The 1,010,941-nt window shown below is 48.6% G+C and overlaps 22 protein-coding genes and 1 long non-coding RNA gene across 51 annotated transcripts; 8 read left to right on the top strand and 15 right to left on the bottom strand.

The window, feature by feature from the left end:
• The first annotated feature begins 13,472 nt into the window (after nucleotides 1–13,472).
• Nucleotides 13,473–43,313, top strand: WLS (Wnt ligand secretion mediator). The gene is made up of 12 exons (XM_071436967.1): nucleotides 13,473–13,736; nucleotides 24,738–25,010; nucleotides 30,328–30,452; nucleotides 30,879–31,040; nucleotides 31,773–31,909; nucleotides 32,254–32,422; nucleotides 32,581–32,678; nucleotides 33,182–33,245; nucleotides 33,619–33,762; nucleotides 35,034–35,117; nucleotides 36,586–36,739; nucleotides 41,180–43,313. Exons 1-12 carry the CDS (start codon nucleotides 13,631–13,633, stop codon nucleotides 41,287–41,289), a joined length of 1,626 nt encoding a protein of 541 aa, XP_071293068.1. The 5' UTR covers nucleotides 13,473–13,630; the 3' UTR covers nucleotides 41,290–43,313.
• Nucleotides 43,314–47,192: 3,879 nt separating this feature from the next.
• DIRAS3 (DIRAS family GTPase 3) lies at nucleotides 47,193–48,422 on the top strand. The gene is made up of 2 exons (XM_071436966.1): nucleotides 47,193–47,374; nucleotides 47,528–48,422. Exon 2 carries the CDS (start codon nucleotides 47,613–47,615, stop codon nucleotides 48,207–48,209), a length of 597 nt encoding a protein of 198 aa, XP_071293067.1. The 5' UTR covers nucleotides 47,193–47,374; nucleotides 47,528–47,612; the 3' UTR covers nucleotides 48,210–48,422.
• A 9,111-nt stretch (nucleotides 48,423–57,533) lies between these two features.
• GNG12 (G protein subunit gamma 12) lies at nucleotides 57,534–77,182 on the top strand. Of its 5 annotated transcripts, none has more exons than XM_071436961.1 (4): nucleotides 57,534–57,650; nucleotides 65,164–65,221; nucleotides 73,893–74,009; nucleotides 76,133–77,182. In XM_071436961.1, the coding sequence occupies exons 3-4, from the start codon at nucleotides 73,914–73,916 to the stop codon at nucleotides 76,256–76,258; spliced, it is 222 nt and encodes a 73-aa protein (XP_071293062.1). In that variant the 5' UTR covers nucleotides 57,534–57,650; nucleotides 65,164–65,221; nucleotides 73,893–73,913; the 3' UTR covers nucleotides 76,259–77,182. The 5 variants fall into 5 exon arrangements, with proteins under 5 accessions (XP_071293062.1, XP_071293065.1, XP_071293066.1 ...); XM_071436964.1 differs by having other exon boundaries at nucleotides 73,890–74,009; XM_071436965.1 differs by lacking the exon at nucleotides 57,534–57,650 and adding an exon at nucleotides 64,523–64,634 and having other exon boundaries at nucleotides 73,890–74,009.
• A 2,290-nt stretch (nucleotides 77,183–79,472) lies between these two features.
• GADD45A (growth arrest and DNA damage inducible alpha) lies at nucleotides 79,473–80,944 on the bottom strand. Its single transcript, XM_071436960.1, has 4 exons — nucleotides 80,790–80,944; nucleotides 80,601–80,702; nucleotides 80,312–80,525; nucleotides 79,473–79,725 (listed from the first exon to the last, which is right to left on the bottom strand). Exons 1-4 carry the CDS (start codon nucleotides 80,831–80,833, stop codon nucleotides 79,612–79,614), a joined length of 474 nt encoding a protein of 157 aa, XP_071293061.1. The 5' UTR covers nucleotides 80,834–80,944; the 3' UTR covers nucleotides 79,473–79,611.
• Nucleotides 80,945–96,142: 15,198 nt separating this feature from the next.
• SERBP1 (SERPINE1 mRNA binding protein 1) lies at nucleotides 96,143–112,594 on the top strand. Of its 4 annotated transcripts, none has more exons than XM_071436957.1 (10): nucleotides 96,143–96,622; nucleotides 99,696–99,858; nucleotides 100,923–101,060; nucleotides 101,204–101,275; nucleotides 101,872–101,946; nucleotides 103,656–103,833; nucleotides 107,380–107,427; nucleotides 109,853–110,026; nucleotides 111,265–111,303; nucleotides 112,162–112,594. In XM_071436957.1, exons 1-10 carry the CDS (start codon nucleotides 96,262–96,264, stop codon nucleotides 112,216–112,218), a joined length of 1,305 nt encoding a protein of 434 aa, XP_071293058.1. In that variant the 5' UTR covers nucleotides 96,143–96,261; the 3' UTR covers nucleotides 112,219–112,594. The 4 variants fall into 4 exon arrangements, with proteins under 4 accessions (XP_071293058.1, XP_071293056.1, XP_071293060.1 ...); XM_071436955.1 differs by having other exon boundaries at nucleotides 101,180–101,275; XM_071436959.1 differs by lacking the exon at nucleotides 107,380–107,427 and having other exon boundaries at nucleotides 96,147–96,622.
• A 3,559-nt stretch (nucleotides 112,595–116,153) lies between these two features.
• IL12RB2 (interleukin 12 receptor subunit beta 2) lies at nucleotides 116,154–133,723 on the bottom strand. Its single transcript, XM_071436954.1, has 16 exons — nucleotides 133,591–133,723; nucleotides 130,521–130,586; nucleotides 129,282–129,596; nucleotides 128,781–128,895; nucleotides 128,385–128,560; nucleotides 128,030–128,169; nucleotides 127,271–127,415; nucleotides 125,518–125,597; nucleotides 122,856–123,072; nucleotides 121,446–121,646; nucleotides 120,174–120,275; nucleotides 119,942–120,097; nucleotides 118,766–118,900; nucleotides 118,381–118,468; nucleotides 117,664–117,763; nucleotides 116,154–117,425 (listed from the first exon to the last, which is right to left on the bottom strand). Exons 2-16 carry the CDS (start codon nucleotides 130,576–130,578, stop codon nucleotides 117,033–117,035), a joined length of 2,421 nt encoding a protein of 806 aa, XP_071293055.1. The 5' UTR covers nucleotides 130,579–130,586; nucleotides 133,591–133,723; the 3' UTR covers nucleotides 116,154–117,032.
• A 98-nt stretch (nucleotides 133,724–133,821) lies between these two features.
• On the bottom strand, nucleotides 133,822–155,235 carry IL23R (interleukin 23 receptor). 6 transcript variants are annotated; one of them, XR_011680677.1, is made up of 18 exons: nucleotides 154,725–155,235; nucleotides 154,420–154,537; nucleotides 154,062–154,284; nucleotides 152,990–153,067; nucleotides 151,813–152,103; nucleotides 151,205–151,328; nucleotides 150,304–150,476; nucleotides 149,433–149,578; nucleotides 148,723–148,882; nucleotides 147,937–148,019; nucleotides 147,485–147,701; nucleotides 145,669–145,866; nucleotides 144,756–144,827; nucleotides 143,145–143,195; nucleotides 141,861–141,957; nucleotides 141,289–141,379; nucleotides 138,761–140,340; nucleotides 133,822–133,906 (listed from the first exon to the last, which is right to left on the bottom strand). XR_011680677.1 is itself a non-coding variant. In XM_071436953.1 (17 exons), the coding sequence occupies exons 3-17, from the start codon at nucleotides 154,237–154,239 to the stop codon at nucleotides 139,756–139,758; spliced, it is 2,544 nt and encodes an 847-aa protein (XP_071293054.1). In that variant the 5' UTR covers nucleotides 154,240–154,284; nucleotides 154,420–154,537; nucleotides 154,725–155,235; the 3' UTR covers nucleotides 136,878–139,755. The 6 variants fall into 6 exon arrangements, 1 of the variants encoding a protein (XP_071293054.1); XR_011680676.1 differs by lacking the exon at nucleotides 133,822–133,906 and adding an exon at nucleotides 136,608–136,705; XR_011680675.1 differs by lacking the exon at nucleotides 133,822–133,906 and adding an exon at nucleotides 136,878–138,461.
• A 4,519-nt stretch (nucleotides 155,236–159,754) lies between these two features.
• Nucleotides 159,755–169,263, top strand: SLC35D1 (solute carrier family 35 member D1). The gene is made up of 12 exons (XM_071436949.1): nucleotides 159,755–159,996; nucleotides 160,496–160,529; nucleotides 160,607–160,693; nucleotides 161,038–161,105; nucleotides 161,905–161,976; nucleotides 162,532–162,600; nucleotides 162,859–162,961; nucleotides 163,449–163,541; nucleotides 165,664–165,731; nucleotides 166,077–166,155; nucleotides 166,319–166,401; nucleotides 167,094–169,263. Exons 1-12 carry the CDS (start codon nucleotides 159,782–159,784, stop codon nucleotides 167,200–167,202), a joined length of 1,080 nt encoding a protein of 359 aa, XP_071293050.1. The 5' UTR covers nucleotides 159,755–159,781; the 3' UTR covers nucleotides 167,203–169,263.
• A 321-nt stretch (nucleotides 169,264–169,584) lies between these two features.
• MIER1 (MIER1 transcriptional regulator) lies at nucleotides 169,585–211,339 on the bottom strand. Of its 3 annotated transcripts, XM_071436947.1 has the most exons (14): nucleotides 210,967–211,339; nucleotides 210,749–210,841; nucleotides 197,207–197,231; nucleotides 195,986–196,131; nucleotides 189,700–189,867; nucleotides 185,688–185,820; nucleotides 184,115–184,179; nucleotides 183,724–183,796; nucleotides 181,976–182,127; nucleotides 181,272–181,353; nucleotides 177,774–177,868; nucleotides 176,253–176,380; nucleotides 173,961–174,097; nucleotides 169,585–172,526 (listed from the first exon to the last, which is right to left on the bottom strand). In XM_071436947.1, the coding sequence occupies exons 4-14, from the start codon at nucleotides 196,082–196,084 to the stop codon at nucleotides 172,201–172,203; spliced, it is 1,458 nt and encodes a 485-aa protein (XP_071293048.1). In that variant the 5' UTR covers nucleotides 196,085–196,131; nucleotides 197,207–197,231; nucleotides 210,749–210,841; nucleotides 210,967–211,339; the 3' UTR covers nucleotides 169,585–172,200. The 3 variants fall into 3 exon arrangements, with proteins under 3 accessions (XP_071293048.1, XP_071293049.1, XP_071293047.1); XM_071436948.1 differs by lacking the exons at nucleotides 210,749–210,841; nucleotides 210,967–211,339 and adding an exon at nucleotides 210,365–210,480; XM_071436946.1 differs by lacking the exons at nucleotides 210,749–210,841; nucleotides 210,967–211,339 and adding an exon at nucleotides 209,923–210,313.
• Nucleotides 211,340–211,421: 82 nt separating this feature from the next.
• On the top strand, nucleotides 211,422–227,700 carry DNAI4 (dynein axonemal intermediate chain 4). Of its 5 annotated transcripts, XM_071436945.1 has the most exons (18): nucleotides 211,422–211,484; nucleotides 213,228–213,327; nucleotides 214,837–214,904; nucleotides 215,507–215,536; nucleotides 215,814–215,896; nucleotides 216,027–216,174; nucleotides 218,220–218,359; nucleotides 219,061–219,216; nucleotides 219,776–219,940; nucleotides 220,733–220,926; nucleotides 221,907–221,993; nucleotides 223,297–223,448; nucleotides 224,307–224,464; nucleotides 224,609–224,730; nucleotides 225,735–225,833; nucleotides 226,242–226,468; nucleotides 227,111–227,264; nucleotides 227,559–227,700. In XM_071436945.1, the coding sequence occupies exons 1-18, from the start codon at nucleotides 211,462–211,464 to the stop codon at nucleotides 227,601–227,603; spliced, it is 2,151 nt and encodes a 716-aa protein (XP_071293046.1). In that variant the 5' UTR covers nucleotides 211,422–211,461; the 3' UTR covers nucleotides 227,604–227,700. The 5 variants fall into 5 exon arrangements, with proteins under 5 accessions (XP_071293046.1, XP_071293043.1, XP_071293041.1 ...); XM_071436942.1 differs by having other exon boundaries at nucleotides 216,030–216,174; nucleotides 227,111–227,700; XM_071436940.1 differs by having other exon boundaries at nucleotides 227,111–227,700.
• LOC139594595 (uncharacterized) lies at nucleotides 216,056–225,741 on the bottom strand. The gene is made up of 3 exons (XR_011680674.1): nucleotides 225,365–225,741; nucleotides 219,428–219,475; nucleotides 216,056–216,191 (listed from the first exon to the last, which is right to left on the bottom strand). It is a non-coding gene; the product is annotated as an uncharacterized lncRNA (long non-coding RNA).
• Nucleotides 227,701–229,282: 1,582 nt separating the features above from the next.
• Nucleotides 229,283–231,469, top strand: INSL5 (insulin like 5). Its single transcript, XM_071436952.1, has 3 exons — nucleotides 229,283–229,448; nucleotides 230,398–230,400; nucleotides 231,213–231,469. The coding sequence occupies exons 1-3, from the start codon at nucleotides 229,298–229,300 to the stop codon at nucleotides 231,467–231,469; spliced, it is 411 nt and encodes a 136-aa protein (XP_071293053.1). The 5' UTR covers nucleotides 229,283–229,297.
• Nucleotides 231,470–231,529: 60 nt separating this feature from the next.
• DYNLT5 (dynein light chain Tctex-type family member 5) lies at nucleotides 231,530–233,268 on the bottom strand. Its single transcript, XM_071436951.1, has 3 exons — nucleotides 233,082–233,268; nucleotides 232,883–233,007; nucleotides 231,530–232,438 (listed from the first exon to the last, which is right to left on the bottom strand). Exons 1-3 carry the CDS (start codon nucleotides 233,251–233,253, stop codon nucleotides 232,235–232,237), a joined length of 501 nt encoding a protein of 166 aa, XP_071293052.1. The 5' UTR covers nucleotides 233,254–233,268; the 3' UTR covers nucleotides 231,530–232,234.
• A 1,250-nt stretch (nucleotides 233,269–234,518) lies between these two features.
• On the bottom strand, nucleotides 234,519–289,060 carry SGIP1 (SH3GL interacting endocytic adaptor 1). The gene is made up of 24 exons (XM_071436938.1): nucleotides 288,744–289,060; nucleotides 275,257–275,320; nucleotides 271,793–271,817; nucleotides 269,291–269,347; nucleotides 268,831–268,885; nucleotides 267,830–268,005; nucleotides 265,358–265,369; nucleotides 264,847–264,858; nucleotides 263,948–263,972; nucleotides 263,541–263,592; nucleotides 262,063–262,148; nucleotides 260,476–260,568; nucleotides 259,542–259,616; nucleotides 257,372–257,809; nucleotides 254,445–254,566; nucleotides 253,610–253,736; nucleotides 250,457–250,516; nucleotides 244,906–245,017; nucleotides 243,661–243,816; nucleotides 242,630–242,762; nucleotides 242,104–242,306; nucleotides 241,286–241,350; nucleotides 240,634–240,798; nucleotides 234,519–239,712 (listed from the first exon to the last, which is right to left on the bottom strand). The coding sequence occupies exons 1-24, from the start codon at nucleotides 288,751–288,753 to the stop codon at nucleotides 239,690–239,692; spliced, it is 2,346 nt and encodes a 781-aa protein (XP_071293039.1). The 5' UTR covers nucleotides 288,754–289,060; the 3' UTR covers nucleotides 234,519–239,689.
• Nucleotides 289,061–297,106: 8,046 nt separating this feature from the next.
• PDE4B (phosphodiesterase 4B) lies at nucleotides 297,107–476,607 on the bottom strand. 5 transcript variants are annotated; one of them, XM_071436931.1, is made up of 17 exons: nucleotides 476,226–476,607; nucleotides 454,573–454,681; nucleotides 452,610–452,860; nucleotides 357,031–357,225; nucleotides 355,166–355,202; nucleotides 355,008–355,078; nucleotides 350,554–350,603; nucleotides 324,291–324,403; nucleotides 309,410–309,503; nucleotides 305,865–306,043; nucleotides 305,394–305,492; nucleotides 305,097–305,261; nucleotides 304,762–304,861; nucleotides 303,885–304,039; nucleotides 303,667–303,789; nucleotides 302,062–302,244; nucleotides 297,107–299,132 (listed from the first exon to the last, which is right to left on the bottom strand). In XM_071436931.1, exons 2-17 carry the CDS (start codon nucleotides 454,612–454,614, stop codon nucleotides 298,767–298,769), a joined length of 2,223 nt encoding a protein of 740 aa, XP_071293032.1. In that variant the 5' UTR covers nucleotides 454,615–454,681; nucleotides 476,226–476,607; the 3' UTR covers nucleotides 297,107–298,766. The 5 variants fall into 5 exon arrangements, with proteins under 5 accessions (XP_071293032.1, XP_071293033.1, XP_071293034.1 ...); XM_071436932.1 differs by lacking the exons at nucleotides 452,610–452,860; nucleotides 454,573–454,681; nucleotides 476,226–476,607 and adding an exon at nucleotides 435,412–435,995; XM_071436933.1 differs by lacking the exons at nucleotides 452,610–452,860; nucleotides 454,573–454,681; nucleotides 476,226–476,607 and adding an exon at nucleotides 383,950–384,918.
• Nucleotides 476,608–487,070: 10,463 nt separating this feature from the next.
• LEPR (leptin receptor) lies at nucleotides 487,071–517,908 on the bottom strand. 2 transcript variants are annotated; one of them, XM_071436922.1, is made up of 19 exons: nucleotides 517,690–517,908; nucleotides 514,193–514,251; nucleotides 511,854–512,147; nucleotides 510,754–510,871; nucleotides 506,255–506,460; nucleotides 503,455–503,603; nucleotides 502,392–502,536; nucleotides 500,240–500,536; nucleotides 498,301–498,415; nucleotides 495,975–496,174; nucleotides 494,281–494,432; nucleotides 493,501–493,660; nucleotides 493,337–493,419; nucleotides 492,568–492,784; nucleotides 491,662–491,844; nucleotides 491,048–491,143; nucleotides 490,570–490,672; nucleotides 489,772–489,847; nucleotides 487,071–488,727 (listed from the first exon to the last, which is right to left on the bottom strand). In XM_071436922.1, the coding sequence occupies exons 2-19, from the start codon at nucleotides 514,230–514,232 to the stop codon at nucleotides 487,990–487,992; spliced, it is 3,372 nt and encodes a 1,123-aa protein (XP_071293023.1). In that variant the 5' UTR covers nucleotides 514,233–514,251; nucleotides 517,690–517,908; the 3' UTR covers nucleotides 487,071–487,989. The 2 variants fall into 2 exon arrangements, with proteins under 2 accessions (XP_071293023.1, XP_071293024.1); XM_071436923.1 differs by lacking the exon at nucleotides 517,690–517,908 and adding an exon at nucleotides 514,519–514,611.
• A 12,427-nt stretch (nucleotides 517,909–530,335) lies between these two features.
• Nucleotides 530,336–535,290, bottom strand: LEPROT (leptin receptor overlapping transcript). Its single transcript, XM_071436921.1, has 4 exons — nucleotides 535,190–535,290; nucleotides 534,909–534,984; nucleotides 533,942–534,128; nucleotides 530,336–532,719 (listed from the first exon to the last, which is right to left on the bottom strand). The coding sequence occupies exons 1-4, from the start codon at nucleotides 535,203–535,205 to the stop codon at nucleotides 532,603–532,605; spliced, it is 396 nt and encodes a 131-aa protein (XP_071293022.1). The 5' UTR covers nucleotides 535,206–535,290; the 3' UTR covers nucleotides 530,336–532,602.
• Nucleotides 535,291–536,323: 1,033 nt separating this feature from the next.
• DNAJC6 (DnaJ heat shock protein family (Hsp40) member C6) lies at nucleotides 536,324–579,676 on the bottom strand. Of its 3 annotated transcripts, none has more exons than XM_071436930.1 (20): nucleotides 579,497–579,662; nucleotides 570,330–570,453; nucleotides 558,427–558,577; nucleotides 557,632–557,681; nucleotides 557,390–557,538; nucleotides 553,866–553,988; nucleotides 551,751–551,884; nucleotides 550,610–550,804; nucleotides 549,465–549,582; nucleotides 548,845–548,924; nucleotides 548,480–548,673; nucleotides 548,302–548,382; nucleotides 547,192–547,674; nucleotides 545,219–545,371; nucleotides 544,381–544,449; nucleotides 543,630–543,764; nucleotides 541,668–541,925; nucleotides 540,647–540,792; nucleotides 539,438–539,614; nucleotides 536,324–538,556 (listed from the first exon to the last, which is right to left on the bottom strand). In XM_071436930.1, the coding sequence occupies exons 2-20, from the start codon at nucleotides 570,340–570,342 to the stop codon at nucleotides 538,455–538,457; spliced, it is 2,811 nt and encodes a 936-aa protein (XP_071293031.1). In that variant the 5' UTR covers nucleotides 570,343–570,453; nucleotides 579,497–579,662; the 3' UTR covers nucleotides 536,324–538,454. The 3 variants fall into 3 exon arrangements, with proteins under 3 accessions (XP_071293031.1, XP_071293029.1, XP_071293030.1); XM_071436928.1 differs by lacking the exon at nucleotides 579,497–579,662 and having other exon boundaries at nucleotides 536,324–537,445; nucleotides 538,455–538,556; nucleotides 570,330–570,528; XM_071436929.1 differs by lacking the exon at nucleotides 570,330–570,453 and having other exon boundaries at nucleotides 579,497–579,676.
• A 1,709-nt stretch (nucleotides 579,677–581,385) lies between these two features.
• On the bottom strand, nucleotides 581,386–596,053 carry AK4 (adenylate kinase 4). Of its 2 annotated transcripts, XM_071436937.1 has the most exons (6): nucleotides 595,290–596,053; nucleotides 594,581–595,242; nucleotides 587,059–587,178; nucleotides 585,704–585,876; nucleotides 584,568–584,686; nucleotides 581,386–583,860 (listed from the first exon to the last, which is right to left on the bottom strand). In XM_071436937.1, the coding sequence occupies exons 2-6, from the start codon at nucleotides 594,723–594,725 to the stop codon at nucleotides 583,746–583,748; spliced, it is 672 nt and encodes a 223-aa protein (XP_071293038.1). In that variant the 5' UTR covers nucleotides 594,726–595,242; nucleotides 595,290–596,053; the 3' UTR covers nucleotides 581,386–583,745. The 2 variants fall into 2 exon arrangements, with proteins under 2 accessions (XP_071293038.1, XP_071293037.1); XM_071436936.1 differs by having other exon boundaries at nucleotides 594,581–596,053.
• A 38-nt stretch (nucleotides 596,054–596,091) lies between these two features.
• On the top strand, nucleotides 596,092–667,614 carry JAK1 (Janus kinase 1). Of its 3 annotated transcripts, none has more exons than XM_071436926.1 (27): nucleotides 596,092–596,202; nucleotides 596,657–596,965; nucleotides 597,888–597,993; nucleotides 637,497–637,573; nucleotides 638,349–638,547; nucleotides 639,815–639,938; nucleotides 643,536–643,686; nucleotides 644,705–644,868; nucleotides 645,009–645,342; nucleotides 646,213–646,386; nucleotides 649,122–649,279; nucleotides 651,081–651,204; nucleotides 652,326–652,512; nucleotides 653,981–654,087; nucleotides 656,179–656,325; nucleotides 657,545–657,632; nucleotides 658,695–658,822; nucleotides 659,044–659,179; nucleotides 659,544–659,695; nucleotides 660,315–660,465; nucleotides 660,760–660,854; nucleotides 661,036–661,228; nucleotides 661,432–661,556; nucleotides 661,944–662,116; nucleotides 662,464–662,581; nucleotides 662,886–662,996; nucleotides 665,978–667,614. In XM_071436926.1, the coding sequence occupies exons 4-27, from the start codon at nucleotides 637,568–637,570 to the stop codon at nucleotides 666,077–666,079; spliced, it is 3,447 nt and encodes a 1,148-aa protein (XP_071293027.1). In that variant the 5' UTR covers nucleotides 596,092–596,202; nucleotides 596,657–596,965; nucleotides 597,888–597,993; nucleotides 637,497–637,567; the 3' UTR covers nucleotides 666,080–667,614. The 3 variants fall into 3 exon arrangements, with proteins under 3 accessions (XP_071293027.1, XP_071293026.1, XP_071293025.1); XM_071436925.1 differs by lacking the exon at nucleotides 596,092–596,202 and adding an exon at nucleotides 596,311–596,496; XM_071436924.1 differs by lacking the exons at nucleotides 596,092–596,202; nucleotides 596,657–596,965; nucleotides 597,888–597,993 and adding an exon at nucleotides 610,096–610,283.
• Nucleotides 667,615–667,767: 153 nt separating this feature from the next.
• On the bottom strand, nucleotides 667,768–697,707 carry RAVER2 (ribonucleoprotein, PTB binding 2). Its single transcript, XM_071436939.1, has 14 exons — nucleotides 697,496–697,707; nucleotides 687,970–688,036; nucleotides 686,303–686,772; nucleotides 681,735–681,926; nucleotides 680,508–680,634; nucleotides 679,570–679,652; nucleotides 676,779–676,883; nucleotides 676,430–676,541; nucleotides 675,023–675,225; nucleotides 672,815–672,926; nucleotides 672,335–672,483; nucleotides 671,139–671,228; nucleotides 670,482–670,604; nucleotides 667,768–669,135 (listed from the first exon to the last, which is right to left on the bottom strand). The coding sequence occupies exons 1-14, from the start codon at nucleotides 697,649–697,651 to the stop codon at nucleotides 669,019–669,021; spliced, it is 2,106 nt and encodes a 701-aa protein (XP_071293040.1). The 5' UTR covers nucleotides 697,652–697,707; the 3' UTR covers nucleotides 667,768–669,018.
• Nucleotides 697,708–706,189: 8,482 nt separating this feature from the next.
• On the bottom strand, nucleotides 706,190–798,170 carry CACHD1 (cache domain containing 1). The gene is made up of 27 exons (XM_071436920.1): nucleotides 797,856–798,170; nucleotides 767,586–767,648; nucleotides 759,376–759,524; nucleotides 747,965–748,071; nucleotides 741,502–741,628; nucleotides 739,262–739,406; nucleotides 736,792–737,008; nucleotides 732,495–732,644; nucleotides 731,254–731,487; nucleotides 729,444–729,593; nucleotides 728,824–728,947; nucleotides 728,221–728,338; nucleotides 727,258–727,426; nucleotides 724,423–724,565; nucleotides 723,009–723,190; nucleotides 721,656–721,766; nucleotides 718,915–719,037; nucleotides 716,976–717,075; nucleotides 716,769–716,885; nucleotides 715,412–715,572; nucleotides 714,759–714,845; nucleotides 714,487–714,603; nucleotides 713,739–713,890; nucleotides 712,967–713,128; nucleotides 711,984–712,061; nucleotides 711,104–711,205; nucleotides 706,190–708,363 (listed from the first exon to the last, which is right to left on the bottom strand). Exons 1-27 carry the CDS (start codon nucleotides 798,063–798,065, stop codon nucleotides 708,125–708,127), a joined length of 3,837 nt encoding a protein of 1,278 aa, XP_071293021.1. The 5' UTR covers nucleotides 798,066–798,170; the 3' UTR covers nucleotides 706,190–708,124.
• Nucleotides 798,171–846,368: 48,198 nt separating this feature from the next.
• ROR1 (receptor tyrosine kinase like orphan receptor 1) lies at nucleotides 846,369–1,006,009 on the bottom strand. The gene is made up of 9 exons (XM_071436918.1): nucleotides 1,005,845–1,006,009; nucleotides 898,066–898,137; nucleotides 884,328–884,615; nucleotides 882,885–882,915; nucleotides 859,496–859,623; nucleotides 858,172–858,489; nucleotides 857,046–857,291; nucleotides 852,421–852,632; nucleotides 846,369–849,337 (listed from the first exon to the last, which is right to left on the bottom strand). Exons 1-9 carry the CDS (start codon nucleotides 1,005,945–1,005,947, stop codon nucleotides 847,913–847,915), a joined length of 2,823 nt encoding a protein of 940 aa, XP_071293019.1. The 5' UTR covers nucleotides 1,005,948–1,006,009; the 3' UTR covers nucleotides 846,369–847,912.
• Nucleotides 1,006,010–1,010,941: the final 4,932 nt, after the last annotated feature.

The following is a 1,010,941-nucleotide window of genomic DNA, read 5'->3' as shown; positions in this document are numbered from 1 at the left end:
ATCCAGTCCTGATCACCCAGGCAACAGACAGGGAACTTTGGAATGTTCACAGAGAGGATGCTACAGAAATTCCAGACACCATGGTGGGATTAGCAGTTAGCAGAGGGAACTTTTCCACAAAAACCCCCAAGAGATTTCCAGCTGTAACATTTTAAACTTTGAAAATATAACCAAAATTTTCATTTTTAGGTCTCTGAGCGTTATCTTCTGGTCTCAGCAGAAGAGCAGTGGTGTAATTAACAGCTTCATTAATGCCAGAGTAGTTATGAACTACAGGAATGGCTGCAGTTGCATCAGGAATTCTTCTTGTAGAGCTGCAGCAGCTTTTTGATTCTTCAGAACTCAGGAGAAACAGAAAGGTAAAAGAAATAGTGAAAAATATTATTTAATATAAATCTATTTAATCTAAATCTATTTAATCTAAACTTATTCAATCTCTTATTAAATCTACTTCATCTGAATCTACAAATACCAATATGTTAAAAAAGAGGAAAGGTTGCAGGTGGGTTACACAGTGTCTGTACATAAATTTCAATTATAACAGTGTTTAAAATGATTAATTTTAATTGATTTCCTTGCTACAATATGATCAAAATGTGTCTTCTTCAAAATGTGAATTTTTTTCAATGCAAAATTCAGAATTGTGCTTCATATTTATCATTGGTCAAATAATCCAGATGCCAGTTGCTGTTTGCTCTGTTTATTGCATTTATACTTATGGATGTATTATGTAAATATTCTCAGAGTCACCACACTAGATTTCAGAATGAAAGCCTTCACAGGATCGTGGAATAGAATCCTGGGATGGTTTGGGTTGGAAGGGACCTTAAAGCTCATCCAGTTCCAAAGGCAGGGACCCCTTCCATGGACCAGGAATTCCAACCTGGCCTTGAATGATTAGAGTGAGAATTTCCATGCACATTTACACACAGTACTGAGGTACCTGGTGAATCAGATTCCTGAGTGACTCTCCACGTCTGGCATGAGCTTCTGGGAAGTTTAACACCTCCAGAGCTTTCCCACCACTCCAACATTTGCTCTCATTTCAAAAAGAGGGCTGTAATTTGATATTTAATTATTGTCCAGCCTGGAAAGGAGGGAGCTGGCGAGGAGGGTTTGGGGCAGCAGCTGCGGGGTTGGAGCCTGGAATTTCCCTGTTCCTCTGGAGCCCACCTGGGAGAAGGAGCCTTGTGCAGGCTGCCCTGGAGCAGAGGCTGGGCAGAGCTCCAGAATAAAGCAGGGATTTATTCCAAGCATCTCCTCCATGGATCCACCTTGGGCAGTACCAGAGCCCAGCCAGGCCTGCACCCAAGATGAACCAAAATGGCCCCAAAATGCACGGCCGGGCACGGGCTCTGTCCCTGGGATCAGTTCTGCTCCATTTGCACCTTGCAGTTCACTGTCCCATTCCAGCTTTAGCCCCTGCAGTCCCACCCTGCTTGTTTTTCTCTCTCCAGCCCACGGGGTTTGTGCTCTGGGGCTGAGATTTGGATCATTTGTCCTTGGTGCCCAGCTGGAGCAGGAATTGTTTTGTCTCCCTGCTCTGTGCACAGAGCTCAGCACTCCCTGATGTGAGCCCAGCCCCACACACTAAAGCAGCACAGAATGTGAAAATGGAAAAGCCAAACCTGAGGCATCAGGGGCTCTGTACCCCCACGCTTCTTTGCTCTCTGTGTCACTTCTCCCCGCAGCTCAGAGGAATCAGCGGCTCTCCCTCCCCAGCAGAGCTCCGAATCCCAGCCCGGCCCATTGAGGCGCAGCGGGACCGCCGGCATTAATCCGAGCGGGAATGCTGCGAATTCCTGCCCGCTCTTTCTTTGCCGGGCGCGCCTGGTGCTGGGACACAGCCAGAGGAGAGCGGGGCTGGCAGCTCCCGGCATTCCAGGACATGGGCTGGCCCCAGAGGGTCGCTCAGGTGCTGCTCCCTCTGCCAGGCTGGGCACAGGAGAAATCTAAGTTCAGTGCACCTCCCATTTGAAGCTTTTGGGTGATTTTTTGGAGTTAACAAATTCTCCTAGGCAAAATGAGAATGGAGATGTTTTGGAATGCTGGGCCTCAGCATCACAGAAACCAGGGCTGGGAGAATTCACTGACAGCCCATTGTCCTGACACTTGGGAGTTGCTCTTTTCCTGATCTTAAGGAGGTTTTCATGGGGAATTCTGTTTTCTTTAGATTGTTTTCTTACTGAGAGCCTGGCACAGGTGCCCAGAGCAGCTGGGGCTGCCCCTGGATCTCTGGAAGTTCCAAGGCCAGGCTGGACATTGGGGCTGGGAGCACCCTGGGACAGTGGGAGGTGTCCCTGCCATGGCAGGGGTGGCACTGGGTGAGCTTTAAGGTCAATTCCAAACCAAAGCATTCCATGATTCCATGAGAACTGCTACTCATGTAGCAAGAAGCAAGAATTGCTGATGACCCAGGACTCTGCCTGATAGAAAAGTCACAGAAATAAATGCTCCTTCTTGTGCAAGGACATTTCCAATGAATTTGGCTCTTTTTCTTCAGGTATATTCACCACTGGTGACACTGAATGGTTCAGCACAGTGTCCACCACAGTTAGGTCACTAAATCCTAAACTCAGCACTAATCTTTAACCCAAATCTCTCATTTTTTTACCATACTTGGTGTGTGCAAAAGAAATAGGAATAGGGAAATTTATTTATTTATTTACAAAGATTTTGAAAGCTTATGATAATTAGTTCTGAAGGCTTCATCTTCTGGGTCTTATCAATACCTCTGTCAGTCAAGAGGAAGAAGGAAAATGAATTTTTACAGTGGACACTTATCATCTTTAAAATAGAACTGTCACTAAGACAGACCCCTGCCAAGATAGTCCATTAAATGCACTCAAGATTCATAAAACTTTCACAAGGAAAGAGATCTAATAAGCCCAAGGAGAAATCAGAGCTCTTGGTCCATTTGCACCCCCGGCTGAGGTTCTGGGGTTGTTTTAACTTGCTGGTCCCTCTCTGAGTTTGAAAGCCTGTTCAGTTTTAATTAACCTGTTGCCTGTTCAAATTTGGAACAAGGTGGGAGGTTCAGGGTGAAGTTACAGAGATGGAGCAACCTGATCTGATAGATCCTTACTGGGGGAGGAGTTGTTCCTCCTCCTCCCTGCATTCCTGGAGTTTATCATGTGCTGGCTCTGCTTGGGCCCCTCCAGCTGCAAACCAAGCAGAAAACACAATTTTTATCTGGCACAGCTGAGAGCTCCTTGCCAGACAGGGAATTTTATCAGCTCACCAGAAACTCTAATGAGTGCCATCCTTGGAATATCAGAGTGGAGGCAGAGCCACAGTGGAGCACAGGAGACTGCAGGGCTTCCCACATACCTCTGCTCCCAGAACAAGGAATTCAGGATGGGCACAGATCCCTTCTGTGACATCTGGGAAAGCTCCTGGTACAATTGGTATTCCCCAGTGGTGGCTCCCACCCAGTACAGACCAGCTGGTTTTGATTGCAGGAGGCTTTGTTTGTGCCAGAGGGGTCTCCTCCATCCCTCTGGCCTCAGGAAGGGGAGCTGGGCACACCAGGGCTGGGACATCAAACAGTGCTGAGCAGGGAAACAGCTCCCAGCTGGCACAACCTTTACAGAAAAGAGGAGGGGGGGAAAAGCACAGTAAGTGCTGCCTGTTGAACAAAGCAGGGATTTCTGATTGATCCCCAAACCCCTCCCCAAAGAGCCCCACAGCTCCTGCCGAGGGCTGCGAGGGCTGATGGGACAGCCCCTGACTGCAGCCTGCCTGAGCAGCCAAACCAACCTGCTCTGCATCTTTTCCACCATTTCTTATCAAAACACTGCCCTGATACAGGGAGCCTCTTACAAAACAGAATAAAGCCTGCTGCTGCCAAGGAATGATTGCTGCTAGCATTTATTTTTCCACAATTATTTTCAGGGCTGTCCTTTCGAGGCAGACCAGATCAAGGAGTGGTGCGTGCAGTACCTCATCCCAGGATAAATCCAGGGAGGCTCTATGACTCAGGAATGACTCACTGCTCCTCCTCTGTTCCTTCCAGACTCTTGGGGGTGTGCTAATTTATTGTCAGTCTGTATCTGCAGTCAATTATTCCCCCCAGCTCAGCTCTCCTGTGCAGAAGGAATTCAGGCACGTTCTGCTCATTGCTTACCTCTCCAGAGAGGCAAACAGGTGAGCAGACAGTGTCACCTTCACTCTGGCATCCGGAGAAAATGGGGAGGGATTTTCCCTTCCTTGAATAACATGTCCAGGTTAATGATTTGGAACTAGAGTGTTCCTACCAAACCCCCCAAATCCCAATTACTAAACTAAGATTGACCTTTCAGAGAGTTATTTCGAAAAACTTGGATAAAATAAGGTGGGTATGACTCAAACAACAGGAGGAAAGTGTCTGCCTCACAGCTGAGGCCCACAAATTGCTTTCACTGTCAGAATCAAGCATTCAGAATAAAAAACACAAAACAAGAATGATTAATCTCTTTTTTCTCTTTAGCAAGACAGATTGAAGCATCCCAGTGGAGCTGCAGGGGAAGTGTTTAAACAATGCCTACTTAGTGTCCAGCAAGTCCTCAGTGGCAGGAATATAAGAAAAGAAAAAATAACTGAAAAATGACATTTTTACATATGCATGTACAAGATACATAAGCCCAGAGAATCACAGAAGCATGAAAAATACTGAGTACAAATAGGCCTTTTCAGCTCTTCCCAGCCAAATGTTGTGAGCCTGAGGACACAACAGATACAGCAGAAATGCATAAGAAAAATATTTTTCCAGTGGGAATGCTGGTTTAAAAATCCTTTCCTCCATGTCATTCAGCTCACCCCCATCTGATTTTTCTACCTCCCCCCTCCCAGGTTGTTTTGTGAGATATTTTTCAGTGGCAGCACCAGCTCAAGATACAGCACCTTTATCACTTCCAACTGCTTATTCCCAACCTTGTGTGATCCTGGCACGAGGGGCTCTGTGGTAAATGCTTGTTCTGCACAAACTGGGGCTGAAGTGGTCCTGAACTGGCCTTGCAAATCAAAGAGAGATTGAAAACAAAGGTGCAGAATGGCAAAATAGCAATGAAATATAATTTTGGAATTAAATACTTTAAAATGTAAACAAATCCCCACATCCTAAATTCATGGAATTACAGAATCCTGGAATGGTTTGGGCTGGAAGGGACTTTAATGATCCCGTCCCAGCCCTCTGCCAAACACTTCTCATTAAATGTTCTAATCAGCCAAACCTTCTGAGGCAGTGACAAGCTCTCAGAAATGATCCCACACGATGCTGCAACTTGACATTATTATATATTCAAATAATTTTATTAAGCACAGTGTGGGAAGCTTGGCTGTTTTTCAAAATATCTGCATCCAAAAGAAGTCCCTACACCTACAAAAATAGCAGTTGCAGACAGACTCCAGATCAGAGTGTTATTCACAACATCAGACTTGTGATCAATAGCTGGGAGAGCGTTGCCAGAAATAGTCCTGCTCTGGAAACGCTTCCTGCTGCCTCAGAACAGGTTGTGCTCCTGTCCTTCTGCAGTTTCTCCTGGATTTTATCTCCAAGTACACAGAGAAGAAGCAAAGCTGCCTGACTGGTGTAGCCATGCTGTGAATCAGGCCAGAAGCACCAAAATCACCAAGAGCCAGCACCCCCTGTGTATTTCTGACAGGGATGAATCCCTCACCCCATTCCCCCACTTGCACAAGAATTCACACAGCCTCTTGATGAACCGGATGGGAAATCGATCCAGCTGGAAAAGCAAAGATCCACATCCCCTTTCCAACACAAAAAAGGCTCTCCCAGCCAGATTGCTGCTCAGTCTGTGCTGTGTGCAGACAGGACAAAGTGCTGAGTTCTGCCTGAAGCAACCCAGCCTGGGAATGCGACACAGTCTGAGCTCCACCTGGAAACAATTTTCCCCCCATCCCTTTTCCCTCTCTCTCTCCCTGCAGCGTGCCTCGGTTCCCTGTGCAGCACCACAAACAGCCTCACAAGCACGGAGCAGGGACCACTCCTGTGCCCAGGGCTGGGGAGAGCTGGGGCTGCTGCCAAGGAAAAGTCTTTGCAACTGCTTCCAGCTAATCAGGTAACTGCTTCCAGCCTGCCCAGGCCGAGCCATGTCCTTTGCTATTCTCCAAATATTTATGTCTTTGTGAAACACATAAACATTTCATCAGAGGTCTCTTATTCCCAGCATTTCATGTGAAGTTGTTGTTTCCATGTTCCTAAACCCCCTTCAATGTGACTAATTCACAGTGGGGGAGTTCTTGACTTGCCTCACCAGAGTCACAGAACCCCAGAACCCAATCCAGAGATCCAAATCCCCAGAATCCAATTCCCAGATCCACATTCAGGCAGGGAAAGGATGGGAAGTGGTGACAGAAGCTTCTGCACTGTAGTGTGTTCCCTACCTGCAACTGAAGATTCTTATTCCTCTTTTTCCTTTTTCCCCCCCTCCCTCCATCAAAAATTGTTTGCCTCTGAACTTTCCAAAAGGAACAAAAACACAGGAGCAGTTTGGGAAGTTCATGTAAATCAGCTGGTGAATGTAAATTTAGCCATTCACTTAATGTAAATGCAGCTGGTAAAAGGCAGTTTGGTGTTTCCTCTACTATTTACGAAGAATTTACACACTTAGTAAATCTCATCTTAAAATTCTGAGCTCCCCACTGATCTACCAGCAAACACATCAGAATCTTCCCAGTTAGGATGAGTAATTGAGGAGCTGAATTATTCAGCATTGTGTGGTCTGTGGCAGCCAGAAGATAAAATTCCCAAGTCTCTGTTACTTCATTTACTTTCTGCAAAAAGCCTTCCCTTGGTAATTTTAGAGCTCAGAGCATGGCAGCACATAGCAAGTTCCAGCTAAATAGCACACTTCCCAAAAGTTTGCTGTTTCCTTAATGTTCATGAATATTTCAGGACCTCTGCTGAGAGGTTTCAGTGCATTCCAGGACAGTGATTCTGGGTTTCTCTTCTGCCTGCACAGGAAACGTGGCTGGACTGTGCCACACTCTGCATTGTTCTTCTAGCCAGCATTTCTTGCTATAAAGAATCAGATCCCCTGAAAATATATGAAAATATAATCCTTGATGTGAGATGGGCACAATTTGTGGCTGTTGTGAGAGCAGAGTTCTCTCTAGAAATTTACTTTCTGCAAAAAAAAATTCATTTCCTTAAACCATGAGCAGTGCTGGAGTTAAGAAATAGAGTTTGCTTTTCTTACCCTTTCAGCTCATTTTTTTCCATTGCTTGAACTGGTAAAAACACTTGGACAAAAATTTGAAATAACAGCAATACACAAGATGAGCAAATCAGTCTTTTCCAGCTGAAATTTTATTTCTTATAAAAAATTACAGTGATTTGCATCAGCATGTGGCATAATTTGGGAAATACTCAATTATGGTACAAGTGAATTTAAGTATTTAAATGCATTGTTTCATTTATCTTCTTTTGCTTATATTGGTGCATTTTTAATATACCATAAGAATAATTAAAAATAATGTCCTGTTTAGCAAAAAGATTTGCAGGTCTGTGTTCTGAGAAAGCTGAATGAGCACTAAAATAACATTAAAAAATTCGTGTCAGGGTTTACAACACAGGCTTATCCTGAGTGCTTTGCCTTTAAAGAAATGCTGACAGCAAACCAAGGAAATTATTCAAATTTTAAAAACCCAGAATGTGAGAGAAGCCAATAATAAAAATTCTCTGGGTCGTTTCCCTCTGCAGTTAGAGCAGAGAGCTCACAGAACCTGAGCTCTGGTGAATCCCCACGTGGGACTGTGACCTTACAGCAGCTGTGGGTGGGTCTGCACAAAACCCATGGAATTTTCAGGCTGAAAAGACCCTAAAGAGGGAGCTGGGATTTGAGTGCAGAGGAAGCAGCGAGGCTGAAGGCTCAGCAACCACCCAGACTGCTGGGTAAGAGCAGGAATCCCTGTCTGGGACTGGAGATTACAGAAGATTCCCCCTCAACTGTCCCTCTGCCTCACTGACTGCCTCAGCCTGGGTAAAACAAGGATGGCAGGACCCTCAAATGCTCAGCACTCAGCGTTTGTGTCCCAGCCCAACACTGCTGGAACAGGCACAGGGACAGCGATTCACTGCTCCAGTTCCAAGGCACTTCCCTGCCCAGGGACAGGGAGCTGGCAGCTCCTGATTGCAGGTGGATTCTTCTGTGCCAGCTGCACTCTGCTGCTGCCAGGAACCCCCCTCGAGGTTTGGGATGTGCCTGTGCCTCCTGGCCAGTCTGAAATCTATGAATTCAGGGACTGGGCTGCCTGGGGGAACGGGAGGCTCCCTGCCTGGGATGTGTCTCCAGGGATGGAAAGCTCCAAGGATCACAGCTCAGTAACTGCTTCAGCCACCCCACCTCCAAGCAGCTGCTCTTGCAGTACAAGCCCACACTTGGGCTCAGATGGAAAATGTCTAATAAGAAAACAATTTTTCTTTCTAAATTCTTTCCTGTTTAATGCACACACTTTTATTTAAGAGGAAAAAAGCCCTGACTTGCTAATTTTAATTGAGTCCCCAGTCTGTGGGGCAGCTTGCCTTGATTACATTGTACTAAATTACTCATCCTGGACAGATCCTTCTCTTTATTTTCTCCTTCAAGAGCCAAAATATGATATTGCTTGGCAAGAGGAGTGTGCATCTAAAATGTCAAATTACAGCTCGTAACTATTACCGGATAGTTTTGGCCATAGCCCTTGGTGACTGTTCCAAAAGAGATTCTCCTTCTAGGAGATCCTAAAACCTAATCCATGCCTCATGTTTGGGTTTAGGTGGCACTTTGGGCATGTGTGGCTCTGGTTGAACTTGAAATTTCTAATTTCTGCAGACTTCCAAAGTTTGAGATTGCACAAACTGATAACTCTGTACACACAGTGCAGACATTGAGAACTGCAGATCATTTCTTCTCAAATCCTAAACAGCCACCTACTAAATGCACATTATTTAACATAACATGAGAATAAAATGAGGTTCATATTGGTCAGCTTTTCATCTGAAGATGGCACAGGAACTCGATTAAATCTCTGCCATTAATTAAAATGGAATTCAGTCTTTGTACTCTGAACATGGATAGGAGTGATGGAGCTATGGAGATTTTGCTATAAATGTTTGTGCAATTCAGATTTTACTTTTGCTGTCTTGCTAAGACAAGATGCTGGACATCCTTTTAAATATTAACATGCCCATATCTGTTAGCAGTTCACGTTTCATTGCTTGCTTTTGAGGAGGTCACACTGCAGGGAAAGGCAGATTCCAGCCTGGAGGAGTGCCTGAAGCCATCCTGATATGCCATGTTCCTGCCTCTGGGGCCTGCTGGAGACCTGGCTTTTTGTAAATGGATTTTGTGGAGGTGAGAGGCACTGATGGGTGGAGGGGGGAGCGGTTTTGATGAGACAAAACTTATGGGCCTCTAGATGATTGCTCAATCAAACTAAAGGATTCAAGCAGAGCTGCTTCTACTGCCAGATGATCATTATGGACGAGGTTTGGATGGAAGAACTTGGGAATTCAGTGATAGAGTAATGATGAATCCTCCTCAGACTTGTCAGATATCCCATGGCAGGAACTCTGCCTGTTTGCTGATTGAAAAAGACATCTTGGCAGACCCAAATCAAAGACTTCCACAGCTTTGGAGGGCTTGAGCCTTTTAACCACATGGTAATTATGAAGACTATAAATAACACCGAAAAATCCAGTTCAAACAGTCCTCAATAAATTATTTTAATGTGCTGTTATTGGCCCCCTCCTTCAGGATCTCACAAGTCTGCGCTGTCAGTCTGACAGGCTGAAATGTGCTCTGTCAAATCAACAGCTCATCTCTGTCTTACAGACTGAGGGAAGCCTTGATTCCCTGTTTGTGGATGTGGCATTTGGGGACATGGGGCAGTTCTGTGGGAGCAGCTAGACTCAATGCTCTCAGAGATTTTCCAACCTAAACCATTCTGGGATTCCATGGAAGCTTCACCCAGTGTGAGGAAAGTTTTGTCACCTGAAAGGATAATGGGGCAGAGCCCTCAGAGGAGTTGTCTGGACTGTTCTCTCCGTGTTTGTCAGATGAAAATGACTCCAGGAACCCAAGAATTGTGGTTTTCTTGCCCAGTTCCTTGCTGAGGGAGTCCAGGACAGCTGAGTGCAGACAGTGGCTCTGTCCCTGAGCTGGGCAGTGTCACCCACCCAGGGCTGCTCTGGTGGTCACAGCTTGGACTCAATGCTCTTGGGGGTGTTTTCCAGCCTCAATTATTCTGGGATTCTGTGAAACATTATGTCTAACTCTGAGTTCCCAGATGTAGGAACAGTGGCAAAATTCAGCTTTCCTGCCTCCTAATCAGTGATGAATGTTTGCCTTGGAAACCTCTGCAAGTATTTACACTCTGGAGCAGGGCTGCTTCAGCTGGAACTCTGCAGACCTGGGGATTTTCTTCTTACTCCCAGCTGCTGAGGTCATTACCAGGTGTAAATCTCTGTCTGCTCACCAATCTCAGCCCTCCATGCTTGTTTTGACGTGTGCCACATTTGAGTATCTTTCCAAACCACGGAAAAGGTTTGTCCATTTTCCAAACAGAACATGTCCCCCACTATCTGTGTGCTGGAAATGACAAAAACACTCTTTTCCTGTTCAGTGAGAAAATGTTCCATGTAATCAGAATTTGCAGGAGAACAGAACTAAGAATTTACCTTTCAAAGCAGTCCATACTGAGAAGCAAGCACAGCTTTTGAACCCTTTTAATTATCTTTAAACTGCACACTGGAGTATCTTTGTAATGTTTTAGGTGTACAAAACAAACAAGAACTTGCATCAAGCAACACTAATACCCACCCTGAAAACAGAGCTCACAGCTCCAAAATTCAGGAGTGTGTGGAAACCCTGCTGAGCCCTTACTGCACCTTTAGGCAGCAAAATCCCTTTGAAAGTCTGGGCTTTAGGCCCAACCCTGCCAAGAGTTCTCTGTGGAAAGCTCCTCCTCCTGCCCAGGGCTGAGCCTGGCACAGCTCTTGTAAAGGCTCAGCTTTCCAAACAGCCTAGAGCAGGCAGGAGAAAATCGTGTCAGAAGTGGCAAATAGATGAGTTCCCAGGTGATTGATCCAGATCCTTTCAGAGACAGGAATTCTGATTTGTGAACAGCTGGAAAGCACAGCTGGCCCCTCTCTGGTGCCAGTCTGTGTGTGGTCACTGTGGAATGTGCTCCATATGCCCTTTGGACACGTGTCAAAAGTCACATGTCATTAATTTCTCCAAACTTTGCCGTATTAAAGGTGTAGGAAAATCATGGAAATGGAAAGTGCCTTATTAATGTGAAGAATTGTTTCCTGTGGTTTAGTTCTTTTACTTATTCAGTCCAGATTTTTTTCCTGATGGAATGATTTGAGCTCTACCTCTGAGATTCCTGTCCCAGAAGTAAATGGCTTGGAGCAAAAGGGCCATTTAACAAAAGATTGCACCGTGTAACTTTTGTAGAGTCATTAAAGGCAGATTGGATTCAGTGGCACTCATGGCTCCAAAGATGCTGCCCAGAGCAGCTGTGGCTGTCCTGGATCCCTGGAATGTCCAGGGCTGGACAGGGCTTGGAGCAGCCTGGGACAGTGGCAGGTGTCCCTGCCATGGCAGGGGTGGAATTAAAATCCATTCCACCCCAAACCATTCCAGGATTCTGCTTGGTCACACAGGTCCCTGCATTTGGGTAAGCAGGACCTCAAAGAGTGGCAGGGACTTGTCTGACTCTGCTCTTCAGCAGTGCTTACAGACTGTGAGGGAACAAACACAGTTCCAAGGCTTGGTGCATTCCCAACAGAGAAAAGGGCAAAAATCATCACTCAGAATCAACACTGTGTCAGACAGACATCCAAAAAATTATTATTAGATATTTCAAAAGAAGCATTTTTAATAGCAATTGTTCTATGTGGGATTTTTTTTCTTTTTTTAATTTCAGTATGAAGTATTTGGTATTTGAAGTCTTTAATTGTGCTGGCGAAAAGCCACTTAGAGGCTTTGATTTTTGGAAGCAAATCCATGTGACTGATCCGAGTGGGATCATAATGGCTGCAAGGACCCATCCATTAGGAACTATTTTTAACAATGAAGTCAGAACTGGAATGTGAAAGTAAAGCTAAGACTAAACTACAGAAAGGTAAAACTCACAATATTCTTAAAGATTAAACTGTCCTGCAGTGACAAAATAGCTAAAGTTGTTCCTGGTGCCCATATCCCAACCTATATTATCCCAGGTTACATTATTCCTAAATAGCTACCAACAAAACTCCAAGTATGGACAACCATTTATCTCCTCTACTGAATGGTCAAGGAGTGTTGGAGTCCTTCCCAACTTTTTTCCTGACACTTTTTGCTTTAGTTCATTGTTGGTTTGTGCTTCTACATATTTGACCTGTCTTTCATTTTGCTCCTGTCTGTATTTTTGTTATGAGTTGTCTCCTTTCATGGTTTATTTGTTCTCAAGTGTTTTTGGCAACTCCCTGCCTAGTTTCAGTCATACAGGATGATGTTCTTCATCCATCACTCCACATGCAACAGGGAGCAGAACAGAGATCCTCATGGTAGCCAGTAAACAAAAACCAGAGATACAATCCCAGACTGGTTTGGGCTGGGAGGGATCTTAAATCCCATCCAGTGCCATGCCCTGCCATGGGGGGACACCTTCCACCATCCCAGGCTGCTCCAATCCCCCTCCAGCCTGGCCTTGGGCACTGCCAGGGATCCAGGGGCAGCCACAGCTACTCTGGGCACCCTGTGTAAAAGTCTCGATGTAAAAGTCTGCCTAATATCTGATCTAAATCTCTCCCCCTTCAGTTTAAACCCATTTCTCCTTGTCCTGCTGCTAAAGGTGATGGCAGGGGATGATGAGCCAGCAGCTTCCAGAGGGTGGGATGGGTACACAGCATCCTCCTGTGGGAAATGGGGAGAGATGGAGGGGAGCAGAACTGGGAAAACTGCTCAGTGTGAGCAACTGGGGTGAATCAAAGTAGGGCTGGGGGAAGGACAAAGCATTGCTCAGAGCCATGGGGATGGGAGAGCAGTGGGGAGAGCATGATGGTGAGTTCAGGCTGGAGAGGAGAAGGTTCCAGGGAGAGCTCAGAGCCCCTGGCAGGGCCTGAAGGGGCTCCAGGAGATCTGGACAGGGACTGGGGACAAGGCACGGAGGGACAGGACACAGGCAATGGCTGGAAGCTGAAAGTGAGTAGATTTAGGTGGACATTGGGAAGGGATTCTGGCTGTGAGGGTGGGCAGGCCCTGGCACAGGGTGCCCAGAGCAGCTGCGGCTGCCCCTGGATCCCTGGCAGTGCCCAAGGCTGGGTTGGAGCAGCCTGGGACGGAGGGAGGTGTCCCTGCCATGGCCGGGCCGGGCCGGGCTGCGGCGAGCGCACGGCGGTGCCGGTTCCCGGTGCCGGTTCCCGGTGCCGATCCCAGGGCGCTCCCATCCCCGCTGCCGGCGCTGTGGCGGCCCGGGCGGGGCGCGGGGAGGGAGGGGCGGCGGTCACGTGTGGCCGCCCGGTTAAAGCGGCCGCGGGCGGCGGGAGCGGCACAATCACGGCTGGGGCGGCGAGCGGGGCCCGCCCGCTGCCCGCCCGCGGCCCCCGCTCCGTCCGCAGCGCCCCGGCCCGCACAGCCCCGGCCCGCAGCGCCCCGCCAGCATGGCCGGGGCCATCATCGAGAACATGAGCACCCGCAAGCTCTGCATCGTCGGGGGCATCCTGCTCGTGCTCCAAGTCATCGCCTTCCTGGTGGGAGGGCTCATCGGTGAGTGCCGGGGGCCGCTGCCTTCCTCCTCCTCCTCCTCCTCCTCCTCCCGCCGCTGCCCGCTTGTTTAGTGCTGGTTACAGTATCGCTGACTCGCTCCCATGATCTCATTATCCGCTTTTGTAGCCGAGCGATCCCGGCTCCGGGCCCTTTGTGCCCGTCCCGCGGCTGCTGCGGGGGGAGCCGGCCAAGGAAAAGTTTCTGTGTTGGTTTGTTGGTTTCTCTCCTTTTTTTTTTTTTTTTTTTTTTGGCCTGGTTTCAGCCTGGACTTAAAGAAAGAGGGAAGTGGGAAAGCTTCAGTATGGCGACGGAACGCGCAGGGAGCCTCGCGTTTCAAAGTTGGCTTAGAAAATAATAATAATTTATTTTTTTAAAAGGATTTTTCCTCCCTTCTTGGCGCTGCACCTCCCCGTGCCTCGGCCTCCGAATCGGCCGCGAGAGGAAACCTTTCCCCTGGCCAGAATGAGAACAAAAAAATATTAATAAAAAACCTAGGGAGGAAAAAAAAAAGGAAGGAAAGAAAAAGGGGGAACGACTGGTGGGAGTGGGGGGTCCCGGCTCTGGGGTTTTTTTGGGACTCGCGCTTTGTCCGGGCTCGTTTCTGCGGGGGATCCCCCCAGTCCCTCCCGATCCCGTTCCAGGAGGGGTCCCCTCCCCTCCCTCCCATCTCCCGACCTCTGTCAGGACGGGTCCCCTCCCTCCCTCCCACCTCCCGATCCTCCTCCAAGAGGAGCCCCCCCCGTTCCGCCTCCCGCTCCTGCTGCAGGAGCTTCCCCCGTTCCCGATCCCTGCCCAGGAGAAGCTCAAACCCGCGTGGGCTCGGCCTGGGTTTGCTCCTGCCCGTGGAAAACCCTCGTGGCCGCCCAGGGAGGGGTTTCATCCCCGGCTCCCCTCGGCTCTGGGGTCCCCAGCTCCGCACCGGGCACTCTGAAGCCCAGATTGTGTTTGTTTATCCCTGAGCATTCCCAAAGGCAGGGAGATGGGAACTGGGACACAGCCCTGCGGCAAGGAGAGTTTTCCCTGGGGGATGGAAGCAGGAAGATGGAGGAGAGCGAGTTTGGGGCAGTCCTGGGAGTTTTTTAAATTTTTTTTTTTTTTTTTTTTTTTTACTAGAAAGCAGCTGAGTTCTGCGCCGGCTCCTTGGAATGATGGGCGCATGGATATGGCTGCTTTGGCCATTTTCAGGGTGGGAATGTTGCCTTTGTGTCCGGGAAGGGCTGTCCGGCCCTGCGGGGCATCCCCCGGGCCCAGCCCTTCCTCCCGGGCAGGATCCCTGCGGAGCTCTGAGGGTTTTTGGAAGAATCGGGGTCAAATTCACTCCGAAACTTTGTTGCACTTCGCTGGGAGAAGGGAGTCGGGCTGTTCTCTGTTTGAGAGGGATCGAGGGTACAGCTCCGGCCATTCCTCAGGAAGCAGACCCTGTGCTCCTGGTGCCCATCAGTGCTTTGCCTTCCTGGCCTTGAATTATCAGCCTCTAATAACCACAAAACTCCACTAAACGTAATTTTGGAAAACTTCAGTTTCCCTCATTCTCTTCCTCACCTCCGACACAAGGGAGTCACTGGCACTTACTGACTAAAACTCATTTTTCCTGCTCTGACTAAAACTCATTTTTCCTGCTCTTGCAGGCCTGAAACCACATGGAGTTTATCAGGATTAGCTTTTTTGCTTCCTTTTTTTTTTTACTCTTTAAGAGCTGGTTCAAGAGCAGGCTACTGAACCCACTGCTGATTCCTGAGATAAAATGTCTTGGCCTGTGCTGTGCAGAGAAGCCAGACTTCATCTTAAAAGGGTTTTTCTAGCAGTTTCTTGCTGCTAAATTGAAATAGTTGGTTTTTCCAAAGGCTGGTGTGGCTCAGAAAGATTTGTTTGTGCTGGCATCCGGGGACAGATGTGACAAACAGATGTTTATGGCTGGCTTTACAGGGAAAAGACAAGTGTTTCTGCTCAGTTTTGAAGGGATTCGGAGATTAAAGAATTTAAATTATGTTAGTTCAGTTTTCCAGCTGGTTTATTCCCTGCTTTATTGGCTGATGCTGCTGCTGGGCATCCACCTTGCACCCTCCCATCCTGGATGGGTCTCCCAGGTGGGGTGGGAAGCTGCATGGACAGGTCAGATGGGCTGGGGCCAGCAGGGACAGGGACTGGGGGCTGAGTTCAATGCCCTGCATGAGCTCAGTCACTGCATCCTGCTGGAATTCCTGCACAGGCTCAGTCACTGCATCCTGCTGGAATAAATGCATCTTCTCTCTGTGGGCAGGTCCTAGGGGGTGCTGCCCCCCAAAGTTCTTTAATTCCTGGATTCCCTCGAATCAAACTGCTTTGATCAATCATCCAAACTGTTCTTTCCTCTGCAGCACTTACCCCTTCTGGTGCATTGAAGGAGTTCAGAGGCTCATCCCTGAGCCAGCAGCTCCCAGCCAGCCCTCCTGAGAGCTGCAAATCCAGGGATATCTGGTGCTTGTGAAACACCAAGTTCCATGTGTAACCTAGGTGTGGTCCCCAGTGTTTGGCAGGGTGACCCACGGCCTGGGAGGCTGAGCAGCTCTTCCCAGGAACCTGCCCTGTTCTGGGCTCCCTGTATCCCGGGAAACTGTGATCCAGGGGTCAGGCCTGACCCCTTTAGTGCTTCCCAGCGTGTGGGGTTCCCCACAAGGAGACTCCTCGTGCTGAGCAGCGGGTCGGTGGCAGCGTTCCGAAGGGATCGGAGCCGGGCCAGGAGAGCTGCCAGTGCCACCCCACGGGGGTGCCACCAGGTGGGCTGGGAGCAGAGGTGGCGCTGCCACGGTGGCCCCGCTCTGGTTTGATGCAGCGCACCCAACAGACACCAAAATCCGGTTATTTTGGTGTGCCCAGGTCTAGACAACCCAAAATACGTACACGAGTGGGACAGGGCTGCTCAGCCCAGCCAGCCTTTCCCCTCGCAGGCACTTAGGTCATGTTTCAAAACAATGACTAAGTGCTCTATTTTAACAGATCCCTCGTGCCAGTCCAAAATACCCAAATGCAGCACGTTGGTACCTGATACAGCCACCACAAAGCTGGTTTTCCTCACATCAGGGGGTTTCTGCCACTGCTGGATCCCAGCTCGGTTTTGGGCAGTCAGTGTGTGATGCCAGGGTTTTAATGCAGCTTCCACATTTCCAACAGCTCTTTTATTTAGCAGCAGGAACCTTATCAGCTCTCAGGTGGGATTTGCTCAGAGCTGCCCGTTGGCAAAGCACGAGATGCACACGGAGGGAGAAATTCCTGTGGCAGGAGGAAGCTCCTGTGCCAACAGCTCCCTGACAGGAGCATGCAGCCAGGTGGGGTCAGGTTCTGCTCCCAGGGAACAAGGGGCAGGATGAGGGGAAATGGCCTCAGGCTGTGCCATGGGAGCTTTAGGTTGGATATTTGGCAAAATTTCTTCATGGAAAAGGTTGTCCAACCCTGCTGCAGGCTCTGCAGGGCAATGGTGGAGTCCCCATGCGTGGAGGGAGCTTTGCAAAGCTCAAAAGGGAGCAAACACCCCAAAAGAGAGTTTTATTGGGCTGTTTCTTTGCTGTGCTTTTAATGAACTGTTGGCTCCAGAAAGTGGGGCTGTCACTACTTGAAACCCCACAGGATTCCTGGTGTCTGCTCCTTTCGTGGAAAACATCTTGTTTAAAGGTCACACTTCTGGGCTGTGTGTGATGTGTTCAGTCGGGATGCAGCAGTGGGAGATAGAACATGCTCCACAAAATTAATCCTAATGCAGCCTTGTCTCCACTATCTCTCCTGCTGTAAATGATGGCACGTGTGGATTACAGGAGGATGGGATCACCAGGGATGGTTTCTGTTATCGTTTGTGAGGAATGGGGCTGATGATAATTTACAGGCACGCCAGCATTCCCAGGAGCCCCTGCCTGCTCTGCCTTCCCTGGATCCAGTGGGGCTGTCCTGGGATGCCACCAGGCTTGTGACAGCCCTGGACAGGGCATGAGGACAAACCTTGCACCTCCAGTGCAGAGTTGGGTCCCTCTGCACAAGAGAGACTCTGAGGGTCTCAGGAAAGGCTGGGGGAGCTGGGCAGGGGCTGAGCCTGGAGCAAAGGAGGCTCAGGGGCCCTTGTGGCTCTGCACAGCTCCTGCCAGGAGGGCACAGCCCTAGGTCGGGCTCTGCTCCAGGGAACAGGGACAGGAGCAGAGGGAACGGCCCCAGGCTGGGCCAGGGGAGCTCAGGGTGGATTTTGGGAGAATTCCTCCTGGAAAGGGTTCTCCAGCCCTGCCACAGCTGCCCAGGACAGGGCTGAGTCCCCATCCCTGGAGGGATTTAACTTCCCTGTGGATGTGGCACTTGGGGACACGGGCAGTGGTGGCCTTGGCACTGCTGGGAACAGTTCAATTCCTGGCCTAAAAGGGCTTTTCCAACCGAAACATTTCCATGATTCCACAGTTGGACCAGCTGCAGCTTCCACCTGGCTGTGCTGTGCTGGGAATTTTGGCTGGGATGTTCCAGTGAAGGTCACCACAGCTGCTCCAGGCCACAGCTGAGCTGGGACACACCAGTGTCCCCCTGGCAGCTGCCGGGGTGGAAGTTGTGTGTGCAGAATCTGACTGGATTTATGTGGGTTTGATGCCTCTTGGTTGTTTGGAAAGCAAAACATTTGATTACAAATTATCTTTTTCTTTCCCAACAGTGGGAAGCTGTTGGTGTCCCTTTCTAGTTGCCTTTTCATCTCAGAATTTATATATATAAAGTTATTTTCTATATACATAAAGGAAAAAAACCCAAACAACCCAGATCTCTGTGCAGCTTTGAAAACTTTTTGAAAGGGAATTTTCAATGGCTTATTTTATATGAGTTGCTTTAAAGGTCCCTTCCAACTCGAACTTCCATGATTCCAAGGATGCCATATCCCAAATCACGGATCCTTGGTTCAGACAAGCACAGGGGATGCAGAACTCTCTGTGGTCCAGGCAAAGCCAGAGCAGGCTCACACCCAGGGAACTGCTGCAAGCCCAGTGCCCACCCGTACACTGTACAAATTTAACTGATTGGAAAAGTGGAGGGATTTATTTAGCACATGAGTCCTCTGGGCTGAGGGGATGATGGATTAAGGAGGTGCAGGTTCACTGCTCCCTTCCCTGGCTTAGGCTGGAAAAAACAGAATTGTTGTGACTGGAGGAACTCAAACTTCCTTGTGTGTCTGGCCCGGAGAGATAATGAGTCATGTGTGGCCATGGCTGAGCAGCTCTCCACAATCCCAGCTCATTATCTAAATGTCTGATTTGGCTCCTGAGCCCCCTGTTTCCAGGATTTCATTTTCTTTCCTGGGATTTCATTACCTTCCTCGGGCTGAGCTGATCCTTTGACAAGGAAAGCACTCGGATTTCCAAGGTATGGATAGGAAAGAGTGTTTCAGGCTGGGGATAAAGAACATTTTTGTGTGCCTGACTTCCTTTCATGCAGGGCCTCTCCAGGAGCTGGTCGGTGCTCCGTGGCCATGAATGCCAATGGATCCTGTGTATAGACACATTCCTGCAGTGCTGCAGCCTTGGCAGAGGCGCTGGGAGCCCAGGAGAAAGCAGACACGAAAGGTCATGGCTGTTTAGTTAGGCCTGCTCAATTCTTCTTTTGAGGAGCTGTAACTGTAGCTGAATGGGCAAAAGTGCCAGAAATGGAGAGTTCCCAGGCAGGAATGGCAGTGCTGGGGCCTGAGGAGCTGGGAATCCTCGGAGGTGCTGGGGTTTTCTCTTTTCACAGCTGCATCACTTCCAAACCCAAACCTGGGAGAGCTCCTGCTGCTCCCCCTCTGTTGATTTAAATGTGACCCGAGCACTTCCCAAGCAGAGCTCCTGCTGCCTCCCTGCCCTTTGAGAGGGAAAACCTCCACACAGGAAGCCTTTTCCTTGGTAAATAACACTTGTGGCCTTTGAAGTCCCTGATAGCCTGGGAAAGCCTTTGAAGGCTCAAGGTGTCCAGTGGGGAAGGGCCTGGCCCGGCCCATTCACATGGAGATGAAATTCCTCACATATCTGAGCACGGGCAGTTTCCAAGGTATCTTATCTTGGGGAGTGTCAGGCTCAGGAGAAAAGCTGCTGGATAACAACAGCTCTTCCTGCTCCCTGGGATCTGTGTGCAGGATTTCGTACCTTGGCTGGGGGTTGCAGGAAATGCATCTCATCCCACTGGAAAACTGACTTGGATGAAGATCAGGCTCTCTGTGGCAATTAGAAAATCAGTCTTACCTCTTTTTTTCCCCTCTTTCTTCTTTTAAATATGTTTGAATATCCATTTCTGCATTTAGGGAGCTCTACTCATGCTCACCTCATTTGTATTCTTTGCTGCTGTTGAATATGGATGTGAATCATGGAGATCATTCATTCAGTTCTCCAGATTTCCCTGCTTTGTGACTTGCCTGGGGCTGAGGGAATAATTCCTTATCTCTGTTCCCCAGGAGCCCTTTGGCTGCTTATCAGGGAGCTGGGAATCCCCTGCTCCCTCAGTTCTAAGGGCTGTGGGCATGGATGCTCCTGCAGCTCCTTGGGAACTGATTTATTGGGAAAAACCTTCAGTTTGTGCTGCTCTGAAGAGGCTTTGCTGGTAGCAAAGCTGCAAAAGTAGCACTGAAGAACAAACCTTGAGGGAAAACACAACACCTGGGACATGAGAGTACCCAGCAATATGTGACTGGATTATAGAGTCACAGAATCCCAGGATGGTTTGGGTTGGATGGACCTTAAATCCCATTTTTATCCCACCCCTGCCATAGCAGGGACACTTCCACCGTCTCAAGCTGTTCCAAGCCTGTCCCTGTTCCAGGGGCAGCCACAAAGTTTCTGTTCTGATTCAGCAAACTTAGACAGGTTCATTTTTCTATCTGGAAAAAAAAAAAAAAAGAAAGACAGGGAAACCTGTAGTACTGATAAAATGCCTCTGAAATAACAGAAATATGGGTGTTCAGCTGCAACAGGATATCTGGAAACTCCCACTGTAAATCAGGACGGAATTGGTGCCCCAGGGCTTTAAAGGATTTTGGTCTGGATAAAGCCTGAACTCAAATATAAGAAAGAAAAACCTTTCCCAAGGGGAGTGGGCTTCCAGTAGGCAGTAGGGTTATTTAAATATACAATTATTCTGCATATAAAAGCTGCTGCAATGTTCCAAAAAGCTTTGTGAAATAAGAACTATCAAAGAAGTAGTAATTACAAGTGTCTGTGTCACTCAAATTTATTAAACTGGTGCTATCGAGGTCAGGGAAGAGGGAGGCAGAAAAAATCCGGCTGCAATGAATACATATTCATAATCCTGAGTGCATGCATGGTGTTATCCAGGTTGTGGCTGTTCCAGTTGGAAAAGCTGGGTCTGTCCATGATAAATTAGCTTGTTTATTCCTACCCTGCAGTCGCTTAGGGTAATGAAGCAGAAGCCCTTTGTGTGTGCTCGCTGGGAAGTGCTGGCTGGCTCCAGAGGGGGTAATTGAGTAGAAAAGCAGAATGCTCCCGGTGCCGGGAGAAGTTAAATCCCCCCGAGGTCAGGGGGATTCAGCCTTTAATCAGTGTGGACACAATGCAATTGAGAGTTTCCAAAGGGCTTGTTTATGGTGCTGGAGCAAGGGTCGGTGCTTAATGGGAGTGCTGGAGGTGCTGGGATGAGAAGGTGCAGGATGTGATTCCCAAGGTGAGGGCTGCTGGGGAGCTGAGAGGGAGTGGGATCCTGGAACTTGAGCGCAGGAGGAAGGAGGTGTTTGAGGCTCCATCACAGGAGCTTTTTGAAGATCTGCTGAATTTATTGAAATTGAAATACTGAGTGATGATGGTTCTTACCCAAACCTCGGTGTATGTAACATATCCCCCCAAAATGCTAAAAAATTGAGCTCACTTGTCTCACTGAATTTTTTCCCTAAAGCTTTAAGTCTAAAACCAGAGAAGCAGTGTGGTTTTCTTTCTTTGAGGACTAGCTCTGGAGGGAAGCCCCTTGGACCTTGTTTTTGCTGTCCTGGTGGGATCAGGCCCTGAGCACCCTGCCCTGACCTGGCTGGAAGCAAAGGATGAAATTCTGTGCAGGATTGTTTCACTCAGTGAGACACAGCTGAGGTGGCCCTGGCAGTCCATGGGAAGCCCTCCCTGGGCAGTGGTGGCCACACTGGTGAAGGTGTCCAGGTTTCCAAGTATTTGCTGGCTAAAACCATCACAGGGAGCAGCAGGATCTGCTCTGCCCCTGTAATTTGGGATGTCTGCAGTGAGCTGGGCACCTTTGCAGGCCCAGCTGGAGGAGATGCAGAGGCAGAAATCTAGGGGAAATATAGATAAATAGATATTGGGAAGGAATTGCTCCCTGGGAGGGTGGGCAGGCCCTGGCACAGGTGCCCAGAGCAGCTGTGGCTGCCCCTGGATCCCTGGCAGTGCCCAAGGCCAGGCTGGACCCTGGGGCTGGGAGCACCCTGGGACAGTGGGAGGTGTCCCTGCCATGGCAGGGCTTTGGAATGAGACAAACTTTAAGGTCTTTTTCACTCTGTGATCCTGTGGCAGTGCTGGCAGCTCCAGCACCTCCTGCCCATGGCGTTTGGCACTTGGCACTGCTGGTGCCCAGCCCCCTGGCACAAGGGCTCTCTGCCCCATGGCTGCTGCCAGCCCCTGGGGCCAGGACTCCCTCCTGGGGGCTCCTGGCTGAGTTGGCTCCCAGAGAGCTGCACTCCCCTGGCTCCTGCCCAAGCCTCCTCTGGAAGCTCTGCTCCCCTCTTACTCCAAGTGGTACCTGCATTCCTGCGGCTCTCATGGCAGCGAGCAGTACGAGGCTGATGCACTGTGCTGTGCACACAGAGCTGTTCAATTACTCAATTATTTACAGGCTGACAGAGATCCTGGGATCTGTGGGGCTGCTGCACCCCCGGGCTGGGGGCAGAGGGGCTGGGGCAGCCCTTGGCACCACAGCACAACCCAAATCCCTGGGTGAGAGCTTTGTTTTGCATAGCACTTTGTAATGCTCTTGGCTGAGTTGGCTGCAGCTCCACAAAGCATTTTTTTTTCCACTTGGTTCAAGGCTCACTCGGATTGAATGGGCCAGGAGCCAGATCAGTAATGGAAGCCAAGTGCCGGCGTTTGTTTGGTGTGCGATTCCCGACGAGGAATATGTATAGTAATTGTCTCATGCTCCTCAAAGCTGTAACTTTGGCAGAGGGGAGGCTGCAGGGAGCATGCCAAGTGTTTAAAATCATAATCAGGCAGTGATGAAAACATGTATTTATGGCTATAATGAGTTGCATCAAAGCAAGAAACGTTCGGCTTCTCTGTAGAGGGAACGCTGTCTCTTAATTCAGAAATGCCTTCGAAATCACCCAGAATGTGTCAGAGTTAAAGAGCTCAGAGAGCTCGGCTGAAATGCCTGGCTTACTTCACAGCAGTATTCCTGATATTCCCTTCCAGCTGCAGCTCTAGCTGTGGTTACTGGGCTCTGCATCGAGGCACAGCAGAGGAATCAACATTTATTGCAGTGTTTTATGCACTATGGGCACGTCATGAGAGTTCTGTAACCCTGGACTTGCAGCTTCATTTGTGTTTGTTTGTTGAGGGCTTTGTTTTATTCTACTTTGCTGTTTCTTGATGCAGTATTTAGGGTGGGTATTGTGAGAGGTTTTTCCCCCAGAGGGTGCTGGGCACTGCCCAGACCCCCAGGGAATGGGCACGGCCCTGAGGCTGCCAGAGCAACTCCAGGAGGGCTTGGACAGCGCTGCCGGGGATGCCCAGGGTGGGGTTGTTGGGGTGTCTGTGCAGGGCCAGGGGCTGGATCCATGATCCTTGTGAATCCCTTCCAATTCAGGATATGTCCTGATTCTGATATCAATAACTTGTTCTGTTTTGGGGTTGTTTTAATATCTGGATGTTGTGTGATTCCTGCATGCAGCAAGGGTTTGGGATGCAGCAGTGCAACAATGCATCCCAGGAGCTGGGATCCATCTGGGAGTTTCCTGAATCCTTTCATTGGGAAAAGCCCTCTAAGGTCAACGAGTCCAACCATTAACCCACCTGCTCACAGCAGTCCCCTGGAGCCCACCCTTATCCCGGCATCCCTGTGCCTTTGGAGCTGGAAGAAACTCAGTGCTGTGAAAAAATGGAAAAAATGCAGTTGATAAACATTTGGCTTTGGAGTAACTTCCTCCTGCCTGGCGTTGAGTCACCGCTCCCTGCCCGTGGGAAGCCGTGTGGATGTCGCCCTGTGCCGAGGTGGCACACTGGGCAAGGTGCTCCACAGGGCTCCTGGCTGCCATCCCAAATGGCTCCAGAGCTGCTGGGATGATCCTGCTGTGCCCAAATTACAAGGGAGCCGGGGCTGAATCATCTGGGTGTAGCAGTGCAGGGCTGGGGGCAGCCAGGAGCCCTGGCTGGGAGGTGAAGCTCACTCTGGGGTTGTTTTCCTCCTTGGAATATTGGAGTTTGTATGGTGGTGTTATTGCTGCTGGAGTTTTGGGGGGCTGTGATCTGTAAGGGAAGTCCTGGATGATCAGAATGAGGATGGTGACAACATGAAAATCACCTTCTGCAGAGTCTCACTTCCCATGCCACTCGCTGCCTGGGGGGAAAATCTTCCTGCCCAAGGAGATGTGTGGCCTTGCATGGTGCAAATCCCCGTGGTAAATCTTCCTGCCCTGCAGGACCACAAAGTTTGGAATTAGTTTATCCATCCAGGTTTCTCTGGGCACACGCTTTCTGGGTGGATTTGCTTGGGTGAGCACAGGGAAAGGAGAAGAGTTCAGTAAATCAGGCTGATTTTGTGTGACTGAGGTATCTGAGACTGAACCAGCAGATCCCAGCTCTTCAATTAATCCTAATTTGATCCCACTACAAAGTCAGTAATACATCTGTGGATGTAATAAACTTAATTACTTGACTGTGAGATCAAAGAGCTGTGAAGGAGCAGCACTGGGTGCATTTGTTTTAAATTGCCTTCAAAGAGGCGAGCGGGGAGCTGTGAGTTTTGGTGGGGAAGCCGCTGTATCAGATGTCTGCAGATGCTACAAGTGTGGTTCTCTTGCATTGCCAGCCCCCAGCCCCACGACAGCTGTTCCCTACATGTCAGTGAAGTGCATTGACGTGAGGAAGAACCACCACAAAGCCAAGTGGCTGATGCCCTGGGGACCCAACCACTGCAAGAAGCTGAAGGACTTCGACGAGGCCGTGAGCCGGCAGATCGAGGCCAACGACATCGTGTTCGCCGTGCACATCCCGCTGCCCAGCAAGGAGATGAGCCCCTGGTTCCAGTTCATGCTCTTCATCATGCAGCTGGACATCGCCTTCAAGATGGACAACGACCTCAGTAAGTGCCTGGCACAGGAGCTGCTGCCTGGCTCTCATTGCCCAGAGGGCCTCCCCTAGAGGGGTTTTTACCTGGTGCCGTGACTTGTGTTGGTGCCACACAGTGAGGTGGTGCTGGAGCACTTCCTGAATCTGGGAATTGGTGATCCTGGAATGGTTTGGGTTGGGAGGGACCTCAAAGTCCATCCTGTGCCACCCCTGCCATGGCAGGGACACCTTCCACTGTCCCAGGCTGCTCCAACCCAGCCTTGGGCACTGCCAGCGATCCAGGGGCAGCCACAGCCGCTCTGGGCACCCTGAGCCAGGGCTTCACCACCCTCACAGACAGGAATTTCTTCCCAATATCTAACTTTAATTCCCCTCCTCTCCATTTGAAGTTATTATATAAATACTAAATAAATATATAACACCCTCCCTGACACACACAAAACACACAACTCCCCCCGCCAAAGTCAGAAATAATCCTGCAGTAAAACCTGCAAAATTATGTTGAGAGCAGCAAGGGCAGGGCTGCTCTGGCCCTCCCTGGAAGGGAAGTTGTCCAAGTGTTTGCATGGTTTAAAGTGTTTGGGGAAATCCCTCTCTAACTATAAGGCACAGTGAATAAACAATTTGCTTTCCAGACTGGTTGGGCTGGGCTGTGTGGAGCCCCTGCCCTGGCTCCAGCTTGGCTGTAGGGCTGGCTTCGTACTCAGGCATCCGTGGAGTGGAATCAGTTCAGGGAGTTAGTGGGGGTTAGGAGCTTTTTTAGCCATCTTTGTGTCCTTGACCCCTTGCTGCTCAGTGTGGAACTGTTCCTCCAGCTATTTATCCCAAAATCCCGGATTGGTTTGGGTTGGGAAGGACCTCAGAGCTCCAGTCCCACCCCCTGCCATTGGCAGGGACACCTTCCACTATCCCAGGCTGCTCCAAGCCCTGTCTCACCTTCAGCACTTGCAGAGATGGAGCAGGGATGATTTAACACATTATCATTAAGATAAGTTAGAAATGAAATTGTAGGAAGCTTTCACCTGTGTTCTTATCCCTGTAATTATCTTTGAAATACAGAGAGAGCAGCTTTGTGCCTTTATTAAGGCCTCACCTGCTTCCACTTGGACAGATGATTGCATTAGGGAAACAGCTCTTTATTCCAAGGACTTTCAAGCTGAACCACCGTGCTGGAGTCAGGAGCTGGCCCTTGGAGCAGGCTGCTGGAATGCTAACCCAGCCTCTGGCAGCATTTCTGCTGCAAGAGCAGAGCCTTTGCTTGGGCTTTGAGCCCTTCAGTGACTGAGTCCTGCACAGGTGGGAAGCTGCTTTTGAGATCTCAAAGCAGAACAGCTCATCCAGGGCCACCCCCTGGGTAATAAAAAGGAGGTTTGGGGATTGTCCAACACTTTGTACCAAGCTGCAGGCAGATGTAAATTCGGTGTAGAATCTCAGGAACAAGTAACACATTTCTTGCTCGCTAGATTGTGTAGTAACAGCTCTTGAAGAAATAAACAGCAGACTTGTTAAGCTGAATTAATTGCACCTGTGTGTCTGCCCCTGCTGTTAAATGAAAGGGCCTCATTGATCAGGTGATTGGGATCAGCTCCTCGAGAGGGACAGCAATAAGGATGAGAAATAACCTCAGTTCTTCCTTTAAAGCAGCAATTCAAGTTTCTTCTCTCGGGGGCTCTGAGCCCTCCAGGCCTCCTTCTGCTGTGGCTGATGCCAGCAGGGGCTGGTGCCAAACCAGGGCCGCTCCTGGAAGGCACCACAGCTGCTGAGGCCTCTGCTCACTGTCCTGAAAACTGTCTTGGAGCTGCCTCAGATCATCCAGGAAAGCAGCACTGCTGGGAGCTGCACAGGATTTATCCTCCTGAGGAAGCTGCTGCCATCCTGCTCTCCTGCTCCTCTGCAGGGTCTGAAGGTGCTGAGCACAGTCCTGGGCTCTGCCAGCTCCCCTTGGCCTTCCCAGGGAGGTTTCTGAGCCACATCAAACTGTCTCCTGCTTTTTTCCTCCAAGGCCCTCTGTTGTCCTCTTCCCCTGCAATTCCTAAGCAAGGCCAAGGCACAGAGTAAACCTGCATTTGGTTTTTTCAGGGTGCTGGGTGCCAAAACCCTCCTGGGGCAGGGGCAGCTGGGCCTGTTGGGAAATGTTGGTGACTCATGGCTGACTCCTCATCCACAGAGAGCTGGAGTCAGACCTGTGTCAGCTTTCCCCATCCAGAACCTGTGTCAGCTGTCCTCATCCAGCCAGAAAGGGTTTTTCAGGGACAGAGGGGAAGGGCAGCCCTGGTAAGGTGCCCTGAGAGAGCTGGCAGGGCTGAGCCTCCTGGAATACCCTATGGGATTTCACCTTTCAGAGGAGCAACCAGCCCTGAGCACCTGCACCTTGGGAACTCCCTCTGGACTTGCAGTGGTTTTGAAACAGAGATTTTTTGGAATGCAGATGTTTAGAAGCTGAGTTTATCCTTCCCAGAAAGCTGGGAGAGAATCAGGCTGTTCCTCTGAGGAAGAGGCTATTTCTGTGCTGTCCCTTTCCTTTCTTGATGCATTGTGCACTCAATTATTAAAACCCCTTCCCAGAACTGGGAAAGGAGGGGGCCAGAGGAAGGAGATGGAGTTTCTTTGCAGCTGGAAAGCAACTGTGTACAGCGAGAGGGCAGAGTGCTGCACTCTCCTTTTCTAATTCGTCCAGCCTTGGGCTTTTTGGTAGGTTTTGTAATTTGAGGGAGCTGCTGAAGCATGGAAGTGTAATGGAAATAATTCCAGCATTTCTGCTTGCCTGCCATAGGCTTCTCCCCAGCCAGCTGTGTTAGTGTGCAGCTGGCACAGAGCCCCCTCCTGAAACTGCTCCACTATTTTTAGGCCATTGTAATGTGAGTGAAGATATCCTGGGCAAGTATTGTCCTATAAAGTGATTCATGGAAAAGCTCCTGGGCAGTAAAATGCCAGTGGGAAAAATGACACTGGTGGTGTTTGGAGCATGAGCAGGGAGTCCCTCACTGGGAGGAGCACAGAGCTCAGGGCTGGGAAACCTCCAGGAGTGTGTCTTGTCCTCATTTGGGTTGGAAGGACCTCAAACACCACCCTGTGCCACCCCTGCCATGGCAGGGACACCTCCCACTGTCCCAGGCTGCTCCAGCCTGGCCTTGGGCACTGCCAGGGACCCAGAGGCAGCCACAGCCACCCTGTGCCAGGGCCTGCCCACCCTCACAGGGAAGGAATTATCGCCGATAAATCTGATCCTGCTCCCTCTCAGTTTAATGCTGTGCAGGAAAAGGACACCCTCCCCTCCCCAGAAAATTGTCTATTCACCATCTGATTAATGGGAGTAAGGCACGAATCTCCTTAAGATTTGGTTCTCTGTCACTGTCCTCGTTTGTTCCTCAGGCATAATGGGAGTTGCTGATGGAAGACTGGTGTAGGATTCTCATGGAATCATTTAGGTTGGAAAAGACCTCTAAGATGGAGTCCAACCACTAACACAGCTCTGCCATCAGTCTGCTGTGCTGAAATACATGGATATATGGATATATCTGTATTTTATGTTGACAGCCCTGAAGGGTCTTTGCACAAAACTCATTTCCAAGGGGAGGTGCCACCCCAGCAGAGAGACTGATGGAATTCCAGAGGGAGCCTCTAATCCATTGGCCTGGAAAGGCACGCAGCAGTTCATCTTCTGCCTTCTGGTTTTCATACTCCATGGCAGCAGCAACATTTGGACTGCAAAGATGAAATACTGAAAGCTGTTTTTCTTGGATTAAATCCCAAGCATTCCAGTTGGTTTTATGGCTTCTGAAATGGAGTTCATGGTTCTTTTTAGCCTGGCCAAGTTCAACCTTATGTTCCCATTTATCTGTTTTGCTGGTCTCCTAAACAGCGGATCTGAGATGGCAAATTCGTGTTTCATGGAAACCCAACTCCTGGCAGCTCTGGAAAGGGACTGCATGTGGATCTGGATGGTGCAGATCACATGCACCAGAAAATGCTCAGAAAAATCCTGAGGTGTCCACATCAGATGCACAACCCAGCCACCTCCAAAGGGCGTAAAAATAGAACTGCTGACCACAGATCCCATCCACACCCCTTCCCATCCGGTGGGATGAGTGAGCCACCACATATTCCCAACAAAAATATAGCTGAAAAGATGGGTTCTGGAGCCATGTCCCAGTGCTTTTCCATGGCAGATGGTTCTGGGCCATGTCCCAGTGCTTCTCCAAGGTGGATGGTTCTGGGCCATGTCCCAGTGCTTCTCCAAGGTGGATGGTTCTGGAGCCATCTCCCAGTGCTTTTCCATGGCAGATGGTTCTGGAGCCATCTCCCAGTGCTTCTCCAAGGTGGATGGTTCTGGAGCCATCTCCCAGTGCTTCTCCATGGCAGATGGTTCTGGGCCATGTCCCAGTGCTTCTCCAAGGTGGATGGTTCTGGAGCCATCTCCCAGTGCTTTTCCATGGCAGATGGTTCTGGAGCCATCTCCCAGTGCTTCTCCAAGGTGGATGGTTCTGGAGCCATGTCCCAGTGCTTCTCCAAGGTGGATGGTTCTGGAGCCATCTCCCAGTGCTTCTCCAAGGTGGATGGTTCTGGGGCTTTCCCAGCAGCTGTGGCTGTTAAGGGTTTGGTGCCCTTCAAAAGGAGGCTGGGCTGTAACATGCACGTGCTCATTTTGGAGCGTGTTCCTCGTTCAGAGCCTTCCCTGGGATCTGTGCCTGGTAAACAGGAGGATTTTCCAGCTGGTGGAGCTGGTACAGACTTGCCTCAAGTTTTTAAACGTGTGGATGCTCCTTGGCAGCCTCAGCTGCTGCTCCAGTGCACGAACTAGCTCAGTTATGGCTCCTCAGTGAGCCTGTTCCAGCCTGAACGAGCCTGACCCAGCCTCGCTCCCTCCTGGCAGTGTCCTGGGCTCTGGCAGTGTCCTGCCAGGAGCACCTCTCCAGCAGCTGTATCCCAGCCTGTCACTGTGCACACGTCCAGGAGGGGATGAGCTGCTGGTCCCACAGGGATGTGTGACATTACCAGGCCATGAGCTCCGTGTGTGTTGCTGGCGTGCGAGCTGGGCCATCTGCAGAGGCAGGAACAAGTCAGGGCAGGTGTGGAGGAGCAGGGGAGGGCTCCAAAATGTTCTGTAGGTGAGGAAGGGAGAGCTCCAAACCCTTCTGTAGAACAACTGAAGCTAAACAAGACACATAGAAAACATCGATGCTGCTGTGTGTGGTTAGTTCTGAGTTCTTCCCAGCTAGGCCAGCATAGCTCAGCTTCAATTCATTAATTATCTTCCTAAAGGAACTTTGTGTTGTGTTTTTTAATTACTCTGTGAACATTCTGAGCCTCCTGTCTCCTTGCTGTTGCAGAGGAAAACGCAGAGATCACCCTGGATGTGTCGCTGGCCTATCGTGACGACATGTTCGATGACTGGGAGGAAATAGCACATGCCATTGAGATCAGGAAGCTGAAGTGCACCTTTGGCTCTCCAAAAGTAAGGAATTTGAATGACACTGGGGGTGGGGGTGAGTGGGAGTTGTCCTCTTCCAATCACATTTTTCCATGAAAAAATTTTCCCCAATATCCAACCTAAAGCTCCCCTGGCATGACCTAAGACCGTTTTCTTTGTCCTGTCACTTTTTTTTTGGGAGACAAGGCCAATCCCCACCTGGCTCCCACCTCCTCTTAGGGAGCTGTACAGGGTTCATCTTGGAAGGCTCCCATTAAAGCCTGAAATGTGAACCTGTCTGAGGTCAACCCTTGCCTGCTCAGTAATCCCCAACAATCCAGAACACGAGGAGAGGCGTCCCTCACACACACACACACGGGCTCTGGGCGCTCCCAGTGCTCCCAGCTGGAGGGCTGTGTGCTGTGCTGGTCCTGGGGCTGAGGGCCGTGGCTGTGCTCCTGCCCTTTGCAGACGGTGGAGTCCGAGGGCCGTCACTACGACTGCGACTTCCTGCCCTTCATGGAGATCGGCAGCGTGGCACACAAGTACTACCTCATCAACATCCGCCTGCCCGTCAACGACAGGAAGGGCATCAACGTGGGCATCGGCGAGATCAAGGACATCCGCCTCGTGGTGAGCGTCCTGCCCTCCCCTGCCACCTGAGATCAGTGCAGCTCCTGCCCCAGCTCCCCTGCCTCCAGCGGGACTCTCCTCCTCCCTGGGAATGCCCTGCTCTTCGCAGGAGCCCTCCCTAGGCCTCCTCCTCTTCCCAAGGCTCTGAGCTCCCTGTGTCCTCTGCTTCCCACCGCAGTCTGCCTGCGATGCAGAGTCCTTCCTACAGGCAGGAGCTAAGGAGGGTTCAGAGGGGGCCTGGTCTGCCTGGAGGTGGCTGTGGCCATGTGTGGGAAGGCTGTCAGTGATCCTTGCCCTGCCTGCCCTCGAGGCTGGGTGAGCAGGGGTGCTTTTCCCAGCTGCAGCCCTCCCACCACGGCTGCGGTGGCTGCAGACAGCGGTGGGAGGATGCGTGGCTGGAGAAACACGTTAATGAGCCAATGCCCTTCCCACCAGGGGTGACTTGGCTCCATGAGGCTCTGGTTACTTGTCTGGGAGTGATTCTGCCAGCTTTTTCCATGCTGTGTCAGAATTCCCTGTCTCCCTCACCATGGAGGCCGTGTCTGCTGGTATTTGTTCTCAGACCTTCTGCAACCTGCCCAGGTGCCCTGGGGGTGCAGTGGGCCCCTGTTCTCTGTCCATCATTGGCTAAACCATCATTGGGATGCACTTCCATGCGTGTGCCTCCCCTGACACTCCATGAGGAGAAGCACAGGGTGATGATGTCAAACCCTGTACCCTGCTTTTCCTCAGGGCATCCATCAAAACGGTGGCTTCACCAAGGTGTGGTTTGCCATGAAGACCTTCCTGACACCCAGCATTCTGATCATCATGGTGTGGTACTGGAGGAGGATCACGCTGATGACACGCGCCCCCGTCCTGCTGGAGAAGTGAGTAGGGGCCTGTGGTGGCCCAGGGGACCCGCTGAGGTGGTCATTGCTCCCAGGCAGAGCCCATGATTGGGAGATAGGATTTATCTCTTCTCCATCCCCTCCCTCCACCCAGGTACCCTGAGAGCTGGAGACCTCCACAGCTTCTCTTTTCTTTCCTGTTAAACCCCTGGAGAAAAGGGAGCTGCTCTGAGGAGCTCAGTCCTAGGGGGTTTGGTGGCAGGAGGTGACACTTCCCAAGAAGTGCTGGCTTTCCTTCTGTTGCTTTCCACACACAGCTTTGGCTGTTGGGGCTCTGTCCTTCCCTTGCACACTGGACAGAGGTGGTGTTTGTGCCTCTCCAGGGTCATCTTTGCTCTGGGAATTTCTATGACATTCATTAACATCCCCGTGGAGTGGTTTTCCATCGGATTTGACTGGACTTGGATGCTGCTCTTCGGGGACATTCGACAGGGCATCTTCTATGCCATGCTGCTCTCGTTTTGGATCATCTTCTGCGGGGAGCACATGATGGTGGGTACCACACCTGTGGGAAGGTGGTTTCCAGCCCCACTTCCAGGAAAACCTGGCAGCTGATGGTTGGAAATGATGCTGGGGGGACTTGCACCAGCTGAGGGGATTTCAGGCTAACTTGCTTTTCCTTTTTCTCCTCCTCCCCGCCTGGTGCCCAGGACCAAAACGAGCGGAATCGGCTCTCGGGCTACTGGAAGCAGGTTGGACCCATTGCTGTGGGCTCCTTCTGCCTCTTCATCTTTGACATGTGTGAGAGGTGGGTGCAGCTGCACTGCCCAGGCCTGGCCTTCCCAGAGCAGGGGCTCCTGGCCACCTCCTGCAGCAGGGACCAGCTGGGTCCCCATGGCTGGGTGCACAGCCACATCTCCCAGAGCCAGGGGAGTCTCTAGCGCGTGCTCCCAAGTGCGCTGGCCATGGAAACGCTTCCCACCTCACCTTCTCCTCACCCACATGGGAAGGCAGCACAGCTGGCTGTTCCCCTGCAGAACCTTGGGAAAAGGTTCTTCCCCCAGAGGGTGCTGGCACTGCACAGATCCCCAGGGAATGGGCACGGCCCCAAGGCTGCCAGAGCTCCAGGAGCACTGGGACAATGCTCTCAGCCACAGGGTGGGATTGTTGGGGTGTCTGTGCAGGGCAGGAGCTGGATCAGTGATTCCTGTGGGTCCTTCCAGCTCAGGATGTTCCCTGATTCTGTGATTCCCAGGCTGCAGAGTGGACAAGGGGCCCTCTGACAGTTGGTGTTTTCTCTCCTCTCTGCAGGGGAGTGCAGCTCAAGAACCCCTTCTACAGCATCTGGACCACCGAGGTGGGCACAGAGCTGGCTGTATCCTTCCCCTGCTTCCTGGGAGAGGGAGGTGCTCCCTCCTGCCACGTCCCTGCGAGCTGTGGGCAAACTCCCTGCTTATGGGCTGGCTCAGGCACTGCAGGAGATCACTGGGGAGCTGGATATGGGTAGTGTTTTCTAGGATTACTTGTTAGTTTGTACCATTTTCCCTGGGTAATATTTTCTAGGATTTCCTGTTAGTTTGTGCCATTTTCCCTGGGTAATATTTTCTAGGATTTCCTGTTAGTTTGTGCCATTTTCCCTGGGTAATGTTTTCTAGGATTTCCTGTTAGTTTGTGCCATTTTCCCTGGGTAATGTTTTCTAGGATTTCCTGTTAGTTTGTGCCATTTTCCCTTAACTTCCTCTGCACAGATGGCCTTTATTATAGTCGCAGGGATCTGCCTGTGCCTCTATTTTCTCTTCCTGTGTTTTATGGTCTTCCAAGTGTTCAGAAACATCAGTGGGAAGCAGTCGAGCCTCCCTGCCATGAGCAAGGCTCGCCGCCTTCACTACGAGGTAAGGGTCTGCTTTGGGGCACAGATTCCTTGTTTTTAAAAGACATTTTGGACTCACAGTCTGTTCTGAGACCCCCTTTATCCATAATATCCTCATACTTCCATTTCTCCTCCTTTAAGATTAACTTTTGTGTTTAATGGGAGGTCTTGCTAAGACCATCTGGTTTTTCCCTGTATAAATTTGGATTTTTGGGGTCATCATTTCCTTATGAAGTTGCTGGAGGATCAAACCACAACATAGTCCCCCCCTTATCCCCATTTTTAGCCTATGATTTTGTATGTTTTTCTGTCCTACCTGATTTGCCTGCTGCCAAACCCGAGTGCTTAACCTGCTTCTGCAGGGGTGCAAATATTTATCCCCAAAGTCGCTCTGTTAAATTATGGTCACATCTTCTTTAAACAAGTCGTTATCATCCATCAGGAATGCACATCAAAAATTAGAAAATTGGGCTTGAAAGAATTTGAAGCAGATACTGAGTGTTTTTCCCTCTAGCAGGAGGCACAGGGGTTCAGCTTGTGGAGCAGAGCTGCTGCTGCCACACTCCACGTCCCAACATCTGGGGAGCAGGGATCTGGTGTGGAAGAGTTAAATTAATAGTCCTTTGTTGTCGTGGTGTGGCAGGGTAATTACGCAGACACTGACATTTCCACCTAAATTCCAGAACCAGGTTAAAAAAACCCACGCACTCACCCAAAACCAAAAGAATTTGTAAGTAAAAATGTAGAACCAGTGAAAGCCGGGGCGGTGGGCAGTGGGATTGCCAGCCAAGGAGTTTGTCTCAGAATCTCCATTCTGTGCTAGCCAGCCAGGTTTTCCAGACGTTGGAATCGCTGCAGCTCCCTCCCAGCCGGGCTGGGGGTGAGCATGAGTGTGGCGAGAGCCCGAGCCCACGCTGGGGCACCGACCCCACCTCGTGTTTGTTTTACAAGGGCCGTGAGTTGTCGGGCCGTGCCCCCTGCAGCCCGGGGTGCCACCTCTCCCACTGGATTAACTGCTGCTCAATCAGTCAGCGGGCAAATGTCATGGAAAGGCAGCGCTGTCCAGACGTGCCCACCCCGCGCGGAGCTTCCGGCAGACGTGTGGGGAGCGGAGGATATGGGCTGTGCTGAGCACGGCACAGGAGTGGGTGGAGGTTGTTTTGCTTTGGGGTTTCGTGGGTTGGACCCTTGTTTTATTTTTTATTTTTTATCCTCGTGTCTTGTCTATCCTAAAACCAAAAATGGGTTTTGTGGATTCTGTTAATGTGACCAGTGACATTTCTCTCTAAACAGGGGCTGATTTTTAGGTTCAAGTTCATGATGCTCATCACCCTGGCCTGTGCAGCCATGACCGTCATCTTCTTCATCGTGAGCCAGGTGAGGGGTGGCTCTGGGCTCCTGGGAGAGCCTCAGCCGCCGCTTCCCAGCCGCTCCCGACGCCGCGCGTCGCTGGTCAGACAGGACTGGCCTGTTCTGAGCATATTTGATAACAAGTTGCTTTTGAAGAAGTTGTTTTGGTTTATTTGAAGCTCTGCCATACAATTGCTGAGGCTGGAGCCGGCACAAAGGTCCTTGGCTCCCGGGGAGCGTTGGGGCCGCGCTGTGCAGAAATCGGCCAACAGGCTTTAGTCATTTCTGAGAACTCAGCCAGAGGAAAATGTTCTGTTCACACTGAAACACTCGGGTAGCTTTGTGTGCCCAGGGAGACATGACAGCATCCAACCTTCCCTGGGCTGACTGCAGCCCTGCTGTGCCCAGCAGTAGCTGTACCTGTTTGTCCTGAGCTCCCATATCACCTCTGTATGAATGAGCTTTTATCACCGCTGGAATCAAGGAATCACAGACTGGCTTGGGCTGGAAGGGACCTTGAAGCCCATCTCATGGGCAGGGACACCTTCCACTGTCCCAGGCTGCTCCTCATCCCATCCAGCCTGGCCTTGGGCACTGCCAGGGATGCAGGGGCAGCCACAGCTGCTCTGGGCACCTTGTGCCAGGGCCTGCCCACCCTCCCAGGGAACAATTCCTTTCCAATATCACATCCATCCCTGCTCTCTGGCAGTGGAAGCCATTCCCTGTGTCCTGTCCCTCCAGTCCCTCTCCAGCTCTCCTTGAGCCCTTTTAGGCCCTGGAAGGGCTCTGAGCTCTCCCTGGATCTTTTGCTTCTCCAGGTGAGCACCTCCAGCTCTCCCAGTCTGGCTCCATGGCAGAGGGGTTCCAGCCTTTAGAGCATCTCCATGGATCTCTTTTTAAGCTACTGTAGTTTTCTTCTTGGCCTTTATGCTCTTCTTTAACAGAAAGCAACATTGCAGCCTGAGCAGTCTGTGTATCTTCATGGAATATTAATATTGATGATATTTTCATGGATGTTGACAGGCCTCAGCGTGTGGCAGGTTGGTGCTGTCAGCCTGGCCCCTCCTCAGCCAGCCGTGCTCAGCACAATTCCCCCATTATTCACGCTGGTTTTCCTGCTATAAAAGGTCTATTTTTAGCAGGTGGATGTTCAGGGATGTCAGTGGTGTCCCTAGGTAGTGCCCTTTGTGTGTCAGTCTGTGCTGAGCACATGCTTGTGGCAGGGGTATCGCAGAGCGCAGCGGTTCGGTCACAGTAAATGAGACATCAGAGCTGAAGAAGTCCTGAGGGATTCACTTTGTCAGGAGCATTTTGTCCCTGCAGACCGAGTCTGAAGAGGAGAATCCCAGCCTGACTTCTGCCTCACTGAACCTTTTACACTCCATTTCCTCTATCCTGTTGAATTGATGCTGTTCTCACTGATGTACTCCAAAGCTGTGTCTTTATGGCATTTGCTCTTCCTGATGGCCTGTTCGTGTCTGTTTTCCCTGGACAGGTGACAGAAGGCCACTGGAAGTGGGGGGACATCACGATCCAGGTGAACAGTGCCTTCTTCACCGGCATCTACGGGATGTGGAATCTCTACGTGTTCGCCCTCATGTTCCTGTACGCGCCATCCCACAAGAACTACGGCGAAGACCAGTCCAATGGTAAATGTCCCCAAATGACCTGAGGGCTCTCGAGGGGACAAAGGGGTACAAATCAGGGGTGCCTTCTGTGCCGTTTTTTTTGGTCTGTGGAAGAATGGCTGGAGGAAAAGGGCCATGGATCCGTGGAAATGTTGTACAACCAAAGCCCATGTTAACTTAGCATACATGTTAACTTAGCAGCTTAGCATAAGTGAGCCACACTTAGCATAACCAGGCCCCACGCCATGATAGGAGGATGCTGTATCCTGCCTGCTGAAAAGGTCGAAAGGGCAAGGACAGCGATGAGAATAGAAACCATAAAGTATGCACAACCACAAAGTAGGAGGAATATGTAAATGTAATCTCTTGCTTTAAACCAATAAACTCACGACGTGTTTGAGCAATTAAACCAACCACAAGTATGCATAATTACTGGAAAACAATATAAAAGCACCGGTGTACTCAAAATAAACCGAAGCTTGCTTTACCAATCATATTGATTGATTGCTTGGCTTCCCTCACCGCCCTCAATGGTGACCCCGACGTGATCAATAAGCAGGAGGCCCTACCTTCTGATCCTGACATCAACGGCAGCGAGGCATCGGAAAAGCACCGGTAGGCAGCAACCGGGGGGCAGAAGATCGGCAGACGCTGGCGTTGGATGCCCGATCCATGCCTGGACTGACCTGAGCAGAGGGGTCCGCAATCCGACGGGGCAACCCAAGAGAAAAGGCTGCACTAAGGACATTGACAGGGACAGTTGCTGGCCGGCCAAAATGGAGAGTGAGGTAGCCCTTGATTTTTTTATACGCTTTTTAGAAAAGCAGGGAGTAAAGGATATTGACCTTAAGAAGGAGTTAGCAGGGTTAATTGCTTTTGGCAAGGCGCGAGGTTGTTTTACCGATCCGGGGACATTATTCGAGTTACTCAGTGGCAGAAATATGAGGACGTATTATGGGATTTGGTTATAGATAAGAACAAAACTGCTAAGAAACTGATGAAGCCATGGCGGGCAGTAATTAACTGTTTACAAAAGTATCACACTGAGAAAAAGATAGCAGCTGTAGCGTCAGCTCATTTGGAAGGCAAACCCGCAGAAGCAGGGAAGTTCCAGTTGGGAATCAATTATGTGTCTACTCCTCCAGTAGAGTGCTCGGTGCCGGTGAAAACCCGGCAGGAAATTGAGTCAGTGGAGCCAACCGCCCGACCGCTTCAGGAATAAACGGCTGAATTAAAGGCAGGGGTAGGGTCAGAGACAGTGGCTCTATCGCTCAAGGAGGGAACATAAGGAGGAGAATGGGAGTAATGAGTTAACGGAGAGTGAGGAGGAGGAACTAGGCAGAGCAGCTGTAAGTGATCATGATTGGAATGCCAAAGTCTCTTGTAAAAGGAGAGGGAGGAAAAAGGAAAAGATAGAGAATGTAGATAGAGAGTCTGAGAATAGAGTTTCAGGGATAGATTGACAAGCGATTTCAAAGGAAGCAATAGATCATCAGGATAGTTACATTGCCAGGGGATGCTACAGTGGAAGAAATGCTAGTCAGGATGAGTCGGGTGCCAGTAGGCCCACAAGCTATGTTAGTGGAGGCAGTGAAAGAGATAGGGAAAGATTTGGTGCAAGCTCAACAGCAAGCCTTTGCTGCCCTTGCCCCACTGTGAGTGGAAGGACTTCAGAACAATACCACTACCTGCGGGGAACTCTTTACAGACACTGGAATTATCCGCAGTGGTTTGGACCTTTGGGAAGTGGCCCCATGATAAGTTGAATGTGGTAACAGACTCACTATATGTGGCTGGGATTGTTCAGAGAATTGAAAATGCACGCGTTAAGGAAATACAACATTTCCAGCTTTTTGAACTGTTACGGTGATTGCAGGCAGCAATAGCCCAAAGAGGGGAAGCATATGCAGTATTGCACATCAGAAGCCACAAATGGACTGAGGGACTGGGCGAAGGCAACGCTCGTGCAGATCGGTTGGTCTCATTCACAGTACCAGTGAGTGAGTTTGCAAAAGCTCAAGAAGCCCATGCCACGTTTCATCAGAATGCCCGAGGACTGCACAAACAGTTTAGCATCACCATAGAAGAAGCCAGAGGGGATAATAAGAGCATGTCCTACCTGCAGCCATCATGGACCAGGCCTTGGCATCGGGGTTAATCCTCGGGATTTAGACCTGGATGAGATTTGGCAAATGGACGTCACACATGTCCCTGAGTTTGGAAGGCCAAAGCATGTGCATGTCACAGTGGACACCTACAGTCAGTTCATATGAGCGACTGCGCAAGCAGGAGAGAAGGCCTCTCATGGAACTCGTCATTTGACCAGCTGTTTTGCTATAATAGGCGTTCCAAAGCAGATTAAGACAGACAACGGCCCAGCCTACAGCAGTGAACGAATGAGAAATTTTTGCCAGCAATGAGGAATCCAACACTCCACAGGAGTTCCCCACTCTCCCACAGGCCAATGGTGGAGGATTGGGAGCGGATCAACCTCTGCTAATTGGTGCAAGGTTTTTGGAATTCCAATGAACCCCTTGGGAGCACGAGCCTTTACAATTGCCCAAGGATTGAATGTCACCAGCCTAGAGCCACAAGAGCTAGACATCCTGGGCTTTATACTAGGCAATTATTGTCTATTTTTTGGGCATTATTCTGCAAGCCCAGATTTGCTTATAATACCACGGCTTATTGCAACAACTAGACAGAGCCTTTACCAGCAAAACAAGGTGTAGCAAAAATGCTACCTCCTGGGGTTTTCCTTATCTGCGAAGACAGAGCCTGGCCTGCGGTGCCTCAGAAGGCTCTGGGAGAACCATGTTATTTCAGCAAACTAACACTATTTGCCCCTAGCATTCACCAGATGCTTAACACCAGTCACAAGTCCCAACACTCAAGACGTAGTGTACATCAGTTAAACCCTGAATGTAGAGATGATGTGCAATTATGAGAACCACCATCAATTATATTGGCATCACTTTTTGCGCCAGGAGTAGCTTCTGCACGGGCCCTCACGCTATTGAGGTGACTAGCGTGTTGGACAGGAAAACAAGTCAACATCATGTCCGCAGTGTTAGATGAACCCACTACTGATGTTGATAGCCTACACCAGGCAGTATTATAAAATAGGGCTGCCATAGATTTTTTTGTTGCTAGTGCAAGGAGATGGTTGTGAAGACTTCGAAGGGATGTGTTGTTTCAATCTATCAGACCATAGCGTTTCAATCCATAAACAGCTCCAATGGCTAAAAGAGCATACGCAGAAGCTCATGGTAAATGATAATCCATTTGATAGTTGGCTGTCTTCTGTTTTTGGAAGTTTATCTCCCTGGCTCATATCCCTTATAACAGAAGGACTATGCTGGTTAAGAATAGTGCTTGCAATCATAATAGTTATTAGAATTGCCTATTCTTGTATTATGAAAAATGTAACACAATTAACCGATAGGGCTTTGCTTGTACAAAAAGGAAAAAGGGGGAATTGTGGAAGAATGGCTGGAGGAAAAGGGCCATGGATCCGTGGAAATGTTGTACAAGCAAAGCCCAGGTTAAGTTAGCATACATGTTAACTTAGCATACATGTTAACTTAGCAGCTTAGCATAACTGAGCACACTTAGCATAACCAGGCCCCCGCCATGATAGGAGGATGCTGTGTCCTGCCTGCTGACAAGGTCAAAGGGGCAAGGACAGCGATGAGAATAGAAACCATAAAGTATGCACAACCACAAAGTAGGAGGAATATGTAAATGTAATCTCTTGCTTTAAACCAATAAACTCATGACATGTATGAGCAATTAAACCAATAAACTAATGACAAGTATGCACAATTACTGGAAAACAATATAAAAGTACTGGTATACTCAAAATAAACCGAAGCTTGCTTTACCAATCATATTGATTGATTGCTTGGCTTCCCTCACCACCCTCATTGGTCCAAGTGCACACTCAGCACCTTGAAAATTTTGCAAATGATGGTTTGGGTTTCCAAGTAGGCATTTGAATTAATGGCTGGGTTAGACAGGTTTGACTTTTAGCCAAGGCTGGCTGGAACCTTCAGGGTGGTTTCTGTGCCTTTTAGCATTGCCCAGATGGAACCGTGCAGCTCAGATGGAGGGATGAGGAGTGGAGAAAATAGACCCTCCTGTCAGGGAGTTGAGGAGAGCCAGATGGTTCTGCCTGAGCCTCCTTTTCTCCAGGCTGAGCCCCCTTCCCATCTCCCTCAGCCACTCCTGGTGCTCCAGCCCCTACCCCAGCTCCATTCCCTTCTCTGGACATGCTACGGCCCCTCAACGTGTTTCTTGTGCTTCCATTTAAATAGCTGTAAATAAAACAATTTATAGGAAAGTTGCTGGTCTGTGGCTTAGGCAGCTGAGCAGCTGGAGGGAATAAAGTGGATCTTTTCCTTTGGAATAGTCCCATATTTTATTGTGAGACCGCACTGACGGAACATCTTTGTTTCTCAGGTGACCTGGGGGTGAACAGCGGGGAGGAGCTGCAGCTCACCACCACCATCACCCACGTGGACGGGCCCACGGAGGTGTACAAGCTGGCTCGGAAGGAGGCTCAGGAGTGACACGGAGGTGCCTCAGCAGGGACCGGCCTGGCGTGAGGAGCAGAGGACACACGAGTCCCTCTGGCTGGAGACCCCTCCGGCCGCGGCCGCTCCTCGAGCACCCCGTCCCTGGTGCATCCACAGGGCAGCGACAGCGAGCAGAACATTTGTAACTCTTTACTATGGCGTAGTTATTCCTGGGGGGAGGGCTGTGTATATTGTGTTACACTCGGGCACGTAAAACCCTGCTGGAAGGGCACTGAGGTTGCAAAGTCGCAGGTGCGGGTGTGGGGCCGGGGCAGAGCCGCCGTGGGGCTGGTTTGATTTTGCTGGGTGTGCTGGTGCATAAAGCTGCTGCAGGGAGCTCAGCCAGGAGCACGTGCTCACTACTCTGGGTTTGCTCCTGCGTGCAGCTTACGCAAGGTGTTGGTTGCGGGGGGGAGCCTTGCTGTAAAAGCCTTTAATTCCACCGCTGTGGCTGTACTGACCCTTGTCTGAGTCTTTGGGGCAGCCACCCTCTGTGGCTGGATGAAGCACAGCTGGGAGAGGAGTAGGCTGTTTGTAAGGCTTTAGTAGAAGCAGCGACTGCTTTCTCAGCAGGTTTTGCAGCTGTTTGCTGGATACAGGGAATGGCCAGCCTGGACGCTGAGCTGAGTTGCAGGAGAACAGAGCACTCCTGACCCAAGCTGCCAGCTGGCTGATCCCACAGCCAGCTCCTCCCTGTTCTCAGTCCCTTTGGCTTCCCCGTGCTTTTGTAGCTTCCTCCACCTTCCCTTTTGTTACAGTGCATCCCTGGGAGCTGGGCAGTCTCGCTCTCTGCGCTGCCAGGCTGGAGCAGAGCTGGATTCTTCCAGGGATTAAGGACTTGAAAGGATCCGCTGGTCACGCACTAATGTGGATCTTTGCTTTCCCAGAGCAGACACAGGCACCGGGCTCGCTCAGCCCCGTGCTGGGAGGCCTTTGGCAAAGAGAGGGGAGTGGGAACTGGTCCAGGGTGGAGGCTGGAGCTGAACCCTGCTGGGCCCAGTTCAGAGAAATGAACGGTGGGGAAGGGTCTGTGCTGCTCAGGGCACACCTTCCATGGCCTGGAGCATCCAGAGAGCAGGCAGGAGCAAACGTCTGTGTTAACTGCTGGTAACATGGAACTCACCCTACAAGATAAGAATCTGCTGCTGCTGTGTGTTGCTGAAGCATTATAGGGGAGGCAGAGAGGAGAAACTCATTCCTGTCAGCCCAGGTACCATCACGATTCCCAGTACCATAACAATTTCCACCCTAGAATTTATCCATTTACCCTCATCCATGTATTAAAGCTCAATACTATGAAAAAAGAGAGGGTGGCACCACAAGATCACCTTGCATGAGTTTGATTGCTGGGCCCCATCACGTGGGGCTCCTCCAGTCAGGAGGTGTTACACCAGGCAGACCCCTCTGCCAAAGGCCTGCTCCCTGACTATACATTGCAGCTCCTACTGGATTTTCTTAAAGCAATTCTGTTTGTTGTGTTTGCTCTCCCCAGGATGCCCAGCTCCCCCTGCCCCTGGAGGCCAAGCAGGTCCAAGCAATGTTCCTACTGTAGTAGCTACTCCGTTAGAAGTGAATTAAATCAACGCACATCCCTGCAACCCTGGAACGTTCCCAGCTGAACACTCGACTTTGCAACTTTACCATCCCTTTTCCCTTGGGTTCTTACGTGATATTTATGTTCTTCCCATAGCTGTGTCCGTGGGTTCTTTTCCAGCTTAGACTATAGCATTGCGTTTTGGAAAGGCTGCCCACGAACGGGGAGCTGCAGCTTTCAAACCAAATTCTGTGTCAAACACTAACAGTTTGTTTACGGGGCGCGTGTGCGTGCGTGTGTGGGTTTTTTATTTCTTCATTCCTCAGCCCAACTCCTATGTCTTGGAAATAGTCCCTGGGTCTTATTAAAATATATCCTTTTTTTTTGTTGTTGTTTAGGTTGAGTTCAGTTTTTACAGAATGCTTTAAGCAACCTGGAAAACATGTAGTTTTGTTAATTTAAATAAAACATACAATATTGTGGATTTGTTGTTGGAATTTCTCCTCATCTCCAATCTCCTCTGGCAGTGGGAAGCCATTTCCCCTTGTCCTGTCCCTCAGACCCTCATCCAAAGTCCCTCTCCAGCTCTCCTGGAGCCCCTTTAATTATGGGAAGGGGCTCTTAAGGTCTCCTTGGAGCCTTCTCTTCTCCAGGCTGAATAACCCTGCAGGGTTTTTGCTCCTGCCCCTGCTTGCCAGCCCTGGAGCTGTCACAGCTGTGCTGTGACCTTTGTGTGTTGGCCATCACCCCACTGCAGTGTTGATTTGGGCAGCACCCTCCATCTGCTGCCATATTTCAAGGTGCTGCTGCCCACTGCTTGGAGCCTGCTCTCTCCGTGTTGCCTTGCTGTCTATAATCCAGGGAAAATAAATTTTTAAAAAGCTTTGGTGTCTTCTCCCAGGGAACAAGTGACAGGACAACAGGAAACAGCCTCAGGTCGTGCCAGGGGAAGTTTAGACTGGATATTTGGGAAAATTTTTTCATGGAAAGAGTTGTCCAGCCCTGGCACAGCTGCCCAGGGCAGGGGTGGAGTCCCCATCCCTGGAGAGATTTTAAGGGCGTGTGGATGTGGCACCTGGGGACACGGGGCAGTGCTGGCCTTGGCAGTGCTGGGGGAACGACTCGACTCAGTGGTCTGAGAGGGCTTTTCCAACCTAAATAATGCCATAATTCTTTGACTTGCACTCAGGGAGTAGTGGAAAATTTGATGAAAACAAAGTTCAGCATCGAGAGCCTGAAGTCCCCTTGCAGGAGGGGCTGCCCTGATGAAACAGCACCTGAGGGAGGGTCCGGGTGCGAGCTTTGGGTAGAGCCCGTGGCTCCGTTCCCGCTGCAGCCTGTGCTGGCTCCAGCCACAGGCAGTGCAGCTCTGGGACCTAAGAGTGTCACAAGAGCGAATAAATGAGATTTCAGCGCCTGTAGCGCCGCCACCCCCTCGCACACGCTCCTTTCCCGGGCGCATCCTGCCCTGGCAGGGCTCTGCTGCCACCTGCTGCCACCAGAACCCGGCTCCAGCTGGACCGAGCGACCCCTCGGCAGTGAAATGTGGGAATTTGGTGATGGGTAGGAACCACAATTGCCTGCACGGCGCTGCTCGGGGTCCGGGCTGTCCTGGAGCTTGGTGTCTCCGGTGGCTGCGCAGGGACACAATGAGAACAGGCAGGGATGGGAAAAGTCACCTGAGCCTGTCAGCCCTGAGCAGAGGCAGCTGCTGGGGTTTAAACCCACTTCCAGCAGCCCCAAACAATTCCTATGTTGTGGGACACTGAAAGGCGTCCCCTGTCCCACCCCAAACCCTGCTGCCCAAAGCCGTTTCTGGGATTTTGATAGGATGGCAGTGAAGGATGGGATGCACTGCTGGGGACAGAACAGCAGGAGATGGAGCTCCAGTTCTGGTTATAATGACAGTCACCTGCTCTTGACAACAGGACAGCGTCAGAGCGCTTTTTGGGGTAAAATAAGCAATGAGCAGCAACAGATTTATTTCTGGAAGGTTTTGATCTGTGGTGGGCACATGGACGTGTCACGGGTCTGCTTCCCACTTAGCACCTGACACCACACTGTGCAAGAGCTCTTAGAGTTCTTCCCTTGTCACAGCCTATTATAGGAAATCAATCCCAGCTTCAGGCTTTAGATCTGGAGGTTTAAATAAAACACCTCTTAGAAAGAACCATTGGAAAGCTTGGAAAATGGGATAACTGAGCAAAAGTGGCTAGCACAGAGAGCGAATTAGCTACTCATTTCTAGCCAGCGTTTCATTGTGGCTAATAAATACCTCATAAACACCAGAAATGAAGGTTTAGAAATACCCCATAAACACCAGAAATGACGGTTTGTAAATCTGCTCTGAAAATCCCCAATAAGGATGGGATTCAGGCAAAGTGAATGACCTGCAGGTTGAGCCTTGCCACAGGCAAATCATCCTGCCTGGAGAGACAGGAACCATAAAAGCAGATGGCAGATGAACAGGAATTTTTTACAGCAAAAGGAAGGTGAAGGGTGATCCCTGACCCACACTAATGTTGATAGTGGACTTTCACAGTCCTGCTTTATTCTCCTATTTTCATTATTATCATAATTAATTCAGACGGGACCTTTCAAAGCATCTCAGTACAAATGGGCACCTGGTTTTAGAGAGGCCATTTCTTTTTTAAGGTCTCAGGTTTAGTTCCCCTTGCATGGGGATGGATTTGGTCCAAGTTCTATCCCAGGTGTTTTGGCCTCATGTCAAGATTGAAACTCCTCTGGGTTTTTTTTTTTTTGTGTTAGACAAAAAAACTCCACAGCATTATGAAATAGATCTACTTTTTGTTGTTCTGGGATAAAAGCATGTCAAGGCTGATAGAAGTGGATTTATAATAAGAGAATACCACAGTGTTAGGAATGCAACAAGGATCAGGGAAATAAGAAACGATAACCCGGAAAACCACAAATGGTTTGAGAAGAATGAGCTTGGGGAAGGACTGGGAAGTTTTCCTCCACAAGTGCTGATTTCAGCACAGTTACTGAGTTGTTTTTATGAATTTCTTCCTCATCTTGGGAGTTCTGCCAGATGTCCTTGTGGTCCATAAATCCTGCATTCCCTGTGCCCACTATCAATGGTTCATCCTTCTTCCCAAGCTTTGTTCAACTCCCCCAGGTCTGAGAGCAGAGAAACCAGCCCTAACCTTAACAACTCTACCAACAACTCAGTTATTTTTTTAATACACGGGCATCACTTAGAGCTTGTTGGCTGTTGTTTCACAGATTCAATCTCACTTTTTGTCGATTAGGCTTGCAAGTATGCAAAGATCAAACACCAAAAAAACATCCTTTCTTAAGGAAATTTTACATATCCCACATTTTGTAACGTAGGTGACCCACAAACAGAAACACTTCATAAAATGCATTAATTTCGGACCGATCCCCTCAGAGGCCGACGGCCATTTTGGGGCGTGAGGGCGGGCGGTGCCTCGGCGGGAACGCGCGGGCGGGAAGGGGCGGGAAGGGGCCGTGAGGGCAGAGCCGGGACCGGGGCGGGAACCCATGGGCAGGAAGGGGCCGTGAGGGCAGAGCCGGGACCGGGGCGGGAAGGGACCGTGAGGGCAGAGCCGAGCCGGGGGGCCCACAGGCGGGAAGGGGCCGTGAGGGGAGAGCTGAGCCCGGGGAGGCGGCCGAGAAGAGCCGGGGGTAGCTCTCCTCCCCGGCCGTGCCGGAGGTGGAACAGTGCGGATACACGGCCGCCTGCCCCTGTCAGGCACCGGGTGGTGCGAGCTCCGGTGTCCCCGCATGAGGGCGTTTGGAGAGACTGCGTTGGGGGAAATTCCTAATAAACGAGGAGAAACACGGCTTGTGATTGTGACACACAACTACTCTTATTTCATCCGGCGGTGTGAGGGAGACAAACCCAACAGCGGAATCACAGAATATCCCGAGCTGGAAGGGATTACACGGAGAAGGTCCTGAGTGGACCTTGCTGGCCATAGCCCTGGGGCTCGGTGGTTTACCCGGGGAGGGCTGAGAAGCTGCTCAGGACATCCCTGCCCCGCTTAATGCCAGTGGGGGCGAAAACCTGACCCACTTTGAAGTTTTTAAATTAAATCAGCCCTAAATTTAAGCTGGGAGATGCGCAGGGTGGATGAAAGACGGCAGAGCCCGGCAGTTCCTGGGGGTCTGCGGTGCGGGGGGCTGAGGGAGGGAGGGCGAGACTCGCCTTTGTGCGCGGAGTGAGGGATGGAGCAGCGGAGTGAGGGATGGAGCAGCAGAGCTCGGCTGCAGCGGCTTTAATTCAGGCGGTCGCGCTGATCATTTATTTATTTTCCCGGGGCGGTTGAGTGGAAGGCTGGATTTACGAAGGCACGGAGCCTCCCCTCCCCTGCCGCGGCGGCGGCGGCGCTCCGGGCGAGGGTGGTGCCGCTTGCCGGGGGCGGGAACACGCCTTGCCGGGGGCTGAGCGCGGCTTTCCCGGGGCTGAGCACGGCTTCCCTGGAGCCGGAATACCTCTTCCCCGCGGCTGCCAGGCGCTTTCAGCCCCGTTTCGCTGCTCGGTGGAGCTGATGGCTGCAGGTGAATTCTTATTCTCGTCTCGTAGCGTTAAACGTGCATGGGCTGCATGGCTGGGGTAGGGAGGAGCAGTGGTTTATTTCACGGCAAAAGGATGGGAGTGATTTATTAATCGCTGATTTCAATAACGCACCCTTTCCCCCTCCCTCTCCGCAGCCCACCTCTGCATAGGGGTGTGTAAACTTGGTGGAACTCGGGCTTTTTGTGTGAAAACCTCCCCTCACGTCTCGGCGCAGCGAACATGCCTGAGCAGAGCAATGATTACAGGGTGGTGGTGTTCGGAGCAGCGGGGGTCGGCAAAAGCTCCCTGGTCCTGCGCTTTGTGAGGGGCACTTTCAGGGAAACCTACATCCCCACCATCGAGGACACGTACCGGCAGGTGATCAGCTGTGACAAGAGCATCTGCACCCTGCAGATCACGGACACCACGGGCAGCCATCAGTTCCCTGCCATGCAGCGGCTCTCCATATCCAAAGGGCATGCCTTCATCTTGGTGTACTCCGTCACCAGCAGGCAATCCATGGAGGATCTTCACCCCATCTTCGATGAGATCTGTCAGATCAAAGGCGACATCCAGAAAATCCCGATAATGTTGGTGGGCAACAAAAGTGATGACACGCAGAGGGAGCTGGATGCCAGCGAGGGGCAGGCGCTGGCCAGCAAGTGGAAGTGTGCCTTCATGGAGACGTCAGCCAAAATGAACTACAACGTGCAGGAGCTCTTCCAGGAGCTCTTGAATCTGGAGCAGAGAAGAACTATCAGTCTCCAGGTGGATGGAAAGAAATCCAAACAGCAGAAAAAGAAAGATAAACTGCAAGGCAAATGCTCTGTAATGTGATTGCCTTTGGCTGGACTTGCTGCACGGCACAGCTGGAGTGTGGACTCCCACAGAAAATACATTTCTGCTGGGGATTTTGGAGGAATCCACGCCTTGCAGGGTTGTTGCTTTCCTCTAAAATCCCCGCTGGGTAATTGTATGTGTTGTTTTTAAGGAGGATGGCTTCTGCATGTTTATTTTTTTAAACCAATAAATGTTCCATGTTAGCAATTACCTATGACTAGAAGTTTTTAATGTAAGAAGTTTTCCAGAGGGAAAAAACGTCTCTCAGAACAAACCTCTCTATTCATGCCAGTTTTTAAATATCTCCAGCCTGTTAACTCAGAGGAAATAATCTATAATGTGTAGAGTTAAATTGTTTTCAGGAATCTATTGACCAGAGCAAATCTCTAACAAAGCGAGGCATTTGCTCTAAAAACGAACATGTGTGTGGCTCTGCATGCCTAAATTTTTGATTGACAGACTGGCTTGCCCACCCAAGCTACAGTGGCAGCATGGCAGAAGTGAAGTTTTCCTGTGTGCTGTGCAATTCTCAAGACGTGTGTAGTTCTGGGAGTGATTACAGCTGTATAAAATCAGGCTTCCATTCCTGCTTTGCTTTCTCATTCCCAACTTCCTCTGTTCACCGAGGCAGGAGATTCCGCGTGCTCTCACCCCCAGTCCAAGGAGTGATCCTTGGTGTCCTCGAGCAGGAGCTGCCTCCTGGTGAAGGTAACTGGGAGGTTCTGAGTGCCCATTGCTGCAGCAGTTGGTTATCTTCTCCTTGCCCAGCCATCACCTTGGTTTTGCTGTCTGAAGCTCCTTTTCCCAGCCTTCCTGGAATTCTGTCAGATATTTTCCCCCCTCCATCCAAGTTACGCAGGGTTTAGTTGAGACCTGGGATGAGTCAGTTCAGACAACGCTGCCTGGGGAAGGAGCAGCTACGCCTGGGAGCAAATCCCTCTCTGATGAGAACTTTGGGCAGACACTTCATGTGAATGAAGGGGCTGGAGGGATTTAAAAGCTGTGTGGATGCGGCACTGGGGGATGTGGGTCAGTGCTGGGGAACAGTCGAACTCCATGGTCTCAGAGGGCTTTTCAAAGCTAAATAATTCCATGATTCTGTCTCCTATTTTGGGTGTGTTTCAGCCCAAGCAGACGACTGCGAGACCTCAGTGTTACACCGTAGGTTTGATTTTTACACAGCAACGCGGTCTTGACACATGAGACACGGGAGGAGAGGAATTGCTACTTTTTATAGCACTTTCCTAGTCAAGTGATTTCAGTGCTGAAGGTGAACACGATATGGAACAGGAGGTGCTGGAGGCTGTCAGGCTCTTACTGTGAAAGTATTCGTGTGGAGAATGACCTGAGGGGAGCCTGTGAGAAACATGGGGGCCTGGAGAGCCAGGATAAGGGGGAATGGCTTCCCCTGCCTGGGAGGGCAGGAATGAATGGGATATTGGGAATGAATTCCTCCCTGTGAGGGTGGGGAGGTCCTGGCACAGGAATTCCCACTGAAGCTGGGGCTGCCTCTGGATCCCTGGCAGTGTCCAAGGCCAGGTTGGACAGGGCTTGGAGCACCCTGGGGTAGTAGAAGTTGTCCCTGCCATGGCAGGGGTGGAATGGGATGGGCTTTGAGGTCTCTCCCAACCCAAATGAGTCTGGGTTTCAATGGAAGGTGCTATAGAATGGCCTTTTCTCCCAGACATCTTTGTTCATGTTGCAGGCTAATACACAAACCCATGACATTTGTATCCATGTGAATATATGAGATTTTAACAACTCTTGGCAGCTGATGCTTCCTTGTCCCCCGTGCTGTCCCTGAGCAGCTTTTCCAGTCTCCTTAGGCTGTCCCTACACACTCATGGGGTCAGATGGCTCCATGTATGCCAGGGAAGATGGCCCCACTTTCATCTGGAGCCCTCACACCTTTTGATTCGGCAGAAAAACATATGACTTATGATTTCAGAAACCCATCTTCTGCAGGAGGGTTTGGAGCTGTCCAAAAGGTGATGCTCACTTGCCAAAGTCAGCCCAAAAGCTCTGCTCCTGATTTTCCTTATTGGAGAAGGGACCCCCAGGCCCCCAGTGATGGACCTGTGGTGCTGGTTGGTGTCGTCCCCTGTGTGTGACCTCTCCTGGGGTGGCCAGGGGTCTGTGGGAGCAGCCCTGATGGCTTTGCTTGGACATAACTCTTCCTTTCTCCTCTCTGGCTTTGTGCACGGATTTTCTCTTTCTGTTCTCTCATGTCCAAGCAGTTACACAAAGCTCCTCGTGGGTTGTTTGGTTGTTATTACAAAAACTATTTCAGTTCCATTGCAGCCTTTGAAACCCCTCGAAGAAGTTTTCTGTCTAAGCCTTTTTAAAATGTCAGGAGACCTAATAATGTCTCTACAACTCCCACTGCCTTCATGGAGATGCCTGTGCAAAGGATCTGCAATTACTCACACAGCCAGGATGTTCTGGAATGTGTCATTAGCACTGCTGTGTGTTCCCTGTGCGGGGTGTGGAGGTCTCCAAGGGCTGGGATCTGTCAGAGCAAAACAATCCATTGGAACAAAATGGGCTCAGGCATTCCTACACCCGGGAGAATCCCTGAGGGAGCTGGGCAGGGGCTGCAGAATCCCTGAGGGAGCTGGGCAGGGGCTGAGCCTGGAGCAAAGGAGGCTCAGGGGGCCCTTGTGGCTCTGCACAGCTCCTGCCAGGAGGGCACAGCTGGGGGGTCGGGCTCTGCTCCAGGGAACAGGGACAGGAGCAGAGGGAACGGCCCCAGGCTGGGCCAGGGGAGCTCAGGGTGGATATTGGGAATATTCCTTCCTGGAAGGGCTGCCCAGCCCTGGCACAGCTGCCCAGGAGTCTCCATCCCTGGAGGGGTTTAAAATCCCTGTGGATGTGGCACCTGGGGACATGGGGCAGGGGTGGCCTTGGCACTGCTGGGGGAATGATTCAACTGGATCATCTTAGGGGACTTTTCCAACCCAAACAACTCCATGATTTGAAGCTTCCCTTGGTTGCCATGAGACCAAGACTGTGTGGCAATGGAGATGCTGGGGTGCTCCTGGGGGTGTCCCAGTTTAGAAACCCAAACCAGCTGGGGAACAAGGGACACCTTGCCCTGTGTCTACCTTTCATGCTCTGTAAATAATCTATGTCTTGGGTGTGCAGCTCAATTGTACTGCAAATTAAAACTGTATTAATAAATAAATTACGTAATTGGATGTTTCCATATGAACTGAACTAACCTGGCTTGCGTGTGTGCAATCTATCGTTCTTATAGGAAGGGAAATTCATTTCATTGGAGTGGATGCTGTGTTTTGGAGTGAGGGTATAAATTGGATTGGAAGGATTGAGTAAGTGCAGGTTAGAAAAGCAACAGACCTGTAGTTTTCCAGTTGATTTTTTGATGAAGGACATTTAGGTGAAGCCATGTGTCAGCAATGAAGAAGCAGCTCTGCTGTCTGATGGAGCTGCTCTGGCCTCACCTGCTGTTTCCAGCAGTGCTTTTCCAGGAGCTGGTGACAACATTTGTTTTATGGAGCTGTTTATGTATCCTGTAAACCTTTCAGCTTGGAGACATGCCCTGACACATGTCTGTGCCTGGAGAGCTGGATGGGAACTCACTAATAACTCTCAAGTTGGTTGTTTTATTCCCTTCTTCATTTTGTTCTACCCTAGAACTCTCTGGTTTTCTGGAAGGCTCCTCATGAGGTCAGACGTGGTGAGACAAGGCACAACTTGTTGAGTTGCTTTTAATGCCTCCATACTGTCTTCTTGGGATCATGAGTTGAACACTGAAAATTCCCTCTGGGATATCCTGAAGGAATCCCCAGACCTGCTGTTGCCTGGTGCTGCTCCTGGTGAAGGCTGGGACTGTGAGGGCAGTGAGTGACTTTGACCTGAACCACAGAATCATGGAATCATTGAGATTGGAAAAGCCCTCCAAGACCATGATGTCCAATCTGTGCCCAATCCCTCTCTTGTCACCCAGCCCAGGGCACTGAGTGTCCCCTTCCTTGGATGGGGACTCCACCACCTCCCTGGGAAGCCCATTCCAATGTCCACCCTTTCCATGAAGAAATCCTTTTCCTCTCTGGGATGCTGAATTTCAAGCATTTCTCAGTCAGTACTCCTTATTTCCATACAACACTCGTTGACAGGCCTGAGGCAGTTCCCTTCCCGAGTTCGACGAACAAAATCAGTGTCAGGAGAAAACACTGGGGAGGAGAATCACGAACAGCTCTTCTTGAGAGGGAAAAATGTGAGCAGTAGCTGGAGTGTCCACCCACACATGTATTTTAAAAACAAGCAGACAGAATATTGCTGTATTCCAATTCCTCTTCCCAGAGCAAAGCAGGCTCATGATTAATGGAACAAACAGCTCGGAATAATAAGCAATATTGCTTTATATGCAGGGTCCGTAGCCACGAGGTACCCGGCGCACTCCAGAAGAGTAAAAGCTTGTCTTAATCATCGCCTGCCTCCTCTGCAGTGTCTGTGCCGTAAATAAGGGACATCAAAAGCTTTGGAGAGCTAATGAAAATGCTCAAGAGGCTCCAGACCAACGACAGCCTCCCACTTAATGGTGTTGCTGCATGCCAGGCTAAACCTGCCACCTCTAATTGTTTCCTTTTTCCCACTTTGGGGAAAAACGATGACATAAAATCCTGTTGGATGGGAGTAGATTTAACAATGCAAAAAGGATGGAGGAGCAGAGGAAGGAGGGGAGCCCAGCATTGCCGTGGCTCAGCTGGGTTTGTTCACAGTCCCGTGGTGGTGGAGCTGAACCTCCCTGGCACAGCTGGGCACCGGAACAGGGTCTGGCTTGGGTGGCTGCCTCTGTCCCATCTGCTGCTCTTTGTCCTCGTCACACTTCCAGCAGGTCTGAACATTAGAGGGAAAGGAATGATGGTGTTTTCCTGGATTAGCACAGATCCAGAGTCTTTCAACCCAACCATCCCAACTACTCCTCCCATTGCCCTCAGCTCCTGTCTGGGTGGGAAGGGGGGCCTGGGGTCCCAGCAGAGCCCATCTCTTCTTGGCAGCCTGCGTTGAGAACTTGCTCCAAGCCTTGAGCAGAGGGCAAATGCAGCTGCTCTGCTGTGAGAGGGGCTGTTCACAAGGGGGATTGGACTTAAACTGAAGAAGAGCAGGTTGAGATTGGATATTGGGAAGGAAATTCTTCCTTCTGAGGGTGGTAAGACCCTGGCACAGGGTGCCCAGAGAAGCTGTGGCTGTCTCTGGATCCCTGGCAGTGTCCAAGGCCAGGCTGGACAGGGCTTGGAGCAGCCTGGGACAGTGGGAGGTGTCCCTGCCAGTGATGTCTCCTCCAGCTAAAAAAGGGATGTGGTTTTCCTCCACCTGGATATAGGTGCCCACAGGCAGCTCCTCCAAAGCAGGCAGAGCACTGCTCCGAAGCCTCTGACATGGAGAGCAGCAGGGAGCTTTCCTTTCATAGCTCAGTGATGCATTTGTGCCTTTCAGACTAAAAATACCTAAGGATGGAGATATGAGAACTCTTCTCTCCTACGTTATGGTTCTCCTTTGTTCCTACATGTTTTCCTCCAACCCCTGCATCCCATTATCTGCCTCAGGCTGCCCGTGGGTGAAGGATGAGCAGCTCACACCCAGGCAGTGAAAATCCCTCCTTGGAGGGAAAAACCCATCCATCACATGGAGTCCTTGGATCAAGATCAAGGTCTCATCTGGATTGGGAGTGAGGAAAAGGCTTCTTCTGCCAGAGCTGGCTGCCCACATCCTGCTGCCCACATCCTCCTGACTGCCTGGAGCATCCCTCGAGCAGGGATGGAGCAGATCCCAGCCTGCACCCACGTCCAGCCCTGTATGGGTCCATATGGACCTGCTGGGATTGATGTGGAGGTGAGGGAACAATGGGATGTACTCCTTGTGCCCCCGAGGAAGAGCACACCTGAGCTGCAGCACACAGCTCTGTCCCTGGGCAGTCCTGATTTCAACAACACGAAGCCCAAAAATAGGGAAGAAAATTAATAAATAAGAGAATGTTCATGCTCAGATTGTTTTAGCTATTTCTGCTGTCAGATGCTTTACCAGCTGGCCAAGCTGCAACTAGGGGAGAGTGGCTGGTTTTGTGATTATCTGGAAAGATGAGCCAGAATAGGGCTGAAAAATGGGAAATATTTGTATGAAATGTAAGAAATTACTCATTCCCACAGGCGTAATTCCAGACATTGATTCATTTCATTAATTTTTAGTGGAAAAATAAGTCTTTACATCCAAGAAAGAGGATGCTGGAGGGTGGCTGGTGTTTGCTATGTGGAACACAAGGACATTTGTTGTTTAGTAATTTCTGTTGCATTAATGATTGCTCCAAACAGCCTTAGCAAGGCTCTTCCTGGGGGTGTCCAGCGTGACACCCAAAAAGGGACAGTTTATCCCACGTGCTCCTTTTGGACAGCCTTTTCCAGGGAAGGCTGGGTCCAGCAGCACAGGGATGGGGACTTAAGGGATTCCTTTGTGGAAGGAATACATGACAAATAGTAAGGGAAAATAAGCATTGGGAGGGTTCAGACCATATTCCTGGGGGCTGCTTCTTTGGGACGAGGGTGGGAAAAGCCAGGGGAGCCCGGGCTCCTGCTCCTTCTCAATGACTCTGGAGGGAGGGAGGGACTGGCAGCTGTTGATGTGGCAGGGATGGAGATGGGAGAGCAGGAGCTGCTCCTGGCCAGGCTCACGGGCACAGGCTGTGGCCCTGCAGAGAGCAGCCATGAGGGATGGCTGCCCTGGCGATCACACCGCGCCGTCTCCTGCGCCTCCGCTGCTCCCACGCGGAATTCGATTGCTCCAGGAAAGCCTTCCTTGGCTGCTGGCTGTGCACAGCTGCCTGCTTTGTTAGCGAGGTCCCTCTCTGTCCCTGCCACTCCGGGCTGCGTGCCTGAGGATAATCCCAGAGTCGTGGGAGCACCCCCTTCCTGAAAGGCAGCACAGCGACCCCCGCCCCGCACCAGCCTCTAACCAGGAGCGAGCCCCTGCCTGCTCCCAGCTAATTTCAGGATCATTTTCCTCTGCATTTCTGGTTACATACAAGCTCAGTGAAGCCACCAAGTCAAAATTCCCGTTCTGCAAAGATCTTGGGAAAACGGAGTCAAAATTCCTGTTCTGTACAGATCCTGGGGAAAAAATCACTGATTTTAAGGGGGTTTTGAGGGGGAACATGGTATAATCTTGATGATTTCGTCCAAGAATTAAGATTTTTCTGCTCTGCCTGCTCCTGCCAGGATCTTTGGGGCCAGGAACAGTGTGGCTCATTTTCTCCAGCATCAGATTTTCATGATCCATCTGGGAAAGCCCCCTGAGTTCATTCATTGAATCCCCCACCTCCCTGGAAGGGGATACAAGGTGGGAAGGAGCAGCTCTGTCAAACAGGCAGAAGAAATCTGGCTTTGCTTTCTCTGGCCAAAGTGCATCCTGAGAGCAGAGCTGCTGCAAACCCTCCCAGGCTGAGCACTGCAGGCAGCCCTTGGCTGAACTCTGAACCTCTTTGTGCAGGAAATAACGAGAGTTCACAGAGATAAATGCTGGTGGGGACAGCATTCCACCCTGGATACTGCTCCAGGTCCCTCCCAGTATCTCACCTCCCAACTGCCTTGGGTTGGGAAGGATCTCAAAGCCCATCCAGTGCCGCCCCTGCCATGGCAGGGACACCTCCCACTGTCCCAGGCGCTCCCAGCCCTGTCCAGCCCAGCCTTGGATATTCCAGGGATCCAGAAGTAGCAACAGCTGCTCTGGGAATCCTGTGCCAGGGCCTCATAGGGAACAATTCCTTCCCAATATCTAAGAGTGAGTGCTCTGATCTAGGCTACTACCACACACTAATGACAATAATAAACCTTTACATAAATATTTGTGCTTGTAGGAGAAAGGGAAAGCTGTGCTTGAATCACCAGGATCCCAAGAGCTCAGTCCTGCCTTCAGACAAAGGTGAGACATCCACTGGGTGAGTGTCTGGGAGGGAGCAAAAGGATGGAAAAACAAGAGCTCCCCTCTAGCTGAGCCTTTATCCCGCCCCTGGTGGAAAGGAAAATAAATGTTTAATAGAGGAAATACAAAGTTCAAACCAGTGTGCCCTCCCAGCGTGTCCACTGCATGTCCCAGTGCTCCCAGTATGCACAATCCAAACCCCAGTGCAAGCAGCCTGTGCCCAGTTCATGGCCAGGGTGCCCTCCCAGCGTGTGCCCCGGGGCAAACTGTCCCGAGTGGGACAGGAGCCCCAGCAGAGCTCCTGGGAATCCCTGACAAGCTCCAGGGAAGCCCGAGGAGCTCCTGCTCGGGTCAGGGGCTGCTCGCCGGGCAGTGCTGCACTGTGAGCCCACAGATAGCTCATTAACGCTGGCTAATTAAGCTCTCGGTTAGGGCGGAATGGTGGGAAGCTGCTGCTTTAGCCCACGAGAGGGCAACGCTTCCCTGGCTAGTGGCCACACTCGGGAAAACCGGATTCCTGTGTTTTTAACTAGGAATCGAACGAGGAATTCCTTCCCTTCTTACAGTCTTCCTGAGGGTTTTGTTTGTTTGTTTGTTTTTTCCATTGGGGATTAATGCAGGACAAGGTCCTCCAGTGCATCCCTGCGCTCCCAGCTGGAATGGCAATCGAGAGGAGCCGGGCAGGCTGCTGATCCCATCTCCTCTCCCATAAAAGCTGCTCTGGAGACAGGCTGGAGCCGGGGCGGCCTGGCAGTGCCAGGGACAGCAACAGCGGGCAAAACCATGGAAAAGGGCGAGGAGAGAGAGGTTTCCTGGTGCTCTCTAAGGGCAGGGATGCTCCGTGGGGACACACTCTGGGCAGAGATGGGGATGAGCACAGCATGTTCCCCAGTTTTCCTGGAATTTTGTAGAATCCTAGACTGTGAGGGACCTTAAAGCTCAGCCCATTCCATGGCAGGGATACCTTCCACTATCCCAGGCTGCTCCAAGCCCTGTCCAACCTGTCCTTGGACACTTCCAGGGATGGGGCAGCCACATTTTCCATGGACAATCCGGCCTTCCCCACCCTCATTTTTCCAGCCTTTCTCCCTCCTGCAGCTCCCAGGCAGGAGCCCGTATTCAAATTTCAACCCACACCCTCCCCTGCCTCTGGAGACAAATGAATTCCCAGGTGATCCCAGGATCAAAGCCCCACAAGCACGGGCACGCCGGGCCCGTTCGGGCAGCAGACAAGCCTTTGCAAATACCACATCTGCCCCTCCCTGGCTCCCAAAATTCCCAAACCCTCCGTCTCGCCAGAATCACTGGGAGAACAGCGTGGCCACGCCCACCACTCTCCTGACCCCGCCCATCCCCTAGTGGCCCCGCCCCGCCCCGTTCGGGGCGGGGCGGGGCCACGCGGGGATGGGCGGGGCCGATGGGGATGGAGGCGGGGCTTGGCTCGGTGGGCGCGGCCTCCGCTCCCGCTCCGGTCGCCCGTGGAGACACCGGGAGCGGCGCTCGGTGAGTACCGGGATCGCGGCACCGCGGGACAGGGGGGTTCCCACGGGAACAGCGAGCTCCGCCACCCGGGACAGCCCGCCCGGCGCCGCGGGGGCAGCGGGGAGCGCCAGCCCGGCCCCTGCGGCCGCCGGGCCTGGCGGGGCGGGCCGGGCCCGAGCGGTGCCTGGCGGCTTTTGGGGTGGATCTGGAGTTTTTTGTGGGGGTTTTTTTAACCGAGTTTTTGGTCGTGCTGACGCGGGGTTCCCGGCGGGAGGCGGCGCGCGGGTGTAGTGTGGTTCAACAAGTGGCACGGGAATGAGGGAAAATCTGCTTAATTGTGTAAAAAATAGTGTGCTTAATTAGGCGAAAATAATCCTAAAATGGGCAAATTTTTCCTTCCTTTCCTTCTCCTTCCCGCCTCCTTCCCTCCAGACCTTCCCCATGGCACCGATGGACACCCAGAGCTGGCGGCTCCAACTCCACGGGGGCCACCCCAGCTTTCAGCTAAACCCTTTACGTTTCCCCAATTTTAGCATTCCCAGCCGTCAGCCCATGGGTTTTCCTTGGAATCACGGAGCTGTGCCTGCCGGAGGAAGTTTCCCACGTGCGGGGAGTTGTGGGCTGAGTGTGGGAAGGAGGTTAATTAGTGGGAAGCGTCATTATTCCAGGAGGTTTTGTGTTGATACTGAGATTACACACCCTGTTGCAGTAATAGGTTTGCTCGGAATCATGGAATTGCAGAACATCCTGAGCTGGAAGGGACCCACACGGATCATCGAGCCCAACTCCTGGAAGCTTTTAGTTCCTTTAGTAACTTTATAATTGAGATTCTCTATTGCCAGCTTGAATTCTTTACTTTTTTGGGAGTGAGGGAAAAAGAGGGTTTTGAGTGTATACTGTGGTGTTAGCCTGGTGTTTGAAGGATGGAGCTGGAGCTGTGTCAGGAGGGGTTTAGGTTGGATTTTGGGAAAGGTTCTTCCTGCAGGGGCTGGGGGGCACTGCCCAGATCTCCTGGCAATGCCAGGGCTCAGTGTGACATTCTGGGGTCGTCCTGTGCAGGCCCTGGAGCTGGACCTGCTGATCCTTGTGGGTCCCTTTCAGCTCAGGATATTCTGTGATTCTGTGACTTAATTAGCGTGGCAGTTGGAAAGTGGCAAAATGGAATTCCCAGCAGCTTGCCAGGCAGTTATCCGGGGTTTTAACTGGCTTGGAACCCCCAGGATCAGGGCCACTTTTACTTGTGTGTGTTTGTCTGGGTGTGAATTGGTTCAGAAATTCTGAATTGGCACAGTTCTGGGAGTACAGGGTGGCTGGTGGACAGTGGCAGGATTTTGTGCTGCTCGGTGCCACTAAATGAGCTTGAGGGATTAGTGTGGAGTTAATGACTCCTCAATCCCCTGTTCCATCCTGGCTGGGATGCACCACAGCATTTGGGATCTCTCTAATCAAGGAGCAATCAATGCCAGAGAGGAGCAGTGATGCTCTGATGCTGAGGGCCAGCTCACTCCATAATCACCCAGCTGCTGGGGGATTTTTCCTTGAAAGATTAAATTCTCCTCTTGCCCTGAAAGAGTTTCTTGGGCTCCCAGGCAGCAGAACAACTGATCTCTCATGTCTTGCTGGTGTTAAATCAAATTATTGAGTTGTGCTGTAGGTTTTAGATGTTTTTTTATTTCAAATATAATGTGATCACTTTTTTAACTACTGAAAGTTCTTAAGGTTTTAGGTTCTGTTGCTAAAAAGACTCAGAATATTTGAACCAGATTCATGTGGAGTTCTCTGTAGCAGGGCCTGGGGTGACACGGTAGAATTATGGAATCCCAAATGGTTGGGGTTGGAAGGGACCCCGAATCCCACCCAGTGCCCCCTTGCCATGGCAGGGACACCTCCCACTGTCCCAGGTGCTCCAGCCCCAGTGTCCAGCCTGGCCTTGGGCACTGCCAGGGATCCAGGGGCAGCCACAGCTGCTGTGGCAATTCTATTCCCACCCTGCCAGGGAACAATTCCCAATATCCCATCCATCCCTGCCCTCTGGCAGTGGGAAGCCATTCCCTGTGTTAAAAATGCCCGTTTAAAGAAATCCCTCTCCCTCCCTCCTTTTTCTGTGGCTCCACCGTCCCTGCAAGAGCTGCTGGGAGATGCTGAACACCCCATTCTGTGGGCTGGGAAGGTGCTGCTTGCCTGGCCCCAGCTCCCCAGAGCCCAGCGTGTCCCCCTGTGGCCGTGCTCAGATCCACATTGCTGCCGCAGCCCCAGCAAGGCTCAGCCTTTGCCTTTGTGCCCTTTGCCGGAGCAGAGATCACTGCAGGGGCGGAGGGAAGCGTTTCCAAAGGTTTGCACTTATCAAGGGAAGCACAGCACAGGCCTGGCCGAGGCACAGAGCTGGATTCCTGGGAGGATTGAGTTGCTGCAACTCCATCTGTGCTTACACAAACGCTGGGAAAGGGGGAAGGCTGCTGGGTCCTGGCACAGAAATGCCCCTGAGCAGGGCAGGAGTGGGAGCGAAACTCCGTGAATTGGGCTGGAACACCCCCAGTTCCTGAAAGTCATCATGGACTCCGTTTTTCTTGGGAAATGGGAGCTGCAGATGTGTGGTGGCTCTTGGGATTGCTGCTCTGCTGGAGCTGTGCAGCTGTTTGGTGAATTTTACACAGTTGCACAGTTGGGGCTTGTTTATCTGAACCTCAGAGCTCCCCCTGCACTCAGTGTAGGGAGCTCTTGGTCCCACATAATTTCTGCCCTCAGGAATCACCTGGGGAGAGTTTGGAAGGGTGAGACTGCACTGGTGACATGAAAAAAAAAGAAAGTAAGTTGAAAAAAAAGCAGAAAGTTTCCATTCTGTGTTTTGCAAGGATTGATGAGAAAGAGCAGAGGCCGTGACAGAAGTGCTCAGGGTGACTGGGGGATTCTCCAAGGGATTTTAGGGAGGGAGGTAGAAGCAGGAGGGTGGGGGGATCAGGGGGGTACCCATGGGAGGTGGGATGTGCTGGGGGTCCATCCAGCCCCTGGAGAGACACATGGCCCTGGGGGATCCAGCATTCCTGACTGGGGAGCTGCTGAGCCCCTTCCAGCCAGGTGTCCCTGGGGAGGAGAGGATCCACTCCTGGGTCTTGTGACGGCCCTGCAGAGCTCCCTCCAGCTCTGGGGCCCCCAGGAGAGGAAGGACCTGGAGCTGTGGGAGGGAGTCCAGAGGAGGCACCAGGATGGAGCAGCTCTGCTGGGAGGAAAGGCCGGGAGAGCTGGGAATGTTCTCCTGGAGAGGAGAAGCTTTGGGGTGAGCTCAGTGTGACCTGGAGGAGCTGCAGGAGAGCTAGAGAGGGACTTTGTACAGGGATGGAGGGAGAGGACACAGGGAATGGCTGCCACTGCCAGAGGGCAGGGATGGATGGGAGATTGGGAATTGGGAATTGTTCCCTGGCACAGGGTGGGCAGGCCCTGGCACAGGTGCCCAGAGCAGCTGGGGCTGCCCCTGGATCCCTGGCAGTGCCCAAGGCCAGGCTGGACACTGGGGCTGGGAGCACCTGGGACAGTGGGAGGTGTCCCTGTCCTGGCAGGGGAACAGAACAAGATCTTTAAGGTCCCTTCCAACTCCAGCCATTTGGGATTCTGTGAAAGCTGGGGCCTGGGGTTCAGTGTGCCCCAAATCCCAGCTCCCTGGGAGCCCCAGGCAGCGTGGCTGGGGCTGGGTCTCAGATTTGGGATGTTCCTGCACACCAGCAGCTGAGTATTTTTAGTTGTGTTCCTTTGAATATTTGGTAAAACAGGCAATGTGTTTATATTCAGCTTCCTGTGTCTGTATCAGCATCTTGGCATGTGCTGGAGTTCCAGGGGGAGGAGGGAAAGGGAAGAAAGTGTGTTGTGAGGGTTATTTGTGCTGCAGCAGCTGAGGCTGCTGGGATCAGCTCCTTGTTTAAACACTGGGCTCAGCTCAGGCTGAGCCAGCCCTGCTCCCCCTTTGTTTCCCCCCTTTGTCTTCCCATCCCTTCTCCCATGGATTTGCAGTCCTGCTGTGCAGGGACAGGGGAGTTTCTGGCACCCTTTGCTGTGGATGTGTGATCCAGTCCTTGCTGCCCTGCTCTGAGGAGCCCTGCCTGTGCAGGGGCTGCTCTCCAGCCTGGCTCTCAGGGTGTTTGGAGGTGGAAAAGCCCCTCTCAGTCCTGCTGGGAAGGGAGCAGCCTGCATTCCCAGCCTGCATTCCCAGGCTGCTGCCCTGATCCAGCTGCTCTGTGCCATCACCCCTCTGCTCTCCAGAGCCATTCCCTGTGCAGAGCCACTGGGAACTCATGGGGGGGGGTTTGTCTGGTGTTCCCATCTAAAGGAGGGTTTTTCTTGTGCCCAGCCACCCCCAGAGCCCATAACCAGGAAGTTTCCTGGTGCTGTAAGCTGAGGAGGGAAAATTCTCCCTCCCATGCCTAAGGGAACCAGGGAAACATCAGGGATTGGTGGTTACCATAGAAAGGGAAAAATAGGGCAGGTTTGGGTGAGATATTAGGGATAAATTCCTCCCTGTGAGGGTGCCCAGAGCAGCTGGGGCTGCCCCTGGATCCCTGACAGTGCCCCAGGCAGGGCTGGACACTGGGGCTGGGAGCACCTGGGACAGTGGGAGGTGTCCCTGCCATGGCAGGGGGGTGGGATGAGGTGAGCTTTGAGCTCCCTCCCAACCCAAACCAGTTTGTGATTCTGTGACTGCTGTGAATAATTTTGAGCAGATCCCAAATTACATTCTCAGCTCTGTTTGTAGCTTCAATCCCCCTCCCAAGGTCAGGGTTTTTGTTCTGAGCTTGGAGCTGGGATAAGCAGAAACTGTCCCTGACTTGTGTGGGACAGGGCCCATCCTTTTCCCAGCTGAATCTGGTTCACGTTGCTGTAGCACTTGCCAGGGACTCCTCCTGCAGAGCAGGGATGCTCCAGCTGGAGCTGGAAGTCCTGCAGAGCAGGAGGAGCTGGCTGGTGCTGCCAGCCTTGGCCAGAGGGACTGGGACCCATCCAGCTGTGGAATTTCCTCAGCCCACGTGCCCTTCCCTGATTTATTCCTTCCCCAGCAGGGCCTGGCCTCTCAGTGGAGGCTTTTGCAGGGGGTGCATTACTCCAGCCTCAAACTATGCCAGCAATGCTGCCTTTGTGGGTTTTTGGAGTGGCTTGATAGGAGCTTTGATTAGGCAGGAGCAGCAGTGTGGCTCTGGGCTGGAGGGCAGCCCCAGGAGCTGGAATCACTGCTCAGGTGAGAGTTAGAGATGGGCTTGGGCTGGCTCATCCCTGAAGGTCTCTCCCAGCCCAAACCATTCCTGGTTGTTGTGGCTGTGTTTGCATCCCCCTCAGGATGCACAAGCCAATTTTAAAGTTCTTAAAATCGATGAGAAAGGGCAGAGGCTGTGACAGAATTCCTCAGGGGCGTGCTGGGATTCCCCAAGGGATTTCAGAGGGAGAGGTAGAAGCAGGAAGGTGGGGGGAGCAGGGGGGTACCCAGGGGAGGTGGGATGTGGTGGGGGTCCATCCAGCCCCTGCAGACACGTGGCCCAGGGGATCCAGCCTTCCCAGGGGATCCAGCCTTCCCTGGGGATCCAGCCTTCCCTGGGGATCCAGCATTCCCTGTAGCAGCCCTTAGATGTGCCTGGGCTGGCTGATCCCTGAAGGTCTCTCCCAACCCAAACCATTCTGGTGCTCCCTGGTTGTTGTGGCTGTGTTTGCATCCCCCTCAGGATGCACGAGCCAATTTTAAAGTTCTTCTTGTTTTTCCCTGGCAGTGTCCAGGGGGTGTGAGCAGGTTGGGATGTTGCACAGATAAGCAGAGGAGCTGCTTTTCCATTCCAGCTTTGATTTTGTGCAGCAGTCACACGTCCCTGGAGGAGGTTACGTGTCACATTTATTTATTTTGGTTTCCTTGCTGGATGTGGACAGGACAAGCCTGGCACAGGGACAAGGACTGTGGCAAGGCAGACTGTCCTCAACACAATTTATTTTCCTCCTCCACACAGTGATTTGACCAGCACTTGTTAAAAGTGTGATCCCGTTTCCAGCACGGGAAGTGGAGTGTGATTATAATGGGAATACTGCCCATGCTGCCTGCTGGAATCTGAAATGTAGGGAACTCTCAGAACTTTGGGCCTGTCAGCTAAAGCTTAGAATTAAACCCAGGATTTGGTCTGAGACCTTGGGAAAGGCTCCCAAACTTAGGTGCTAGAAGTGAGAATGTGGATTTATAGTTTAAAGCAGGGACATGTTAAGCTAAATAAAAGAAAGTTTAGAGTTTAAGATATAGAAAAAGTAAAAGTAATTACAGAAGTAAACAAAGAGTTTAGAATGCAGCACTGTAGGTTTGTGTCATAACATGATTAAGAAAGCTTACACTGTAGCAGGAGTCCATAAAATAAAATATTTAAAGATTGAATCAAAAACATAAATATCCTTGTTGACAATGTTTTATTAGTCAATAACTCCTTAGAAGGTCTTATAACTAAGGGTCTTGAGACCTTCTAAACCATGTTGTATTGATATGAGCCAAATTCACCCTTCCTGCCTATGTAGAAGACAAGAAAAACAAACCACATCATCAAAAACAATTCAAAAGTCCCATCTCTAATCCCTCCCAAAATTCCCCAAGTAAATCACCACAGCTGCCTGCCTTGCTCGGGGCTGTCCCTGGGGAATTTCAGGTGGGGTTTTGCCTCCTCCTTCCCTGGGAATGAGGGCAGGGGATGGCTGTGGTGGCAGCCCCAGGGCTGGGTGCCAGGGCTGCAGCAGCCCCTGGCAGTGCAGGCTGGATCCATCCCAAGGGCTGAAATCCCGGATCCGGCCGTGCCCTGGCCGTGCCCTGGCTGTGCCAGCTCAGGAAGTGACTCTGGTGCCAGCTCCACGCTGGGAACCTGCACTGGGCATCCCAGGGGAGGGTCCCACGGGCACTGCCAGCCCCGGTTGGATTGGGAGCTGCTGGAGCCTGGCACAGAGCTGGGTGTGACTGCAGGCATTGAGCAGCAGCACGGCACGGCCAGCAGAGTGGAGGGAAAGGTGATTTTACCTGTAAATCCCCCCCTGCTCCAGCTCTCACACAATTCCCATCAGGTGATCGCCCTCAGGGGGCTGGGGGTGCTCCCCTGGAGAGGAGAAGGATCCAGGGAGAGCTCAGGGCCCCTGGCAGGGCCTGAAGGGGCTCCAGGATGTGAGGGCTGATAGAATTCCAGGTTTCTCTCTGGCTGTGCAAGGCCTCCACAGGGAATGTGAGCTCTCAGATTTGTTTGGGCAGTGATTTACACCCAGCTGTGAGGACACATCACTGCAGGCTGACAGCTCTGAGTCTCCAGGGTCAAAGGAATCCTGGAATGGTTGGAAGGGACCTTAAATCCCATCCAGTCCCACCCCCTGCCTTGGGAAGGGACACCTTCCACTTTCCCAGGCTGCTCCAAGTTTGAGGTGCATTTTCCAATCTCAAAATACTGTTTTTGTGATTAGCATTAAGCCACAAGTGCCAACCCCCCCCCCAGCTTTGGCTTCCTTGAACAGCAAAATCCTTATAACTTTTATTTTATTCTTGTTTCAGGATCATTACACCGATAAAATCAAGGCAAGCTGGACAGGAAGCAAGTCTGCCTATGTAGGTGAGTTTCCAGTCCACTCTGGTTCTTTTATTTCATGCAAAATACAAAGCAGCATGACAGGTCCCAAACCCTGGTGATTTAATTTTATTCTGGAGCAGAACAAATATAAAGTCCTTGGCAGGACTGCTGACACTTTTCACCTCATTATTGTAACTGCCTGACTGCTTTTGGGTTGGATTCAGGGGGCAGAAAAACCTGCTTTTCCCACAGAAATTAAGCTTTTCCTTGTTTATTTCCCTGACTGGGGAAGATTTTTTACCAGCCTGCAAATCTTCATCATTTCTGCCTTTGCTGTGCTACACGCGTTTTGTTTGACCATAAATGCAAATTATTCTATATTCCCCCCATCCTATATTCGTGCAGCCAAGGAGGTGGTGAAATCCTTCCCACCTTCCCAGTTCCTGGAGCTGAGCCCTGTGGGGCTCTCCCCAGAGCATCCCAGGCTTTATCTGTGCCAGACAAAGAATCTGCTGAAGGTCACAGAACCTGGGGCCAGGCTGGAGCTGCCAGCACAGCCCTCTCCTGCTTTGCAGCCTGATTTTCATGCAGCTGAAAGTCTCTTTGCAAATGTCTCTTTGGAGCTTTTCCTTCTTTCCCTGTGGGGAGGAACAGGGACCTTCTGTGGAGAGGCTGCCCTGCAGTTCATTGCCTTTTCCAGTGTCTCTAAAATAACGCTGCTCAGATGTTTTTCAAAGTAACCTTGATCAAAAAGTCGCTTTTCGTGTGTGCTAAAGGTACAAAAAGTGAAGTCAGGAGAAATGCAGAGGAAAGCAAAAGCAGGTGTTTTTCCACTGCTCCTCTCCCAGAATGTGCCTTGGGTTTGACAGAATCCCACAGTGGGGCCTGCCTTTGGAAATCAAAGGGAGCTGCAGCCCAGTTTGATCAGCAGGATGGTGCTGGGATAACTTAGGAAGGGGAGGCTGTGGAGGAGCACAGCCTTAATTAAACACCCAGAACACCAAGTCCAATTGAAGATCTTGGGAGCTGTCTGTTTCCTTTCATTTCACATCATTAAGGGTTTTAATCCCCAATTAAGACACTGGCAGTGTTATTTATAATTTAAAAAAAAGGATCTCTAGTGTAGAATCTCTTAGTACTCTCAAGTGTAAATTCTCTGAAGGAGGAAACATCACAAATGGATGTTCTGTGCTTCAAGGGGCTTTTATTCTGTGTTTGCACTGCCAGGCACCCTGTGCAAACCAGGTGGATCTGCCACAATTCCCAATTCCCATCCAGCCCTGGCTGCTGCACCTCCTCCAGGAGGGGGATGGCAGCAGAGCTGGGCCTTGCTGGGCCTTTTCTGATGCAAAATTGGCTTTGAAATCTGAGCTGCCCGAGCTCCCCCAAGCCCTTCAGCTGTGATGCACCCCAGAGCAGCCCCATTCTCCCCAAAACCACTGCAAGTCCTGCAGCTGCCAGATGCTCCAGCTTTCCTTTTCCAGAGGGTGAGCCCTGGGGCAGGTTCTAGTCTGGGGGAGGATCTTGCTTTCTTTCATCAAACCTAAACTTTTTCTTATGTAAAGCTCATATAAAATATTTGTGCCATGACTGTAAATCTTGCCTGAGAGCTGTTTAAAAATCCAGTCCTGTTTAAAATCCAGTCTTGCTTAAAAATCCAGCCCTTCTCCCCTGCTCAGCCAGGGAGCTGCTACTCACAGCTTGGTTTGGGGTAGGTGTGGAAAAATCCTTCTCCTTTCCCCTGATGGGAGCAGGGAGGTCATGGCTGACCCCTGTTGCCATTTTTCCTGGGAAGTTTGCACTGTGGGTGTTGTGTTCAGTCTGCAAAGGGCAGGAGTGGCTCGGGGTGCTCCCAGAAATCTGTGGAATATTGCACCACTTGTCTCTCTGCTCCTTGTGTGGGGAATAAGGATCGTGAAATTCCAGAATTTGGGCCGGGAGGGCCCTCAAAGCCCATCCAGTGCTCCCAGAAATCTGTGGAATATTGCACCACTTGTGTCTCTGCTCCTTGTGTGGGGAATAAGGATCGTGAAATTCCAGAATTTGGGTTGGGAGAGCCCTCAAAGCCCATCCAGTGCCAGCCCTGCCGTGGGCAGGGACACCTCCCCCTGTCCCCGGCTGCTCCGTGCTGGCCTCGGACCCTTCTGGGGATGGGACAAAAGCACCATCAAGAGAGAACTGACCCAAAAGCATCGAATCCCTGCTTTGCTCCACCCTCAGATTCCTGTTCTCCTGCTGCCCAGGTCCATTTCCATTCTCTCCGGCAGAAGGAGGAGGTTCCAGCTCCGGAGCTTCCACTGGGTGTCAGCACGGCCCCGCTCTGGGCCGGCAGAGCCCTGGGCTTTCCCCTGGGCCGCTGCAAGGAAGAGCCAGGCTGGCAGCATGGCCGGGGCTGGGCTGGGCTGTGGGGCTGGAATTCCTCCTCCCTTCCTTCCCTCCTGGCCCAGCAGGAGCACTGGGACGTGCCCGCCCGCTCCCGGTGCTCCCAGTGAAGGTGCCAGCAGGGTTTGCTTTGGGGTGGGATGGCAGCCCAGCCCTCCCAGAGGTGCTGCAGGCACACAGCTCAGGGTGCTCCCCTCCACACAGCCCTTCCACTCTTTTTCCACCCTGAATAATGATCCATTCTTCCCAAGTCCTTTCCCAGATCCTTGGGCCTGCCAGGGCAAGGCTCCTCCTGCAGCCCCGTCTGTCAATGCTGGGGAGAAGCAGCAGCCCCGAGGGCCATTTGGGTTTCAGGTGGGCAGGGGCAGCCCTTGGGTGCTCCTTTGTCCCTCCTGCTGGGCTGTCAGGGGCTCTGTGCCTCTCCCAGCTTTCCTGGGTCTCCTTGTTCCAGGTGCTGCTGTGCTCCAGGGTGTGCAGGGCCAGGGGGACACCTCAGCTCTCCAAATCCTCTGCAGCACTTGGGCTGGAAACAGAGCCAGGCACACTGAGATTCCTCCAACACATTCTTCCACCAGAGGCCTGAAAAATCAGAGATCAAAACTGGGGAATGTCACAATTCCAGAGCGTTTGTGCTGCCCCTGTGGAGTTGTTTCAGCTGTTGCTGTGGCCGGTTGTGCTCCAATGCCTGCTCAGAACTGAGCTGTTTATTCCTGCCCCCACCTTCAATGCCAGCAGTGGCCTCCTGGCTTGGACTGGGAGCATTTTCAGGTTCTGCAAGTCCTGACAAACCCTGAGCTCCCAAGGGTGCCCTGTAGGAAAGCCAACCCCCAGCGTTCAAGTCCTGACCGGCCCCCGCAGAGCTGCTGGGATCGCAGCAGTGCAGAGCACCCTGAGAGCAGGGCAGCCTCACCCCACTCCTGCCCTGCTCCTGCAGTGGCCACAGGGGCCAGCCCAGCCTCTGCCATCACCCCTGCTCCTGCCACCCCTCCAGGGGCTGCTGGGGCTCCTTCCCCCTGTTTCCATAAGGATTTCCCCTGGCTTGGTGCCACTCCCTGCATCCCCTCTTCCTCTTCCTCCTCCCAACACCTTCCTGCCCAACAAATCCCCGCATTTTCAGAAGCAAAGTTTTATTCCTTTTATTCCTGTGAGTTGCTACAAGGAAGGCAGCTGGATTTGGGGTTTGCTGGTGTTGTTCCCAAATTGTTTGCAGGGTGCCAGCTGAAGGATGAAAGCATGCCAGGGAGGAAGGAGGGAGCAGAATGGCAGCAGCCAGAGCCTGTGTCAGTGGTGGTGACAAACCAGACCCAGCTTCAAAGTCTCCCAGCAAACAGCAGGGAGTTTGCAGGACTGGGAATGGTGTCACTTGGAAACCTGCAGCACTCGTGGGGGAATTACTGTGACTAACTCGAGCTCAGGGCTGGGAATGAGCTGGGAGCAGCAGCTCTGAGCTTGTCCAGCTGCTTGTTTCCCTCTTTTCCCCCTATTCCTGTGTATTTTAGAGAAGTGGGATCATTCCCAGGGTGCAGATTGTTTCTGGTTTATCAGGCAGCAGCATCCAAACATTTCCGGGCTGGAGCTGCTCCAGCATGGATTCCCTGCAGCAGCAGCAGCAGCAGCAGAGGCTCCTGGGGCTCCCTCCACCCCTGCAGGGTGTGCAGGGCACCCACACCAGGGCACTGGGGGCATTGGGAGCACCCCATGTCCTTTTCCTGCCCTTTCCTTGGCGTGTTTGGCACATCCATCTCCTTCCCACCCTCCCCAGCAGGGCTCCAGTGGCTCTGGAAAGGGAGAGCCCTTTGGAACCTGCATTTGCAGGTCAGCTGTAACTTTAGATCCCTGCTGGCAGCCCTGGAAAACAAACCAGGGGCTGGAAAACCAGGGCAGGAAAAGCAGGGGCTGGGAAACAAACCAGGGCTGGCGGGGTGTTATACTTGGAGGTGCTGATGTTGTCACTGGTGTTGGTTTGTGTTTTGCCCAACCAAATCCAAGTTTTGAGTTATTCACCTCAAAATCTGCTTTATTTCAAAGAGACAGTTACAGGACACCTCTGAGGCTTTATCCTGCTGCCAGCCAGGCTCTGCTGCTCCAGTAGGAGCTGCCTTGGTGTAACTGGAGCAAACTGGGAGCTGTGTTCCAGGCAGAGCTGCTGGGATTTCCAGCAGATCCCCAGCCCTGCTTTAGCAGGGCTGATTTAATTACCTTTCACTCAGCAGGTGCCTCACAAGTCCTGGATCTAAGAGAGTAAATAAGACAGTCCAGAGTTTAATTATCCCACTGGAGCTGGGCTTTGGCAGCCAGCCCAGGCGGATCTGGGCATCTGCTGCACGGCAACCTCATTGCCTAAAGCCTGGGGAGAGAAATGGGGCAAGGCCTGGAAAAACAGGGCTTTTCTCTGGAAGAGGGGCAGCTCCACCTGTCTGCAGGTGTTTCAGGAAAGGAAAAAGTGCAGGTGTGTGGCTGCAGGAAGTGCACTGGAAGTTTCCTGTGGTTTTGTCTCTCCGTGGCAGAGCGCGGCGGGTGGGAATCCTCCTGTGCAGTTCTCAATGGGTGAAATGAGAAATAAATCCTTCCCTGGCAGGGTGGGCAGGCCTGGCACAGGTGCCCAGAGCAGCTGTGGCTGTCCCTGGGTCCCTGCAGTGTCCCAGGCCAGGCTGGGTGGGTTTGGAGCCCCTGGGACAGCGGGAGGTGGCCCTGCCATGGCAGGGTGGTGCCAGCGAGGCTGCTCTGGGTCTGTCTTTTGTCTCCTTTTAGGCTCTGAGTCAGAGCCATGGCAGAGTTGCAGCCGTGCCTGCAGCTGCTCTGGGAATCTCTGTCACCACCAGCCCGGGTCCTGCTCAGCCGTGTCACACCCAGGGGACCGAGGTTGTCACCAGTGTCCCCACAGGGAACCCCCTCCTGCCTGGAGCAGCTGAGGTCACAGCAGGAAATCCTGCAATGCTTTGGGCTGGAAAGGACCCGAATTCCCACCCAGTGCCACCCCTGCCAGGACAGGGACACCTCCCACTGTCCCAGGCTGCTCCAAGCCCCAGTGTCCAGCCTGGCCTGGATCACCAGCCACGTTTTGGTTTAGGTGGTGAACAGAAAAATTTGTTGAAAATTCATTTTTGGTGCATTTAGCACAGAAGGAGGAGCTGGGCCTGGGAGTGCTGGGCCACCCCAGAGATCCCAAGGGAAGGTGTTGGGATGGGGGAGGCTCCCAGGGCTGCCTGCTGAGCACCAGGCATCATTTCCTAGAAACCAGAGCTGTGCCCTCTCACACTGAGGGCTCCTTTCTTCAGGGAGCAGCTTCTTCTCCTGGCAGATCCTCCTGCCCAGCAAACCCTGCCCAGGGCTCTGAACCCCCCACGTTCTGCAGAATTCTGGCACCTCCAGTTGAAATCTGGGGAGTTCTGGGAAGTCCAGGGTGCCTTGGGAGAAATCCCATGGCTGCAGCAGCTCGGATGCATTGCCAGGAGCTGGGAAGGAAAACAGATTTATGGGGAGCTGACCTAGTTGCTGTAAATCTCCCTGCAGAAGAGATTTAGTAATCTTAGGAGGGCTATTAAAGCTCGTGTTTGTTTGGAGATGGGCAAACGCAGCAATTTAATTTTCAAATCTTATGGTTTGGCTTGTTTTGGTTTGGTTTGTTTTTTTCCAAACATCTCATTTATTAACAAAGCTAAGCAGCTGGGAAAACAAGCACTGGAACTTTCCTAAGGAGGTCAATCCATGCAGGGTGGGAAGGGATCCAGAGAATCCAACAGCTCCAGTGGCAAAAGAGGGTTTGGGGCTGGGGGAGGGAAGGCTGAGTGTGGCCTTTCCCCAGTTAAATGAGAGGATAATAATTATCTTTTAATTTTGCAACTGTTTTAACCTTTTCAAAAAAAAAAAAAGTACTAAAATTAGAGGAATCAGCAGCTCCTGAACTGTCCTCTCAGAGCTGCATTTGTTACTGGATAAAAATAAATTGCTGTGTGTTGGGTTTTTCACTCTGCAGGTTTTGAATATTGTGAGGGAGAACTGCAGGGGCTTTGGGACTTTGGGCTCCATTTGTGGTGGATTTGTGCTTTGTGTCCACGTGAAATAGCTCCTTGTTATCCCAGAGAGGGGTTTGGAGCTCCATGGGCAGAGCCCCTGTTGAATCAGCAGCTCCAGCAGTGCCTGTTGGAGTTTCCTGCTGGGAAAATTCATTTTTCATCTAAAGGGGCTCCAGGAGAGCTGCAGAGGGACTGGGGACAAGGCCTGGAGGGACAGGACACAGGGAATGGCTCCCAGAGGGCAGGGCTGGATGGGAGATTGGGAACTGGGAATTGTTCCTGGGGAGGGGCTGGGATGGAATTCCCAGACCCTGGATCCCTGGCAGTGCCCAAGGCCAGGTGGGGCAGGGCTTGGAGCATCCATGGACCTGCAGGGGGATCTCTTTTCCTGCAGGAAATGAGTTTTTAGTGGCACCCGATCTGAGGAGTGCCTGTCCCTCCCCCAGCATTTCCTGCCCAAAGCTTTTCCAAGGAAAATCCCCTGCAAACAGGGCCTGGGAGCAGGAAAGTGCTGGGCTGGCACTGGAGAGCAGCCCTGCTGCCAGGCTGGGTGAGGGAAACCTGAGCCTGCAGGGGCTGCTGGAAAGGGCACGGAGCTGCCAGGGGCCACGCTGGGCTGGGCTGGGGGTGAGACACAGAACTGGGGTGTGAGACACAGAACTGGGGTGTGAGACACAGAACTGGGGTGTGAGACACAGAACTGGGGTGACACACACAGAACTGGGGTCACACACACAGAACTGGGCTGTGATACACAGAACTGGGCTGTGAGACACAGAACTGGGGTGTGAGACACAGAACTGGGGTGTGAGACACAGAACTGGGGTGTGAGACACAGAACTGGGGTCACACACACAGAACTGGGGTGTGAGACACAGAACTGGGGTGTGAGACACAGAACTGGGGTCACACACACAGAACTGGGGTGACACACAGAACTGGGGTGTGAGACACAGAACTGGGGTCACACACAGGAGGGGTGACACACAGAACTGGGGTGACACACACAGAACTGGGGTGACACACACAGAACTGGGCTGTGATACACAGAACTGGGGTCACACACACAGAACTGGGGTCACACACACAGAACTGGGGTGTGAGACACAGAACTGGGGTCACACACACACAGAACTGGGGTCACACACAGAACTAGGGTCACACACAGGAGGAGCTCAGGCACTGGAGGGTTTCAAACACAGCTCCCCTCATCTCCTGGAGCTGGGCAAAGCCAGCAGGGCCCTGCTGGAGCCTACTGGGATACAGGGGCAGGGCCATGGGCAGGGCTGGGCTGAAGATTCCCGCAGACCTGAATAATTTGGAATCCCAGACTGGTTTGGCTGGGAGAGAACTCAAAGCCCCCAGTGCCACCCCTGCCATGGCAGGGACACCTCCCACTGTCCCAGGGTGCTCCAAGTGTCCAGCCTGGCCTGGGACACTCAGGACTAAGGTGGAGAACCAGCCAGGGGTGCTGGGCTCAGCCTGTGCCAGGGGTGGTGTTTCCATCAGCCAGGGGTGGTGTTTCTGTCAGCCATGGATGGCATTTCTATCATACAGGGGTGGTGTTTCCATCAGCCAGGGGTGGTGTTTCTGTCAGCTAGGGGTAGCATTTCTCCCCAGAAAGGTTCTCCAGCCCTGGCACAGCTGAGTCCCCATCCCTGGAGGGATTTCAGTCCCTGTGGATGTGGCACTTGGGCACACGGGGCAGGGGTGGCCTTGGCAGTGCAGGGCATGGTTGGACTGGATGGGCTCAGAGGGATTTTCCAGCCCCACTATGCTGTGGTTCCATCCTGGCTCACTCCTCCTTTCACTCTGCAGGAGCTTCTCCCCTCTCCTGGGGCAGCTCCCAGGGACCCTGTGGCTTTCCAGAACCCTCTGGGATGCACAGGGGGGACCCAGTGGCCCAGGCTGTGCCAGAGCCTCAGAAACCTGCACAGTGTGGGAAATGAATTTGTAGAGAATTCTCAAACCTGTAAAACAGCTTCTGGTTGTGATGGCGTGAATTGTAACATCTGTGTTTTCCCAGCCTTCTCATGAGACTGGAAATGGAATAAAAGTTTTTAAACCACCTCTCAGTTGCCCCATCTCTGGGTCAGAAAAGGGCACAGTCTGGCAGCACAGCAGCTCCATGCCTTTCTCTGGAGCATGTTTTACCTCCAGAGCTGTTTTTTGGCTGATTGGTCCTGTTGGATGCCACAACAATAACGTTTAAAAATCCCTTTTTGCAGTGTGTGTGTAGTGGATGCCTGTGTGTAGCAGCAGTTGAGGGTGCTGTGCTGCCTTCTGCAATAACAACCCCCTGTGTTTCCAAGCAGAGCTTCCCTGCTCCTCTGAAAATGTCAGGCAAAACAGCCACCACAAGCAACAACATCGCCCAGGCCCGCAGGACCGTGCAGCAGCTCCGGATAGAGGCCTCCATAGAGAGGATAAAGGTGAGCACAGGGGGATTCCCCCTCCTCCTCCTCCTCCTCCTCCTCCTCCTCCTCGGTTTCCCCTCCTGGCTGTAGGACAGGGACATTGCCCAGTGCCTGTGTGGGTTCGGTGTCTTTGTGCACCCACAGCTCAGCGTTTGCCTCCTCAAAGTTCAAGAGTTCCAAATAAATAATAATAATAATAAATAAAAATAATAAATAATAATAGTAAATCATGATAAAATCATAAATAATTATTAATAATAAATAATAATGAATAAATCCACTTCTTGTGGACAATATCCCACCCAATATCCCATCTGGCAGTGGGAAGCTGTTCCCCCTTGTCCTGTCCCTCCAGGAGAGATGAAAATCCCCCTGGAATGATTTTGAAGCCCTGTGGGAAACGGATTTGTAGAGAATTCTTGAAGTCTGACAGAAGGTTCACATAGTGTGGATTTGTATTGTAAATGTTGAGATAAGAAATGTTGATTAAGAAAGGGAATAGGACAGATATTGTTGAGAGAGAAATGGAGCTAGGAACAAGTTCTAAAGGGTGGCTTTGGAAATAAGACTAGGTACTTTGGAGAAATAGAATTATGAAAGATGGACTCATGAGGGATGATTTTAGATTATTTCCTGTAAGGTATTTATGGTATGGTTAAAGCTGATAGGTGAAGAAGCACTTAGAATGCATGGTAGTTAGGAAATGGCTGGTTTCTGCTGGTGGTGGTGGGGTGATGCCCCTCCTGTTCCCAGTGTCCTGGGGGAGCCAGGGGGAGCCATTCCCTGCCTGGGGTCACAGGGAGCCCCAGGGAGCCCCAGGCTCCATCCTTTACCTCATTCCCTGGGGATCAAACCAGCAGGTCCTGGAGAGCGAGTCCATGGGCAGCACCTCTCCCACCCCACCAGGCTCCCTCCCAGCCCTGAGCCCCATTTTGCTGCCATTTCCATGGCAAACCCCATTTTGTGCTGATTTCCTGAGCCCCATTTTGGTGCCATTTCCATGACAAACCCCATTTTGTGCTGATTTCCTGAGCCCCATTTTGGTGCCATTTCCATGGCAAACCCCATTTTTGCTGATTTCTGAGCCCCATTTTGGTGCCATTTCCATGGCAAACCCCATTTTTGCTGATTTCCTTTGCCCTGAGCCCCATTTTGGTGCCATTTCCTTGGCAAACCCCATTTTGTGCTGATTTCCTGTGCCCTGAGCCCCATTTTGGTGCCATTTCCATGACAAACCCCATTTTGTGCTGATTTCCTGAGCCCCATTTTGGTGCCATTTCCATGGCAAACCCCATTTTGTGCTGATTTCCTGAGCCCCATTTTGGTGCCATTTCCATGGCAAACCCCATTTTGTGCTGATTTCCTGAGCCCCATTTTGGTGCCATTTCCATGGCAAACCCCATTTTGTGCTGATTTCCTGAGCCCCATTTTGGTGCCATTTCCATGGCAAACCCCATTTTTGCTGATTTCCTGAGCCCCATTTTGGTGCCATTTCCATGGCAAACCCCATTTTTGCTGATTCCCTGTGCCCCATTTTGGTGCCATTTCCATGGCCAACCCCATTTTTGCTGATTTCTGTGCCCCATTTTGGTGCCATTTCCATGGCAAACCCCATTTTGTGCTGATTTCCTGTGCCCTGAGCCCCATTTTGGTGCCATTTCCATGGAAAACCCCATTTTGTGCTGATTTCCTGAGCCCCATTTTGGTGCCATTTCCATGGCAAACCCCATTTTGTGCTGATTTCCTGAGCCCCATTTTGGTGCCATTTCCATGGCAAACCCCAGTTTTGCTGATTTCTGTGCCCTGAGCCCCATTTTGGTGCCATTTCCTTGACAAACCCCATTTTTGCTGATTCCTGAGCCCCATTTTGCTGCCATTTCCATGGCAAACCCCATTTTTGCTGATTCCTGAGCCCCATTTCGGTGCCATTTCCATGGCAAACCCCATTTTTGCTGATCTCCTCTGCCCTGAGCCCCATTTTGGTGCCATTTCCTTGGCAAACCCCATTTTTGCTGATTCCCTGTGCCCCATTTTGGTGCCATTTCCATGGCAAACCCCATTTTTGCTGATTTCCTGAGCCCCATTTTGGTGCCATTTCCATGGCAAACCCCATTTTTGCTGATTTCTGTGCCCTGCAGGTGTCCAAGGCCTCGGCTGACCTGATGCTGTACTGTGAGGAGCACGCCAAGAAGGATCCCCTGCTGATGGGCATTCCAGCCTCTGAGAACCCCTTCAAGGACAAGAAAACCTGCATTTTGTTATAGGGCAGGGCAGCTCCTCCTGCCCAGCCCCTGCAGCCCAGCTGGGCCGGGCCAAGCAGCACCACTCCCCCAGGTACCTGCACCCCGTGGGCACCCCTGAGCCTGCCCAGAGCATTCCCTGAGCTCCCCAAGGCGTTCCTGCTGACCCCTGTCCCCCTTTGGAGCTTTCTGGCTCAGCCCCTGCCTGTCCTGGCCAAGGGAATGGGCTCCAGGGTCTCTGCACGGGGGGTCCTGGTGGCATTTGCCAACTCCAGCACGACCAAAGTTGCCTGAGCTTTGCAGATAAAGCAAAGCTGTAGAGACCTGATGGAATCACTGGGTTTACATTTTATAAAATTATGGATTTTTTTTTGTTTTGGTTTGGTTTTTTGGGGGGTGGGGGGGTTGTGCCTGTGCTGGCAGCAGCACCTGTTTGTGCACAGGCACACTTAAAAGTGCATTTTCTAGCAAAATCTACCTTGCAAAATGATTGTAGCAGCTGCTGGGGAGCTCCAGGGAGCTCTGCCTCAGCCTTCCTCCTGCTGGCCTCTCATCCCAGGGCTTTCAAAGGATAGAGATGGGAATCAGAGATGCTTCCCCTGCTTTCTGTGAGTTGGAAAAGCAGAATTTCCACCCTGGATTCTGCTGCGTTTTTTCTCTCAAATGAAACACCTGTGTTAGTGTAAAACACACCCTCAAAGAAATGAGAAAAGAAAGAGAGGCTGGAAGTGCCCTGGCAGAGCTGGAGGAACGCTGCCCTCGCTCCCAATCCCAGCTGGGTTCTGAGCAGGGAGTCAGAACTTGACTCATTTTTATAAAAAAAAATCCATTTTTAAACAGGAAAAATGCCAAATTAGCTCCAGCTTGTGGTTATGCATCTATAATTGAGGGCCTTTCCATCTAGTATATATTTTATATATACACATAATAAAAAAGTCTTTCTCTGTGTGTGTGTGTAGATATATAAACTTTATATATAAACAGCAAAATTTGAAGGGTTCAAAAAATAATCCTGGTTTCAGCTGGCTGCAAATGTCCTCCTGTGCAGGCAGCTGAAGGCATCTGCCAGAAGCCTGCATTTCTGGGAGGGTATTTGCAGAATTCATGAACCACTTGTCATTTATGTTGCACATTTGTCATTTCTATATGAAATTATAGACCCACTTTTGATACAGAATAAAAAATTCAACTTTGTTTGACAAATCTCTTTGGCAGAGCCCCAAAAACCAGCCTGACAGAGAAACCTGCTGCTTACCCTCTGCTTGCCTGCCAATTATTTTTGTAATCAGAGTATTTTTCTAGTGGCGGTTGGAAAAAAAAACCAACAATGTGGCTCTGCACTAATTCCTCTCCACCGTGTCTGTGTGTGTTTGTCACAGCCCTGGTCACAATTAATGAGCTCTGTTAATTGCTCAGCGTGGGGCTGAGAGAATTCCAGCTGTGCACAGCTGCAGGGGGCTCTGGGGAGGGAAGGAGCCTCGTGCTCTTGGTGGTTGTTTTCCCAGCAATCTGGGAAGAAAATTGGAATTTTTTTGTTTGGTTTGAGATCCCCGGTGGGGCTGCAGGGATGTTTTGGTGCCTGGTGATCCAGCACAAATCTGACAGCGTTTAATCCAGGGATTCTTGGTAAACTTGCCATTTTTAAAATGCAATATATACACTGAAATCTGGAGTGGTTACATTTGCACTTTGCTTTTTGCCATCAATACCCCCAGAAAGAACAGGAATTGTAAAATCTGGGGAAATGCAGACTCTGCCCTAGCAGATTTTTTTTATAAAAGAAGTGAAGCCATTGCATCCACAGGTGTTGGGAGAAGCCCATGGTGAGACCCCACCACGGGGCATCACTGGGCTGCCCCTCTTGTCCTTGGCCAAGCTGGCTGATCTGGGGAGGAAAATGAGGATTTGTGTGCTGATCTGGGGAGGAAAATGAAAATTTTTGTGCTGATTTGGGGAGAAAAAGGAGAATTTTTGTGCTGATTGGGGGAGAAAAAGGAGAATTTGTGTGCTGGGCCAGGTGCCCCCAGGATCCCCCAGTTTGTGCTGTGGGGACAGGGCTGGGGTGACACTGGGAGAAACCAGTGGGGTTTGGATTCAATCTGAGCTTGGAGAAATAAATCTGGTGCTGCTGCTGCTGCTGCGGTGTCCCCGGGCACAGGGTGGCAGCTGGGCTGGGCACAGGGACAGGGTGGCCTCGTGCTGGAGCATCCCAGGAGCGGGAGAACAGGTCCAGGCTCCCCCGTGCCCGGGCTGGGGGGACAGCGTGTGTCACTGCTGGCCCCAGGCAGGGGTGGCCTTGTCCTGCCACACGCAGAGATGCCACCTGTGCCAGCCTGGCTGTGTCGGTGAAGAGGAGCCTGGGAGGTGCAAACAAATCCCGGGGCTTTGCAAGGAAACCCCAGGCCAGGTTCTCCTCCCCCAGGGAATGAGGATTCCGAGGAGGAGCTGCAGGAGCAAAGAAACCTCGGCAGCAAAGCCTCTTTTTGTTAGATTTTATTTATTTTTTTTAGCTCCCGTTGTGGCAGCGTTCAAACTAACGAACTAAATAAATAAATAAATAGCATTCCCAACATTTCCTGCAGCACATGGGCTGCTTCAGCCTTTAATTGCTTGGGAGGGGCCGGGAATGAACCCACACTGGAGCTGCACAACAGGACCTTGCCCATGGCCAGGAGGAGGAAGCAGCTGCTGCTCAGCCCTTGTGTCTGCACTCGTGGAGCGAGGAAATAAAAGCCCGGGCCAAAGGTTTGATTTTACACTTTATTTCAAAAAAAAAAAGAAGAAAACACAAAACAAGAACACCATAACCCCAGAAAACACTCGAATTTCAAACAATTATATGAATGGTGCTGCTTTTGCAGCCAGCTGGGAGAAGATTCGTGGTTGCAGACCAACTGCTCGAGGGCGTTTCGGTTCTCAAACCTCCAAGTATAAATAATTTTTCCGTTGATATCAGAAAATAACTTATTATTATTATTATTATTATTATATATCTTAGCATAAAAACGTGAGAATTACATCCCAAAAATACAACAACATTGCTGGCAAAAGGCCTCGATTAACCTCGTTTGCTCGTTAAGGTGTTTAAAGCAGGAACTTTAAGTGGCACTTAAGGACAGAAGGAGTGAGGGGACTTTTGGGGAGGGCATCGGGCTGGGCTCATCCCTGCTCTCCTCAGCTCCCACGCTGCTCAGCTCCAGCCAAACCCCCCCAAATGACATCAGTTTTAGCTTTATCATTTTATATCTTTTTTTTTTTTTTTTTCTTTTTTGTTGCTGCTGTCGGGTTTTATTTTCCCTCCCTCCCCTCCCGGAGCCGGGGCAGGGAGTTCCTTCCTGAGCGAGAGAGTCTGCGGCGGCGGCAGAGCCGGGCCGGGGTCACCGCTCCGGGAGGTTGATCACCGGCTCCCACTGGTCCAGGTACCGGCTCTCCCGGCAGAAACACATCAGCTGACTCAGCGCTGGGTCCTTCCACTGCGACGCCTGCGGGTTCTGGAAAGGGGACGGCAAAAAGCTCCGGCACGGCAGCAAAAACAACCCGAGAGCGGCGCGGGGAGGAGGGGTGGGGGGGAGCACGGCAGAAAGAGCAGGAGCGTGAATCATCTTAAATTGCTGGCGAGGCAAACAAACAAGTCAGGCCTGGGAGCATGTGAGGAGTTTAGCTTTGGACTCTGGGGCAGAGTAGGGACGGGCGAAAAAAACAGGAGGGAGAGATAAAAGGTGGGGGGGAAGGGAGAGAACAACAAGGGGAAAGAGGGAAAGAAAAGGGGGAAAATAAAGAGGGAGTGGGGGAAAATAAAGAGGGAATGGGGGGGAAAATAAAGAGGGAATGGGGGAAAGAGGAAAACTAAGGAAAGAAAAGACAGAACAGGAGAAAGAGGGGAGAAACAAAGGAGGAAGACGGGGACAGCACAGCAAACGAGGGGCGAAGGCAGCCGCTGTCCCCGGGAGGCACCGCGGGCCCCCGGCGCCGGCAGCTGAGGCCGCGGGTTCGAGCCCCGGGCGCGGCGGTTCGGGGGGGTCCGGAGCGGCGCCGGGGACCCGTGGCTGTCCCCCCGCGGCGGCAGCCGGGGCTCACCGTGACGAGCACGCAGTGCAGGTCGGCGGGCGGGTCGGGGCCCGCGGCGGGCAGCAGCAGCTCGGCCAGGCGCGCCGGGTTGCTGACGCGCAGGATGTTGATGTCGTTCTCGCAGCAGAAGGCCCGCAGCAGCGTGAAGTGGATCTGCAGCGCCGCGTCCCCCGCCTCCTCCTCCTCGGCCGCCAGCAGGCACAGCACCACGTTATCGGGGTCCCTGCGGGGCACCGCCGTCACCGCGGGCGCGCCGGGCAGCGGGCACCGCCGGGCACGGGCACGGGGGGACACTCACACGTTCAGCAGCTTGGCCGCCTCGTAGACGCCGAGGGTGAGGCTCCGCTGGCTCAGCGCCTTGCTCAGCACCTCCTCGAGCGCGTCCCCCGCCTGCTCCATCCTGCGCCGGGACACGCCGGGACACACCGGCCGTCACCGGCCACCCCGCGCCGCTCCCCGCCCGGCCCCCGCCGCCCCCCGGCCTCACCTCCCGGCGGCGCGGCGCTCCCCGGGCAGCTCCTCCAGAGTCATCACGGGGCCAGGGCCGCTCGGGGCTCGGACAGGGACAGGGGCGGACACCGCGCTCCGGCCGCTCCGGCCCCGCCGCCCGAGCCGCACAAAGGCGCCCCGCGCGCGCTGCCCCGCCCGCCCCGCCCGCCCTCATTTGCATACCCCGCTCCCATTGGCTCATGCAAATGAGACCACGCCCGTAAAGTTGCCAAGTCCGGCCCGGGCCTGGCCCTGTTTGGGACCGGGACCCGGATTGGGAATGGAACCGTGACAGTGACCCTGCCCTGGAGCCCATCCAGCCTGGCCTTGGGCACTGCCGGGGATCCAGGGGCAGCCACAGCTGCTCTTGGAATTCCATCCCAGCCTCTCCCAGGGAACAATTCCCAATTCCCAATATCCATCCCTGCCCTCTAGCACTGGGAGCCATTCCCTGGCTCCTGTCCCTCCATCCCCTGTCCCCAGTCCCTCTGCAGCTCTCCTGGAGCCCCTTCAGGCCCTGCCAGGGGCTCTGAGCTCTCCCTGGATCCTTCTCCTCTCCAGGTGAGCACCCCCAGGTGTCCCAGCCTGGCTCCAGAGGGGCTCCAGCCCTGCAGCAGCCCCATGGATTCCTCTGGGCTCTCTCCAGGGCTGGGGCAGCTCTGCAGGTGGGGCCTCACCTGTGAGGGGCAGTGGGACAGGATTCCCCCTTGGATGGATGCTGTTCTTTGCCCCACAGGGATTGCACTCTTGCAGTGCTCCTTGCAGGGAGCTCCCCTGTGCTCAGACTCAGCCTCACCAACTTCAAACACAGGGCCAGTGTTTGGCACAGGATACAACGTGGCTGCCCCATCCCTGCAGTGTCCCAGGCCAGGCTGGGCAGGGCTGGGAGCGGCCTGGGACAGTGGAAGGCCACAGGGTGGACAGTCCACCCATGGCAGGGGTGGCAATGGGTGGGATTTAAGGTCCCTTCTACCCCAAACTGGTCTGTGGTTCTGTGATCTCTCCCTTTGCAGCCTTCCAGGAACTCGGTGCTCCTCCAGGAAGCTGCTCCTGCTCCAGATGTCCCGTGTCAGCCCTGAGACCTCCGGGCAGGACTTCTCCTGATGGCTGCTGTGTCAAAGCTTTCTCAGCTGTTGCACCCAAACCCCTCCATCCTCCCACAGCCTGAGCTCTTTCCCAACCTGGCTGTGGGCTGGCACATTCCCACCGGCTCCACAGGCTGCACTCAGGACCCTTGGTGGTCCCTCACGGAGGTTTTGGACATGTGTCCTTTGAAGTTTGGTTGTGTCAGTGTTTTCCTGCAGCCCCTGAGCACCAGGAGTTGTTTTCCACAGCACAGTGTGCACAGTGATGCTGGCTCCGTGCACCTCCTGCAGAGCCCCTGAGCTGGCCGTGGGCAAATGGGACATCACAGAATCCTGGCATGGTTTGGGCTGGAAGGGACCCCAGGGATGGTTTTGTGCCTCCCCGTGCCATGGGCAGGGACAGCTCCCAGCACCCCAGGTTGCTCCATGTCCTGTCCAACCTGGAACGTTCAGGGGCACATCAAAGCGTTTCTGCAGCAGAATGCAGAGGGTGATTTCTGTGCCCCCCGGCTGTGCCGGCTCCGGGAGGGAACTCCCAGGGTTTGTTCTGTCCCCCCGCCCGGCCCTGCCCCGTCCTGCTGCTGGTGAGACCCGACACGGCTCAAGGGAGCCCACGGCGTCGGGGGAAAGCGAGAAAAGCCCTTTTTGCATCAGGTGCAGGGGCGGCAGATGGCCGGAGCGCAGCGAAACAGGTGGGGGCATTGTGCGGTGACCCTCCGAATTAAGTTCGCTTAATTTGCTCTATCTCTATTAGCAACTGAGGGCTCGAGGGCTCTGCCTGTGGCTCCGGCCCCGCAGCCCCATCTGTGCCGGCCCTGAGCTAAATCTGTCTCGGATGGGGGCAGCTGGGAAGCAGCTGAAGCCTCTTCTGTCCCTCCCGGGCGGCGGCAGCTCCCGGGGCGAGCAGCAAAGCCCTGAAAACTCTGACACTGCGCTGGCCCTGCGCTTTCCCGGCCGGGCGCGACTTTCCTGGCTGTCCCTTTTCCCCAGTAGCAGCAGGGATGGGGAGTTTTCCCGCTGTCCCGTTTCCCGAGCAGCAGCAGCAGGGACGGGGAGTTTTCCCTTGTCCCGTTTCCCCAGCAGCAGCAGCAGGGATAGGGAGTTTTCCCTTGTCCCGTTTCCCCAGCAGCAGGGACGGGGAGTTTTCCCTTGTCCCGTTTCCCCAGCAGCAGGGATGGGGAGTTTTCCCTTGTCCCGTTTCCCCAGCAGCAGCAGCAGGGACGCGGAGTTTTCCCGCTGTCCCTTTTCCCGAGGATCCGCAGGATTCCCGTTTGCCTCGCTCCTGCTGCGGGGACAGGGGGTGGCCGTGCGGGGATGTGCGGTGCCTCGGCCCGGGATGTAGCCGGACCCGCAGCTGTCCCTCCGTCAGCTCCCAGCTGGCAGCTGCTGCTAAACCTTCCTTTCATCGCCTGCCAAAAGCGGCCGGGGTGTTTTGCTCCCCCCCCCCCGCCCTTTAATCCTGACTTTCATCATTCTCTAGGCTGGGCCTGCCCTCCCCTCCGTGTCTGGCATCGCGGGGTCGGGGCTCAGGGGGGCTCGGGCTCTGCCGAGGGGCTCAGCTCTTCCTTCCCTGGCAGATCCTCACCCCAGATGCTCGCTGGGCTGCCCGAGGCCGGAGGCAGCTTGGGGAGCAATGGGTTAACCCCAGGGATGTGGGAGATGCCCACTGGAGCCCTCGACGGGGGAGGACGTCTGGGCCAGCTGCGGAGGTGCTTCCCGCACGAAAGAGCATCGAGTTGTTTAATTTCAGTTTTTGGGAATGAGACCAACCATCAAACAGCGTCAGCGAGAGGTGACAAAGCCCCATCCCCGCCGGAGGCACCGGGGCCCTTCCCGGGGCTGCCTCGGGGTGGTCCCGGCCCTGAGCCCGGAGCAGTGCCAGGAGCTGCTGCTCCCTGTCCCTTGGCTCCTGCTGGCCTTGTCGGGCTGTCCCTGATCCCCTCCCTTGTTTCCCTGCCCGGCCCGGCCCACCCGGGACCTTTGTCCCGCCCCGCTGGCCCCTCGGCCATCCCGTGCTGTGGAAAATCCCGCTGTGTCCCTTGGCCGGGCCACCCCAGGCTGCCGTGCCAGGGCCACCCCAGGCTGCAGTGCCAGGGCCACCCCAGGCTGCCGTACCAGGGCCACCGAGCGTTCCCAGCCCCTCCGGAGCCGCTGCATCCTGCGAGCAGCGAGCAGAGCGAACGCCAGCCTGCGCCTTCCAGGGGCGGCCTCTGCTCCGGCAGCCGCCTGTCCCCGGTGCTACCAGCCCCGTGTCACCGCGCTGTCCCCGCTGCCACCAGCCCCGTGTCACAGCACTGCCCCCGGTGCCACCAGCCCCGTGTCACCGCGCTGCCCCCGTGCCCAGCTCCTGCAGAGTCCGGGCACGTCCCCCTTCCCAGAGCGGCCATCCCGCCCGGAGCCGGGCAGGAGCAGCTCCCCCGGGCTCTGGCACCCCGGGAACTTTGGCTCTGCCTCCCCGTGGAGCAGGGCAGGAGCCTGGGATCGCCCCAGGACCCGGCTGCCCTGGCGCCACCGGTGCCACGTCCCCTCCAGCACCGGCAGCGCAAGAGCAAGGAGACAATTCCCCCGTTTTCCTTGGAGTCCCTCTGTCCCTGGCGGAGCCAGAAGCGGGGCTCAGCTGCAGCCACCCCCGCTGCTGGCACGGTTTGGCTCTGGCCAGCCCCAGGGAAGTCTGGGCCCGCCTGGCTTTGGCTCCGGAGCCGGGCACGGTGCCAGCAACTTTCCCAACGCCCCAAAGGGCACGGGAATGCAGCCCAGAGCCCGGCTCGGCGGCACGGAGCAGGGCTGGCCCTTCCCTGGCACGGAGCAGGGCGGGCACGGAGCAGGGCTGGCCCTTCCCTGGCACGGAGCAGGGCTGGCCCTTCCCTGGCAGGGCATTCCCTCCTGCCTGGCACAAGCTCCCTTGCAGGCTCCTGCCGGGGGTTGTCTCCCCCGAAGGTGGCAGGGCAGGGGGCTGGGGGATGTGGGATGTGTTTATCCCCGCCGGTTTGCCCGCACTCAGCACATTCCTGCTGCCCTCCGTGGAGCTGGGACAGCGCTGGGAGGGAGCCGGGTCATCCTGGCTGCAGGAGGTCTGCAAACAGGAGCAGAGTGGGAGCTGGGAGTGCTTTGGTGGCTTTAAAGTGAAGGAGGGGAGGTGGAGATTAGAGATTAGGAGGAAATTGTTGGCTGTGAGGGTGGTGAGACCCCAGCAGCTGTGGCTGCTCCGTTCCTGGAAGTGCTCAAAGCTGCTTTGGAGCAGCCTGGGATAGGGGAAGCTGTCCCTGCCTGCTCCCCAAGGCAGAGGGACTGGGTGAGCTCCAAGGTCCCTTCCAGCCCAAACCACGCCAGGATTCTGTGATTTTATGCATCACCCATGCCCCCCCACCGTGGCTAAACACCTGAAATATCTTTTCCTTTTGCTGAAGGATATTTCCCGGTGGAATATCTTTTGTGAGGTGCTCCGCAGCCGGTCCCTGCTCGGCTCCTGTGACAAAGCTGTGCTGCTGCTGGCAGGGACATTCCCCTGCCCTGCACGCTGCCCTCCATCCCCTCTCCCTGCAGGCACGGGCGTTTTCCCCCCCGGGCATGCCGGGCACACGTGGCAGCCCCGGTGGGAATCACCCGGCCGGGCAAAGTCCGGCATGGGGACACGGAGAGCGGCACTGAAATAAAAACAAACTTTGTCCATCCACCGGCAGCGTGGGGCCATAAAGCAGCACACGAGTGGCGCTTCCATGGGGGAGCCCTGTCCTACAGCACAAGGAATCATCTCCCAGCCAGCAGCCCCCTGCTGCCTCCCGCAGGGAAGTTCCCTATTTCCCAGGTTTTCCCTTGCCTTTCCCCGGCGTGCAGGAGAGCTCCGGGGTGGGCAGAGGGAGGGCTGGACCCTCCCCAAACCAGTCCCAGCCATGCACATGGAGCCAGGGAGCTGGGGTGGTTCCCAGTGACCTTCACTGGTGCTCCTGTGGGCAGCAGGGAGCTCAGGGGGGACGTTAAATCATTAATCTGGGTTCATTTTGTCTCCTAGAAATGCGTGGAGTGGGAAGAGTGTTTGGAAAGCAAAGAGGAAGGAGCATGGAGTGAAGCCCAGGGGTTGATGGTTGTTGCAGTGGAGATAATGGAACGGAGGTGTTTATTTGAGAGCAGGTTTAAAAATATAAACTAAAAGAAATAATATTTTAAAAATGCTTGTGAGACCCTATTTCAGAGCTGCCTCCAGCCCTGGGGTCCAACATGAGCAGGTCAGGGACAGGGACTGGGCCAGGGACATGGATAGGGACAGGAACAGGAACCAGGCCAGGGACATGAAAAAACTGACAGGGACAGGGACAGGAACCAGGCCAGGGATGGGACAGGGACAGGACACGGACAGGGACAGGACACGGACAGGGACATGAACATGAACATGGACAGACACAGGAACACGGACAGGACAGGGGCAGACGCACGGACAGGGACAGGACAGGGACAGGACATGAACATGGACAGGACAGGGACATGAACATGGACAGACTTACGGACACGGACAGGACAGGGACAGACACACGGACACGGCGGGGACGCCGCCGCCGTCTCTCCGGCGCCCTCTGGCGGCCGCAGCGGGGGCAGCACCCGGGGGCTCCGCGGACACCGCGGCTCCAGCGCGGCGGGAAAAACGCGTTTGGTTTTTAATTGAAATGTAATCTTGCAGTAAGGAAAAACAGAAATGTGAGTCGAGCCTTAGCCACGGGATCCTGAAGTGGAGAGCCTGGTGGGAGCAGTGGGGTTGGGGTCTGTTTGTGCTGACCCCCCTGCTGCACTATGGGGCTGCAGGCTGGGGCCACCAACATCCCAGGGAGCAACTTGGGCTGCAAAACCAGAGGAAAAAGGGTGAGAAACCATCCCATGGAGAGGATGGAGGCAGGAGCAGGGTGGGGTCAGGACATCCCATCCTGATGGCACCTCCACACCAAACCTGTCCAGCGGTGCAGAGAGTGGGGGAGCCCTGGGGAATGTGGGGTTTGTGCCCCAAGCCCAGAAGCTCTTTAGCAGGAATTAGAGGTGATGAAACAAGCAGAAAAATGCAGCAGCACGTGCCCCAGGGCACCTGCAGGGAGGGAGCTGCTTCCTGCCCGGCCTCATGGAGCAGCCGTGTCCCGAGGGGCAGCAGCAGGGCTGGGGGCTCCCACCCCCCTGCATGTCACCGTGTCACCGGGACATGGTGACACTGCTTCCCACCTGCCGCGGGGGGATGAGGACCTGCCAGCACTTTCTGAAGCTGCACCTGTCAGGCCAATCCTTCAACATGAACCTGTAACAAGGGTGACTTCTTTTTCTTGAGAAAATACACTTTTCCCCCCCCCCAATATGCATAATTTTATAATTTGAACTAGGATTAGTTGGAGCAAGATGGTCTTTAAGGTCCCTCCAGCCCAAACCATTCTGTGATCCAATGACCTTGACCACGAACTTGTGCCCTGGACAGGATGGGAGGCCTGCAATGCCACCAGCCTGGGGACGGTGCCATCATGCCACCCGCCTGGGGACTGCCCTCCCTGCGGTGCCTTATCAGAGCTGTCAGCCCTGCAGCTCCCTCTCGTTCGTTCGTGTCCTTATCCAAGGCAGCAGCCGCGGGGACACAGCCCTGGGACGGCCCCTGAGCCACACAAGGCAGAGGCTGAAGCCCCCAGGGTTGAATCCTCAGCACGGGGAGGGGTTGGGGGGTCCTGCTGCAGCTCCTGGGCTGCAGGCTGAGCATCTCCCGTGTGCCTCCTGTGCCTGCTGCAGCTCCTGGGCTGCAGGCTGAGCATCTCCCGTGTGCCTCCTGTGCCTGCTGCCGCTCCTGGGCTGAAGGCTGAGCATCTCCCGTGTGCCTGCAGCCCAGGGGCCAGGCGGGATGGGTGGGATCCGGGTAAAGCTTCGCTTCCTGGGCAGGAGCTCTCCCAAACACATCCCAAGCCTCTACAGCTCCTCCTCAGGCGTTTTGGGGCCGGTGCCTTGTGTGCGCTGCAGAGCCAGCCCCCGGATGCTCAGCCTGTGAGCAGCCTCCTGACCTCTGCCCCGATGTCCAGCCCCTTCATCCCCCCGTGAATTCCATGGAACAGGCTGCTCTGGGCGCTCCCTGCTCCTCAGTATTCATCCCCCCGTGAATTCCATGGAACAGGCTGCTCTGGGTGCTCTCCCTGCTCCTCAGTATTCATCCCCCCGTGAATTCCATGGAACAGGGTGCTCTGGGTGCTCTCTCTGCTCCTCAATATTCATCCCCCCGTGAATTCCATGGAACAGGGTGCTCTGGGTGCTCTCTCTGCTCCTCAGTATTCATCCCCCCGTGAATTCCATGGAACAGGGTGCTCTGGGTGCTCTCTCTGCTCCTCAGTATTCATCCCCCCGTGAATTCCATGGAACAGGGTGCTCTGGGTGCTCCCTGCTCCTCAGTATTCCCGTTCCTCAGCTCCGGGCTGAGGGAGCACCCCAAGGATGCACGGGGAGCCTGCCGGGGTGCACGGTACCTACAGGATTTGGGATGCCCTGCGCAGGGCAGGGCACTGGGACGGGCTGGAGCACTGGGGACACCTCCCCGGCTGCCACCCGAGCCGAGCCGAGCCGAGCGTGCCACAACAGCCCCGGGGCTTGTTCGGGACGTGCGGGCCGGGCGGCCCACGCCGCTCGTTAGCAGAGCTGGTGCCTGTAATCACCCTAATGAGGGGGTGCCTCGGCCAGCAGCAGCAGCAGCGGCAGCTCCGTGACCTCCTTTCGGCGCCTTTCATCCGCCCGCTCCCGCGTTTCCTTACCCGGGCCGGCTCCGCCCGGGCACGCGTGGTCCGAGCGCTCCGGGAGCCGCGCGTGGGCTCCGCCGGTGCCCGGCTCAACTCCTGGGAATGCCAGCCTGGGAATGTCAGACTGGGGATGTCAGACTGGGAATATCGGCCTGGAAATGCCAGCCTGGGAATGCCAGCTGCAGGAACGGCTCCAGCTCACAGCCCAAACCTGGCGCTGGTGGCAAACCCGGTGTCAACCCCGTGCTGTGGCAGAGGCAGTGCCACCCCCACGGTGTCACCCCCACTGTGTCACCCTCACGCTGGTGACAGAGGCGGTGTCACTCTCACTGTGTCACTCTCACTGTGACAGAGGCGGTGTCACCCCCGCCCCGGAGCTGCTGCTCCTGCTGTGCCCAGAATCCCCCCGAGGTCCCGGATCCCAGCAAGCCGGCCCCAGGGAAGCCCAGCAGGGATGAAGGGATCTGGGATCCCTTTACCCCCGCTGGGAGCTGCTGGCGGGGTCAGTCCGTGCACTGCACCCCCTCAAGGGGATCTGCCCTGTTCCCCTGGGGTCCTGCAGGGCTGGCTCCTCCCAGAGCCCAGACAGGCAGGAGGATGGGGCTGGGTGAGGAGGGCTGGGGGAGCTGCCCCATGGGCAAACAGCAGTGGCTGGGTGCTCCCAGCTGGCACAGAGGGCTTGGCTCAGTCACTTTTGTGCCAAATGCAGCTGCAGGGACAAGAAAAACCAAGCACCGGGGCTGGATCGTGTTTGGGACAGGTCCCTGGTGTGAGAAGGGCTTTGGGTGCCAGGGGCCTGGCATGGGTGGCACTGATCCCTGCTCCAGGAGGGTTATCCCAGCACCACCAGGCTCAGGGTGCAGCCAAGAGCTCGGCCAAGCTCCTGCTCCTCACTCTCCTGCAGCTGCCAGGTGGGAAACTGTGTCTTCCTTAACTCAGCCCTGCCTTGGCCGTGCCCCAAAACAAACCTACACTCGTTCCTGCCCTGCCTTGTGCTCCATAGAACAAAAGGACCTTTTTTATTTGTGTGGCAGATGAACTCTGTGCTCCATGCTGGAGGGGCAGGCTGAGCATGGTGAGGGTGAGCGGGAAGGATGAGGATGGGGAGGGTGAGTAGGAAGGACGAGGATGAGGACGGCTGTTGGAATCCTACAGGCTGAAAATTTTAAACTTTCTGTGCTGAAGGGCACAGACCCACAAAAAAATACCGTATTTGACCTGAGGCCGTGAAAAAAACTTCCAAAATTAATTGATAACACTGGGATAATGAGTCTGTAGTTTGATTAGAAGTATCTAATATCACTCAGCAGAAGACTTAGAGTTTAAAGCTTTAAAACAGAGCAATATATATGGAGCAAGATAGAAGTTTTAGAACAATAGCTAGCTGATCTCCTTCAGCTTATTCTTCATACGTCCAAATGTTATTTTGGAATTGGACAGAAAAGTCCACATTGCAGATTTGAGAGATTTGTTCTTGGGTTAAAAGGGTGAGCAGGCAGGGTGATGATGATGATGATGATGAAGGTGAGCAGGCTGAGGATGATGATGATGAAGGGGGGGGCACTGTCCCTCGCAGCCCCATGCCGGGCAGAGCATGTGGGTGATCAGGCAGGCTGAGGATGATGATGATGATGAAGAAGGGGGGCAGGCAGGCTGAGGATGATGATGAAGGGGGCAGTGTCTCTCGCAGCCCCACGCCGGGTAGGGTGATGATGTGGGTGATCAGGCAGGCTGAGGATGATGATGATGATGATGAAGAAGGGGGGCAGGCAGGCTGAGGATGATGATGATGATGAAGAAGGGGGCAGGGTGATGATGTGGATGATCAGGCAGGCTGAGGATGATGATGATGATGATGATGATGATGAAGGGGGCAGGGTGATGATGTGGGTGACTCAGGCGGCCCAGCTGGGCAGCTCTTGCCGCAGATCCTGCGGAGCTGCCGGCTCAGCAGCGCGGCCCAGCCCGGCTCCCTGGCCGTGGCCCAGGCCCCGCGGCCGTGCCGCTGCACCAACAGGACGGGCAGGTTTGCAGCAGGCAGAGAACCAGCCGGGCTCAGCACAGCTCCATCCCCACCATGGCTTCCCCAGGGCACTGGGACGGGGTGAGGGTCTCCTGGACAGTCTCGGTGGCAGTGCCCCAGGGACAGTGGCAGCCCAGATCTGGGCTGGCTGGCTGTTCAGGACACAGGGCAGGGAGTCGGCCTGCTGCGAGAGGGCTCTTGCAGGTCCTGGAGCTCCTGTGCACATTCCATGAGCCAGAGCGTCCCCATCACTGCTGGCACCCCCGTGCCCCTCTCAGGGACCCGGTTCCCCCTGCACCAGGGCCTGTGGCTGTGCGAGGGGGTCAGCAGCAGGCTGAGCTGCCCAGGAGGGGCGGTGGGGCAGGAGTGGGGGAAGCACAGCTCCCCACACTCACAGAACACAGCCTGAGCTCCCCACACTCACAGAACACAGCCTGAGCTCCCCACGCTCCGTGGTTTAAGGTGTTCCCTTCCTGCTGCCCACAGGCTGCCACACCAGCACAGCCAGCCTGAAATAAGGCAGCACAGGGGGAAAACCACGGCAGCTTGGCTCCTGCCAGGCAGGGCAGGCCCTGCTCCAGCCGTTCCTGTGGCTGTGTGGCAGTGCCAGCATGGGAGGTGGCACCGAGCTGGGCAGTGGCAGCACAGTTGGTGCTATCCCGAGTGTTTTTTCTTAAACACTTTTGCTGTTGTTGTTTTTTACACTATGATGTCATTAATGTATGGTAGATGATTTGGAGCCTTACCTTTTTTCAGTGCATTTTGGATCAGTCTATGGCAGATAGTAGGATTGTGTTTTACCTCTGGGGCAGTCAGTTTGAGGTGTACTGCATGCTTCCTTAAGTGAAGGCAAACTGAGGCTTGCATTTTGCTGCTAGAGGAATGGAGAAAAATGTATTGGCAATATTGATAGTGGCATACTATTTTGTTGCTTTGGACTCTAGCTTGTACTGGAGTTTTAGTGTGTTCAGCACAGCAGCGCTCAGCAGTGGAGTCACTTTATTTAATGCACGGTGGTTTACAGTCAATATTTTTTTTTTTTTTTTAGATTTACACACAGGCTAAATGGGGTTGTTGAAGGGTGAGCTCCAGAGGCAGCTGGAACTGGCAGGGAGGAGCAGATTCTGCTCAGACAGCCACCAGCCTGCCCAGCAGGTTCCACTGGGCACGTCCCAGTGCTCTCAGCACTGCTGCTCTCGGCCCTTGGCTGTTTCATGGAGACATCTCATAATTTTCCCCCCTGATTTCCCCCAGGAATGACCCTGGGAAGAGCTGCTGGGGGTGGCAGCCAGAGGGGCTCAGGCAGGAGGGCTTGGTGCCCAGCAGGAGCTGAGCCCAGCAGTGATGGGTGCTGGGTGTGCAGGCTCCCCTCGGTCCCACAGCGCTGGGATCCCCGTGTGCCTGAGCTCTCCTCAGCTTCCTAGGAGCAGAAACATAATTTTCTCCTCTTCTCTGTATTTTCAGGTTAGGAAGGCAAGGCCTTTCTCCTCCAGGGCAGTTTCCAAAGGAGGTGTTTGGCCACTGCAGCCAAGGAGGCTCCTGTGTGCCCATCCCTGGAAGCGTTCAAGGCCAGGTTGGAGCATTGTGGTCTCCTGGAAGGTGTCCTTGCCCACGGCAGGGGGTGGAATGGAATGAGCTTTTGGGTCTTTCCAGCCCAACCCTTGCTGTGATTCCATGATTCCATCCCCCAGCCCCTCCTGGCACCGCCATTCCGCAGCTTTGGGAGCCAGGGAAGGGGTGGCTGGAGCACAGCTCAGAGGAATCAGCCCAGCTCACAGAAATAGCAGCGACAGAAGGAGTGTTTGGTGTACCCGACCTTCTGCTTTGTACAGCTCCAGTGCTGCTTTTCCAAACTAAAAATACCTCTTACCTTGACTGCTCCAAGGAAGAACACTTGCTCGGCAGGTTGTTTAGGATTCAGGGGAAGAAAGTTCAGGCAGAGCTCAATTAGTCTGCCTTAATTTACAAGCCAAGTTCTGTGTCTGCACGATTTGCTTCGCTTGTCTGTGCACATTTTAAAGCACAGAGCAATGCTGTGGGAGGGCGTTTTTCACTGCACGTACTTAGGGCAGAAATTCTGCTGTTATTCACATGTTTACAGCCCTCCTCGTAATGAAACTGCTGCGTTTTCTGCCATATTAAAAAAATAAAAGGGCTGGTGATGTGCTGAAATGAGCAGAATATGTGGGAGGATAAAGATGTGTGTTACAGATCGTGGGTCTCCTCGTGAGCTCTGCCTTCTCCTGCTCGTTCCTGCTGTCCAGCTGGGCAGTGCTGGTTAATTCTGGGAGCTCTTCTCAGAAGGGATCCGTGTGTGGATGCAAGCTGAGAAGTTGCTACATTTCTCTGTGATGTATGTGAATTTTTTCACACTCAGAAGTCATGGCCATACTTGACTTTATTTGGAAGCAATCCCTGTATTTCCTGTGGCCTGGAATCGCAGAACCATTAAAGTCAGAAAAGACATCCAGGATCATCGAGTCCAAACTAAGGGAAGATTCCTGCCAAAAAACCTCCAAGCAACATCCTCCTTGTGCAGAAGTGATTATGGCAGCCTATGCTGACAGCGAAATAACTGAAAACCCCCCAAACCGGATTCATAAAGTCCAAAATTAGGAAAATCACAGTTTTGGAATGGAGCAAGGACCTGGCTGAACACTTTTCCCCCTGCTGTGAACTCGCTGCATTTCCTATTCCTGCTTATTAAGCAGGCAGCTGACAGCTGCTGGCAAAGCTTGGGAATAGCAGAGGAGCGTGGCGTGTCCGGAGGCTCTCCAGGCCTCTTTTGGGCAGCAGCTTGGGAGCAGCTCCTTAGGTGGGATAGCCCTGCGTGTCCCAGCCAGAAATAGCCCTGGGAATCTGCTCCTGTGGCCACTGGGGACGCCGGGCTGCTCGCTGGGAGAGGGGAACACACGTGCCTGTTGTGCAGGAGGAAGCCAGCCCAGCCTCTGGTGGCAGCTCCTGGAGGATCTCTGGGTGTTTCTTGGTTTTCAATCACTCCCTCACTGTGTGAGTGCAGACCTTGCCACCCATCCTGCCCTCGGCTGGCTGCAGTGGGATCTGTGTCCTGATCCACTGTGGGCTGGGATTCCTGCGAGGCTCTGCCTGTCCACTGGGGAAAACTCATCCATTTCAACGTGCCAATTAATGAGGTGATTTTCAAGTTAGGCCTAAATACAGATGACTTCTGTCCTGTCCTTGTCCCTCACACGAGCAATGACTCTTGTGTGGGTGCAGCACTAGGATCTTCCCTCGGTGTAAAGAATTCCTTTTAGTTTAAATACTTTAAACACCTTTTTTTAATGTCAGGAATGGTAATATTGTCTTGAGGCCGGAAGTGCCTGAAAACTGTGAATTATACTCATGGATAACATTGTCTTTTGGACTTTTGACCCATGTGGCTGATTGTGGGGCCGTTGTAATGCAATCAGCAGCGTGCAAGCACGGCGTGTGACACTCCAGAGCAGAGCTGGAGCTTCCTGCAGGCTGCAATTCCTGCTTCCTGCTGCACGGCATGCACACCTCTGCTGATTGTGCTCACGTGCTTATCCATCTCCCTCTGTCTATTGAACACTTCCAGCCCGTTTTCATCAGAGAATGGAATGGTTTGGGTTGGAAAAGACCTTACAGACTGTCTGGCTCTACCATGGGCAGGGACACCTTCCATTGTCCCAGGCTGCTCCAACCTTGGACACTCCAGGGATCCGGGGGCAGCCACGGCTGCTCTGTGCACCCTATGCCAGGGCCTGCCCACACTCAAAGCCAGGAATTCCTCCCTAATATCCCACCTGGCAGAGGGAAGCCGTTCCCCTTGTCCTGTTTGGCGTGTGTGTTTAATCCAAAGTGTCACCCCAGACCTTTTACCATTGGAAAACGATGGGGTACTGAGCGAACATCAGCAGCACAGGGGAGCCCCTTGGAAAGCAACAAAAGGCAGATGCTCTGCCTCCCCTTGGAGCTGCAAATCCCTGCCCTTGGAGCCCATTTCCTGAGCAAATCCCCTCCCATAAAGCTGCCGGTGCCATCTGGCAGGAGCACGTCAGGGATCCGAGCAGGAATTGTTGGTGTTTTGTCCCTAAAACGTGCGGGTGGTGCCACGCGCCTTAGAGCGTGTGATGGGGAGCCCAGGCTTTTCCTGGGAATGTCCTTTCCATTAGGTGCTGCTTGGTGCCCTCTGATTCATCCCTAAAAGGCTTCAAGAGAACGTGTTCCATCCTTAGGGTGGAATTTATGGGGATTGTTCATATCCCAGGAAGGGGGGGAGCTGCTGCAATCCCCCTCAGAGTCACCGCAGGAGGGGATTCCTCAAAAACCTCCCCGAAAGTGAGCACAGGGAGCTGTGGCACTGCAGGGAAATATATAATATATAATGAAGAACAATCCATGAAACCCAAACTTTATTCATTTATTTGAAGAAACTAAACTAAAAACCGCAAGTTTTGGCATTTTCCAAAAGCCAATTTGAAGAAACTAAACTTTGGAGTTTTCCAAACCAGTTGGTGTTGAGTCTTGAATTTATGAGCAATACGCATTAAAGAACTGAACAAATGCAATTAAATTAATTTTTAAAGCAATTATTTCAAGCGTCTTGGAGCAGGCAAAGCAAATATTGGAAATAACATCCTTGCTGAGGCACCAAGTTTATTTTATGAAAGGTGCCAAAATGTTCTGATGACTTAGAGATATAAACTGTGAGCAATAAAATTGTGTTTTGAAGGACATGTCAAATCTGTGCCTGTTTATTATGTTTTTTATATATATTATGTTTTCTATCTATCTCTTGATATAATGCCTTTTGGTTATAATCAGATACTGCTATATCAATATTATAATAGTGGTATGCTGACGTATAATTACACCAATATATTCCTATTAATATACAATATTTATTATGTTAATATTAACATTAAGTGTGCATTGCATGTTATGTATTACGCATGATGCATTGTTATTACATATTATACATTACCATAGATATTATAATATACTATACATATTATTGTATATAGAAATATACAGTATTTATTTATACTGTATATTGCTATATTAATAACATGTTAATATGTATTAATACTGCAAACATCTACCACCTCCACTTCACATTACCTGCTACCCCCGTCTGCTAATTAGACGAGCAGAAATGCCCACGAAAGCGGCAAATCTTGTCATAACTTTCAGATCAAGGCCTGGAAATCAACTTTTATTAGTTAATAACGCCAAATCTCTTAATTCCGCTGTATTTAGGTTTTATTTCTGAGGGAGCCCTCACGCGGGAGGTACCATCGGCGGGCGAGGCGCGGGGGTCGACGGAGGAGGTGGGGGGCGCGGTGCGGGGCTCCGCCCCGCCCCGCGTCCCCCCCCGCCTCCCCCGTCGACCCATTCCCCCCCGCTGTCGGCGATGGTAGAGCCCACGGCGGGAAACCCCGCGCCCGCTTCACACAATGCGCGCGCAGTTCGCGGCGCGGCCGCTGGCGGCGCTGCAGCGCCCGCCCCGTGGGGGTGCCCGGATGTGGCCGCGCCGGAAGAGAAGCGCGTCTCCTCAGGGCCCGCCATCTTGTGCGGCAGCGAGCAGGGCGCGGGGGGCCCGGTAGCATCCGCGCAGGATCCCGCCGACGGGGGCCCATCATGCCCGGACACCTGCAGGAGGGCTTCGGGTGCGTCGTCACCAACCGCTTCGATCAGCTCTTCGATGACGAGTCCGACCCCTTCGAGGTGTTGCGTGCGGCGGAGAGCCGGAGGAAGGAGAGCGGCGGCGGCGGCGGCGGGAGCCAAGCGGGCGGCGGGGCCCGCGGCCCGGCGGGCGCCCAGAGCGGCTCCTCGGGCGGGGCCGGCGGAGCAGGCCAGGCGGGCGGCGGCGCGGGCAGCGCGGCCAAGCAGCTGCGCAGGGAGTCGCAGAAGGAGCGCAAGAACCCGCTGCCGCCCTTCGCCGGCGGGGACCGCCGGGAGGATGGCGGGGGCCAGCCTGGAGCGCCGCTGCGGAAGGAGGGTGAGCGGGCCGGGGGGTCGGCGGGGAGGGTCAGCCGGGCGGCACGGAGGGGGCCCGGGCAGGGCCGAGCCGCACGTGGGGCCGCGCATGGCGGAACCCGCCCGGGGAGCCCGCCCGGGGCGCCCGCGGGGCCGGCGGCGGCGGCGCCCGGCTCGGCCGGCCCCACGTGTCCCGCGGCTCGGCCCGCGCAAAATGGAGTCGGGCGTGCGGGGCGGCCGGAGCGGCTTTGGTGCCCGCGGGAGGGAGAGGGGCAACGCGGAATGGGAAAGGCCAGCAGTGAGGGGAACCGTGGAGTGTCTCGGGTTGGAAGGGATGTGAGAGGCCATCCCGTTCTATCCCTGCCACCGGGCACCTTCCACTGGCCCAGGCTGCTCCAAGCCGCGTCCAGCCTGGCCTTGGGCACTGCCAGGGATCCAGGGGCAGCCACAGCTGCTCTGGGCACTCTGTACCAGGGCCTCCCCACCCTCCCAGGGAAAAATTTCTTACGATATCCCATTTAAACCAGCATATGGAATCCTGGAGGGGTTCGGGTTGGAAAGCCCTTCTCGTTCACCCCATGCCATGGGCAGGGACACCTTCCATTAGGCCAGGTTGCTCCAAGCCCCGTCCAGCCTTGTATCCTGAACTTGACTCGTGTTTCAGGGGCTCCGATGGATTTTACAGGATATTTGGAAGTTCCTGGGCTTTCCAAGATCTCTTTGGGTCATTTTCTAGGGAAACAGTGTTGATAGCCATATCTATATTTTAATAATCACTTGCATGAATTCTTAGTTTCTCTAAATTTTCACGACATCTTACATGAAAAACTTGGGAAATTAAAGAAATTAAAGCACAAAGAGACCGAAGAACATGCTTTGGGCATTAGGAGGCCGGGCCCCACATGGATAGGGAGGGATGTGGGCACATGGCGTCCCGTGCGGGCAGCAGCTCCACCGCGCCCAAACTTCAGCGCTCGGCAGGTGGGTCACAGCTCGGGCAAAAAGGAATCCTTGGAAAAAAACCCATCAGAGTGTGGTGACAGCAGATGACGTGCGAGCAAGGGAATAAATAACAGGTTCACTGCAATTTCAGCAAGCTTTTCGCAGAGCATGGTGCTACGGGAGAGCATCTTAATGCTTCCGCATTTATGTTACAAAGTGGTTCTGATTCTCCACTGGTTTATGCTGTTAAAGAAAGAAATAATTTTAGTATGTTACTTGTTTTGTTTTGGAAAGTGGGTGTTGTAAATATTATTCGAAAGCACCTTGTGAGAAGACAAATTTAGGAACAATTTTAGAAATACTCTTTGCTTGTGGATCTCGTGCTCATTAACGTTAGGAGTGTTTTCTCTCTGAGGGATTCAGTGGTTTGTCCGGAGTCTCAGTTCACCAAGCCAGTGTCCTCTGGAGGCCTTAGCGAGGTGCAGGATTGCCCCACGAGGTACACCTGGGACACGGCGGAGTCTTCGGCACCACAGGAGGGCTTTGGGCAGCCCCTCTTCCGATTTTCACGGCTTGTTTTCAAGAGCAGTGTGAAAAATAACCATTTTCGTGGTTTGTTGTGGTAGTGAAACAGAGAAAGTCGGGGCCGCTGTTGTAGCAGTGTGGTAAACAAAGTCAAGTTCCAGTTTGAAAATGTCTATTTTTGTGCGTGGCTGTTTTTGCAGTTCTGGCATCATAAAGGTGCTCGATGCCAGGGTTTGTTTCCTGTGTGAATGTATTTTAAGCTATTCCACTACTCCATAAGGCTGCAAGTGATTTGCCTGCTGAATTAGCAGTTCAAAGCTTGGTGATGCTGAGAAATAACTCGTTTTTTGGGTTAGGCTTCAGCAGGAACCGGGTTTTTTTCTGAGTGCAGGGCGTTGAATTCGAAATTCAAAAGCCGTGGCTGTTCCATTCCAGTTCTGCAGCATGCCTGCTCCTCTCCCTGCTTCTCCTGCTCTCAGGGAATGCCTGTCCCCACTGGAGAGCCCTTGTCCCAGTGCAGGCTGCTGAGTTTAACCCCTTGTTTCCCCAGGGAGTCGGGAATGCTTAGGGAGCTCTGTGTGCCATGCAAACTTCATGTTAAACACAGCTTGGAAGGTGAGGGAGACATTGTTCATCTGGGTGTGTTGGCTTGGATATCATTACAACTGCAACTTCTGTAGCCCCACCCAAATTTGACATTGCTTGCTAGGCAGAAACTCGGTTCTTTAAAAAATAATTAAAAATCAGCTTTGAATTTAAAAGCTGTTTTGTTAATTTCGGAGGCAGTGTTTTGGCAAGAAAATGGTGTAAGAGATGCGTTTGTCCTCATCTTTTAAAGAAGAGTAAACAAGGCCTTTCACATGAGTGGAAAAGAAAACCGTGTTAGATCTTTGAGAGGGCTTGGTAGAGAAGAGAATGCCCACGGGAGGTTTTTATTTGCAATAAAAACCCTTTTAGGAGGCCTAGGCAGGGAGGAAGAAGGCTGGGCAGCTCAGTGGCACTGTGGATTCTTCAGCTCTTTTGAGGAGTGCACCAGAAGGCGAATCCTTGTCAGGGAGTGTGGGACTGGGAGGATCCATGTGGGCGAGGACCCGGGTTAGTCACTGACCAGTACCTGCAGGTGCCACCTCTTCAGTACAGCTGGTGGCACTGCTGCCCAGAAGAGTTTCCAAGAACAGGATCACAGGATCCTTCAGGTTGGAAAACACCTCCAAGATCATGGTTTGCAGCTGTTAGAACAGAACAGGACTGACTGTCCTAGGGAGCACAGGATTCACTGTCTTAGGGCCAGTGAGGCGATGCTCACTTTGTTTGGCTGTTCCTCAAATGAAACCTGCTTGTTTTACCTGAAAAGCACCTTTCAGTGAAAAAAAATAGTAATAAAATCCTGCTTACCTTGATCTTTGTTTGAAAGTTGACCCTGTTGTTTCATGAGGGATTCCCCAAATTCTCAGTCAAACCCAATTTGAAATCCTGGGTAAAAAAGGGACTGAGCAGAGTCAGGTGGAAGCGGGGCTGCTCAGTTTATGCAGCAATAAAACCTTTTCCCTCTTGTTTGCCGGGGGGAGGGTCGGTATCTGCCCCGGAGCACTGCACATTCCGTTGATGTGCCTGGCCCGATGTTGCAGGGATAAGGAGGATTGGCAGGAGGCCTGACCAGCAGCAGCAGCAGCAGCAGCAGGGCGAAGGCAAACCCATCGACAGGAGACCCGAGCGACGACCTCCCCGCGAGCGCCGCTTCGAGAAACCCGCCGAGGAGAAGGGCGAGGGAGGAGAGTTCTCCGTGGATAAGTAAGAGTTTGGGCTTGCTCAGAAACAGCTTTCCTAGCTTTGACAGGCAGGGCTGGCCTGCCTTCTGCTGCTCAGCTAAAAATGCTGATTGAATCAAGATTGAATTCCTGTCAGGAAAGCGAGAACGCTTCACTTTTCCCTGCTTTTGTCCCTGCTTTTGTTTGCAAACTTCAGTTATAGTCTGGGAGTGATGTGCATGAACAGGGTCATAGCTGTAACTGAATTATGGTTTAAATCAAGGTATTCACCATATTTCTCTACATCCATGGCAGATAGCTCAGGAAGGGAACCCAAACATAGCTGTTTCCTGCAGGATGAGATTTGTTTGCTGTTACAGCTGTGGCTTTAATTTGCACAGCTGACTTAAAGCCAGCAAAAGTTTGTCCATGTAGGTGTTTGCAGCCTGGCTGCAATGGCTTCAGACCTGGAAGTGGTGAAGCTGTCTTAGATCTACATGAAATTTAAACTGTCCTGAGTATTGTGAGGCAGCCAGAATTTGGGTAATGTTCAGATATTAATGTTTCAGTTGCCAAAGTTAAAATCCTTTTAAAAGTAAGTTGGATAAAAGTGAGTTTAGTTGAAGTTTTAACATCAGTTAATTATGTAACAGAAGACAAAGATTAAATTTTGGAATTAATGCCAGAAGACACTAACAAACAACAGTCCTGAGTATTTGTTTCCAGATTCTAAAATCATGGAACCACAGAATGGTTTGGGTTGGAAGGGACCTTAAGGGTGATCTGGTTCCAGCCCATACCATGGGCAGGGATGCCTTCCACTATCCCAGGTTTCTCCAAGCCCTTCCAGCCTGGCCTGGAACACTTCCAGGGATGGGGGAGTGACTTTTCTGGAATTAGAGCCTGAACCCAGCTACAAACTAATTATCAAAGAAGAAACAAGTAAATAAATTCTCAGGGATGAAAAGAACCATGAAGCATGCTGTACATTTTTGGAGGCCGATCACTTGACGCAGCTTCCAAACAGTAAGAATCAAAGCAAAACCAAGTCAATAAAATCCTCCAAGAGGGATAAGAGTGTGAGATGCTTTGTGTGTTCCATGGCAGACCCATCCTGGACCGACCCATGCGTGGACGTGGAGGCCTGGGCCGGGGCCGCGGCCGCGGGCGCGGGATGGGCCGAGGCGATGGCTTTGACTCGCGTGGCAAGCGGGAATTCGACAGACACAGTGGCAGCGATAGATCGTGAGTCTTTGCCCTCTCCTGTCCCTCGTGGCTCTCCTTTACCTCTCTGCCCCCCCGTTTAAAATTGATCTTTTGAATTTCTGTGTCTGGACACTATAATGTTAACTCAGTTTTGTTAGTTCTGTTTCACATTCACATTTCAGCGGCCTAAAGCACGAGGACAAGCGCGGTGGCAGCGGATCACACAACTGGGGAACCGTCAAAGACGAGCTAACGTTAGTATCCTGTCACTGCTCAGAAAACCATTAGCACTATGTTAATCAGCCCTAATTATGGCTTGCAGAACACCCAGATTTAGCTGCATTTCTGCCTTTGATCTCCATGGTTTTTGCCACTCTTCTGCAGAGTTTAAAACCCCAGCGATTTCTTGTACCACAAGAATAGCTTCACTGTTCAACCAGAGTTTTGGGGAAGTTTGGGAGCTCTTGTGCTGGTTTGATAACAATTCTTGGTTAAAATGAAACTGTTCTACTTCTAGTAAATTTTGATCAGAATAAGCATGCATTTTGTATTACAAATACAAAATTTTTTTGTATTACAAAATTTCAGCTGTCCCATTGAGATCTATTTTTAATGCCCAAATCCATTTTGTGTTGGAAGGGACAGTGGGAGCCTTTCAGGAGGGGTAGTAGGAAGCACTGGGGAAAACCATTAGTTAAGTGAAAAGCATAGAGTTTAAAAGGCACAGGGAGCACCAATCCTTACTGAAAATACAGTAAATCCACAGTAGATCTTGATTGTTAATGTTACATAGCTTTAAAGAGGGATGAAGTTGTAAAAAGGCCCAACTCCCCCCGTTATGTAATTGCAGTGAATTGGATCAGTCAGCTGTAACTGAGGAAACGCCGGAGGGAGAGGAGCATCCGCCTGCTGATTCTGAAAACAAGTGAGTACCACTCCTCTCCGTGCTCCTGCCTTACCTCAGAGGTGCTGTTCCATCCCCTTTAACCTCTGCTGTTTATTCCCACATCTCTTTGGCCAAACTCAGATTATCAGCAGATCATCCACAGTGCTGCTGAATGAGTCTCCTTAAAAACCTGGTGTCTGGAAGTTGTTGTCTTTAAACCATTCCTTGGTGTCCTGCAGGCTCTTTCAGGTTTATTATTAATAATAATTTCTAATACACTTTGGGTCTTGAGATTGCAGCTCCACATTCCAGGCCCAAAAGTGTCTGTGCTCAGACTAGGGAGCAGCACCAAGCAAATGGGACAGAAATGCCAGTGGAAGGCAACTTTATAAACTTAATTTTGTAGAACAGCTTTGGAGACTGTGTGACTGAGCTGTAGGAGAAAGGTTGTATCTTTCATTCTCTGGGCAGTTTTCAAAGTTACCTGGGTCTCTTGTCATCTCACTTGGACACTGTTACAGAAGGAACCAGGGACTGGTGAATGAAAGAGTAACCAGAGAAGCAGAAGGAGCCTCACTGCTACTGAGTTGATGTAAAAATACAATGCAAATTGTTATGGTAGCCTCGTGTTGTATTTTAATGAGGAGTGGACTTTGTAGAGGACTCCAAAAATGGCAAACAGAACTTTGAAGTACTTGTTCCTAATGATTCCTAAGGTGTTTGCCATGGCTTGCTTGCCTTACTGAAAAGTTCCTCTATATAAAAAAGCATCTCCACATGGGTAATTTATTAATTGTCTGATTTTATGTGGATCTTTGCTCTCAGTGTTTCAGCAGAACTGTAGGATGTTTTACTGCAGTAAAACAAACTTTGGTTTGAACAAAACAAGTTCTGATTACATCCCGTATCAAAAATCATCCTCTCCTACACAGTGAGAAAAAGTTGAAATGCAGTTATTTTGACATAAAACCTCTGCATTGTTGTTCAGAATTAATGGTTGCCAAATGAAAACCTTTGAAATTGAGGCTTTCATGATCTTTTTGCTGCACATACACAGCATTGGTTTCCTATAAATCAGAAATTCAGTTGCATAAACACATGAACAATGACCAGAGGCTTCCAGTAGCTGGAATATGATCTGTTATTGAGCACAGTGGTTGTGTGTTTTACTTAAAAATAGCCTTTGGCACAAGGGAGATGTTCTGTATTTCACAAATAACGTGTGTGCAGTTACTTTTTCAAATTAGCTGGAAGTAAAACTTGTTTGAATATTTGTCTTTATTCAACAAAGGAAGCAAATTATCCAAAGCTGCTTAAATTCTGGTTTTTAAAATACTAAAAGCTTGAAAACTGTGGGAAGAACGAGTTCTCACTGCCTTGACTTGAATGTTTATGAGAGATGTATTTAAAAAAGAGGGGAAGGAGCTCCAAACAAGTCATGCCAGAAGTTGGGCTTTCAGAGTTGGAAATAAAATTGGCAGTAATGTGGAGATTTGATGTCATGGGTCAGTTTTAATTTTAACATTTTGCTGTGCTCAGAGGTGCCTGGGTGTAATTTTTTTGGGCACTCCCTGTAAAGGAGATGAATTTTCCTGTGGTGGAAGTGGTGTTCTTATTTTCACCCCTTAACTGCTAAATCCTTGGCAAAGTCCAATTTAGAACCTGGGACCGGCCAGCAAATGATTTTGGAGTTGTATGCAGAGTGTAAATCCTCAGTTGTGACCATGATCTGCGTGAATTTACCACAGGGAGAACGAGGTTGAAGAAGTTAAGGAAGAAGGCCCCAAGGAGATGACCCTGGATGAGTGGAAAGCCATTCAAAGCAAGGATCGTGCAAAAGTCGAGTTCAACATCCGCAAACCAAACGAGGGAGCTGATGGGCAGTGGAAAAAGGGATTTGTACTCCACAAGTCAAAGAGTGAGGAGGTAAAGTGCCCTTTCCATGCTTGGAGTGTCCACCCTGTAAGGCTTTGTTGTTGATGAGCATTTTTTAGAGTGGAAGCTCCCTTCTGGGAGATGCTTACCTGTTGTTGGAAGTTTAGAAAGCGGGAACAGCATTTTTTAAAATTTGAACTTCTTTCTTGTTCATTTGAGCAACATTCTTTTAGCAGCATTGAGCTGCTGCAGTAGCACAAGTGGCCAATCTGACTGTGGTTGGGCTCAGGAGCTGAGCTGTGCCCTTAGCTTTGTAAAAATTGCCTCTTGGTGGTGAGAGTTTTAGGGGAATGTTGTCAAGTCTGCTTTCTAAAAAAGGCAGCTTGTGTTATTTAGCATCTGCTCTGCAGTACACAGGTTCATGGAGCCTGCTAAGTGATGTCAGCTTGAAGGAAGCCTGGTCCTGCCTCAGAGACCTTGAACCCAACAGTGCATCTGAAATCTGTGGTGTGGGTGTCTCCTCACTTGGTGCTGTGACACAGACAAGCTCTTGGGAATGATTTTTGTGCTCCAGTGACACTCAGCCTGGCTGCTGTAGAATTGTTTTAAATTTGTAGTTTCTCATTTCAGGCATTGCATAATGTTCATTATTGTGTTCCAAGAGTGGCAAGGGGAGATGCACCAGGGAGGGAAGCGCTGAGAGCTCTTGTTTTGTAATGCAGGGCTGTGCTAATCTTCGGTTCTAATCTTTGCTTTTAGCGCTCTGTAATATGTTAAGTAGCTCACTTAAGAGATTGGTGGCAGCAACTTTGTATACTGATGGTGCTGAGTCCTTTGAAGTGACTGGATAGTGTGTAATACTCTGTTTGCTCTCCTAAAATGTATTCCTGCTTTTTCACACCTTGCCAGACTTGATCCTGGGAGCTGGGATGTAATAAAGGGTGGGGGGCACTGCTCAGAATTGCCGTGAAAGTTCCATTTCTGCTCTGGTCGAGCTCCCAGTGAGAGTGGCCTGGTGACAGACCAGGCTGTTTCCTTGCTGTGTGGGGCAGTTCAGTTCTTGGAGTGCTTGCATGGCTGTGTCTCCTCTGAGCTGTTCACTGAAGTGTTCTTTAAATGCTGCTTTCTCTGGCTTGGGTAGAAAAGGGAATTTGAGTTACATTTAATGTTGCTGTGTGCTGAAGGAATGTATTAAGCAGAGGTATTTATGTACTTTACCAAGCTTTACTAAACCTGTAGTTCTTCAAATTCCCTCAGTCTCTCTGAATCAGATTTATTTGACATTTACTCATCTGAGAGCACTTCTTTTAATATATGAGCCTATATGGTAGTAAAGGTGATGCTACTTGTGAGAAATTTAGAGGCTAGAAAAATCCAGACTGTATTTTCCGTTTGAAAACTGAGCCAGATAACTCAAAAAACCAAAAAACCCAAAAACAACAACCAAGCAAAAACAATAACAAAAAATCTGACCAAAAACTGTGAATAATCAAATTACTGCCATGAAGACCTGACATAATTAGTAGATTGTTCTATTTAAGAGGTGAACTTCTCAAATAAACAAGTTGGGTATTTTTAGCACCATCACATAAGAAGGTAACAGCCTCTTGCTGCGTAAGCACCAAAGTGAGGTTTTAACAAATCTGCCTTCAAATTGAGCTGCCTTTAGCCTGCTTTATTGTCCACCCAGCAGATGTGCCTCCCCATCTCCCTTCTTCATTGTTCCCTGCTCCCATGGGAAGCAGTGTGGGGATTTGCTCTCAGGATTAGAGGAGAATAGCTCTATAATGCAGGCCTTAGGAAAGCTTCCACTGCAGCTCCTTTGTGAGCAGCTTTAGAAGGCAACATATTTAAAAAAACACCAATCACCTGCTGTTTCCTCTCTTTGTCCTCTTGGGTGTACTTAGGAGTCAAGAAATTAAGGTTTCTCTGATTCTTATTCGTAAGAAGGAGATGATGCATGGAAGCAATTTGACTTATAGGTAAATTTTGGTTTTAGCCCCAAGTCTATACTCCTATGGCTGAAAAACCCTGTGTGCCCCACTAGATCTCTCAGAAATCTGAGGTGTTGTGATGAGCACCTGCATTCCTGTAGCTTGGGAACTCCTTGGAGATGACCCAGGAGCCTGGAAAAGGGACAGTGAGGATCTGCTGCTGCTCAGTCTCGGGAGGGAGCTGTCCTCCTTTGCTCCTGCTTGTCCTCCTGCCTGAGGGGCTGAAATGCTCAGCCCTGCCTGAGCTCTGTGCTGTGTTCCCCTTCCCTCTGCAGGTACTGGTAGAATGGACTCTCAGTTCTGTCCTGGGTTCCTGCTGCTTTAATCTGACATCCAGGGCCCTCAGCAGCCCTGCTCCAAGGAGCCTCTTCCCAGAACACAGGGTTATGCCATAGAGCAGAGTTCCTGATTTTCTCTGCAGCTGCTTCAGTGCCTTGAGTCCTCAGTTCCTACCAAAACCAGGAATGAGTTAGAGTGTGGACACATCCTAAAATTCATCCCAAAAATGGAATCCAGGACTCCTGGAAAAACTGATACCCAGTAGAACACTGTCCCTGCTGTGCCTCTTCAAATCTCCTCACTAATCAATCCTTCCTTAAAGGAGGTTGCACTGGGAGATTAGGAAATGGCTTTTGGAAAGGAATGATTCATCTCCTCAAAGTTGGGAGGAATGACTCTTGAGTGAAGGCTCTGCAGGAGGATCTCCATGAGCAGTGATTCAAACATCCCAGCTCTTCCAGCTCTGTGCCTGATGTGTGGCCATGCTGGAGACCAGCCTGCATGTGTGCTCCCTGCCAGGGCTGCCAGCAGCTCCTGGGCAACTTCTGCTGTCCATGCACCTGAGCTTTTTGTTGGGTGTCCATGCACCTGAGCTTTTTGTTGGGTGTCCATGCACCTGAGCTTTTTGTTAGGTGTCCATGCACCTGAGCTTTTTGTTTGGTGTCCATCCACCTGAGCCTTTTGTTTGGTGTCCATCCACCTGAGCCTTTTGTTTGGTGTCCATGCACCTGAGCCTTTTGTTTGGTGTCCATGCACCTGAGCCTTTTGTTTGGTGTCCATCCACCTGAGCCTTTTGTTGGGTGTCCATCTACCTGAGCTTTTTGTTAGGTGTCCATCCACCTGAGCCTTTTTATTGGTGTCCATCCACCTGAGCTTTTTATTGGTGTCCATCCACCTGAGCTTTTTATTGGTGTCCATCCACCTGAGCTTTTTATTGGTGTCCATCCACCTGAGCTTTTTGTTAGGTGTCCACCTGAGCTGGTTTTTGGTGTCCATCTGAGCTGTTTTCTGCTGTCCATCCATCTGAGCTGTTTTCTGCTGTCCATCTGAGCTGGTTTTTGGTGTCCATCTGAGCTGTTTTTGGTGTCCACCTGAGCTTTCTCTTGTCTCCACCCCTGGCACATCCATCCTGTGCTGTCTCTGGCTGCGTGCACAGCTGCTCCCTCCTCCCTGTGCTGCTGCGTGTGCTCAGTGCCATCTGTACCAGCAGCTCCTGTGACCTGATTACCTGTTGTTCCTGTATGTAGTTGAGTCTCATTTCTCCCTTTTGTTTTCTCCCTTTGTTCCTTTTGTCACTTTGGCGTGGACACACAACTGTCACCAGACAAAGGCGATGACAGAAATGCAGGGGAGTCTGCTGGATTCAAATGAGGTACTGATCCTTTCTCTGTCACTGGTGATACCTGCTGTGAGCATTCAGCAGGGAACGTTTGGACATTAAAAACTCACCAAAAGAAAGAATTTTTCTGAACATGGAGCTTTTCTGTCCCTGCCTCTTGTCTCACTGGGCACCATCCAGTGCCCAGCATGGTTTTAGTCCCCTTGCTCCTCATCCTGCTGGTTTCAAACCTTATCATAAGAGTTTCTATCATGAGTTTTTATTTTTTTGTTGCGGCTGTTTTTCCATCTCTCACTGTCTGCTTTGGCTCTCTTGGTAGTTTGTTCTTAATTTTTGACAGCCTTCTGCAAGACCCTTAAGGGTAGCACTGCCTTCAAGAAGTGATCAGTTATTAAATCAGAGCACTGCTGAATCACCAATAAATGGAAATTTAATGTTTCCCAGGATTTTTCAGGATAAGCCACTTGTTCAGTGTGTCTGACTTATCACCCCAGTGATGGAGGAGGCTGAGGACAATGTGCCAAGTCTTTTGTTGGAGTTTTAAATGACCTTTAATTACTTTGGATAGAGGAATCATCAGGTTACATAGGGAATTTGCAATTTGTTGGTTCAGTGGTTATACCAGAATCAAGATGGTTTTTGGTAAACTGTAGTGATTTGTTCTTAAATAAAAACAGCATGGGGATGGAAATACACAGAAATATTGCACAAATCCACTGATCCCACCACTCCTTGTAATCCCAGGAAAGGGAGTTACCACATGGCTACCAGTAGTTGGAAATAGAATCTCAGTACCCTGCAGTGATAAAAAATTAAATAGTAAGAAAGGAATTTGGAGCATCTCTAAGGTGCTGTAGTGTTCTGCAGAGTGCTGGTGTTAGGTTTGAGTGGTGCCATGTCAGGCTGAGGTGTGGAATACTTTCCTTTGTTGAGACAAACTTCCTACGTTAGGCAAAGCAATTTCCAGGGGAAGGAAAAATGAAATCAGGAGTGAAGTAGGGACCAGCTGTTCTGTGGAATACATCCCAGTGGAATGTGTTGGAAATAAAGCAGCAAGGAAGGGATGTTTTGAATCAGATTGGGGATTCAGGGAGAGGACAAGGGGGAATGGCAGGGATAGATGGGATATTGGGAAGGACTCATGGAATCCCTGGCAGCAGCTTTGGCTCCAGACCTCTCCATCCCTTGGCAGCCTTGTGAAGGCCTCACAAATGGTAATTAAAGATCACAGGGCTTAATTGCACAATGTGTTGCCTTTGAAAGTCCGAATGTTGTGTAACTGCAGCAGAAAAGTCAATTGGAGTTGGGAGGCTTGAGCCTGCACGTGGCATTTGTGTAGGAAAAGCAGGAAATTGATGGGTGCTGAGCCAGCAGTTGGGGGCTTGGAGGGAAGGAACGTGTTGGATGTTGTCATGTTTCCAAAACACCATGGCTGAGCTGTGACAGGCAGGTTTTTACATTCTTTGTATCATCCTGGCTGCCAAAAACTGCCTTGCACGTGGAAATTTTATTTGTGTAAAAAAGGAGAAGTAACTGCTTTAGAAGCACCTGCTGGGGTTCAGTGTGTAACTGGAATTTTCCAAGGTTGCTGCTGTTGGTAACTCCTGGGAGCATCTCTTGCTCCTCCAGGCTCAGCTTTCCACCAAATGCACTGGGACCAAGCGAGTGAGGGAATATCCTGGCCAAGGTGCTGAGATCCACATTTTCCAGTGTCACTGGTGAGACTGGTTGTGTTTTAGCTCCTTCAGCTCCTCGTGTTGGAGCTTTCTGTGCCTCATTTGCTGTTACAGGGAATGCAGAGCAGCGAGGGAGTCTCAGCAGATCCCTGGCCTTGAATATTTATCAAGGGCTAAAATAAAAAAAGTGTAAATCCTTGGGGAGAAAAATCAGGATGGGTGACCAAGAGTGGAAAAAGAATGGAAGGAATTGGTGGAACCAGGACACAAAATGGGAGTTGCTACAACATGAGATTCTCTGCTGCCTTGGTAATAGTCAGTCTGGTCTGGGATTAAGGACATGTTGCTCTGGTGGAATTTTGGAAAGGGTTTCTCCATGGAAAAGGAAAGGTCAGGAAAGGGAGGTCAGGCATTGGAAGGAGCTGTGCAGGGAGATTTGGAGTGCCCATCCCTGGGAGCATCCAGGGGAGGACTGGATGTGGGCTGGAGACAGGGTGGGGATTGGCCACAGGTTGAACCCAATCCTGGAGGACTTTTCCAACCTCAGTGGAAAAGTGTGATGGTGATGGTGTGATGGTGTGAACTCATGAATTATCTCGGAAAGCCTAAATACTTTGGTCGCTGAGAAATTCCAAGTTTCCCAGAGGAAACCCAGGAGTGTGTGACGGGGCTGTGTGGGCAGGGGCTGTGCTGGGCAGGGGCTGTGCTGGGCAGAGCCCAGCTGCAGTGCCCAGGAGGGGATTTGCTGCTGTTCCCTGGCTGATGGCGATGTGCCGTTGCAGGCTCACGCTGAGGACTCGGTCATGGATCACCACTTCCGCAAGCCGGCCAACGACATCACATCCCAGCTGGAGATCAACTTCGGAGACCTGGGCCGCCCGGGGCGCGGCGGCAGAGGGGGCAGGGGCGGCCGGGGCCGCGGGGGCAGGGCCAGCCGTGGGGGCAGGACCGACAAGGTGAGCACCACCCACCCCGGCTCAGGGACACCGCCCTCACTGCCCGTCCCGCCGGCTCCTTCCCCTTCCCGTCCCCCCGGCTCCTTCCCCTTCCCGTCCTCTCCCTGGCTCCTTCCCCTTCCCGTCCTCTCCCTGGCTCCTTCCCCTTCCCGTCCCCCCCGGCTCCTTCCCCTTCCCGTCCTCTCCCTGGCTCCTTCCCCTTCCCGTCCTCTCCCTGGCTCCTTCCCCTTCCCGTCCTCCCGCTGGCTCCTTCCCCTTCCCGTCCTCCCGCTGGCTCCTTCCCCTTCCCGTCCTCCCGCTGGCTCCTTCCCCTTCCTCTTCCCATCCCTCTGGCTCCTTCCCCTTCCCGTCCCTCTGCCATCCTCCTTTTCCCATCCCACTGCCATCCTCCTTTTCTCTGCCAGCAAACAGAGTGTTTTAAACTCAAGTGAAAACCCTTCTGTGCAAAGCTGCCTTTAAACCAGGCTGTTAGGACAAAAGGTTTGAGCAGTGCTGTCACCAAACACAAAAAAGGGAGGGTGGATTTTTAAAGAGTGCCCATCTTTGTGTCTAAACCTGAAGAATGAGTTTCCAGTGTGGACAGGTCTGAATGTACCCTGAGCTGCCTGAGGTGCTGCCAGAGCAGAAGCACAAGTGCAGGTTATTTTCAGCCACAGCCAGGACACCCCGTGTGCACTGTGACCTGCTGGGGTGAAGGACTGGTTGTACAGCTGCATGTCACAGCCTGGACCTGAGGAATTCAGATTTTCCAGCTGGAAACAGGGCTCTTACTGGTTTTTCTCTAACCTCCAGTGATGTTTTTCCCTTCTTTGGTGCTAAGGCACCAGGGGAATAAATACCCTGAAAAAATACTGATTGGGGTTTGGGAGACAATGTGTGAAGTTGAAGCACTGCAGTGTAGCTACAGTGAAGATTTGATTTGTTATGAATGACTTACTTGCCTTAAAGGCATCAGTCAAATTGTCACTGGTTGGAAAATGGGCTCAGTTTCTGTGCTGTGGTTTTCTTCACGCAGATTCCTTGGTTTTGTCCCTTCTGGCAGACACAAGACTTCACAAATTTTAGTTTATTCGTTGGGAAGCTCTCTCCTGACAACAGTATCAGAATATTTTAAGCAATTGAAATTAAACAGTGGTGGTTTGGTTTGAGTTGTTCACCAATACTCTTCAAGAATGCTGCCACAAAGTAATTCCAAGCTTTCCTGCACCTGACTTTGTGTTGCTTTTGTTTCCTTACAGTTGGTCAAGGAGTTTGATGTGATCCACACGCCCAACCAGGTGGGTGAGCTCTGCATGAGCATTCCCTGGGATCAGGGACCAAAACTCCCCTCCTTTTTCTGGCTCTTCCTGCTCTTGTGTGCTGAGCAACTGGAGATGCTGAGCCTGTGGCTTAAGCCCTGCTGTTACTTTTTAATTCTGGTTTGTAGCCTGTGGAGTCTTAGGCAAGACAGAGACTCTGCAGTTACAGGTGTTGATGCAACCCTCATTTTAAATATATTTCCTGATAAATTAATACCATGACAGGAAGTTCCACTATCTTCCCATTCTTCTCCAAAGACCAAGAGTATGAAATTCCTCATTTCTGCTCTGGTTTTGAGATGTGGTGCAGAGCCTTTCAGAAAACTACTGAGGAGATCCTTGGCTAATGCATGAATTTTTAGGGCTAAAAATTTGGCACAAAAATTACTTTAAACAACACCTGGTTTCTGAGGGGGGGAAAAAGTAAACATGAAAAACTTAATTTGTGCTCCAGAAACAGCCTTATCATTTCAGTTGTGTAAACTTAATTTGTGCTCCAGAAACAGCCTTATCATTTCAGTTGTGTCCCTCAGTGAGGATTGGTCCACAGGGAAGGATCAGCCCATGGCAGGAGGTTGGAATTCCATGGTCTTTAAGGTCCCTTCCAACCCAGACCATTCTGAGATCTGTTAAAAAGAGAAAACTCTGCAATAATGATGTGCAAACAGCAATTTGCCTACAATTCCTCTCCGGATAGCTTGGATTAAAAAACAGTATAGAAGCCTTTGGAATGCTTGGAATAAATGAAAAAAGGGTTGTTTTTGTAGTGATTTCTCCAGCCCCGAGGTGCTGCCCCCTGTGCCTCCAGGCAATAACTCTGTGATGTTTCTCTTTCAGTCAAGTGCTTCTGCTCCTGACGTAGATGACCCAGAGGCTTTCCCAGCTCTGTCCTAAACTGGATGTCATAAAGCCAACCCTGCCCTGGTCGGGCCTTCCTCTCCGAGGCTTGCATGCTTAAGGATCCTAAAACAACTAAGAAATTGAAAAAAACAAAACAAAACAAAAAAAAAAAAAAAAAAAGAGACTGTCATTCATACCATTCACACCTAAAGACTGAATTTTATCTGTTTTGAAAATGAACTTCTCTCGCTACACAGAAGCAACAATATGGTAGTCAAGTTTTGTATTTAGAAATGTAATGGTAGCAGGGATGTTTTCATAATTTTTTCAGAGATTATGCATTCTTCATGGATACTTTTTTGTATTGCTGCTTGAAAATATGCGTTTCCAAACTTGAAATATAGGTGTGAACAGTGTGTACCAGTTAAAAGCTTTCCCTTCATTTGTGTTCATTTTTTTTTTTAATTTAAAGTCAGCATTTTAGACTTTCCCCCTTCCCCCCACCCCAAACTCCAATCTAGGTTTTAATTCTTGCACACTACTTCAGTTTCCTTAATTCCTCTTTGGCAGATTTTTCTCAGCCCATGGAATTTGTGGAACATTAATTTGGCAGACTGTTAGTGCTGTATGGAATGAACTCCTGGAGTACTTAACTTTTAATGCTTCACTTCCAACATGGAAAACCAGTCATTTTTTCATCTCTGTTGGGTAGTTTTGTTTACACAAAATCTTTCTAGAAAATTGAAAGCAGATACTTGAAATCAAGATTCAAAGCACATTGGTTTATGATTCAATACCTGTGTATGGATCCAGCAATGGGTAACTGGTCTGAAAACCAGGTTTTTAAAATTCCTGTATCCCACCTTGCACTCCCCCTCTGGACCTTTATTTCCTCTTCCTTCCCTTTAACAGAACAAGATGCTTTTTTGGCAAAAAAAAAAAAAAGAGTTTTTTAATTACCTTTGCTTTTTGTTTGAGAGGATACCCTGAGATTGGGGGAATTCCTTTTGTTGGAGCTGGGATACCCTGAAATAGAGGGGATTTCCTGTCCTTGGAGCTGGGATACCCTGAAATACAGGGAATTGCTGTCCTTGGAGCTGGGATACCCTGAAATAGAGGGGATTCCTGTCCTTGGAGCTGGGATACCCTGAAACAGAGGGAATTGCTGTCCTTGGAGCTGGGATACCCTGAAAATGGGGGAATTCCTGTTGCTGGAGCTGGGATTCCAGGAGTTCAGGGGCATTTTCTGTCCTTGGAGCTGGGATTCCATGAGTGTGGGGGAATTGTTGGAGCTGGAGCTGGGATTCCAGGAGTTCAGGGGCATTTTCTGTCCTTGGAGCTGGGGTTCCGTGAGTGTGGGGGAACTGTTGGAGCTGGGAGTGGGGGAAGGTGGCAGCCCAGGTGGCTCTGGAAGCCCAGGTGGGTCCCAGCTGGGCTGTGGGGTTGGCACCCAGGTGCAGCAGTACCTGAGGCATTCCCAGCTCTGCTCCAGCTGTTCCCAGGAAGGAGCTGGGCTGGCTCAGCAGGGACTTGTGGCTCATGGCTTTGGACTGGGACAGTGGCAATCTGTGCATGGGACACCAGAAATCCACCCCAAAACCTCAACACTTCCCCTCTTCATCCAAGTGCAGCTCTGGCTCAGTGCAGTGCTCAGACATCACCAAGGAAGGTTTTTCCAGAGAATGATTGTAAGAAATTCCTTCTCCTCCCTCAAAATCCACCACAGGTTCGATTTCTTCCCTATGTATCCCTTCAATACACAAAAAGAGTTGAGTGAATGGCTAATAGAGGATTTTGTAGGGGTTTTATCAGCATTTGTTAGGAGAATAGAAACAAATCTCTCATTTTGTTTCATGTTTTCCTCTTTGGCCAGCTTAGAGCATATTGGTAGTTTCGTAGGTAGGCAGAAAACTGAAGGTAACCCCCTATTTTTGTAAGAACTGTGCAGGACAGGCAGGAAGTGTTGGAGCCCTTGGAATATGGAATAGCAGCCTGCTCAGCTGGGGTGTGAGCAGCTGCCTTTGCTTTTCCTGAGCTGTTTTCCACGAGAGCTCCTGTTGGGACCCACTGTGAGTACCAGGGATCAGTTCCCTCACCTGCATCTCCAGCCCCAGGCAGGAGGAGGAGGAGGAGGCAGATTTTCCATTTTTCCAAGGAAAATCCCTTGGTTCTCCTCTCCTGACTCTGCTCTGGGTGTGGGGCTCCTGTAGGAGCTGAGCTGTTCCTTTTCCCTCTCCCATTGCCTGGTGGGATGTGCTGCACTTCCAGCCTTGGGGACAGCCTGGGTAACCCCCAAACTGGTGGAGCAGAGCTTTCCCTGGAGCTCAGCTCTTCCTTGATCCAAACTGCTGTTCCAGTTGCCACCCAGGTGATTTTGCTGGCTGGATTTTCCCTTTTCCTCCTCTAGAGCATTCCCAAATGGCACCTAGAGTGATTTTCAACACAGCTTGTAACTTAAAATTGGTCCTTCTGCTGTTCTGCCAGATGTAAATTCACCTCTTTCAGTCCATTTGTGTCAAGAACTAAAACTGTGAACATTTATCTTTAATATTGGTGGGTGTTAACTGAAATAAACGTTTATTTTCATGCTCTTTTAAAAACAATGTCCTGAAAACCAGAATGAAACCAGTGAGGTTCATGGTGGCTCATCCATGGTCTGTGCCAGGAAGTCCAGCTTCCATTCCCATTCCCAGGATGGATTTTGCATGGGAAAAGCATCTCCCAAGTAGGTTATTAATGATTAATGAACTTGCTTTTAGTAACACTTTCTGTCCTCTTGCTTGCTCCTGCTGTCACACCAAAGCTAGGGGACTGCAACTTTTGAATTCTAATCCTTTGGAAAAGAGAGCAGAGAAAGTTGGAGGTGTGGAGCAGATTGGCTTTGGAATGAGCAGGGGCAAGGTTTGAGCAGGGGAGTTACCTCAGAGCTGGAATGGTGGGAGGGAGCAGGGGGGGTTGATTGGTCAGTTCCAAGAGTTAGCTGTGTGGGAAAGGCCATGGATTCTCCTGGAAAATGTCAGGAATCAGTGGGAACGTGTGGTGGCAGCACTTGGAGGAGCTGAGCCCGCCTGTAACTGTACTCACAGGGGTGGCTTTGCAAAGCCAGAGCTCTGGTTTAATGAAGCCAGCACTGACAGCCAGCTGTGCCTCTTCCAGCTGTGCCTCTCCAGCTGTGCCTCTCCAGCTGTGCCAGGCTGCTGCTTTGCTTCCCCAGGCTCATCCCAAGGACCAACCTCCCTGCCTTGGGCACTCTGGGCTGCTCTGCCTCAGCCAGGTTGCACTGGGGTGTCCCCAGGACAGCCAGGCCTGGTGTTCCTGTTGGAAAGGGTCCTGAGGGGGAATCACCTCCTGGGATGCTCAGGGACAGCACTGGGAGGCTTCTTCCAAGACAGAACTCTGGTCCTTGGAGTGAGGCTGGACATGAATCCCCACATTCTGATGGATTTGGAGATTTGTGGGTCAAGGAGAAAATGAATTCCAATGTTCTCTTATCCTTAGGTTGAGGTAGAAAATCAGCATGCAGAAAAAGATGATTGGCAAAATAGTGCTTTATGAAAAAAAACCCCTTTTTTGGCATCTCATCTGCCTTTCTAGCTCAGTTTGGTTTGCAGAGCTGACTGGAGGGGCTGAGCTGTGGTGCTCAGGCAGAGCCCTCTCACCAGGCTGGTTCCCAGGCAGGGTGTGGAGAGCAGGCAGCAGGTTCTGGTTTTTTGGATGTCTGACCCAGTTCTGAGGGAGATGTTTTCCTTTGGTGTCACCCAGCCAGGTGACACAGGTGGGAGCAGAGCTCAGAAGCCCAAAGTGCAGTGGCTGAGCTGGTATTTGGCAATACCCAAACCTGCACCTGAATGGTGGCAGCAGCAGCTCCTGTCCCTGCTTGGGGATGCAGAGGATGCTCCAGGTGAGTTCATACCTGGGCTGCTCCATCTCTAACTGCAACGTTTCAGCTTTATTTTTAATTTTTAATTGTTCTCTGTAAAGCTGGAGCTTGACCAGAGAAAACAACAGGAAGCCAAGTTCAGATTTCCAACATTTTATTTATATACACACATCTGGTAAACAAAGTCATTAAATGTGTAACACCCTTGCAGCCTGTAATTAGAACACTCCAATAAATCACTTAAATTCCTCTTGACAATCCATTTGACTGAGTACAGATGCTGCCTGCTGCTTTTAGTTCTGGTGAGGAATTTTCCTGCCCTGAGCTGAGGCAAGGAAGGGGCCCTGGCTCTGGCGCTGTGTCCCCCGTGGGTTTGGTGACATTGGGGACTCTGTGACTCGGTGCCAGGGGAGGTGCTGAGCTGTTCCATCCTTCCCTTTTGCAGTTCCTTGCTCTTTCTGGTGGAAATGATGATTTTTAACTCTGATTCTGGAACAGGGCTTGAGGCAGCCCAGGCTGCGGGAAGGGCTCTCCAAATCCCCCAAAATCCAGCTCTGGCATCCCCTGTGTGCCTCTGCAGAGGAGCAGCCGTGTCCTAAGGTGAGATGTGACTGGGGAAGGGTTTTGTCACTTGGAGGTGTCATATGTGAGGGACTGGATTGGGTGTGCTGAAACACTGAAATATTTCATAAATGCTAAAATCCAGGCCGGGCTCACATCAAAACACACTGAAATACTCTGTAAAGTGCCAAAATCCAGGCTGAGCTCACAAAGAAACACCAAAATACTCTGTAAAGTGCCAAGATCCCGGCTGAGCTCATATTGCAAACACCGAAATACTTTTAAAATGCCAAAATCCAGGCTGAGCTCACATCAAAACTCACCGAAATGCTTTGTAAAGTGCCAAAATCCCTGCCGGCTCTCATCGAAATACTCAGTAAAGTGCCAGAATTCTTGCCGGGCTCACACCGCCCCCTGCCTCCCTCGCTCAGGAGCTGCCGCTGAGTTTCACTCGATCCAAAGTCAGGTTCCCTGGGCGGCAGAGGGCGGGAGGCAGGAACGCGCTCGGGAAGGCGGGGATGGGGCTGGGCTCGGGCTCGGGGGCCGGCTCCGGGCCCGGGGTGCCGGGGTTGGAGATGTACTCGGCCACGGGCTCCGGGGGCTCCATCGCCTCCAGCAGCAGCCGCTGGTAGAGCTCCGGCAGCTGCTGCTGCTCCGCCGAGCTCTGGCCGTGCCCGCTGCTGCCAGCGCTGCCCAGCTCCCCCGTGTCCCCGGCCTTGGGGGGCTCGGGCCGGGCCGGGCTCTCCTCCACCGGGCTCGGTTCGGGCTCCTCGAAGGCGCCGCCGGGCAGGAAGGGGCTGGAGGGAGCGCTCAGCTCCGCCTGCGGGGGGACACGCAATGAATCCCGGCCCGGATCGCTCCCCGAGCCGCTCATCCCCTGCAAACGGGGGATCTACGCCTTCTGCTGGGCTTTAATTCGCCCAGCACGTCCTCCAGCGGAGATTATCTGCTGCCAGAGATTGCTGGGTTTGCTGCTTCAGGAGATTATTGACTCGCATGGCTCCAATTGCTTTTTTGATGAAGGTTGTGGGATTAGAAGGAAAACCCCTCTAATTTACCTTGGCAGCCGCTAAACTCTTGGCCCAGGTGGCGTTGGCAGGGTCGGGAATGGCTTTGCTCTGCCACTGCGGCAGGAGGAGGGACAGGAGCCACTGGAACCTGCAGGGGGGGTAAATGCAATTAGAAAAGTGAATGGTGAGACCTGCAGCACCCTTGGGCTCCTTGGGTGTGGAATTAACCCAGGTGTGATCGTGGATCCGCCCTCAGAGCTCTTGGCTGGGTGGGGATATTTCCCAGGGATTGCTCCCCTTCGGTTTGGTTTCAAGATCTGGTTAAAAATTCACAGTTTCTATGGACTACAGGTGTATTTTAAGCTCAGAGCCTGTTTTCATTATCATTCATGTACTCTGAAACCTTAATTTTGAGCAATCCTCACTGTTCCATGCTTATGAAGGGGCATGACCATCCTGTAGGACAAGGGAAAATGGTTTTAAACTAAAAGAGGGTCGATTTAGATGAGATGGGAGTGAAGATTTTTAAAAAGCACTGGCACAGGGTGCCCAGAGCAGCTGGGGCTGCCCCTGGATCCCTGGCAGTGCCCAAGGCCAGGCTGGACACTGGGGCTGGAGCACCTGGGACAGTGGGAGGTGTCCCTGCCATGGCAGGGGTGGCACTGGGTGGGCTTTAAGGCCTCTTTCAACCCAAACCTTTGTGGGATTTAATCCCTCCTGATAAAACCCCAGTGTTATTGGGACACAGCTGATGGATGCACTCACGCTCTCCTTGCTGGAGGCACAGAACAAAGGCAGGCTGAGAGGATGAAGAAGCTGCAGATGAGCACCAGAGTCAGCCAGTCCCCAGCACCTGGAATGCAGAGCAGCCACCATTCAGCTCCAGCAAAAAGAGGGGAAAACCCCAAACCTTTCTGTGCTCCATGGATAAACCACCCTTCACCACAGAGGAAACAGCACAGCACCGGGAGCGTGAGGGCAAAGAAAGAGATTCCACATCCCAAACCCAGCTGAAACTGCGAATCTTCAGCACCAAGAGACCTTCAGAAGGCTTGGAGAGCTCCAGTGACTGCAAGGGAGCAGGAAAAGCATTCCCAGAGAGCGGGAAGGGGATCCCAGGGCAAGGAGCACCCTGGCACCGTGTCCTTACTGTCCAGGCAGACGCTGTCGCTGTTGCCCCGGGGCCCCTCCCCGGCCGCGGTCGCCGCTGTCACCCAGAGCTCGTGGTGCTCGCCCGGCTCCAGGCGAGGGAGGTGCAGGGAGCGAGGAGCCCCGGCGGGAACGGCTGGGGGGAAACAGGGATGGAAATGGAGAGCCTGGCACGGGATTTACTGCCTGCACCTGGAACCGGGCTCTGGGTGAAGGTAGGGAGGGCAGGAGGAGGAAAAAGAGGAGGAGGAATAAGGAGAAAGAAAAGGAAGACGAGGAAAAAGGATAAGGAAGAAGAGGAGGCGGAAGAAGATTAAGGAAAAAGAAAAGGAAGATGAGTAAGAGGGAAAAAAAGAGGAAGAGGAAGACAAATAAGAGAGGAATAGGAAGAAGAAGAGGAGGAATGAGGAAAAAGAAAAGGAAGAAGAAGAGGAGGAAGAGGATTAAGCAAAAAGAAAAGGAAGACAAGTAAAAGAATAAAAAAAGGAAGAGGAAGATGAGTAAGAGGAGAAAGAGGAAGAAGAAGAGGAGGAGGAATAAAGAAAAAGATAAGGAAGAAGAACAGGAGGAAGAGGAATAAGGAAAAAGAAAAGGAAGATGAGTAAGAGAAAAAAAAAGAGGAAGAGGAAGACAAATAAGAGGAGGAATAGGAAGAAGAGGAGGAGGAATGAGGAAAAAGAAAAGAAAGAAGAATAAGAGGGGGAAAAAAGAAGGAAGAAGAGGAGGAGGAAGAGGATTAAGCAAAAAGAAAAGGAAGACAAGTAAAAGAATAAAAAAAGGAAGAGGAAGATGAGTAAGAGGAGAAAGAGGAAGAAGAAGAGGAGGAGGAATAAATAAAAAGATAAGGAAGAAGAACAGGAGGAAGAGGAATAAGGAAAAAGAAAAGGAAGATGGGTAAGAGAAAAAAAGAAGAGGGAGAGGAATAAGAGGAGGAATAGGAAGAAGAAGAAAGAAGAATAAGAAGAGGAATAAGAAGGGGAGGAAGAAAAATAAGAGAAGAAGATGAGGAAGATAAGGAAGAAAAAGATAAAGAGCAATAAGAAGAGGAGGAAGAAGAATAGGAGGAGCAGGGAGAAGCAGGGATAAATCTGATATTTTCAGACTGAAAGTGATCCCACAGGAGACCTTGAGCAATGACAGGGGAGCAGGGGCAGCATTTCCAGCCCCAGGCACCCACCATGGACCTCGGGCTGGCCCTGCCCGTCCTTCCTGCGCAGGTAGATGTGGTACCCAGTGATGCAGCCCCTCTGCTGGGGAGCTGGGATCTCCTCCCAGGAAACCAGGACGCCGCTGGCCCAGGGGCTTGTGAACATCTGGGGCCCAGCTGATGGCGCTGCAAGGCACAGGACTGCGTTAGAGCTGAGCTTAAAACGCCCTACAAACACCTGGAAAACATTTCTGGGCTTTACCTTGAGCTGTGGAGTTTCCCCTGACTGATGCTGCCTGCCCAGCTCTGTCCTGATAAAGTGCAGACACGTGGATCTGATAGCAGACGTTATCTCTGATGTGCTCTGGGGGGAGAAATCACAGCTGCAGAGCTGCTTCTTCAGGGATTTGGGGAAGATATCACAGCTGCAGAGCTGCTTCTTCAGGGATTTGGGGAAGATATCACAGCTGCAGGGCTGCTTCTTGAGGGATTTGGGGAAGATATCACAGCTGCAGGGCTGCTTCTTGAGGGATTTGGGGAAGAAATCACAGCTGCTTCTTCAGGGATTTGGGGAAGAAATCACAGCTGCTTCTTGAGGGATTTGGGGAAGAAATCACAGCTGCTTCTTCAGGGATTTGGGGAAGAAATCACAGCTGCTTCTTCAGGGATTTGGGGAAGAAATCACAGTTGCTTCTTGAGGGATTTGCAGTCAGGGCAGAAATATTGCAGCAGCTGCTTAAATCTGAGATAAATCTTGTGATTATTGATAGATCTTTCATAAAGAAGGGAAAGAAATTTTCTCTGATCTACTGAGCCCGGCAGAGCCTTACTGGGTTTTAAACTGAAAATTAATGGTTTCCCACTGCCAGAGAGCAGGGATGGGTGGGATATTGGGAATTAGGAATTGCTCCCTGGGAGGGTGGGCAGGCCTTGGCACAGGGTGCCCAGAGAAGCTGTGGCTGTGCCTGGACCCCTGGAAGTGATTTTAGTAAAAATTATAGAAATATATAGGAAATATATAGGAAATATACAGACTATAGAATATAGAAATATATAGAAATATATAGAAATATATAGAAATATATAGAAATATATAGAGATATAGACTCCCAGACTGGTTTGGCTTGGGAGGGACCTCAATGCCCACCCAGTGCCACCCCTGCCATGGCAACACCTCCCACCATCCCAGGCTGCTCCAGGCCCCATCCATCCTGGCCTTGGAGCCCAAATTCCCACCTGACTTGTTGCTAAGAATATTTTCCAACCAAGCTGGTGCCATGCCAGCCCAGGGTGGCATTACCTGCTGTCACAGTGGGCATTACCTGCTGTCACAGGTGACATTACCTGCTATCACAGTGGACAGGTGGCATTACCTGCTGTCACAGGTGACATTAACTGCTGTCACAGTGGACAGGTGACATTACCTGCTGTCACAGGTGGCATTACCTGCTGTCACAGTGGACATTACCTGCTATCACAGTGGACATTACCTGCTGTCACAGGTGACATTACCTGCTATCACAGGTGGCATTACCTGCTATCACAGTGGACAGGTGGGACGGGGGCAGCCTGACCCAGCTGTGCTGGGGCTGCAGGCGTGGCTCCCTCCAGGGCTCTGCCCACTCCACCAGGTACCCCCCGAGGGGCAGGGCGGCTCCAGCAGGGGGGCTCCAGCTCACCAGGATGCTGCTGTTCCCCAGGCCCACGGCACAGACCCGCTGGGGAGGGGGCAGATCTTGCAGGGGAGAACAAAACCTGCTGTCAGCACAGGGTTCTGGCAGCCTCAGTCAAAGCAGGGATGTGGAGTTTGCTGGGTCCCGTCCACTTTGGCACCGCGGGGAGGATAAAGTGAATTATAGTGAAAGAGGAGGTGCTGGTGGCAGGGTGAGGGTTTGCTGGCAGGAACAGCGACATTCCTGGCTTTTCTCATGGATGGGACACCCACAGCTCGGCCTGGCAGGGCACACCCCACACCCTGCCCCAATGGAAGCGCTGGGATGTGGAGCTGCTGCAGTGATTCCAGAGGAGGAACGGGGACATCCCGAGGGCTGGAGCCCCTCTGGCTGGGAGAGCTGGGGCTGGGGCAGGGTTCCAGTGCAGGAACCACAGGGACAAGCGGATCTGCACATCCCTGAAGGTCACTGAGGTGAGCACAAGGCAGAGGCACCACAATCCCGGCAGGGGTGTGGCACAGAGGGGGTGTGGCAGAGCAGGGGTGTGGCACAGAGGGGTGTGGCACAGAGGGGTATGGCCCGGCGGGGCTGTGGCAGAGCAGGGGTGTGACTCAGTCAGGGTGTGGCATGGCAGGAGGTGTGGCCCAGCGGGGTGTGGCCCAGCGGGGTGTGGCCCAGCGGGGCTGTGGCCCGGCAGGGGTGTGGCCCGGCAGGGGTGTGGCCCGGCAGGGGTGTGGCCCAGCAGGGGTGTGGCCCAGCAGGGGTGTGGCACAATGGGGTGTGGCACAGTGGGGTGTGGCACAGTGGGGTGTGGCCCGGCAGGGGTGTGGCACAATGGGGTGTGGCACAGTGGGGTGTGGCACAATGGGGTGTGGCACAATGGAGTGTGGCACAATGGGGTGTGGCCCGGCAGGGGTGTGGCACAGTGGGGTGAGGCCCGGCAGGGGTGTGGCCCAGCAGGGGTGTGGCCCAGCGGGGGTGTGGCCCAGCGGGGGTGTGGCCCAGGGGGGGGTGTGGCCCAGCAGGGGTGTGGCCCAGCGGGGGTGTGGCCCAGCGGGGGTGTGGCCCAGCAGGGGTGTGGCCCAGTGGGGGTGTGGCCCAGCGGGGGTGTGGCCCAGCGGGGGTGTGGCCCGACAGGGGTGTGGCCCGGAAGGGGTGTGGCCCAGCGGGGGTGTGGCCCAGCAGGGGTGTGGCCCAGTGGGGGTGTGGCCCAGCAGGGTGTGGCCCAGCAGAGCAGTACTCCCGGCCGTCCCCAGCCGCAGGAGCCTTACCTGGGCTGTCCAGGTGTGTCAGGATGGTGGCAGGGGCGGAGCTGCCCCGCGGGCCGTGCGCGGTCACCGTCACCCTGTGCCCCGCCCGGGCGGTGACCCTGGAGAAGCTGGTCTGGGTGGTGCAGTGGGACTGCGCCGGCAGCTGCCCCTGCCCCAGGGCTTCCAAGGTCACGCTGTAGCTCAGGATTCTCCCTCCTGCCTCCCACCTGCTCAGAGCCTGCGGGCAGAGCGCGTCTGTCACCGCCTGTGAACAAGGTGCTGCCCCCGGGAGTGCTGGGGATGAGGCATGGAGGGACAGGACACAGGGAATGGCTTTACAGGGACACAGGGCAGGGATGGAGGGGATGTTGGGAATTGTTCCCTGGCAGGGTGGGCAGGCCCTGGCACAGGTGCCCAGAGCAGCTGTGGCTGCCCCTGGATCCCTGGCAGTGCCCAAGGCCAGGCTGGACACTGGGGCTGGGAGCACCTGGGACAGTGGGAGGTGTCCCTGCCCTGGCAGGGGTGGCACTGGGTGGGGTTTAAGGTCCATCCCAACCCAAACCATTCCAGGATTTCTTTGTCCCACCCAATTCCAGTTTTGCTGTGGGAGCACAGCTGGGGACACTGAAACCCTTGCTGCCCTCAGGCTGAATTCACACTTTTTCTTTTTTTTTTTTCACTAAAAGCCAGACTCGTCACAAGGAAGGCAAAAAAAGACGATCAGCTGCTCAGCTGGATTTGTCAAAATGAGCAGGTTTTGCCTGGCAGGAAAACCTTGCATTTTACTTAAAGCCACCATAAAGAATAATTTGAATTGAACCACTCAGAACAGACACCTCTGACAGTCTGTGGAGCACCACACCCTGGTTTTAGCTCCCCTCTGGGTGCCTGCAGTTGTACTCTCGGTTTCAGTTTCCTGATGTTTCTGTGACATTAATTCATTTGTTTGGCTGATGTTTGTCATAACGGAACAAAGCACAAACCAAAATGTTTGCAGTGCTTTGGCAGCAGCTCAGGACTGAGGCCGCGCTGGAAACCTGCTGAAATTAAATTTTCAACCCTTTTCCTGGGTGTTTGTGTGAGAACAAGTGCACACCCTCGGTAGGAAGTGGTCCTGAGTGTCAGCCTGGCTTGAGAGCTGCAGTGAAACCTCTAAAGGCAGTTTATTACCCCATTTTATGAATGATGCTGCAGGAAGCCACTCCTGATAAAGAAAGTGCTGCAAGATAAAGGTCTGCAAGCTGAAGCCACAAAGTCTGGGGTCACAGAATTACATGAGAATTTCTGCTTTCACTTGCAGCGTGCTGTGAACACGGTGAATTTTTTTTTACCCAATTCTGGTGGGTTTTAAACCAAATTCCGTGTGGAATGCTCCCTGTGTGGTCCCAGCTCCCAGCTCTACCCAGCAGACCCCAAAAATGCTGTCAGCTGGGGAATGTGGAGAGGGGCTTGGGATAAAGGGATGGGGGGCAGGACACAGGGAATGGCTCCCAGTGCCAGAGGGCAGGGATGGATGGGACATTGGGAATTGGGAATTGTTCCCTGGGAGGGTGGGGAGGGGCTGGATGGATTTCCCAGATTTGCTGTGGCTGCCCCTGGATCCCTGGAATGTCCAAGGCCAGGCTGGGTGGGTTTGGAGCAGCCTGGGACAGTGGGAGGTGTCCCTGCCATGGAACAGAATGACAGTCAGGATCCCTCCCAACCCAAATAATTTTGGCATTCCATGAAATTGCAGGCAGAAAAATGCTGATGAGCAAGAGGAGGAATAGGGAGGGGACCCTTGGGCTGTGTCCCTGTCCCTGGGAACTGGTGAAACCTTTGTGCTCCTTCCCTGCCATCCTAAAAATCATCATTTCTTCTTTCACCTGGCTCTGGTTTCATTTCCCCTCTCACCTGGCTGGGTTTTGCTGCCTCTGCTGGGCTATCCTGGGTTACAGGGTGTGGCTGGGGCTGTGTGTGTCCTATCTGTCAGAGCTGGGGCAGTTATCTCTGTTCATGGGGCAGCTTTCTTTATCTCTCCCACAGCCAATCCTCCCTCCAGGAGATCTCTGCTGTTCATGGGCCATTCATTATTCATTATCTTCTGTCCATGGCCACTGAGTGTCCCTACATGGCTGATCCAATCCCATCATCCCATGGGGAGATGCTCCGCCCAGGGGAGGAGCCAAGCATTCCTACCTGGGTACAATCTGAGCTTTGGGACACCAAAAACAGCCTTTGCCCAGTGCATTCCCAGAGGAGCAGCTTTCCTCTCCCCTGCATTGCCAGAGGAGCAGCTTTCCTCTCCCCTGCATTCCCAGAGGAGCAGCTTCTGCTGCCCTGCATTGCCAGAGGGAGCCCAGGCCCATCCACACCACCCCTGGAGCTGCAGAGGAAAACTCCCCCCTTGTGCAGGATCCCTGCTCCAGCAGAGCCACAGCTGGCACTGCAGGAGGGTCAGGTTGTGTTCTGACTCTGGCAGGTTTGTTTCGTACTGCTTCATTTTCATTTTATTTTTATTTTTTTTTTCCCTAATAAGGACCTGTTGTTCCTGCTCCCATATCTTTGCCTGAGAGCCCCTTGATTTCAAAATAATAACAATTCAGAGGGAGGGGTTTACATTCTCCATTTCAGGGGAGGCTCCTGCCCCCCTGAGCAGCCACCTGTGTGTCCCAGCCAGGCCATGGGGTTTCACTGCACTCACCTTCCAGAAAAGGGAGAGGTTCTGGAGCCCTGAGTCCAGCTCCTGCTGCCGGTACCAGACATCCAGAGTCCCTGTTGGCACTGGAGACAAGGAAAAGCAGAGCAGTGGCAGTGGCTGGGGTTTGGAGCCCACAAACAAGGAGGTAAAAGCCCTGAGAAAATTTGAATTTAATCTTTTAAATGCCCCTGAAATGCTGCAGGGTGGGATAACCCAGGTTTGCTGTTGTTTGGCTGCTTTGAGGGTGGGATCAGGAGGAGAACGAGGCATAAGCCCGAGGAGAGGAGTCTGGATGTGCTGGTGGCTTTGTCCCGACCTCAGTAACCTGGATGGCTCCCAGGGGAAGCCACACATCAAAGCACAGCATTAGCTCCTGTCTTTGTATAAATTTGAGGCTCCTGAAGGGCCTTGGGCTTGGCTCCATCCATCCCAGAACGACAGGCAGCCTCGGATGAGGGCGTGTGGGGGACGTGGGGGATTTCCCTGTCTAATAAATGCCTTTAAACCAGCTTAAACCCTTGGTCCTTCCACAGTTCTGACCGGAAACTTGGTATTTTGAAGAAACCTCCCAAAATGACATCAAAGGGAAGACCTGGCTCCCAAAACCCAGCAGCGGAGATGAGTGGGTAAGGACAGCTGAGGTGACAGGGGCTGACAGAGCTTTGCTCCTCGGGAACCTGAGCAGCACCAGCTCATCAGTGCAAACACGAATCATGGACAGCTGGGGCAGCTGATGAGCACCCAGGGCACAGGCACAAACCCCTCCAGGCCAGCATGATGGGAGCAGCTTGTCCTGGAGTGACTGCACAGAGAGACTGGAACAGGAACAAGAAGCAGCAGCAGAAATAAAACCAGGGCATTGACTGCGAGCTCAGAGCCGAAAAATCCCAATATGGGATTGCATCTGCTGCCCTCCAGCCTGGCTTTGAAAGCCTGTGAGCCACATGAGCGAGGTTTTTGGCACTTCACACAAAAAGGAGCAGGAATTTCTCCTTGGTAGGGTCTGATTTTGGGTTTGGAAGGAGGCAGCTTGGGGAGAAGTTCAGCTCCTGCAGCACAGGGAGGTGAGGATGCACCCAGAGCTGCTTGTCTGCAGCCTCCCCTTGCTCTGAGGGCACAAAGATCAGCCAAAAACCCCAGGGGCAGGGTGGGGGTGACAGCCACAAACTCAGGGTGCAGCCAAAAGGGGAGAAGACTGTTGAGAGGAAGGTGGGGGAGGCAGGGAAAAGTTCACACCTCCCAAATCAATCAATGTCTCTTACAGAAATTGCTGCTGTCACGGGGGAAAGGGGAAATGGGTGACTCAGAACAGCACCAGCCCCACGGATGGGCAGCAATTCACAAAAAGGAGCAGCCAAAGGCAAGCAGGAGAGCAGAGAATCACAGAACTATTGGGGTAATCATCTCATTCCAACCCCCAAACCCTTCAGCTGCTCTCAGGGAGCTCTGGAAATTCCTAGTTTGGAACAGCTTTACTGTTTGCTCATTAAAAATGCAATTTTCTTACAGAAACTTCTCCCTGTTGGCTCGGGGTCTGGATCTGGAGTTTGCCCAGAGGAGCCCAGCAGGGGTTTGGGCTCCTGAGCTGGAGTTGGCTGTGGGTGCAGAGCCCAGAGCTGGGTGAGGGCAGGGCAGGGCAGCTCTTTACCAATTCACCAGTTTAATTAACAATTAACCCTTACCTGCTGCTGGGGTGCTGCCCTGGGCAGGGCAGTTCTATACAAATTCACCAGTTTAATTAACAATTAACCCTTACCTGCTGCTGGGGTGCTGCCCTGGCTGCTGCTCCAGTCACTCCACAGCCCCCGGCCTGGGAGCAGCCTGCAGCTCACCTGGAACTCGTGGGCTGTGTCGGGCTCCAGCCCCTGCAGATGAAATTTCTCCCTGCCGAAGCTCTCGACCTTCAGAGGGGATGAAGGAATTGGTATTAAACTCCTGAGGAAACGAGGGCTGCAGGCAGCGAGAGGCTGAGCTACAAATTCAGACACAGATTTAAAAACCAGCAGAGGAACCCCGAGCTGAGGCAGCCTCAGAAACTCAAAGGAACCATCAGGGCCTGCAGGGCTTCATCAGAAAAATCCCTCCGTGCAAAATCCCTGTTTGGGTGATGTGCTCAGCTCCCAGCAAAGAGTCCTTTCTGCCACTTACAGCAAGAACTTCACGGAGCCATGGAATGCTGGGGTTGGGAGGGAGCTTCAATCCCACCCAGTGCCACCCCTGCCATGGCAGGGACACCTCCCACTGCCCCAGCCTGGCCTTGGGCACTGCCAGGGATCCAGGGGCAGCCACAGCAAATCTGGGAATTCCATCCCAGCCCCTCCCCAGGGAACAATTATCCCAATATCTCAATCTACCTTCTTTCAACTTCCAGCCATTCCCTGTGTGCTGTCCCTCCATGCCCTGTCCCCAGTCCCTCTCCAGCTCTCCCGGAGCCCCTTGAGGCCCTGGCAGGGCTCTGCCCCGAGCTCTCTCCTGCCCAGCAGCTGCAGAATTCCCCGAATGCCAGCAGGATTACCGTGCTCCAGCCGTGCCTGCCGAGGGGACGGTACCTCAGCCTGCAGTGCTGCGCCTGTGCCTCGCGGTGCCACACGATGGTGCAGCTGGTGGCCGAGGAATCATCAAATTCCACCCAAAAGTCGGGAGGGTGTGGCTTCACTGGCACCAAAACAGAGAAACAGAGAAATAAACAGAGCTCAGAAGGGCAGCACAGCCCTGGACGGGGTTAGGTGGAGAAGAGGATTGCTGCTTTAGGCTGGAGGGGTGATTTTAACAAGAGGGTCAATGATTAATGCTTTTTCTAAGAGGTCCTGACTCTCTCCAGGTCTCCCCCAAGGTCTGGGGCTGACTGAGAGGGGGCACTGGTGCCTCACCTATGTCTACCAGCGAGAAGGTGAGCGGCTGGGAGGAGGCGTTTCCCAATGGATTGGAGGCAGAAACCACCACGGTGTAATTGGAGTCAAAATCCAGCTTGCTCAGAGCCCCAGAGCCAAACTCCTGACCGGGAGCTTCTTCTGGAAAGGAAAAGGCACCGGTGCCGTTGGAGAGCCTGGAGCAGGAGCAGAGCATTGGTTGGATTTTCTGAGCAAGGAAGGGGAGCCCTGGGGTTTGGGGTGTCCTGGCTTAGGGAGTCCCCCAGACATGGGGACAGGGTCAGCCCTGGGGTGTGGGGACAGGGCTCCCTCTCCAAAGGGATGGATTGGCACAGCCTGAGGGAGCTGCTGCAGGGGACAATGAGGCATTAATTGTGTTTGCACCCCAGCACTCACTCTATGCCATAGGCAGTGGGGAGGTAGGTGAGCCTGCCCTTGTGCCAGGTGCAGGTGGGACGTCCCTGTGTCCCCTTCTGGATACAGGACACGTTCCTGGGCTCGTCTGGAGGGTCTGAAACAGAAACTCCTGTCAGTCCTAACATCCATGACCGTTCAGGGTCCTTCAGGCCAACACCCCCAGCCAGAGCAGGCTGCCCAGAGCTCCCTCCAGCCTGGCTCCAGTGGCTCTTCCCCAAAGATGTGGGTAGGAGACATTTGAGGGGATGCAGGGCAGGGAAGGTGTAGTTTTCTCTGGGCAGGCAGATTTGTTGAGCCTCTCTCCCTTCAGGAATATTGGAGCTGCCCAGTTCCAGCCAGGAATATTCCCAGAGGGACTCCCAGCAGCAGCCCTGCACAAAGCCAGCCCCTGGCAGCGCCTCGCAGGCTTCCCTCTCCCTCAGGGCAGCCGTGAGAAGCAATGAAGAACTTCGGCAGTGATCAAGAAGGGATTTTCCTTACTCCCACAGTGGATGTCGATGCCACAGATGAGCGTTGTCCTGCCCCCACAGAAGCACTTGCAGGTGAAGTAGTGCCTGCCCTGGGCAGTGACCAGGAAGGTTTTGCTCACTGAGCCCCCCCAGGCTCGGGTTTGCTCGGAGCTGTTGAGGAAAATGGCAGCCCAGCCCCGTGGGGCTGCCAGCTGGCAGGACAGGGTGACGTTGGTGCCCCCGGGGATGGCACAGCAGGGGCTGGCAGTCATGGTGCCCCTGGCACAGACCTCTGTGGTGCCACGGGCGGCTCTGCTGGCGCTCACTGCCCCCCTCCTGCAGGCTCCTGCAAGGGAACAGCGAAACAGCCTCAGACAGAGCCCCCCAGCTGCCTGCAGGACAGGCTGGGCTCCAGCAGGAGCCTCCCCAGGTGTTTGGTGGAGAAATTCCAGGCTCTGCACAGGAACTGCTGGGACCTGTCTGGGATCAGCAGCCCCGGGATTGCTCCCAGTCCCTAAAAACCCAGGCAAGCCCAGGTAAAAATTGCCAGAACCCTCCTTTGGTTGGGATTGGAAAAGTGCCTGGGTCAGCAGAGCTGGGGCAGGAGGTGCAGGAAGGACCTGGAGCTGCTGCAGGGCTGGAGCCAGGCTGGGACACCTGGGGGTGCTCCCCTGGAGAGGAGAAGGATCCAGGCAGAGCTCAGAGCCCCTGGCAGGGCCTGGAGGGGCTCCAGGAGAGCTGCAGAGGGACTGGGGACAGGGGATGGAGGGACAGGACACAGGGAATGGCTGCCAGTGCCAGAGGGCAGGGATGGATGGGACATTGGGAATTGGGAATTGTTCCCTGGCAGGGTGGGCAGGGGCTGGGATGGAATTCCCAGATTTGCTGTGGCTGCCCCTGGATCCCTGGCAGTGCCCAAGGCCAGGCTGGACACTGGGGCTGGGAGCACCTGGGACAGTGGGAGGTGTCCCTGCCATGGCAGGGCTGGCACTGGGTGGGCTTTGAGGTCCTTCCAACCCAAACCCAAATTCTGGGATTCTGTGAATCCGTTTTTTCCTGTTCATGAGCTCTGCCTGTCCCGGTGCCTTTTCTCACAAACCCAACAGCTCTGCCTGGAACTGAAAACCAACCAAACTCCCTGCATCACTTATGAACCCCAGAAAGGAAGATGTTCACTGGCACTTGGGGTAGAAACTGGAAAAACCCCACCCTAATTAGGCTGAGTGCTTCATCTGAGAGTTAATTGTGTGTGGGAAGAAGCCTCTCTTACCTGCTGTGAGGTGCAGCACCAACCACAGTGCTGAGGGCATGATCCGTGCAAATGGCATTTTGGTGCCTGGAGAGAGAGGAATTCCTGTTACCAGCTCCAGAAAAGTGGGGATATCATGTACACATCTTTGTGGTTTTCTACTTTTTTTCCTGCTTTACTACTTTCTACTTTACTTTGCTGTAAAGCAGAAGAAAGTTGTTTCAGAAAATCCCAAATGCTCATTTTGTGGGACCTTTCTAAGGAGCATTCCCTGGTTTTGTTTGGACCCAGAGGCTGTGTTGCTCAGCCTGGAGCAGCGCCTCAGCTCAGCCAGGAGCTCCTCGTGCGGTGCCTTCTGGAGGTGATTCGTAAGTGCCAGGATGAGCAATCTCAGCAGCTTCTTCAGGGAAATGCTCTGCCTTCCACTAAGCCTGGGGGCTGTGCCAACAGCCTGCAAACAGCTGCTGCTGACAGCAAAGTGCCCAAATATCTGAGAAAATGGGCAAAATCCAGCCTCAAAATCCAGCCTCAAAATCCAGCCTGCCCCAAAGCCTTTGGTCGGAGGACGTGAGCTGTGATGGGAGTAAAGGATGAGAAACTGCTGAGGAGCAACTCCAGCTCAGAGCTGAGAAAAAGGGAAATTCAGGGGAATGAATAGGGGGAAATTAATGGGAAATTCAGGAATTGAGGAATTAATAGGGGGGAATTAATAAGTGGACATTAATGGGAAATTAAAGGGAATTAATAGGGGGGAATTAATGGGAAATTCAGGGGAATCAATAGGGGGAAATTCAGGGGAATTAATTGAGGAATTAATAGGGGGGAATTCAGGGGAATCAATAGGGGGAAGTCAAGGGAACCCCCCCCTCGCAGGTGGTACAGCAGGGAGGGAAATCAGCCTTGCTGGTTGGAGGGTACTGAAATACCCTCAGGGGGTGTTTGTGGGTACCAGCCTGGGCCTGCTCGTGCTCTTACCCCCAAAATCTCATCTGAGAGCCCCAGGCCAGCCTCTCTGGCACCGGTGGATGTGCCCCAGGGACCCTGGCTGTCCCTGCAGCTCTGAAGTGAAAGCAGCTGTGAAGCACCACAGCTCAGAGCTGGCTTTCAACCCCACTTGTCCCTAAAAAACCTCTGCTGTGCTTTCCAAGAACTGGCAGGAACAACAGACAGGGCAGCAGAGGAAAGAGGAACATCTCAGTCATTTCAGGCACAATAACCCCAAACTTGTGCCCGAATCTCACACATCCCCAGTTCCTGGCACTGGCTGAGGTTTTGGGGAAGCTCTGTGAGGACAGTGGCACCCCAGGTCACCCCAAACCTCGGGGCTGTCCCACCCGGGGCTGTTCCCAAAGCTGCCAGGAGTGAGGGATGGAATCAGAGCCCAGGGCATGCTAGGAGGGGACAGCGCTGCTCAGGATGGGCCTTGGGCACTGCTCTCCTGGGGCTGCTCCATCCCAGCCCGCAGGGAACATCTGGGATGGTGAGAATTCCTGGGCAGCAGCATCGCTGGGAAAACACCACGGATCCCGGGGCTGGAGCAGCCTGGGGCAGGAAAATCCCACGACAGAAGCGTCCCGGGGCAAAGAAAATCCCAGGTAAGGAACATCCCAGGGCAAAGAAAATCCCAGGTAAGGAACATCCCAGGGCAAAGAAAATCCCAGGTAAGGAACATCCCAGGGCAAAGAAAATCCCAGGTAAGGAACATCCCAAGACAAAGAAAATCCCAGGTAAGGAACATCCCAGAGCAAAGAAAATCCCAGGTAAGGAACATCCCGGGGCAAAGAAAATCCCAGGTAAGGAACATCCCAGGGCAAAGAAAATCCCAGGTAAGGAACATCCCAGGGCAAGGAAAATTCCAGGACGAGAGCATCTCACAGCAGAGAAAATCCCGGGTTAGAAGCATCTCAGGACAGGAGCATCCCAAAACATTAAACATCCCAGGACAGCAGCATCCTAAAGCAATGAACAACCCGGGACAGCAGCATCCCGGAGCAATGAAAATCCCAGAGCAGGAGAATCCTGGAGCAGGAATATCCCAGGGCAGGAGAATCCCAGGCAATGGAAATCCCAGGGCAGGAGAATCCCAGGGCAATGAAAATCCCAGGGCAATGAAAATCCCAGGGCAGGAGAATCCCGGAGCAAGAATATCCCAGGGCAGGAGAATCCCAGGCAATGAAAATTCCAGGGCAGGAGAATCCCGGAGCAGGAATACCCCAGGGCAGGAGAATCCCAGGGCAATGAAAAACCCGGGGCAATGAAAATCCCGGGGCAGGAGAATCCCAGGCAATGGAAATCCCAGGGCAATGGAAATCCCAGGGCAGGAGAATCCCAGGCAATGGAAATCCCGGGGCAGCAGCTGCAGCATCCCGCCGGGTGCCGCCTTTCCCCGCTGCTCGCGGCCGGGACTCGCCCCTCGGCGCCGGGGGATGCGCAGCCCCGGAGGCTCGGGGGGGCTCCCCCGGCTCCCCCCGTGCCCCGGCCGGGGTCGCTCACCCCGAGCCCCGCGGCCGCTCCGAGCTCCGCCTGTGCCCCGGGGGATGCTCGGGACGGGACAGGAAGGGAAAAGAAAAGAAAAGGGAAAAGGGAAGGGGAGGGAGAGGAGAGGAAATAAAAAATAGAATTTTTGCTCAGAGCGAGGGGCTCGTCCAGAGGTTACATCCACTCTCATTTTACCTTCTCTATAAGATGATTTTTGCTTTTTCTCAGTTTTTCAGCACTCCCACAACCCACTGCCACGTTTAACAGAGTTTTAAATGAATTGATATCTTGCTATTGTTGTTCCTTCTCTTTTCAGGCCATCGATGACATAAACTCAGTTTTTCTGCCTGATCGTGATCAGCTTTTCTTACCTCGGGCACCTCAGCACGGGTATGCCAGGGGCAGCTCTAGAAATGACGGGACACAACACGTGCAGCCTCCAGGGATCCCAAATTCTCCCTTTGAGCCTCCAGCTCCTTTTCCTCCCCCCCAAAAACCCCGGAGCAACATCTGGGCTCCTTTCCCGACCTGTCAATAATCACCATCCATTTGCTGGGGGGGCTCGGGGAGTTAACACCCCACTAAATTCCGGATCCCCAAAGCCCCTTTTTACCTCTCGCTTCCCCTGTGTCTTCATCCGCTCCCGCGAGCGTTCCCGTCCTGCGGAGCCCTCCCAGCCCCGCGGGGGCTTCGCTGGGACGCAGCCCCGGCCCCGCCGCCGCTCCATGCGCGCCCGGGGCGCTCGGGGCCCGGAGCTCCGCCCGCAGCGGGGCCGGGCGGGTTCCGCTGCCCCGGGCGCCTGGCAGGGAAGGTGCCGATGGATGGCTCAGGTGAACGGGGCTGTCTTCGGGTGACAGGCAGGAGGAAATCACCAGTCCACCAGTTGTTTCCTTTTTACTTCTATTTTTTTCTTATTTCCTTTTTCTTCTCTTAAAAAAAAAAAAAAAAAAAAGTTTTGTTTTTTCTTTGTAAATTTTCTTTTCTTTCCTTTATACTTTTTTTTCCCACTTTTCTTTTTTCTTTTCCCCCTTTCTCTTTTCTTATTTCATATATTTTCTTTGCCTTTGTCTTGTTTTCATTTTTCTCCTTTCTTTTTCTATTACGTTTTCTTTCTTCTTCCTCTTTTTCTCCTTTTTCTTTTCCTTTTTTACCCGTTTCCCTTTTTTCCCCTTTCCTTTTTCCTTTTTCCTTTTCCCTTTTTAATCTTTTAAAACATTTTTTATCGTTTTTACCTTTTTTATATTTTTTATCTTTATCTTTTTATCTTTATCTTTTTTATCTTTATCTTTTTTATTTTATCTTTTCACCATCTTTTATCTTTATCACCTTTTTGTTTCATCTTTTTCCCTTTCTTTTTTATCTTTTTTATCTTTTTTATCTTTTTTATCGTTTTTATCTTTTTTATCTTTTTTATCTTTTTTATCTTTTTAATCTTTTTTATCTTTTTTAGCTTTTTTATCTTTTTTAGCTTTTTTATATTTTTATCTTTTTATCTTTTTTTATCTTTTTATCTTTTTAATCTTTTTTATCTTTTTAAATCTTTTTTAGCTTTTTTAGCTTTTTTAGCTTATCTTATCTTTTTTATCTTTTATCTTTTTAATAATTTTTATTTTTATTTTTAAACCTTTTTTTCTTTTTCATCTATCTTTTTCATCAATCTTTTCCTCAATCTTTTTATCAATCTTTTTCATCAATTTTTTCATCTATCTTTTTCATCAATCTTTTTCATCTTTTTTTTTCATCTTTTCCCTTTTCTTTTTCCTCCTTTTTCCTTTCCTGCTTTCCCCTCTCCCACAGTTTCAAGCCCCGAACTCCGCTTTTCCCTCCTCCACTGACTCCCACTGACCGCAGAACCCAGGAAAAAACCGGGGAGGGACAAAGGACAAAACCGGTGGCGAGGACAAAGCCACAGCAAAGCTGGGAATTCCATCCCAGCCCCTGCCCACCCTGCCAGGAACAATTCCCAATTCCCAATGTCCCATCCATCCCTGCCCTCTGGCACTGGGAGCCATTCCCTGTGTCCTGTCCCTCCATCCCCTGTCCCCAGTCCCTCTGCAGCTCTCCTGGAGCCCCTCCAGGCCCTGCCAGGGGCTCTGAGCTCTGCCTGGATCCTTCTCCTCTCCAGGGGAGCACCCCCAGGTGTCCCAGCCTGGCTCCAGCCCTGCAGCAGCTCCATCACTCCCTCCCGGTGTCCGTCTGTCCTTCCTTGGGGCCTGGCCATGGATCTGAGGCCGGGCAGAGCCGCCCCAGCTGCAGCAGCAGGAGGAGCCGTCCCTCCCTGCAGGTGCCTGCTCTGGGGTCCCCTCTGCCATGGCTCGGTGTTTGCCACCCCTTTGTGACTCTGCTGTCCCCAGCAGGATGGAATGAGTCACCCAGCCTGGAAAATCCCTTTGTTCAGCTTCCCCTGAGCTGCCAGCCCAGCCAGGGACGGCCCACGGGAGGGTTTGGGTGCAGCACAAATGGGATGGGGCACCACACACAGCCCCAGCTGCATCCTCCAGGGGCTCAGCCTGAGGCCTCTGCTCTGTGCTTGGGGCAGGATTCACCCCCCCCTGCTGAGGGAAGGCTTGGCTGGTTTGGGGAGCAGCAAGCACAGAGTCTGCCCTGTTAATTCATTCCCCTCTGTAATGCAGTTTGTATTCACTGTGTGCAGCCCTGCTCCTCCATCCTAACCCTGCTCTTCCATCCCAGCCCTGCTCTCTCATCTCATCCCTGCTCTCTCATCCCATCCCTGCTCCTCCATCCCAGCCCTGCTCTTCCATCCCATCCCTGCTCCTCCATCCTAACCCTGCTCCTCCATCCCATCCCTGCTCCTTCATCCCATCCCTGCTCCTCCATCCCATCCCTGCTCCTCTATCCCATCCTTGCTCTTCCATCCCATCCCATCCCTGCTCCTCCATCCCATCCCTGCTCCTTCATCCCATCCCTGCTCCTCCATCCCATCCCATCCCTGCTCCTCCATCCCATCCCATCCCTGCTCCTGCATCCCATCCCTGCTCCTCCATCCCATCCCATCCCTGCTCCTCCATCCCATCCCTGTTCCTCCATCCCATCCCTGCTCCCAGGGCTCTCCCAGTGCCATTCTCGTGGGATTTGCCCTGGGAAGGTGGCACTGGGGGCTGGCACTGATGGGGAGCCTGGTGAGGCCCAGCCACAGCCTCGCCTCTCACATCCTCTGCTCTGAATCACCAGCCTGGTTTCAGCCTGAGCTCAGCCCTGGGCAGGGCTGCTCACCCTCCTCCCCAAACCCCACAAAGGCTCAGGGATGGCAGAGGCTCCCCCAGATCCCATCATTTTTAAGGATTATGCCCAGTTTTGCTGCGAGGCCACCCCAGCTGCTGCTGGCTGTACCCTGGCAGGTTTTCAGAAGGGTTCTGCTGAGCCAGGCACTTCTCTGCAGCTTTGCAGAGCCTTGGTCACAATCTGGGCTTTGATCTGCACTCTGTGTGCTCAGAAATCCCCCAAGGCCTGGGTGTTACTGAGCTCTGTGAAACCTCCCTGCCTGAAATCCAATTTTAGCCCCTGCAGTGCCTTTATCTGCCACCCAATCTCTCCACAATTTACTGACAGCCAAGCCCCGGCAGGGTGGGCAGCTGCGAACACAGAGCAAACCCAGCAGCACCAGCTTACTCAGAGCAGGTTTCTGTCCCCTCCTGCTCCTGCTGCTCTTCCCAAGGGGTTCAGGAGCCTTTGGTGCTGAGGCTTTGCCAGCTGCACTAACCCAGACTCTGTAGATAAGGAGCAAATGAAGGTCACACCATCAGTTGGTGACTAAGCTGAGCCTAAGCCCAGCTCTCTGTGCTGCCAGCCTCAAACCAGAATGAATTCCACGTCCTCCTGAATGGCAGTGGCACAAAGGGTTTAAAACTGCAGCTCAGATGCACATTAATACACTATGTATCATGTGTTAAATTTATTTATTGTCTCTTCAGTCTCGTTTCAGGTCAAATCATTTCCAGGCTGACTTTTTGGGGAGGTGAACAAGGGAAGCCTCTGGCGGATCTCTGGGGGTGCTGGGATCTCCTTGCCCCTTGAGCTCCCCCTGGTAGACAGAGACACCACAGATAAAAAGAGAATTTTTGCTCAGAGCAAGGGACTTGTCCAGAGGCACATTCACTCTCATTTTAGCTTCTCTGGAAGATGATTTTATCTTTTTTATATTTTTTAATATTTTAATCTAAAAAACTCATTTGGAGTTCAGAGCAGGAGTGGGTGCCTCTCTCTGCTCTCCAAGCCCCCTGAGCTGCCTGCACCCAATTCCTTATTTCCTTTAACTTGTTCCCTCCTTCCCTTTACATAAAAAAGACTTTTTTTTTTTATTTTTTAGAACTTTGGTGGTGATGAGACAGCACTGTGGTGCATCTCTGTGGGTCCTGAAAATCGTGGAATTCATTCCTGAGCTGATAAACAGGTGGGAATCTCTGCCACTGGATCCGACTGCCAACGGTAAAACCGAGCTTAAAACAGGAGAGAGAAAATTCTGATTCCAAGAATGAGGGGAATATTTGTAATATTTGAGGGAAGGAGGGAGCCCTGGGAAGTTAAAATAGATCAGCTGGGAGTGACTGTGATGGGATTCATGGGATGCCCCATCCCTGGAAGTGCTCCAGGCCAGCTTGGATGGGGCTTGGAGCAGCCTGGGATGGTGTTTGGGATCACAGAATCCCAGAATGGTTTGGGGACCCTCAAATCCCACCCAGTGCCACCCCTGCCATGGCAGGGACACCTCCCACTGTCCCAGGCTGCTCCAATGTCCAGCCTGGCCTTGGGCACCGCCAGGGATCCAGGGGAGCCCCAGCTGCTCTGGGCACCTGTGAAATATTCCCTTTAGTAGCAGAAATATTCCCTTTATTAGCAGAAATATTCCCTTTATTAGCAGAAATATTCCCTGCATCTCCCAGGGATGAGGGGAGGGTGGCACTGGTGGCTCTTTGGTGTTTGTCCATGCTGGGAGCTGGGAATTCTCCATCCCTGCCCCGCTGCAGGGAGAGCAGGAGCTGTGCTGCTCTGCCCACGGGGATTTTCAGGATTGCTGGGGCTGGAAATGCACCCAGCAGCTCCTGGAGGGCAGGACCAGCCCCCTGTGCTGCCTGGGGAACATTTCCCCCCCGATTTTTGGCAGCTCAGGTGAGAGAACAGCACAAGTCTCAGGATGTGGACTCTGCAAAAACCCTTCCCCACCTCCTGCCTGGGCTGCTCAGAGTCCTGTGGTGTTCTTGTACAATTTCCTTCCTGCCCAGGCAGCACTCTCTAATTTCATTTTGGGCTCCCTGCCCTGCCACACTCCCACTTCTGGGCTGGTTTGCTGCTTCTGAGGGGGAATCCTCCCCTCCTTGCCAGGTCACTGCTCCTCTGGGCACAGTGACAGAATCCTGGGGCAGGAAGGAACCACCACAGCACACACGAGGGGGTTGGGGAGTGCTCAGGACAAGCAACAAAATGAATCCATTTGTGCAGCAGCTGACGGGGAAATGCTCACAGTGCCTAGGAAAAAACAACAGGAAAAAAAATTGGGAATATTTTGTAAGTCCCAGAACACCTGGAGATGGTTTCAGGGCTGCTGAAGGAAGGAGGCTGCTGGGTTTTACCAAAGACCCAAATCCATGCTCATGTGCTGGATAAATCCCATTTTCCTGTGCCACACTGCCCTTCCCACAGCCAGGCTGAGGGGGGCCAAGGTGCTGTGGGATGATGAATCCCTCACCCAAAGGGAAGGGTTTGGCCAGGGACCAATTCAGAGGGGTTTTACATCGGCCTGGCAGGAGGTGGAGGTGTGTTCTTACCTGAGTGGGTTTTTATTGGGAATGGGAGGAAAATGAAATGCAGAAAATATTCCATATTCTTGGTTCCAGACACATAAATCCTCCTTGGTGCGGTGCCTGTTCATCAGGAGCAATCCCAAAATATTTTCCACATCTCTGCCAGGATGTCCGAGGGATTTTTTTTATCCACTTTAGCTGCAATTAGCTAAATGAAATGCTCCAAACATTTAGGAAGGAAATGCTCCAAACCTTTGGGAATGAAGTGTTCCAAACCTTTGGGAATGAAGTGCTCCAAACGTTTGGGAATGAAGTGTTCCAAACCTTTGGGAATGAAATGTCCCAAACCTTTGGGAATGAAGTGCTCCAAACCTTTGAAATGAAATGCTCCAAACCTTTGAAATGAAATGTCCCAAACATTTGGGAATGAAGTACTCCAAACATTTGGGAATGAAATGCTCCAAACCTTTGGGAATGAAATGCTCCAAACCTTTGGGAACGAAGTGCTCCAAACCTTTGAGAATGAAATGCCCCAAACCTTTGGGAATGAAATGTCCGAACATTTAGGAAGGAAATGCTCCAAACCTTTGAGAATGAAATGTCCCAAACATTTGGGAATGAAGTGCTCCAAACCTTTGGGAATGAAGTGCTCCAAACCTTTGAGATGAAATATCCCAAACATTTGGGAATGAAGTACTCCAAACATTTGGGAATGAAATGTTCCAAACATTTGGGAATGAAGTGCTCCAGACCCTTAACAGGAGGACGATGCTGAGCAGTAATTGAAGTTATGGCATCCTGCAGGAATCTCCTGCTCGGCATCCCAGAAATCCAAGCTTTATGGTTTTTTTTTTCTTCTGCCAGTGTGAGGTAAGGTTAAAATTGGGATTTGCTGGCCCAAGATTCCCAGGCAGCCCCAAGAACCTGCAGTGGAGTAAGAAGGCAAAATTCCAGCGGGGAGCTTTGCTGCGGCTCTGCCAATCCCGGCGCTGACACCGCCTGGGTCCCTGCTCCAGGCTTTATCCCCAGTCCCAGCTCCCCTCAGAGCAGCCCTGCCATGCCCTGGGGGAGGCCGGGTCCCTGTTGGTGGCTCTCAGGCAGGACAGCAGCTCCTCGGGCACCAGCATCTGCTCGGGGCCGGGCTCCCAGCGCTGCTCCGGGACCGATCCGTGTCCGTGCGCGGCCTGCCCCGGGAACTCCAGGCTGCTGTTGAGCACCAGGTTGATCTTGTCCAGCAGGCACAGCTGGGGGGTGCCTCCCTGCGTGTCCCACAGCTGGGGGACAGGGCTGGTGTAGTCCTGGCAGGAGATTCCCAGCTCTGGCTGCGGGACGGCCGCGGGCGGCTGTGCCGGGCAGATTCCAGCAGCCACGTACCCTAAAGTGTTCCCATCGGAGAGCTGGGGTTTGTAGGCACCCAGCTGCCCTGGCCCCGGGCTCCTGGGGGCCACCATGCCCCTGGGCACCTCCCTGGGCTCGGCCACCCCTGCCCTGGCCTCGGGGTCCAGGCGCTGGGGCCGCTCCTGCGCTGGCACCTCCTGAACGTCGGAGACTGCAGGGTCCAGAAAGGGCTCCTGGAGGCTGGCGCTGGGGAAATCAGCCTTGTCCTGGGGAAATGAGGATAGATGTGCCACCTCCATCCCAGCCCTGCTCCTGCATCCCAGCCCTGCTCCTCCATCCCAGGTCTGCTCCTCCATCTCATCCCTGCTCCTCCATCTCATCCCTGCTCCTGCATCCCAGCCCTGCTCCTCCATCTCAGCTCTGCTCCTCCATCCCAGCCCTGCTCCTCCATCCCAGGTCTGCTCCTCCATCTCATCCTTGCTCCTCCATCCATCCCTGCTCCTCCATCCCATCCCTGCTCCTCCATCCCAGCCCTGCTCCTGCATCCCATCCCTGCTCCTCCATCCCATCTCTGCTCCTCCATCTCATCCTTGCTCCTCCATCCATCCCTGCTCCTCCATCCCATCCCAGCTCCTGGCAGGATTTGTTAACAGCACAGCTCTCCTCAGGGCTTGGGGCAGCCTGGCCCAGGGAGGGAATGGGATGAGCTCTCAGGTCCCTCCCAGCCCGGGGCAGCCTGGCCCAGGGAGGGAATGGGATGAGCTCTCAGGTCCCTCCCAGCCCAGGGCAGCTGTGCCCATGGAATACAGAAAATGTGGGATTCAGGTTTAAAGCAGATCTCAGCTGCTCCAGGCTCCCACCCCCTGGGGAATGATTCCTGAGCAGCTCCCAGTGCCTCAGAACTGGAACCTCTCCCCATCCCTGCTGCCCACACAGGCTGCCCTCTCCCAGCTAACAGGGAATGCTGCCAGAGATGGCCTCAAGTCGGGCCAGGGCAGCTTTGGGTTGGATTTTTGGGAAAATGTCTTTGTGGAAAGGGCTGTCCAGCCCTGGAGGGACTTAAAATCCCTGTGGATGTGGCACTTGGGGACACAGGGCAGTGCTAGGGGTGGTTGGACCCGATGGTCTCAGAGGGATTTTCCAACCTGGATAATTCTGTAAAGCCGAGCTTTAACCTGAGAGGAAGCAAGGCCAGGAGATCACTCTGCCCTCACCTGGAGTGACTTCACCACGGTGCTGTTCTCCACGTGGGGAAAGTCCTCAAGCATCCACCTTGGCAGGAGGGACACGAGGGTGGCCTTAACCCTTCACAAAAGGCAAAACCAAACCCCAAATGTTAGTCCAGTGTGTTATTCAGATATTCCTTATGCAGGATGGAACTCTCTGGGTGGGGAGGACACATGAAGAACACCTAGCCCTGGAAACTCCGGGCTCCCCATTCTTAAATGTCACCAATTTCATGTTTATTTGACTTTTTTTTTGTTGGTCTCTGCCTGACTGTAGAGCACCAAAAGTCCTTTCATACCACAGCCTGATAAATGTGTGATATTGCCCTCAGGCTGAGGTGAAAAGGACTCTATAGAGGATTTTAAAACATCCCAGAAGAAATTATTTTATATTTCTTCTATATACAAAAAAAAAAAAAAAACCAAAAAAACAAAAACAAAAAAAAAACACAACCCCCCCCCCAAAAAAGCCCCAAAACCCCAAACACCCTCCCCAAAAAAAGGGGTAAAAAGTTCTGAATTGGGAACAAGGAAAGAAGACATGGAGGAGAAAGGAATACCTTTTCCTGACTGATTTTTTAAACATCACAACTGCAAAAAGAATGGATAATCCGACCACGCTGAGGCTCAGGCCCAGGAAAACTCGGATGCCCTCATCTGCAGGGGGATGGAGAGGGAGGAGGTCATGGCCTCGGTGCTGCAGGGCCCCACCATTCACCATTTCCTGCCCCAGCTGCCAGAAATGCTGACGTGAATCCCTCAGCCCGGGCTGGTTTTGCTTTTGGTTTGAGAGCTGAAACAGACCGTGACCTTTACCAGAGCATGTGCCAGCAGAGCATCCCCAAACGGGAGGGAAATGCGGGGACACGTCCCTGGTGCCAGCTGCAGGATGGGATCAGCCCCTTGCAGGATGGAATCAGCCCCTTGCAGGATGGAATCAGCCTCTTGCATGGGTTAATTTGATGTTTCCCTGGGTTTGGCACCTCCCCCTTGGGCTGGGCATTGCGTTTTGGCCTCCTTAGAGAGCAGAACTCAAAGATTGCATTCTGTGGGTGCTGCTCATCCTTCCCTGCTCGTGGGGAACATCTCCTTTATTGGCTCTTGTCAGAACCCAGGGAATTCCTCTGGCTGCCCTGGAGGGCTCCAGACCCTGCCCAGGGGGCTCAGAGACCTCAGCACAGAGCCCAGGGACCCTGTGCCTTTGATTGAGCCCTTGGAAAAAACAATTACCAACCTTTATATGAAGGATTACAAATTAAAGGGGTTTAAGTAGAATAATAATTAGTTTGTCAGGGAGTGAAAAATAGATTTTTGGGGTCTTTAGAATGGGGGTAGAGGGCAAGATGGAGGAATCTGGGCGTGTCCAGCCTTTCTCCTTCTTCTTCCTCCTAGCCTCCATCTCCTGCTGTGATGGTGGCACTTTTGGATTGGTTTAGAGCAGAAGCTCAGTGTCTAGCATGGGTGATAGGTGTTGGGAAGTTATGGTAAATATTGTACAGGTAGTTTTTAGTATAAAAAGATAACACTGCCCAGGGGCAGGCAGAGTGCCTCTGTCTGTCCTGCTGAGCAGACCTGGGCAGGACAGGAGAAAGAATTTTATACATAAGGAACAATAAACAACCCTGAGAACGAGAAATGGAGAGCTCTGACTCCTTCTTCGAGCGCTGGGCTGGGAAAAGGGACTTTGTGACACATCTGGGGGTCACTGTGAGCAGCAGAGATTCCAAAAGGCTCTGACCCCCCCAAGGCATCTGGGAGCTCTCAATTCCCGCTGCCAGGAGCTGCTTGGGTTAAACCCGCCCAGGATAAAGCCTGGCCTAGCAAGGCAGAGCTGCCCTCCTTACCCTGGGACATCTCGCCGTAGGTGCTGCCCAGGAGCGGCTCCTCTGCAGGGGCTGCAACAGAGAGAGGGGAAAATGGCTGTGGTTCCTTCAGAGGGCTCTGGGGGACACAAAACCTGCCTTGCTTCTATATTTTGAGAAAAATAAGCAGTGGTGTAACGAGGACAAGTAACCTCCCTGGAGCAATGAGTAACTCCAGCCCTGCTGGGCTCTCCACAGTGTCCCCACAGTTAAATGAGGTGTTGATCAACCCTGTCCCCATCTACAGAACCTCTTCCCTGCACAGCCCTCCCTTCCCTCAGCACCCAAAACAAGGATTTATTCCCCCTGGGGAGCTCCATCATTTTTCACAAGCACTCCCAGGTTGTTTAAAGGCTTTTCCAGAGAAGTTGTGGATCCCTGGAGTGTCCCAGGCCAGGCTTGGAGCACTCTGGAATGGTGAGAGGTGGCCCTGCCATGGCAGGGGTGGCACTGGGTGGGCTTTGACTCCCTCCCAGCCCAGCCCATTGTGGGATTCTGTGATTCCCAAAGCGCCTGCACCCCTTGGGAATGAATTTCCAGATTATTTCTGTGCAGTGAGGGAAGGGCTGCAGCTGGAGACCCTGCTGTGGCAAGAAGCCTCTTTCTGCTGAAATAAGCAGCCAGCTTTGATCCTGGCCAATTCAGCCATTCCCTTTGATCCTGGCCAGTTCAGCCACTCCCTCGGGGTCCCTTGTCCCTGGTTTGCAGCCACAGGGGAGGGCCCTGCCCTGGGGACAGCACCCAGCAGCCAGGGCTGACCCGGGACACCCAGCCAGGAGTGTCTGCTCGCATTTCCTGGGAACAGCTCCCTTCTCCAGGGGCTCCTGCAGAGCCACGGGGCTGCTCTGGCCCAGGAGAAACCCCTGAGCAGCTGCAGAGGGCCCATCTCAGGTGGCATCGGAGCCAGGAGCTGAGGGCACCCTCGGGTGTCCCCTCAGGTGTCACCTGCGGTACTTTGGGCTCTGACAGCCCTTGATGGCCCTGCCCAGCCCCACCTGGCCCCTCCACTCCCCCCTGCCCAGGGCGGGCTCTATTTAAGCCCAGCCCTGGCCCTGAGCCCCAGCAGGGCTGGGCTGGGGCAGTTCTGGGGCTCAGACCCTGCTCTGGTGTCACAGCCTGGCCTCACCCATGCCCAGCTCTGGAGGGCACCCAAAGCCACCCCAGTGGTGGAAATGAGGTTTTCCTTCCCCAAACCCTTCCCCAGCGCTGACCCAGCTGCAGATGTCCCTCCCAAAGCTCTGTGCCTCCCACTCCAGGTGGGAAGGGCTGGCTCTGCCCAGCTGCTCCCTGGAAAAGCTCTTTGCTGGATTTTGCTTGATCTGTGACATCTTATTTTGAGTTCTGCATGTGCAACCTCGCTTTTCTGCCCTGGAAAGGGACAAGGACCCCACGGGTGCCTCTGCTGAAGGACAATGAGGTTCTGGCTCTGTGCAGGGAGCAAACGCCAGCTGCAGATGGGTTTGACCCCAATAATTGATTGAATGCATTTTACCCTTTCCCGCCCGGCTCGGTGCGAGGGTTTGCCCCGTTCCCAAGCCGAGGGATCCCCAAGGGGAGCAGCAGCAGTTCCCCACCCCGGGCAGTCCGGCTCACCTGGGCTGGAGCAGGGGGCGCTGATCCCGCCGGGATAGACCGCGTAGAGCCACAGGCGCGGGGGAGCCGCCCCTGCCGGCAGAGCACAGAGCTGCCTCAGAACGGGATTCTGTCCGCTGGGCTTGGCCAGGGGCTGCTGACAGCAGCTGGGCTGGCCCTTGGGGGGCTGCCGTCCTTCCTGGACCACCAGCTCATTTTTTAATTAATTAATTAAATTCATTTTCTTTCCCTCCCCATCCCCTCCTTCCCCTGGGATCTTCGCCCAGGGACCCAAATCCCACTGTCTGCCCTCAGGTCTCCAACTGCTTCCCTCCTCCTTCCCTAAGGGCTCTTCATGGCCCCACTCCCCAAAAACAAGAGGGCAGGGGCTCAAACTCAAATGAAGCTGCCTTGATAGTCTGATTCGGATTTATAATCTAATTCGGATTTATAATCTAATCCAGATTCATAGTCTGATTTGGATTTATAATCTATTTCAGATTTATAATGTAATTCAGATTTACAGTCTGATTTGGATTTATAATCTAATTTGGATTTATAATCTAATCTGGATTGATAGTTTGATTTTGATTTATAATCTAATTTGGATTTACAGTCTGATTTGGATTTATAATCTATTTCAGATTTATAGTCTGATTTGGATTGATAGTCTGATTTGGATTTATAATCTAATTTGGGTTTACAGTCTGATTTGGATTTATAATGTAATTCAGATTTATAGTCTGATTTGGATTTATAATCTAATCTTGATTGATAGTTTGATTTTGATTTATAATCTAATTTGGATTTATAGTCTGATTTGGAGTTATAATCTAATTCAGAGTTATAATCTGATTTGGATTTGCAGTGTGATTGGGATTGATAAGGTCCTGAGGAGCTGTGCCCAGCAGAAGGGGGTTCCTGGCTGTCCTACCTGGGATGTAGGTGTGTGTGTGCTGGGGTGGGATTCTCTCCCAGCTGTACGGCTCCTGCAGGCCGTGCTGGGGGCTGGAGAGCCACTCCAGGATGAACCAGAGCAGGGGGCTCTGGCTGGGCTGGGGGCGCTGCCACCGCACCAGGACCCTGCTCTGCTGCTCAGGCTGCACCTCCAGGGCCTCCGGGGCTGGGAACTCTGTGGGGAAACAGGCAAGGGGTGTCAGGCACCCCAAACTCATCCTCGGACACGGGGAAGGGTCAGCCCAGCCCAGGGCAAATGTGGCTTTCCTGGAAGGGTTTGAAAGCTGAAGGGTGAACAGGAAACTGAAGAATATGGTGGGTTTGTATATAAACCCTCTCTCTCTCTATCTATATATATATATAAATCTGTCTTTATGTATTGATCTGTATTTCATAGGAATATTCAGATTGGAAAATACCTTAAAGATCAAAGCCACCTCTGCCCCGTGTCCCCAAGTGCCACATCCATGTGGCTTTTGAATCCCTGCAGGGATGGGGACTCCACCCCTGCCCTGGGCAGCTGCGCCAGGGCTGGAGAACATTTCCAGGAAGGAATTTTCCCAAATATCCACCCTGGGGCCGTTCCCTCTGCTCCTGTCCCTGTTCCCTGGAGCAGAGCCCGACCCCCCCGGCTGTGCCCTCCTGGCAGGAGCTGTGCAGAGCCACAAGGGCCCCCTGAGCCTCCTTTGCTCCAGGCTCAGCCCCTGCCCAGCTCCCTCAGGGATTCTGCAGCCCCTGCCCAGCTCCATCCCCTGCCCTGGACACTCTCCAGCCCCTCACTGTCCTTCCACTGCCTGGCACAGCCCAGGTGGCTGTGGCCCTCCTGGCCAGCTGTGCTCCTCCCCAGCCAGATGTGGAGCTCTGCAAACCCCACACCCTCAGCTCTGAAATGCTTCAGCTGTCCCTGCTTACCAGAAACGTGCAGGGTTCTGATAAGCATCAGAGCTGAGGGAGGTTTTTCCACCTTATTTCTCTTCAGTTTCCTTTTAGTCATGTGTTTGTCCTCAGCCTGAATGGGACTTTCCCCTCCCATTGCTCATTCAGAGACTTTTTTCAGAACTAGCAAAGCGTGGCTGTGGGGGAAACCACAGCCCAGGGCACAGGGACCATAAGGTGGCCCTAAAAGGATTTAAAAGGGGTTTTTTTTTCCCCCTTCTTTTTCAGTTTGCAAGGACCCAGCTCCCAGTGGGGGCCGGCAGAGGCTGCAGGAGCTGGTCTGGAGCAGAGGAGCAGCCTGGCACCGTTTGCTTTGCCAGCCAACACGGGCAGGGCAAACTTAAAAATGAGTTTGTTCCTGCAGCCTTAGGAGGTGAAGGGCTGAGATTCCAGAGCCTGAAGGGGCTCCAGGAGAGCTGGAGAGGGACTGGGGACAAGGCACGGAGGGACAGGACACAGGGAATGGCTGCCACTGCCAGAGGGCAGGGATGGATGGGACATTGGGAATTGGGAATTGTTCCTGGGAGAGGCTGGGATGGAATTCCCAGAGCAGCTGTGGCTGCCCCTGGATCCCTGGCAGTGCCCAAGGCCAGGCAGGACATTGGAGCAGCCTGGGACAGTGGGAGGTGTCCCTGCCATGGGACAATGAAATGAGCTGGGCTTTAAGGTTTCTGTCAACCCAAACCACTCCAGAATTCCATGATTCCACATCCAGCAGGGGACCACCTCCAGGGGAGCTGTCTGGAGGGCTCCGTGTCCCCGGTGGAGCAGGCAGAGCTGTGCCGGGGCTCTCCCCGTGCCCGATCCAGCCTTTCCCCGCAGTCCGGGCAGGATCGGTCCCGGCGGTGCCCCCGTACCTTGCGGAGCTGCCGCCCAGTTCAGGGGGATGCTGGCGGGGCTGGAGGCGCCCTTGGCGTTGCGGGCGGTGACGAGGAGGCTGCGGGCTCCGGGCGGCACCAGCACGGCGCACTCGGTGCCCGCGGTGAGGCACAGCGGCCAAAGCGCTCCCGCGGAGCTCTCGGCGCTCACGGCGTAGCCCAGGATCCTCCCGCGGGCATCCCGGGCTGCCAGCGGCTGCGGGAAACGGCGGCCGGGAGCGGGGGGCTCTGACCCCCACACCCGGCCGGGACAGCCCTGCCCGGCTGGTGCCACCTTTTACCTTGTACCGGGATGGGGATTTGGCTCCCAGCCGGGCCGGCCTCTCCTGCCCTCCCCGCGGCCACAGGGCTCCGCAGCGAGGGCGGCACCGGCGCTGCTCGGGGAGGAGCGGCGGAGCCAAAGCCGCGCGGAGGCTGCCCCGAGCCCTTACCTGGATCAACACCGTCACCTCGTGGCTGCCGTTGGGCAGGGCCCGGCCCAGGCGCCGCCACACGGCGGGAGCGGCGGCGGGGGCTGCGGAGGAGCGGGGACACCGTGACACACCGGGAATGACACCGTGAACACACCGGGAGTGACACCGGGAATGACACCGTGACACACCGGGAGTGACACCGGGAATGACACCGGGAGTGACACCGGGAATGACACCGTGACACACCGGGAGTGACACCGTGAACACACCGGGAGTGACACCGGGAATGACACCGTGACCCATCGGGAGTGACACCGTGACACACCGGAGGGCACCCGGGGCCCGCACCCACCCTCAGCCCCTCCCGGCCGGCTGGCAGAGGAGCGGAGCGGACCGAGAGCGGCGGCGGGCGCGGCTGTTCGGGGTGAGCCCCCCCCGTTCCCCGCTGGCACCGGCACGGGAGGGCAGCGCTGCCCGGGCCGGCCGTGCCAGGCTCGTGACAAAACCAGGAGCTGGCACGGATGGGCGGAGCTGGCTCAGGGTGACCACGATTTGTCGCGACACCTTGGCCGATGTGGTTTTTCCACCAGGGCAGCAAGCAAGGCCCTAAGGACGGTGGGATCTGTTCTGTCGGGAAAGCCCCCCGAGAGCATCCAGCCCAGCCATCCCCAGCGCTGCCACAGCCGCCACTGCCCCGTGTCCCCAAGTGCCACATCCACAGGCACTTTGAACCCCCCCAGGGTGGGGACAGCTGTGCCAGGGGTGGCAAATGCCACAGGGGGGTGTCGCCGGCGCTGAGCCCACCTGCCTCGGGGGTGCGGTACAGGAACGGGGGGCTCCAGGCGCTCCAGGGGCTGAGGGCGCTGCCGAGCCGGCACCTGGCCTGGAACACGAACTCGGTGTCGCTCTGCAGCTCGTGCTGCCAGCGGGGACCCTCCGGTGGCACCTTGTCACACAGCTCCACCTGCCAGGGAAGCGGGACACGGCGAGATGGGCAGGACCCGCCCTGTCCCCTCCGGCGCCACCTGCGGGGCACAGCCAGAGCCCCCAGCCACGCTGGTAGCGCCAGCACGGAGATTTTGGGGCTCCTGTGAGCGGGGATCCAGGCCCAGCCTTGGCAGCATGCAGGGGCATTCCATCCCTGCCCCTGTGTGGGTTTGGGGTGTGGGTTTGGGGTTTTTTGTCTGCGGTGTGCTGTGAGCATCCCCCGGGATTTTGTGCCTTGTCCTTGCAGAGTGGAACGTTTGGGAATATTTGGAATTCCGTCTTTTTGCTCAGAAAGCTGAGATAACCCTGCCCACGAGGCCATCTGCGGTCCCTCCCAGGTGGCATCAGCTCTGCTGTCCCCAGAGTGGGGGGACGCTCCCTGTGGCCGGGGGTGCCCGTTTGAGCAGCACCAGAGCACAGGGGTGAGTCTGGAACATCCCCAAATATTCCCATTGCCCGCGGGGTCTCCAGCAGGACCAGGACTGGCATCTCCTCCCCGGGGCTGTGAGGGGGGTTTGGGGTCTCACGTGCCACGCCGGGGTGCCCGTGGCCCTGTGCCTCTCCTGGCACTGCACGTCCCTCAGCCGGGTGCGGCTCCTCCAGCGCGTGGTGGTGCTGGCCGGGGATGTGTCCGTGGTCTCGGCGCCCATGGGCACGGGCAGAGTGGGCACCACTGCGGGCACAGAGGGAACAGCAGGGTGGGGACTGTCCCTGGGCTCAGGGGTGTCCCCAGAGTGACACTGCAGGGCAGGGTGGGCAGGCACAGCCACAGCACACCGTGCTGCTCGTGGGGAGACAGAGGGATGGATGGATGGATGGATGGATGGATGGATGGATGGATGGATGGATGGATGGATGGATGAGGGACAGATGGAGGGAGGAATGGATGGATGTGGAGGGATGGATGAGGGACAGATGGAGGGAGTGAGGGATGGATGGGTGTGGAGGGATAATGGAGGGATGGAAGGATCAATGGATAGAAGATGGATGGATGGATGGATGGATGGATGGATGGATGGATGGATGGATAATAGATGGAGACATGGATGGACGGATGATGGAGACATGGATGGACAGACGGACGGATGGACGGATAATGGAGACATGGATGGACAGAGGGACGGATGATGGAGACATCGATGGACGGATGGACGGATGATGGAGACATGGATGGACAGAGGGACGGATGATGGAGACATCGATGGACGGATGGACGGATGATGGAGACATGGATGGACGGACAGGCGGATGATGGAGACATGGATGGACAGACGGACAGATGGACGGATGATGGAGACATGGATGGACAGACGGACGGATGGACGGATGATGGAGACATGGATGGACAGAGGGACGGATGATGGAGACATGGATGGACAGACGGACAGATGGCCGTACCGAGCTCCTGCAGGCTGAGGCGCTGAGGGGCCGAGCGGGCAGTGCCCAGCTCGTTGCTGGCCTGCACCCACACCCAGTAGTGGCTGCCATTGTGCAGCTCCCCCAGCAGCACAGGCGAGCCTGCAGGGAAGGTCATTTCTTCCTCATCCTCCTCCTCATCCTGTGCCACCACCCTGGAAGCAGAAGGCAGCTCTGTCAGTGCCCATTCCAGCACCACCCCCCTGCTGGCACGGCCACCCTGGCTCCTGGGGTGTCACAGCTCGTGACCAGGGCACGGCCACCCCCAAACCTGGCATTTGTCACCCCTAAAGCAAGCTGGGAATTCATTCCCTTCCCTGACACTGCTGCTGAGGATTTCACAGTGGGAAGGGAACTCCTTCCTTCCTTTCTGGCTGCATGCTCCAGTTTGACCCCAAATTTAGGCAGGAGCTTTGTCCCTTCTCCTCACAAATCTTCCATATGGTGGGATTTAATGCCTTTAAAATTGAGTCAGGAGAACTGACAGCCTGCAGGGCTGGTGCCATGGGGACCAGCCATGGCATCCTGGGTTGGGTGTGACATGCCAGGTGGGGACCTTGGTGGCATTCCAGGGTGGCACTGTGGCACACCATGCAGCAGCCAGCACCTCTGCTTCACCTTCAGCCTGGGCTTTGGGCTTTGGGCAGCGTTGGGGTCACCCTCTCTTTACCGCAGAGGGAGCTCCAGCAGCTGGAAGCTGCAGCTTCCCCGTGGTGGGGCTCGATGGGATGTGAGCGGGGCACTGCGGTGGAGCGTGCGGCTCTGGGGCAGGAGGTGACAAAACGTGAGCTGAAGGAAGTGGAACTGGGGCACGGCAGCGCCGCTGTCACCGGGAGCTGCCACCCGGAGCTGTCACCGGGGGCTGTCAGCCCCCAGGTCTCACCTGCGCAGGTGGAGGCTGTGCTGGGTGGGCAGGTGCGTGGTCCGTCCCCGCTCCCAGCTGCAGAGCAGGGACTCCGAGCCCTCGGCGATGGCGCAGCTCAGGTTCCCCGGAGGGTCCGGGGGGTCTGCGGGGAGAGCCCGGGTGAGGGCGCGGCCCCCCCGGCAGAGCCAGCCCGGCTCGGGGGGACACGGGGGGGACACGGGGCACTCACAGCCCGGCTCGGGGGGGACACGGGGCACTCACAGCCCGCCCGGAGCTCGGGGGGACACGGGGCACTCACAGCCCGGGGCTTGGAGAGGACACGGGGCACTCACAGCCCGGCTCGGGGGGGACACGGGGCACTCACAGCCCGGCTCGGGGGGGACACGGGGCACTCACAGCCCGGAGCTCGGGGGGGACACGGGGCACTCACAGCCCGGCTCGGGGGGGACACGGGGCACTCACAGCCCGGAGCTCGGGGGGGACACGGGGCTCTCACAGCCCGGAGCTCGGGGGGACACGGGGCACTCACAGCCCGGCTCGGGGGGGACACGGGGCACTCACAGCCCGGAGCTCGGGGGGACACGGGGCACTCACAGCCCGGCTCGGGGGGGACACGGGGCACTCACAGCCCGCCCGGAGCTGGGTGCCGCACACCACCCTGTCCTTCTGGTCGCAGCGGGAGAAGCAGATGACGGTGGTGAAGGGCAGCTGGAAGCGGCGCAGGTGGAGCCGCACGGCGCCGCCGGGCAGGGCCTGCAGGGAGCCCTCGGCGTGGCTGTAGTTGAGGAGGATGAGGAGCTGCCCTGGCGAGGGGCAGCCCAGCGAGGACTCGCAGCCGATGGAGATGTCGGAGCCCAGCAGCACCACGGGCCCGGGCTCGATCCACACGCGCCCCTTGCACTCCGAGCTCGCAGCACCTGCGCCAAAGCGGCTGGGCTGTCCCGGGGCTGTCCCGGGGCTGTCCCGGGGCTGCAGACCCCGGCAGGGAGCGGATCCCCTCCCTGGGATGCAGCCGCAGCACGGCTGGAGCCCGCAGCCAGGGGATTACAGCCCGCCCTGCTCACCTTCAGCCCCATGGGATGCAGGTAAACCGAGGCACGAGAGATGCCGGGGAGAAATTGTCCCCCCTGAGGGTGGGCAGGCCCTGGCACAGGGTGCACAGGGTGCCCAGAGCAGCTGTGGCTGCCCCTGGATCCCTGCAGTGCCCAAGGCCAGGCTGGACAGGACTGGGAGCGCTCTGTCCCTGCCTGCCCCGGGGTCCCTCCCGGCCGGGGCTGGGCTGAGCCCCCCGCCCCCGCAGCAGCGCCCCGGCCCCGCTGACTCATCCCGGGCAGCTCAGAAACGGCCCCGTTCCGCCAGTTTCACCCATTTCAGGGCTGCTCTAATGTTTAAATGAGTGCAGGGAAATAACCTGCGCTCGGAGAGCTCTGATCCCCCAGATTAGCGCGGCGGGGGCGCTGCCCTTCCCTATCAGATGAAGCTCTGCAGCAGCGCCGGCTCTCAGCGCTATCGGCTCCATCTGCCCTTCCTGGAAAGGGCAGGGCTGAGCCCCGGGGCTGCAGGGACAGGGGCAGAGCTCGGCACGGGGGCTGCAGGGCCCTGGGAATGGCCCCGGGAGCCTGGGAATGGCCCCGCTCCAAGGAGGGGAGAGCGGAGGAGAAGGAGCTCAGGGCAAGGGACCCCCCCAGCAACGCTCCCCTCAAAGCCCACAACTCTGGAATTGTCCTGTTCCCACCCCAAATCCCCCGCGGGTCCGGGGCGTTGCTCGGATGCCATCCCGGTGGCCCTGTCGCCGTCACTCACCCGGGCACAGGCAGCAGAGCAGGACGGACAGCACCAAAGCCTGGCGGGCCCCCGCCATGGGCTGGGCTGCGGCATCGCCTGAGGGGCAAAAAACCCCAAAAAATGGAGCGAATCCTGCTGGGAGGAGCGGGACGGGGAAAGGCGGTGCGGGACCGGGGCAGGGCGAGCTGAGCAGCCCCGCCTCGGAGAGGGTGGGACCGGGGCAGGGGGCGCTGCCCGGAGCCCCCCGGTGCTGCCGGCGGGGCTGCCACGGGCACAGCGGGGATGGGGACGCTCCGGATGAGCCCCCCGAGGGTCAGGAGCAGCTGGGAAGCGTGGGAGGGCTGGGGGAGCTGCTCAGCCTGGAGAGGAGGGGCTCGAGGGGGGCAGAGCCTTGGGGATGGGTGTTTGGGGGGAGTAAAGGGCAGCGAGGCAATGGCCCAGGGACAGGACAGGAGGCAACGGGGTCAGGAAATCAGGACATCCCAACTTAACCTTAAAAAAAGCTCTTTAAATGTCAGAGTGGGGCTGCTGCCCTGAGGGCTGGTCCTGCAGTCTCCATCCCTGGGGCTGCTCAGGCACGTTCTTATGGCACAGAAACTCCCTGTTTCCACAACGCCTTTCCCACAGCTCCTGCCCAGGCTGAGCCAGGCTCTTCCCAGCACTGAACCCCTTGAGACAGCCCCAAAATCCCAGGTCAGGCCTTCCCACCCTTTGCCTGCATCCCACAGTTGCTCAAATTTTCCCCTGCTCCCTTTGCCTCCCTGCACAGCCTCTCTGGGAGAATTCCCACCAGCCAGGAGAAGCAATCCCAGCCTCAGCAGCCTCGTGGGGCTGGGTTTGGGGCTGGAACCAGCACCTACGGCCCAGACTGGTGAGGAGCAGGGAGATGCAGCTCCCGGGGGAAATTGCTCCTTTCCAACAGAAGCATCCCCCTGGAAGCATCCCCTGGAGCTGGGGTGGCTCCAGCACCCCCAGGCCCCTCTGGGGTCGCAGGGCAGATCCCAAACCAGCCCTGCCACCCCCATTCTCCTGCCTGGGCTGAACACCCAGCCAAGCCCACGCTCCCTTGTTTCCCTTCCCCATGCAATACCTGCTGTCAGGAATGGCAAGTTTCCCTGGAGGGAGGCCAGAGTCCTCAGTAAAAGCTCCAAAATGTTGTTTTTCAGCCCAAACCAGGCCAGCAGCAGCAGCAGCAGCAGCAGTGAGTGCTCTGGTGCTTCTCGTGCGGGGTGAGGTGACCTGGTTTGGTTTTGGGGCTGATCAAGCATTCATCGTGGCTGAGTCAAACCTCAAGTGCCTCCCTATTACCTGACCTACAAAGAGAGGCTGTCAGCTCCCGAGTGCCCACGGGCCTTCTGCAAACCAGGGCAAATGAAAAAATGCATTGGGGTGCTGTGAGAAGGACTGGGAACTCTAAATCTGCCCAGCTCTGCCTCCTCTGGAATCACCTTTGTGTTTTTATTCCAATTCAGAGGCGTTTGCAGAGTCCAGAGCCAAAGGAACGAGGCCATTTGGAGATGCTGGGCTTTGAGCTGCTCTCTGGTGAAGCCTCCTGGTGCACTAGGGCTGAGGAAATGGGAATTCAGCAGGAAGGGAGAAGCTGCTCCACGGTGCCAGCCCAAATCCCCCGGAACCTTCCCCGGGGGCTGTGCCAGGAGGGACAAACGCAGGAGCAGCGGGTGAGGAGCAGCAGCTGGGACATTTCGGGGTTAAATGCAGGGGCTGGGAGCCGGGCAAAGCAGGGAATGCTTACCTTGGCAGTGCTCAGGACGTGTGGCACCACCGGGAGCTGCAGCAGCCGCGCAGGGCACACAGAGCAGCCGAGTTTCCCTCCCGCTCTGAGTCAGTCCTTGGGAAAACCCAGCGTCCCCTCGAGGGGAAGGGGCACCTGGGCGTCCTGGCAGCATTTTGGGCTCAGCCTGGTGGAGCTGAGTCGTTCTGGTCTCCTCGGGAGCGCGGCAGAGTCCTGGGTGCCCTCAGGGAAGGAACTTCTGCCGATCCCAGAGGCGTGCAATGAAAAGCCCGTAAGGAACGGGGGTGTTCTCAGCAGCGCCGAGAGCCACCCCTCGGTGCCACCCTCTGCCACCCCCTCGGTGCTCGTGCTGTCCCCAGCCCCGGGGACGCTCCGGGGATGCTCCGGGGCTCTGCCACCCCCGGCTCCCTCCGCCGCTCCCGCAGCCCGGCTGGGCAGAGCCCGGCGCTTCCTTCCCTCGCCTCTTCAAGAGTTAAACCTCAAAAACAGCGTTAACCTCATTAGACACTGCAACCACAGGAAACCCCGCACTGCTCCCGCCTCTGCCTCGGGGAGGAAATGTCGGAGAACAGAATTCACCCCCCGGGCAAGGCAGAGCCTCCCGCTGCCAGCGAGCCCCGGCTGCTCCGGGCTTTGCCTGATCCAGGGGGATTTTTTGTGGAAGGGAGAGCCGGCACCTCGCTGGGTGGTGCGGTTATGTAATGCATATAATGTAGATAATGTGTATAATGTACATAATGTATATAATGTATGTAATGTGTGCCGTGTGGCGGCAGGAGCGGCTGGGTTTGGGTGGTTGCACACACCCCGAGCAGGACCGGGGGGTTCAGTTGTTTCGTTTTAGTGGGAATTTCACCTTTGGGATGTCCTGGAGTGTTCAATGCCCGGGGCACACAGCTGGGGCTGCCCGGCCAGCGCGCACATCTGGAGCCAGCTCGTCTCGTGTGGGGGGGGACAAGCACATCTGGAGCCAGGGCAGCACATCTGGAGCCGCACAGTGCGAGGGGATGTGGAGCTCTCCCGGGACAGGTGAGAGCTGCGGGTTCCTGCATTTCCCAGCCCCATCTCCCGCTGCCCTCGGACCGACTGCGTCCTTATCTCCTCCTGAGCACCGGGGCTGCAGCTCAGAGCTCCCCGGGCAGCGGGGCCGGGCTCACGCCCGGCTCTTCCCGCAGATTCCTCCTTCCCCTGCTCAGGAATCTCAGCTGCTGCCGCCTTCCCCTGAGGCAGCTCCACCGCCCCCTTTCCAACCCCCTCGTGCGGGGGCTCTCTGTGCTTTGCTCGGGTGTTCCTCAGGGCCTGATGGAAACTGAGGCAGGGTCAGGCTGGGTTTAGGGAGAAACTCCTCCCTGTGAGGCTGGGGAGGCCCAGAGCAGCTGTGGCTGCCCCTGGATCCTGCAGCGTCCAGGGCCAGGCTGGAGCAACCTGGGACAAAGGGGAACAAGGTGAGGTTTGTGCTCCCCAAACCATTCCAGGAGTGTGTGATCCTCTGTCCAGAGGTGGAAATGAAATGCACCTTTCAGCATTCAGGTGCCCTGCAGAGGGTCCCTCCCGAGGCTGGCATGGCCCCACAGCCCCTCCAGCACAACCAGGACGGTGCTTTGGGACGGTGCTTTGGTGCTTTGGGACGGTGCCTTGGGATGGTGCTTTGGGACAGTGCCTTGGGACGGTGCCTTGGGACGGTGCCTTGGGATGGTGTTTTGGTGCTTTGGGACGGTGCTTTGGTGCTTTGGGACGGTGCTTTGGTGCTTTGGTTCTTTGGGACGGTGCTTTGGTGCCTTGGGACGCTGCTTTGGGATCCCAGCCTGGCCCGGGGCCGGGCTCAGCCCCCCAGCAGCCCCCAGGTTTTGGGGCGCCACTCCCTGAGCCCCGGCCCCGCTCCCCGGGGCTGTGCTGGGCTTTCCCCGCGCCGCCGATGGCATCAGCCCGGCACAGCCCCTGTCACTGCCACTGTCACTGTCACCGCTGCTGCCACCACCCCCTGCCCTGCCCGGGCCGTGCCCGCAGCCCCCGCGGGGTCGGCAGGGAGATGCAAACATCATTAATGGATCGATGGAACATTTGTCATCCTTGGTGCGCTCGGGCAGAGCAAGGAAAGGTCGGGAAGGACGCGGCTCTGCTGCCCAGAGCGGAGCCCTTGTGTCACCCCCGGGCCGGGGGACACAGGTGGGGCACAGGCTCGGACCCTTCTCGCCCTGCTGGCAGCTGAGAGGCGACACTCGGATATTTGATCTTAAAGCTGCCGCGGTGGCAGCTCAGCCGGGGCTGAGGACACTGTCCCCTCCGGGGCCTCCCCTGTCCCCCCGGGGGCTCCCCTGTCCCTCCGGGGGCTCCCCTGTCCCCCCGGGGGCTCCCCTGTCCCTCCGGTGGGGGTTCCGGGGACAGGGACACGCCAGAGGGACAGGAATGGGCGCTGCTGGCACGGCGCTCCGGGCAGGATCGGGTTCCTCTCCGTGCTGGAGCAGTCGCTGTTCCCTTCCCAGGTCCAAGCCCCGGGCTCGCTGCAGGAACAAGGAAGGTGATGCCAATGTCAAAGCTGTGATTTTTGGCTGGGGTAAAAGGGCACCCGAGATATGAGGAGGTTGGTCCCGGACTTTAAAGTCCGTTTGTCCTTCCTGTGAGCCGTGCCAGGGAACAGCCCCTGCTCCTTGCCGGGGAAAGCAAAGCTGGGGCAGGGTTGGCTTTTCCCCGCCGGGGGAGAGCGCCAGGCCAGCCCAGCGTGCCGGGGCGAGCAGAGCCGTGCCCCGGGGCCACCGTGCCCCGCTTCCCTGCCGAGCCTGCAGGCCCTGGCTGTGCCCAGGCAGGTCCTGGCAGCGGGAAAATGGGGAATAACCCTTCCCAAAAGGGGCTGTAAACACCGCCCTGGCCACGGGAGTGAATGTCCCGCTGCTGCCTTCCCTCCTCATCCCAAACCAGCCCTGGAGGGGTTTAAAAGCCACATGGGATAGGGGCGGCCTTAGCAGTGCTGGAACGGTTGGGCTGGATGGGCTTTGAGGGCTTTTCCAACCTGAACGATCCAAGGATTGATGGAATTGCTGCCATTTCCAGGCTGAGCTGACCCCTCATCCCCGTGCCCGCCCCATTCCCCCCACGCCAGCGGAGCAGCTCTCCCGAGGCTGCAGCTTTGTCCCTCCGCCCGTGTCCTGTCCCCCCGGGGGCTCCGGGACGCTGTGGGGACGGAGCTGTGCCCAGGAGGGGTCGGGCTGGGGTTCCCGCGGTGTCACCGAGGCGTGCCTGTCACCCCTGTCCCCCAGCCCTCAATCTGCTCACTGCGTCCCCAGGGCGGGGGCGTTTTCGTGCTCCAAGCCGCCTTGTTTTGGGATTTTTCCACTTGGCAGAGCATAGCCCGGAGGGGAAGATTTAATCTCTGAAAGGGAAGGGCCGCTGCCAAAATCCTGCGTGCGGGGTCAGCCGAGGGCAGCAGCCGGCAGGGAGCAGGGCCCCGGGGCCGCCGTGCCAGGGACAGCGGTGCCAGCCCAGCTCTGACCCGCGGCTCTGCCCTGTCCCCTGCCCGCGTTTGGTGTCCCCTTGTCCCTGCAGTGTCCCCGGCAGTGCCACCCCGTGTGTGACCTCACCCACCCCCCCCTCCTCCTGCTCATGTCCCCCACGCCAGGCCCGGGGGGTTCCCCTCACCGATGCTGCCCGCCCCAAAGCCCCGGGCGATGCCCCCCTTGCTGCGCCCCCGCACCAGCCCCGTCCCACCCCATCAATGCCCCCGCACCAGCCCCGTCCCTCCCCATCAATGCTCCCAAACCATCCCCGTCCCACCCCATCAATGCCCCCAAACCAAACCCCGTCCCACCCCATCAATGCCCCCGCACCAGCCCTGTCCCTCCCCATCAATGCCCCCAAACCAGCCCCGTCCCACCCCATCAATGCCCCTGCACCAGCCCCGTCCCACCCCATCAATGCCCCCGCACCAGCCCCGTCCCACCCCCCATCAATGCTCCCAAACCAGCCCCATCCCACCCCATCAATGCCCCCAAACCAGCCCCGTCCCTCCCCATCAATGCTCCCAAACCAGCCCAGTCCCACCCCATCAATGCCCCCAAACCAGCCCCATCCCACCCCATCAATGCCCCCAAACCAGCCCCATCCCACCCCATCAATGCCCCCAAACCAGCCCAGTCCCACCCCATCAATGCTCCCAAACCAGCCCCCGAGCCCTGCCCACCCCTCCCTGCAGTGTCCCCAGGCATTTCCCGTGCCGTGCCTTCCCCTGGCAGAATCCCCCTGCCCCAACCCCTCCGTTCTATCCCAGTCCCCATCACATCCCCCCCCCCCATCGATGCCCCCATCCCTGCCCCTGTGCCACCATCCCACCCCATCGCTGTTCCCCATCCCAGCCCCCTGTCCCCCCATAAATACACCCTGTGCAATGTCCCCCATCCCCCTGTGTGATGTTCCCCACCCCTGTCCCCCAATCCCTGTGCGATGTCCCCATCGCTGTCCCCCCCCGTACCACGTTCCTATCCCTGTCGCCTGTGCCATGGCCCCATCCCTGTCCCCATCCCTGTCTTCCCACCAGGCCGTGTCCCCATCCCTGTCCCATTCCCTATACCGTGTCCCTATCCCTGTCCCCATCTCCCCATCCCTATCGCCATCCCTGTCCCCATCCCTGTGCCATGTCTCCACCCCTATCCCTATCTCCCCATCCCTATCCCCATCCCTGTCCCCATCCCTGTCCCTCTTCCCATCCCTGTCCCCATCCCTGTCCCCATCCCTGTGCCATCTCCCCATCCCTATCCCCATCCCTATCCCTATCTCCCCATCCCTATCCCTATCTCCCCATCCCTGTCCCTATCCCTATCCCCATCCCTATGCCATGTCCCCATCCCCATCCCTGTCCCCACCTCCCCATCCCCGTCCCCATCCCTGTCCCCGTGCCATCTCCCCATCCCTATCTCCCCGTCCCTGTCCCCATCCCTGTCCCCATCCCTGTCCCATCTCCCCCCCCCGCCTCCCCCGTGTCCCAGGCCCCTCCCCGCTCCCTCCCCGCTCCGTCCCGGTCCCTCCCCGCGGCTGCGCGCTCCCGCCGCTCCCGCCCCGCCCCAGCCATGTCGGTGCCGCGCAGACGCCCCGGGGCCGCGGCCGGGGGGGGGCCCGAGGGGGCGGCCGAGGGGGGAGCCCCCGCCGGAGCCCCCGCGCCCGGCGATGCGGAGCGGGGCATGGCGGCCCCGCCGCTCTGCCTGCGCCTGCTGGCCGCCGCCTTCTACGGCCTCAGCTCCTTCCTCATCGTCGTCGTCAACAAGAGCGTCCTCACCTCCTACGGGTACGGCCGCGCCGCCGGGACCCCCCCTCCCCTTCCCGGGATCGGGAATTCCCTCCCCGATCGGGACCCCCCCACCCTGGGATCGGGATAGCGCCCCGGGATCGGGACCCCCCCCACCCCCACCCCGGGATCGGGACCCCCCCCCCCCCCCCCCCTTCACCCTGGGATCGGGAATCCCCCCGGGATCGGGACCCCCCACCCTGGGATTGAGGTACCTCCCTGGGATCGGGATAACCCCGCCGGGATCAGCGTGGGCACCCCCGTGGGATGGGGACCGGGACCCCGCCATTCACTCCGGTCCCTGAGCTCGGGTCCCCCCCTGTGTCACCCCCCCCTGCCCCGGGTCCTTCCCAGCCCTTACCCCCCCCCTTCCCCGCTTTGGGGCTGCCGCCCCCCACCCCGTCCTGTCCGCGCCCCGACCCCGGCTGTCCCCATGCGGTGTCCCCATGGCTGTGGGGCCATGTGCGGGACCCCCCTGATCCGTGCTCTCCTCCCGCAGGTTCCCGTCCTCGCTGTGCGTGGGGCTGGGCCAGGTGAGTGGGACCCCGCGGTGTCCCCGCACGCCGTGTTGGGGCTTTGGGGGCCGCGGGTGACCCCTGCTCTCTTGCAGATGGTGGCCACGGTGGCCGTGCTCTGGGCGGGGAAGGCGCTGCGGGTGGTCAAGTTCCCTGACCTGGACAGACACATCCCCCGGCGGGTGAGACCCCTCCCCAGCACCCCAATGCCCTTCCCAAGCACCCAAATCCCCTCCCCGGGCTCCTTTCCCCAGCCCCGGGGTCCCTGTCCCACCAGGGGCTCTTTGGGATGCCCGTGCCCGTTCCGGGGATCCTGGAGCTCCGGGACACGTGTGTGTGTGTGTGAGTGTTTGTGTGAGTGTGTGTTTGTGTGAGTGTTTGTGTGTGTGAGTGTTTGTGTGAGTATGAGTGTGAGTGTGAAGGTTTCCATGGCGGGTGGGAATAATTCCATTCTATTTTTATCTCCCGAGGCTGCTCGGGGAGCTCCCGGCTCGCTCCCACAGCCTTTTTCCCCTCTCCTTTCCAGACATTTCCTCTACCTCTCCTGTACTTCGGGAACCAGATCACAGGACTGTTCAGCACAAAGAAACTGAAGTATGGATGGGTTTCCTGCCCGGGGAGGGTTTGGCCGTTCCTCGGGGCTTTCCAGGGTTGCCAGGGAGCCCTGCGGGCCCCGGGGCTGTGGGCGCTGGGGCAGGAGGAGCCGCTCGGGGCCCTGCTCTTCCCTTCCTCCCTTCCTTCCCTGCCCACGCCGGGATGTGCCACGTGCGTGTTCCCAAATGCTCCCCGCGGGCAGGGAGGGACATGGGGCTGGCCCTTAACCACGGGGTGAGGTCTGGGGGTGTCCCTGGGGTCCCCCATCCCCGCAGGCTCAGTTCTAGGGGGTGTGGGAGCAGTGCCATTCCCATAAGGGAATTCCCCCCTAAGGACAGGGGCAGGCCAATCCCATTTCCCTGCTCCCATCCCATATCCCTATTCTGCTCCCATTTCCCTGCTCCCATCCCATATCCCTATTCTGCTCCCATATCCCTGCTCCCATCCCATGTCCCTATTCTGATCCCATGGCCCTGCTCCAATCCCATATCCCTGCTCCCATCCTGTATCCCTGCTCCAATCCCATATCCTTTCTCCAATCCCATACCCCTATTCTGATCCCATACCCCTGCTCTGATCCCATATCTTTTCTCCAATCTCATACCCCTGTTCTGATCCCATATCCCTGCTCCGATCCCATACCCCTGCTCCGATCCCATATCCCTGCTCTGATCCCATACCCCTATTCTGATCCCATATCCCTGCTCTGATCCCATACCCCTGCTCTGATCCCATACCCCTGCTCCGTTTGGGGCTCGGGGAAGGGGTCACAGCCTCTCAGCGCTGCCCTTCCCCGCAGCCTGCCCATGTTCACGGTGCTGCGGAGGTTTTCCATCCTGTTCACGATGTTTGCCGAGGGATTCCTGCTCAAGTGAGTGCTGCCAGCCCCGGGGCTGGGTTTGGGGCCGGGCTCGGGAGGTTTGGGGCTGCCGGGCCGGGTTTGGGGCCAGGAGGAAGGGGCGGGTTTGGAGCTGCCGGATCCATCCCATCCCATCCCATCCCATCCCATCCCATCCCATCCCATCCCATCCCATCCCATCCCATCCCATCCCATCCCGGGGGAGCTGGCAGAGAGGGATGTGCTGCTCCCCTTTGGGAGGTGTGGGGTGCTGTGCCAGCCCCAGCTCCTGCAGGGATCCCAAAGCCCTCTGGATCCCAAAGCTCTGGCTGGAGCTGCTCCGTGCCTGGCTGAGCCCCTCCTGCCCTGCCCCAGGCAGAGCTGCAGCTCCTCCAGGCTCAGTTCTTTATCTTCTAAAAAATCACAGAGATAATTGTCTAAAGTGTGTTTGCTCCTGCAGGGGTTGGTTGGGTTGGGCTTGGTTTGGGGTTTTCCCCCTTTCCTCAGGAAGAAAAGCTGCTCCCTGCTCCGATGCTGCCAAGGGCTGAGCAGCGGCTGATGCCGTGTCCTGCTGCCTCTGTTTTCCAGGAAGAAGTTTTCCTGGAGCATTCAGATGACAGTATTTGCCATGATCTTTGGTGCATTTGTGGCTGCCAGGTGAGCTGTCCCCATTCCCATATCCATTGCAGTGGAGTTCCCTGGAGTGTCCCAAGAACACAGGGATTCCACACTGACTTTCCCCCTGCCAGACGTGCTCTCCAGTAGGAAGGAATGTTCTCCTGACCCAAATCCCACCCCCTCCTCCCGTGATGAACTTTTCCTGCCAACTTGCTGGCTCCACAGAAGGTGGAAGGGACCTTCCAGGCGCTGTCCCTGCACAGCCAGAGCTTTAACTCCTGATTTTCCCCCTCCCAGTGCTGACTTGGCATTCGACCTGGAGGGATACATTTTTATCCTCATCAACGATGCCTTAACAGCTGCAAACGGTGCCTACGTGAAACAGAAGCTGGATTCCAAGGTGGGATGAGCTCTGGCTTCCTCTGGGATGTTGGGATTTTGGTTTCTGTGAGGGCAGAGGGGGAGGCACAGCCACCCCATTCCCAAAATCTGTCCAGAGCTGGAGAGGGGCTGGGGACGAGGGATGGAGGGACAGGACACAGGGAGTGGCTGGAAGCTGAAATAGATTGAGATATTGGGATATTGGGAAGGAATTCCTGGCTGGGCTGGAATTCCCAGAGCAGCTGTGGCTGCCCCTGCATCCCTGGCAGTGCCCAAGGCCAGGCCGGAGCAGCCTGGGATGGTGGAAGGTCCCTGCCCATGGGACTGGATGAGCTTTAAGCTCCCTCCCAATCCAAACCAGCCTGGAATTCCATGAGATATGAGCATTCCCACCCTCCAGCTCCTCTGTCTGGAGGAATCCCACCTGGACTGAGCTCCAGGCCCAGTGGCAGTGTGAGCAGGAGTTTCTGTTCCCACTCCAGCCCCTGGGTGTTTCCCATTTCCAGGAGCTGGGGAAGTATGGTCTGCTCTACTACAATGCACTGTTCATGATCCTGCCCACCCTGGCCATTGCCTACATCACTGGAGATGCACAGAAGGTAGGACAGCCACCCCAAAATCCACCCCAAAATCCACCCCAAAATCCATCCCAAAGTCCTTGGGCTCTGTGGCAACACTGTCACATGGGGGAGCTGGGGAAGGGGGTGCCCCAAAACCACCCCAGCAGAAAGGAGCCACAACTTCTACATTGGACTTAAACCCACAGAGTTGCTCCATTCAGGCATTTTTGTAATGCCTGAGGAATGGGGAAGTGGAGAGCAAGGAGAAAACACAAATATTATTTAAAGAAGCTGAGTAATTTTAGAATCAATGAGTTTCTTCAAACTTTTTTTTTCCTGTCCTTCTCCTCTCGCTGGGGCAGTTTTGTGGAGTTACTGTGTGGGTTTGCTTTGCTTGTGGTGCCTGGAGATGATAATAATATTAATAATACTAATAAATAAAATAATAATAGTAATAATAATAGCAATAATGATAGCAATAATAGTAATGATAGTAATAATAATTTACCTATGGTTCTATATACATGAAATTATTCTTTATTATTACTATTATTATAATTATTTACCTGTGGTCCTGTATACATTAATTTATTAATTATTACTAATATTACATATTATTATTATTATTATTATTATTATTATTATTATTATTATTATTATTATTATTATTATTATTTGCTTGTGTTGTTGTTGTACTCATTGATGTGCAGCTGGCTCTCCTGAGCAACAAATTCCTTTTTCCTGCCTGTTTTTTGGAGATCTCCTCCATGTGCAGAGAATTCAGATAAATTCTTTCCCCCAAAGGCTGGGGGTGTTGCCCACCCTGGGGGTGGCTCTGCCACCCTCTCTGTCCCCCAGCCTGGTGGCTTTGTCCTCGTTAGGAGCTTAAAGCCCAGGGATAATGAGCTGGGCTTAGCAGGGATGGCAGGAGGGGTGAAGGTGGCTCAGCCCCGCCCTCCAGAGCAGCTCCCAGGGCTGGATTTGGGATAAAAGTGCTCATTTAGGAGCAGGAGCTGGGCCTGGGCAGGAAAACGTGGCTGTGAGCAGCCTCTGTTCAGCCCAGAGAGAGAAATGGCTTTTTTTAAATTTGCTTTTCCCCTGAATAAACTCCTTTCTGGGCTGCACAAAGATGTGCTGTGTGCCGGGGCTGCTGCCAGGAAACTCCAGCTCCAGGAACCCCCTGGGAAGGGCTGGGAAGGGCTGGGAGGGGGGGCTGGGGGCCTCTCCTGTGCCTCTGGCTCTGGGAATTCCTGTGGTTGCTCTGGAGGCAGCCCAGGTAACACATCCTGCTCTGTGCAGGGTTCCTGGGAAAAGGGGATGCAGGAGCTGCAGGAGGGGCCCCCGGGGCTGGAATTGGGTGTCCCTGGGGAAGGACATTCCCAGGTGCCTGGCAGGAGCCCTGGCTGCTCTGGCATTCCCTGCCCACCTTGGGGGGGTGAGGGAGCAGCTCTTGCCCTGTGGCTGAGGCTGCCTGGTCCCTCTGGGGCAGGTGAGATTCCACCTGGATTTTGGCTCTTTCCAAGGGTGGAGGCTCCCCCACTTCCCTGGGCAAGCTTTGCCCCTCTCCCAGTGCTGCAGACATCCAGAGGGACCCCCCTGTGTGTCCCTGTGTGCCTGGGTTCCTGTCCCTGGGCTCCTTGGGCAGAACCTGGCCCCTGGGTGAGAGCCCTGAGTGTCCTCAGGGATGCTCCAGACCCTGCAGGACCTTGCTGGCCCCTCTGGACTCTCTGTGGCACTGGACCCAGCCCTCCAGGTGCTCCCCAAACCCCAGGAGCCCAGGGAAAAGCCCTTCCCTGAAATCCAGGCTGCCTCACACCACCCTCAGCAGCATCTCCAGGTCACAGCTCCCTTGGGATGAGAGTTGTGGTTTGCAGGGAGTGAAAGCCAAAATGATCCAATTCTGGAGAGCAGCCAGCTGGGAGATGCCTCTCCTGAGCCCTCTGGCTTGTCACACTCATCCCCTGCCTTTGCCAGGAGGAATGAGCTGAGTGCTGAGGCTGGAGGTGCTGCCAAGGGGGATCCCCAGCTTTGGGATGTCATTCCAGGCTTGGGATGGGGTTGGTTTTTCCTGCTGTGAGGTGACAGCTGATGCTGGGGGGCTGTTCCTTGTCCTGCTGGGAATGGTGTGATTGCCAGGGCTCTGAAGGTGCTGTTCCTGCAGGCAGTGGAGTACCAGGGCTGGGCAGACACCTTCTTCCTCGTGCAGTTCACGCTCTCCTGTGTCATGGGGTAAGCACTGGGCTGGGAGCAGGGGAGGCACCTCCATCCCAGAAAAGGGGGATTCTGGTGCCCTGGTGGTGTTAAAAACCATCACAAGTCCTCGGTCCTGCTAGGGAGACCATGCCTGAGAGCTCTGGTGGGTGGGGGTTATCTCCCACCCTCCTCCAGTGCACGTTTAGCTGAAAAAGGGGGGAAAAAGGATGGGAATGGGCCCTGGAATCCTGGAATGCTTTGGGTTGGGAGCCACCTTAGGCTCCCCTCATTCCCTGAAGGGCAGGGACCCCTTCCCAGGCCAGGGTGGGGGGATGAGGTGGTTCCCAAGGGGCTGTCCCTGATGGTGGCTCTTTTCCACAGGTTTATTTTGATGTATTCCACGGTTCTTTGCACTCAGTACAACTCTGCTCTTACAACTACAATAGTTGGCTGCATCAAGGTGAGTGGCATTCCCTGCTCCCCAAAAAACCCCTCACTTATCCCTTGGGAATTGCATTAACTCCTCATGTTCCACCCCCTGCATTCCCTTTTCCATAAATTCCCTTTTCCATACAATTCCCGTGTCTCAGGCTGTTTGTTCCTCCCATCTTGTTCCTTTGCAGAATATTTTAATAACCTATATTGGGATGTTTTTTGGAGGAGATTATATTTTTACATGGATGAACTTCATTGGTCTAAATATCAGGTAAGAGCAGAGGTTCATTTATGACTTGCAACTGAAAACTGGGGTGAAACTGAAACGATTTGACAGATTTAATGGATTTCCCCCCCCAAAAAAAACCCCATGGATTTGGGTTTTTGTACTTGGTCTTCTTGTGCTTGTGCTTGGGTTTTGTGCCTTGTGCTTAGGTTTTGTGGGATGTTCCCAAACTTGGTTTGTTTTAAAGCCAGGAGAACCCACAGGGGTATTTTAGCAGGAAAATGAAGCATTCCCTGAGTTACCAAGCAGAGTCATGGAATTAAGGCAGCAAAAGAAGAATTTTGGGGATTATTTCGTTTTCATTATTATTTGGGGGGGATTATTTCAATTTCAAGAATTTGGGGATTATTTCTTATTATTCTTATTATTATTTGGGGATTCATCTTATTTATTCTTATCATTGGAAAAGTCTCCTTTCTGGGCTGTGTTGTGGGAGTCTCTCCTGTCCTTTGGGGGCGGAACAGCTCTGGAATGAAGCAAAGCCGCTGGGTTTGGGAGGAGAGCTGGGAATTCTGCTGGAGCAGGTCCTGGTGCCGCGCCTTTCCCTGGGGGGGTGTTTGAGAGCTGGGAGCTTCCAGGAGCTGGGAGTGAGCTTCCAGGAGCTGGGAGTGAGCTTCCAGGAGCTGGGAGTGAGCTTCCAGGAGCTGCTCCCCACGTGCTGCCCGAATCTCTTGCAGTATTGCTGGGAGCCTGGTGTACTCCTACATCACCTTCACGGAGGAGCAGCTGAGCAAGGAGCCGGATGCCGGCAGCAAGCTGGACCTGCGGGGCAAGAGCTCGGTGTGAGCGGGCCGGGGCTGCACCGGAGCCGAGCTCAGCGCTCCTGCCCGCCCGATGCGGGCAGCGAGCCCGGGGGTGCTCTTGATTAGCACGGCTGAGATTGCTGCCTTCCTTCACAAACCCTTGGGAACACCCACCCGGCCTGCGCGGGGAAGGAGGGGCCTAATTAAGCCTGATTAACGGGAGGAATTAACGGGTTTCTAATCAAGGCAGGGCTGGCAGTGGAGATGGGCACGGGCAGGGCAGGGCAGGGCAGGGCTGGCAGCTCTGCCCCGGGGTGTGCCAGGGTGTTCCTGGCTGGATCTGCTCCCTGGGGTCCCTGGATCTGCTGATCCCAGCGGGGTGGGAGGCTGGGGCTGGCTCTGGGCCCAGCCTGTTCCCTCTGGAACACGGCAATGCCCTGGGAGCTGCTCCTGGGCTGGGCCAAGAGCTCCTGGATGATGTTCACTGCTCTCTGGACTGAAGTTTGAAGCTGTTTTCTGTTGATTTTCTGTTGGTTTGGTCCATTAACCCACTTTCCAAGCTGGGTTTGCCCTCCTGGCTCTCTCGGAGCCCTGCATCCACCTCAGTCTTTCGGAGGCTGGGTGACATTCCCAGCAGGAAGGGCTTTCCTGCCCTGCTGAGCTCTGCAGCCTCCCTTGGAGCAGCCTGGGGTTGGGAAAGCTGCTGCCTTACTGGGAAGGTGCCAGGGAGGAGCTGCTGGGAGCACGGGAGAGCCAAGGTTGTCCCACCTGGCACAGCACATCAGGGAATCTGCAGCTCCCACCCCTGGAAGAGGCACAAGGACTTAAATCTTCTTTTTTTGGCAAGTACAGGGGGCCCCGTAATTCTTGTTTTCCATGGAATGAATCACCCTGGGTTTGTGAGCCACTAGAAGAATGGGAATTGTAGAACACTGGGCAGTGTTCAGTGATTTTTAAAGGTTGTCTTACCCAGCACCTCTTTCCAGGTCTCCTTGGATTGTCTTTTGGTTTTAAAAGAATTGTTTTTAAGCTTGGTTAAAAAGCTTTTAGTAAAATAATGTATTGAGAGATTTTTGTACCCTAACAGCTTCTCTAGACACTGACAGTGGGGTTTTTTAGGAGCTATTTGCTTAAACTGGAACCGCTGTTGGGCAAAGCTGCATTTGTGGAGTTTACTGGAAGGTTTTGGGTGGGAAGGAGATTTTCTGTGAGGGTGCAGCTCCAGCCTGGTGTGCTGGGGAAGGTGTGGAGCGAGTCAGCTGCTGCCTGCTCCAGCATCCCGCTCCTGGAGCAATTCCAGAGCCACAATTCCCCTTTTTTTGTGGGATTTTGTGGTCACTGCAGGGCAGTTGGGATGTCCTGGAGCAGCCCCTCAGCACATTCCCCCTCTGAGCACAGTAAAAAAGAAATCCCTGATTATTTTATCTTCCAAAATTCCATTAAAGCTTGGCTTTGTCAGGGGGAGGGAGGGTCACAAACCCTTCCTGGTGTGCACAAACCCCTCAGTCCCAGCCCAGATGGGGTTGCTGGTCCCAGTACTGGTTCTGTACTGGTTGTTCTGGTTTTGTACTGGTTCTGTACTGGTTGTTCTGGTTCTGTACTGGTCCTGTCCTGGTTCCCAGTGCCCAAGTGCTGCTGGGGCTCCTGCCCCCAGCTCCTGTCCCTTGCTGCAGCATTCCCAATTCCCAAACCCAATTCCCAAATCCCTTTTTTCTCCCCCGCGTGCTCCGACTGTGCCGTGCTGAGCTCAGAGCCAGCAGGGTGATTCTGCCAGAGGGGTTTTTATGATTTTCTGTTTGTTTTTGAATCTACTGGCTAGATTTGCAGTCCTAACAGAGAAGGATTTTTAAAGCTTTTTTTGTCCATGCTGGGATCCTGCTGGATCCTAAACACTGGGAAAGCCAAGAATTCCTCTAACAGTATTTTCTATGCTATTAATTGACTAAAAAACAAATGTTTTCTATAGAGAATCTATTTACAAAATGAGCATTTTAGTGATGAAAACCTGAATGTATGGCAGGCTGTGGATGTGAGGAATGAGAGCAGAAAGGATTTATGTGCCTCTGTATTTTTGTATTTGCTTCCAATAAACCAATGAACCAAAGGTGCTGCTGCCTCACCCCTCTCTTCCCTGGCTGAAGGCGATGGGAATGCTGGGGTGGATAAATCAGGGATTTAGGGGGCTCCTCACAGCCCCCAGTCCCTGCAGGGTGAGGGAGGCATTCCAGCTTTGAATATTCCTTGAGAAGGGATTTGGGAAACATTATGGGGAATGAAGGGAACAGCTGGGAGCTGATGCAGAAAAATGGGTTTTGTTTCCATGGGTTTCAGTGCAGAGTAACAGAGTCACTGATCTCCCATCCTCTGAGAGGGAATATTCCACCCCTCTGGAGCAAGGAAAGTCAGGAATTTTGGATACAGACAGTAAGTTTAAAAATATTTTAATAAGCTTTTCCAGAATTGCAGACAGGGAAGGGGAATTACCGACAGTGCAAAATACTGTGTGGAAAAAATGTATCCAACTCATCTGTGGGGTTTGTGTGTGTGTGTGTGTGGGGGGAATTTATAGCACATTGAACCCTTTGGGAAGCCCAAGGATTTCCTGTTGGACTGGATTCCCAGCTGTACAGAAGGCTTGGAAAATGAAAGCAAAGTTAGCAGATTTCCAGGATTTTCAATAGCTTTAGTAGTGCAATGACTTATCGAGTTACAGTGGCTGCAGTTTGAAACATGAACAAAGTATTGTATAAAACACCAGCATAAACAAAAGGTAAATTAGAATTAAATATTCTTAAAGTCTAGCTGAGCATTACATAGTGGATTATGGAATGTCAGGTCTCTTCTAAGTATCACAAAAAAAAAAATAAGGAAAGATAAAAAACAAAGCAACATTCCTGAAAATATACACAGTGCTGGATTTCACACACGAGCCTGAGACAATTCATTTGGAAACTTTCCTATGGATTTTTGGGAAGTATTTCCAACTTGCAACCGAAAACAAAGAGCATCAAAATAAAACTGAAAATAGGATTCTGCTTGTGTGGAACCGTCCTTGAGGGGAGAGTTAACAGCAACCTCTGCCTCAGGCATTAATCACTGCATTCCTTAATTAACACAGGCCTTAATTAATGAACCTCACCCAGAGGCTCTCCAGGAGCAGGGCTGGCAGGCAGAGCTGATCATTCCCCAAGGTTCTGCATCCACAGCCCATCCTCATCCCGAGGCTTGGCTCATTCCTCATCACAAAGTCCAAGGGAAGTTCAGTGGAGAAGAAACCAAATCAGCCCAAGCCCTCAGCACTGGGCTTTGGGTTGAAACATCCATTTCAAACCATTCAGTTCAACTGGAACCATAAAGAGCATAACCCTGCAGAGAAAATAACCAGTGAAGGATGAACAGCACACCTGTGGGGAGGAGGAGGAGGAGGACACAGGGTCAGCACGGGTACAATTGAACAATTTTATCCCGGATTTGAACAGAGCAGAAGTGGAGCTGGGCTGAAGAAAACAACCAAACAAAACCAAAGTGGATTGGGATTTCCAACGTTCCTGATTGCTGGATGTAAATCCTACACCCACAACTCTTCAGTGGTGCTGCTGGCAGGGTGAGCACCACCCTATTGCCATTTATTCATGAGGAATTTTTGGTTCTCACACTGGAATGAGTTCTCCCCAGCTCAATGTGAAATTCCTGCTCTCCCTTGTCCAGGTGAGCGTGTCCCTGCGCACCAACACAGAATGCCAGGGTTTCCTAGGCTGGAAAAGACCTTTGGGATCATCAGGTGCTCCTGCTCAGGAATTCCAGCTGCATTCCCAGGCAGCCCAGCCTCACTGCAGCCCTGCTGTGCTCCCTGCAGCCTGGGAGCAAACCAGGGGATGATGGAGCAGCTGAACCTGCAGAAGGTTCAGTAAACTCCAGAATTTGGCTGCTGGGAGATTTCTCTGAGTTCCAAACAAAGGGAGAAAGAAAGCAAGGAAATGTGTGCAATGCAAGCAGCATGCTTAACAAAAACTGAAACACCATTATCTGCCATAAAACAAGAAAAAAAACACGTTTCCAAAATCAAATGCCTCCTAACCATTCTTATGTTAATTATTTACCAGTTTCTGGGAAGAAAATTAACACGTTGGTGATTAATTTTTAACTCCATTGGTTTGGTTTGGTTTGGTTTGATTTGGTTTGATTTGGTTTGGGGTTTTTTTTTTTGTTGGTTTTTTTTTTAGAAAAGACTTCAGCAAAATAAAAGGAAGCTGACATTAGACTCAGGGTATCAACTCTCTCATAAAAGTTTACCAACTGTACAAGGTAAGAAAATTATACAAGCTTTTGTTTTAAGAAAGGACAGTTCAGTCAAGACATAAGTACTGTAAAAATCTTTCAAAGGCTACAAAGAAATCTGGAAAAATACAGAATGTATTTCTTTAGCCCAGATAAAGAATATGGAAAGACATCATTGATGTCAACAATTTTACATAGACAAACCTGACCTGGTTTATTTATTTACCTTTTAAAACTTCTATATATAAAAATAGTTGTGCTCATAACTTTCAGGATTCATGAGGGTTCCTTAATGATGGGATGACATTTTCCTCTCTCCAGCAGGAGTGGAAGTCTCTGTGTCTGCTCTGTCTTGGCTTTTCCTGTTTTAGTTTAACTTCCTGCAAAGCCCCAAATGCTTTGTTCACTTGTACACTGATTAAATGTTGTTTAATACATTAAATGCTGTATTAACACATTCTTTAATGTATTAGACTGGGAATATTTTTGCAGCAACTCACTGCTTTGTTCCTTAAATATTTAAGAGCCTTTTATCCCAGAACTGCAGCTGCCAGCTCTGAGAAATTCAATATTCTCCTGCTGCTTTTCAGCACTGAAGAAAACCAAATCATCGGATCTTTAGAGCCGACTAGAAGGTCTCAGGAAACAAAACAAAAAAAATCTCAGATTGTTTATGGAACTGGACTTTGGAAGGTAACCCATCAACCCTGAAAATTTTAGACACCCAGAATTTACTCCAAGGAATAAAATCAGCTCCCAGCACTCAGTCATCCAAAGTTTCCAGCTCCTCCAGCTTCCCGTGGGAGTTGGTTTCCTGGAAGAACTCTGAAGCACCCGGGCTCTCCTTCCCATTGCTGTTAATTCTTCTTCTTTTCAGAGGTCTCTCGCTCTTTTCCTCCAGCTCAGGCTCGTTCCTCGAGGCTGGGTGAGCCAGTTTGGGGTCACTGGGGAGGTTTTCGGGTTCAAAGCCGTTTGTGTCCAGCTCTGGGTGCGGGGTTTTCTTCCCACTGCAGGGTCCATTGACGTGCAGCCCCTCCAGCTTCGCCTCCTCCTTCCCTGGCACCTCCCCTGGGCCGTTGGCAGAGACACCTGGGTGGGAGAGAAACCCCTTCAGCAAGGCTCAGCAGCACACAGCTGCCTGGGCTGCCTCAGGAAAGCAGAGTTTGAACTCAAAATTCATTAAAAATCCAGTGGTTTTCTCCTTCTCCTCACTGTGTGACTGATGTGCATACAAAAGGCACAGGGAAGTGATTCAAAGGAACAGAGAATGTCCTGGAATCCCAGGGCCCCAGGTGGGCTCTCCTCACCTAGGCTGGCTCAGGAAAGCAGAGTTTGAACTCAAATTCATTAAAAATCCAGTGGTTTTCTCCTTCTCCTCACTGTGTGACTGATGTGCATACAAAAGGCACAAGGAGTTTATGGAAGTGATTCACAGGAACAGAGATGTCCTGGAATCCCAGGATGCAGGGGCTGCAGGTGGGCTCTGCTCACCTGGGCACTCTTCCAGGAGATTTCCAGGCTCTGAGTGAGTCCCCAGCTCCTCCCTCAGCCCAGCTCTCCTCCCTGGCTCCTGTCCCATTCCCAGCCCCCTTCCCAGCCCTCAGAGCAGCTCCTGGAGCTCCCCAGGGCCCAGCTCAGGACTCCCCACAGCACTGGAGCTCCACCTCTGCACAGGGCACACAGGAACTCACAAACCCCAGTTCACAGGAAATCCCAGGGGGGATTTATCTTCTAGACAAGGCCCCTGCCCAAATGCAAACATGGAGGGGTCTTTAAAAACCAGTTTGAACTTGAAATGGGCTGCTTGTCTCTGGGGGTGCTCACCTGGAGAAGAGGAGGCTTTGGGAGAGCTCAGAGCCATTTCCTGGGCCTAAAGGGCCTCCAGGAGAGTGACTTGGGACAAGGCATGGAGGGACAGGACACAGGGAATGGCCAGGGACAGATGGGACATGGGGGGAGAGGAACAGGAGCAGCCTGGGAGGGTGGGGAGGGGCTGGGATGGAACTGCCAGAGAAGCTGGGGCTGCTCCATGCCTGCAGTGCCCGAGGCTGGCTCGGGGCACCCCGGGATGGAGGCAGGAGTGCCTGGCAGGGCAGGGATGGGCTCTGCAGGCCCAGAGCAGCCCTGGATGGTGGGAAGTGTCCCTGGCAGGGCAGGGATGGGCTCTGCAGGGCCACAGCAGCCCTGGATGGTGGCAGGAGTGCCTGGCAGGGCAGGGATGGGCTCTGCAGGGCCAGAGCAGCCCAGGATGGCAGGGCAGGAGTCCCTGGCAGGGCAGGGATGGGCTCTGCAGGGCCAGAGCAGCCCAGGATGGCAGGGCAGGAGTGCCTGGCAGGGCAGGATGGGCTCTGCAGGGCCACAGCAGCCCGGGATGGTGGCAGGAGTCCCTGGCAGGGCAGGATGGGCTCTGCAGGGCCACAGCAGCCTGGGATGGTGGGAAGTGTCCCTGGCAGGGCAGGGATGGGCTCTGCAGGGCCACAGCAGCCCGGGATGGCCGTGCCGGGGGCAGCCGGGCCCTCTCACCGTTGGGGGCGCTGCCGGAGGCGCTCTCGTCCCTCTCGGACTGGCTGGTGCTGCTGTTGGAGGCCGTGGGCGGCGGCGACGGGGCCCGGCTGGAGGCGGCGCTCTCGCTCTCGTCCAGGAGGCGGTCCATGTAATCCCTGCGGGACAGACAGACAGACAGACACACAGCTGGGACAGGATCCATGGAATCCCTGCGGGACAGACAGACAGACAGACACACAGCTGGGACAGGATCCATGTAATCCCTGCGGGACAGACAGACACACAGCTGGGACAGGATCCATGTAATCCCTGCAGGACAGACAGACAGACAGACACACAGCTGGGACAGGATCCATGGAATCCCTGCGCGACAGACAGACAGACAGACACACAGCTGGGACAGGATCCATGGAATCCCTGCAGGACAGACAGACACACAGCTGGGACAGGATCCATGTAATCCCTGCGGGACAGACAGACAGACAGACACACAGCTGGGACAGGATCCATGGAATCCCTGCAGGACAGACAGACAGACAGACACACAGCTGGGACAGGATCCATGGAATCCCTGCGGGACAGACAGACAGACAGACACACAGCTGGGACAGGATCCATGGAATCCCTGCAGGACAGACAGACACACAGCTGGGACAGGATCCATGTAATCCCTGCGGGACAGACAGACAGACAGACACACAGCTGGGACAGGATCCATGGAATCCCTGCGGGACAGACAGACAGACAGACACACAGCTGGGACAGGATCCATGGAATCCCTGCGGGACAGACAGACAGACAGACACATAGCTGGGACAGGATCCATGTAATCCCTGCGGGACAGACAGACAGACACCCACCCAGCTGGGACAGGCTGGAGATGCTCCTGCACACCCTGCAGCTGTGGCAAGGTTTTCCACTGGCAGAGGACAGGGATGGAGGGGATTTTGGGAAGGAATTGCTCCCTGGGATGGGATTCCCAGAGCAGCTGGGGCTGCCCCTGCTCCCTGGCAGTGCCCCCTGTCCCCCATCCCTGCCCACTGCATGGGCTTTGAGCTCCCTCCCACCCCAAACCATTCCATGATTCCAAATCCTTTCAGTGCTTCCAAGGTGATCCCTGCAGGCACTAAACCATTCCAGTAAAAATAAATCCCATTTGTGCACAAAACCCCCAAAGGGGTCAAGCTAAAAGCAAGTGAAAAACTCCAGAGTTCAAGACATTCCCATCTGTGCCATTTATTCCAGAGCTCCAGTGCAGGGCAGGATGAAGATGGAAACAAAGGGAGCTGGTGGATGAAACCCTTGGATGTGGTGGGAGGGCTGGAATAACTCCAGAAACTTCTCCTGACACGTAATTATCCTGGAATTCTACCCTGAATTCCCTGAATTTATCTGCAAAATCATTCAAGAACAGACAAGTCCAGTCCTTAATGACCCTGCTGCTGCACCCAACAGCAGGAAGAGACTCAAAAATGTCTCATTTGGGGAAAAATGGAAAATAGGGGAAAATGTGGGGAAATGGAAAAGAGAGGAAAAATGGAAAATAGGGGGAAAAATGGAAAACAGGGGGAAATGGAAAATAGGGGGGAAAAAACCCACCAAGAGATGGAAGGAGAGGGGGAGCCAGGCAGTCCCTGCCAGGTAAGAAACTCTCTGTAACACCCACAAAGTCCCTGATGGCAACTCTGGGTGTCCCAGAGCCCTGAAATGTTTGGAGGAACAATAATATTCCAAAGAAGGATCAAGAGAGGAGCCAGGAAGAAATGAGGAATGAAAATAATAGTAAAAAAGCTTGGCAGGAGGCAGTGGAAAGAGTGGGACAGGCAGATCAGAGCTTTGGAATGAAGGGCAGCAGAACAAGCTGGGAGCTCTGCTCATACATTCCCTCTTTCCTCAGCAAGGATGGGAATGGGAAAGGAGCTTCCCAAAATCCCCTGGGATTTGGTGTTGTGCTGGCCAGAATGATGGACAAACAATGCAGCACAAATTCCACCTGGAACTTGGGATTCATGCTTTTGTAGGAAATCTATTTAATTAAAACAAGCATTAAAAAAAAAAACCTATTAACATTTCAAAAGTAAACCAACCAAATCCTATCAGAACTCAAACTCAAATTGCTCCTCAGTGCAAAGTGCTGGCCTTACCCCAAATAAATGCACTTTACACATTATTTATACACACTTGGGACATTTGGTTTACACTTTGGCTGTTTTGCTGCTGCAAATTGGCTCCGAACCCCTGAATTTTCAGCTGAGAGGAAGACAAAACAAAGACTGAACCCCAAAAATGGTGAAATCAGGCACATCTTACGTGACCCCAGGGTGCAGGTTGTATTTCTTCTTCCCAAAGCGGGTCTGCTGAGCGAAGAAATCGTAACGTTCCGACTTCTTCCACATGTAATAAAAGGCCACACACTCCCCCACCGAGCGGGTCCGCACCTGCCGGCACACACAGGCAGCCTGGGTCACGTTTGGGTCAGAAATACCCAGCAGTGCTAGCAAAAATGTCAAATTCCAACTCCAGGGGAAGGGAGGAGGGAAGGAAAAGGAGGGAGGGAGGGAGGGAGGGAGGGAGGGAGGGAGGAAGGAAGGAAGGAAGGAAGGAAGGAAGGAAGGAAGGAAGGAAGGAAGGAAGGAAGGAAGGAAGGAAAAGAAAAGGAAGAAAGAAAAAGAAAGAAAGAAAGAAAGAAAGAAAGAAAGAAAGAAAGAAAGAAAGAAAGAAAGAGAAAGAAAGAAAAAGAAAAAGAAAGAAAAAAGAGAGAAAGAGAGAGAGAGAAAGAAAGAAAGAAGAAAGAAAGAAAGAGAAAGAAAGAGAAAGAAAGAAAAAAGATAGAAAGAGAGAATGAGAGAAAGAAAGAGAGAAAGAAAGAAAGAAAGAAAGAAGAAAGAAAGAAAAAGAAAGAAGAAAGAAAGAGAGAAAGAGAGAAAGAGAGAAAGAGAGAAAGAGAGAAAGAAAGAAAGAAAGAAAGAAAGAAAGAAAGAAAGAAAGAAAGAAAGAAAGAAAGGGAGAAAGAGAGAAAGAAGGAAGAAAGAAAAAGAAAGAAAGAAGAAAGAAAGAAAGAAAAGAAAAAAGAAAGAGAAAGAAAAAAGAGAGAAAGAGAGAGAGAAAGAGAAAGAGAGAAAGAAAAAAAGAAAGAAAGAGAAAGAAAAACAAAAGAAAGAAACAAAGAAAGAATGAAAGAAAGAAAGACAAAAAGAAAGAAAGAAAAGAAAAAAGAAAGAAAGAAAAAAGAAAGAAAGAGAAATAAAGAGAGAAAGAGAGAGAAAGAAAGAGAGAAAGAGAGAAAGAAAGAGAGAACGAAAGAACGAAAGAAAGAACCAAGGAAAGAAAGAAAGAAAGAAAGAAAGAAAGAAAGAAAGAAAAGAAAAAAGAAAGAAAGAGAAAGAAAGAGAGAAAGAGAGAGAAAGAAAGAGAGAACGAAAGAAAGAAAGAAAGAAAGAAAGAAAATGAATTCCAAGGGTGGGCAGGGCCAGGCTCCAGGGAAGCAGTTCTTCCCACAGGATTTTTGCAGGATTTCTGCACTTCCACTACAAATTCTGGGCTTTGAGAAACCAATTTGGATGTAAATATTGGGAAAATATTGAGGAGGAAAAGATTCCTGCCTGGATCCATCCCTGGAAGGGTCCAAAGCCAGGTTGGAGCAAGCTGGGATAGTGGAAGTGTCTCTGCCCATGGGATCTTTAAGGTCCCTTCCAACCCAAACCATTCCAGGATTCTGTGATTCAACAGCAAAAATGAAATAATTTTGTCCATTTCTTTATGAAGGACAAAATTTATTCATAATTACTTTGTTTGAAAATGTAAAAATTGAGAATTGCACTTCAAATTTACCTTATTTGCCTGAATCACATGGAAATCCTTGCCATAGACTTTCAGCCCTTGCTCAAAGTTCCTGCATTCTTCTTCTGTCCAAACAGATAATTCTTCTACAGGAAAATAAATCAAAAATAACAAGCAATAAAGAAAAGAATTAATTGAAAAAGCCACTAAAAGGCAACTGAAGTGACAGAAAAGATCTGGGTCCTTTCTCCAGCTGCTGATTCCACAGGAACCAGCCCAGGAATTTCACTTTTGAGCTGGTTTGTAGGGAGTCTATAAATAAAAATCTTTTCTGGCCTCATTGATCCTTCAGGTCAGAGTAAATCAAATGGATTTATTTGATTTATTGGACCCTTGCTGCCCTGTGATGTGCCCAGGAGAGGTCTGGAGGCTGAGCTCCACAGTCTGAGTGTGCACAGGCAGGGCTCAGGGCTCCCTGCACCCTCAGGACCTTGCATGGCTGCTCTGTAAAATCAAGGTTGAATTCACCCTTTTGGGAGAATTATTTCACTGGATGCATAAAGTAAAGCTATTTTGCTCCTTTATTTAGGATTCTTTCATTTTATATATCAGGATTTGTAATGTTATTTTCGTAAAATCAAAGGTGAATTTGCTCCTTTATTTAGGATTATTTCATTTTATGTATTAGGGTTTTAAGTGCTACACTCTGTAAAATAAAAAAATAATTTTCTCCTTTATTTAGAATTAACTCATTTTATGTATGGTTTGTAATGTTATACTCTGTAAAATCAAAGGTTTATTTTCTCCTTTATTTAGGATTATTTCATTTTATGTAGCAGGATTTGTAATGTTATTTTCGTAAAATCAAAGGTTAATTTGCTCCTTTATTTAGGATTATTTCATTTTATGTATTAGGGTTTTAAGTGCTACACTCTGTCAAATAAAAAATTAGTTTTCTCCTGTATTTAAAATTAGTTTAGTTTATGTATCAGGGTTTTAATGCTACACTCTGTAAAATAAAAAAATAATTTTCTCCTTTATTTAGAATTAACACATTTTATGTATGGTTTGTAATGTTATACTTTGTAAAATCAAAGGTTTATTTTCTCCTTTATTTAGGATTATTTCATTTTACGTATCAGGATTTTTAATGTTATATTTTGTAAAATCAAAGGTTAATTTGCTCCTTTATTTAGGATTATTTCATTTTATGTATTAGGGTTTTAAGTGCTACACTCTGTAAAATAAAAAAATAATTTTCTCCTTTATTTAGAATTAACACATTTTATGTATGGTTTGTAATGTTATACTATGTAAAATCAAAGGTTTATTTTCCTCTTTTATTTAGAATGAATTCATTTTATGTAGCAGGATTTGTAATGTTATTTTTGTAAAATCAAAATCAAAATCCTTTATTTAGGATTATTTCATTTTATGTATTAGGGTTTTAAGTGCTACACTCTGTAAAATAAAATATTAATTTTCTCCTTTATTTAGAATGAACTCATTTTATGTAGCAGGGTTTGTAATGTTATACTTTGTAAAATCAAAGGTTTATTTTCTCCTTTATTTAGAATGAACTCATTTTATGTAGCAGGATTTGTAATGTTATTTTTGTAAAATCAAAATCCTTTATTTAGGATTATTTCATTTTATGCATTAGGGTTTTAAGTGCTACACTCTGTCAAATAAAAAAAAATTTCTCCTTTATTTAAAATGAATTCACTTTATGTATCAGGGTTTTAATGCTACACTCTGTAAAATAAAAAAATAATTTTCTCCTTTATTTAGAATTAACTCATTTTATGTAGCAGTGTTTGTAATGTTATACTCTGTAAAATAAAAGGTTTATTTGCTCCTTTATTTAGAATTAACTCATTTTATGTAGCAGGGTTTGTAATGTTATTTTTGTAAAATCAAAGGTTTATTTTCTCCTTTATTTAGGATTATTTCATTTTATGTATTAGGGTTTTAAGTGCTACAGTCTGTAAAATAACAAAATTAATTTTCTCCTTTATTTAGAATTAACTGATTTTATGTAGCAGGGTTTGTAATGTTATACTTTGCAAAATAAAAGGTTTATTTGCTCCTTTGTTTAGAATTATTTCATTTTATGTATCAGGGTTTTTAACCTTATACTTTGTAAAATCAAAGGTTTATTTTCTCCTTTATTTAGAACAAATTCATTTTATGTAGCAGGATTTGTAATGTTATTTTTGTAAAATCAAAGGTTAATTTGCTCCTTTATTTAGGATTATTTAATTTTATGTATTAGGGTTTTAAGTGCTACACTTCATAAAATAAAAAATTAGTTTTCTCCTTTATTTAAAATTAGTTTAGTTTATGTATCAGGGTTTTAATGCTACACTCTGTAAAATAAAAAATTAATTTTCTCCTTTATTTAGAATTAACTCATTTTATGTATGGTTTGTAATGTTATACTGTGCAAAATAAAAGGTTTATTTTCTCCCTTATTTAGAATTATTTAATTTTACGTATCAGGGTTTTTAACCTTATACTTTGTAAAATCAAAGGTTTATTTTCCTCTTTTATTTAGAATTAATTCATTTTATGTAGCAGGATTTGTAATGTTATTTTTGTAAAATCAAAGGTTTATTTGCTCCTTTATTTAGGATGAATTCAATTATGTATCAGGGTTTTAAGTGCTACACTCTGTAAAATAAAAAGATTAATTTTCTCCTTTAATAAGAATTAACTCATTTTATGTATGGTTTGTAATGTTATACGTTGTAAAATAAAAGGTTTATTTGCTCCTTTATTGAGAATTATTTCATTTTACACATCAGGGTTTTAGATGCTACACTCTGTAGAACAAAAAATTAATTTACACCTTTATTTAGAATGATTTCATTTTATCTAGCAGGATTTGTAATGTTATATTTTGCAAAATAAAAGTTAATTTGCTCCTTCATTAAGACTTATTTCATTTTATCTAGCAGGGTTTGTAATGTTATACTTTGTAAAAGAAGAGGTTTATTTGCTCCTTTATTTAGGATTATTTCATTTTATGTATCAGGGTTTCTAATGCTACACTCTGTAAAATAAAAAATTAATTTGCTCCTTTATTTAAAATTAATTCATTTTATGTACCAGGGTTTTTAATGCTACACTCTGTAAAACAAAAAAATAATTTACTTCTTTATTTAGAATGAATTCATTTTACATGGCAGGATTTTTATTGCTATTTTTGTAAAATAAAAGGCTTATTTGCTCCTTTATTTAGAATGAATTCATATCTCATGTTTGTTGCATTCACTTTGATGACTGCAAGGTCTAGAAGAGCACCATAAAATACCTAAAAAACGCCCAGCTGAGCTGTCAAGGAGTAATTTCCAATTTGAAGTGGGAGCTGAAATCCCAGCTCTTTGCATTAAATATGGCCAGGAAGGGCATTTCCACATCTGCTAATTCCATTTTCCCAGAGAACAACGAGAGATGCACTGAAATGAAGATTAACCCATCCTTGGGAGCCTGCTGGCAGCAGTCTGGGTGGGAAATGCATCCCTGGGAACTGAGGAACAAACTCACCTCTGGCTGCTTTGACATTGAACCTCAGCCTCCGTAAGGATTCCTCCGTGTCAAAACTGCACTTCACCAGCTCATAGAGGGCCTGCAGGGAGGAAAGGGCACACAGCACTGCAGAGCCAGCCCCACCCTGCTGGGGCTGACACCCTGACAGCTCCTCCGATTAAAAATGAACCCTTGGAATCAGCACGGTGGAACTGAGATGTATTTGCTGTGTCTACAATTCCAAATCCCTACTTACAGAACCAAGAAAATGCCCAAGCACAGCACTGCAACTTTTTCATCCACTACACACATTTGGAAAATTGATGGAGGGGTTTTTTTTGAAGCTTTTTCATCCACTTACACACATTTGGAAAATTGATGGAGGGTTTTTTTTTGGGTATGAAGAAAAATAATTAAGTGTTCATTCATAGAGAATTTCATCATTGAAAAATTCTGTACCTGAGAGAATTAATTCATACAGATTTAAATATATATATATATATGTAAAATATTCTATTTATTTTCTATGATATATTTATTTTACATAAAGCAACATTAAGCCCAAGTTACAGTTTAATATTCTCTGAGAGGTAAAATCTTCATCGATTTCTATTTCCAGAAGGAACAATAAAACTTCAAACCCAATTTTACCTCTAGGGAGTAAAGTGAAATAAAAAGATGATTAATTCTAGAAGATAAACTGCATATTTATTTTTTTATACCTGCTCATTGTCTTTAATGTGGGAGCCCTCAGGAATTGCATCCAGGCCCTTCTCCTCTCCCGTGCGCCTCGAGGCTTCGTTGAGGAACTCTATGACTTTATCCTCTGGTAAAAAGTCAGGATTCCAGAGCAGCTGGTCATCATTTTCATACACTGGACAAAGCCCAGGGAGAGCACAAGAAAATGACATCATTTGAATACAATGAAATAATTATAAAGGTAATTATTGCCTCTGATTGACCTTGGGAGATCACGGGGGCACCATTAATGTGGGAATCAGTAAAACCTCACGGATGCAGAGATCCAAATGACCTGGGTTTTGGACTTTGCCTTCAAATCCTGGCATGATCTGGGTTCTGGATTATAGAACTCATCCTGCAACTCCAGAATTTTAATCTGCACCTTTTCCAGAGCTTTCACAGGAGTTTGGCAGCAGGGAAGCCACAGTAAACTGAATTTAATGGAGAAATGTGGGCCAAGTGAGATATCCCCTGATTATTTTGGAAGAGTTTTATTGTGGAAGAGCCAAGCTTTGGACTGCAGCAAAATAAAGTGAAATTCTGGCTATTAAAGTAGGAAAATATCCAGACCTTGTCTGTGGGCTCCAACAACCTGAGGAAGAGCAGCAAGGAAGGAATTTGAGCCCTGATTCCAAGAGGAAAGCTCGGGAAAGCACAGGGAGGGAGGGAGGTGTGGGGAAGCTCAGAGATCAATCTCTACTTGGAAAAAGTCATTTATGATGGAAATAAATATAAATAAACCCCCAAAGGTGGTAAAGAAATCATGAAATGGCTTGCAAAGAAAGCAGCTTCACTTCACCCAGGACACACTTTGGGAACAGCTCCCAGGAGTTTCCTGGTTTTTGTTCCAGAGGTTCCCACTCTGCTGAAGTTTGGCTGCTCATTCAAGAAAAATGAAGAGTTCTAGGAACCCTCAGAGAATCCTGGAATGGTTTGGGTTGAAAGGGACCTTAAAACCATCCAATTCCATGGATTCCCCTGGGAGGAGGGAGCTCCACTGTCCCAGGGAGCTCCAAGCCCTGTCCAGCCTGGCCTGGGATCCCAGGGACTCAGGGGAATCCAAACCTCCCTGGGCAATGAGAGAACTGAGCCCAAACTTGGGTTCCGGGAGGGCTCCAGGCTTTGTGGTGGTTATTTAGGAGTTAAATTCTGCAAAGAAATCCATTCTCATTGACCTGCAGTGTGAGCAAATCCTTAGCAATGGGCTGAATGAGCAGGAAAATTTCCTTTTTCTGCTCCCAGCTGGGTTTAAACTGGATCTGCCTTTCCTGACAGCATCCAGCAAAAGCCTCTGCTTGGGATGAGGGGAAAAATTGATGGGAAAAAAAAATCCACAAGAGCAGAACTTCTTCTTCCTGATTGAAGAGGTACAAAATGTGAAAAGCAAAGCTGCTGGTACCATTTTGCCCTCTTGACAGTGATAATCCAGGTCCAGCAGTGCAATTTCTCCATTAGCTGTTTCATCTCACATAAAAGAAATCCATAAGTGAAGAGCTTGCAGCTTGTGTGGATCACTAAACCAGAATCCAAGGGTCCAAGAGGCACCAGGCCAAGAATGAAATCCTCCTTTTCCTCTTCCTCCAGCTCTGCTGAAGCACAGGATGAGCTCGAATTTGATGATGGTGGCTCTAATTGTCACTCATTTATTAAGACACATGACATCAATCCAGTCTTTTCATTCTCCTAATCAGACATGGATCCCAAGCAGCAATAAATGGTCAAATCTCACCTTTTTCATTCTCTTTGTATTTGCAGGTGCCAGCTGGAATTTCAGCTTGGAACATAGAGCCCACCATGATTTCCTGATTGGAAGAAAAAGAAGAAGTGAAGCCCCCCTGAGATTTTTTTGTTAGCAAACAGGAGCATAACCACATCTTTTTTCTTTCCCTCTTGAAACTTTCTTTGTTTAAAATCTAAACCCACAATTAACAGGTTCAAAATGGAAGGCAGCTATGTGGAAATGGATTTTTGACTGCTTGGGGAGGATTTAAAGACTTCTCATTACCAAAACTCTTCTATTTATGGGGAAAATCTGCAGAGGATTTAGGTGCTCCACAGAGCTCAGAGTTACCCAGTAACAGATGAATTAATTATTCATGAAATGTGGGCTGAATATTTACCTTTTTCCAGTCTTCTGAGGGAATATAATCTTCATCTTCTTCAGATTCCTCCTCTATTTCACTATCTGCAAGGAATTTCACAGACATCTGAGGCCAGAGGAGCAGGGCAGGCAGAGCCCAGCAGCCCCAGCCCTGCTCCCTCCTTATCTCAGGGACACTTTTGGGGACAACACTCGTGGCTCAGCAGTGACAAGATTAAAAAATGACCCACCCAGATCTGGATTAAGATACAAGCCAGGCTCTGAGAAATTAAGACATAAATAAAAACACCCCTAAATTTTGTTACTAAATTCACATTTCTTTTCCCTTGGCTTTGAAGGATCCCATCCAAGTTTATTCTAAATTTGTGGGAATATTTTTGTGGGTTTCAAGCCCTTTTCCATCAGCTCCTGGCTTAGTTGCTGCTGTTCTTTTCCAGGGAATTTCAGGTAGATCTCAGCAGAAGAAATCTGGGAGTGTTTCCTCCTGGGATTTAGGAGCCTGGGATGCCCAGCAGCACTTCCAGGAGATTATTTGGGCTAAGGACTGGCAGGGATGTTAAGCTCTTTATGGTATAGGCCAGCTGCCTTTCCCAAGGTGCTGGTTTCTGTACAGGATGGGATACAGCAGCATTGAAATCATCTATACATTAAATGACATTTTATAGACAGCTGAAAGCCGTAGAAACCTCCAAACCTAATGCAATACACTTGAATTAAGTTAATTCTGTGCTTAAAAATAGGAATTTATTGAAGATATTTGCAATCTTCTGCCCAGCTACACACTTGGCAATTGTTCATTTAAATGGAAAGGTTCCTTGGCAATTTTGGATTTAAATAAACCACAAATTAATAATTGCATTTCTAACTAATAATTATCCAGTGTAAGGTATGGTGAGGAACCTTTTATTTGTTCAAACACAGAGCAGGAGGAATTCAAAGAGCAGCAGCCATTTTTATTGAAGAAAGATAAAATATCTGCTGTCCCAAGCAGCCCAAAAGGGTCAGATCCCATCAGGGGAGATTCCAAGGAAATCAGAGTTCAGGGGATGCAAAATCCATTTGTAAACAAAATAAGAATGGAAATGATCAGCTCAGTGCTGGCAATAGAATCAAAACTGGAATTCTTGAAGCAAATTTTCTTCTTTGTGACCTCCCCCTTCCACTGTTTCAGGGTTAACAATTCTTGCCTTTCCCAGATTTTACTGCTTTTCTGTTTCTGAGGAAATCTGTGTTTTATTTGAAGGAAGTTTCAGTTGATTCTTCCCTTCAGGTGGACTCCGAGCTCCTTTGGATGAGGACAGAGCCCAGGCTTTGGCAAATAACCACAGCACATCAATTAATTTTAACCTGTAAAATGTCAAATTTCAATTTCAATTATCCAATTTCCCCAAACCTCCTCCTTTCTTGTAAAATCAGAGATTATTTCCTGTCCTTCCACAGAGCCAGCAGAGCAGCTCCAGCCCTCAGCTGAAACCAGAACTTTCCTCCTTTGTTTTGAGCATGATTCTCATGAAATCTCAATATTTTCAGGGCTCAAAATGCATTTCTGGCACAGGATACTGGGATTTTGGGGCTGATTCAACTGGACTTACTGGTATCAAAATATTTACAGCGCCGAGGGCGAATGATTTCCTGGGGGTCTTGGGAAGCCACAGATGGGGCTGGGTCATCATTGGAGGACTGGGTCTCATCTTCCTGCCCTGAGGAGTCCTTGATGGTCTCCTCCTGCCACAAAAGCAAAGAAAAATCAATGAGGGGAAAAATCAGCAGCACCTCACTTATCTCTGGCAGTGAAAAATCCGATTTTGAAGCAGATTTTTAAATATTCTTGCCAGGATTGTCAATAGATTAATCCCAAATCTGCTTTATTTGTGGCATGTCCAGGCTGAGCCACCACAAATGTAACTTCTTATGGTGTGAACACATTTTGAGGTTGTTTTTTAAGTAGATAAAACTTAAATCTTTGCTTTTTTTAATTCATGAGGTTTTTATTGAATTTAGTTTCAATGAAATTTTAATTTGATCTCCAAAACCCTTTCTTGTGAATTTGCAATAAAAAGGGGAGGGATTTAGATGGAAATGGTACCTGCCATGAAAATCCATGTGAATTGAGTGGTTCAACCCCACAGGAACAGCAGGGTTGGCTCAGTACATTGAGCCAAGACCAAAAATAGAAATAAATTCCTTTATTAATAACATTTTAATGTGTGAACATACTCTGAGGTTGTTTTTAAGGAGATCAATGCCAGACTGTAACAAATCAGAAATATGGACCCAAAGGAAACCTGAATCTTTGCTTCTTTGCTTTTTTTAATCCTCATGGTTTTTATTGAATTTCATTTCAATGAAATTTTACTTTTGGTCTTTGAAATCCTTTCTCATGAATTTTCAATAAAAAGGGGAGGGATTTAGATGGAAATGGTACCTGCCATAAAAATCCATGTGAATTGAGTGGTTCAACCCCACAGGAACAGCAGGGTTGGCTCAGTACATTGAGCCAAGACCAAAAATAGAAATAAATTCCTTAATTAATAACATTTTAATGTGTGAACATACTCTGAGGTTGTTTTTAAGGAGATCAATGCCAGACTGTAACAAATCAGAAATATGGACCCAAAGGAAACCTGAATCTTTGCTTCTTTGCTTTTTTTAATCCTCATGGTTTTTATTGAATTTCATTTCAATGAAATTTTACTTTGGTCTTTGAAATCCTTTCTCATGAATTTGCAATAAAAAGGGGAGGGACTTAGATGGAAATGGTACCTGCCATAAAAATCCATGTGAATTGAGTGGTTCAACCCCACAGGAACAGCAGGGTTGGCTCAGTACATTGAGCCAAAAATCAGAATAAATTCCTTTATTTGCAGACAAACCACCACAACTACAGGAATTATTACAAGCAGAGAAAATGAAAATGATAAATATCTTTTTCCTGGATTTCTGTGCTCCCAAGCCTGCTGTTGTACATTTGGTGCTCTGTGCTGGGCACACGGGGCTGTGCACTCCAGCAGAGCCCTGTCACATGTGCAGCTCAGAGCAGATTAAAAATAGCAACCAGGGAGTGCAGGGAGGGAAATGGGCTGGGAGAGCTGGAGCAGGAGAGCAGGAGAGCTCCCTGATCCCACAGCGCTCCACCCCCACAGCCTGCAGCACCCTGAGCTCACAGCCTGCACAGCCCAGGGAGCCAAAGCCAGCTGGGATCACTGCTCCCAGGGCTGGGATGGGCTGGGATGGACTGGGATGGGCTGGGGGGGCTGATCCCAGGGCTGGGATGGACTGGGGGGGCTGTTCCCAGGCCTGGGATGGGATGGGATGGACTGGGATGGACTGGGAGGGGCTGCTCCCAGGGCTGGGATGGGCTGGGATGGGCTGGGATGGACTGGGGGGGCTGATCCCAGGGCTGGGATGGGCTGGGATGGACTGGGATGGGCTGGGGGGACTGATCCCAGGGCTGGGATGGGCTGGGATGGACTGGGGGGGCTGTTCCCAGGCCTGGGATGGGATGGGATGGACTGGGATGGACTGGGGGGGCTGATCCCAGGGCTGGGATGGGCTGGGATGGACTGGGGGGGCTGTTCCCAGGCCTGGGATGGGATGGGATGGGATGGGATGGGATGGGATGGACTGGGGGGGCTGATCCCAGGCCTGGGATGGGATGGGATGGACTGGGATGGACTGGGGGGGCTGTTCCCAGGGCTGGGCTAGGCTGAACTGGGATGGAATGGGCGCTGCTCCAGGGCTGGGATGGACTGGGCTGGGCTGGGATGAGATGTGAGAGGCCTGATCCCAGGGCTGGGCTGGGCTGAACTGGTATGAACTGGGATGGGATTGGGGATGCCTGCTCCCAGTGCAGGGCTGGGATGTGCTGGGCTGAACTGACATGAACTGGCATGGACTGGGAGGGCCTGATCCCAGTGCTGGGCTGAACAGGGATAGGATGGGATGGGCTGAACTGGTGTGAACTGGGCTGGGAGTTGGGGGTCCTTGCTCCCAGTTCAGGGCTGAACTGGTGTGAACTGGGCTGGGAGTGGGGGGTCCTTGCTCCCAGTTCAGGGCTGAACTGGTGTGAACTGGGCTGGGAGTGGGGGGTCCTTGCTCCCAGTTCAGGGCTGAACTGGTGTGAACTGGGCTGGGAGTGGGGAATCCTTGCTCCCAGTGCAGGGCTGGGATGTGCTGGGCTGAACTGGGCCAGTGCTGCTGAGGGCAGAGGTGCCAGCCCTGCACTGTCCCTGTGGAGTGGCCCGGCAGGGGACAGGACAGGGGTGGCTCCTGTGGGGGACACAGGGACAGCAGAGGCAGGCCCTTCCTTTCATCAGCTGCTGAGAGCCCTGAGGACAGCCAGGATGGCATTTGTGCCAGCAGGGGACTGAGCAGTGAGGTCCCAGCAGCAAGTGACACTGCAGGAGCAGCACCAAGCTCAAGCAAATGAACATTTGGGCCTTAGTTGGATTCTGCACAGGATTACTGAGGTTGGAAAAGCCCTCCAGGACCACCCAGCCCAAGCTGGGATCCACCCACACCCTGTCACCAGCCCAGAGCACCGAGTGCCACATCCAGGGGTTCCCTGGACACTCCAGGACACTCCAGCCCCTTGCAAAGCCTGACCACCCAATTTCCAAGAGGAAATTCTCCTGAGAGAATTTTCCCTGAAAGAATTCTCCCTGCAGCCTCCATGTTACATAAGTTTCTCCCCCTCCCCTGAACCTTTCCTGATCCAATCCCACTCTGGATCTTCCTTTTGAACTGTTCAACTCCCACAAAGAACAATCCTCTCCAGCACCTGTCAAGGCAGCTTGACAATCCCAGGAACTTCAGCTCCTGACTCAGATGTACCATTCCTCATCCCTGGGTGCCATTCCAGGGAATCTCAAATAGGTGAAGGTACCAAAAGCAAAGCATGGATCTCTTTTAAAGCCACACTAGGAAATGAAACCTCCTCCTAGGCCTCAGCTTTTGTGTTACTGACAATCCAAAGGGTTTAGATCTTAATGGAATTCAGGATGCAGCAGCTGTGCCCATGACAGGACTCTACATTCTAAGTAGAAAAATCTCTTTTTTAAAATCAGAAAAATATTTGAAGAGAACACAGAAAAGGAGTTTGAAAATGCTAAGCTCAAAACTAAACATTTGGCAAAGATACTAGAAGCATTAGGTTGAGTTAATTCAAGTACAACCAGGCTGGAAAAACACAATTTAAAAGGCTCAAGCTGGAAAACTTGCAGGATTTCCAAGACCCAGAGCCACATTTAATCCAGCACTTTGTGCAGTTTCAATAATCAGCTTTTCTACTCCAAGTAAGTTCAGCTGTATTCCTAAAGGTGTCTGCAGGCATTTAAAATGTCAGTGCTGAGGTTCTGAAGGACAATTCCCATCCCTCACATGATGCTGCATCCAGGGATTTCAATTGCCTCTGTTTGGGATGAGAGAGATGGAATTAAGAGCAATTAAGAGAAATACAGATGAGTAATTAAGAGTAAACCTTATTAGTAAAGCAAGGTTTATGAAATCAACTCTATTACAAATTAGCTCTGCCACAACCCAGGACACTGAGTAGTGTGCGTATGCAAATCACAAATTTACATATGCAAATGAGCACTAGTTTACCTTGTTTTCCCCACTGCAGCCGCTGTTGTCATCGTTATCGACATCATCATCATCTTCTCCCTCCTCCTCCTCCTCTTCTTCCTCCTCCTCCTCCTCCTCCTCCTGCAGGGGCACGGTGCCATCGTAGCCATAGCGGCTCAGCAGCTCCTGGATGGGCATGTCACTCTCCTGGGAAACCCCAACAAAAACCGGGAATTATCTGGGATATCCCACAGGAATTGCTCCTGGGAAACCCCAACAGAAACTGGGATTCACTGGGATATCCCACAGGAATTGCTCCTGGGAAACCCCAGCAAAATCTGGGAATTATCTGGGATATCCCACAGGAATTGCTCCTGGGAAACCCCAGCAAAATCTGGGAATTATCTGGGATATCCCACAGCAATTGCTCCTGGGAAACCCCAACAGAAACTGGGATTAACTGGGATATCCCACAGGAATTGCTCCTGGGAAACCCCAACAAAAACTGGGATTAACTGGAATATCCCACAGGAATTGCTCCTGGGAAACCCCAACAAAAACTGGGATTAACTGGGATATCCCACAGGAATTCCTCCTGGGCAACCCCAACAAAAACTGGGAATTATCTGGGATATCCCACAGGAATTGCTCCTGGGAAACCCCAACAAAAACTGGGATTAACTGGGATATCCCACAGGAATTGCTCCTGGGAAACCCCAACAAAAACTGGGATTAACTGGAATATCCCACAGCAATTGCTCCTGGGAAACCCCAGCAAAATCTGGGAATTATCTGGGATATCCCACAGCAATTGCTCCTGGGAAACCCCAGCAAAATCTGGGAATTATCTGGGATATCCCACAGCAATTGCTCCTGGGAAACCCCAACAGAAACTGGGAATTATCTGGGATATCCCACAGGAATTGCTCCTGGGAAACCCCAACAAAAACTGGGAATTATCTGGGATATCCCACAGGAATTGCTCCTGGGAAATCCCAACAGAAACTGGGAATTATCTGGGATATCCCACAGGAATTGCTCCTGGGAAACCCCAACAAAAACTGGGAATTATCTGGGATATCCCACAGGAATTGCTCCTGGGAAACCCCAACAGAAACTGGGAATTATCTGGGATATCCCACAGGAATTGCTCCTGGGAAACCCCAACAAAAACTGGGATTCACTGGAATATCCCACAGGAATTGCTCCTGGGCAAACCCCAACAAAAACTGGGATTATCTGGAATATCCCACAGCAATTGCTCCTGGGCAACCCCAACAGAAACTGAGAATTATCTGGGATATCCCACAGGAATTGCTCCATGGCACCATGGTTCTCACCACAGCACAGGGACCAGGGCACCCACACCAAGAATGGCCTCTATGGACTGGCAAAACTGGAAGCTTGGGCTCTTAAGGAAAATGTGTTTTGTTTTTTTTTTCTGCAGGACAATTTCTTTCCCAATCCTTGACTTATTTCCAGCAGAACTCCCACCAGAACAGGATCTCCTGGATGGGCAAGTTGCTTTCCTGGGCAAAAAACCTGGGAATTACCAGGGATATTTCCACAGGAATTGCTCTGCAGCATCAAGGTTCTTACTAAACCACAGGGATCAGGGCACCCACACCAGGAATGGCCATCCCAAAAGGGATGGACTGGCAAAATTGGAAATTTGGGCTCCTGAGAAGAATGTGTGGGGTTTTTGTGCAGGATAATTTATGTCCCAGTCCTTGATTTATTTCTAGCATGGACCAAAGAGGATCTCCTGGATGAGCATGTCACTTTCCTGGGCAAATAAAAAAAACCCAGGGATTTAATAGGAATAATTCCACAGGAATTCTTCCACAGCATCAAGGTGAGCACTTCCCCACAATCCACAGGGATCAGGGCACCCACACCAAGAATGGCCATCCCAAAAGGGGATGAACTGGCAAAATTGGAAGTTTGGGCTCCTAAGGAAAATGTGGAGTTTTTATTTTTTTGCTGGATAATTTATTTCCCAGTCCTTGATTTATTTGCAGAAGATCTTCCACCCCAACAGGAACTCCAAGGGGCCATCAAGCTCATTAACAGGGTTTGGTTTTATCAAACACCTTGAGCACCCAGAGCAATATTGGAATATTTATTGGAATATTGTAGATATTGGAATATTTACTGGTGTTCCCTGCACTGCCCAAAAGCAGCTGGAAATTGTGGTTTTTAGTACAACTTGGTGGGAAACTGGGTGAGATGTGTGTCAGCAGCAATTCCTGAGTGACTCCCAGAGCTCAGCTCAATCCCAACACCTGGCTGGAACATGGAATTCCACCTTTTAGGGGAAGTTGTGCTCCAGGGACAATTCCACAGAGTCCCACAGTTCTGGAATATTAAACTCCACCCAAAATGCTCCTTTCAGTGTCCCTGGACTCTCATTTCTCAGAGAGTTTGGATGGGGTGTGGATCCCTGATACCCAGGGAAGGACAGCAGGAATTTTTATTTCTCATTTATTTGAAGTTGCTTGGTTCCAAACCCATTTCCAGCTGGAAACAAATCTGCTAAAACCTTAAAAAATTGTATTTAAAAATCATGAAAAAGCTGGTCCACTCTGAGGAGACATTTCAATTTGTACTGTCAGTTCTCAGATTAATTCAAGTAGAACAAAGGCTCCTAAACTCTGACCTTTATTAATAAAAATTACTAATACATACTATTAATAAATACTTTTAATTAAATTTTGTTCATAAATAGTATTAGTAAAAATTGCTGGCTCTGCTAATTAATTCCTTTATTCCTTTTAATCCTCAGTGTCCAGCCTCTCTCCCTAAGTGAGATTTTTCAGAGCAGAAATTCTCAGGGATCATTTAAAAATTCTATCTCAAAGCATCAAATCCTTTGTTTATTATTTGCAGTTGTGTGCTTGCTCTAAATAGTTTTTTCCTAGTATCTAATGCACATGTTGGCTGATAATCAGATATTTTTAGTTATTGGCTGACCTTAGACTTCCTATCCTAAGGGCCTGCACTGATCTAATTTCTGGAAACATCCCAATAATCCCAATGACAAAAGTTGTGCTCTATAAAAACAAGAGTGATAGGGCTTATCAGCACTTCTTATCTGTGATTATTTTATTATTATATTTTATTTTATTTTATTTATTTCAAAGAACTAAGCCATTCTGCCTCTTGTTCCCCTATTCTCTGGTTAAGCTTTACACCCAGCCATACAATTAAATGGTTTTTGGTCCCCACGGTGTCATTGATGGGGAATAAATATTTTACTGACACAGACAACATGAAAGGCCTGTGCTCTTAATTAAACCTGGCAGCAGAGCCAGCAGAAAAATCATCCTGAAATCATCCAAATGTTCTGCAGGAAATTTTGGAAAGGAAGATCCTGTCTTTAAGCACTCCCATCCCACAGAGCTGAGAATTAAAAATGAAAAATTGGAATTTGGAGGTATTTGGGAATTATGGAACAGGAATATCACTGACCCTGTGTTACCCAGCTAAGGGAGTTTGTATTTATAATATTTTTCTCAGCTTAAGCCTCTTAACTTCAAATAGTCCTTTGCAATTCCAAGAGCTCCAGGGGCCAGCAACTCTCCAAGAGAAAACAAAAATTGGGATTTCTTCATCGATTCAGGGTATTGCAAAATGGAAAAGGTGAAAAAAATGAATATATTTATTTATTATTTACCCACAGCTAGAGGTAACACTGGATATGAGGGGATAAACTGAAGGGCTGTAATGTGGTGAGAGAGTTACATGAAATATGAAGGGAAAAAAGCCAATTTTCAATCTAAACCCCACATGAGAGACATGTGGAGCTCCACTCCTCATTTAATCTACATGAAACACATTTAGATTCACCAGCTATTTATTTATCTTTATGTTTTCCATTTAGTATCAACCTGGAAATTAGCAGATTAAAAAAAAAGATAATTTCCACTGGAAATATAGATTAAATGGAGCAAATTAATTTCAAGTCCTATTGGCAGAGTCACTTAAGCTAAATAGGATTTGAACATCAAATATTCATCTGTGAATCATTAATGATCTGTTCTGGAGGTCAACGAGGCCACAGACAGGATCTAAATTACTTTGCATTTATAATGAACCCACTTGGTAATTTAAGAATATTATTCCTGCCTGAGAAATAATTGAAGACAATACAGAAGTGACAGCAGAACCAGGAAGAAATTAGCATTTACACTGGAAATATTGATTAAATGCACTAAATTAATTTAAAGTGCTAAATTAAAGTGCTCCACTAGTTGATATCTGTATCAAAATGTACAAGAAATGTGAATTATGAGGATTTTTGTTTTAAAATAAGAACCTACAAGCACCACTCAGGTGCAGTTGGAATACACAAGCTTAGTCAGATGATATAATAATTTATATTAGTTCCAAAATTCACATCCTATAGATGCAAAAAGCCACTAACCAAGCACATTATAAATATTTATGTACCATTTTCCCCCCCAGTTTCTTGGTAGATTTATTCAGCCTTTTCCCCCCTCTTTATTTTTTTTTTTTTTAATTCCTGCACATTTTGTGGGTGTGGTTTGGATCTGTTCCAGATTGCAAGGCAGAATGTGCTCTATTACCACCTGTATGGCAGCTGTCCTTTGTCAAGTGGGCAGATTGCCTTATCTCTCTTTGAGTGATCACAGCCACTCCTCCCTCTGGGGAGACACCTGCTGATAACAGCTATGGAATGTCCCTGCATGGCTGATAAGAACTGCAGCATCCCACTGGGAGATGTGAGCCCAGAGGGAGGAGCCAAGCATTCCTGCCTGGATATAATCTGAGATTCTGGAACAGCAGCCAAGCATTCCTACCTGGATATAATCTGGAGATTCTGGAACACCAGCCAAGCATTCCTACCTGGATATAATCTGGAGATTCTGGAACACCAGCCAAGCATTCCTGCCTGGATATAATCTGGAGATTCTGGAACACCAGCCAAGCATTCCTGCCTGGATATAATCTGAGATTCTGGAACAGCAGCCAAGCATTCCTGCCTGGATAGAATCTGGAGATTCTGGAACACCAGCCAAGCATTCCTCCCCAGATATAATCAGGAGATTCTGGAACACCAGCCAAGCATTCCTGCCTGGATAGAATCTGAGATTCTGGAACACCAGCCAAGCATTCCTGCCTGGATAGAATCTGAGATTCTGGAACACCAGCCAAGCATTCCTACCTGGGTAGAATCTGAGATTCTGGATCACCAGCCAAGCATTCCTGCCTGGATAGAATCTGAGATTCTGGAACACCAGCCAAGCATTCCTCCCCAGATATAATCTGAGATTCTGGATCACCAGCCAAGCATTCCTGCCTGGATAGAATCTGAGATTCTGGATCACCAGCCAAGCATTCCTGCCTGGATATAATCTGGAGATTCTGGAACACCAGCCAAGCATTCCTGCCTGGATATAATCTGGAGATTCTGGAACACCAGCCAAGCATTCCTACCTGGATATAATCTGGAGATTCTGGAACACCAGCCAAGCATTCCTACCTGGATATAATCTGGATCCTGGAACACCAGCCAAGCATTCCTACCTGGATATAATCTGGAGATTCTGGAACACCAGCCAAGCATTCCTACTCGGATATAATCTGGAGATTCTGGAACACCAGCCAAGCATTCCTGGTTGGATAGAATCTGGAGATTCTGGAACACCAGCCAAGCATTCCTACCTGGATATAATCTGGAGATTCTGGAACACCAGCCAAGCATTCCTACCTGGATATAATCTGGAGATTCCGGAACACCAGCCAAGCATTCCTACCTGGATAGAATCTGGAGATTCTGGAACACCAGCCAAGCATTCCTACCCAGATATAATCTGAGATTCTGGATCACCAGCCAAGCATTCCTACCCAGATATAATCTGGAGATTCTGGAACACCAGCACAGCTTCTGCACTGGATTTCCCAGAGGAACAGCAGCTGCCTTTTCCCCTGGATCTTCAGAGGAAGAGACTGCACCTTCCTCCAGGATCCCTGCTCCCTCCTGACACTGCAGGAGGGCTGAGCCACAATTCCAATGGTTCTGCTGCCAGCACCCTGACCCACAGGGTGTCAGGTTGTGTTCTGACTCTGGCTGTGTTGTTTTGGTTTACTGCATTGTTTATTTTATCCTTTTATTTCCTTCCCTATTAAAGGACTGTTATTTCCTGCTCCCATGCTTTTGCCTGCGAGTCCCTAAATTTAAAATTTACAGCAGTTCTGAGGGGAGGGGAGGGTTCACATTCTCCACTTCAGGGGAGGCTCCTGCCTGCCCTAGCAGACTCCTGGCTTTCCAAACCCAGGCAGGCTCCTGGAGGTCACCTACCCTGTTAAGATCCTCGATTTCAGACCTGAAGTTTGTCTCCCCTTCCATCATCTCCTCCTCCTCTAGTGTGCGCTCGTCGTCGAAGTCGTGCACCAGCATGTCAGCCGAGGGGTCGAACTCATGGTCATCGGAGGCTGCCGATCCCCCTGGGGGAACATCCCAGCCACAGCTCAATCCCAGCAGCCTGGAACTCTGCTGGCCTTCAGCTGTGGCTGGAGGGGAGGCTTGAAGCAGAGTTGGGAGCAAAAATTCCAGTGATGGTCCCTGGCTCCTCTGTCCCTGCCTGGCTGCCCAGGGAAATTGCCCTTGTGGGGAAATCCTGGCAGGAAGCACCAGGAATCTCCTGTACAGCAGGTCTGGAGAATTCTGTTTGGGAGCATTTCACCCTTAAATAATCACAAACCTGCCTCCATCGAGCTCTACAGAGAGTCAAAAACTCACAACTACAAACTAACTCACAACTAAAAACTTACAACTAAAAACTAACTCACAACTAAAAACTAACAACTAAAAACTACCTCACAACTACAAACTAACTCACAACTAAAAACTCACAACTAAAAACTACCTCACAACTACAAACTAACTCACAACTAAAAACTCACAACTAAAAACTACCTCACAACTAAAAACTACCTCAAAACTAAAAACTAACTCACAACTAAAAACTCACAACTACAAACTACCAACTAAAAACTACCTCACAACTAAAAACTACCTCACAACTAAAAACTACCTCACAACTAAAAACTCACAGATAAAACAAAAAAACTCACAAGTAAAAACAAATAAAAACTCAACAAATAAAAACTCAAAAACTAACTCGCAATCAAAAACTAACTCACAAATAAAAACTTACAGATAAAAAAACCTCACAAACAAAACCTCAGCAAGTAAAACAAAAAAACCCTCACAAAACTGCCCCTTAATCCCAGCCCTGCTGATATTTTCCCCCTTTTCTCCTGATTTTTAATCCCAACTCTGCTCATATTTTCCCCCATTTTTCCCCTGGACAATTCCAATTCCATTTTCCAAACCTTGCCCCACACTGAGGGTGTGGCAGGGAGGAGTGACTCTAAGATTTAATTATGAAGCATTCAATTATTTCTCTGAAAGAAATAAAACCTCAGGAGGCAACAACAATCCAGCTGAAGGAACTCCTGGAAAGTTTTTTCTACTCATAGGACGCCCAAACCCTTGGAAATTATTAAAAATATTTACCTGGGCTTGAAGACTCAACAGAAGGCTAAAAAAAAAAAAAAAAAAGGAAAGAAAGGAAATTATTTAATTATTTCTGGTATGTTCAACCTGTATAAATCAAATTATTTAGCTGATAGAGAACAACTCACTTCAGAAAAATAGATTTATAAATAATAATTCATTTTAAGAAAAAATTTATAAATACTATAAGAAATTATCTATAAATAATAATTACATTTATAAATACATTTATAAGTTTCTTTATAAAATTATTTCCCAAGGTAAATAATACTTTCACTTTAGGTGTGATTGAACTCCAGGTATAAATCCCCTTTTGCACAACCCAGGGATAGCCCAGATTCCACTGCCAGTGAGTCACAGTTTAAGAGGAATTATTAAGAATTATTTAAGAGGAAGCTGAGCACAAATTCCCTGTTCTCCTTCAATTCAGGGACACACTTTTTAAAGGAATCCCAAATCATAACAAGAATTCCTTACAGAATAAAGGAAAAATCAATTTAATCTGAATCTCCAACCCAGCTGTGAGGAAAAAACAAAAACACCACCAGAAAATACTATTTCTGAGCTAGAGAAAGAAAATTATTCCCTAATATTCGAGGTAGTAGAGCCCCTCTTTGGCCCAAAATTTGGTAACCTGGTTTTTATAACCTCCACAACCAAATTCTCCCATAAAATCCTGCATTCCCTGTGCCAGTCTTGAACCCCCTGGGGGGAAATTTGCATGTCAGCCATTCAAAGCTCATTTGTTTGGATAATTCAAGCAAATGCTCCCACTCTTTTCAGGCACACAGTCATGAAATGTTTATTTCCAAGGCAGGAAAACGGAATTTTCCCCATGGTGCTCCTGCCACCTCCTGCAAACTCAGATATTGTTTGGCACCATGGATTTTGTTACATTAATTCATGTATAATGCTGTCCTCAAGAAAAAACTTGGATTTTCTGAAGGGTTTTCCTTCTGCTTGCCTCCTTCTCAACTCAGCCTAGTGACACAGCAAAGCAAAAGCTAAAACTGAAAAAAATTCTGTCTGATTTGAAGCTTTTTATATCAAAAGCTAAAATTGAAAAAAAAAACTGTCTGATTTGAAGTTTTTTATATCAAAAGCTAAAACTGAAAAAAAATCTGTCTGATTTGAAGCTTTTTACATCAAAAGCTAAAACTGAAAAATTCTGTCTGATTTGAAGTTTTTATATCAAAAGCTAAAACTGAAAAAAAATCTGTCTGATTTGAAGCTTTTTATATCAAAAGCTAAAACTGAAAAATTCTGTCTGATTTGAAGTTTTTATATCAAAAGCTAAAACTGAAAAATTCCATCTGATTTGAAGTTTTTATATCAAAAGCTCCTCAAAGTGAGAAGAGACCTTCTTAGGGAATAATTTCTCTTACACACCTGCCTCCCTTTTGTGGGAGTCCCTAGTGTATAAATGAACTCCAAAAGTACCAGAATAAGGCAAATGCAGAATATAAACACTGAATTCCTTGTCAGCATCCCATCATCCCTGCCCCTAGCACTGGGGAGCCATTCCCTGGGTCCCCTTGTCCCCAGTCCCTCTCCAGCTCTCCTGCAGCCCCTCAGGACTCCCACAGAAATTCACATTAATGGGGAAACACCACAAATGTTTTTGCAGATCGTTGCACAACACCAGGGGAAGTTTTGCTCATCACTACACCCAAAAAAGCCTTTATTTGCAAAGATTATCTTAACAAATTCCAGAGTCCAGTACTCCTGATCTGGAGCTGAATATCAGGATCAGCAGCCTGGACTGGTCTTTATTTGGTGTTTTGTTTGTCTGATGAACCTGCATAATTAATAAAATGCAATACATGATCATTAATACAAATTAAGAAAGTCTTCATGTGTTTATTGCAGCAATCTTTGTTTGGGAACTGTGAGAAATGAATTTGTAGAGAAATCTTAAAGTGTGACCCAACTATTTCTTAATTCCAATACACTATAAACATTTCTTAACCTATCAACTTTCATCATACTATATCAAAAACACCTCAAAATCAATAATCTGAGATGACCCCCTGTAAATACTACTATAATCCATCTTTCATAACTCTATTTCTCAAAAACATCTCATCTTTTGTACAAAACCACCCTTTAAAACTTGTTTTTAATTCCATTTCTCTCTCAACAATATCTATCCTGTTCCATTTCTAAATCAACATTTCTTATCTCAACATTTACATAAAAATACACACTATGTGAACCTTCTGTCAGACTTTACCATTGCTCTACAAATCCATTTCCCAGAGGAAATCAAATTAATTCAATCTTCCAGACCAGGAGAAAAGCCACAGAGAGCCTCCCCTCTTCCTCCTGGAATGGGCTGGAACCAGCACCCTGCAGGTGTCCCAAAGCAGGTGCAGGTGGCACTTGGGGACATGGACTCCATGATCTTAAAAAGTCTTTTCCAACCTTAATTCCAGGATGAAAAATTATTCCAGCAATGACTCTGCCCCCCAAGGAACAGAGCTGGATTTAAAGGCCTGAGGAGAATTTATTCTGAGGGATAAAATATTTTCCTTAGTAAACAATCAATTCTGCAAATCCCATCTTAGAACTCCTCCTAAATGAAAATTACTGAGGCTTTAGCTCTGATGTAACTCCAGGTATAAATGCCCCTTTCCAGAGCCCAGGGATATCCCAGATTCCACTGCCAGTGAGTCTCAGTTTAAGAGAAATCATTCCCATTTGAAGCTGAGCACAAATTCCCTGTTCTCCTTCAATCCAGGGACACTTTTTAAAGGAATTCCAAACCACCATGAGAATTCTTCATGGAAAGAAGGAAAAGCCTTTAAAATGTGTTGTTATTGGGAGCCTCTTACACAAATTGACACTCGCTTTGCCAAAAAAAACCCTCTTTTGCAAACATTCCCTGCTTCCCTGGATAATTTTGGCTGTAACAGAGGAGTTTTGAGGAGGTCTCAGCTGCAAAGCAGATTTTGGGTTTGTCAGTCAGTAGTGCCAGCCCTGATTTGGTGGTGATCCATGCCCAAGGGGCTGACCCACCTGGGAAGGGCAGTTCTGGGGAAAGGCCTCGATGCAGAAGGAAAAGCAGGACACAAAGCAGGGATCAGGGGAGCTCAGGGAGCCATGGCTCACACAGCCAGCCCCAAAAGCAGCCTCTGCCTCCCTGCCCCTTTCCCCAGGCTTTGCCAGTGACATCTGCCCTGCCTGTGGACTCTCCTGTCTGCACTTCCTGCCTTTCCAGCCTGGGACGAGCTGCCAACCATGTCCTGCTTCTATTTCCAGCCCTGAGCAGTGTCACACTCCAGCTCATCTTTATTAATGCCCAGCTGCAGCCAAAAGCAGCCCTGACCTCTGGCACCACTCCAGTGCCAGCTGTGCCAGCCCATCCCCAAGGTGACTGGCACCACCTTTCCAGCCTGTCCCTGACTTTCTCCCAGGCCTCTGTGAGTGCCAGCTGTGCTGCAAACACCAGTTTGGGGCTGGACACATGGAAAGGAGAGCTGGAAAACCCTCCAGGGGCAGGCTGGCAGCACAGAGGGCGAGGGAGCAGCCTCTGCTTGAAGAGTTGTTCCAAGACAAGGCCTGCAAGGCTTGGTCAGCCCCATTCCCTGCCTCCAAGGGATGGTGGCTCTGGCCAGGGGACACCAGATGGCTTTGGGGGCATTTAAAGATGACAACTTCCTGGCACTGGCTAAGGGTCACATCACAGATCCACATTCCTAAGGATGGCATGGCCATGGGACAGGAATTCCTGGGAAAAGGCCACCCCTGTTCTTCAGTGGATCTTCATTTTCTCTCCAGCCATTCCCAGGGAAGCACAGAGCACTTTCTGCCTCAAGGGCACTCACGGGAACAAGGAGCTGCCACCTACCAAAGGACAATGGGATCCAGGCCCGGGAGAGAACAAGACAAGAGAAGGAGGGGATAGAGACAATGCACAGGCAATGCACACTGCAATTGCTCTGGAACTGCACCATCAGCAAAGGTAACCTGGACAGATCCCATCCAATCCATCCCCAGGCATGGATATGGGATAGATGGACAGATCCCATCCAATCCATTCCCCAGGCATGGATATGGGACAGATGGACAGATCCCATCCAATCCATTCCCCAGGCATGGATATGGGACAGATGGACAGATCCCATCCAATCCATTCCCTGGATATGGGACAGATGGACAGATCCCATCCAATCCATTCCCCAGGCATGGATATGGGACAGATGGACAGATCCCATCCAATCCATTCCCCAGGCATGGATATGGGACAGATGGACAGATCCCATCCAATCCATTCCCCAGGCATGGATATGGGACAGATGGACAGATCCCATCCAATCCATTCCCTGGATATGGGACAGATGGACAGATCCCATCCAATCCATTCCCCAGGCATGGATATGGGACAGATGGACAGATCCCATCCAATCCATTCCCCAGGCATGGATATGGGACAGATGGACAGATCCCATCCAATCCATTCCCCAGGCATGGATATGGAACAGATGGACAGATCCCATCCAATCCATTCCCTGGATATGGGACAGATGGACAGATCCCATCCAATCCATTCCCTGGATATGGGACAGATCCCATCCAATCCATTCCCTGGATATGGGACAGATGGACAGATCCCATCCAATCCATTCCCCAGGCATGGATATGGGACAGATGGACAGATCCCATCCAATCCATCCCCTGGATATGGGACAGATCCCATCCAATCCATCCCCAGGCATGGATATGGGACAGATGGACAGATCCCATCCAATCCATCCCCTGGATATGGGACAGATCCCATCCAATCCATCCCCAGGCATGGATATGGGACAGATGGACATGGAACAGGGGCACTGAAGCTGGCCAGTGTCCCTCAGACAGCTGTGACTGCCCAGAGGTGAAGGCAGCAGAGCTGTGTCACCCATGGGAACACCCCCAGTGTTCTCCTAAACATCTGCCTGGACTTTGGGATCTGGCCTGTCCCAGCCCTTGGGATGGCAGTGGCACAGCCCCTGAGTGGCACTGTGACAGTTCACTCAGTTCAGGAGGCAGCAGCCTTGCCCACTTTATTCCAGGCAATGCCCAGGGCTGCAGGGATGGCCAGCTCTGATTCCAGCATGTGGAATGGACTGGGATACTCCAAGTGGAATGCCCTGAGCTTTCTCTCTTTCCCCTACAGCAAAACCACCTGCACAGAAGGGACAGGCACTGCACAGTTTCAGTCCTACCCACAAAACTCTTGTCTCTGCCAACACCTTTCACACTGTTTAACAGAACTGATTAATAATGAAACATCTGAAAATTTGCAGAATAATCTGCAGTGTCTACAAGACAAACACACATCCTGTCCAAATTGACTCAGTTATCTTTAATAGCTCCTGAAGTGTTACATAAAACAGCTAAAAACTAGAATTAAATTCCCTCTGTATATTGATAGCAATATGCCTGACAAGGCCATCAATTTGTTCAGGTCTTGAACTCTGCAACAGCAAAATATCCCAAAGTGAATGAACTCTCCTGTGAGTTGGGCCTGCAGAAAAGAACTGGGTAAAATAGGGAATAACACCTTTTATTCCAGAGGGAATGTGTCCCTTTCCATAAGAGGAAGGCTGCAGTCCCAGCCTGCCCCTCTCTGTGCGTTGTGGTACAAATTAACTTGTGTTAAAATATTTTTAAAAGGCCACATTTTTATCTTGGGGAGAAAATAGCACCATTGAAGCAAGGAAAAAAGTAAAACCACTTCTGGTCCTCTTTTCCAGTCCTGCATGTGAACACTTGCACAGCCCAAACCGCAGTGACATCCCTCAAATGGGATCCCCTTAATTTACATCCAGGGATTTTCACTTTTTTACTTTGGTGGCTACATGAGAAAATTCCTGTCCTTCCAGAAGACAAGGATCAAGAGCAGTGTTAGAGCTCACAGATCCCAAATGTGAACCTCAAAGCCTTGCAGCTTCTACCTCAGCAGAGCTGCCTTGGCCATTCCCTTCTGAGACTGACCCCTGTATCCAGAGGACTTTTCCCCAATGTTTTTCTTTGGAAGTTTTCAAGACCAGGCTGGAGGCAGCCCTGAGAGCAGAGAAGGTCACACCAGAGACCTCCTGAGCTGCCTCCCAGCCCAAACCATCCCACAACGCTGAGTTCTGAGATTCCTGAGAGAGCTGTGCATGTTCAGCCTGGAGAGGAGACCTTAAATCCACCCGGCCATGGCAGGGACACCTCCCACTGTCCCAGGCTGCTCCAGCCTGGCCTTGGGCACTGCCAGGGATCCAGGGGCAGCCACAGCAAATCTGGGCACCTGTGCAGGGCCTGCCCACCCTGCCAGCCAGGAGTTCCTTCCCAATATCCACCTCGATCTGCCCTCTGTCAGCTTCCAGCCATTCCCTGTGTGCTGTCCCTCCAGGCCTTGTCCCCAGTCCCTGTCCAGCTCTCCTGGAGCCCCTTCAGGCCCTGGCAGGGCTCTGAGGTGGGTGTCCAGCAGGGACAGGGCAGGACAGACAGGTGACAGTGACATCAGAGTGCCAGGACAGCAGCTGATGCCCCTGGATCCCTGCACTGAAGGACTCGGGTCCATCCCAGCCTGAAGCCCCTCCCAGGGGAGCCCAGGGCTCTGCAGTTCCTGGGGTGCAGAGGGACAGCGAGGGACAGGAGCTGCTGACAATGGCTTCTGTCCAAGGTGCCACTCCAGAACCCAGAATCCAGGCAGGGATTCCCAAGGGATTGGCCTCAGGGAAGTGCTGCTGCTCCAGGCTGAGGAAGCTGCTGGAGGGACAGGAGACAAAGCTCCCTGAAACCTCCCCAGGAGAACTCCCCATTCCAGGAGAATTCTGGAGCACCAGACCACAATGAGAACTCCACCTGCCCTACCTGAAGGACACAATTCCACATTTCCTATTTCTTTGCACTCCAGCATCTTCCTTAACTTCTCGTAATGATCTAAAATATTGTGCCAAGAAAACGGAGATTTTATGGAGTGATTGGATCCTGCTCTAGAATTCCAGAAGCAACCAGCCCCAGTCATATGCCAGGCAGCACAAGGAAACATTCCTATGGACAATTTGTGACGTGAATGGATTAGGAGGGAAATATTAATGCAGCCTGGGGCTTCTGGCCAGGAAAAGGCTCAAAAAGAAACAACTTTACAACAATTCCAGTCTCTGCCTAAATCCCTCTGCTGCGTCAGGAAGGACTTGAAGTCCTGACTGCAAGCCCACAAACATCAGTGTTTTATCACATGTAAAAAATATCCCCAAAACTCTTCTACTATGACAAAAGAACTTGAGGGGTGCACTCTTTTTAAGATTAGAAAGGCACAGTGCCACTGTATCCCTGCAATTCCCTGGAGGGAATCCAAGCAGTGCCTATAACCAACCACTCTGGGGTTTATTCCCTCACCAAGGAGGGGAAAATCCAGAATTCCCAGCTCTCCTTTAGGTTCACTGGTACCTCAGTGCAGTATTCCACAAACCCTGCCCAAAATTACACAAAAACCCTAAACTATTTACAGCTAAGATCAAACAAGGAAAAACATGGTTGACTGCTGTCAATCCCTGATTTTAATGGTGATTTAGACCTGTAGGAAACCCGGATTTAATCTATTTTGACCTTGTTCTGTATCCAGGAGCTGCTCAAAACCCCTGACTGTTCAAACAGCTCAATTAGCAAACACATCAGTGATTGTGTGAACTTTCCTGCTGTTTCCTACTACACCTTAGTTCAATAAAAACACCAAGAAAGTGAAAAGGTTACTAAGAACAGTTATCAGGTCACGTATTCCTTCAGCACTCTGTCCTGAAGCTGTTCCAAAACAGAAATCAGAAAGTAATGCTCAAAATATGAAAACACAATCCAGTGACATTCTCAACGTTTAAAATTCTTCAGCTGAAAGAAGCAGAACATTGAGGAAAAGGGAAATTTTTCCAGACAATAGGGATTTATAGATGACTTCTTAAAGCACACCATGCTCATAAACTGATTTTTTGGTTGAAAACAACTAAACTTTCAGAAATTTAAAAACAATAAAGTGCACTCAAAGAAATTAGGTTGAGACATTTAACTGTCCACTGACACCAGAGGAGAGCTCCTGCTCCTTCCCATACCTTCCCAACACCATAAAATGCCAATCCAGCTTTTTAACCCCTCAGAAATTCACTCTGAGGAAGCAAAACTTTAGTTCTTATTTCAGCAAGTCAGAAAATTGAGGAACCTCAGAGGTTCTGGGTGAGAACCACAAGGAGCTGCTCAGCTGCCTGCTGGGGGTTTGGGAGGAGCAGGAATTTTGTTCCAGCCTCAGTCACGGGAAGGGAATCACGGAACCCTTCGGGCTGGAAAACATCTCCAGGACCGTCCATTCCATCTCCAGGACCGTCCATTCCATGTCCAGGACCGTCCATTCCATGTCCAGGACCGTCCATTCCATCTCCAGGACCGTCCATTCCATCCCCAGGACCGTCCATTCCATCCCCAGGACCGTCCATTCCATCCCCAGGGCCGTCCATTCCATCCCCAGGGCCATCCATTCCATCCCCAGGGCCATCCATTCCATCCCCAGGACCGTCCATTCCATCTCCAGGACCGTCCATTCCATCCCCAGGACCGTCCATTCCATCTCCAGGACCGTCCATTCCATCTCCAGGACCGTCCATTCCATCCCCAGGACCGTCCATTCCATCCCCAGGACCGTCCATTCCATCTCCAGGGCCGTCCATTCCATCTCCAGGACCGTCCATTCCATCTCCAAGGCCGTCCATTCCATCTCCAGGGCCGTCCATTCCATCTCCAGGACCGTCCATTCCATCTCCAGGACCGTCCATTCCATCTCCAGGACCGTCCATTCCATCTCCAGGACCGTCCATTCCATCTCCAGGACCGTCCATTCCATCCCCAGGACCGTCCATTCCATCACCAGGACCGTCCATTCCATCCCCAGGACCGTCCATTCCATTCCCAGGACCGTCCATTCCATCCCCAGGACCGTCCATTCCATCCCCAGGACCGTCCATTCCATCTCCAGGACCGTCCATTCCATCCCCAGGACCGTCCATTCCATCCCCAGGACCGTCCATTCCATCCCCAGGACCGTCCATTCCATCTCCAGGACCGTCCATTCCATCCCCAGGACCGTCCATTCCATGTCCAGGACCGTCCATTCCATCCCCAGGACCGTCCATTCCATCTCCAGGACCGTCCATTGCATCTCCAGGACCGTCCATTCCATCCCCAGGGCCGTCCATTCCATCTCCAGGACCGTCCATTGCAAGCCCTCCCAGCCCTGCCCAGGCCACCACTGCCCACGTCCCCAAGTGCCACATGCACAGGGGTTTTGACTCCACCCTGCCCTGGGCAGCTGTGCCAGGGCTGCCCAGCCCCTTCCATTGCCCCAAATCCACCCTGAGCTGCCCTGGCCCGGCCTGGGGCCGTTCCCTCTGCTCCTGTCCCTGTTCCCTGGAGCACAGCCTGACCCCCCTGGCTGTCCCCTCCTGTCAGGAGTTGTCCCCTGAGCCTCCTGGGGACCTGCTGGGGCCAGGGCTGCTCCTGAGTTCCAGCTCCTGTGGGATCTCTCCCTGCTTGCCCTGCAGGAAGCCCTGAGGTTCTCAGCAAGAGGGATCAGCCCATGGAAGCTCAGGGCCATGACACAAAAGCAGCAGGAGGAGCAGGATCTCCCCTTTCAGGACCTGTCAGACCCCCTGAACCCAGAACTAAAGCAGCCTGCAGGTAATTCCAAGCTATGCCAAGCAAAAATCAGGGATATTTAGTCCCCAGTGCTCCCATCTCACCTCTGGCACACATGGCCACCCTCTCACCCACTCCTAATTCACTGAAGAACAACAAAAAAACCCCCAAATCCTCATCTGGTTCCCTTTATTTTTGCATGCTCAGTATCTTGGCAAGTGATATCCTGTAGCAGCCTGGCTGGTGCATCCCTTCATGGAACAGAAGGAACAGCAGGAATTGGCACTTCTGGAAATTACAGCAGGTACTGAGCTGCCTCTGTTCAACATAAAAGTCTGACCCCAGCCCCTCCAGTCTGGGATCAGAAGATCTCATTCTCTCACTTACATTTCACTCCAGCACTATAAAGGCTGAATTAACAAAACCCATTCTCTTTCAGCTGCTAATCAAGCTTTTCAGCTCCAACCTTTTCTTCTCAGGAGGCTTTAAAATACTTATTTTGGAGAAAATCTCTGGGTATCAGCATTCCCTCCACCAAAACCACCCTGTAAGCAGCTTAATGCAGGATACTGTAACAGTCACAAAGCTTCAGCTGATCTTAAGTTAGAGATATTTTCTTTCCAGTTTATGCCTGGAACAAACTTCTGACATGCTGGAGTATGAGGAATCACATAAAAATAAAAAGATCCCTAACACAGGTTATTAATCCCAATTTTAATATATATATTCAAAATCTTTTTTTTTTCCCTTTGTCTGTCCTGTATTCAAATTGCTTCTGCAAAAGTGAAGCAGCACTTTTGGTGAATTTAGTTTCACTTTCTGGCCTCCAGCCCTGCCTTCTGAAGAGCCTTCCTCTTCAACCCAACAAGTTCCAGAGCCACACTGGGCTTGGAGGGCTGTGTCTGTCACTGATCCTCTGCAACACAGGATCTAGGATGGTTCCTGAGGGCAGGATGAGCTCCTGTGCACCCCCAAACAGCAGCACAAGGATCTAGGATGGCTGCTGAGGGCAGGATGAGCTCCTGTGCACCCCCAAACAGCAGCACAAGGCTCTAGGATGGTTCCTGAGGGCAGGATGGGCTCCTGTGCACCCCCAAACAGCAGCACAAGGATCTAGGATGGTTCCTGAGGGCAGGATGGGCTCCTGTGCACCCCCAAACAGCAGCACAAGGATCTAGGATGGTTCCTAAGGGCAGGATGGGCTCCTGTGCACCCTCAAACAGCAGCACAAGGATCTAGGATGGCTCCTGAGGGCAGGATGAGCTCCTGTGCACCCCCAAACAGCAGCACAAGGATCTAGGATGGTTCCTGAGGCCAGGATGAGCTCCTGTGCACCCTCAAACAGCAGCACAAGGATCTAGGATGGCTCCTGAGGGCAGGATGAGCTCCTGTGCACCCCCAAACAGCAGCACAAGGATCTAGGATGGCTGCTGAGGGCAGGAATCACCAGCCTGCCACCTTCCCATCCACACTTTGGTGATCTGTAGTCCCTCCAGACCGGTGGCTGCCACCAGAGCTATGAGGAAATGCCATGCTAAGGAGAATTCCCACTCTGCTCCCTGAGGATTTCCTAAATTCATGAAATCCTGGCATCTTTGGGCTGGGAGGAACCCTAAAGACCATCCAGTTCCAGCTCTGCCCGGGGCAGGGACACAAACTGAGCTGGAAACTGTATCCAAGACCTTAAATCACTCTGAGTATCAATTTTTTGAAATCATTACTGTTTCCCCACAGAGATGCAACAGTTGCCTGGGGATGAACTCGAGGTTCTGCAGCTCCTGAACTCATCCACGGGCGGATCAAACGCTGCCCCTGCCCCTTCACCCCAAACAGCACAAGGAATTCACTTCCAAAAAAGCCAAGATGAAAGCCCTGAGTGCAGTATTGAGCCCTCAGCCACAGGAACCGCATCCAAAAGGGCAAAGTCAAAGGCGGCCAGCCCCACACGCCGGCAGGATCTCCCTGCCCCGGGGCTGGCACTGCTGGGACAGCGAGTAGGGAGTGACCCCAGCTCAGCCCCACAGCACACAGAGGGACTGCCACGGGATATTGGGGTTAATTCAGGGAAAAACGGGCAAAAACTCCAGCCGAACAACCCCAATACTCTGATGCCCACAGCAAAGCTGTCTCTCCAGCTTTGTAGAAGCGGGTTTAAAACCCACAGTTTTTGGGATCAGACCTGTGATTCCCTCTGGAGATACAAAACCACCCAGGCAGGTTCTTAGAACTTCTAAGATTAGCTCAGGACATGTTGTCCCAACAACAGGAAGACTGCTCCATTAAAGGTTTGGTTTGGAAGGAAAAGAGAAAGCAATTTAAGGGGAAAACCCCATACATGCAGGAATTTCAAGGGGAGAAGCTCCATCTGTAAAATCTAAAATCTGGACACTTCCAGCTCGCCCTGGGAGCAACACCTGTCCCACAAATTTTACTTTTCCAAAGCATACTTTTCAAATTTCCATTTCTAATACATTTGTCAACACTGCTGGAGCAGCAAAACAGCCCCGAGATTGGGATCTGGGCATAATTCGAGGAAAACTTCATGGAACATCCATTCATCAGTCCCCACTCCCCTCCCAAAAGGGAAAGAGCTGATCCAACTGGGACGGGCCAATCCAGCCCCCAGCAACCCAACCCTGCGATAAAGAGGCTTTTTTCCCATTTCCCCATTATTTCCCTATCATTATCATATTACATCCCGCAACACAACTCCCATTATCCCCAAATAACCCCCCCACTCCCCGCAAATCCTGGGAATTCCACCAGAAGGATTTCCCGGGCTACCTTTTAAGCAATTCCCCTTTGTTTTAACGATTACAAAAAAGATATTTAAAGGAAATAAAGCGACGGTTTAGCATATGCGGTCCTATAAAAACCGGGAGGCGCCGCGCTCGGTCCCGCCCGCTCCCCTCAGGCGCCTTCAGCCCCCGGGACGGCCCCGAACGGGAGCGGGCGGCTCCCTGAGGGGAGCGGGCGGGACCGCCGGTGCCCACGGGCCTCCGCTCCCCGCAACAAACTTGCGGCGCCGCGCAACAAGTTCCCGGGCAGGCCCTCGCCGCTCTCACCTCAGCCATGGTCGCTGGTATTCCCGGGAAGGGGTCACATCGCCGGGAAGCGCCGCCGGGTCCCGGGGGAAGCGGCGGGAGCAGCGGGGACGGGACCGGGAGCGGCGGCGGGGCGGGAGGGGCGTGGCCGCGTTACGCACGACGTCACCGCGCACCGCGGGAAGCGGGCAGGGCGCGTGCGGCGGCTGTCAGTCAGGGGAGGCCACGCCTATCCGCGCCTGTCAGTCAAAGGGGGAACGCGCCCACTCGCATGTAATTTAGCGCTGGTTCAACCTGTCAGTCAGGGCGAAGGATACGCCCCCTTCCTGTCACTTGGGGGATTGGCCACGCCCTCGCCTGTCACGCAACGCACAGGCAAGGCCCCATCTGTCACTCAAAGTCTAAGGCTACCTCCTTACACGTCAATCAAAGCGCACACCGCTCCCCACCGCCCGGCACTCACCGCACACGCCACGCCCCCTCGTGTGTCACGATGCCACAAGCCCCGCCTGTCACTCAAAACGCGAGGCCACGCCCCTACCCCGCCGAGGCGCGGCCGCCGCGGCCCCTCATGCCCATATATGTCATTCGGCACACGCCACGCCCCCTCACGTGTCATTCTACGAGCAGGCCGCGCCCTCTCACCTGGCAATCACGCGGAGGCCACGCCCCCTCTGAGCTCATTCAATGCCCGGGCCCCGCCCCGGCCGGTGCTCCGTGCTGAGGTTCCCGCTCTCCGCGGCCCCTCACGGCCCCCGAGTGCCCCCGGCCCCGCCCGCCGTCGCCACCGCCTCCGCATCATCGCTCTGCTCCCCCTCCCCAGCCTGGTCGCGGCCGCCGTACTCACGCGGGGAGCCGCAGAGGCGCGGGGGGTGTCTCATCGGCCGTGAGGCGAACGGGGGGTCCTCGGGGAACGGGGGCTCTTGCTGGGCGTGAGGCTCTTGGATGACACAATAACAGCTCGAGGTTACACACAACACCCGAAACACCACCCCGAATAAACAGAACAAAGATCCGGGCCCGGCGGTCGTTCACCGTGTCCTCCGTGCAGCCCCGGTGCCTCACCTGCCCGGCTCAGCGCTGTCCCCGGGCCGGCGCTGGGCAGCGCCCGGCGCGCCCGTCGGGCATCGCGGCCGTCTCACAGCGAGGACACCGCGGCCTCGGCCGTGCCCCTGCAGAGGCGCGCGGCTCACGCGCGCCAGGCGCCTCCGCCCAGGAGCCGCATCCCCGACCCTCACACGGTCCCCGCGGGCGGTGCCGAAAGACCCGGCGGGCGCGACTTTGCTGACTCAGGGGTGAATCCCCCGCGAGCGAGACGCCGCAGCCCCGCGGGAAGGCCGAGCGGCTGGTGGGGCGGTGTCGCGGCGGGCGCGGGCAGCGCCGGTTCGGTGACACGGGGCGGGGGCGGGACCCGAACCGGGGCCGGGGACGGCCCGGGGCTGCGGCCGCGAGCACAGCGCGGCCCGCGCGCCGCGCCGCCACCAATCGGCGGCGCCCTTGCTGGCGGCCAATCGGCGCGCCGCGTCTTGGGCGGCGTTGTCACGGTAACGGCGCGACGCCATGCAGGGGCCGCGGCCTCCGCGGTGAGTGGGAGCGGGTCCGGCCTAAAGCTGCAATGTTACGGGAATTAAAAAGCTTTAAAGCCCTAAGAATGCCGAGGAAGAGATGATAAATTATAGTACAGAACCAGTTATAACAGATCATTTATTATAATTAATGAATGGGAAAAGTTCCTTTGGTATAAAGGGATTACATCCCTTAAAATACTTAGTAATACGTAAGTTATATAATTTATTATATTCTGCAATATTAAATTATATTTAATAAATTACATGTGTCCAAGATTCTTAATTATAAATGGTTTACATCCCTTAAAACAAAGGGTAGCATTTAATGAATTGTAATATGTAATAAATTATTTTCTATAATAAGTCATAATAAATCAATGGTAAAAAGCCTTTATTATAAATGGTTTACATATTTGAATTAATGGGTAATGGATCATGAATAGTAGTATATAATAAATTGTATGCTATAATAAATTATATTCTATAAAAAATTACATTCTATAACAAATTATAAGGCATAAGAAGTTATAACAAATAAATAGTCAAAAGCCCTATTTATAAATGGTCGAAATCCTTTACAATAATTGGTAATATGTAATTAATTATCATACACAATAAATTATAATAAATGGCACTCCTTTCTTATAAATGCTTAAAATCCTTTGAAATCATTATTAATATATAATAAATTATAATCAGTAAGTGGCTGCAATCCCACAATCTTGTATTTTAAATTATTTACATCCCTTGAAATAATTGGTAATACATAATAAATCATAATCCATAACAAATTACATTCTATAATATGTCATAATATATAATAGTTTATGAGAAATAAATTGTTACAAATATTTTATTTATTAAATTATTATATTGATTATGAAGTGGCTTACATCCCTTAAAATAATTGGCAATATATAATCAATTATAAGAATCCTTTATTCTAAATGGTTAAAATCCTTTAAAATAATTGGTATTTTATAATAAATTATAATACATTACGAATTGGAAGAATCCTTTCTTATAAATGGCAATAAATGGTTAAAATTCTTTAAAATAATTGGTAATATATAATAAGTTATACTCTGTAAGAAATAGTAAAAATCTTTTCTGATAAGAGGATGCAATCCCTTAACATAATTGATAATATATAATCAATATAAGAGTCCTTTATTATAAAATGTTAAAATCCTTTAAAATAATTGATAATAAATAAGTTATATAAGAAATGGTAAAAATCCTTTCTTATAAATAGTTTACATTCTTTAAAATATATCATATTAAATATATATATATTTGGTAATATATCATCAATTATAATATATATTAAATTATAAGAATCCTTTAAATTGTTGAAATCCTTTATAACTGGCAATGTGTAATAATTGATAAAAGAAATAGTAGAATCCTTTATTGTAATGGGTTGAAATCCCTTAAAATAATTGGTAATATATAATCAATTATAAGCATCCTTTATTATAAATGGTTAAAAATAGTTAAAATCCTTTAAAATAACTGGTAATTGTAAAAAATTATTAAAAATAAGTTGTATTATTATAATAAATTTTTGTAATTATTGTAATAAATTATAAAAATCCTTTCTTATAAATGGTTTGCATCCTTTAAAATATTAGGTAATATATAATCTATTATAATAGTTAAGAAATTGTAAAAATCCTTTATTATAAATTGTTTAAATCCTTTATAATAACAGGTAACAATTTGATATTTACAAATATTCCCGTGTGGTGATTGCAGGGCATGGCCGGGAGCCGGCAGAGCCCCGAGCTCCCGCAGAACTTCCACGGCTTCCTCGGCTTCCCTGGGAAAAGCCCCCCAGAGCCAGGGACCCCTGCAGGTGAGAGGGACCAGGGAGGGCTGGGGACAACCCAAAATCCACCTGGGGCATGGCCTGGAACGGTTGGCTTGGACATCCTTGGGGAAAGTGGGAAAAGCCCAAAATGCATCTATGGGAAGGATCTCAGAGACCCCGGAATGGTTGGGTTGGAAAAGGGTGGGAAGAACTGGAATGGTTGGGTTGGACACCCTTGGGAAAGGTGGGAAAAGCCCAAAATCTGCCTGCAGGAAGGATCATGGAAATCCTGGAATGGTTGGGTTGGGAAAGGTGGGAAAAGCGGGAAAAGCCCAAAATCCATCTGTAGGAAGAACTAAAAAGCCCTGGAATGGTTGGGTTGGGAAAGGTGGGAAGAACCCAAACCCACCTGAGGGAAGACCTGGAATGGTTGGGTCGGGTGCTTCTGGGAAAGGTGGGAAGAGCCCCAAATCCACCTGCAGGAAGGATCTCAGAAACCCTGGAATGGATGGGTTGGACACCCTTGGGAAAAGTGGGAAAAGCCAAAAAGCACCTGTGGGAAGAACCAAAAAGCTCTGGAATGGTTGGGTTGGGAAAAGTGGGAAGAACTGGAATGGTTGGGTTGGACACCCTTGGGAAAGGTGGGAAGAGCCCAAAATGCACCTGTGGGAAGAATCGTGGAGCCCTGGAACGGTTGGGTTGGAAAAGGTGGGAAGAACTGGAATGGTTGGGTTGGACACCCTTGGGAAAGGTGGGAAGAGCTTCAAATCTACCTGCAGGAAGGATCATGGAAATCTTGGAATGATTGGATTGGGAAAGGTGGGAAAAGCGGGAAAAGCCCAAAATCCATCTGTAGGAAGAACTAAAAAGCCCTGGAATGGTTGGGTTGGGAAAGGTGGGAAGAACCCAAACCCACCTGAGGGAAGGATCTCAGAAACCCTGGAATGGATGGGTTGGACACCCTTGGGAAAAGTGGGAAAAGCCAAAAAGCACCTGAGGGAAGAACCAAAAAAGCTCTGGAATGGTTGGGTTGGGGAAAGTGGGAAGAGCCCAAAATGCACCTGTGGGAAGAATCGTGGAGCCCTGGAACGGTTGGGTTGGGAAAGGTGGGAAGAACCCAAACCTACCTGAGGGAAGGCCTGGAATGGTTGGGTTGGGAAAGGTGGGAAGAACCCAAACCCACCTGAGGGAAGGCCTGGAATGGTTGGGTTGGGTTCTTCTGGGAAAGCTGGGAAGAGCCCCAAATCCATGTGCAGAAAGGATCTCAGAAACCCTGGAACGGATGGGTTGGACACCCTTGGGAAAAGTGGGAAAAGCCCCAAATCCACGTGCAGGAAGGATCTCAGAAACCCTGGAATTATTGGGTTGGGAAAGGTGGGAAGAACTGGAATGGTTGGGTTGCCCCTCCAAGCACAGTGACAGGAGTGGCTTTTCCCAAAGAATCCCAAAAATCTGGGGCTGGTCCTGCAGGAAGGCAGAAATTCAAACCCCTTCCAGGTGCCCTCCCTATAACACAGGGAAATTATCCTGAAAATGATTTCTATTTTTCTCCAGGTTTTTGATGAGGAAGGGAAGAATGTGACACCCCAACCCCTCTTCCAGCCAGACCCAAATGCTGCCAGGCAAGAAAAGTTTTATTTTAAAATAAATAAAGCATTATAAGTACTTTTTTAAAAGTAAAGGATGTCTTTTAAAGTATTTTATCTGTAAGTGCAGACAGGCTTTTATGCAAAATTATAAAATATAGAAATTAAAATACCAAATTAAAATATTAAAAATACCTGTTCAACTATCAAAATATGTTTACCATAACAAGAATTCTTTACTTTAATAATATTTAAGCAAGTTACCTCTGTGTTGTTATGTGCATCCATCTCCAAAAATGCTCTTGAACAAAAAATTTGGAGTTAAAACTCCTAAATTATGTTTCACTACATTTTAATTTACAAACCTCCAGCACAGAGGGGAAAAACAAAGTCAAAGACTTTGGGGCTGAAAAACTCAATTCAGTCATGCAAAGAAGGGAAATAATTATTGGTGTATTAAATGAAAAATCCTGAGCCACAGCATGATCAAAATGCAAGGAATAATTGCAATTATTCACAATTTATAATTACAATAGTAAATTGTAATTTAGTAAATTAGTAAATAGTAAATAGTAAATTCACATTAGTAAATTACTGATATCTGAGATGAAGATTGCTTTTTCTGCCATGTTTCCCAGGCTGGATGTTCCAAAGGACAATCCCAGGGGGTAGGATACCGACCAGGAGCAAATATATATAAAAAACAAATTTAAAATTATAGTTAAAATACTTATAATTAAAATACTAATAATTAAATATAGATACTAATAATATTTAGATATAAATACTAATAATTAAAATACTAATAATTAAAAATATTTATAATTACTTAAAGTACCGCCAGAAAATGAACACTATTTTAGTTTTTGAGACAATTTCTGCTTGTTTCTCTTTTCAATTTCTGCTTGTTTCTTCTGCATGTTTCTAATTTCTTCATGCCTGAAGGACACATGGAAGCAGCACATCAACAACCAAGCCTGGCTTGGATGAGACAGAACCTCAAGAAGACCCAGATTTGAGCTTGTCTGGTAAAGAACACACCCAATAATGGGACATTTCACATGTAAAATTGTATATTCTGGGATTTGTCTGATTCCCAGCATTAATTTTCCATTGATTTGGAGCAGCCAAGGTGCTGTTTGTGTTGTGCTTGCCCAGCAGAGCAGGAGGAGGGGGAGGCAGCCCTGACAGAGGCAGAGCTGGAGCAGAGGGTGGAGGTTTTGCTGTCGGAGACAGACACGCTCTGGATGCTGGACCTGCCCACGGCCCTCGTGTCCACCGAGGCAGAGGAGGCTCCCAGGGTGCTGTGAGTCACAAATGTCACTGCAAACATTCAACCAGATTTCACATGTGTAGGGTTAAAATAAGTTTGCTATAAATATATCGGTTTTATTTTTATTTATATATATATATACACACATTGCTATATATATTATATATACAATATTTATATCTAAATACTAAAATATATTTTATACATGTAGTCTTAAAATAAGTTTGCTATAAATATATAGTTTTATTTATATATATAATATAGATAATATAGATAATATTTTATATATATTGCTAATATTAAAAAAGATTTTATACATGTAGGGTTAAAATAATTTTGCTATAAACATATTGGTTTTATTTATATATATAAAACATGTATATATTATATTTGTATATATATTGCTAATATCAAAATAATTTCATACATGTAGTGTTAAAAGAACTTTGCTATAAACATATCGGTTTTATTTATATATATAAAATATGTATATATATTATATTTGTATATATATTGCTAATATCAAAATAGATTTCATACATGTAGTGTTAAAAGAACTTTGCTATAAACATATCGGTTTTATTTATTTATACATGTTGCTATATATATTATATATGTATTTTTTATATATTGCTAATATTAAAATCAATTTTATCCATGTAGAGTTAAAATAACTTTGCTTAAATATATAATTTTTATTTATATTTTACTGCTATATATATATCATATTTTATGTATTGCTATATATAATAAATAATATGTATTTTAGATATTATATTTATTATATTTATTTATTATATTTATATATTTTATAGAATATATATTTTATTATAAATTGTGGTTTTTTATATTGCTATATATATTATATATATTGCTATAAAGATACAGTAATTTTAGATTTTATTTTATTTTTATCATTTTTATTTTCTTTTTATTTTATGTTAATTAAGCTTAGACATAGTAGTGAAATAGCTGATATAAGCATACTTGTGTTAAAATACCTGCTTAGATGAAATAATATCCAATAAACATAATAAAGAAGACACCTACTACAAATATACCAACTAACAGCACTCATTGTCTAAAGACAGTGTGGGCCAGGGCCTAAACGAAACAAAATAAATAAATAAAAGTATTTAAAATAAATAAATGAACAAACAAATAAATAAATAAACAAATAGATAGAAATTTTAATAAAAATACCTAAAACCACAACCAAAAATAGAGATACTATATAAAAGTAGAACTGAAGAGGAGCCATGTAAACAATTCTAAGAATATGTCAACTAGTTTAAAGAAAAAGTTTACTCTACATGATTATTTATGAAGATACAAGAAGCTAATGTAAGAGAAAAAATATTTAAAAGGTATCTCCAAAAAGAAGTGCCAAGATGCACCCAGCCCTCATCTGTCCTTTATGAACCTTTTACAATTTGCAGAAGAAAATAAACATGTTTTTCACAGCTGGCACCCATTTCTCTGAGTGCAAAACCTCCATTTCTTACAGCTCCTTGTTGTGGGTGAAATTCTTCCTCCCTTCCACTGAAAAACCATGGCAGCTTAGGAAAACCCAGGGCTGGAGGAGGGTGATAATTTGATTTTCATGAAAGCAGTAAGACATTCCAAACTGCTGCATTGATTCTTATGGGTAGCTTCTAATTATTCATTAATTAAGAAGAGTTAAAGGTAGCAGGCAGCTCCCCTTGGTCCTCCCTGAGCTACCAGAGCTTTGGTGGCAATGCTGAACCAGAAAAGGAGAAGTTTCCTTTTTGTCTCCTGCCTTTCACTCCCAGGAATGAGAGCTCTGAATCCCCCAAAGCTCAGGGGCAGCTGGGAGAGGGAATTTTGCTTTTTCTGGGCTCTGCTCTCCACAGGCCATTCCTGTTTTAGAGCAGCATCACAAAGATCAGAACGAGCTGCTGAATAATACAAAGGCTGAAATTCCATCCAGCAATCCAGAAAGCAGGACATGGCAGACATGGAAAAGCCTCTCCTGATCAGCTCCTTGTTACAGACCCTGAGAATTCCAGGCAGGATTTCCCAGGGACTCACCAGCCAGTGTTTCCTTTATTTCCCAGGGAGAGGAATAAGATTTACACAGAGATTTGTGAGGCTAAAATTGACAGTGAGTACTTTGAAGAAAAAATCGTGCAAACCTTCTCTGGAGCTGCCAAAACCAAGGAGGTGCAATGTGAGACCATCACCGTGGCAGAGAAAGGTAAACCTGGCACTGATAAAAAGCATTTTTTACCTCTACCTCTGAGCAGATGTTCCCTCAATTTCCACTTCCAGAGCTTCAAGTGCAGGCAGGACACTGTGGGTTGTGGTGGCCTTTTCTGCCCCTCCTAAATCTTGAATTTAGTGCTGGAACACTGAATCCATTGCAATAAAATTGTTCTTAACACTCCCAGAGAATGTTATTGTTGTGTGTAAGAGGCTAAAGAAATTAGCCTCTAACATTTTTCCTTTGTGTTAGTGTGTGTAAAACCCCCAAAGTAGATCATAATCTGTTTTGAAAAGCTATTTGCCACTTTTTTGGGGGCATCAGCAGGGCTCATTCCAGCCCCTGAGCACATCCAGGCAAGTTTTGGGTGGGAGCTGGCCCTGCTCAAGGGGAGCCAAAAAACCCTGATGGAGCTGCACCAGTCACACAACAGGAGGTGCTTCATTTTATCTGCTTTAATGATTCTTATTAAGCACAGGCAACCTTTTCTGTAAATTTGTAAAAGATGGCAATTAAAAGATGAAATTAAAATATTAAATGAAAAATATCAGTTCAAATATCAACAGCTTTGGAAGCAGAGGTGGTTCCAAAGCCCAGCCCAGCAGCTGGGGTGTAGGAAGCTCCCTGCAATAATGTAAAAGAAGAAGATAATAATGCAAAAGAAGAGCCCTGTGTGACAGGGAATTCATTCCCAGGGATGATGGTGACTCCCTGGGATTTGGACAATCCACTGGATGTCTCAGAAACAGAACCTGCAGAGACAGAAAAACCTGAAACCCCAGCAGGGAAAAGCAGCACATCTGCCACAGCTGAAGAGCAGGGTCAGGCTGGGGCTGTCCCTCCTGCCACAGGTAACATTTCCCATTTCTGCCCTGTCCTCATCCTTCTAAACCAGGCACATCCCTGGGATCTGTGGGGAAAACTTCCTGAAAAACACTGCCTGGAACCTGCAAGAGAGTTTGCTGAAGAATCGTGGGCAGGGCTGCACTTCTCTGCACACTGCCATCAGAAATCATCTTAAATAAAGAGAAATACTCAGGGACAAGGTTTGCTGATACTCACTTTAAAAAGTAGAGGCAAAACACCATTTGTGAAAAATTCCAGAAGTAGCTGAAAAAGATAAGGAAATTATAATGAGAAAAAGTGATAAGATGATAAAATGATAAGAAAATTATAGGAAAAAAAATCACAGTGAAAGTATTTTTTAAAATTCTCTCCTTTTTGCAGGTGGAGGAAAATTCTTATCCCTTGATCCTTCTGTGTGAAGTTTTATCATGTTCAAAGCATTTCTATGCCATTTATCTCTTATCAGGCAGTGTGGGCCTGTTGGGCTCCATGATCCCTGTGGATCTATTCCAGTTTGGAATATCCCAGGATTCTGTAATTCAGCTTCTTCCATCACCCTTGCAGAGAGTGCTGCTCCTGCCAGGAGCCCCGAGGAGCAGGAATGCCACTCAGGAGCGATCCTAACCTCAGCAAAGCTGCAGCAGGATTTAGTTGTCATGGAGAGGATTCTCATGGAGAACATTTTCCAGCCCAAGCTCGCAGTCTATCGGCAGATTCCTGTCCTCATAGGTTTGTTCCTTGCTCAGTACCCTCTTTTCAGCCAGAAATCCCTCATTTTCCACAGAAATTCCTCACTTTTGCCTGGGTACCTCATCCACCTGCAGCAGACCTGGCTCACTCCAGCCCAATCCAGCTGTCTGCTCTGTCCCCAGCCAATTTTAGCCACAGTTTTAGAAGTTAAGATGTCTTAATTTCTTTCCTTTCCTTTCCTTTCCTTTCCTTTCCTTTCCTTTCCTTTCCTTTCCTTTCCTTTCCTTTCCTTTCCTTTCCTTTCCTTTCCTTTCCTTTCCTTTCCTTTCCTTTCCTTTCCTTTCCTTTCCTTTCCTTTCCTTTCCTTTCCTTCTGCAAAATATTTGCTGAAAGGGCAAATTTTTCTTCTGGTGGAAATAATTGGAGTTATAGTATTATAACCTATAATAATATAGGTTGTATTTAATAATATAGGTTATATAATGTGGGTTATATATAAGAATATAGGTTACATTACATGGGTTTAGTATATATAAATATAAAAATTATATATATAATAAATAATATATAAAATAATAAAAATAAATATCAAATATAAATATATGTATACCATTATACCTATAATTAGGTATAATGGTATACATATATTTATATATTATAAATAATTATAATGATATAATTATATATAATTCTAATTATATAATATATAATATATATTATATATTATATAATATATATTATATTATATAAAAATAATTATAATTATATAATTATAATTATAATTATATATTATAAATGCTTCCACTCAGATTCTGCATCTGCACATTTTAGAACCTGTTGTTACCTCAGACGCCGAGGTGGAAGAAGATGAAGAGGATGAGGAGGAGAAGCAGGAGGAGGCAGCAGAGCCAGCTGAAGGCCCAGCAGAAGGGGCAGGCCCCAGGCTGGAGCTGCTGTGGTCATACAGGTGTGATTTAACCAGGGGGCACAGCGTGAGCAGCATGGCTTGGAACAAAGTGAACCCTGTGAGTGCACAAACCCTTCCTGAGCTGGCCACAAACTGGGACAGGCAGCTGGGGCTGGCAGGAACCCCTGATCCTGGGCTGCATCTCAAAGGTGGATCCAGTCCTCACTCTCACTGCTTTAATCTGTAGGATTTCCCTACACATCACAGCTTTAGTTGGCCCAGAATTTCATTAATTGCTCCCTGAGCACCAATCTTCATCGACTTGGTCTGTTCTAAAATTGAAATTTAACCCCTGCTGCTAAACTTTGTCATCATTGATGGAGGTTTTTTGTGGTAGTTTAGACAACACATCTTTGTCTCTAACAGGAACCTCCCAAAACAGCAGAATTCCTCCAAATTTAAGGATAAGATGTATAATAACAGCACAGAAGGCAAAGCTTCCTAAGTCTGGTCATGTAAAGCTCTGTTTGCCCACCAGAACTCACTTATTAAACAAAAATAATGAATGGAAGAGGGGTAAAAAGCAGCTGAGGATGAGAAACAGAAAACCAGTGAGGGAAAAAAAAGAGAGAAAATAAAGACCATGTCATACTCTTAGTGCACCAAATCTCCAGATATTAAAAAGTTAGACACATTTAGAGACTTCAGTCTTAGAATACAGGGCAAACAGTCAGCTACTTTTAAAATGTAAGTTTCACAAACTACTTGTTGAGTGCAAGAAAAGAAAAATTACTGGAGCTGAAGGCTAAAGCTGCTGGTTTTTACTTCTGCCTATGGAAAGGAATGAAGGGAATTCACTGGACTGGGGAAAGCTAAAAGCCAGGAGTCTGAGGTGCTCTCTGAAGCTCCTTTTACAGCTAACCCTGAGAGGGAAAATTAGATGTACTCCATTAAATAATGCACATTAAAAATGATTATAGAGCAATGTATCTCCTGCATGGGAGAGAAGCTTTGTTATTCCAGGCACAAAGGGCCTTTGGAAATGTCCTGCTGAGCTCCAGGTGGAACTGAGGCACTGCTGTTGCTCTGTGCTTGCAGGATCTCTTGGCAGTTGGTTACAGGGAGTTTGTTTCTCGGGATAAGAAGAAAGGCCTGGCTTGCTGCTGGTCACTGAAGAACCCCATGGTAACGAGCCCTTTTGTTTGCTTTTCCTGCAATCTGCTTTGCTCTGGACAATTTCTGCTGAATTTCCCTTTTAGCTACAATTATTTACTCTAACTTTCTCACAACAGCGTCAGTAAGAGAGGAAATTTCATAGACGTAACATTTACACCTCTGCAGATCCATCTGAAAAAGAACAGCCATTTAAAAAAAAAAATTTGGAAATCTCACTTACAAAGTGTCCCAAAGTAAAAAAATTCTGATTGCCATAAATTACAACATTCCAGTTTGATTTCTACTACAAACTTCTCTTGGCCAGACCTGTATTAGACTAATTTAAATCAGGCAGAGTCAAATCTTTGATGCATCATTACCACACCAAGTACTTTCATGATTCCCTGCTGTCACCATAGATATTTTTATGTAATTGGTTTGGAGTAGCCTTGCCACACCAAATACTCTCCTGATTCCCTGCTGCCACCATAGATATTTTTATATATTTGGTTTGGAGTAGCCTCACCTAACTTAGTTTCCAGTGTCATATTTCTGCCCAATCTTTATCTTTTTCCTAATTTTATCAGTTGTAGCGAGAAATACGTGGCCAATCAGAATAAAGAATCTTTTCTGGTCCCTGTGGGCACCATCACTGGTGTATGGAATATTAATCCCAATATTTCCAGGTGGGATGTGCCTGGCCGTGTCTGGCCCTCGCTGCTGGGCCAAAGGCAGCAGCTGTGGTGTTTCACCTCAGAGACACCTTTGGCAGGCTGGGTGCTGCAGCTGGGCACTGGGAACAAATCCAGGCACAGCAGGAACTCAGTTTCCCTCTGGTGGAAAAGGTTCAGGGGACGGTGAAGAGAAAGGAGAGGATTCTATGGTAGAGTTTTAATCCAGAGTTTATTCCAGGATGACAGACTCTGAATGTGGTAACAGCTCCCAACAGAATCCAGACCCCATGGTCCCGTCTCCTTTTTAGCCCTGGGGACAGGGGAAGGGACAAAGGGACAGGTGGGGACCAACCAGGTGTGAGGAGGGGAAGGCTCAAGGGATAAAGACACTGGGACAGGCCAATGAGCCCGGACCTGAGGGGCATCTTTGGAACTTCTGCCAACCACACCACGACCCTGCTGGAATGTTAAGATTGATGGGCAGTTCTTGGCAGGAGGGCAAAGGGGAAAGGAGAGGTTGGCACACCTGGGGGGTTGGGATAGGTGAGACAGGAAATGCCATCACACTGCAACACTGGCGTTTCCAGCAGACACTGAGTGCTCAGACAAGCCAGGGGCTGCTAGCCCAGCTCAGAGGTTGCTGTGCTCTCTCCTGGCAGTGGCCAGAGCGCATTTTCCGCTGTGAGGACGGCGTCACCGCCGTGGATTTCTCCCTGGCCAGGCCCCACCTGCTGGCAGTGGGGACAGCCAGTGGCCGTGTGGCCGTCTACGACGTGCGCAGCCGCCAGGACACCGCGCTGCTGGACAGCAGGTCAGGGACCCTCCTCCTCCTCCTCCTCCTGAGCCAGCAGGCCTTGGACAGGGCCACAGGGACTGCCAGTGCCTCAGCCGCTAAGGAACTGCAGCTATGTACCCCATCAATTATAAATTAATGAAAAAATAATTCATATTCTGGGACAATCCAGCCCTGGGTAATAAATAATAAAAGGGGTAGCTTTTGGTGATTTCTCTCTGATCCCTCTTGCCAAAACTGGAGAGAACATCAGCAAAAGTGAGGAGCAGGTCAGCCTGGCCTCCACCTCCTCCTCCTGAGCCAGCAGGCCTTGGACAGGGCCACAGGGACTGCCAGTCCCTCAGCCTCTAAGGAACTGCAGCTCTTTACCCCATCGATTATAAATTCATGGATTTATGATTCTTATTCTGTGTCCTACCTGGGACAGTCCAGCCCTGGGTAATAAATCCATGTGGCAGATCAGGGGCAGCTTTTGGTGATTTCTCTCTGATCCCTCTTGCCAAAACTGGAGAAACATCAACAAAAGTGAGGGGTGAGCAGGAATGAAGGAGATGATGAGAGAGGGGATGGGTGGGTGATAAGGGAAGCACCTGCCCTAAGGGCAGCTCCCTAAGTCTTTCCTACAAGGTGCAGACTGATTTCATGGCACAAGCACATAAACAGTGCCCTGAAACTAATTATCAAACATGTTTAATAAGGAAACATTCTCCTGGAGAAAACAACCAATGTTCAGACCATTTTTTTTAAAAAGAAAAGCGAAACATTTCTGTTATAAGACTTAACACTCATTACAAAGTGGAAGCCTAATTATTTTTCAAACATGTTGTCTTGTCTTTGCTCATCTGTGATTTACCACGTGCATTTTTTTTGTCCCAGTGCATCCCTAAATAAACACAAAGGTCCTGTGTGGCAGCTGAAGTGGGTGGAACAGGAAGGAGGTGCAACAGCAGGTGACAAAGAGGAGAGACTGATGTGCATCTCGGGAGACGGGCGGATGACCCGGTGGTTCATTCAGCAAAGGCTGGATTGCTCTGGTGAGCCCCTGAAACTGCTCTCTCTGACTCCAGCTGGCATTCTTTACACCAGTAACCCCACAAAACATCTCAGAGCTGCTGGGCATCCCAGAGCAGCACAGGTTCCTTGCTCCTGTTTGACAAAACCTCCTGCTCTCTGCGCAGATGTGATGCAAATCAAGCGAACAGAAACCGAGAAGAAAAAATTACCAGGTGAGAGAGAAAGGAAAAGTGAAGGTCCCATATCACAACAGGCAGCTGGAATGTGCTTTGACTTCCATCCAAAGGTAGGCTCAGGAAGCCCATCCTGGCTGAAGCATTAGCCAGGAAAACTCTGCAGCAGTGGTGGGAGGCTCAGCTGGAGCTGCTTTAATGGGAGCTAGGCAGGGACTTGGCACTGCTCTTTAAAGCATATTCATTCTGAAATAAATTGCTTTCTAGCTACTAAGGTTTACCCCAAATGGGTGAAATGGCAAAACAAGCCCTGTCCTCCTGATGCCCAGAGAGGCTGCCTGGAACAGAGGCTAGGCAGTGTTAAAGGAACTAAGGAACAAACCACACTTTTTGGGTCCATTTCCATATTGTGGTTAATTGTCCAATTCCAGCTCCAGGTTCTGCAGTCCCACCCTTCCAGGTTGCTCTCCTCCATTCCCTGCTGTTTGCACTTTTTGGGGCTGAAGCTGCAGTGGTGTCCTTGGTTCTGGGGCTGGAAAATTATTGTTCTGTGTGACTGAGCTGTGAGGAGAACTTGCAAACGTTTATATGAAGTTCAGAATTATACACTAATGCAGTACAGAATTGTGGGAAATGGATTTATAGGGTAAACTGTGAGAAATGGATTTATAGGGTAAATTGTGGGAAATGGATTTATAGGGTAAATAAGCTCAAACTTCAGGCATCACTCCCAGCCACATTACTCACATTTCCTTGGGCAGGCTCAGGGCAGTTCCCCTCTGAGTGATGGCCAAGGCTGGGAGAATTTGTCCAATACCTCCCACATCCAGGACTCAGCTGAGCTTCTCTTCATCCATTTGAGTCCTTCCTCCACAGAGCACTTGAAGAATTCATGCATTTTCCACATGGATTGCTGAAAATCCAAGATTTTCAGGAGTCAAACCCCAGCACGTTGTGCATTGGTGGAGAACACACCCAGCAAATGTGCAACGCTGTGGTTCCACTTTCCCCACCACTCACAGGAGCTCTTCCTTGGCTCTGAACTCCTCCAGCCCTGGATGATTTCTTCAGGAGTGATAAATTCATCCAACCCAAGCCACTTTTCCCTTTCTTTCAGGATACTGATATTTTTCTTGCTGGAACAGAAGAGGGACACATCTACTGCTGCTCTTGCTCAGGCAAGGAGCAGATTCTGGGCACATACAGAGGCCATGAGGTGAGTGACATTGTAAACAAGGACAGCAGGGACTGCTTAACTCAAAAATGCAATCTTTGCTTATATTTAGTGAACATCTGCAACAAAAGAAACCTAAACTTCTTCTCTTATATTAGGAATGAATTCCCATAGCATAAAGCATCACAGTATAATGGCATTACTTCCTACACTGTCAGGGTTTCTTCAAGCAATTTATTGAAGCTGTTTCTTTACTATTTATTAAAACAGTTTATTTACTATAAACTGTTTTAAAGCTTTAGCTCTGGCTTTATTTTAAGACAGCAATCAGAAACCTGATTGTCCTGTAGAGTTAAATAGTCTTACCTGTGGGAGGAAGGCTGGTAGCTCTAGAACAGATTCTGTAGCTCTGCAGCAACACCCGGATCTGTTTTGTTTCTCTCCAAACAGGGCCCTGTGTACAAAGTTGCCTGGAATCCCACCAGCACAGACATGTTCCTCAGCTGCTCTGCAGACTGGAGCATCCTCTTGTGGCACAGGGATTCCCACACCCCCCTTTTAACCTTCACTTCTGTCACAGCTTTTGTTCATGACATCAAGTGGGCTCCACAATCAGCCCTCATCTTTGCAGCAGTGAATGAGAAGAGGGTGGAGATCTGGGATCTGAGTGTCAGCATGTGAGTAATGACTCTTCTCAAGGAAAAGTCTGAAATTTAATCGTCACACATTGTTACCTCATCGGTGTTTTTATCAGATCATTACAGCTCCATGCCTTGCTTGCTCAAACCATTGCGTTCATAAATACTCATTGTGTAAGATAAGATGGTGGCTACCAGAGATTTGGGGTGAGAAGAGAAGGAGCTGGATGCCTCCTGGAGCTGATAAAGTGTAAAACTGCCCTCTCTCTGCAGAAATTGTGGCAGAGTTAGGAGGAAAAATAACAAAACTGAGCTACTTTGGTAAAGATTGGATGGTCTGAAGTTGAGGTGACTCCGTTACCTGTCACCTTGTCCAGCTGCTCTGGGTTTTGTGTTACTGACAGTATGAAGCCCTGGTGGATCCAGAGCCCTGCCACATCCTGCAAATTATTCATCTAACAAAAATATTAACCACCACTCTCCAGGTTAGGACAGATTTTAGGCAAGTAGGATATCTCAGTTAACAGTCTCAGTTAACAGCAGCCGGGATTTTTGTGCTGGCAGAGCCCAAACCAAGCCCTACCTCACTTCCCAATTTCTGAGATAACCTAGAACACAGGAAGTGAGATGTGCAGCCCTTCAGCTGATGCATGCATGGTGCCATTAACTCTTGGCTTGCAGCTTCGACCCGGTGCTGTCCTGTGCTGCCAGCCCTGAAGGGAACCTGAGCTCCCTGCTGTTTGCCAGGAACGCCGAGTGCCTGCTCCTGGGGGACAGCTGTGGCCAGGTGGGGGTGTGGCTGCTGCCCAGCCTGGCTGTCCCCAGCTCCGACCAGGTATGGCTGTGCTCACAGTGCCTGGGCTCCTTCCCCAGCCAGGCAGTCCTGGGAAACACCCAGCCAGGCAATATTGCAATAGTGGGATCACAATTCCGGGTTAAAGGTAGTGGTTCCTGCTCTTCTGCTGCCACACCCCTGGGAATTTATTTCCTTTATAAATGAGATAAATGTTTGCGTGCTGCCAAATAGGACAGCACAAATGCAACCCAACCTGGCCTGCCAAAAAGTGCTATTTTCCAGCATTAACAGAATTCCACAGAAGAATCAGCTGCTTTTGCTCTTGTTTTCCAGGTTGGCTCCTTGTATGACATTGTTGCTCCTGCTGGAGCTGTTTAACAGTAGCTGATATCCCTTCTCCTTCAGGAAACACCTGCTGGAGTGAACATAAACTGGTTATCTTTTTTAATCAATAAAGTTTCTCTTTGAAGCCACACTGCTTAGAAACTTCTTTCAAATGGCCTCAATTTCCTCCTGAAGTCCCCTCGTTGCACCATCAGTGCTCATGCATGGGTGGCCTTCTCTGGAATCCTGATCATGGAAAGGTCTCTGCAGTCTTTTCTCCTCTGGTCTTTATCCCTTTCTGCTTTTCCCCCAAATCTTTTCTCTTTGGGTTGAAAGCAGACAGTGTTTGGCTGCCTGGGCTGGTTTTTTTGGGGGGCAGAGCAGAAGAAACAGAAAAAAATACCCAGCTGGAGGATTTCCAGGCACTTCCTGGCCACAGGAAACAGGGAGCATCTCCAGAGGAGTGATAAAGCACAAGCTGTGGCCCTGCTGCCGAGCACATTACGTATGGAAACCTGTATTTTATAGATGCACAACATGCAGCCTCTCTCATTATCCTGACAATAAACAGCCAGCACTCAAACACAGCACTGAATTAAGGATCATTTGTGCTGCATTAACATCCACTTCCCTCTGTGTGCTGCACACCTGACAGGGCACATGCAAACTTCCCCCTGACATAAAATTCATCTTGGTGTGTTTCAAGGAAAGACACTCGTTAAGGTGAATCATTTGTTAATCATTATTATAAATCTGACCAAAATACACCCTGTATTTTCCATTGATGCCCGTGACTGTTTGCTCACTGCTAAAAAACAAGCTTTCTGTAACACATCATAACCCACCCTGCACACAGTGAAAATCAATTACCTGTAACTTTATGGTGCTGGAAAATCCTTGTGGTGCTAGGAAGGGCTCAAGATCTCCAAAGTTCCTCATGTATTTTTTTCTTAAACATGGAATTTCTGACTCTATAAGTCAGAAATTTCCTCTTAGAGGCATTTTATTGCAAGGATTTTTTAATAGAAACGTAAATACACCAAAGCCAACAATAGGAACCAGTAACTCAGAACCAAGCTCTGCTCCCAGAGCAGAGACTCAGCTCCATGTGCTGCAGGATCATGTCCTGTCCCTTGGCACACTGGGAATCCTGGCTGGGATATCAATATATGGCACAAGCCCCTCTGGAGTGGATTTTCTCAGCAGTGCTTGGCACTGGCAGGGCTTCCCCACAAGCATCCACAGTTAGCAGTAGCCAAGGTGGGGAATGAAGAGGTGCACGATGCTGACATCATGGGGAGGAGTTCATTAGTTCATTCCATTCTTCTTTGGGAGCACCCACACAAAAAGACCCCAGCCAGGACTGGGTATCAGGCTGTGTGGGGAACACAGACACCAAACCCACTGAGGACAAATCCCATCACAAACACCCTTTTGTTCTGGCAGAACACACATTAACTGCATCCATCCGAGCCATACCCCATAAACTGTTCCACCTCAGGTGTTCCCAGTAAAGCAGCTACGTAGACTTCAGAAATCTTTCATACCTGACTGAGATCCCAAAGCACTTCAAACATGACCAGAAACAAGCAGTTTATTTGTTTGCAGCAAACACAGCCACCCTCAGAGTGAGCTGTTACCCAGTGGAGTGGACAGACCGTTGGTATAAATGGGACGGCTCCAGCAGAATTCCCCACTTCATCCCTCCTGCCAGCTCCCAGCCAGCTGGGAATCACCACGCTGGCAGCATGAGGGGCACCCTGCTGGCACTGGGCTGCCTGGCTCTCCTGCTCCTGGCACGGGAAGGGAGAGGGGAAGGGAGCAAGGTGAGGCTCTGCGGGAGAGACTTCATCAGAGCCGTGGTGTTCACCTGCGGCGGCTCGCGCTGGAGACGGGACCGCGCCCTGCGGGGTGAGTACAGCCACGGCCTGGGCCTGCCCTGCCTGCTGCACCCATCCCATGGGATCCCAGTGATCCCAGGGGCCTGCCCTGCCTGCTGCACCATCCATGGGATCCCAGTGATCCCAGGGGCCTGCCCTGCCTGCTGCACCCATCCCATGGGATCCCAGTGATCCCAGGGGCCTGCCCTGCCTGCTGCACCCTCCATGGGATCACAGTGATCCCAGGGGCCTGCCCTGCCTGCTGCACCCATCCCATGGGATCACAGTGATCCTGGGGCATCCCAGTGATCCCAGGGGCCTGCCCTGCCTGCTGCACCATCCCATGGGATCACAGTGATCCCAGGGCATCCCAGGGGCCTGCCCTGCCTGCTGCACCCTCCATGGGATCCCAGTGATCCCAGGGGCCTGCCCTGCCTGCTGCACCCTCCATGGGATCCCAGTGATCCCAGGGGCCTGCCCTGCCTGCTGCACCCATCCCATGGGATCACAGTGATCCCAGGGGCCTGCCCTGCCTGCTGCACCCTCCATGGGATCCCAGTGATCCCAGGGGCCTGCCCTGCCTGCTACACCATCCATGGGATCACAGTGATCCCAGGGGCCTGCCCTGCCTGCTGCACCATCCCATGGGATCCCAGTGATCCCAGGGGCCTGCCCTGCCTGCTGCACCCATCCCATGGGATCCCAGGGCATCCCTGGGGCTGGGGAGCAGCACATCCCCTGCTCCCCTCAATCCCTGCAGCTCCAACCCCCCAGCACAGGCTGCACTCTGTTCCTTCTCCTTGCAGCTTGTCTGGCTCAGCTTCCTGCACTGCTTTGCTAAGGAAAAATAATTCAGACTTCTAAGACTTTCTAAGAATTTCTAAGCTCACCTGAGGAACAGGATCCAAGGCAAGGCTACCACTGAAAATCTCTCTGCCATCTCATTTCAGTGACAAGTTTTGCTGAAGTCAGTGCAAGTGTCTTGCTATGGTCTCTATTTTCCCCACTAGAAACTAGAAACTTTATAGAACTTCATAATTAAAGCATGTTGAATATCTGCTCTGCAATTTAAGCACCTTCACATGCTTTTGTATATATTTATACTTAATAGCACATTTCTTGATACTCAGAAAATTTTGGTTTGATGGTCAGAAAATTCAACCATTACATGCACAGCTAGACGTGTACTCTAATCAAAATAAATAGGGAACAAGAAAATAGCAGAGGCAGATGACAGCAACAGATGCTTTCTGCACTTCCTACATCTCCATTTTTGGAAAATTCTCTTGTAGCAGCAGCTTTAAACAAAAGTGGTAACATGGGCAACCCCCTCCCCAAAATCTGAGAGCTACTACACCTTTACAGACTGCACAAGGCCCAGAGGTACTGAGGTTCTTCAGCTGCAGCTGGACTGTAATTTCTGTGGGAACACCCAGAAATCTGGGGTAGCTGATGCCTTAATGCAACACCTGCAATTCAGGAACCCCCCAGGTCCAGCTTAATGTGCTGGTCAAGAGCCTCTGACACCTCAAATCAGAGTTTTTCCTGGAGAAGCAATGTATTAGTGTAAGACTCAAGGCACCACAGGACACTTTTCAATATAAATCCCTGAACTCCTCAGTTTTACCACGTTGATCACAGATTATTCCTCACAGTGAGGAGTCCGTGATGTGGTGCTCTTATCAGAGGGCAACACTCAGCTCCCTGGCTGGAGCTTGGTCTCTCTTTCTAGTAAAGATAAAAAGCATGAATTACTCATCTTCCCACAAATTTTTACTTTTAGCTTCTCATTTTCCTGCAACAGAGAGTGAAAACCCCCAGCATTTCCCACACGAGGACGAAGGTGACGCTGACTTCTCACCACACCCAGAGCCGAGGCTGGGGATCCACAGAGAAGAAGCCCAGGACGTCAAACCTGAGCAAGACTTGCAAAACACCAGCAAAGTTCCTGTGCTCAGCAAGCGTGAGGCAGCCACGCTGCTCGCCACATCCTGCTGCAACGTGGGCTGCAGCAGGACAGAGATCAGCTCCCTGTGCTGAAACACAGCAGCTCGGAGTCACAGCTCCCAGGGATTAAAATAACCATGACATAAACCACACTCCTTTCAGTTGTGTTCTTTAATTGTAGCTTTTGGGTGTTCAATGTCACAGTGCACACCAGCAAGTGGCTTCAGGTTGTCTGCATTTCACAGTGTTTACAGTGAGTTAAACTTTTAGTCATGAGTAGATGAAGTATTACTTCCCAACTAACTACTGTTCTGGTTTCAGCTTTGCCCCTAAAATGTAATCAAATAAGCAGCTTGTGATAGGTTTGTTCTCTGACTCAGGAAAACCTAACAGCAGGTTTCAGCTGGGAAATAGGGGTAGCAAAAAGTCTGGTTTCAGATTCAGAGCAAGGTGAGCCAGACCCCACTCGGTGGGGAATGGCTGCACCAGGATAGAGTTTGGACCATCAGTACCAGCCATAAAAGTGGGCAGGCAAAACCCATGGTTTATTCCCCTAATCCAAATACTTCCAGTAATGTTTCCTGGAGGAGAACAGGGAAAGCATTACTTACAGGCAATATTCTGAAAATATTTCCCCTACAGAGCAAGCTCTGAAGCAGCAATTAGCTGCAAAACTGTGCCATAGAAAGCCACTTCCCAGAGAAAACCCTGGGAAGGACCCTTATTCCACTCACCCAAAGGCTCACATTTCAAAGCAGGTGAGAGTACCTTGGTTCTTCACAGATATTTTCATCAACAGAGCCAGGGAAGAGTTAGGCTGAATATTAATTTCTCCTGCTGCTAAACTCCACTACCTCCCTATTCAAAATACACACCATAGACATTTGCCACAGCAAACAGCGAGGTGTTCTTGAACACGTAGGAGGAAAAGGTGTCACTCTCGGGATCCCAGAGGCACCTGCTGCTGATCTGCAGGCTCTGCCCACCCAGCTGCCCAATGTGTGCCACCACCACGATCTTGTACCTGGGCACCACCAGCGCCTTGACCCGCGCCTTAACGACCTGCGGGGAAAAACAGAATCAGTCCGTACGGGCTCAAAAATGGAGATGGATTTACAGCAGGGCAAGGGGGAATGGTATTGAACTGACAAGAGGGCAGGGATGGACGGGATATTGGGAATCGGGAATTGTTCCCTGGCACAGGTGCCCAGAGCAGCTGTGGCTGCCCCTGCACCCCTGGCAGTGCCCAAGGCCAGGCTGGACATTGCGGCTGGGAGCACCTGGGACAGTGGCAGATGTCCCTGAGGCTGAATGAGCTTTAAGGTCCCTCCCCACCCAAACCAGCCCGTAAATCCATTAACTAACTCGTATATGTCTGCACCCTCCTCTGAGCAGCCCCTGCCGGCACCTTGACACCGCCTCCAGCCTTCATCTTACACTTTATCGGCATTTTTGGGGGACATCTGGGGCACTCATGGAGGCACAAGTGTCCCGTCCCGGTCCCACCTCGGCGATGTCCTTGGCCGCCTCCCGGCACGGCCCCGGCTCGTAGCGCCGCTCCCTCAGGGCGCTCCCCAGCACATCCCTCAGGATCTCCTCCACCGCCGCCACCGGGAAGCGCCTGGCAGGCCCTGCGGGGCAAAGCCCGAGTTTAGGAAGGAACAATCGCAGCGCTGAAGGGTTTAGAGGGGCAATCGACACCCACCCGAGCCAGGCTCAGCGGGGGATTCAGCGCCCTCCATTGCCCTCAGCTGCGTGAGGAGAGGCGGCGCCGGGCGCGGGACCCGCCCGCCGCGTTCCCGTTCTCCGACTCCACCCTCCGTGTTCCTGGTCTTTATCCCTCCGTATTCCCGTTCCCCGCCTCTATTTCCCCGCATGCTCGGCCTCCGTCCCTCTGTATTCCCGTTCCCCGCCTCTATTTCCCCGCATGCCCGGCCTCCGTTCCTTCCCATTCCCGTTCCCCGCCTCGTCCCCCCACGTTCCCGGCCCCGCCATTCCCACCCTCATGGCTGTGAGTTCCTGCGGCTCCCCCGGTTCCCCAGAGTTTCCAGCGGTACCTGTGTGTCCCCATAGCCCTCACAGGTGCCCATGGCTCCCACGGGTCCCCACAGCTCCCTGTGTGTCCCCATGGCTTCCACATATTCCTGCAGTCCCTGGCGTTCCCAGGGCTCCCTGTGGGGAGGTTCCCATGACTCCCGCATGTCCCCATGTTTTCCACAAGTCTCTGGGTTCCTTTACAGCCCCAAAGGTTCCCATGGCTCCCACGTATCCCTACAGCTTCTCCAGCTTCTTCTGTGTCCCCACAGCTTCCACAGGTCCCTGCATGGTCCCACAACTTCCACATGTCCCCACAGCTCCCACATGTCCCCACATAAACCTAAAGGTTCCGTGTGGCCCCATGGCCTCCAAATGTCCCCACATGTTCCCACAGCTCCTTTATGTTCTCAAGGCTCCTGAGGGTCCCTGTGACCTCCTCAGGTCCCCATGGCCCCCATGGGTTCCCACAGCCCCCCAAAATGTGGGTCCCTATGGCACCCGTGGGTCCCTATAGCCCACACAGTGTCCCGTGATCCCTGTGGATCCTCACAAACCCTCGTGTCCCCACAGCCCTGAAGTGTCCCCATGGCCTCCACAGTTCCCCCAACCCCACATCCCTCATGTCCCCACAGCCCTGAAGTGTCCCCATGGCCTCCACAATTCCCCCAACCCCACATCCCTCATGTCCCCACAGCCCTGAAGTGTCCCCATGGCCTCCACAAGTCCCCCAACCCCACATCCCTCATGTCCCCACAGCCCTGAAGTGTCCCCATGGCCTCCACAAGTCCCCCAACCCCACATCCCTCATGTCCCCACAGCCCTGAAGTGTCCCCATGGCCTCCACAAGTCCCCCAATCCCCATATCCCTCATGTCCCCACAGCCCCATTTCCTCAAGCTCCATCCAGCCCCACAATCCCTATGGATCCTCATGTGTCCCCACATGCCACCCTGGACCTGTCCCCATGCTGGGACACTGCACATAACTGCAGCAGCAATGATGGGTTTTGGGACAGGGACCCTTTTTTGGGCCAGCCTTCAATCCCTCTGCCTGCTCCTCTGTGGGTGATCCTGCACTTGGAAGCAAAACTGGCTCAGAAAAAGGAATGTTTTAAGGTTTTTTGTTTATTTTCAAGGAAAAAAATAATAATAATCACATTTAAATTGCAACTCAGTTGGGTATTTCATGTGGTTCTTATGTATAGAATGAATAAACTTTGTTCTGACGTGGGGATTTCTTTGTCACAACGCTCTGCATGGTAAATAATTGCATATTTGAGAGTCGGTGAAATTGGTGACGGGGAGGATGGAGGAGAGACATTTATAAAAAACAGTATTTACAAAAATGATATCCACATAGTCGTACTCTAATCTATAAGGCAAGTAACATTTAAAATATGTTGTTTCATGATTATCTTCAACAAGTCAATACAACACATTCATATTACCAGTGGTCAAATACAAAGCTTCGCTGCAGTAGTCCCTGTGCAACAAACCTGTACGTCTTTTATAGGTTGTTTGTTTTTTTTTTCTCTGAGAACAGTAGGAAAGCAGCAAAGTTTTCATCACAGACTAAGCAGTACCTAGGCCATCGTAGACTAAAGGTATATTATATCTCATTGCACGTTCAGGCAGAAAAGGCCAGCCATTCATTAACTTATTTAACTTAAATCTTAAAAATAGACCTGTGTATCTTCATCCACAAATATTTATAAACATTTTATACACGAGGGAGTTCATTAAGTGGTCCAGGGTGATACCTGGGGATATCTGATTCACTGCTGGGGTGTCACAGTGGGGTTGTCCCACATCCTGGGCTCTCCTCCCACCAGCCCTGGGAGCTTCCTGGCACATCCCAACCCAAATCCTGGCTCAGACCATGCCACATCTCCGTTTGTTTCATGTCATCCAAGCAACCAGGGGATTTCATCAACCTTACAACATTTGGGAGTGAAAAACCCCTTCCTGCATGGATGAGGAACCCAACTTGGGGGCAGCACATCCACAGCGATTCCCACTGTCCCAGAAAACCTGGATTTCTAATGGATGGACCAGGCATCCCCAAAGCCTCGCTGGGATCTGGTGTGTCCCACCACATCCTGCTTGTCCCCAGGCCTTTGAAGAGCATCACACCATCCATTTGTGGTTCCAAGAACCACTGCCAGCACCATCATCCCTCCTAAAGGGACAAGGGAAGCCAGGCAGGAGCAGGGTGTATTCCTGCAAATCTTTTTCTTGCCTTGCAGTGAAAGAATTAAAATCCTGACTGGAATAATCCTGATTATCATAAAACCTCCCCGGCTCTACATGGATTCATTTCCTTGGGAAGCCGTGAGGAAAAGAGGAACAGAAGAATTCTGGCTATGAAATGAAATCTTTGAGACAGTAATTTCTAACCTGGAAAGTAAAACAGGATGGCATTACGTGTTTTGGTCATGACTAGCTTCAAAATTAGGGTTTTAACCAATGTGTTTTCACATAAAAACCACAAAAGGGTAGGGGAAAAAATGTTTGACTTTCTCTTAGGTAAATTAAAAATCTGTCACCTTTTCAGTGCACTCCAGCCATTGAAAAATGCTTCTGCTGGGAGAAAGAGGTGGTGACTCTTTTTTTAGGATGCTCCTGCTGGGGGGATCTCAGGGAGCAGCCCAGGAAGGGTGGCAGGGGGCTGCACCTTCCCTTCCCATCCCTGCTCTGCCTGGCTAAAAAGGGAGGGCATTCCAACAGAAACTTGCAGGTTTTCCCACTTACGTTTTAAAAGATGATAGATAAAACCTGAAAGGGCAAAGTGAAGGCAAATTAATTTCACTGGAACACCAAATGACAACAAAACCAAGAAGATGTAAACAGGGTAGTGTTATTTAAGAAAAAATGCAGACACCAAACAAAAAGCTCATTATTTGGTGACTCTTCCCACTATTGAGAGATTTCAGAGTTATTAAGAAATACTGTTAAAGTAGGAAACTGCTCTGAAAGGTCTCCTGTGAGGAGCACCATGAGCTGGCTGAGAATTGTGTAAGACTCCAAGTCTGAAGGAGTCCATGGGGAAAAGCTCTCCTGCTCTGCCAGTGGGACCTTGACTCTACAGGTGTGGGCTGCCAAATGCCCAGGGGAAAATTCCTCTGGGAGAAGCTGCTGAGGACAGTCTAAAGGGAAATGTCCATGGAAGGAATGGAGCTGAAGCCTCTCTGTGCATGCATTCACACATTTATGATTGAATGCCTCCTTTATTTATCCTCCTGCTCACCCAGACGGATCCTGGTGCTGCTGAGCTCGGGGCTGCCAGGGCTGGGCAGTGCCAGGGGGCTGAGCCCCTTCTCCAGCCTCAGCCTGACTTGGGAAAAGCCCTGCTGGGAAACAGAGCTGTGCTTCCCTCTGGGAATGCTCCAGAGCTGGAGCCAGGCTGGGACACCTGGGGGTGCTCACCTGGACAGGAGAAGGATCCAGGGAGAGCTCAGAGCCCCTGGCAGGGCCTGGAGGGGCTCCAGGAGAGCTGAGAGGGACTGGGGACAGGGGATGGAGGGACAGGACACAGGGAATGGCTCCCAGTGCCAGAGGGCAGGGATGGATGGGACATTGGGAATGAACTCCTGGCTGGGAGGGTGCTGAGACCCTGGAATAGAATTCCCAGATTTGCTGTGGCTGCCCCTGGATCCCTGGCAGTGCCCAAGGCCAGGCTGGAGCAGCCTGGGACAGTGGGAGGTGTCCCTGCCATGGCAGGGGTGGAACAGGATGATTTTTAAGAACCCTTCCCACCCAAACCAGTCTGGGCTCTGTGTTGAACCAAACCAGTGCCATTTCACCTCTCTGTGAGGGGGCAGGCAACCCCAAACAGATGAATTCCCTGAAAATACACAGATTTTCCTTCCTAAAAGCTGAGGTGAAGCCGGCAGAGCTCTGAGAATGCCCTGAGCACTACAGGTCCCTCTCTGGAGCCAGGTGCTCTCACCAAACTCCCAACAAACCCCAGGGCACTCTGAGAAAACCCTGTGCCAAAAACTGGCAAGAGCAGTGTGGAAAAACCAGTCCCAAATCGCTGCTTTTGGTCCCAGTGCCACAGGGTTGGTGTCACCTGCCAGTGCCTGGAGCTGGGACTGTGTCCCTGTGGGGCTGGGAGTGCTGGCACATCCCACATGTCCCAGAAATAGGACAAAATGTCCCAGGCTGTTCCCATCTCTCTCTCCAGGCCGTGAGGGCTGCGTCCCCAGAAAGTGACTGACCTCTCTTTTGTTCATCAGCTCAAACAGGATGAGCTTGGGAGCTTTGGGTTATGGGTTTTTCTGTTTAAAAAGCACTCAAAAACCCAATGCTAATGTAAACACCTTGTCTTTCAAATGAAATATAAAGTAAAATCTCTATGTTCTGGTAATATTTACATTATAAATCCTTTTTTTTTTTCAGGTCTATGCCATAGATCCCTTTTGGAAGGATAGGTTTGGAGCAATAGTACACACCATAAACCTGATTCTTAGGGTTTGCCCCTATATTTCTGCGTCAGAAAGGGGTGAGCTGCACACTTTATACAAATTTCCAGTTCAGGGGGAAAATCATTCATGGAGTGGAACACTTGGGAGTGCACTCCCAAAATCTGTGAGGATGTGGGAAGCTGCAGGAGCAAATTGTACTTTTCCTTTCCTGCTGCTGCCTTCTGTCAACTCACACACAGCTCACCCCCCAAATCTCAGCCTAGGAGCCACCTCACACCTGAAATATCCCCACATTTCCTTCTTTTCCCTTAAGATGGGCACAGATCTCTGTTTTCCTTCATCAAACCGCTCCGTGAGCAAGCACTTCCCAACATGCCCAGGCTGTGTTCCAATGTAAATTCACCACTCTAATCCTGGCAACACTTGGAAAATCACCACTTTCTGTCACCTTACACATTCCCAAAGTCCCAGCACCCCATTCGTGGATGCTCCTCTGTGCATCTATGTTGAATTTCACAAAGGTTCCTTCATTTTTCTTCCCAAAATTGCCAAATTCTCCTGTTTCACGAGCTCAGCTCAGCAGCTGCAGCACATGAATGCCACCAACGCTCTCACCGTGCTGCCAGGAGTGGGATGAGGCTGAGATCCACAGGAATGAGCAGCACTCAGTGGGACAGGGAAGACACAGAGAGATAATATTTTGTCCCCCATTCTCCAGTTTAGCACTTCCATGTGTTTTCCCATCTCTACAAGACAGCTGCTCCCAGTGCTGGCGAGCTGGGCTCCTGCCCTGGCTGCTACCAACAGCCCCCGTGCTGCTCCTGCTCCCTGGGGAATCCTTTCCCAGTGTTTTCCATACACATTTCCCTGCCTGAGTGCTAAAATAGAGAAGCAGGTGCGGCTGCAATCCTTTAAAGCATTTTCTAAACCCGTAGAGCTTTCAAAAATGGGGGGCAAAGGCAGAAAAAAGCCAGCAAAGCAACGTAAAAACCGAACGTCTGGAGGCAGCTGGGAAAACACATCCTTGAGGCCAACAGTGACACTTTGTGCCAGTGCTGGGAGCTCAGAGGGACCACCCAGCCTCTTTGCTGCTTCTTTCCTCATCTGTATCCCTGCAAAATACACGGGCACGGGGCAGGGAGGAGCTGCTGGGATTCCAACAGGGAATCTGCAGCTGTAAGAGAACACGGAGCTGGAAATTGGGAGTCAATACTCCTTGCAGAAGTGAGATTTCTTTCCTGGGAGACTGTCCTAGGAACCTCCACCTTTCCAAGAGTATTTTTCTGGAGTTAAACCAGCTAAACCTGAAGGTTTTTATTGATTGCTGTGAGACGTACTAAGGACTGAAGGAAAATTAAATCAGCCTGTGGGCCCTACTGAACTCTCTTTTGATGAGGCACCCCCTTCATAACAGCTACCAGTATCGTATTTAAATTGTATATATTGACAAAATGCAATCTACCTCTGTAAGCATTGTGCCATTCAACAGTACTACTATTAGATTTATATACCACAGTTTAAATTACATCCATTTCATGAATGGTAAAATGCTAAAACTCAAGTGTCTAACTGCCAAAATACAGCCTTACTGGAATGAGTACAATTTACAAATACAATAATTACATTTTAAAACCATTAACAATGTTACATCTAGAAGTAAATACTGGAGGACTGGTCAAGATGGTGTTTTCCAAGGAAAAAAAATGCTGAAAGTTGTCGACACTTCCAACAGAAATGTCCCGAGTGCAGGATTTAGTTCATTTTCCTTAAACTGTAATTAAAACCCGTTCCACGCACATCAGTCCTTGGGTATTTTCCATAGTATTTTCCATGGACTTGCATAAGCTTCCATCAGTTATCCGCCAAATATTTACCTAGAAACGGGATCAGAAATCAGCTGGGGGGAGGGAGCAGCCCTGATTCCCAGGAGTTTTTGCCCACCTCCACCAGCCCTTCCTGCCCACGGGAAAATCCTTGTTATTCTCTGTAACCATGAGGAGAATCCTCATTATTCTCTATAGCCATGAGGAAAAATCTTTGTTATTTTCTCCAGCAATGAGGAAAAATCCTCGTTATTCTCTACAGCCATGAGGAAAAATCCTCGTTATTCTCTGTAACCATGAGGAAGAATCCTCGTTATTCTCTACAGCCATGAGGAAAAATCCTTGCTATTCTCTGCAGCCATGAGCATGAGGAAAAATCCTCATTATTCTCTGCAGCCATGAGGAAAAATCCTCATTATTTACTGCAGCCATGAGGAAAAATCCTCATTATTCTCTGCAGCCATGAGGAAAAATCCTCGTTATTCTCTACAGCCATGAGGAAAAATCCTCATTATTCTCTGCAGCCATGAGGAAAAATCCTCGTTATTCTCTACAGCCATGAGGAAAAATCCTCATTATTTTCTGCAGCCATGAGAAAAAATCCTCGTTATTCTCTACAGCCATGAGGAAAAATCCTCGTTATTCTCTACAGCCATGAGGAAAAATCCTCGTTATTCTCTAGAGCCATGAGGAAAAATCTTTGTTATTTTCTCCAGCAACGAGGAAAAATCCTCGTTGTTCTCTGCAGCAACAGGGCAAAAGCTCTTCCTGGAGGTGCCCTGGAGATGCCACCCTTGCCTTTCCTGCAGGAGCAGACGTGAGCCATGAAGGCCAAGGCTGGCAGGTGGCAGCAGGGTTTATTTCACGCAGGCTGTCCGTCTGTCCCCCCCGCCCGAGCTGCAGTGCGCAGACACACAGCAGCAGCGCTCCCGGCATCCCGGCACGGCCGGAGGGGACCTGCGGGACACTCACCTGCCGCAAACCTCTTCTTGATGAGGGAGAAGCGGTAGCCGGCGCCCACCAGCTCGATGTCGCAGCTGGACAGGGTGCTGCCCTCGCTGGTGAACTGCACGGCCAGCGGGGCCGGCGAGCTCGGCCCCTCCGACAGCTGGAACCGCGCCAGCAGCGACCCCACACCTGCGATGGAGACCCCAGAGACCCCGGTGAGCGCCGAGAGAGGGGCACTCGGAGCACCCCGGCACGGACGGGGCACGGCCAAAGCGCCACCCCAGCCACAGCATCCCCGGGCGGGCACAGCCAAACCCGCCCAGCAGCGTTCGCCTTTCACACATCCCAGCGCTAGGAACAGCTCTCCACTGGAAAACCTCCTGTGGGAGACAGCCACCACCCAGCGGGGCCTCAGCCTCCCTCAGAGGGGAGCGAGGACTTGGCACCCCACCACATCCCGGCCCGGTGTGTGAATGCCCCTCGGGATGCCAAGGTGGCTGGCAAAGCAGCGCTGGTGGCACTTAGCCCTGCTTTTTAAGCTCCAAAATTAAATTGCTTTGTCCCCAGCAAGCCCCAGCAGGAACCCAAGTGTCTGGGCTCCTGTGCTGGCACCCTCAGCGGGTCCATGCCTGCCTGAAGGATTCCTAGATAATGACGTGCATATTTGCAGGATTACCTCCGTTTTCTGACTTCTGGGAGATATCAGGGATCTTCCACAATATCCTTTGCTGTTCAGCATTCCTGCAAACACATGGAGAAGAGCATTTCTGTAGGAATCAAGAAATTGCCAAGGAGTAATTTGAATTTTGCTCAAGGCAAGTGGTGGGGTGAGGAACTACTCTGGTGCTGCTCTCTGGAGCAGCAATTCTGGGAGCTTGGATTTGGGCTTCACAGCAAGTGAAAGTTCAAGTCATGGTTGGACTTTGTAGTCTTAGAAGGCTTTTCCAAACAAAATATTTGTATGATTGTTATGAGGATTGCAGGTGAGCAAGAGACATGGAAATGTGCCAGTGCCTATGGCAGCGACAGCCACACATCCTTCCATGAATCCCAGAATCCCAGACTGCTTGGGTTGGAAGGGACCTTAAAACTCATCCCAGTGCCACCCCTGCCATGGCAGGGACACCTCCCACTGTCCCAGGATGCTCCCAGCCCCAGTGTCCAGCCTGGCCTTGGACATTCCAGGGATCCAGGGGCAGCCACAGCTGCTCTGGGCACCCTGTGCCAGGGCCTGCCTGTGCATCCCTCTAGACCCTGGGTAAAACAGCCAAAACACAAAATAAGGGCTGGTGCTCTGCTACCTGCACGTGTCCCTTCATCTCTGACCATTTTCTTGTGGGAATGGCAAGAGAAAGGGAATCAGAGTGGAGTTAAACCTTTCCTCCTACAAGAGGAGGGCAGGTTTGGGTCCCCATCGTGTCCCCAGCTCCCACTCACAGACCCTCCTGCAGCAGGATGGGGATTCTGGGCAGGGGCAGGATGAGCAATCCCTACCAGACAGCAGGAGGAAGCACAGCTTGAAGTTTGGTTACTCCTCCGTCGACGGGGACGAGGAACTGGACGTTGTTTAGAGCTACAGGCGTGGTCATTGCCTCTGTATTGTATTTGTAGTCGATGCGCAGGTCAGTGCTTGCAGGGTCACACCGCCAGCTCACTGCAAGGTTTAATGGAGTAGACTGAATACCCTGGGCAGACACCTTCCAAAATGACAGAAAAAACATTTAGTTTCCGTAGGGCTGAAGGGAGAAATCCCATTTTACAGACGCGGACATCGCACTTGGAGGCAAGACCTTGAATTCCCCCTGAATTTAGTACTGGGCTTAAAGCCAGACAACCCAGTGCCACACAGAAGGGACAGTGGGACAACAAGCCCCCACCTCACATTAGCTCCACTCTGCACTAGGGAAACACCATTTTTCACATTTACCATTTTGTATTTTACATTTACCATTTTTTACAGCCATAATCAGCACACTTTTTTTTTTTCCCCCACAGTTTTATCTCACAAAAAAACCCCTACCTGGTATTTGAGCATATCCACATTGTAATAGGTGGCTTGAGGTTTCTGTTCCGATACCTTCTTTAGGTGAGTCATCAGATTTGGCATGTTGACCCAGAACTCCTTGGAGTTGGAGTCACTCTGCACGTTGTCACTGCACAGAGGAGAAGGAACCCTTTGGATAACCTGCCTGGGCAGGAGAGGGCTGTTCTACACAGCACAGGGTCTGCCCTCAATGCCACCTCCAGAGGAACACTGGCTCCCTCCCACCCAGCTCTGGCTTCTCCTGATCCATCTGTGCTGGGATTCAGAGCCCCCTGTCCAGGGCTGATCCCCCAGTGTGGGCAGCAGCAAAGGGGGGATTCTGCCCCTCTGCTCCTCCCAGGTGAGGCCCCACCTGCAGAGCTGCCCCAGCCCTGGGGCCAACATCAGCAGCACCTGGAGCTGCTGGAGAGAGCCCAGAGGAACCCATGGAGCTGCTGCAGGGCTGGAGCCCCTCTGGAGCCAGGCTGGGACACCTGGGGGTGCTCACCTGGAGAGGAGAAGGATCCAGGGAGAGCTCAGAGCCCCTGGCAGGGCCTGGAGGGGCTCCAGGAGAGCTGCAGAGGGACTGGGGACAAGGGATGGAGGGACAGGACCCAGGGAATGGCTCCCAGTGCCAGAGGGCAGGGATGGATGGGACATTGGGAATTGGGAATTGTTCCCTGTGAGGGTGGGCAGGCCCTGGCACAGGGTGCCCAGAGCAGCTGTGGCTGCCCCTGGATCCATGGCAGTACCCAAGGCCAGGCTGGACAGGGAGCTGGACAGGCCTTGGAGCAGCCTGGGACAGTGGAAGGTGTCCCTGCCCATGGGATAATCCTGATACCAGGATAATCCTGATGATCTATCAACCCAAACCATTCTGGGATTTCATCAGGTATTTGAGTGTTTGAGAGTTTCACTCCCGCAATCAGAGCATCTCCCAAGGAAGGCCCTTCAGGCCACGTATTTCTGCAAACACCCTGTTTTCCCGGAATGCCTGCCCCCCCTGGGATGCTGCTGGGAATGCTCACCAGCAGAGGAGCTGGGGGTTTGGCAGCACGTGCTCCAGCCTGTTGAAGTTGAGCACGCGGAAGGTGAGCACGGCCGGGGCGGGGTTGTTGGCAAAGTGTCGGGTGATGCCCGCCGGGAAGGACAGCACCATCTCCCCCGTGATCTTCACGATGCACCTGCAGCACAGAGAGCCAGGGGGAGCAAAGGGGGCTCAAAATGCAGCAGCGAGGGGGGGCTGGCACCAGGGATGGTGTGGGGACAGTCCCCCCTCCCCACCCGACACATCTGAGCCCCTGGTGGCCTCAGAGAGAGCAGAAACAGCACAAGGGCTGAAAGGGATCTTCCTAAGTAAACCCTGTTTGAAGCTTCTTATTTTTGCTGTCATTCAGAATTTCAGCGAAATTAATTTGTCTTTGGTCTTCCCTTTTGGGTTTTATCTATTAGAGGGTCTTAAAAACATAGGTGGGAAACCCCTCCAAGTTTCTGTTGGAATGCCATCCTGTTTTGGCCAGGCACGGGAGGGAAAGGCTGCAGCCCCCCTGCCACCCTTCCTGTGCTGCTCTCTGAGATTCCTCACACAAAGTCCTCACCTCCCTTTCTCACAGCAGGGACATTTTTAAGTGGGGCACCACAGCAGTGTCCTGCCCCTGGACACCCCAGACCACATCACCTCCTGTCCTGATGCCTCAGGTTTAGCTTTTCTATTTTCCCATTCTGTGCTGCTTTAGTGTGTGGGGCTGGGCTCACATCAGGGGATGCTGAGCTCTGTGCACAGAGCAGGGAGACAAAACAATTCCTGCTCCAGCTGGGCACCAAGGACAAATGATCCAAATCTCAGCCCCAAGAGCACAAACCCCGTGGGCTGGAGAGAGAAAAACAAGCAGGGTGGGAGTGCAGGGGCTAAAGCTGGAATGGGACAATGAACTGCAAGGTGCAAATGGAGCAGAACTGATCCCAGGGACAGAGCCCGTGCCTGCTTGTGCATTTTGGGGCCATTTTGGTTCATCTTGGGTGCTGCCCAAGGTGGATCCACGGAGGAGATGCTTTGAATAAATCCCTGCTTTATTCTGGAACTCTGCCCAGCCTCTGCTCCAGGGCAGCCTGCACAAGGCATCAGTTTCTGGCTGCCCAGCTGGGACAGAAAGCATCTGGAAAACCCCCTGGACCAGAGCCAGAGGAAGGCCTCAGTGCCCTCCTCATCCCTGACAAACCCCTCATGCCCCCCATGTCCCCACGGCAGGGACACCCCCGGGGTCAGCACCTACTTGTTGGGGTCAGCCCCTTTGAAGTACGCGTTGACCGTTTCGGTGAAGGCGGCGGCCACGGGCAGGGTGTCCTGTGCCCCCATGGTCAGGGGGCTGGGGCCCCGTGATGAGCCTGAAACAGAGCAAAGAACCCCCCTTGGCACCTGCCGGGCACCTCGCCGTGCCCCCAGCCTGACTGCATGGGCAAAGAATCACCAGAACCCCCCAGGCTTCGGATGAGGCTTTAAAACGTTTGGGAAATGATCTCTGCCCCCGCCGCGCTGCCGAAAGCAAGCAAAGAAAAGGATGGAGGAGGCCAGGTGGGAGCAGCATGCGGGGCTGCCTCACGGCAGGCTTTGCATGACAGTTTTTGCAGTCGCTTTTTGGGGCCCGCAACAAGGGGCTGGGGGGTTCATTGTGTCACCCTGGGGATCGGGGTGTTGGCAGGGTCCCCCTGATGTCCCCCTGAGCTGAGGGGGTTGCTACAATCCCCAGCACACTCTGCTCTGCTCTCCTCTCCTGCCCTGCGGATGCCTGGAGCATCCTCCACACCCCACTCGCTCCACGAAACCCTCAGCGCCTGACGAGAAATCTGCAAATCATCAGAAACCTGGAAAAACAGAGGCTCTGGCACAGCTTGTCCAGAGAAACTGTGGCTGCCCCTGGATCCCTGGAAGTGTCCAAGGCCAGCTTGGACAGGAGCCACTTGGGATAGTGGAAGTTGGAACAAGCTGGAATGAGCTGAGAGTTAAGGTTCTTTCCAAACCAAACCATTCTAGGATTCCGTGATTTGGGAAAGGGGAAAAGCTTGCCTTGGTGTTGCTGTGCATCCTTGTACACTTGCCAGGCTCTAAAATAACTCAGCCCTGCAGGATCACACACAGGTTTCCCTTTGCTGGCCAGGAATTGTTGTTTCCAAAAGACATTTGAGGATGAAATCATCACTGCAAGTGCTCCTCAGGAGCTCCAGGTGTGCTGGAAATCCTCTGAGGGACCTTAAATCCTGTGCCCACCACCAAGGGGTTGGCACAGCCAAACCCACACCTCTTCCCCATGGAAAGTATCCAAAGATCAGCCCAGATGTCCAAGGTGTTGATCCCACAGACACCCAAAAAAGTCCTGGAGAGGTCACTCCCTGCCCTGGCACCGCCCTTTGGCCTCATCCATTTCCTGCAAGGCACCATTTTGGAACCTTTTTTAAATGCCACATCCTGTACACCGGGTGAAGCATGAGGATTATTTTGCCTCAAATCTGCTAAAAAGGAACAGCAAAGGACTCCAGAGGGGCATCTTATCCAGGGATCCCCTCAATCCATCACCATCCTGCCAGGCGGGTGGTAAGGGGGACAGATCCAGCCTGGGCTTTGCTTGGAGGACACGAGCACCTGCCAGCTCCAGCCAAAGCTGTAGGAATTCCAAAGCCACAGGAATTCCAACAGCAGCCCCAGGAAGGGCAGCACTTCCACAGGCAGAGGATAAGGGGGAAGCAAAGCTGAGCAAAACATGTCACGTTCCTGGTGAGCTCTTCTGCTTGGGCCATCCTCAGAAATGGTCCCTTCCCTTCTTCCTCTGCTACTGCCCCAGGGAATAAACAGGGGTTTGGGAGCAGGAAATTGGGATTTGCAACATCCCCTGGGGGAAGCCCTTCTGTCACTTCAATCACACTTTGAGTTTGGGTACATTAACGGGAGAAATGATGGTTTCCATCAGTGGGGAGGAACCCTCATACCTCCCTGAGGCACCCACGTTAATGGATCAATCCTAAGTGCTCTTTCCTGGAGGCACAGATGAGGGATTTTCCCTTCCAGTGCCTAATGCAGCCTAAAAGTGTCAAACACTGATGCAGCCACACGTGTCCCTCTCGGTGCCACCCCCGGGGGATCAGGGATTGCAGCTGCAGCCGGGATGGGGGTGCTCAGGGAGTGGGTCCTGCTGTTCCTGGAACACCTCACCCACACACACCAGAGCCACGGCCACACACACATTCATTATCCTAACGAGCCCAGAGCCTCCTGCTCTGAGGCCACAGCCCAGGATATCCATCAGGGATTCCTTGGTGGAATTCCCACTGAAGAACAGACACAGTTCCAGATGAGGGCATGGTCCCCAAAGCCACAGGACACCGCACCCCAGAACTCCATGACTGAGGGGCCATGCAAGTCAACGCATTTTCTAAAAATCCTTCCCAAAGACACCACTGGGAGCAAATCCTTGCTCCCTACCCACAGCAATGACTCCTCAGAGCATCAAACACAGCCAGTATCCTGGCAGTGGGACATTCCCACTGCATCTCCCTGGAAATTCACAGAATTCCCAGAATCACAGAATTCACAGAATCACAGAATCACCAGGTTGGAAGAGACCTCCAAGACCATCAAGTCCAACCCAGCCCCAGCACCCCAACTCAACCCTGGCACCCAGTGCCACATCCAGGCTTTGTTAAACACACCCAGGCATGGGGACCCCACCACCTCCCTGGGCAGCCATTCCAGAACTTTATCACCTTGCTGGAAAAAGCTTTTTCCTGATATCCAACCTGTATTTCCCTTGGTGCAGCTCGAGGCTGTGTGCTCTGGTTGTGTCAGTGCTGCTGGAGAAGTAGCCCAGCCCCAGCTGAGCACAGGCACCTTTCAGGAGCTGTGCAGTGATGGGGGCAGCCCTGAGTCTCCTTTTCTCCAGGCTGAGCACCCCCAGCTCCCTCAGGGATTCCTCACAGGGTTTGTGTTCCCAGCCCCTCTCCAGCCTCATTGTCCCCTCTGGATGAGCTCCAGTGTCTCACTGTCCTTCCCAAACTGAGGGGGCAAAACTGGACACAGCACTCAAGGTGTGCCCTCAGCAGATGGGATCCAAAAACACTCACAAAGTCTGGCTATGGAGGAGGTGCCAACCAGCAGAGGAGCCTCAGGCTCGGCTCCTAGGGAAGGCACAAGAAAGGGCTCGGCAATGGAATCATCATTGCTTGGAGAATGCACTCCCCAAATGCACAAATTCCAGCTCAGCTTAGCCTGGACCCTGCACCAGGCCATGGAACGTGGGCCAGGGGTCTGCCACAGCACCACACTCTTCTCATCTTTCATCTCTCCTTTTCCCTCTGTCCCTCTGCATCTGCATCCTTGATTCTCCAGGATGAAAAATCAGGAATAACCAGGGAGATCTCCTGGATCCCCAGGCTCAGCTGGGATGTGGGAATGTGAGTCCATCTGAGCAGCAACAACAGCAAAACATCCTCATTTCTAATAGTCTGAAGGTCATGTGGGTGGAATTGGGGTTCTTGGTTCCCTCCACTCTTCCCTCATGAATCCATAAATCCTTCTCTTCATGGGTCTGGCAATAAATTAATTTTTACGCTCATGTTTTCACTAAAAAATAAAAGTATAAACTATTATAAGAATTGCAATTATTGTCCAGAAACCTGAGAGAAATCGAGTTGCTGTGGCACAGCTCCACCCCAAACCTGCCTTTTCAGCTCCTGCTTCAAAAGTCATTTTTATAAACATTTCATTTACACAAATGACCTGATAGTAACAGAGAAAAAAAATAAATCCACTTTATGGAGCTTTGGATCCAGCCATAAGCAGCAGACCAGCTTAATTTGCCTTATTTTTCCCCACAAAAAAGGTGGAAAATGCAGCTGTGGAGTAGTCAGGGATCCCAGAACATGAGAGCATCACTGCATCTCCTTCCACACAGGGACAAACTGCCCCACGTTCATCAAGCACGTGGATCTTGCCACAAGAAACCCAACCAAATCCAGAAAGAAACCATAATTTCCCTTCTGGCATTCCATGCCCTGGGTTCCAGACACCAAACTCAGCAGATCTCCTCTCACTTCCCTGCACGTGAAGTTTATATTTTTTTCTTTTCAAGCTGGGCTTAAATATTTAGAGCTCAATGAGGAAATCCAGCGTGTGGAAGCGAGACAGCTCCTTGCTGGGCTGTGGGATGATCCTGGGGCATTCCTGGGATAATCCCAAGCCAGCTCCAAACCATTCACACCACCAGAACCAAGCCCAAGAGTTCCAGTACCCTTAATTCAAGGTTAAGATGCCAAGGCACAGGAAAAGCACCAAACGTGCAGTGCTGGTGTTGGACTGAGCGAGGGGCGGGGAGGAAGCAGGGGGAATGTGGAGCTGGAATATTCCTGCTGAGGGATAACACTGTCCCTGCTACCCTCAGCTCTTCTCAGAGCTCCCAACAAGCCCCTGAGAAAGGAAATCCAAACAGGGATTTCGGGTGGAAACTGCAAAACTGCCCTGAGCACCAGGAGGAAGCAGCTCCTCCATGACCTCTCCTGGCTCTAAACTGGGAGATGTCCTTGGAGCAGGGACATCAAAGTGGGAATTGTCAGAGTGGGGACCTCAGAAAAAGGAGGAAGGGAAGGACTTAAACCCCCTGGTCACCCCCTTGATCCCTGCCTTCTGCTGCTGCTCAGCCATCACTGTCACCAGGATGGGTTTGCTCCATGTTCCCAAGGAGCCTATGCCAGGCAGTGCCATCCTGGGCCACTCCTGAGCTCCTGAGCCAGGCAGTGCCATCCTGGGCTGCTCCTGAGCCATTCCCCAGCCAGGCACTGCCATCCTGGGCCATTCCCCAGGCAGGCAGTGCCATCCTGGGCCACTCCTTTCATCCCCAGCCAGGCAGTGCCATCCTGGGCCACTCCTGAGCCATTCCCCAGGCAGGCAGTGCCATCCTGAGCCATTCCCCAGCCAGGCAGTGCCACCCCAGGCCCCTCCTTTGCAAGAGGGGACACTTTGGGAATCCCACACGGAACCATCCCCCGGCTCTGCCTGCAGGCACCTCAGCAGCTCGCAGGTGCTTCCCTGGGATTCGCGGGAATCCCTCCCCGCTGCAGGCAAACCCCTGCCTCTCCTTCTGCTGTTAAAAGGAAATGTCGGCTCCGTGCCTGCGGGATGAGGCTGCCCCCAAAGCCTCGGGGAGCTCTGGGATGTGACACTGCTCGGAGAAGGTGCCATCGGCCCCAAACCGAGGCTTTCCCCTCCCCAGCACCCCTCATCCACGAGGGACACCCAACACCTGCAGCCGAGCACCCCAGCAGCACAGCCTGGCCCGGCTCGGGCCAGCCCATCCTGGAGCCCTTCCTGCCGAGCAGCGGGGCGGGAGGAGCGGACGGGGCAGCGGACGCGGCTCCTCGGGGTTTGGGGTTTGGATTGCCCAGAGCCAGCTCCGGGAGCTGGCAGGGTCAGGTTCCTCGGCAGTGCAAGCGGCTCCGCTCCCTGGTTTTCACCTCCGTCTGGGAATATTCGCAATGTTCCTTTGGGCTTTTGGTTTGCTTGGGTCGGATTTTTTTTTTTTTTTTTTAATGAAATGAACGAGGAAAAAAAAAAAAAAAAGAGAGATCAGCAGATCAGCGGGACAAATGGCACAAACCAAATCAAATCAAAAGGATTCCGGTCGGATTGGCGATGTCATCTAAGTAGCCATAGCATTCCGCACGGGAAGCTGGGTTGGATGGAGCCCGGAAAGCTGGATTGGATGGAGCCTTGGAAGGGAACCCCGGGAGCGAGAGAGCGAGGGGAGCGAGTGGTTACCGGCTGTGCTTTGCACTACTTACCTTCGAAAGTCAAATAAAACTTTCCTCTGTCAAACCAAACGAGGGAAGGCTGTTCATTCTCTGTATGGCCAGGAGTTGAAGCGGGATGGGAAAGGTTAAGGAGAGGGAGAGAGAAGGACACAGTGTGAGTCACAGAGCAGGTCATTAATGTCGCTACGGGGAGGGGGCGAGGCGCTGCAGGGCGGTCACACGTGCAGGGACAGGGGCGTGACAGCGGCCGCCGGCTGGGGGACAGAAAGCGGGAAGCAAAGCTATGGAAGCCCAGTTGGAGGAGTCGTTCTGCCCGCTGGGTGAGCGGTTTGCAGGGGTGCTCTCGCTTTTTTTTGGCCGCGGTAGAAGAGGTTTGTCGGCTCATGCGCTCCGGGTTGTGCCTGCGCGGAGCGGTGCCGGCGCTCCTCAGCATTCCCGGCGGGATGCTGCTCCGCAGGCCACCCCGCAGTGACACTCAGGGACAGTGACACGTGGCTGTTTGCTCTCGCATCTCAGGACACGACACTTGCAGAGAACCGGACACACGCACACAGAGCAGCGGATCCTAGCTGGAGCCTTCCCTTCCCATCACAGCCAGCTCCCTGCGCTCCCGCCGCCTCCAGAGGCACCACGCTGGAATAACTCGGGATGTGAGGGCGGGAGGGGGGGCGTGGGGCAAACAGCTTCTGGAGCTGCTAAATGAACCTTTTGGAATTCGGGAGGTGCCAACCTTCCACCTCCAAGTCCTTTGAGTCGCTGAGAAACTGTCATGCAAGGTGCTGCGAGCGGTGGGTGCCGCTCCGAAGGCGGAATTCTCGGCAATTCCCTGCTAGTACAGTACCTGCCGGCGTTTCACTGCGCCCTTCAAACGCGGGCAGTTTGTCAATAAAAGCATCATCCTCTGATAACACAAGCAGAAGAAACGCAAAGGAAACAAAGAAAGAAAGAAAAAAATAAAAAGAAAAGAAAGGAAAAAAAAGAGCACAAAAAGAATGAAAACACGGATCCCAAGTGAAACCAAGCAGCGCACTTGTATCAACGCAGAGACAGAGATGACGGAGGGGCACCGACACGGGAACCAAAGAGCTCCTTGCTGCGCCAGGAATTGTCCAGACGGACATGCAGCCAACAAGGAAAGCACACCAGAACAGCACGGAGGACACGGGGATGGAGCAGCCCTGCCCCTGCTCCCAGACAAACTCCATGGGACTTTGCCACAGGGCACGGGAGATGGGGAATGTGCTGGAGCCAGACTCCAGCCCCAGCTGGACTGGGGTGTGCCAGCCCCCTGGGACCTGCAGCGGTCCCTGATCCCAGACCTGCCCTTCCCTGCACATCTCCCAGCCCAGCTTTTCCTCTTTGGGAATTGGAATTTGTCCCTCCTCTGCTGTGGGTTTCCCTGGATGCTCCCCCAGCACCAGTGCCCGCCCTGGCCTCGGTGGGGACAAGGAGATGCTGTCCCAAAGCAGACCCCAAACCCTGTCTGTCTCTGCCTGTGCCCCATCCAGCCTTTCCCAGGGCTTAGGCTGGATGCCAGCAGAAAAGGTTCCTCATCCAGAGGGTGCTGGCACTGCCCAGATCCCCAGGGAATGGTCCCAGCCCCGAGGCTGCCAGAGCTCCAGGAGCGTTTGGACAGCACTGCCAGGGATGGACAGGGTGGGATTGTTGTGTGTCTGTGCAGGGCAGGAGTTGGCTCAATGATCCCTGTGGGTCCCTTCCCACTCAGCATAATCTCTGCATGGAGCTGGAAGTGCAACACCTACAAAATCTGGGATGCTCCTCCTGGCTGCCCTGTTTGGAGTTCCCCGGTCAGGGGTGACCCCAGGGCCCCGATTTTGGCTCTGCTCCAAGGAAATCTCCATAGAGGATGTGGGACCCCAGCTTCCCCACCCCGCCCAGCAACCTCAATCCCTCTGCTCAGCACGGGGAGCTCACTAAGTCATCAAACAGCAGCTTTTGATCCCAAAAATATGAGAGAAAAAAGAAATCCAAACAGAGAGCCTGAGGGAGCTGGGGTGGCAGAGCTCAGCCTCCCGCTGCCCCTGGGACTGTCCCTGCGCTCAGCCTGGCTGTCCCCTCCCCTAACACCGTGTCCTTGTGGCCACCGTGCCCTCAGGCACTGCTAAGGCCACTGCCAGAGGCACAGGGGACGCTCAGGGCTCGCTGTCCTGGTGACATTTGTTCCAGCCAGGTGCTGTGACAGTGACCAGCAGCCGGAACAGGCACGGGCACCTACGACACCTGAGAGTGAGGTGACAACAGGACGGAGACGCAGTCGAGACTCCAGCAAAGCCACGGGGAGGGCTCGGTGCCACCGGCACCGCGGGGACAGCGCCGTCACCGGCACCTGCCGGCCGCCGCAGGGGGGTGGTGGCAGCAGTGCCACCGCTCCCCGCGGGGACAGCGGTGACAAACGGCCGAGAGCGCGGGAACTCCCGCCAGGCCGGGTTTTCCAGAGGGCTGGGGAGAAAAGACAAGGGAGGGAGGTGATCCTGGAGGAGATGGAGCCGCAGGAAGCGAGGGGCTGGCAGCCAGGGATGGAGGAGGAGGACGATGGGGAGCGCCGGCAGCAGGGACAGAGGGGACAGGAGGGGACAGAAGGGATGGAGGGGGAGGCGTGGGGGGACCCAGCGCCTGGAGCTGGGAGCTGCCAGCCAGACTCGATTCCCATTCCTCATCTCAGCCCCGGGGTTTTGGCAAACCCCGCTTTTCCCAGGAAAACTGCAGCGTTTGGTTCTGCCCCAGGACGTGCTGGGAAGAGCCACTTTCTTTTCCAAGACCCCTTTTCTGTTACCGCTTTTAAGGGCAAGTGTGAATTTAAGACATTCCAAGAGATTTAATGTCCCTGGATCCCAAGGTCTGGCTTCCAGCCCCGCTCCCCTCCAGGCACAAGCATCCCCTGCAAAAAAAGCTTATTTTGCCCCAATTTACAGCCCAGCATCACATTTTCTGTTACAATTCCCTTGACTTTCACCAAACATCCATTTCCCACAACATTTGGAAAAACTTCCCTGACAGCATCACCCTCCTGATCCATCACCCCCCTCAAATCCCTTTCAGCATTTCAAACCCTGATGGAAACTAAGGAATCCACCCCAAGGAATGACCTAGGGAATGAAAAGGCCTCAGGAATTACTGGAGGATTAGGAAAGGTGAAAGAACAGCAGTGCTGTGCATGTTTACCAACGGTGGGAGTGGTGGCTGCACTCAGGGAATTGGTGGAAGAAATGGAAGAAGTACTTTCAGCACGGGCTAAAGGTGCTATCGGAGGAGGGCTGGAGGAGTGGATGGGAGGGCTAAAAGGCCTGGACTGGAGAGAAACATAAAACAACACAAAGTTAAAGAAAATCCAAACAGAAACATTTGCATCAAACAAATAAAATTCTGCCTGGACCCTCCTGACTGCCCTGCCGGTGCCCCAGAGGAAAAACTGGAATGAGTTGGGTTGTTTTAGTACCAAAGGCATTTTAGCTTGGAGCTGGGAAAGTAGATTATCCCCACCACTGTGGGGGTGAGTGTGGAGATTCCCACCCATCCACACCGAGGGTGGGAGCTCCAGGGGCTGTGGCATGGATGGAATGGGCTGGGCATTGGAAGGGAGCAGTGCCCACCAGGTGCCAGCTCCCCAGGCCCTCAGGGATCCTTTGGGGTCATTTTGTACCCAAATCAGCATCAACCCCAAAGCCCTCATGCCTTACCTGGAGCAGCGTGGGGTGGCACACAGGACAGTCCTGCGCTGGCATGGCTCCTGGGGAGGCTGGAACTGCTCTGCCCCCAGACCCTTCCCGGGGCACATTCCCACCCCAGCCCTTGCCCTGACCCAGCACCGTGGTTGGCATCACCAGGCTGGCAGATCAGAGGTGGCACAGCCCTTCCCACGGGGAATCCACAGATCCCAGAGGAGCCCAGCCCCCCCGGTGACCACGGCCGGCCCCGCTCCGCTGTCCCATTCCAGATGGGAACGCCACCCGCCGCCCCCGGCACCGCCCTGCCGTGCCCCCAGCCCCTGCCCACGTACCACATCGCCGACGGGGGGCTTGCCCGGGGGCAGCTTGGGCCGGGACGGGGGCCGGGGCGGCGGCGGCGGGGGAGTGCCACACGGGGCCAGCGGCGTGCCGGGCCGCGCCGGGGACGAGGAACCTGCGAGGAAGGAACAAACGGGAGCCGTGAGTGCCCGCGGGCTCTGCCCAACCCAGAGCTGCCCAGCTGCTGCGCGTGGAACGTTCCAGGAGGGATGATGCCCGTGGGTTCCTGGCAGGGGCTGCTCTGTGCCTGGTTCTCTCTGCAAAATTGACGTCGTACGGCTTTCCCAAAAACACGGGCAGGAGGGATGGGATGATGGATGGAACGCTGCTCCAGGGCTGGCACAACTGGGAGTTAAGGATCCTTGTCACAGTCATATTTTCTGAAAAATTCCCTTTGCCCAGGATTTCTCCTGGGAAGTTGAGAAGCCTCAGAGAAAAAGGAAAACAATATGATCTCATTCGCTTCTCCTGTGTTGTGCTCGCATGTGGAATGTGTTTAGACATTGTTTATCCAACTGGGGTGGTTTCATTGGTTTCATGTGAATTGTTTTGACTCATTGGCCAATCAGGGTCAAGCTGTGTTGAGACTCTGGAGAGAGTCACAAGTTTCATTATCTCTTTAACCTTCTGTCAGTATCCTCTCTGTATTCCTTAGTATAGTTTAGTGTAGTATTCTTTATGTAATATAGTATCATAAAATAATAAATTAACCTTCTGAGAACATGGAGTCAGATTCATCACTCCTCCCTGCCACGGGGCACCCCACAAATACAACAGATCCTCGTCACAGGGCAAAGCTTTGGCCCAGCAAAGGAGGGGAAGGGGGGAAGAGGAAGGTTCTGGGATTTGCTGGGAGCACAGCACAGCTCCCAACCTGCTGGAAGGGAGAAAAAGGGAGCTGAGCTCAGGGCTCACACAGACCCTGCTGCAGAGGGGGATTTCTGTGACCAAATGGGAATTCCAACACGTTCCTCACGGGCGAGCCAGGAACCTTCTTCACCCCACACACAGGAATTCCTTCCAGGAGAAGCCCAGCAAGACCTGGAGCTGGGCAGGGGGGCACCCGGCCATGAAGGGCAGCAGGAATGGGAGGGAACGTGGAGCTCATTGCCGGGATAGCTGAGCCAGAGTTTGTCACCAGCTTCCATAGGGCTCAGCAGCTCATGGCTCAGACTGATGAGATGAGAGCTTAATGATTTCCCACTTACAAGAGAATAATTTCCTGAGTTCTTTGGGTGATAACTCAGATTTAGCAAAGATCAAAGCTGGATTTATAGAAACAAGAAGAGGTGAAGGAGAGCAGGCTCAGACAAGAGAGGGCCTGGCTTAAAGGGAGTAAATTCCAGTCATTCCTCTGCACAACTCCAAAATTCAAGCCACTTTTATTTCAAAGCCTAATTTGGGAACCAAAGTTTGAATTTTTCCTTCCTTATCCCAAGAAAAGCCAGAGAAAATAGGAAATATTGAGGGAAAATAACCTTGCAGGACTGAGTGTCAGGGAGGGTTCTGTGGCTACCAGGCAGCCAAATCCCAGCCAGATGGTGGCTTCCATCCAGGGAATGGACATTTCTTAAACCAGAAACTGAGAGCATGTGGAAACCAGCATGGAATCAGAAATCTGCTGGAATGGTGGCCTTGGAGCAGCGTGAGGTGGTGGAAGGGGGTTGGAACAAGAGGAGCTTTGAGATCCCTTCCAACCCAGCCCTTCCACCATGACCCCACACAGGTCCCAGCCCTGCCTTGGTGACACCCACAGGCTCTGAGGGCAGCAGGAGATCCTGGGGTGGCTCTGCTCCACAGCACCCAAAACCCAGCCTTGGAAAGGTGGGAGGGGTGGGACAGGCACTGGATCTGTGCTGCAGACCCTGCTGCAGCTTTTGGAGGATTTGCATCATTTTTGTGCGGCTTTTTTCATTCATTTCCCATTGCTGCCCAGACTGAGACAGGAGGCAGTTCCTGGAGCAGGGCTGTGGATCTCCTGGGCCAGGCTTCTCCATCCATCCACCCCCACAGGGGGGGCCCTGGCATATCTCCATCCTGTGCTCAGCTGGGAGAAGCAGTGCAGGATGGATCCTGGTGTTTCCTGCTCCTGGAAGCTCCTGGAGAAGTTCCAGCCCCCACAGAGACCCTACCCACCCCCCGGACCAGCACAGAAAAGCCACCAGCACTGAAGCAAAGCCACATCTGCAGCACCAGCCACACTCAGGGCACCCTCCTGGAGGTGACAAATCCCCCGGGCAGTGACACAAAGCCCCAGCTCCCACCAGGAGGTGGCAGGGGTCAGACACGGAGCTGGGGGGCTGCGCTCCCACCCCACCACCAGTGCAGGTTCCTTCAAGGCCCTGATTGCCCCCAAAAATCACCTTTGGTGGATGCAGGGTGGGAGCACAGGGCTGAGCTGGGCTCAGGCCCTAAAAGAGCAGGCTCAGGCTGCAGCTCCTCAGGCAAGGAGTGCGAGTAAGCCGAGCCTCCCTGGCTCATTTGCCTTAATGAACATTCATAATTAAGCAGGTGAAGGCAGGCAGAGCCAGCAGCTTCTCCCGGGGGAGAGGTTCAGCCCAGAACACATCTCCCATCCATGCCCAGAGCCAGGAAGAGCCGAGCACCATTCCCAGCTGGGAATTACCGGGATGAGAGGATGCGATAAAAACAAACACCCCGACCCTGATGTGAGGCTCGCTCAGACCACGTACCCGAACCATTCCATCCCCACGGAGGACACAACCGCAGCAACAACAACAACAACAAACAAACACCACCAACAAGGAGCCCGCGCCCGGTTTGGTGCGGGAAGGGCTCCGGGAAAGAAGGACACGGGAGGTGCAGGACACGGGCGGGCAGCAGGGCACGGCCGGAGGGACACAGCCAGGCGGGAGGGTCACCAGGGCCACACGGCAGCACACCCGAGCTCAGCACGTACCGCTGGCGCTTCCCGTGCCGGCGCCGGGTCCGGGGGACGACACCACCGCGCGGTAGGTGGGCGGCGGAGGGGGCGGCGGGGTCCCTCTCTGGCCCGGCCCAAAATCTTTGGGAGAGGCGACCGGCTCGGCGGAATCATCCTTAAGGTGGGGCTGCTCGGGGAGCTTCTTGGGAGCGTCTTCCAGCTGCAGCGGCGAGGGCAGCGGGCGGGGAGGCTCGGCCGGAGCGCTGGCCGGGCTGCCCGCCGGGGACGGCGCTTTGGCCCGGGGCGACAGCTCCGGAGGCGCGGTCTCCGGGGATTGATCGGAAAAATTGACCCACTTGTCTTCCGCGGTGGCAGCAGCAGATTTGGGGGACGGCACGGGGCCAAAAATGCTGTCCAAGTCATTGATGGACGGGAGTTTGTCCCGTTTGGGCTCTGCTGCTGCCTGGTCCCCTCCTGCGGTCAGAGGAGGTTTATTTTACACCGGGCGCTAAGGAGGGCTGCGCTACTCGCTACGGGCTCTACTTCTACGGGAGAAGCTCTACAATCACCTTTTCTCATCTATATTTATATAATTCATGGGCAAGAACGTTTCCACCACAGCCAGGTGTGACATGGAATGAATCCCGCGGGATCCAAAGGCTGGAGGAGGGAGCATGCACCACGAGCCAGCACTCACAGCAAGAATCCCAAATTCACAGCCTTTTTTGTCCTCTAAACCGCATCACGTCCTTATCAGCAACTCTGATTTATCAGCAGGTACCAAAGGTGTGCACTCAGCGCTCCGGCACGCCCCACTCTCTCCATATATATATTTATAAACACTCAGGTATAAATACATATATTCAGACATGCTGGTTGGACACTGCTGGAGTCTGGGCATGCAGCACAGGATGCACACGGGGAGTGTATTCCAGCCACAGGGAATGCATCCAGCCACAAGCAGGAACTGATCAGGATTTTAGGCACAGAAGGGGATTTCGAGGCACAGAAGGGGATTTGAGGGCTCTGCTCACTGAGCCACCACACAGCAACATTCCCAGCTGACTCCAGAACCACCACAGATCCACCAGCCAAGCACTTCACATCCAGGGAAGGGAGAGCCTGACACTAAATGCCCTCTGGGCTCCTCGTGGCAGCATCACCCCATCCCTGCTCCTCTGTTTTGGGGGTCTACAGTTAGGGTGGGGGGGATAAAATAGGAATTTGCTGAACCAGACAAAACCAGACCTCAGCCACTTGCTCCACAAATACACAAGGCACAGCCCAGCAAATGATCAGGCATTTGCTGCTGGGAATGAATGGATGGATGGACATGGACACCCTGCCAGCCTGGAAAATCGGGATTTGGGAGCACGGATGAGATGGGGATGGACAGAGCAGGGGGCTCCTCGTGGCACAGGGGTTTCACCCCGAGGGGCTCTGGCTGGCCCCGTGCAGCCTTCCCTGCTCAGCCCCTGCTTTTGCACCAGCCAGCACCATGAATTATATGCTTGGAAGCAGCACCTGCTGTCCTCTGGCTGCATCCAACACCTTTCCATCCCTGCCCTCAGGCTGTCCCTCATTCCCAGCACCACTTCCCTTCCCTGCCCCGGGCTGCAGGATCAGGGGGCCTTTTCCCACCTCTCAGCAGGGATTTGGGGGCAGGGAATGCAGGAGCAGCTCCTGCCACCGGCAGACCCTGCACAACTCTGGTTTCCTCAGCACAGGCTGTGCAGGGCTCTGGAACTGGGAATATATCCCAGCTTTCAGCAGGATATTGAGGCTAATCCTGCACTGCATTCCCAGAGCGACTGATCCAAAGGCAGGGATGGTGTAAAGAACATTAATTTGACCAGGGTGAGACCGACTTGGGAGACAAAAACATCTTTGTGCTGCTTCTACTGCAGCATCCACTGAGACACCAGGGCTGGACCCAGGGCCAGGCTGGACACTGGGGCTGGGAGCACCCTGGGACAGGACAGAAATTCCTCCCAACCCAGCCCCGTCTGGAATTCTCTGAATTCCAAGGGCAGAGGATGCACAGGGACCAAATCTGTGCCCACAATGCAGCCACAGGGATGGGGACGTGTCCCCCCCAGAGCTGGGGATGGGATATGTCCCCTGCCCAGTGCCAGCCCCGAGCCGGGGCTGGTTCCCCTGTCCCACCCCCGAGCCGGGGCGGTCCCCGCGTCCCCGGTGCCGTTACCGATGGCCGGGGGCAGGGGGGAGCCGGTGCGCGGCGGCGTGGCCGGGATGTTCTTCGGGGGGAGCGGCGGAGGGGCTGCAAGAGAGCACAGAGAGGGAGGGGAGAGTTCAGCCGGAGAGCAGCAGGGACAGCCCCTGGGATGGCAGACGGGATCCCTGGGAAAGGGGACAAGGCAGGGATGGGCCCCCAGCCCCGGTGTCCAGCCCGGCCTTGGGCACTGCCAGGGATGCAGGGGCAGCCTCAGCTGCTCTGGGGATTCCATCCCATCCCTCCCCACCCTCACAAGGAGGAATTCTTCCCAACATCCCATTAATTCCTTCCCAATACCCACCCCTCCCTGCCCTCTGGCAGTGGGAAGCCATTTCTCTCGGGTTTGATGGAATTTCCCCCCTTTTTTTACATCTCCTGTTTCAACCCCCTAAATTAGCATTTTAATTAAACCTGGATCCTCCGAGGCACGGAGCTGCCTCCGCCTTTCTCCCGTGCCCATCCCAAGTGGATTCAGGATGTGGATCCGGGATCGGGAACGCTGGGGCTAATTAACAGCGGCTAATTAACCAGCTGTGCTTTACAGGGGCATTTCTGCAGAGGAAATGGCTCCGCAGCTGCCCCGGGCGGTGGGAAAGCTGCAATAAAAATCCGGGGCTGGGGCTGTGCTGCTCTGCCTGACGTTATCCTGGAAAAACCGGTGCTTCCCACTTTTCCAGCCAAGTCACCTCGGCATGAACGTGCAGGATCAGGATCCACCCCATCCCTGCACCCCTTATCAGTCCCTCTCCCTCCTCCACCTCACAGTGCTGTCACCCAAGCCAAACAAAGGGGAAAAAAAACCCCTTTAATTTAAAATATCATGGAACTGCACAGCCTGGATGAGGACAGCTCAAATCTTTGGCCTGATTTCTGGATATATTAATTTATTTGCATGGCCACTTACTTCCAGTTGGAAAAGGTCTTGGAAGTTTTGGGGACTCTACGTTTGTGTTGATGGGCTGGACTGACCCCCATATCTCAGGCTGGTCCAGAGCAGCTGAAAAATCAAAAATAAACATTTGAAAACAATGAAAAACCCAAATATTTTCTTCCCATCACCCAAACACACGGATGAGACACTGAGGCTCTGGGAAAAGAGGGCCCAGACAGTGACAGAAACCTCATTAATTAAGGACAGGGGGTTCTGTAACGGTGGATAATTAAAATCCTGTCTGATTTTGAAGCAGGACATGCAATTAGTTTGACACTTATGCTGCTTGACAAACAAAACAATGCCAGGGATGGATTTGGAGGCTTATTATGGGAAGGAAAACATTGTATTGATGGCCAGAGTGGTCTGGAATTTTAGGATATGCAAACAAAAAAACCCATCAGGTAGCAAAATGAAAAGATAATTGTAATCCCAGAGAATAAAGGGGGTGGGGGGGGGAAGATATTTTCATGTATAATTTAGATTTCTTGGAGGTTTTGTGCAGAGAACTGCTTCCAAACGTTGTTTTGATTAAAAGAATTAACTGGAGGTGTTAATGACAGGACATAACGAGGCTACGAGGGCAGTGGCCCTCCAGGAGGAGGAGGAGATCTCTGGGAAGAACCCGCTCCAGGGCATGGATGGGGTTGGTTTTGGGGAAAACAAGTCTTGCAAGGCTCCTGTGCTTTGGGAAAGCTGGGAAAATCAGCTTTGGAAAGAAGCAAAGTGTCTCTGTGTTAAAGGAGGGAAAAATGACATTTTGAGATGGCATTTCCTAGGCATGGAGGGGTGCAAGGCTTGTCCAACAGCTGCCTCCAGAATCCTGGGTGGAGTTAAACCCCCCTGCTCCAGGGTGAAGGTTTGGCTGGAAAATGCTGAGTTTTGATATTCTTGAGCTGTTTGTTCCCTGTCAGGATCTCTCCCAGACCTCATAATTAACTAATTGACTTAAGCACTTGCTGTGTTTCCACCCAGCCTGAATTAACCCTGAACGTGGTCACCTGTCCTTCAACCCCTGCCTGGGCTCCTTCCTCTTGCAGCAGGAGGGCTGAGAACCTGGGAATCCGGGAATTGTCCAGCTTGGAAAAGCCCTCAGAGCCCGTGGAACTGCCAGCTCCACCCCTGCTCTTGTCCCCAAGTGCCACCTCCACACAGCTCTGAAATCCCTCCAGGAACGGGGACTCCACCCCTGCCAGGGCTGGAAAACCTTCCCATGTCCCTGACAGGAGATGCCACCGTGGCCCAAAGTCACCATGGACCCAAAGTCACCCACCATGGCCCCAAAGTCACCCACCATGGCCCCAAAGTCCCTCATCCCAGCCCCAAACTCCCTCGCCCTGTCACCAAACTCACATGCCCTGGGCCAAAGCTCACCAGGTCCCCAAAGTCCTTCACCCTGGCCCCAAACTCACCCACCCGGGCCCCAAACTCACTTGCCATGCCCCAAATGCCCTCACACCAGCCCCAAACTCCCTTGCCCTGTCCCCAAACTCATCCACCATGGCTCCAAACTCCCCTGTCCCAAAGTCCCCCTCCATGTCCCAAATGCCCCAAACTCACCATCCAGCTTGTGCTCCTCGAAGGCCGACTCCAGCGGGGGCCCGAAGAGCGGGGCCAGCGCCGCCGGGTCCTCCCCGGCCTTCTTGCTGTGGGGAGAGAGCACAGGGCAGCCATGAGGGACAGGTTTGTGGGGTTTGTGCAGTGAGAGAGCACAGGGCAGCCATGAGGGACAGGTTTGTGGGGTTTGTGGGGTTTGTGCGGTGAGAGAGCACAGGGCAGCCATGAGGGACAGGTTTGTGGGGTTTGTGGGGTTTGTGCGGTGAGAGAGCACAGGGCAGCCATGAGGGACAGGTTTGTGGGGTTTGTGTGGTGAGAGAGCACAAAGCGGCCATGAGGGACGGGTTTGTGGGGTTTGTGGAGTGAGAGAGCACAGGGCAGCCATGAGGGACAGGTTTGTGGGGTTTGTGGGGTGAGAGAGCACAGGGCAGCCATGAGGGGCAGGTTTGTGGGGTTTGTGAGGTTTGTGCGGTGAGAGAGCACAGGGCGGCCATGAGGGACAGGTTTGTGGGGTTTGTGGGGTGAGAGAGCACAGGGCGGCCATGAGGGACAGGTTTGTGGGGTTTGTGCGGTGAGAGAGCACAGGGCAGCCATGAGGGGCAGGTTTGGGTTTGTGGGGTGAAAGAGCACAAAGCGGCCATGAGGGACAGGTTTGTAGGGTGGGGTGAGAGGAGCACAGGGCAACCATGAGGGACAAGTTTGGGGTTCTCACCCCGTCTCTGAGACAAACACAAATATTTTTGAGGGCTTTTTTTACCCCAGACCAAGGAGGAGCTGGCCAAACACAGGGTTCCAGGTGGGGGAAAGGAGCAGCACCCCTGTGCCAACCCTGTGGTGCCACAGCAGCTGCTGGGACACCGAGTTGCTTTGGGATTAGTCAAAACCTCATGGAAAAGGATTAAAAAAATAAAAACTTGAGGTCTGGGCCATGCTCTGCTCCAACACACCTTGAGTCGACCCCTGGAGCTGCACAGGGCACATTCCCAGGGAGATTTGGCTTTATTCCATAAAAACTTGCATGTTTGCTGTCCTGAATCAATACACCCCCTCCAAAGCTTGGCCAGCTGCTCCCTATGGATCAGGCTGAAGGTGGCTTCCAGCAGGGAATGCCCTTGGAGAGCAGGGATGGGCACTGAGCATCCCAACCACCACCAGCCCCTCAGTACTGCCAAAATCCTGCAATGGTTTTGGGTGGAAAGACCTCAGAGCCCACCCAGTGCCACCCCTGCCATGGCAGGGACACCTCCCACTGTCCCAGGCTGCTCCAGCCTGGCCTTGGGCACTGCCAGGGATCCAGGGGGCAGCCAGAGCAAATCTGTGAATTCCATTCCTCCTCCTCCCAGGGAACAATTCCTTCCCAAAATCCCATCTGCCCCTCCAGCTTCCCATCCAGCACAGTGCAAGTGGGAATGTCCCAGTCCCAGTGGGGATGAGGAGCCTGAGCCTGGGATGGTCCCAGCCAGGACCATCCCTGCACTGACCTGGCGGGGTCTGGCGTGGGCGTGGAGCGCCGGGGCCGCGTGATCTCCTCACCTGGGACAGGACAGGACACACATGGATGAGAGTCAGAGCCATTCCCACCCCAGAGCAGCCCCCTGGTCCCCACACCCTCTGCTGGCAGGGGGGGTCACACCTGGTGTCCCAGGGATTCTGGCAGGAAAAATCTGCTTTTAATAAATACAGATTTATTTCTGTGCAGAGCTGAATCAGGGAACTGCTCTGCTGCAGATGTTCCCCACACCTTCTCCAGGGAAAGCTTTTGGGAGCCACCAGCTCTGCCAGGATCATTTTAACCAAATTTAACTCACTCCTTTTCCCACCCCCACTCCCCAAACCCCCCCAGGAGGTGCAAGGAGTGCTGGTTTTATGGACTGCAGGAGATACTTACTGGATAAATTCCTTTTAATCGTCCCCTGGAAGGAGAAACACAGGGATCAGTGGGATGCATGGGGACAGGGGTGCGTGGCAGTTGTCACCCCAGGAGCAAAGCAGCCCAGCAGAGGTGGCAAGAGCTGTCTGAGGGGACATGTCCTGCAGGAGCCTGAGCTCCAGGGAGCAGAAAACCCTGCAGGAAATTGCTGAGCCACACAAAGGCACCGCTGGCAGCTCTGCTGTGCCCAGGGCCACCTCCACAGGGGCTGGGAATGGGCACATGCACTGCCATGGGCAGCTGTGCCAGGGGCTCGTGGGGCAGAAGCCAAACCCTCCCAGCCATGGCAGTGGGGACACCCCAGAACCAGAGCGGGGTCTCCAGGGATCCCCATCACTGAGGGCCCTCAGGGCTATCACTGGGTGTCTCAGACATCTCTTATGGAAAATCCTTGCCTTAGGATTTTTCCTCCTGAGAAGCTGAGAGGCCTCAGGAACAAAATGCAAACAATGGTTATCTGCTGCTGTGGAATGCAACAGGTGGGTCTGGGATTGGCTCATGTGGTTGTTTCTGATTAATGGCCAATCACAGCCCAGCTGGCTCAGACTCTGTCCAAGCCACAAGCCTTTGTTATCATTCTTTCTTATTCTATTCTTAGCCAGCCTTCTGATGAAATACTTTCTTCTATTCTTTTAGTATAGTTTTAATATAATATATATCATAAAATAATAACCCAGCCTTCTGAAACATGGAGTCAGATCCTCGTCTCTTCCCTCATCCTGGGACCCCTGTGAGCACGGTCACAACTGGGGTGACACAAGGGGCTGTGTGACACCCCTGGCAGCTGTCCCCATGCCCTGTGCCCCCCCAGAGCCCAGTATGAGCAGGGACCCCCGTGCCCCCCTCCCAGTTCTTACCGGGCTGCGCCGCTGCGGTCAGCGAGAGGGGAGAGAAGAGACACCTGGTCAGAGAGTGACACGTCAGCACCCCAGGGCCCCAGCTGCCACCACCACGCCTTGGGGGCCACCCTGGGACAGCCCCCCAGGGGAACCCGAGGCCTGGGAAATGGGGGGATCTCCCCCCTGGAAGCTGAGTTCTCTTGGAGAAACCCCAGTGGCACCACGGATGGGTTTCCTGCCTTCTTCTCCCTTTGAATGTGCCCCAGTCCAGGTAAAACCGAGCCCTTACACACCTGGTCCAAATTCTTGGACCTCAAACTACATCCCCAAAGCAATCTCAGAGCCAAGCCCAGCTCTATTTTTACACATTCTATTTTAAAACACTCTAAGTCAGCAATAAAGGAAATTAAACTTCATTCTAGAAGGGCAGGATTTGTTATTTGCTTTTGGCATTTCAGCTCGAGACAGGACAAGAGCACACACAAAGCTGGGTTAAAATATTCCAGGAGATAAAAATTGCATTTCTTACCGGACTTTTCCTCTAAAAGGAGGCAGAGAGAGAGAAAAAAGAAGGAATGAGAAGGTGAGGGATTTTTTTATAAAGAAGAATCAAAGATTTGTGTCAGGTTAAAGACAAAGCAGAGGGACAGGAGTGCTCCAGCTTCACCCCTCACGTGGGAGACTGGAGGGAGAGGGAGCATTTGGAAATGGAAAAGTTGTGTCTGAGCCATTTTAGGGGAAGAATTCCATTGTTTTATCATGACAGGCCCTGCTGGCCATTCCCAGTTAAGGCACCAGAACTCCCAGTCCAGAGGGCTGGGAATGATGGTGACTATGGAGAAGGCATCTGGATGCCCAGAGCAGCTGTGGCTGCCCCTGGATCCCTGGCAGTGCCCAAGGCCAGGCTGGAGCAGCCTGGGACAGTGGGAGGTGTCCCTGCCATGGAATAGGATGGGATTTTAGGTCCCTCCCAGCCCAATCCATGGGATTTATGATCTCCTTCCCAGCAGTTCCAGAGCAGGGCTTTGTGGCTGGTTTGGGAGAGAAGACAAGTCCAGGATGAGGGCAGGGACCTGGCAGTGAATCCTGGAATTCCTGTGGATGCCTGGCAGTGAATCCTGGGATTCCTGCAGGTTTCTGCAGGCAGCTCCTGCCCGGGGCTCTGGTGCTTTCCTGGCCCATCTGCTCCCTTGGCTGCATGTCCTGGCTTTGGGATCCTCCTGCTCAGCCTCGGGGGCTTTCCCTGAGCACATTCCAGGGAGGCTCCAACCCAGCCCAGGGATCCCCTCCAGCCCAGCACCCAAATCCCTCAGCCCACCCCACACTGGGATCCTCCTCACCCCTCCCCAAACCCCCCAACCTCAGCAGGAAAAACACCACGGGAAAAGGGAGACAAAAGTCCTATTTGGTAAAATGCACATTCCACCAGAATTTGGTTTTCCTAATATTATTATCATCAATATTAAATTGTTCCTTTTGAGATTGGGTTTTCCCCCCTCTTTTTGTGCTTCCCAAAGCATCCAGCTGCCATTTCTAATCCTGGAATGCCAACAAACAGGGACTCCCTGGTTGGGAAGCAGAAACAAAGCTCATGGATTTTGTTTGACTTTGGCTTGGAGAGCCATTCACACTCCAGACCCAGGTTATTTATAAATCATGGAAAGCTTTGTCTGGGAAGTCACTTCAGCCCACACCAAAACCTCCTGAAAGCCCAGAATCCCATCTTTTCATGGCTGAACAGATTGGGATGAGCCAACAGGAATCTTAACAAGCTCAGGAAAAGCAGAGGGGGATAGACTTTATGCCAGGATGGGCTAAAGAAAAATGAGCTTTCCTTCCAGGAACCTGGATTCCCCTCCAGGGTGGGAAATATCCCTCTAAAACCCCATGGAAAACCCCACAGATGCTTCCCTTGGCTAGGGAATCAGGGCAAGACCCTGAATGATGACAACTGAAAATTCCTCTTTTTCCTCACTGAAAAATGAGGATAAGAGAGGGAAAATAAAAAAATCAGGGAATGATACATCCTGATCTCTTTTATGAGCAGGAAAGGGAATTTTCGAGATGTTTTGTACTGGAAACATCATTTCAATACATTTGAGCAACACCTGCAGACCAGACCCCAAAATAAGGACACCAAAGCCAAGTAGGACATCAGCTCCCACAGAGTTTGGGATGATCCCAGTGCAGCACCACTACCACAGTGCAGCTGGTTTGCAGCTGCCAGATAAATTTGGTCATATCAGACCCCCAAACTCCACCAGCTTAGGAGCAAAGCAAATCCCCAGACAAGGCAAGGATCGGTTGAGTTCAAATGTACACAGAGGACCCTCAGCCAGCCCCATCTGATCCTAAATGCAAATATCACGGGCTGAGGACCTGGGTGGTGCAGAGATCCTGACCCATCAGATATCCATAGGAATTTTGAATCCCCTATAAAAGGGGCTGCCATAATAAACTCTTGGCTGGATAATTAACTGCAAGATGCAAATGGAGCAGAACTGATCCCAGGGACAGAGCCCGTGCCCGGCCGTGCATTTTGGGGCCATTTTGGTTCATCTTGGGTGCAGCCCTGGCTGGGCTCTTGTGCTGCCCAAGGTGGATCCATGGAGGAGATGCTTGGAATAAATCCCTGCTTTATTCTGGAGCTCTGCCCAGCCTCTGCTCTGGGGCAGCCTGCACAAGGCACCAACATCACCAAATTTATCTGGCAGCTTCAAACCAGGTGCACTGGGACACACCAGGGGCCGGGGAAGGCCGGGGAAGGCCGGGGAAGGCCGGGGAAGGCCGGGGAAGGCCGGGGAAGGCCGGGGAAGGCCGGGGAAGGCCGGGGAAGGCCGGGGAAGGCCGGGGAAGGCCGGGGAAGAGTGGGGAAGAGTGGGGAAGAGTGGGGAAGAGTGGGGAAGAGTGGGGAAGAGTGGGGAAGAGTGGGGAAGAGTGGGGAAGAGTGGGGAAGAGTGGGGAAGAGTGGGGAAGAGTGGGGAAGAGTGGGGGGACTCACCACGGGGGATGGAGAAAGTGCAATGTTGCCGATGGAGGCTTTGAGCTCGTCCACGGTGGCGGCGCTGCGCAGGACGTCCTTGGCCTGCAGGGGCTTGATTTTGATGTTGAATTTCTTGTGCGCCTCCTCCTCCTCCTCTGACTCGCTGGAGGAGTAGAAGTGCTTTCCTTTGGTAGGTACAGCTCAGTTAAGGAATTTTCTTCCCTCGGTGTTCCCGGCTTGCTGGAGAGCAGGAATTTAGTGATCCCAAAATGCTGATCCCAAAAGGGAGGGATAATCCTGTGCTGGGACTGCCACTACTGCGTCCCTGTGCAGCCAGAGCATGAGGAGCTGCTGCTCTCAGGGATAAATCCAGCCCAGGGGTTTGGTTTATGAATCCATGTCTGGATTTCATGGAATTGTTCAGGTTATGAGACGATCCAGTCCAACCATCCCCCAGCACTGCCACGTCCCCAAGTGCCACATGCACATGGATTTTAAATCACTCCAGGCATGGGGACTCCACCCCTGCCCTGGGCAGCTGTGCCAATGCCTGACTAGCCTTTTCCATGGAGAAAATTCTCCCATGGAGAAATTTTCCCAATATCCAACTTAAACCTCCCCTGGAACTTGAGGCTGTTTGCCCTTCTCCTGTCCCTGTTCCCTGGGAGCAGATCCTGACTCCACCTGGCTCCACCCTCCTTGACAAGAGCCAGAAGCTCCTCCCTGATCCTCCTTTTCTTCAGGATAATCACGGACATTTTGGTCTCCATGGAGCATCCCGTGGGATGTTCCCCCACTCCTCATTTCACAGCAGTGAATCAAAGACAACTCAAAAGCCTCAGGTAATTGAGCTTAATCTGTGGAGAGCCAGCTCCAAATGAAAATCAAAAGGTGGAAATAAATAATTGTAATTAATAATAAATACTAACAGTGACATAAAAAGAGCCAGAGGCCTGCCTGTGAGCCCAGCTCCTGTTACAGGCTGTAACCCAAGAGGCAAAGCCAAAACCAAAGGATATATCCTGGTTCCTCGGGTCGGATGCTGTATCCCTCCTCATCCAGCTCAGGGGAGTTCTGGATAGGCAACAAAACAAAACCAACAGAAAAATGAGGAATGTTCATTCCTGGAAAGCTGGAGCAGCTCTTCCCTCCTGTGGGAAAGGATGTCCTGCACAGCCCAAGCCCCTGGGGTCCCACAGAGCAAAGGGCACCTCACATTCCACGATTCATTTTGCAGAAGGAAATGTTTTAATCCTTGTTGAGAAATCAAAGTTTTCTATGGATAAACTGCAACGTCCCATGGGCCAGGACAGGGCTCCCCAGAGCCACCTCATCCCTGGGAATTCTGGCTGACCTGCAGGTATGGAATTGGGGTCTGGACAGAGCTGGTTTCACCCAAAGAGCCCAAAATGAGTGTGGGAAGAGCCTGGGGGTCCATTGGGATGCAGCTGGGGCAGGGAAGCTCCAGGGGACACTTACATATCTGTCCCAGTCGATCTCTGCATAAAATCCATTTGGGGCTCCATTGGTTTTCTTCTGGAAAGGAAAATTCCCAAGATTCAAATGGAGGAAGCAGGAGCCCAGCACATCCCATAGCAGATGCTGTTATCCCACACCAGAAACCCAACAGCATTCCCCATCTCTGGGGTTCTCCCATCCCAGAGAAATGAAAGGAGGTGGGGGTTTGAATACTCCTCAGGTGGCCACCCAACATTCCTTAGGGAAAAGTGAGGAAAGGGCTGATTCTCCCTGTGCTGGGATCTTCCAGCCCTTGGGAAGCTCCCAAAGCCAGTAAGGCAGGGAAACTTATGGGGAAACATTTCCTGGGAGACAAAACCCCTTCCCCAAGAAAGAGCAATCCCAGGAAGGAGTCAGATCCTGTTATCCCACATGCCAGGCGTTGTGAATTTGGGATGGAGCAGTGGGATGAGTCCATGCCATGAAATACCAACACACACAGGAACTGCTGCTTGGCATTGAGGGAATTCCATTTGGAAGAGGCTCCAGGCATCCCTCACCTCTAGAACCCTTTCCTGGTTGGCTCTGGGCACCCAAACCCACCCAAATTCCCACAGCCACCACGGTTTTGGGCACCTAAATGGGACAATCCAGCTCCCTTGAGCTTCCAGGGGGACCATTCCCACCCCAGCTCCCTCCGAGGGGCTGGCAGGATGCACTCCCTGATCCAGGGCTGTGTGCAGCCCCTCACCTCCGCAGCTCTGGGTGGAGCAGCTCCCTTGGGAGCTCAGTTGAGGAGGGAAAACCTCCCCTGGGTTCTGTTCCGTGGGAATTCTGGGTGCTGCTCCAGGGGATTCCTGCTTTTCCCCCATCCATTTGTATTTAACCCCATTTCCATGGGCCTGGCTGACCCTAAATGGATTTTCCTGCGCTCTGGGTTCCAAACCAAGGGTGGCTCCCTATTTTCCACAGCCCTGTGGGAGCTGGGGGCCGAGCTCAGTTGTCCTTACCCCGTTTTTATTTCCTCCTTCCCGCGTGCCCTCGGCTTTGCTATTGGAGGTTGGATCATTGGGATGAGGGCTGGGCTGCTGCAAGGTGGGGGTGGCACAAAAAGGGTTAAAACAGCTGCTCCTTGGCTGTTTCTTTGGGTTTTCTTTTCAAATGTGCAAAACTAAGTTTTAGGAACCAGAGAACACGGATTTGTCAGGAAAAGAAGGCTCAGCTGTGGCTCCACCAGGATTGAAGGTGGATTTTCCTGTGGGCTCTATTCAGCAGTCAGGATTTGCCTCCTGGCCACTCCAGTGGCTGCAAAAATGATGTGGAAAAGGGTCTAGAGGATGAAAAATGATATTAAATGTCTCCATGGCCAATCCCTCTGCCTCAAACACCTCCAGGAGCTTCGTTTTGTCCCCTAAAAATTGCATTTCTGCATCCTTGGAGAGGACACCTGAGGTCCCTCTGCCCACACCTGGCGAGGAAAAGCTGCCCATGGGATTTCTGCTGGAAGAGGGAACAGCCTGGGGGTGCTCCCTGGATACTCCCAGAACTAAAATTGGAAAAACCCTCCAGGATCATCCAGCCCAAGCTGTGTCCATCCCCACCTTGACACCAAGTGCCACATCCAGGTGTGGACACCTCCAGGGATGGGGACTCCAAACCTCCCTGAACACCCTTTCTGTGGAGAAATTCCTCCTGATATCCAGCCTAAACCTGCTATTTGTTAATTTATCCCACCTCAACCTGCTATTTATTAATTGATCCAGCCTAAGCCTGCTCTTTATTAATTTATCTCTGCTGAATAGAGCCCTGCTGAAGGAACTACCTTTACTTTCATCTCTATTTCCTAACAAGCAGCTTAAAAACACAGGGAGTGCCCAAAGCCAAGGATTTTGGGTCAGACTGGGGGTAAAATAAGATGATTTCTTGCAAGGAGCAGCTTGCCCCCCAAATTTTTATCTTTTTAAAAGATACCCCAGCACTGCTTTCCCTGCTGTGCCTCACAAGGGGCTCATCTTTATTTTGAGGTGAAATTCTAAAATCTGGTTTTGCTGAAGAAATAAAGCCCAGTCTGAACCCAGAATATTTTTTATATCAAACACTAAAGGAGACAGGGCCCATCTCCTACCCAGCTCTAGCAGGGACATTTCAGTCTAACACCAGGAATAAAAGCAGCAATAATTAAAAAACAAAAACAAACCAACAAACCACAAACATCTCCTGGTTTTCAGGTTAATATAGAAAATAAAAATAGAGGTTGGAAACAGCTGCTCTGGCAATGAACTCCTCAGGCAGCAAATCTGGCCCAAGCCAATTAGCAGGGGTGGAAACGAGGATGAGGAGCTGGGCTTTAGCAGGACACCTGCTCCCTCTGCCCCTGGCACTCCTCAGGCCTCCCTCTGTTGGTATTTTTATAGGAAAACTGGAATTTGCCTTTTTTTAAAGGTTTATTTTCTATATTAAACAGAAAGCTGCTCACAAATGCTGATGGTGGTGGAAGGGGAGGTGACACTGGGCAATACTCACGATGCCATCCCTGTCCGGTGACCCTCTGGAAAGAACAGAAAAAAAGAGCAGTGTTAGTGCCCAGTAACTTGTGGAAATGAAATTTTAAATTTTAAAATTAATTAATGGCAGCAAAACCTGGAGTTATGAGCACCTCCGAGTTACCTGCACCTCGTGGAACCCACACAAGGTCACAGAATTTTTTCCCTCGTGTTATCAGCTGATAAATTTTAGGTTTATCAGGAAATAAAGGGCTGGGGCTGGCACTGTCCCAGCTGGCTCCTGCACCATCCCACAGCCTCATCCCTGCCCGTGTCCATCGCTAGCAGGGGACAGGAGTCCCACTGGAGGAATTCCAGGCTTTCTCTCTGCCAGAAGGACAGACACTGCTCTGCCGAGTGCATCGGGGGCTGCCGAGGCTCCCCAGGGACCCTGATCCCGGCTGCCCATGGGATTTGGGATCGGGGCTGGCTCAGGCAGCTCTGCAGGGGATGCCGGGATTTAGGGAATGCCGGGATTTAGGGAATGCCAATGTCCATGGGATGCAGACGGGCGCCTCCCGCACATCCCGGGTTCCCCGCACCGCCAGGGAAGCGCCCCCGGCCCACACCTGGCTGGGGCACCAGGGAATCCTGCTGGGAGCCTCTGCTTCCACAGGGAATAACGCCAGCCCGGAAAGCTCTCCAGCTAATCCATGCTGTGTCCCCTCTCTCCTATTCAGGCTCCATCTCCTTGCACAAAAGTCCCCGAAATCCTTTGGAAGTGGCAAAAATCCTTTCTGCTGTTATGTTCCCCCTCACTGCGTGAGCCCCAGCACAGGGGGTGTCACCTCCTGCTCCGACCCTGGCTGGAATTGCTGGGGAGACCTTTCCTACAGCGGCTCCAGCAGGACCATTCCAGACCCATCAGCAGCTCCAGGGACCCCGGCGAGGTGTCCTGGGAGGGCGGTGACCGGGGGTGGCCGCAGGGTGTGGCAGATGCCACCATCCCCGCCTTCTCCCGCTCTATTCCAGCCTCTTCTCTCCCGGTCCCATCCCTGCCCTTCTCTCCCGGTTCCATCCCTGTCCTTCCTCTCCCTCCTCTCCCGGTTCCATCCCTCCTTCCTCTCCCTTCTCTCCCGGTTCCGTCCCTGCCCTTGTCTCCCTTCTCGCCCGGTTCCATCCCTGTCCTTCCTCTCCCTTGTCTCCCGGTTCCATCCCTGTCCTTCCTCTCCCTTGTCTCCCGGTTCCATCCCTGTCCTTCCTCTCCCTTCTCTCCCGGTTCCATCCCTGCCCTTCTCTCCCTTCTCGCCCGGTTCCATCCCTGTCCTTCCTCTCCCTTGTCTCCCGGTTCCATCCCTGTCCTTCCTCTCCCTTCTCTCCCGGTTCCGTCCCTGCCCTTGTCTCCCTTCTCGCCCGGTTCCATCCCCGCTGCTGCCGGCGGGGATTTGGAGAGCGCCCAAAGCCCCCGGGGCCGTGCCCGCGCCGTGACCCCGCCGTGCTAATCACTGCTGCTGCTGCTAATTGCAGCGTGCTCCGGGCTGGCCTCGCCGCGACCTCCGCCGCAGCCGGGGATCCCTCCCGGGCCCGCCGCAGCTCCCCAGCCCGCCGGGAACACCGGGATCGGGATGGAATGGGAGGGAGGGAACAGCGGGTTCGGGATGGGGTGGAAGGGAGGGAGCAGCGGGATCGGGATGGGATGGAGGGAACCACGGGATCGGGATGGAATGGGATGGGATGGATTGGAGGGAGCAACAGGATCCGGATGGGATGGAGGGAGCAGTGGAATCGGGACAGGATGGATTGGAGGGAGCCGCGGGATCGGGATGGGATGGGATGGAGGGAGCCGCGGGATCGGGATGGGATGGGATGGAGGGAGCCGCGGGATCGGGATGGGATGGGATGGAGGGAGCCGCGGGATCGGGATGGGATGGATTGGAGGGAGCCGCGGGATCGGGATGGAGCCAAGCGAATCCCAGCGCTGGATAAGGCAGCGCCCAGCCCCGGTTCCAGCGGTTTCCCAAGGGAAGGAGAAGCAAAAGGAGCCTCACTCCGGCCCATCGGGATAAAGGATGGATGAACTCACACCCAGCTGGAGCTCCTGGCTGTCCCACAGCTCGGTGGGTGGGTGCCACCACCCCTGGGGACAGCAGGATGGCACCTCGGGGCTGCACCTCCCTCTTTGGGGATGTGCTCCATGTGTCCCTGGTCTCTGCAGCAGGAAAAGCCCAGCAAAGACACCAGGGCCACCTGGCCAGGCCTGTCCCTTGGCATGGGAAACCTCCAAGCAGCTCCCAGCAGGACACAAAACTGCTCAGGGGAACAAATCCAAGTGGAGTTAAAGGAAAAACCTTGGAGTTTCTGCTGACCATGAAACACCTGAGCAGAGCTGCAGGAGGGGACTCCCTGCTGCCCGTCCCCTGCTGTCCCCAGGACATGGTGGCACAGGCTCCTTGGCCACAACACTTGGGGACATCCACCCCAAAGCACAGCAGTGGCTGCTGAGAATCATGGAATCGTTTGGGTTGGAAAACCCCGCAGAGATCATCAAACCCAACCATTCCCAGCACTGCCACGGCCACCTCATGTCCCCAAGTGCCACATCCACAGGGATTTTGAACCTCTCCAGGGATGGGGACTCCTGGGCAGCTGTGCCAGGGCTGGAGAACCCTTTCTGTGAAGAAATATTCCCAAAATCCACCCTGAGCTCCGTTCCCTCTGCTCCTGTCCCTGTGCCCTGGAGCAGAGCCCGACCCCCCGGCTGTGCCCTCCTGGCAGGAGCTGTGCAGAGCCACAAGGGCCCCTGAGCCTCCTTTGCTCCAGGCTCAGCCCCTGCCCAGCTCCCTCAGGGATTCTGCAGCCCCTGCCCGGCTCCCTCAGGGATTCTGCAGCCCCTGCCCAGCTCCCTCAGGGATTCTGCAGCCCCTGCCCAGCTCCCTCAGGGATTCTGCAGCCCCTGCCCAGCTCCCTCAGGGATTCTGCAGCCCCTGCCCGGCTCCCTCAGGGATTCTGCAGCCCCTGCCCAGCTCCCTCAGGGATTCTGCAGCCCCTGCCCAGCTCCCTCAGGGATTCTGCAGCCCCTGCCCAGCTCCCTCAGCCCCTCCTGGGGCTCCAGCCCAGGCTCAGCCCTCACACGCAGCACCCCCCACCAGATGTGGAAAGAATCCAGATGTTTTCTGGGAAGTGAAATCCCTATGCTGCACCAGCCCCAGCCACCAAACCCCGCACAAACATCTGTGTAAATCAAATTTTCACCCCTAACCAGCTCTAAAGAGCAGAGAGGAATCTGCTCCAACTCCAAGTCCTCCTTTTCCACCCGCCCCCAAAAATCCCCCACAGACCAAGAGCTCCCAGCAGCTCCCAGGAAATCCCACACTTGGTGCATGTGCAGGGAACAGCTGAGATGTGTCTGCTGATAAAATCCCATACAAGGATGACAACAACGGCCCGGGATGCCCCGAATTCCTGCTGAAGGCCCACGAGAGCCTCCTGAGCCCCGTAACTCACGTGGAGTCAGTGTCCTTCTCTTTCCTGCGTATGCCAAAGGCCTTCCTGGTGCGCTTCTTCAGTCCTGGGGGAGAGCAGGGAAAAAGGAATTGTTAATGTACCCCCAATAAATCCCCTCAGGGCCCCTCGCCGCCTCCCTGCCTGCAGCCCAAAGCTGGGGTGAGAAACAGGCCAGAGCCAGGGGATCAGGGATCGCAGAGCTGAGGGGCTGCCAGGAGGCTGTGGGGACATTTCTGTCTGCCATTTATTTGTTCTTTTAATGCTAATTAACTCCCTCCCAGTGTGTGGGACTCAGTTATTGCCCACTTAATATTCCACACTCAATAGTTATTTCACAATTAATATTCCACACTCAATAGTTATTCCACAATTAATATTCCACGCTCAATATTTTATTTCACAGTTAATATTCCACACTCAATATTTATTTTGCAGTTATTATTTCCCAGTTAATATTTATTACAGTTATTATTTCCCACTCAATATCTGTTTCACAGTTATTTCCCACTCCATATTAGTTTCACAGTTATTATTTCCCAGTTAATATTAATTCCACTCAATATTTGTTTCCATTATTATTTCACAGTTAATATTTCAGGTTTTTTTCCCAGTTAATATTAATTTCACGGTTATTTTTTCCCAGTTAATATTTGTTTCAGTTATTATTTCCCAGTTAATATTTCAGGGTTTTTTCCCCCAGTTATTATTTCCCAGTTAATATTTCAGGGGTTTTTCCCCCAGTTAATATAAATTTCATGATTATTTTTCCCAGTTAATATTTGTTTCACAGTTATAACTACCCACTTAATATTTATTTCCCAGTTAATATTCTTTTCCACATTTAATATTTTTTCCCAGTTATTACTTCCCAGTTAATATCTTTCCCAGTTAATATTATTTTTCACATTTAATTTTTTTCCACAGTTAATTGTTTCACAGTCAAGATCTCCCAGCTAATATTTCTCACTCAATATTTGTTTTGCACTTATTATTTCCCAGCTAATATATATTTCACAGTTAATATTTCCCAGTTATTATTTCCCACTCAATTTTCTTTTCACAGTTAATATTTCCCAGCTGATATTCCCAATATTTCTGTCCTGATGGCTCCCTCCTTTCCTGTGCTGTTTGTGGGCACTGCTGAAAGGAGGAAAAACCCTCCTGGGTGTTAAAACCCAGATTAAGCCCAAGTTTGGTTGTGGCCAGCCCCGGTTTTTGTCTGCTCAATGCCTGGCACCAAGGATTCCGGAGCCAGCTGGGAAATCCTGGAATTCCAGAGCCCCAGGAGCAGCAGCCTCACCACAGCCCTTGGAGAGCAGAAGGAGCACAGTGGCTTCCTCCAAGCTTTTCCCTCTTTTTGCAGAATTCTGGGATGCTTTGGGCTGGAGGGGATTTTAGAGCTCACCCTGCTTCCCCCATCCCAGGTTGTCCAGCCTGTGGAATCCACGAATTCCATAAAACCAGCTGAGCCCCACAGGCTCATCCTGCCCCATTCCTGGCTCTGCTTTCCCAAATCCATCCTTTCCCATGCCCACCAAGGGTCAGTGAGTCCCTAATAACAGAGAATATTCCCATTTTTCTCCCCTGGAGAATCCTGCTCCCCCAAACCCTGCGCAGAGCCAGCGGGGCCGAGAGCCCCAGGGCTGAGCTGCTCCTTGGTGTCCCTGGAGCAGAGCCCCAAAAGTGGCAGAAATGTGCTCAGAAGCTGGCTTGTCTACGAGTTCCATCTGCTTGGAGGGCTGCTGGCTCCAGGAGAGGGAAAACAGGGATTCTTGGGAAAGGGGAAGCAAAAGGAGCTCCGCCTTTGGAGAGGGGAGCAAACCCCACAAACACCCTGCTCACCCCAGAGAGTGACCCCACAAAGGGACACAGCTCCGGGGCAAAATCCCAGGATGGCATTTCCAGCAGCTCCTGAGCCCCTGGAGCAGGAGAATTCCCCATCTGGAGGAGCAGAGACTGAGCTGAGGTTGGGATCTGCTCCTGAGCCCCTGGCACAGGAGAATTCCCCATCTGGAGGAGCAGGGGCTGAGCTGGGGCTGGGATCTGCTCCTGAGCCCCTGGCACAGGAAAATTCCCCATCCAGGGAGCAGGGGCTGAGCTGGGGCTGGGATCTGCTCCTCAATCCCTGGCACAGGAAAATTCCCCATCCAGGGAGCAGACGCTGAGCTGGGGCTGGGATCTGCTCCTCCAATCCCTGGCACAGGAAAATTCCCCATCCAGGGAGCAGACACTGAGCTGGGGCTGGGATCTGCTCCTCCAGCCCCTGCCCGGTGCTTTCAGGGCTGAAGCTCCCCAAGGCCTGTCCTGGCAAGACTCAGCCTTACAGAAACTCATCCAACCTCATCCATGAGGCTGCTCCCAGCCCTGAGCCAGGGGAATCCCACGGGAAATTCTCCGGGCTGCCAGGGCAGAGCCAGCCCTGATCTCACCTCAGCCACAAAAGCCTCTCCAAACCCAGCACCATCCACCTCTAAACCCCTTTTTTCCCCCCACTGTCCATAAGAATTCCACCTGGGAAACACAATTTGCTATTTTAAAACTCCGAAATTTCCTCTGCTTTATTCTTAGCAGGGACCAACATCATTTTCTGCACCAGAAACTGAATTCTAGGAGCAAACCAACCCCATTCCCCCAAATCCAGCCCTTCACCCTCCAGTCCCAGGTTGCCTCTCAAACCCCAAATATTGATTTTTTTTTAATTTTAAATTTCAGTTTCAAATATTGAGGGATGTTCCTGGAGGAAAAATTATTCACTTGGGAGCATGGAGCTCATAGGAAAAACTCCTCTCCAAAGGAAAGAGGAGTGTGGATGCTCTTTGTGGTGATTGAAGTAGAAAAAGATTGCTTGAAATGAATTCTACTTCAACTGTGCACAAAGATTAAATTTATCTGTGACAGACTCAGGAGCAGGGAGAGAAGGAAGAGGAGGAGGAAAATGAAATGATCACTCTTAAGTTGGATTTTTCCTTGTTTTGGGTGTGGGGCATTTTCAGAGCTGAATTTGAGCAGCCTCAAGTCAATTTTTCAGGTAGGAAAAGCTGATTTCATTTATAAAGATTACATTTCTATCATTTTAAAGACTTGGTGTGTGACTCAAATTGGCTGGTAATTTTTTTGCTATTTATCCAATTGTTACAAGGTGCTTGCATGTGAATGTGCAAGGCTTTTTTTATAGATATTTACATTATTTTTTGTGGATTCTTATGGGATGGATCTTCTGTTATGACAGGTGTAACTTATTTTTCTTGGCAAGATTAGGTTGTTATGTAAACTGATTCTCATTCCTTAGATTCTTTCTTATGGGAATTAACTTTTACAAGTCAATCATTCTATAAGGCCTTTCTTTTATAATATTTTGTAGTTATTTAATGTACTGTAAATAAATATTTCATATATATATATATAAATATATAAAATAAATTCTATATAGATAGAAATATTTTTTTTATATATATATATAAATAAATGTAAGTGAATTTTGCCTACAAATAATTTTTCATCAGGGTGAGGTTACCTACAAATAACATAATTATTTTACAAATAATGTAATTATTTGTAGGTAAAATTGAATGAATTGTGTGACATTCCCTTTGCTTTGCCCAGCACACTCAAACCTGCAAATTCCTCCCAAATTCCTTGGGAGAGCCCAGAAATCTGGGAATCCAAGGGGAGAACAACCCTGCCTGTGCCCAGCACAGCAAAACAAACTCCTGAAATCCTCAGGTACTCCCAGAGGGAAAAGCCATGCAGTGAATTCAATTCCAAGGCAGGGTAATGCTGCATAAAAAATGAAAATATTCTAAAAGAAAAACATAAAATTGTGGTTTAGGCCTGCCACTCCAGCTAAGTGCAGTTAGTTAATTCCCATAAGGAAGAATCTCAGGAATGAGTTTACATAACAGCCTATTCTTGCCAAGAAAAATAAATCACACCTGTCATAACAAATAATAATAACAAACAATAACTATTGCCCATGAGAATCCACCCAAAATAATGCAAACATCTATTTAAAAAGCCCTGCACATGCACACACCAGCACCTTGTGACCAATGGGACAGCAGCAAAAAAATTACAGCCAATTCCAGTCAAACACAAAGCCTTTAAAAGCTATGGAAGTTTTAGGAATAAAGAATTTGCTTTTTCTACATGAAAAAAAAACAACAACTGAGTCCTGTCTGCTTTAAACCCCAGCAGGCCCCAAATCCTCACCCCAGCTCTGGGGCTCTGCAGCCCAAAGATTCTCCACAGCCTGGACACCACAAGGAGATTTTGGGGCCAAATCGGGCACTTTTGGTCCTTGGCACATCCCCAAATCCCCATCTCCTTCCCCCCTGCAGACAAAGCCAATCCCACTCAATGTTTGTTTCCCAATCAGTATTTCCCAGTTAATATTTGTTATAATAATACATTCTCCCAGTTAATACATTTTTCCCCACTCAGTAGTTATTATTTATTCGTTTCCCAGTTATTTCCCACTCAATATTTTTTCACAGTTATTATTTCCCAGTTAATATTTGTTTCCCAGATAATATTTTTCTCCATTTTTCCCCAGTTTTTCCCCATATTTCACTCAATATTTGCATCACAGTTAATATTTGTTTCCCAGTTAATACTTCCCACTCATTATTTCTTTCCTACTCAATATTTTCTTTCCCAGTTAATATTTCCCACTCAATATTTGTTTCACATTTCTCATTTCCCAGTTAATATTTGTTTCCCAGTTAATATTTTTCTCCCAGCTAATTTTTTTCCCCAGTTAATTTCTCTCACTCAATATTTGCATCACAGTTAATATATCTTTCCCAGTTAATATTTCCCACTCATTATTTATTTCCCAGTCAATATTTCCCACTCAATATTCTCTTTCCCAGTCAATATTTGTTTCCCAATTATTCTTTTTCCCCAGCTATTATTCCCAATAATTCTGTGCTCCCAAAATCACACCCAGAGTGGGATTTTCAGGGAATTTCAGGGGTTTGGGGGATAAAGGGAGGTGGCAGAGCTCCCAGTTACCTTCCCTTCACCCCACACATAAGTAATTTTTATATATATATATATTTGTGTCTATATATAAATAATTATTATTTACAGTATACTATTAGATATGATGTCTTATATATTGCATTTTATAGTATTTTACATTATTTTATAATATTGTATATTACCTTATTATATATTTTATATATGATATATGTATTGTATATAGTATAATGTATAATGTGCATAATGTATAATGTGCATAATGTATAATGTGCATAATGTATAATGTGCATAATGTATAATGTGCATAATGTATAATGTAATATATAATATATACCTTATTATAGATTTTATATATTGTATTTTATAATATTTTATAGTATATGTTATAGTAATTATGTTAATTGTTAAGTATTAATTAATTTAGGGCTGTTGAATTGTTCAGGGACAGGCTGGACAGGGCTGGGAATAACCTGGGATATTGGGAATTGGGAATTGTCCCTGGCTCGAATGGGATGAGCTTGAAGGGGTTTCCAACCCAAACCATTCCAGGATTTCAAGATTATTATTAATTAATGATTAATATCAACTCTAATAACAAGGCACACCTTGGATGATTTCCATAAATCTAACATTATTTCATGTATTTATTTTGTTTATTTGTGGGGCTGCCTGAAATCCTTGGTGCACCTGGAGCAGGGGCAGGCTGGGGAATCTCATCCCTCCTGCTCCAATTACCCCAAAATTCCTGAAATTTGCCACAAATTAATCCCAGCTTGAGCTTTTCAATTCCTGACCAGGTGTAGACGGAGAATTTCAAGATTTTTTCCTCAATACATCGCCGAAAAAATTTAAACACAAATGACACCAAAGGAAAAAAATCAGAATTTAAAGACAAATTTAAAAGTGCCAATCCAAGAAGTGTTTTTCCAAGGCTGGGGTGGGTAAGGAATATTTTTCCCGGATAATTCAGGATTTAAAATCTGCTTTTAAACACACTTCTCATTGCCAGCAGCAATCCAGAGTAAACTGGGATGTGCTGGGGAATTCCCCCTTCCCAATCCCACACCAAAACTTCCTGAGCAGGGGAGGAGAAGGGCAGGAATTCCCACAGGACAGCCCCAAAACCTCGGGCTCCAAGAGGTAAAATGGAAAAAAAAATTAAAAAAAATTAAAAGGAAAACATTAAAATTGAAGAATTAAAATGGGGAAAAATAAAATTAAAAAGGGGAGAAAAAATAAAATGAAAAAGGGGAGAAAAAATAAAATTAAAAGGGGAGAAAAAAAAGGGGAGAAAAAAATTAAAAGGGGAGAAAAAAAAGGGGAGAAAAAAATTAAAAGGGGAGAAAAAATAAAATTAAAAAGGGGGAAAAAATAAAATTAAAAAGGGGGAAAAAATAAAATTAAAAAGGGGGAAAAATAAAATTAAAAAGGGGGAAAAAATAAAATTAAAAAGGGGGAAAAAATAAAATTAAAAAGGGGGAAAAAATAAAATTAAAAAGGGGGAAAAAATAAAATTAAAAAGGGGGAAAAAATAAAATTAAAAAGGGGGAAAAATAAAATTAAAAAGGGGGAAAAATAAAATTAAAAGGGGGGAAAAATAAAATTAAAAAGGGGGAAAAATAAAATTAAAAAGGGGGAAAAAATAAAATTAAAAAGGGGGAAAAATAAAATTAAAAAGGGGGAAAAATAAAATTAAAAAGGGGGAAAAATAAAATTAAAAAGGGGGAAAAATAAAATTAAAAGGGGGGAAAAAATAAAATTAAAACGGGAGAAAAAATAAAATTAAAACGGGAGAAAAAAAAAGGGGAGAAAAAATTAAAAGGGGAGAAAAAAAATTAAAAGGGGAGAAAAAATAAAATTAAAAAGGGGAAAAAAATAAAATTAAAAAGGAGGGAAAAAATAAAATTAAACCCCACCACCTGAAACTAATTTAAACCTCAAAAATAGATCAATTTTTTGAGGGTTTCAGTAGCAGACCCCAGCAGCTGGAAGCACTTCCAGCCTCGCTGCCCTTTCATTCCCACAGCAGAGCAGAGAAGCCTTGGGAAGTGCCCAGGAAGAGGCGGCTGCAGCTTTGGGATTCTGGTACAGACAAAGGCTGGGCTCTCAATGGCTGGCACAGCAAACAGGGCCACGCTTGTGCTCCTGGGGAAAGCTCCTGCCCTAAAAATCCACCTGCACCGCCCGCCAGGCCTTGGGGCCTTTGGGTTTGTCTTCCCAAACCTCGGGGAAAATTAAAAAAAAAGAGAAAAATCACATGCATGGGTTGGTATTAAAGAAATGAGTGTAAAAATTGGCTGGCAGGGAAAATTAGATGGGAAAATAATTAATATATATATATATACACATATGGGAAATGAGAACATAAATATATATATAGAGAGAGAGAGGAAAATCATATATATGGGAAAAATTTTTATCTATATATATGGGAAAATTTTTTTTCTATATATATGGGCAAATCTTTTTTATATATATATATGGGAAGATGTTTTATATATATATATATGGGAAGATGTTTTATATATATATATATGGGAAGATGTTTTATATATATATATATGGGAAGATGTTTTATATATATATATATGGGAAGATGTTTTATATATATATATATGGGAAGATGTTTTATATATATATATATGGGAAGATGTTTTATATATATATATGGGAAGATGTTTTATATATATATATATGGGAAGATGTTTTATATATATATATATGGGAAGATGTTTTATATATATATATATGGGAAGATGTTTTATATATATATATATGGGAAGATGTTTTATATATATATATATGGGAAGATGTTTTATATATATATATATGGGAAGATGTTTTATATATATATGGGAAGATGTTTTATATATATATATATGGGAAGATGTTTTATATATATATATGGGAAGATGTTTTATATATATATATGGGAAGATGTTTAATATATATATATGGGAAGATGTTTAATATATATATATGGGAAGATGTTATATATATATAAAACATTTTCCCACATATATATATATAAAACATCTTCCCATATATATATAAATATGGGAAAATGTTTTATATATATGGGAAAATGTTTTATATATATACGGGAAAATGTTTTATATATATATGGGAAAATGTTTTATATATATATATATATGGGAAAATTATATACATATGGGAAAAACGATATCGATATCTATGGGGAAGAGGCAGAATTCCCAGTCCCTCCCTGCTGAGGCAGATGGATCCTTCCTGACAGGTCTGGAGCCTCCCAACACTTCCAGGTCACTGCTCTGGGGAGGAGCTCTGTGTTCCCCTCCTCCCGTTTTTCCTTCTTGTTCCTCCTCTCCAATCCCAATACTGCCACAAACTCTGGATAAATCCATATAATATTTTATATATATATATAATTTTTCCTTCATAAATCCATATAATATTTTATATATATATATAAAATTTTCCTTCATGTTCTCCTCTCCAATCCCAATATTGGATTGGGATTCCTGCCACCAGCTCTGGGTTAATCCCATTTTCCTTTGTGTTCCTCCTCTCCCAAAACTGGGTCAGGATTCCAGCCACAAACTCTGGATAAATCCCATTTTCCTTCATATTCCTCCTTTCCAAACCCAAATCTGTGTTGGGATTCAACCACAAACTCCAGGTAAATCCAATTTTTCACCTCCAACAGCTCTGGGGGCTCAGCATCAACATTTAGGGCAGGATTTCCCCCAAATCCACGTTTTTAAGGGGTAAAACCCCGCCCTGGGGAGGCCCAAGGTGAGCAGCCCTGACCTCACCTGGAATTTTCTCTCCTGGAACAGGAATGAGGCTGGTGAATCACACAGGAAATTCCTGCCTTGCCAGGAAATCCCAAACTCCTGCGTTTGGGCACCAGTTCCAGATGGCCAAGGGCACATTTTAAACTGGGCTCACCCCAAGGAGGAGTTTTGCCTCATTATTTCGGGTTTTGCCACTTTTTCACCCAGGTTTTCCCGTATTATTTTTTTAGGTTTTGCCACGTTTCTTTTCCCAGCTTTTGTCTCCTTTTGTTGTTGTTTTTTTCAGTGTTTTTTGTTTGTTTTTGCATCCCAAACCCAAGAGCTCCAGAGCTTTTTCCCACTGCTCTTCCAAACTTTTCACTTCCAAGGCCTCGTTCCCACAAAATTCCTCCTTTCCAGCTCAAACCCACCTGGATCAGCCCCCCAAAAACATCCCAAAATTCTCCATGGACATCTTTGGCCTTGAGCATGGTGGGATGTCCCCAACCCCCAGCCCATCCTGGGATACAAGAGCAGCCAAATCCTTGGATTAGGTTCAGCATTTTCTGGGAAAAGAGGGAAAAAAATCTTCTCCTACGTCCTCAAAAAGTGGTTTCCTTTTCCTTCCCAGTTCTGCAGAAAATTCCAGCAGGTCTGGAAGAATCCATCTCAGAGGGCAAAGATGGAGATATCCTACACCAAGCTCTGGCTCTCCGTGGATCTGAGCTCAGCCGTGGATTTCTGACCAAACTCTGGAAGATCCCAACACTCCTGACTCGGTGTTCTGGGAATTTTCTGGGATGGTTTTCCAACCATGCCTGAATTTGTGACATTTCCATCAAACCTGCTGGTGGTGTTCTCAAACCCAAAACCCCCCCAAATTTTGCCTCCTCAAACCCAAAACCCCCCAGATTTTCCCAGATCGTTTCCTTGCCGAGTCCTGCAGACAACACTGAGCGCATTCAAATGAAATTCACTGAGACCAGACCACCCAAAAATAAAGTCAATTTTCAAGCAACAAAAAGGATTTTTTGGGATGTGCCATTGATGCCTCTGGGCCCAGCAATCCAAAAATGGAGACCACCAGGGCTAAAAGATGATTCCAGAAGGATTTTCCCAGTTTGGATGTGACCAGAGGATCCCAGACTGGTTTGGGTTGGGAGGAACCTTAAATCCCATCTCACCCCACCCCTGCCGAGGGCTGGGGCACCTTCCACAGTCCCAGCTGGACAGAACATTCCCATGGAAATTCCATGGGTGACCAAACTCCCCAGTTTGTGAGAAATTCCCACTCTGGGAAGGCTCTCCCCCATTCTGGGGTCTGGAGGAGCACCTGGTGGAGTCCAGGAAAAGCAGGAATGAGCCTCTCCAAAGGAGCCACATCTGCTCCTGTCTCCCCAACATCCGAGCTCCTCCCTGAGCCGCCATTCCCAAACTTCCCAAAGCCTCCCAAGGCCCTGGAGATGCAGCAGAGCATTCCAAAGGAGTCAAACCTGTTCCATGCCCGGGTGTTCACCTCTGCCCGGGGCGCTCTGAGTGTTCCTCAATCCCAGGGAACATCCAAACCCTGCGAGTTCCTCAATCCCAGGGAACATCCAAACCCCTCCTGTTCCTCAATCCCAGGGAACATCCAAACCCTGCTCGTTCCTCAATCCCAGGGAACATCCAAACCCTGCGAGTTCCTCAATCCCAGGGAACATCCAAACCCTGCCCGTTCCTCAATCCCAGGGAACATCCAAACCCCTCCTGTTCCTCAATCCCAGGGAACATCCAAACCCCTCCTGTTCCTCAATCCCAGGGAACATCCAAACCCCTCCTGTTCCTCAATCCCAGGGAACATCCAAACCCCTCCTGTTCCTCAATCCCAGGGAACATCCAAACCCCTCCTGTTCCTCAATCCCAGGGAACATCCAAACCCCTCCTGTTCCTCAATCCCAGGGAACATCCAAACCCTGCTTGTTCCTCAATCCCAGGGAACATCCAAACCCTGCTCGTTCCTCAATCCCAGGGAACATCCAAACCCCTCCTGTTCCTCAATCCCAGGGAACATCCAAACCCCTCCTGTTCCTCAATCCCAGGGAACATCCAAACCCCTCCTGTTCCTCAATCCCAGGGAACATCCAAACCCCTCCTGTTCCTCAATCCCAGGGAACATCCAAACCCCTCCTGTTCCTCAATCCCAGGGAACATCCAAACCCTGCTTGTTCCTCAATCCCAGGGAACATCCAAACCCTGCTCGTTCCTCAATCCCAGGGAACATCCAAACCCCTCCTGTTCCTCAATCCCAGGGAACATCCAAACCCCTGCTCGTTCCTCAATCCCAGGGAACATCCAAACCCCTGCTCGTTCCTCAATCCCAGGGAACACCCAAACTCCATTTGCTCCTTCCACACATGGTGGGACCTCTGGGGGGTTTTATCCCCATCCCAACCCTGCTGAGTGAAGCCAAGCACAGCAAATCCATGGAATGTTCCTGCCCCTCCATGGAGATGGAGGAATTTCCATTCCTCCACCTGTGACACCTTTGGTGTCCTCCAGCAAGGATTGGGGTCTAGGAAAAAAAACTTTTTCTTGTTTTATTTTGGGTGTCATTGGGATTTTTAGACACCCACAAAAAAGAAACATTTTTCTCCCACCTCCCAGAAGAATGACAAAATATTTCATATATTGAGCACAACATCCATAGCCAGCAAAAACTGCTCATCCTGTGCCATTCCCAACCAGGGGAATTCTCTTTTTTCCCCAAAAGGATCCAAAGAGAATCCATGGGCCAGGTCCCTCCTGCTGGCCATGGGTGGCCTCAGGCCCTGTGCCCAGTGTCCACCACTCCAGCAGGAAAAATGATTTAAATCATTAATTACAATAATAATTAAACCCCTCTAAGGTGCTCGCTGCAAGGAACTCCCAGTGTTTTGCTCAGGTTTAAAAGTTTCAGCTCCGGTTAAGCCAAGCTTGTTAAACCCATTGAATTTGTTGTATTAATATTAATTAAACCACCCCTGCAAGGGGCCAGAGTTTCAGGGGGACCCTGGGTTGAAGTTCCACTCTCCCACACATCCAACCAATTTCCAACTATTTCAAAACTCAGAACAACCCAGGAATTATTTCTGATTTTCCAACTTCTGTTCTAGGTTTACATCAACCACTTGGAGAAGGCTTCAAGGTGTTTAATAATTCACTTTTTAGGATTAGTGTTTAATTTTCCCCCCCGAGCATGGCTGGGTCATGGAAGGTGATTCCACCTCTGCCAGAGCCCAACATCCCAGCCCTGGATCCATCCCCAGTGTGGGGCTGGGCAGTGACCAAAGCTCCTGCCAGGCCAAAACCCTCAAGAAATAAAACCAAACCCCAAAAAACCCCAAAAGAAAAAACTCCCAAACCCAAAAGGGCCCCAAAACCCCAATTTACTTCACCCAAGCAGCCTCAAAACCGAATAAATAACTCAAACCAAGGCCTACCACAAAACAGCTTCAGTTTATCCACATTCATTCATCCATAAATGCTGGGATTTTTGGGAGCAGTGAGGTTTTTAATGGCATTTTCCCTGCCATGACCTGCTCCTGTCGTGGGATGGGTTTGATGTCATGGGCTAAAATTAAAACCTCTTTTGCTTGTGACTCTCATCAGCACCAGGGAGAGCAGGGAAGGCTTTTCCTGGGGTCTAAAGGACAACAAAACTCATTTCCCTCACACCAAAGCCTCCAGAGCCATCCCATGAGAGGCTGCTCCATGTGCCCACAGTCCCCAGTTCCCCAGGCCAAAGGAACATCCTAAACCCACAGAAATCCCATGGATCCCGAGGCCTCTCCAGGGGGATTTGGGCAGGGGGCAGCCCCAGATTTCAGGGATCCTCCAGGAAGCAATTCCCCAATTTCTGCCTGTCATTCCAGGGAGCTCCCTGGGTTGGAAGTGGCTCCACCAAGCCAGGCCCTGCTGCTGCCACCAACGGGCCAGAAATCCCCTAAAATCCAATATATTTTGCTCTTGCCGGCCCTGGAGTATCCATTCTGCTAAAATACAATTACATCCAAGACATCCTTTCCCTGCATCCTGCTCCAGAAGGAATTAAAATTATAAATAATAAAGGAGAGCTTTACATACGGGCGAGACAGACGACAGAGGATAAAATTCCTGTCATGCCCAGAGGCTTTTCCCACACAGGATCAGACACAGCTCCCTGAAGCATCCTGTGCCTGCAGCCCAGATTTCCTCCTCATCCCCTTTTTTATGCCGAGAAACCCCAATCCAGCATCTCCTCCTCCTTCCCCCGACCCGCATCTCCACGGCTCGGCAAGATTAAAAAAAAAATCATCTCGAGCTGCGATTCCCTGGTTTCCCACAGAAACGATGCTCATCCATCCAGGGAAAACCAGGAACGCCACCCAGCCGCTGCACAGCCCCGGCTCCATCCCCGAGCAGCACAGCAGGATAAAAATCGGGATTTCGGGGTCGGAATCCAGCCGGCTCTGGGCTGGAGGAAGCGGCGGCTCCCCGGAAAGCCGGGGATTCGCGCAGCCCGAGCTGCCTACACAGGGCTGGGGATGGAATTGCAAATAACCTGACGGGCTCGATATTATATCACCGCCCTGCCGAGCCTGCGAGCGCCCGGGATTAGGGGGAGGGGAAGGTTTGATTGCATTATTATCGGCATTATCGGCGGCATTATTCCATTTGGGCAAGGCTGGAGCCCCCCGGGCACGGGCTCGGTGCCTCCCCCCCTCCGGAGAACGCGCCCGGCTCATCACCCACCTTCCATCATGGTGGCAGAATTGCATTCCTCACTTTCCGAGGAGCCTGGAAAAACGCAGGAGAGTGCGGATCCCGGTCAGCAGCGCTCGGCCCCGGCGCGGGGAGGAGGAGGAGGAGGAGGAGGAGGAGGAAGGAGCGGGAGCGCCTCGGCTAGGGGCAGGCCATGGATGCTGCTGCGCCTGTATCACCTCCAGGACGGCAGCGCGGAGGATGCTCGCGGAGAGGGAGGACGAGGCGGGCTCGGTGCCTCCCGCCCCGCACTCCTCACATGCGCGCTCGCTCCCGACACACCCCCGGGAACGCTCCAACCTATTTCCCAGATTTTTCTCTTTTTTTTCCCCCCCCCCTTTTTCCACCCTCCCCAGCGCCGTTTTCCCCAAAAGCAGAGCCCCCGTCCGCACCTCGTGACGCACTTCCCCTCCCTTAATCCTATTGCGGGTTAATTCCTGTCAGATTAGGAGGAGCGGGCCCGGGGATGGGAGAAGGGATCGATCCCGGCCGGAGGAGGCAGCGGGGCCGAGCCGGGCACGCCGGGCCCCGCTCCCGCTGCCATCCCGGGGACAAATCCATCCCTGACGTCACAGCGGCAGCAGCCAGCCCGAGAGGAGGATGCGGGAGAAATTCCTCCCGACTGCTTCCAGCAGCGCCCGGGAATTAATCTCGCATGAAGGGAGAGCGGAGCGGGGAACAAAAGAGGCCGGGGAGGCGCCGGGGGGGCTGCGAGCGCTGCGGCCGGGCCGTGTCCCCGCGATGCCACCCCCGCTCTGTGTCCCCTCACAGCCCCCACAGTGTCACCCCCGCTCTGTGTCCCCCACGGTGCCACCCCTGTGCTCTGTGTCCCCTCAGGTGCCACCCCCGTGCTCTGTGTCCCCCAGGGTCCCTCACCCCTTCCCAACCCGTCACTGGGGTCGGCGGGGCTCAGCCTAAATCATTGGGATCCCGCCTGGTTTATCCAAGAAAATGCGGGATTTAGAACCGTTCCTGGCAAACCCGGCCGTACCCAGCTCCCAAAGTCCGGTTGGTTTTTTTTTCCTGGCAGGAAAGGGGCTCGAATCCCCCCAGGCTCCTCATCCCAAAGAGCATCGGGGCTGGACGGGACAGCGGGGACAGCCCGGGCTCGGCCCCCGCCGCTTCCCAGCGCCCGGGGGAAAAAAACAAAAAAACCCAAAAAACCAAAAAACAAAAACCCAAAAACCAAAACCAACGGGAGCGGCACCAGCGGCGCCCGCTGCCCTCGGAGGAGCCGCCGCTGCCCCTCCTGTCCCCGCACGGCAGGGACAGCCCGCGCTCTCCAGGCTTTTCAACGTGACCGCGGAGCGAGCGGGGATGGAAAACTCCCCTTGTGCCACCCGCCCTGCATCAGCATCCTCAGGATCATCCCCGGCAGCCTCATGGGCTTGTGTCAGGATTCTCCCGGCTCGGGAGCAATGCCCACATCATTTTTCCCATTGAAAAAGAAAAAAAAGCTGTTTTTTATCAATGAAAATCAAATGTTTGCCCTATTAAAATAATAAAAAGATAATTAAAATGAATAAAATATTTATTCTCTCCCATTTAAAAAATTAATCCAAAAGCCAAGCACCTGCAAGGGTCTGGACCAGTCAGAGAGGGAGCAGGACCTCAGCAGGGTCTGTGTATCCAGCCCATCCCAGCTGGTGGGAAATGCCACAGCAGCAGCCAGAGGGATGGGATTATTGAACAGATGGTTCCTGTAATCCCTGCGAGGAGCTCCTGTGACCTGCCTGCCCCACTGCCAGCTCAGGGACAGGAGCCCAGTGCCCTCGGGAATCCTGGTGGTAATCCCAGGCTGAGCACAGCCCCTGGAATGCTGTCCCACTGTCCCAGCCCTCAAACAGCCCAGGAGGAGCCAGGCTGGCACACGTGGGAGGACATCCCAGGGATGGACAGGCACCTTCCATGCCCAAATTCCTCCTGGACACACCCAAATAACACAAATCCCCCCCCCAAAAATCCATGGAGCAGCTGCACAGCCCCAGCACTGCCATCCCTGGCAGCGCCCAGGGGCTGGAGCAATCCTAGGGAAGGTGTCCCTGCCATGGCTGGGATGGGCTTTGGGGCCCTTCCAAACCTCAATCCGGGGATTCTGTGGTGCCACATCCAGGACAGAGCCAGTGCCCCCTTCCCACAGCTCCAGAGGGTTGAAATTCCTGAAGCAAACAAGGAGAGCCAGGATTTCCCTGCAAATCCCTTCCAGGGCAGGCTGTGGATACAAAAATCCTTTTTACCAAATTTCCCCATTTCAGGCCTGGCTTTGGGCAGCCTCCCCACCACCCTGGGAATCCTTGGGCTGCTGCTCCAGCTTTCCCTGGATCCACGGGGGAGCTCAGCCTTGTCAGGCACCTCCTGCCACGGGCCCTGACCAAAACTGCCCTTCCCGTGGCCAGAATGAGCCCACAAAGCTGCTCCTGGAACGGGCTCTTCCCATAAAACAGGTGGCACAGGGAGAGCCTGGAGCACTCCCGTGTCCCTGGGGAGGGGGCAGCTGCCACCAAACCCCTCTTCCCGAGGCAAAGCCGATGTTCCCAATGCTGGAATTCGCCTTCCCAACGCCCCCCAGCCCCGCTGAGCCGCCTCAAGGACAATTCCCACGAAAAGCCCTGGAAATCTCCAGCAGCTCCCGAAGGAGAGGCGTGAGGAGCTGCCGGCAACAGATGAAGTCAAGGGCCTGAAGATTTAAAAAAAAAAAACCCAAATAGAAGCGGCAGCAAATGAGTCACGGCGAGCATGGAGAGCAGAGCATTCATTCCTCATCTGCGGGCAGAGTCAGCCGCGGCTCCATGTGACAGCAGCGCCCGAGGAGCCGCCCGGGCCCGCGCCGCGCCGGGATTTGCTAAATAAAACCCCGATCCTCAGCACGGCCCGGCCCCGCAAATCCCCGGCGTTAACGGCAGCCAGGGAGGGTGGCAGCGCCCCTCAGGATGGGCCGGGATCGGACACGGGCGGGAGCGGGATCGGACCGGGATCGGGATCGGACACGGGCGGGAGCGGGATCGGACCGGGATCGGGATCGGACACGGGCGGGAGCGGGATCGGCCCCGGATCGGGATCGGACACGGGCGGGAGCGGGATCGGGCCCGGGATCGGGCCCGGAGCTGCGGCCCCGCGGGTTGGAGCTCCCTGGGCCGTTCAGCCTTTGCCTCTTCCCTGTAAAACCGGGGGTACAGGGACAAGGGCAGGGACACCTCCCACTGTCCCAGGCTGCTCCAGTGTCCAGCCTGGCCTTGGGCACTGCCAGGGATCCAGGGGCAGCCTCAGCTGCTCTGGGCACCTGTGCCAGGGCCTCACCATCCCCACAGCCAGAATTCCCAATATCCCATCTGAATCTTCCCATTTTCAGCTTTAATCCATTCCCTGTGTCCTGTCTCTCCAGGCCTTGTCCCCAGTTCCTCTCCAGCTCTCCTGGAGCACCTTTAGGCCTTACAAGGGGCTCTAAGCTCTCCCTGGAGCCGATTTCCAGGATTTCTTCCTCAAAGGATCTCCCTAGCAGGGAATGAGGCTGTGAGAGGGGAGAACCCCCAGGAGCAGCTGATCCCAACCCTCCATGAGCTCAGGAGGGCACAGAGGGGATCAATCCATCCCCCAGGTCCTGAAAACCCAATGGCACCACCGAGACTCCCAGGTGCCACCCCCAGGAGCCTGAACCCCACGAGGCTGCACCCCAAACACTCCTGGGCAGCCCCACCTTGTGCTGTGGGCAACCAAAGCATTTCATGGGCATCCAGAGTGTCCTGGCAGGAGCAGGGCTGGAGAATCCATGGGAACAGCCTCTGCCAGGGGTGGGAAATCCATGGGAACAGCCCCTGCCAGCCCCCAGCTCATGCCAGGGGTGCAGCTGCTCCCAGCTCAGCCCCTTCCTTCCATGAATCCTCGGTTTTCCCAGGCACAGAGAGCACAGAGCTGCTCCCAGGAGGACACGGGGATGTGGGAATGAGCCCCACCCCGGGGCACAGCAGGGAGAGGAGGAGACCTGGATGGGGCTGGAGAACAGCACTGGGAAAAAGAAATTTCTGATGGAGGCACTCCCTGCACGCGCTGGATTCCTGCTCCAATCCCCACCACAACCAGGCCAGGAACACCCACTCACCATCAGCCCCCAAAATCCCAAAGGAAGGTCCCTGCATCCCCCACAGGGGATCCCACCTCGCTCTGCTCCTTCCCTTCCTCCCGAGCTCCAGGATCGCCCCCGGCCCCACCCTCAGCCCTGATAACAGAGGCAGATCCGGGCAATCAGCACCGCCCCCGATGGGCACCAGGTGCAGCTGCCCCGGCTGCTCCACAGTGTTGATAATTAATTAATCTTTAATTTTTTGGGGGCAAAAAAAAGGCGTTCAGGAGCACTGGCAAAGCCCTCATGCAGGGCTGGGGGCTGCAGCCAGCTCCCCCATTTCACACCACGTGCCTCACCCGAAATGTCATTGAGCCCATCTTGGGTTTGATCCCTGGCAGCACCAGCCTGGAACGTGCCTTAGGATGGGGATGGATCCGTGCCCCTGTGCCCACGAGCCAGCTGCAGGAGCTCATGCACCAGTAAAACTTCACAGCTGTGTAAAGAAACCCAGAGAAACAAATTCTGCCCTGACATAATCCAGAGCTTCAGAAATGCCAGTGGAGTCTGTCATTAAATTAAAATTTAAGGGGTCTTGCCCTGGAGCATCTGCCTCCAGCTGTGTGGGATTCCAGCTGTGCGGGGACCCAGCCGTGCAGGGATCCAGCTGTGCCCGGCTCCAGCTGTGCCGCCCGCTCCCGTGTGAGCCCCGCAGGGCCCGGCCCGGCCCCGCCGTGTCCCCGGGGCAGAACATTCCCCATTCCCGGGGCTCTGGAGCGTCCCGCGCCCTGCGCAGCGCCCGGAGCTCGGCAGATGGAGCTGTGCAGCTGCGCAGGGCCGGGCCGGGCCGGACAGATGTGCAGGGGCCGGACAGATGTGCAGGGGCCGGACAGATGCGCCGGCACCTCGCGCTCCCCTGGTCCTGCGGTGCCCCCCGAGCCCAAGCGGGCCGAGCTCTGCTGTCCCCCGTGTCCCCAGCAGTGCGGGACGGAGGTGGGGACGGTGCCACTCCAGGGTGGCAGAAATGCCCTCAACAGAGAGGGACATTGGGCACCAGGCTCGGGCAGGGACACCTTGGGAGTGGCAATTCTTGGCTTTGGGCTCCTTGTGTCACCCCAAAAGGGACATTGGGGACAGCCAAAACACCCAACCCATCTTAAACCCCATCAGCAGGGCCACAACCTGCCTGTGCTCCCTGGCCAGCCCCGTGTCCCCGCAGTGTCCCCAGTGCCAGGCTGGCAGTGCCACCTCCCCTCCCTGGGAGCCCTCGGCCCCGCTCCAGCCCCGATAAAATCCGGGCTTTGTGCCTGCCCCCGGCTCCTTCCTGTTTTTCACTGCACAACTGTCAGAGAAACTTCCCATTTTCACTTTTCCTTTCTCAGCCGCTGCAGTCCCAGGTGAACTCTGCTCCAGGGGCACCCAAATCCCCTCGGCTGGCAAAGAGCTCCCGGCACTCTGCAGATCCTTGTGGCTGGATCAGGACCTGGGAATGCTGCATCCCAAAGAGAGGGACACCAGGGACAGAAAGATATGGAATCACTGAGGCTGGAAATGCCCTCTGAGGCCGCTACTGACCATGTCCCCAAGTGCCACATCCTCATGGACTTTAAATCCCTGCGGGGATGGGGATCCAGCACTGCCCTGGGAGCTGTTCCCATGCCTGGCCACCGTTCCCATGAAGAGATTTTCCCAAATATCCAACCTAAACTTCCCCTGGTGCCTCCTGAGGCCATTTTGTCCTGTCCCTGGTTCTGGCTCTGGCTCTGTCACACATCTCTGGTGAGCCACATCCATCCCCAGCTCCCAGGGAATGGGGAGAGAAAAGGACCTGGAATTCCAGCTGCACCCCCAGGAGAGCAGGCTGAGCTGGGAAAAAGCAGCAGGGCTGGTTTATTATTTTATTTCTCTGCATCACAGTCTCTGTGAACAACGGTGACCTCGGGTCAGAAGTTTCCTGGCAGTGGCAGGGGCTCTGTGGGACCCTTGTCCCCCCACCCTGGGAAGGGCTGGATCTGCTCCCACTGCTCATCCCTGGGATTGATGCCCTGGGTGGGTTTAAGGCTGGTGGAAATCCCCTGAAATCCCAGCTCCATGGCCTCGGTGGGAAATGATGTCCTTGGGGACAAGGCCAGCTGTCACTCAGGGGCTCTGGGTGACATCTGTGGTTAATGGTGGCAGCACGGGGGGGACGGATCCGTGTGCATCCCGTGCATCCCTGTCCCAGGAAGGTGCAGACCCCGAGCTGGGGTCCCTCCCCTTCCACCCCGCACACACCAGGAGCTGCTGGGAGCCCCTGGAAGTGACCTGGGGACCACCAGGGCGGGGGAGCAGCCCCAGCAGCTCCGCTCCGGAGCAGCCGCATCCCTGCTCCACCCTCCCAGGCCGAAGGAACCCGCGCAATCCAGCTCTGGATGTGAGGGTGGTGCAGCAGAGCCACGGGGAATCCTCATCCCCCGAGGAACGGAGGACACCGAGCCCGCCAATGTCCCCGGCTGGGATTTCCCCCCTAGACACGGAGGGAAAGCAGAAGGGTCCGGGTGGGTTTTCCCGGCTGCTGCTGCGGGGAGGGAGCGGGGAGAGGCGGCTGCTCCAGCTCCAGGGTGCCTGGATCCCGAGGAAGCTGCCTGGCAGAACTGGGTCAGGAAGGGACGGGAATGAGGAGAGCAGGGGCTGGGGAGGAAGCACGGACAGAGCCCCGGGCACCCACCCTGGCACCCCCTGCCCTGGCCCAGCCTCACCTGCAGCCCCGGCTCTGCTGCTCTCTCCCGGCCCTGTGCTTTCCCCCAGCAGTGCCAGAGCTTTTCCAGCCCCATCATTCATCCCTTTCCCGTCCCTTTCCCAGCCCTGCACATCCCTGGGAGCCGCGGGCAGGACACGGCTGCCACAGCCCAGGAATATGGGAAGGAAGAGTTGGGGTGAAGGGGGGATGGTTTAAATTGAAAGAGTAGAGATTTAGATGGGATGTTGGGAATTAGGAATTGTTCCTGTGAGGGTGGGCAGGCCCTGGCATAGAATTCCCAGAGCATCTGTGGCTGCCCCTGGATCCCTGGCAGTGCCCAAGGCCAGGCTGGACACTGGGGCTGGAGCAGCCTGGGACAATGGGAGGTGTCCCTGCCATGGCAGGGGTGGCACTGGGTGGGATTCAAGGTCCTTCCAATCCAAACCAGTTCTGGGATTCTCCTAACTGAGAAAGACAAATCACTACTGGCCCTTCAAGGAGTTTCTACCAGGGAATTTTCACCAAGGAGTTTCAGAGGTTCAAACCCCGGAGAAATTCCCCCAGGATCCACGGGCTGGAGCCCCTTCTGCTGGGACAGCAGGGCTGTGACAGGAGGTGGCCCGGCCCCACGGAGTGCTGGCTGGGAATGCAGGATGAGATCCACGCTCGTTTTCCCGTGACTTCCCTCGGAGGCAGCGGATCCAGGGAAAGGCAGCGGAGCCCCAGGGGACACGGCCGGTGTCACCCGCGGCGAGGGCGGCAGCGCGGCCCCGCTCTCCTGCCCTGGCACCGGATGTTTTTTACTGGAAAGTCGCTTGTTTTGGGTCAGGCCGGGACATGAAAGCTCCCGCGGGCCGGGCCAGCGCTTCCTGTCTGCGCTGCCTTCCTGTCGCCTGCGCTGCCACGGCCACAAAGGAAGGACGAGGTCCCGGCGTGCCAGGGACGGTGCCCGTGCCCCCGGGAACGCTGCCGTGCCCGTCCTGAGGAACGGCTCCACCAGGGCCAGGGGAATGCAGGCTCTGGGGCTGGGGATGGGAGGGCCTGGGTTTGGAACATGGGGATTCTGGGGTTGGGACATGGAAGGGTTCTGGGTTTAGGGCATGGAAGGTTCTGGGTTTAGGACATTGGAGGTTGTGGGTTTCAGCCACAGGAGGATTTTGCATTTTGGCAACAGAAAGGTTCCGAGTTTTGGCTGTAGGAAGGTTCTGGGATTGAGCCATGGGAGGTCCTGGGTTTAGGACATGGGAGGTTCTGGGTTTCAGCCATTGGAGGGAGGGTTTGGGGTTTTGGCTCCAGGAGGGTTCTGGGTCTCAGCTATGAAAGATTCTGGGGTATGGCCACAGGAGGGTCCTGAGCTTTGGCCAAAGGAAAAGGATTTCAGCTGTGGGAGGCTCTGAATTTCAGCTGGGAAACATCTTGGATTTTGGGTGTGGGAGGTTTTGAATTTTGGCCAAAGAAGGTTCTGGATTTTAGCCCCAGGAGGGTTCTGGGTTTGGAGGGTGCCATTTTCTGTCCCCCGAGCAGTGGTGACACAGCCCACGCTGTCGTGTTGACAAAAGCCCCCCCGAGAGCCGCAGGCTGGGTCATGCTTTCATTTATTCACTTCATATAAAAATCTCTTAAGAATGCGTCTGAACACAATATAGAATACTATAACATACATAGTGTGAAACTTTGGGGAACAATAAAATAACCACCTGGAACAATGCAGTGTTCAACAGACAAACAAACCCATTGATCATGCACAACTGTGCTATTGTCATGAACTAATTAGTCACGAGTTGGACCAAAAAGCTTGAAACATATTTTACAAACTGAGATTGACACCGCTCACGATGCCGGACAAGCTTTGTCAGAGGAAGTTTCACAGCACAATTATTACATCAGTTCACATTTTTGTTTTGTCATAGAGATTCACATTGGGTTGTTCAGAAATTGGAACATTGTGACATTGAAAAGCCGGCCCGGGCGTGGGGAGTTCTTTGTTCGGTTCCCCCTCTCCGCGTTCCTGGCAAATTCCCAAATTCGCTGCCCTGGGATGCGGTGTCCCCTCCCCACGGGCGGCTGCCACCCGAATGCCCTTCCTGGGTTGTGTCTGTCTCTTCAGCTATGTTCAGGTTCTTGGACTTTATGCAATACAAAAGGTTACAAGAAAAAAAGGCAACTCTTATTCCGAGTTTTCTACCCCATTAACATCGCCGCCGACAGGCGATGCTAATTCATATAAATTAATAACTTACAAAACATTACAGTATGTACAGTAGGTAATAAATACACTGTTATAAACAGTAATGGAGGTGGTAGAGCTCGAGGCAGTGCAGGAGGAGGAGGAGGATGGTGGACCTAAACCTAGAGAACGTGGACGAGAGGCCAGAGAAACACAAATATCTGAGCGTGCAAATTCCAGGGAGCTGCCAGGGGGAAGGCATGTCACACACTGCCTTGCCACGCTTACTCAGGGGTGGACTGAGCTGTGCCAGGGAAAAAAAACCTGCCCTCTGTCCTGCTCACCACAAACCCAAACCCCGGGGAGGAAAAAAATTCCCGCTGTTCCCAGCAAGGGAACGGTGCCCGACGGCACCGAGTGACTCCCAAGGGGTCACCGGGGGGATTAAGAACACACTGAAGGTGCAGTAATGCAAAGCAGAGGGTTTCCCCTTCTGTTTAGTCTGTCAAAGTGATTAACTGCAATAAAGTGACAGGTATTGCCCACGAAAAAAAAGGAAGACTGCTTCTGGTAACAGGAAGAATCCAAAAAGTAGCCGTCAATTCCGAAACACCTTGTGTCGCTTTTGAACTACCAAGCTCCGTGTGTTGAATTAAGAGACTCTTGAAAAGACATGAAAGTGTTTACAAAGAAGGCACACAGGTCTGCAGACAGGTGGACAGGTTGGATATGAGTTATTGATCAGTAGTTTCTATCAGTCTAACTGGTATAAACTCCAAAACTAACAGTATAAAATCTCTCAGTTGTGTGTCAGCGCCGCCTCGGCCCGACCCAAGCCAGCTCCAGGACAACGCAGTGCTCTCGGCTGACGAGGCTCAAACCACAACGCAAATCACCCGTGCATTTCCTGAGCAATCACTCCCTACCCCATCTGTAACCCTGACTCCAATCTCAAGTAGCTGGAGGATCTGCCAGCCCCGTGGCAGAGGCTCGGCCCCGGCTGCGGAGGCTGTCGGAGACCGCTCGCAAGCTCCGCAAGTGTTTAAAAGCCACTCCCGCGGGGCCGGGCCATTATGTGTCCACAGGAGATGTGTCTTCTGTCACAATCTCGATGGTGGCCTCCCTCTGGGGCTCCTCCCCCCCGGGCTGGGCCACGCAGAGCGTCTCTGTATTGCTGAAGTAGCCGAGGCTCTCGCCGTCCTTCTCGGGCCCGTCCGAGTCCTCCTCCTCCAGCGTCAGTTCAAACTGGAACTTCTCCATCAGGCCCTGGCAGTCCTGGCCCCGCTCCTCCAGGGGAGGGGATGGGCTCTGAGGTATCATGCTCTGGTACCAGTTCCTGTTGTCCTCCAGAGTGTCCAGGATGTCCTGGGCGTCGGGCTGCACCAGGTCAGCCCACGTCTCCCAGAGAGGATGGACGATGTAGTCGATGAATCCCACCTGGAAAACAAAGGGACACACACACTTAGGGCAAGGGAATAACCTGCAAAAGGTGGATGTCTGAAAAGTTCATATTATATTGGTTTTACAAGCAAAACACCAGGAGCAAGTCCCCAAACCAGCACAGCCTAAGGATCACATTATCACACCCAATTATCTGATACCCAGAGCTGCACCCGCACAGTGTTGGGTTGGGCTGATGTTTGTCCAAAACCAAACCTTGGAGGAAGTTTCACTAAAAGCAGGAGCCAGCAGGAAATTCAGGGGACAGAGCCCTGGGCTGATCCCCCAGTGTGGGCAGCAGCAAAGGAGAGGGGGAATCCTGCTCCTCTGCCCTGCTCAGGTGAGGCCCCACCTGCAGAGCTGCCCCAGCCCTGGGGACAGCATCAGCAGCACCTGGAGCTGCTGGAGAGAGCCCAGAGGAATCCATGGAGCTCCTGCAGGGCTGGAGCCCCTCTGGAGCCAGGCTGGGACACCTGGGGGTGCTCCCCTGGAGAGGAGAAGGATCCAGGGAGAGCTCAGAGCCCCTGGCAGGGCCTGGAGGGGCTCCAGGAGAGCTGCAGAGGGACTGGGGACAGGGGATGGAGGAATGGCTAGATGGATGCTGGGAAGGAATTGTTCCCTGTGAGTGTGTGAATGCCCTGGAATAGAATTCCCAGATTTGCTGTGCCTGCCCCTGGATCCCTGGCAGTGCCCAAGGCCAGGTTTGGAGCAGCCTGGGACAGTGGAAGTTGTCCCTACCATGGAGCTGGAACTGGATGGGGCTCTTAGCCCTGAGTCTGCTCCTCTCAGACAGAATTCCCAGGTGACTGGGGACAAGGCTGGTGCATTTATGGCCCTATCCCAAGATTCCCACACGACTGACAGCTGGCAATACTCCAGTGCTCCCAAGGGGAGCAGCCTTTATGGTCTGAAGTTCCAACTTTGGGTGCATTTTCCTGCGGGGAGCAGTTTGTGCCTATCCCAAACCTTCCACGATCCTGCACTTTCAACATTCCCATTTTCCTCCTCCCCAAGCAACCCCACGAGAGATTTCCTCCTCGGGAGGAGTGCAGCCAGCGGGGCTGCTCATCCCGGGAATGCTCCCATGGGGTGACGTTGCAGGGCTGGAAAGAGTGAGGGATGCTCAGCCCTTCCGCTGAGCTCAGCCCTGCCGCGCTCCTCTGACTCAGGGAGGAACCGCGTCCAGGATGGAGCCGGCGGAACGGCCAGAAAAGGGATTGGAATTCTTCCCTCTTGGCAGAGCCCGTCCCGCCCCACAGCTTTGTGTGGAGCAGGGAAAAGGCTCTCCCAGGAGCCGGGCTCCAGGAGCAGATGTTTGCTTTGGAAATGGCCCCCGGCTGCCTCAGACACAACAGGATGTCAATAGCACCGTGAGCATCCAATTGGAACGGGCCGGGGAGGCAGCTCCAGCAGAAAGGTGATGAAAAGTTCCTGTTGCACTGGGAAAAAAAGGGTTTGGGATGGTTGGAAGCCAAAATGTCCCAGGGCTCCACGGCGCCGATGGGTAAAAATCAGCACTTGTTAATCATCGTTCCTTTAAAATCATTGTTTCTTTAAAATTGTTGTTTCTTTAAAATCATCGTTTCTTTAAAATCATTGTTTCAGGTCTCCTCTAAAAACACCCCAAATCATGGAATAATTGGCCACGTGGCTCTGTGCTGATCCTAAAATATTGAGAGGGCATCTCAAGCTTTGAAATATTTGCATATTATTTTCTAATCTACTCCTTGTTTCCCTCCAGCACGGACACATTGCTTCCCTTTCTGCTTTGCCATTCCATGTTGGCCATCTTGTATAATTCCTGTCTTTTCTGCACAGCAAAAATGTCATTTGGAAACCTCCAGCACGAACACGCCACCTCCCTTTCTCCTTTGCCATTTCATGATGGACATTTTGTGCAATTCCTGTCTTTTTTTGCACAGCACAAATGGCATTTTGAGGCCTCTGGGAAGTGCAGATGTGAAGCAAGGAATGAACTGGAGCTCACATGTGGAGCACATGGGCAAGCCTGGCTGAAGGATTCATTTCTTGTTAGGTTAAGAAACCCAACAGATTTTTCCAACAAAATCACCACGCGGTTGAGTGAATAATTTTGAAAGCACTTGGCCGAGCCCAAGAGGACATTTGGAAATAATTATCATCAATTTTGTTACTTATTCAAGCTGAAAAACCTCAGTGATGACTTGCTGGAGTCATTCAAAAACAACAACCAAGACAGCATTATATAAAGGTTGGAATCTGTTTGGACAAACATAAATTCCTGGTTTCATTCCAGATTATCCAGGCGAAATTTTATGGCCTGTGCTACACAGGTCAGAACAAAATCTGACCTTGAAACCATTTTATGAATCAGAACTAGGGATGAGCCAGTTCATCCCCCCCACAAAAAAAGAGGCAAATCCAGCTCCTTTTAAGTTTTGCAGGGACATAAATGAATATTTCTGGGATTCACCCTGCACAGGGCAGCTCCAGAAGCCTCTAACTGAACTGGACAGGAGCAGTGCAGAATTGTCCTGGATAACGAGAGACAGCCAGAGTTTTGCAGGGTGCTGAGGGGGATCTCAGGTGGGAGAAGCTCCCAGTCCTGCAGATCAGTGGGGTGAGCAGGGTGTGAGGGCAGGACGGGCTGGTGAGGGTGGGCAGAGCAGAACTGCCCTCTCCAGCCTGGGGAACAAAAGGACCCAAGGCCCTCTGGAAACTGGGACACGAGCAGGGGACAAGGAGATGCCCAGGGGGATGGAGAGGAGCTGGAAGAGCCTCCCCAGCCTGTGAGAGCCCCAGGCAGAGCTGGATGTCAGGGTGGATCAGAAGGCACGCTCTGAACCGCTGGCTCCTCTCCCAGTTGTGCTGCAGGAGCAGCTGAGCTCTGTCTGTGCTTTGAAATGCCAAGCTCAGGCAGGGAAAGCTGCAGCTCAGGGCCAATTACCTGGGATTTTTCCACGGAGGCCGTGTGTTTGTCACACATGGGGCTGATTTCCATGCCTCTCTCCCTCTCCTTGTCTCCCTGCTGGAAGAACTCCTCCATGATCCTGTCTGTCCACTGCCGGTAGAGCTCCAGGGACTTGGTGGGATTACTCAGGTCTGCACAATGCACCATGTTCCGGAGAACCTGCAATTACAGCCACCAGGAAACTCATAGCATCAGCTGCAAAAACAGGAGGGTTTCGGGCTGGATCTGCAGAGCATTGCACCAGAAGAGTCTCTGATTATGAAACAGACCATAAAAACATCAGAAACATTGCATGGCAGCACGTGAAAGAGCTGGAGCTGCTGGAGAGAGCCCAGAGGAATCCATGGAGCTGCCGCAGGGCTGGAGCCCCTCTGGAGCCAGGCTGGGACACCTGGGGGTGCTCCCCTGGAGAGGAGAAGGATCCAGGGAGAGCTCAGAGCCCCTGGCAGGGCCTGGAGGGGCTCCAGGAGAGCTGCAGAGGGACTGGGGACAGGGGATGGAGGGACAGGACCCAGGGAATGGCTGCCACTGCCAGAGGGCAGGGATGGATGGGATATTGGGAATTGGGAATTGTTCCTGGCAGGGTGGGCAGGCCCTGGCACAGGTGCCCAGAGCAGCTGGGGCTGCCCATGGATCCCTGGAATGTCCAAGGCCAGGCTGGACATTGGGGCTGGGAGCACCTGGGACAGTGGAAGGTGTTGGGTGGGATGGGATGAATTTAAAGTCACTCCCAGCCAAAACCAGTCTGGAATTCTGTGATTGCCTCTCCATGGATGAGCTGAGCTGCCCCAGCCCCAAAGCCAGACGTGCTCTCTGGTGCTCACACAGCCCAGGCCTCACACCTGGAGCAGCTGTGCAAGTGTCAATGACATCACACAGGTTTGTTTGGGGATCCAGCTGCTTCCCACCATTCAAAATCCACTTCCATGCTCTGAGGGAAAGAGGTGAAATGCTCCCACTTTATGGAATGAGTAATATCCCTTCCACACACGCACAGAACAGGCCTGACTAAGTGGCCACAAGGATTCAGGCAGCACCAGTGTTTGAAATAAAAAATTTACAGAGTTTTCCCAGGAGCCTGCTCTTAAGGAGTTGGTCATCAAAGTGAGAGCAGAGCAGGATGTATCTTGTCCTGCTCACTGCACAACCCTGTTCCAGCACTTTCTGGTCACTTCTGCAAACCAAGGATTAAATTATTGAGGGAACAGACTGTACAGCAGTAACTCCAGCTCACTCTGAGGTGCTTCAGATGTGAAGTTCTGAATGAAATTCTTGCAGTGTTGTAACAGGAGAAACAAATGGGAGAAAGCAGCTAGGAAATCTAGGAGCCCTCAAAACTTCACCAAACAAGAATGTGCCATGTTTGTAGTTCCAAGTGTTAAAAAACCCTAATTCTGGGTTAAACACCTAAAAAATAACACCTAAAAAATATGGGACCACCTTGTGCTTCTATTTAGAAGGAAATGACTGCTGAGAATTCAGCTTCTCTATATGGTTGATTACAAAGCCACAGCAAAAGCTGGAGTGTGGCCTCCTCGTCCTGGCCAGAACACCCAAACCCAGGGAATTTGGCTGCCTCACCTGTATTCTGTCCGTGTAGTTGTCCAGAAGCAGAACTCCTGAACTGGTCACCTTCTTCGTTTCCACCATAGTCTTCAGATCAGCCAACAGACTCATGTGCTTGGACATATCAGTGGCCAACACCTTTCCAGAATGGAGAGAAAAACAGGATTTCAGGAGGGGAAGCCACAAAAAACCGACCATTTTTGGTTGAGAAGAGGAGGAGGGAGTGGCCATACCATGTCAATCACCATCTTCCTGAGGGTCTGGCGCTGCTTCTTGGTCAGGTTCTGGAAGATGTCACAGTGCTCCTCCTGGAGCAGTTTGAAGCCCACGGCCAGGTGGTGGTTCTCCAGCACGGATTCATCGTTGTACATCAGGGCCAGCTCGGAATCTGGGGAAGGAATGCCAAGGGTGGGACTCCAGGCTGGGAAATGTGGGGTTTCCAACAGCCAGCAGGAGCTTGTTTGGGGCACTGAGAGGTTTTAGTGGGGGGAAGTTTCTTTTCCCATCCCTGGAAGGGCTCAGGGCCAGGCTGGATGGGGTTTGGAGCAGTCTGGTCCAGGGGAAGGTGTCCCTGTCCATGGGATACTGGATGATTTTAGGAATCTGGGATTCTTTTTAGCTCCATGAGTGCCAGCCCCAGCACTCCACAGCCTTTGCTCAGTCTCAGTGACAAAATAATGCTCAGTTGACTCAGTTACAAGTCACTGGCAACAGAATCCTGCAAAAATCCCTCCCAAAACACAACAATCCCCGTATTTTGGAATCCAGATCCGTGCTCAGCCTGTGGCAGAACACAACACAAAGGCCAATATTTGGCTTTCTGGTTGTCAATAGCAATAGGATTATTTCTCTTATCTTAATGGTAAAGTTTGCACTCAGGGCTGGCAGAATTATTATGTGCTAGCAAGTAGTAAATATTGACTTTACAAATTGTGGTACAATGGTTCCCTTTGTCAGGGATTGCATTTTAATTCCTGCTTGAGTCCAAAATGTCTCAGTCCTCTACTGCATGAGAGGGCATCACAGCCTGCAAGCTGTCATTTGTGGCAGGTGAAAAGCATTCCCATTGCTTTCAGGGTGGAATTCTGAGAGATTCAGAACAAAACTCACTTGTGTTAATCAGGAATTGATTGGAGACCCCAGGGTGATCCACATCATGGATTGCAGCTGCAAAAATGGCAGCGAGGATTTCCAGATCCGTGAAGACAGCCTAGGATGGAGCAACAGGAGCCTGTCAGAGGGGTTTTACCTCTCAGCAGCTGGGGAAGCTGATTGAGGGGAACAAATTGTGCTGTTTCAATTGGTTTTCTGGGACAAGGCGCGGCGGGAAGGTGAAACAGAGATCCCACATGCCGAGATTTCCTAAGGATGGGGGCGAAGGGAGCGCTCGGAAGAGCCACCAGTGCCCACCCCACGTTGAAAGGCAAGCCAAGCAGGGCACTCACATCCAGGGCAGGGGTGGAGAGCAGCACATGGGTGGACTGGGCCACATCAGCAGCGTGCAGGCTGTTGTGGTAGGCCACGTCGGAGTGGTAGTGGTCCTCCAGGGTCATCATGTACGTCACGAACGTGTCCGACGAGATCTTGAAGGTTTTCAGCAGGTCCCGCTCCTGAGGGAGCAGAGCACAAACACACCCAGCTGAGTGGCAGCTCAGGCTGGAGCAGGCAGGGAAGCAGAGGGGAACTGGACATGAGAAAAGGGCTGGGAGCAGCAGGGAAGCCTGCCCTGCAGGAACACCCACCTGGAATATGGCGTACATGATGCAGGTGAGCGGCCGGTTGTGGGAGTACCTGGCCACGTTGAAGATGTTGAGGCCCCACTTATTCAGGTCTTCCAGCTCCTTTGGAGAGCACCAAAAAAAATAATGGTTTGAATGGTCTTCCTGGCAATTCTGCATTTCCCCAAAAAGTTCACAACTATGCAAATGTAATGGTGATTTGAATTATGTAAGTGCTGAACGTGTGAGGTTAACGAACACAGAGTAACTGTGAAGGGCTGATTTGTGTTTCATAATTGCTCTCCTCAGCCTGCACCACCTTTTTTTCCTTTTTATTTTAGGGCTACTTTCATGTATTTTTAAATATAAAACATGCTCTTGAGGCTACCATTAATTACAGCATTTCTAATGGCCACGTCACTTCAGGGATACTAATTCCAAGGAAAGGAACAATCCATTTCCAGGTGCTCCCAGAAGAGCAGGAATCTCCCCTACCTTGGCCAGGTGATCCTCCTTCTCTGTCTTCACCCCAAACCGTGAGATGCTGGTGTTGTTCAAGCTCGAGCTGTGCATTAGTTTCTTCACCCCGCTGATCTGTGTCATGAGCTGCTGTTTTTTCTTCTTCTCCCTGTCCTTCTGGGTGGGAGAAGGGATCTCCACATCGTTCTGTTTGTCTGCAACAGAGCAGGGGGAAATGAGTCAGCACAACGTGAGCTCCCAGCACATCCCCCAGAATCAGCCCTCGAGCTGCTGCCTCTGCTCCCCACTTCAACCCCAGGGGGTTTTCTCATTTTGGGATCCAAAAATTAAAAAAAAAAAAAAGAAAATCCAGTCACAAAAGCTCTGGTTGCTCTCTTGCAGTCACTGTGTGGTTTGGGGACACTGGACATGTCCAGGAATGTCTCTCTGTGCATGGATGTGGCACTTGGGGACATGGATTAGTGCTGGGAATGGTTGGACCCCATGATCTCCAACCTAAATGATTCTGTGATTTTCCATGCCTGAAAGGCACCAGGTTCTCCTTGGGGATAAACCACAATTAATTTTATTCCCTATTTGCAGGAAAATAAAAGATATGTTCAAACAACACATTTTTTTTCCTGAATAAGGTAAAACCACATCTATTTTCCCTATTTTCACTTTTTAGGGTGAATATATCCCCTTCTCTTAAAACCAATAACAAATGGGTGTCACTGATTCATTAAAGATTTTTCCCTTACAAATATCTATGGAATAACATTCAAAGCACAGGCTGAATTTCCATTGCCATCCTCAGGGATAATCACAGTTTTATTGCACATAAAGAGGGCCCAAACCTGGCTGTGGAGATGTGTTTAGCAAATAAATAAATCTTAAAACCATGTGATATTCACTGCCCTACAGCTGATTTATAAAAGCACAGATCCAGTGGCTCATGACTTCCATCCAAACCATTTCTCATGGATTGTACCCCAACCTCTGAGCACCTTGAGGAGCTCCAGAGGGATGAGGCTCCCAGACAGGACTGACTTTTGCCTGGGTTTAATGAAACCCCTGTGAAACCCCCAGCAGCAGCAGCAGCAATTAGGAAAGGAGCCATTATTCACAGCACAGCCGGGCTGACATCAGAGGGTGTTCCCTGGATTTTGCTGAACCACCGAAGGACTTTCCTGCCCATAATCTCCTTAGCAGTGACTAAGGCAGCATCAAATGGCCATTCTGGAGCAGAAATCCCTGATTTGTGGCACCAGTGTCCCCGTGGGGCCCTCGGGAGGAGCTGTGACCCACGGGCAGTGGGATGGTCCCTCTGAGTGCCGGAGCCTCTGCTGCTCCTCTCTGACCTCCCCAGCCCTGTCCTTGCTGGGAATGCAGGGCTGGACTCCCTGCTCCTTCCTGGAGCCTTCCCAGACCATTTCATCACGGAATTACAGAATGAGCTGGGATGGGAGGGAGCTTAAGGATCCTCTGGTGCCACCCGTGCCAGGGCAGGGACACCTCCACTGTGCCAGGTTCTCCAGCCTGGCCCTGGGCACTGCCAGGGGTGTTGGGCACCCTGTGCCAGGGCCTCATCCCCTCCACAGGGAGGAATTCCTGCCCCACATCCCATCCAGCCCTGCCCTCTGGCAGTGGGCAGACATTCCCTGTGTCCTGTCCCTCCTTGCCCTGATAAAATCAAAAGGTTGAATGAAGTCACATGATCTGGGTTTAATATCTCTGAATTATCCCCACCTTTGGAGATAAATTAGTGTCCTACCCACACATTTCTTTTTGTTTGTTTGTTCAACCTCCTCACTTGCAGACTCCTGTTATTTTGGGTGTACATTTAATTTAATTAAATTTTAGGAAGGAAAAAACTAATTTATAAAACCCATACCAGCACGACTTCCTGAAACAATCCTTTTAAAAGCTTCTCTCATTTTTCTTTTGCAGATGAGCAATCAGGCTGCAATGTGGCCCAATCTGGAGAGCCCGTCCCCCTCAGCAGTGCCAGGCCCTGAGTGGCCTCACATGGGGATGTCACTGTCACCAGGCACAGGAATGGACAGAGCCTTGTCCAGCCCTGCCAGGGGACATGGAGCTGCCTCAGCATGGGAATTCAGACCTGGAGCTGCAGGAATTCAGACCTGGAGCTGCTGGAGAGAGCCCAGAGGAACCCATGGGGCTGCTGCAGGGCTGGAGCCCCTCTGGAGCCAGGCTGGGACACCTGGGGGTGCTCCCCTGGAGAGGAGAAGGATCCAGGGAGAGCTCAGAGCCCCTGGCAGGGCCTGGAGGGGCTCCAGGAGAGCTGCAGAGGGACTGGGGACAGGGGATGGAGGGACAGGACACAGGGAATGGATTTAAGCTGGAAATGGGAATGTTTAGATGGGATATTGGGAAGAAATTCCCGGCTGGGAGGGTGGGCAGGCCCTGGAATAGAATTTGCCCCTGGATCTCTGGAAGTGTCCAAGGCCAGGTTGGATGGGGCTTGGAGGAAGGACAGTGGGAGGTGTCCCTGCCTTGGCAGTGAATGATCTTTATGGTTCTTCCCACCCCAAACCAGTCTGGAGTCCCATGAATAAAACAACCCCAGCAGCAGCAGCTCTGGCTCATCAGCCCCTGCTGGGATTCAGGCTCCATTAACCTGAGCGTTTGTGGGGTTTAGTTTTGGTTGCCACATTGGCAATTCCTGCTCCACACTCACGTGGCTGCTGGGCAGAGCTGCCCACCAGCCAAATCCCTGGATTAGCCCCTTTGTGCATCCCAACCCAGCCCCATTCCCTGCTCTGGGTTCAGCTGAGCAATAAAATCAATGCATCCCCACAAAGCAGCTCCAAACTTCCATGGATTATTAATGCTGTCGAGTGTCCTAAATGCAGGCAGCAGTTCCAGCTGCAGCTGGATATTGGAATCACTTTAAAACCCTTAATGGGAATAATGATGTGTCACACAGGGAACGCATTCCGGCCGTTCCAGCCTCGGGGCATGAGTCCCCAGCACCCACAGCACTCAGCCTTTGGAGCTGCTGCATTCAGGGATGTCCATAAATATGAGGCTCCTCATTTTAGAAGCAAATGGTCACAAATCCTGAAGCTGCTTCCTGAGAAAATCCCATTTGTCCTAACAAACGTTGACAAAGAGGAGTCATTCATGTATGTGGAGCTGTGAGCTCATACAGAATGAATGAAATGCAAAATATTCCCTCTTTTTTTCTGACTTCTTGTGCCAAATGAGCAGATTTACACAAAGGAATGGATAAGATTTTGAGGATGATTTAATCTGAGCCTCATCTCCGAGGGGAAGGTGCAGCTGAAGGAGGCAGTGGCTGCAGCTGGCCCTGGGTGACTTTGTCCTTTCCATAAGGTCACCACAAAACCCCAGCGTTGCATAAGGCAGCCACCACCAGCAGCCTCCCAAAACCTACCGAGGCTCGGGAAGGAATTCCTCCCATCCAAACACCATTCTCCCCCTCCCTGCAGCCCTTTGAAAGCGAAAACCCAAAGAGGGAAGCTGTGAATGGGGGCAATGGGGCTGCCCTTAACCCTTGCCCAGCCCCAGACACCAGCTGGGGACGCATTCCTTACCCAGGAAGGTGTTGGAAATGTACTCGGACACTTGGTTGCCGGAGCGGCTCATCTCGGACAGGTGGGTGAGCTCCCGGTTCAGCATCCTCTTGAACTGCGAGGGGGAGAGCACAGGAAAATGGCATTTTTATGGAATCCTCTCCCAGACCCGCGTTAGCACGGGAGACTCCCCCAGCAGGCAGAATTCCGGGGATATTTGGGATGGAGTCGGCGACAGATGGTTTCATTTCCACCCTGCTCGGCATCTCCGTGACTGGGTATTTCTTTTCAGCCCACGGAATAAATTTTCCTCTAAAGATGCTCATTAGTTGCTACCGTCACAAACGAGGAGAGAACGCTTCACACAAACCTCTCTGAAAGCTCAGATTTTTATCTCAGGTTGAGATTCCCCATCCCTAAACCTTCTTTTGTTCTGGATTTTCTAAATTTGCTCCATTTTGTATTAAAAGGCTGCATATCCAGAGGAGAAATATGCCCTAAATCAGAGGATCATACAGCAAAATGTGGGATTCAGGCATGATTCCCTTGGATATTCATGCTGTGATCCTGCTAATTTTATAATCCAACATTTTCACTGCTGCATCATTTTAACCTGCAACACCAAATTCCCAAAAAAAAATGACATCCATGGACTCTGCATGCACACTACACACATGATTAGCCAAAACACACAGAAATCAGCATTTTAAAGCATATTTTCCTCACAGAGGCTTTCTCAGAACAATACAGCACAAAAAAAAAAAGCAGCCGTTAATAATTCGGCAATTAGCAATCCTTCAGGAATTAAACCCACCTTAATGTAACCCCAAGACACAGATAACAAATAATTGGCTTCAGGCATTTTGGAAAGCTCCTGGCAAGCCAGCACAAATCCTCCCGGAGAAATCGCCGCTCCGACGGGAGAGGAGCCTTTCCCAGTCCCAAAAATTCAGCGTTCATCCGAGGCAGAGATCCCGCAGGCAGCGGCAGCCGCTAATCCCAGCCTAAGCCGAGGCTGGCGGCGCATCCTCCGGGCTGCCCGTGGGTGGATGCGCCCGCCCGGCAGCGAGGGCTGGGATCCGGGAATGCACAAAGGAGCGGGGATGGATGGAGGGATGGAGGGATGGATGGAGGGATGGAGGGATGGATGGGCACGGGGATCCGGGATGGCGCTGCTCGCTCAGCTCCTGGAGGGGCTCCCCGCTCCGCAGGAGCCCGGCTCAGCTGAGCCGCGCCTGGGAGGGGAGGCTGCTTTAGCCAGCCCCGCTAACACAGCCATGTTTTATGGGAAAATTAAAATGGAGGAAGCTCCGGGAATATTTAAATAAAGGAAAAAGCAAGCAGCAGTCTCCTCTCCATTCCTGCTTTGCTTTAATCCTATTCCCTACAGGGACTTTCAAAACATTCCCAGCTGGATTTTTAAAAGCGTTTTTCACATTTTCAGTGTGATTGGGTTTTTCCTCCTCTGTGGTAAAGGGCAAAATGCAGCAACGCAGCAAAATGACCCTTTACAGACTAAAATACCCTTCAGATAAGGGCATAAAAAATAACCACCTTAAATCTGTAACTGCAATTCATAAATTCATACATTCATTCTTAAAAGCACGTATCTGTCGTGTTCCTGCCCAAGGCAGGGGGAGGAACGAGATGAGCTTTAAGGTCCTTCCCAACCCCAGCCATTCTGTGATTCACAATCCAGATTTCAATATTTAATCAGTTCTGCAGTTTTTGTTTCAAACACCCAAGCAATGCCTTCAGGAGGAAGCTGGATCTGTCCTTGACACGGAACCCAAAGAAAATCCCCTTGTGCTGCGCTCCCAGCACGGGATCAGCGGGATGTGCAGCTCTCCCGCTGCTCAGGACGTCCTTGGCGCGATTGTGCTGGGAATGCAGCACATGCCAGAGGCCAGGATTCCCAAAATAAAAGGGCCATCTTTGCTGTGAAAGCCTCTCCCGTCTCCAGCTGCCTCCCCAGCCCCTCCTGGGCTGGTGGCACGAGGCTGCCCCGCGTGCTGAGGCACACGTGAGGCGTGGGCACAGCCCAAAATCCTGGTCCTGCTCCCTCTGACAGCCCAGGCTGGGCAAGGCGCAGCTCCAGAACCTCCAGATGGGATTCCAGCCCAACCTTTGGCCATGTGGAGCAGAGGAAGATGTGACCCATCTGCTCCTCTCCTGAAATGCAGGATTGGCAGAGGTGGGAAGCTGATGGCACCTCCCTTTCACCCGTGCAGCCCAAAGGTGAGGTGTCACCTGCCGGGACAATGCCACCTCTGTCCCTGCTGTCCCCTCCCACAGCAGCCTGCCAGTGCCACAGAAACAGGGAATGCTGGAATGGCTTGGGTTGGAAAGAGCCGTAAATCCCACCCAGTGCCACCCCTGCCATGGCAGGGACACCTCCCACTGTCCCCAAGTGCTCCAGCCCTGGCCCTGGGCACTGCCAGGGATTCAGGGGCAGCCACAGCTGCTCTGGGCACCTGTGCCAGGGCCTGCCCACCCTCACAGCCAGGAATTCCTTCCCAATATCCCATCCAATCCCACTCTCACCATCACACTGTGAGACCTCACATCCCAGGTAAGACAAGCAGCTTAAATCCTGGCCCATGGGATACAGGAAGGAGAGGGATGTGGAGGTTGGCATCCCATGGGATACGGACAGAAATGGGATGTGGAGGTTGGCATCCCATGGGATATGGACAGCAATGGGATGTGGAGGTTGGCATCCCATGAATACAGGAAGGATTGGGATGTGAAGGGTTCTGGCTGCCCAGGAACACACCCCACAGCACTGTGCCGTGGATTTTGTCCCCCAGGGTCCCCACTCCACCTCCTGCCAAGCACGAGGGACAAAACCCTTTTGAAGCTGGCCCGAAAAGGCTCGGGGAAGAGCAGGAGGGGCAGCAGGGCTGGGAGCTGGGGCAGGAGGGAGCCCTGACCCCATCTCTCCTGCCAGTGACGTCCGAGCAGGGCAGCAGCGGCAGCAGCATCGGGACACGTGAGCCCTCCCTCCCTGCCTCCCTGCCTCCTCCCTGCCACAGCCTGACAGCCCAGCATGTGCTGCAACATTTCCCTGCAGCCCGGCCCCCATCGGCACCAGGAAATCGCCGTCAGCAGATGATGATCACACGAACCACCTCTCATCTCTGGGGTTTCCTCACAATGGCCCCTTTCAGGCCAACGAGCCCGAGCGCTGCTGGACAAACAGCTGATAAAAATGTCTTTACCTCACAAGTGGCCTCACAGAGCACAAAGGGCGGCCGCTGCCTTCCCACAGAGGCACACAGTAATTAAGTGGCCGCCACAAGGTCACCCGAGGCATCTGCAGTGGGGAAAAATCCTCGGGATTCTCGTATCCCATCTGGAAGCAGGAATCTGCCCCCCACAGCCTTAATCTCCCTCACTTTTCCAGCCCTTTAATCAGCAGCTTTTATAAACACGGGCAGCAGAACCACAGCACAGTGAGGGTCAAACCCAGCTCAGCTTCCCGGAGCTCTGGGAATTCCCACAGGATTTGCAAACTTTATTGGGATTTCTTATCACCCCAGCGATGCTGGCACCTAAGCAGGATTTACTTTATCACATCCCCCCCTTCCAAAACCGCCGGGGCAGCCCGGCTGTTGCGCTGCTCGTGGCGGGTTTTTGGGATTTCTCCCCGGTGCCAGGAGCGGCGCTGCTTCCCGGGAATGGCTCCGCACGGAGCAGGCAGGCGGCTGCCTCTGCAGGGATCAATGCCTCGTGTCATGTGCGACCTCCCCGGAGTGATCCCCACCTTAAATCCGTGCGACAGCCACGGGGAAAACAAACAGATTGCAGGGAGCGAGGAGAAAATTCCAACTGGAGCAAAGCCGGGGATCGGGGCTTTGGAGAGCGCCGCCCGCAATTACGGTACCGCGGCAGCACGCGGTAATTACGGTAATGCCCATTGCGGCACGGGGTCGCGCCGCTGCTTTCATCAATTTTCCTAATTAATAATCATCCCCGCGCCTTTTCCAAAGGAAGTTAGCACTGATAAACTCAGCAAGAGATGGGAATTAGGAGTGTAGGGATGAGGAGGGGATGCTCACCCCAAATCCGGGGGGTTTCCCTTAAATAGGAGAAAATCAGGAAAAGCTCAGTTGCTCCCTTCCCTCCACCCCAAACTCCGACCACAGGACCATGCAATTAACACCTTTAACCGATGGGAGGAATGCAGCTAACACCAATAAGATGAAGCCCAGGTGCTATTTTCCATATCCAAGGGCACAGACAACATTCCCAGCTGGTCTGGAAGCACCCGGAGCCCCAGCATCGTGTGGAGCTTTCCTGTTTTGCCTGCTCTGAAGCAACTGCAGAACTCATCTGCACCAAATTAAGTCTCCCAGAACTGAATCACTCTTGGGTTACCAGCAGTGACCCTACTCCACGCATCCTCTGCTCCAGGGAATCACAGCTCCCTCCCAGCCCTGCGTGCGGGTGGGAATTTCCCTGATTTCCAGTGGCAAAGTTCACTGCCAGCTCCCTCCTGCTGCCCACAGCAAACCCTCCCTGCTCAGGGCTCCTCCCCACCTGAAGTCCTTTGCTGAGCTCTGGTTCCAGACACAGAAATCCTGGGAGAGGGGTCCTGGCAGGGTGGTGACGTTGGCACCAAGGGCATGGAGCCACTCGGCAGCTGCCCTGTCACCCCTTCCTAACCAGATGTGCTCCATTTTTATGCAGAGGAAGAAAATTTGGCCTAATTTATGGTTGAATTTGACAGATCTAGGGGGCCAACCATGTTGGGGGGTTCAGGGTGACCCTGCCATGACCTTCCAGGGCCTGAAGGGGCTCCAGGAGAGCTGGAGAGGGACTGGGACAAGGCCTGGAGGGACAGGACCCAGGGAATGGCTGGAAGCTGAAAGTGGGAAGAGTTAGGTGGATATTGGGAAGGAATTCCTGGCTGGGAGGGTGGGCAGGCCCTGGGATGGGATTCCCAGAGCAGCTGTGGCTGCCTCTGGATCCCTGGCAGTGCCCAAGGCCAGGCTGGAGCACCTGGGATGGTGGGATGAGATGGGCTTTGAGATTCCTCCCAACCCAAACCAGTCTGGGATTCCGTGATATGACCCCGATGGGGACTGGGAAAACCCCACTGATGATTTAGCGTGGAAATTCCCACTTTTCTGGCTCTTTATGGAAAGAACAACTCTGTTCCCCTCCTGGGGAGGGCCCTGAAGAAGCACCCAGAGCCCTGCCAGTCCCACAGCGACTCCAGGGATGGATCCTGCTGCAATTCCTGCTCCCGTTCCCTCTGGAGTTTGGAGAGGTGCTCCTGGCGCAGCACAGGGAGAAGAATAAAGACAGGAGCGGGGATCTGCTGCTGATGGAAACCCTTTGAAGTCGATCTAGCCCGGCTGGGGCTCCCCGAGGCCAGGAGTCCTTATGCAAAGAGGCCGCCAGAGCCATTCCCGCAGGAGCTGAGGGCGATTTGCAGATAAAGGAGCGGCTCGGATGCAGGAGAGGCTCTGCAGAGAGGGATCCTGCCCCGCACTTTGAAGGAGGAATCTCGCTGCACATCTCCAGTGTTTACAAACTCTGTTCCCGACCCACCCTTGTGACGCAGAGCTCCCATGCCCGAGACATCCCCAGAACAAAAGGCTTCGTGGGCTCAGGGTGACTTTCGCTGAGGCAGCCGGGCTGAACCCTCCCCGCTTAATTACCCGGGTAATTAGTGCAATCAGACCTCGGTGGGACTGCGTGGAGCGGCTCTTTTCCCGGGATTCCCGAGATTCGCGGCTCTTTTCCCGGGAAGAGCCGCCCCTCACCTGCCCGAGCCCCGTCAGAAATGGTTTACACACAGGAGGGAAATTACTCATCCGAGCCATCGGCAGCGGGGCAGACAGGGAGGGGGGAACGCTTCTGTCTGGGACGGGGATGGAGGCGACACTCCACTCCAGGTTAAAAAAAATGGCATCAATGCCACCCCGCCGAAGGGATATTTGTAATTTGCCCAACTCTTTCTTCCTGACACCTCATTCCTCCAAACCAAACTGCTGGATTTTGGAATTGAGGCGCATTTCTTCGAAGGTTTGGAAGCCAAGAGTTAAAATTCCTGTCTTGGAGCAGCAGCAACTCCGCTTATCTGTGTTTTCCTGCTGTTACATCACTTACAGAAAGGACCGTGGCAAACAGATTTGCAGCTGTCCTTGTTACTTCATAATTCCCATCGATTTTCCTTGCTAGGTACTCCATGGAGAATGATGGGAGGTGCATTTAATGCTTAAACAAGAAAAAAAACAAACCGAAAAACACGAGCCTGTTTCACACCAAACAGCACAAAAGGAGAAAGTTTTCAGCCCTATTTCAGTGCCTGGAGAAAAGTGGAATGGTTGCAGTCAACTATCAGTCATTAAAAAAATCAAATTTCTTTTGCAGCTCTTTCTAGTTCTTATTTCCTAAAACAATATCACGTTTAATGCGCTAGAAACTCTTTTTAATGAGATACAAAGTACTATTTGTTTTTCGGTTTTTTTTTGTTTTCCCTTCAGCTGATTTTGGAAACCCAAAAGTAAACACAGGCTTATGAAATCTCCAATTTCACATCAAAGCAGCCTTGATTTATAGAGATGTTCAAAGGAAGACTTTAAAGGAGCAACATCATGACCAACTTGTTGGCCTGATGTTATTAGAATAATTTAGAAATCCACAATGTAAATGTTGATAAATAAATAGCAGGTTGCCATAAATCAGCATGTGGCTGCTCATGAAAGCGAGAACATCTATCTGATGTAGACAGAACAATATTCAGATTTTCCCCCCGTGAAGTTTAGCATTTCTGAGAGCGGCAGAACCTCCCTTGGGTGGGACGGGATTTACGCAACACGGGGCTTTAAAAAAGTGATGAATTGGGAGCTGGAGCTGAGCGTTTGCAGCACTGGGGCATTTCCAGCTCGTTTCCAGCCAAATGAGACTCGAAATATGCAAATTGCTCCGAATGCCGGAAAGGAAAAGCTCCCTGCAGGAGCCTTGCCCAAGGAGAGCGCCGGGGGTTCGCGCTGCTCCGCAGCCAGACTGGATTGCTCCATTCCCGAGAACTCCGGGTGTTACTCAGCGCTGAGGCAGGAAAATCCCCTCGGCCGCCGCGGGGAAGGGCTCGGGTCATGGAGAAAGCAGCGCTGAGCTTCCCTGAAAATCCGTGTGTCATGTGTGGGATGGGGCTGGCACCTGGAGAAATCCCCGAGTGCCCTGCGGGGCCGGATCTGCTCCTGCCTGCTCCCGGAGCCCCTGGATCCCAGTCCTGGGGAGTCCAACAGCACTGCATGGATCCCAATCCATGGATCCCAGTCCTGGAGAGTCCAACAGCACTGCCCTGGATCCCAATCCATGGATCCCAGTCCTGCAGTGTCCAACAGCACTGCCCTGGATCCCAATCCATGGATCCCAGTCCTGGAGAGTCCAACACCACTGCCCTGGATCCCATCCATGGATCCCAGTCCTGGAGAGTCCAACAGCACTGCCCTGGATCCCAATCCATGGATCCCAGTCCTGGACTATCTAACATCACTGCTCTGGATCCCAGTCTCAAGATTCCAGCACCCCTGCCCAAATTCTCGGGCTGGGTTTCCCTTTGGATTGATGTGAAATAGCAGGGCTGGCAGAGTTTAGGATTCCAGAGAAGCCCACACTGGTTTGGGCTGGAAGGGACCTGGAGAATCGTCTCCTTCCACCCCTTCCACCATGCCAGCTGCTCCAGGCCCTGCCCAGCCTGGCCTTGGACAGTTATTTCTCGCTGTGTGACGGCACAAAGGACAGATTGCTGCTCTCCTTGGGTGGAAGAACCCCAGCAGGGAGGTCTGGCCCAGTCTGAAGCTCTGGGATCCTCTGGGGGAAGCTCAGGTGGGTTTCTGCTCCATCCAAAATGCCTTCCCAATATCCAGAACAGATCTCTCCTACCCAATTGTTTTGGCAGCTACATCTGGAGTGTACAGCTCATCTGGTTGGCTTTTGTATGGATTTCCTCTCTCTCCCCCACTGAAAGGTGCATTTTATAGCACAAATGGCTCTGCTGGGAGGAAGAAGCACACAAAAGGCACATCCCAGGCCAGGGATGACTCCCCAGACCTGTCCCACCTTTCCCAGAGCCGCACGGTCAGTGCCCACACCAATTCCTCATCCCAGCACTGCTTTTATTCTTCCCCCTCGGGAGAGGTGAGTAAACAAAAGCAGACACAGGCCCAAACACTGGCTCTGCAGTGTCATTTGTAGACTTCTACCAGCTGGAAGAACGCTGGATGTGCGGAGAGCAAAAGGAGACTGAGGAGGAAGGGGAGCTGCTGAGAAGCAGCAGCACAGACCTCCAGCAGCTCCTTTGCTGCCACCAAGGTGATTAAAGGAAGCCCTGACAGCATCTGTGGGCCAGAGAATGCTGCAGGAGCTGCAGATCTCAGCCCCAAATCTTGTGTCAGTCACACCCGTGCAAACCACAGGGGAGCCTGGGTGCCAGAGGAAGGCAAGGGACTGCGTCAGGAGAGCCACAAACCCGAGAGCCTCCCCTGGCTCACAGAGCCAGCCCTGCTCCTCTGGGAATCTGGGCTGGGATAACCTAGATTATACCCTCAATCACAGAAAACACCCCCAAAATAACAACTAACAGAGCATTTGTCATTGAACAAGAGAGCAATGCAATTAAACATGGGATTTTGCTAATCGTATGAAGCAGCAATTTAAATTTAATTTAAATCTGAATCAAGCTCTGCAGTCATCATTTAGGCAAATCCAGCTGGGGTTTTACCTGAGTAGGAGAACAGGCTTTGGAAAATTCAAATAACTTTGTGCCCTGAGAAGACTTTTCCAAGATGCCTGTGTTGGAAAAAAAAAAATAATTCTGGCAAATTTGAATCAACAGAAGTTTGTTTTCTTCAGAAAACATGGGATAAAGAGGGAGTCCTGGGAAGAGGGCACTGAAAATCCAGGGAATAAGTTGGTGTAGCTCAGCATCCCCCCAAAAATGTGGCAGCTGGTCCTGCCAAAATGAAAATGAGCCTAATGCAAGCATCAGACCCATACAGAAGGCACTAATTAATGGAGATAAAATTAAATGAAAACTCCTTCTCACACAGAGATAGGCAAATGCTCTTCAGAATCCTTTTGCTGCCGTTGGCCCAGCTGTGCTAAACCAGCAGCAAGGTGAGGCACTTCTGATTTGTTTGCTTTAAGCCAGGCTTTAATCGGGGGAATCTCTCCCTCTCAGAGCTCTGAGGGTGAATCTCCATCCCAAACCCTCTCCACAGCTTGTCCTGCCTTTGATAACTCGACATCCTTCAATTCATTTCACTTCATGCAAATATTGGGATCAGCCCCGTGGAACACAGCTGGGGAGAAAATGAGGAGGTTGGAGTCAGGCTGTGCACAGAATCACTCCAGAGCAGGATGAGGATCAGCACTGCCCTGCAATCCTTCTCAGCTCCTCCATCCCGAGTGATGCTGCTCCTCTGGGATGTCACCAGCATCCTTCACTCCAGAAGGGACCCTGCTCCCCACATTTAGTCACTCTCCAGTGCTGCCCTCAGCTCGTGATTCATTTTGAACCTGCCTTTGAGCTATTATTTATTTAAGCCCCACCCTGACGTGTTATAACGTAAAAGTCTGAGAATGCTGAACTTATAAAACCTCATCACTTCCCAGGAACACCAGGATTGGGTAAAGGACATGCCAAAGGCCCTGGGCACAGTTGTGGCTCAGAGGATGGGTGACATCTCCCCAAAAGGCTCCTGGGGAGAAGGATTTGAACCAAAATCCTACTGCCAAAGCCCTGATCTCTGCACCAGCAGTGGCCAAGGGATCCCCCTTGGATGGGTTTTCCCCACATTTTCCACAACATCCCAGAAGATGGGAAAGCACCCAGCACTCCAAATCCCTTTGCTCCAGGAGGGTATCCCAGATGGTGACCCTGTCTCCTAATCCCCACACATCCCACAGCCAATGCTGCAGCCTTCCAATATTTCAATTTTTAGAATATCTGAAGCAGTTTAACCAAAATATCGGGACAGACAGCCCAGAGGGCTGGCAAGGATGACATACCACATTATTAATTATGTATGGCCCCGATATTCCACCCTGCTTTTGGGGCATATTTGGCACCCCCAGAATGATTTACTTTAGAGGGCAATAAGCACGGGAGGAGGACACAGAGACAGCCACCCTAAAGTCCATTTCTGATGGTGATGAGACCGACACGCAGGAGCTGACTGGGACCCAGCTCCCCAGTTCCCGAGGGGATTCCAGCCTGGGTCAGGGCCAGCACCCAGCGCTGTTCCCTCCTGATCCAGCAGCTTTCCCTGACAGGTCCCTCCTGCTCACCCCTCCGAGCGCCGGTGTTGCAAACCCCGCTCCCGCAGCGCCGGAGGAGCGCGGCGCGCTGTCCTCTAGCGCAAGGACATCCCAACCCGGACAAACCCCGAGAGATCCCCCCGGCCGGGGGCAACACCCCAAACCCAGCCAGAGGCAGCTCCTACCTCCTGCAGCATGCCGACGGCGCGGGTCCTGCTCGGCAGCGCGGCTGCCCGGCCAGGGAAGGGTTAAAGAGCGACGTCAAAGCGGCGCGGGGTGCGCGGGGCGCTGCGGGAGCGGCGCTGCGGGAGCGCGGCCCCGAAGCCCGGGAATGCCGGCACCGCGCGGGGCTCAGGGATTCATCCCGCCTTGCAAAAACAGGAGACCTGGAAGCGGCTTTGTTCCGCCGGCTGCCGCAGCGAACAAACCTCTCTTTGTGCGGCGATTAAACAAAGGAAGTTCCAGCGCAAAGCCAGGGGAAGACTAAACAGCTCGGCACCACTTAAGGGAAACATCACGTAGGAAGGGGACGGGGCCGGGGGCTGCCGGGCTGGCCGCGGGAGGGGACGCTGTGCAGCCCGGCACATCCACCGCTGGCACCGGCAGTTTACATTGGTGGCCAGATGTTTATTTAGCCACCCTCTCCCCAAAGCGAGGTGCGGCCTTGCTCCGCTTCTCTGCCCGAAATGCCCTTTGAAATCCGAGCAAAACGAGATCGGCTGTGTTTATCTTGCGGCTCGCAAGCGAGAGAGGAACACGGAGCAGTTGTGCTGCTGTCCCGGGCCGCTAGCTGGACACGGCTGGAGTTATCCAGCACTTGGGAATAACAGAAACATCTTAAGAGTTGCAGTAAGAGAGTTTAAGGATTTGCAAGGAAGAGTCCTCCAAGTAAGAGTTTGGGTAGAGTCAAGGGGGTTTGCAAAGTCACGAGAGGACACCACTCACGCTCTGCCTCTTTACACTTGGAATATCCCTAGAGAGCAGAAATTCTGTTCTCTGGACTCAGTGGACTGCACAAAGCTCTGAATTAAGGTCTAATTTAAGGAGAGGCAGGGGTTCAGCTCAGGTCCATGCAGGTATCTCTGTTTAGGCAGCCCTGCAGGAACAATCCATGCTCTCCATCCCTCCATTTTATGAGGTGATGGCCCCATAAAACCCTGGAGCTGGCAAGGCCAGCATCTCAGCTGGGAAAAAGACCCGCTCCTTCTGATGATCCAGGGGATGCACTGAGCACATCCTGCCCCAGATCCCAAATTAGGGACTAGAGCAGGTCCCATCTGCAGCAAAGTGAGGCTAAGGACAGCTGCCTAATGCCAGGACAGAAAACAGCCCCTTTTTTATCATCACTGACTCACAAACCCTTCTGACACAGCAGCTGCCTGAGCTGGGAGCTGGACATGGTGATAGATGTAGGAAAAATTGAGTATATGTGTAGGAATAATGTAAATAAGGGTGGCTGGGTCTCTCAAGCAGCACTGAGTGCCTGCAGAGCTCCTTCCAGGTTATTTTGTGTCAGTGCAAAGCTGCAGGGCCCTATCAGCTCCCCGCAGAAGACGTTAGGAAATTCAGCGTTAGGAAAACAACCTCCCTTCATGGCAGCTTCAAACAGGTATTTTTGCAGGTTATTTTTTTTTCCCTCTAAACTAGAAAGACAAGAGCGCTGTGCACGGTTATTTCTGCAGAGAGCCCGGGCTGGTCTGCCTGGAAACGCCTGGGTGCCAGCATCAGAGGGAGCAGCGTTCCCTGTTTGCCAGCGGGATCCCTGCGGGTGGCACTGCAGGCTCCCCGCTGCCAGCCCAGCCCCGCGAGCTCAGCCGCTCATTCCCCCGCTCCTGCTGCCGCTAACTCCCGCCTAAACGAGCAATACGCACATGTTTGGAGCGCTGCCTTCCGAACCCCATCAGCTCAAAGCCCGGCTGCCGTCCCGCATGGCTCTTCCCCTTCCGCTGCCTCCTTTTTTTTTATTTTTGCCGCAGCGCTCCTGAGAATCCCCCTGCGCGCACGGATGCCGAGAGCCTCCCTCTCTGCCTCTCTCGGCGCTGTTGTTGCAACTCTGGATTTTCTAAACTACGTCTGTCAGGAAGGAGACAGGAAATTCGAGTCACACTTGCAACAGCTGTGCCATGCCTACTATCAGGCTCAAATGACGTAGTTTGGCTGGGGTGGCGCGGGGCCAGGAACTGGCGAGAGCGGAGGTCAGGAAGATAGGTCAGTGTTTATTCTGCTGCTGCGCTTGGGAGCATGCCGAGCCGATTTGCTTTCTTCCTATCTAGACTGTTTCTCTTTCCGTTTTTTCTTTAATAATGCGCAGCCCAAGCATCCTGTTTTCAAAACATCTGCCGGCTCTGCCGTTCGCCGGTGACAAATGGAGATGCCTCGGAGCGGAGCTGGCGCTGGGACGGGATGCTCGGAGCGGGGCAGGGCGGCTGCAGCCTCCGCCCGGAGATGCAGGAGCGACCCCGCACTGCCACGCTCCGCTCCTCGTCTGCCACCAAACGCCCCAAAAAGCCGCAAATGCCCCGAATCGTCCGGCACTGAAACCGAGCTTTCCAAGCCGAACCGTGCCGTGATTTGTGACAATGTTTACAGCTCCACAGCAAAGGCAGGCGAGGTGTGAGGCCATTTTATGCTCCTCTTTCACAGCTGAAAACTGTGAGACTGGAAGTTGACCAAAAAAGCGCAGACATTTCAGAAACGGGTTGTGAAAGAACAAAGTTTCAGGAAGTTTTTCTCGAGCCAGCTGCAAGCCATCTGCACCCCGAGTAATCGCAACTTTGAAGTGCTACAAAAGCAATTTAGTTTCACCTTCACGAGGCCAGATTTGTCAGTCAGAGAGAAAAAAAAAAGTAACCTCAAATTGAAGGGCACCGTGTTCACACTGGAGGTGCAGCCTGAACCCTCCTCAATTTTCATCCAGGGCTCCCTCAACACAAACTCAAACGAATAAAATAATATTTCTTTCTAGAAAGCTTGGACTATAAAACTTTTACTGCTTCCTTTGCCCCTGCACATCGTGGTAATCACTACCCGAAGAGGAAGCTGAAACAACACTGGATTTCTTTGCTCAACTTTTTCCCATTAATTCAGTTTCTGATTCAGCATTTCTGATTGCAGTCATTTCCAATTAGGAAAAAAAAATAAACAAAAACCAAACCAACAACATCGGAGTGGTGCAGAATTGGGTTTAAAACCATCATAACTGGGCAAGGACGTGGATGCGACGGGCGCTGGGTTGGGAATTTGTGTGTGTGACAACCGCAGTGGGCACGGCGGGGCTGGAAGCGCTGTCCGGGAGCCCTGGAAGGGGCAGGCGCGGGCCGGGAGCTGCCAGGCGGTGCCCGGGGCTGTGCCCGGGGCTGTGCCCGGGGCTGTGCCCGGCTCCTGCAGCCGCGGGCCCGGGCGGGGAGAGCCGCGAGGGACGGGCGGGCTCCGGGGGATGCTGGAGCGGAGCTGGGCTCAGGAGGGCTGGAGCACCAACTCCCAAAAGTTGCTCAGAACTCGCGTTTTGCTCTGTGCTGCCTGTCAGGGTACTCGTGGTACTCTGCTCTCCCCTGCTCCCCTGACTTTAAGCACCACGGACTTTTCTTGCTTTACTTGAGCACTTTATTCTGTGCAGGGAACATCACAACTCGCCTCTGGCTCCCAGGAAAGCTGCGCGGAGCAGCAGCCCCCGGAGCTGATTCCCTGTCACCATCCCTGCCTGCCCACCCTCACCATGTGCTGCCAAGCGGTGCCAGCCCCACGCATTAAAATCAAATTAAAACGTCATCGAAAGCCAAAACAGCCGTAAAATACCGGAGCCACAATGTTTACAGTTCGCCGTTATTATTATTAAGCAATGAAGTTAATTGACTTCTGGCGTGGTGATTTGCTAAATGCGGGCTTTTGCAGAGTGTTCCTGCTCATATCGGCTCCAAGGGACCGGCGCTAATTGAAACCTCTTTAATTTTCGGAAATGAGCCTGCGGCAGCGATAGGGCTCTCCACGATACCCCGGATCGCGCCCCCAAGACTATCCCGGATCTCTCCCCGCTCCATCCTCCATCCCGGATCCACCCTGGATCGCTCTCCCCGCTTCATCCCGGATCCATCCCGGATCGCTCTCCCCGCTCCATCCCGGATCCACCCTGGATCGCTCTCCCCGCTCCATCCCGGATCCATCCCGGATCGCTCTCCCCGCTCCATCCCGGATCCCCTCTGGATCGCTCTCCCCGATCCATCCCGGATCCATCCCGGATCGCTCTCCCCGCTCCATCCCGGATCCCCTCTGGATCGCTCTCCCCGCTCCATCCCGGATCCCCTCTGGATCGCTCTCCCCGATCCATCCCGGATCGTTCTCCCCGATCCATCCCGGATCGCTCTCCCCGATCCATCCCGGATCCATCCCGGATCGTTCTCCCCGATCCATCCCCGCTCCATCCCGGATCGCTCCCCACGCCACCCGCCGCGAGTTCTCCCTGCACGCGTCTCCGCGGGGGAACGCGCGCCGCCTTCACCGCACTAACTCGGAGCTGCTGTCCTGGACAGACGCGAGGACGGGTCGGGATCAGACTCAGAGCCCCGCTCCTCTGGGCACCCCCGTCCCGCATGCCCCTCCCGCATCCCGGTGCCGCACGTGGGCTCACCTTGTTGGATGCCATCTCGCTGACGGAGCGGTAGGTTTGGATGGTCTCCAGCTGATCCAGGCACCAGTCGAGCTCCTCCAGCGTCTCCATGGCCAGCTTCTGGTAGGGCTCCTCTGCGAAGAGGCACACGGACATGTAGTCGGGCTGGCGCTGCGGCCGCCTCTCCATGGCGGGGCGGCCCGAGCCGCCGCCAGCGCTGCCGGAGGTGCCGCTCCGCTCCCTCATCACGCGGCCGCCGCTGCGCTGCCCCGGCCGCCGCCAGCGAGTCCCCGCCCGCCGCCGGCCCCGGCCCCGGCCCCCGCCCCGGCCCGCCCCGGCCCGGCCCCCGCCGCTCGGGGGAACCGAGCGCCCCCCGGGCAGGGCAGGGCTGCGGCTCGGGGAGCGTCACCGCGGCCCCCCCGCCCCGGCTGCTGCGGGGATCGGCCTCCCCCGCCGCCCGCGGGACGCTGCTCCTGCTCTGAGCCAGCCCCGCTCCCCGCAGCAGCCACAGCCGCTCCCCGCCAGCCCTGAACCCCAAGAGTTCTGTTCCCCAGCAGCCTGCATCCCATCAGCCCTGAACCCCAAGAGTTCTCTTCCCCAGCAGCCTGCATCCCATCAGCCCTGAACCCCAAGAGTTCTCCTCCCCAGCAGCCTGCATCAGCCCTGCTCCCCGACAGCCCTGAACCCCAGGAGTTCTCCTTCCCAGCCTGCTCCCCATCAGCCCTGCTCTCCAAGAGTTCTCTTCCCCAGCAGCCTGCTCCCCATTAATTAGCCCTGCATCCCATCAGCCCTGCTCTCCAAGAGTTCTGTTCCCAACATCCCTGCTCCCCAACCCTGCCTGCTTCTGCTCCCAAACCCCTCCAGCCCTGCTCCTTAACCACACCAAGTCTCACTCCCCACCAGCTCTGCTCCCCAGCCCTGCGCGGTCCCATTCCCCACTCCTGACCCCATTGCCCACTCCTGGCCCTGCTCCCTGTCCCTCCTGACTCCCCAGCTCTGCTGGCTTTGTCCCCATCAGCTCCCCTGCTCCCCAGCAGAGCCTGCACCCCAAACCCACCGTCCCTGCTCCCTGAGCTCTCCTGCTCCTGCCAGCAGGACCCGACGCTCCCCAGCAGCTCTGGGGTAAAAGTTGAGGTTTCCACAAGCGGATACAGTGAATCATAAAATCTCCCCATGAATGTAACTGCTTCTCATAATCCCGGTAACATATGCTCATCCCATAAATCTGTCAGAGCTAATGGATTCAGCGTTCCTACCGGCAGGTACCAGTGACATCACAGGGCAGGATTGCTCAGACACACTCAGGAGCTGAGCCAGAGCTCCAGCCCCGTCCCCTGCCCTCCCTGCCTCGTGTCCCTCGTGTCCCTCGTGTCCCAGTGTCCCCAGGGGAAGGAGCTGCACCCCGTGCTGGTGTCTCTTCCCAAGGACAGATCCCCTCTGTCATTCACAACATCAACAAAGCAGCACTGGAGAGGGACCTTCCATTAAACGATTGAGAATAAACAGAAAATAAACCTTGCCAAAGGTAACTCAGCAATAAACCCGGCACAGACACCTTTGAAAGGTTTGGTGAACCCAAGTCTTTGTGGCATTGGAAGTTAATGGGGTTTTTTCTGTGCCTGCAGAGCTCCAAACATTCAAAGTTCTCTCATTCCTGCCTAATCACAAAGCAGGTGAAAATAGCCAAAATCACACAAAGCTCAGTGTATTTTCCTTTCTCCCATGAGAAATTCCCATTCCCACTGAGGGAATTTCTCCCATTCTCTCTCCACTATTTCTTTTCCTGTAAATTAGTTGACCCAGAAGGGCTCAAATCACTTGTTGCAGAAAATCACTTGTTGCAGAAAACAACATTGATATCAATCAACTTGGGATTGATAAAACCAGCACAGGTAAAATAAGTTTAGGAAGAGCAAAAAACCCATCTCAGCCAAACTAAACCCCACATGTTTAAATCAAATCCTGTCTTCTCCTGCTCTGAGACTCCTCAGGAAGCACAGCCATGGCATGTGTGCATTCCTGGAGGAGGAGAAGGAACAGGTTCACAGGGACTCTGACACCAGACCCTAATTTTAGCCTTTTGGGGGATTTCCAGCCCTGCCCAGGTCTGCAGGACCCGCTGCCGCTGTCTCTTCACTTCCAAACTTCACCTCAGAAAGAGCCATCAGGGAAGGCAGGACCAAGAACAGAAATCTGCTCTTGATATTGAAGGACTCCCATTCCCCAGAGCTGATATTCAGGATATCCCTTTACTCTGTAATCTGAGTCTAATGTAATAAAAGGGAGGAAAAAACCACTAAAACAAGCAAAACTATATTAGGGATATCGAGGTGAATTAGGAAACTTGAGGGTGTAGGGGGTTTGGCTGTAAGTATTTTATATTTATTTTTGGGTTTCAGAAGATGAGCTAAATAAAGAGTGACTATTTTACACATTGGCAATTCTCTGGAATTTTTAGCAGGGCGCATCAGGACCCCCCTTCCCTCGGTTTCTGCCTCCCTGCTTCATCCCTGGGAGGTTTCCTGGAGGAATCCTGGGAGCAGCAGGGATCCCTCCATGGTTTACTCATGTAGAACACTGTCACTTTGCTAAGCCTCTGCACTGAAACCATTGAGAGACCAATGGGGTCACGATTTAAACTCAGATATTTTGAAAACGGCCCCCTGAGATACCTCCAGTCATTTCAATAGCAAAGACACAATAAAGTGAGAGCAAACAGCTCCTGCTAAGGATCATTTCAAGGGGAAAACTATGAGTTCTGCTGCTGTTCCAGGGCAGAAGTGGATTTTAAAAAGCACCATTCACATTTTTCTTTCAGAATTTGCATTTTTCCTGACACTGGCCAGCCGGCCCGCAGCTCCCTCTGGTCTTGGCACCCAGCGAGCTGCAGCACCTGCATCCCTGTGCAGCTCTTCTTGGTGTTTTTGGCTTTTGACTCATCCCAATCTTTTATTTTTCACTCATTTTCTCACGTAAGCAGCCTGGTGAAGCGATGCCTGCTGGGTGTGTGCCCTCGGGCTCCTCCTGCCTGCCCTCCGTGGTGGCCGGGCAGTCATTTCTGAAGCAGCTGCCTTTGCCGGGGCAGGAGGGACGTCACAGGCACCGCATTCCCGCTCATTTCACGGAATCACACAGGCCGGTCAAGAAGAGTCGCTGTCCTGGCCCACAGCAGGAAGAGGGCCCAGCTCAGCCCTTCTTAGAAACTCAAAACTGTCCCTGGAGCCACCGAGTGACGCAGTCTGAGCCCATCACCCCGGAAACCCCAACTCTTATCAAACTGGCCCTCCCTGGCTGTGTGCAACTGCACGAACTCCCTCTGATGAACTTGGAGATATTTACCAATAAATTGTGAAAGCAGAGGCTACAGTCCCACTCCTAAGGCTAAATTTGCTTTTAAAACCAGCATGTGAAATTAAAATATACCCTCCAAGTCCCCCGTGAAATATTTTAAGATCCACAGCTACCCCAGAATAACAGCCAGATATAGAATCCATTAGGAGTTGCTCTTCTACCAATCTAAAAACTTTGTGTGGGAATGATCTTAAAATAACAAATATTTTCTGGCTTTCCTCATATTTAATGTTCATGGATACCAGAGAATGGTTTGGGTTGGGTGGGAATTTAAATCTCATCCAGTTCCACCCACGGGCAGGGACACCTTCCACTGTCCCAGGGTGCTCCAACCCTGTCCAACCTGGCCTTGGAGACTTCCAAGAATCCAGGGGCAGCCACAACTTCTGTGTGAAATCCATTCCAGGGCCTCACATGGGAAAATTCCTTCCCAATATCCCATCTAATTCCATTCTCTGGCAGTGGGAGCCATTCCCTGTGTCCTGTCCCTCCATCCCTTGTCTCCAGTCCCTCCCCAGCTCTCTTGGAGCCACTTGAGGCCCTGGCAGGGGCTCTCAAGAGCCTTCTCTTGTCCTGACTGGCCACCCCCAGCTCTCCCAGCCTGGCTCCAGAGCAGAGGACAGGGATGAAGTGCCCTGGGATCCTCTCCCTGAGTGGTATCTGCTGTTGCTACAGTGACTCCCACAAACAGTAAACACAAGTTTAGATGCTCCATGAGTTGTTCTTTCCCTGAACCCAACGTGAGCATCCCACTGACATCAGCAGAGCAACTCCCCCTGCCAGAAACTGTCCCAAAGGCCGGGCAGTGGCTGACCTCCATCACCTTCCTGCTACAGCTGAGGCACATGGGCACTTTGGAAACACTGCTGCCATTTCGGGAGCGGGGCTCCTGGAACACTTGAGGATGCATCTTCAACCATCTCACATTTCAGTTTATATTTGGGGGTTGCATAAGCCAAACCCATAAATGACAGCAGTGCTTTGGTCATGTTTGCTGGGGTGAAATCATTGCTGACACAGAACAGGGAAGTGAGGAACAACAATAGGAGTTTCAGTTTTTGAATCCTAGCCGGTGTTTGCGCAGGAGGGCTGGGGCTGGTGGCACTCCAGCAGGAACTGAGGTGACATTTCCTCACAAGACCTGAGCTGCTGCCAGTCCCTCCGAGGACAGAGGCAGCCCTCGCCTCGTGCTTCTCCGCTGGCACTGGAATGCTCCAACGTCCTGAAATGCAGCACCTTTCCAGTGCCAGGATTCTGCAAAAACTGCATTTTTGGTAGGTTTTGCCATCTGTTCCTTTGCCAGCTCTGCAAGGTGATGGAACACATGGAATCTCTCACTGCAGAGGTGACTTAGCAGCCCCTTTTTAGAGGCTTTTTCCCACTTACTGACATTTCTGTGCTCTCTTTTTCTCACACAATTGTTTAGGTTGGAAAATCCTTCTCAGACTATCCAGTCCAACCATTCCCAGCACTGCTGAGGCCATCACTGACCCACGTCCCCAGCTGCCACATCCACAGGGATTTTGAATCCCTCCAGAGATGGGAAGTCCTGGGCAGCTGTGCCAGGGCTGGAGAACCCTTTCCAGGAAGGAATTTCCCCAAATATCCAATCCAAACCTCCCTGGCCCAGCCTGAGGCCGTTCCCTCTGCTCCTGTCCCTCTGCTCCTGGAGCAGAGCCCGACCCCCCCGGCTGTGCCCTCCTGGCAGGAGCTGTGCAGAGCCACAAGGGCCCCTGAGCCTCCTTTGCTCCAGGCTCAGCCCCTGCCCAGCTCCCTCAGGGATTCTGCAGCCCCTGCCCAGCTCCCCCAGGGATTCTGCAGCCCCTGCCCGGCTCCCTCAGGGATTCTGCAGCCCCTGCCCAGCTCCCTCAGGGATTCTGCAGCCCCTGCCCAGCTCCCCCAGGGATTCTGCAGCCCCTGCCCGGCTCCCTCAGGGATTCTCCAGCCCCTGCCCAGCTCCCCCAGGGATTCTCCAGCCCCTGCCCAGCTCTGTTCCCTGCCCTGGACATGCTCCAGCCCCTCAATGTCGTTTATGTCATGAGGGGCCCAAAAGTGGACCGAGGATTTGAGGTGTGGCCTCACCAGTGCTGGGTACAGGGGAAAGGTGAGAGTTGCTCATCAAGATGGACTTGAGGCCTTTTTTCACTCTTGAAAACTTGGAAAGTGAAAGGTTTTAGGGAATATCCTCTTTTCTGGGAGTAGTTCAGTGTAAGGACAAGCACACATTTCATCCATGTCACAGATGGGAAGGGGGTTAATGGGACAAACTCTCACCCTTAGCTCCCCCCAAACCCCATCTGTGCCATCCTTCTCCCAGCAGAGCTCCTGGCCCCTCGGGGCCTGCAGGGACCTGAGCACGAGGCCAATGTTATCTGCAGCTGCAGAGTTCCTCTCTTCACCCACAAACTGTCCCCATCATGTCCCCACGTGCCACAGCAAGGCAGGAGGGATTGGTGGCTTTGCCCTCGACTGACGCAGGAGATGAACCGAGCCAGGAAACACTTTGAAAAGAGATCCAAATGCCAAAATTTCAAGTGGGGTTTATTTTCTCTCTCCTGATTCCCTCATGATTCTCTCTTGTCACCCCAGTCCTGATAAATAAAAGCATTAGGACTTCTTCTGGAGGGAAGGGCAAAGGCCGTAAAGCCTCAAGAGTTTTAAGACCAAAACACCCCATCCCAACCAGGTGAATTAAAAAACTTGGGGAGCAGTTGCAGTTCCCTTTCCAGCTGCCAAAACCCTCAGCTTTCCATAATCCAGGAGGAATATTCCCAGTGGGATTGAGTTGTGAACAGATTGTCCAGTCTGGTGGACAAGAAATGTTGAAGACAAGTATTTGCCAACATCCTTTCAAACTCAGCTCTCCTTAACTGTTAAAGATCAAATTGTGGGCTTGCTGCACTGGTAAAAGTCTCCATTTCTACTTCTGCAAGGAAAAATAATTCCTTCTACTGGATCACAACTTTCCTTGTAAACCTTGGGAATGTGGAGCTTAAGACTTAAAAAAACCCCTAAAAACTCTGATAGACTCTGCCAAAAATTCCAAGAGGAGCTTTCACATGTAAGGTTAAAAGCAGCTTCCAGCAGTTTTCCCGACTTTACTCAGTCTATCCATCCTGTTCCACATGTTTACAGTGCCATAAGACATCTTCTAAGTTATTTACTCTTCATTTCATCCTGGCTGCAATAAATTGGGACTATTTATAAAGTTCTTCAGTGTTTGGGGCTGTCCTTCCCAGCCCAAGCTCCATCTGCCTTTGAAGCAACAACAGCTGAGACTCGAGGTCACCAAAGTAATTTTCCAGTGATTACAACTGATTTAATAAAATATTATCACTCTATCTAAACCTTACCTCAACAATTTGGACTCAGGATAAAATCTATTCCTCTAAAAGGAAAATAAATAAGAGCAGTTGCTCCCTTTTGCCTGGGAAAAGTTTTGATGCTGGATTTATTCCCAAATCCAGGGTGTACAACATGGCACTGAAATGTTTCCCTAATGTTGGACAAGCTGGTAAAATTCCACAAAACCTAAAGCAGACAAACACTCATAAACCCCCAAAGATGAAAATCCAAGTGTTACAGGGGGAAATGGTTCCTTCCCTCTGGGAGTGACAGGGAATTGGGTGAAGAGGGAGCAGATTTGGGAACCTGAGCTCCTCCTCCACGGCTCTTGGGTGAGATGGGGATTTTGGAGTCCTGGTGGACATGAACGGCCAGGTGGAAATGTTCATCCTGGTGCATGAAAACTCTGCTGTAGGAAAAGTCTGACAGCACAGTCCCACACCCCCAACTGCAAAATAAACTAAGGATACAATTTTAAAATGTCCCTAATTCCCAGGTGAAGCCATAGGCACAAGCCCAGAGTTTGCAGTCATCAGAGGACCTCAAACCAGCCCACTTTTAATGATTCTCTGTTTATGATAGATTATCCCAATTGTTGTCATTACTGCAGATGACACAAAAGATTGGGGAGAGCAGGCAGATGCTGGAGTAGATCATATGGATGGCAGATGATTATTTGGGAGCTGATAGAGCTCATTAATGTCACTGAAGGCCTCATTTGCATCCCTCACTCCTTGGCTGCTCATGACTAAGAGCTCATGTGGGGGGAAGGTGGGAGAGGGCCCCTGTGGGGGACAGTCCATCCCAACTGATCCAGCAGCTGATCCCACCTGGGCTTAGCTGGGAACTGTGGGATCTTAACTCCTGGGGCAGGGGAGGGGGCAGGAAAAGGGAGGAGGGAGAAGAGGGAGAGGAGAAAGGGAAGGAGAAGGAAATGGAAAAGAGATGGGGAGAGAAGGAGAAAGAGTAGAAGGAGGAAGAGGAGAAAATGAGAAGGAGAAGAAAGAGAAGGAGAAGGAGAAGGAGAAGGAGAAGGAGAAGGAGAAGGAGAAGGAGAAGGAGAAGGAGAAGGAGAAGAGAAGGAGAAGGAGAAGGGAAGGAGAAGGGTGCTCTGAGTGATTTACCAAGGCACTCACATGGCCATGGCTCAGATAAAAGTCCCACAGATCCCTCTCATGCCCCAAAAGAAAATGGGTATTTCACCTCCCCAGCACAAGGTTCATTAGCAGGAATATCACCAGACATTAATTACTAACCAGTGTCAGAAAATGGCTATTTCAGCCCCACAACATGAGGTTCATTAGCAGGAATATTGCCCCACGTTAATTACTCCCAGTGCCTAGCATCACTCTAAAACCCCAGAGCATGTTGAGTAAAACAGGTTTATCAACAAAGGACGTGCCAGAACTTGATGGAAAAGGGCCCTGTGCAGGCTGGGAGCCGTTCACCCTTTGCCTTCCCTAATGGAGCTGTGGTTGCTCACAGATCGTGTGGACATGTTTACATATTTATCCCTCACAATGCCGAGGGAATAACTGACACCGGGTGATTTATTTGTTTAATGTATCCTGTTAGTGATTCTGAGAGCTATTTCCTTGAATTAAAGCATTGTTCTACCAGATCCAGAAAATATTCCTGTGGAAATCCTTCTGTTGGACAGATTTGGAAATTCACATGGAAAACAATCAAAGGCACAGAGCACAACCCCTGGGATTCACTTCAAATCTGCAATGAAATGTCCAAATCTTACAGCACCACCTCCCAAACTACAAGCACTGAAAAAATCCTGTAATTACAAGTTTCTTTTATAGATCTGATGCCTTGTGCAGGCTGGCCTAGAAGAAAGGCTGGACAGAGTTCCAGAATAAAGCAGGGATTTATTCCAAGCATCTCCTCCATGGATCCACCTTGGGCAGCACCAGAGCCCAGCCAGGCCTGCACCCAAGATGAACCAAAATGGCCCCAAAATGCACGGCCGGGCACGGGCTCTGTCCCTGGGATCAGTTCTGCTCCATTTGCACCTTGCAGTTCATTGTCCCATCCCAGCTTTAGCCCCTGCAGTCCCACCCTGCTTGTTTTTCTCTCTCCAGCCCACGGGGTTTGTGCTCTGGGACTGAGATTTGGATCATTTGTCCTTGGTGCCCAGCTGGAGCAGGAATTGTTTTGTCTCCCTGCTCTGTGCACAGAGCTCAGCATCCCCTGATGTGAGCCCAGCCCCACACACTAAAGCAGCACAGAATGTGAAAATAGAAAAGCTGAGCTCTGAGGCATCAGATCCCCCATGCACCTTCCAATACCCAGAGAATCTATGAACAGATTTTTTTCTGAGCACAAGAGCCACATGAGCACCTGAGGAAGGTGTGATTGGAAAGCAGGTGTGACTGGAAAGGTGTGACTGGAAAGCAAGCTGCATCCAGCAGCACCCCCAGCCCCACTCTCTGCCATTCCCAACGCGCTCCCTCCTGCAGCTCCTATGGACACTCACGCTCCCGACCCGCCGGAGCGCAGGGCTGGAATGAGGAGTGAGCAAAATCCATGGGAACCACGGAGCCACCAGCTGCACTGCCCCTCCTCCCCACCCTAATTATATCTTTTGCAAAGATAAGTGCAGATGTGCTAAGAAAGGCTCAGAGCCCCAGCGCCCGCGGAACAGGTGGAGCCACGACGCTCTTGAGCAACTCCCCAACAAATGGACAAGCCTGCCCTTCTCCCCTCGTCGTATTTTTGGGACTCCAGTCCGACCAGTCACTCGAGCTGTCCCCTCTCAGGTTTCTCACACCTGCAGCCTCCCTCCGGCGTGCAGGGGAGGTGGCAGGGAGAGGAAGGGCTCTTTGTTGGCTGTGGAGTGGGGCCAGCGGGTGCCCGAGCTCGGCAGGAGCTGGGGACGCTGCAGCCAGAGCGGGCACGGGCACTGCATGCAAATGAGCACAGAGTTGTCTCACAGTTATTCTTTCAACAAAAAAGCACTTTGGAAATGTAGATTTTTTCCTCTGCTAGCCAGAGTTAATACATGAGATGGGGGCAGAAAGGCCTGGGAAGTGAAATCCCTGCAGAGAGAGGAACGGGATGAACTGGCAAAGCCACTGGCAGGGGGTCACTGAGGAGGTGGCACTGGAGGAGATCCAGCTGTGGGGAACGAGGATGAAATCCTAACAGGGGTTCCAAAGCTCCAGGAACAATGGGGCCTGTATTCAGGCTGGGTTCAGAGATGAGAGGGGAAGATAGAGACAAAAAAATGAAGTGAAAGCTTTCCACTGCTAATTGCGAAAAATGCCAGGAAATGAGTGAGCTGGAGCTGCCAGGAATAATGTGGGAGACTGAAATCGGGGATGAGGGTTTGACATCAGCTACAGCCTCTGGCAAAATACAGCCAAGATTTTGGGGGGCATTTTTATTCTCTTTTCTCTTTTCCAAACAACAGGGAGCAGGAAAAAGGAACTTTTTGGTTGGATTGCTGAGGAGCCCAGCATTCTAAGTTCCCTAATTAAAGACAGGTCCTTTCTGGGACACACCATTCCAGCTGCTGGGAAAACTCAGCCCCAAGAAAAACGGCTCCAGAGCTGCTGAAGACGTCATGGCAGTGATTAAACAGCACTCGCCAAGAACATCCAGGACACATCCAGGTTCAAACTGGAAGATTCTGGGAAGCAGGAGGAGATGTCTCACCAAGACAAGGCACAGGGAATGAAAAGGAGAAGGGAAAACCTCCTGGTTGCAGGGAATGCCACAAAAATGGTTGCAAGAAGGAAGAAGCCCAAGCTTCTGTCAGCACGGGGAATGAAAAGGAGCAGGGAGAACCTCCTGTCTGCAGGGAATGCCACAAAACCAAAGGGCTGCAGCATCCCAAGAAGGAAGAAGGCCCAGCTGGGAAGCAGAGGCTCCCAGCGAGGGGAGGCATTGCTGCAGTGTGGCTCGGCTGGGCCAGAGGGGCAGCAGAGCCGGCAGCCCCTCAGTGCCATAGTAGCAGTGATGTTTCTGAGTCAACAGCCCTGAGCCCTGAGCCCTGGGCCAGCTGCGGGTAACCCGAGCAGGACCCTGAGCCTGCAGAAATGTCACTGCCACTGCCTGGGGGCCCAGCTGGGCTATCTTTAGCCAGCCCCAGTTAATCACCTAAGCTCCCTGCACTGCAGTGGAAAGTGGCTGGGAGCTCCAAGGGGTGATCCTGGTCTATTCTCAGTACCCTGGGATGGGCTGAATCACCCTCCGGAGGTGCTGCCACTCTCTGCTCACTGCTCCCCTCTGCCCCAGGCACAGGAAGGGACCCCCAGAGGTCACCTCCCACCCACAGTGGGACCATCCCAGCTGAGCAGCAGCACCAGCAGCTGCAGGGCCCTGTTGGACACCCCACAGCCCCCCTGTCATCAGCCACCAGCAGCCTTCACCCCAGCCTGGCAGCCTGGTGTCCTGCCATCCCCAGCCCTGCCAGCAGCTGCCATGTGGGAATGCTGTGGGAAATGGTGCCCAAGGGCTCCCTGCACACCCACCCACGGCCCTCCTTGTCCCCAGGGCCAGGCCACCCTCCAGCCCTTGGAGGAGGAGGTGGGGCCTTTCCAACACAACTTGCTTTGGCAAGTCTGCATCCACCATTCCCAGTCTTCTTTCTCGTCTTTCATGTGTTTGGAAATAGACTCCAGAGGAAACCGTCAGTGACCTCTCACTGATGGGAAGAGTCTGAGCAGTTCACAGTTCCCCTAATCTGCTCCACCCTTCTCAAAGATGCACCTTTTCCCTGTTATCACCTTCCTAAGCACCACAGTTTTCATGGGCGACTCACGTTGACCTCACAGCTTTTCCAGCCTGATCCCTGTCCAATGATGTGGGCCTGGACACCGCCACCTCCTCTGGGCTGTCCCCAACTGGCTGCTCCCTCCTTGTCCTCCATCCCTTATCTTCCCAGGCAGGCTGGGGGATGAAGACTGAGACAAAAAAATGCTGACTATTTTGGTCTTTCCTGTACCATTACCATTAGGCTGTTTCACCTATGGATCAACACTTTTTCCTGTATTTTCTTTCCCTGCTCCATACCCCCACTGGGGTCCCCTCACCACTCACAGCTCCATCAGCCTTTGGTCATGCCCCAAGTTTTCCATGCCTCCCTTCTTCCCAGTGTTTCTCACTCTTTGCCTGCTCCTTTCTTGCATTTTGACTCTCTGAGAAGCTCCTTGCTTCACCGAGTTGCCCTCCACTGGAATTCCTGATCTTCCTGCACAACAGGATGGTTTGCTCCCGAGCTTTTCTTCAAAAAGCAGCCATCACTTAAGACTGGTCTATAATTTTTAGGTGGCTGAAGTGGGATGAAATGAATCTTATGACAATGACAGTCTTGAGGGCAAGCAGGACTGGAAGGCCTGGGCAGCAAACAGAGGAGCTCGTGCAGAGCCCTGGTGCTGGCCAGTCCCAGTTTGATCCCAGTTGCTGTGACCCACGCTGGGGTGAGCAGCAGGACCTCAGCCACGGGGCCCCCATGCTGTTTGGGAGCAGAAATGAAGCATTTCCAGGGAGCTGATCCCAGAGGTCAGCCTGGAGCGGGAGCCAAGCCAGAGGAAGCCGGTTAGGGCAGAACTGGACAAACCTGCAGAGTCCTGACTGTACCCACCAGCACTGGTTGGGGTGGTGGATCACCACCCAGGTCATGAGAATCGGGTCACCGAGGCCACCAGCACGGGCCACTGACTGTTAGAGGAGCCAGGATTGCAATTAGTGCACAGCCCATGACTGGGGTTCGTTATCTCCAGAGCTGGAGAAGCCCCTGGGTTTGGCCAGGCCTGGTGGGAATGGTGCTTCCCATTGGAGCCAGCCCTTCAGGGCCATCAGCCAGGGGCCCTGGGGTGGGCAGCAGGGCAGTGCCAACAGCATCACACCCTCCAGGAGAGGATGGGGATGCTGCTTCTGGCAGAGGAGGATGACATGGAAGAGAAAACAGGAGCTGGGAAAAGCACTGGGATAAGCCAGCAGCTGGATCCAAAACCAGAAACTCTGAACTGATGGAGGAGACACTGTAGTTTTTCAGAGAGACCCTGGGATAGCCCCACAGATACCTTAAAAACAAACTGAAAAAGACAAAGATGTGGCCACTCAAGTATTGTCTTTCCAAGATCCCAAATGTTGCTGGGAGTGAAGGAGCTGAGCTTCGATGGGCATGACAGAAGATGTTTCACCAGGAATCATCATTCCCACACAACAAACAACACTAACATCTCCAACAGAGCATTGGGAACTCTTGGAAAGCAGCAGCTAATAAATTCTTGCTCCTGAATTAAACCCAAAAAGCACTTTTATATCCATTTTATGTGTTTTAATGAGTCCGATTGTACGTCAGCCCTGCAAAGCTCAGCTTTGAAGATGCTGCAGGAAGAGATGAAAGCTCCAGATTCCCAAAGCCCAGCTCCACTGCACCTTTCTCATGACAATGAGCTGCAAAAACGAGGCGTGAACACCAAGAACACCTAAAGGTGGCTGATAGAAGTTGATGAAGCTTCCCAGAGAGGTAATTTCTGATGTGGAGATAAGCCTAAAGGTTTAATCTGAAATGCTAACGAGGAAGGAAAACTGGAGACATTCTGAGGAGGGATTTCAGGAGATAGCATCTCCTGTAGGGTGGGATGGTTTTACCACAGGGCAATCCCGTTTCCCAGTGTCCTTCCCCCCGCAGGGAACAATGCAGCCGAGGTGCCACAAATCAGAGGGGTAAGTGACAGTGCTTTTATGGTGCCAAATGGAAGTAACAAAATGCAGGAAGCATCCTGTCAGATGTCACTTAGCAGCGCTATCACTGGGGAATCTGGGAACGGGATTTGCCTGCATAGTAGGAATTCCTCGGTCCTCCGAGAGGGAGAAGCAGAAATGGCAAGAGAGGCGGAATCTAATCTTGGCCTGTTGAATGAATGAAAGATTCCTCAGTTCCAACTTTATCTCAGCGTTTGGCACATTATCCTTTCACTGACCACGTCGATTCCTCCTTGCCCGGGGGATTCTTGCCTTAATCACAAGACAGGAGGAGAAACAGGAAGCAAGAGAGGAATTCTCCAACTCAGGGTCTAACAGAGAGTGCAGGAGGTGGACGGTGCATCAAGGGAGGGAGCTGCAAGGAGAACATTGGGAATTATTTCACAGGGAATGTAACACACTTTGAACACATTGAAGACAGAATTTCCAAGGTCACGATGCATTTTTACATTAAGTGAAGCTCTGTCACAGCTTTGCTCCCCACGGTCCTCAAAGAGCAGTGAGAAGAGCCCAGGGAGCTGCAGGCTGGGATGGAGATGCCCATTGGTTTGGATGGGAGGGAAGCCTCCACCCAGCCCCAGAGCTGAGCCTGAGGATTTCAAATCCAATCCCGATTTCCTGCAAATCACACTGTGATTCTGTTTCTCTAACTAAATGAGGCCAGGCTGGGTCACAGCAAGCACATCTTACTGTGTGAGCAGAAGTGTTTTCTTCAAGCACACGTGAGTGCAGGAGTGTGAGAAAGCCCTGGAAAACTCAGGATATGATGATGCAACGACCTCGGTACCCACCTAGGATTTACCTGGGCACTGCATTATCTCACTTGCTACATGTGGGAGAGCGCTGGGGAGCTCACACGTGCGGGGAAACCAACTTGGATCCTGGAAGCAACATCCTTGTGCTAACGAGGTGCTCCACCTAAACTAATTAGCCCTGCCTTTCAACAGCCTTAATTAGGTGGGGCACCATCCTGGGCTGTTGTGGCTGGACGGCTTCCGGTTCTGGAGCTGGCTCAGCCACAGCCGGGCCCAGGATTCCTACCGGGAGCTGGCTGTGCTGGAGAGGGGCCCTGCTTGGGCCAGCCCCCAGGCTCTCCCCGTCCCAAACTCCCTCCATCCTCGCATCTGTGCACAAACACCTCCTGCACCCCTGCAGGCGCCCCAAAACCTCCTCCTCTGAAACCTCGAGCTGACTTTCACAAGAGGCCCACGGCACGGAAGGAACTCCCCAGCCAGACCACACAGCAACGATCTCAGCTCAACCAGAGGAAAAAACAACCTCAGAGTCTGAGAGATGCACAGGATTAACTGTGCTCTGTGTCACCGTTTCACAAGAATTTGGCAAACCACGGGCAGAAAGGTCCTCGCTTGGATCTGCCCCCAAATCCAGGTGCTGCTTTCATCCCCAGACCCATCTGGAGCCATTAAATCAGGTTTTAACCTGGACATAATAAAACTTCTGGTCTAAAGAGTCTGTCAAGAGTGAAAGTCTTTTGTGGTGAAATAAATGCTGGAGTAGGAAAAGGAGGAGGAACCTCAGGGAAGAATCCTGGAAGTTCAAAGCACAATCCTGGATCTACCTGAAAAGCTCCACTTGGCCACTGGCATTGGATGCAAAGACAAAGTTTATTAATAATCTTTAGCTCTTCATGGGGAAAGTTATTCAGAAATGTTATAAACAAGGAGTAGAGCAAGGCTGCCCACGTCACCTGAGCCACGCAGAACAGGCCACTGGTTAAATGTTAGACCTGCTTAAATCAGGTTCCTTGGCTCCTGGGAAGGTTCAAAGGTCACAATTTAAGACTAAATTTGCCTCTATTTCCTCTCAATTTAATTTCCTGATGTTTCTCAATATGAAAGTTAAGAATGTGGTTTCAGGAAGCATCCCAGCCATAATCCATAGGAATTCTTTATGACACACAGCACCCTTTGTGTCCCCATGCCTTGCTCGAGCCATGGAAAGACAGGTCACAAAGTCACCCCTTATATTCTGAATGAGCATTTCCATGATATTAATTATAAAATATAACGAAATGGTGTTTTTTTCATGGCTAAATGTAATTACTTGAAAGCATTATCCTTTAGGATGCCAGCTTAAAAACCTGCTTTAGTTTGGAATTTTAATCTGTTTTCCTCCAATAGGTATTTTATGTACCCAAGGGGAAACGTCAACCCCGTCAATTCACCTCAGCTGAACTTGGTGCCCTTGGTTTGCCTCTCACCAAAATGCCTGGGACTGTCATCCCCCAGCTGAAATCCAGGGATATCTGCAGGGAGCAGAGTCACCCAAGAATGCAGAATGTTGCAAAAAATGCCCGTTTGGAGCAATTGGGATGCGAAGTGAAGCCGTGAGTCAGCGCTATCGGCGGATCTGCGATTGCAGCGTGGGACACGGCGCGAGCCTGGGGAGCAGAACCAGCACACAGAACCTGGATAACCTCCATTTCCTAATCCACAATCCTCCAGCTTTTAAAAACTCAGGATATTTCACATGTCAGCTGGGTGCTGGCTCCCCAAAACACCCAGGTTTTGTCCATCCCCACACCATAACTCTGATTCTGGGGTGAGCCTCAAGCCCCAGACTCAAACTCCTCAGTGGCTGAGAGCAGAGCTGAAACTTCCCCGTGCTAATCCTGGGTATTCATCTCCCTCCTGCACAGCTCGTGACTCACTGGCCTCTCTGTTTCCCCAAGTGCACGTAGAACTTTTGGAATAATGTGCTGAAAATCACGGAGTGAGTCCCACGGGGAACGGGGTGGGGAGGAAGAGGGAGATGGCAGGAGCCTACAGAGCAGCATCATTTGTTTTGACAGCTTTTAATGTTCCATATTAAACCCTGCACGTGCTCATCTCCACCTGGGAGCTGAGGCCAGCACACCCTGGCTCTTTAAAAGGTGTGTTTGGGACATGGCACCACATTTCCCCTGAAATTACCAGGGAAACAACATCAGATTCACTCCCTGGTTATCCATAATCAGAATTTGATATTATAGAAAACCAGATATTAATTTATTTGTGAGGTTTTTTTTCTAGATCTGGATTATTTAATTCTGAGTCCTGTATGACAACATTCCTTAAACCTGGGGTCAGTCCTGACCCAAATCAGGTTTTTTACTCCACAGAGATGCCTGGAAGTGGCAGATGGGGACAAACGTGACCCAGTAATGACAGGCAGACTTGAAAGTGTAACCACTCCCCAAATGGCTGCAGCTGGCAGACCTGAGGACAGCCTTTCACTCTCAAAAACCATTTGATTAAAGCCCTCAAAATACAGTGATTTAAGCACCTCAATCTGAGTTCAAAGAAATCAAAATGTCAGCACTAAAAGCACCTCTTAGTAACAATTCCAGTTTAAATATCAGATTGAATGGACATGGAAATGGAAATGTTCCTCACTGAAGGTCAGCTATGGCTCAGCCTGCTGGGGATTATTCCAGGGCTTACTTTTCCTGCTCTAAGTTTTATACTCCAAGGCATTTTCCAGAATTTCTTACATTTAGCAGCATAAGAGGCACCTGGTGTCAGGCTTGGCCAGGGTCTCTGTGCTGTCACTCACACTGTCAGGAATTCTGTGCAGGAAATTCAGCACAATTCCCAGAGTTTTGCTGAATTTCAGGCTGATTTCCCCACGTGACTCCCCACTCGAGGCAATGTGCACCAGGAGCTGTTCTAGCAGCACTCAGAGCCACATTTGGAAGTGTCACAAAAGAGGGAGCAGCTGCTGCTGGAAAATGTGGTGTGAGCAGCATCTCTGCCTGGGTCCCTCCTTCCTGACCTAGAGAGGGTGAGGAGCAGCTTTTTGGCTTTTACCTGCACGGGATGATCCCACTGGAAGGGGAGGGAAATATTGAAAAGTTGTGTGCAGTAGAGCTGAAACCCAGGAAGCTGCAACAGGAAATTTGGGAAATACCCTCCCCAAGGAGCTGGAATTCAGGTGGGGGCCCAGCAGCATTTGAAGAGGAGCCAGGTGGGGATCCTGTCCTATGAAGCCTAAACCAGAAACACTCCAGTTCAACTGGAAACTTCTCCCTGGAGTTCTCTTCTTCAAGAGGATCTTTGGGAAGAAAAGGGAGGAAAGCATTTCACAGCTGTCAGATGCCAGCAAAGTCCATTTCCAACAAACCCTGCACTTGTGTGTGTTTATTCTTGGAATTCTCTTAGCAGGACTGGCCCCACGCTGTGCTCAGTGACAATCCCCACAGAACAGACGTTATCCCACATCCTCTTGGGCTGTCCCAGACCAGCACAAATGCTCCCAGCATGGATCCAAACGTCCTGTTCTCGAGTCAGCTACAGCAGGGACACGATTTTGGGTCACTTCTTGTAAAATCTGTACAAGGAATGAGGCGGGGAGGGAGGGAAGAGGCTCAGGAAAACAGGCTGGCTTTTCCACTTCCCAGAACTCTCCCCTGGTTTTTTCAGAGAACACAAAGATTGCTCTGATCAACTCCTGCTTTTGTCAGCCTAATATCTGGTATTTAAAGAAAAAGACATTGCTTGTAAAATGTGACATTTCAGAAGCATTTTGGTATGAAGTGCTAAGCCTGACAAACCTCCCTAAACACAGGCTTGAGGCACGAAAGGTCTGACTGGACTGGGCCCACTTGGAATGGAAACATTGGGGTGTCTGGAATATGCTCCAGGGGCCCTGGCAAGCTGCAGCCAGAGCCTCTCTCCAAGTGCTTGGAACCTGGAGCCTTTGAGGTCCAGGGAAAAAGTCTGCTTCAGAAAGCTTTTGAAGAGTGTGAAGGTGTGGTGGAGGAGTTTAGCATGCACAGATGATTAATTTGCTCCTGGAAAGGGAGATTTCTGACAGCAGGATATTTATACTGGAAGAGCTACATTAAAATGCACAGTCCCTTTAAAATTCAATTTAACCATGGAGTTCCTTAGCACTGAATAATGATCTTGGATCCCAGCAAACCTTGGGTCAGATCCTGCTCCTGGCTCATGTTTGTCACCTCCAGAGGCACAGTCCTGATTACAAAATCAAAAGATATTAATTGTCAAATCAACACCCTGCAGGACTTTGGAGGGGTTTTTTTAATTCTGAATTCCTAAAATGATTCTGAGCTCCAACGCACGGCAAAGCCAATCAATGCTACCTTTGGATGTGAGAACATATCCCACAGGGAGAGGTGTATGTAAATAGTTTTTAAAGGCTACTGCTTAAAACATTTAAATGTTGGTAATCATACATATTTACAGTGAACTCAGTGAACTTTGAATAAACTGACAGGTTTGATTAATAACCATAAATAATTAGCAGCCATTTCCTTTCTGTCAAAAAAGGGATTGCAATTATAGCATCCTTAAGGCTGTCATTTACAGGCACTTCTTGGAGCAAATATTACAATGAAATGTTTCATTAACTCTTAGTGTAACATTCCTCCCCGCTTGCACAATGATGGTTACATTCATTAGCACACCTTGCTCGGCTACAGAAATCATTTTTAGTGCATCAGGAGATGAAACTGGTGATAAAAGCAGAACATTTCTGGGTGATTTGAACATCGAAACGATCAATATGTTCTTTATTCAGTGTCACTGTTTGGCAACTGCTGAGCGTGAATCAGAATGGATGCAATTCCATATGGAATAGAGGGAAAAGTTCCAGAGCAACCTTTTGCTTCCTCTTTTGATTTTTAAAGCTCTGAAAGTTTTAATCTTTGTAATTGTAGAGTTAAGTCTGGTGAGCAGACTGTCCCTGCAGAGGACAGGAAAGTCCAATTCTGTCCTTCAGGAACAGCCCTTTCCCCTCTCTATATTCCACTCCAACCTGTAATCAACCCCTGCTCCCACCAAGACTAATAAATATAAAAAAAATATTTGGGAATTCCTGCCCGACTACCGACCAAAGGATTTGGCTGCTGAGAATCAGAACACAGTGTTCGAAACACTCTTTAAAACACAAGAAGAAAGCAACTTGCACTGGGAATCAGGTCCTGCAGAAGGACCAAGGTTTGGCCTTTGGGGCTGGCTGTGGGATTTGAGCAGAGCATTCCCCTGGGAATGTCTCCACAGGGATTCTGGATGCAGCTTCTCCCATGGCATGTCCAGGACAGAACGCTCTGCACTGAGAAGCTTCCCCAGAGCTGTGGGGCCGAGCTGCCGCCGGGGCTTTGGGGAGGCCACTGCAGCTCCCAGTGCCTGGCAAGGCTGTGACATGGAAGCGGAAAGGACTCAACCACGGGACAATGTTCATCCCCGAGGCACGCACACTCTGTGCCCTGCGACCTAAAAAAATAACCCGGCCTGCCAGAGGTTTGGTTTGGGTGGTTTTGTTTGGTTTGGGCTGTTTTTCCCTCTGATCCAGGACACGGCTCTCATTCTCATCTGGAACTGATTCAGGGTGCCGAGGAGTGCGCTGTCAAAACCTCCCCCAGCAGCCCTGATGGTTGTGTGCAGCAAACAAAGGAGACACAGATTTTATCAGCGCTGATATCAGCGATGGCAGAGCCCAATTGTCTCCGCAGGGCCCTTGCGCAATGCAGCGGGGCAGGAGCTGGGAACGGGACCTGACCTGGCCCCAAAGAGCAGAGCTGGACAGGGACACAGCGGGACCTGACCTGGCCCCAAAGAGCAGAGCTGGACAAAGGACACAGCGGGACCTGACCTGGCCCCAAAGAGCAGAGCTAGAGAGGGACACAGCGGGACCTGACCTGGCCCCAAAGAGCAGAGCTAGAGAGGGACACAGCGGGACCTGACCTGGCCCCAAAGAGCAGAGCCGGACAGGGACACAGCGGGACCTGACCTGGCCCCAAAGAGCAGAGCTAGAGAGGGACACAGCGGGACCTGACCTGGCCCTAAAGAGCAGAGCCAGCCAGGGACACAGTGGGACCGTGCCACCCCGAGGTCCCTTCCCCGCCACCGCGGGGCTGCATCTGCCTGGGTCACTCGGAACGAAGGCACCCATCAGATAAAGGCCTTTGATAACCCGGCTGGATCGATGGTTTATCCTGCCTAGCTGAGTGTGGTGGGCTCATCAGTGAAATGCCAACCTGACCAAAACCGCAGAGGTTTGGCTCTGTGACCCCTCCAGAACTCATTGCTGCTGCTGCTAGAGCAGCCCTGCTCCTCCTGGCAAGGCAGAGCTGCTGCTCCCTGGCTGCCTGAGGATGCCATCTACGTGTGTCCTCAGGGCTCAGCTCCCACTAATGCCTCAGGATTTGGCTTTCATGGGGTTTATATTTTTAGCTTTTTAAAACAAAATATTTTTCAGATCCGGTGCCGCTTTAGCACTCTAAAGCTCCACAGCCTATCAGCTGCTGTTCCCCCATTTTATTCAGCCAGAACCATTCCTCTCCAGGCCTGAAACTCGAGGGCACCTCACTGTCTCAGGGCCTGAGAGGTCCCCGTGAGATTCACTGTAAACAACAGTGAACTGTGGGGAGCAAACTGAGAGCAAATGACTTCATTAGCTGAAGCTGTAAGTGGAGGATTAACCCCGATATGTAAATGGACCAAACTTATAAAAGTGTGAAAAACTGGTGACCATCGCCCAGCCCATCTTGGGTGTAGCCCTGCGAGGCTTTTGACTGCCCAAGGTGTGCCCATTGAATGAAGGCCTCCATTAAATACCTGCTTTTATTCTCTAATTTCCTCTAGCTTCTGTTTCAGGTAGCCACTCCAAGGCACCATGAGCCCCTCGGGAGCCTGTCCAGAGCCACTCCCGATGGGAAAAAGGGAGCAGAGGTGCCTCCATCCCTGGGTATCTCTGCATGGCTGTCCCGGGCAGGCTCGGGAATGCAGCAGGCAGCGGGAATGCTCAGGGAGTCCCGCACACCCGGGGCTGCAGGAGGCAGCTGGCCCCGGGGAGTGACAGGCTCCTGATGGCAGCAGCACGTGGAGCATCTTCATGTGACATCCACAGGTGGGGCGGAGGGGAAAACAGTTTTTATCCGTTGCTATGGAGTCATGATTAGCTTGTGTGTCTTCAGAGCCTGCCGAGGAGAAATGAAGGCTATTTTCTTATATAGATGTCATGAAATCAATCCTGGCAGAATTTCGGGAGTCAAAGGCTAAGCAGGTTTGCCTGAATGCCTCCTGTCACTTGATACACAAATAAATCTAGCCAGGGGACCTGAAACAAGTGTCACTTGTCAGGCAGAGCCGAGCAAAAAAATGACTTTTTAGTCTCGTTTGGAGCTGTTTATGCATACAGCAACACAACAAACGTGCGTTCAATAAAACACAGCAATTATCCTCACCCAAAATGAGCCTTAGAAAATGAAGCAAAAAACCACCCTTATTGCAAAGGGTGACTTCAGAAGAAACTTTTCCCTTATTCTCTCCAAATGCTAAAAGCAAACCTGATGTTCTTCTTTTAAAATGTGTCTGCCTCTAGCTCTTTGGCACAGGTTTGCTGCTGGGAGGGCCGGCAATCTATTTAATGACTGCATTGACGTCAATAGCATAACTGAAATACTTACTAAGATGCATGAGTCCAACTTTCGGGGGGTGTGTTCGAGGCAGGCGGGCGCAACACGCGGAACGGACTCGCGGCAGGAACGAACTCCCCCCGGAGAGCCGGGAAGAGCCCCGGGATGGCCCCGGGATGGCCGGAGCCGCCTCAGCGCCGCTGGGAAATTCGCCTTGAAACGCTCTTTGAAGCTGACGAGCGGCAAGAATGGCCTCGGCGCTCAGCAGCCGCGTTCAGGCGCGTCATTAAGCTCATTATCTACCTGATTTCTGGTTCGTTTCTGAATGAGCTGCATCGTGCCTGCGCCGCATCCTTTAAAAATGTTATCTGTAGGTGCTCACAAGCCTCCATTGTGCATGCAGGCAGTGACTGGGGCTCAGCTGCTCAGGAACTCGTGGTTCCTCTGCACTCCTGTAAAAGCCCAAAGCACCACAGACATTTGACTTTTACAGTCGCTCTCCAAATCAAAAGGTCAAATCTTCAGCCAAACTCCCGGCAAAGAAACAGAATTTCAAAGCGAATCCACTGCCCCGTGTGTGCCCAGAGCCATTCTGCCCGTGCCAAGCAGAGCAGGATGGCGCAAGAGCAGCAGCTCCGTGCTAATTATTCGGGATACAGAGATATTCGTAACCCAGAGCTCACTTGGATGCACAAGGCTCCCTGGCTCCTACGAAAACTTGGGGCTGTCAGCAGCACGAGCATTATCCAGTCTTTGTTTATGCTTTACACAAAGGTTCGTGCACGAGTCTGTGTACGTCCTACACCCACAGGAAAAATGAAAGAGTACGAGTTTGGAGGTCGTGTAAAGGCATGTGAGAGGAGCAGGCAAACGTGCCGAGGTACAGGAAAGCAGAGCTAAGGCAAAAGGAAGAAAAACACCGACCCTTCCCTCCCATCCCCGGAGAGGAATTTGAACAAAGATTTAATCCCCTGAGCCCTGAAATGCTGCAGGTGACATATCCCAAAGGGCAGCACCCCACGAGCCTGGGGCTGCGGCAGATCAGCAATATTGTGCCATTAATTAATTGTGAGGAGAATGCCTATCATTAATTGTGAGAACTGCCTATCGTTAATTGTGAGGAGAACTGTCATTAGTGAGTGCTGACAGTATCCAAGGGGATTTTGAGAAGAGTCTCTGCAAATCCCTCACAGTCAGGGGAAAAAGTCGGTGCTGTTTGATCCACAGCTCTGTGCTTTGCTCCTGTCACCACTGGTGACATTAAATGTGGCAGTGGATCAACCAGGAATGGGAAAACACTGCCCATCCCAGCACTGATGGTGTGGGAGCAAAACAGTTTGGGAAAAGTTTGTACCAAATTTGTGGAAGAATGAGAGGCTTGGACTGTGAAAGGTAATTTAATTCAGAGGGAATAAGGGTCACTGAAGGGAATAAACATGGAAGAAAGAACAAAACCAAGCAGGAAAAGCCAGACGTGCTGCTGGTTAAAGGTGTTATTGGTTGAATCATTGGGTAGGAACTGCAGACCTTTCACTGGGGCCAGGGGAGGGGAGAGCTGGAGGGCGAAGGGAAGGCTCTGATCGATTCCTGAGCCCAAGGTGGCACAAAGGTCACCCAGAGTAACTGTGGCAGAGGCCACACTCACAGAAACAAAGGGGGACAGGAGAAAGAAACCTCAGGAGAAAGAGCCCTCAGGGACATTGTGACACCACCGCGTCTCTCATTGTTCCTGTAAGCCAGAGCTGGCTGAGCCCTGGCCCTGCACAGCTGCTGGGGATGCCACACACCACAGGAACCCCACAGCACTCCCATCATCCTGCCCAGCTCATTAAGGACCGATGGGCTTTTGCTATGGCTTTGTATTTCCATGTTATGGTTTCTCAGTTAATTCATAAAAGTGATTTTGTGCGTTCCTGTGAGCTGCAGTTATAACAAAATAACAGGAAAAATCTGCCAGATTTACTTCAGCTGATACCAAGGACAAAACACAGGATGTTCAATCCATATTGCCCTTCCTTCTCTGGCTGTGCTTGCAAGGTTAAGAAAGCTCTGAAATACACAGTGACACCAGCAGTGCCTTTCAAAGCCCTTTGTCCCAGGAAAAACCCGGCCAAAAGCTTTTCTGCTTAAAGAAAATGAAAGCAAAAAAAGAATTTCCTCATTTCACCACAGCTCATTTATTCCACCACAGGCCTGGGTCCTCAGTGATGCAACACCAGCAACAGATTTGGCTGTTGTTGCTTGGAAAATCCTGGAATATTCCAGCTGGAGTAAACAGTGTATTCCTTGCAGTGCAAATGCTGGATGTAATTTGCCTCCCTCCGGGGTAATTTTATTAATGCAGCCTCGTTTGCTTTAAGCCCTGAGTTCTGTATTTCTCAGAACAGGATATAAATCACCCCATTAATGACAAATCAAAGGAGACATCCACAAGATGCTCACAGTGATGTCAGTGGCTTGTGGTAAAGCAGTGAATCAACGGGCGACACTGGAGGGTTAAAATCAAATTCCAAGCTTCAACAAATCTCGTGAATCTAAACCCAGTCCATTCCAAATACAGTCTTTTATCTAGAGAGATATGAAGCAGCCTGGTCCCAATCAAAACACGACTGCTTCCTTCTGCAAAACCTTCAGGAAGAACACTCTGCATCCTCTCAGCCGCTGGCACAGAACTGGAAGGGTTCTGATAGGAAAACCTCTCCTTCAGTTCATCATTTCCAAAGCAGAAGCCATCAACAGGGGAAAAAAAGGTGCAAACACTGAAAAAGTTCCTTACAAATCTCTGTTCTTGCTGAATTAAATGGAAACTTCCTTAGAAAGTCAAGGGTTGTGATTGTTTTCTGCTGCTTGGAAAGGAAGTCAGTGTGACAGTGGCTGTGAAGAAGCAGAGGAAGGCAGTGACCTGAATTTAGCCAAGAACCCCAGGATTTTCTACCAATAATGCCAATGCTGTCTGGTTTATGTAGGAAATCACACAATTGCCTATCAATCTCAAAAATGCATCTCCTTCTTACCTACAAAGTGTCACAATTTATCACAGCTGCAATGATCCAACTCATTTTTAAAAATTTTACTTGAAGATTTCATCTAAAAGCAGCTAAGATTCATGGTTAAAAACCTATTTACTTGAGGGACCACAAATCCAACCTTTACAAGGTAACACAACACTTGCTCTACAGTTCTGTGTGTCTTCATTACTAAGAATTACTAATGAACACTTCATTACTAAAGGAATTTTCATATATTCCCAGCATTAGAAGCTTGGATCAGCTAAAAAGTACCAAGTGTCCTACAGCTCTCATTGGAAATAGTGTAGAAAAATATGCCCAAAGTGTTAAAAAGTTGAGAGCAATTTTTTCCACAGAAAGTGTTAAGAAAACAAACCTAAAAATTCCTGGAAGGGCAATCTCTTCTCATTATTGGATTGTCTAACTTACATAAACAGATCCATTGAAGGCCTAGGAAATTTTCCATGGGTTTTTTGGTTGGTTTTTTTTTTTTTTCACACAGGCACAAATTCAAAGCTTTGCTAGACCCAGCCTTATATCAGGTGATGAGTTGCATTCCTGCTGGCTGTGACAGAAAGGGAAGGGGTTTAAGATTGTGATGTCCAGTTTTGTTTCTGAATCAGAGGTTTCCATCTCCCATTAACAAGTTTGGAGGAACCTAACCTGGAAGTGTCCAGGACTCTGTGTGTCCCCTGAGAATAAATAACACACAGCAGGAGAGGAAATGATAGTTATCCAGGCTTCACATGCTGTGAAAATTAAGCTTTATTAGTCCCTCCAAGCATGTAATTATTGGAAGGGCTGAGATTAAACCTTACAAATGGGCACTGATCCAAATCTTATCTCCTTCTCTCCGGAGCAACCTTTGAATTAGTGCAAGTAGGGCCAGCTCTGATCCTGAGCAGGGTTCTACAGACCCTCAGCCTGGCTAAACCCCAGTGTCAAAGCAAATAAACCTGTCCTAACTAATCAGCTTCTGCTGCTCACCCTCGTCCTTCCCCCTGCCTGAGCAGCCCTCACAGTGCTGCCCACCCCACCTTGCCCTGGCACCCCCTTCCAGCAGGAAGCCAAGGAAGTCTCACCCAGGAAAGGTTTGAGTACACAGATCACATGGAGACAAACTGAAATCAACAGAATAAAAAAAAGACCCAGCTGTGCCTGAGCCTGTTCAAGGCTCGTGGGCTGGGGCTTGTCCAGGCCTGCGCTCCCAGGGACTCACAAGAACAGCAGCCACTGTGGCCATGACTATCAAACCAAAATCATGTTCATCTCCTGTGCTAATACACCAGCAGAAACCCCAAACCAAACCATTAAAATAACAATATTTGGAGCCTGGTAGCTCTCTCCTGTGAGTTTTGCAGGAGGAGCTCAGACCTGCACCGGGGAGGGGGCAGGAGAGCAGCTGTGAGCAGAACTGGGCAATAAATGCTGTGTGCCCTTGGCCTGGCAGCCCATCCCCAAATCCCACACGTACCTTGCAGGTTCACTCTGGAGACAGGTGGCTGACTCGTGGCTGGAGATCTCCTAGGAGGGAAAAAGAATTCTCTGTCAGGAGGTGGGATTTTATCTTTCCAAACCCTGTCAGCTCCCTCAGTTAAAAATCCTTTTCCTTTCTCCCAAAAAGCCCCGAACGCTTCACAAAGATTTGTTGAGCAGCATTGACAGATCTGTTAGGAAAAGCCAGAGATGGCTGCTCCCTGCCTGCTCCACAGGCTGGAAATGAGGAGAAATGTGTCCCATCCCATGCTGCCTTTGCAACTTCGTGCTCAAAATATGCCTGAAGGCAGCAAGGGCCAGGCTCTGGGGTTCCCCCACGGCCAAGGCCTTTTCCCATAAAGCTTTTCCCTACACCCTGAAGTGATGTCAAACTGCTGCAAGGCAATGCCACAGGTAAGGTCAGCAATGTGCCTTTAAACCCTCCAGTTAACACTGGAATTGCTCCTGAAGTGAGGAAGAGGATGCTGCAGTCACTACTGTTTAGCTTTGGGACAGCTGAAGGACACTTCCTGGACTCTGAGCAACGACCTCAGCAGCGGTTCCTAGATTTTGGAGGGGCCAAAAGCTATTTGAAAAAAAATTGGTTCAAGTCAAGCCAACAGGGTCTGACTGGAAAAAGGTGCAGATTCTCTCCAAATGTCCACACAGCTCCCTGTGAGACTTGCCAAACAAAACTGTTACTTTTTCAAGCTGAAACTGTCATCAGAGACTTGTTTTCTAAAGGAGTTAAAAAGAGTTGACACCAAAATCAAGACACTTCAGTTTGGATTGACTAAAGTCCTTCAGGCTGACCAAAAATGAAACTTCGGGCTTCTGCTTCTCTAAAGAAGTTTCAGTTCCATTTTAACTGAAGTCAGATTTCCCCACACTCTCCCTTCGCCAACCTCCTTCCTAACCCCAAATTTCGGAGCCAGCCACTGAACTGCAACATCCATTATTCGCCAGCTCTCCTTTGAAGCTGGAATCAAAGCAGGCAGAGCGGCTCAATTGTGCTGCAATTGTAGCTCCGGGGGGTTCTTCAGAAGTGCTCCGGGAAGGCCTCGCTGCCCAGGTGAGGTCTGGAGCGCAATTCCAGCCCTGCTTCCAGCCCTCCACAGCCCGCTCCGCCAGGAGCCTCCCTGGCATCCAAAGGCTGTTCTGGCAGGATGTGCAGCTCCCGGGCTCTCTGAAGGGTTCAGCACAGGGCACACGCGCTGGGCGCTCAATTCCCTGCAAATGTGCCCCGACCTGCCTCTGCTGAGCCTTTGAAAAGCCAAATCTCGAAATCTCTAAAAAACAGAAACTCCCCGACAGGGACAGCACGCCGCGGCTGCAGCGCTCCCGGAGCGGAGGGATCCGAGCCCAGGGATCTCCAAGCCCTGAGCTGCACAGACATGCCTTTGGGGGGTGGCGAGGGACCAGCCGCTGCTCCCTGCGCGATTCCCCGCTCCAGAGCCATCCTCAGACCCATGGGCCCATCCTGTTCTGCGGGCAGGCAGCGATGGGAGATGGGAGCTCCGGCAGCGCTGTCCTTGCTCGGGCAGCCCCGCGCTGCAGCGGCTGCCGCTGCCCGCTCCTTCCCTCCCGCCGCAGGGCATCGCACCGAGCCGGCTCCGGATGCTTCCCGACCGCGTCCTGGGCTGCAATTGCCAAACTCCGCCACTCCAAAGCCATTAATCATCCTCTCCTCTTTTCCAATCAGGAAACTGCCTCAAGAACCCTGACGTTAAAGTCCAAAAAATATGACTGCCAGTTGTTTTTTTTCCTGCAGGCCTTAACATTCATACTTTCCAGCAAATATGTGGGACAGCATCCTCTTTTTCCTTGCTCGGGCCAGGAGGGGTGGAGGAGGAGGAGGAAAAAAGGGAGAAGAGGAGAAGAGGGGGTAAAGGAAAGCTGAGATTCTCATGATCCCCAGAGCAGAAGTTTAAGTAAAATGTCACATATCATGAGACAGATGATAAAATCATGAGCTGGCAGCATGGCTGCAACCCAGCAGAACTCTTTGGAAACTGTGCAGGAAGCTCCACGGCACCTGGAAGCACATTCTGCCATGGACTGGGATGTTTGGCATGGGAGGGTTTAAAAATTTAATGACTTTTACTTTGGCCAAGCAAACACTTTATACCTCAATCAAATCTGGGAATGTTCTCCAAAGGATACTGTAAGATGCCTGTGTGTCCTACAGGTTACACCCTCGCTTCCTTCCGGCCCTGTCCAATTTCAGATTCTTCATTAGGAACTGCCAAAAAGCCCAAGCTTTCCAAAAAAGCAAAGCTTAAAAAAAAAAAGGAATATTTGAGCCATCTGGGTTTTTATTAACCTCCACCTTGGAATGCGGCGGTTCCTCCCCATCCAAATTTGCCAACAGGAATCAACAGGAGGGAAAACCTCACGCCTGGATAAAATGCTGGGCTTTATGTAAAATAAAGACCCTGAGCTCGTGGTGGGCACCAGGTGATGCCACTCACACCTGGAGCGCAGCGAGCCCGTGGCGTCCCACTGGGGACATTCCTGCACCTCATCCTTCCCTTCTGGAGCCAGGGAAGGATCAGGGGGACGGGTGGGTGCACAGCAGACCTCGCCAGGAATGAGTGATGATGGCTTGAGGCTGAACAGCTCTCTGGGGCCCAGCAGGCCAGAGGCTGACGATGACTGGCTCAGTATAAATAGCCAAGGGGAAACGGTGGTTCCGGACAAAGGCCTAAAAAGGAGTTTGTTTGGTTACTCCTGTTCAGCAGGTAGGAAAAACAACATCCTCCTCCTGAGTGCATCACCTTCCTCCTTCAGAGCAATCAGTGTCAAAGGAAGTGATGTGGGATTCATTTCTCTGGGCAGCTCTCTCACAGCTGAGCTCCAGGATGCTGCTTCTGGGAAATCCTTGCTGTTCCCAGAGCCCCAGGTTTGGGGTGCTCCCCTTGACATCTGCCCTTTGGCCATGAACAGCTCATGTGAGATAAGCTTTGTTGGGTAGAGCCTGGTGCTGATAACACCAGCTTTGGGGGTTTGATCCCTCTGTGGGCCAATTAAGAGTTGGACTTAATTCTGCTGGATCCCTTCCAAATGAAACAATTCTGGGATTATTATTGCTCTGTGAAGCAGTGGTGGAAATGCAGGGCAGGACCATTATGGAATGCCTGGGATAGCCAAGGTGGCCACACAACAAAGAACATGGAATTGTTTAGGTTGATAAAGACCTCTGAGATCACCAAGTCCAACCCAGCACTGCCAAGGCCAGCACTGACCCGTGTCCCCAGGTGCCACACCCACAGGGATTTTGAATCCCTCCAGGGATGGGCACTTCACCCCTGCCCCAGGTAGCTGTGCCAGGGCTGGGGAACCCTTTCTGTGAAGAAACTCTTCCTGATATTCAAACAAACCTCCCCTGGCCCAGCCTGGGGCCGTTCCCTCTGCTCCTGTCCCTGTTCCCTGGAGCAGAGCCCGACCCCCCCGGCTGTGCCCTCCTGGCAGGAGCTGTGCAGAGCCACAAGGGCCCCTGAGCCTCCTTTGCTCCAGGCTGAGCCCCTGCCCAGCTCCCTCAGCCTCTCCTGGGGCTCCAGACCCTTCCCAGCTCCCTCAGCCTCTCCTGGGGCTCCAGATCCTTCCTCAGATCCATTTCCTTATCCCTCTCCAACCCCTCAGTGTGTTTTTTTGTGGTGTGAGGCCCCAAACTGCCCCCATGATTCATAGTGGACATTGCACAAGATGAAACACAATGCCTGCTCCTCAGGGAGGGCCGGAGGGATGAGGGGATGAAGGGATGAGGGGATGAGGAGGGTGAGGAGATGAGGGAATGAAGGGATGAAAGGATGAGGGAATGAGGGGATGAGGCTCAGTTAGGGGATGAGGGCATGAAGGGATAAGGGGACGAAGAGATGAAGAGATGAGGGGATGAGGGGATGAGAGGACAAGGCGGTGAGGGAATGAGGGGTGAGGGAATGAAGCGATGAGAGCATGAGGGGATGAGGGGATGGACACCATGAGGGGATGAGGGGACAAGAGGATGAGGTGATGAGGGAATGAAGTGATGAGAGCATATGGAGATGGATGCCATGAGGGGATGAGAGGACGAGGCAGTGAGGGAATGAGGGGTGAGGGAATGGAGCGATGAGAGCATGAGGGGAGGGACGCCATGAGGGGATGAGGGGACAAGAGGACGAGGCGGTGAGGGAATGAAGGGTGAGGGAACGGAGCGATGAGAGCATGAGGGGATGAGGGGATGAGGGGAGGGCCGCCATGAGGGGAGGGCAGACGGCGCCCCCTGGCGTCGCGCGCAAACCGCGGGAGCCGTGAGGCCATGGCGGAGCCTGAGGCACCGCGGCCGCCGCTCCCGGGCCCCGCCGCTCCCGGGCCCCGCTGCTCCCTGGGCCCCGCTGCTCCCCGGGCCCCGCCGCTCCCCGGGCCCCGCCGGCTCCTCCTGTGTACGGAAGGAGCTTAAAAAGCCAGGCTTACTTGTTGGAGGTGCCTTGTAAATTGGTGAGAAGCGTGAAGTTGTTCCTCACGCTTCTTAGGCTGGCCAGCACCTGAGGGAGACAAAACCACAGGTGTCACCTTCTCCGCTTTAATACTTTGGAAAAACTATTTTAGAGGCCAATATGCCACCAACTCACCTGGGCAAAAGGTGTGACAATCAGGTCGTCGCCATGCCTAAGGAAAAACGGAGAAAAATGTATAAATTTCTGTACAAATTTACCTTCAAACAGAGTGAAATTCACCTCAGGGAAGGAGCGTTTTCCTGAGGGGGTTTTCCTCATGAACGTACCCATGCAGCATTTAGTTAACACCACATAAAAGCTTGTTCCTAATGGAAAGGTCACTGTGTATATCCAAAACAACCGGCTGCAGCGAGCATTCGGACTGGGAACGCCAGGCAATAAAAGCCAGGAAATTCAAAAGTTAAGGCTCATGCTTGCACCGCGGTGGAAAAAAACCAACCGTAGTGGCGCGGGGAAAGGTCACCTTTGAATTTCCTGGCTTTTGTTGATCTCTGTCGCAGTCTCTAACCTTGTTCAGACGCCGGGTTTTGTCTGGCTGTTTTCATCACGGAAGATTTGAGCAGAAGTTGTGAGCAAAATATACCAGCAATAAGAGGGATTTTTTTTTTTTTGCCTTTTTTTTTTCTTTTTTTTTGGTATTAGTTATGGCACTTGAGTGTGTATGAAACATTCTGTATGATGGACCTAACTGAGAGATGGCAGGGTATAGAATCATTGAAAGGTTTGGCTTGGGAGGGAGTTAAAGCCCATCCAGTCCCACCCCTGCCATGGGCAGGGACATCTTCCAGTACCCCAGGTGGATCCAAACTCCACCCAGCCTGGCCTTGGACATTTCCAGGAATCCAGAGGCAGCCACAGCTGCTCTGGGCACCCTCCCAGCCAGGAATTCCTTCCCAATATCCACCTAAATCTACCTGCTTTCAGCTTAAATCCATTCCCCCATGTCCTGTCCCTCCATCCATTGTCCCAAGTACCGCTCCTGCTCTCTTGGAGCCCCTTTAGGCACTCTGAGAAGCAACATTTTGGTCAATTCTATTCTTAATCCCATAATTAATAACAGGATGTACTGAGCAAGGGCAGCAGAGCCAGATCCAGGCTGCCACAGGACCCTCTGGAGAGCTCTCCACCAGTGCTGGACCCCTCCAAAGAGGAATTCTCCCTGCTGTGCTGCCAGAGTTCATCCCCTCATCCTCACTCGGGTATCAGCGCTATTAAGTCTAATTAAAATTGTCTTCACACTCACAGAGACTCTGTCCCAAGTGCTAACAGAGCCTTGATGCCCACAGTGGGTGGACACTTCAGCTGCAGACAGCCACGAATTTGGGGGAAATGATGGGATTCCCCCACCCCTGCACACTGCTGGGAATTGTTACAACCCACCGTTTACACGAAACACTATTTGCATAATTTGGAGTGTTTCCTTCAATAAATATTTACTCAGTTTTAACTCAGCAGGAATATTTTCTCGCAGAATTCTCGTGGATCTGGCTAATATTCAGATTTCCATTTCGTGACAAAACTTTCGCAACAGCTCAACTTTGTTTAACGAGCACTTTTTTTATAGCTGAATGGCCACTTCAAAACTTCAAGATGTGCCTTTCAAAATAAGGGGCTGGGAATCCGGGATACTCTGTGGGTATTGATCCTCTCAAGCTCAGCCATCCATCTCATTTTCCACTTGGTTCTAGGGAACAGCCCCAAAACAGGATGGGGAACAGCAATACTGTAAATAAAAGTACAGCACAACCTCTCTGTTATTCCAGGATAGGGCTTTGAAAGCTCTTCTGCTAAATTCTGGAGAAAATGGGAATATTTGAGGGATGGGATGGGAGAGGATGTTGGATCAGCACCCGTTTTGTGCATTCCAGCTGTGAAATGTGCCAAAACCACCCATAAGCTCCTCTTAACAGAGCTCGGAGGGTTAGAGCAGCACAGAGAGCTCCAGGAGAGTGTAGAGCACGAGCTGAATTGGTGCTTACTGTTCGCTCGGGAGGGAGGAGTTCCTGGACATGGTCTTTGGTGAGAGGTCATAGTCGCTGTCGGACCTGTAGAGGAACGACTCCCGGCGCTGGCTGTGGCCCGGGAACGTGGTGTGCAGGACGAGTCCCGACGAGGAGCTGGCCTGCGGGTCCAGCGGGCTGCGCCCCGGCGACGGGCCATTCTCCACATCGAAGCTGCGAACGGAACACACACCGCGTGTCACACGCTGCCACAAGAGGGCTCGCAGGGCACCTCAGCGCGGCCCACACCGTGTCACCTCAGCACGGCTCTCTGCCACCGTGTCACCTCAGTGCAGCTCCCACCGTGTCACCTCAGTGCAGCTCCCACCGTGTCACCTCAGCGTGGTTCCCACCGTGTCACCTCAGCACGGCTCCCTGCCACCGTGTCACCTCAGTGCAGCTCCCACCGTGTCACCTCAGTGCAGCTCCCACCGTGTCACCTCAGCACGGCTCTCTGCCACCGTGTCACCTCAGCATGGTTCCCACCGTGTCACCTCAGTGCACTCCCACCGTGTCACCTCAGCACGGCTCCCTGCCACCGTGTCACCTCAGTGAGGCTCATTGTGTCACCTCAGCACAGCTCACTGCATCACCTCAGTGTGGCTCCCACCGTGTCACTGGCTGTGGCCATCAGAGCCACTCACTGGCCCATTTCCCTTGAGTGCCAGGAGGACCCTGCGTGGCCAGAACCATTGACCCTGGAGGCTCCTGTGCTGGCTGCCTCTGCTCATGCTGCCTTCAGCACGGATGTCTCACAGCTCAGCACAGCTCTCAGCACGAGCACACAGCAGCTGAAGAGGGCAGGGATAGATCAGAGATGATGGAGAATCCATCCCTGGTAGGCCCTGGCACAGGTGCCCAGAGCAGCTGGGGCTGCCCCTGGATCCCTGGCAGTGCCCCAGGCCAGGCTGGAGATGGCTTGTAGCACCTGGGACAGTGGGAGGTGTCCCTGCCATGGCAAGTGATGGAATGGGATGGGCTTTAAGTTCCCTTCCAGCCCAAACCATTCCAGGATTCCATTATTCTAAACACCCCACTCCACCCTCAATGCCTTTTGCACAAGCCCTGGGGTTCAATTTGCCAAACCTCACTCCAAATCTTATAAGCACAACAGGAACTAAAGGCACCACAATGTAACAACACTCTCCAGCCCAGCCCTGTCCCCATCTGCTCTGGAACCAAACTTTTGAAACCCTGGAAGATTTGCAAACACTTGGCAGTTGTGGGAGCTGGATGCCCAAACCATGTTTTTAGCCATTCAAGGTATCAGTTCAGTGAATTTTAAACATCTGTGCTGTAAAATGAAGGGCTGTTTAGAAACTAAAAAAAAAAGCACAAAACTTCTTGTCACCTTTTCCATTTTACACCCACTTTCTTGTGCTTTCATAGCTTGGCTGCTGTGACCCGTGGCTGAAGTCACCCTGGCCACTCCAGCAAAGACACCCCTCGTAAATGCTGAAAATGAGCAGGTTGGCTCCTTTGGGCCTGATAGAAACACCAGATGTGTGACCATGGCCCAGAAAGCCAAGTGAGGTACGGCCATGCTCAGGAGGAATTTCCTTGCCTTTGGAAGTCAGGTTTTGCCTCTTGCAGCAGCAGCTGAGTGTTTGCTCCAGCACCTCATCCCATGCTGGATGCTGTCCCACCAGGACACCAGGCTGTGGTTCCTGCTGTGCCTTTCTCCATCCCTCCACTCCTTAATCCAGAAGATTCCCTGGGCACAGTGGCAGGGAAAACCCCAGCTCTCCCTCCTCTCTGCAGAAAGAGCTTTAACTGCGGCAGGAGGAGCACATGAAGTATTAACGCCTGAACTTGCCTGAATCCTGCAAGTTTTCCAGATTTCTACATCACTGATGAACTGCTGCTGTGGTGAGAAGCCTCCACAGCCAATGCCCAGCTGGAACACCATGGCTGCTCCAGCTCCTGCTGCCCGTGTTCCCCGTTCCAGCACTTGGAATGCTGCCGTACGGATCACGTGGTTAGTCCAACCGAAAAGTGCTTTTATTCCTTTCCTCAAGTTCAATGTGCAGCCACACCAGTGTTCCTCAGACTCCTTTTCCTTGGCCTTGATCCAGCACTCAGCCACCCATGTGCTCAGCCAGAAGTTAACAGAAAATTCCCCAAAAAGGAACTGATCCCAGAGTTTGGAGTTACCTCTTCCAGGAGCGAACAGGCACTCCCAGAGGTACAGCCCGTGAGCAAGATCCTCAAACTCAGGAATTACTCTGCTGTCACTGCTTTTTAATAGGTACAAGAACTGGAATATGGGAAAATATTCCCCTTGGATGATCCAATGTTGGGAAAATGTGACCTGAGATGCACAGAGCAAGAGTTTAACCTTGTGTTTGTCACCAGTTGCTCCTGGTTTGCACAACACCCACCTGGAACTGTGTCCTGGCACCAAAAGTATCCCTCAAACAAACACTTGCTGGAATTAGTAAGAACTGCAATGGGATTGTAAAGTTGCCCTCTCAGAGCTGCATTTCCCACTATTTTTTTTTCTATTGGAAGTTAACTGCTGAGCTCTGCTGGAAAAACTTCATCACTGTGTTCAGAACACTGCACACACTGTGAGATCCTCTCCAAAGTTTGCACACCCCATCAGCTTTGTCCAAGTGGAAAAAAAGCTGCATTTGCCTACTTAAAAATAAGGATGGCAGGGTACAAAGCACAAAAAAACCCCAAAATTTCCTTTCTAGTTTATCCCAAGTAACAGCACTCACAGCGAGACACCCCATTTGTGATATAAATTGTGTTATCTAATCATATGGGCCAGAAATTTGATATCTAAGGCCCCTATAAATCTTTCATAAATCTCTGTCTCCATAAGAGATCTCTCTAGGACATGTGGGAGCTGCCAGCATTCCCTGCCTGCCTCCAGCCTGTGTTATCAGATCTACTGACCAACATTTCCCAGTGCTGGACACTCCCCACCAAGGGATTCCAGGGAACTGAGCCCTGCCAGAGTCCAACAGGCTCCAGAGGAGGAAAGGTGACAGCAGCACCAGGAGAGCTGCCCAGGGCAGTGGTGGAGTCTCCATTCCTGGAGGGGTTTAAAGCCGTGCAAATGTGGCACCTGGGGACATAGAGGTGGGAATGGATGGATTTGATAATCTTGGAGATCTTTCCCCAGTGATTCCACCATCCCAGTGGTATGGGCCCTAGCCCAGGTGTCACAGACATCTTTTATGAAAAATCCTTTCCTTATCCTGAGAAGCTGAGAGGCCTCAGGAACAAAATGCAAACAATGGTTATCTGCTGCTGTGGGATGCAACAGGTGGGTCTGTGATTGGGCTCATGTGGTTGTTTCTGATTAATGGCCAATCACAGTCCAGCTGTCCAGACTGTCTTGGTCAGTCACAAGCCTTTGTTATCATTCCTTTTCTATTCTTAGCTCGCCTTCTGATGAAATCCTTTCTTCTATTCTTTTAGTATAGTTTTAATACAATATATATCATAAAATAATAAATCAAGCCTTCTGAAACATGGAGTCAACATTCTCATCTCTTCCCTCATCCTAAGACCCCTGCAAACACCATCACACCCAGGCAGTGCTGTGTCTCAGCAGTGTGGGGCAGGGAAGGAAGGTGGCCTTGCCCGGGATGTCTCCATGCTCCCCGTGCCGGCTCTCGGGGGATGCAGGAGCAGGGAAGGAAGGTGGCCTTGCCCGGGATGTCTCTGTGCACTCCCCGTGCCGGCTCTCGGGGATGCAGGAGCAGGGAAGGAAGGTGGCCTTGCCCGGGATGTCTCCATGCTCCCCGTGCCGGCTCTCGGGGATTCAGGAGCAGGGAAGGAAGGTGGCCTTGCCCGGGATGTCTCCATGCTCCCCGTGCCGGCTCTCCAAGGATTCAGGAGCAGGGAAGGAAGGTGGCCTTGCCCGGGATGTCTCCATGCTCCCCGTGCCGGCTCTCGGGGGATGCAGGAGCAGGGAAGGAAGGTGGCCTTGCCCGGGATGTCTCTGTGCGCTCCCCGTGCCGGCTCTCGGGGGATGCAGGAGCAGGGAGCGCAGAGCGGGGAGCAGCGGCCGCTCAGCGCCGCTCCCCACGGGCCGCGGGGCAGCTGCAGCTCCGCTCCCCGACCCCTCCGCATCCCAAAGAAGCCAGGATCGCGGGGAAGCGAGAGGAAGGAGACGGCAGGTGGCAGGAGTTAGCTGCGAGCGGGCACCGGCCCCGGACCTGTGCAAAGCTGTGCCTGAGCCGCGGTAATGAGCAGACAACGGCGAGCCAGGAGAAATCATTGTAAAACACAGCGAGGCTTCGTGAGTCACTGTGCAAACAAAGAGAATTCATAACAGCAACCCCCAGCTGCTCAAATGCTGCAGTGTTACTGTAACAGGATCAGAGAGCCTCCCGAGATGGAAGCGACTCGCAGGGACCATCGATCCAACTGCAGGCCCTGCACAGACCCCCAGCATTCCCACCCTGGGCACCCCTGGCACCGCTGTCCAAGCTCTCCTGGAGCTGCTCTGGCAGCCTCGGGGCCGGGACCATTCCCTGGGGGAAAAACCTTGCCCAAAATCCAAGCTAAACGTCCCCTGACCCAGCTCCAGCCGTTCCCTGGGATCCTGTTGGTGGTAACAGAGAATAAATTGGTGCCTGTCCCTCCACTGCCCCTCGGGAGGAGCTGCAGACCCTGGCGAGGCTCCCCTCAGCTTCCTCCAGGAGGAACGAGCCCAGTGCCCTCAGCTGTTCCTCATATTTCCACTCCAGACCCTTCACCAGGTTCAGGAGCTGATGTCCCTGGACTGGCATTGCCCACCAGTAGTCTTGGAATGTGGCAAAATTTGGCACATGGATTGGGAAACAGGAATGCACCACATTTTGGATGTAATTCAGAGTCATTCAAGTCGTCACTGCCAGTCAAGTGGTTTCCATGAGAGCTGCACAGCCCCACAGTTTGCTCTGGAGTATGAAACACAAACACATTCCAGCCCAGCAGACCAGGCAAGCTCGAGGATTTTTGTTTATGTTGGGAATTAACACTTTTCCTGAGGATGATAGCACTGACTCTCAAGAAGGTTCACCATCTGCTTTGCCTTCCCAGAGTAATTCCTGAGGACATTACTCCCCATATCCTAACTACAGTACCACCTTCATGATATCAAATGTTTCCAAAATATTTCCAGAGGTTTGGGCAGGCTTTGTTAATTATAGAGCTCCTTTTTGGGATTGCTGAGTCTCACCAAGACATCCCTCAGGATTCTTAGAACCACGAGCAAGGAAAAATGCTGTTCCTTGCACTGCCTGGCCGCTCTCTAACGCTGTGCACCTGTTCCCCATTATCTGAACAGCTTGCTGCTTTTCCTAAATAATCTCCCATGTGGAAAGGGCTGTGCTTGAAACCATCAGTACTAAATGGCCCAGGATGGGACACACGGAACCAAGCACAGCCGTGGCAGGGGCACAGGGCCCCCTGGGGTGACAGCTCACAGCTCCACAGGCACCACTGACCTTCTTCCCCTCCCGACCTTCTCCCACTTAGGGAAAACACGGTTACTCTTAGGAAGGAACCCCTTAAAAGTTCAAACCCCTCTGCTGGGTTTGTCCCTCATGTGGATCCTGACTTTTTTATCCAGGTGAGGCCCCACCTGCAGAGCTGCCTCCAGCCCTAGCTCCAAAATCAGGAGGACCTGAAGCTGCTGGAGAGAGTCCAGAGAAAGCCCCAGAACTGTTCCAGGCCTGGAGCCAGGCTGGGAGAGCTGGGGGTGCTCACCTAGAGAGGAGAAGGATCCAGACAGAGCTCAGAGCCCCTGGCAGGGCCTGAAGGGGCTCCAGGAGAGCTGCAGAGGGACTTTGGACAGGGATGGAGGGACAGGACACAGGGAATGGCTCCCACTGCCAGAGGGCAGGGATGGATGGGACATTGGGAATTGGGAATTGTTCCTGGCAGGGTGGGCAGGTCTGGGATAGAATTCCCAGATTTGCTGTGGCTGCCCCTGGATCCCTGCAGTGCCCAAGGGCAGGTTGGACACTGGGGCTTGGAGCAGCCTGGGACAGGGGAAGGTGTCCCTGCCATGGCAGGGGTGGGATGGGATGACTTTTAAGGTGCCACAGAAGCCAACCTGGTCTGTGGTTCCGTGGTGCCACAATCTCCAGAGCTCAGTGTCCCCACTCCAAGGCAGCAGCCCCTGCAGCCCCTCCCTGTGCTGTCACAGCTGCCTGGCACAGGAGCCCGGCAGCACTGACTGAAGTGTTTGGAACAGAAGCTGTCAGCTGCTGCTAAACACATCATTAAGCCTCTGCATGTATCCAAAAGCAAAAATATGTGTTTACTTGACTTTGTAATCTCTGAATAAAGAAGTTCAAGGCCAGGTCGGACAGGCCTTGGAGCAAACTGGGCTGGTGGGAGGTGTCCCTGCCCTGGCAGGGGGTGCCACTGGATGATCTTTAAGTTCCTTTCAACCCAAACCATTCTGTGACTTTAATTCACTCTGTTCCTGTTCTCTGCTCAGTGGGTACAACAGAGACAGAACAACCAGAGCCCCTGCCCTGCCCACAGCCAGAGCCCAAAACAGACCTGAGAGCTGCTGCTGCTCCCTCTGCAACCCAAACCCACCTTCAGCAGAGCCCCGAGGGAAAAATGAGTCCCCAGAGCCCTCCCAGCCCTCAGAACCCATCCAGCAGCACCCTGGGGAGGCTCCTGGTTTGCACAGCAAATGTCAGTGATTGTATCCAGCACCGTGCTGGATTGGAGCAGCCACCAGGAGATAGCTGGAAAAGTACAGCAGGAGGTAAAAATGAGTTTGGATTCTCTCTTAGCACAAAGGGTTCCAAAAAACCTAATCCTTTTAATGTTTACTACAGATAAGCAGCTCGACATTATCCTGTAACAAGTGAACATCATGAGGTTGTTTTAAGTCCCCCAGAGAAGGAATCCTGAGCGCTAAAATCCAGTTGTTATTTTTCCAAATGTACATCCTGGGCTATTTTATCCTCTTCCAATTGTTCTCTGCCACTAATCTCTGGAAAATGCAAGGCACAGTCAAACAAAGCAGACACCCCACCTGTATTTTTACTTCCAGAGCTTGGAAAGACATATGGATGTGAGTGTGATCATTCCCAACATGGGCAGCAATGCCATTTCCTAAGGGATTTTTCCTCCTGAAAACATTCCAGCTGACAACTGATGGAGCAGTTGCTTCCCTTCCATCCCAGCTGAGGCATCCCAAGGTATGAGTGGCACAGGGTGCCCAGAGCAGCTGTGGCTGCCCCTGGATCCCTGGCAGTGCCCAAGGCCAGGCTGGAGCACCCTGGCACAGTGGAAGATGTCCCTGCCCATGCCCAGGATGAGCCTGAAGGTCCCTGCCAGGGCAGACTCTCCCAGGGCTCTGTGGAGCCGCTCCCTGTGCAGCACTGACAGCTCTGCTCACCCTCCAGGCCTTTCTGCCCAGCACCTCCAGGCACCCACAGCTCACCAGCACCACATCTCCAGCACCAGCTGTGCTTCTGCTGCATGAAGAACCCAGCTGAGTCTCCCCATGGGGAACAATGCCCCTTTTCCCTGTGGGAAGGGCTGGGATGCCTGTGGCTGGTGGGGCAGGTGGCACAGGGACAGCAGGGCGCTCCAGAGCCGGATTTTGGCAGCAGCTGCTCTGGGACACGCTGCTGTCCCACAGCACAGATGTTTCCATTCCAGCCACAGGGCAGTGTTTGCCCCAGCCTGGCCTGGCTGCTCTGCTCTGTTCAGTGTCACTTCAGCTTTCCCAGCTTTCCCAGCTCCAGCCAAGCCCTGTAGCATTTCTCAGACCGTCTCTCCCAATCCACAGCACAGGGATGTTGGAGGCTGCCTGTGGTGGCCTGGCTCATGTGACAGGGACGTTGGTGTCTTCTGGTGGGGCTCCAGGACACCCTCCAAGCCTTCTGGACAAGCCTTGATCCCTGCCCAGAACCAGCGTGGGGGGGATAATTCCACCCAGCAAGTGGGAACACGGGCTCCAGCCCTGTCTTTCCCCCACTGGGCCATTACTGGCAGCAGAAGGGGAATTCCAGTCCTATATTCCATCTTTTATTGATGCATCTTGAAGGATCTCCTACCCCTCTAAAGTGCAATCTGCACTTAACTCCCTTCCCAGAGCCAAGCCTCCAGCAGGGCTCTCCAGGGTCCCTGCACAAATGCCCTGTGCTCCCAGCACACAGGAAGCATTCCCGGATCCGCACAGAGCCGGAGCAGCAGGAGGCTGCTGGCCAGAGCCAGGCTTTATTCCATCCTGCCCTTAAACAGAGATCCTGGCATGGCTCCAGAGGCACTTCTGCCTTTCCAAGCAGGGGGGAAGCTCTGAGCTGCTTCATTCCGGCCGGCCCCACTGCACAGAGCTCCTCTCATCTGCTGTCAACCGCACAGGAGACAGGAACAAAGTGACAACCGTGGTGACAACTTACAGACACCACAGAGTTTCCATTTCACCTGAGCTGAACAGGCAGCCTTTGAGGTGGAAGATTTACACATTTCCTGCACTAATCTTTTAAATTCCCCCAGCCCTTCCATGGTATCCAAAACTCCAGCAATGGGTGCGTGGAAAGCTGCTGTGCTCGGAAATGCATCCAGCCTTTCCACTTGATTCATGGAATAATTATTTGACCTGGTTTTTGGATTTATCTCCATAATTGGGATCCGTGGAGCCTGTCAGTAAAAAGACAGTGAAATGTCCTAAGATGATATTCAGATCTTTAAATCCTTTGGAGACTCGGCCTTTAACAATAATTAATCCAGCTGGGTACATTTCAGCAAAATTTTCCTTGCTTCACATCTCTCAAATGCCTGCACTCCCCATCCTCCCTATCCACAGGAAAGGACTCTGTGATAGCAAATGTCAGAGCCCAGGGATGTGATTCCAAGGGCAATCTTTTCAGAGCTCTCATTGATCATTTCAGGGCCAGCAGGAGCTCAGTGCAAAGGTTGCGTCATCCAACTCACGAGCATCTGCCACCTGCTGCTGTTTGAGGGGAAAAGCTGAGGGATGGAAAGTCCTGGCCCTTTGGCACAAAGGGTTTGCTCTGCCTGAGGGGTTTGGCATTGGGGACCACAGCCATGGCTGGGAATGGCACCTGCTGTTCCCCACACAGGGGTGTCACAAGTGTCCAAGGCAAAGGCCACCAGAGGAAACCATCGAAGGACAACACTGGTGTAAAAACAAGAGGGGATAAAATGGACAGGAATAACCTGAGGTTGGAAATCAGAGGGAAATCTGTGCCTCGAGAGCAGCCAGAGCACTGAACAGCTTCCCTGTGGGAGTGATGGGGGTAAACACCAACTTGATGTTATTCCTGGTGGGATTAATAGTGTAACTTATGAAACATTGCTCCAGGGAGATCCTAAAGGCCATTCCAGGGCCTAGAAGGGCTCCAGGAGAGCTGGAGAGGGACTTGGGATAAGGAATTGCTCCTGGGAGGGTGGGCAGGCCCTGGCACAGGTGCCCAGAGCAGCTGTGGCTGCCCCTGGATCCCTGCAGGGCCCAAGGCCAGGCTGGACACTGGGGCTGGAGCACCTGGGACAGGGGAGGTGTCCCTGCCATGGCAGGAATGAGGTGAGCTTTAAGATCCCTTCCAATGCAAACCATTCCATGATCCCACAATTCTGTGAAATGCCCAGCCCAGCTCGTGCAGGCAGAGCCAGGGAATACAAAGCCTGCCAGCCCAGACTGTATTTCCATAAATTTGCATTTTTCCCAAGGCCAGTGAGGCGGAAGGGACAGCTCTGCCTGCCCACACTGCCTCCCCTCCTCCTCCTCGGGCAGCTGCAAAACAAAAGGGGGGAAAAGAGGGTCAAGTTAAACCCCAGATTTTAATTTTCTGCTGTTAAATCACATGGTCTGCAATGAGCTTTAATCACTCAGGACAGCTAACTGGATTTAGCAGAAGGAAAATCTTCTCCAGCGTGGAGGGAAGTCAGAGGTGGTGAGCAGCAAGAACAAAACCTTTTAAAGGAATGATTGTGAGGCCAAAACTCCAGGCAGGGCAAAACTCCTGCAGCACATTTCATGTGGTTTGTGCCAAATGGTGGGGTCAGGCAGCAAATCAAACCCTCTTGGGATGATTTCCCTGATGTGAAAACAGATAGAGTGCTGCTGGCACCCAAAATATCATTTAATAACACTGTTAATGTTCCCTAGACCTGCAAATCCTCTCCAGACCTGCTCCAGGGCTCATTTTGATCTTCCTTAATTAATGATCCCTTAGAAGCTCTGTTTCATGTTGAAAATCACTTGCTGGAATCACTGTTTTGGAGTCACTTCCTCCAAACCATAAAGCTTTTCAAAAGAAATAAGAGATGTGGGGGCACTGAGCAAAATCAGCCCAAAACTAAAATCTGAAACAAGTCATCAAGTCCAGGAGCATCAAACAACCCAACAAAGCAGCCACAGCCACTTGGAAATTTGGGATAAATACAAGCAGAGCACTTGGTACGATTAATTAATGCTTAATTACACAGAAGGTGAAGTTTGCAGTGTGAGTAAGCACAAATGTGTGGGCCTGGCACAAAATCATTGTATCTGATTGCAGTTACAGCTTCATGCCCAAGCTAATGAGAACTGAGCCACCCTGGGTGTTTTGGGCTATTGATAAAGGATATTGATAAAGGGCATTGATAAAGGGGTTGACCTGATTAGGCAGAGACAATCGATGGCCAAAGTGGATCCATTTAAAAATATTGACTCACTGTGTGGAAACATTTGGGGTGCTGAGACCTGTGGAGAGCAGGCACTGAGGGGTTACTCCCATGGGGGGAAGAGATGTTGGAGTTCACTGATGGAACACAGGAGAGAAAATACCTGGAATTAGGGAGAAGCTGATCAAAACACCTGAAACTGGTAAGGAGCTGCTGGGAACACCTGAAATTAGTAAGGATTTAGTGAAAACACCTGGAATTAATGAGAAGCTGATAAAAACCACCTGAAACTGCTGAGGAGCTGCTGGGAACACCTGAAACTGGTGAGGAGCTGATTAAAACACCTGAAATTAGTGAGGAGCTGATTAAAACACCTGAAATTAGTGAGGAGCTGATGAAAACACCTGAAATTATGAGCAGCTGATTAAAACACCTGAAATTATGAGGAGTGGATAAAAACACCTGAATTTATGAGGAGCTGATAAAAACACCTGAACTGATGAGGAGCTGCTGCAATAGGTGGTGCCAGACCTTTCAGTGGTGCCACAAGCACAATGGCCGTACACTAAAACACAAATTGCACCTGAACATGGGGAAGAACTTCTTTGCACTCAGGGTGGCAGAGCACTGGAGCAGCTGCCCAGGGAGGTCCCAGAGCTTCTCTCTGGGGATATTCCAAGCCCACCTGGATGTGTCCCTGTGTCACAGCTCTGGGTGACCCTGCCTCCAGCAGGAATCCGTCTCCTTTTGTCCTTCTCGGGCCAGCCCTGGGTTCCCAGGTCAGGAGGTGTTCGTGGCACTGTGTGGATGCTCCTGGGGCTGGCTGCTGGCCCTGACAGCCTCTGGGAACCATCAGCATGCAGAGCCAGGGTGAGAGGTAAACAGGGGGATTGTCCTGATAGCCCTCAGCCAGAGCCCAGCGTGACACTGTCTATTAATACCCCGTGTCACCCTGCAGAACAGCTGACCCAGGGGACAGCAAATGTCACACAGATAGCCAGGGCCTGCTGGTGATCATGTGAGGAGCAAACAAGATAAGGAGAGGACAACAAAAGCCTCGTGCCAAAGCTGAGCACTCAGCCAGAACAGTTGGGCTGTGCCTTGTGCCCAGGTGCTGCTGTGTTTGGGCAAGGGAGGCTGTGCAGGGCTCAGGGCAGCAGGGAGGGAGGGGAGCAGTGGGTGCCAGCCTGGGGAGCTGGGCAGGACTCACCCTGCTCAGGTCAGAGATTTACTGCTGCTCACAACACAGCCATGTGGGCTGGGTGTTCTCTGGGACTGAACCTAAACCCAGCAGTGCTTCTCTGAGTGCTGTTAACTCACCGCTCACAAACCCAAATTCTGGCTAAACTGGTACCTGCAGTGAGCAAAGGCACGATGAACCCCAACCCCTTTCCATGAGGGGGAAGCACAAAGCCACAGAGAGAGCCTGAGAATGTAACCATGGCCACACTGGTGGCTCTGGTCCCCCGTGACCGTCCTGGGGTGGCAGAGAGGCAGCAGTGCCACCTCGGGCACACGTGCTGAGGGCAGCTCTGGTGGAGCAAAGCTCCCTCCAGCAGCAAGACCTGAAAGCTGCGTGCCTCTGAAACATCCAGAGCTGGCCTAACTCCTAAAGCACAGTGAATCTGTGAGTAGAAAACACAGCCCAGCTCCTGCTTGAGTGGAATGGCTGAGTTAATAAACCCTGGTGCTTCATCCCAGCAGCCTCCTGCAGAGCTCCTTGCCACAATCATCTCAATGGATCCCTGCTCCTGAACCTCTTCCCAGCTCAATGGGGCCATTGAAGCCCAGAATAGCTGGACTGCCTGTGCTGCATCCTCACAAGAGGATGAGACTCTTGCTGCAGTCTAAGAAAGAAAAATCACTTAGCACAAATCAGCTCTTTTAAAACCACTGATTAAATAGATATTCACGAGGCAGAGCACAATGGTTTGGATGGAGCCATTGCAACCCATTACACAGCTCCTCATTCATGCCCAGGAGAGCTTTTCCTTTGCTTCTCTAATAACAGGAGAGAAAAAGAAGCCACGGGAAAGATATTAAATTGCATAAAAATAGGTGACAGGCAAATGTACAAACTTGGAGAAGCAGAGAGAGACAGGATTTGGGCTGGCAGTCCTGCTGGGAGCCTGGAGCCCTGCAGCACCAGCCCGAGAAACTCCAGCTCTTCTGAAGGGGGGATGGACTCCAGAGTTTATTGAAGGGTGACACCAGGGGCTGGTCAATACTCAGAAACTCCATCTCTGACTCTGTAAAGATCCAAGGAGCTGCTGCAGGGCTGGAGCCAAGCTGGGACACCTGGGAATGCCCAGCCTGGAGAGGAGAAGGATCCAGGGAGAGCTCAGAGCCCCTGGCAGGGCCTGGAGGGGCTCCAGGAGAGCTGCAGAGGGACTGGGGACAGGGATGGAGGGACAGGACACAGGGAATGGCTCCCAGTGCCAGAGGGCAGGGATGGATGGGACATTGGGAATTGGGAATTGTTCCTGGCAGGGTGGGCAGGCCCTGGAATAGAATTCCCGGATCTGGAATGTTCCCCCTGCCTGTGGACCCCTGCAGCCCCAGCCCCTCCCAGCCTGGATGAAGAACTGACCTTTGTCAGCCTCACACAATTCCTCCTCCACAGCTGCTGTGCTGCCAGGTCAGATCTTATGCAAGGTGACAATTTCTTAGAGCTTTGACAATTTCTTGTGTCTCCTCAGGAAAACGTGGTATTTTTTTTTTCCTTGCCAGAACCCACTTTTTAACACTCTTAATCTGAAATAAACCCATCAAATTCCATCTGTCATCAGCTGGGCTTTCATTCCTGGAGTTAAACTGGTCTGGGAGAGCTGCAGTGAGGGCAGAGTTTAATGGAATAATTCTTACACTGCACAATTTGGATGCAGCAAAGCAAAAGGGGGTCAGCTTGTTCTTCCAGCCTCCACTCCAAACAATTTAATGTCTTTATGGATGAAAAATGTCAGAGCTTTTTGTGATCTGAGGGAAACTGGGACATTCAATACAGCCCCACTTCAAGCCTTCACTCACACACCTCAATTCCTTCAGCCAATATTTATTCTCTGGATTTTCCAGAGCTCTTTCATGCACTTAAATGGTGAGATACAGACAGAGCCTCTCCTTCAGTGCCACTGCGCTCCAGTAAATCTCTGGCCTCGGGAGTGTCCCTGAGTGCCAAGAGCTGGGATCCAGCTGCTCCCTCTGGTTCCAGTGTCCCCCAGCCCTGTCGAGGTGCTCCCGGGGGCCTGGAGAATTTATCCAGCACCAGGAGTGAGCTGGGATCACACAGAACCGTGCCTCGGGGCCACCACGAAAGGTTTGTTCAGGAGAACAAGAAGATTTTGGTGCCAGTGCAGTCTCAGACCAAAGTGAGTCCCTCACGGAGCCTCTGTGCGCGCTCAGCCTTTCCCGGCCCCACTTTGCAAGGCTCGGCTCAGCTGCCACAGCCCGGGACTTTCCCTGGCGTCAGTGAAATCATTCCCGATCCCTGTGAAGTCACCCGCCCCAATGCCCCGGGGCTGTGGGCAGCCGGGAAGCGCTGACTGCGGGAATTCTCCTGTAGCTGACCAGGGATGAGCTGTAGAAATTCCTGCCTGCGCTTCCTCGGCTGCCTTCGGGATCATCCCCGCGGCTTTCCCGGCAGAGTTTGCTCAGGCTCAGCCTGCCCCGCTCCCATCACCTGATCCCGCCCAGCCCGAGGCTCAGCCGAGGCCAAGGAATGTTCCAGGGGCTCCTGGAGCTGGGCACAGGTGGGCAGGGGACACTGAGACACTGATCCCACGGCTGGCAGGAGGGACTCACAGAGGGAATGGTTCCCAGAAATCAGGAGTGGGGACCAGGGACTTTGAGACCACGGGGATGGGATGGCTCCCTCCTTACCCACCTGGGATATTGGGAACGTTTCTCCATGGAAAGGTTCTCCAGCCCTGGCACAGCTCCCAGGGCAGGGTGGAGTCCCCATCCGTGAAGGGATTAAAAATCCCTGTGGATGTGGAACCTGGGGATGCAGGGCAAGGTTGGGCTCGATGGTCTGAGAGGGCTTTTCCACCCTAAACCACTCCATGATCCTACACGATCTTGGGGGTGAAAGAAAGTCTGATTTGAAAGAGCCAATAGGAGCTCGAGTGATGCACCTGAGACAGACCCATCCCATCACCACCTTCAGATTCTGAATTAATCTCTCCTTCCAAACTCATTGCCAAGCCATCTTCAAGTGTCTCTTCCTAAGGGAGTGATAAAAATTGACCAGCAAAATCAAAACAGAGCACAGAATAAAGATTAGAGCCAAATTATCCACGATCAGTGTAAGAATAATAGACTTCCCTAGGATAACTGGGCACTGAAATGTGATTTAGAGCTTTCCAAGAGCTCTGCCAGCTCACCCTCCATGTGACTTTTGGAACACGCAGGCTGTGATGAGTTTATAGCACAGTTCTGAGATTATAAATCCAAGGGTGTGGCTTTTAGCTCTTTTATTGGGGATTGAAACTAAGAAATATTTATCCTACTCTTCAGCAAAGCACGAGTGGAGCCTGTCAGGAGCCAGATCCCCAGTTCCCTGCTTTCAGCTCTCCTGGATGCCACGGAGCAGGATCCTGGTTCCACTGAGCATGGGGCAGAGGATCTGCTTCCCACAGGGTAGAAAGGGACACTCTGGGCTGGGAATGCTGCTCCGGAGCTCCAGGGGCTGTGGGTGGCACCAGGAGCACCCCCAGCTCCCGTTCCTGAAGCCTCAGAGGGTTTCACACCCACTTTCCTCTCTGTTTCAGGACACGGGGTTTGCCACAATCTCCCGTCCCTTCTGGGATGGGCAGGCACGGGCAGTGTGGCTGTTCTTGGGAACCAGGAGAGCTGGGGCAGGGCAGCTCTGCCTCCCTGGATCTCCTCACCCTCCCTGGGATCAGCCAGCGTTTGGGAGGCATGAGGACAACTCCAACAGCTCCAGATCCAGCCCTTCTCCCACCCAGCAAGCCAGGAACTCCCACATGGAATTCCCCTCCTGCCAGCTTCCAAGGCCAGATGATTTCATCCCAAACATTTGTTTATCAACTTGCAAAGCGGTAAACGAGGAGTGAAACAGTTTCACAAAAAAAAAAAAAAGGTGAAGTTTGTGCAAATCCATCCCTGCTAAAGCCAAACAACACAAACATAAACAAGGGAAGATCGAATCTCTCCCTTCTCCTCACATTAAATCATTCCTAGGATTTCATTTGAAAATCCAGGAGTGTGCTGCGAAGATTTTGTAATTACAAACCAATAAGAGAAACCATCCAGGAGGAATAATTACATAATTCCTAGCTGAACTGGCTGCTCAGAAGAATTCACAGCCTGGAAAGAGCTGTAATAAATAGCTCCTCATCTCCTGGCTGCTGCTGCAGCTGATGAGTCACGGCTGTTCCCGGGATGGATCCCAGAATATCCTGCTCCTGTGTGTGCTGCATGGACAATCAGCCAGCAGGGAACAGCTCTGGGGCAGCACCGATGTGGCCCTGCCACACAAACACAACTGGGCAATGTTTTACTGCCTGTGGGGAATGGGAATATTTCACTGGGATTCAGGGAATGGGGCACGCCTGGCCTGGAGGGCTCTGCTGCCATCCCAAGGATTGGCACGGCCTAAACTGACCCAGGGGCTTTCAGGGAATGAGTCCCAATCCCACACTTCTGTCCTGGCAGCAGAGGAGATCCTCCTGCAGTAAAACCATAGAGAGAGAGAAAAACAGCCAAGGAATCAGGAAAACATAAGGGAACAGGTCCAGGGATGGGATTAAAGGGAGACTGTCAAGGCTGGGAGAGCTGGGAATGCCCAGCCTGGAGAGGAGAAGGCTCCAGGGAGAGCTCAGAGCCCCTGGCAGGGCCTGGAGGGGCTCCAGGAGAGCTGCAGAGGGACTGGGGACAAGGATGGAGGGACAGGACACAGGGAATGGCTGCCACTGCCAGAGGGCAGGGATGGATGGGAGATTGGGAATTGGGAATTGTTCCTGGCAGGGTGGGCAGGGGCTGGGATGGAATTCCCAGATTTGCTGTGGCTGCCCCTGGATCCCTGGCAGTGCCCAAGGCCAGGCTGGATGGGTTTGGAGCAGCCTGGGACAGGGGAAGGGGTCCCTGCCAGGGGTGTCCCTCCATCAGGGGTGGAACTAAGGGAATTTTAAGGTCCTTTCCAACCCAGACCAGTCTGGGATTCTATGATAATGCACAAGGAGAGGGTTTTTATTCATCCCAAAATGAAACCTGGGATGTTCTCAGTGTTGTTTGCAGGGAGTGTGTTGGGAGGTGAAGGCAGCAGCTGCACTCTGAGATGTGCATAAACAGCAGGAGATGAAAGAGCAGAACCTGTTTGGAAATGAGGTTGTGACGTCAGGTGGGGAAAGGCCTTTTCAGCCCTGTCATTCTGTCAGTCTCCCCCATCTGGGGATCTGTCCTACAATTCCCAAGGAATCCTGATATTCCCTGGGAGTGGCAAACACACCTTGGTGTGCCACAGAAGGCCAGAGAACACATGCAGGTACCTGATAGCTGATTACACAGGTATAGGGATTTTAATTCCATTATGGAATCCCAGAATGATTTGGGTTGGGAGGGACCTTAAAAATCATCCCATTCCAGCCCTGCCATGGCAGGGACACCTCCCATTGTCCCAGGTGCTCCCAGCCCCAATGTCCAGCTTGGCCTTGGACACTGCCAGGGATCCAGGGGCAGCCACAGCAAATCTGGGAATTCCATCCCAGCCCCTGCCCACCCTCCCAGGAACAATTCCCAATTCCCAATGTCCCATCCCTCCCTGCCCTCTGGCACTGGGAGCCATTCCCTGGGTCCTGTCCCTCCATCCTTGTCCCCAGTCCCTCTGCAGCTCTCCTGGAGCCCCTCCAGGCCCTGCCAGGGGCTCTGAGCTCTCCCTGGATCCTTCTCCTCTCCAGGGGAGCACCCCCAGGTGTCCCAGCCTGGCTCCAGAGGGGCTCCAGCCCTGCAGCAGCTCCATGGGTTCCTCTGGGCTCTCTCCAGCAGCTCCAGGTGCTGCTGATGTTGGCCCCAGGGCTGGGGCAGCTCTGCAGGTGGGGCCTCACCTGGGAGGGCCCCTGCAGGTGCCCCCAGCCCTGCCCCGTGCTGGACCTGCCTCGTTTGCTGCTCCCAGCCCTGAGCTCCTGAGCTGCTCTGCCTACCCTGGGCACCGAGGCTGCTGCTCCACACGGCCCTGCCCACATTTCCACTTTATTTCTCACCTTAGTCCCAGCACTTCTGCCTTCATCCTCACCTCACCTTTCCTGCTGCCCACATCCAGCCCTTCCCAGCTCCCTCTCCTTCTCCAACAGCAAACCAAGGGTTTATTTCTCATTTCTCCAACATTCCCACCCCAGGAATCCCCCTCATCCCCCTGCAGATTGCAATCCCTCCCTGCTGGGTGATCCCAGCTCCTGGAGCTCCTGTCCTGGTGGGATCCCATGGATGCTGTCCTGGTGGGATCCCATGGATGCTGTCCTGGTGGGATCCCATGGATGCCTTTCCTGGTGGGAGCCCATGGATGCCTTTCCTGGTGGGATCCCATGGATGCCCTTCCTGGTGGGATCCCATGGATGCCTTTCCTGGTGGCATCCCATGGATGCCTTTCCTGGTGGCATCCCATGGATGCCTTTCCTGGTGGGATCCCATGGATGCCTGTCCCGGTGGGATCCCATGGATGCCTGTCCTGGTGGGAGCCCATGGATGCCTTTCCTGGTGGGAGCCCATGGATGCTGTCCCGGTGGGATCCCATGGATGCTGTCCTGGTGGCATCCCATGGATGCCTGTCCTGGTGGGAGCCCATGGATGCTGTCCTGGTGGGAGCCCATGGATGCCTGTCCTGGTGGGAGCCCATGGATGCCTGTCCTGGTGGGAGCCCATGGATGCTGTCCTGGTGGAAGCCCATGGATGCTGTCCTGGTGGAAGCCCATGGATGCTGTCCTGGTGGCATCCCATGGATGCCTGTCCTGGTGGGATCCCATGGATGCTGTCCTGGTGGCATCCCATGGATGCTGTCCTGGTGGGATCCCATGGATGCTGTCCTGGTGGCATCCAATGGATGCTGTCCTGGTGGGATCCCATGGATGCTGTCCTGGTGGAAGCCCATGGATGCTGTCCTGGTGGGATCCCATGGATGCCTGTCCTGGTGGGATCCCATGGATGCTCCTCATGGATTGCCCACTCCCATCCCCAGGTCCAGCCCCAGCTGCCCTGATGGGAGCCTCAGTTTGAGAGCTCCAAGTTGTATTTTGTGCTCTCCCAAAAGCCATAAATATCCTGTCAGTCAAGGCAGCTCCTGCCCCATTCCCTGCCTCCAGGAAGGATCCCACCCATCCCAGCTGCTGTGCTTGGCTCCTGCTGGGGCTTCCCAGCGTGGCCCAAAACCCTGGAATCCAGAAGCTCCAGATTCCCCTTGGAATCTGCTGCTTCCAAGGGGGCAAATCTGCTTTTCTGGCAGCTATCCATGGCAAAGGTTAATCCTCTGGGAACAAGAATCCCAGCACTACCTGGGCATCTTTTCCAGCCGTGTTTGCTTTTCCCAGTCCTATGTTTTTTCTGTATTCCTACCCAAAAAATAATGCAACAGTGCCAGGAGTTTATATCATCAACCTATCATGTTTCATCCATGGCTCCTAACAATATTTTATAAAGGAATCCAACCCTTTGGATTAATTCACCTCACTCCCATTTCACCAGCAAACCTACACCTATGGCCTCCATCTCAGAAACCAGGGATAAACATCAGGCTGGAATACCCTGGAGCTTGCAGGGAGCACAGAGCTTCATTCCCTCACACTGAGTGGGAGCACAGCCCGGGATGTTTCCTAGAATCCCCCAATCCCTGTGATCCAGCAGCTCCCTGGGGAGCAAAGGGACCTGGAAGGGAATTGCCCTAATCCCAAATTCCACATTTGCCATTTGTATCACAACCCCAAATTTCCTGCTGATATCCAATCCAGGCAAACCTAAACAGCCAGAAAATGAAATGTGGGAATCTTCCATCAGAAAAGTGGGAATTTTCATGAAGTTTCTGTGGTAACCAACACAGAATTAGGTTTAGTCTTGCTGTTGCTCATTACCGGAATTGTTCAAGTTTATTTGGAATTAACATGGAAATACAAACACCTGAGGGAACACAGCAAAAACTCCCCTAAAACTTCCCACTGCAATCCCAGGGATGATTCCAGAGCCGGGCCAAGCTCTCCCTGCTTGGGATGGAATCTGCCTGGAAAGGTCCTGGAGAATCTCAGGATAAACCCAGGAGCTGATCTGGGATAAACCCAGGAGCTGATTTGGAATAAACCTGGGAGCTGATTTGGAATAAACCAGGGATCTGATTTTGGGATAAACCCAGGAGCTGATTTGGGATAAACCCAGGACCTGATTTGGGATAAACCCGGGAGCTGATTTTGGGATAACCCCAGGATCTGATTTTGGGATAAACTCAGGACCTGATTTGGGATAAACCCGGGATCTGATTTTGGAATAAACCTGGGATCTGATTTTGGGATAACCCGACGGTGAAGCCGCCGTGCCCCAGCCCCAGCTGCTCTTTCTGAGCCCAGCAGCCCCCAGGCTCTGCTTTGTTTTGTTTTCTCTCTGCAAAGGCTCCATTTCCCTCCTGGCAGGAGAGCCCAGGGCTGGCCAGGAGCAGCCTCTTCCCAGGGAAGCACCCGTGGGTGCTCAGGGATGCTCCTTTGGAAGGGAACCCAAGCGTGGCTGGGAGCCCCTTCAGCATTGCAGAGCTCTCCTGATCCTCTCCCTGCTCTCCACCCTCTGTACCCCAGTTTTGCCCCTCATCACCAGGGTGAATAAACTTGGGGGTTTAATTTTCCATAGTGCTGCAGAGAGTGAAGATAATTTGATTTATCCCCACACGATATTCCCCTTTCCTGCCGTGTCCTGAGACCTCATCCCGGCCACGTTTCCCCCACTAATTCCGATTTTCCCAGCATTTCCCACTCCCGTGCCCCGCGGGGGCTGAGGAGATGCTGTCCTGTGCTCAGAAAGGCTCGGATGAGCTGGGACAGTCCCTGAAAAGCCCCGGGATCTGTGGGATGAGGGCTCCCGGCAGGAATCCATCAGCTCGGTGTCACGGGCTGCTTCCCGCCGAGCTCCTCTGCAGCATTCCCACATTGAGACAATTAACACGTTTTTCCCAGGCTCTTCCTTCCAACAAAAAGCTAAAAAAAGCGAAACTGCTCTGAAAGGCTCGCAGGCATTTTCTGCCCTAGAATTTAGAGTTACATAAAAAAAAATGAGACTTCCAAATCAGAGTTTACATTAAAAAAGCAACAAAAGCACTCAAGTAATTGGAGCCGGGGAGAAGCAGACCCTATAAAACGATGAACAGACCCTATAAAATGATTATTAAACCCCTTTTAAAGCCAAGCAATAATTTCGTCACTTGAAAATTTGCTTTTTTTCTCGCCGGAAAAAACCGACAACTCCAGCACGAAGGAGCAGCGTTAGCACTTGACCGCATCCCTGATGTGGCTGCTGTTAATTGTGCGGAGCGGGGCGATTCCCCGGGCGCCGGGGAGGTTTTTGGGAGCAGCCCGGGGCTGGAGCGGAGCCAGGGCAGGGCTGGGATGCGCGGATGCTCCCATTCCGCCGCTCCATTGACGTCAGCGGGAGCTTTCAGAGCAGCCCCGCACGTCTGAACCGGGCGAGCAGAGGCTGCAAAACCGGGCGGCTCCTCCAGCAGCCGCGCAACGAGGGCTCTCGGCTCCCTGCCCAACCTTTTGCCGCTTTGTTCGCCTCTCTTCACACCCTCCATCGAGTTTTTAAATCGATCAAAACGCGATTCAAATGAGCAGCGAGGGTCAGCCCAGCCGCCTCAGCCTCGGCTCCTGGGATGAGAGGATTTTCAAGGCTCTTTCCAGCCCACACCAGGCTGGGATTCTGTGATAAAGTGAACCAAGACAATGCAAGGGCTGTGAAGGACACTTTGAGTGCTTCCAAAGGGGATGGAATGGCTCTTTGCACTGGAGCTCACATGGTTTAGGGGATGATTTTCCAGCCCTCATTAAAAAGAACATTTCATAGTGCATGGAATGAAGGTGCTCTGAGATATAAGCTGGGCTCGACCCTCTGGGTCACTTCCAGCTCAGGATATTCTGTGATTCCAGGATTCTGTGATTCCCTGATTCCATTATTCCACCATTCCAGGATTCCATTGTTCCATGATTCCATGATTCTATTATTCCATTATTTCACCATTCTAAGCTCCAGAATCTTTCTTTCTGCAGTGGCTGCCCTCAGCACGAGCAGCAAAGGCATTCCCTGTCTGGTCCCAGAGCTCAATCCCTCTGCCAGAGCCCCAAATCCCCAGGGAACAGGGATGATGCTGATGATGATGATGGGTTTGGGGGTGCAGTTTGGAGGGAAAGGTTTTTAATCACACCTGGGCTCCTTTGAGAAGTCCTGAGGAGGCTCCTGTGGGGGTCAGGCCAGGGAAAAGCACCAGAAAATCCTTTGTTTAGTTCTTAAGATTAAACTTGGGCTGAGCTTTGGGCCTGGGGAGCAGAGGGAATTCCCAACATCCACCTGCCCTGCTCCCTGTTGGGAAGGGAACTCAGACTCAGGGGGCACCTGGATTTATCCTGTGCAGAAGAACCTGAGCACAGTGCCTGGGAGTGTGGCCCAGCCCTGGGAAAGCTCTTCCATTATTCCCACCTTCCAAAGGGGGATAAATTGCAGGGGCCTGGCCCAGCTGCTCTCAGGATGGCAGAGCTGCAAACCACAAGCTGTGGGGCTGTGTTCAAACAGAACAATTCAATGAACTTTGGGATTCTTTGTGCATGACAAACTCCAGGTCAGCAGGAAGCCCAAATTTCCCTTATTAAATTTTGCTTCTTTCTGCTGGAAAGAAGAAAAGAAACCCCTTTTCCATCGTGGTGCTCACTGAGTGCCTGAGATTGGCTAATCTGTCAGGGAATTGGAGCTAAAAGAAATCCATATCCCAGTTATTAGCCCCTGGAGAAGAGGGTTAGGAAAGAAATCCTGATCAGGCTTTCAGAACAGGAATCTCATTCCTAAGCCTGCTAAGATGTGAGAGTGGAAAAAGCCCCAGAACTTCTTAGAAATGCTGAGAGCTGAGCTTGCATTCACAGGATCCTGGAATGATTCAGGCTGGAAAAGGCCTCAAGGATCATCCCAGTGCCACCCCAGCCATGGCAGGGACACCTCCCACTGTCCCAGAGCTGCCAGGGATCCAGGGGCACTCACAGCAAAGCTGGGCACCTGTGCCAGGGCCTGCCCACCCTGCCAGGAACAATTCCCAATTCCCAATATCCCATCCATCCCTGCCCTCTGGCACTGGCAGCCATTCCCTGGGTCCTGTCCCTCCATCCCCTGTCCCCAGTCCCTCTGCAGCTCTCCTGGAGCCCCTCCAGGCCCTGCCAGGGGCTCTGAGCTCTGCCTGGATCCTTCTCCTCTCCAGGGGAGCACCCCCAGGTGTCCCAGCCTGGCTCCAGCCCTGCAGCAGCTCTGGAGCCTCCTCTGGGGTTGTTTCAGCAGCTCCAATCCCTCCTGGAGTCACAGGAACCCAGGGAAAGCTGTCCTGGCTTTTCCTGCCCCTCCCTGGCTGTCACCTCTCCCCAGGGAAGCTCACTGGGGACACCAGACCAGGCTGGGGAGCAGCTCCTCCACCCCAAGGGGTCTCTGCAGCCAGGGGGACTCAGACTGAGCCCCTTGGACAAGGCAAGGAGCAGGAGGAGGAAGAGGAGGAGGAGGAGGAGGAGGAGGAATAGCCTGGAAAAGCAGCTGTGTGTGCATGGCAGGCACAGATGTCCAGGAACTGAAAAGTTTTCCCATGCCAGTGAAGCTCCCCAGATTCTTTCCCTGGAAATGAAGGTAATGAATGGAAATATGGAAATGTAAATACGTCAGGGGCAGCCTCCAACTCTCATCTCCTGCCTTGCAAAAGCAGCGGGAAAACACAGCCAGGAACAACTTGAAAAGACCCAGCCTGAGGAGAAGGGAAAGGTCACTAAATAGCAATAATTAAACACCAGCCCCTTGCTCCCCAGAGCCCCTCCACACCCAGCTCTCCCAGCCAAAGGCTGCCAATTAAAGCCCATCGCTGGCTCCCCAGCTCCCTCCCAGGCAGGCATTGTCTCTGCTGCACACACAGCCAGAGCTCTTTGTGCTTCCTCCAGGCTCTTGTGAGAGCAGGAGAAATATTTGGCCTCTCCTTTTCTAAATTGTGCCTACAGATTTCAGAGTTCTGTCTCTCAAATCTACCTGCTGCATATAAATCATTGCTTTGTTGGAAATCCTGCCTATTTATAGGAGGCTGTGGAATTAATCCGTCAGGAGAACCAAAATGGCTTAAGATCCAGCTGAAATCCATGGAAATAAGGTGGCTGGAAGTTTAACCCACAGATCTGGAGAGTGTTAATTCCCAGAGCAAACCTTGAGCATTTTGAAAGTCAATACAAAAATAAAAGTGGAATTTGTCCACGAAATGAGGGGGAAATTGGGCTCTGCTCCCAGGGAACAGAGACAGAACTACAGGACACAGCTTCAAGTTGTCCCAGAGGAAGTTTAGATTGGATATGTGGGAAAATTGCTTCCTTTCCAGCCCTGGCACAGCTGCCCAGAGCAGGGGTGGAGTCCCCACCCTGGAGGGATTTAAAAGCCCTGTGGATGTGGCACTTGGGGACACACTTGGGTGGCCTTGGCAGTGCTGGGGGACTCAGTGGTCTCAGGGGGCTTCTCCAACCTCAGTCATTCCATGGTTATGGTACCATGGAAAGCCCCTCCAGCCTCACAGCCAAGTGCCACAGCTCAGCCTGAACCAGGGAGCAGAGGGAGCCAAGGTCAGGGTGACTCCTGGTCCCGTGGTTATCACTGCGCTGATAAATCTGTTTATATCCCAACACAAAGATACTCCTGCCACTCCAGCTGCTATCTGGGAGCTGTGGCCTCTCCAAGATTCCTGAGCTGTCAGAAATCCTGGGATTTGATCCCACCACTTCACCTCAGGACAGAGTTTCTGCTCCCCCCCTTGCCCAAGCTCAGCCTCTGCAGCTCCAGTGTCAGGCCTGAGTTTGGGCCATCCCTGTGAACGAGCGAGAATTCCCACTTTGCTCCAGCAGGAACTGCTCTGCTGCTGCAATCCCAGCTTCCATTTCCCCAAAATGAGTTCCAAGCCCTGGGCACAGAGCAGAGCCCTCCCCTTGCAGCCCAAAGCAGCAGTGACCGAGGTCCCACACTGCCCACGAGGGGATGGAAGGCAGCAGCTCCTCTCCTGGACTGGGGGAGAGAACGTGGAAGATAAAGGTCATCCATGGAACCATGGAAAGGTTTGGGAAACTGAAAGTTCATCTCATCCCACCCCTGCCATGGGCAGGACTCCTTCCCCCAGGCCAGGGGGAAGATCCAGTTCAAAATTTCCTTTTGGATGATGGAAAAAAGCAGGGAAAAGCTCCAAAGAAGCCCAAAATTTATTCCGGAGGGAAGGAATCCCTGAAGACATTTCAATCAGGAATTAGTGAGTCTCACCCCCCATGTGGGCTCTGAACAGCAACCAGGAGCTTACACAGGTCTGGTTTAGCAAGGCTCAGCCTGGCTCAAGCTAGGCCAGGATGGGGTGAAGAAGAACTGGCTTTGTTTTCACCTGGGCACAGGTGAAGGGGATTTTCTTGGGATAACTTTATCCCTTCCTTCATAAATCCACACCCTGCCAAGGCTCCCTTTGAGCTGCACAGTTTCCATCACCTAAAACCTCCCTGGCTGATCCCATGGCTCTGATCTGTCCCATCCCACCCCTGACCATCTCCCCTGGTGGGACTCGGGGCTGCTCAGGGTTTGTTTCAGCTCCTACAGCTAAAATGATTTCTGTTCTCCTGCAGCCACAGAAATGGGGCTCTCCTTTCTCCAAAGGAAATGCATTTTTCCATCACTTCCTGAGCTTTCTGAGTGTTAATTTTATCCATAATTAATGCACAGGATCTCTCCCCTTCCCTTCATTTGTAAATCTGGCAAATCAACACTTCCCACCCAATATTTCTCTTTCTTGGCTCATTCGGGCTCCTCCTCAGGAGGAACTTCCCAAAACAAAGCAACAACTGCCCTGGCTAAACCTCAAGGGGAAGCCATGGGAAAAATCCCAAGATTGGCTGGGTTAGATTGGGTGTCAGGAAGAAATGCTGGGAAGGAATTCCTCCCCGTGAGGCCCTGGGATGGATTTCCCAGAGCAGCTGTGGGTCCCTGGAAGTGTCCAAGGCCAGCTTGGAGCAGCCTGGGATGGTGGAAGGTGTCCCTGGATGGAATGAGATGATCTCCAACCCAACCCATTCCAGGATTCCACAGTTTTAATACAGGCCCTGCATTCTTCCTCTTCTCCAGGCATTCCCCTTCCTGTTCTCTGATCCCAGGAACTGCACATGAGAGGAGCAGGATGTGCTCTGGAGAAGCCAACACTCCCCAGCACCATTCCAAGGCTCAGAGCCTTGGATATTTCTATATATTTGTTTATATTTTATTTATAGATTTATATATCAGGGGATATTTTAATTCCTATATACAAATATTGACCTGTAGGTTGATCCCAGAGCCACGGTTAAACAATTAAAAACCATAATGAGATTACAGAGAATAAATTCTGTGTAAACCCAGAATATTTGTGTGTAGGTGAGATCACAGAACACAGGATTTGAAGAAGCAGAATATAAAATTATCTCTAGATTCCCACAGATTTCATAGACTATCCACCCTGGAAGACCAATGGACCACAGCAGCCAAAGACTCCAGGCCTGAACTCCACCAGCAGATTTTACCCATAAAATGAGGTTTTGGTGCCGTATCCCATTTCCCAAGCTGGGAAATGCCTCTGGGATTCCCCTGGGCTCTCCCTGTCCCCCTGCCCTGGCCCAGCAGAGGCAGCAGCAGCTGCTCCATCTGCTCATTAAAATGCAACAGGGAGAAGGTGCCGAGGTGGCACCGTGGAATCGCTCCAGAGAGGGACGTTTTAGGGACTCATTAATCTTTAAAGGAAATTGAGGTTCATCAACACCTGAGAAGGAAAATAAACCAGGACAGCGGGAAATTTTCCATCCTTTCCCCACCCTGTCCCCACAGTCCTGCTTGGAGGCGTCGCAGGGGTGCCTCAGATCAAACTCTGAGCAGGGAAGATCAGAGAAGGAAATATTCAGCAAACCCACAGCTCCAAGGACCCCCTTATCCATGTTCCCATCCAGCAGCTGCTTCTCAGCCTGGAAAAATCCTGATTTCCAAGCTTTTGTGCCCACCAGAAGTGCTGTGATCCGGACAAACCCTTGGCATACTCACCAAATCCACGAATGGCGGCGATTGGGTAAAATATTAATATTTAACATCTTCCCAGCTGATCCTTCTCCTCTATCATCCAAAAAGAGTCAGGACATGTCCTGCCAATTCCCAACTTGGGTCCCTCTGGAGGTGGCTCAGTGGCACGGAGATGTTTCCAGGAGTTTTTATTCTTTGGGATTACACGGCAACTCCCCTTGCAGGTGGATGCCACTTTCCAGAGGAATGCAAATGCCTTGGCAAGCAAAAAGTGGGGGTGCCTGTGGAACAGCCTCTATGGACTCCCCAATTTCTTCATTTCTAGCAGGAGAAAGAAAAAATAAATCTATTTCTGGCACCCCCCCCTTTGACTGCAGCTTCCTGCTCTCATTTGTAAAATCCCTTCCAACGATCCTGAGACAGCGGGGGGGAAAAAGCCTTTTCCGAGCCGCAGCAACATCCCCTTTTTGCCGTTCCTCCTTTCCAGGTCACATCCCTCCTTCCTCCGGAGCCGAGGCAAAGTTTTGTGACGCTGCAGAAGCCCCGCCGGCGGGGCCCTCCCGCGGAGCATCCACCGGGATGAGGTCGGGGCTGCAGCAGGGACGCGGCTCCAGCCGCGGGGTTACGGGGCGGGATTGGGCGGCAAAAGGCCTGGAACGTCCATCCCGCCCGGCAGGAAGGGCAGGAGAGGCGCCGGCTCCCTGCCAGGGGTCACCGCCAGCAGAGAGGGGAGTGCCCCGCGCTGCTGTCCCTCCTCTGTCCCCGCTGTCACCCGGGCGCGGGGCTGCGCCGCCCAGCCCCGTCCATCCCCATCCAGGTGCTGCTCCTGCGGGAAAAGCGCGGAGCCGGGACCGCGGCAGCCGCAGCCTCGCCCCGCGCGGCGCCGCCGGGTTTCTGAGCGTGTGTGTGCCTCTCTGTCTCTGCATAAAATGGAATTTTACAAGATTTACAAGATCTAAATCCCGCCGCTCCACATCAAACCCGACGCGGCTCCCTGGTGCAGCGAGACGTCAGGGGTGGGTGGGAGATGGGGCCGCATCCGCCCGGGAGCGGCTCCCGAAATTCCGGCCCCCCCCGCGCCCCCGCCGGAGCCGGGAGGGGACCCGGGGACAAAGGGAGGGCTGGGAGAGCCGGGGATGGAGGGATGGAGGGATGGAGGGATGGAGGGATGGAGGGAGGGATGCAGGGATGGGAAGGAAGCCGCGCTGGATCGGGAATGCTGGCAGGGCTCTGCCCCACCCGCACCTTGCGGGGGTGACAAAGGGGACCCGATGGCGCCTCCCCCCCTCGGGAAGGACAAAGTTCGGCGGCACCGGACGCGCAGCAGGCACCGGAACATTCTCCCTTCCCCGGGTTCGTTTGTTTGTTTGTTTTGCCCCTGAAGTCTCCAAACGTTTCACCTTGACAACCACAGGAAGGGATTTTATCCATCAGCTGGAATCGAAGGTGTCGGGAAAGGGGGATAAAGGGGATTTTTATAGCTGATGGATTTGTACAGGTGATGGATAAATGGCATTTTATAGATGATGGATAAATGGGATTTCTAGAGGCAATGGATAAATTTCATCAGCCATCAGTGATCCACGACATTCCCTATTCCCAAAGCAGCAGGAGGGGACAGCAGGGACAGAGCAGGGGTCACCCCACAGATCTCAGAGGATCCACAATTCAAGCCCCCCTCCCTGCAGTAAACTCCAAGTTGGGAAGGCAGAACGAGGAGCTGTTACAGCAATTAAGATGCCAAATCCAATTTAAAAATCCAGGGAAGGGGGAGAGTGGCAGTGTCATTCCATCCCCACTCAGACTCCCCAGCTGCTCTGACACACTCAAAGCTCAGGAAAAGCTTTTCCAGACTGGGAAAACTGTGTGGTTCTCTCCTCTGACTGGGAGATGAGACATAAATCCTTATTTTTATTCTATTGACGTTACTGATAAAAGGATTTAACAAATCTATAAAAATAGGGGCAAATCAAAGGTATAAGGGAAAGATCAGGAGGGAGCATGGATGATCATTATTCCAAAACTTTGCACCTCTCCTTGGCTTTGCTCCATCTCCACTTTGGTTTGGCAGGAGACAGTTTTATTCACAGGGGTGAAGAATTTTGTGTAAACCATGGAATTCTGCTTCTTATCCATGAAAAAGGTGCCCAGCATCCATGGGTGGAGGTAAATAGACAGATACACAGACAGGTCCAAATAATGGATCATGGAATGGTTTGGGATGGAAGGGACCTTAAATCCATGGAATCACAGAATGGTTTGGGATGGAAGGGACCTTAAATCCATGGAATCACAGAATGGTTTGGGATGGAAGGGACCTTAAATCCATGGAATCACAGAATGGTTTGGGATGGAAGGGACCTTAAACCCATGGAATCACAGAATGGTTTGGGATGGAAGGGACCTTAAATCCATGGAATCATAGAATGGTTTGGGATGGAAAAGACCTTAAACCCATGGAATCACAGAATGGTTTGGGATGGAAGGGACCTTAAACCCATGGAATCACAGAATGGTTTGGGATGGAAGGGACCTTAAATCCCACCCCATTCCATGGCAGGGACACCTCCCACTGTCCCAGGTGCTCCCAGCCCCAGTGTCCAGCCTGGCCTTGGGCACTGCCAGGGATCCAGGGGCAGCCACAGCAAATCTGGAATTCTATTCCAGGGCCTTCCAACTCTCCCATGGAGGAATTCCTTCCCAATTTCCTCTCTAATTCCACTCTCTGGCAGTGGGAAGCCATTCCCTGTGTCCTGTCCCTCCACCTTCCATGCCTGCAAACCCCCACCCTGTGGAATGAACATCTGCACATTCTCCTCATTGTTCTTGGGGAAAAAGCCAGAATGAATTCTCTGCTAATTCTGGAGCAGCTACTTCCATGAGTTGTTGGTTTTTCCAACCCCAACATACTGAGTTTGTGCCTTTTCCCTCCCTATTCCCATTTTTCTGGCGTCTCCCTTCACAACCCAGCCTTTCCCAGCATCCCAAATTTGACAGGGGGAATTGCAGGGAGCGGGGCAGTAATCACAGGGTGCTGGCTGGGAAGGAGAATAATCATTCCCTGGCATTTTCCTCCTGGAGTTTCTTAGACAGTTCAGTAATTATCCCGAGTGAAAACCCAGGAATTGCAGGATCAACAGGACAGAAACGAATAAAATCCCAGGGCTGGGATCAGAACCCACTGGGCCTCCCTCCCTCCCACTCCCAAATCCCCAAATTGTTCATTTGGATCTCCAGACTCCATGTATTTATTAATTAGCCTTTGCAAGCCGTGCTAACGAGGAGCCTCCTCCCACTGGGCCATCCTGGCAGCCCCAACACTGACGCTCCTCCAGGGAAACTTCAAACATTTCCTGAAAAATCACAGAGAAACCGGAAAAGCAGCCCAGAATGGGGCTTTTTTTCCACATCTTTCAGCAAAGTTACATAAGGCAGCCCCTGCTCTCCTGCTGAAACTCTCCAGGCCCCCAGTGCTCGGGCACCTTCATTCCCTCAGTCAGCAGCAGGGAAGGCTCAGGAATGTTCCCTGTCCTCACAGCAGCCTGAAAAACACCAGCGGATATTTTGGGAATTTCGAGACAAACCAGAAGCACAGAATACAAAAATAAGTTTATTCCGTGCTCTGTCTTCCCAGATTAAAGACCTCCACTGATGTAATATTGGGGTTTTCACCCCAGATAAAGAAATGGGGTTTCACCCCAGATAAAGAAATCCTAAATATGTTTTCAGGGATATTTTTCTTCCCCCTCATTGCTAATTATGGAATAATCAGGATAACACACAACCACCCCAGCTGATCACTAAAAACCACCCCAAAAGGAGCTTTCCCCACGCAGCCCCTGGCATTTCATTGTCTGTTTTTCTCCACAGCATCGACCCTTTCTCAGATATTGAAATTCCTGGGGTTTCTGCCCCTCTGGGGAGCACAAAGCCATTTATGGGTTTGGGAAGGCTGCAACTGCTGGGGCTCCTGAGCAGCTTTCCATTCATCCCTCCTTGCTGGCCACGCTGATTGAGGATGATGAAATCCTGATCTGCAATTCTAATTCCCTTCTTTTTCCTGAGCAGGCTGCCCAAGAGCTCCAGGAATTATTTTACCAACCCTCACAATAAACACCATTCTCCATGAAGTCCTGAACAATGCACCTATTTCAGATCCCAAAACACAGACCCACTCACAATAATTAGCTCACAAACCCCAATTTTCAGATCAGCTATTTTTCTTCAGAAATTGGGGAATTCTATCCAGCAAATAATGAGCTGTACCAACAGCAGGGGGGCTTGAAACCTGCAGCAGCATTGGTGTGCCAGGTGCTGCATTGTTAAATCATGGAATCCTGGAATGGTTTGGGTGGGAAGGGAACTTAAAGCCCATCCAGAGCCACCTTCCAGGGACACTTCCACTGTCCCAGGCTGCTCCAGCCCCAGTGTCCAGCCTGGCCTTGGGCACTGCCAGGGATCCAGGGGCAGCCACAGCAAATCTGGGAATTCTATTCCAGGGCCTCACCTCCCTCCCAGCCAGGAATTCCTTCCCAATCTCCCATCTAAATTCCCCCTTTTCCAGCTTCCAGCTATTCCCTGTGTCCTGTCCCTCCATCCCCTGTCCCCAGTCCCTCTCAGCTCTCCTGGAGCCCCTCCAGGCCCTGCCAGGGGCTCTGAGCTCTCCCTGGATCCTTCTCCTCTCCAGGGGAGCACCCCCAGGTGTCCCAGCCTGGCTCCAGAGGGGCTCCAGCCCTGCAGCAGCTCCGGGGCCTCCTCTGGACTCATTCCAGAAAATTCCTCTCAGTTTCCAGAGCTCTCAATAAAAACTCTCAGGAAATGGCACAAGCACTCGACGTTTTCCAAAAATGGGATCCCTAAAAGTTACTTTCCAGCAGGACTCTGCCATTTCTGAAGTCCTGCTCGGAACCCACCCCAACCTGTGCTCCACAAATCCAACCCCAAAGTGCCCCCAGGAGCTTCCACCTTCCCTGGGCAGACACCTCCAGCTCCATCCTTCCCACCAACACTGCCCTTCCCAGCTTCCCATGAACAGAATCCCATTTTCCAGCAGGTAATGCTCCGTCCCAGGAATCCAGAGTGGAAGAGGAGCAGTTCCCAAGCAAACCCTGCACCCAGAGGGGCCAAACTGGGAGCCAGAGCCACCAGACTGGGGTGGGGGGAGCGGGACAGAGGCAGGGAAAGCTGCACCAGGAGCAGAGGGAAGGAAAACACGGGGAAAAAAGAAGGAAAATCATCTCATCCCTGTGAAGTTCCTGAAGAGTTTCCAACAGAATGACTCAACAGCGGCAGCTGCTCCGTGCAGAGGGGTCTGGGGCTCGCTGAGCTGGCAATTAATGAATGTTTGGATCTATTTTCCATCAACACCAGCTCTGCTGACATCCTTCCAGCACAGGCTGATGGAGCACAGGGAACCCAGGGCTGGGAATGAGCAGCTCCCATCAGATTCCCAGGTCCCCATCTGGATCAAATCCTGACCTCCTGTTTTATTGCACCTTCAGGGAGCTGGAATTTTATGTTCCACTTTGGCTCCTTCCAGCCTCTGGAGCTTTCACAGTTTGAGGAGAAGCTGCTGCAGGGATGTGGGCTCCCAGCATGGAAGTGATTCCAGGAGCAGAAACCACCACAAACTTCGGGCCTCAAATGACCTTTCTTTGGTGCTCCACACCTTTGGAACGCAGACATTCCCTCAGGGAGGGAAGCAGCAGTGCTGGCTGTTCCCTGGATGAAATGAGGTGAAAGAACAGGGGGAAGGAAAGTGCTGGAATTCATGGAGTCACTGAGGTTGGAAGTGCCCTTCCAGGCCATCGAGTCCCAGCTCTGCCCAACCCCTGCCTTGTCCCCAGCCCAGAGCACTCAGTGTCACCTCCAGGAATTCCCTGGACACCTCTGGGATGGGGACTCCAGCCCTTTCCAAGGCCTGACCACCCTTTCCATGGAGAAATTCCTGCTGATGTCCACCCTGACCCTCCCTCCAGGCCGTTCCCTCTGCTCCTGTCCCTGTTCCCTGGAGCAGAGCCCGACCCCCCCGGCTGTGCCCTCCTGGCAGGAGCTGTGCAGAGCCACAAGGGCCCCCTGAGCCTCCTTTGCTCCAGCTGCAAACTCCCTGTGGATCAGGACCCCTGTGGGCTCGCTGATGATCCGGGATGAGCCATCTCTCCTATCCAGCATCCTGAGGCTTCCTGAGCTCTCCAAGCTCTGACTGCAGGTCCCTCTCCACCAGGGAACCTCTCTGGAGAAGCCAAAGGAATGCCCAGTGTGGAATTCTCGTCCCTCTTCCAGGCCAGGAGGGAAGCTGAGACCCTGGATGCTCCTGGATGAGTACGAAACGCCCACATGGCATTTCCAGCCCACAGCATCCAGAGCTGGACTTGGATCCAGACCCTGGCACAAAGATCTGGATCTCCAGCCATGGAACAAGGAGCAGGATGGGGGAGGGAAGGCCCTGAGCATCCCAAACCTTCCTGGTTTCCCTGCGCCTCCTCCACTGCGCTGATTTATCCGGGAATAAAATCTCTGCCTCTGGAATAGGTCACAATATTATGACTTATAACCCCCACAGTTTTTTCTTCCCTGTCTCCAAGCCCTGAAGCTGCAGCTCTCCAGAGCTTTCCCATCTCCTGGAGAGGAGCAGGGCTGGAATTTTTACACATTTTGTGTTAAAACAAGCAGCTGACAATTCGGGAGCGCCACTTAAGGAGCGATTTCCTGCCAGGAGCCAGGGAAAGCAGCACTTTCCTCGGATTGCTCCTTTCTCCTCTCCCCTAATGCTCATTCCCAGCACCCCTCAAGTTCCTTGGAGCACAAATCCATCTGCATGGAAATGCTGTTCAATGTTTCTCAGAGTTTGTGGCAGGGAGGAAGCCCCTCCTGGGGCAGCCGGGGAAGTTTAATCCCTGTTTTCCACAGGTTTTCCCACCATGGCCATGGTGAATTCCCAGGTGAATCCCAGGAGGAGAAGATCCCAGATCTTTGCAGATGGCCATCAGCAGCTCCTGAAGGCTGCCTGCTGTCACCACTGTCCCATCTCCAGGCGTCCCATCCAAAGAAAACCCGGGAACACAAGGAGCCTTGGGGCAGGACAGATGGAAGGGACAGGACAGACCTAATCCTAAAGTCAATCCTAAAGTCAATCCTAAGCAATCCTCAGGACAATGCTCTTCACCCCCCTTCAGCAAACTCTCCAGCCCCAGATTTTCACTCCAAAACAGCTCCGAAACCCTGAAAAGTTGGGAATCTTCAACTTCCCAAATCCCTAAAGGAGCAAAAATATTGGAAAACCAATGAACCTTGGGATTCAGTTTCCCAGATCCTTTGGGTGATGAGGTTGGATGAGGCTGGATGAGGTTGGAGGGGTTGGATGAGGTTGGATGAGGTTGGATGAGTCTGGATGAGGTTGGAGGGGCTGGATGAGGTTGGATGAGGTTGGATGAGGTTGGATGAGGTTGGATGAGGTTGGATGAGGCTGGATGAGATTGGATGAGGCTGGATGAGGCTGGATGAGGTTGGATGAGGTTGGATGAGGTTGGATGAGGTTGGAGGGGCTGGATGAGGTTGGATGAGCTTGGATGAGCTTGGATGAGGCTGGATGAGGTTGGATGAGGCTGGATGAGGCTGGATGAGGTTGAAGGGGTTGGATGAGGTTGGATGAGGTTGGATGAGGCTGGATGAGGTTGGATGAGGCTGGATGAGGTTGAAGGGGTTGGATGAGGTTGGATGAGGTTGGATGAGGCTGGATGAGGTTGGATGAGGTTGGATGAGGTTGGAGGGGTTGGATGAGGTTGGATGAGGTTGGAGGGGTTGGATGAGGTTGGATGAGGCTGGATGAGCTTGGATGAGGTTGGATGAGGTTGGATGAGGCTGGATGAGGCTGGATGAGGTTGGATGAGGTTGGATGAGGCTGGATGAGGTTGGATCAGGCTGGATGAGGCTGGATGAGGTTGGAGCCTCCTGGGCTGGTGGGAGGTGTCCCTGCCCATGGAATGTCAACTGTGAGGTGCCTCCCATCCAAACCTGTCTGGAATCCTGAGATCATTGCCTTGACACACTGAAGCTCCCCTATCAATTCCAAATTAACTCCCCTTGACAGTGGGAGAATTTATTTCTGGGGAATTTTGGAAGGAATTTGCGATGGGATTTTTGAGTTAATTTTTGATTTTTTTAAAATTATTTTTTAAAATGTTTATTTTTTTATTTTTATACAGGTAGGAAGGGTGAGTTTGGTTTCTATTGTTATAAGGTTGAAAAGGTTTTTAGACTTGTTGTTATACTATTTTTAAGGATTTATTGACTAATAAAATACTGTTAATAAGGATATTGATGTTTTTAACTTAATTTTTAAATATTTTGTTTTATGGACTTATGTTATAGTGTAAGTTTTTTTGGTTAATTATGCTATGATATATAAACTTATAGTATTGTATTTTAATTTTTTGTTTATTTTGTAACTATTTTATTTTTTATATTTTAAACTTTAAAATTTTATATTTTTAAAATTTAGTTTAATGTAGTTTTGTATTAAATGATAAATTTACATTTTTGTTTTTAATACTTAAGTTTAGAAGTTTTTTCTGAAGTTTCAGATTAAATCCTGTGTTTAATTTTAAGCTTTGGTTTACAGGCTAAAAGCTTTGAGAGTATTTTGCATTTTGGATTCTGACAGACAGCAGTGATTTTTCCATGGAAAACAACTCCCATTCCAACCCCCAGCAGCACATTAATATTCCTTTCTCCCTGCACTCAGCCAAGCCAGGAGATTTTGGCACGCTGCAAACTGTGAACATTGACAACAGCACTAATTTTTAAATAATTTGGGAAGAGTGGAAGTGCCAGAACGTTTCCCAGAGTTAACCGCATGCAGTTAAGCTGAGCTTTGTTATGCAGAGCCTGGTAGGGAAAAACAGAGCCTTGGAGCTGCTCCGTTGGGAATAAAAGTGGATATTCCTTCAAATTCCACCTGGGCGCACCTGCTCTCCAAGCAGGCTCAACAGGAAACCTCAAAAATACAAAATAATGGCTTTGGGGAGTCCCTTTGGATCTGGTGGGAAGTGCTGCTCCCAGAGCAGCGTTCAGGGGGATTTCATCCCAATTCCCAGAACATTCCACATCACACAGCCACACATGGTGAATGTCTGAGTTTAACTGGAATGGAATGGATTTAACTGAAATATTGAACTATAATTCCTCATCACTTACACTCCTGACCCTCTAAACATCCTTATCTCACAACAGGCAGAAGAGAGGCTCTTCCCAAAGTTTTCCCAAAACAAAACTCTCCCCTCACACAAAAATGTTTGGACTCTGCCATCTGGACCCTTTCCAAGTCGTTTGCCCATTCCTCTGATTTTCAGACAATCTTATTGCTCCCATTTCCCTAATTTTCAGGGGAATGGTGATGGAATTGGGAAGCCTCTCCCCTTGGTACTGCTCTGCCCTTTCCCACATCACACCTGAAACACATAAAAACAACTATTCCCAAACTGTTCCCAACATCCTGGAATGGTTTGGGTTTGGAGGGATCTTAAAGATGATCCCACTCCACCCCTGCCATGGCAGGGACACCTCCCACTGTCCCAGGCTGCTCCCAGCCCTGTCCAGGACAATCCCAGGGATCCAGGGGCAGCCACAGCTGCTCTGGGAATTCCATCCCAGGGCCTCCCCACTCTCACAGGGAGGAATTCCTTCCCTAAATCCCATCTCTCCAGAGTGCAAAATCACTCTGACTTCCTCATTTACTGTGATAATTTATTTGTGGCAAATTTTTTGAAGTAATTTGAGATGGGATTTTGGAATTATTTTTGATGATGTGGTTTATTTTTTTATTTCTTATATAGGTAAGAAGGGTGAGTTTGGCTTGTATTTTATAGTATGGTTTAGAAGGTTATAAGATTTTTAGTTATAATATTTTTAAGGAGTCATCCACTAATTAAATACTGTTAATAAGGATATTTATGTTTTTGACTTAATCTTTAAATATTTTGTTTTATGGACTCATGCTACAATGTAAGCTTTCTTAGCCAATCATGTTATGACACACAAACCCACAGTGCTACATTCTAAACTCTTTGTTACCTTTGTATTTACTTTGATTTTCTATATCTTAAACTCTAAAACTCAAAACTTTCTTTTATTTAGCTTAACATGTCTCTGCTTTAAACCAGAAATCCACATTCTCGCTTCTGGCACCTCAGTTTGGGAGCCTTTCCCAAGGTCTCAGATCAAACCCTGGGTTTAATTCCAAGCTTTGCTTTACAGGCCCAAAGCTCTGAGAGTTCCCTACATTTCAAATTCCAACAATTTCCTCTGGAATTTAATATTCCAGGAGAGAGCAGAGCTGGGATTCATCCCAGGGGTGTGACTCCAGCTGCAAACGTGGCTCCTGCAGCCCCACATCTTCCAAGGGCCCTGCAGCACAAAGTGACCCCATGGAGCTGGCGGGGATGGGGCCAGCAGCCCTTCCATGCAATGCCAACAGCAGCTGCCTCCAAACACTGCCAGGGCCAGGGAAATGGGAATCCAGGCGCTGTCCAGAGGTGATGCCCCCATCCCAATGGTGGGCACAAATCCTGAGCTAAGCTGTTAATTCTCCACTGTAATTTGCCAAAACAAGGGGCGGGTAAATGATGAACCCAAACACTGCTTCTGTCTTTACCTACAACCAAAAATTCCTGTCTTTTCCACAATGTCCCAGTAACTCCTGTGGGAATTACAGCATGATTCCCATTCATCAAGCACATTAACCTGGAAGCTGGGGTAACAGCTCTGGATCACTGGGGAAGGGGCTGATGGTTCTGCAAACGGGACCTTGTGGAAGAGGTTCCACTGGGACTTCTGAGAGCCAGAGGGAAGCTTGGGAGGAGCATCCATGTTCACCCCTGAAAGAATCTCCTACCAAGGTTGCTGACACAGAAACCAAGAGAGAGAAGGATAAATAAGAGAAACCTGCAACTATTCCAACGAGCACTTTGTTTGTCTCATGACCAATGAGTGAAGTGTAAACTTCTGAGCTTTGTAAGAATGTATAAAAGCGTACACGCCGTGATAAAAGCAGTTTGAGCCCTTCTGGAAATGGAGTGCATCTGTACTGTCTCCATCTCCATGCTGGGGCAGGATCTGATGGATTCCCTGAGCCTTCTGCCCTTGGAGCAGCACTGCTGGCACTGCTGGCACAGCTCCCACCCTGGGCTGTCCCTCGCTCCCTGCCCTCTCCCAGGAATGGTGGGGGCATTTTCCTGCAGGAGCCCTGGATGCACGCGGAGCGCAGAGCGTTTGTTTCCTTGGAAACAAAACCCTTCCAGCCTCCAGCACACACAATCCTCGGGAAAAGAAAACTCTGTCATTAAACCCAAGGCCTGGATATTTTTAGCCCCTGAGATGTGAAATCCCAACTGTTTTATTAGGAATAGAACCCAAGGAAAACACACTTATCTCGATTATTGGAGGAGGAAATCTTTGTATCCACCCAAACAATAAACCCACGGGCTTGTGCTGAGCAAAAGAATTGCTTGGCCTTTGGAAATCAAAATAATTTGGAATATTTGGATTTTGGGATGCTCTGGGCCAGGGTCAAAAGAAAAACTTGAGGTGAGGAACAAGAAAACCCTCAGGTGACAAAGCTGAAAAATCAGGAGGGAAAATGGATTAATTCCCTGGAGGTTGAACTTGATCCTGGAGCTCTTTTCCAACCCTAATGATTCTGGGATAATGGAATTAGATCAAGGAATTGGAGAGTTTAATTGAAAAATATATTGGCCAACCCTTTGTGCTGATGATGCAGGTGGTTCTCCTGGAGAAAATCTCTGTAGCATTGCAATTAAAGAGATGCCAAAGGATTTCTATTTAAAAATCACCTGAAAAGACCAATTTGGAAGAATTCACCCTGAAATGTAAAAGAAATCACCCTGAATTGTAAAAGAATTCACTCTGAATTTTGAAATAATTCACCATGAAGTTTAAAAGAATTCACTCTGAAATTCTACTGTGAAGTTGCTGTTTTCTCCAAAGAAGAAATATCAAAAATTATGGAATTATTTCTTCTCTAAATCTGTAATTTTGAGTCATTCTCCAGCCCCATTGTTGGGTTTGATCCTTGGATACTTTCCTAAATTCCAGGGTATTTTTGCTGTGCTCTGAGCAGATCATCAAACATTTCTGCTACATTTGACTGTCGGGCTGCTTGGGGAAATAAAACATTAAAAACAAATTTATCAAATTAAAAACCAGATGAAAAACAGGAGTTACAAAATTGCAACTTCATGTTCCACGCAGCAAGAAAGAACCCGGGAGTGAAATTCTTCCACAGCCCCCAAGTTTTATTTGTTCTCTGGAGATTCTTCCCTTGGATTTGGATGGATTTTCCTTTTCCTTGTATAAATGTTTGGAAATGAGGAAGATTTATCCTCTGCCTGTCCCGTTTTTGGATTAAACATTGCATTTTAGGGTTTTTTTTCCACCATAAATAGAGGAATTTTCAATCAAAGGAAGCATCCTGACATTCTGAGTTGAAGCAGTTGAGGTGAAGCACGGGGCAGGGAATTTTCATCTTTTATGGATAAAGATTATTGTGCTTGATGTTGAAAATGAGCTTAAATTTCTTGTTTGAACAGAGTTTTAATCTCTTCATCACCAAAGAAGTGTCCTGGGAACCATCCCAGCTACTGAGAGGAATCAGACCTGGAATGACCATCTGAAGATATAAAACTCCACTGAAATTCTGATTTTTATTGTTATTTTTTTTGGAAGGATGGGGTGCTGAGCTGTTGGAATGCCAGGAATTCCCACAGGATCTGTTGTGCCACGGATGACTTCATCTGGAAGTCAGATAAAACCATGGATACGCAGGGAAGGGAAATGTGGATCCTGGAAGAACAAAACCAGGATCCCTTTGGCTCAGTTCAGCCACTGGAGTCGATTCCCTTTGAAATATCAGGAAAAATTCCTCCCCCAGAGGAACTGGAACAGCTCCCCAGGGAATGGGCACATTCCCAAACCTCCTGAGATTGGAGAACACTCTCAGGGATGCCCAGGGTGGGATTTCGGGATTGTCCTGCAGGGCAGGACTTGGATCAATTATCCCTGTGTGTCCTTCAACACTCAGTATATTCCCTGATTTCATCATTTTTGCACATATTCCACTCAAAAATCCAAATTTTTCCAACAACTCTCCCAAAATCTCCAATGGGAAGCTCTGAAACCTCCAAGGCTTTGCCACTCCAAGGAGCAATTCCAGGGGGGAGCAGACTCAGCTGGAAAATTATTCCTGAATTTAGGAGAACAAGCACTTGGCCTGAGCCTGACTTTTTTTCCCAAGTTTTCCACATGAAGAGCCCACCTAGAAAACCCCAATATTGGTGTGTTTAGCTAAAACTGGGAAAATCCAGTTTTTAGGCCAGGGAATGTTTAATTTTTTGGGATTTGGAGAGCAACTGGAAACCGTTTTGTCTGGAAATGGGACCAAATTACTAAAATCAGAATCAAACAAGTCAGAATCAGATTCCAGTTAACAAAATCAGATCCCAATTAATAAAATCAGAAGGAAACAAATGGGATGGGATCCCTCCCCAAGGAAAGAGTCACCTCTGGATTAATGAGCTGCTAATTGGACACGACAGGAATTCCACCCAGGGGGCTTCCAGTGGCCCTAACGAGGCTGAGGGGGGTAATTAATTAATTAATCTCCCTGCAGCCCCTCCCTGCCATTGCAGCTGCCATGAATTATTCAGTTGGTCGGACAAATCCGCCTTCAGATGGATTTCAGTCCCAATTTTCACGAGGAATTTTGTCCTCCCTGTGTGGAAAACCGAAATGGGGAATTTGTTGTGTTTTCAGCTGGTTTTCTCCCATTTTTAACTCTTTCTGTCTGAGGGAAGCTAATTAATCTAATTCCCTTTGAGTCCAATTAACTCCTGTTGGAACATCACAGAATCTTGGAATGGGTTGGCCTGGAAGGACCCTAAAGCTCCATTCCCACCCCAGGGACCTTCCACTGTCCCAAACTGCACCAGCCTGGCCTTGGGCACTGCCAGGGATCCAGGGGCAGCCACAGCTGCTCTGGGAATTCCAGCCCAGCCAGGAATCCCATCCCAAAATCCCATTTAACCTTTCAGGTTAAAGCCTATCCCTGGAAATCTGCCCCAGAAAGGCTGAAAATTAGGGACTGATCCATCAGGAATGGTTGGAGATGGGGCCAAAGGCGACTGCTGGGATTCTGAGGAAAACTCCTGTTTTCCTAAAAAATAATCCCACAGAATGGATCCCTGTCTCCCAGTCAGCGCTGGAGCAATGGAACACTGGTTAATAAATTCCACTTTTCCAGATTTAATTCCAAATTTCCCCACCCACGTCCATGAAATCCATCTCTCCCGGCATCCTTTGAAGGGCTGGCTTTGCTAATTGCCCTGGCTGCTCGTTAGGGAGTTAATTAGGAATTTCACCCAGCTAGACGCTGTAATTTACAATTACAATGTCCATAACATCCATCCATAACACGCTGTTCTTAGTACAGAAAATGTGCCATGAATATTCAAAATATTCCCGGGAGCAGCTCCTAAAATGGATGGAATTCCAGGAAACTCAATCCCAGGAAAGGGATCCACATCCATCTGCAGCTTCCCTTTCCCAGGAATGTTGTTCATCTGTCTCAGGTTCTGTTTTTGCATTCACCCAAAACCTCTGGATTCCACCCCTATTTTGTGGGATCCTCTAATTCCCAGCCCAATTTTGTGGGATCCATGAATCTGGCTTCTCCAGGGGAATCTGTCAATTCCCAACGTTTGGGATGAGTTGCTGCACTTTGAGCAGGAATTTCCAGTTAAATCTAAATAAAATCTTCAAGAATAAACCATAACCTCTTCTATTTTTTGTTGGTGACAATTTCATGGCATGAAATGAATATTTTATATTAATTTAATTATTCCAAACAATGAAATTCCAGATAAAATGATGGAAACCGCACACAAGGAAAACATCTAAACAACTCCCAAACCCCAAATCCTGCTCTTTCATCACAAGTTTTTTTATCCAAAGGAATTTAGAACCAAGTAATTTGATGTGAACTGGGAAGTGGGAGGTAAAAACCAGGATTAAACAACACTTCCAAACTAAAATTAAATAAATTTTATATTTTATGGGAAAGCACAAATACTCAATTCCAAAGCCAACATCTAAAATGAATTTAGAGCCTTTTCCAGAGGCAAATCCCATCCCAAAATCCACATACATCCTGATCCCCTGGCTGGTCACTCAGACAACACCACAAGACCAAAATTCCTCATTATTTTTTGGGATCCTGGGCGTGTTTGCTCCCGTTCCACAGGAACCTGCTGCGTTTGGGAGGCACCAGCTCCGTGTGGGAGGCAGCAAATGGGATTGTGAAGCTTCCGTGCAAACAGAACACAAAGGAATGAAAATAACAGCAGGGATGAGGTGCAGGAGCTTTTTTTTTTCCCAGTGTTTTTCCAAGAGGGGATCAGCTCCCAGAGGAATACAGGTCTCCTGGGTGGCACCTTGAATTTGGGAAGATCCTTGAAATAATGGCAGCTTCTTCCCATGGCTGGAATGTTGTCCAGGCTGGCTGCCAGGATGGGTTATTTGTGAATTTGGGATCCCCGTCCCTGGAAGTGTCCAAAGCCAGACTGGAAAGGGTTTGAAGCCCCCTGGGATGGTGGAAGGTGGCAGGATGGAATGGGTGGAATTGAATTCCCTTTCAACCCAAACCATTCTGGAATTCTTTGAAGAGACTTGATGGTCTTGGAGGGCTTTTCCAGCCTCGGAGATTCTGGGTGTCTGGAATTCACAGACAGAAAGCCTCCTGAAATTTTCCAAATATTCCTTCCAAACTAACACAAATATAACTCCTCAGCTTCCAGGGAAGCAGCAGCTGGGACAGCTGGAGATTAAACGGTTCGCTTGGAATTTAAAATACAAAATTCTAGATGGGCTTCCTGCAGCACAGGGCTGGGAAAGGGCTGGAATTGCAGCTGACTGATCCGATGGAGTGATGGGGAAGCGAGGCAGGGGTTTGCTGTGCACCTTGCAGGGATATTGAATCATTTCTTTCCCATAAAAGATGAAAGAGTTTCAGCTGGAGATTAAAGACATCACCAAAGGCCTCGATAATAACAAAAATAAAGTTTCTTTTCCACCTGACATCTCCGATCCCGGAATTTGCTGAGCCTGATAAGGGACACATTCCCCTTCCCAAGGGAAAATGGGTTGTTCCTCTGGATATTGCAATATTCACCTCAGATTCTCAGAACAAACAGGAAAGGTTTGACTTCATAAAAATGGGATTTGCTGGGTGCAGTGACAAAGCCACTGCTGCTGTCCCTGATTTGATTCAGGTAACACCAAAATGAGATTGGGAACACAGAGAGATCCCTGGAATGACAACTTAGCTCCAAACCTCCGCTTGTTCCCGTGGTGCCACAGATCCCGAGGAAGGAGCAGGTGGAAAAGAGCCCACTTTATCAGGAGCAATGGTCCCACGGGCACTGCTCCAGGAATTCCAGATTTATGGAGCTTCCCAGGGCCTGAAGGGGCTCCAGGAGAGCTGGAGAGGGACTGGGGACAAGGGATGGAGGGACAGGACACAGGGAATGGCTCCCAGTGCCAGAGGGCAGGGATGGATGGGATATTGGGAATTGTTCCTGGCAGGGTGGGCAGGGGCTGGGATGGGATTCCCAGAGCAGCTGTGGCTGCCCCTGGATCCCTGGCAGTGCCCAGGCCAGGCTGGATCCCTGGGCTATGGAAGGTGTCCCTGCCCATGGATGGGATGAGCTTTAAGGTCCTTCCCAACCCAAACCAGTCCAGGATGGGAAAATCTCCAACTGCACCAAATGCCAAAGGGGAGTCTGAGAAAAAACTTCCCAAGCCACCAAGAATTACATAAAAATTGGGAAACATTGGGCAGAAAACTCTGCCTAAATTAGGGATAAATGAATGGTTTTGAACAGGCTCCTTCCCAGCCAGCTCCTGCTTCCACAGGGCAACATCCATGATCAAAGCACGAATTCCCAGCTGGAGATTTCCCAGTGCTCCTCCCATTTTTGGGGCAGAGCTTGAGCTTTTCCCAGTGCTCCTCCCATTTTTGGGGCAAAGGCTGAGCTTTTCCCAGTGCTCCTCCCATTTTTGGGGCAGAGGCTGAGCTCTCCCTGCCCTGTTTTGGGAGCAGAATGAAACCAACTCACGCCATGGGTTCGGCATCAAGGAGCAGCAGGAACATCCCAAATTCCAAGGCTGATTCCCTCCCTGACCTCATCAGCCCAAACCCACCTCGTCTCCCAGCACAGGAAACCCTTTGTGCCCTCCCCACAATCCATTTGTTTGTGTTTTTCCAGGAATAAGGACAGGAAAGGGGAATGTTCTACCCATCAGAATTTTCCCTGGCCTTTCCAAGTCCTTCACTCCAGCTCTCCACCACAAACTCTGATTTTCCCTGCAGATCTCCAGGACAAACTCTGCTCCCGGCCACACGTCAGCAGCTGCCAACTCTGGACTAAACCGGGAATTTGGGAAGCAAATCCCAGTTCCAGTGTGAGGCTTCAGCTTTAAATACCTGCCTTGTCATCCCCCCAGCCCTGCTGACATCCAGGCTGCTCTGTCTCCTGCTGATCCACATTTTCTGCCAGCCCACACACCCGTGGATCCTCCAGCTCCTGGTTTTCCTCTGCTCCGTCATCCTCAGCTTTTCCTGGATCCTCTCACTTCCCCCTTCCTCTTGCTCCAGCAGATCTGCTATGTAGTAATTCCCATTTTCCCCTCATTTCCAAAATTAAACACGGAGTATTCCTAGTTTTGTTTGAGGTTGGATGGGGCCTGGAGCAGTCTGGGATGGAGGGAAGGTGTCACTGCCCATGGGATCATCCTCAAGGTCCTTCCCAACCCACAGCATTCCAGGGTTCTGTGATTCCAGCCAGGGATTAACTCCATAAATCCAAGTACAAATAGAAACAATCTGAATCCAAGTTACAAAAACCAGAGATTCCTGATGCCACTAAAAAACGGGGGGGAAAATATCCTGGAATTAAGAAAAAAAAAGGTAGAAAAAAAATCGTTGTTTTGTCTCCACAGCCTGATTGTTTCCTGCTGAAAAGGAGGAGTTTGCACATTCCTGTTTCTAGAATTCCCAAATCCCCAGCAAGGTCTCACCCTCAATTTGCATGGAAAAAAGCTTAAAAAGAGTAGAAAATAATTATATCTAGTCTGAAAAAGCTGCAATTGTTCTGTAGCTGCCAAAACAATCCCATTCCTTCTTAAATGCCATTTTTCCTGCCTTAATGGACTTATTCTCCTTCAGACTGACAAGCTTTGCCTTCAATTAGCAGGAATTTTAATTGATGGAATGTTTAATGTGGTATTGAGGTGCTTATTTATATCACACTAAATATTTATCAGCTCTCATCAGCTGATGAAGGGAACCAGAGCAGGAAGACAGCACAGAAAGCAAAGGTTTTTGGGATAGAGCAGGAAAAATACTGGATTTTCTGGGAATAATTGAGATCTAAACATAATGAATGGATGCAATGCAGGATCTGGAAGCGAGGTCAGCTCTGAGCCTTTGATTTGAAAAAGGGAATTATGAAAAACTCCCTGGAGTCTGGTGCAGAAAAATGGACAGAAAGCCATAAAAGCAAAAACCAGCTTTTAAGAGTATTTAGCTAGAAATAGAAAAAATCCATTTCCATGGCAGAGGTGGGGCTGGATGGGCTCAAAGGCCCTTTCCAGCCAGATCATTCCATGATTCCAGGATTCCATGCTGGAAGGGACCTTCAAGCCCATCCTGTTCTTCCAAACCTGGGCTCCTCCATGGGGATTCGGATGTTCCGGGGGTTTTCCTCTGGGCCATTTATTCCACCAGAATTCTAAACCCATTGCAAGGCTCCTGTGAAGTCTCTACTGGTCCCAAACCATCCAGGGAAAAGCTTGGAATGATTTCCAGGATTGGGTTGGGATGGGTTCTTTGGGAATTTGGGGATTTTTCAACCTAAAAAGGTTGTGGACTCTCCTGGATCCCTGGAAGTGTCCCAGGCCAGTGGAAGGAGTCAGGGAGGAACAAAATGGGCTTGAAGGTCTCTCCAACCCAAACCAGTCTGGGATTCTGGGATCTGAGGTTTGAGCATCCAAACCACTCCTGAAACAACAAAGGATCCACCCTCCCATCAAAGGATCCCTTCTCCCATCAAAGGATCCCTTCTCCCATCAAAGGATCCATTCTCCCATCAAAGGATCCATTCTCCCATCATTTCTCTGGAGGGATTTCTGAAGTGCCCAAAACATCCCCAGCAACTGAAGCCTTGGAGGTTCTCTGATAAGGAATAAAGGATTTGAAATCAGAAGAATTCAAGACCAACTTCAGCTCCTCCTGGACCAAATCCAACCTGAGGAACTCCCTGCGCCACCCAGAGCTGTCCCAGGTTGGTGATTCCTTTACCAAGCCATTAAAATCCTAGAAAACACTAAAATCCTATCCAAAAAAACCCAAAATTCCAGAAGGAAAAGGCCAATTTTCGACCTGTTTTTCATGGACAATTAATGACGTGGCTCAGCTACTTTTCAATGTGAAAAATGCTGTGCAAATGATGCAAATCCTTTAATTTTTTTTTTTTTTTTTAGGAAACTGCTATTCCAGACTTTTCTTTGCAATATAGGAATGCTATTAAAACAGATTCTTGATTACACCAAGAATTTTAATTAAAACTACACAATTATTTTCAACTGGACCAGAAACTTGTTTAAAGGAAAGCCACAAGAATTCTTTTCTTAAGGAATAAAAAGCTCGAAATGTCCGTGTTTCCATGGAGACAACCTCTATCCTTTCATGCTTCCCAATCTATCCTGGGCGATCAATACTTTATGGTAATTGTTTCCATGGAAATTGCAACCAGAATAATCCTCTTTTTCCATAGAAAAGCAACAAGAAAACAACTTGGGGAAGGCAGAGTGGGTCTGCAGCAGTGACAGCACAATGAGCTCCGGGGTCTTGAGGAGAAGAATTCAAAATTTAGGGTTGATTAACCCAGTTCAATAGTTTTTGGGAAGTTTCTTAGGGAATGTGAGGATGAGGATGGGAAGCTGGGTTTGTTCAGCACTGGGATCAGTCCCGTGCTTCCAAGTTCAGAAGAACCACACAGGGGTGGAGAGGGACAGGAATGATGCGGCACCAGAACAGAACAACAGGGACAAAGGAATGTCACCACCAGAAAACCATGGAATGTGCTGAGCTGGAAGGGACCCACAGGGATCACGGATCCAGCTCCTGGCCCGGCACAGACCCCCCAGCAATCCCACCCTGTGCCTGTTTTCCAAATGCTCCTGGAGCTCTGGCAGCCTTGGGAATGGGACCATTCCCTGGGCATCTGTTCAGTGCCCCTCCCTCCTCTCCCTTTTCCCAATATCCAACCTAAACTGTCACTGGCACAGGAAATTCCCTGGATCCTGTCCCTGGTCATGGAAAGATTGGCAGCTGCCCCTCCACTCCTCCTCCAACAGCCAGGGCTGGGGAAAGCAGGGATTGCTCCCAGCCTCCCAGCCTGGCTCTGCATCCAACCTGCTCATCCCGAGGATGTGCAGGAATCTGGATATCCCCCATGGAGCACCACAGGGAACAGCCCCCAGCCCATTATCTCAGTCATTAACTTACAGAAATGACAATTAGAGGCTCATTAGCATTCAACTAAAATCATAAAATCAAATGGGAATGCAAAGTTCACCCTTCACATTAAATTCCTGATTGTGGAAAACTTCCAACACAACCATGAAAAGTTCCACGTCCAGGAAAATCCTTCCCTAGGTTTAAATTTATGCCAAGGGAACTCCCCAAAAAAGCTTTTCCACACTTTTGGGAAAAAAAAAAAAGCCATCAAAATTAGCAATTAACAGCTGGATCAAAAGATAATTACTTGGAATACTTCAGTTAAATCCTGCACTGGAAGTGTTTGAGCAGTTTCGCATGGTTTTCCATGAGAAGCAGGAGAGGAGCAGGATGAGAATTCATTATGTTGATGATGGATGTGATTACAGGAGATTAAAAAGCATTCCAGGAGTGCTGATCCCAAGGCAGCTCCCAGCAAACCCTGCCAGGAAAAGGCAGCAGCTCAGGAACTCCAGAATCCATCCCCAGCGGCTGTGAACGCTCTCGTTTGTTTTCCAGGTAAGAAATCCAGAACAGATGGAATGTGGCACTCCCTGCTCCAGCTGTGCAGCATGGAATCTGGGAATGGGTTGGGTTGGAAGGGACCTTAAATCCCATCCCATTCCCATGGGCAGGGACACCTCCCACTGTCCCAGGCTGCTCCAATGTCCAGCCTGGCCTTGGGCATTGCCGGGGATCCAGGGGCAGCCACAGCTGCTCTGGGAATTCTATTCCAGGGCCTCACCTCCCTCCTGATTAGGAATTCCTTCCCAATATCCCACCCAACCTTTGTCACTGGGAAGCCATTCCCCTTGTCCTGTCATTCCCTGTCCCTCTGCAGCTCTCCTGGAGCCCCTTTAGCCCTGGCAGGGGCTCTGAGCTCTCCCTGGAGGCCTCTCCTCTCCAGCCCAGAGCTTTGATCCCAGTGGGATCTCTGGTGGCAGAGATGGTGACAGCAGCTCTCAGCAACATCCCCATTCCCTCAGCACCACCAGCTGTGACAATTCCCAGCCTGGCTCTCTCTGGTGGGATCCCATTGGAATAGATCCAACCCTACACCTGGATGAGCCCCGGGAGCCCTGGTGCCACCTCCAGGTGTCAGAGGATTCCCCAAGGACACCTCTGACCCCACAGGGCTCCAGCTGCTCTGCCTCTTCCATGGATGTCCGAAACCACCAACTAATCCATAAAAATGCAAAAAAAAAAAAAAAAAGGGGAACCTTGCAGGGGAGAACTGCAGCAGGGACACAAAAGGCTAATTCCCCTTTCCCAGCAGCTCACCTGCCTTCCAAGGAAGCTCCCTCAGAAGCCCTGAGGCCACGGAGCTGCCAAGTGCAATCCATCAGAGCCTGACCCTCCTGAACCCTGCCTGGATGTGCAGAACACGGCATTCCAGAGAAAACACGGCCCAGGGAGAGCTGGGAGCCCTTTCTGGGATGGAATTCATGCAGATTTGATGAGCCCTTCTCTGGAGACGGCCTAAAAACGGCACAGGATTTGTTTTCCCAATTGTTCCCGTGATTGAGGGATGTTTTTCCCCAACAGCTGCATCCTGGCTGTGCATGTGTTTGTCATTCCAGGATTTTAGATCCATATTTATATATTTATATGGTTTTTTTTATATCTCTATATAAGAAAATAGCACCTAATTATTATCCTATATTTCTCCAGACTTCTTTGGGAAGAAGCTCAAGGAAACCATCAAATCCCATGGCTGGCAATTTGGAACCTTCCCATAAATGTAAGAAATTTGGGGAAAATGCTGAATATATCAAGTCAATAAAAACACGGATTTCACATTTAGTGTGGAAAGATAAAATCTGTATTTTGTGGAGTGGTTTGGGATGGAAAAGAGCTTAAACCCCATCCCATTCCACCTCCTGCCATGGACAGGGATACCTCCCACTATCCCAGGCTGCTCCAAGTCCCATCCAACCTTGAACGCTTCCCAAATACATTTATTACTTGAATAATTTATGGAAAAGCTCTTTTCCAAAGTTGTTTAAATTCTCTAAGAGAACAAAACATCACATTTTAGGTCTTTTAGTGCCTATGGATCAGAATCTTTAAAAACAGAGGTTTGGAAGAGGATAAACAGATAAAGAGTGCCACTGGAATTCTGTGGCAATTCTGGCAACACCACTGTGGTATTCCCTAAGTTTGGAATGGATACTCTTAAAATTCTTAAAATCTAAATTAAAATAGACTCTGCTTTATTTGCATTTAATTGAAATTTTGGTTTTAAGGCTTTAAAGAAGCTCAGAATTTTCTGAAGCCAGAAAAGGGAAGGAAAAACCTGGAAAATTTGAGGTGGGAAGCAGAGGAATCGGGAGGTGGGAATGCAGCTTTGCTGGGTGTGACCTCCCATCCAAAGGGAATTTTTTCAGGAAAGGTGGAAGCCAGGGGAAAAAATACAAGTGGCAAATCAGTATTCCCAATGGATCTGTTCTGTTTCCAAACTCCCTACCAATAACTCCACCTCTCTCCAGTTGGATGTGGAATAAAAAAAGCTCAGTGTGAGTTTTGTAACCATGCTGGAAGTCCCCAGTTGTTCCATTTCCCCCAAATTTTCTACAATCCTGCTCCACTTAAAAATCCAGCTGAGAAATTCCTGGGTTTTTATCTTAAACTGTTGATTTAGGAGTAAAGAGCTGCAAAACTCCACTTCCCTGACAGAGAAGCTACCACGGGAAGCTATTTCAGTACTCCCTGTTTTCCATTCACATCGTCTTGCTCGGGTCCAATTAAGGAGCTGTTTCCTGTGCCTTTTTCCTGGGAATTATAATGCTTTCAGCCCCACTTGGAGAGCTCTGAACTATTAACAAGGAATCCATCAAATTCCCAAGTCCATATGTTTGTCTTCCCCAGTTTCTCCTTGTTAGAGCGCGTTTCTCGCCCTCCTCCTCAGGTAGCAGATGGAGTAGTACAAATCCCACTTCCACACATCCCAGGGAAGGGATTTGAGTCAACCCAGCTCCCTTTTAAAGCTGCAGACACCAGGAATATGGGATCAGGAGGATGTGGAGCTGCTGGAGAGAGCCCAGAGGAACCCATGGAGCTGCTGCAGGGCTGGAGCCCCTCTGGAGCCAGGCTGGGACACCTGGGGGTGCTCACCTGGAGAGGAGAAGGATCCAGGGAGAGCTCAGAGCCCCTGGCAGGGCCTGGAGGGGCTCCAGGAGAGCTGCAGAGGGACTGGGGACAGGGGATGGAGGGACAGGACACAGGGAATGGCTGGAAGCTGAAAGAAGGCAGATTGAGATATTGGGAAGGAATTTCTGGTTGGGAGGGTGGGCAGGGGCTGGAATGGAATTCCCAGATTTGCTGTGGCTGCCCCTGGACACTGGGGCTGGGAGCAGCCTGGGAGGTGTCCCTGCCATGGCAGGGGTGGGATGGGATAGGATTTAAGGTCCTTCCACCCAACCCATTCCCAGATTCCACGTTTGAGCTGCACCCAGGATGTTCCTCACTCCAAGGCCTCCTTCCAGGCTGGCCCAGGGCTGGCAGGAATCTCTCTGGACAATGACACCCAGCACAAATCCTGGGATGCATCCAGCAGGGAATCACTGCAGCCGCCACTTCCTTTGCTCCCAAGTTTCTGGGTGAGCTCATCCCACTCATTCTCTCTTCCTGCCCAGAATGATTTCCAGGCTGGCACTTAGGATGGGTTCTTTGTGAATTTGGGAATTTTTCAACCAAAGATGTCGTGGACTCCTCTGGATCCCTGGAAGTGTCCCAGGCCAGGGTGGCTGTGGTTGTGCTGTGGCTCACTCCAAACTCCACCTTCAGGTGATATCTCAGGTTCTGGCTTTTCTGTTTTCCCATTCTGTGCTGCTTTAGTGTGTGGGGCTGGGCTCACATCAGGGAGTGCTGAGCTCTGTGCACAGAGCAGGGACACAAAACAATTCCTGCTCCAGCTGGGCACCAAGGACAAATGATCCAAATCTCAGCCCCAGAGCACAAACCCCGTGGGCTGGAGAGAGAAAAACAAGCAGGGTGGGACTGCAGGGGCTAAAGCTGGAATGGGACAATGAACTGCAAGGTGCAAATGGAGCAGAACTGATCCCAGGGACAGAGCCCGTGCCCGGCCGTGCATTTTGGGGCCATTTTGGTTCATCTTGGGTGCAGCCCTGGCTGGGCTCTGGTGCTGCCCAAGGTGCATCCATGGAGGAGATGCTTTGAATGAATCCCTGCTTTACTCTGGAGCTCTGCCCAGCCTCTGCTCCAGGGCAGCCTGCACAGGGCATCACAGGGGTTTGCAGACTGCCAGGGAATTCTGGAAAACCCAACAATTCCCAGTTTGGATAAATGATGGAGAGAGGAAGCTTTGATCCCAGGTTACAGCCCCCAAAATCTCAGGATTCTGGCAGGGCTGGGAAGGGATTTACCTTCCTTCTCATGCTGGGATGTGTTTTGCCAAAGAAAACTTGGAATCCTTTGATGTCACCTCTTCCGTGTTGGATTTATTGACTCGAGCCTTTCTTGTGGGGGTTGCCAGGACTGAAAAGTTTTCCAAGATTTCCTTGCTTTGAAGGATGGCTCAATATTCGGGATGACTCAGCTGAAGATGAGTCAGACCCATCACTCCACGAAGAGGGACTTTGATCTATTGGAGATGATCTGGATGCCCTCAATAAAAGGGAAAAACTTCCCAAATGCTCCTTCCAGCCTGGAGAATCCCAACAGCAGCACTCTTATGGAATCTGGTTATGGATGACAACTACTTCAGGATTTATTGGAATTTTTCTACTGGGAAAAAATGCACTTTGGCTTAAAAGAGAGCAGGAAAGTCACCTGAGCACAGGAATATTCCTGACTGGGAAAGTGATGCCCAGTTTTTAGACTGGAAAAGCCCACAGGAATGAAAAGAAATCTTAATTTCTCTAAGATTTCTGCTGAATTTATTCTCTGAAGTAAATTTTCCCTGGACTTCTCCGAGCTGCCCAAAAAAAATCTGGGAACTTATTCAAAACTTCATTTCCCTCTCACTACATCAGGAGATAAAATTGTTTAATATCAGTTTACTTCCTGACAATTTATTTTATGCACGAAAAAGCTCTGATAACAATATTTACCCACAAACATGGATAACTGTCTTTTTTAAAAGGTCACATATCCAAAATAATAATTAATCTTCCTGCTGATTTATTTTGTTAATTATCAGTAAATTTTCAGTTTTCATGGAAAAAGAACTGGAAATTATTGGTAAAATTTCAATTTTCAAGGGGGAAAAAACCTGTTCCTTGGAAGTGGGTTTCAAATTTCCAGGGAGACCCTGTCAGCTTGGAAGGAGACCTTGGAATTTCCTTGGAATGACTTCCTGCTGCTCTGACCTCCTGCCAAACAACTCCACTGCAGATGAGGAGGGATTTCCTTTTTGGGCATTTCCAATGGGATCATTCCTGTATAATCCCATTATTTTTCTTCATTCCACTCCAGTGGAACAGAACTGGGAGGCCTTGGCATAAAGAAAAAAAACCCCAAAAATTCAACTGGAAGTGTTTTTATGATAAATCCCAAGGCAGCAGCACACAGAGGCCCTCAGGTACAATCCCTGCACCTTGTTAGGCTCTTCCAGGTGGGAAATATCCCAGCCATGGCACGGAGTGGCCGGGCAGGAGAGGGAATGTGCCTCCAGCAGGGCAGCAGGGCCCAGGGGTGCCCCACATTCCCAGGAGCAGAGGATCCATGTGGATCCAGAGAGGATTGAGCCTGGTGCTCCTGCCCCCTCCCCAGCTTTTGGACACCAAACCAGGCAGCAGAATGGAATCTTGGTGGGATGGGGAAGAGGAGGGAGGCCAGGCTGTGGTGTCTGAGCTCTGCTGACCCCTGGCCCACTTTGCCTCCATCCATCCATCCTTCATCCCTCCATCCATTCCTCCATCCATCCATCCATCATCCATCCATCCATCCATCCATCCATCATCCATCCATCCATCATCCATCCATCCATCATCCATCCATCCATCATCCATCATCCATCCATCCATCCATCCATCCATCATCCATCCATCCATCATCCATCCATCCATCATCCATCATCCATCATCCATCCATCCATCATCCATCATCCATCCATCATCCATCATCCATCCATCCATCATCCATCCATCCATCCATCCATCATCCATCCATCCATCATCCATCATCCATCCATCATCCATCATCCATCCATCCATCCATCCATCCATCATCCATCCATCCATCCATCCATCCATCCATCCATCCATCCATCCATCCATCCCTCCTCTCTCCTGCTCCAGCCTCCATCCCCTTGGTCCTTCCCCTCCATGCCATTCCCTCTCCACTGCCATTCCTCCATCCCTCTATGTTTCCCCCTTTTCCCAGTGTTTTTATTGGCAGGGTCACTCGAGGTCCAGCAGAGCCATAGGAGCGACTCTAACAGCACTGCCAGGGCTCTGATGCTTTTCCATCCCAGCTCCCACCAGGATTATTCCAGAGGGCAGGACCAAAGCTGCTGCATCAGCAGAGCCAAAGCACCACTGGGATGACCCTGCCCCGTCCCAGCATCCCCCTGGGATCGCCTCCCTGAATCCTGCAATTATTCCCGCGGCTCAGTTAGCAGCTCCCATTTCAATTTCTGCCAGTTAATCTATATGCAAATGAGCGGCGTGCATATGGCAGCGCTCCGCCAGGACCCTCAGCTTTGTTCCACAAATGTTCCCGGCGCTATTTTCCCGGGATGACGTCCGTGGAGTCATGGTTACAACAATGCCGCAGGAAGCATCCCTCGCCTCTCCCGCTCGGCAACAGCGGAGCCGGGCACGGATCCCTGCTGCAGCCCACATCCAGCGGCACTGGAGGGGGCACTCCGTGCTTTAACAGCCCGGGAAGCGTCCGAGGGAATTCTCCCTTCCCCATCCAGGGGGGGTTTGGAGAGGGAAGTCACTGTTGTCATATCCCAGGAAGAATCCAAGGGAAATCTCCCTTCCCCATCCAGGGCGATTGGAGGGGGCACTCCATGCTTTAACATCCTGGGAAGGATATGAGGGGATTCTCCCTTCCCCACCCTGGATCCCCCATCCAGGGGGTGTTTGGAGGGGACAGTCACTGTTTTAATATTCTGGGAAGAATCCAAGGGAAATTTCCCTTCCCCATCCAGTGGGATTGGAGGGGGCGCTCTGTGTTTTAATATCCCAGGAAGAATCCAAGGGAATTCTCCCTTCCCCATCCAGTGGGATTGGAGGGGACACTCTGTGCTTTAACATCCTGGGAAGAATCCAAGGGAAATTTCCCTTCCCCACCCTGGATCCCACATCCAGCGGGGGTTCTGGAGGAGGCACTGGTTGTTTTAATATCCCAGGAAGAATCCAAGGGGAATTTTCCTCTCCCCACTCTGGATCCCAGATCCAGGGAGGTTTTTGGAGGGGACAGTCACTGTTTTAATATTCTGGGAAGAATCCAAGGGACATTTCCCTTCCCCATCCAGGGGTTTTGGAGGGGGCACTCAGTGTTTCCAAACCCCAGGAAGAATCCAAGGGAAATCTTCCCCCACACAGCAGCAAACAAGGAGATGAGCCAAGATGAGCCCTCCTCCCTCCCCACCTTCTCATTATATTTTAATGGCTTTGGTTATTAAGAACTTCCTCAGCACTTCCAAAGGCTCCTGAGCTGGCTCCAAGCTCTCCTGATTATTCTGTCCCTTGTCCCAGTCCCCATCCCAGCAATGTTCCTGACTGGAGGGACACCCAGCAACCCCTGGGAGCCCCAGGAGAGATCTTGGAACATCTTTTCCTGCCAGGTGTAATTCCAGCCTGCTCTCCATCCTATCTTCCCTCCTTTCCATTTTGCCAAAACATTTCTGAGATTAAGGCCCGAAAAACAGTTCTGGAGTCCAGATATGATTCCCTTTTCCAGGTAGGAATTTCCACAGTTGGCCTTTGCAGTGGTTTTTCCCTCACTATATTATCTTGTACCTGCAGCTTTGTGTGCAATTTGAAATGTCCATCAGAATTCCCAAATATTTACTGGATTAATACCCCAAACCAGCTCTGGAGTGCAGATAAAAGCCCCTTCCAGGCAGGAATCTCCATCGCTGGATTCTGCAGTGGTTTTCCCTCACAATATCTGCCCGTATCTCAGGCTTTGTGTGCAATTTGAAATCTCCATCAGAATTCCCAAATGTTCCCTGGATTAACATCCCAACAGCAGCTCTGGAGTGCAGATAAGAGACCCTTTTCCAAGCAGGAATTTCCACATTTGGCCTTTTCCCTCACAAGATTTGCCTGTATCCTGGGCCTTGTTTGAATCCTTGTTTCCAGTTTGAAATCTTCACTGGAATTTCCAAACATTCCCCCTTTTCTGTTCCCTGTTGGTCCTTCCCAAGAAAAAATTTTACTGCTGTCAATCTTTTCCTTATTATGCAATTTTCTCATTTTTCTGATTGCTGAATTCACCTGTAATTTCCCCATTATCTGTTTTCAAAGAGGCTGCTTTGGGGTGTGTTGTTTTTTCGGGGTTATTTTGGAGTTAATGACTCCCACCTGTGCCTTTCATGGCAGAAGGCAATAATTAAAGTGCAGAATTTCAAGCATTTTCTTGACACAAGCGTTGCTTTCCCATTATTTCCCAGTTTTTTCCCCCTCCACCACTGTTTTTAAAGTGATGAGCAAGTGACAGACATTAAATGTCACAGGGAACTGGCAGTGACAGCCAAGGATTTGGGACTGAACCTACTCCAGGCCACTCCCTGCCCCAGCATCCACACAGTTCAAACCAATTAAAAGAAATTTGAAAAGGCCAAACCCAGATCTTTCTGCTTTCAGCCATTTTCTTGCCCTTTCCACCTTTTATTTGGGTTTTAATCATCAGCTGAATGCCTGGGATGTGTCTGCAGTCAAAGATGTTCAGTCTTCGGCATGATTAAATTAAAAATTTAAATTAAATTCAATTAAGACCTCCCAATTTCTGGTAAAATCTCCTTGAATTCCCAAGTCCTGACACTGACAGAACCATTCTCAGGAAATGAGGAGAGGCAAAGCTTCCACTGAAATGAAAGCAAGGAAAATTCCTTGCAAAAGCATCTCAACACTGCTACAACATCCGCATTCCTCCATTTAAACCTTTAATGTTCCTGCAAAAACAGGTTTTAGGATTCCAGGAAAATTGTTTTGATTGGAAGAAATCTCTGAGGGCAATTTCAACCAGGAGATCCTATGGAAAAGGCCTGCCAGGAATGAATATTGTCAGACTTGAAGTAAAATCTGTTCATTCTGATGATTCAAGAGGAGCAGCTCCTGCTTTTTCCAGGGCTGGAATAACATCCAGCATTTCACAAAGTCACCTCAAAGTCAAACTCAAACACATCCAACTGCAGGACAGGATGGAAATTTCCACCCATGGAAAAGCTTAAACAAAGGAATTATTTTAGTGGTAGGCATTTATTTCCTTTATTAGGATCTGCTGATTCCATTCCCCTCAAATAAGGATATTTTTTCTGCAATCAATGCCCTCTTTGGGATAATTCAACCCCAAATTTGTATTTATTTCTTATTTATTTACAACTGAACAGGACCTGGGTGCTAGCACCTCCTTTAATGAGTGTTATACCCAACACAGGAAAGAAAAAATCCTGTTGGATTTAAAAAGGCAAAAAATTAAAAAGCGTGTATTTAAAGGTCAAAACTGCCAGTGCTCCCTGTTAAAAACAGCACAAAAATCCCATTTTGTGTGTCTGGTTTCAGGTGTCAGGAGCAGTTTTCCCCATGAATTATTGCTGGATGGAGAGGGGGAGCCTCAGCAATTGCTCTCAATAAAGGATCCACTTCAAATCTAATTCAATCTCCCAAAGTACCCTGAATTAGTTCCCATTACTGCTGACCCAGGGAATCATCCAATCATTCCCTCTTGCTCTGGATTTGCTGGCACTGAACTCTGCTCCACGTGCAGGCAGCAGGGTCCTGCCAGCCTGGACCGAGGGAACTGGTTTAGAAATAAGGATCTGCACCCACAGCAGCACACAGAATTCCAGCAGGAAGGAGTCCCAAATTCCCACAGGAAGGATTCCCAAATCCTAGCAGGAAAGATTCCCAAATTCCCGCAGGAAGGATTCCCAAATTCCTGCAAGGAGTCCCAAATTCCCACAGGAAGGTTCTCCAAATCCCAGCAGGAAAGATTCCCAAAATCCTGCTGGAAGGATTCCCAAATCCCAGCAGAAGTGATTCCCAAATTCCAGCAGAAAGGAGTCCCAAATTCCCACAGGAAGGTTCCCCAAATCCCAGCAGGAAAGATTCCCAAATTCCCACAGAAGTGATTCCCAAATTCCCACAGGAAGGATTCCCAAATCCCAGCAGAAGTGATTCCCAAATTCCTGCAGGAAAGACTCCTAAATTCCCACAGGAAAGATTCCCAAATTCCTGCAGGAAGGATTCCCAAATTCCTACTGGAAAGATTCCCAAATTCAGCAGGAAGGATTCCCAGTGCTGGGAATTGCACAGCACTGTGGAGCAAAGCAGAAATTCCTCACTCCATTCCTAAATTCATTTTGTCATCTCATCATGACCATGGAATTCCAGAATGGTTTGGACTGGGAGGGGCCCTAAAGCTCATCCAGCTCTACCCCAAGCCAACCCCTTCCATGATTCCATAATATCCTACAATATAAATGATATTTAGGGGGATTTAAGAAGAGAAGCCGATAGCAAAAAGAAATCATCTTTGTCTGAATCCCTGAAAATGGGCAGTAATTTGCATAACAGAAGAAATAAAAATCAGATTTCTGGTTTTTTAGTGAGAATTCCAGGGCTTCACATCACTGAATGAACTCCTGGGTGAAGGGACAGAGTGTTCCAGGGAGCAAAGGAGCTTTTAACCTAAGAGTAAAGACAAAGTGATGTCCTAATAAATTAAAAATAAAACAATCAAGGAGTACAACTCCTGAGGTGATACCTGAGTGGGAACATTCATCCATTGCCACTAAAATGCTTTAGAAACAAAATAAAACCTTATAAAGGATGTGATGTTCAAATTCTGGGAAGGTCTATCCAATTGTGTCCAGAATAGAATGAGGGATTATCCATAAAATTCGAATTAACCTTGGATCCAGGTCCTGCCTAACATAAAGGGCTGCTTTTATTCTATTCAGAGACCAAAGAATTGGATTAACAACACAAAGATTTATACTTTAGTAAGGAAGGAATACAAAATTAAATCCTGCCCAGAAAAACCCTGCTGGGTTTTGGCATCACAGAGTTGGCTACACAGAATCTGGGGATACAGGCAGGAACTGGAACCATTTCCCAGCACTGAAACCAGGTGAAAATTCCTCTGGCAGAGCTGCACCATTTGCCAGTTCCTCAATTCAATCAAAAAAAAAAAAAAAAAGGAATTTAGTAAAAATTTCCCGGATTTCACAGACCACTCATTTCAGTAACTGGAATAAAGCAAACCCAGTCTCACTCCAGTGCTGGACAAGACACAATTCTGGATTTAAACTGGATGGATTTAAAAAAAAAAATCCATTGCTGTTCCATAAAACCATGGATATGATTTAGGGGGACAAGACTTTTAGGGAAATTTCCTCTTTGGGGGGATGAAAAGGTGGCAGCACCACCTGGAGAGAGGGCTTTGGTCTCATAGGGAGGGATAATGGAATCCAGCTTTTCCAACAATCCAGACATCAATATCTGGAGAAGGGAGGCAGGGGACACAGAGCTGCTGCTCCAGGAAAAAACAGGGGAAAATCCTATCAATAAAATGAGTTCACTGAACAGACCTGGAGGATCTGAATGCTCATGGAAGTCAATGATCTGCGGGGAACAGTCCCAGGGAGGATGGGAATGCTGCAGGACCAAAGAATCCTGGAATGGTTTGGGTTGGGAGGGACCTGAAATCCCACCCCTGCCATGGCAGGGACACCTCCCACTGTCCCAGGTGCTCCAAGCCCCAGTGTCCAGCCTGGCCTTGGGCACTGCCAGGGATCCAGGGGCAGCCACAGCAAATCTGGGAATTCCATCCCAGCCCCTGCCCACCCTGTGCCAGGGAACAATTCCCAATTCCCAATGTCCCATCCATCCCTGCCCTCTGGCACTGGGAGCCATTCCCTGGGTCCTGTTCCTCCATCCCCTGTCCCCAGTCCCTCTGCAGCTCTCCTGGAGCCCCTCCAGGCCCTGCCAGGGGCTCTGAGCTCTCCCTGGATCCTTCTCCTCTCCAGGGGAGCACCCCCAGGTGTCCCAGCCTGGCTCCAGAGGGGCTCCAGCCCTGCAGCAGCTCCATGGGTTCCTCTGGGCTCTCTCCAGCAGCTCCAGGTGCTGCTGATGTTGGCCCCAGGGCTGGGGCAGCTCTGCAGGTGGGGCCTCACCTGGGAGGGGCAGAATCCTCCCTTTGCTGCTGTTTTTGGTGACATTCCTGCCATGTTTAACCTTCCACCCCGGCAGTGCAGAGGGAGCAAAGTGGATCTGTGACTTTGGGAACTGCAGCCAGCAATTTGGCAGCAATTACTTCCCTCCCTGACCCGCAGTTCAAACAACACACACTGAAATAAGGACACTTCTGCCTTCCCAGGGAGGTTCAAGCTTTAATTACAGTGACTAATCAGCCTGTGCAGGGTATCTCTGACACAACAAATTCACCAAAACCATGGATTTTTACAGAAAAAACCTCCAGGCAAAGCAGGGATGTGACTGCTCCAACCCTCCCTTCCCACTGCACTCGAACCCTCTCCAGCTCTTTTTTAGAGCAGATGCAGCTTTTATTCCTTCGGAGTTGTGTGGGCCAACAAAGCCCAAAGAGGCAGAGGTGGGAGGTGGAGTTCTGACAGAACACCCTGGCACTGCTGCCAGAGGCTCCTCTTCCCTGGATTTATGGAGTACAATGAGATTTGTACTCACCTGCATAAAAAAAAGGTCTTTAAATAGATAAATGAGTAATGGTTTTTAAGATAAATGGTCTTTTATGCTCAGAGCTGTTGTTTTACTATTTGTACTACATTGTTATGGGGCAGCTTTCCAGGGCCTTAATGGGCTCCAAAAGAGCTGGAGAGGGATTTGGGACCAGGGATGGAAGGACAGGACACAAGGGAATGGCTGGAAGCTGGAAAAGGGGGGTTCAGATGGGATATTGGGAAGGAATTGTTCCCTGGGAGGGTGGGGAGGGGCTGGCATGGAATTCCCAGATTTGCTGGGGCTGCCCCTGGATCCCTGGCAGTGCCCAGGCCAGGCTGGACATTGGGGCTGGGAGCACCTGGGACAGTGGGAGGTGTCCCTGCCCTTGGTGGAGGATCTGGACAATCCTGAGATCCCTCCCAACCCAACCTGCTCCAGGAATTCCTTCAGTTCCCCATGGAAGTTCCACTGTCCCTCTGCTGGGAGCAGAAAGCCACCCCTGTGAGGAGCATTTCCAGAATGTTCTGATCTCTTCCCACCCTCCAAAGCTGGTCCTAATTAATCCTAAACTTTGCAGCCTCGCTCAGCAAAGCACTGAGGCTCGAGACCTCGCAGCCTGCCCATGGAATGGAGCTCAGCTCCTCTCCATCCTCCCTCCAAAGCTTTTCCAAGTGCCCACATCCTGATTATGTCCCTTGCTGCAGTTCTGGAATTATTCCTGGCCCTGAATGGGAAGAATTTTCCTTCTCCTGCAATTTTCATGGAACTAAGAGAAAGTAACTGCCTGGAGAGTAAATAACACCAATTTTTAAATCTCCCCTGATGTTTTGCTATTTCTGCCTTTTTCTTTTTGGGTGAAAATCTTACTTTGCTTCTTCCTGTCTGCCACACTTTTTTCACAGCAAAATTCTGTAGCAACTCCTAAAATTAACCTGTGAAAATGCAAATTATTTGCTCTGAGGGTGTTTCCTTAGGCTGCTCTGATGCTACGTTTTTCATTCTGGACACAGAGGTTACAAATGAAAATATTGCTCAGCTAGCCAAATCAAAAGATGTATTGCAAGAAAAAGCAAATTGTTGTTGTAACAGATTACAAAGCACAAAACAATTCTTTTTTAGTGCTGGAGGCAAAAATATCAATCCTCTCTGCTGGCCTAAAATCAAGATTTGAGTATTAAAGCAGCTCAGCTTTCAGCACAAGGCCGGTGGTGAAGTGCGATGCGCACGCGGAGATCATCCCCATGAAATTGGCTCAAAACCCCCGAAAATTAATTGAACAATTCTAATTGGGAAGATGCAGGCAGATTAATGAATTCCAATTTGTGCTCTGGATGTTTGCTGCAGTAAACAAGCAGCGAGAGGAGCGGAGCGGTTGTGATTCCTTGCTGGAATGCCTCCGCAAACGCAGCCGTGAATCATCGAGCAGTCATGCTCCTCAAAGGGCAAAATCAGCCATGAACAGCCTGAAATAATGGGGAAAGGAATCTCTGCTGGCTGCCAGCTTCCAGAACCCCACAGCTGCCAGCTGGGGTCTGACACAGAGCAGCTCCACCTGGCAGGTGTCTGCACAGAGTGCCAAAAGCCCACGGAAAACAACAATGGGGTGGTCACTGCAACATCCCAGCAATGGGGTGGTCACCGCAAAATCCCTACAATGGGATGGTCACTGATAAATCCCTACAATGGGATGGTCACCCCAAAATCCCAGCAATGGGATGGTCACTCAAAATCCCAACAATGGGGTGGTCACTGCAAAATCCCAGCAATGGGATGGTCACCCCAAAATCCCAGCAATGGGATGGTCACTGCAAAATCCCAGCAATGGATGGTCACTCCAAAATCCCTACAATGGGATGGTCACCCCAAAATCCCTACAATGGGATGGTCACTCCAAAATCCCAGCAATGGGATGGTCACTCCTAAATCCCAGCAATGGGATGGTCATTCCAAAATCCCTACAATGGGATGGTCACTCCAAAATCCCAGCAATGGGATGGTCACCCCAAAATCCCAGCAATGGGATGGTCACTGCAAAATCCCAGCAATGGATGGTCACTCCAAAATCCCTACAATGGGATGGTCACCCCAAAATCCCTACAATGGGATGGTCACTCCAAAATCCCAGCAATGGGATGGTCACTCCTAAATCCCAGCAATGGGATGGTCACTCCAAAATCCCTACAATGGGATGGTCACTCCAAAATCCCAGCAATGGGATGGTCACTCCAAAATCCCAGCAATGGGATGGTCACTCCTAAATCCCAGCAATGGGATGGTCACTCCTAAATCCCAGCAATGGGATGGTCACTCCAAAATCCCTACAATGGGATGGTCACTGCAAAATCCCAGCAATGGGATGGTCACTGCAAAATCCCTACAATGGGATGGTCACTCCAAAATCCCAGCAATGGGATGGTCACCCCAAAATCCCTGCAATGGGATGGTCACTGAAAAATCCCAGCAATGGGATGGTCACTCCAAAATCCCTACAATGGGATGGTCACCCCAAAATCCCAGCAATGGGATGGTCACCCCAAAATCCCTGCAATAGGATGGTCACTGCAAAATCCCTACAATGGGATGGTCACCCCAAAATCCCTACAATGGATGATCGCTGCAATATCCCAGCAATGGGCTGGTCACTCTAAAATCCCAGCAATGGGATGGTCACTCCTCCAAGAACAGGAAATTGCCCACTCTGGGTGTGATCAGCAGCCAAGAGGAGGCAGAAATCTCCAAATTCCATATCCTTTCCCTCTTTTTTTTTTTCTGTCATAATTTCCACCAGAGCCTGGGAATTTAGGGTAGGTCAAAGAAAGCTTCCACAAACCTTTTTTCCATGGTTTTGACAGGAAAACAACAAACCAGATACACTCAGTGCTCATAAACCCTGACCACACCAAAGTCCCACAGGTACAAAGAATTTCTATCTGCAATATTATTGATTCCATTAGGGAAAAACTACTGAAATCCCAAAAGAATTAATGGGATCACTGTGAACATCCATAATAAAGGAAGTTAAGAATGAAACATTTCCTGGAAGCTGCAGGTTCCCCTCACACTGTGCTGAGTTCAGAACTCACCCATAGGCACAGAAAAGAATCCTTGACTAATTTGTGCTGCAAGCAAAAAGAAGAATTGGGATTTATGTTGGAAATTCCTGGGTTTCAGCCTCGTTTTTATCAGATCAACTGCCCTCAATCACTCAACAACTCAAAATTTGGAGTGGCTGAATTTCCACTTCTTATTTCAACAACAAAACTGGAGGAATTTTCACTTGTACTCCGTCAGGACGCCCTATGGATATTTTCAGCCATTAAAATTTAATGCATTAAATGAAGGAAACTGGAAATTGTTTTCCCAAACTCATAAAATCCAGCTCTCCAAAATCCAAAACACTGCCAGGAATCACAGGTTCCATACAAAGACATTCTGGGAATGAACAAATAAAGTGATCACACTGCACTTTTCTACAGAATTATCCACAGGGGGGCTTATTAAGGGACCAAAACCCAATTAAAACCAGCAGATGAACCTACACATTTTTGAGCGTAATTGCTGCATTCTGCCTGCTCCTGCTTCAAACACAGCGTGGTGCCCTGGAATATTGGTTTGCCAGAAAAAGAAAACCCAAAAAAACCCTACAAACACAACCTGGGATAAGTTAGGACCTCAAAGCCCATCCAGTGCCACCCATGCCATGGCAGGGACACCTCCCACCATCCCGGGGTGCTCCAGCCTGGCCTTGGACACTCCAGGGATCCAGCCATGGCTTGTCTGGGAAATTCATTCCAGGGAAATTCATCCCAGGGCCTCCCCACCCTCCCAGGGGACATTTCTTCCAAATATCCCCAATCTAACCCTGCCCCCTGGCAGTTAAAATTGTTTCCCCTAAAGTTAAATCCTATTGAACGTGTGGCTCCTTCCCCCTGCCACCAGCCTCCCTTCCCTGCTCCATCTCCTCTCCCGCTGTCCCTCTGGACACAAACCCCTCTGGAGCTGCTCTTCCCCCGTATCCAGAGTGCCCAGAGCTCATCCCAAACCCCCAACACCAAAGCCTGCACTCGAGGGATCTCTGGGGAAAGCCCAGGGAGCCAAGAGCCCCTGCAGGGCACAGCAGGGCCACCAGCTCACGGGGACAGCAGGGCTGCCTTGGCAGGGCTCACCCAGAAACAGAGGCTGAAGTGAAGGGAATAGAGAGAAAGCAGCTCTGGTTATTGAGGGGCCTTGGGGTGCCTTTAGGGCAGACAAAGCCCCCCAGGGGCTGCACCCAAAATGGTCACAGGTTTTCATATTTTTACAAGTCTGGTCCATTTGCATATTGAGGGTTGGTTAATCTGCCAATTACAGCTTCAGGTAATGAAGTCATTCACCCCAAGTTTGCTCCCCCCAACTCATTTTTGTTTCCATCTCTCAGGGCCTGAGGCAGTGAGGAGTCCCTGATTGCCAGGCCTGGAGAGGAATTGTTGTGTCTGCCCAAAATGGGACAGCAGCAGCTCACACTGAACATGGAGTTTAGAGCTCTGCACTAAAGAACTGCAGGATCACAAATAAGTGAAAAATAGGAAAGCTGAAATCCTAAGGCCTCACTGGGACAGTGCTGCCCCTTCCCCTGGGCAGGCTCACCCCACTGGGACTCCAAAAGGACAAAGGGACAGGGACAGCAGCCACCACCTGGATGCTGGTGAAGCCCTGAAATCCAGAAACATCCACACAGAAAATTGCTCCTGCTCTGTCCTCAGGAGACTTCAGCTTGATGACCTGGAGATTAATCTGGTGCAGGGAATGCAAATCCAAGGAGGCCCACACGTGTCCCACCAATCCAAACCAGTTCAGCCAAGGATTAGAGCAGTGACAGGAGGGAAAATGCTTTAAAAGCTCAAGCCAGGGCCCTAAAAACATTGAAAAACATGAAGATGCACCTCATCATTCTAAAAACTAGACACTAGATTAGAAATATGACATTTTTCACCTCAGCTTGAGTGCAAATTCATCCATTCCCTATGAGGCCAGGCCTGGTAAAAGCAGGATCAAAAATAGATGTTCCAGCTGATTAAATCCTCAGCTAAACAAATTGTCTACAGGAAAATGCATTAGAGAGATGCAAGAGCAGCAGGACACTGGGATGAAATTGGATTCTTTGGATCATGTGTCTGAAGCATTCCAAATTCCCAAATTACACAAGAGGGACACTCCAAGCACGGAAATTCACTGCTCACACCTGAAACGTGCGTGAGAAACAAGATGGGTTTGAAAGGAAATAAAACACCAACATAAACCCCCCCTGGGATTAGAATATAGGAGGATTAAGATAAGAAAACAACCTTCTTTTAGCTAAAATAGTTATGCTGATTGTCAACATTTGTTTGCAGGTATTAATACAAAAAAAAAAAAAAAAGAAAAAAAATCATCTTAGAGTGGTAAAAGATGAAAGTATTACCAGGAATAATGGAATGAAATGCAGAATAGAAGTCTGGATTATTAAAAAAAAACCATTCTAGATTGCTGTATTTACTAAATATGAATAGTCCTGATCATTTGGTGTATTATAAATATATTTAAACACAAGGTAGATAATAAAAACTACAATAAATTAATATTATGATGATAAATCCTTCAGTATTTAGCCAGGAATCCCAGATTTTGGGCTGAGGGGAAGGAAACCAAGAACAAGTGACTCTGAATTCCTTCAAAGATGATCAATTCTCTATTTGTATTATATCCATACATCCTATTTAAACATAAATCCCAAGCTCTATGGAAATGTGATGGATCATTTCCAAAAATCACTTTGTGGTGCTGAAAGGATGACTAAAACCACTGACAAATAAAGCAGCCTGAGAATGAAAACAGGATCTCGTTCCTATGAGACCTGGGACAGTTCTTCCATCCCCAAATGATCTCCTGGAAAATACATTTGGGACAATTCCAGATCAGGACTGGCTGCACCAGGTACCTGTTATTCTTTCTTCTCATCAATCTCCAATTTTATAATTGCAGAATCTGGCCAAAAACCCTAAAGCCAAACAACATCCCCCCCAAAAAAAGGTATTTTTGAGCTCGATAATCCAACCTTTGTCACAAAAGCATGAATTAATCAAGATCCCACTTATTAAGCACTAAGAAGCTTTTAATCCTGGTTATTCCTTTCAGTTGAGTCATTACTGGAATATTTTCCTGCCTTCCTGAAATGATTAACGGTGGTGACCTTTTCAAATCGGGCAGGATCTTCCCTGCATGCAAAACAAACCCACAAAAGCTTAATTTACAGCCCCAACCCAATCTACCCAAAAAATCTCTGTCAACAATTAATTGAACATTCAGGAAGTGAAATAAAAACTGTGTGGTTGGTGGTGGCTTTGTTTTGAATTCATTTGTCCTCTTTAATATCGTGCTCAAGGCAGGAATTATTGGTGACAAAACCAGTGACAGATCTCACGTCAATTTAATTCAGAGCCTGGGGCTGCACTGATCAATTCTGCACCACAAAATCCTCCCAGCCCAGCTCCCAGATCCACAGGAAAGCCCCGTGGAACAGCAGAGCCTCAGAAAAAAAACCCAACCCATCTAAATAAACAAATCAATACAATTACACCCCAAAGCCACTGCTGGAGCAGCAAATGTCAAGGAAAAAGGGATTTGGAGGAGATGTGTGTCTCAAAAAAGGCCACTGAAGGGACAGCTCTGAAATTCTAAGTAATCACTGCTTTTCTTTTGTCTCAGGTAAAATTACTGGGATTTTTGGAGCAGTTCTCCCTTGGAGAAGGAGCATCCACTTAATTCTTACAAGCTGCAGGATCCCCAAATGGGAATATCAGATAACTCCCTACACTGGGATCAGACTGGAATGGGAAATAAAGGGTTATTTGTCAATGGGAACATAGTGAAATGGGAGCATCAGGAAATTCCCTACACTGGGATGACACTGGAATGGGAACTAAAGGGTTATTTCCAAGTACAATGAACATTTTCTGGAGATTTCTGCATTCCTGTAAATCCCCAGTGCCTCAGAAGTGTCTGCCTGGAAAGGTGACACACGTTACACTCCTCTGTTCTCCAAGTCTCAGGAATTCTTCCCTTGCCTTTGAAATGCAGCATTTCAACTCCTGCCAACGCAGATCAAGAGATCCAGGATGAAAATGGGGCACTTGGAGCTGGGAAAAGCATCTGGATCGCGGCTGCTGCTCCCAGGATTGAACATTGATATCCCTGTGTTCATTCTTGTCCCTCTTGGAGATTTGCTTTTATCTCTCCTATCTCTTTTTAACCTTTCTCTGTGGTAATTGTATTTGTTAATCGTGTTAATTAAGGCTGCGAGCTCACCAGGGAAAATCCTCCCCTTTGTTTTCCAGCTCCAGATCAGGCCTGGCAGAGGGACAGCATCAAACATGCCTCAGATATTTGGATCAACAAAACCATTCCATGGAATTATGGGATGAAGCTGGAGCTCCTGAAATCCCCCCTGTGTGCTTGGATCCAAACTTTCCTCCCCATAAATCCTGGAGCTTTAGGAATACCATCTCGTGGAATTAGAATTACAGCTTCTGGGGAGAGGTTTTAATATTGACTACTACAAAAATCCATGCTAATTAAATGGTCCAACTCTCAGCCAAGAGCTGGTGCCCTTCAAAGGCCCACAGGCTTCAACCCCTGTATTTGCTGTTCAGTTAAATGCTGGGTGTTTGTTATCTTTGTTTACAGCCAAAACCGATGGATTTTAGTCTATATGACAGAGTTCCTAAATTAGTGACCCTGAATTATTCATCAGCTATTTAGCCAAATGCTCTCCCCAAGCCCCCAGTCGTTTTAAACTGAACAAAACCACATTAAATATTCTATTTTTCTCTCTAAACAGTGCATTTCTCTCCCAGATATTCCTTAAGGCACCCTGCCTTCTGCCTGGAGTGATCCCGGGCTAAAAGGCACATTTAATAATCTGTTTCAGTTTCTCCTCTTCCCTTTCCTTGAGCCATGAATGGAAGTGAAAGCAAAACTGGAGCTCGGCTTGTTATCTTTGCAAAACCAAATCCATCCGACAGGGGCTGATGTGCCTCGGGCAATGCCATTCCCGGTTTGTGTCACTGCTCCCCGGCCGCTCCCTTCCCTGGCAGGTGACAATGGCTGATGCCACTCGTCCCCAAACCGCTGCTTCCCCAAGGGATCCCTTCCCACCGCGGGATGTCTGGAACCAGCCCGGGGTTCTGCTTGCACAGCGAGTGTCTGCTTTGAAGCATTGAATAATTCGAGTTTCTTTCTCTTTGCCTTCGTTAAGAGGAATCAGAAATAAGCCAAGAGCTGGTTTAGGAGAGCAATTTATCCTGAAGAACTCGAAAATTAGATTTGTAACGATAAAACACAGTGGGAAGCACTAAATAAATACAAAACCCAACCAAGAGACAACAAAATGCCTGAGATTTGAATCTCCAGCTTGACCTCTCCCCCAGTTCACACCAGTTTGGACGGTCCGGTCAAGTTTTGTAAATTTTAACTCATAAATTCCACCTGTTCGAGATTTGTGGTATTTCCCTCATATTGCCATGCACAAAACTCTAAATGAGTATTTAAAACATCAGCCCCAAATATTTCTGAGCTTGCTTCCATCCTCATTATTTACACCATTAATGAAGCAACTCTAATTACTGTGCTTGATTATCTCCTGCTCCTTAAAATCCCGGAACCAGAAATGTTGGAAAACACCCCTAAGATCAAGTCCCACCATGGACATTCCTCTCCCACCTCCCAGCACAGAAGCAAATCCTGGTTTTCCATTTAATTGTGCTTTTGGGATTTAAATAACAGGAGAAAATAAGTTAATTAACAGTCAAATTAATAAAAAGACTGGTCTGAAATGTGAGTGTGAGTGGTATTTGAGTGTGAATGATGTCCAGTGACAGAAGTGATGGGGATGAGTGATCCAGATCAGGATCAACAGGAATTCTTTGACAAATCCAATTGTCAGCCCAACCCACGAGGACAATTCCTCATTTTTCCATCTGTTATTACACAATAGGCCCACGAGCTTAATTCACAATATTTTTCAAGTTTTGCTTTGTGTTAACGTTGATTGAAGTCCTTTTAACGAATTTTAGCTGATCTGAGCCCACCTCAAGCCCAGCTGGAGGCGACTCCGAGCGCTCCCTGTCAAAGGCTGTGAGTGGGGAAAAGTGAATTCCCAACAATAGAAACAAACCCCACAAAACAACCTCTCAGGAGGGATTTCCATCCCACAGAGCCCTGATGTTTTTTCCTTAACCTTCCTTGGAGGCCTGGTTCTTGTTGCCAAGGAATCCCAGTGGTGTGGGCTCCCCATGGAATTGTTCAAGGACAGGCTGGATGAGCGTGCTGGGATACTGGGGGTGTCCCTGCCCATGGAATGAGCTTTGAGTTCCCTCCCAACCCAACCATCCCAGGATTCTGCGATTCGCAGAATTCAAACCCACGAAATCCCAACGCAAAGGTTCAAGGCTACTCCCCAAAGCTCCCGGTGCATTCCAAGCACAGCTGAGGATTATTCCCATTCTGCTCACCCCGGGCTGACCAACTGAGGCATTTCCAAGTTGCCACAACAGCTTTTTCCCCTGCAAAACAACAACTGACAAGGCCAAGCCAAACAGGGATAATCGGCTCCGGCGGATCCCAATCGGGACGCAGACGGCACAGCCGGAGCTGCTTCCTGGGAAAGGCTGTAAAAATAGCAAAGGCTGACATTTCAGCATTTCAGGATTTCTCTCCTTCCTTCTGGAGGCAGCCTGGAAGTGCAGCAGAACAGATTTCCATCAACCTCTGCTAGAAAAACCAAAGGCTGAAGTCTGGGTGACTGGGGAAAGCGTTGTTGGAGGCAGGGTGGGAGAAGAGAACCTTGTGTTTATAGGGAAGGAAAAGCTTGGAAAAACGGCAGCAGCTGAGTCTGGATCCCAGACTGGAGCTTGCCAAGACCTTGGCCTCCAGGGAAACCCTTCCAGATCGGGTTTGTACAGAGTGGGGGCTGCTCATCACCCCAGCTCTCATTCCATGGGCATCTTCTCCACCCCGTCCCACCTTGTCCCTCCTGTTCCTCTTTTGCCATATCCCAACAGGATCACCTGGATCTCAGGAAATCTCCTGAGCCAGCAGGATGGTTCCTCATGGATTCCTCTCAAAATCCATGGATGTTCATCTGCCAAATATGACTTGCACAACAATGGAGTTGTCTGAGGGTTTTGTGGGTTTTTTTGTGGTGGGGACATGGGACATAATTCCTCCTTTGTTCCCAGAGAGGAAAACCAAATCCATAAATGCTGTCCCTGGCTCTGACTCAGAAATCCATTTGCTGCTTTTATCCACCTCCTGTGGAGCTGAAGGAGGCTCCAGATGGAATCGATATCCAACGGTACCAAACCCAAAGTCATCATTTATGAACAGGCTGTGACCTCTCCGTGAGTTTGTTTACAACGGATCTGGGGGTTCAATCCAGCAGGAAACTCCTGGAAAAGGGGAACCCTGAGCCCAGCAGCAGCTGGAAGCAGCTCAGTCCATGGGGGAGATGGCACCAGGGCCATTTGTGCTCCTGTCCCAGCCCTGACCTCCAGCAGCTCCCCAGAGCAGCCTGTTAAGGGAGCCAGTCTGACAATCCAGATTTAAAAGGACACATTCCCTAAGGACAAGAGAAAGCTTTGGAAAACAGCCGGATACTCAGCTCCTGCCATCATTAATTTATAGTGATCCCAGTTCTATAATTACCAGTTGCTTTCAAAACTTTCCTCCCTCAGTCAGCCACTAAGGAAAAACTCAAATTTAAAATGCTGTCCAGCATTTATCCACCAGCAATTCCAGGATAAATTCCCAGGTTTTGGAGATAAGGAAGGATAAGGAACATGAGTTTCTCATGCCATGAATTTTCCTTATTTTCCCAAGATTTTAGGATGTATGAACAGCACCAGACCTGGATTTATTTGCCATTCTCCCATTCTCTCTTTGCCTTGTCCCATGCTCCTTGTCAACCCCATCCCAAAATTCCATTTTTCATATGTGATGCTCTTCCATTCTTTCTCTACCTTCCTCAGAAAAAAAAACAAACCACAGAATAAAAATAATCCCTAGATAAGCAAGAGGACTGTTTATCCAAGCAGGATAAAATCCTGGGACACCACAGGAAGCCACAGGGATCATCCAGTCCAAGCCCTGGCCCTGCACAGACAGCCCAGAACTCCAGCCTGGAATCCCAGGGAGTGTTCCCAAGGTTTGTGCATTAACAGCTCTAATTAATAACACATCATTTGACTCCTGTGGTGCTTTAAGGGACAGGAATCTGAAAATACCTTTGAAGCTACAAGGACTGGATGCCTTTGAACATTCTGAGCTCCCTTAAACCTCATTTTTGTGGAATGGGCTCTGAAATACTCCAGGCTCAGCTCCTGCAGTTAGCTCAGGAATAACAGATCCAATAACACAGAAAAGCTAATTTTCTGTTATTGGTAGGGAAGGCAACTTCCACCTAATGAAGTCATCCATCATTCTGCAGTTTTTACCTGCAGGGTTCATTAAAGCTTCTGGAAACAGAGCTGCAGCACAAAACACTTTAAGAATATACAGAAAATCCTAGGAACAAAACCAATGTGAGAAAAGGAGGCTCAGTGGGATCTTCTGGCTCTGCACAGCTCCTGACAGGAGGGGACAGCTGGGGGCTCAGGGGACAGGGACAGGAGCAGAGTTGATGTTTAGGGGGGGTATCTGGGTAATTTTCCATGGGAAAAGGCTGCCCAGAGCAATGGGGGAGATGGCCTGGAGCCACCTGGGATGGTGGAAGGTGGCAGGGGTGGATGGGATGATGTTTAAGGTCCCTCTCATCCCAAAACCTCCTGGTTTCATGATTCCATGATCCCCTGATCCCTGTGGAACCCCTGAGGTGATGCCAGACAATCCAAGTGAAACACTGGGATTATTCAGAACGAAAAAAGCTAAAAAACAACAAAAACAACAACAACAAAACCACAAAAAAAAAAAACCAAAAAAAAAAAAACCAAAAAAAAAACCCCAAAAAGGATCAAGGAATGTCGAGATCTGCAGTGAAGCCAACCCACAGTGCCTAAATGATGATAAAGCAGGAATGAGTCTGCCACAGTCTGTCCTGGCAGCCAAGTGGAGCCCGGGAGGAGCCAAGTGTACATCCCAAAAACAGCCCGAATGTGGGAAGTGAACATCCCAAAAACACAGCCTGAACGTGGGGATGCTGCCACGAGGGAAATTCCACACATCAACACTTCCAACAAAGCCAAACCCAGCAGGAAAACCTCCTGGAGAACACTTCTTCTACAGAAAATTTCACTTCAGCTGAGCCCACGTGTGAGTGCTGGAGGCCAGGGATTCTCCAGGCAGGCCTCAGCCACGAGAGATCCTCTGGGAATGTTTATTCCTCAGAGATTTGGACACTGCAAGCACTAAAAAACTTATTTAAAGGGATTTAAACTTATTTAAAGGCATTCAAACTGACTTAAAGATATTAAAACTCCAGAAAGAATTTCTCTGAGAAGGAATCTGCTCCCTTCCTCTCTCCCCTTCCCAGGGCATGGCTGAATCCATCAAACTCCAATTATTAATCCAAAGATCTGTTGTGTTTTGCTGGAATTTTGAACAGCTGGGCACTATTTAACACCATCTTTTCCCCCATATGTGGCCGGGGGATGAAGGAAGTTGCTCCTTTCTGCTTCCCATGGATTCAGGCAGGGCTGGGAGCCAATTTCCCTGGAGAGAGCAGATGCAGGGATGGCACAGCTGGTTCTGTGGTTGTTGTGTGGGCCTGTTTGTGTCTCCTCCTCACCTCCGTGTCCTTCGCAATCCCTCCTCCAAGTGCTAAGGAATTCTCCTTGGAGATGGAGACAGATGGGAGAACACACTCAGCTGACAAAAAGTGAGGAACCTTCTGGTTTCCCCCCCCCCCATCCTTTTCCCTACTCCCTTCAGTTTGTTTCTCCTGGAACTTTCAGTGGAGAATTGAGCAACACATCGCATCCAATCCCAGCCCCAGCCTGGAAGAGGAACTGCTGGAAGCAGGAGAATCATCCTGCTTTTTTCCAAACTGGGAAAAGAAGCTCAAAATCACATCAACAGAGGGTGAGAAACACAAGCAGAGCAGCTCATCAAAGCACAGCCAAGGGTGTTTCCAACACTGGGATATGGGAACGCATCCTGCTAAATATGGAGCGCAGTGGAAACGGCTCCGACAGCACATCCCGAAAAACCCCGGAATCCCCGAGGGTGGGAAAGACCTCTGAGATCACCCAGCACGAGTGACAGACACTGGGTCTGCCTCAAAAGCAGGAATCAGCTCCTCCAGGCCCAATCCTGGCAGAAGCTGGCCAGGAGAGCTTGGGTTTGGGACGCTGGAATGCCAGCGCTGGGCAGGGCCCCGTCAGCAGAGCGGGACACACAGGGGGTGCCACAGGAGCCACCAGGAGCACCAGAGCTCCTCCACCAGCACCAAACCCCTGGAGAAATTCATGGATCTTATCCATGAATGGGAGCCACCAGGAGCATCTGAGCTCCTCCACCAGCACCAAACCCCTGGAGAAATTCATGGATCTTATCCATTCCAGCAGCACCAAACCTCCAGAGAAATTCATGGATCTTATCCATGAATGGGAGCCACCAGGAGCACCGGGGCTCCTCCACCAGCACCAAACCCCTGGGGAAATTCATGGATCTTATCCATGACTGGGAGCCACCAGGAGCATCTGAGCTCCTCCACCAGCACCAACCCTCCAGAGAAATTCATGGATCTTATCCATTCCACCAGCACCAAACCCCTGGAGAAATTCATGGATCTTATCCATGAATGGGAGCCACCAGGAGCACCGGAGCTCCTCCACCAGCACCAAACCCCTGGAGAAATTCATGGATCTTATCCAGGAATGGGAGCCACCAGGAGCACCGGAGCTCCTCCACCAGCACCAACCCTCCAGAGAAATTCATGGATCTTATCCATTCCACCAGCACCAAATCCCCGGAGAAATTCATGGATCTTATGAATTCCAGAGACCTTCCAGGAGCACCTGAGCTCCTTCACCACCACCAAACCACAGGGGAAATTCACAGATCTTATCAATTCCACCACCACCGAAACACCGGAGAAATGCATGGGTCTTATCAATTCCTGTTCTCCTCAGCAACCAAGTAAATTCTCTCCAAAATTCCATCTTTCTGAAGCACCATTCCATGATCATAAACCAAAAGCCAACACAATAATTGGATGATTTCCATCCACCTCCATGGGATTTTGCAGCTTCCAGGAACTCAAGAGCTCCGTTGTTACTCACCAGGCTTGGAAAAATCTCAACTGGATTGTGCCATCTTATTTAACTCCCTGAAATTCCTCCACGGGAGATTGTTGTGCCATGAAAACAGAGCATGTTTTCCAAAAAAAAAAAGGATGGATTTAAAATAAAATTATTTCTATTTGTTATTATATTTTGGAAAAGCAATTTGCTGGCTGTGTTTTAGCTGCACTCAGGGGTAACCAAGAGAAAAAGCAGAGCAAAATTTCCTAAGATTTAATTTCTGTATTTTCTTCATCCATGAGGTAACAGGTAGTTATTAAATTAATGAAGCTAAATGTGAATTAATTTGGGAAAAATCCACAAAAATCTTAATTAAGAAAGGACAATCAACATCATATTGCAGAAATCCCTTCTTTAAAAGCTCAGCAGAGCCTGAATAAATAAAAATGGAATAAATTATTTTGGTTGGAGAAATATTCAGGGAATTCCAGGATGGTTTGGGTTCAAACGGATTTTAAATCTCATCCCATTCCCACAGGCAGGGACACCTCCCACTATCCCAAGCTGCTCCAAGCCTGTCTAACCTGGCCTTGAGGAACTCTTTATAATTTTGAGGCTAAATCGACCAAAACAAAGGAATCAAAACAAAGTTATAAATTGCAGAGTGCACTTGGAAAACACTGAACTTTGGGATCTTCCAAGCCATTGCTGTCAAGGACCTTGCTCTGAGGGTAAAATGGATGATTTGAAGTTCTTGCTTGGCAAAAATAAGATGGAAGAGGTGTAAAAATCAAAGGTATTCTTTTAAAATTATTCCTTTGGATTCCTCAAAGTATGGATGGGGTGAGGGAGAGCAGACGGTGGGATGTGGAGTGGGAATGTGCTGGGACTTGGCTGGCAGCAGAAAGAGCTGAGGATCACCTGCAGGAGAGGCTGCTCCCTCTCCAGTCACTCCAAAGGAAACTCGCCATGCCCAAAATTTCCATGGCTCCTGCCTGCCTTTTTCCCCATAAAATCCCCCAAAATGCACCAAGGGATCCGAGGGGAATTATCAAAGGAAGAAGGAGCATTTGGAATTCTGGGATCTCCGAGGCAGAAGTGCCAGATGCAAGACAGGAATGAGCCTGCTGGATCCTGCTGGAGGAAAACCCCAAAGCTACAGAGGTTTTGTGCAGCTCTTTTATGGGAGTGAGGCCTTTGGAGATGGGATCCAGGGTTGGGAGCGGGCAGGGATGAGGCTGGCACAGGTCTGGGGGTCACTGTGGTGACATGGGGATCGTGGCCAGTGTGAGCAGCTTCTCCCTGAGGAAAAGAATCCTTTGCATCATGGAAACGCTTGAATCATGGCCTTATTCTAAAAAAAAAAACCCTCAGTATTTGCTTTCCTTTTTTTTTTTCTGGGCGAGATGTGTCTGGATATGGGAGCAGCCTGTGGTGACACAGATTCCATCAGCACCAGCAGGAGGAGGGAATTGCCATGTACTGTTAGAAAAGCAGGAAAATTCCTGGAAAAGGCCATTATTTCAAAGGGAAAGAGGAATGAGGGAAGGCAGAAAACCAGAAACAAGGAAAAGCAGCAGAAGATTCCCCAAACAATGGCACTGATGTGGGAAAAATGCTGATTTATCCCCCCAGAGTGACCAAGTTCCCTGGTTAGGAGGCTGGAGAAGTTACAGATTCCACAAAATCCAACATGGATGAATTCCCTGGCTTGGCACCGCCCGTTTATTCCCGAGGCAATTCCTTCCCTTCCTTCCCAGCTCCCACAAAGGGCCCCTTACATAAGTGGCATTTGGCTGGGCACAGGTGAGGCTGCTCCGTGCCCTGCATCCCACCCCCAGAATTGCCCAGCACATCCAGGGGCTCAGCTGCACCCCACAGCACTCAGGGAACACCCTCCAGACACTCCAAAGAAATGCTGGAGCACAGGGAAATATTGAAAATTAGTTGAAATATTTGAATTAAATTTCAGCTGGGTTTAGTGCGTGGCTTATGTTGAGGATGTGCTCACATTCAAGCATTCTTGGAACCTTTTCAGAGTGATTTTCTTAATTTCTACATTTATTTCTTTCTTACCTAAGCTTAAAACTTAAAACAGTTCCAAATCACCTAAAAATTGAGTTGAAAACCTTCCCTTTTTTCCATTTAGAGGAATCCCACCTGCTTTATGAGTTGATCCAAGTTCCATCTCCAAATGAAATATTTGAATTCTTTTTTCACTGAACACCACAGATGCTGAGTCTGGTCCCATCCTGCTCCCCTAATTCCCAGCTGGAGCATCTTTCCCTCATTTCCCTGGATTGGCTGCTGGGATCAGATGAGCTCCATGACAGATGTTCCAGGGAATTAATGTGAATAACCCCAAACACCAGTGACTCGGAGCAATTAAAATCCCCAAGAACACTCTGGAGCTGCTACAGCTCATAACCAGCTTGAGGTTGTTATTACTGCTTGGATTTAAATAAAAAAACAAACCAAAACAATCAAACAAATGAGAAAAAAAGCAGGAAATTTGCAGGATTCCAGAATTCTGAAGGAATGGGAAAGTAATGGATATATGGCTGTGTGAGGAAGGATTAAAAAATTCACATTACTCGAAGTTTTCTGGTTCAATTCCCACACTCAACTGGTGCATATTTTGGAATTTAAAAGGTGGATCCTGCAAGAGGAAATTTAGGAAATGAATCAGTGAGACCCTCATGGATTTTTCTGGATTTTATTTCATCTTTTGATGGTTGTTTATGGTTTAAGCAGGGTAAGTGACCCTCAGAGGCAGCCCCAATCAGCTGTAATGGCACCTAAATGGACTGTTTGGGGTTAGAGATTTGTGGGGAGGGAAAAGAAGCCTCTCAGCCAGGATTCCCATGGGGAAAAAGGTGGAAAAGAGAGAGATTTGTAGCCAGCAAAAACTGTCTCCAAGCCTTGCCCAGGATTTAGCTCCGAGAGTGCCCTGCTCCAATCACCCTGAGCTGAGAGAGTGAGGAAAAAAACGTGTCCTGAAGGCTCTGAGTTCCTGAGCTCTGAGCTGAATTCCTGGGCTCTGAAATGTGTTTGGAGATGAATTCATGGGTCCTGAGATGAATCCATGGGCTCAGAAATGAGCCCTGGAATCAATTCGTGGGGCCTGAAATGAATTGGTGGGCTCTGAGATGAATTCATAGGTCCTGAGATGAATTCACAGGTCCTGAAACGAATTGATGGGCTCTGACATGAATTCCTGGGTTCTGAAATGTGTTCCAAGATGAATTCATAAGCTCTGAGATTAATTCCTGGGTTCTGAAATCAATTCATGGGCTCTGAGATGAATTTCTGGGACTCTGACATGAATTCATGGGCTCTGAAATGAATTCCTGGGTTCTGAAATAAATTCATGGGCTCTGAGATGAATTTCTGGGGCTCTGTCATGAATTCATGAGCTCTGAAATAATTCCATCGGTTCTGAAATGAACTAATGGGCTACGAAATACATTCACAGGTCATGAAATGAATTCCTGGGCTGGGCAGTGAAGCCCGGGCTCTCCCACACGAGCACAGGCGCCTGGCAAAGTTGCGGCTGCCGCTGCCTTTGTTCCCGGGAATAAAGGGCTGGATTCCTCCCGGAGAACGGCGGCTGAACACGGGCCGAGGCCCCGCACTCAACATCCCCCGGCTGCTTTTCTGCTCCATTCACGGCCGGCAGAACCCACCAACGACCCGCGCTCGTTCTCCCCACCTCAAACCACAGCTCCACTGGTTTTAAACCCAGTTTCAACCCGGCAGAGCTTACCATGTGTGTGCCACCGTGAAGCGACGGCGCTGGCGGATGCTTTTATTCACCAGCAACTTTCTGAAGAAGCAGGGAGAGTTCCTGGGCGAGCTGCGAGGAGAAATCTTTGGCGACGTGGGTCTGTTCCCGGGCAGCTTGGGCAGCTCCAGCTCCAGGTGCATCTGCTCCTTGAAAGTCCTGATGTAAACCTCGGCCTCGGGAGTGGCGAGCTCCCGGGAAGGCTCCCTGGCCGTCATCGCTGCGGCGCCGGGCGAGCTGCGAGCGCTCAGCGACGGCCACGGGCGCGCATCCCCCGAGCGGCGCCGGCTGCCAACGCGGAGCTGCCCCCGCTCACTCCCCGGGCAGCATCCGCGGCAGCGGGAGCCGGCAGCGCTGCCAGAGCCCCGGCCTCTCCTGGCAAGATGCTCCCGGTGTTGTTGTGGCCGCTCATGAAAAATTCATCAGCCTCTGCTCCAGCATCCCGCCCTCCCCGGGCGGGAATAGCGGCGGGATTTCAGGGATCAGTCAGGGAATCGCGCACTGCTCCAGCATCCCGCCCTCCCCAGGAGCGAACAGCGCTGGGATTTCAGAATCAGCTCAGGGAATCGCGCACTGCTCCAGCATCCCGCCCTCCCCGGGCGGGAATAGCGCTGGGATTTCAGAATCAGCTCAGGGAATCGCGCACTGCTCCAGTATCCCGCCCTTCCCGAGCGAACAGCGGGGGGATTTCGGGATCAGCTCAGGGAATCGCGCACTGCTCCAGCATCCCGCCCTCCCCGAGAGATCAGGGCTGGGATTTCAGGGATCAGTCAGGGAATCGCGCACTGCTCCAGCATCCCGCCCTCCCCGGGCGAACAGCGCTGGGATTTCGGGATCAGCTCAGGGAATCGCGCACTGCCCCAGCATCCCGCCCTCCCCGGGCGAACAGCGCTGGGATTTCGGGATCAGTCAGGGAATCGCGCACTGCTCCAGCATCCCGCCCTCCCCGGGAGCGAACAGCGCTGGGATTTCAGGGATCAGCTCAGGGAATCGCGCACTGCTCCAGCATCCCGCCCTCCCCGGGCAGGAACAGCGCTGGGATTTCGGGATCAGTCAGGGAATCGCGCACTGCTCCAGCATCCCGCCCTCCCGATTTCGGGATCAGCTCCGGGCACGGCGCACCCTGCGCCCGCTCCGCCCGGCGCTCCCAGGCCGGGCTCTCATTGAGAATTATTTTGCCCGCACGGCGCCGGCTCCACCCCAGCCGCGCTCATTGGCTCGGGGTTATTTTTATTTTGACAGCCGGACTCTGTCCTGCCCTGTGGGGAGCGTGGGGCAGCCCCAGGACATTTTAAGGACCTGCCCAACATCGCGATGCTGCTCCCCCGCTATGGGAGGGATGGGAGAGCGCTAAGAGTGGAGATAAAGGCTAAAAGGGAACAAAAACAAAGGAATTCTGTTCTGCAGGAACAAAGCACACGGGAATTCCTGCTCCGTGGAAAGGCTCCATCGTCCTGGCATGCAGAGCCAAAGGGTCCAACCTCTGCCAAATCAAAGGATGGGGGAGCTGGCAGCTCCCTGCCAATTCCAGTAAATTTTAAAGTTTATGTATTTAAAACAGAAAAAAACCCCAGGAATTTTATCTCCGTATAAACACCATGAAAGCAAGTTCTACTTTTCCAAGGATAAAAAGCAACATTCAGGTAAAGAAGTTAAAGACAAGGAGTGTAAGAGCACAATAAACCCCTGAGGAACTTTTCAAACTGGTCAAAATAAGGTGACCAAAAATGCAAATACAAGAAATGTTTTTAAAGGAGGAAGACTCAGGGAGAGCACATAAGGAAAGTACTCTGGTTGCACCATGCAGGCATCAGCTACAGCAAATCCCTGTCCAGTGGGTTTTCCATCAAATATCCCAAAACTCTTGCCAGGAACACCAGCGTGCCTTCCTCAGCTTCCAGCAAAGCCTCATCATGGAGAACTTCCCCAGAGAGGAGTTCCCAGACACCCCACCCAGCCTGCCCTGTGCCCCAGTCCCAGTTACTAAAAACCAAAATAAACCCAAATACCTGCCCAAGCCTCGCTAAGGGCACTGGAACTGCAGTGAGGTTTAATCCTGACAGCTTCAGGCAGCAGCACAACGGGACTGTTGGATGATTTAGGAATTCTGACATGGTAGGCTGGGATCTGTTACTCCACTGGCAGGCAGGGAGAGACAAAAGAGAGCCTGGGAGATGAAAGGGGAATCAAATCCACACAAATGCTTTGGAGCTGGAATTCCCAACAGAAATAAAATCTGGAATTCCAAACAGAAACAAAACAAAACAAAAAAATTGGAACTCCAATGGGATTCCTAACAGAAATAAAAAATGAAATTTCCAAGAGAGATAATCAATGGAATTGCAAACAGAAATAAAAATGAACTTTCTAACTCTCATGGGATGTTGGAGGGGGTTTGTGAGGATACAGCTGCTACTGGAGAAATTTCCATGCCCTTCCCTAAAGCTTTTCAAAAGGCAGGGACAACAGAGGAAATCCCATTTCCAAAGCAATAAAGCTGCTTTCCAAAGTGTCCATTAAGGAAGTGCTTCCCACCATTTGGCCATGCATAAATCAGTAATGAACTGCCAGCCCTGCTGGCCAAGGTGCTGCGCTGAGATGGGCAGGGAGAGCCCAGAGAATGGAGCTGGTGAGGAGGGAGAGGAGCCTGGGGAGGAAGAGAGGCTCCATTCCCTCGGGGAAGCAGGGGGAGAGGGAACACAGAGTGCCATCCATCGGAATGCCAGAGCTTCTCCAAGCCTTTGAAGGCTCATCCTGAGTACAGGAGATGTTTCCAGCACCTTCCAGCTCCTGGTGCCAATGGATCCACACTTCCCTGACAAAATTCCCTGGGAAAGGTCCCAGCAGAGCTCTCCTGGAGTTCCAGCTCCCACCCCTCCCGCTGCCAGCTCCTGGTGTTCCACACGCACAGGACCCTGCAGCCAACATCTCCCAGTTCTCAGGGATTTACAGCTTGGAATTCTGGCCAGACACCCTGCTTCACTCCAGGATGAGCCAAGAGGGGGTGAGAAGCAGACACTGGAGCTAACTGGCAGGAAAGCTGGGATCTGAAAGTCCTGGCAGGAGCTCCCTGTGTTTGCAGGGAATAGAGAGCACCCAGGGCATCAGAACTTCCAGGGGGTCAGGGAATCTGGGAATGGTTTGGGTGGGAAGGGAACTTAAAGCCCCATCCAGAGCCACCCCTGCCATGGCAGGGCCAGCTCCCACTGTCCCAGGCTGCTCCAAACCCCAACATCCAACCTGGCCTGGGCACTGCCAGGGATCCAGGGGCAGCCACAGCTGCTCTGGGAATCCCATCCCTGTGCCAGGAATTCCTCATTCCCAATATCCCAATATCTCAATCTACCTTCTTTCACTTCCAGCCATTCCCTGGGTCCTGTCCCTCCATCCCCTGTCCCCAGTCCCTCTCCAGCTCTCCTGGAGCCCCTCCAGGCCCTGCCAGGGGCTCTGAGCTCTCCCTGGATCCTTCTCCTCTCCAGGGGAGCACCCCCAGGTGTCCCAGCCTGGCTCCAGAGGGGCTCCAACCCTGCAGCAGCTCCATGGGTTCCTCTGGGCTCTCTCCAGCAGCTCCAGGTGCTGCTGATGTTGGCCCCAGGGCTGGGGCAGCTCTGCAGGTGGGGCCTCACCTGAGCAGGGCAGACCCAGCCCAGTCTCAGCCACCATCACTCCCAACCCTTCTCCCAGGGCTGTTTCCCATCTGTTCATCCCAAGATTGACCCTGGTTTACAAATGAAAATGATTCCCTGAAGAGCCCAGAACACCCTGCACTGATCTGTCCATCCCCACAGATTACTGTCTGCAGCCCAAGATAACAATTCCATCAGAAAAGGGAGCAGAAAGATGAAGGAATTGTTGAGGAGGCGGAAAAGATGATTGAAGGAAAGTGCCTGGCAGGAAAATGAGACCTCTTGGAAGAAAAAGGACAATTAAGGAAACTTTCAGAAGTTTAAGTGCATTTGGGTGAGATTCCATCTCCGCTCCCCAACTCGCTGAAGAGTCTGGAAGTGCTGGAAGTTTCAATATATTTGATTAAAATAACTGATAGGGTGGGAAACAACATTTCCAAGGCTGCAACTCCTCATCAAAGGCTGATCTTGAGTGTGCTGAGAGCAATTGCTAAGCAACAGGAACACATCTTTCTTCCTCAGCAGCACCATTATTTACCTGTTCCCAGTCCTGACAGCCAGGCTGCAGTAAAACACCAGGACAATGGGAATTCTGGAGTGCCCTGCACGCTCCAGTAGCAAAGGAAAAGCTTTGAGTTGACTTTTCACAGCACTTTCAGCCAGGGCAGAGCAATTGGAAAATTCTTCCTCAGAGCACATTTAGATAAAAACAGTCAGGAATTCCCCTCTCTTACTCCAGCCCCTGTTCCATCCATCCCAAGGGCATCCCAAAAAGGTTCCACCAGCCCCACAGCAAATTAATTAGAGAAATTATTTCAAGGGACTGTGCTTTGCTGCTGCTACTTGGGCTTCTTTTTCCAAGCAAGGAAACCCAGGGGAAAACATATTTTTAATCAAGTACAAAGTCTCCTTTCCAGAAATCCTGCCTGACAGAATTCCCCCTTTAACAGGAAAAATAAAATCTTTATTATAAACTTCCAAACAATCTGAAAATTAAGATTTTTCTTTATAAAATAAAAATCACAGATCCCTGCTGTTTGTTTTAATTGTTGCTCAGTAATTTTTTTTTTTTTTTAATCCATGGAATATCCTTGTGCTCCTGGAGCAACAGGGGCTGTTCCTTCATTAGTTCTGGAATTACTTGCAAGGTCCCTCACACACAGCAGCATTTCCCTGGCTTAAATCAGGCCCAGGATTAGAAAGGTCAGGAGAGATGAACAATTCCAAACATTTATAAAAGCTGAGGATGCACAAGGGAGGATTCAACCCCTTAAAATCCCTTTTAGACTAAAATTAGACCACATTTGATGGGAAAAAAGCCCATTATTGGGCCAGGACACGATGGGGTTTCACAGCACCATCCCTACTTGAGGTGGATTTCTGCCGAATGGGTTGGGAAAGGATCCATGATGGAATTCCAGCAGAGAAATTCCAGGAGCCAAGCAGGTCCATTAGCTCTGGGAGAGATCAACATGAGCCTGGAGAGGAGGCAGGGAAATCAGCCAAAGCTCATTCCCAGCAGGAAATAAAAGGAGAGCAAAGGAGGAATGTCTGGGTTTGGGAAAGGGTGGGAAAATGAGATTTTGAGGAAAAGCAAACCAAGCTAAGGCAGGAGAAAACCCTAAAAAACATCAACTTTTTCTTGGACTAAACCAACACAGAGACTGGAGAGAGAAAAAAAGAAGGAATGAGAGAGCAGAGAACACAGGGATTGTCATTTGTACTGGAAAATAACTGGGTTACAGAGCCAGCAGCAGAGCATGGCATAAATCTGTGGGGGAAATGTCACAGGAGTGACAGGGATGTGATCCTGAGCTCAGCCCCTGAGGCAGCAGCTGGAGCTGCCAGGATGAGGCAGCACCAGGAATAAATCACAGCAACCCCGGCAGTGGAGACAGGCAGAGCGAAGAAAAAGGATCAGAGAGAGAAATGTCTGGAGCAAGACAAGGAAAACATCAAGGAGCTGGGAGCTGGAGGAGGGAAGCAGCCAGGAGAAGAGAAGCCAGGGAATGAGGCTTGAATGTGGAACTGGAAGTGGATTGAAATGTCAGAATAAGGAATGACAGGCAAGGCTTGGAGTGAAAGCCGTGGCTGTGGGGAAGGAGAGGGCAAGGAGGCAGGGATGGGGAAAGGGGAGCTGGGAGCAGCTCTGTGGAAAGCTGGAAAACATCCCCAGGAAATCCAAGGGACTGCAGGGAAGGATGTGTGTGTGGCACAGAACCCACAAAGAACCCTTGTGTACAAACCCCTTTGTTTGTGGGACCTCTGCTGCAGGGATGGAGCAGCTCTGGAGACACAACAGGAGTGGAGAAAAAGGGAAAAGAGAGGAGAGGAGCAGGGAAGGGACGGACATGAGAGGAAATGATAAAAAATAGAATTCATTTCTTCCCTTATTTGCCTTATATGGCATCCAAGAGATGCCCTGTGCCCATCCCAGGTGACTGCCACTAATTCCAGAACAAGACCAGTCCTAGTTAATTCCACTCCATCCTAGTCCCAGTTTTACTTTAGCTCCCTCAGAGAAGCAGCAAATCTGCTTCTAAACACCCCCTTGGCATTTTAACCATCCCACCCAACCCTGGGGATTAAAAAGGTGATTTCACCTGAAAAACAGGAATTCACCAGTGGGATTTGAGCTGCAGTGGACCAGCCACATCTCCAAACACCCAAACCAAAGCCAGGGTTTAACAGGACAACAATGGAACAGCAAAATGGAACATTTTGGGGAGCATCACCCCTTGGTCTGTGAGGATGCTGATGTTTCCCAGAGATCAAGTGCCCAAGCCAAGCTGGATTCCTGGAGCAGCTGGGACAGTGGAAGGTGTCCCTGCCCATGGCAGGAGATGAGAAGATCCTGAAAATCCCTTCCAGCCCAAACCAGTCTGGAATTCTACAGAATAAAAAATCTTCAACCCTCCCTCGATCATCTCCTTTTAACAGAAGGCTGAGCAAATCCCAGGAAAATCTTTCCAGCTCACAAGCAGAAGGTTTCATGGTGTTCAGCTGGTCAATTTTTAAGGAAAAAAACTCCCCCAAAACCACCTGCCTTGGCATCTGCTGCCTCACAGGCTGAGCTGCTGAAAGATGGCTCCACAACAGAGAACTGGAAATAAATTACATGTTTAAGGCTTTTCCTTCTCCTTCCCTGAAAGTTTCCTGCAGCAAGAGAAGCAGGAATCCATCCCTAATTACAGGTTTAAATGACAAATTCCCCACGTTTGAGAGGCAAAAAAAAAATTTTAATAACAATCCACTCTTATTTAGATTCTTGTTGGGAGATGAGGTTGTTTTATATCTATTAAAAAAAAAGATCATTTGAAATTATCAAATAGTTAAAGATATCAAAGACAGTTTGAAATTATCCAGTCTGGATCTCCATTCCCACAGATTTGAGGGGCCTGGAATTTTGGGGAAGGGAATTTTTGGTTGGGAAAGCAATGAAAAACTGAACAAAACCATCCAAAAGCTGAACTAAACCAACCAAAAGCTGAACTGAACCAACCAAAAGCTGAACTGAACCAACCAAAAGCTGAACTGAACCATAAGTTTTCCAGTATTAAAACATCCAGAATCTCAACAAGGCTCAGAAAACCAAGAATGATTTCCAGATGAGTCCCAAAGAATCAATTCCATCTTTAGGAAACATTCCCTGGGAGCTGGGAGCGCTTGGGTGCTCATCTGCTCACCCTGAATTAATGCCCCACGTCAGGCAGGCCCTGCTGCTGTTTGAGCTGAGCTTTACAAGGTGTTCCCTGGCACAGGAAATTATTTGCATTCAGCACACGCATGAAGGGGTTGGGAGGAACAGCAAACCCGGGGCCTTTCCCCTCCCATTTGCCCTAAACTGGATTTGGAACAGTTTTTTCCATATTAAATCCCCCACAAAACACAATTTATCTGCCAAAAAATACAACTTCATACCACGCTGTGATGCCCCTTTTTCTTACAGGTATTTCTGCTGTTCCCTCCTAGTAACTGGGAATAAATTGATATTTATAAATTCATTATAAATTTATATCATTTAGATTTTATTATCAAATTATATAAGCCACCAGGGTGTGATGTAAGAAGGGAATTTGCTTAGCAACTTGGGATTGTGCCTGATTTATTCCCAGAGAACACTGAAATGCCTTCTATATATCCAGAGTGAGTAATCCCATATGTCAGAGCAATCTGTATTAATTGTGATTATTTCCTCATTTCACAGCTATAGATTACAGAAGGTATTTGTAATATATTACCACCAAAATTCAACGTACTCCTCACAGGCAGAGACCTCTAGGGTGACTCCAGAGAAAGGAGAAGCTGATGGAAAAAATCTGAAAATGTTGTGTATCTTGATGAGAAAGGCTTTGTGTTAAATCCAGAGATGGAGCAGGGAAAATTCCTTCCTGGAAAGGCTTTTCCAGCCCAGGGCAGGAGTGGAATTCCTGGCAGGATTTAAAAGCTGTGTTGATGTGGCACTTGGGGGCATGGATGGATTTGATGACCTCTGAAGCTTTTCCAACCCAAACAATTCCCTGATTTTTTAATGAAACGACAAATACAAAAAAAAACCCCAAAATATTGCTCTGTCACTCCTTGGTGCTCCCAAATAATCCCCTGGATCTAGCCCAGACACCCACTTTGCCTGGCCATTTTTGCATCCTGCCATGGATTCCCATGGAAAAGTGCCCAAAAAAAGGGACAAAAAAGGAATTTTGCAGCACCCTCCTCTTCCTTGCCACAAAAGGACTGAAATCATCTTCACCAGCCCACAAATTTCTCTGCTATTGGTCCCACAACGGCTGAGGAACAGAAAATTCCACCTTCCATCCAAAGTTTTGTATTTCCCTCCTGCTTTCCCAGACTTTCAGTTGATTTACAGAAATAATCCCAGTTTCATCCCAGTTCTTCTATTTCTTTGTGTCTCAGATCATCTCCCCCTCATCAGCTCCCTCAGATTAACCAGAATCAGGTTCACAAAGTGGATTTTTTTTACAGCTATTTTTTCCCCTAATTCCAGGGGGAATTCCCAACATTCCCTGCTCAACAGCTTCCAGCTTTGGCAGTGCCTCCCGTTCTGGAGCTGGGAAGGAGCAGGATTTGCTGTGCAGTCAGAATTCCCAATTATGGCTTAATTAAAGGAACCAATCCACAGCCAGAGCTGCTCGGTGCCACTGCCAGCAGAAACAGGGTCAGGGAGGGGGTGGCTGGGCCTGTCCCAGGAAAACAGAGATTCCATGATTTTTTCAGGGATAAAAGGTCTCCAGTGCTGGGTAAAAAGGCTCTGGAGCTGGGCTGAGGCAGCAGCACGGGACAATCCTTCATTCCCAATCCTCTGCTTCCTCCCAGGGACACTCCCAGGGCTCTCCAGGCCCTCTGCTCCAAATATTCCAGCAGGGAATTGCCACAAAAGGGAAATCTGGAAATATTCCAGGTGGAGGTGCTGAAAACACATCAGGAAAGGTCCAAAGGCATTGCAGCCTCCCAGGGCCAGGTGGGCCAAGAGGAATTTGGGAAACTCAGGGAGCAACTTGGCCACAAGTGCTTAAAAATGGGATTTACAGGTGGATTTTGGGGAGTTTTGCTGGGAAATCACAAAATCATGGAATCACAGAATCACTAAGTTTGGGAAAGACCTTTAGGATCAGCAAGTCCAACCCTCAGCCAGCACCACCCCCATGTCCACCACTGACCGTGTCCTCAGGTGATACAAACCAAAAACTGAACTAAACCAACCAAAAACTGACAGAAAATAACCAAAACTGAACTAAACCAACCAAAAACTGACGGAAAATAACCAAAACTGAACTAAACCAACCAAAAATTGATGGGAAATAACCAAAACTGAATTAAACCAACCAAAAACTGACGGAAAATAACCAAAATTGAACTAAACCAACCAAAAATTGATGGAAAATAACCAAAACTGAATTAAACCAACCAAAAACTGACGGAAAATAACCAAAATTGAACTAAACCAACCAAAAACTGACCTAAACCAACCAAAACTGAACTAAACCAACCAAAAACTGACGGAAAATAACCAAAACTGAACTAAACCAACCAAAAACTGAACTAAACCAACCAAAAACTGACGGAAAATAACCAAAACTGAACTAAACCAACCAAAAACTGACAGAAAATAACCAAAACTGAACTAAACCAACCAAAAACTGACGGAAAATAACCAAAACTGAATTAAACCAACCAAAAACTGAACTAAACCAACCAAAAACTGAACTAAACCAACCAAAAACTGACGGAAAATAACCAAAACTGACCTAAAGCAACCAAAAACTGAACTAAACCAACCAAAAACTGGCCAAAACCAGCCAAATCCTGAACTAAATTAACCAGTTTTTCAGTTAAAAAACTGAAGTAACCAGGGTTTTTTTCAGTTAAGAAGCTGAAGAAAACCAACCAAAACCTAAACAAAACCAAATTCTGAACAGAACCAACTAAAAACTGAACTAAACCAACCAAAAAAATGGAATAAAACCAACCAAAAACTGAACTAAACCAATCAAAAACGGAACAAAACCAACCAAAAACTGAACTAAACCAACCAAAAACTGAACTAAACCCAGCAAAAAAATGGAACAAAACCTACCAAAACCTGAACTAAACCAACCAAAAACTGAACTAAACCAACCAAAAAAATGGAATAAAACCAACCAAAAACTGAACTAAACCAATCAAAAACTGAGTAAAACAACCAAAAACTGAACAAAAGTAATCAAAACCTAAACAAAATCAATGAAATTCTGAATAAAACCAACCAAAAACTGAACTAAACCAACCAAAAACTGAACTAAACCAACCAAAAACTGAACTAAACCTACCAAAAACTGAACTAAACCCAGCAAAAAAATGGAACAAAACCTACCAAAAACTGAACTAAACCTACCAAAAACTGAACTAAACCAACCAAAAACTGAACTAAACCCAGCAAAAAAATGGAACAAAACCAATCAAAAACTGAACTAAACCAATCAAAAACTGAGTAAAACAACCAAAAACTGAACAAAAGTAATCAAAACCTAAACAAAATCAATGAAATTCTGAATAAAACCAACCAAAAACTGAACAGAACCAATCAAAAACTGCACAGAAGGAACCAAATCGTGAAGAACACGGATCTGATGATGGAACCATGGGAGGGTCTGGGTTGTCCGGGCCTGTAAAGCCCAGCTCAGCCAAAGCCCAGCCCAGGACCCTCAGGGATGATGTCCTGGAGCAGCTGAGCCCAGCAGGCTGTGCAGGTGAAAACAAAGGGGGTTTGCTCTTTCCCTGGAGATGAGTTATCATTAGTCAGAAAACCCTGTCAACCTCCTGTCTGATTCAGCTTTTCCATCAACTCTATTTCCATAATTTTCATTTATTTTCTCTGCTAGCGAGGGTGAAGTTTGAAGAAAATATTTCAGAAGCTTCGTTGTCTTCTGCTGATTAACAGTGACTCATTTCTTCCCCTTCCACACACACCCCAAGCTGTCTTTTTGCACTCAGGATTGAGGTGTATAATTAAAATTGAATCATTAAAAGCCTTTTTTTTGTGTGCTTCTGTTTTCAACCACTTTTATCTCCAGGCAAAACCCTGCAGCTCTGAACTTAGAGGCTCATCCTTGATAAAATTACTGGGATCATCTTGCAATTCACACAAAAAGGGGATGTTATGTGGAGTATTGGGAGTAAAATTCAATGAATTCAATAAATGGAAAGGAATTAAAAGATTAGGTGGCAACAACAAAATAAAAGTTGTGGACAACAAGTGATTTTGAAATAACCATAATTTTAATTCCTGACCTATGATTAATTCATCTTAAAATTCCTCTGGGTATCTACACCTCATATTAATCATAGCTCTTTTATTTAGGCCTCCAAGAAAACATAAAAATACAGGTTTTTGAAGCTGCAAGAGCTTCAGAAACTGATGGCACCAGCCAAAATCTAAATATAGGCAGACAAAACACTTCTCTGGGTATTTTTAGCTGAGAAATAACAGCAGATTCAAGTCAGAGAGCAAAATAACCTTTTTTTCCCAGGTTTTTTTGGGATAGGTTGGCATTTGGAATGACACAGCAGCAGCGACCTTGGGATATTTGGCCTGCCCACGTTTTTTTTGGCAGGAAGGATTTTGGGGTTTGTATTTTGACAGAAGATCTCCAGGATTTGGGGTGGGATGTCAGATGTGACCCCTCAGAGCCCTGAGTGCCACACACGGCCATGGCTCGGGGCTGTGCCTCTGACTGGGCCTCAATCCCACATGGGAATAACAACCCCATCCCAACCACACCAGGAATGGGGGATATTCCCTATGGGAGCACCTCAGAACATTGGGAATAACCCCATCCTAATTACACCAGGAATGTGGGATATTCCTTGTGGGAACACCTCAGAACATTGGGAATAACCCCATCCTAATTACACCAGGAATGTGGGATATTCCTTGTGGGAACACCTCAGAACATTGGGAATAACCCCATCCCAACCACACCAGGATTTGGGATATTCCTTGTGGGAACACCTCAGAACATTGGGAATAACCCCATCCCAACCACACCAGGAATGGGGGATATTCCCTATGGGAACACCTCAGAACATTGGGAATAACCCCATCCCAACCACACCAGGATTTGGGATATTCCTTGTGGGAACACCTCAGAACATTGGGAATAACCCCATCCCAACCACACCAGGAATGGGGGATATTCCCTATGGGAACACCTCAGAACATTGGGAATAACCCCATCCCAACCACACCAGGAATGGGGGATATTCCCTGTGGGAACACCTCAGAACATTGGGAATAACCCCATCCCAACCACACCAGGAATGGGGGATATTCCCTATGGGAACACCTCAGAACATTGGGAATAACCCCATCCCAACCACACCAGGAATGGGGGATATTCCTTGTGGGAACACCTCAGAACACTGGGATTTTTTCCCTCAGGTTTTTTATTTTTCACCCCACATGGGAAGCCAGCTCATCTTTTTTTTTTTTCCCATTCCAAGTTTACAGCACATTCCCTCAGTTCCCATCTCCTGGAGTTTGAAATTATCTAAGATAATTAAATTAAATAAATTAAATAAAATTAATTAAATAATTAAATAAAACTCCAGTTTCTCAGGGTATTATCACAAAGTCAGAAACAGCATTGAAAAACCAAAGAAAATTTAAAAAAACCCAAAACCCCATTTCTTCAAAACATCATCTCCTTCTGAATTTCTGGGATTCATCCTATGGTTCCTGTTAAAGCTTCCCAGATATTTCATTTCATCCATGGGATATGGAAGGAGCATCAGCTTGGTTTCCCAGCCTGATTCCAGCTTTGTTATCTTTAATTCTCCATGCAAATCCCATCCCCTTTATCATCCTAACTTTCCTTATCTACCCCTCAATTAATCCCCATTTATCTGCCCCTCAATTAATTCCCATTTTATCAATCCCCCAATTAACTCCCATTTTATCAATCTCTCAGTTAATTCCCATTTTATCAATCCCCCAAGTAACTCTCATGTTATCAATCCATCAATTAATTCCCATTTTATCAATCCATCAATTAATTCTCATTTTATCAATCCCTCAATTAACTGCCATTTTATCAATCCCCCATTTAATTCCCATTTTATCAATCCATCAATTAATTGTCATTTTATCAATCCCCCATTTAATCCCCACTTATCTATGCCCCAATTAATTCCCATTTTATCAATATCTCAATTCATTCCCATTTTATCAATCCCCCAGTTCATTCCCATTTTATCAATCTCCCATTAATTCTCAGCAGCCTCCCAGGGAGGACGAGCTGGCTCTGGCTGGAGCTAGAATTCCAAGGAAGGTTTGGAGTAACTCAGCGCCCAAAATTTATCCCGAATTTCGGGCTGATTTAGCTCCTAGCGCTGTTTTGAATTTGCTGCCCACCACCACCATCTGGAGAACAACGGGAGTACTACAGGAGTAGAGACTGAGTAGATTTATCTCAATCCCAGGTGGATGTGGGGAATAGGATCGATCCCTTCATATTTTCCTTACAGATTCTCATCTCTAGGCTCCACAATAAAATTATTCTTGAAGAAAAAGGACATAAATGAGCGATAATAAGGCAGCAAATCTATATTTTAATGAAGTATTTATTGCCATATCCCAAATATTTATCAGCCTCCCCAATCACTAAAAAAGTGCATTCCAACATTTAATACTAAACCAGATCAACTCCTCATGGAATTCTTAAAGCCTTGATTTCCTCAGGCTTTGGGATTCACCATAAATCCCATTTTTGTTTCAACATCAAAATTTGCTGCAAACCCCTTCAAAATATCCAAATATCCCCCACACACCTGAGGGAAACGTGGAGAAATGGTGGGAATGAGCAGCCAAATCTAGCCCAGGAGATGCTAAGGAGCAAAAAAAATTGGGAAAAGAACTCTTCTGGATGCTCCAAGTGTAGCTACAAATTTATTCTTCACACCCTCACCCTTCCCTCCTGCCTGGATTTCCTAACAAAGCTGGAGTCAGAAAATATGGAGCAGGACTGGGGAAACATTTGAACAACTTGGATGAAAACAGAGGCAAAAACTGTGGAGAAGAAGCTTGGAAGACTTCTCCACTCAGACTGTCACCTGAAGATCTCTATCCCACTCCCTCCTGCCTTGCAGGACCCAGAAAAGCTGTTTAATGGGAATATTTCCTTCCTTTTCCACAGAAAATGCTATTACACCACACCTGGTTTGGAATTACTGCTTTGGGATCAGTCTCCCTTATTTTTCTGGCTGCCTCCAGAAACATCTTCCATGTTTTATCCACTGTTTTTTTCCTTCAAATCTTTGATTAATTTGGGTTTTGGATCACTAATAAGCATTGAGCTTGCAGCTCCATTGGATTTCTATCCCAAATCCACAATATTCTCCAACCTTAACATTCCATGATCCCATGGCTGTGCTCCTGAGAAGGTGGCAGGCCCTGAGTCACTGGGAATTCTGTAGGAAGAACTGCCTGGAATGGGGCAGAGCTCAGGGCTAACCTGGCCCAGAACCCCTCAATGCCCAAAACTTCAATAAAAAATGGGAATGTTCAGCCCAGTTTTTACAGGATCAGCTAATGTAAGTGGACAGGGAGGTGAGGATTAGGACTGAAATAAAAAATGGGATTCTAAACCCAGTTTTTATAGGCTCAGCGAGGTGAGGAAGATGCAGGAAGAGGAGCTGGGACCCAGTGCTGCATCCCAGTCACAGCAGAGACTCCCAGTTCCTGTGTAGAACCGGGAATTTGCAGCACTACAGTGTGGGAACTCAGTGTGGGAACTCAGCACATCGCTCCCGATGTCCAGAGATGCCAGGAGAACCCTTGGGGGGTCTCAGAAATCCTGGAATGTTGCCAAGAGTGTTTGGTGGCTTGATTTTGATCCATCCACAGAAGTGACAGCAGTTTGAGGACATGAGAATCACTTTAGAGTGAAGGGTGTAAAAGGGACACATTTATAGGGTGAAATATAGACTTTAAGGTTTTTGGTACAGGGGGGTTATGGAGACAAGATGGAGGGATCAGGGCATGTCTCGTCCTTCTTCTTTCTTCTTCTTGTCCTCCATCTCCTGTGGTGATGTTGGCACTTGGGGATTGGTTTATGGTGAAGGTGCACTTGCCAACATGGGTGAAAAGCATTGGAAAATAAAGGTAAATATCATGTACGTAGATTTTAGTATAAAAAGACATGACCACCCCGTGGGTGGGCAGAGTGCCCTTGGCTGCCTTGCAGGTCAGAGCTCTGTTGGGCAGACAGAAAATTCTGTAGATAAGAAACAATAAACAATCTGAAGATGGAAAAGCTGAAGAGTCCAGACTCGTCCTTTGAAACGCGTCCACCCAAGAACCGCCCTGCCCGTGTCGGGGCAGAGACAGACAGACAGACAGCCGGAGCCGACACTACAGAAACAGCAACAACCCGAGCAGGGCTGTCCGGGCTCCAGGGAAACCCATCCGCACGGATCCTGCTCAAGCGGGAGAGAGGAGCAGCGATGCCCTCTTGTGTTCCAAGCGATAAATCCGTGACAAATCCCGGCAACTCCTCCCAAACCATGGACAGAGGCACATTCCAAGCTCAGAGCGAGTCCATCCCTCCGAGCCCACCCCATGTCAGGAATGCAAATCCCTGCCCCACAAAAGGAACATTCACACAATGCCCACCACAAAGGTGAGCCAACCCTTCTATTGCCAAAATTCCCAACCCATCTGAAATTAGGGAACTCGTTTGGTTGCATTTATCCCAGCAATTAATCACAAAACCTGGACAAAAGCTCTTGCAATTCCTCTATCTCAGCTATTCCAGGGCAGTTTAGAAATCCTATTTTCAGCAGGAAAACTCTTTCCAAAGGACTTTAACAAATGGATTTGGGATGTCCTCTAGAGCTGTTCAAATGGAAAGTGCTGAGCTTGACAGAAACCCAGACTCCAACTTGGAATAATGACGGGAGCATGGACCAGCAAACAGAGCCAAGAGAGGAAAGTTTAGAATCTAAAACAAATCCTAAACCCAGGTGCAAGCACAGAATTTCAGGTGCAGTTGCTGTGACCCCAATATTCCCATGAAAAGCACAACACACATCTTATCTTGCCATAAAATCCAGTTCCAGCACAGAACACCCAAGGCTTTGCCTTGCTCCTCTCCCTCTGGATTAATTCCCTTCTTTTGGCACTTCACCCCAGTTCCAGCTCTGGATCTCACCTCGGAGCAGCCCCCTTGTGATCAGCTCTCTGATGCTTTCCTGGGACTTACCTCGAGCCTATGGGATCCTCTCCAGCTGTACAAATGCAGGGAGTACTGAGCTTAGCAGAAACCCAGACTCCAGCTTAGGAACATGAACCAGCAAATGGAGCTGAGAATAGAGCATTTATAAACTAGAACCTAAAGCTGACTCTAAACCCAAAGTTGAGAGCACACAATTGAAGGTCACACTGATGTCACCTCAATGTTCCTATGACAAGCAGGACACACATCCTTATTTTGCCATAAAATCCAATTCCAGCATAGGAAAACTCTCCCCTCTCTCTGGATTGATTCCCTTCTTTTGGCACTTCACCCCAGTTCCAATTTTGGATCTCACCTCAGAGCAACCCCCTTGTAATCAGCTCTCTGATGCTTTCTTGGGGATTTATCTCCAGCTTAACTTTAGATCCCAGTGGGGTTTTTCCAAGCCTTTTTCCTCACACAGGGATGGGAAACATCCAGAGAGTCAGAGCCTTTTCCTCAACCCTTTGTGGGAGAGTTTAGCACCATCCTGAACTCGTGTGAGTGCCAAGTTAGGAACACAAATCCTCTGGTTGAGACCAGAATCAGAAGTTTCAAGAGAGGTTTTTAACCAAGTGGAATTTTAAAAAACCATAAAAATAATCTGTTGTATAAACTTATACCTGTGATACAACAACTCATAGAGACTGATCAATCAGATTAATAGATATAAGATAATTAGATGTGCGTTTATAACAAAAAAGAAGGGAAAAAGCCAATTTGGAACCAGAACACAAACAAACGAATCCATTAATTCCTGCAAGCAGAATGAGATGAGCCTTACCAGTCGTGGTAGGTGGTGATGGCGATGCTGGGAGGCGGCAGCAGGGGCAGGGTGGTGGGCCTGCACACCATGTCGGGGCTCCTGAGGTCCCTGTCGGGGGTCCTGGCCCGCTCCGTCTGCCGCTGGGCCAGCGGGGGCAGCTGCAGGTTCCCCGAGCAGCACCGGCGGCCCCGCCACAGGTCAATGCCCAGGGCATGGCTGGAAGTGCTGTAGGATTTGCTGAGCCCACACTCCAGGTAATCCAGGGAGCTCTGCAACAGAGAGGCCTCTGAAATCCCTCCATTCTGTGTTGCAGTGTGATGGCATTTCCTGTCTCACCTATCCCAACCCCTCAGGTGTGCCAACCTCTCCTTTCCCCTTTGCCCTCCTGCTAAGAGCTGCCCATCAATCTTAACATTCCAGCAGGGTCGTGGTGTGGTTGGCAGAAGTTCCAAAGATGCCCTCAGGTCCGGGCTCATTGGCCTGTCCCAGTGTCTTTATCCCTTGAGCCTTCCCCTCCTCACACCTGGTTGGTCCTCACCTGTCCCTTTGTCCCTTCCCCTGTCCCCAGGGCTTAAAAGGACACGGACCATGGGGTCTGGATTCTGCTGGAGCTGTTACCACATTCAGAGTCTGTCAGCCTGGAATAAACTCTGGATTAAAACTCTACCATAGAATCCTCTCCTTTCTCTTCACCGTCCCCTGAACCTTTTCCACCAGAGGTAAACTGAGTTCCTGCTGTGCCTGGATTTGTTCCCAGTGCCCAGCTGCAGCACCCAGCCTGCCAAAGGTGTCTCTGAGGTGAAACACCACAGCTGCTGCCTTTGGCCCAGCAGCAAGGGCCAGATGGGGCCAGGCACATCCCACCCCGAAATATTGGGATTAATATTCTATAATTCTGGCAACAGAGCATTTCCTCCACGAGGGTGAAACGCATTTGATTCTCCAGCCAGAACTAGCCCACCACTCCAGAACTAAATTCTACAAACAAATTATTTTCTCCATGAGGATAAAGCACAGTCAATTCTCCAACCAGAGCTACCCCATAACTCCAGAACTGAATTCTACAAAGGATTTCCTCCACGAGGGTAAAACACATTCAATTCTCCAGCCACAGCTATCCCAGGAGAAGAGAACTCCACAGGTCCAGAACTAAATTCTGCAAACAAATTATTTCCTCCACAAGGATAAAACTCAATTCCTCAGCCAGAACTATCCCAGGACATGAGAACTCCACAGTCCAGAACTGAATTCTGTAAATGATTTCCTCCATGAGGGTAAACCACACTCAATTCTCCAACCAGAGCTACCCCATAACTCCAGAACTGAATTCTACAAAGGATTTCCTCCACAGGGATAAAACACAATTCTCCAGCCAGAATTATCCCAGGAGATGGGAACTCCACAACTCCAGAACTGAATTCTACAAAGGATTTCCTCCACAAGGATAAAACTCAATTCTTCAGCCACAACTATCCCAGGACATGAGAACTCCACAGGTGCAGAACTAAATTCTGCAAATTATTTCCTCCAGGAGGATAAACCACACTCAATTCTCCAACCAGAACTATCCCACAACTCCACAACGAAATTCTACAAAGAATTTATTCCACGAGATATTTACACATAAAAAGGTGGGATCCAGAGAAAATATTCCATAACTCTCAGCAGCATTCCCTGCTCCCTGCCCACCCCACACTGCCCAAAGACCAGCAGAGCAAAACCACCTGGATAAAACAACTCCAAACCTTTCCAGGGCTTGAGTCGTTCATTTTTAATGTGCAGCTTTTATTTTCTTCTTCCTATCTAAAAATCCTCCAAAATTACCCATCAGCAATCAAAGTCAAACCAGTTTACATTTACCAAAGAAGACAAAATCAACTTTTTTTAGCTCATTTTCACAATGCAAAAAAAAAAAAAAAAAAGGAAAAGGAAAGGAAAGAAAAGAAAAATAAGGAAAAATAAACCTTCAGCAGGAGCTCACCTCATCTGCAGTCACTGTCATGACACTTCTGCTTTTCTTCATTATCAAGTTTCAAGTGCAGCCCAGGATAAAAAACTTCAGGCAAACAGAACTTCTTCAGAGGGGCAACCTGAAAGACAAAAATTGTTCTATTATTTTATTTATAAATACATGGAAATTATATATTTATATAATTAAATTTAAATATATGTATACAATTATATACATATAGTAATTATATATAATTATATATCGCTTATATATTTTAAAATTAATATCTATGAATATGTATGAGTTAATTAGAGGTAATCATATATAATATATCTAATTATGTACATAGATTTATATATTATACAATTATGCCTGTAAATTCTATACAATTATATATAAATGGTAGTATATGTATTAATTATATATTATAGAATATATATTTATATCAATACACTATTATATATTAATTATTTAATTATATAATAAATTTCTATTAATTATATTAACTATATGAATATATATATATATAGATATATAAATTTTTACATATTTTTGAATACTAAACTGGGTTTGATAACAAATAAGCCACTAAATTCCCAGCTGGTTTATTCCTGACTGCCCATTTGGATAAAATTCTGGAATTTTTAAGGTTGGAGAAGATTTTTAGGCTCACCAAGTGCATTCCTGAAGCAGCCTCACTGGGTCCCCAGTGATCCGTGTCCCCAGGTGCCACCCCCCTGTCAGCACTGCCTCCCTGCAGCTGTTTCCCACTCTTAGCCCAAATTTTGCCCAGCTCCAGGGGCCCTTTTCCTGAGCACGAGGCTGCATCTCCTCAATCCTTGCTGATTTTCATGGGAAACCATCTCCAATCTGCTGAAAACCCTGCTGGGCACATTAAAAAATGAACAATTCAAGCCCTGGAAAGGTTTGGAGTTGTTTTATCCAGGTGGTTTTGCTCTGGCAGCCTTTGGGCAGTGTGGGGTGGGCAGGGAGCAGGGAATGCTGCTGAGATTTATAGAATATTTGCTCTGGATCCCACCTTTTTTATGTGCAAATATCTCAGTGTTTCAGCAGCTCAGCACCTGCATTTTTTATTTCATCATTACCCTAAGCACCATCAGAATTCCCTAAGAATTCAACTCCAGTTCTCATTCTCTGGTGGGGTTCGGTTTAGGACTGGGATTAAGGTAGGATTTGCACAGCCCCCAGGGTGGGTTTAGGGTTAGGATTAGGGTTAGGTTTGGGGTTAGGGTTAAGGCAGGACCTGCACAGCCCCCAGGGTGGGTTTAGGGTTAGGATTAGGGTTAGGTTTGGGGTTAGGGTTAAGGCAGGACCTGCACAGCCCCCAGGCTGCATTTAGGGTTACAGTTCGAACAGGACTTGCACAGCCTCAGGATGGGTTTAGGATTTGGGTTAGGGTAAAGATTAAGGTTAGGGCATGACCTAACCTTGACTCCAGAGGGGGTTTAAGGTTAGGACTGGGGTAGGTTTGGTGTTAGTGTAAGGGCAGGACCTGCAGAACCCTCAGGGTGGGTTTAGGGTTAGGACTGGGGTTAGGGTAAAGATTAACTTTAGGGCATGGCCTGTACAGCACCCAGGTCGGGGTTATACCCCAGAGAACTGGAAGGATTGTTAAAAACCCAAAATGTGGAGAAATCCCATCTCCACAAAGCTCAGCTGGCTCCTCATGCACAGCATATCCAGGGGTGAGGGAACTCTGGAATTGTGGAATGCCAGCTTGGAAGGGGCCCCCAGGATCTGCTGCTCCTGCTCCAGCCCTCGCTGGCTGCAGCCCTGGCTGCACAGGAGACCCAGCTCCCTCTGCTCCTGAACCTCTCCATGCTGGGAACCCTCTGCTTCCCAGGGCAAATCATCCCAAATGTCCCTTTTATCCACTGGGAAAAATTCTCTCCTTTTTGCACTTTGAGCAGCACAAAAGTTGTGCTCAAGCAGCAGAACCCAATTTGAGATTAAGTGCAACGATTTTATCCATCTTCAACAATGAACAGAATTTTAAAGCCTGTTATTAAAAGGATTAAATGATAAATCTCCAGATATCAATGTTAAATACGGCCATGACATGCACAGATAGGGATAACATGGAATGACTGCTCACTGCCAGAAAAAATAAAAAATTCCCTTTGTATGTGGACAAAATTAATGGAAAAACCAAAAGGAAGCAGCAGAATGAAGCAGATTTGTGTTTACTCAACTCCAATTTGGGCTTAATAAAGTCCAGTTTGGGATGTTTGTCACTGCCCTGATCTGCAGGGACTGGGATCCAGAATAAACTGGAGCTGCTTCCTGAAAATGTGGAATTTCACAAGGAAATAAATACAGAAACATCCACATAACAAAATAAAGAAACATCCACATAAATAAATATCCAGAGCAACTCCTGAGAATCAAGGAATCCTCAAGGCCAGAAAGGACCTTTAAGATCATCAATTCCAACCAGCACCACCTCCATATTCTCCACTAAACTTCAATTCACACATTCTTTGGGAAAAAAATCCAAACCAACGAGAATTTAAGAAGATTTCTCAAACTTTGCTGAACTCCAGGACCAGGCTGGACAGCAGGAAGTGGATGTGGAGGGATGGACCAGACTGACTGGAAGATCATTTCTGTGAAAATCTGACCCCTCTCACACCACAACTTTTTAAATATTTATGGATTTGTCAAAGTCAATTTAAGCAGAATATGGATAATGATAAAATCCAGCTTTTGCTCTGTGGGAATTGCAGTTCTGAGGTCTGAAGAAAACCCAACACTTCCTTTAGTCATGACTAAATTCCCATTAAAATCTGACTCATTCTTTCCTGTGCCTTCCCAGAAAAATCTGACACCTGGGATGAACATTTAAGGGGAGAATAAACCAGAGCAAAACACTCCAAAGAGGCTTCCTGGGAATTCTTTCCTCATGAACATTTTCTCATTGATGCAGACTTTTATTACAGTTCCAGTACCCAAATCCCCCAAAAAACCTCTGTATCCTAGAACATCAGTTGGGTCTGGGATCTGGGAATGCTGAACAGCAGCAAAGCTTTGCATTTGTTAATAAATGGTGAAGAAGAATCAGTGCTGTAGTTGGGTCTGATCCATTTTCCTGGAATATATCCCATGTGGAATATGAATTTTCCTTTTACATCAAGCTTCCACCTGAAGATTTTTGTGTTCTATGTGTTTCAAAACTGGTGGGAAAACACTCCAGCAATTCCAGAGGGATCCAGCCAGGGGATTAATTAAAGGGTTCCCAAGAAGCAGCTGACAGGGAGGATAAAATCCCATGGATTTTCCTGATTTTCCTACACACTGGTTACAAAAGAGCTGCCCAGCTCATCCAGTGTGAAATCCACTATTTACAGCAATTCCTAAACACATCCTCACGTGCAGCTTTGGCAGGGTTTGGAATATGAGACCCACGTTCCATCCTGTGCTTCCCCACAGGTTTGGGCTTCTCCATGGGCAGGGTCAGAGCTCCAGGGGGATGTGAGGAGCAGAGGGACCCCCTCAGCCCTAAAGATCCCCCAGTCCCACAAACACAGCCAAGGCTGGCTCCCAATCCCATTTTCCCACTCCCTGCATGAACAGCAGTTTTGGGAAGCAGAGCTGTTAATCCAGCTCCTCTCAGCTTCCAAATCCAGCTCCTCCCACTCTTCATGGAGGCAGGACACAAACACAGAGTGAAACCCAAAGCAAATCCCAGTGAAATCCCAATAACAGCACATCCCACTGTCCCACACCTGCTTCTTCCTCACTTCCACCACAGCACCAGAGCAGGATTTTTCCTCCCAACAAAATGGAGATCCTGAAAATGCTCAGAGATAAACGCCAGGCACCTGAACTGTGAACTACTGCAGAAGCTTTTCTAAGGAAAGGGATGAAGGAGATCATCTGATCCCACAGGGAATTACATCAGTTGGGAGCTGGGATTCAAACTGGATTCTCCTTCAAATCCATGAGCACTTCACAGGGAGAGGCACCAACTCAGACAGGGTGACAGCCACCAAAAAAAAGTGACAATCTCAGGTCTGGCTCTCCCAGGAGGAACAGATGGGCTCCTGCTTCACATAAAACCATGGAGTGCTGTGGGTTGGAAGGGAAATTTAAATTCATCCCATTCCACCCCATCACGGGCAGGGACATCTCCCACTGTCCCAGGCTGCTCCAACTTCCAGGGATCCAGGGGCAGCCACAGCTTCTGTGGGCAATGAGAAAGGAGGGAAAGGCTGGAACACCTCCCTGGGCAACTTATTCCAATGCCTCTGCACCCTTCCAGGCAAAATTCGTTCTCCAATTCCAAGCTGAACCTCCTGTGGGGCCGTTCCCCCTCCTCCTGTCCCTGTCCCTGCTCCCTGGGAGCAGATCCCAAACCCCTCCTGGCAGGAGCTGTGCAGAGCCACAAGGGCCCCCTGGGCCTCCTTTGCTCCAGGCTCAGCCCCTGCCCAGCTCCCTCAGCCTCTCCTGGGGCTCCAGATCCTTCCCAGCTCCCTCAGTTGCTCCAGCCCTCCTTGGACACATCCCTAAGAATTTCCCCTTTTTATTATTTATTTGCTGAGGAAAATGTTGTTCTTTTCTGTGACCTTTTCCCGTTTCTTGTGAGCAGCAACAGCTCAAGTGCTCTGTGGAGCTTCTGGCAGCTCTGAGAAATTCCCTCCTCCTCAGCAAACCCAAGCTGTTCTCATTTCCAGCAAAAGCTGGGAAGATTTCACAGAGCTCTGCAAAACATAAGCAAGGGCATCTATTAGCACTAATGGCTAGAACTTGGGAAAAGTGATTCAGAAAAGAGGGATTTCATGGAATCATGGAATGGTTTGGGTTGGGAGGAACTTTAAACCTCATTCCAACAGCTGCCATGGGACACCTTCCTCTCTCCCAGGTGGCTCCAAGCCTGGCCTTGGACTCTGCCAGGGATCCAGGAGCAGCCCCAGCTGCTCTGGGAATTCCATGCCAGCCTCTCCCCACCCTCGCAGGGAGGAATTCCTTCCCAACATCCCACCTGCCCCTACCCCCTGGCAGCCACTCCCTGGGTCCTGTCCCTCCATCCCTGTCCAAAGTCCCTCTGCACCTCTCCTGCAGCCCCTCCAGGCCACGCTGAGCTCACCCCAAAGCTTCTCCTCTCCAGGAGAACATTCCCAGCCTTTCCTCCCAGCAGAGCTGCTCCATCCCTGGGACCATCCTGGAGATGGAGGATACAATCCCATGGATCCATGGCATGGAGCCTTATTTCCCTACCCAGTGGTTAAAGAACAGCTGCCAGCTCATCCAGTGTGAAATCCACTATTTACAGAAATCCCTAAAACACATCCTCATGGGCAGGTTTGGGATTCCCAGCCTCTGGATTCCTTCCAACAGCTCCATGCTGGATTCCATGGGCTGGATTTTCCCTTAGAGCTGCCACAGCCTTCCTCATCTTCTGCCTTTGCCATCCTCATCTTCAACACCTTTGCTACCTGAGACCACCAGCACCACCCAGCTCTGGAGAAGGGATTCTCCCACTCTGGCCTCTCCCAAGGCTCTGGAGAAGGGATTCTCCCACTCTGGCCTTTCCCAAGGCTCTGGAGAAGGGATTCTCCCACTCTGGCCTCTCCCAAGGCTCTGGAGAAGTGATTCCTCCTCTTTGGCCTCTCCCAAGGCTCTGGAGAAGGGATTCTCCCACTCTGGCCTCTCCCAAGGCTCTGGAGAAGGGATTCTCCCACTTTGGCCTCTCCCAAGGCTCTAGAGAAGGAATTCCTCACTTTGGCCTCTCCCAAGGCTCTAGAGAAGGAATTCCTCACTTTGGCCTCTCCCAAGGCTCTGGAGAAGGGATTCCTCCACTTTGGCCTCTCCCAAGGCTCTGGAGAAGGAATTCCTCACTTTGGCCTCTCCCAAGGCTCTGGAGAAGTGATTCCTCCTCTTTGGCCTCTCCCAAGGCTCTGGAGAAAGGATTTTCCCACTCTGGCCTCTCCCAAGGCTGCCCTCAGCTTTGTCCTAATTGCCAGGCTGACTTTAAAACCTGAATTTGTTGGTTTAAGCCATCAGGCATCAGAATAAAGTCACAAATTTATCTCCAGGAATAAATCCAATCAATTTTCTTACTATAAAAATGTTAAAGGCAGGAAGATCTTTGTAGGGGCTTGAGAAAATTCCAAGCAAGTTGGGCATGGCCAAAAAACCATCTTGAAATAATTTATTATTAAAACTGTGCCTCAGCTTTAATTAGGAGGCTTCTTCCCAGGATATCAGCAAGATTGCAAGGGCTCCTCTTCCTCTGGAGTCAGTCCAAGCATTAAAGCTGGGAATGCCCCTGTCAGTCTGTCCCAGAAATTCCAGGAATTCCTGGATTTCCTGCAGAGGGGACAACCAGGTTGTCATTTCTCTTCATTTCTTTCAGTTCCAATTAAAAAAAAAATTCCAGATTTTGCTGTCCTTAGGCCTGACATGCTCTGTGGAATTCCCATGAAATGCAATTTTCAAATTTTACCCATTTTTTTCGGTGACATTTTCCCGAATTTTCACAGATTTGTTTTCCTTGAATTTTCACCAGCCCATTTTTTAGAGGAAACTTCCAGACAAATATTCACAGCTTGAACAGAAAAAAAAATTCTACTTTCCTGATTATGTCAGGGATTTTTAATCTTATCTTTCTAAAAAGCTCATCTCCTATTGTGCAAAAATGAAATGAAATGAACAATCAGCTCTGACAGCTCCAAAGGCTTCAGTTCAAGTGTTCCCCACATCAGGACTTCCAAGGTAATTAAGGGAAAATGAGGCAGACTATTAAAAGATGCAATTTCTCTCCTTCTTGTTCCTTGAGCAAATTATTTGCAGAGCCTCCCACTCCTCAGGGCAGCTCTCAGAGACCAGAACTATTGTTGTTAATATTATTATTATTATTATTATTATTATTATTATTATTATTATTATTATTATCCTTACCATTATCATTGTCACCATGATTATAATTTTTATCATTATCATGATTTCTTTTATTTTATCGTTATCTTATCATTTATTTCTTTTATTATTATCATCACAATTATTATAATTTTGATCACTATCCCTATTTATTAATATATTTAACACTATTATTGTTATTGTCTCAATTTTAAAACACACCAAACTCCAGAAAATTCAGCCAGGCAGATTTTCCCCCCTGCAGATTTTTAGGCTGATTTTTTTCTAAATTACACTTAATGTTCCCCCTGTGTTTTTATTGTCATCCCTAAGCTTTGCTGGGCCCCCCAGAAAATGGGAATGCTGTGGATCCACGGGGATTATTATGGGATAAACTCAGCAGAAATAAAGCAGCCCTTGCCTCCTCCTGTCCCTCATTTACTCCTTCCCTTCCTAAACTCTCCCACAGGTTGAGTTTTAGAACCTTTTCTCCAAAAGAAAAGATTTCAAATCCTCAGATCTCCTTCCCCAGGAGTTTTTCTGGGAAAAGCCAAATTGCCTGAAAAGAAGGAAATTTTCCCCTTATTTCTTTTGAATTTTATTTCAGAGCCAAGCAGCAAAGCCACACAATACCCCAAGAACACCAAAACAGAACCAAGGCTACAAAGAGAGCACCTCATCCTCCAGAAGTCTTGGAAAATAGAGAATATTCCAAACCTTGTCCCTTTTTCCTGTTAGAAAAACCACTAAGAATAGTGGGGAAAGATGAAATCCAAAATTAGAGCAGCAACTTCATTTTTAGGCATTTAAATCCACTTTTTCGGGGTTTTCCAAGCTCAAAGTCCCTTGGGAACTCCACAAGAACACCAGAATTCCATGAAGGAATTCCTGGCTGAATCTCCACATCTCAACGCCAAAAGTCCATGTCCACAAGGCCAAAAATTGCCCTAAAATTCACTTTTTTAGGCTTTTAAACTCCCTTTTTATGGGCTTCCCAGGCTCCCCCGTGGGAACACTGCGAGAACATCAGAATTCCATCACGGAATTCCAGGCTGAAACCTCAAAGTCCTTCAACCAAAACTCCATCTTTGCAGAGCCAAAAATTGCCCCAAACTCCCACTTTTTTAGGCTTTTAAATCCACTTTTTTTTTTTTTTTAGGAGTGTCGTGAACGGCGGGAGAAATGCGACACACCGTATGCGTGAATAGCAAATCTCGAAGTTTATTGAAAACTCACACACATTTATATTGGTGTTAATGAAGCTTATACATATTGCAAAAGCCGAGCTCATTATTGGTTAAAGCACACTTGGATCAACCACACCTACTTCTATCTTCTAATAATTGTTTTGCTTCTATGTTTGCATTCTTCTAGCTTCTCTACCTAGGATATCTACATTTTCTGGCAAGCGATTTTCTCCCCCGTCTTCCCGTTTTAGAGAAGGTCACTGTGACCTTTGTCAGTGATTGGGTGTCGGGTCCGGCTGTCTGTCTCTGCCCCGACACGGGTAGAGTGGTTCTTTGGTGGGCGCGATGCAAAGGACGAGTCTGGACTCTTCAGCTTTCGGTCTTCAGGTTGTTTATTATTTCTTATCTACAAAAATTTTCTGTCTGCCCAACAGAGGTCTGATCTGCAGGCAGTCACAGGCACTCTCTGACCACCCACGGGGCGGTCATGTCTTTTTATACTAAAACCTACGTATACAATATTTACCTTTATTTCCCAATGCTTTTCGCCCATGTTGGCAAGTGCACCTTCACCATAAACCAATCTCTAAGTGCCAACATCATCACAGGAGATGGAGGACAAGAAGAAGAAAGAAGAAGGACAAGACACGCCCCGATCTCTCCATCTTGTCTCCATAACCCCCCTGTACCAAAAACCTTAAAGTCTATATCTCACCTTCTAAATGTGTCTCTTTTACACCTTGTATTCTAAAGTGATTCTCTTGTCCTCAGACTCTTGTTACTTCTGTGGATGGATCAAAATCAAGCCACCAAGCACTCTTGGCAACATTCCAGGGTTTTCGAGACCCCCAAGGGTTCTCCTGGCATCTCTGGACATCGGGAACGATGTGCTGAGATCCCACAATTGGGCACCGGTTGCTCAGTTCCCAGCTTGTTTCCCCTATCCTTATCCATCGGTATCACATCGAAATGTCCTTTCTCAGCTCACCAATTATCCAAAAAGCTCTCTACATAGGAGAACCCTGGGGAACCAAGGGAAAGCTGAGAGCTGTAAGGAAGGGGCTTGGTCTAAGGTCTCTTCCAACCCAAACCATTCCAGGATCCCCACCCAGAAAATGGGAGGGGAGGATCTGGGCTCTCCAGGATGGAGCATCCTGGTTTTCTGTCTGAAAGGATCCAGCTTCCCTCACATCCCAGAGTGCCAAACACAGCCATGGAACAGCAGCTAAAACCAGGGCCTGAGGAGAAACACCTTGCACGGCCAATAGAACAAACGCTTCCAATCAATTATCCAGCCTTCCTGACCACAGGCACATGAAAACCCAAATAAAAAGGGAAAATGGGGATTTGTGCCACAGGAAATCCCTGCTGCTGTACTCTGGGTCCTTCCCAGGAAGAGGATTCTGGAGCAGAGAAATTGCGTTTTCCTCAATATTCATCCAAAACTGCCAAGCCTGGCACTGGGAATATTGAACAGGACATGACAGCACCGTGGTCAACTCCAAATCTGATTGATCCCAGGGTTTTTTCCATGTTAGCAATTTCCAGACTGAAATTTCTGTCTCCCCATCCAATAAAAAAAAGGAAATTAAGGTTACAGAAAAAGCATTTGGCATTCTGGAAATGCTCCCATGTTTTCCACCAGCCACTTCCATATTTTATTTGAGATATTTGAAGTGGCATCTTGGACAGCACTAATTTATAACAGGAGATGAAAGGGGAAAACCTGATTTAGAAGGACATTTCAGCTTTCTTACTCCAGGATTTTTTCCTCAGAGCCAAAGCAGATGTTCCTGTTTTTCCTTAGACTGTGGTTGTTTTCTTTCCTTCTGGATCTGATATTTTGCTTCTTAGGCAAATATTTGCATTATTTTTGATGCCAGGCAGAATGATCAGCATTTTTTTTTAATGAAAAAGTGATTTAGCTCATTCTGCAATTTTCTCCCAAATGAAGAGCTCTGAAGTGAGGTGAAAGTGGCAATTCCAGCATTTTCACCCAACTTCTCCTGGTAATTTCTTTTCCAGTTATCAAAAACTCCTCTAATTACAAGGAGTGATCCTCTTGCTGAACATTTTGGGAAGTTTTTATCCAATTCCATCACTTCAAAGGCTGCAATTAACCCTGTTCAGTAACCCCTGCTCCCAAAATCCCAGCACTTCCCCCAAGAAATTCTCATTTCCCAGGGATCAGCTCCATGCCAGGGTCCTTGTGTGACACCATAAAAAAACCAAAACAATTTGCCTCTCCTGGTTAAATAATTCCATGCTGAGGTTGCAGAGGGAACTGAAAAAGTGGAAATATTGGGATGTAGGAGGGTGCCAGGGTGTTCCAAGAGGAATCACAACCTGGATCCATCCAGCCTCACCAGGAAAATCCCAGTTCTGGAGAGTGACTGTGACTGAAAATGGAAAAAGCTGCCAGAGGATGGAATTCCCTGGAATATTGGGAAGGAATTCCTGGCTGGGAGGGTGGGGAGGGGCAGGAATGGAATTCCCAGAGCAGCTGTGGCTGCCCCTGGATCCCTGGCAGTGCCCAAAACCAGCTCGGAGCAGTTTGGGGTAGTGGAGATTTGAGGATTTGAAATTTCCCTTCCAACCCAAACCAGTCCTGAATTCTGGGATTTTGGAGGCTGAGGCCCTGAGGCATAAAAGAACCATTTCCAGCTGATCCAGGAGATTTTTCCACCCAAACTTGAGGCTACTTGGAAAGAACAGTGTCCCAACACCCAAATACTTTCTCTTTGGGCAACCAGTGCTGCAAATATAAAAATACAACACAAAAATTCTCCAAGTCACAGGAACAACCCAACTTCTCCACGGGGTTTCCCATTTTTTTCTTAGGATGTGTTTCCCTGGGACAGAAACAGGCAGATTAAGAGGATTCACAGCTCCCAAATCCTGAAATCCCCACCCAGCTCCCTGAATTCCCAAAGCAGCATCAGGAGAGGAGTTTTACAGCTCTCATTTGCAAGATTGCTGGAAAGCTAAAGGGCATTCTTGTATTCCTGGGGGAAAAAACATTAGGGTTTAGTTGCTACGTGGATTACTTGGGAGAGTTTTCCCGAGGTTTCCAGGATCAGCAGACATGCACAGAGACAAAGGGATGGGCTGAGCTGGTTTTCCTGCTCAGGGTTTGGAAGATCCTTGTCCATGGCCATTCCAGAGCTCCCTGGGAAGGGTGAGCAGGGAAAGGGAAGCTCCAGCTCTCCCTCCGTGGGCTCCCACATCCCTTCCCCCAGAGCTGAGTCACTCGGATCATAAATTCCAACCTCACTTCCCAGTTACTATAACAACTTCATGGATTTCTTCTCCTTATTAATTACACTCAGCCCTAATCTGCTGCTCCAGGATCAGGCACTCCAGGAGAGCTTCCCCTCTCCCTTCTCCCTTCCAAAGGTTTTTCATTCCCAGCTCGCTCCCACATTCAGGTGCTCTCCTCATGAATCTGCTTCCACTGAGATAAGGAAATGCTGATATTCCTCCCTTTGAAAACTCAGAATAGAAGGAAATGGGTTTCTTCCTCAAAACAAACAAGATGCCCAAAATAAAACTGCAAAATCTGGGCCCTCAGCTGTTTTCCTGCAGCAAATGTGGAGCAGGGAACAGCTTGGAATATAATCCAGCCAGCACGGAGGGAATGAGCCCTCTGGAAGCAAAGCTGGGAGCCAGAGCACAGGAGCAGCTGCAATCTGATTATCTGGGGCTGAATTCACATCCTCAGGGCTGAACAGGAAACCTCTGCTGCTGGAAAAGGCAGGAGAAGGCAACGAACTCCAATCCCAAGGTCCTGAGGTGTTGGAGTGAGCACAATGAGCCCTTTGTATTCTCCTCTGGATCAGCTTGGAGCTGAAGGGACATCTCCACCCAAGAGAACTGAGATTCCCTTTCCCTTTCCCTTTCCTTTTCCCCTTCCCCTTCCCTTTCCCTTTCCCTTTCCCTTTCCCTTTCCCTTTCCCTTTCCCTTCCCTTTTCCCTTTCCCTTCCCCTTTCCCTTTCCCTCCTTCATGGGATGGGATGGGGAAAATGGAAATGTTTCCTCAGCCTGGAGAGCTGGGAGGGGAGCTGGGAAGGGGAGCAGGCAAAGAGGGCATTTCCTACTCCATTCCCACAGGGATCCAACAGCGCTGACCCCACAGAATCACAGAATTCCAGGCTGGTTTGGCTTGGGAAGGACCCTAAATCCCATCCCATCCCAGCCCTGCCATGGCAGGAACACCTTCCACTGTCCCAGGTGCTCCAAGCCCTGTCCAACCCAGCCTGGGACATTTCCAGGGTTCCAGAGGCAAAGATTCTCTGGAAAATCTCCTCTTTACCCTCAGTAAGGAATTTCTTCCCCCTCACCACATCCCTCCCACCTGAATTCCCTCGGCTTGGGAACAGCCTGTGCCTCCTCCCAAATGACTGCAGGTCTCTGATGGAAGTTTTGGCAGATCCCCTGAGAATTTGTAAATGAAAATTCCAATATCACTTGATCCGTTTATTTTTAGGAATGTGTCTCCTGCTCGCTGAGAGTCCCACTTCAAATCCCAGCCCAAAGGCATGGAAACCCCTGGGTGCAGTGGAGAAGAGCACTCCCTGCAGCTGGAGGGGCTCAGGGATGAAGCGTGAGGGGCTCAGGAACAAAGCATGAGGGGCTCAGGGATGAAGCATGAGGGGCTCAGGGATGAAGCATGAGGGGTTCAGGAATGAAGCATGAGGGGCTCAGGGATGAAGCATGAGGGGCTCAGGAATGAAGCATGAGGGGTTCAGGAATGAAGCATGAGGGGCTCAGGGATGAAGCATGAGGGGTTCAGGAATGAAGCATGAGGGGCTCAGGGATGAAGCGTGAGGGGCTCAGGAATGAAGCATGAGGGGCTCAGGAATGAAGCATGAGGGGCTCAGGGATGAAGCATGAGGGGTTCAGGAATGAAGCATGAGGGGCTCAGGGATGAAGCATGAGGGGCTCAGGAATGAAGCATGAGGGGTTCAGGAATGAAGCATGAGGGGCTCAGGGATGAAGCATGAGGGGCTCAGGGATGAAGCATGAGGGGTTCAGGGATGAAGCATGAGGGGCTCAGGGATGAAGCATGAGGGGCTCAGGGATGAAGCATGAGGGGTTCAGGAATGAAGCATGAGGGGTTCAGGAATGAAGCATGAGGGGCTCAGGGATGAAGCATGAGGGGCTCAGGAATGAAGCATGAGGGGCTCAGGGATGAAGCATGAGGGGTTCAGGAATGAAGCATTCCCGCTCTTTTCCCCACTGAATTCCCAGGTTCAGGCGTGGAATGCAGAACTGAACCCATCTGCAGAAGCATCAAAACACAGGAGCATTTCAAGCCCCCAGCCAGATGGAGAACACTCCTTTCCCTCCTCTGCAGGAAAAGGGAAGAGCACCCGAGCCCACAGAATTCCAACAGGGAAAGAAGCCCTCTCCAGATATTTTCTGCCTGAACAAATCCTGGAAATGATGGTTTGGTTCTATTTCCAGTGTGAAAACCCGCGCTGCTTTAGTCACCAAGTCACAGATAAACACAGGGGGAACATTTTTGTGCTGCCTTCAATTTTTTCCATCTCAAATGACAAATTTCCATTAATTCCATCCCTCTGATTAAAGGGCAGTTGTTACACACCTACAGATACCCTTTAAAAACCTACCAGTGCAACCACAATTCCCCAAAAAAATTAATGGAAGTGTGGGTCTGAAATCCAAACCAAAGCAGCTGCAGAGTTCCCAGCATCAATCCAGGCTTGCTCCCAAGGGCACAATATCAATAATAAAAACCAAAATAGCTTTGGTTTGCTGCAAAGTTAAAGAAAATCTGGTTTATCCAACTAAAATTGTAGGAATTGCTGTACTGGGAAGCAAATGGCCAGCACCAAACTGGTGTTGGATCCATGAGACAAAAAAAAGGAATAATTCAACAACTCTGATGAGTAAAATGGGAAAAGGAACAACCAGGAAGAGCCAGGAATATTCCAACTTGATCACACAGTGAATTATGGGAAGGGAAAAGGGAATTTTGGGGGATTGGCTGCCATTCCATAAGGGGATTTGGGGAGATTTCTCCTGCTTGCTCCTGTTTATGAACAAACAACCCCAAAAATGCTGCCTCAATTTCTCCAGCAAAATCCACACCAGGAACACCTCAGGTCATGGAAAAAATCCAATATTTCATTCAGGAAAACTCACTGAAACTTCTTAAAAGTCAGGAAGAGTCTGCTCAGAGCTAAATCATTATTTTTTAATCACAAAGCTTCTCTGGTTTTCCACAAGTCTAAATAAATCCCTTATCCTGTGCTTAGGAAATTCTTCCTGAATTTTCCTACACAGTCCTGACTGGAGGAATTAATTGCAATTATTTCACATGACAGGAGTCTTGCACTAAATATTTTTATGCTGAGAGCAGGTGATTAAAAAACAAGGAAAGATGACAAAAATGTGGTTTTCTACTTCCTTTCAGTGCCTGTGACTGGATTATTTTTCCCTTTTTTAAAACTAATTGGATTTCTGCTCCAGAAGGAAATGAAGAGTAAGGTGAAATAAATGTTTATTTTTATAGTTCTTCTGCCTGACTTCATTTGAACACTGCCTTGTTCTTGCTTTTCTGGGAAAAAGGCATGGAAAACTTTCCATTTTTAATGGAATTGATTCATCAGTGACCCACAAGCTGGGAAAAACCCCACAATGTTCCTGTGGCTCCCGCAGGAATGAGGAAAATGGGAAAACCATGGCCCCAGTTCTCCCCCAGAACTGGACCCACACAAATAACACCTCAAACAATGGAAGAGATTTCATGGATTCCTCAGGAAAGTGCAGGGAAAGGGGCTTGGAATTGGAATTTTGGGATGAATTCCAGAAGGAAATACAGAATTAAGAACTGAATGTAGAGGAAAGAAAGAAGGCAAAGAAAAAGCCCCAGAAAACCAAGAGAGGAATATTGCCTTGTCCCAGCCTGGAAGGAACCAGTGGGAAGGGGCATCCCAACAATTCTTCTGGATGAGCAGTACCAGTTATGGCAGGGGGAGACACTTCTCCTGCAATTCCAGATGGGAAAGAAGCCCTCTCCAGATATTGTATGCTTTAAAATATCATGGAAATGACGGTTTGATTCTATTTCCAGTGTGAAAACCCACAGTGCTTTAGTCACCAAGTCACTGATAAACACAGGGAGCATCTTTTGCCGTGAGGAGCCTCTTTTGGAATTGTGTCCATGAATCCCATGGGATCCCTGGGATCAGCAGGATGCAGGAACCCCAGAGCTGCTGCTCCTGCCCTGGAGAGGCCTCTCTCCAAGGTTCATCGGGGACAGGCTCCCTGCTTTCCTCTGAGGATCCCAAAAGTTCCACACTGAGCTCTCCAGGGGTCAGAGCAGCACCTCTGCAAGGAGCAGGGCTGTGACTCCAAGCTCTCCAAGTGACATTCCACATTCCAAGCTCTCCAAGTGACATCCCACATTCCAAGCTCTCCAAGTGACATCCCACACCCTGCTCTGCTCTCCCTGCCCCGTCCCTCATCCCTGAGGTCCTGGAGAAGGGGATGACAGCCTGGGACAGGCTCCCTGCTTTCCCCTCTGAGGATCCCAAAAGATCCACACAGAGCTTTTCCCAGCAGGAAGGAGGAGCAGTGCTAGGAATCCAAGCTCTCCAAGTGACACCCCACATTCCAAGCTCTCCACAGAACATTGCACACCCTGCTCTGCATTCCCTGCCCTGTGCCTCATCACCGAGATCCTGGAGCAGCCTCTCTCCAAGGATAACCTGGGACAAACCTCCTGCTCTTCCTGGGATCCCAAGAGATCCAGCAGGAAGTTTTCCAGCAGGAGGAGCAGCACTCTGGAAGGAGCAGTGCTGGGAACCCAAGCCCTCCAAAGAACATGTCACATCTTGCTCTGTCCTGCCCGAGCTCACTTCTCCTGCAGCCCACAGGACAATGGGAACGCTGTGATGTTCCTTGGCTAACCAACAGGGAAAGCTGAGGGAAAATCCCAACAGGGAATGCCAGAAGCACATCAGGTTTTATAGGAAATCTGTGTCTGAACTCCACTCATCTGCAATCCAAAGGGGTTTTGCCCACTTGGCCCCAGCCCCCAGAGCCCCAGCAGCCATTCCCAGCTGTGACATGGAGAATGCTGTGCTGCTCCAGTGCCACTTTTCCAACGTTCAGTGGGATGTTTTTCCTTCCAGGCAGGAGTGGGTTTAGCCCCAGCCCCACAGGCCCTGGGAGGCTCCTGATCCGCATTCCTGGGCACGCTGGGCATCCGAGGATCTGCTGCTCCTTGAGCAGAATCCCATCAAACAGAGCAGCCCGGCCCTGCAGGTTCCCCATGTCTCACACTGATTTTCTCCTCCAGAGCTCCTGTGCTGCTGGATCATTTTCTGCTCTCATTTGAGCTGCTGCTTTCAGAAACGGTGACTCCCGAGGGTTCCTCCTTTTGGACTCCTCTCCTCCCCAAGTTCCTGCTCCCACTATTTATAAGCACCCTTGCAAGTGTCCCTGCTGCAGGGAGCTCCTCTCCCGATTTATCCCCCACATTTCCCAGGAGCTCTGGCAATCCCAGATTTTCTGTGCTGTTTATTCCAGTGGGATCCTGGCTGTGCCTTCCTCGAGCGATTGCTGAATTACAAAAGCGTGAATGGGACAAAAATCAATGGCAAGAATTTATTTTTCCATCTGAGCACAGTCCTAATCCTTCCCCAAAGCTCAGGAGGGATTTATCCCTCGGTGCCCATCCTGCAGGCAGCAAATATTCAACCCAGATCCATGGGAGTGACTCAGAAGCTGAGCTTTGTTTAGCAGCAACAAGGTTAGAGAAGGTTCTCCTCCATCAGGGAAAATTTCTCCCTTTTTTTTTCTTTACATTTCAGATTTTAGACACCAAAACTGATTCCAGCACATCAGTGAGAAAACTCCAGTCTCAGGTTCCTTCTAAGCTCCAGGCTGAGCCTTTCTTTGCCTTAGCTCCCAGAAGAAACACAATTCCTTGGATGTGCCAGAGGCACCTGAGCTCACAGAGGGGCCCAGGCAGAAACAAAACTGAAAACCTGGTGCTTATTTACTCAAGCAAAGGGGCAACTTCTGGTTTCCAGGTTCAGAACCACTGACATGAAAGCACAGCATCCAAAAGAATCCTGAGGAGCAAATCCTCTGGCAGCTCCACTCAGCTTCCCTATGCCAAAAACACCCAGGGATTGTTGTCCCTACAGCAGGCAGAGATTCCCTGTGCATTTAGGAGAGCTCAGGGGAATTGTCTGGCTTACAAACCCCCCTGGCATCAGTTTACTCACTGTCCCCTCTGTGCTGTGCTTCCCTGCCTCTCTGGAGTCCCCATGGCTGGATTGCTCCCTTGGATTTATTTTAGTGACCTCTCTTTCCCCTCTTGTCTCTTCCCACACCTTCGCGTGCAGCACAGCGAGCTCTGCCCGTTGTTCCACAGGATCTGCCCTGAACAGTGAAAATGAAATCCTTTTATTGCCAACACTCCTTGTCCCACCTCCTGCAGGCTGGGAGGGCTGGGATCAGGAAGGGGGCAGCACCTGGAGCAGAGTTTTGTGTGTTCACTGCGTCCCCTGGTCCTGAGCTGCTCCCCAACACCTCCTGCATGGGAGGCAAAGCCTGTGCCAGCCTCAGCAGCTGCTCCCACCAAATCTGCTGCCAAAATCAGGGCAGACGTGGGGTATTATCCCCCAGCAAATTAATTAGAGAGCAAACGAGGCTGAGTTAACTCTCCAGCAGCTCAGTGGAACGTTCTCAGCAGCTGGCTGCAAAGGAATATTCCAAATATTCCTCAGAAATGCCACCTCAGTGTGCACCCACGGGAGCAGAGCCCAGCTCTCCCACAGCACACGGAGCCCCTGGGGAGGTTTCCACCCTGAGACAGGGCAGAGAAACCTTACACCAGTTATAGAGGCCTTTTCCACAAATCAATTCCTTCCAGGACACTGAAAAATGAGGGGACATCAGTGCCCTCAACTGCTCTGCCATGGAGGATCCTGGGGGTTTTGCTGCTTTTCTGTCACTAGAAATTCACCTCATTCATCCACTGAAGTACTGGCATCTCCTCACTTCTCCTGCAGCCCACAGGACAATGGCAATGCTGTGATATCCCCTGGGTAACCAACAGGGAAAGCTGGGGGGAAAATCTCAGTGGGGAATGCCAGAAGCACAGCAGGTTTTAATGGAAATCTGTGTCTGAACTCCAGCTCATCTCCAATCCAAAGGGGTTTTGCCCACTTGGCTCCAGCCCCCACAGTTACAAGACCATAATTCAGCATTTTTCCAGTGTTCAGGCCTGAAGTTTTATAATTTTGCTCTATAAAATATCTCACTCTATGCAATATCTTTGCTCCACATTGTCCCAGTTCCCAGCCTGTATTTTCAGCACCACCAAGATTGTCCTTAATTTCTCCCAGGCCCTGGATCTGCCTTGGTTCCACTTCATTCCCATTGGTAAAAATATCCACAACCCTCTTTGCTTCCAGAGAGGAGAGAAAATCAGGAAAGAAAATGAATGGAGGAAAGGAAAGAATCCCACAATCCACACACAAAACCCCACATGGTCAGACAGAAAAGGGAAAAACAAAAACCAAAAAAAAGGGAATTTTCTGGATTTTCCTCCCCTGAGTTCTTTATAAACAAAGTGTATCCTTAAGTGGCCAAACACGAGGAAAAGCCGAACTCGGGGTGCACAAAATGACATTTTTTAAGCACCTGAATAAGCACGGATTTAACCCAGCCTCATCCTCTAATCTATTTTCTCATCACTGCCAGCAGTGCCAGATGCTGCAGCAGAAAGTGCAGGAATTCCACTGGAGGCAGGCAGGGAATAATCTGCTCTCCCAGGAAGTTCCCTCTTATCTCTCAGCTTGGTTTAAAACACAAAGGATAAACCGTTTTATCTTTTTCTTTATTGTTCTCAGAAATTGTCTTTTTCCATTTGTGAAGTTTCTCAGCCTCCTGGAGACCTCTGTGATGGGCAGGAATTATTTTGCCATGTTTCCTGCTCCAAGAACACTCTGGCAAATGGACCCTTGGTCCAATTAGGCATCTAATGAAAAATTAAGTTAAAAATTAAATTCAAAGGCTTGGATTTTTCAATTTTCCTGCATAACCAAGTTCTTCATTTACTCTCTCTGTACCATTCATCAATCTCTTTCTAAGATTTTAACCTGAATAATGGATATATCCTTGAATTATTTGGGATGTGAAGGGCTCACAGACGGATGGAACACTCAGAGATGTAACGGGAAGCACAGCCAGGCTTTCCCTGCAGGTTTTAGCAGAACAGGATGGTATCAATTTGTTCATTTTTTGTAAAAACAAGCTTGAAGCTGAGAGCTGTTTTCAGAATTAGAGAAATTCAGCTGGAATTCACCTACCCCAGCTCCACCTGAAACCAAAGCATCCCCCTGCACCACCTGAAACCAAAACAGTGCAGCAGCAAAAGTGAAACGGACACATTCTTTTCATTGTCTAAACTGAGGGAAAAGGGGAAAGAAAACCCCACAGCCTGAGTAATAACATCAGGCTAAAATCCTTCTCCTTCAAAGCAATATTTCATATAAATACCCACTCACCTGTTTGCAACAGGCATCAAGTTTAAGGGAGTTTTTTCAACTCATTATTTGTCCTACACCTTCCCAGTGTTTTCTTTTTTGGTTTGTTTTTTTTTTTTCCCATCTGCCAAGGCTGTATTTATCCCACTGCTGTAATTATCCAATTTTATTTGCTGAGGGAACCACATAAAGACTGAAAATCTGAAAGACAGGCACTTAATTTAAAGGAAAAAAGGTGTTCCCAAGCATTGTTTTGTCACTATTTTTCCCAAATGTTTAAAACTTCCCCCATTTCTCCAGGACAGCTCCACGTGGATCATTCCAAGGAAAGGATTTTTGGATAAAACAAACCATTCCAATTAAAAGCTGCCATTTTAGGCAGGATTTTCCAGCTCTACCCGTGGCTATCCATTTCAAATATGGAAATTCCAGGGATTTGGTTGGAATGACTCTTTAAAGGAGCCCTGTGTTCCCAGAGACGATTACTCAGCTAATCTGGGTTAAGCTTCCTGATGGATAAATCAGGATTTGAATGCTGAATAAGGAGAGGTTTCCATGTGACGTGGGAAGAGCTGGAAAGTAAATACAGAAGTGGTGGAGAAAAAACCTGAATATGTTTTTGGAAAAAAACAGCCAAACAGGCTCAGTACCGTCCTTTATTTCAGCTTCACATTAAGCCATTGCACTAAAACTTATTTCCTGGAATCTACAATGTCCAAAAGCAAGAATAAAGTAGGATACAGCTGTACCTAGAGCACCTGAGCAGGCACAAGGAAACACTAAAATAGATGAGATGACAAGAGAAAGAGAGAATTCCCATGAATAATCTGGGAACAAGTGCTGGGAAAAGCACTTGTTGTGCTAACAAGCTTTTACTCCAGATGATTTATAGATCACAGATTTGTTCAGAACCTTTTTAACCATCAGCTCCCTCTCTGCAGCTGATAATGAGGGACACTACAAATGAGCATCTCTCTCATAGTGGCCTAAAAAAGTTCCCTGTTCCACTGGATTTATGACCTGCAAATTCAATTATTCAACTTATTCACTGCTGCTTCTTATGGACACCAGGAGTCCAGAGGAAAAAAACAAAAGGGATTGCATGGATTCTGCTGGAAAGAGTCTCACACAAGAGAGATCTACCAGGAATTCTCTCTTCAGTGGAGGATCTCTTGGGATGTTTCCTGTAGCAACAAATACTGAGCATCACACAAAACAACTCCGTGCCCTTATGGCTCCATCCCAGCCCCAGAGATCACAGCAAACACCTTGCTCCTCAGCAGAATTGATTTATAACTCACCAACCTCCACCCGAGGAGGGCAAAAAGCTCCTCTTTGTGGAGCCCCACCGAGGGAACAGCTCCCAGATCCTCTCTGAACTCACAACTCCCACCAGGCTCCGAACTGGGAAAAGGAGGCTCAGGAAAAACAAACTGACTCAAAGCACATGGCAGGGAAATGATGCAGAGGAAATGTCTCCGGCAGAGGAGCATCGGCAGGGCTCATCCCCCCCGGAGCGCCGAGGATCCAGGCTGCAGAGCGCTCTGGGATGGGGCCGGGCTGGGTGGGAAGGGGAGCCCGGCAGGGCAGCCCCAGCCCACGGCGCTTCCTGGGAAGGCGCAAATGCCGGGAATGCAGGGATTTGCTCCAGGGAACACCATGGCCAGCATCAAATGAGCGACTCCAACCGAAATTCGAGGCGGAAAGAACACAGGGAGAAATAGAAGGGAAATTAACATACACACAGAATGCCTAGAAGGTGCAGAGGGCGCAGAAATAAAGTAATTTAAAAAACCGATTAAAGTGTACATCCGCTCTCTGGCAAACCGCAACCCTCGTTTGTTTGGGGTTTTTTTTCCTCTTAATGCCATGTGATTCCCCACCACAAAACTTAACTGGGGCCACGCAAACACCCCACAAGCGGCTCGGTCCCTGGGCTCCATCGGGCACGGAGCGGGACCCGCCGGGACCCCCTCACGGCAGGGCCGGGCCGGGCCGGGCCGGGCAGGGTCCCCTCACAGCCTGGGGCCGCCTCAGCCCCGGCCCCGGGCGGCGGCCGCGGCCCCACGGGCGGGCAGCGCTTACCTTCGGCGGCGGCTCCGGCGGCGGCTCCCCGCAGGTTCTCCTCCGGTTCTCCTCACGCTCTCCTCAGGCTCCCCTCACGCTCCCCTCAGGTTTCCGCCCTCAGCGCTCCATGGCCCCGGCGCTGGCGGCGGAGCGGCGGCCGCGCTTCCCCAGCTCTAGCGCTGCGGAGCGAGCGGGGCCGGCCCCGCGGGGAGCGCCGGCGGCTCGGCTCGGCTCGGCTCCTCGCCTGCCTTCCCTTCGCTCCCTGCTTCTCTCCTTCCCTTCCTTTCCCTCTCCTTCCCTTCCTTTCCCTCTCCTTCCCTTCCTTTGCCTTTCCGCCCCTTCCTTTCGCTCTCCCTCCCCGCCTGCTCCTCTCCGCTCTGCTCCTTCCTTCCCGTTCCCTCAGCGCTCGGCTCCGCTCTCCCCTCCCGGTTCCGTCCGTCCCGCCCCGCTCCGTCCGTCCCTCCCCCGCCGCAGCCCCGGCCCCGGGTCCTCCCCGGCCGGGTCTGGGCCAAGGCGAGCTCCGGGAGCGGCTCTGCAGCAAATCCAGCCAAATTTCAGCCTGGAAGGGGCTGGGAACAACCTGGGCTAGTGCGTGGCGGCATCGCTCGCCCATGGCGGGGTGGGATGAGGGGAGCGCTGCGGTCCCTCCCAACCCAAACCAGTCTGGGATTCCGAGGAATCAAACGCAAATTTATCGATATATCATTGCATCCACAGGGGCAGAGCAGGAGAGAGGAAGCAGCTTGGTGGTGGTTCGAGCAGTCTCCCTAGGGAATGCTGCCTGGAGCAGAGGATGCTCCACAGCCGGGGTAAGCAGCAGGTACAAACCCCGGGCACAGCCAGGCCGGGCTGGGCTGGGATTTTGGGCAGGAATTCTCCCCTGCCAGGGAGGTGAGGCCCTGGCAAACAAGAGCTCCTCACCTCGAAGGTTTAATGTCACATGTCACACCTGTGGGAGCTGCTGCCTGGTCACACCACCCCAGACACCCAGCAGATAAAGGGTAATTCTCTCTATATGGTTGTTCACTTCTGTTTCATCCTAAACATGAGATCTTGGGGTGTTTGATGTTCTCATCAAAGGCCAAGTTTCTGGAGTAATAACATGAAGACTTGGCTCACGTGGTAAAAGAGGAATTTTCTGGTCTTCAAGGCCAAGGAGCAGCATTTAAAAGGCTTACAGAACCCACCCCAATTCCCCAAAACCTCAGAGTCCAGCAGGGAAAAATAAAATCTATTCATTATAAAACCTTTTAAATGAAGAGCTAAACTGGTTATTTGTGGATAACACACAGCCCCTTGATTTTTTTCAGGGATTCGTGACTGCAGCCTCTGAAAAGTGAACAGAAGGCTGCTGTGTTGGGATTCCTGCCCAAGTCCCATCCCATGGCCCAATATCCCACAGGCCCACAGGCCAGACCACAGCAGATCTTGATAAACCACTCTTTATGCAATAAAAGAACAATATTGAATGAAAGTTTTGTGCCACGTAATCCCACAGAGGAGAAAAGATTGTCTGTCCAGCTCAGTAAAATTTAGAGTTGATAATTAATGGAGAGATTTCTGTAACATACAGGAGTTTCTTTTAAAATACAAAAGTAATTACCAATCAAATTTCAACATGCCAATACCTTTTAAAAAAGTTGGGCTGCAGTGAGGAGAACCAAGGTGAATTTTTGTCCCTCTCTGCCGCCTTGGACACAGATCAAGGAATCTGGTCCTGAGTTTGGTGTGCAAAGGTGTTAAACTTGTTAAACTCTGTGAAACTCCACAGAGAAGTCACTTCTGCAATCCTCCCCTGGATTCTAGGTGTAAACCCTGGGGTTTAGGCTCAGGCAAATCTTTGGAATATTTAGGAGTTGTCCGTAAGGACTGAACAACACAAATTAGGGCCGAATTCCCAAATGGCTGAGGGAAACTCTGCTCCTCCAGACTACAAGGCCAGGGAAATTCAAATCCTGCTCTTGGTCATTCCCAGCCTCCAGGCAGCACATCCAAGCTTTTCAGCTCCCTGGCAACAGGAGAGAGCAGCAATCCTGATCCAGGCAGCGATTCAGAGGCACAGATGCAATTCCAGAGGCTGGGAACAGCAGCAGTGCTTCTCCCCGCTGGGAAGGACGGGGCTGTTCCTGTCTGCAGCTGGCAGCAGCAGCTCCCAGGGCTCCTCCTCTCCCCCCTGGCATCCTGCTGGAAGCCTGGCTGCTGGGAGGGAGTGCTGAGAGCAGGAGGATGGAATGAAGGCGCTCCTCGGAGCTCCTGCTGGGATCCCATCCTGGGCTCGTGTTCCTCACATCTGCCTCTGCTGAGCCTGCCAAGCCAGCTCCAAGAAGTCATTCCTGAGATATTCCAGCGGCCCTGAGCACTCCTGATCCACACCAAAGTGAGTCCTGAGAGCTGCAGCACTCCCTGCCCTGCTGCAGTCACCAAGTGCCACTCACGGACGCCAATTTTTCACTACTGAGAAGCTCTGACCATCCCAAAGGACTCCATATCCATAAATCCAGCTGAGATCATGGCAGCCTTGGGAAAAGGTCACTTCCCAGAGACCAGCCCTGTGCATCACTGCCTCTGTCCTTCCCACAGCCTGAGCTCTCAGACACACAGCAGCTCTGAGATCAGGTTTGAGGCCATCTGTAAGGTCCTTTTCAACCCAAACCCTTCTGTCATTGTGTGAAGTCCTGGAGATTTTGGGTTATCCAGCTTCTCTTCCAGACCAAAGCTCCCGTTCCTGGCAGAGTCCTCAGGGAAGCTGCCCAAAGGCTCCTCCAGGAGCATCTCTGTGACAGCACCCAGGGCAGGAAGGAATTCTGCGGGCAGTCAGGAGCTGGACAGCTCCCTCCGCAGGAGCAGCTGCGAGGGAGGTACCTCCTCTCTCTTCCCCATTTTAGCTGCGATCCCGCTGCCTTCCAGGCAGGAACTCCCAGGACCGTGCACAACGAGGCTGAGGCTGCTCCCTGAAGGGAAACATCCCTTTCTTTCTCCGTGTTCCTCCCCTGGCAAGGTCCCAAAACCAGGCAGGGGATGAACGTTTGTGGGTGAACTCTCGTGTTCCAGAGTTCTGCAGTGCCAGGACACAGGGAATGGCTTCCAGAGGGCAGGGCTGGATGGGACACTGGGAATTGGGAATTGTTCCCTGGCAGGGTGGGCAGGCCCTGGCACAGGTGCCCAGAGCAGCTGGGGCTGCCCCTGGATCCCTGCAGTGCCCAAGGCCAGGCTGGAGATGGCTTGGAGCAGCCTGGGACAGTGGTCAGTGTCCCTGCCCATGGCAGAGTTTGGAATTAAATGGGTTTAATGTCCCTCCCAATCCAAACCATTCAATGGGTTTTTTTAAATGCCAACACCACAGAGATTATGCACAGGGATCACTTTGGGCAGTAGCTCAGGAGGGATTTTGGGACTCATTGTTGACACAGAGCTCTCACCAGTCCAGGTGATGCTTTTCCTCATTTCCCTGTGACCTGTGACTATTTCTGTCCCACTGTGGTGCAAGATTCTCACATTCCCAATCCTCCAGCCAAAAAGCTGCCTGGTGAGAGGAAGAGTACTCCTGATATTCCTGACCCCTTCCCTAGAGCTGGGCAGTGGAGGGATGGTCCAGCTTTGTTTCTGGAAACTAAAACTGTCTCAGGATCAAAGCTGAGGATGTGGATCCTGTGGGGATTTGTTTTCTCTACTAGAAAAAAAACCTAAAGCAATGTTTGTGGGAGAGAGGCTGGGGGAAAAGTCCAACTTCCTAAAATAGGAAAACTGTTGCACTCATTTCATTTTTCCTCCTGAGGAGACTGAGAGGGAAAAAAATAAGCTGGCAGATGTCTGTGGTTGTGTTGAATGCACTCAGATCCTTGGGTGATAAATGTGGCAGGAGAGCTGGAACAGAGCAGGATAAATGGATTCGGTGAGGTCCTGTCAAAGGGAACATTTCCCATTAAAACAGGAAGGGAGCAGCAGGAAATGAGTTTGGAATGAGAGTGGCTGACATAAACAGAAGGGGGTCCTGGTTCCTGTGCCCTCCAGCACCCCCAAGGCAGCCTCAGAACCCCCACTGAGACATTTTGGGGTATTTTATACAATTTTCTGGGTTTGTTCTGGACTTGGTGCCCTCCCCCCTCCAAAGTCCCTCTTTTCAGGGAGGATCAGGAGATTCTTGGCACTGCCCACACCAAGCAAAGCCAGCCAGGCACTCCCCACAGGATTTTTTCTCCTCTGTGCCCTCAGCTCATCAAACCCAAATGTCTTTGTCATCTTCCCTCCTCTTCCATAAAGACCTTGGTGCCAGGAAAAGGGATTCAGGTGAAATCTGAGGGAGGCTGTGGATTGTTGGACAATGGACAGGATGGAAACAGGGAAAGGAAACAAACACCCCAGATACTGCAAGAGATCCATGAATTAATTAATTAGCTGGGCAGAATTAATGAATGTTTGTGCTTTCTTCTCTCCTTCCAGCTGAAGGAGCTCATGGATATCAAATAAATGGGAATTAAATGGGATATAACAGATGCTGGGATCAGGCAATGGAATTTCCCCTCCATTTCACACCAGGAGTAGGAGAATTGTTGATTTTGATACCAAGAGGGAGAGAGAAGCTGAGCAAGGAGGGAAGAGGTGCAGGGCAGACATTCCATCCCTCCTTTGCTTCCTGCAGCTTTACTGGGGATTTATCTGGGAGAAGTGTGTGGAGCAGAAGCTGTGCAGTGAAGGATGTGTTTCCTACCCTCCAATAATCCCTTTGGGAGGTGTTGATGAGGTGTTTCACTCTCAGGAGTGGCTGAGGAGGCTGCTGTGGATTCCCAAATCCTGCATGGAAATGGATAAAGCAGCAATCCAGGCAGCTCCCTTCAGCAGGATGGCTTCCCTGAAAAAGACCAACCAGCTTTCCTAGGAAAAGGGCAGGAGCTTATGGAGCCACTGAAGCTTTTTATTACTTTGGAAATGCTGGGCAGTTTTTAAAGGCAGACACTTCCCTGGAGCAAGGCCAGGACTGGAACGGAACCACTGGAATTTCTCATCCATGAAGCAGCAGGCAGGTGAAGGAGATGGAAAGTGGGAAGGATTTGTCATAGTCCCAAAACAATGAGGGTAATTCCATGGATGATTTCTCCTGAAACAAACCTGGAAACTCAAATATTTTGGTTAAAGACAGCAGCAAGGAACATTGCAGCACTTCCTGGGATGTGAGGCTGAGATCTCACATTCCCAATTTTCTCCGTAGCCTGGGCTTTAGGAGGGAGGATGGGCTTGAGTCCTTAGCCATGGGCATCATCTCTGACAGAGCTGGGAAGTGCTGGATGCTCTGGAAAAAACCATGGAACAGAGCAGAAAAAACACCAGCAGGAAGCTGGATTAGGATTATGTTATGCCTGCTTTGGAAAAGCTGCATGTTCCCACAGCCCCAGCTCTCCTGGCAGCCCCAAAGGTGCCACCGAGGGCTCAGGTGTTGGTGTAGCAGGAAGCACAGGAAAAGGTGGATTTTCCAAGCAAGGAACTGAGAAATGGAGAAGATTCTGTCACTTTTCTCCTGTGCTGCAGCTTCCCTGGATCAGCACAAGCTCCTCACTCCTCTTCCTCCCCCTCAGCACCAGGCTGGCAGACAGGGAGCTGACTCATCCCACCGAGTTCTTTGGGAGCATCCCAATCCCTGAGAGGGGCCAGGAGGAGCTGTGGGTTAGGGCTGAGAGGTGCTGGGGAATGTTCTCCTCTCTGCTGCCAGCCCTGAGCCCACAGCTTGTCCCCAGCCCAGTTTATCCAGCTGGAGGAGGATTTGTGTCTGGGTGTTGATGGATTCTGGCAAAAAATAGCCTCTGACAAGATTATTCATCCTGCAAAACAGCCAAGGCTGGAAGGTCCTTGGGTTTGAGGAAGGAAGGAGCTAACATTTGGTCTAAATAACCACAAGTTTATATGAACAGATACAAGAAATCCTGACTTTAAATTTCTCATGGAATAGGATCCTGGAATGGTTTGGGTTGGGAGGGAGCTCAGGGATTATCCAGTCCCCCCTCCATGGGCAGGGACACTTCCACTATCCCAGGTTGCTCCAGCCTGGCCTGGGACACTGCCAGGGACAGGAAATCTGTGCCAGGGCCTGCCCACCCTCCCAGGGACAGTCTGGGAAGTGCCCAGGGAAGGGATTTTCCTCACTGCAAAGAGCTCAGCTAATTCACATCAGCTGCCTAAAACCACACCAAAGCAGTGGCCATAAAGATTTTAGTCCCTAATCCTAGGACTGGTTTTTTTTTTTTGGAGTGGGAAAAAGGACCTCAAATTGGCAGGAAAGGTTCCACTGTCTTTTTGCCTGCCAAAAAAAAAAAACAACAAACAAACCCAAAAAAGCCCAAAAACACACACCCAAAAAAAACCCAAACCCCCAAAAACCAAACAAAGACAAACAAACAAACAAACAAACAGAGCAGATTTTTAAACCAACAAGAAACCTTTCTGTGTTTTAGCCTGGCAACCCTGGCTTGTGTTTCTGGGTGCTGTCACCACTGAAAGGGTCTGGGCAGGTGACACAAAGCAGGACTTGCAAGGAAATATCTTCAGATCTCCTGGATTTCCATCTGTGCAGATTTAACCTCCCTATTTCAGCCAGAGAGGCCACAGAGCTCTGAGGGGCTCAGGGCAATCTGTCCCAGCTCCAGACAGGGAATTGGGGAATTGGATTGGAGTCCTCACAGGGCTCCTGCTTCAACATCTATTTCCACATCCAGCTGATGGGAAAAAGAGAAAAAGGCTCCCAGAGTCATAAAATCATAGAATCCTGGAACCATTAATCTTGGAAAAGTCCTCTGAGACCATCAAGTCCAATTGTTTCCCAGCACTGCCAAGGCCACACTGCCCCGTGTCCCCAAGTGCCACATCCACAGGGATTTTAAATCCCTCCAGGGATGGGACTCCACCCCTGCCCTGGGCAGCTGTGCCAGGGCTGGGGAACCTTTCCAGGAAGAAATTTTCCATCCTCAGCCTCTCCTGGGGCTCCAGATCCTTCCCCAGCTCCATCCTCTGCTCCAGATCCTTCCCAGCCCCAAGACAAGCAGCAACCTAAACAATCTTTTCAAAATGCTCTCACCTGAAAACAAAAAGGAACCCAACACCCTTCACTTCAGCTGGAACCATCCCTGCTCCAGCCAGAATTTGTCTCCAGGGAGTGTGGGATGGTTCAGGGGGCAGAAATGGGGAGCAGGGCTGAGTCCATCACTATCCCTGCTTCTCCCTGTGCTGAGGAGGGAGGTGGTCCTCTCCCAGCTGGAGCTCTCCTGATGATCCAGCTGGGGTTCTCCTGATGATCCAGCTGGAGTTCTCCTGATGATCCAGCTGGGGTTCTCCTGATGATCCAGCTGGAGTTCTCCTGACCACCCAGCTGAGTTTTCCTGATGATCCAGCTGAGTTCTCCTGATGATCCAGCTGAGTTCTCCTGATGATCCAGCTGGGGTTCTCCTGATGATCCAGCTGGAGTCTCCTGATGATCCAGCTGAGTTCTCCTGATGATCCAGCTGGAGTTCTCCTGATGATCCAGCTGGAGTTCTCCTGACCACCCAGCTGAGTTCTCCTGATGATCCAGCTGAGTTTTCCTGATGATCCAGCTGGAGTTTTCCTGGCCACCCAGCTGGAGTTTTCCTGGCCACCCAGCTGGAGCAGAGGGATTCCAAGCTGTTCCTGCAAACAGCAGCTGGTCTCTGACAAGCTTCTGACATTAGGCAGGCACAAGATTAAATATTTCTTTCCCTGCCAGATCTTTAATCATCGTTGGAAGCTCGAGATGAGGCTCTGAGTGCTCCTTTGCTGCCTGAGCTGGGTCTCCTGCCCACCTGTGTGTCCTGGATGGATTTGGGGGATCTGACAGAGCTGTTCCTTGCCTTTGCCATCCCATCCATTCACAGAATTATAAAATCCCCTTCACAGAATTCACAGAATTCTAGAATCCCACAGTGGTTTGGATTTGGATGGAGATTAAAGCCTGTTCATTCCACCCAAGGCTTGGGACACCTTCCAGCAGCCCAGGTTGCTCCTTCTCCTTTGCCAAGTGCCAGATCCATATGGAAATTGCTTCCTTTGCTGGGAAAGCAGCAGCGGGCAGGCTTGTGTTTGTCACCTGTCCCTAACTCTCCTCTCGGATCTGAAGGTAGAAATGGCTGCTTCTGAACGCATTTTCAGGGATAGGAAATGAGCTTCATTTGCATCCCAAAAGGGCCCACCCAGGACGATGGGAAAAGGGGGGCTGGGTGTAAAAAAGGTGATAAAAAAGGCCGGAGAGAGTCTTTAATTAGCTCTGAACTGCAGAGGTGGCGCTGCCGTGACCTTCATCTCTCACAGAGCCCAGAGCTCGCTGCCCACGGCTTTTCCCCAGCATCCAAGCCCCCGGAATGTCGCTCCCTCCATCCCCCTGCATCCCTCGGCTTTCCCTTCATCCCCTCCCAGCAGGACCCTGGGTTATTCCGGAGCCACTGGGGCTGTTCTGCAGCTCCACGGCCCTGCTCTGCTGCTGACAGCTCTGGCACCAGCAGCTCCTGATGAGGAGTCATTCATTAACGAGAGGCCCCTCCGACAATTCCCGGTTTTTGTTTGGGATCATTAGCGAGCACAATGGCATCTGCCAAACCTCCCGCTTTTCCGGCCACAAGGATGCTGGGGCTTCCCGGTTTGGCTCTCCCTGAAAGGAATTTGGGGGGTTTGGGGTCCTTTTGGGGTGGCTGGGGCTGTGTGCCAGCGCTGCAGTGTCCTTGCCAACAGCAGGATCAGGGCACTGGGGCAGGGGCTGAAATCCTGGTGTTTTATTGGGAAAAACCTGGATGCACACCCCTTGCAGAAATTCCCACCAGGAACCTGCATTTTAATTCCCTTTTCTCCACCAAGGAACACAAAATCTGGAACATCACCGACAAAATCATGGCCTTGGTAAGGATTTGAAGGACGTATTGATCCCTTCTGTGTTTTAAAATCAGGGAATCATGGAATGGCCTGGGTCGGAAAGAACCTTAAAGATCATGGAGCTCCAAATCCCTGGCACTGGAAGGTTTTGCTGCTTCAAACATCAATCCCAGATTAAAAAAAAAAAAAAAAAAAGAAAAAAAAAAAAGAAAGGGGAACTTAACTGTAGCTGCAAGTGACATGGAAAAGGGAAAATGACACATTTGATTCATTTTCTTACATAAAAGAGCTGCAGTCCTGAATGCTCTTCAAAATGAATCTGCAGGATCTTAATTTGTACTTCAGAAGCTGCACATGGCTCCTGTAATTGCTTGGTTCAAACTGAAAAAGCCTTTCCTGTTGAGTGTGAGGCCACGGCCAAAAAATCCCATTTCTCTGCAAAATGCCCAGATTCCCTGGGAATTGGCTGGGGTTGTTTGTGGCACAGGAACATTTCTGGAGAAGCAGCAACATTTTCCCTGGGAAGGAAACAGGAACTATATTGGGTCACTCCTGTGGCTGCTCTTGGGATGCTCCCAAATGCAACTCCAAAGGTTTTTCCTCCTGCCCCATGCCCAGGGGCAGGTGAATCCCTTTGGATCTGCCAGGCACTGAGCCAGGAGTGGAGGAGAGCCCTCAGAGCAGAGCTGGAGGTGAAGATCACCCCTTGAAACCCATTTTTTCCCCAGCACAGATCCTGGTGTGACCCTGTTCCCTACTTTCCCCCTGCTCCTGCTTCCTTTCCCAGCTGTCCTGCCAGGAACCAGAGCCTGGGAGGGGCAGGGAGCACAGATTCCCTGCTCCAGACATTTTCACATGGAACACAGCCCCTTTCAGCCCTCCCCAGGGTGACACCCGTGTCCCTTGCAGGGACGGCTCTGGAACGAGTGGCAGCTTCTTGTGGCTCCAACAAAAACTGCCTTAACCTTCCAAAATCCCAGGCACTGCACATTCCCATCTCCAGCTCAGCCAAGGAGATTTTTCTCCCGTGGCTGCAAACACAGCGATCCCCAGGGCCTGGGAAAGGCTCAGCTGTGAGAAACAACCTGACCTGAAGGTGAGGGGAAAAATAATGATGGAAAAGAACCCAGCTCCCAGTCTTGCCCAGCTCCCAGCTTTCCCTCCCCGAGGCAGCTGCTGCCCGAGGGAGCGGCCGGAGCTGTAACCCGAGCCAGAGGCGGCAGATGGAGCATTCAGGATATGCAGATTTTGGCTTTCTGTGGGAGCACGGAGAGGTGAGGAGCAGGATCGAATGTCCCTTCCATCAGGCTGGAAATGCCACTTGCAGGAATTATTTATGGAGCTGTGGGGCAGGACCTGCATCTGCAGCATCCTCAGGAGCACTGGGATTGCAGGAACAGGACAGGAACAGCCCAGGAGGGATCCAACCCCTTGGTTCTACACTCAACACACCCCAAATCTCCTGGTTTTGCTGAAGCAGCTCAGATTTGCTGTATTTCCTGCAGGGTTTTTGCAGAGGAGATCCTTTGGTTTCCCTGAGGAGCACCAGCTGCTCTGACCATTAGGAAAATCATGGGGTGGCAGTGGGAGGATGGGCTGAGCTCCCAGAGGAGGGGAAACCTGGGACTCTGCCATTGAGGAGAGACCTCCTGCACATCTCCTAACTCCTGAATTTTCCACGTTCCCAGGAAAGCCTTCCCTGGTCCCTCAGCTGATCATTCCCATGGGAAAGCTCCCCCTGTTCATATGGAATTACTGGGAAAGGTCTGGGCAGGCTCAAATCAACACCAGCTTTTGATTTCTGGAGAAAGATGACCCTCAAACACAACCAAATAATTTTTCTGGACACTTCCATGAAAGGATCATTCCACTCTCCAGAGAAATGGGCTTTCCTGTCCCTTCCCACCAGCAGGAAGTGCATCCTAAATCCAGCATCCATCACAGCCTTAGCTGGAACGCCACAGGAGCCTGCAGGTTTATCTCCAACCACAGAGACAAGTCTTGGTTCCTAACACAAAACAGGTTTTAATTCCTCACCCCACACAAGAACATCAGATCTGTGTCACCTCCAGCATCAGAGTCCCACAGGAGCCAGGTCAACAGCTCAGACTGGGTTTAAATTCACCCTTGCTCTGGTTTTTAACATCAGTTTTGCCCTTTGGTTTTGTCTCTCTGAAGTTTGACAGAAATATATTCTTTGGAATACACAATAAATTCATCCTCCTTCACTCCTAAAAATAGTTCTCTGAAAAGGCAGGTGTAGAAAAATATTTATGAACTATGCAATAAAACAAGAAAAAAAAATAGCTTTGGCTTGCAAATTGGTGTGGGTTTGTTTTCCTGCTTCTCCCAGAAAATGCAGACCTGATTTACTCCCACCCAAGGCTTCCTGGCAGGGCTGTAGAGGCAAAGTGACTTCTCCAAGGCCATGCAGACAGGCTGGATCTCCCAAAATCAAAAATGCAGGGTCCTTGGATCCAATTCTTGTCTTTTCTCCCATGAAATCTTAGGAAAGAGCTTGGGAAGAGATGTCAGTGTAAAACTCAGCATTTGGAATCTTGTGTTCAACAATAAAATGTGGATACTTTACTTTAAGTACATCATTTTATCCAATTAATGGAGACACAGGAATTTGGATTCTCTTCCTCTTCCTGCAGCACCCTGATCCTTTCACTCCTTGATCCATTCCTTGCAACCACATCCAGGCTGACTCAATGTTACAGATCATCCCCAGGGAAATGGAAAATTCCAGCTTTTCTCTCTCAAAAGTATCCCAGGCCCTGGATCAGCTCTCTCACCCTTGGGGGCTCCAGGTGAAGCCTAAAACCAGAACAAGCTGGACGAAGCAAGAGAGGGAACACAGAGGAATGCATCAACACCTGGAAAAACTTCAGGAATATGGAATTTTGGGGTGATTCTGTCACTTTTTCTCCGTGGCCTCCTGCCCTTTGGCTGCTGCCATCCGGAACTGTGGAACATAGGGAACGGTGCCTTTAGGCTTGAGGCTGCCTTGGATAAACTCCTTGACACTGGCTGGGATGTGCTGGAGAAGCTCCTGCTCCGTGAGCAGGCCCGTGCTCTGGGGCTGCCACGTGTCCCTGGAGCTGTCTGCCAGGATGTCCCTGTGTGCTGTGTCCAGGCCTGGTATCCCAAGGTAGCACAGGCCGCGCTCGGGGAAAGCCTCGTCCAAAGGCTCCGAGGACAGCAGGGACAGGGCCCTGCTGGGCTGGCAACCAGGCAGCACCAGCACTGCCCCGCTGCCAGCCTCCCAGGCAGCCCTGCAGAAGGCCCCCAGCACTATGGAATGCTGCCCTAGGATGCAGCTCCCCGGGCAGGATTTTGGCCGGCAGGGCCCGCTGGAGGGACAGCTGCTGATGACTGTGGCGTATCTGAGGTCCCCCTGGGCCAGGCCTTCTCCATCCTGGCAGCTCCTGCAGAAGCTGCTGCTCTGGAAGTGGCTGCTGGAGCATGCAGAGTCACGTTCCGACTCCTGGGGGCTTGGAAACGTGGGGTCAATTCCTAAAAAATCCCCTGGCTCTTCTTTTCCCAGGGTTTTGGTGAGGCTGATGTCCTCCAGCACCATCTCTGCCTCCAGGAGAAGTGGCTCACATGACATTGGCTCGGGGTGCTTGGCAAAGAGATGCTCCAGAGTCTCAGGCTGGAAGAAAAGAGGGATTTTAATGCTCATTTATTATGGAACAGCTTTATTTCACTCTCCAGGTTTTATGGATCACAGCATCCAACACCAAAGGTCATTCCCAGGAGCCTGGAATTTTGCCACATTGAGTTCACACATTGTTTTTTCTAAAATTCATAGCTGAAAATCCCCTATGACAAAATTTCCTTGACAGATTTACCATTGATACATCAGCTGAAGGAACTTTCCCTGCTAGGATTGATCAAATTCAGCCTTTCCATAGGATTTTTGGAGCATTCCCACCTGAGTAGCAGCTGCATGCTTGAACTGAGTGAAACTCCTCTATTTGGGAGAAATGCAGGATTTACTACTCCTAATAAATGCAGATGTAAATTATCCACCAGGATGAACTGACAGCAGCAAGAGAGCTCCAAAGGAAAATTGCCTTGTATTTCCTAATGAATTCAGGACAAAACAGATAAATCCAGTTTTTTTGTGGATTAACAAATCATGTTTTACAGCAGGGAAGCTGCCAAAATAATGAGGAAAATGTCAAAATATTCAGAGTAGTGGGAAATCAGAGCAGAGAGTGAAACTCCTGGGCTCTACTCAGTCCAGACTCACTGTTGGTGACACCTGGGCCTTGAACTTGGGATTTTCCCACACAAATCCATCACCTTCCCACATCAAAATGAACAGGGAGCTTTTAAACAATGAAAATAACATTTTATTCCTCGTGCATGTGGTTTATCCCTACAGGAGATGTTTGTGTCCCTTCCCCTCTCCATGGACACCACAGCAAACACAGATTAAAGCCCTCCCAGCCAAGGCCAGGGCTGTTTTGGCAAAGGCCACCATCTGTCACCTATTAAAAAATCAGTTTATTATTTAACAGTTTATCATTAGAAGCAGATATTTCTCATGTCCAATGCATAATCCAGAGGCCTGGGGAATGGGAACCTCTGGCTGGAGCCAGAGGGGTGAACGGGGCTGGATTTCCAGTGGAGACAGAGCTGGAGCAACAGCCCTGGGTGGAGGGAGCAGCAGCCCCAGGGAAATACAAACCTGCTGGAAATTAACTCCTTGTGCCCATGAGCAGTTCTTGGGGTTGGGAACATCCTCCCAGAGCAGCTTCTTCATCCTGAAATGCCAGGGAAATGCTGGAGTTGGTGCTGTTCCCACTGTGCTGGGAAGGAATCTCTGCCATTTCATTTATCCACAGCACTGTGGCCATGAAATAACCATTGGAGAGATGAGAAATGCCCCAAATTTAACCTAAACCATCAAGAGGGGACATTCCAGGTGGCAGTTTGGGAAAATATAAAGGGTGCAGTCTGTGCTGAATGACCACAAGCCACGGGGCCTACAGGGGTACAGAAGATCTGGGGACAAGGGGGAGGGACAGGACTGGGGACAAGGGATGGAGGGACAGGACACAGGGAATGGCTGGCAGCTGGAAAAGGGGGATTTAGATGGATATTGGGAAGGAATTGCTCCCTGGGAGGGTGGGCAGGCCCTGGGATGGAATTCCCAGAGCAGCTGTGGCTGCCCCTGGATCCCTGGAAGTCTCCCAGGTTGGACACAGGGGCTTGGAGCAGCCTGGGACAGTGGGAGGTGTCCCTGGGGTGGCCCTGGATGGGATTTAAGGTCCCTCCCAGCCCAAACCAGTTTGGGATTCTGTGACACCAGTTCAGCAGAGTGGCACCAGTGCAGCTGCAGCAGCTGGATTTTGGATAATAGGAACAAGCAGCTAGATTTTGGATAACAGGAACAAGCAGCTGGATTTTGGATAATAGGAACAAGCAGCTGGATTTTGGATAACAGGAACAAGCAGCTGGATTTTGGATAACAGGAACAAGGTACCTCTGGTGTGAAACCAGCAATGCTCCCAGCAGCAGAACTGAGGTGGAGAAAACAATGGGCAGAACCACGTGGAGGGTGCCAGCATTGCCAGTCTCAAATCCCCCTGGAAATAAAGGAGTTCAGCTATGAATGCAGCAAAGTGATTTGTCTGGGAGCAAATAGTTGGCAACAGGGAAATAACAAACAGTAGAAACCACAGCTTAGATGGGGAAATAACCTTGAGCAACAGTTTTATTGCCCATGGACAAACCTTTCCCTTGGGAATAAACAGACAAAAAGGAATTATTTAAAGAGGAGTTTAATCCCTCACTCAGCTCAGCCCACAGAGGGTTTTCAGATTAAAGCTGTTCACTGTTTGTAGGTACACAACAGTGACTTTATTACTAGTTTGGGGGTTTTTTTCAGATAAGATAGAGATTTTACACTTAAAGTTCACTTTTACTTCAAAAAAAACAGGGGGAAAGCCCCTGATGGTCACCTTGGGCAAACTGATCCGTGGCTCTGGCTTTGCCAACTCCTCCAGCAAACACAGGGTAGAGGCTGAACTGGTACTTCTCAATCAGGATAAAGTGATCTGCAAAGAGAAATCAGCCTTTGGAACCCTCTGTCATCCAGTTTTTAAACAATTCCCCCCACAGAGGCTCTGGGCACAGATCAGAGCTCAGATCAGCCCAGAGAGGGCAATAATGGATCCATCTTTTACAGATCCCTACTTCAAAATCCCAAGATTCCAGCTATTAATCCAGCATTATTCTGCCATGGAATGAACACCTTATGGAGCTCCTGGGATAATTTCCAGGAGTAAAGTCAAAATGCAAAGGAAATGCAGATATTCATTTGAATAATTAACTGGTGTGTTCAGTATTCCAGAACTAATTTTATTGTATTGCCACAAAATGAACTCACTCCAGAGCTTAAGCTGATTATTAATGCAACAGGCAATCCTCTAATGAGCATCACAATTTGGTTTATTGCTCAATAAAAGTGATTAGAAACACAGAAGGGGAAAAAGGGCTCACAGCTCAGAAATTCCACATTTTTCTGTTCCACACCAATTAACAGCACAAATTGTATTTTCAAGCACACACTCACCATAAATGAAACATTTCCTGAGGTTTGGAGGAACTCGCAGCCATTTCACCTGCTCCTCTTTGTTCAGGTTCCTCCACTCAATCACAAAGGATTTTATCCCAGGGATTTGTGGGGAGAGACTCCAAACCACAACCACACAGGTGCTGTTCACCAGGTAAGCACTCAGGGACTGCACAGCATCCACTGGGGAAACAGGGAAAGCACCTGGGATCCACATCCCATAAACTGCTCAAGTGTCACTACTTTATCACTTTAATTGTCTTTTGTATAGTAAAGCCACATCAGCAGAGAGATTTTTTCTTCAAGCCACCAAAAATTTGTGTTACACTAAAGCAGTCCCAAGCACAAACAGATCAAGTTTCTTACAGACACCAAATATCCCAATTCTCACCTGCAATTCCTTAATTATCCTTAACCAAAAATTTAAAAATTCCCAAATTCTTGGGAATAGATTAAGCAGAGTGCAGCCAAATCCAGGAATTTCTGTTCAGGAAGTGGAGCAGGAATTGCTGCTCAGGAAGTCTGAGGGCCCTGTACCCTGGCAGCCCAAAACATGACCACGTTTCATTTTGGAGACAACAAAACATTCCCTAGCAGGAACATTGGGTGTTCCCAAAACAAAGGACATGAAAGATCAGTTCTCCAGCAGGATTTTCTTTTTCTTTGATTAATTGCTTTATATTTTATTAGTGAAGACAGCCCAGTGATAACTTTTTTCCCAACCCAAAAATCACAGGATTTTCATGAAGGAAATCTGAGTTTTCCAATAGCTCAGTTGGTGCTGAATGCATCCCCATAAAACATTCCTTATTCCAATAGAGGGAATTTTATCCCAAAGAAAGCTTTCCCCACGAGCATCACCAGGATTCCTGGCATTTCCCACATCCCCCTCACTGCTGCTCTTACCTGTGCTCATTTGCTGGGATAGAGTTAAATTAGAATTAATTGCAGAAATTCCCACTGAATTCATGGCTAAGATGGTGACGGTGTGGGTTGGCTCCATCCAAGGGAAAGTCCAGCTGGTGCCATGATCCACAAACTCCTCCCAGGGGGGGTTCCCTGGGGTCTGGTGCTTTATGATGTACCTGCTCACGCTGCACAACGAGTCATTCTGCATCAGGGGCTGCAGCAATTAATTCATGGGCATTAATTCCTGAATTCCGTCCTGATTCCCAGAGCAAAGGTTGTTTGGGCAGCTCCAATTGTAACAAAAACAGGACCCAATAAAGATATTCTGGCTCCTGTCTTTTTATCCAAGGACTGGAGTCCTTTTAAAGGCTTCATTTCCCTCTCTGAGAGCTGACTCTCATTCCCTCTCTTCCCAGCAAAGGGAAGTGAAGGACAAGGAGAGCCAAACTTTCAGATTCCCACAGCAATTCCCTGTTTTACACGTTTTTCAGGGTTCAAACCCCAGAGCAGCACATGAGCAAACAGGAATGGGCACTGAGGAACTTTTTCCTGTCCTGCATTAACATTTTAAGGCAAAGAAGGCAAAACCATCTCCCATTTTAACCCAGAATTCCCACCAGGATTCACCTCTTGCCCCTAGGATGAGCCAAGCAATTGTCAGGAGCCCAGAAAAAGGCAAATCCCAATTCCCACAAGCCTCATGTGCCTGTCAGACTCCCCTCCTGGCAATCCCACCTGGTTTTAGGATCACAGGGAAAGCTCCCACCTTCCACAGGAGTGTAACATTCCTCTGCTTCCTGGCTGGATCCTCAGAAACCACCCTCCAGAATTCCGGGCCTTGCAAGGGAGCTGCAAAACAACAATTTGGGAGGGATGGTCACAGCTGAGTGTGGCAAGTGCCAGCCCTGAGGATGTCCCTGGAGCACAGACCTCTGATGTCCTGGACGAGGCTTTGGGCTGCTCTGCTCCAGTCGCTCCAGTAGCCGGATCCCTGCAGCTCCCGGCAGCGCACCTGCACCACGTACTGCACACAGAGCTGCTCCACTGGCACCACTGCCCAGCTGCCTGCAGGCTCTGGGACCTCATACAGCTGGGACAGAGGGCAAAAGAGCCACAGTGAGGACAAAGGGAGGTTTAGGCAGCTCTGTGATGGTGTTCACTGGGGTCCCAGGATGAGGGAAGAGACGAGGATCTGACTCCATGTTTCAGAAGGCTGATTTATTATTTTATGATATATATTATATTAAAACTATACTAAAAGAATAGAAGAAAGGATTTCATCAGAAGGCTGGCTAAGAATAGAAAAATAAAGAATGATAACAAAGGCTTGTGTCTCGGACAGAGAGTCCGAGTCAGCTGGGCTGTGATTGGCCATTAATCAGAAACAACCACACGAGCCCAATCCCAGACCCACCTGTTGCATTCCACAGCAGCAGATAATCATTGGTTACATTTTGTTCCTGAGGCCTCTCAGCTTCTCAGGAGGAAAAATCCTAAGGAAAGGATTTTCCATAAAAGATGCCTGTGACACAGCTCTAGGAGTCAAAATTCCTGAAAATGAATCCCGTGAGGAAGCGGGATTGTGAGGAAAATTCCTTTGTGGACACTGCAACTGCTTTTGCATTTGGTGACTTCCCCCATGGATAAAAAGCAGCTCCACACTCCAGCAGGGCAGTGAGCCCTGCTCCAGGCCAGAGGGAACAGACATACCTGCCATGGAATGTCCTCCCTGCTCTCTGGATTCCAGCGGATCTGGAATGCCAGATCCCTGCTGGCAAACACAGGCTGGGCCCAGCTCACGTTCAGCAGCCCCGTGTTCCTGGTCACTTCTGCTCCCACGTTGGAAGGGGGCAGAGGCTTCACTGGAAAATGGAAAAATGAGACAATTACTGCAAAGTCTGCACTGGCACTTCCCAATAAATCAAGCCATGGATGGCTTCTCCTTGTCCTGAGGGTGGTGGGTAACACAAAGCCTCTGCTGTTCCAGGGAAAGCAGCACTGGAAACACAGAATCCACGGGAATGTTTCCAGGTGTTTCATTTTCACCTAAAGCACAACAGATTCTCTTGTGCTGGCACTTGCCACCTGCCCTGGGATAAAGAGCAGAAGACAGAGCCTGGCAATAAATGAGGTTTGGGTTGGATATTTGGGAAAGTTCCTCCATGGGAAGGGTGGTCAGGCATGGGAGCAGCTGCCCAGGGCAGCGCTGGGCCCCCATCCCTGCAGGGATTTCAAAGCCCTGTGGCACTTGGGGACAGGGGCACTGGTGGCCTTGGCACCAGGGAATGGTTGGATTCCATGCTCTCCAGGGGCTTTCCAACAATTCCATTATTCCATTATTTCAATGGGGTCACCCCTGCAGAAAACAGCAGCTCCTGTACAGGCGGGGGATAGACATTGTGCAGTGACTGATGGAAACATTTTTATTTTATTAATTGGAAATTCCCCCCAAATCCAGCTGCTCCAGAACAGGAATCTCCCAAAACCCTTGCTTGTTAATCAAGCCAAATTGAAATAAACTTACTTTGGATAATCAGATGTGAATGAGGAGAAAACAACAACAGAAAATAAATAATTTTTTCATTTTGGATGGTGCTGGAATGGGTTTGTTTTGCTTTACCACAATACAGAGCACCCTGCATCCAGGATGAAACATTCCATCCATTGTCACCACATAACAAATGTATTTTATAATTCTACAACTCAAATTTCTTTCATAACTATAAAAATCTTAATTAATTTCATAATTATATAAATGGGATTTATTTCATGTAGCACCTCTGGGGTCCAGCTGCCTTGTTTGCTCTCACCCACATTCAAATTTGGTTCCAAAAAATACCCAGTGAATTCTCTGTCACAGAGCAGATAAGAAAAGGTGATTTGCACATTTTGGAGTTTTTAAAACATCCAAACACTGCTCCTGCCTCTTGTTTTTATCCAAATTTCAGTGCTCTGTGTGTCACAAAATGTTGCAGCAGCATGGAAGAGCAGGGACAGTCCCCATGATTTGAAATGGATTTATAACTGTGTAAATAATACACTGCACAAATAATAATAATAAATTCATAAATAAAGATAATAATAATAATAAACAACTGTGCAAATAATACTGGAGTATAAACTAATTAATTGAAGACAAATCAATCTGAGAAATTAAATAACCAAGACCTTAAAAATGAGCTTCATTTTGCAATATAACACTTGCATTTTCTGTAGAGGGAATAACTGGCAGAAGTGGATGTTTCATTAAAATCCTGGATGGGAATAACATTTAAACCAATTTTTCTTTAAGGTAATATCAAAACTCTCATGTTTTTATTGAAAACCTATGGAAAAATCCTTGCCCTACACCATTTAAAAATCCAGGGGCACAAGGGAAGAGAGATTCAAGGATCCTGACCTACCCACATCTGCTGGGATGACACAAACCGGGGAGGATTGCAGGGTTCCCAGGGAGTGTTTAAACTCTATCCACAGGGTATATCCAGATAACAGGAAAATGGGCTGGAATGTGCACTCGTAGGAATGGTTCCTCTGCAAAAGGCATTCCTTCACCTCTGAGTCTGGAGATGGGCTTGGAGAGTCAGAGCAATAAATCTGGCTCCTTAAAAGAGGGAAAAAAACCACATTCAGTTGGTGCATTGCAAGTGTAAATCTGGAGGGAATTAAAAGGAATGGAGGCACTGCAAACTCCTGGGATTTTGAGGATTATTTGGATCTGGAACCTGAGTCTGCACTGAAGGGGATAAAAAACCATTTCAGTGTCACTTCTCAAAGCTTTGGCTCTGGAAAAAGCAGGACAAACAACAAAAGCAGCAGGTACAACAAGAGAGGGCAGCTCCAAATCCTCATCAATTGTGGGATTTGAGGGATTGGCAATGAACACAGCAAGGCAAATCTGCCAAGAACTGACTGCAGTCAGGAATGGCTTCCAAAATCCCAACTGGCAACCAGGGGGAAGCTGCCACAGAGACCCAGTGAGGTCTCCAGGAGATGCAAATTCCACCAAAACATCAACTCTGGATTAAAAACCCCATGTCCAGTTTTCACACCTGGCAACAGAAGAGAGGAGCCTTGGCTTTTGGACAAATTGGAACTGGATAAATTCTTGGAGTGGGAATTTTTCAGCTTTCTCCTCAGACTTGTGAGGAGAGGGGCTGGAGGGGGTGTGAGTTACTCAGAGGAACCACCAGAGTTACACTGGGTACAAGTTCCCTCTTTGTGTCCTCAGGATTAAAGCAGTGCCTGGTGCTTTGGAGGTTGGCATTGGAGCATTCCCTGCTCCCACAGGATCATCCCTCTGGAGCTGTTTCTCCTGGCAGCACTGCCTGCAGAGGAAGATGTAGGAACAACCCAAGCCAAACAAAACCCCACAGGCAGAGCATCACACACAGCACAGCAGTGCTGCACTCCAGCTCCTAAAGGGAATAGCAGCAGGAATTTTATTGCATTTTCCTCTTTCAGGTCTCGCTCTGAACAAATAACCACAAAAACTAGAACAAAAAGAAGGATCAGCAGCATCTGGGAAGGATTTGCAGGCAGTGGTAATGTCACTGTTTGATCTTGCAGGAACACGAACAAATCTCCACATTATCACCTCCTACTAGAAAATCACATTTTTAGCTAAACCTGAGCAGTGAGGAAGTGGGAATAAAAGGCACCATGAGCAGCATGGGGTTTATTCCCAGCTCCCTGCCCAGCAGTGCACTCATTAGATCCATATTTGTCAAGGCAGAGTAAACAAAAGCTACCTCAGCACTCAGGCAGGCATTAATCCTGCCCCAAAAGCCTCCACTTGAACTTTCCAGCATTCCAGTTATTCCTGCAGTCCACAAACCCCTGGGAAATATTCACCTGGGCACCAGGATCATTCAGAGCTCCACCACAGAAGACAGGCTGCCTTTCCAAAGGATTAGGCAGGGCTGATGGAAGCTGTTTGCCAAAATTCCTGCATCTCCAGCCCAGCAGAGTGCTAAAATTATGGGGTTTTTGCCTCAGGAAGAGCTGTCTGTCTGTCTGTCTGTCTGAGTGGTTCTAGGAAACCCTCAAGCTCCACACATCAGGGATGGAATAGGATGAGCTTTGAGGTCCCTCCCAACCCAAACCAGTCTGGGATTCTGGGAACTGCTGCAGTCCCAGCTGCTGCCTTCACAAAGCAACATTCCCTTCACCAGCTAAGGTTTGGTTCTCCAAGCAAGACCTTTTCCCACCTTGGAATAAGTTGGTTTCATCCTCTATTTTTAGCTGTGTGTACATAGAAAAAAAAAAACATTAAAAAAATTACAGAAGAATCAAAGACTGAGTGGAGACCTCAGGAGGTCTCAAGTCCCACCTCAGACTCAGAGCAGAGTTAAATCAGATCAGATGGAGCTGTCAGGAGCTGAGAGGCTCCAAGGACAGGGATTCTACAGCTCCACCAGGCCAGACATTCCTTCTGGGAATGGGCTTTTCCCTTATTTCCTTACAACTTGTAGGTAGGAGCAACTGGAATAATTCTTTAACTGATCCAAGAAATCTTCTTGAAGAGAACTGGCTCCCAAACAGGTTGAAAAATGCTGAAAAACCCTAGAAATAAAATCTGTTCCATACTCAGCTATCTCTGGTTCCCTTCCTGCACACAGATAAAGAATCTGTTAATTCTATAATTACATTCCTCCAGAATTCTTTGACACTAAAATATTTTGAGCAATGCTTTCCAAACATAAAAAGAGAATTAAACTCCATCCATACCTGCGATATCTTAGCTGCAGACTCCCCAGGAGCAAGGTGGTTGGGTTTGCAGACCACCTGCAAGTCATTTTAGTCAGGTATCCATCAGTCTCACAGGAGATATTAAAATCCATGTCTAATTAAAAGACATAAAAGCTTAATTAATAAGACACAATGGTTGCTACAAAACAAAACTGTGAGGAATTTTTGATGTAATTTGAGATGGGACTTTTGAATTGGTTTTGATTATGTGGTTTATTTTTTTATCTTCCACATAAGTAAGAAAAGTGAGTTCAGCTCACGTCTTTACAGCATAGTTTAAAAAGTCACAAAACTTTTAGTTACAAGACTTTTTAAGGAGTTATTGACTAATAAAACACTGCCAACAAAAATGTTTATGTTTTTGACTCAATCTTTAAATATTTTGTCTTATAGAGTCATGCTACAGTGTAAGCCTTCTTAGTCAATCATGTTATAACACACAAACTTACAGTACTGCACTCCACATTTCTTGTTTACCTTTATAACTACTTTTATTTTTTCTATCTCTTAAACTCTAAAACTCTAAACTTTCCTGTACTTAGCATGTCTTTAAACTATAAATCCACATCCTCTCTTCTAACACTTGTTTCCAAAGCCTTAAATCAAATCTTGTGTTTAATTCTAAGCTTTAACCTTTTAACCTTTGTAACTTTTATTTTTTCTACATCTTAAACTCTAAAACTCTAAACTTTCCTTTATTCAACATGTCTTTACTTCACACTATAAATCCACAATCTTGCTTCTAACACTTAAGTTTAGAAGCTTTTTCCAAAGCCTCAAATCAAATCTTGTGTTTAATTCTGAGCTTTAACCTATAAAGCTGAAGTTCTGAGAATTCCCTACATTTCAAATTCCAACACAAAACGAAACAAAAAAACCAAACCAAACAAAACCAAAAAAAAAAAAAACCAAAAAACAAAAACAAACCCAACCAAAAGACCTCAACAAAAAACCCCAAAAACAAAACAAAGCAAAAAAAAAAAAAAAACCAAAACCAAAAAACAAACAGTCATTGTGATATTTTCTGAAAAATCCCTTGTACCAGGATTTCTTCTCCTGGGAAGCTGAGAAGCCTCAGCTTCTCCTGTGTTTGCTGCTCTGGGATGTGGTCTGGAGATTGTTTATCCAAACATGTGAATTGTTTTTACTTCATGACCAATCACCATCAGCTGTGTCAGACTCTGAGGAGTCAGTCATGAGTTTTTATTATTCATTCTTGTTAAGCTTTCTGTCTGTATCCTTCTCTTTCTTTAGTATAGTTTTGGTATAGCAGAATGGAGTGGAATGGGATGGGATGGGATGGGATGGGATGGGATGGGATGGGATGGGATGGGATGGGATGGGATGGGATGGGATGGAGTGGAATGGAGTGGAATGGAGTGGAATGGAATGGAGTGGAATGGAATGGAATGGAATGGAATGGAATGGAGTGGAGTGGAATGGAATGGAATGGAATGGAATGGAATGGAATGGAATGGAATGGAATGGAGTGGAATGGGATGGAATGGGATGGAATGGAATGGAGTGGAATGGAGTGGAATGGAATGGAATGGAATGGAATGGAGTGGAATGGAATGGAGTGGAATGGAATGGAGTGGAATGGAATGGAGTGGAATGGAATGGAGTGGAATGGAGTGGAATGGAATGGAATAGAATAGAATAGAATAGAATAGAATAGAATAGAATAGAATAGAATAGAATAACTCAGCCTTCTGAGAACACGGAGTCAGATTCTCATCTCTCACCTCGTCCCGGGGACCCTCGCAAACACCACAACAAAGAAACAAAAACCCCACAAAAACAAAACCACGAACAAACAAAACTCCCCCAAGGGCAAGAAAGGATTTTAAATGGAAATACTCCATCCTGACCACGACAAGGGCCCAAGAGCAGAACGGGCAGTGCCCCCGAGCCTCACCTACGACATAGAGCTCGGCGTAGGCGCGGTGGCACTGGCGGCTCTGGTGGCAGCAGTACAGGGCGCTGTAGAGGAAGCTGCCCCGGGGCTGCGTGGCTCTCAGGCTGGGCAGGGTCACGCGGCTGACGCGGCTGCTCAGCTCCGAGGTCTGGCTGGCCGGGACCGGCTCGGCCAGGTTCAGCCACCACACCAGCTCCCGGGCCGGCACGGGCTGAGAGCGGTTCCTGAACGTGCACAGAAAGGACAGGCTGGAGCCAGCGCGGGTCAGGGTCCTGGCAGGGAAGTACAGCACTGGAGCTGCGTGGAAATGGGGATAAAAGGGGAAAATCCATTGGGGGTCGAAACTCAACCAGAAAATGTAAAAGCATATAATAATAATAATAAGAATAAGAATAAGAATAAGAATAAGAATAAGAATAAGAATAATTGTTAATAACCATAATAATATAGTGTATATATTACATACCATATAATAATATTATACCGTATTATATCATTATTATATTATCTATTGTATTATCTATTATGTATTCTTTTATTATTATTATTACTATTGACAATCTGATGTTATATATTATGTGAAATAGTATATAATAATATATAATAATTATATCTTATATATATATATAATATATAATAAAATATGTTATATTATTGTATAATAATATATAATATTATGACACTATTAAACATTATAACATTAAAATTATATTATAATCATCATAAAAGTAATATTAATATTAATATTGATATAAATAATAATTTTTATATTGTTATGGTTGCTACAGATGCAGAAATGAGCCTTGGACTGCCTCCCTCCATAGATAAAGTTTCTAAATTCTGATTAAAATAATCCTTAATATCCCCAGGTTACACAAAAGGAAAAAGGAGGGGGGGGAGGATCCATTGAAACTGAAAATGGAAAAAAATATTTCCAACAGAAAATATTATTATTATTATTACTATTACTATTATTCATAATAATAATGGTTTTATTATTTTTTCATCATCATCCGGCTGTATTTCTAACTTTCCTACTTCTTAATCACTATGAACAGGAACAGAAATGGGCCTTGGTTTGTCTCCCTCCACACCTGATGTTTCTAAACTCTGATTTAAATAATCTTTAATATCCCCAGGCACATCTGAATGAAAAGAGCAGAAAATCCCTGGAGGGTGCAGTGCAAGCAACACACAGTAGCACAAGGGGAACAAAATAAAATTAATCCATCTTTCCAGGAGCTGCTGTTCCTCTTCCTCCTGAAGTCAGCAGGAGATTGAAGTCCTCAAAGCTGGTTTTACACTGCAATTAACAGCAAATTGTAGCAGTGGTCCAATGCAGGCTCAAATACACTGAATTTTCCAAGGATTGAGAGAAGTTTAAACTCAGTCTCCACCAGTCAGGGATTCAGGAAAGATACAGGTGGAGCTGGAATGGAGCTGTTTGCAAAGAACACCCCAAAGCCAGCGTTAAATCCTTTAAAGATCAGGTTTGCTTCCCCCACTGAGGAACCAGGCAGGGATTTTTAGGATTTCCCCCAGATTTCCCTTTTGCAGGCAGTAAAGCAACTTTAGGATCTGTTATTTCAAGGTTTTATTAGGAAAAAAGCTCTTTTTCCAAGGTTTAGTTCTTTCTTTGGTGCAGGTGCCTGTATAAAGAGTTCAGAGAATTCCTGTGGCAGCACAGACCAAAATGTTCCCAGGGAATTCTGAGCAGAGCATGGAAAAATACAACAGAATAAGCAGAAAGTCATTTTTGCACAGGGCTCAGCATTACAAACCAGGCTGGACTGTATAAAAAGGACATTTAATTGTGCTCTGGGCCTTCAGTTCAGCTACAAAACCAAAACCAGAAGTGAGAGAAAGCACCAGGAGAAAAATCCTGAACTGAGGGGAGGTTCAGGGCTGCCAGCTGGAACTGGAATTGGAAAAGCTCTGAGGAAAAGAGCTTAGTGTGGGTGTGGGCAGGTGCTGCTGAGGGAGTGCCAGCCCCACAGGTGCTGCTCTCCAGAATCCCTTGTGCCAGCCTGGCCCAGGGAGGGAGCTGAGCCTCAGGCAGGAAAGGCTCCCACAGGATTTCTCATCCCAACTCCATTTCCAACACAAAACCAGCGGGAAAATCAGCTTTATCCCAAGCCTGCAGGTGTCCTACCTCCCAAAGAGAGGTTGTAGGGTGAGCTCCAGTCACTCCAGAAGCCTGGAGCATGGAGATTCCTGCTCCTCACTTGCACTGAGGATGGAGAGTCCAGCAGGGCATTGTCCATGGCCATGGAACTTTCCAGGACTACCTGAAGCGTCTGTTGGATTGTCCAAATCCATTATTGTTGTAAAATGAAACAGGAAAACACAGAAGGAACATAAATAAATTGTATGGAGTCAGAATTCCCTGAATTCCCTTTCATGCCTTCTCTTTCAACTCAGTTTTTAAGAAGGATGGGAGCACTGAGCAAATCACTTTGCTCCTTAAAAGACAGGAGATAACATCCTCATATTCTACACAAGGGTTTTCTATGTTTTTAGGTAGAAAGCTGGGTTAAAAATCTTTCTTCTTTAAATTTACTGTCAATTTGAGACTGTTGGAAGTTGTATAACTGTGGAAAACAAGTTTTTTCATTATGGGTTGCTAATTTACAGCTGCTTGTTATTCCAGAGCCACTTGCATGGTAGGAAGAGGAAAAAAAAACTATTCATAATAAAATTTATAAATATTAAACACAGATGAGTTACAGAACATATAGAATGCTGAAAGAAAATGGGCTTAGACTTCACAGAATCCAGGATTTCACCCAAGAAGAAAAATGGGAGTTTGCTTGTGAGAGCCAGCAGGAGATGGGGCTTCTCTCAGTGGGGAGAGATGTAAAATCCAGCTTCTCCAGGAACCAGCAGCCCAGCTTTTCCAGGGAACAGCAGCCAGCTAAGCCCAGCTTTTCCAGGAAAAAGCAGCCAGCTAAGCCCAGCTTCTCCAGGAAAAAGCAGCAAGTTAAGCCCAGCTTTTCCAGGAAAAAGCAGCCCCCCAGCTTCTCCAGGAAAAGGCAGTGAGCTAAGCCCAGCTTTTCCAGGAAAAGGCAGTGAGCTAAGCCCAGCTTTTCCAGGGAACAGCAGGGAGCTAAGCCCAGCTGCACCAGAACAGCCCCACTCCCAATCCAAGGCCCAGGGAGCGGTGGGAATGCCGGGGTTTGGGAATGGCCAGCCCCGAAGAGGGCACAGTGCCTCACCTGGCTGTCCCCCTGGTGGCCCGGAGGAGCGGAGATCCTCACTTGGTGCTGCAGAGGGAAGGGCAGCGGGGCAGGGCTGGACCAGCAGAGCTTCACCTGGCCCCTCTCAGCCAGCTCCAGGTGCAGCTGCACGGGGGCCTCGGGCTTCACTGCACACAAATTCACCCACAAGTTAGCCCCAGCTTCAGCCAGGGCTGCTGGGCTTTACTGAGTCACAATTCGGGCCTTAAACTCAGTTCTCTTAAACTCAGTTTCCAAGAGCTGCTCTACTGAGTGGCAGTTTTGTGTAATATCCCTGGAAAAGTCACCCTGGTGCTGTTGCAGTCATCAAGAAATGCTGCTTGACCTCCCATTTCCCTTAAACCTGCAGGAATTTCTTCCCTCTGGCCACAGCTTTTCCCAGTGGCCAAGCCCTGGCTGACCTGCCTTGCTGGGAAGAGGGAATGAGCAGGAGAGGGATGGGAATGCTGAGAAAATCAATTTGTTCCTTATAGTGCACACAGGGTTTTCCTAAACATTCCTATCCTTCCACAGGGATGATGGCTGTGAAAGGAGGAGTCCAGGAGAGTGAAAATGGAGAGTCTGGATATTCCCATGGGGATGAAGGGAGCTCTGGATGGGAAATCCCCCGGATTCCATTCCTTGGACACGGCCAAGGAGCCAAGGCCCTGCTTTTCCCTGGTACTGAGACCTTGGCTGGCCCTGTCCTCATTCCCAGCCAAGTTTTGCCCATGGAAGGGTAAAACCCTGCAGAAGCTGAAGGGAAAATATTCCCAAAAATCCTGAGCAGTGGGCAAATGTTCCCCTCAAATCCCATCTGCTCTGGGGCCCAGCTCTCCAAGGGTCCCATTTAACTGCATTACTGGGATGTCACTCAGGAATATCAAATATCTCCAATTATTTTCAGTATAAATCCACCAACCAGGCCAGATTTTATTTAGTTATTTATAACAAAATTCTCTTATTATTTTCAGTATAGATCTACCACAGCAAGTCAGATTTTATTTAATTTCTACTTCTAGACCATCTCAAAGCAATTAACTTCAGGAAGGCCAGCAGGGAGTGATTGGGGAGAAAGCAAATAAAAGTCAGTGGCTATGCCATCACATTTCCCTCAGTCAGATCCCACAGATAATGATGGTTGTGATGCCACCTGCTCCACTATCAGCAAATAAAATCCACGTGGCACAAGCACTCGAGAGTTTTACATTCAAAATAGTTTTAATTGAGCTAAATCTTGGCAGAACATGTATTAATATTATGCATTTTAAAAACATGCTTCACTAAGCAGAGCTAACTCATTGTGTCATTTTTAAATACTGGCAGACTCCAGCCTGAATTTTTAATTTTTTCCTGCAGCATCATTTCAAACCAGCAGGATGAAAAATGCCACCTCTCATCTTCCAAACCAGCCCACCCAGAGATTTTAACTGGTTCTGTCTGCAGAGCACATCAGTTAGGAGGGAGTTCATAAAGTTCCTAAGTTTTTAAGTTAATAAGATGTTCATAAAACTTTAATTTTTTTCCCCTGCAGCTGACAGCTCCTGCCTTTATGAAATCTGCCCAAATCTGCAATAACTGGGCACGTTGGATAGCAACACATCTCAAATTCATCATGTCAGGAGAGTTTGAGCTTGATCAAACACACAGGAATGTTTTCCAGCTTGGGGTTGCATGGGTGAACAAAAAAACATCAGGATCAGAGAGCTGCTTGGGAAAATGGGTGGGATTTCTTGCTAAGCAACTTTGGGAACAGCTTTTTAAATTTAATTGAAGCCCTCAGCAACAAGCTCCACCACCGGGCCAGTGTTGTGCAGAGAGGTTCTGATTGGAAAGGAAAAAATGAGAAATAACCAATTTTTGAGTGCTTGGGCCGTGCTCAGTGTGGTTTGCACAGCAGCCCAGACAGGGATTAGGGAGCTTTTCCTGCCCTGTCTGTGCCCCTTTCCCAGCAGAGCCATCCTGCTGCTGTTGTGAAGCACGGACAGATGACTCTTCAACTAATTAAAGATGAAAAGAGGGTACATTTATTACAGTGCTGAAAAGAGGGTGCATTTATTACAGTGCTGAAAAGAGGGTGTATTTATTACAGCACTGGACACCTGGGGAGTAACCTCCCAAAGACTTGTGTAAAAAGTCCCAAACTCCCACTCTATTTATCCAAAAAGGTTTTCCATATTCAGATGGTTTCCAGCATGGTTTCCAGGACGCCTGTTACATAAGCATTAACCTGCTCACTTTGTATTTTAATTAGCTGGATGTCCATTAGGGCTGTGCAATTGTCCTCCTTAATTGGCTTGGTGGGCTCTGAGATGGGTCAGAAGGGCCCACCATGGGTGGTGGGCTCTGAAATGGGTCAGAACCCAAAGAAATGGGTTCAGACCCAAAGAAATGGGTTCTGACCCATTTCAGAACAGTAAGTTCTGACTGACTTCCTTTGAAGAGGAAGTAAGACCTCTTCCTCATGGCAAACTCTTCACCCATGTCAAGCTGGCAGGGCTCCTTGTCCTGCTGGTCCCAGTCCAAGCCTCCTCTCATTCTTAGTTGGATTTATGGCTCCTGCACTCTTTCAATACCTCATACATCACCTGTCATTCCCAACCTTGTTTCAGTTATCCCACCTGGTATCAATTCATTTCCTTGTTAAGCTCCAATCCCAATTTGCTAACTACACTTGTAACCTGACCCTTGACTCATTTAAGCTCTCAGTTAGAATCCATCACTGTCCCTCTCCCAGCTGCATTCCCAGCCTGCCCCCTTGGCTCAGTGTTCCGTGGCCAGGGGTCTCAGCCATGCTCACCAATGTCCAAGGGCTGCAGGGCCATCAGGGGTGAGCCCAGGGCGGTGCCCCCTGCCACCATCTCCAGCCACAGCAGGTAGGTGTGGTTGAGGCTCGGGGTGGCCACCAGGCACTGGCAGCTGGCCTGGTCCCTGCAGTCACACGGAGCCACCCTCACTGTGCCCTGCAGAGAGCTCGTGGATGCAGCCCCCAGAGACAGCTCTGACCTGCAGGGGGGAAAACAAACCAGGAAACAAAACCATTTTCTGTATCTCAATAAGTGTGGCCATCTGGATATAGTTTATTGATCAAAAAATTAAATTAATTAATGAAAAAAACTAATTTTGCTGCTTCTCCCTTTTTAAATGGTTTTCAAGTAATGAACACAGTTCCATTCAAGAATTCCTAGATTTTCTTTAGGCACACGTTGTTTTACCTTGCCATGGCAGCTCCTTGCCATCCCAAAAGAGATGAATTTCTAATTTCCATTCACGGGGCACTGAAATAATGTCAAAACAATTTCATGTTCCCTCCAGCTCCTGCTACAATTGAGCATTACAGGGAATATTATAATCATGGAATGGTTTGGGTTGGGAGGGACCTTAAATCCCATCCCAGCCCCTGCCATGGACAGGGACCTTTCCCAAGCTGCTGCAAGCCCCATCCTTGGACATTTCCAGGGATCCAGGGGCAGCCACAGCTCCTCTGGGCAATCCATGCCAGGCCCTCCCCACCCTCCCAGGGAACAATTCCTTCCCAATATCCCATCTGAATCTTCAGAACCAGCAGTTCCCAAAGCATTCTCCATTCTCATCTTTACTCTTCAGCCTCTTCCAGAAACCCACATTTATGGAATTTTGCAGGTATCCAGGGACTAAAGCCTCCCCAAGGTTGGGAATTTAATAGTGCAAATCATTTGTGGCCAAATTTCTCCCAGCAGCAAAGCCAAGACAAACCCTGACAGCTCAATCACCTTGGATTCTTTCCTGTTTTTCACGTTTCATCCTTACCCAAAAAAAAAATAAAAAGCTCCTGTTTGGAATTGTTCTGAAGTGATTTTGGAATTATTTCTGTCCAGTAAGGGTTTTGTTTTACTAATTCAGAGAAAGAAATGGAAATTCATGGAATAAGAGCCTTTCAGTACATTTTTCCAATGGTTTTATAGCTGGCATGAGTCACTGGAACACTTGGATTCAGGCAGGGCAGAGATCTCTGCATTGGAGGACAGGGAAGGACGAGATCTGCTGCTTTATTTTTTGGGTTTAGTCCATTTGTTATCTGCTCCATTTATCTGAGAGCAGAGCACAGGGAACTGGCCATGATTCACCAATTCCATTTCCATATCCTGCCCTGATTAGGGAGGAAAAGATCAAAAAACTGAGAAGAATTATGGAGGATGGGAAGAGCTCAGGCTGGGACTGCAGGGAGCCACTCCTGCATCATCCCAGCCCCACTCCCCCCATCCCTCACTGATCTTTCTGCATCCTGGGATCCTCTGAGGCTGGCAAACCATGGAATTTGGGCAGCCCTGCCCTCCCAGCTCCTGTGCTCTGCAGGAAGAGCCCCAAGCAGGTCCATGTCAGGGTATGCTTTACATTTATTAATGCTCCAGACAGTCCATCCTGACATTCCTGCAAGAATTCTCACCAGGACTCGCAGACTCCAGGACACAGGAATTATGCTGATGGTATCTGGCAGACACAGAGCTCTGAAATTACTTGGAATAATTTGGTTTTTCTAGATGTGGCTCCGCTGTTTTCTCCTGAATTTCCTTTCAAAAACTTTGCAGACTTTGCTTTGAAGCTTCTCTGCCTTCTCCTGTTGCTCACAGATTTTACTGGTCTCCAAAAGCCACAATCAATCCATGAAAACATTTTTTTTTCCTTCAAACCACGTCTTTGATCTGATCTATCTGGAAAGTGGTTATCACCACACCAGCCCTTCATCATTCCTAATAATTATTTCAATTTTTAACCTTCCAAATGGACTTGTTTGCACCCAAAATAAAGCAGTGTAAAAGGAGAAAAATGCTAAAGACCTCCTCTCCTGACTTATTAACCCTCACAAGCTGAGGAGATTTGGGCTCCTCCACCCAAATCCTGTCACAGAGAGTTCTTTTTGCCAACACCTTGGAAAAGAAACATGCAGGAAGGTCTAAATGTTTTATATTTATATTCAACCCCCTTCAGAAGGTGATGCTTCTCCTGCTAAATTCACCTGTGGCCTCGTGGGGAACTTGGAGACTTTCAATGAGATGCTGCAAAATGTCCTGGCTGAATTTCAATCCAGTTCTTGCAATTGCAAAGAAAAAGTAAAACTCCTTTTAGGGCAAATTACCTGAATTTTCAGGAAAGGTCCATCCCAACCAGGTGGTTGTGAAATAGGGTCACCATTGTAAGTCTGCTCTCACAATATTCCCATATCCTTTTCCAAGCACTGTCTTGACTGGGAAAGGATGGAGCAAAGCTGTCTGGGGCTTCCAGGATTTTCTCCATAAATTTTTCCCAATGTTTTTGAACAATGGTAGCTCTAGAAAAATCCTTATTTGAAGAAGCTGCCCCATTAAACTGCAGCAGATCTGAGGGCTGCTGAGCTCATCAGTCTCTAATGAGAGGTTGATTTTCTCTGGCTGGAGAGGCTCAATGCACAACTGATTGAATGATTTATCCTTAAAAAACATGGGGATTTAGGCCCAGAGCTGGAGGAGAGCCTCCCAGGTACTTCAAATAAGTCCAAATATGAATGCAGCCTCATGAGCTCAAAGGGCAAATGATAATCAGTGCTCAAAATTAAACCAAGGGGATCCCTGAGGCTGAAGATTCCAGCTCATGGAATTAACCCTGGGCTTTACAGCATTCCTGGCATCAGACAGCTGGAAAGATGCTTGGTAGACAATTAACCCATTAGTCTAATGAAGCTTTGGAGTAACCTTTTCTCTTCTGTTCTTTTGGAATAACCTTTTCAATGCCCCATCCTGTCCCTCACTTGAGCCTCTCACAGGGCACTGCCATGGGCACAACAGAACATTCCCATTCCTGCTATTTCCAAGCAGGAAAACTGTGGATGTGGTAAATAAGAGGAGACTTCTCTAATGCTGGGAAAAAAAGAAAAAAAAAGAAAAAAAAGAAAAAGCTGTGAGAGACCAAAGCTTTTCTGTTGTAGATTCTCCTGTATCATTATTTTTGTGCATTGCCCTGCATGTGAGAATCCTGGCTGGATCTCCAGACTCCCAGGGAGAAACACATGCCAGGAATGCATATTTTTAAAACTGGGAATGTTTTCAAGGTATTTTGGCTCAGGAATAAAATGCTAAGGTATCAGAGAGCCAACAGGGAAAGCTGTCACCTTCCCAAAGGTTGAAATGCTTGTGCTTGCTGCTCCCCCACAACACAGGGACCCTAAAAGGAAAATATTCATATGGAATGTGGGGAGGGAAATGAGTTCTCCAAGGCTTTGCTTTGCTTCTCATCTTTGCAGCAAAGAGGAATCAAACAGAGATCCTGCTGAGTCCACAGGGCCTGCTCTCCTAAATTGCATGGAGCTCACTGAATTCCCTTCCTAACACAAGGAACCTCTTCAGCCCAGCTGGGGCTCCAGGCTGGTGGCATCCCAAAACAATTCAATGTGGAGATTTCTGCACTGGGATCATTGCAAAGCTTCTCCTGTGCAGCTGAGCCTGGATGGAGCAGAGCAAAGGCAGAGCTGCTTCCCCCACAAACACCCATGGAATGGAATTTCAGGAGTCACAGTCATGAGGAGCACTGGAAATGGGAACCCACCTCAGCAAAAGGGGATTAAAATATTGTGTCAGCTGAACAACCATATTTATTCCTAAATAATACATTTGGGTTCTGCTCTGACTACAGCGATGATTTGTGCCAAATGAGATCTGGCTCTTCAGGAAGTCCTCCTCTATAAATTCAGCTAATTCAACTATTTCAGTTTATCCCATTTCATCAGGAAATGAAGTCTCTGTGTGTCTCTTCAAAGCTATCAATAATCCAGAAAAAAACCAGGGTGGTTTCATGGTATCAAACAAATCCTTTTGCAACCAATGTGTACCAGACCTGCCCATCCCACAGGCAGGAGGATTCCATCTCTCAGCATTCCTGGGAATATTCACCACAGTGCCAATGAGATGACAGCAGCATTTGCCATTGGATCACATGTAAAGTACCACAGTCACCTCAAGAGAGATAATGTTATGGTTAAAAAAAAAATGCAGAACCAAGACACTGAAATTAAGAAATTCTAACAACAAAGATACTTTAAGAAGTCAATGCTGATTTCATTAACAGATTTTAAGAAACATGGGAAGGACAGGGAAAGGGGATTCTCCTTTCCAACCGTTTTTCATTCAAATAATCACAAACTTTCCATCTTATCCAGGATTACTTTTAGACAGGACAAAGTAAAATCTGCTGAGCTAAAGCTCCCACCATGCTGGAAGCTGGAATGTTGATGTTTTAGGAGATGCCTTCAGTTTTCCAGAGGGATTTAACAGTAAGTCCTGTACTTACCCAGAGTATAAAAGATTCACCTTCAGGTCAGCTCTCAGGTCCAGCTTCAAAAGCTGCAGGTTACAAACCAACAGGTCCAGCCTGCCTCTAATCCAGCATTCCATGTTCCAGCTCCAGTCTGGACAAAAGAAAGGGATCACACGTTTCTGAACTGCATTAAAACAAAATAAAAGACTTGGATGGAAGTCACTCACAAAGATATTCCTGAAAGTGAGGCTGCCCCACAGATGGGAAAATATTAATGAATAATCTGAGTTGGGCACCTTAAACACTTCCAAGGCCCACAGTCCACGTGGTTCTGCAGTGTCATGATTAAAGAAGGAATATTTTTTACCTAGATTTAGGGACAAGGCTGCAGGGTGAAGGAAAATGAAGCTGCTGGTGGTTGCTGTGTCCTGGGAAGTGGCACAGCCCCAGCTGGGGATCTGTGGAATGAAATTCTACCCAGTGAGGTCAAGGAGATTCCTGGCAGCAGGATGCCAGCTCCGTGTTCCTCAGAGACAGGAGGAGAAAAAAATCCTTGGGAAAAAAATCCTAATCCATGTACAGACATTTACTGCACATTTATTATTTAAAGCCTCATAATTCATGTAGAAATGATGCCATTTGCTCTCCATCTCCCCTGCCTGCTGATGGAGTTTAAAGCCCACATCCACCAAAAATATTTAAAATATTCCTCACAGTGTCTAAACTCCTTTGAAGATCTGGGTTTATGTCCTCTTATGCAGTGCTCCATATTTTATTCACAATTCCCCTGGAAAAACAGCCAACTTTTTTCTTCCCTTTTGAAACTGTGCTGTACAATTCCTCCATCTTCCACTACATTCTGAGGAAGGATTTTAGCCCCCTGAGAAAGAGTTTTATCCTCCTGAGGGAGGATTTCACCTCTCTGAGGAAGGATTTTACCACAGTGAGAAGGATTTTACCACCCTGAGTAAGGATTTTGTCACCCTGAGTAAGGATTTTATCACACTGTGTTGCCTGCCCAAGGTAAAAGTGAATCCCCATTAATCCAACCCACCCCTCTCCTCCCAAATAACAAAAAACCCTAAATATTTTTAGAATAATTAACTCCTTATGCCCTTGAGTGCTAAACCCACCTATTTTCTGAGGAGCAGAGAGATTTATTTCTGAAGGAATAAACTTCCTTGCCTGCATGCTTGCTCTGTACAAAGAACAATCAATGCTGCTGGCACTCCAAAGGCAACACAGAAAATTTTCTTCGTTCATTAAATGCTTGATTTTGGGTGCTCCAAGCTCTCTCCTCAAACCAGACCAGGTCCCAGCTGAGAAAGGGCTCAAAAAGGTCTCGTTCAGCAGCACACAGGGCAGGGTGAAACTCCTGGCAGGAACTGGATGGACCATGCAATGGGCAGCTGCCATCTGAAGGAAGTCTGCAAATATAAAGGGGAAAGCGTTGGAAATAAAAGGAAAAGTTCATCTTTTTGAACAAGTAAAAGGGAGTGGTGGATGGGAAACAGAAATAGGTAAAAATCAGGTTGTTTCTGGGGGTTGTTCCCTGAGGTAAAGACAAAATGAATAAAAATATCCCTTCTAGGTAAAGACAAAACCACTAAAAACATCCTCTCTGAATGGTGTCACAGGTGACAGATTCCAGATTTTACCCTGCCCTCACTGCACCTAAACTTCTGCTTTCTCAATCTCTTGAAAAAAGGCAAGGCCAGGATTGCAGGCAAAGCATCTCTTTGGGGTAAATTGGCTTTTATTAACCAAAACTGCAGTGAATCCTGAACTGGGTGTGAGTCTCATCTCCCCATGCAGGGCTGGAACAGATCCCCTCCAGCTCTTTTACAACAGCTCCATTTCAATACAAATATAATCCTGTTGTAAATATGAAACATAGTCCCACTGGAACTGTGAAATAAAAAAGGACAATATTACTGTGGGTGCAACTGCACAACCCCAGGGCATTATCTGGGAAGTGAGAGGCAGGAAAATGATAATTTTTTTTTTCCATAAGACTTAAAATAAAACCCCTCAGAGCACATTTGTTAATGTCATAGCTTGAATTGTGCTCACAATGGCTGAGAGAAGGATGGGCAGGGAAAACACTGTAAAACACTCTGAATTTAAAGATTAAAGCTCTGCTTACAGCAGGGCATGGGTGCACTTTGCATTCTGGTCAGGAAGGGCAGAAATTTTAAGCAGTTCATTAAATAGAAATTAATTGATGCTCCATGCCTTGCCACAGCCAAGATAAGAAATGCCAGAATATCTCTGGCACTGTTTGATTAATAGAAGTTCATAATTCTCCAGCACAGAGCACGAGTTAAATAATACCAAAATATGAAATGAGAGTTGTAAAAAAGCTGTTAAAGGCAGAAGATGCAGAGTGTTATTCTGCAGAGGGTTTTGCTTTCCCTCCATACAGAGTTTGTGCTGCCAGGCTCCTGCAGGGCTCTGCTCCTCCCTGCTCCCCCACTGAACAGAGTTTGTGCCCCTGTAAATCCCAGCTTCATTAGCCTCCAGCAGGAGGAGTGCAGCAAACAAACTCTCAGGCCATAATCCACGATTCAAAAAGGACAAAAAAGTGACACAGAGCAGGACAGAGAAGCAGCACTGTCCCCAGCTCATCTCTTTTTCTAAGGAACTTCCCCCTCGTGTATCACAGATCATCTCCAGGGATTAATTAAATCTCATAAAGTCAAAAATGTGCTCAGCCCCTTTCTCCAGAACCAGAAAAAATGAGGTTAAAATGACCCAGAGGAAGGCCTGGCTTGCAGTGCTGTCCCCAGAGCAGCAGGGCCATCAGATGGTGACAAACTGCCCTGAAATTGCCAGGAAATCTCCCTGGAGCATCCAAGTTTTCCAGTTAAAGCTCCTCAGTATGTTCAGATCACAAAAAGTGCTTAAAAGAATTTCAGCAATGCAATATTTGATACTGAGTGGATAATAGTACATAGAGAACAAGATAAAAAGGTGTTTATGTATATAAAAGGTACCTAAATCTAATGATTTATTCATCTTTTTGATTCCTATTTTGTAAAGATGACACAAATTTTCCAAGTAACTCCACTGGATTACAGGGTCTGCTTTCTCCAGCAGAAACCCTTTAAATAGTCCTTATTTTAATACAAAAAATTAAAAAGGAAGGCAAATACCAGCTGTCCTTGCAGAGCAGATGCCAATATTGTCAGAGGCATTTCCCAGTTTATTAGTGCAGCATTTGGAGTGAGCTGAGCACCCTTTGGCAGCCCTGGGGTGCCCCTGGAGCAGGGATGGCAGCATCCCCCAGGGGCAGAGGAGCTCTCCTTGCACTTCTGGGCAACAAAACAAACTCCCCACAAGCTGTTATCTCATCAGCTCTGTCCAGGGCATTTATTTGGATGTGTCCTGACTCAACATGTATTTGTTAACAATGTTCCCTGATCTGAAAAGTTGTCCCCATCAGGGTTTTGGGATATTTTTAGTGACTCACCCATCAGCACAAACATGGTTGGGATGATTTGCCAACACATCTTGTTTTGTAGAGCTGACCTGAAAAACACACAGAAAATTAATGAAGGACTTATAATTATCAGTCTATTATTTAACTTCAGTGCATTTCAGTTCATTTGGCGCTCACACCTTTGTAAGCAGAATCATGGAAAACCACAATGGTTTGGAAAGGAACTTAAAAATCATCTCAGTCCAACCCTCTGGGATGGGAGAGACACTTCTGTCTACACCAGGAAAGGAAGAACAGGCCAGAAAGGGAGAAAAAAATCAGAATTTTTCAAGTGCAGCAGACACAGAAGCACTCACTCATTCCAACAGTGAAGACTTCACTAAACCTTACAGCAACATTTCATTATTGTTCCTTCACTTCAGATACTTGGTTCTTTTGTATTTTCATCCAACAGTTACATAAATTCTGCTAAAATCAAAATTTATTTTTATAGTTAAAGCTCCACAGAGGAGAGTTTGGCTGCTCTCGTAGTCAGGAGCTGAGTGCTGAGTAAAACCCACAGCTCAAGTCAGGCAGCAAATGGCAGGGTGAGAAATTCGAGTCAGGGAATCCCTCCAAAAGGTTCCATTCCTGGAATATTTCTCAGGACAGTTTCCTTGAGAACATCCCTGGAGCCAAAAGAGGCAGTGCCAAGGTTATGTAATGCACTTTGGGGCTGCATGTCCTGGAAAATAGATTTATTCCTACATTCCATATCCACCTGAAGCACAGCCAGCTGCCCAGGGGTGCCACAATTCCCAGTCCCTGGCTCCTGCCCGCTCTCCCACAACTCCAGTGGAGCTGAATTTCTCCAGCACTGGGCTCTGCAGGATCAGCCACCCCCATGCACCTTCCTCCCCATCCACTGTGCTTTTTCAGCTCCATTTTCAGCTGTTAAAGAGGGAATCTCAGACTTTTCCAGTTTCAGGGCACAGTTTGGCTCTCAGCACAGCTGGTAGGTGCCCACCTCACCTGTTCCTTCTCCATCAGTTTATTTCTGCTAGAGAGCCATGAGGGCCAGAGGAATTATGGAGCTATCAGGCCATTTCACAAAGATACAGACAGGAATTATTTCCAAAGAACTGAAATTAGTTAGATTTTCCCTCATTTCAGAAGCAAAAAGTACCTTTTAAAAGAGTTTATTTGACATAAATATACATTATAAAAAGTACCTTTTAAAAGAGTTTATTTGACATAAATATACATTATAAAAAGTACCTTTTAAAAGAGTTTGACATAAATGTACATTATTCACACTATTAAATTATTTAATAAGAAACGTGTTTCTTATTAATAATTATTAATAAGCCCGTGTTCCTCTTTCCCAGATGCAACAAAAATCCCTGTCCATCCTTCAACCACTTCCCAGCAGGAAACTGGCACAGATCACTTCCAAGAAAACTGGACATCCATTTCCAAAATGTACAAAGTTATCCATAGGCCCTGGGTGTTAGGTTTCCCCCATGAAATACCCATTTACACTGAGAAGAAAATAAACACAGAGCCCCAGAACCCCATACGGAAGGAAAATTATAATTTCTATGTAGTTTAGTGAAGATAAAGGTTTTTTAATTTCCTGATGGAAGGGGGAAAAATTAAGGGATAATTTCTTCATGGAAAGGGTGGTCAGGATTGGAAGGGGCTGCCCAGGGAGCTTTGGAGTCCCCATCCCTGGAAGTGTCCAAGGAACTCCTGGAAGTGGCACTCGGGGCTGGGGACAAGGTTGGACTTGATGGTCTTGGAGGGCTTTTCCAGCCTTAATGATTTTGGGATTCTGACATAAACATGGCCAGACAGAGCAATCAGAGATTAAAAAATCTTCTGATGTCATCACCTATAATTGAATAGTTGGAGGAGAAGGCAAAAGCACTTTTCAGGCCAGCCTGGGATCTCCTGTCACATCCACCTAGGCTGGCTTTACAGAGGTGCTTTTCCAACAACATTCCTGACCAAAGCCAGGGCTGAACATCATCAAAAAGCCCTGAAAGCTTCATGGCCACAGCACCAGCCCCTTCTCTGTTCAAAGTTCAGCCTTCCTTGGGTAAACTTTGGGTAAAAAGAGATAAATCCCAGGGCAGGATAAATGCACTGCTGGAGCAGACAGGATTCCCCAAAATCGTTTCCAATGAGAGCAGTGAACTTGCCAGAATTCCTTATTCCACTGTAAGAAAGAGTACAAGTTTTACAGGAACATTTACAGGGAACAGGAAGCTAAATAAAGAGAATTATTACAACTTGTAAGCTCTGTCCTGGAGAGAATAAATGAACACAGCCAGGACAAATTGGTTTATTTAAGGCTGGGGAAGTGTCCATACAAAAGGAAGGAATTTGGATCCTTTTGAACAAATATATCTTGAATTATTCCAGAACCACTGAGTTTGCTGCTGCTGGGTACAAGAAATTTTCTGATTTCTTATGTAAATGCTATATTCCTCTCCATATCAACCACAGAACAGCTCAGCACCAAGAGTTGGGATTAAAACCAAAACACAGCAGATAGGACAGGCAAGGAAGAGAGCAATGAAATAAGATCATTTTTATTTACAGGACAGGAGAGAAATCCTAGAATTCCCTGGCTTATCAGCATGGGAAACAGGTTCAGCACAACCTGAAATGAGCAGGACCCACAAACACCTGCACTGGGCATGGAAAGCCATACAAACCATCCCTGATTTTTGCAAGCTGGTTTTAAATATTAAAAATCTCCAGAAAGCATAAAAATGTTTTAGCAATAATGTCTATGCACAGCATCTTCTCACCTGTTCTTTAAGGTGCCAAGGGCTTTCCAGTCCTGTCAGTCTGAGCATGGAATTCCATTTGCCATTGAGTACATTAAAAACCATTCTTAAAAAAGAGTTCTGAGAAAGCGGTGCACACAAAACAGAAATGAGTAGGACCCACACTGAATAATTTTGCTAATATTAAAGCTTTAATAAAGGCAGCCCAAGCTGGGCAGAAGCTACAAATCCAACTCTAAACCTGCTGGTGGAGCCTCTCCCCCAAGACTCGACAGCAAAACGTCCCGAACTCCTCAGAGTTCCCCCAGACCGTGGAATTTCTCTTGTTTGTAGTGAAACCGCTCCTCATTCATGCTGTGGATCTGTCCTTCCTTACGAGCAGAGCTCCTGGGATTCCTTGGCACTTAAAGGTTATAATCCCTTATAGGCACGCTTGGAAGTGAAGGGCTCTCAGTGTGTTCATTATAAAATACATTTAGAAATGCTGTACCACTCATTAACTTTCCGAAGTTCTCTTCTATCACAGCTCCCGCAGCATCGGGGACTCACAGCTCACATTCACCCGGATTTATTTTTGTTTTGTTTCCGACACTGAATCTCGGGGAATAGAAGGAGGGAAAGGGCTGAAACCGCCTGGATCTGCGAGCAGGATGTGGAACCGGCAGCGGGCTGTGTTCAGGGGGATGGCTCAGGAAATTAGAGGGGGGAAAAAAGCGGATAAAGAAGAGGATAAAAAGTAAATTCACCAACCTGTTTCTCCTTGCTCTCGGGGTACCGACTGGTGGCTGAAGCGACGCTGGCACGGCGCTGCTCCGACGGCGAGCCCCGGACGGGCGCTTCCCTCAGCCCGGCTCCCCTCAGCCCGGCTCCCCTCAGCCTCCCTCGGCTCCCCTCAGCTCCGGCCCCTCAGTCCGGCTCCCCCCAGCCTCTCCCGGCTCCCTTCAGACCCGATCCCTCCGTCCCCAGCCCGGTTCTCCTCAGCTTCCCTCGGTTCTCCTCAGCTTCCCCCGGTTTCCCTCAGCCCCGACCCTTCCGCCGCCCCGCCCCGGCCCAGCGCCCCGCCCGCCCCGGCCACTCACACGGGATAGCCGGGAAGGAGCTGGGAAGGGTTTGAAACACCGGGACCCTCACACGGGATAGCGGGGAAGGGTTTGGAGCACCGGCACCCTCACATGGGACGGCCGGGAAGGAGCAGGGAAGGGTTTGGAGCATTGGACCCTCACACGGGATAGCGGAGAAGGAGCAGGGAAGGGTTGGAAACACCGGGACCCTCACACGGGATAACCGGGAAGGCGCAGGGAAGGGGCTGGAGCCCCAGAAGATGCTGAGGGAGCTGGGAAGGGGCTGGAGAATCCCTGAGGGAGCCGGGCAGGGGCTGCAGAATCCCTGAGGGAGCCGGGCAGGGGCTGCAGAATCCCTGAGGGAGCTGGGCAGGGGCTCAGCCTGGAGCAAAGGAGGCTCAGGGGCCCTTGTGGCTCTGCACAGCTCCTGCCAGGAGGGCACAGCCAGGAGGGTCGGGCTGTGCTCCCATGTCAGATCAGAATCTCCTCCTTGGTGTAAAACCACCGATGCTGAGGAGGAGCAGGAAGGATAACAAGGCAGCAGGAAATAAAATTCCTACAGACACAGCAGGAGGGAGAACCTTGGAAGAGTTAAAGCCCATCTTGTTCCACCCTTGCCACTTTCCACTAGACCGGGTTGCCCCAGGCTCATCCAACCTGGTCTGGCACCTCTTAATGATGTTCATTAATTCAAATATCTCAAGACCTGGTTGTGCTATAATGCACATATCCATTATCTGCTGGCTCTAATTGGAGAGCAGTTGATATAAATTACCGTTAACTCCACAAGTAATGGACTAAATCACATTTTTGACCCTTTCACACTTCAGCGTTGGAGGAGTTGACAGATGTAAAGCAATACCACGTATTTAACAGGAGCTTGCAATTAAAAAAACAACACCCAAAAATTATTTCAAGCAAGGACTGAGCCCTGCTAGGAAAGATGGACCTTTGATTTTGCTTGTGCTCATCTTTTTGTAAAAGGCAGCAATAATTTAGAACCAGTGAACTAGAGACTGAAAACTCCCAGCCAGGCCCAGCTGAGGGTTTTACACAATGGTTTTTCTTCTCAGCAATATTATTTTAAAAGAAATGCAAACCCACTATCTCTGCTTCATGAGGTATAAAGAAAAATATTTTTGTTTCCCTTTTGCAAGCTCTTCTCAAGTAACCAGGCTGGAACTATCTTTTGGGTGGTGTAAACACTTCTCCCATGAGCAAACCCACTGATTGGCTTTAATTTATTTATTGACTTTCTGTAATTCACAACCCATTTCCTCAAAGCAGCATCAGCCAATTTCGCTCCTTATTAAAAGAAGCATCTCTAAATTGATAAATTCTATTTTTAAAATATTTCCTGATTCTAGTATGGCAGTTTGGGAAATCTGACTCAATACAACTCATGTCTGAGGTTAGGAAGCCACTGAAGCTTTCATATCCCAGACTTTCACAGCATAAGCAAAAGCTGTCAAAAGCTGCCACTAGAAAATCCTTTTATTTAGAATATCTTGAGACAAACATTTGACAGAGTTTTCTTTCACTTCCCCATGTGCCACTGCTGTTCAACCAGCCAGGAAAGAAAAATCCTCTACAAAGCCTCCACTAGTGCAAATTTATGTATTTTTGAAGGTTTTTTCCCCCCTGTAACACCTAAACTAAAACTTCCTTGAGCTTAATCCTCTTGAGGAAGACAGAAGAGAGGTAATTCCTCCTTTCAGAGGTCTTTGACGTGTGTTCCATTGTGCTTTCACCCTGATCATCCTTTGTGTAAACTTCAATTCCAGTTTATTCTGTCTTTCTTTACAGACCAGCTTTCCTGGAGGCCCCTGAGGCTGAGCCCTGACAGGATCTGGGAACCCAGTGGGATCAGGGAACAGGGACAGGACAGGAGGCTCAGGTTGGACCAGCAGGAATTTCCTCGTGGGAAGGAGATTTGTTCAGATAAATATCCATTTCAGAGGTTATGACATTTTAGAGGAGAAAGTATTTGGTTATAGTTTAAGAGTAGTTATAAGTTTTTTTGTTATAAGGTAATATATAATTTTTAAAAACTAATAGATAGTTGTTATAGAATTTTTTTGGCTTTTTAATTTATTATTTTTATTTACTTTTATTGTATAGTGGATATTTTTATTTAATAAAATATTTTAATATTATTTTAATAAATATGTTCTTTTAATATTATTTTAATAAAATAAAACTATTATTATTCATAAATAAATATATACTATATATAATACATATATTTGTTTATGTTTTTATAATTTTAATGTTTATTATTAAACATTATCTTTATATAAATATACATTTTATATATAAATACATATATTTGTACATATGTTTTTACAATTCTTTATGTTTTTATAATTAAAAAAATTTAGTTATTTTACATAACTATATATTATATTATAATTTTTATTATTTTATTTATATCGTTTTTATTTATTTAAGGTATATTTTTATTTATAACTATAGAAATATAAGTGTATGATTTTTTTTTGTTAAATGTTTGTGTATTGTATTTTTAGATAAGGTCAGGCCTTGGCAGGGGCTGCCCAGGAAGGTTTGGAGTCCCCATCCCTGGCGGTGTCCCAGGAATTCCTGGGGACAAGGTGGGGATCAGGTCCTGCTGGCCTTGGAGGGCTTTTCCAACTTAAATGATTCTAGAATTCTACTACTTTATTTTATTATTATTATAAATTAATATTTTATTGTTATTTGACATCTTGCTGCTCAAATGTTTTCATCCCTGTTGTTTCTCTTCATGTTTGAATTAGCTCAGCGAGTTTCCATTTTGCCAGTGCCATTTTGCCTCCAGGATTTTCAGTTTCTCTGTGCTTTATTCACCAGGACATGGAAATCCAGGATGTTCTCCAGCCTCAGCACAGCATCCCCTCTGCTCAGGGCCTCCTCTGTTTGTGGAACCAGAACAACTTTTGGAGAGGCTTTTATTATAAATATAAACAAGGAAATGTTGGTTTTTTCCTCTCAGCCTCCATGTTTCACCTCAGATTTTCTCTCTCAAAGCATTATAAAAATACCAACGGGCCAGAAGCCTTTCAATGAGTTTCATGTTGAAAAACAACAAAACACCATAAAATACCAAGCCCCGAGTGGTTTTGCAAAGCACATGAGAAGATTTCAGTGACCTATGTGCATGTTTTGAATCTCAGTGTGAGCAAGACACACAGAACTGTTCTCCAACAGAACAAAACTTCAGCCTTGAGGGTTTATTTATTTTAAAAATGTGACATTAAAGCAATTCCTTCCACCAATTATGCAGGATACAGTCACAGAGCCTCTGTGTGGCAGATGATAATAATTCCCTGATCTCCTACAAATCAAAACCCCTAATCCCCTGCTCAGCTCTCCTGAGTCCATACCCTCCTGCCTGGTTTTCCATCCACATCGATTCTCTGAGGAGCAGCAGAGATGCCAGGCTGGGTTTGGGTTGGAAGGGACCTTAAATCCCATCCCATGGGCAGGGACACCTCCCCCTGTCCCAGGGTGTCCAGCCTGGCCTGGGACACTGCCAGGGATTGCCAACTTCTCTGGAAATTCTATTCCAGGGCCTGCCCCCCTCACAGCCAGGAATTCCTTTGCAATATCCAATCCAAACCCACTTTCCTTTTGTGAAAAATGCATGTATTTTATGATTGGCTTCTTGCAAATATTAAAATGAATGTTAAATGTGTTATGTCAGAAAGTAATGCTGTATTAATTTTTTTAAGTAGTGTGTTAAATATAGTTTTAGGTTATAACAAAATGTTAAAATAGAAACTATGCTATGTAGGATACTTTTTTAAAGAGAGGACTCAGAGTGAGATAGCAGCCACAGGACACCTGAATCCTTCAGAGAAACAGAATTTATTGCCCCATGATCAGAAGAAATGAACTTCTTCCTGCCTCAAAGGCAATGTTAGGATTCAGAGGAAGCAGCTGACACTGCCCAGCCAGAATCCTGTGTTTGAATGGAATTTATGCATCATGGATGGGGTGTATGAATATGCAACAGGCTGTTGTTTTTAAGGGTTAATCCTCTGTTAACGTGGGGCCTTTTCCGGGCTTATTTTGCCCAGAAAAGGTACCCGGACGTCTGTAACTCTTTGTTTTTATTGTCTAATATTGTCCTAATCCAAATTGTCCAAATTATTATTACTCTAATTATATTACTATCTTTATAACCATTTTATTACTATTAAACTTTAAAAACAAGGGATTGGTGTTTTTCACACTTTCAAGGTGAAGCCATTCCCTCTTTTCCTGTCCCTCCATCCCTTGTCCAAACTATTCATCTTTTAGGCAAAGAGCACCAGGAGTTTGCACAACAGCAAGCACAGGGAAGTTTCCAAAATGAAAAATACGAGCACAGAACCTATATATTCACAAGACATGACTCTTCATTTATGCAAATCTGTAATTACTTTATAATCACAGCATGGTTTGAGAGGCAGAACTGACACTGGGCCAGGAGGGGCAGAGCCACAGCAGCTGCTCATGGAGAGGGAAGAAGGGAAAAAGGGAGGAAAACCAAGTGGCACCAAACAGCCTTGGCTTCCCAAGGGAAGTTCAGCTGAACCTGTGGAACAGCTGATGAACAGATAATATTTCATAATATATTCTTTATTTTTCAATAGTTAAGCTCTGTTAGGAATAAGCTTTTGAGGGAGGCAGAAGGGAATGATCTACAGCAAATTTCCATCCCTTTTTAAGCCTTCACATGGCTGCACAAGAGGTCCCAGGTAATTAGTGCTGTCACCATTAGTGCAGCTTATTTCCCAAGAGCCACGGTGTCATTTGGCAAAAAGAGGATCCTGAGTGCATTCAAGGGGGAAATTGCAGCAAAATATACAAGTTTGGCCAAAAAAAGTGGTCCTTGAAGCAGCAGGCTGTGCAGTTTAACTTTCATTTTGACAGGCTGGATGTGTTTGACATGTCTATTTAATGGGCTTTTAAATAAAACCACTGTTACTATAGTAACATTTACATCAGAGGTTGTGCTCATGCTGCCTCTGAGGTACAGAAAACCAATCTGCTCTGCTCACCTTTGTGCTTCACGCCGATATTTTACATGGCAAAGCTGTTTGCTAATAAATAATTTCCTTTTTTCAGAGTATTTTCCTTCTCAGCTTGGAAATGAGGATACATTTGAGCTGGTTGGCTTTGCAGTGACTAAGCCCTGTGTGTGGGAACAGCACTGCTGGTGCCAGGGAGAACAAGGATTGCAGAAATAGGGATCTGCAGCCTGGGGAAATCCATGCTGCATCCCTGGAAGGGTCCCAGGCCAGGCTGGACTCTTGGAGCAACCTGGGCTAGTGGGAGGTGTCCCTGCCATGGGAATGAGATGGGCTTTAGGGTCCTTTCCAAGCCAAACCCTTCCAGGACTCTACAGTTCCATCAAATAGGACAAATTTTGCTTTTCTTCTCCTCCTTGAGGTTTCCCTGGTCCAACTCTGCTTTCACTCAACAGCACCAGAACATTTACACAGCAAAACATGACCCTCTTTAGGTGAGGAAATGAAAGCACCCAGGGTTCTCAATTCCCCTAAAAAGACTTTTCAGTCATGCATGTCCTAGACAGGAATTAGCAGCTGGAAAATAAAAAGGACAAGGGAAGAGTGAAGGACACCTCTCCAAGAGCTTGACTTGATTTTCCTTCTATTTTTCTTCCTGATGAGCATCATTTGCAATCAGCTTTTAGTGCAAACGTGCATGGATGGGACTTTGGAAGAACCCAAACAGTGCTGGCCATGTAAAGCCAGCTTGGCTGATGTCACAACCATGAAAAAACCAGGACTGGCTTTGAGTCCAAAGCTTTGTTTGGTCTGTTATCCCCAGAGCCCCTGCCAGGGTGACACACTCAGCTCCATCTCAGGCAGGAGAAAGCAAACACCACGACTTCTCCCTCAGGGGGTGGTGCTGGGGATCTATTTCCAGCAGCACTTGAGAAAAGCTGGCACCAATCTGGGCTCTCAAGTGGGAGCTCACACAGAGACCAGGAATTCACAGCACAGAGCTGGCACAGAGAGAAATGCTGCAGAAAAGGGGAAGGTATTTTAAATAAATGCCTTCATTAAAAAAAAAATAAAATCTAGGCTTTTTATCAATTTAAGCATTTCTAATCTGTCAAAAATTCAGTTTGTGATAGTCACAGGCTCAGAAAAAATATCAAACGGGTGGTTTAATCCAAATTGAGGCCACTTTTGTGGTTTTGGCTATGGAGAGAGGATTTTACTTAAATGTTTATATCTCAGTGATGAGTTTCATCCAACATGAAATAGAAACCCCATCTACTCATGCCCACAATATAAATGAATCATGGAAGGGTTGGAAGGGGCTATAAAGTTTTTTTTAAATGCCACCACTTTTTCATTAGAGCAGGAGAAGTTTGAAAATGGGTACAAGGATCCTCCCCCACCTTGTCCCACCATCCCAAAAGAGAAAAAAATATTCCTAAATAAGAGACAACCTCACACTTATTTCATCCCCAAAGGGAAAGAAAACATTGCTAAATAAGAGACAACCTCACACATCCTTCATCCCAAAAGGGAAAAAACATTCCTAAATAAGAGACAACCTCACACAGCTTTCATGGCTCTTTTTTGCTGCATTATTCTCAAAAATCAGATTATTTCACCTAAACATCAAGGGAAGTGCTGGCATAGTGTCCAATTTTAGCTCCTACTAAGCACAGGTTTGGGCACTAATTTTTGGATAAATCCTTTGAATATTTGAGTTTCAGTGTCCAAAATCTGGCAGCATTTCATCCCTGTTTAGTGGGAGTGCAAAATGGCTGGATCCATCTGCTGAGATGTTGATTTTCTGCTTATTTTCTAGATAATAATAGGTGAGAAGGAATTGTGTGAGGGGAAAAAAAACACAGGGATATTGAGTGTGTGGTGGGAAAACAGGAAAAACTGGGCTAGGAAGGGAAGATATGGGAAGAAGCAAGAACGAGAAGCAGATGGATCCTTCTGGGGTGGGAATGATGTGTCCAGATAGTGCTGGCACAGAGCAAGTGTGAGTGAAGGGATGATCCTAGAATTGTGACAGCAGAGAAAGGGTCAGGGACACAGAGTCCCAGCAAAAAGGGGTGAAATCTCTGTGAGAGGCACTGGGAGGCTGTGCCCTCAGATTTATGGGATGGTGGGAACACTTGGATGCTGGATTCTGAGGTTGTTCCCTCTTTATTTGGGAGGAAAATGGGAGCAGCACTGCCTGGGACAGCCATTGGCAGTTTTTGGTGCCTCTGGAGCAGGCTGGGAGCAGCTGGCCCAGGGAGAGGGGTGCTCTGTGTGCCTTCCCCCCCAGGAATTCCACATGGGAATGTTCCCTCAGGCAGCAGCACTGATGCCTTGTGTAGGCTGCCCTGGAGCAGAGGCTGGGCAGAGCTCCAGAATAAAGCAGGGATTTATTCCAAGCATCTCCTCCATGGATCCACCTTGGGCAGCACCCAAGATGAACCAAAATGGCCCCAAAATGCACGGCCGGGCACGGGCTCTGTCCCTGGGATCAGTTCTGCTCCATCTGCACCTTGCAGTTCATTGTCCCATTCCACCTTTAGCCCCTGCAGTCCCACCCTGCTTGTTTTTCTCTCTCCAGCCCACGGGGTTTGTGCTCCTGGGCTGAGATTTGGATCATTTGTCCTTGGTGCCCAGCTGGAGCAGGAATTGTTTTGTGTCCCTGCTCTGTGCACAGAGCTCAGCATCCCCTGATGTGAGCCCAGCCCCACACACTAAAGCAGCACAGAATGGGAAAATGGAAAAGCCAAACCTGAGGCATCAGCAGCAGCCTTTGCCAGGTGCTCCTGCAGGGGGAGGGAGAGGCCAAGGCACTGCTGGGGCTGGAGGAGTGGGGATGAGCAGGGCAGGGATCAGCTCCCCAAAAGGCAGAATTCCCAGGGAATCAGACAGGAATTCCACACCCACAGTGGTTCACACCACACCAGCCAAGAGCAGAACATTCAAATCCACAACCTACTGCAGCCTCCCCTCACTCCCCAGGCCCTGTGCATTTAAAATGTCATTTTTGGACTTTTAGAGATGCTCTACATCTCCAAACTTTCCCTTATTGATCAGGTATTTGTGGCAAAAGGCCTCCCTTGAAGGCTGCCAAACACAAATCTGATTTGATTATTCAGTGCAGACAGGTTTTCCCTTCAGAAAGGTCACATTTATTTAATTTATTTATTTAATTCCATCCTGGAGCTGGCTGCAGGATATCTGAGCACCCCTGAATCATCCCAGTTCAACATCAGCTCTTTCCCTCCACATCACCACTGCTATTTCTTTGTACATGGGTTAATAAGAGATAAAAATGACTATTAAACTTGATTAATAACACTAATTTCAAAAGGTTTCATTTTGGGGCAGGAGTTTTGAGGTTTAAATGGGATCAAATCCTGCTGCCACACTCAGTCTCCAAATAAAAATACAGCCCTAAGGAATGACCTATTACTGCCATTTAAAAGTTAGCTACTATTCATTTAATGAGATTACTAAAAGTGCTACAGGAAATCAGGTGTTGACTGACCCTCAAAATGAGTTTATCTCATTACCTGCCCATTACAGAGCACAAAATATAATTACTGCAGGAACTTGGAGCACCTCACACAAAACTGAAGGGTCGTGGGCAATAAAAGCACTTCAGTGTCAGACAGGTGGCAGAAAATTGGTTTTGCCCTTTGATTTACTTAAAATTCTGCAAAGAATCCAAAAGTTTGGGATCTATTTGGAAATTATCTCCCCAAACTGATTTTATTTCTGTTTGAATTCTTCCCATCAGTAAAGGAAAAGAGAGCAGTGCTGTCATTCACAGTGACTTCCATCACTTGTCAGAAGCATCACTGCCTCAACATGAAGATGAGACTAAAATTAAGTTAATTGGGCAATTTTCACACCAAACCAAAGGCCACACTTTAAAAATACCTCACAGCCCACAAAGCTTGAGCAGCCATCTCAAACATCACACAGTAAAACAAACACATTTCTTTTCCAAGACAGTAGCAGTGATGAAAGGTTTGTATTTCATAACAATTGTTCTGACATTAAAAACCTTCCAAATATGACAAATCAACCCCTGTGAAAAGGCAGAGATACCTGTGATCATCCTCAGGTGTCCAAAGGGAGGTGAATAATCCCAATCCTAATTGAGGAGATTGGCTGCATCCTAATTAACTTTCCACATTCTCACCTCTGAGACTTCCAGATAAAGGCTGGGCATTTGCAAATTGTGTCTAAGGACTGGCTGGCTCTTAAGAGATCCATGAAAACTGATTTATTTTCTGCTGTAGATTTTAATTAAACAGCAAAATATTTGTCAGGAATGCAGTCTTTAAAGGAATGGAAAGGAAACCCAGCATACTCTGAACTGGTTAAATTAGTTTGTATAATCTGACTTCAAAGATAAAATTTATGTCTGTATGCAGGGGAAATATTCTGCATTTCTTAATCTGTTAAAATTAAACAGAGCAGAGTTTGCTTTTGGGATTTTTATACAGGAAATGGTTTTATCATCCTGGAGCTGCTCAAGACATCATTTGTGTGGTGATAAAACCCTGCCACCCAGGGTGACACTCAGCTGTGTTCTAGGAACAAGGACAAGCTTGGGACAAATCCTCTCCCCGTGTTTGAGGCAGGGATTTGTGGATCCAGCTCCCCATTCCTGTGAGGCACAGGCAGAAATGCCAGCCCCTCAGCCAAGGGACAGTGACTGCCCTGACCCAGCTGGGTCAGGCTTTCATCCCCCATCCCAAATTCCCAGCAACTTCCCCAGGGACAGCCTGAGCAGCAGCCAGAAAGGGACAACTACTGCAGCCTTTGTTTCTGGGTGCTGGAAAGGGCTTTTTTCCCCTTTCAAGATGGAGAACTGGGAACAAAGGCTCCTGTTATACTGGGAAATGGCAGAGCAGCAAAATCCCAACCCCAGATTAAACAGTCCCAACAGAGGGTAAGCAAAACACACAAATGTCACCCTCAATCCTCTTATTCCAAGTGCTGCTTTCAAAGGCACTTTAAACACCCTTCAACTCGTCCCCAAATGCCCAAAAAACCAAAAACACCCAGGCAGCATCTGCCATTTATTGCCATGGACCAAGAAAAGGAAAGCAGCACAGTTAGGGCATTGGAAAATGAAGCTCCAAGCAGGGATAAATCAAAATTCAAATGTATTGATAACCTGAAATGCCCCCCTGGACCTACCAGAGACACCAACATTGCTGCTTGTACCTCAGAATTATTCTCCTTTTAAGGGTTTCAAGTAATACAAAACTCCAGCCTGAATATGATTTCTGCTTTGGTTTTTAACTCCACAACAGTGAGCAATTCATTTTCTCAGCATTCCCCAAGAAAATGTGCAACTGGAAACATGTAACAATGCAACACAGGCAGCTTCCACCAGGGAATTTCCACCAGTTTGGCTGGGGGCAAGCAAAGAGCTAAAAAATATTGGGGGCTCAGATCCCAACACCTGGGCTGAGTTGAAATTCCTGTTCTAATCATTTCACAGAAGTCTTCCCTGAATGCAAAACTGCAGCAGGAAGGGTAATTATCATATATAATGTGTATTTATCATTAACATTATGTGCATTTATTATGAACATTATGTGCCATTTTGCACAGTTATGTTGACTACATCTAAATTGCTGTATTAAAGAAAGTCATGGGTTGAGTCTCACTTGGAAAACAAATCTTCCATCTGTTCCCCAGCAATTTCCTGAGGGAAAAGAGGGGTGTTGTTATAAAATAATAAATTATTTTATAATTTTATATTTTAAAAAATATAAATTGTGTCCCCAGCAGAGGTGGGCAGGAGGAACTCCAAGTGTGGAATCTCCTGCACAGGCAGACCAGGGGTGGGAGAGGAAGCAGGCACCAAGCAGTCCATTGGAAAGATAAATATCCAGAATATTTGTTACAATCTAGAACTATTCTAAAATAAAAATAATAATCCCATTAAAAAAATAAATACTGGTCATGGGGAATAAACACCTGTAACCCATTTTTAATATAACTGAGAAACAGCTGAACCAAACCTCAAAATAAAGGGCAAAAGCAAAGCAATAAAACAAGATAAATACAGGACAGCCTTTTGAGAAAATGTCTCCAGCTGATCTTTAACATTTGATCCCAATTCAGCAGCCAATGCTTCCTCACCCATTTTATCAGATTCTCCCTGGAAAGCCCTGCAGTAGGAACTGGTCCTGTGTTTGCAGGGGCCACCTAAACAAATCAATGGCTCATTAGTACCTGGTGAGCATCCAGCTTAATGAGAGTCTGTCCATCCTTTACCAGAGCCCAAAACAATCCCTGCAGAGCAAACAGACAGGATCTGAAAAGTGCTGCTGTGTTAAGAATTGAGATCAGGGTTATAAAACTCATTTTCCAGCTTTCCACCATTTGCAGTTTGCCACCACAATTTGAAATGTGTTTTACCAGGACACTTTGTTTGGTATCACCCTGGTGTAACAAGTTTACAATCATTTTGTGGGATTAAAGGCTGTTCAAAGGTTTTAGGAAGTTACCCAAGGTGTTAATCACTGCTCAGGAAGGTTACCAGCTTCTGAGAGGATTGAAGAACCCACAAAACCAGTGCCAGACTGGGACCAGCCCCCCTGTTCTATTTTAAGCCAACCCAGTGGATGTGACAGGGAGCAACTGAAGGAAAACAGCAGAACAGGGGTGGGAGGGATAGGAAATCCAGGTTACCCCACACAGACAACTGCCCAAATCCAGCAGCAGGTTCAAAAAGGGAGTCAGGACCAAGCCTGGAGCTGAAGGGACTCTGCCAGAGGTGAGCAGCATTCCCAGCCCCTCCCTGGGCACAGATCTGACCCACACCCACCTTGTCCAGAGCCTGCCCTCAGGGCACTGCTGGGAGCAGAAAGCTCCAGCTCTCCCAAACAGACCCCACAAACTCCTCCCCATGGTGGGGATTCAGTAACTCCATCTTCCCAAGCTCTGGGGAGATCAGAATTCCCCACTATAAGATTTTCATCACTTTAATACCAGGAATTCCCTGGAAGAGAAGGAGAGCTCTGATGCCCCCTGCATCCCCGCCCTGCTGGCAGAGAATGGATTTCATCCCTGGAAGAAAGGGAAAAGCTCAAGCCCTACCTTACATCCCACCTTTTTTATGGAATGCTTTAAAAACCTCCCACATTCACCACATACACAAGAAAGAAATGATGATCCTTTACCTTCCCAACACATCCTACATTAATTCCACTTCCATGGCTCCTGGAATTGCCCATCCCACACCAGGAAAGCAGCACTGGACATGTTTTACCTTCCCCCTCACACCTGGCTGTTGTCACCTCTTGAAAAGACAGACAAATCTTTTAAGCATCAGATATGTTTATTAGACAATTCCAAAAGTCAGTTTTTAGTAGGCAACTTGGAAAGAAAAGTAGAATATATTTGAATGTCCGTGTTTTAATACTTGATGATGGTAGGAATATGGCAATCATAAAAAAGTGTTTACAAAAGGTACAAAAGCTGCATTCCCAGTGACAGAAACAGGATGAGCTGGAAAGGAAGCTTTGGGAAATGCAGCCACAGATTTGATCATGGAACACTGATCTTGCCATGGAGGTGCAGCCACAAAAATCAGGCTTGTGAGGAAATTAAGGCACTTTGGATACACAGTATTCACTTCCACACAGGAAAACCATTCCAGAGAAAGCACAATAAATTCCCATGGGAGGGATGGGACAGGATTCCCAGTACAGACCATCAGAGCTCAGTGGGAGTGAAGCTCTGGAGAAAAAGCCCCACTGAAATATTATTTTTTACCATATTTGATAACAAAGTAAATTTACTTTACAGAGATCCATGATTTCAGCACAATTTTAAACATTTCATGTAAAGTCCACGTGAAAATGAAATTCACATTAGGGATTAGTGCACGTAGCTACTTCCAAATAATAATACAAATAATAAAAACAATAATAAAAAAAGCATTGACCTTCTCCACTCACCCCCCATGAGGTCCCCACCAACCACAGCCCAAAGGGGATACAGTACAATGGAGAAATTTGGCAAAAAGCAATTTAAAACAGCATTTTCTGGCCCTCCTGGTCCCTTTAGATTGTCCTTGTTCACTGCTCCTGTCACACACTACAGAATGATTTATTCTCAGGAAAAATTCAATCTCAGCTGCTTTTCTTCCCCAAAACTCCATCAGTAATTGAGTAGCTTTGTAGATTTCCATCTCAGCCTTTGGTACATAAATGGAGTAAAAGCTTTCCAGAACCCAGCCCCAGTCCAAGAGGAGTTCAATGGAATTGTTAGCAATGGCATTAGGAATTTGCCATCAGGCACTGACTGGGTTTTGTTTCACTGTTTCACTCCATTACTGAGTGAAAAATGCCACTGTACAGGGAAAAAAGGCATCTTCTTTAAAACCACAGCAGGATTTAAACATGCAAATGATGTTTCATCTGAAAAATTTTGGTTTCTCACTAAAAGAAGTCATTTTCCCAGTTCCAACAGATCTCATCAAAAGCAGGAAGAAGACACTCAGGTAATTTGTTATTCCCAGGATTTTGGTAAGTTCATCCTGCTATGTCTTGGATGGAGCATTAACATCCAGAAATAAACTGTCCTTTAATGCTAATTCCTCTTGCAGCAGTAATTAATTACTGACCATTCCCTCTACGCTTACACAACTGAAGCAATAAAATTAGATTTTCTTAAGTGTGATTATGTGAATGTTTACTAGGATAATGCTATTAAAAATATAGTGTTTTAATGCAATAAAAACCTTCTTCCAGACAAAAAAACAGGAGTTGAAGAAGGGTGCTTGAAAAGCAAGGAGGAAATAAGAAATCCTACCCAGCAGAACATTCCATTGCTTGCAATTCACCCCCATAAGGACAGAGGTGAACACTAAACTGTGATTTTAAGTGTCCTGAGGGCAGTTTCTCCTTTTGTGAACCTTCACAGAAGTCATGTCAGCTTTAAGATGCATTAAAATACGTTATTCCCCAAATTTTTAAACTAAATAGGGACAGAAAATATCTTTGTGGGGAGAAAATGATCTTTAAACAAACATAAGTGGAAGGGGTTTGATTTAACCAGGGTTATTTTCTTTTGCTTTCCTCAGGCAGTAAGAGTTGGCATCACTTATGTTTGGCTTTATTGTCATTAAGAAAAATTACAGTTTTTCTCAAATTGCAATTAATGAGATGTAAATTAAATAATAACTGATGCTAATTAAAGCAGAAAGATTGACCAAGTTGAACAACCCCAATTAGGATAATCTTCATATTATTCTTTGATTATATGGTTAAAAACCCAACAGGAGTAGTGACCAATGGCTCAATGACACTTCAATAAACCAAAAATCAAGGCAAATACAGTAAAAAATTGGTAAAACTGCTTATTTTTTGTAAACTTCTTCAATGATAAATTCATAATAATTCCCCATTTCAGTGACTACTTCAAGCCAACTGTCAGCACTGTCCCTTTGGCTGAAGTGCATTTAAAAAAGCAAATTATTACATGATACTGTAAAGCCACACACATTAGAATATCTATACATACACACAGAACAGGGGAAAAAGCTGTGAAATATTGAAAATTACCAGCACCACAGCGAGCTCCTACCACTGCTCCCAGCTGAAGTCATCTCCTCTGCCAAAGACAAGGAAAAAGCCTAAAATGGTCAGGAAAATGACTGCATTGCCAGCCAGCACCAGGCCACAGGCTCCCCATTTGATCTGAAATGCAAGAAATGGAACAGTCAAAGCAGTTCTTGGAAAAGATGCTCAGGACAGTTATTTCTAGGCATTAGATCAGCTAAAACGCTAAAAAAAATCAGAATACTACAGAAAGGTGCTAAAAGCAGAACAGGCAAACAATAAAGAACTCAATTTGTGTGACTAATTATTCAATTAGCAGCCACTTGTGTCACTAATAAACACTTCAGCCAAGCTACTGCTAGGATTTAGAAGAAAATGATGACTTGCCTTCCAAATCATTAAAACACACCTAAATCAGAGAGAAAGCTGGTGAAATTAGTGCTCTCCTTTCATTGCCAAGCAACAAATTCAAAATATCTCCTTTTAAAGAAGTCACAGGCAGGGAAAATGTGGATTTAAAAGTAAACAGCTTTTTTTTTTTTTATTCATGAGCTGCAGAAGTAATTTCCTTAAATAAGGAACATTTACTCTCAAAACACACGACTCAGAGTTCCCTCTCGTGGTTGTGCTGCTGCTGCCAGGTTCCCCTTCCAAAATAAAAATATCAGAGGAATTGGGCATTGCAAATCAATTCAGAGCAAGTACATTTATAAATGTATTTATTGTGTAAATAAATAAATTCAGAGCAAGTACATTTATAAATGTATTTATTGTGTAAATAAATAAATCCAGAGCAAGTACACATTTAAAGGAGTGAAAGGGAAACCAACAGGAATGGGAAAATCACTGGGACTGGGGGGATTCTTTGCCTTTCAGACAAATGTGACCAAAATCTCAGCACTGGAGGGCAGAAAGCAAAGAAAGAATTTAGGCAGAGTTTCCTCAGGTTTTGAGAGGCCAAACTTGGGAAATGCTCTGGGAGCCACAAGGGCAGCTCTGGAAGTTTGGCCTTTTGACTGCCAACACTCCCCAGGTTTGCAGCATCCTAAATGGAGAAAGCAGAAATTCCAAGAGACAAATAAGGAAGTTGGAGCTAGAAGTGATGCAAAGGGTCATGAGACAGAGAGGCATGAGGTGCAGCAGGAGATGTTATCTTGTGCTGGGCCAAAACCAGGCTGGAGGGGGAAAAAACAGCAGCTAAAACCTTCTCAGTCACATGAGTTCTTTTTTCCAGATCAAAAAGGCAAATTTCAGTGGATTACTTTCACCTGGAGACAGCACAGTGATGAAATAAAAGCGGGACTGAAGACGATGCCCCCCAACAAGTGGGGTCTGAGAAGAAAAATTAGCAAGGACTTACTGCTTCCACCCGTGCAAGGATGATGGGAAATCCAAAGGCAGAGACAACAATTCCCGTGGTGAAGAAATAGGCCAGCTCCCTGCAGGCACTGCTGGCTGCATCGCTGTCATCACCCACCCTCTTGGCAATGAAGTGGGGAATGGGGCAGATGAAGTAAAAGATCAACACAAACAGGGGCCAGTACACTCTGGGGAGGGGGAGAAAACAAATGGGCCATCAGTTAAAAGAGAGCCTTCAGTCAGAAAGCTGCTGCAAAACTCCTGATGCTGCTTCTTGGCTTGAAAAGTGGATTGATCAGAAGATTGCACCCCAAATGGGGCAGTTCCACCTGGTTTTCCCTGCACTGATAGGGCAGCATGCAGCAAGGGTTAATTTATTTTACTTTTGCATTCAGTTTTGAAACATTTTGGTGATTCAGCTCTGGCCACAGAGGGAGCAGGAAATGCACTGGAGCAGGACAGGAGCAGCATTCCCAAATTACAGGGATGAAGCAGGCACACCCTCACATCTCCTCTCCGTGTCAGAGCTCTCAGGAGCCTCCTGCGAGGTTTTAAAGTGTTTTACAGACACAGAATCACAGATTTACAGAACAGTCTGGGCTGGAAGGGAACCCAAAGCTCACCCAGCTCCAGCCCCTGCCATGGGTGGGGACATCCCAAATGGAAACATGTGGGAGGAGGATTGTTCAAAGAAACAAGAAAATTAAGGCAAACATTCGTGTGAGATTACAAAGCAAGGTGGCACCGCATTCCCTGAGGCAGCACAGAGCTGTTTGCAGTGGTTTTATTTTAATGCAAATGCAAATACCGCCTTAGGAAGTGATGCTTAAACACAACAAAGCGCCACGTGCCAAGAGCCTGGGAGCGGGGGGCTGCAGGAGGAGCCAAAGAGCCCCATTAAATAATAAACGCTTTAATTAATGGATTTTAACCAGGAGAAGCTTTGCGAAGGGCGCGGGCCCGCTCACCCGTAGTACTCCAGGGCGCAGCCCAGCATGAGGAACGTCAGCCCGATGGCTCCGCTGAAGGACAGGGCCACGAGAGCTGCAACGGCACAGGGCGGCCGGTGAGGCACCGGGCCCCCCTCCCGGGACACCCGCAACTGCCTCACCGCGGGCCGGGCATCCCTCGGCGGGGCCCGGCTACCACCTCCCCCGGTGCCGGGCATCCCTCCCCGCCTCTCCCGGCCGCCCGCCCCCGCGTGAGGCGCTGCCCGGGGCGCGCTCCCTCATGAGGGAGCCCCCGGTACCTTTCACGCCCGCCATGTCCGGGCTCCGTTGGCACCGCGCGACTTCCGCCTTCTGGCCACGCCCCTTTCCCGCGCGTCACGTGACCGAGCCTTTAAAAGGGCGGGCGGCAGGCGGGAGGGCCTTTTCCCGCCACGCCCGCGCTCGGGACAGGGGGCGGGGCGTCCTGAGGGGAAGGCGGCGGGTGGGGTTTAACGCACGTAAACCTCGCAAAAAAGTGGGTTTGTTTTCGTATATAACCCCTGTATGAGGGTAAGAAATGTGTATGTGCGTGCGTTAAATTCGTATCTGTGCGTAAGAAAAGAATATTTGTGCGGATTTGAATCCGTAAACACCGCTTTAAAGAGCCCCCCGCCCCTCAGGCGCTGCCGTTTTTTGGGTACTCCTGCAAACCTCTGTTTTCACCCCAAAAAAACAGAGCCGGCCCGTTTGCCTCAAGCAGGGCCACCTCGGGACCTACATCATACACCCTTCTGCTAATCCACATGTAGAAAGGCACAGCTTTTTTTAAAGCCGTGGTTTTTAAGCCTTGGAATGTTTGAGATGACACGTTGGAGCTGCCATTTTTGACCCAAGAGAAGCCTTTTTTGCCCCAGTAATGGCCTTTTTACCCCAAAACAGCCTTATTGATTCAGCAATGGCCTTTTTGCCCCAAGAATGATATTTTTTGCCCCAAAACCAACCTTTTTGACCTATTAACAGGGTTTTTGTCCCAAGAAAAGCCTTTTAGAGGGAGATTTTGCACAACCTTTTCAATAACCCTCCCCAGGGAGTTTTTTTTCAGACACCTCCCTCCTCAGCTCTTCTCTTTTTATGTACCTTGCTCCATATTTTCCCCCATTTTTCATTATTTTAGATTATTTTGAGCCAGAAGGCTTATTAAAACAGGCTTAATCCACCAAATGCTTCCAAAACACTTGAAAAATTTGGCTTTGCTGGCTTGTTTGGCTGTGGGTCTCTGAAGGCAGGAGCCTGAGAACAGCAATGCCAAGTTGTTCCCAAATAATTTGGGAAAAGCACCTGGAATGCCCACCTGTGGATAATGACAGTGACAAAACCGACCCTGCCAGGGCTCACCACCCCTCACACAGGAGATGTAGGGCTGGAACCTCATGGTCACAAGCACAAAAGATAGCTGAATTTGTTAATTTGAGCTTTTTAATGTATATACAAATGTTTTAGACCAGTCACAATTTCATCGAGTATATACCGTATTTACAAAAATTACAGTAATTTAGTCAAACAGTAAACCTGAACATTGATAACCTCTGTCACTACCAGATATGACAAGAATGGATTTTTTTTCAGTTAACTATTTGGATATACATACGTCCTAATACTTTCATGCATCCATAAAAACATTAGGGATGGAAGTAATCAAAGCTTAAGTGGGGTAGAGGGTTGGATTTTTTTTTTTTTTTTGGTAAAGTTTAATGGTGGATTTGTATTTTTGTGAATGGATGACTATCCAGAGTTATGTGCCGTGACAAACTCGATACAAAGCTAATGAGGTTTTCATCATTAAAAAAAGTACGTTATAGTAATGAGATCCTTTTTATTATATAGGCATAGGTCACAATATCTACAAATGTGAATGAGAAACAATAAACCAACAAATCACAGGAACATGATTCACATTCCAGTTATCTCTTTAAATAAGACAAGCACATACTGGATCAAAACATTAATAAATAACATCCAGTTTGTTACTATTATCTTAAGGTCTTTTATATAAAAGGAGACCTATGTGTTGGTTTCACATTTTCAGTTAATGGCAGTAAATAATGGACCAGTACAACAAAAGGATGAGTTTTATACAGAAAGCCATGTACTTTGACACGCTGTCTTTGCAGTAATAGCTTTGCCACTTGAAAATGTAAGTGCAACGAGTAGTGGATTGTCTAGAAAAACCACCAGCCTTAAAGACTCACATCCGATGGCAACCTTTTCCTGAGGCAGTAAATACAGATTATTTCCTGCCCATCTACTGAGTATCCCTCAAACACAAATAGGTGTTGGTAAATAAACTGCTAGCTTTAGTTACTCTACAAAAAAACGCCAGAATTTGGGGTGAAGTTTGAATTTCAACTCGCTTTGGAACTAGGAAAGCTGCTTCAGCTTCAGCAACAGAGAGATTCCCTTGTGATGTCACTGCTTTGGTCCAATATAAACTTTTGAGCTAATCAATTTGCACTGGAGTGACCCCAGAGGTCAGACCCGGTCTGTGGATGTCTGTGCGACAGCTCGTACACCATGATCTGAAAAATGAAGTTGCAACAGGTTTCAGCCTGCCAAGAGCCTTGGCCAAGTGCTCTGGAGCTGATAAAGGCATAAAGGTGATACAAGTGGGCTGGGAAAAGTTCTGAATCCGCAGGAGGGGAAGTGCTACCTAGAAACCGGGAAGCTTCTAAACCTTTCCAGCAGGATTTTGAGTTGTTGGCATTTCTGTGATGGCTTCGAGCTGCTGATGGGAACCATGGGAAATGCAGCACGTGCTCATTCCTCACTTGGACCGGGTGGATTCACCCTCCCTTCCCCCCAAAACTGCTGCTTAACAAACCAGCAAGGGGCTGCTGAGCCAAGGACTCGTTGCTCACTTTCCAAAGCATTTGGAGGAACTCTGCCTGCACATTTCACTGCAGGGCTGGGAGGTGAAGCACAGCATTCATTAATGCAAAAGCAGCTGCCACACTGACCCAGCCCAGGATTCAGCTTTGGCTCTCTTCAGCCACACTACACTAGATGAGCAATTAAGCAGCAAATGGTGACTGTTAGGAGTGTGCCTAAACCACAGCTGAGCACTTCAAGTGGATAATTCGATCCAAACCCAGGAAAAAAATAACATACATCCAAGCTTGGGCCTCACCAGCAGTTGTTGGACTCAACTGAAGTGTTGCCATATCACACCTCACAAAAAACAAGGTAGGAAATTCACCAGCTACACTTTGTTGGAAACAAACAAGTTCCACCTTTTCCCAGTACGTGTTCTCTCTTGTCCCACTGGAACCCAAAACAAAATAGAAAAGTTACCAGAAACTGTAACCCTGTGGCTCTGGTGGGGCGAGCCAGGTGGCCAGAGTTCCTCTGAGCTCAGGATTCTGGAGACAAGTGTTAGGAAACCTTTCTCATGTTCTTCATGATAAGTATTAGGCTCTTAGTTTTCTGAAACTTGTGAATTTCCAGCCAGAGTTTGGTTGATCTGTGACATTTGTGACAAGAGACTAAACAAGAACTAGCACGGGTCTGGAGTGGAGGCTGAGAAAGTACCTAATACAAAGGTTTTTGTCCTTGGTTTTCAAATTCTGACCAGGCATCGTTCAGCTCCATAAATATCATCTTTGCATATTGTTCATATGGCTGCCCAGTAGCCTGGAATAAAAACAGAGACAAAAGAGGGGTATCAGAGCTCCCAAACAAGCTGGCACGTGAGCAGATTCCCAGGCAGTTCCAGGAGTTTTCACTTTTCCCTTGACAAAAATCAGCTACTCTGGAGGGCTGCATTCCTTAAGAATTTCTTGGCTTTGCTGCTCCTCAGAGCTGACAACCCCCAGAGCAATTCCCATGGGCATAGTAAATGTGACCTTCTAAATAATAAATATAACCTTGGCACTGGGAGAGGATTTTACCTGCATGGAAGGGGAAGGGCTCCACCTGACACGGTTCCTGGATGAAATCAGAATTCCTGCAGACCCACATCCTCCCAAGCCTTGGGACTCCCATCCCTGCCAAGGGGAAGCTTCCTCCTCCCCACGGGGTGTCCCAGGTGGAATTGTTGCTCCCTTGTCAGCAAGTGGCAGCAGCCAGGGCACGAGCCACGAGCTGGGCAGCCAAACATCCTGGTGGCTCCATTGCAGGAGTTTGATTTGGAACTGCTGGCCAGCAGCAGAATGGCTGAGAGTCCAAGTGAGGGTGACAAAAGCTCTGAATTTCTGCTGCTTGAAGCAGCAGGTTCCAGGCACGGCCTCGGGGCTGGCAGTGGTTTCACAAAACCCCTGACTGCTTTGGGCTGGGAGGGACCTTAAAGCCTAAATGGTTCCACAGGCAGGGACACCTTCTGCTATCCCAGGTTGCTCCAGCCTGGCCTTGAACCCTTCCAGGCATGAGTTTAGAGTTCTCAGATTCCAGAAACCAGCAGAAATCCTGGGCTCCCACTTTCCACGGAGCTGTTTGCAGCAAGAAATCAGCAATCCCATCCAACCCTTAATGCTCAATTTTGGTTTCCCCCCGAGGTGGAAGCAGCCCTGCCTTACCTTGTCGGGGTGAACGACGAGCACAGCCCGCCTGTACACCTTCTTCACCTGCTCTGGGGTCACCAGGTCTGCCATACTCACAGGCTTCCACTTGGTCTCCCCTGCCCACAGCACCGTGTGCATGGTGGACAGCAGAGCCCTGATGTTCCTCTCCTTGCCTTCGATCCACTCCAGGACCTGCAGGAAGGAGTGTAAGTCTCTATTTATGCCTCACTTTAGATATTCCACCAGGACTAAGTTTCTTCATTTGAATAGCCGTGACCCTGAGGAGCATCTTAAATTTCTTTCCATGCTTTAGAAAACCTACAGAAAACCTTTCTCTAATTGTCATTAATTTTTATATCACTGTTTTAAAATTATCATTGATTATATATCACTTGAAAGTTAAGACAGACTTTGAGCAATATCCCTGCTAAAAACACTGACTTATTAATGCTTGATGGAATAGCCAAAATGAAGTGTTTAACTGTCTGGTTCTTCAGCAAGGTTAATTGCACACCTCAACTAAGCTCAGCCAAGCTAAAATGTAAATGTGAAAACCAAAGCATAAATAGATTTTACAGTTCCAGGCTGAGCTGCTCCAATGAAATAAAAAGGCATCAGAGCAAAGAGAATTATATTGGGAAGGCCAAATCAGCTGGGAGCTTCAGTGACTCGACAGCTTTTGTGGGGATAAAAATGGGAGCTGGGAAAACTCCTGCCCACTCCATGGCCTGACCTCTGCCCAGCTGTTGTGGCTGATGGTGGTGTTCAGTGTGGTTGCTGTCACTTCCCAAAGGTTAAAACCTTTCCACAAGGCTAAAACCAGGACATTTTGAGAGGATCATTCTGTTTTTTAGAACTTTGCTTGGCTTTTGCTGCGGCTTTTCCTCTCCTTCTGTAATTCCAATTTGTGGTCTTATATTTCACATAGAGAGCAGGACAGACTGAATTCCCTTCCCTTCCATAAGAGATCTGCAGTTTGGCAATTTATTGAGGAGAGATGAGAGAATTCCAAAGCAGGCAGGATTAATGAGGCAGAGGATTAGTTCAATTAGCTGCGCCTGCTAATCAGGGCTGGAGCGCTGTGGAAGAGCAGCAGCCCAGACAGTGACACTGAGCGAGCCATTGTTGGTGTGGTCTGGCTGAGGACAGAAATGTAACCTTGGAGTTTTAAATCTCTTGAGGACATTGAATGACTGGGAGGACATCACCAAGAATTTTGCTTACTTTTAGTTTTTCGGGGTCCATCTCCTTTGCCATTTCTTCTTTTCTCATCTCAGCTATTGTTTTGGGACCCTTCTTGTCCTTGTGAGCATTAAAGCCTTGACCAGATAATAAATCTTCAAAATCTGCAGACACTTTTGGCTTGGAATCTTGAAAATGGAGAAGATTTGAAGTTATTATCATAACATGGGTGCATTTAACCCTGGCTTTCTACAGAAGATACATCCTTTGGTTAATCACATTAACGATCTCCCAGTGCTAATGAACATGAAAGCTGTTATTTAATGTTACTTTTAAGTTGTTGCTATTATTATTATAGAATCCCAGAATGGTTTATTGTAGAGAGCTTTTTAGATAATTAGTTAGCTGAGAAAAGACATTTCGATGTGATACCGATAGATAAAGATAAGAGAAACAAGCTGGGAACTGAGCAACCAGTGTCCAATCATTGACAAAGATCACAGTGACCTTCTCTGAAACAAGAAGACGAGAGAGAAAATCGCTTGCCAAAAAATGTAGATATCTTAAGTAGAGAAGTTAGAAGAATGCAAACATAAAAGCAAAATAATTGTTAAAAGATAGAAGTAAGTGTAGTTGATCTAAGTGTGCTTTAACCAATAATGAGCTCAGCTTTTGCAATATGTATAAGCTTCATTAACACCAATATAAATATGTGTGAGTTTTCAATAAACTTCAAGATTTGCTATTCACACATATAGTGTGTCGCATTTCTCCCGCCGTTCACGACAGTTTATGTTGGAAGGGACCTTGAAGTTTATCTAGTTCCAACCCCCTCCTATGGCAAGGACACCTTCCACTGTCCCAGGTTGCTCCAACCCCCATCCAGCCTGGCTTTGGACACTTCCAGGATTTTTTTGGAAGCTCATTTGGAATACAGGACTTCCCAAATAGCCCAGTTCAGCATCCAGGACAGGATAAAGCACCAAATAATCCCCGTGACTGACTTGCTTAGCCCTAACCTGCAAACCAAGGGACGCCCAAAGGTGAATCCCAAGGCTCTTACCAACATTAGCAGCTCCCTTTCCGCGCTCGCCCTGCGCGCCCGTGGCCGAGAAGCTCACGTTGTAGTTGGGTTTGTTCTGCGGGGAGGCGTGGGGCACGCTGGGCTGGCCCTTGGGCTGTGTCCCCTGCCAGCCGTACCCCGTGCCCTGCTGCCACCCGCTGCCCGCCATGGGCTGCGGCGGCGGCTTCTGCGGGGACGGAGGGAAGGCCCCGGCCATGCCCGTCGGCGTGGTCGGCTTGCTGGCGAACGAGGGCCCACCTGCAGACAGCAGCACAGGGACAGGGTCACGCTGGCAATCAAACCACAGCTGCCTTCTCTGGAATCGAGCGTCTGCTGGGGTCATGCCATAAAACAAGGGGGGTTCATGCCATAAAACAAGGGGGAAAGGCTTTTCTAAGCAGTCAGGTTTTGTAGCCAGGTGCAAATGCCCCAGATCGATTCCACAGCTTTTTCTCACAAAGCAGGATTGATCCAAGCAAAGCCCCCCAGGCTTCCACTTTCAGCTATGCCACAAACGTTTGCAGCATGGCTTTAGCCCCGAGATTGCTCTGTGAGCTGTTCCTAGGACAGCACCTGGCTTTGAGGGGTTGAGGAATGGGAGGTGGCTTGGGGAAACAGGGAAAGCTGGAGGTAGCTGACAAGGAGCCGCAGCTCCGTGGGGATAGATGGTGGCAACACAGAGTGACAGAATGATTAAAGTTGGGAGGGACCTTAAAGCTCATCCAGTTCCATCCCACTTTGCATCAGGCCAGGTTGCTCAGAGCCCCATCCAGCCTGGCCTTGAGCACCTGCAGGGATGAGGGAGCTCTCTGGGCAGCCTGTGCCAGTGCCAGCACCAAGCTGGTGCTGTTGGAATGGTGTCTCCTCACGCTGTGCTGATTAAAACCATCCACAGAGATGTGTCCCAGCACCTCATTGCTTTAGGGGATGCTCCTCTGGCCCTGGTTGTGTTTGTGGGAGGAACCCAGTGTCAGTGTTTTATTATTTCACACTGACATCCACACTCAGCTCCCAGCTCAGAAATGTGTCATGGAAACTGGATGAAGTGCTTTCGATTTACTCACGACCAACAAAAATGTGCTCAAATATCCTGGGGATGCCAAGGCATTTGTTTTTAAACCCCACCACTCTCCTACAGAATGTGTGTTTTAAAAGGACCTCGGTGGCTCTGACATGGGGCTTGGCACGGTTTTTATTTTGCTCCTGCAGAGCAGCCTGAAATCCAGCAGAGGGAACTGGGAAACCGAATTCCAGAGCCGTGCTGGGACTGACGCAAAGGGGAAAACAAACATCACACCAAACCACAAGGGCTCCCAAAGAGCTGAGGGCAGCAACAAAGGCAAGGAAAATCTATTTACCACACTCAGACAATGCTGGGCTTTAAGGGAAGCTTCAATAATTTCTCAGAACTGCCTGTTAAACATTGGAATTGAGGGTTTGCTGATTTTCTTATTACATAAAACAAGGGGAAAAGGCTTTTCTGAGCAGTCAAGCTTTGTAGCCAGGTGCAAATACCCTATCTTTTTATAATACTGCAAATTAGAGGCAGATCAATTCCACAGCTTTTCTCACAAAGCAGGAAAACAAGTCAAGTCTAGAAGGAAGCAATTCCTCAAGAAGCCCAGCAGCTTTGCAGAGCCAAATTCTCCTCCCAGGCCTGTAGGAGCACTTGAACACAGAGCATCCTCAGCCAGAGCATGTTTGGACTTATCAGAGGCTGTGCTTTGCAATCCATGGAGCCTGCTGAGCTCCCTGCACGTTGCCAGCACATTTTTTGACCAGGGATCAGGAAAAGCAGGGATTTGTGAGAGTTTACAGAGAGTCAGGCAGAAGGAAAGCCTGGCAGCAGCACTGGCATGCAGGTGGGCTGAGAGGCCCCACACATACCAGGCTGCTCAGCTTATTTCTCTAAAAGAATGCTGGTAATTTATTATTTTCCTTTTTTTGATAGGGGATGCAAACCTGCTAAACTTGCTCCAAGGCTTCCTAGATCAGCAAATGGATCCAGTGTTTGGGGTTTAGCCTGATGAGTGGGAGTGCTGTGCAGGGATCCTGTAGGACTGGTGGCAGCAGACTTACTTCCCATTCCTAAACCTCCTTAAAAAGAAAAGAAAAGAAAAAAAACCACATATAAGAGAAAAAAGAACATTTTTCCTTCTGTTTGACATTTTTCCTCCTGTTTGATATGAGTGCAGCTCTTCCCCAGTGCTCAGCCACATATTAGAAGTCTGTTATTAAATTGAGTGTACCATTGTCGGGTTCCTCAGCAGCCTCAGCCTTGTTGCACTCCCACTCCCAATTAGGAACAGCAGCAGGAATGTTCCCAGACTGTCTGCACTGCCTGAGGAATTGTGACATGTGCATATATTTTAAGATCTAGAAGCCTTCAGGAAGCAACTTTGGGAGACCATGCACACTCTCCCAAGATCAGAAAGAACCATGCAATCATTTAGTGGCATCCTGGGAATGCACAGAACTCCCCAGATTTTTCCCATGGCTCTTCATGGGATGAAACAACCTCTGGACACCATCACCTCACCAGTCCTGCTCTGGGCTCTTGAGGAAACAAACCCAGATTTTTTTTTAATATGGAAATCTTTAGGGGGAACCTGTTCTTTGCAGTCACTGGCAGCATTTCCCCTCTGCCTCTCCCCTCTCAGAGCTCCCTAAAGGCATTTTTTTTGCTAACCACCATGAATTTTATGGCACATACCTGCTTTGTTGGGCCAGTCCCAACCACTGGAAACATCTGGCTGGATGGAAACCGTTGGAGTGCTTGAAGCTAAAGGGAATGACTGATATCAGTATCTCAAAGCAGTCCAGCAAAACCAGCACAGCCCAGTGCCCACCAGGAGCCACTGGGACCCCACAAAGTCCCAGAACCTCACGTGGGAGGTTCTCCCCATGGCAGGGAGCTGGAACTGGATGGTCTTTAAGATCCCTTCCAGCCTTCCAGGGAGATACTCCCAAGGAGCATTTTTTAGATGATCAGGCACAAACAAATCCATGAGTGAACGTGTTTCAGACAGGGTTACACCTTACATTTTGGGGTGAGAAGGAGAAAATTAGGGAACTTTTAAACAAATAGAAGAAAATTCCTTCTCTTCAGTCAAAGTCAGCTGTGAATTTGGTTAGGGTTACTATTGGAGCTGAAGAAAGCTGGTAAAAGCCTGCAACTAAAATCACCAAAGGATGTGTGTTTTCTCTAAATATGGCTGTGTTCAGTGCAATTAATGGTAGTTTGCTTCAAAGTCGACCTCATAATCACAGGAATATGAGGGCAGACATTCTTCATGGCCTCTTTTTTATTTATATAAATAGCCTATTAATTAAGTCTAAGACCTGATCAAAACTCAGCTCATCCTACCACACTTCAGATGCTGAATATACTTTAAGTCCAGAGACAAAAAGCTCTTTCCTGTTTCGTGGGGTTTTTGTGGTTTGGAGTCATTTTATGGGAATCATCACTTTGTACTTAATGGTTCCATTTCTATTTCAAAGCAACATTTTACATTCCTTTAAACACCCTGGAAGAGGCTCCCCTTTCTTACCCATGTGAAAGGGATCACTGTGCACAGTTGGTGAAGGGCTTCTTGTGGCTTGAAGGAAAGGATCCCCAGGGACAGCTGATGAGCCAAGGAAGGAGCCCAGGAGGTCTGGACCAGTTTGCTTGGGGCTGCTTCCAAAAGGATCAAAGGCAGTGGCTGTGAAAACATATTTGAGGAAACGAAATCATGAACTTGCAGCAGGAATGTGCTTCAGGGTAAGGGAATGCTGTTGGGAGAGGAAATCTGATACCTGCAGGTAACAAAGAGGAGACAGACTGGGACTGTGGGGGAGAGCAACTGGAGAGCATCAATATCCCAAATTCTGGGCACCTAAAGAGCCCCACAGCTTGGCCGTGGCAACAAACTGACCCCATCTCTCATTTCCTAAGAGAGGCTGAATTTAGAGCCAGCAAAGTGAGTGTTGAAGTACCCGGACACTTGAGGTGGAGTTTTAACTGCCAGGAGAGGGTGGCAGACAGTCTGGAGCTTGGCATTACTGCCCTGGTGCAATTCCTGCCATCCCTGCTTCCTCTCATGATAATTCCAGGCTGGCAGAGGTTATCCATGTTGGGGGAAAAGGCACTTTTAGAAACAGCTTCAGAACATAATGGATATCTTTCCTACATCACTTATTACAAAACTCCAGTTCTTCCCAAACTCTGTTTTTGATCAGTTTGTTCAGTCATCTCTCTTCCTTATAAAACCCCAACAAACTCAACCAAAAGAAAGTTGAGTTTGTTGGGGTTTTACATGGAAGACTTACCAAAAGACTCCTATGAAGTCGCTCAGATTCTTGTCAACAAATTTAAGGTTAAAAGCATCCTGAAAGGTACAATCCCTAGAAGCTCTGCACTGTAGTAATGATGCTACTCATTACTTATGTTACTCAGTCACTACTCTTCACTCATTTCCCAAGCTCTTATCCTTGTTTCCTGACTTGGCACAATTGAGCTGTGTGATTCTGGCTCTGCAGAGCTCCTAAATCCCTAAATCTTTTCCTGATCTGTTGCTGCACCTCTTTTGTGATGTGTCTGCAAAACCTGCCCCGAGTGAGAGCTCTCAGACCGAGCCTACAGCAAGAGAAACCTTCTACAGGTACAAGTGACCAATTTCTTCCACTGAAACTTGGATTCTTCTCTCTCTCTGCACTTGCCCTGCTTCATCCTTCAAAAGATCCCTCTCCCTAATATCCATCCAACCACTCCTGCAGCCTGGTCTTGGAACAGACAGAAATTAATTCTCTATTTCCTAGTCCAGATCCCTCTCACAGCTCCAAACCCCCTAAGTAATAAGAGGAATTCAATTCCTGGTGCTGTAGGTCCACCCAAACCCCCAGAGGAGTTTTTGTAAAACTCATGTGCACTACTGGACTCATAATGAGAGCAAAACTGAGGCTCTGCAGTGGTTGTTGGTGTGAGGAGCCTCCAAACCACTGGGTGTGCTCCAGAAGGGTTTGGTGGGGACCAGCCTGGAGCAGAGGAGCTGGCTGGGGCCTCTTGGGATCCCCTACATGGAAGGGAGGTAGCAAGATCCCCCAGAGGGATCCTCCAAGCCCAAGTGTCCCCCTTTGGGGGGATGCAGGTCATTATATCATCAATTTCATCAAAACTTCTGCTCTTCATTACAGTCAATGCTGCTTTGATCTTCCAAAGGTAACGCCAACAAATAAGGATTGTCATTAATATCAAACTGTTGGAAGTGTTTGCTCTGTTTCCTTGATACATGAATGTTTCAAGATGTTATCTTAACTTCCTCAAACACTTATTGCTGATATATTGGTGGTATAATGTGAATTTACTGATTTTTATGATAAGCATTTTGAAAAGACAGGTATCTGCTAAGGAAAGCAGGAGCCTCCCCTAAAGTGGAAAATGCAAACACCCTCCCTTTGAATTGTTATAATTTTGATTTTCAAACCAAGACAGCATTATTTATGGAGGATTGCTATTATATTTTTCTAATAAAGCCACCATTACCTTCTCCTACCCTGGGGGATGGGGACGGGGATGCCGAAGCTGCCGAGCGCCGCGGGGTCGACTGCACAGATCCAGGTGCCCCCACGTGGAAAACCTCCTCAGCAGCAGCAGCAGCAGCAGCTCCAGCAGCTCCAGCAGCTCCAGCAGCTCCAGCAGGGCTCGGGGAGCTGGGCCCTCCGACCCCAAACAAATCATTCAGCAGGTCAGAGTTAGAGGGGGCAGCGCTGGGCTGCGAGGGAAAGCTCTTGCTCATGGGGCTGCCATCCAGGCCCAGCAGGTCCACGTCTTCAGGGGGAGGTGCTGCTGGAGGCTCCTGCTGCTTTTTGCTGTGTTTGGGTGTCCCGTGGGGCTTGTCACCGCTGGCATTACTGTGCTGACTGGAAAGGGACAAGAGTTCGTCATCTGACTGTTCGCTTTCCTCATGCACCAACGCTGCTCGATCCTCTGAGGTGGGGTGAGAGCTACTTTTGTCAGATTTCTGATCTAAATGATGATTGAAAATAAAATTAGGCAGCTGTTAGTTTGGTCATCACAAAGGTCCCGTAAAAATCAGCTTACAAGCAGAACAGAAGGCTGAGAATAGCACAGCAGCATTTGGCTAAAATAATTTTGCTTTTTAAAATAAAAACTGGTGAATTTCTTCCCCTAAAGGGTTTTGCAGCCCTGGCACAGCTGGGGTCCCCATCCATGAGGGATGTGGCAGTTGGGGACATGGTCAGTGGTGGCCTTGGCAGTGCTGAGGGATGGTTGGACTTGATGACCATAAAGGTCTTTTCCAACATAAATGATCCCGTGATTCCTTTGCCAAAATGAACCTAAATTTTCTCATCAAGGCTTATTTATTTCAAGTTTTAGCATGAAGGAGGCCTTGGGTGAAGGTTCACCCTAGAAGTGTGTCAACAGTGGTCCCACAGAGCACAATTTGAAGAGGAAGGAAAGGAATTGAGTAGGAAAGGAATTCCCACTCCATGGCAACACCAGGGTGTGCCCAGCTCTGTGATCTAATGCTACAGTGGGGTCCCTCAGCCTCACTCCAGCTCCAGCCAGGGGAACAGGAGTTGTTTGTGTTCTTTGGAGCAGATCTGACTCTGAAGACCAAGCCTTGCCTACCTTGCCAGCTGAGAGAGGAGAAGAATGCACTCTGCCCAACGTTCCTGATGTTATCCTGGGGGGAATCCGTGGCACCTCTGCCTGCAGCACAGAGCACCAGAGAGGTGGAATGAAACAAAAGCCAGCTCAGCATGAAGAAATCAGTCATGGGAAGGCAATAAATCCATGCAGCCCTTACCTGCCAAAGCAAGAGTGTCCTGGTGCTCCTGGTGGGAGGAGAAGAGAATGGAGGGATTGATGTCTTTTGTTGTGAAGTTCTCCCATGGGGGAGTTAATTCAGTTTGTCTGTCTGCAGACTGTATTTCTATGTCCAGTATCACATGAAAGAGCTGAGGATATTTGTCTGGAGAGTCACAGGCATCCAGCTCAGGCCTAAAGGGGACAAGAGTGGTCCAGTTGAAAAGGGAAGAATATTTCTGGAAAGCTATAAAAAGGCTTTCAGTACATTCAGGCTTTTCATATTTCATCTGTGACTGTTCTCCCTCAGCCTTCATCAGGCTTTTGTGCATCAGGTTTGATTAATGTTCAGCTTCAAACACTCACTTGGTGAATTTGAGAGTGGTTGTTCCCAGGGCTATGAATCCAGTGTGAAATTGAATTTGGAATATTTGTGTGTTGGTCATCTGAAAAGAAAAAAAAACAGAGAACCAGACTGAACAAGGGCTTAAATACAGGAGTTAGTTAATTCTACCCTAATCTTAACTGCTGCGTAACTGAATTCATTCTGCTTGCTCTGCAGGCAATATTCCTTTCTCAATATTCTCAAATATTCCCAATATTTCCATCTGCCTTCAACCCTGCTGCTGCAGCCTCTGTACAGCAGAAAACCTACTGGAACTGGCCTTCTTTCCCTGCTTCTCTTTATTTCTGGGATCTACTTATCAGTTTTGCAGTGAAATTAAGCTATTCCTACTGAATACATTGGAGCAACAGGTCTGTGTTCCAAAAAATATAAAACCATTTCACTTGGAGTAGAGGCCTCAGGGAAATGTCATCTACACAGCAAAGGGCATAAGAATGACTGGAGAGGAGGAAAATATTCACTGCCCACTCTGCAACTTGAATATTTGAGTACATCCTCAAGGCAATAGTAAATGGGGAATAGACTCCATGTTTAGGCAGCTCTTAGCTCCCCACACAAGAGAAGAGAAAGCAGCTCCTACTTTGGCTTGGAGGCGTCCCCCGATGGTGGATCTCATGTGGTAGACAGAGACAACAACATCTCCATGGACAGTGGCTCCCAGTGGGATCAGCACCTTCCCTTCCTGCACACGGTATTCTCTTGGAGGGGAACAGCAGGAAAGCCAGGGTCAGGCTCCCTCCCACCATATCAAAGCTCTCACCTCCCTCAGGCCAAGCAAGGAGGAGCATTCAATGAACAGAAATATTCCACAGGGGGAACCAACAGAGCACTGGATGATCTCTAGGAAGGTATCCACTTCTTGCCAACCTCAGATCCTGATGTCTGAGCAGTTATCCCAATCCTGCAAACCTCAGATCCTGGTGTCTGGGGTTATCCCATTCCTGCAAACCTCAGATCCTGATGTCTGAGCAGTTATCCCAAACCTGCAAACCTCAGATCCTGATGTCTGTGGTTATCCCAGTCCTGCAAACCTCAGATCCTGATGTCTGTGGTTATCACATTCCTGCAAACCTCAGATCTTGGTGTCTGGGGTTATCCCATTCCTGCAAACCTCAGATCCTGATGTCTGTGGTTATCCCACCCCTGACAACCTCAGATCCTGATGTCTGTGGTTATCCCACTCCTGCCAGGCTCAGATCCCGATGTCTGTGCCGTTATCCCACCCCTGACAACTTCAGATCCTGATGCCTGAGCATTTATCCCACTCCTGCCAGGCTCAGATCCCAATGTCTGAGCAGTTATCCCAATCCTGCAAACCTCAGATCCTGATGTCTGGGGTTATCACATTCCTGCCAACCTCAGATCCTGATGTCTGAGCAGTTATCCCACCCCTGCCAACCTCACATCCTGATGTCTGTGGTTATCCCACCCCTGACAACCTCAGATCCCGATGTCTGAGCAGTTGTCCCACTCCTGCCAGGCTCAGATCCCAATGTCTGTGCAGTTGTCCCACCCCTGCCAGGCTCAGATCCCGATGTCTGAGCAGTTATCCCATTCATGCCAACCTCCGACTCCCTCTGGCCATTTATTTCAAGCCCAGGCACTAACTCCCAGTGAATATCTCCATTGATCAGCAGCCAGGCCATGAGTGCAGCTCAGCTATCCCCAGCAGAGTGGAAGTGGCTGCATGCAGCTGCTGAGGGAGGCAGGGGGCCCAGGACTCACTTCATCCTCTCGTACTCCTGGGAGGTGGTGAGGATCCTGGTCTCTCCGCTCAGGATGTCGCAGAAGGGCCGGCAGCCGTTGCGCTGCTTGTTGAAGCAGGGGACGGGGCTGAGGGTGACTGACTTGATCGTGAGTGGTTTGCAGTGGGGGATGACAGGTTTGTCTGCTATTAGGTCACAAATGTACCCTATGTACCTGCAGGCAGAGAAAACCAGGGCTGAAACCTCCATTTCTTTCATTTCATGCTCAAAATCTGCCTTGAAATCCAGCAGCAGTGCCATTCTTTTGGAGACCCAGGACTGGAGTTTCCATCCAGTGCTCCAACATCCCTGCAGCTGGCACAGAGCCTGCACTGGCAGTGCTGTTTCTGCAGGGATGCAGCTGGCACAGAGCCTGCACTGGCAGTGCTGTTTCTGTGAGGGTGCAGCTGGCACAGAGCCTGCACTGGCAGTGCTGTTCCTGTGAGGGTGCAGCTGGCACAGAGCCTGCACTGGCAGTGCTGTTTCTGCAGGGATGCAGCTGGCACAGAGCCTGCACTGGCAGTGCTGTTTCTGCAGGGGTGCAGCTGGCACAGAGCCTGCACTGGCAGTGCTGTTCCTGTGAGGATGCAGCTGGCACAGAGCCTGCACTGGCAGTGCTGTTCCTGTGAGGGTGCAGCTGGCACAGAGCCTGCACTGGCAGTGCTGTTCCTGTGAGGGTGCAGCTGGCACAGGAGAGGGATTCCCTAGGGCCCTGTTAACCACAGGTTCAGCATGGGGTGGTTGGGTTGGAAGGACCTTTAGCAGTGATTTAATCCCACACTCTCTGTGAGCAGAGACACCTCAAATAAAGGAATAATTCGGGTTGGGAGATCTGAAGGTCACCTGCTCTCTGCTCAGAGCAGGAGCAGCTTCACAGCTCCATCTCAGAACTTGGTTTTGTGCTGGGGGTGAGACCCCACTGGGGATCTCCAATGAAAGAAATCCCAAATCCCAGAGCTGCTCTGGGCAAGCTCTTCCAGCACCTGCTCCCTGCTCATCTCTGAGGAACACTGGGATCTGGACACCTGGCTGAGCCTAGGGGCCAAAGCACACCTGCCAGGGCTCTGGGCAGCTTTGAGCAGCAGGGATGAAGCTCACAGTGCTGAGCCAGGGTACTGTACCTCCTGTGAGATGGCCACAGTACAATTCCAGGTCTCTTTGTGTTCAGCAGCTGCACAGCAGGGCCAGGATGAGAGAAGAGGTGACAGAAACAGAACATTGCACTGACCAGAACTGCTGAGGCTGCACGGCCGTCCTGGCGAGGAAAGGGGCAGAGAGGAAAAACTGTGAGTACCAGAAAGATCCTTTAAATTCCAGCTCTCCACTCCTCCTGAAACCACAACATATGATTTATCCAGAAAAACTAGGATTGAGACCACAAGATGATGAGCAATTTTGAGTTCTGTGTCATTTGTTCAACACCCAGGACTTCAGTGAACAAAGCTAAGATAAAATCCAGGCAGCAGCCAAAGCTGAGGGTGGTTTACACTTGTTTGGAAAGCCCACAAGAACATTCTGGCTGCAAATGTTGGTGTTTCATGGCTGCTTCCCAGATGAAATTCTGTAATTATTTCAAACATAGGCCTGGAAGTGACCACAGGGGTCAGAGTGCACTCATCCTACAGTTGCAGGCAGTCCTCCAATAGAAATTTATCCTGGAAAAGGATAAACAAACAAAAAATCCAGCCCCAGGCTCCTTCACCCTAACACCTCCACAGCTCTGATTGCTCCTGATGGGGTTTTTTAAGGTGATTATGGGGGAAAGTTTGCTGAGTCACATTGATAGATCAAAAATGTAGGAAGAGCAGGAGAAAACCAATGCATTCTCAGTGCCCTGGGTTCCTGATATACACCTTGCACTATCCCTAATTGCTCCAAATCCCTTTGAACACTTCCAGAGATGAGGAATCCACAACTCCTCAAGGCCTCACCACTCTCCCTCCTTGCAATTGGTTTTTTCAGGCCCCCTTTAGGCATTCCAGCCATTTTCTGTAGGATTTTCTGTACTGGAGCTGATCCAGGCCCCAGGAACCTGCTGACATGAACAGGCTGTTTACTTTTTTCCAAGTTTAGCCCCTGCCAGTTGTTTCTGGCAAGATCTCTCAGGTTCATATAAACCAAGTGGGTTTCTGCAGCCTTGTTAGAAAGTGTTGGAAAGGACTCCCTGTCCTTTATCACATTATCCTGATATCCATTGCTCAAAGGACAGGAAAGGAATTGGATTTTTGAGTTGGATTTCCAGGACTGGAAGCATCAAGTGCATCCTTCTCTGTCTGAAGGGAATTGACTTCTCTGGCTGTGCTGTGGGAGGCAGAAATGCCAGGCTCACATGGGAGCTCTGTGCAGTTTGGGATCAGTCATTTCCTGCACTCCTCCCAGTTTGTGCTGATCAGGGCTGACAGCCTCCTGGTATAATTTAGGCTCCAGGAGCAAAGCAGAACTCTGCTTTGGGGCATTGCTGTCAACGGGAAAGGTTGCATGGAGTAAATTAGGAGTGATCCAGGATCACACCACCCTCACACAGTGCAGCATTGCCCAGTGCTGAGTAATCCCTCTGGGGGCTTCCTTCAGCCAGGCCTGACCTCTCCTGATGGCAGGAGACTGCAACAGTCTCCATTTCACAGCTCCAGAGAATTCCCAGCTCTGTGGTTTCTGCCCAGTTTCCAGCCTCCTTCAGTCCAAAGGCTGCATTTTCTCCTGTGACTACTTAGATTAAAGTGCAAATCACAGAATCACAGAATGGTCTGTGTTGGGAGGAACCTTAAAGCCCATCCAGTGCCACCCCTGCTGTGGACAGGCACACACCCACCGCTCCAGGCTGCTCCAAGACCTGTCCAGCCTGGCCACTGCCAGGGATCCAGGGGCAGCCACAGCTGCTCTGGGCGCCCTGGCCAAGTCACAGCAAGCTGGCAGCTCTTGGGTGAAACTCAAGCCTTTCTCCTCCAGAATGATTTTGACCTCTCTTGCTTTGCATTCCTGCTTCTCATTCAGTGATTCTCTCCCAGCTGAGCTTTGGGTGATGATGTCCTTTACTCTGGGTCAATCCCATCCCTTCCCATCCCATCCCATCCCATCCCATCCCATCCCATCCCATCCCATCCCATCCCATCCCATCCCTTCCCATCCCATCCCATCTCCTCCCTCCTCTTCCAGGAGCTGTCCCCAGCCTGCAGGCACTCCAGGAGCAGTGGGACTGGCAGTGCCCAGCTGTGGCTGGCTGCTGTGGGTGCACTCACCATGCAGTGGATGACACAGACATTTTTGGGGTTCTGCTGCAGCCAGTTGTGCATGTTCTTGCAGACAGCGTAGAGGTTGTGCAGGCTGGGCGCCTGCCGCACGGGCCAGCTGCACTCAGACACCTGCAGGGATGGCAGCAGCACACAAACAGCTTTGGGGGAGCACTAAACAAGGCCTGCTCTGCTAATTCTCCCTGCCAAGACACCTACTTGTCCTTTACAACCCAGAGTTATGTGCTGGAATCCTACTCCACCTCTCCTGGTGCGTGACTCCGCCGTGCCTCCCATGGGTTATGAGGAGGCAGACAACAAAGCTTTCTCCATGCAATGACATGGGGCTGATGTGTTGTTCCTGACTGCACATTTTTCAAAATTTACATTTCACATCAGATTATCTGGAGGGGCTCTTTTAGAAGGCTCCAGTCTCGCCTCGATTTCTAAAGCCTTTGTACAACGTGTCCCTAAAAACTGCTCTGATTTGCACAGGGCACTGAGCATCTGTTGTTCTGAATCCTTCTCTGGCACAGGATCTCCAAGCCCTGTGTGACAGATATTAAAATGATGAAAGGGAAAGTTCTGTTCAAAAAAATAAATCCTATCTAAGTATGTTAATGTATGAGCCAGAAAAATGAATGGCTCCTTAGAGCTGAAACCCCACAAATCTTAAAGTGTGTCTGGTTCCTATTCCTCAGTGTGCTGCTTCTGGGTCAGTCCTTGCAGTCCCAAGCAGCACATCAACATCAAATAGCCCTCAACAGACATCTCCCTTTCATCTGGTTCTAATTGAAATATCTCTTTTTTAAAAGGCATTTCTGGCCAGAAGAAATTTAAAGGAGGAATGTCCTGAGGCTTGTCCTCAGCTGAAGAATTGGTTCTCTCTCTCTCAGCTGACATTTGGCTGCTGCTCAGTGGGAATGGGGAAGGAAGGAGATGATTTGCCCAGATGTTCTTAAACAGCCACATGATCCCCAGAACTGTTTCATCTCTCAGAGGAAGGAAATGCTCCAGGTTTTATAAAACTTTCACTGCAGGTTCTGTCTGACACCTGCACAACATCTTGGAGCAGAAACAGGCACCCAGATTCCAGCCAGAGCCCTGCCAGGCTGTGCTGTGTCCAGCAAGGATCCCAAAGGCTCCCATGGGATGCAGGGCCAGGCCAAGCTGGCAAATTCCATTTTTGTCTCACAGCAAGTTGGATATTTATCTGATTGCTTTTTGGCTCTCTGAAAGTTTTGGCCTCCAGAATACCCAGATGTGGCTTTGTGTTGTAGAAGCCACTGAACAGATCAAGCAGTGCTCAAAGTCTGGAGAGCAGGGAGTGACCATTCCCTATGTACCCTCTCCACCTTCTCCTGTCTCCAGAGTTTCTTTCATTCCTTCTGTTGTACATCCTTGGTTTCCCCTGTTACAATTCCTGCAGTGACCCTTCCACAGACCTCCCTGCCACGCATCTGGAAAAGCCATTATCACTTCTCTAGTAAATAATATACATTTCCCACCAGTCCATAATTACATATTTCCATTGCCTCTAATTACACATCTGCCTGATGGTTCACAATTAGGAAATTAAATGTGTGCTTGGTGTTTCTGTCAAACAGAACCTCAGCAGCACTCAGCACAGACAACCCTGGGGAAAAGCCACTGGAATTCTCCAGCTCTGGGAATAAGCACTCAGCACTTGTTTGATTTTAGCAGCAGGGACCCACAAGGGCCTTTGAGGTTTGGGTTTGTTTGGTGCCAGATTTGAGTTCTGTGGTGTGAAACTGCTCTCCTCTCCTCCTGGGGACACAGAGGGGACAAGGGAGCACGGCCAGGTCTCTGCTCAGAGTCACACTCTGAGTGGGGTGGAAGGGACCCTGAAGATCATCTTGTTCACACCCTGCTGCCTTCCACTGTCCCAGGGTGCTCCCAGCTCTATCCTTGGACACTCCCAACTTTGGGGAAAGCCTTTCCCAGTGGCTCAGCACCCTCCCAGTGCCCTCTGCTCCTCATCAGGTTGGGCACCTGGGGCTTGCTGACCCACTCAGCCACAGCAAGGCAGGGAAATGGCCCAGCAGGACACGAATTCACCTCCCTCCTGTGCCACCACGCAGCACAGTGACCCACTTGGATCCTAGGAGCAGAAAGTTTTAAAGAAAGCAGGGACTGAAAAGCTTTTCCTGTCAAAGAACCAGTGTGTATCTCAGTGCAGCTCAGCTGACATCCTCATACCAGCAGAAATCTCACTGGGGTTTCACCTCCTTGAGAGCCCTTTAGTATTTTTGCAGGATGTACAAAGCTCAGCCTGGTAATTATTTCATGTATTGTGTTGTTCACACTTCTTTCTAACAAAAAATACTTGGAATCAGAACTTCCCAGCCCATAAACTGAAACCACAATATTTTAATAAAAGATCATTTTATTTTCTTCCTGTGTGAGTCAAGGCAATTGTTCCAAAGCACCGAGCTGCCCTTTGAGAGTGGCATTAAAAGTCACTTGTTAAAGTGTTGGGCAGGGTGGGAGAAAATTCCAGGGATTCAGGAATTATGGCCAGCTCACACAGCAATAGATCTTTAATGCTGGGCTTTCAGAAGTAGGTAAATTTTTCTCCACCCACAAACAGCATCAGTGGTGCACCAAAATCAATCAAGACTGAAGATTCTGAGCTCTTAATATCTCTTAATTAGTCTTCCCTGTTCATTTACTCATTTTTGAAGTCCGGTTACTGATGGCCACAGAGAAATTTGCTTTAAGTGACAGTGAGTGGTTTCTGGTGATCAGAATTACTGAAGATAAATTCAGCTACACCTCAAATTAAAACTAAATTAGCCTTAGGTTAGATTCATTTACCCTGACTGAGAGTTAAGCCTGACAAGTGCTGCTGCCTTTTGGGCTGAAGGCACCAAAAAGTTTGAAATTAAAAAAAAAAACAGAACACAACACCAAAACACAGCACTCCCTTGTGGGAGAGGGAAAGAACAGGAAGTTTTCAGAAAGATTAAATCTAATCTTGCATTTCAGCAGCAGCATTTCATAGAGATTTCCTCTAAAAGCCATAAATGAAGCAGAGCCTCGCAGTGCTCCCTGATGCTGCTCTGGTTTTAGAGAGGGAAACTGGGCCAGGCAGTGCAGGTGGCTTTTTAAAGTCACAAGAGCCAAAATGCCCCTCAGATCCCCTTTCCATCCTGACCTTTGCCTGCTTGATTAAAGCCCAACTGCAAGAAAATCATCTCCCTCCTTCTATTATTAATTTCTTCCAAAGGCTTTTCATTTTATTCTTTCCCTGCAGCAGCTCCAACACTCTGTAGGAGTGGTTTATTCTCTGATTTATTCTTTATTTCTCTGCAGCCACTCCATGCACTGCCTTTCACTCTCCCAGGCTCCTCACATGAACATTATCCCTGAACTTTCCAGCTCTTTCATCCCTGTGCTCCCAGCTAAAACTCCTGAACCCACCTCTAACTCCTAAATCCCCTTCAATTGTGGGTCCAAGAGAGGCTGCTGCCCCTTTCCCTGGGGAGTTTGCCCCCGTGGAAGGCACTCACCCTGTTGTGGAACTTGGCACTGCGATAATATTTGGGTGACAAGTTGAACACCGTGTAGTGGTCGGGGTGCCTGGAGTCCAGGAACGTCCTGACATCCTCAATGTGGTTCCTGAACCCCAGCTCCACGCCCTCAGCAGGAAAAGACATCACTGCCAAAGCAAGGAGAGGCCAGCATCAGTGGGGTGGGTGGAATTCTGGGCTTTGGGATTCCGCTACAGGTTGTGTTTCTCCACAGTGCTTACCTATGATCCTTGAGGTAATGTAGGAAATATCCAGCTCTCCCTTGGTGTAACTAAGAGAAAAAGCAGGGGACGGATTTTAGGCACTTCAGCAGCACGTTAGGAGTGTTTGCCCAGAAAAAAATCTACTTATCACACGAGGAAAAATCATCTTAAAATTAATTCTTGAGATGCAGACAGTGACCCAGCCTCCCCCTCTCCACATGCAATTAACTGGATACAAAACCAGCAAGAAAGGTCCCTTTTCCCTTTTGTCATTAATTTTTAGTGCCAGTTTCCAAGAGAAATCTCCAGCAGTTTGCACTTTGCAGATCCCTCGTACCCTCCAGGGTCTTGCATTAAATTTCCTTAATTTCTTGTAGCCCCCAATTCCATGGAGGGGAACAACACCAGGAGAGTCCTCAAAGCAAAGTCACCTCAGCCTCTCTTCCATGCCAAGGTGGATTTAGGGATGGGAACATCAGCAAGCACAGCAGAGAGAGGCATCAACACCAGTGACAAAATAAATATTCAAGTGGTGGTTCACTGGAAAGATCCCACAGGGAATCCTCCAGGAACTGGAGACCAGGTGCTCCACTTTCACTGGCATTTCCCAGATTTCAGGGTGCTGATGCTCACTATGAGCTCACATTGTTTAACTTGGGTTTTCCCCACTTCCTTGAGGCCAAACCCCAATTATGAGACAGAACCAAAGAAATTATTTGGGATTTTCCCCTTTCCTCAATCCCTGCGAGCTGTGCTGTGCTCACTCAGTGGGACCAGCAGCTCCTGGTTTTTCCTGCTTCAGGTGCACTGTACCTGGCCACAGACTGCATGACCTTGGAGGAGGTGTCCTTCAGGGTGTCCTTCAGGTTGTCCTTCAGGTTGCTGAAGAGCCTCCCTGCTCCTCCCTTCACCATGTCCAGCAGGCCTCCCCCGTAGCTGGACTCCATGTCTGGTGACGAGGCACCTTCAACACAGCAAAACCAAAAATTACAACACAAGAAAGCCAAAAGTTACAACATAACAAAGCCAAAAATTAAAACAAAACCAAAGCCAACGTCACTGGTTTGGAACAAACCCCAGCAACCCCTCTGCTCTGTCCACACCAAGCAGGTGCCCATGAGGTGCTGTGTGTCAGGCATGAGGAAAAGTGGTTTTCCTCCTCCAAGGGGTGAGGGATGGCTCCTTCCTGCCAGCTGGGCTCAGATCTCCCAGCACTGTGTGCAGGCTGAGTGTTCTGTCTCAGCACAGGGAGCACAACAGGGTAAAAGATCTAAACTGGGGCTTGAACTGCGTGATCTGAGCACCAGCCAGGGGTGCCCAGGTGGCCAAGAGGCCATTGGCACCTGGGCTGTGGCAGAGTTGGGTGGCAGCAGGAGCAGGGAAGGGATTGTGCCCCTGTGCTGGGCTCTGGGGAGGGCACACCTCCAGGGCTGTGGCCAGTTTGGGGTCCCTCAGGACAAAACTGACCCTGAGGGGCTGGAGCGTGTCCAGGGAAGGGAAAAGGGCTGGGAGAGGGTCTGGAGCCCCAGGAGAGGCTGAGGGAGCTGGGCAGGGGCTGGAGAATCCCTGAGGGAGCCGGGCAGGGGCTGCAGAATCCCTGAGGGAGCTGGGCAGGGGCTGCAGAATCCCTGAGGGAGCCGGGCAGGGGCTGCAGAATCCCTGAGGGAGCTGGGCAGGGGCTGGAGAATCCCTGAGGGAGCTGGGCAGGGGCTGCAGAATCCCTGAGGGAGCTGGGCAGGGGCTGAGCCTGGAGCAAAGGAGGCTCAGGGGCCCTTGTGGCTCTGCACAGCTCCTGCCAGGAGGGCACAGCCGGGGGGTCGGGCTGTGCTCCAGGGAACAGGGACAGGAGCAGAGGGAACGGCCCCAGGCTGGGCCAGGGCAGGCTCAGGGTGGGCACAGCAGGAATTCCCCCATGGAAAGGGGGCTCAGGCACTGGAACTGCCCAGGGAGGGTTGGAGTGCCCATCCCTGGAGGTGTCCAGGCCTTCCTGAGTGCCAGGGTGGGCATAGGGCACAGCTTGGACTCTGCTCTGGGAAGGCTTTTCCAACCTAATTCATTCTGGGATTCTGTGATCTTCAAATTTCCTTCCAACCAAAGCCATCCTATGGTTTGAAACTCCCTCACCTCCAACTCAACCCAACCCAGCTGATTTTCTTCTCACAAGCAAGAAGCAGCTCCTCAGGAGTGAGAAAAGGACTCTTCCCATCCCCTGGGACATCCCTCACAGGGGCCCCTTCAGGGCCACCCTCCCAGCTGACTGAAGGCTGCCCAACCCAAATTGTTCTATAATTCCATGATAAAATGATAATTTAACTGCAAAAGCACTCCCCACTGTCAGGCAGCCTCACCCATGGTGAGCCACCCATAAATCCTGAAACTGGAGATTCCATTGGGAAGGTGATGCTGCTCTGATCCACAGCACCTGATCCAGGTCCTGGACTGGTAAAATTAGAGGCCACCTCTCCTCTACACTCTGTTTTAGAACACAAGATGGCTCCTCGAGGCATTTACTTTTGCCAAACTTTCTGTGAGCATGATTTAAAAAAAGAAAAAAAAAAGAAAAAAAGGAAAAAATCAAAGAAGCTTGTTGGCTTCCAAGCATGGAATCTGTGTTTGATCTCCCCTCAAAAAGTTTGTTTTCATGTTATTCTGTGCTGGGAGAGCCAGGGCTGGAAGGAGATGTTCAAAAGGGGCTTTTAGTTCTGCAGGTCAGCTTTTAAAGGAAAGCAAGGCAGAAAAGTGGTAGCTTGGAACAAGGAAAAGGGGACAAAGGATCAGAGGTTCAACAGCACTGGGCAAATTCTTACAGCTGGAAATGCTGTAGGAGAGCAACAGAAGGCTCTGAGAATGTGGAAAACTTAAAATCTTTAGAAATCAATCTGAAGATTTAAAAAGTGGAGAGAAGAGGAGAAACAGAGAGACCTTCACAGTTTTTCTAAGAGAAGCAGCAGGAATCAATTCCAGGTTTCCTGTGTCCCCTAAAGCAGAGAATCAGAAAAGATGGCTGAGGAAGAAATGGCTCCCACTGCCACAGGGCAGGGATGGATGGGATATTGGGGAGGAATTGTTCCCTGGGAGGGTGGGGAGGCCCTGGAATAGAATTCCCAGAGCAGCTGTGGCTGTCCCTGGATCCCTGCAGTGTCCAAGGCCAGGTTGGACCATCCTGTGTTCAGAATAAACCTCCAGCAGTCACCAGTGCCAGAATCCCAAAATCTCAGAATCCCAGAATCCTAGAATCCCAAAATCCCAAAATCCCAGAATCACTGGGTTGGAAGAGACCTTCAAGATCATTGAGTCCAACCCAGCCCCAACACCTCAACTAAACCCTGGCACCCAGTGCCACATCCAGGCTTTTTTAAAACACCATTCCAGAACTTTATCACCCTCTCTGGAAAAAACTTTTTCCTAACATCCAACCTAAATTTCCCTTGGTGCAGGTTGAGGCTGTGTGCTCTGGTTGTGTCAGTGCTCCTGGAGAAAGAGCCCAGCCCCAGCTGAGCACAGGCACCTTTCAGGAGCTGTGCAGAGTGATGAGGGCAGAGCAACAACCTCCTTCCAAAACTGAAATATGTCAGGTGGGAGCCTTCCTGCCATGGGCCACCCTCAGCAGTGAGAGTTCAGCTGAGGGAGCCCCTGCTGACAGCACCAGCCTGGTGTTGGACAGGATGGGAGCTGGAGGGTGTGGAAATCTTAATTAAAGCACTTAAGTGCTGATTTTACAGAGGATCAGGAGATGGATGTGCAGGAGAACTTCTCCTCCCAAGGCAGAGAGAGCTTTGGAAGAGAGCAGTGATCCAGGGGAGCTCAGAGGGATGTGCTCAGTACTGGAGTAGCTGAGGGTGGCAAAACCATCAATGTCTGGATTAGCCAGGCCAGGAAACTCATTCCTGCCCAGGGAAAGGGAAAGAAACCACAAATCCAGAAGGGAAATACCCCCTCCTGCTGTGCCCTGCAGTGCCACGAGCAGTGTTTGTGCTTATTCTCAGCAACCAAACACTTTCAGACCAACCCTGCTTTCATTGTGGGGGTTTGGAGGCAGAAATGGGAGAGTGGAACAGGTGTGGCCTGGAGTGATGGGGACATTTTGGCCCCTGCAGCCAGAGGTGCCCCAGAGTGACCAGCAGCAGAGGCTCACACCCTGCCACCAGCTGAGGGAGGTGCTTGCTGCTGGAATTCCAGATTTGGAATCTTTCCCTGCAAAATCTGCACTGCTGGAGATCCTGTCTGCCTGGGGAGGTCCCTGAGCAGCCCCCCCCCAAGCACAGGGCCTGGATTCCAGCTCTCCTGAGAGCCCAGGGGGAGCCAGCCGACATTTAGCAGGCATTTCAGACTCTGTCAGTCTGGGGATTTGTGCTGATGAAGCAACTCTGAGCCTCGGAGAGGGGAGGTGCAAGGAGGATGCCTGGAAATTGAGGCTCAGCAGAGAAGTGCTGCCTTTCCCAGGTCACTTAGCAGGAGTGAACAGACCCTTTCTGCCTGGAAAGGGCAGACAAAAAGCAGACATGAAACCATAGGAAAGGAAGCAGGTTTCCTTCAGGCTGCCCAGATTTTGTGTAATAATATCTTCAGTGTCAAATGAGGGGGTTTATTTTTGCTCAGGGAGCTGCTGCCTGTGCTTTTGTTAGAGGTGGAGTGAGGAAGGATCTAAATATTCCCTGTTCCTCATAATGGAATCACAGAATGCTTTGGGATCTGAAAGACCATCTCATTCCACATAGAAAAGCATTAAAGCTTCTCTTCCACCTTCCCCCAAAAAATAGGTTTGGGAGTTTTAAATCCCCTCTGACTTCTCTTCCAGTGGTACCACAAGAGCCTGGCACTACAATGGGAAAAAATGTGTTTGTTCCTGTGTTTGTGTCCCAAATTCCCCAACTCTAGATGTTTTTTTCTGCTTGTTGCAGCCTTCTCCCTCCCCACAAGGTATTTTCTGGGGGAAAGAAAGGGGTTTTTGCTTGTTTTATCCCCTAAGATAAAGGTGGAGGCTGTGCCTGGGCAGAAATGGCCCTTTTAAAGTTCCCTGCACTGAAAGGAGTCAAGCCACTGTTGTTGTGGCTTCAGCAACAAAGCCTGGATTGTTTTTAAGGAACACTCAGCAAAAAAAAAAAGCTGCTTTTTGTGCCTCTCCCCCCCAGCAGGCAGCAGAGCTCACGTTCCTCCCCCGGGCAGCTCTCCCAGCAAAGGCTGCCTCGTGTGGGACGTGCTTTCCCACCAGCCTGCAGGGAGCAAAGCCAGGCTGCTACAACTCCAGCATCACTCTGACATGGTTCCTGCTCCTGGGAGGGTCTGCAGGGCACGAGGAGCAGCCCTGGAGCAGGAATTCCTGCTACAGCTGGGTTGGAGCATCCTTTAAAGGGTTTCCCATGGCTGGAGGGGTGGTGGGTGCAGAGCAGAGACTCCACATCCCTGGGTACCCTCAGCATCCCCAGCTCCTGCTGTTGCCCACAGTCCATCTTGCAGAGGATTGCAAAGAGGAATTTCACCTTCCCTGCCCAGGGAAGGGTGGCAGGAGCTCCTAAAAGCAAATCCCTGGGCAGTGGCTCCTCTGCACCCAGTGATAATCAATATCTGAGATATTATCAAAATCAATATCAGAGACCTGAGGGCTTCACCTGCCAGCTGGGCTTGGAACAACCTGGGGTGGTGGAATGTGGGCTTGGATTGAGATGGGCTTCACAATCCCTCCCAACCCAAACCATCTGTGATTCTCTGGTTCTAACGGTGTTTTAAGGGCACAAAATCACATCTTGAAACCCAAACCTTCCCTCCAGCACATATCCTTCATCTGGACAGCTGAGCTTTACCACATTTAAGCCAAGACTAAACCATCAATGCTGTTATAGGCACTTGCATCCTGTCTTGGATCAGACACAGCCCAAGTGTCAGAATCACTGGCTGATGGTTTGGGAGAGAAATCACCACCAGCAGAGGCAACTAAAACAGTGATAAAGGGGCATTCACAGAGAAAACCTGCAGAAATTACTTGGGGAGTTCCTAAGACTCACACACACCCCAAACACTGATTATTTTTTACCTAATTTTTTGCTACCAGCCCCATCTGTCTCCTCCTCCACTGTCCCAGATTCCTGGTAGAGTTAGGTTCCCTATGAGGCTGAGCACACTTAAAGTGTTATTCCATAAAAATAAGCAGCAAAGCATGTGCAGAGCAGAAGAGGCTCTGCTCATTTGATAAAATGAGTGCTGAGACCCCCAAGCCCAGGTTTCACTTATCCTGACACTTCCACTGTCCCAGGCTGCTCCAAGCCCCATCCTGGGACACTGCCAGGGATCCAGGGGCAGCCACAGCTTCTCTGGGAACCCTGTGCCAGGGCCTGCCCACCCTCCCAGCCAGGAATTCCTTCCCAATATCCATCCAACCCTTCCCTCTGGGATTTTCCAGATATTCCCTCTTCTCCCGTCACTCCAGGCCCTCATCTAAAGGGTAAAACCATGATTCTCTCCTAAGCAGACAATCATGAGGCACAGAAGCATCCCCAGCACTAAGATATCTTCAATAATTTATTCAGCTGAGCAGGGAGTTGTTGCTTATGAGGTTGTTTTTGGGGTTTTTTTACTGCAGATTTCCAGCAGTTCACTGGTACTGCCCCATCCAGGCCTTTGCCTGGTGGAGATGGCAAATGCCTCAGAACAGGGGAGGTTTAGGTTGGACATTGGGAAAATTTCTTCCCCAAAAGTGTTGTCCAGCCCTGGCAGGGGACATCCCTGAAAAGAGTTAAAAGACCATTTAAAAGTTGGTCTGAGAGGGCTTTTCCAACCTGAGCAATTCCATAATTCTGTGTTTCTGTTGGACAACAAAGAGTCCCAACAAAGGACCTCCTGTGGGAAGCACTCGGAGCCTCTGGCAGCAAACTTTGGGGTAGGGAACTCAAGAACCTCTTTTTGTGCTTTGCTGGGATAAAACTCCAGAACTAACATTGCATGAGCCCAAGGCTTTTTATCCAAAGGTTTTTTTTGAGGCTGCTTAAGTGCAAACTTAATGGAAAGAATTAAGGTTCTTCATGGAAAGAATTAAGCTTTGCTCTTTCTGCTTTTGCTTGAGAAATGGAAACTGAGGAGTGCAGCTTGCACCAAAAGCATGGAGGATTTCCACAAAGAGGCGGCTTTACTCCGTGTTTTTTAGCAGAATAGTAATATTGAGGGGGGGGGGGGGGATTACCACCCAGTGCTTGCCAGATTTGTTTAATTTGTTAAAAATTTCCCCTCATGAAACTCATCTTCAGCAAGGCCCGACAGCGAGCCACCAGGCCGGAGCGTAAAATCTGTCTTTGGAGTTGATGGACATTCTCTGTGCTTCTCCCCCCTGTCAAAACAACTGAGAAAAGACAAAACTCCTGCCAACACCCAATCGTTCAAGTGTCCAAAACACACCAAGCAAACAAAGGAGCCATTAAACAGAACCTCCCCGTTTGAAAAGTCAGCGAGGGGGGAACACAGGCCAACATTGTCAGGCCAGGCCTTTGTCCCCGTGCCAGTGACATGGAGATGTCTCTCTTCTGACTCAGAGACAAGGAATCACCAGAGCACAAGACATTATGTTTGCAAGTGTAAAACAGCTCAAGAAATCTCAAGTTCACCGCTTGCAGTTTCTTTCAGAGGCTTTTTCTTGGTGGTTACTCTGCCTGAGGAAGCACAGAGCACAAGCAAGTCCATGCCCCAACTCTTTAGAAGCTCTTTTCTATCTTATCTAGATCATAAACACCACAGAACAGCATAGAAAGGGTTTTTTCCTTTCATAACAACTATCCTTGCTGTTACTTTTGCATCTTATTTCCTAGAACCTCTTTTTTCAATGCTCAGCCAGCTGCTAAGAAAGCAGAATTGAATGCCACAGCAAAAACCCAAATAAATTGGCTTCTTCAAAATTCTGCCTGGTTCTCATCTTGAGAGCACTTGCAGCAACTTAAAAAGGAAGAGACAGAAGCAGCTCTGGGTAGATGCCTTTCTTGGAATCTGGTTTTATAACTCGTGGTGTTTTGTGTCCTGTGAGGTTCAGCCCAGGTCTCTCTTTGAACCTCCCCTTATCCATTTCCAGACCTCCATCTCAAGTTGGGGCATTTTCAGGAGGAATAACAGGAGCACAGAGGCCCCACTGGAGTTGTGTGCTGTGATCCTGCAGCATTCCACAGAATTTCCCAGCACACAGATCTCCCATCCCTGTGCTTGGGATGGTCCAGAGGAGCCCCAGAGCTGCTGCAGGGCTGGAGCCCCTCTGGAGCCAGGCTGAGAGAGCTGGGGGTGCTCCCCTGGAGAGGAGAAGGATCCAGGGACAGCTCAGAGCCCCTTGCAGGCCTGAAGGGGCTCCAGGAGAGCTGGAGAGGGACTGGGGACAGGGGATGGAGGGACAGGAGCCAGGGATTGGCTCCCACTGCCAGAGGGCAGGGATGGATGGGACACTGGGAATGAATTCCTTCCTGGGAGGGTGGGCAGACCCTGGCACAGGGTGCCCAGAGCAATTGGAAGTGTCCAAGGCCAGGATGGATGGGGTTTGGAGCAGCCTGGGACAGTGGGAGGTGTCCCTGCCCATGGCAGGGGTGACACTGAATGAGCTTTAAGGTCCTTTCCATCCCAAACCATTTCAGGATTCTGTTCAGGACTCTGCTGACCCCTCTGTGCCAGCTCCCTGCCATCCATGAGGAGCTCCTGCCTTCCAGCAGCAGCCCTGGCCTTCTGCTTCCTGGCTTTTGATTCTTTTCTCTTTTCACTCTGAGCAACACCAGTCCAAAAAAAAAATATTAAGCCAATAATCAGAAGCACTTGGGAGTTGGAGCAAAGCTGCAGCCACTGATTATTTTCCTTGCAGAAGGTGTTTATGAGGCTGCAAATCTGCATTAGGAGAGGATGCTTGAAGATCTAATACTTTGCATTAGTCTAAGGAAATTAATAGAAAAACCAAACAGGAGCCCAGTTCCTCAGCTCATGGGAGCTGGTGACAGCAAACACTGCCCTGTTAGTGAAACCAGCAGCAATTTGCCCCAGAGCTGCCAGTGCTTTGCCTTTAGCACAAACCCTCAGCCATCCAACATGTGGAATTGCTCACTGGTGACCCACACACAAATATTCCACAGAGCAAAGGGCATTTTCCTGTGCCCAGGTGCAGAAGAAATCCAATATGAGGGGAAAGAAGAGAAAGATTTGATTGTTCAGCTTTTTAACTTCACTGGAAATGGTCTTCAGCTGCAGCAGAGCAGGGGCAGCAGGAGCAGGGCAGTGCCTGTCCCAGTCCCCCTGTCCTGGGGGCACTTCTGGGCCCCTCAGGACAAGGACATGGAGGGGCTGGAGCATATCCAGGGAAGGGAATGGAGCTGGGGAAGGGTCTGGAGAACCAGGAGAGGCTGAGGGAGCTGGGCAGGGGCTGCAGAATCCCTGAGGGAGCTGGGCAGGGGCTGCAGAATCCCTGAGGGAGCTGGGCAGGGGCTGCAGAATCCCTGAGGGAGCTGGGCAGGGGCTGCAGAATCCCTGAGGGAGCCGGGCAGGGGCTCAGCCTGGAGCAAAGGAGGCTCAGGGGCCCTTGTGGCTCTGCACAGCTCCTGCCAGGAGGGCACAGCCGGGGGGGTCGGGCTGTGCTCCAGGGAACAGGGACAGGAGCAGAGGGAACGGCCTCAGGCTGGGCCAGGGAGGTTTGGATTGGATATTTGGGGAAAATTTCTTCCCAGAATGGGTTTTTCCATCCCTGCAGGGATTTCAAAACCCTGTGGATGTGGCACTTGGGGACATGGGCAGTGCTGGCCTCTGCATGGTTGGACTGGATGACCTGAGAGAAATTTTCCAGACCTGATGATCCCATGGTTGTCTGTTCAGCTCCCCACAAGACAGACAGACAAACCAGTGTCCCAGTGTCCCCCACCACTGGTGGCACTGGGCTCTCCCCCCTGACTGCTCCCCTCCTCCACTGCAAACAGCAGCTGCTCTGCCCCACAGGAAACCATCACTGAAAATCAGGGAAAAAAAGAAAAAAGGACATAAGGAGCTTGGATGTGGCCAGGGCACCTCAAGGGTTTCACCTTCAGGGTCTGACACTGAATTCCACAGACCAGAGGTCCCCCTGTCCCACCAAAACCCAGCAGCACAGTCTTTTCCCTGAGATGGCTTTAACCCCACCCTTCTCCTTCTGAGGAATTCAGACCTCTTTTCCCACCTGAACTGTTCTCAACCACTGCCCACCTTGGGAGTTTCAACTTTGGCATCATTGGGAGGAGTCTGAAATATTTATAATACCAATATTTTCTCTACTAAAAAAAAAAAAAATGCACAGAAGGTGGTGGTGTTTTTTCCTTGTTCCTTTAAGCCAAAATCCCAAGCACCTCATTTTCCTGTCTGTGTCTTACACTGCTCCCTAATCCTTGTCCCCAATTATCCATCTGCAGCCTGTGTGAAAGATAAATCATGTCCCCCAGTTCAGAAGCAACTTCAATCACCAAATCACTCGGAATCACAAGCACACCTGAGGGGTGGATTTGGTTCTTTAAGCTGCTGTAATTTCATAGTTGGCAAAGAAAAATGGCTTTGCAGTGAGCTGGGAGAAATTAGGAATTTATCAGCCTGAAGTGCTCAGATGAACAAGAGAGATACAAGTGTGGAGTTTCAATTTGGAACAGAGCATCGCAAGCAACACAGAAAATTTTAAAATTTTGTTTTGGAACAACCACCAAACAGCCCTTATTAAATAAAGAGGTTATTAAAAAAATAACCTATAAATAGAATTCAAGGGCCACATTAAGACCTGAGGTTTTTTGCTGCTCAAGTGCCAGGTGTGTTGTTCAGAGCACCTGTAAAATTGAGGCAGGGAGAGGGAACTGAAAGGAGAAAACTCTGGCTGAGACAGATCCCTTAAAAATCAGCTCCCAAATCCCAGAGCCAGCCCTTGATCCAGCCCATGTGTTTGGGAAGAACATCCTGGAAACTGGTAGAGGCCATTAATACAATTTAATGCTCTGGGCTAGAATCAGAGGAGCTGCAGAGTGGAAATGGCTGAATATTGCAGAAAACCTGTAAATAAAGGCATTGTCTGGCTGCCCATGAGCAGGGCTTTTTTTTTTGTTGGTTTTTTTTTTGTTTGTTTTGTTTTGGTTTTTTTTTTTTTTTTTTGCTCAGCAAAACCAGAGAACCAAATTGAGCTGCACTCAAATGATAGCCCAGGATGAGGCTGGATAGGAGCCCCACACCTGCCTGGGAGCCACCACCACCTCCCACTGCCCCTCTGCTCCCTGGCCTGGCAGGAAATTCATCCAGGCAATGGCCTTGATGATAGACATTAACCTGCCTGCAGCATCTCCCCATCCCAGCAGCTGCCAGGACCCAAATCACTGTAGCACAGCAGCCCACTGTGAGTAAGGAGCTGCTGGCACAGCCTGTGATTATGAGCAATTGCAGCAGAGATGTTGTAGCAGCAAATTCAGAGATGTTTCTGAAGTTTGGGAGCAAAGTAAGTTAGAGAAAAACAAACACCAGCCTTAAAGAAGACTCGGAAGCAAATTCAGATGACAAAAGGGAAGAGGAAAACATGACTGAAAGTGTTCAAGGAGGAGGGACAGGGCTGGAGCAACCTGGGACAGTGGGAGGTGTCCCTGCCCGTGGCAGGGGTGGCATTTTAAGGTCCCTTTAACCCAAACCATTCTGGGATTCTATGACTCTTGTTACATCAGAAAAAATGGGGGGAAATAAAACAAGGATAAGTCTCTCCTTGCCCAAGCCCAGCCATGGCTCATTAGGGTTTTTTTTCCCTCAAAAAGAGGTTACCAGGTTAAAAAAAGAGGCTGTATCTGAAGTGCTTGAGGGGTGCCTCTGGCCCAGCCCTGTCCTTCCTGGAGCATGCAAGTGTTTTCCTTGGGAATTATGGTGATGGGCCAAGCAGTAGAGGGTTCAAACTGAAATAGGGGAAATTTGGGTCAGATTTACAGACGGAATTGCTCCCTGGCAGGGTGGGCAGGCCCTGGCACAGGGTTCCCAGAGCAGCTGTGGCTGCCCCTGGATCCCTGGCAGTGCCCAAGGCTGGGTTGGAGCACCCATGGCAGGGTTGGAATGGGATGAGATTTCAGGTCCTTCCGACCCAAACCATTCCATGACTCTGTGATTCTGTGCTGTAACACTACCCTGGCATGGTGGCCATGAACGTGGTCCCTCCCAAACACCCAGGGTGTTTCCCTGGCACCACTCTGAGCTCCACAAGTTCCTGCAAAGGCTGTGCCTGCTCCTGGAGGTGGGCACAGGTGAGGAACCAGAACCAGAGGGGTCCCTTCAAAGCATGGCCACTCTCCCCACTCCTGGTTAGCCAGGCAAATTTGAACCTTTCGAGGTGAAGAGCTCTCTATCCCATTACCGGCCATAAAGACCATCTGCTCCCTTACTCCCTGATTAAAAAAAAATGGTGCACGCTGCACATCATCCATCAGAATTAATCCAACTCACTTTGATGAGTGCCTTTTAGCGGGGTGGGGGAGACGGGAAAAAAACCAAAAAAACCTCAGGACAATTCTGAGCATCCAACCCGTGGCGGGGAGGGGGAAACATCCCAGAGCGCTCCATCCATTTTCCCTCCTGCTTCGCACGCTTCATCTCCGGGAGCGGGGGGCTCCGGAGCCAGCCCCGAGCAGCCCGCGGCGCTGCCCGCCTCCATCCCGGCGCGCCCGGACAAAGGGCCGCTATTGTCCCCGCGGCCCCGGAGCCCCGCCGGGAGCGGCCCCGCGCCCGCCCCGCCGTACCTGAGCTGTCCATGGTGCTGCCGCCGTCGGCGCGGGGCTGCGGCTGCTGCTGCTGCTGCTGCCGCCCGGGGCTCCGGCCGGGCCCCGCGCCGGCCCCGCCGCGCTCAGCGCCGCTGTCCACGAGCTGCAAGGATTCATAGCCGTCACTGCCGGGCTTTTTCCGGTAGCTCCCGAGCAGGCTCATGGGCGAGCCGGGCGGGCGAGCGGCTCCGGCGCCGCGGCCGGGAGGGAGGGAGGGAGGCAGGGAGGAGGGATGGAGGAGGGATGGAGGGACGGAGGGAGGGCACGGCGAGCCCTCCGGCCGCCCCGAGGGGAGGGGAAGGGCGGGCCCGCAGCGCGGCCGCCCCCCCGCAGCCGCCGGAAGCGGGCGGGGAGGACGCGGCAGCGGGAGCATCCCGGGGCTGCCGGCCCGGAGCGCTGCCTCCGCACCCATTCCTCTGCCGGCCCTGCCTTCCGGCACGGAGCCCTCTCCTCCCGCCGCCCCAGGGCTGCCTGCGCGGCCGGGAGAGGCTGAGCGACACCGAGATGTCTGTGGCACGGCACGGGAAGGCGCGGTCCTGCCAAGGTCACCGCCTCGGGGGCTGGCACTGCCCGCTCTGCAGCCTGCGGGAGGACGGCTGGCGCAGCACTCCTGCACCGAGCCCCCAAAACCCTGAGGAGCATCCCTGGGCCGCTGGAACGCCCCGCTGGGCGTGGGCGGGCACCCAGCAGCTGATCCCGGTGGGATGATGGAGCAGCATCCCAAACCTGGCTTGTGCCACCGCTGCTCTGGCTCCCGGCAGTGCCACCGACTGCTAAAGCCGTTTTTGTTGTTGTCACCCGTCTATTTTTAGCTGTTCCCATGAAAACAGACTCGGGACCAAGCAGAGCGTGGCCCTGAGCGAGTGATGAGCTGTGCCTTGCTCAGATGCAGTTCTCAGCCAGGCCTTGAACATCCTAATTTCATTTTGCACGGAACAGAGGAACCCAGGGATGCTCCAAAGGAAATGAGCACTATTAAACCCTTCTAAGTGGATTTCTTTGTAATTTAAGGAAAACTAAAGGCAAAAGGAAGCCCTAACAAAGAGGCATGAGCATGCCTTTGATCTCTGGCTGAAAGGAAAGTTCTCTGCTCAAAAATTAGCCCAGCTTTGTTTCTAAAGCAAAGACGTCAATAAGCAAGGCCAGGCTGGACAGGGCTTGGAGCCACCTGGGGTGGAGGAAGGTGTCCCTGCCATGGCAAGGGGTGGGCCTGGATGAGCTCTAGCTTCCTTCCCAACCCAAATAATTCTGGGATTCTCTGATTCCAATCGTTTGTGTAGCAACACCCAAACCTTGAGGTATCACTGGCACCTGGCTGAAATTTCCCGGCTGAAATTTCCTCTGGGGCAGCAGACATCTGCTCCAGCCCTACCTTGTCATGTGCTGTTGTTTATGTAAGCCCTGAGATTTCACGGCACGGAGCAGACAAGGTACATCTGTGACCCAGAACTTCCCCAGAAAAACCCCGGCAGATTTACGAGCAGCAAACCAAAAATGAGCTGACCTGACATGAGCAGCTCCCTGCCAGCAGCAGGAACAGCTTGAACTCTAGGCTGGGGTTGTGGTTTCTACCCCCTCCATGCTTTGGTCTGTGTGGAGCAATTAGTGGATTGCAACACGGACCAGCAGGGATGGGCCCACGGACCAGCAGGGATGGGCCCCTCCCTCTTGGCACCCACAAGCAGCAGGTTAATAAAATTAAAATTAAAAATTGAAAAATAAATAAAAATATTTAAAAAATAAAAATAAATTAATAAAATTAAAAATATAAACAATAAAAATTAAAAATAAAATAAAAATAAACACATTTTCTGAGCCATTTTGTGTATTCTGAGCAACCTGGGCTAGTGGGAGGTGTCCCTGCCCATGGCAGAGAGTTGGAACAAGGTGGTTTTGAAGGTTCTTTCCAACCCAAGCCATTCCAGGATTCCATGATCTTTGCTAGGGATCACATCTGTCAGCCTCTCCTGGTCAGTCTAGGACAAAACAATTCCTGTGCTCTGGGATAAAAATGGGAAATTTGTGGGGGTGGAAGTGAATTTCCATTTGGTTTACTCGCCCAGGTAAAGCCCAAACACATCAAAACAGGTGGAGGAGAAACCCGTCAAGACACAAACCCTGCAGATCCTAAAACCCATCACTGTGGTGTCCACCTGCACCCATCAGCTCCAGAGGCTCAGCTTGGACAAAATTCCATATTCTCAATAATCCAGCAGCCACTCCCTCACTGCTGAGCAGCCAAGGTCTGTCTGCCTCAGCTTTTTGTTTTTTGGAAAAAAACCAAAAATTGCCCCTTCTTGTTGAATCTGTTGTTAATTCCTTCCCTTGTCACAGAGGAATTACCAGCACAGCCTGGAAAAAGGGGGGTTCTGCAAAGCACAAAGGGACAGAGCAGCCGCTCCAGGGGACCTTGGGGCAAAGGGGGAGGAGGAAATGACCTCAAAGTCCCACCCTTGCTTGTGCAAACTCAAGGATTAGGGAATCCTCTGGGTTCAGGTGAAGCTGTACTCTTCCAGCAGGAAGTTTAGCTGGGAAGAACATATAAAATAATATTTCTCTCTCTCTCTCCCTTCTTCCTGTAAGTTGGGCTAAAGCAGGGCCACGTGGTTTCTCTGGTTTTTGGAGAATTACAGCATAAAAACGCTATAACAACCAAAAAAAAAAACCCCAACCAAAATCAAATAACTTTGAATTGCACGTGACTTTCAAAGCTGAAAAGGAAGGGAAGGAGCCCCTCAGAAATATTCATTTATTGAGCAGTGGCTGGTGACAGATCTGAGGGGCAAGGCTGGCAGGGGCCACGAGGGCTGGGGAGGTGCTAAGGAGGATTTCGTGTCGCTCAAGCCTCAAGGGATACCAACCCTCCCCGTTCCTGACCTTGGAAAAATTGATTTGCCAACCTCTGACTGTTTTTCTCTGTCTGGGTTGCAGCCTCTCCTGGGTAAAGTCTCTCTTTGTAGCTGTAACCAAGCCCCCACTGTCCTGAGGTGCAATTCCATTTTCTGCCCCTCTCCTCCCATCAGCTGAGCAGCTCAGGTGAAATATTACACCCTGAATTCTCCAGGAGCACAATTCATCTGGGGAGTGCTGTTAGAATTGCAAATAGAGCTTGAAAATTAATTGAATACCTGGAGCAATACCTTTAAAACTCCCCGTACCAAACATTTGTTCTGGAGTTTCTCCCCTGGGAATGCTGAACTCACCCTGCACAAAGGGGAGCTGTGGCCATGCCCAGGTGTGGAGCCACAAAATCACAGGATCGTGGAATGGTTTGGGTTGGGAAGGACCTCAAAGTTCACCTGCCAGGGCAGGGACACTCCCAGCAGGGAGCTGCAGCACAGGGATCACCTTTCCTGCCCTCTCACCTGGGCTCATCCATGCCTTGGGCAGAGCCAGCAGCATCCATCCCTGTCTCAGGCTAGAACTGGGGCTGTGTGTGTCCTATCTGTCAGAGCTGGGGCAGTTATCTCTGTTCATGGGGCAGCTTTCTTTATCTCTCCCACAGCCAATCCTCCCTCCAGGAGATCTCTGCTGTTCATGGGCCATTCATTATTCATTATCTTCTGTCCATGGCCACTGAGTGTCCCTGCATGGCTGATCCAATCCCATCATCCCATGGGGAGATGCTCCGCCCAGGGGAGGAGCCAAGCATTCCTACCTGGGTACAATCTGAGCTTTGGGACACCAAAAACAGCCTTTGCCCAGTGCATTCCCAGAGGAGCAGCTTCTGCTGCCCTGCATTCCCAGAGGAGCAGCTTTCCTCTCCCCTGCATTCCCAGAGGAGCAGCTTCTGCTGCCCTGCATTCCCAGAGGAGCAGCTTTCCTCTCCCCTGCATTCCCAGAGGAGCAGCTTCTGCTGCCCTGCATTCCCAGAGGAGCAACTTTCCTCTCCCCTGCATTCCCAGAGGAGCAGCTTTGTGCTGCCCTGCATTCCCAGAGGAGCAGCTTCTGCTGCCCTGCATGGCCAGAGGGAGCCCAGGCCCATCCACACCACCCCTGGAGCTGCAGAGGAAAACTCCCCCCTTGTGCAGGATCCCTGCTCCAGCAGAGCCACAGCTGGCACTGCAGGAGGGCTGAGCCCCCATGGGATGGGGCTGTGCCCCCACCCTGACACACAGGGGACAGGGCCTGCTCTCACTCTGGCAGGGGTTTGTTTTCTTTTTTTGTACTATTGTATTTGTATTTTTAATTTTCCTGGTAAAGAACTGTTATTCCTATTCCCATATCTTTGCCTGAGAGCCCCTTAATTTCAAAATTGTAATAACTCAGAGGGAAGGGGTTTCCATTCTCCATTTCACAGGAGGCTCTTGCCCTCCTTAGCAAACACCTGTCTGCTCAAACCACGACATTCCCCCTGTGCTGCTCTGGGAATGTGGCAGCAGAACAGCCCCAGGATGTGGCTCCTGAGCCAGGAATTCCATCTCCAAGCAGTTTCCAGACTTGTGCAGGGATAAACCAGTGGGATTTGGCCTGGAGTTGGGGATGGCCACGTGGTTCCTCCCTGTGGATCAGGGGATGGTGTCCCTGCCTGCACAAGGAGCTGTCCCAGCCTGCCCTGCAGTGGTGGCTCCTCAGGCAGCAGAGCACATTCCCAGGCTGGGATGTGGTGCTCCAGGGAAAATCTGGGATGGTTTGTGGGGATCCAGGTGGAGAAAGGGGCATCAAAGGATCCAACCCCTTCTTAACCCCCTGGACGTTCAGGAATTCCAAAGTGGCTCTGCCTGTCTCGTTCATCTCTAACAAAAAGCAAAGGAGGTTCTGAGATGCTCTGGGCTGGGTTTAAATGTTAGACTCGATTTAACCTTCAGCAGAGGAAGCCTTGAGCCTTTGCTGCAGTGAAAGCCAGCCCAGTTCTCAGGGCCTGGCTGCAGCTGGAGTGCTCCTTCTGAGGATGGATGCTCTGGATGACACAGGATGTGACAAATTTTCAACTCTCAATATCTTTTTCCATCCTTTCCTCCCTGAGAGAGCACACCCATTAACTCCCCTGCTGTGTCAGCACATCTTTCATTCCTTGCCTTTCAGTCTCGTTAAAAAGCTGTCAGGGATGATCCACAATTTACTCATCCCAGCCCAGGACTTGGTTTTGGAGTGTTCAAGGCTTTGCCTGGCTCCTCAGGCACGCTGAGCTGCAGAGCTGCCTGCCAAGGGCTGCTGTAGCTGCTAAAAACATCCATGGTTCACAAAGGAAGAGGAGAAAGGGATGGGAAGTGGATCTATAAGAGGCCATTAAATAGGAAATGCTGGCTCAGAAAGTCTCCAGCCTGCAAAATGTTGGAAAATCAGAGGCTGCACAGCCATTCACCATCAGGTATTTTGGTAAAAATCAGATATTTTGCCGCCTAACTGCTGTTTGTTCATCATTTCCCATTCACTGTGAGGGAAGTGGTTAAATCCTGAGGAAAATCTGGGCACTGGGTGCTGTCTGCACTGGAAAATGGCTGGTGGGGAAAACAGGGAGGAAAATTATACAACCAAGTGTCGTGGTGGGGTTGCATCAGCTGCAGCTGCTGAGCTCAGGGCCAGGCCCCAGCAGCAGAGAACTCCATGGGAATGGTCAGGTTGTGGTCTCAGGTAGCTCTGAGCCCTCAGGGAAATCAGATTTTCCATGAAAACTGAGGGAAATGGCAGCTGGGGATGTCATCTCTTCCCCAGGATGGACAGGGTGAGGGTTTCCTGGGGGGAATGAGGTGTTCTCACTCCAGGCCTCACTGGGATGGATTTTCCTGGGTGGATATTTAAGAGAGGCCCAGGGTAGGAAGATACAGAAGGGTCTGGTAGCACATGAAAGTTGGCCAGAAACAACACAGCCCCATTAATGTGGTTCTACCTTCTGCCAGAAGTTCGGTTTTTACCTAAAACTAACAGGAAAAAAATGATATTATTAAAGATTTGCTACTCTGGCTGATATAAAATATTCTAAAATTGTATTTGCCCCAGCTTGTGGTGACTTACAGGTCCTGACTGAGGCAGTTTGGGTTCAGGTTTACAAATGAAAATCATTTCCAAAGGGTTCCTCCAGCAGACCCCACAGGGCTGCTCGTGCTCTCTCCCACATCCTGGTTTTAATCCCTGTGTGCTCTGAGCTTTGGGATGTTGTTCAAGGCACAGATGCCCAGTTTGGTGTGGGAATGGATTTCAGCTGGCACAGGTGCCCAGAGCAGCTGGGGCTGCCCCTGGATCCCTGGCAGTGCCCAAGGCCAGGCTGGACACTGGGGCTGGAGCAGCCTGGGACAGTGGGAGGTGTCCCTGCCATGGCAGGGGTGGCACTGGGTGGGCTTTGAGCCCTTCCAGCCCAAACCATTCCAGAATTCCTTGGCTTGGGATGAGAATTCAGCCTGGGGACATCCTTGGGGACATCCCAGCCAGGGACCAGGCTGGGATTGTCCCTCTCCCTTCTCCTGGGGTCCATCTCCACCAGGACAAGTGACAAACCCCCCTTGAGCACTGGGCGGGTTCCTCAGGGTCACCCTGCTGGGAATGCTCTCCTGGGATGTCCCCAGGACCCAAATCCATGGAAACCCCCATGGGCACAGAGCTGGAGAGAGCTGACTCAGCTCTGAGCCATGTGGCTCTGAATAATGCCCTGGGAGCTCCGTGGGGATCCAAAACCTTCCCAAAGCTGGCAGGGGGGAAGGGATGCAGGGAGGGAATGGGAGGAGAGCCTGGTGCACCCCACCCCTCACAGACATCAGGGAATCCTCTGCTGGATGACAGCAACCTGCTCTTCCTGCAAAGTTTTCCATGAAAACTCTCACTTGGAAAAGGAATTCAAATGGTTTTTAGGTTCATTTATCTTTTCCTTCCAATCATGATCTGGGGAAGTGAATAAATTCAAATTTTCCTCCATGGCAAAAGTCCCATTTCAGAGGATTTGGAGCAAATCCTGTCCCTGGTCTCAGTCTCCCTGCCTGATTTTGCCCTGCACCCCCAATTTCTCCATCTCTCCCTTTCCCAGCCTTAATTCAGGGATCTAAATTCCCATCCTTATTATTTCTGGCTGCTGAGGACAAGGAGTTATTCAAGAGAAAGAAATCCATATGTTGTTTGTGCCCATCACAAAGGGCCTCATCCACTTTTGGGACTGTAAGAGCTCATAAAATACTGTTTGTATCTTGGTATAATAATATTTAAAATTGTAATAAAATACTAAACCCCTTGCAAAAACATTAACATCATAGAATTATTAGTGGGAACCATTAATTATTTATCATTTCATATAAATTATAAATTTATATTTTATATATAAATATATAACATAAGTATAATTTTATTTCCCTATTTATGGCACTTTAATTGGAGAGTTTCCCACGGCTGCTTTATGCACCCCTGAAGAAGCATCTATAATCCTATTTTTATGGGATTTACAGCATCTCTGCCTGCCACATCCACAGAATTCTGGGATTTCCAGGCCATGTTCCCAAAAATCTGGGAGCTGTGGGCAGCTCTAGTGGTTTTTAGTGGTTTCCTGATCCCTGGAGCTCGGGCAGGGCTGGATCAATGGTTGGACTCGATGATCTCAGAGGGCTTTTCCCACCTGGATGATTTTGGGATTTTGGGAGAGGAGCAGCCATTCCTCTGAGTCAGGATGTTTGCCATGGATGAGTTGCATCCTTTGCCAATCCCAATTCCCTTCCCAAGGGGAATTCCAGCCCCTGAGCAGAGCCGGGCGTGTGCCCGGGGTGGGGGTTGAGCCCCAAAATCCCAACTCCCACCCCAAAACCTGCCTGGCACCTCCCAGGCTCTGCCTACCCCAATCCATCACCTCCCTTCTCCCAGCAGCTTTTCCCAGCCACCTTTTCCCAGCGGAGCGGGAGGGATTGGAGCAAATCCTGCCCCAAACCTGCGGCCCCGGGCCGGGATTAGGCTGCGCCGGGGATTAGTTGGGTCAGCAATTCAGCGCTGCCACCAAGAGCCGGGCTCAAGGACAAACCCGGTGCCTCCTTAAGGGCTGCAGCCTCTCCAAAATGCTGCATCCCTGGGCCGGGAGCGTTCCCGGGATGCAAACAAGGCGGCTGTGCCACGGCTGGCTAAATTTAGAGGCACCGGTGTTGCCGTCACGCCGCCTGTGCCGCCGGAATCGCTCCGTACACTGCCTTTAGGGGATTTATTTTATTTTTTTCTCTCTTCTCAGGGAAGGCTATGACTAAGAGAAATCCACGTTTGGAGGGATAGCAGAAGATGGAGGCCCTGGTCCAGCTGCGGAGGGAGAATAAAGTCGGGAGTTTGCAGACCTGAGGGTTCGCCCAAAACATTCCTCACCCTCCTCCTCCTCCTCCTCCTCTTTCTCCCTCTCCTCCGTCCTCCTCCTCTCCCTGGCAGTATCCAAAACAAGACTACGATAATGACAGGCACAAGCACAGCAGCCAGACTGGAACGATGGGCTGTTTTCCAGCCGTGGGGGGATAAACACCTACCTGGAGCCGTGGGGAGCCCCGGCACCGCCGTCCCCTCCCGGAGCGCCCGCCCGGGGCTGCCTCAGCAGCGCCGAAGCCGAGGCAGCGATGTCCGCGTTTACCTACGGATTTCGGCTATTTTTTTTGGCCCGAAATAGGGATTTTTTTAAAAGGCAATGCAGCCCTGTGTTTGCCTCGGCATAGCAGAGGGGGGGTTGAAGGTCAGCTTCCCGCTGGATTGGCAGGGAAAGGCCGGGATCAGCATTGGATGGCAGCGTTCGTGCGCTGCCATCGCAGCCGATGCCCCTCCTGCAGCAGGTCCGGCTCCGGCCGCAGAGAAGCCACACTTATTATTTTAAGCCGGAAAATCCCTTTCCCTCCATTCCGTACGCCCGCAGAGCTCCCAGGCCACCCTGAAAGCGCCAGCCCCGATTTTGGGGTGCCGGAGGAGGTGTCCGAGCTCCTGCGGGCACCGCGGGGCCGGCGCAGCCCGGGGGTGTCCGACACCCCATTCCCAGGTGCCCATCCCCAAATCCCAGCTCCTCGCCTGCCCTGCCCGGCCGGGCAGTTTCGGGCGCGATCCCTTCCCTGTGCCCTGTTACATAACCGGCCGCAAAGCGGGGAACCCTCCCCATCCCGGGCTGCCAGCTGCCTTCCCAATTACTCAGCACAAACGGGCCCTACACAGCACCCCCAATTTCCTGGCGCTCCCTCTCTCCGCTTTCCCCAGCCCCGGGAGCTTTTCCTTACCTGGCTGCTCGGGCCCGTGCATGCTGCGGCCGCGGGCTGCGGGAGCGGGGCCGAGCGTGTCCCGCACGCCGCTCCTGGCCCGGCTCCGGCGGCGGGGCCGCTCCCGGCCCGCCCGGGGCGCTGCTGCCGCCGCTGCTGCGAGCTGCGTGCCGCTCCCGGGTTATTTTTGGGATTACAGAGACTCAGGGAAGGATGGGGATGGAGGCAGACATATCACACCGTCTAAAATGTGGCCTGGAGTGGGATCTGGAGTCTGCGGCGCAAACCTCACCAGGGGTTTTTTTTGTTTGTTTTCACTGCTTGTTTTTTTTATTCTTCTTTTTTTCCCGTTTTCCCTGCTCTTTTTTTTTTCTCTTTTCCCGTTTCTTTTTTTTTATTTTCCTCGTTTTTTTCTTTTTTTCCTTTTTTTTCTTTTCCTGTGTGTTTTTTGGGTTTTGTTTTTTTTTTTCTTTTCCTTGCTTTTTTCCCTTGATTTTTTTTTTCTGGAGAATGTCAAATGCTGCTGGATGGGCTCAGCAGGGATGTCACTTGTCCAAGCTCTACAGCCCCGGGAACGGGGCTGATCCAGGCGCACCTGGGGCAATGCCCCGGGCACCAGGCAGACAAACACTTCAGTGATGCTGTAAACAAATGTTTGGAATCATGGAATCATTTGGGCAGGAAAAATCCTCTCAGATCATCGACCCCAGCCATGCCCAGCACTGCCAAGGCCACCACTGCCCCATGCCACATCCACAGGGATTTTAAATCCCTCCAGGGATTGGGACTCATCCACCCGGGGCTGGACAACCCTTTCCGTGAAGGAATTTTCCCAAATGTCCAACCTGAGCCTCCCCTGGTGCAATCTGAGGCCGTTTCCTTTTGCTTTCCGATCCAGCCGGGGCTGAGGTCAGGCCGTGGGGTGGGGACGTGTCCCCTGTGCCCTCCCGGCTCCCCCGGTGGCACTCGGGGGAAGCCAAGCCTTTGATCCCAGCTGGATTCTGGCTCACATTCCTCTGCTTTTTGACCTCCCAGCTTTTGTTTTCAGACTGAGTTCATATTCCAGCTCACGTTGATGTTTTTCCTCCTCGGATTTCTCTGCCCGCACGTCCCCGCTCCGCCTGCAGATTGTCACGACCCTGAATCGCGACATCCCCCCCGCCGGCCGGGGCTCATTCCCGGTTTATCACCTCGTTTTCCCACTCTCCGATCATTCCCGAGGCTCTGCTCACTCCAAACTGGGAGTGCCCCGAGCTGTTACTCGGGAATGACAGCAACAGGAGAACTGGTGGCACTGGGAGGCGGCTCTGCAGCTCCGGGAGCTCAATTCCCCATTCCCAATTCCCCATTCCCAATTCCCAGTTCCCCGTTCCCAGTTCCCAAATTCCCCGTTCCCAGTTCCCAGTTCCCAGTTCCCAATTCCCAATTCCCAGCACTCGTGATGGATTACCCGGGACACAGGACACAGCCAGAGCCTCCCTGTCCTGATGCTCCCCGGAATTTTCATTGGGGAGAAGTTAAAAAGGGAATTAAAACCACTTTATGTGCAGGGGGGTGGATTGAGATGGGCTTTGAGGACCCTCCCAAGCCAAACCAGGCTGGGATTCCGGAATTCTGGGATTCGGAGATTCTGGGATTCTGGGATAAGAATGGGAGGCTGGAGCAAATGCCTGCATCCAAGCTGGATTTTTAACCAGTGTTTTGGATTATATCAGATAAAGGACCCAAAGAGCTGTGTTGTGTCCAAACCCAAATCCTGAGGGAAACCAAATCCCACCTTCCTGCGGGGATGCTCTGATTCCTCTTCTTCCCCTCTCCTCCTCTTCCTCAGCTCCTACAGAGGAATTCCAGACCAACACTGCCCTGCTGCCTTGGCAAGGCATTGCCCACACAGACCGTGCCAGCACAGGGACCAGCAGGAGAAAATCTTTATTTACATCTCGAGAGAGAGCAGTAACACAGCTGCAGCGATTCACCGGGAAGAAACTCCGGGAAGAAAACTCGGCGTGACATTCCAGGGGGGAGAGAGGCTCCTCCCTCCACACAGTATCGCGGGTCGGTACAAAATTGCTGTGGCTTTACAAAAGGCTTGGGGTTCACAGTAAAATACCCGAGGGGAGCACGGCAGGGGCACAGCCAGGGACGAATTCCCTGCTGGAATTTGGTCTCGGAAAATGCAACAGGTCCGGTAGAAAATTCCAGCCCAAGGGCCGGATGCATGCACAGCCACGGGATTTCCACACCAGTTATAGGGGCTGAAAGCCTGGAAAAGGCATCTGCAGACCTGTCCTGTGCTGGGCTGCATGGAATTCTCTCTTCAGGAGGAATTTTGCAGGAGGGAAGGACAGGACACAAGGACAGGACAAGGCAAAGCAGGGATCAGCCCCTCTGCCTGGCACTCAGCTGCTTTTATAAAAAAAAACCAAACTGAAACCTCCTCCCCTCCTGCCCAAAGCTGTTCCAAAGAAAGCAGCAGACAGGTTTTGGCTGTGTCGGGATTTGTGTCTAAAACCAGCCCAGACCTTCATCCCAGGCTTGTGGGAAAATCCCAAATCTTTCTGAAACAGGTTTTCACTGCCAGCTGGAAGATTTGCAGCCTCCCAGCACCAGGGCATGGAAAGGCCTCCTGGGACAGCAGCGAGACCTGACAATCCCTTTGTTCCCACCTGGAAAATTCCCACCTGGAGCAGGGTGGGAGCCCTTTGGCCTCTCCCCAGGCAGGGCTGAGCAGGGGGATGTGGGCAGGGATCCCACTCTGGCTCCACTGGGGAGAGCACCAGGATGAAGCAGATTTTAGGGGATCCTTGGTCAGCACGAGGATGCTCAGATGGGATAAACAAACCCAGGCAGGAACTGGAGTTTTACACCTGGAAAAAATCCCTAAAAAATCTGGTCATTCCCCTTTCCCTGCTGTGGGCCACAGGGAAAGTAAAGGAAAAATAATCCCAGGGACACCAGAAAGGTGCTCTGATTAACCCCAGAGGTGCCAGGCTCCTGCCCTCCTGTGAGCCCCCCTGGCAGAAGCAGAATTCCCTGCAGATCCAGCAGGTCCGTGCACAATTCCCAAAAGGTGATGCTAAAATTCAGCACTGTTTGTTTGTTTGTTTGTTTGTTTGTTTTAAACTTTTACAAATACACATCTTGCTTTGATTTTCCTTTTTCCTTAAATATATAGTTTATAAAATAAGGCAACTCGAGGAGACCAGAAGTGTCCCCACTGCTCGGGTACTGCCTCCCACAAAAAGAGGGTGACAGTACTTCCAGTTGAGAAAAGCCCAGCCCCACCACAACCCAAGGATGCTGGAAATCGTGGGAAAACACCTGGGCATGGCCCTGGCTGCATCCCAAGCAAGGAAAGATCTCTGGGGTTTCATGGGGAGGGAGTCACTTTGCTGGGGGACGCAGCAAGAGCAGCTGAAGGGACCCCCTGGCCAGGGGACCTCGGGGACAAAGGCAGCACAGAAGATGGAATGAGCTGATTCCTCCCCAGAACTGAAGCACACGTGGAGATAAATCTTTGGGAGAAACTCTTAGGACTTGGCTATCTTGGAGGATTGAAAGCTATAAACCAGGAAAGCACAAAGGAGTGCAACTCCTCCCCAGCCCAGGTCCTGCTGAGTGTCACAGCATTCCATAAAAACCTGCACAGCAGCTTTTCCAGCAGGGAATTCCACTCTCCCCGTGGAAAGGGTACAAGGGAGAGTTTCACCTCCAAGCTTTTCCTCTTTCCTGTGTATTCATGCTGGAAATGTGAGCCCCACATCTCTCAGCTTTGTGGTACACACGTTTGCCACGGTGCTCCCAAAATTCCCACTGGGCTGAGTGTTGCTTTCTAGAGCTTTATTTCTCTGAGAAATACATTTAATAGAAAATAATTTATAGAAAACTACCACCCCAGCCTAGAGAGTCCTCAGCAGTAAATGGTCCCGTGGAGCAGCAGGGTGGCACGTGTGGGCTCAGCCAGGGATTGGGGCTGGAAAGGGATGGCAAGGACACCATGGCAAAGCTGTGTAAACCTGGAATGACCAATGCCCCTGTCAGCACCACCAAGCCAGGATGGACCACGGGCAGGAAAGCTCCATAGCCCCAAAAGAGGGAAAAACCTCTTATTCCAGCAGACTTCACCTTCCAAACAAAGATCTGATCCTGGCTGTAACTGGTACCCACCAATGTCACCCAGCCATGAGCACCCAAGCCCAGCACAGCCCTGGCACTGCCCTGGGAACCAAATCCAGGATGGAATGAGATCCTGGTGCTTGGCACGGGCTGGTTAGTGCTCCTTCTCTGAGAGGATGGGCGGGATCCTGCTGGACAGCAGGCTGTACACGTAGGGCCAGATCTTGTTGGTCTCTGTGCCAGAGAAGGAGTGAAGGATGCCCCTGCTCCTGGAAAAAAGGTGGGAGAAGTCAGGAGAAGCCCATCCCAACCAAGGCAGCTTGGACAGGGCTTGGAGCACCCTGAGGCGTCCCTGCCCATGGCAGGGGATGGAATGGGATGGGCTTTAAGGTCCCTTCCAACCCAAACCATTTTGGGATTCTGCTTGGGATTCTGAAACTTTGCCCCCCCCCCCCCCCCCATGTACTTAAAAACACTCCTGGGCTTCTACTCCCTTTGAGCAGCAGATTTACCACCCTGCAGCAATCCATCATTCCCAAACTGGCCAGAGGACAGCAGCCCCACAGTTCCAGGGAACAGCAGCCCCACAATTCCAGGGAACAGCAGCCCCACAAGGGGAACAAGCCCTGGAACGCCCCTGTTGTCCCAGCAGATCCATCTGAGCCAGTGCTGGGGTCTCTCCCTTCTCCTGCCCTCCTGCCAACCTCCCTGTGCTTCACCCAAACCCCTCAGTGCCCTGGATGGATTTTTCATGGCATGTCCCACCTGGACCTAGGCCAAAATCCCCCTCCCATGTGATGAGCCCAGCAGGACCAACCGGAGCTGGGAATTTCTCTGGATCACCCTCCTTCCTCCAAGGGAGGCTCAGGGCTTGGCCCAAAAATCTGCCAGGGCTCCTTGGGATGTGGGCAGGGCACAAAGAGCCTGGTGGGGGTTCTGAGAGCCCTGCTGGGGGTTCTGCTCCTGCCCAACTCACTTGTAGAGCTCTATCACGGGCTTGGCAGCATCTTTGTACTTCCTGAGGCGAGCGGCCACGGCCTCGGGCCTGTCCTCATCGCGCTGCACCAGCGGCTCTCCCGTCAGGTCATCCACACCCTGAGGGACACAGAGCACACAGGGACATCACCCACCCACCGCTGAGGGGACACAGAGCAACAGGGACATCACCCACCCATCGCTGAGGGGACACAGAGCACACAGGGACATCACCCACCCATCGCTGAGGGGACACAGAGCACACAGGGACATCACCCACCCATCGCTGAGGGGACACAGAGCACACAGGGACCTCAGCACCCATCACCCACCCTGCAGCTGCCCCAGGCCTCATCCTGGTCATGCCTCAGGTTTGGCTTTTCTATTTTTCAGACTCTGTGCTGCTTTAGTGTGCAGTTCTGAGCTTCGCATCAGGGGATGCTGAGCTCTGTGCACAGAGCAGGGAGACAAAACAATTCCTGCTCCAGCTGGGCACCAAGGACAAATGATCCAAATCTCAGCCCCAGAGCACAAACCCTGTGGGCTGGAGAGAGAAAAACAAGCAGGGTGGGACTGCAGGGGCTAAAGCTGGAATGGGACAATGAACTGCAAGATGCAAATGGAGCAGAGCTGATCCCAGGGACAGAGCCCATGCCCGGCCGTGCATTTTGGGGCCATTTTGGTTCATCTTGGGTGCAGCCCTGGCTGGGCTCTGGTGTTGCCCAAGGTGGATCCATGGAGGAGATGCTTGGAATAAATCCCTGCTTTATTCTGGGACTCTGCCCAGCCCCTGCTCTAGGGCAGCCTGCACTGTCTGCATAAATCCCGCTTTCCTCAGGAAAGTGGCAGAATTCCTCAGAACAATTTCTCAGAATGTTTAGCACAATCCCCCAGGAAAGTTTAGCACAATCTCCCAAGAAAGTTTAGCACAACTCCTCAGGAAAGTTTAGCACAATCCCTCAGAACATTTAGCACAATCCCTCAGAACATTTAGTGCAATTCCCCACGGCTCTCAGCCCTTCTACACAGGATCTCACCCCCAGAGCTCCTTCAGCACCCAGCTCCTGCAGAGGGAGGGCTCCTCTCGCAGGTTTCCCCGCTGTGGGTGGCTGCAGGTGGCTCTCCTGGCGCTCTCACCTGGCTGTGGGGAGGGTTGAAGTCCATGTTGTAGACGCGGCCGCTGGCGGGGTGCACCCAGCGGGCGCTCAGCCGATCCTTCAGCGTCTCGAAGGGGATGTTCAGGCTGATCACCAGGTCCAGCTGGCAGATCCCATCCAGAGCCTGGGCCTGCCCCAGCGTCCGAGGGAAACCTGGGCGGGCACAGGGGCGGGAATGAGCGGCTGGAAAGCAGCGGGATGGAGCCAAAGCCATCCCTGAGGCAGCTCCGGAGCCGCGGGCCCGCTGCGGCACAGGCGGGGGAAAGGCAGACACCACCAGATGGCTCCGAGAAAAAATAGCTCCTGCAGCAGCCACAGCTCCCGAAATGTGACACTCGGGGCTCTGCTGTCCCTGCACGGGGCTGGGGCAGGCAGGGGGACACAGGCAATGGCAGAACAGGGATCAGTGCTGGAATGAGGAGGGAAAATGTGAAGGGACAGCACAGAGTGCTGTGCACAGACTGGGGACAAACTGCTGGCTGATGTGGGGGACATCAAGGAGACTGCAGTGAAAGGCTCCTGTCCTCCTTGGGGCAGCCACTGAGCAGCTGGAGCAGAGAATTCCAGAATGCCAGATGGTTTGGATAGGAAGGGACTTTAAAGACCTGAAGGGAGCCCACAAGAAAGATGGAGAGAGATATTTTACAAAGGGCTGGAGGGACAGAACGCAAGGAATGGTTCCCATTGCCAGAGGGCAGGGATGGATGGGATATTGGGAATTAGGAATTGTTCCCTGGGAGGGTGAGCAGGCCCTGGCACAGGTGCCCAGAGCAGCTGGGGCTGTCACATCTGTGGAGGTGTCCAAGGCCAGGTGGGAGCAGCTTGGGATAGTGGGAGGTGTTCCTGCCCATGGAAGGTGCCCCTGCCCATGGCAGGGATGAACCTGGATGAGCTTTAAGGTCTCACCCAATCCAAACCACTCTGGGATTCTTTGATTCTCCTTCCAGCCATGGCCAGAGACCCCAGGCTGTGCCTGTTTGCCCTCAGCACCTCCCATCCCTTCACCTCGGGTGGCTTTTGGGCTGGGATTGAGGAGCTGCTGCACACACACACACACATGTGAAGGAGGGAAGAAGTTTTTCCTGGCCTGTCTCCAGCCCTGCCCTGCTCTGTGGAACACCCAGCTCCTCTCCCTGCCCTTCCCTTTCCCGGCCACGTGCCAAGGGCTCAGCTGGACACGCATGTGCCGAGGCCAGCGGGACACGTCCCTGCCAGCAGCTCAGCTCCTGCCTCTCCTCCCACCTCCCCCTCCTGGTTTTCCTCTCTCCTGGGGCTGCCAAACCATGGGGAACAAAGGAATGTCCCAAAGGGGCCGGGATTCCCCTCTGGACTCACCATCGAGCAGCCAGTGCTGCTCCCGCCGCTTCTCCAGCTCGGCCATCATCACACGGGTGATGACGTGGTCAGGCACCAGCAGCCCTCGCTCCAGGTACTGCTGGGCCAGGGCTCCAGCTTCTGCTCGAGACAAGAAAGGAAAAGAGATGAGAGAAAAAAAAAAATCACGACATTTCCACTTCAAAAATATCACACCCCCTCAAATTCTGCCTGGGAGATTGTTGGCAGCGTCGCTGTGCTGGTGGTGGAAAGGCCACACGGTCCTTTCGGGGTGGAGGAGTGGGAATTCCTGAGGTACCTGGGAGCAGGAGTGGGCTCAGCCAAGCCAAGCTGGTGGAGAGAGAAGCCCTGGGTGTGCTCCTTTGGTTCGGGACACGGCTCCCATGTGGGCACAGGTAAGGACTGCCCCAAACACCTGAGCCGCTTCCCATCCCCAGGGCTGAAAGATTTCACAAGCTCAGGTAAGAAAATCATTGCCAAGATCACATCCTTGAGAACATAATTGTGGTAACTGCAGGGTAAGTGCAATGCTCCTGCCTGGCTCTCCCACAGCCTCAGCCTCAGCTGCTTCTGGAAGCTGGAGAGGGACTGGGGATGAGGGATGGAGGGACAGGACACGGAATGGCTCCCGCTGCCAGAGGGCAGGGATGGATGGGACATTGGGAAAGAATTCCTGGATGGGAGGGTGGGCAGGCCCTGGGATAGAATTCCAAGAGCAGCTGTGGCTGCCCCTGGGTCTCTGGCAGTGCCCAAGGCCAGGCTGGAGCACCTGGGACAGTGGGAGGTGTCCCTGTCCATGGCAGGGATTTGAACTGGATGAACTTTAAGGTCCTTTCCAACTCAAACAATTCCATGATGGATGTTTGCCATTATTTTCTTTCATCCCCTCAGAAACACAAAGAAAACATTTGGAAAATGGAAATATTCTTTGTCCCTGTTTGTGACAAGCCCTGCTCCTGCCCCAGGAGAGCTCCAGCCCCTTTCCCTTGGACCAGGACCCCACGGACATCTCTTCTGTCTTCCCACAGCAGCTGAAATAGCATTTGTCACCAGAAATGAACAATCCCCTGATCTATTTTTTTCACCCTTTCTGGTGAGGACAGCACATTTCAGCCCTCTCCAAGTGTGAGTCCTCTCTAAAAATAACCCCAGGATCCTGCACTGGAGGCAGCTCCGGCTCTCCAGGCTGTCCACGTGGGCAGCACCTGCACCTGCCTGGGGGTGAACTCAGCTGCAGGAGGGGTTTCTGCAAGATAAACAATTCTTGGAGAGAATTCATCTATTCTAAGGGAAGAACCAGCCTGAGCAGGGGTCCAGTTTTGGGGCCATCAGTTTGGGAAGGACGTTGAGGCACTGGAGCTCATCCAGAGGGGACAATGAGGCTGGAGAGGGGCTGGGAACACAAACCCTGTGAGGAAGCCCTGAGGGAGCTGGGGGTGCTCAGCCTGGAGAAAAGGAGACTCAGGGCTGCCCCCATCACTGCACAGCTCCTGAAAGGTGCCTGTGCTCAGCTGGGGCTGGGCTCTTTCTCCAGCAGCACTGACACAACCAGAGCACACAGCCTCCAGCTGCACCAAGGGAAATACAGGCTGGATAGCAGGAAAAAGCTTTTTCCAGAAAGGTGATAAAGTTCTGGAATGGCTGCCCAGGGAGGTGGTGGGGTCCCCATGCCTGGGTGTGTTTAACAAAGCCTGGATGTGGCACTGGGTGCCAGGGTTTAGGTGTTGGGGCTGGGCTGGACTCGATGATCTTGGAGGTCTCTTGCAACCCAGTGATTCTGTGATTCTGGGAATTCTGTGAATTCTGTGAATTCTGTGAATTCTGTGACACACTCCCAGGTTTAACCCAGAATCCAAGGAATCTGCCTGGAAAATGCTCAGATTTTTCCCTGCTGTGTGTGTCCTTCTCCCAGCACCAGAAGGAAGGTCCAGCCTCCTTCTCCTTGGAGCAGGGCCAGAAGTGCAGGGTGCTGGAATCCAGCATCCCACCTGCCCGGGAGCAGGGCAGCGCTGACTCACGGGCTGAGTCACCGGGACCATCCCACTGCCTCCCTGCCGGCAGGAATTCCAGCTGGCCCCGGGCAGAAAACACCTTTTCCCAACGACAGCTTCTTTGTCACCTCCCAGACGTCACCACGTTCCCGCCTAGGAAAGCCAAGGACGCGGGGATGGAAAAAGCAGCCTGCGGATTGTGCGAACAGCACGGAGCCCTGAGGGCAGCAGCAGCACTACAAAAACAGGATTTGGGGATTTTTTTATATTTATTGGCGTGGTCTGTGCAGTGCCAGAGGCTCACAGGGAATGAGCTCGCTCCAGGAGGAGCCGGGAGCTGCTGGGCAGGGTGTGGCTGTCACCCGAGGGGGGATGGCAGCCAGGGGACCAGGGGGTGTCACTCAAGGTCTGGCTGTCACCTGTCACAGGCATCTTTTATGAAAAGTCCTTGCCTTAGGATTTTTTTCTCCTGAGAAGCTGAGAGGCCTCGGGAACAAAATGCAAACAATGGTTATCTGCTGCTGTGGGATGCAACAGGTGGGTCTGGAATTGGGCTCATGTGGTTGTTTCTAATTAATGGCCAATCACAGCCCAGCTGGCTCGGACTGTCTGTCAGATACAAACCTTTGTTATCATTCTTTCTTTTTCTATTCTTAGCCAGCCTTCTGATGAGATCCTTTCTTCTATTCTTTTAGTATAACTTTAATATAATACATATCATAAAATAATAAATCAAACCTTCTGAAACATGCAGTCAACATTCTCATCTCTTCCCTCATCCTGGGACTCCTGCAAACACCATCACAGTCACCCAAGGAGGGATGGACATCCAGGGGACCAGGAGCTGCCACCCCAGGTCTGGCTGTCACCTGAGGCCAGATGGCCACCCCAGGGAGCAGCTGTGGCTCAGCAGGGCTGCTGGAGCCAGGCCTGGAGCTGCAGGCCAGGAACAGCCCAGCAGGGCTGGGAAGGGAGTGTGGGAACACAGCAGAGCCCCACAGCCCCGGGGCTGCAGCTTTCCCACGGCCCAGGACAGATGGACAGCTCTCCCCGGCTCCACCACGGACAACCCCTGCTGCTCCCCTGTCCCCTCCATGGCTGAAGCTCCAGGGGCTTCTCCCTCCTCCACAGCACTGCCCCATGTCCTCTCTCCAAGCAGGAGCAGCCCTGGATTTGCAGAAGGACCTGCAGGGCTCTCCAGACCCCCAGGAGGTGCTGAGAGCATCACCCCGAGCTCCCAGCCCTTGGCGTTCCTTCCTGGCAGTTTAAACTCCAAACTGAACGTTTGCCACGCCCTTCCCAGCCCCCAGCCCATGGAAAAGCTCCATTCCAAAGGGGAGCAGGGTCTGGGGGTCCTCCCTGAGCAGGGAGGAAGCTCCTGGCCCCCCATGAGGAGCTGGGGCTCACCCTATAGCACCAAACCCCATTGCTGGGCTGGTCACAGGGGGTGCAGGCTTTACTCTGCACTTACTCCAGGGAGCAAAGGGCTTTTTGGTGTGCTGTGCTCAAAGCCAGCCTTCCAGCTCCTGCTTTAATCCCATTAATCTGACGACTGTGGGTTTAAGCTGCCCTGAAACTCACGGGACTCCCAGCTCTCTGTGGCTCCCCCCGTGTGACCTTGATGTGTCCCCAGGGGACGTGTCCCAGCCCCAAGGGACAATTGATGATAATCACAGGTTGTTTCTTTGGGATCTTTGAAAGAGAGGGGAGTTTAGGTTGTAGTGGTTTCAAATTTTTTTTTATTATTTTATTAATTATTTTTGGGATTTTGAAGTAATTTTTAAGAATTGGGGTTTTTAAAATGAATTATAAATATTGTAGAATTTTAGGGATTGTTTGTTGGTTTAATGTGGCTTTTTTGTAATTTTTAATTAATTTTTTGAGGCTATTTAGGTTTTTTTTTAGGGGTTATTGGTTTATTTAGATGGGATTGTTTGTTTTTTAAGTTAGCTTTAGAGTAGTGAGTGCATTTGTGGTTTTTATTAAAACTTTATTTTTAGTTTTAATTTTTATTGAGATAATAAGGTTGGTTTTTTTAAATTGTAATGGCATTTTTTATAATAAAGGATGCATAATTCCTGGGGGTTTTTTTTTAGTTTTTTTAAATTGTAATTATAGATTTATTTTGTAGGTATAGAGAGGTATTTTTTATATTTGTAAATTGTAAGGTATTTGTAAGGGACCTGGTATTTGTAAGGGACATGTTCCAGCCCCAGGGGATGTGTCCCAGCCCCAAGGCCACCCAGCAGCCACCCAGGGCCAGGCAGGACAGGCTGGAGGAGAAGCTGTTCCCAAACACAGCCCTGGGCAGCCTCCAGAGCCTGCAGCACAACCCTGGACTTTCTCCCTGTCCAAAACCTTTCTCCCTGTCCAAAACCTTTCCCAGGATTTTTTTTCCCCAATATTTAGGCTACAGCACCCCAGTCTGGAGCTAAGAGAGAGGAGGAACCCTGGGGGTGAATGGGGCACCAATGCACCAGCACAGTCAAACCACAGCAGGTGTCACCCCAGTTTTGGGACCCTTTTCCTGACTCAGGTGCTGCACCCACCCTGCCCTCAGCATCAGGAGGTGATTTTAGGGAGCAGGAGCTGTATCTGGCCCCAAATTCAGGCTCACAGGATGGACAGTGGGGTCTGAAAGGTGCCTGTGCTCAGCTGGGGCTGGGCTCTGTCTCCAGCAGCACTGACACAGCCAGAGCACACAGCCTCCAGCTGCACCAAAGGAAATACAGGCTGGATATCAGGAAAAAGCTTTTTCCAGAAAGGTGATAAAGCTCTGGAATGGCTGCCCAGGGAGGTGGTGGGGTCCCCATGCCTGGGTGTGTTTAACAAAGCCTGGATGTGGCACTGGGTGCCAGGGCTTAGTTGGGGTGCTGGGGCTGGGCTGGACTCGATGATCTTGAAGGGCTCTTCCAACCCAGTGATTCTGTGAATTCTGTGTGAATTCTGTCTGGAGGACAACAGCCAGGACTGGGAGAGATCCCTGTGGTCAGAGCACTGCTCCCACACACAGGGATTCAGCAGGGACTGGCTGGCTGCATCCCTGGGCTCAGCTTTGGCCACCAACCAGGCCAGTGTGGCCAGCAAAGGCCACAATCTGTGGGCAAGGTGTGCAGAAGGGCTGTGGGGCCATGCACAGCCCACATCCCCCAGGGAATTTTGTTTTGTTCATGCTTTGGTGGATGCTCACAGAGGAAATCTGTCACGAGGAGGGGACAGGAGCCACTTCTGGCTACAAGAGAGCACCTGACAGGGAGCAGTGGGACAGGCAGAAGACCCCACAAAGCCAGGACAAGCAATTCAGTTGTTTGGCAAATGAGCTGCAGAGTCCTGCTGAGGCCTGGGGATGCTGCCAACACCAGAGACAACCACCAGGGTTCCGGGGCAAATGCTGGCCAGAAAAATGGCTCACCACCCTCCAGCACCCCTGCCTGGCACCAAAACACAGCCTGTAAGTTTTCCAAGGTGTTTCAAAGGCCTTTCCCTGGAGCAGAGCAGCCACTTGCTGACAGGCACTAATTAGGGGACACACGGCTGGGGGCGGATGTGCCTGGGGGCTGCTGGAGCACAGCTCAAAGCCCTCCAGCAGCAGCCGTGCACTCAGCTGCTTCACCTGCCCCAAAAGTCACTCTTTGTTCCCTGAGACCACCACCAGCAGCTCCAGCAGCAGCCTGGAATGTTCTCCATGCTGGGAACTCAGCCTTCCTCCCGCAGCAGGAGCCTCCTGCGCCCCCAAACCCTCAGCCGTGGCCACTTCATGCCTGGCAGTGGCCAGCAGGAAAATCCCTGGAGCACTGACACACCAGGCCAAGATCCCTGTCAAAACACAGGATTCACAGTTGCCTTTGGGATGATGAGCCTGTAATGGGTCTGTTGGTTCTGCAGAGCCCCAGCTCCCCACAAGCACAAAGCCGGTGACGCAGCTGATAAACTTGGGAAGAGGAGCTGCTTCCACCTCGTTTCCCCCGGAGCACAGTCATGTAACAGCTTGTCCAAAGCAAATAGCAGGGAAAAAAAACAAAAACAAAAACTAAAAAAAACCACCAAATAACTGGAGCTCAGTGAGAGCTGTTACAGAGGCTGAGTCAAAGGTGGGACCCAAATGTCACGCCAGATGAACCAAACCACGGCTGGTTTCCTTCTGAGTAATTTTCCCTGCATTTCTCCGTGTTGTTTCCTTCTGAATGCACCCAAGACACTTTCAGCTAACTCTTAGTGCTTCTCAGTGTCCCCAGAGGAGCTCTGTGGCAAGAGCATGGGCTGAAAAGTGAAGTTTGGGACAGTTGGTGGTTCAGAGCTTGGCTGTGGCAGCTCCTGGGTAGGCACCGGCTGCCCCTCTCCACTTGCTGCACCTCTCCTTGCTTTCCAGCCCAGATTTCTGTCCTTCAGCCAAAGCCCTCATCGAAAATTTCCAAATTTTGAGCCTCCCTCTAAAGAAAACATTATTGTCCTATTTATTTACAAAAGGAAATCTGGGTATTTTTACATGAGTGACCAGCGCAGAGCTGTGTGCAACGCCCTTGCCGGACCATGCACCTCTCCAAAACTTTATCCTGCCCATTTTCCTCTCTGTTTTTGCCATCCTTCTAAAATAGAAATCACTTCTAAATCCTCTCGGCTTGTTTTGCACCGAGGCCGTTTCACCGCTCCCCTGCCCGGTGAGTCAGCTTCCCCCCGGGCCGGTGTTTCACGCATTAGCAGAGGACAGAAGGAAGTGTTGGGAAAAGAACCGCGCCGGGGTTGCCCAATCCCGCCAAGCTGGGGCTCAGCACGGCCGCTCCCGAGCCGAGCCTGGACCGGGAGCCGCTCAGCGCCCGAGGGACACGGGCACAGCACATCCCGGCTCCCAGGGGTTTGGGTTCGGGTGTCTGACACGGGATAGGCAGCACTGCCCAGGCGGAAAGCCGGGTGTGCGGGGGTGCCTGTGCGAGGTGGGTGCTGACACCATCTGCTGCCGCCCGCCGCTCCTGGGACCCGGCCAGGGCAGCCGGTGATATTCCCGGCAGGTTTTCCCTCCGGACAAACGCTCCTTCCCAATGCATCCGTGCCGCCGTGGGAATGCCGCAGCATCCCAGCCATCTGCCGCGCATCCCCGGGGCAGCATGGAGTTATTGATAACCACAGCACACGCCCCGAGCCCCGCACGGCGCCGGCCCATCGCCCTGGGTGCGCGGCCAGCTGGGGTCTCCACCGGCCTCTCCGGAGCCGCGACCACCCCGCACGGCGATGAGAGAACCACGGCACACCCACGGCACCCGCGGCTTCCGATCCCGCTGCTCCCGAGCGGCTCCGTGAGCTCCGGCAGGAGGGAGCAGGCGATGAATGAGCTGTGCCAAACGCACGGGAAGAAAACAACCTGTGGTGCACCCGCCGCGGACGCGGATCCCATCCATCCCCGTCTCCATCCCGCCCCCATCTCCATCCGCATCCCCACCCCGTCCCAGCGCTGCCCCGCCGGAGATGCGCGGGTAGGGACCCCTCGCTCCCGCTGCCGGTGCCGGTGCCGACGGGGCGGCCCCGCGGGCACTCACCGCCGCCGCCGCCGAGGCTCTCCCGCAGGAACTGCCCGCTGGAGAGGTGCTGGAGCCCGAAGCTGCGGGCGATCCTCTCGCACACCGTGCCCTTGCCCGAGCCGGGGGGGCCGAGCACCACGGCCCGCAGCAGCTTGGAGGCCATGGCCGGCTGCGGGCGCCGGAGCGCTGCGGGGCAGGACACGCGTCAGCCGCCCCGGCCGCGCTCCCCCCGCGCCGCCCGGACACATCAGCAGGGCGGGGGGACCCCGCGGCCGCTCCCCCCGCCCGCCCCCTCGGGCCGCGGCACCCTGGGATTTGTAGTCCCGGAGCCGCCCGCGCATCCCCCGGCCCGACGGGGCCCCCGCGGTTCCGCACGGCCCGGCCCGGCGCGTCCCGGTTCGGTGCGTCCCGGCCCGGTGTGCCCCGCTCCGGCGCATCCCCGCTCGCCGCGTCCCGGCTCGCCCGAGCCGCGCCGCCCATGGAAGCGGCTCCCGGGGCACGTCCCGCACGCCCGGCACGGCCGAGCCCGCTGGGAGCCGGGGGGGAACCACGGGGGACCGCGACCACCGGGGCGGGCGCGGCGGCGGCGGGCGCAACCTGCGGACGGGCGGAACACGGGGCCGTGGGCGTGCGGGATGGGGATGCACGGCTGGAAAGCATAGCCGGGGAGCAGGTACAACCTGTGGATGTACAGCTAAAAAACCACGGCCCGGGGAGGAGGTACAACCTGTGGATGTACAGCTGGAAACCACAGCCCAGGGAGCAGGTACAACCTGTGGATGTACAGCTAAAAAACCACAGCCCGGGGAGGTACAACCTGTGGATGTACAGCTGGAAACCACGGCCCGGGGAGGAGGTACAACCTGTGGATGGCACACGCACACACACACACACACACACACACACACAGAGCCTGGAGGTGGTGCACAGCCTGCCAGCAGCCTGGCAGCGCACAGCCCGCCGTGCCCAGGGGCTGCTCGGCGCTGGTGACACCGCGGGGAGTGTCTGTGTCACCCCCAGTGCGTGCGTCTGTGTCACTGTGGGTGTTCGTGTCACTCGCTCTGTGTGTGTGTGTGCGTGACTCCCCCTGCGTGTGTGGCTCCGCGGGTGCCATTCCTTGTGTGCGCGTGTGTCACCCCGTCTGTGTGTGTGTGTCCCTTCCTCGGCGCAGAATGTCACTCCCTCTGTGGCTGTGTGTGTGTCACTGTGTGTGTGTCACTGTCTGTGTCACTTTGTGTGAGTGTGTCGTTGTCTGTGTCACTGTGTGTGTCTGCCACTATGCGTGTGTCACTCCGTGCGTGTCACTGTGTGTGTGTGTGTCACTGCCCGCGGTGCCCCGGCGGGCGCAGCCCGGTGCCCACACCGTGTCCAGGCCGTGTCCAGGCCGTGCCCACACCGTGTCCATGCCCGGTGCGCGCTCCCGCGGGTGCCGCCGTGCCCGCGCTCGGGGGCGCGCGCGCCGCTCCCCGGCTCTCTCCCCCCCCCCCCCCCGCCCGCGCGCGCCCCCGCGCCGCCCCCGGAAGCGGGCGCGGGTCACGTGGGCGCGCGGCGCTGCCATAAACACGGCAAGATGGCGGCGCTCACGCCGCCCGCCCGCCCGTGCTGCGTCATGTCGCGCCCCGGCCCCGCCGCGCCCGCAGGTGGGTCCGGCCCGGCGCGGCCCCGGGCACCGCGGAGTGGGCGGCCGGCGGCGGGGGGCGCGGGGCCGGCGGCGCCGGGCGCGGCGCTGCCCCGTGGCGCACTCGCATTTTCGGGGGCTGCGCGGGCGGGGCCGCCGCCCCCCCCCTGCCCCGGGCGGGTCCCGGCGCCGCTGAGGGGCGAGCGGGGCGGGGGGCGCTCGGCGGTATGGGGGCTCCCCGTCCTCTCCCGTCCCGTCCCGTCCCATCCCGTCCCGTCCCGCGGCTGCTGCCCGGCTTTCCCCCTCCCCGCTCCAGGTAAGCTCGGGCAGCGCCCTGGCAGCGAAGTTGGGAGGGAGCGGCGGTGGCGGCCCGGGCCCCGCCGCCCCTCAGCGCCCCCGTGCCCGCCGCCTGCCGTGTCACCGCCCGCACGCCGCTGGATCCCCGTCACCAGATGTTTGTTTTCTTCCCTCCTCAGGCTCGCCGGGATTCGTGCTCAAAGCGCGCCGGGGAAGATGGAGATGAGGTTTGTTCCCCTCAGGCACCTCACGAGCCCGCGCAGGGTGAGAGCAGCTCGCAGCGCTCGGAGATCCTCGGCCCGTGCGTAGGGGTGGGGAGGGACCAGCCCCGGGGCTGTGGGCAGGGAATGTCCCCAGCCCCATCGCTGGGATGCCGAAGGAATTTTGGTTCCTATGAAACAACTGCAAAAACATCACCAGCCCCAAAGGGGCAGGAGGTGGAACTGGAGTTTAAAAACCAACCAGGCCGACTTAAACGGGTTTCAAAGGTGAGAACTGGCAGCAAACACTGGAAACTGGAGGGGTTTTTTTAAAAAGTGTATGGAAATTTGCCTTAGCAATAATAAGAACAAAAATGTGTGCCGGACTCCAAAACTAATGTGGGGTTTGTTATAAAAAAGGTGATTTTTTCCAGATAAATGGAGAACCTGCTTGAGCTTTCTGCATCAGGTCTGTGTAGCTTTAGTCTGGCTGAAGCAAAGCAAAAATCTGTGTGTGTGTGTGAGATGCAAGACAGCAAAATGTATTTGAACCGGGGGAAGAGCTGGGTCCTCCAGAGAAAATGGCATCAGCCCTTGGAATATGGGTGTGACTCCAGGAGTTGCTGTTGCAGAGGGTGCTGGGGAGGAATTGTTCCCCCTCTCCCTTAAAAACCCCTGATAAGGAACTGCTGGAGCAGTAAAATCCTGATAGAGTGATCAAAGCATGCTTGAATTGCAAAGCAGCGATTCTTCTCTCATCACCTCAGCCTGTGAGATGTAGAATTCCCAATCCCACACTTAAGCCATGCTGAAATTAGTAGAATTCCTCGCCTGGAATACCAATGGTGGTGTGAGAACACCTGGGAGTGAGAGCCAAGGGCTCGTTGCTCATGCAGCTCCTTTCCTTTTCAAAACCCACCCTTGCACGGACAGAATCCATTAATATTTTTAGCAAGTTTTTGTTGTGCTTTCCTAGCAACAGCCAATTCCTTAATGATTAATCCCTAAACTGTGGCAAATCTGCAAATTTGGGGATGCATGCTGAAGTCATCTGTGCTGCCTGACGTCAGCATTGCATAATCTGTTGACTGTCCCCCTTTTATGTAATGTATGTTTGGAGTTTGTTTTAAAATGTGCAAATGTTTTTTTTTTTTCCCCTGCGTGCTGCTGCTCCGATATTCCACGTTTGCCTCTCCGTTGCCCTCTGGAGTTGCAAACTTGTAAGGCAGCGTTTTCACGGCTGGATCCAGCCCAGTGTTTTGTGTTTCTCTCTTAAAAACAGCCTCTGGGACATCTCAGCACCCTCTCTTTGCCAGGTGAGTTATTTAGAGTGTTAAAAAAAAAACCAAACAAACAATTTTTGGAGTTTCTGCTTCCTGCTGGTGGAAACATGGAAGCTTCTTGTGCTGCTCCATCAACATCATAAATGGACTTTTATTGGAAACTTAGTAACACATTAACTCTGGCAGCATGAAACCCTTGTGTTTTTTTAAACTCATTTCAGAACTTGATGTATCCAATTCCCTCAGGCAACGTGGGGGTGGTAGAAATAATTTTGTGATGTTTTCAGGAATGCCTGGTTTTAGGAAAGAAAAAAAAAGCCAAGAGGGGGTAAAGTTGTAGAAATACACAACAAAGTGGTGGGTGGAGGAATACTTCCATGATCTTTTCGCAGTGCCTGTTTTTAAGGAAGTGAAAAAAAACAATGGGGGGGAGTAAATATAGGTTGATGGAAGCTTGCAATTTAACTAATTAGTGGGATTGTGCATTCCAAATGTTTTTATGTGGATTTGTTGACCTGAAAATGCCAGCTCGGGCACCTGGAGGCTGCTCCCTGCAGTCCCTGTGGGCACAGCCGGCCCTGGGAGCTGCTCCCCTGGGAGGGCACGGCAGGATCAGCCCTGCTGCCTGTGCACACACACACACACACACACACACACACACACACACACACACACACGTGCCAGGCTCCAGAGGAGCCCAGTGGGGCTGTGGGCTGGGCACTCCAGGAATGGCTGGAAGAGCAGGCAGCAGGAGCCTGGCGGGCTCAGGGCACGGTGCCGGTGCCACCCTTGGGGCTGGTGCCGCCGTCGGGGCCGTGCCCGCCGTGATGCCACTGTCCCAGAGTGGCTCCAGCAGCTCTCCTGGCTGCCTGCCACTGTCCCCACTGCTCCCTGACACCCAGCACTCGGCAGCATGAGCCAAGTGCTGCTGGCTGCCTGGATTTAAGGGGGAGGAAGGGCTGTCCCCTGGAGCAGGGGGGGTTACTCTCTCTCCATTAAAGCCAGCGTGGGTGGATTTGCCCACAAGGAGCTGCTGCTTAAAACCACTCGGAAGCCGCCGTGGTCATTAAGATTTAACACTAATTATGTGGATGATTTCCTGGAGTGAACCTCAGCTGCAAAGCCACTTGTGTTAAGGCTCCTGAGGCTTTCACCTGTGGGGTGACGTGGGGTTTTTGGGACACTGAGGGAGGAGGACACCGAGGACTCGGCAGTGCCACGGAGGGGCCAATGACTGCCAGGCTGCCCTGGCTCAGTTATCACAGTGCTGATGCTGTCTCTTGTAAAGGTACAGTACTGTGATAACTGAAGGATGGCAGCCATCTGAGCTTCACGGCACCCTGGGGCCACCAAAGCCCCCACGCACGGCGTCCTGCTCCACTGGAGTGCGCTCGTTTCACCTGGAGCCCTTGGCATAAAGGTCACGTTTGTTTCAATAAAATATTACACACTCTGCCTCGGTATTGGCTGTTTCCTCTGGGGAGGGCTTCCAGAAATGCTGTGCTTTGGAAGTGGTCAGGAGTGGTTCCCAAAGCAGGGTCCTGTGCAGCCTGGTGGATATTAAATAACAGAGAGGCTCCTCGGTGGGGTTACTTGGTAACAGAACAAATTATTCTGTAGCAATTGAGAAAATGAAGCCCTTTTAAGATACTTTTTAATATTTTTTTTGTTAGGATACAGCAGTCTTGGCTGGTTACTGTAACTCAGAGGTCTCTAGGTGGAAATTGGTGGTGGGAATTGGGTTCTTCCCAGCAGTGAGTTACTGGTGGATCGGGGACAGCCCCTTGCAGGGTTTCCTCGGGGCTTCTCTGCTCTGTGAGTGGGAGACTGAATTTCCTGGGTCATTTTTACAGCGATGTCATCAAAATCCCTGGAAATGAGGTGTTTTTCAGGGAGCCAGTGCTGATCTTTGTGCCGTGTGAGTTAACTCTGCAGTGCTGGGACACGACAGCAGAGGGGCCCCGCGGGCCGGCTTGTGGTGGGACTGTGAAATCCCAAGATTTTAGCATAAAGTAACCGGAGAGCTGCAGAAATGTCCGTGCAGTGCCCGTTTCCCAGATTGCTGCCCTTCCCCGAGGAGCTGGTGGCATTCAGGATGCCGAGGCTGATGCAGCACTTTCCAGAGGTCACTGTTTGCTCTCCATCCTGACATTCGGCGTGGTCATTGACCCAGTGGTGTTTAGAAATTCTTCTTTCTGAGCTGGATCATTCTTGTCCAGCAGGGCTTTGCCCTGTGCTTCCCTGCTGCTCGGGGGAGAAGACAGGGATTAACCCCAAGATGATAAAAAGATGGTTTTTCATTTCCCTGCTGCTCACTGGAAGTTTTTGGGGCCAGCCTGGCGGGGTCAGGGCTGTGCAGCCACAATGGAACATTTTGCCAGCCTGCGTCACTTAAAGGGGGGAAATTCTTACTGGTGCTGGGACAGAGGCTCGAGGCTGCTTCTGGAGGAGGCCTCTGTCTCACCAGAAACTGCAAACAATAAAAAAGACACTCTGCTACCAAGAGTTTAAATTCTGGACTAAAATCTGAGCAGAGTCAACCCCCAGCTTCCACTTTCCAAAGGTTTCAGGCACCTCTTGATCAGGCAGGAATGTGCTTATCCCAAAAAGGAGCAGTGCTCATCATCTCTGTACTGGCTGTCCCACAGCAGCGCTGCTGTGCTGCTCCCTCCTGTGCCACCATCATTCCAGGATGGACAGGACAGAGGAGCACCTGGGGGATCCTGGCCATGGGAGCATCTGAAAGCTGCCCAGGGCTCTGTTTTTCCCCATTTCAGGATCCAGCAGGTGCTCAGGCAATGTGCAATCCCTCTCCTGGCACAAAGGCAGGTGCATCCAGCCAGGTGCTCGTGGTGCTGCCCCAGGGACAGCTCCAGGTGCTCCCTGATAGGAGCAGTCACCTGGTGACTCCCTGTAGAAACCATCAAGTTCTTTCCTGCCCACAGAAAGCAAGATGAGTGCTCAGAGGCAGATCCAAGGTTTGTTTTGGGTCAGATCCAAGGAGTGCAGTTGCTCACCTGCCTAGCCATGGCTCAGGTTTGAGGTTAAAGACCAACCTGTGCTGTTTTTAGGGATGTGCAGCAGAGCTGTGCGTGGGACACTCCTGTGGGGCTGCTGAACAGGCACAGCCCGCCCCAGTGACTGGTGCCTCTCATTTCCTGTCACAACAAGCACAGCCTCAGCTCTGCCGTGGCACAGGAACTGAAGCACTGCCTGTGCCTCAGAGCAGCACCTCTCCAGCCACATTTACTGGAATCTATCTCCCTCTCTAGCACAGTGGGCAGAGAGTCCATCTCTTTTTCCTGTAGCTGCCTCCTGATATGGGAGTGGGACAGGCTGGTGGGTTTGCTGCCCAGACATTGCTGCACATGAACAATGCAACTCTCAGAGTCTCTTTTGCCACTGGAGCACTTCCTCCTACCAACGTGTTGAAGCAAGACATAAACAACCTGCATCCAGTGGTGCAGAAACAAGGCCCATGCTCTCTCTGTCTGTGATTTCTGGGACTGATCCCAAGGCAGGGCAGTTCCTGGTGCTGTGTCTCAGCTGCCATTCCAGATGGGTCTGTTCTCACCCAGCAGTTCTCAGGCTCTTGCATCAGGAATGTCCCTTTTCCTGTCTGGACTCTGCTGCCTTCCCACCCACGCTCCACGTGGGGAGAGGAGCACTTCTGCTCCTGGGATGTCTCCTCAGGGCTGTGAGGCTGCAGACTGGAATGGCTGCTCTGCTCCTGGCTCCCAGCCTCAGCTCAGCCTTTTAAGGGTGGGAGCTGCTACTCGGAGCAGTCTGGCCCTTCTGACAGCAGCAGGATTAAAGGCATCCACTGTCTGCAGCCCTTGAAACCAGGTGAAGATGTTACCTTTCCCCAAAATGCCTTTTTTCCCCCCAAATGTACCTTCTGTTGCTGTTGGACTGAAATAAGAAGAATCCTTCCCAACAGAGCTTTAAGCACTCAGCCATTTCAAAGTCCAGCAGTGCCCTGTATGAGTCAGACTGTTTCAATTGCTGCTTATTTAGATCTTCTCCAGCTTAGTGCAGACACTTGAACTTGAACTCTAACCCAGACCTTCGTGATTAAACATCTTTACAAACCAAGCCTACTTCAATGTCCCCATGCAAATATTAGATGTACCAGAAAGCAACTTGAGTTTATGTCTGATTAAGGAAATCCTCAGTGTGAGCCTGGAGATGCTGGACAATGAGGAATGAACTCTGCTGAAGTCTCTCTGTACTGTCCTGTTTTCCCCTGGAACTGGGAAAAGCAGTGCCCAGGAGCAGTGTGTGAACAGAGGGTGACACAATCCCTTCTCCTTTCTCCAGAGGGTATTTCTGCCTGTATCTCACATTTTGGAAACCGCTGCTTGCTGAGTTGTTGGATTATATGTAAACCCTGCATTTTGTCATTAGCTTGATTCACCAGTGGAAACTGTGACTTTATGTGATGGCTGATCAGGGACAAAAGTACTCAGCAGGAGCTGAGTGTTCCAGTGTGGTGCAGAGTCAGTTACTGCTGTAATTGCTGCATTTGGGCAGATGAGCAAGCCAAGATTGCAGAGTTTGGTACATCATTTGCTCTTCATAACATTTCACAGGAGCAGGAGAGGTGCACAGACCCACATGTGGATTAATATACTCTTTTACAAGGTCTTTAATTGATGCTGAGCAAATGTTCTAATTTTTCTGGGAGTGGTGGAACCAGAGGAAAGACCCCTCTACTCTAAAGGGCTTTGGCTCCCAGCTGTGCTTCAGTTTATAGGTGAAATTAGAATTTAAATCCCAAGTTCCCCTTTGACTGCAAGAGGCTGAGAGCTGCACTTTGGGGTTTGTGATGGACAGGGATGTGCATCTGCCCCTGGAAAAAGCCTCTTTCAACCAGAGCAGAAAATGGAGAAAAATACGAGGCTGCTCAGGTTTTACCTTGGACCTCCTTAAGTCAGACACTGCAGCCTCACTCACAGCTCAGGACACAGCAATCCCCAGCTCTGTGCCACACAGGGCCACCTTCAATTAAGGCAGATTTGCTCAGATTAGGTGCTGGACAGCAGTGCTAGGGGAGCCCAGAGCTGGGGCAGGAGGGTTGGAGAGGGCAGGGGGGCAGGGAGTTGTTGGTGCTCCCTCTGGCACCCCCTCTCCACAGTGAATGTCAGAGCCCTGTTGACTGCCCTCCCTTTGAATGAACTCCAGCAGCAGGCAGAGCACACTGAATAATTCAGCAGAGACGTGTGTTTAAACATTTGCACAAGCCTCAGATTCCTCCTGCCTAAAAATAAGACTGGCAGAGAGCAAGTGATTCCTGCTGGAAGTGTTGGTGGATGGACAGTGGAGCTGTGACCCCATGCCAGCAGCCAGGACCCATCCATGGGTCTCATCCCTGCTGCCTGCACCAGCCTGGGGCTGAGGGTGGTGGGAAGTCCAAGGCCATGAGTCGAGGGCTGCACACACAAGGGCAGCACCAGCACAGGCAGGTTTGGTCTGGTGGTGGCAAAGAGCCCCGGAGAAAGGGCTGGTAGAGGAGCAGGGGGGGCCAGTGGGAATCAGTGGTTTAATTGGAACAGGGAGAGCTGTTTTACATGATGGGAGTCTCACCTCCTGCTTATTTTAAATACAGCATGGTTTTATGATAACACACAAAAAGGTGTCAGTGTTGGAGCAGAATCTTCCAGAGGGAAGTGGATGAGGAGGAGTAAATCCCTCTCCCATGGAAGTACAGGCTGTGCTGGATGAGATGGACACAAATCACAACTTGAGAAGCTCCACGAGGATGTGCCTGGTTTGGTGTGTTCTGTGTGCTCACATTCCCAGAGTGATAAAAACGTCACATGGTTGGGCAAAATCTCCTCCCTGTGCAGAACATCCACATCTCCTGCATCCTGGTTTGAAATGGATCCAGGGCACTCTGGAAATGAAAATTTCCACAGGTTTATTGCTAATGAAGCCTAATTAATTTTGGATGTAAATGTGCCAAGCTTCTGCAGTTGTGTGCAACCCCATTAAAGGAAAACTCAGGGCAGTTTTTATCTGAAAATTATCAGAGGAACAGGGTTTTTGTTGAATTTCTTCTTAGACTGTGGACTTCTCCCTTCTTCACCTCTTGAACTCAGCTAAGTTAATGTCACAGTCTTTTAAAACAGCTGCCTGAAATACAAGAGGAAATGAGGAAAACAGAGAGATGGGAGAAAATTCCTGCACTGCTCCTCACCTCCATAGCTTTCATGGACTGGAATGGTAACTTCAGCCATTTCCACCAGATTTTGTGTTGCAATCTGGATGTTCTCAGTAGGTTAGAAACCCATATTCAAGTTCACTGTGACAACTCTCTTAGTGTGGACTGTGCTATTTAAAGGCCACCCAGGGTGACAGAGACCAGCCAGAAGATCACATTTCTCTAAGATCCCTGACACTCTCTTTTTCCCCTTCCCACAGCAGCCACTTGGTCTTGCTGACTCCATTCAACGAGCACAGCTGGACTGGGGCACTCAGCTCATCCTTAATGGGAAAATACTCCACTTTCCTCCAGCTCTGGAGTTTGTTTGCTATCCTGCCTAGATTTCTGAACCCTCTGTGCCATTATGAACAACACCCTTCCTAGAAACACAACCTCAATTCCCAATCTCTTGATGACAGAGGAAGGGGCAATATGGTAAACCCCACCTCAAAATGCTGCTTTTTAGCCCAGAGTGAGGAATTGTCATTTCCAAAAGTGCACATGAGGAAAACAACAGCAACAGAGTGAGCTTTGGAATTTGTCCAGGCACTAAAGATTTTAGAAATACTATGTGCTCTGTGTCACGTGTGTCCCCCTGAATGGGACAGGGAACCTGGACAGTGCTGGGCACGACCTGAGAAATGCCTCAACCAGGTACACAAATTCTGGGGTGTGTGGACAGAGAGGGACATGATCAATATTGGATCATTTTGGTGACAAACGTGACATTTCCCATCTGAAAATATTTAATTATTGCTCAGGTTGAGGTCACTGCTGTGCTTTGTGCCTCGCCACCAGCACATTCCACTTCCAAACTTGCCCTTATAAAACGCAGCTGTTGCACGCACAACTTTTTCTGGGATATATATATCTCTCCCAGAAAAAAAAATAAAATATCCATATATATCCATAAATATCCCTGTGGATGTGGAGCCAGTCTATGAGAGCAGCACTGTCTAGCTCCAGTGGTGTGGCTGGCAGGCAGCCAGGCAGCAAGTGGGTACCTGTGAGCTGTGCCAGCAGCAAGCTCATCCTTCTGGAAAGGGCTGTGCTGGGAAGTGGATGAGATCAAGAAAATGCATTTGAGCTTCTGGGCACTATTGATTTGTCTTGATGTATTTTATTCATCTGCTTGAAGCACAATAGAAACGTGCTGGTGGAATGAGTTCAGGGGAGGGGGAGCCAGAAGCAGGGTTTGGAGCTGGCCACCATCACCATCTTCCTCCTCTGCAGCTGCTCCAGAGCTCTACACAAACCCAGTTTCTGCTTCCCAGCAAGGCAGCAGAAGGGATATTTTTCAGCAGAGAAATCTGGGGGGGGGAAATGAAAATAAAACTGTTGGTTTGGTTTGGTATAAGAACAATGAAGAACCAGAGAGACGGCAACGGGGAAAACCAGACAGTGAAGGCAAGCAGCGACAAGAACACGCCCGCTGCAGGGCTGGGACACGGCAGCAGCACCTTCACACTCCCCAGCTGGGAGCAAAGCGAGTGAACCCATCCCCCCGGGCAGGAAAGTCGGGAATTGAGCTCCTGTTGCACCTCCCGCCCACGGCTCTGGCACTGGCTGCAGCCTGCCCAGGAAATCCCCTGCAGCCCGGCCGGGGCACCGGGGAACCAGGGCACAACATCTCATCTCTGTTCTGCCGAGTGCCCCTGGACCGGAGACGTGAAGGAGCTCTCCTTCCCCAAAATGAGATTATAGCTGTAAAAAGAAGGGTGGGACGCCATGTTTAGGAGTAGTTAATTACTCGGAAGCAATTCACACCTTGCCCGCGTCTCAAAATAAATTCTCTGGCTTGCTTTTCCAAGCAGAGCTCTCTGAAAACCGTGTCAGCAGCGGGGTTTCACGCATGTTCCGTGAGCACAGGAAGCTGAAGATAAATTCAGCAACAGATCAGATGTAAAGAACTTGTGCCCTTGGCTGTCTATTTATACACCCCACGGGCAGGCAGGGCCCCAGGGGCTCTGAGGTGTTCTGTGGGGATGGGGTGCAGGGGTACCCACAAACCCAGCTGAAGGGGTGCTTTGGATTTTGGAGCATCCAGGGTTTGGTTGGGTGACCCCCTCCTCCTGCTCCTCCTGGCCCTGCATCCTGCCATGGGGAAAACCAAAAATATAATTCATAAAATGATTTTTAATTTCCACAGCGCTCTGCAGAAGCGTGTGAGGACACAGAGTTGTTCTCAGAATGCTTTCAAATCCTACTACAGGTTAGGGAATTTTACATCTCCTTTTACTCATCTCTGGCTTCATTGCATCCTCCTGAATTTTGCTGATACGAGTGAGGAGAACCAGGCCCCAGAGTTACTGCCAGGAACAAATCAATGACAAGCTGGAACACTTAGAGATGTTAAATCACCTTTATATAAAAGTCCTGTCAATCCCAAGCTGATGCCATCAGTGATTTAAAGCACTTTACCGTATGCCCCATAGTGTAGTTTGAAATACATTTTTTAAAAAAAGCTTTTAAAACATTTAAACTCTTTAAGGTGAAGTGGAAATATCCCATTTCAGAGGGAAAGGTGAAGCTTGAAATCAAACTGCAGAGTGGACAAGGAGGGGATAATCCATGCATCCATCCCTATCCCTCTTTAAAGAAGGATACAAGAGGAAATTTGTTGGCATTTAGCTTGATTTTTAAATCACAAATACCAAGACAGTCAGATCTCATCTTCTGTATTTGCCTCTTATTTTTTTGGTGGAGAATATCAGTGCATCCTGGAATTTGCAAAATAAAGAAGGATGAAAGACACAAGAGAATTCTTCAGATGTGTCACTGCACCCCAGTACATAGAGGGGAAAAAAAGGTTTGTTTTTCTTTATTTACTTTTCTGCAGCTCTTTGCCAGCCTATTCTCTTTCTAAGCAAGAAACAAAGCCACAATTACAGATGATTAATTCCCTAGAGAAAACTACTTTAAGAGTTTTAGTACAAAATTGCATCCTTCCTATAGGCTGGAATGTTGTGGTAAACACAGACAATTTTGGGTATAGGCTGGAAATGCCCCCCCGTTATTAACATAGTTCTTGGAGGAATTTTTAAAAGTACATTGATTTCATCCCAGTTTCATGTCACAGAACAACCAGCAGTGTCCCAAAATCAAGGAAAAGAAGGAAAAGCTGACGTAGCAGACAGGACTGGGAGACTGAACACACAATTTCAGTGAAATCCAAGTGCCAGAGCAGCTCAGCCCCTGTTTTTTTTTTAAAGTGAGGTGTCTGTGATTTTAGTTCTGGCTGAAGGACGTGGCCTTTGGCAGCCTGGGTCATTCCTGGACATGATCCCGGGCTGTGGGCACGGATTTAGGTGGAGCAGAGGTAAAGCTGCTCTCCTCCACGAGCAGCCCCAGGCTAAGCCCCTTATGCAATCCTGGGTCACAGCCTTGGCTGGGCTGGGCAGCTCCAGGGTTTAAGGACCTTTGCAGCATCAGTTGCTGTGCTGAGAAACAAGTCCGGCCTGTAAGGCAGAAATAATGCAGATCTGGGGTGGTTTTCAGCATGAAAACCCACCAGGAAAAATGATTTTATCCTCATCGAGGCAAAGCCATGAGAAGGGCTGGTGAGAAGGAAAGAGAATTGGTGGAAGCAGCTCCTGCAGGTAAAATGCAGGGAAAAGGGAACAAGAAGAGGTCAGGCCTGGGACCATGGTACATCCATACATATCTTAGGTGTTGGAGCCCTGGATACTGAGAATTTCAGACTTTCTGTGCTGCCAGGCACTGACCCCCAAAAGAACACTGAGGCAGTGGAGAAAGCTTCCAAAATTAAATGACAGAAGTGGGATTGTGGGGGTGGACTTTGAACAGAAGTGTGTAACATCACATGGTGGGAAACTTAGAGTTTAAAGTTTTAGAATATAGTAATATATATAAGGCAAGAGGGGAGTTTTAGGGTGGTGGCTGGTCCTTCTTCTTCACCTTCTCCTTCATGAGTGTAGGTGGTATTTTGTCATTAGATAGAAAAATCCACATTGCAGAACATGAGTGGTTAGTTATTAGGTTAAAAGTAAAAATAATTTAAGTGTCGTTTCTTTATTAGATAGTTTTTCCTTAAAAGACCTTATAAAGATAAATATGAGGCCATTTTGTAGCTTGACAGTGAATTGCTGTAGAATTCACAACTTATAAGACTACAATATAGAATTAATAAACATCTGAGCTCGAACATGAAATACCATCTCTATGCATTTAATCCCAACCCTGACCAAAGCAGAAAAAGAAGATAAAAGTGCAATAGTTAAGGGAACATCCTTCCCTAGGAGGGAAGTGAGGCCCTGGCACTGGTGCCCAGAGCAGCTGTGGCTGCCCCTGGATACCTGGCAGTGCCCAAAGCCAGGTTGGATGGGGCTTGGAGCAGCCTGGGACAGTGGGAAGTGGCAGGGTGTGAAATCAGATGATTTTTAATGTCCCTTCCAATCCAGACCCTTCCATGATTCCATGATTTGCACTGTTTAACCTCTCTTCTTCCAGCCTCAGGCTCTTTTCTAACCTGGAGATTACCAAAGTGATGGAAACAGGGTGAGGCTCCAGTGCTTTCCCACAGTGCATGGTTAATCCAGACCCAGTGGCCATGTGGCTGAGGAAAAAGGTTTATGTGGTGTAAAATCATCCAAATTCCACCCTGCTGGTTCCCTGATGGCTGTGGAAACAGGGCTGGCTGGATTCCTCTCGGCAGAGGGGAAGAATGGAATCAGTGATTATTTGTCCAGTTTGTAAGTGACAACCACCTGGACATGTGCACTCCCAGGCCAGCAGCAGCTGCCTCCTGGCTGCTCCCAGGGCCATTTGCTGGAGAAAAGGGACAAAACTCGGGATTGCTGAGGCACAAGGCGGATGAGCTGGGGCAAAGCAGCTGCAGAGGTGTGTAAACACCTCAGAACAGCCAGGGGCCTTTCACACCTGCTGCTGCCACACGCCAGAAAGCCTTGATAAAATGGTGTCAGTGTGCTCAGGCTGAGTTACACGGAGGGGAAATATTTATCAGAATGGGTTTTCTAATGACCTATTCATCTTTTAGGACAATTCCCCCAAAAGGCAGCAGCAGATTTACTCTTCTGTCAAGAAAATGCCAGATACGTGTGGTGTGTGGGAAGCAGGGGCGAGTGATTTCATTGAACTGAATCATTTTCTTACGCGTTTTACTTCCACTTGTGCCGTTTCCTGTGACTGACAAGAGTTTGAAACCGCAGTGAGAAAAACAGTTTCTTTTCTGTGCAGACGGGAGGATTGTGAGCATCTCCTCATTTCAGTGAGTTGTTTACACTGCCTCGCTCACATCGGCGTGAGAATGGAAACGAGGTTGTGGGTTTGTAAAAGATGATCCAGACACACCTGACAGGAGCTTGTATCCAGGTGAGGGTTGGGCTTTTCTGACACCAGCCATAGGACAAGAAGATGTGGTCTTAAACTGTGCCAGGGCTGGTTCAGGTTGGACACCAGGAGGAATTCCTCCATGGAAAGGGTGCTCAGGCCTCGGAAGGGGCTGTGCAAGGAGGTTCGGAGGTGTCCAGGGAAGGGCTGGAGGTGGCACTCAGCGCTCTGGGCTGGGTGACTGATTGGACTCGGTGACTTTGGAGGGCTTTTCCCAGCTCAATGATTCTGTGACTCCGTAATTCTCTAGCTCAAACAGCCCCTTGACAAACTCTGGGCATCTGCAGAGGTGACAGCCGCAGCCTCGGCGCTGGGGTGGGGAAGGACCCGCAGCTCCGGCACTGTCCGAGCGGTAACCACAGAACGCTGGCACGGCTCGGGCTGGAAGGGGCCGTTCCCACACGGGCCGTACCCACACAGGGACCGCTCCCTCACGAAGGCTCTTCCCACACAGGGGCCGCTCCCACACACGGAGCGTTCCCGCCCCGGCCCGCTCCGCTCTGTACCGCGGGGCCTCAGCCGGGCCCAGGCACCTCCCCGGGGCGGGCCCGGCCCGCGCATGCTCCGTGCGCCTCCGCCGTGCCGGGACCGCCGCCCTCCGCTCTCCGCCGCCGAGCGCCGCGGGCCGTCCCCGGGCTGAGCCGCTCCCGGCCCGGGCTGCCCGCACCGCACCGCCCGGCCCGGCTCGGCCCGGCCTGCACCGAGCGCCCTGGGCCGCCCCGCAGGGCGCCGCCCCGCCACGGCAGCGGTGAGTGGGGCCGGCCGGGGCTGCCGCGGCTCCGGGCCGGCCTGGGGGGGACCGGGGAGGGCGGAGCGGGCGGCGGGCGCCTTTCCCGGGGAGCGGAGCGGGGGCGGCGTGGGCTTCTCCCGGCGGCCGCGTCACGGACTCAGCGCGGCGGGCGCGCCCGGGGTGCGGAGCGGCTGCGGGCCCTGAGCCCAGAGGGGCCGGTGCCCGTGAGGAACCGCCGCGTTCCCCCGGTCCCAGAGCGAGCGGAGCCTCCGCGTTCCCCCGGTCCCAGAGGGAGCCGATGGAGGTGCCCCCGGTGCCCCTCAGGCAGGGCTGTCAGAGCCACATTTCGGGCCCGGGGGAACAGCAGTGAAACGGCTCCGGTTGTGGCCGCCGGTGGGTTTGGGGGAGTTAGAAGCCCCCGGAGCCCCGGGTGAGCGCGGACCGTGAGCTCTCAGTGCCGGGGACATCCCTGCCTTCCACTGCCGGGCAGCTGATGGTGTCCGGCTGTCGGTCTGGCAGCTGTTCTGTACACAGGGACACTTGGGGACATCTTCCACCCCTCTGTGCCCCTTCCCTCACGGGAGGTAGGTGCCGGCCGTGGCTGGGTATCCATCACCCCAAAGGACACGCAGGAATGAGGAGCAGGGACCCTGGCGAGTTGTGCCGATTGTGCACCTTCTGCAGATGCCTAAACCATAATTCTGCTCTGTGCGTGTGTGACAAAGTAATTGCTGCGTGGGATAATGGCTGCGAGTCGGAGCTAAATCGATCTTTAAGGTCTCTTTAACCCAAACCAATCTATGGTTCTATAACCGTGTTGAATTGGGGTTTTAAAACCCCATGTATGAGGAGAACCAGGACAAATCTGAAGCACATCAAGGCTGCTGCTAATAATGCAGATTGAGGGTAGAAAGACAGCTCAGCAGTGGCTCCGTGAGGCAGGAGAGGATGGATCCAGCTCTGTTTAAACAGACACTGTGCTGAGGAGGATGCACTGTCTGTTCCAAGGGATTAGCAATGGGAAGTCATAATTTGAGGCATGTCTAAAATGCTAAATGCAAGAAAACTTCGGGATTTTTTTTTTTTTTTTTGTGATTCATTTATTTGGGAAGGCAGATAGAAATAACTCCAAGTCGTGTCAGTGTTTAAACTGAACTCCCATGATCCCAACTTTGCTTGGGGAAGATTCCTGCACTTTTATTCCCGAGCAGAGTGGATGTACTTGGGTGCTGCTTTATTCGGGTGCTGCAGCTCGCTATTAAGTTCAGTTTTGCCCTTATAAGGGGACTGGGAGGCATTTCCTCCTGGCACTTGTTTTTAAAACACACAGGAAATTGCACCTTGATCTGGGTCTGTGTTAGGTGATAGCAAGACAGGTGCTTGAAATGCGGGGCCAGCTCAGGCCGAGCTGCTCTGGCTGAGCCGACAAACCTGCCAGGCTTGAGATGTTCACGTTTGTCATCGCAGGCAGATGCTACAAATGTTTTTGTCAGTACATTGTTGGTGATTCAGTTGTTAAATATGTTACTGATCTAAGTGTCACAGTGTCTGCAAGCTGTCCCAAGGCCTGGTGGCACAGTGTGTCTCTGCCCTTTGGGAAAGGTGATGTGAAAAGCTTGGAAAAAGCCACGGGGAGTGGGTTTAAACTTAGAATATATTACAGAATATAAACACAAAACAGGAACGATTTTTAAGCTTGTGAATTCCTGGAGGGCAGTGCACTGCACAGTTAGTTCAGATTTAATTGCAAAGTGGCCTTTTTTTTGAGAGGTAGCTTCTGTAAATGTTGAGCTGTTTCTGTCTGTTCAATTATTTTAGTTTAAAAAAAATCAGGAATATTTAATGGAAAAACTTTGAAAAGCCAACATGTATCAGCTGCAAAGCAAAAAGCTGAAGTGCACCCGAACAGTCATTCAGGAGGTAAAATCAATATTCCCTTTAAACTCATTTTTCCCTCAGTCAAACAGAGTCTGCAATTTCAAGTTAGTTTTATTCTTTTGCCTGACCTCTTCGGGGCTGGAAGTAAGGCAGTGTTCTTCTAAGTGGTATAAATTCAAGAAGTTTAGATGGACATTTCTGTCGTGGTTTAGTCTTGCAAATAAAGACAGAAATCAGAGAAATCAGCTTCCCTTTTTTTGTGCGGCGTGGAAAAAAAATCTATTTTCACAGGTAGCATCCTGCCAGCTTCACCCTTTTCCCCTGCTCCCTGGATTTGGAGGTGAAACACCTTTTTCTTCAACTGAACTTTCCTTGGCACCTTCTGGTGCCCAATCTGGCTTGAGGAAGAGGCTCCAAATGAGGAAGGGAGCTCCAAAATCCAGCAGCCACATGGGTAATCCTTGTGTTGGGTGTCCATTGCAGCGACCTCTGATTCCTTACAGACGAAGGTGTTTGCATTGTTTGGAGAGGCCAAAGCTTTCACACATGAAAGCAAACCCTCAGGACTGCTTTTAGCGAGGTGTGAAAAGGGTTATTGGGAGGGTTTCTGACCCGGGAAGGAGCTTGAGAAGCCAGATGGTGGAGAGAACACCGAGTTGGGGCTCGGTTCCTGGTTTGTCTGGTGTCCAACAGCAATTAAAAACGATCAAGTGTTTTCTTCTGGGTGAAAAACTGGCAATATTCACGTTGTTCTCTTTCAGCCTGGCTAACAGTTTGCAATTCAGGCATTATTCCTGTAAGCACACTCAGAGTTGCTCCAGACCTTTGAAGCACTTAATATGCAATTAGATTTCAGGTATTGGTGATGGCAAACACTTGCTAAATTGATAGAAAATGGCTTTTACAGTTCAAGCACGTAATTCAGGCAGTTAATGCTGAGAGCCTGCCTATTTTTTATGGCCTGATGCAGCTTAGTTTTGCTGGCAGGGTGAGACAGACATGCTTCAGCCTCATCAAGAAGGAAAGTGGAGCTTTAAAAAATCGGCATTTTGGGCTTTTGGCAGCTCAGTTGCCACTTCCATCTCTTGCTGTAGCTTCTGTGCAGGACGTGAAGTGACAGACGAAGGGGGGTTTTCTCTCATTTGATTTCTTTAGCAGCACTTGGAGGCTCCCATCCAGGATTCATTTCACATAGATCCTTCCAAAAAACTAAACCAGTGCAGAAAACTGCTGGAAGAAGTTGCTGATGGTTTACTTGGGCAAAATGGCTGCAAGTTTCTCGTGACTGAAAGTGGAGAGGAGGAAGTATAATTTAGTGGTTTTAATGTCCTGGCCTGTTGCAGACAGGTGGATTTTTAAGGAACATGCCCTGACCATTTTCTTCACGCTGAAGGGTTTTATAAAACTGCCAACAGTTTTGCTGGCTGGAGTAATTATTGGTTGTTGTTTTTTTTTTTTTTTTTCTTTGAGCTAGTTATATAAATGTAACGTAAGTTGCATAACTGACAGAAAAATTGAGCTGCAGGAAACTGGGAGAGCAGCCTCGACATGGAAAAGTAAAGTCTGGAGCAGTTACTCTGCAAATCAATAATGCCTTTTGCACAGTGGGGGAGGTTTGAGAGCACTGATATTAACGTGGCTCTCTGCGTGTGATGTGATCATGATTACGCCTTGAAACTGCTGGCACATGAAATTATTCTGTTTAACTAAGTTTAGGTTTCCTTCTCCTCCCTCTGGGTTGTAAAAGGTAATTTAGGAAATAAAAGAAAATAAAATAAAAGAGCTGGAAGTTGAGGGAAAAGCAGAGGGTTTATGCATTATCCTGAACTGTGGAGAAAGGTAGTGGTGAAAGCCTGGTGGAAGAAAAAAAAAAAAGGAGGTTTTATATGAGGAGGAATCAAGCTGCAGAGTAAGGTGGAAATAAGCAGAGTAGGGAAACTGTGAAATTAAAATGGTTTGGTGTTGCTGTTGGTCCTGTTTGGATCTGGCTGCAGTTTTCTGGAAATAGCAAGAAGGAGCCTTTACAAGGGGATTGGCTTTGGGAAACTCAGCTGTCATAAATCCATTTATCTGGTGGCTTTGCTTTATGATAGATTTTACTGCTACTCCTTTGAAGCAGGTCTGCTGCATAAGGGAGGCTGTGCTAATGAAGGGAATTAATCCAGTGTTTAATGCAATATTCTCTGGATTTTGAAGCGTGTGGGATTTACTGTGAGTCAAGAGTTTGGCCCCAGTTCCCAAAAGCATAATTCTCATTGAACACAAAATCTGACAACTGCTCTTCCTCCTTCCGTGAGAAAACTCCTAAAGGGAATTTGCACATTGCTCCCATGTTTATAGATTGGATCTGAGAGGGGCTTTGGCTTATTGAAGCCCCAGAATATGAATATAGTTCAAACTTGTAGCAGTTTTGGACTCCAAGTGCTGTTTAGGTTGTTCCTTGAGTGTTTCCTGTCTCTTCCAGCTATTCCAAGACTGAATGGAATTTGTCTTGCTCATCAGGGGGCCCAGCTGGAGTTTAGCAGGATATTGAAATATTAAATTGTATTAGTGATACTCTTAATAATAACCTTTGAATGTGGTGCATATTCTCTCAAAGTGAGTTTGTTGGTCTTTCACTTCAGATCTTGGAGACCACTTCATTTTCCTGGCTGGGAGCTGGCACTGAGCTAATATTGACTGATACCATTTGGAACAGGGAAAAATTGTTGTTCAGCTTAGGAAATCTGGGAAAAACCCTTGACACCTTGTTTGTCAGGAAAAGGACAGATCTAAACCTTCCACTTTTTTTTTAGATAAGGAAAATGGAGCAGACAGTGCTCATTCCATGACTGGGACAGGAGGGAGGAGGGGACACACGATTTGTTTGTGCATGGACCCAGATTTTCAGGAAATCAATTTGGCAGAGGTGACTTTTATGTTCATTTTGAGCCACCAGCAGCACGGAGAGATACAATAAACAAAACAAGCCTTAAAACCCTTGGCACTTGGACAGTCTAAATGACTTCCTGGTGCTTGCCATCCATAAATACCTGGCTCTGCTCTCCTCTGGATTTCACTAAAGTGTGATAACAAATGCAAAGCGCGTTTTTATATTTGTGTGAGTTGTTCTGTTTGATTTTTATCTTTTCATGGAGATAAATTAGTTGTAAAGCATGGAGATAAATTAGTTGTAAAGCATCACATGTTTAAGGGAAAAAAAAAGTATTAAAGGTACCACCTTAAGTACTGCATTAGGCTCAGTCTTTTGTATTTAAATCTGTTTTGCATGGGTTGGTTTTTTTCTCCCCAGCATCTCAAACTCTCACCTCTTGCCTCAAGCTGGTGGCCTCCTGCACTGAAAAAAGGGGTGGCCACCCTCGGTGCTGAGGTTTTGAATTCAAAATCCAAGATCCAGCTGCAAGGTGGCATTTGCAGGTCACTTTGTGTGGTGTTTTCTTGTGCACTCAGTGTTTCATGTTTACTGAGGATGCACAAGAAATAACCTTTCACTTCCTGGACACTTCTGTATTTCACTTTTCCTCAAAGTACAGCAAAGCAGGCACCAATAATTTTGAAATTGCTGGGGCTGAGAGTTTAAAAGTTCATAAAGCACCAGAGGTCAGGGAGCCTGAGCTGTGTGTATCTCACCTTTGTGTCAGCCTGTGTTGTCACCTTCCACAGCTCTGTCACTCCGTGCTACAGGAATTACCCTCCCTCTGAAAAAAGAAAAAAAAAGGATTACAAATTCACTTTGCCTCTTTGCCCTTTCCTGCTCTTGATTTGTATTGCATTTATATTAAATTATATAGTTTTTCTTCTACCTTTCTTTCTCGTCCTTAATGCTGAAGGAAGAGAAAGGTGCATTTGACTTTAGTAATGAAGTAACAGCTGCAATTCCCAGACTCAGCCCTTGCTGCCTTCCAGTGTTCCTGGTGGCAAAGTCTCTTTGGGCTCTGCAGGTTGTAACGGGCACCAGGTGCTTCTGAAATGGAGTTTTAACCTTGGAACTTCTCTGTTAGAAACCTCAGGGCTTGGCTTAAATGTCTTTTATTTGACTTAGGTGTTGATTTGTAGGAGTCTCTTAATAACTGCAGGCCCTAAAGACAAGGGATAGTCCAGAGCTCATTTGGACTCTGGTCAGAGACAAGGGACCCGTGTGATCCCTGATTTTTGGTGGGATCATAGCAATTCCTTGCCAATTGTGCTCACTGTCCTGAGGGGAACTTTGGGGTTGTTTCTTGGTGATACAGAACAAACCCTGATGGATGCATCCCATGGAGATGCAAATCGCTGGCAGAGCTTTGTAGCTAGGAATTCTCCCCTGGAGACCTTTGTTTTACCAAGTGGAAAAAATCAACTTGCCTTGTTCTACGCCAGCATGTGTTGTGGGAGGAATTCATGGCCTTGAACAACTCTCTTGTAGTTGTGGGGTTGGTTAACAGAGGAGGGCCTGGGTTTGATTTGGATGTCAAATGAAAGGACAAGTAGGGATGGCTGGCTTAGAGCTGCATTTTAACCAAAGAACAGCTATCTTCTGCCAAGTTAAAAAAAACCAACACCCCTGTGGGTTTTACAGCGCTTTCAGCTTCCTGCACATGTGACTGACAGCTCAGCCAGGCTCCAGATATATGAGCAAGATACATCAGCAAACGGGCTTGGCTTAAAAAGGCACCGTTTAAATCCTGTTCAGGCCGTGCCAGCACAGCCTTCAACACCTCAAAGCTGAGGTGCTGATCAGATTAACTGGGCTCTGTGATCAGCTCTTCACCCGTGCTGGGGATTGACTGCGTGTTTACCTTGCACTTCAAGGCTGTGCTGCTGATGCCTCAGGTTTTGGCTTTTCTATTTTCCCATTCTGTGCTGCTTTAGTGTGTGGGGCTGGGCTCACATCAGGGGATGCTGAGCTCTGTGCACAGAGCAGGGAGACAAAACAATTCCTGCTCCAGCTGGGCACCAAGGACAAATGATCCAAATCTCAGCCCCAGAGCACAAACCCCGTGGGCTGGAGAGAGAAAAACAAGCAGGGTGGGACTGCAGGGGCTAAAGCTGGAATGGGACAATGAACTGCAAGGTGCAAATGGAGCAGAACTGATCCCAGGGACAGAGCCCGTGCCCGGCCGTGCATTTTGGGGCCATTTTGGTTCATCTTGGGTGCAGGCCTGGCTGGGCTCTGGTGCTGCCCAAGGTGGATCCATGGAGGAGATCCTTTGAATAAATCCCTGCTTTATTCTGGAGCTCTGCCCAGCCTGCACAAGGCATCAGCACCTCCACGTTTAATCACTTTTAGGAGTTTGCTCTTGAATTAAGTGAAAAAAAACCCCAACATTTTCCTTGGCTCATGGTGTGTGTGGAGACAGCAGAGCTGCTCTGAGGCATCCTTGCAGTTTCAGGAGGTTTCTCCTCAGTTCTGTGGAACTTGGGAAAATCCTGTGTGAGGAACAGCAAGCTGAGCTGAGGTGGAGCAGTTTAGCTCCATCAGGCACTGAATTGTTCACTGAATTGTCCTCCCCACACCTGCACCACAGCCTGGGCCTGCTACTGTGTCTGTGCCTCATTTAGCTTTCCTATAGAACCACCAACTCTCTCTCTAGACATTAATTTTATGTGATTTTAAATTCTATATTTTAATTATATGTTTTGAATATAAAATTGTCGCTGTCAAGGCGGTCACGACATAAAGCAGAGACCACAAGCAGTCTCAGTTGGCAACACTTTATTATTGAACATGGCTGATTTTTATGCACTTTCTAATTGTTTATGCTTCTTCTATCTTTACTATTGGCCACAAGAAATCAACATAATACTATTGGTGAGAAGTTATAGTGACTTAATTAACTTTCTAAAAATGCTTCATCCAGCTGCAAAGTTCTTCTATCTTTCTTCTCTCTGTCTCCTTGGTTACAGCCTTGGAGAGAGCTCCTTATCAGTTTCTTCTACTTCTCAGCTTCTTCTTGCTCTTTTAGCTAACAGGCCTGCTGTTAGCCCCTTCCACATAAAATATTTTATATATTTATATTTTTTATATTTTAAATCTGAATTTTATATTCATTTTAGATGAATTCATCTAAAATCAATATCAATTCATCTAAATTAATATAAAATTCACCTGAATTTCATATTTTATGTGATATTAATTTTACGTAAATATTAATTTTATGTGATCAAGACGGAACCTGCCAGCCTATAAATCTGTATCCTGCCTCACCTTTACTCTTGACATGACCCCTCCTTGATTTTATTTCATGCTTTGCTGAACAAACTCCTCAGGACTTGTTCAGGCTGCTGAATCCTTGTTACTCAGCAGCTTGATGAAGTTTAATTAGCAGTGAAATTGCTGTGCTTGTTTGTGTGCCCACTCTGCTGCTCCCTTTTGGCCCCTGGGCTCTGTAAAAGCTCAGCTTTGCACTCACAGTGCCTGTCACTGCAATTACTGCATAAAAACTGGACTCCTCCAAGTTTTGTGGCCAGTTCAGCCTTGGAAGTACAGCTGAGATGCAAACCACTCTTCCTGGTAGTTTTGCTGATATTGCAAAGGTTTTTGTTCAAAGCACAACTTTGTCCAGAGAGAAGATTTCCTGCCTGTTTCAGCTGAGCTTTTGGGAGCTCTTTAATGAGCAGCAGTTCTGCATTTAGGGCAGGCCAGCTGGCAGAAGTGCACAGCATCACTCTGAAGGTCCCATCCCTGCTCTGCTGCCTGGCACAATTCCTTTCTCACCAATAAACACTGATAACCACCACTGATAAAGCACTGACACCTTCACCAGGCTCTTTGTGCATCTGCTCACAGCCACAGCGATTTTAGAAATGTTTTAGGGGATGTTCTAATCGCTAAGTTATCCTTTAATTTAAAAAAGATCTCTTCAGTGTGGTTCAGAAGTTTTCTAAATTCGTGGAATTGAGCAGCTTTCCCAGGCTGTTTCAGGATATTTCTTTATTAAAACCTGCTGTTGCTCAGTTCCAGAGACAGGGAAAGTTGGGAGTGGGTAATTATCAGGGAAAACTGACATCATGATCCCAATCTTCTGAACAAATACACACTTCTGGTCCTGTAAAACTTCTCTGTGTCTGTACTCACTGGGAGGGCCCAGCCTGAAACAGAAATGTTTCATTTGTTAAGCCCCAGCCCAAGGCTTAAGGAGCAGCTCTGTGTGTTATATCTCTGTGGTAGTGGAGGTTAATATTTTAGGATTTGGTTTAGACTCCGACTCTTTAAGGATGGGGTTTAGGCCAGGAGTCTGCTCCATGAGCATCCCATTAGAAAATGGGCCAAAATTGGGTAATTCCCTTTTCCCCCTGTCAGTCTCAGCCTCATCCAGAGTCATGGTGAGCTAGAAAATGAGAATAGGAGGGAAAAGTTCCTTTTTGGGTGGCTCAGAATTGTGCTGTGGAGTTGGCTCTGGTTGGAGTTTTCCTGCTGAGCCTCACAGCATTTTCTGCTTCCAGCTCAGGTTTCTTTTCCTGCTTTGATTTGCATTTGGTCCTGATTGTTTCCTGGAGCTGGGACCTAAAAATATAAACCAGGGTGGGTTTTTATCTGTGAACATGAGTAATGGGGGGGTCAGAACTATTAATTATGCAATAGTGGTGTTATTTCCTCTTTCATTTTGTAGCTTGGTCTTGTTCTCAGTCAAAGGCTTGGTTTTAGGAAGAGAAAAATGGTGATGTGATCAGGATGTGCTTTTAATAAGAAAGAATGCCATCTTATGCTTAAGAAAAGAAATTCTTTGTACACCAGTCCTCTCTTTAAGAGGCTGGAACATCTTTCATGCAGCACTGTAGTAATAAAAAATTTTTAATACAATTGAGACCTCAGACATCCATTTTAAACTTAAAATTGGATTTATTGCCAGATTAAATGTGTGTGTTTCAGTCCTATTGATAACCAGCAAGGAATGGCTGTTGCTGGAATATCTGTAATTCTTCCCTTGCCCCATCTGTTTGTTACAGTAAACAGCAAAGAATTTGCAAGATTTTAAAACTGTGGCTTTGGCTTCTGTAATTCTCAATTAAGCTGCCATTGCTCCCAGCTGAAATGGCAGGGTGCCTTTTCCAGAGCTTTTATCAAAGGCATTTTACATTTGGGGAAAGTGCCCCTGGAATGAGATGGGTCCTTCCCAACCCAAACCATTCCATGGTTCCAGGCCAAGCATGTGATGAGGACTGGCAGAGAGCAGAGCTTAGAGCAGCCTGAACGAAGCCCTTTGCCCTGGTTTCACTGACTTCTGGTCACCATCCATTAGCTCTGGACTTCTTGAGACAAAAATAAGAAGTGGGATGGGATTTCTGGAGGGTTTGGCACTTAATAAATCCAGGCTTTGAATATAATGAAAATAAAAATGTACAGAGCAAGTGTTCTGAGTGGAATTAGTTTTCCTTGCTCTGATAGATGAGGAAATAGTGCCATGCAAATGTCTCTCTCTTGGGAATGGAATTCCCCTCATGCTATTTTGTAGAACAAGATTATGGGGTTTTTTCTTATACTACAGGTGAATTTGCCCCTGAGAATGTTTTCTGCATGTCTTGTTCCACTAAAATGTCAGATATTAATTGTACAGTGAGTACTGAAGGGGAACAAAAATAGACTGTGCACTGATGGATTTATTGAGTATTTTTCCTATAAGAATGAGGAAAATTACTCCTTTTTTTTCTATTTACATGGAAAGATGTGTCTGGATCCATTAGCTCTGGACTTCTTGAGACACAAATAAGAAGTGGGATGGTATTTCTGGAGGTTTAGCACTTAATAAATCCAGGCTTTGAATATCATGAAAATAAAAATGTACAGAGCAAGTGTTCTGAGTGGAATTAGTTTTCCTTGCTCTGATTGATGAGGAAATAGTGCCATGCAAATGTCTCTCTCTTGGGAATGGAATTCCCCTCATGCTATTTTGTAGAACAAGATTATGGGGTTTTTTTTCCTTTAAATACAGGTGAATTTGCCCCTGAGAATGTTTTCTGCATGTCTTGTTCCACTAAAATGTCAGATATTAATTGTACAGTGAGTACTGAAGTGGGATGAAAATAGACTGTGCACTGATGGATTTATTGAGTATTTTTCCTATAAGAATGAGGAAAATTAGTTCTTTTTTTTCTATTTACATGGAAAGATGTGTCTGGAGTTGTGTGCAGAGATGCAGCAGGCAGTTTTTAATTGCAAATAATCTTTTATATAAAGATAACTACTGTGTCTGCACAAAAGTCACATACATAAAAATAAACATTGGCTTTTTATTGCTGGTTAAATTAAATTTCTGTGCATTCCCACTTGAGAAATGAACCAATTTGACTTTGTGACATAAATACCAAGGCAGAAATGGTTGCAGCCACATGGCCAGGTTGTGACACCCAGGGCAATATTTTGATTTGAAATTCAGGTATTTGCCCTCTGGGAGGTGCATATGGAAATTCTCAGATTGCTTAAGAAAAGTGCTGGGGGGTTGACACATCCAAGTTACTGCAGAAATTACAGATATTCTATTCTAAACTTAATTTCTGTGAGTTTTGTCTTAGTTTTTGTCTTGTTAAGTCTGTGATTAACTTTTCAACACAGAGATCTGCTTCATGTCCCTAATATTTATTTAATGTGTACTAAAATATTCTCTTAGGTCTTTGAATTCTGAAGCTATTCAAGCATTTTGATTTTTTATTTTTTTTCCATGTGCTGATGCATTTTGAGCCAGCTTTCATGGGATAACAACGCTCTGGGAATTACAGTGGTTTTTTTGAACCTCCCAAAAACCCAGAGCTTTCTGTCAATTATGGAAATGCCTGATGTGAGGTTGCTCATTTTTGTAAGGGATGAACCAACAGCAAGAAGAAATTGAAGGTTTTGTTGTTCAGATTCCTTACATTTCAATTTCTGAGTTGTTTTTAAGGCCAGAAAAAGGAAGTTCTTTATGGAGAAGAGAATTTAGAGCTGAAAGTTTGGTGCACGCACAGGGCACCTTCTGCTTTTATTTCTCCAGGATTTTTATTCTTATAAATACTTTTCTCTATATATTTTTATTTTATTTTCTCCAGGATTCCACGTGCTTTGCAGGGGGATTTGCTTCCCACAGTGGAATTTGGAGGAAGTGCTGCCCACTGCAGTTAAATATTCATTGCCAGAATAGCTGCACTGTACTTGCAGCTTTGGGGCCAAGCAGGAAATGTCCAAATGCTTCACAAAAGTTCTTTTTTCCATAGATTTTGGGTTGGAAATCCCAGCTTTGGGATTGTGACTGTAAACCAGCCAGTTTCACCACAGTGGATAAGAAAGGGGAGAGAAGTGGTTTGTGATTTAAAGTTCCTCAGACTTGTCTCTCTCCTCTTTTTTTTTTTTTATTTCCCTTTTCCTCCATCTCTCCAAATTTCCTGGCTGTGGGATTCACAAGTTTCCCTTGGAACTCTTCTTTTCCAGCTGTGTTCACTCCTCTCTTTTCTCATTTGTAGGAATATTAAAAAAACAAAAAATCCGGAGGGGGTGTGAAGCTACACTCACAGCTCAGTTAAAATTAACCCCAAGTTTTTGCAGCAAATAATGAATTCTAAATTTACCCTTCCCCCTCCAAAAAAAGAAAAAAAAAAAATATTCAGAAAATTTCGTGTCTCATGGTGTGTGAGGCACAAAATGTTTTGTTAGTTCTGGTATCAAGTTCAAAAGGGGAAACACAAAACCCCAGTTCCTGTTTTTGTGACTTGACAGTTTGAGCTGGGACTTTGTTGCTGCTGGGTTTTCTTAGTTTGGACAAAGGCAAATGGCTTTTAATGGTTTATAAGTGAATTAGTCTGGGCTTAACATTTATCTATCCTCTCTTTTTTCTGAGTTAAGGTGACAGCTTCACCCAAATTAGTGATGTTCTGCTTTTTCTGGAAATAAAAAGAGCAGAAAATGCTATTTTTTAATGGCTGGTACAGCCTAATGGGGAAAAGAGATTAATAATTCATTCATAGGTACCTGATAGAGGAGTGCAAGTCTAATACTCAGCAGCTTCCAGAAGATGGGAAGATTTTTTCCTAAAGGTTTTAGGATTTTGCCTCTTGTATTTTTTTCCCTTGATGTCCAAAAAAGGTCACTCAACCTCAAAACAAACTTGTTTGATTTTGGCATGGAGGGGAAGATGCAATGAAATCTTGAGGTAAATTCTGAGGGGTTTATGTGAGGATTAATTCCATGATTACAGCATCACCTCTCTGCTTTGCTGCCCCTGCCCTCTCTTCTTCCCTTTGCCACTTCTTTATGATCTCTTTTAAGGCATGACTCATTTTATTTATTAAATTAAATTTAATTATTGGCTCAATATCACTGCAATTCTGGCAAAGACTTTGGTCCATACAGTTCTTAAGCACATAAATAATTCTGGAGACCTACTTGTGTACATAAAATACACAAGATCACATATTGCCACTTCTAGTGTCTGTATGTCACTGATAGCTGATTAGCTTAATTAATCTTGATTAAACTTTCTATCTGTCATGAAGATTTTAAAAGGCTTTTCTGTTCTCTGTTTTCATGGTAAATGTACAGTCAAAGTATAAAAATTACCAACTTGGCTGTGTGGAAATTCCCTGTATGTGACCATCAGTTCCTGTAAATAAGACAGAGAGGGGTTTTTCTGATTTTTGTGGGGTTCAAACAATAAAGGGCAGAGATCCTGCATTCAAAAAGTCTGTGATGACAGCTTTGGGATTTCTGGGCATGGTCTGGAGGGCAGCTCAGTGTTCTGGAGAGCAATTTAGTAATTTGGTGTTCTAGAGAGCAACTCAGGAATTCAGTGTTCTAGAGGGCAATTTAGTAATTCAGTGTTTTAGAGGGAACTCAGGAATTCAGTGTTTTAGGGCAACTCAGGAATTCAGTGTTTTAGGGCAACTCAGGAATTCAGTGTTTTAGAGGGAGCTCAGGAATTCAGTGTTTTAGAGAGCAACTCAGGAATTCAGTGTTTTAGGGTAACTCAGGAATTCAGTGTTCTAGAGGGCAACTCAGGAATTCAGTGTTTTGGAGGGCAACTCAGGAATTCAGTGTTTTAGAGAGCAACTCAGGAATTCAGTGTTTTAGAGGGCAACTCAGGAATTCAGTGTTCTAGAGAGCAACTCAGGAATTCAGTGTTTTAGAGGGAACTCAGGAATTCAGTGTTTTAGAGGGCAACTCAGGAATTCAGTGTTTTAGGGAGCAATTTAGTAATTCAGTGTTTTAGAGGCAACTCAGGAATTCAGTGTTTTAGAGGCAACTCAGGAATTCAGTGTTTTAGGGGCAACTCAGGAATTCAGTGTTTTGGAGGGCAATTTAGTAATTCAGTGTTTTAGAGAGCAACTCAGGAATTCAGTGTTTTAGAGAGCAACTCAGGAATTCAGTGTTTTAGGGCAACTCAGGAATTCAGTGTTTTAGAGGCAACTCAGGAATTCAGTGTTTTAGAGAGCAACTCAGGAATTCAGTGTTTTAGAGGGAACTCAGGAATTCAGTGTTTTAGAGGGAACTCAGGAATTCAGTGTTTTAGAGGGAACTCAGGAATTCAGTGTTTTAGAGGGAACTCAGGAATTCAGTGTTTTAGAGGGAACTCAGGAATTCAGTGTTTTAGAGGCAACTCAGGAATTCAGTGTTTTAGAGGGCAATTTAGTAATTCAGCATTTTAGAGGGCAACTCAGGAATTCAGTGTTCTAGAGGGCAACTCAGGAATTCAGTGTTCTAGAGGGCAACTCAGGAATTCAGTGTTTTAGAGGGAACTCAGGAATTCAGTGTTTTAGGGGCAACTCAGGAATTCAGTGTTTTGGAGGGCAATTTAGTAATTCAGTGTTTTAGAGGGCAACTCAGTAATTCAGTGTTTTAGAGAGCAACTCAGGAATTCAGTGTTTTGGAGAGCAACTCAGGAATTCAGTGTTTTAGGGTAACTTAGGAATTCAGTGTTTTGGAGAGCAACTCAGGAATTCAGTGTTTTAGAGGGAACTCAGGAATTCAGTGTTTTAGAGGGAACTCAGGAATTCAGTGTTTTAGAGGGCAATTTAGTAATTCAGTGTTTTAGAGGGCAACTCAGGAATTCAGTGTTTTAGGGTAACTTAGGAATTCAGTGTTTTAGAGGGAACTCAGGAATTCAGTGTTTTAGAGGGCAATTTAGTAATTCAGCATTTTAGAGGGCAACTCAGTAATTCAGTGTTTTGGAGAGCAACTCAGGAATTCAGTGTTTTGGAGAGCAACTCAGGAATTCAGTGTTTTGCAGGGCATCTCAGGAATTCAGTGTTCTAGAGGGCAACTCAGGAATTCAGTGTTCTAGAGGGCAACTCAGGAATTCAGTGTTTTGGAGGGCAATTTAGTAATTCAGTGTTTTGGAGGGCAACTCAGTAGTTCATGGTGGCTGCAGTTAAGGGGGACAGGGTCAGAAATTATTTTCTGAAGCCAAATGTTTGAGAGTTACCTGTTAAACTTCTGGAGATCGATTTTAGCATGCCAACCCCTAATTCAAGTCCTTTTTAATACTGGATTTCAGAAGCAGAAGCCCATGAATGATCTTTTCCAAAGTGATCTCTGAAGGCTGAAGGAAGGAGCAGCAAATCCTGGTGAATTTTTCGTGGTGTTTCCATGGCCCCTTCTGTCCTGGAGCTCCTCAGAGTGGCCAGTGGAGTCCAGGGTGTGGAGCAGGAGCTGCTGGAGCCAGACTGGGACAGAGATAGGGCAGGAGGGATTTGGGGTCAGCCTTGGGATGAGTCACCCCTGTCTGAGTCGCTGCTAAAAGCCATTGAGCAAGAGTGGCACAGCTTAGCTATTTTTAATATTTGCTTACTCACATTTACTGTACTAAGCTCTTTACAGGAAAGATAGTTAAGAGTTGTAGTAAGCTCTTAAAGCCACTTTCCATGGCAGCAGCTCCTTTAATTAATTAGGAGTGATGTCTTCAGTCCTGTTTTTTCTGAGCTTTTAAGGTCTGGGCATAATTCTCATGCTTGATGTTTCCAGAAGTGCTGCAGTGTGGTGCTCACAGGATTGCCTCTGGACCTACAGGGGTTAATTGGACTTTAACACCAGCAGGAGCAGCTTGGTGGTACCTAGAGGTGTTTATTGACCTCACCAGGTGGGATTTTGTCTCCAGAGGGCCATGGTTGAATATGTGAATAAAACATTGCGAGGTTTTAGCCATGATGGAATAAACAAGTCCCAGCTTTGCTGTTGCACAGCCCCGTTGGCAATGCCCACCATCCTTGGGGTGCTGCTGATGCCTTGTGCAGGCTGGGCAGAGCTCCAGAATAAAGCAGGGATTTATTCAAAGCATCTCCTCCATGGATCCACCTTGGGCAGCACCAGAGCCCAGCCAGGGCTGCACCCAAGATGAACCAAAATGGCCCCAAAATGCACGGCCGGGCACGGGCTCTGTCCCTGGGATCAGTTCTGCTCCATCTGCACCTTGCAGTTCATTGTCCCATCCCAGCTTTAGCCCCTGCAGTCCCACCCTGCTTGTTTTTCTCTCTCCAGCCCACGGGGTTTGTGCTCTTGGGCTGAGATTTGGATCATTTGTCCTTGGTGCCCAGCTGGAGCAGGAATTGTTTTGTCTCCCTGCTCTGTGCACGGAGCTCAGCATCCCCTGATGTGAGCCCAGCCCCACACACTAAAGCAGCACAGAATGGGAAAATAGAAAAGCCAAACCTGAGGCATCACCACGGCCAGGCTCTTGCACTGCCCAAGGTGTGAGGCCTTTTAATAAATCCCTATTTTATCCTTCAGCACTGCCCAGCCCCTGTTCCAGGCAGCCTCTCTGGGCATTGGTTGGATGGGGATGAACTGGGGCAGCTGGGATCACTCCTGTTATATCCCAATGCTTGTGTGGCCGAGATCCTGGGAGAGCAAAGCCCAGAGATGCCTCCAGCAGCAGGGAAATGCTCCTGCATCCAAAGCTGCTCGTGGGAGAGGGAGGCAGAGCTGCAGCTGGGCAATGTCTGCTGCTTTGGGCTTCTGCAGAGCTGGAATAAAATCATAGCTGGATTGAAAAATTACCTGGCCCTTAACTTTCCTATGGAACTGCTCTTGGCCAAAGCAAGAAATTGAGCTACCATCAGTTTTCATAATACTCAGACAGTGCTGGGAATGCAGATAGAGTTCACATTCCTCTCATAATTTTTGACTTTGAATTCTGAAATATAGAATATATGTTCAAAGTTGGGGGTTTTTTTTCAGTTTTTCTGCATGGTTTAAGACTCACAGGACAACGAATCTGGAGTTAGACCACCTGGGGTTACCAGGCAGCCACTGCAGAAATGGCACAAGCAAATGTTTTCTAAAAAGAGAGAAATGAGTGAATTGTAAATAAAAATGGGATGATTTAGCCCTTCCAGAAGTGTATAGAAGAGTTTGTTTGGATTGTTAACTTGGAACAGGTGTGAGGCTTTCTAGGGCAGGAAAGTTGTTGGTGCCAGGCTGGAATTGCTGTTGGGGTGAGATCTGTGCCAGGTGTGAAGTGTGGCAGAGTCTCTGATGGGTGTAAAGGCAAATTTGGGCATTCTGGGACCAAACCCTCAGTGTCAGGAGGAGTGTGCAAGCTGCAGGACAAGGTTTCAAATCCATAACAGCAGAGGAAAGAGGAGAGGAAAGGAAAAAGGGAAGGAAAGGAAAGGAAAAAGGGAAAGGAAAAAGGGAAAGGAAAAAGGGAAGGAAAAGGGAAGGGAAAGGAAAAAGGGAAGGGAAAGGAAAAAGGGAAGGGAAAGGAAAGGAAAAAGGGAAGGGAAAGGAAAAAGGGAAGGGAAAGGAAAAAGGGAAGGGAAAGGAAAAAGGGAAGGGAAAGGAAAAAGGGAAGGGAAAGGAAAAAGGGAAGGGAAAGGAAAAAGGGAAGGGAAAGGAAAAAGGGAAGGGAAAGGGAAAGGAAAAAGGGAAGGGAAAGGAAAAAGGGAAAGGAAAAAGGGAAAGGAAAGGAAAAAGGGAAGGGAAAGGAAAGGAAAAAGGGGTTCCACTGCTCATCATTGTACTCTGAAGCCACACATATCTCCCCACCTTTGAACTGCTGTTGACACAATTCTCAGGTGCAAACATGTAAAGTTGACTCCTATTAGGCAGTTAGGTAAAAACAGTGGGTGTGTTTGTGCAAGGGGTTGAATGAATGGAGGGTAAATATTTGGGTTGCTTGCCAGGGGGATGCTGGGCTGCAGCTCGTGGCTGGCAGGAGACTCACACCAGCCAACTCTGAATTGTGGCAGAGCACTCTCAGCTCAATTGGCAGTGAAAGTTCATGGCTGAAAACCATTGGGAGGACTTTGGGTGGTTGCAAAGAGAGCCTGTGATGATGTGGGGGGTGTCTGGAAGCACTGAGGTTTGTTTGGGGTGGTGCTGGAGGACAGGACTGGATTTACAGGTTCCTTCCTGCTGCTGGTGACAGAGCTGCTCTGCTCAAACACGGGATTGTCTTGGAGATAAAACTGATACCAGACAAACAACAGGGTGTTCCTCTGGCTGAGGCAGAAAGCAGCTGTTAGATAAGACTTCAACTGCAGCAGCTGGCAGCTGGCTGTTCATATTCTGCAGGAGAATCCTTAGAAAACCTTGGGAAAAGTGTCCTTAGTGTCTCAGAGGAGCCAGAGTTCTGCTTTTGGCCGCTGAAGGGAGAACAAGCATCCTGGCTTTTGGCAGGGCTCAAGTTGTTTACTGAGACAACTTTCTAAAGGCTTTGTTTGGCTCTCACTGATTGGCTTCTTCTGTTTCAAGTGTTTTCTTCCAGTTTCCTTGTGTTTGATTTTTGGAGAAGAAAAGAGCCTTCAGCTGGGAGAAATTAAAAGTGGTTTTTTCCCCAATCTTTGGTGCAGTTGGGATCAGAGAAAATCAATTTAAGGGGAGATCTGAACCACATCATTTCTTTGTCATCTTTCCAGGTGGTATTTAGGGCTTAGCTCCTCTTTTTGAAGGTGGCAATATGAGAATTCAGAGTAGGCAACACGAGGATTCATTAAAGCCTGAAAATACAAAAGTAATTGCAGGCAAACCAAAGCATGGCCTGGGGGAGGGTTCACTCACCCACATTTGAACCTGCAGTTTGAAGGGATGAGCTGAGATGCAGATGTAGGATCCCTTCTCAGCCCCAGGACTTGCAAACCTCATTTTGGCCCAGACAAATCCATTAACTGAACCTTCCCCTGACCAAGGGGGAAAAATGTCTTTACAGCCAGCCATGAGTACAGGTGTTCTCTGCTGATTAGTTTATCATAAAAAGAAATTGCTGTGTGTGTTTATGCCAACAGATGGGCAATAAATAACTGTATTTCCCACTTATATTAAAATCATGTCTCAGTGGCATTTGGTTTTTCCTTGGGTTGTCCATTTTTTAGCATGAAGTGCTTGAGCTGCTCACTCTGCACCCACTTTTCTAAACTGAAAACATTTTTTTCTATGTACACCAAGCCAGTGCAGCCCAATAACTCCACTTGGGAAGTTTTTGTGTTGGAAAAGTTGATATTGTCCACTTTCCATTGAGCCTGAGAAGATCTTGTGCACCTTTGTGACTAAATACAGATGGGGGCTACCAGCATTAGAGCAGGATTTTAACCTAATAAAAGAGGAGCACAGAGAGGGGTTTGGAAGAGGAAATTTCTCTTGATGTCAGTAGTAAATCCCAAGTTTATTATGGAATTTCATGGTTTTCAACTCTGTTATAGCAGGAATGTTTATTGGTTAGGGGATATTTTTGGTGGTTGGTGGTTTGCTCTTAACAGGTAAACAAAACTGGTGAAGTTCTGTTTGCTTTTGTTTGGGCCTCGTTTTAAATTGTGATCCCCTCAGAGTGAACTTTACAATATCTTCTCACCACATTTAAAAAAGAAAAAAAAAAACCAACCAAACAAAAAAATAAAAGGCAAACCATCAAAAAAGTCTTACCAAGGTGCAAAGCCACCACAGGAAGCACATGACTGCCAGATCTGGGGGTTCAGGGGCCCTGCCCTTCTCACAGGAGGTGTTGACCATGTTGTCAGAACCTCTTTAGGGCCTTTGGGAGGGACCTAAATGGCAGCAGGTGGGTGACATTTATTCTGAGATGCTGAGTGTAAAAGGTGCCACTGTTTCAGTTTGTTCTTCTGAGGGAAAGCTGGGGCTGGTCCTTGCCCTCAGGAATTCCTGCTCCAAGGGAGGAGCTGCGGTGCCCTCACAGCTTTGGGCAGCTCAGCTCCAGTGCAGGATGTGCTGTCCTGAAGGAATTTTGTTCCTCCTCTGTCCTAAAGGAATTTTGTTCCTCCTCTGTCCTAAAGGAATTTTGTTCCTCCTCTGTCCTGAAGGAATTTTCTTCTCTGCTCCAAAGGAATTTTGCTGCCGAGAGCCCTCCCCTGTTGCTCGTTCCTTCCCTGAGGCCAGGTGACCTCATGAGTGGTGGCAGGGGTGGCAATGGGATGATCTGTAAGGTCTCTCCAACCCCAAATCGGTGTTTGTGTGGTGGGGCTGTTGTAGGGGGTGAGAGCTGAGCAGTTAGTGCTGCCAGTGAAGAAGGGCTGGAGAGAACCGGGCCGAGAGTCTCCATTTCATGCTAAGACATGAAAGTGAAAAAGGTCAGGAAGAGCATCTGGAGCTGCTCTCCAGGAAGTGACCCTGCATGGTTTGTGAGCTGGGGTGGCCACGAGCCAGCAGGAGGGACCTGTGCAAGCTCCGTGGCCACCCAGTCCAGCCCCTTGGCATGTTTCACACGCTCAGAAAGCAAAGCCTCAGAGAAGCTCACCTGCTCGGGCTGGGGGGTTTGGAGGAGCTGCTTCCACCTCTGTTAGGGTGGGATGGGGCAGAGCTGGGCTGGCACTGATTTCCTGGGTAGGTCAGCAGCTCCTCTCATTGCTCCTCATTTGCAGAAAGGACACCTTGAGAATGTTTCTCACCAGTCTTGGCTTTGCTGGACCTCAGCTGGTTGCTCGTTCTGGTTTGTTTCTTACAAGATCTGAGGCACCATTGGAAATCTGGGTGCTGTTGTAATAAATCTGTAATAAAATCTGTTGTAATAAATCTTTCTTTTTCCTTAAAAACTGGTGAAATGTGGATTCCCTTGTTGAGGAGTACCTGTGGGTCATGGAGGTTGTTTTGCAGCAGTGGGGTACAAACAGTTCCTTTGGGGTTGTGGGAAATGGACTTGTAAAGAATTTCTAAAATTTAACAGAAAGTTGATACAGTTTTGGACATTTGTATATAAAAACTGAGAGTTTTACATCTCTTGTGTCTCACTATCCCTCGAGACTGATAATGGAATAAAATCTTGTAAAACTCCTCTCAGTTACCCCATCTCTGTAAAAACTAAGAAAAGCAACATGGAATTGTCTAAGGAATTACCCAGTGGAGCCGGTGCCAGCATGGCACAGCTGGGACCTGGGGACCATCCCTTCTCCACCTGCACACCTGTGGAATAAATGAATTCTGTTCAATGAATAAGGTGAGGTGGGATGGACTCTGGCTTATTAAAACCTGGCTTTTAGGAGAACTTGGAGCTCTGAGAGCCTGGTGGTGCATAACGAGTCCCCAGAGGTTTCTTCATCCATCATTTCAGCTTGCTGGGATCTCTGTGATCTTAAGGCTCAGGAGAACAGCATAAAGTGACCCCTCTGGCTCCTGCCTGGTTAAAGAGGGGAGGAATTCTCCAGTTACAGACCTTCATGTGGAAGGTGTGAACAATGAAACTGCTTCACCTCCATCCTGGTGGCTTTTGCTGCTTAGGAAAGCTGCTCCAGCCTGCCCTGGCCATGTCCTCTCACAGTTAGTTCACAGAATTCACAGAATGACTGGGTTGGAAGAGCCCTTCAAGATCATCGAGTCCTGCCCAGCCCCAGCACCCCAACTCAGCCCTGGCACCCAGTGCCACATCCAGGCTTTGTTAAACACACCCAGGGATGGGGACCCCACCACCTCCCCGGGCAGCCATTCCAGAACTTTATCACCTTTCTGGAAAAAGCTTTTTCCTGCTATCCAGCCTGTATTTCCTTGGTGCAGCTCGAGGCTGTGTGCTCTGGCTGTGTCAGTGCTGCTGGAGAAGGAGCCCAGCCCCAGCTGAGCCCAGGCCCCTTTCAGGAGCTGTGCAGTGATGGGGGCAGCCCTGAGTCTCCTTTTCTCCAGGCTGAGCACCCCCAGCTCCCTCAGGGATTCCTCACAGGGTTTGTGTTCCCAGCCCCTCTCCAGCCTCATTGTCCCCTCTGGATGAGCTCCAGTGCCTCAACATCCAGCTGTGTGATGATGTTGGCCTGCTCTGCTCTCCCAGTCAGCACAGACATGGCTCCTGTTGGGCTGGGGTTTCTTCCATTCCCCATTCTTTTCCATTCTTCCCATTCCATGGATCTGTACCCTGACTGCAGCGTGTTCTCCTCTCTTGGAGAAGGCAGAGCCATTCCCTGGATGCAGCTCTTGCTGAGCGTGTGCTGCTCTGGAGCTACTGCAGTGTCTGAGCAGGGCTGGTGTGTGTGAGCAGGGCTGGTGTGTGTGACCCTCCCTGCAGTGTGTGTGACCCTCCCTGGTGTGTGTGACCCTCCCTGGTGTGTGTGAGCAGGGCTGGTGTGTGTGAGCAGGGCTGGTGTGTGTGACCCTCCCTGGTGTGTGTGACCCTCCCTGCAGTGTGTGAGCAGGGCTGGTGTGTGTGACCCTCCCTGGTGTGTGTGACCCTCCCTGGTGTGTGTGAGCAGGGCTGGTGTGTGTGACCCTCCCTGGTGTGTGTGACCCTCCCTGCAGTGTGTGAGCAGGGCTGGTGTGCTGAGCCCTCCTCTCTGTGTGTGAGCAGGGCTGGTGTGTGTGACCCTCCCTGGTGTGTGTGACCCTCCCTGGTGTGTGTGAGCAGGGCTGGTGTGTGTGACCCTCCCTGGTGTGTGTGACCCTCCCTGCAGTGTGTGAGCAGGGCGGGTGTGTGTGACCCTCCCTGGTGTGTGTGACCCTCGCTGCAGTGTGTGAGCAGGGCTGGTGTGCTGAGCCCTCCTCTCTGTGTGTGAGCAGAGCTGCTGTGCGTGACGCTCCTCGCTCTCAGTGCCTCATTCCCATTAAATTCATCCCAGGGAAGTTTTAACTTTATCCGGAGCGCTGCCACATCCTGCTCCAGTGACCTGCTGGGGTCAGCCCTCAGGAAGAAGCCCTGCAGAACCCTTTGCACTTTCTCCTGTGAGAAGCCCCGGGGTGTTTGCCAGGCTGGTTTCCCTGGAAGCTTTTGCACGGGTCTGACTGAGGTGCCCCTCAGGAAAGGGCTGGAATCAGCGGGAAGAGGCCGCGCTTCCCGGAGCTCTGCTCTGCTCTGCTGGGAAGGGACCGTGGCTCTTCTCCAGAGAATTCCCATCCCATCTTCAGCCCCAAGCTGCCTGGGCACGGGGATCAGAGAGGAGAACATCAAGGAAGGAAAAGGATCATTAATGCCGTGTCCTAGGCAGGAATAAAAACAAATTGTCCGAGTAAATCGCTTTAACACTGGAATGCCCCTTCAGCCCCGTCAGCATCAGCCTGAGCAATAAAGCTGGTTTTACATAGTTGTGAGGAAAAACATATTAAAATTAAGTTAATTCTGTAATGAAAACTTAATTACAGAAAAATCAGGTTGCTGTTGGAAGGTTTCTGTGAAGGTTTCTTGAGGCTTTCTTTGCCTTCAAGGAAATTGATTCTGTTTTAGCAGGGAAGTGCTTGGGGTTGACTATACAAGGATAGAATAATTGGTTGTAAACCCCAAGAATTGGATCATTGATAGTTATTATACCAGAAATTGGGGATGAAAGAGAATTAGGCACACATTTTTAAGCTGTAAAAACGTAGTTGAAGATGCCTCTGCTCATTGCAGACAGGTTGTGACCTTTAAAGATCACTTCCAACCCAACCAACCATGAAAAATTGGTGATTATAGCAGCCCAGTCTGTATCCAAAGGAATCCAGGCTGGAAAGAGCAGGTAATACAGAAAAAAATAGGACTTGATGCTTGTGTGCTCCTGCATCTGTCCCAGGCATTGCAGGCAGAACAATAAAGGTGGGAAATGAGCACCCAGCTCTCTGAGAGGGCTGAGAAACCTCTTCCCACATGGGTGACATGTTGTGAAGTTCAGAGAAGTGGCTGAAAATGCCTTGGAAAGGCACAGGAAAGGAGCAGGGTCAGTCCTCAGGGTGCAGCAGGGCATGGCTGGGTTTGGGCAGCACTCAGAACACACCAGGAGTTGCCCTCCTGTGCTTTTCAGAGCTGGAGAGCTGAAAATGGAAATATTTAATAGCTGTTAATCAGAGTGTGATGCTAATGAAGCTGGCTGGTTTTCAGTTCTTGAGGACTCTGCTGCACATGGACCACTCCTGGTGAAAATTTCCATTCTGTGCCCTCCTGGCCCTGTTTTAAAACACAATTTTACAGTGTGGGTCAGTCATAGCACAGCATGGATTGCGTAGAAAAACCCAAGGGGAATTGTTAATTCTGCTTTGGGGTAAACAGCCTGGGATGAGATCACTCTGAATCAAAGCATAGAATAAACACAGTAATAAATAATTCAAACAAATAAAATGTACATTTGCTGAGAGAATCCTGTGGAAAACAAATGGCATGTGCTCATATATCCAAATTTTCAGTCTCTAAGATGTTAGGAAATGTGAAACTAGATTGGCTGAGATGGCAAAAAAGAGGAAGAACTTGCAAATGATGCCTCAAAGTGAGTTTTGGTTTGGTCACATTTTAGCTGGGATTTTCCTGTATTTGTATTTTAGGGACTTTTGCCCCTGCAATGGACCTTCCATCTTTGCATTTGGCTTCCAGGATCCTGGGTTATGGTGAAGTGTGGGCTTGGTGGAGCAGCATCCTTCTGGCTCAAGGAAGATTTGCAGAGTTTCAAAAATATTTAATTTCTGCATCTGCCTTTTCTTAGTCTAAAGGTGTTGTTTAACAGATACTGTTGTACATCTGGTTTTTTTCCTCAAAAATGCTGGAGCTGCTGGGTTTCAAATGTAGCAAATCATAGCCAAAACCTCGAGTTTTTACCAAATATTATTCTCTCCCAAATGTCCTGATATTAATGGCCAAACTGATTAACAGCCCACCTTTAGACTTCCCTCCCCCTATTTCATAATTCTTTGTGATATCAGAGGTTTCTGAGGGCTCTGTCTGTGTGTGAGGAAAAGAATTCCTCACCTGGCTTCCCTTGGCCAGCCATGGGTGGGTCAGGATTTTAAATAAGCAGGAAAAGCCTTTGCTGGGGGAGTGGGAGCTCAAGAAAAGCCATCCTGCATTCCCAAAAATATATTTTGGAGGGTACATCAGAAAGAGCTGCTTCCACTGGGAGAAACAGAAATGAAGTGAAATTAAAATATGCCTGAAAAAAAGCAAATGCAGCAGGGACTGAGCACATCCCTTGGGGTAGAAAAGAGACAAAAAACTACAAAAATAACAATTTGTGGGGCTCTGAGACAGTGGCAAAGGATAGAAATCACTTTTCAGAGAGGAAGCATTTGACTGTGTAGGTGTGGAGAAGGATGCTCAGACAGAGCAGGAATTTGTCTGGCTCTAAGGAGCCTTTTTGGAAGGTGAAAATGCATTTTTGAAAGGTGAATCCCTGACAATGAGCAGGGAACGTCTGGGAAAGCCACTAGGAAATAATAAATCATGGGTTGGATGGTGGTTTGTTTGGTTCAAACCCAGAAGGTTTGGTAAATGAAGCAGCACTTTAAGGTTTTAGCATTCTGGGAATTGCTGTGACTAAAACCAAGAGTAGGAGCTTTTAACCAAAGCAAAGCTGCTCTGTTGAAAAACAAGAAGTTTGATTTATGAATCTGTAAAAGGCAGTGGTTTTAAATTCCCCCTCACATTTTAAAACATCTGGACAATCTTTTTAACATTAGGCCCACACAGACATTAAAATCTATTGAGCTTCAGTTCTATGTAATTTAAAAGGGAGTTTTAATGAGATTCTAGTTAATGTATTTCACCTTTTTCATTTCAATTTTATGGTGCTGTGTGGAAATAATATTAATATAAAAATTATTTATAAATATTATTTATTTTATAAATAATATATTGATTCATATTAATATATTTCACCTTTTTCATTTCAATTGTATGGTGCTGTGCAGAAATAATATTAATAGTAAATTATTTATAAATATTCTTTATTATATAAAGAATATTAATATAATATTAATTCCTATTAATAATATTATTATATTTCACCTTTTAATCTCAATTTTATAGTGCTGTGTAGAAATAATATTAATATAAAATTATTTTTAGATCTTATTTATTATATAAAGAATATTAATATAATATTAATTCCTATTAATAATATTAATATATTTTAACTTTTGCATTTCAATTTTATGGTGCTGTGTAGAAATAATATTAATATAAAATTATTTTTAGATCTTATTTATTATATAAAGAATATTAATCTAATATTAATTCCTATTAATAATATTAATAGATTTCAACTTTTGCATTTCAATTTTATGGTGCTGTGCAGAAATAATTCCTGGCTTGTGTGCATATTGCACTCTCAATTTCTTGTTCCCCATATTATTGCCAAAGGAATGTGTCTGGAACCTCAAATTCAGCATTCAAGTGGCAGAGATGGCAGAAGAATGCAATTTAATTGAGAATGTGAGCCAGGCTCTTCAGTATTTTTATTTTTTTATTCTGGGATGGGATCAGGTTTGCTGGGCTCTTCCCAAGCACCAGGGAAGTTGTGTGGCTCTGTCTGACTTCTCCCAGACTGAGCCTCAGGCTTTTAAAGCAATATTTGCTGAAGTCTGCTAGGTCAGATTAACTCACCCTGCTGAAGCAAAAATAATCAACACACATTTATTTGGAACACATTTTGGCAGGGATGGGGTGGAGGGATGGAGGCTGGAAGAGGAGGAATCTTCAGCCTCAGATGAGTGATGGGTGAGGGTTCCCAAAGCAGCAGCACTGTCAGGTTTACTTTGGACACATTTGAAATGATAATCTGGGAGGGCAAGGAAAAACAGAGAGCAGGAGAGAATTGGGATTAATATCTGGTGAAATTGGAATTAATATCTAATGAAAAATGTGAGGAATGAAGGCATGGAGGAGGTGAAGCACAGAGGAAAATGTCCCTGTGGTGTCACAGCTGAGGCTTGTGAGGAGAACAATTCCAGACTGCAAACAGGGGGAAATCCAGGGAATAACCAAGGTTCTCCTGCTTATTTGGTTGCATCTCAGGCCGTGCCCCAAAGAGTCAGAAGGGATCAGTGGATGTGCCCAAACTCCTGGGTGGTTCCTGGGGCTGGCTTGGCTGAGGCCAGATCCAGGTCTCAGTAGTTATATTATTATTATTATTATTATTATTATTATTATTATTATTATTATTATTATTATTATTATTATTATTATTATTATTATTATTATCCGTTCCCTAGGATTGCAGGTGGAATTTTATTAGCCTGACCATTTCATTTGTGCCTCCAGCTGTACAAAGCCATTCCTGGTAATGTTTATTTTTCCCTTTTTTTTTCAGTCAGAGAGAAGCTTCTCCTGGGGAGAGTGAAGACCCATTTCAGTTGTGTAGAGGATCCCACAGGCACATAAATGCAGGTGTGTTGGCTTTGGGGGTTCATTTTTAATTGGTTTTTTGGTGGGAGGATTAATTTCATAAACTATAAAGTTGGTGGTTTGGGCTTTCTAAAGCTTAGAAAAACATGGAACAAAGAACCCAAATAACTCAAATAACTTTCTGCTCTTTCTATTTAAGCACTGGGTGTAAAATGCAATTTTCTTTTGAGTCAGAGCTAACCTGTTGTGCATCCTTGGCAATCTAAAAGCTCTTGCATTAAATGTACTCGGTGCTACTCTTTCCTCCTGGAGAGACAGAGAAGTAGTAATGAAAAATAAATGCCAATAAATCTTATAAAATACACCATGACTCATAAACCATCAGCAGTTTCAAACACAAAGGGTGAGAGGGGAGAAAACAATGAGAAATCTTTTGCTGTTAAGGGGCTGCAAAAATAGAAGCTGACTTTTTAAAGAAGGAAACATCAAATGAGCTGTTTAAATCACTCAGGCTCAAGTGTTGTTTTCCAGCCAAGGAGGTGCTGAGGGATGTGAAAGTTATTTTTGCTTTGAGAAGAGAAACCTTGCAGGAAAGCTGTGGCACCACCAGAAGAGAAGGGAATGATAATGGAGCAGAGTTCCCAGAACCAGAATAATCACTGACATTTCTTTTTTCCCCTTTTCACCTGGCTGGTTTTGGATAAACCCCACCTGAGGGTTTGGAGGATGCTGGTGCCCAGCCAGCAGTGATGGGTTTGTGTCCTGATAATCCCAACTCCCCTCACGTTTCTCTTTGCTCTTTCCCCTGCACTCCCAGTATCTCAACGTAAAAGAAGATTGCAAAGCCATGGCTTTCTGTGCAAAAATGAGGAGCACCAAGAAAAATGAGCTCAACCTTGAAGCTCAGCACCAGGGGCTGGAAATCCTCTTCTACCTGCAGGACAAAGCCCCCCTCTGTTACTCCAGCGGCGAGTTCACCTCGGAGGAGCTGTGCATTGAGGCTGCCCAGAAGTGCTGTGAGTGTTTGGGTTTATTTCAGCTCCCAGGGGCATGGCAGCAGCCAGAGTCAGGCATCCTCTGTGTGTCAGTCAGAGGAAGAGCCAATATCCCAATAAATCCCCACAAAGCTGCTCTGACCTCGTGTGCATCCCTCACGTGTCAGGAGCTGTGCTGTGCTCTTTCCTCTGGGCTGGGGCTCAGAGAACACCTGCAATTCCACAGGAAAAGTGGATTTCATCTCTGCTTGATCTCACAGCCCACTGGGCTTTTGTATTTACAGTTCTGAGGTTCTTTCCCCATGGAGCACCAAACCTTACCCAGCTGCTGTGAGGTGTGAACAGGGGAACTGGGCAGGAATTTTCCTGCAGCTCTCAAATGTTTTCTTTGATTCTTGTAATCCCCTTCAGCTCATTTGCCTAATTGCTCCTCTTCCATGGGGATGGGTGAAATTATGGAAATCTGCAGGACAAACCTCACCAAATGAGTGCTGCTGTTGTTTTTTAAGAGGTTTGAGCACAGTGAGGGGTGTTTAAACAGTCACCTGTTTATGTTGGTGTGCAGGAGCTGCTCTCTGGGGGCTGTGAACCCACAGATGGTGCAGCTGCTCCCAGAGCTGGGGCAAGGAATTCCAACAGATCTGGGATGGAGGAAACATCCATCCCAAAGAGATCTGGGATGGAGGAAACATCCATCCCAAAGAGATCTGGGGTGGAGGAAACATCCATCCCAAAGAGATCTGGGATGGAGTAAACATCCATCCCAAAGAGATCTGGGATGGAGGAAATGCCAGAGTTAAAGCAGATCAGCCCATTGGTGTCACAGTCTGTTCTTAGCTGCAGCAGACCAAAGCTTTCTCTGGCTTCTTTCTCTCTGGAGCCACCAAAGCTTTCTGCTTGTTTGCCAAAACCTCCTTTCACCTCTGGGGGTTGAATTTATTAACAAAATAAAGCTGAGAACAAAGTTGGGGGTTTGGTAAAACTCCCTTTTCTGTGATCTGGACAAAATGAAGGTTTTAAGTGATTGCTTTGGAGCTCAGACCCTGGGCTTTGAGGGGATTTGAGGATCACTTTAAGAGCAGAAATATCTGTTTAATCCACCCCAAACCACGTAGGTTGAACCCAGGTGACAGCTCCACCTCAACCTTTCCTCCCCAATATTTGTTTCAGGCTGATCCCAGTATCAGTTTCTTTTCATGATCCAATATTTGCTTTATGCTTTTGTGTTTTGGGGCGTGGATGTGCCCTGGAGCTTTGTGATTCATCCATTTGTGTATTTTTGTGCCAGCTGTGTCCCCTCTGTGCCACAACCTCTTTGCTCTGTATGATGAGAACAAAAAGCTCTGGTATGCACCAAACCAGGTCTTCAAGGTGGAGGAAAAATCATCCTTCAGGCTCCATTATCGCATGAGGTAAGGGGAACACCTGGAAAATGAGATTTATTCATTCCTGAGCTCCCTGAAGGAGCAGGGAGGCAACACCAAAAGCAGCAGCTGGGTTTGCACAGCTTAGAGGAGGGATGAGCAGCAGGAGCTTCAAGCATCTCCTGATTTCTTTGCATCTTTGGGGTTTAATCTTGAAAAAAAAAAGTTGGAAAAGCACAAGAAGTTGTTTTCACCAAACTGGGAGTGAGCAAGGTCAAAGTTAATTGGAAAATTGGCTCCAGACCACTGGGATTTGTGTCAGTGCTTTTATGGATGAATTTCCATTTGAAGTGTTCCAGAGCACTGGATTAACTCTACATGATCATTCAGAAATGAATTTTTTTAAAAATTAATTTTGAAAATTAATTAATTAATTTTTGAATACAGCAGTGGATTAATGGTACATGATCATTCAGAAATGTACAATTCAGAAATTTTAATTTTTAATTTTTACAATTCAGAATTTTTAATTTTACAATTCAGAAATTTTAATTTTTAAAAAATTAATTTAAAAATTATTTTATTTTTTTTAATACAGTGGTGGATTAACTGTACATGATCATTCAGAAATGAAATTTTAAAAAAAATTAATTAAAAAATTAATTACTTTTTTAAAATACAGTGGTGGATTAACTGTACATGATCATTCAGAAATGAAATTTTTTAATTTTAAAATTTTTAATTAAAAAAATTTAGTTTTCAAAAAAAATTCTAATAGAGCAGTGGGTTGACTCTACACGATAATTCAGAAATGAATTTGTAAAAAAATTAAATTTCAAACTTTAAATTTTTTTAAATTTATTTTTTAATAGACCAGTGGATTAACTGTACCTGACAATTCAGAAAGGGAATAATTGGTATTTTTGCTTCCATTGATAGGTTTTTGTCATGTCCTTTTTAATGATATCTCTAAAATGAACGGCGTGACTGGGCTCAGATGTTTGTGGGGCTTTGACTTTTCTCCCTCTGCTGAGAACTTTTTGTTTTCTGTGTGAATTTCTCCTCCTCTGCCCTAAATCAGTGCCAGATGCTGCTGCACTTTTGGTGATGTTTAAAAGGACTTTTCACAGAAACTCTCTGAGTTCCCTGTGGTTTTCTCACTTGCCTCAAGTTCTATTTATTGAATTTTTTTTAAAATGAGAAACCCCAGGATTTTGTAATATCCTGGAGTCATTACTCAGAGAGGAGGAGAATTTAACTCTTCCACAGCTGGGTTTGGGTTTTGCTGTGGAAAAGGGATCCACTTCCTTTCTGGAGGGATTTTGGAAGCAGATTGTAGGATTTTGTGGGTTTGTGTAGGGTTTTTGTGGATTTCTGTAGTATTTCTGTAGTGTTTGTGTAGTATTTGTGTAGTATTTTTGTGGATCTCTGTAGTATTTTTGTGGATCTCTGTAGTATTTTTGTGGTATTTTGTGGATTTCCATAGTATTTTTCTAGTATCTCTGTAGTATTTCTGTAGGATTTTGTGGGCCTCTGTAGTATTTTTTTAGTAGTTTGTGGGTTCCTGTAGTATTTTTGTGATATTTTGTGGATTTGTGTTTTCTTAGTAAAGAAGGTTTAAAATTTTTAATACGTAGAGTTTTAACATCTCCCCCTCTTGTTTGAATTATGAATACTGCATTGATAACATTTTAAATTATTTGTTGGATATATATTGGATTGAATTTTATATTTTATTTACTTATTATTTATTAATACTACTATTAATACTACTATTAATACTACTGATTTTTATCTGTATAAAGGAACTTCAAGTTTATAATTTTTAATAAAATTATGTAAATTTTATATAACTATATATAGGTGGGTGAATTACAAGGGTTGCAATTTTTGTGTAATTTATTTTTGTGTGGGTGTTTTTCTTTGTTTGTGGAGTGGTTAGTGGCTTTTTGTACTTGACAGAATTTTATATTTTTTATTGAAATTTACTTAGATTTTGTGTTTGTTAAAATACAAGTAAACTTCTGGGTTTTTGTAGGGATTGGAGGATTTTTTTTTTTAAGTTTCGGAAGTGAAGAATGGATTTATAGAATAAAATATTTTATGATATTATAATAAATAATGTAATATGTAATAAAATAATATCTAATATTATAATAAATAATGTAATATATAATAAAATATAATATAATATAGTATTATCATAATTCATACAATATATAATATTATATAATATGATATGATGTAATATAATATAATATAATGTGATATAATATAATATAATATAATATAATATAATATAATATACAATAATAAAATACTGATTAAATTTATTTTGTAAAATTGCATAGTGATATGTGAGATAATGGTGAATGATGATGGAAGATGCCCTGGGGGAGGGCTGGGTCCTGCTCCTGGAGCTCAGGGGCACAATTCCCTCCCCAGCTCATTGGGAATGGGGAAATTCGTGTTCCTGTTCCTGTTGTGGAAGTGAAATCCCCAAAATCTCTCCCAGGAAACCCTGGAGCTTTCCAAGGAAAAGATTCTCCTTGATTTACCCATCCCTCAAACAATGGGCCCCAGTTGTTTTTGTGGTGTTAATCAGAGCAGTTAATTAGGGAAAGGAGCAAAGTCTCCTCTCGGTCCCAAACAATGCACAAGGCCTTGCCCATGATTATTTTCAGGAAATAACAGAAGAATTGCAGTTATTAGTTCTGACTCCTCTTCTGCAGGAGAACAGGGAAGCAAAGTCATTTCCTCTGGGTTTCAGAAGGGTTTGCTTTGCTCTGCTCTCCAGGCCCCAGCCCAGGGAGTCCTGGAGGCTCCTCTGGTCCTTGTCAGGAGTTTCTGGCTCAGTTTTGGGTTGGAGTTCCTGCCTAAGAAGAGCTCAACTCAAAACATTCATTTTATTTTGCTGAAGACTCTGCACTGAGGCTGCGCCACTCCAGCCTTGACCACTGCAGATTTGGGGCTTTATCAGTGTCAGTCCCCAAACTGGTTTGGACTGGGAGGGACCTTAAATCCCATCCCATCCCATCCCATCCCATCCCATCCCATCCCATCCCATCCCATCCCATCCCATCCCATCCCAGGGACACCTCCCACTGTCCCAGGCTGCTCCAGCCTGGCCTTGGGCACTGCCAGGGATCCAGGGGCAGCCCCAGCTGCTCTGGGAATTCCATCCCAGCCAGGAATTCCCAGTTCCCAATGTCCCATCCATCCCTGCCCTCTGGCACTGGCAGCCATTCCCTGTGTCCTGTCCCTCCATCCTTGTCCCCAGTCCCTCTGCAGCTCTCCTGGAGCCCCTTCAGGCCCTGCCAGGGGCTCTGAGCTCTCCCTGGAGCCTTCTCCTCTCCAGGTGAACATTCCTAAATCTGTCTTTCCTCACAGGAGAGGTGCTACATCTCTCTAAAAAAAAAAGAAAAAAAAAAGGAAAAACCCCTAATAATCCATAATAATTGTAATTGTATATTTTCCTCCAGTTCCTCAGGCCAGGAACGTGCTGGAATGTTGGACTACTTAACCTTCAGGCAGAAGTTTGACCAGTTCTTACTTTGAACTGCTTTATTTTCCAAAACCCAGATTATCTTGTAGAAATGGAGGCTGTTCCCAATAGATTTTTCAAGTTTCTGGCTTTTCTGGCAGATATTATTTCACCAACTGGCACGGGACGAGCGAGAGCGAGCCCTCGGTGTGGAGACACTCCCCCAGGAGGGCCAAGGCCTATGACAAGAAGCTGGCCCCAGAGGGGACCCCCATCCTGGATGCCAATTCCCTGGAATACATGTTTGCTCAGGTTGGAATTCTCTCTGATGCTGTATTCCCATAGATAAAATTTTGATGGGATTTTTGTCCCATAAAAATGATGGGGTTCTGCTTTAAAAGCCTCTTTTTCAGCTCCTAAAATACACATTATGTATCCTGTTAGCACTGGAAAGGGTTTGCTTTTTGCTGCTGCCTGGTGGAGAGGAGAGGATTTGCTGCAGGGAGGAGCAAATGCTCTCTCCCAGCCCAAAAAGGGGTTTCTTTTAATAGATATTTTCTTCTAAAGTGAGTTATTTGTGTTTCTAAACGCTCTCAGTCACCTTTAGTGGGACATTTGCCCAGAGCTGGGGCTGGAGAGGAGCAGCAGCAGAGGGAATCTGGCAGGGCTGGGTGCTTTTATTGAGGTTTTTTTACTGGGTGGTGTTAAGGATTGATAAACATTCACTGATAACCCCGTGGTGATAAAGATTGATAACCTCACTGCAGTTTTGCTCTCCTCTTGTGCCTTCCAAAGGATTTTTCAAACCAGGAGCTGTCAGATTTCACCAAAAAAACGGGAAAATTCAGGTTGATGAAAGAGCAAATTCAATGCATGGAGGAAATCTGATTTACTGTTGATTCTGAGTAGAATTCCTGCAGGATTTTCACACTGGGAACCACAAGGAAAGAGAATTCCAGGGAAACATTAAAGCAACAAAACACAGAAATGTGCTCTTTGATAACCAAACACTTTCCAGGCTGTCCCAGAGCAAGGCTTGGCTTGGAGATGAATCCAGGAGAGGCTTTGGATGGGAAGGGCAGGGATAAAGCAGAGACACAAAGTTGGTTTTGTGGAGCAGAAAATAAATATTGAAGGTACTAAAAGGGACCAGAGATGGTGATTTCTGTAGTTAATTTTAAAGAAGTGAATTTTTGGTGGGCTGGTGTATAAAAGAAGGGGAGGAGGTTCCAGCTTCTCCTTGCCCAAGGATCCTGGGATGAATTCCTGGCTCAGGGACAAACTCTGGGAAAGACCAACTGGGTAATTTGGGGTTTTTTGTTCTGTTAAGGGCCAGTATGACCTAGTGAAGGGCCTGGCACCCATCCGAGACCCCAAAAACGACCAGGAGGTCCATGAGATAGAGAATGAGTGTCTGGGCATGGCTGTCCTGGCCATCTCCCACGATGCCATCAAGAAAAACGTGAAGCTGCCAGAGCTTCCCAAGGACATCAGGTGAGCTGGGATCCATCCTCTGTCCCTGCTGGCTCTGCTGCTCTCCCAGGAGGAATTTCATTCACTTTAATTTAATTTAATTTAATTTAATTTAATTTAATTTAATTTAATTTGATTTAATCCCCTGCTTCTCCTCCCAGTTACAAGCATTATATCCCTGAGACTCTGAACAGGACCATCAGGCAGAGGAATTTCTTGACCAGGATTCGGATCAATAACGTTTTCAAGCATTTCCTCAAGGAGTTCAACAACAAAACCATCTGCAACAACAGCGTCTCCCCTCGGGACCTGAAGGTGAAATATTTATCCACCATGGAGGTCCTGACCAAATATTATGGGGCAGAGATCTTTGAGACCTCGTTCCTGCTGATTTCTGCTGAGAATGAGGTGAATAAATTCAATTGTGGAGACAACGAGAAGTACGAGGTGATGGTGACAGGGAACAACGGCATCCAGTGGAGGCTCAAGCCAAGTGTGAGTAGCCTTGAGAAATGGGAATTCAAGGGGATTTTGGGACAGAGCAGCTGCTGAAAGGTGGCTGTGGGCTTCAGACACAGCTTTGTGGTGGAGGGGCTTTTATAGGATTACAGGATTATCCAGGTTGGAAGGAGCTCAGGGAGTTCCAGCCAAATCCCCCTTTTAGGCTTGGTTTGAAGAGCAGACCAGGCTCAGGACTTTCATCCAAGACTGGACACTGGACAACCTCTGTGGGCAGCCCTTTTACCAGGAAAATGAAAGACCCTGTGAAAAACATCCCAGAATTAAATGGATTTATTCTATGTATTAGAATACATTGTATTCTATATACTATATTATTAATATAGAGTCTACATTGATATTATAATTAATATTATAATTATAGTCTAATTAATAATTAATTTATATTATGCTATTATTCATTTTATAATTTATATAATACTTATATTCTATAATTCTAACTAATAAATAATGAATTGATATTACTATCTAGAATGAAATTTTGGTTTAGAGTAAATGTATTACAATACATTATATTCTATATTTTATATTCTATAATTGAGTTTAATTGTATAATTTTTATAATAATTCTATTCTATAATTCTACTTAATAAATAAGTTATATCATTATTCTAGAATGAATTTTTGGTTTAGAATAACTGTATTGCAATACATTATTTTATATATTTTACATTATTATTCTATAATTTAGATTAATTTTATTAAGTATACATTAATTATTGTCTATAATTCTAACTGATAAATAATTAATTTACATTGCTATTCTAGCATGAATTCTTGGTTTAGAGCAAAACCACAGTGCTAAACATGTTTTAACCACAGCTTTTATCCCAAATACATTTGCAGCCTGTCCAGACAGAGAAAGAGAAGAAGAAAAAATCCGATGGCAAAACCAAAAAGGAGGAGGAGAAGCACAAACTCCGGGAGACGTGGAACAGCTTCTCCTACTTCCCTGAGATCACCCACATCGTCATCAAGGAGGCCACAGTCAGCATCAACAAGCAGGACAACAGGAGGATGGTGAGCATGGCCAGGAGGGACTGAGAGGAGCATTTCAAACCCTCACTCAGGCTTTGTCCCTTCACCTCAGCTTGGGCTGCCTCAGCTTCCCTGGAGCCTGGGCTTGAGTCCCTGCTGGGCCACTTCATTCCCTGCTGGGCCATTGAATTCCCCAGTAGATCATTTAATTAATTCCCTGCTGGATCATTGAATTCCCCAGTAGATCATTTAATTAATTCCCTGCTGGATCATTGAATTCCCCAATAGATCATTTAATTAATTCCCTGCTGGATCATTGAATTCCCCAATAGATCATTTAATTAATTCCCTGCTGGATCATTTAATTCCCTGCTGAATCATTTAATTCCCTGCTGGGTCATTTAATTAATTCCCTGGTGGATCACTTCATTCCCTGGTGGATCATTTAATTCCCTGCTGGATCATTTAATTAATTCCCTGCTTGATCTTTTAATTCCCTGCTGGGTCACTTCATTCCCTGCTGGATCATTGAATTCCCCAGTAGATCATTTAATTAATTCCCTGCTGGATCATTTAATTCCCTGCTGGGTCACTTCATTCCCTGGTGGATCATTGAATTCCCCAGTAGATCATTTAATTAATTCCCTGCTGGATCATTGAATTAATTCCCTGCTGGATCATTTAATTCCCTGCTGGGTCACTTCATTCCCTGCTGGGTCATTTAATTCCCTGCTGGATCATTTCATTCCCTGCTGGGTCACTTCATTCCCTGCTGGATCATTTAATTCCCTGCTGGATCATTGAATTCCCCAGTAGATCATTTAATTAATTCCCTGCTGGATCATTTAATTTCCCGGTGGATCACTTAATTCCCTGCTGGATCCTTTCCCTTCCATGGGGAGCCAGGCTGGGGTTGGGCACAAGGTGACAATTAAGGGACATATTGAGTGTAAATAACACCAAATGTGCTGGCTTTGACACTGGGCACAGCAAAAAAACCCCCACAAAGTGCAGCTGTGTCCACACTGGCACAGAATTTTCCTCACAAATCCCATGAGGAATTCCAGAATTTGTGACAGGGAGGGCAGGGAATGGCCACTAAATCCCAACAGTAGCCAGAAGTGGCTGAAGGATATTCCTCATTAATCCCAGCATTTCAGGGGTGTTCCAGCATTCCAACACCAATATTTTATAATATAGTGCATTACTAATATACTGTATCAGTAATAGTGCCTTTTGCACTTCACTGTGTGCAGCCAGTGATAAATGAGACCATCCAAGAAGTTTTTACATTCCAAAAAAAGAGGGGGAGATGTGGAAAATGAATTTTAAAGGATTTCAAAACCTGACAGAAAGCTCCCACAGTTTTGTACATCTGTGTGCAAACTCTGAGATAAAGTGAGCTGATTAGGAATGCCATAGAATAAAGATGACATTTTTGAGGGAGATTGAACTAGAAACAAATTTCAACAAGTTTCAAAAGATGGCCTTGCAAAAAAACCCAGATATTTTAGAGAATTAGAGCTGTGAAAGATGCATTGTAGCAGGACAATGTGGGGAAAAAATATAGGTCATTGGTATTAAATATAGGTAAAAATATAGGGGATTTCTGTTCAATATAGGTAAAAGATTGGTAAAAATATAGGTGATTGGTGTTAAAAATTGGTAAAAATATAGGTGATTGGTGTTAAATATGGGTAAAAATATAGTGATTGGTGTGAAATATAGATAAAAGTATAGGTAAAATGTGGGTAAAAATATAGGTGATTGGTGTTAAAAATAGGTTAAAATATAGGTTAAAATACAGGTGATTGGTGTTAAATATAGGAAAATAGTGGTAAAAATAAATGTGATTGGTGTTAAATACAGGTAAACATATAGGTAAAATATAGGTGATTGCGTGAAATATAGGTAAAATATAGGTAAAAATATAGGTGATTGGTGTTAAATACAGGTAAAAATACAGGTGATTGGTGTGAAATATAGATAAAAGTATAGGTAAAATGTGGGTAAAAATATATGTGATTGGTGTTAAAAATAGGTTAAAATATAGGTTAAAATATAGGTGATTGGTGTTAAATATAGGTAAATATTATATACGTGATTGGTGTTAAATGCAGGTAAAAATATAGGCAAAATATAGGTGATTGCTGTGAAATATAGGTAAAATATAGGTAAAAATATAGGTAAAAATATAGGTGATTGGTGTTAAATGTAGGTAAAAATATAGGTAAAAATATAGGTGATTGGTGTTAAATGTAGGTAAAAATATAGGTAAAAATGTAGGTGATTGGTGTTAAATGTAGGTAAAAATATAGGTAAAATATAGGTAATAATATTGGTGATTGGTGTTAGAAGTATTAGCAGCATTATGTGGCAAAAGTTAATTTAGAAGAACATTTATAAGGTGTTGTACCCAGGAAATGGATTCTGATAGAATGTTGTAGAGTTTTACATCTCTTGTGTCTCACCCTTCAACGAGACTGATAATAAAATAAAATCTTTTAACATTTGTTTTTAAAAATCCTTTTTTTATTGGGTGATTGCATCTTTATGTTGCTCTTATTGCATCTCATGTGTGCTCTTCTCTTTGAGCCTTCCCGGCAGTGAAAATTCCAGGAATTTTAGGCTCTTTTCTGCTTTGCTGCCATTCCATTAGAGAACCTTCACTTCAGAGCAGGGGATGAGCTGGTCCTACACGTCCCCAAGGTTCAGGGAGAAATCTTTGAGATGTTTTTGAGCCTCACAAGCTGTGCTGTGCTGTGCTGTGCCGGCAGGAGCTGCGGCTGGGCTCGCACGCCGAGGCGCTGTCCTTCACCTCGCTGGTCGACGGCTACTTCAGGCTCACGGCGGACGCCCACCACTACCTGTGCACGGACGTGGCTCCTCCCCTCATCCAGCACAACATCAGCAACGGCTGCCACGGCCCCATCTGGTCAGTCCCTGCTGCATTTTGGGGTTATGGGCCCATCTGGTCAGTCCCTCCTGCATTTTGGGGTTATGGGCACATCTGCTCAGTCCCTCCTGCATTTTGGGGTTATGGGCCCATCTGGTCAGTCCTTTCTGCATTTTGGGGTTATGGGCCCATCTGCTCAGTCCCTCCTGCATTTTGGGGTTATGGGCACATCTGGTCAGTCCTTTCTGCATTTTGGGGTTATGGGCACATCTGGTCAGTCCTTTCTGCATTTTGGGGTTATGGGCCCATCTGCTCAGTCCCTCCTGCATTTTGGGGTTATGGGCCCATCTGGTCAGTCCCTCCTGCATTTTGGGGTTATGGGCCCATCTGCTCAGTCCCTGCTGCATTTTGGGGTTATGGGCACATCTGGTCAGTCCTCTGCATTTTGGGGTTATGGGCACATCTGCTCAGTTCCTCTACATTTTGGGGTTATGGGCCCATCTGCTCAGTCCCTGCTGCATTTTGGGGTTATGGGCCCATCTGGTCAGTCCCTCCTGCATTTTGGGGTTATGGGCGCATCTGCTCAGTCCCTCCTGCATTTTGGGCCCATCTGGTCAGTCCCTCCTGCATTTTGGGGTTTGTGGATCCATCTGATCAGTCCCTCCTGCATTTGGGCCCATCTGGTCAGTCCCTTGTGCATTTTGGGCCCATCTGCTCAGTCCTTCTGCATTTTGGGGTTTGTGGATCCATCTGCTCAGTCCCTGCTGCATTTTGGGGTTATGGGCCCATCTGTTCAGTCCCTGCTGCATTTTGGGGTTATGGGCCCATCTGGTCAGTTCCTCTGCATTTTGGGGTTTGTGGATCCATCTGGTCAGTCCCTTCTGCATTTTGGGGGTTTTGGACCCATCTGCTTAGTCTCTCCTGCATTTTGGGCCCACCTGGTCAGTCCCTTGTACATTTTGGGGTTTATGGACCCATCTGCTTAATCCCTCTGCATTTTGGGGGTTTTGGGCCCATCTGGTCAGTCCTTTCTGCATTTTGAGGTTTATGGATCCATCTGGTCAGTCCCTTCTGCATTTTGGGGTTATGGGCCCACCTTCTCAGTCCCTTGTGCATTTTCAGGGGTTTAATTTTGATAATTCCTCTCACAGTGAATGTGGGGTTTGGGTGGGTGGTAGTTACCAAAACTTCATTTTGTTAAAGGAAAAAATCAGTGTTTTTCTCCTTAATCGTCTATAAACTCAGTGTTTCTTCACTAAAGGAGCGTTCCAAGAGTTTTTTCCATGGACACCTGGGAATATTTTAGGTAGAGAGTGGAAGTGTCTCTTCACTCACCCCAATCCTTGGATGGATGAACAAAGCCTTGGGTTTTTAAACACCTAAAGGAATTCCCTTCCCTCCACCCACCTTTGTGGCTTTCCCCTTTATTGGGAAAATTTTGATTCTTACTAATTATTTTATTTTTTATTTTTATTTTTTTATTATTCCCTTTATTATTATTTATTTATTATTCCCTTTATTTCCCTTTATTTCCCTTTATTCCCTTTATTCCCTTTATGCACTTTATTCCCTTTATTCCCTTTATTAAGCTGCAAACTGTAGAAATCCAGGAGTTCATCTGCACAGTGCTGGATGCACAATTCTCTTTATTAAATCCTTCCTCCCTTGCTCTGTGCAGCCCAGTGTGAGCCATGCACCCTTAAATCCCACTTTCACAACAATATAAATATTTCTAAGTTGCTGTTACCCCCCAAGCAGAGGTTTGCTCTCCTATCCCACCCCAAAAGCAGATTTTTGGCTGCTGCCTTGCTGCTTTTCCTCACTCTCCAATCCCTTCCAGCACGGAATATGCCATCAACAAGCTGAGGCAGGAGGGCAACGAGGTGGGCATGTACGTGCTGAGGTGGAGCTGCACCAACTTCAACCACATCCTGATGACTGTCACCTGTCTGGAAGGCTCAGAGGTACAGGCAGTGCCACCCCTGGGGATGGGCTTTGTCCTCAGGGCACTCACCCTCAGCTCTGGGAAGGGAATTGGCTTTTTCTCCCCAGCCCTTTGTGTTGTCTCTCCAAATGGGATTAATTAAATCCACAACAGCTCCAATCCTCCCAATCACACTGGGCAGGGATGTGATAAAAATGAAGCATTTTAAGCTCATCACATGGAGAATTTGTCACTTCACCTTGCCTTGAGCATGGTTCAGCTTCCCTGGAGCCTTTCTGGGCATGGCTTTAATTCCCTTGATGGATTTCATTCCCACAGCAGCCTCAGCTGGATGCCAGCTTGGTGGTTTGGGAGGGTATTTAATGTGTTCACACAAGAATAATAATAAATAATGAATTAAATAATACATAATAAACAAAGTAGTAAATAATGGATAACAAATAATAAATAATATCAAAATAAATCCTTCTCTTAGGAAAAAATGGTCATGGAATCAGTGGTGAGTCAGGAAGGGATATTTGATACTGGGTGTATCTCCTGTAGATATTTAAAAAAGAAAGATGATCAGCTCTCTCTTCTAACAGTAAAACAAGAAAGGAATTTTGTCTTGGAAAAGAGGGAAGGGGGAGGTGACCCAAAGCTGCAGAGGGGAGACCCTGAGAGCTCTTGGGATGGGGAAGTTCAGGAGTTCAGCCCTTGCCCAGTGGAACCTGGAGGATCTCAACACCAGCCTGGGATTGAGCAGTCTGGGGTGGGAGAGGGAGTTCTGCTGTTTTTAAATTGGGATTTTGAAACCCTGCTCCAGATTCTGCAATTCTTGACCAAACAAAGAAAAAATTCCTCCAGAAGAGGCAGCACTTCTGCATAACCTCAGGCTCTGCAAACAAACAAAAAAAAAGCCTTAATTTGAGCTTTGATTGCATCTTTATGTTGTTGCTCTTTTCTTTGAGCCTTCCTGGGAGTGAAAATTGCAGGAATTTTGGGTTTTTTTCTGCTCTGTTAAAGTTTGATTAGAGGACCTTGACATAGGAGCAGGGGATGAGCTGCAGTGATGCCAAGGTTTTGGGAAGCTTTGATGGCTTTACAAACAATTCCTTCACTCCAGTGATCCCATTTCCTTTCTTTTCCCTCCACCCCCAGGTGGTGAATAACTCAGGCCCCTACAAGAACTTCCAGATCGAGGTGAAGAAAGGGGGGTACTTCCTCCATGGCTCCAACAAATCCTTTGCATCCCTGAAGGACCTCATGGATCACCTGAAGGGACAAATCCTGCGGACAGACAACATCAGCTTCACCCTCAAGAGGTGCTGCCAGCCCAGACCCAGAGGTAGCCTGGCCTGGCAGGGTTTTCTTGTTGCAAGGGAACAAACTCCAGACTCTTTTAATGTATTTTTAGTGCTGTATCCTGGTGTAAAGCTCTTTAAAAAAACAAAAAAAGAGGTTTAAAGATTTTTCCTTCTCTGGGGAGGAGTTTAGTCAGATGCCATGGGCAAGTTTGAGGAGAGGAAAAGAGGGTTGGCATCTCCTGGTTTGCTCTCACTGTGAGCTGCTGTTTAATAACTCTTCTGCACCAGGCAGCAGGGAAGGGTTTTGGTCCCAAAACTGATGTCCTGAAGAGCCTGGTGGCAGGAAATCATCTGTGAGGTGCCATCTGAGGGACAATGGGCTCGTTGTTGGGTGCTGCCAGCACTCTCTGGAGCTGTTTGCTATGAACTCTGAGGGCCTTGCAGCTGGGCTTGGTGTGAGAGGAAGCACAGTGGGGTGATTGTGCTGAGCTGATAATGGTTTCCTGTTAGAGCAGGGCAATAACTGAGCCACATCAATCACCTGCTGCTCTGAGCCTTTGGGAGAGTCCCTGAGCTGCTCTCGCTGCACCAAGAGCGTGGGGCATGCTCTGGAGCAGGGGAACCTTGCACTTCTGATATTTTGGTTTCATTTTGATGGCTGGATTTGGGATAAAATGAAATAAAAAGGGGCAGGGAGTTGATTGCCCACTTCAGCTTCTCCCTGGCTTTAGTGGCAGCAGGATTCAGTGCGTGCTCCCTGCTCTGTCCCTTCCCTGGTGGGTTTTTCCTTCTTTTGGAATATTTCATCAGATATTCACAGAGAAGTGCAGGGGATGCAGGACTGAAGCAGGATGTGGTGATTCCTGGTGACTCCAGAATTCCAGAAGATGATTTAGCCCCAGTGCCAGGTTCTGCTGCCAGCAGGAGGAAGCCCAGATGCCCACACATCCCAATCCCAGTAAATAATACCAGGAGGGCAGAATTCATGTGAAGAGCCTGGATCTGCCCTGCAGCAGTGGGAAGTGGATTTTTGAGTCTGCTCCTTCTGCTCATTCCCCATTCCCCAGCTGAATTCCAGTGCCCTGGGAGCACTGCTGGTGCTTCCCAGAGTAGAGGGAGTTTGGAAGGAGGTGAAGAGGAAATGAGGCTCCCCCTTGCACACTGGAGAGGGGATGGCCCTGCTGCAGGAGGGGATAGGGGATGTTTTGTTCCATTTTATCCCATGTACAGCACAGCTATTTTCTCTTTCAGTCTTTGTGCAGAAAAGTCTGTTCAGTTGTTCAAAATCACCCTGATCTGGCTGATAATAACTCTGGATTTAAAATACAAACATGAAACTGTGCTTCAGTGATTTCTCTGTTGAATGAGGAGCAGAAATCAAGCCCAAGTTTATTTTTCCTTCCCTTTTTTGGAGGGATTTTAATGCATTTCCATCCATGCTGGTACTGGGAAGGGGTAATGCAGTTTCTCTGGAAAGCTTTAAGGATATTTTCTGCCCTTGCCTTGCAGAAATCTCCAACCTGCTGGTGGCCACCAAGAAGGCCCAGGAGTGGCAGCCAGTGTATCCCATGGGGCAGCTGAGCTTCCACCGCATCCGCAAGGAGGAGATCGTGCAGGTGGGAGCCTGGGGGGACATGAGGGAGCCCCCAGAGCCTGGGGCTCTCATCTAAAGCTTGGAATTCAACCCAGGGTTTGATCTGAGACCTTGGGAAAGGCTCCCAAACTGAGGTGCCAGGAGTGAGATTGTGGATTTATGAAATAAATGTGTATTTTTGAAGAAGGGACACGTTAAGCGAAGTGGAGGAAAGTTTAGAGTTTTAGAGTTTAAGAGATAGAAAAAATAAAAGCAGTTACAAAGGTGAACAAGGAGTTTAGAATGTAGGTTTGTGTGCCAGAACATGATTGGCTAAAAGAGCTTACACTGTAGCATGAGTCCATCAAACCAAATATGTAAGGATTGGGTCAAAAGCATAAATAAATATCCTTGTTGGCAGTGTTTTATTGGTTAATAAACCCTTAAAAGGATTGTGACTGGAGGCCTTGTGACCCTCTGAGCCGTGCAGTGAAGATGTGAGCCCAGCTCACCCTTCCTGCCTATGCAGAAGATAAAAAAGATAAATCCCAGCATCTGAAGGAGCTCAGAGGTGCCATCTCTAATTCATTCAAAACCCCCCAGGTGCTGAGGTGCCCTGGGAGCCAGGATGTGGCTGTCCCTGAGCCCTGCAGGGGCCACCAAACCAGCCCTGCTGCCTGCTCTGCCACTCCCAGCTCCCCCCAGCAAACTGCAGCTGGAGCTTCATTTATTGGTATTGATTCATTTGGGTTTAAGCCTCTGCTGGCAGAATCCTGCTGCTTGTATGGCTTTGTGTGGACAAAGGAGAGCTCAGGAGTGGTGCCTTTCACTGGAAATGAAATTGATATTTAGGTTTTCTAATGGAAAACAAGGGTTTTAAGGTCATTTCTTGGGAGTCTTAAGAGCTGGTTTGTTGTGGGTGTATTTTTTAAAGCCTGACTTCCCAGAGAAACAGAGGTTTGAGACAATATTCTACAGTAACAAAGGTGAAGTATTCAAAAGCTCTGAGCAGTCAGAATTCTGTGTTTAAGCCTCCCCAAATTTTCAAATTTCCCCTTGCTTGTAGTTATTTATTCAGGTCACCTGAATGAACCTCAGCAAACACACAGGGCCTTGAATACACTTAAATCAGATTTAACATTGCCAAAAGAGCTCTTAATTCATGCCCTTGGACTCTTCTGTGGAATAAAGAGGTATTGGGTGTTTTTTATTTGCATCATTGCAGACAGAGATTGGGTTTGGGCTGGTGTTTGCAGTCAGCATCCTGCAAAAATATCCCGAGGCAGGATGTTATTTTGGAGGAAATTGCTTCCCCAAACAAAGCCTTGCAGTGAAATATTACTTCCTCTGACTTTTGGAAACACATTAAAGATCACCTCAGCAGCACTTTGTGAATAAGAGCCCCAGCTGTTGTTTGTTCTTTTGTTTAGTCTGGGAATGCTCAATCCCAGGGAACCTGTTGGGTGATGTGGAGGTGTAATATCCAAGGAATTCACATGGGGAGGATGCTCAGAGCTTGATGCCTCAGGTTTTGGCTTTTCTGTTTTCCCATTCTGTGCTGCTTTAGTGTGTAATTCTGAGATTCACATCAGGGGATGCTGAGCTCTGTGCACAGAGCAGGGACACAAAACAATTCCTGCTCCAGCTGGGCACCAAGGACAAATGATCCAAATCTCAGCCCCAGAGCACAAACCCCGTGGGCTGGAGAGAGAAAAACAAGCAGGGTGGGACTGCAGGGGCTAAAGCTGGAATGGGACAATGAACTGCAAGGTGCAAATGGAGCAGAACTGATCCCAGGGACAGAGCCCGTGCCCGGCCGTGCATTTTGGGGCCATTTTGGTTCATCTTGGGTGCAGCCCTGGCTGGGCTCTGGTGCTGCCCAAGGTGCATCCATGGAGGAGATGCTTGGAATAAATCCCTGCTTTATTCTGGAGCTCTGCCCAGCCTCTGCTCCAGCTCAGCCTGCACAAGGCACCGAGCTCACTGAAGCCAAAGCAGCTTCCTGGCTTTGGGTTCTCCCAGGAACAATTTCAGTCTGTAACCAGATCAGACAGAAAGAAGTGCAGATTCCAGTAAATATTTGTGTAAATCTTGTTTGCTCCCTGCCTGACAAACCCCTGCTGCTGTGTCTCAGGGAGAGCACCTGGGGAGAGGCACCAGGACCCAGATTTACTCAGGGATGCTCAACCTCAAGGATGATGAGAACGAGGGGTATCAGAACGAGAGAGAGATCAGAGTCCTGCTCAAAGTCCTGGACCCCAGCCACAGAGACATCTCCTTGGCAAGTTTTTTCTTTTATCTATCTTTTCTTTAATATAAGAAATAAAATACTGATTAATTTTGTTTTATAAAATTATATGAAGATATGTAAGATAATGACATAAATGTTATTACTAACATAAATGTTGTAAATGTTATTATTAACATTTATAACATATTACTAATATATAAATGTTGTTACTAACATTTTTAGTTACAAGTATAAAGAAATATCAGAGTAAAATAATATATGTTATTATATTAATAACATAATTATTAATAAGGAAGAATATAATAGTAATTAGGAATTAATTAGATAATACACATAATCGATAACACATGTGAAATTAGATAATTATCAAGTATTAAAGCATTGTATGTTATCTTAGAGTCTGCAATAGTTGATAAATTATAAATTTTAAATTAGTAGAGAATTGGAAAATTATGTCTAAATAACAATTCTCTAAGTTCTTTTTAAAAACAAATTCGGTTATTATATTAATACAGTTAAATTATTAAGCTAAAGTGACTTAAATATTATTTTGATATAGAAAACACCTAGGTTTGCTGTCAGACACCTTGTCTAGATAGAACTAAAGCTCAACTGATGGATGACTTTTGGGAAAGTGCAGGGAATGGGGAAGGGCTGAAGGTGCAGCTCAGCCCTGAGCACATCCCTGCCCTGCTGCCCTTGGTGTGCCTGAGCCCAGGGTGTTTGTGCTGCTGTTCCTGAGCCCAGGGTGTTTGTGCTGCTGTTCCTGTGTGTGCCTGACCCAGGGTGTTTGTGCTGCTGTTCCTGAGCCCAGGGCTGTTTGTGCTGCTGTTCCTGTTTGTGCTGCTGTTCCTATGTGTGCCTGAGCCCAGGGCTGTTGGTGCTGCTGTTCCTGTGTGTGCCTGACCCCACAGGTGTTTGTGCTGCTGTTCCTGTGTGTGCCTGACCCCACAGGTGTTTGTGCTGCTGTTCCTATGTGTGCCTGAGCCCAGGGCTGTTTGTGATGCTGTTCCTGTGTGTGCCTGACCCCACAGGTGTTTGTGCTGCTGTTCCTGTGTGTGCCTGAGCCCACAGGTGTTTGTGCTGCTGTTCCTGTGTGTGCCTGAGCCCAGGGCTGTTTGTGATGCTGTTCCTGTGTGTGCCTGACCCCACAGGTGTTTGTGCTGCTGTTCCCTGGTGTTCAGGCTGGGTTGGGCTCCAGGAGGCTGCTCAGGAGCAGCAGCTGGAGCTGTTTCTGCCCTTTCCCCAGGCATTCTTTGAGACAGCCAGCATGATGAGACAGGTGTCCCACAAACACATCGTGCTCCTGCACGGCGTCTGCGTCCGCGACCTGGAGAGTGAGTGACAGACCTGCCAGGGACATGGGGACAGGGATGGCACCTGCCAGGGACATGGGGACAGGGAATGGCACCTGCCAGGGACATGGGGACAGGAGATGGCACCTGCCAGGGACAGGAATGGCACCTGCCAGGGACATGGGGACAGGGATGGCACCTGCCAGGGACATGGGGACAGGGGATGGCACCTGGGAGGGACATGGGGACAGGGAATGGCACCTGGGAGGGACACAGGGACGGGGACATGGCTGGCAGCTGCTGCCTCTGGAGCTTCCCAGAGTGGAGCTGGGACAGCAAAGCAGCTGGAAAGGCCTTTCTTTCTCCCAGGAAATTTCCCTTTCCAGCTCTGTGTTTGAGCCTTCCCTAAGGCTGGAGTGCCAGAGGCAGGGGCGGTGTGGATACACAGCACCCCTTGAAATTTGCACAATTAAATTTATTACATTTATTACAAATATACATTCATTTGTATGAAATAAATGTGTATTTGTAATATTGATAGATATAAAGCATGTACACATTTATATGTATACGTTTCTATGTATACATTTTTATGTTTTTGCATGTAAAATATAAATATGCATATAAAAAACCTAAGTGCATACAATAAACCTTTATGTGACTTCTTAAGCCAAGACAGTCCTAATGTTGTGGGGTGGGCACCAGAAGGAGAGCAAAGCTTTAGAAAATTGAAAGACAAACAGGAGAAATGCCCCAGCCTGAGCTCTTCCAGACTCAGGAAAGGAATTTGAGTTACATGTGGGTGTTAAACAGGGCCATGCTGAAGGAATTTCGGTACCAGAGCAGGGGGCAGCCTGGTGTTGATTTTTCAGAGCTGTTCTGTGCATTAAAATTTCACCTTTGGAATGCCTGGTTCCAGGTTTAATGTTCATTTGCCACACAAAACCCCTCAGCCTTTTAATCTGGACTCTGAGCATTGAAATAAACCTTAGGCAAGGCGAAATAAAAACATTTTCCAACCATGTGGGCTGGGAGGTGGGAACACAAATTCAATGACTCCAAACAATTCATTGCAGCACTGACTTTCTGCACCTGCCTCTGTAGATATCATGGTGGAAGAGTTTGTTGAATGTGGGCCTCTGGATCTGTTCATGCATAAGAAAAGTGAAGTTCTCACAACCCCATGGAAATTCAAAGTGGCCAAACAACTTGCAAGTGCCCTGAGCTACCTGGTAAGAGACACTGGGGCCTAGCTGGGAGTACATTTCTCCATCAGGAAAAGTGCTGGAGTGGGAACACTCCATCTCCCTGCTCCTCCTTTCCTTCTCTTCCTCCAGTTTCTTCCCAGGTGTAATTTTGGATTTCAGCTTGGAGCACTTTAGAGATCCCCTGTGGTGTGGATATCCTGGAGCACTCACATCTCTCTCACTGTTCTTTCCCTGCCTTTGTGTAGGAGGACAAGGATTTGGTGCATGGCAATGTGTGCACCAAGAACATCCTGCTGGCCAGAGAGGGCATTGATAGCGAGTATGGGCCCTTCATAAAGCTGAGTGACCCAGGAATCCCCATCACGGTGCTCTCCAGGCAAGGTATGGCCAGAAATGCATTTATAGCAGCCAGAGCTGGCTCTGCAGTGGTGATCAGCTGCAATGGGGGATCAGCTTTCATACAAACACACTGCATTTGTGTGTAGCAGGAATCATCTTCCATGGATCTGCACATACTCAGTGGCTGTTCAGAGCATTCATTTCTCTTACAAAATGTTGTGTCCAGTGAGATAAGACAGAAGGAATCTGTTTGTGGATGGCTGCAGGCACAAGCCTGTGAAATCCTTCTGAAAACAGGAATTTGAGAATCAAGAAACAGGACAAATTCTGCAGCTCCAGTTTATTTCAGACAAGAATAATTCCGTTTTCCACCCTGTGATATTCACCCCGATGTGTTTCACCCCAGAGCGCGTCGAGCGGATCCCCTGGATTGCACCTGAGTGTGTTGAAGATTCCAAGAACCTCAGCATTGCTGCAGACAAGTGGAGCTTTGGTACAACCCTGTGGGAAATCTGCTACAATGGAGAAACTCCACTGAAAGACAAGACCTTAGCAGAGGTAAAGCTGTTACACAAACTTGGGTCCATCCTCTTGGACCCTTCAGTTTTCCCCCTTGTCCTGTCCCTCCAGGCCTTGTCCCCAGGCACTCTCAGCTCTTCTGGAGCCCTTTAAGCCCTGGAAAGGGCTCTGAGTTCTCCCTGGAGCCTTCTCCTCTCCTGACTGGACAATCCCAGTTCTCCCAGGCTTTTCTAACCCCTGGAATGCTCATCCCAGCCTTGTCTCACCTGGCCTGGAGCTGGGACCTCCCAGGGCTGAGGAGCACCCAGGGTGTCCTTGGCAAACATTTCCTGGTGCATAAATAACTGGGAAAACCTGGCAGGAAATGATTCTTGAAAGTGAATTCAGCACCTTTGGAACACTTCGTGGGTGTTAAGTGGTAGCTCCAGACTCAGCACAAGAGGAATTCCCTAAAGATCCAAGTTCCAGCTGAACAGGGGGATTTCCTTGGCAAAGCTCACATTGAAATAAGGATTCATGGTCACATCCTCTGATGTAGAATCACAGAACTGCTCAGGTTAGAAAAGACCTCAGAGATCCTCGAGCCCAGGCAGTGCCCAGCTCAGAACTGGGGGCTGTGGAAGTTGAAATTGCTGGAATTGTCTGTTTGCTCCCACAGAAGGAGAGGTTCTACGAGGGCCACTTTGTGCTGGCCACGCCGTCCTGCAAGGAGCTGGCAGATCTGATGAAGCAGTGCATGAACTATGACCCCCACCAGAGACCCTTCTTCAGGGCCATCATGAGGGACATCAACAAACTGGAGGAGCAGAGTAAGGCCTGGGACACTGAGGGAGGGATCATGGAATCCTGGGCTGGGAGGGACCTGGAGAGCATCTCCTTCCAACCTCCTGGGAGCTGAGCAGCTGCTCCAGGGCTGGAAACTCACCCAGAGAAATCCGGGTGTGGGTGTGGAAGCAGATCCAGACTGGCACAAAGGGATGGAGAACTCCCTGTCAGAAAGCAGCTGGGATCTAAGGAGGGAAAGGTGGGAGAGGGAATAGAGCAAGAATGCCTTGGAGTGTCAGACCAGGCAGGAGCCTGACCTGGGGTGTTTTCCCCCCCAGATCCTGATATTGTCTCAGAGAAGAAACCTGTGACCGAGGTGGATCCCACCCTCTTTGAGAAGAGGTTCCTGAAAAGGATCCGGGATTTGGGGGAGGTAAGAGCAACATCACCCCCAGAACACAGCCAGTGCTCCTGGCTGTTCCCACAGCCCCATGAACCCAAATCAGTGCCTGGCTGTTCCCACAGCCCCTGCTGTGTCACAGACACCCAAATCAGTGCCTGGCTGTCACTGTCTGAGCATTGTCCTCAAGGATGCTCCTTTCTCTCCCTCCCAGGGCCACTTTGGCAAGGTGGAGCTGTGCAGATATGACCCAGAAGGTGACAACACCGGGGAGCAGGTGGCAGTGAAATCCCTGAAGCCAGAGAGTGGAGGGAATCACATTGCTGACCTCAAGAAGGAAATTGAAATCCTGAGGAATCTTTATCACGACAACATTGTCAAATACAAGGGGATTTGCACAGAAGATGGTAAATCTTGCAGAAAATGAAAAAGTGTCTGGGTTTTCCTTTAGAATTTATAAATGTCCTGCCTGGAGCAGGTTTTCCTGTGCATTGGCTCAGGGATGGATGATGGGAATGAGCCATGGGATGTTTAAAATGCTGCTGGTGCTCTGGGCTTGTACCAAAGCTGTTGAGAAGGGTCTGCAAATCAAACATGCTCTGTTTTTTAGGAGGAAGTGGGATTAAACTCATCATGGAATTCCTTCCCTCTGGGAGCCTGAAGGAGTATCTCCCACGGAACAAGAACAAGATCAATCTCAAGCAGCTGCTCAGATATGCAGTTCAGATCTGCAAGGTGAGCTGGGCCCCGAGCCGGCAGCTCCATCAGCTGGGTGAGGGGGATGGAGGACATCACCAACAAACCCATTCTCCTTCTCTGTCCCCATGGATCAGAATCCGTGCTTTGGGTGCCAGTGGCACAAGGATCAGCTGGGGAATAATGAGGAGGTTCCAAGTTCCAAAGTTTGCTCTGAAAAGTTGTTCCTGTGGGAGAATTTGGAGGATCAGGGGGGAGGGCAGCACTTGGAATGTGCTGGCAAGAGGAAAGGTGCGAGGTGAAGTCTAAAGGGATGGAGATGAGAGTGCAGAGCACAGTCAGGAAGCAATCACTGGAGAAAAAGGGGTTAAAGTATTGGAGGAATAAAGGAAAAGGAAATGAAAGGTTTCTTTTCTCCTCCCTCAGGGCATGGACTACCTGGGCTCCTGTCAGTATGTGCACCGTGACCTGGCAGCGAGGAACGTCCTCGTGGAGAGTGAGAACAGGGTGAAGATCGGGGACTTTGGGCTCACCAAGGCCATCGAGACAGACAAGGAATATTACACCGTCAAGGACGACCGCGACAGCCCCGTCTTCTGGTACGGCCTGGGGACAGGGACCCCTCTGCTCCTGCACTCCCCTGGATTTTCCTGTTTCTATAAGAGGCTTAAGTAAAGATACACCATGAGAGCAAGGAGAAGGCACCTGGTGAACTGTTGTGCTCACCTCCTGTGCTGCACTTCCTGCACTTAATGATCCATTTCCCCACTATTTTGGGTTGGGTCTCCTTGGTTTCACTGTGCCTCACTGTGGAACACACCTTATTTATTGCTTTTTAATTTATGTGCAAGGGCTCCACGAACACAGCTGTGGCTCTTGAGCTGCTCAGGCTGTGTGTGGGCAGGGCTGGGTCCCCGGGTGTGACGCTGTCCCCTCGTGTCCCCAGGTACGCCCCGGAGTGTTTGCTGCAGAGCAAGTTCTACATCGCCTCCGACGTGTGGTCCTTCGGGGTGACGCTCTACGAGCTCCTCACCTACTGCGACTCCGAGTGCAGCCCCATGGCTGTGAGTGGCTGGGACAGAGTGGCTGCCAGAGCTGCTTCAGTCCCATCACTTCAAATAATTATTACTGGTTTGGGCAACAAGAGCCGCTTCAATCCCATAATTTAAAATAATTGTTACTGGTTTGGGCAACAAGAGCAGCAATCAGAGAATCGCGGGCTCATTTGGGGCGGGAGGGACCTTAACGCTCATCTCGTTCCACCCCTTCCCTGGGGAGCACCTTCCTCCAGGATTATCCTGGGAAACACCTGGGGCTTGTCCTGGCACTGGGGTCAGGGACTCCCAGCTGACCCTGCTGTACCCACAGGAATTCCTGAAGATGATCGGCCCCACACAGGGACAGATGACGGTGGCACGGCTCGTGAGGGTCCTGCAGGATGACAAGAGACTGCCACGGCCAGCCAGCTGTCCTGAGGAGGTGAGGGAGGGATGGGGATGGATGGAGGGATGATGGATGGATGGATGGATGATGGATGATGGATGGATGGATGGATGGATGGATGATGGATGGATGGATGGATGATGGATGGATGATGGATGGATGGATGGATGATGGATGATGGATGGATGGATGGATGGATGGATGATGGATGGATGGATGGATGGATGATGGATGGATGATGGATGATGGATGGATGGATGGATGGATGGATGGATGGATGGATGATGGATGGATGGATGATGGATGATGGATGGATGGATGATGGATGATGGATGGATGGATGGATGGATGGATGGATGGATGGATGGATGATGGATGGATGGATGATGGATGGATGGATGGATGATGGATGGATGATGGATGATGGATGGATGGATGGATGGATGGATGGATGGATGGATGGATGGATGATGGATGATGGATGGATGGATGATGGATGGATGATGGATGGATGATGGATGGATGATGGATGGATGGATGGATGGATGGATGATGGATGGATGGATGGATGGATGGATGGATGGATGAATGATGGATGATGGATGGATGATGGATGATGGATGATGGATGGATGGATGGATGGATGGATGGATGGATGGATGATGGATGGATGGATGGATGGATGGATGATGGATGATGGATGGATGATGGATGATGGATGATGGATGGATGATGGATGATGGATGGATGGATGGATGGATGATGGATGGATGGATGGATGATGGATGATGGATGGATGATGGATGGATGGATGGATGGATGGATGGATGGATGGATGGATGGATAGATGATGGATGGATGGATGATGGATGGATGATGGATGATGGATGGATGGATGATGGATGGATGGATGATGGATGGATGGATGGATGATGGATGGATGATGGATGATGGATGGATGATGGATGGATGGATGATGGATGGATGGATGGATGGATGGATGGATGGATGGATGATGGATGGATGATGGATGGATGGATGACGGATGGATGGATGGATGATGGATGGATGATGGATGGATGGATGGATGATGGATGGATGGATGGATGGATGGATGATGGATGGATGATGGATGGATGGATGGATGGATGATGGATGGATGGATGGATGGATGATGGATGGATGGATGATGGATGGATGGATGATGGATGGATGGATGATGGATGGATGATGGATGGATGGATGATGGATGGATGATGGATGGATGGATGATGGATGGATGGATGGATGATGGATGGATGGATGATGGATGGATGATGGATGGATGGATGGATGGATGATGGATGATGGATGGATGATGGATGGATGGATGATGGATGGATGATGGATGATGGATGGATGGATGATGGATGGATGGATGGATGATGGATGGATGGATGATGGATGGATGATGGATGGATGGATGGATGGATGGATGATGGATGGATGGATGGATGGATGGATGGATGATGGATGATGGATGGATGATGGATGGATGGATGATGGATGATGGATGGATGGATGGATGGATGGATGGATGGATGATGGATGATGGATGGATGATGGATGGATGGATGATGGATGGATGGATGATGGATGGATGGATGGATGATGGATGATGGATGGATGGATGGATGGATGGATGGATGGATGGATGATGGATGGATGGATGATGGATGATGGATGGATGGATGGATGGATGGATGGATGGATGGATGGATGATGGATGGATGATGGATGGATGGATGATGGATGGATGATGGATGGATGGATGATGGATGGATGGATGATGGATGGATGATGGATGGATGGATGATGGATGGATGGATGGATGGATGATGGATGGATGATGGATGGATGGATGATGGATGGATGGATGATGGATGGATGGATGGATGGATGGATGATGGATGGATGATGGATGGATGGATGATGGATGGATGATGGATGGATGGATGATGGATGGATGGATGATGGATGATGGATGGATGGATGGATGATGGATGGATGATGGATGGATGGATGATGGATGGATGATGGATGGATGGATGATGGATGGATGGATGATGGATGGATGATGGATGGATGGATGATGGATGGATGGATGGATGGATGATGGATGGATGATGGATGGATGGATGATGGATGGATGGATGATGGATGGATGGATGGATGGATGATGGATGGATGATGGATGGATGGATGGATGGATGATGGATGGATGATGGATGGATGATGGATGGATGGATGGATGGATGGATGGATGGATGATGGATGGATGGATGGATGGATGGATGGATGATGGATGGATGATGGATGGATGGATGGATGGATGGATGATGGATGGATGATGGATGGATGATGGATGATGGATGGATGGATGGATGGATGGATGGATGGATGGATGGATGATGGATGGATGATGGATGGATGATGGATGGATGATGGATGGATGATGGATGATGGATGGATGATGGATGGATGGATGGATGGATGGATGGATGATGGATGGATGGAGGAAGGAAGAAGGGAGGGATGGAGGAAGGAAGGTCTGTCCATCTGCCCCTGCTGGACACAGGTTCAGCCTCAGAGGGGTCACACTTCCCTGACCACTCAGGTAGGAAAACCTTCAGGAGTGCTGGGAAAAGGCACTGCCAAGGTTTTCAAGCATTGTTTTAAGATGTTTTCTGATATTAACATTCCCAAGTCCATGGTGGCCCTTCAGAGGGGGCAGGGACTTGCTCTAGTACCGGGATCCATGAAAATCCTTCTGATTTTGGCAATTCCTGGGGTGCAGCTCCGCAGGTGGAACTGCTGTGTTGGTTTATACCTGAACTGCCCAAAGCCCCTGCTCAGGTCCCTGCTGCTGGCCCTGCCCAACAGCTGAGGTGTATCTGTTCATTCTGCTCCATTGGTTTTCCTGGAAAACCCCAAGAAATGTTTCATGCCTTTAAAAATGTCCCTGGTTCTGTTGCCAGGTGGATCAGCTGATGAGGAAGTGCTGGATCTTCAAACACGACGAACGTACCACCTTCCACAACCTGATCCAAGGGTTTGAAGCAATTATTAGTAAAATGTAAATAATTTTTTCTAATCCTGTCAGGACTTTAAATGCCCAGCAACCTATCTATGCCCAAGGCTCTTACTTTTTGGTTTGTTTTTTTTTTTTTTACTCCTGTAATTTGTACTCTGGCTGGGCTGACGTGGTTATAAAGGATTCTTTTGCCAACAGACTGAAGAGTTGGATTAAAAGAATTTAAAAAGTTTGGGCAAAATGAGCTCCAGCTCCCTTTGCTGCTGTTGTTGCAGGGCAGTTTTATCCTGCTCTGATTCTGGCTGTGCCACAATTGGAATTGCCCTGCTGGATGATGTGAGCTGGGAAAGCCCACTGCATTTCTCAGCTCAGACCTCAGCCAGTGGCTCTAAAAGGGCTCAATTAATAATTATAAAATCAGCTGACAAAATACCTTCACATGCACTTAAATCCTAATAACGAACAAAACATAAAAATTATATATTTTGGCATAAAAATATTTGGGGGAAGCAAAATTTTCAGCTCTTTATAAACCCACCAGGCCCCAGTCCTGAGCTCTTACAGGTATTTGTAAAAAAGTGTTCAAAAATACCACCCCAGCAGTGTGGAGGGCTGGGCAGGCACAGTTGTGCATTTCAGTGAAAAGCCCAATTTTGGGATAAATAATTTGCTTTTCCTAACTCCACTCCCACATTCTTCCCCCTGGAGCTGCCAGCCCAGGTGCACCCCTGGAGGGGGTGAATGTGCATCCCTGGGGCTGAGGGATGTGCAGGGAAGGAATTCCTGGAGCTGGGAAGGAACCCAGCCCATGCCCAGAACCTGGAGGGGATTATCCAGAAGGAAAAAGGCCTGGGCACCCAGGATTATCCAAAAGGAAAAAGGCCTGGGCACCCAGGATTAGCCAAAAGGAAAAAGGCCTGGGCACCCAGGATTAGCCAAAAGGAAAAAGGCCTGGGCACCCAGGATTATCCAAAAGGAAAAAAGCCTGGGCACCCAGGATTATCCAAAAGGAAAAAGGCCTGGGCACCCAGGATTATCCAAAAGGAAAAAGGCCTGGGCACCCAGGATTATCCAGAAGGAAAAAGGCCTGGGCACCCAGGATTAGCCAAAAGGAAAAAGGCCTGGGCACCCAGGATTAGCCAAAAGGAAAAAGGCCTGGGCACCCAGGATTATCCAGAAGGAAAAAGGCCTGGGCACCCAGGATTAGCCAAAAGGAAAAAGGCCTGGGCACCCTGGGCTGTCCCAGGGACTGGGAACCCCTCCAACCATTTTTTAAAGAACATTTTGACTCAGCCCTTGAGTGGTTTAACTGGAACCTTCTGCTGCCATCATGTTTCCTACCACACCTGGAGTTGGAAAATGCTCTGAAGAGATCCTCCAGTTTTGGCAATAACAGAAAGAGGTCTATATATATATAAATATATATAAATATATATAAAAAAATGGTAATTATGAGCTCCAAGGAGGTCAGATTTATTTTTACAGTGTTATTGTTTCTGTATTTCACTTAGGAAGCTGAATTTAATCTGTAAGCACTTTGTTACTCTTTATACAAACAAGTCTAATAAATTTTTTTTTTTCTCCATGTGCCTCCCTTTTTAATCATAAATTAAACAGAGGAAAGTTTTTAAAATTGAATTTCCATGGGAATGGTGTTCTTTTAAAACCTTTTCCTACCATACCTGATTAAAGGAGTCCAGGGCTGTTTTCCTCCCACAAAAAACCCACTTCAAGTAAGTACCAACAATTTATTTTCATTGAAAAGTGTAACAAGTTGAGAAAGTTGCATATACAAACAGTTGAAACAAAATATTACAAGTGAATTTATCAATACATACAGGCAGAATCCCAGAAAAGCTCCTGGCTCCTGTTTGTGGAGCAGTTCCAGCAGCTGAGGGAAGAGGGAAATTTGCTTGGGATTTTTTTAAGCTTTGAAAATGTGGATCCTGGTCACATCCCAAAGCTTGAAAGGCAAAAGTTTAAGACTTTTAATTTAAAAAAATCAGTATTGAAAAATGGCTTCAGTGTTCTCTAGCAAAGAAAAGGGAGAAGGAGGTGGCTCCTGGCCTCAGTGAACTCAATCCAGATGGATTTGCAGCAGGATTCCAAGGGACACAGCCTTGGAAGGAGGGCTGGCTCCTCCTCTACTGTCACTGAGGGCTAAAGGAAGGATTGCTGATCTCCAGCTCCAAGGGCAGAAGAGAACAGCTCGAGGCAGAGCTGGTAAGAAGCTAAAAATACAAAAAGTCTTTGAAAAAAAAAAAAAAAAAAAGGAAAATACACCCAAAAGTGGGAAACAATGTGGGGTGGCCCAGGAAGAGCTGTCCCGTGCCTGTGGAAGGAGGATGCTGCCTCACACCATGGGAAAGCTGTAAAAACCAAGTTATTCCACTGTCCAAGGAGCAGCTCTCCAAATCCCAGGGAATATTCCAAGGCAGCTCAGGACAGCATCTCCCTTTGGACAGGCATTTATTGGGAACGTCACTGAGGCTCTGGGAATCCATTTGGTATCGCTCCATTCCAGGATTAAGAAGAAATATTAAAAATTGAAAGGCTGTAAATGCAGAGCTCTTAATCCTGGAAAAAGGAAAGTTGGAAAAAAAAACCCCCACATTCTGAGTTAAAAAAATACAAAATAATTACTATCAAGACTTCCTCTTTGAACTTCCTCAGGCTGAGGACTGGAGAAAGGATCAGCTTTCTTTCCTCTGGGTTTTTATTGCTTTCAGCTGGAGCTGCCCCAGCTCCCCAAGTCCCCGTGCTCTGTCCCACAGGTGACAAAGCCAACGCTGTCCCCTCCTCTCCAAGCGAGAGCAGCCACCACCTCTGTCACCTTTGTCCTCGCGGTGCCGGGACAGAGCCGGCTCCTCTGGGGACACCGCCCCCGCCGAGCAGGAGCTCCTGGTGGGAAGTGAAGGCAGCAATAACTGCAGCGGGGTTCCCGGCTGCCTGCCCCGGCTGGGAGCCCTGGATCCCAGCCCCGCCTCAATACACGCGCTTCTTCTTCAGCGAGGACTCCGCCAACCGCGCGGGGCCCGGCAGCTCCGCGGGGCCGGGCTCGGGGCAGGACACGAGGTACGAGGAGCTGCGCTTCGGGGCCACCTGAGGGCGACACGGGCACAGCGGTCACGGCTCGCCTGGCTGCGGTCACGGGGCTCGATCCGATGGTTATTAGGGTCAGAGCCCAGGACATCCCTCGGGCTGCCCTGTCAGGGCGCTCAGAGACCCTGGCACAGAGCCCATGGACCCTGTGCCTTTGATTGAGCCCTTGGAAAAAACAATTACCAACCCTGTATGAAGAATTGCAAGTCAAGAAAGACTTGTTAAGAGTAGAATGATAAGTAGAATGATAGTGAATTTATCACAGGGTGAAAAATAGATTTTTTTGGGGTTTTTAGAATGAGGGTTCAGGGAGCAAGATGGAGGAATCTGGGCATGTCCAGCCTTTCTCCTTCTTCTTCTTGGCCTCCATCTCCTGCTGTGATGGTGGCACTTTTGGATTGGTTTAGAGCAGAAGCTCAGTGTCTAACACAGGTGATGGGTATTGGAAAGTAATTGTAAATATTGTACAGGTAGTTTTTAGTATAAAAAGATAACAGCACCCCAGGGAAGGCAGAGTGCCTCTGTCAGTCCTGCTGGACAGACCTCGGCAGGGCAGGAGAAAGAAACAATCATTTTATAGATAAGAAACAATAAACAACCTTGAGACTGAGAACTGAAGAGCTTTGACTCCTTCTTCGACCCCTGGGCTGGGAAAAGAAACTTTCTAATGCATCTCAGGGTCCCTCTGAGCAGCAGAGATCCTGAGATATCAGTTTTTAGTGATGTTCTAGTTTTACATTATAGTTTATGTTATAGTTTTTATGTTATAGTTGTGAGTTTTGTAGTACTTGATTTTAATAAACTAAAAATGGAGCTGTATTTTTTTCTTTATAAGATTTTTAAGGATTAACTAAGAAATGATACTTAAATTATTTTTAACCTAATAACTAACTACTTGTGGCTTGCAATGTGGACTTTTTTATCTAGTTACACAATACTATTTAAACTTATGAAGAAGAACTAGTTTTCATCCTAAAACTTGCTTTCCAGGAAATTTTGAGCTGCTCTCTCAACTTCAGAGATCCTATCCCAGTACAAACCATCTGCAAGTCAGGCAAACACCCATTTAAATCCAGTGCAAACCTTCTCCTCCTCTCTTCCTACTTTATTTGCCTCCAAAACCCCAGCCTGGCTCTGCCCGTGGCTTTTGGGGCCCTGAGAGGAGCTGATCCCCAGGGCCTGGAGGGCTCTGCAGGCTCTGGAGCTGGCCCAGCCTCCTCTCACATTCCCAGGAATTGTGTGGAGCGGGGATGCAGAGGGAAAGCTCCACCCGGGGGCAGCAGCAGCCAGGGAGAAGCGTCTGCAGGCGCTGCTGCTCCTCCTCCTCCTCCTCCTGCTCCTCTCACCTGCTTTAGGGGATTGGCTGGAGGAGGCTGCAAGCCCGGCTGCGATCCCGGGGCTCCGCTCAAAAAGGGAGGCACCACCTGCAGGCAGGTGCTGTAGTTTGGGAAAGATCCACCTGCAGGTTCCTGAATCCAGAAGGGGATCCGTGAAGCAGAAGGAAAAAAGGTTTAATAATTCTTTTTTTTTTTCTGCTATTGTGATGAGCTCTCAGCAGGTGAGGAAATACCTGAGTCACAAGAGGTGCAGTTCACAGCAGCTCGGGGGTGCAGCAATTCCTGGAGCAAAATGTGGGGTTTGGATGATGCTTTAATTTGTGTCATTCCTTTCAAAAGTGTCTTTCTCCTTGCTCACAAAAACCTCAGCTTGGGCAGAAACAGCCCTTCAATACTGGGAGATTGAGCCCTGGGAAATGCCATTAATGGTGTGCTGTTCCTGGTGGGAGCATTGTAATCCACTGCTGAGCATTCCAGGTGCTTTTGGGTGGTGGGATTTTAGAGAGGGGGATTTTGGGTGTGACTCTGGGGGTGCTGCCCTGCAACAGTGCCCATGCAGTGCCTTCTGCAGCCCCTCATTCCTGTGCCAACACACAAAGCAGGAGTCCAAAAGCTGATGGGAGCAACAGCCAGTGGAGACAGCAAGAAAATGAAATTATTTCTCACCTCAGAGGCTTCATTTTCCAAGCCATCCACTCTGGCCTGGGTAGAGTGATGTGCCTGAGCATAATGCTGGTACCACTGCTGGACAGCCTCCTACAGAGGAGCAGAAATCCTCTCCTATGCCTGCCTACAATTCCTACAGCCCAGAGCTCTCCAAGAAGCACCAAAACACCTTCAGCACCAGTGGTGAAGCTCAAATCAAACAGTTAAAATTATGGAAAGTGCTTAAAACACACAGGGGGCACCTCTGGCCTGGCAGAGAGGCAGGAACAACAATTCCTGTTATGGGAACACCTCCAGGGATGGGGCAGCCACAGCTTCTCTGTGCACCCCCACCCTGCCAGGAACAATTCCCAATTCCCAATGTCCCATCCATCCCTGCCCTCTGGCAGTGGCAGCCATTCCCTGTGTGCTGTCCCTCCAGGCCTTGTCCCAGGTTCCCTGCAGCTCTCCTGGAGCCCCTCCAGCAGCAGGTCTGATCCAAGGGCTGTGTGGCCCCTGGCAAAGCTCTGTGCACTGACCCTGTCCCCTCCCCTGTGGCCAGGCTGCCCTCTCTACTTCAGAGATCTCCCTTCCCAAGCCAATCCCCGAGTGCCAGGAGTTTGGGGCTCACAGCAGCCCAGGAGAGGCTCTGTGTCCCCCTGGGGAGGGAGAGGCAGCTCTCAGCTCTGTCCTGTGCACTTACAGTTCTACAGACACTCAGGGTGCTTAATGCAAATAAGGAGATGTTCCCTGCCAGTGTCCCATGGACCTGGCTCTGAGCACTGAACACTCTGCAGGGCCTGCAGCTCCTGGCCAGGCTCTGATCTCCACATGGGGAGCACATCCTGTCCATGAGAGCAGCTGGCAAACATCCCCAGGCTGTGCAGCAACTGCAGCTCTCTGCCCTGGGCTCCAGCCAAGGTTCAGGACTCAAAAACTTCTGGGCAAGGCAAAGAGAAAAACCCCCTGGTTCTGAAGGCAGACAAAAGCCAAGGCAGAGGTGCTGAGAAGTCATTTTTAGTGAGTGCCCACAGCTCAGGCCCTCAAGAAACAATTTTTTCAAGGGTTGTGATTTCAGCAGGGAATGTTCTTTGTGCTAAATCTGCTCTGAACACTGAGATGATCAGATAAAGTGTCAGTGCAGAGGCTCAGGAAAAACACCCAGAGAAAACAAGGAGCAGCTCTGGGAGAAGCCCAGGCTGTGGGATTATTCCTACCTGTGGGTACTCCCCAGGCTGCTGGGAATAACTGAAATAATTTTCCATTGCATGTTGTGATGCAGTTCCCTGAGACACAGCAGCATCCACCACACTGTTTGGAAGGCTGCTCTGCTGTGGAGGACTGGAGGCTTTGCTGGCAATTGCTGCTGGGAACACAAAGAACAGAGCTGGGATCAGCACCTGGCTTGTAAAAACCACACTCATTAGGTTCTATTCTAGGGTTAAAATTGAGATTTGTGCCCCAAATTCATCAGTGCTGCTAATAATTGGAAGGCTTCTACAAGTCTGTGAGCCTCTGAAAACACAGCCCTTGATGTTTAAGCATCAGGGTAAATTACTCTGCACTTTTGAGACACACCACAAGATTCCCTTGAGGATAAATGCTGTGGGCACTGGATTTACCAGGCCAACAGGGCAAGTATCTGCCATGCTCTGGCTGTGGAAATCTGCAATGAAATCCGTGGAATGTGGGCTTACCTGGCAGACAGATACCAGGCAAAACACTTGCCAAGTTCAAGTAGGGGTTGGTGCTGAGCCGGATTTCTTTTGGGGGCTCCCCAAGCAGAGAAGTCTGTTTTTTCAAGGGAGTCTGAAAAATGGACAGGGCAGTTTGCATTAAATTCATATAAAATTGGTCAGAAATAAGCTTCAGTGGCCTAGCAGGGTTCTGGGAAAAGCTTAGTCCTAAGAAATAAAACCAAAAACTTCTGAAATAAAATGAAACTTTTGAAGTCAATCCTTCACAAGTTCCATTTTGTTTCAGCAATCTGGACACATTGCCTACACTTTTGTCTTCCAAATGGTTTTTGTAGGAATGTTTCTCTTCAGACTGCAAGTTCCTAAAGGATATTACAAAACAAACAAACAAAAGAAAAACTTTTATATGCAAGTGAAGGAATAATAATCACTCGAGCAATTCCAGATGCAGGGAGTGAACATGAAGTACATGGCCAAGACAAAATCAACTCTTTTCATTTGGAGACACAAGGAAATAAAGGCCAAATGTTAGGAAAAATCATTAATTAAGCCCATGTTTCCCCAAAACGTTGAAGTATTGATGTATATTAAAATTATTATTTATTATTTTTATAATGTAATAATATGTATTAAATATAATTATTATTATTATAAATTATTTTATATTTATATGTAAAAAAGGTAAGTTTTCTTAAGGGCAGAAAAGGAATTCTGAAAGAATGAGACCACTTACATCCCATTCCATCATCCTCTCACACCTCACCTTCAAGGGAATAAATAATCTTTTTTAAAACTGTTAATTAAAAGTGGAAAATTTATACACACACACACAAGCACCTGGAAACCCACAGCCCCCCCCAACCATCAGAACTGCTCCTGATGAATCACGAAATTCAACCCCAAGTTCAATGTTTGCCCTTTAGAAGAGACACTGCCCTGAGATAAATGTTAAATTCCATGATCCAGCCCTGTGAGGCAAACACATGGAGGGGAGCCCTGCAGCACTGAGGAGCTGCCTTTGTTCCTTCAGCTGGACCACCAGGGAGAGAGACCATTGTTCTCTCCCCATCAGCACCACTGTGAGAGCTCCACGTGTGCCCAGGATGGTCCTGGGGTCAAGGGAGTTGGACAGGGGGGACACAGGAGGGGTTAAAATAAAGGAGGAGGAAAGGAAAGGAGGAGGAAAGGAAAGGAGGAGGAAAGGAAAGGAGGAGGAGAAGGAAAGGAAAGGAGGAGGAAAGGAAAGGAAAGGAAAGGAAAGGAAAGGAAAGGAAAAGGAAAGGAAAGGAAAGGAAAGGAAAGGAAAGGAAAGGAAAGGAAAGGAAGAGGAAAGGAAAGGAAAAGGAAAGGAAAGGAAAGGAAAAGAAAGGAAAGGAAAGGAAAGGAAAGGAAAGGAAAGGAAAGGAAAGGAAAAGGAAAGGAAAGGAAAGGAAAGGAAAGGAAAGGAAGAAAGGAGGAGGAAAGGAAAGGAAGGAGGGAAAGGAAAAGGAAAGGAAAGGAAAGGAAGAAGGAAAGGAAAGGAAAGGAAAGGAAAGGAAAGGAAGATAGGAAAGGAAAGGAAAGGAAAGGAAAGGAAAGGAAAGGAAAGGAAAGGAAAGGAAAGGAAAGGAAAGGAAAGGGAAAGAAGGGAAAGGAAAGGAAAGGAAAGGAAAGGAGGAGAAAGAAAGGAAGAGAGAGGAAAGGAAAGGAAAGGAGAAGGAAAGGAAAGGAAAGGAAAGGAAGGAAAGGAAAGGAAAGGAAAGGAAAGGAAAGAAAGGAAAAGGAAAGGAAAGGAAAGGAAAGGAAAGGAAAGGAAAGGGAAAGGAAAGGAAAGGAAAGGGAAAGGAAAGGAAAGGAAAGGGAAAGGAAAGGAAGAAGGAAAGGGAGAGAGGAAAGAAGAAGGGAGAAGGAGAGAGAGGAGAGGAGAGGAGAGGAGAGGAGAGAGGAGAAGGAAGAGGAGAGAGAGAGAGAAGAGAAGAGAAAGAGAAGAAGAGATGAGAGAGAGAGAAGAGAAGAGAGAGAGAAGAGAGAAGAGAGAAGAGAGAAGAGAGAAGAGAGAGAGAGAAGAGAGAAGAGAGAGAGAGAAGAGAGAAGAGAGAAGAGAGAAGAGAGAAGAGAGAAGAGAGAAGAGAGAAAGAGAAGAGAGAGAAGAGAAGAGAGAGAAGAGAGAGGAGCAGAAGAGAAGAGGAGAAGAGCAGCAGTGTGTGTGTGTGTGCAGCGCGCCCTTACCCCCAGGCCGGAGTCGCAGCCCTTGCCGTGCCCCGCAGCTTTGGAGGGCGCGGCCCGCAGCGCCCCGGGCAGGGCCGGAGCGAAGGGCGGCGCTGGCGGCAGCGCCTCGGCTTTGTCCGCAGCGGCGCTGGGCCCGGGCAGAGCCTGTCCGACCATGGGCTGGGTTGGGAAGAATGGCAGCACGCCCATCCCCGCTGCCGCTGCTGCTGGAATGGGAGCTGCGTTAGATGCTGCAGCCAGCCATAAATGGAGAAACTCTGCTGTTAGATGGGATTTATTACAGAGGGTTTGTTGTGGGGTTAATGAGGGTGGAGGAGAACAATTCCAGATCTACTGCACTGCTTTTTGTTCCTTCCCCATCCCACAGGCAAACAACTCAATTTCAAGCTGATTCAATAAAACTCTGACTTTTCTAAACATGCCCGGTGATAACTTTCTCAGTGCTTCCTGGCATTTTCAAAGAAAACCTGGGAACAACATCCTGGAGGATGCTGGATGGGAGCACAGGGGGAAACCCCACCTCAGCTGGCATTGGGAAGAATTCTTTTCACTGAAAAACTGGAAAATGTTCTCCAAAATGAAAACCTGGGTATTTGGAGGAGCTTTCTGCCCTCCCCTGGGTGCCTTTTCCTTGCTCCTGGTCACTGCCATGGCTCAGAGCAGGGCCAGGATGGCAGAACACAGGGAACAGGGGAGGAAACAAGAGCAGAAAATCCTGCAATGGTTTGGGTTGGGAGGGACCTTAAGGATCATCCATTGCCATGGCAGGGACACCTCCCACTGTCCCAGGGTGTCCAGCCTGGCCTTGGGCACTGCAGGGATCCAGGGGCAGCCACAGCTACTCTGGGAATTCCATCCCAGCCCCTGCCCACCCTCCCAGCCAGGAATTCCTTCCCAACACCCATCTAAATCCACCCATTTCCAGCTTAAATCCATCCCCTGTGTCCTGTCCCTCCATCCCCTGTCCCCAGTCCCTCTGCAGCTCTCCTGGAGCCCCTTCAGGCCCTGCCAGGGGCTCTGAGCTCCCCCTGGATCCTTCTCCTGTCCAGGTGAGCACCCCCAGTATCCAACTGATCCTTCCTCATAAATACTGAGGGCATCAGTGGCACAGAAATTTGCATTCCAAATTGACACCTGTCACAGACTGGCTGTTAAAACTCATTTCTTAATAAAATGAAGGCAAAGAGCAAATTTGTGATGCCTCTTCAGCAACTCCCATTTACCTGCTTTGAAAAACCCCACAAAATGTCACCTCTAAATAAAAGCATATTCCAAGTGTACCAAAGAAGGAATAACTGAGCTAGCAGAGGACTGAACAAGCTGCTTTTGTGACACAGGGAGAAGGTCAGGTGCACAATGTGAAGTGGGCATTTCTAGTGATCTGGGATGAAATGAAATGTCATTTACACTTGAGAGCTTCTCCTCGTGCTGCCAGGCCTGAGTTCACTGCTGGCATCACCCCTATGCCCAGCACTGTCTGCAGCAGCATTGTTGGAGGCTCTCCCAGCAAACCTGGTTTCTAAAAGGAAGAAGAGAAAACTGTGTAAATCATTAAAATAATCTGCTCAGAGCTACTTTTTACAACTTCCACACTCTCAACCTCTTCAGCTCCGCTGAACTCTTCAAGGATCACAGAACCAAGAATGGGTTGGGTTGGAAGGGAACTTAAAGATCACCTGATGCTAGAAATGATTTCATTTCTTTTAGGGTTTATGGGAGTGCTCAGAGGGAGGCAGAGCTGCAGGGATGGCCTTACACTGTTTGCCTGCATGTTCTCCATCTTCAGCAGCTGCTGCTGGGGCAGGGGCAGGTGAGCAGGGCTCTGCAGCAGCAGGCTGGACGTGCTCCCCAGGAGTGAGCTCTGAGAAAGGATCAAAACAAGGGTTAGCTGGCAGCCAGGCAGAAATGCTTGAAGAAATTAAAGATTTTGACTTAAGGCAGCAAATGGAAATAATTTCCTCCACAGAAGTGATTTTGCTTCAGAGAAATACCCAGATATGTTTCCCCCCACAACACAACAATCCACATGAAATCCTACTCCAGAGGCATTAAAACCTGACAAATCACAGTGCCTGCACATTGGCAGGTCTATTAAATATTCACATTGCTCATTCAGAATATTCTGGATCAGTTTGCCACCAGAACTGAGCCACTGAATTAATAATTTTGGGGCACCCTCTCCAGACTCTGCCACTGGTATAGTCAACATTATGAGCTCTGGCCAGCTCTGAGGCTTAAAATAAACTTTAAAAGACATCATGATTTATGCTACAGGCCTGGAAGTGCCTGGCAGCATCATCTGCCAGTGAAATGCAGGTTGTTCTATAGGGTGTTGTACAAAAATAAGCAGACAGGACACTGTGGTCATGCCAAGTTCACCCTTTATTGTTTTTGATCACCAAACCCAGGGAATGAAGAGTGCAAAACATCTCCCAGATATTTCCAAGCCTTGGCTGTGTCTGGGTGGCAGGCTTAAATTCCTTAAGGAAAAAACCCTTTATGACTGAAATATGATCTTCTGGGCTCAGAAATGTGCTTTTCCAAACAAAGATGGGCCATATCTAGATTAGTTATGCCTCTATTTGAATTGTCTCAGTGATTTCCAGGAGAAATGATGCAGGGCTGGTTATTGTCACCAGTGCCAGGGGCTGCTCCTTCTGAACTTGGCTCCAGCAACAAAGCAAAGTGGTTCAATTGCAAAACTTTCAGAAATGAAAGAGTGGAAAAATCAGTTTGGTCAGAATCCTCAGGGGAAAGGCTCTGGGTTAATCAAGATTTAACAAATTGCTGGATGACTGAGGAAAACATCCCTGAGAAAGCTGAAAATGCATCATTTTGGAGCAGGACAATTTATAACTAAGAGAAATTAAGAGAAACAAAGTTGAAAAGCAGGCTACCTCAAGCTGAAAAATTACTGGGTGAATAACCTTCAAATTCTCTCTGTTGAACCCTTTTTAAATAACTATTTTAAAATATTTATTCTCATTCTGTTCCTTCACAAAGCCCTGAATATAAAAGAGAAACCTAAGATAAAAAATAACTATTAAAATAACTATTAAAATAACTTTTTAAATAACTATTAAAATAACTATTAAAATAACTATTTTAAAATATTTATTCTCATTCTGTTCCTTCACAAAGCCCTGAATATAGAAGAGAAACCTAAGACTTGCAGGGAGCTAAACCAGCGTGACTGGGGAGGGCTTTCAGTGACAACACTGAATTTCAAAATAAAGAAATAAACTAATCAACAAAACAGTGACCTGCTTCTCTGGCTTTAGAGGACACCCCAAAACAAAGCACCCAAGAAGAAAAAATGTGCCTTAGAGAAGAAATTGGGATCATCAAATCCTTCTAAAATTCAGGTTTGGAGCTCATCAAATGACAGGAAGCTCCCAGGAAGAGAAGGAGATGAGACTTTTAAACCTCTGGGCAGAGAAAACACAGAGTTGTTTGGCTGCAGCTCTCCCAAGCCAAAAACCACTGGAAAAGCCTTTGGATCATCATCAATCCCACTGTTAATTGTGGAAAACATCCCTGGCTCCAGCTGGGAGCACCAAACACTCCCAGTGCCTTCCAAAGGCTGAAGAGAGAGCAGCAGGAACTTAAACAGACCAATTGAAAAATGTCATTTCAGTTTAAAAAAAAACCCAAAGAATTATGTATATTTTATATAGGGCAAAATTAAGCAGAATTTAGTCAAAATTAATATATTCACCTACCAGTTTTTAGAGAAAAAATACAAGAGCTCAATATACTTAACACAGGGAATATTCCTGCATTTTTGTTGAGTCATTTTAAAGATCTCTTAAGCCTGTGTTTGTCAAAAGAACTGCAGAAATAATTGATGCTGAAGGGGATTTTATTTTTAAAATGGAAATTTCTGAAATATCAGAAATAATAAGGCCGAGTGTTGGACTCCAGTCCCTCGTAGGTATTTGTGTGAATCCCTACCATGAATATTAAATTCAATTTTTGGCTCCTGGCAGAGCTGGAGAAACCCCTGAGAGCAGCTCAGCTCAAGGCAGAAATTCTGGCTGTGGGTGCATTTTCCCCCTCTCCATTTCTAGCACAAACCCATCCCAAAGATCCTTCCCATTTTCTCTCAGCAATTCTGGTGCCCATCTGGAATTCCAGGAGAGCTTGGGGGGGTTTATCAGCAAGAAATAACACCTGCAAATTTCTGCTTTTTATGGCACATGCAGCACATTTGGAAGCTTGAAAATGAAGCTGAGGCTGCTGAACTGGTGGGTTTGAATCAGATAAATCATAAAGTGTGGATGAGCTGCTCCAAGAGAAAGGGATGTGCCAGGCTCCTTGAGACCTCATTCTGCCAGTAATGACAAGTTTTGTCTACATTGGCAGGTTTGAAGTCCAAAATTTAGATAAAATAACTCAATTTTGCACAGTTAGCACTGCCTGCTCTCCCATCTCATAGCTTTCCTTAGAGCTCCAACAAGAACACTTGATTTTAGCTTTAATTCCTTAAAACTTTAGGATCTCTCCCCAAACACCTCTTTTGATGACAGTTTTTTTTTGTCACATACCTGATGAACTTTATTCAACTGCAAAAATGGTGGCCCAACTGCTGAATTTATGAGGTGAGGTAAACCTGCAGATGCTCCAAGAACTGTTTAGGAAACACAGCAAAAAAATCGAGTATTTTACAAATTAGGCAAGTAAAAGTCTTTACAATTATCCTGTATTTTTAATTTGCTTTCCAGAAAATGTTCAGGTGTACAAGGGTCACTGCAAGGGAACAAGGAACTCGTTTAGGTTGGGAAAGGTTATGAAACCTTTTGATGTAAAATGACCAGAATGTGAGAGCTCCTCCACACCTGAGAGTTTCACTCCTGAGCTGATTGCAGGCTCAGCTTTCTCTGAAGTGCTTTAAATTCAGGTTTAGCTCAAGTGTTTGTGCCCTGAAGTGGTCACCTCACACCCCATTTCTGGGTTTCTTTGTAGCCACACTCTCAGCTCTCCCCCATCACCTGTTCCTGTTCTGAGCACTTTCACCCTTTGAAATGTGATTAATTAGGGTTTATGTTTATTCACTTCCTAATTAGAGCACATAAATGTTTCTGGCTGATGCTGTAATAAATACTCTGCACAGCTGTGGCAGCAGCCAAAAGAATAAAGATTTACATTGGCAACAGGAGAAAGACTCAGGCTGCAAAACTCAGATCTAAAATCAGATTTAAGTTTAGCCAAGCCTTGCAGAAGACTTTTCTTTCTAAACCCATTTCTAATATGAATATTCAGAGCCCACAGAGTTCATACAAGGGTATTTGCAGGAGCACTGAATTTTACCCACACACAAGAGCACCTCTTGCTTTTGCTTTCATAAAAGCTGAAATTACCTGCACAAACACACTGCAACAGTGTCTGCACAGAATTTTAAATATTATTTCTACTTAATTACTCTGCAAAAGCCTTGCAGCACTAAGAGCAGGCTTTGATTTTGCATTATTTCAGAGCAGCTTACCAGGTTTAACAGCGTGGCCACGCAGCTGGGGCTGCAGCAGCATCTGCAGCATTGCTGGATTATTGAAACTTTTCATGATCTGCACTGGATTTGGCTCTGGAAGCAAGCCTTTCCTATTGTTCCTCATCTCCAATGAAGAGAGAAAAAGGGTTAGAAGCAACAAAACACAATGAGTACATTTCAATCCCTCAAACTCCAATGGCAATGTCCACATTTCATCTGACACAGAAAAAACCCCATTTCCTTCCCTGTTTCCTGCTTTTTTCCCCTCAAATGAAACACCTAACAAATGATTCCAACAAAATTCCAAGCACATTTCTTTTTTTCCTTTAACCCCAGAGTTATCAGTACAGGAGAATAAGAAATGTTGCCATGAGCACCATATCCTGTAGCAGACTTCTCCTGTCTCTTACAGAGACGTGGCCTGAGCAGGCTGGAGAGAGGGAACTCTGCTGCCTCTCCATGTAACTCTGATCACATCCAATTTTCTAGGAAATAATGTGATAAGACATGTGGGTGTAAAGAGCTTTCTTCTACCTCGAGCATGAAATGAACCTATTTCTCCTGCCTTGAAATTTATCTTAAAGCTGACAAATTCTTGCCTCTCTGTTTGAAACCGAGTTTTAGCTCGTCCAATGACTCATTCCCAGTCACTTTTGTTTTGAGCTGGAATGATTTCTCTTACAGGAGATTACATTTAATAAATCCCAGAGCTATGTGGGTGCAACTTTGTGGGATTTTTATGGATATTTATTAATCTTCTTCCTGGCCATCTTTGCCTAGGAAGGAGCCTGAACTGGGCTGATTATACAGAGCTCCAGAATGGTTTGGATTGGTTAAAGCCCTTTACCATGGGCAGGGACCCAACAGTGCTGACCCCATTGAATTCCAGACTGGTTTGGGTTGGTTAAAGCTCTTTACCATGGGCAGGGACCCAACAGTGCTGACCCCATGGAATCACAGAATTCCAGAATGGTTTGGGTTGGTTAAAGCTCTTTAACATGGGCAGGGACCCAACAGTGCTGACCCCATAGAATTCCAGACTGGTTTGGCTTGGGAGGGACCTTAAATCCCACCCCATCCCACCCCTGCCATGGCAGGGACACCTCCCACTGTCCCAGGTGCTCCAACCTGGCTCTAAAAAAGCCAAAACGCTCCCCAAGCCTGGCTCCTTCTCCCAGCTCAGGCGTGAGGAACTCATCCCACAGAGCTTTCCAGGGATCTCACCATCCTCTGGGCTGCTATCAGAGCTGCCAAGGTGCTCCTGCCCGGGGCCCCAGGGGCACAGAAGGACACCTGGAGCCTCCTGCCGTGGATGGTGGCCCCGTCCATGGCGCCCCGCACGCTCTCCGCCTGCTCCGCGCTCTCGTACTCCAGCACGGCAAAGTCCCCGCTGCCGCCGTCCTCGTCCTGGGCAAACTGCAAGGGAACAGCTCCAGAGCCAGGGAAAGGGGAATTCCAGCAAGGGAACAGCTCCAGAGCCAGGGAAAGGGGAATTCCAGCAAGGGAACAGCTCCAGAGCCAGGGAAAGGGGAATAACAGCAAGGGAACAGCTCCAGAGCCAGGGAAAGGGGAAGAACAGGAGGAAAACAGCTCCAGAGCCAGGGAAAGGGGAATTCCAGCAAGGGAACAGCTCCAGAGCCAGGGAAAGGGGAATTGCAGCAAGGGAACAGCTCCAGAGCCAGGGAAAGGGGAAGAACAGGAGGAAAACAGCTCCAGAGCCCAGGGAAATGGGAATTCCAGGAGTAAACACAGCTCCAGAGCCAGGGAAAGGGGAATAACAGCAAGGGAACAGCTCCAGAGCCCATGGAAATGGGAATTCCAGGAGTAAACACAGCTCCAGAGCCAGGGAAAGGGGAAGAACAGCAAGGGAACAGCTCCAGAGCCCATGGAAATGGGAATTCCAGCAAAGGAACAGCTCCAGAGCCAGGGAAAGGGGAATAACAGGAGGAAAACAGCTCCAGAGCCCATGGAAATGGGAATTCCAGCAAAGGAACAGCTCCAGAGCCCATGGAAATGGGAATAACAGGAGGAAAACAGCTCCAGAGCCCATGGAAATGGGAATTCCAGCAATAAAACAGCTCCAGAGCCAGGGAAAGGGGAATTCCAGCAATGGAACAGCTCCAGAGCCCAGGGAAATGGCAATTCCAGCAATAACAGCTCCCAGAGCCCATGGAAATGGGAATTCCAGGAGAAAAAACAGCTCCAGAGCCAGGGAAATGGGAATTCCAGCAATGGAAAAGCTCCAGATCCCATGGTAATGTGAATTTGAGCAACAACAGCTCCCAGAGCCCATGAAAATGGGAATTCCAACAGTAACAGCTCCCAGAGCCCATGGAAAATGGGACTTCCAGCAGGAACAGCTCCCAGAGCCCATGGAAAATGGGAATTCCAACAGTAACAGCTCCCAGCACCCCATGGAAAATGGGAATTGCAGCAGGAACAGCTCCCAGAGCCCATGGAAAATGGGAATTGCAGCAGCTGCCCTGCAGGACTGTACCTGTCCCTTGCAAGACCCTGCACAGCTGACAGAACCAAGGTCAGTATTTCCCCCCAAATCATGAGGCTCTTTCTATAAACACTGGAAATAAGCTGGATATCACATCTTCATCTCTTTGGCATTCCTGTTTATAGACTCATGGTTATCTCTTCATGTTATCTGCTCATCCCTTTCCTTATCTCTTCCATTCCCACCTCCACTTCCATCCCACCTCAGGCAGACCCTCAGCCATGGAATGCATCCATCACACATTTGAACAACAAAGCAGGAATGAGAAGCAAACTGTAAATGCAGCTGGATGCTACAGCCAGTTTTGTTTTGCAGGATCATTATAAACTCGTTCTTCTTCATTTTTTTCAGCCTGCCATATTCAAAGTGCTGCTCATCAGGGTGCATGGCAGCTGCTGAAACATGCAACAATGCAAATTCCAGCAGGATCTGGTGCCCTTTGGGAGCAGGGGAAGGCTGTGGTTGTGGGGAATGCCAAGAGAAGATGCCAGACTGATCAATCAAGCAGACTGGAAAAGGGCTTACGTGGCAAACACTGCCCTGGCCTTTGTGTGCAGACTTTGGGAGAGAATGAGCAGATTTAAATCAAACAAAAAAACAGGCTGAGAAGGGAGGGATGAAGCTTAGGCAAAAATATCCAGTCCCAGATGAATGGGAATGATAAACTGATACCAGCTCTGGTGTGGAAGTAACAAAACCTCCTCCAGATTGCACTGGATAAAAACAACCTGAGCCCCACAAACCCCCCCTGACAACTGAAATATGAATGTCAGAAGAGGGTGGTCAGATCTTTACTGGCACTGTTACTGCCTGGCCTCTGGGCAGAGCTCTGCAGAACAGACATTTCATATATAAACACATTTTATATTGATATTTTATTTTGATACCAGTTTAGGTGCACTGGCAAGGACCTGAGGTGCTGCTGAAAAGAAGGGATTGAAGCTATGGAACAGCTGCATTTTAGTTTCAGCTACAATGAAACACAGTTCAAATCTCCCTTAACATGCCCCAAGTGCAGCCACCAACATTCCTGCAAAGGATTCAGGAACTTTTCACCTTCCCAAGTAAACAGGTACTGAAAAAAAGCTCTTTATTCCTATCCAGATCAGGGTGGAGACCTTCCAGTGACAATTTAAAGTTGACAGAAGAAAAGAATGAGGTTTTCTGATCCATTTTGTTGAAAGAAAGGACAAAACACATTTTTCCTAATATCCACATGCAAGTATCTAGCTTCAGCTCCTCCTGACAGAACATTTCTGTTGTCAATAGAGGAGAAATCAAAATGATTTTTTTTAAAAAAAGGTAACTTTGGAATAAGATGAAAAACCCCAAAGTTTATTTCATGAGTTCAGGTGACAATTTTGGGCAAAGGATTGTGATGAAATACTGCATGAGCTCCCAACAGAACTAAGGCATGGCAGCACCACAAGAGCTGCATTAAAGTTTTCCAGAAAAAACCAACTTTTCTCAGTCATTCTCTATAGAAATTCCCCCCAAACTGAGGTTTTTGCTTCCCTATCCTCTCCCATTTTTTCTGTCTCTACCCACCCCATCACATCCCCCCTCTTTGCTTTTTCCACCTTTTCTTGGGTCTTCCTCCTCCTCCTCCTTTCTTTATCCTCAATTTTCAGGCTGTCTCACTGATAAACCCCTAATTAATTAGCATCCATTCTCTTCCCTTTTTCACCTATTTAATCTGAACTGTTTGTTTTCCTACCTCCACCCTCCTGTATTTTATAGGAACTGACCTAATGCAGACACCGACAGCAAGCATTACCCAAGATTTATTATGATTTAAAAAGGCCAAAAGTCAATTTTTGAGTGTTTCTAACTGCCCAGCAGAGATCTGTCAGTGAATCCCATCTTTCCCCAAGAAGTCTGTTGTTCTTTGAAGCTCAGAATTTTTAAAGGATGGTGAAAATTTGTTGGGGGAGCTGATAACAGCCCCCAGATTATTTGACAGCTGGGAAAAAAAAAAGCCTGAAGGAAAAGACTTAAAAGGATCAATCTGTTCAGCTAATTAAACAAAGATTGAGCAGGAGACTTGAGTCCAGCATTTAATACCTTCTTACAGGAGGAAAATAATGGGGAGCAGAAGCTCCTTAATTCAGGCATCAGCGAGGTGAGGCTGAAGCCAGACACATTGCCAGGCTCCAGACCAAAGCAGGCAGGAATGGGCATTTCCTGGGAAGAGTTGATTCCACTTTATTCATCTCCTGCTGGCTCTGGATCAAGCCTAAGGATCTCCTCTGGCCAAGCAGAGCTTGCTGGGGCTGGGAGAGAGCCCTGAGGAGGGGAGGGCCCGCAGGTGTCAGGCTGCAGATCCTGAGGGACCTCTGCTCCACCTGCTGGGAGCCTCCGGGTGCTCATCCCTCAGGATGACCCCTGAGCAGCCTTCCAAGAGACTAAAGGGACAAAACAACACAAAAACAGCCCTGCCACTGCAATCTGTGGGACTACAAGGAAAGGTTTCCTTCTACTGCTTGTTCATGATGCTCTGTCTGTGCAACTTTGATTGGTGGCCTCAGCTCACAAGCCCTGGGGATGAGAAGGAAACCTCTGCACTAAAAAGGCAAGGATCCACCACTGCTGTGCTTCCCAGCTTTCCAAAAGATGGGAAAGCTTCTATCCCTGACAACAGCCAAGAACCCAAGCCTCCCTCAGTTAGGGAAAAACACGTTACATACTGATATATATAATATATATATAATAATTATATGATGTATTTTGCAGCATCTGAACTGTTGCACTTGTGGTATTCATACGCTCTGGCCTTCTTTGAGCAATAAAACCTTCAGCAATATTAACCTCAAAAGCTCTCAAAAACCAAACTATTTTCAGTAAATGATATAAAAGGGATGTCCTCCAAACATTTTGCTGGCATTTCACTGGAGTGAGATCCTGCAGAATTCCCAGAGAACATGGATCACACAGCACACCCAGAGCAGCAGCACTGATGGAGGGCTATCCTGCAGAATTCCCAGAATTCCCAGAGAACATGGATACACTGCACAGCCAGAGCAGTTCAGCAGCACTGCTGGAGTGCTATCCTGCAGAATTCCCAGAGAACATGGATCACACTGCACACCCAGAGCAGTTCAGCAGAACTGCTCACACCACTGTGCAGATGGCACAACAGTTGATGGGAAAAATAATAGGAAAATAAAAATAAATAAGAAAAATAGGAAAAGAAACGGGAGAAACAAAAGTGGAAGACAGCAAGAGCGAAGTGAGGCAATGCTGCAGCCCCAGCCTTGGTTTTGCATAGGACAGAAAGCCACCCTACCTGGCAGAAGACAGGTTTGTACTTCAGGGAGAAAGCCTGGAGCAGCTCCTTGGAATCAGCGCAGTCTTTTTGCAGTTTATCCACACAAAGGCACTTGGAGTGAATGAGGTTTGTGGTCAGCTGGTTCACATCCATCCACTGTGCAAACAGAGTGCTCTCCTCCAGCTGCTTGCCCAGGAGCTCCAGCCTGGCCTTGGCAGCCGAGTCCTTCTTCATGTACTCCACGAAGCCGTAGCCCTTGGAGCGGCCGGTGAGCTCGCTGTACACCAGGAAACACCTCTCCACATTGCCATAGGCCCGCACCAGCTCCTCAAACTCCTCGATGCCCAGGGAAAGGGGCAGGTTGGTGATGCACAGCAGGGCATCCGTGGGCTGCAGCTGCACTGAGATCTCCTTGCCACGCAGGGAGTGCTGGTGGAACCTCCTGATGGCGCTCTGGGCCTGCTCCCCGTTCAACAGCGTGACAAAGGCTGCAAGAGACAAAGGCATGGGGACATCAGCCAGCCCAGCTGCTCTGCAGCCACACCTGTCCCTCCCCTGAACCACAGATTCACCCCAGAGGTCCAACAGATAAATGTATCTGTTATAGATAATACTGAAAATCTCAATTGAACATCAGGAGCATTTAACTCAGTGACTGCGCTGCGATGCTCACGACTTCATTAACTTGGAACCCAACCAATTCTGTATCTGGGGAACAAAATTAAATATTCTACCAGCAGACTTTCTTAACTAAATTAAATAGTCTACTAGCTGACCTCCCCCTCCCCTGAAAGCACAGATTCACCCCAAAGATCCAACAAATAAATGTATCTATTATAGATAATACCGAAAATCTCAATTGAACATCAGGAGCATTTAACTCAGAAAGGGACTGTGTTGTGATGCACTCAACTTCACTACTTGGAACCCAACCAATTCTGTATCTGGGGAACAAAATTAAATATTCTACTAGCAGACTGTTCTTCACTAAATTAAATATTCTACTAGCAGACTGTTCTTCACTAAATTAAATATTCTGCTAGCAGACTGTTCTTCACTAAATTAAAGATTCCACTGAAGTGGAATACACACATCACAGATTCTATGGAATTTCTTTGATGACAACATCCACAAGCTCTCACTTTGGGGTTAACAGGTCTTTTTTTGGGCTTTGCAGTCCACAGGCATTTCACACAGTCCCAGGCTGGATGAGGGTGGCAGGGACCCCCTGTTCCTCAAGCAGGGTCACCCAGATGGGTTCCCAGGATCCCAGGGGATGGAGACCTCTCTGGACAAGCTACAACAGTGCTGGGTGACCCTGACAGGGCAGAAGTGTCTCCTGATGTGAGCAAACCACAAATGCAGCTGGAGCTGGGCAGGTTTTCCTCTCAGGCACGTGTGGTTTGTCCCAAGAGAGGCCTCAGGGGCAGTTTCCCAAAGGAATTCAGCCAGCTGGGGTCAGCTTGGTCCCAAAGGGACACTCACTGAGGAATGCTCCTGAGAGAGACCAGAGGGGACCAAAAATCACATCAACACCAGAAAGTTTCCAGCTTTCACTGGCTTCACTAGAAGGTGACAAAAAAGGCACTGAGGGATGCCAGACAAGCTGTGACAGTCCATGACTTCACATGCAGCACATGATGTTCCTCACAGGATTGAAATATATGCAAGTTTTAAGTTCTCACCTGTTCTTTTATTCCTGTCCACATAACAATACTTGATTTCATAATCTTTAAACAAGTCATGGATTTCCTGCAAGGGAAAAGTACAAATAACATCACATAAATAAGTCCCCAAACCAAGCAAGTGGATAAATTCATCCTCATTTCAAACAAAACCAAAAACTTTCCCAACAAACAGAAAATTTCACCATGGAAACACTATCAAATATTTGTTTTTAAAGGAGTTGGTTGCACATTGCTGCAGCAATGTTTTAATCTCCCATAAAAAACTGGCTTGCTGAATTTGATTAATTTGCTTTTCATTCTCTGGGGTGACATAAACACAAAAGAGCGTCCTGTAACTGTCTTTTGATAAAGACAAATAACATCACAGCTCATTAAATAGCAAAACCCTCTCCATTTCTCTGAAGTACAACTGGCATAGCTAAAATACCACATGGACAAGGAACACTGGCAGCATCACATCACCAAATTTACTGAGGGCACAGTGCTGCCCCAAACCCCAACATTGCTTTAGTTTCCTGCTCAAGTTCACTTTAATAGATTTTCACCCTTAATAATGGATATTCTTTCACCCAGCAGATAATTGTGGCCAGAGTACCCCCTGGAAAGTATCCTCTATCAATTACTGCACAGCTGCTCAACAGAGAATCAATCCCAAGAGTGCTATTTGCTCCCACTAATTAATGGGAAGAGAGGAGGGGTGGCTAAGAGCAAGTCTAAGAGGAGTTTGCTGCAGCTATTCCCAAAAAACCAAGGTGCACATCCCCCAAAATCCCCAAAATTACTGTCAGTTCAGGGATGAGAAAGCAGAGTTGAGCACTCACCATCCCAAGGAAAAAGCAGGAGTAATAATCTGGACATTTACATGATTTTAGCTGGATAAATCCCATACACAGGAGTGCAAGATGATTTCTGCAAGCAAAATAAGCAACCAGCTTTGTCTGAAAGTTTAATTGCAGCTGATTTCCAGCAGCTGAGTGTAGCTGCCAGTTTGGTAATTCAATATATGGAGCCCAAAGGTTAATTGGGTTCTCTGTGAGGGGTATCAGGTGCACACCTTTTAGTCAGGAGAGCACCGATCTCTGGTTTCACTATTTAACAGCTGTCAAATACTGCATTAATAAAATATGGCAGCATTTCTGCAGCCAGCACACGTCCACGAATAAGGTGTGATAAGGATGGGGTTTCTGAAATGCAAGATATGCCCAAAATTCAAGCCAGGCAGGGGATTTGAGTGTGAGCACATCTCAAACAAGAATTACATGGTTCTTCCTCACACATAAGAGACTGAGAGGAGACTTTCTGTACACTTTTGGCAGCTCTGTTGTGCTGTGCCACTGAAGACTCCAAAAAATTGTTTCTGTCCCACTCAGAAAAAGAGGGACATATTTGCCCTTTTGATTTCCTGTATTATTTTACAAGAGTACCACTGCAAGTTTTATATCATGATTAGGCAGCAGGAAGTAGGATTTCAAACAGCTCTGAGAACTCTTTTGAAAGTCATCTGTGTATCAGATGATTCCACATGATTCCCCAGGAACTGCCTGAAACTTTGAGAGGAAAACAGCCCCTACTGCACAAGTCTTTGGGGATAATTATGAGATCTCCTATAAAAACTGATGAGAATGTAAAGGAGATTTAAAATAAAGCCTGATTTAAGCACAGAAATCCGGTAAAGGTTTTAACACCAACTCCCACAGGGGGCTGCAAACACTGCCAGGTTTGTGCAGAGGGTTCTTCCAGGAAGGTTCTGGTTCTTGTGCTCTCGTGGGCTCCTGGCAGGGCTGAGACCTTCACCTGTGGAGCTGGGCTTGGGCAGCGTTTCAGTGAAAGCATTCCTCACATAAACACCATTCGTGAGGATTTACAAAGATAAAACACGCCCTGCCAGCTGCAGGGAAATGTGCACTCCTTTCCATGGAACAGCTGTAAATATCTGGGTGCTACACTGAGATTTCTCTGCTTGCTAAGCCAGGCACTTCTCTAAACTTCACCTCCAACGTCTCCCAGCACTCAGGTCTGGTGGAAAAGAAGGAACAGAGCTCCCATTGTGCTGCTGCTCCCAGCTTCACTCCCCACAGCTCAGGGCAGAAGTGTCAGCAAAGCAATGGGAGCGACAGCTCTGACCCCAGTGCTCCAAGCAGCTCTGCAGGCCTGGCCAGGAGGGAATGCTTGCCCTGCAGGAGAAGGGATCAGCCAAGCCAGGAGGGAATGCTTGCCCTGCAGGAGAAGGGATCAGCCAAGCCAGGTAGATCCTCTGCAGCTCTGCAGGCCTGGCCAGGAGGGGATGCTTGCTCTGGAGGAGAAGGGATCAGCCAAGCCAGGAGGGAATGTTTGCCCTGCAGGAGAAGGGATCAGCCAAGCCAGGTAGATCCTCTGCTGTGACCCCGTTCACTTGTGAGCAATGTAAGCACGGGGATGTTTCCCTGAGAACAGCAGAAACAAACAGCAGCTGCCTGCTCCCACTGCTGCTGCTCCTTCCTGCTGGGGTGTGTGGTTCTGACTGTAATTTGCTCCTAGCAGCAGTTTTGTAGCCCCTCCTATTTTGTATTGTTATGGCATATTTCATTCTCAATGGGTTGCTCCTTCCCTCCTGTGTTGTTGGTTTTGTCCATCTCCCCAAACCTTTCCCTGTTCCTGCTGCCATTGAATGTCAATCCCTCCCCAAGCCTGCCCCTTTCTCTAGAAACTTCCCCATCAATTTTGTATCCTTCGAGGCCCCATTGGTTTGCTGAAGTTGTTCTCCTCCCCTGTGATGCCCTCTTGGTTTAAACATTGTATTCCCCAGCTTCTGTTGTACCCCCAGTTTCTCCCAGTTGGTTACAGATTGAACCCACCCCTGACCTCCCCCGTTTATAAATTGATGTTTGCCTAGATTTTGACAACAAAAATGTTAAGCAGTTCTATCTGGTCCCTTCCAACCCAAACCATTCCAGGACTTTGTGCTCCTGGAACAGAAATATAACCAATATATAGAAATAACATAATATAGATATATAGAAATATATAGAATATATAGAAAATAACAGAAATATAACCAATATATAGAAATATATAGAATATATAGAAAATAACAGAAATATAACCAATATATAGAAATAACAGAATATATAGATATAGATATATAGAAATATATAGAAAATAACAGAAATATAACCAATATATAGAAATAACAGAATATATAGATATAGATATATAGAAATATATAGAATATATAGAAAATATCAGAAATATAACCAATATATAGAAATAACTGAATATATATATAGATATATAGAAATATATAGAAATATATAGAATATAACAGAAATATAACCAATATATAGAAATAACAGAATATATATAGATATAGATACATAGAAATATATAGAAAATATAGAAAACAACAGAAATATAATCAATATATAGAAATAACAGAATATAGATATATAGATGCATAGAAATATATAGAATATATAGAAAATAACAGAAATATAACCAATATATAGAAATAACAGAATATATATTGATATAGATATATAGAAATATATAGAATATATAGAAAATAACAGAAATATAACCAATATATAGAAATAACAGAATATATATACATAGATATAGATCTTTAGAAATATATAGAATATATAGAAAATAACAGAAAGATAACCAATAAAGCATAGCCACTCCACAGCCCCTTAAAGCTTTAAGAGCAGATAATCTTGTCATCAATACAAATTAAAATTGTAATTAGGAAATAATCGGTCATACGATTATTTCTGCAAATTATTTTGATTATTTTCTGCAAATTAGCAGAAAAAGCAAAATCAAATCAAATAAAGGGAGTTTAAGAGAAATCACCCTTTATCCTTTCAAGAAGTGTATTATTTACTATTGAAAATGTGGTCATGAAATACTTCAGTTCTTGCCCTGTCCTCTCTTGGGTAGAAAAATTGGCAACCTGAGTTTTCAGCTCTGATCATCAATTTGAGATTTGCACCTTGAACTTTGTGTTTAGTACCTACATTGTTTTAAACACAAATTAGAAAGGGACTCACTCACAGGCACATTTATCAAATTAGGAAAGCTCAGTGGTTTATTTCTAATAAAAGCAGCTTGTCCTACCCAGAGTGTCACAGTGTAAGGGAAAAAACCACCCAAGAAATTCTCAGTACTCACCTGGAACAATACATAAGATCTATATAATAATGTATATAAAGCCTACAGCGCACCAAACTCGAGCACTGTTCTCTCTCTGGAAGTAAAACTAGATATGAAATGTAATAATTGTGCTTTTCTGGCACCAGAATATTCAACAATTCTAAGGGTGCCTGGCCAGATGTCTGCAGTGAGCTTCAGGGAAGTCTCCAATGTAAACACTCTCCAAGCCTGGTCTATAACTTGGCTCTCACCGAGCACCTGAAGGCCTGAACTTCCCATGAATATCCTTGAAATGAGAATCAATTAAGGTTAAAGTAGTTACTTGGCCAAGCAAGAAGTTTTAAATCATCTCACAGCTGAAAAAGGCTTTGTTCCATTTGTGCAGGCAGGGTAGGGAAAAGAGAGCTTCTCAGAAAAAAAGCTTTACATTTACAAAATGATATAACAGGCTGTTCATTTGATTCGGATTTTAGACTGCTAAATATCTGACCTCATGACATGACACATGGATTTCACTGCAGATATTAAATAAATCATAATAAGTAGTAAAAAAGAGAATATTGACACAGTTTAAATAATATGTTACTAAAGGGAAAACGCAGAGCTCTGCTGGAGAACAAGTGCAGCACTCAGCACCAACAAGAGGGTTAATAAAAAAACAAAAGGACTGATGCAAAGTGCAATTCTAACCATCTCCTGATCAGATAGGCAGGAGGGCCTCAAAATGTCATTAACTGCTGGATAAATCCCCCTAAGAAGTCACATTTCAGGCAGACTGGGCTCACCACAGCTCTTCCTTCCCTCCCAGTTTCCAGGTGGTTTTCAGTGCTGAGGGCAGAAGTTCTCAGAGCAGCAAGGCTGGGATGTGGCAGATGCTGAGCTGCCAGGAACAGCGAGCACTGAGGAGCATCCCAAAGCTCCTGCCCTGCTCATTCCCTCCTCATTCCCACAATCCCAGACTAGGAAACCTGAAATGGATCATTCCAGGCCATAAACCGCTCTTGGGGCAAACCTTTGTGCTTGGGAATTGATTCTCACTTTTGTAAGATCAGTGAAGTAATGTAAGAAAATGTGAAGACAGGAAAACAACAATTTCTCAGTGGAATGAAAGACTTTTTCCTCTGATCTTCCAGAGATTTTTGGGAGTGTTGCTAAGAGGATCTTTATGGGCCTGGAAATGAATTCCATCATCCTGGGTATACTGGATGGTGTGAGAGCTAAATGAAAGAGGGAAAAAGACATAGAAAGAGGTAACTTGAGAGAGCAAGAGCTCCAAGCAAAAGAAAAGTAATAAAGAAAATTTTAAAATTCCATCTTAAGGCACGAGAGCTGCTCCCTGTCCACAATGTGCCTTTCATGTTCAGGCAGTGTGACAGGGGAGGAATGGGAACACAAAGGCCCTTCTGCTTAAAGCTCTGGCATCCAACAGACTGGAGAGAGCACTTCCTCAAATCATCACACCTCATTAGGGGCTTTCCATCCAACAGGGAAAATGATGGCTAATCCAGGGAGAAAGGGGGAAAATGGCACAGCCCCACCACAGCCCCCACATGCTAAGTAGGGATTTGGCTTTTGATCAGCAACAGACAGCAGAGAAAAAACTGAATGGGTCCATGAGGTTCCAAAATACCAAATAAATCCCTGTCCCAGGTGGACTGTAGCAGGTTTGGATCAACACCTCAGTGTTTCGTTGTTCTCTGGATTCTGTCCCTCCCCAGGAGAACCACAGGGTGTTAAAATAATTAACCAGCCCTACTTGCTGCATGTTCTACACTAAAGCAGAGCATCCCCTCCACCAGGTTTATTTTGTAGAGCTGCAACATGTTTGCATTTAGGGATAATCAACACAATCAACCCAAAAATGGTCGGGAGCAATTGCATCTTCCATAGCATCTTCTCTTATCTGCAAAAATGGGAAGCAAAACTCCAACAGCCCTTGCTGGGCAGCTGATCCTGGCACAGAACACTGGAGATCTGGCTACAAATTAATTATTAATTATTACAGTTAATATTTGTTTTATTAGCCTTATATTAATTTTAGATATGTTTTATTTTTCTTCAAGAGTTAAACTGTTCTTAACTCCCCAGCTTTACTTTTCCCCTGATTCTCCCCAGCACCAGAGCAGCAAAGAAGTGAAAAATTGGCTGTGTGGTGCTTCTTTGCTGGCTGGGGTAAAACCAATACAAACTCAAAACTTCCTGTTCAGTGAGGTACAACTTCACTTCCATTCTGGTCATCCTGAAGTTCCTGGCATCTCTTTAGCAGAAAAGGAGAGAGGGAGGTGGTGTTTCCTTCCCTCCCTCTGCTCGGAGCAGTCCTCCTCCTCCTCCAGAGCACTGGGAACAGCTTTAGGATTGTTCCAAGGACCTTCTGGTTGCAATTCTTGCTCTCACAACATCCCAGGGGGCCGTGGAGTGGATGATGGATCAGGGATGTGGCTCAGGGAGATGCACACACAACAAGGCAGTGCCAAGCAGATCACGATGAAAGCCAGCGCTACAACCACGCTCCCTTTAAAGTCTCCTGGCAAAGACTGCTCTGCAAGCATCAGCCTGAGCACAGCACCACATCAGAGGCTGCTGCTGCCACAAGGACAGACCCACTGTGTGCTGCTCTTCAGAAGGGCTGGCACCGAGGGGCTGATCTCAGTGCAGGACATCCCACAGCACTGCCCTGCCCTAATGAAGCCATTGAGCGCCTGCTCCAAGAGCACAGGACACGCCCCAATATTTATATGACATGAAACATGAAATATCTCCTCTGGCACCGAGAACTGGAGCTGCAGGAGTGGGACCTGCCCAGGCTGCAGGGGGGAGCAGAGTGGATCCCTGCTCCAAGCAGGTATCCCAGTGAAGCCTCTCCTGATCCCCAGTACGAATTCTGCCTCTAAGGCACAGTCACTGCTATGGGTATCAAAGACCTGAAGAGTTCCAGGGGTCAGCACAGCCTGTGGCCATTTCTGGGTCATCATCACACCACACGTTGGTATTGTGCTGGAGGAATCCCATGAGGGTGAATTTGGGCACTACCTGGCAACTCTGAGGAGTTCAGCATTCACTGACTGCCAGCTGAACAGCAAATGGAGACTCTGCCTTCAAGAGCGGGGCAGATGTAAAACAGATCTGCCACAAAAAATCCTTTCTCCATGGCTGTAGTGAGAGAACTGCCTGAAGAAACACTGATCCTGCAGGCATCTACTTGCAGGGTGAGCTCTGCTTGGTTTCTAAACCTGTTTCTGGTTCAGAAACCTCATGGCCAAGAGACATTTCTGCTGTGGCCCCGAGGGTAATTTATTTTTTTTAATTTAGTTTAACACAGGTGGGGCTCCAAAGGTAATTGAAGATTACAAGTACAGTAATAAAGTTAATATGTAGCTACAACTGGCAGAGGAATTATATTCGTTATGTAAGTTCATATTAATAAAATTAGTTTTTTCCTACTTTTCTGACAATACTGAGTATCTCCACCAATCTCTCTCTCTCTATCAGCAAAACAGTCATTTTTCATTTCAAAACTATTTTGGTAAATCTTGGCCTCACTCTTCACTTAACAACAAATGGCAGCAAAGCCAACACCCCAACACTCAGAGATGAATAGTTACATTTATGAAAACCTATTTTGGGAGACTTGGCTGCATTTCAGTGATGTTCATCTCCCTCTTGACAGTGAATAAAACTGGCCAGGTCAGAAACAGTTTATCTGATTTTACTTGGCTCACCAATTACTGCAAGGAGAAAACAGAAGACAAACCCATGTTTACTACGGGTGTTAACTGGCAACAAGAAATGTGAAATTTCGTGGTAATTTTGGAAGCATATCACAGCAAAATACACAGGTAGACTTAACATGCCTGACCACAAACACCCTTCTTTCCAAAACTGCTCCAGGACAGAAACTTCCTCTCTCTAGCACAATTCTTCTGCCTTTGTTACCACCAGCAGCAGCTCGTCAACGTTAAAAATAAAAATGACAGTTTGTAAAGTGCATTTTAGGATCTGTACACGGTGTTCAGGGCAACATTAGAACCTGACACATAGGAGAAAAAGGCATCTAAGCGCTGCTTTGAAGCCACCAAAACAAAAAGGCAAACTTCCAGAAGACTCCGTGGCTGCCAAAGTTGACCTTAGTGTTGGTATTTCCCTGTAGCACACACCGGCTGAGCAAGCACCGCCAAACCTGAGAGGTGAATCCCCACACGGGAGCTCATGCAGGGGGAGCAGGGGACACGCCCGGAGTGTCACAGGGTGCTCCTGTCGGGCCACGCAGGGCGAGCATCTGGTGACACACCAGCAAAGCCTCTCTGTCAACACCGCCGCTTCGTGAAGAGACGAAGATTAGCAGCGCTGGCCAAGCCAAGAGTTTGCTACAGATCAGCTCATCGGGCTGCCATCAGCAGAGGTGCCTAAAGCACCCTACCAAAGCTGTCAGCTCTTAAACTTTTAACCTGCTAGAGCCGGGCCAGACACACCGAGAGAGAACAAAACAGCCAGAAGTGCAGCGGCCAGCTGGGCGCTGCGGCTCGGATTACTGCGAGCGCCCGGAGAGCCTCTCCGAAATGAATAGTCGAAATGAATAGTCCCTTTTTGTGCCGGAGTTATGCAGAAATGGAGAGGCTGCACGTGCTGCTCTCAGCCGCAGGTAGTAAAACCACCTGTGCTTCAGAGAGGGGGGAGGCACACCGGCAGCAGAGCAGAACAAAAGGAGCTGTTACTTTCTTCTTTTTTTTTTTTTTTTTTTTAACACTCGTGCATCAAGTTGAGCGCTTGGAGCTGGTGAAGTGACTGTGCAGCTAAATCACCTCAGCATCTGACTCACAGCACTCGGTTGAAGAGTTCAGCGATCATCTCCTACCAACAGCAGCAATTTGAGCGGAATTTTCCTAAACCACCGTCAGACTGCGGAAAACCGCTTTCCCTCTCTACGTCTGGCTCACCTCACAATAATAATGAAAAAAAAAAAAGCCAGTCTGGAAGCTTTTTCGCCCAGATTTCGCACCGAAAGCGGCTGTGCTGCAGTGCCCTACCTGTGCGCACACAGGTGCCGCCTCTCCGGCGGCGCTCCCGTTACCCGCTCACCCCACACCGAGCCCCGCTCGCTCCCTCACACCCCGGCGCTCCCCGGGGAGTGCTGCCCGGCAAGCCCGGCGTGGCCCCCGGTGAGGGCGTGGACGGGCGAGCCGGAGCCGCTCTCCGCAGGTAACAAAGCCGCCCCACGCAGCCGGCGCCGTGAGGGGCAGCTCCGGGGGGAGGCAGCGCTCCGCGGCCGCCGAGCCCCGCGGGGGACCCGGGGCTGCCCCGCGCCTCCCTCCCCGCTGCCGGCCCCCGCCTGAGGCGCGGGCGGGAGCGCGCCACGCCGCCGGGCGGCTGCGGGCAGCGCTGGCGGCCGTACCTGGCTGCTGCTCTCGGCCGGCAGGTTCCGCAGCAGGATCTTGCGGCGGTTGCCCAGCTCGCGGCGGGTGCTCGCCAGCCGCCTCGCCACCTCCTCGGCGCTCAGCGGCGGCGGCTCCGCGGGCAGCGCCGCGCCGCGCTCGGCTCCCGCCGCCATCTTGCAGCGCGCCGGGGACCGCGGGGGGAGCGCGGCGCTGGGGCCGCCCCCGCCCTGCCCCGCCCGGGGCAGCCTGAGGGAGCCCCCGGGCCCGGCCCCTCACGGCGGCCCGACCCCGGCCCGCCGAGCCCCGCAGCGACGCGGGGCAGCCCAGCGGGCTCGGGGCGGGCTCGGCGCTGCCCGTAACGGAGCTCCGGGGTGTGTGCGGGATGAACGGGACGCAGCGGCAATTTCACAGAACGGGTCCAAGCGCCCTGCTCAGACAGGGTCATCCCAGAGCACATGGCACAGGATTGTGTCCAGACGGGTCTGGAGTAGCCCCACTGAGGAGACTCCTGAGCCTCTCTGGACAATCTGGCGCCGTTCTTTCAGTGAAGAAATTCTGCCTCCTGTCCAGGGGAGCTCCCTGATACCGGTTCCTGCCCGCTCCTCTGGTGCCATCGCTGGGCCCCGGGGCAGAACCTGGGGGCTCTCTGACCCTCCCTGCACACAGGGACAGGCACAGGGACACCCAGGGCTGAGGCCCCTCTCAGCTGGGGCTCCTCTCCAGGCTGAGCAGCCCCAGCTCCCTCAGCCTTTCCTGGGCACCGAGATGCTCCAGGCCCTTGCTCAGCTCCAGGAGCTCCTGTCCCTGCTGTGCTAAGGAGCCAGAGCTGGACACAGCACCCAGAGGTGTCCCCAGGGCTGGGCACAGCACCCAGAGGTGCCTCCAGGGCAGGATCCCCCCTGACCTGCTGGATCTGTACCCAGGGAAGGTGGCAGTGATGGAGATTTGGGGAATGATTGCTGCTGGGTGAAGAAGAGGGACAGTGCTCTGGCCTTGGCTCCCATCAGGATGGATCCTGGGGCAATTCCCCTCACAAGAGAGCCCCAGCTGTTCTCCAGGATCACCCCTGACCTGCTGGGAATGCTCCTCCTGAAGGTCCTCCTGAAGGTCTCCTCAGGACACTCTGCTGGCTCAGGGACTGCTCATTGTCCACCAGCACCCTCAGGCCCTCCTCAGCTCATCCCCACAGTATCCGATCTCCAGACAGATTTTTGGGAAGGGTTTGAGTGCTCTGGAGAACAGCTGGGGCTCTCTTGTGAGGGGAATTGCCCCAGGATCCATCCTGATGGAAGCCAAGGCCAGCAGCAATCATTCCCCAAGTCCCCATGACTGCCACCTTCCCTGCATCCAGATCCACTGGAGAGGCTGAAATACAGAACAGCAACAAAACAAGGCTGATGCATGGAATCAGTTAGCCTGGGAAAGTGGAAAAGTTCGTTTAGTGGGAAATTCTGAAAAACAGAACAGCAACAGAATAAATCCCACAGAATCAGTTAGGCTGGGAAAGACCTCTGAGATCGTTGAGTCCAACCTGTAATCCCAAGTGAACCCAAGAACTGCACTGGAGATCAGCAGGCACAGTGGCCCAGAGTGATCTTGTCCCAGTTTTATTCCTCACCAGGAATGTGACATATTAATTAAAATCCATGCAAATGAGGAAAACAGCACCTGGCTGCTGTGCTGGTGACACTGGGGACAGGCACAGGGCTGTGACCTGCCATAAAAAGGAGCCCAGCATCACAACAGAAGGACAATATTTCATGGAATCACTATAAAGTAAATTTCCCCTTCCATGAGTTCTCAGTCAGCACCCATTTAAAAAAATAAAATAGGTTGTTCTTTTGGAAAATCCATTTTTCCTCTAGCATAATTCCTTGCAATGTCATTTACAGTAAATGACATTGTAAATTTAGCTCTTAACGTTGTCATCATTGCTATAAATGAGTGAAGAATAATTTAAATTTTTGTAGCCATTTTTAGACACGAGGCCAACCACAAAGAACAGGCAAAAGAGAATCCAGACCTGAAACATAATGAGTCTTAAAAAGGAAATTGGAAGAACACTTGAAGTTGAATTGGGTGTTTGTAACAATTCTTATCAAGAAAATCTAATTCTGATGGATAATTCTTGACTAGGTTCAAGTTGCCATTTTAATTATCAGTTACAGATTAAAAAAGTCCACCAAATAAATTGGTTTAGAAATTGCCTTGGCCCAAACCAAAACAAGTTAAGAACACAAAGTATCTTGGACTTTCATTACTTCTAAAATGAATTTTAAAATGACAGTAATCAAAGGGAAATTTGGTTTATTATTTAAAAATTGACAGCTGACAAGCTTCTGTTCAAGGCCTTCCTTTTCCCTAATTTTTTCTTGAACAGGTAATGTTCCTCCTTTTTCAATATTTGCATTATTTTTAATAAAATCGTTGGAAATGAGAGGTGTGAAGGGTTCATAGATTATGGGATGTAAATAATTCTGGGATCATGAAAAAGGAACACTTTTCTCCTAGAAATACTGAAACATGAAATATCTCCTCAAAAATTATCACCAGATCAAGCTATTACAGCAGAAATTATGGATCTGCTCAAACATCATAAAATTTAGTTATGCTAATGAAGGAATTCAAGCAGAGTAATTAATTTTACCATTAATTTTCTACTTTGAAGGTGGACACTGCTTCACCTGCAACCAGTGCTCATTAATTCTACCTACAGCAATTGCCTCCTCAAAATTTGCCTTTTTTTGGTCATTTTTGATGGGCTGCAGGTGTCCCTGAATTTAAGTCATTCAAATTTAAAGTGCATTGCTGAAAGAATTCAGAAATTAATAGTTTGGTATTAATGGCACAAACAAAATTCCTACAGTAAATAGTTCTAGAGAAACTTGAGAAAATAGGAATATATTCAGAGAATATATAAAATATCAGAGAAATAGACCTTTTTTTTCTCTAGGTTATGGATAGATATTTAAAATCTTGTATTTTGTAGGTTAAAGTATTCATCTTTTCCCCCCAGTGTTCATGTCCAGGTGATACCAGCCTCCCACAAAAAGAGCTGTTCCAGGAGGAAGAGGATGCTGAGCCAAGGCATGCAGATATTTCCTTAAGGAATTTCCTCCTGTTGATTAGAGGCTTCCATGAAATATTTCCATGACTTTGACTCCTTTTCTGGAGCTTTCAAACCAAACCCCTCCATGTTTATGCTTTGATCTAAACAGTTTCCCATTTTCTAAATACTTTCATTAGGTTTTAATACTGCTGTAGAAGCAAAAACATTGTTAAATTAAATCTATTATTAAAAAATAGAACAGTAACTTCAGTTGTGCTGCTGCACAACTGATAAACCACCTTGTAATAATTTAATTTAGTTCACTAAATTCCCTGCTAATTAAGAGTAATGTACTCAACCCCAGCAGTTCCATTTGTAGCTGTCCTAAAAAGATAAATTTCCCTGTGCTTCTGCAGCTCTGGATCATACCAGTCATATATATTTTGTAATTTTTATGGAATGAGTATTAATTAAAATTGTAATTGTAAATTTAAACATTCTTTTGGAATCACAGGTGCAGTCAGGCAAAATTGTCCAGGCTGGGCTGGATGAAGGAGTCCCTGCCCATGGCAGGGCTGGAATGAAATGGGATTTAAGGTCCCTCCCAGCCCAAACCAGTCCAGGATTCTGGGATTCTCTGGGATTCCACATCCAGAAGTACAAACAAACTCAGATCTGTGCACACCAAGTGACAGCCAAGACTGAGAACATCTCTTGGACACAAGCCCCTCTGATATTCCCAGGTATTTGAGCTCCTCAGGTAAGGGATGGCTGAATGCAAGAGAAATGAAACAATTCAGTGTTTCCTGCAGGGAGATGTGGGACCCTCCAGCTGCTGCACATTCCATCAGAAGGATGGATTTTACCATCACACTCATGTCAGCCACACAATCCGTGGTGCTCCCTTTTGTCCCTGCTCTTCCTGCTCCAGCTGCTCCTTTTGTTTCATTCAGCCACTGAGATTTTGGATCCAGGAGCTGCAGATTTCATTTCAACACCAATGATTCGTTTGGTGATGATCACCCAGATCACTCACAATGCAAACTGCATCCAAAAGACACCAGAGGTGCCAAAGGAGTTCCTGTATCCTACAAATTCCAGCACTTCTGGCATTCTCAGTGCACCATTCCATGACATGCCCAAACTTGGGATGTTTCTTACTCCTGCTCTTCCACCCAGGCACAAAAACTCTCTGCTAAACATTTGCAGTGGGAGCTCTTGGATATGGATTTGCTGCTCCTGAGTTGAGGAATGATGGATTCTCTCAGGATCAGCCTGCTGAGCAGCTTCCACTCTTTAACTCAGAGTCCTGCAAACAAACAGTGCAAAGGTGGGAGAGTTCAGAGCTGGAACTTCCAGAGTGAGTAACTCCTGCAAGGAAATCATCACTGGGCTCTGCTGTCATGGGCTATTTTGGGACCTGTGGTCTCTGCAGCAGAATTTCAAACCTTTGTTGCCCCGTGCATCATTAGCAGATCTGTGTGGTTGTGTTTACAGGCAGAAAAAAAAAAAAGAGTAAATATTAAAATAAACACCAGAAAGCAAAGCCAAGTTCTTGAATAATAACTGAGAACAAAGGAAAATGAGATCAAACAAATAAAATTCTCAATAAATGGCCCAGATATTCACAGGGGAACCTCTGCAACACTTTCTCCTGAATCAATGTCCTGCTTTCAATCACCACTCTTCCCACACAGGCAGGCTTTATTTTTCCTCATTCAGCTTCAAATTTAGTCATTAGTTATTGGAACCAAGTGCATTTTGGCAATTTTAGTATTAAAAACCATCCAAATGTTGCTTGGATTCCCAGCAAAAGCAGGTCCAGCCCCACATTCTTACCAGGAGTATTTTTATTGGCCAGCCCATCAATGTGCCTCAAATGGGAATTCCAAATAAATCAGCCTCAGATTCCCTAAAAGCACCAATTTTCTAGGAACTGGGAACTGACAGTGACAATTCACAGGGAATTACAAAATCATTTACCACCACAAAACGGGGCAATCCTCATGCTGGGGGTGAAAGCATTCCATAGGGTGAATCCATACATCTCCATTCCTGCTCCTTGGATCTGGCTAATTATAAACTTGGAGGGAATTTGCTGAGATTAACTGAGGAGCTGGGATGGACTGGGAGGGAGCAGGCACGGGACCAGCAATTTGTTTGGAGAAGATAAACCAGCCCATGGTTTCTCTCTGCCAGCAGAGCCTGCAATTTCCAGCACCCCCACAATATTCTGTCCTTAAAAACCAGTTACACATGGAAAAAAATGTGTTCAATATGGAAAACTGGCCTGAAGGAGGTAACACAAGAGAAACATTCCCAAAAAATTTATGAGGCTTTCAAATGTTCTGCTGTTCAGTTATAAAAGGTTTCCATAGGAACTGTCACCCAACGTGCTGTGCCTGATTTCTCCATGTTCAGAGTGAAAAAATCCATCCCCTTCCTGTTTTCCAGGTTCCCTGGCTGAGGTTTTTTTGTCTTGTTTATGGAGATTTTCTTGGCTCAGCTGCAATAGAAATAAATGATTAAGGAGGTTTTTATTATTATTTTGCAGCAATTAGATCATGTTAATTACTCAACCTTTAATCCTGCATGCGATTTGCATGAATTATGCCAAGAGAATGGATATTGAGAGCAATTTTGTGGAAGTGTCAGAATGTTGGAGGAGTGAAAAGAAGGATATTAAACTCTCTGACTGCATTCCCAGTTTCCTGCTCCTGTGCCAGCCCATCTCGGGGTGTCTGCCCAATTTCATTACCTCGGTGCAGTGCAAGAGTTTTAAAATTGGAAAAATCCATCAGTGTTGGCCCAGCTGGGAATCCTTGGCAGTCTGATGGTTCAACTGGATTTAAGGAAAGACCACCAGTTTTGCCAGGACCTTGCCAACACCTCCCTGCACATTTTTTCCTGCAAAGTGAATGTTTTTCCTGTGCAAAGTGTTGACTTGTGGGGGCTGTTCCCTTTCTCCATGGAGTTGTGCCAGAGCCAGGTGAAGCTGGGGTGGAAGGATTCCTCTGCCCTGTGCCCTTGGCCCCAGGGTCCCTTCCCTGCTGCACTGCTGCTGTCCCAGCAGAGGGCACTTGCTTGGGCACTGCTGACCTGGTGGATTTGCCAGTGCCAGCTCCAAAAACCTCCAACAAACCAGAGCAAACCAGGATTGCTCCTTCCTAAGGCACAAACAAGCCCAGGGATCATTTTTTCCACAGGATTTAGAAGAAGCCACTCTGAGCTGAAGAAAACCTCCAGATCCAAGGTGTGTTCTGCCTCTGCCATCACATTCTCACCCCTGTGCTCACAGCAGGGCTGTCCCACAGGGGTGTCAGTGATCCCATGGGATCTTCTCCCGAGGAGGACCCAGCAGTGCTTCTGAGCAAGGGCTGGCACTCACCCCAGCTGTGCCTGGCACCTCACTAACGAGGCAGGGCTTGGAGAACTTCACTCTTGGACTGCAGTGTCCAAATTCCACTGCAGCCTTGGCTCCAGGAACGCCAGCCCTTCTGGGCCAAGGTCCTTCCGTGCTCAGCTCAGAGCACAAAGCACAAAATCATCACCTCTCATCAGCCCAAGGGCTGTCAGGCAGGAATATGAAATATTCCATGGCACTGACGTTCCTTTCTCCCTCTTAGGCTCCCTGGCAAAGAGGGGTTTGTACAGCAAAACAATCCAATGGTTCCCAAGTTAACTGCTGCAGGAATTAATATTCCAAACATCACTGACAGCCCAGAGCAGGCTCCTTTGAAAACCCCAGCCATAGCTGGGAATCTCTTTTACAAACAACTGAAATGGGCAGCCAAGAGCTGGGAACGCTGCAAATTCATCTTGGAACTCACCAACAGCCTTTTGGATTACCTGCACTCTCTTGGATCCAGGACTTTTGCATCCTAGTTTTTTCTCCTTTTCCATATTTGCTGCCAGCTTACTCCCATAGTTTTTCCTCTGACAAATCCACTTTCTGTGCTCTTGCCCATTTCTGGGTCACTTGACAGAAAAAAGCCTTTGAGAGATCTCCCTTTGCCCAGTTATAGTCACAAGTCCTGCTGCATGTGAACGTCTCCTGCATTCCCATCCATCCTCCCCTCCCTGCCCTTGCCAAGGGCAAGGATAAAGATAATATTTCATGGCTTAAGTGGCCTTATAAAATGTTCATGGGTAAACTGTACCAGGCTTTGCAAATCCCACTTTTTAGCCAGGGAATAGCATAGATAAATTAAAAAAAAAAATCTTAATGCATTTTCAATCAATCAATATATTCTGCCCAAAGAAATGCTTCTCCATGATTCATTCCTTGGATATAGGAAAATCCATACACTTGGCAGATCTCAAACACTGCAAGCATCAAGTCAATTTAAAATTCATGAACACAAATTAAAGGCAATGCTCATTTTCACTTTAAAAGAACCTTTTTTTTTTGTGGTTGGGAGAATGAAAGAAAACCTACAGGAAATTACCACAACTAAGTTGGGAAAATTAAATAAGTGGAAAATGAATGGCCATAAAGTCTTATCAGGAAGGAGGATCCAGGGTTTAACTGCTGCTTTTATGATCTTGCTCCTCAGTCAATACAGTCAAACAATGCTGGGGAGGCAAGGCCATGGCAGAACTCGGGCAATAAAAGTGAAGAGCTCTCATGCAGCTCCTTGTAAAGCCCAATCCCATCCATTAGCAGCACTGCATCCCATTTATTCCTGCTGGGACAAGGTCAGTGCCAGCACTGCAGGCTGGCATTTGGCACACCTGGAAATCAGAGTTGTCCCTGGAATTATTTTTACCAGCAAGAGCTCAGGCTCTCCCCATCACTGCAAGTGAAGCAGGGCTGTGCAGACCCCTCAGATCAGGAACCATTTGTTCAGAGCAAACCAGGAAGAAGAAGAGAGATCCCAGGAGGAAAGAGATGAAGCAGCAGCGAGAAGCTCTCGAAAAGCTTTTAAGGCAAAAGCAAAAGGGGTTTGATTGTTGGACTTCCAAGAGCTGTTCCAAGAGGTTCTGGAAGCTCCTGTGTCCCTGGCAGAGCTGCAAGAGAACCCTGCAAGCACCTTCTGCTGGCAGGGAAGGTGAGGAACCACCAAAAAACATCTCCCCTCAAGTAATATTGTAGTTCAACCTGATGACTTTTTCCAATTATAGGCTGTTATTGATATTTCTGATACATTTTATCAAAAATGATTTGTCCCACAGTATCCAAGCACCAACACGACCTTGGATTCCAAACTGGAAATGAATCCCAGCCTGGTTGATACCCAGGGCATCAGCTGAGAGCTCTGAGAGCACAAAGCAGAGGCTCAGTGGATTCCTGCACTGCCTGCTCAGCAAAACCCTCCACCAAATCCTGCACAAACACAGCACAACAGCAAATCCAGAGCCACTGAGGTTTCAGGAGAGGATCAGGAAATAAACCCCTTAAATTATTTGCTTTGGTGACTCTAAGCAGTGGCTGACCAGTTCCAGAAATGGTCATTTCCCAAATAATGACCAACCAGCTAAAAAAAGGCTTTACAACTTCCCTCAGTACTGTCATTTATATTTAAAGTTTACATTTCTCAAGGCTGTTGATAAAACTGGAGGAACTGGAGTGAATTTTCAGTCCTGTTCAGCCAGAGAAGGAAACTGAGGCAGAATCATTTCAGAATCTTCACAGCAGATCATTTCAGAATCTTCACAGATCTATACTTATATACAGTTTATTTCACTAGAGATTTTAATTTTATACATAGTATAAAGGGATATCCTGGTATCACACATAGAGTTATTTTACTGTACTGTTTAAGAACCAATTTTTTACATAATACAGTATTAAGTACCATATTAATTAAAACAAGTGATTTTTTTTAAAAAACCTACATATAAATGGATGTTTACCATATGCACAGTGCAAGAACGGCTTGATATCATTGTAATCACAAAATGTGAATCTAAAATACAACACTGTGATTGAAAACATATTGATAATTATGATGCCCTTTGTTGTAGACATTGATTAATCTTTGTTTGAATTACCAAGCAAGGTTAAAATTCCAGACAAACAGCAGCAGCTTCTCATTATGGTTTCAAGGTTTCTTCCACAGTAACCCAAGTTTTACAAAACACTGGTTTATCCCTACTTGTGGTCCAAGGAAACAGAAGAATGGCACAGATTCCATTTGGGATTATCTGGTAACTAATGCTAAAGAAATTCTTTATTACTTCCACACAGGAATCCTTTAAGGATGAGCGAAGAGATAAAGATGGAGAAGTTTCTGGGCAGAATTCTCTGAATTTTAGTAACGGAGTACAGGATTTCTCCTCTGCAGATAGGAAGACAATACTGGAATAGAAATCAGGCTGTAATATTTACAGGAAACAAGTGTGGAAAAGAAAGCAATCCTAATGTAAACAGCGAGGCAGAGAGGGCTTCTTCATTTTCCCTTTGCAGAGTGGGGCACTGGCTGAAGGGCAGCTCCCAGGGAAACTCTCCCTGTTTTCCTGGGAAGAGCCCCTTCCCCAGCACAGAATGCACGTGGTACTTGTTGAGAATCCCTAACAGGTTTTCTCCCCTCCCTCCCCCCAAAGTTTCAAGTTCAATAAATAGTAGAAAAATAATCCTTTACTTAAAAATCTTGAGATGCATTGTCCTGGGTCCCGCAGAGCGACGTGGGCACAGGGAGATCTCCACCTGCAGAGAAGCCAGCAGCCTTCCTGCTCTGCCTGGCACTTCTGGGCTCTCCAGCTGCACATTCCTGCTCTTCCAGTTAAGGAAACCAAATCATCTCTGGCTCTTTATGCTCTCTGTCTGCTCTTGGCTCAGCAAACAAACTCCAGCTGCTGGATAAACTCCCATCCCTGTTCCTGGAGGTCTAACGCGCCTCCTGCTCCACTTTTCTCCGTGTTTTGGCAGGTCCATTCATCAAGCACGTTTGCAGGCCAGAGCCAACCTTCCATATGTAAAAATGCAAAGCTCTGATGCCTCAGTTTGGTGGGGAAGCCTGTGAGGTTGTCCTTGGGGAGCAGCACAGCCCCCATGGCCCTGGAGTGGCATCTGTGGTGTCCTCAGTGCACGGTGCCACAGCCTGCAGGGGGCAGCTCTGATGTCCTCAGTGCCACAGCCTGCAGGGGGTGGCTGTGATGTCCCCAGTGCCACAGCCTGCAGGTGGCGGCTGTGATGTCCCCAGTGCCACAGCCTGCAGGTGGCAGCTGTGGTGTCCCCAGTGCCACAGCCTGCTGGGGGTGACTGTGATATCCTCAGTGCCACAGCCTGCAGGTGGTGGCTGTGATGTCCTCAGTGGCACAACCTGCAGGTGGTGGCTGTGATGTCCTCAGTGGCACAACCTGCAGGTGGCGGCTCTGATGTCCTCAGTGGCACAACCTGCAGGGGGTGGCCGTGCTGTCCTCAGCACTCGGCATCCACGGTGTGCACGGTGACAGTGGCCTGCAGGTGGTGGCTGTGGCAGCCTGCAGGTGGCAGCTATGGTGTCCCCAGTGCCACAGCCTGCAGGGGGTGATTGTGATGCCCCCAGTGGCACAGCCTGCAGGGGGTGGCTGTGGTGTTCTCAGTGCCACAGCCTGCAGGTGGTGGCCGTGCTGTCCCCAGTGTCACAGCCTGCAGGGGGTGGCCGTGCTGGCCTCAGCACTCGGCATCCACGGTGTGCACGGTGACAGCGGCCTGCAGGTGGTGGCTGTGGTGCAGGGTGGGGTGGTGCAGCCGGTAGTGGTGGAATTTGTGGCTCAGCAGCGCTGCTGTCTGCGGGGGCGTGTCCAGCTCCAGGTCCTCGTCGTGGGTCCCCACGTCCACGCCGGCAGAGAGGGGGTCGTTATTGCAGGGGGGGTTCTCGCTGTCCTCCTGGGGGCTCATGGTGCTGTAGCCTGGGAATGAACAGCAGCAGTGAGCACAGCTCTGGATGCTCACAACTCCCAGGGCTGGCTGGGCACCCTTCATGGAATCAACACAGGGATTTTGTTCCCTTAGATAGGGAACAAAACTGTTCTCTTACTAGAACAAACCCCAACACTCATCCTCTCCCCTAACCCTATAACAGATCCCTTTCCCTGCCACTCAGAATTCCCAGGGCTGGCTGGGCACCTTCATGGAATCACACAAAGGGTGCTTAGAGAGCGTGTAAAACAATTTTCTTAACACAACAAACCCCAACAAACTCATCCTCCCCTGTAAGTCCATACTGGATCCCTTTGCCATCACCTTTGGTTCAAAGCTTTGGGGATCTGTGGTTTGTGCCACTCCAAACAGTGACAGCACCCACGTGTTCAACAGTTTGTAACAACAGAATTGCTGGCACTGATTTCAAACCAAAACATCAAAGATACCACCCCCAAAAAATCTGTTAAGGTATAACCTGGATTTATCCTAATCAGCTGTTACTACCCAGACCAGGCTGCAGGGCAAACAACTCCCCCTCAGCACCTCTAAATGCAAAACCAAATGAAATTTAAAAAGATCTTCCTTGAGTTGGAAATAAATCCTTCTCAAAAAAAAAAGGACTAAAGGCTGAGGAAGCTCTGGTGCTCCTGAGCATCTCACTCAGGTTTTCAGCTGGAGACACCTAAAAGGAGGGTGGTAAAAATAGCAGCTGAGCCCCTAAAGCTGCCTCCCATTTGCCACGCTCTGAGTCATGGCTTGGAGCTGGCACGGAGGAATTGGGGAAGAAGCCTGGGCAGCCCTTTGAAGAAGATGGAATTACAGAAACTAAAAATAGCAGTGCACATTCCAGATGGAGGTAGACAGCTCCCCTGCTAACCCAGGATGACTAAAAGATGGGAAGGATTTGCTGGGACTGCAAGAAAAGGAGCAAAGGGAGCATTAATCTGGCAAATCTGCCTCAGCACAGGTAATCTCACCCCAAATCCAGGGTAAGTCCTCCTAGAGCAAGATTGTCTAGGAGACATCTGTTCATCCACCTTCCAAGGCTTTGGCCTTTGGGTTTCCTGTCCCAATTCCATTAGTGCAACAGAGTCTTAGAGCTGGGCCAGGTCTGCTGGAAGGTCCCCAGCCTTGCAGAGCTGACAGCTTGCAGACTGCCTTGTCTCGCCCTCCTCCTCCTCATTTCCTAATAAATTAAGCCTCCTCATGGGTCAACAGCATTACACCCTTCTAGCAGCTTTCCAGATTTAAGGAGATTTAGTCTCAGGGGAGGGGAGACACATCCCAACCCCCTGAGCCTAATGGTGCCCAGCTTAAAGGTGATGGAAGATCAGAGAATCCCAGAATGGTTTGGGGGTTGGAAGGGCCTTTAAAGATGATCCCATTCCACCCCTGCCATGGCAGGGGCACCTTCCACTATCCCAGGGTGCTCCAAACCCCATCCAGCCTGGCCTTGGACACTGCCAGGGATCCAGGGGCAGCCACAGCTGCTCTGGGCAGGACAATTCCTTCCTAATCTCTGATCTACTCCCACTCCCTTTCAGTGTGAAGCCATTCCCTTTGTCCTGTGCCTCCAGTTCCCTCAGGGGGAAGAACCTTCTCCTGATCTCCAGCCAACCCTCCCCTGGCACAGCTCCAGCCATTCCCTGGTCCTGTCCCTGTCACAGGGAGCAGAGCTGCCCCTCAGGAGGATGTTGAGGACCCCAGGGAGATCTCCCCCAGAACAAATCCAATCAGAACTGTCCAACAGCAAAGCCAGAAGGAGCAAAGCGTTTACTCTGGCTTTCCTTCTGCAGGGAGCCAGCCTGCTGAGGGAGAAGAGCCCCCAGTCCTGCCAGAGCCAGTGTCCTGAGGGAGAAGAGCCCCCAATCCTGCCAGAGCCAGTGTCCTGAGGGAGAAGAGCCCCCAGTCCTGCCAGAGCCAGTGTCCTGAGGGAGAGGAGCCCCCAGCCCTGCTGAGCCAGTGTCCTGAGGGAGAGGAGCCCCCAGCCCTGCAGAGCCAGTGTCCTGAGGGAGAGGAGCCCCCAGTCCTGCCAGAGCCAGTGTCCTGAGGGAGAGGAGCCCCCAGTCCTGCCAGAGCCAGTGTCCTGAGGGAGAGGAGCCCCCAATCCTGCCAGAGCCAGTGTCCTGAGGGAGAAGAGCCCCCAGTCCTGCCAGAGCCAGTGTCCTGAGGGAGAGGAGCCCCCAATCCTGCCAGAGCCAGTGTCCTGAGGGAGAAGAGCCCCCAGTCCTGCCAGAGCCAGTGTCCTGAGGGAGAACAGCCCCCAGCCCTGCCAGAGGCAGTGTCCTGAGGGAGAAGAGCCCCCAGCCCTGCAGAGCCAGTGTCCTGAGGGAGAACAGCCCCCAGCCCTGCCACAGCCAGTGTCCTGAGGGAGAAGAGCCCCCAGCCCTGCCAGAGCCAGTGTCCTGAGGGAGAGGAGCCCCCAGCCCTGCCACAGCCAGTGTCCTGAGGGAGAGGAGCCCCCAGCCCTGCCACAGCCAGTGTCCTGAGGGAGAGGAGCCCCCAGCCCTGCCACAGCCAGTGTCCTGAGGGAGAAGAGCCCCCAGCCCTGCAGAGCCAGTGTCCTGAGGGAGAGGAGCCCCCAGCCCTGCAGAGCCAGTGTCCTGAGGGAGAAGAGCCCCCAGCCCTGCCAGAGCCAGTGTCCTGAGGGAGAGGAGCCCCCAGCCCTGCAGAGCCAGTGTCCTGAGGGAGAGGAGCCCCCAGCCCTGCTGAGGGCCCAGCACTCACCGTGGTCGCTCTCGGTGCCCGAGCGGCCCCAGTAGCGGCGGCGGCGCTCGGGGCTGTGCGCGTGGCGCTCGATGACGGCGGCGATGAAGCGAGTGTTGCTGACTGTGACAGACACAAACAGCTCAGAGCACAGCAGCCTGCAGCCCTCTGCTGCACAGGGCACTGCCCGGCCACACAGCAGCAGAGAGCTGGGCTTCACAGGGGTCAACATCCAGCCAGGAGCCTTCAGCTGGGCTGTGCCAGGGCTGAGGGTCCCGTGGCCATAGTGTAAGGGCTCCAAAGGGAACAAAAAGGGATGTGAGAGGCAGTACATGCAAGATATGCTTCAAATCCTGAGTATTGTTTTAGTGAGGGCCCAATGCCAGGGATCCAGTTTGACCTGGAGCTCCCCTGGAGTTTGGGTGCACCAGCTCAACTGAGAGCACACCAGGATCATGCAAAGTGCCATTTTTATTGGATGGCAGAGAACTGCAGGCACCCCAAATCAATGCAAAAAAGATTTACTGTCATGTTTGCTGGCCATACTTGCCAGACTTGGCTTCTGCTTTCTAAGGCCAAAAATGAGGAAGGGTTTTCCACACCCTGGGCTGTCCTAGTGGCAATTTTTAAGGTGATCAGAGCTATTTCTGGAAGTGCTCATGACAGGGGGTTGTAAGGGGCAAAACTCCTCCACACCCAATGGAGAATTATCTTTTAAAAGTGAAAAATGTCATTTCTGAGCATGAGACTAAAGGTGGACCAGATGTCTGAATTCAAAGATTGCTCTTTCATTTCCTACTGCTGATCAGCACAGGGCATCCTCACATATTCAAATCCAGGGTGTTAAAAAACAAATAGTTGATTGAATCTCACAGTTTTTCCCCAGTTTTTTGGTACTTACTGATTCCTCTGTCTTCATGGCTGTCGTCATCCCTCTCGTCCCTGTCGTTTTCCAGGTTGGACATACGCACCGACATTTCTACACAGAGTTACAAACAGAAAATACAGCTGGTGAGAGAAAGGTTCTGCACCCTCTTACTGCCAACTGCCACCCCAGGAACAAGCGTGGAAACACTTTGTGTTACTGGTCTGAGCTGGGGGTGCTCTTCTTCCAATGTGGATGGGGCTGGGATAGCAGGAAATGCCTCATCCCACCTCCCCTGCAAGGGACTCCTTAAAGTTCTGATTTACAACAGAGCTGGGGGATGATCAAATATAGAGGTAATTAGCTCTGATCACACCTAAATTCCCAGAATGGTTTGGCTTGGAAAGGGCCTTTGAAGCCCATCTTTTTCCAGCCTCCCACTATCCCAGGCTGCTCCAAGCTCTGTCCAGCCTGGCCTGGAACACTTCCAGGGAGGTGTTCTCACCTCTGGATCTTTATCTTTGTACCAGTATCCCTTCTCCCAGCACAATTTTGCCTCTCAGACTTCAGTGCTTTCATCTCTCTGTGCACAGACATTCCATGAACATCACATGGACCAGAACCAGGAAACACAAGTGAAAGAAGACACATGCCAAACCCAAGGCAGAAGGGGTGAGAAGTGTGTCACTGCCAGCAGCTGCACAAAATAAACACATGATGGATCTGCTGGGCCGAGCTGCAGAAAGCTGGGATTAGTGTCTGAGCTCTGGCAAAGCTTAGCTTATCTCCCTTTGGGTCTGGGCAGGCTCCCTGGGCAGCAGCAGCAGCTCTGGCTGTACCCAGGAGAGGGCAGCAAGACACAGCCCCTGCGCCAGGCCCGGCTCCCTGCAGCTCCAACCAGACCAAAACCAGGGAAACACCGCAACAACACCGGGGGGGCAGCTCTGGGACTGCTTTTCCTTTGAGTTTAGTCGTGCTGCTGGGTTTGTTTCCATCCCCAGCCCCCGAGTGGAGCTCACCCTGTGCTGCCAGCGGGGACATGTGCTGGTGGCTGCGGCGGTGGATCTGGTGCCGGTACGCGTACACGGCCAGCACCAGCACCATGATGCAGCCCATGATGCCGCCAGCCACGGGGCCCACGGGGGCACTCTTGATCATGTTCAGGGTGATCACCTCATCTCCTAAAGCAAAAGGGACAAAGCAGAGGGAGAACAACGCCGTGAATGCTCTGCAGGAAGGGTTAAACCAACATGGAACATGGAGAAGCTCTGCAAGGATTTCTAGGTGCCTGACTGTGTTCACTTGGAATAGGAAAAGGAACTCAGAGAGGTGCAGGAAGGGTTAAATCAACAATATGGAACATGGAGAAGAGAAGGAACTCAGGTGCAGGAAGGGTTAAATCAACAATATAGAATATAGAGAAGCTCTGCAAGGATTTCTGGGTGCTTGACTGTGCTCACGTGGAATAGGAGAGGAAACTCCGAGAAGTAGAGGAAGGGTTAAATCAACAATATGGAACATGGAGAAGCTCTGCAAAGATTTCTGGATACCTGACTGTGCTCATTTGGAATAGGAGAAGGAACTCAGAGAGAAGCCAGGAATGCACAGTTACACTCAGCTCCACATCAGGATTTTCCAGAAGGGGATATTCACCACGTCTTTGCTGCCTGGTGCACTCTTTATGCTGATTTAGCACTGGCTAAGAGGTCAATGTTATGTGCAGAACCTGCTGCATGTTCTGGGACACAAAGAGCTGAAGGCAGCAGCAGCAGCTCAGAAAGGCAGAGTTACCTATTGCTCCCAGGTCATCCACATAGGGACTCTTGGCTCCCACAATGCCACCAAAGCATTCCTTCTGAGGGGCACAGTAGGACTTGTCCAGGTGGGTCTTCCCATCGCTGTCCACCATGCACCACTCGCAGTCCAGCACTCCAAAGCAATCCCTGCATGCCAACAACCAAGTAGGACGTGGTTACTTTCCAGCTTAACACCTCTCCTCTGCAAAGCTCAGTCTGGGTTAGAGCCACGAGACAGGGAGAGGCCAAGAGCATCTGTAGACCCTCAAGTATGTGAGTTTAGCCAGGAAAAATCCCATGGGAGTGCTCAAGTACCACAAGGGAAGTTACACAGGGAAGCTGCATTTCCAGCATCCCTTTTCCAACTCTGTCTGCTTTGGTATTTTCCTGCACCACTCAGCCTGAGCAAAGGGAGAATCCTACTTGTGACTCCTCCAATAAGACATTTCTCAGTGTGGTGAAGTCTGGCTGCAGTTCCAGCCTTTCTCTGCAGCATTTGGAAGAAAGAAGAAAATATTTGGGCAGCCTGGTCAGAGCTTGGTGTGTTTTACCAATCTCAGGTCCCTGGAGGCTGCCCATAACAAGCAAAAATGAGCCCTCAGTGCCAGGAGTAGAACCTCATTCTGGCATCATGCTTTTTTCCCCTCTATTTTTTTTTTTCTTTGAAACATTTAAAGCAGAGCTATTGCCATTGGACTATTTCCACAAGAGAGTATTCCAAGGGGTGGGGAAGGCCACCTTACCCACTCTCTGTCCTCTGGTTGCACTGGGTGTTGATGCACTGGGGGAGTGCATCCTGCAGGCTGGGATCGATGGCTGTGAAAGTCATTGGCTCCTGGTGCACCTCACAGCTGGGATTCCTGCATGGCAGCAAAGAACAGAGCACTCAGAGCACAGTCCATTCAAATCATCGTCACCTCCTGCATGTCATCTGCTTCACTGTACTGAAAATCCTGCCTGTGGCATCTCAGCAGGACCAACAGGGAGTTTGTTCCTGCAGTGTCCTGGCTCTCACCTGCTCTCAGCGTTGGTCAGGTTCCCAGTGCACTCGTTCACCTCCAGTGGGCACTCACAGGGACACTCACACTCGTTCTGTTCCATCCTGCAGGGCACAAAGCACAGGGAAAACCCATCAGACACCTCTGAGATTTCAACTCCATGGTGCTGCAGCTCTGGAGCAGCAGTTCCCATGGAAAAGACTGTGCAGTGACTCTGCTCCTTCCCCAGGAACACTTTTGCTCTGCCCTGCACCAGGACTGAGGGTGATCCACCCCTGGAACCCCAAAAGCAGGGAGTCCCTCACGTTTGGATGTAGGGATCCTTCCTGGCAGTGCCACAAACACCTCAGGATGGTGTGGGCAGAACCTCCTGGATCCCCTCAATGGAAACCCCCCAATCCATGGAAAATCATGGCAATTTCTACGCCATAGGAATTTCTATACCTCACTCACAGTAACTGCTCTTGAGCCACAGGATCTCAGTGTCTTTCAGCATTACCCACCCAAACTCCCCTGGGTTAAACTCTCCGACAGCCTGGCAGAGATACCCTGCACCTCTCACAGGGGCACAGGCAGAGCACTCTTACTCTCCCCGATTTCACCCTGAACGAAGGGATGAGCTGGCTGTGCTGTCTGAGCCTCAGAGCAGGGCTGAGGACAGCAGTGTCACCTGTGGCAGTTGAGGCACAGCCTGTCCACCATGCTGCAGGCACAGAAGGCCAGCGAGTCGCACGTCTCGTTGACGATGCCCACGAAGGCGTTGGTGCCCGGGATCCTCGTCAGCCTGTACTTGGAGCAGTGACTGCCATGCACCAGGTTGGTCAGGTCACCCTGGGCAAAAAAACAAGGGGTCAGTGGTGTCAGATGTTCTTTTAGGGAGCTGAAGACTCTTCCCTTCCCCAGGGATCCTACAGAGCTGTGGGGACACGGATTCTGCCACAGCTTCCAGAACTGGTGGCTCCCCTCAGGAGCTTTGTGAGGGAGTGCCACCCTCACAACACAGAGGCTGATTAAGGAGTGGGTAAGTTTTGCTACCCAGATACTTCTGGGTGAAAAGGCTTTGCTGAAGGTAGAAGGGAATTGGCTTAGTTGTGAAAATGAGATGTGGCAGCAGAGGTGACATTTCACTCCTTCCCAGCACTCCTGACCCATCCCCACGGTGCCAGCTCTCAGTGACCTCCCCAAGGCTCTGATGGGAGCCACCACCACGTGCTGGAAACTTCCTGAGCCTTAGGAAAAGCCACCACAGCACTGCCCAGCTCCTGCAGATTCCTTCCTGATTCCTTTCTACAAGTTTCTGCTCCGTCCTACACAATTTCCTTCCCAACATCACACTTCCCACTTGGCATTTCAAGTGTGGGGAAAATGTTTAAGCCAACCTGACATAAATCAATGTATTCTGACATGACTTGCAAATATTTTCCAATCTTCTCCCACAGTGTAGCAGCTTTGGAATCACTGTGGAGGGACTTTGGCAGGGTGGATCTGTGGCTCTGTGAGGGATGACAGCCCCTGGTTTAGACTCCTCATGAGGGGAAGCTCACACAGGATCCATGGAGAGCACAGAGCGTGCAGGACCCCAGAGATTTCAATCTCATAAATGACAGCCTGGGAATGCTCACCAGTAAATGGATTTATTTGGACACCTAAAGGTAAGTTATTAGAGATCTGACAGGAGGATGTGACAGTGGCCAGAGCTGGAGCCAGAGGTCAGCTCAGATCCAAAGCAACACATCCCAGCTATAGCTGGAAAATCCTCACCCAGCAACAGCAAACTGCCCTTCTTCCCCTGGTGCTGGCTGAGACTCTGCAGACAGAAGCCACACTTGGCCAGGGCTCACATCCATAACCCCTGCATGTCAGGGGACTCTGTTTGTGTCTGGAGAAGGGGAACAGAGGCCAATCCCCATGGAAGGCTGGCTCCCAGCCCCGGCTGCTGAGCCTGGCAGGGACTTGTGTTTCCACCAGGAGAAACCCAACCCAAGCAAAGGCACTCAAAAGCCAAATCAGAGAGAAACCAGGCTCACCACTAAGCTGGTGTTGAATTTGTAGAAGCGCTGCACGGTCCTGTCGCTGAAGCTGTTGCAGAGGTTCTTCTTGACAAAGTTGGGGTGGTTCAGGATGTCGTTTGCTACCAGAGGCTCCTAAGGGGGAAAGGCAGCATTTGATGCCTTTGGAATCAGACCCAGACAGGAATGAGAGGTGTGGGACAAGGCAAGGGAAAGCAGGCCGACCTTGTGAGTGATGTGCTGCTGCTCCACGGGCGCGTGGCCCTTGGGGTCGATGAGGGTTGGATGTGCCACCAGGTACCCCCTGTCCTCCATGATGAAGCACCTGCCCCCAAAACACAGCAAGAGCCTCCTGTTAGACCTCCTTGGGCTTCAGGGCAACGGGGTGAAATAAAACATGGTCTTAAAGGGCTTTTAAAGGTTTCCATTTAACAGGGCCATGAAAGAAATTCCTGAAAAATGTCCTTAAAAATGTGTTGGGTATTTCCCCAAAGCTTTTCCATCTGTTACTGCTCCAGAGAGCCAGGGCCATCAAGGAGTTGAAAACAGAGCTGATTAAAACCAGAAAGGAAAAGCCATCAGTGCATTGTCTGATTGGGGGAGAGCCAGAAATGAACAGAGCCTAATGAACTTGGAAAGCTTTAATGGTTTATTAATTTACTATGTGGCTAATTAAAGAGAGATTTCACACTCTCCTTTAATGCCCTCCCCCTTCAGAATTCGATTTGAGTGGGGGATAAATCACTCCTGCTCCACTCCCAGCCCTCCCAAGCTTTCCTCTCCCTTTTCAGCTCTTCCCTTGTTGGAGCTGTGTCCCAATCCAGAATCCAGGGAGTTCAATCCATCCCTTTTCCCTTTTTCCCCTCTCCCGTTTCCATGGCCACAGACGGCAGCGCTGGGGAAGGCACAGGACGGGGGTGGCACCGACATCAGGGGCTCGGTGGCCACGGAGGGGACAGGGAGAGGTTAAAACCCCACTTGATGTTCCCAAAAGCTCAGCAGGGTGGCAGCCACAGCCCTGGCACAGCGGGGACCCAGCTGGATCTGGGGCTGGAGCAGCTTTCAGTGGGATTCCCATGGCATGTGTCAGGTACCCACTGCAGCTCGGGGGGAACAGAGAGCAGGGGAAGCCTCTGTGCTCTTCAGGGGTACAGACTTGGAGTTTTTGGGGGGTTTCCATTAGAAATCCACACAGAGATGTGGTGTTTGCTCTTTTTCCTGACAGGAAAAGCTTAGGAGAGATAACACTACAAAACCCCAAACACCTGCGTTTGTATCGAGACTGGAAACATTGGATCCAATTTCTGCATCAGAATGGTCTGAAAAATATCCTCAAAATTCCTCATTTGGGGAATGCAGGAACAGAATAAAGCATCTGACCTTGCTGATCAGCAGCAGTTTTTTACTGGGAGGGAGTGATGCCAAACCAGAAATCCTGATTTGGTTTTTTTTATATGCCATAAAATATATAGAAAAATACCCAAACCAGAAAAGAACTGGGAGGACGACAGAAAACCACTTCCCTTCCCAAATTTAAGGTTTAAAAACAAACAAAGAACCAACAGCAATGCCCAAACCACATGATCAAGTTACTCCAGATCCAAACCAGAATTTATCCCACTCCCACAGGATTTTTCAAAAAAGGAACAATTAAGATACCCAGGGGTCTGACTGAAATTGGATACTCCAGACGAAATCAAACTTCTTCTGCCTAGGCTGTGCTATGGATTTCTGAGAAAAAAAATCCCAAAGTTGTATTTGAATAATTGGAGTTAAAATAACTGAGATCCTGTATCATTCTTACACGCTCACAGGAACTAAATAGGTTAAATTAAAACAAACAGGAGAACTGGGAAGTGTGTTCATTTAATAAGGAATGTTTTTTCTACCCAGAATTTCAAAGAAGTCTAAATATAACAAAAAAAAATCAAATCAAATCTGTTATCTTCTGCTTTTGTAATCCTGCAGATTGTTTATTTAGCTGATGGCAGTTTGATCTGGAATAACAAAAACATCCACATAATCTTTATGAGAAGGACAAGCACAAGTTCTACTGGAAATCAGAGAACACACACTGAAAGTAACAGAATCCTTGGAGAAATTAAGTTGGAAATGTCCTTTGGGTTATCTGGTTAAAGAAAAGAAATATTTTATTTATTTTTACCTGATTTTGTTCCCCCCATCTTGGTTACAAACTGGCAGCAGGTCCATGAGGACTTTGTAGAAATATCTGAGGGTGAAGTCGATGCCCATCACGGCCACGGAGTGTCCTGAGGACATCTGAGCACTGCAGTGAGGGGAAAGGGAAAAATTATAAATATTATAAATAATCAAAAATAATCTTTATTCGGGGTAATAATAATAATAATAATAATAATAATAATAATAATTCCTATTTTAATTACCCCTTGTACAGCCAGCACAGGAGAAGCCCAGGAGTGGATCCCACCCCATACATGCCCCTACCACCTACAGACATTGAATCCAGAGCGACAGAAATTAGGATTAAAAATTCCCCATCCACACAAACAATGAGAGGATGCAGCCCCTGTATTCTCCAATTCCTCCAGCTGAAGGAGTTACCTGAACCCCCTCTGCTCAGCCCCCAGCAGGAGAAATGAATGTGAAGGTGCCAGACTTTGAGCTAAATCCCTGAAACTCCGGAGTGTGGGAGTGATTGTGAATGGCAGGCAGAAAATTAGAAGAAAATAACATTTCTTAGGGTGAGTTATGAAAAGGACCCTGTGATGTGGTGGTGTGCAGCAGCCTGAGGCTGCATTTTGTCCTTCCTCCATTCCTAACACCCCAGTGCTCCCAGTTTGCTCCCAGTAGCACGGAGAGGCCACAGCCAGACAGTTCCCTCTCCCCCCTGCAGGACACAGAAGGATCAGCTCAAGGGTGTGGGATTTCCACCCATGTGGACCTTACACCTCTGACTTGCTGCTCCTCAAAATTCACTTTTCTCCTTTATTCAGTCTCTGAAGAGAGGAATGAAAATATTTAGAAAAAGGAAAAAAATGAAGATGCTGCAAGGCCCAGCTGGGCTGCACAAACAGCTCTGGCCACCCCTGCTCCATGGAAACCCAGCTCTGTTTACTGGGCTGAGGTTTGTTTGCTTTTCAAAGAGGTGCAGTGGAGATGCAGTCAAATCTCATTTGTAGACAGATGAATACAGATTTTTAAAACCTGCATTTGATTTATTGTTCACATTTCCTGGAGGAGGAAGGGAAGGATGGCAGTGAAGCAGCACAGACACATTTCATGTGTGACAAGGCATCAAGCTCTGAAGTTCTGCTCTGTCCTAACAGACATAAAGCCATTAGGATGTTGTAAATATTTTAGCTTCATTTTCAAGCATTAAATCCTCCTGCTTTGCTGATGCCAACTGCATTAAACCACATCAGGCATAAATCTTCTCTTCCCAGCCTCCATAAAAAGGAATAAGATACACATAAAATGGGAATGAGAGGTGTCAGCTCTGGCTGCCCTGATGTGGGTATTTAAACCCTCCCAGCAGTCCCTAATGCCAAAATTCCTCTTAACTCCACAGATTCCTCCCCACCCCTCTGGATTTGGAGCTCAGGCCTCTTTGGGGATTATAACCACATGTGACTGTGAGCTTCAGAGGTCATATTTACCCAGGAATCACACTCACATCTGCCAAACTTTGTTTAACTGCTCTTTAATCATGTTCTAATAACCCACAGGAGCTTTAAGTTCTTAGAGCTGAGTAAACCATCCCTTGCTAGATAAAAATCAGAATTTTGATTAATTGCACTTCTCTCCTTACAGAAGTGTTTCCCCAAAGTAAATTCCTCTGTGAGAAGCACCACGCAGGGGCTGGGGCTGCAAATGCTCCAGCCAGAACACACAGGCAGAGGTGAGAAATCCCACCCAGAGCAGGGGAATCTCTGGCAGAGTGGAGGAGCCACATCCTGATCCCTGCTGGCTTTGGGGTTCCTGGTTCCCAGTACAGCACTGGAATTCCCTTGGTACTGCTGGGCTCTTGGGGAGGGAGCTTGGGGGAGACTCCATGTAAAAAGCAGGGCAGGTAACTGCAGTTCTGGGAATTTTGGAGAGCTCAGGACAGCAAGGTTAGGTCCATGTTTTATAAACTGGGCTCCTTTAAACATCCTGCATCCCTAATCCTGGCCTCAGCCTGGGGCCTGGCCAGGAGGGAGCTGGAACAGCAACAGCCTGGTCCTCCAGGAAAAAGTCATTTCATAGAACCATGGAATATCCTGAGCTGGAAGGGACCCACAGGGATCATCCAGCCCAGCTCCTGGCCCTGCTGCTCCCACTCCAGTCTGCTCCCAGCAATCCTGCAAGGGCTCTTGGAGTTTCATAGGCTTTGGAAACCCAGAAGTGCTGGATTGAAGCAGCCCAGGAGAGGAGCTCCCCAATTCCTGGAGTAAGGAAAGCTCTGTCCTTAATCCTCTTTGTGGCCTCCAGTCCTTTCCAAACTCCTCCCTGCTCCTTAAAGCCCCCAGGTGGAGGTGTGGGGGACTCCAGGAAAGGGGGAGCTTGGCAGTCCTGATGGAGAAGGACTGAACTTCCAGCAGAGAGGGAACACTGCCCAAAGTGCCTCAGGAGAGCAATCCCTCTCCTCCTCCCAATTCTTGGACATCCCACCTCGTGCTCATCCAGGAGCACTTTCCCACCAATCAATCCTTTTTTTTTTTTAAATATGCTGTTATTACTCCTCTACCAATAAAACCACAGAATTCACATATTCCTATAAATTGGATTTCTCCCAGTGTTTCAATGCCCCATTTTCTTTCAGATGACATTTCACCAGCAGCACTTTAGGACCAGCTTTGGTTTTCAGTTCTGGAGCACACAGAGTCACCCAGCTCTGGTAATTCAGAGTCCTCCTGCCTGCCCCAGAGCCCCAGAGCCCCTCACCTGGAGGAATGCACAGTGTGGCTGATGGTCACCACATATCCAGCCCCTCCCACGTCCAGGTAGGGCCCAGTAAAGGTGATTAGCCCTGGATTGGCCACTGCATGCAGGTACCTGAGGGAAGCCAAAAGAAATGCTCACAATCAGTGCCAAAGTCTGTAACTTCAAGACAGAATCCCCGACTTTCCCAAAATAACACTGAATTTTGGACACTGTGAACAACAGGCACCAAATTATTGGTTTTTAATATTAAACAAGTACCTAAACACAACTGGGACTCCAAACTAACCCAGACTGGCTCGATAAATGGTCCCCCAGTAGATCCAGCTGCATTAAAAAAGCTCAGTTTACTTCTGCACAGAGCATATTTAATGTAATTTCAGACATTTTCCCCCAGAACAATGCAGGACTTAGTGCCAGCAAAGTCTCAAACTCAACCCTGGCAAAATGATTATATTGCAAACTGAGGAGAAGAAACAGAAGTGAGGCAAGAAAATTCAGAAATATCAGACAGTGAGTATAAATTACAACCTCTTACAACTTCCATCAGCATAAAATCAGCCACAGTCATAGGAGAGTTGGTAAAACTATCATAGCAAAGTTGATAAAACTTTTGGCAACACTTTTCTGTAAGAAAAAGTGACCACTTTGCTTCTCCCTACCCAGAGCACCGACCCATGAGCAGCTTAACCCACTTCTGCTTTACTCCCAGTGTTTGACTTGCACCTCCTTCCCATATCACTACAAATCTCAGGGAAACGGGGCAGGAGAGCTGCCAGGAGCACTGCAGAGCCACAGGGTTGGGATCTGTGTCCTTCCCAGTGTGGCAGCACCTCCTTCCCACAGATCCCAGCCTTTGGAGCACACCCAGAGCCTGCTCCAAGCTGGAATGTCCCCAGCTCTCTGCCCAAATCAGATGCTGCTGCATAATTAATCCCTCCTTGAAAGCAGTGAGGAAACCCACAGCAAACAAACAAAAAGGCTCGGATATGAACAACCAAAAAAGGGCCCGAGGAGTTCAAACACTCCTGAGTTAGCTAATCCCTGAAGGGGATGCTCATTTTCTGAATATTTATGTCCCCATCTGCCATAGCTGGGCTATGAAACACCAACTACCCCCCCAAATAAAAAGGCCTGAAATTACAACCAGTAAATGCTTGAACTGCATTTAGGCTCTGAACTTTTTCCCCACGCTGAAAACATTTTTAACTAAATTAAAAAAAAAAAATAAACAACAAAAAACAAACAACCCACAGGCTACGAAATCAACTCCAAAACCGAAATCAACTCGAAACATTTCCCTTCTTGCCCTGGGAGATGATTCAAAGCTTTGCTGAAGGGACCCTAAAAACTCACCATTGTCTCCTGGTGGGATCAAATGCTTTGTCCATGAGGGAGCCGGGGTAGATGCGCAGCACCCCATTGGGGGTTGCTATGTAACGCCTGACAATGTAACTGTTGAGGCCACTGATCTCCATCTGGGTCATCCATTCATCCGTGCCGTGACTGGTTGCCATTACTTCATTCCTGACAGAGAACTGCAAAACAAAGGCAGAGCTGGCAGGGTTCCTGCAGCCCTTGCATGGCAAGATAATAAAAGCTTCCCCGAGAGCCACCGGGGATCATCGCGGCTCAATTACGTGGTTCAAGGCTTCTCACACCAGACATTCCAAGCAGATTATTAGAATGAAATACTGGTGGTGTTATCTCTGTGGCTTTTCTTAACTTGGAGTAAATATAAATATTGTGCTTCTCGCACAGAAAATAGAGATTTCTCAGTTGTGTGCCTAGGAACAACAAGGTGCTTCTGCTAAGAACTTAGCGTGGTTTTAACTTTTCTAGTGTTTCTTTCAACAAAGTTCTGGCCCCCTCCTCTCTCCACTCTTAGATCAGTTGTTGGGATGGAATTCCAGGCTGGGAGGGTGAGGCTGTCCAGAGGAGTTGTGGCTGCCCCTGGATGCCTGCAAGTGTCCAAGGCCAGGTTGGGGTGATGCCTTTTTTGGGGCTTACCTAAAAACAGAGGCCAGACAAAATGAAGGGAATAAAAAGCAGTTCTATTTACTGAAGGGCCTTCAGGTACCTTTAGGGTAGACAAAGCCCCCAGGGGCTGCACACAAAATGGACCATGGGACACAAATTTTCACACTTTTATAAGTTTGGCCCATTTGCGTATTGGGGATTAATCCTCCAATTACAGCTTCAGGTAATGAAGTCATTCACCCCGAGTTTGCTGCCCCCAACTCATTTTTGTTTCCATCTCTCAGGGCCTGAGGCAGTGAGGAGTCCCTGATTGCCAGGCCTGGAGAGGAATTGTTGAGTCTGCCCAAAATGGGACAGCAGCAGCTCACACTGAATATGGAGTTTAGAGTTGTGCACTAAAGAAGTGCAGGATCACAAATACAGAAAACCAGAAAAGCCAAAATCCCGAGGCATCAGGAGCACCCTGGGCTAATGGAAGGTGCATCCATAGCAGGGATGGGATGGGATGGGATGGGATGGGATGGGATGGGATGGGATGGGATGGGATGGGATGGGATGGGATGGGATGGGATGGGATGGGATGGGATGGGATGGGATGGGATGGGATGGGATGGGATGGGATGGGATGGCATGGGATGGCATGGCATGGCATGGCATGGCATGGCATGGCATGGCATGGCATGGCATGGCATGGCATGGCATGGCATGGCATGGCATGGGCTCTGAGGTCCCTCCCAGTGCGAAGTGCTGGGGTTTGGGCACTGCAGAGCAGCCCGGGTGCTGTGCCCACCTTGAGGCCGGGGTTGGCGATGAGGCGCGTGTTGTCGCTCAGGTAGGCCGTGTAGTGCTCCACCATCCGCTTGGTCTCGGGCTGGCTCAGGTGCTCATAGGGGGAGGAGAAGCTGCCTGCAGACAGCATCACTGTGGGGCTCTCTGCAAACACCAAACACCAGGGATTTCAGTGTGATGAGCTCTGAGGGTGTCTGTACCACACAGGGAGGGTGTCTGTCCCTGCTGCTCTCCACACCTCAGCACACAAAGTGCCCAACTGTGGAACAGGTTTTACTGTGACTTCTGAGACCCAGAGTGAAGTTTGATAAGAGGATCCATGTTCACTCCTGAAAGAATTTTCTACTGAGGTTGTTGATATAGAAATCAAGAAAGGAGAATAAATAAGAAAAACCTGCAACTGCCTATTCCAATAAACATTTTGTCTCTCATGACCAGTGAGTAAAGTGCAAACTTCTGAGTTCTGTAAGAATATAGAAAAAGCATGCATGCCATAATAAAAACAGTTTGAACCCTTCTGAAAATGGAGTGTATTTGTATTGTCTCCATCTCAACTACAACACCCAGCTCCTGCAGGACACTCTGGACTGGGAGGGAGGGCAAACATCCATTTTTCCACCCAACCCAGAGCACTTCCCAGCAGAGTTTCATCCTAAGCTCAAGCTGAATATTAATTCCTCCCCTTCTTGCCTCAAAACACAGAAGTCACAGCATCAGCCCCCTCCTCTGATCTCCGTGTGTCATTTAATGCCTTTGTTCCCAAAGCCTCAATAATTTCTGAATTACTGCTTTCTGTGAGACTACAGAAGCTGTTTTCTTTTAAGAAAAGATGATGGGCTAAAGAAGAAATTAAGTATCCCTGTTTAGGTTAGATATCCCAGAGGAAAATGAAAATGAGCATTTTCAGTTCCAGAGAATGAACATCTGGAGAATCCCAAGTGCAGAAGAGGAGCTCCCCAATAAAAGTGCAGCTGTCTGGAGTGCTCTTCAGAACAAACTCAAAAGCAAACTTCCATCATGCAAAATCTGCAAAACCAGATAGCTTTTCCTTTTTAAAAAAGAGAAATGATCATGATGATGCAGGGCTGAGGGTTGAGAAGATCTCTTCTGAGGATGTGACCCATGGAACCCAAATTCCCTGTGTGGAATGGGCTCCAGAGGAGAAGCTGCAGTGCAGTATGTGAAGTGTTCTGCTTTTAGTCACATTCCTCTCAAACTCATCCCCACACATGTGCTGCAGCCCCCACTTCCAAACTTCTACTCCAGCTCTTCATCTGCTTCCCAGAGCAAATATTCTGATTTTGCTTTGCATGAAGTTTTCCCCCTTGACAGCTTAGTACTGCATTTTTGGGATATTCTCCATTTATATATTTCTGGATATAAGATAATCAAGATTAGGCAGCACATTAAACAAAACAAAACAAAAAATCCCTGTGTTTTAAACAACTGGCAAAGCAATTTCCAGGGGTTTGTCAGGTCCCTGCTCCGGTCTGATCTCACTGAGCAATTCTGCAGGGCTCCAAGGAGCTAAGGAAAATCTCACAACTTTGCCACTAATTCACCATGAGACCTTCAAACCCTGCTACAAGCAGAAGTATTTCATTCAGAACTTCTTATAGTACAGATATGAGGGACCTCCCAAGCTATACCTGAATATGACAGCTTGCAGTGTAGGATGTTTATGTAAAACCCCTCTGTTCTTGGGATATTTCTGGGTTTTAAATTCTCCATCTTTCCCAGACACTGGAACTGCCATGGAGATTTTCTCTTTTTCCCAGCAATGTTTGAAATCAGTCAGGAAGAGCAGAACCACTTTAGCCTATCAAAACCTGAGGGTTTTGAAGCAGGTGAGGAGGGCCTGGGAACCATCAGAGCACTGAAGTTCTCCTTCTCCCCAGCAGGCTTAACCTCTGCCTCTGAAGGTATTCAATGCTTCTGGCAGTGGAAAACTCCCATGAATCCAGAGCAAAAGAGCAGCAGAGTCCTGCACAACTGGCTGGGACTTCATCCTACTCTGGTACTGCTCAGGGAGGTGCTTTAGAGCCAGGAGAGGACTTGGGTTAAGCTTGCTGAGACACCTCCACTGCTCCCACTGCACTGCCAGGGACCCTGCTGGACTCCCAGGGCATTTATCCCCCACTCTGACCAGCAGCCCCACTCATTCATCCTGCAAGAAGTGAATTTGTTGGTTAAAACCTGGTGCTGATGGTAGCAAAGTTATGGATTCAATCCCTGGATAGGCCCTTCCCTCCAGAGCTGGGCTCCATGATCCCTGTGGGACCCAGCTCAGGCTCTGCTGTGATCCTGGAAGAGCTCAGCCCTGAGCAGGCCACTGTGACCAAGGAGAGCTGTGAGAAGGAAAAAGCTGATCAGAAAACCAGCCTTGGAAACAAAACCTTCTCAAGGGAAGAGTATTTCCCATGTATGGTGAGAAGAGCTTTACTTTGAGCTGCCACACTCTACAGAGACACACAGGAGGTGTGACAGTGCCAGGGTGGCTCAGGCTGGGCACCAGCAGGAATTTCCCCATGGAAAGGGTGGAACTGCCCAGGGGGTTTGGAGTGCCCATCCCTGGAGGTGGCACTGAGCTGCCACACTCTACAGAAACACACAGGAGGTGTGACAGTGCCAGGGTGGCCCAGGCTGGATATCAGCAGGAATTTCCCCATGGAAAGGGTGGTCAGGCACTTGAACTGCCCAAAGAGGTCTGGAGGTGGCACTCGGTGCTCTGGGCTGGGGACAAGCTGGGGACTGGGCACAGCTGGGAGTGGCTCCTGGAGGTTTTCCCTAGGCTGGGTGCCCCTGAGGTGGCCAGGCCAGGCTGGCAGAGCCCTACCCAGGGTGGCCAGCTGCTTGAAGTGCAGGCAGGCATTGGGCTGGCCCAGCAGGTCCAGCCTGTGGTAGAGCAGTTTGCTGCTGGGGACAGTGTTGAGGTTCTTCAGCTGCTTCACGGGGATTTCTGGCTGGATCACCACCACACACAGGATGAAGGATGTGTCCTGCACCTGCAAAACACCAGCCAGTCACCAAACAGAACCAAAGTGTGGGGGACGAACAGAATTCCTGTCTCAGAACCACTGAGTTCTACAAAATAAACTTTGCCGCAGTTAACACAGAAAATAAAAATACTGCATTTTTTTTTTCCTGAAAACCAAACCAGACTTTCATTTTGTTGCTCAATTAGCAATAATTTCTAATTCTAACACTGTTTCATGGTCATGTTTTGTCACTAACAGAGGAAAGGCTGCAGGTTTCCAGTTGCTGGACACACACTGGTGTTACCTTTATGGAGAGTACAGACAAATTAACTCTCAAATGCAAGATTTTATTATTTCCACTCTTAATTGTGTGTTGCATGTCCACATGTTTTACTAGTTTGGGTATTTTAAGGACTCTAAATTACACCAGAGCAGCAAACCTAGGAGTGTCCCAGCTGCTCTGCAAAGGGAGTTTGGTATTAAATGCATTGTTACAATCTTAGCAAATCAGCTCCAGACACCTTCCTGTGTGAATTTCTGTTAAACAATGACAGATTTAATCTCTTAAAACTGCTCAGCTTAATCCTTTAGGTTGGATTTAACTTAACACTGTGAAATGATCCACAAGTACCTTCTTGAGTTTGTTGGCACAACGCAACCGATTCTTGCTGGCATCGGTGAATTCACCTGGATTATGTTTAACCTCAGATTCCATTTTAACCCCAAGGCTGAGATTAGTGACCAGACATTCCCAGACTGAAGGAAGGACAGCAGCAGAGCCATGAATTCCCTCTCTGCCATCCCACACTTGTTGTCCTCACCATTTTCCAGGCATAGCTGACATTGTAGGCTTCTTTCCCAATTTCCCTCAGCTTGTTGACGTGCCAGGACAGCGAGGAGTTCACAGGAACTGTGATGATCTGGCTGCCCAAGGGAATGCTGCCGTGGCAGATAAAACATCCAGCAGTTTATTAAACACTGAGCAAAACTGTTAGGACTTCAGCAAAATCCTTCTATTGTGTGTTTATACAATTATCATAAGAATTGAAGGAATTGACTGTTATTTGTGCTTGGTGAAGGAAAGCCTGTGTGTGTGCTGCAAATGCACTTATGCACCCTCACATTCTGAGCTTAAAAACTCTCAGAATAGGCAAAGGATAAAGAAAAAACCCAGACCAAATAGTAGGAAATCTTCCTGACAGGGAAGAGAGAGATTAGAAGGAATATTCCACAGATCAGCTGGGAAACACCACATAACAAATGACAACTGAAAAAGTTAGAGGGAAAATCAAACCAAAATTGCTAATGGGGAAAAAAAATCCATCCAAGAATCCAGATATTGTAGGAAAAGGAATTTTACCTTATATACTCTTAAACTCCTCTAGAAATACTGAAATACTCCCAGTGCTGCATCCATTCCTTACCTGAGGATGTTCTGGCGCACCAGCTCGAATTTGGGAATGTTCTCGTAGTGGATGATGTCTGTGTGCAGGGGGGGCTCAGACAGCAGGTAGGGCCTGGTCAGGGAGGGGTGCATCAGAGTGTACCCTAGAAAACAAACACACAGCCCCAAACGTGGAATGCATCACAAAACTGAGCCCAGGAGAGGTATTTTAGGGGGAAAAACAAATAGACAGTAATTACATAGAATTTTGGCAAGGATGGCAGTGACCAAACAATCTCGTCATCAAAGGGGCTGCAAATGAAAACCAGCTTGAAAAATTCAGCAATAAAATAAGCTGGATCAGAGGGAAAGAGCTGGGCACACACATCAACACCAGTTTTCCCTCTTTCCCAGAAAACCTTGGATGCCACAGGTGTAGGAAATCCCTACAGCAAGAGTTTCCAAGTCAGAACTCCAGGACAGAAGTTTCAAGTCATGAATCCACCTAAAATCTCCAGCAACATTCAGGCAGAACTAACCAACAACACGCAATTAAACTTTCAATAAATATTATCATTCATTCCTCAGAAATGTGAGAAGTCAGAATTGGTGGCTCGCGAGCTCAGTGGGACTGGAGGAGATGGTCTGAGTCAAAATTACCTTTATTATCAATGAGGAAGGTGTAGGATCCCAAGGAGTCCTGGTAATAGGTGACATCTTCCAAGATATAGGCAAGGTTGACATCTACTCCAACAATTCCCAGCAGGAGGTTCCCGAAGTAACAGGGCTTACTGACAGTCATTATCAGGCCTTGGAGGGAGAGAAACACCACAAAACCATCAGAAATATCCTCTGGTTCATTATTTTGAGAGGAAACAGAGCATTTTGAGATGTTACACAATTAAATATCAGAAATATCCTCTGGTTCATTATTTTGAGAGGAAACAGAGCATTTTGAGATGTTACACTGTTAAATTTTGTATCTATTCCTTGCTGGAATATGGCCAGGGAAGCTCAGCAGGTTTTTCTGTTGTGTCTGGCTGTTGTCAGCAATTCTCTCTAATTAACCTGTGTTCCTGATAGTGACCTGAAGTATATTCACCAATTTATTAGAACACACACAATTGGTGTTTGAGGGGTTGTCAGTCTCCAAGTGGATTCCTTATAGGTATAAAATAAATTTGTGTGAAAAGCCAACAGAGCATTCTCTTCCTTTAACATAATTTAATGCCATTAAAATAGGATGGAAGAAGAAGGAGGAAATGACTTTGTCCTCGTAAAGCAACAGTTGGGATGAGTTGTTTCTCATCTACTGCATAATCAGAATATTAAATCTCTGTTTAACTAAATTCCAGTATTGCCACTCTGGTTGGAATCATATCCATAATTACCCAACAGTTTGGGATTGATCTCATCCCTGAGGTGAGAACTCTGCAACACTTTCTTACTCCTTTCTTCTGAGCTTGGAAACTCAGCAGCTCTTCCCTCACCCCAATATAAAACTCATTTGCATGTACAAGCCTTTAAGTACACTCTGAAATCCCTGTAAGACAAACCCATCTATTGCATCATTCCCAATCCTTTGTTGCTCCTATTTTCCCTTGGATATGGCTTTGGGAGAGAGCAAGAACAGAGTTGAATCACTGAGGAAGGGAGCAAAAGCTCAGACTCAGATTTCCTCAGGAACAGCCTTAAATTCAGTTTGGGTCTCCAGACAGTCCAGCTGTGCTGAAGCCAAAGAGGGGCTGAGGGTCAGCTGAGGGACAATAATTAACAATAATTAACAATCTCTCCTTGTGCCATTCACAAGGCTGCTTTTATCTTGCTCTTACACAGGACTGACATGGATGCCATTCCAATCTATTTCCCTCCAGTACGAAGAATTTCTCTCCACAGATTAAATTATGGATTATTTGTTCCTGTGTACTCATACAGAGGAACAAATGTGACCACAAGAATCCAAACTAAATCTGCCAACTCCATGCCTTGTTAGCACTTTTTCCACAACTAAACCTTCTGCAGATGAAAATTCTACAGACAACAAGGCTTGGAAACACACCTAGAACCAAAATCTTGTAGGATTGTGGAAGAGGTTTTACAGGGACTTCTGAGAGCCAGAGAGAAGTTTGATAAGAGGATCCATGTTCACCCCTGAAAGAATTTCCTACCAAGGTCATTGACACAAAAACCAAGAAAGAGAGAAGGATAAATAAGAGAAGCCTGCAACTATTCCAATGAGCACTTTGTTTGTCTTTCCTTACCAATGAGTTAAGTGTAAACTTCTGAGCTTTGTAAGAATGTATAAAAGCCTGCATGCCAGAATAAAAACAGTTTGAAGCCTTCTGAAAACGGAGTGTATTTGTATTGTCTCCATCTCAACTGGGACACAGGATTACATGAATCTGGGGACAGGAAAGCAAAGAGAACCTGATCTCTGATGGCTTCACCAGAAGCCAAGGGCAGCACTCACCGTCCCCCATCTCATCCGAGAAGGGCAGGCTGAACACGGCCTCGTCGATCATCCTGTTGGGCAGGTTGGTGTAGAACCTGCCCACGGTGGTCTCCAGGTTGCTGAGCTGGTTGAGGACCATCATGCTGCCCTTGGTGACGGGCAGGGCGCTGCGGTCGGGCACGCCGTACTTGGCCGAGTTCTGCTCAGCCAGGTCCCGCAGGAAGGCCAGCTCCTTCAGCCCTGTCACCCCCTCTGCAGGGACACAAAGCACTGGTCAAACAGGCTTCATTCCCATCCAGGCCCCTGCTCCAAAGGAATGATCCATACTCTGTGTTGCAGCACTGAAAATTCCACATTCTTATTTAAGCGCTTAAAGATTGGTTTGAGGAAAATTAATTACTAACACCAAATTTAAAGAGATTGCCTCTCTCCTGCTGTTGCACAGTGCAAAAGATTTGCCATGCTGTTCACATCCCCCCTTTAAACAAAGCCCTGGGAGCAAAGAGCAGTGTGCCCCATAAATCCACAGGACAGCTCTTTGTTCTCCACGCTGGCTCGCCCACAGGCAGGACCAGGAGCAATCCTCAGCCCTGGAGATAACAGCCTTTGTTCTGCAGCTGAATCACTCCAGTTTCACACTTCACTCCAGTCCCAGGCTCAACTCCTGCACACAAATCAAAGCCTTTTGCACGCCCCAATCTCAAATGAACATTTAAATTTACAACCAAATCGTACATTGGGTTAAGCATTCACTTCCTTGGCTATTTTCAGTAATACAACAAACTGCCTTCGTGCTGAAAATGCTTTTTTGGAAAAGGAGTGGGTGATCTTCATGTTTCACTTCACTCTCAGGTTGGTTCCCAGGTTACCAAAGCTGGGTTATCATTTCAGACTTGGTCTGATCTCCCATTCACCCTCCCTGGCTGATGAAGTCACATTTAGTCCCAGCTTGCTGCCCCTGGAAGCCCCCAGGAAGGTTTGCAGTTGCAATAATTAACAAATTTAACTCAGTCTGGACAATCCAGGCCACAATATTTTGTATCCCTGCAGCTGCACTGGGATCCACAAGGATAGAGTGGCACAGCTATAAACACCAAAGTTACAACATCTGGATGCAGCTTCTGGATTAAATGTGCCAAAAATCCATGAACAAACTGTTCCCAGTAAGGCCTGGAATTACCCTGGGATGAGTTTAATAAACGAGCTGTGCTGTGCCAGGAGGGGAATTTTATGGCCTGGAAAACACAAGCATCTCTCACCATTCATGAGGGCATAAGTGAGGATCATCACTGAGTTATTGAGGAAGCTGTTCTCTTCGTTGATGACACGCAGAGTGGCTTTTTTATCCTCTTCTGAGGACTCTTTTGATGTGATCCCAGCCGAGAGATAAATGATCACCATGTCAGTATCTGAAACACAATTACAGACACAGCACAACTTTAACTCTTGTGCTGAGAGCCCTGAAATCTGCTCACAGCAGCTTCTCCCAGGGATCCACAGCCCCTCCAGGGGACGAACACGCTGCAGCCACATGGATTCCAGCCTTTGGGGTTCAAGTTTCACTCTTGGCACTCACCAAACTTCTGTTTGGTTTGGTGCCTGTTGGCCACCCAGGAGCTCTGGGCTTGCTCTCCTGAGCAAACCCCACAAGCACCCTCTGGCTTTGGAGTCATGGAATGGTTTGGGATGGAAAGGACCTTAAACCCCATCCAGTCCCACCTCCCACTGTCCCAGGCTGCTCCAAGCCCTGTCCAGCCTGGCCTTGGGCACTGCAGGGATCCAGGGGCAGCCCCAGCTGCTCTGGGCACCTGTGCCAGCCCCTGCCCACCCTGCCAGGAACAATTCCCAATGTCCCATCCATCCCTGCCCTCTGGCAGTGGCAGCCATTCCCTGTGTGCTGTCCCTCCAGGCCTTGTCCCCAGTCCCTCTCCAGCTCTCCTCAGGCACTAAGGACTCCCTGGATCCTTTTCCTCTCCAGGTGAGGAGCTTGGCTGCCTCCAGGCAGGAGCACACAGATCCAGCACCTGGAGCAGCTGCTCCAATTCCATGGAAAAGGCTCCACAAGGTCAAAACCTGCACTTTTCATCTCCTGCCCCTCTGTTCTCCTTCCACCCTGCAATCCCAAGGCACGGAGCTGCACAGGACACCCTCCATGGAGCAGGGCAGAGAAGAAAGCCTGGGAATTCTGGGAATTCTCTGGAATGTGACCTGGCTCCTCACACTTTCCCTGGAACGTGTTTTTCAGGCTGAGGATGTTCCTGGCCAAAGTCCTGCCCCAGAGCCTTTGAACACAATCCACAGCCCTGTGCTGACTCCCCAACCTGTTCCATCACATTTATCTCAGCACTGAGAGTGGTTTGTGTTTATAATGAACACACAGATCAAAATCATCCACAGGAAATCCAGAGCACTGGGCTGACGTGGTCACATCCCAACTTTCTTGTTTCACCTGGATTTTTGGTGGATTTGCTGTACTGGTTTATTAAATAGGTATCAATGCTTTCACTTGCACATTTTGTCCTCAGGGCTTCAGAACCAGATTTTGACACAAACAGGAGGTGCTGTTAATTTGGGGGAATTTCTACCTTAGTTTTCTGTAAGGACTAAAAGTAGGAATAAAAGCAAAGCCAGGTATAAAAGCAGCTTTGGGTGGAGTTTAAGGAAAATTGTTTCCTAGGCTACAGCAGAGATATTTTATCTGCAGCCAGGCATGGTGCTGCAGCCTAAATGGAGTAACAAGAGCCAGTCCTAAATCTGCATGAGGGACCAGAGCAAGCAGCTTTTGGAGCATTCTGTCACTCTTTGGGATGAGGATCTGCTGAGCAGGACTGCAGGAGGACCTGAAGCAGAAAATCCAGATGTGTTTAACAGCACAGATCTCCCACCTCACACCAGCAGTTCCCTTCTGGCTTTGCCAGTGTGAATTTGGGATTGAGGCTGTATCTCAACAGCTTCCCTGACACACCCACACATTGTTCTCTGGGAACAGGATGTTAGAAAATTAACAGTGAAATGAAGGATTTTTTTTTTTTTTGCTGGGTTTGTTTTTCTTTTTTAAAAAGATGAAAAGATTATTTACAAGAAAATGAGACATGTTTTATAAACATCCTCTTCTCAAACCTATTGTGTCTCACCCCAGGAATTCTGAAATTCATCATAAACACGTTAGATCTTCACCATCTTCCACATGTAGAGAAAACCTAAATCCAAAGCATTTGCATTTTAACTTTCTGTGCTTGTGCCCCAAAATAGTTGTTTGATATGAAACCTAGTGACATATGAATATGCCAAAACCTCTAATCCTAATATCAAACAGTGCCAAACATAAAAACATGGAATCCTGGAATGGTTTGGGTTGGGAGGGACCCTAAAGCTCATCTCACCCCTCATCTGCCATGGGCAGGGACACCTCCCACCATCCCAGGGTGCTCCAAGCCCTGTCCAAGCTGGCCTTGGACACTTCCAGGAATGGAGAATAAGCAGGAGGATGCTCCAAGACTCCTCAGCTGATGTTCTTGGAATAAATCCTGATGGCAAATTCATCTTATCCCAGCCAGCTGCAGCAGCCCCGCATTGTTCATTCTGCATTTGCTGGGGTTGTTCCCCTGTCATCATTCTGCCAGAGGATGGTAAAATCCTGCCCTTGCCAGCCTTATCCTTTGTCCAGTCACACGAAATCTCCCTGTGCCAATGGCCTGAACTCAGGAATTGGCTGAACCTTCGGTAGCAAAAGCACCATTCCATAAACCCAGGGAAAGTCACGTGGAATGGGGGGCATTTCCTCATTCTTTCCAAAGCACTTCAATTCCTGGACTTTTCCTCTCTCTCTGGCTCTGCACAGGCTCTGAGCTGGTGCCCTTTGGGACACTGAAAGCTCTGCTCTCACTGGAGCAGGCACGGGGCCAGGGGGTTACATAATCCAAGCATCCTGATGGAGATGGGCTGTTCCCTCCACCCTGTCCTGGCACTGCCAGGGTTACTCAAATCCAAGGAGCACCCAGAGCACAGGATTTGCCTTCCAGAGCTTCCTGGCAAGCCAATCTGCCACTCAATTTCACATCCATCTTTTCATGTTTTTCACCACCATCATCACTACAAAAAACACCCAGAAAAACCCCAGTCTTGGGAAGGGGAAGGATAAAGCTCATAATGAGTACACAGAGTTCAGGGGGGTTATTCTGAGATGAAGGAAAATTTAGCCCAGGACAGCTTTGTGTTCCACAAAATATCACCCATAATTGGTATCCTCAAATGTCATTTCCCTGGGAAGCAAGGGGATCCACTTCCCCAGGATTCCAGTAAGGCACATCATCCACATGCAAATGTGCCAGCACTCATTAAATGAACCTGCAGAAGCTGCAATTTTCCTGGAAAGGTCCCCTGTCCCCCCCATACAGACTGAGGAAATAACTCAGCAATGACAGAGATCAATCCTGCATTCTCCTCTTTCAGTTCAAAAGAAAGGCAAGGCAGCAAGAGAGAGTGAGAATGGACACATCCAAGAGCCCCTCAGGTGGAGAATTGTCACAGACACATTTTATGAAAAATCCTTTCCTTAGGATTTTTTCTCCTGAGAAGCTGAGAGGCCTCAGGAACAAAATGTAACCAATGGTTATCTGCTGCTGTGGAATGCAACAGGTGGGTCTGTGATTGGCTCATGTGGTTGTTTCTAATTAATGGCCAATCACAGTCCAGCTGGCTCGGACTGTCTGGTGAGTCACAAGATTTTATCATTCTATTCCTGTTGCTTTCAAGCCTTCTGATGAAATCCTTTCTTCTATTCTTTTAGTGTAGTTTTAATATAATATATATAATAAAATAATAAATCAAGCCTTCTGAAACATGGAGTCAGATCCTCATCTCTTCCCTCATCCTGGAACCCCTGTGAGCACCATCACAGGGAATGGACACATCCCACAGCTCCTCATGGAGAATGGACACATCCAACAGCCCCTCATGGAGATTGGACACATCCCACAGCCCCTCACATGGAGAATGGACACATCCAACAGCCCCTCATGGAGATTGGACACATCCCACAGCCCCTCATGGAGAATGGACACATCCCACAGCCCCTCATGGAGATTGGACACATCCCACAGCCCCTCACATGGAGAATGGACACATCCCACAGCCCCTCACATGGAGAATGGACACATCCAACAGCCCCTCATGGAGAACGGACACATCCCACAGCCCCTCATGGAGAACGGACACATCCCACAGCCCTTCACGTGGAGAATGGACACATTCCACAGCTCCTCATGGAGACTGGACACATCCCACAGCCCCTCATGGAGAATGGACACATCCCACAGCCCCTCATGGAGAATGGACACATCCCACAGCCCCTCATGGAGAATGGACACATCCCACAGCCCCTCACGCGGACTGCAGCCCAAGGAAACGCTCCTTAGAACAAAAATGGGGATGGAGCACATTTCTGTTCCTATTGAACACATTCCACTCCCCTGGGCTCTGCCAAAGTGAGGATGTGAGACAAGCAAACATGGCAAGGCCCTGGCATAGCCCGGCTTGCAGGAGAGGCTGCCTTACTTCCTTGGAGCCGGGTGCCGTTGTTGGTGTTCCGCAGGAGCTGGAAAGCCTTCTGGAAGCCCAGGGCGTGCTGCGTGGAGCTGTCGGACGCCTTGATGCTGCTGACAAAGGTGGACATCTTCCTCTTGGTCTCGCTGGTGGCAGGGGACAGGAAGGTCTTGTAGCACTGGTCCAGGGAGCACGTGCGCACCGCGTCCGCCACCGTCAGCACCGAGATCTGCCGGGAACAGGCTCCATGGGGAAGGGGTTCCACGGGGAGGAGATTCCATGGGGAAGGGGTTCCATGGGGAGGAGAGAAGATTCCATGGGGAAGGGGTTCCATGGGGAGGAGAGAAGATTCCATGGGGAAGGGGTTCCATGGGGAAGGGGTTCCATGGGGAAGGGGTTCCATGGGGAAGAGAGAAGATTCCATGGGGAAGGGGTTCCATGGGGAAGGGGTTCCATGAGGAAGGGGTTCCACGAGGAAGGGGTTCCACGAGGAAGGGGTTCCATGGGGAAGGGGTTCCATGAGGAAGAGGCTCCATAGGGAAGGGGTTCCATGGGGAAGGGGTTCCATGAGGAAGAGGTTCCATGAGGAAGGGGCTCCATAGGATCACCTCCCCTGGAGGTGGAGCAATGTGCTTGAACAGCTCAGGCCACAGCGTGCTCCAGCCAAACTGGGTTTTTTAGTTGTTCTTATCAGAAGCCTCTGGGGTTCTCAAGGTTACTAAGACATAAATTGTGGTACATTAAGAAAGAAGAGGCTGAGAAACAAAATGTCAAGACATTAGATAAAGGAGGGCCCTGAAGCACTGGACTGTAAGCAATCACATATCCTGAAAAGTGCTTGCAGAGCACGTAGACAAGGTAGAGGCACCAATCAAGAAATGTGTGATTGTGCGTGCAGCAGTGTGAGAATGTATAAATATAAATAGAGCTTAAGTAAACAGTGAAGGGGCTTCTGCTTAATGACATTGATGAGTTGTCCAGGAGTCCTGTTGTCCTGCATGGAGAACACAACACACACCTTTACATCATCTTTACACACCCAGACACACAACACTGGAGAAGCCAACAGAGGAGATTCCATGGGTTTAAAACTGCATTGTTGGAAAAGAAATGCTGGAGGCATAAATCTGTCAGATTTCAAAAGGATTATGCAGAGTTCAAGGAAAAGAGATTTGAGTCTTTGTTTCTCAGCAGAGTCAGCTTCACTCTGCTCCCTCACAATGGTCAATGCACTGCTCTGGGCAGAGCCTGAGTGGGCCAGGGAGAGCTGACAGGGAATCAGCAGAGAGCATTTGCAGGAAAGCCTGGAGAGCCCAGAGAGAAGCTGAGTGCACAGAGAAATTAAAAAAAAAAATAAACAACCCCTCCAAGGACTGCTCCCAGCAAAGCTTTTTGCTGCTTTAATGTTTCAGTCAAAGCAAGGCGACTCTGACATCAGCTTTTCCTGTAAATAAGTTAATGCAAGTGTTACCTCTATGCCTTAATGACATCTAACACACCCGACTCATTAATTGAGTGACAAACTTCATTAGGAAGCATGACTGAGGCAAGACAGCCCCAGAATTAAGCAGTAATTAGATACCTGTGTAACAGGTTCTATAACCACTGAGCTACTGACCAAGGAATAGGTGCCTCAAATGTATTCTGTCTTAACACAAACCCTTCTGACACTTGAATTTAAGTGCTATTAATCCTGCTGAACTGTAAGATTACTTTACCATATTAAATCTCTTTAAAAGCACCATGTTGCAAGTGGTTTTCCCATACTATTCATGAGAAGACTTAAGGCAAAGATTATCATCAGTTTTCTTCAATTTGATTTAACTGAAACTCCTCCTGCTCACAAAAGAAAACCCAAGCAGAGAGACTGATCAAGGTCTCACCAGCAAAGAGTTATTAAAAAACTGCAGACTTTTTACAAAAGCACTTTATGAGTCCACAGTTGCCTGTACTGAAAAAAATTACAGGTAAAGTGACTTTCTCACTGTCAAATGAGTACCAGGGACAGAGCAAGAAATCAAACCCAGATTTCTTGGCCCTGTGCTGGTACCATAATTATCTGTGAATCTCCCAAACACTAATTATGCTTCAGCTCACACCAGTACTGCAGGAGAATAAATAATTTCCACTTTCACAAGACAAAAAGTTAGGCTCAGAGGTGAAATGAGTTGCTCAAAGTAGTTTAGGATGTGAGAAAGGGTCATGTTTGGAGCATGGTTGATCACCACTGAAATATCTGCTGAGATGGAGGAGCCTTTAAAGATTGCTCAGGTACAAGATTTTGCCTTAGATCAGTGGGATTTCACTTTTTTCCCAGCCTGCAGATCCCCAAATGTTTCCCCTGCAGCACAAAGAGTGAACTCAAGGCTCTGTCACTCCTCAGAAGCAGCTCCCAGATCTGCTGGGGTCCATGACTGAAATCACCCCTTTGGGTGGGAGCTGAAAACCCAGGGGAAGCTGGGTTTGTCTGGAGAAATCTCACCTTGTCGTGCTCATCTATGGAGCTGAGGATCACCTGGGCAGCATCCTTGGCAATCTGGAGCTGTGTCTCTGTGACAGAGGCCCCGTGGTCCACAATGACCACAATGTGCTTGGACTGAGGGCGAACGGTGGAGACGTAGATGGGCCTGAGGAGGGACAAAACCCAAAGCACCATCATCAGGAGGGACAAAACCCAAAGCACCATCATCAGCAGCACCCTGTCATCCCCACTGCAGTGCTCACAAGTGGAAACAGGCAGGAATTAGAACACCCAAGCAAACAAACAGGAAGAAACAATGAATTATAACAGATTTTTTTTTTTCCCCTTATCAGAACTTGTACCGGGAAAGGCCAGCTGAGAATCTGAGCATGCAGAAATGCCCCTCAGTTTCTGAATTTTTTAACCTAACCAGGTTCTTCTCCCTCTGTCACAGCAAGAGCTTTCAGGAATTAACCCTGCTGCTTACACAGCAGCAGCGTTTGGGATCACTGCAGCAGTTCACAGCAAGGTTTGAATGAAGCAAGAAATGCTCAGGTAAATCCTGGCTGCTGGGAACTTCACCCACACCTGAACTGGGAGCAGCAGTGGGGATGTGCTGGGGCCATGGCAAGTCAAAACCTGTGCAGCTGCAGGGAGGTGATCAGCCCAGGGTGTTTGGGCTGCTGTAAGAAGGCTTCTGGCCAAGGCAGGGTGCCCTGGGATGACTCTCACCCGGGTCATGCTGCACAAGCCCTTGCATCTGCCCAGTTTTACATCCCAAAGTGAGCTAACACCACTGGGGACTCTCAGTGCTGCCACGTGTCTGTGCTAACACCAAAAATCTTGTTTTCAGATCCAGCTCAATATTGAGAGAGGTGTGAAAGAGTTCACAAGCTCTCACACCAAGGTTTCAACCTGGAATAAATTAGGAAGATCCTCAGCATGGAGGAAGGATTAAAATAAAATGGCAAGTTTCTCTTTCCTCTTTAGTCCAGACACAAAACTAGTTACAGTCAAGGGAGAGTTTTGGGATCTAAATTTCGTTATATCAAAGGCAGACACAGAAATCTTATTAAAAGGAAAGGAAAGATTTGACACAAGGCACTGCAGTAAACAACTGGCACAAATCAGTTCTTAACTGTAAAACAGCCTGCAGCTCTACCCTGGATTAATACCTGCAACTGAAACAGGGCCTTTGATCTTCAAAGCACTGAAGCATTAACTAATTAATTCACCCAAACCACCCTCTGAAGTAAATATTAGCAAAAAGAGACCCCTTATTTGGCCATGGAGGAACTATGACCCAGACAAGTGATTTGGATAAAACCCCTGATGGTTTTAGTGTCCAAGTTCTGAGCAGGACTGGGGCACCCCCAGCTCTCACCTCCTCAGCCCTCACCTTTCCAAGGCCCCAGAAAACTCAGTCAAGCTCAGAACTTTGTGCTTTGATGGCACACTGAAGATAACATCAGTAAACTTTTGATTGCTCAACCCTGACAGAAAACCAAACCTTCCTTGGTGTCCCCAAAAGGTTCCTGGATGTGCTGCTGCTTCTCCTGCACAGACTGATTAACTTGTACAATTAATTAATGTATGACCAGAGACATTAAAGCCACTGCACCTTCCCACCCTCGAGCCTGCATCAATCCCATGGTACTGACAGAAAAAGCAGAGAAAAATACTGGACCTCAAATTCTTGGCTTAGAGAACAGAAATCCCTGTGCAGGAAACCCTGCCACCACTCTGCCACCTGATGCTTTACTTTTACTGTTTTATTTCAGTGGGAAGAAATTTTCACTGCTGCTTTCCTACTATCCACAATGTGCCACCTGAACCTGGGGAAAAATGCTCCCACCTATGTGCCCTTCCCAGTCTCTCATCCTTCCCCTCCCTCCCAAAGTGATGCACCTGCCAAATCAGCAGAATGTCTGCTCACTGCTTTGTTAACAGGGGTCAGATATGAGTCAAATATTAGTCAGATTCTGCCTGCAGGCTGACCTACAACTTCCAAGTCAGTGCTAGTGCTGTTTACAGCTGATTTAATTTGGGAGAGGTGAGGAACCTGTTTGGAATTTTAGTTTAGTTCCTCAGAAGTGAAAAGTGGTGCTTCAAAAAACAGCCCTAAGAAAACCCAAGGGGCTCCATTAGAAGTTACTCACGAATGTTGGCAGCTTGGCAAGGGACAAGAGTGAGTGAAATCAGGGCCTGAGGAGCCCAGTGTGAGTGCTGTCCCCAGGAAACTGGAGGGAGGCAAACCCTACCTGCTGCGGTGCTCGTAGCTGCCCTTGCACCGGAACTTGTGGGCCGGGAACACGGTGAAAATCCCTTCTTCTGAGCTGAAATATTGCCACTTGATTCCTGGGTTAGACTTCAGGTTGTCAGCAAGGACTGCAGGGTGGAAAGGGAGAGAGAAGCAGAGTTACAGAGGCAGCCCAGACTCAGAACCTCCCTGGTGGAGTCTGGAGAACAACCAGGGCCCTACAGGAAACACAAACTGCTCTGCTTAGGATGGGGAAAACACACTGCTGACACTGCACTGATCTGCAAACAGCTCAAGAAACTCAACACTGGATTGGACAGATTTTGTTTAATATGTGATGACAGTTCCTGAGTCTCTGAAGCACCCCCAGGTCCTGGAAGGCAAGGCCAGAGTGAGGAAGGAAGAGATTAAGGCAATTATATATAATATATATATATATATATACACCCTACATCTCCATGTAATAATAAACACCTTGTCAACATCCTTTCCACAAAGGAAAAAGCCTTCATGTCAAAAAATCCTGTTCTTTTTGGTGGAATAACTCCAAAATATTCAACAGGTTTGGTGCTCACAGCTTCATCCGTTCCCAGTGCCCATGGGATCTTTCCTTTCCTTCAATGAAAGGAAAGATCCCATGGGCACTGGGAACAGATCCTATGGACACTGGGAAGGGAACAGATCCCATGGACACTGAGAAGGGAACAGATCCCATGGGCATTAGGAAGAACAGATCCTATGGACATTGGGATTTCTGCCTCGTGGTGCAGTGGGAATGTCCCACAGACCTCCTCTGCTCTCCCTCCAGCCTGGATTGATGTTCATCCACGGAATCACCAATTTTGCCACATCAGTGATCCCAGGCAGCTCTAAGTCCTTTAAAACAAAAGGGAAATGCTCCCAGGAGAGAGGGAATGGGACATGATTAGCATGGGAGGCACCACAGCAGGAGCAGGATTATTTCCCACTCAGGGCTGAACAGCCTCTCTGCTTGCAGCAGACTGAAAACAAAATCTGGATTTTTCAAATCTTAGGTTTTTACCGAGCAAATAAAGTGGATCACAACAGCTTAAAATGCATAAAAAAAAAGAAAATATTTCTTTGCCATTTCTCCTTTCACGTTCTTTGATTGCAGAACTCAAAGAACTGGCAGAGGGGGGCTCTGATTTCCAGTGCTTCACCTTTTGCTCAGCATTTCCCTCCAGCATTCCCTCAGGACTGGCACTGAAAACGGGCCAGTTTCATCTCCTTCATTATCAAATATGCCAATATTTGGGTTGGAAAGGACTGCAGGGCACATTCAAGCCTTAGCAGACACTCTACACCCAAATACCCACAGTGAGGGCAGCCTGAGCTCCACATCCTCCACACTTTAGCACTTACTCAAGTTTCCCAGACTGGCTGTGGCTGGATGTTCTCTCCACATCCAGCCCAGTGTAATTGCCCTGCAAAAACCACTGTCCTGGGCTTTCCCCACTCCTCTTTGCCACAGTGCTTGACACTTCCCACAGTGCCTACAAATCCTGCTGGGATGCTGGGCTGGGACTGCTGAGCTCTGTGCAAAAATGCAGCTTCCCATGAGAACAATTCCCTGCCTTGATGGACCAAGGGCTACCAGAGATTCCTCATTCCCCTCCAAAATCTATTTTTTCTCTGAGCTGCTGCTTCCTCCTGCAGGCAGAAGGGCCATGAGACTATAAAACATTTAAATCCTTCTTTTTATGCCCAGGATTTCATCGTTCTGGGGGTGAAGTTGTTTTGTATAAAGAGGTTGAATTTCTGGTGCTGAAGTTTTTGTTTTGAGTTACAGAACTTGAAAAATGTAATTTCAAAGTTGACATGTGAACTCTCAGTTAAAGCCTGGATGAAACAACTTGTGCAGTCTCGTTTTACCAACAACATTACAATAAAGGAGTTAGTTTATAATTTAAAGGCTTTGGCTTTTTTTAATCCTTGCTATATTAAAGATAAACTTCTCATTCCTGCAAGGCCATGAGCTGTATTTATTTCCCCACGAGAGTATGTGGATTTAAAAATATTCCTTTTCCCCATAAAACAATTGGTTTTGAAACTCAAGCTCTGCTGTTCTTCCTTTTCACACAGTTGTGCTCATGTTTCCTCCAGCAAGTGTTAGTTCAATAACACCCTCCCCAGGGACCACCAATTTTATCCAAACTCTGCTTTTTTCCCCCTTTTTTTCATTTTCCTATGACCACAGCAGACAATCTCCCTGCAGATAAGCCATGGCTGAAAAATCCAGACTTTTTCTCTTTAAACACATTCTTATTTTCCATCTACTCAAGCTGCAAGAATGCCCTGCAGATATTTCCTCAATTCTTGCTCCTTGCCAGGACGCACAGTAGATGATTTTTTTTTTAACCCAAATCTCACTTACCCCAAACTTTCCACGCCCTTGGTGCCTGTAGTTTATTCCCACCTCCTCCTCCACCCCCTGGACAGGTTATTCCATCCAAATAAAAAGCTGATTCCTTAATTTTGGACACAGATTGGGAATAAAAGTGGGCAGGCTGCCCATAAGGTGGCATTGCCAGGTCACTCCAAAGCTCTGACCCCTCCACTTCCCCTGCAGCAAGATCTGACCCCAAATCCTGCTGCAGACTGGAAAAGTTGGGAAGTATTAAGATGACAGCGTTTGAAATGATGGTTCTCTCTAATTATAAATATCTCACAAGGCAAAAAGGACTTTTAGGAAGAAAGCCCTGTGTGATAGAGTTTATAAAACTTCAAAGGGAATGCGATATGATAACACTTAGCACTTCTAGATACCACTTTACATCTTCAAAGCACAGCCAAATCATTAACTAATTAATCTTCAAAGAACTGCACAAACAGTCAGGGGGAAAAAAAGGAACTACTGAGCATAATTGCTCGTTCTAAAAGGGTTTCTTACAGCCCTCCTCTTTAGCATTGCATTTGCTGAGCTGCCCACCTCGGATCTCATCCCACAAAAACCAGGCAAGTTTCATTTCCAGCTCTCCTCTGACAAGTCCCTCCATTAAGAACCCTCCTGGTGAAGGAACAGCACAAAGAAATGTGTTTATTGCACAAGTGAAGACATCCTCTGACTCCCCAGGCAGATCTGATCCAGGATTTTCCAAGTCCAACCCAGTTCCAGCTCCTGTGCTGTCACCAGCAATAAAAGCTCTGCAGCTCAGCCACAATTAACATTCTGCTGGTGGCACGAGCTAGGACAGAGCCCTGCTCAATCCCCAGGACTCTGAAGGAAAAAGAAATTAAAAACCCTTTTATTTCAGGGAGTGGGACCAGATTCCTCCATTAAAAGGATTTGGAGGAAGGGTTATTAACTCTTCTGCTCAAATAACTCCCAGCCATTTTAACTCAGTCAAAAATCAGTGTAAAATACAGCAATTTAAGGAACATTCCACATTCTGGACTCGATGATCCCTTCCAACTCCAGATATTTTATGACTCTAAGATTTGAAATGATCAACACCTCGAATAAAACAGACAAAATTTACTGGGCAATTTTGTGCCACCTCTGCATATTTCTGGGGAGGAGCACTCTGCCAGAGCTGCATGACTTGGAACAGACATTTCAGCACTTTGAAGGATGAGAAGGAGAAAGATTTACTGGCTCCCTGTTTATTCAAAAGGCAAAAAAAAAAAACTCCAAAGGAATCTGATAACATATTGCACTGGCTCTGGGGAAGATTTAATAAATAAAGGACTATTCAGGGTGGTGAGGACAGATCTCTTCATCTAACTGCCCAAAGCCTGTGTCTCCATCTGGAGAATAAAGACTTTCTCCTTATCTCTTTTGTAGTAATGGCTAAAAGTAATCCAGATGCAAAACTCCAACTGAGATAAAACAAAATCTTTTCAAGACATGAAACAACATTTAAAAAGCCACCTAATAGCAAGAGAAAACAGTGGTAAAAGTGATATTTTTTTAAAGCTAAGGAGACACATCTATTTCTTTCTCCCTCCCCAAAGATTAATGTTTGTTTTAACAAAAAAAAAAAAATTCCAATAATAATGGAAAAAACAGATTTGGAAGTTTCATGAGCTCCATCACCCCTCTTAACACCCTGCCCAGGGTGGAATTTGGGGTTGCTGTCCCTGAGGGCTCTCCCAGGCTCTGCTCCTGTGGCTTTGTGGTGCAAATTCCGTTCCCTTCCAACACCTCCAACTTCAGCACTCCAATCCCACTTTTTACTCTGGGCCAAGATTAACATTTCCAGAGCTGAGCTCGAGGTCGAGCGGAGCAGAGCTGAAATTTATGTTTAGCCAGGAGCTTTTTATAGGCAGGATTGTTTAAACTGCAGGACTCCTGTGGGAAAAGGGAGGATACTCATGGGAATTGTGTCTTTTATGTGCAGAATGAAATGAAAAACTCATTCAGGAAGACAACATTGAGAACACCCAGATGTACCCACAGTTTTTAAAGCATAAAAATAAATGAGGCAGAGGTAGAGCCTAAACCCAAAGTGCAACAAATATTCCTCCTCAGCTCTGCATGAGGATACTTACGAGAGAAGAGAGAAAATTATGGGGTTTGGGGAATTTTTTTTAAACACAACACGGACCAGGGATATTCCTTGGCCTCACCTACATAAAACCTCTCTCTTCACTAGGTGGGCACCCAGTACCAACTTTTGTTCCTCAAATTAACCATTTCCATCCCATTTTCCTGCCTCAATCCACTCTTCCCGTCCCATTTCCCTCTCACAGACATTTCCTCCTAATCAAAACCTCCCCCCAAGGCTGATTCTGTAAAAGCAGTGCCAGAGGAGAATCTGCTGTCAATAAACCCCTGCTCTTGCTCTCCCTCAATTCCCCCTCCTCTGCTGCTGCCCTTTCCTGCCAATGCCACGTTCTGAAGGTTCTCCTTTCATCAGGAATCTTTCAAGCCAGAGGCAAGGGAAGAGGAGGCACTTGAGCCTCACTGCAGGGCCAGGACAGCAGGAACCTTGAACACTCACTCACTTTACTTCTCTCTGAGAATTCAAACCAGAAATTTAAATTATGTTTACAAGAAACTGCAATTTATTTGCTTTTCATCACTCAAAAATAAGGAATATTTCTCGAATACTTTTTTAACCTCCAACTTCTGCAGTAGCAAAAGATTTTTATTTAATTAAATTAAAAACCATGAAGTGATTCATTGTATGCTTTGCTCTTACAACAGTGACTCTAAACTTGCCTTCAAAAATCATTCTGATTAATTAACAACTGCATGTGATTTGAACATTATTTTAATGAGTCGTTTAAGTTTGGTTTTTTTAATAAAGAGATGAGTAAAACAAAGCCCAGCAAATCACAGTGAGTGAACAAAGAGTGCCTGGCTTTAGGATGGAAAACACCACACAAATCATGGCTTGTCAGGAAATCAGCCTGGCCAGCACCTGCGTCCAAGATGTGGGATACCATGAATGGGATGCAAAACAACCTCTGGGGACTGCTCATTTTTATATTCTATTAGAAATCCAGAGAGCAGAGCTATAAGAAGACAAACAGTAAAGGAGTTTATAAAAATCTGGGGTTCTTTCCCCCTGTTTGTTGCAAGATGGTGAGGGTGGAATGGCAGGGTTGCCACCACATCAGTCAAGTTAATGAAATAAATCAGCATTTTATTCCAAAAGACCTCTGAAAATGAAATTAAAATAAAATAAATCCCAAGTCTGCATTATTCCCCCAAAAGAATGAACAAACAACACCTCCCCAAAATGAAATCCACAAAGTCTGTTAATGTTCCCTAATTTACAACACTGAGCACCATAAAAAGTTGAAAAGTCAGATGGAACTGGGGCAAAGTCTGACTAAACCCAGCTGAAATCCCTGTATTAATCCACACTGATTAGGATGCAAAAAAAGGAAGAAAAACCTTGCTGCAGCAGAGGCCCAAAAGCTGAATTTTTCAGGGATAAGTAGTGTGTATTTTGGTTCTAAGCATATTTCTAAGTCCTTAAACGTGTTGAGAAAATGCCCTGACAAGACAAAGACAGGAAATATTTTAAGATGCCCTCATATTTGGTCGTTTTTGCATATCACTGCAAAGGCAGCCTCACATGGGCTGAGCACAGCTAAGAAGATCAGAGAAACTTCCCTGTGTGGCCCCTGCAGCAGCTGACCCTGCTGATGCCAAAGCAGACAGGCCTAGGAAGGAGAAAACCTTGGGAAAAAAAAAGAAAAAGGAAGAAATAAAAAGTGCAGAAACCACAACAAAATTATCCACGGTAGGCTGGAATAAAATCTTCATGACATTTTTATAAAGTACTTAGACTAAGGGCATTACTTCAGGTATCAGCTTTCAATCATGAAATCTCAAATTAAGAGCAGTGTGACACTTGCAAGGAGAAATAAAAGCTTGTTGCTATGGCAATCAATGCAAATTCCCTGTGCCAAGGAAATGCTGGAGTCTAAGGGGAAAGAAGCCCTACAACAGAAGGAAATAAACCCCAAAGTGGAGCCGTGCTGCTCACCAGAATTTAAGTCGCGCCCAGGATTGAAGGCTCTGCTGTTGACAGTGGTCGAGAGGCGATCGCAGCTGATGGTTCTGGAAACGTTGGTGTTGAAATTCCCATCGAATCTGGAAGGACAACAGCAGGGTCAGCAATCAAACATGATTTATTGAGCCTGCATTTCCAATAGAAACGCAGCTTTTTAATGTTTCAGTATAAATAACTATTAATAGTAAGAGATTGGTGCTGAAATTCCCATCAAATCTGGAAAGACAACAGGACCAACAATCAAACCTACATTTACAATGGAAACCCAGCTTTTTAATGTTTCAGTGTAAATATTTGTAGTGACACAGAGCTGAAATTCCCATTAAATATGGAAGGATAACAACAAGAGGATCAGCAATCAAGCATTATTCATTAAACCTACATTATGATGGAAACACAGCTTTTTAATGTTTCACTGTAAATAACGATTAATAGTAAGAGATTGGTGCTGAAATTCCCATCAAATCTGGAAGGACAAGAGCAGGATCAGCAATCAAACATTATTAATTAAACCTACATTTACAATGGAAACTCAGCTTTTAATGTTTCAGTATAAATAACTACTAATAGTAAGAGATTATTGTTGAAATTCCCATCAAATCTGGAAAAACAAGAAAAGGATGCATGAAAAGATGATTATGGAATTGAGGAAGGGTTGGAAAGAGCCTTAAAACTCATCCCATTGCACCCCAACACCTCCCACTGTCCCAGGTGCTCCAGCCCCAGTGCCCAGCCTGGCCTTGGGCACTGCCAGGGACCCAGGGGCAGCCCCAGCTGCTCTGGGCACTGTGCCAGGGCCTGCCCACCCTCCCAGCCAGGAATTCTTTCCCATTTTCCCACCTAACCCTGCCCTCCTCTGCCTCAAAGCTGCCCTGCACATCCCTGTCCCCAGTCCCTGTGATCTCCTGCCAGGAAGAGGAACGGACGGACAGACGGACACCAAGGCCTCCTGTGTGTCCTGGTGCTCTGCCCAAGGCTGGAGATCAGCCTGGGATGCCCTGGCAGACCCAGAGCAGCCAGACCTGGAGCTCTGCACGGTCTCAGCCCCTCTGCTGGGGCTCTTTGCTGATGTTATTGGCAGCCTCCTCCCGGAGAACTTCCCAGCCTCTCTCTGTCGAGGAAAAGACATTTCCCAGGAATGCAGCTCTTGGATGGGGGCTGTGGCTTTTCTTATCGCCCTCAAAATGGAACCACTTCAAAAAACTCCCAGCTCTTTCCAAGAGAGCAAAACTGCTGCTGATTTTTTGTTGGCTGAGGAATCTCCAGCCTAAGATTGATTGATAACGGATGGGTTCCGCAAAAATCGTGTTTATCTTGGGGCAGACTCAAAAAACTGCACGTTAAACATCTCCATCCTAAAGAAATATTTCCGAGCAAGGCTGAGGAACAACCCCACAGTGAAAAATAATGACTTTTCAGGATGTAAATGGATTGTCCCAGAGCTCCCATCCAAATCTATTAGTGAAGGCAACAGGATGCCTTGTTAGCAACCAACATTATTCATTTATTGCATTAAAATGCTTCAACATGCTCCAAAAATCATCCAAGGCCTCAGCTCTTCTCAGGAAGCCACTGTCAGTCACCCACCAGGAAGATGAATTTGTGGATGCCTAAATAATCTGCAGCAGAGCTGAAGAAGGAAAGCAAAAACAATTCCTGCAGCCCAATCCCATCCCTCCTTCTTACAGCAAAAAGGAAATCCAGTTAATGATGAAAAAAAAAGTATAAATAAAAGATGAAAAATTGTTTTCAATCCCATAAATTAAAGACCAGACCTGCCAGCCTTGAGCAAGGGCTGCTCCAGACTGAGCTGGGTGGGATACCTGCCTCACATCTCCTTTCAGTGCTGTTTGTTTAAAATTGACTTTTTGCCCCTTGCAATGGAGTGGTTTTGGCACAAGGACCTGGAGGAGAGAGCAGCTCCCACCACAGCTGAACATCCCAGGAACTGGCAGCACTGTGGCAAATCTACATTGCAATATTTGTCACCATTTTAATGCCACTGGAGAATTTTCCACGTGCTTCTAAGTTTCATTCAGAAAGCAATATTAATTATTAATATATTTGAGCATCTTCCCCATTGAAGCCACAATTAAAACCAAAGCCCCAGCACTGCTAAGTGGCCTTTCCAACTGATGTTTGTATTCCTAGCTGTAAATACTGGTTTTACCTTTCCTACCATGTTCATACCTCACACACTTTCCACTCAAGTTTCAAACTGTACAGATCTTCCCATCGCTCACTTTGGGAGAAGTTAAAACACTAAAAATATTTGTATTTCAATATTTGAAGACAAGCATTGACCACACCTTTTCTCTGCACAGAGCAGACAATTTTTACCAAAGTCTCCTAAAACTTTTACCAGTGCCTCCCTTATTTTTTATCAGTGTGTCCCTAAATTCTTACCTGTGTCTCCCCTTTTTATCAATATCTCCTTAATTTTTACCTCTCTTAATTCTTAACTGTCTCCTTTAATTTTTACCTGTGTCTCCCCTAATTTTTACCAGTGTTTTCCTAAATTCTTACCTGTGTCTCCCTAAATTTTTGTCAGTGTCTCCCTTAATTTTTACCAGTGTCTTCCTACATTCTTACATGTATCTCCCTTAATTTTTACCCTAAATCTTCACCAGCATCTCCCTTATTTTTACCAGTACCTCCCTAAATTCTTACCTGTGTCTCCCTAAATTCTTACCTGTGTCTCCCTAAATTCTTAGCACTATCTCCCTTCATTTTTACCAGTGTCTCCCTAAATTCTTACCACTATCTCATTTAATTTTTAGCAATATCTCCCTTAATTTTTCACAGTGTCTCTCTAAATTCTTACCTGTGTCTCCATTAATTTTAACCTGAGTTTCCTTTAATTTTCACCTGTGTCTCCCTAAATTCTTACCACTATCTCCCTTCATTTTTACCAATGTCCCCCTTGATTTTCACCAGTGTTTCCCTTGAAATTCACCAGTGTTTCCCTTGATTTTCACCAGTGTTTCCCTTGAGTTTCACCTGTGCCTCCCTTGATTTTCACCTGTGCCTCCCTTGATTTTCACTGGTGCCTCCCTTGATTTTCACCAGTGTTTCCCTTGATTTTCACCGGTGCCTCCCTTGATTTTCACCAGTGTTTCCCTTGATTTTCACCTGTGCCTCCCTTGATTTTCACCTGTGCCTCCCTTGATTTTCACCAGTGTTTCCCTTGATTTTCACCGGTGCCTCCCTTGATTTTCACCAGTGTTTCCCTTGATTTCCACCGGTGCCTCCCTGATTTCCACCGGTGTCTCCCTTGATTTTCACCGGTGCCTCCCTTGATTTTCACCAGTGTCTCCCTTGATTTTCCCAGAAGCACTACAAGGCCAATAAAAGCCTCTTGAGATTTCACCCAAAATATCCCAGATGACAACACTCAGCAAAACCCTCCAAAACCCTCACCCAAAACCCCCACACCAAAATGACCAAACTGTAATTTTGAGCGGTTTTTTACCAGATTTAAAGCCAATAAAAGCCATTGGCTGAGATTCACTTCCAAGGCAGCCTCCTGCAGCCCATCCCCCTTTCTCCCTGTCCTGCTCCTGGATTCCCTTTAATGAAGAAGGGCTGGAAGCTGCATCCCGAGGGAGCAAACAGAGCCGCCACTCCCACTTTGATCCGGTCCCCACGGAGCTCCGCGCTCCCCGCCTGCCTCCCCAGATCCTGCCTTGATTGACGCTGCCTCTGATGTGCAAACTGCTTTGAACTTCACACATGAAATTCCCATCAGGCCGCGCTCATTCCTATTCTCCTTCAACAGGATTTACGAGCGGGAGCCGGGCGAGCGGAGGAGATAAAATGAATCTGCAGGAGCTTTGAATCTGACATCAAAACGGAGCTCGAGTGAGCTCCAATTGGATTTTGCTCAGCCTGAATTTACAGTGTAAATCAACTTCTTTTGTGTGTTTGGAGTTTGGGGAAAAACGAGGGAGATGTGGATAAAAATGGCACTTGAGCAGCTGCTCAGGGCTTCGTATTGTCTTAATACTCATTTTTTGCTTTTCTCTCCGTTCATACAAATTCAAGCTGACATTAATATGCAAATGAAATTACATAAGTTCACTCAAAATTCAGGGTTTCCTTTGAAATTCCCAACTAGGCCTTGTTTGCTTGGTTGCAAGGCAAGATTTCAACTCATATTTTACATAAATACTTAAATATAGGGTTCCCACTGCATCTAAACAGAATGCTGGAAAACAATGTTTTTATGAATAAATTCAACACAAAAAAAAAAGAAAAAAAGAAAAAAGAAAAAAGAAAAAAGCTACTGATGGTTCAGTTACACAATTTCTTCTGGCAAGGCACCAAAGCTGTTCCCATTATTTCAAGTATTCTTGAAAATTCCAAGTATAGCTGCTCTCAGCTGTAAAGGGAATGTACTATTGGAAGGAGGATTCAACTCAGGAACACAAACTATTCCCAACCTCACTTTTTCACGAGGAATTTCTATTCCAAACCCCATTTTTTCATGAGGAATTTGGCCACATTAGAAGTAAAAGCAAGAGCCCAGCAGAGGAATTTCCTAAATACCTGCTGCACTTTATGGCCAAATGCCAGGACTGTGCAGAGTCCCTACATCTCCTAGAACCCCCTGGGCTGTACTTCAGCCTGAAACTCTGTCAGAACAGCAAATACATCTTAAATTTCATTTACTGTGGCCCCCCCAGTCCTCCTCTGGAAGTGCAGCTCTTCAGGGACTGCAGCAACCCAAGGAACTGAACGGGATTCCCGTTATCTCCCACTTAACTGCTCCAGAGAGCAAAGATAAACACAGAAAGAGCTGTGATAAAATTGAACTGCAATAGCAAATATTTAACCATCTGTTTAAAAAAAAAAAAAAAAAAAGCAAAAAAAAACCAGACCCCTTCTGAAGGCAGTATCACAGCCAGGGAGTAAATGATTTTCAAACAGAGGTTTGTAAACTCCCTTATTCAAACAGCTCCATTCATGTTTGCAATGCACCGCTGCCAAGTAGGGTGTTTTACCAACAAATATTTCTCCATTCCAGCTCCTTCCACAAATTTGGATAAATGCATTCCCCAAGCTCTTATCAGCACAGTTAAATAAAGAGCAAAAGCAGATCTGCAGCTGCCTTGCAAGGCAGCCAGAGAGGGAGCATTAATGCACAGCAGAGGAGTCTGGAGAGCTGGGGCAGCTTCCCATGAGCAGCCAGCACTGAAACGCAGCTGTGGCCCCCAGGGCAGCAGGGGATGGCTCCAGAGCACACAGGAGCCATGGCCAACAAGGAGGGCAATGAGGGACACTGGGGCAGCTTCCTGGAGCTGCCACTGCTCACATCCCATGGAAAATGCAGTGCCCTTCTCTCCCAGAGCCAAGGGCATGACATGCTGGGGCACATCACAGTGATGGGTCTTAACACTGGATCAAGATTAGTTCAGGGAAGACTTTTTGTGTCCCTTTAAAAGCATGACCTGGTTTTTGTTGGAAAAGCTGCAGGAAGAGCTGCATTTCCTCACAAATGCACCTGAATAATCTTTTTTATTTTCTGGAAGGTGATGCTACTGCAGCCACTGCTGTGTTAGAAACCACTGGCAGGTGCTCTATGGCCCTAACACAACCAACTTCCCTGGCAAACTGCACCTGCAGAAAGCCACTTCTGGAGGCCTCCCACAAGAAAGCATCAATCACAACTTCTCCAGAAAAAGACATTTTGTGTAATGGGTAGAAGACAAATATTCAAACATTACCCACATATCCAACTTATTCTTGGAGTGGAAGGAGTTTGATTTCCTTTCATCTGCAAATATTCAGTATAAACCACCTCTTTATGTGCCTGTTGCCATCCAGGCCAGCAACATCTCTACGAATGAAGTTATTCCATCATCACTCCCAAGCCAGACCATGCAGACCTGCAGAGGTAGAATCCCCTAAAGCTTCCAGAGCTGCTTCCCAAAACTCAATTCTTAAATCCCTATTTAGACACAGCCCAGAAATTCCCACTGCAGGTACTCTGGACTTTTGATAAATAAATTCTGTTTATCCTTTCCCTCCCTTCTTGCTGCTCCATCAGTGCATTCCAGACCCAAGATTCCCTCAATACCTGCTGAGGCCTTTCAGGCACAAAAACCAGGAGACTCCAACTTGTACACAAAGGCTTTTATCTGTGGAAGGGGCTAACAGCGGGCCTGTTAGCTAAAGGAGCGAGAAGAAGCTGAGAAGTAAGAAGAAACTGATAAGGAGCTCTCTCCAAGGCTGTAACCAAGGAGACCGAGAGAGGAGGGATAGAAGAACTTTGCAGCTGGATGAAACATTTTTAGAAAGTTAATTAAGTCACCATAACTTTTTCACCAATAGTATTATGTTGATCTATTGTGGCCAATAGTAAGGATAGAAGAAGGATAAACAACTGGAAAGTGTATAAAAATCAGCCATATTCAATAATAAAGTGTTGCCAACTGAGACTGCTTGTGGTCTCTGCTTTATGTCGTGACCGCCTCGACAGCGACATTTATCCTCTTCAGGAGAAAGCCACTTTAATTAAAACATTGTCTGGTAAATCACCCCCCAGTTCCATCGTGAGAGGGAATGTCTGGAGACAGCATTAAATCCACTCCTCATGGCTTGTGGAGCAGCCTGTGCTGGTGAGGGACACAAAGGCTCGTTTTTCCAGCAGGGATTTCCTCCAGGATTAGGAGATGCACCTCACTTGACATCCATTTTCCTTATCTGCCATCAGTTCACTCAGAGCCTGGAACACTTTATCCAGATTAACTCTGTCTGCTTGAGCAGCCTCCTCTCCCCCAGAGCCTGGGAAATGGTCCTGGTGCCCAGGCCTGACCCCAGGGACACAAACACAGCCTGGCTGCTCGGGCAGGCACCAATTTCCACACCAACCCCGTGGGAAGAGCTTGGGAACCTCTGCTCCCTGCCTGCCCCTGAGCCATTCCCAGAGCTTGGTTAGGCAGAGCTGAAAATGCCAGCAGAGATCATCTGCCTTGGGAGAAAGGACCAGCAAAAACCAAAGGGGAATGTGGGGGTTTTGAATGAATTAGAGATGGCACCTCTGAGCTCCTTCAGATGCTGGGATTTATTGTTTTTATCTTCTGCATAGGCAGGAAGGGTGAGCTGGGCTCACATCTTCACTGCACAGCTCAGAGGGTCAGAAGGCCTCCAGTCACAATCCTTTTAAGGGTTTATTAACCAATAAAACACTGCCAACAAGGATATTTATTTATGTTTTTGACCCAATCCTTACATATTTTGTCTTATGGACTCATGCTACAGTGTAAGCTCTTTTAGCACCCACAGTGCTACATTCTAAACTCTTTGTTTCCTTTGTAACTACTTTGATTTTTTCTGTATCTTAAACTCTAAAACTCTAAACTTTTTTTAATTTAGCTTAACTTGTCTCTGCTTTAAACTAGAAATCCACATTCTCGCTTCTGGCACCTCAGTTTGGGAGCCTTTCCCAAGGGCTCAGATCAAACCCTGGGTTTAATTCCAAGCTTTGCTTTACAGGCCCAAAGCTCTGAGAGTTCCCTGCATTTTGGGTTCCGACAGGGGAACCAAGTCCTGCCCTGCTCCCCCCTCCTTGGCAGTGCCTGCACACAGATTCAGGCCTGGGATTATTTCCCTGTGCCCAAGCACATTTAGAGGCTTTGGTAGAGCAGCTGAGTGTAATTTTATCAGGAAATGTTTGTTGAATTAAGGCCTTGCCAAAACCACTCGATAGCCACCAACTGTGCTGCCTCATCCAGTTGGCTTTGCAAATTCCAATTTATTTCTTTCCACCACTTTCCAGACCAAGGCAGCTCCATTGCACAACCCTGCCTTGGAGGGGGCACAACCACACAACTGCTGGTCTCACACCAGTGAAACCAGAATATTTGGGGTACAAACAGCAACCAAAAGCACAGTCAGGCTGGGAATTTCAATCCAGACTGGAATGGCACGGAAACTCACTTATTTGGGCTCTTCACTGCAAGAGCCAACACCATGTAATGGCAATAAAATAAATATTGCTTTCCCTGTCATACCTCACTACTCATTAAACAACCAATTTAAATGCCAGGTTTGTTTTCTAACCCAGTTTGTGCTTTGTTAGGTCCTGTTTTCTATCATTTATTTATAGCCACCAGGTGTGGAAATCTCACAGTTTATCCCAAGCAACATGAAAAACTAATGCTTGGATTTTCAGAAGAAACACAAGCAAACTGATGGATCATTTTCTTAATGGTAAGAACAAACTGAAGCCAGCAATCTATTAAAAAAAAAATTAAAAATCCTTTCCCTACAGAATAGTTGATCCTTCCCAATGAATTTTCCCCAGACCAATCCAAACTTGCAGCATTCCCATTGTCAATAAGCTGGACAATAAGAGGCTGAACACCATGTGACAAACAGCCTTAAACACTCCGGGGAGAATCTTCAAACCCACCTAAAAATACCCCAAAATACCATGAAGATAATGCACTTCTGACACTGCTCTTGCCCCAGATGTTTGCTCAATGAAGAGGCCACATGAGGAAACAGCCAGAAGAAGAAAACAGAGTTCAGGAGCTGTAACACAAACATTTCACAACCCTCCAGAACGAAAACCACAGCCCTGAGGACTCAGACAAGGCCAAGGCACAATCTGAGGCAAAGGATCTCATGGGGAAAAAAAAAAAATCACAGACAAATCTGGGTCTTTTTCCATGTGACCTCTTCTGCAGCAGCAGTTAATAAATACTTTAACCAAAAAAATTTAATTATTGTTGCTTTAACACCAACGTTAAACATTTCAAACACCAAGCATAAGCTGTTATCAGCAGTAACACATCCAATTTAACTTCCTGCAAGTGCAGACCCAGCTAGTCCACAAATTAAACATGCAAGAATTCAAAATATGATCACAATATCTAGGGGAATCAGCTCCTTCCCTGATATTTAACCAAAATGGGGAATCTCCCAGAACGGTGATGCCACAGGGAAGGAAAATGAAAGGAAGAGCAGCAGATGGGAGAGGCAGAAAGGGGAGAAAAACTGAAATGATGGCAGAAGCATTTAGACAAAATCAGGCAATGAGCAAAGCATTGTTCATTGGAGCTAAAACTTGGAAGTTTCAAACAGAAAATACATTTTTACATTATTTTTTTTGTCTTGCAGATGATTTCCTATAGACAGCACTGGGCCCAGTGGTCAGATAAGCCTCAACCAGGCCTTGCCAAGGTCCAGAACATCCTGCAGCTGATAAACTCTTCTGGGGATTATTTAATTATTATCCAAGCAACTAAATGAGGAGAATCCCATTGTAGAGCACGAATGAGGAGCTGTGCAAACAATAAATTCAGCCCTCTGCTTTGCCAGCTGTTTGTGCTTTAAACCTCTCACTGGGCAGGATTCTTATGCAAGTTCACCACAGGTAAAGAAATTTCTGGAGGACTTCCAAGCTACGTAATTTTGGAGGACAAAGTGAAAAGGAATTCACTAAAGTTCCAGACTAAAAGCAGACTTCTCTTTTTAATGAAAAATGAGGCCACACTGACAATAAATCCCATTTCTCCTTCCCCTCAGCCCTTGCTTGGAAGGTGTTCCTGCTGCCTGGTGATTCCTGCATGGATTTTGTGATCAGAGGGCAGAAAGGTTTTCATCCTCAAAGAATTCCTGGCCCATTTGTCCACACTGCCAACAGCCTGGCTGTGGCAGCATTTTCCACAGGCGCCTTGTCCAGCAGGAACTGCACAGAGACTCCAAACCTGTGCCCTTGGAGTCACCTGATGGCCCAAATTGCCTTCCTCCCTCTCAAATGTGTTTAAATCAGACTGAGATATAAACCATGAAAATCAGTCTGTAGTCAAGGTTTGCATAAATGGAAAGTTACCCTTGTTCTTTTCAAGCCCACATGGAAGTAAATGTTTAAAATGTCTTCAGGATTTCAAGAAAATTACTCCTCTTTAATTGGAAAAATCAGGGCTTCTATCACACATTTCTACAGCTAGAAAACCCCAAAGAAATTTCTGCAAATATGCAGCACAACAGAAATTATTAAAGACAACCAACTGCCTGGATTTAGCCTACTCAAAACCCCTGTACTTGAAACCAAACCAAACTGAACACGAACAAATGCAGTTTCCAAGCCATGGGCTCGATTTCATGGAAGCTCTGCTATCCAACAGCAGCATGTCAGCCTGATTAAAGTGGAGCACAGTGCTGCTAGCATGTGATGGACTGACCAACTCGTGATTTTGGCTACTTCAAAGGACAGGAAAAGCTCCCATGACCAGCGTGAGGAGAGCTATTCAGGGCAAGCAGGGCAAGAACAGCGTCTTGGATCTAGACAGACTCTTTTTGTACAGAACACCATGGACAAACTTTCTTCCTTCTGTTGCTTCCAGCTGATTCCCAGCTCTTGTTTAAAGCCCACCATCAAACACTGGTGTGGCAGAAATGTAGAAGAAGATGAGGACAAGATGAGAGGCACCTTTGGAGTTTTGCCTTCTCTGTTGTTACCCAAAGTAGCAGAAAACTCAGGAGTAAGAGCCTGAATGAGGGATGTGGGACTCCAGGCAGCTCTCCAAAATGCAGTTTATTCTATCCAAAATGCAGTTTATTCTATCCAAAATGCAGTTTATTGTATCCAAGGTGTCACAGCAGTCCAGGGTGGTGGGTGACAGAGCTGTGCCCACAGCTGTCAGCTCCAGCTGCAGGCAGGCCTGGAGCCCTTTGGTTTTGGTTACAATGCATTATATACTTTTCTTTGGTTACAATGCATTCTATACTTTTCTTTGGTTACATTGCATTCTATACTTTTCTTTTAGTTACATTGCATTCTATACTTTTCTTTTGGTTGCAATGCATTATAAACTTTTCTTTGCTGAGCATCTTAATACAGTAGAACCAATCCATACCTTAACTATTACCTATAGCCTATCATAACTCTTGTAATTCCCATATTCATGTCACTGTTCTCCAGTCACTAACAGTCAGTACATCACAGTTTAAGCAAGAAGTTGTTTTTCAGTTTTCTTGCAGTGGAAAATTCTGAGACCTTTTTTCTACTTGCAACATCAGCACAGGCTTGTTTTTACCAAGCAGAACGACAGCACAGGCAAACCTCTTCTTGTTTGGGGTGGGTTTATCCTTTGCTCTAAGCCATACAAACCCCTTCTAACCAACACACCCTTTGCCTCCTTGGTTATCCAGTGAGGCTGGCTCAGCAATTCTTTTCTCCTATATCAAAACTTGCTTCTATCTCTATTCCCTCTTCACATTCTACATTCAAAAACCTTTCTGCCAAGCACACGTTATCTGTGAGACTTTCTTGTCAAACTTTCATCCTTCCCGGCACTCGGGCTGCTTTGCAAAGAAACTTTCATTTTCCAGATTAGAAGACAGCACGTGGAATTCCAGACTTTCATACTCACTCCATCATGGAAGGGGGGATGGTGCAGCAGTCCTGGATGGCAGTCAGGGGTGAGGTGAGGTGGGCAGTGTAGGAGGCTTCCACCACCTGCTTGTTCCGATTCACAACGTCCAGGTAGCGGTTGAACTTCTCGCGGATTTTTTTTGCCAACTGGAAAAAAAAAAAAATATAAGGAAATTTAAAATCAACCCAGTTTCTCTGTATTACCCCATTCCTTAACAAGCAATTAGAACCTGTGTTAAAGACAATTGGTTTCTGATTTGCTCGTTGTGTTTTTATTTTTGTGGCTTAAGCAAGAAGTCGAGTGATTAATACTGGCTGCAGCAAGGAGACCATATAAGAAAACAAAATACATTTACCATCCAGCAGTGGGTGCCTCAACAGAGCTCTGCATGTGTGAAAAGTGTGATTTCCATTACACAAATTCCCTTTCACTAAGAACTGACAGCTGGATGTGACACTGAGGTGCTTGCTCCAAGGCCTGGCAGGGATGTGATGGAGAATAAACCAGGCCACAAGTGAATTTATTGAAGTTCTATACTTGGACACTTCAGAAAAGCCCAAATAATGGTATTAGAGATGCCTTCGCTGTACAGAACTCCTCCTGCTCCAGGAGCAAAGAGCCAACAGCAAATCTCCCACTGATGGGAGCAGCCTCAGGATGCAAGGAACCCAAATAACCCCAAACATTGCCATGAGTTCCTCAGCAGCCTCTCCATCAGCTGGATCTGTGCAGGAGTATTCCACCACCTCTTTCATGGAAATTTGGGCCAAATAAGCGCCCCAGCTTTTGCTTTTCAGCTGCCATCCCTGCTGCTTTCCTGGGAGGCTGAGCAATGCCTGGGTGCTTTCCTCATCGATCCAGAGCTCACTGTGCCTACTCACAATCCACAGCTTCAACCACAGACTGAAACGTCTCCAACTGATGTTATACCACAGCAGCACGAAAATAATGACAAAAGTCTTGCACCAGTGAGATTCCTCCTGAAGCCTTCTGTTGTCAGAGGGACTCCTTATAAATCAGGACAAGGTTTAGAGGTGACGCTGTGATTTGTAAGAGCCAATTTTGCTCCTTTCAGAAACTGAAAACTGACAGGTTGTGGCCCCTCCTATGCAATTCTCAGACCATTAAAAAATAGAGTGGTTCACTTTGGAAATAGCAAATTGGGTACTTCAGCCCTTCTTCTTAAATCCTTTTGAAAAAATTAAAATAAAAGTAAAATTAATGATTTTTTTGCTGGCAAAGACTTCCAATCTGGTGTGATCTGAGGGCTGGTGGTGCCTGTGGCATCTCTGCCCTCTCCATGCCAGGCAGATTGCAGGCACTGGGAAGGGCTGAGCCAGGTGGGGCACATCCCAGGCTGCTGGAGTGACTGTGCTGTCACAGAGGAGCTCGTTTGTGTCCCTTCATTAGGCACTTCCCAAAGAGCCTGACTAACGACTGCCAGGGAAAAGGGGAAAGGAAAATCTGTGGCTGCTCCTGGACTGGAGCAAACGTGACAGTGAACACAGTTAGCAGGAGGCATCAGGTTTCACAAGGAACATTTACTGAGATTTTCACTCCTGGTCTTTCATCAAAGGCAGGAATTGATGAAATGGATCAGGATTTTTTGGTTTTTTTTGCTCTGCATATTCTGCATCCCTTTCACACCAACCAATCCCAAATGAAAGAACCACCTCTTAAGCAACAGACAGAGGTGTTGGATAATCAGAAATACTGTTCTGCATTTCTGCAAACTTCTCCAGAGCTAAATCATCTCCTCAATCCACAGCACTCCTCTCTCCTGCACACCCCAAGCCCTGCAGGAATGACTGAACAGTGCTGCTGCTGCTCTTGTGTGCTGGCAAACAGCCCTGGATTCTCCAGATCCCTGCACTAACAAATGTCTCCCCTAACTCTCACCAACAGGCCCTTTTGTCATGATTTACTTGGTTCTGGGAGGCAGGAGGCCTCCCTGATAACAGCCCTGCTCTGCCTGCTCCAGGGAATGCTGGAGACCGTGACAGGTCCCAAGGAGCACAGGTTTAATGGGACCCTGCTCAAATGACTTGCAGAATTACACCTAATTAGTTCTGTGCAATGATTTATTACTAAGGCACCAGAGGACTGCTAATGGGCTCCTCCATGTTAGACATCCAGCACTGTTAAATTGTTCCCAGTTGTTAGGATAAAAAGCTGTTGGGGAGATCTTTCTCTGGTTTCCAGTAAACTTTCTTTGTGTCTGGCTGTAGCTCTCAAATGTTTCTTCAGAAGTGGATTCTCCTGGAATTGTTTAAAACCCACCATTAAACACAGGTGTGGGAGAAATGTAGAAGAAGATGAGGACAAGGTAAGAGGCACCTTTGGAGTTTTGCCTTCTCTGTTTTTATCCCAAGTAGCAGAAAACTCAGGCTATTTTGCAAAGAAATTCTCATTTTCTTTACAGATTAAATGACAGCATGAGGAATTCCAGGATGTCATACTCACTCCATCATGGATGGGGGGATGGTGCAGCAGTCATACAGCACAAATTGGTTTTGTTCTCAAACAAATACAAGCCAAGTTTCCTAAATCAAAGCATTTAGATTTGGTGTGTACAAAGTTCCCCTCTCAGGCTGGGCAAATGAAATGCCAAGGCAAACCACGTACTTGAATCTGAGGTTTCCCTCTTGGTTTCCCTACCTGAAATCAGGAAGAGGGGAGAGAGCTGAAGTTTGCTGAGCATCATTAGCAGTCATAAAACCATCACAGGGCCCCAGAACAAAAGGCCTCTGGTTTGGAATCAGAGCTGCTCTCTGATAAATGAATGCTGTTCAAGCTGAGGGTTCGGTGTTGATGAGTTTTCACCTTCTAGGTTGAACGATAAAAGCGCCCCCCAGCCTTTGAATTTCACCCTGCTGTGCCGAGTCTAAAGATCTGACAAATCTGTTTTTCAGAAGATCCTGTACTTCAGAAGCTGACAAAAAGCAAATGCTTTGTTCCCAAACTGCGTCTCCCATGAAAAAAGCTCTGAATGGCTCAAAGTCACTCCGTTATTTCTCTGGAAGGGGATCCAGCGCCTCGGTCGGGGCGGGAGTCAAGCGCGTGTCAGCCGCGAGGGATCTGAAACCTCCCAGAGCTCCAGACACCATGCCCTGCCCACATCTGACTTTGTCTAATCTAAAGAACTCTAAAAATATTGCCCTCTGCTACCAAGACAATGCTCCCAACGATCCAGACCACTTCAAAACCAGCAAACTCAAAGTCACCGAGGGCAAGACCATCCAAAAATAATTTTCCGTTGAAAATTTCTTCAAATGAATAAGCTGTGATAAGAAACTGAGGGTAAAACACCAATGAAACACTAGAAACAAATGGTTCTAATTAATCAAATTGAGAAGTATCACCCAGATGAAGCCTAACAAAACAAACCTTTCTTCCATAGCTGGGCTTCACTTCCCTCCCAAACTTTATTTCCTTTGCAGAGTGATGCTCTCGGCTGCTGGAGCCTGTCACAGTCAAAGCTGCAGGCTTAAATCACCTTCTCCTCTTTCTAAATAAAAACCTGAAGTTTTTATCCAGCACATACCCTGCTTTTTTTAACCTGCCTGGAGCTGGAGAGCTGCTGGATGCTGATGGATGCCAGACCCACAAAACCTCCAAAGTAGAGAAAGAGAGATAACAAATAATGAAAGGACAGAAGAGTGAACTATGAAACCATGCTTACATAACTGCTCAAGTATTTTTAAGGCAAAATGGAAAACTGTGCCCTCAATCAGACACAGGAAAGGGGCAGGGGTGTCCCACACCTGGGTGGGTACCAAGTGTGACAGACATTTCCTGCTCCCACAGAAATCCTCCAGTTCACCCATTGTAATGGAGACTGAAATAAATCTGGATGCCTCGAGATTGACACAAAATATCATTATCCAACACAAAGTGCTCTTTGCCTCATCTGAAAAACAGCAGCAAGGGGAAGCCTCTGTGGGCATTTTTCAGATTTCTGTGCTTTCTCCTTGATTTTAATAAACAAAACAATGAGCAGAGAGTGCTCTCTGTGAACAATGCAGCCATTAGCCCTGTTTTCCCTGGATTTCCTCTGGCAGCTGACACGCAGCCAAAGCCCTTGGGTCTGCAGACAGGTTGGACTGTAACACCTGTTTCTATTATTGCAGCACCCCTGGGTAATGCACTTCAATTGTCACCATCTCCACTGACAACCTTTCATCACAACATCACTGAGCTCCTCTAATTTTCCCAGAGACATTTCCCTCATTTGCATCGTTCCCTCGAGCTTTTTTTTAAAGCTTCTTCCCCCTCAAAGCTCCACAGCTCTGAAGTCTTCCCTTTGCAGGGAGCTCTGAGGGAAAGCAGAGCTCCAAGGTGAGGTTTTATTTCTGGCTGCAGCTTGAAAGCCAAGGTATTTTTCATGTTTCCAAGCCTGTATATAAAATATGCATCAGTGGGATTGACAGGCAGGGATGCCAGGATGGACTCACAGACAGGGATTTAACACTGTCAAGCTCCCTGGAAAGGATTGCTTACACTTGGAAGAGCTGAGTTAGAATTTTGAGGTTTAAATTTCCTCTGTAAACCAGAAAAATCTGGGAAAAAGCACCTCTCTCCAACACCTACCAGGCATTCATCCTGCTGCTGTATCACAACTGTGCATCCACAGGTTCCTAATCCAGGAAACTTTCAATGTTATTTATTTTTCATCTACGTGGCTCTTGAAGAAACCACTGGTTTTGTACCAACCCTGAAGAGCCAGAGGTGAGCAGGGACACGGCTCAGGGCAGGGTCACAGAATCACCTCCAGCTTCATCCCACAGCTCTGTTTTAAAGGATCCTAACCCTTCATGGAATCCTGGAATGGTTTGGGTTGGGAGGGACCTTAAGGATCATCCTGTTCCACCCCAGCATGGGCAGGGACACCTTCCACTGTCCCAGCCTGCTCCAACCTGGCCTGGGACACTGCCAGGGACCCAGGGATCCCTGTGGCCTCCCCACCCTCACACAGAAGAACTTCTCCCTAAAATCCCATCTAAACCTCCCCTCCTTCCATGTAAGTCCATTCTCCCTGGTGGAAAGTCCCCATTCCTGCTTCTCTGGATGACACTGAAAATCTATTTCATTATTGCAACCAGGATGCAGGAAACCACTTTCCAATGTGCATTTTGTCACGGAAACCAGCACTCATTTGAGGTTTTCTACTGGCCAGTACCTTTGGCAAAGCTTCCCAAGACTTATTCTGAGGAAGATGTTAAACAGGATGCACAGCAAAACCTAGAGAGAGGTCACAATTCCTGAATCATTCTGGAAGTACATTAAACACACAATAATTGCCTTTTATTGTGAGGCTCACAATTCATTAATGTGTGTGAACACACCACTTCTCACAGCCAGGGAACGTGCTGTGCTCAACAGCTAAATGTAATTTTTTCAGCACATTTCAGATCTATTTCCTCCCCAAAGGCTTCTTTGCCCAGTCCAAAACCAACCAAACTAAAAATCCAACCCAATGGCAGCATGGTCTGAGCTTTTCAAGCCTTTTCTCCTCAAAGTTGGTCAATGTACTCCTGCCTGAGAGCATTTCACCCCCTCTCCTGTGTGGAGCCCAGATCCCTGCTCTCCACATCACGGAAAGCAGATGTCTGGCAGGACACTGAACACACACTGACTTCCCTGAAATCAGCTAATGTAGATTCTCCCCTCATAAAACTCCTCCTGTCCCACTTTATTTGCATCACTAACTCACAGCACTGCATTCTCATATCATATGAGAGTTCTCTGATACTGAAATAACTCCCAGGGAAGGAATCCAAGTCAGTTTTGGCCATTGCCATCCCATTTTTAATAACCTGTTCAAAGCAGAAAAGGTTTTACCTGTCAGGTACAACAGTAATTCTGCAACTGCAGACCTTAAAAGTGTAACCAGATCAATGCTGAGAGGTAAAACTGCTCCTTGTGTGGCACAAAGAAAGCCAAAGGTATTGAACAGTTAGGCCTGAAGGCCAACAGCTGGAATCTTTCACTTTTTCAATAAACTGAGAGTCATTATTTACATGGTTTGGTGCAAAAAACCCACCACCCCCACAACAATTCAGTGCCCTGCCAAAAAAACAAAATCCCAGCTGACATAAAACTGTCATTAATTGCCTTTGGATAGCAGTTGCTACGAAACTGTTAATGAATGAGCAAAGCAGAAATGAGATTTCTCTGGCAGGGGATTTCATCTGCTTACATTTGTTTGCCTTTGCTCAAGATGATCCCATTCAATGTCCTACTCTTATAAAATTCAGGTTCTGTTGCTGGGGATTCGTTAGGGCTAAAAGATCTGGTTATTAATGAACCAGAAGTGCTCAATTATCCTTCCATCCACTTCACTGTAGAGCTTTTAAGCACAGTAATTACACTTTAGCAGAGCCCCGTTTTCTGCCCTGACAGCTCCAGATCCATCACCCCACCTCCAGTGTTTGGACAGCTCTTTAAATCCACTTGGGATGAACACAGACATCTGCTCTGGGAAACAAGGACTGTCTTTTCCTCAGCGGAGAATCCGTAGTCAGGACTTCAAAGAAGTTTTGATCCAGTTTCTTGGTTTCCCAAAAACAGTTTTGCCTTTCAAAAGCCATCTGATACATCTGATCCAGCCCACATGGCCCTTCTGTGGTGCACAGACCACCCAGAAACACTCCTGGAAATGCTGCCCTACACAGCACAGAGCCACAGAGCCCATCCTGAGAGATGCTGGGATGGTTTGGGATTTCAATTGTTAAACCCAGGTGACATTGCATTCCCGTGGCCCCTCTGCTTGCAAGCACCCACCTGGGCATGGCAAAACCTCCAAAAAGCTGGGAAGGGTCTGGGGCTCCAGGAGAGGCTGAGGGAGCTGGGCAGGGGCTGGAGAATCCCTGAGGGAGCTGGGCAGGGGCTGCAGAATCCCTGAGGGAGCTGGGCAGGGGCTGCAGAATCCCTGAGGGAGCCGGGCAGGGGCTGAGCCTGGAGCAAAGGAGGCTCAGGGGCCCTTGTGGCTCTGCACAGCTCCTGCCAGGAGGGCACAGCCGGGGGGGTCGGGCTCTGCTCCAGGGAACAGGGACAGGAGCAGAGGGAACGGCCTCAGGCTGGGCCAGGGCAGGTTTGGATTGGATATTTGGGAATATTTCTTCACAGAAAGGATTCTCCAGCCCTGGCACAGCTGCTCAGGAGTCCCCATCCCTGAAAGGATTTAAAATCCCTGTGGAGGTGGCAACTGGGGACACAAGGTGGCTTTGGCAGTGCTGGACTCAATAGTTTTAAAAGTCTTTTCCAACCTAAAAGTTCCTTACAATCCCATCTGAACCAGCTCTGCTTTGCCTTTTTCTTCAGTACAAAACTGAAAGGCTGGAAATGTCACCATTTCCAGGAAGCACAACTGGGAGTGTGAATCATTGCTGTATTCCAGGAGCAGGGTGAGCCCACATGAACACGCCATGCACTGACCTGCTCTGGGAGCCACAACGGGGCTGCCTGCAGGGCTGAGCTGCAGCCCCCTCTTCCCCAGGGAAAGCCCCACTCCGAGCAGCTTCTGCTTTTCCTGAACATTGAAACTGGTTTGATAGGGGTCTAGGAAGGTCAGGTTACTCCTGAAGGCTGAGCAAGTCCATGCTCATACTTGGTTCTTTGTTCCATTTCTTTGACCAAAACCCATCACCTTGACCACAAACATCACTGGGACTTTAATTTCTGAAATAATCAAACATGACCGACTTGATCTGTTTGAAAACTGATCCAAAATTAATTTTTAAAATATACACATGTATTAAAATGCAAACTGCCCGTGTAGTATCTCAATGTCAAACTGAAGAGTTAAATGTTGAAATGTGCTCCTGTAAAACCCCACAAAATTACAAGCACCCCTCAACCCCACCTATGATGCACCAGGCTGTAGCTGTCCCATATTTCCACATCATAATTCGAATTTTTTGGGTTTACTTTGAATTTGAAATTCAAAAAGAGACACTTCCAACATGAAAGGCTGACAATTAACGGGAGCTCCTTCATGAGGGCCCTTTTGTTTCCAAGGGACAGCCCCACACCAAGCAATGGAAAAGCTCTGCACAATTCTCAAAAGCATCATCAGCACATGCACCCATCCCCACTCCCATCCTATTCCTGGCTGTGATCTGAGGTTGGGAAGGGGCCACAAATGCAGACAGAAAGAATTCCCTGAGCTGACTCTGCCAGTGGAGGTGAAGGGGTTTTGGACTCACCTGCTGAACTTCACTTTCTCCATTTGATATTTTCTCCGTGTACACGAAGGAGTTGAATATCCTCTGCAAGAAAAACCAGAAAGGAAGTGTGAGAGGCTTTTCTGCCATACATGTCCCAGGAAAGCAGCTCCAAGGGGTGGATGGGTGAGGAAATGGGGTCGGAGAAGGGCCTGGGGACTCTCCCAGTGCCAGGGAATTGTGTCTCCATGAGGGATCTGCATGCAGAGGCTGACTTTGGAAGGCAAAGACATAACAGGGTTTTTTCCACACATCTGTGTATTTACCAAACTGACCTAAGGTGCTAAAAATAGCTCCACGTGCAAACTATGACCCTTCTTTTGCTAAACATTCAACCCAATATAACTACTTTTAAAAATGCTTGTTTCCAACTAAAACATGAGAGGCTGGGAGCCGAATTTAGACAAATTCAGTATGTGGAAAAGAGACAAGTGAGACCCAAATTGAACACAACCAGATCAGCCTCATTAATAGCAAAACCCAAGAGATTTATCAGAAGATAGAAGTGAGAGCTGTCTCCTGCTGTGGGAAGCTCAGTTCCCAGGGGGACAGGTGACATCCCTGCTTACAGACCCAGAGGAAAAAACACTCAACCCCTTGTGTTATATTCTGCTTCCAGACTGAAAAACAGGACTGGAAACATTTGGGCTTACACCAACAGCATTATTCAAAGGTTTGCCTGACCACCTGAGCTTCTCTTTCAAGATTTCTCACTGCCAAGGGCAGCTTTGCCCTTGGGGACAGCGGGGCCATCCCCCCTGGAAAATGTACAATTGTACAATACCCCTAAAATATTCCTTTGCTCTCCTAACAGCAATCAGTGGTATCAATAGCTGTAATAGCAATAAATGGAGGTCATTTAGGCTGTAAAAAGACATTTTTCCAGGAGAGCTGGGGGTTCACAGAGGGGATGGATCCCAATTCTGTCAGTGCTGAGTCACACACGTGGCTACACCTGGCCAAGGACAGGGATTCCTAAACTCCCTGGGTTGCATTATCAGCAACAACAACTGCAATTACTAAAAAGTTTCAGTTTCATCCAAATTCATCTCCCTGACAACTCTTGGAGTCCACAGCTCCAAGAGTTCTTTTGATGCAGGTTCAGCTGATTCCCTCCCAGCAGCTACAGGCAGCAAAACCAGCCTGGAAAATCCTTTGGTGTGCTCCCCATCATCACTTCCCCTTATCCCTCTCCCTCCTGAGGACTTGAGGAATTTCAAAAATGTGAACTCTTCATTCTGAAGAAGCATTTGGAAGGGCAGCAATAAATCTCCTTGGCTTACAAGGCTCAGAGAGCCAAGAAGGGAGGGCAGGGGAAGGGGTGGAAAAAAAAAAGGTTTCTACTCTTAAAAGCTGCCTGTACATTGAGACTTCATCGAGACCTTTGTTTAAAGCTCTGCTTGGGTACTTTAACTACAAACATGTTGGCTTTTTTCTTCCCTCCCTCGAGAGATGAAAAGATAACTTAAACATCAGAAGGAAATACATTAAAGCATGTCATTTTGATGCAAAATGTTTTAAATGAATTGAATTTTTCTGTCCACGCAGCGTTTAGTGCGCAGACATCAAAAGGAACCAGGAGGAAATCAACTGTCAGCCCCTGAGAATGGAGCTTTCTGTCCCTAACACAAAGCTGACCCTTCTTCCACCCTTTTCACATGTAGCTCATTTATGAACTTGCAAAATAATGCCAGGGAACATCGCCCATGGTTATGTAAGAGTCACGATGCCAGCAGGAATTTATTTGGCTTGGTTTTTAACCTATTTTACTTGATTTTGAATTAGTTAATTTCTTTAAAATGGTCTGGTGTATTCTGTTGTTTTAATTAAAAGCACTGTGCATGGCTGAGAGGGGGGAGCAGGAATTCCTCAGTCAAACTAAACACACATAATGAGTAAACCAACAGTAAAAATCGAGTAAGGATTGAGAATCCAACCCCGAGGCTACACATGAACTGCTCAGCCCCTGCCTGGGTCCAGTCCCTACTCAGGATATCTTCTCCCTATTCAAGAATTCCTGGGCACAATTCCACTCTAGGGGGAAAAAAACCATCTTTAAGCTAATTTCACTGACTTAAAAGTGCCCTAACTTTAACCAGAAAATCAGAGCTAAGTGGCAACCTCAAACGAAGTGGAGGGAACTTCACAGAGCAGAGAGAAAGTCAGCCCCACACACAACCTCAAGAAAACAGTCTAAATATTTAGGAGAACTTGCCCTGCAGTTTACACAGCCCATTAGCATCTGTACTTCATTCTCCCCAGCCCTCTCGTTGAATTGGCTCTGTGGAGCAGATGGCAGCAGGCTCAGCTCCCTCACAGAACAATCCCACACGTGTTTAACGAGATGCTGGCCCGGCGTCACTGGCCAGAGCCCATCACCACTCGCCCTCCCAACGTGGGAAGGCTGTGCTGGATCAGCATCTGGATCAGCACCCAGCTTTTGCTCTGGATCAGCACCCAGCCCTTCCTCTGGATCAGCATCTGGATCAGCACCCAGCCTTTGCTCTGGATCAGCACCCAGCCTTTGCTCTGGATCAGCATCTGGATCAGCATCCATCCCTTCCTCTGGATCAGCACCCAGCCCTTCCTCTGGATCAGCATCCATCCCTTCCTCTGGATCAGCATCCATCCCTTCCTCTGGATCAGCATCCATCCCTTCCTCTGGATCAGCACCCAGCCCTTCCTCTGGATCACCAGCCTTTCCCCTGGTTCAGCACCCAGCCCTTCCCCAGCTCAGCACCCAGCCTTTCCTCTGGATCAGCATCCAGCCTTTCCTCTGGATCAGCATCCAGCCTTTCCTCTGGATCAGCATCCAGCCTTTCCTCTGGATCAGCACCCAGCCTTTCCTCTGGATCAGGATCCATCCCTTGCCCTGGTTCAGCCTTCTCCCTTGAGCTGCTCCTCCCCCAGCCATGGGATATCTCCATCCCCACCAAAACTCCCAAAATCCCAGCACACACATCCTCAAATGCCACCTTATTTTCCTTCATTTGCCTTTGTATGCACTAATTAACTGGGGAAAACCCCTTTATTTTTACATCCTGGTGGAATTATCCCAGCACTGTGACTGAAGCAATGCCTACCTTCCAATCCTAAGAAAACAGTGTTGGAGAGTTTGATTTATCCTGACACCTTCCACAACAGCAAGAGGACAAGTGGAAACAGCCTTAAACTGAGACAGGAGATTCAAGTTGGATACTAGACAAGTTTTCCCATTGTTTTTGGGGTCAGGCATTGGGATTGGTTGCTCAGAGGGCTGCTGGAGTCCCCATCCCTGATGGGGATCTGGGAGATGTGGTTTAATGTTCCAGCAGGGATGGGGAAACAGTTGGACTTGATGATGTTAAAGGTCTCTTCCAACCCTGATTATTCTCTAACTGTACCATTTCAAAGCTTATTATAATCTTCCTAAAGGTTCTGTTGGGATTATTCAGATACTGGAGAGCCACAGCACCTGCCTGGCTGTACCTGCAGCTCTCTGCTCAGGTTTAGGCTCAGTGCTGCTGCCAGGGGCTGAGCACAAAGCCCTGCACCATCCCCAGGGCCTCTGGCAACACCCAAACCCTGGGCACATCACTCCTGCTCCTAACCCTCCCCAGCCCTCCTGCCTGGCCACACAAACACAAGCCCAGACTGAGAAAATCCTGGTATGTGCAGGGATCACACCAGGGATCCATGACAGCTCCTCAGGAAAACCAGGAGATGTGGCCCTGTGAGCCTGCAGGGAGTCCTGGATGGGGCCCTGAGGAAGCTGAGGTTTGTTTTCCAAACACAAATTCCCAAAGTATCCCACTCTTGCTTTCCCAAGCTCTTGAAATCCCTGGCTGGGTCAAAGTACCTGCAGCTTCCTAGGGAATTCTTCTGTGGTACCTCCATATATCCTTTGGTGACTCCAGCTGCCTGGTTTTAACTTTGGACAGCAGGAGAAGTATTTGATAAGAGAGAGAAATCAGGAAGGAATGAGGAATTCAGGGGGCTGGGACAGGGAAGATTTGGGCCACCAGCATCTAATGCCTGGCACAGGTGGGGTCTGACAGTGATGGATGGGGCCAGCACCCAAACCACAGCTCAGGTTTCCCACCAAGCCAGAGATAAGCTCGAGTTTACCTCTGTGGTGTCCCAAAAACCCTTACTTGAGAGGCTTGCATTTATCTGAAACTGAAGGCAGCTCAGTTTTAAATCTGGGAGAAGCCTCTAAACCAAGAGCTGCATAAAAAGTAAAATGTTAACTGGCTCGTTCCCTCAGGATGAAAATGCACTGCAGTGAGAAAAACACTTCCAAAAGCCCCAGTCTGTCAGCACAGCATCAGAACAAACAGAAAAATCCACCACCCCCAAAGCTCCAAGGCCCCCAACCAAACACAGGCACCAACTGCTCTGCAGAGCACTCAACCATTTGCACATCACTTCACTTGCCAGACAAGACACGAACCCATCTCCCTGACAACAAAAATAACATTTTTTGAGACAAAGAGAATGAGGGAAAACAAACACAGGATTAGTAAAATAGCCACTGAGCTGTAAATACATTGAGGCCGCTTCACCATCCATACAAGCCATTTAAAAAACAAAACAAAAACCAAAAAAAAAAAAACCCCAAAAACCCAAAGCATGCACCTTTCTGCAGGTTTGGGGCATGGATTGCTGTCATAGTTGGGTAAGGACTCAATGACAAAAATCAATAATATTAAATTAGTTACACAGAATAATAAAATGTAGGTGTGTATAACACAGGCAGAATCAGCTCAGCAGGACTGTGATCCTTTGTAAACTTCAAGCAGCCCCTAAGCAGGCTCTGGTTCCTACATGAAAGGTTAATGTTTTAAAAAGTGGTGAGCCAACAAATATCCAACAAATCCTTTTCCTGGTGGAGCTCGCCCAGGGAGGTTCTTTTCAGGGAAACCTGTGGAGTTTATTTTTGCAGTGTCTGAAGCCATCTCGTGTTCTGTTTTGTTACCATTTTCTAAAACCAAGGAACATTAACTAGAGACTTCCCAAGAGATCAGGGACAGGCTCCGTGCTTTCCTCCAGGAATTTCCAGTGAGACATGGGAGAAGCTGAAGGGAACTGGAGGAAAACACAGGGAAAGGCACATCCAGAGGGATGGGAGCACCGAGGGCAGCAACCACAGATCTGAAAGAATAGCCCAACACCACCCCACAAATGCCCTTCTCCTCCTGTGGGTTTCAAAGAAACCCCATGTTTTCACTAATTTCAGAAGGGTTTTAACTAATTAATGCTCTCTCTCATTACATGATTTGTGGAGCAGCCACAGACACCTGAATCAGAGAGAAAAGTGATGCTGAGCTCAGCTCAGCCCCTGCCTTCACAGGCTCTTGGAAATTAGAACTTTCCTAATTCATTTTTCTAATTGATGTCTCTAATTCACTTTTCCAATCAATTGTTTTAATTAATCATGAGCAGTGTGAATTCCACTTTAGCCAGCATGTAGCTACCTTTTTCTCAAACTCATATCGTTGGAGTTGGATTGGAAAATTGCTGAAATTTGAAGTTTTGCTGAACTAACCCTGATGAGCTTCAATGAGGCTGAGAACTGGGCACCTAAAATGCAGATTTTACATCCCTCCAAGGAAATGCTGCAGAAAGCAGAAGGTAAAGAAGAGTCTAACAAAGACAATCAGCACGTGCTGTAAACTCCCTGTCTGGGAAAAATATAATAAAAATATACTAAAAATACTGGAAAATGTGGATTAATTAGCATGAAAACTGAGAAATCAATAACCAGCCGAGGGTGGAACACTAATTAATAAAGAGAATTACGTGAGCTAGAACCAATGAACATTGCAGGCTCATAACACACCCTCTGGGTGCACACATTCCCCAGTACTTGAAGTTTTAAGTGGGAAAACATCATCTCCCTTCCCATTTTTTCATGTCATGAAGATTGCTCACCAAGTCCCTATTTGGGACTTATCCCAAATTTTGAGTCTTATCCCTATAAGGCTCAAGGTCCCACCACCTTCCACCAGGAGCTCATCACATTTCTGCAGCACTGGAATATACTCTGGGCAACACAGGAGAACTGGGATTCAGGTTTGATCTTAATCTGGATGGCCAAAAGCATCTCATCTATGTATTTATATATAAATATATACAGTCAACATTTCTGTATCAGCTGTGGGGGTAAAATCCCATGGGATCATTTCAGGCCTCAGAGGGGAGATGGGGAGTAGGCACAACACTGAAAGGAGCAAAGGAGAGCACAATTCTGATGGAGTTTCCTTGGAAAACTCTGGGCATTTGCAAGGAGAGAAAACTCTGGAAAACTGAGTGAGTGCCAAAAAATGCAATCAGGAACCAGCAGGTTTTTGGGGTTTTTTTTTGTCTTCTTTTTCAAGGGAGCAGAGAAGAAGAAGGGAAAAAGGGTGAGAGGGGAAAATACCCCAAGAAAATAAGTTCCACATGTTCAAGAGATTATTCATTTAGCCAATGTAACTTGACTAAGGTTATTCTCCTGACAATGTGTATGGCAGAAAAAAAGAAAGTCATGCTACCCAACCCTTCAAATACAAAGCAGATGGGCTTCTCAATGGCACTGGATTTCTTTTCCCTACACTTACTCCTCATTGCAGCCTCTAGGATGTAAAATTTAAATTATTTCTATGGGGTTTTTTTTCAGATTGAGAACATTTTGATTAGTGAACTCTTTTCACCTTACTGCATCTGTTGCTCCTTTTCCTTTTAAAAGAACCTAAAATTGAGCATTTCAAAGGAGCAAAATTGACCAGAGCCTTCATTCTATTGGGAGACCTCTGGGTTTCAGTTTTCTGGTTTGCTCTCAAACTCATGTCAAAATGACCCAAAATTGGGAAAATGTTAAGCAGCAGCCCAAGACTTGTAAATAGCTGCACTCCTAGAGCCAGAGGGGTCTGATACCACTTTAAGTGTAATTACTGTGCTTGTCCAATTTGCTCATGAATTTCATGTACAGCAAGTCTGCAGAAAAACCATGGATCAATTGATGCAACATTCCAGGCAGGATTCTGCAATTTTACAGAAAAGTCAGGGAAAAATCCCAAAGCACAACGGGACAGACACACCAAGAGAGGTGATTGTTCCCTCTTCAGTTTTGCATAATTAAGGATTTTGCTTGGAGAAATGCTGCAGCACAGGAACTTTAAAAAAACAATACCCAAGCAGACAACCTTAAATCCAGGGATTTAAAGATCATAAATCACAGGGCTGAACTTCTGTGCATGAAATGAATGGGCTGATGGCAACCTAATTACAGAAATGTTTGCTTTAAATGTCCAAGAGTATAATTTTTCAGGATCTCTCAGCAGGAAACCATCAGCATCCACAGGATAAATGTCCCAAAATCCTTCCCCACAACCTCTGTGGAACAGGAGCTGTCTCCCAGTGCCTGCACTTGGAGAGACAGCCACGTTTAAAGTTTTAACACAAACTGCAGCCCATGTGCAGGTTCTTGCACTAAAACATCCACGCTTCTGTCAAGAGATAAATAATAGTAATAGTAACCTGAAAAAGACTGGCAGGACATAATTATCTCCCTGTGATAATTGAGTCAGTGTCTGCAATAAAAACTGCAAGGCTGCCTTCATTTACAGTATTAGTTGTATTAATAAGTACAGAAGTTTTAAGGTCACCTGCTTAAATACCTCATCTGCATCATTTTTATATGATATTTGTATATTACTTATATTTGATATAATCCCCACCCTTCCTTTCCTGAGCAGAAACGGGGTGCAAATCTGTGCAATTTCAAATTCTCAGCTTGAATCTCTCACTTGAAATTTAAAAGAACTTTGAAAAATAACTCAAGATGATAAACCACTTTGCATTAATTCTATCAATCACTCCATGGGCGTCAAGTTATTTTCAAACAAAAAATCCCATTCCAAAGTGACTCCAGACACACCAGGAGAGGGGTCCTGGCCAAGCAGGGCCCCAGCAGGTCTGGTGCCACCTCAGCTGCTCTGCAGCTCCCTGGGCACACGAGGCCAGCCCAGGGCTGTGACCCCACATTTAAAAGGGGGATCAGTCACCAAACACCTCCAGAAGCAGAGGAGAGGCCACTGGAGCTGCACTGATCTGACCTCGGGATTTGAAATGCCCTGGGAGGCTCTGTGGGCTCCAGGAAACAGCGTTTTGCCACACTTCAGTGCTAATGAAAAGGGAATCACTCATCCACCAGCACTGGAAATGGGCTCTGTTCCCCTCTGCTCCCAAAACAGGGGAGGGATGAACTCAGACATGGAGCACAGTGATGGGTCTGACAGCTTGGCACTCCGTGAGCCAGAATTCCACCTGGAACCACCGATGCCTTTTTGGGGCTACCTAAAAACACAGGCCAGACAAATGTAAGGGAATAAAGAGTGGTCATATTTATTGAGGGGCCTTCAAGTTCGATCTTAATTTTGGTGGCCAAAAGCATCTCAGTTAACATTTACATATCAGCTATGGGAGGTGAAATCCCATGGGATCATTTCAGGCCTCAGAGGGGAGACAAGGAGTAGGCACGAGAGGGAAAAGGAGCAAAGGAGAGCACAATTCTTATAAATTTGTTTCCGTGGAAAACTCAGGTACCTTTAGGGCAGACAAAGCCCCTCAGGGGCTACACCCAAAATGGACCATGGGTCAGAGGTTTTCACACTTTTATAAGTTTGGTCCATGTGCACATTGGGGGTTAATCTGCCAATTACAGCTTCAGGTAATGAAATAATTCACCCCAAGTCTGCACCCCTCAAATCCCTTTTGTTTACATTTCTCGGGGCCTTCAGGTACATTTTGGGCAGACAAAGCCCCCCCAGGGACTGCACCCAAAATGGACCATGGGTCACAGGTTTTCATATTTTTATAAGTTTGGTCCATTTGCATATTGGGGGTTAATTTCCCAATTACAGCTTCAGGTAATGAATTAATTTACCGCAAGTTTGCTCCCCCCAAGTCATTTTTGTTTCCATCTCTCAGGCCCTGAGGCAGTGAGGAGTCCCTGATTGCCAGGCCTGGAGAGGAATTGTTGAGTCTGCCCAAAATGGGACAGCAGCAGCTCACACTGAATATGGAGTTTAGAGCTCTGCACTAAAGAACTGCAGGATCACAAATACAGAAAAACAGAAAAGCCAGAATCCCAAGGCATCACCACCAACACCCTACACACACTGACAGCACTGACAAACTGCATCCTGCAGCCCAAAAAACAACAGGCAGGTGCAAAATAGCAAATGATTCCTAATGCACATAAATAAATAAATAAAGCAAAGAGGGTAATCCCTGGAAGGAAGCCCTCAAGCACTTTCCCAAGGAGCTGAGCTGTCCCACAGCACCCAGAGGTCCCCACAGTCCCTGGGACTGTTCCCTCCCTCTTTTTTTTAGGGAGCTGTGGCCCAGCACAAATAAAAATTCCCAGTACCAAAACCTTGGGAATGCTCGCTGGGAGCTGCTGCTGAACTTCTCCCTGTGTTGAACTCATTATCTCGGGACACAGGAGGAGGCAGAGCAGCCCTCAGAAAACAAATGTAATCTCCTGGAAAGAGCACAGCCATTAGATGTTATCAGTGTGCAAAAAAAAATTAAAGGTTGAGACTGGAGGAAGCTCATGAATTGAATTCTTACAGCACTTCAAAGCAATTTGTGCATGAATGCAAGCATTTATTCTTCTAATTAAAAAAGGGAAAAAGCAAGCAAAATAGCAAGACATCATTTACATGAAAGAGGGGCGAGTAAAAAAAACCAAAAAAAAAACAACCAACAACCAAAACTCAAACAAAACCTCCAGTGTTAATCAAGCACAGTGTGGATTCCAACCCAGAAAAAGGAGAGAAAGCTCCAGATTTAATGAGGGAAGGCGAGGATGAAGGAGAGGAGCAGAACTCGCCCCGGTGCTTTCTCAGCCATCCCACAGGAATTTCTACATCCAGCCCTTGGGAGCAGAAAACCATCAGATGCTGTGCAAAGCAGGGATTTGATTTTATTCCTGCCCCCTCACTGTTTTCCAAACAAACCAAGGCTGGGGGCTCCGGGGTCCTGGCTCTGGGTCCCAGGGGATGGGATGGTCCCACCACAGCAGGGATGGAGAGGGGTTTTTGAAACATGATTTCTCCTAAATAAAGATAATGATCCCAGCCTTCTAAAAATGAGCAGTGCTGAAATGATAAGGAATATATTTACCTTTCAAAAGGAAGCAGCAAGAAGCTCCACTCAGGTCCAATTTAAACATCACAGTGTGCTCTTCTGAGGGGCTCTGATTAACAGCCCTGAATGATTCCTGTGCCTGAAACTAGCCTCAAATCAGCAGCTGAAATTTGTAAGAACTGCCCCCCAAAACATCTCCCTAAAGGCATTTCACCCATGCAAACATAACCCCTCGGTTCCTATGCAGGATTGTTTCAGTTTCCACTCAGGCATCTCCTCCTTAGCCAGGGGAGTTGTTTTTTGCAGTTATTTCAATGCCAGGGATGCTCTTGGCCTCCAGATTCCCACGAATCCCAGCCACACATCCTTGCAGTCACTGCAGGAGGAGAGTTCTGCTGGGTTATCCCAGATGTCCCACTGGGTACCCTCAGGTTTGCAAGGGAGAAATGCACTACAAGCAGCTTCAGCTCTGCTGGGAAGAGCTGCCCATTCGGGGCTTTTGATGAGGTGTTGCTGATCAAAGATAGAGGAAAACATGGGAGAGAAAGCACAAAAATCACAATGCAAAAAAGCTGCAGAGCAAAGAGGAAAAAGAAAGCAGCTTTCAGGATGTTTAGAAACAGCCTGGGCTCTTTTGGAACATTGTTTTTTCCTCTGCTCCGAGTTGTTTTCACCTCCCCAGTGCAAACACATCCAGGAAGAGACTGGGCTGAGAACTGCACAGTCCCAGCTGTGGAGGATGGAATTAATATCTCAAATTGATATCAGATTCATGTTCTGCAACCTAAATCACAGCAGATCTTGCCACAAACCTGTAAGCACAGTCCTGGGACCCTGCCCATCCACAGACTCTTGGAATTCCTGGCCAACAGAGCACAACATCACGAGGACAGGGCAGCCAACAGAATGTGGGAGCAGATTTCTACTGGAGAAAAGGGATTTGAACTGCAGGGAAGCAGCTTTTCAGAAAAAAAGCAAGCCAGGAAGTTGACAGTGGCAGCATTAATTCCTTTCCTGATGTGATGTCATTGCCAGTTGGGTTGTACCTATTAAAAAGATCAAAAAGGCCTCAAGTGCACACACATTGTTAAAATTCAAGCAGTGACAGAGGCAATTATTATTTTTCATTCCCTCTATAAATATTATCACAAGCTGCTTTTTCACAAAACATTTACAAACTACGAAGCAAATGCGCTGCTCCTGGTAAATGAACACAAACCAATTTCTCTTTCAAAACAGGAGAGAATGATTTGACCTCTTTTTTAACCTCCAGTCATGTTTAACTTTGTCTAAATAAAATATTTTGGAATCTCTGGAGAAAAGGCTGCTCGTTTACTCCAAACAAATCTCTGCTGTGATTTCCTTCTATGAATTCTCTTATTTGAGAAGCACTTGTGCTGATCATGGGTAGTGTCATCTTCATGAAAGATAATCGAGAATCCCTAGGCAGATATTTGCACTGGAAATTAGATGTTTCGTAATATTTCAACATTTCCTGACATCCATTCATATTTAATTCTTGAGGATGCTTCAATGCACATAAAATATGGATCAGTCCAAGCAGTTTTCCAATTAGAACTCGTTCTGAGCACGAGGCCAACAGGACTGAGTGGCAAACCTGAAATTGAATTAAGGATTTAAGGCTGGATAGAGACCACCTCCAGCTCAGCAACTAAAGAAATTCCCTTTCTGTTGCCTTTCTGTGCAATTATCTGTGTGTTGCACATCTGTCTGAACACGCAGGAACGACACCATAATCCACTTTGGGATCGGGATTAGCGAGTTCAGGCTCCAAGGAGAAATAAAGGCATTAACACTGCTTTGAATGGAGAATGGAAGTGGATTAATGCTACTCAGGGAATGAATATTCCTGTTGTCTCACAGTCACTCCTGCACTGGTAGCAGGATTTGACTGTCAGGAAGTGGAGGGGGGGGAAAAAAAATACTTAATGAGCTGAAAAATTTTCATTATGCTAAGAGTGATAATTTATCTTCACAAATTAATGAATAAATTTTAACTTTAATAAATTGCTAATACCCAGGAATTAATCTAGGTCTCTGTTTCAGCATGGAATCTGTATTTTAACTTCCAGGCTCCATGTGTGTTTTCACAGGGTAGTGTTTGCATTGGGAACTGACAGACAGTGGAACAGCTCAAAACTCCTGTCTCACCTCCCCAGCTGGACTTTCATCCTGGCTTTTCACTCCTAGCAAAGACACAAACACAAGGCTACAAAATCAAAAGCATCAGGAGATGAAAAAGTTCCAAACATTCCGAAAAGTGATGTCCATCCTCAAACACAGAGGATGAAAATGAAGGGTGAGAATTCCAGAGTCAGAATGAATGGAAAGAATATTGAATTTCTTATGAAGAAAAAGTAAATTATGAAAATTCTCAGAGCCATGCAAGGCAAATCCTTTCTGCAGTGTCTCATAACACATTAAATTAGGGTTATAAATTAGGGGATGTGCTCCTGTTTCTCACTTGCAGATGAATGAAGTGGCAATAGGAAGCAGCTGCCTGTATCTTACCATGTATTAGGGGTAAGAACTTAGGCAAAATTTAAAGTAAAAAGGACAATGTGGCCACTGCAACAATGTCACCAAATCCCAAGGAGCCACTGCCACAGTTCCCAGTGTCTTTTCCACATTTCCTGGCTCTGCAGCCCCTCATCCCCCCGTGCTCCCACTCTCATCCACAAAACGCTCCCAGCGTGGGCATTGTCTGTGCCCATCAATTATCCACACAGAGAGGTCCCATGGTGTGTTGGGGTTTGCTCTGCTCCTCACGCTCACAGCTCCTGCAGGTGAGCCCTGCCCCAGCCTAAAACACGTGGGATGCCAACCCAATCCTCCCAAACACCGAGTCAGGGATCAATAAATGAGAATTACTGGACTTCAGGACAGTTTAGGAGTGCACTCTGATTGACAAACACAGCAATCATTAATTGCTTATGTTAATTGGATTTTTTAAAATGTATTTGCATCCAATGTTCACCATTATTAACCACAAGCTACTATTTCCATAAAAGTGATTGGATCCTCTCATTTAAATAATCAAAAAAGAGCAGAGCAAGAGACTCCCACAGTGAAGCTAAAAATGCATAAAGTGCAGAAGAAACTGAGGGAAAGAAGGTTCCTGAATTAATTTCGATGTGTTCCTTGTGGAGAGAGCGGATACAAGAGACAAGTGGTTTCTACAGTGTCAATGCCATTGTAAGTTAACAAGTTGCAAAATTAGTTTTGTTTTTAGAGTTTGGCATATCCAGATCAGGCAATAAAACTGCCCTGAAAGACAAAACCAAAACAAACCCACACAAAACAACAACACCCAACCTGCACAGGTATAATTAACCTATAATTAAAAGTTAATATTCAACTGCTGACAAAACCTAATGAAAACAGAGATATTGATTTAAAAAAACCCAAAGCTGCTGTTCCACCTGTGCTGAAGATTCATTTTGCATTAATTGTACACCCTTGAATTAACCAAAAAAAGCTCTCTTTGATATTTGTGGAATCCCAGACTGGTTTGGGGTGGAAGAGACCTTGAAGCTCATCCAGTTCCCCCCCATGCCATGGGCAGGGACAGCTTCCACCAGACCAGGCTGCTCCGTTACTCAGGAGAGAAAACCCTCATTATTTCACTTTGTTTGAAGCAAGAAGGTGAAATGCTCTGCATGGAAACTTCAAGAGAAGAACACAACTTCAAGAGAATAACGCTTAGAAATAGCACTGGAACATTGAACTGGTCCTGAAACATTTCCAGGACCAACAGGGACATGGAGAGCACACGAGGTCCCCATCTCAGACTGTTCCTACCACTTTCCCACCCAGGAATTCAGAACTTCCTGGGAAAGCCAAGGGAACCCACACAAAGTGACCAAAACCCACCAGGCACAGCTCTGTGACACCCCCAGGTGCTGAGCAGGAGCAGCCACCACCACCTGAGCCAGAAACTGCCCCCTCAGCAATCCCAGCTCCTTCCACAACTCAGCTTCAGGGAATTCCTGAATCAGGATTTATCCCTCCAATCAAAACCAGCCCTGAGATTCAAACCATTTACCAAAAAACTCCTCATGCTACAGCAAGGTTTGATCCCTGCATGAGCCACTCATTTCTGAGTTGAGCTTGATGATCCTTCCCAACTCAGAATAATCTGTGATTTTATTTCCTCTGTTTTAACTGTTTCTCCTCTTTGCCACGCCATGGACAATTGTTGCTCACCCCAGAGGTTACACAGATGTTAACAGCCACCAGAAGAGGCTGCTCAGATTTCAGTTTCTCCCCAAAAAGATGTGGACATTTCTACCTTCTTCTCCACAGGGACGTTTTCAGCACACAGTGGCAGAGGAGGAGCCACAGCCATGGTGAGATGTGAGGAGCCCATGACCTGCAGCTCAGCTGAGAGCAGAAGAGCTGGAAACAGCCTCCAACCTCTCGTTTTTTGGGGTAGGAATGTACTGAGCAAAGCAAAACCAGGAAAAAAAAGACCAAATTGCCCTTTTCTTGCCCAGACAAAACCAAATCCCAGCACCACATCTCACAGAACAAGAAGCTCTGCTCAGATTTTACAACTCCATAATTTATTACCACATTCGTTCCAGCAGATTTTTATTTTAAATATGAGCTCCCCCCAAAAAAGCCACATTTAGGTTTTCAAAGATTCTTAATTTTCCTTTCTGTGGGGTATTACTGGATTTCCTTGTCCTTGGAGAGTTTTATCTGGGATTACACACGTGTACCAAAACACAGCTGTTCCACTTCTTGGCTCCTTTATTTTTTTCCCAGAGAAAAACCTGCCTCTATCAGGCACCCAATTAGCTGCTCACTATCAAAAGGCTGCTTGGGCCTTTCATCTGCTTGAAAACTGGATTCAAGTGAGAGGGTGTCATGGAAACTGTGGCTGGGGTCATTTCCTGTTGCAGTTTTTCAGTCACCAAAAATAAAATAGCAATAACAATAATAGAAGGGTTTTTTACTGATTAAAAAAAAATAAATTAGTGTTTGTTATCCCAGCTTGCAAAGCAGTAGCTGTGTGAAAAGGAAAATGATCTTATTTTTCATGAGAAATCTTCATCTGACAAAGCAGAAGCTGATTTCAATTCAGTGTTCAACACTCTCTTAAAAAACTGAAGATTGCGTGCAGAACACAAAACTTGCAGCAAATATGCAGTGAAATTAATGAAGAATTTAAAATTAAAAGCCCAGCTCGCAGTACTACCACAGAATGTTTGTTTCTCTAAGTATTTCACTGAGCAAGTGGGATAGAAAATTACAGATAATTATATAGGAGATTCTAGCTAATGAGCTGAGGACAGTGCTGAAAACTAAAACAGAAAAAAGAGGGAAAGTTCATGAACCAGGGAGCTTTCTGGCCTTAAGATAAGTCATAAACAGATGTAATTAAAATTAAAAAAAAAAAAAGAAGAAAACCTCAATCCATTGCCAGATTTTCTTCTATTTTGATGAAAAAAAGAGGCAGAGAAAAAAATATCATAAATTTGCACACTTCTCAGATAATGGATTTCTTAAACACAGAGTTAAGCGAGGGGAAACAGGGAAATATGAATAAATTCCTCTTAGAGAGGAATCCTGGATCTGACTTCTGTGAGCGATCTTTGATGAGAGGAGATTGAGGAATATCCATTTAGAGCACACCTAGGAAGGTCCTCACTTGGTTATACAGAAAACACCCCAAGTTCACTTGGCAAAAAGGCCCTGAGTGCTTCATCTCCAAAAACTTCTTCCAATAATTCAGCTGAAATTGTCCCTCAGCTCAACAACACCAATGCAGAACATCTTGGCTCATCCTGAGACAGAAGTGCTTCCAAGCCCCACAGAAACAGAGCCCAGCCCTCTGCTTTTCACCCCATTCCTGTTCCCTGGCAGCATTTCCCAGCTGAATTCCCTTCCAACCCCTGTGAGGGCACCTGGCTGCAGCCCAGCCCTGGGTTCCACCCTCAGCCACCCCACAACCAACAGCTCTGCCCCTGCAGAAGCTGCAGACGCTCAGCTCAAGGCAGACAGAGCAGCTTTGGCTCTCTCCACACCATGGAATCTCCAGCATGGAAAACCAACAGCAAACACGTGGATGAGATGGAGACAGGCAGCCCGAGGGAAGGAGCACAGGGAGGTTCACTGTGGTATCCATCCCCACACACCTGCCTGGAGCTGCCCAAGCAGCTCCTGGATCTTCCTCACCAGGATGTTCCCTTGGGAACACACACAAACAGCTCTTGCACGCCAGCCTTCCCACCAGGGATGGCTCAGGGTGGACACCAGCAGGAATTTCTCCATGGAAAGGGTGCTCAGCCTCGGCAGGGGCTGCCCAGGGAGATTTGGCTGATCACAGTGGACACCAGCAGGAATTTCTCCATGGAAAGGGTGCTCAGGCCTCAGCAGGGACTGCCCAGGGAGATTTGGCTGATCACAGTGGACACCAGCAGGAGTTTCTCCATGGAAAGGGTGCTCAGCTTTGGCAGGGGCTGCCCAGGGAGATTTGACTGATCACAGTGGACACCAGCAGGAATTTCTCCATGGAAAGGGTGCTCAGCTTTGGCAGGGGCTGCCCAGGGAGGTCTGGAGTCCCCATTCCTGGAGGTGGCACTCAGTGCCCCGGGCTGGGGACAAAGTGGGGGACACAGCTTGGACTCCACAGTCTTGGAGGGCTTTTCCAACCTTAACAATTCTGGGATCTGACCAAACTAGAAACCCCACTCCAATCACATCGAGCTAATTTCTAACTTAATTAAATACCTGCATTTTCTTGTGTATGTTCCCCCATCTCCACCGTTTGGGGTTTTTTTGTTAATAATCTTCTCTCACCTCACCTTTACTCAGCAATTTCCAAACTGGAATAGATTTCCCCAAGTTTTTGCAGGAGCTGAAACTCTCTCTGCTTGTGACCCCACAAAGCACCACGTGAATTAGCAACAATAGACAATCAGGATCTTTTTCTTTATCAGACAATCCAGGAATTTTTTTTTGCTGAAGTTTCCCTCTTTTTGTTAATGGAAAGTTAAATATATATCCACTAAATTCTTGTTCTAATGAAGATTATTGCCAGGCCAAGCTGCACGCATCCATGACCTTGCAGCCTTATTTTTTGAGTATGAAAGGTAAGGTTAGAAAAAGCTTTTCTAAGAGCCACAGACAGGAAACAAAACCTAGCTGAGAGATTAAACAGAAGATGAAAGACAACATCAAATCTCAGTTGACAAAAATAATAAATAACAAAAATTTTAAATAAATCAAACGCTGTTGTGGTACGTGGCCATTAGAGACAAGCCTGAGAAATAAAGGGAGTGAGAAAAGGTGTCCCAGTGTCCCCAGGTGTGGGGACACAGCCCGGGAAGGTCATTGGGAATGCAAAGCCCTCCCCCCCTGCCATCCTGCTCCCCATTATTCTCCACTCAAGCTGAAAGCCACAAGGGCTTTTCCTCGGCCCCGCCGTGTCAGGCAGACTTGGGAAGCTCGGCAGGAATTGCTGAGGGATCCAGGAAGGCACAAAAGGCTCCTGCCACAAAGGGCCCTTTCATCTGGGCCGTGTGGCCATTAAACACGTCCTGCTAATGTGCATGCGCTTTATAAAGTGATTATAAAGTGAGGGCTCAGTCACTAACTCAGCTGCACAATGAGATTTTTAAGTCTGTCACTGGAAAACTGGGATTTGAAATGAGGAGGTGGGAATGCTGCACAGCCCCTCGGAGTAACACTCAGGGCCTGGTAGCCCAGCTGAACATGGATTTTGTATGTTTTAAGGCTTTCATTTCTTTGTTTGGTGACACCCAGGCACCTCACACTGCTCAGGAAAGCATGGAAAAGAGGATTCAAGCCCTGACAGTGCCCCTGCACCAAACACGATGCTCTGAGGACACCGGAATTGCTGCTCTGGCAGGCTGGTAACAGAAAGTTAATAAATAAATAAAGAATAGAAATAATAGATCAGATCTTGCTGCTACACCATGGATCAGGATGAACTGGTGAGCTGCCACCCCTGCTCTTACCCACACCAAAGCAGTGCACAGCCACTTCATCCTCTTTCTCCATCTTTTGCCTCCCTTTCCTTTTCCCACAGGGGCTCAGCATCTCCTGAGATTCTGAAGTAACTAAGATAGGTACAGACCCCTGACAGACACTGTTATCTTCTGTCCACCAAAAGGAAAAAAATGTTTCTAAAAAAGTAATTAAAAAAAAAATTTCTCTTTTTTCTTTCTACATCATCAAAGCAAAGGCAGAAGTTGAGAATCCTCCTCAGCATGGGTGTGCCTGTGGGCCAGCTTTGCATTCTGGCCAGTGCAAACCACAGCCTTGCTATGGCAAGGTTTCCATATTTTAAATATATTTTTAGACTCAGGGCCCGATGCTGACACTGGCTCTAACTTCATTTCTGAGGCAGGATCCCAAAAAGAATCCCAAACAGGCTGTGAATCTCTCTTCAGGATTAAAATTAAATGTCCTCTCCCAGGGGCAGCAGCAGCAGCCGAACTCCAGTGCAGCTCCTCAGGGGACAAGGAGGAAGAGCCGGCGGTGGCAGAACTGCTGGGGTTGGTCACACACACCAACATCAGGTGTGTGCTCCACCCACGCCCATCCCTGCAGGAACACAGAGTCCCAGAATGGTTTGGCTTGGAAGGGCCTTCAATCCCACCCCTTCCCTTCCCATCCCATCCCACCCCATCCCATCCCACCCCACCCTGCCATGGCAGGGACACCTTCCCCTGCCCAGGGTGTCCAGCCTGGCCTTGGGCACTGCCAGGGATCCAGGGGCAGCCCCAGCTGCTCTGGGCACTGTGCCAGGGCCTCACAAGGAACAATTCCCTCCAAACATCCCAGCTAAACCTGCTCTCTCTCAGCTTCCAGCCATCCCTCCTTCTATCCCTCCATGCCCACATCAAAAGCCCTCACAGGTATCTTCCAGCAAGCACAAAATTCCAGGGGATCTGGTGGCATCCTGTTATTTATTCCCTATTGGAATAATGATAATAATGTATATAAAAAGGTATATAATACAGAATAAATGTAATAATGTATATACAAATAACGTATATACAAATATATTAAAATTATATATAATTTATATACATAATGTATATAATATAATAATGTATATACAAATGATATATAGAAATTCTATTCATCGCTTATATACACAATAATGTATATACAAATAATAATGTATATATGAATAATATATTACAATTTAATATATCATTTATATACATAATATATATACAAATAATAATTTATATACGTATAATATATAGAAACATTATATACATATATATACATATACATATATATACATATACATATACATACATATACATACATATACATATATATACATATACATGCATATGCATATACATATATATACACATATATATACACATACATATACATGCATATACATATATATACACATATATATACACATATACATACATATACACATACATATACACACACATATATATATATAAAATAATGTATATAAAAAGAACATTGTTGGAGAGGTCCCTGCCACACCAGAGCTGCCACCAGGCCACCTCAGCTGTGCAGAGTGAGGCCAAGTGCCATGGGCAGGGAAGCGGCACTGGGAAGCAGGGGACAGGGAATGGCAAACAGGAATGGCAGAAATGGCAGCAAACAAGCAAAGCAGAGGCCAGGGAACGGGGAGTGACAGGGGAGGGCAGCAGAAACCCAGCCCTGCTGCTCCTGGCCCTGCAGTGCAGTTTGATGCACAAACTCCACAGAAGCCCCTGTGCTCACCAAGGAGCCACAGTTTGGGATGCAAGGCCCTGGACAAGAAGGGCAGTTTTTGTACCAAAGTTGCAGGAAGATGAGGGTCAATAAAACCAGGGAAGAGCCTGGAATGAAAGGGCAGTTTCTGTACCACAGTTGCAGGAAGATGTGGGTCAATAAAACCAGGGAAGAGCCTGGAATGAAAGGGCAGTTTCTGTACCAAAGTTGCAGGAAGATGTGGGTCAATAAAACCAGGGAAGAGCCTGGAATGAAAGGGCAGTTTCTGTACCAAAGTTGCAGGAAGATGAGGGTCAATAAAACCAGGGAAGAGCCTGGAATGAGCCTGACCTACACCGTGTGCACCTGCAGTGTACATCAAGAACATTCCAAAGAATTCCAAATGAACACCTTCCCTCAGTAAATATTTGAATCACTGTTGTCCCTTTCCCTGCTTCTTTTTCCTCCTCTTCACCCTGACTTTTCAGGCTCTGAGGCCACCAGACAACACACACCCCAGGCAGGTCTGAGGTTTCCAAGGAGCCCTCCCAGAGCAACTCTGCATTCATTTCATCCCCACCCCACATCTTCCCTTCCCAAAATAGCTGCTGCACCTTTGCTCCTCCAGGAGAAATCCACCATTCCAAGCACTGAACACCATGGTGATGATGGATGTTGGGTTGCATTTATTTTTGGAGGCTGAGGTTCTATTCTTGGAAAGGTAGGAAAAAGCAGCATTTCAAAGTCTGAGGTTGCAATTACCAGAATATACTTTTTTTTAAAAAAAATTTATTTCTAGACTTTCAGCCAACCACTTGCTGAATAAATACATAAATAATGAAGGGGGAGGCAAAATTCTATTTCTGTGACATCACAGTGAATCGATATTTTAAAATTCATGAGATTGAATTTCACACCAAATAAAAATAAACAACTGGTCATTTCTATTTCTATTAAACAAGTTATCTCCTATCATGGCTGTGTTGGGGTTGCTTTAATTTTGGCTTTGCAGGCAGTGGTTTTAATGGAAATACAGCATCACCAGTATGTCAGTATTTAAAATTTCAGAAACCAAACACAACTTTTGGAATAAAATCCTGTGTTCCCAGTGGTGAACTCAGCACAGCAGAGGTTCCTCTCTGCCAAGAACAGCTGCATCATCAGTGAGCTGAATTTAACAACTTCAAGACCATCAAGCACATCCATCAAAGCAGCTACTGAAATGGTCTAGGGATTGTAAAATATAACAGCAGCAGAATTCAAAAGGAAGAGCCAGAATAGGATCCTTTATAATTATAGCTTCCTTTCAGTCAAAAATAAAAAATTAAAGAGAAGATTTCTTGTTTTCCCCAACTGCACTAATGAGAAGCTTGGCTACTTAGTGCCACTAGGTTTGGGTTTGCAACCTCCACCTTGGTGAAGCTCATCTGAAGCTAAAACCTCTCAGAAGTTCACAATTTCCATCCTCCTCCTGCAATGTATGTAAATATCATCTCTCTTCCATTTTTAAAATCAAAACCTCCTTCAAGGAAGACACAGGAGACTGTGTAGCCAGGAATAAGAATTTCTAATTTTAATCACAGAGATCAAAGACTGAAATGCACAGTTTAAAGCCAGCAGCCTGACCACAGCTGCCTACTGTGACAAACAAGCATCCTCAGTGCTCATTCCTGCCTGCTCCAGAAAGTGCAGTTTTCCCTCTGAAATGCTGTGTGCAGCTGAACTCCACCAAAACAGAGCAAGGGAAGAAATCCCACAGCACACCTGGCACTCCTGGCCAGCCACTGGCAAAAGGAATCAAAGACAATTCTGAAATTCATATTCCAGACAATTCCTTGGGCAAACAATGTGCCCAAGGAAGTCTAACTACCTACAGCTGTGGCTTATTTAAATTAAATATCCTTTCATTGTTAAAACTGCTAAGTGTATTAACCTCAAATTAAAAACATGCCTATTTTTATCCTTCTGTGCCTTCCACACCACACAAAAATCCTGTCTCCAAAATGTTGGTTTGGCCCCTCTGGAACACACCTGTCCATGAGGGCTTGACCAGACTGTTGTCAACTGGAAATAGAGAATAGAGAAAAAAAATGGCCTTTTTTAAAAAAATTTTTTGCAGCTTCAGCTTGCAGTAACGAAATACAAACTGCAATTTAGGATCCACAGTGGAAGTGGCTTTCCCTCCTCCTTTCACACTCCTTGCAATGGGAGATGCTGCTTCTTCCCTATTCTCCCATTAGTCTTTATCAACAGCCAGAAATCCCACATGATTTCTGATGATATTGGAGAAAAGAGGAAAACCAACCTGTTCATTGACTGACCACGAACAAGGCAACAAAAACAACCTGATGTGATCTCCTTCTGTGCCCACCTCCCACCAGCAGCTGCCCCTGGGCTGGTTTGCAATGGACAGGCAACCACCAAAAGCAAAATTTACTTTTTGGAGAATTCACTTCTGCCCCCACAAAATGCACAATTCCACAGCCACCCCAAGGTGGGGTATTGTTCATTGAAGGGTATTCCCAAAAAGCTCCCCTGCACATCCAACACCTCAGCAGCCCAAAAAGCCTCACACCACTCATTTTTCTCTTGCAGTACAGGTTAACCATGACCACAATCCCAGTTCCCAGGTTTGTTTTGGGAAGCATCAGGAGCTGAGCCATCATCCCAACTGGAGCAATAACACCTGACACTAATGACAGTTACTTCTGTTGAAGCTGTGAGCAGTCACAAAATTTTATTATCATTCTTTTCTAGCATTCTAATGAAATCCTTTCTTCTATTCTTTTAGTATAGCTTTAATGTATCATTTTCTTTTAATGTAATATATATCATAAAATAATAAATCAACCTTCTAAAACATAAGAGTCTAAATTCTCTCTCTTCCTTCGTCCTAGAACCCCTGCAAACACCTCCCTAGGGTTTGTCTGGTGTGAGTCCTGAGGTGAGACACAGCCCAAAGGGAAATGGTTCTAATTCTTCCTTTGCTGCAAGGGAGAGAAGCAGGGCCAGGGAGGTCACTGGGAGCCCTCAGCCCTTTGCTGTGGTACCCCCACATCACCTCTGCCAAGCTGAACTTATCTCCTCATGCACTTTGGTGTGAAATCCCCCAAAAACAGCACCAAAAACAATCCCACCTGGGTGAACACACCAAAAATTCAGCTTAAGGCGTTCCAGCTCCTAGAAACTTTTATGGCAACCTCCAGATGTGTCTGTTTTGAAGGGTTTCTTTTCCCCTGGCCTCACTCCCACCTGTGACAAGCCAAAGTACAGCCAGAAATTCCTACAGCATCGCAGGGATATGTGCAAAAGAAGGTCAAAGCTGGACAGGGAGCACTGGCTAGACAGTTCTGCAGACATGCTGAAGGGAAAATTACAGTTTTTTATCCAAAAGGTGGAAGGGAGTTCATATCAGACAGCCCAAGTTGTGCAAATCTCTGAGCTCAGAGGCCAACAGCTCCACAAAAAGCTGTTTTCATCAGCTGCTCCTGGCTGGGAAGCTGCTGAAGGGAGATGGAGCAGTTTGCTTTTACTAATTCTTGTAATTGTGCAAATATACTTGTGCAAAGTCTCTTGGGAGGCTCTCCATGGAGGCAGTTGATAAAGTGACTCCATTAACACTTTTCCTGGGATTGGAAATGAGCGCTCCTGATTTGTGGCACCAGGATTGTTTCAAAAGTCAGCTCAGATTCTCACTGCTAAAGCAGACACATAATTTCATCCAGATTTCTGCACAGGGTAAGAACACACAGAGCACAAGATTCAAGGAATAACTTGGCTTATGTTTTATATCAGAAAAGGAAAATTTCCACAACAGACATTGCATAAGCAGCAGTGTTTTTATGCTGTTTTCCATGGAAAAGAGAACACAAGGATATGTATCCTTTCAGATTTCACTAACACTGCATGGTATTGAACAACAACAAGCTACAGGAAAATGATGATTGAGGAGTGCAGGCTCTCCATATTTTTACACTTTATTCTGCATTAAACCTACAATACAAGAGCTATTAATCAAAACCTCAGCAAAATTTTTGACGTACAAAACAAAGATTGATGCATCAGGAAAGTCACTAAAATTGCAATTATTAAGTTATATTATTCATCTACAGAAAAAAAAATTAGAAAGAAAAAAAAAATTAGTATTTTCCTATTCAGATGCATCAAAATAAATCATTTCTGGGCCATGATCCAACCCTTATCCAGGAAGTGTTGCCATTTCCAGGCTCACAGAGACCTCAGGTACCCCAAGCTCAGGTACCCCAGCTATGGAGCACCCCAACAATATGGAAATAAAATTTGGGGCAATTCCTTAGAGCTGGGCACTTCCACACAGGAGAGCAATGAATGACAAGGCTCTGAGCATTTCTTGGCCAATTCCTCCCCAAAAACCAACAAACAAATCCATTTACTCTTAATTCTCCCTTTTAATATACAGATATAAAAGAAAAACTGGAAAACACACGCACAAGAAAACTTTTTTTTTTCCCAACTCAAACACATTTTGCCTCTCTGAAAGAAGAAAATTTCTCTACGTTTTTTACAACAAAAATTAGGCTTTTTTCTCCCCAGTGCCTGCCCAGGCTATGACAGCAGAGCAGCTTCTCAGGCACCAACCACTCCAAAAACCAAGAGTGCATTTCCCTGCGCGCCTTCCTCGTGTTATCAGCCCTGGCACAGCTGAGCTCCCCAATCACCTCCCGGGAGATCTGAATTCCTGCTGTCCCCGGGATGCTCGGGCACTGCTCATTATCTGCCAGCCCACCTTGCTGCTCCACAGCCCAACTTTTATCTGGCCGGGCCAGCTGCATTCCCGGTGTTTGAAGTGGAATGTCAGCCCCGGCTGATGCCACAGCGCTAAGGATGCCCCGACCCTTTGAAGAGGCGGCTCAAAGCCTGATTAAAAATTCAGATTTGCTCTGCCCTTCCACCAGGACCCTCTCGCTGGCTTTTGGAAATGGTTCATGGCAGGAAAAAAAAGGAATATGTGTGGAAAAGGATAAAAAACTTGGGCTGCCAGAGAGGCTCGGATAAAGCTGCTGTAGCTGGACTCAAACTAAGGCATAATCATGGAAAACAGATGAGGTTTTCCTCCACTGGTTTCTGCTCTGTAATAATTGCTACAGCACACACTACTGCCAAATAATATTTAAATAACCCAAAAAGGTACAATCAAACACTTAACAGCCTTCCTTACTTATGGGGTTTTTTTTTGGTATTTCAGCTTCACAAGATGAAAATAATAGGAAAAAAAAAACAGCAGTTTTTTGTGCTGAGGGTGCACAAGGTCCAGGTTTCAGAGCTGGAGGACGTGGGGTTTTACACCACTTGCTGTGCAAGTGCCTCACGCTCACCACAGATTTATTTATAAAGACCCATCAAAAGAAGTGGAGAAATGTGTGAAACCCCTGATTTCAGAGATGGAGGACCACGGTTCTGGTATTTATACTGGTCTGCAGGACAGCTCAAAATGGGATTTATCTCTTCTAAGTAGTAAATCCAATAGCCAGAAGACAATCCCATTAGAAAAAATAAATAGTGCTGCATTCTGTCAACACTCATTTTAAAAAGGACTGAAAAAAATGGACAGTTCTGGTGACTCCAACTCTTTGCCATTACCCCAAAATCCTCAAAGAATGTGGATTTTTCAGCCCATATAAACCCTTGGACATGTCTCTGTCTCCGTGTTGTGCTTGTCTGAGCACAATCTGTTCCTCTTGAAAAACATATGGCCAGACAAGCTATTAGGGAGAGAAATAAATAAATAATACGCTTGCCAATCAACCAGGAGAAGCCTGTACTAAGCTGTTATTTTACACATCACTGCATCACCTGATGTATTAATATATTATTGTTTGCACAGTATTAATACTAAAAATAAACAGGGAAAAAAGTGACCAGCAAACTGCTTTTTTTAAAATTTTTTTTTCAGATTCAAAATGCATTTTTTTAATTCCAGACCCCAAGATCAGTAGCAGACAATGAGAAAGGGCTGTGCTTCCTTCTCAGAGTAGGAGCTAAGGATTAAGATGGCAGAGCTGCCTTCACAAATATCCGAGGCCCTCTGGGCCTACAACTTTTGTTACTGTCTGGCTGGAAACATCAACATGCATTTTGAGAGTTATAGAGGCATTTAATGCTTTTCATCTTCAAAGCATTTCTTACTCCTTTCAACTCTGGCTGCAAGTATTATATCCCTGTTTTGGAGATGGAAACGTTACCTTGACCCACAATACCAAAAAATATTCCTCACCTCACCCAGAGCAGATTTAGAGGGTTAAACCTCGCCAAAACCAAACCAATCGCTCACAAAAGTTCTGATTTATTCTTTACCTGCCCTCACCTCCCAACTAAAGAATTTCAGTTGTTTCAACCAACAACCTACCCCTGTAATTTCAGCCAGGCCAGAGAAGCTGGGATCAGACAAGCCAGGTAACAGCAATGGTGAAACTCCACCCGCAGACCAGGTCATGCCACAACCACCAATTCAGTTACAATTTTAGTAAGAAAAGGCTCTTAACTTTTAATTAGTGCTGAGTGCCAGCTCTGCCCAGGAGAATACATTACAGGACCGTCACACAAGTAGTCATTGACCGAGCTGCAGCCCTTGGCAGGCCATGCCATGGGACACTGAGAGTTTGCTGAGGAATGACAAGAACACAGAGCTGGGAGTGCCCACAGCCTCCCAAGGATGCAGCCTGCTGCCAGCAGTGCTCCCTGGAATGGCAGGGATGCTGCCAACGTGCTCTGGCTGCCCAGAAACAAAGGAACACTCACAGGTGACTGTGGTACAGCACAACCCACAGCCCTTCTCCAGCGCCCCCCGTCCTGCAGGAGGGAGAGGAAGGGAAGAGACTGTGGTGAGGATGTTTCTGCTTGATTTGGGAAATGACTTTGGGCAGAAACATAAACAGATCACCTCTGCTGCTCAGGGCAAAAACCCCTGTAAAAATGTGTATGTACACAGCACTCACACCCCAGCACGGGAAAGGGAGGACACAGAATATTAAGACACAGCAACATCATTAACTGGGGGTTTGGCAGAACTGCCAAACAGAGGGGGAACAATAATTAATCAGAGCAACAGAGAAAAATCAGACAACTGATGAACTTTCAATATTTAACCACTCGTGGAGAAAGAACAGAGAGGCAGACACCCAGGAACCCACACACACTGCAGAGCCCAGCACGTGTTCTCACTAAGGGCATCCCTGGCACGGTACAAACACGTATATTCTAATTGGAAATTTAAATAAGAAACTCTTAAGCTGCTGTTCAACACATCCAGCAAATGATGCAACTCACGAGTTGTCACCTACACTACATGATCCTCAGCTGCTCTAGGCAGTACCATTCAAGGAATAAATTTATAAATGAAACCAGAGCACTTGCATGGGCGAGGAAACAAAGCACTCCCCAAAGGTGACAGTCAGGCACTGCCCTCATGCAAGGCTCTGGAAATAGAAAGCAGTGGTGTGAGTGCCAAAAATCAATTGTCACACTGGTGTGCCACCAGAACCCTCTCTCACCCTCAGTCTGCCTGTAGCTTCAAGCTCTCTTCCAGCTGTACCCCACTCCTCTCAACAATGCCAAATGATGTGATTTTATGAGGAGCAGTCAGTCCTCACTGCTGCTGGAGCCATGAAGCACAGGTACAAGGAGAAGGTGCCACAGGAAGGAGACACCGGACAGAGAAGGAGCTGGTTCACAGCACCGCCAGCGCTCCCGCAGAAATCTGATTTATTTCATATCCCACAGCTTCCATTACTCCCTGCCCCTCCTCACAGGCATTTAAGGCTCACAAATTCCATCCTTCTCCTCTTACCTCTTCCACCTGCTCCTCTGGTGTCCGCTCTGGAGTCTCCACCTCATCTCATCCTGCCTTCCTGCACTTACGGAGGCTCTGTCCAGACCTTCCTCCTCTCCCAGACTCAAAACACACCCAACCAACCTCTCACCTTGGCTCTACTGAAGCATTCCCACCTGCTCCCGCACTCATTGGATGCTTCCTGCCCACCTCCAGCTCAGACCCTTCCTGCAAAGCCCCCTGGTGACACCACCACCTCCTGCCTGAGAGCAGGATGTGCAGATGTGGGAGCCACAGCAGGCAAGGGCCAGAGCGTGGGGAGAGCACGCAAGGGAAGCACTGGATCCTGCCACTTCCTCCTCTCTGGCTTGTGAAGCAAATAAAACTAACGGCTGGATGTCAACCCTTCCTCCCTCCACCACAGCTTCCCCTCACCAGTCCTGATTTGGGGCCTGCCACCCCCTAAACCAGGACAACACCCTTGGATTTGTATCCACTTAAAGCAGGGAAGTGTTCTCACTCTCCTGCCAAAGCCCCACACCTTTCTTTTCTGTTTTTTCTGCAAACACGACCTGTCTGCATCATCCCAACATCCCCACTGTGGCACCTGGCCCCAGGTGCTCACCACCACTCACCAACAGCCCTGAACACGCAGAAATAATGGGGAATTCTGTGCCAGCTACACCCATCCCTGCCTGAGCAGGCTTTGGAAATTTCAGCCCTAAAACCAAGTGAGAAGCATTGGCAGCAGTGACACATGTCATAACATTTTTTATTCTACTGTAGGAGGTCAGCAAAAAAAGCTTCTAAAATCAGGGGAGGTTTGTTCCCACCGGTTTTTAATCTTAAACAGCTGTAACAATGTTCCAGGGGGGAGCAAAGGACAGGCTGGGCATTAGCGTGATGAGAGTTGAGACAGTCAAAATACGAAGCATATAAAAATAGAGCTGAGTATGAAAAGGGTTTCAGTTTAACTACCAGTTCCACCACATTAAATTACTTCAGGGCCTTAAATATCCAATTAATAGTAAACAGAATTTTAACATTATTTGCATCTCCGTGCACTGGCATCCAGATTGTTCTCGAGCTTGGATCATCGGTACAATTCTTGGAAAGAAAACCTGGCTCATCCTATGGTTAATGCTTGTAACAATGTATATTTCTGTGAGCTGCTTTTTCAAATACAACACGCGTTGAGGTGATCGTATTATAATGTTTTTTAACGCCAGAAACGGATTTAGCAATGCAATTATACTGCCTTAATTTGCATTAACAGAGACTCCACCAAAGCAAAGGATTATGCTTCTATCTTTTGAGGGGAAATACACACATGCGTATGCATGGCAGAAGGGGGAAAAAAAAAAGGACTTCCTTGAATTCAGTACATCAATAATGTACCTTGTTAAGTGAAGTCATTTAAATCCGCGTCTTCTCAGCATCAAGGACAAGAGACAGCTCAGTGTTTGCCCGGACAAAACGAGCCCTAGGAGGCCGCCCAGCACAATGATGGTCCAGAGGTGAGAGAATGCAGCCAGTTTAGAGAAGATAAAAGGCCATTTGGGTAGAGACCCCCGCTGATCCTATGAAAGTGTCTCCTTTTCAATCTGGGAGGCTTTTAAAACTGCATTTGCTACTGACCATACCTTCCCCTGAAAGCCGCCCGGGATCCGATTTCACTTTTCCCCCCTCCAGAGAGGGTCGGCAGCCGCCGGCTGTACCGCAGGTACCAGCGCTCCCTGCAAGTCCCACCGGCCTCCAGCAGAGCACCCGCAAACAGCACACAACTCCGGCCAGGAGAGCAGCCTTCCCCCGAATGCAGCATCCCAACAAACTCCTCCGGCCGCACTCTGGGGCCGGCAGCCATCGCTGCCCCGACCGCCCCGCAGCTCCTGCCCGCGGGATGCTCGGCCGGGACCGGCTCGGCCCCGAGCCCCCCGCCCGGAGCTGCCCCGGGGCACGGCGGGCTCAGCCCCGAGCCCGGGCTCGGGCCCCTCCGCGGCTGCGGGAGGCGGTTTTGGCTGCTCCTATTGTGTAAATCGCAAATAAAACAAGAAACTGCCCGTGCCCCGCCGCTACGGCCGCGCTCGCCTTCGGGCGGGAGGCACTGCGGGGGAAGCGGGACCGGAGAGAACCGGGAATGAGGGAGCGGGGCCGGGGAGAGCCGGGGCTGGGGAGAACCGGGGCTGAGGGGAACGGGGACGGGGCGAGCCGGGACTGAGGGGAACGGGGACGGGGAGAGCCGGGGCTGGGGAGAACCGGGGCTGAGGGGAACGGGGACGGGGCTGAGGGGAGCGGGGACGGGGAAAGCCGGGGCTGAGCGGAGCTGGGGCTGAGGGGAACGGGGCTGAGAGAGCGGGGCCGGGGAGAGCCGGAGCTGAGGGGACCGGGGCCAGAGAAGCCGGGCAGCCCGCGCAGGGGGGAGGGAAAGTTTGAGAAGAAGAAAAGAACCGATGGAAGAAAGAAAGAAAGGAATGGAGAGAGAAAGGGCAAGGCAGGAATCGGGAAGAGCGTGCGGAGGAGGGAGGGAGGGAAGGAAGGAAGGAGGGAAAACCAGGCGAGGCGCGGGCCGGGCCGGGCCGTACCTGCATGGTGACGACCCTCAGCTCCTCGGTGGCGAGTTTCCTCATCTGGCTGGCCAGGACTTGCGCCTCGTCCAGGATGGAGAACTCCGCCTCGGCGGCGCCCAGCGCGCACAGCAGCGCCAGGCACAGGAGGCCGAGCGGCCCCCGGTCCCCCCGGGCAGGGGCAGCGGCGGCGGAGCGGGGCTGCAGCCGCCCGCCGCCCCGCGCCATGCTGGGGGAGCGCCGCGGGCAGCGCCGGCCGCGGGCAGCGCCTGCCCCGCTCAGGGGCCGCCCGCCATGCAGGGGACGGCGGCGGGCGCTGCCCCGCGCCCGGCTCCGCGCTCACGGCGCTCGGCGGGGCCCGCGCTCCGCGGCCCCGGCGCTGGAGAGAGACGGAGAGACGCAAACTGCGGCGCGGAGGAGGAGCGGGAGCGGCGGGGCCGAGCGGAGGCGCCGCGGGCAGGGGGAGGCGTCTGGGGCCGCCGCGCTGCGGGCGGGGGCCGGGCCGGGCCCCCCGCGCCAGCCCCGCCCCGGAGGCCGCCGTGCCCCCGGACCGGGCGGGGGACACGGAGCGGGGCGGCTTCCATCGGCCGGCAGCGCCTTCCGAACGGGCACCGCTCTGCCTCCTCGGATTTTTAAAAAATCTTTTAAAACTCTTTTAAAACTTTTTTTTTCCTTCCCCTTTTATTGTATTTATTTTGTTTTATCAGTGTGCGACGTCTCCTTTCGCAACCCCGAGGACGAAGCCATCCGTCCCCCGGCCACGGCGCCGCCCAGCGCGGCCTCGTGTCGGGCAGCGAGCCTTGAGGAAATGTTTGTAGTGCAACTGACATGGGCAATAAACAAATAAATGAATGCAAGGAACGGCGGCAAACACACAGCTGCACCCCCTGGAAGAGGGAAGAGCAGCACGGATAAAACGACGAGCCGAGATACCTGGAGAAACGTCCCCTTTGGGGCAGGAAATAAAGAATCATCGAATGGTTTGGGTTGAAGGACTTCAAAATCCAAGCCACCCCTGCCATGGCAGGGACACCTTCCACTGTCCCAGGCTGTTCCAGCCTGGCCTTGGGCACTGCCAGGGATCCAGGGGCAGCCACAGCTTCTCTGGGCATCCTGTGCCAGGGCCTGCCCGCCCTGCCAGGGAAGAATTTATTCCTGATTTCTAATCTACACCTAATCCCCCTCAGTTTAAAGACACTCCCCCCTTGTCCTATCACTATGCCCCTGCAAAAAGCTGTGTCGATGCCATGTGCACAAGCACACGACAAGCCCTGCATCCAGTAACCTGTAGCAGCACATCAAAATCTAGAATCACAGGATAAGTAAATTGGAAAAGACATCCAAGGTCATCAAATCCAACCATTAACCCAGCAGCACCAAGCCATGTCCCCAGGTGCCACCTCTGCTCCTGACCGTCAGGAACCAAGCTACATCAGGTTGTGTTAGAAAAACTCAAACAAGGAATAAATTTTGGACCTGGAGGTACTGCCCAGCAATCAACAAGCCCAAGAAGCCAAACACCAGGCCCACAACAAAACACACAGGCTCCAGATTTACTCTTCATTAATTAACAATAATTGTGCAGGTGTAGATAATGTTTAAATAAATCTGGGCTGTAGAGACACAATGGCTTCAATAACCCACATCCACAGTTACATTTTTAAGAGTCCTACCAGAGCCATTTGTGTCCTGTAGCAGTAAATTCCAGGAGCTAACAATTCCTCCAAGCATTCATACAATGTATTATTTACTATAATCATATCCCGTTTCCTTGAAATGTGGTTTCTATCTGCTCTAATGGTTGATTTTCCTGACTTCTCCCAGGTGCTGGTGCCCACAGGAATTCCTCATCCCACTTTGTCAGGAATGGGAGCTGAGAGCTGAAATTTGCTCCTCCCAGCAGCACCTGCTGCCATCTCTGAGGGACATCAGCAAAACTCTCTTTCATTTGAGTTTAATAAATGAAATATAATTCTTCCTATGCAAAAACTGCACCAGCTTATCCTTGGCTTTTGTTCATTTAGGTGATTTATGAGCCTAATAATATTTATATTTATATTTAATGAATTTTTAGTCAGTATTCCTGAGAATCCTGGTTTAGCCAAAGCAATCCAAACCCAAAGGATGCCTCTCAAAGCTGCCCTAATTGCTACCTTGTATTTCCATTGCTGAAGCAGCCTTTGCTACCTGAAAGTCAAGGATATTTTCTTTCCATCATGCTGAAGCTTCTGGACTTCTGCTGGAAAATCTTCCCTGGGTCCAAGTCAGGGGCAAAACTCAGCCAAATTCACACTTAGCAGTGGTCATTTTCGTATTCCATTTTACTTTATTTTATTAGGTTCACCAGTGTAGGACACAAAGATTTAGCCAAGTGGTTTTTCAATATCCTAGCCAAACCACAGTTTAAAAATTTTTATTTCTAATGTAGCTGCATGTTTGAAAACTTCATATCTGAACTTTGTTACATAATACATTGTCAAATCAAGGTCACAGCCAGAGCTCAGGCAGTAGCCAACTACATTTGGAGCTCCAAGGATTTCCAAGTCATCCCATTCCTGCACCCCATCACAAGGTCAACACTACAAATAGACTTTTTTTTTTTTAATAAACTAACCCCAGGAAATGAGTGAGGCAGTTGTCCTTGGACTTCCAAAGCCCCGGGATGCTGCTGGTGGCGAGGGAACCCACAGAACAGGTTTCACATTTTCCTGCACAACCAAAACTCATTGACTGCAGAGCCCTGGAGGCAGAGCCAATTCCTGCTGGGGTTCCCAGTGCTTCCTGCCTGCTCTGCCTCCCCGCAGGAGCAATCCATGGGGAGTTGTTCCAGGATGTGGGAGCCAGACCCGACGCAGAGCTCCAGCCCAGGGATCAGCAGCGGGGCGTTTCTGAACCAGCCGGGCTCGCGCTCACTCAGTGTCACGGGACAAAATGCTGAGGGAAAGAGAGGAAAAAATCTCCCTTCAAAATGCCAAGGGGGAAAGAGGTGAAGAAAGGGCCCCAAAATTCAGATTCTGTGATCTTTGAATGTGAGTTAAAGCTACCAATTTAGATGGTCTGATGTTTGTCACCTTCTCAAACTTGTCTTTTGTGGATTAAATCTGTGTCCTCCTATCACAGAATTATGGAATTGTAAAGGTTGGAAAAACCTCTAAGTTCATCAAGCCCAGCCCCAGCTCCATGTTCACCATTAAACCACATCCTCCAGTGCCACATCCACACATTTTTTGGACACTTCCAGGCGTGGTGGCTCTGGCCAAGGCTCATCCATGAAGAAATTTCTCCTGCTACCTAATCTAACCTCCCCGGTGCAACATGAAGCTGTTTCCTCCCATCCTGTTATTTTGCTTTGGAATAAACCCTGGAGAAGAGGAGGATCCCCCTAGCTTGGCTTGTGGCATCCCAAAATTGGAGTGTGTGCTGCTGCGGGCTGGAGAGGGAAAGGGCCCAAAGGACGAAGAGCTGAAGGCTCTGCTCTGCTAAAAGCATCAAAAACTCAGACTGCAAAACTGGGGCCAGGCTTGAAAAACATCCCTTTTTCCTTTTAGAGAGCATGGAAAGAGAGCTGGAGTGTCAGTGCTGGAGTGTTGGGAAGAGGAGGAACACGTGTCAGATATAAATCCCAGCCCTGTGGTGGGAGTAAACTCGCTCTGACAGCAGCACAGGCAGATGCCAAGCGGGTCAGTCAGGAAACAGAACAAGTGGGATGGCTCTGGAATAGCTGGAGCACGCAATGGCCCTGGAGAAAAACACTATTCCTGTAGGGAATGACTCACTGTGGCTTATTAATGGTGTATCCCCTCTGCAGGGATCGGGATATTGCTGATGTATCCTCTCCAGTTGCTCTGCAGACAAATATTTCATTTCTGTTCTGAAATTTAGCTGTAAATACAGAGCCACATGAATGCAGAGGTCTCCCCTCCCCAGGCTGCTGTGCTTCCTTCACTCCCTGGCACATCCCTGTAACCCTCCCAGCAAATTGGGAGCCCCACATGTTAAAAACATGTGGTCAGACCATTGGAAAATCCCCTTAAAAGGGGCACTTCTTTTATGATCCTGACCTTCAGGCCTGTGAGCAACACGATATACACTCCAGAAGGTTATTAGGTAGTTATAAGATGGTTTGGAATATTAAAATAGTTCAGAATAATAAAATAGTTTGGAAGCCTCACAGTTCCTGCCCCATTCTCCCCCCTGCCCGTAGCCTGTCCCTAACTGGTCATGTGCAAACTGCACATCCAGAAACCCTCACAGGGATGGAGCGACTCCCAGGCCCTCACCAAGAAAGGAACTGAGGAATTCTTTGTGGCTCTCTGACCGCCAAGCAAAGGCTAAATTTACTCCTTTGGTATAAATCCAGAATAAAAATAGAGAAAATGAAAGTTTACATGAGACTACTACGTCTTGCTTTGCTGCAATTCTTGCCCTGCATTGTTTCCCAGTTCATGTGCTTTATTTTATTTTCTGATCTGACCCCTTTTCAATGTGCCTTAATTTGATTGTGGCCATCAGCACACAGGCCAAGTCTGAGGGCTTCGTTTCCCCATGTTGATTTTCATGTTTAGTTTCCCATCCCTCTCATTATGCCTCTAAATATTTCCTCTGGAAGTTACAGTTTTGTGTTAGTTTTGGCTGCAGCTCTTGCTTCCCCAGAAAGTTTGATCTTTGCTCACTCCTGAGAGTTACAAGTTGCACACTGGATTAAACCAAGGCTAGCAACTCTAATTCATGTATTTAGGGTGGAATTCTTGGATTTAGGGTGGAATTTTTCAAGTAGCAATTGATTCATGCATCTGGAAACTGCTCCTCTAAACCTTGTTTTCTTCTGTGTGGATGACAAATTATGTTATACATCAGAACTAACAGTTCCTTGAACATATTTCATTAATTGGGAAGGTGTCTGTATAACTGTTCTTAGGTCTGCACTCTCACAAAAACCCATTTTCACAAGTATCACGTGCTAGGACCTATAAGACTCAAAACTCTGATACCTTAGGTTTGGCTTTCCTATTTTCACATTCTGTGCTGCTTTAGTGTGTGGGGCTGGGCTCACATCAGGGGATGCTGAGCTCTGTGCACAGAGCAGGGAGACAAAACAATTCCTGCTCCAGCTGGGCACCAAGGACAAATGATCCAAATCTCAGCCCCAGAGCACAAACCCCGTGGGCTGGAGAGAGAAAAACAAGCAGGGTGGGACTGCAGGGGCTAAAGCTGGAATGGGACAATGAACTGCAAGGTGCAAATGGAGCAGAACTGATCCCAGGGACAGAGCCCGTGCCCGGCCGTGCATTTTGGGGCCATTTTGGTTCATCTTGGGTGCAGGCCTGGCTGGGCTCTGGTGCTGCCCAAGGTGCATCCATGGAGGAGATGCTTGGAATAAATCCCTGCTTTATTCTGGAGCTCTGCCCAGCCTCTGCTTTGGGGCAGCCTCCACAAGGCACCAACTCCAAGTTTTATCTCCTAGAGCAACATCTGCCCACTTAATCAGTCATTGCCCTGCAGATTACAACCAGCAATGAAAATGGAAAAAACGCCTTGGTCCCCTCCCTGTGCAGCAAGTCTGCCTGTGAGAGCATTCTTTCCACAGCACCATCATCACCAGATAATATATTTAATATATTTAATGAAAGCCATCACGTGTGTGGTGTGGGATTTCAAAGTGAGCATTGTGCCCAGCTGCACAGCTCAGGACTGGGAAAACCTGATGTGAGCAGCAGGGCTGCAGCACAGAATCGCTGCTGTGGGCTCTGATTTTACACTGAATTTTGTCCTAAATATCCCAGGGATGATGGAAGGGAGAAAACAAACTCAGAGGCTTCAAACCCTCGGCGTTGCAGGGCTGAAATGTTTAAGCAAGGGTTAAACACAGGCAGAGGCATAGGCCATGAGGAAGAGGGAGGCAGATGAAGGGCTTGGGGTGGATGCTGGAAGTTGATGGAAGGGCCTGAGGGTCGTGGTTTGCTGCCCCTGCAGGTCCCAGAGAGAGAAAAGTGGAAGACAAAGCCAAAAACTTTGGAGCTTTCTGGTATTCCCATAAGAAATTTACAGGTATTTTCTTACCTGGCAGTTATTTGGGGTCTGGGCACAAGAACATCTCTTTGTCCTGGAAAAAAATCACTGTGTGTGGTTTCACCATGGTGTTAAAGCAAAAACCCATGATACAGGAAAGAGAATCACAGGATGGCACAATGATAGAATCCCACAACAGATCCCGTTTATCCCAGCGCGGGAAAGCTGCAGCCCTGCAGTTTGGGATTATTATGACCAGATGGCATTTTTTAACCTCTTGTCCAGCACTCCTGGCAATTTCTAAGTCATGACCTTTCTATAATGCCATAATTACCTGGGAGAGAGCCTGTTTGGCTGTGAGCAGCTCACCTGGCACTGTCAGAGTGTTCATCCTGTTCTTGCTGCACCACACCTGAGCTCTGGCCCTGCTTTCCTTTTTCCTTTCCCAGGCTGCAGGAAAGGCTGCTGCAGCCTCTTCCCCAAACTGTGATTCCAGCTCATCCCAGCTCCAGGCTGGGGAGCTTTCCTTAGCTCAGCACACCTCCCATGTCCATAAAATACCTGGGATAACCCTTTGAGCAGCACAGCCCCCAGTTACTGGGAATTCTGTTAGAGACAGACGAGGTTCACCAGGAATCACCCCTAAAAATTGTGAGGGAGAAGCAAACTCCACAACCTGAAGGCATTCTTTGAGTCCCTCTGGTTCTGTCCTGAATCAAGACCACGTGCTTATTAAGCATTTCTTCATGGTTATGGGTGAAAAACAGGTCCATGCTGTGTAACAAAGGATACAAATTTTCAATTCCCACTTCTTGATGTCTTCATTGTTCCACGGTTTTTCTCATTCAGAGACATATCTTAGCTACTAATGGGTACTTATAAGAAGTACAGACCTAAAAGCAGGTACTGGAAAGAGTAAACATGATTAGGAAGGTGCTGTCAGTGAGATTATTGCTCAAATCAAAACACTGCTTACTTTCACTTCTTTAATTTTAGGATAATTTGAAAAATGTTTCTAAAAATAGCATTAAATGCCTTCTCTTGTTTATTTTAAAAAACTTGTTTTCAATTTCAGTGTCATTTTGTACCCTGCACTGGACTAAGGGCACATTTCCCTCAGCTGCAGATGCTCAGCAACCACACATGAACTCTGATTATATATGAGCGAGAGTTTTCCAGAGACTCATAATTTGGCTAAATTTGGATTTTCACAGGTGTTTCAAAGGACACATTCTTGGCCAGTGGGGCAAAACTTAACCAATCTCAGCTTCTCTCTTTTCTCAACAAAACAGCTTTGGTTTTTTGTTGTCTATAACCTCAGCTGGAGAAATGGCTGAACCTTTCAGCGCAAATATCTCGGAGCCTGAAGTGAAAAATAGCTCGGAGCTTTCCAGCACAAATAGGGGAAAAAGAAACACTACCCAGCCTGCAAACCTGGATCTTATCATTGGGAAATGGCAGGCAGCCTTGGGAACAGGCACTGCTACGGGCAAGATTTGTCATAATTCTGATACTCTAATCTCTTTATCTTCCTGCTGCATCTCTGCTTTTATCTTTGTGTTGATGCCATGGAATTCATGGCATCAGTATTATTTATTTTTTTCCCTTTTGCTTCATGCTGGAAATTGGAACGGCTTCATTTTTATGATTTGGGTAAAGGTGGTGTGCTGTCCTGGGCTCAGGGCTTGGGATGAGGGGTAATTATCCTTCCCTGGCTGGGGGACCAGGTCCTGATGGAGCACGGAGCACTGAGAACCTTCTAAGGGCACGAGGGGACCAGGAGTGTCCCTGTCACCACCAGATGGGGTGGATGGAGGCATTTGTGGTGACAGGGAGGACGTGAGAGCCACCCATCTCTCCTGGCTCCTGGGAAACTGGATCTATCCCAGCTGTCCTGGCATGGGAATTCCTTGAGGTCCCTCATCTGAATGTCCCTGCCTTTGCTGAGCAGACACTTGAGTCACGATATTGCTGCTATAAATACGCCTGTCACCCCGAGCCTGGCTCCTGGGGACAGGGAATAACTCCTGCTAGACCTCCTGATATGGCTCGTGGAGCACTGGGGAAGGAGGCTGGCAGATCTTTGTCTCCCAGAGCACGCTCTCTAATTAGGCAGGGGAGGAGGCAGCGTTCCCTGGGAGCCATCCCCACGCACTTGGAATTCAAATCTCCCAGCTCCAGCACACAAACAAAGCTTGGGAAGAGCTGTCAGCAAGCAGGGAGAGCTGTGGTCTGACAGGTTCCACCAGCCTGGCGGGCTGAGGGATGAGCAGGCATGGAGGAGGTTGGTGAGGAGCGTCCCGGGGCCTTCAGCACCACCTGGGTCTCTCTGTCCCCATCTCCTGCTGTCCTGGGAAGTCCTTCCTGAAGTTGTGGTGATGCCTCAGGTTTTGGCTTTTCTATTTTCCCATTCTGTGCTGCTTTAGTGTGTGGGGCTGGGCTCACATCAGGGGATGCTGAGCTCTGTGCACAGAGCAGGGAGACAAAACAGTTCCTGCTCCAGCTGGGCACCAAGGACAAATGATCCAAATCTCAGCCCCAGAGCACAAACCCCGTGGGCTGGAGAGAGAAAAACAAGCAGGGTGGGACTGCAGGGGCTAAAGCTGGAATGGGACAATGAACTGCAAGGTGCAAATGGAGCAGAACTGATCCCAGGGACAGAGCCCGTGCCCGGCCGTGCATTTTGGGGCCATTTTGGTTCATCTTGGGTGCAGCCCTGGCTGGGCTCTGGTGCTGCCCAAGGTGGATCCATGGAGGAGATGCTTGGAATAAATCCCTGCTTTATTCTGGAGCTCTGCCCAGCCTGCACAAGGCACCAGGGGCAGGGTGGAGCTCCCATCACCATCATCCCAGGACACCCCTTGGCTGCATCCCTCAGCAGCCAAATTTCCACACCTGGACACCGAGCTCTGCTTCCCTATCCAACACCACTTCAAATATAATCCCCAAAAGGGATTCTATGATTATATATTATTTTATTATAAGGGATTACATTATATTATATATTATTTTTGCTCAAGAAGGGCCAAAATCTGGGTTTTTTTCTTCACGCACACCCTGCTCTGTGCTGGCATCACAGCCTCCCCATCCTCCTCCTCCTCTGCCCCAGCACATCTGGAATTCCTTTAGCAGCCAGGCTGCAACAGGATCCACACCAGAGCTGGGAACACCTTGAGCTGGTTATGGCCTCTGAAATTAGGCAGCCAATAAGGAGAATTTTCTTTTATGACCTTTTTAGGCATAGCTAATGTGCACCTAAATAAATGCTTGAATGACACAATCTGTAGGTAGTTACCTTTTCAATACATCCAGCTCAATGGTTTGGAATTTCACCACTCATTAGGACCTAGAATTAAAGAAAAGTAAAGAAAATGCACATTAACCCAAAAAAAGATACTGTTTTGAATATCTCTATCTTGCAAGATCTGAGTGTAAATGTAGGATTTGCCTCACTCTGGGGGATGCTATCAGAGTGAACCAGGCTATAAAAAAGTACCCAAATTTTTAAAAAAATCAACAAATTTGTCCTTTTTTGTCATTATTTTTAAGACCACAGTGCTCTTTTGTTTTATGACAGCTTTTCCTGCATTTTTTGTATCCCTTAAACCCCCCAAAAAACTATCCCCTATAACACCACCACTCTGCTGTGACTATATGGGACACCAACTTTTCTCAGCTGGAATTATTCCTGCAGATTTTTAGCCCTCTAAACTATCCTGTGGGCAGGACTGCAAATTCCATGGAATCAGGGCCACTTCTAAGGAAAATGATAAATTTAACTACCAGTAACAGCAAGATCTGCCAGTGGAAAGGTTGGAATGCACCTGAATCTGTGATTTTTGTCATGGTACAAGCTGAATAAGAGAGATTTTCCAGTTTGATGGAAAATATGAGATAAGAACATGCTCACTTTAAACTTAACATTTTTTTGACTGATCAAATAAATAAATATCCCTGATCTGGGAAAAAAAAAATCCAGCCATAGGAGAAAGTGGTTTTTACATCTGTATTCAAACCATTATTGTAAATTCTAAATTGCCTGGCCTACCTGCTAATTGAGCAGCTCATTTACAGGCTGGTTAAATAAATCCAAGCATGGCTGTGTGGGGTGAACCCAGGGGATGCAGCCACTTCCCTGCTCCTAAAACAGGAATTTCTCTGAAAAATCAGCAAATGTCCCTGTCAGCCTTGATGGCAGATGGCACCTCTGGCCACGCTGTTCCAAAATTATTCCTGATTATTTGGGTGCTGTTTGAGCACTGCAGCTTTGAGGGAGGAGAGAAGAGCAGAGAGAAGCCCCAGTTATTTCATTAGAGTTTAAAGGAAAGATGTGAGAAATGGATTTGTAAAGGATTCTCAAAATCCGACAGCAAACTCAGTCTTGTACATCTTTATCCAAACTCTGAGATAAAGTTACTAACTTAAGAAGGCCATAGGATAGAGATGAAATTGTTAAGAGAGAGATTGAACTAGAAACAAGTTTCAAAAGACAGCTTTTAGACTAGAAAGACTATTCTAAAAATAATAAACTAACTAAAATTTCAAGTTTTGTTTCTCTACATTATTAATTTTTATAATTATAGGGGAAAAAAGTATTTCAAAAGTTTTATTCTAATTCTTATCACTCCTCCTTTTAATCACTATTAATAAATTTTCCTTTTACCCTTTTAAAAATTTAAGCCTACTTTGCCTTTCTTCTAATCCTATCTCACAACAAAAAATAAATACTTTAGTAATAAACCACCACACTCTTAAATACATTCACCAAAAAATCTCAGAATGAATAAAATCTCAAATTACCAAACCAAAACCACTACAACAGCCTTACAAAAAGACTAGATTTTTTAGAAAATTAAAACTATAAAAGATATATTCTAGCATGACCACATAAAGAAAAAATAGAAATAATGTTAAATAATAGTGTTAAATAATAGTGTTAAAAATAATGACAACATTGTGTAACAAAAACCAATAAACTAAAATATATTTCTGAGGTATTGTAATCAGGAAATAGGTTGGGTTCTGAGGGAATGGCCTTTGAGTTTTGCATCTCTTGTGTCTCACTATTCCTCGAGACTGAAAATGGAATAAAATCTTTTAAAACACCTCTCAGTTGCCCCATCTCTGTAAAAGATAGGAAAACCAACAAAACATATATAGGAATAAACTGAAATTGTGTACCAGCTATAAAGACTAAAATCTCAGAGCAGAGACCATAAAACTTTGCAGTTGGGATTTTTTCTTGCACTCCTTGAAATTTGCTGAAGAAATCCTTTGGAAGGCTGCAATGGGTGCTCTGGATTTTAAACAGGAAGCCAAAAAGTGAAATCTCCTCACCCCCATCCCTTCTATGGAGTTTGGGATGGGAAATTCAGGTTTCATGACACTCACAAGGGCTGCTGAGAATGAATTTCACCAACTGGGAGGAAAGAACCAAAAGTTCTGTCTTTGAAGCTCAGAGCTGCTCTCTTAAGCAACATGGAGCTGCAAATCAGAGATTTCTTTTCTCTCTTAAATTAAGCCTCTGCTCATTCTTTTCACTTGATTATTGACATCATAATCAGAATGCAATTTGGTAAATATTTCCAGATTATTTCCCAGCAGCACAACACGTATAGTCTAGACTTAATTTAAAAAAACAGAAAAATCCCAGCTGCTTTTCTTTTTCCATCATCAAGATGGAAATTTATCAGTTTGGCTCTGCCTTCTGATTCTTATCACAGATTTCTGCTCCACCACCTAACAAACAGCTGGATGTGGTAAAGAAATAGAACTTTTTTTCCCAGTTATTAATCATGGAGGTTGAAAAAAAATAAAAAGTGATGAAAATGCAAAGATCCTCCATGGCATTAAGGAGACAACTGAGCCTTTCTAAGGAATCCTTAGTTAATAAGTGATGGAACTCATCTGAGGGTTTTCCATGTCTTTGCTGGAGCAAGGGGAAGTTGAAAGGAAAGTTGTACAAGGATAAGTTTGGACTAATGAGGTCAAAATCCACAGGGAGCCCTTTGGTGTATGGGTACCTTCAGCATTCCTGGATTCCCTGTGAATATTCACAGGTCCTGGGATCCTCAGCACAGGGAGGAGGTGGAGCTGCTCCAGGAGCCAGGCTGGGAGAGCTGGGAATGCTCAGCTGGAGAAGGGAAGGATCCAGGGAGAGCTTCCAGTGGCTAAAGGGGCTCCAGGAGAGCTGGAGGGACAAGGCCTGGAGGGACAGGACCCAGGGAATGGCTGGAAGCTGAAAGAAGGGAGATTGAGATGGGACATTGAAAGGAATTCTTGGCTGGGAGGGTGGGGAGGGGCTGGGATGGAATTCCCAGGGCAGCCGTGCCCTGGCAGTGCCCAAGCCAAGGCCAGGCTGGACACTGGGCTTTGGAGCAGCCTGGGACAGAGGGAGGTGTCCCTGCCATGGATTTTTAAAGGTCCTTTCCAACCCAAAGCAGGCCCCAGCTGTGTGCAGGCTCAGATGTCCTGCAGCCACGGTAGGATCCATTAATCCAGGACAACATCCCACGTTTGGAGCTCCAAGGGAAGATCTGCTGAGCGTGGCCACCACAGGTGCGGAGTGGCCTTGTGGCAACCATGAAACCCAGGGTGGCTGTGGGTTTGTGTCAATCCCCTCTTGAAAATCACCCGATTTCATGCTGTGAGCCACGAGCTGAGCAAGGCAGTGCTCTCCATCCCTTCTGGGGGTGATTTTTATCCCAATCCAAACAGAAAGAAGGGATTGCTCCAGTGTGAGTCAGGAGGAGTGGGCAGCGTCCAGGGCCTGCCTCTGCCCTCCCTCAGCAAACAGCAAATTAATGTTTGCAAATTAATGTTCCTGCAGCGTGAGGAGCCGTGGGGACTTGCCCCAAAGCCTCCTGCAAATTGGCTGCTAATGATTCATCAAAGGAAGGAGCAATACCTGCGGTGGCTGATTCCTGATAGCTTATCAGTGAAACACCCGGGCACGGCAGAGTCTGTCTGTCTGTCCCCATCAGCCCGATCGGGAACCACACGGGATTTGAAAAAGGGGAAAAGCAGAGCGCTCTGTTTGCTCTCCTGGGTGGGTACAGCTCGTCGGACTCGAGGGTTCTGCTTTTCTTTGATCATCTCGTCACCAGTCCCCCCTCCGGTGTGCCAGCCCTCCCTGCTGCTGGCAGGGACAAGGCACAGACAAGATATCCAGCTCCATGGTCTGGAATTTCACCGCTCATTAGGACCTGCAGAAGTAAAGAAAAGAACAGAAAATGCATATTAACCCCCCCCAAAAGAGACTTTTTGAATATCTCTGCAACTGAGAGATCTCAAGTCCATCTTTAGCTTGTCACAACTGTGCACCACTCCTAATTTATGCTGGGCTGTAAATTTACAAGCCAGCCGTGTGCTTTTAGCTCAGACTTCAACCTTGTTTCTTTTTGCCCATAAAGATGGGGATTTTGCTGGTCGCACAGCCAGTGTGTGAAAATCTGTGTGTGCCAAACCAAGTTTTTTGCTAAAGAGAATTTCAAGGTAAAGAGCAGAGGAGAAGAGGCAGTCCAACTTAATTAACGTCGGAGTTTGTATAATCCACTGAATGTGTAAAGGACTATATAATTGCTAGGTGCTATTACCAGTCCTGACTGAGTAATTCCTGCATTCCTTGCAGTGGCTTGCAGGGAAAATGCCCTTTTGGAGCAGCAGCAATGGAAAGGTCTCCCAGCAGAGCCTGTGGTGGCTCTCCAGTGGCAATGACAATGGGGATGGGGCACAGCCAGCACAGCCTCAGATCCACCAGAGCAGTGCCACAGCTCACAGCCCACATTGCAGCTGGCTCTGCTCTGGGCCCATGAAGGCATTTATTCTTCCATTTTTCTTATCTATCACTCAGCAATTAGGCAAGTTGTGATTGCATTTCTCTTGTGGGAAGAGTGGCTGGCAAAACAGAACCTGGAGCCAAAGGTGCTCAGGCAGCAAAGTGAAAATATTTTCCTTAATTCTGAACAGAACCAATTATGCCAGGCAAAAAAAGAAGTATTCAACGGGAGAAAAAAAATTAGCTTGTGCAAAGTAAATCTATTTTAAATAACTGTGTGAAAAAGAATAGTTCAAAGTCCTTGTTTCTCTCTTGAGGACTCCATGGGATAAAAAGTTTAGCTTGTGCAAAGTAAATATATTTTAAATAACTGGATGAAAAAGAATAGTTTAAATCCTTATCTCTGTCTTAAGGGTTTGCCACAGAGATATCAACTTTATTTTATGTTGGTCAAATTGTACCAGTGTAAGCTCATTAACATTCATATCTATCAAGAGTAGAACCAGGGTCTTCCTCCTTGCACATCACTGATCTCAAAAAAACCCTCAATTACATTAACTACTCCTAGGCACCTTTGCACCCAGGTTGAAATTACTCTAAATTAGATTAAATTACCCCAGAGTTGGGATTTGCTTCCATCAGCCCTGACTTATGAGTCAAATTAGCTTGAACTTAGCAGTAGAACACTTTCTTTTTTTAATTTTTGGTGGATTTATTAGAATATCAGTGGTATAATTTGGCCAACATAAAATAAATTTGATATCTCTGTGGCAAATCCTTAAGATAGAGATAAGCACTTAAACTAATCTTTTTATACAATTATTTAAAATATATTTACTTTGCACAAACTTAATTTTTTTCTTCCATAGAAGAACCTTTTTCACCCTTAAACGAGCAGGTTATCCTTAGTTTTATCCCAAAAGATTAAATTATGCAGCAAAGACATTGGAAAAAATTGAAGAAATGCATAGAAATGCTCAAAAGGGCCTTCAAAAATGTTTTTTTTTTCCCTAGCCATTAAAGATGAGAAAATACAAACTGGCCCAAATATTTAAATAATTTTTGCTCTAACTGGGGAGACAGAGGTGTAGCCACACAATTAAACCCTGCCCTGACTTGCCCAGCAGCAACAATTCAGAAACTGAAAATGTGCTTTTTGGCACAGGAGTCAACCTTGGGTGCCCATGCAAACAGATGATTCACTTAAAAGGGATGCTTCCCAAACGTGTGTCCCCAAAGTGGAGTGACATTCCCAAATCCAGCCCTTCTGGGCAGCTGGAGAGGATTTGGGAATGGAATTTGTCCCTGTGGTGTGGGAGGGAAACTTTGTGTAACTGGGATGAGATGTGGGACTCCAGGCAGCTCCTCAAAATGCTGTTTATTGTATATAAAATGCTGTATACTGTATACAAAATGCTGTATACTGTATATACAAAATCCTGTATATTGTATGTACAAAATGCTGTTTATTGTACACAAAATGCAGCTTCTTGTACACAAAATGCAGCTTCTTGTAGAGAAGATTTTACAGCAGTCTCAGGTTGTGGGTAACAGAGCCATACCTAAAACTGCCAGCTAAGCTATAGACAAGCCTGAAGACACTTGAAATTTGGTAAAAATGCATTATATACTTTTCTTTGCTCAGCAAAGATGATATATATATATATATATATAATACATATATATATGACAAATATATATATGATAGGTATATATATAATTATATATATAATGATGATTGATTAATACACAATGCACCAATCAATACCTTCACCATTACCAACAGCCTATCATAACTACTCTCATTACCATATTATGGTCAATACTATCCAATCACATGAGTTAGTGTGGTACAGTTGAAGCTTAAAGTTGTTTTTCAGTTTTCTTGCAGTGGAAAATCCTTGGGCCTTTTTTCTGCTTGCCACATCAGCATGTTTGTTTGCCTGTGGTATCTTTCTGCATTTCCTAAGACCTATTTCTGCCTGATAAAAACATCTTTTTGTTTGTGGTCAACATATCCTTTGCTCTAGCCATAAAACCCCCTTCCAACTCGACTCAACCTTTGCTTTTTTAGTTGTCCAGCAAGACTGGCTCAGCAGTTCTCCATTTGCACATCTATTATCCTTCTGTATCAAAACTTGCTTCCATCTCTATTCTGCTCCCAGGTTCTACCTTCAGGGAGCTTTCTGCCAAGCACAGATCTCTGCAAAAATTTCTTGTCAAGCTTCCATCCTTCCCAACAAACTGGGAGGATGGACAGCAGGATATCACATCCCTCTGGGGCTGCTCTTGGAGCTGGAATAAGAAGAATTTGTAGGAGGAACAGACACAACAGGGCAGGTGGAAACGTGCCAGGATGGGTCAAGGAGGATATTGTGTCTGAAGGAGCCAGGAATGCAATACAATATAGAGCTTGGCAAGGCAGGGAGAAATTGTTTGGATTGAAATAAAAGATAAAAAAGACCAAAAGAAGGAAGATAGGAAACTATTGTAGCCCATCTGGAGGAGATCAGGAAGCAGCCAGGAATATTGATGCAGATGGAAAAGGCTCCTGGTGGCAAAGCTCTGCTGCCTGGGACGTGCTGGGGAGGGCTGGGGTGGTGCACCAGGCACGGGGCTCTCCTGCCTGCTGCATTTCACCTATTCCTTCATTTCTGAAGCTTTTTGAAATGCTTATGACTTACAGCCAACATTTCTCCTGCTCTCTGCAGCTCCAGAGGCCACCAGCCCAGAGGACATCAGGCTCTCCTCCTCTTCATCTTCCTCATCCCTGCTCTGAGGCCACCTCAGTGACCCAGATCCAGCTTAAAACAACCCCTCTGGGTTAAACTTTAAAAACAAAGTGATTTCAATCCTGCTGAATGCCCAGGATGGCTCAAAGGAGGTGGAAAAGGGAAGGAGCAGCTGAGGGTGGAGGTGGTGGGGCCACATTTCTGTGGGGCTGTGGATGGAGCTCCTTTAATCCCACTGAAAACACCACATGGCCAGAGGGACCAGCACTTTTCCAGAGGAGCAGGATCCAGCAGGATTCCCCTCCCTGTTCCCTCCTGGACATCTGGAGGCAATATGGGAGGGGAGGTCAGCGGCCCCACACAGGGGGAAAAATTTCATTTAAAAATACTCAAATAAAACCCCAACATTTAAAGGGATGTAGCACAGAAGATGACATAATTTCATTAAAACTAAAATTGAAATGAAGGCTGCATTTGGAGCTTCAAAGGCCTGGCCCTGCTCTGTTTTGGGGAGGAAAAAAAGCCCCCCTGGGGTCACCTGCATGCTGTGGTCAGGTTGGCCAGGGCTGCAGTGCTGCAGGTGCCAGAGGCTCCCATGGATTCCTGGCTCCTCTGCTGGGACTGGGGGGGTTCTGAGTCCTGGACAAACAGCTGTGGCACTGAGCTGGCCAAAGGCCACCACCTGGGCAGGGACTGGGTGGGGATGGCTGCCCTGGATCCCTGGGGGTGTCCAAGGCTGGGTTGGACGGGTTGGAAGCAGCCTGGGCCATGGCAGGGGTGGAATGGGATGGGATTTCAGGTCCTTTCCAACCCAAACTTGCCCTGGCCCAGCCTGAGGCCGTTCTCTCTCCTCCTGTCCAGAGCCCAACATGGTGACATTTTCAGTCTTCTTTAATTTTTTTACTGAGGAAAAAGTCAAAGCAGAGCTGGTTCAAGCGGGATCATAAAGAACTTCCAGGCTGGGAAAGGCCTTTAAGACCATTCCCAGCACTGCCAAGGCCACCTCGTGTCCCCAAGTGCCACATCCACAGGGATTTTAAACCCCTCCAGGGATAGGCATTCCTGAGCAGCTGTACCAGGGCTGGAGAACCCTTCCTGTGAAGAAATATTCCCAAATATCCAATCCAAACCTCCCTGGCCCAGCCTGGGGCTGTTCCCTCTGCTCCTGTCCCTGTTCCCTGGAGCAGAGCCTGACCCTCCTGGCTGTGCCCTCCTGGCAGGAGCTGTGCAGAGCCACAAGGGCCCCTGAGCCTCCTTTGCTCCAGGCTGAGCCCCTGCCCAGCTCCCTCAGCCTCTCCTGGGGCTCCAGACCCTTCCCAGCTCCCTCAGGGATTCCCCAGCTCCCTCATAGCAGCTCCTCCCCATCCCCTCCATGGATATGGCAAAACCCATCCTGCAGAGACACTGGAAACCAGCACCATCAAAAAAAGTGCCTGAGTCACCCTTGGGACATCTCCTGACCCAGACCATGAGGTGACAGCGAGAATTGTCACTTACAAATCATCTGTCCAACATTCAGACAAATTGGTTCCATTTTCAGATGGAAAAAAACCCCACAAGCGTTAAATGATGGAAACAATCTGATTTAACCATGGGAAGGCAGCAAAGCTGCGGATGTGCTTCCCATCAGGACTGGCTCAGGCCCTCTCCAAAAAAACCCAGAAATGCCCAAAATTGAAAACACTCAGCTCTGAGTGGAGTGAGCTGAACAGATAAAAACAGGGAGAGCATCCAGAAGGAAACAGCCCAGGAAGGGAGAGGGGTTTGTGTTCGGGAACCAGGCTGGTGGTGCAGTAAGGCAGGAAAATCATAAAGAAAGGCTCCATAAAATCAAGCCTGGCAGAATTTTAGATACCAAAAGTTTAAACTTTCTATGCTAACAAACTTCAACCTCTAAAAAAACCACTACGTTTAACTTAAAACTATAGAAAAAACTTCTAAAATTAATTAATAACACTAAAATTCTAAGCTACTATTCTAGTAACACTAACTTTTAAAATTAATTAATTACACTAAAATTACAGGTTTAATAAAAAGTTTAATAATAAGTTTAATTAAAATTGTGTAATATCACTAAATAGAAAACTTAGAGTTTAAAGTTTTAGAATATAACAATATATATAAAACTAAGATAAAAGTTTAAGAGAATAACTAACTTTTCTTCTTTACTTTTTTCTTCATGAGTTTAAGTAGTATTTTGTAATTAAACAAAAAAGTTTGCATTGCAGACTTTAAGTAATTAAGGTAAAAGTAAAAATAATTTAAATATAATTTCTTAATTGAGTAGTTTAACCTTAGAAGTGCTACATAAATATATATAAATATAAGTAACTATATATACATAAAATATGATTATATAAATATAGATTTTAAATCTATAACATTTTATAACTTTTTAGTAAAATACTGTAAAACAACTTATAAATAAAAAATAATAAATCTTACACCTATATAAACTGTTTTTACATCATTAGATAATTTTCATTTTTCTGTCTCTCACAAACAACTTTTCCTGCATGCACACACCAAGAGTTTGAGTGACCAATTAATATAAAATAACAACTTATTACTAACCAATAAAAGTAACTGGCAAGAAAGCTGCTAACTAATTAGAGTCACACATGAGGTCTGTAAAACTGTATAAAAAGAGTTATGTGAATGAAGAGTTGTGGAGTTTTGGGATTGTTTTGCTAGGGTCAGGATCAAATGCACGAGACGGTTCCAATAAAGAAGATGCTTTTTTCCAGCCTTAAAGAAAATAGAGTTTGTGTGATTTATTCCCATAGGCTGGCACAAAATGGCCAAAGTTTGGGCAAAACCATCTGGGACAAGCCTCAGGGACAGGGAGGTTTGGAATATTTGTAATTTTGGAGAAAAGCAGGATGAGGTGGTGCTTACAAAAGGTGGGGCTTGGCCTTCCTGACCCATGGGGGAACCGAACCTCAACTCCCATGGTCCAGTCCCTCATTCTTGGGTTTCCAGGGTGCTGGCAATAAATAAATAAATAAATAAATAAATAAATAAATTTTAAAAATTTACACAGAAATAAAAAAATACACAAATAAAATCATAATAACAAATTAAATAAAATCATACCCACAAAAAAAATCACACATAAAATAATTATAAACAGAAATGAAATAAAACCATACAAATAATTTTTAAAAAATCACACAGATAAAATTATACATACAAATACAATTATATCATACACCCAAAAAATCACAGAGATAAAAAAATTATACACAGAAATTATACACTAAAGCAAAACTATACACTAAAGCAAAAACATACAAATAATAAAAATAATCACACAGATAAAATTATATATAGAAAAAAAATAAAATTGTACACACAAAGTCACACACAGAAATAAAACCATGCAAATAATTAAAAAATCACATAGATAAAATTATATTTACAAATACACTAAAATCATACACCCAAAAAAATCACACTCAGAAATAAAAGAAATCATGCAAATAATAAAAAACCACACAGATTAAATTATATGTACAAATAAAATAAAATCATACAGATAAAAAATTATATGTATAAATAAAATCATACACACCAAAAAACACACAGATAACAAACTTATACACAGAAATAAAGTAAAATTATACAAATAATAATAAAAAAATCACACAGCTAAAATTATACATACAAATACAATAAAAATCACACAGATAAAAACATTATACATAGAAATAAAGCAAAATGATACAAATAATAAAAATTCACACAGCTCCTGAGGAAGCTGGGAAGGGGCTCAGCTTGGAGAAAGGGGGGATTAGGGGGGACCTTGTGGCTCTGCACAGCTCCTGACAGGAGGGGACAGCTGAGAGCCTGAGCTGGGCCTGAGCCTGGGCCTGAGCCTGGGCCGGAGCCTGGGCCGGAGCCTGGGCTCTGGTGCTGTGAGCCCTGGGCTGGCAGGATGGATCCAGCCCTGCAGTTGCTGCCTGGCCTGTGGAAAATCCCAAATCTGAGTCCCTCGGGCTCCCCTGCTTTACAAACTGCCTGTGGGATAAAACCGGGCTCCCCTCCAAGGCTGGGCTTTAGCAGTCCTGGCTCAAGCAGCGCTGCCAGAGCTCACAGGGAGCATTGCCTGGTTAAGCAGAGATTAAACCTTGATGAGGAGCCTCTGCTCTTCTGTTCCCAGCAGCAGCAAGGCAAAAACTTCAATCAATGCTCACAAGGGTGACAGAAACCTCCGGGGAGGTGCAAAGCTCCAGCATTGGTTTAGAAAGTGAGAATTTGGAGATTAAAAAAACCCCAGCCATTAATGGCAATGAAATTTGCATTTCCATGCAAACCATCGCTTAACCCGATTTGCAAATGATCTGCACCCCCTCTGCTGGGCTGCTCCTGATGTGCAAACCCTCACCCAAAGGCAGATTTCCAGGAGAGCTTGGCCTGCCAAGCACCTGGAGCTGTGCCCCATCTGTGTCAGGGGTTGTTGTGCGCCCACACCACAGAACAAAGGATCAGGGAAATGAGAACAGATCCCTAAAATCAGAGGAAAGCTGGGAAGGGTTGGCTTTGCTGGGTACAAAACCTGCAAGATTAAAGGCAGTAAAAATCCCATAGGTTATTCTGCATAAACCCATTTTCTGCTGTTTTCCATGTCCATGAGGAATAAAAGTAGAAATCAGTTCAATTCCCAGCAAGAGGGATTTCTGTCAGATATTTAGAAAAAAACAGGTAATTATGCTTAGGCTGTCAGATACCTCAGAGTCTCCTCCTAAAAGCCACCAGTGTGGGATGGAGAAAAACAGAATGGACATGGAAAAGAGAGCAGTTCTTTCAGGGCAGTGTTTCCCTAACAAAACCTTCCCATTTTAATTGAAATTCAAAGCCAAATTTTTAATTTTGATTTTAAGATTAAGAGTTAAAAACGGGTAAAAATTAAATTAAAATCAGGTTTTGCTGAATTGCTTGTACTAGTGACCTAGTGGAAGTATAAAATGGAATTTCCACTGGAAGATATATTTATCAATTGACTTTGCCAAGTGAAGAAAAAAAACCCTAAACCCCAAAAAATCCTGTAAATCTCACCCAAATTAAATTCCACTCTGCTCCCCACATCTCATTTGCCCAAAGTGCTGTCCCTGGGGTGTCAGTGGCATCACCTGGTGTCACCACACAGGACCCCACTGTCCCCACTCCACCCCAGACCCAGCATTTCCTCACTGCTGCCTTGTTCTTGGCTTTGCTCCAAATTATCCCAGCCACAACACCTTAAAAACAAACTCTCAACCTGTTTCTTCCCCATGTTTTCAATATTCATGCTTTCCCCCCCCCTTTATTTAAATCCAAGAACCTTTTGGGGCTTTTCCCCCCTGTATTTAAATCCCCTCTGTATTTACCTTTTGGCTTCCCCCTCCCATTTAAATCCAATTACCTTTTGGGGTTTTTTTCCCCCCAGTCCTCAAATATTAAATCTTCCAGACCACGTGGGCGAGGGCCACATGTCCTGTCCCTAAGATGCGCTAAAGGAAGGAAAAGTGGCTCTGAGCCCATCCCAGGACCTCAGAATGGGCAGGAAAGGGACGTGGAGATCCTGGGAACAACCTGAGCTCGGCCAGGCAGAGCTTCCCAAACTCCAGCTCCTAGGAAAGAGCCCAGGCAGCACACTGGGAGGTTTTAGGCCACTTTTTCACCCATTAAATGGTGATTATTTATCCAATTAGATACACAGCAGTCAGAGCCGAGCTGCAATTGTTGTATTTTAAACTGTTCTCCAAGAAATCACCCTCTACACCCACAAAGGGTTTGGGAGCTCTTACTGACCCCTTTAATGACCCTGGTGTGACACTTTAATGGCACTTTGAGCTGGAATTTCAATCTCTAGCACAGATCATAACAACAGGAATATTTGGGAGCTCACACAGCAACACAGCCCTGGACATTTACAGCCTCCTGCAGCAAATGTCTCTGTTAGGGGAGGAGATGAAGCTCTGCTGGGCTGGGGAGCTCTGCTTGGCTGACAGATGTGCAGCTGAAGAGCTTTCCTGCTCCAGAGGAGTTCTGGTGTGCAGGGAAACACCACGGGATGATGGATCACAACTGTCAGGGATTGATGACAGAAATAATGGAGCTCACATTTGGGCCTGGGTGCATCTGCACAAAAGCTGTGAGGGGGAAACACACCCAGCTCCCTCTGAGGTTTGGGTGTGCTCAGGGAGAGGGGCTGGGACAGGGAACAGCCAGGGATCTGTGGGGACAGGATGGCTCCAGGAGATGGGAATGGAGACAGCTCCAGGGGATGGGAACAGGATGGCTCCAAGATATGGGAATGGGGATGGCTCTGGGAGATGGGAATGGGAGATGGCTCCGGGAGATGGGAACAGGAGATGGGAAGCAGGATGGCTCCAGGAGATGGGAATGGAGACAGCTCCAGGAGATGGGAACAGGATTGCTTCAAGAGATGGGAATGGGGATGGCTCTGGGAGATGGGAACGGGGATGGCTCCAGGAGATGGGAACAGGATGGCCCCAGGAGATGGGAACCAGGATGGCCCCAGCCCAGATCCCAGCTCTCAGGTGAGGCAGTGCCTGTGCAGAGATCAAACCAACCCCAGGGACTGAGCTGTGACCACCCAGACTCTGCTGGGGCAGGACAGCAGCACCTGGAAACACCAAGGGGGTTCAGAGAACACCACAAGGATCACAGGATAAATGGAGTTAGAAGGGATCCACCAGGATCATCAATTCCTGCCCTGCACTGACATCCCAAATCCCACCCTGGGCATCCCTGGCAGTGCTGTCCAAGCTCTCCTGGAGCTGCTCTGGCAGCCTTGGCCCAGGACCATTCCCTGGGGAGCCTGGGCAGTGCCAGCACCCTCTGGGGGAAGAACCTTGCCCAAAATCCAACCTGACCCTTCCCTGGCACAGCTCCAACCATTCCCTCCCCACTCCTGTCACACAGACCAGGCTGCTCCAAGCCCCATCCAGCCTGGCCTGGGGCACTTCCAGGGATCCAGGGGCAGCCACAGCTGCTCTGGGTGCCCTGTGCCAGGGCCTGCCCACCCTCCCAGCCAGGAATTTCTTCCTAGAAATACACCCAGACATGCTGGCCTGTAATATCCCATAATCCATTAATCCAAACCCGATGTATTACATGAGCAGCTACATGTGCATGCCTGTATAATTCAATTTTCATAATTTATAAATACAGCCCTTTGTTGTAGCAACTGCTCCTGCACATGTCATGGAAAAACATAAATCAACAAAATGATGGGATTGACTCCCATTCCAAGCTTTCCTGTTACCCCCTCACGAGGAGCTGAGCCCCACAGCAGCTCCCCAGGTGGCTTGGGAGGCCCTTTGGCCAGCAAGGTTCCACCAAAAAACCTCCAAGAACAGCCTAAAATTAAAGGACAATTCCCCCATGCCACCACTGCTCCAACCTGCTCGGAAGATGCCAAGCAGCCCCTTAAACCTCTGATTATTATTATTATTATTATTTCTTCCAGATGCTCCCCTTGTGCAGGGGCTGTCTGGATGCCTTTGATCCATTAAAATTCCAGCTCTGGCCGTGGCTCAGGGCTGGATCTCTCCCTTTGCTGTTCCTTTCCCTGTCAACGTCCATTATGGGAGAGCCCAGCACCCTCCTGGCCATGGGCACCACCTCCAGCAGCAGCAGGAGGATGAAAGAGCCGAGGGATGGGAAGGGCAGGAGATGGGGCAGAAGGGCAGAACATCTGGGAGGAGTTAAATTTTCATTCATCACATCTGGGGCCTGCTGACAACAGCTGGAATCCTGCCTGGTGCTCGGGGACAGCCTCCCAAGGCTGCCTTTGGAAATGGTGCTGGCAGAGATGGATCTGGAAAAGCCACCAGGACAGCAGCCAAGGGAGAAGGAGCAGGTTCTGGCTGATCCTGATGGATTCCTGCTGGATCCAGGCTTCACAAATGAGCTCCTGTGTCCCAGGTAATCCATCCTGCACATCTATCACTGGCCTGGCCTTGGGCAGGGGGAGAGGAGCTGCTTCAGGGATAGAAGGAACCTGCAGGACTGCCCAGGGGTTTTATCCTCAAACCACCCTCTCCCAGCATTTCTGGGCTTGGAGGGGAAGATTCTCCCAGATTCCTGGGATGATGGAACTACAAGGTGTAGGTACCCAATAATGGAGATAATTCAGCTGCAGCTCTTTCCCTGACACATCTGCCTTTGCTAATTCCAATGCAATCCAATATAAAATATATCCTGCTGCACTGCTGGGCTGATGGAACAGCCTGGAGAAAGCTCAGATGCAGTGCTGGTTTCCCCAGAATTTCATTAATCCAAGAGAAAGCTAGGAGATGTACTGGATTTTAACATTTCCTTCAGATATTCTCTAAAATGAAGCAGTGCTACAAAATGAGCAGTGACTCCTGGATTGCAGCTGGCTGCCATCCTCAAAATCTGCTTAAAGGCCTGGGAAGTGTCTTTCTGGGGAGGAATCAAAGGATGACAGGAGAATATTCCTCAACCTACTTAGATTCCACGGGGATTATAAATAATACAGACATTTTTGGTATCTCTGGGCTCAGAGAACTCACTGATAAAGCCAAATCACTCCTCTGACTGTGGCCAAGTAGATTTTCTCTGTCTGGCTTTTCCTATGGATATTCAGGAATGACCCTTAAGATTTCAGGCTGTGTTTCTGTGACCTAGAAAAATCAAGGTATAGCAGAGGATTGACATATTTGCTCTCTGCAGCAGAACACTCTGGGTTGTTTCCTGCTAGGTTCTCCCAGAGTCATCCATAAATAAATATTTAGTGAGAACTGCCCTTTTTTCTTCCCAAACTTCCCAGAAAAATTTTAAATTTTTTTTTTTTAAATCCCTCAGTCTCTATGGATGGTTTATTTGACCTCGGTGCAATGATCAGGGTGTTATCAGCAGCTGTGAAAGGGGGGAAAAACAGAATAGAAAAATCCAGCTCCTGTGCATGGATCATCATCAGCCCATCAGGACAAGCCCAGGTGCTGGGGAAGCGGGGAGCAGCCTGCCCTGCCCTGCCTTGGGTTTCTCCTGCCGGGAACAAAGGATTTCTTGTTTGGCCAGACCTTCCGCTGAACCCTTCCTCCCCAGAGCAGCCCTGCTCCTCTCCTTTAACCCTTCCATCCCCCTGGTGCAGGCAGCCAGCCCTGCTGGGGGCAGGGAGGGGTTTGGGTTCTCACAAAACATCCCCAGTGGCTTTTCCAGACTCGGGAAAAAAGTTTAAAAATTCCATTCTGCTCGGAATAAACCCCCAGGGGCTGATTTGGAGGCTGCAGGGATATCCCACAGTGTCCTGGGGGTCAGAGCAGGTTGGTTTCAGCATCTCCAGGGCTTGGAATTTCCACATCTCATTGAAAGAATCTTTGCCTTTTGCTTTTTTCCCCCCACTGGTGAAAATCCAGATGAATTCACAGACCTGAAATGCTGCCAGCCTGTGGGGTTTTATTCCCCTCAGGATGAACCCAACCTGGGCATTTCCAGCTCTGATTTTTCTGACTATTTACATTCCTCCAGCCTCCAAAATCAGCTCCTTGCCCTGGCTGGCAGCATTTCAGGTTGAAATTACAATGTTGGGGAGGCTGGGTAATGTCAGGGGCTGCTCCAGGGCACAGGCCCCACTTCAGGCCATCCCACTAAATTAAAGTTTGTGGGATTTTAGTCAGAGCCCAAGCCAAGATCCTTAAGCTTCACAAAATGAACATGCCACTGTAACCTAAACCAATTGCTGGGGAAATCCCTCTGCCAGCAATGCTGGGTGCAGAAATCCCAGCAGCTCTGAAAGGGGGGAAAACAGAAGAATAGAAAAATACAGCTCCTGTCCATGGGTCATCATCAGCCCAGCTGATTTTGGGCAGGTTGCACCTCTCCAGAGCAGTTTGTGCTCCTCACCCACAGCCCCTCCTGCTCCCAAAATCCCACAAAATCCCCTGGCAGGGCGTCCTGTGAGTCTGCCCTGCTGCTATTCCCAGCACAAAGCGTTTTCCCCTCCTGGGATGCAAGCAGAATATCCAGGAATTCTTCATCTGCTGGAAATGGGAATGCATGGGATTTATTTCCTAAATTAGCTGAATTAAGTGCAGAATTTCTGGCTGATTATATATTTACATATACATATTTATATATTATATATTTTATTTATTATATATAATATATATTTTTATATTATATAGATTATATTAAAGATTACATATATATATATATAATTTAACCCTGCTGCTATTCCCAGCACAAAGTGTTTTCCCCTCCTGGGATGCAAGCAGAATATCCAGGAATTCTTCATCTGCTGGAAATGGGAATGCATGGGGTTCATTTCCTAAATTAGCAGAATTAAATGCAGAATTCCTGGCTGATTAGAAGCACAGGAGGTGAGGAGAGGAGATCACCCTGCTGACAGCAAGGGGTGAGCAAGGCTTGGGAAGGAGACTCTCAGGGGAAAAGGCTCCATTTGATCCCCAGTGCAAAGGAGCAATGATAGATTTAGTGTGTGATTATTACAAATTAACCATAAATTGAGAGCCAGACAGTTTCCTGTTCACAGGGAGGACTTGGAATATTAAGCACTTCATGCAATTATGAGGAATTGTTTCCATTTGGCATAAATCATTCTCCAGCCCACATTATCTGCCTGTAAAAAGCACAAGTGTCTTGGCTTCTCCACATTAATAACTTCCTTGGAAATTATTCTTGCGGGCTCTCTGAGTGATGGGCTAATCCTGTTATGAGATTTTAATGCCAAATTACATATTCAGCCTGGAATGATACTATTTAAACTCCTTCCCATAGAGTTTTTAATTTCAGACATTTTTTTCCCCTGATATCCCTCACACAGACAATGGCAGCAGGAATCCATGGACAAAGCTCCTGGAGCCTCCAGCTGCCCTCAGATATTCCTGATGTGTTTTGATACCTCTGGATCTGAACTCATCCCCAGGCACAGGAGGGACTTCATTTCTGTATTTCTTTGGCAAAAAAAAAGCCAAAATATCCTTCATTTCCCAGGCACACAGATCCATTCAGGAACAGCCATTGATCAGAGAGGGAAGCTTGGGAAATTGATGATGAAATTTTGAAGAGCTGCTCTTGGTAAAGGCTAAAAACAGAAAGCTAAAACTGCTAACCCTGAGCTGATCCAACTATTATGCCTAAGCTACCTTTACATTAGTTGCTATCACATTTTTTACTATTAACATATAAAATATATTAATATATATGTATATATAAACACATTTGACTATTAATCACAACACACTTTGATTTACAAGTAAGAAAACCCACAGAAGTCAGTTTGCTTTACAGGAATATGCTGTATAATCAGTAATATCTAAGACACAGCTACAAAGAGATACTTCACTGCCAGAACTGATAATTTTAAATTAATTTTCTCAATTAGTTAAATTTTATATATTAATTTAATTAATTTAAATTAAGTATTATTTAATAATATAAATCAGACCCCCAAAATTTAAATTTTTAAATGAATAATTAAAAATAAAACACAGCAAAGTGTCCAAAATCAGGAGTAGATTTCTCTAAACGTGGCTTTATAATTAGTCTGAGGAGCTGGTTAAACCTAGTCCTGGTGTTAGCTGGGACAAGAGGAATGGCAGCTTCCCACAGCCTGGATTTCTCTGATGCCAATCCAAAGCTCAGCATCCACAGGAGATTTTAAATCTCCTCACCAGAGCCCAGATGCTCCCAGGCCTGCGAGGGGAGCAGGATAAACCCGGGGGGTCTGGGAGTGACAGCCAGGCAGGGAGCACCAGCAATGGGAAATTCAGGCTGCCATTAACCTGCACATCAAAATTTAACTTGTGCTTGTGCCTCTTGGGCCCCTGAGATGGGGGATAAATGGATCAATCTTTGTGTGCCCACCCTGAGCTGGGCACGGGGTCTGGCTGTGAGAGGGAGGAGAGGCTTTGTGGGTAATTCCATAGGGAAGGAATGGTGGGAGCACAAATTCCACACCAGAGCATGATGTGCATGCCATGAACTCCTCTAATCTGTCCTGAACCTGTCTTTAATGGGAAATATCACTGGTTTTTGATTGGAGCATCCTGGGACAGGGGAAGGCGTCCCTGCCATGGCAGGGTTGGCACTGGATGATTTTTGGATTCCCTTCCACCCAAACCATGCCAGGACCCTGAGACTGGATCCACTCCCACCCTTGGCTGTACTTCCAGGACAATTCCATCTCCAGTCCTCAGCACCACATTAAATTTTATTTTAATGGAAAAGCCACCAGGACAACAGCAAAGGGAGAAGGAGCAGGTTCTGGTTAATCACATGAAATATCACTCAATTATTCATTCTGCATCTCCTCCAAACCTTGATCCCTCCTCACCCCTGCAAGCAGGAAAATTGGCCCCTGCTCCTTGTGGGAGTGTGGCTGTGATCCATCAGGGAGTTCCAGCCCAGGAATGACAAGGGGAAGAGCTCTCCCCAACCACCACAGGGTAATGACAGCCAGCTGTTGTGCTAATGAGAGCCCAATCAATAATTCATTTGATATTCCTGCTGCAATTAATCGCGGGAAGTTAGCAGGGCTTTAATGTGGCACTAACACACATTTCCCGGCAGGAAAATTGTCACTGAGCAATTCCTGCTCCGTGGTTTCACCCCACAGCTGCCCTGGCTCTGCAGGCACAGGGAAACCATGGGAGCTGCAGCGTCCAGCAGCGATGGGGAGCAGCTGGAAACGTTTCAAAGGTGTCTGGGACACTCCTCTGCCCAGCCTGGGTCGGTTTCTCGCCCCAGGTTACTCAGGACTGTCCTGACTTCAGCACAAAATATCTATAAAATATTTGCTGAGTTTCCTTTTTTCATTATCTCAGAGAAACGTGTGGTTGTTCAAATACTGCACCCAAAACCCCAACATTATCTCCACCCAGGGGCTGGTTAAATACAGATAAATAGCCAAAGAAGCTGTAAAATTGCTCTGAACTCACCCAGCTCACCATAAAATGGTATTTTCATGGCCAGCAAGCTCTGCAGAGGAAAGTGCTTGTGCATTCTGTGCTCAGAGCTGCTCATGAGCTGGCCGGATTTAAAGGCTCAGGGCATCTCCTGCAGAAGGGACACACCTGAGGAAGGTATTTGGGGTGGGTGGGGGCTAAAATACTAATTCGGGGAGTCAGTAAATTGGTCCTGTCAGGAGAACGGGGAATCGTTCTCAGGAAAACAAAAATAGAGCATCAAACAGCTTCTCTGTCATGCCCCGAATTCTGGTGCTTTCTGAGATGCCCTGTGGAGCATCCAAGGAGAATTCCTGGTTATCCCAGAGCCATAGGAGATTCCAAACTGAGAGAGAGCCCCCCCAGCCCAGGCTCCTCTCCAAGGCAAACCTTCCAACCTTTAGGGCTGTTCACACCAGCTGGCCTCAGGGTTTCAAATCACCGCTTATTTTATTTTTTATTTAAGTTTAAAAAAAGGAAAAAAAAAAAAGAGCCAGAGAAAGCACTTTGCCTCGGGCATCAATCTCATTAAGAATTGCTTCACACCTCTTTCTTATGCTCGGAGTCAAACGAAAGATTTGTTTGATTTCCTCGCTCTGCAAACAGCCCTCATAAAACTCGTGCCATTCTCTCACCTCCCTTTCAAGTGCCATCTCTTTGTCCTTGGATGCCCGCAATTATTAACATATTTTACAGTGTGCCCGAGATAAGAGAGCTCTCCCAGCCCGGTTCTCTCACCCTGGCGGAGGTTGCTGTACCTTTGATCACCCTCCCTGTCGGATGTGGAGCCGCGGGACACCTGTGGGAACAGGAGCAGGAGAAGGAACCCTGCAGCCACCCCTGGAATTTCAGCAGCACTTTGAAGCCACCTGAGCTGTGGCCGGGCTCTGGGAGAGGTCACCCTCAGAGCTGGGAGAACAGGGATATGAAAAGGAGCAAATATCTCATGAAGGAGTGACACAGGCAGTGCAACCCTTGTGGTTACAGATACTCCCAAGTGGAAGCTGCTCCCAGGAGTAACAAACCTTTATTGCCTTGTTTCTCCAGGAACGAGGTCTCCTCTACTTCATTAACTCCTCTACACCTGTCTGTATTGGGAAATGTCCCCATGAACTCCTCTAAACTATCCTGAACCTGTCTGTAATGGGAAATGTCACCACTAAATCCACTAAACTATCCCAAACCTGTCTTTAATAGGAAATGTCACTGTCTTTTGATTTGGCTCCTTCTCAGGTGGTGCTACGCTCACCTGGTGGAAAGCCCAGGAGATTTCTTAGGGGGAGGTTTAAGCTTGGCTTAAACTGGATTTTAGGGAAAATTTCTTCCCCAAAAGGGCTGTCCAGCCCTGGCACAGCTGCCCAGGGCAGGGGTGGAGCCCCCAGTGCTGGAGGGGTTTAAATCCCTGTGGATGTGGCACTTGGGGACACGCGGCAGTGCTGGCCTTGGCAGTGCTGACGGAGTCAATGGTCCTAAAGGTCTTTTCCCACCCAAACAATTTTGTGATTCTGTCATTCTACAAACTGCTAAAAACAGAATAGAACCCTTTTGGTGGCTGACACGCCAAGAAGGAGCTGCTGAGATTGGGGAGCATCCATCCATCATCCATCCATCCATCCATCCATCCATCCATCCATCATCCATCCATCCATCCATCCATCATCCATCCATCCATCATCCATCCATCCATCTATCCATCCATCCATCATCCATCCATCCATCCATCCATCCATCCATCCATCATCCATCCATCCATCCATCCATCCATCATCCATCCATCATCCATCCATCATCCATCCATCCATCCATCCATCAGCCATCCATCCATCCATCCATCCATCCATCATCCATCCATCATCCATCCATCCATCATCCATCATCCATCCATCCATCCATCCATCATCCATCCATCCATCCATCATCCATCCATCCATCATCCATCCATCCATCATCCATCCATCCATCCATCATCCATCCATCCATCCATCATCCATCCATCATCCATCCATCCATCCATCATCCATCCATCCATCCATCATCCATCCATCCATCCATCACCCATCCATCATCCATCCATCCATCCATCCATCCATCCATCCATCCATCCATCATCCATCCATCCATCCATCATCCATCCATCCATCCATCCATCATCCATCCATCCATCATCCATCCATCATCCATCCATCCATCATCCATCCATCCATCCATCATCCATCCATCATCCATCCATCCATCCATCATCCATCCATCATCCATCCATCATCCATCCATCCATCCATCATCCATCCATCCATCCATCCATCCATCCATCCATCCATCATCCATCCATCCATCATCCATCCATCATCCATCCATCATCCATCCATCCATCCATCCATCCATCATCCATCCATCCATCCATCCATCCATCATCCATCCATCCATCCATCCATCCATCATCCATCCATCCATCCATCCATCCATCCATCCATCATCCATCCATCATCCATCCATCCATCCATCCATCCATCATCCATCCATCCATCCATCCATCCATCCATCCATCCATCATCCATCCATCATCCATCCATCCATCCATCCATCCATCATCCATCATCCATCCATCCATCCATCCATCCATCCATCCATCCATCATCCATCATCCATCCATCCATCATCCATCCATCCATCCATCCATCCATCCATCCATCCATCATCCATCCATCCATCCATCCATCCATCCATCCATCATCCATCCATCCATCCATCCATCCATCCTGCTGTGAGCAGCAGTGTGTCCCAGGCAGGGTCACGGGGCCATCTAGAGGAGAGGGAGGATGAGGAGGAAAGAGAAGGAGAACAAAGGAGTTGGAGTTGGAGTTCTCTCATCCTGGGGCAGTGCCTGGAGAGGTTCCAGCTCTCTCAGAATCCCAGAGGGAATCTGCAGCTGGGAGGTTTCTCCACAGGCAATGGGGATGTCCCTGGATGCCACCCCGTGGGACACAGGCGTCCCCTCCCAGGGCTGGGAGCGGCTGTGCCGGGACAAAGGGCACAGATAAGGACTCACAAAGGAGTGTGGATTTTAAAGTTCAGTTCCGTGTCCCATCTCCCTGTGCGGGTGAAAACCCTGGAGCTGGATTTTCCCTGGAAAAGGCTCAGGGGCTGGTATCAGGGATAATTTCCACAGGAAGGATTAAAGGGCTCTCACCTGCCCAGGGCTGAGCCCATAGCCCAGCTGCCCTCGGGCATGGATTGCTCACATTCCCGACGGGATCTGCTCCTGGAGATCCCATCCAAGGTGTCCCACTGGGATCTGCTCCTGGAGATCCCATCCAAGGTGTCCCATCAGGATCTGCTCCTGGAGATCCCACTGGGATCTGCTCCTGGAGACCCCCTCCAAGGTGTCCCACTGGGATCTGCTCCTGGGGATTCCCTCCAAGGTGTCCCACCGGGATCTGCTCCTGGAGATCCCCTCCAAGGTGTCCCACTGGGATCTGCTCCTGGGGATCCCATCCAAGGTGTCCCATCGGGATCTGCTCCTGGAGATCCCACTGGGATCTGCTCCTGGAGATCCCATCCAAGGTGTCCCACCAGGATCTGCTCCTGGGGATCTCATCCAAGGTGTCCCACTGGGATCTGCTCCTGGAGATCCCCTCCAAGGTGTCCCACTGGGATCTGCTCCTGGGGATCCCATTCAAGGTGTCCCACCAGGATCTGCTCCTGGGGATCTCATCCAAGGTGTCCCACTGGGATCTGCTCCTGGAGATCCCCTCCAAGGTGTCCCACTGGGATCTGCTCCTGGGGATCCCATCCAAGGTGTCCCACTGGGATCTGCTCCTGGAGATCCCCTCCAAGGTGTCCCACTGGGATCTGCTCCTGAGGATCCCATCCAAGGTGTCCCACTGGGATCTGCTCCTGGGGATCCCATCCAAGGTGTCCCACCGGGATCTGCTCCTGGAGATCCCATCCAAGGTGTCCCACCAGGATCTGCTCCTGGGGATCCCATCCAAGGTGTCCTGCAGAGCCCTGACTGCTCAGCCCCAGCTCCTGCCATCCGTTCCTTGTCCCAGGTGCTCAGGCACAGCTCATTCCTGCTCCTTGCCCACTCCAGGCTGTCACAGCCCGGCAGAGACAGAAAACACAAAATACAACAACAGCTCCTCCAGGCTCCCAAAGGCGAATGAGGGAATTTTCTCAGAAAAGTGAATTTGTTGGTAAATTCTGAGGCTCCTGCCTTGCTTCAGAGACATTTCCACAGCGTGATCCTCATTGGGTCTGTGCCTTCCCAAGAGGATCTCAGGCACACCCCACTGGTGGTTTGAAACCAGGAACATCAGCAGTGATGAAGGAAACCAGGAAAAGGGAGAGACGACCACCCTAAACCAAGCCAAACAATAATTTTCATTTTAAATGCAGCCCCAAATTTGTCCTGACCCATGAAACTGCATCTGTGGGAACACACAGCTTCACATGGGCTATAAATATTTGTGTAAGAAGTTGCAGAATTATGCAATAAAGCACATTTTTCATCTGTCTGACAGCTCTGCCTCAAATCTGCCCGTTAATCTGACCCCTTTTCCCAAATTCCTCCTTTTTAACCTGTCCCAAACCAAGCTCCTTTCCAGAGCTCTGACACTTGAGGATGAAATCTCCCTCCCTGCCAGCATTATCAATATTAGCAATTCTGTCAGCAGCCCCCTTTTGGTGTTTTCTGGCTGCAGGGCTGTGCTTTTCTGTGTGAGCAGGGTTAAAATTTGGTTTTTGTTGGGAAATCCAGCCCAGATGCTCCAATGCAAACAAGGCCCAGCTCTATTGAGAAAAGGGGGATATTTTTAAATGGGGTTTCTGTCTAATTTGCAGCCAGTTAGTGATGTCAGGGCCTTGAATGCCAGAATATCACAATGCTCCAAACCACTTAACTCCTGCTTTGTGTACTAAAGCGAAAAGGGAAAAGAAAGGGCTTAGGAAATGTGTATTTTTCACCTGTGGCTGAAAAGCTTCAGGTTATGAAACAGCAGCGCAGGGGGCTGGGGAGATCTCTGTAGGTTTAGGGTGGAAGGGACCTCAAAGATGATTCAGTTCCAACCTCCTCCTCCTTAAGGCATTGACAGAATCATCTTCATTGTCACCTATTCTCTGACAAAACCAGGATTTTAATGGAAAAAAGCAGTGGTGGGACAGAGGAACCAAGCGTGGGGTGCTCTCCATGAGCTCCTCCCCTCTCCTGGCCTGCCAGCCCCAAATCCTGCAGAGCATGAAGGGATTCCCTGGGCAGGATTTTTCACTTTTCAGCCTTTTTAGCCCATTTTTTCCAGGAGATGACACAAGTGGCTGCAGCTCTGGGGTGGCTCCTGTCCCAGTTATCCCAGTCCCACCTCAGCCCTGCTGAGTTGGGATCTCCCTCCGAGCCATCCCACATTCCTGAGGATTGCTTGGATGTGGCAACAAAAAGGGGAGGATTTTCCTCTCACTGTGCTGAGGTTCAAGTTCTCCTCCAGGTCTAACCCTTGAGGGGAAATTCTGCTCTTTTAAAAATATTTTCTCCCCCTGATTCAGACATTGGATCATTTGGGACAAACCAACACGGTGCTGCTTGGGTTTATATTTTATCCATCAAAGAAGGGCTGGTTTGGGTCAGCTCCAGACATATCAGGAGAATTCCCTTCTGAGGGGTCAAGGATGAACTTTGGGGAGCCATTCACAGAGCTCCCACGAAGAAATAAATATTTAAAATCAATGTGTAGCTGTTGTACTCCAACAGTTTCTCTACATAGCTTTGTATCTGTTATTTCTTCTCCTTTGGATTTAAAAAATTCAAAAGTAAATTATGGAAGTGTGTAAATCACCTCCTGGCTTATGTAAATCCCAATTATTCTCCCATTTAAATCACCTTTAATCATTCAAATCACAAAAGGAATCCTGATTCCTTTTGGCTATTAGGGAAAAACCCAAGTTACCAAGCCCAGCCAAACCAAGATGTAGTGCCTGGGTTGGAGCAGGCCAATTCTCCCTGCAGAAAAGATAATAAATTGTTGGCATTTACCCTTCTGAGTGGGTCAAAAAATAACCTGTGGCCACCAGGAGCATCCTGGGGATCTGCATGTGGATTTAGAACAATTTTTCTATTTTCTGATTTTTCTTCCATAGCATCTGGATCTGCCCATAATTTCCTAGAGGATTTTCCCCCCTGGGTGCCGCACATTAAAATCCACAAATGGCAACATTAAAATACTGGGTTTGAAGCTCCCAACAGTGGGAAAAGACAATGAGGTCATGGCAGATTGACAGTGGTGAAAGAAAGAGGGGAAATCATGTCCTGCACATTCCTGGGACACATCAATTGCTGCGGCACTGCTCTGCCTGGGCATGGGGCTTCTCCTGCCCTGTTCTCCTCATTTCCCAGCCCTGGCAGTGCTGCTTTTCCTGGAAAATGGGAGCAGCAAAAAAACCCACGGCTTGATGGATAAAATCCGCTTAGCAGACACTCCTCTCAGGCCATCTTATATTTTATATATATTGATTTTCTGGTTTATATTTTTATATATATATTTATAATATATTTGTATTTTATATATTTTGCATTATTTGTATTTTTATATTATTACTATTATTACTATTATTTATATTATTTATATTATCTGTATTATTTGTATTAGTTATTAGTAGTATTTATATTACGTATTTGTATTATTCATATTATTTACATTATTTGTATTATTTGTATTATTTATAGTCAAGCAATTTTAATTTTATAATTTTCAGCTGCTTCTGGAAATTCCAAATCCGGGTTGGACGGGGTTTGGAACAACCTGGGACAGTGGGAGGTGTCCCTGCCATGGCACTGGATGGGTTTAAGGTCCCTCCCAACCCAAACCATTCTGGAATTCAGGAGCCTGGGCTTTCAGAGGGTATTTTTGACGTTCCTGCTTCCTGGAATATTAATTTTTCCAGCGGAGGGAAGCAGTTCCTGAAGGTTAATCAGATGTTTAATTAACACTTCCCAAGGGAAGCCCGGGAATGCTCGGGATGGAGCAGCCGCTCCCTCCCTCCCCGCTTCCCTCGGCAGCCACGAGATGGCAAAAGAGCTTTGAGCATGAGAGAAAACCCCGCAATTCTGGGGTTTTTCACCAAAATCCACCTCAAACTCCCCTGGCTGGGCTTCCCAAACTCAGGGAGATGATCCGGGTGATTCTGGGATATCCCAGAGGGAAAGGGGAAAATCCAGCCTGGCCTTGGGCACTGAGGGATCAGGGCAGCCTCAGCTGCTCCGGGAATTCTGTGCCAGGGCCAGGAATTCCATCCCCAAATCCCATCCAACCCTTCCCTCTGGCTGTGGGAATCATTCCCCCCATCCCACCCCTCCAGGCCCTTCCGTGGGTTCAGGGGAATCTCTGAAATGTGCTTTTCTGCCCCATTTCTGTCCTCCCCTCCAACCCAAATTCCCAGCCTGTGCTGACCCTGGACCCGTCCCACTCCCTCTCCCATGATCCCAAACTCTCCTCAGGTGAGAATTCCCAGCACGTCCCCATTTCCCTGTGCTTCAGCCCAATTTCCCTGTGCTTCAGCTCCATTCCCCGTGTTCCAGCCCCATTTCCCTGTGTTTCACCCCATTTCCCTGTGTCTCACCCCCGTTTCCCTGTGCTTCAGCCCCATTTCCCTGTGTCTCACCCCATTTCCCTGTGTTCCAGCCCCATTTCCTTATGCTTCACCCCCATTTCCCTGCGTTTCACCCCCATTTCCCTGTGTTCCAGCCCCATTCCCTGTTTCATCCCCATTTCCCCGTCTCACCCCCATTTCCCTGTGTTTCATCCCCATTTCCCCGTGTTTCACCCCCATTTCCCTGTGTTCCAGCCCCATTCCCTGTTTCACCCCCATTTCCCCGTCTCACCCCCATTTCCCTGTGTTCCGCCCCATTTCCCCGTGTTCCAGCCCCATTCCCTGTTTCACCCCCATTTCCCCCTGTCTCACCCCCATTTTCCCGTGTTTCACCTCCATTTCCCTGTGCTTCACCCCCATTCCCCGTGTTCCAGCCCCGTTTCCCTGCCTTTCACCCCGATTCCCCTCACAAACCCTGAGGAAGGCCTGCAGCAAATTCTCCTCCCTCAGCACCAACTCCCCCTCCCCGAGGCCGGCACTAATTAAACCCCGAGCCGGTGCCGCTGTAATTAACGAAGAAGTGAAAACCCCACAGGAACCTGAATGTTTTACCCCAAACCCAGCTGGATTTCCAACCTCTGGAATTCCGAGCCCTCATTTCCCGAGGAAAGGCCTTTGAGTACAAACGCTCGCCTCCTGCATGCCCCAAATGAAGATTTTGCCGCTCTGCTCTCCGCGGATTTTTGGCCCCTCCGCTCTCCCATCCCCTGCCAGGAGCTCTGAACATCCCGGCTCCGCTTTCGGGAGCTGTTTGCAAAAAATAACCCAAAAATAACCCAAAACCCGCGGGGCAGCCCCGTGTCTGAGCCTGCAGCGGTGCCCGACCTGCCTCTGATCCCCCCGCGGTTCAAAGGCGAGGAAAATCCCCCAAAAAGCTCCTAAATCCCGGGATCCGCCGCCGCCAGGTGGCTCCGAGATGTTCCCGTTCCACAGCGGCCTCGCCTCTCCCTCCCCGAACCCAGAAATTGCTATTTCCTCTCGGATTCTTGGGAATTGAGTGTGGGGAAGAGAAAATAATCCCTTCTCCCCTCCCGGGAGGCAGGTCCAGGATTTTGGGCACAAAAAGGGACATCCCGGAGGATGCAGGGTGAAACAATTCCAAAGGGGAGCTGTGAAAGGACACCACAGCAAAGGAAAATGAACTCTGTGCTCTGGGGGCTGCTTGGGAGAGGGAAAAATCACCCTGAATTTCAGCTCCGGGCTTGCTGTCCTTCAATGGAATGGTCCCTTAATTCCGAGTGGATGTTGGAAAGAAATGGGATCCGAAGGGAAAAGCGAATTTTTTAACATTTCCAGACTGGCCACGTTAGAAAAAAAGGGTGAGGGCAACTCCAGCCCCCTCTGAGACACCAGGAGCATCCTGGCTTTGCAAATTCCTTGATTTTCCCCCACTTTTTAAGCCACAGGAGGATCCAGGAGTGAAATTCAAGAGCCTTTATCACCTGCTCAGCTGGAGGGAGGCGTTTCTGGCCACTGCAGAATTTCTTGGTTCACACAGGCTCTCGTGTAACTTCCACTAAAGATAACAACCAGTGAAGGTGACCTGAACCCCTGAATAACTTAAATATTACAATTATTAAGAGGTGGAAAGAGGCAGAAAGAAAAGGGTGCACAGAGCTGTCCAAGGGGAAGGACTTCCACAAGGACTCGCTCTGTCTGTTCATTACTGCTGTGAAAAGCACAAGCAAAGATTATTTTAATATTCTGCCCTTCCCTCCTCCTCCAAGGAAAATAAAATTCTGTTTAAAATCATTCATGAGGCCAAGCAGAGCTAAGGCAAGAATATTTTTGCCATGAGGTCGAGTTTTGTGAGATCCATTTGGTGTTTTTCCAGGAGCTTTTTTGCCTGGGTTTGGAAGCGACTGCACAAATATTGGAAATAAATGAAGAAAAGTTTCTGTTTCACCTTGATTCCTTTGTGGTTGATCCCATCCCACCTGGACCCTGCCTTGGGTTTGCTCCATTCCTGTGTTACCTTTTACTGAACCAAAAAAGAGGAAGCAGAGCCTGAGGTAAAGCCGTTCCCAGCTCCATGAGAGCCTGAAGAGCTCAGCTGATTTTATCCCCACATTCCAGTCCTTCCCCAGCTCCACCTGACCCTGCTGGGACTGAGGGATCAGCCATCAGAAAAACAAAAACAAACAAACAAAAAAACCCAAAAAAAAAAAAAAAAAAAAAAAAAAGAAATTAAGGAGCCCTGCTTGGGAACTTCTTCAGGCTGGAAAACCCTGGGGAAGAGAAAGTTCCAGGGAGAACCTTAGAGCCCCTTCCAGTCTTTGAAAGGGAATTTAAAAAGGGGGGAGATGGCTTTACACAGGCAGGGAGTGACAGGGAAAGGGGGAATGGCTTTAAGGTGAAAGAGCTGGGATTGAGATGGGATTTGGGGAAGGAATTGTTCCCTGGGAGGGTGGAGAGGGCTGGGATGGAATTCCCAGAGCAGCTGTGGCTGCCCCTGGATCCCTGGCAGTGCCCAAGGCCAGGTTGGACACTGGAGCAGCCTGGGACAGTGGGAGGTGTCCCTGCCATGGCAGGGGTGGCACTGGGTGGGATTTAAAGTCACTCCCAACCCAAACCATTCCAGGATTCTGGGATTCTCCTTCCTGACAGGAGCCACACTGGATTATCTCATCCACCTGGATCAGCCCCCTGGGAGCTCAGACCTTCCTGAATCCCACCTGAGAACACTCCTGAGACAGCCCTGAATCCAGAACATTTCTTTAGCAGGGGGTTTTTATGGGAAGGAGGAAAATTGAAGATTTTCTCTTGGCTGGCCCCCACCACAAACCTGGCAAATCCCACAGGATTCATCTGCTCAGGGACAGCCTGGAGCTCTGCCCTGGCTCCTCCTCATCACTCTGCCTCCATAAAAATCCTGGGCTGGGGTGATGTCTCAGGTTTGGCTTTCCTATTTTCACATTCTGTGCTGCTTTAGTGTGTGGGGCTGGGCTCACATCAGGGGATGCTGAGCTCTGTGCACAGAGCAGGGAGACAAAACAATTCCTGCTCCAGCTGGGCACCAAGGACAAATGATCCAAATCTCAGCCCAGGAGCACAAACCCCGTGGGCTGGAGAGAGAAAAACAAGCAGGGTGGGACTGCAGGGGCTAAAGCTGGGATGGGACAATGAACTGCAAGGTGCAAATGGAGCAGAACTGATCCCAGGGACAGAGCCCGTGCCCGGCCGTGCATTTTGGGGCCATTTTGGTTCATCTTGGGTGCAGCCCTGGCTGGGCTCTGGTGCTGCCCAAGGTGCATCCATGGAGGAGATGCTTGGAATAAATCCCTGCTTTATTCTGGAGCTCTGCCCAGCCTCTGCTCTGGGGCAGGGGGGGCAGATTGAAGTGAAAACAAAACATTTTGGGCCAATTCTATTTTATACCTATCAAAGCCTTGAATGAGCCCTGGCTGAGCTCTGGAATCCCTGTGATCCCATTGCTGTCTCATCCTGCAGGAAGGCTCAAGGAAGGGAAGGCTCCAGTTCTGAACGAGGTCTCCTGAGCTCCCTGATCACATTTTGGTCTCTTTGATATCCTCCCAACCTGCCTTGTCATCCCTGCCCTGTAAAGTGTCAAATGCTTCTTTTGCCAGAGGCCTTTTGCTTTTAGCAAAATTGGAAGCTGTGTCCACGACAGGAAACAATTCCATCACAGACCTTCAATTTCCTTCCTTCCCACACTTGGAATTTGTGATGAAACCCTGGAAGTTTTTCCTGAGCATCAAAACCACACGAGGCCAACCAGGCTTTGAGGACAAACTGGAGACATTTGGGGTTTGCAACCAGTCTGATTCCCTACCTGAGCAAAAATCCTGCACTGAAATCCCAATTCCACCAGTGGGAATTGGAATTTAACTCCAGCAGGGCCAGGTTTTTCTCCTCAATGTCCCAGCCACATCCCCTTTTCTGAGTCTGGAAATAGACTGGGTTAGGAATCCACTGCTCTTGGATTACCAGGGCTGAGAACTTCTTGTCCTTAAAAAAAATCTGTCAGCAGGCCAAGGATGCCAAATTCCAGAGGGAACCAAAGGCAGCTGAGCCAGGACAGGGGATCTGACTCCATTTGCTCATTTGAAAGTTAATTTCAAGAATATTTCAGCAGTGATGCCACACACACCAAAAGAAATGCACCTTAGAAATGAGCCTGGGTTTTGTTTTCCTTTGAGAGAATTCCCTGCTTTCCCTGTGCTGGTTATTAATATTACAAATGCCCTTGGAATATGTATGGCCTGAAATAAATGTCATTGATGAGGGAAAATGAAAATATCACTGGGCCCAACAATGACAAATCTGCTGCTCCTGCCAGGCCAAAAATTTGTTTCATTTAGGAGCAAGAGCTGCTGGCAGGGGCTGGGGAGGGAACTGCTTGCCAAATGTCTCCATGGGAAATGAAATAATTGGGAATATTCACTAGCAGGACAAAGAAAATCATTGCTCTCTTTGGCCCACAGACCCAAACCTCCTGGAGTTAGGCTGGGTTTTCTGAAATGGTGCCAGTGGGAGCAGAAATCCTGTTGGGATTTGTCCCCTTTTGAGTGGCTGGAGATGGTGCAGTGAAGAGACACAGCCCTTCCCCATCCCAGGAAGTCCTGCAATGGAAAATGGGTCTTCTAAAGGATTTTCTTTTTGAGAATTTCTCATTCAGATCCCACAGGCATGAATTATTCTGCTCAGTGGAGCTGACTGTGTCACACAGGGGGGGCTCCCTCCTCTCCTCTCAGAGGATGCTACAAAATTCAGGGACTGCTTTCCCCCAGCACAAAAATAAAAGTTGCAGGAAACACCAACATAAAAAATGTCCTCTGCAGGCCAAGGCAGAGTCACAGATCTCTTGGGTGAGCTACTGGACTTTCCCAGAAAATCATAAAATCCTGGGTTGGGAGGGACTTTAAACCCCACCCAGTGCCAGCCCTGCCATGGCAGGGGCACCTCCCTCTGTCCCAGGGTGTCCAGCCTGGCCTTGGGCACTGCAGGGATCCAGGGGCAGCCTCAGAATTTTTAGGAAAACCATTCCAGGGCCTCCCCACCCTCCCAACACCACCAGGCTCTGGACATTTTGTGCTGCTGGAACAAAAACCTGGGATCCCTCCCTGCTCCCGTTCTGTTGTCGCCTGCTGAGCAGGGACAGTTCTGTCACCAGGCTGCCCTCCAGGACACCCCTTCAGCAGCTGTGACACAGAACCTCTGGGACCCTCAGCCATCCTTGAAAATGCTTGGAGAAGGGGATTCTGTGCTGGGAATTCCTGGGAGGAGCATTCCCTGCTGGAGGAATCCAGGGCTGCCCAGGAAGGAATGGCAGAAATGGACGTGGGGGACTTTAGGGACTTCCCTTTGGGAATAAAAGGGTTTTCCCTCCATTCCTCCATTCCTCAGAAACACCTGAGCAGGACGAGACTCTTGGGTGAGGGGTTTTGAACAGGCAGAGCTTTCTTTTCTCTCTATTCCCTTAAAATCCAGCTGGTAATTTTGGGTTTGTGCTGGGACTGGGGTGGAGAACCCAGCTGGGGTGTGAGGGAGAAAACTCCAGCACTTCCCAAATCCCTGTTTTACCTCAGCCCTGACCTCCAGGACACTGGGTCTGGTTCCCCACTACAACTTTTGCTTCCCAAACTCAACTTCTTGTTCTTGTTCATTCCAATAAACCCAACATTCAAATGTACAGGTTCAGCAGAATTCTCTGAATTGTACAGGTTCAGCAGGTTTTAGAATGGTTTGGGAAGTCTGAATAATTCTTAACATTGATTTATAAATAATTGAATGTGTTGATTTTGTTTCTGAAAATATTTTAAATAATTTTAAAATATTAGTATTTAATAATAAATTTGTTAATAATTTTAAAACCAGTCACTGTTACCTTCTGGGTGCAGACTCTTTCCAACACACTGCAAAGCTATTTCCCTAAATTAAATTATGATGGTTTTCTCCCCCTTTCTGCTCTGCCTGTTTGCTGTATTTTCTGCCAATGTGTTTGAAATCACCCCCTGGAGAAACCAGAACACCCAAGGCTCTACAGACCCTCAAAGCCCTGATTTAATTCTTAATTAGTACAATTACACAGCCCTGGTGTGCTGCACTGGCTGCTTTCTGCCCACAGTAATCACAGTGAGCTCTTCATTTGGATCTGGATCTTCTCACTCCTTTAATTTCCCCCTCACCCTGTTCTGATTCCCAAGAAAAAGCCAGGAATGGCAGAAAACTCCACAATTTCTTTTACTCATCATTAAAATGAAGTTGTTTGGAAAAATCCTGCAGACCTGGAGGGGAGAGGATCATTTCATGTGGTGGGAATGAGGGCAGGAAGAAAGGCCAAGAGTGTTCAGAGAAACAAATCTGGACCTTTTTGGTCCTAAAACCCTCCAAACCCAACAAAACCAGAGGACGGGAAAGAACAGAGACCACGTGGCAAATTAAAACACTTTATCCCCCATCTTAAACCTCATCCCCATGCTCCTGATCAAGACTGACAATAGGAGAGGCCAGAAAAGTTGAAAGTGAAATTATCAGCTGCCTTAAAGCCCTTTCAGAAGTGCAGAGAGCTGGGGAGCAGCTGAGTCCCAGGAGATAATGGAGTGTAAATCCAGGGATCAAAGGAAGCCCTGGGTGTGTCTGGGCCACGATGAGCCCTGGCCACAGCTCCAGCCCAGCCACTGCTGCATCCTCTGCTGTCCCTGGGCTCAGGAGGGAATGGGAACGGTTCCTGTGTGCACAGGGAATGGGAATGATTGAATGATTCCTGCCTGCAGAGGGAATGGGAATGATTCCTGTGTGCACAGGGAACACAGGGATGATTGAATGATTCCTGCCTGCAGAGGGAATGGGAATGATTCCTGTCTGCAGAGGGAACACAGGGATGATTCCTGTGTGCACAGGGAACACAGGGATGATTCCTGTGTGCACAGGGAATGGGAATGATTCCTGTCTGCAGAGGGAACAGGGATGATTGAATGATTCCTGTCTGCACAGGGAATGGGAATGATTGAATGATTCCTGTGTGCACAGGGAACACAGGGATGATTCCTTTCTGCACAGGGAATGGGAATGATTCCTGTGTGCACAGGGAATGGGAATGATTCCTGTGTGCACAGGGAACACAGGGATGATTCCTGTGTGCACAGGGAACAGGGATGATTCCTGTCTGCACAGGGAACAGCCCAGACCCTGCTCATCCCAGCTCAGCAATGTGGGGTTTTTACATCAATGTTTTACAGCAATGGTTTTTACAGCAATGGTTTTTACACCCACAGCCACTACAGAAAACAAATCTCAATATTTTCCACCAGAGAAGACACAAATCTCCATCTGTTTCCTCACCTGGTCACAAGTGAAATATTGATTTTCTTCCTGCTTCTCAGAGCTGCTGAGGAAGTCAATCCATGATTTCCCAAACTCATCCATGGTGTGAGGGGAAAACATCCAGCCCTGTGTGACTCCCAGATGGAGCAGCTTTGTCACCAGGCACCAAAGGGACCAGAGTTTGTTTGCTGTGCATATCTTGTATTTTTAAACAACTCAAACTTTCTACCTCTGGGGTGTTTGCCTGGTTTCCCCGATAAATCCCAGTTTTTCTGTGCAGAATAAATCTCTCCTGGCAGGAGCTGTTAAAATGTCTCACTTTATCCAAGCCTTTTGGACATTTAATGGCTCTGCAGGCCCCTGTTGTATTTCAGCAAATGCTGATGACAAATTCCCTGATAAAACAAACAGAAACATGGAACAAATCCTACCTGGAAGGTGTCCCTGGGTCCTTATCCTGGATGGAGACACAGCAGCACCACCAGGGTTTGTTATTCCCAGGAATTCTTATTCCCATGGCTCTTTCCTACCCTGTTCTCCTCTGCTCTGGTTCTTCAGAAATTCCCAAATTCTTCCCTGAGGTTCCAGCTCAGCCTGGAGAAAAGGAGGCTCAGGGGGGCCCTTCTGGCTCTGCACAGCTCCTGCCAGGAGGGGTTTGGGATCTGCTCCCAGGAACAGGGACAGGGACAGGAGAGGGAACGGCCTCAGGCTGGGCCAGGGCAACTCAGGGTGGAGATTTGGAAATTTCCTTTACAGAAGGGGTGGTCAGACTTGGGCACAGTGGTGCTGATGCCTTGTGCAGGCTGGGCAGAGCTCCAGAATAAAGCAGGGATTTATTCCAAGCATCTCCTCCATGGATCCACCTTGGGCAGCACCAGAGCCCAGCCAGGCCTGCACCCAAGATGAACCAAAATGGCCCCAAAATGCACGGCCGGGCACGGGCTCTGTCCCTGGGATCAGTTCTGCTCCATTTGCATCTTGCAGTTCATTGTCCCATTCCAGCTTTAGCCCCTGCAGTCCCACCCTGCTTGTTTTTCTCTCTCCAGCCCACGGGGTTTGTGCTCTGGGGCTGAGGTTTGGATCATTTGTCCTTGGTGCCCAGCTGGAGCAGGAATTGTTTTGTCTCCCTGCTCTGTGCACAGAGCTCAGCATCCCCTGATGTGAGCCCAGCCCCACACACTAAAGCAGCACAGAATGGGAAAATAGAAAAGCCAAACCCTGAGGCATCAGTGGAGTCCCCATCTCTGGAGGGGTTTTAAACCCCTGTGGATGTGGCATTTGGGGACATGGGGCAGGGCTGCTGGGGCAGTGCAGGTGGAGCAGCTGGACTCGATGACCCCAGAGGACTTCACCCATCCCACCCACACCCTCCTCCCAGGGCTCTCTCCACCTCTTTGTGCTGGGGCTGCCCCCTCCCAGGGGCAGGAATTGGTGAGCACAGGCAGCTGAGCTCCCATTAAAGGGTATTTTTTCCATGGATGGGATGTTCTGCCCATTCCCCAGTGGCCCCAACCACCTGGAGCCAGGGGCTGACCCACCCCAAAATCCAAATCCCAGACTCCAGCACTGCCCCTTCCGTGGGGACCCCTCCCATGGCTCTGCCTTCCACAGCTCTGGATGGACCCAGCACCCACTGAGGGGGATTGGGAATCCTCGTTGTCCCTGCTGCTCCAAAATGTTTTTGATAAACTCTGGAAATGCCCACAAAAACCCCACTGGATTGACACAGATATTCCCCAACAGATCCTGCTCCCAGCACCACTCGTGGCTCATAAACCCACGTGTTCCTCATAAATCTAACAGAGGTTTCTGCTTTTAAATTCCATTAAAAGAACCCAAATCCTCCACACAGCTGAAGGTTACAGTGCTGCAGAATCCTCCTTTGTGTCTCAAGGTCAAAATTAATTTACCAAGAGCTGCTGTTCCCTCTGCAGGAGCAGATAAACCACAGGGTTTAGAGTAAAACTCAGCAAATTAGGGCCCAGCACCAGCCCAACACCATTCCCAAATGTGTTGCACTGTTAAATGGGAAATAAAGGACACCACAGATGCTTCCAATAATTCCAGTTTTGAGTCAATTTTCCCTCCTTTGTCTTAAAGAGCTTTTGATGTGCAGCCCCAATATTGTGTCTCTCTCTGTTTTTAATAATTTTCTATTACCTCAGCAATATAAACTGTCCTGCAATGGGCTGAACTTTAATCTGGGGGAGATCAAACAGGCAGAAATACCATGGGCTGGAGAGTGACCAACTGGGGGGCAATATTCCCTCTCCTCCTATAAAAGATAGACCACATCAAGATAAAAAATTGCTGCTTGGATTGCACAGACATCACATCTTTGAGAGGCTCCAGGCCCATGGAAAGGGAATTTTCCCTTTTTTTCCATGGATGTTCTGCAGCAGAACCAGCTGCTCATTCCACCCCCTGACCACAGAACCATGAATTCATAAAGAAACACTGGTTAAAATATTGAAATACACAAGAAAGATGCTGTCAAATTTTTCTGCAAATGAAAAATTGACTCTTTTTTTTGTCTAGCGGTTTTGAAAAAATATTATTGTGCTGTTGTGCAAAAAATGTTCTTTAGAGCAACTCTATCCAAATGTTTCTTTTTGCTGGCTCAGGACTCTGCTTTATAGCCCCTGTGCTCACAGCAGAACCACCTGGGAGCTTGGGCTGCACCATCAAATCCCTGAAATCCAACAGGATTTGGGGAAGGAATCATTCCCTGGGAGGGGCTGGGATGGAATTCCCAGAGCAGCTGTGGCTGCCCCTGGATCCCTGCAGTGCCCAAGGCCAGGCTGGACACCCTGGGACAGTGGGAGGTGTCCCTGCCATGGAATGGGGTGGGATTGAAGGTCCCTCCCAAGCCAAAGCCTCTCCTTTGCATCCCTGACCCCATGTGGAGGAGGCAAAGCCAAAGCTCAGGCACCCCAAAGAGGCTGAATCCCACCCAAAAGCCAAATTCCTCCTGCTGAGTGTGCAGGAACAAGAGCCAATGGATGTGGGAGGTAAGGCCACATTGCAGAGCCTTGGATCCAGCAGGGGTTTGTGCTTGGAGTGTTCTCCTGGCAGGCTGGAGCTGGGGGGTTTCAGGGCTCTCCTGGTGAGCACAGACCACAGGACAAGGACATGGGATCGAGGATTTCCAAACCTTCCTGGAAATCCTTGTTCCTACAAAGCAAGGCACAGATTCCCTCCTGACCTGATCCTTGAGTAAACACAAATCCTGGGGAGTTCTGAGCTTCCCAGCCCTCATTTCTGCACAGGCAGCTCTGGCCTTTTCCTCTCAACTCAGGGAATGCAGAATTCCAGCCCAGCCTCTCCTCTGTGGGAACAAAGGATCCAAATCCCCATTTCAGGCTCTGCCTCAGTGGCCTTTACATCAGCAAATATTTATTTATTATTTATTCCCTTTCACAGCAGCACAAGCAGCCTGGAGGGGATGAGCTTGTCCAGACTGGAGGCTCAGTGAACGCCGTTTATCCAGAGTTTTATTCCCACTCCTCCAGAGCTCCTCCATCCAGCCAAGGCTGCTGCATTTCCAACAGCCCTGGCTCTGCTCTCTCCTTGAAGAAGGAAGGGATGATGGTTGAGCATCTGGAATATCCCCTCTCCTTTTGTTTGCCAGCTTTCATCCCCTGTCTGCATTCCCACCTGAGGAGTCACTCCTCCATTTCTGGCAGCATTTCTTTTCCACAATGACCTCACCAGTTCCTGCCTCCCTGTGTCACCTCCCTGTGCATCAGGTGCGAGCCAGACGATGATTTCAACCTCAGAATTCCCAGATTTCCCAGCTGAGAGGGAGGGAGGGCAGGGAGAGGTGCTCCCAAGGCTTTCCAGGTGTGCTGCTCAGAGCTGCTCCATACCCAAAAATACTCTGACCTCAAGGACCCAGCTTTGAAATAAAGGAGAAACCTCAAACTGAGCCTGAGCTGTTTGAACATAAAACCACAAAGTGAGTGAGGGATCATTTTATGATCCCACCGCTGCTCCTGAAGGATTTGGTTATTCCAAATTCCTGGTTAAAGCCAAGGATGCTTGGCTGATAGCAGCTCAGCTTCCCTGGAAACTGGGAGCCAGGGACCCTTCAGGATGGAGGAAATGCCGACGTGTTCGTGGTAAAACAATGTTTTAATAAACAGCAGCATAAAATAATCAGTGTTTAATATCATCTCTGGCACGTGAAATACAAAAATGCACATATCTCAATTATAAAATAGCCTTTGTTATTACATTTTTTTTTTCATGCTTGCCTAATTGAAATGCCCGTAATTAATAACTCAATCATCAAGTAATACAGTGATTAAACGCATGCAGTGAAAACAAAGAAAGATATTTGTATAAGGTAGTGGCTGAGTATCACCATAATATATTTCAGGAACATCTACATCAGGGTAAAAATCAAAAGAAACAGCCCCAAGATATAAAATGCAGAGATGTATTTTCACTTCTGCTGTACAAAAACATCATCACACTTTTGTGCAAAAAAAGATAAAAATAAAGTCCTTTTATACAACATTGTCAACTGAGCAAAAAGATTGGTTTTTGTGGACAATAAAAATATTATTCAGTACAAAAAAAGAGTCTGTGGAAAATGTACCGTACACAGCACGTGTGTAACTCATTAAAGTGGTTTCAAATGAAGAATCTCGATTGGTTCTACCTGAATGGGTTTTTTAATGACACAAATGGTGCATTTCTAAGTGGAAAATCAGCACTAATTCACATTATTAGACACAATTGCTATCGATGGATTTGCTGCCTGATGGAATGTGAGCCTCCCTTTTTCCAGGGTTACTGGAGTCAGAGTCACTGAAATGACACAATAAATATTCCTGGGAAAGCTGATTGTCATCTCTAAAATTGTGGTTTGGCGCTTTTCCATTACACAGTTGCATAGCAACAAAAGGATATAAAATTCCTGCTTGAGCGAATAGATCATGAAATGTTATCTTTGAAGAAGTTGATTCAGGTTCTGAAATTAAAGCCCTTTAATTTCATTTCCTTTAAGGCAATTCCTTAAGAGCTCCAGCTGTCCTCAGCAGCCAGCAGCAGATGAGGTTTGTAGACTGCAAGCTGATAACTCCAGCATTTGTGCTGTCACATAAATGACATTTTTTGGTACGAATCTGAGCTCAGACTCCCAACCAAACCAAAGACCAAAATCCCACCTGAAGTAACTGATTCAGCTCTCAGATCACACATTTGAAACACAATCCTCGACCGCAACATTTACAAATATTTTCCCTATTGGCACTGAAATTGCACACCCAGATCTCCGAATCTTTGCATCTCCTAAAAAAAGAGACAAATATTAAAATATGGTTTTCAGTATTACAAAAAAGTTCCCGTGATTCAAACCACGCTTCAAAAAGCTGTGAAAAAGCATCGGATAAAACGTTTTTATTTTAAAAAAACCCCTCAGATTCCCTCCGCCCCTCTTTGAGTTGTTGGTGGCACCTGGGGAATCGTGGCCAAGGCTGGGGATTCCCACCGTGAGGATCTGTCTGGCTGTGCCTGCCCATCCTGGCGAGCAGTGAAACTTCACAGAAGACACTTTGCTGCGACATCTGTCCAACAACCAGAAAAGGACCTCCAATAAAATATCTGAATAGGAAAAAAAACCCCCCATCTCTCCTGCCCCCGCCGAGTCTGCGTCCGAAGGGTTCTCTGTACAAAGGCCTCGCGTATTTACAACTCCGCCGAGATCACCGAGTCGTTGGGTCCGTGCACGCTGGAGTCCCCCAGCAGGGAAGACTGCTTGGAGTCCATTTTGTAGGGTTTTTGAGTTTTGTTGCCAAACACCGTCATGCCCATGCCCGCCGGGTGGCTGGGGATGGCCATGTGGGACAGCAGGGGAATGTTGGCCTCCTGGTTGGAGCCCGACGAGGGCAGGCTGGTGACGTGGCCCGTGCTGGTGGAGCCGCTGGCGCTGCTGGGCGAGCGGCTCTTGGGAGGGGGGCAGTGCTGGATCACCCTGGGGGCGGCCTGCGGGGCGTAGTGGGGCGCGGGGAAGGCGGCGTAGCCCGGCGGGATGGGGAACCCGTTGATGGGGATGTAGCGCTGGTTCTGCGCCAGCGGCGGCCCCATGAAGCCCGCCAGCTGGCCCTGGGGGATGCCCTGCGCCGGGAACATGTAGTTGGGGTACCGGGGGTTGCTGAGGTTGCTGACGGGGCTGGCGCTCAGCGAGGTGGTCTGGGTGGTGGCGTTGCCGCCCGAGGGGGTGGTGGAGCTGGTGTGGCTGGAGAGGCCCTCCCAGGAGCGCAGGCGCGCGTGGATCTCCTTGAAGCGCGGCCTGCGGGAGGGCAGGTCGTGCCAGCACTCCGTCATCAGGCTGTACATCCTGGGGGGACAGTCCTCGGAGCACGGCAGCAGCTGGCGCTTCCGGATCATCTCGATCACCTCCTGGTTGCTGAACCCGTAGTAGGGCTGGAGGCCGAAGCTGAATATTTCCCACAAAACCACCCCGAAGGACCAGATGTCGGAGTCGGAGGAGAACTTGCCGTACATGATGGCCTCGGGGGGCATCCAGCGGATGGGCAGCAGGGACTTGTTCTGCACCCTGTAGTAATCGGCCGAGTAGATCTCCCTGGAGAGCCCCAGGTCGGAGATCTTCACGTGGAGCTGCTCCCCGATCAGGATGTTGCGGGCGGCCAGGTCCTTGTGCACGAAGAAGTGCCCGGCCAGGTACTCCATGCCGGCGGCGATCTGCACGGCGATGTGCAGGAAGTCCCCGTGGTCCAGGCTGGACTTGACCGTGCCGTCCTCGTCGCTGCTGCAGCCCACGTCCGAGTGGGGCGAGCGCATCACCAGGAACTCGTGCAGGTCGCCCTGGTTGGTGTACTCGAACAGGAGGCACACGGGCTGCTCCTGCGTCACGCAGCCCAGCAGGCACACGATGTTGGGGTGGTGCAGCTCGGCCATCAGCGACGCCTCCTGCTGGAATTCCGCCCACTGCTGAGGGTTGTTGAAGTCCTTGAGGGTCTTGATGGCCACCAGCTGGGCGTGGTCCATGCCCGGCAGGTAGAGGTGGCCCTTGTAGATCTTCCCAAAAGCGCACTCGCCCAGCTCCTCCATGAAGCGCACGGCGGAGAGGGGCAGCTCCTTGGCTTTGCTCTGTGAGAGAAACACCAAGAACAGGTCAGGACTGAAAATGGCCTTTTTAAAGGGAAATCTCTTGGTGCAGGATGTGTGGGAGCCAAGGAGGTGGACACAGGAGCAGTGATCCCCCTGGTGGCAGGCACAGCCCGAGGGACATCAGGAACCAAACAGAATCACCGGGATCCAAATGAGATCACCGGAATCCAAATGGGATCACCAGGATCCAAACGGGATCACTGGGATCCAAACGGGATCACCAGGAGCCAAACGGGATCACCAGGATCCAAATGGGATCACCATGCTCCAAATGGATCACCAGGATCAAACAGGATCACCATGCTCCAAATGGGATCACTGAGATCCAAAGGGGATCACCAGGATCCAAATGGGATCACCATGATCCAAATGGATCACCAGGATCCAAATGGGATCACCATGCTCCCAAAGGTAACAAAAAGAATTCCCTTCCGTCCTCTCCACAAGGTCAGATACAACAAGAATTGGATCCAAATATACCCAGGAACCATCAGCATCTCAGCATTTGGCCTTGGGCATTTCTGTACTTCCAATTGAATGTGACTAATTTCAGGAATTGAGGAATTGAGGCAATTCCCATGCTCTAAGAGGACCATGCTGAAGTGTTTTCTGGGCCAGGGCCTGGAGTTTTAGCAGGAAAAAATGATTTTGTTTTAAAAACCATGTTCTTGTAGCCAATTTTCCCTTGGCTTTGCTGTTAACCCTTCCAGGTACAGCAGAGTCTGTTTCTGTTGCCACTTTTCTGTTCCATCCTGAAACGCTGACAGTGAGTTTCTCAAAGGAGAAAGGCAAACCTTTTAAACATTTATTGCCCTTTGGTGTGCAGATATTCACTCCTGGGCCATAAAGAACCTGCATTATTCCCAACTTCCACTTGTGCTTGTAACACCCAAACCCACTCATTTAGGGCCCTCAGTAAATCCACAGGTAGTAATTTAAGGTTAATGAGTTTGGGATCTAGGTTCTGTAAATTAGTGTAAACATTGGCATTTGCATTCCTGAAATCATGCAAGGCCAGCTTTCCAGTGGCAATGTGGGAAAAAAACCTGACGTTTCAAATAATCATAGAAAAAAGCAGTTTTTGCATGAATTAATTCTAATTGTATTGATCACTTATGACTTTATACAAACACTGCATTAATAATCATAATAATGATGATAATAATAATAATAATAGTAAAGCCATTTAAGCAGGCAGCCCAGTAGACTGCACAGTGATGGCAGGAAATTAGCTATATTGTTGAGGAACAGATGGTTTATATTACCCAAATCCTTTAGGCTAAAACTTGTTTAGGTCTGGCATATTGTAAATTATATTTTAGTAATGAAAGTGAAATGACCTCTGTCTGACCTGAGCCTGGGTCCGTCTGTTTGAACCAACAGAGTGGAAAACTGGGGGAAGAAAATGAAGTCATAAAGTTTTGGCAGGAAGGGCTCATTTGGAGTGGAGCAGTTGTAAATCTGCTCAGCTTTTGTTTGACAAGTATTTGTCACACACGGGTGTCCAAAATGTAGGGAAGTGTAAAATACACAAGAGGCAGCAGGTCAGGGGAAAGGGAGAGGGAAACCCACCCCTTCCACCTCTTCTTCAGCTCCAGGACAAGATGTCCCTAATTTATTATATTTTTGAAGGCAATTAAAGTCCCTTAAAACTGGAGGAAATGCTAACATTCCTATTTATCCAAGCAAACAACTGCCTCAGTGGGAGCTCGAAGCTTAAATGTGTTTTCACCCAAAGCTGACATCAATTTTCAAAATAAGATTCCATTTCCTTTCCTTGAAAATATTGTTTGAAAGGCAATCAAAACACTGGAGACAAGGAGAGCTGGCTTTCCCAGTGGGAAAATCCTGAATTAGCATAAATAAAATGAAAATACTCCTGCAGCACATGATTTGAAAATTGAAAGGAAAGAGAATGGTCAATATTTGCAAACATTTCCAGGAATTTCTGCTTTCCTGTGCTGTGAGTGCCAGCAGGAAAAGTGGGAATTGCATCCTCAAGAAAAGGATGCTGGCATTCCTATTATCTTCAGGCCTGAACCCCCAATTCCCAGCAGAACAGGGAGCAAGAGGCAACCCCAAATTTAACAAAATATTCCAGGAGGTTGGATGCAAGATGCAGTTTGGACACTGACTTTATTAAATGCTTTTTTACTGCTACCAAGATTTTGAGCTAAAAGCACTCCAAGCTGTACAGGAAAGCTGGAATTGGGAACTTCCAAGGAAAATGAGGATAAATTCACCAGGCCAGTGTGTGTGGGATTGAGATACAGGTTTTCACTCTAAAAGAAATTCCACCAAATTCCAAACAAGCAAAGCCCATCAAGTTCTTGAAGAACCATAAAATATCCTGAGTTGGAAGGGACTCCTGAGGATCAGGAGCCTTGGCATGGTGTGGGACACAGGGGAAATGCTCTTCCAGGGCATTCCTGTGCCTGTGGATGGCAGGAGGCACCTCCAGCCCTGCCCTGGGTGCCACAGCCAGGCCTGCACATCCCACCAGGAGAAAGGAACACAAGGTTGGTCACACTTCCATCAAGATGATTTTTAAAATTTTTCCTGGGTGTGGGGCTGTGCTGAAGCCAAACAGCAGCAGCAGGAGCTGTGCTGCAGGCAGAGCTTTGAGGCTGTTTTGGACATTTCTGCTTTTAGCTGAGGGAATGGGGAAGCCTGAAAACCCAAGGAACAAATCTTTCCCAAGGTGATTTGAGCTGAGTGAAAGGTGACAGATGAACTGAGCACAGCCATGAAAAGCTCTCCTGAGGAAATGCTGAATCACATCTTTACCTGCATTACCCTCTCACTTAAATGAGGTGTTTTGGAGATGCTTCAGGAAGGGCTTTCTTGCTTTATCCCACAAAAACTCCATTATTTCTCCAGAGACGCTGACACACAGGAATCCCCCCCTTGGTCCAGCACACGCTGCTGCTGCTGCTGCTGAGAAAACCCTCACAGAAATCACACAAATCCCAGGCTGGAAACCCCCTGAATGCCTCAGTGCTGGGTTGTTTGAAGCATTTCCCTCCCTGGCTGCAGGTGTGGGAGCAGAAACGAGGGTTCACCTTTGGTTTGTAGGCGTTGAGCATGGACATCTCCACGTTCTGCCCCCGGACGTGCTTGGGCTGCCTCTGCACCGGAGGGGACGAGGATTTCTGGTTGTTGCGACAGATGCAGATGAAGAAGAACAGCAAGGCTATGGCCAGGGGAATGGTGACACTTGGCACCAGGATGTACAGGATTTCCATTTTGTTCTTCTCCTTGGAATCCTTGTAATCTGTTTCAGAAAGGGGAAAAAAAAAAAACAGAAGGAATGAAGCATCCCACGGAGTCAAACACATCCCTGGGTCAGCTACAGTGTTAAAAAGAATAAAACATCCTTTTTATCTTGCTGAAATCCACCTTGAATGCTGTTTTATTCAATTAATATTAAAAGGAGAAATTATTTTGTGGAGGAGCAGTTCTGTGAGAACACACAGGAGCAGTCCCTGCCAGGTCAAACCTACTGATGAGCAGGAAAGATGTGGCCTTGGCTTGGGCTGAAATGAAGTCATGGCCTGACACAGACCCACAGAAAATGGAATTTCTAAAACATCTTATGGAAGAAGCTTGTGGGATGTGCCCCTTCCCCTGGCAGGGAGTTGGAGCTAAATGATTTTTAAGGTCCTTTCCAAGCATTCTGTGATTCCAGGAAAAGCTCTGGTGGGAATACCATCTCCTTATTTTGTGTCTTGGTTTGAGACAATTTAAAGGAGAACAGTCTGGATTGAGCTGTCTCCCTTTAAAGGTTCAACCAACCCCTTTCCACCAAAAAGGAATGGATGCAAGCAGATGGAGGTGAAAAAAGAACAGCTCAGTACAAGCAGAACCAGGCAAACAGTGTGAGGTGTCAGGAAAGCTGGAGCAGGGATAAAAGGGAGGAATCCAGAAGAGCTGGGAAGGAGGATGGTGTAACACAGCCCAAAGGCTCCCTGCAACCCCTGCTCCCTCTCAGGGCTCTTCCCAGGGCATTTTGGAAATATTTTGGATCCCTCTTTGCCACTGCCCAGGATACCCAGCACTGCATCCCTGGGCTGGGAGATGTGGGAGAGGGGAGAGGCTTTGGGAGGAGCTCAGGCAGCTCCATGGGGGAACAGGGACAGATCCCAAATCCGAGAGCCCCAGGGACAGGGACAGATCCCCCATCCTGAGAGCCCCAGGGACAGGGACAGATCCCCCTCCTGAGTGCCCTGGGCACAGGGACAAGGACAGGGACAGATCCTCCATCCCAAGCACCCCGGGCACAGGGACAGGGACAGATCCCAAATCCCTAGAGCCCCAGGGACAGGGACAGATCCTCCATCCCCAGATCCCTGGGCACAGGGACAAAGACAGGGACAGATCCTCCATCCCAAGATCCTCAGGCACAGGGACAAGGACAGGGACAGATCCCCCTCCTGAGTGTCCCAGGCATAGGGACAATGACAGACAGATCCCCCTCCCGAGTGCCCCAGGCAGGGCACACAGAGCCCTCCCTGCTCTGCCATTTCCCAGGAGCATTCCCAAGGCTTAGGGTGGAATTACACCTGGATTAACACGCTCACTCCAGGGGACTGGAGGATTCCTGGAGCCCTGGCTGTTTCCAAGGGACTTGGGAATGCCTGGGGCTGCCTTGGGGACCCTGGGAGAACAGGGAATGTTTTATTATCCCTGCAGGGTCACTCCAGTTTGTTTGTCTGTGTTTTCCAGGCTGGATTTGTACAAGTGCTTAGCGGCCCACACAGATCTCTTTTATGCACTTCATTAAACATGAACTTGATCTGAAGCTTGGGCTCGACTCAAATTGTGACAGAGGCAAAGTTCAAATGGTTCTGGATGTCACTTTGCATAACCCCTCTCCTCTTTCAGCTCACGCTGTCCTCTGCTCCCCCCACGTCCTCTCTGATCATTCCTTTCAGATTAAGTTGTGCCATCTGGTTTTTAATTGAGAGGAGAGGTAGCCCAAATATTCCTCCAGCCTTTGGGAAAGGGGAGAGAACTAAAGCACCACCCCCATGGCGTTTTCCCTGTTCCCAGAGAGGCAGGGATTCACACACTGCCCTTCCCAACCTTCTTAGGCTGGGCTTTGCTAAGCCTCATGCTCGAATTACCCCGTGTTTCACCTCTCCCTGCAATCAGGCTGACAAACTTTGATGAAACAAATCTCTCACAGCTTGTGAGATACAGTTGAAGAAAGGAGAAGAAAGCAGCAGCACGAGGCAGAGGGAGACCTGGGCACCAGTTCATCACCTGAGCTATTCCAGTCAAAGGCAATTATTATTCTTATTAAGTAGCAGCCCCCACCGTGAAGCCTCATTAGGTTAATGAGCTTCTTGGGAGCCACCCTAATTAAATCCATTTCCCATCTAGGCATGTCCTGGTGGGGCAGAATGCACAATGCTGATTAAAACAGGCCTGAAATGGCTCTTTCAGCCAGTGCAAAACCAGCAGAATGCAAGTCCCACACAGTATTCTGGTTTTAATATGCAGATTAGCACTCAACAATTCAATTACTGCTCACCTGATCCAGCCCTGCTTGTATTTAGAATAATAAAGCCACAGAACAACCATTTAAGTAAGGCAGCAGTGAGAGGTTTTGGCAATTAAAAACTTTGTCAGGAATTCTCCAGCCCATAGCCAGCCTATCTCAGTTATTATCAAGCAAAGCCTGAAAATCAGAGTTTGGCTCCAAAAGAGTCCTGGTATCCCAGATCAAAAGCCTGAGGCAGGCCTGGCACCTCAGAGCCCATCTAGAGGGGACTGGCACAGGAATCTTCAGGAGAGCTTTTTGTTATTCCTGTTGAAATAACAGCAGAAGAGGTACAGGACTCAAAAAGTATGGGGGAAATTACAGAACTGTTGAGGTGGGAAAAGCCATCAGAGATCAGCAAGTCCAACTCCTAAACCAGCACTGCCAATGCAGCTCAGGCCTTGTGTCAAAAATAGAGGTGGCATTGCCAGGTCCTCTAAAATGGATTTGAAATTCGTGTTTATAGAACTGCCCTGGCTGCATTTTGGGTTTGCAAAATGAACAAAAAAGGAGATTCAGCTCTCATTTGATTCTGCTTTTCAGAGAGCTGGGGGGAAGTGAATGGAAGACCTGAACAAATGGGTCCTAATTGTTTTATCTGCATGTAGAAATAATAATATTGATAACAGGCCAAGAAAAAAACCACAGCTATTTGCATGGACATGCCAGAAACCCACCCAGAGACGTTGTGGAAATTCAAAGTTTCACACCAAATTTGATGCTGCCTACAAGTTGTCACAGTAACATTTACCTTTCCCCTCGGAAACGAGATACCTTTGATGTTCCTGCTCCAGAGCCAGAACCAAATCACATTTTTTCTGGTTATGGTTATGAACATTCCTGCAGGGAGACATGTTCTGAGTCTGCTCCAAAGTCTTTTTCAATTAATGGAAAGATGGGAATCGATGCCAAAATGGGATCTAAATCATGTTCTTACTGAAAGGGTAGATCAGGGGGAAGGCAGATAGTCTGGCCTCTATCATGTGCATCTCAAACCCTCTCCCTGTTTTTGGGCCCCCCACAAGAAGAAAGCCATGGAGGGGCTGGAGCGTGTCCAGGGAAGGGAAAAGGGCTGGGAAGGGGCTGAGCCTGGAGCAAAGGAGGCTCAGGGGGCCTTGTGGCTCTGCACAGCTCCTGCCAGGAGGGCACAGCCGGGGAGGTTGGGCTCTGCTCCAGGGAACAGGGACAGGAGCAGAGGGAATGGCCCCAAGTTACACCAGAGGAGACTGAGATTGGGTATTTAGGAAAATTTCTTCACTGAAAGGGTTGTCCAGCCTGGCACAGCTGCCCAGAGCAGTGGTGAGGTCTTAAAAGGAACTTTAAAAGACATTTAAATGTGTGGATGTGGCACTTGGGGACATGGTGCAGTGGTGGCCTTGGCAGTGCTGGAGGTGGTTGGACTTGATGACCTTGGAGGGCTTTTCCAACCTAAACAATTCCATGTTTCTATGGTTTAATTTGGCCTAAGGAGTTGCACTGATTGGAACAACAACCTGGACAGTCAGGAACACCTGAGCTGGCAGTGCACAGCCATTCCCCAGGAAATTATTTTCATGCCACCACTTTGTCACTGCAGTGGCAGCAAGTGCTCAAAGGTGTCCTGGGAGCAGGGCCAGCCAGCCTTTCCTACAAACATTTTGTGCACCAAACTGATGCCTCAGGTTTTAGCTTTTCTATTTTCACATTCTGTGCTGCTTTAGTGTGTGGGTCTGGGCTCACATCAGGGGATGCTGAGCTCTGTGCACAGAGCAGGGACACAAAACAATTCCTGCTCCAGCTGGGCACCAAGGACAAATGATCCAAATCTCAGCCCCAGAGCACAAACCCCGTGGGCTGGAGAGAGAAAAACAAGCAGGGTGGGACTGCAGGGGCTAAAGCTGGAATGGGACAATGAACTGCAAGGTGCAAATGGAGCAGAACTGATCCCAGGGACAGAGCCCGTGCCCGGCCGTGCATTTTGGGGCCATTTTGGTTCATCTTGGGTGCTGCCCAAGGTGGATCCACTGGGGAGATCCATTCCTTTGAATGAATCCCTGCTTTATTCTGGAGCTCTGCCCAGCCTCTGCTCCAGGGCAGCCTGCACAAGGCACCAAAACCCATCCCCTTTCCCCCAGCTCCAGCCCACACCGGGTCAGGCATTACCACAGGCTGGGACATCGCAGAGCTCTGACTTGAGGTTCTCATCCAGGGTGAAGCACCACGGGGCGTCCTTCTGGTTGCCAGGGTTCCTGCAGTAGGAGTGGCCCCCGTTGAGCTCGGGGTACCTGGCAGCAGTGAAGGTGTGGGTGTGGGGGTACTGCGAGTTCCAGGGCTGGCACTGCCGCCCCGAGCGCGTCACGCTCACCGTGCCCCGGTAATCCACGCCCGTGCTGTTGTAGCACCTGTGATCTGCAAAGACAACACAAGACAAAGCCACTCTTCATTTGTGAGTGTCTGAAGGACACACAAGGCAAGATGTATTCTATTTGCCATCTGGATGGCAGTTGTCTTCTGTTAAGTGGGCAGTTTGCCTTATCTCTTCCACAGCTACTCCTCCCTCTGGGGAGACACCTGCTGATAACAGCTACTGAATGTCACTGCATGGCAGATAAGAACTGCAGCATCCCATTGGGAGATGTGAGCCCAGAGGGAGGAGCCAAGCATTCCTACCTGGATATAATCTGGAGATTCTGGAACACCAGCCAAGCATTCCTACCTGGATATAATCTGGAGATTCTGGAACACCAGCCAAGCATTCCTACCTGGATATAATCTGGAGATTCAGGAACACCAGCCAAGCATTCCTACCCAGATATAATCTGGAGATTCTGGAACACCAGCCAAGCATTCCTACCCAGATATAATCTGAGATTCTGGAACACCAGCACGGCTTCTGCACTGGATTCCCCAGAGGAGCAGCAGCTGCTTCTTGCCCTGGATCTTCAGAGGAAGACTCCACCCTTCTACAGGGAACCCGCCCTGACCCTGCAGGACGGCTGAGCCACAATTCTAATGGGACTGCTACCAACACCCTGACCCACAGGGTGTCAGGTTGTGTTCTGACTCTGTCAGTGTTGATTTAGTTTACTGCATTGTTTATTTTATCTTTTTATTTTCTTCCCTATTAGAGAACTGTTATTTCCTGCTCCCATATTTGTTGCCTGAGAGGCCCTTAACTTGAAATTTATAGCAATTTGGAGGAGGAAGAGGGTTCACATTCTCCATTTCAGGGGAGGCTCCTGCCTTCTTTAAGCCAGGCACCATGGCAAAGCAGGCACTCAGCACTCACTCTTGTTGATGGGGTCGGCCATGGGAATGCCGATGCGGATGCAGTTGACGGCCTCAGGGCTGTCGGGCTGGGGCAGATCTTCGCAGTTGGGCAGCTTGAGCCTCATCAGGATCATGGGGTTGGACCTGGCAAAGATGTACTCGGTCTGGCACAGCACGTTCTCCAGGATCTCACACTCATCCCGGCACAGGTCCCGCGGCTTGGGGACAGAGGAGGTCTCGTCGCAGTAGGGGAAGGCGTAGTGGCACAAGGAGGGGATGGCAAACTGGGAGCACTTGTCTGACAGGTGGCTGGAGGTGCCGATCATGGTGAAGGCAGCTGGAAAAAAACACAGGGGTTTGGCTTGGGAACCTTTTCCCTGAGAAAAACCCTCACTCCCCACTGCAGCTGTGCAGGTGATGAGCAGGAATGCACAGCACTAATTACACTGGAAGTTATTAACCATGCTGATTTCACTGACAAGGAAAATACATCAGGTTTTCATCATGGGATTAATGCTAAGCTCATTACCCAACCCCCCAAACATAATTATTCCTTTAATTATTCCCTTTTTCCTCCCAAATAACTTAGAATAATTTACAGATTCCTGTAATATTTGGAAGCCCAACAGGTAACCCCCTAATGCGTGCATCAGTTCCTTCATGGAAGGTGACAATCCCAATACAATCCCAAATAACTTTTCAGACGAAATGCTGGAAGATTATGAACAGGTGGCTCCACATTGCCCTTCTTGGGGAAAGGAAGCCTTTTTTTGCAATGCTGACAGTGCTTGGAGACAAAAGGAAAAGAGAAATTTGGGATATTCTGACAGCAAGGAAAAAAAAATCTGAATATAGAGATGATTACCAGGTCTAGGATCAGACCAAGTTAATTTATATAAAAAATAGAGAATATAATGGTATCTATGATATCTATGAATTCAGCAACCCCATCAGCACATCCCACAAAAATAATTGCAACCGGTTCTCCCCTAAATCCAAAGGAATAATACTGCTTGCTGGATTATTTATGCAGCCCTTCCCAGCACCTAAATTATTCCAGCCATGTAAAATCAATTAAAGTTTGTCCCCCCTTTGCTTTCAAAACCTGCTGGGGTAAAGCAGCACTGGGTCTCCCAGAAGCTGTAAACACACAGCCCCTCGTCCTTGAAAAATCTTTTTTTTTTCAGATGTTTTGGGAGGAGCTGGAGGAGCAGAGACCCTCAGACGAGCTCATGGCAGGAAGGAATAAAGCAAAGCAAAACAACATCACTGTTTATAAAAATCCAACAGCTTTTTGGGAGCAGACAGCTGGGTGGGGAAGCAGCCAAGGTGTTTTTACCCACCTGTAATCTGATTTTCTATCTCCCCCTGCATGTGCAGGGACTCCATGTAGATGGTTCTGTTGCCAATGAAGCGGGCACAGGCGATGCCCCTGTAGGGCTGGCAAAACCCATCCTCCTCATACTCATCCCTGAAACAGCCAGAAACACAAAAAGGTGACTGCAAAATGTTGAAAAAAATTAGGATTATTTCATTCTCTTCAACAAGATCTTGAGTATTTGTTTGTTTAAATAGACCCCTTTCATCTGCCTGGTAAAAAGTGGCATTTCAGCTCAGCCAAAATACACACTAATGTTGTATGAAATGAGTGCTTTTAAGGCTCTGCTCAGAAATACACCCAGCCTTGATTAGAAGAGAAATATAAACTGCCTGGAAAAATAGGATTGATGTTTATTTAAAGCAGCTAACACATAGTTTTCTATTTTTGAACCAAGCTTGTGCTTAATATTGATAAACACAGCAGGAAGAGTCATGCAGGCAGAATTTAAAGTGTATATAGAAAATCCAACCTCTGCCAGCACCAATACCCTGGAAATAGGAAATGTTTGCTCACCCTTCTGTGTGTGGCAACATTTAGTGCTAAACCAGAACCAAAACTGAGACAGGAGCTCTACTGACGTATTTCTTTCATCTGGTGCTTTCTTTTAGGCAATATAGGAGACATTTAATCCAGAAATCCAGATGGGAAATTATTTGCCAATGCTCTTCAAACAAAGCAAAGAAAGGAAATTGCTGAAGACCCAGGCAGACACTGGGTATTTTGAATATTCAGCACTGAACAGGGAGTTTTAGTGGGGTGTTGAGGAGGGGTTTGAGTACATGAACCCTGAAATCCCAACTGCATGAATCAGCCCTTTCAATTCCTTCCTTTAGGATCCACTGGCAGATATTTTGCACTGAGATTTCTGGGAAGAACTTTCTGGACAGACACCTCGGCTCTGCTTGAGCTCCCAGCAAAAAATGAGGAGCTTAATGAAAATTTGCTGATATTTTCTTTGTTATTCCTGCCCAGCCCAGCCATGGCTCTCAAAGTGGGATAAATGATAGTGGAAATATCCCCTAGGGATGATGACAGCCGGGTAGGGAACAGGTTACTCCCTTTGTGTGAGGAATTCTCCCTCCCCCAGATGCCAAAAACCCAACAGCGGAATCACACCACGCCTTAATAAGGGAAAAATCAGAGCTTTTTTTTTTTAATCAACTCTGCCATTAAGTTTAACAAAAGCCACTTTCATCCCGTCCTGAAGACCTTGGCTGTGGGAGCTTGGAAATGCAAATCCCGGGGGGCTCTTTGAAGCCGCCCGTTCTTTGTGCGCTGCGCGGGGGCAGCGGCCGCTCCGCTCCCGTCACCGCGGCCAGCGGCAGCTAATGGGATTAACGGGAACAAGCGCTGGGATCGCCTTCCAGGGCATCCCAAACACCCCCCGGGCTCCCCAGCAGCATCCCGGGATTCCCGCAGAGCTTCAGGGAGAAGCCAAACCCCGCGGATTAAGCGCAGTAATTTATGAGTGTGAAGGAGAGGGGTGGGAAAGAGGGACGGGAGAGATGGAAACGGGGGCTGGGAACACAAACCCTGTGAGGAATCCCTGAGGGAGCTGGGGGTGCTCAGCCTGGAGAAAAGGAGACTCAGGGCTGCCCCCATCACTCTCACAGCTCCTGAAAGGTGCCTGTGCTCAGCTGGGGCTGGGCTCTGTCTCCAGCAGCACTGACACAGCCAGAGCACACAGTCTCAAGCTGCACCAAGGGAAATCCAGGTTGGATATCAGGAAAAAGATTTTCCAGAAAGGTGATAAAGTTCTGGAATGGCTGCCCAGGGAGGTGCTGGAGTCCCCATCCCTGGGTGTGTTTAACAAAGCCTGGATGTGGCACTGGGTGCCAGGGTTTAGGTGCTGGGGCTGGGCTGGACTGGATGATCTTGGAGGTCTCTTCCAACCTGGTCATTCTGTGAATTCTGTGAAACCTCCTCCACAGCCACCTCAGCACTGGGAAATCGGTGGGAAAGAGTCCAGGTTCCCCTGCATGATGTTCCTGAGGTATTCTCAAGCACCTTGGAAGCTGGGTTGAAAAAGCACAATCTTTAACTGGCAATTAAACTCTTCATTACCAGCCCCAGGGAAGGCTGAGGTGCCTCAGGGATTCAGGTAACAAAGACACCTGAGCTGCAAGCAGGGACCCACAACCACAGCCTTGGTTCCTGCAGGGAGTCAGCTCTGGTGACAATATTTTTATTCTGTTGGGTCTTGAAGAGAAAAACTGAAACCTGAGCTCAAAAAGCCCCAACAGCAATTGCAGGCTCTGGAGTTGAGTTCATCTTCTCATCATTAAATGCCCAGATAGGATATAATTAATTAGTTATAATCAATTATTAGTTTATTATTTTTCTGGAATTATAGCATCATAAAATCCTTAAAGTTGGAAAAGTCCACTAAGATTCAGTTCGACCATTCCCCAGCAGTGCCAGGGCCACCACTGACCACGTCCCCAAGTGCCACATCCACAGGGATGGGGAGGAATTGGGCACCCCTGTGCCCAAGTCTGACCACCCTTTCTGTAAAGGAAATTCCCAAATCTCCACCCTGAGCTGCCCTGGCCCAGCCTGAGGCCGTTCCCTCTCCTCCTGTCCCTGTTCCTGGGAGCAGATCCCAAACCCCTCCTGTCAGGAGCTGTGCAGAGCCACAGGGGCCCCCTGAGCCTCCTTTTCTCCAGGATAAATTTATCATGGAATTTCACTCAGGGACTGCACAAAGGCTGCCCCAACGATGGGCAGCCAGCAGGGACACCAGCTCACCTGTCTGGAAATGCCCCGTGGAACGGGATTTGGCAGAAAATCCCAGGAGGGGAAGATTAGAGTAAAGAGGAAGGGTCAGGATGGCACCAGCTCTGCCCTGGGGCTGCATCCAGGGAATTCCCACAGGGAAAAAAGCGGATTAGAAGCTCCTGAGGAGCAGGAACTACTTGGGATTGTTTTGGAAATCAGCCCCGTAACGGGGCAGAAGAGTCAAACAAATGAAAGGAACAGGAGCATCAGGGTAGGACAGAGGGACCCCGAGACCCCGCGGTGCCCAGGACACAGAAAGGGCCGGGAGGTTCCCCCGTGGAGCAGCAGCTCCGAGCCACTGCTCCCCACAACAGAGCGGCTCTGGGGGCAGCCGCAGCTCTCCAAACCCTTTCCCACCGAACAGATGCTGCCGAGGTGATCACCCTGTGCTTCCCATACACTCCATCCATCCATCCAAACCCAGAGGAGCACGAAGGATCCTGCAGCTCGAACACATTCCCCACCTCCTGCTGCCCCCTGGCAGCGCTCTGCCTTTAAACACGGCTGGTTTCAGCTTTGGCTTTAAACACACCTATCAGCTCTTGGCTTTAAACACAGCTGTTATCAGGTTTGGCTTTAAACACACCTATCAGTTTTTGGTTTTAAACACAGCAATCGGGGTTTGGTTTTGAACACAGCAATCACTTTTTGGCTTTGAACGCACCGATCACTTTTTGGCTTTAAACACACCTATCAGCTTTTCGTTTTGAACACAGCTATCCCTTTTTTGTTTTAAACACAGCAATCGGATTTTAGCTTTAAACACACCTATCACTTTTTGGTTTCAAACCCAGCGATTGGTTTTTGGTTTTAAACACACCTATCAGTTTTTGGTTTCAAACCCAGCAGGTTTTGGTTTTATACACACCTATCAGTTTTTGGTTTCAAACCCAGCAGGTTTTGGTTTTATACACACCTATTTGCTTTTGGTTTTTAACACACCTATCAGTTTTTGGCTTTAGACACAGTTATTATCGGTTTTTGGCTTTAAACACAGCTATTATCAGTTTTTGGCTTTAAACAGGCTCTCAGTTTCTCGGCTGAGCTCGCATTCCTTTCCCACAGTCCGTGCTGGGCATCCCTCCCCTGCTCGGTGTGAGGAATCACCTCGCCCCTGCTCCGATGTGTTTGTGCTTCTTGTTCCTGATCCCGTTCAAGGAAAGGTCCCTTTGGCTCCAGCAGGACGGAGATTAGGCCCGACCCAGCAATTAACGTGTTAACACAGCCGAGCTTAACTCCTCCTGATTAAGCCCCAACGAACTGGAAGTCAGGGCAAGCCTGGAGGCGTTTCTGGCTGAGGATGGGCTCGAATCGCTTGCGCAGACTGGGGAGGGCAGGAACAATCCCATCCCCAGCACGGCCAGGATTTGGGCTCTGGGAGCTGCCCCAGACCTGACTCCTGCGCAGGCTTTGCTTCTTTTTTGCCAGGGATTAAATGCACAAGATGGAATTTCTTGCTGGGACTCAGATGTTTGTTAGTTCTTATCTCTGTCACAGTCTCACAAACCCTGAGTTCTGCAGCACTTCACTCTCACCAACTGAAAATGGAGCCCCATCTCTCTCTGCAAGGCCTTTTAAGGATAAACTGTCCAATTAAGAAATGACACCTGAATTATTTTTACTTTTAACCCAATACCCAACCACCCGTGCCCCCCATGGGGACTTTTTTATCCAATTACACAAAACCACCCAAACCCATGGAGAAGAAGGTGAAGAAAAAGATGAAGAAGGTAAAGAAGAAAGTAAAGATGAAGGACCAGCCTCTGCCACAAAACCTCCATCTTATATATTAATATATATAATATATATAGTATAATAATATATAATATATATTATATTATTAATAATATATAGTGTAATAATATATAATATATTATATATTATATTATTATAATATATTATATATTATATTATTATAATATATTATATATAATATTATAATATATATAATATATATTATATTTATATTATATATAATAGATATATATTGCTATATATACCTAGTATTCTACTAATATATAAAACTTTAAACTCTATTATTCTCTTAATATATAAAATGTAAAACTCTCAGTTTAAATAAATAAGTAAATTTTGAATATAATGTTAAATTTTAAATGAAATAAATTTAATAAATATATAAAACTTAAACTCTAGGTTTCCCACCATGTTATCTCACACACTTCTATTCCAACTCCACACCCACAATCCCAGTTCTGTCATTCCATTTTGGAAGTTTTCTCCACAGCCTCAGGTCAATGCAGTGTTTTTCTCTTGGGGGCCAGTGCCTGGCAGCACAGAAAGTCTGAAATTCTCAGCACCCAGGCTCCAAGAGGTTCCTGTTCCTTGCCCTGCCTGCACCCCTGGGCCCCTCTGAGCACGGGGTGAAGGACCAAGAGCTGGATTTTAATGACCAACAGGTGACACAGCACTCTTCAGATTCTTCCTGTTCAGATTTCTGTTTTCTGTTTCACTCTGTCAGTATTTCCAGCCTGGGTGTTTATTTTGGAGCTGCCCACTGCTTTTGGATCCTGCTGCGCCTCCCCTGTGGCAGCAGCTCCGGCTCCATGTGATAACAGCACCAAGGATGAATTCACCCCGTGCTCAGGTGTCCCTGAGGATCTCATTGCTCAAACTCACAGAAACCCAAGCAGGAGCTTTGAAAGGTGTCCACAGCCAAAATCTCTTTAGGATCCCCCCAGCCCAGCCCATTCTCTGTTTCCATCCCTATCTCAGCTGCTCCTGCTGTGAGGCTCCAGCGAATGCAGAGGCTGCTCCCCCTCCCAGAGCAGCTCCTTTCTGAAACGGGGCAGAATTTCTGCCTCTGCAGCTTTTTGGGCATCCCCATGCAGAGAAACACCAACAATCAGATTGCAATATTGATTTTCTTGGTTCACACTGAGCCTGGAGGGGCTGCGTGGCACCACCTCCTCTGCAGCTGGTTCCTGAACACAAACCAAAGTTCTCTGGAAAGCTCCACTTCCCAACATCCTGAATTTTCTTTGCCAGCCTTTTTCTAAGTCACCAGAAATTGCCCAGGTTTAAACAACATTTCCAGCAAATGCCAACAACAAGTCCAGGGACTCAGTTCAGCAAAAGCTTTGTAGCCAGGCTTTAATGTGAGTTCATTTAGAAGAATTTCATATATTGATAGAAAAACTGAAGCTGTGAGATCATGTTGTATTTAATTTTACAATCCAGTATATTAAAAAAGCATATTCCAGAGATGCTGTAATTGTGTGGTCATTCCTACCACACCCCATGGATTTCCTTTCCTTTCTTGCCTTAAGAAGGATTTAAATGAGCACCCTGCAAGAAAGAATCATAAATACAGGACTAATTTGGGTATCTTGAGCAAAAGTGGCCAAAGGAGAGAACAGAGCAAGGCAAGACAAAGTCCCAAATGCTCTGAGTGTCCCCAAAGCCAGCATGAATTGAGGTGTAAATGCAGAGAAAGTTGATTTATGAGAATTAACCAATCTGAAGAGCAAAAGCAAATCAATGTTGAATTATCTCCCAGATCTACCAAGTGGACATGGAGAAGTTTTGGCTCTGGGTGAAGACTGCAGACATTTTTTTCACTGACAAAGTGAAAGACATTTTGTCTTATCATTAATTACAAGATGTAGTAATAAATTATTTTTATGGTTACATACACCCCATGCCCCCTCTCTGTATAAATTATTTGTACATTGTTAAATAATTTATATTTTGTTCCCTTCTTCTGTTCCAGCTTCACACAGGATGAAATGAAAGGGTTTTGACTTGGCAGATCTCCCTTAAAGCAAACAGATGAATAAAATTCCCTCATACTTTCCAAAGAGCAAAACCCAGCTCCTTGTGCCTCGCTTGGAAAATGGGAACACCTTGGCTCTGTTTCACGGTAATATTTCAGCAAATTTCTGCATTTCACTTTGCAAAGAGAAGAGAACTGCCCAGACCTTCACATCATTGTGTAATTTAGGGAAAAATTCTGGGGAATAAAAGCTGTTGCTGTTTGACACCCCTTGAAAGGCACAGGGCAGCCAGGACTGAAATGGGTCACTGGGAAAGCAGAGGCAGACAGTAAAAAATTCATTATGCTGTGCTTTGGCATCATTATAGAGTCCCATAGCACCTCTGACTAATAATAATAATAATAATAATAATAATAATAATAATAATAATAATAATAATAAAGCCTGGGATAGTGGAAGGTGTCCCTGCTTCTGGCAGAGGTTGGAATAAAATGATCTTTAATGTCCTCCTCAACCCAAACCATTCTAGGACTCTGTGATTAAAAAACAAAATTAATAATTAAATAATTTAATTAATAAATAAATAAAATCTGCCGAAGGAATGGCTTTACTTAGCTGTTACCTGACTGCTCAGGCTGATGGTTGCTTTGAATGATGCCTCCAATCCAGGTATGGATAAATAATCCAGAATTCCTGTGGGTTTGGGATGCTGGCTGAATGGATTTGCAGTGGGATAGCAGCAGGGAGCCCAGGCCAGCACTGAGGCCATGTTAGGGCCACAAATTAGAGCTAAATATTGATCAAAACTCAATCAATCAGCCTGGAGATTCAGCTGCAGGGATGTTTTTTCCTCCTAAATGTCCCTTTGCTGACACAGCTCCTGCAGGTGGAGCTGCTTAGGGGAAAGCCTTGGGAGCAGGGTTTGGATGTTCCTGGCAGGTTCCTGACACCATCACTCAGGATGAACTGCAAATCAGATCTGCAGAGTTCTGGCAGTGGCAGAACTCCTGGCACTGGTGCTTTGTTTGACAGAGCCATCGTCAGGGCACCTTTGGAAGCTCAGCCCGTCCAAGTTTTAAATGCAGAGGGGGGAAAAAAGGTGAAATGTTTTTGAGGAGCAGTCAAGAGGGATAAGACAACACCTGCTGAATGTTGCCTCCTCTCTCAGAGGAGAAAACCCCCAGAAAAGTCCCCTCATCCTGCTGGATTCCCTCCTGGAGCCACGGGGGTCTCACCCAGCCTTGCCCACCCCTCACCGGGCACGGAGCTCCAGCTTGGGCTGGGGCTGCCAATCCTTCATCCCAAAAAGGATGGATCCCAACAAAATCCCATAAATCTGCAGCTGCCCTGCCCTGAGTGATCCCAGACCCTGTGGTTGAGGGGCTGAGGGGCCTTGGGAGGGGATGGCAGGGGCTGGAGCCCATCCCATCCTCATCCATGTCCCACACACTGCTGGGAACTGGACCCCAAGGCCAAGGGAAGAGAATTCCTTTAAGGCTCGGCCACATCCTTCAGGTTTTTGTCCAAATCCCTCCTAGCTGGGAGGGCATATTCAGAATTTAAGGCCCAATTATGCACATTTTTGTTAGACTTGAGAAGGTTGCCCAGCCCTAAATTCTGAAAATTCAGATTCTGGTGTTCTAGAAAGCAACATCCCAACCCTTCCTGGGTATCAGGACATTGCAAATGCAGCTTTGAACTCTTCAAACTGACAGAAAAACCTGCAATATTGAACCCCACAAAAACAGAATTTCAGCCTATTTTATCTCTCCCTAACTCTTTCCTGCCTTCCCTTATTTTCTGGAGTCACAGCTCTATTTCTGCTCCTCCCTCCCCTCTCCTTCCTCCTAACATTTAATTTGTCTTCTGTGCCTCAAATAGTTCTTTCTTCTGGTGACCTAATATTTTAACCTTAAGCATGATGAGAAACAGACTTCACAAACCTGACACTTGAATTAAAAGTGAAACACATGCCTCAGCACAAGTTAATTAAAAATAATACCTATAATGTTAGCTTGTTTAAGCCATTATTTGACCAGAAATTTGCACCCATCAATAAATGGAGCCCACAACTGCTGCAAAAATAACAGCAAGCTCCAGGTTACCAAAATTAGCTGGTTTAATTCTCTTTTTATTTCACAGATAAAAAGATCTCCCTGATAGGAGAGGGCAGCCAGAGGGGGTCAGGCTGTGCTCCCAGAGAACAGGATGAGAGGAAACAGCCTCAAGCTGTGCCAGGAGAGGTCTAGGATGGATATTGGGATTTTATATTTCATGGAAAAGGTGATCAGGCATTGGGACTGGGAATGGTGGAGTCCCCATCCCTGCAGGGATTCAAAATCCCCGTGGATGTGGGGCAGTGCTGGGGGTGGCTGGACTCCATCTCCGAGGCCTTTTCCAAGCTAAACAACCCCATGGCTCTGTGGAACTCCAGACTGCTTTAAGAAAATGGATTTTCCTCAAGAACCTTGCTGGGAGTCAGGCCTGGCTGGGCTCACAGAGCTTTCCCCAGCAGTGGGGGATTGTTGGGTTTAGGAGCATCACAAACTCGAGCTGGGGCTAAATCCAAACCCACTTTCAGCACTTGGGCTCACTGAATTATTGGGTCAAGCCCCACAACTGTGAAAACATTGGAAGCTCACAAAAGCTGCAGCTCCATCATAAATCTGCCCCACAGATTCAGGCCCTGCCCCACAGATTCCTCATCTGGGAATGGCCAGAGCTCTACAGGGATCCCACACTGGGAATGGGCTCTGCAAAGATCCTTTTGGAGATAAACTCCTCCTTAAGACAACAAACACCAGGGAAAACTGGCTCCAGTGGGAATGAGAGCTGTCCCTCTGTGCCCTCATGGAAATGGGAAAAGGCACAGAGATAAAACCTGTTTGTTTTCCTTACAAACATTTTCCCCTCTCTTCAGGGGCTGCTCAGACCTGAGTGAAGCAACCACACTCCAGGAGCCACCCTGGCACCAAACCTCTCACATTTCAGGAGGCTGGGATATTCAGAATTTAGGGCCCAATTATTCACATTTTGGTTAGCCTTGAGAAGGATGCCCAGCCTAAATCCTGAAAATCCTGCTTTGAGGAGAGAATTGTGAAAAAATGGCAGTTTTCTACTCCAAAATGGGACAAATCCCTCCCAAAACGTCAGTTTCTAGGAAAAAAAACCCAGCCAGTCACTGCCTCTTCCTCATGTTAGCCCAAAAACTGAATATGTTCCAACACACCTTCCTGGCTGTTTTCTGGCAGCAGCATTAAAAGAATTATTAAGTACATTCTAAACCTTTTTTTTTTTCCTTTGGTTGGAAACATCTAATTTTTCAAGGCCAACCAGTTTGAAACTCCACAAGTTTAAATTATTTGTCTGAGTCTGTAGAAAACATCTAAAATGCTGTCCCTTCACAGCCTTTTTACAGCCAATAATTGGTATTCAAGGTGAAAAAAAAAAACCAACCCTTTTCATCCCCCACAACAAGCACATTTTAAAATTCATGTGCACAAATTTTTTCTGGACCAAAGTTTTAGGATATGGAATTTATTGATATTTCCCAACACATAAAACTATCCCAATTGCTTTATTTAGTTTTATTTTATTATTCCTGTGTGCCAGCAATTGAGAATAGGAATCCCCTGGAGGTTTGCATTAGGAGGAATTATGTTAATGTGCTACTGGGACATAATTTAATGGACACTTTTGGACAAATTTATGGACAATTTTGGACAAAGCTATGGACAATTTTTAAGACATTTTACACCTGATTATTGGGGTGTTTTGATGCAAATTAAACCATGTCTGCCAGACTTCCGACCTGTACCACCAACATTTCAGCTGCAAATCTGGAATTAATTGGTATTGATAAGCTCAAATGCATGATATGGCTGATATTAATGCATTCTCCCCATGGAAAAATATTATTGAAGATAACAGGCTTGTTTCTAGAACCTTGTTTTAGCAACATCTGTTCTGGCACACTTGGCAGTTGCACTGGATCGAATTTTAAAGCTGGGTTTTATCTGGGAGTGGGTGAAATGCTCAGATCAATACTCACTCTTGTGGTGCTCTTGTAACATAAAACATGGATTTTGCAACTGCATAAAAACCTGGAGGATTAAGCCAAACATCATTTAAAAGGCAGGCACACCCCCCATGCATGCATTTAGAGCTGGGAATCAAAGGAAACCCTGATATTCCTCCCCTGCTGCTCCTTTGATCCAGCCTAGGAACTTTATTTTGGCAGGACCACGATTGCCTGTTTTGTCTGCAATGCCAAGGATGGAGTAACAATCCATGTTATTCATGGAAAATACAGAGTTGAAGCCCAGAGTTCCTCAGGTTTATCCCCACAGAGCTGAGATTGGACCCCAAAACACTCCCCAGAGCGTTCCCTCATGTTTATCATTGCTGGAATAATATTTTCTCTCATTATCTCTTGCTCCTTCCCAGTCCCCAAAAGATGGGAACGCTCCTGGAAGGGCAAATCCTCATCTGATGCTCCTGGGCTAATTGGTACCCGTTGGGGAGGAAAAACTGACACCACCAAATTTAAAATAAGTGCTGAAAAATTACCACAGGGAGCAAAAGCCAGACAAGGCAATTTCCAAAACTGTCAGAGCTGCCAACAGTGCAAAAGAGGCTTTGTGAGGCTTTCAAGTCCAAGATGAAGAGTTTCTGCTGTAATTCACATTTGTTCCTCACAAGATGGAAATGGTGGAACTGTCACCAGAGTTAAAGGTGTTAAAAGAATGAAATTTATCATTTAAATGCAATAAAATAGTTTCTGTCCCAAAAGCAGCTAAAGAAGACATGAGAGGGGAGTTGCTAAAGGAATTTAAACACAGGCAGGTTGAGGCAGTTTCCATCCCAGAGTCCACGATCTCTGCAGGAGATCCTGGGCTGTCCATCCTGGGAAAACCCAGATCACTCCACGTCTGCTGGCCTTACAGCACCCAAGCCAAACCATGGAATGGCTGGAATGAAGCCCAAACAACTCAGGATTGAGATGGGGACAATTCCCAGAGGAGCTTGTGGAAAAGTGACCTCTGAGGGCCACCTTGGCAGAGTCAGGAGCTGGGCTGTAAAGGGAGGAGTGTTTGTACATTCAGGATCCTAAAGGGGCATCCGACCCCAGGCACGAGCATGTTCAGAAGTTAAAGACATCAAATCAACTTTCCTTCCCCAAAGATGTGCCCCAGTTGATTGAAAATCCCCAGAACTGAGCCACAGCCAAAGAGAGGAGTTCTACAGCAGTGGGGACTGCAATGGTTCTGATACCTCAGGGTTTGGCTTTTCTATTTTCACATTCTGTGCTGCTTTAGTGTGTGGGGCTGGGCTCACATCAGGGGATGCTGAGCTCTGTGCACAGAGCAGGGAGACAAAACAATTCCTGCTCCAGCTGGGCACCAAGGACAAATGATCCAAATCTCAGCCCCAGAGCACAAACCCCGTGGGCTGGAGAGAGAAAAACAAGCAGGGTGGGACTGCAGGGGCTAAAGCTGGGATGGGACAATGAACTGCAAGGTGCAAATGGAGCAGAACTGATCCCAGGGACAGAGCCCGTGCCCGGCCGTGCATTTTGGGGCCATTTTGGTTCATCTTGGGTGCAGGCCTGGCTGGGCTCTGGTGCTGCCCAAGGTGGATCCATGGAGGAGATGCTTGGAATAAATCCCTGCTTTATTCTGGAGCTCTGCCCAGCCTGCACAAGGCATCAGTCCCTTCTCATTTTAGGTCCCCCGGATCCCTAAGCCAGCTGTGAACCTTGAAAGGGGACTGTCTTGCAAAGTGCTCTTGGTGCTAATTGCTGGGCAAAATAATGTGTCCATTCATCTGGAGCAGAATCAGGAGGGAGAGAAAATGTATTTGTTTAAAGTAAATTCACCCACACAAGAAATTTGGCTGGGGAACCACGGCAGGGTAACATTTGTGATTCATTTTTGCTGAGCACTGATCTTGGCAGGCTCAGGCACCAACAACAGCATCCAAACACCAGCTCAGCTGATAAGTGCTTTCCTTCCTCACCCAGGTAACCACACATGTTTTCCTGTTAACAAGATCAATAAACTTGACACACTCAGAAATGGATGATTAACTCCTTTTACAGTATTTGAGGTGGCCCAGGGTTATTGCTTTGAACAGCCCGAGCTGGAATGTCAGGAGTGGTTTTAATTATCAGGATAAATAATGTAACACCTTATAATCTTCTCCCTTGCACTGCAGGACGTTGTGATGGAGCTGCACACACTGGGGGTGAGTAGTAACTACACAGAGGCTGGCTGAGCAGTGATGTTATCCTTGCAGGAAAACTCACTCCCAAGGTTTTACACCCTACTGAAGTCATGAAAGCCCTCTGGGTCACTACAGGTTTACTCCCACTTTTATTGTTTTTACTAGGCTGAGTAAACCCTTGCCCTAACATTGGTTCTCCTGAAGGCTGCAGAAGCCTGGAGTAAAATCTTAAGTTGAGCTTGGGATGAGTTGAAATTGAAAAATAATGGGTTTAGATGGGATATTGGGAAGGAATTGTTCCCTGGGAGGGTGGGGAGGTCCTGGCACAGGGTTCCCAGAGCAGCTGTGGCTTGGAGCACCCTGGGCTGGTGGAAGGTGTCCCTGCCATGGGATGAGCTCTGAGGTCCCTCCCAACCCAGCCCATTCCATTTGTGGGAGGGAGGGAAGCTCTGCAGCTGCCCAGCTCCCAGCTGGGACAGGGATCTCAGGGACAAGATGAGCCCCAGGACCCAGCTCTGGATGCTGATCCCAGCCTGGGATGTCCCAGCAGGCAAAGAGCAAAGGCTCTGAAGGGAGCAGAACCCCACAGTGTCCAGGGAAAGGAAAGATTTCCATACAGACAGAGAGGACTTTTCATGTGGCTGAAAGAACGCCCAGGACAGGAAACAAATCCATCCCACAGAGCCACAGATGCTGCCTCTCCCCCTGCCAGTGCCCTGGGCTTGCAAGGCTGTAATTGTAATTATTATTATTATTATTCCTACATTTTGTTCTTCTGAATAATTCCTACCACAAGCAACCTGCAGAGCTTTCACTGCAATGTTTGAAATGTTTCATCTTCAGTCCTTTTCCAGCCCACTGGAAGCAAGGCTGCCAGATAAACCAAAAACCTGCTGGAAGCTGTGCCCAGAGCTGAGCTTTGGATGTGCTGAACCTCCAGCAGATCCCTCAGTGCTCCTCCTTTCCCTGGTCCCCATCAACACAAAACCAAAAGAGCAGGAGAGGATTTGTTAAGGAATGTCAGCAACATCTGGACACTGAGGTAAAAGCACAAAATGAGACAGGGATTGAGATTTGCCCACTGAGATTTTACTGCTGGCTTGTGTGAGAGGTTTTACTGTGACCACAGAAACATTATAGGCCTTTAAATAGGATTTCCCTCCTAATTAAAGGCCTTATGGCCCAGAGGAACCTCAGAGATGACCTCAGATATTAAAAGTGAGCTCTGAAATGTGTGATAAGTTCTTTATTCCCCCCTTCCACCCAGCCACTCCCAGGAAAGTTCTAGAGCAGCATTTGGCTGCCAGACACTGCAGGGATTGGGGCAAAACAAGGATTCTGAAAGCCACTTGTTCCACCTGAGAGATGTTCCATTTGCTCTTCCAGAAAATCCTAATTAAGTCACAATTTCATTTGCCAGTTTCCTGACTCAGTTACACTGCACTCATGACAACCAGACACCATTTCACACCCAGGTTATAGAATTATTTCCCTTCTTCCCTCCTCTTCCACCTACAGCCCTTCCACTCTTCCCCAGGAGTAAAACATTGGGCAACAGAGGCACTGGGGACAAGAAAAACTCAGATTATCTGTTCTCCTGCAGCACTGAATCCTTGGAACGACTCTGAACCCACCACAGGCTGGTGGGGAGGGAAATCAAGGACCTCGATTTCAAATAATTTAACTTTTTGTTTATTTTATTTTTTAACTGCATAAGGTAGAGCAGCAAACACCCAAAACAGAAGAGAAAGCTCCCAAAGCCTGGGACTGAGGTGTATTTTCTACTGTAAAATACAATCTTTGTCCCCAAAACACCAATCTTTGTCCCAAACACCTCTGTTTTAGCAGCTCTGCAGTGACAGGTGATTGATTTGAAAATCAAATCTGTGATCTGAAAATCACAGATCAGTGATTTTCCTGTGCTGCCCCACGCAGAACAAAAGTCAGGTTTAATCTCACACGAATTAGAGACTCCCTAAAACATCATTTTTTATCTGTCCTCTTTGACATTCAGGCCAAGTCCTTCCAAAGCCAGGCTCTGCTGAGCCAGGCCAGCATGGCAGAAATCCATTGTCACTGCAATATTGTCAGCTCTTTCCTCACAGCCCCCAGGCTCAAAGAAATCCCTCTAAGCCACTTAAAATGTCCTTCTGATTAGAGCTAAATGAGAATTTTTTGATTAAACCTGCCTTAAAGAGCAAAGCCCAGCTCCTGAGCACTGGAACGCTTCACCAAAACCCAGTGGTTTGGCCCCAAGTGCTGCTGCAAGCTTTTAGCAGCTCCAGCAGGGATTTTGGGGTTGGCTTCAAAAGAGCTGTTACCTGGAATGACCACATGAAATATGGGAAAAGCAGATTATGCCTCTGCTCTGAAGCACTGCCAGCACCTCCCTGCTCTCTGCAATTTTCATTTTCTGACACAAAGGCTTGATGGCCTCAGCTTGGTTTCAGCAAAAAGGAAATCAAAGTTTGCTTTTTATTAATAAACAATAAAATATTTGTTAAAATAATAAAAAAATACAATATTTATTAATAAATAATAAAAGCAAAGTTTGGAAGCTCAGAATGTTTAATCAAATCCAGTAGCTTTGTTTCCAAGCAGACTTAGGATCAGCATTAATGTGGAGTTTAGGAACACAGATCCCCTGTCCTGGGGGGTGAATTCCAACCCAGACAAAAAGGGTGACACCCAGGAAAAAGGCATTAATGGTTGTTGTGTTTGAACCTTTTTTGTTATGATTAAATGTGTGAGATGTAGTTTTTGTTTGGACTTAGATGTTTATTAGGTTTTATTTATATTACAGGTTTATAAACTCTGAGTTTTATAGTATTTTACATTCATAAACTAAAAAATGAAGTTGTATTTCTTTTTTTATAAGGCTTTTTAAGGATAAACTGCTTAATTAAGAAATGATACTTAAATTATCTTTATTTTTAACTTAATAACTAATTACTTGTTGTTTGTAATGTGGACTTTTTTATTTAATTATAAAATATTACTTAAACTTACGAAGAAGAAGGATTAGCTTCTATTCTAAAACTTTCATTTTGTTTTATATACATTACTGTATTTTAAAACTTGAAGTTTTCTACCATGTGATATTATACACTTCTATTTAAACAACACACTTGCAATTTGAGTTTTATTATTTAATTTTGGAAGCTTCCTTTAGAGTTTTAGGCTAAAACTGTGTTAGTGTTTGTCAGTACAGAAAGTCTAAAATTCTCAGTAACCAGGGTTCCAACAAATGGGAACAATATTTGCAGGTTGGGCTTTTTGGTTTAACTCACAAGACTGGGTTTATTATTGGTCAGACCCAGACTGCCAGCTGGGCTCAATGATATTTATTATTTTTTACAAGAGTTGAAGAATATCTCCATGAACACACAACGGCCTGAAGGAAATGATCAGCAGAAATAATGCAACTTTCCAGCCTTTCCTGATTTTTTTTTTTTTGCCTTTCTGTTGTCAAAAACTTCAAAATGATCCTCATTTTGCCCCTTTTTAAATAAATCAGGAAAACAGGCAGAGAGTCTGTAACTCAGGGTCAAATTATGTCATCACAGGATTTCTTTAGTGCTGTGGAAAGACTGATAACTGAGATATCCAATTAGAGAAAGGAAAGTGTATCCTATATCTGTACTTCACTTATCAGTCCCCTTGGAATCATAGATTTATAAAGGTTGGGAAAAATCATTGAGTCCAATAAAAAACCAGGACCCTGGGAGGGATTTGGGAATTTCCTGGATCCAGGGTTAAAAAAAGGCAGTAAGGTCTTAATATATAAATATGAATATAAATAAAGTCTGATATATAAATAAAGGCAATAAAGATAGAATGACAGCACAAATGCCTCTTTCAGTGTTATCCTCACTCTCAACTCCCCCAGTCCCCAGGATCTGGCCACAAATCCCACATGCCAGGCCAGGGAATCCTTTCCTGATGGAAATGGAAACCCCAAACCCTCAAACCCAGACTGGAGCATTCCACAGGGGCCACCTCCACCCCAAACATTTCTCCCCATCAGAGCTGCTCTGGTGAGCCCGCACAGAGGGAGCACCAAACATCAATGGCACATTGGCTGCCCCTTGTGCTCCCCATGCCCCAGCCCTAATGCACTTCACTCCCTGCCTAAAAAAAATATTGACACCTCTGTAATGAATTTGTTTTCAGATAATGCAGCTCTGTCTGCTGGGCCTTTCCCCGTGCCACATGTGGGCAGGAGGGGAGGGTTTTGTTTGCACTGCCCACAGATAAGGGAGCACTCCAGCTGGCATCTGCAGAAATGCTTATCAGACAACCTTTAAAAGGCCAAAAGCACTTTCTAAGGTCAGTCTTTCACCAAACTCCAGGCCAATTTCTTTTCTGTATGCTTGCCACAGCCTAACAAAACACAATTTAAAGCTTGTCCTGGCAAAGAACTTGGCTGTTAGCAGCACTGGTCACATGAACATCAGCAGGTGATGCAGGGCCACAGCAGTCAGGAGTTGGTGGATTTGGGGATGGAATTCCTGCCTGGGAGGGTGGGGAGAGGCTGGGATGGAATTCCCAGATCAGCTGTGGCTGCTCCTGGATCCCTGGCAGTGCCCAAGGCCAGGCTGGACACCCTGGGACAGTGGGAGGTGTCCCTGCCATGGCAGGGGTGGCTCTGGGTGGGATTTGAGGTCCTGCCCAGCCCAGCCCATTCTGTGATCCCATTCCCTTTCCTGTCCCTTTTCCCTTGCCACTCCTGCAATAGTTTGGGCTGCTCCCCCAGACCAGGTGCCCTCCAGCTGCAGCAGCTCCAGTTCAGGCCCCTCTAACACACCTTAAACCTGATTTTGGCTCAGCTTCCCCCGTGTCTGGGAGATAAGGGGAGGTGGAGAGGCAAAGGAGCCTGGGATTCCCAGATAAGGTGTATATTTAGCTACCTAAGTACCCTGAGGTGATAAAACACCCTGGAATAGGCCCTGCAGCCAATTCACTTCATACAGGACCTGACTGTGGCTTCCCAAATTCTGTGTTCCATTTACCCAGAGGTTTTCAGTTCTTTTTGCTCACTCAGGAAAACCCAAGAGCACAAATCCCAATAAAATCCCAAAAGCCTGAGCACCCTCAGCAGCCATTCCATTGTCCCCAGTGCCAGAGCAGAACAATCCAGGGGAAAGATGAGACAGTGGTGGTGCCTTGTGCAGGCTGAGCTGGAGCAGAGGCTGGGCAGAGCCCCAGAATAAAGCAGGGATTTATTCCAAGCATCTCCTCCATGGATCCACCTTGGGCAGCACCAGAGCCCAGCCAGGCCTGCACCCAAGATGAACCAAAATGGCCCCAAAATGCACGGCCGGGCACGGGCTCTGTCCCTGGGATCAGTTCTGCTCCATTTGCACCTTGCAGTTCATTGTCCCATTCCAGCTTTAGCCCCTGCAGGCCCACCCTGCTTGTTTTTCTCTCTCCAGCCCACGGGGTTTGTGCTCTGGGGCTGAGATTTGGATCATTTGTCCTTGGTGCCCAGCTGGAGCAGGAATTGTTTTGTCTCCCTGCTCTGTGCACAGAGCTCAGCATCCCCTGATGTGAGCCCAGCCCCACACACTAAAGCAGCACAGAATCTGAAGATATAAAAGCCAAAACCTGAGGCATCAGTGGCATGAGAGAGATAAGTGTGCAGCAGATCAAAGAGCCCATGGAGAGGACAAGGGCAGCTCTCCCTGGGAACATTCCCCCTGCAGCCCTGGCAGATAACCTGCCTGAGCCCCTGGCAAACTGAGGGGGGATTATTTGCCCTGGGATGAAGTCATGCAGCAGGATGAACATGGTTTGTGTCAGCATCAGCCCCTCAGGCTCCAGCCTCGCCCCACGTGGGGCTTTTTCCCCCCCCAGATATATTTATGTTGGCCTCTGGATGGAATATCCCACCTCAGGGCTGTGTCTCACATCCCACAGGGCTCTAGGAACGAGCTGCTGCACCAGCACACAGTGGGACTGTAAAAGATCCCACAGAAAAACACCTGGGAATTGTGTCCAGCCCTCATTCAAAATTTCCATCACTGAACAGCAGGAGGGAGTTTCTGTGCCAGCCACAAAATGTGGGACAGGCTGGAATTCCAGGATTCCAGGAGCCAAACCTGGCACCAGAGTGCAGGGACATCACTCCCAGGATGCTGCTGGAGCAGTGAATCTGTTCTGGCCTCTGGATTGGCATTTCTTCTTCTCTAAATTTTACCTTCTGTGGCCAAAAGAGGAAAGTCTCTGTGTTCCTCTTTGAAATCCACAATCACACACACACAGTTGGCCAAGCCTCACCTGGATGCTGGCCAGTGCTTACACATTTTCTTGTTGCTGGCACACAGAGCAACTGTACAAAAAGATCTGTTTTACTAAAAAACCCAGATGTGTTTAGCTGAAAGTTAAAAAAAGAAAAATTAAAAAAGAAAAAAAAAAAATCTCAATGACTGAAAAAGATGGGAAAATCCAAGGCGGGGGGGGGTTGTGGTTTCTCAAGCCTTGCAAGCTATTTATTTCTGGGAATCACAAACCCCATTTCATTTTATGAATCAGATGCTCCTTAAAGTTACAGCCCTCTTGTCTCCTCTTTTCCCCTCTCCTCGTCCCCAGTGGTTAAATAAAGAACAAACAATGCCATATTTAGGGTATTTATATATAGAAGAGGCTCCATGAAGAACAAAAGGACTGTTCCAGAGGAATATTGGCAGCAGCATGTACACATTCCAGTTGGGAATATATCCCTGCTGTACACATCCAGGTCAAACCTCTTCAGAACATGCTCACTACACAATAAACAATAAATACAGAGCATTTTCCTGCACTCTTCCCACTGGATTCCACTCCAGCAGGGTTTTTCCAGCTCATTTTTACACCAGCCCATGCAAACTGGCATTTTCCTCTTCTTCCTCACTGCAGCTCTTGTGGAAGTTCTTGCCCCAGATTTCAGTGATTTGTGCCCAAGATTTCTCCTGCAGTGTCAAAGTTTGGGCTAAGCACGAAGCCAAGGCTCAGGGGAAGGGGAACAATGGAGAATGAGAGAAGAAGAACAGAAAGATTGGGCACAGCACATTTCCCAGGCCACAGGATCTCTGTTGTGACATTAAATCCTCTCCTCCCCAGGACTCTGCTGTGCTCTGACCTTGCTCTGGTTCTGATCCCTGAGGTGAAAACACATTTCTGTGTCCTTCAGGGACCAACCTTGCCGTGCATGATGAATAAAAGTGACTTTCAAAGGGATATGCAGCACAGGAACTTCAAAAATAACGTTAAAAATCTGGGGTTTGGGGGAAATTTTGAGAAGCAATGGCTACAGTGCAAATTCCTGGTTTAGAGGAAGGTGTCCATGGCAGGGGGTGGGAATCAGGGGATCTCTGGGGTCCCTTCCAAACCAAACCCTCCTGGGATTCTGGGACAAATTTGTGTGCAAGACACACAGACACAGAGCAATGCACAAATACACCAGTGAACCACCAAAATGCTACCTTTGATCTCCCTAAAAATAAACTAAAAACATTAAATCAACCCAATTTGCCTTTGAATTCAGAAGTTCATGGCTGAAAGCAGGAGATACATCAGCTGAGGGTGGTGCATCCAGCTTTTCCAGCCACAGCTCCCTGACCTCTCTGCCCCTCCCAGGCTGCTCTGGAGGTGCCCTTGACTCCATCCATGGAAGTTCTTCCAGAAGTTCTTCCCATCCACACTGTGGAAAGGATTCCAGCAGCTGGAGAGCCTGAGCTGCCTCCTGGGGACACATCCAGCTGTGGGACATGGACACCCACACCATCCCCACATCCCATGAGCTGCCTGGAGCTGGCCCTGCAGCTGTAGCACCCAAAGATACAATAATACAATTTATTATTATTATTATTATTATTATTATTATTATTATTATTATTATTATTATTATTATATTCATTCATATTATATACATTTATATTATATTTTAAAATATTATTTTAAATTTTATATTAAAAATAATGAATATTATATATTTATATAATAAAAATTAAATATATTGCATTTTATATTTCTGTATTATATCTATATAACATTATATATTTATATAATCTTTACTATAGTTTATATTGTTTTTATAATTTAAAATTTGTATATTATATTTTATATTCTTTTTATAATTTTAATACTTTTTATATTCTATATTATATTTTACTCTAAATAATTTTATATTATATTCTATATTATTTTAAATAATATTTCTATTTTATATTATATTTTATTCTCAATATTTTATATATTTATACTATATTTTTATTATTATATAATATAAATAATTATTTCTTTCTAAAGCACAATTAGGGCTTGTTGGGCTTTTTTTTTTTTTTAACAAAAGAAGCTTCTCCCAGCTGAGTCAGAGCAGCAGAGCAGGACCATGGAATGTGATCCCAGGGGTTTCACCTCCTGTCCAGCAGGGCAGAGTTGAAGGAAGGATGTTCATGGCAGGCAGTGCTGCCCACCCAGCAGCACTTTGCTTCAGACTGATTTCCAAATCAGACTTTTGGCCATTTCTCTTAGGGAAAGCAGCAAAAATAACCCACAAGAATTATTGTGTTATCTGTCCCTTTCACAGAAATCATCATCTGGCGTTCCCACTCACACTTGGCCCATCTGTCTTTCTATAAATTATGGAGGGAAAAGGGCTGAGTGGGTGGATATTTTTAAAAACAGGATCCTCAAATGAAATCTGGAAACGAAGAGCACCTTGCACTCATGGGTGACTGATAAAGACATGGCAACAGCAGGCCCAGGAATTTGCATCAGGTTCTTTCCTGATTGTATGGCCCAGCTTGTTCCCAAGGAAAGCGTTTCCCCAGAGGGAGGATGATGAGGGAGGACAGCCAGGTACTTCATCTCACCCTGCAGCTTGACAACTGCCACAGATGGGCTTGGTTTGCACGGAGAAAAAGAGCAGAAAAATGAATTTCATAGCTACAAATGAATTTTTCAACTTGTACAGGGAGAAGGTGACACGAGGGTCACACAGTCCAGGCCCCAGGACATTCTTTTCATGCAAGGAGCAGCAAACACAAAGGACCAGAATTCGAGGTAATTTCCCTCCTGCATTTCGCAAAATGCAACTGAAGTGTGATTAAATTTCTTTTTTGGTTACAAAATCAACTATTAAAGCGAACATCTCCCTTTCTTTTCACCTTTCCACATCCTTTGTGTGTATTTTAGCTGGTTAAGTTGTGGGGTTTTTTTTGGAAGGGGAGCAAAAAAACACCAAACCCCTTGCCAGAAAGAAAAAATGGGAAAAAAGATTCCCAAATGTATCTTGTTTTAAAAAGTGAGGCAATCCTGAGTGGCCCAGACAGTGAAATTCCAGCCCAGCTCTCTGTGCTCACACTGCTCTCTGTGGGCTCTGACCACCAAGGAGGTGCTGTTTAACCCCACAAATTTCAGAAACCCCAAACTAGGTGGGAGCAGCACAAAATCCCCATTTTCTCACCTCATTGATTTATTCTCCAAACTGCTGGAGAGCCCATCAGCCCCCAAATCCCAGAGCAGCAGGAGACATTCCCTCCCCAGAACCCCAGAGAAACACCAAACAGGGCTGAACCCCCTGAAACCCCAGCAAAGAGCTCCCCTTCCAAAGCAAACTCCAGGAATCCACAGCAGCACCTTCACAAGGGGAGATAAAACCACATTTTAGGCTGTTCCATTAGAGGGCATCCTACAACATCCTTTTGTGGTCAGAGGCTTCTCCTCATTCATATCCTCTGCAATGATTCATGGAAGTTCTTCCATAAGAGCCAGGAACATTCACCTCCCCAGGTTTTTCATCCCTTGTAATTGCATTCATTGCATTAATGGATGAATTTTCTGCTTCAGTTGGGTCTGTGTTTCCCTTCCCTCACCAGGAGAGGTGGATTTTCAATATTTTTCCACAATGTGAGATGTGAATAAGCACCACAAAACTGATTGCAAACCTCAGGACAGCCAGAGAACACACTTGAGGACAGCGAGGCACCAGAAAGGTGAGCAGGTTTGATCAGGTATTTTGAAATTAGAGTTAGAAGTGAATATTCTCAAAAACTGCCCCAGACAGAAGCTCCACTGCCAAAATACAACGTGGGGAGTGCTCAGAGCCTGCAGCAGGAGCCAAACCTGAGCTCCAGGACACAGGGAGCTCTGGTGCAAACAGCCACTGCTCCCACCCACCTATTCAATCTTTAAAAAAAATCTTCAAAAAATCTTTTCAGGCAGTTTATTAATACAGGTACAAAGAGACAGACACAGTTTACGACCCTTAAAATCAGCAAGAAGCCCCTGGGCAGTAAAATCTGCTTGTAGTGATAAATATTTCCCTGACTGGGCTGTGACATGGATGAAGTACCTGTAGGTGCACTGGAATCACTCCACAGACTGAAGGCACCAGAGGATCCAAAGGTAATAATATTGCAAATTAAGAAGTCTGGGGTAAGAAACAGGAGTTGACACGGTAACATGAAAACATCACTGCGAGACAGATAACTCAGTTACAATAAATTACCATCCCATCTGACTTAAAAAGCAGAATGGAAAAGTGCTCCTGTCACACCACATGACAAATGAACTTCTGACTGCTGAAATGCAAGATTAATGAAGGCACAGAAGAGACATGAAAGGACTTACGAGGATCCTGGGCTCGCTGTTGGCGGGGGACCTGGAAAAGTGACAGAAGAAAAACAGCAGGATGAGTTACGGTGAGGTAGCAAGCAGGAAGCTTTTGAAAACCTTTTAAAAAGATAAAAGCACCAGTCTGTGGTGCTGGCTGTGGTTTATGGAGTTGAACAGAGGAGTGGCAGCCCCTCAGCACCAAAGACAAGGCTGTATTGCCTGCAGAACATGACACAAGGACAAAAAACAGGTGAGCAGCTCACCCCCCTCTTGAAACTGCCTTAGGAGAACACCTAATGATTAATTTCTTATCAGAAATCAGAAAACATGGGAGATTTATGAAAAAAAGAAGATGAAACTCATCACATCCATCATTCCCTGTGTGTTATTTGTCCAGTTCCAAAGAGGATTAACCAGGACTGTGTGCAAATATCTTCATCTCAGTGAATTATTTCCCCTTGACTGTGGAGGAGGAGGGGGAGAAGACACACAAAACCTGTTTCTTGTTTGGAATTTTCTGAGTTGTAAGACCAGCTTTGAAGGCAGTTATCTCAATATAAACTTGGGGGAATGAGTGCTTATTTTCCCTGACAGGTATATATGGGTCTCATCTCAGGCCCTCAGCCTGCAGTGCCAGCTGAAGTTTCTCACTCACCAGACACAGAGGTCGCTCAGAATAAAGGAGTTTTTCTCCTCTGGTCTGAATCTACCCAGGTACCCCATTAATGGGGGCTCAGCCTGGAGCAAAGGAGGCTCAGGGGGCCCTTGTGGCTCTGCACAGCTCCTGACAGGAGGGGACAGCCGGGGGGGGTCAGGCTCTGCTCCAGGGACAGGACAGGAGGAAACAGCTTCAAGCTGTTCCAAGGGAGGTTTGGATTGGATATTGGGAAAATTTCTCCTCCAAAAATGTTGGGACAGTCTGCTCAAGGCAGTCACCATCCCTACAACTGAAGCTGTGGCACTTTGGACACGGTTTAATGGTGAACATGGTTTAGCACTGTGCTGGGTGCTGGTTGGACTGGATGACCTTGGAGGTCTTTTCCAACCTGAACATTCCATAATTCTATGAAAATACAGCTGTTCCTACACTCCCATGGATCCAATTATTTAGGAAACCTGTGGATGGGGTTAAAAGGGCAGGGATCCCAGCCCTGCAGGACAGACAGCATGGTCAAAGTCTCTCTCAGGGGTGTCCCATGGCTCCTCAGCTCCCCAGGACCATTTCTCCAGCTCCACCCAAGGCATGTTTCTGCCCTACCATCCTAACACCTTCTCTGGGAAGCCCATTTCGAGTCAGCTCATGGATTCCTGGGCTCTCTGCATAACCTAAGTTCAATAAGTTTGACAACAATTCCACAAGCCTCAACAATTCCGCGCCACACCAGCGCGCTGCCTTCCCCCGGCCGAACCCTTTCTCCTAAAGCAGGAGCTGGGTCAGTTTCTGAGGAGCAGGCTCACCAAACTTGACGAAGAGCACGCCGGTGGTGGACACGGTCCTCCTGCCGTTGGTGGCCACGCACTGGAAGTAGCCGGTGTCGGTGGTGTCCAGGTTGCGGATGCGCAGGCGGGAGCCGTAGGGGGTGGCTCGGAAGGAGATCCTGCGCGGCTCCTGCACCACGGGCGCGTCGTTCTTCAGCCACCTCACCGTGGGAGGGGGGTTCCCTGACACCTTGCAGTGCAGCTCTGCTGTCTGGCCCAGCGTGGTGGTGATGTTGTTCATGGGCTCGTCCAGCGTCAGGAAATAATCTGGGGTTGGGGAGAAAAGAAGGGGGATGAAGGGCTCCAGAGCAGGGATGGCATTGTGGAGAAAGCTGCTGCTTGTCTTTGGAAGTGACACAAAGGAGGATTTTTCCTCCTGAGAAGCTGAGAGGCCTCAGGAACAAAATGTAAACAATGGTTATCTGCTGCTGTGGAATGCAACAGGTGGGTCTGTGATTGGTCTCATGTGGTTGTTCCTAATTAATGGCCAATCACAGTCCAGCTGGCTCGGACTCTCTGTCCAAGACACAAGCTTTTGTTATCATTCTTTCTTTTTCTATTCTTAGCCAGCCTTCTGATGAAATCCTTTCTTCTATTCTTTTAGTATAGTTTTAATATAATATATATCATAAAATAATAACCCAGTCTTCTGAAACATGGAGTCAGATCCTCATCTCTTCCCTCATCCTCAGACCCCTGTGAACACGGTCACAGTGGATAGCAGGGTTCCCTCTGCTGTTTCAACATCTCCTATTTGGCTTCATTTAGCACAGAAAAAAACCACTGCTGCTCTTTTTTCTTTTCTTTTTCCTAACCAAAACACAGGAAAAACATCTCAGCACTCCAGTTGTTCATTTTGATGCTGACCTGCCTCTGCTCATGCCAGAATCCACCAAATGTAGGAACATGTGAAAGGAACCATTCAGAAGTGCAAATCCTGTGACCCAGAGAAGCTGGGGCTGTCCCTGGATCCCTGGCAGTGCCCAAGGCCAGGCTGGACAGGGTTTGGAGCACCCTGGGAGAGTGGAAGATGTCCCTGCCATGGCAGGGCTGGCACTGGATGAGATTTAAGACCCCAAACCATTCCAGGATTCTGTGATCCTGTCTCCAAGCCATTCTGAGTGACTCGCAGGCAGAGCAGAGAGTGTGTTATCTATAATTTTGTAAGCACCAGCTGCAGAGAGGAGGAATAAGGATCATATCTGGGAAAGGAGACTTTATTCTCACTCAGTATTTCCATGGCTAAGAGTACTGAAGATTACCTCCACTCTAAAATAGGGCTCAGGATTGAAAAATCAAATGACATTAAAATTATGAAGATGAATCTCTCCTAATTCATTCCTGAGCACTGCCTTCTGTCCAGGGCTATTTCACTGGGCATCCCTCAGGAAGAGGCCCATTCCTCATTCACTGTATTCACCACTTCATTCAATCCTTTAAAGGCAGGGAGGGAGATGGCTTGGGGATGGGGAATGGAATCCTCAGGCTCTCCTCTCCATGTCAGAGGTTCAAAACTAATGGTGGCCACCATCAGCTGCTGGCTGTCCCATCAGCAGGGTGGCCAAGGAATGGGAAATCCTGACTGTATCTGGCTCCTGAACTCTCAGAGCCAGACCAGGAGGTCAAGAAAAGCCAAAATCAGTCAGTGAACTTGGAATCCCAGAATTATTTGGATTGGAAGGGACCTTGGAGTTCATCCATTTCCACCCCCTGCCACAGGCAGGGACACCTTCCACTATCCCAGGTTGCCCCAAGCCCTGTCCAACCTGGCCTTGGACGTTTCCATCCCCAAACTGGTGCCGTGCTGCTTTGTGCTCCATCACTCCCAAGTCCACCTGCAGTTCACTCCAGCAAGAAACCTTCCTGAAAGTGTGAAAAAACCCTCCAGCACGTTCCAAACCAGCTCAGCCACCCAGCCTGCCTAAGTAAGCCACTTCCCTAATTATTCCTGTAATCTTGGCTTGCCCAGCTCCTCCCTTCATTATGGTTTGTGGAGAGCAGTATCTCTTGCCTTTGTTTTTAATCTGTTTAGCACACAACTTACTCTGTGTTTGCACAGCACTTTGAACAAAGCCTCCCTGTCCTCACCTGGTCCCAGGAGCCATTTGGGACAAACATTTGGCACCCAGGCCCTGTCCACAGATAATTTTTTTCCACGTGTATTTTTTCAATTAAGTTCTAATGTGCAGGTGTGAAACTGTGCTTCTCTCAGGGAGCAAGGGACAGGATGAGAGGGGATGGCCTCAAGTTGCACCCAGAGAGGTTTAGATTGGGAATCAGGGGGAAAAGTATCCTGGGAAGAGCTGTAAAGTGTTTAAATAAGGTGCCCAGGACAGTGGTAGAGTCACCATCCCTGGAAACATTCAAAAACCATGTGGAGTGGCACTTGGGGATGTGGCTTAGTGGTGAACATGGTGCTGGTTGGACTTGGTGATGTTAAAGGGCTTTTCCAACCTGAACATTCCATGATTCTATGAAAATACAGCTGTTCTGGCACTCTCACAGATCCAATTATTTAGGGAACCTGTGGATGGGTTAAAAGGGCAGAGATCCCAGCCCTGCAGGATGGACAGCAGGGTCCAAAGTCCCTCAGGGGTGTCCCATGGCTCCTCAGCTCCCCAGGACCATTTCTCCAAGCTCCATCCCAAGGCACATTTCTGCCCTGCCATCCTGACACCTTCTCTGGGAAGCAGAGCTCCAGCCAGCTCTTGGATTCCTGGGCTCTCTGCACAATCTGGGTTTAATAAGGCCCCACTAATGGCCTGGGACCAGAGAACCACAGTTAATTACCCAGTGTAGCATTTCTGAACCACAGCCATTATTTAATTCCTGATAACGCTCCTTCAGCCATCTCCAGCCCAACAGGGAGGGAAACAGCCCTGGATGGGCTGCCTGACAAACAGCACAGTGAACAGGATGGTTTGAAGGTCCTGAGGAATACAGGAAAGGCAAATAAAGGACTGAGGATGTAGGGAATGTTTCCAAAGGCTGGAAAAGGATTTTGAGGTATCAATAGAAATCGTAAGTCAGTGAAAAAGTGTGGCTGCAACTTCTCTCTAAGTACCAACACAAGTGGCCTCAGGAGCTGCTGACTCCTCTGGTTGTTCTCAACCTTCCTCCAGGAGCTACTGCAGAAACACTAAAACAAATTCATCTCCTAAATTCACCCTAGATTAGTCCTCAAATCTGTACATTTAGCATCTGAATCATAAACCAGATCAAGCAGCTCACCTGAGATGAGATTTAAACAGGGCAGGTTTCAAGCCATTGGGAGATCTGGGAAATGTTTCTCACAGATAAAGCAGTTTTGGAATTGAAGATGAACTCCCCAAAAACCTTGGATTGCTGCTGAGGCACACAGAACTATGAGCATCCCTTCCCTGGCACGCACCAAACTCCTCCATTGCTGCCCTTGCCTGGTGTGGAGGGGTTGGAGAGAAGCCCAGTTGTATTTTTATTGTCTCTCACCTTCCAAAACCCATCAAAAGGAGAAACTCTTCCCTGTGTCAGGGGTGAGGCCCTGGCATGGTTTTCCCAAAGAAGCTGTGGCTGCCCCTGCATCCCTGGAAGTGTCCAAGGCCAGGCTGGAGCAGCCTGGGACAGTGAGAGGTGTCCCATGGCAGGGGTGGAATGGGATGGGATTTAAGGTCTCTTCCAATCCAAACCATCTCACCATAATTCATCTGCCCCTCTCCTGCCATCCAGGAGCCCTCCAGATGGAGTTGACTCCCTCTGACCTCAAGAACAATTTCTTAGAAGAAAGGATGGGTTTTGTGTACTGGGAATGATCCAGTCTGGTGGCACTGGCCTTTGGAAAGTCTGAGTTTAATCCTGGCTCGGAGCAGCCTGGAGTGAATCAGCTCAGTTGTGATTTTTAGAAGAGCCAAAGGGAAGTAGACACCCAAAGCCAATCAAAGCTCACATGGGATTTGTGCAACTAAGGCCTTTTAAAAACAGCCTTAAACCTTTTGGCTTGATGTCTCCAGCCATAAAGTGAGGATAATAATCCCTCTTACATCATGGGGAGGCTGCTATGTACATTAATGAGATAATGCTCATAAAGCACTTTGAAGGTGAAAAGTGCTATGCTGGGATAAGCACTGTTATTATATTTTAAGTTAAATCTCAGGGTTTCGAGCACACAACAAAAGCCTGTCCATATTTTAGAGTAGCACTCTATAAAAACATTTGGGAAACGTTTTAATTTACAGAAGTACGGGAGAATAGCCTGAAAGAGTTCTAAATAAAATTTAGCCCACCTATAATTTAATAATAGCCAAACTGATTTTTTTTTAATTTGTAAAAACAATTTACTGCTGGGCCTAGACCCCGAATGCCAAGTTTCAGCCCACAGAGAGGGGTTTTTTTAATGGCTGAGTTATAAACCCTTGAAAAATGCTGACAGCCCCTTTACTAGAGCAGCACTAGCGGGTGCCCTATAATGAACTTTTAAATGACTTGAGATAATATCTGGAAAGCCAAGCCTGAAATATATTTCTGGGTTTGAGCCATTGCCAAGGCAAACACAACACATCATAAGTCATCCTCATGATTCTGAGCGCATAAATTGGAGACACTGCATATAAAACCCAAATATTAGGTATCCTTCATGGCCAAACTTTGTGCTGGTTTGATGTTACAGAGCAGCAACAGCTGTGCAAGGACGAAATGTAGAGCGTTGCGTGTCTCCAAAGAAGAAAAGTGTCTGTATTTCCACAGCTCTGCCTTGACATTGTTAAATAGGAGCCTGCCCAGTCCTAATAAATCCTCCACTATTCTACTACTTTTAAGTGGAACCCAGGTGGCTTTCAAAATAAAAGCTCGTCCTGGCCGGCCAAGGAATGTTAATCTGCTCTGTGACCACATGGTTACTCTATCTTAAATTACCAAAGACACAGCTTAGAGCAGTAACACCCTCTTGGCTTGCAGGAGAATTTTGCTGGCCACAGGGAGACCTTTCCCCCCAGCACCGTGTGTGCTGCATGTTTCTGATTTCACAAGGTGTTTAAAGCACGACGGGGATGCAGGATTGGACCCTGGAAGGGTCATTTTATGAGAAGAGTCGTTGTTTCATTTTATCCTTCTCTTTCTGCCCTTCTGATCTTTTGGAATATTCAAAGAAAAGCTAAAATTAAAGTCTCTGCTCAAGCTTAAGCCAGCTTTAATCCAGGTGCACAAGACAGGCTGGTGAGCCAAGTTCCTTCCACTGCAGATGGGGAACAACACAGTTCTCTGCAAACATCTCCAGACCTTTCCTCAGGCAGCTGTGGGGACACCTTTTCCAGCTGCTGGCCTGGAGAAGTTGCTTAATTCTGGATTTGAAGATTCAAACCTGCACTGCAGCACAGAAAGCAGAACCTGTCCTGGCTGGAGTAAGGCACTGGGACACCAACATTCCAGTGCTTATTGCATTTATGGAATCCTGGAATGGTCTGGGCTGGGAGGGACCTCAGCCCTCAGCTCATTCCAAACCCTGCCATGGGCAGGGACCATTCCACTAGAGCAGGCTGATCAAGCCCCATCCAACCTGGGTGTGTTTAACAAAGCCTGGATGTGGCACTGGGTGCCAGGGTTTAGCTGAGGTGCTGGGGCTGGGTTGGACTCGATGATCTTTGAGGTCTCTTCCAACCCAGTCATTCTGTGATTCTGTGAACCCGGCCTTGAATTATGTTTGTGAACTGAAAGGTTTGGCAGCTCCCTGGTTCTTTGTCACTGCACACACTGGAAAAATGCCCAAAAGTGTCTCAGGGAAAGCTGCATTTTCATTCATTCAGGGCCCTGGATCATCCACGAATCCATTGTGGTGCCACACCTGGATGTGCTCCAGACCCCCAAACATCGGCACCGCCACTGAGCTCACTCCAGTGGGAATCTTCCATGAGGAATAATTGTCTTTGGAGAAGGTCAAACACAGAGTCCACCAAGAGTGAAGATGCTGGAGAGGCTTGCTGGCTGCTCCAGGAAAAGGAAGGAAGCAGCAGGATGTCTGATGGAAGCATGGCCACACACATCCCTTGGAAAAAGGATTCCCCGTGGATTGCTGAATCTGCCCATCACTCACAGAGGAAAACAACTCCCCGTGGGTCTGATCACCAGACCTTGTTATTAACAGGGTGAAAGGAAAACTCCCACTTGGAATTTCACTTATTTTAAATGAATAAACAAGAGGGTGACAATGGGAGGGAAGAGATGCTGCACTCAAGTCATGATCTGGCAACTCTTGGAGAGTATCAGGGTTAAAGAAATCCAGATAATCACATGGAAATATCCAATGTCTTGGAACAAAGGAAACCTTCTGCTGCCTCAGCTTGCCCAGCTTTACCTCCAGTGGGTTTCCCAGAGATGTGCAGGAGTCAGTTTGGGATGCACATGGAAGTTCTGTCCTGGACTTTCCCTTCCCAGGGTTCAGCACCAGCCAGGATAACTCCCTGACCTCAACCAGGCAGGGCACAGCTTGAGGCCTGATGGCTTTTCAGATCTCCATGTGTGACTGTCACTGGGATTCTCAGATTTAATTTTGATATTCTGATAATTGGCAGCTCAGAGACGGCGCTGGGCTTGTGGAGGGAAGCCAGACTTCCAAAAAATTATCTGGAACCTGAATCCCACTGCTTTTGGGTGGGAACTGGGCAACTCCCTGCCCTCCATGAACTCTTGGATGCATTTGAGAGTTGCTTCTGCCCCTCCTTTCATCAGACAGCTCTGAGCTTTAAGGACAGATGTCTCAGAGGTCACTTTGAGGGGAAATGAAGCTTTTCTTTACTCAGGAACCAGTTTTATAGCCCAAGTAGGAAACCTCTAAACTTTATCACCAAAAAAAAAGTGATTTGGAATAGGTAAACAAATGTCCACATCCAGCTATAAAGCCAACTACTGAAAACCATCAAGGGATTTTGTTGTCACTTTAGAAGCTGCTCTGCAGTAAAGAGCCACAAAGAAAAACCCAAGCATTAAAGGGAGGGTGTATGGAAAGGTATGTGCCTCAAGATTAATGCTGTGGAGTCAAAGAAAAGCTGTTATTTCTGACATTTTGACATAGCATCACTTTAGGATCTGGTTCTTATTACCCCTTTCTGTGCCTTTTAAAGGTCTATTTTTTTTTTTCAACCAAAAATGTCAGGAAATTTGGAACAGAAACGTACAATAAAACACGTCCCTTGACCCTCTGATCTATCAATCTTTCAAATAAACAAAGATAGCTGGATGAGCCATGAAAAGGTTATTATATATAGTTACCTTATGTATAATGGTCAATATTCACTGCACACACTCGGATTATACAAAGAATTTGATGTAAGTGCAGCTTTTTGTGGAAGATTTTTGCCATGAAAGCCCAAAGTTACTCAGGGCGGTTTCATTTTCAGCCTGTGTTCTGTGACCTTCGAATTTCACACCCTGTATTATTTATAAATGAGACATTCAAGAAACACAAATTCTCAAATAAAAACGTGCACTCCGTCAGTGGAAAAGCAAACAAAAGGAGCTAATGTACTGTGGCTAAAAAAATTTTCAAACAAAGTAGCAGTAATTTACTGCCCTGCTACTAACGGGACCCCACAAATCGAATCAGAACCCTGAGCCCCACCAGGGGAGCTTGATTTACCCCATATCCCCCAGATAATAAAGGAAAATAGAAAGGTAAATTGTGCATGAATGTGAAAGCTGTAATTCTTCCCCTTTCAGCACAGGGATCAAATTCGCATCCAGTGATTTCAAAGGAGAATCTGGAATCTCTGAAGGACTGGGGCCAAAGGCAGGAGGCCTCGACCCACCTGGTTTTCCCCACGTTTGGGTGTGTTTATGTTGTTTGGGATGTAGTTTGCCTAAGAGTCCAATCCTCCCTGGGAGATCACTGAGATTTTCCCTCACAGAACTCCCCGGCAGGTCCTTTCCCTGCCAAGGTGGCTGGGTTTGTCAGTGAAGGTGAGCCAAAGGCTGCACCCCTATGTCCTGCAGACCTTCCTGCCTGCATTTCCCTCCTGCTGTGCTGGAGCTGTGGTCCAGCCCTTCCAGGGAATGTTCTGCCCCCACCAGGATCTCCAGGAAGTTCAGGACATGCAGTCCCAAACACTGCACCTCTCCCACGCCTTTTTTGGACCCTCCAATCTCATTTTGGGCTGTGCATCCCCAGATCACTGATATCAAGTGATCCTTGATATGCCTTTGAATGTTCAGGATAAATCCCAGCTGAATCTTCTGCCAAGCTCTCCAGGGAATGTTTGTTCCAGGCACTGGGAAGGGCTGTGCCCACAGAGGCTGTGGGGAGCTCAGAGTCTGGCCTTGGCATGGTGGATGTCTGGAAATGGAAATGGTTCCCAAGCTCCAAGGCTTTATACTTGTTTGCCAGAGCTGATAGGCCATGAAAGGAAAAGGGAAACAGGCAAAAAACTCACAGCAATGGTTTTCTTTGGAAGGTGAAGGACCAAGGAAGAGATCCTGGGAGGAGGAGGAGGAGGAACCAACAGAAGAAACGAGCCCCATCTCAGGCAGAGGCAGGACACATCCTGTGCCTCTGAAGGAGGCTGCAGTTGGGCATGGGGCACTGAGGGGACCCATTCCAGGGCAGAATGAACAGCCACTCTCTTATCAGCCCTTCAGAATGAACAGCCACTGAAGCTGAACCCTACTCACAGTCACAATAATATTCCAAATAATATATTTGTCTCTTTCCTGGCAAGGGCTCCAATATTATCTTTGCCTAAGGATGAAGAGATCCCAAACAATTCCTCCAGTGTAGCAGATGTAAATAGGCTCCCATTCCAATTCAGGCCTATTGCTTGGTAAATAAACTGACACGGGATGGAAGGAAGAAGGAAAAGCCTCTCCTTCCATGATCTGTTTTGTGGGATAGGAGCAGCTGAATGCAGGGCTCTTCACCTTTCTAAAGAAGGAAAAGAAGATGGGAAACTGGGAGCTTTCCCAGACAAAGAGCTGGAGCAGGCCTGGTGGTGAGAGGGGACAGAAGGGAAGGAGAAATCCAAGGAGAAATCCCAGTGCCACATCCTGGGGCTGTGCAGGAGCACATGGATGAGGCTTTTCCAGCCTCTTGAATCACAGTCCCATGGGAGATCTCCCACCTGGGGCTGCTCCAGGCTCTCCACACCAAAGGGAATCTCAAGAAACCTGCAAGTGAAAAGCTCCATGTGCTGCCACCAGCCCCCTGGAATGGGGCTTTTCCTACCACCACAGCCCCCTCTTTCCCCCAAACTTCACTTATTTCTCCTTATAGAATTAAATATTTATAGGATCATATTTTCATTTCTCTTTCTCCCTCGTGGCATTCCCTCTGCACACCATGGTTTACTAGTGGGGAGAGAGAGAGAAATGCTCATAGCTAAATCTCCCCTGTTTTAAAAGTGATTATTTTTTTATTTTTTATGCCCAGTTTGTTTGTTTTTTTAAGGTTTTGGTGAGAAACCACCTCCTCCCTCCCATCAATCGTTGCTTTCAACAGCTCTTCACGGGTGGCTGCGTCTCTTTTAAATTAATTTCCTGCTAAAAAGAATAAACAGGCAACTGTTTAATGCTGTCGATTTAGCTTATTTAATAGAAATTGAAACCTGAATAGGGCTCAGTTGTAAGATAATCACTGCAGAACTCACCCAGCGAGGGAAAGCACCAAATTAAGTCATTATTTCAAAATGCAGAATATTATTATCAAGCTGTTCCTCCTTCCCCAACATGAAGCACACGCTGGAGGAGGAGATGCTCATTTCCAAAAGGCAGCAGGTAGAGTTGGAGCCATTTAGAGTAGGCAGGGATTTAATTGGGAAATCTGCTTGGAAACCACTTTCATGTGGTGAACTTAACAGGCTTTAAAATGAGTTTTACTGTGACGCTGGAGTACTGCAACCTCCTGGAAAACAAGTGGATTTTGACTCCCTGTCTTGGTTGGAAATGCAGGATGTGGCTGGGGCTGTGTGTGTGTTCTCTCTGTCAGAGGTGGGGCAGTTATCTCTGTTCATTGGGCAGTTTTCTTTATCTCTCCCACAGCCAATCCTCCCTGCAGGAGATCTCTGCTGTTAATGAGCCATTAATTATTAATTATCTTCTGTTCATGGCCAGTGAGTGTCCCTGCATGGCTGATAGAATTACACCATCCCATGGGGAGATGCTCCGCCCAGGGGAGGAGCCAAGCATTCCTACCTGGATACAATCTGAGCTTTGGGACACTGTCACGGTTTGACGCTGGCGCAATGCCAGTGCCCCCATGAAAATATATGCTCCCTGGTGTCTGCTGTGAGATGTGACCAGGAACAAGCCAAGCAGGCCCCCACTTAGAAATAAAGAAAAGAAAACTTTATTAACTAAACTACAACTCTAAGGAACAAGAAACACACAGGGAAAATGAAAACATCCCAAAAACATTTCCTCCTCCCCCCACCAAATTCCCAATACATCCATCCCCCAAATCACCAACTCTCGGTCCTTCACCACCCTTTAGGTAATCAATTCTCAGTTCATCAAGAGGAGAGGAGTCCTTGTACCATGGGCTTCCCCTGGAAACACCATTGAAGCCTTGTGTGTTTCCAGGTCACTCGTGGCACTGCCTGGAGAACATTTGCCATCGTGACCTCTCCCTTCCATGTCCAGTGCTCTCACCACTGCACATGGACCAGAGCTGCTCCTAGGGTCGTCCTTTTAAAGATGCTTCGTCCCGTTCCAAAAAGAGCACAGTCTCACCTTGGGGACACCTGTCCCCCCAAATTTCACCCCCTGGGGCCGAGGGGCACCAACACTGAACCCTCTTGGCTCTGAGCCATTGCCTCCCCCTGGATGCAGTCTCTGTTTCACAGGAAACAGGGTTCTGTCCGTGGCTGTAACAAGAAGAGTCCAGCTAAGGCCACTCCATCATCTCTTCCCACCTAAGATTCTTCTCTACTCTCCTGACATCTCTCACTTGCACCGACCTTCATCACACTTGCCCATTTCCCATTTCATCTCTATCTCTCTTCTAGGAAAGGTTAATGTTCTGTAAAGTTTTCATTGTCCAAAAAGGGGTTAAAAACTCGGGCTCTGCCCCCCCAGAGCTCCCACAATGGCTGGACACCCCTGTGTTCTCAGAGGCGTATCCAATGTCTCCAGTGGCCACACCAAGTGCCAATATTAAAATCTGAACACCTATTGGTGACCACAGCATATCCCAGAAAACTTACTTCCTCTCAAACCAGGACAGACACCACAGCAGCCTTTGCCTGCTGTATTCCCAGAGGAGCAGCTTTCTGCTGCCCTGCATTCCCAGAGGAGCAGCTTTCCTCTCCCCTGCATTCCCAGAGGAGCAGCTTTCTGCTGCCCTGCATTCCCAGAGGAGCAGCTTTCCTCTCCCCTGCATTCCCAGAGGAGCAACTTTCCTCTCCCCTGCATTCCCAGAGGAGCAGCTTTGTGCTGCCCTGCATTCCCAGAGGAGCAGCTTCTGCTGCCCTTCATTGCCAGAGGGAGCCCAGGCCCATCCACACCACCCCTGGAGCTGCAGAGGAAAACTCCCCCCTTGTGCAGGATCCCTGCTCCAGCAGAGCCACAGCTGGCACTGCAGGAGGGCTGAGCCCCCATGGCATGGGGCTGTGCCACCACCCTGACACACAGCGTGTGAGGTTGAATTCTGACCCTGTCAGTGGCTTTTTTCATTTGTTTGTACTATTGCATCTGTATCTTAACTTTCCTAATAAAATAAAATGTTATTCCTATTCCCCTATCTTTGCCTGAGAGCCCCTTAATTTCAAAATTATAACAATTCTGGAGGAAGGGCGTTTCCATTCTCCATTTCAGGGGAGGCTCCTGCCTTCCTTAGCAGACACCTGTCTGTTCAAACCAAGACACTCCTTGAGATGCAAAACAAACGAGAACCGAGCCTCATTTTCCCCTCGGTGGTTTCCAGTGCCCAGCTCCGCGTGTGCTGCCCAGGGCTTGGCTTGGTCCAAGCTGCAGTTTCAGGGCTTTGAGGGGAGCAGCAGCAGCTCCCACATGAAAGCCCAGGTGAGACAAGACAAAACCTGCGTGCCTCTGCTGGCAGAAGCCGCCCCTCTGACGAAGCTTTTCGGGCACAAAGGCTTTGTTTTAATCCCGTATGTAAATCCGAGTTGAGGTGTGGCAGCTGCCAGCGCTGTAAATGCTAATGAGCCGCAGCAAAGGGCCGGTAATCCCCCAGGAATGCGGGACTCAGCCAAACCCTGCTAATTGCCACATTCCAGGTGGATTAGAAGCCGGGAAGTTCATTTTACCTGTTCCTGACAATATCTGCAGCTCGGCAACAGGTGCCATGGTGGTAACTGAGAGATGGTTCAATCACACAGTGCTTGGACTCTCCAAAGTCAAAGTTTTGCCTTCTCTGGCATTTCCAAACTTTTGAGTTTTATTTTCCAGGCCACTTAATTATTTCCTGCTTTCTGAAAAACCAAAGAAAGCTGCCAAACGGGGAAGAAACATGGAAAGAGAGGAGGTTTAGATGGGATATAGGAATAAATCCTTCCCTGGGAGGGTGGGGAAGCCTGGCACAGGTGCCCCAGAGCAGCTGTGGCTGCCCCAGGATCCCTGGAAGTGCCCAAGGCCAGGCTGGATGGAACTTGGAGCAGCCTGGGCCAGTGGGAGGTGTCTCTGGGGTGGCACTGGATGGGCTTTAAGGTCCCTCCCAACCCAAAGCACTCTGTGATTCCATGCTCCTGCAGCTTCACTTCTGCCCAGCTCTGGGATGTTCCCCGAGCACAGCCCAGCCCTGCCACCAGCACGAGGGTGAATCCCTACAGTGGGATAAGGACTCCATTCTGTCAACTCCTTCCCTCAGCAAAATTTGCTGGGATTTGGGAATTCTCTGCTGGATGACCACAAGCTTTCCTCCCTTTCCCACCAGCAAGCACCAGACCTTTGACTTTCATCTTCCCCACTGTGTCCTGGATCACCACAAAGTCCTGCTCCTTCCCTGCTGGGAAGGCAGATGTGAAAGGATCAACCCAGAGTACCCAGAATTACATATTCTCCTCATCCTTAAGCACAGAAAACATATTTATGCATAAACATCAAACATTATGAACACATGTTCAAAAAAACAGTAACAAAACAGACAAAAACAGTTGGGAAAACCATCTGGGGCAGAATTCCATCTCAGCAGTAAATGGCTGGCAAATGAAAAGTGGTTGACAAATTGCACAGTGAGGGTGGCTAAGAGCATCCTCAAAGATGCACAGGTTTGACTCAGGAGCTGCAGCCACTGCCTTGCAATGAGGGAACCTCAGCAATTTGCCTTAAATTACCAGTGCTTAATTTACAAAATTAAGGAGAATGATAAACCTCTCATTTTTTTACAATAAATACCCCTCGGAGAGCTCCAAATTACACCTAATTATGACCTGCAAATGTATTTTGTATTATTAAAGCCTCAAAACTTCATAATAAAACACGAGAGCAAACTATATAGAGCAAACTCAGTGCCTGATGCTTGTGAATTTTGAGTTCAAATCCCAAGATCCACCAGAAAAAAATGTGTGACAGAACATCTTGAAATATTTTTGCCCTGTTGAACATTTTCTTGGTACAAGAAACGAACACAGCAATCTCCAGAAATCCCAGAACCACACGGAATTAAATGTCAAAGGATCCCGAGGCAAATGAGGTTTATCCTGGATATCCCCTTATCCCCTTCGTTTGCTGATTTGGTCAAGTCAAGAAAAATGGAGATTTTTAAATCTGAATTCAGGTGGTTTTGGGTTTTTTTCTGCCTGCTTACCTTTATCTAATTCACTTGAGATGTTCCATGAGGATGTGGGCATGAAATCAGCAACAAGCGAGGAATTCACTCCTGGAAGGGGAAAAGAGAAAAACCATGAGATGCTGTTAATATATGGATCCTATATCATCAGGAATCAAGTTGCTGTCATAGAAATAAAATTATTTGATGCTCTGTGCTGGCAGGCTGAGCCATCTGGGCAGCAGGAGCAGCCAAGGGGGAAAAGGCAGCGGGCCAGGGCTGGAGTTTGTTTGGCAATGCTGATCCCTGCGAGGCCTCCTGCTAATTAAACAGTTACAGGTTCCAGAATAAAGCAGGGATTTATTCCAAGCATCTCCTCCATGGATGCACCTTGGGCAGCACCAGAGCCCAGCCAGGGCTGCACCCAAGATGAACCAAAATGGCCCCAAAATGCACGGCCGGGCACAGGCTCTGTCCCTGGGATCAGTTCTGCTCCATTTGCACCTTGCAGTTCATTGTCCCATTCCAGCTTTAGCCCCTGCAGTCCCACCCTGCTTGTTTTTCTCTCTCCAGCCCACGGGGTTTGTGCTCTGGGGCTGAGATTTGGATCATTTGTCCTTGGTGCCCAGCTGGAGCAGGAATTGTTTTGTCTCCCTGCTCTGTGCACAGAGCTCACCATCCCCTGATATGAATCTCAGAATTACACACTAAAGCAGCAGAGAGTCTGAAAATAGAAAAGCCAAAACCTGAGGTATCACAGCCAATCTTTGGGATGGTCTTGACCCAGCCTAAAATCTCCCCAGAGGCTTTAGAGAGGCAGAATGACTCTGCAGTGGTAGAGTCGAGGGAAACACGGTGCTGAGAGGCTGCTGAAGGTGTTACCTATGGTGTTATCTATTAATATTTCCAATTAATTGAATCCTGCAAACCCATGTGCATGAGAAGGGATGTGGTTGATACACTGAAGTTAGCAGGGCTGGAAGGATTGATCTGAACCCCAGCAGCACCTGCTCATTGCTGGGAGAATTCCTTCCTCTTCAGGAAAAAGCTGCATGGAGATTTAAGTCTGTACTTTATATTTTAAACAGCAAATCACAGGGAGGGTGGTGTTAAGCCAGCATGTCCTGCCTCAGCTCTAGGTCAAGTAGAACATTTCCTGTATCCAAACTTCATCCAGGATTTAGTGTCTCCCTCTAAGAGCAGGTCCACCTGCAGCCTGTGAGGCTGCTCAGGCATCAGGGAAGGCTTTTGGGGTCATCCCCCAGGGAGAAGCAGATTTGATATGAGCTTTAGAGAGTGATGGTGGGAGGGTGGGAAGAAGGGGTGTGTACACATATTCCAGGGCATGGGAAAGCAGAGCACCTCCCAATTCCCTGTGTCCAGCCAGCCCTGAGACACCTGACCTGGAGAAGGATGAGAGTGATGCTGGACAGCACTGAGTGTGGGAAGGGGAAGGTGAAATCAAACCAAGCAGTGCTCAGGGTGCCAGTCATGGAAAATTCATGAAAATGAGCGTCCCACAGCCCAGTCCTGCACCCTGGATGGGTGCTGGGTTGTGGGAATCCATAAAACCCAGAGGGTTTTGGGAAGGTGGTAAAAAAGACAGGCCTCAGATGCAGCAGGAATTGTGAAGTGCTGAATCAATTAAGTCAGGCCCGTTTTGGGAATCACCAATGATGAACTGAATCCACTTTTCCATTTACTGAGAAGAAGCTGTGGCATCACTTCTCCAAGAACTTTAACACCTGAAGCTCGTGCAGGTGATCTCAGAGGCGCCCAGGGAAGGCAGAGTTGGGATCTGAGTTAGAGAACAGGAATGCTCTGGAGTGCATTCATTTTGCTTTGACACCATCCTTTAGCTGATTCCCAGATTTCACTCATAAAACATGGCATCCAAGGATATGCAAAGATGTTCTGCCTTTATTTGATGTGTTGGCAACTCTTCTGTTTCATTAAAAAATCACAGGGAATTGTAAACACCGGGTCACACAAACCCACTGAGCCCTTTGGTTCAGACACAACCCGTGCCCTCTTCATAAATAAAGCCTGGCTTAAAAGCTCACCTGGCAGCTCTGCTTATCCAGTGCTCTGCCCAGTATTCCCAGTGTAAACATGGGGTTTGAAGGCATTACAACTCCCCCAGGAGCACAGCCTGGCCTGTGCAGGTCCCCAGGGCAGAGCCCCCTGTTGGGGACAGCCCTGGGCAGTGGCACAGCCAGCGGTGGCACCCGATGGCACCAGCTGAGATTTTGGCCCACTGGGCCCATCCCTTCTCATTCTCTGCTTTTAATTAACAGCTGAGCTTGTCTAACCCACATAACCCTTCATTAACCCATATTTTTGGGACCACATGGCTTAAATTTGCAGGGTTTAAGGACAAAAGAGCAGATCCAGTGCCAGTATTGCTGTCATGGGGGGTAGGTGACAAATAACCAGTGACCAGACAGTGTCCAGGGGCTGGGGGGTGTCAGGCTGTGCCTGAGGTTGGGATGCTTGGTTCCCTGTCCCTCCTCACCCTTCCAGCTCTCCTGGCCAAGAAATGGGACAACCCCTGTGGGAAAACCCCTCCAAGAGTGGGATCTGAGGTGGCATCCCTGGGACCCAAGCGGTTCCTCCCTGTGTCACAGGCCCAGCTCAAACCCACAGACAATGCTTTCCTCAGTCACACACTCGTGTTTGGCACTCCACAATGGATTTTCTGTGGCTACTTTGGCTCACCTGGAAATCTTTCAGTGTGAAGAGCCCACAAAACAACTGAATTCTGCCAACAGGTACCACCCACTAACCAAAATTAAACAGAAAGTACTACCAACACTGTGACCACATGCAGCATTTGTTATTTAAAACTCCAGAACTGACAACACAATGACCACACGCAGTATTTTGGTTTCTAAAACTCCAGAGTGTTCATATTGATGTTTTCTTAACCAGGCTTTGAAAACATGACCGTGAATCTCACAGAGCAGACACCCCTCAGCTCAGCTGCAGGAGAAACCACATTAGATAACCAAAGTTTCCTGTTTGTGGGAGTTCTGCAGGCTGGTGACTGGTGATTTTCTGATATTCCTCAATTAAAGTTCCAAAGAAGAGCAAAGCATCACTGTGCCCATAATAACCACTTTATTTGATTGAAGGGAACTCACAGAGCAGCTACACCATGTAGGAACAAACCACCCCAATGCAGGAGAGGAAAACATCCCAGAAAAAAGGTGCAGGAGACATCCCTGAATTCCATTTCTACCTGTGATGACTCAGGATTGCTGGGCACGAAAGTGAGAGTGGTGCCACCTCCCCTTGGCAAGGCTCTGGGATAGCTCCAGGTGAGTTCCAGCCAGCCCTGGGAAGGGATGAGTCAGGGATTTGCTCACAGCATTTGGGGCACTGGCACAGACTTGCCCATTGGCTGTCACCCCCTCAAAACAGGGGAAAAAATCTGCCTAATATCAGATCACAGAACCACAGGATGACTGAGGCTGGAAAAGCCCTCCAAGGTCATCAATTCCAAGTCCCCACCTTGTCACCAGCCCTTGCTCCTTGGACACCTCCAGGGATGGGGACTCCAGCCCCTTACAGGGCCTGACCCTTTCCATGAGGAAATTCCTCAGGGTGTCCAACCTGGCCCTTCCCTGGCACAGCCTGAGGCCGTTTCTTCTTGTCCTGTCAATATTGCAACTGAATTTTGAATTCAGTTAATTAAAAACTCATTCTTACTTCTTAAAATTCCCTTATGCCCAGCTTCGCCCTGAACAATTAGATTTGTTTGGAAGAAGAGTCAGCCTGAGAAATGTGATCAGCAAACAGAGCCATTATCCTGTTAAGGTTTTATCCATGGAATAATTCCAGATGAATGATGACTCTTCTTAACACTGGCAAGATAATTATCTGTTCCAACCTATGAAGAAACATTGGGTTTAAGTTAATGAGAAGTCACAACAGGCTGTGAAAAGCCAAGTAAAGTGTATTCAAACACACTTCCCACAGAGGAGTTGGCCAAGATCTGATTTTATCACCCTATTGCACAAGTGTGGAGTGAATTTCACACGTCAGGCCTTGTAAAGCCTTTGTGATTAAATAAACTTCAGTTAGGTTTACAAAAAGCTGTACCTGCATATGTAAGATGAGACAATAAGTCAAAGAAAGAAGATAAACTGAGATGACATCAAGCCCAGAAATAATTGAAAATTTGAATGGGGAATCTGAAATCTGTTGTGCAGAAAAAAGGAGAGAGCAAAGTAAGTCTAGAAATGAGGATATTCTGCTTGCCAGACTCCAGGGCACCAGGAATGGATGGATGCTAAGAGGGGAAATGGACACATCCAGTGCAAGCATGGCCTGGAAGGACCTTCTTGTGGGGCAGAGGTGGAAATCCCACCCTTTTTAAGGTGCAAAATAAGTCCTGTTAAAACGTGCAAACAAAACATTCAAAGTGTCTTCCTCATGGACATCCTTTGTATTCTCTAACCTGATATACCAAATTGATACAATTATTTCTAGAATCAGGAGTCATTTCTTTTTTCTGATAGAAAAATGAATGTGATTGCAAGTCAGGTCTCACTGCGGGATACCCACAACAGCAAAAAGAACAAGGAGGTGTTTGGAGAAGAAGTCAGAATAATATTCAGAATTCATGTTTAACATAAGAAAAAGTTTTCCATTTGCAAGCCTCTCTCGCTGAGCAGAAATCCTTCCCCAAGTGAGCTTTGTTATCCAGTGAAGGAATTTGCCTAAGGAAGTGATAAAAGCCCAATTTCCCGAGACATTAAAAACAAGATTGGGCAAGACAGGACTGCAGACACACACGGGGAGTTATCCCACGCTGGCAGCAGGGTCAGGGCAGGACAACTTCACAGGGGATTGAGGCACAGGGCATTGAGGCACAGCTCTTTTGGGCCAAATCGCCCATGAACGTTTTATAGCTGCAGATGCACCAGAAACATCAACCCTCCCTTAAAGGGGGGAATAAAATCTCCAGCAAACAAACTCCTCAGCTCTCCCACTTGGACAGAACTCCAGGAAAACAGGAATGGCAGATAAAGCTATACAGACTCAGAGAAAAGCTAATTATCCTAAGTGCTCGGTATTTTTTGCTTTTCTGCACATTCCAGACCAACACTTCATCTTTCCCTCTGTCTGGTTCCTACCTGACTGATCCCTTCCAGGATCTTCCCACAGATCTGCCTCCTGGCTGTTTTTCCTCTCAGTTCTATCTCCCTCATCTTCCTTTTCTGCCTTTTGCATTCTCTGCTCCCCTGATCCTTTGTGAGCTCCCCACACGTTTCCATCTGATCTCCCAGATATTCCATTTTGCAATCAGCCACTTTCCAGCCTCTTCACAGCCCACCCCGGAGCTGCTGAAGGAAATTTAGACAGACTGCAATGGGTACAACCCATTATTTACTAATTTTCTTGTCTGTTTAAAAGCTGGCACCATCCTGAAATTTCTATCATATTTCTCAAATTTTGCCCATACCTTTAACATGTAGAAGGATTTTCAAGACATCAGTTCCTCTCTGTCTGCATTAGAATTCTCCTGCTTCCAAAGGAGGTGAGAATTTTGAATACTTCAATCAGTTGAATGAAGGGAAAGTGCAAGAAGATGGGGAATTGTTGAGCATTTCTGCTCTTTGGGTAAGGCAGGCGTCTCTCAAGGAGAATCTGCTGCCTTTAATAGTCAGTGATAGCACAGATACTAATCCTCATCCCACAGGACAAAGCTTCCATGGATTATTAAAAAAAAAACCAGTCCATGTTAAAATATACTCCTGCAAGATGCCTCCACCTTCCATGCTCAGATGAAGCTGCTATTTTGAATATTTTGGACGACAAGAGCCTACAGCTACACACAATAAAATCTGCCCCAGAGCAGACCTGATAAAGCTGTCCCTGGTGAGGAGGTGGAATGCTGCACGATGGCATTTCCCCACTTAGCTGTGCTCCTTGAATCCCCTGATTCCATGGCTGAGGCAGCAAAGGGAAAGCTGGTTCTGCCAGAACCTTGCCTGGGCAGACCCAGAGGGTAGGAGTTTCCCAGATCACAGAATCCCAGACTCCCAGAGCTTGGAAAAGACCTGGAGCATCCTCCGAGTGCCCCATGGCCACCTTGTCCCCAGCCCAGAGCTCTGAGTGCCACCGCCAGGAATTCCTGGGACACCTGCAGGGATGGGCACTGCAACCCTCCCTGGGCAGCCCCTGCCAGTGCTGAACCTTTTCCCCTTCCCATGGGGAAATTCTTTCCAATATCCAACCCCAGCCTCCCCTGGCACAGCCTGAGGCCATTCCCCATCCTGTCCCTGTCCCCTCCTGCCAGGAGTTGTGCAGAGCCTGAAGGACCCTCCTTTTCTCCAGGCTGAGCCTCCTTTTCTCCAGGCTGAGCCTCCTTTTCTCCAGGCTCAGTCTCCTTTTCTCCAGGCTGACCCTCCTTTTCTCCAGGCACAGCCTCCTTTTCTCCAGGCTGAGTCTCCTTTTCTCCAGGCACAGCCTCCTTTTCTCCAGGCTGAGTCTCCTTTTCTCCAGGCTGACCCTCCTTTTCTCCAGGCTGAGCCCTCCCCAGGTCCCTCAGCTGCTCCTCACAGGGTTGAAATCATTCCTCCAGAGTTCCAAACCGTCATCACCACGTCCAAAATGCATTTCCTGCTGGTGAAGGACCCTCTGGAGCTCCCCAGGCTGCTCCATGCAGAGATGAATTTGTGGGGTGCCAACAACCTTCAAATGGTTAATTTTGTTCCAGCTCTTAAAATGTGAAACTCCTGCACATCTACTTGTTCTTTATCTGCAGTGTTATCGTTATTGATAGCCCTGGGCAGGTTAATAATTGGCATTAGATAGGGAAATTTTCAACACCAGTGAACAATTCAGGCTCTGTGGATTTCAAATCCACGAGACATTAATTTCCAGCTTCAAAAGGGAGGCGTGCAGAGGGATGATTTCATTTAGTGCAGGACTGGAAATTGTTAGGAACTTCATTTACATCCCACCCCTTCCATCGATCAGAGCAGCTCAGCACTGCTGCTGGCACTGTCTGTCATCGGCAGGACCTCTCTGCCTGGGAGTCCTTCTCAACCCTCCAGCTCACCGGGGCTGGAGATAAAGGCAAGGATTAACCCGTTTAGGAGGAATCCCAGTGCCCTGTTTATGGTTTCAGGGCAGGGAGCCAAAGTGCTTTGTGCACCTGAGCCCTCTGCCTTCCCTCTTCCTGCAGATCTGCTCTCTCCCATGAGGACACACCAGCTTTTGGCCCAGAGGGGGGCAGTCACTGGGGCTTCCAATAAAACCCACCCCAAAAGGCTGATGGGGAGATGAAAACTCCTTCTCAAAAACGTGATTCTTGAATCTCAAAGTCATCAGAAAATGATTTGATTGCTATGTCTGAGTCTCTGCAAACTCTTCAAATACCTTCAGATGTTCTGGCAGCAGCCTGGTGCCTTCCTCAAGTCAGTATTTTTAGTAGCTTGATCTTTGGCTCAGGTCATATCAGTTAAAAATTGTTTTCTTCCGCGGGATGGGAGCCATCTCTTGGAAGAAGAGGTTTTTAAGAGGCCCGTTTTATATGCTAATACCTTAATCCTAAATTTCTAATTACTGCCCTACAATTCCTTTTGATTGCAGCTATTAATTACAGATTATCATTAATGTTGGATGGATTTAGAAGTCACTGTGGAATCTGGGTGCACTTTACATTACTCCAAATTGGGTCGTTAACAGTTCCACTTAAGAAGAGCAAAACACTGCGCCCTGGAGCAAGCCACAGCTTTAATGACAGGGAGTGAAGAAAAGAAATGGCCACTTGGCCGAGGGCCAGCATTTCCCAGCTCACAGTGGAGCCTTTGTGCCTCTGAGCTGCAGAAATGTGGCCAGGATGGCTCTTCAGGGCACTTCAGGCAGACCTGGAGCACCACATTCCTGGGATGGCACCGCTCAGGTGGAGCCAGAGCCATCCTGCACTGCCCCAACTCACAGAATTTTCACAGGGTTTTTCTAGGGGTTATTATAATTATAATATCCCCTGAAATATGAGGGATGTGGAAGGAAGATGTTGAAGGAACACCGTGTTTTCCTGCCCATAAAAAAGAGGTTTTAATGGATATGGATCCAGTTGGAGTTGTAACGCTGGAAGAGGGCACAGCAGAGCTGCTAGTTAGGCAAAGTTACAAAGACGTGGAATTTGCATATTAAATGCAAATGCAAATTTAATCTCTCCAAACCTACCTGGATTTTTTTTTTCCATGCCCTGAGCTTTTCTGGGCATCTCAGACTGGCAGAGAGAACAGAAAGTGGAAATGGGAAGCACCCAAAGAAAACTGCAAGAGAAGGAAGCAAAAAGCTGACAAAGGCAGGAAGAAATGACTGGATAGGGCTCGTCCAGAGGTGGATGTGACAAGAAACAGAGGAGTCACAAAACCCTACCAGAATATCACAAGGGAATGGAGAAGGAGAAGAATGTCCTGGGGCCCTGTTAAGGGAAGATTCTTCAGTGCCAGGAGTGGTGGGGAAGAGTCCAGGGAGGGATGGAAGGAGCACCGGGAGGCAACACCGTGGCACAGCAACACCTGGGCTGTCCCAGATGAAGAACGATTCCCTCCCAAAAGTTCTGGAGCCTGAAAAGGGCTGAGATCCCTCCAGAGCCTCCCTTGCAAAGCCTGCTGTGATCAATGAGTACCACAACGGTTGACTCATAATTAAAAGGCAAATATCGTGTATATATGGAGAACTTTTATAGACTTTATATATGTGGGAGAAGTTTTATAGATTTATTGTTATGTTTTCCCCCTCTTGTGTTGTTATCAGGGGGTGGCCTGGGTTTGGGACATTTGGGAGGGTCAGCTCATCACTGTGGCAGCAGCTGACCTCCAATCAAGATGTCAGGAAGGGACCTCCACCACTGCAGAGCAAAGAAGGAGTTGATGGACAAAACTTTGGGAAGGGCTAAAGGGTTAAAAGGTGAAGCCTCCATTGTGTGGGTGAGCACATGGTGGGAAAAATCCTCTGCTCCCAGCACTGTAATATTTTCTCTATTCAGTCTTCTGTTGTATTTTTGATAAGGGTTTAAAAATCCTTTAAAATTTTTTGAAAGTGAGTATGGTTTCTCACACCTACACATCCTCGTGACTCCAAGTGATCCACAGCCCACATTTACTTGTGGAATTTGCTCTCCTGAAGGCACCAATGCCATGCACAAGCACCCTGGGGGCCTCTCCTGGCACAGGTTCCCATGTATTTCCCTCCCCACCAGCAGAACGTGCTGGGGACGAGGATGAAGAGGCTGGACAGGGCTGCACCTGCTGGCTTGTCCCTGGCTTCCATCAGTGCCACTGCACTAAATCCACCCACAAAGGCTCGAAAGAAGGCAGAGGCAGCCAAGCCCAGGGAGGGCAAACAAGAAATCATTTACATCCCCCATAAATCGCAGCACGCCGTAACTCCTCGCGCCTCAGCGCTCGGGGGCCGCAGCCGACTGCAGAGGATGAGGAGACCAGCAAGCCACAATTAAACCCTTATAACCTGGGCAGAAAATTACAGCAGAAGGCTGCCACGTGCAAATCCACGATGACTTTTTCGAGCCCGATAATTATTTTTGTTGCGGCGACGAAAAACGGGGCCCGCGTCAGCTGATGAATTAATGGAGGGCCTGAAACAATTACTGCTTAAATCCACAGCAGCCTCCCCAGTGTAAACACGCTGCCTTTTCTTGCAGATCCTCGTGGTACGGGGCAGACGTTGCCCCATGACTTATTGGCTGCCCATGATGGAGCAGTAAATGCTGCCTGTTTGATGGCTGCAGCTCCTGCCTCGGGTTTTACATGGCTCGATGGTGATTAATGCACAAACTGCCAACTGCAGCCAGAGGCTGAAAGACAAGGCCACACTGTGAAACATATGCTAATAGAGCACAATTTATATAAAAAGGGGGGAATGTAAATATTTAACTGATGCCAGAGCTGGATGCTTCGGCCAAGCTGGGACTGAGCTACATTGATTGTTCAGGAGGAGCTTACACCCTAAAACCCACACAGGCCTGATCTCAGACAGGCTTGGAAGGTGGATTTAGAACTTCATTTCTTCTGCTAAAAGGCTGTTTTCTTAAATTTTGCTTCGAGTGGAGCAGATGCCACTTGTTAGAGCTGCTCTGTGGAGAGCTGGTCCCAGCTCAGGGCTCCCTGGGAGCTTGACCCACATCCCCCAGAGACAACGGCAAACCAAGGCCCTCCAGCTAATTAGTGTTTATTAGCAGCCTCCAGAGAGGGCAGGGGCTCTGGGAGGTGAAGACTGAACTCCCTGCTCATGGCTCTGGGTTGGGTTTCAATCACAGCACAGGCTGTCCTTGTCCTGCCCCGTGTCCTGCCCTCATGGCACTTCTGATCCAGGCTGTCCTCACACAGCCAACAAAAGCAATTATGCAGGTAATTAGTCTGCACAAAAGGTTTACATCAATGCTCCAGAGGTTTCTTTTTAATCCCTTCATTGATGGAAGGAGTGAATTGATTTAGCCACAGTTACAACTTATTTACTGTAAGAAGGTTTCCTAAATCCAAGGTTCAGTGGGACCTTCTAGATTCAGGTACTCACTAACATCAAGAAAAATTAAATCCAAACTTAACCAAATTTATTTTCACTGCTGCTTTTGGGGGGGGTCTTGAGTCTCATCAGTGGCTGAAGCATCCTGCACTGCATTCCCCCTGATTTCCAAGGATATTCCAGGGAATCCCATCCCATCCTGGGCACGCAGAGCTCAGCACTGCCAGCCTCATGCTGGCAGCCTAACAACAGCCACCAAATCCAAAAGTTTGACCAAATCAATCTCCTGAATCCTCACATTATGCAGCAATCCTTCTGCATTCCCAAAGCTCAGCCAGGGCTGCTTTTGTCGGTGCAAAAGAGCCACTTGTAAAAAACACAATTAAGACGTCGCTGAGCCTTCACCTTAATTGCACCCAGCAGCACAAACGTCTGTGGGCTTCGTGACTCCGAAGTGGCTCTGCCACAAAAACCCAGCCCACGGTCTCTAAAAGTTAACAGCCTGTACAATGGAGAATCAACAGGAGCAGGGCAGAGCCGGCTCGCTCAGCCCTGACTGCTCCAGCAGGCGCGGAAGCCTCACGGAAGGATAAACCACTGATGATTTTTTTATTAGCTCCACAAACAAGGAGCTCAGCATTTGGTGTGGTGCTACTGCAGAGCCACAGGGATTAGGTTTCAAAGCCGTGGCAACTGCCATGCTTTAAGGAACTCGTTAGGCTGGAAATGGATATGGGCTCCCTCTGGAAGGCAAGGCAATCCAAATAAACACACAGCACAGCAGCACATCCAGATGAACTTCCAGGGGACCCCCTGTTCCTTCCCCAGGAGCAAAGCCCACAGCAGTGACAGGGTTTAGGAAATTCAAGGGGATCTCCCTGTTCCTTCCCCAGGAGAAACTCCCAGAGCAGTGCCAGGGTTTAGGAAATTCCAGGGCATCTCCCTGAGGAGAAAATCCCAGAGCAGTTCCAGGGTTATGAAGTTCCAGGGGATCTCCCTGAGGAGAAAATCCCAGAGCAGTGCCAGGGTTTAGGAAATTCCAGGGCATCTCCCTGAGGAGAAAATCCCAGAGCAGTGCCAGGGTTACAAAGTTCCAGGGGACCCCTTGTTCCTTCCCCAGGAGAAAATCCCAGAGCAATGCCAAGGTTTAGGAAATTCCCTGTTCCTTCCCCAGGAGCAAAGCCCAGAGCAGGGCCAGGGATTTCCCACCCTTGCTCTCCAGGAAAAGGAGAGCAGCAACCCCAAACTCAGCAGATCAGAGCCAGTGGCTGCCAAAGCCCGGCCTAGGGCTGGTGCTGGGCTCAAATGCTCACACACTCATTCCAGGGCTCCATTTCACTGCTGCTTCATTGCCATCCCTCAGCTCTGGGAGCATCCTGGAGGATTTTGTATGCACTATTTACAGGGCAAGGGAAACACAGCTTCTCCTTGGAGGCTCCGGGTCAAACACGACACCGGGAATGGGAGATGGTGGAATTCTCCCTCATTTTGTAGGGAATATTTACAGCCTGCTCCTCCAGCCTTTCTCCACTCATCTGTAACGAGTTCCCAAAGCACTCCTTGTGGTCAAGCCGGATTTTTGTGCTGTTTGGCTTTTCAAGTTTCCCAAAGTTCATTCCCAGGTCCTTTCCCCACGCTGCCAGGAGCTTCAGCCTCTGCTTTGCCCCACTCACCATCGTGTGCAAGACTCCATTTTCCCAAAACAGAAAATCCTAATGGATAAAGGTTGGAGACAGACCTTTCCCAAGTGCAATTCTGATCTTTTGAGGGAGGATTTTTGGGAGGATTCCAGCCTGAGAGATACAGAGCGCTGATTGAACAAAGTCTAAACACTCCATCAGTGATAGGAGAAATATGTTGGAAATATGCATTTTTTTATTCTGGCAATTCCCTTATCATGCTCAGGATTCTGGTCAAATATCACAATCTAACACCTGTTTAATTTAAATTAAAGTGCTGAAGTAACCAAACTCCTTCCCCTGTGGCATTAAAAGACTAAAATCTTTCCACTGTTTAACACATGGATGTTCGAGGAATATTTGAACCTTATCCAGATTTTACTGAGATACTTAGAAAATCCAGCATCAGTTAATGATTTTGGATGCTGTTTCAGGTTTGTGCATGTCTTTAATCCTCCTGAAGCACAGCACTGCCAAGCTGTGTATTTTCTCACCCAAATTCCCAAATTAATTACCTCTGACAGGGGGTTTGTGTGCTGCTATTACCCATAGTGTTTATAGAAAGCCAGGGACAGCAGATTAGAGCATTACAATAATCTTTTAAAAAACTAGCTATTAAAGACTCAGGGGGGGCATGAGAGATGAGATTTAAACTGAAAGAGGGCAGGTTTAGATTAAAAATGAGGGAGAAATTGTCACCTGTGAGGGTGGTGAGGCCCTGGCATGGTTTTCCCAGAGCAGCTGTGGCTGCCCTTGGATCCCTGGAAGTGCCCAAGGCCAGGCTGGAGCACCCTGGGATAGTGGAAGTGGAATAGCAAAAAAATCAGAGAATCCCAAACAGATTTGGATTGGAAGAAGCTTTAAAGTTCATCCTGTTTCACCCTCTCCCATGGGCAGGGAACTTTCCACTATCCCAGGCTGCTCCAAGCCCCAGTGTCCAACCTGGCCTTGGACACTTCCAGGGATGAGGAGTCCACAACCTGTCAGAAATATTCTCAATTTGTGCCAAAGGCAGGGTGCAAAATACCTGCAGTAGGAGCCATATTCACAAAAAGATGTGTTTAAACCAGGACTGGAATCTACAGGGAGGAATATCTTGGGTAAAGGGATCAAATTATTCCTGCCACATCCAGGGCCACTGGGATGGTGCAAAGGCAGACAAACTGCAAATCTCAGTCATGCAAAAGTGCCTTTTTTCACCACGTTTCCCAGCACATTGGCTCTTGTTTGGGAAGCCTGGGCTGGGCCTGCTGAAGGTGGGAATTCTTGGGAGATGTGGTTCCCTCCAAACCACGAGCAAATCGTGCCCTGTGATTTTGGTTTCCTGGCATTACTGCCTTGGAGCTTTGGGAGCATTTGATCCCTACCCAAACACACTCCCACAGACACAGTGCTCACAAAGCTGAGCAGAGCCAGCTTTGGGGCTGGGATACAGAGTCTGGGATGCTGTCACATCCCAAACTTCTCACCATTGTTCACTGGGAAGCATTTCCTGTGCCCAGAAGCTCTGACTGGCACAAAGTGCCTTTCAGTTTTGTGACTGATGCAGAGAGTGTGCAGATTTTTGCTATCACAGCTTTGCTGCTGCTTCTTCAAGCTAAAATTCATTAGGAAAAAAAGGAGTTATTGCACCAACTTTGTCCAGATCTACCTGAGCCCTCCAAAGACATGGAGTTTTAGTCACCTGCAGTGCCATATCTAAAGCAATAAATGTAATTGTTATTTATTGTCAGCAATGAGCAGAACCTCTGTTATACCCTTCCAGGATGGAATTATTTATTAAACTTATTTGGGCACTTTTATACTAATGCAAAGCTGAGCACAGGGGTGTAAGAGGAGCAATTTTTGCAGTGGGGTGTGTGAATCCAAGAGACCAATCTGGAAATAAGTGGCATGAGCTGACAGAGCTGCTGTCAGCAAATCCAGTCCCCTGTGACCCCTGGACATTGCCCTTCCCAGTTTTACCTTCCAAGAAAGAACCCAAACTCCTCTGAACACTTTACTGTGTTTAAACAGACTTTGAGAAATGGAATCAGAGATATCCTGCCCACTCTGTATCAGCCCAAAGATAAACTCCTACTCCCAGGAATGGGAGGGGATGGAAGTGGGGAATGGGAAGAGGCACCTGGCAATTTTCCAGCCTCCTTCTGCCCCTTGCAAGGCTCTCCCTGTGTATCTGAAGCTCTTTAATTGTGGTAGAGGAAAAGCAACTCCCTCTACTCATTGCATTTCCACACTGTGGAGCACAAACAGCAGCACCTCAAACACGCTGCTGGCTCCTCAGAACAAAAAGCTGGGTTTTTTCCTAGCCCAACCTCCAGACAGGAGCATGGTGACCTCCTGGGGCAGGGCCACCTCTCCAGCTCTGGGTGCAGAGCCACCAGCTCTGCCCCTGGAGCTCCTGCCCAGATCCTTGCGCTGCTTCCCACTTCTGGGAGGGTTGAGGGAGCTCTGACCAACAGGCACGGGTCCAGGAGTGCCACCAGCTTTCAGATTTGGCTCCCTGAGTGCCACTATCCCTGAGTGCCACTATCCCTGAGTGCCACTATCCCTGGCTTTGTGCCTGGCCCAGAGAGCCTGCTGTCAGCTCCAGTGGATAAACACCGAGCTGCAGACACAGCAGTCCTGGCCACCTCAGCTTGTATTTATGGAAGGCAGTACAGGTGGGTTTACATTTCAAATAAATAAATACAAAAATACTTCAGAAGCCTTGGAAGTCAGCAGAGAGCAGCGTGGTGGGACTGGCTTCTCTTGTGCTGGGGTCAGAAGAAAGCCCCAGCGGTCCCCAGTGTCACTGGGATGGGAAAGAGCCAGGCTGGAGAGGGGCCAGGAGATTCCCTGCCCTGAGTGATTAAACTTGGAGCAAACCCAACAGACAGCGGGAGAAAAGAGGAATTTTCCCAGGGACATGTTTGATTCAAGGAGTGATTTCTCCTTAGCAATTAACTCTTAACAACAAATTAACATTGGTGTGTCCCCTGCCCCTGTGACTGCAGCCCCGTGGAAGGGAGGGGCTGGTGGCACTGGGATCAAACAGACTCCCAGGAATGGGCTGGAATTGAGACTGGTTCAACTGTCCCTGGGGATGCTGCTGCCCCTATTGTGTGAAGAGTCAAACAGGAGTCCAGGAGAGGAGTGTGGTTTTTCAAGAGGCACTTGGGCTCGCTGCTGCTGCTGCTGCCATTGAAGCCTCCAGGAAAGCTGCCACTGGGTTAGGAAATGCTGAGCACTTCTGAGAGCTGCACAAGTGCCTTACAAAGCCATTAGCTCAAACTGCTCTAAAGCTACAAGCAAGGAAAATAAAGGCAGCAAAGTAAAAGCAAAGAAAGGCACAGAAATGTTTGAAAGCCCTTCCAAGCCGTCACAGGCTGACAGCCTGCAGCCCCTTTCATCTGCTGCAGGCCACTTCAGCAGGCTCCAGGATTTAATTAAGTGGAATGTTTATTTACACAGCTCAGGAGAGGGGCTCGGCAGCCACCAGAGCCACCTCACTGAGCTTTATGGACTGAAAGAGGTGGGACTTGGGCAGCCTGGGACATAAAATAAGGGCAGGATTGATGGAATTCTGCGTGATCTGGGCTGGTGATGTGGGCAGGAAGCACAGCTTTGACTGACTCTTGGTTGGGAATCTTCTGGGACATCAAGAACCTCCTGCTGTGGCCTAAGAGACACAACAGGACCAGAGAGCAAAACCCTGCAGCACCCACAGACCCAGGGCACGAGGCAGAGGGGCCGGTCCTGATCCCACTGCAGAGCTTGGGGGAATGAGATGGGAGGGGATGGGATGGGATGGAATGGGATTAAACAGAATGGGATGGGATGGGATGGGATGGAATTAAACAGAATGCAATGCAATGCAATGCAATGCAATGCAATGCAATGCAATTAAACTAAATGGAATGGGATGGAATGGAATGGGATGGAATGGAATGGAATGGAATGGAATTAAACTAAATGGAATGGAATGGAATGGAATGGAATGGAATGAAATGACGTGACATGAGGTGACATGAAATGAAATGAAATGAAATGAAATGAAATGAAATGAAATCCAAGGCCACAGAGTCTGCTGGTGTCACTTTGATAACCTGCAGAGATTGTGAGCTCCTCCTACAAGCAGCTCAGCCCCAGTGAAGGCTCCAGCCCATGCAAACACGGAGCAGAATTGCTCAACTGCAGGATTTGCTTTGGCACGGGGCGAGGACGCCGTGGCACCGCTCGTGTGTACTCAGCAGTTTCAGAATCCCAGGATTTCTCCTGGAGATCTAATAAGAGCAGTTTCTGGCTGGTTACAAAGCAGACAAATGAGGAAAATGAAGGCTTTTGTTTTCATTGGGCTGTCAGTTCCCATTTAGCAGCGGGGCTCGGGTTCCCTTGCGCAGGGTGCTCTGCTCCATCCTGGTTCTTATGTGAAAAATGGCACAAGGTGCTGGGATTCCAGCAGCAACCCAGCCCCTAAGGACCTCTCACACACAAACATTTGTGTTCCTCCAGAGGTGCCCTGGAAGGCCAGGAAGGAAGGAGCTCTCCCTTCACACAGCTCAGACCTGCAGCTGCCAGAGCCCACACGGAGCTGCTGGAGCTCCCCAGCACCTGAGCAGCCCAAATTCCTTTATCCATTTACATATTCTGCTTTCACTGCCTCAGACTGAGGGAGCTGTGACTCTTCACTAAACCTGGCTTTAAGGAAGGACCCTAAGCATGCTTATACCCAGGCTAAGGGAGGCCCAAGGTTTGTCCAAAACGGAGCAGAATTGGTGCTTTACTTCACTGAGTGACTCCTTCACTCAGCTCTGACAGGAGAAAAATCTACCATGATTGCAGAAATATCTGGCATTCTTTGCTGTCCAAAACACAGAAAAGAAAGGGTGGATTTCAGGAAATCATTTTAAACCCAGGGAGCTGCTGTACAAGAACAATTATTGTTGTACAAGAGCAATTCTTGGCTATTTCCTCGTGCTCATCTTCACCCTAAATGAGGAAATTCCTGAAGTAAAGGCAGACACTGGAGCAAAGCTTTTCTGTCTCTTCTCCATGCCCTGCTGGAGCAGAGTCAGCTGGTGGCACAGAGAGGGGGATCTGTAATGAAGAATGCTTTAAGTGCAGGCTCTGCAAAACCCTACACAGACATTTTTTTGTTGAAAAAGGTCAGGGGAAAAAAAAATGAGAAAGCTAATCCTTGAAAAATAATCTTCCAAATAAACAGAGCAGCCTATGGAGAAGGGATCAGCACAGAGTTTGGAGGGAACACCAGAGATAGACTGAGAATGATCCTTTCTTTAACAGCATGTGACCTTCCACCTTAATTCTTTCTTTATTAATCATTGACTTTCTGTCTTTGAGAGTGATAAAAATGGCAAATACCCCCAGAAATAAAGGAAAACGGAGATGAGACCCAGAGCAAAGTTGTAATTTTAGCAGAATATCTGCCCATCATCTGTGTTGAGGAGCTGTGACCCTGGTTTTGTGTCAGCAGCTCTCACCTTAAAATATCCTCCCACAGCCCCACAGTCTCCTGATGTCTGATTGCACAACCCCTTACTAACACAAGCTTTTGGGAATATGTGTTTTAAATCCTGGGAAGGCAAATCAGGGTTTCCATCTTGCTTTGCTATTGCTCGTTTCCACCCACTCAGAAACACGGTGAGACATACAAAGAATCAGCATAAAAATGGGAACTGCAGGTAAGTCACACAAAGAGAGGGGGAAAACCCAACAAAAACAGGTCCAAAATTGGAGTGATAACTGCAGAGCTAAACAAAAAAAAAAAACCAAAAAAAAACTTAGTTGAAGATGAGAAGAGAAAAAAACCAACCTGCAAACCAGATTATGCAACTTTTGTGCCAAACGCCTCATTTTGGAATGAGATCAGCCCTGACTGCTGAAAACCCTGCACGGTCCAAGCCCCCAGTGAGCTCCAGAGATATCTGGCCCCCTGATTCCCCAGCAAGGATGATTTATAGGCTCACTCTGGAATTGCCCCCCTGGAGCAGGGCCCATTTTGAACCCCTTGCTAACGAGCTGATTGGGGGCTGGAATTCTCCTAACGCCGGCTGGCAGAGCTTGGAAGTGAAAATCTTTAAAAGTGCTCAATTTTTAAAAGATTTACTGGGAACATAATAGCAAATATGGTTGGAATCAGGAGCCAAAGGAGTTTTTTTTTTTTTTGTTTCAGCCTGGAGAGAGCAAGTAGTCTGTTGTTCCTTACATCTGGAACAGTAGTAATCTATTCCTTAAGCCTGAGCAATCAAATTACTCTAATTTTCTGTTGTCTTGGCTTGAATAAATATTTTCAAGACAAGTTATGTTAAAAATATGCACACGCTGACTGCACAGTGAAATGTGCTTAACATCTGTGCTGCAGTTTAGTGGGGCAAGATGGAAAGGTATCCCAATGGAAAGGGACTGCAGAAAAATCAGTCCCTTTCCACTGGAATTAATAACCTACTAAAGAATAACTGCTGGACAAAATAGGGGAATTTAAATGAATGATAGAGAAATAGATGTATGAATAGAATATATAGAATTAGGGAGAAAATATATATAGGAATAGAGGGGAAATTAAGGGAAAATTAGACTAAAAGGGAGGCTGGAATTGCTGTGGCAGCTGCACAGGAATAAATCTCAAAGGGGTGGTGGGCTGAAAAGAAGAATTTTCCATCATTTCATGGGAGCCAGCTCTGGTTGGGCTGATTGGGCAACTGGGGAAAAAAGAAGTGAGAAAAATTTTAGGGGTTTTCTGCCTCTGGAATCCCCTCACAGCACCTGCAGGTCTCACTCCCCTTGCGAGGAAGGGATTTGGGTTTTTAGGGAAAAAAATGGAAAATTGGGAGTTTCTCATTGCACTACCCAGAACTGAAAACTTCTGAGATGTTGAGTGAAAAAACAAGGGGCAATAATTATAATTCTTATTCAATGACAATTAATTCTGGCCACAAGTAGCAGGGAAATGCTCCCAACTTTTGGGAAAGCACAGGCTGCAAGGCTCCCACCCTGAGCACCTCCAAGGGCAGGGGATGAGGGGGAAAAAACGGTGTCAGATTTGGGATCAAAGCCCCATGTGCTTCTCATTTTCCCCCTCTGCATCAGGGATGGGCTGACAGGCGTTTCTTAAACTGCCACAGCACTTCCAGGCTGCACCAGGTCACTAAAAGAGAAGTTATTTTTCATTTCCAAGGCCCCACTTACATTCCAACGGAAGGAACAAAATGAAGGCACTTAACTCTTTTTCACTAAAGCAGCTTTTTCCCGTCCCATCACTTTTCCCTGCGCTGTTAGGACACTGGGAATAGATCTGGGATGAAGATCTTTTCCAAAGAGTTGTCTTCTGCCATTTTTCATTGGAAGGAGTCAAGACTTGGAATGGTTTTCCCCTAATGGGCAATGCCTGGTGGAGTGGAGAGCTCTGGGTTGGAATGCAGATGTGCACATCTGTAGGTATTTATTCCTGCTGTGCAGGTTTAAGAAAATAAAGAGCTGATGGCCTCCCTTCAACTGAAACTCTTAAAAGTGGTTTAAAATCTTGGCATTTGGAAAGCCTTTGCCCTCTCCTGCTCTCCCATTTAGATGTTTGAGCTTCCACCACAATTCCAGCTCCTTCCTACCAACACAAACATGGGTTTGCTGTCAGCTTCTGGAGCAGCATTCCAGCAGAACACCAGGAAACCCCAAATCCCCCCGGAGCAGGGACCCTTCCCATTGATGCCTTTGCTGCTGCTCAGATCCACACTCCCAGAGCAGAGGGAGGGAAGGGGGTGAGGAAAGCCAAGGGCTGCAGAGTTCTCCCTGTGCTTTGAAGAGAGAATTATGTCTGTTGAGATAGAGAGTAATTGATGTTGAGAATGCACCAATAAATTAATATCACAGCAAAGCTGAATGCCAGGATTTATGGGGATGCAATGCAGGCCCTTTGGTAAACAGATCTGAAGTGCAGACGAGCGGGGAGGATAAGAAATACGGGAGCTTGGGTGGCTTCCAACTCAGCAGATTAATGTCAATATTTCAGAAAAGCCCCAGAGAAAAGGGGGGGAAAAATAATATGCAGCCATCTGAAACAAAATATTGTATGGTACCAGGGCTGGAGGATTAACCAAAGAGCAAAGGTTCACCCTGCTGCTTTTGATGAGTTTGTGGAAGTGCCTCTCTTTGGGAAGAGTGAGACTGGAAGTGCTCACCTCTGGCATCTTCCAAGGCTGGAGAGGCCATCCCAAAGATTACTGCCTGAAATGGAGTTGTGCTGAGATAAGAGCACTGAGCCCAATCTCACCAGTTTGGGCACGACTTGGGTGAGTTTTGATGAAAGCCAAAGTGGGCTCTTCATTAGAAGCAGCTCCCACATCCCGGTTTTGCAGTGGCTGTCCTGTGGATTCCTGCATTTATCCCAGGTTCCTTCAGTTCCTGGCTGCTCCAGATTGTTTTCAACTTGTCATCCTGGAGTATTTTATTTAATACATAGTTTCATACCCTGTTCCACAATGTGTGGAAATGATTAAAAAATTCTATGTGAACCTATTCAGACAATATTTAAACTCCACTTAAAAACCTTCTGAATTTCTCAAATATTTCATTTCTCCTTTCTTGAGCATTTCTGCTCTTTGAAACACACCACAGCTTTGAAAGAAGCTGCCTATCATTTTATTTTTCTAGCTTTATTTTGCCAATATCTTTGTTTAATTGGGGCTGAGCTGAGCTAATTCTCTGTAACTGATCTGGGTATCATTTAACTCCTGTGGGTGTAAACTTTCCCCCTTAAGACAATTTTTAAATTATATTTCTAATCCTCTTATCTCTCCCCTGCATCATCCATCTTGCTTGTAGGTTTTCTGGAGAGAATGATTTAATGATGAATGAATTCTTTCCATTTGGATTTGTTTATTTCTAGGAGAGATAAGTTATCTTCCTCTCCATGAGAGACAGCAATTAAAATATTTCTAATTATAAATTTGAGACTGGTGCAATTTCAAGGACTTCACTGATTGTTGGCTGGAGTGGCAGAAGTAGAACTGATGGAATCATATTGGAGAATAGATGAGCCTGTGAATTTGAACACCTTGATGGAGGGATAGGAGCAGGGAAAGTAAGAGAAATGCAGAGTTTGTGGAATAAATCCCAGAGGGCCTGTGGAGAATTACTAAGGATGAGCAAAGCAATATTGTGAGGGGCCCCACATCAAGCTTCTCCCACTTTTTTCCCATTTTAAGAATTGTGGTTTTATTTGGAGCCTCTTTTTAGTGCAAGAAAGGTTTCTGCTCTGTGCTCCTGCATGGGGCTGCTGCCTTGGCATCCGGCAGGAAATCCCAATTTTCCACCCTCACCCTGCGCTCACAGGGAACCAACACCCCACCAGCAGCATTGGCTACCAAAAGCTTTGGAACAGAGTGGGAATCTTCTTCCCAGCCCACACCAAGGGAAAGCATTTCTCTGGATGTGAAAAGTTCAGTTTTTCCGAGCTGTTTTTCAGCTGAGGACGCTGTTTTTGCTGGTGCCATCATCCCACGAGTTCACTGGCCACGTTCTGATCATCCCTCCCTGCAAAGCCTGGGAAGGAGGGGCTGGAGCAAGGGCTGTCCACCAAAAGGGTTCCAAGTTTCCGAGCTGGCTTCACTTGAAAAGGAGGAGAAGCACGGCTGCCCTGGCATTTGGGATTTATTTGGGATTTACTGCAACGCCACTTCTGACCGTCCTCTGGAAAAATAACTCCAGGATGTTTTGTCTGCTTTTGCTGATACACCTTGAGGAAAGTTTGAGCCCTTTCAAGGTGGTGATGTATTAATTACATGGTGAAAACTTTTAGTTATTCATGGTTTATTTCTCAAAAAAAAAAAAAAAAAGAAAAAAAGGGAAAAAAGCAGTATTTGTGTTGTTAATGGAAAAGGAATTTAAACAGGAACTTCTGAGACAAACTGTCTGAAGTTCTCCTATAATCAATATTTTTTACATAAACAAGAACCTAGAAATAACTCATATTTATAAATATGAAGCATTTTGGAAGAGAGGCATGGACTGTGTATGTCATGGATTTTCAATTGACATGGTCCATTTACCTAACAAATACACTGTAAGATGCTCCTAAAACAGATAAATATGGACAGGCATTCACAATAATTCTTCCCTTCAAGCTCAGGAGCTTGGGATCATTTGGTGTCCTTGGCATTTTGGGCTGGGTTTTTGTGGTTCTAGTCCCTTTTTGATATGGACCCTCTTACAGCTGAGTACTTCAGCACAAACTTAAGCCTCAACTCAACTAAACTTAACTTTCCTGAAGTTACTTAAAATCTCTGCTGGACTGGGCTGGAACACGTTCAGAAAAAAAATGGCTTTGAGGGTTTTTATTAAAGTTTTACTGTGTGCACAACACATAAAGTGTGTTCCATGTGTGACTCTGCTCAATTAACATTCCTGCTGGGATTCCCTGAGAAGTTCAGCAGTGTGGGATTCTTCAAAGGGCTGCCTTCAACCTTTGACCCTCCAGAGGATTTCTAAGGAGTTACAGGGATGGACACACTTAAACCATTCCAAGTTGCTCCTTCCACAGTGAAATGTGTTTTGTTGATCTGCGTGTCCCTCAGAGCTTCTTTTGGGGAGAAACAGCATCAAAAGGGACGTTGGTGATGGAAAAAAGGCCCTGGGAAGGTTCTTTATGGTGGGTGCCTTCCAGTGGAGGAGAGAAAGGAGAAGTCTGGAAGATCTTGTGCTTCATCTGTGCCTCAGGGAAGTTATTCCATCCCTGGAAGTGTCCAAGGTCAGGGCTTGGAGCACCCTGGGATAGTGGAAGGTGTCCCTGAACATGGCAGGGGTGGGATGGGATGATGTTTAAGGTCCCTCCCACCCAAACCATTCCATGATTCCATGATCCTACTCTCACTGGGGTTTCTGTGGCACACAGAGCATTCCCAGTGGTTGCCAAACCCTTCCCCATGGGCCTTTTTTTCCATCACCCAACTCCTCCTGGGGAGTTAGGAACTGTGGACACTCCACAGCACAGAATTATCCTGTGCCAAAACACATGAATGAGCTTCTCCTGTTCACCTGGAGCGTTGGGTGTCGTAGACATCTTTTGTGAAAATCCTTTCTTAGGATTTTTTCCCTTCTGAGAAGCTGAAACCTCAGGAACAAAATGTAAACAATGGTTATCTGTATGTATGCTGCTCTAGAATGCAACAGGTCCATCTGTGATTGGTCTCCTGTGGATGTTTAGATTTAGAGACCAGTCACAGCAGAGCTGGCTCTCTCTCTCTGTCCGAGCCAGCTGCCTTTGTTATCATTCTTTTCTATTCTATTCTTAGCTTAGCCAGCCTTCTGAGATGAAGCTTTTCCTTCTATTCTTTTCTAGTAGAGTTATAATGTAATATATATATATATATATATCATAAAATAAGAAATCAAGCCTTCTGAAACATGGAGTCAACATTCTGGTCTCTTCCCTCATCCAAGAATCCCTGTGAACACCGTCACAGTTGGGTTGTCCCATCCAAGGACTTCACTGATCCTTGGCTGGGGTGGCAGAACTGATGGAATCATACTGGAAAACTGATGAGCCTGTGAATTTGAACACCTTGACGAAGGGATAGGAGCAGGAAAAGTAAGAGAAATGCAGAATTTGTGGAGTAAATCCCAGAGGTGCCATGCAGAGACCTGCTTTTCCAGAGGCAACTTAAATCATGAACAACCTTCTCCTTTTCCCTGCAGCATCAGAAAAACCCCAAATTCTCGGAATAAAACACACGGACAGGCCCTGCTGCTGTCAGCACGGGCTGGCTCTGAGGTGTGACATTTTCCTTGCTGTGACCTGTGCTGTGTGCCACATTTCCCAACAGCTCCAGCTGCTCCTTCCCAGGGCATTTACAGAGTGAGGGGGGCTTTGGAGCCTTTGCCACCCTTCCTGCTGGGATCTTGGGGGCACACTCCAGCCAGCCGGTCCCTCTCTGTCACCGGTGTCCTTCCCTCTTTGTGTGATCCCTTCTGGAAAGTTCCCAGTGTCCCTTGGTGACTGCTGTGACTTCAGCAGGGCTGGGATACGAATTACATTTTATTAAATGTCACGCTAAAGTGCTCAGGCACTGATGCACAGCCTATTAGTAGCTTTAAGATTTCAGTGTTTTGGTGGGATGGCTTCAAAACTGAAGTATGTTTTCTTTGGCCAAAGCTGCCCCATTAGATGCAGTTTCTCCTGACATTTTCAGAATTGTTTTATGGCTGTTTCCATGGAGGTCGAGAAGGAAATGACTGTTCCAGGAATGCTTCGATAGCATCCAGGGCAACACAAAGGGCTGAGTTATGGAGCTGCTCTCTGGCCAGGCTGATGGTGTGATGATTAACAAGTTGTGCTGCCACCAGGGCCTGAGCTGGGAATGCTGCTGGGAATACCCTCCCTAAGCCCAGCTCCAGCGATTGATCCAGCATCTTCCACTTCATACATTTCCCTGCATGCCCAATTATCAGATTTTCTTCCTCTCTGTTCCATCAGTCCCAGTCATTATTTGCATTGTTTCCCTACCAGCTGCCAGACATCCAGAGATCAAACGATGAACCCCCCCCTCCTTTTTTTATTTTATTTTAAAGAAAGTGACTCTGCTTAAGACTTCCCTAAGAATGGGGATTGTAAATTTATTACCTTCACTTGCTCTGAGGAAGCTGTTAAAGGCATCAGGAAGCAGCCAGATAACCAAGGCCATAAAATACTTTAGAAATTAATGAATGAAAGATGGGCTGAAGCCACAAAGTGTGGGTCTGGTTCTGGTTTTTGAACTTGTGCAGAGTTCACAGATGCTCACGGGCACGGCTTTTATTCCAGAGAGTAAAGCACCAGTCCTCAAGCTTAGAGCAGAATCAAACTTTTCCCAAAGCTCAGAGTTACCCCAAATCCTCGGGTTTTGTTCTGATACATGGCTGCAATGATTCAGAAATGCTGTGAGCTGGGAACTGCTACAGCTGCCTTTTGTCAAGCATTTCCTGAGACAAGGCTGGAGAAAATATCCCTGGTGCTGCTGCCACCAGAACTGAGAGAATGGGATTGATCCCTGCCTGAAAGCACCCAGGATCTGAATGGATAAACCACAGGAAGGGGAATGGATGGATGGATAGATGGATGGATGGATGGATGGATGGATGGATGGATGGATGATGGATGGATGGATGATGGATGGATGGATGGATGGATGGATGGATGGATGATGGATGGATGGATGGATGGATGGATGATGGATGATGGATGGATGGATGGATGGATGATGGATGGATGGATGGATGGATGGATGGATGATGGATGGATGATGGATGATGGATGGATGGATGGATGGATGGATGATGGATGGATGATGGATGATGGATGGATGGATGGATGGATGGATGGATGGATGATGGATGATGGATGGATGGATGATGGATGGATGGATGGATGGATGGATGGATGGATGGATGATGGATGATGGATGGATGGATGGATGGATGGATGGATGGATGATGGATGGATGATGGATGATGGATGGATGGATGGATGGATGGATGATGGATGGATGATGGATGGATGATGGATGATGGATGGATGGATGATGGATGGATGATGGATGGATGATGGATGGATGGATGGATGGATGGATGATGGATGATGGATGGATGGATGATGGATGATGGATGGATGGATGGATGGATGGATGGATGGATGGATGGATGATGGATGATGGATGGATGATGGATGGATGGATGATGGATGGAGGGAGCAGTGGTCAGGCAAAATGTTGGATTTAAAAGCAGTGCCCACTCTTTAGTCCTCCTGAGCTGAGCCCTCCAAGAGCACCTTTCCCAGAAACCACCACATCTTTCCCAACAAATTCCCAAGAATTTGAAATCTTACCCAAGTTCTGCTGAATTCAGAGAATTCTTTACTGATTTCACAGAATTAGAGAATCCCAGACTGATTTGGGTTGGGAGAGACCCTAAAAGCCCACCCAGGGCCACCCCATCATGGGCAGGGACATCTCCCACTGTGCCAGGTGCTCCAGCCTGGCCCTGGGCACTGCAGGGATCCAGGGGCAGCCACAGCTGCTCCTTGTTGGAGCCCTGGGTGCTGAGAATTTCAGACTTTCTGTGCTGACAGGCACCGACCCCCAAGAGAGCACTGCATTTGCTCTAAAGCCGTAGAGAAAACTTCCAAAATTAAAGAATAGAACGAAGATTATGAGTGTGTAGTTTAAATAGAAGTGTGTAATATCACATGGTAAAACACTTAGAGTTTAAGGTTTTAAAATAAAATAATATATATAAGGCAAGATAGAAATTTTAAGAAACTAGTCCTTCTTCTTGACCTTCTTCTTCATGAATTTAAGTAGTATTATATAATTAAATTTAAAATCCACATTACAAACCATGAGTAGTTAGTTATTAATATAAATAAGATAATAAAATAATATATTAATATAAATAATATAAAATAAAAATAATTTGTGTCATTTCTTAATTAAACAGTTTATCCTTAATAAACCTCATAGAGAGATACAACTCCATTTCTAATTTATTAGTGTAAAATACTGTAGAACTCACAGTTTATAAGAATATAATATAAATAAAAACTAATAAACAACTAAGTCCAAACAAAAAACCATCTCACACATTTAATCCCAACCCTAACAAAAAAAAAAAAAAATAAAACTCTACACTCCTCAGGACAACAGTTTAAATAGATTCCTTGAAATTGAAATCCATATTTTTTAAACTGGATCCTCTATTGACGCCTTTTGTTTGGGCAGGGAGGAACAAAGCCTTTGTGTCTCTCCCTGTCTCATCATTCAGAAAGAGAAATTCCCCAGAGGAAAGGATGGGGATGAGGGAGCTCAGGGCCATCCCACACCCAGATGTGTCAATCCATCATTCCCATCATCCCTACATTCCACCTCCTCAAGGTGCATTCTCTCCTAAAAAATGAAAATTTCCTTTTTCAGAATAAAACTTATTTTTTTTTCTTTTCCACACCAGACTCAGGATCCATTATTTTTTTTTCCCTGCAGCTCCTGTCTCCAGGCTCTGCTGGCTAACTGGGAATTGTCCACTCCAGAGGCTCCCGTTTCCCTCAGCACAGCCCACGGGACCAGCAGAGACGGCCAAGGACCACCCAGAGCTCAACGAGGCAACTCAAGCAGCTTCCACATACACAAAATAATGCTCCAGAACTATTTGATGTATTTTTAGCCTCTTCTAAGGCACTTCAGCAGCTGGGAACAAGGTGGGAAGCCAGAACCGTGGGCCAAGATCCAAAATCCATTGAAGCCACTGGGGCTTTTCCATGGATCAGGATTGCTCCAGCTCACAGCTCCTCCACTGAACTGGTTTGGGGATTGTATTCATCTTCCTTCACATTTCATATGTGAGCTTTAAAGAACTGCATCCTAGGAAATGAAGATTTCTTCCCAGAAAAACCTGTGTAATAATAAATCTTCTTAAATGTGCAGAGCAGAGGATGGAGATGAGAAGAATTATTTTATACTTTATAGTGCTTTGAGCTATAATGTTATTTATAGCATTATTTGAACTGAGATTGTCCCAGAGAGGGAAAAGGACAGCTCAGCTCCAGCTTTAGATAAAAGGTCAGGCTTACCAAGCACTGAGACTTTTAAAAATAAAATTAAATACCAGGCTCCAGTCTGGCCCTCTCCACTCTTTATGAATAATTACAGAAATAAAGGTTGTTATTAAATCACTGATAGAAACCTGGGGAAAAACTGTAAAAGCAAAAATAATTCTGATTAAACTAAAAATGCCATTTTTAATGAAGCTTGGATTGGGCTGCAATATGGGAGTGTTGAGTGAGAGGGTTAAAAGGGATATTGGGAAGGAGCTGGGATGGAATTCCCAGAGGAACTGTGGCCACCCCTGGCAGTGCCCAAGGCCAGGCTGGACAGGGCTTGGGGCACCCTGGGACAGTGGGAGGTGTCCCTGGACGGGCTCTAAATCCCCTCCACCCCAAACCAGTTTGGGATTTACTCATGCAGTGCACAATGGGCTCTCTGTGGTTACTCAGATTTGTTGAATTGATGCAGGGCATCCTTAGGAATCCCACTCTCACAGTGACTGCTCATTATTCCAGGTTTGCACAGAGCCCCAGCATTAACCCCACCTGCAGAAAAAGCACCTTTTCCTTATTGGCCAACAATCACTAAAATTTGTGAGGCAATCCATCCCCACCCTAAAAGAGCTTTCCAGGCTGCCCACACCAGCAGCACAATAATTCATATTTAGGGGGAAAAAATCCTCCTGAACTGAGGAGAATGCTTATTTTTCCATCTGAATAAAAAAAAAAAAAAAAATAAAATTCCTGTGAGACTGAATCAAGTGAAATGGTTTAGCAAAAGCTGTTAGAAGAAACCACCTCCTTGAGGTGACTCCTTTCTGTGACAGAAGCCATTCTCACCCTCCAACAATGAGATTTTTGGCAGCACACCCTCTGGAATAACTGTCCATTCTCCTGACAGCCTTCTTCCTGGACTTTCTTCCCTCAAATCCCATGAATGAAGGATTACCAGGATTTATGTGGCTATTTAATACCTCCAGGAAAGAAAAAGCACACAGTACCGGAAGAGAAACAACAGGTATGGAATGGATCTATCATAATTTCAGTTCAACTCACCAATAAATTTACCCTGACACTGACTGATAAATATTGGGACTATTTGAACTTGTTTCCTGGATTGTGAAAATTATCCTGCAGCTGCTTCCTCTGGCTGCTCCAAAATGCTGCATTTTAGGGAGAATGGATGCAGTGCTGAGGGGGTCAAGGCAACAAGAAGGAGAAATCAGAACAATTGGTAACAATTCACCCCTTTTGCATCACAAAACGTTTTCATTTGGGTTTTGAGAAGTCAGGATTAAATGCCACTTGTCTTGCTGGATGTTCATACTTCTGGGTAGTTTTTTAAAATATGTTTTTAATATATAAATATTAAATAAATATATTTTAATATATTATTGTATATATTAATATAGACACAATATATGTTAATGTACACAATAATATTGTATACACAATAATAATACGGTATACACAATATTAACATATACACAGTAATAGGATAATAATATATTTTTATTATAGTCTATATTATGATATTAATAATATCATATGTTATTACAGATTATATATATTATAAAATAATATATTTTTATAATAAATTGGGAAGAAGAGAAGAGAAGAGGAGAGGAGAGGAGAAGAGAGAAGAGAAGGGAAGGGAAGGGAAGGGAAGGGAAGGGAAGGGAAGGGAAGGGAAGGGAAGGGAAGGGAAGAGAAGAGAAGAGAAGAGAAGAGAAGAGAAGAGAAGAGAAGAGAAGAGAAGAGAAGAGAAGAGAAGAGAAGAGAAGAGAAGAGAAGAGAAGAGAAGAGAAGAGAAGAGAAGAGAAGAGAAGAGAAGAGAAGAGGAGAGAACTTGGATGCAGCTGAGGAAAGCACATGGAGAGGATGGAGCAGGGCAAAGCAGGCTGAACAATTAATTTTTGCCCTACTGCAGTGTCCCAGCCCTATTTAACCCCTTCTGGGTTGGCTCTGTATTCCCCAAGGAGCAGAAGGGATCCCTGAGGAAATTCCTGCCTGCTGATCTAAATGTGTGGATGAAGGAGACAAATCCTCCTTGTGCTGTGGCAGAACTGTGAGCTCAGCCCTGACCACCACCCCAGAGTGTCCACAGTGGCACAGAGTGGTTTTTAAAGGCTCCAGATGTGAAAAGGGCTCTCCATTGGAGGCTGCAGAGGATGCCATAAGGAATCACTCCCTAGGAGAGGCAGCTCATGGCTCGCTCTGGGTTCTGTCTCTCACTGCTCATGCTGGACAATTCCTGGGGAGGGAAGGGTTAAACCTGGCCAGAGGGGAAGAGCAGAGAGCTCTGGGGATGCCCTGGCTCCAGCTGAAACCCAGCAAGGGCTGGGGGATGTGGCTCCAAGGGAGGCCCCCCTGCTGTCCTTATCCCCGCTGGTGCCAAGGATTTCCTGCAGAGCAGGAGCACAGCCGGGGGCTGGGGCATTTTTTGGTTCCTCCAAACCCCATTAATTCCAATGTTGCCTGTCTGTAGCCAGGATATTTTCTGAAAAATCCCTTTGCCTGAGAAGCTGAGAGGCCTCAGAAATTAAATGCAAACAATGGTTATCTGCTGCTGTGGGATGCAACAGGTGGGTCTGTGATTGGATCATGTGGTTGTTTCTGATTAATGGCCAATCACAGCCCAGCTGGCTCGGACTGTCTGGTCAATCACAAGATTTTTTTATCATTCCACTCTTTTTCTATTGCTTGCAAGCCTCTTGATGAAATCCTTTTCTTCTATTCTTTTAGTATAGTTTTGATATATAATTTACTTTTAATATAATATATATCATAAAATAATAACCCAGCCTTCTGAAACATGGAGTGAGATTCTCATCTCCTCCCTCGTCCTGGGACCCCTGTGAACAGCACCACACCTGTCAGCCTGTGCAGAGCAGGAGGAGCACAAACCTCCACGTGCCAGCTTTTCTGTTCCTATTATTTATTATCTATAAACATATTATTTAGAAATATATATATTATATATATGTCTGTGTATTAGATATAATATATCATATACTATATATACAATATATACAATATAATATATAATATAATATATAATATAATATATAATATATAATATATATTATATATTTAATATATAATATATAATGTATTATATATTATATTATATTATATTTATTTATGGATATTAATAGTAATTCAATAATATGAATATATTAATTATTATTTATATTTATAGGTTTTTACAGGTAAAGAGATGCTTAAGCACTAGTTGTGTTTAACAGCAAAGGGAGGAATGCTGTTAAATGTCCCTCTGGGTGCCATCTGTGCCTGGAGATGGAAAGAGAGATGTGCTGACCCAAGACTGGGATCAAAGCAGGCAGGAGGGAGGCTGGGCCCATTTCCCCACAATGGACACGCTGTTCCAGAGGGAGCTGGGGAGGGAAGGAGCCCCTGGCACATCCCCTGAGCGCTGCCTTGGGGGAGCTGCTGACTTTGGATGTCCCACTTGGAGCAAGGCTTCAAGCCAGCCTTTGATCTGCAGGGCAGGGGCTCTGCAGCCCCCTCTGCACGGGGCTTTGGATGCTCCACACTTGGACTCCAGGGTCTCTGAAGATTGGTTTGTGCTGCCTAAAGAGCTCATCTGCTTTTGAATGGTTCTTCTGGCTGAAGCCACTCCACCTTTGTAGCCATGGTATTTTCTGAAAAAGCCTTTCCTTAGGATTTTTCCTCCTGAGAAGCTGAGAGGCCTCAGGAACAAAATGCAAACAATGGTTATCTGCTGCTGTGGAATGCAACAGGTGGGTCTGGGATTGGCTCATGTGGTTGTTTCTAATTAATGGCCAATCACAGCCCAGCCGGCTCGGACTCTCTGTCCCAGACACAAGCCTTTGTTATCATTCTTGCTTTTCTATTCTTAGGTAGCCTTCTGATGAAATCTTTTCTTCTTCTTTTAGTCTAGTTTTAATATAATATATATCATAAAATAATAACCCAGCCTTCTGAAACATGGAGTCAGATCCTCGTCTCTTCCCTCTTCCTTGGACCCCTGTGAACACCATCACACACCTTCAGGTGGCAATGTGTGATTTTTGAACCTAAAACCAACAAATCTGTGCCTGGCACAGGCATTGTGTTGATTCCTCACTGCTGGGGAGTAAGAGGTTAAATCCCTCTCCATTTTAACTGACCCCAACACTCCTAGTTAACATTAGAAAAAGGAATGGGCATGCTGTGCTCTAATAAATTTTTCCTTGGCTCCCTTTTCTTTGAGTCTTGGGGAGGGGGAAGAGAGAGAGAGAGACAGATTAACTATTTGGGCTGAGTGCTTTTTAAATTGGCAAAAAGCTTCCAAACTGCATGAGCCTGCTGTGCTGACAGTCCCAGCGAGGCAGGTCAGACCCTCGGGCTCTCTGAGGCTCACATCAGCCCATCTGCACCTCCAAGGATGTCAGAATCTCATTTAACACCTTATAAAAAGCCCCCGAATGGTGACATGGTCAGACCTGGCCAGAAGAATGCTTTTCAGTTTGTTTAATCAACAATTGCTGGTTAACCTGGCAACAAGCATGGAGTGAAATCATGTTGAAACTTCAATGAACCAGCCTGAGTGTCTCACTTTCCCCTCTTCTGTTGGGAAATCAGCAACATTTCCATCCACTCCTGCCTCTTCCCTATGCAAAATTATTCCCTCCTGCACTCTGAAAAGTTTTATTTCATGTTGCTGCAACTAAACCAAACACAGAATTCCCACCACCCACTTTTATGGTTAATAATTGAGGCCACCAAATCCTGCAATGAGGGTTTTTCATTCCTGACACTTGCTCTGTGTTTTCCATTTCTCAGTTTCACCCTTGGACTACATTAAACCAGCTCCTCTCTCCCCTTGGCTTTTTCCTTTCCTGTCCAACACCACCCACTTCAAGGGAATCAGCACTTCCCACAGAGCTGAGCTTGGAGGGGAGAAATCTCAAATGACACCCTGGGGTAACCATTAGCAAAGGCTGAATCATAATACATAATACTTGCAATTATATATATAACATCATATATACATAATTCTTACAATTATATATATAATAATATATATACATAATACTTGCAATTATATATATATTATATATATAATTTATATATTATATACATACAATTATATCTATAACATAGTATACACATAATATATATAATATTATATATACATAATACTTATAATTATAGATATATTATATATATAATATATATTATATACATACAATTATATCTATAACATAGCATATACAAAAGTATTGTATATATTTAAGTATTATATATACATAATACTTAAAATTATAGATATTATATTATATATAAAATATATAATTACATATAATACATAATAATTACAAATATACTTTGAGGTAACACATCCCTGTACATCCCTTCCTGCTCTCCAAGTCCTTGGAGTGCTGGAAAACTGTGTGGTCTTGAGGCTGAGGGACAGGTGTTGATTTAGGGGGTTTATTTATTCATTTCTTGAATTCAAGGGAGTTTCTCAAAGCTTCCAGATTGATTTGGGAAGTATTTTAAGTGATTTTAAGGAAAAAGAGGAAAAATGTGTGGTTTTTGCAGCAAATTTCAGGGTATTTTACATGCAGAATCAGGGAATAGCCTAGGTTAGAAGGGATCCACAAGGATCATTGAGTCCAACTTCAGGCCCTGCACAGAGACCCCAAAATCCCACCCTGAGCATCCCTGGAGCTGCTCTGGCAGCCTCAGGGCTGTGCCCATTCCCTGGGGATCTGGGCAGTGCCAAGGAAGCCCAAAATCCACCCTGACCCTCCCCTGGCACAGCTCCAGCCACTCCTTGTGTTTGTTTATTGTTTATATCTATCACTTTATTTATAGTGCAGTAGCACCCCAAAGCATGATAGGAATCTATTAGCTCATGTTTATTTAGAGTTCATATGTCTCACTTTTGAGCATGTCTAAAGGCATTATTAGTAAGACTGCAGTATAATCTCCTTCTTCCTTCCTTCCTTCCTCCCTCCAGAATTTAGCTTGGAAATTCTGGTGTTCTTCTCTGCTGACCACCTACCTGCTAATCCAATTCCCAAATCAAGGCCTGGCACCTGACCAAAAGACAGCAGAACTACAGGATGTGAAAATGTAAAATGTTTCAGGAGGGGAAAAATATTAAAAGGTTGGAATCCAAACTTCTGCTGCTCAAGGGGCCAGAAGGATTCCTACAGAACTCCCAGGACCAGAGGAGGCTCCATCACAATGAGAAGCAAACACAAAGGATGTGCTGAACCCACCCTGTCCTAAGCCAGGAATTCAGAGAGTTAAAAACCCACTGGGGCAGGAGAAACCTTCATTCCTGGCTTCCCAAATCCCAGTGGCCAAGAGCACAAAAAGCTCTTTCACCTGCTTGTTTCTCAACAGGGTCTAATCAAGAGGGGCTGCTGAGTGGCACAGGCTTGCTGAGAGAATGGCAGGGGGACAGGAGAGGTGCCTGAATAATAACATTTAATGGCTTTGAAACCTGAGAGTTACCTACGAAATAAAGTCATGGCTGGGAACAATGGTATTCCAGGAGCTCCTCAGCAAATGACTGAATGCATTGTTGAAATCCACGGGACATTTTATTATAAAAACGTGCTGGTGGTGCTCAGTAATGCAGAAAAGTCTCCTCAGTGGAGTGGTATTGTGGAAATATTTATCTTTCACTATTTTTTGTATTTTAATTCTAATGCTGTGTTTAGCTGGCAAATGAGATTTGAGGTTTTTGAGTACAATAATCTGGTGTATTCACCTCAGAGCTTTTCTTTTACAGTTTCCTGAGTTAGCTGGAGCTCTCCCTTTGCAGGATCTGTGAGGGATGGATGGAAAACAAATGCAGAGACCTCTGGAGTTAACAGCCACCTCAGCCACCCCGTCTTTATCAGGACTGTGCATTTTGGGCTATGCCAAGTGTTAATAAAAACAAATGCACACCTCCAGGCTCTCTTTAAATGCAGAGTTTAAGAGCAAAAGTAAACTGCAGCCACTTATGTTATCTGGGGGGCTCTGAGATAACCAGAACCAACCTGGAAGGTCTTAGAAGTAAAACTGCCTAAACCTAATTCCACAAAGTGAAATTACTGCTTTAAAAGTCTGAGGTGAAATGAATTCTAAAGTGAAATGACTGCTTTAAAAGTCTCTACATCCTTGAGGGTCTCAGCATCCCCATGCTAAGGCTCCAGGGTTCATTTCCCTACAAGTCCTAAAGCTCCTCCAGCCCCGGATCACGTTACGGGGTTGTGTGGTGGAGCTTGGACCCTGCCAAGAAAATGTCTTCAGCTTTGCTTTTACAAATGTGGCAATGATCAACCCCAAGCATGATGGGGAGCTTGCCTGTGTTTAAAGCAATTTAACATGTTGCAACAACGTGGTGCTCGGCCCTGCTCCGTGGAGCCATCCCGGGATCCTGGAAACACCAAACCTGATCCACAGCAGCAACCTTCACCCCGTGAGTCATCTCCCCGAGGTGAAGATAATGGATGGAAAGGAAAAACTGAGAGGCTGCTTGCAAAACTTGGCTCCAGCAGTGCAATTCAGCACTTGGGCTTTGCTCTGCAGCCATGCCCAGCCTCAGCTGGACTCCAGATCCTTCCATGCTTTCAGAGATGGATGCAGAACACCAAAAAGTGACTGTGCTGTTGGTAAATTCTGCCAGAGCGATTTCCTCTTTCCAAACATCTCCCTGCAGGAACCTGGTAGAGCCATAAAGATTCTAGAAGATTCCATGGGTTGGGGTTGAGGATTTGGGTTCAGCTGCCCAAACACTTCCACTCCAAGCACTCCTGCAGAGCAGAAGGATGAACATATTCCCCAAAATCCCCTTCCCAGGCAGCACTGTGTGTGAGGGGAGCTCTGACAGCGTTAGAGCAGAGATGTGATCAGCTGGGCTCCATTTGCATCACAGAATTCCAGAATGCTTTGGGTTGGAATCTCCTTCCACAGGCAGGGACACCTTCCACCATCCCAGGAATTATCTGACTACAATTCACTCCTGCCTTTTTTACATATCCAGGACACATTAAAACCACATAAATGTACTTTACAAGAGCCAGCAGTGCAGTACAATAGCAAAGATAACAACCGGAGAATAATTTGTAGATCAGCGACCACAAGAGCTCTACAAATAACAGCTGCTGTATTTACATGTCAACAGATTGGATATTCCCTGATGATCCAGATAAACAGCTCCACATCTCTGGGAAACAAACAGGCACGTGAGATGCAAAGCAAACAAAACCACAAAAGACCAAAGGATGCCAAAGGGAGCTCTGAAGGCAATCCCAGGGCTGCCAGAACAGGTATTCCACAGGGAACTCCAGCTTAGGGCTCACAAGGATCCTCGTGGATCCCTTCTAACTCAGGATAGTCCCTGATTCTGCATGTAAAATATCCTGAAATTTACTGAAAAAAACCCACATTTTTCTTCTTTTTCCTTAAAATCACTTAAAAGACTTCCCAAATCTGTCTGGAAGCTCTGAGAAACTCCTTTGAACGAAATGTCCCAAATGCCCCCAATGTCCCAAATCACCTGGGACATTTCAGGGACAGCAGAGGCCTCTCCCTCATATTCCACAATATTGTAAGAAGAGCACAGCAGTAAATTATTCTCAATGGGAAAGTCATTTTCCTTGTTTCCACACATGCTGGTCCACAGAAAACATTTCCCATTACTCAGTCCATGTTTTTAAAGCTGTGGATTCCAAACCTTGTTGCTACTTCCTTAGACCCTCTCCACCAAACTTTTATGTGGACCATGAGAACAATGGGATTCCTGAATTCCTGATTCCTCACAGCCTCCCTCTGTACCACAGGCAGGGTTTGCTGATGAGTTGTTAAAAATTATCCATTTAAAAATGCAGGTAAAGGTTCCTGTCAGTCCTGACAGTGGTTTCAGGCTCTAGAAGATGAAGCCAGAGTTGCACCAGGGACAGCTGCTCCTGGTGGCACCACAGGCTACAAATATTTGTGTGTCCTGAGGAACCACAAACCACTTGAACACTTTGATTCTGGATTGGAAATCCTATCAAAGCGTGGCCAGACACCTGGACAGGGCTGGGAGGGGTTTTGCACTGCAAAATGGATAATTTTTAACAACTTCTTCAACCCTGTGCTTGGAGGTGTGAATTTAGCTGGTGTGTGACATAAACTTTACTGAAATCAGTTTAAAAAGTGAGCAGCCCTCTAAGAAACAACCTTTAAACTACAACTGTAGGTATATTGAAATCATTTACACCCTATTTAATGTTTGAAGTAAATCAAAATAGAGAGGGAAGATGTCACTGCAGCATTAACAGGATGTGTGTATGAGATGCTCATCACCTTGGTTTATCTGAGCTTCAAGCACAGACTAAATGTCACTACAAAAGCCATCAAGATTTGTAGGTAAAGCACCAGCACTGTTTTATTTTCTCCATCTTGATTCTGCAAATAGATTTTTCTCAAGGAGTTCAACATCTCTTTGTAGATATAAAATCCCTTTTTGAGGGGAGGAAAAACATAAAAGCACAGCCTGAGAGCTATCAGAGTTGAAGCTGAGCTTTCACTGTGGGGATCTGACCTATTCCCTCAGTAACAGACCTAATCAATCTCAGTATCTCCCACCACAGACCCATCAGGGCAGGGCCTTATCTCTGCATCAGGCAAGAAGAAAGGCAGAGGCTGCTATCAGGAAATGCTTTCCCTCTCCCTGATCCATGAGCTGTGCATAGCTGGAATACCAGCACTGATAATAAGTTGGACACTCTGAGTCCCATGTACACTTAATCACTCATTTCCTTCCCTGCCTAAGAATAATGCTGGGATTTACCCCTGCTTCCTGCAGCCACTGGCACACAGCCAGGCAGTGCCACTGCTGCAGGAGCTCAGAGGATGGGGAAGGCTGTGGAACTGGTGGGAACATTACTGCACAGCTGATGGACATGATGCCTCAGGTTTGGGTTTTCTATTTTTCCCATTCTGTGCTGCTTTAATGTGCGGGGCTGGGCTCACATCAGGGGATGCTGAGCTCTGTGCACAGAGCAGGGAGACAAAACAATTCCTGCTCCAGCTGGGCACCAAGGACAAATGATCCAAATCTCAGCCCAGAGCACAAACCCCGTGGGCTGGAGAGAGAAAAACAAGCAGGGTGGGACTGCAGGGGCTAAAGCTGGAATGGGACAATGAACTGCAAGGTGCAAATGGAGCAGAACTGATCCCAGGGACAGAGCCCGTGCCCGGCCGTGCATTTTGGGGCCATTTTGGTTCATCTTGGGTGCAGCCCTGGCTGGGCTCTGGTGCTGCCCAAGGTGGATCCATGGAGGAGATGCTTGGAATAAATCCCTGCTTTATTCTGGAGCTCTGCCCAGCCTGCACAAGGCATCAGAGACAAAACTTCCTCCAGCTCCAGTGGGATTTTGGAGCTGGGGAGGCTCAGGGAACTCTGCATGCCCAGGGCTGATCTGCAGAGCCAGCCAAGGCCAAGGCTCTGCTCATCCAAGTCATGCAGGGCCTCATTCTCAGTCCCATCTGAATCCTTGCAGAGCTTGGATAATCAGAGGAAAAGCCCATTTTCACCTCCAGCCTGGCTGGGAGGCCTCACCCCTCTTTCCAGAGGGGATTTTGCTGGGAACAGGGATGTCAGGGTCATGTCTTGGTGCCCAGGCTGGCCCTGGCTCTCCTGCTCTCTCCCGGTCAGAGATGCACATCTGGCCAGCTGCTGTGCCAGACAGATGTGAGGTGCTGGAAGGACTCACCCTGATAAATATCATATCTGCTGGGGATATGATATTAAATATAAAATCATAATTTCCCCACAGCTCCAGAGTGGAGCTGACCCACAGTCACGGATTTGCAGTGCCCAGAAGCATCCCAGCTTTGAGGTTTTCCCCCAAATGTACAAAATGGTTTTTTCGACCATCATTTAGTCGTTACCAGTTTCTCAAATGCAAAGGGACAGGCAGATATTTGTCACCTGGAGGACACTTGTCACTTCTCCCCCATTTTCTGCTGGCAGTTTCTCTCTCTCTGAGTGCAGACACTGGGCTGTGGCAGCCCAGGGCCATCAATCACCATCCCAAAGCCCTGCTGATGATGCCCCTTCCACGGTGTCCCAGGGAGCAGAGTGGGAGGGAAGCACTCCACACCTCTAACAGCAACATTTTATTTACAAACCTGACATTTTCATCGTCTATCTCAGAAAAAACCAAACCCTAACCTCAGCACCCTGAGTTTTGTGCCTGCAGCCCTCAGGGACACCATGTCCCATTCCATCATGTCCAGGGAGGGGGGGGGACATCTCTGCTGGTCCAGTTTCCATTCAGAATTCAGGAACTGATCTGAATAAACCAAGAGCACTGAGCACTTTGGGTGCTTTATTGCCTTTACTACTGTGTGCACCTGCACAAGCCCAGCACTGCACTCCCTCAAGGCCCAAGACTCAGATTTATACACTCTTAACACATCTTAAAAATTAAGGAAATGATGCTGTTCTCTTTTTTTTTTTTTCCTCAGAAAGATTGATTTCTAAAAATCCTCAAGACCTGTTCACTGTCATTCCTGTTATTTAGGCAAGAAAGGAGGTACAGGAGTGGTCTGTGCTTAAAACAACAGACTCTTTCCACCTCTGTATGCAGAAAATACTGACAAAACCCATTGCGTTTTTGTGCCCAAGATACAAACTCTGGGCTGCTCCCCTGCCTGCCTTCTGCTGGCCCCAACTCACAGGAGATGCATTTCCACTTGCTGGCTCTCTGAAAACCTCGGGAATGGGAATTTGAGTTGGGTCTGGCCACGTGCAAATGAAGTTGGGGCCATTTTCAAATTCGTTCCGCCGTTTTCAGAAAGCACATTTGCAATTTGTCTGCAAGCACCACGAGGGTGTCTGAAATCTCGCTTTTAAATTACAGAGCCGTGAATTTCTGAAGCACAAACAGCACAACAACTGCTCTTTCCCTTGCTTTCCTAACCTTTTCTGTGGAGTGACAGGAAAAGTTGGCTTTTCCCCCTGGAGACTTTACACAAGTGTCAGCCCCAGTCGGTGCAGTTTTACAAGACTATAAAGTTAGCAGCCCCTAACTCCCAATTAGCAGTTCCCTATATAAAGGAAAACCACTTCCATACCATTGTATTCCCAATAACCTCAGGCTGACTGTATCTTTTGCCTCACCAGCTTCCAAAGCATTTTCCTTAGAAAAGGGAAATTAGAAGGATTAACGCTCCTAATCACCAGTGATGAGATGGAGCTTCATAAATCTGCCATATTAAAAACAAAAAAGAAAAAAAAAAAAAAGGAAAACATTTCAATGCTTAGAACATGCAGTTAAAGAATTTGACACCGAACAACTCAGGGCATTTTCAGCTCATCTCCAAAATATTTGCACAACTTTTCTGTCTTTGTTGCTGTCACTTCGGATCAGTCTGTACCTGAGGATGGCTGCTGGAGCCCTGGCCACTGTCTGAACACATTAACAGACAATTCCTGAGCTTGCAGCTTAATGGAGGGTCCAAAAAAGGAATGAAGGGTCCAAAAAAGGAATGAAGGGTCATTAGCAGGTTTGCAGAGGCACCAGGGAGGCCCAGGAAAAGCGAGAAACTTCCCCAGGTGCCCAGGGTTTGCATGGGGAATGACAGGAGTCCCTGTGGCCAGCATTTAATCCCAAAGGCCATTTTTCCTCAGCAGCTGAGTTGGAACTGGGGCCCAGGGAGGCTGGAGCAGCTCCACCTTTGCAGTTTTTACAGCCTGGGCCAGGTGAGAGCGCTCTGAAGTCAGCCCTGCCAGGAGGTCAGGGGAGGCGACTTCCCGTGGCTCATTCCCACTGTCATTTTCCATGATTTCTGCCTTCTCCTCAGCATTTCATTATAAAACCACAGAATCAGGAAATTATAAGTTGGAAAAGCCCTCCAAGATCACCCAGTCCAAGCCACCGCAGTGCCCACCTTGTCCCCAGCCTGGAGCATTCAGTGTCACCTCCTTGGGCACCACCAGGGATGGGCACTCCAACCCTCCCTGGGCAGTTCCTGTGCCTGAGCCCCCTTTCCATGGGGGAATTGTCCTAAATATCCAATGTAAACCTGCCCTGGCCCAGCCTGGGGCCGTTCCCTCTGCTCCTGTCCCTGTTCCCTGGAGCAGAGCCCGACCCCCCCGGCTGTGCCCTCCTGGCAGGAGCTGTGCAGAGCCACAAGGGCCCCTGAGCCTCCTTTGCTCCAGGACAAAGGTGCACAGGTTAGACAGGAAGCAGGCTGGACCGACAGACAGGTCCCTGAGCAATGTGACACGTTTGTTGTCACTCGTTCATCCTCCATCATCCTCCCACAGCAGCACCAAGGGTTGGTTTTGGCCCAGTCCCTGGCACAGGCACAGCTCACAGCCACAGGTTTGGGATTTGGGCTCCTGTGAGGAAATGTCCACTATTTCAGGACATATCTGGATGACACACACTGTCAGGTGCTGATGATACTATTTTCTCGCTTGTTCTTCATGTAATTAGAAACCTCTTGTTATTTTAATGTTCCTTACATAAGATCTAGATTTACTTGAGTAAATCTAGCACTTCAGATTTACTTCAGATATACTCAGATTTGAGTAAATCTGAGCACACTTTTTAATTACTTTTCTAGAGAGGAAGCATAACAAAAAAAATTGAAAGATTTAGCATACACACACATGGTTCTGACTGACTGAATCCCAAATCAAAACCAGGAAATAAAGAAGTGATTTTAGAGCAGATAATAAATGAATAACATGACTAGACTATCATATGAGGAATCCTGAAGTTGACTTACAGATATCATCTACATGTTTAAAACGAAACAGAAAGAGGAGCTACCACAAATCTTCTCAAGCTTCTTCATGCAGCCTCAAGCTGCACCAAAGGAAATACAGGTTGGATATCAGAAAAAGATTTTCCAGAAAGGTGATAAAGTTCTGGAATGGCTGCCCAGGGAGGTGGTGGAGTCCCCATGCCTGGGTGTGCTTAACAAAGCCTGGATGTGGCACTGGGTGCCAGGGTTCAGTTGGGGTGTTGGGCTGGACTTGATGGTCTTGAAGGTCTCTTCCAACCCAGTGATTCTGGGAATTCTACAGAGCTACATATTTATATTTATCTATCTATCTATCTATCTATCTATCTATCTATCTATCCATCCATCTATCTATTTATCTCTCTCTCTCTCTCTCCATATATATACACACACACACACACACACACACACACACACACACACACACTCCTCACAGAGGAGCTGCATGGATCCCATCCTATGGATCTCTTCCAGGAGAAAAGCTTTTTCAGCTGAAAGGATCTCCAGAAATGCCTTTCAGTGAGCCCTGTAGCTCTGGCAGGGAATATCAGCTTCCAGAGAGCTGCAGGGCTGCCATCCCACACAGCTGTCAACAGCAGCAGCCTCCCAAACCCTTCCAGGGCACAGAAAGGGATCCATGCAGCTCCCTGTGCCTCCCAAACCCTTCCAGAGCATGGAAAGGGATCCATGCAGTGTCTCCTTGTGCCTCCCAAACCCTTCCAGAACAAGGAAAGGGATCCATGCAGCTCCCTGTGCCTCCCAAACCCTTCCAGAACAAGGAAAGGGATCCATGCAGCTCCTCTGTGCCTCCCAAACCCTTCCAGGGCAGGGAAAGGGATCCATGCAGCTCCTCTGTGCCTCCCAAACCCTTCCAGGGCACAGAAAGGGATCCATGCAGTGTCTCCCTGTGCCTCCCAAACCCTTCCAGAGCATGGAAAGGGATCCATGCAGTGTCTCCTTGTGCCTCCCAAACCCTTCCAGGGCAGGGAAAGGGATCCATGCAGCTCCCTGTGCCTCCCAAACCCTTCCAGAGCATGGAAAGGGATCCATGCAGTGTCTCCTTGTGCCTCCCAAACCCTTCCAGAACAAGGAAAGGGATCCATGCAGTGTCTCCCTGTGCCTCCCAAACCCTTCCAGGGCACAGAAAGGGATCCATGCAGTGTCTCCCTGTGCCTCCCAAACCCTTCCAGGGCACAGAAAGGGATCCATGCAGCTCCTCTGTGCCTCCCAAACCCTTCCAGAGCATGGAAAGGGATCCATGCAGTGTCTCCCTGTGCCTCCCTGGGCTGGCTGTGCCAGCAGCCCATGTCACCAGGCTGTGACATCAGCTGGCCCTGTGTGTCACACAGATGGGCTGGGACACCCAGCTGTATGTGCACCCCAAAGTACAATTCCCTGCCTCTGACTTTCAAACAACAAACAAGTAGGAATACAGCACATCCAACAAAATATTGTAAAATAATTATTATTAAAATAAAATATTTCACCCAAAAGCAAGACAGAAGTGAGTTGTTTTAAGTACAAACCTGTCCTAGTTGTAAATTTATTTTTTTACAAGTTAAAACCAGCCAGACTGGTTTAAAAAGCCAGACTGCAAACCTGTATCACTTATTTACAAAAATAACCTAAAATACATAATTTTTTTTCTCATAAATTCACATTTTTAATTTTCTCAAGATGGAAACACTCATTTAAATGGTCCTATTAAAAATAAAGCTGGATTATTTATCCTTAGGTGTGGGGATTTATCCTACCCTTTCTCTCCACTTGGACTGCTCTGGTTTTGCCAGGTTCCCTTTTTCCACACATCTTTCAGCACTAGAAGGAGTTTCCTAAGCAGGAGTGAGCCCAGCCCAGCTGATCCCTGAGGATTCCCAGGTTTTTGCCCCAGAGGGTGACTCCAGGTGCCTTCCCCCTGCACACAGAGTGTCCAGCAGAGGAAATCCTGGAGACAGGGAGGCAGGAATGGGAATGGGAATGGGAATTTCAGGGTGACAGCTCTGCCCCTCCTGCCCCACACTGACCTGCCCAGGTGGGCAGAGCTGCCTGAGCTCTGCTGGGAGCCCAGTTTGGGAGCACATCCCCATTTCCCAATTTCCCTGCAGCCAAACTCCTTCCTCACTTGGCCAGCACCCCACAGGCCCCACCCAGCCCTGGAAAGGCCTTCCCAAATTTAACAAACTCTGCTGCTTCTCCTTGGCAAACCCTGCCCCAGCTGAGGAACTCCCAAGTACTGACTCAGCCTCCAGAAGGAAAAGTCACCTTGGTTTAGTTCTGGCCTCACAGATCCAGTGGAAAATGGGATTTGGCCACCTGGGAAGTCTGTGCGAGCTGGAGGAAAGATAAGAAGTCAAGTGGGGGAAATAAAATGAGTTTAATTGAAAGGGAGGTTTGGGAAAGGCTGAAGTAAGGATTTATTGCCAGGATTACATTCCCAGGAAGGGGAGATGGGTCGGGGGGGGAATATTTGGGAGAGGTTCCCCACTCTGTGCTGTGTGAGCTCTGTTCTCCTCCCTTTCAGGCAGGACAGGAGCAGCCAGGGCTGGAGTCCCCATCCCTGGAGGTGCCCAAGAACACCTGGAGGTGGCACTCAGTGCTCTGGGCTGGGGACAAGGTGGGCACCAGGCACACCTGGACTCGAAGATCTTGGAGGGCTTTTCCAACTTTAAATAATTCTGGGATTCTGCGCTCACATTTCCACAGCCACTTGTTCTCTCCAAATGATTCAGGCCCACAGGTGACCACACAAGCTGATGAAAATCAGTTCCTTTGCTGCCTTTTAGACCTAAATTTTCCCCTGATCTACTGCTCTTGCTCATGCTTTAGGCTTCCAGGATCCTCCATCCTAAACCTCTTTTCCACTGGAGCAACATTGTCCTTGGACCTGGGACAAGGTTTGACTGGGGAGAAGGAGGGAAGGGGGGAAAAAAGTAAAGATATTTCAGTCCCTTCTGAGAGTTATGAGATGAAATTTGTGCCAGCTTCAAGAACAAATGAAGAGTGTGAAGGGTCAGGAAAAGTTCACAAATTTTTTTCATAGATATAAAACAGAATTAACTTCAAAATTTTACTATGATTTCTGCTCCAAAAAAAAAAAAGCTTCTGGGAATATCTGGATCAGCCTGATAAAAAGCTACAGCACAGTTCCCATGGTTCCTGAGATTCTTTCAGAGCAGAACCTGCAGGGCTTGTTAACAAAACCTCTTTTAGAAGAAGGGGGGCACTGCCATGAGTGCAGCTCCAAGCAGCACGGGTTTTTCCTAGGAATGAGCACTGGGTTGAAAGAAAAGTATTGATAATTTTTAGGATTCTTTGAAATGAAGATTAAACATAAATCTGCAATAAACAGTAGAACCATCAACCTCCAGGAAATAATGACTGCACATAAAAGCTAAAAAACATTCCAAGGAAAATCATCGGGAGATATCTATAAAAACACACTGCAGTTCACTCTGATTTAAGAAAATCATTATGATTTAAGAAAAAAGCAAGTATCTTTGGCTATATGAACAAATATTAAGAAATTGAACACTGAGAAATAACACAGAGAGTGTTTCCATGCCCAATTTAAAGCAATAAAGCTTCTCTTCCTCCAGTATCTGTGGGTGAGATCAACCACGAGCATTATCTGAAACAAAACCAAGCCAAACTCTCAAATTTGGAGTTTCTTTGACCTGGATATGCAACCCTAGCAGACCAGGTACAGGGATTTCCATTCTGCCTGCAGAGAAAGTCGTTCAGGGTGGGTTTATTAAACCAGGAGGGAAGAAGCAGCTCAGGGGCCAGCACACCAATTTCAAAAGCTTTTGTCTTTCCCAGAAGTTTAGTCGGGACTGGCATGAGAAATGACCTTTCTCAAAGGCAAAACTTTGAAAAACGTTTTCGTTTTGCTTAATAGAGGAGCAAAGCTGGGGAGGAAGGAATTTTTTGGGAGTCTAGACAGGACTCCAAACAAACTTCAAAGAGCAGCCCACTCCCAGAGCAGCTCATCCAGGCAAGCAGATGGGCTGAGAGGGGGGAAAAGCCCTGTGAGCCCTCCCAGACATCCTGGCTGCTGCTCCGAGGAGGTGCAGCCCCGGGACACAGCAGATAATATCCTGCTACTCACGGCTTACAAAAATAACTGCAAGTTATTAATTAATTCCCAGCTGAAGGCAGCGCGGGCAAGGAACAGAGCCCACGTCTCTCACCGTTTGTGCTGGTTTTATTAAACAAAGCTACAAAAAGCCTCTTTGGGATGTGGCAGGCGGTCTCTGAAGGGCACTCCAAGATTTCCTGCTCCTGTCCATGGGACACACAAGCCTGAGCAGGATCCAGCCCGGCCCCTCACTCCTGCAGGAGACCCTCCAAGCCCAGCATTTGAACAAGAGCAGCATTATCACTCCTTTACAGCTTGGGAGGGGGAAGCTGATTTACAGCCACCCATAAATCTGGGCTGGTGCAAAATAATCAACCCACATCTCTTGGTTTGGTTTGAACAGGATTTTTTTTCTTTTTTTCTTTTTTTTTTTAAAGCAAAAACACATGTTGATTGATGGCACTTTTTTTTTTTTTGCAGGTTCATGTTGATCTTAATGAATTGTTTATGTAAAAACAAAAGCTTCATACCATTGTGAATCCTTTTTAGATGGCTTCAGGGGAAGAGTCATTATTTCAGCTGAAATGACCTTTCATTTCAAATTGTTGAATACAATTGAAAAGTTAAAACAGTCAGAACCCAGCAAGATGGTTTGGTTTGCTCTAATAAAATACTCTGAGTCAAAGTGAATCTTTTTTTCCAGCGTTTTAACAATTATTTTTACATTTTCCATTGGTTCCACGCTCAAAGCTTTACATCTCTAAAAAAGCTGCCAGCTGCCAGCTCTCAGTTGTGTGCTTTGCTCAAAGAACAAGATGAGGGATCCAAGTCAAGATCCAAACCTCCAACTCCACAAGTGATTTGTTATTGTAGCTGATCCCAGCACAGCATCCTTCAGCTGAGCCACAGCAGGGAGCAAACAGGGATGGAGGGAAAGGGAACGGCCTGGAGAGCCAGGGAATTACAGGATGGTTTAGAAAGGACCTTAAAGCTCATCCATTCCACCCCTGCCATGGCAGGGACACCTCCCACTGTCCCAGGTGCTCCAAGCCCCAGGGTCCAGCCTGGCCTTGGGCACTGCCAGGGATCCAGGGGCAGCCCCAGCTGCTCTGGGAATTCCATCCCAGCCCCTCCCCACCCTCCCAGCCAGGAATCCCTTCCCAATTTCCCATTCTCTTCCATTGCCCCCTGTCCTGGCACACTCTGCCCATATAAAAATGCCCCGTGCTGGCGTTGGCTGGGGAAAGAAACTTCAGCACTCGAGGAGCACTCGGATCCATCAGATGGTTTTGTGTGGTGACACCTGAGCCACATCCACCAAAGGATCCCTGGGCTTTCTCCTTGTGCTCACTCTGGAGCGTGTCCAGGGAAGGGAAAAGGGCTGGGAAGCATCTGGAGAACCAGGAGAGGCTGAGGGAGCTGGGCAGGGGCTGGAGAATCCCTGAGGGAGCCGGGCAGGGGCTGCAGAATCCCTGAGGGAGCTGGGCAGGGGCTGCAGAATCCCTGAGGGAGCTGGGCAGGGGCTGCAGAATCCCTGAGGGAGCTGGGCAGGGGCTGAGCCTGGAGCAAAGGAGGCTCAGGGGCCCTTGTGGCTCTGCACAGCTCCTGCCAGGAGGGCACAGCCAGGGGGGTCGGGCTCTGCTCCAGGGCACAGGGACAGGAGCAGAGGGAACGGCCTCAGGCTGGGCCAGGGCAGGTTTACATTGGATATTTGGGAATATTTCTCCATGGAAAGGACTATCCAGCCCTGGCACAGCTGCCCAGGGCAGTGGTGGAGTCACATCCCTGTAGGGATTTAAAAGCCCTGTGGATGTGGCACTTGGGGCCACAGTTTAATGTTCACCATGGTGGTGTTGCTGGGTTCATGGCTGGACTTGATGATCTTAAAGGTCTTTTCCAGCCTTAACAATTCTGTGATGACATTTATTATTATTATTTTACTTAAATATAAATATATTAATTTAAAGTAAAGTGAGGAAAGAGGAGAGGGATTGAAGGAATGCAGAGAGCAGCTCCAGGACCAACCCTCACCCCAAGGCCCACAGGGTCATGGGCACGATCAGAGGCTGCAGATCCAAGAGAGCTTCTGGAAATGTCCCCAGGGCAGCCCCCTAAGGGCACCCTGGGCATTCCCAGCCCTCAGAGGCTCCTGAGAGCAGCAGGATTTGGGGGATTTGGCACAGGGGAAAGCCTGGCTTTAACACCCCAGCAAACTCCTCCCTGCTTCCTTTGGTGAACGTGGCATTCACCTGGGATTTCTTTCTATTTAGTCTGGGCAGGAAAATGATACAAACCAGACCTGGCAACCTCTGATCTAGGGGGGGTTATACCTCCTTGGAAAAGGGGCAGCTGCAATGTCCTTGTGATGCCACATCCCTTCCCACCAGCACAACCCTGGATTTACCTGCACTTTCCAAAGAAATCACAGGGAATTCCAGGCTTCATTTGTCTTTTAAATTAGAGACTGGACCAATCATTTTCTCCTGTGCCAGACGGGATTTTTATTCGAAGGAATATCCAATACTTCATTTTGTTTTGCTAATAACTCAACTGCCAAGGCTCTGCAGTGGCTGAAGACCTGCACACTCATGGTGTTTATTTGCATCACAAATAAAAGCACCTTCTAGTGGTGGAATCCCGTTAAAAATAAACAGTCTGGGAAAACTTGGCTTTTCAAACTGTCTTGTACATTTGGTTCATTATTGTCCTTCCCCAGCTCTTATCCAAACATTGCTGACAGTTTGTTTATGGAGAGCTCTGCAGAGCTCTGCCTACCCTCACAGTGCTGGGGACAGAACCTCGGGGAAGCTCTCACTGTGTCCTGACCTTACAAATAACACCAAAATTAAAAATAAATACGTAAAACAAACTCACAAGAGTAAACTGTTTCATTTGGGGACAACGCTGGAAACCATTGTCTGGTGACTCACTGGCAAATAATCAGAATTTCTACCTGAAATGCTACATGTGACATCTTTTAATTTGACATTATACCACCAAATATATCAGGAAATATAAAATTCACCCTTAAAACCTTCTGGTTGTGGGATTTTTAGGTAGAACTCATGATTTCTTCTGCTGAAGTGCCATGAAAGCAGCAATATAAATGTTCATGTATTCAGTGAAGCACTGAAGTCCCATGTTTTTATGTTCTATATAACAGTCTATATATATTTGTATAACAACGTACACATGTTGTTTTCTAGACAGCTAAACTCCTTTTTTTTAATGAAGTTTGGTTCTGGGAAACTGTTCAGTCCATTTTTATCCAGGATAGATTAAAAGCACAAGTTGCAGCAGCTCAGCTTTGTTAAGCACTGCTCCATTAACATGCTCAGTTTTCCCCAGGAAGGCTGGAAGATGAAAGGGAGCTCCATTTCCAGGCCTTTTCCCAAAGGAAAAGCTCAGTGCCACGTGGAGCTGGTTCAGGAAAATATGGAATGAAGAGAAGCCCAGAGTCACTTGAGATGTGTCATCACATCTGGGATTCACTGAAAGCTCTGCAATCAACAGCCACCTCCTAAAATCCCAAAATCCCGTGGCAGCCTCTCCAAGGTGTTATTCCTCAGGGGAAGCTCACCTGGACACTTCCCTTAACAACACTTTTAAACACAGGTGTAAACACTGAGGGAAATCCTCACCTTGTTGGACTCCTCAAGAATTCCTACAGAGCATAGCATGGAAGCATGATTATTAAATATAATAAGTAAAGCCAGCTTTTTAAAGACAATTTAGCGGCTTTTTAAGAGCTCCACATGAAATGGAGGCTTTGAAATGAGAGCAGAATTTATAGCTCAGCACCATGATAACGAGCACACGCCAAGACCTGGAAATTCTGTCCTGAATCCACATTAAATACAGTGCTAGAGCACTGCTGCAGGACCCCAAGGAAATGCAGCAGCCAGAGAATTCCAGAGCTAAAACTGTGCCATGAATTGCCCAGGAATGTGCTTTACCTTTGCTTCCTGCCTGTCACCCAGCACTGACCTTGTGACAGCAAAACTCTCCCTGCATCCCTGTGAGGATGCAGCACAGGGCATCACCTGAAAACCCTGGAACTGCAGGGCTGATGCTGCAGCTGCAATTGATTCTGCTGGAATTGATTCCTGTGAACAAGCTATGAAAAAATCCAGGTCCACTTTCCAGTCTGCAGTGGTTTTGTTGAGCTCAAACAAGCTCAACCTTTCTTACACCTTTCAATTTGAAAACGTGGTGAAGTGGATGTGATTCCAAACCTGCTCGTGGGGAAGAATGCTGGAAAAGAAACAGGTAGAGAAATGTTTCTGCCTTGTTGGACATGGATCAGCTGTGCCCTTGCATTATTTGGATCCAGGCAAAAAGCTGCTGAGGGTCAGCTGGGCCTCAAAGAAGTTTCACTGCATCTTCTGTATGGAAAAATTGTGATAAGGGAAAAAAGGGTGAGCTGGCTCTCCAGAGAGAGGAGCCAGGGGTTATTCCTGTTGCTGGGCTGTTGCTGGGCTGTTGCTGGGCTGTTCCCTCTCAGTGTGAGGCAGACAGGCTCAGGCAGTGGCCTGTGACTCCTTGGAGTCAGCAGGAACAGCCCCGGCCTGGGGAATCCCCCCCGGCCCAGCTGCACCAGCAGGGATCTCCTCCCAGCTCCTATTTAGCCAGAGGGCATCCAAAATTCTGGCCTGCCAGCCTGCTCTAGGGATTTTTCTAAGGACAATTAGCCTGTCACACCAATGAGTATTTGGGGAGTCTCAAATCCAGCACCTCTCTGGCTGTTTGGGGCTCGCAGGAGCCCCAAATCCTGATGAAATGCTTGTTGAACAGCAGGAATGCCACGTGGCTCCATGAAGGAGAGGACAGCAGCTCAGCCTCCTGTCCACATTAACTCACAGGAGCCCCAAATCCTGATGAAATGCTTGCTGAAAAGCAGAAATGCCACGTGGCTCCATGAAGGAGAGGACAGCAGCTCAGCCTCCTGTCCACATCAGCCAAAATCCATGCAGTGAGGTAAACCTGGAAAACCTTTGCAAAATAACCCAATTTTTTGTGCTCCCCATGCACAGCTTGCTTTTTTTCCAGCATTTTCCATTCTCATCTTTCCTTTTTTCTGACCATAAACAACAAATGTGCAAGTCCAGGGTTAACAATTATTCTGGGAGCACTGGGACTTCTCTTCCAGGATGCATTTGGAAGCACATGAAGGATCCTCACCAACTGCTCTGCTAAATTTAGTAGCACCACGACAATTTATGTTCACCACCAGCTTCCATGTCAAATGTTGTCCCAGTCTTGCAGATTTTTCCCATCTTCGTCTGAAATTTTCTTTTCACAAGGTGCCAAACAAAGCAATGTTTCCTCTGTTGCTAACACAGGAAGCATTGTTATCCAACAAGCCAAAGAAGCTGACTGCACTTAATGTTTTTTGGCTGAAGCACACCGAGTTTAATTGCTGAAATACCCTTAAAATTTGATAAAAAGGAAAAATAACATTCTGTATTGCTAGAGGAATTTCAAAGCATAAAAAAAAGGGCTGTAAAATAACATTAGAGGCTCAATTTCAGAAGTGTCTTTCAAAAAATGTAACCCCAAATGTCAACTCTGGTGAGCCCTGCCATTAATCAGCTTATGCCACTGCTTTCCATCAGTTGTAAGATCTAATGCTCTGAGGAGGGACAGAGAGGGCACTTCTCCCTCAGAGACAGGGAAATCACTGCCTGGAGAAAATGCTGTGTTTTCTTAAGGCATTAAAGAGCTCCTCCAGTGCTGCAGCTGGCAGAATGGAAAGTAAGCAGCAGGACAATTTTGGTAAATAGAAGCTGGAGAGCCTCTGTGCCATGAAATGCCACCTCACTGGTCATTTACAGCCTGAAACGTGTCTGAGCACCCCCCAGCAGAGCCACCTTCCCCAAATGCCTCCTGAGTCTCAGTTATGAAAGGTATGAAATAAATAAATAAAGCCCAGCCTACATCTGGAATAAATATCAATCAACAAGCTTAAAAAAAAAAACCAAAAAAAAAAAACTTATTCAAGAGGCATTTGTATCAAGCTTTTAAATTCTCACTTGGTAGGAGAGGAACACACAGAGTGAAGCAATGCAATAAAAATGTCTGGGCCCAGATATGGGATTTAAGGGTTAAGGGTACAACCTGTTGATTGCTTTCCCTCACCTAAAACAGATGGATTTGCACTTCAGGGCAAACCTGCAGAGGAAGCTGTGCCCAGAGCGGGTGTGGAATTCTTGGAAAGGTCACTGCAAGGCAGAATGTGCCTAAACATGGCCTGCAGACCCTGCTGCTCCAGGGAGCAAAGATTTCTCAGCTCCACAGCCCTGCTGAAATCACAGCCTGGGCCAGAAATTAAAAATTATTCATTTACCAGCAAAGGACTGGGCAGTCACTGGTTTACAAGCATAGAAATCAGCCAAATACTCATATTTTACCATTGGATTCCAACATATTTTCATTGAATAATAATGAAGGAAAGGGTGTCTAAAAGTGTAAGCAGAGCAAGAATTATCAATATGCAAAGGCCCAGACTGTTCAGAGCTCCAAAGTTCTCCTTTCCTCCCAAATGAGCTCGTTCCAAGTGCAGAATTCCCATTAATTCTCTCCAAAAATGTATTGGGAAGAACAGGAAGGAACAAGAAAGAATAAAGCACAAAAGTGGAGTTAAAAACCTCCAGAAAACAAATCTGGATGCAGCTACCAGACAAATATGAGGAGGTTTGAACACCCTCCTTTCTCACATCACAAGCTGGGATATTACAAATATTGGGATTTTATAGTGTATAGATCTGGGGATTTTAGAGCAGAAATTATTCAGGTTTCTAATTAAAAGGACACCCCTCCTTCTTCCTTGAGAAGCAGGGGCATGAGCAGTTTCTGTGGTGAATGTTTTGGTGAATTTGACAGATTTGTGGATGAAAAAGCCAAACCAAGCAGGTGTGACAGAAAAGAAACTGTGTCATTATTGCATGGGAGCTCTGATGGGAATGAACCAGCCATGAAAGATAAACTTACAAAAACCACACAAAGAAATACATTTTCCCTGTGTAGTCACCAAAAGGTCTCTTGGAAGTGAGTAATATTTATCCTCAAACAAAAAAAAAAAAACCATTTCAATGGAAGTATATGAAAGCTAATTTATCCAGGCCTGCTAAATTCAGCACTTAAATTCACATCTCACGTTCCTGCGTGCTGCTCTCCACGCTGGATGATGTGGTGACAGACATGGAGGAGTGAAATCAGAGCACTGTCTCTTGAAAATTGCCCAAAAAAAGTGATTTCTCACCAGATGGGACCTGTACCAGCCCTGAAGTGTTCCAGCCCTCTCCCAGTTGAGTGCTTTTCCCCTTGCCCAGTGTGACACAGCGAAAATCCACCAGCTCAGCACTTCCACAGTGATCCTTATCCAAAGGGGTTTTATCTCTACTCTGACATGAAATTAAAAGCTACATTAATAACACCGCCTATCAAGATGATTTTTTTAAAAAATAGAAATGTTCTTAAGGCTGTTTAATGTTGGCTCTGGCCAAGCCTTAAAGCAGAACTGATGTCTGGAAGTTTTATCTGAGAATTCCTGCCCCAGCATTAAAAGCCTGAGTTAAACATTCTGAAGACCATCTCCACATTTCACCATTTCCTACATCTTGAAGTAGAACTTTTGATGTTTAACCCTTTCCCAAAAGCAAATTACCCTCCTTGATTCCTCTTGTCCTTCAGGACCCCGTTGGCACAAATCTTTTCCCCAAGAGCATTTAATGCCCAAGATAAAGAGGGGAAAGCTTGGTTTTCCAGCCTAGTTGTCCCTTTCCCAGGAGGATTGCAGGACTGTGCTTCACTGAGGGAATCAGAGACCCACAGCACGGTGGGAGTGTGTTCCCAAAAAGAATGAGTGCACTGTTTATTCCAAAGCTCCAAAATTAATCATTTCTAGCATTACTTTATCTAAATCTGTGCTCAAGGAATCTGCTATTTATCATGCTATGATCTCACTGCTGCCAGTTTCATCACAAGAGACTTTGCTGAAGTTTATTTCTCCACAGAAATAGTAATATTTTTTTTAAAAACGGGATAGAGGATAGGGCAGTAATGAAAATGTTGTCTACAGCAAGATTAGCTGGCAAGTTCCATTTTTGAGGTCAGCAGTATCACTGTTACACATGAATTTATATCCTTCAGTGATTTGTTGGATTGGAGTGCTTGTCTACCTCTCCTCTTGGAAGTTGGACAATCATTACAAGCTGGATTTGGAGACAACCTCGTGGGTTTTATGTCATATATTTCTCCAAAGTTAAATTGTCTGATTTTTTTTTTCCTAGCTGGAAAAATGAGAGAAGTGCAAAAATCTTTGTACTTAACCCTTCACTTTGACTGGGATGTGTAGCCCAGAGCTCACTTAATGCAAAGCCCCTATTTATAATTACCCTAAAATTCAGCCATGCCCTAATTGTGGAGGACAAATCCCCCAGTGATTAAGAGCAGAGGAGGAAAACGAGGCGTCAGTTTGAGGTTTTCTCCCTGGATGTGCTCATTTAGTCATCTTTTCCTGCTCCTTATTTTTCATGGCAAGCTCGGAATTTTCACCTGGGGTCCATCAAAGCCGTGCTCAGTTTTGTGTGTACAAAGGGAGAGGGAAGATGATGAGGTTCCTGTGCCTCCTGCTCCGGAGGCAGCTTTGGGGTGGTCTGTTTAGATCCAAGAAATTTCTTAAAGGAGCAACAGCAGCACCAGGACCGGCTCCTCCCGGCCGGCTCGGGAGGCAAAAGCTGGAGTGGAATGGATGAATTCCTGCCCAGGGCAAGGCTGAGCTTAGGCAGCACCCCTGGAAGCTTTTGCAGGCTGCACTGGAGCTTTCCCAGGCCGTGTTTAAGCTGGGGTGAACACAGGGCTGCAGTCTCTGGCCTTGTCAATCCAGAGCCTTTAACGAGCGAGGAGCTCGGGCTGGGCAAGGAGGAAAAACGCACATTTCCATCACTCCTTATAAAAGAGCAAGAAAATGTCAAACATGGAGGTAAAAGTCATATTTCACAAGGGCTCAGGCCCAAAGTCACTCTCCCCCTGCACCTGCAGGGTGAGGAACATGTGCTGGACTGCTCTGTGCTGGCTCAGTGCTCAACATTTGAACTGGACCCGCTCCAGCTTCTGAATAAATATCTCTTTGCGGGGAGAGGGAATTGCATTCCTCACTCCAAACACAGTTTTTCTTCTCTGAAATTCTGAAAGAAACGTGTACTTGTGAACCATTAGGAACTGAAATCCTTTCTACCTCCAGCCTGGGCAAAGAGCCCTCCCTGCTCCTTGGGCACCACATCCGTGAGCCCAGCTGGGAGGGCTGCACTCAGAACAGGGTTCCTGGGTTTGTCCTGGGGTTCCTGGGCTTTTTCCTGGGGTTCCTGGGCTTTTTCCTGGGCTTTTCTTCCTAAAGAACGCTGGTTTCCAACAGGGCCACTTTTGGGAATGATATGAGGGGAATCCAGAGGGATCTAAAAGCCCTCTTGGGATCAAGAGTTGTGGATTCCCCCATCCCTGGAAGCATCCGAGGCCAGGTTGGACGGGGCTTGGAGCAGCCTGGGATGGTGGGAGGTGGCCCTGCATGGGTTTTAAGGTCCAACCCAAACCATTCCAGGATTCTGTGATTTTACCCCAATATCAGGATCAGTTGGCTCCACACAGCAGCAACAGCAGATGCTGGGAAAAGGGAGCTGGGAAAGGTGCCTGGGGAGAACCAGCTGCTGCTGGAAGTGCCCTCAGATGGTTCCCCTGTCACATCAGATGTGCCCAAAAACTCTGTACATGTACAAGTGGTGGTAGAATTGACATTGGGAATAATAAGAGCAACTTCAAATTCTACAAAAACTCTTTACCATCCACATTTTAGGTGTATTGTATAAAGAACCCAAGAATTACCATGTTTGAGAACAAAGAGAGCTCTGGAGAAGCATAATGAAGGAAGCTGAACAGAGCAGAAGAAAGGAACAGATGTCAGATTATCCTTAAAGTTACCAGTTTATTTTCCCACTGATTTGAATATCTAAAATATACATTTTTTGCCAAGGCAAACAGGTGATTAAAATACATGAAAAATCCCAGTGAGCAAAGGGCCACACTTGCATTTGCCTGACATTTGTCAGCCATTCCCCAAGTGTCAGCACACGCAGGGCAGAGCAACAATAATATTAATTTTACCAAGGCTGACTGTTTAATTGCAATTAACTGTGGCCTCACAAAAGGCAAGCTGCACTCTGGAGTGCACATAAGCCTCATTTATCCTGCAAGGACAGCGAGATGAAGCTGGCATGAAATATTAAGATCACAATTGCTGTTGGCAAACCTTCTGACGCGAAGCTGCTGGCTCGGATGAGCAGGGATTACACAAAGGAGCAACGAGGGAAAACACGGCCGTGAATCAGCCCACAGAATGTCCTTTCACTGAGAGCACAGGGAGCGGGTGGGCTGCTGGCAGCAGGGATGGACAGGATGCTGTGGATGGCTGGAATGTGCCAGGATAACCTCTGGAGGGGGGAAGGCTGCAGGATGGCTCAGCACAGCCTCCTTTATTGCAGGCACTGCTGAGGAACTGAACGGGTGCCATCGTCGAGCTAATTACGGGTCTTGCCCAAACTTCTCCTGCTGGAAAGCTATCCCAGTGCCTCACAGCTCTTCCACTTGGAAAACATCAACTCCAAGCTACTGATGGCCAGTTTAGACAAATTTAACTTTGCATCAGCGTTACTGCGCGCCTGGGTTGTGCTCCCTGCCTTCCTGGGGTTCCTGAGGATAAACGCCGCGCTCACAGAGCAGGAGCATTCCCTTGGCCTGACTGAACAAGCCCAACCTGCAGCCTCACCAGGGAGCCTGGCCACATCCGTGGTGGTCTCCAGAATCTTGAAGCACAGCTGTGCAGAGAATTCCAGAGGTCTTTCCAGAACCTTTTACTTCCCTTGCTCCACTGGTTTAATATCAGTTCCCTGCTACACCCCAGACATCATTTTCCTGCTCATCTGCCTGCCCACAGGGATGATTCCCAGTTTCCCTTCCTTTTCCCCATTTCTCTTCCTTTTCCCATTTCTCCTCCTTTTCCCATTTCCCTTCCTTTTTCCCATTTCCCTTCCTTTTTTTTCCATGTTCTCCATGAGTGCCAAAATGGAAAAAGCACAGAGGACAGAATGTTACCTTAGAGAAACCCAGCAAACGTTCCAAGGGGCAAAAAGCAGGCAAAGGAAAAGTTGTTCTTAGGAACTGTGAGGAATAAAAAGCTTCTTTCAGAGGGCCAGAACTGAGGCTGGACCAGTAATTTCCATCAAGAATCACCAACTTCCATGGTGGGCACAAGTGGGAATTAGAGTTTGGTTATGAGGAGAGAAAAATCAGGATGGGGACAAGAAGAGCATGAAAGGGGAAGAGGGATCCCATTGCTAAAGGAGAAGGTGTGGGATGGGCTGGGCAGGGCACAAGGGCCACACATGAAGAAAAACAGCCAGGATCATAATATTGGCCCTGGGAAAGGAACTCTGCAGCCTTGGGAAGTCTGTCCATCCCAAAAACGAGCAAATACATTCCATGTGAGGAGTTTCCCAACTCCTGCTCTGGCTGAAGAGCCAGCAAAGTCCCTGGGAAGATGTGAGCATCCCTGTGGTATGAGCTGCTCCAAGAAATATTGCAAGGACGTGTCTGAGTGTTTTGCTAACAGTGCAGCTGTTGTGCAATGTGTTTATCCAACAACTGCGAACAATCAGGAGCTCTTGGAATAGGAGTTTACAGAGGTTTGCAAAGGTAGTGGTTTGTTTGCCCTGGATCCTTGGGGTTTTTTGGTTTTGGGGTTGGTTTTGTTTTGCTCTCCCCATTCAGGTGCAATTTCTTGATCTAATGACAGGTGGTGACAAGCAGTGCTGCCAACACACCTTCCAAGTGAGGATGCATCTTCTCTATCACATTTTAAAGGACTAAATTCCATTACATGGAATTTGATGACGTGATTAGAGCCTAATTTCTATTCCTGGCGTGCTGCAGTAAAGTTAATTTCCCTGAAATTTGTCCTGACTGTTGTGGGAAGCAGGTTTTCCCCACGTTGTAGGTGACTGAATTGATTCTCTGTTGTAGGAAAGATGCATTTAACACCCTCCTGGAGATTTGCTATGGAAAACTAATCAGAAATCCCCAAAACCAAACAGCAACAACTGCACAAAGGAGGGGAAAAAAACCCCAGGTGATTGAACTGCTACCAAAGCAAGGATTTAATCAACAGAATTAATTTGTTTGAAAAGGAAAAAAGTCCTTGGATTTTAGAAACGCTGACCAGAAATTCTTTCAGAGAGCGAGTTTCCACTGGAGAATGCCAAAGCTGCACAATCCAAACATCACCTGGAGAGGGTTCAGCACTGCCAGACCCTCTCACTGCAGACCCTCCCTGCTGACACCAACCCCCAGCAACAGCACTGGGGGTAACTGGGACTTGGGGGAACTGGGATTTGGGGTAACTAACTGGGATTTGGGGGAACTGGGACTTGGGGTAACTGAGGTTTGGGATAACTGGGATTTGAGGTAACTGGGATTTGGGGGAACTGGGATTTGGGATAGCTGGGATTTGGAGTAACTGGGATTTGGGGTAACTGAGGTTTGGGATAACTGGGATTTGAGGTAACTGGGATTTGGGGGAACTGGGATTTGGGATAGCTGGGATTTGGAGTAACTGGGATTTGGAGTAACTGGGATTTGGGGTAACTGGGACTTGGGGTAACTGGCATTTGGGATAACTAGGATTTGGGGTAACTGCGATTTGGAATAACCGAGATTTGGGATAGCTGGGATTTGGAGTAACTGGGATTTGGCCCTTCTGTTCCTCAGAGGCTGCAGTTTTCAGCTGGCCCCTGCAGAGCTGGTTGCAGGGTGCTGGGAGCAGGGCTGGAGCTGCTGCACAGGCAGAGCCTGCAGCCCTGGCTCAGGCAGACACTTTGGAGCCGTGGCTCTGACATTCCCACTTTCCTGGCTCCCCTTCAGCCCACCTGGCAGATTAAAGGGCAGCCCAGAGCTGGGAGCCTCATTCCCAGGACTGTGAGTGTCAGAGGGAGCCCCAGCTCCACACGCCCCGAGTGAGGGCCCCGCTCCCTTTACAGGGAATTTCACAGGGTTTGGCTGCCCCTGCAACCCCCAACAACCCCACAGCTCTGCAGGGCTCGAGCCCTCCCTCAGTGGAAATCATGCTTCCCTGCACAACTCACTTTTAATCCTTTAAAAACACAAATAACTTAATCCATGGGGGAGAGCAGGAGGCGGCAGTTCCCACTTTTGGGGATTACAGAGATTCCCTGCCTGTGTTGGTGCCCCTGCAGATTTCATGGAGCTGCTCCCAGCGATGCCCTTAGGAGCTGGAGCAGAGGCTACATGGAGTTAAGAGGAATAAAGAGGATATTTATTGAAGTGCCTTCAAAGGCCACACCCTGGCAGCACAGGAGCCACAGTCCTGGCTCTGCCTGGATGGCTCCAAGGTGGAAGCAAAAGAGGATTTGGCCACAAGATCTCACATTTTTATAAGTTCTGCTCCATTTGCATCTTGCAGTTCATTGTCCCATTCCAGCTTTAGCCCCTGCAGTCCCACCCTGCTTGTTTTTCTCTCTCCAGCCCACGGGGTTTGTGCTCTTGGGCTGAGATTTGGATCATTTGTCCTTGGTGCCCAGCTGGAGCAGGAATTGTTTTGTCTCCCTGCTCTGTGCACAGAGCTCAGCATCCCCTGATGTGAGCCCAGCCCCACACACTAAAGCAGCACAGAATGTGAAAATAGAAAAGCCAAAACCTGAGGCATCAGCAGGATGTGGATGCAGCACTGCCTGTGCTGCTGCCCTGCCCAAGGGGTCTTGGGAGCAATGCTGTGCTGCCCTGGGAGCAACAATTCCCACAGGAGCTCCCAGAAGGGGAAAAAGATCCAGGAGAGAAAACAGCAGATGGAGTTTTACAACCAACACAGGTTTGTATGAAATAAAGAATGAAATTAAGAATAGTTTGTCCTTTGAAACAAAAGAAAACTTTAAAACAAGAAAGTAGCCCTGAAGCAGCTTTAAAACTTCATCCCCCAAAGCTTTCAGATCAGCCCTGAGGTCTCCTCTCCAGATGGATGCTCTGTTAAAGCAGTTTAACTGGAGCCCTACAGCTCCATCAAGAGATCTCACCCTGATTTTGTTTTCAATTATCAGCCAGAGCCCTGTGCACATCCTTTGAAGCCAGTGGATGCAGATGGGCTTTAACAAGATTCCCTTCAACAGGACAGGACCCATCAACTGTCCCTTGGAATACTGAAAGAAAAACACAGGCGTTCCTGTGGCCCCAGGAAGAGGAAATACCACACTGATTAAAACTTGAACCACACTCCAGGACAGACCTGAGCCTCCTCCTGCCCTCCCCTCCCCTGTTCTTCCAGTCTGGTGCACAGGAAAATGGGAACACATCATGTGCAGCCCAGCTCAGGATCTGCACGTGTAATTCAATAACCTCTAATGAGAGCCAGGGAGAGCTGGGCAGGAGCAGGGCTGGCCCAGAGGAGTGGGCTGAGGGTAGGGCATCTACAGAAATCACAATGCTCCATTGCATGTCAGAAAAAAACACCTTAATTATAACATTAAAACATCACCATGTGCTTAAAACATCACCCAGAGGCCCAAGACACTGATCCCTAGGAGCTCTTCCAAAAAACCCTTCTCAAAGTCCTTTCTCTTCAGTGAGTGAGATTTAATCCTGCTCCCTCTCTCCTTTCCCTTTCCCTACCCAGGCTTCATTTCTTGCAGCAAGGCTGAAACACACCCTTGAGCACTTCAGAGCTCCACACCCTGGCTTATATTAAAAGAGAGAAACTACTTTAAAAGAATCCCAGCTCACTGTTTCCAAAGATCTTCCCTCCTGACTGGGAGCTGCTGGGGATTGCTCCAAGCTGGGAGAGCCAGGCACTGCCTCAGCCCCCAGGCTGGGAGCCCTGACCTGCTGGGAAAGCCACAGAGCGACAGGGAGCATCCTCTGGAGCGGCAGAACGCCTGTGGAGCAGCAGGAGAGGCTTTGGAGCAGGAGGAGGAGAAGCTTTGGGAGAGGAGGAGGAGCTTTGGGAGAGGAGGAGAAGCTTTGGGACAGGAGAAACTTTGGGACAGGAGGAGAAGCTTTGGGACAGGAGGAGAAGCTTTGGGAGAGGAGGAGAAGCTTTGGGACAGGAGAAGCTTTGGAGCAGGAGGAGAAGCTTTGGGACAGGAGAAGCTTTGTGACAGGAGGAGAAGCTTTGGGAGAGGAGGAGAAGCTTTGGGACAGGAGGAGAAGCTTTGGGAGAGGAGGAGAAGCTTTGGAGGAGGAGGAGAAGCTTTGGAGGAGGAGGAGAAGCTTTGGGAGAGGAGGAGAAGCTTTGGGAGAGGAGGAGAAGCTTTGGAGGAGGAGGAGAAGCTTTGGGAGAGGAGGAGAAGCTTTGGAACAGGAGGAGAAGCTTTGGGAGAGGAGGAGAAGCTTTGGAGGAGGAGGAGGAGAAGCTTTGGGAGAGGAGGAGAAGCTTTGGGAGAGGAGGAGAAGTTTTGGAGGAGGAGGAGAAGCTTTGGGAGAGGAGGAGAAGCTTTGGGAGAGGAGGAGAAGCTTTGGGACAGGAGAAACTTTGGGACAGGAGGAGAAGCTTTGGGACAGGAGGAGAAGCTTTGGGAGAGGAGGAGAAGCTTTGGGAGAGGAGGAGAAGCTTTGGGAGAGGAGGAGAAGCTTTGGGAGAGGAGGAGAAGCTTTGGAGGAGGAGGAGAAGCTTTGGAGGAGGAGGAGAAGCTTTGGAGGAGGAGGAGAAGCTTTGGAGGAGGAGGAGAAGCTTTGGGAGAGGAGGAGAAGCTTTGGGACAGGAGAAGCTTTGGGAGAGGAGGAGAAGCTTTGGAGGAGGAGGAGAAGCTTTGGAGCAGGAGGAGAAGCTTTGGAGCAGGAGGAGAAGCTTTGGGAGAGGAGGAGAAGCTTTGGAGGAGGAGGAGAAGCTTTGGGAGAGGAGGAGAAGCTTTGGAGGAGGAGGAGAAGCTTTGGAGGAGGAGGAGAAGCTTTGGAGGAGGAGGAGAAGCTTTGGAGGAGGAGGAGAAGCTTTGGGAGAGGAGGAGAAGCTTTGGGACAGGAGAAGCTTTGGGAGAGGAGGAGAAGCTTTGGAGGAGGAGGAGAAGCTTTGGAGCAGGAGGAGAAGCTTTGGAGCAGGAGGAGAAGCTTTGGGAGAGGAGGAGAAGCTTTGGAGGAGGAGGAGAAGCTTTGGAGGAGGAGGAGAATCCTTGGATCAGCAGGAGAAGGGGTCACGTGAGGGCTCTGCCTCCTGTGTCCTCTGCAGACACTCCCAGATCCCAAATGCACCGTGGTGTGCAGGGAAAGTGTTAAATAAAGAATTCTCTTAATGCTTAAATCTCAATGAAACCACAGCAGCTTTTTTTTTTTTTTTTTTTTTTTTTTTTTTTTTTTTTTTTTTTTTTGCCTTCCCCAAGATCAGGCCCACCAATGCTTGCTTTCTTTAGGAGCCAAACAACATTCTTGGAGCGCAGCTCAATATCTCCAGAGGTGTAAATCACCACCCTCTATCTTATTAGAAACATTTGAAAGAGGGCAAGTGCTTTCAAAGCCATAAACTTGGGATTCCATACATGTTCCAAAGCTGCAGTGAACACACATTCCTGACTCACACTGGTTTTAATTTGCAGTCCCTTGAAAGCACAAATGCAAAAGTCTAAATACTGAGTCAACTTAACTAACAATAACAAACCATTGAAAAAGTTGTCCCTTTGCAACTTCTTAAAATAAACTGGAAATAGGAATCACTCAAATGCCAAAGGCATCGCCGTGGGTGGATGTCCAGTGCAAAGGCAGCCAGAGCTCCCAGGAAAATGCAATTCCCTGCTCCACTGTGGATAATTTATGGTCACAAAGCTGACAGAGCACTGGAAATAAAAAGCACCAATTCTCCCTGCTAAAAATCCCAGGACACAATGAGAACAGAGGAAGAAAGCCACATGAGGGCTGAAGAGAAAGGAGGAACTGCCACATCCTTTGTAGTCCCGAGGAGATAAATCCATACCTGGAAGCAGGGGGTGGGCAGGCACAGCCCAGTTGTGCCTGAGATGGAATTTCTGGCCACTGGCAGGGTGCCCTTGGCTCTCCAGCAAGTCTTTAATTAAAGATATTGATATTATCTCCAACCACAGTGTCCCAGTGCTCCCTAAGGAAATCACAGCAGCAGCTTTGGAAGGAGCAGAGCTTCCAAATGCACCTGAAATACACCAAAATTCCTGCTCCAAGGTGCATGGGATAAATGCATTCCCTGCTGCAGAAATCCCTGTGCTTGCAAATGCCTCATTAAATACATCAGTCCTTTGGGGAAATCCTCAGGGAGCAGGGACTGCTGTGGAACATGAGCTCTGGGAATTGGGGAAGTGCAGATTTAAATCATAACTGGGCAGGAAATGCTTTCCTCCCCTTGTAGAGTCTGCAAAAATGGAAATACTTCCAAGTAGTTTTCAGTGCTTTGTTAAAATTCATAATCAAAATTACACACTTGAAAAGGAAAAATGGCCAAAAAACCACTTTAAAATGTATCATTTCCTACAAAACTTTGCTTTTTAATGAAGAAGTAGATGTTTTCCCTGAATGTAATGCTTCAGGCAAGTTTATGTGCCAGGCATGAGGAATGTACAGTAGTTCCCCAGCTCAGCTTGCTGCTCTGCATTCAGAGAAAGCACCTTTTGTCAGCAGCTGGGGAAGAGCTGAATAAGGAGCACAGAATAAGTGACATTTAATCACTGGGGAGCTGCCTTTCCTCCCTGATCCATTGTCAGGAGAAAAAGCTGCATTATGGAAAGCTGATTAGGGACAATATGGACTCCAAGTGGAACATGGGGCACGTCCAGAAGGTTTGCCCCAGGCTACCAAGGGGTCAGGAAATATTATTAACCTCAAGTGTTGGCACCTCTCAAATGGATTTTAGCTCAGAGACTGAAAGTGCTCAACCTATGAGCATCCAAAAGTGAATCCTCACCCCTGGAAGTGTCCAAGGCCAGGCTGGACAGGGCTTGGAGCACTGGAAGGTGTCCCTGGGTGGAACTGGATGAGTTTAAGGTCCCTTCCAACCCAAACTATTCAGGGATTCAGCCTCAGTTGCTCTGTGATTTTATTCATCAGAATCTTTAAAGACATTGAATATATAAGATATGCAAACCACAGCTCTTTAATAATAAACTTTCCAAATGCTGCTCATCAGTTTAGCTTGGTTTAATGCAGGAAAAAAAGTAGTGGAACTATAAATAAGGTGTCAAAATTAATAATGCCATGCAATTATGCCTTGCATCCATATATATGTATATAAAATATATTATATTAAGTATAATGACCTCCCACTGGCCAGCAAACATCAGAGGCAAGAACAGCAAGAACAACTTCCAAGCAGGCATTAAAATCCTGAGTTCTCTAACAAGTTGGAACAAGGATCAAACATGCCATGACCTTACACAGGTACAAGTCTTGTGCCTCTCTGAGTACCCAGGGACTTACAAAAATATCCCAAAAATCCTGGAAGAGGAGGCAATAAATTCTGTCAAGTGAATCTTTATTAAATCCTGATTGCTACCCTTGGAAGCAAAATGAAGTAATTTCCAATTATTGCCTCTGAAATGATGAAATTCTGGTGCTTAGATGGAATTAGTGTGGAAAAAAGAAGCCAAGTGTTTGTTGTTTTTTTTTTTTCCAGTAGGAAAAGCAAAAGCATGGCCCAGGTGTTCCTGCAATAGTAACACCTGAGGCTGTGTGGGGGTCAGAGGAGGTGATGGGGTCAGAGCAGGGCACAGGAGAGCTCAGGATGCCCCAGGGAATGCTGAAGGTGACCCAGCACAGGGAGCAGCTGGGGAGGTTCAGGGCTCCATGCAAAAAGCAAATCCACAGCACAGGGAGTGAGACTTGGGTGCTTCTGCAGAGACAGGGGCTCAACCACTTGTGGCTATTCCAGAAGCCAGGAGGGAGCTCTGAACTCAGGGAAATGCAGCCTTTCACTCACAAAACAAACCCAAGGCAAAAAAACAGCAGAGCAGAACAAACAAAAACCCACAAAGCTGAGAAAACCTCGGGAAAACCCCTCTGAGGAAGCAGCAGAAAGGAGGAAAACCTGGCCAGGCTCTGGACACAAAATGAGTGCCAAGGTGGGTGAGGAGGGGCTGGCTCCCTGTCAGGAGCTGCTCCTGCCCATACTCTGATCCCCAAAATGATGAGGAACTCATTGCCTGTCCCTCATCCCTCTGGACTGAGCTCCAGGCACAGCTGGGATCAAAGGCTCTGCTATCTGCAGCAAAGGAAGCTTCCCTGATGGTTCCCATCTCCACTCTTCAATCAAAACGAGGAAAAGCTTTGGCAGGGCAGAAATAAAATCAAATCCTCCTAAAGCACCGTGCCCTTCAAGTTCTTCTTTTGTTGGGTTTCTCAGCACCCCACCCTTTACATTTTTCTGTGATATCCCAGTTTCTGTGGTTTAGCCATGGGATAAGTCTCCCAAACCTATGGATTAGCAGGCACTGGGATACAGGAATAAAGACCTGATTTTCCCTTTGAAGTGAGTGACTAAAGGCTGCCAGCTTGGAAAGAGGAAAAATACCTTGGCCTTGTGTGCCAACACAGCTCCTGTGGATCCCTTCCCATGAGGAACTCTGCAGGCAGAGTTACTTATATTTTAATGTTTTATATATATGTAAATATATACCACATGCACATACTAATTGATCCTTGTATAAATGGACACCCAGGCCACACCTGCCCTGTATGACACCCCCACATTGCAGCTCTTCCCTGAGCACCCCAAAAGAAGATAATGTTGTTATTATTATTATTATTTCCAGGAATAAATAGATTTTAAGGGATTTAATTTTTGTTTCAAAGTTTCAATAGAGTTAGAGGAAGTTACTCTGAAACAAGACACAAAAATTCCATGTGAATTTTCCAGGCATTAATACGACTTTCCACACTTCCCAACCAAGAGCTCAAGCTTTTTTTTATTTTTTTATTTTGCAGCAAGACATTTTTAGGAGCCAAGTTCTGAGGGAGCAGCACAGGAATGGTGTCTCCATGAAAGCACAGCAGAGGCACAGGCAGTGCAAGGTAGGACAGGAGCTCTTTTCCCTGGTTTTGCCCAGCGTGCAGCCACATTTCCACTGGATATTCTCATTTATGCCACAACCTGCACGAGACTTTGGCACAGGATTCCAGTCTGGGAGCTCCTCTGGGAACTTTGCAGGGGAGAAAGAGAATAGCAGGGAAATCACTTGATAAATGGAGTGTCACTGATCAAAACCCTCTGCAGTTCAATGCCAGCCTCATGCTGACCCAACAGACTTTGGGTCAAGCTCAGCTTGCAAGCCCACACTTAATTCCAGTGCTGGAATTTGGAGTGCCTGCATTTTTCACTAGGAAAATACCAAATTTCTGATGTTTGCTGGCATCTCTGTTTGGCTCAGGCTAGGAGAGCTGGGAATGTTCACCTGGAGAAGGATCCAGGGGGAGCTCAGAGCCCCTGGCAGGGCCTGGAGGGGCTCCAGGAGAGCTGAGAGGGACTGGGGACAAAGGATGGAGGGAGAGGACACAGGGAATGGCTGGAAGTGAAAGAAGGCAGATTGAGGTGGGACACAGGGAATGGCTGGAAGTGAAAGAAGGCAGATTGAGGTGGGATTTGGGAAGGAATTCCTGGCTGGGATGGAATTCCCAGATTTGCTGTGGCTGCCCCTGGATCCCTGGCAGTGCCCAGGCCAGGCTCTGGTTTGGAGCAGCCTGGGACAGGGGAAGGTCTCTGCCATGGCAGGGTGGGATTGCATGACCTTTACAGCCCCTCCCAACCAAAACCATGCCATGGTTCTGTGATTTCCAGTCCCATGACAGATTTAAAATGTATAAATTAGCAAAGCTGAGACCAGAACAAGCAAGGAAAACACATTTCTTTCCAAATGGAAAAAGCATGGAGCAAATCCTGGAATGCCATGGCCACAAGAAGCAAAATCTGGACATTTGCTTGAGCTCTGGATTATCAGCAGGTCCCAGGGCTGCACTTTAAGCCCATTTTTGCTGGGCCTGGGCTGGAGTTTAAGGGCAGGCAGGGTGACAGGGCTCAGCTCTCCCTGGGCACTCAGGTGCATCCTTACAGCACATTTCACTCCAGTGCTGCAGCCACAAACAAAGCCATGAATCATTAACTGCCTGAGAAATTAAAACCACCTCTCTCTTGAGCAGGACACTGCTTTCTGTGCCTGTTTTTTCATTATTTCTGCAAAAGATGGAAATAAAAAGTAACACAAAGCCCAGTGCTGCCTCAGCACAACACTGAAAATAGGGAAAATTGCCAGAATATTCTGTGTGTGGTACAGAAATAGAGGAGCCAGGTGCTGATTACTGGAGGCCATAAAGATTCACTAATTAACACCTACAGCAAATGTGGCCCTATCAAAGCAAACACTGGCAAAAACAAGAATTACAAGAAGAAAATCAATTTAAATCAATTACCATTGTTCACATACAAAGGAGCCAGTGACTGAGTCACATTCCTAGAAATCATGCTGCTCATCCCATGGGGAAAAACCATTCCCCCCCAGCCACGAGCCCAGCAGTCACACAATTATCACAATTATTATTATTTTCTTATCACAATGCTGAATTATCACAATTATTACTCATTTATTATAATGTCAATTTAAAAATTATTAAGAAAATAATTAATTTAAAACAATTTTCATTTTAATTTTCACCATTTTTAGCATATTGCTCATTTATTATACTTGTTGCTCATTTATTATAATCTTCAATTAAAGCATTAAGATTTTTAGCCTACGGTTTGCAAATGAATCCTTAAAATTTTCAACTTAAAAATTCCTGAGATCAAATGGAAATTTGAATCTTCCTACTTGCACTGCTGTCACAGAAGCAGCAAATAAAGAAAGGCTTTGACAGGATAGAAGTTTGCCAACAGTTTCATGCACAGATTCAATAATATGGGAATCACCTCTCGAGCTCAACAACCTCCATGTGACCACATGGGAGCTAAAAAGTAGAAGAAAACCAAAAATATTTCCCACATTTAGGCAGGAGAGAAAAATCTGCTTCCCACTCGCCCCACCTGCACAGTGCAGAGGCCAATGTGAGATGGTTAAAGCAAAATGGAAGAGAAATAATAAAAATATGAATGTAATCAATAATAAAATAATGTAAATAATATATTTAAATAATTTAATAGAAAGAAACTAAATAGAGAATAAATAATATAAATAAATAACATAAATAAACCCAGGGAATGGCTGGAGATGTTCAGCCCAACGTGAGTGGAGCAGATCTGCAAATCCATTACGGCATAACCCAAAAAAAAATCCTATATTTAACTAAAAGATGTCCTAAAAATTCTGTATTTAACTAAAAGATGTCCTAAAAATTCTGTATTTAACTAAAAGATGTTATAAAAATTCTATATTTAACTAAAATATGGCCAAAATATCTGCTAAAAGTAAACCCAGCCTGGGCTGGACTTCAAGGGCTCACCTGCTGTCCAGACATTTTCCATTAGGAAGCAACTAAAATCCAGGATAACCGCCCAGTGGAAGTTGAATCAGTTGATATTTTCTGGGTTTTTCTGAGCCCTCAAGAATCCCCTCTGCATTTTCACCTTTGGGGAAGGAACTACTGAAAACTAAATACCAAACAGAGCTGTTTGAAAGCTTAAAAATGAGAACAAGCTGCCGGGCAGAAAGTAAATAATTTAGAATAGATTCAAACAATTAGGATTAAGCAGCTTGGTTTTGATTCTTTTTGTAAAAAGGACTGTTTGATTATTCTGGGCTGTGTTTTGGAAACCATTTCTACCTTGTTTTTCTTGGGAAAACAATTTCATGCTACAAAAAAAGGCATCGAGCGATGAAAAGCATTTGTTTCTTTCTAGTTCTTAAGTAAAACCAGCAATGTTGAGCAGGTCAGATATAATAAATACAGCTATTTCAAGGCAAAAGAAAAATGCTTTCCTGGCCTAACGTTGAGTGACAGGAGAAAATTTTTCCCAGCTTGAAACTCCCCTTTATTAAAAGTGCTCAATTTGATTTAATTGGATATATATGGATATGTTATATTGGGCTGCTTTGTTGCGTTTTTCAAATTAATCCTCCACCACTGAAGCAACATTTTCAAGTGAGTGGATGTTCTGGACACCTTTAGAAGTTCTGCTCTGTGGCAGCCCCAGCCTCTGTAGCCCATATTTTTGAATTTTGGGTCCTTGGGTTACCCCAGCAGGAAGGCGATGGGCCTTGAATGGAGCTTTTTGTTCAGCCCTTTAATCGCTTCCAGCACTTGCCCCAGCCCACAAGATCCACACCAAATTTACTCAGACATCCAGGCCAGACGTGAGGGATTTCTCTGCAGATCCACTCAATTCCACCAGTTGGACAATTTGGTTTCTTGAGGGGGAGGAGGGGACGGTGAGGCAGCTGAAAAGTTAATAATTATGGCTACAAACCTCCCCAGGTCCTGGGAAATTCCTATTTTAATTAAAAAAAAATAAGAATCATCCATCCTTAGCTGTTTCCACCCCTATATCCTGGGAATGCAGGCTGCTGGGAGATAGACACAGAAATACAGGTATTTTTCAGTCCAGTTTGCCATGTAACAGCCCTGGAGCTCAAATCCTCTGTGTTTCCTGATGAAGACACTAAAATATTTCAGTCAGCTTGAAGCAATTCCTCTCCTCCCAAAGCAACTCCTCTCCTCGCCATTTGTCTCAGATTTGTTACTCAAACTTCCCAGAAGGAGCTGGTAGGCAATTTGTACTCTTGCATGAAATTATTGTGGTTTAAAGCCACTCAGTTTGATCTTGTCACACTGATCCCGTCCCACACACAAAGGGAATTCTTTCTGTGCCCCAAAATGATCAGGGAAGGGCAGGGAGGGTGCTGGGAGATCCCCTGGCCTTGCCTCGTGCTGAAGGTGAGACCCCTCTGTTTCCAACCCTATATCCTGGGAACGCAGGCTGCTAGGAGAGAGACACACAAATACAGGTATTTCTGAGTCCAGTTTGCCATGTAACAACTCCAGAGCTCAAATCTTCTGTATGATTCTTATTTTTTTAAATTAAAATAGAAAAATTCCCAGGACTTGGGGAGGTTTGTCTGGAGGCACAGCATGGATGGATGCTCCAGGCAGGAATCTCCTGATGGGCTTTGCCTTCCCCACTCTGCTGAGGGATGGAGATTTTGGAAGTCAAACCCCACTCTGCTGAGGGATGGAGATTTTGGAAGACAAACCCCACTCTGCTGAGGGATGGAGATTTTGGAAGACAAACCCCACTCTGCTGAGGGATGGAGATTTTGGAAGACAAACCCCACTCTGCAGAGGGATGGAGATTTTGGAAGACAAACCCCACTCTGCAGAGGGATGGAGATTTTGGAAGACAAACCCCACTCTGCTGAGGGATGGAGATTTTGGAAGACAAACCCCACTCTGCTGAGGGATGGAGATTTTGGAAGACAAACCCCACTCTGCAGAGGGATGGAGATTTTGGAAGACAAACCCCACTCTGCAGAGGGATGGAGATTTTGGAAGACAAACCCCACTCTGCAGAGGGATGGAGATTTTGGAAGACAAACCCCACTCTGCAGAGGGATGGGGATTTTGGAAGACAAACCCCACTCTGCAGAGGGATGGGGATTTTGGAAGACAAACCCCACTCTGCAGAGGGCTGGGCAGTGCCTCGTGGGAGGATGTGGAGAGGTTTGGGTTGGAGCTGCTGAGAACCACCCCAGATTCCAGCCCCAAATTCCAGCCCCACGCTCCTCATTTGGAAGCAATTGCCCCCTGCAATCCATCAGGAGGGGCCACAGCAGATAGCTTTGTGAAGTGGAAAAAAACGAGTTCTTAATTTATATATGACAATTAAACCAAAATGGATTGATTTCTTCTTTTTTTCCTTTTTTTTTTTTTTTTTTTGGAAGACTTTAAAATGAACTGTATTCAGAAGATCTGCCAAGGCTCCCTTCCCTAATTAAACACATAACTGGGATTAAAAACCTTTTTAATGCAGCTGCTGAGAGCCTGTGGAATTGTGGAGATGTATGTTTGTGGGAAACATTGTGTTCCTTCTTGGATTCTTCAGCTTTCAGAAAAGACAGCATGTGAAAACTTTCCATAAATACAAACTGGGGTTTCCAATTAAACTACTGTCACTTCTATGGAATAAGCGAGAAGCCAAATGAAAGCTTAGACAAATATTTTTAAAGTTAAAGTAACCAGCTTCAAATGAAATACACGACTGCTCACTGCAGCCATACCTTTAGTAACTCAGGCAACACGTTTTTTAAATAAGTAATAAAATATTCCTGATTTAGACACGACATTGCCACCAAGAGATTGCAAAACACCAAGGGTGTAGGTAATAAAAGAGACAAATGTGAATTTTAGAAGGAAATTCCTTCTCTAGCTCAGAGTTCAGACCAAGATATGGATATTTCTCACCAAAAGCTCCTTTTTGCCCTCCAGTTTAGGAGTTTATTTGTCACTGTTGATTATTAGAGAAGAGACAGGGCAAGAGTTTGATCCTGAACTCCCTCCATCCTACTGCAAGTGCACAGTATGATAGAAATAATAGAATACTAGAATATTATTCTATTACTAATATAAATTAAAATAATAGAAATACTAATAATAGAAATTAAAAGAATAGAATATTTCACGTTGCTTGCCCAAGGATCTGAAGTGTTTCCTGTGCAGCGTTTCTTGGTTTATTGCTCTCAGATTGGCTCTGCAAGAACACAGCTCTGCAGGTATTACAGCTCAAAGCTCTCCAGCTTAGAAAAACAGAACAACTGAGAAATATCAAAGGCCTAATCCTGTGGAAACAGCTCTGTCTTTGAAAAATCCAAGCGTTTCCAGCCCTCAAGTAGCCAATTTAGGGTACATTTGTAAGGCCCCGCTGGGGTCAGGCTGACTCACACTTACATCACCTCGTTCCCAGCATCCCCAGCCAGGCTCTGTCAAACATCTCTGGAATCCAGCCCGAGCCGGGGAATGCCTTGTGCACAAAATCCTTCCGACCTGCTTGGGATCGTTTTAAATTAATGGATGGGGCAGCCAGCGGCTCCTGCAGTCCCCAGTGAAGCCATTTCCCCCTTTCACCCCAACTCTGCCACAATAGGGTCATTGTAGGATCTCTTACATCAAATCCTAAAGTTAATAACCTGGTTCCAGCTCCAGGAGTTCAGTGCCTGTGTCCCCAGTGGGGTGTCCTGGCCATCCATCACCTGAGCCGAGCGACACTCTGGGGGTCTCCACTTCCACCCAATCCACAGGGAAGCGCAGGTCTTTAGCAGGGAATGGCCTTTGGCATTCCCTGATGTGGATCCGGCTGTCTGCCACTGTCCTAGAGGTAGCCAGAGGGGTTTTCACCTCTTTTCCAAGCAGCTGGAGGCCCCTTTGTGCTGCTCACGCCTCTGGGAAGGACCGAGGCACTAAGGGGAAATGGGCTCTTCATTCCCATTAACACCTCCTGCCTTTGTCATGGAAGCACCTGGGGATTCACAAAGCCACAGAACAGAGGTGCCTGTGAGAAGCTCCAGGGGCCTTTGGAGACCTCACCTGCTCCCCGGATCACAGCTAAGGAATTAAAATGACATTATGGCTTTTCTGATTTCAGCACGAAATTCCCCAAACTGGCTCCCAGCTCATCTCCTGTGCACAACTCCCTGCTGGGAGAGATCCTTCCCATCTTCCCTTTGGTGCTTTGTGCAGGCTGGGCAGAGCTCCAGAATAAAGCAGGGATTTATTCCAAGCATCTCCTCCATGGATCCACCTTGGGCAGCACCAGAGCCCAGCCAGGCCTGCACCCAAGATGAACCAAAATGGCCCCAAAATGCACGGCCGGGCACGGGCTCTGTCCCTGGGATCAGTTCTGCTCCATTTGCACCTTGCAGTTCATTGTCCCATTCCAGCTTTAGCCCCTGCAGTCCCACCCTGCTTGTTTTTCTCTCTCCAGCCCACGGGGTTTGTGCTCTTGGGGCTGAGATTTGGATCATTTGTCCTTGGTGCCCAGCTGGAGCAGGAATTGTTTTGTGTCCCTGCTCTGTGCACAGAGCTCAGCATCCCCTGATGTGAAGCCCAGCCCCACACACTAAAGCAGCACAGAATGTGAAAATAGAAAAGCCAAACCTGAGATCTCACCACACTTGACACCCTGTGAAGCCTTTATCAAAGCAGATTCCCTCTGGGATTCTCACAGTCCCAAATGGATGTAGCAAAGGCTACTGGAATTCCCTGGTGCACGAGCTGCTGTAGCCATTCTGCAAAGCTCAATATTTGTTTTACAGACATCTCCCGAGGTGAAAAATGGCTCTACTTCATTGTTAAAAGACAATGTCGCAGGCAGTTAATCTCCACCATTTATTTTATATCATCCAAACCAAAATATTGACACATCTGGACAAACTCAGTGCAAAGAAAGAGCACATTCCCAAAGCATTCATGAGCACAAGCAGCAGATCATAAATTGTAACTATCCAGAACTGACCCCAATTAAGGGCTCTGCCCAGGGAGGAGGCAGGCAGCCACTCAGGCTGGCTTCATTCAGCACGTCCATAGAAATTCAAAAGGTTAAATTAAAAATATCATCAGCTTGTTGGATCGGCCTCTCCTGAGTCCCAGAGTTAAGACAGTCTAAGCTACAATAAACCCCCCCAGGGCAGGTCAAATATTTATTCAATTGTTGTGCCCAAGAGACTCCCACAAACTCAGGAAAAAGCATTTAACTGTTTCACTCAGACTGAGCTCAGGATTGCACATTCCTAAGAGGCTCCTGCTGGGATTCAGTGGCAGGGAAATTCAGGATGCAATTCAGGATGAGTCCATCCAGGAGCTCAGCTGGAGTTTTACTCCAGCCACTCTGCTGCTCATGGTGAAAAGGTGAGTTCTGCCAATCCTTCCTGAAGGGAATTTGTGCTGCAAGGCCCAGAAATGCCAGCTGTGCACTGGGAGTCATATGAGATTATTAACTCTAGTTTTAAACCCAGAAATACTTAAGAGACAATGAAAAAAAAATACCCAACAATAAAATGCAGAAATATTTTTAAAGAATCCTCCACCACCTCCAAATTTTTCTCTCCTTTCCCTTAAATAAATCCTGCCAAGTTGATGACTGTGAGATTCCTGGCTCTGAGAGCAGGATCAGGGCAGGAAGGGATCACCCAGTTCAAGACAATGAACATCATCACTATTTCAAAACAGCACAGAGAAGGAAAAAGAAATTTTGAGACAGCAACTTCCAGCTGAGCTGGGATGTCTCCTGCATGGCAAAGACAAGCACACAAGTAACACAACATTTGAGTTTATCCTCTCTGCACCTCTAAATGACATTAATGGGATCCATGACCTTGACATTTCCATTGCAGTGCTCTTTTAAAAGCCAACACAAAAGCAGGGATTCCTTTAGTTTATCTTTATTTTTAGGAAAATACTTCTTTGCCATCAGTAATAAGATCTCACCACTGTCTGACCTCAAAGGAAACCTAAACAATGATTTCTGCACCATTGTGCAAAGGATAAAAAAAATCAGCAGCATTCCTTCCCATCATGTTGTATTTTCCAATAAAGAGGTGCTTTGCTGGCATCAAAAACCCCTCAATATTTAACATTCCCTTTAAAATATCTCCAGCAAGTCACTCAACCTGAACATAAAGGCTGGGCATGAACTGACTTTAGCCATCTTCCTTTCTCTGTAAATAAATGAAAGGAAACAACCTCTGAGTGAGGAAAACCCCATGCAGCTGAATTACAAATTCAGATTTTGGGACTGCAGGCTCACACAAAGCTGTGTGTGTTACACAGCCCTTATCTGTAATTAATATCAGCTCTGGGTTGGGTTATGCTTATTGACACAAACAGCCTCCAAGCAAACCTGAGGTAATGGTTAATAATTAAATACAAGCATCTGGAACAACAAATTGATAGAAAAAAATCACATCATTATACATTGAAAACTCCATCTGAATAATGTAAGGAAAAATTCTCTGTCTGAAAACATCAAATTAATTTATGCTAAGAAAGAGAGGCATGTCCAAGTCATTCTGTGAGTTTCATCATTCTTAAATTTACCTGATTGAAAAAAATTAGGAAAAGCACAGGTAGTAACCATACTACCAAAGTCAGAACTATTTGTAGCAATGTTAGGGTAAAAGGTTCTAAACAATGTTATTCCTTTAATTGGAAGTATCATTTTAAAATGCTGTCTTTCAAAACTTATTATTTTTTCCCATTGACACAACTTCAGCAAAAGCCACAGCGTGTGACATTTAATATAATTTAATTTAATATCTTTATCTACAAATTCATATATAATCTTGCAGGGAACTACAGCTTTTCTATCCCTTAGTTATTCCCAGTCCAGCTTTGGAAAAAGCACTGGGAGAATCCCTGAAGAGGCACATGGTTGGATTTTTAGGGAAAGCCATTTGAATTCCATGTGCTCCTGACAGAACAGATCAGCTCAGCGAGCTCCTGGGAATGAATGGAGTTATGAACCAAGTAACAAACAACCACTGTCCCAGGAGCTTCACAGATCTTATCACTGGGAGATCATGCTTGGAATGTGGCTTACCCTCCTTTTGCTGCCTCTGTCACTCCTTAGGATGGTTCAGGTCAGACTCAGGTGTTTATTTTTATTATTTCTTACCTATGTTGCAGTCTCACAGCAATGAGTTCTGCAGTTCTTCACTAACAAGGCACAAAGTGACCAACTGTCTTTTGTTACAAAGCTTTTGAAGGCTAAACTATCCAATTAAGAAAAGACACTTAAATTATTTTCACTGTTAACCCAATAACTGATCACTTGCAGCCTGCAGTGTGGACTTTTCCATCCACTTACAAAACACCACCCAAAGTCATGGAGAAGAAGGTGAAGGAGAACAACCAGCCTCCACCCTAAAACCTCCATCCTGCCCCATATATATTGCTATATTCTAAAACCCCAAGCTCTAAGTTTGAACCCAGAGCTCCAAGAGTGGCTCATCCCAGCTGGGCAGGGAGCACAGAGCAGCCTCTCCTGGCTCCCTGCAAGGGTTAAAGCCCAGGCAGAGCTGCCCAGGCCAGCAGGGCTTTGGCCCAGGCACTCACTTGGATAAAATCAGATTTATTCTCAGCAGTTACTGGAGCCACTTGCAGCTTTCAGGCAGCAAATAAAGGAAAGCAAATCCATGGGCTGCTGGAGTGAGACTAATGATGATCTATGCCTGACACTGCAAGTGCCAGAACTGGGCTGCTTGGGGAATCCTGCCCTGGGCCTGAGTCTGGCACTGCCCTGCACCAGGAGCCTCCAGTTGCTGTAGCTGCTGCTCATAATCATTTCTTTTGTTGCCCAGATTTTGTTGTTTGGCCAAGTCCTTGCTCAGCTTCTGCTGGGGAGAGAAGAGGCCAACACTCAGCCACCATTCAGAGGTCGTGTGGGCTTCAATTTCTGTGTGCAACAGGCTTTAGAAACTGCAAGCTCATCAGGCAGGCCCTTGGATTTATTGCTCTGACACCAGCACTGCAGTCAGGCAATGAAATGAGAAGAAGAAAAGAACAGATTCCAGGGCTATGACATTTTGCCCAACTTCCCTGACACAAGCACAGCAAAGAAAACAAAAATCTCAGCGCTGATGTTCATGTTCTTGTTGGGTGAATATCCACTGCTTTCTTCTGGAAAATGAACAGCAGAGGAAAACGCTGTGGTGAGCAGATATTACAACACAAACTCTGTGCACAATTCAGAGGATCACTTCAGTGAGCAGGCAGAGAAATCAGTCTGCAGATGAGAGATTTCCCACTCCAAAGAGTGGGAAAAGCCACAGTTATCCTGCAGATATGGTCTCCAACAGCACAGCCAACAAAAAATGAGCAGGATGAAGAGAAGAGAAGAGAAGAGAAGAGAAGAGAAGAGAAGAGAAGAGAAGAGAAGAGAAGAGAAGAGAAGAGAAGAGAAGAGAAGAGAAGAGAAGAGAAGAGGAGAATCCTTATCTTTCTGCTGCCCACCTCAATCATATCATTTGTGGTTTTTTCTTGATCAAATTGCAATTACTTAAAAATATTTAATTTATTCTAAAAGCAGCTTACCCTAACACCCCAAAAACTCAGCACTGAGCAGTTCATCCAGCAGATTTTGGGAGAGGATGTGTGAAATCTCAGAGCTGCTGGATTGCTGGGTGCACATTCGGTGGCATCCAGATCTCCTCTCCCATGGACTTACAGCTGTGCAGTGTGCGGATACCAGTCCAGATTCCATGTGTTTCAAACACATTTAGAAGGTAAAATGCCATGTAAGCCAGCAAAAAGAAAGCAGCTTCTTATTTGCTCTTTTTAACAGCAACTCGAAGGAATTGCAGTTTTTTACAAAAAGCAGGTGTGGGGAAACAGAACAAAGTGCAGATTTTCTCAGAAAAAACCCCAAAGGCTTCCACTATGGGGGTGTCTTATCAGAGAACAGGCTGACCTGGAAGGAACCCATCAGGATCAGAGTCCAGCTCCTGTCCCTGCCCTGGACACTCCAAGAATGCCACCCTGAGCCTGTCCATCCCCTGAGCAGAGAGCACAGCAAATAACAGCACAGAGGAATCACAACTAGGAATCACAAGTCTGCATTCGAGCATTTCCCAAATTAAACATGTATAATTTTAAAAAAAGGAGGAAAGGGAATAAGCCCAGAGGGATAATGGCCTCTCTGCAGAGGCCACTGGGATCTGTGCTGCAGTCCCTGGGTGAGGGGTACCTGCTCACTGGGACACCAGTACAGGGAGCACTCGCACCGTGCCAGACTCGGGGAGGCCGCTGGGTTTTTGTTCTTGTCGTTCCTTCTCAATCATAACCCAGAGAGCTGGGTTCAAAAGCTGCCACCTCCAACCCCATTCCCTGTTCCTGCATTGTCCCTTCCCCATTCCCCAAACAGGGAAGGCAGAGCGCCCTCAGCACCGTCCCGTGGCCGTCGCTGATCAGCAGCAGCCAGGGGCAGAAGCGCCGCTCCAAGTGCTGTAATTACAAGACAAAAAGCCCACCAGCAGCAGAACCACCACGTTACAGGCACACTCTGCTCCCTCCCGGAGCAGCCCCAACAATGGGCCCATTGTTCTGCAGCCTCATCTCTGCCCAGGGCCACCCACATCTTCCCCACTCCAGGGAGAACTCGGAATCTTCCAGCTCAATAGACAGCCAGGCAGAGGAGAAAGCATCTTTACAAGGCTTGTTCATTTTTCTTGGATAAGAGCAAGAGCTCAGCCTTTGCCTCCAAGCCAAAGCCCTGAAAGGAAGAGAATGAGTTTGAAGTTTTGAGGATGGACAAGCCCCCGACGCTCAGAAATTCTGTATCGCACAAGATTGATTTCCTCCAAGTACAAGAGGCCTCGGGTGAAAACGATCCTTCACAGCCCCGTGGCCCGGAGCCAGCAGGAGGCTGAGGCACAAAGGAGGCATCGTGCTTGCCTCGAGATGTCAGGAGCTTTTGATAAATTCAGATTCATTCTGGTAAATGAAAAATTCCTGGGATCTTTCCTTCATGTTAACATGTGCAGTCATATTTCAAATTTATATAAATTACACTAAAAACAGTTTTTTAAAAAAATGAGTCAGTCCTTCCTTCTTCTTTTTTTTTTTTTTTTTTAAGTTTAAAATGTTCTATTTCTTTTTACCAGGCCTGCTAAAGGAAAACTAAATGCAACCAGCCCTAAAAATGCAGGAGAGGAAAACAACAGAAATAATGTGCCATACCAGATAAAGTCCAAACAAGCTCTGTCCAAAATCCAAGTACATAGCACCAAATATCTGCTGTAAGCAGGGAACAGAGCAGACCTAGGAAGTTTTAAGCCTTTTCAGGGTTCACCTACAGACCAAAAGAGGTTGTGGAAATAAGATTTGCCAGATGTCCCAATATAAATCAGGATTTTTAATATTCCTCCTGACGTCCCATTAACCTCACCAAGGTTTCCTCACATGCCATGTGGCAAAGTTGTCATAAAACTCAGACACACGTGGGCAGAGGAGGACAAGGGAGAAGCTGAATTCAGCTCCCTCAGCTTCCCATGCCTGAAGAGAGGCAGGAGAACAAGGAGCCAAAGAAAACCAGGTTGGATGTAAAATGAAGAAAGAAATGGTGAATGGAGCCCAGATGGGTGAGGTAGCACAGATCCTGCAGGTTGCTCCAGGAGAAAATCTCAGGACTCTGAGCTTGTCTAGAGGGGAAAGAAAAAAAAAAAAAGGATATTTTTTTATCATGCTCACTTCAAGATAAACTTTCTGTGGCCTAAAATAAGCCCTCCTGTTGAAATGCATTGAAATCAATGTTCTGATAGTGTCATGTGGAAGGGACACAGGCTTGTCCTGGATGTAAGGTCACTGCTATCCAAGAAATTCCCTTCTCCTTACACTAAAAACAATATTCCCCACCCTCTAATCAGTGAGCACTTAGCCCTCAGAAGAAAGCTTTTTCTTTTCTTTCTTTTTTTTTCCTTTTAAAATGAGAATATTTCCAACAGGTAATAGGGAAATTTAATCAGCCCTTGGAAAGCATTTAGGCATAAAGAGGTGCACAGAGTGAGTGCTCTCCCCACTGCCCAGCAGAAATGGGATATTTCTGCAGAGCTGAAAGGCAGAGAGTTTATCATGTCCACTGAACACCTGCCTCCACTTAACCCTTTGGGGACTTTCTGCTTCAGCTGCTTTTTTCAATGGGGTGAGTAGATCAACAAGGCTCTAAATTCTTCAGAAACTGTCTTCCCCCTGCCTCTTTTCAACAATATCTTACCAGACAGTCTTTCAACACAGGGTCTCCATCCTTGTGGTTTTCCAAAAGACTCCAGCTGAGGGATCACAGAAAGTCAGGACAAGGCAGTTTTGTTCCTGCCAAGCATTTGAGCTCAGATCCCCCCCGTTCATTGTGTCAATCACTTGGCTGGGCTGGGTCAAGAGTTATTCCCAGCTCCAGATGCTATCCAGGTTTTTGCAGTCTCTGCTCCTGAGCCTCCATGCTCCACACACTGCTCTGCATCCAGGCACAAATGTGCAAAATTCTTGCAATACATAGTTATGCAAGTGTATTACCAATATTCATACAATTCATCCTCATCTCTGGGTGTATGTAAAATTTACAGCAGATTTCTTTGGGTACTTATGTTTTTAAAAAAAGCAATGAGTTTACTGAGAAAAAAAAATAGGGGAAACACCACAGAGGAAAATGAGCGTGGGGCTCCATTAATATGAAAGTCAAATATTTTGTGTTTTTATTGTGTTTTATTGTGTTTTATTTAGTTCATGTAAAATACTTGAACTAAATGAACAGCAGCAGCAAGAAGCTGACAGCAGGAATCAGGTCCTCTGCCTTGGCTGTTTGCACAGAGCACCACAAGACCAGAGGTGCTTTAAAGAGAGATAAAAATGACATTCACCCCACTCCAAACTTCCCTCCTCAAGAAAAGTCGAGATAAGGTTATCTCAGCACACAAGTGTAAGCGTGCCCTATTTATTTACACACTTTATTCTGAAACATATTGAATGCTCTTAGTTGCAAGCAGAAAAGCTCCTTTCCCCCAGCCTTGTTTAAATAAAACTGGTATTGTTACAGATTATTTTGATTTTTTAAGCCTAAACGCAGGGTAGTTGGAATTGGAAGGATATTTGTCTTGTGGAGCTCAGTGCTACAGAAATCTGCCATCAAAAGTACAATAGAAAACAGAGTTTGGTGGGAAGTTCAGCTGCTTCACTACCCTGCTTTGAATAGAGCAGAAAACTTCCATTAATTCCCTGCTGTTCCAGCCAGGGCAGGTCAATTCCCCCAGCACCAGCCTGGAGACTCTTCCAGCAGGGCTGGGATTAACCCTGTTGGTGCTGCTCCAACCCGCAGTGCCAGCAAGCAGTGTGGCTTTCCAAAACTAAAATCTATTTTATTCTAAAATCTGGCCTGATCTGCAGCTTCTCAGGCCTGAGATCTGGCCGTGATCAGTGCAGTTACAGGGACAGTGTGGGAGTTTTGTCATAAAAACACAACCTGGATTTCCACTCTGTGTTGGCAGAGCGGCAGCAGCTGAAAGCTCCTTGGAAAAATTCATTGCAGAAAAGGCATGTAAAGCACAAAGTGCTCAAAACAGGGACAGTTAACCCAAGATACATGAAAAAAACTGCTTCAACCACACCCCATGGGAAATTATTTCATAAACACCAACTCAGGTCTAACATAACATTTTTTGCCATGTCAGATTTAAAAGCTGAATCACAAACCTGGCATTTTAACAACAGCATCAGGGCAGGCACCTGCTGAAAGTACTGCAAAAAAATATGTTGCTGTTAATTCAATGTTTGCAACTAAAATCAGATTTATTATGGGGAAAAAAAAAGGCAATAACTAAGGAAGTGAAAGAGGATTTCCTAACAAGAGTTTGAAGCCACCCTGGAAGGGAGTGGAGTTGAGCTCCTTGTTCCTTGCAGAGTTTGCAGTAAGGGGAGAGCAGGAGGAAGAAGGAGGAAGCAAAATGATTCCTTCATCCCAGTGCCCAGGCTGGAAGAGCTCTGCTCATTGCTGAGTTCAAGGTGCCAGCCCACACAGAGTTATTTCACCTGTGCAGGGATCCATCTCCAGCTGTGCCAGGGGAACAGCACTTTTTGCCTGCCTAAGGAGAAACATAACAAGGAAAATTATGGCAATGTCATGAGGTTTTGGGCTATTTGCAGTGATGAGAACTGTGCGGGCCAGAAAATCGGAGAAAATGGAGGTTTAGCCAAAAATGAGTATGGAAACCACTCCACAGTGCTTTGAAGTTCAGCTCAGCAGCAATATTGAATAAAATGGTTGGATACTAAACCAAGTTCATCCCTCCTTGTGGTGTCAGCAACCAAATACCTGCCCAGAGAGAGACCTGCCCCTGAGCAATGCTCCCTTTCTGGGCTGGGACTCTGAACAAGCCCTCATTTGGCTCATTTGAGTGGAATGATGGCAGCCCAGTGCTCAGAGATGCAGAGCTTTTGGCATCCCAAGTGCCAGCCAGGGTTCTGTCTAGAACCTGAGGAAAATCTGAAATGAGTCTGCTGTGCCCAGCTAAAATCTCTTCTCCCCTCAGTGAGGATGACACTCCAAGCACATGTTTAATATCCAAATGTGTCTTTCCAATGGAAAAAAAAAACACATTTAGAAATGCTTAACTGGCTGTGGGAAAGAATTCATGTTCAGGAGAGGATCCAAAAGGGTGGCCACAAATGTGCCCTGTGGATTCTGGGCAAGGCAGAAAGAAGAAGGGTCCAGGCTGTCTCCTTTTCTGTGCAGCTGCCCCGTGCTGTGCAAGGACTGAAAAATCTCTTCCCACTTACCACAGAAAGAAGTAGGAAAGTGTCAACGGTGCCAAAGCTCAGAGGATGACAAAGAAACCAACAAAACCCAACAAAACCAAAAGAAAAAAAAAATCAGTTGCTATTTTCCCAAACAATTCTAGGAACACAAATATGGTTTTATAGATTTAAGTAATTATTTTCTTAATGGAAACAAAAAATAAAAGAGAGCTGTAATACCAAAAAGTTATATAAGCTCCAACAAAAGCTGGTTATTAAGAGGAAAGCTTGAACTACCTAAGGACCAGAATTTTTTGCCAAGAAGCCAAGTGGCAGGCGGCTGCCACATGCCAGCAGGAGGAATTCATGGATCCAGGAGGAACTTGCTCCATTGTTTAAGCAACTGATTTGCTAAGAAATGGGCACTGGAAAAGCCAAAGGGCCTGAAACTTCCCTCCAGTGGTGGCTGCATCCAGGCCCAGGCATCCCACCCACTCTTACTCGATTAACTACAGATGGCAGGGAAATGAGGGAGGAAAAACACAATATGCCACAGCTCTTTCCCACAGAGACTGAGCAATGTCAGGGGATCACACTGTGTTATTTAAATCTGGGAGACTAAAAATACAGCTCTTTATTGCTCTGGAATGTGAAGCCCAAGAGCAGTTCCACAATCTGAGGTAACAAAGCTAAGGATGTCCCACAGTTCCTCCCTGTGCCCTGGGTTTGGTGTGCATTATGTTACTGCAGACCTTTTCCCCTCAGTAAAACAAACAAACAAACAGGCAAGCACATGCTACTAATTTTATTTACATTACACATTATCGACCAAATCTATATTTGGGGTTCTTCCCAGACCACCAAGGCTCTCGTTACAGGGACTTTGCACTAAGCAGAGAAACAAAAAACCCCAGAAAAATCTTGTCATTTCAGAATGGAATAGATGCAGGTTAAGAATATGTTTATGAAAATCCAGGGGTGGGAAAGACACATCCTCATCTCCAAAGGAGAACGTCTATTATCCATAGATTAAAAAATACCCATGCAGCAGACTGAGATCATTGTAGTGACAGCAAATTTGGTCCTATCACTCACCCCCCCTCCAGCTGAGGAAACCTGGAAATCAGCAGCGACATTAAAGCTGACAGGGATCCCAGAAAGAGCAGAGACATCTTCAGTCAGCCCAGGCTGCTCCAGGGCGAGCTCAAAGGCTCCCATTGACTTCCCAAGGGCTGGAGCAACCTGTGCAGGCAGCCCAGTGCCAGGCAGGCCGTGCTGCCAGCAATGTAATCCCCCCCAGCTCTGGCCTGTCCAACTTAAACATCTCCAGCACTGCAGCATCAATACCCTCCCTTGCAGGATTATTCACTCCCAGGGATTTTACTCATAGGAAACTCTGGAATTTAGCTGAGGTTTCCTTGTCTGCATTGCCTCCCTCCTATTTACAGTCATGGCTTGCTCTAAATAACACCCCTGTCCCTGCTGGTAGCACAAAGATGTGCACAAAGCATCATCCCCTTCACTGCACCAGGCCTTCATTACCCCAAAATAAAAACACAGAATTGATTCTGAACGTCTTCCTCCGGGGCTTCAGGCCAGTTTGTTGAAATCTTTTCTTGGATATTAGAGGTGTGCTCCCAGGGCAGTGCAGTGCCAGCCCCTGACCTTGCTGCTCCTGTGTCTCCTCCTCTTCACGTTCCTTTCAGCAGAAATCAGGTTTGGGGGATGTTTTTAGGAACAAATATCTATTTATTGCTGCCTAAATCCCTTTTCCTTCCTTTGTGACAGAGCCACAGAGAAGGGAAAACAGGCAGAGGTTGGATTGCAAGGCAGAGGTTGGAAAAGGTGACCCCAGGTTCCCTGGGGCAGCATTACAAGGATTCCACAATTGATAAAATTCAGGCATTCTGCATCCTGGAAAACAGCAGGATTCTGGCACAACTAACTGACACCATTACACAGGACACAAACCTCCTTACCTAAAGTCTGATTAATAAATATTAAAAGGCTGAGTTTGATCTCTCCAGAACAGCAGCAGACTTCATAAACAGGGTGATGTCAGATGGAGATTACTGGGGCAAAAAAACCCCCAAAACTGCAATGGAAAGAAGAAAAGCTAAACACAGCCTCAGACTCCTGAGATTACAGGTCAGCCCATTTGAATAAAAAACTGAGTATTAAAAAAGGGGTGGGCTGTATGTGTCTCCACGTATTTTGGGGGAAAGGAGGAAGGAGAAAGGGGAAAGCAACACTCGTTATTTGAGCAGGGCATGCCTTTTTTCTTGGCAATCTCTGCCTTCTCTTTTCAACAGACACATCCTTTGGGGCCTGAATTGTGAGTTAGACACATGTCCAGAGAGAAACAGGCCTCTGTTTTCTGTAGAACAACAGACTACTTATTTTTCAGTACAGACAACCCCTCCTATCTGGTATTTAACTTAGATGTAAACTAGTCCCAGCAGAGCTACCCCTCTTAATGGCTCACACAACCCTGCAGAACAGATTTTTTCTGCTCTTGGACTGGGCTCATCACTGGTGCATTAACTCAAAACGACAGTGAACCCAAGTCCACTCAGTTTTGTGGGCTGGTGTGGAGTGATGAGGCTTCTTGGCAGACTTGAACTTCTTGGGAAGGCAGAAGTGAATCAAAGCCTATGACACAGATAGAGCAGAAACATGAGAGAGATTCTGACATGCTCAATCCTTTCAGAATGCTTGATGTTCTGCTGTTCTCCAGTGACTCATGTGATTCATAAAGTAGATATATTTGTCATCTCCTTGGACAGAACTAGAGATGTACTTTGCTAGGGGCAAAAACAAATAGGCTTTGAGAGAAACACCACAGGTGAGTGAATACCACCCACAGGAGCAGGGATGTGCACTGCAGGAACTCCCTTTTTTATGGGAATTCCCAGGAGCAAGGGCAGCAGGAGGCCTCGGGATCATGGAACACGGTTTGGGTCTGAATCATGTTTGTTTCCTGTGAATGTCCATATCAAAAAACATTTTATACTCCAGGAGAAAAAACTAAGCTATGATACCATTATTGCTTTAATTAAGGAGTATATTTGTAAAAGTCAGAACAAATAGGTGAGGGAAGTATTGACAAAATGGAAGCTTTGGTGTCTCCAGGATCCCTTTAGAGTCACCAAGATACCCAGGGTGAAAGAGATGGGGCCATGCCCCTCCCAAACTGTGTCCTAACAGATGTAAATCTAATTTCTTGTTAAAACACAGCCCTCACAGCCTCCCAGGACTATGAAAAGCTTTACTCTCCTCACCCTGGCAAGTTTTCTCTCTCATATCTAAATTAAGCCCATTCTGCTTTAAATTAAGTCAAATATCTTTTGTCTTAGCAATCACTCCCATTGGGAATAAGCTGTTTTCTTCTTCCTTGTAACAGCTTATGTAATAACAACTCGCAGTGTATCCTGGTTTTCCCTTTTTCCTCCGTTTTGGTGATGCAATCAATATAATTTTTTTTTTCCTTTTTGGTGATGAAATCAATATCCCTTTTCTTCCTTTTTCCTCCTTTTTGGTGATGCAATCAATACCCTTTTTTTTCCTTTTTCCTCCTTTTTGGTGATGTAATCACTATCCTTTTTTACCTTTCTGGTGATGCAATCAATACCCTTTTTTTTCCATTTTCCTCCTTTTTGGTGATGTAATCACTATCCTTTTTTACCTTTCTGGTGATGCAATCAATACCCTTTTTTTTCCATTTTCCTCCTTTTTGGTGATGTAGACAATATCCTTTTTTGCCTTTCTGGTGATGCAATCAATATCCTTTTTTGCCTTTTTGGTGAATAATCAATATCCTTTTTTTTTTCCATTTTCCTCCTTTTTGGTCAAAGCTCATCCATGCTTACCAGCGAGGTTTTGATTCCCCCTGGCCGTTCTCCAGCTGTCCCTGCCTTTCTCCAGACCCACTTCCCAAAGGCAGTTTTCCTGCTGCTGCTGGGGTCTGTGCCATGCTGAGCAGAGGGACAGAGCCTTTCTGTGTCCTGCTGCTTGTGCTGCTGCCTGCCCAGCCAAACACAACGTTTGCCTTCCCCTCACACTGCAGCTCTGCTGCCTTGGCTCCCTTCTCCTTCCAGCACAGCTCCCAAATCCCTTCCAAAGAGCTGCAACCCAACCAGCTCCTGCTCTGTCATTTACACAGGTGGCTTCTCCTTCAGGACTTCTACACATTGCACTTAGTCCATCTTCATATTTCTTCTATTGCTCCAGTTTAGCAATGTAATAGATACATATATTATAATACTGGCTTTTTGCAAATGTTAAAATGGATTTTATATGTGTGATGTTAAAGTGACTTTGTTATAAAGATACAGTTTTTATTTCTGCTGTTAATTAAGCTTAGACACAGTAGTGCAATAGCTGATATCAGTGTGCTTGTGTTAAAATGCCTGTTTGGATGGGATAACATCCAGTGCACACAGGATGACACCTGGACAGAGCTGCCAACATTCAGCACTCACCCTCTGTAGGCAGTGCAGACCAAGGCCCAAAAAGTGGAAGTGATAAGGAGAAGGAGCCAAAACCACAGCCAGGAAACACACGTGCTCTAAAAAGGCAGGCCAAGGAGGGGGCATGTAAAATAGTTGATGGAAAATGTAAGTTTATGGATTAGTTTATGGATATGCATGAGGGTCTATGGATATGCAGCAGGCTGATGTAATTAAAAGGTAATTAAGGGGTATCCCCGAAGGTGACAGGGTGGGCTGTAATCTTTGCTTTACTTTGTCTCCTGCTGTCCTTTATTAAACAGTTTACATTTTCACAGGGCAGTGAACATGATTTCACAGCAGATCATTTTGATCCCATCCCTCCCACCCAGCGTCCTCCAGCACCTCTGCTGCTCCCACTCCCCGTTTGCTCCACAAGAACCAGGCCCGAGGCTTTCCTGGTTTGGTTATTTAGAGGTTCTCTGTTTTCCCTGCATGGAAACCCCTCCAGTGCTGCCTTTTCAGAGTTTCACTCAGCCGTGTCTGTCCCTGCCATCACAATTTACAGCAGCTCCAGACACATCACCGTGTCCCCCACAGGGCCTGACAAGCTGCTCTCAGGGGAAAGGAGGCGGCTGGGACAGGATTTGGGCCTGACAAAACCATTTCAGCTCGCTATTTATCTCCTTGTTATCTCCCAGCTGCTTGCAAATACTTTATCTGCTGTTAAGCAGATTGATGTTGAAATCCTCACACTCGTTTTTTTGCTTCCTTCCCAATTTTTTAGGGTCTCTCACTCCTCGGCCTGACCCGGGCTGAGCAACTTCCTCAGAGCTTGAGGAGCTGACAGGAGAAATCCTAAAGCATCTCATTTATCCAAGCATTCCCTAAGAGTTTTTTCTCATTCTAGACTGAGATTGCAACGCTGATGTCTCTGCATTCCTGGTGTCTGCTGGGTTTTTCAGGGCAGGGTCAAAAGCAGTGCAAAATAAAAAAAGAGCATTAAAGATTTCAGCCTTTGGTTTCACTCTCCAGAACATTTCCTGTGCTCTGAGTCACAAGTCAGCATTTTCTCCTGGCTGTCTCTTCTCCTGCTCCTCTCATTATCACTTGGGGTTTCAATCCCCTTCTGTGCCTCAGCTTTCCTGACTTTGTTGCTGTGTTTATCCTAAACTTTTATGCTGGTCTCTCTTTAAAATACTTTCCTCTCCTATCCAGGGCCTCTCTCTCTCTTTTATTCACAGCCAGAATTCCCAAATCAAAAGTATAATAATGTTCTCCATAAGTAACTACAGAGTCCCTGCAATACTTTGTCTCTTCAGATTTGCTTCCCATAAGATATGAACTTTAGTCTAACAAATCACATTTTTATCATATTATCATATTGGGGATGATATAAAAATATCATATTATCACATGATATTTTTATGTCATCCCTATTTCCTAAAAACTTTCAACTCCATCATTCAAAATTGTTCATTAAAATACTTCCCAAAGCCACAACAGCAAATTTATGAGCATTTTGTTATTTTATAATTGAGAAAAGAGCATTTCAACCCCACATTGGGCAATTTCAAGAAATGCCACAAAATGCATTTATTTGATTAAGGTGAGAAGTTTTGAATAATTACCACCTCCAAAAGCAAACTGATAATTATTTCTTCCTGCCAACATCCCACTCCCCTCCCCAAATCCACCGAGCTGGGCACTGGGAAGGGCAGGAGGCTTTTGCAGGACTGGGCAGGACCTGGGCAGGAGGCAGTGGCTGAGAATTTGGGCTCAGGAATAAGGATTTGTGTACGTGAGATGGCTCCATATGGCACACCTAGATAGGTCCCACACTACTTTCAAATAAAGAAATCAATAAAAACGCTTTGATCTTGGAATTTCAGTAAAAGAGACATGTGGAAGAGCAGATCTCCAGCTTTTATTCCCAAACTTGCTATAGGGGTTTTTTTGGGAGCTCATACAAGATTTAACTTGTACTCCTCTACAAAAGGAAGAAAAAATACATAATTCACAGCAAAAAAAAAAAAAATCAAAATTGTTTGTAAACAGTCCTGAGCATCCTTGATCAAAACTGCTGCTAAAAAAATCAGTCACTTCTGGATACTATCACCAGAGAAATAAAAACGGAGTGCTCAATATTTCTTTTCGATGGAACTTTGAGAAGATTTGCTTTTTTCTGATGCCTGCCAAGCTGCAATAAGAACCATATTTTCTGCATGAAATTTAACACCCAGAAGAAACTGTAAAGGACCAGAGGGTGTCCTGTCCCTCTACACTTATTACTGCTGAGAGCTCCATGAGCATATGGAAAGAACACTCTCTGGGTTGCCTGGAGATGATGTAAATACAGATAAGTGCATTCATCTGTTTAAAAATGAGTAAAAAGAAAAGAAAACCTCCAGATCTTATTAAATAAGTTATCACAAAAATATGAAAGTACATCTTTGCAGCGCATCAGTCCAGGCACATCATTTTTCACATGTTTTATATGTTTTGGGTTTATGTGTCTTTTCCTTTAGCTGCACTTCATGTTTCTCAGGACTTGGGGAAAAAAGCAACCTAATATTTCTGACACACAAAATTTATTTGGGTACTTCCCATTCTGATCCAACACATATCAATGGCCTAAGCTACATATCATCAGCCTCAAGAAAACCATTCAAGAAACAACACCAAAGGATGGCAGGTGGTCAAAACCTGCTTTTTATCCTTTTTCTGCTTTCCATCATCCAGATCTTCCCACTCCAGCTCCCCCTAATCCAGGCAAAGTGAGTGCAAATATTGACTCTAATATAGAAACTGTGCACATTTCTGCACGAGCAGCTCCTCTTCCATCCCTGGATCCCTGAGAAAAAGCAGCTGCAGCAGCCCAGAGCAGGGGAAATCCAAACAGATTCTACTCAAGTACTGCTTTATGGGAGATTTAGGAGAGACCACAATAATCCTAAATCTGATCCCCTGCATGACACATGCCACAATTCCCTAAATCCAGTGGTTCTGCACACATCCCAGTGCTGCTGTGAGCACACTGTTCCCCAAGGCAGGCCTGATTTAAAGGCTCCCAAGTGATGAAGAGCCTCCCACATCACTCAAACGTTTGTTTTCCACAAATAGCTCCTTTCAAAGTGGAAAACTCACAGAAGAAAATGAAGTTGGCTCCCTTGAGTTCAAGCTGGAGATTTAAGAGTTTGTCCCCACTGCAAACCAGACTGAAATGGAGAATTGCAGGAGCAAAGCTGGGAAGCAGGAGTGGGGCACCAGAAGGTCCATGTGGGGAAAGGGCCTTGCCTGGAGCATCATCAGCTACAGAGAGCCTGTGCCAGACCCAAAATACCCAAAATAAATGATGTGTCTTCACAGCCAACCAGCCTGATTCATCTCTGCTGACTGAAGTGGGGGTATTTAAAACAAACTCTGGACAAAAATGCCTTTTTTGTTTACAAGACTTTGCTCTCCAAGTGGTTGTCTCTGAAGATGGCATTTTCCAGCCAGCTCAGGCCTGTGGATGCTGTGAGGGATCCTTTGGGAATGCACCTGGGTGGCTCCAGGACTCACAGCTGTGTCACTGTCACCATCAGAGCCCCAGTCCTTCCACAGGGGCTGTGCCATGGATCCCAAGGAAGGTAACTGCACAGGGAATGGGTTTGTACCCAAAGAGCCAATTCCAGAATTAGCCCTCAGCCTTCACTCCAAGCTGCTTTAGTGCAAAACTGCACAGCAAGATTAAATCTGCAGCAAAACCAGGATTAGTCCAGCCCAAGAGGAGGTAAGGAAGGACAAAGCTGTTCCCATCCCAGAGATCATCCTGTCACCCCCTTTTCCCTGATCTCCCTGCCTGCCTTTATGAAATTCAACCAAAAATTCTATTTTGTTATAGCCCAGTCTTAAAAGTTTGGATGTAACCAAAAGAAACCTCCACTGGGCTGTAACCTGTTAATGATACCGTGCTCTCCTCTGGCTCCCTGCCAGAGAGTGAACAGTGCCAACATTTGCAGACTTCCAACAGGAAATTAAATAACTGCCTTGTTGGAAATATAAACCCATTTACAGTGGTCAGGCTTGCATTTTCCAAAACAACGATGCAGTTTGTGCACGTAAAGCTCGAGGAAAATGTGTCAGAAGATTCAGCCAAGTGAATATGAAACAAAGCCTCATGGAAAGGTGTTTCACACAGCTCTCCAAATTAGAGCTTTGTCAGGTGTATTTCCTGCCCTGAGGCTTCTGGAGGAACAATTCTGGGCCCTTCAGTGAGTGCTGCACACACACATCCCCCCGTGGCTGAAGATTAACAGGGCTCCTGCTTATGCCATCATTTTCTATATTCTTCCATTTACTCCTCAAGAATTGTTTTGGGCAGCATACATAAAGTGCTGCTGTAGGCTTGGGAGAGCCTGGGCTTGATTTTTAACCTGTTTGGTGACTTTTGGTCAAATCTCTGCTCCAGGCCACTCCTCCTCCTCCCACAGAATCATGGAATCATGGAATCCTGGACTGGTTTGGGCTGGGAGGAACCTTCAAGCTCATCTTGTTTCAACCCTGACACCTCCCACTGTCCCAGCTGCTCCAGCCCCAATATCCAGCCTGGCCTTGGGCACTGCCAGGGATGCAGGGGCAGCCCCAGCTGCTCTGGGCACCCTGTGCCAGGGTCTGCCCACCCTCCCAGCCAGGAATTTATTCCTAATATCCACACCAAACCTCCTGTCTTTCAGTTTGAAGCCGTTCCCGCTTGCCCTCCCACTGAATGTCCTTGAAAAAAAGTCCCTCTCCATCTTTTTTTAATATATATTGAAAGGAGAGGCAAACTCCTATTTTAGCCACTGGAGTTTCACCACTGCCATCACCACCACTGAGATCTACACTGTGCAAGTTCCAGAGAAAGGAGTTTCCAGCTCCTTCCCAGCAGTTTGAACAGCCTGGACTGTGCCATAAACCTTGTCCAGGCCCCACAGGTGCAACACACAGTAAATATTATATTCTGGAAGCAGTATTGATTAGCAAATTTGACTCTCATCTTCACTGCTCTTCATCATCCAACTGTTGAAACTTTTTCCTCTGCTACCTCCCCCTCATCTCCCTGCTGCTGACGTTTAGTCAGAAATCACACAGAGACACAACCCAGGAGAGAAAGAGGCAGGCAGAATATTCAATATCTATATTCAATAACAGGAATATTCAGCAGGAACAGCAGCAGTAGAATTTCCACACTTAAAGGATTAGAAAACCATCCTTTTCACATTTTTGCCAGTACTAAGATAGTGATGGCTGTCGTGCTGTTCTCTAATATTATTGCTTTGTTGTTCTCCAATATGAATCCTTTGCAGCCCCCATGAGTGCAAACCAGCTCCACCTTTCCATGACTGAAACCTTGCCCACATTGACTGTAAATAGTCTGAAGCTGCAGGTACAGAATGCCCCCCTGCCCCCCACAGTGCCACCTTGTATTTTTGCACAGTAGGGCCTTTCATTCAAGGGTCTGAACTTGCATTACACAGGTGGGTAAACATGATTATCCAGCTTCACTTGGATTGTTGCAAGTCCATGGCAAACGTGCAGCAGAGTCATTCCCTGAAGGGCAGATTTCCCTGGAGCCAGCATTCAGCCCTCTGGAGTAAAAGACAACTTGCAAAAGAAAGAGTTTGTGGGATCAACCCACTAAGAAAGCTCCTCTCACTAATCAAAGTCATATGGAAAGAACTGCTTGAAAAAAAATCCCATTTCCTTAAGAAACTCTTCTAAAATGGATGGAAGAGTCACAAGAAGAGATTATCTATGTTTGGATTTTCGAGCCTCACCTCGAGTTTCATGTGTGTGTACATAAAACTGAGAGTTGTGCATGTATTTAATGCCAGTGAAATAGAAAGACACCTCTACATCACTGCTTTTTTTTTTTTTTTGCTCCTTCTCCTTCTGCTCTTCCACCACACAGGCTGGGTTGAGGCCCGTGGAAAACATGACCAGTGACAGCACTGCCCTGGCATGCAGTGATTTGCATCTTTCAGATTCCCATTCTGCAGAAGTCATTGGGCTTGGAGCAGGAAAACAGGCCAGGAAAAAGCAGCACATTTGCAAGTGGCAGGAAAAGCAGCAGGGGCAGAGCCCTAAAAAGCCTCAGTGAGCTCTTGGGTGCCCCACACAAGCACTAAGCAGCAGTCAGGTCTCACTTTCAAGGCTCAGGGGTGTAAATGAAAAACAACCCCGAGTCTCAGTCTCTTAGGCGCTGCTCCAGGAAGGCGCTCAGGCGGGATCTAACTTTAAACACAGAGCTGGGCCCGCTTAAATCTCTGCACTGTTTACAGCCCCAGCCTAGGGGTAAGTGCTCTGCTGGACTGGGGCCTTGAGCAGGGATTGTTATTGAACACTTTCTTTGAGTTATCCTGCCAGTTCCCGGTGCCTCAGCAAACTTCATCTCTTTCCCATCCGCTGCATCCCCTGGTGTTCCTTGAACAAACACAGATGTCCCCAGTTTGAGCACTGAGATTCTGCCACCACAGCCACCTAGGATCCAGCAAATCCTACATGCAAAGGGGACTTTTCTGCTATTTTCAAAAATTTCCTCGAGACAAGAGTAAATTAGCACCATTCACTGGCAACAGAAGAAAAAAGGCAAAGTGGGGCAAAGGGAGCTGATAGGAAAGGGGAAATCAACAAAACAACAACCTCCATCCCTTCATAGTAAAAAAGCCCATCCCAGTATAAGAGAGATGTGTTGTCTCAGAGGGGAGCAAAGAGAAAAGTTTTTCATAGAAACCACAACATCACCTACCATTCTAAAGTTATCATAGAAAGCAAATCAACCCGTTTCAATAAATCAATAACCTCTTAAACAAAAAAAAAAATTAAATACTCTCAAGAAATTAATAAGTAAACAGCTCCAGAGGAGGTAACAGCTGGAGGTGTTTTCCCTCCCCACAGCCACTGCCTGGGGAGGAAGATCAGCAGGAGGAGTTCTCACTCCTTGCTGTGGCTGATGAAACACCAGGCCCTGGCACAGGAGAATGTGCAGCAGTGCCCTTTTCCAGCCTTGCCCAGAGCAGCCTCCCTCCAGCCTCTCCTTGCTGCCATTGTCACAGCCCCCAGCCTCGGGGACAGCGCAGGGAGCCCAGGGACACCCCAGGCATGAGGCAGCACCACGGCAGAGGGACAGAGAAGCACCAGCAGCTCTTGGGCCTCCTCCCCATCTCTGCACCACAAACTCACCAACAGACAGCAGAGGAAGGATTGCAGCAATCAAAGGCAACAACTTTTTTCAAAGCAGAGCTGCAGAAACTGCTTGAACAGACCTCAGAACAGTCAGCAGGGGATCCCTTTGGAAAAACAAGACTCCCAAGGACCGTGAAGAAGAAAAACCACACTGGAGAGCAGAGATCAGAAAAGAGGAAAGAAACAGCATGAGGAGGAAGGAGTATCATGTGCTCTGCTAACTGCACCTCTTAATTAAAAGAACACAAGTGTGGCTCAGTGAAACAATGTGCCTGCACATCCCTGCTCCAGCACACATTTATAAAAGGGATGTATTCCTGCTCTTCCAAATGCTGAAGGGTTTCCATTCATCTGGCTGCAGCATGTTACAGAACTGCATTACAGCAAGTTAATCTCTAGAAAGGCTGGGCTGTTATTCATCTATTGAAACATAAGTAAGATATTATTGGTTTGGAAGCTGTCAAGACATTCTCTGTGTGCTGCAACAGGAGTCAGAACCAGACATTATTCAGCCCCTACCCAAGGCTTCCATTGGACACTGGAAAAATCAAAGACCAGAAATCCTTTGGGGTGTTGACATTATTTCCTAAACAAAATCATCACCAGTGTAGTTCCCCTTCACATAAAACTAATTTTATTTGAGATATAAAGCTTCTAATATAAACAAAGTTTCTGAAAGAAAAAACTGGTCAATCATTGCAGCTGCCATGGCAAATAATATTGCAGATTTTTAATTTGTTAAAAGCCCTACAAGGTCTGGGCATGTGAACATCTGTAACCCTGCTCCCCAGTACCTTCTCCCCTGAAAATTAAAGTGGATTTTTTAGATTTTTTTTAATAACCCGAGTCAGTAAAAAATGGAAAAGAAGAAGAAAGCATTAAAAACTGCATTGTTATTGGTGTGCCTGTGTTGTATTAGCCCAGACATGTCTGTGCTTGGAAACAAATTGATTGCATCTCTTGGTAAATCAGCCCCTCTGTGGAGAATGCACCAATCTCTCCCCAGATTAAAGAAGAAGCATCTGCTAAGAAACACAAACCAACTGAGGAGCTGGCACTGCTGCAGGACTTCATGGCTTGTGTTTCTCTGCTCTTCATCATGTGCATGTAAGGGCTGAAGTACCCCACATCTCTAACACCACATCAGGGGCTTCAGGTAAACCTCTAACTGCTCCATCTGTACAAAAAATGCATTTAAACTGAATTTTTAAAAATAAAATGCATGCAAAGTATGTGATGGAGCATTTATCATGGACTGTCTAACAATTCATTACCAGCAATGGGTACAGGATGCATTTATTCTGAATTTACTGGAGTGTAAGGAGGAACAGGTTTGGTCAAAATATCCTCCTGTGACTTTAAAGATCCAATTAAGCAAAGCAGATTCCCAAAATGAAAGAGATGTTAATAGAAAACATAGAAGCAGTTACTGGCTGACACAAGAATCCACTGAAACCCAAAGAACCCCCAGACCTTGACTTGCCCATAGGAATGATCCAGCAGAGCAGCTCAGAGGCACATCCAGAGTGGGCCCTGCTCCTCCCCAGGGATGGGAGTGGAAAAGCACCGTGGGATGAGCCCTCAAACCCCCCAGCATTTCTGAGCCAGCCTTTTACCAAAGCATTTCAAACCCCCCAGCATTTCTGAGCCAGCCTTTTACCAAAGCATTTCAAACCCCCCAGCATTTCTGAGCCAGCCTTTTACCAAAGCATTTCAAACCCCCCAGCATTTCTGAGCCAGCCTTTTACCAAAGCATTTCAAACCCCCCAGCATTTCTGAGCCAGCCTTTTACCAAAGCATTTCAAACCCCCCAGCATTTCTGAGCCAGCCTTTTACCAAAGCATTTCAAACCCCCCAGCATTTCTGAGCCAGCCTTTTACCAAAGCATTTCAAACCCCCCAGCATTTCTGAGCCAGCCTTTTACCAAAGCATTTCAAACCCCCCAGCATTTCTGAGCCAGCCTTTTACCAAAGCATTTCAAACCCCCCAGCATTTCTGAGCCAGCCTTTTACCAAAGCATTTCAAACCCCCCAGCATTTCTGAGCCAGCCTTTTACCAAAGCATTTCAAACCTCCCAGCATTTCTGAGCCAGCCTTTTACCAAAGCATTTCAAACCCCCCAGCATTTCTGAGCCAGCCTTTTACCAAAGCATTTCAAACCCCCCAGCATTTCTGAGCCAGCCTTTTACCAAAGGCACAGCACATCCCAAAGTTCAGTGCACAACGTTTGCCCTCCAAAGCTCCTCCAGCTCGGTGCCACAGAGGGCAAGTTTGTCATCAAAACACAAGAAAATAACCAAAATAACCAAAAAACCCACCCTAGCAAGCAGGCAGTAAAAGTGAACTTCCAAATATTTACTGCAGAGGTGATCCTCCTGCATCTTCAGGCACCCCAGGATCCAGAAATGAGCTGGGAGCCCCAGAAATAACTTGGATTAGAACTGGCCCAGGGCAGAAAGTGCTGGTGCAGGCCAGAAAGGGCTGCGAGACCCTCCCCTGCCAGGTGCACCCCTTTTCCAGCACATTTTCACCTGGGCTGGTGTCCAAAATAAACCACCCAAGTCCCAAATCCCAAACATCAAAGATGAATGAGCACAAAGTATCTGAAATGTTTCCTAGTTTGGCTCAAACTGGGAAATTCTGCACAACTCAGAAAGGATCAAGCTCTGTGCAACAGGAAGGAGACACTTGAAGCTGCCTCCACTTTCACTTCATCTGAACAAATGTTTGATAAATTCAGGCAAAACGGAAAAATCCTGAAGATTATAAAATCCTTTCTCTACATATACAAAAATCACTCATTTCATAACTCTGTGCAGTGATGAAAAAGTAATAAAAGCCAAAAAAGCCACGTAAGAGACTGAAATAGGAGTTGCTTCCCAGTCAAAGTTTAAAAGCACAGCATTAAACATTTCCTTTTTTATCTTTATATTCCTCCAAAATGTGAAAAGTTCTTGCTCAGAGAACTATTGCTCTCCTTTAAATGCACAAGAAATTATTAAATATAGGTTCCAAGAACAAATACTGTCTCAGGTTGCAGCAGCTTTCACCAAGTACTGCAAATGCTTTCCTGACACACAAATGGAGTTAAAATTTGGAAATTATTTTGAGTTCCACGTTCAGTCTGAGAAATATTCCTCACAGAAACAGTGTATTTTCATTAGGATTGAACTGATTTATTAGTAGCCAAATGAGATACCTTTTGTGCACATTTTTGGAGGAAGAATTGGGATATTATCATTAGGGTTGCTAGAGAGCCTGAGAACATATATGGAACAAAAAGTGCAACCATTTGCATTTGGCTGCTCGTTTGAACCCCGTGAATATTTTTGGATAATATTTTGTTTGGAGAAATCCAATCCCCCCCCTGAGCAGCGTTTTTCCTGTCTGCAGAGCCTGGTTTGTCCTTCTCTGGGCCAGCCCTGGAAGAGCAGCCCAGAGCTGAAGTGCACTCATCTTTGACCCCTGCAAGGAGCCAGCCCTCATCACAGCCCCATCAAACCATCCCTGCTCCCCTGGCCTTTGGAGCAGGGAGCAAAGGCAGCACTGCATCCTGCCCCAGGGCTCCAGCCCAAGGATTCCAGCTTCACACCTTCTGCACAGGCCATTCCCCAGCTCTGGGAAGGGGCAAGGCACAACCCCAGGACAAAAACCACCCCAGTGGACAAAAACCCCACAGGACAAAACCATCCCAGTGGGCAAAACCCCACAGGAAAGAAACCCACAGGATAAAAACCACCCCAGTGGGCAAAACCCCACAGGACAAAAACCATCCCAGTGGGCAAAACCCCACAGGACAAAACCATCCCAGTGGGCAAAACCCCACAGGACAAAACCATCCCAGTGGGCAAAACCCCACAGGATAAGAACCACCCCACTGGGCAAAAACCCACAGGAGAGAAACCCACAGGATAAAAACCATCCAGTGGGCACAACCCCACAGGACAAAACCATCCCAGTGGAGAAAAACCATCCCAGTGGAGAAAAACCATCCCAGTGGACAAAAACCCCACAGGACAAAAACCATCCCAGTGGGCAAAACCCCACAGGACAAAAACCCCACAGGACAAAACCATCCCAGTGGGCAAAAACCCACAGGAGAGAAACCCACAGGATAAAAACCACCCCAGTGGGCAAAACCATGTGGGAAACAGGAAAGAAACCTGTAGGAGAAACCTATGGGAAACAGGATAAAAACCACCCCAGTGGGCAAAAACCCACAGGACAAAAACCATCCCAGTGGACAAAAACCATCCCAGTGGACAAAAACCATCCCAGTGGACAAAACCCCACAGGATAAGAACCACCCCACTGGGCAAAAACCCCACAGGATAAGAACCACCCCAGTGGACAAAAACCCCACAGGATAAGAACCACCCCAGTGGACAAAAACCCAGAGGACAAAAAGCATCCCAGTTTAGGATGGTCCATTCGGATACCAGAGATGCTGGGAACACTCAGGAGTTGTAGCAGTACAAAATATTTCTCCCATTTCTTTAAGCACCACGTGTACTTTGAGTCCAACAATGTCCCTAAGAGGAACTGCACTTCTCTGTTTTTCAGGATAAAATATTCCCATTCTGTGTTTGAATTGTGTCTGGAAACAAACCAGCAAAAGCATTTTCAAAGGGGAAAAAAAAGTCGATTTCAGTCTAAAAATTAGGAAAATCTATCCAAATAAATTTTCAGCGTACTTTGTTTGTGTACTGGTGACAAGTGCCATCATTAGCAGGACTGAGTTCATTCTCTGGAGCTCTTTTAAGGCAATAATATCCCACACCAGGGGTGGGCACATCGTGACTTTCACGTGGAAAGTCTGCCTTCCTTTACACAGGAAATACTTCAGCTGGCTGAAAGCAACTGCCCACTAAAGTTACTGAAAGATTCATTACATGCATCCTCTAAAGGATGCTGGCAGAAAATCTGTCAGGCTCTGCTACTCAGATTGACTGTCTTAATCAGCACTGCTGAGTGACTCAGCCATAACCAAGGTCTTTAGGATCTTGTAGGATCTTGAGGACAGCAAAGCAAGTAGAGATCAAAAACTATTTCCCTGCTGCACCTCAGTCATCTTCAGTGTAATCCCCAACATCTCTGGTGTCAGTAATTCCCAGTAAGAACAGAGCAACAAACAGCAGGATAAAATCAAGCCTTGATACCTGATGAAATGAAAGCTAAATTAGCACAATAATCCTTCAAGAACATAAGTGCCTCCTCAAGGAGCCTGACACCAGCTTACACAGGAAGGGCAGAAAAAAGCCTATAAAATTCACTTCAGTGGGATAATGCAACAAAAGCTGAAGAAAGTTGAGCCTCCCATCACCACACATCCATCCCTTGCAACATTTCAAATGATTTTACAGTTCTCCTGACAGCTCTGTACATAGACACCTCTCAGAAATTACATGGAATATACACACACCTAATCCCCCTTGCACTGCTGAGACAGAATTCTTGCCCTCAGGCCTTGTCAGTTATTACAATTAGCCCAGGTGAAGTTACCCTCGATAATCTCAGGAGATAATAACTGGCAGCAGGAATGGGATAACAGAACATCCGACAATTACAGGCTTTGGGGAGGGGATTTCTGGAGAGCTGACACCAAAATAAACACCACCTGATGTACAGACCTGTGCAGGAGCCTGAACTCTGATTTCCCCAAAGCAGAGGCAGGGACAGCATTGCTGTCCCTGCTGTGACCCTGCTGGATGGGCTGTGGTGCCTGAGGCCTCACTCATTTACTGACACAGAAAACTCCAGTTAAGACTTTGCTGCTGCATTCTGTCAAAACTTTCTGGAAAAGGGGATTGCTTTAGAGCTAACCATGGATTTGTTAAATTGGCTGTACCAGAGGTACTCCACAAAAAATATGAGCCCAAAAAATTCACCCAGCCTTCAGAATGACCTTGGATGAGAGAACTGAGCAGGACTGAGTCTTCTCCCCTGGATGAGGGAACCAAACACAACCCATAAACTCAACAGAGCAACCTCAAATGTTCAGATTCCCAAAAATCCATGTAAAGGTGCCCTGCTTACAGCAGTCACTTTGACCAGGAGATATTGTTACCCTACAAAGGCCTCATGGCAAGGAAAAGCTGTCAGTTTGCAGGTGGTCTCTCCTTTATTGCATGAATTCCCTGAAAATTCTCTGTCCTGCTATCAACCCTGAGACCACCTTTTTCTCTTTCCCCCAGTACCAACTCTCAGCTTTTGAAGTTTTCAAGACAGATCAAAGAACCTCCCCAGAACCATTAGGACCTACAGAAATGTTGAAAGCAGAGCCACAAGTGTGATCAGTGCCAAATGTGGCTCCCCAGTGAAACCAGTTCAGGAAGGAAGGAATGGCCCAGTTCACCCAATGCCCAACCTAATTTGTCTCACTCTGAACAGCTCAACCAACAAAATATTGATATTGACATTCCCTGGAGGTTTGCAGCCTGAAATGAGAGGGGTTGGGCACACAGCTCCTCATATCAGGACCATATTTGCTGCTGGAAAAAGTAAAATACAACAGATTTTAAGAGAAAATTGTGTAAGTTCTGCACATAAAATACTCTCAAGTTTGTGAACATTTTACTGCTGCTCGGGGGTCAGAAATACTCATTAGGATTTAAAGAAAGATCAATCACAAACAGAATGCAAGAACATAAATCACATCCTACAAACAGGCTCTCAAAAGGAGAAGGGCAAATCAGATACCATCCCTCCCTATAGAACACAAGAAAATCAGGTCAGTATTTTCTTTTAATCCCTGATGAAATATAATTTTGCTAATAAGATTCTCCTACAGTGAGAGGATGCCTTTACAGCTTCTTCCCTTGTCTGGGCCTCTTTTTTGGAGAATTTGTGTAGCAGAGGGGAGTGAAAGGAGCAAAAAACCCTTTAAGGGTTTTTACCAGGGTGTCCCAAGGCCTTCCTAAAGCTCTTTGCTGTACTAAGAATGCAGTTTATACACAGGTAAATGCTGCTGTTCTTAATATATTGAAAAACACTTTTTTTTTTTTTCAACACAGAGCAACAAATCCTGCACAGAAAACATAATGACAACATCCAGCTTATGGGAATGACCCAGAACTTGGGAGAAAAGGGGTTTGGAGCTCCAGTGGTGCTCCACTGCTGCATCCACTAGAATGCACTCTGTTATCCCACAGCAGGTTTCAATTATTCATCTCTTAATCAACTTCAGATTGACTTCTTTAAAAGGATGCAATTTTAACAATAAATCTCATGGACAGTGTTAATTAAAAGCTAAATCTTGCCCTGAGCTGGACGCCCAAGGTCTATGAGAATGTTCACAGCCCATTTATTTAGTCCAGCATTGTGTCAGTTATTGAATTACAGTAAATTAAAAACACAGTGACAGAGCAATAGCTCTGAAATAAGCGAGGCTTGTTGCATCTCACTTACAAAGGTTGCCAGACTTGGGCTCTGTCAGGCTGCCAAGAAAAGTGAATGTAAAAGTCAGGGGCCCTCAGTTCAGAAACATCCTCTGGTGAGCATGAAGTGTTTCAGCCTCAGAGATGCCAGCAGGCAGAAGCAAAGGTCCACCACGAGCCCTTCCCTGGCCTCCTGAAAGCATTTCATGATATAAATCCATCTTCCTGGCAATCAGCTGGGAATGAAACGTCCTCTTGTCACTGTAGGTGAAACTCACTGAAAGCAGAGCTCAACGTGGTGCTCTCTCCACTCAGCACGTTCTGGAGAAAAAGAGATGTCTCCATCGTGCTCCAGATCTTCATGAAATTCACAGAGAGATAATGTGTTTTATAAAGAAAAATCCAAACATATGGAATGAATAATTAGCATCTACAAAAAAGAATTAAAAATGAAAAGGCGCGGAACGCTTGTTACTTATACAGCACATCAAGTACTTCAGAGTAAACAAAACAATTATAAAGACACTTCCTTTCATTGGCAGCCAAGTTCATTTTGGAGAAGAGATGCTCACCCATGATAACTGACCCCTTACAGGAAAAACTGGGAGAGGCAAGAGCTGTTGTAAATACAGTGCAGCCTGCACAGGGCTCAGACACACATGAACTCCCAGAGGTGCCAAAGGTGAGATATTCCCTGTACAGCCAGGATCATTCCTCTCCAGGAGGAGAAAGGTTGGAAGAGGCTCTGCAAAGAGGACCTCACCTGAGGAAAACCAGGTCTAGTCTTAGTTCTAACACTGATTTTATTTTTTTATTGTCTGCCCAAGCTTGTGTGTTCCTGGGACCCCTGTGTGCTCACAGTCACACTTATCTTTGAGGACAGAATGACTGGAGCTGAATGCAGAGAGAGAACACACCCCCTCTACACCTTAAATGTTCCACAGGAGCAGATGGCAACATGGTAAGAAGTAAAGGTCCTCAAGAATGTTGAAATTAAGGCCACCCAGATCCCAATCCCTCCTTGTCCAGCACATGTTCCTGCTGTGCAGGAGCAGCCATGGTGTTCTGTATGGACCAGCCACAGCATGGACAGCCTCAGGCAGCTCATTACATTGACACCCTCCCTCCTTTAAAGCTCAGCTTAGCATCTTCAGGAGGGACTGAGCCGCCAGACCAGCCTTGCAGAGGAGCATCCACACTGTGGCTGTGGAAGAGCACATCCTTCCAGAGGCAGCCTCGAGTTCCCAGGGTAGGAAAAGCACCCCCTGCTCCATTGCAAGTCTCTGGAGGGAATGTGTGAGGAGGTTACAAAGCATTTTTCCCTGGCTTATCTCTGATCTCTCCATTTCCCATGGCCTGCTGCTGCTCCAGCTCCCAGCTCCACCACTCCAGCTCCTTCCTGGATCTGCCTGGAGCAGATGTTCAGGGCTGAGCAGCAGACAGACAGAGCATCTGGGAACGGGACAGGGGGACAGCCCTGGGAGGGAAGGAGCAGAAGGTCACAGGAAGCCCTTGTGCTGTATCAGTTTCAGCATATGACCTGAGCAGCTTGAAATAAAATGCAGGCTTCCCCCAGAGCCTGCAGGAACTTTTCTCAAGAACTCACCCAGTTATGAAACCTTCCCAGTGCATATTGGGATGGCAAAGTCCTAACTTAAAGCTAGTCCCAAATATCTGTGAGTGAGTGAAAGCACATCTCTGCACAGCCCAGAGCATCAGCAAGGCTTGCAGAGACCATGGAACATCTGCACAAAGTCCCCAGCACTTCTGCTCCAGCTCCTGGGGACACTGGCTGCCTGTACACACAGGGACTTGCCTTGTTTGTTATTTTTTAGCTTTCTGGGACACAAAAAGCAGACAGATTTTCTCTGCCTTCAACATTCCCAGGGCATGATAAATACACCCAGGATTCCTGTCTCCAATGTGACATCATAGAATCACAGAATCCTGAGCTGGAAGGGCCCCCAAAGGTTCATCCAGTCCAACTGCTGGCCCTGCACAGACACCCCAAGAATCCCACCCTGTCCCTGAGAGCATTGTCCGAATGCTCCTGGGGCTCTGGCAGCCTTGGGGCTGTGCCCATTCCCTGAGGAGCCTGTGTGGTGCCTAAACACCCTCTGGGGGAGGAGCCTTTTTCCTGATACCCAGCCCAAACCTCCCCTGACAGCCTCAGCCATTTCCCAGAGCCACTGGTAACAAGAGCAAAGAGATCAGAAAATCTCAGCTGGGCTAAGCCAGGTGGGTTAAGCCAGGCCTGGACCAGCACCCCCAAACTGGCACATCCCAGCCAAGAGGGACACAGCAGCCAGCCCCCACCAGCACCATGACCCAGGACATGTCCTGCAGGACCATTCTGTGCTGTCCTTTACCCTCTCTGATCAGCCAGACCCCACTCAGCTCTCCAGAGGGGTTTGTTACAACAGGGTATCAAGCCCAAAAACCCCATGGAACTTGGTGAAGCAGCAAAGCAGCCTCGACCTGAGCTTTCTCCTGCTCCTGCCCAGGGTGTGAGCTCCATGGAGTGAACCAGCAGAGAAAGGGAGAAGAGAAAAGAGAAAAGCAGAGAAAGCCCTGCACACACAGCCCTGGCCCCACAGCCCATTTATCCCTGGCAGTCCCTCCCCCATGCCCTCTGCTCCTCTTGGTGACCACTCTGCACCATCATTTCCTCAGGAATCCTACCTGACAATCATCCTCCAAATCTGTGTCCATCCCACCAACAGGAACCATGGGATTCTTTCCACAAGCTCTTCCTTTCATCTCCTGCCCTGCAGATTTACTTGGAACCAGTGGCACTGCAGTGTCTCCACTTCTCCAGGAGGAGATCCTGGAAAGCAATCTGCCTCACACTGGGATGCTGGCATGGAGCAGGCTGAGGTTATTGCTTTCCTCACTAAAGGGTTCCTTTCTCAAGCTACTTCTTTTCCCCAAGCTGCCTGATTTGGCAGAGCACCATTTTCAATATTGCACTGCATTAGAGTCCAAATATAGGCAAGTTCTTTTCTTTTACATTCTATTCCCTGGCAGACTTCAAAGAACTTCACTATTAAATAATAGCAATATTTAGAGCTTTATCATCACACCACACACTAGTATAACATAGGTATATATTTAAGCTGAAATGATTAAGTTTTTCCACCTTGGCAAACTTCACAGTGTAGCCCCAATTCAATGACATTAAACGTGTCCAAGCCTCTCCATGCCACACTCCCAGCAAGGACAGCAGTGACTCTGCTTGTAAACAGACAGGAAAAAAAAAATCAACCAAAAATCTGTAACTTCCTCTGCAGCACCTGACCAAATGAAACCTTACAGCAAATGTAGAATTTCAGGAATTGTAAAGCACTTCATCATAAAGGATGTGAAACCACAGAAGCATCCTCAGCTAACAGCAGCATTTTGTTGTTATTTACAAAGAATCGTTGACAACTGCTCTCATTTACTCATTTCACTGCTGTTCCATTTATAAATGTGCAGATTCGTTGACTTTCAATATCTCCTTGATTACAATGAAAAAGAAACAAGAGAAGCCCTGCAAAGTCCCTTCATTATTCAACCCTTTGGGGCTGGGGCAAACCCAGAATTTCTTTGAGTTCAGCTTTGGGGAGCTGATTTCCAGACACAGCACGGGGTTTGCTCATTTTTAAAAGCAGGAACCTGGATCAAAGACAGCACCTTAAGAGCAAAAGAAGCGGATTTGCTGCTCGTTTAAGTACCGGGATACGGGGAACGTGTCACAATGCAGGCTGGGTGTGAGAGCTGCACCGCGGCCCGGCCCGTGTGAGACTTTCCAGCTGTGCCAGCAGCAGCAGCAGCAGCTCCGGGACACCACCCAAGGGAGAGCACAGGCAGGCAGCAGAAAACACCTCGGACAAACAACTCCTGCTTCTGGAGACACAACGCTGCACACAACGACAGCCAGTTTGCAGTGCAGGAGCACTGAGGGGTTCTCTGGATTCTTGTTGCCAGGGCTTGGGGAAGGAAAGGTTTGCGCTTTTTCTTTTGTCTGAGTTAACTTTGCTTCTGGCTTGCAAGACAATCGCTGTGTGTAAAGCAGCTGCATTTAGTTAGAGATTTTTAAAAAGAGTTTTCAGCTCTGAGGTGCTCTTTGGAGTCCCAGCAGACTGCTGGATTTCTACATCTGTTTCTAAAGAGCAGGATCCAGTGTCACACCTCAGGGAAACCCTTTTCTCCCCCTCTCTTTGCCTACTTAAATCCATACACAAGCTTTAAAATACTCCCCTGCCTAACTCTCATTTGCAACACTTTAAATCCCGGCGAGGACGTAATTAACACAGCAGTTTCAGGAGAAGTTAATTATGGAAACAAAGAAACGATGTCCTGAAGATAATTTGCTGCTACTTCAAGCCACTTTTGTCAAGAAATACAAGGCTACAACCTCAAACAGTGACATCTACCCTCATCCTCTTAGAGGCTTAAGGCAACAAAAGCATTTTGTTTGTTTTAAAACTCATTCCTGGATAGGCTGAAGCAGCAGCCCGTGACCCAGGGATGAAACAATTAACCACAGGGACTAATCAAGAGCTGTGGAACTTTATCTCACAACTTTCAAGGAAATCAGCAGCACCCCTACAATCTAAAACACAATCTCGAGATCTGTGGGTTTACTCCAAGCTTTTAAAATGTTTTTCTATTACTCACACTTCTTTCATTGTGACTCCTCACAAAGTTCCACGATCTGGAAGAACAATAATCGAGCTGAACCGGGAATATCCAGAGCCACATGCTGCAGGAAACATCCAAGCTGGAGAGGTGCTGTTCCTTAAATTGACATTAACTTTGTGGTTTCATTTGGAACGCTCGGGCCAGCCCCTGGGCACCCTAAAGGCAGTGAATGGACAAAGCTTCTGGGGTTGCTTTTTGCTCCCTACGAGGAAAGGTCATGGACAAAAAGGCAGCAGCAGGAGACAGGGGTCCTCATTCTCTTTCTGAACATGTCAGGGTTAAAGGGTAGGGACTGAAGATTCCATCTGGGCTGGGTTTCTGATAGAGCAAATTCTATTTACCCACCCACTACAGTCACCTTAAAGAAAGCTGTAAAACATTTTAGAACAGGCTTTTATCTTTGTTTGGTTTTTTTTAATTGGTGTTGGATGTTCAGGTTCCCTTATTCTTCCACAAAACCTAGTATGTGGTTGAACGTGTAATAGATGTCTATCTATAAAAAAGAAATAAATCACTTGATCTGCCCATGAATCCACGCTGTAAGCATTTGCCAAAGATATTATTCAAAATACAGGAAATACTTCACTGTGGAAAGTAACTGTACATAATCACAGATCACAGTCCAGGCTGGAAGGGAACTGGAAGCATCACCTGGTCCAGCCTTTTGTGGGAAAGGGAGCCTGGCTGGGATTATCCACTCTCACCTTGGAAACCTCCAGCCACAAGGATTCCACCACATCCCTGGGGTGGTAATTCCAGCGAATTATTGTTCTCACTATAAAAAACCACTTTCTTATATCGAGCTGAAACCCTTCTTGGTGTAACTTGTACTACATGAGCTGTACTGTAATGATTACATTAAGATATAATGACAATATTCATATATTCACATGTTAATTTTTATAATTACATAATATGAATATATTCACATAAAGGTGAATTCAATCTCTGATAGGTACTTCCCAGCAGAATGCACAGAAAATAAGCAATTGTCTGTTTCAGACCCAATGTGATCAGTTGCTTTATGTTAATGGGGTTTTATTTTTCCCTTCCAGGCTCTTTGAAACATGAAAAAAAACCCAAAAAACTTGATGTGCCCTAAAGCTTTGAAACTATCTGAAAAACCAGGGGGGGAAATAGCTTTTTTTGCCCCTTTAAAAAATACAGCTATTTGTTAAGCACAGCCAGCACTCCCTGGAGACACTAGAAAACGACTTTTGAAAATTTTCCCATTGAGATGTCATGAAGAATTCCCACCCCGAGCTAGAACTCATTCAGCCATTGAATGTGCACCACGAGGCTCCCGGGACATGGGGAAGTCATTCCAAGAGATCCACTCCCTCTCACAGTGCCGGGAACGGCATCCTCGGGGACAGCGGCACGAACCCAGGCTCGGGGACACGACAAGAGAGTTTTATCTGTTAGCTAGCTACGAGCACATTTTTAAAGGCAGTTATCCCACAGTATTTACAATTTTGGCTTCTCCCATCAACTTTCTCTCTTTGGCATTCACTTTTTTTCACTTCTTTAACTATTAAATGCAGGCATATTATCAAGCAGCACTTCTCCGAGGTGGGTTGTGATTGAAGTACCCACCACAAACCACTCTGGAGGAGCCGGAGCTCACGTACATCCAACTCTCACTGAAATTCTCATGCAGGCGTCCAAAAACACTGCTCACTTTTTACTGACTTGGCCTGAAGGAATCAGGCTTTTTCCAATTCCAGCTATCCCAGATCCAAGGTCCCTTTATGCCTGGGTTACGCTATGTTTTACACATAAATCCCTCGCAAAAAGGCTGGAGTCAGGACCTCGATAGAGCAGAAGGATCGCGGGATAAATATCACTCTCTAAAAGCAAAGCGGAGACGCTTTTTTTGGTTGCAAATAAATAAACAGATAAATAAATAAACATTTTTTAGGAGTACAAAGCGGGTGGGACGGCGAAACAGGCACTGAGAGCGGATCCGAGGGCCGAGTCCCCAGTGCGGTAACACACCTCGGGCACCATCAATCACGGACCGCAAAGCGGGACCGCCTGGCAATGCTTGCGCTGGGAACGCTCACCGGCCCCAACACTTGGAAAGAGCTTTTTTACGAAGCAATTAAACACGGACCGAGCATAAAACCCCGCGCTGGTTAACGGGAGGCGGCGCGGGGCTCCCCTCGGTGCCGGCCCGGCTGCTCTCCCTCATCCCGCCCGGGACCGCCGCCCGCCCTGTCCTGTCCCCCTTACCTTGCGTGGCGTCCCCGGGCTCGGCGCGGCTCCCCGCTCGCAGCAGCAGCAGCAGCGGCAGCAGCAGCGGGAGGCTCCCGTCCGCGCCGCCCGGCTGCTGCATTCCTGAGCCGGCGCTGCTCCCGCATCCACCGCGGGGCCGCCGCTCCTCCGTCCCGCGCTGTGCCGGCGGGCGGGCGGGCGGGGAAGGCGGCGCGGGCGGGGAGGGAGCGGGGCCGGGCCCGCCGCCCTCAGCCCGGCCCGCTGTCAGCGCTGCCCGGCCCCGCAGCGCCCCCGCGCGGCCGTCCGCGCCGCCCGCCGCCGCCATTTTGTCCGCCCTCAGAGCCGCCCCTCAGAGCTGTGAGGGCGGCGGTGCGGGGATGTCGCGTTCCCTTCTGAGGGACAGTTCCTGCGGGATGGTCGCGTTCCCTTCTGAGGGACAGACCCTGCGGGATGGTCGCGTTCCCTTCTGAGGGACAGACCCTGCAGGATGGTCGCGTTCCCTTCTGAGGGACAGTCCCTGCGGGATGGTCGCATTCCCTTCCCCAGGGACAGCTCCTGCGGGGATGTCGCGTTCCCTTCTGAGGGTCGGTCCCTGCGGGGATGTCGCGTTCCCTTCTGAGGGACAGTTCCTGCGGGATGGTCGCGTTCCCTTCTGAGGGACAGTCCCTGAGGGATGGTCGCGTTCCCTTTTCAAGGGTCGGTCCCTGCGGGGATGTCGCGTTCCCTTCTGAGGGTCGGTCCCTGCGGGGATGTCGCGTTCCCTTCCTCAGGGTCGGTCCCTGCAGGATTGTCGCGTTTGCAGGGGAACCCTTTCCACAGAATCGCCTGCAGGATTATCGATTGTGTCCAGCCTGTGAGCAGACAGAATCACAGAATCGAGCTGGAAGGGAGCACTGCGGGTGATGTGGTCCAGCCTGCCTTCTCCACCACCCTGGTGCCCATGGCATGGGGTTGTGCCCAGAGGGTTCTGGAATGTCTCTAGTGAGGGACACTCCACTCTCTTCTCTGGACGTTCCATTCCAGTGCGTGGTCATCCACACTGGAAGGGTTTCCATCCCTTCCCAAAGGTCTGCCCCACATCCCGTAACCGCAGTCTGTGGGATTACTGCACTCTGAGGGGCACACTTTCACAGAATCACACGAGTGTTGAAGTTGGAAAAGACCTCCAAGACCATCAAGTCCAACCTGTGATCCATCCCCACCTTGTCAACCAGCCCAGACCTCAAATATGCTTTCCCCTCTCTCTGGTAACTGGAAACCAAGATTTTGGGCAGGAGGGTTGGAGTTCCCTCCTGCCAATGGGGGATAACATTTTTGCTGGAGTTGGAGGACATTGCCAAAGCTGGTTGAAGCTCCTAGGAGTGATAACTACTTTCCATCCAGGAGAATGATCACATTTCTGGGATGCTTAGATTAGGTTTAGGGTTTCAAAAGTCAGCAACTGTTTAATAAAAAGCTCATAAGTAGAGTGGAAACAAGGACAAGATTAAAGGAATTTCCTCCTCGCTTCCTGCTAGATCAGATCCCTTAGGCTTTTCTTCTGCCATATGAATCTTGTATTTCTTGTCAGACACTAACAGAGTTTCAAGAGGAGGAAGAAACCCAGATAAACATCTGGCAGCGTGTTAGGGAAGGAGATTGAGGTCTGGAACCTCCTTCTTCTCACAGATACTAACATGCACATGTACCTCCTCTCACCAGCCAGGAAAAGGACAAGAGATTATCCAATTTCTCAGGAAAACTGGCCAATAAACAAACAGGGATGAAATGGACGAGGTGAGCTAAGGTTGATGTGTTTTAGGATCTGGTGTGACACATGGAAGGGACTTTCAGCTGCTGGCACCTGAGTGGAGTTTCTGCTGCTTTAGGTCCTTGAAGTTCCACACCCAATCCAGGTGAACAAGGCAGGCCCAGCTCCAGCCAAGACCATCAGGCTGGTTCATGATGGCAGGTGTGAGATCAGGCTGAGAAAAACAGCAGCTCCAGGGCCATTCCTCAGGGACCATTCCTCAGGGACCATTCCTCAGGGACCACTCCTCAGGACCCATTCCAGCAACACGGGACATTCTGGACACTGGGGCTGCTGACAGGTCCATAGGGATGAGCCAGGTCTGAGGGGGAGCAGGGAATGAGCCAGGTCTGAGGGGGAACAGGGAATGAGACAGGTTTGAGAAGGAACAGAGAATGAGACAGGTCTGAGGGGGAACAGGGAATGAGACAGGTCTGAGGTGGAACAGAGAATGAGACAGGTCTGAGAGGGAACAGAGAATGAGATAGGTCTGAGGGGAAGCTGGGAATGAGCCAGGTCTGAGGTCAGTCTGTGCATCAGGAGGGTCCATAGCCCCACCCAGGGATGCTGCAGGGACAGACTCTGAGAGGGCCAGGGCTGAGCTTAAAGAGAACCCCAGCAAGGTGGAGTGGGACTCATTAAGAGCTCTGAGTGCCCTCAGGGGCCTGACACTTGTCCTGGAGGCAGGGAATGGCAGGAATAGCAGAGCTGTGCCAGCAGGAAGGCCAGGCCATGCAGCTGGGATTGCAGTGCTGCCCACCAGCCCAGGCTTGCCTGCCCTGACCCCCTGAGCTGACATTTCAGGTTACTTCTGACTGATCTAACAGCGAGCTGCCCGCCAGAAAACCCCTCGTGTGTTTCCTTGTGCTCCCCCAGGCCAGTCCATTCCATGAAGCCTCTGGTGAGAGGGAATGGGAGCTGTGTTCCCCTGGATCAGCAGCTGGGTCTGATTCCCCACAGCTGCCAGAGTGTTGGATCCAGCAAAGGTGAGGGGACCCTTCTGCAGGGTCTCCACTGAGCCGCTGCTCTTGGCAGCAACTGCTGCTACACCTCTTCAGCTGCGAGACAGGAGTGTTTCCTTCATCCCTCTGAAGTAAGATGTCCACAAGATCCAGATTCCTCTGAGCTGGGCACATGGGTAACCCACTAAAGACACAAAAAAAGTCCGTGGCAGATGCAGAAACTAAATGCAGATTCTCCAAGTTCTCTTTTAGCTTCGAAGTTTTAGCTCCATGCAGCGTGAGAGGATAAATCATTTATAATTAAAAAACAAACCACTTATTTTTAGCTGCAAATCTACCAAAGTGCATGCAATTAGCAGATATAAATCATTTCCTGGCTCGCAGGCTGCTCAGCACAGCACATAAATGAAAGTTAAAACATACGTTTGGGGAATACGTGGTACATCTGCTCTCAATCTGCAGCATTTGGAAATCAATACAAATATTCTCCCTGCTTTAACTTGCTGCAGTCTGTCATCCCACAGTGGAAGGGCTAAAAATATATGAAACAAAGGAACTGGAGTGGACACAGCCCTAAAGACCCCAAAATGGATAGCAGGGAGAGTCCACAGTGATCTGATGGCAAAAAGAATTCCAGGTAGGGGTGAGCACTGGCCTGGGAGGACAAATTGGAGTTTCTCCTCCGTGGTCTCAGGATGCTTGGGTGATGAAGTGCACACATAAAGCTTCAGAAGGTGACTCTGGGGGGAAGAATCAACCATTTGATACATGGCCACATATTTTAAAACAACAACAGGCTTGTAGTCAATATCTTTGTGGAATTAGTTCCCGCAGGGAAAATGTATTATCCACAAAACTTTCTTCTTCTTCTTTTTTTCTTTTTTTTTTAATGAAAAGATAGCAAAGAAGCTGTCTGGGAATGATTTGTAAGTACAATAAACCTCACAAGAGGATGATAAGCAAAGCATTGTAAGAGAATCGTGTCAGAAGTACAGCAAAATAAAAGAGAAACATTACACATTTGTAGTTACTGACAATGTGTGTTCTTAAGTATCATGTCACATTAGAAAAGAATCCTTGTTTTCCTTTCCAGCTTTCACTAATACTCCTATTAATCTATACCAGATTTTTTGATTCCACCATTTGAGGCCATATCAATCATCCTTTTCCCCCTTGAAATTCAACTGGAATTACACCAGCGTGTTCAGGCTTCCAGAGTGGAAGCTGCAAGTGAGGGCACAACTTCCCTGGATTCCCAGAATCTGTGCATCCATGGAAAGACCTAGTGTAAATCTGATTTCACCATGGATTTTTAAATTATAAGGTGGAAAAAAACAGTTTCTGTTACATTTAAAGGTGGAAGATTTAGACATAACTTACACTGAGTTCTTTAGGAAAGGAATTCTGCCTGATTCAGGTGAAATCATTGTCCACTTAGTGCCAGCTTTATTTTCCAGTGGAGTTTCAGGAGCAAGTACAGCATAAATAACGTGTTTCTTTAAAAGGGATGGAGATATGGGAATAAAGAGTTTTCTATTTGTTCTTTCTTTTTCTATTTTATTCTGTTCTCCTGTCCTGAAGGCAGCAGGCCAGGCCAGTGAGGAGGAAGTGCATTTGTGCCAGTCTTTGCAACAGCTCCATCTCCTCAGGTGGGACTTTTCCTTTGCTGTGAGAGGAAAATAAAGGCTCAGCAGCCACAGGGAATGTGGAAGGGAGCACTGTGGGGTCAGGGGACAGGGGTGGCCCTAGGGAATGGCACAGGGAGCATCAGGAGCTGCAGGTCAGCCCTGTTCAGATCATTTTGTTCAGTCTGTGGTCTGGGAGCACTTGGAGAATTGGCAGAAAATTACAGAAAAGATGAAAGGAAAAGCCTTGAAATAGACCACAATTCTTTCATGTGTGGATTACACTGGAATTTTTTATATACAAATAAATATACATATATTTATATCTCAGGAGGACTCTGTTCTTTACATCTCTGAATTGCATACCTCCATAACATGAAGTGTCACCCTTCTGGGAAAAAGAGGGTGACAACAGGACACAAACATCAGCAACTATTTAATAACACATGCAAATATTGGCACACTTATTACACATTAGTTTTGTTGTTGCTATGACTTTATTTTTTGAACTGGCAGCCCAGCCTTTCATGGCAGTTGACATCCATTGTGCTGGGCACTTTGGAATTGTTCATTTAAGGGCACGGTGCAGTCAGTGGGTGAAGTGTGTGACAGCAACAATTCCAAACACTCACCCAGGCTGGGCATTCACACCTCAGGTGCTGAGCTTTGTAATTATCCTTAAAGGAAACTACAATTATTTGATGTCATTCTCATTAGCTCCAGCAGGGAGCCAGGAAAA

Source organism: Agelaius tricolor, unplaced genomic scaffold (genome assembly GCF_023055355.1).
Source record: "Agelaius tricolor isolate 1412-34295 unplaced genomic scaffold, bAgeTri1.0.p SCAF_11, whole genome shotgun sequence".
NCBI classification, from domain to species: Eukaryota; Metazoa; Chordata; class Aves; order Passeriformes; family Icteridae; genus Agelaius; species Agelaius tricolor.
Note: the sequence above shows the minus strand (reverse complement) of the source record. Positions and strands in the feature narration are given on the sequence as shown.

Excerpts from the sequence above, each read along its gene's own strand:
- WLS (XM_071436967.1), top strand. The coding sequence starts at position 13,631 with ATGGCCGGGGCCATCATCGAGAACATGAGCACCCGCAAGCTCTGCATC. Across the intron at positions 25,011-30,327 it reads CAAGATGGACAACGACCTCA|AGGAAAACGCAGAGATCACC; the intron begins GTAAGTGCCTGG and ends TTGCTGTTGCAG. Across the intron at positions 36,740-41,179 it reads CGGCGAAGACCAGTCCAATG|GTGACCTGGGGGTGAACAGC; the intron begins GTAAATGTCCCC and ends TTTGTTTCTCAG.
- DIRAS3 (XM_071436966.1), top strand. The coding sequence starts at position 47,613 with ATGCCTGAGCAGAGCAATGATTACAGGGTGGTGGTGTTCGGAGCAGCG.
- GNG12 (XM_071436961.1), top strand. The coding sequence starts at position 73,914 with ATGTCAGGCAAAACAGCCACCACAAGCAACAACATCGCCCAGGCCCGC. Across the intron at positions 74,010-76,132 it reads CCTCCATAGAGAGGATAAAG|GTGTCCAAGGCCTCGGCTGA; the intron begins GTGAGCACAGGG and ends TGTGCCCTGCAG.
- GADD45A (XM_071436960.1), bottom strand. The coding sequence starts at position 80,833 with ATGACTCTGGAGGAGCTGCCCGGGGAGCGCCGCGCCGCCGGGAG. Across the intron at positions 80,526-80,600 it reads GCGGCCAAGCTGCTGAACGT|GGACCCCGATAACGTGGTGC; the intron begins GTGAGTGTCCCC and ends GGTGCCCCGCAG. Across the intron at positions 79,726-80,311 it reads TGCACTGCGTGCTCGTCACG|AACCCGCAGGCGTCGCAGTG; the intron begins GTGAGCCCCGGC and ends TCCCCTTTCCAG.
- SERBP1 (XM_071436955.1), top strand. The coding sequence starts at position 96,262 with ATGCCCGGACACCTGCAGGAGGGCTTCGGGTGCGTCGTCACCAACCGC. Across the intron at positions 96,623-99,695 it reads AGCGCCGCTGCGGAAGGAGG|GGATAAGGAGGATTGGCAGG; the intron begins GTGAGCGGGCCG and ends CCGATGTTGCAG. Across the intron at positions 101,061-101,179 it reads CACAGTGGCAGCGATAGATC|TTCTGTTTCACATTCACATT; the intron begins GTGAGTCTTTGC and ends CAGTTTTGTTAG.
- IL12RB2 (XM_071436954.1), bottom strand. The coding sequence starts at position 130,578 with ATGCCATTTGCACGGATCATGCCCTCAGCACTGTGGTTGGTGCTGCAC. Across the intron at positions 128,561-128,780 it reads CCCACTGCCTATGGCATAGA|GCTCTCCAACGGCACCGGTG; the intron begins GTGAGTGCTGGG and ends CTCCTGCTCCAG. Across the intron at positions 128,170-128,384 it reads CTTCTCGCTGGTAGACATAG|TGAAGCCACACCCTCCCGAC; the intron begins GTGAGGCACCAG and ends TTTTGGTGCCAG.
- IL23R (XM_071436953.1), bottom strand. The coding sequence starts at position 154,239 with ATGCTTGATCAGCCCCAAAACCAAACCAGGTCACCTCACCCCGCACGA. Across the intron at positions 145,867-147,484 it reads CTGGGCGGCAGCTCCGCAAG|AGTTCCCAGCCCCGGAGGCC; the intron begins GTACGGGGGCAC and ends GTTTCCCCACAG. Across the intron at positions 144,828-145,668 it reads CACACACACCTACATCCCAG|GGGCGGCTCCCCCGCGCCTG; the intron begins GTAGGACAGCCA and ends CTCTGCCGGCAG.
- SLC35D1 (XM_071436949.1), top strand. The coding sequence starts at position 159,782 with ATGTCGGTGCCGCGCAGACGCCCCGGGGCCGCGGCCGGGGGGGGGCCC. Across the intron at positions 159,997-160,495 it reads AGCGTCCTCACCTCCTACGG|GTTCCCGTCCTCGCTGTGCG; the intron begins GTACGGCCGCGC and ends CTCCTCCCGCAG. Across the intron at positions 161,977-162,531 it reads GCCGAGGGATTCCTGCTCAA|GAAGAAGTTTTCCTGGAGCA; the intron begins GTGAGTGCTGCC and ends TCTGTTTTCCAG.
- MIER1 (XM_071436946.1), bottom strand. Across the intron at positions 189,868-195,985 it reads AAATCGAGGATCTTAACAGG|GAGAGTGACATGCCCATCCA; the intron begins GTAGGTGACCTC and ends GGGGTTTCCCAG. Across the intron at positions 185,821-189,699 it reads GCTGCAGTGGGGAAAACAAG|GAGGAGACCATCAAGGACTC; the intron begins GTAAACTAGTGC and ends CTTTTGTGGCAG.
- DNAI4 (XM_071436940.1), top strand. The coding sequence starts at position 211,462 with ATGCAGGGGCCGCGGCCTCCGCG. Across the intron at positions 215,897-216,026 it reads CCCAGATTTGAGCTTGTCTG|CAGAGCAGGAGGAGGGGGAG; the intron begins GTAAAGAACACA and ends GTGCTTGCCCAG. Across the intron at positions 224,731-225,734 it reads GCTTTGACTTCCATCCAAAG|GATACTGATATTTTTCTTGC; the intron begins GTAGGCTCAGGA and ends CCTTTCTTTCAG.
- INSL5 (XM_071436952.1), top strand. The coding sequence starts at position 229,298 with ATGAGGGGCACCCTGCTGGCACTGGGCTGCCTGGCTCTCCTGCTCCTG.
- DYNLT5 (XM_071436951.1), bottom strand. The coding sequence starts at position 233,253 with ATGCGGGGAAATAGAGGCGGGGAACGGGAATACGGAGGGATAAAGACC. Across the intron at positions 233,008-233,081 it reads CCCCGCTGAGCCTGGCTCGG|GGCCTGCCAGGCGCTTCCCG; the intron begins GTGGGTGTCGAT and ends TTTGCCCCGCAG. Across the intron at positions 232,439-232,882 it reads CGGCCAAGGACATCGCCGAG|GTCGTTAAGGCGCGGGTCAA; the intron begins GTGGGACCGGGA and ends TTTTCCCCGCAG.
- SGIP1 (XM_071436938.1), bottom strand. Across the intron at positions 263,593-263,947 it reads GATTAAAAGGAATTTATCCA|GTGAGGAGATCACGCGGCCC; the intron begins GTAAGTATCTCC and ends GTCCTGTCCCAG. Across the intron at positions 245,018-250,456 it reads GTTTTATTTGACTTTCGAAG|GCTCATCACGGGGCCCCAGC; the intron begins GTAAGTAGTGCA and ends GCTCTGTTTCAG.
- PDE4B (XM_071436931.1), bottom strand. The coding sequence starts at position 454,614 with ATGAAGAAAAGCAGAAGTGTCATGACAGTGACTGCAGATGAG. Across the intron at positions 452,861-454,572 it reads TGACAGTGACTGCAGATGAG|AGCTCCCTGGATTACCTGGA; the intron begins GTGAGCTCCTGC and ends TCTCTGTTGCAG. Across the intron at positions 350,604-355,007 it reads TTACAAGGCACCTCCAACAA|GAGATCTCCAGCCACGAGTC; the intron begins GTAAGCCTGGCT and ends TTTCCCTCCTAG.
- LEPR (XM_071436922.1), bottom strand. The coding sequence starts at position 514,232 with ATGTGTTGGCAAATCATCCCAACCATGTTTGTGCTGATGG. Across the intron at positions 510,872-511,853 it reads CTCTGCTCCTCAGAAAATAG|ACTGGAGCTGGAACATGGAA; the intron begins GTGGGTTTAGCA and ends TCTTTTGTCCAG. Across the intron at positions 488,728-489,771 it reads AAGGAGTTAATTTCCAGCAG|CCTGAGACTCTGGAGCATCT; the intron begins GTTTGTATTTCC and ends CTTTTCTTCCAG.
- LEPROT (XM_071436921.1), bottom strand. Across the intron at positions 534,129-534,908 it reads TGCGCCCTGGAGTACTACGG|AGTGTACTGGCCCCTGTTTG; the intron begins GTGAGCGGGCCC and ends CCCCCTCCCCAG. Across the intron at positions 532,720-533,941 it reads TCCTTGCACGGGTGGAAGCA|ATCAAATGGGGAGCCTGTGG; the intron begins GTAAGTCCTTGC and ends CTTGCATTTCAG.
- DNAJC6 (XM_071436928.1), bottom strand. The coding sequence starts at position 570,513 with ATGAGCCTGCTCGGGAGCTACCGGAAAAAGCCCGGCAGTGACGGCTAT. Across the intron at positions 541,926-543,629 it reads CCTTGGAGCAAGTTTAGCAG|GTGGGCCCTCGTTCGCCAGC; the intron begins GTTTGCATCCCC and ends TGCTGTCTGCAG. Across the intron at positions 539,615-540,646 it reads TGGACCCCGAAAAACTAAAA|GTCCTGGAGTGGATCGAAGG; the intron begins GTAAGCAAAATT and ends TCCTTCCTGCAG.
- AK4 (XM_071436936.1), bottom strand. The coding sequence starts at position 594,725 with ATGGCCTCCAAGCTGCTGCGGGCCGTGGTGCTCGGCCCCCCCGGCTCG. Across the intron at positions 585,877-587,058 it reads GCAGCACTGGCTGCTCGATG|GTTTCCCTCGGACGCTGGGG; the intron begins GTGAGTCCAGAG and ends GTGCCCGCCCAG. Across the intron at positions 584,687-585,703 it reads TCAACCCTCCCCACAGCCAG|GGTGTGGATGACCTGACGGG; the intron begins GTGAGAGCGCCA and ends TGTGTCCCTCAG.
- JAK1 (XM_071436926.1), top strand. Across the intron at positions 656,326-657,544 it reads GCCACAGAGACATCTCCTTG|GCATTCTTTGAGACAGCCAG; the intron begins GCAAGTTTTTTC and ends CCCTTTCCCCAG. Across the intron at positions 661,229-661,431 it reads GGGGATTTGCACAGAAGATG|GAGGAAGTGGGATTAAACTC; the intron begins GTAAATCTTGCA and ends TCTGTTTTTTAG.
- RAVER2 (XM_071436939.1), bottom strand. The coding sequence starts at position 697,651 with ATGGCGGCGGGAGCCGAGCGCGGCGCGGCGCTGCCCGCGGAGCCGCCG. Across the intron at positions 680,635-681,734 it reads TGATAGCAGCCCAGAGGATG|ATGAGGAACAATAGGAAAGG; the intron begins GTGAGATCCCTG and ends TCTTCATTGGAG. Across the intron at positions 679,653-680,507 it reads TGGCCACGCTGTTAAACCTG|TTCTTGGAGCATCTGCAGGT; the intron begins GTAAGCTGCTCT and ends TTTCCTAAACAG.
- CACHD1 (XM_071436920.1), bottom strand. The coding sequence starts at position 798,065 with ATGGCGCGGGGCGGCGGGCGGCTGCAGCCCCGCTCCGCCGCCGCTGCC. Across the intron at positions 731,488-732,494 it reads CACTTATGCCCTCATGAATG|AGGGGGTGACAGGGCTGAAG; the intron begins GTGAGAGATGCT and ends GTGTCCCTGCAG. Across the intron at positions 708,364-711,103 it reads GGGCACCGAGAGCGACCACG|GCTACAGCACCATGAGCCCC; the intron begins GTGAGTGCTGGG and ends GTTCATTCCCAG.
- ROR1 (XM_071436918.1), bottom strand. The coding sequence starts at position 1,005,947 with ATGCAGCAGCCGGGCGGCGCGGACGGGAGCCTCCCGCTGCTGCTGCCG. Across the intron at positions 858,490-859,495 it reads GATAGAAAATCAGATTACAG|CTGCCTTCACCATGATCGGC; the intron begins GTGGGTAAAAAC and ends GTTTTTTTCCAG. Across the intron at positions 849,338-852,420 it reads TCAACGCCTACAAACCAAAG|AGCAAAGCCAAGGAGCTGCC; the intron begins GTGAACCCTCGT and ends TTTCTCTCACAG.